Here is a 1,080,881-nt window from a genome sequence, read left to right as displayed (position 1 = left end):
TTTTAAGAAGTTCCAATCATGATTTAATTTAAGTTTATTAGACATGTTCTCTACACATTTGCCTTTGCGATCACATAAATTCTGAGATTATGTGGCCGTGATAATAGCCTATCATTATGATTATTAGAAAATGAGAGCAAATAAATCCCTGTATTGCCAAAGTGACTTAAGCTATTCTGATGACCACAACAGTGTGATTTCTTCAACAGAGAAGGTTGTTTTTAAAAATAAATAGTACCACTTTTCTAAGACTGTACATTTACGAAATACGAGCTTTTTTCTTTGTTGTTTTCCTTTTATACTTTAATGGAAAAGCAAATCACAGAAAATTCAGTTCAGATAGTAATGAAGACGCTAGTCTAAGTTTAAAAGAACACGTGACTAAAAACTCACAAAGTGCTTGCTTTCTTCCTATTTCAGAAGCAGGTTTTAGACAGATTGTCGGGGGTAATTTGTTGCCCTTTTGGCCTTTTTTCTTCCTTTTTGGTATAAACTTCCCAGGACTTAGATAAGCCACAAATGCAGATCCCAGGGGAAGTGTTGTGATGATAGACTAAAAGGTGGGAATGTGCTGCTGTTGGGAGCGAGCCATGTTCCATTGTTGAAAATTCAATGCCTCAGTGTTTGTTCAGTACCACCTCACGGAGCTTCGGTGTAAATGGATTATGTGTATAATTGGTTATTTATATAGTTTTGTAGCTCTATAGATAAAATGCCCTCGTTCATTTTCACATGTAATTGTGCTCGGAATATTTGTTCTATCCTTTTACTTCAACAGGCTCTTGTACGTTACATCTCTGGTGATTTGAAATATCAGGAAAGACAATTTTTTCAGGAATGAGAATAATATAGTTGAAATCAGCTCAGCTGAAATACTTTACAGCAAGACAATTTCTTTTGGGTGAACTGATTCCATAATTTAGTTACTCTTGATGTAAGGATTAAGTTTATTGTGGAGCTGCTTTCCAGACTGTCACTTTATAGTTTTTCTACATAAAGATTATATAGTTGCAAAGGTTGTGGGATTTCCCTTTTGTTGTTGTTTTTTGACTTTTAATTACTTTAATAAAAATACGTTGTTTTCATAGCAAACTTTAGCCTGTTCATGTAATTTTCTCCATGTAGTTTTTCTAATGCAAGCCCAGTAAACCGTGTCTGGTTTTCAGCAGCTTTCTCTCAAGTGAAATAAGTGATGTGTCACATTTATCAGTTGTAGTTAAAATGTTACATTTTCTATGTTTAAACTCTAATAAAATATTTTCATGATAGATGATTCTCTTGATTAGGAAATTTTATTATTGGTTTCCCCTTTTTTAAAGGGTAATTTTGTTCCATCTTATTTCATTGGGGAAGATTTAAACACAAAAAAAGTAGAATGAACATCCCAAATGACTATCACCTTGCACATATGTCTCCAAATGTTTCATTTTTTAAACCTAACATAACCACAATATCATTATTACATTAAAAATAATCCATTGGTTTCTTTTAAAATTTAAAAATTTTTAATTGTGGTAAAATACTCATAACAAAATTGACCGTCTTAGCCATTTTTAGGTGTATAATCCAGTAGGGTTAAGTGTGTTCACATTGTGCAACCAGTCTCCAGAACTTTTCATTTTACAAAATTGAAACTGTAACAATTAAGCAACTCCTCATCTCCCCACCCCGCAACTATTTTACTTTTTATTTCTGGGAGTTTGACTACTCCAGATAAGGAAGTGGACTCATACAGTGTTGGTCTTTTTGTGCCTGGCATAATTCACTTAGCATAATGTCCTCCACGTTCATCCATGTGGTAGCATGTGCACTGGTTCTTTTTTAAAACCTACTTTTTCTTTAAAGTTTCTCTATTTCCTTTCAGAATTTGAAAAGGATTTTCCCCAAATGGCACATTAGCATTTTCTATTTTGAGTAAAAACTTCAAAAGAAAACAATGTAATACCAAGTACATATGCCAACTACTCCACACCACTTTTTTTTACCATTTTTACCACTTTCTATGCTGTGTCCTCTTTTAATGGTTATGTGTAATTTCACATCAACATTTCATAGCACGGGGTACAAAGTATACTTTCAAAGCAAGCTATGTGATTTTGAAATTGTAATGTATTAATATGTGACCATACTCATGCCTTTTTTTTTTTTTTTAAAGATTTTATTTATTTGACAGAGAGAGACACAGTGAGAGAGGGAACACAAGCAGGGGGAGTGGGAGAGGGAGAAGCAGGCTTCCCGCAGAGCAGGGAGCCCAATGCGGGGCTCGATCCCAGGACCCTGGGATCATGACCTAAGCCGAAGGCAGATGCTTAACGACTGAGCCACCCAGGCGCCCCAATGCCTTTTTTTTTTTTTTAAGTTATTGCCTGATGAAAAGGAAAATAAAGCTTTGGCATTTAGTAAATGTAGTATTTGGATTAGATACTCATTTGCCACAAAGAAGAAAAGCCCCATTCTCATTTCTTTTGTTTTACCCTAAGAAGACACAGAGCTTCAAACTGTTTAGCGTAAGAAACTTGTTTTTTTTTTTTTTTTTTTTAATGTTCAATGATTCATTAGTTGCCTATATGCTTTTTGATTTTTAAATGAGATGTGCATGGCCAAGTGTGGAGGGAGAGGAAGAGCCTGGGCTGTGGAGTCCTGTTTGGACTGGAATACCAGCTCTTCTCTGCTACTAGCTGTGTCATGTTTTGGAATCTAATTTTCCCACTTATGAAATGGGTAATAACCTTGGGTGTTTATTTTAAGAGTGAAATCACATGTAAATCACTGACACATATTGTCACACAGTGGTATTTAAAATTAGTAACAGTATTCCTGAAAGCTAATGATGGGAACATCTTTTAACTAAAGTAAAATGCTATCAATTCCATAGCATTGTAACAGAATTTATAAACTCACATTGGGGATATGTTGGTGTATTGCACACTGAGTATCAGTAGATAATCTGTCCCAGTCATACGTATGATATTTGTTAATCTCCTTTAAGAAAAACTTTTATTAACTAGGTTTTTAAAAATACTTATTAGTTGTTATTTGTTATTGTAGAACTCCATGATCAAGGTTTCTGAAAGGAAGCCTGTAAAGGAAAAAGTGTGAACAACTTAAATAGGGCATATGGGGAAGGAGCCTGAAGAATGGTATGAAATATGATGAAGCACTGGATTTTTTGCCCAAGTTCAAAGTAAAACATATAAAAATAACAAATCACAAATTATCAGAACTGAGCAGTCATGTGGGAATTCTCACAAAATGAGTGGGCAGAGAACAGAGAAGAAGAGGATTAGCGATGTGAGTGGACTTGGACTCGTATTTGGTGTATATTTGCGGGTTACAGTTGGTATTTTCAGATTATGCAGAAATAAGTAATGTACCCTAAACAAGACTGGAGAGCTGAAACCATAGAATTTGAGAAGGAAATTACACTTTAAATTCTGCTCAAAAATAATGGCTTTGAAGTAATGTCCTCAGGACATTTGTAAAACTCTTTGGAGTTCTTGCAACTGCACAAACGTGAATCTGGAAAAGCAAAACTTTGATTCAAAGCACTATTTGGTCCTCCATAAAGCTGAAACATTGAAATTGAAAAAGATAAGCACCTCACTGTACATTGGCTACCTTAGCAGCTAAATAGCCCTATTACATGACGTGCTATTAGATGATTTTTCTTGTTTCAGCATATTTTGTTTTACTGCATTGCAATAGCTATTAGGTGTGAGCAGTTTATTAAGAGCACTTAGGAAAATGCCTTTCGGATGGTTTTTGGCCATGCTAACGTTTTATTAAAGGATCTGTCAACTGTTCACTTACTTCTGGAAAAGTAAACTGTAAGTCTAATATAGGCCTCCCTCACAGGGTATAGTGAGGTATCAAAACTCAAGAGATGTTCTAAGTGAATTTTTTAATCTTTATATTCTCTAATCATAACATTCGGCTAATGTGAATTTCAACTCTCAAGACCACATATTATGTCTGCCCTCTGGTGCTGTTTCACAGGGTGCTTATCCACAACTTCTGATATATCCCATCTTATTTTAAGAATATGTCCTCCCCAGAAAAATGTGCAGCGTGTCCAACTCTGTGCTAAATACTGTGTATGTGTAAGTGCCACCAAGCAGAAATATCATTCATCAAGTAGGCATCAACCTCTAAAAATACTGGTTTAATTCTGAATTGATTGCCCTAAAAGCATGATTTACTTTACTTAAATAGCAGGTGTAAAGTCTTTAAGCAGGGAATGATCTGTTTACCTGTTTGTTCTCCTGACATGGAAATTGTCAAAACCTCTCAGAATATTCTTTATTTGCATGTATTTTGTAATGAAACCTAGTGTATTCTTTACTTTGCCTATTATGTAATAAAACCATGACTAACAATGTATGAAGAATGAGAGGTTTGGTGCTGAGAAAGAATCTCTCCCTACTGTATTTCAGAGCTTATAATACTATTTGCGGTAAGGTGCAGAATTCCACTATCTAGATCTGTTTAGTATTTCTAGAATGGCTCATCTTATAATATTCTTCATGATTAATCATGGTACATACCCTGATAATTGTCCTACCCAGTGAAGAGTTTAAATGATTCTCTTCAAGTGCTGTAGCCTATCACAGTGAATTCTTAGCTCCACAGATCACCACCTCTTCATAGCTTTCTTTGTACCTCATCTGTCCTTCTATAACGGGTCATAGGGAAAAAATCCTTCCATTTATTTTTAGTGCCTGAGTACACCTAATGCCTACACCTCTTTATCCTTGACTTTGGCCTTTTGTCAGTTTATCTTGATGTGTCCTTACATGCACCCATCGGGGGTCAAAAGGCCCTTGTGGACCTTGCAAAGCTTCCTGTGTCTGTGTGGAAGACGGTTTACCTCCATTGAAACAGACCCTTTTGATGAAAATGGAGGAGGCTCTAATGTGCTTTCGGCAAAAATAGAGGACTTGTCCTGTCCTCCTTACCTCCTCTGGTTGACTTGTACTTTTTGTTTCCTCCCCACTTTCTCTCAAGCTTTTAGTTCTTTCCTTGCAGAATGTGTTGTAGACAAAGTATGATAAAATATCTGATTTTGGCTAAAGTGATACTTGTCGCTGATTAATTTGTACAGATTTACCTTTGACCAAAACACTGCCCGATGCAAGAAGAAAGACCAGGGCAAGGGCATGAAATATTAGATGTAGTCACTGCCATAATCTCCTGTATGAATGAGTCCAGTGTCAAACTCCAAGACCAGAGAGCTCTTTGGATATTTTGGGTGGCACATGATTTCTAAAGGTGAATTTCTGACCTTGATCCTCTTTAATAAATCTAGATTAGTTCCTACAGGGCTTGACAGGCAGAAAGTTTATAGAAGCTGAGGGCTTCCTGGAAAATCTAGCTCTTTGTATTCTGTGACCCAGCAGGACTAGGCCAACCATGCAACATAATAACTGGACTCCAAAAACCCAAAGACTCCCTTCAGCCTTCCACCATCACAAAGCGTGGGTTCTGATCACTTTCCAGCTGTGTGGCCTTGGTCAAGATGCTTACCCAAGGCATTTGGGGCCCATTTCCTCATCTGCAGCATGAGTGTCCCGGCCACTTGTTACAGAGGTCATCAACAAGTTGAGCATTTACTGTGCACCAGGCACTGTTCTAGGCACCAATGATATGGTGATGAATAGGACAGACAAGGTCTTTTGGAATTTACATACTAGTGGGAGGCATCAGATAAAAAAAAAAAAAAAATCGAGATAATTTCAGATGGTAAAATGTCCTGAAAAACAACCCCGTGGTGAGACAGAAAGTGGGTGAGAGGTACTGTTATAGATAGGGTAGTCAAAGAGGGCCTCCCAGTGGTGCTGACGTTTGAGCTGAGGCCTGAGTGGTAAGGTGGAGCTAGCTATGGGAAGACAGGGCACTGAGTGCTCCGCGCCAAGGGAGCTGCAAGTATGGAACTTTGACGGGGGGGGGGGGGGGGGGGGGGGGAGGGGGGAGAACGATGTTGGAAAGGAAACAGCCGTTGAGGAAAGCAATCAGGATGGCTCGAGGGCAGTGGGAAAAGGAAGGTGTGGCTTGAAATGAGGTTCGGGAGAACTTGACGGAATGGGAGAGGAGCAAGGGGAGAAGCAGGGAAACCAGTTAGGAGGTTCTCGGCTGTGAAGATTAAATGGTCTCATCAGTAATAAGTATCCAGCATTGCCCCCAGCAAACAGCAGCTCCCTGATAAATAATTCAGCCTCTCCTCTCACCATTTTCTTGGATCTTGTGAGTTCTTTTCCCCCAGGAGAGGCTAAGGATTCACCCTGAGATTAACCTCGCTTGGCCTCCCTTAACCCGACCCAAAGAGATCAGGACAAAGCGCCCCTGTCGCTCTGGAGCTGTGAGTTGCGAGGGCTGCAGAGGCACTCTCTCACACATTCTGTGCTACCACCCACTGTCGCACTCGCTGCAGCGTGTTGCTACGTGTTCCTTAGAAAAAAGAGTTGTGCGGTCAAGGCAGTTGGGAAGCCCTGGGCTAGTAGGCTTTTTCAGCAGTACTTCTCAGAAAGTACTGAGACTATGTACTCGGTACCCCTCCCAGGCAGGAGACATTATGTCATATTGTCCCAACTGTTCTGATCTCGGAAGGCTAAAGCTCCGCTCAACAGACTCTGGAAAACACTTTCAAGCTGTGATTGGGCAACTATGTTTCAGAGTCTGATGATCTGATTAATGGGTTAGTTAGATGTGTCAGTGTCCTTTGGCGCAAACAACAGAGAACATCTCTAGCTAAGTTAAGCAAAAAGGAATTCAGTGGAAGCCTATGGAATCTCAGAGAATTGACAGTGTAGCTGGCAAGCCAGATGTGGGAATCAGCAGGACAGGAGAAAGCAGTAGGCTGAAGAAGCCAGAATCCCGCGGAGCGGAGGGGGTGGTAATCTGGCCAGGCTCCCCACCCAGAAGACCACAGCCCCAGCCTTCTGCAACCACTTGGTCCTTCTTTTTTTTTTCTTAAAGATTTTATTTATTTATTTGAGACAGAGAATGAGATAGAGCATGAGAGGGTCAGAGGGAGAAGCAGACTCCCTGCCGAGCAGGGAGCCCGATGTGGGACTCGATCCCGGGACTCCAGGATCATGACCTGAGCCGAAGGCAGTCGCTTAACCAACTGAGCCACCCAGGCGCCCCACTTGGTCCTTCTGCTGGAGCTTCGGATTCCTGGAAGGCAGCAACAGATGGACCTAGCTTCCCAAGTTATCACCTTTTAGAAAATAAAACTCTAATGGCTACAAACAATCATTGACTGTAGTTTGCCAAGACCCTGTTGTTAGAAACTTGGGTTGTTTCTTTTTCTGTTCTCCAATAATGCTGTGATGAATATCACAAAATGCATGATATTTTTGTTTTCATTCTTTTAAACCAGTTTTGGATTATTCTCAGATATGGAATTATTGGGTCAAAGAACATAAACATTTTAAAGCTCATGTGTTCTGTATTGCCAACTTTCCAAAAATGTACCATTTTAGACTTTCTGTGATGTTGGGGGATGGGTATTTCTCCACACCTTTGCCAACATTGGGAGTTTGTGACACACTAATTTAAAAGAAATTCAAAATTGGATGAAATTACTTGCTCCCAGCTGGGGAGATTTCTGGAATCTATAAAACAGAGGGTAATTTTGGCAGGCTATATGGACGAGTGAGGTAACTAGTCTAGTCATCTGAAAAAATGTGTGGGTCTAAAGCAACCCCACTTGCATCAGCCACACCGAGTGATAGCCGTGTCCTTAGATCCACACTAATGTCCTCCGACAGCTGAGGCAAAAGGTCAAAGACTCCCAATATGAATCTATTATAACTCAGTTTTTAAAAAATCACATTTCATACTATTTTTGGATGAGGGATCATGTAATAAATGTAAGTTTTTGGGTGACCTTAGCTGTTTTTGAGTTTTTATGTGTGATTTTTTTTCAGGTTGGTTTTTCATGTGTAGAAGTGTAGGAGTGTGGTTGTGTGTTGCAGGATGAGGATCGGGGGTGATAGGAATATATTTCTGGTACATTAAAAAAAATAAAAAATCAAGCCAAGCAATGCTGTGTCCTTATTATTTCTTTTTTTATTTTTACTTTTTAGAGAGAGAGAGAGGGTGTGAGCGGGTGTGTGTGGGGGGGGGGCAGAGGGAGAGAGAGAGAATACTAAGCAGGCTCCATGCCCAGCGTGGAGCCTGATGCGGGGCTTGAACTCACAACCCTGAGATCATGACCTGAGCCGAAATCAATAGTCAGATGCTTAACCAACTGAGCCACCCTGGCACCCCTGTGTCCTTTTTTCCTAGACAAGTGTCTAGACAGGTGTCTATTTTTCTACCATATCCTGGTATATAGTTAGGGGCCATCTTCTTCTCCCAAATGACTCTTGAGATAGGATGCTGTCATGTCTTCCTGCACTAAGAGTTAAAAAATTGGACCTGAAGCCTCTTATCCTCCAAATCTTATCTTGTGTTTGATTAAAACAGTAGCAACATTGAACATGAGATGTGGTAGCAAGGTAGGAGAGTGGGGCATATCTCCCCTAACCTTCCTACCACCCATCATTATGGGCAATGAGACACCCCCAGCTTCTGGGCCAGGAAGGACCAGCACTTGTGGCGTGGGTTTGCCCCTTTAACAACAGAGGTCAGATTAGGAATGGACTTCCCTTAATTCTCCATCCCCATGCTCAGAGGTCAAGAAGTCCTCATATTAAACAGTGATCAGGAGAAAACCACAGACACCTCTCCTTTCCCTCCTCACAACTTCTCACAACCACTCCTACCATTGTTTTTCTTTAATGCACCAAGACTGAATTTATCTCATTCTTTATCCCAGGTGCTGTCAGCCCTCACAAGAAGCCCCAGACTCTCTCACTGCCTCTAACGCTGAATACATGTCAGGCTGAATATCCCCCTTTCTGTCCAGGATTCACAGTCCAAAAGGAGCAGAATTCCCTATGTCCACAACCTCCTTTCTGAATGTTCCTATTGCCTTCTGGTTTCCATTTAGAAAAGAGGTTGAAGCTCTAGGGGACTTTGCCACTATTGAACTGTGAATCCTGGAGGACAACTGGGGAAATTCGTTATCTCCATGTATGATCTCATTTGGAAATAACATCAGAGATCTTAAGTTTGTGTTCCTATGTGCAGGTGCAGCTCAAAAGTCCCCCTTCTTTTTTGTAATAGACAGTGAGATCTCATGGGTAGCCCCATGGGACTATGATTTTGAAGAGATAAAAGATCCTAGACAGCTCCCAGGGTGCCTTCTGGACACAGGGCATTCAAACTGGGCCAGAGCATCATGTTGCCTAAGAGGGGAGCACATTCTGGATCTACGGTATTTGTAATCAAGAGGCTGCCTATTATCTTGAAAAGGACCATGGGCTACGGTTCTTGCATGAACTGGCTGTGTGAACTTGGGCAAGAAATGTACTGTCTTTGGGCCTCAGTTTCCTTGTGGGTCAAATCACTGTTTCCTGGACACTAGTCCACAGACCAGCTACCTCAGAATCTCATGGGGGCTCTCAGAACTCAGAGTCTTGGTTCCCATATCTGAGAGCCTGGTTCAGCAGGTCTGGGGGTAGAGCCTCCTGCCTAAAATATATGTATTTACTTTTAATTATAGAAAATTCAAAAATAGAGAAAGTAGTATAATGAACCCTCTTGAATATATCACCCAGCTTCAATAGTTATCCTTTAATTACGTGTATGTATTTTAGTGTGCTTCTCTCCGAGATACAGACTTCAAAATATTCACAATACCATTGTATACCAGAAAAAAATTAACAGTAATCCCTTAATATCATAAAAACTCCTGATGACATTCACAAATCCACTATTGTCTGACAAAAAGTGGTTTTTTTTTTTCAGTTTGTTTGAATTGAAATCCAAATAAGGATCATGCATTATGATTGGTCAATATATCTCTTAAGTAAATTTTATTTTATTATTTATTTTTTTAAGATTATTTATTTATTTATTTATTTAACAGAGAGAGACACAGCAGAGAGGGAACACAAGCAGGCGGAGTGGGAGGGGGAGAAGCTGGCTTCCCGCGGAGCAGGGAGCCCGATGCGGGGCTTGATCCCAGGACCCTGGGATCGACCTGAGCCGAACGCAGACGCTTAACGACTGAGCCACCCAGGCGCCTCTCTTAAGTAAATTTTAATCCATTGGCGTGCCTTAATTTCATTTTTTCCCCTTTAAATCTTGTGTTGAAGAAACCGGGTTGTTTGTCCTGAGGACTTTCCCATAGTCTGAATTTTGCTGATTGCACCCCCTCATGTTTATTTTCTATAAAGCAGTAATTTGACCTAGAGGTTTGATCTGACTTAGGTTCAAAAATTTTGGTGAGAATAGTTCATAAGAGGTGGTGTGCACAAAAATAGACTCAACATGGATGAAAGACCTAAATGTGAGACAGGAGTCCATCAAAATCCTAGAGGAGAACACAGGCAGCAACCTCTTCGACCTCAGCCACAGCAACTTCTTCCTAGAAATATTGCCAAAGGCAAGTGAAGCCAGGGCAAAAATGAACTATTGGGACTTCATCAAGATAAAAAACTTTTGCACAGCAAAGGAAACAGTCAACAAAACCAAAAGACAACCAACAGAATGGGAGAAGATATTTGCAAATGACATATCAGATAAAGGGATAGTATCCAAAACCTATAAAGAACTTATCAAACTCAACACCCAAAGAACAGATAATCCAATCAAGAAATGGGCGGAAGACATGAACAGACATTTTTCCAAAGAAGACATCCAAATGGCCAACAGACACATGATAAAGTGCTCAACATTGCTCGGCATCAGGGAAATCCAAATCAAAACCTCAATGAGATACCACCTCACACCAGTCACAATGGCTAAAATTAACAAGTCAGGAAAAGACAGATGTTGGCGGGGATGCGGAGAAAGGGGAACCCTCCTACACTGTTGGTGGGGAATGCAAGCTGGTGCAGCCACTCTGGAGGTTCCTCAAAAAGTTGAAAATAGAGCTACAGTATGACCCAGCAGTTACACTACTGGGTATTTACCCCAAAGATACAAATGTAGTGATCCGAAGGGGTACATGCACCCCAATGTTTATAGCAGCAATGTCCACAATAGCCAAACTATGGAAAGAGCCAAGATGTCCATCAACAGATGAATGGATAAAGAAGATATGGTATCTATATCTATATATACACAATGGAGTATTATGCAGCCATAAAAAATGAAATCTTGCCATTTGCAATGACGTGCATGGAACTAGAGGGTATTATGCTAAGCGAAATAAGTCAATCAGAGAAAGACATGTATCATATGATCTCACTGATATGAGGAATTCTTAATCTCAGGAAACAAACTGAGGGTTGCTGGAGTGGTGGGGGGTGGGAGGGATGGGGTGGCAGGGTGATAGACATTGGGGAGGGTATGTGCTATGGTGAGCACTGTGAATTGTGTAAGACTGATGAATCACAGACCTGTACCTCTGAAACAAATAATACATTATATGTTTAAAAAAAAAAAGAAGAGGAAGATAGTAGGAAGGGAAAAATGAAGGGGGGGAATCGGAGGGGGAGACGAAACATGAGTGACTATGGACTCTGAAAAAAAAAAAAAAGGTGGTGTACACTTTCATTAGGGTCACATAATGTCTGGTTGTGTCTCTTTTTGTAACATCAGCAGCCACTGATGGTCATTGCCTGTGTCCATTAATTCATTATGGTTGCAAATGATGATCTACTAAATTTATCATTCCTTTTTCACTTATTAGCTGGAATAATACAGAGAAACTTCCCCTCATCTACTATTTACTTATTTCACAATACAGTTCAATAGGAAATACAGCCTAAATTCTTTCCCTCTACTTCTAATTTTCAAAGTCATTCTGATGCTGAGATATCACTATCCTCCAAAAGGAGCATTGAAGTTTAATTATTTTTAGTATCATTCTAACCTCATGGATTTTAACGTATTTGATATGCTTTGGTCCATTGCAATTCTTATTCTTAGAATTCCTGTCTTTGGCCAGTGGGAGCTTCTTCAAGTTGCCTCTTGAATTCTTTTGACACATGACAAAGGTCTTTTAGAGCTTCCTTGTTTTCGGAAATGACAAGTTCTCCAGGCTCATCTTGTCCATGATTTACTCCAGACTTAAAACATTTCTCAAGCTTTAGCAGAACACATATTGTTAAAAGACTCCTCAGTTAATTCTGACATGCAGCCGGGTTTGGGAGCCACTGGGTTAAATCTGAAGCTCCTTCCAATTGCAAAATTCCATTTTGTTTTCCTTTTACCAATTAAAGTAGCAGAAATATATTTGAAATGATTTTTAAATGTTTACATGAAATAAAAATACATTTCAGTAACCGATACTCTTTTCCTTTACTCTCTGCACTTTAAGTTGGTACAACTTTTAAAAATGCAGTTGATCAAATCTATCACTCCCTAAATATTTTCATACACTTTGACCCAGAAATCCTACTTTTAGAAATCTGGTCTAAGGAAATAATTTTAAAAATGGAAAAATGCATGCATCAAAGTTTTATTTGCAAACTGTAAAAAGTTAGACATGGCTCAAGCATCCAAAAATAGGACAGTAGTTAGGTAGATTGCAGAGAATTTACTGGAAGGGATATCATGAGGCCATTAAATGATGCCTGGGAGGACCATGCAGCCAGATGCAAAATTGTATTTATGGCATTATGTTAAAATATGCACATGAAAATGTTTAAAATGGAATATACCAAACTGATAGCAGTTGGTTAGTAGCCTAATGGTTGATTTCTCTCTACCCGCCCCCTCTTCCTTTTTTTTTTTGCCCCCAAATGAGTTAAACATGTATTTGAAAATTCTACAAGTCTGTGATGTTACATTGATTAACTGACTTGCAGTCCCTTGTCATTTAGAAACAACAGGGCTTAGGGAGGAGGGGCAACAGAGCATAAGGCAGAGCCCAGAGTTTGGGGTGTTATCTGGGGAGCAACAGAGGAGGTATGAGCAGCAGGCTGAGAAGGGCCGGGGTGGAGGGGGTGGTGACAGTGGACGTCACCATGCCTCTCCTTCAGTTTTACCTGAGCTTTGTCTTCGTGAGGCTCACAAACGGTTCACCCATAAGCATGAGTGGTCTTTAAAAGCTTTTCAGTCTCCTTGTTGGACATCTCTGGCGTTTGCTCATTGGGAGTATGTGGAGAGTTTCCACACCAAGGATTTGAAAAAATGTGGCTCGATGGCAAGGCCAATTGTCCAGCCTGGCATGCTGAGGAATTTGGCTTCAATATATTCAAGGAACCAAAGGCATGTCAGTGAAAATTTGTTTGGGCCTTGCCCTTTTCGTTATTTGACCTTAGAACAAGCTCTTTTGGGTTGTATTTATTGGCATGTGAGGCATATTTTCTCAAGCCCCATGGCCCCCAACATCTGGAAGGCCTTGCCCTGGCTTTCTCTCTCGACAGGAGGTGGTGCCTGAGGGGAAGCTGAGGCTGAGGAAGCAGATAAGCCCCACCTACCCAGGCCTCTTTCACCCACTTCTCTTGACAGCTCCTCACGCGCACTTGTCAGTATTTCTCCCTCCTGGGAGAGAGGACCTTGTGAGGGGTAAGATGGAAAGGCAGGTGGGAGCCGCATTACAGAGGACGTGGAATGCTGGGCTGAGACATTTGGATTTTCTCATATAGGAACTGCTGGGGTTTGGAGCAAGGGAGTGATACAATCTGACCTATAATTTAGGAGAGCCACTCTGGCAGCTGTGTAGGAAAGAGGTTGGCATGAGGTGAAGTCAGTGGGAGGGCAGCCAAAACCACAGGTCAGGTGAAGAAAGGCCACAGGAGCTTGAAGAGAGGTGGTGGCAGCAGGAAGGGCAGGATGGATTTGCCCACCGATGAAAGGGCAGCTATTATTCACCAGAGTCTGTCACCTTTTCCTCCTTAGCACACAGCCTGACCACTTGTGTTGGTCCCGTTGCTGCTGTAAGGAATTGCCACAAACTTAGCAGCTTAGAACAATACAAACTTGTTCTCTTATAATTCAGGGAGGTCAGAAGTCTAAAATCAAGGTGTTGGCAGGGCTTTGTTCCGTCCGGGGCTTCCGGGGAGAATGCATTTCCTTGCCATTTCTGGTGTCTAGAGGCCGCCTGTGTTCCTTGGCTTGGGCTCCTCCTTCCATCTTCGAGGACATCACCCCAGGCACCACTCACATCCTCACATCTCCTTTTTCTGACTTTGACCCTCTGCCTCTCTCTTATTAGGACACTGTGATTACATTGGTCCCACCCATGTAAGCCCAGGCACTCTCCTCATGTCAAGAGTCTTAATCACATCTGCTAAGTCCTCTTTGTCAGGGAACGGACAACACAGGTTCTAGGGACATTTTGGGGGGCCATTCTTCTGTCCGCCACACCACTCATCCTTGTCTCCTATAGAGTTCCAGGCCTTTGAAGCCAAATTCTGGCCAGTAGAATGTGACCAGAAGAATATGATTTTTATTCTTCCCTTCTAGGCCTGGCCCATAAGATCTCCCTTGTGGTCCTCATGCTCCCGGCACCAGTGATACAAAGGAGGGCAGGGCCAGAAGGTGGAGGTGCCTGGGAGCGTGGATGACCAAGCAGAACACTGTCTGCTGCTGGAACATTCCACATTGAACCCCCAACTGAGTGAAAAGGAAACCTCTGTGTTCAGCCCCCAAACTTGGGAGTTTGTTGTTAGCTAAAGTTATTCATCCTAGTATCTCAACTAACTGATTTTTTTTTTTTAAGATTTTATTTATTTATTTGACAGAGAGAGACACAACGAGAGAGGGAACACAAGCAGGGGGAGTGGGAGAGGGAGAAGCAGGCTTCCCGCGGAGCAGGGAGCCCGATCTGGGGCTCAATCCCAGGACCCTGGGATCATGACCTGAGCCGAAGGCAGATGCTTAACGACTGAACCACCCAGGCGCCCCTCAACTAACTGATTATTGTTCAGGATGGAGAGTGAGGAAGAGGATGGTTTGGATTCTCAGGAAGTGGGGAGGCTGGAGGCTGTTAGTCAAGATACAAATTCAACTTGGGGTATACCTTGAGACAGCTTTGATGGAGGTTTTGGGTGGGTGGCGTTCTGCTCCATTTCCAAACACAAATATAAGAATAAATAAGAATCCACTACCTCAGAGTGAAACTAAGTAAGGCAATAGTCTAAAAGATGTTTCATAAATGCTCTCCTTTCCATAGTTTTATTCAGTTTTCACAGGAGCCTATTTCTGGGGAGAATTGAATATATTTAGATGAGCAGATCCAGCTGTGGTCTCACTCTGATCAGGTGCCTGAGAGGCTTCCTGGCAATAGGTGTGGAGAGTGACAGGGATGGGACATGTCACAGTGCAGGAGGGACGGAGCTGGAAGGACAAGGGGCCTGGGTCAAGGAGCAGTCTTGCCTGGTAGTCAAGGTTTCTGGCTGAAAACAGTTTTGGTGGAAGTCTTATGCACTTTTTAGTTCCATATATACTTAGAAATAATAAAAAAAATAATAAAACATTTGAAAATTTAAAGTGTATGTGCTATAAAGTGAAAATTCCCGTTGGTAATGGCTAAGAAGTTGTTGTTTAGATTACCTGAATATTTTCCTATTCATGTGCTAACACACACATACACACACACTTTCAAATTGCTTTTTGTACTTGCTCCATCTTTTTTTTTTTAAGATTTTATTTTTATTTATTTGACAGAGAGACACAGCGAGAGAGGGAACACAAGCAGGGGGAGTGGGAGAGGGAGAAGCAGGCTCCCCGCTGAGCAGAGAGCCCGATGTGGGGTTTGATCCCAGGACCCTGGGATCATGACCTGAGCCGAAGGCAGACGCTTAACGACTGAGCCACCCAGGTGCCCCTGTACTTGCTCCATCTTGAATATACTTCCTTTTCATTGCCTGTAAATATCCTTTATTCATTAACTATTATCGATAGACATTTAAGTTGTTTCCATTTTTTTCTTATTACAAACACGACATCAGTGAACGTCCTTTGAGCACTGTAAGAGCACTTCAGAGCATCTATCCACTGGAGGACAAATAAATTCCTTTGAGTGGTCTTGCTGTATTACAGAGTAGGAGTATTTAATAATTTTGATAGATATTTAGGTTTCCCTCCAAATATATACCAATACACTCTTTTTGAGAGACAGAAGCTGTGCAGTCCAGGAGATGGGTCATACATAGTTCTTGTATGAAGACATGAGGGGAACAGGAGGACAGACTGAGAAAGAGTCATAATTCTCTGGTCCGAATTGTGGGGGCCCAGAGACTAAGCCCTGGGGAAAAAGACACATGCTGAATTTAGTGGTCTCTTGTCAGTGTATTGAACTTCTTTTTTTAAAAAAATATTTTATTTATAAAAAAATATTTTATTTATTTATTGTTTATTTATTTATTCATAGAGCATATGAGTGGGGGGAGAAAGAGAGAGAATCCTGAGCAGACTCCGCCCTCAGTGCAGAGCCCCATGCGGGGCTTGATCTTGCAACCCTGAGATTGTGACGTGAGCTGGAATCAAGAGTCGGACGCTTAACCAACTGAGCCATCCAGGCGCCCCAGTGTATTGAAATTCTTAGTAATTTTTCAACAAAGGGCCCCAAATTTTCATTTTCCATTTGGCCACACAAATTATGTAGCTGGTTCCTGCAGGGGGAGGAAAATGGGCAGAGCCAGCAGCCTTGTGGTGAGGGAGTTGCTGTGTGGGTAGCACTTGGCGCTGAGATCAAAGGGAACAGACCAGGGGCCGGTCCAGGGAAGTCTGGACTTCTGAGGAGAGGTGTCACAGTGAGAACCAGGGGCCCGAAGAGCAGATGGATTGGGACATCCCCGAGAACCTGTGTTCCCTGGCTCCCTTAGAGTGTCCTGAACCAGGGATCCATCTTGGAACTCCAGTGATCCTAGAGTGTGGTCCCCAGGCCTGCACCAGCGGCAGCCCTGGGAATTGGTTAGAAATGCAGGTTCTTGGGCCCCACTGCACATCAGTAGAGCCTGAAATTCTGGCGGGGCCCACCAATCTGGGTTTTAACCACCCTCCAGGGGATTCTGATAGGTGCTCAAGTCTGAGAACTGCGGTCGAAACCAACTCTGAATCCACAGAGGACTTCTCAGAGTTGGTTTCCAGAAAAGTGTATACCTCTGGCCTCTCAAGGGCAGGAGTGAGCCCTACGAGAGGAGACCCAGGAGCCTGACATTTTCCTTGTCCAGGCTGGGGTTTCTCCCTGCTTTTTCAGCCTGAAGGAAAAGTTTGGGACCGTTACAAATCTCTTGGGGGAATTAACTTGCGATTTCTCCCTCTCCATCGTGAACATAATCTATTGGGCCAATAAAATGCCATGCAGGCCTCGTTTCTGTGGTCCCCTGGTGGGGCCAACATATAGTCTATAATAAGTCCTCCCCACGCTGGAGGATAAAGGAGAGCTTGGCAAAGATAAGTATCCTAAAAGACATTAATGATGTGAGTTCTGCTTTGAAGAAGCTAAAAGGCACCGGGTTAGCAAATGGTTTATGCTCATATTTTAGACTCCTGGAAGTTACACGTATCTAAGGTAAATATCTTTGTCAGGAAAGGGGCCTCTTGGGATGCACAGAATATGAGAATATTAGAATTGGAAAGGGCAGCTAGAGATGGTAATAAAGTTGTGTCTCATCTAGGAATAATATTGAAAAATGCTAACACAAATTGTTTAAACCCCCTGAAGAGTGGGTTCTCTCCGCTGGGGCTGGAAGAACGGGCTGTGGGTACACTGCGTGGGATGGATATCACAGGGACACGTTGGGCACTGTGGTTGAGGCCAGGTCTGCACCACCGTCCTCCACTTCCCTGCGGGCTAGGGCTACAAAGGGCCGAAGCCACTCGAACTTGCAGTGGCCGAAGCTCAGGGGGCTGCAGACACTTTGGAACCGTGCGAAGGAAATGCCCATCTCTGATTGAGTGGAGTCCTTTCGTGGCGCCCTGAGTGAGGGGCATGGCAGGCTGAGGGCGACCCTGGGGTGCCCCATGTCCCCTCCCCTGGGAGCCGCACAGGCCTGAATGGAATCTTCGGGAGCCACATCTGACGGGTGCCTTCTGTGCTGCAGGGAGGGCTCCGCGCTGGTGCTTTGTGAGCTCCTCTGGGTGTTGGGCATGCCTTCCAGGAGTGTGAAAGGAGGAACCGACTCAGCCTCTGCGGCTGGACAACAGTCATCCTCTCCCTGCCCTCCGGGCCGTGTAAGGGGCATCTGGTTCCACGAAGACAGCGGAAGGCCGGCAGGTCTCCCTTCTGCGCGCCCAGACTTTGACATTCTCTCGGTAGCACCTTCCCCTGAAAGGAGTGTCTGTGTTTGCCTTAGGCCAGCTGGCTGCAGCCGCCTCCGCACCTGTTGGAGGCATGCCCAGGGCGGGCTGGTGACACACTGACTCGCAGAATTTTCTCTGAGCAGCAGGTGTGAAAAGAAGATGGGTTCAGGGTATCATCACTGATGAAAAGGCTCAGCGGAACAGAATTGACTTTCCAAGTCATTGACCGGCGGGAAAATGTTAACTCGTGGGGCGCCTGGGTGGCTCAGTCCATTAAGCATCTGCTTTTGGCTCAGGTCATGATCCCAGGGTCCTGGGATCGAGTCCCACATCCGGCTCCCTGCTCAGTGGGAAGCTTGCTTCTCCCTCTCCCACTCCCCCTGCTTGTGTTCCCTCTCTTACTTTCTCTCTCTCTGTCAAACAAATAAGTAAAATCTTAAAAAAAAAAAAAATGTTAACTCGTCCCAGGCGCTTGCTATGGTCTGATGGCCCGGAGTCCCCGGGGGGCTCCACACTTGCCCGCGGTGGCAGCCCAGGGGCTGACTCTTGCTCGGCTTCTCCAGCATGTTCGCACCGAGAGGCGACATGATGCTGTTGGGTGGACTGGCGAACAAGGGGGTGATATTCTCTAAAGGTTGTGGGTACCCCGACCATCCAGGATTAAAAACAAAGTCTTAATGATGGAATATTCTCCAGATGCTCTGCATTCAATATTCTTTTTTTCTTTTCTTTCTTTCTTTTTTTAAAAATTTTATTTATTTATTTGACAGAGAGAGACACAGCGAGAGAGGGAACACAAGCAGGGGGAGCGGGAGAGGGAGAAGCAGGCTTCCCGCCAAGCAGGGAGCCCGATGCGGGGCTCGATCCCAGGACCCTGGGATCATGACCTGAGCCGAAGGCAGCCGCTTAACCGACTGAGCCACCCAGGCGCCCCTCAATATTCTTTTTTTCTTTGTCCCTGGAAGCGATTTTTTCTTTTAGGAACGGGCCTCGGACGTGCAGGGTTTCCCCGTGTTTGCTGCGGTTTGTCCTTCTGGCCTCGTTCTTCGTGACATGATGACCATGACGACCATGTCCCTAGCCTCTGCCTTGGACGTCTACAATTGGAGCTGACAGCTGGTGAGAAGAAAAAGGCTCAAACAGATGAATTCTTAGGAGACCAACATCGTGTATTTATCTCCACTGCTTGAAAAAGATAGAGGGCGAGGAAGTACACAGAAGCTGTGACACACAGGTGGAATTATGGCTACGTAGAATGCTTTGCAAAGCGTTAGATGGTATTGTTGGGTCCGTGAAGAAGCTCTTCTCCCGGGTGGCTCCATAAATTCTGCAATCCAGTCCGGCTGCCGTGCAGGCTGGATTTCCACTCCCTGCTTGAAGGAACTGGAATTCGGATACACAATGGCATTTCTGCACGGAGTCTTTTTTTTCTCTTCTGGCTTTGAAATTTGCATTCCTTTTATTACAACACGCCGGTTCAAAAACATGTACCACACTGGTTTTGTCCATCTCACTTAAGAATCCCTAAGAAATTCGGGGCACCTGGGTGGCTCAGTTGTTAAGCGGCTGCCTTCGGCTCAGGTCATGATCCCGGGGTCCTGGGATCAAGCCCCACATCGGGCTCCCTGCTCAGCGGGGAGCCTGCTTCTCCCTCTCCCTCTGCCGCTCCCCCTGCTTGTGCTCTCTCTGTGTCTGTCTGTCTCTCTCTGTCAAATAAATAAATAAAAATCTTAAAAAAAAAAATCCCAAAGAAATTCTGCATTCTTGCAAGCTTTTCTTTTCAAGAATTCAGTGAAATAGAAGCTGGTGTTAGCAGTTTCATATTTTCGGTGGGAAACTGGGGCACACTTGATGAGGTCTGGCACCTTGTCCGACCAAGCACCATGTCCCCACATTCCTGATTTGATACTGAAAAATATCATGGTTCTTAGCTGCACGAGGTCACAGGCCTGGGTGCTCCATGTGGAGTCTGGGAATGCGTGTGTCATCCCTTTTGGCTTCTCTATGGGGTTGGACTCACCCTGGGGAAGTTTCCAAAGAGGGGAAAGGGATTTGATTGCTGGCGAAGTGTCTGTTCATATCTTTTGCTTATTTCTTTATCAAGTTGATAACTCATTAAAAAATTCCTTTTGAAGAGCCCTTCTTTAGCATCTGTATTTGGGAAATTTCTGGGAAACAGTAAAAACTTAAGAAACTGAGAGCCAGCTTATCTCCAGACTATAAATTTAAAACCAAATATATTTATTTCTCAGACCAATGTATTTATTGGCAGCAGTGTATTACATAAGGCTATTTGGGAATGTTTGGTGCGCAGAATTAATAAGGAGCCCTGGGATGCTTTGATTTCTCATTTTTCTAGCTGTCAGTCATAATCCCAGAGGTGAATGGACAATAATTAAACAATTAAGGAAAACAAATCTTATTTATTATGTTTTTGATTATCACAAAAGGTAATGTTCTAAAGCCAGAACCTCAGAGAACCTAGGAACAGTTTATTTTGAGCCCATTATTTGAATATCTTAGTTTTTCTGTAATTGTAATAAAACATTTAACCCAGAGTGCATCGATCTGCTAGAATTTCATACCTCTTGCTTTAAATTGCACGATCCATTCTTCCTACCACATCTATTAACATGTATTGAACATTCAGTACAACCTGTCATTAAGGAGATGTAGAAAAACCTAATCTTGAAGTGTTTACTAATTAGGTGAAGTGGGCCCGTTCCCTGTGAGAACATTTAGTTACTACATTTCATGAAGGAGCAGAGCTGTTTAACCTCCCAGCCTTTGGAGCAGTGAGGCAAGGATGCCTTACCACCTGATCTCTGGCTTGATGATCTGGTCAAGATATTTCACAGGCTTTGCTAAGATTTACATCTTGGGTTTTCCCTGTTGCCTGCGCCCACACCTTTCTGGGGCTCCATTTTCTCCTTCACCCATTCCCTCTCCAGAGGGATACGTACTTGACACATACCTGTGACACACACCTGCCCGCCACAGGGCAGTGACCTCTGTCAGTAGATTTTATGAGAAAGGGGAAGGAGCTCTCCAGATCTTACCTCCAAAGACCAAATGCAAAACAAGGGAGATCTTGGAGAGCTCCCAGATTAAGAAAACAAAATCCAAAGGCCCCTAGGGAGAGCTTAGGCATCAGGGTAGAGTGGTGTTCTGCTAGATTTAGAACAATTCTATGGTCCGAGCAAGTAAGAACTTTCATTGACTTCCGGTGACAGGGTTTCTCGTGGAAATCATGTGGACTGGCACACAGGGATCCTGGGACTAACGTTGTTTAAAGAATTGATCCCTAGGATCTCAACTCTGAGTGTTAAGACTGAGTTTGTGGAACTGATGTGCTGGAAGACTGGGAGCCTTGAGGACTCACAAGAAACGCTTACTCTCCCCTCTTGCCCTTGGTCCCCTATAAGCTCTCTCTCCCTCCACTTCTCCCCCTAGAACGGGGGAGAGGAAAATGTTCTGATTCTGTTCATGGCTTTCTCCATCACCTCATCTCAATCCTTGAATATTCTCAAGATGGTATCGGGCCAAGGACTGCAAGTTTGGAGACCCTCCTTTGCAAGTCTTACGTGCATGATTCAGTGCTAATGCGTGAAATGTGGGAGTCCTTGACACTTGTTGATTTGCTCTTGACTATATGGAGCTTTGACCAGAACAGAGACTGAAGGAGGCCCATCCTAGCATCTTGTTGTGTGCGGGTGTGTATGCGAATCTTCCTCATCATCATCTACATCTCCCAACATGTCATGTATCAAATTTAAAGTATTTTCCAAGGATACAAAAAACAAACAATACCCATGAAAGAAAGTAAGTGGAGCTGAGAAGGAGTGATGGATCTATAAACATGGAGTGTGGCTAAAAACCACACAGTTACTATCAGTGCGCCAACATTTGGCTCAGAGCTTTCTAGTCAACCTAGGAGGAACCCAGGTGGTCTTAGATCATGAGTCAGAAGGAATTTTGTTTGGGCCAAGGTAATCAGTAGATTACAATGATAAAAGTAATTTTAATCTGTTTAAATCAGGTTTACTTTTTTTTTTAAAAAGATTTTATTTATTTGAGAATGAGAGAGAGAGCGAATGAGAGAGAGAGAGCATGAGTGGGAGGAAGGTCAGAAGCAGAATCCCTGATGAGCAGGGAGCCCAACATGGGCCTCGATCCCTGGACCCTTAGATCATGACCTGAGCCTAAGGCAGACGCTCAACTGACTGAGCCACCCAGGCATCCCAAATCAAATTTACTTTTAAAAACTAGAAAATTTTAGTGCTATTAATATTCTCTGTTGTCCTTCCTCCTAAAAAGCTCCAACATCAAACAAGTTAACATGATGACAATCCCCAAAAGGAACCAAATCTGCTTAAAAGATACATTACTTCCACCTTCAGTGAGAAGTTGGTGGAATACCGTCACATGAATATTGGTGCAGTGTCAGTTTTCAGTTACGAAGGAAACAGAGCAGACAGTGGTTTTGGATGGTGCAGTAGCCATTGTAGAGCTGCTCCTGAGCCAATAGCTCCGAGGTGAGCAAGGGCCCCAAACAGGCCCGTGGGAACTCCCTTCCTGGAAGTTGAATCACAGTGTGACTTAGAGACAGAAAATGCTTGGCTGTCCTTCACTCCAATGTCGGTGCCTGGATGGGGCTTGAGCCCAGTTTCCTGGGCACGCTACCCCCTGACCAGACGTTGTTTAAAGAATTGATCCCTATGATCTCAACTCTGAGTGTTAAGACTGAGTTTGTGGAACTGATGTGCTGGAAGACTAGGAGCCTTGAGGACTCACAAGAAACACTTACTCTCCCCTCTTGCCCTTGGTCCCCTATAAGCTCTCTCTCCCTTCACTGTGGAAGGTGGGGGGCTGAACCACTTCTGAGACCACCAGGTGATCCTTTATCTCCCCCCTTCCCCGCAGGTGTAGAGAGGTCAGCTGAGAAAGGGTACTTCCGGGGGCCGCTCCATGGGCTTCTTCTATTTCTCTCCTGTCCCCCCTCTTTTTCCCCTCTTTTCCTCCTCTTATCATTTCAGTGTGCCCTGACTCCTCCCCCTACCCCCACCTCAGGCCTGTCTGGCTTCCAAGGCCCCTTGCCTCCAACAAAGGGATGAATGTGGATTGTAACTCCGATTCTGCACCTCAGCTGAGGCTCAGGTCACCAGGAGGGCCCCTAGATGCTTTCTGCTGTTTATCCCATTTGCCAACCTCTAAACTCAGGCTCCGCGTTTAAGGCAGGGAACCCACCAGCATCCAGAGGCAGGCCCCTTTCCCTACCACCCCTCACCACCCACCCCACACACGAATGCTGAAGTTTCCTGGTACTTTGCAGAGAAGGAGAGGGTCTGACCGCTGCAGCCTGACACTGGAACTTTCCTCCACCTGTGGCTCTGCCCCCCTGGCTGGTTGCTCACCCTTCCAGGGCATGGTGGGTGCAAACCCCACAATACCCAGTGGCTGCCTCAACACAGACATTATTCTGTCTACAGCAAGACCCTGGGTCAGCTGGGAAGTCACAGGGGCTCTATCTAATTCCACCGTTAAGGACCTGGTAAATTGCTTTATCTCTAGTTCCTTAGCTGTAAAATTGGTGGGCTGTGCTATCTGATCTCTATATCAGTTTTTTATGGCTGCTAACAAACCATCTCACACCTTAATGGCCTACAACAGCAATTTTGCAGAATCTGTTAATTGGGTTTTTGTGTGCTGGTCTCCCTATGTGCACTCAGGATCAGCCCTCAGCAGGGGCATTGGCCGGGGACTGGGATCAGCTGGGACATCTGGGACACTCTTTCCATGTGAGGTCTTTCATCCTGGGATGCTTCTTTTTTTTTTTATTAAGATTTTATTTATTTATTTGAGAGAGAGAGAATGAGAGACAGAGAGCATGAGAAGGAGGAAGGTCAGAGGGAGAAGCAGACTCCCTGCTGAGCAGGATGCGGGACTCGATCCCGGGACTCCAGGATCATGACCTGAGCTGAAGGCAGTCGCTTAACCAACTGAGCCACCCAGGCACCCATCCTGGGATGCTTCTTGCCATGTTGGTCACAGGGTCTCTGGTGAGGATGAGGCTGGAAGCTGCAATCAAAAGGTTTACTTCCACTGCATTCTCTTGGTCAAAGCAACAGATAAGGTCAGCCCAGATACAACGAGTAGGGAGATGTATTCCTTCTCTAGAAGGGAGCATCCAACAGACATTGCAAAGGGGTGCAGACCCAGCAGGTGTGAATCATGGAGAGACAGCTGGACATCATTGTAACAACCTGCCTAATCTCTAAAATCCCTTCTGGCACAAACTATGATTCTTAAAAAATCAATTGCTCTTAAAAATGTGGATATGAGAGCATTGCTTTTGGAGGAGAAGCTTAAGGGAGAAGGCAATTGCCTTGTTCAGATCTCAACTCCATTTCTTTCTAGCTGTGTAACCTCAAGTAAGCTACTCTACTTCTCTACTTCTCAGTTATCTCATCTAAAAGATGGGGGCACGAATAATAACACCTACTTCACAGGGTCATGTGGCTGTTGAGTGACCCATATTAATTGAGAACATTTAGAACAGTTGCAAAGTAAGTGTGCTATAAATGTTAGATATTCCCATGAAGATTTCTAGAGTCCATTTAGACAGTGGTACCTGGACTCGAACCACCATTGGAAACACACTTTGTCTTGTAATAACTACAGAGGATGGATGTTTCCCCTTACTCCCAACTAATGCACAAAACCGTATTTTTCTAATGGCAATTCAACATTGACTTTGTTCTCTTACCACATGTATACATAACCATCAAGGTAGTTACTGAGATTTAAAAAAAATTCTCAGGTAGATGATCTGAGCCACCTGACTTTCTCCCCTGCCCCGAGTCACAGCTGCTTTCTGGTGCCATACGTCTGGGGTGGGGAGCAACAGGTATGCCTTCTGCTTTGGGGCCAGGACTTACATTCCAGAGCCGAGATTTTTAAGGCCTTGAAACCGTCTGACACCAGAGAGGAAAAGAGCCTTGCTCTTTTATAATATAATATAGCGAGACAATACATTTTTATTGCTGTTCTACAACCATGCCAGGGTTTTGATGGAGCTATGAAGAGAGAAACAGTTTCTAATGATTTCATCAGAGGAATTATGGAGAGGGGACCTCTGATACTGTTTGCAAAGATCCTAGAGGTCACAGGGGTTTGGGATTTCCTTAGGGCTTTTCCTTAGTCTCTGGCTGTCTCATCCAAGTCTCCGGCTGTCTCATCCATTTAGGAGATATATACACGTCCTCACATCATCATCACCATCATCAGGCTTCCGAAGAGCTTACCGTTCAGAATGAGAGAAAGAGGATAAAACATTGCACATGTTTTCCCTTAATATTGGCATGAAATATTTGGGGGCAACAGTAATAGTTTTGGAGACTTAGGCTTATAATTGAGTCTAAAAGCTTGTATTCGTTGTGTGCGCGTGTGTGTTTGGAGTTCTCATACAGACAGTTACTCATTTTTTTTCTTCTCTTAAGAGGAAAAAAGAAACATTTCTAAGACTTTGTTTTGACCTTTAACATCCCGCTAAATAAAATTCTCTAAAGATAAGTGGATTTTGAAATCTGGGGAAAGCCATGAAGCTATTCAATTCAGTATGTTCCTATTAACCTCATGAAGAGCAAAAAAACAAACAAACAAATCCTTCTGGCACTTACCATCCTCACTGTATGTACTACGCTTGTACCTCTATTTCTTGATTTATCATCTTTAAATGGAATCTTTTAACTTCCTGCCATCTAGAAAGAAGACTAGCTCACTCATGCTTCTGTCCACGTCCCACTCCCCACACTGGCTACCTGCTGCCTGTGATTTTACCTAATCCTTGCAGTGGTTGCTTACCTCGGCCGAGAGAATCCCTACAGATGACCCACTTACTCTTCCTTCCATCTTTTCCTCTATCTCTCTGACCTCTTTCTCTACCTCCCAGTATACCCTTGTTCTAGTTACAATGTCACCGTCTGACACATTGCATTTTCTTCACGTCAGTCCAGATCTTCCTCCACTTGAGATGGGTTTACATCCTGATAAAACCACGGCAAGTTGAAAATGTCATTAAGTAGAACATGCATCTAATACTCCTAATCTACCAAACATCATAGCTTAGCCTAGCTGACCTTAAAACGTGCTCAGAACACTTGTATTTGCCTACCATTGGGCAAAATCGTCTAACACGAAGCAGGTTTTAGAATCAAGTGTTGAACGTCTCATTAATTTGTTGGATACTGTAGTGAAAGTGAGAAACAGAATGGTTGTAAGAGAACACAACGGTTGTTAGCGTAGTGGTTGCTCATCCTTGCGGTGGTGTGCCTGTCTGGGAGCTGCGACTGCTGCTTGGCATCACCAGGGAGGACCACACGGCACGTCACTAAGCACCGGAGAAGATCCAGATTCAAAACTGGAAGTATGGTTTCTACGGAAAAGTGTATCATTTTCGCAACATCATAAAGTCAAAAAATACTGAGTCGCACCATTGGGAGTTGGGCCCATCTGTATAACGAAGGCTCCCATCCTGTCTTTAGGCTAATTCTAAAAACTGAAAACCTATTGATGGCATTTACAATAAAGTTATTAGGTAGGTGTTGGTCGTTGTAGGGCCAACTATAATTTGAGCCATATAGTTGGAACGCGTAAACTTTAAAAAAAAAAAACTTTGCTCGGGGCGCCTGGGTGGCTCAGTCGTTAAGCATCTGCCTTCGGCTCAGGTCATGGTCCCAGGGTCCTGGGATCGAGCCCCGCATCGGGCTCCCTGCTCCGCAGGGGGCCTGCTTCTCCCTCTCCCACTCCCCCTGCTTGTGTTCCCTCTCTTGCTGTGTCTCTCTCTGTCAAATAAATAAATAAATAAAATCTTAAAAAAAAACAAAAAAACTTTGCTCATTGAAGAATTTTCCAAGCATCTCATCCCAGTGGATTTTCCCTTAAATTTTCCTAGGTCCCTAGCTCCCCATCATATTCTGTGGCCACTCTTCTATAGCCTAATATAGATTTATTTTGTTTCATCTAATCTTGCTTATTTAGTTCTTTCATATAGCGTATGCATGTGATAAATATTTTGGTATTTGTTTGGTATTTATTTGACTGGAAATATTTTTATTTTACTCTAGTATTTGACTCAATTTGCCAGGGCATAAAATTCTCGGTAGAAAGTCATTTTTCATTAGATTATTAAATACATTGTTAGATTGCCTTCCAGAATCCAGTGTTGTTTAAGAAAAGCCCAATTGTTGTTCTTTTTTGGTAATCTCTTTTTTTTTTTCCTGGAAGCTTTTAGAATTTTTCTCTTTATCTTTGGAGTCAGGAAATGTTAGCAGAATGTGTCTTGATGAGGATCTCTTTCTTTAATCTTGTTTGGAACTTGTTGAACTCTCTCAGTCTGAAAAGTCACATCTTTCTTCAGTTCAGGGGCACTTTCTTTTATTATAATTTTGATTATTTCTTCTCTTCAGGTGTGACCATACACTCCTCCTGGAATTACTGTTAGATCTAAGTCAAACTGCCTGAATATATTCTCCTTCTCTAGTTTCTATTTCTTTGTCTTTTTACTCTATATATTCTGGGGGGGATTTTGACTCTGTCTTTCAAATCAATAACTCATTCTTCAATCTTTTTTTTTTAAGATTTTATTTTATTTTTGACAGAGAGAGAGAGTGTACAAGCAGGGGAAGCAGCAGGCAGAGGGAGAGGAAGAAGCAGGCTTCCCGCGGAGCAGGGAGCCTGATTTGGGGCTCGATCCCAGGACCCTGGGATCATGACCTGAGCTGAAGGCAGACGCTTAACCATCTGAGCCACCCAGGCGCCCTTCATTCTTCAATCTTGTCCACTATTCCTTCTATTTTTTATATCGACGATCGTATTTTTTATATAATCAAAATCTTTTTTTTTTTTTTTCCCGGGTTGACCATTTTCCATAGCACCCAGTAGCTGACATGAACTTCTTTTGGAGATGGGTGGGCTCTGAGTTTTCCCGAAGCAGGGGCCTGGTGCTTTCACATACGTGGGTGGGACATGTTGAAAGGCCGACCAGATAGGAATGTTGATGGGTCAAGTTGGCAAGTACCCGCACTTGCCCGCATTAGGAGGTTTCAGTCTTAGGGGGAGTGTTTCGGAGTAGCCAGCTCACCGCGGCTCTGTTTGAGCAGGCACTGCCCAGAGCCCTGCCTGTCCTCCATGCCTTCCTTCTCGGCAATGCCACGATTTGCTCCAGCCCTCTCAGGCTGGCACAACTTGCCCCTTCTCCAGAGCTCCCTTAGGCAGACCTGCACCCTCCACTTGCACGGCTACTCCCTCTGGCACTGCCTTTTCCTCTCTTTCTCCCTCAGTCTGGCCATTTGTCAGGGACCCATCAAGACTTCTGTCTGCTGATGCTACCTTTCCTGGTGGCTCGGGAAAGAGAGATGAGGTAGCCCTGGGTCCTCAGCCCAATGTCAGGAGCCAGAAGCTGCAAAGTTTTTTTTTTTAATCTTGAGTTGTTAAAAATCCTACTCTGAAATCCTCCCACAGGAAGAGCTTCCCCACAAAGAATCTATCAGGTTTATCTGTATGCTAAATTTCTGAGGTGGCTAATATGCCTTGCATCTCTATGCCCAATTAGCAGGAAGAAGATGCAGTCCTGTACATTCTTTGGTTAATTAGATCTGCTATGAAATCATTCATCTGATGACCCCCCTAATGAAGCTAATAAAAGCCTCTTCTGAAGCAGTCTATTCTTCGTACCTTAAGTACTGTACCTAGCTCGGCGACACTGGGAGCAGGGCTAACAGACTCATTAGCTTCCAAATTCTGATGTCTGTTTTCACGCTCCGTTGATTTCATTAGATACAAAATGAAATCACTACCTATTAAAATTGCATTAAAGCACTAACTTAAATTGACAAAGGCTCAGAAACCTAGAGCCTGAGCTGATGTTCGGCCTCTGTCTCTGGGAAATTCCTGCGTTTTGCAGACAGTGGATTGGACCTGGCCCCATGCTTTAGAGACTAACCAGCCTGCATTTCCCCAGACTGGGTGGGGAGCCAGCCGCGCAAGCTGCCAGTGAAATTACTCGGTTTCTCATCACTCAGTGATTTAGCAGTATTTTAATGGTTCAGCCGTTATTTTCTGATTTCCAGAGTTCAAAGGAGGCAAATGTGAGGATGGGAAGAGAGATAATTTTTCCATGGCCACTGCAGTGCCTTCAGAAAGGACCACCCCTGGAGTCATTTTCACTGTTGATGGTTCGCGGCTGCTAACCCAGAGGCCAAGGCCAGGAGGATGGTTGGGTACTTCCAGCATCACATGTAATCAGTTTTACTGTCCTCAGAGATTTAAACAACAAAAATGAACAGAAAACCAACCTCGGTTCTTATAAAAACGGCAACGGAAGGTTAGGTGCCCGTGGCTTTCCAAAACCAATATGAAACCCGACTGGATCCAGGGCAGAGAGGCGGAGTGGGCATCTGGGGGCCGGGTTTGGAAGAAGCCAGCTGGCAGGAGCACAGATAGAAAGGCAGTGGCTGAGAAAAGAACTCTGGTCCCGGCCCGGGTCCGGGGCAATTGTGACCTTCAGCCAGCCACTGCACGGACCTCAGCTTCCTCATCTAGCAAATGCGGCTGTCATGCCGCATATGCTAGGGCTCTCACCAGCCAGCTCAGCATGTGCGTGTGCGTGCGTGCGTGTCTGTGCTAGTCTGTGTGTTGTCACTTTTAGAGCTGCCCCCCGGAAAACTGCCCCTCCCCAAACTGAGCACCACGGTTCTGAGCCCAGCTTCCTGCTGCTGCCAGGTAATGTTCCCTTGGGACCCCACGGTAAGAATTGTGTTGTGATCATCTTGAAGACTCTTTGCAGTTCTGACAGCCTCTGAATCTGTGCCCAGGAGGATCGGATGGTCAGTGCTCATAGGCTTCAGAGGAGGGGAAACTCTGCCTTTTCTTTCCTTCCTTCTTCCCATGCTTCATCATCCCTGTCTCTCATTTGGACTCTACCAGCTCACCCCAGAGGTTGCGTCCTCAAGGCAGGAATCCAGAGGTGACAGGACACCATCTCTGATGCACATACTAAGATCATAGCAGGTGCACAGCAGTGTTCTGGGTGCCATGGCATTCTAAACAAAGTGCCCTGCAGTTGAAGAACATGGCACCAAGATGTAAAGGAAAACTGACAACAAAATCACTGTTGATTGACTACTCGTGATGTACAAGGCATTGTGTGCTAAATCCCTCTATCATGGTCTTGAATCCAGTAAACATGATTATCCCATATTACAGATGAGAACACTGAGACCCAAAGTGATTAAGTAATTTGCTCAAGGCCCCAGAGCTCCTTCAGTGGCTGATCCAGGATTGGAGGTAAGCAGAGCTCCTCGCCACCTGGCCAGACAAGGAGGAATCACGGAGCAGATTGCTTTTCAAACTGTGGATTGTAAACCATTAATGGGTTATGAACGTCACCGTGAAACCGGGGTTTAAGGACAACATTGAGAAAATAGATGGGATGCCTGGGTGGCTCAGTCGTTAAGCGTCTGCCTTTGGCTCAGGTCATGATCCCAGGGTCCTGGGATGGAGCCCTGCATTGGGCTTCCTGCTTGGCAGAGTCTGTTTCTCCCTCTCCCTCTGCCTGCCGTTCCCCCTGCTTGTGCGCGCTCTCTCTCTTTCAAACAAATAAAAATAAAAATCTTAAGAAAAAAGAAAGAAAATGGAATAGACGAGAGAATATCAGAGTACATCTCATGTTTTGTGAATTGTGTATGTGTCTGTTGTAAGGTAAATTTGGTTATAAGGTAAAATTGGTTTCCTACTGGGTGTTGTGATAAAAAAAATACTTATAAAACTCTGGCTTGGAAGAGTTAATGAATGAGCGGGGGTGAAAAGGGCAAGGCGTTGGGGAGTTGAGGTTTTTCCCTCCAGAAACCAACAATTACCTGTTTTTGTCATTTCAAACACTTTCTTTACAACCCTATCTCCTTTCTCATGGTTCACTTACAGCTCTGAAATTCTGTGATTGTTCGAGAAGCACAATTTGTGTCCTAGGAGTTTAGAGAATGACAAGGTTGCTGGGCACTGAGGAGCTTTACAGGGGTGCTGTGGCCTGAGCCGAGAGAGGAGGGGAACCAGCACGAGCAAAGACATGGAAGTGGACCCCAGGGTCCGGAGCGGAGGGCTACCGCACAGGTGGGCCGGGGAATGCAGCACTTCCCACACTGGGCCTAGGAGGCTGGGCAAGATCTATCGGCAGTGCGGAATGAATGAAATCTTTGGATCAGGAGAATGGATTGATACAAGTGCATTTAATTCCGGAGTTGCAAATTCCTCAGAAACCAGTCAGGTACCACGAGAGAATGACGTGGACCAACCAGACTCTGGTGAGATATCCATCTCCTGGCCCCTCTGAGGTGGCAGCTACCACTGAGCTCTGGAAGATCATCTTACAAGAATCCAGGTCCAGTGTTGCTAAGATTCACATTTCCATCAGAAATCTGCATTTTTAGGTGAAATCTCCTGAATTACAATGTAGACAACTCAAAGGGAAGACTGCTGGAACAAATACACTTCAAAATACAGTGCCTTGAAGAAGATGGAAGGCGGGAAGGTGGGGGACCAGCTGTGCTTCATCTGGTCATTCAGGGACCCGCGCTCCCTCCATCTTGCTCTGCCACCCCTTAGGGTATTGTCCTCAGCTGCATGACCAACGCTGTGTCACGGGCCTGTCTCTGATCCAGAGGCTGCCTGCAGCTGAGGACAGCCCCGAAGTACCTGACAGTTGGGGGAAGTCGGCCAACCACATGCCCTGCAGCCCGGCGGCAAGTCCTTCCACAAAGGGGTATTTGGGCAGTGCAGCTCTGTGTATCACATGACACGACTCACCATGTCAACAAGTGTATTTCTTTTTTTTGTTTTTTTAAAGATTTTATTTATTTATTTGAGACAGAGAGAATGAGAGAGACAGAGCACATGAGAGGGGGGGAGGGTCAGAGGGAGAAGCAGGCTCCCCGCCGAGCAGGGAGCCCGATGCGGGACTCCATCCTAGGACTCCAGGATCATGACCTGAGCCAAAGGCAGTCGCTTAACCAACTGAGCCAGCCAGGCGCCCAACAAGTGTATTTCTGTAACACTGTTAGTTAATAGTTACCTCGGCTTTGATAATACAGATAGACCACAACATATGAGCATACACATCTGCTTCCCTATTGTTGGACTTTTAGATTGTTTCCCATATTTGCTGTTCCAAACGGTGTCATAATGAACATTTTTAACTAAAACTTTAACTAAAACACATCCTTACTATTTTTGTTGCACACATTTCTCAAGTAAGATGTTAGTCAGAGATGTTGGTCTTTCTGCGTCTGATCTCTCTTGTTTTCTTCCTCCCTCGCTCTTTCTATCTTTTCTTCCTCCTTTTGTTCTTTCCTGGCTTTGTCTTCCTTCATTCTCCTTTTATTTCATTTTATCTTATAAAATATCCTTTTATCTTATAAAATACACCACACATAAGAAAAGTACATAAAATGTACATTATAATTAATATTAATAAGGTGAGCAATGTACCATCAACTAAGTAAAAAAAAAATGTAATGTCGTGAGTCTCCCTTGAGCCTTCTCCTCCACAGAGGTGACCCCATCTGACTTTTGTGGAAAGCATTTCCTTGATTTTTTTTTTTTTAAGATTTTATTTATTTATTTGAGAGAGAGAATGAGATAGAGAGAGAGCATGAGAGGGGGGAGGGTCAGAAGGAGAAGCAGACTCCCTGCTGAGCAGGGAGCCTGATGCGGGACTCGATCCCAGGACTCCAGGATCATGACCTGAGCCGAAGGCAGTCGCTTAACCAACTGAGCCACCCAGGTGCCCTTTAATTTTTTTTTTTTAAAGATTTTATTTATTTATTCATTAGAGACAGAGAGAGAGAGAGGCAGAGGGAGAAGCAGGCTCCCAAGGAGCAGGGAGCCCGATGCGGGACTCGATCCCAGGACCCTGAGGTCGTGACCTGAGCTGAAGGCAGACGCTTATCCATCTGAGCCACCCAGGTGCCCAGTTCTTTGATTTTTAAAAAATATAATTTTAATATAATTTTGTCACCTATGTATATATATCCCCAAAGAATATTGTGTAATTTTACCTGTTCTTGGAATTCATATAAATAATACTCTGTGTCTCTCTCCTTTTACTCAGCAGTGTACGTAAGATTCATCATGTTTTGTTTGTACTCTGGTTCACCTTTTTTCATTTCATATTCCATTGTTTGACCATACAATTTATTTATCTCTTTTGATGTTTTGGATTTTATATACAGTGTCGTTTTGAAGATTCTGGTCTCTTTCCTGGTGCACATGTCCCCAGATTCTTTAGCAAATATGCTCTATGAGTAGAATTGCTGGGTCATAGAGTATGAGCATTTTCAAGTTTACTAGATAATGCCAAAATCTTTTCCCTATAATGTGCATAATTGATGATGTTCATCAGCAGTGAATGAGAATTCCCATCCTTACCAACATTTGACATTGCCAGATTTTTTGACATCTTCAGCAATTTGGTAGTGTGTGGTAATATTTCATTGCAGTTTTTAATTGCATCTCCCTGATTGCTAATGAGCACCTTTTCATGTATATTGGCAGTTTCAATTTATTCCTTTGTGAAGAGCCTATTCAGATCTGCAGTTTTTCTATTAGGTTACCTACCTTTTTCCTACTGATCTGTGGGAAGTCTTTGTCATGTGGCTAGAAATCTTTTGCCATTTATATGTGTTGTGATATCTTCTTCCATTCCATTTATTTTCTACTTTCTTTATGTTCTTTTTTTTTTAAAAGATTTTATTTATTTATTTGAGACAGACAGAATGAGAGACAGAGAGCATGAGAGGAAGGAGGGTCAGAGGGAGAAGCAGACTCCCTGCTGAGCAGGGAGCCCGATGCGGGACTCGATCCTGGGACTCCAGGATCATGACCTGAGCCGAAGGCAGTTGCTTAACCAACTGAGCCACCCAGGCGCCCTCTTTATGTTCTTTTTTGATGAACGGAAGCCCTTACTTATTTATTTATATGTGTGCGAGCGGGGGGAGGGGCGTGCGAGAGGGACAGAGAAAATCCCAAGCAGGCTCCATGCTCAGCGTGGAGCCCGGATTGGGGCTCGATCCCACGACTCTGAGATAGATCATGACCTGAACCGAAATCAAGAGTCAGATGCTTAACAGACTGAGCCACTCAGGTGCCCCAGCCCATAATTCTAATGTAGTTAAATACATATATTTCTTTCTTTCATGGTTAGGGCTTTTGTGTTACATTTTCTCCCCTATTGAGATCATTAAGTTGTTCTTCAACATTATCTTCTAAAAGCATTTTTGTGTTTACCTTTAGTATTCAGATTTGTAATTTAGCTGGAATTGAGTTTTGTGTATAACATGAGGTAGGTGTCCATTGTCATTTTGCTGTATGAACATCCAGTTGTCCAAGCATCATCTATTGAAAGACTGTCTCTGTCCTCTTCTTTTGCAGTGACACCTTGTCACAACTCAGGGTCCATATATGCACGAGTCTGTGATGGAGTCCGTGATGGTCTATTCTGGTCCATGGTCTATTTTTCTGCCCCTGTACCAATATCATACTGTCTTAATAATGAGAGTTTTTTATCAAGATCTTCTATCTGCAAAAGCAAGTCTTCCTACTTGTTCTCCTTGGAGCTTTTGTTGGCTTTTTCTTGGCCCTTTACGTTATATATCCACCAGCTTTTGTAGTTTGTGGGGATGCTGATCTGAATAACCACAATTGTTATTAGTGAAAGCAGTACTTTCTGGGTAGAACATTTTAAATTTGGATTTAGATGTATCACAGCAAATGGCACTCTGCAAAATGTGAGCTACCAAGGTACACTCCCACAAGTGGGTCATAACGAGATTTGGAATGGAAAAATGTTCTATGTATGTTTTGTGATTTAATTTGGGTAGGGATATAATGTTGACCTCATGCCTCTTGTAGCTGCTCATAAAGTATGTGCTGAATATATGAATCTTTTGGATGATAAAAATACCAAGGGTAATGACAAGCGGAATCTATTTTCCCTTATCATTGTAGCTGCGTGTGCGATACCCACGCGGATCTGATATTTGAAAATAGTTGATTATATACTATTCTGAAAAGAAGGCCCAGACACACTTAAAGGCAAAGTGAGTGTTTTAAGCAACTCTTTGTTAACTCTAAACCTCAACAGCAAGAGCAAACTGTATGTATGTATATAGTTTGCAGAAGCATTCAAAGGATTTATCGGATTTTGGGTGCATGGAGTTTGCAAGCACCTTTGCAATGCTCATGAGCCAGAAATGAAAATATTTACAGTTAAGTTAATAAGAAAATAGCACGAAGAATTTGCTCAGTGAGCTGGAGCCAGAGCTGCAGGCTGAGTGAAACCATTTTAGGTGCACAGGCATAAACACAAACCCTTAGCGGCAGGGAAGCTGGCGACTAAAGGATTAATATTAGACACACAATCCTGAACCCAAATCCAAACATAAAAACCAACCAGTGGCTCCAATAAACTGTGTGGTTCATGACCTACCATATAAATGAAAGGGGTGATTTGGCACACAAGATGGAAAGTGTAATAAACAAACAAACAGACAAACAAAAAAGCCTCCGTTAATGAGCATTCTGACCGCAATCAAATCACATGCAAATCGGTGCTGTCTACTTGAATTGTGTAATTGGAACTCATCACACGGGGCGGGAGGGGGGGCGGTGTAGAAATTCGTAGGGTTGATTTTGGAGTGTACTAGGGAGACACTGAACTGAACCACTAAAGGTTAATGGAGCAGTTCAGCTGAGGAAAGTTGCAAAATCAATATTACAGCCAGGATGTTTGTACATTCCTTCATTCATTCATTCAACAAATATTTGCTCAGTGTACTCCATATGCAAAGTACTCATGCTAAGTCCTAAAGCAGTTCTAGAGATGCTCGTGGGCAGTACTATAAATGTCCACATGGATTCCTTAAGTGGCAACACATCTACTTTTCATTTGTTACATTTCTCACAAAATATGGTCTTTGTCTTAAGAAACTTCATTTCTGGGACAGTGTTTTCCGAAAGACTAGAACCCTACTACTCATGGCATATCAGAGAGTTTTTTGAAGAATGGGGGGTGATTTTTAATTTTAGTCTGGGATTGGTCTGTCTTTAACATTTTTTAATACTTGCTAATCTTCCCCTCCTTTAAAAAAAATCCCAGAGATCATGTCTAAACCTTTTATAGGCAGTAATCTAACTAGGATTTAATAACTTTCTTTTGTTTCTTGGTTACCCTTCATTTCTGGAATATAATGGTTTTCCGTATGATATACAGTCTTTATTTAAACATAGGTTAGGTCTTGAACAAGGAGTCAGATGAAAGAAAATAGTAAATACATCATAAAATAAGTAGTGTGTGCACCTGGCAAGAAAGAGGGGGAGAGTCAGTGGAATGAACAAAGTTTGAGAAACCGCGAAGGAGAAATAAGGCATGCACACACTCTTTGCTCAGCTCAGTGGTTCAAGCATGAACCACGGCAAGCGCTGGGCACTGGCCACCTCTCCTTCCCGTGGAAACTGTGGAAGCTCCCTGGCAGAGCCTTTTCAGCCTTTCTGTGGACAGAGACTGGCATTGGAGTAAGGGGTCTTCCAAATTGCGGAAATGATTGGAGAAGCCTGAGGGTCGAGATGTGGACTGCAGGTGCTGGTGGTGCCCCACGATAAGTGTACATCAGAATCAGCAGGAGGACTTTTCCAGGAATCACCCTTGGAAGTAATGTTCAGTGAGTGGGAGGAAGGGAGTGTTTAAACCTCATCTTCAGAAAGTCATTGGACAGCAATTTGAGAAGGCCTGTGAATCTAGAGAATGCCTACCGAGCTGGAGGTCAGGAGCCCCTGAGCTTGGAGTGTGCATCCTCTTGTGGTCATGGACTTGCAGTTCAACTAGGTGCTTCCACTTTCTCAGCTCCTCACTGCCATCAATGAGTAAGCTCGGTTTCAGCATATTTATGTATCTTTCCCATTGCCCGTGAGGCTTCCATGCATATTAGTGACCAGTTGGGTGGCATTTTTGTGGGAGAGATTAGGAGGAGAATGCTTGGATGTGAGAGAATGGGGAGAGATCTTATCTGAATTCTCTGGTCGTGCTTTCCATCTAAACTGAGTGCAGGGTTCGGCTCTCAGTGGTCCTTGGGAAACACCATGAAGTCAGGATGCTAAAATTCTACTGGACCTAGTTATTCATGGGCAAAATTAGTGCCTCATCTCCAGTCTTCTTGAAATAGCTATCCTTCTCTGGTGAGCGATTATAAGGATGAGTATCTGTAAATTGCTTTGAAAGTGAACCATGATTGTGAAGATGACATTATCTACCCTTTCCTGACAGCAAGAATCAGCAATGTGGGGAGTCTTGTAGGTACATAAAGGCTTTGTGAATCGGAAGGAATCATGGGATTAAACTAAATGTGAGCCCCGAATGCACACAGTGCCTATTCAGCACTTTGCGTTGAACGACCAGATGGATAATAATCTGTTAGGGGATATTCTGTGTGGGTTATTTAAAAGGATAGAAAATATTGCTGACCCAGGCTGGGACTGGATGCAAGCTGTGGGCACATCTGCAGCTATTGAGCACATATTTTTAAGGGTTTCCAGCAAAACATAAGTAAACAGTTGCCTGCCTGAGTGATATGGGAGTTTCCTAAGGGCCATAAACACCCAAGCTGATGGCCAAAATGGTTGGACAAATCCAGCTGTTTACAGAAACGAAGCCATTCAGCCAACACATACCAAATGGCGTCATCTTTCTTGGGTTCGTTTCCAATATGGCGTGTCAAGCAGGGGGGTAAAATTTGAGAGAGGGACACCCAGGGGTCCTGGCCTGGTGACACAACAAAAGTGCTCTAAATATGTGAAGGTGTTGTGGTCTCCACATCATTATGGACAGAATTAAACAAGCCGGGGATCCAAAAGCTTCCGGAGCCGTGCCATGCATATTAATTGAGAACAATTAATTTTCACCAGAGGGAGAGGGCTTCTTTCTGTCATCAGTGACTGTTATTCCCATTTTGTTGGCACTGCTTTTGTGTCAATATGATGTATTATGAAGCTGCACATCAAATCTTCATTCTCTAGGCACAGAGTCCAGTACATGGCATCGGTGGAACACTGGTTTTCCAGGATGAGCATAAAGGGATGAACTGAACCAGTAGGTCTAAAGCCCCCCTGTTTCTTATGTTCTGTGCAGAGGCGATTGGGAGGGGGGGAGGGGGAAAGGAAACGACATATTCATCCTTAAAAGAACAGTGGAAAAATCAGTCTGAATGAACCCAGGTGTTTGTCATAAAAATCAAAACAGATATCTGAGTGCAATAAATAAATCCCTAATTTCTTACGTCGTGCTGAAATTTCATCAGTTCGATTAGATCCCAAAATAAATGACAAATGGGGCATTGACTGGAGATGACGATAGCAATATATTTTCATAGGAAGGCTAGGAGTTTAGATATTTATTGGATTGAAATTTGACCTGTGGCATTAAAATGCAGATTGTCTCCCAAAAACAGTAAGTGGGACACAGACCTGCAGAAGAGACTTTTCTGCATAATAAGTTGTGCCCTAACAATGAAATCGTGCATAAAAACAGACAGCTAACAAGGCAAAGGAAAAGAAACAGTTCAACAAATAAACAAAACATTTTGTGTTCTAGAAATAAATGTGACAGAAACTGCACTTGAGCCGAAAGGTTGCTCCTTTGAAGTGAGTAAAACCACATGTTGTGTCGTGACTGAGAAAAGAGGAATCCGTAGAAGGACAAGGATACATCATCTGAAAACTAATGAGATGTTACACTTTGAGCCAAAGTCGCATCCAACTTTTTAGCATGTAACTAGGCAAGAGTGGAGCCAGATGATAAAGAGTTGACATAAAACTTCGGGAATTCAGGGGCGCCTGGGTGGCTCAATCGTTAAGCGTCTGCCTTCGGCTCGGGTCATGATCCCAGGGTCCTGGGATCGAGCCCCGCATCGGGCTCCCTGCTCCGCGGGAAGCCTGCTTCTCCCTCTCCCATTTCCCCTGCGTGTGTTCCCTCTCTCACTGTGTCTCTCTCTGTCCTATAAATAAATAAATAAAATCTTTAAAAAAAACAAAACAAAACTTCGGGAATTCAGAACTCGGACAGAAAATGAACGGGGTGAGGGGGGCACCTGGATAGCTCAGTCGTTAAGCGTCTGCCTTCAGCTCAGGTCATGATCCCGGGGTCCTGGGATTGAGCCCCGCGTCCGGCTCCCTGCTCTGCGGCAAACCTGCTTCTCCCTCTCCCACTTCCCCTGCTTGTGTTCCCTCTCTCGCTGTGTCTCTCTGTCAAATAAATAAATAAAATCTTCAACAACAACAAAAAAGAAAATGAACGGGGGCGAAGGATGAACTATAGAGCTGAGAAGATGCAGAATGAAACTATCCAGGCTAAGGGTCTTTCTTTCTTTCTTTCTTTCTTTCTTTCTTTCTTTCTTTCTTTCTTAGTTTCTTTCTTTCTTTCTTTCTTTCTTTCTTTCTTTCTTTCTTTCTTTCTTTCTTTCTTTCTTCTTTCTTTCTTCTTTCTTTCTTTCTTTCTTTCCTTCTTTCTTTCCTTCTTTCTTTCCTTCTTTCAATTTTATTTACTCATCTGACAGAGAGAGAGCCCGAGGAGGGGGAGCGGCTGGCAGAGGGAGAGGGAGGAGTAGACTCTCCGCTGAGCAGCAAGCCCGATTCGGGACTCGATCTCAGGACCCTGGGACCATGACCTGAGCCGAAGGCAGATGCTTAACTGACTGAGCCACCCAGGCATCCCTGAAGGCTACTTTCTATATCCAATTTCTTCCCCTGTGCCTGCCCATACAATGCACGTATGAAATCGTACATTTCACTTCGTTCACCAGTACATCTTAGAAATCACACGCATAAGCACCAAGGTCACCTAAGGAAAAGTGTGATGTTTCTGCATACTAGTTTGTCTGTAAGTTACAGGAACAGAGGTAACATTGCCTAGAGTGGAATTTGCTTTTGTGTGTGGCAATGTGTACCGTGAGACTCATAACATGCCCCCAAACACTCATTTTTCTGCTGGAAGAACCCATGTCACAATATGTTGTTCTTGTAATTAAATGCTGCCATAATTTCTTTTCCTTTCTGTTTAATGCAAGCAAAGCAGCAATTTCTATTGCTTTCGGTAAATACAGAAGTGACAGACTAATTCTGGGAATTTGTACGCATTATTTTACTTATTTTGGTGCTGAGTGCAGGCTCCCATATGATTTTCAGCGTCTGCTCATTAGCTGTGTACCCTGATGTGGGGCTGTACCTGGGGCAAAGAAGGGGGTTAGGGAGGCATCTCTTTTCAATATGCACTGCTCCAGAAGAATCTTCCGCTAGCCATCTGATAATCTTATGTAGCCCAGAGGCGGGAATGTGGGGGAAACCAGTCCACCCACCCGCATGACCCTGAGTAATTTATTGTAGGTGTTTACCCACTATTAAACATGAAAGTGGCTGCTACCTTGCTTCCTAAACTCCAATGTGCGGGTCAGTCACTCAGGAATCTTGCTAAAATGCAGATACTGGTGCAAGACGTCTGGGGCCAGAGATTTTGCATTCTAACAAGCTCTCAGGTGACCTCGGTTCAGCTGATCCACTGACCACACTTTGGGTAGCAAGGCTCAGTGGACATCAAGGGCAATGAAACAAAGGTCAACTCCAGCTGTGATGGGCTCCATCCTCTCTGCCAACCACTTGAACACTTCTCCCATCCTTCTGACCCTACAAACCTCAACCGGAACCCTCCCCATCCTGAAAAAAAGCCCTCACCAAACCAAATCCCCAAATACCCCTAACAAAAAGGGGGAAAGAAAGTGGTAGGACATCCTTCTTTCCTGTAGATCCTAAGTTCTTTCAACTTGCTTCATTCTTCCCCAGAGGGAAAAGGCCCTTCCCCTGGGGTGAGGGCAGGAGTTACTATTTACTAACCACTCCAAGCCATGCTGTGTGCTTGACCTCTGCACCCTCCCTGGCTTCTTCTGTCTATTCCATGAGTCAGATATTATTATCCATATATTACTTTCCTATATTGCAGATGAGAAACTGAGGCCCAAAGAGAATGCATATCTTGTCCAAGAACATAGGACTTATAAGTAAACTTGTGGGGAATTAAATCCAGGGCTGGTTCCAAATTCTGTACACGAGCCACTCTGTTTTTAAATCTCAAAGAACTTAATTCTTTCTGTTAATAAAGAGAGGGGTTTCCAGTTGACAGCCTTTTATCAGATACTGTGGCACCTGAGGTAGAAGTCACATTGAAGGCATGAGGGTGTTACGGTAGACATCACTTTATTTGCTTTAAACAGAATTCTATTAGTGCAGAGCCACGTGGATGTCCCATGGAGTTTCCGCTAATGCGATGTTATCTCTGTGTCCTCCTGACTTTTGATTTCGGTAACTGGTTGATGATTTTTAAAGCATTTCTGATCATGGACTAAAACTTCAGGGTCAAAGCTTCTCTTCTTTTCAAACGTTGTATTTCAAAATACTCTGCGAGTCATCCTTGCTGACTGATAAGGATGGGCGGCGGGGTGGAGTTGGGTCCAGACGGTCCACAGGGAGGCGGAGGCCACCTCTCAGCAGATACCGGAGGCCAGGCCTCTGAGCACCTGGCTGTCAGGGGACAGACCCTCTGTGGAGAGAACAGGCTTGCTCCAAGGAGGAATTCCTGTGAACTGGAGCTCCACACTGGGGATGAGGGCCCGTAGTCAGAGCAAAGCACTCTTCCACACTGTTAAAGCACATTCCCAGTTTCAACCCTATTTAGTGTGTTCATAACTCACGAGTCTTGACACACTGAGGGGGAAAGTCAGGGAAACGAAATGATTTTCAAATGCTTCAAGATCACTTTCTAGCTGAGGATAGTACAAGACACAGCTTTGGGGCGCCTGGGTGGCTCAGTGGGTTGGGCATCTGCCTTCGGCTCAGGTCATGATCCCAGAGTCCCAGGATCGAGTCCCACGTCAGGCTCGCTGCTCGGCGGGGAGTCTGCTTCTCCCTCTGACCCGCCCCCATCTCATGCTCTCTCTCTCAAATAAATAAATAAAATCTAAAAAAAAAAAAAAAAAGACACAGATTTAACGACTACTGGGCAATGTTTGGCGTGGATGTGTGGAAAGAGATGACAGAAGCTGGGTCTCTTGTTTACAGGTAATAGTTTCTCCAAGAAGCCTTGTCCTAGAAGTTATTCATCCTTATATGCTTCAGCGTGATAAACAGCTTCATTCAGCGTGCTGAGATGAGCAGTAGGCGAGACCATCAGAGGGGTGGATGTAGCCCACCCTAAATTGCCTTTGGTGAACTGAGCATTGACATTATGACATTGGATTGCATTGATTGATCTTATAAGAACCAGCACTTTCTGCCCCAACTCTATAGTTGTTGTTGTTTTTTTTTTCCATTGTAGATTATTGAGACAAATTTAAGGACTTAGTCCACTTTTTATACTGCATAATTCTTTTTTAAGGACCCACAGTAAGTCAGCCAATAAATACTTATTGAGCACTTACATGCCAGATACTATGCTAGTATGGGGAAAAGAGTAGTGAACAAAGAAAACACATGAATGAAGCTTACAAGAGAAGGCAGATAAAATTTTTTCTTAGTTTTCTGTGTCAGGTAAAGCTGTCGAGCTCCTGAGCAACTTTCCTTCTTTACTCTGGCTACTAGGAAGCTCAGAGCCAATTTTATTTTTTGGCTCACCTCTAGCAATTGAATAGGACCTCATGGAATGAATTGCTATATAGAACCACACCCTTGGCTTCATGTTATTTTCCCTTTGATCAATTTTCTTGTATTTATCTTTGTGGGCCATCTCATATCCCTACTATCTCTTTCTTTCATCCTTTTTTTTCTTTCTTTCAATAGGGGGCAATAATGAAATAATAATAAAAGAGCCCAGCAGATCCTTAGGATCAAAGTTCAGGAAATACTGATGATTAGATGTGGTTTCTGAGAGTAAATCTGACTGAAAATTTATACTAATTAGTGTGAGAGCAGTCCTAGCTGTGTGGCCGAGGGGTGCAGAGGTTACACGTGAGCAGCCCAGCCAGTGTCGGTGATAAATAAGGTCAGGGAAAGGTGTGAGGGGTGAGGTCACTGATGCCAATGTGGGGGCTGGGCTGGAGCTCCTTATGATCACTGCTTGGCTAGATCCTAGAATTTAAAGGTGCAAACTCAAAAGCGAAAGCACTGCTTTAAGAGCAGGTGGAGAATAAGGCACAAAGACAAAGCATGAATGAAACCAAATCTGTAATTAGGCAGTAAGCCACCACGTCAATTAGGAATTTTTGGTTGTAAGTAACAAAACGGACTCTGACAGACTTCATGGGGAGCAGGGAGAATTTGTGGATGCATTTGGAGTAACTCACAGGATCTAAAAAAACCCCTCCCAGTTCATAGGCTTAAAGAAAGGGCCCCCTGAAAGCATAATGGAGCATCTCTCTAGGCTTTACTGTTGGGATGAGGGGGCTGCAACTGTTTTCTATTTTTCAGTCTCTCTGATGAAGACTCGGATTGTCTGGCACATAGTAGGAATTCAATACATAAAGAATGAATGAATGGGGGTGCCTGGGTGGCTCAGTCGGTTAAGCGTCTGCCTTCGGCTCAGGACAGAGTCCTGGGGTCCTGGGATCAAGCCCCACGGTCGGCTTTCTGCTCGGTGGGGAGTCTGTTTCTCCCTCTGCCCCTCCCCCCTGCTCATGCTCTCTCTCTCTCTCATAAATAAATAAAATCTTTAAAAAGAAAAGAATGAATGAATGAGTGAAACTTTCATGGACAGAACATTTAACTTGCTGAGTTTGGGTAGGAGGGGGTGAAGAGGAGTACTTTGGCCGAAGTTCCCATCAAAGCCACACTCAGTGGGGTGGGGTGGCTCAGACACTGTTCCCAAAGGAAGGGAGATTGGATGGGAGTCAGGCAGAACCCAGGAGGATGCCCCATACAGGTAGCAGAGAAATGGCTTGTGGACTGGAGGAGGTGGTGTCACTTGCTGTGGCAGGAAAACATCTCCTTGTCCAGTTAGCTTGTCCCTAAGGTCGGGAAGGAAAAACTGCAGGAAGAAACTCCAAGGCTTTGTTTGCCAATCTTGTCTTTATTCCCACACTCACTTAGATTTGCTCTGCTAGTATTTTATTTAGGAGTTTGATGTGTATACTAATCAATGAAAAGGACCTATTGCCTCCTCTGAAAACCCCTTCTAGTTATTTTCCCCTTAGAATGAGTTGGAGGAAATTATTCACTCTTTTTCTGTTCTCTGGAAGAGTTTGAGTAGGATAGAAATTATTTAGCTCTTGAAAGTCTGGTAGAAAATCTGATAAAGCCCTCTGGGCCTGTTGTTTTTCTTATGGAAAGATTTAAATGACTGCTTCATTTCCTTAATAATCATAAGACTATTCAGGCTATTTCTTTTTTTGACAATTAAGGCAAGGTTTTGTTTTTTTTTTTTTGAACTTAAACATTTCATTAAAATTTTTAAACTAAATTAAGTAGAGTGGTTATCTCTGGAGGTTTTGGGCTCTGTAAAGGGCTCATGAGTATTCATTATGTTAAAGTCATATAAAATAGAAAAGGGCCACCCTTGGGCTAATGACAGTATGTTTTCAATCAAGGATTATGATTAATCCAATTCTGTGTGCTTAAGTTCCATTGAAAATGCATATTTGTTGAAAATCTGAGTGAGTCAATCTATCTTGCCAGGGATAGATACTTCCCAAAGATGAATCTTGTAGGCCCCAGTGACACTGACAGGCTTGGCTGGAAACTGACCAGATAGCCCTGCCTTACATTTTTTCCCAATCCTGATTATGGAGGAAGGTCTTGGAAGATTTCTCTGCCCTATTCCACAGGCCGGGTACTGGGCCCACAGCACCCCTGGATGTTAGGCCCCTATTTGTCCAGGATTAGGCAAAGGTCACGGCAAGTTTCCAATGGCAGTTCCTTTCCACACCACAGGCACTGAAGAAGAGACTGAAGGAGCATTCCTGGAAAAGACTCTGAATTGCAACGAACTAAACTACCAGCTGAATTAAGGACAGCCCAGTGGCATGACTGGCTCCCCCCACCAATGAAATTATTATGTGACTTATTTTATGTCTGGGTCATTACTATGCAAAAAGGATAAATGGATTAAAATGAAAAGAATTTCTGCTTAATCGCAGGAAACAAACTGAGTGTTGTTGGAGTGGGGGGTGGGGTGGGAGGGATGGGGTGACTGGGTGATAGACACTGGGGAGGGTATGTGCTCTGGTAAGCGCTGTGAATTGTGCAAGACTGTTGAATCTCAGATCTGTACCTCTGAAACAAATAATGCAATATATGTTAAGAAAAAAAAAAGAAGAAGAAGGTAGCGGGAGGGGAAGAATGAAGTGGGGGAAATCGGAGGGGTAGACAAACCATGAGAGATGATGGACTCTGAAAAACAAACAGGGTTCTAGAGGGGAGGGGGGTGGGAGGATGGGTTAGCCTGGTGGTGGGTATTGAGGAGGGCACATTCTGCATGGAGCACTGGGTGTTATGCACAAACAATTAATCATGGAACACTTCATCTAAAACTAATGATGTAATGTATGGGGATTAACATAAGAATAAAGAAAAAAAATAGAATCTTAAAAAAAAAATGAAAAGAATTTCTGAACAAATGTGGGAAGGAAGACATTATCAAGTCTTTGGATGTCATTAGTTGTAACAAAGTTGGGAATTAATCATGACACCATGCAAAATGGTAAAATATTTGCAAGCAAGGAGAGGGTGGAGAGGCCGGAAGCTGTAAATTTATGCCAGCTGAGCACTCACAGCTGAGCACTCACTGTGGGGGCGTATGGCAAGTGGATTTACTATTTTGCCAACTCTAGTAAAGTGTTAGGAAATTGCAACAAAATTGTTTCTATGCAAACAATTGTTTAAGAAAGGGTCTTACATCAAGTAACTGCAATTCATGGTGCTTTCTGAGTAACCACAAAGCCAGAGACTAAATTAAAAGTATTAGAAATGATTTTCCTTGGAATCATGCTGAATATTAAGATTGAGATTTTCTCTCTTCCACAACTCCTCCTCTTCCATCACTCTCTTAATGAGCCAGTATCACTTATTTTTTGTTTGGGGCGGGGGAAGGGAAGAGGGAAGAAGGGACAGGGACTTTTGAGACAGCAGGGGAAGGGAGGTGGGTGGGTCCAGAAATGGAGAGATGGGAGTCACTCAATTAAATTCTACCACCTTCCTGTGTAAACAGGGATTGAAGACGTCTGTCCTGACCTGCTTGGAGAGGTGATGCGCTTGCTACTTGAGAAAGCCCCACCTAAACTCTACTCTGCCTCCTCCCATTTGCATAAAACCTGTCCTAGATATACCTCATCCTTACACTTTATCAGAACCACAGGGGGAATAATTATCTGAACTGACTCCGGGCGTTATGGAATTTTTTTCTTTAAAACGGGCTTAAGTCAAGTTCTTTGAATATTTTTCTATCCTGAAAACCCGCGAGTTAAGTCACTTTCTAAAAGCCCTTGCATTCATAAAATTCTGTAAAACTCAGTGAGGAGTAATAGCTCAAACAGCAACATTTTAAATTTAGGATCCTCTGGCTAAGAGAATGTACCCAAAATAATACAAATATACTTTTGTAGTAACTTTGTCAAACTTCCAAAAACTTCATGGAGTAGGAGGCAACAGATACGCCTCCAGGAGATCAGCGCTCTGTTATCCTCAGTCAGTGAGCTTCAGGACCCCTAGTGATTCGCCGCAACTTAGGTAAGGCCTCCAGGGGCTTAAATCATCTGGGCATCTAACACCCAATCACCGCTGAATTACTGAATGCTATTAGAAGTGTCTCCATTTTACGGATGCAATTGAGGGTATTAGTCGCCTTTGGTTCTCTTGAGAGCGAGAGAGGAAGCGCGAGGGAGCGAGTTTTCATCTTTTTAAAAAGAACTTTAACTTAAACCAACTCAAAATGAGTTCTTTTTACTTCCAACGACCGTGTTTCCTTTAGCCAAATGATTTAAACTCATTTGTAAAAGCAAGAAGCAAGACAAGTATTTTATTGTATAGCAGAACAACACACCCACAACAACCACCCCAGTTCCCGAGCACTCGCTCACAGCGGACGCGTCACTACGAGCGGGGACCGAGGGCATCTGAGGGGGGCGTAGTGAAACCCAAGCTGCCCCATCCGTAGGTGGAGTAAACGGGGGGGGGGGGGGGGGGGGGGAGGGCCGAGGCGCCCCGCCTGCACACTCCTCCCTAGAACTGATGCGTCTTCTTTGACCCCGAGGTCAGAAAGATTTATTACTTCCTCGGTGAGGGAGAAACCCCAGACCAGCTGGAACGCGTGAGCCGGGAGTAGAAAGCCTGCAAGCGGCGCTCGGCGTCCTCCGAGCGCACCCGCATCCGGGTGCGTCCTCGGTTCCTGGAGGGGCGGGCGGTGCCGACGCCGAAGGGAAGAGCGGAGTGGGCGGCCGCTGGGGGATTTCTGCCCAAACTTTATCACCAACTCTTTCCGAGAGCAAAAACGTGCGGCTGAGCCCGGCAGCCGCAAGGAGACTCCCAAGTTTCTCAGAGCCCCGGGCGCCCGATCTCTCCGAACCCCCGTGCGCGTCCAGGCGCTTTGCGCACGTATTGCTACGGCCTCGGTCGTGTGGGTGGCAGCCCGAGCGGCGTCGCGGTGACTCGAGCCCCGCATCTCCAGTCCCCGAGGCGGCGGCGGCTGGAGCCCGACTCTGCGAGGGGGCGGGCACGGGACGGGCGGAGGAGGAGGGCAGCGCGGCGAAGGGGAGGAGCCGCAGCGACAGACGGCGGCGCGCACCAACCCGGCGCAGGCTGGCAGGAGCCGCGCAGAGGCTGGCCCGAGCGCGTTGCAGCCGCTCCGCGTAGGGGGAGTCGGGTAGCAGCATCCTCCCGGGCGCCGCTTTCGCGCGGCGGCGGCAGCGGCGGGGGCTTCCTCTGCCCCGGTACCTCGTTGGCCAGAAGCGGCTGGTGCCGGCGGGGGCGGGGGGGGGGGGCGGTGGCAAGGGAGCGCTGCCGACTGGGGCTCCTTGGCCGATTGTTGTGTGTGTAGGGTTCCTCCCGGGCCAGTCGGAGGCTGCGGAGCGGCGGGCGCTGCCGGCTATGCCGGCCCGGGCATCCTCCGAGTGATGGAAGAAGCAGCTGCTGTCGCTGCAGGGTCGCGCTGCGCCCGATCCACCGCCGCCAGAGAGATGGGAAGATTCCGGGCGCGGAGGCCGACAGCGAGAAAGGCGGAGCCGCTTTGCCGGGAGCTGGGTCCTGTATAAGCCCCCTCCCCCAGCCGGCTTCGCCCCCCCGGAGCGAGGAAAGAAGCTGCGGTCTCGAGAGGTCGGCGGAGACGCCGCTGGAGCTGGGCACGCTGGGCTCAGCGGAGCGCGGAGCAGGGTTCCAGGCCGGGTGAAAGTTTCCCTTCCCGAGCCGCAGGGCGCCCACTGCCCGGAAATTGCCCAGGGCTTGGGCTGCCGAGTCCCACGGCCCCCTCTTAGGCGCGGGGACTCCCAGGAAGGACTGTGAGCGAGAAATCGAGGAACGAGTGACAGCAGGACAGACCACCCGGCCGTGATCCCGGGCGGCTCCGGGGTGCGCCCGCGGCTCCAGGTGAGCGGGGGAGCCCGGCTGACCCGAGGGTGGGCGTTACTTAGGTGGAAGAGGCGGGTGGGGAGGAGGATTGGGGCGCATCGGCTTACTCCGCTTCCCCTCGCAGGTCTTTCTCGGAGCCGCTGCCATGGGAGAGCCAGCCTTGGGCGTCGGGGACCAGCCGCCGCTGCTGCCGCGCCCGCCTCGGAGCCGCGGCCCCAGTCCCCGCGCCCGAAGTCGGCCCGCTGCGTCCCCCTCCTGGGCTGCAGGGCCGCCTCCGCCGCGCCGCCGGCCCCGGCTGTGCCTGTGATGAGCCGCAGCCCGCCGCGAGCCCTGCCGCCGGGCGCGCCCCCCCGGTTGCTCCCGGCCGCGCCTGCCGCCGCGCCGCGCGCCCTGCTCCCGCCGTGGCCCCGGCGCCCGGGCCGTCGCTGGCCCGCGTCCCCGCTCGGAATGAAGGTGTTCCGCAGGAAGGCGCTGGTGCTGTGCGCGGGCTATGCGCTGCTGCTGGTGCTCACCATGCTCAACCTCCTGGACTACAAGTGGCACAAGGAGCCGCTGCAGCAGTGCAGCCCCGACGGGCCGCTGGGTGCCGCGGCGGGGGCGGCTGGGGGCGGCTGGGGGCGCCCGGGGCCTCCTCCGGCAGTGCCGCCCCGCGCACACACCCGCTTGGACCCCCGTACTCCGTACCGCCCTCCTGCCGCCGCCGCCGCCGCCGTCGGGGCGGCCCCCGCCGCAGCAGCAGGCGCAGCAGGGGCGGTGGCCCCTCCCCGCAATGGCACTCGGGGCACCGGGGGTGGCGGAGAGAAGAGGCAGTTGGTGTATGTGTTCACCACGTGGCGCTCGGGCTCCTCTTTCTTTGGTGAGCTCTTCAACCAGAACCCCGAGGTGTTCTTTCTCTACGAGCCAGTGTGGCACGTGTGGCAAAAACTGTACCCAGGGGACGCTGTTTCCCTGCAAGGGGCTGCGCGGGACATGCTGAGCGCTCTCTATCGCTGCGACCTCTCGGTCTTCCAGCTGTACAGCCCCGCGGGCAGCGGGGGGCGCAACCTCACCACGCTGGGCATTTTCGGTGCAGCCACCAACAAGGTGGTGTGCTCCTCGCCACTCTGCCCCGCCTACCGCAAGGAGGTCGTGGGGCTGGTGGACGATCGCGTGTGCAAGAAGTGCCCGCCGCAGCGCCTGGCGCGCTTTGAGGAGGAGTGCCGCAAGTACCGCACGCTGGTCATCAAGGGCGTGCGTGTCTTCGACGTGGCCGTGTTGGCGCCGCTGCTGCGCGACCCTGCCCTGGACCTCAAGGTCATCCACCTGGTGCGCGATCCGCGTGCCGTGGCCAGCTCACGCATCCGCTCGCGCCACGGTCTCATCCGTGAGAGCCTTCAGGTGGTGCGCAGCCGGGACCCGCGCGCCCACCGCATGCCCTTCCTGGAGGCCGCTGGCCACAAGCTGGGCGTCAAGAAGGAGGGTGTGGGCGGCCCGGCGGACTACCACGCTCTTGGCGCTATGGAGGTCATCTGCAACAGCATGGCCAAGACACTGCAGACAGCCCTGCAGCCCCCTGACTGGCTGCAAGGCCACTACCTGGTAGTGCGGTACGAGGACCTAGTGGGAGACCCCGTCAAGACCCTACGGAGGGTGTACGACTTTGTGGGGCTGCTGGTGAGCCCCGAAATGGAACAGTTTGCCCTCAACATGACCAGTGGCTCAGGCTCCTCCTCTAAGCCCTTTGTGGTGTCTGCGCGCAACGCCACGCAGGCCGCCAACGCCTGGCGGACGGCCCTCACCTTCCAGCAGATCAAACAGGTGGAGGAGTTTTGCTACCAGCCCATGGCGGTGCTGGGCTATGAGCGGGTCAATAGTCCCGAGGAGGTCAAAGACCTCAGTAAGACCCTGCTCCGGAAGCCCCGGCTCTGAGAGGGTTTCCTGGGAGACCCGACTCCCTGTGGAGACACCCACAGGAGGATTGTGGTGTATTGCAACAAAAACAGCCCAGACCCAAACTGAGGAAGCCCACATATTCTATTATAGATATATAGTATAAATAACCACACAGGCACTTGCTGTCAATGTTTTGAGTCATTGAATTTCAAGGAACAGCCACGATACGCACACATCTCAGCAAAGGCAAGACTTGAAAGTTCTGACCAGCTCCCCTCCTCTCCTCTTCCCTGCCTTTTCTCCCTTCCTTTTTCTCACCTTTCCTACCCTCTCTCCTACCTACCTTCCGTTTTGAAGTGGGATGTTGATTAAATCAAGATCCAGTAACCTAAATCTTGTTTACAAAATTTTCGTGGTATCTGTGAACATGTACAACAGTAATTTGGTCGTGAGGGGTGGGGTAGAGAAAGGGGAAGTTGGAAGTTGGCCCGAGCACAGAGCTCCATTGGGCACGATAGCCGAGGAGGCATTCTTCTAAAAGTAGACTTGTGTAAAAAGCAAAGGTTCTCCGTGAGTATTAATAAAAAAAGATAATAAATAATATTCTTTTTAATATTTGCCTCCATTACTTTGGATTTACCTATGCTACTTGTCCTGGGTAGCTTCAGACAGAATTTGCTTCCCCTCCCCCCACCCCCCTTTCCCAGTCTGTTTCCTAGAAAACCGCTAAGGTGGGTGGGAGCAGTTTCTGACTCCTTGATAAGGACCTTGGAGTTGTTTTCTCACATATAAATCACAGCCTGTCAGGTGCGCAGGAATGGGGACAGACCTTCGAATTCTAAAGGCAAACACCAAGCAAGGCAGTGGAGGGAAAAGCTCGCACTCCTTTCCTGTTCCACTTTGAGCACAGAAATGAAGAAGCAGCTCCCTTGGGGGTTTGAAGCATTGGATTTTGATTACTGTTCAGTTAAGACTGGGGAACCTTGAAGCGGAGACATGTTTTGGTTCTGAGGTTAGTTCAGAAAAAGGGTTTTTTGGAAGAAAGGTATATAAGTAAAAAAAAAATTTCTGATGATTAAAACAGACCTCAAAAATCAGCGTGAAGGTATTGTTGACGATGGTAGCAACTTCTTTGGTTAGAAAAATGACAAGTCTATATGTCTGGAGTGTTTTCCTGCCTGTGACCCAGTACATGGAGGCGTTTGAAAAGGGAAGTTTCACCTGTGAGCTATAAGGGCACTCGCAGGCTTCTCCTTTTCTTTCTTGCTTCCCATTCAAATCAGTGCAAAACAAGAATATGAATTTATCATGGCTTACGTGGGATGCCCATGAGGGTGCATTACTTTTCCTTACTGTGTTTCCTAAAAGTGAAATTGCAAAGAAGCTATAACATGTTGCAGACAGTAGAAGGCTTCAGCCAAGAGCTTCTTTTAGATATGAAAATGAATTCTGGGAAAGAGGAAATGAAAATGAATTATGAGTAAATGTGTTGGATTTTGAGATTTGGTATTTTCCAGGGAGAAAACCATGCCAGTTTTCTGGCAATGGTAATGTTGTGCTGTCGTCCCGAGCCCATTTCTACTGAAGCATTCTGTAGAATGTCATATTACAGTACGAAGTTTTAAAGCCCAAATAGGTACAAGAGACAGTGTAGTTATATATTTCATTATAGACGGTACAAGTTCGAGATCATCATGACTTTATTTTACTATAATTTATTGTGAAATCTCTGCAGGTCAACCCGTGTTGGTTAAATGCGGGGGATTTGAAGGAAAATATGATGAAAAATAATATGTACATGGGAAAGATTTTAACCCAAGGTGATCCTTAAGTATAAGAATGTAAGACTCTTAAGCATAATTTTCATTACAATGTGAAATCTAACTACACTGTTAAGAATTCAAGATAAAGAAGCACAGAAGTTAAAAAAAAGAGTTGTATTTAGCAGTGGATTTTATAACATACTCTAGAATGGCTAGTTCTTAATTTCCTAAAATAGTTTAGAGTATTGTGTTTATTAAACCAGATGACAGCTATAACACATTGATCATGTTTTCTATGATATTTTCATGGTAGCACCTCTGCGGAATTATCATCGGCAGCCGTAGAATATTGCCAATAGCTTTAATTTAAGAATACTTTAAAATTAAATGAAAAAAATAAATATTAATGTTGGATGACTATCGATGAAATAGGTTTAACAGGAAATCAAGACAGCGTCATTAAAAGGCAACCATTCTGAATAAAATAACCATTTAAAAACAAATTTCATGTGGCGTTAGAATCAGCTCTTCTCACTTAATCACAGTAAAATTCATGCTTCGTTTTTGAGTGAAGGGTTTTTTAAACAGTGGAATTCATTCTTCTCTCAGTATATCTAAGGACTTTGTGTTAAAGTAGAATTGCGATGTGTTTGGATCTTTCGCTTTTAAAAAAATCCCGGGTGCTGCGTGGAGCCTCTGCAGCAGGCAGAGCATTCGTGGCCTCTGCTCAGAGGAAATTTGAAGCATAAACGCCAACATTTGTCCCCTTGCGGTGTTGGAACGGGGTTTCTGCCCGATACCCTTGTTTGTGGCAGATGCTTTCTCTCCACTCTGCCACTCTGTAATTGGAAAAGGCGAACTGTGACTCTTGGAGCTTTGTACGTAGCTGCCTTCTAGGAAGGCAAGACAGGTGTAGCCCCCGCTAACGGCCGAGATAGTCGTATCAGTGACATTCAGCTTCCACAGGTTTGAGAAGGAGCGAAGCATTTTTTGGCGTTAATAAGCTTCTGTCAGCCCCTGGTGCAAGCAGACCTGGGCCACAGCAAACTGCAGCCGCGCCGTGACCATTTCTACGGCAGCAGATGTGAAGGCGATCCCTTCACGTTTCCCAACTTGGCAATATGTCCATCAGCCAGGAGGAAATATTCTTCAGAGTGGCTTATCAGAGTGATTTTTATTTTCAAATTCTGCTCAGCTGATAGCATGCCTGACTGACCCCTTTGACTTTGGAATTCCTTTGTTAATTAGAAAGCTCTATTTATAAAACGAAGTCTACCCGGTGCATTTAGTCAACAAATATGAGTTTGGAACAAGGCAGTGGCACGGCTGGGGGCTTGAATTTCAGGGAGCTCAGAGGCGCTCAAAGGCCTCATTCAGGCTGACTCGTGGGCACCTTGCAGGCAGGGACTGGGGCAAATCCTGGACCCTTCATTGTCCACCGCATAGTGAGTACTTGATAAACACTTGGTAAGTAAGTGAATGAAGTATCGAACTATCAAAAGTGCAAAGCGCTCAGAAGGGAGAAAGAGTGGAAGAATGTGTTCCCTGTTTAGAAAAATTGCCAGGCTATTCACCAAAGTTTGCTGGAGGAAGGGGGCCTTGGGCTCTATTTGGATGTGGGAGTGGGCAACAGGAACATCTGCAAGATTTCCAGGGGGACGGGGTAGAGGCTCATATTTCCCACGGAGGAATTAGGAACGAAAATTCAGAATTTCTGAAGGTGGAGAAGTTAAAATTTCCAAATGAAGGATTTGACGTTTATTATTTGTTTTCTCAATTGCATTAACAAGATAAAGGCAGGGACCAAAACACCCCTGAAGAACAAATGCTGCCTTGGTACCTAAGGGAGGGCTCTGAGGTTATAATATTTGTTTATTATTTTGAGGGCTTTGAATGTGCAGTTTAACCAGGCAGAGGAATAGTTACTTTCAGGAAGTTTGGCCTCTTGTGGATGCTGAATGAGACAATGCTTGCCTGTTTCCATGCATCCCTGCCTCGCTGTGGCCAGTCCTGTCCAGGATTTCTTGTTGCAGACGGTGTAGTTGTGGCTGGATTATGCTGTCGGTTTGAAATTAATGTGAATCTGAGTAAGGCTGTTAATTAATATTCCCTGGGTCTCAGCAATGAAATAAAGATCATGTTTGAAACCCCGTCTCTAGAGATGACTTCAGAAAGACCAAGAGGGAAATAAAAAGCATGTCTTATCTGTAGTTGTGAATAAGGCCGAGGTGTCACTTTACCACCCTCCCCCAACCGTCTTCCTTCCCTCCACACGACACTCCCACGCACCCACACATGCAGTTGAGTTCCTGCATCGTCTTCAGGTCCGGGCAGGGGCGGGGGGAGGGGAAGAGGATGTTTTAATGCCTGTAAAGAGGTATGTGGGGAGTGATGCTTTTGATTTCAGGCCTCGGGAGAGTGAGTGGTGGATGATTCTATCACAACCTATGACAGTTCTGTGTCAGGATCCAGTGTGGACAGGTAGTAAATGACAATCGCAATGTGAGGGATGGCCTGAGCTGCGTGAGGGGATGGCTTGAGGTAAATGCACAATTTACAGACCCCATTGTCACTCACCTTGAGGGGGCCCTCTCAAATCTGTCACAGGAAGAACATAATTTGCTCATATCCTTTCCCACTTTTCTGGGCACCCGAGCTGACACTTTTGCGGTTCAAGTTCACAGCTGCTTGGTACAGGCTCTTGTACAAGTGTTTAATAACTGAAATTACAGGACTTGACTTTTATTACAGCTGATGCAATTCTGCACACCCTTAATCGAATTATGCTAAGGAAACTGTTAAATCCTGAATAACACATTAAGTTTATAGAACGGGAAACTTTATGAACCAGTGTTTGGAGGTGGTATTGTTTGTAAACTTGGAGGAGCCTTGAAGGAGTAGGAGCCTATCCGCAGACTTGGCAGGATGATATAGAATGATCAAGTATGGCCAAGGCCAAAGCTTAACTTTTGGTGGAACTGGTTATTTGTGATCAGACGTCAAAAGGTGTTTTGGGGCTGCCTGAGCTTGCAGGTTTGTGATAGTCACCCTGCCATGAGAATGAGGGTGAAAATGATCGCTATGATCAAAATGGCTCCCATCTTGGGTGTCTAGGCAAGGGCTTGACAGAAACTCACCTTCAAGCAGTTAGTCCCCTAGATAGGACCAGCTACATAATTTGTGGAGCTCAGTGCAAAATGAAAGTGTGGAACCCCTTGTTAAAAAGCTTTTAAGCATTTCAGTTCAGCAATAGCATAAGAATTAAGCCAAGCACGGGGTCCTTCTGTGCGTGGGGCTGGCTAACTGCGCAGGTTGTATGCCCTGGAGGCACTTCTGGGTCCGGGTGCAGGGACTGAAACGCCCAGCTAGACGAGAGAGCAAATAATGGTGGCCCTCAAGTTCCTGGGAAATCGGTGCAAAGGTAGGAGTTATTGTGTGTAACTATAATTAAAGCAAAGACCTCCTAGCGAGACAAATGCACTTTGCATGATGGAATTCTAAGGAGGTGCATGCACACATGACAAATGATCCTTAGTAATTGCAGCAAGTGATTGAAAAGCCCCTGTGAGTCATCAGCTGGGCTTGAGAACACTTGAGACTGAGTGTTCTCGGGATTGGTCAGGTGCAAGACAGCTTGTGTTGTTGTGGGAATCGCCATAAGAACAAGTTAGACGTCTTCCATGAGGATGGCGAGCATGCCCTCTTTGTCCTTAGCATGTTAGGATACTGGTGAGTTCCGCTAATGACAATGTTCCCTTCCTTCTGGAACTACCGTGGGACTCTGATTTTGCTTTGTGTATAATAGAGAGAGAAAGCTTATGTATGGAAGAGAAGAAGGTCAAGTCACAATAAACTCAAAGAGTAAAGGTGCAAGATGTATTAAGCCACCTGGTGTGCCTCCTCATTGTGCTTAGTTGGCTAAGTTTGTTTTTATTATAGGTGTGATATGTCCCATTTTCCTCTGGGTAGCAGGTTCTCCACCTTCTCCACCTCCTGCCTCCCATTTCTTCTTTTTGCTTTGTGAATTCCTACTCATAATTGAAGATCCTGGATCTTTCCGAAGGTTTTATTTATTGGGCCAGCTCTAAGATGCACAAGTGTCTTTCTGTGTCCCCCCTTCCCCTTACTGCCTTGTGCACAGATCTATCGGTGGGAGTCACTGCAGATCGAGACTCTTGGTTCATAGCCTACTTCCTCTCCTAGTCTAGGTTCTTCAGGAGGGAAGGGACCGGATCCTATTTGTGTGTGTGTTTATCTCCCCAGCACCGAAGCAGTGTCTTGCTCACAGGTCTTTAGTGGGTGCGAAATAAAAGACGTAGCTCAAGAAGACAGAGCAAAAGGGATTGAGGGGCAGACACTGTCCAAGAAGCTTTAGAGTAGTATGCTACATTCCATGATGTCTTGAACTTCATATGTGTGGCACACAAAAGCTGAAAAGGAAGGCAAATTAATATGGACAAAAGGAATATACCAAATCATGCTCGTGGAAGGCCTCGAATGTGATCCTTCCATGTTAGTGTTTGAAACAGAGAAACAATAATGGAGTCCCCCCCACCAAGAAAAGTAACAACTGAACTACAGTCCAACAGAAATGATGCAATTTTTAAAGAGCCCAGTAGGAAAATGTATTACTGTGAAGGAGGCTGAGGCTGTGTATCTGTTTTTGATGTGTGGTGCTTACCTCCACTGTGATTCTCTTTTAACCTTTCCAGGGACTGGAAATTTTCAAGAAACAACATGGAGGTCTAAATATTCCATTTCCATTTTCAGATGTCCCAGTTACTCTGGCAAACTCTTATTCTCTCTAGGGCTGAACGAGCTCCTGGGAGGAATTAAGATATTTGATGTTCTCATCTTGGTGCTCAATATCTTTAGATGAAGGAGGGTATTATGTGATTCCTTTTTCAAAGAAAAATATAAATGAAACACATTTTCTTTCTGAAATAACGGTATTCACATTTATAGTTTTTAGCCCCGTTATTTAACCAGCCCTACTTGCTAGTGAGACCGGTATCCTTCCCAGGACGTGAGTTCCAAGTGCCCTTTATTTAGGTTAAGTCTTTGTTGCACATAGTTTTTCATTTATATTTCCGCACTTCCCAAGTGACTTCTTTTTTTTTTTTTTTAAAGATTTTATTTATTTATTTGAGAGAGAGAGAATGAGAGACAGCATCACAGGGAGGAGGGTCAGAGGGAGAAGCAGACTCCCCACCGAGCAGGGAGCCCGATGCGGGACTTGATCCCGGGACTCCAGGATCACGACCCGAGCCGAAGGCAGTCGCCCAACCAACTGAGCCACCCAGGTGCCCCCCAAGTGACTTCTTGATGTGCTGTGCTCTTTACAACTTGCTATCACCATTTTGATTTCACTTTTAAGTGCCGTAAGTAGCGGTGATGATAGTAATAATCATAATACCATCATTTACCCTTTGTAGATCATTTGTTATGGGCCAGTCACTGTGCACAGCACTTTTTATGTATGATTCTATTTTATCCTCACCACAATCGTATGGAATAAGTATTATTATTGTCTTTATTTTACAGAAGAAAAATGTAGGTTTAGATGGGTCCTTTTCCTAAGATCACATAGCTAGTAAGTGACAAAGCCTCTTTCTTTTTGCTTGGTAGATCAGAGATCACACTCTTTCCATTAAGGGATACCAACAAAATGCAAGTCTTTTTGTCCCAGCCAAATGCTTTCTGAGAAATACCTCCTGAATGCTTGAGGCATTATGCCTTCAGCCAAAGAACAGGTGTTATCTGTATCTTTAGAGATGCATTTTTATGCAGCAGAAAGAGAAAGGTTAACTGTTGGTTTAAGTGCTGTTGGACAAAATTCCTTTCAGAATGGCCTTTGTTGGCCAAACAAGTAACAGGCCCTTTAGGTGGTGGGAAGAAAACACCTGGACAGGACATTTTGGGGTTGGGAGAAAAAGAGTGAATGGAGAGGGGAGAGGTAAAGGGAGGAATGACAGGGGATAAGCAACTTGACAGGGGGCTCAGGATGCTGGCGCCCAAGGAAGGGACGCTGCCGCGATGCTCCCAAGAAGAGAATGGCCAAGGGCAGGAAGATTGATGTTCAGCTTGGCATCGTTTGCCCCACTGTAGCTGCCTTTGTCGCCCAAACCTCCAGTAAAGGCTGCTACATGCTTCACCTTGGGTGGTTGGGGCTTTGCAGGTAGAAGGGATCAGAGTAGTGCCAGCCAGGATGGCATGGGTCAAGAAACCACAACCGGTGAAATGCAGAGAAGAATTCGCAAATTCTGTAGTCCACCCTGGAAGGGTTGACTTACCCCAGGAGACCCCGGGGCGGGGGCAGGGGGAGTTTGGAAGGGAGGGGAATTTCTCTCCAAGTGTGAGATGGGGCTTCTAGGCAATCTTATGTAAATTATAAAGGACAAGGTAGGCGGAGGAGCAGGGCTCAAGGAGGGAGGATGTCAGGAGGCTGATATATATGGTTTGTTAACTGTTTGAGGGTAGGAACTCAGTGGGCATGTGCAGACCTAGCAAAGTTAAGAATTGTTGGTATCTTATAAAAACAGATGTGATAGAGTCAGGTCAGTCATTTACAAGTGTGGAAACTGAGGTGCAGAAAGGCCGTGAGATGTGCTCCGTGTCCCCAGTTGGAGGAAGAGCACAAACTAGAAATCACAGCTCCTGATTCCCAATGGGGGGCTCTTTGACATTCTCATCCTAGGACTTTTTATTTTCTTGGTTCTCACTAGTCTTTTGACCACTCCAGTATTTCTCAATGTCTCTATAGAATGTCTGGGGATCAGAGAAGGAGTGCCGTTTGGGATTCTGGTCAAGCTTTAGTAGGAGATGAGGTTGAAACCAAAGCCAACAGCTGAGTTTCTGGGTGGTCTGAAAATGTCATTCTGTTAGGCATCGGTCAAGGTTCTTTGGTTGCAAAACTGACTCATTTACATTGAGAAAAATAACAAATTAACTGGAAAAGATGTGGGGAACCCACAGAATTGAAGAACAGCTAAGGAGCAAGGCTGGACAATTTGGAGTCCTCTCCTCTCCCCTCCCATGCCCTTCCCACCTCTCTCCTCTCTTCTTTTCTCTCCCCCTTTCTTTCCCTCCCTCCCTCCCTCCCCCCTTCCTTCCTTCCTTCCTTCCTTCTTTTCTTCCATCCTTCCTTCCCTTCTTCAATCCTTTCTTTTTTCTTTCCTTTTCCCCTGTCTCCCTCCTCCCTCCGTTTCTCTCTCCCTCTCCCTTTCCCTTTGTCCCTTCCACCCTCTCTCCCTTCTTTGTCTTGCTTCACACATTCAATATTCAAAGTGCTGGATGAGAGAGTTGCATTGGCTGAGGTTAGGTCAGGTGTCTGTTCCTTGGCACCTGAGCAGGGCACCTTGACTGACAGTCCAACCAATGAGCACACAATGTGGGGAAGTATTTTCCCACAAGAAAATCAGAATGCAATTATTAAAAGTAGGGAGGTGGATGTCAGGTAGCCTTAAACCAATAAATGTCTTTTTATATTCATTTACACATGTATTATTCTCCTGTTATCTTGAATAATTGGGGGCTATTTTCTTTAGAGTCCACTACACACAAGGTGGTTCATTCTATTGTTAAGTTAAAATGAGGCAGAGATGTGCCTCATTAGCTAATTGGGCCACCATGCCTGTTGGACATATATAAGGACATTCACTTATTTAGTCTTAAGTAATGTGGATAAATGAGACTCCAGATGGAATTTATGTAGTGAAATTCATGTAGATACTGTATTTTGGTATGTGCTTTCCTACAGGTTCTAATCATAATGCCACCCTATACTTCCATAATACTTTGTAACTTGCCCAGGATGGCAGATATTGCTGGTTTCCCACCCACTATCCATTCTCCCCTTCTTTCTCACTCACAGAAACTTCATTTTGTTCAAGGAAGCAATGTACTCAGCTGAAAATATTTCCAGTCTCCTTTGTAGGTGGGAAGGATCATGTGACGGTCAGTGAGGTGTAAATGGAAGTCTGCTGGGGATTTTGGAGCAAGTGTTGTGTTTCTGATACAGACAAAGCTTTTTCTTGCCTGTTTTGTCTTCTTCCTTCCTTCCTTCTTCCCTTTCTTTCTATCTTTCTTGCAGATTGAGTCTGGAAGTGGGGACTCTATTTCATGACTGAGAGGCAGCCATGAAGGTAAAGGCAACTTGCAGAAAGACAGAAGCTGGGGGCACTGATGGTACAGGGGATGGTTCCGCACCGGCCTTGGACGACCAGCCTTCAGAATACCTGTGATGTGGGAAAAATCAACATCTAATTGTTTATGCTGTTGCTGCCACTTTTTTGTCACAGCCAAACATAATCTTAATGAATACACTAAATATTCTCACTAGTATTTTATGAGATCACTTGAAACTTGCCACCTCTAGGCAGAAGTAAGATTATGATCCACCTTTTACAGGAGAATAACCTGGTAGTCAGAGAGGCTAGGTTGTTTGCTCAAGGTCTCAAAGTATAGACAATGTCAGTTCTGATGCTCAAGTTAGTACTCTTTTCACTCAGCCAGTGGTTCTCAACTGGGTGTGGGACTGTTCCTACAATCTGGTTGGGAGGGTGGATTGGGGGCCATGTGCGTGTGTATGTGTGTGTGTGTGTTGCCAGAACTGGGGAGTAATGCTGAATGTTCTGCCATGCACAGGACAGTCCCATGTATGAAGAATTGTCCCACTAAAAATGCCAATAGTGGTTCCATTGAGAAACACTGCGCTAAATTAATCCAAAGAGAATTATGTACTTACTGACTCAAAATCGAGAATCAGGCTGGCTCATAAATGATACTCAACACATGTGAAATGATAATGATATCACCATCGTCATTAGCATAATTATCACTGCTATTTTTTGGCATTTGTGGTGATGATGAATTTACAAGTTGCACATTTCTCTAGCTACATCCTGCTGTTTTAGGTTAAGTGTAAAGAAGACGGCTTACTGGATGATGTGTAATGGATTGGGGGGAAAATAGGAGGGATGCTGGATTGAGACTCAGTGAGATCCAAGATTTGAGATTTTATATAAATAAAAATAAAATAAAAAAATACAAGTAATTCGGGCAGGATAAAATGTAAAACGTTGGTCAGGAATTCCTGAAACCTACATTTCTATAGTTGTTACTGGTCAAGGGCTAAGGCAGTTGGTAGTTGTGTTGGATTGAAGGTGGAGATGTTAAGAAGCTGAAGGGCTAAGATGTCAGATGTCAACATGAATACCAAAGTCACGGATAATGGTGGCAGAGGCCATGGTGGAGAGGAGGTCACTGACCTGGGTGCTCACATCTTGCAGGTGTCCCTGGTTTCTGAAGATGACACTGTCCTTGCCCACTACTTGTTTGGTCTTATCACATCCCAATGCACAAACCAGCATCTGTGTGTTCATGCCTTGTGGAAGCTTCTATTCCAGTTCACACCAATGCCTTTTTCCTGTGAGCACCAGTTAGCACTCAGCTGTATAGTACTTACACTGGCTTTTAAGTCTTTGATGTGTGTCAAGCTAGTCTACATTCCAATTTACTTCTAATCTCGGGAGCAATTTAACCACACTTTTCATTTCTCATCTGCATAGGAAGTAGTATAATGAAATATTTCTGGAGTGACTGAATTACACCACGGTTGAGGGGGAGGTGGGGCAGTGTTGAGTTGAAGGCCCCCAACGAACCAGCCAGGGCCTGGTCCTTTCCAGATTCTGCATGCTTTGCCCTGCAGCTGGTCCTTCCCCCCCCCCCATCGTTGTTGATAGTATTTATCGAGTATCAGTGCTTTTCTCCATGCTCTCATTGTCCCCTGCACAGGCTTGTATCACACCTTTGCAGTGGTGACTGTGGGCTTTGGCTGCTCAGCATCCAACCCTTGATTTTCTTTTGGGAATCCATGCCTTCTGCTCTCTAGGTACAGGTGGTTTTGCAGGAGCTAACTCCATCCTAAACTCTAGGGTTTGCCAGGCTGAACGGACACAGTGATTGGTTAAGGGCTGAGCACATGACCCAATTAGATCCAATGAGATAGATACCTTGAGTTTTTTCTGAGACATCTGAATTGACAGGCACTCTCATTAAGAGAGGGCCTATGGGTGGCTCAGTCTTTAAGCGTCTGCCTTCAGCTCAGGTCATGATCCCAGGGTCCTGGGATCAAGCCCCGCATCGGCCTCCCTGCTCAGCGGGAAGCCTGCTTCTCCCTCTCCCACTCCCCCTACTTATGTTCCCTCTCTTGCTGTGTCTCTCTCTGTCAAATAAATAAAATCTTAAAAAAAAAAAAAAGAAGAAAGGAGTCAAACCACAGGAAGAAGAGCAAAACGATGGAGAGAGACCAACTAGGTCTTGGTGACATTTTAGCTCTGCTTCCAACTGGACCTGAAGTCGGCCTTACTTGGGCTTTGCAAATACAAGGAGCCAGGGACATTCCCTTTTTTCACTTGAGCCATTTTGGATGAGCTTTTTCTTCCTTGTAATGCAAAGAATCTCAATGAATACTGCGTTATAAGCTCCCTCTCCTCTTACATGGCAGGCTCCTCTAAGCAGGGCCCTTGTCTTATTGTCTTTGTGTTTTCAGTGGAGGGCACACTGCCTGGCACCTGGGATGTGTCCAAACCATGTTTATTTAATTGTGAACCGAATGGTCTTGTGCTCACTTTACTTTTTTTTTTTTTTTTTTTAGATTTTATTTATTTGACAGAGCACAAGCAGAGGGAGAGAGAGGGAGAAGCAGGCTCCTTGCTGAGCAAGGAGCCCGATGCGGGGCTCGATCCCAGGACCCTGGCATCATGACCTGGGCCGAAGGCAGCCGCTTAACCGACTGAGCCACCCAGGCATCCCAACTCTTGTGCTCACTTTACAACATCGCTACTCAAAGTGGGGTCCTCAGACCAGCAGCATCAGTGCACCATTATCCTGCCCAATGGGAATCTGCATTTTAATAGGATCCCTGGGTGATGTGTATGCACATTAACGTTTGGGAAGGACGGCTCCGCAGACCTAGAGACAACTTCCTTTTGCCAACACCCAGCCTGGAGTGCTCATGCGCTTGAAGCAATGCCTCGTTCAGCAATTCTGGCTGCATGTCAGGCCTCTTCTGTGGACATCTTGCCCACAGGGTTCCATAAATGTAGACATAAAGATGCTCAGAAAGCCAGGAGTGGCATCCGTCGCTGGTCCAGTCCCATAGAGGGAGGGAAGTGAAAGACCCCCATGGCTACACCATAGATGCCTGAATCCCTCCCTGGCACCATGTCCTGGCACCCTGCCAAGAGACCGAGCATTTGTTTATTTATGAGTATGTTACCAACCCGCTAGATTCTTTTTGGTCTGGGGAGCCTGGAGAAGGTTAATTGAAACCTGAATCCTGTCACAGTCTAGGGAATACTACACATTAAAATGAATTCCGGGCTTCCATCCTGCGGTGTTTTAGCCATGTGGTTGACTCAAGAATTTGGTTTTTAGGTGTCTTTTTGAGCATGTATTTTTAGGAGAGGCAAAGGCAAACAAGCATTGTGTAAATAGAAAAGACAAGGAACGCTCTGATTTCTTAGCTTATTTTCAGGTGATGAGAAAGTTTGGCTTCCAAGACCCCCTAAAAATTGCATGTTAGCTATTAAAGAACAATGTAGATTTCCTGGGGTCCCCCCCATTTCTGCTCACTCCATTTAGTGTGAATATATTTTACCATTAGTTTTACTAATGGTAGTACACGAAGTCTGAATGAGTTCAGAAAGACAGAGTCTCATGTAAGGATCATATTTGCATGTTTTTTACATGTGTACACGTGACATAAATGATCTGCACAACGTTTGAATAACACAGGGCAGAAGGAATGAGTCATTTCTTTTCTGCAAATTAAGAATTTGTTTAAAACTGGCTGTTAGGAGACTTTAAGCTGGGGGAAGAAGACACTCATATCCCTCTAGCTGCGGTTTGCTCTCCTGGAAGTGGGAGCAATGTATGACTCAGCATCGTCCATATGGGGACCTGGTTCTGGCATTGCCACGGGCAGTTGCTCTTCTAGGCTTTTCGAAACCCCTGAAATAATTCAGAACTTTGGCCACCATTTCTTCCAGCTTCCAGTCCACAGTTGTGGGTGGGTTGTGCATCGGTTCTCTGGGTTGCAGTAATGTTCTGTTGATACTATTGGAGGACTTCCATGAGCTCTTAATTGTTTATAGATTGTGACCTTCCCACTCTGATAAAAATATCCCAGCGTGATAACTTGCATGTTAATATCTAACATGCTACTCATCCTTTGTTTTTTGTGGGATCCTTTGTTTCTAAGTGCCTTCGTTTACACAATTTTTGACAACCAGTGTGGTTTACAACTCAATAAATGGGAGAGAGCAAAGTCACCACTGACTAAACAAGATCCATAGCGCAACCCACTCAACCAGGGGCAGCCCGGAGAACACTCCTCGGGCAAGAGTTCGGTGCAGTTGGCTACGCTGGCTCTCACCAGTGAAGGCTGAGGACAGCCCCAGGTGTGGGGAAAAATCAAGAGCATGGCACTGGACGGTTATTTACACACTATATCTGTCTATATAGATACACATATGGATTTTTAAGGAAACTATCTCATGGACAAATAGCATTTTAATATATCAGAGCTGAACAAGGTGGGGCTAAACACCCCCCTTTGGGCTTAAGCACACCTCACAGGTGGTATCTCATCTAACAGGCACCTAACCTAACAGCCAGCTGGGGCAGATAATGCCCTCTTCCTCCAGGAGAGATACCAGCCCTTTGAGATTTGCCAAGTTGGTGGTTGGTTCACTTTTCAAAAGCAACTTTATATTTGCAAAGAATGGGTACAAAAGAGTCTTCCTTTGACTTCCAGAGGATGGGAACAGTTTGCCTACCTTGACCGAATGTACGGTTGTATCCCCTCTGCGGTGCACATATTTAATCCTCACAGTTGGCCTCTGAGGCAGCACTACTCACATCGATTTGCAGGTGGAGTAACCCGCCCAGCTTCACGCACTAGTGATCATAGAGCCAGCCGTCTCAGCCCGGAGCCCAGGCTCTCACCATTCAACTTTCTTTTCCCAGTGAAAGATCATTCTCACCTCAGACGGACATGGCTACCTTCTGTCAAGTTAAAAACCTAGACGAAGCCTGATTGTTTGCTGAGAAGAGGAAAACATCACTTCACTCCTTCCTCACCACTGGATACTGACTGAGGAATCTTTTGTTTCTCACTTTTTCAGTTTTTTTTTTTTTTTAAAGAAAAGTTCAGGGGGCACCTGGGTGGTGCTGTTGGTTTGGGCTCAGGTCCTGATCTCAGGGTCGTGGGATAGAGCCTGGCATTGGGCTCCATGCTCAGCAGGGAGTCTGCTTGAGTTTCTCTCTCCTACTGCCCCTCCCTCTTGTGCTCTTTTTCTCTCTGTAAAATAAATAAATAAATCTTTAAAAGAAAACTTCAAGTTATCTAATCCAGAGTCACCATTAGGATCTAATTTCTGATTTTTTTTTTTTTTTAGATTTTATTTATTTTTGAAAGAAAGAGTATGCATAAGTGGTGTTGCGGTGGGGAGGAGAGCGGCTGAGGGAGAGGGAGAAGGAGAATCTCAAGCAGACCTGGTGCGGATCGTGGAGCCCAACTCGGGGCTCGATCTCATGATCCCAACATCATGACCTGAGCTAAAATCAAGAGTTAGATGCTCAACCGACTGAGGCACTCAGGCACCCCTCTAATTTCTGATTTGAATCATCATCATGTATCATCCATGTTTTGAATCAAATGAATGGTTTTAATGTGAATGTCCAATCTGGGTACATGAGGAAAGCAATTATTTCTGTTTTGGTGCCATATAGAATCAGCCAACACGGAGTGATTTAGGGGGACTTATTTACATGTTTTCTTTCTTTTTTTTTATAAAGATTTTATTTATTTATTTGACAGAGACACAGCGAGAGAGGGAACACAAGCAGGGGGAGTGGGAGAGGGAGAAGCAGGCTTCCCACTGAGCAGGGAGCCTGATGCGGGGCTCGATCCCAGGACCCTGGGATCATGACCTGAGCCGAAGGCAGACGCTTAACCGACTGAGCCACCCAGGCGCCCCTATTTACATGTTTTCTTAATCAGAAGTATAAGCAGGGGACCTTAGTGACCCCACTGTTAATAAAGATCCACATTGAAAACATAGTTGCACATGGATATTGTTTTTCAGAGATTGGATCCTCAAGGCATCATGAAGATATCGTATGATGTTTAGAGTAGGTTGAAGACAAAATCCACAATATTATGTACTTAACAATAAGGATGCAGACACTGTGTGTGTGTGACAAACTACTACTGTTTCATGTCATAGCTCTGTGCTCACTGACAAAGGAGGGGGCCGCAGAGCACAGACCCAAATCACTCTGGCCCATAGAGCAGCCAGTGAGAGGCAAGAAGTCAGGGAGCTGTTGATGAAAAGTGATGTTATCAAATGATAACATCATAGACTACTTTGGGCAAAGGACCTAGAATGGTCTATGGCTTATTTACTTCCTCATGAAAGAGTTCTTGGCTTCCCCTTAACTTTCCCTGAATATCCAGAGAAAACATTGTGTCTTTAGTTTCTTTTTCCAGGTGGTGGTTTCTGAGGAGAAGACACTGTCTTTTAAACATCTGGGGACCATTCTGAACCCTGTTTTGTTACTGACTTTATAGAGTTGGCAAGAAAATTAGACGAGATGAAACTCCCAGGAGAGCCAATACTTAGAGTGCTTGATGGCCTAATATTGAAGGAACTCTTCCTTAAACAAACAAAAGCATGTCCTCAATCCTGGAACTTATTAAATATATGTTTGATCTGGAAGTGTTAAACGAGGAAAGAAAGGTGAGGCAGGAATTCTAAGCTCAGTAATAGCGAGTTAGGATTAGGTTTAAAATTAGGTTTCCTTGCTAGGACGTCTTTAGCAAATGGTTACTTCTCTTTGTTCTTCCATTGGAGCTTGATATTTTTCCCTCTTCCCCTTTGTTGAAAACTTGGGCAACAAAACAGCCTAAACCCATTCCTTCACTCCCCTTTCTCAAACAAACAAAACTAACCTGGAATCCACAAACATGTATTTAAGACTCTGACTTGGAACTCATGGAAATGGTATTAAGCAAGGAAATTTAGTGTTTTGGTTGAAATACCCTTTCTCCTTGGCTCATATAATTTTGCCTACAGCTTGCAGGGCTCTGAAGGAATTCATCTGGGGGAAAAAAAATCAAAGGCTTTTAACATTAAACAGCCTTTTCATGTTCATAAGCCATCTGTGCTGTGACTTCAACCAGCAGAGTCCTGATGTTGCCACACTAGGTCTCCTTGCCCAGGAAGTGAGCATGTGATGTCTTGAGTCCAAAGACAGCCCCCAGCCCAGCTGATTTCACATAGGGAGGTGTTGGCAACGGGTCTCTTTTGTCCTCTAGCTCATTTGGACATAAACATAAGTGAGGAGTAAGACAAGCATTCTCAGGGTCCTGTGGAACCCACAGCATCTGGATGCCTTTCTCTCTTAAGCAGTGGGTCTCATTTTACTGGTACCTTCTCTACAACCTGCCTGGGTCTGGGGTGGTGTGGTCATATTTATGCCAAGAATAGTTTTCCATTGGGGAAAGCAACAGTGGCTTGGAAATTGAAATACAGATTCTCAGAAGTATATACTTAATAACTCAGACCCAGAGAATCATATCCTCGGTCCTCTTGGAGTCTACGCAGGAGTAGGAGAGACAGACTAATAAACAGTTCAGATACAGTGTGACAAGTGCCACCGTGGGACAAGTTCTTGGAAGAAGGAAAACTTACATGGAAGGCGGAAGAGCTAATTCTTACTGGGTGGTGGTGGTGGTGGTGGTGGTGGTTGGGGGTGGTTCAGAAAGGCTTCAAAGAGGAGGTGATGCCTCTCCAGGGGTCTGAAAGCTGAAAAAGGAATTCTTGAGAGGGGCGGAGTTGGGATCAGGTTAGGGTGTCCGGCCGAGGGAGCAGGGTGTGCAAACGCCTGGGAGGAGAGCAGTAGGGTTGGCGTGGTGGGGGGTGTGTGACGAAGCTGGAGAGACTGGCAGGACTGCTGGGGACTTTCCAACAGCATTACCTTCTTCATCGACCGTCACAGAACCACCACACTTCACTGAGGCACGTGGCTACCCAGTATAGAGACTACATTTCCCTGCCTCCCTCGCATCGGGGTGTGGTCCCTGTCTACGTTCGGGCCTTGCAAAGGAAATGGAGTGATGTGTATATCCTCTTGGCTGTGCCCTTAAAGAGTGTGTCCTTCCTCCTTGCCTTTCCTGCTTCCTGCGGGCTGGAATGTGGATGAGGTCACCCAAGAAAGGATCTGGGAAACTGGAGACACCTTCCCGTCACCGACTGCTCATGCTCAGATGGTTATGTGAAAGAAAAATAAACTCCTGTCTTATTGAAGTTACTGGTAATTGGGGTTTCTGTTATTGCAGGTATATTTATGTCCACAGTCATTCAAGGGGTAAGCTGGGGCCAGATGTTTCTTTCCTCCATCTGAATAGCATGCTTACTGGGAGCCTGCTCTGTGGAGGGGCTATATGATGTGCTGCGATTGCAGTGGTGACCAGGCTGGGCAGAGCGCCCACTCCCGTGGAACTCGAGTCTCGTGTGGCGATGTGTAGGGGGCTTTGTAAGCCAAAGCCTGATGATGATGATGATGATGATGATGATGATGATGATGATGAAGATGATTAGAGCAGCCAACATTGATCAAGAGCTTTCTGTCTGCTGGACACCGTGCTGAGTACTTGTCACCTTACCTCAGGTAGTCCTCACCATAGCCCGATGGCTTAACTGTGTTTGTGTCCCCATTTTACAGATGAGGAATGAAGACATTAAGTAACTCGTCTCAAGCCCCATTGAGAAGTTTGTTCTCCATTTTGAGAGCAGTTGGAAGCGGGGTGGGGTCTGAAACACCTGTGGGTATAAATAGGTAAGTGTGGCCGAAGGAATGGGATTAGGTTTCTCTAGGGTTTAGTTAAACTTTTGCACTTTCAGGTCACTGCTGCCTCCTGTTGACGGCTGACTTCTTTAGCTCTCTGGCAGACCACACGGGCTGGTCTCTACAAAGCTAGTTCTTTTTTTTTTTTTTTTTAATATTTTATTTACTTGTCAGAGAGAGAGAGAGAGCGCACAAGCAGGGGGAGCGGCACGCAGAGGGAGAAGCAGGCTCCCCGCTGAGCAGGGAGCCCGATTCGGGGCTCGATCCCAGGACCCTGGGATCATGACCTGAGCCGAAGGCAGACCTTCACCGACTGAGCCACCCAAGCGCCCCTACAAAGCTGGTTCTAATAGTATCCTGCCCCCTGCTTGCCACCTCCAGCCAAACCCCAACCAGAACCATTATAAACATTTTATTTTTTAATACTTGATTTTGAAATAATTTCAGACTGACAAAATGTCACAGGAATAGTTCAAAGAGTGTTCGGAACCCCTTCGCCCAGATCCCCCAAATGTTAACCCATCTCACATAGCCGCAGTAAAATTATGAAGATCAGAAATGTAACACTGATGCAATACTATTGTATAACCTAGAGACCTTATTCACATTTCTTCAGTTGTCCATCTAATGTCCCTATTCTGGTCCAGGATCCAACTGAGGTTAATATGTTACATTTAGTTGTTATACTAAATGTGTATAGTTTCCTTTAATTTGTGACAGCTTGCTCCTCTGTCTTTGTCATTCATGACCTTGACATTTTTGAAGAGTACTGGCCAGTTACTTTGTGGAATGTCCCTTAATTAGCGTTTGTCCAGTTTTCCATGATGATTAAATTCACATTATGCTTTTTTGACAAGAACACCACGAAGTGATATCGTATCCTTCTTGTGCAACATATCAGAAGGCATGAGATTGACCTGTTCCATAAATGGTGATATGAACTTTGATAACTTGGTTAAGATTTTTCCAGTGGCAAGTTACTATTTTCCCCTTTGCAATTAGTAAGTACTTTATGGGGACATACTCTGAGACCTATGTAAATATATTGTTTTTTACAGTATTTGTCACATAGTAATTCTCTATTACCACCATTTGTTCTACATTAATTTTTGCAATAGCAAAAAAGAGCTTTCCTTTCTCTCTCATCTATTTGTCTATTCAGTTATGTATGTTGGTATGGATTAACAAATTTTACTTTATTGTATGGACAATTATTTATTACTATTACTATTAACCTTGTTGTCATAATTGTCACACATTTGGTCAGTTGGTTTCTGTGTTGTTTTGACATATCCATCATTTTCTGAGCATGTCTTGATTTTGTTTTTCTTTTCTAAGTAATCTTTACACCCAATGTGGGGCTTGAACTCATAACCCCAAGGTCAAGAGTCATCTATTCTACTGACTGAGCCAGCCAGGCCCTTCTGAGCGTGTCTTACTTTTTGGCATAAGATGCTCTAGGCTCTTCTTTTGCTTTTCCTCCCCTGTCCTGGAATCGGCCATTTCCCCAAGATTCCTTTTATTGAAGAATGGTATTTAGAAATTAAGATCTGGGTGCTAGATCTGGTCATAAACCAGAATAACTGAAACCTCAATACGTGGGGTTGGTTGTGTGTTACCATTTTTCATTCTTTCCTGCTCAGTCACTTCTTTATCATCCACTTATTTTTGACCCGTGAGGTGTCAGAATATAAGCTATTGTTCTAACAGTTACAGAGATACCAGTGTATATATTTATTTTTATTTACTATGTTTCAACAAATATTTATGGGACACTTACTATTCTAACAATTCATCTTTTTTACCTGTGAGCACCAAAATTTATTGCTACTATAGCCAAAAAGAGATGAGCTTATGGGTGATCTAAGTCTGATTATATACTTATGTTTTGTTGTGAATAGACGGTATCTACTTACTTCCTTATCAGCTGGTTAACTCAAACCATTTGCTCAAGCTACTGTTCAATTTAGTGGAGCAAAAATCAGTTTGGCTAGATGTTTGGCATTGTTAGATTCCAATTAACTAGCTGCATTTTTCATTTTTTAAACAGTTGTGCTCTTGTGTAGATCCGACTTTAGTTAGAAATTCAATTTCCCAGTTTGTAATGCATTTGTCAAGATGGTTGAATCGTATCAAATTTCAGCATAGCTGATACACTGGAGCACCTATTTCCCTGAAGGATATCGTAGAGTTATATGCATAGTCAACAGGTAATTTATGAACTCCAAGGCCAAATGTCCCCGTGCAAAAGCTCATCCATTCTGTTTTGGCGAAGGCTGTCTCTATTTCATTTGCTATGGATTCCTCATCAAATTCACTCTATAGCTCAAACAAGAGTGCAGTGAGGAAACCCTTGGAACATGATTTAATCATGTTGATTTAGCCAACAATTTCCCACATGGGTAATGCAGTTAGAGCAATCATATAAATCAAAACACCTAATTCTTCTTGAGAAAGTCAAAGACTTGTCTACATTGTATTTGATGTATCTGGCGCCAAGCGAGAGATTAAGAAGGAAAATGCAAGATTTCAAGAGAGAAGGTAGGAGGAATATTCTATATATTCTTTTTTAAAAAATACATTTTTGTTGTTACTGTTGCCTGAGCCAGGTCCGCCGAAAGATGAGCAGCTCCTGATATGATCAAACCTGGGTTGTCATTATAAAAGTAGTCGCCGTTCAAGAGCTACATCTGAATAGGATGTTTACCAGACTTGACAATGGCATTGCCGTTCCAAAGAGAAGAACATCCCCAACAGGCTTGGAAAGGCCATCCAGATATCTCTACTACTCCCTCTGTGCCTCAAGGGACTATTTCAACAGAAGGGTGCTTCATATGGGTAGTTCTTCCCCTAAAATTGTATTCTGAAAAACAAAGGTCCATTCGGCTTTCATCCTATCCTCTCAAGACACAATATAATACCATTTTGAAGACACTTGGGAGCATCATTTCTTCATCCAGGGCTCCTGATGTAGAGACAGTCAACTTCTCCCTCTTCAGTGAACAGAGACTCCTCTTCCTGGTGGCCCCTGCTGCTCCAGCTGATAATCCTCAATTTCAACTCCCCTTCACACGATGACCCCCAACAGGAGGTATTGTTGCCATCATGAAAACTGTGGGACAGAGGAAAATGCATGACTGACCCAGATCAGCCACCTTGGCAACATCCCTCGGTATTTGTTAAAAACTTAACAAACAGCCTGGTGTTTGTCAAATGCCCTTTCAGGATCCCCTTCCTCCCTCCTTCCCACCCCCACCCCCCCCAACTCAGGCCTTTTGATTCCAGGTGTTGTTGCTGTTGGTAATTGCCCTAGAGGGTTCAGAGGGAGTTCTGTAGACTAGTTCTTGCACCCAGACAACAGCAATTATATTTTCCTACTCTCTTGGGATTCTGTGCCCTCTCTTGGGATTCTGTGCCCTACATTCACTTCTTCAATAAGGTGGTCATGTTCTGTATGTTCTACCCTGTTCAACAAATGTTGCAATGAGAAGATCTGACATAACATGACCTGCTTGAATGGAGAAAGGAAGAGAACATAGCACAGACTCACCCCAGGGCCTTTGCACTCGCAGTACCATCTGCGTGGAACGTTTATTTCCTGAGATCTTTTCATGGCTGTTCCTCTATTGCCGTTCAGGTCTCAGCTTAAATACGCTTTTCTCAAAGAAGCTTCCCTGACTTCGCAGGTGCTCTCTTTCTCGTCTTCCAGTTTTATTTTCTTCCTAGCACTTACTATCTGATGTTATTCCATTGGTTGAGTTGTCTATTGGACACCTTGGGCCTAGCATGGGAACTCTGTGAAAGCCGTGACCTTGTCTGTTTTGGTCGTGAGTGTATACCCAAGGTTTAGAACAGGAATGGTGAGATCTGTCTTAGAACAGGTCTGTGATGTCTGTGTCAGTTCGTATGTAGAACCATCAACTTTACCCAGGAGAAACAAGTCCACGTGCCTCCTTCATTGCTATGCTGTGGTCTCAGGTACATCACCAGATTATGAATCCACACGCTCCCGTGGCTGTCTGTCTCTTGGAATTTCATTATTATGATCGCCCTCTTTGTAGCGATTAGAAAAGATGAATTCTGGTGGCAAGTGAGGAGTCATTTGCCTCTTACTTACTTTCAAGCCTTCTTCCCTGGCTGAACGTTACATCAATTAAGCGGTTGCAGCATCCAAGCCAGCAAGCGGTCAGCCGAGTGTGGAGGGCACTTCACACTGTAAGTCATTTCCCAAGGAGGGGTGGTAGCCGCTACTGCGGGTCCGAGGGGAGCCTGTGTGGCCGGCCACCTGACCGTGCGGGGACCGCGGCCTGCCGTCTGACGCCTCTCCCCTCGCTCGTCTCTCCCCATCCCAATTACTCTCACGAAAGGGCAATGTTTATGCAAAACCGCATGCCGAGAGGCCTTTTGCTCCTAATTTAAACTATTAAAATGCCGTTAAGAATCGCACAGCACATTTCAGCACTGTTTTCCTTCATTATTTCTTGTTGAAGAACAGCCATGTGGAAAGGAATGCATTTTGTTTCTGTGCAAAGTGGAGCTCATTTTTTCAGGACGGTTTATGGTGCCCACTGGTGGAATTTATATCCCCACATCCCAACCCCTCTACCCAGACATGGAGTTGGCAGATACGGTTTCTGTCAGCGAAAATAAGTACAAGCAGTTACAAACATACCATGGCATATATTTTAAACATTTGGCCAAATAAATCACTGTGGCCACTGCACTGGAAACAACCTTCACTTCAACCATGGAATGTGTTGGAGGCCATGATGTTTCTATTCTGTTTGCATGTTCCTTTTCAATAAAGCATCAGCATTTCCTGTACCATGGCTAATACCTCATCAGAGGTTACATCTTCTGCTCAGACGCAAATCTGGTTATCCAAAGACCAGTTCCTATGTCACGGAAATTTTTTCGTGAATATATAGTCTACCCGCAGGGCTTGTTATTTTTGAAATTTTTGCCCAATTTACATTTTTTTGGAGATTAAAACACACGCAGTTTGATCCCAGCTTTGACCTTTTAAATTGCTACAAGTTAATCTTGGGCTAAAAGCATGGCGAGGGGGAATAATTATATTTTGTGAAAGAAGCAGGTTATGTGCACAGAGGGTGACCACAGTTATGGTAATGTGTCTCTTAGACAACGTTTCGTTGCTAGAAATGGTATAAACAAAGAAAAACAGTATTTTCAGGCATTTTTATCGAAAAAGTGTACTTAGCGTCTGGATGGTTGCTTTGCAAACAAGCTGCTCCTGGGTATTTTCCTTCGCCTCACTTTTCTCCCTGAGTGATGGTGTTCCTCGGCAAACATTGCCCATGGACTGTGGTGGCAGGATGTGGGCTGCTTCCCGGCTCACCCACACTGAGTGATTCCTTCGGGGAGCCTGAAGTCAGAGGGCCCTGAGGCAATGTCTTGCTGACCTTTGAAGGAAGAGCAGGTTCTACCTCCTCTGCCCTGTTAACTCCCCACAGCTGGGCAGAAGTGGCTTCTGTGGGACCTTCGACTTCCAGCTAGAAGGGACAGAAATAAAAAATAGCGGAGCTTGTTCAGTGCCAACACTGTGCTCAGGGCTTGGTGTCCATGAACTTGTCCAGCCCTCATGCCCACCCCGAAGAATGTGCCAGCTAACCCCATTTTATTGGCGGGAGAAACTGAAGTTATTCACCGGGTCGGTGGCAGAGATGGGACCTGGCCCCGGAAGTCAGACTCCAGAGCCCATGGAAGGTTGCAAGCCATCATGACATGTGGCCTGTCATCTAAAGGCCCTAGATGTCCTTCAATCCTACCACTTGCTTGACTGAGGACATGAACAGGAATCTTAGAAATCTCTAAACCCTGATATCTAGGGGGATACATTTTACAGAGAGAGCCTGATGAGGTTTCTCTGTGGGGACAAGAACCATCAACGCTTCACATAACAAACCTCATGAGTTGGGACTATGAAGCAAAACCATGGCTTTTTAACACACGTAGATACAGCATCCTCCAAAGTCAAAATCCGAGCCAGATCAGCTAATTCCAATGATGCTGCCAATGCCCACAACATGTTCTCTCTTCCTCCTTCTCCTTGGCCTCTACATCCTATGCTGGACAATGAAGCTCCTCTTAGAAATGGGGGGAAAGCACAGGATTTAGTGTCATCCAGTGGAGGCTCAAGCCTGGGCTGCACTGACCACAAAATAAATGACCTCAGGCAATTTACTCAAACTTTTGAGTCTTCCTCCTTTGTAAAAGGGAGGTAATTACAAGCTCATCATCATCTCCAGCGATGGGCCGGTCTTTATCTTTTGAGGATGGGTTTGGTCTTTGGAATAAAGCTAAAAAACCTTGGCAGAAAGGAGCTGTGAATAAGGTGGGCTGTCTCTCTGGGAGAAGCTGGGCAGAGATGTGAGGGCCCAGTCACGATGCTCCTTTCCCCATGCGATTTATCAACTGGCTCAGTGATAATTTCAGAAACAGTACAATTGTTGGAAGAAATGTAGCACCTTCTCTCATTGGGATGGAAAAGTTCAGGTTGTTAAACTCTCTTATGGATCGCGTGATGCCTTATGGATCTTTATTTCCTTTGAGACCATGGTTGAATGTTTACTGCTTCATAAATTTTCTTTGTGAGGACCTCAGGCCTGGGTAGGTGCTTACTTCTTTCACAAAATGGTGAAACCTGGTGAATGGGAATACCAGTCCTCCACTTATTCCTTATGACACGAACTTAGACAATTAATTGAAACTCGTGAGCCTTCTGTTCCCCAAATCAAAAACAGGATGATGTTGCCTTCATTACGGGATTGTTGAAAGGATTTGAAAAGCATTAGCATTGCTCCTGTGGGCATGCAGTAGGTACTCAATAAATTCTATGTGCCGTCACTGAAACTCCTTGAGCAGAAAAGGATAACCGTTTTCACAGTTGGCTTTAAAATATATATTATTTCCAACAAACCTAGGACTCTCCCGAGCATTTAAGGACCTTAAGACTGTTTTAAATACATTTATCAGTGTCTATTTTTGTGCCCAATTAGTGAAATACTAATGGAGATCTAGGGTCACTTCAAGCTGTGGGGAAGTGGCGTCTGAGAAGGGAGAAAAAGATAACTGCAGAGCTGAATGAGGTTCCCATGCTAACGGATAGGCCCTGATGCAGCCCAGCCCACTGTGTTATGGGAACTACGATGTGGGGGCAGAACAGGGAAGTGGTCAACATCATGGCTCTGCAGCTGCCGTCTAGCTTTGCGTCTCAGCTCCACCACTTACGGTTCAACCTTAACCTCTCCAAGCTTTACTTTTCTCATCTGGAAAAGGGGATGACAGCACTTACCTCAGACTTTGCTATGAAGTGTAAATGAATTAATATATGTAAAGCATTTAAAATCATGACTAAGCATACTCAATGAATGTTTACTTCCAGATGATTGGGCTGACATTTACTGAGCACGTCCTCTCTGCTGGGCACTGCTCTAGGCACAGGGGACGAAACCAGCAGAATGCTTGCCCTCGCGGAGCTCTTACACATGTAAGGAACGTAGTATACTAGAAGCACTACGAAGGAAAAATAAAGGAGAGCCAGGAAACACCTCATGTGTTAGGGAGGGTGGCCAGGGAAAATGACATTTGATATGACAGATGATGGATGCCTGGTGAGTTTAGAGCCAATAGCAAGAGTTGGAGGTAGAGAAAGACTAACTTCTTTCTTTCTTTCTTTCTTTCTTTCTTTCTTTCTTTCTTTCTTTCTTTCTTTCTTTCTTTCTTTCTTTCTTTCTTCTTTCTTTCTTTTCTTTCTTTCTTTCTTTTTTATAAAGACTTTATTTATTTATTTGACAGAGAGAGACGGAACACAAGCAGGGGGAGTGGGAGAGGGAGAAGCAGGTTCCCCACTGAGCAGGGAGCCCAATGCAGGGCTCGATCCCAGGACCCGGGGATCATGAACTGAGCCGAAGGCAGACGCTTAACAGCTGAGCCACCCAGGCGCCCCTTGAAAGACTAACTTTCAAGAGGATTCCAGACCTGTGACATGGTCCTGTGGTCAGGACCTCCCTGAGATATTATGTTGTTCCACAACCCCATGAGCACTGGCAGTGGCCTGTCAGCAGGTTATCCACACAGAGTGGAATACATTCGAAAAGGAATTCTCTGGAAGAAATGACAGTGCAAAGTGGCAGCCCATGCCCTTCTTGTCAGGTGGCTCATTGTTTTCTGGAGGTGTGGACCGAGGAGGTGATGCCCAGGAGGGACCACGGCCGAGAGACTTGATTCTCCTGGACACTCCGTAGCTGCTACCAGTGCCAGCCTGAGCAGCCGACCAGCCCAGCGTCGCCCCGAGGGACCGAGAGCCTCTCTGGAGAGCCCTGGCCGTGGGAGCTGGGTCTAGGAACTGCTTGGGCAGTCAGACCTGGTGCCAGAGCAGCTTCTGTCTCAAGTCCCCTCCCACTCACCCTCTTCGCTCTCTTTCCTCTCTTTCCTCCGCCTCCACCTGGAAGCGCCCAGGGGCCGGCAGCAGGAGCAGGTGGGGATGCAGGAGTTCTGACGATATGACTCGAAGGTCCATGTGATCTGTGCCCCCTCACTTAACAGCAACAATCGCAAAGGCAGCTTTTCATGAAAAACTTAGGGGCTTTTCATGGAATTGGAAACTGGGTAATTATGAAAACGGAAGATTCTGTGCAGCTGAGGAGAAAACTAAATGAAATGTATGTTTCACACCAGATAATTCCAGCTCTGCTTAGACCCACTTTAGAGGTGTGGAAAACTGAGCTATTAAGACGAATCCATAGGCAACCTTATCAGCATTATGCATTTGTACATTACTATAAAATGCCAGTGTTCTTCACACAACCATCGGAACTCAGCAGATGACAACACTTGCACTAAATGACAGATACACAGCCCAACCATTCTGGTGGCTCTGCTGCTGGTCTGCCCAACATGTATTTGCACTTTTAACAGAATGGTAAGTTTGTTAGGGGTTGGCAATATGTCCAGCTAAAAATGCACACCTCTCAGACTCCCTTGCAGGTAAGAGTGGCTATATGACACCATTCTGGTCACTAAGTTGTAAGGAAAATGCTGCTAAACGATTTGGGGGAAAGTATTGGCTTTCTCAATACAAATTCTTCCCCTTTCTGTTTCTTTCTCTTCTTCCTGCCTGAACATAGATGGGATAACTGAGGTGCTGCAGCTATTTTGGAACCATGAGGCAACAAGAATGAGGACAGAGGCCTAAAATAGAAGGCTTGTGGGGCAGCAGTAGAGTGGAGCCTGGGATCCTGATGCCAATGTTAAGCTTCTGAGCTCTTGCTTGACTGCTGACCCCCGGACTGCTTTTTGCAGAAGACCAATAAATCCTCATCTATTTAAGCCTTTGGTACTCAGGTTTTCTGTTATTTGCAGCTGCACACATTTGTAATTGATAAAAATAACTTCCGTAACAATGAGCTAGCTGACATAAATACATTTCCTCTTTTTAAAATAGGCACTAGATTTTATGTGAAAACAGAGGGCAATATGAGTGCGTAATGGAAACAATAGATAGTCTTGTTCTCTGCAGGAGAATTGGCCTTTCTAGCCCTTGCTTTGTCTTAGATTATGGCCTGAGTCTTCCTGTGTCTTTTGTTCCTTAAAAAAAAATGTAAATGGAAACAATCCTTTGTGAAGACACTGACTGACAAGCCACTGGGTTTCCAGATCTGGCGAGGCTTCATTCTGTTCCTATTTAGCCTGATTTCTTGTACTGTCTCTTCTTCTTGGTCACATGCCCCAACTTCTTGGCTGTGTTTACCACACAAATACTGCTCTCCCTGAGTTATGATTTCAGAGGCGGCTCTTGCCCTTTCATTTTGACCAGGAGCGACTTGACCGAAAGCCAAGAGAATGGCCAGAGAGAGACGGGCCATAGTCCTATTTGCTTTTCTTGGCCCACTAGAAAAAAGTTCAACAACATTCGTAGTTAATGGTATCTTCTCGCCCCTTTATTTTGGCCTCTGGTCTACTGGCTAAGAAAGGGAAATGTGGTTTTAGGCAAGGGGCTTCTGGTGTGTGGTTACAGTTTGGAGGCTGGTATTCCCCTGCTCACTCCTCCGTGTGGCCTGGTAAAAGCAAGAGAGTGCTGGAAACAGCATGTGCGTGCTCCTTCAGCCATCGGCACACAGGGACTCAGATGCGTGCCGACAGGTGGCCAAACCTCCCGACCCCTCTTTGTTTGGGGCCACCATCTGCCAGGGACTTCCCTGAGAGAAAAAAATTCACAGAGTTCCTTTCTCAGTGCGCTGAGGGTCATGCGGAGAGCCTGGGGTGACAAGCTGAAGCCAGGATGGCATTTATGAACTGTTCTTACATGTGGGAAATAATCACCCTCCGAGTCCTTCCTTTTCCAATAAACATGTAATTACGCCCTAAATCAAGAAGTGCCAATACCACACACTTGCAAATGCCAAAAGTGGTAAAAAAAAAATTAAAAAGAAACGGGCCTCTCCACAGACACGCTGTATCCTGTGAGCTCTGGCCACTATTGCTCTCTGCAAGAGTGCTCCTCCTCAGCTAAACTCCTTGTTGCGCAAAAGATTTTTTTCCTGGTCTCCAATTTCATTTCCCTTACCCCTTTGTCCTTGTGTTATTTATGGGACAAGGCTGAGGAGTGAGTTGCTGAGGCGCTTTTCAGCATATGCTTCATAAGTTTTATGAACCTCAATTGAATTTGCTTTTTTGTCTCCCTGTCTAGGCTGAATAGCTTCTTTCTGGAATATAACCTGTCAGTCCGCTGAAGGCAACGAATACGAATCCCCCCTTCCCGCCCTTGCCCCAGCCTTCCCAGCCAGCCAGCCTAGACTCTTTCCAATCATCTGCTTCATTTCCTAATACGATGGAGCACTTGAAATGGGGCACATAGCTTCAGCTGAGGCCTGTGGGACAGGGCATCAGTCACCTCCTCTGTTCCGAAGCTCAATAAATACGTGTCTCGTGGATGTCGCTACTGATGCCCTCTTCAGAAGCGGGGCTCCCTTTTCTCTGTGGAGCCTTCTTCCTTCATGCAGTTTGCAAAGTGCTCAGCTAACTTGAAGTGTTCAGAAATCAGAAGCAAATGAATTTGCTATGACTAAATGAACAGGCAGGCGGGTATCAGATTCATAATCAGGCAAAATTTTCAGCCAACCCAAGTGTGGTTGACGTTCGCCACTGTTGGCCTTCTCGGCATCAGAGCATCCTTCTTGTTGGAGACACATCTCTCCTCGAGGGGTCTTGGGGAGGGGCGGGACCCAGATGCTCACCATAAAACCAAGGAGGGTGACAAATACTCTTCATTCCTTACTCCTTGTTTGCTTGGCAAATAAGACACTTCCACCCAAACTTGGAATTTGCAGGGAGTGACACAGGATGCACAGTCCATTGGAGATGCTCTGTGGCAGGCGGAGCTGGGCGGCATTGGCCCTGGTGGGGATGGTGTGATAACACTGCCTGGATCGGGGCTTGCCGGTGGTCCTGGGATGCCCGGCTTCCTGTTTTCTGTCCATTTTCCATGCCTAGATCCTCAGTCTTCCCTTATCCTTTCAATACGTCCCTTTTGGTACAACCTAACTGACACACAAAGGAAACATGAGCTCTCCCACCCCTCTGTCCACCGTGCAAGCCACTAGAGAAAAATCAGAAGACCCTGGCTTGGCGCTCCATTTCGGTTCATCACTTTTACCTGAGATGGACAATGGTTCATTTTTTATCCAAGAGGAATGTCACTGCTCACCCACCCCTATCGTGATCTGAATCAAGGCCAAGCTTGTTTACTTTATTGCATTTTAGGGAGAAGTTCAGAGGAGGTGACCGGTGACTGATATTTTTAGCACACAGGTCACGCATGGATGCGTGCTCCCCATAAAAGTTCAAACAATGCAGGAAAGCTCAGAGGAACACACTGAAGGCTTCTAGGCTGGTGGCCCCATCACCTTGTCTCCTGCCCCATGTGGCAGGAACGATAAACGCTGCTTTGCATTTGTTCAGTCCATATACTTTAAAACACATAATTGGGACATACTATGACTTTTGTTTTGTGATTTGCTTTTTTCAAGTAACAATGTATCTGGGATTTCTTTCCATAAAGGCTCCATATATTCTCCTAACAAGCACATAATATTCTGTATCATACTTTAACCTTTCTCATTTAGGAGTTTCTCATTTTTCACTAGTAGAAAAAAAAATGCTCCTATGAACAAATAGCCTTGTGTATTTATCTTTGTGTTCATAGGTACATATCTTTTCTGGGATAGATGTTTCTGGAATTGTTTGTTCTCGCATGGAATTCCTGGGTCAAACATTATGTACATTTAGTTTTGGTAGGTGCCATCCTGCAGCTTTCCAAAAAGGCTTCACCAATTGGCAGTGTCTCTAATAGAACAGCCCAGAGCTCAATCCTCTAGGTCTTTCAGTGGTTTTCTAGGCACTGAATTCTCTTTCCACTTAGCATTGCCACAGTGGTTGTGATTTCCTGCAACAGAACCCTGCCTGAGACACCATGCTAGGATCACACGTCTCCTCTGCTTAAAACACTTCTAGCAAATCCAGTTCAAACCTCAGCATTATATGCTTCCGTGAGCCCCACTTTTACTCACCGACCCGTCACAGCCTCTCCTGCCTCTGGTATCAAGAATGACTCAGCCTGCCTTTCAGCCTCCCCAGGATCTGGCTCCATTCCCTTGTTAGTCTGGTTTTGGTGTTTTCCTAAATTCATCCTGTGCTCTAAATGAGTGTATCTCCCCCTGGTCTGCTCCAATCTGCGGGGTGAGAATACCTGGTGCCCACCCAGAGGTCCTTCTGTCTTCAGGCTTTTGCTTTTCCCCCTCTGGGCTCAATTGTCCCTCCCAGTCCCATCCTTCCTTTATCTGTGCACACCACCCAGGACAGTCCCATCCTCTTGGAGACTGCCAGGGGGACGCTAGCTCCCGTGGCTCCCAACTCTGATTTTGTGTGGGTTGTGCTCTGGAACGTACCAACCCCTCCCCTCCCACTACCCCCCCCCCCCCCCAGGTGAACTCAGCATTTGATTTATCAGAGTGTAAAGCTGTTTTTTGGAAATTGTTTCACACATGTGTGTATTTTGTCTCAATCTAGATTATAAGGGCTGGATGTAAAAGCTACCCCATGTTGTTTTCCTTTTGTATTCCAAAACATTTAAAGCAAGAGAAAAGAAAAGGAAGGATTTTTATTGAACACCAATTATGGATAAAGTGCTTTCTTAGCATGACCTCATTTAATTTCCACAGTTACCCTGGAAAGATATTTTTACTTTTTGGAGATATGAAACAACTTTCCCCTGTCAAATTCCCCCAACTCAAATTTAAATCTGCCTCACCACATGCCACAGTGATTCCTAAATACATCACCCGACCAACGAATTGCCCCTTAGATTCTATACTCCTGGGCGGGAGGGGTGGTGAACTCCTCCTATGAGTAACTAATTCATGAAAAATGAAGATGTGCCTTCTTTGTCTAGAAGGATGGTGTTTCAGGACTCTCAAAGTATTTACTCTGTGTGCTTTGATTTTCTTTCAGGTATTTAAAAAAAACTTCTATTTTTTAAAAAACTTCTCATTTTGAGATAATTTTAAACTTATAGGGAAGTTGCCAAAACAGTACAGGGAGTTACCTAGTATACCCTTTACCAAGTTCTCCCTGACCTTAAAATCTTATGTAAATACAGTATAATAAAGAAAACAAAGACATTAACACTGGCACAATGCTAGTAACTAAACTACGGATGATGGTAGGATTTTCCCAGTTTTCCAACTGTTGTCTTCTGTTCCAGAATCCAATCTGGGACACTATGTTGCACTTAAGCATCGTGTCTCCTTGGCCTCCCCCCATCCCGATCTAGGACAGTTCCTCAGTCTTTTTTGCTTTTCATGACTTTGATAGTTTTGAAGAATCCTGATCATGTATTTTGTAGAATGTCCTTCAATTTGGGTTTGTCTGACATTTTCTCAGGATCATATGAGTTATGGATTTGGGGGAAGAATACCACAGAGGTGATGTGCCTGCCCTTCTGAGTGGATCCTATCAGGTGGTACATGCCATCATAATGACATCACTAGCAATGTTAGCCTTGATCAGTTGGCTAAGGTGGTTTCTCTGCTGTAAAATAACTGTGTTTTACCTTTGAAATTAATAAATATTTATTTCAGGGGGAAATCATTTGAGACTATGGAAATAACTTGTTTCTTCTTAAATTTTCACTCACTAATTTCAGTGTCCCTTAGTGTCTCTCAGTACTTCAGTACGTACTACTGTGATGTTCTAATAGCGATTTTCTATTTTTCTCATTCTGTTTACATTTATTAATTGGAATTCTTCTGTAAGGAAGTGTTGTACTTTCTCTCCTATGTATGTATGTATGTATGTATGTATGTATGTATGTATTCATTCATTCATTCACTCAATCATTTACTTACCCACTATGGACTCAGGGGTATTTATTTTATTTTTTGGGGTTATAATCCAATAGTACTGTTATTTATTTTATTGCCCAGATTACTCCAGCTTCAGTCATTGGAAGCTGTTTGAGGTTGAATCCTGTGCCTTTTAACATGCCTTCTCTTCTTCTTTTTTATAATCACCTTTTTACATTTTACCACCATGAGATGCTCCCAGTTCATCTTGGATTTTTCCTGCTCCAGCCCTGGAATCAACCATTTCTCCAAGGAGCACTGGTTTCTTTCACTGGGCTGTTCCTACTTCTAGGCTCTGTCAGGAGACAGACTGAGTTAGAACACACATGTGTGTATCCTAACCTATGCAAACATGAATATCATCTATCTGTCTATCTATCTATCTATCTATCTATCTATCTATCTATCTATCTATCTATCTATCTATCATCTATCTATCTACCTGTCATTTATCAACTATCATCATCTTCTTAATGGCTAAAATAAGTATGAGACTTGATACCAAAGCCAAAGACACCATAAGAGCGGAGCAGTGGGACAGTGAAGAGTTATTGTTTAATGGGTACAGAGTTTCAGTTTGGGACAATGGCCAAGCTGAGGAGGTGGGTTGTGGTGATGGTTGCACCCCAGTGTGAATGTAATTAATGGCACTGACTCATACACCTAAAAAGAGTTTAAAAAGTAAAAATTTCTGTTATGTATATTTGACTATAACAAAAAACATAGCCATAAGTTCACCCTGCTCCCTCCCACTCCCATCAAGCACCACTACGTTTACTCCAGCTTCCCCCTTGCCTTACTTGTAACTTCTTTCGTGGTTCTCATTATCTGCAACATATTTTCTTCTATGTTCCACACGGGTATACAGAGAAAGTAAGTCCAGAATTGTTAACCCAATACCCCTGTGAGAAACAAATGTACCAACTAGAGTTCGGTGTTTTTGTACTTTCTTTTTGTCTTTAGCCTCAGAGTACAGAGTCAAGATACTGTTTTCCAAAGTTACTTAGCTCAGTTCCTTCCTCCATTACCCTCTTCACTGTGGTTATGTCATTTATTTGTAATACACTTGGATTCATTTGTCACAGTGCCTGCCTGACGGCCAATGAGATAATGCATGTGAGGTGCCTAATGCACTACCTGGTATGAAACAGGGTCTTAAGGAATGTGAGCTGAGCCTGAGTTTGTGGCAGTGAGTAGTGTTGTCCATCAGCTTCATTACCCCAGCCCTATAAAGTGTCAAAAGAGCTTTGATCAGGTTTCGAGGACCATTCTTATCTGTGACTCAGAACTAGGGGAACCAGCCCACAGAAATCCAGTCAGAAGAGCTGCCCTCATTAACATCACACTTTAGACAGCTGAGATACTTCTCCCAGGACAATAAATCTGTAGGTTTAAATGATGAGTAACAGTGAAAGGTGTGAATCATACCAGGGATAGAGAAGATTTCAGGAGTGTAAAACTCTACAGAAACCCAACAAAATGTCTCAAAACAGCCCTCATTTCTCCTCTCCTTCACTTTTCCATATCAGCCACTCACCTCTTGATCTCTACAGTGGATTCTGATGCTGAGATTCCAGTGTCGAGATGCCTCACCATGGTCAACTAGAGATCCAGGTGAGATTTTACGGTTGCAGGCAACAGAAACCCACCCTACCTAACTTGAGCAGAACAGGAATGTGTGGGAGGATATGTGGTGGATGACAGAATTGAAGAGAAAGCTGCTGGACCCTGTTTCTGAACCACAGGGACTTAGAAGCTCTGGGAAGTTTGGTAGCAGGAACCAATTGCCACTGTGTCCAGGACATGGCTGCCAGAATGAATTGCTTACAGAAACCTCTCTGCATCTTTCCACTCAAGACTCAATTTCTGGGACGGTTCCATTGGTCTAGCCTGGGTCACATGCTCACTCCTGGGTTGAGGGAAGGCAGAGAACCTTGAATGAATGAATGAACCCAGCAATGGGGAGAGGGTGGTAGATGGCAAGCAGCAGATGTCCACTACTTCCTGTGATGTATGCATCTTCCATCCATCTGCTGTGAGCTCTAAGTTAATTGGTCAATTAAAAAACCCCAAAGCAATAGACAACCTTTCCCCACATTCCCTACATGTATTCACTTTAAATCCTAAATAGTTATATCCTCACTGCCAGGGCAGGTGTGAATGGACTGTGGTATGTGGTTGGCTCTGCTGTTGTCCAAGAGGTGCTGTAGGCCATCTTCCAGGACAGTGTGAAGTACATGGGCAGGGCAGGTCCCCCTTGGACATCTATCCAGCTTGTTTTGAGACAGCCCTTTACTGTGGAGTTTGGATATTGGGTTGAAGCCCTTGGAATTTCCCTGATTTCACATTTTATGCAATCCTCAAATAATATCCAAGTAGAAGTTAGGCTGGGTGTGGAAGTCAATTTAATACAACACCAAGTTTAAAAGCATGGAAGTTTGGAATTAGAAAGACTGGAATTCAAATTCTGATGTGGCCACTCACTCTCTCTATGTTCTTTGGTGTTATTTAGCTTCCTTAGGGCTCAGTTTCCACATCCGTAAACTATAGAAAAGGTCTAGTCGGTAAAGGCACAAGCAATAGGATGAGACACTTGAACTAATTTCCCGGCCCACACTCAATAGCCATATGACCATGGGAATGTTCTTTAGTGTCTTTCAAATCTTTCCTTATCTGTTAAATGGAATAATGGCAGGGCTTCCTTCTAAGGCTTCATCTGAGAACTAAGTGAGGTAATTTATATAGGTCACCAATGTTATTATTAGCCCAGAATTTTCTTTGAGGATTAAATTCCTGCATGTGAGGTGCATGGCATAGGGCTTTCCCTCCTATGGCCAACCTTTCTTAAGGGTGACCATTGATACCACGTGGCTTAATGGCTGTTTGTGAATTATGTGCGCTTCCTTTTATTTGTGTGGGTAATTGAGTTTCTGTGTACATACATATATTTTCAGCAAATTGCCTTGTATCTGGTGAGAGACTTGCTGTTGCTTTTTTTTTTTTTATCTTCAGAGAATTCTAAAAGATGGCAAAGACCTGAGGAGACTTTTGGAAAACTGTTTAATAAACGGATTTGACTCAACAATCTAACTTCCTCTTGAGTTACTGAAGTGGCAAGACTCACTTTTAACTGCAAGGTTCTATTTGGAGAGCTCTAAAGGTAGAGCTGAAAATATATTCTAAATGTAGTCTAATTTAGATGAAGAAAACAACAGGCAGTCTTTTTTTTTTTAAAGCCTGAATTCTTTGTCCCCAGTTTCCCAGAGATTTGCTGAATTCTCCACTTAACTTTGCGGAAACCGAAATGTTCAACTGTGTCCCGGGATTAGGGGTGGCCCACAGATCCCATGAAAGTGACTTTAGAGCTAGATTCCTTCCTGGCTTCGTCATCAGGAGTGTTTTCCTTTCTATGACCTAGATTTCATATCTTTGTCACGAGTTCTACCATTCTGCTTTCTCATTCCTTTTGAATTCTTGGACACTGCCCTCCTGTTCTCCTGATTTATCACCTCCTGCTTCTCTAGAGGCTGCCTGATCTTTTCCCTGGTGACCTCAGTGTCTGTCCCCGCCGGCCCGTGATTTCATGCTGACAGTGTTCTTGGGATGGAAACCACTCCATCTACTCCTCTAAGGGATAGGCTGTTTTGAAAAATTAATTTAACTTCTCACTAACCACATCACCCCTGGGTGGGCCCTGGGCGCATGGCTTCTCTGCCCCCAGACCCCCTTGCCCTAGGAAGGTGCTGATTTTTAGTTGTATTCCTTGGTGCCCTTTGAGTTTCCAGTTTGGGCTTCTGGGGCCTGCAGCTCAGCTCAAGAACCTGAGTTCTTGGTGAGATGGGCCTTTTTAGTTCTTCAAAACGACTTCCTCGGGGTGGTTCAGAAGCCTCCCTGTCCAACAGTTCCTGTGATTCAGTCTTCAATCCCTTTTGAGATTCCTTTGTGTATAGTAGCATATACATGCTTCACATTTATGACAAAGCTATGGTTTTCTGGGCATTTAACTGTTTTTGAAAGTGTCACTCTATTACTTTCAAACTCTCCTTTTATTTAATGGCTAATTGCCCACTTCCTTAATTTCCAAGTTTTACTTAGGTGAATTCTCCGACTAAAAGGGCAAATTTTGAAAAAAAAAAAAAAAAAAGCTCAGCGTTACTCTTCTATCCTGAATCTCTCCAAGTTGTAAACTGTGGGTGGGCTTTAGGAAGGACATGTGTTGTGGGGAAAAGTCATTGTGTTCATAAAAATGTTCATAACTTTAGTTTTGCTTATGAATTGTTTGGGGCATTTAGAAAACTTCTTGAAAGTAATTCCTTTTAGTTCCAAAGCCCACCATTCTTTTGCTAATCTGTAGCATCATCACCTGCTTGCCCAAACAACTGGAGGCATTCATCAATGGAGAGACTTGGGGGTCAGGCCAATGAGGAGTCTGCCCTGCTGTCTCTTCTGACCCTCTGCATGTGAGGGCAATGACACTATTCATGTCTGGGTGAACTGAGGCAGGATCTGGTGACATCATATGGAAGTTGACGTGCCTTAAACAAGGTAGGATGGACACAGGACTCCACTGTTCAAATGCATGCATTTTTCCACTCTGGGAAAGTATTTGTTGAGCACTCACTATCCCCCCAACATTGTGCTTGGTGATACAGAAAGCATAACTAAATTTAAGACCTGGCTTCTGCTAACTTCAAAACAATCTTGTTGGAAAGAGAACAGGTTTTGGGAATTGACGTAGGTATCAATTAGAAAATGGTGCACATCAGTATAACAGCCACGTGACTAGAACTAAGTTCAAGTGCTAAGTGCAATTGGAGTTTAGAAAAGTGAGAGAGAAGAAGATTAAAATTGTTGGGAGGTCTTCCCGGGGGAAGTGGCTTTGAGGGGGTCTTTGAAGGAAGGAGGCTGCATCGTTGGTATCTAAATGTGTTGCCTTCATAGACAGGCAGACCTGGGTGTGAATCACATGCCTCATTTCAGAGGTCATGTGACTTTGGGTAAGTGAGCTCATCTTTCTGAGCTTCAGTTTCCTCATCTGTAAAATACAGAAAACATATTACAGGGTTATGAAGATTATATATGATGACATGGTGAAGGACCAAGGTGCCAAGTTGTTTCAATGGGAGAAAAGAAAGACTTTTCCACAAATGCTGCTAGAAAAACTGGATATCCATATGGGGAGATATGTGTCAGTCATTTGTCTGGATATCCATATGGGGAGATCAAGCTAGTGGCTTGATCTCCTGCCCAATAAGCTAGTGGCTTGGTCAGTTATTGTCTTTGCCAGTAGGGTCCTGTGGGACTCATGTAAGACTCTTGACAGGTGCTAGGACGTTCTTATTGTTACCCACAATGATGCACCTGAATTCTTCGTGCGCACATACGCTCTTGCTCTTCCCTCATCGCTCTTTCTCACTCTCTACCTCTCGCACACACAATCATGGGCCTCTCTCCCTCCCTTCCTTCTTTCCTTCCTTCCTTCCTACCATTTATCATCTTTATCCCACCTCATTCCAAAGCTTCTGCTCTTACATCACTCCACACACAAAAGTTCATTTGAGATGGTTTATAAATGTAACATATAAAAGCAGAACCATCAATCTAGGAAAGAATAGGAGAATATCTTAGCTAGGCAAAGACTTCTATGTTAGGATGTGGAGAGCACTAACCATAAAAGATAAAATTGATAAGTTAGGCTATGTCAAAATTAAGAATTTCTGCTCACTGAAAGATACTGTTAAGAAAATAAAAAGGCAAGACACAGACTGGGAGAAAATATTCGTAATACATATAATCTAACAAAAGACTTATATCCAGAAAATACCAAGAACTCTTACAACTCAACAATAAGAAGACAACCCAATAAAAACATGGGCAGAAGATTTGAACAGAAAGCTCAAAAAAAAAAAAAAAGATATATAGATGGACAATAAATACATGAAAAGATAATCAATACATTTATTCATCTGGAAAAAGCAATTTAAAACCAGAATAAGATACTGCTAGATATCCATTAAAATGACTAAAATTAAAACCACTGATAATACCAAGTTGTGGAAGAATTGGAACTTGCACACTCTGCTGGGAGGAATTTAAGTGGCACACCACCATGGAGGACTGTTTGCCAATTTCTTACAAAGTTAAACATACATCTATGTTATGACTCAGCACTTAAATTTCTAGATATTTATTCAAGAGATGTGGAAACTTATGTCCACAAAAAGACTTACTCAAGAATGTTCAGAGCAGTCTCATTCATAATAGCCAGAAACCAGAAACCTTTATGTTCATCAACATGAAAAGATAAGCAGATTATGGGATATCCATTATAATTAAATACTACTTAGCAATAAGAAGGACAAATGACTGACACATAACAACATGGGGGAACCTCATTATGCTGAGTGAAAGAAATCAGACACAAAAGAGAATCTACAGCATGAGTCCTTTTATGTTAAATTCTAGGATGGACAAGAGGAATCCATAGTGATAGAGATCAAACAATTGTCTTTGTGGAAGGGAACTGAGTGGAAAGTGGGACAAAGGAACTTTGTAGGATGACGAACATGGTCTCTGTCTCCACTAGACTGAGAGTTATGTAAGTGTGCATAACTGTCAAAACTCTAATGTATGGAATTGTTGAATCACTGTATTGTACACCTGAAACTAATACAACACTGCATGTTAATTATACTTCAGAAAGAAAATAAACATAAAAACACCCTCATTGAGCTGAATATTTAAGATCTGTGCATTTTACTGTATGTAAATTACTCCTAAATACAAAAGGACATCATGGTAAAGTACACAGTGCGTGGTTCTCAGGAATGATGGCCATGGGTATTACAGGCATGGACAATGATATCAGCTGTTTTAGTTTTGATCTCCTGCCCAATAAGCTAGTGGCTTGGTCAGTTATTGTCTTTGCCAGTAGGGTCCTGTGGGACTCATGTAAGATTCTTGACAGGTGCTAGGACGTTCTTATTGTTACCCACAATGATGCACCTGAATTCTTCATGAGCACATATGCTCTTGCTCTTCCCTCATCGCTCTTTCTCACTCTCTACCTCTCGCACACACAATCATGGGCCTCTCTCCCTCCCTCCTTCCCTCCTTCCCTCCCTCCCTCCCTCCCTTCCTTCCTTCCTTCCTTCCTTCCTTTCCTTCCTTCTTCCTTCCTTCCTTCCTTCCTTCCTTCCTTCCTTCCTTCCTTCCTTCCTTCCTTCCTTCCTTCCTTCCTTCCTTCCTTCCTACCATTTATCATCTTTATCCCACCTCATTCCAAAGCCAACTGAATGTCAGCCCCTGGATAAAATGGTGTAGGAAGTAAATGTAAAAACAAAGCCACAAAGAAATAAACACCATTTGGTCCTGAATCCTTGCTAGAGGCAGGCTACACATTTGGCTCTGAGCTTCCTGGTCACAGCAACAAAAAGAGAAGCGTTATTGGTTACTAAACAGAGCACAGAGCAGATTAATTTTATCACAAAGCAGTGTCTTGGGCTGATATCTGTTGTTCAGAGCCCCAGGTTTCCAATTTGTTTCCCTGAGTGGTGGATTACTGGTGAGGAGAGAAGGAACCAGAGAGTTTTTCGCTCTTGGCTGGTTTTCCTGGCAGGTTGATGCTGAGAGTTTCCTTTTGGAAGTGAGAGGCGCTGGGGCACTCCCTGCCGTGCAGACAGCATTATTTGTATGCCGAGTCTCTGTGGTCATCCTCTGTGTGCTCAGCCTGTCCCCACTACATGGTTTATCTTCACGTTGTTTTTCTGGGATTTCAGTTTTGATGCTGACACCTTTTCTCGAATTAAATTCTGGCCAGACAAGCTTGTTGCTGAAAGGCCCATCCCAGCGGAGGTCCCTTTCATTCATCTTGGCTGTTTCTCTTTGATTATGGTAGACTTACATTTTTCCTTCCCCTTCTCAGAGTCTTTTTAGACTTTAAAACCTCTTAAGAGTTTCAGCTGGAGCTATCAAGTACTTGGATGTAGGCATTTTTTTTTGATGGAGAACCCTCTCCCACTGACTTTTTTAAGAATGAGCTCCCCAAGTGCAAGCAGTCACTGGTCTTGCAATATACTACAGATCCATCTTCCTCTTAAAGAGTTACTTCCTCTCTGAATCTGCCATTTGGTAGCTGGAAATGAGATTTTCGGACTGGTTCCTGGGATGAAATCTTGACTTCCAAGAATGGGGAACTTGTTGTAGGTGTCAAGCACACCAGACTGGGTGTTGGGGATATAGATTCCAGGTTAACTGCTGGGGCTGATATTGGGCAAGTGACATAAGCTTCCTGGACCTGCTTTCCTCAGAGCGCAGCGGAGGGAATAGTCTCAGAGAGTGTTGTAAAGGTCAAATAAGATATAACACTTGAAAGTGCTTTGAAAATCTGAGTGCTTTAAAGTTTTAGTCTGTAAGGGAGAGGAAAAGAAGGACAGATATTTTCACCAGGATTGAATTTGCAGGTTGTACTCTGCCTTGGCAGGGGGCAAAAGAATTAGGAAACGTATTTCCTGTCCTCAAGAGTTTTAGATGGAGTTTGAAGGATGTATGTAAAATGCAAAACATTTTCTCCCTCTCTTCTTTAAATTTCTTATTTATTTGTCAGAGAGAGAGCACACAGGCAGGGGAAGGGGCAGAGGGAGAAGCAGGCTCCCCGCTGAGCAAAGAGCCCGATGCAGGACTCGATCCCAGGACCCTGGGATCATGACCTGAGTCGAAGGCAGACACTTAACTGACTGAGCCACCCAGGCGTCCCACAAAACATTTACTCTTGAAACCCCATCTGAAGTCTTTTGTTTTGTCTGAAGATTTGGGGCCAGACTTGTTTCTTTAATCTTTCTTTCTCTAAATAACTTAACTTCTTCCTCCTGACATTGATATTGAGGTATCTCTTACCTGCCTTGAGTGGTATGTTTCAGATAACCAGAATTTCATAACTCATCATGTTTCTTTTATTGCTTTGGCTACCAGGAACCTCAAAGCTACAACTATTGCTTAGTCTAAATAACTGTGATATCCGACGTGCTTTCCTTTTGCTTCTTCTTTTCCTTACCTGATGTCTGACTTTTCTTTTGCATTTGAATAGTCTTATTGAATATATCTCTGTTGATTCAAGTTGTTGCAAATCTTTTTGGAATTATAAATAATTTGTACAAATTAATTTGGAAGTATAAATAATGCCAACACGTAACAACACATAACAAACATTGTTCTATGAGAAAAATGTATTGAGTTCTAATTCTGCATCTTTCCTCCTGTCTTAGTGGTTGAAGTGCGGGCTGTCTTGAATTCTAAAGCAGCTGTGGCAGCCAATGGCCACCACTGAGGCAAATAGGTGCCCGGCGGGGAGGCATTGGCCACTTGAGAATTCTCTAGATTGGGAGAGGAGCAGAACAAGCTTCGGGCCAGTTCTTCCTCAGCAGCTCAGAAGGGTCTGCTCAGGCAGATCTCCCGGTTTCCATTTGTATGTGTACATATAGTCAGTGCTTGGCACTCAGGTCAGTATTTCTCACACTTTAACATGCTTGTGAATCCCTTGGATATCTTGTTAAAAATGCAGATTCTGAGTCAGTATTTGTTGGACGGGGCACGAGAATCTGTATTTTTAATGCGTTCTCAGGTGATACTGATGTCGTTAGTCTCTGGAACATGGTTTGAGTGGTGAGGACTTAGAAGTCATTTAAACCTCATCTGTTGAAAGGACAAATCTGACTTGCTTATGAATCATACTTCCGAACGTCAGAGTTGACTATATTGCTAGACCTGCCTTCTTTTAAGAAGCCTCAATCTTCATAGTTCCTAGTTTCTAGCTATTAGTTGAGCATCTTCTGTTAGAAATTCTTTCTCTCTTCCACCTCTTTCTGAGTTTCTCCTTTCTTCCCTCACTGGGCTGGGTTAAGATGCCACTTTCTACCTAAAGTCCTCCTCTTACCTCCTAATTGATTTCTCTCCCCTTAGTGATCCTTAATGCAGAAACCAGCCCCTGCTTTGATAAGAGGACATTACACATCAGGAGTTAGAGAAAGAGAGGTACGGTCTCAGTGAAATGACAACGCGTGGTAGTTTTATTGGGCAAACACTGGGACTTCCTTCAAGCATATGTCATCAATACCCCTTCTCCCTTTTAGATTTATTTTTTAATTTTTTACAGCTCTAAGGTTTATCCTTCCCTCTTATATTGAATCTAAGGAGCTCTCCTCTCCCTTAAGAGGCATCCAGGTTTCCTTCCGCTGCTGACCCAAGGTAATTCTCAGATGAGTTCTCTTGTAAATTTTATATGTTAAGGAAATGGCCGATGAACGCTCCCCTCCTATCGACCCTGCAGCTCTTGGTGGAGGACAAGTCTTTTAAAAAATTTCTGTATCTGGAGATTTAATGTTTATATATCCTATAGCATTGTCTGTACACAATTCTAGCACACTGTACTGCCTATCAGCCTTAGAATTTTCTGTCTGCTCCCTTGTTAGATTGTAGACTTCTAGGCAGTCCCTTCATTGGGTGCACACATTCTACCTTAAATGTTTGGTGAATGCTAACCTATGAGATCTAAATCTACAGGGGAAAAACTCCAGAGAGAAGCTAAACGAAAGTAAAAGGAAGGGGTGAGGAACGAGAGGCTCTTGGGACCCACTTCCATCATGCTGCCATTTGGCCTGAGATTGGCATGTAATCACTCTGTGATAGCACTGTTCACATAAGGCTGTAGATGTGCAGCCTGGAGGGAACTTCACCCCCATCTCCTTGCTGTACTTCCTCATGCACGCTCAAGTGTGCGTGTAAGATAGGGGCAGGCAGCTCAAACGTGGGCTTGGGAGTGAGGGAAGTTGTGGCTTTGACCACTTACTCTAGTATGGGCAGAAAAGGGTTTGAATTTTCAGTAGATTCAGCTGGATCTAAATACCAGGTCCATGATAACTACAATCTTCCTTGGCTGCTTGGCAAATTAAACACAGATGGGGGGGCGCCTGGGTGGCTCAACTGGTTAAGCATCTGACTCTTGATTTCGGCTCAGGTTATGATCTCAGGGTCATGAGATGAGCCCTGTGTTGGGCTTGGGGCTGAGCTCGGAGTCTGCTGGTCCCTCTCCCTTCCCCGTCTTGCGTGTGTGAGCGCGCTCTCTCTCTCTCTCTCAAAGAATCAAATAAAATCTTAAAAAAAAAAATAAACACAGATGGTACACCCAGACCAAAGAGAGTGCAAGAGACATACTAGTGTTTCCAGGGTTAAATTCTCCTTCCTTCATGGGATCTTCCAGGTTGTATAGTCCACACACATTACTCCTTTACAAAATATCCTACAGTGTTTATTACTTGGTGCTGCTCAAGTCCTTGACTATAATGTCTTGCTATTTTTAGTTAGTTTCTTTAATAACTTCTATCTTTATTTGCTTCAGAGCTCATCTCTCCCATTGCTTCCCTGCTCCTTGTCACATGAAGCCGTCGAACACGTAGGAGGAAGTCAGCGATTATTCATTGTTTTGCTCTCTAATTAGACCCACTGTGGAGTAGCTATTGCAGGACATTAGTTTTTAGGGGTATAGGAAAGTAATTTGGGGCAGTCATCTCCAAAGACCAAATGTGTAAATATTAACTGAGGTCGCCTCTCTCTCTAGTCCTCAGGGGATTTGAAACAGATCAACAGACTTTTCAAGAAATAAACCACAGTAGCTGAAAAACACCAAAGTTCAAACCGTATCCGGTGTAAGCCTGTGAGAGAATTTTTGCAGCAGAAGGAAGTTTGCTGTTTTTGACCTGAACTTTAGTGTTCTGTGATAATTTGGGGGCTGCAAAAATACGTTTAATCTCACTGACAAAGTTACATTCTTATCCGTACATCTTATCTGGAATTAGAGAAACTGATAGCAGAGAAAAATTTCCCTAGTGACAGTAGACAATGTGTGTGTGTGTGTGTATTCAAATCAAAGTAATTGGTTAATATTATGGAAACGTTATTTCAGTTTTTTTTTAATTTTTTTTATTCTTGTGTTAATCCCCATACATTACATCATTAGTTTTAGATGTAGTGTTCCATGATTCATTGTTTGTGCATAACACCCAGTGTTCCATGCAGAACGTGCCCTCTTTAATACCCACCACCAGGCTAACCCATCCTCCCACCCCCCTCCCCTCTAGAACCCTGTTTGTTTTTCAGAGTCCATCGTCTCTCATGGTTCGTCTACCCCTCCGATTTCCCCCGCTTCATTCTTCCCCTCCCGCTACCTTCTTCTTCTTCTTTTTTTTTTTTTTCTTAACATATATTGCATTATTTGTTTCAGAGGTACAGATCTGAGATTCAACAGTCTTGCACAATTCACAGCGCTTACCAGAGCACATACCCTCCCCAGTGTCTATCACCCAGTCACCCCATCCCTCCCACCCCGCCCCCCACTCCAGCAACCCTCAGTTTGTTTCCTGCAATTAAGAATTCCTCATATCAGTGAGATCATATGATACATGTCTTTCTCTGTTTGACTTATTTCGCTCAACATAATACTGTGAAGATGTCAATGCTACCTAGAGCAATCTACACATTCAATGCAATCCCCATCAAAATACCATCCACTTTTTTCAAAGAAATGGAACAAATAATCCTAAAATTTGTATGGAACCAGAAAAGATCCTGCATAGCCAGAGGAATGTTGAAAAAGAAAAGCAAAGCCGGCGGCATCACAATTCCGGACTTCCAGCTCTACTACAAAGCTGTCATCATCAAGACAGTATGGTACTGGCACAAACACAGACACGTTATTTCAGTTTTAAGTGGTGTTTTTCCTCAATGTGATGTGTAGTATTTTATTTATTTATTTTATTATGTTATGTTAATCCCCATACATTACATCATTAGTTTTTGATGTAGTGTTCCATGATTTATTGTTGGCGTATAACACCCGGTGCTCCATGCAGAACGTGCCCTCTTTAATACCCATCACCAGGCTAACCCATCCTCCCACCCCCTCCCCTCTAGAACCCTCAGTTTGTTTCTCAGAGTCCCTAGTCTCTCATGGTTCATCTCCCCCTCCTATGTGTAGTATTTAAAAATATGATACAGACATAGTCTTTAGACCACCCCTTGCCCCTTGCCTCTGACATTATTTATACTGAAGCTTGTAACCAGCCAACTTGGAAAGCACTTTTAACTACAGCTCTCATCATTAGTGTTTCTCCTGTCTAAGCAGAAAAAATTGGGATGCAACTTAGCAAAGGCCAAGGAAAACTTAAAATATGAAGGATAATAGATCTGTTTCTCAAATAGTTTTCCTGTGTAATGAACATCCTAATGATTTTTTCAATTAATATATTTTCATTTATCTCAGGATAAGAAACCCAAGAATATTTTGTTAGAATAATCTCTATTTACCAAGATGTGTACACTTTGGAGTCACTGGTCTCTTCTTGGCTCTTGCTCGGCCGGGCTTTCCCTTCTGGGTCCATACAGTTTGGTGTCAGCTCCTGATCTTGCTTCTGGGCTCCAGACTGAACTTTTTAGCTCCCTGATAAACATTTCAAAAAAGTCTGATTGATATTTCTAACTCAACAAGCTAAAAGTGACCTCATGATAGATCCCCTGGCAATATTTGCACGAATACCATTGACATCTCTCTGCATACCTGAATCAACCTTGACTTATTTTTTTGTTTCCTACAGTCAATGGTGGCCAAGTCCTGTTGATTCAGACTTTGAAATGTTTAGAGAATACTCTCTCAGGTTCCCATTTCTATTTCTGCTGTCCTAGCTCAGGTCACACGCTCTTGCGCCTGCCTGGGTCATGGCAACTAATGATTGTCTAATTGGTCTCATGAGCTACCACGATTCTCTCTCAAAAAATGCTCTTCATGTAACCCACCCTGGTGCTCTTCCTAGAGAATGACTTAGATGATGCCTTTCTTCTGCTTAATGACTCATGCTCAAGCACTGCCTAGTGAATCTGCTTCAAATCTAACTTTCCACCTCATTTTCTACAATTCCCTCCCATCTCCCCACACTGAACCCCAAGAGAACAGCTCACTACTGTTCAGTGAGATACTCACTTAGACCCCCTGTCCTTGCTTGGGTTGTTTTCACCCCTAGAGCCTCCAGCAAGACAACATACACTGTCCTGCAACTTCCCCTAGTTCCTCACCCCCGCCTGCCCCAGGCACCATTTTTAATTTCAGGTTTAAAAAAACAATCTCTCTTGGCAGGTTTTATGGAGACCTTGTTTACATTTCTGTCTCTCCTGCACATCAACTTGAGCTCCTAGAAAGCAGGGTGTATGTCATTCTTATTTTTATTTTTTTAAGATTCAACTCAGTGATAGATATGTATTAATTCTTCTAGTGGAGTGCATGAATAAAGGAATTGTTGCCTTTTTTAAAAAAAAGATTTCATTTTTACGTAATCTCTACACCTAATGTGCGGTGTAGATTCACAACCCTGAGATCAAGAGTCACATGCTCCACCAACTGAGCCAGCCAAGTGCCACCTGAATTGTTGCCTTCTTTCTGAATCTTTCTCTGATCCTGGAAGCAAAATTATTCTCTCCTTTATGTAACTATACCAATTTGTATTTATCTCCGAGGTTTTTCTCTTTGCATTTGGTTTTCAATGGTGGGGGTTGGTATGTTTTTCTTTGTATTTATCCTGCTTGGGGCTTGAAGGACTTCTTGAATCTGTGGCTTGATGTATTCTGTCGGCTTTGGTAAATGCTTGGTTGTTATTTCCTCAAATATTGTTCTGCCTTCCTTTTTTTCCCCTGCTCCTCCTCGGGACTCTAATTCTATATAATTCTACAGGGTCCCCTGTGTCTTTCTCTGTAGTTTACCTCCTCCTTCTCTGTGAGTCACTCTGGTTAATTCCCACTAATCTATCTTCCAGATTACTAGTCCCTTTTCCAGCTGTGTCTAATCTTCTATCAAATCTATTTATTGAGTTCTCAATTTCTGATACGAGTTTTAGAACTTAGGTTTGATTCTTTTTTATAGATTACAATTATCTTACCATTTATTTTCATTAATCTATAAATCATTGGGGTTTTAAGTATTTAAATAACTCCTTGAATCTCTTGAGGGTCTGTTTCTATTGTCTTTTTTTCCCCCTCTTGGTCATCTCTTTTGGATATCTGGTAACATTTTATTAAATCCTAGCCATGTATGTAAAAACCTGCAGAGGTTACATATGGAAATTTCTTCCTCCAGAGGGAATATTAAAAATCTCCCAGCACCAGGACACTGCTGGCAGTTCTGCTCAGCTTTTCATAGACTTAGAGGCCACTGGCTGTTTCTTCATGGCTGCTCCTCATGAGGCCGCAAATGCCACAGGGGGAAATGCTGCTCTGATTGCTTGGGTTCCCCACTCTCAGCTCTCCTCCTTTCCGGGATCTTGGCTCTTTAAGTCCTGGTTGTCTTACTGGCCTTGAACTCCAAGTTTTGTCTCCATGTCTCTGTGAGATGATAAAAGCTCTGCTTAGCTTTTTTGCCTCTTAGGAGTTGCTTTCTGCTCGGCTTCTCAGCCTTTCCAGTCATGCCACGTATGGGTCAGCAAATGCCCTGAAGAGATATGAGGTACAGAATGCTGGGCTCACCTCTGTGACTCTCCTTTCTCTGGGCTCCTGGCCATGCAAATTCTGGCTTCCCTGAGAGTTCCCAAAATCTTTAAAGGGAGACTTTTTCATTTTATCACACTTTTTAAATTTGTTCAGTGGGATGATTGCTTTCTATACAATAATCTGCTATAGCTGAAAGTGGGGTTCTCCTCTATCACAGCACTTTCTTCTATTATAAATTTCTAGGTGTGTTTCTTTCTCTCATTTATAAGTTACTTGAGAGCAGGAGTAGCATTTTAACCCATTTATCTCTCGTAAAATGCCAGGTCATTCATTAACTCGTAGTATTTTTTGAGCACCCACTATGGGCTAAGTGCCAAAAGATGTATCGGTGAATAAGACAGACAAGGTCTTAGCTGCAGTGGAGCTTATATTCTAATGGAGGAGAAGGTGCACAAGGAAATAGCAGCAAAAATACCAAATAGTAAAAGTTGTTATGAATAGTATTGAAATTAGGATGCTGGGATGGAAGACTGGTGCCTACTTAAGCCCTCTCTAAGTGGGTCATCATTAAGTTGAGGTCTAAACGACAAAAAAAGAGTCAGGCATGAAGAGATCTGGAGTAGATCTAGGGAGTGGGAGGACAGGGGCAAGGGACCCAGGGTGTGTGCTCAAATGGATTAACTTTGTGAGACTCTAAATTAAAAATGTCTACATAAACTTCTTTTTTTTTTTTAAAGAGAATATTACTTTATACGTTTTGAAATGGCTTCTAATTATAAGTGGTAAGTGCGTACCATGTTTGAAGTACTTCAGTCATTTAGGAATCATGAATATTACTTACAGCTCCCGAAAGAACTAAGACATCTGTGGTAGGCATAACTTGCTGCAGGAGGGTCCCTCACCCACCAGGGTGGCAGAGCTGAGTGGAAGCAAGAACTGATTGTTCCTTGTCTTTGAGGTTATCTGAATTTGCAAATATGCTACTTTTTGTTTAACAATCACATTGATCATTATTTACGTAAAATTATTATATTTTTACTAGGGCTCTGTGTCAGTCAGGAGCTTAGCAAAGAACAAAATCCAATTCACATGGTTCAAGGGATGGCAAATAAGAGGCTGCTTACAGGGGTATGGAGAGGGCAAAGGGAACAATGAGGGGTGGTGAGGTACCCAGGGATTAGCAGCGGTGGGAGCCATTACCGTCCCAGGCCTGAAGGGACAAGGGGTATTACAAAGTCCATTCCTTCAGTCCAGCGCAAGCGGAAGTCAGAGAAGCCTGCAGCCACTGGCAGATCAAATGGCCCAGAGCAGGAAGGGAGCAGGAAAGAAATGTCCTGTCTTCTCTTTCCTCTTGCCTCATCTTGAGGTGCCTCCCTTGGCCAAACCCAGCCAAGAGCTAACTGGGAGTGGTGATGCAGGCCACAGAGTTGGTCTGCATGGCTCAGAGCTGCACGGACAAAGGCCAAGGATAGACCCAGCGGGAGGAAGTGAACGAGCCACAATGCACACATGCTCACTTTTGAAATAACAAGGATACTAGGTCTAAAGTGAGTTCATAGGCTTGCTTTGGAGCTCCAGCCTCACTAGGACCTGTGTGATATAAAGTGCCTTTCCCCAACCAAGGATAGAGAACCTGAAAGATTTTCAGTCATGTCTTTAAGGGTAGAAACTTATTTTAAGGAAAGTTGAAATCAGCTTGGGAGACTCTGAGGGGGGAGTTCTCAGTGGAGTTTTGAAGGCTTGTTTTAAGGTAGATTCTTGTGTTTGTGCTGGTGGGAGGACGGGATAGACCAGGAGAGGGTGGGAATGAAGGTGCAGGTCAGGGTTGGGGGACTGGGAAGAAGGGCCCTGTGGGGGGACATGGATCGCTCAATGTATAACCACTGATGCCCCTCAAAAGCTTCTTTAAATCTAGTCATATGCTGAAAATCTGTTTGCTAATGAAAGGTTCATGACAGGGATATGAGTGTGGTTTTAAGACACTCAAATAGCTATCTTTTTAATTCAGCAATTAAAAATAGCAAAATCTTCGGGGCACCTGGGTGGCTCAGTCGTTAAGAGTCTGCCTTCGGCTCAGGTCATGATCTCAGGACCCTGGGATCGAGCCCAGCATCGGGCTCTCTGCTCAGCGGGGAGCCTGCTTCTCCCTCTCCCACTCCGCCTGCTTGTGTTCCCTCTCTCACTGTGTCTCTCTCTGTCAAATAAATAAATAAAATCTTTAAAAAAAATAAAAATAAAAATAGCAAAATCTTCAAATGTCATTGCTCAGAATATACAAAGACACCCATACATACTTGTCTGTTTACCCTCCTCCATAGAATGTCAACGTTCCCAGGCCCAGAGACTTGGTGGATTTGGGCTAAGCTGTATTTAGTCCATGTCTGATATTTTGTCTAAAATTTCCCAAACCGAATAACCTCTCATTCTACACCTGAATATCGTCTAATTTTTCAGTCAACACATTTTTGTTAATGTCGAACTTAATCTCCTTTGTTTCTCTGTTTCTCTCACAATGAAAACAGGAAAGTTCTCAGATGGGGAAGGGCATGGGATGCATCTTATTGGATCAAAGGGTATGCGTACCATTTTGTTCTTGAGAGGTTGAAATGATTTATATCACATATTCCTTCTCAAAAGCTCAGTATTTCCCATTCTATTTTATCAATTGTTAACTCATTAAATTTCAAGCAATTCTGCGAAGTAGGTACTGTTATTACTATCATCCTCATTATACATATGGGGAAGCATAACTGTGGTTAAGTATCTAACACAAGGCTGCACAGGTAACAAATGGGATTAAAACTGAGATTCAAACTCAGGAAGTCTGGCTCCAGAGTCTGTGGCCTGCATCACTATGCCAGGCTGTCTGCATTCAACGAAGGCTTGAGTTCACGATAATTCCACTATTGTGAGGTTGAGATTTCCATATTATGAACTGACGTGTGTACCAAACATTAAACCAACATTTTAAAAAATGCCCAGTACATAGGTCCTGACCTTAAAAATACTGCTGATTAGAATATCACCTTTGCAGAATCCATTAATGTTTCTTTGGGCCAATAAAAGAAAAAGATTTAATCAGCATTTCTTTTTTTTTTTTTTTTTAAAGATTTTATTTATTTGATAGAGAGAGACACAGTGAGAGAAGGAACACAAGCAGGGGGAGTGAGAGAGAGAGAAGCAGGCTTCCCGCCGAGCAGGGAGCCCGATGCGGGGCTCGATCCCAGGACTCCGGGATCATGACCTGAGCTGAAGGCAGACACTTAACAACTGAGCCACCCAGGCGCCCCTTAATCAGCATTTCTTAAAATGAGCTCTCTGCCGGAATGCCCCTATAGGATGCTCCCTGTAAAAAGTTTCTATTATCAAGTAAGTTTGGAGAACATCACGTGCTATGTCCATGTATTTGAGATCCACAACTCATGTATTAAAGGTACTAAAAAGTCCTCAGAAAAGACACCTGGTTAACTTTTTTTCAACCTAGAATTTACCAAGTTAAATTGACCAAAAAATTATTTTTTCACAAACCACTTATTAACATCCTATAGAACCAGTGTTGTACAATTTTGAGCTGGTTCCTTAAAACGAAAGCATTGGCGCTGAGATTTCTAGAAGGCAAGCGAAAAGTGGAGAGGGGCTGAAGAAAATGACCAGCAAGTAAAAGGAGGATATAGGCTGTCATCTGTTTGCCTACACCATCCAAATGCACTTTAAAGGTCTACAAAAATCTGTTAAACAGGCATTTCCCATCACTGAATACTGTCGCCTGCTGGGTTTCTTTCTGATCTGAGGCAGCTCTTGATGCAAATCTGGGAAGAGGGGCGGTGAATCTCACTTGCCTTCCCTGTGTGTGCTGTAGAGATCTCCTCAAATAGCCTTGCTTTGTGTGACATTTTAGAGTGATTTCTGAATGTTCAAAAAGGGCAGATTCTAAATCCAGATCTGGTGAGAAACGCTGTTACTTATCTGAGAAGAACAGCCATGGAGTGCATACACAGATGTGAAAAGGAGATCTTTTTAAAACAGAAATGAGAGGAGAGAGAGAGAGAGAGAAAACTTGACGTGAGAATTTGTTATTGTTGATGGCTCTGCAGGCCTGGTAATCACTCCAGGCTATAATTTATCTACGTCTGGGCTGGGATTCCCAACCACCTTCTAAGAATGTGGGGAAGAACATTGTATTCTCTCTACCATAACTCTCTCTCTCTCAACACCGGTCAGGTTTGGGTTGATTGCATATTTGCACAGCTGGGTCTGACCGCGGCTGTCTGAGGCTGGCTCTGTCCTCTTCTCCTCCCATGCCTTCCCCACGGTAGTAACTGCCCCCCTCCATCTGTGGGTCCCTCCGGACAACAAGTTACCAGTCCCAAGAGCAAGACGGAGAACAACTTGGCTTTCTCACAGTCATCACTGCTCCTCCTGTTTCTCTCCCTTGCCTGGCTCCCGAGCCACTGTTGCGTGGACCCTCCACTCTGCGCTTCAATTTTCCATCAGACTTGGGCCTGCTCTGGCAGGGAGGAAACTGCTCTCTGGAAATAAACTTGTGACCTGTGCCAAATGAATTCACTTTTCAACGGCACCAGAGGACCATTTAGTAAATTACTTTCGTTGCACAGAATACCACCCTGGTGTCCTGGAAGATGGAATTGGTGTCACATGGGTGAGCTATTTTCTCCCTGAGACAAAGAAGTACTTCTACAAAGGGCTCTGGCAGGTACGTGAGCCTGAGTCTGGTGGGGGGATGCCGGGAGGGGGGATCTGCCAGGACAGGGCAAGCACGGGGATCGTGGTTGGTCCCTAAAGCTTCTAGAAGTGGGTCTGGAGGGTGTTCTGGGGACACTGAAACTAAATTCTTGGCCACAGTTTGCTACGGTAGCATTAACTAATGATATAACCACAACAATGGCAACAAGTGTTTATTTAGCTCCTCTAGAATTCTGGCACAGTGGAAGAGACTTCACACATATTATGTCACCTAATTTAGCAAAAACAGTATGAGATAGGTGTTTTGATATCACCATTTTATGGAAATGAGACTTTAGAGAATTTAAGTCTCATACTTAAGGTCAAGCACAGAGAATGTGTTGAAATGAGAGTACAAATTCATTCATTTGTTCAACAAATATTTTTGTTACAGAAACAGTTGTAGGTGCCCGTGATAAGGCAGGGAACAAAACCCCAAAAGATGAATAGAGTACATTAGATAATGAAAAGTGTAATGGAGAAAAATAAAGCAGGATAAAGAGATGGAAAGCCTTTGTGTGGACGGCAGTTCTATTTTATGTGGGGAGGGGTCAGGGAAGTCATCTCTAACCAGGGGGTAAGTACAGTTGAAGGAATGCAGAAACGAACCATGTGCATACTTCAGAGACAAGGAAACAGTAGGAGCAAGGGCCCTGTGGTGGGAGTGTGCTTGGTGCGGGCGAGGACCGGAGACCAATGTGACTGGAGCAGGAAGGGTGAGGGAAGGGGTAAGAAATGAGGATAAATGCCCTTATCAATGAGACCTCCAAGAGCTTCCTCGCCTCTTTCGCCACATGAAGATGCAGTAAGGATGGCGGCTATCTACAAACCGGGAATGATCCTTCAGTAGACATTGAATCTGTTGCTGCCCACATCTGAGATTCCTGGAACGGTGAGAAATAAAAGTTTGTAAGCCACCCAGTCTATGGTATTTTTGTTAGAGAAGCTCAAATGGGCTAAGACATACTATAAACGCTAGTAAGGGTCCTTCCTTTTGCCACGCATGATGTCAAGCCCCTGGTACCCTTTAATCACCCAGAGGCGGCTGGCCCAGCCTCTCTGCCCTGGAAAGAGAAATAATTACCCCTTAGGTTTCCATGAATGGATCACAGATGGGACGCTCTAATTCTTCACTCTTCCAGCTAGGGTTAGAAGGGAACAATACCCCCTTCACCATACCCTGTACATTTAAAAACTTGCATAGGGAAGTGAGTTGTCCAGCAGAACAGCTCTGAGGAAGCCCCTGCCACCCCCTAGACCCACATACCCACATACCACCTCGAGCCAGGATGGACAACCGGCTCTGGGTCTTCCCACATTCCTTCCTGAGAGACTTCCTGGACCAGCCTCGTGTGGGTCATGAATATTTTTTGCCTTAATTTTTAATCCCCATCAGATGAGCCCTCAACCACATTCCCTTCTTCCTGCACTACTCTGTACATCCTGAAACCCGACCCTTCTTCCATTTCTCTTCATCTGTGCCAGCCCTTCTCCTATGCCCTTTGGAGTCCCGAGGCTGGCATTCTGTCATCGGCACACACACATTCTCTTCCCCTGGCCTGGATGTTGCCTTTACCTTCTCACTCTGGCCAGAAGCTGGCTCTCCCTGAGGACCCTGCTTCCTCAGCAGTCCTCTCAAGGAGAGACTTTTGATTTCATACGCCATGGACCTTAAAGCCCGGAAAAAGGGCAAATCTCTTCCTTACTTGCCTTTGCTACTTCTAATTAATCGTTGCTCTTGCTTCCAACTTCAAAGCCCTCGGCCCCTTTAAAGCACATCATCAGATGTTACCACCTGCTGCCCCACCTTGTTGTCAATCACTGACCTCAGTCCCGGGGGCCTCCTGCACCTGCTTTGCTGTCGTCTCTCCTGCCAGTGATAAGACAATGACAACACTCGAGTGTCTCTCTTCGCCTGGAACTCTTCTACACCCTCTGAAAGCTTTATTTTATTTAATTTCTATAATGCTCTGAGACAGGTATGATTCCCACCCTCATTTTACAGATGAGTAAACTGAGAGGCACAGAGTAATATACTTTGCCTAGCATCATGCACAGTTAGTGATGGAGTCAGGGCTGGAAATGCAGTCTGGCTCCAGAGCGTGTGCACTTAAACATTATATTGAGCTGTTTCCTTGTCGATGTTCTTGGCAACCTTTACATCTATGCAGATGACCGTTTGACACCCTGGCCTCTCTGTTCCTTGATCCTCCTGGCTCCTCAGCTTGACCACAACTGCCTGCCCCTATGGTCACACCCATGGCCTTGTCATCAGTTATAACAGCAGTATCTGATAGATTTCGAGTTTTCCACTCTTTGGCATCACCTCCTGTCTTTCTAACTAACCCTCCACAGTAGTACTCCCACTTCAGAAATTCCTCATCCTCAGGAAAGCTTCAGCTCCAACAAACACTATTGGCTCTGTGGTATTTCACTAGTATTAACAACACCCCCCCCCAAAAAAAATCTTCATTTCCTTTCAGTAGATGATGGCAACAAGCTGAGGGAGCGCTTCCTGATTCACCGAATGCTGTATAACAAATCACCACAGAGCTCAGTGGTTCAAAACAGCAAATATTTTACTTGCTCACAATTCTGTAGGCCAGAAGTTTGAGCAAGGCTTGGCTGGATGGGTTTTCTGCTCCACGTGGCATCAGCCGGCATCCCTCCTGAGGTTGTTGTAGTCAGATGGTGGCTGGGATTGGAGTGTCCAAGACGGCTTCATCACAGATCTGGAACCTTGGTGGTGACGGCTGGGATCTCTCTCTTGCTCTGTCTCACTTGCTCTCCGTTCATGCAGTGTTGCCTCCACGGTCTATCTTGGGCTTCTTTACATGGCAGTGGATGTCAAGAGTGAGTATTGTACTTGGCAAAGCTAGAAGCTGCAGATGGTACACAGCACCGCTTCTGCTGCATTCTGTTAGTCCAAGCAAAATATATGGTGAGCCCAGATCCGCAGGGAGGGTAAATAGACTCCACCCCTTGGCGGGGGAGTGGCAAGATCACACCGCAAAAGAGCATGTGCATGGGGAGGGGGTGTCGTTGCAACCATCTTCCGAAACACCATTGAATCGTGACATAGCACTACAATTTCTCCTTTGCAAGGCCTTGTACCTCCCTTACCCCCTCCCCCTTCCTCTTTGCTGACAGTAATCTGGACCTGGTCAAATCCAATCATCAATCCACTCCATGTCGGCATTTGAATAGCTGAATGTTTCTGGAGAAAAATCGTGCAACTTTCTGACTTTCTAACGGGAACTTTCCAACTTTAGTTCCAACCAGCTGGCCTTCTTTCAAGTCTGCATGCTACACTCCTTCCAGTCTCAGGCCTTTGAATGTGACACTCCCCCACACATTTGCGCGGCTGCTCACATCTCAGTTCAAATCATTCTTCCCAGAGGCCTTCTCCGAATACCCTAGTTAAGGAGATTTCACCTGCCCCCTTGTAGACACCCTGTATCATATTACTCCATTTTCTTCATTGCAATCACCCTCTAAATTTTGCTTATTCATCAAATTGCTTCTGTATTTACTGTTAATTTCCTCACTAGAATGTTAGCTTGTTGAGGGAAAGACTTTATCTTGTGATTCCCAGAGTCTAAAAACAAGGCCTGGCACAGAGTATGTATTCTGTAGCTATTTATGGACTCGTGGAATCAGTGTTTTTTGATTTACTGAATAATGTAAGTAATTCAAACATACAAGAAAGTTTTCAAATAACATCAAGGCATTAAAAAAAAAAAAAAAAAGTAAAGTTATCCTCCTGCCTTCCCCGGGGCCTACTCCCAAGAACTAAGTTGGTTTGGGAAGTCGTAGAATTTAGCACATGAACATCGTTCCTCTCCTCTTCTATCATTAAAAGTTATATTATTGTCTAGAATGTCTTCTTTTGGTTACCTTTATAATTGTTTCTTGAGTCCCCTTTACCTAAGAAGAGAAAATGCACCACAGACACTTCCTTCCCCTATTCTCTGGCCCCTCCCCCCTCAACTTGGGTCATTACTTTTCCTTGATCAAGGTTTATTACATTTGTATTCTGATCTGTAACTATAATTAAGTTTTCTATGCTTTGACGATAGATTAGTTTCTTAAAATCGAAAACCATTAAATGGCAATTGGAAATTATAATTATGTAAATATTATTCAGTGGAGAACCAAGTAGTTTGATTAGACTTGTAGAGAAAGAAAAATAATCCTAAATTACCAAACTCATGGACTCACAGGAGAAAAGATCCAATCTTCAAGGTCAAATGAGTTCTCTGTTTTCCGCTTCATAGTACTTTACTTGCTAAAATCACGCTGTGGTTTAATTTGCTTTGATTTGACATTTGACATTTCTTGACAGCTTTCTTGATCTTTTCCAAAATCTCTAATGGCCTCTCTTTTTTCTTGTTGATATGAATATTATAACAATAAAATAAATCTTTTTGTAGAAGTTACTGAGGGCCAAGCACTAAATATTTTGTATGCATTATTTCATTCAACACCCGTAATGACCCTATGAAGTAGAAATTATGTGTATACCCATTTTTAAACAAGGAAATTGAGCCAAAGAGCAGGTATGGAACTGTTCAAGGTCACGTACTACGTTTGTAATTTTTGTAACTTGAACAAAAGCAGTCTGATTTGGGAGATGGAGATTTTAATCATGTGAAGTATTTATCCAATTAGTAAGTATATCAAGCTTCTTAATTACACTGCTGTTGAAATAAATCTTGTTTTTTAGGTTGATGGCCTTAAAGGGGAGGGAAGGTGGGTTGAGGGGATTCCCGACTTCCTGTTTCAATGTGAATTTTAGGTTTAGTGCTGCTGTATAGCTGTCATCTTGACATTTTATTTTATTGGACTTCTGGTTTGGTCCACATGTCTTCTGTTTCTTTTGTTTCATTTAAGTTTTTGCTGGCATACAACGGCAGGTAAGTTTTTCAGAAAGGACATGGTACTTTATTCTGGTTTCAGTTGCATAAAAATACCCAAGGTTATATATGGGGAGCAAGCAGTGTGAACTTCCCCCAGAGTATGAATAGCTCAGAAACATCTTTACTGGACAGTAAAATTTCTGAATCCTGGCATGTTTAAAAATCCTTGCATTATATTACCCTCACACCTGGTTAGTGGTTTGCTTAGCTATAGAATTTAGGTTGAAAATAATCTATCAGAACTTTGCCGGGATTGCTCCACTATCTTCCAGTATCCAGAATAGTTGATGAGAGGTCGGATGCCAGTTCCTCTGCAGATATTTCAAACTGCCCCTTGCCCCCCCTCCCCCAGAAGATTTATGTTCTTCTCCTTATCTTTGATGTTTCAAAATTTCATAAGATTATGTTTAGGTGTGGGCCTTTTTGTTTGGTAATGGGTGGATCCAAGACTTGGGTTTGCTTCTGCTCTAGGAAGCTTTCTTCTACAATTTATTTAATTTTCTTCCTTCCAGTTCTTATTTTTTTCTCTCCTTCTGGAACTCCTGTGGGATTGGTGTTAGAATTCCTAGATGGAAGTTAGACATACCATTCTGCTTAAGTTTTTCTCCTCCTTTCCTTTAAAAAAAAATTCTCATTTCCTTTCCTTTTTGTTCCTTCTTTTAAATCTCAGCCTTTCTGTGACTTTGTCTTCTGGCCCTCCGTTTGATTTTTCTTTTGACAATTATGTATTTAATTTCCAAAGTATTGCAGTTGTTCTCTGCACCATGTTCAAGTATCCTGTTCAATTTTGATGGATACCGTCTCTTTTCTTTTTTTTTTTTTTTAAGATTTTATTTATTTATTTGAGAGAGAGAGTGAGAGAGAGAGAGAGAGCACAAGAGGGGGGAGCGGGAGAGGGAGAAGCAGACTCCCTGCCGAGCAGGGAGCCCGATGCGGGACTCCATCCTGGGACTCCAGGATCATGACCTGAGCCGAAGGCAGTCGCTTAACCAACTGAGCCACCCAGGCGCCCTACCGTCTCTTTTCAAACCTGTGCGTGCACTTTAGTAATCAGTTGCTCTATTTACCTTAGAGATCCTTTCATGCCATTGGTTTCCTTAAATGTTTGCTGAGACTTAGTGGCTTCTTTTATTTGTAATAAAAAGATAAGTTGTTTTTTTTTTTTTTCATATGGGCCACTAAGGTAAATTTCTTTTGCGGCTGAGTAGATCTGTTTCTATAGCAGATCTCACCATCTTTCCCTTCCAAAAAGATGTCTCTGAGCTATTCATACTCTGGGGGAAGTTCACACTGCTTGCTCCCCATATATAACCTTGGGTATTTTTATGCAACTGAAACCAGAATAAAGTATCATGGAAAGGCTTTAGGGAAAAAGGCATTATGAAAAGTCCAAGTGTGGCTTGAAGGATAGTGGTGAGGAAGGGGAGTCTGTCTTATAGGTGTCGGTTCTGCCATGGGTTCATATTTAAAGCTGCTGATTGTGTACATTGGAGCCCTAGAGGGTTTTTGTTTTTGTTTTAAGTGAAGTCTTTATTTTTTTTTAGAGCAGTTTAAGGTTCACAGTGAAACTGAGGGGAAGGTACAGAGATTTCCCATATAACCCTTTCTTCCACACATGCATAGCCTCCCCCACTATCAATATTCCCCACCAGACTGGTACATTTGTTACAACTGCTGAGTCTACACTGACACATCATAATTACCCAAAGTCTATAGTCTACATTAAGTCTTGGCATACAAAGGTATGATGACATGGAGCCATTACTATAGTATACAGAGTATTTTCACTGCTCAAAAAGTCCTCTCTGCTCCTCTTGTTGATCCTTCCCTCCCCCCGTCAACCCCTGGCAACTGCTGATCTTTTTACCAGAATGTCTTATTGGAATCATACAGTATATAGCTTTTCAGATTTGCTTCTTTCACTTAGTAATATGCATTTAAGATTTCTCCAAGTCACTTGGATAGTTCACTTCTTTTTATTGCTGAATACTATTACATTGTCTGGATGTACCACAGTTTGTTTATTCATTCATCTACTGAGGGACATTTCGGTTGCTTCCAGTCTAGAGTGTTTATAATGGTGGTGAATTTTTTTCTCCTTCTCTTAAAACCCTTTGTCAGAACTAACTCCTCAAGCCTCTGGTTATCTTACAAAGTCATGGCCCGCCATAACCATTAGCAGCACGGCAGACCCCAGGACTCAGAATATGGAGCAACTGTTTAAATTTCGATCGTCTAGAGAAGGAGCTGGGCACGCTACCGTGGGACCCGCTCTGGCCTCTTCCTAACTTCTCATTTTGTGCCTATTTTACTAATAACGTATTTTTTTTCTCTTGGGAGTAAAAGATCATTGTGAAAATTTGAAAAATTCAGAAGATCTAGAATATTAAATATCACGCAATATTCTACCACTCAGAAAATAGGTTAAAAGTTAGGTAGCATACAGGGGCACCTGGGTGGCTCAGTCGTTAAGTGTCTGCCTTTGGCTCAGGTCATAATCCCAGGGTCCTGGGATCGAGCCCCACATTGGGCTCCCTGCTCAGTGGGAAACCTGCTTCTCCCTCTCCCACTCCCCCTGCTTGTGTTCCCTCTCTCGCTGTGTTTCTCTCTTTCAAATAAATAAATAAAATCTTAAAAAAAAAGTTAGGTAGCATACAATGTATATAGTTGTTATTTGACTTAAAAAATTTTTTTAGCTTGTGTTTTTAAATATTCTTCAAAACATGATCCTTGTGGATAGCCACATGCAGAAGAATGAAACTGGACCATTTCCTTACACCACACACAAAACTAGACTCCAAATGGTTGAAAGACCTCAATGTGAGACAGGAGTCCATCAAAATCCTAAAGGAGAACACAGGCAGCAACCTCTTTGACCTCAGCCGAAGCAACTTCTTCCTAGAAACATCGCCAAAGGCAAGGGAAGCAAGGGCAAAAATGAACTATTGGGACTTCATCAAGATAAAAAGCTTTTGCAAAGCAAAGGAAACAGTCAACAAAACCAAAAGACAACGGACAGAATGGGAGAAGATATTTGCAAATGACATATCAGATAAAGGGATAGTATCCAAAATCTATAAAGAACTCATCAAACTCAACACCCAAAGAACAAAGAATCCAATCAAGAAATGGGCAGAAGACATGAACAGACATTTTCCCAAAGAAGACATCCAAATGGCCAACAGACACATGAAAAAGTGCTCAATATCGCTCAGCATCAGGGAAATCCAAATCAAAACCTCAATGAGCTACCACCTCACACCAGTCAGAATGGCTAAAATTAACAAGTCAGGAAACGACAGATATTGGTGGGGATGCGGAGAAGGGGGAACTCTCCTACACTGTTGGTGGGAATGCAAGCTGGTGCAGCCACTCTGGAAAACTGTATGGAGGTTCCTCAAAAAGTTGAAAATAGAGCTACCATATGATCCAGCAATTGCACTACTGGGTATTTACCCCAAAGATACAAAAGTAGGGATCTGAAGGGGTATGTGCACCCCGATGTTTATAGCAGCAATGTCCACAATAGCCAAACTGTGGAAAGAGCCAAGATGTCCATCGACAGATGAATGGATAAAGAAGATGTGGTATACACACACACACACACACACAGAGAATGGAATATTAGGCAGCCATCAAAAGGAATGAGATCTTGCCATTTGCAATGACGTGGATGGAACTGGAGGGTATTATGTTGAGTGAAATAAGTCAAACAGAGAAAGACATGTATCATATGATCTCACTGATATGAGGAATTCTTTTTTTTTTTTTTGATATGAGGAATTCTTAATTGCAGAAAACAAACTGAGGGTTGCTGGAGTGGGGAGTGGGGTGGGAGGGATGGGGTGACTGGGTGATAGACACTGGGGAGGGTATGTGCTCTGGTAAGCACTGTGAATTGTGCAAGACTGTTGAATCTCAGATCTGTACCTCTGAAACAAATAATGCAATATATGTTAAGAAAAAAAAAAAAGAAGAAGAAGAAGGTAGCGGGAGGGGAAGAATGAAGCGGGGGAAATCGGAGGGGTAGACGAACCATGAGAGACGATGGACTCTGAAAAACAAACAGGGTTCTAGAGGGGAGGGGGGTGGGAGGATGGGTTAGCCTGGTGGTGGGTATTGAGGAGGGCACATTCTGCATGGAGCACTGGGTGTTATGCACAAACAATGAATCATGGAACACTTCATCTAAAACTAATGATGTAATGTATGGGGAATAACATAAGAATAAAAAATAAATAAATAAAGTGCAAAAAAAAAAAACCATGATCCTTGATGATTGTATGATATTTATCACATGGGTACACTACAGTTCAATTTTTCTCTACTTTTGATGTTTGGGATATTTTTAAAGTTTTTCTATTTTGAATAGTACTATGTTTGTTTTTGCGCATCTCTTAATTCCTTGGATTAATTCTTAGAATGGCAGATAATAGGCCTAAGTGTTTCAACACATGCTAGAGCTTTGGATGCATGCTGCCCCATTGTCCCTCTGTTGATGCTGTCTCAGTGGATTTACTTTTTATTAGTGTGTAAAAAGTCCCTTTGACGGAACTAGCATATCATCTTAAAAGAGAGAGAGAGAGAGAGATTGGGAAGAAAAGATTGTCTAACAGCATGATAGGAGAAAATATTTTTCAGTGTTTTTTTTCTCTTGCATTTTTTAAAAATTCTTAACAACCTTACATATCTGTCTATCGATCCCATTTGCATTTCTTCTTTTGTCATTTTCCCTTTCAGATCTTTTGCCTATTATCCTGTCAGTGTGCCTCTTTTATGAATGTATCTGTGAGACTTTTACAGATTAAGATTTTTTTCTCTTCCTTACAAGTATATGATCTATCTCTCTATGTACTCAAACAATTTATTTCAATATTTTTTTTACTGAAATCTTGCCATTGCTGCATTTCCAAAGCAGGGCTGAGATGTGAGCCCCCCAGTGGGAAGAGGGGGCCTCCTGTTGGAGGCAGGGAGCCTTGAACACTGTCACCATTTTGCAAAGCTCCAGGGAAGCGAAACAAAGGAAACAGCGCAGATTTGAAGGCATCTGCCAAACTCTGAAGAGCAACAGGATTAGGAAGAAAATGAGGTTTCTAAGAGCATGGCCAAACACTCAATACCCCCTCGCAACCCACAAAAAACCCCCACAATCATCTTCATCTCATGATTAAAAAGAAAACAGAAGGACAGTGGCTTTGCTGGTCTCCTTCATTAGATTATCAACCACAGATGTAAATTTTTTTTTTTTAATTTTATTCTTATGTTAATCCCCATACATTACATCATTAGTTTTAGATGAAGTGTTCCATGATTCATTGTTTGTGCACAACACCCAGTGCTCCATGCAGAATGTGCCCTCCTCAATACCCACCACCAGGCTAACCCATCCTCCCACCCCCCTCCCCTCTAGAACCCTCAGTTTGTTTTTCAGAGTCTATCGTCTCTCATGGTTTGTCTACCCCTCCGACTTCCCCCGCTTCATTCTTCCCCTCCCGCTACCTTCTTCTTCTTCTTCTTTTTTTTTTTTTTTCTTAACATATATTGCATTATTTGTTTCAGAGGTACAGATCTGAGATTCAACAGTCTTGCACAATTCACAGTGCTTACCAGAGCACATACCCTCCCCAGTGTCTATCACCCAGTCACCCCATCCCTCCCACCCCCCACCACTCCAGCAACCCTCAGTTTGTTTCCTGAGATTAAGAATTCCTCATATCAGTGAGGTCATATGATACATGTCTTTCTCTGATTGACTTATTTCGCTCAGCATAATACCCTCCAGTTCCATCCACGTCGTTGCAAATGGCAAGATCTCATTCCTTTTGATGGCTGCATAATATTCCATTGTATATATATACCACATCTTCTTTATCCATTCATCTGTCGATGGACATCTTGGCTCTTTCCACAGTTTGGCTATTGTGGACATTGCTGCTATAAACATCGGGGTGCACGTAGCCCTTCGGATCCCTACTTTTGTCACAGATGTAAATTTTTTTGAGACCAAGTGGCCAAAGCTTTATGGTCAGGACAGAATAACTCAGAGTAGAGCTTCAGGTACCCAAGACCTTTCATCTCTAGACAAATGGGGCTTAATTTCTACACCATAAATGGTTTTAACCAGCACAACTTTCCTACTGCTTTCAAAACAATGCAATTTCAAGAACAATGGAAGCTAGAACCCTCTTTGGTGGTGGTCATTAATAGCTCTCATTTGGACAAATATTTTTGAAAGTTCTTTTTTCTTTCATTTCACAAAAAATGAACTGGTGATGCATAAGCAAGCACTAAAAAAGAGCTTAATATATTGGCAGATAAAAACACAGCACACACTGAAGGAATGTATTATGGACATAAGCCATAAAAATGTTTTCAATTTCTTTTGGTGTTAAGATACAGCATAAGAAACTAGTCAATTTCTGGAGAGTCACTTGAGGCAATTTGCATATAGAATGTTTATTGCAGGATGGCAGATGTGACTCTGAATGAATGGAGCCAGTTCCTGTGGATGTTGCGTCCCATCTCTGTCCGGGCTACCGGCATCTGGAAATTGTGAACAGGCTGCATTAAGAAAAATGATTCCAGAGATTGAGAGACAGTATTAGGTTTTCCCCACAAAGTTTCTATGATTTTAGCTTAATGCGCTAATTGATAGAGTGCTATTAGAGGTTTCTGTGAGGTGAGCAACTTAAGTAACTCTTTCAACATCAAGAGAAATCAGTGGTTTTCTCCCAGTATCCGAAACCGTTCTTTTCTTTTTTAAGGATGGTATAACATAAACTCTCCTTGTTTGTACGCATTGACATCCTCTTGCATTTCACTGTGGAAGACTGCTTACTGCAAAGCCTCCTTTGTAGCCAGATTCTGGGAAGCATTTAATTACACACCAAGGGAGGGGCACTTCATGTGGATAAAAAAATGATGGAAATGCTATGAAAAAGTGACACCACTGAAAGAGAGGATCATCCACCAAATTATAAAACCCAACAGACAATTTTCTTTGACTTCATTCCAGATGTAAGAAGGAGGTCTTGTAAACCAATCATCCTGCCAACAGAACCACTGTTCCCTCATGGGCCCTGGCGAAGGGAAGGAGGGGCAGAGCAAGCGCCACGGGTTACAGCTCGTCACGGATTTCTCAGTCCAGATGCAATGGTGAAAGTGGACAGCTCCACTTTATTTTCTGGTCACTGTCAGGGGTCAGGTCCCAGTGCACGCCATGAGCTCTGCTGGCCCGGCTCTTTCTCGTCCACCCACCACTGGCTCTCACATTTCCTCAAGAGCAAATGTCATCAACTCAGGTCTTGGAAGGCCTGCCCAGCTAAGCTATATCTCACAGTTCCATACGCTCATAGCATCTTGCCAGTTTCCTTCACGGCTCCCACTGCCATCTCGAAATGTGCATTTATTCGTGTGCTTACGAGTTTCCCCTGCCAGGCTGTGGTCAGGGCTCTGGGCTGCTCCCTAGCACCTGTAACAGGCACCCCAGTAAGCCTTGGTGACAATTGAGGGAACTTTGTGGTTTTCCCAGGGCAACTGATGTCCATTCTCCTGCCTTGTTCAGGCAAAATTCTCCCACAGCTTGATTTCCATCTGTCTTCTTTTTACTTTCTCTTTCCCTTTCTCTGTCCTTCCTCCTTTCCTCCTGTTCGTTTGTAACAACTTTATTGGTTTCCTTGTTTTTTTCTCCCATGTTTCTCTAGAAGGAAACAGATGGGTAGAGGACTTCAGCTGAATACTGAATATCACATCCCCATTGATGAGATCATTTCAGAATTTTCTAAAATTATTCTTCACGGTTACATGGCCAGGGAGAAAATATCCCTGGGTTTTTGAGAGTCGGGACGCTGCTGTTGCCGGGTTTAAATCATTATTAAAGAGACAAAGGCTCACCAGGATAGAGCTGCTGGGAAGTTTTCTTTAGCAGTAGAGTATATTCAATAAATAGTACTTACCTGGAGGTACGTTGGGCGAGAGCTCCTTCTTTTGTGTGTGTGTGTAATTACTTATCACCGTATCTAAATGTCGTATCTGGGGGAGCTTATCTTCCTTTAGACATTTACAATAGCATCCACCTTGGGACTGCCAATAGGAGATTACTCAGCCCCGGAAAGAATATTTTTAATGGTACAATATTAATGATATGAAATTTCCTACTCCCGCCCCCCTTAAAAAAATTGTGGACAAATGTGTCAGAAGGGCGACGTCATGCCTTGAGAATATGACAGGTGTTCCAGATAGTATTGCCTGCTTGTTACATTTGATTATCTCACTCCTCACTCCCTGGAAGATAAAGCAGGTCTGGACTTCACCACTTTAGAGAAGCAATCTGATAAGGATTAAGCCCATCAGTTGGGTATTGAGCCATCTCTAGCATTCATACTCCAAGGTGAGTTGTTGGATTCAAAGAGCAAGGAAATCCAGCCATGGTACCTGAAAGCTAAGGACCCTCCCTTCGCAGTGGCGACCACAGCGATTTGACTCCGGGTCAGCCATCTCTGTCTCCCACCTTCATCTCAGCCCAAGGAAGGCCACCCTGGTGCAAAGCTGCAGCAAGCCTCAACATCTCACACAGGCAGGGAGGTCTGTCAGTAACCTAGCAACATGGCAACAAAAGCATCCTCATGCTGTTTAGCTTTTCCGATAATGAAATGATAGTCACAACATTTTGCATTTAAACAGCACAGTCTCCAAGGACCTGCAAGTCTGTTGTGAAAAGAGAAAAGGAGTCACAAGCCTTGCTCCTCCCGGGATGGCTAGCTCCATTTTACAGATGGCTAAGCCAGAGCAAACAGAGCACAGGGGTCCATTTCACACGAGTGGCAGAACTAGCTGGGCATCATGCAGAAAGAAGGACCAACCAATAGCAAAAACTAAAGAAAAGGAACTGTAAACCAGCCCATTTTTCTCATTAAACTTTATAACTCCTAGGGAGCAGAGAATGTGTTGGTCATATGTTTTGGAAAGTACCAGGCTTACTGATTGCTAAATTATAGATGAAATCAATGGGTAGGTGGTCTATCGTACAGCCACACTGCTGAATGGAGAATCGACCAGAGGAAAAGTTTGCAAGACATTGATAGTTTTCTAAAAGTGTGATTCTTCTGTGGGGCGCCTGGGTGGCTCAGTTGGTTAAGCGACTGCCTTCGGCTCAGGTCATGATCCTGGAGTCCCGGGATCGAGTCCCGCATCGGGCTCCCTGCTCGGCAGGGAGTCTGCTTCTCCCTCTGACCCTCCTCCCTCTCATGCTCTCTCTCATTCTCTCTCTCGCAAATTAAAAAAAAAAAAAAAAAAATCTTAAAAAAAAAAAGTGTGATTCTTCTGTGATTGTTTTCTGAAAATGTAGTTCATTTCTGATTTGAAATGAATTCTGATCTGTTGTCTCTGCCTTCCTTTGTTAACAATGGTGGTTTGAAAAAATTACTACAAATTTTTCGATATTCCTTCCATTGAGAGATAGGGTCTTTGTAATCTCCCCTGAATCTGGGTGGGTTGATGACTGATTCAACCAAAAGAGTAGTGTAGAAGTTACATTATATGACTTCCTAGGCTGAGTCATATAAGGTCATACAATTTCTTCCTTGTTCACTGACACTGGGAGCCCAGGGAAGCCGTGTAAGGAGTCTGACTACTGTGAGGCTGCCATGCTGTGTGGGAACCCAAGCCACACTGTAAGGCTGTGTGTAGGAACTCCGGTTAACCACCCCAGCTGAGCTCAGCCTTTGAGTCATTCCCACCCAGGCACCAGACATGCGAGTGAAGGAGCCTCTGGATAATTATTCCAGCCCCGGAGCCATTCTAATTGTCCCATCTGAAGCCTCTGACATCGTGAAACAGATACAAACTATCCCTACTGTAATTCCCAATTATCTGTAAGAATAATTAAATCATTGTTGCTTTATGCCACTAAGTTTTATAACCAAACCCAAGTTTGTATGCCCAAAGTGCAGCAAAGCCAAATCACTGAGACACTGAGTATGCAGCAAGGAAAGGGTTAATTTGAGCCAGCCAAATGACTTGGAGAGGGGAAGGCAGGCCTCAAGACCACCTCCCCAAGTGTTGGGGTTGCATCTATTTAAGGGCAACGGGTCAGGATGTCATGGGGGATGTAGGCTGAATGCAACATGCTGATTGGATATAGGGACAAAGGTGGGGGGGGGTCCTCCTTTCTGAGCTTGCAGTCCCGAATCTTATCTCTTCGTGGAACACCTGCTCACTAAATGGCAACATAAGCATGACGGATCTGGACGGGACGGGACGGGACAGGACGGGGCGGGGTGGGTGGGGGGCATCCCAGGGTGCGTCGTCACAGAGGTTACTTTCTTTTCTTTTTTTTTTTAAGATTTTATTTATTTGGCAGAGACACAGCGAGAGAGAGAACACAAGCAGGGGGAGTGGGAGAGGGAGAAGCAGGCTTCCCGCTGAGCAGGGAGCCCGATGCGGGGCTCGATCCCAGGACCCTGGGATCATGACCTGAGCCGAAGGCAGACGCTTAACGACTGAGCTACCCAGGCGCCCCCAGAGGTTACCTTCGTTCACTCTTTGTCCCTTCTGTGCAATTGCAAGAATTCTTCCCCGTTTGACCCAGTCTTAACTAGTCTTATTGGTGGTCGGTCAACTTCTGCAAAAGAAGCTCATAAATCAGTCAGGTTAGCCAGAGTTTCCTCAGGGTGGAATGGTAAAACATTTGTTAACGTGTTGGTTTCAGTCTAAGGACATTTCCTAACTAGCAATAATAACTAGAACACTAACGAAACCTCAATTGTTCACCCTTCTCTGCATATTTATGTCCTGGAGGAGAGGCTGTGGCCCTTTCTCAACCCCTGGGGATGAATATCGATTTGCCGAAGATAATTATGGTCATCTCATCTCTCTTACTCCATGTTTAGATTAGGTATGGCCCAGAGATTCAATCCTGGCCAGTGAGAGGAGTGGAGAAGTTTGCTGGGGCTGTTTTTGGGATCTTTCCCCTTATCCTCAGTAGGCTTTGCAGGGCAGGGTTCTCTGTGCTGCTTTTGGATGCTGTTGTCTGCAAGTGATGCCAGCACCGGTGGTACCCATCCTAGGACTATGAGGAGAGCCAAGAGCCCAAGAGGACAAGCCACGCACTGAAGGTGCCAGGTCAAAGAGAGAAGGATGGAGAAGCTGTGTCCTTGGTGATGCACGACTCTGGTGATGCTCCATCCCGGAGCTCCCACCACCTTTGCACTTCCCGTTATGTCATGGGATTTCCTCGTTGTTTAAGCCTGTTTGCGTTGGGCCTTCTGAGAACTTCAGTCAAAGCTTCCTGGGTGCCTGGGTGGCTCAGTTGGTTAAGCGACTGCCTTCAGCTCAGGTCGTGATCCTGGAGTTCCGGGATCGAGTCCCGCATCGGGCTCCCTGCTCGGCGGGGAGTCTGCTTCTCCCTCTGACCCTCCTCCCTCTCGTGTGCTCTCTGTCTCTCTCATTCTCTCTCTCAAATAAATAAATAAAAATCTTAAAAAAAAAAAAAAAAGCTTCCTAACTGCTCTTTGATATTTCAGAGCACAGGTTTTGGTCCTCAAGATCTAGGTTCCAATCTTGGCTCTGTCACTAATTCGCTGTGAAGCTTTCAGTTGTTCTGACTCTGTTTCTTCAACTGTAAAACTAGGATAAAGAGGTTTTCATCACCAACTTGTGAAAATAAAATGATTCGCTCAGTAAGTACTTACTGAGTGCCTGACTCCCAGCTCAAAGTGGCCGAGAAATGCTTTTAGCAGATGGCCTGCGTCTCATCCCCATCATTGATAGAGCCCCGTCTACTTTTTTTGCACTGTCTTATTTCTCCACGAACACGTCCAGCTGCTCTTTTCTTATTTCCTTCCTCCCTAACAGTCACGGCTTGTCAATGAGCCCAGTGCTCAAGAGCGGTCTTGATTCCCAGCCACACCTCTAGCCGAGAGACTTAGTTGAGGGCTTCGTTCCTGTGTGTTTGGAAGCCTCACTTACGCTGGTTATCCTGAAGAATCCCTCCTTCTTACGTTTCAGCAGTCTGAGCCTGGTCGGAATTCTGGCTGGCTGGCTTGCTGGGCAGCTCTGCGACCTGAGTGGGGTCTTGTGGCTGCCTCTGTCAAGCCCACGGAGAAGAAAAGCAAGTCATGTCCACCCAGCCGGGCTCTGCTGGGCTGCCGGGCTCCTGAGAACAGCAGCTGTGTTGCCATTATGTCATGAGTGATGGGCCATGACCACTCAGCTGTGCAGGGCCTCACCTCCAAAAATGCACATGAAGCCCTTTCTTTTTCTGTGCACTTGTATCTGTTCACTGAGGCGTTTCCCTGGAGCTCAGGATGCTGTATGTTTTTAGGGGTTTGTCGGTTCCAAGGGCTCCTTGCGGTCTTGCAAAGAAAACCTGCTGAATCACAACGGGTGGCCAAATACCGTGGCCAGAGCTGACCTTTGATAGTGTTTCTGAAGAGGAGGCCACTGGCAGTTCTATCCTTAGGGATTTGTGAAGGTGGGGGTGGCCTCATTAGGAAGGGGTAGGTAAGTAGTTGTCTTCTGGGGCCCTACCTGTCATCCTGCCTGTTCCACCTCCTTCTTTTGGTTATAGAGAAAACACCTGGCCTCTTAAGTCAGACAGATCTAGATTTGAAAGCTGAACTTGCTGTTCAGACACTGACCTTGGGCAAGTTACTTAGCCTCTCTGAGTCTGCCTTTTTTTTTTTTTGAAATGAAGAGAATGCTTAACTCATAGGGTTGTTGGATTAGATGAGCTCACAGCCTAGCATAGTGCTCAATAAATGTCTCATTTTAGAAGCCCTCTTTGAAAATACAAGTGCATATCAAGGATTCCTATAATACAATAAGTGCTTATCAATGAGGACTCCTTCATCACTTAATGATAATTAAAGCAAGGATTGACAGGAATTAAGTAAAGAGGGTCAAAAGAAAGAGACAGAATCTTGTAGGAAATGGGTGATAGCACCAAAGACATTGATTTTTCTCACCTTGCAGATTTCCCTGGAGTTGGGCCTTTTAGGGTAAATGACTTATATGTATATATAGATTTTTAAAAAATCATTTCTAAGGTATACACTTTTTTCACAGTTAAACATTTCTGAATTTTGAATTCGTCTGACAATTTATGGCATTTATAATGACAACTTTTTAAATGATGTATGAAATAATGTATCTCATAATTGATGGCATCTGAGTTTTGATGAATTTGGTAATATTTCTTTTTTTTTTAAAGATTTTATTTATTTATTTGACAGAGAGAGAGAGAGAGAGCACAAGCAGGGGGAACGGCAGGCAGAGGGAGAGGGAGAAGCAGGCTCCCCGCCAAGTGGGGAGCCCGATGCGGGGCTTGATCCCAGGACCCTGGGATCATGACCTGAGCCAAAGGCAGATACTTAACGACTGAGGCACCCAGGTGCCCCGAGTTTGGTGATACTTTTTATAAACAACAATAGTGTTGGGAATCTAGAGCTTTCATTGGGATCTCTTAGAACCACACCTTCCAACATAGTAGCCACTAGCCCCATAGGGGTTTTGAGAACTTGAAACGTGGCAAGTCCCCTCTGTGATGTGTCATGGTGCAAAATACTCACCAGATTCTGAAGACTTCGTATGGAAAAAAATAATTGTAAAAGATCTCCTTAACATTTTTTTTACTGATTACATGTTGAAATGATCATATTTTGGATATATTGGGTTAAATAAACTACATTATTAAAATTGATTTCAGGGGTGCCTGGGTGGCTCAGATGGTTAAGCATCTGCCTTCGGCTCAGTTCATGATCTCGGGGTCCTGGGATCGAGCCCCACGTTGGGCTTCTGGCTCAGCAGGGAGCCTGCTTCTCCCTCTCCCTCTGCCTCTCCCCCTGCTCATGCTTTCTCTCTCTCTGTATCTCTGTGTCTCAAATGAATAAATAAAATCTTAAAAAAAAAATCGATTTCATCTTTTTACTTTTTTAAAGTGGCTACTAGAAACTCTACATTCCCATGTGCAGCTCCCATGGCATTTTTCCCGGACAGAGCCGCTTTGGAAGAAGCTCTCAGAGATTGTCTGCTGTGACCACCTTATAGAAACTGGATGGCCTTCAGCCCTAAATTTGCCTCAGATGTCAAGACTGACTATTGTCGCATGTCAAGAGGGTATGAAATGTTTATTATCATGGAATGAGTCTTTCTGGGGAGGGTGGAGTAGATCCCGGGCAGATAAAAAAATGGCTTAAGAAAGGAGGGAAAGGAGACTATCTTGGGGTTTTTCGTGTGGTTAGGGTATGGGACTGTGGTGAGGGTTCCTGCTGGCAGAGGCTTGTGTGACCTAAAACTGCCCTGAGGGAACAGCTGGGCTTTTTTTTTTTTTTTCCAGCTTTCCCAGATGTGGGCCAGAAGGGGAAGGTGGAAGGGGAGGTGAAAAGTGTCAGTTACGAGTGCTGATAATAAATGAGTCAGACTTCTTATTACATATCCAATTCTGCACCCTTATTTTACCAAGGAGGACCCAAACATAGAAAAGGGAGGTGACTTGCCCAAGGTCACACAGCCAGCTAGTGGCAGTGCGGGCCCTGGTGAGATCAGAGATGTTTTTCCTTCTCTTTCAAAGCACCTCATGGAAAGTGACCCTGGAGGACAAGAACATCCTTTGTCCAGGGGATGGTCTCCATGTTTTGTGGCTCTGTAGGAAGGAGGACATGCTGAAGGATGGTGGTCAGGTGTGGTAACGGCCACCAGCCTCTCTCTCGCCAGGGCGGCCCTAGGCCAATTTGGCTGATGTGGGCTGACAAGCTGGCTCAGGAAAGTGATTTGAAAAGTAAATACTAACTCAACATAAAATGAAAAGGAAATCAAGAATCTGAAAAAACAAACAAAAAACCCCAAACACAAACAAACCCATGAGAACAGAGTGGACATTGTGCGTGCACTTCTTTTCAACATTAAAGTGGCTTTGAATCAGACCAGGAAACCGTCACATCTAGATTTTATTTGAGGCTTAAAAACTTCCAAGAGAGGTTGTTAGTCCAAGGACAGAGGTCTCCCATTGCAGGTGCAGAGCTTAAATGCTTTACAAAGAAAAGGAAATAAACTCATTGGAGTTTGTTTTACTACTTCCAGGAGAGTTGTTTTGAATGTACAGCATGAATTTTGGAAGTCCGGGTACTTAAAAACACACTTGGGAAGGGATTGATTTTAAAAATCTGAATCTTTGCCTTGTTCTTGGCTTCTCTGAAGTGTAAATCTTGTAGCGTTTTCTGTTTATTGCATCATGTACAAGTAAATCTGAATTTGTTTGGATTTTTCTGGTTTCCTTCCACCCTGGAAGTCGAACAGCCTTTTCTGTGCAAAGGACTTCGGATAAAGTCTCAAATAATTACCAAGTCTAGTTGACACTTGCTGGGACCCTGGAACATGCTCTATCTGCTGTCTTCCTGGAAGAACGTAGGCTGGAAGGAGTTGATTGAGAACCAGATCAGGAGCGCCTCCTAGATCGTGGCTAATCAAGAGTTTTTCATAAATGTTTGCATGTAGAGTCGGCCCACAATTGCCTGGTGAACGGGACATGGTGGGTCTAAACAGGTAGAAGCTGTGGTCAATACCCAAGTACTGATATTTGGCTTTGAAATGTCTCTTGTTTGGTACTGTCTTTTGAATATGGGGGATTTTATGGTTAAAACAATATTCAGCTATACCAAGTATGTATTCTGTGCCAAGCCTGGGGTAAGGCAATTTCATACTGGGGATGGTCTTTCTACTGATTCTATGATTGATCGTCTGGAGGCCTTTTTTGCTTGGAGAGGAACCCTCGCGACTATCTTTTTACTGATGCTCAATTTCTTAACTTTTTGGACTTTCTGAACAATAGACATTTCTTTAATCATTCAATAATTAATACTCCTCAAATATTTTCATGCTACTTAACATGACTAAGCAGTCAAAATTTAGGAGTTTGACACCATATTTTCCCTCCCAAATTTAGACACGTATTTGATGAAACTATTTTAAGCAGTTAATTTTCATGAACCCAATGTATCAGTCTCTTGAATGTTCTAAACACCCTGAGAAGGAGATAAAACATGTGGACTGTTGCAAAGATTGCAGGCCTGGGGCGCCTGGGTGGCTCAGATGGTTAAGTGTCTGCCTTCGGCTCAGGTTATGATCACAGGGTCCTGGGATCGAGCCCCGCATCGGGATCCTGGCTCGGCGAGGAACCTGCTTCTCCCTCTCTCTCTGCCTCTCTCCCTGTTCATGCTTTCTCTCTCTCTCTCTCTCTCTGTATCTCTGTGTGTCTCAAATGAATAAATAAAATCTTTAAAAAAAAAATAAAAAAAGATTGCGGGCCTTATTCTTGCAATTACACTACTGATGTCAGCGTTTTATTGTCTCTATCCATATCCGTATCCTCATTCTCATTCTTATTACTTATACCTTCCCAGGGTAGCAGTAATTTTACCAGAGCAACTTAGATGGCAGGATAAACCAACAGAGTTTGGGTCCGGGCATGGGACCTGTTTTTCAAGTTCAAGATGATTTAAACCAGAGCCTGGTCAGTGGCCCTGGGCTGGGTCCACTTTTTAATTTGTTTCTCTCACTCATCATAGTTTGTAGGATTTTGAGGCTTTCAGGCTTTTGATGTCTGTTCTTTTTCACTGTTCTGCCATCATTTTATATTGGGCAGGGTCTTTAAGTGATACTGAAAACATGTTATAATTTCCTAATATCTCATTATGATTACTAAGTGCATGGTCTATAGGGTGGATGCCTTCTAGCTCCCACCCAGAGGACTCAGGCACTCATTCCCCCAGAGGGCAAGCATGTTGCCTGCTTGGCGGCTCATAATAAGGTCCTCCCTCGGAAGCCGTCCTTGGACAAGGGAGGCTGCCTTGCTCCACGGACAGGTTGATGTGGTGCCCGATCACTTTGCCTCAATCCGGGATGTCTCTGAAGAGCCATTCCAGTTTTAGAGCTCCCCATGGGATCGGCTTAGACTTCAGTTGCCGCTGCATCATAGTTCGACACTCTCCTCTGCCCCATCCCACTTCCCTCACTTGCTTTCAGCAGTTGTGCCCAACAGGACACCCTGATAAACTTCGATCTCAGAGTCTGCTTCCACGGAGCTCACCTATGAAGGTTGGTGCCAGGTGTAGTCCTAGAAAATAGGATCTGGGAGATGATGCCACCAATCAAGTGGCATCCTGGTATGTAGTATGGTGCAATTGCTAAAATGTGGTGAACTGAGATGGGGTATTGGCAGAAGGAAATTCACCAGCAGATGCAATATTTCAGTACTTGAGAGGTCAGGGAGAGTAAACATTTTTAGGATGATGAAATTGAACGGTGTTTGGTAGGAACATCAAGGTATTGAGAAAATGAAAGGCTGAGGGTGATTAATCACCAATTTAAGGTGAAGTGTAAAAAGCAGAGGGCCTCCTTGGCAACATATAAAGAGACTCTCATTTCCCACAGCCAAAGGGCAGAAAACGCTCAACGTTAGGTCTAGGACTTAATTATAGGGGTGATGGTGCGCCAGAAGAGGTTGAATTCTCAAACCCGGCAAGTCCTCTAGCCCAAGGTCAGGGTCCCGATGAGAAAGGTGTGGGACTCTGAGACTTGACATGGCGTCACCTGGGTTAATGTAAATAGAAATTTTAATTCCTAAAATCCCCTGAACTCTCTAGGCCTGTAGAAATGGTCTTAGTCCTCACTCTTAAAGGCTAGGTCACTCGTTTCTCGACACAAGGCAGAGGTACTCATCCTGGCTGCCTCCAGGATCTATCTCTATCTCCTCTCGAGACCAACAACTGGAGTTGAGTCACAGTTGAGCCCGGCCAGAGAAGTGCTGGGCCTGCTACAGGAGGAAAGGGATCAGCAAAGCCTTGCCGATCTGTGATATCCCGAGCTGGAAGAGCTGAGTGCTCTGCTGGGTTGAGGGGGGGTCAGGGGGAAGGGCAAATACAAAGTTGGCCATAGGAGAGTTCATTGATTTGGAAACACTCTCACAGGACCCATGACTTGACACCTTGGAAAGACCCTTGGGAACTGATGCTAATATGCTGTTGGCACATTTTCTTAGAAGCTTGAGGAAAGTGATGGTCTACGCTAAGTGAAGGAGAAATGCCACAAGTGTGTAGCAGACACTAGAAGGGATCAAAGGGCCAGACAAGTGAGTGTGCTAGAGAGAATATGCTAAGAATAAAACAAAACAAAACGAAACAGAACAGAAATCCCCAACAATGAACTATGTTCCACGGGAAAGCTAGAAGCATTATCCATTTCACAAAAGAAAGGAATGAGCTGGTAAGAAGGGCATCAGCGTCATTGAGAAGGTTGCTGGTGGCGGTGTTCTGAAGGCCGAGGCTGGCAGCAGGTGCTGTTAGCACTGATTTTGGTGATAGCAATGGAGCTGATAGGATCCAGGCGCTGGTACTTAGCTGTCAGAAGCAAAGGGGACACAATCATCATAACTAACGGCGAGGTCAATGTGGCAGCCAGAAGCCTCAACCCACAGAGAGCTAGGGAGATGGTTAATAAAATGCAGTGTCCCTACAGGTGTGATAGAGGGGCAGCCAAAAAGGATTGCTCCGTCCATGCAATCAAAAGATATTGAAGAGTTTGAGGGAACTACTCCTATAAAAATTCATGGTGTCTCCTGTCCAGTTTCCAGACCTGAGCCAATTTTGGACTTGAGACCTGTTTACTGAAGGAGAGGCAGAGTCATCAGGAGGAAGAACTCTGCAACACCATGGCAAGTGAATATGATGATAATTCCTCCCAGTAATAATCCCCCAAGGGGCTTCCAGAGGTTTACTCAGTCAGCTGTACGCTGGATAAGGGGGGATACCCAAACATTTCAAAGACTGTTGGCAAGAGAGTCTGACTTGACATTAATACCTGGGGCCCCTCCATCTTAGACGTCTAGGTCCAACTTACAATGTACACTGAGTCCATGGGCTCATCCAGGGGTCATTTTCCTAGAACAGACATCCTTGGTAGTTTGCAGAAATGCCGTATTTGTTCCTTGGTCTCTAAGCCAAGGGATACTGCAGTGGAAAAAGCCAAGTGGAAGCCTTTGGAGCTGCTCTCCTCCTAATGACCAAGTAGGCAGTTACTTTGGTGACCCTCAATGTACTATGCCTCCCAACATTTACACCTTTGTGTAGTCCCTTCCAACATTGACTCTGAACTTGGGAAAATGGATATGAATAGGCATAGGACAAGCAAAAGCTTGATAAGAGTTTGCACAAGTGGATGACGGCAGTCGGGGAAATGGGTGAGTCTTGCAGCCTTACCTTGTTTGGCTTGCCAATAAAAAGTGGTTCTCCTCAGTTCCTGTTAGGGGACTCTGCTTTCCCATTCCTTGCTGTTTTGTCCCTCACTGGTTCCTTGCAGGATCTACTCCTTTTTATTTTTATTTTTTATTTTATTTTATTTATTTATTTTTTTAAAAAAGATTTTATTTATTTATTTGACAGAGAGAGACACAGTGAGAAAGGGAACATAAGCAGGGGGAGTGGGAGAGGGAGAAGCAGGCTTCCCGCTGAGCAGGGAGCCCGATGTGGGGCTCGATCCCAGGACCCTGGGATCATGACCTGAGCCGAAGGCAGACGCTTAACGACTGAGCCACCCAGGCGCCCCTATTTTTATTTTTTAAAAAAGATTTTACTGACTTATTTATTTATTTAGAGTGGGAGCTGGGGGAGGGGCAGAGGGAAAGGGAGAGAGAGAATCTCAAGCAGACTCTGTACTGGGCATGGAACCTGAATTAGCCTTGAGATCATGGCCTGAGCTGAAATCAAGAGTTGGACATTTAACCAACTGAGTCTCCCAGGCACCCCAGGATCTACGCTTTTGTAAATGACCTTGAATCTAGATTTGCCTTGGAGACCAAAAAAAAAAAAAAAAAAAAGTTTGCACAAAGGGGCTTGTCTTGCAATGCTTGCTCTTGGGATCCACCTGCCATATGGAGAAGCTCTAGGTAGCTACATGATGAGACTATGTGGAAAGAGAGGCTTCAGCCTGCCCGCCATCTCTGCCAAGGTGCCAGCCATGTGAGTGTAGCTATCTTAGACATTCTAGTCCCAGTTGTCATCGGACCGCATCTGCATGAGAGACTCCAAGCAAGACCAACAGAAGAACAATCCAGTTAAGCCCCTGTTAACCCACAGGACCATGCTAAATAATTAAAATAGTTGCTGCTTCACAGATAAACAACTGTGAATAAAGAAAGAATATGGCATCCTGGGTGGGGGGAATGACAGAGATTAGTATAACTGATAAAGACCTAAACGCTCTCAAAGGGCAGAATTTTGAGTGGTGCGTATGGTTGTATACTTTTATGGGAGAAGTGGTTCAAGGTAAGAATATGAATGGACTCTAGGCAGTGGTGAATGGCTTGACTGGTTGGTCAGGGGCCTGGCAGGAGAAAGATCAGAATACTGGGGACAGGAAGGGCTGGGAAAGAGGCATGTGGATGGATCTATGGGAGTGGCCACAAAGTGTATCCTGTGAATACTGGAGAACATTTCTTTTTTTAAATTAATTAATTTATTTAAAAATTTTTTTATTGTTATGTTAATCCCCATACATTACATCATTAGTTTTAGATGTAGTGTTCCATGATTCATTGTTTGTGCATAACACCCAGTGCTCCATGCAGAACGTGCCCTCCTCAATACCCATCACCAGGCTAACCCATCCTCCCACCCCCCTCCCCTCTAGAACCCTCAGTTTGTTCTTCAGAGTCCATCGTCTCTCATGGTTCGTCTACCCCCTGGAGAACATTTTATTTCTCTGTTCCAACCAGTTCACCTCCATGCTGTATGTGGGGAGTACCATTCTTAAATTTAACTTCTCTCTCATTTCTGGAGCTTTTTTTTTTGGTCCTGGCTTATACCTTCTTAGGAGCAGGTAGGCCATTTATGTCTAAGATTGAAATGACTTTCTTGATAGTGGGTGGGTCTGAGTGTGGCGTGAAAACCCCAGACCTCCCTCCCTGCGGGCTAGGGTCGTGTTCAGATGATTGCACAATAACTAATGATCCCTTTCTGATTTATTGGCTTGAATGCTAAGACTTGCACATATTGTCGAGGAGAACTGCTGCATCCATTATAATTAAAAGCCTTAACTGTGTAATCCGAATCTTTAATCCAGGAAACATTTATCCAGAGATGGCCATCGCAGCTTATTTTATTTGAGGTAGAATATCTTATCCTTTCTTTTTTAAGAGACTCGAGTAGGTACTTGGTTTTTTCTTTAACTCGATTAGGTACTTGGCTGTCTTCCCAGTTCCCAATCACGAGCTTTCTGGGAGAACTACACCTTTCCTCCCAGGGATGCGGGTTGACAGCCAGGTTTGCGCTACATGACTCTGCCTCTCTGGACACAGTTGATTGGACCAAGCGTGGTCACCTGACCCAAGCTGAACCATCTAGATGTTTTCTCCTGGTGACTTGGAATTGAGACTATGACCCAGTCAGTTTGGGCTGGTCTTTTGCTGGGAGAGGACCGGATCTTGGGAGCTGGGACCTGCTCACCTTCTGCTCACACATGCGCAGAGAAGCATCAAAGGCAGGTGTTCAGATGGAAAAGAGGAACAGATATCCAGAGAGCTTTCTTCTTTTGGGCTTCCCCCCTTTCCTGCCGCCGCCTCCCTTTTGCCTTCTGAGATACTCCTAGATCTTTAGAAAGCCTTCCTCCTCCCCTTAGGCTAACTTGACGTATTTTCTGTTCTTACAACCGAAGAGACTTAACTGACAGAGGCCCTTCGGCCCAAACACTCTTCCGGTGCCTGCACCATGCGGCACAGTTCTCCTCGTTCCCTTCCTCCCCTCCCTCTCCATCCCTCCTTCTCTCTCTTTTTCTTTTCCTTTTTAATTTTTTCCCCCAACACTGCATTATGATTGTGAATCAGGTTACAGAGAATCCCTCTTCTAACCCAAAGTCATTTTCTTGCCAAGAATCCCATAGCGACCAACCTTCAGCTCTGAAGGGTAAATTAAGCTGAGGGGTATACCTCTCAGAATATAGCTCACCATCTCTTCTTATCTGAAGAAAATAAGCAAGGTCATTGTCTTCCCTAAAGGCAGCCTCCTTCTGGTTAAGTACATATGTCTGGTTCTGTTTGCATGATTGCCAACAGCTCCTTTCGATGAGAAGGATTAATGAGCACCCAGCAGACAAGGGAAGGCAGGAGGGTGTTGTGGCCTTTTACATGAGTTTTTTTCATCTTTCTTCACAGTTATTTAATATAAAAGAAGAGAGACTTGACAGTCCCTCCACCTGTCAGTCAAGGAGAATCCAAATGTGATTGATTTCTTTAAATAAATTTGGTAAATCTCCTCTCAAATTCCAGTACTCTTGCTTGTGTGGCAAAGGAAAACAAAAAAAACCTAGAAATAACACAAATTTTCAGAAATAGGAGAGCAGTTGGATAAACTATGATACACCCATGCTTTAGAAAATTGAGTAGTTATTTTTAAAAAATGATTCAGAGCAGCATGTGTTACACTAAGAGCTCTATCTGGGGCAAAGGCTGCTAGCTACTACCTCCATCCTCCAAATAAGTCTACCCCTTTCCATGATTTTTAGCTGGGCACCTAGTCGCCAGGGGAAAGACTACATTTCCCAGCTTCCCTTGCAACAAGTTGTAGCCATATGACCAGGTCCTGGTTAATGAGAAGTGAGGGGATGTGAGATGGCCAACTTTTGTGTTGTGTTCTGAAAAGGAGGAAGGGGGTGGGGAATGTCCTTTCCCCCCCTCTTTCCTCCACCCTATTCCCTGGAATGTGGCTATTTCCTGGAATGTGGCTATTTCCTGGAATGTGGCAAACTTACTGGCCATGTGGATGAAGGGTACTGCTTGGGGAGGATGGGCAACTCTGTGTGCAGCAGAGTTCCAGAAGGTCCCTGGACCATCTCCCTAGGGACTCTGAGGTCAGAAAGAAACTTCTGTCTTCTTAATTTGGAGCTCTGTTATCTGCAGCCAGATTTATCATACAATTAATACCTATCTAAGTGGGAAAAGAAATTCACTTGTAATGTGCACAGCATGATGTCATTTAAAAATATCTGTGAAAGAAAGAATCTACCTTGTACAGATGCTTATGTGCTTGTAAATGTTTAAATGATTATGAAAAAGGTGGGAGGGAAAGTAAATGGCCACACTTCTGACTTTGATTTCCTAAGAGTTGGGGTAGGGAGAAAGTGTTCAACTTTTCTTTAACTTTTTCTTTCTTTCTCTTTCTTTCTTTCTTTCTTTCTTTCTTTCTTTCTTTCTTTCTCTTTCTTTCTTTCTTTCTTCTTTCTTTTTCTTTCTTTCATACTAAAACAAAAAAAAAATTTTTTTTTAATCTACAGAAAAAACTATTTCAAGTCTTCCTGAAATTGATGTAGCTAATGTGAAAGTGCTTATTTAAACCACATAGTTGAAGGCTTTGCGGGTCAAAGTTCAGGGTCAGAAACCCATGTGGTTCTGCCATAGGGTACTATATCTGGCTTGAGAGATTTATATTTGTGGGTCATTCTCACAAAGTTATTTCTAGGTAGAGGTGCTGCTGGCTCTTTCTATGTACTTGGGTAAGTGCAATTGGGGAAGACTGATTATTTTGTATTTAAAAAAGAGGAACTATTCTGTTTTGTACAAAATTGTCTCTCTCTCTCTTTTTTTAAAGATTTTATTTATTTGAGAGAGAGAAAATGAGAGAGAGAGACCATGAGAAGGGGGAGGGTCAGAGGGAGAAGCAGACTCCCTGTTGAGCAGGGAGCCCAATGCAGAACTTGATCTTGGGACTCCAGGATCATGACCTGAGCCGAAGGTAGTTGCTTAACCAACTGAGCCACCTAGGCTCCCCAAAACTGTCTCCTGATTTGTTTCCACTGTGGAGCAGTTATGGGAAGAGATGGACAGAATGAGTGAGGGAAATAATTAAGCTGTGGGAAGACAGGTCCCTAGTGACTTCTAACCAGCTGACCACATGGCCAAATCTCAGGGTGAGAGAGAGTCAGGTAGCCCTGTATTTACTGCCCACAATGCACCCACAGCATGCAGAGAGGTTTGCACACTTGTTGATATTGGCTCAGTTGGAAATGAAAATTTGGAAATCACAGGCTTCAGAGTCAGTAACCTGGAGCAAAAGCTTTCAAACACCTTTTCCAAGCATTTGTTCAGGACAAAAAGTATATTTTTGTACTCCACCAAACCTCTCCATTTCTCTAAGAGTGAATGCCACAAGACTACTGTTTGACAGAGGTTAAAACTGCACTATTTATTGAGCATAGGAGCTAATTAAATTTTTCCACTTGACCAAGAAAAGGGAAACCAAGAGGTTCCTTTGGTTTTTTATCTCTTGGTAAAGTAAAAAGTAAAAAAAAAAAAAAAAATCAATGAGAACAGCAGGGTGTGGGGCACACACACATTTGGAAAGACATCTTTTTCTAGGACCAAAACAAAGACTATCAAAAAAGTACTAAATAAATTATAAATGGCATAAACTTAAATGACATTAAATCCTTAATTTGACATAGGTAAAAGTTGCTGGCATAGTAGAAAGAACATGGATTTTGGAATCAGGTAGGTGTGGGTTCAAATCCTTGATTTTCCACTTATATCAGTGAAATAGGATGTTAAGATAACATGTTTATGGTATCACTTTTGGCGAGGGTTTCAAGACCATCATATTAACTTATATTACAAAGTGAGGTATGACATCATCATGAGGACTTTCAAGAAGTGTTCAAAGCCAGTTTTGGGTCTCTTATCCCCTCAGTTATCAAGGATTTAAAAGGGTTAAATAGAGATTTAAAAAAGATTTTTGCTTGGAAAGGTGGAGCATTTTTCTTTTACCTCAAGCCTAAGGAGAAGTTCTTCAATGGAAGCACCAGTGAATCTGATGTGTGTCCCAATAGACTGATGTCTGAGTTGTACCCGAGAAAGCAGAAAGGCGGACTACTGTTGCTTTGCTTCGCTGAGAGAGGAGTGAAAAGATGTTGCTACAAAGAAGGGGACTTTCACTCCCAAGTTGACTGGGGTAAAGAATGTATGTTTCCTTTTGACCAGATGTTGCTCATAACACCCAGATTTTTGCTATTAGAAGACTGGGGAGGATTGTCTGAGATACCTATCAAGAAGACTGCCTAGAGGGCAAGGTGAACCCAACAGAGTGCTGTTGGGAACTGTTGGATCCAGTTTGATGGGAGAAACCAGGGTTGGGGGGGTTCTGAAGAACCCACAAATTGCTCCTCCGAACAAAGAGTTGGTCGTCTACAGCTGCCAGTCCTAGGAAGCACTGGTGTCAACCGCATTGATGGTGGCAGGTGGGGTACAATTGCTAAAGAGACTCCAAGTCACCAAATGTCAGTGCTGACAAATACAGAGTTTGTTACAGGAAAAGGATAAAATATAGCACTGGCATTAAAGCGAAGACATACATCTTAGCCACAGGCTGTGTCACAGCAAGGGGCCAGGAGAGACCCGGAGCAAGCTCTAATTGTCTTCCTCTACAAGGGCCGTTGTAGGAACCACTGCTGTGCACCCAGAATGTGTAGGAACCAGGGAGCCCAAAGTAGTCTTGACCAGGGTTTCTTATACTCCCCTGGTAATGGAGGCCTGTTTTTGCTATGCAACCAGCTCCAATGGCTGAGACTTTTGGGGGTTTCATTAAGACTAGGTACAAATCATCAACTTCCCTGTTATCATGAAACAATGCTGACAAGCTAGTACACACCAGCCCAATACTTGGACAAATGGTTACAAAGTGACTATTAACAGTGCCTTGAGCAGGATTCAGTGCCATGGTGATGATTATTTCTTATCTGAGGAAGACAGCTCAGGTGTATTCCAGGCTCACTGGAATTAACCTTCATAGTGTACCAACTCGTGAGAGTACCTGTCTAGTAAGAATGTTTCCACCCGTCACCCCTCCCTGCTCTCTAAGCCTAGAGAGGTGGAAGCAGCCTAGAATAGAGGAGGAGAATAGAAGCCCAGGATGAAGAAATAGAGAGGGTTCACCACACCTATTTCCTTCTCAAAGCATGTCTGTCTGGGGGGACAGGTAAAAGATTTAATTCTGAAGGGAGCTGAATCTTGTAACTGTTACATAGGACTAGATATTTTAATTATTGAACCAAGGCCATTTTCACAACTACAAGTAGCTAACAGACTTTTTTTTTTTTTTTTTTTTAATTGGTGATGATTGACCATAAACCCATGAGACTTGCCTTACATTTCATCTAGCGGGCAGGGGAAAAATTAGCCCCCCAGAATGGGTTTGAATAGGTAGGTAGGAGGAAAAAACGATCAAGCCATTTGTTATTATATCACATGAGTCTGATTCTTTTAACATATTGGTCATATGGGAATATCAAAGGTAAAATTGGAGAAGTGTCAAGGAATGTCAAAGAAAAATTAGAGAGGTTAAATAAATAATCAAATAGATAAGTAGAAGTCTCCTTTCCCACCCCAAACCCAACTAGAGACAAACACTGGAATTTCTTGCTTTCCTTATGAAGCAAAATGTTTATATACATCATTTGGTTTTATGATGAAGACAAAGGGGTGAAGATACCAGCTTTGAGTTTAAGAGCTGGTTTGCAGGATTAAGAGATATCTGGAATAGCTGGAAAGATTGTGGGGTTGATGTGTGAAACTGCTTTTCTAGGCCACTAAGACATGTGACCAGAAGCAAAATGACAGCCCCTTTTCCCCGGCCTCCCTTGTGGTTAGTTTGACTGGGTTCTATGACTGGGTTCTGGCCATCTGGTGAAGGCGGCTCTTAAAAACCAGGAGAACACTCCAGATGTCTCTTTTTCTGCTACTGTGCTGTTTAAAGGTCGTACTTTCTAGATGGAGACAAGATGGAGGAAGTTCTCCTGACCTCTGTAGGGCTTTGTGGGAGTAAGTTCAGCCATAGAAATGTTGGGTTAAACCATAGGTTAAATTATCTTGACTAATATATGGGAAAAGAACTATGAAGAAAGAAGGAGCAGGAACATGAAGCAGTTTTCACAGACAAAAGTCTAAAGGTGGAATCAATATTTCTTTTAGATCAATATTTGTTGAAGAGAACGGAGACTAGGGAAAGAAGAAATGACATGAAATAACTCTATCTCGTGGTTGCATTAAAAAAACTTGAAAGGGGCGCCTGGGTGGCTCAGTTGGTTAAGCGACTGCCTTCGGCTCAGGTCGTGATCCTGGAGTCCCGGGATCGAGTCCCACATCGGGCTCCCTGCTCGGCAGGGAGTCTGCTTCTCCCTCTGACCCTCTCATGCTCTATCTCATTCTCTCTCTCAAATAAATAAATAAAATCTTAAAAAAAAAAAAACTTGAAAAAAATATATAGACAGAAGTGCGTGGAAAACCATAAAGTTTTCACAAATGGAACATGCCCGGCATGTGAATACAAAAGCCCCAACACCCAGAGCGTTACCAGGATCCCAGAAGCTCTCCTCGTGGACCTTTTCAGTTACAAGCGCATGGGAGGACCTGCCTGCCTGACTTCTAATCCTGTGGCTGCACCTTGACCTCCACTTGACCATGTGGTTCAAAAAGAATCTCCTTCCCCTGGCCCACTTAAGTTTCCATATTACCCAGAAACTCTAGGCTTCTTGAAATTTCTTAATTTCCTAGTTTTCATAAGTAGTAGAAAAAAAAATAAGACAATGAGGAATTGAATGGAAAAATTATCAAACTGATTTTAATTCTTAGTGGCTTTTATTTTAATTAAATTAAATTAAATTTTCTTTGAAAAAATATGCATTCTTGTATGTTCATAAAAACAAAATTAGTTATATATGTTACAAAAAAGACATTACATTTTAAAAGAGATTTTACAAGGCCAGTTGTATGGTCATGATCCAGTACAATTAAAAACAAATACTGGAGAAAACAAAACAAAAGAAAAAAAAAACAAATACTGGAGAGTAACCAAAATATGGCTACATGGAGAATAAGAATAAACAGAAAACCCTTGGTGCAATCAAAAGTAAAAACTATGAATTACAATCTATGTAAAAGTAATAAAAATAAAGCTCTGTACTTAAACCTCATCTCAAAAGCTGTTCTCACAGAAAAATTCACAGCCTCAAATATCTTCATTAATACAGAAGGACTAGAAATAAACAAGTTACCTATCTTAAAAAGAAGGAAAAAAACCCAATAAACAAAAATAAACCAGGAAGTGAGGAGTACCATATTTCATTGATTCTCAGACCCATTTTATTTTTTATTTTGACATCTCTGAGATCAGGGTGTGTCCTTGATTTGTCTTGACCACGTAGCAGTGTGGTCTTGTTATTTCCTGTGCACGTAAGAACTTGGCTATTCTTCCTGGTAGCACTACTGAAATCCCTAGGCATGTCAGTCAAAAACCCATGTAAGCACTATTTGAGGAAGGGATGTGAATACTGTTTGATGTCTGAAATATTTTGAATGACACTTCCAGTAAGAGAGAACTAGCAGCAAAACTTGCGGAACGAGGATTAGCAATTTGGGAGATCACCCTTTTAAACAATGCTGAGTCGTCAGCACAGAGGACAGTATTATATGGAAAAATGGTAACACTAATGAGTGAATGGACAGTGATTTAAAAGAACTGGGTTCTCAGTGAGAAGACAACTTAGAAATCTCTTAAGCAATTTTGTATTTTCCTTTTAGAGATACACAAGAGAAATATGATTAAAATTTATGCCTCGGGAATTAAAAAAAAAAAAAAGTCTCCCAATAAGTACAAAATAACATTCTAAGTGATAAGAGGGCCTTATGTCCTAAATTATGTGAAAGTGTTTTATTTTTCTTAGTGGTATCCAAAATAATGATGAAAACGCGGTAACACAGCCAAAAGTTAAATGTTAATGAAATAGAAAACCAAAAGAGTAGAATGTATAAATAGATATAAAAACTAGATTTTTTGAAAAGATTAATAATGTTTACATAAACTCTTCATGAGCCTGATTAAGAAAAAAAAATGTGAGGGGCGCCTGGGTGGCTCAGTTGGTTAAGCGACTGCCTTCGGCTCAGGTCATGATCCTGGAGTCCCTGGATCGAGTCCCGCATCGGGCTCCCTGCTCGGCGGGGAGTCTGCTTCTCCCTCTGACCCTCCTCCCTCTCATGCTCTCTGTCTCTCATTCTCTCTCTCTCAAATAAATAAATAAAATCTTAAAAAAAAAAAGTGAGAGCAAAAAGATAGAAGATTAGGAGTAAGAAAAGAGAGCTACAGAGAAGGCAGATTAAAACAATAAGAGAATGTTACATGCAAATCATCAGCAAACTACTTGAAAATCAAGAACGGGGTTGGTGAACTTTCTCTGTAGAAGGCTATGTAGTATTTTAGGCTTTTCCACTCAAGAGGTAAATTGAAGATATTATGTAGGTATTTAAATAACCGTTTAAAAATGTATAAAGCATTCTTAGCTCAACCTGTAGAAAAATAGAGGGTGAAACAGACTTGGCTCATGAGCATTGTTTGCTGACCTGATCTAGAAGAAAATGATGATTTCCCAGACAAATACCACGAAGAGGTAGGTAATTTGAGCAGAATAATTACTGTGGAAGAAATTGGAACAACACTTAAAGGACTACTAATATAAAAGACACCAGGGTCAGATGATTTCAACAGATGAATAATATTTAATCTTTAAAGAACAAATAATGCCAAGGTTATTTCTGACCATTGAAAACTCTTACAGACCATAGAAAAGAGATGGAAATCTCCCAGATTCATTTAGCAAAGCCAGCCTAATGTTAATATCAAACTCAGCTGTTACACAATTATTATGCAAAACATATAGACCATGTACTTATGGATATAGCTGCAAAAATCAAAAATGAAATATTAGTAAAAGAATACAGCAAAGTATCAACTGAATGGTATATTTTAACCAAGTAGGAAAGGCAAGGGTAGTTGGGTATCAGGATATCCGTCAATATAATTTATCAAATCAACAAATTAAGAGAAAAACTGTATGATCAGAGCAATAAATGCTAAAAAGGCATTTGGTCAAACAGCAGCAACAACACCACCAGAAAAACCCAAACAAACAGCCCAGCAGTTATTCCTACAAAAAACAAACAAACAAACAAAAAATCCACACACCTCTAAATAAATGGCAATAAAAGGGGGCTATTTAGATATGATTAAGACTTTATTTATTTATTTATTTATTTATTTATTATTATTTATTTAATTTATTCACTTGACAGAGAGATAGAGAGGGAACACAAGCAGGGGGAGTGGGAGAGGGAGAAGCAGGCTTCCTGAGGAGCAGGGAGCCCGACGCGGGGCTTTATCCCAGGACCCTGGGATTATGACCCGAGCTGAAGGCAGATTCTTAACCGACTGAGCCACCCAGGCTCCCCTAACACTATTTTTTTAAAACAAAACAGGAAACATCACTCTAAGTCCTGAAATGATAAAGGCAAGTCAGTGAAATGCAGAAACAAGATGCCAACTATTCTTTTATTATTCAGTATTACTTTGTAAATTCTATTGAATGTACTAAGACAAAATAATAAAGTAATATGTATAAGTATTGGAGAAAAAAAGAGCTAAACCAATCATACGATTCTAAACCTGGAAAAACCAAGAAATTCTAGTTTTAAAAATTTCTAGAACAAATAAGAGCATTTGGTAATGCTGGACACAAGATTTTTATAGTCCAGAAATAAGAATCTAGAAATGGAAATGGGAAAACATTCCATTTATAACACTAACAAAAATTTTGAAATATGAATAAGAAAAGTATAGAACCTACAGACTTGGAATAACTAATAATGTGAGGTGGAAGGATATAAATTAACTGAATCAATGGAAAAATGTATCATGTTCTTGGGTGGAAGAGTTAGTATCATATAAAATCAATTATGTCACTATTAATATATCAGTGCAATTCCAGTTAGGATTCCAATGAAGGCTTTTGGGGGGATAATTGATTATGATGATCTTAAATTTCAGATGGAGGAAAAAATGCCTATGAATAGCCAATAAAAGTATAAAAAGAAGCATAGCAAGAAGATGTCTACTTTACTAGGTATTAAAACACTAAAAAGCCACCATAATAAATCAATATGATACAGGGACAGGGATAGCTATATAGATCAGAGCACAGATGGACAATTCAGAAATAGATCCCATTTTTTTTAAAGATTTATTTATTTATTTGACAGAAAGAGACAACGAGAGAGGGAACACAAGCAGGGGGAGTGGGAGAGGGAGAAGCAGGCTTCCTGCTGAGCAGGGAGCCCTATGTGGGGCTCGATCCCAGGACGCTGGGATCATGACCTGAGCTGAAGGCAGACACTTAACTGACTGAGCCACTCTGGCGCCCCTAGATCCCATGCTATATGAGAATTTTGTATATGAAAATGTGGTATTTCGACCCAGTGGAAGAAGAGTGATTTATTTAATAAATAATGTGAGCACAACAGGCTATATGTTTGGGAGAAAATGAAAGAGGACACTCATTTGGTATCATTTATAAAAATAAATTCTGAATAGATTAAAAGAATGAAGTTTGTAGGGTCTCTTTAAACGATGGATCTCATTGTCTGAACTTGTGCTTTGGCTACCACATCTCTGCCACCCCATCCAAAATCCCCACAGGCCAAAGGGAAGCTGGCAGGACAGAGACAGGGGCCTCCTGCCTGATCAGCCTCGCTGCAAGGGAGCCTGGAAGTGAGGCTTTAAACACGATGCGGAGAGGCTAGGAGAAGGGACATTGAGCCTGCGAGATAGTGTGTCTGCTTAAGAAAGCCAGCTGGAGCCGGGGTGGTGGGGGGGTGAGGAAAGAGGGAGGGAATGAGAGAGAGACAGGGAACAAGAGAGAATTAGTTTATGTTGGTGTGTGTAACCCCCAAACTTTCTAGAATAGCTCTCTCACAGGAAGGAAAAGAAATGTAATTATTGCTGCCTCTTTCCTCATACTTAAGTACTTCGGAAAAAATAGGGGACGGAAGCCAGAAAGGGAAGCAGAAGGCTGAGTGCTTCTCGCACTCACAGCCAGGCACAGGAGTCCCTTAGAAAAGAGTGGGCTTGGGGAGGAGAGAGGACCGGAGGCTCGCTGAGCAGCACTACCGGGAAGAGGCCAGGCTCAGCGCCCACGGCCCAGAGGGAGGGAAGCAGTTCTCCGCGCTGGTCAGGGACGCAAGGACGGCTGAGCTTGGAGCATTGTCGCAGCCACAGATAGCCAGCTGAAGGACTGGAGGGGCTGGGGAGGGCAGGGGTGGGAGGGCTCCCCAGATGCCCGAGGACCCTGCCCTCGGCCAGAGAGGCGTTTGTTTAGGCGCTGGTAATGAACAAAGCACAGGGAGCGCTGTGGGGGCTCTCTGACAGCCCGCACCTGGGTGGCCCCGCGTCCCCGGCCGGTGACAGAGGCACAGCCACACGTCTCCTGCTCTCACCCACCATGCCGGCTTGGAGAACGTCCCGCATGTGAAGCGGTCAGGGCTAGCCGCCCCTCAGGAGTGGTGTCCTGGGGCAGGAGTATGGTTTTGCGGGCAGACATACCTGGGCTTGAATCCCAAGTGACCTGCTCACCAACCAGCTATCTGGTCACGGCAGGTGGCCAGGCCCGCTGAGCCTCCGGTTCCTTGCTGGTAATGTGAGAACTAAGAAACCCCAGGATGCCGTCAGGGGGTTCAACGGAAAGGAATCAGCCCTTTGCGTAGCCTGCGCAAAGTCGGCGCTTAATGCAGATTTTCTTCCTTCTCGCTGAGGGGGCAGGGGTGGCCTCCCCTCGCATCCTAGAAGCGTCTGCTCCGTGCGTCAGCTCACGGGGGCCTGCCTCAGCCGGGCGGGCTGAGTGTGGCTTGGGGAGCTCTGTCTCAAGGCCCATAGTCATCTGCTGCTTTACCGACCTTCCTTGCTGTCGCATCCCTTTGTCCAGAATCGTGCCTGGCACATAGTAGATGCTCAGTACAAGTGTTCAAGGAGTGAATTAACTTGTCAATTTATCTTGAGGCTACTTTGAGTGAAACCCTAGAAATTCCATAGTTTTCACCTGGACAGTTGTTGTCACCTGGAGATCTAACTTCCTTTTTCAGTTTATGGTTTTTCACAAAGAGCTGACACTTCCTTTGGTCAGTACCACGTCTCAGACCTCATATAACACATTACATGTATTCGAATACACCCAAACCAAAGCCTGCATTAAAAAAATACATACTTTGCTGTAAATTGATAAAAAGATTTCTGCATGATGCTTTAGAAATTACTGGCTACTGGAAACTTACTTAATTGACAATTTACAAGGATTTCTTGGCAATCATTATGCCTACTCAGGAGTTTTTGCAAGGTGAGCAAAACTTACAAGTGGTTTTTAGATGTAATGAAATTTTTATGAATACTAAATTCAACAATTAATGAGGTTAAAATAATATTATATTTTGGCAAACATTTATTAATTTATATTGTTTGGTTTCTTTTCACATTTCGGAGCCGATGATTTTATATTCTGGCCTCCAACATTTTTGTAGGTCTCTGAAGAACTTCTGTGACATGAGCACTGGGCCTAGAGTGTCTGATGGAGAAAAGAGTCTCATAGGATTGTGGACTCAGCACATTTGTAACTTAGCAGGAGTGGGTCTGGCTGCTGTCTGGGAAAGGGAAAGGGCATCTTAGGAGACTGTCTTCTAGCTCTGGCCTCCTCTCCATTCAGCCCTGATTCTCATTTTAGTGTCCTGTCCCCCCACCTACCCCATCCTCTTTTGGTTTTCACCCTCTGCATTGAAACCTGTTATATCAACCTGCACTCAAGGCCACAAGTCCTGGCTAATCAGACACACTGATCTGCGTTTTTAAAAAAGATTTATGTACTTATTATGAGGGGGGAAAGGGCAGAGGGAGAGGGAGAGTCTTAAGCAGGCTCCACACCCAGCTCGGAGCCCAACGCGGGGCTCCATCTCACGACCCTGAGATCATGACCTGAGTTGAAACCAAGAGTCAGATGCTTAACTGACTGAGCCACCCAGGGGCCTCTGATCTGCATTATTAAATACTTGTAGTGCTAGGATGAATCATTTGTTTTTGTCTCAAAAAGGAGGGTTAGCAAATGTGAGTTGAAGTTAAGAAATGGTGGATGAATTCTTTGCACTGACTAAAAGGCATCTTCCCTTCCTGGGTGATGTGGCTAGCTACAATGGCCTTCTGGTGAAGGTGCTCCTATCTGGAAATCCCCTCAGTGTCTCGCCTCCAGACTTGTTCCTATTCAGAGAGTAGATGATGGAATGAGGGGGAAAAGGATGAAGATCCAATGTTGTTTATTTTTACTGCATTCTCCCTGTTAGATTATAAGCTTCTTGAAGACAGGTATTAAGTCCACTCATTTTCTATCAGCGGCAGCTTTCGATGAGCCTGAAGCAAGTGCTGACTTCTCTAAACCTGTTTCTGCATCTGTAAAGTGCAGGGGTTTCATCTCAGAGAGTCCTCCCAACCTTAACATTCTGTGATTCCAAATGTGTCTGAAGGAATCAGAAGTGCAAGGTGGAAGCATCTTGGAAGTCACCTAACTCAACAAATTCCTCCCCCTCCTTCCTGCCCCAGGATGCTCTTGCTGAAGGCAAGCCCCTTAGTCACATCCACCTCAAATGACTGTCCAACTTAAGCACAGCCATCTCCAGTGACAGAGAATTTAGGACCTCTGCAGTCGGTATATTCTATTTTCAGAAGGCTTTGCATTTTTAGAAACTTATTGTTCTATTTTTGAAGCTTCATAGTTAAACTAAGAGAGAATGGATACTGGAATAAGATAGAACTGGTCTCCGGAACCATGAGAGCCACTAACTGTGTGAATTGGAGACACTCTAAGATGACCTTGTGACCCCTGCCTTCTGGTGTTCATGCCCCTGTGTAATTTCCTTCCCTTGATGTAGGTGAGTCCTGTGACTCACTTCTAACCGACAGAATATGCTAAAGTTAATGGGTTGTCACGCCTTTGATTACATTACACTATGTGGCAAAGGTGATGTCATTCCCACAATTAAATTATATAAGACTTCATGTCCCTAGCAGACTGTCTTGCTATCTCCAATGCTGGCTTTGAAGAATCAAGCTGTCATCAATTTTACAGCCACAAGGAAATAAATTCTGCCATCAACCTGAGGGAACTTGGAAGGGGAACCTTCTCCAGTTGAGCCTCCAGATGAGAACCCATTGATTTCAGCTTTGCAGAGGACCCAGATAAACCATTCTTGGCCTCCCGACTCTCAGAAGCTGTGCAATAGTAAATGCGTGTTGCTGTAAGCTGCTCTTTGTGTTTCCAGAAGTATAGAAGGGAAGGTGGTATCATGGCAGTAGTGGGGAGGTAAAGGTGGATCACTTACATGACTTTAGGTTCAAGTCATAGAAAATCCAACTACTGACAGTGATTGAATGATAAATATATGCAATATCTCACATAACCAGTGAAACTAGACAGAAACCAGTCTTTAGGCTTGCTTAAGAAAGTGGTTCGGTGATGTCATCAAGGATTTAGGTCCTCTCCATCTTCTGTCTCTGCCGTCTTCAGTGTGTGTCTTTGTCTTTCAGTTCCCTCCTCATGGTTGCAAGATGGCTGCAGTAGCTCCAGGCATCCCCAAGCCCAGAGGTGGAAAAGACACCTTTTTTTTTCTTCTCATGCATATTTGTTTGTAAGATCCCACCCTCCCTCTTCCCCTCCTTCATATCTCACTGGTCAAAACTGGGTTACCTGTTACCCCTAAAATAACCAATGGGAAAGAGATCAGCATGTTGGGATTGATTAACGAAGATTCCCTGGGGTGGAGAAGAACCAAGGCTCCTCTGAAGTACAGGGCCCTCTAAGGCTGGAATCAACTCAGAGTTCTGTCAGCTGGGAAAAGAGGGGACAAGATGTCAAACAATGACATCTGCTACCGGGTGGGTGATGCCTTTGGGGACTCAGACCCGGTTCTTTTCCAAGTTGAAGTCTGCAAGTGGCTACCATCTCATGAAATGTGGACTTGCTTTTGGCAAATTCTCAAGCACTTTAAACGGTAGCTGTGGGTTTTCTTGAGTGAAAGTTATCCTGGACATACTAGATTTCATCAAACCTAAGAAACCATAGAGTATAAGATTCACCATTATTTTATGAACCTCTAAAGATAAAAAAAGTTACTTTAAACTCTGACATAATGTCCTAACCGTGGTTGTATGTGGCTCTTGAGTCTGTAATACTAGTCCCTTATTGCTTTGAAATTTCTTTCATCTCTTCCGAGGGATTCTGCAATTACTCCTGCTTTCAGTTGCATTGCTTAGTGTGGGGCAAATAGAACTGCTTCGTTTCTGGTGGATTTCTTCTTTTTTTAGGTCTTGAAAGCAGTTGCTTGTTGCTTTGTGAGAAAGTATGGAATTGCAGTTGTTCCTATAACAACAAATATTTGCTTCACAAATGTCAATTTACACCCCACTCCTCTGCTTCTTTATGCATACACAATAGCTCATTATTTGAACGCCAAAATGCAGGCTAATCTTTCGAGAGCCTTTTAAATGGCATGGAACCTCAATGCCTGTCGTTGCAACCACATATTGAACTCAGCTGAAATTCAGATGACAATATAAACAGCTGTGACAAAGTTTGCCATGCAGAGGCAATGACAACTATACCGTGATTGCCTTGATTCCAAGGCACATTTTGATTTTAAAGATGTTAAAATGTGGGAGGAAAAAGGCAAGTCTTAGAATGGATGAAATAGGGTACATCTAAATAGCGCAATAGTCTTTGGCTTAATCAAAACTATTGATGGCTTCATGCTCCTCCTTAACGCCCAGGAGAGCACAGACTCTGCAGTATACCAGCAATGCAGGGAAAAGCCGGTCAGTCGTGGCTTGAATGGTCCTAATTAGATCAGAGAGATGTGGAGCCAGGCTCTTTGCTGAGCTGGCTGTTCAACATGGGTTGTTACCACCGGTGCTTGTGATTTTCTCATTGCTAATTGGACAAATGCTTGTGTCGTCTGTCACTTCCTGAATTTGTTTTCTGCTTCACTGCACTCTTCACCAGGGCAATAAGATACTGCTGGAGATGAAGAGGTGTGTGTGTGTGCGTGCACACACACATGCACACACATGCAAGAGAGACAGAGGGGGGAGAGAGAGAGAGAGAGAGGCTTGCCAGTCTTAAGGTTAGTGAAGAAAATCACTCACCTTAAAAGAGTTGGTTTCCGAAATGCCGCGATCTAGTTAGGTGTGTGAAATCAGAGAGGCAACACCGCCCTTGGTGGGATTCTGCGGAAGGGGCTCACAGGGACATTCTCCCTCAAGGACCCCATCTCTGAGATGAGGTCAGGCTCCTGCTGAGCCTGTGTTTGAACGCGGCAAATCCTGGAAAACAAAACCAGGCCCCAAGCCAGGCTGCCCTGTGCAGATACAGATTTCCAGAGGGGAAAAAAAGAAAAGAAAAGAAAAGAAAAGAAAAGAAAAGAAAAGAAAAGGAAAGAAAAAGAAAGAAAGAAAGAAAGAAAGAAAGAAAGAAAGAAAGAAAGAAAGAAAGAAAGAAAGAAAAATGTGAGAACCATCTCATCTGATGTCAAACAAGTGAACGACACTTTCTTTTTTTTGATGTTTGCTGAAGAAAATAACACTTTGTTGGCAAAGTTCCACTCTGCCTTGAAAGTCTGTTCTTCAGCATCTTGGTGCCTGGTCCACCCACCCTGCAGAAAGCATGTGCCCGTTGGAGGCAGGAAGGGAGCAATGTACTAACACATCTCTCTGCCCCCAGGATCCCTTTTTGCCCCCAGCACAGCCACGTTGAAGCTGAGATGGCATGTGACATGATTTTAGTAAACCCCGTCTTTCTTCAGGCTTCTCCCAGCCCTGGAATCATTGTTTCTTCTTCTAATATGTGTGTTTTTCAGTTTCATCTCTCACCTTGGTAAAGAGTGAGGGGAAAGAAAAGTTTCTTCCTTCCTTCCTTCCTTTTCTTTCTTTCTTTCTTTCTTTCTTTCTTTCTTTCTTTCTTTCTTTCTTTCTTTCTTTCTTTCTTTCTTTCTTTCTTTCTTTCTTTCTTTCTTGCAAATAGTGTATGGTATTAGATCGGCGCACATTAGTTAAAGGTTCATGTTCTGTAATCTGATAAGACTACGTTTCAAACCTGGCTCCTTCACTTACTAATGTATTACCCTGGGCAGATTTCTTACCCTCTATTAATCTAGGTTTGCTTATCTGAAAAATGAGGGTAATAATGGGAAACCCCTCCCTGATGGTTGGAGGATGAAATGACATCACTCATGCACCCTCATGCACTGCTTGGCACCTGCTAAGTGTTCAGTAAATGGTAGCCCACACTGCTACATTCTATTTATGCATCTGAGGGGTTTTAAGTTCCTTATTAGTCTTTACCGATTTCATCACTGTCAACCCATATGTTCTTGAAGGGAGGATCCGGCCTTGACCCTGTTCTTGTTTTACAAACAGGCTTTCTGAGGGTGATTGCATCTTCCTCCATCCTGTGTCTCTACTGCTGGTGAGATCTCTCTTCCCAGCCCCAGATTTACCCAGTCATCTGCTGACGGGACCCAGCTTGCAAGTAATACTGAAACTGAACTCACTGTCCTCTCCCCAAATGCGCTTTTCCTCCGTGGTTTCTCTTTCACACAGCCCCCAGTCACCCCACTCAGAACCGGGGCACGTCCCAGCCCTGCTTGCTCTCTGACTCTTCACCCCCAGGGATTCACCGACACTCCTGTTCCTCTGCCCCCTCCTCCCGACCCCTCACTCCTGTCCCAGGGCGCCTGGATTTCTGCAGTTTTATTGTAACCAGCATTCCTAACTGGCCTCATTTCCATTTTCTCCACTACCAATCCATCCTTCCCTCTGTTGTTCTTATCTATTTACAACCCTCTTTAAAAACCTTCTGTGGCTCCACATTATCTTCAGTGTAAAATCCAAACTCCTTACCAGGCGGTGCAAAACCCTTCCTGATCTGGTCTACCCCTCTTGCTCCTACAAAGGGACTTTTCCTTTATTCTTCAAATTCCTCACACTCCCATATGGCTGGATGCTCGGAATACTTCCTGATCAATGGGCATCTCCTGAACTTTGCATAACTTCTTCCCTCTCTCTGGGATGCAATCTCCCTAATTTTTTCCTTGGGTCATTAATTTCATTGGGTAGTTCATTTCAGCTTAGTTGACTCTCCCATAAAGTCCTTGCTGACTGTACCCTCCAATCTGGGTTAAGTTCCCTCCCATTGCACATTGTTCCCTATGCGTTCTTTCAGCATAACTCTTACACACTCCTTCAATGAAGGGAATTTATTTTTAAGCTCTGCATCCACCATACCTAGCATTAAGTCGAGCACACAACGGAAAGAGTGAACAGAAGAAGGAAGGAAGGAATGGATTATTTGGATGGGAATAAATCTAGGAGGTAGACAGTCCTCGGAGACTCCATGTCAACATCTCAGTACTTGCCCCAGCGGACTTTACATCGGGAGATACATCGCCTGTGTTCCCTCTCAGTTGTCTGCCCGTGGACAGAACCCCACTGTGCCCTCCAGAATCAAACACCATTGCCCTCAAGGGCCAGGTCCCAGGCCTGGGAGGAATGAATCAGCCTGCTTCCCAAGTTCTGTCCTTCTGACTATGGAGGTCATGTACAAAGTCTAAGTCCACCTTCTCAGCCACTTGACCTCGAGGTACTGAAGATGTTGAGAGAATGAATGCCCAGATGTGTTGGTCGATCAGCCCTGATTCCAGCCTTTCTCACTAGATGTTGTTCAGATCTTATGTATCAATTTTTATTTTCAAGTGGCCTTATAATGGTTAATAACATCTCTTCCACCTTCCTTTCTCTCATTATTTCCTGTTTCTCTGTAACAAAAGAGAAGTTTTGACGACACATGAATATATCTATAGATCTGGGGTGCTCTTTTAAAGCTTGTGGGTTTTTAGGCTTTTCATCAGATGGCTGAGACTTCTGCACTCTAATTTACCCTGAATGTATTTCAGTTCTGAGTAGCTCTGATCAACTTAATTTTCAACGCATTTATCTTCAGCATACTGAGGGAGTTTGAACAGGTCCTTTGCCTGGTTTGGCATTTTTAGTACTTTTGTCCCTTATTTCTGTGAATAGTGAATTAAAGCAACGGGGAGAGGGTAACGTTAGAATTTATTAGGAGGACTTGCCCCTCTCTCGACCGTTAACAACTTCTATGAAAAAAGAAGTCATTAGATGAAAAACTTCCTGTTTTTTTTTTCCATTCAGCTATTATAGGTCAAAAGCTACTCTTAGACGAGGGCTAATGCCTTTTATTTCTATAGAGAGGATCTCTTTAGTGCCAAGAAGGCCATGCCCATTCCTCAAGTGGGTAAACTTGACAAGAGAGGTTAATAGATTGATCCAAGGTCACATAGCAAGCTAAGTGTCAGAGTCTGAGAAGAATAAACACCCAGGCCCTGACATGCTGTCACTGCAAAATTTTGCCAACTGTATCCTAATGATCTGATATTTTATAGCTTAGGTGACACACTTCCTTTATCAGTCACTGTCTTCCTTTGTGACTAGATGGAGTTTTTTTTTCTCATAAGCACAGGAGATTTGGCCTCCTTTAAAGCTGACCTCAGGATCCTTTAATTCATAAGCTTGTCATCCTCAGGTACTCAAGACACAATGAATGGGACACACAGTTCCTAGGATGCTTGCAGATGTCTCTTCCCAGGTGACACCAGCCTGCAGACAAACCAGAAATGATGTCCTGGACTGATGCCCTGAGAATCCTGGCATCTTCCATGCTGGAGTTCTTGGCTGCACGTTTAAAAGAAAATTCCAGAACTTAGGCCTTGACCTCAGAGATTTGTATTCAGTTGCTTTGAGATGAGGCTCAGGCATGGCTATTTTAAAAAACCTCTTTGAATGATTTTAATGTATGACCAGGGTTAAGGACCAATATTCGTGGCTCTCCTGTCGATCTGGTGCAGAACCTCTTCATCCTTAAAAGCAGGCTTTGTAAAGCGGTGGCCAAACAGGTCAGAACTTTGCTCTATTTTTAATGTAAGCCACATTTATTGTACTCTGCAGATGCTGAAGAATGCTGGCTTATCCTCGGGAGTCACAGACTAATGATATAACTTCTCTGTAAGGAGGCCCAGACAAATGAAGCAAACTGAATCTCTCATCTTCAAAAGCAGCTGGATAGGTAGAGCTTGAATGGAACAGGCTGGCATGCCTTTGGAGTGAGTAAAATTCTGTCTCTTGAACCTGTCAGAAGTTCTTGAAATAAAGCAGTGGATAAAAGGGCCCAGTGGCTATAATTTATTTAGTTTTTTTCAGAAGCCTTTGAGAAGTTCTTCATCAGAAGGGAATTTGGAACTGGGGAGGGAACTGAAAAAAATGAATCATAGCCATTCTAGAGACTGTTTTGAAAGGCTGATGGGATGTGGTGATCACTTGGTGAGAAGCACATAGGGCTAGAACTCTGAAAGAATGAGCTGCTTAGACATTACACACTTTTCCATCCAGTTTTTAGGGTCGGCTCCATTGCCCTGGAGACCTCCTCATTGCCCACGTAACCCAGGCCCCCCTCTCTTGGATCCCCTGGAGGATTTTGCTTCTCCACCATCCACTCCTGCTTCTTTTAATCTTAGCACTGTGTTTTTTCTTTGACAAACTACTCATCATGCATTCAATCCATGGAATTCCAGTGGGAGCTGTTACTGACCTGCTCCCTCAACATTTATATATTTTAGCTCCAAGGCAGACATGTCCCCTGGGCCTGGTCAATTCACATATTCCATCTCTTTGTCCTCAGTGACTTGTATGGGGTTGGTCACCTTGCTCAAGTTGATCTTATGAATTATGGCCCAGGGATTTTGTGGGAACTATTGACAAAGAAGTTCCTTCTGTCTGTTGCTTTGCCAAGCTGGTGACCAGGGGTTTCTTGAGAAATGGAAACAAAAGAGAAGGAAGTAATATCAAGAGATGAAGCATGACATACTTTCTGACAATGTCTTTTGAGTATCTGGATCCAGTCATATTTACCAGATATGCCCACTGGATTTTTCTATTAGTCAACAGATACCCCTCCCATGTGTCTTTCCTCCAGCTGGCTAAAGCTGTGTCTCTGTCACTCATAGGATCCTTTCATAAGAGGTTCCTAGTGAATACTTTCCGATACACACTAGTGTACAATCCAATTAAAACTGGTCTATCCTGTCTCCCTGGAGACAGGCTCTTAGGACAGTGGTGCATGGTGATGTTGCCCAAGAAATGAGTCTGTGTTCATGAGCCATTGGGAGAGGGATGTTGGGGGGGGGGGGTGGTTCTCAGGAAAAGGGTTTACATTCTGATAGCAGTTTTTTGGAGCCGACACTTCTTCTTCTCCTTCTCCCTCCCCCTCTTCTCTCTCCTCCTCTTCCTCCTCCTCTTCTTCTTCTTCTTTTTAAAGATTTTATTTATTTATTTGACCGAGAGAGAGAGAGAGAGAGAGAGAGAGAGCATGTACAAGCAGGGGGGAGGGACAGAAGGAGAGAGAGAAGCAGACTCCCTGCTGAGCGGGGAGCCCGATGCGGGACTCGATCCCAGGACCCTGAGATCATGACCTGAGTCGAAGGCAGATGCTTAAGCAGATGAGCCACCCAGGCACCCCCAGCACTTCTTTTTTGGTTAACCCAACATAATGATTGTGAGGAATGCAGAGAAGGAGGGATTGGGAATGAATCATTACTAACTTCTTTGTGCTAGGTACTGGGTCAGATGCTTCACACGTTACCTCAATCCTTACACAGATCTTACGTATATTAGCATCGCTGTTTTACAGATCAGAAAATACTATCAACAGTAATAATAGCTACTATTCATTGAGTGGTAGGTTCTAATGTTGACTCTAATTCTACTTTATCCATTATAATCATAATAACCTGCAAGGTAGAGATTACAATCTTTATTTTATGGATGATGACACCAAGTTTCAGAAAGGTTAAGTTCACCATCACACAGCTAAAAAAGAGGAGAACTCTGCATTCAGACAGACCCAATTTGAAAGTAGCTTGAGGGGTGTCTGGGTGGCTCAGTCAGTTAAGCGTCTGCCTGTGGCTCAGGTCATGATCCCAGAGTCCTGGGATCGAGCCCCACGTCAGGTTCTCTGCTCAGTGGGGAGCCTGTTTCTCTCTCTCCTTCTGCCTGCTGCTCCCCCTGCTTGTGCCTGCTTGTGCACTCCCTATCAAATAAATAAATAAAATCATTAAAAAAAATGAAAGCATTTTGATATGAAACAGATCCACATTAATAGGCTTGGTGATGGGTCTGGTCAGGTAGATATTTTGGGCTAAGGAGGGCCTTTCAGTATGCCTGATATTGAAAGGGGAGGAAGAGCTCAATGGAGTAAATCATGTATGGTGTTGCCCACCTCAGGCCGTGGCCCAGTGACCGTCAGCTTTTTTTGGGACATCTGGTCAGGTTACTTGCTTAACAAGATCTAAAGGAGTTCTCTACCCAGAACTTTAGAAAGACAAGAAGGAATAATTAAGGACACAATGTAGAACACAGCTTTCATCCAGCCTATATATTATAAAATAAACCCACACATATCATAAACATACTGGATGCTCCTTATATTTGAGCATCTGGTGTGAATTACCAGTTGGTAAAATGTAGAGCTGGCTGGGATTAAGGGTGCTTGCCAGGGCCTATTAGTATTCTCTCCTTATGTTGTGTGAGTCCTGGGATTGTGAGTCCTCTGCTGATCTGTGCTAATGTCCTGTGGTGATTTGTGTCGATCCATGCCAGCCCACTTGAGACGTGTACTCTTCTTTCTGAATCAGAGTCGGTATCCAAGTTACAAAGTGTTCTCTGAGAATGCAACCACTTGGAGCTCAGTCTTAAAGGTTTATCAATTGCATTTCAGTCATGCCATGTAGTCCTGTCCCAAGTGTTAAATTAATTAAACAAAGAGGCCATTAGACTGAGGTGGCCCAAATGCCACAGCTGCTTATGCAGCAAACCAAAATCTCAGCCTGTAAAACGCCTCAAGCTTATACAATTGAAATTCTAAAGACAACCAATCACAGCCAAGTTGACTTTCAGCTGCAGCCAATCAAATACTTTCTTGCTTTCATACCTTCTCACGATGAGTCTTCCCCTTAGCAGCGGTCAGCAGAGCGCTCTGAACCACTTCTGGGTTGGTGGTGCCCCATTACAATCAATTTTTGCTCAAATAAAATGAAAGTTTTTAACATGTCTCAATTTATCTTTTCGCAGCACCCATGGCTATATGCTTGTGGTAGGCTGGAAATGACTCCCACAGATGTCCGTGTCCTAGTCCCTGAAGCCTGGGAATCTGTTACCCCGCATTGTGCAAGGTACTTTGCAGATGTGATTAAGTTCAGGATTTTGAAATGCGGAGATTATCCGGATTATCCAGGTGGACCCAATGTAATTACAAGGTCCTCATAAGAGGGAGGATCAGGAGGCGCAGGAGGCTCAGCGTCAGTAGAGGGAAACACGATAGCGGAAGCAAGAGGTGGGAGCGAAGCAAGGAAGGCGGTGATGAGCCCGGATGAGCCGCCGTGGGCGGCGCACAGCCTCACCTCCAGAGGCGGAAGAAGGCAAACAGCCTCTCTCCCTGAGCCTCCAGGAGGAACCTCTTCTACTGACACCTTGACCTCGAGCCCATGGGCCTGATTTGAATTTCTGACCTCCAGCACAGTAAGATAATAAATGTTCGTTGTTTTAAGCAACTAAATTTGTGGTAATTTGTTACAGCAGCGCACGCTCCAGACCAAAGCTTAGAGGTCGGAGGGATTTTTTTCCTCCAGCAGATGCCTTCTGCAAATGCCTGCCACACAGTATTTTAGTGACGTGCTTGTGAAGGTGTACCCGTGACTTCCCCTGCTCTGTCTAGGTGGGTTTCACGGGTTCCTCTGGCTTTAAGAGGGAAAAGAGTACGTTCTGATTTGTGTGCATCCTCAAAAACGTTCCCCCCCCTCTGGGAAGGCCTTTATTCTCCACTCACTTCCTGTGTCTCACTAGCAAATTGGTCCCCCTGTCACAGGAACTGCCAGTAAAAACTGTCCACTTGCTCTGTCACTGGGTTTTACTGTATAGAAGAGTTCTGGTTAGTTGACTAATACAGAGTTAACAACTTAATTCACATTTAAAGGTTGCACTTTGGAGACTGCTGTGGAAGGCCAGCTTGCGCGGGGTCACTGAGGGCCTTGAGGACCGTGACTTCATCACCGTCCTTGGCCTCAGCTGGACAGGAGAATGACTCGACTTGGGACAGGACTTGGGTGTTACTGGAGCCGATGAAACTCGGACGAAACTGGTGATTAAGCTCGCTTTTGTCCATCCATTCCGGGCATATTCAGTGCTGGCGGCTGGTATTTATACCTGCCATTTGGGGGCCATTTAAAGGGAACTATTAGCAGAACCTTGCTTAGCAACTATGAAGTCAGCACAAAGGGAAGTGTTAATATATAAAGGCTTAGGGGATATTTGATTCAGGACAGCTGTTTTCAAAAGAAGACGTTAAAAGAGTGCTTGGCGACGTCTAATACGTGAGATACCAAGGGAGAGCTGTTCTGGGTGCGCTGGGGTGGGGTTCCTCCTCTCTACCTCCGCGGCCCCTGAAGGTCCCGGGAGCCGCTGTGGCTCCGGCAGCGACGGGCCTCGCTCAGCCCCGTGTCGTGGCAGAATACACCCTGTAGATGCCAGCCTTGCTGCCGCTCCCATTCAGACTGACCGCGCTGGACACACGCTCTGTGGTGGGTCTCTGGGCTTCCGCTCCGGGCGCTCCAGGCCGGCCGGACCCCGTTGGGGTCCAGAGTCTGTCCTTCAACTGGGTACGGTACAATTGCTCAGGATTTAGTTTTCTAAATTACAGTTACGTTCCAGTTTTGTTTCTTTGAGAGAACACCCTGGTTCCCTTGATTGGCGTTTTGAATGTTCCCCGTCCCTTCAGTCACACATTTACAGTCCTTCGGCTTATTTCTACAGATGGCTACATTCGTGCATCATGTATGGGTTTTACGCGTGGTGCCTCAGAGGGCAGATTTGTTCCTGAGTATTTGCTGAGTGCTGTGGCCACTCCCATGACTTATCCACATGTGTGGTGATGGTCCTGCTATGAGTGGAGCTGCCTACTCTCCTCCTGGGAAGCCCACCCAGTAGCTTGGCAAGGGTGCCTGTGAGGGGGGCAGACAGCATGTTTTCTTCTTTCCCCCTGAAATTTCTGGACGGGGAGGGGATTGTAAGTGTTGGCACTGGATTAGAACGGTCAAAAGTGTGTGAACTCAGCTTTAAAACTTGGGAACCTCAAGTCATGGTTCTCTTCGTTCTACCACAAGGCAAAACCCCCATGTTTTTCACCAATCTAGGACAGAAAAACAACTTGAACACTCAGGTACAACTCACCTGATAATGACACTTCAGTCCCCGCGTCTCTGTCTTCGGTGAGACTGTGCTCACTCAGCTTGGCTTGGTTCAGGACCCATATTTTTTATTCTCTTCCAATCAACTGCTATTTCGGTTGTGGTTGGTTGTGACTTCTCTCTTGTAATTGCGTTTAATTAACATCGACGTAAAAACAGTAGTTTGCTTCCCCCCTGGCATCCTACAGGGGCTGTGCAGATATTGTAGCTTCCGGTCTCCCTCTCTGCTCCTGCTGCTCTCTCCTCACCACCAGCTCTGCCCTCACCTGGCTCAGAATTTCTATGAAAGTTTGAAGAGGAAGCACGACAACACCAGTGCATCCCAATCGCATGCTCCCTGCCCCCTACACCCCGATACTTCCGTCACGAGCAGCCATGCGGTTCAAACACTTGTCCTGTCTCCCGGGGGCATCGATATTTCGAAATCTGTTCAGAGACCCTCAGGACCCACCCTGTCTCCACAGAGGGCTTTCTCATGTGACACAGCTGAGCTGTGTGTCTTCATCACTTGAACTTGACCCACTACTGATGCTCTCCAGGGGATCCACACAGCATGGGAGATGCATCACTGGGCTAATTATACACAGTGGAGAAAAGTTTACTTCTCAGAGCAGGAACCCTTTGGAGGTTAAAGCCACCATACGTGCTTGTGAAATGTTGATGCCTAGAGAGAAAGAGCTCAAAAGCCCTCCGGTGGTTCCAGGCCACTCGAGAAAGGCAAGTCTAGTGGGTGTTGGAGGGAGGAGCTGTCACTGTAACACGTGTGATGGCTGGAGGTCGGCTTAACTGAGCTGCTAAGTGGAGTTGTGTGTGTTTTTTCCTTGTTACTGTGGGGGGGGGGGGTCACAGTTTTTATGGTTGTACTCCTTTCATCTTTCTTATAGCCGGCTTGGCTTACTGGCACAGCTGGGTGTCGTGGACTGAAAATGATTAGAAGTAATTTTTTTTTTTTTTTTTTCCCCTTCAAATGGCAAGCCTCCTCTAACTCTTCCTAGGTTATCTGTCAAAAGTACTTAGTATAAGCTGACTTGTGGTAGGCGAGTGACTGAAGTGGATTTGCTTGCAGCTTCTTGGCATGTGTTTCTCAAAACGTTAGCAGATAAGGATACTAGCAGGCACTTGATACACCCACGGACCACCACTGTCATAGAAAAAAGATGCGAGACAAATTTTAAAAAAGTAAAATGAAAGCTGTGTTCAGAATAAAAAACAACAGTTTTCTCCCAGTGAGAGACATGATAGAGTTTGCCATCCTTCACTGATGAATCCATGTTTGTATAAAGACCCTATAATATATCTGTCCAGTGGTGGAGCGTCTGAGCCACCGATGAATTTCTCTATCTAGTCTATTGCTTTTTAGTTTGTATTTCTCCTAAATTTGGAAATCTGAATTCAGAATATGTCTTCGGTAATGGAGGGACATGTGGGGTGTCTCTATCAGACAGTTCTGGGTATCTGACTGGAACATAAACCCCAAATTGCACAGAGCTTTCTCATTATTGGCTTGGTGCTCATCAGCCCCTCTTTCAATGAGCATGTCCTGCTGTGGAAATAGGAATGTTTTAGCAAGGAAGACGATAGTGAGTGGAGACCTTATTTATTTTTTGGTGGTATTTTTGTAAGTCTTCTTCATATTCTTTTGTAGCATTTAGATATGGCTTTTTAAATGTGGCCATGAATAAACCATGTATTTCTCTCTCTCAGGAGAGAAGAAAATCATTTTTGGAAAGAGCCACTACCAGGGATGGAGCTGTTTGCCTCACCGGTTGTTTCTCAAAAATTTAGATGTCTGATTTCCAAGATTAAAAGTCTGGTATTTCAGCTCTGAAGTGATGGGTTCTGGCTGTTGAAGACACTGAATAAAGGACCGTGATATGTATGTAACTGGAGCAAGAGTTAAATGATCAATTATAGAAATGCTCTCTACTGGCTTCCAGAGTCAAGAAGTAAAAAATATTCACCACTTAAAAAAAAACCAAAAACAAAACCCCAAGCCCCGCTCCCCTTGACAGAGTATTTGGGTAAGTGAAAGCACCAGGAATTCACTGTCCATTCTTTACAAGGCGCACTGAAAAACTCAATAATTTGTGGCAACAATTTGATTTGATATGCATTTTTAAAGTGTTGAATCAAGACCGTGGCTTAAAATGCCATCTATATGCCGGTGGTTCTCACAAAAAAGAAAATTGTGGGTCTAGCCTGCTGGTCTCAGAGGAGCATGGGAGGTGCAGAGGGCTGGTCCCTCAGTGGGACTGAAACTGCCCTTGTGGTACCCCGCCTGGATTAGTAGACCCCAAAAGCCTCACAGACACGTCAGCTGAATACATGCTTACTGCTTGTGGTGTTGAGATTCTGTAGTTGTTCATTATGCCGCAATAGCTGCCCAAAATACCTCCTTTCTAGCATTACCCTCATAGAATCTATTTTCAACACAGAAGGTGGAATGATCCTTTTAGAAGCCTGATTTTGTCAGTTCTTTTCCAGATAAGACTAGAACTTTTTTTCCACAGATATCGCTATGGTTTGCTCCTTCACCTTTGTCAAGTCCTTGCTCGAATGCCACCTTCTCACAGAGGCCTACTGATCATCCTATTTGAAGTTCCAACCTCCCACACTACTCCTCACCATATAGTCCCAACCTCCCTTACCCAGCTCGCTTTTCCTCTCCTATAGCGTTATCACTTCATAATATATATACATTCATTGTTAAAGTCTGTCTTTCTCTGCTAGAATATAAGCTTTATGAGGGTAGGAAATATTTGTTGTTATTGTTCACTCATGTATACTAAGTACCTGGAACAGTGCCTGATATATTGTAGGTACTCATTAAATATTTGTTGAATAAAAGTCAAGATGTACATTTGTGACCACTGAAGTTCTCTCCAAATAATGCAGTGTGTGGATGGACATTTTAATTTGCCGAGCAAAGGGTTGGCTCCCTAACAGTATTTTGTCAGTATGATCCTAACACAACCTTTCTAATCTACCTGATGAGGCATAAAACAGTCATTGTCAAAATGGAAAGTCTTTTCTATAGAAAGTTGTTTCGGTAACAAAGAAAATGAAAAATTATAGGGCATTTTTTTTTTGTCACTTATTTATCTAACATAAACCAAGAGCTGATTTATACTCTATTCATTGTTGGTATTATCCAGCTGAAAAGTGAAAATACAACTAGCAAACTTACATGATCACAAAGACTTTTCACCTCGAAAATTGTGTGCTGAAGTTTACTCTTGTTTTCCCTGTAAGCATATTTATAACGAAACTGGTTTAACAAACCTTTTGACAAAAGTATGGCCTGACGCATTTGGCTGTTAGGCACACAACTTTGACTGATGTGTCTGTGGCTTATGACTCTTCTTCAACTTTGGGCCAAATCTGTCCATTTTGTACTGGAACGTATTATTTTGTACTTGTTCTAGACAAATTCAAGGGTTTCACTAGAGGAAAGAAGAGCTCTTTGAGCTCTGAAAATGAAAGTAAGGCTTTATACCCACCTCGGACAAGTTTTGTACCAGATGATGTCCTGCGAGAGGGGGTGAGGTGATCGTTGCTGAGTTTCAGATCCTCTTGCTCTGTGTCATCCTCGTGGACTCACCCACCAGACCAGCCATTAGAGCCACAGTCCATGTTCTCACTTGAGTCTTGTTTGCTACCTATGTGTATGTATACCATTTTGAATCATAGTATTTACATTACTATGTCTGTCTCCACTTTAACGCTAGAGTGAACTACTTTTGAATCACTGATCCATTTTTACGAATTTTTACGAATTGTGATGACAGGCTGCTAACAACCAAAAATGCATATTTGACTAATGTAAAGATTGATGCCCAAAGAAAGAGAAGATATGTTAATCAAGATGAGCTGCATCCTGTTAACTGAAGAGTAGCTAACTGAAGGGTTGCTGGAGCAAACTATCCTTATAAGTCATGGACAAATTCTAAAGTAGAAGGATTTCTGTGAAAATCACAGTTCAAATTACATTTAAAATGAATGGCCTGGCTGTGAACCAAATGGTTCTGTCATGTTATTTCTAAAACCACCAACCTGCCTGCAGACCCCTTGACAGATAGTTAAAGACCACCTGTTAACCAAATCCCAAGCCTGAGAAACACTGCTCTGACCTCAGAGTGGTCCAGGGACCAGCAGGTCAGCCTCATCTCACAGCTGTCTGGAAACACAGAACCTCGGGTCCTACCCCAGACCTTCGGAATCAGAATCTGTGTTTTAATAAGGTCCTCGCGGCATTCCAATGCACATTAAAGTCTGAGAAGCTATTCTAGACCTCTTTTTCTAAGATGGGTACCAGGAGGATGTACTTAACTCTCTTAATAAAGAAGAGCAGCATCACAGGCTTTCAGGATGTCAATCCACACCAACTGAATTGGCAATCGAAGAGGAGTAGAATACGCCACCCCTGAATGTGCCACTTTGGCCATGGGGATCAAGTTGAGCTGAAGACCCTGGGCTCAGCAGACTCAGGAAGAGCTTTTTACCTCCTCCTTCACTGCCTTAAAGAATTTACATAGACCCCCTCCCCCAGAGCTATCACCAGAGATAACTTTTTACATAACAATGACTTATCTGTATAACAGAAAAGTTTACCAACATTTGCTCTTCCCATCTTTCTGTGAATCCTCTTCCTCCCCTTTGAAGCCCCAGATCGCTACCCCTTCTCCTGAGCTCTATCAGCCTCAATTACCTGACTGCCCAGGAGTCTCATATTTTTATGGGGCTCTTGTATGTACAGAATTTGTTTTCCTCTTGTTAATCCATTTCATGTCAATTTAATAATTAGATCAGCCACATGAACCTAGAAGGGAAAAATGGAAAAGTTTGTCGCCCCTAGGCAACCCCTGACGACTGACCCCCAAATCATCTCTTCATTTCTGGCGGGCACAGCCTGCGGGGTGAGGGTGGTGGGCAGGGGTGGCTCTTGGTCAAGGTTTCACCAGGAAAAGGATGCACTGGGAGACCCATAGCCAAGGCTGACTGAGCCAAGGTTGGGCCACATTCTGATGCAGTTCTCATCTTTGGATCCAGTGTTATGAAAAGGAGCAATTTGAAGTGATTTGGCAGATGATGTTGCGTGGTCACGGGGGCTCGAAGGGAGCAGTTATTTTTTCCTCTTTTGTTCAAGCAGCAGCTGTGGCTCCCTATAAATGATATCCCAAATGTGTTGTATGCCAGGGATTTAGAACTTGATGATTCACAGGTTTTTTGAGTTGGTGGTGCTTGTCTAGCTGGACAGTGGTCTCAACCATGCGTGTAGTTACGGCCGGAGGGTTGAGAATTTGCGTCCTCAGCAACTCTTGGTTAGTTTTAGCCAACGTGTTCCTTATTGTTCCAGCAAATGTGATACCACTGGACAGGCCCTAAGCTTCCACCTGTCATGGCTTGCTCCTGTTCATTCTTCTTTTTCCTTAGATGATTGTCCTCCCCACATTTCCGGCTTTTGCAGCCCATCCTGACCACCACTTCCTCTAGGAAGACTTCGATGACTTTCTGCACCTGGATCATGTCTCTCCTTCCTAGGAAGTCTTTGTAATCTAGTGGTTCCCAGCCTTGGCTGCACATTAGAATCATCTGGGAAGTTTTAAGAGATCTCACTGTTCAGGCCAGAGCCTGAACCAAGGAAGTCAGAATCAAGGGGGTTGCGACCCAGGCATCAGTAAACTGTAAACTCTCCAGGTGAGTCCAGTGCTAAGCCAGGTGGAGAAGCAGTCCCATAACCCTTTTCCCTTCAAGGTTCCTCTTATACCTAACTCTGCTATAGACCACACGAGAGACCACTGTTTTCACTTTATCCCTGTGCCCAGATTGTAAGCTCCCAGAAATCAGGGGCAGAGTTTGCTTACCTCTGTATCCCTCGATAGTATCTAGCATGCAGCTCAGGGAACTTTCACGTTGTTTCCCCTACCAGTCACTCCCCCACCCCGCACCCCTGGTGGGGCCCTTGGGTGGCTGCCGACTCTGATCAGAGGGGGTGGGATAACTGTAGCTCTTGTTGCTGCCATCACTTCCATTTCTGGATTCAGCGATTAGAGGTAGGGGAAGGCAGATATATATGTGCTGAGATATGCCCAAAGCTCTGATATTCCAGGACTTTTATCCATCAAGCAAAGAATTATATTCTGCTAGAAAAAAGTGTGCTTAAATGTGTAGACGACTATAGATTTCTTTTTGTCTGTTTAGGAACTGTTCGTTTAAATTATCTTTGCTGCCTGACAAATTACTGCAAAATCCAGTGGCTTAAAACCACAGTAAGCATTTACTCACTCCCATAGGAATCTGAGAGTGGTTTCACTGGGTGGTTCTGGCTTAGGCTTTCTCACGAAGTTGCAGCTGTGGTCATAGGAAGGCCAGAGGGAGGTGAAGGATTCACACCCAAGGTGGTTCATTCACGTGACTGACGTGACTTCACATGACTGACAAGTTGGTGCTGATTTTTGGTAAGAAGCCTCAGGTCTTTGCCACGGGACTGCTTGAGTGTCTCTACAACATGGCAACTTATTTCTCTTCAGAGTGATCCAAGATAGCAAGGCACAAGGGGAAACGTCTTTTATAATTATGTACTCTTATGTCTACCATATCATATTGACTACACAGGTCAACATGGGAGGGGACAACAAAAAGGACTTGGCTTTTCTTTACTGGAGGAACTGTCATTGAAATGATTCTGCTTGGTCCTTTATAGAATGGGCACGTGATGTAAGCTGGCCAACTCGATAACTGTGTCCCTTGGGTGAGTATTATTGGTGTAAAGGTGGGCATGTGATGGACACAAACTAGGCCAACCACTGTCATTCCTAGGATTTTGCTAGAGCAATCAAGAAAAAATGTCTTCTTGGTTTGGGGATTATTGGCTGTAGGAGTAATGGACGTCCAGGGCTGAGGGAGAGAGAGAGAGAGGGAGAAAGGGAGAGAGGAAGTATTGATGCAGGAGAGCAAGGTTCTTTCTTGTCTCACGGAGTTGAATGAATGTCTCAATCTCAAGGACAAAGGAGAGTGAGTAAAGTGATAGAAGTTTATTAAGCCAGGATACAGAAAAGGCTCTCAGGAGTGAGAGGGGTCCCGACAGGGTTGCCACTGAGGGCTTTTAGGGATGGTCTTTTATAGAAAGCTAACCAGAGAACTTAAATCTTTTTAACATCTCTGTGGATAGCACCACTGAGTAAGGACTAGTGATAACAGCTTCAATGGCTTACTTCCTTTTTAGGGTCCGGTAATTCTTGGTTGGTCACAAGTAGCCGTTATAACAAGACCCTACCTCTGACACCTAGGACAGGATGGTCTGGTTTGTTCCCTATCTCTGGTTTCCTTTCATTTTGAATTTTGAATTTTGTGAGCCTGATCCCATGGCCCCCTACCTATCTCTCCCTGCCTACCCCCACCTGTCCCTAACTCAGTATCTCAATGGCCTGGTTTGTGCCCTTATAATCAGCTGTATCAATGCTAACTTCGACTTCTGGAGTTCTAAATTATGCAAGTGAAGACTTCTGTCTTCAGCTACATTGATCTAGATTTTTGCCTCTTGGTACCAAATCAGTCCTGACTAATCCAGGGCCTGGAAGCCCAGGGCCTCCCAGCTCGCTTTGGTTCACATTGCTTTATGCGTGGCCGTTCTCCAGTCTCTGGTCTCTCCATTGTAAACCCCTAGGAAGCTGAGTGTATCTGTGTAGTTTCCTGTCCCCCGTGCTGCGGCATCAGGGGTTCTTAGTGCATACTGACAGACTTGGGCTAATTCTGCCTGCAGTCTGGTATAGGGGAAATAATCATGATCTTTGAAGCTATACAGCTCTGGGTTCAAAACTCCCCTCTGCCGTTTATCAACTGTGTGATCTTAGGCCAAGGGCTTAACATCTTTGTCTCCCAGCTATATGCACATAAAGTAGGGCTTGAAATGTGATGTTCCTGAGGCTGTCCTGAGGATGAAATGAGATATCACAGACGGAAAAGCGAGGTGCATATCAAAGGGTCATTTTTTCCTTTTTCTTTCTAGACATAGTGCCAGGTACATTAGAGTTCTACCTGGCCAGGATTTAATTCAGTTCAGTTCTGTTAAATTAGCATATCCTGAATGCTTGCATCTGTTGAGGAGTGGACAATGGGGTTTCAGGGAGGTAATTTTGCTTAACTGAGGGCTGGTGAGTTTCACGGTAGGGCTGCATTGCCTTAGGGCACATTCTGAAGTAGAGGGTATTTGAAGCTGATCTCTGCTGAGGCACTCCCCCTCCCACTGACCAGTTGTAGGGGTGGGGGGCCTTGGGGAAGCTGCTGTCCTGCAGGGAAGTTGACCCCTGTCCTGTGGTTCAGATGGTCCATTCCCCTCCTTTCCCTACTGGCTGGCTATCGGAGCTCCCCTCCTCCCCACTCCTGGCTAAAACGAATCAATCTGTGTGATGAGGTGAGCCAAGATGTCTCTGAATTGATGTGCTTTCTGGACTCATTGCTCATCTGTTCCATCTTTATTTATCCCATTAATGATGCTGACATTGGCAATTCCTAACCTTGATTATCGGCAGTACATTGTAAGGGTTTAATAAATGTTTGTCAAACTGAATGAATGACAGGCTGATGGACAATATTTGGGAGATATGTGGAACCTTCCATAGATAGGTAAGCGTCTCACTCCTTGCAACCTCCCCTCCACCTAGCCGAACAGCCGCCCCGCTCTGAATAACAAACACCTGAAAAGCTTCTTTGCCAATCTCACAAGTACGTCAAGGTTTTACTTCAGGGCCATCCTATGAACAGTAGTTATCCTTGAACTGTACTACAGATGGAGAAGGGTAGGAGTAAATCAGAATATAGCAGGCAGTGTGTGTTTTAGAAACAAATCCCTGACGTGCTCCTTTCAAAAACATTTGAATTCAGCAGATAACCTACCTGTTTCCTTAATTTTGTGTGCGCATTCCTCTTACAACCTTTGTCCTGTTCCAGTCTAGGGGGAGATGGGGAGGAGGTAGAGGCGAGAGATCAGATGAGGGGAGAAAAATCTCAGCCCAGGGCAGGCCTTCAGAATGGGCAGTCTGGAACTCTCTGGTATGAGCTGAAACTACAATTCAAAGGCAGAATTTCTCCTTCTTCCCAGAAGCCTCAGTTCTGCTCTTAAGGCCTTTCAACTGATTCAGTCAGGCGTGCCCAGATTATGTAGCATAATCTCCTTTACTTAAAGTCAACCAATTATGGATGTTAATTACACCTACAAAATATACATTCATAGCAACACCTAGATTAGTGCTTGATTGAATAATTGGGGATTATATCCTAGCCTCGTTGACAAGTGAACTTAGCCATCACAGCTGAGGAAAGGTAGGGCAGTTGTTTAAGTCCACAAATGCAGTAACAGCAGAAATCAGTATTTTTCTGTAGCTAACCCTTGTCCCACGGGAATGCCAGATCTCCATGTAAGGGATTCTCCAAGGGTTGTTTCCCAGGTGCATACTCTGTCCATCCACTGGATTTAGCACTCCCCAGTTCTCTGTCCTGTTCCCTCTTTCTTTTTGTCAGTGGTTCTCCCCAGGGTTTGAATGAAAATCATCTATGGTGCCTTTGAAGATAACTATGCATATCCTTGCAGAGATTCTGGCATGGTCCTTTTGTGGGGAGGGCATACCAGAATTTCTTAGTTAGAGAAAGGTGAGGAAGTTCATGTGGTATTTGAAAAGCTCTGGTGAAGCTGTGTTGTACATCTCATCCCTCCAAATATATATCTCCAGGCTAGACCTTATCCTTAAACTTCAGATCCATGTAAATAACATCTGGACATATCCATGCAGCTCTCCATAAGAACCCCAGGCTCAACATGTCCAGAGCTGAATTTGTTGGCTTTTCCCCAAATCTGTTCCTCTTCCCAATGCCCCTGATGAATGGAACCATCAATCTGCTATCATTTAAGCATTAAGGTTGGGGTCATCCTGGGCTCCTCCAGCTTCCTCACATTCCATAGCCCATCAGTTGTTAACTTTGTAGATTCTAGCTCTGAAACTTATCTAGAACCTGGCCTCCAGCCCATCCTCCCTGATTTTGTCTTCCTTAAGTTTCTCCTTATCTCTCTCCTGGGCTATTGAAATAGCATCCCAACAGGGCTATTATACCTCCTCTAGGCTTACTTGTACTCCATCTCCCCACAATCCATGTAATTATCTTTCTTGTTTAAAATATTTCAATAGCTCCCCATTCTCACAAGATCATGGCTCAGACTCCTTAGTTTGATCTACACCTCCAGAATTATTTTTTTTAATTTTATTTTATTACGTTATATTAATCACCATACATTACATCATTAGTTTTTGATGTCGTGTTCCATGATTCATTGTTTGCGTATACCACCCAGTGCTCCATTCAATACATGCCCTCTTTAATACCCATCACCAGGCTAACCCATCCCCCCCATGAGAATTATCTCTTATTCTTCCATTTTCCTACCCTCAAAGACAAACAACCTATAAGGGAGCCATGTGGGATAACTTTCAGTTCCTCTAATGTGCCAGGTTGCTTCACACCCCTTTGTCTATGCCCATGCTGTTCCCTTCAACTGGAATGCTCTTTCCGTATTCTAGTGATCAGTCTCACCTCCTGCCCCACAGACCAGCACCAATCATATCTGCTTGGTCAAACCTTCTCATCTTTCAAGATCTCATGTGTAACTCTTTCCTTAAAGCCTTTCTTGACCAGGCCTTCCTTCCCCTCCCCCATCTTGGAGCCAGGACCACTCTCAGAACTGACCATACATGAATAGGGTATCATTATAAAAATTAAAAATAATGTGGATAAACCAAAGGCTCTCTTGATTCAGCCCTTGTAATCTCACTCCCCTCTTGGTTATCAGTGTGTTGTAGATCATTCCAGACTGTTTTTTCACTAACAATTTATCTTGGAAATATTTCCATGTGAGTGGGGTCAGATGGACCCATTCCACACAGAATGTAGTTGCTGCAGAGAATTCCCTCGTGTGAAAGTATTGTGGTTAACTCTTCTGCTATCGATGGATATTTTCCTCCCCGATATTTACAGTAACAGTGCCACAATGAATATCATTTTGTATGCTTCCTTATGCATAGATGCCAAGTACTTCTTTCTACAGAGATGCCTAAGAGAAGTCTGGATAGAAGGTATACAGGTTAGATTCTACATATTCTTTTCATATTTTTATATTTGAAAGTATATTTTTCATTTCTCATGCATTGATAAGAGTTCTTTGTATATTTTGAAGCATAATCCTTAGTCTGATATACGCATGCACACACACAAAAGTATGCATGTATGTGTGTGTGTGTATGTCTCCAAGTTTGTCTTAAAATTTTGTTTATTTGTCATAAGAAATTTCAATTGGTCCACACTACTTAGTGAATGATAGCCCATTTATTCTCAGCCCAAATTACAATGTCATTTTTTTATGAACTAAATTTCTAACTATATTCATGAGTCTGCTTCTATAGTTTGTAGTAGATTTTCTTGATCTTTTTTCTTATTTCTGGGTGAATACCACACAGTTTTGGTTACTATAGCTTTGCTGTATGTTTTGGTACCTTATAAGGAGTCTACTGTTTTTTAGCAGTCTGTCTTCTTCTGCTAGTTATTTGACAGATGGGACGGAGTCATATTTGTCTTTGAATTTTAAAAACCTTGTACATGGTTTGCATCCATGTGTGTTGGGTGATGCAGATGAGTAAACCCAGAAGGTATTGGCACTATTGATGCTACACTTTATATTCTCAAGGTCTCAAAGATCATGGTGAAAATAACACATTTTCTAGTTTTTATTCCACTTCCTCTTGTAGTTCAGTACTTCAGTGAGTTATTTCATAGGACTCTTATTATTATTTAGTTTGTTTTTGAATAAATAATTCATCTATAGCATACAAAATCCCAAAGGTAGAGAAGTGATAAATGAAGTCTTCCCTCAGTTCTTAAGAGGCAATTATACTACCAATTTCTTCTTTAATCTTCCAGAATGGCAGCATACCATGCACTCTGTTCTGCACCTTGCTATTTTTATTTAGCTGCAAACCCTGGAGATCATTCTACATCAGTACACGTGATGCTGTGTCATGAGATGGCTGTGCTGTGTTTTATTTAACCGGGAAGGCAATTAAAGTGGTTTCAGTAAATATTCTTTATATGTATAACATTCTCAAATATCTAGAATAAAAGTCCTGCACATGAAATTGGTGGGTCAAAGGGTATTTGAATTTTCAGCTTTGATTTATATCATTAAATTGCTTTCCAAGAAGTTTCTAGAGACTTCATGAATGAAGACCTTAATGGCGCTTGCCACCAGGCTTTCAACTTGCTCAGACATGTACTGAGTACCAGGGGGACACTACAGAGGGTCTAGCTGGGCGCCTGACAGTGAGTGGAATTCTGTGTGTGTGTGTGTGTGTGTGTGTGAGATGTAAACATGGTAAGAAGCTCAAGGAAAAACCATCAGTCAATTAATTAATTAGGGTCCTCTTTAAAGCTCTAGTAATGAGTGCAAGCATTAGTGGCTTGAATAAAGCTTTGCCTTTATTATTCATTAGAAACTGGCAGTAAATAATAGGTTTGAATTTCACAGTCCTCATGCTGCTAATCAAAGCACAAGATCTTAAGATCATAAATTATTATCCCTCACAACAGGAGCATAAAGGGAATTTGGTTTTATGAATTGCTAACTGGGACACTTGCTAGCCTCTCTCTGGGTCTTGGGCTGATTCAGAGGGAAGGAGGCTGGTAATGGCACCTTGAAACTGGAACATGGTCTTACAGATTGGACAGGGCACAGTTTCCTCAGACTCACAATATTTTACCTACCTGGAGTCAGGGGGATAAGTGGCCCGACGCAGAATGAACAGCTCCTCATTCCCCTTGTTGGTAATGGTTCATGATGTCCTATGGCCCAGGCTCTTCCTGGGCCATAGGACCCTTGCAGCTCCCTTATGTTATCTTCCACTGCCCACTTCATCTGGCATTTCAAGTAGAAAGGCTTCAAACTGCCAATCGGCATGGGCAGAGAAAATGTCTTTAAGTAAAGCATTGGCCAACACAATCATACTTTATAACAAAAGTTTATTAGGATTAAGTCACATTAGAAAACTTCATGCTTTGCCACTTGCCATATTTACCCGGAATGACCAGATTATACTTGGCTGAGTATAAAACAATTCGTGCCCTGTACTGTTTAGAAAGTAAGAAAACTGATGCACGTAGCAGTGTGCCGGAGACCACCATGGTTAATAGCCTAACAGCTGGTCAGCAAAGTGCGTGTTGCTTCTGAGCTTTGGGCCTGAGGAAGACATCATTTCCTTCCTCCTCCAGAAGCAGACCCATCGGAGCCTGGGCGTTGAAGACTGGAGCCTGCTTTTTTTGGACTTTAATGTTAACATCTGTATTTCAAGAAAAGCTAGGCTTGAGGTATCTTTATAGCTTCAAACGCACAGGTCGTGCAGCTGAATTAAAAGCTATTGTGTTGGTCTGTCTGTCACGGGCCACGAGCCACCTCTCACAAGGGGAGTCCTGATGCTGTGTCCTTGCCTCCTCAGTGTGGTCTACGCATCATCAGCTCTGCTCCTCCAGCTTCTGCTTTTGCTCATCAGCTGTGAGAGCTGGAATCGGAGGGCAGGCTGGGACTCCGGCACTGCCATGTAGAGACCAACCTGTGCCGTGAGTCTCATCACCCAGCATACAGAGGGGACCTGCCAAAGGGCCAAGAAGTGACTCAAGTGCAAGCAGGGGCAGGAAGCCTCATTCTTTAGATAAAATATAGTATGGGGAGAAGAAAACAGCTTTCTCTGGGAGGGGTCCTACCAAGTTGCAGAGCAGAACTGCATTGAGTGCAGTGTATGCCCGGCTATAACCAACCAACCCCTTCCTTCAGTAGGAGAAGTGGCTGGAAAAGAACGCCAAGGGGAACAGTGGGTCACCACCCAGCATGGGTTCTGTGAGGCCATCGACAGTGGTATCGATCCCTTGTGTGGGCTTTGCAAATAGCTCTGAAGTCATTAAGAGCAAGTGAGAGTCTAGGTTTTTATAATATACAAATTTCACTTACTAAACAACTGGGCATTCCCTTCAGTTAGGAGCCCACATGTTTATGTTCAGAAACTTTTTTTCCCTGATTTTTAAACTCTCCCTAATGAAGGGAATAAAATCCGAAATCGAAATGAAGGGCCTGGAGAGCTATCTACCAAAAAGAAACACCTGCAGACCCAGCACCTCTGTTCCATCCATGCAGCAGCTAGATTCCTAACTCCCTCCCGTCTCAACCCTCCCCACCCTACCCCCCCAATTCACTAATAAAAATGGCTGCTGTCAGAAACTTAGATTCAGTTGCATAATATAGAAGGATGATAATAAATTCTCACTTCTTCAGGCACCAGAGAATACTTGTGACAAGGTTTTGATTCTCTCCAATGTAGGCTCTTACTGCATCGTCCAGCCCCTCCTCAGCACTGCCTCCCCAGCTTGGCTCGTCTTCCTCCAGGAGCCCCACATGACTTGGGATCACATCTGCACCGTTCACCATTAGTTCAGCTGGGACTGCCCTGGCGTCTGCTCAAGCTTGAGTTCGTAGCCTCCTAGGCCGAGGTCCCCCTCGTAAATGTTGTCCTTGCTTGGAGTCTGCGGGGAAGCTTTCTGGTCCAGGCTTGCAGGAGGGCTGCAGGGCGAAGTGGCTTGCTCCTGGTAACTCATGGCCAGTTCGTCCTGATTCACAATGCATTCCACATCTTCCTCTTTGAGCTGTTCCTGCAATTTGGGAGGAGAGAAAAGTGACTTCGTGAAGAAGAACACAAGAGCTGTCCAACAGTGTAAGAATGGAGGGTGCTTGTTTTCCTTTCTTAATGGCCCTGTCTTGCTCTGGCTGAGGTTCCTCGGCCCCCGGCACTGATGGAGCATTTCCCGTGGAAGACCTGGCCCCGGGACACAGTCACTTGAGGCCTCCAGGCCTGGCATGAGAGCTGGTAGAGAGCACGTGCTCACTGAGTGCCTGGGTTAAGGGAGTCAAAATAAAATTCAGTGGATTTCTTGAACTGGTACCCAACCAGGTTGAGAGGAGTTAGGAGTTAGAGGAGGCACGTCAGTGTACGGAATGATTCTCAACGTTGGTTTTGTAACACTTGTGCCCATCACTAAATTCTCAAAACACAGTTTCTGTTGTATTTTATTTGAAAAGTGTGTCCTCACAGCATGTTTCTTGCGATGAGTGTCACAAAGCTAAACATGGTTGCGGGGTGCCTGGGTGGCTCAGTTGGTTAAGCGTCTGCCTTCAGCTCAGGTCATGATCTCAGGGTTCTGGGATGGAGACCCGCATCGGGCTCCCTGCTCAGTGGGGAGTCTGCTTCTTCCTCTCCCCCTGCTTCTGCTCTCTCTCTGTATCTCTGTCAAATAAATAAATAAATTCTTAAAAAAAACCCAAAACACAAAGCTAAACATCGTTGGAAGTCACGATAGTAGATAATGGCAGAAACTAACTAGATCTAGCCAACATAGGTTTCCTCAGATGGAGTTTTCCTTGAAGGAAAGAATTAAGATCTCCACTCTTTCATTGGCTTTGGGAAGGCCATACGAAATTACTCACAGAAGGAGCCCTGGTTAGGTGACCGAGGTTAGTGGTTTCCAACATTCAGATGTACTAGAATCACTTGGAAGTTTCACTGAAGCAGATGCTGGGCCCCAAGCTCAGAGTTCTGAGGTGAGGCTGGGGATGGGGGGCTGAAAATTTGCATTTCTAGCAAGTTCCCAAGTGATGCTGAGGCTGCTAGTCCAGGGACACACTTTTGAGAACTGCTGCCTCAGGCTATCGTGCCCAGAGCACATCTGAGATGTCTTTTTCTCTCTTTATGCAAGGGGGTGGCCAGCTGGACAACCTCCAAGGGTGCCACAAACTCCAAGACTTTGCTCCTCTCCAATTCCTGACTGGTTTGTTGGTAATGATTCTAATTGCTTCTCAGCATTTTTTATTCCACTCCCTTGAGCTATAAAGCACAGGCCTCATATTTATTTTTTATTTTTTTTAATTTTTAATTTTTTTTTAAAGATTTTATTTATTTATTTGACAGAGAGAGAGAGAGAGAGAGAAACAGCACGAGAGGGAACACAAGCAGGGGGAGTAGGAGAGGGAGAAGCAGGCTCCCCAAGGAGCAGAGAGCCCGATGCAGGGCTTGATCCCAGGACCCTGGGATCATGACCCGGGCCAAAGGCAGATGCTTAACGACTGAGCCACCCAGGTGCCCCAGGCCTCATATTTAAAACCTCAAAACACAGCAGTTTGTGAGGACATATTACTTCTTTTACATTTTCTAAATTCATTTTATGGTTAAAAATATTGGTCACAATAAAAAAAATTGCATTAAAAAAAAAAAAAAAGACTGAGCCCACATCAGCAATATCTGAAAAGAAAAGAGATATGCCTCTTGGTGCAGTGAATTTTAAAATGCTTCCTCCTCAAGCTGGGAAGTAATAGTCCTGAGGTTCTTGGGCTCATCAGTATCCACCAAGCCTGTCCCACATCAGGGTAGTTACTCACCCCGTAGGCCTGAGGACTGGTGAGCAGCCTGGAAATTGGACCGCACCATTCAGGTAATGTTGTGGTCAGTGGAGGACCAGCGTGTGTTAAAATTGGTTTCAGATATCTGTAAAGCCTGTTAAGGAATACTTGTCAAGAAGAAGTTAGAATTTAGTTTCCCACCCAGCACAAACCTTTGCATGTGGCGAAAGAGACAGTTATGTTCACCTTTAAATCCCCGACTCCCTCATTTAGGAGGCAATTTGGCTTGCAAAAAATTGCTGTTTATAATCTTTGCTCCACACACTTTTCCAGCCCTCCTGGTAGCCTTTAATCAGAAAGAAATGGGAGTTGGGCCAGCCAACATCAGAGAGAGGGGGTAAATGTTCCTCTTCTCCTCCCCTCCCCCGCTCCATGTCTCATCCATTTGAGACTGCATTTCGTAAGAATTATCTTAAACACCACAGAAAGGATTGTGTTCTCTTAAAACTGCACACATAGCTTAAGCCACCAGTAATTTTCACAAAGAAGCAAGAGGTATTTCATAAACGCTCAGTCATTTTAGAACTGGGTAGTGAACATAGATTGTTTTCCGAAATACTTTATTTTCACTATTCAATACAGTCGCTTTATACTTCATACGTCAATGCGTCTCCATACAAAATTATGTAAATAAACTGGTGCCAGGTTCATTCTATTCTCTAGCACCTGTCTTTCTTATCTCTTCATCCCAAAGTGCTCTAACAAGTTAAAAGAAAACCGTGTTCCTCTAAAGCCATTATGTTTCCCTCCAATCTAGCAATAGTGAAACCCCTAGAGGCTGCCTCAGGTTGCCTTATTATTTCTTTTTTTTTGCTCAAAGGAAAGTAGTGGACTTATTTCACCATTCCATCAGACACAACTTTTAAGCTTGATATTATTTCCTCTGCTGGAGAATATTTCACCTCATCAGCTTTCTGAAAAGCTATAATAAATAGGGAAAGGGAAAAAATGGAAAACAGTTAACATTGGTTGGCTTGCGAAGATCCGAAGTCACCCCCAGGCACTGAGGACACGAGGAGATCTTGGAGATGGCTCAACTAGAACCCATCTAGAGCTGGACACCGCTCCGTCATTGCTGTGCTGCCCTGAGCGTGTGGACAGAGAGAAGGTGCAGCCTCCAGGGGCCAGGCATCTCGTTGTCTCTGGCCTCAAATCCTTCACCACTATCCTAGTTAAGATGCAAGGAGAGAGACTGAAAAGATGCTTAAGAGAGTCCATAATTCCAGCTGCAAATGGAAAACTTGACACTTCCTTTCAGATGGGTGACTCTTGTGCCCAGCAAAGGACCAGGGAAGATAATGAAGTTCAGAGCCTGGCATGCCCTGTAACATCTTTTGAGTATATCTACGACTCTGGAAATCCTGTGACAGTCCTTCCATTAATTTTCATTACATATTGTTATTTCCTTCATTTTATGGATGGAGGAATTGGGGCCTAGAGTTAGAATGATTTTAAATAAGCCAAAGGCTCCTGTTGCTATTTGAATCCACCACCAACATTGCTAGTGAAAGAGAAATCATCAGGGCAGAATCACGCATTCGACCAGCTGGTTCTTTAGAGAGAAATGCTTGCAGACCTCATCCCTGCTGGTGAGCTGCAGACCCTCTCACACAGGGGCACGTGAGGACACGTGGTCTTATTAGTGTTTATGGTGTGTGTAAGTCAGCGAAAAAATACTCTTTTGGGGAGGTGAGGTGGGTATAACATATGTGTACAACTGGAGTGTAAATCAAGAAAAATCCAGCCAATTTTATTTCAAGATGGAGAAGTGGCGGTAGGTAAGCTATGTTTCTAGAGACATCATATAAAAAAAATGAAGAGGATCGTCAAGGTTCTAATTGTTTCAGGGGCAACTTCCACTATTTGAGGTTCTCGGAATATTGAAAAATTAAAATGAAAAAATGCCACAATAATGTTACAAAGTAAAGCTCAAATTTAAACATTTAACATTTAAATGAACATTTTTTTCTTTTAATCTTGATGAAGTATCTCTTTAACTCTATGTGTAATGTTATTGGAGCTAATACTTAATGACAAAATTTGTAGCTTTTTGTGAATCTGGGGCCTGGACCAAATGGGGTACCATTTGGCCTCTTCTGGACAGGTTCTGGGATTTTTGACTCAGAACGCCTCGGCCTAACTACCAACTCTGCCACTTTACTGACCGTCTGACCTATGGTCGAGTTATTTACCCCTGTGAGCCTCAAATGTTGTTGTGAATATTGATGGGAAATAACATTATGTAAAAATGGTTTTAAACTCTATGTGCTATCCAAATGCTGTTTATTTTATTTTAAAGATTTATTCTCTAAAGAATACTTCTGAGAAATTGGTGTCTCAATCGTTGTTCAGATAATAATGGGGAAATGAGACTGAGGGTAGAGATGAGAAAATGGCCCTCTGGGCATTTGGTGTGGCCTTGGGACGCTCAGGCTAGGTTGTAGGTAGGAAATTTAAGGCGCTCCTACCCCAAAAGTAGCTATTTGGGTTAAAATTCGTTGTGCAGGCAGCTGGTATGAGGTAGTAGGTGAGAGGTGGGCAGAATCTGTTGATGTAAGACTCTTCTAGGAAACTCACAATGACATTATGACTGCACTGCTGTCTCAGTAGCTGTGAGTCAAAGGAGTGAGGCATACTCGGTGTGGCAGCGAGTGGGATTTGCCAAGTGCCACGAAAAGCCACGGCAGATGTGGCACAGAATCGATGCTGAATTTCCTGGTTTGCCCAGTGCTTGCCGTATATCATGTGCTCAGTGGGTGTTTGTTGAATTTCTGATACAGAAAATATGAGTGAGGGAAGTAGATTCTGAGTAACTTGACAAGAGAAGACAAAAGGGGGCAGATTACACTGTTGGTGGGAATGCAAGCTGGCGTAACCACTCTGGAGAACAGTACGGAGGTTCCTCAAAATTTGAAAATAGAGCTACCATATGGCCCAGCAATCGCACTCCTGGGTATTTACCCCAAAGATACAAGTGTAGTGATCCGAAGGGGTATGTGCACCCTGATGTTTATAGCAGCAATGTCCACAATAGCCAAACTGTGGAAAGAGTCAAGATGTCCATCGACAGATGAATGGATAAAGAAGATGTGGTGTATATATATACAATGGAATATCATGCAGCCATCAAAAGGAATGAAATCTTGCCATTTGTAACGATGTGGATAGAACTAGAGGGTATTATGCTGAGTGAAATAAGTCAATCAGAGAAAGACATGTGTCATATGATCTCACTGATATGAGGAATTCTTAATCTCAGGAAACAAACTGAGGGTTGCTGGAGTGGTGGGGCGTGGGAGGGATGGGGTGACTGGGTGATAGACACTGGGGAGGGTATGTGCTCTGGTAAGGGCTGTGAATTGTGTAAGATTGTTGAATCACAGATCTGTACCTCTGAAACAAATAATATATTATATGTTAAAAAAAAAAGAAGATAGTAGGAAGGGAAAAATGAAGGGGGGCGGATATCGGAGGGGAGACGAACCATGAGAGACTATGGACTCTGAGAAACAGACTGAGGGTTCTAGAGGGGAGGGGGGTGGGGGGATGGGTTAGTCTGGTGATGGGTATTAAAGAGGGCACGTTCTGCATGGAGCACTGGGTGTTATGCACAAACAATGAATCATGGAACACGACATCAAAAACTAATGATGTAATGTATGGTGATTAACATAACATAATAAAATAAAGTTAAAAAAAGGGGGGCAGATTATAGCCAACTAATGAGGTTTTTCTGAGGATAAAAGGCTAAGAAAGTTTAAAGTTGAAGATGGACCTCTTGGGTCTGAGTTATTAGGCTGAAGGGACCATGAAAAGAGTGGGAATGGCATGAAATAAAGTGGTTAAAAAATAAACTTATGTTTTACTCATTCATTTGTTCCTTCATACGCTCACATGTTTTTGTTTTTGTTTTATGTGCCAAACTAGTGAGGCATCTGCACAAGGAAATGGACACTTGCATTTAGAATGGAAAGCTTCCTTGTCTCCAGACTGTGGTCTCCTTGAGGGCAGGGCTGTCCCATTCATTTGGATACAGTGCTTGGCACATTTTAGGTGTGCAAGAAATAATTGCTGAATTAATGAAGACAACAGGCTCAGAGAGAGGAAAAGAATTGCTCAGTGGAACCCAGCCAGAGAGTTAAGGGCAGAGCTGGGCCCGGGATCAAGGACGTTTCCATCACACAAAGCATCTTTCTTCTGTTACAGAGACACTGAGTAACAGATCTTGTCTGATTGGACAACTGATTTGGAATTGAGGAATCAGTGATTTTCAGAGTTCTTTATTGCTGAGCAATGTCTGGAAAGTGGCTGGGTCTCCAGGGTTACCTAAATTATTAAAGAGTAAGAAAACTCTTTTGATCTACAAAAAAACCCCGACTGCTGATTTTGCAAAATGTGTTATTTTTTCCATCAGGTTCTAGTATATGTGCGGGGAGGGAGATTCCCCATTGGGTATTTTTAGTGCAGTTAGTTTTGCTTCTCTAATAAGCTAGAAATGTATCAAGATGAAATGTGAAGCTCTGGGGGAGGGGGGGAACAATGACTTTTCCCATCCAAACGGCATAGGTTTGGGAATAGCAGTTTGGTTCAGGAGATGTAAGTAAAAGCTAGAATCTACCCAGAGTTTAACATGCATGCAATAAGGAAGACAATTAACAGATGCCATTTTTTCCTTTGGCCTGAGTTATCAGAAGGTCCAGAGCTAAATTTAAAAATACTTAACTGAACGAACATCCAAAATTCCTGGTAATGTTGATTTCTTCCTCTCTTTTGTTTGTTAGTTTTTGTTTTAATTATTTTAAATCCTCATGTTTTACCCATTGTAATTTGCCAAAACTAATGAGTACACAGCTTGCTCACCCCTATGCTTCCTATGACACAGTCCTACATAGACTGGAGAGATGCAAAAACCTTAACCAAAGAGCCAGCTCCACAAATGAATGTCTGCCCCTTTGAGGGGACTAAGCCCCATTGCCCCCTACCATAGGCTGAATGTTTGCATTCTTCCCCAATTCATATGTTGAAGCCTTAACTTCCAGTGTGATTGTATTTGGAGAGGGGGCCTTCCCTTTGGGAAGTAATTAGGGTTAGATGAGGTCATGAGGAGGGTCCCCATGATGGGATTACTTGCCCTTATAAGAAGAGATACCAGAGTCTGTTTGTTCTCTCTCCACGTGTCTACAAAGAAGAGGTCAAGTGAGCATACAGTGAGATGGTGACCATCTTCAAGCCCAGAAGAGAGTTCTCACCAGAACCCAGTCATACTGGCACCCTGATCTCAGACTTTACCCAAATAGTAAGACCTCTAGAACTGTGAGGAAATCAACATCTGTTGTGTAAGCCACCCAGTCTATGGTATGTTGTTACGGCACCCTGGGCAGACTAACACACTCCCTCTCTCTGGCCCTCTTTAAAAATCTCTGAGAGCCCTGAAGAGCTATATTCTATCTCGGCTTTCTCTAAACTCGCCTCATCATGAAGATTATCTTGAACATTTGTTAAGAATTCAGATGTCCAAGTCCTCCAGGGAGATTCTGATTTGGCAGGTCTAGGAAGTGGCCTGGAACTATGTATTTTACAGAGAGTCTGTATTTTTTTTTTTAAGATTTTATTTATTTATTTATTTGAGACAGAGAGAATGAGAGAGAGAGAGCACATGAGAGGGGGTAGGGTCAGAGGGAGAAGCAGGCTCCCTGCCGAGCAGGGAGCCCGATGCGGGACTCGATCCAGGGACTCCAGGATCATGACCTGAGCCGAAGGCAGTTGCTTAACCAACTGAGCCACCCAGGCGCCCGAGAGTCTGTATTTTAAGTGCCCCAGGTGACTGGTGATTAGGCAAGGATGGAACACAACACTCTCTCTCTGGAGTGTTGCCCTCCATAGGAGATTCAAATTTTAAATAGGAAGAAAAAGAACATGGTCTTTTAAATTTACAAAGCTGTCATTTTTAGGGTGAGGGTAGGTATAAGGTAAGCCCATTTGGCCCAGAAATCCAAGTCTAGCTAATATAATGGCCTCTGCCAAACGTTCCATCTTGTCTGTGGGATGGGTCAGTGTCTGGGCTTGTGCAGGAAGACTGTGCCTATTGGGAGGGTTTGCATGTGTTTGTATGTATAAGCTTGATACATGGTCTTATTATTTGGGATAAAGTACTCATCCCTGGATAGCTGTGTAAAGAACAAAAGTATATTTATCTCTGTGTAGGCTTTTCAAGAACAGACCCTGAACTCTTTCATTTATAAAGCATTTCTATATGCCTTATTTTTCTCCTTACAGTTGTAGGTGAGAATTATAGTCCCATTTTACGGATTAAGAAATATGTAAACAGATGGTTTTTCAATTCTTATCTATTCTTTTTTTTTTAAAGATTTATTTATTTATTTGAGAGAGAAAGCATGTCCGGGGGCGGAGAGAAGGGGGAGAGGGAGAAAAAGAGAGAGAGAATCTTAAGCAGACTCCCTGCTGAGCGTGGAGCCTGATGCAAGACTCGATCTCACGACCCTGAGATCCTGAGCTGAGCCAAAACTAAGAGTTTGATGCTTAACCGACTGAGCCACATAGGTGCCCCTCTTCTAATCTACTATTACTCCCTTTTCCAAGATGCATTTAGCTTCCAGTGCTGGCTTGCCACCAGATGGTCAGGGATCAATGACAGGTGGGTGGGGAAGGATAAGTACATCCTGTAGTGGAAGTCAACCTTGCCCTTCAAGCCCATACATTCCTGCAGAAAACCAGGTCCCCCTTTCTATTGACTTGCTGAGTCCCCACACTGTTGTTTACACAGTATCTATGAACGAAACCTAGCAGAGGACACCCCACATTTCGCAAACCCTATCACTCTTTGATTCCAATACACAAATCACATCCCTTCTCCTTTGTTTCTCAGGACATGTGGCCTAGCAGATTGGATGTGTTTTCCCTCTCTCCTTTGCATAGATCAGATTTCATAATTGAACACTCACTCTCTTGCCATTTTGGGCAAGTCTGTGAAGAGCCATTCTGTGGAGCTGGGTGCTTAGGACTCAGGTGGGAGGAAGGCTATAAGAGTCCAAACAAGAAGCCTTCTTCTTCGAGCTGTTTTCTCCCTCTGTTCTCTCTACCTCGAGGGTGGACTTCCAATTTTGCACTAGGCACTTGCAGAGAACATAGCAGTAGGATCCTATCTTTGCAGCAGCCACTCTATTTCAAGAACAAGCTATCAAGATGGCACCTCCTCCTGGACTATCCATGAAGTTATGGTTTAAAAACAAGGGAAAGGAGGAAACCCTCTATCCACATACACAGATGAATATGTGCTTCTTTGTTTGACAATCCTAACCTTTACCATCTTAAAGGAAATTGCTCTCAACCACCGCTGGGCAGAAAGAGAGCAGCAAATGCCAGAATTAACACCTGACAGGTAAGCAGAACTACCTGGAGGAAGCTTGCATGGAGTGACCACAACCCCCTTCAGCCTGGTCTCTGAGCTCTGCTACTCTTCTATTTGGTGAAGGGCCCTCCTTTCAAGACCAAGCTGGTGTGTCCCTTCCCCCTAGTAGCCTTCTCAGACCTGCCATGCTGAACTGCTTCAGCTCCCTGGCTGTTCTGTAGCAACGTGTATATATCTGTCTGGTAGCCTTTGTCCCATCATCCGGAACCTAATTGTTTACATCTCCATCTTCCTCTAAGCAACTTGAGGGCAAGAACTTTATTTAACAAAATATTCATACCGTAGGATGAAAAAGGGATACAGCAAACCTCACCAATCCACTGTACAGTCTAATGGATCATTATAAAGCAAGGAAATCACCCAGACCAGGCAACAGAACTTGGTTTCCCAGCTCCAAAGCCCCTTCTTGGTGTCTCATCCTAATGCAGACTCCACTCTTTCCCTACAAGAAACTACTATCCTGATTTGTATACTAATCACTTCCTTGAGTTTGTATTATAGTTTTATCACTCAAGAGTGCATTCTTACACTGAACTACGGTTCAGTCTTGCCTATTTTTAAAAAATATGTTATGCCTTTTAATCTGTGGATTCCTCCTCCGGCCTTTTAATTTCTTTACAGTTTACCTGCCGAAGAACCTGGGCCATTTAACCTGTGGCGTTTCCCAAGGTCTGAATTTTGCTGATCACAAACTCATATGCAGCCCAGCATGGTCCCTGCCCTTGGTATTTCCTGTAAATTGCCAGCTGGCTCCAGAGATTAGATCAGATTCAGATTCTCTTCCGTCCCCTTGGCAAAGACTAAGGAAGGTACATCATCTCTGGTTGTGTCTCTTTGTGTGATCTGAGCAGCCACTAGTGGGTCCTACCTATAACTATTTGCTTACTGGGGATTGCCAATAGTGAAATTCTAATTATATGTATACACACACACACACACACATATATAATTTTATTAGGTAGAATATTTTTATAAAGAGACATTTTTCATTTATTCTATTGGGATATTCAGTGGAATAGTCAATATAGGAAAGACAAGATAAATGCTTGATTTATTCCATCTATTTACCAGTTTTCCAGATGATTCGTTATCATCCTCTGAAAATGATTGATTCTTTGTTTAAATATCATTAAAGAGTAGCGAATTTAAATGAATTGGATTGCAATTGTTATCATTGTTGAAGCTCCAACTGACCCATCTTCGGTCAGTGGGAATCTTTTCAAATTGGCTCTTGAGTCCTATTGACATGATGTCAGTATTTTTGATAACTTCTTTGTCATCTGTATGACAACTTGGTCTAGGTTCATCTTGAACATTGCCCGTTTCAGACCTCAAACCAACCATTTCTCCAAAATTCTCTTATTTCTTTTCGTGAGAAATGGTGTTTTAACAGCAAACTCTGGGTGCAAAGGGTTACGATACACAGTGAGGTACTGGTAAATGTTCAAATGGACTTTTTTTTTTTTTTTAAAGCTGGATTTGTAGCATTTCCCAGTTTCCTTGGTATAAACACTCCCATTATGGCTGATTTCGATATATCAACATGAAGTCACTGAACGTGGAGTTGGGACAAGATGTGTACAATCTGTTCTTACCAGCTAGTGCAGACCAGCTTCATCATGACACTAGTTATATATGTCGTGAGTTACTATGGATACTTCCGATTCAAGTTCAAGAATTTCTGATTCTCAAGGACATAAGGAATGATAGAATTGGAATAGTCCATAATTACTCATTTGTTTTATCCTTTGTGAAATATATAGTTGTCTCAGAATAATAATACCGATAGTACCGCCATAAAAAATTACATAATGCATTAAAACACTTTTGCATATCTTCTCTATATTCTAACTTCCCATTAAAAAAAACCCTATTGTGCAACTATACCTAGTTATACTGTATCTACATTGTCAGATCATATAGCCATTACATTCTGTACTCTCTCTCTTAGCTCTTATTTAGTCCTAGCTCCCTGAGTAATTATATACTTAATACTAACCTTCCGGCCTTATGTCAATGCTTTTCTAGTCATTTTGATTGTCTGAAGCTTGTTCTTTAGTAGATTGCTCAGGAAGGACTCATGGAAAAATTCTTGAGTTCTTGCAGATTGATAACAATCTGTGCCCTTTATATTTTGAAAGTCTGTTTTTCTGGAAATAAAATTATTGGCTTCTAACTTTCTTTATTTGATTATCTTACATCCATTTCTAGTTTATTTTGACCTAAGTAGTTGCTCTTGAAAAGTATAATGAAAAGATAGCTTCCTTTCTTTTATAAATCACATGGGCTTTTTTCCTAAATGCCAAAAGGACTTTTTCTTTAAAGTTCTTTAATTTCACTAAAGTTTTTCTGATGTTGGTTGTTCTAGGTTGATAGCCTCTGGTACATGGTGTTCTCTTTCAATATATAGTTGTAAATGTGCTAAATGTGTTGTATTTCAGCAATGTTCTCTTGCATCAGTACTTGTGCTGTTTCTTTGCTTTGCTTTTTTGATTCAGGGACTCCTATTTTCTGGATGTTCAGTCTTTGCCTGTCTTCAGTATTTGTCACTTTCCCTTGAATCCTTTTTATCTTTTTCTTCATTTCTTTCTGATTTAAAATTTTTTTTTCTTTCCTTTTACCTGCTGTTTCTTTTAAGGTATTATCCATTGTGTTTATTTGCTTTTTTATTTATTCTAATTTACTATTCATTTCTGATATGAGTCTTTTTCTTCATTTCAAATTATTTTCAGAGTTTTTTTTCTACTTCTGATTTTTGTTGTTCTTTCACATCATCATTTTTGTAATTTTTTAACTTGTTTTATTATAGTATATTATACTTTTGACCTACTTCTGGTATGCTTTCGCTGTCTGTAGGGATGTAATTCTGTTTTTTATCCTCTTTTTTTCTTTCAATAACTATGAGATTTGACTTCTGTCTTTTTCTTTTTCTTTTTCTTTTTTTTTAATGTAAAATTAGCTTTCCTAAACTCACTGAAGGAGGCAGTGTTCAGGAATGCTTTTTCAACTTCATAGGGTTTCCTCTTCCATTGTTTTTGTGAGCATTGTGAGTGGTGAGCATGGTGGCTTGCATACTTGCCTTTTCTGACCTTTTTTCCTCCTCAGCTGATCTGGACCTTGTCTTTCCTTCATCACTATCGTCTTTGTCCAGCTACCACTCCAGGTAGCTCCTCCTGAGTACAGGACCCTGACCTGAAAGGGAGCCCTGGTGGATCCATTTTGAGAGCTCTTGACGGCTCCAGCCCTTAAGTCCTTTTTACTGGGACCTTTCATTTACTCCTAGTAGAGAGGGCAATACCTCCCACCCCTGCCCCAACTTGAGTTTCAGAGGTGTTTATCAAATTAGCCCACCTATCCTTTTCAGGAAATACTATTGGCTATTTAGGAGTTCTCCTATTTTCAGGTCCATCAGATACTACCCTATTGCTTCCTTTCCCCCCTTCATGGACACTTGTGTTAATGGTGGTTTGTCTCCACTAACTTGTAATTTGGAGTTTGTGAGAAAACTTGCCCCTACTTTTGTTTTAAATGTGTCCATGGATTTTGGTTTTATTATTATCTAATTATTGTGCCTATTTTTATGTAGGGATTTGGAGAGATTGAAAGACTGCTGTTCATGCCACTGTCATCTTCCCAGAATGGAGAAGTGGTTCTTCACCTTCCCTAGCCTTGGACTGAGCGCTCTGAAAAATTGCCCATATGCTCATCGTTTGCATACAATTTCACATGACATTTCAAAGAGTTCCTAGATGACTTGAAGTACATCCATGCTCCCCTAGAGGTCCCAAGCTAGGAAACTCTGGTCAGGAGCGATTAAGTATTAAGAATGAGGGAAGACTAGAGGCCGATAAAGTGGTGTACTTGTTACCCTATTTGTACTGGGAGTTGGTTTTATCAGTAATATCTCTAAGATCTACCTATCAAATGTTAGGTTCCAGACAGATAATCCAGAGACAGAAAAGGGACAGTGGAGTTTGTTGGAAAGGTTAAAGGAAAGATGACAGTGACAGGATACCAAAGCAACCAAATGTAAGTAGGACAAGTGGACATCAGATAAACAAGGGGGAATGTTGGAATCATGAGGCTGGAGGAAACCTGAGAGTTGATGAACTCAGATGTGATCCACAGCCTCAGATCTTAATAGAGAAGAAAGCCTAGACTTAGGGTTTCTCCGAGTGTGGTCATCTGAGCATCTGCACCAGAATTTCCTGGTTTGCTTATTAAAATGCAGATTCCCAGACCCTTGAACCTGACCCTCTTGGGTGGGAGTTCTAGTAATCTGCATTTTACCAGTCCCCTGAAAACCACTGGGCTAAATGATGCAGGGAGGAATGGTACTGGTCTCTTGAAGGACTCTGGATGTGGAGGTGCCACATCTATGAGCTGCACAAAACAATAATAATAACAATGATAATGATAATCACTTTTGCTCTTACTACTACTGCTTCTCCTCCTACTATTGTGTCCTCAAGACTTCTCCCTTTGGACACAGGAGATCAACAGATTTCCAGGAACTTTTGCTGCCTATCACATGGAGTTGAAATCCATTTGTGCCATATGGAATGCTACATTTGCAAAGCTCAAGTTGTTTTGAGCGAAAACAGTTCTGGAGAAAAATGCTGCTGCTATTCACGTGGCGTGAGTCTTGGCTTTTGGTGGCCTCTGATTAACGGAACTGCCGGACCCCCTCTGACAGCTCACAGTGATTTGACAACAGACTTTATGAGTCACCTCCCTGGCGGTGTGTCCGAGAACTGGACTTTGAGAAGTAACTCTGCTTCAGCAATCCAACTCTCCATTCTGCTTTGGAGGGAAATTTCTATTTGATTTCTTCCTCCAACACTGATTGGATGGGATCTTATGAATGCTGGAGCCTCAGCTGACTACCCCAGAGTTCACATTTAACACACAGGTGGCCAGCCCTGCCCAAGCCCTCTCTGGCTCATTCAGTACCCTGTGGGGCCAGGCCCTTTCCTCAACTCCCAGAAGAGTGCGTGCCTGAGGGGGACTGATCTCCATGTGCACATAGGCAGAGATTCCATGGGGAATGCATAATTGTACTCATCTTCTACCTCTGGGGAAAAAGAAACAGTCCCCTCTGTATTGGTAACTACAGTGTGGAGCCTATGGGTCAGGACTCTCAGAGCATGAGCTTAAAGTGGAAACTACCTTCAATACTCCCATGGGGTGGGATATAGCAGACACCAAACACAGATGGCTGAGGTTCTGGCTGCCGTGACTGCTTCCCAGTCTGAGCAAAAATCTCCAACTCTTTATGCCCTTAGTTTTCTCTTTCCTAAGGAGGCGCATGGTGCTATGTTGGATCTGGTTAGGTAACTACTTGGATATAGCAACTACTTTGTGTATTTGTTTCCCAGGACTGCCATAACAAAGTACCATGAACTGGGTGGCTTAAAACAACAGAAATTTTTTGTTTCACAGTTCTGGAGGCTAGAAGCCTGAGATCAAGATATTGGCAGGGTTGGTTTCTTCTGAGGGCTCATCCCATCCCTCTCTCCTAGCTTCTGGTTACAGTCAGCAATTCTTGGTGTTCCTTGGCTTGTAGAGACATTACTCCAACCTCTCCCTTCATCTTCCCATACTATTTTCCCTGTGTCTTCACACAACCGAAGCTTTCTTATAGGCAAACCTCTGATACTGGATTAGGGAGCCACCCCATTCCAGTATGACTTCACCTTAATTAATTGCATCTACAATGAACCTATTTCCAAATTAGGTTACATTTTGAGGTCCCGGGGGTTGGGACTTCAATAAAGCTTTTTTGGGAGGTAAATAATTCAGCCTATAACTTCCTCTTCTTCTGAAAAATCCCAAGTCTTCTATTTATTAAAAATTTTTTTTTTGTAACAGTTAAAAAGACAGGCTGGGTGTGAATCATAGCTTTGCTACTTATTTTCTAGGGGTGGGCAAATTTCCTAAGCTCTTTGAGCCTCATTTTCGTCATCCCTACAATGGAAATAGTTTATAATATGACCTCATCGGGAAGAGGATTAAGTGAGATGAAAATAGATACAATTTTTAGCACAGTTTCGGGCACATAACAAGCACTCAATAAATATTCGTTAATGTTATTATTATTTTTTCACTGTGTCCCCTAAGGAGTTTTGTAAGTATTAGAAATATATTTCAAACGTCCCCAAATCAATCTACTCGCGAAACACCTACCGCATACCCTGCAGAGTTCATAATATTTCTTCTGCCGGTTGCTGGAGTCCTGAGACCGATATTGCAAAGTTTCTCTCAGAAGATTCCCTTCTATTCTTGGAGGCTTGCCCCACACAGGGTGTCTAGGGAGGCACTGCTTATTGTTCCCTGACAGCAAGATTTCAATGGAGCCTTTACATTGTGAGGGTCCTAACGCGGGAATGACCCATCTCCATAGGAATGAGGCGCTTGCTCAGAAAGTGGGTGCTTCCATAGTGGGCATTCTTTTTAAGATCACCCGCGAGCAGACCTTGCTCATCATCACACTTGATTCTCTGGGCCTTCGTTGTCCTTGAGGCCAGTCTACTTTCCTGTACTCTCAGGACACCGTCTCTGACTGTTCAGCAAACTCAGGAGAATGCATGCCCTGTGGCTCTTTAGGAAGACAAAACTTTCTCTCACCCTCCCTCTAACCCCCCCACCCTACCCCCCAGAAATGCTGACTGCTGTAACCCACTGAGTTTGTTATGGCTATGGGAATCAGGGTATGTGACATTAGGTTATTTTTGAGCTATGAAATGAAGCCCCTTCAGGAGACATTAGAAGCTCTATTTCCTTTGACTGTCAAGACACAAGAGGAGAGCTCTTTGTTGTTACAGGGTCACATGTCATAAATAATCTTGTTCTCCTCTCCAGGCACATATTTCTCTCAGATGCAGTCACTTCCAATTTTTTTTTTTTTTTTTACCTCCAACCCCTGCCTGGAAATACATTTTACAATTACTCTTCAGTACATGCCCTAACATCTGCTCAGTCATATACATGTATAACACTAAAAATACTTCAGTGATGCACTTGGGTCTGTTCCTATTCCTATTCCCTATCCTATCGTATCCCCGATCCTATCCTATCTTACCCCATTCCATTCCATCTGTCTTCTGTTATGCTTGTACTAGGTATCGCTAGTGTGCACTAATATCCAAGCCGCCTCCCTCTTCGGGTACGTGAAGTAGGTGCATCAGCTTTTTTGGAGGGGGAGGTAGTTAGATGACTAATTTTGGCCAAAGTGTATGGTTATAAGTGACTGGTGTCATTTCTATACTGAAACACAGACTAAAAACCTCTATTTTGATTAAGCCATGATTATTTAGGGCTGGCATGCAACCTTGCAGCTGACTTCTTCCTTGCTACAGTGACCAAAGGAGGCCTCGGGTTGAGATAGTAGGGTCACAGACCAAAACGGCTGGGTCACGGAACTGCCACATCCTTTGCAGCCTCTAAGTGAGAGAGAAGTAAGCTGCGTGATGGCCACTGAGATTTGGGAAATGTCTGTTACCGTGGTATAGTCTATCCTATTCTGACTAATACAGTATTCTCTTCTGTTTCATTTGTTGTTTGGAAATACTGGCCATGGGCGCCTGGGTGGCTCAGTCGGTTAAGCGACTGCCTTCGGCTCAGGTCATGGTCCCAGAGTCCTGGGATCGAGTCCCACATCGGGGTCCCGGCTCAGCGGGGAGCCTGCTTCTCCCTCAGACCCTCTCCCCTCTCATGCTGTTTCTCTCTCTCTCTTTCTCTTAAATAAATAAATAAATAAAATCTTAAAAAAAAAAAAATACTGGCCATGATCCATTATGGATAGCTTCCTACAGTTTGCAAATCATTTTCTCAGAGCATCTGCCACACTGATAGGCCCAAAGTAGAGACAGAGAGAGGACTCTCCACAGTGGAGGGAGGACATACACCAGCACTGTCTCTCCTCAGGGTCCTAACTTCCTGGACTTGGTTGACATCAGGAATAAGGACTGAGTCATTGTGTGACTAGGGTCCTAGAGAGTTAGGCTGCAATTGCTTTGGTGGGTTAGGTGCCAGGGACTAGTTCCAAAGATGGCTGGGTAGCGAACTTACCCTTGCTGTGGGATTTTTGCCTTTTGGATATATGTGGCTCCAGATTCAGGCCTCATATATTCTCGACCCTTGAACTTCATTGCCCTCTGTTGATCCCATCCCACTTACCTTTCCAACCTTATTCCCCACACTCACGAACCTTAGTTCCTGATAAAATTAAGCGCTGATTCCCATTTATGTAATCACTGTGTTTCTGGGCCTTTGCATATGCTATTCCCTCCATTTGAACAACTTTTCTTTTCAGCTGGCACTTGGAAATCTTAAATACAGGCAGACATAGCTCAGCTGTCACTGCCTCTGAAATCCCATTGATCTTTTACTTACTACCCCCTTAGGATTTACCAATGTCTACCCTACAGTTCTTAAAGTATATTCTCCTCCTCCAATCTCACCTTGAGCCAGAGCTGCTTCTCTCTTAGTTTTTTTCATAAAATTCTATCCAGATAAAAGGGTTCCTATGAACAATAACCACAACACATACCCCGAAGTTAGAAAACCTACTAATTAAAAAAAAACAAGGTTGACTTACTAAGGGTGACGTGGAAGGCCTTTCCTGACAACTCACAGTTCCCATATCCACCAAATACTTTATGGACTTTTATCTTTGTATGCTCTGTTTCCATTTCCATGTCTTTTTTCACTTTGTCTTTCAGGGAGATCTGTTTATTCTTTAAAGCCTGTGGACTAGATTGCTCGTATTTCCCTACCCAATCTCCAGTCTCTTACAACAGAAGGAGATTCTATTTCCTCAGCAGATTGAATGGCCAAGAAATGGAAAAAGTTTGTTGGGTAGAATTTCTAGAGAAGTTCCTTAAAGACGGCATCAGTTTTGCTCTTTCTCCCTTCTTCCCTGGAACTTAAACGAGCTGTCTGGAGCTCCAGCAGCCATACTGGGGCCATAAAGTACACTTGAGGATAGAAGCTGTATACTAAGGATTATAAAGGAGAAAGATAGAAGGACCAGAGAAATATTGATGACATCATGGAACTCTACTACCAGCTGTTGATTGTCTAATCCTGGACTTCTTTTACATGAGATGAAAACTCTATTTTGATTAAGCTATGGTTATTTCGATTTTTCTGTTATATGCAGCCAAACACAGTCTTAATGGACACGACACATAGCTCAATGCAAATAGTACCTCTCTGTGTCTATCCCTGTATTCTAACTAGAGAATTTTTTCACCGGGGCTCCCACAGGCCTTCATTCAGACCTCTCTGATTACATTTATCATAATTTATCAGAATTATTTGCCTATAGATCTCCTTTTCTGTTAGACTGTGAGCTCCTTGAGGGAGAAACCTTTTCTTATTCCTTCTTGTGTCTGCAGTGATTAATGCCCAGGAACCAGAAATGAGTGTTCTCAACTGATGTTTGTTGAATTTAATTGAGACTTGAAAAGCATTTACGGTTTTCTGTTAACATGCAAATTATTTTGGGAAAGGTATTATCTGAAACCTGAACCTTATTTGGGATTTAGTTGGCAAGAAATAAAGTCATGGGAAATGGCACTGGGTGGGGAGTCTTAGGGACCAGTGAGAGAGATGAGTAAGGCCGGACTGGCCCCTGGAAGGCAAGGTGGGAAAACTGTAGCCATGGAGTTTGGTCTGTCTGGATCTCCCAAGGGTGCCTCTCCTTTGCTGTTACGTTTTCCCGTATAGAAAACCTCACTCTCCTGGAAAGCCCTGACAGGAGACTGCCTGCATGACGAATGCTTTACATTGCCCCTCCTGCCTCTCTGAAAGGCAAAGCTTCTCTCCTGAGACTGGGTATCACAGATAACTGGCTCCTTGGGCATACCTGCAAGTCCCTCCTATGTGCCCCAACCCTGGCCCTTTGGTCCTCCTGAACCACTTTGGAAGGGTCCGTCACTCTTCAGTTGCAAGATTAAATGAATGCATGTTTGGATAAGATGCTTTTGGGCCCTACATCAAAGTCTTCACTGCTCGGGGTCTAGACCCCTTTCAGAGCAAGTACAAAACCTGCCTTCCCCTTCTAGTGAATTATGGGTGCAAAAGGAGAGAAGTACTGCCCCTATCCACCGTATCAATACATCTTCTCAAGAGGAGAGCTCAGATGGCGTACTCAGAAACCAATGTGCTGAGAAAATGGAAAGATGTACTTTCTATTAAAACCACTCGAAAACTTCATTGGCATGGACAAATACGATCTTTTGGCTAAAAAAAAACCCCACTGGAAGAGCAAATTAAACCATGCCTCATAATATGATTATTCTCTCCTTGTAAAAATAATAAGAAATGTTTTGGTAGGTTTGCTCCATGTGTTTGCGTGCCTGCTTTAATCAACAGTTCCAGGGCCTTTTTCTGGAAGTCACAGATCTGGATCTATGCCAAACCAGTGGCAGGAGCTGTCCCTCTTGCCACAGGAAAGGAAGAGAAAGCACTGAGCTGTTATACAACTTCACTCTCCCAAATCAAACCTTCCATTTGCCATGATTATTTACCATTGCTTTGTAATTGTGAGTAGACAGCTGAGTGGAGCTGGAAGTCTATTCATTCTTTAAAGTGACATAAAGTGGCACTTGGAGTCCCAAAGGATAATTGTTCTTTTCTCCTTGTTAATATCTAACCGCTGCTAGGAGTTCTGTGAAAGATTCATTTAATGCCAGCTCCAGAAATTTCTGTGGGATTTGGCTCTTGGCCTCTTTTTTGAAACCCAATTTGAAATCACCCTGAGGACCTGGGGAGGCTGAATAGATTTGACCTTCAGTCAGAATTCTTCTCTAAATATTTTAGCAGTGTGGAGAACTTTCCTTCCCTTACATCCCTCTGCTACTCAGTAGTGGTCATGGCTGGGAAGTACTGGCATTTTCTCAGAAATATGATTACTTTGAGGACATTTCCAGCTCAGCCTGAATCTTAGGAATTCGAGTCTGACAAGGAAACTAGGTCTTAGGAGATTCCCACCTTGGTGTCTAGACAAACACTTGAAGCCTATGGGCACTACTCTGTAGTGGTGGGAGGGTCCTTGCTTTTCAGCCATGCTCTCAGGGGTCTCCCCCACCCCATACCGAAGTGATCATTTATGGGTAAGCTGTCAAACCTAGTAAAACTTTCTGCTGACAACATGAGTGATACAGCCGCATCCCTTTGGTTGTACATGAGGTTTCAAATATCCTTGCTATCCCTGCTGATCAACTTAAAGTAGGGATAAGAAAGGTAAATATATGCTGATATCAGTGGGCCTTTCTATAGCAGAGATGAGTTTCTGCTATTCTTGCCTCTCCGATTTCAAATTCTATGCAAAACTGTTGAGTTTCTGACCTGGGTTAAAATAAAAAGCAGTAAGTTCATGCCTCTCTGACCCTCCGGCTCAGAATTGCAATGTTAATGATGTCCAGCATTTATTAAAGACTGAGAATGTTGGAATTTCTGTGTTAAGCACTTTATTTTTTTATTTTATTTTTTTTAAAGATTTTATTTATTTATTTGACAGAGAGAGACACAGTGAGAGAGGGCACACAAGCAGGGGGAGTGGGAGAGGGAGAAGCAGGCTTCCCGCGGAGCAGGGAGCCCGATGCGGGGCTCGATCCCAGGACCCTGGGATCATGACCTGAGCCGAAGGCAGACGCTTAACGACTGAGCCACCCAGGCACCCCTGTTAAGCACTTTATATGAATAACTTCCTTTAATTCTGGGAGGTAGCTTTATCATCATCCCCATTTTATGGGTGAGGAAACTGAGGCACAGGGAGGCAAAGGAGCCAGCCCATGCCATACAGCTAGGAAGTGGTGAAGCCAGGATGTGAACTCAGCGTGCTGTACTATCAGCCTGACTACTCCATCTCTTTGACTCTGGAGCTCAGTGCAGCAGGATCACATCGATGGCCTTGAAAAGAGTCATCAGAAGTGACTCTTAGGAGGTCTTAGAAAAGACCTTCACTTTTCTGAATTCTCTGAGGCTCCTTCAGCACCATTCATACCTGAGGCCATCAACCCAACAGGTGACTGCAGCCCAGGCACTTTGTGGCATGATTCATAGGCTTGGGTTGGGAGAATTACCCACAATTTGGTATTTGCCATGGGAGAATTTACTGGAGACTTCCACTGGCAATGGTTGGAGTTTTAACATTTTTGACTCATGTATCACTGGTTGTTTGAGGAAAAAGAAGAGAAGGAAAGAAAAATAGGGATGCCATGGAAGAAGAACAGAGGTCTCTCAACATCCCCACTTTCTATGATAGTTTTGAGGTTCTATTCATGAGCAGTAGTGTTTCAAGCATTTTAGGAATTGTATACACAGTTGAGACAGTATGAGATGTGGCTTATATCCCAGAACCCAGGAGAGGTTGGAATATAGAGGTTAGCAATGCACGCAGAACTGAAAGATTCTTCTCTCTTTTATCCACCAAAAGAGAGGTCAAGGGCTTTCAAAAATCGGTGACTTTGGAAGTTGGAGAATTTTCATATTACGCATGCCATCTGCTGACTGAATGATAGTTGTAATTTTCTCCTCATTGGGCTTTTTTGTTGTTATTGTTGCTGGTTTTAGGAGTGTTCGCAAAGAAAGGTGTGTGTGTGTGTGCTCTGGATTTGGTAGTGGTAGAGAAGGAGTGAGGGTCTGAGGAAACCTTCCTAGGACCTGCCTGAGAGCTAAGACAAGGCCCTGGGCCTGTGCGCACAGTGCCGCTGGACATAGAGGCTCTGTGACCTTCTTGAGGATTTGGAGGCGGCCAAGCCCAGCATCCCAGGGCTCTTTCTATTGGCCTCTGTGGAGTCACAGGACTCCTGACACCATTCAGAGTACGTGGAGTAAATCTGAAATTTTGAAAGGAGACTAAGGCATTATCAGCACAGGCAGTGCCCGGGGCCCCCACCAGTCACTGAGGTCTACCTCCTGGTGACGTCCCCTCCAGCTCCCAAACTTCCTTTCCGCTGGGGACTCACAGAGTGTTCTTGCTAAGCTAAGGCTGCATTGTTTTGCACTGTAGAGTGATATTCTTTTTCTCCCGTTGACACTGCCCAGCTTACGAATGCAGTTCTAGATCTAAGTGGAGCTGGAGAGCAACCACACCAGATTTCAATGACTGCAGATAACTATCAGGATGGTATCTTCTGGTGTTCCCCAGGAAGCAAAGAACTCAGATGAGCTCCAAACTCTTTAGAAAACTGGTGCCAATGCCGGTCACCTCTGAGTCATTATAGCCCCTGTCATTAGAAGTCTTAAAGCAAATTGTGGCTCCCCTATTTCTGGACCTCACAAGGTGTGCATCCACATCTCCATCTCTCGGGTCTTTCTCCGTCCTGGTAACTGGGTTGGCGTGAAATGGGGGATGATTGCTGGGAAGCAGGGAAAGCCCCAGAATGCCCAGCAAGGTAGCTCTAGATGGAGAGCTGGTGTCGACCTGGAAGAGGTGGCAAAACTGACAGCATGTCTTATTCTGTGCTTGACCTTTGCCTTGGCCAGCTCACACTTTGACCTTTGCCTTGGCCAGCTCACTTTTTGGGCAAAAGAGTTTTCTTTGCCAATTTAGAAGATTGCTAATAAAGCAAACTAATTTATTTGATGACTCAAAAAATAGCCCCTTCAGGGGCAGACACCAAAGGGTGCTATAGATTAAGAGCAAAAGTTCTTTTACCCCTTCTTTACACTCTGGGAATTTCTTTTCCTGTGCTCACCATTGCCAGCTTCTCTTGTGATTTGGTGTTTCGTTTCTATGATTCACAGGTTCCTGAAGTTGAAAGAAGAGCCTGGAGCAGACTGCCCACCGTTTTGTTATCCTTGCAAATTCTCTCTCTCTTTGCCTACACAATGAAGGAGCTGACTGTATAGCTATTCCCTCCGGGTTTGGAATAATTCCCTTTGCTGCTATTCATGCAGGTCAGTACAATCATTGCCTCATTTTCTGCTCAGCACCTTGTCCTCAGTGGTAATGGAATAAGAGTGAGTTAGTTTATAGAATTGTCGCATCCATGGACCTTTGCATTTTAATTAGAAATGGCCTAGGTTAAGAGAATTGCGTAACGTGGACCCCAAAGGGGATTTTAGACATTAAAATGTTTCCCAGAGATAACTATTTGGGTTTTCCAGGAGGGCTCAAAATTATACCAAGTGCTTACTTTTAAGTATAACCTAGGGTGGTGTTCTCCGGTAGATTTTTGGCCTGTACCAAAAAAATGTCTTCCTGGAAGAAAAACAAATTTAGGCTTTTGACCAGTTTGTTTTTATTCAGAAAAGCTGAAATGGAATTAATTTTATATGTGCAGAACTGGTCATTGCTTCTACTGTGGACAGTATTACAATAGGGAAAAAAGGAACATTTCCTTCTGAACAGAATTATAGTGAATCGAGAACTAAAGAGCTTATGGAAAATAGCTTTCAAATGATTATTTTTGTTGCTTAAATGCTTGATTATGATGATTGTAATTCCAGCTATACACAAAGAGAGCATGGAATAAAAAGCTAAGCCTAGACTCCCATTATAACAAAACCCAAAGAACACATCACACTTTATAAAATCCAAAAGCCCATAGGTTTATTGGGACTGGCTGAGTAAAATATAAATATACAGTTCAGGCTCTACTTATTTGCATTTTCAGGGCCAAGAATTCCATCTAGGCTTCCTTTAAAAGGTGTACCTTGGCCCTGGGTCACTGTAACAACTTATGAAATGAAACTTGAATTTGGAATTTTCTTGCTTTGCATGCAAAGGTTGGCCCTCTGGATTACAACAGGAAGCCTTTGGGGGTGAATAATACATCCGCAGATGGCTCAAGGTTCCAGACAATAGGCTCATTCCAGTCCCTGAACCAGACAGTTTTAAGTGAGATGATTTCATCCCTGCTATACAGGGGATGCTTCCTGCTACCGCGTCACTGCTGAGCAGAGCCCCATTGACCGTGATGTTCCATGAAGCAATTTTTCTTGTTCTTTGTGTGGAAAGAGTAGAATCATCACACACATGCAGTCACTTTAACTTCTCAGACCGTAACCCATATGAATAATATTAATAAACTGTGAACCAAGAGCCTAAAGCCAAAATGGTCAGACAGTCAAGTAAAGAACTTCAGATGACCTTGGACGATCCAAGGGCTGCCGTGGCAGTTAAAAGCTCCGTTCCTTCCTGGACAAGAGCAAGCCAAATACCCTTGCTTCTGCCCTCATCCAACTTGCATGCCAGCCCCAGGGGTGACGAGGGAGTAGCCACAAGAGAACTGACATGACTGGTGGGTGGCTCAGGGCTTTGAGGGCGTTGCGCTGTCAGAATGTAAACCTGCCTCAGCCTGAAGAGGGACTGGGGCCCCTTGATAGCTGCTGGTCTGCTCAACCGGGCTGTCCGGGCAGCACAGGCTGGAGGCAGAGGCTTCTGTGCTCAGGGTGGGTGGGAGGCTTGCTTACAGGGCCCTTGTCTACACCTGCTCTGTTGTAGGGCCCAACAGAGGAGCTTGGTGCTGGAGGCTCAGTTTACTGCCTCCCAAACAACAGCGGCCAGTGACACGTCGTGCCAGTAACAAGGCTGCTCTGGTACACTTTGACTTGGCTTTTTGTTTCATTCAGTTTCAAGAATGTTTCTGAATAGTTTTAAAAAACATTCCTTTGTCTTTACCCTATTCAGCCCCGAAGTTCTGGAAAAGGCCGAGACACAGCAAGGACACCTCACATTTGTCCTGACCAAAATTGACTTCCTTGTCTCCCTCTCCCCAGGACCTGCTCCTCCCCCCGCTGTTTCATTAAAGGCTCATCATACACTGTCATGCTCAGGCATGGGCCTGACCTTTAACTCTCTTTCCTCACTTCCCCGTCACAGTCAATCCATCAGTCAATTACCAAGTTCTGTTGATTCCACCTGCTAAAGACTTCCCTACCCATCCATACATCCATCCGCCCACTTCTCTCTACCCCACAGGTGCTGCTGTCACTCAGGCTGCCATCACTGTCCTCTCAGTGGCCACAACTGTCTCCACACTGGTCTAGGGGTTCTGCTGAGCAGCCCCAGCTGGCTGCCCCACGCTCGTTCCCGTTCACAGCCAGAGTGGTTCTTCGGCAGTGTTGACTAGATTATGGTAAGTCCCTGCCTACAACCCTTTCGAATGCTTCCCATGGCCCTGAGGAGTCTAAACTGGATTCTTGGAGACCTGTCTCCTTCAATGTGACTGCATGCGTTAAGTCCTGTCTTCTCTCATCTTTCGTACTTGCTGTTTCCTCCACCTGAGCTCTGACTCCTCCACCGACCCTGGCTACCTCTTCCTCCTCCGTTATGTAGGACTCAGCTCAGGGGTCAGGTCCTCGGAGAAGCTCTCCGTGACTTGGCTCTCCCTCTTCTGGATCTCCACAGCCTGAATCCATTATAACTGGGGGGACCATGTCATGTATTGTCAAAACTAGGGCCCCCATGGGAGCAACTGTACGTATTATGCAAGGACAACAGGTGTAAATTGGGACTGACCCAGGCAAACCAGGATGTATAGTCACCCTAATCATGGCATTTATCATACCTTCAAATTGCTTGTCAACTGGTCAGTTCTCCCCACACCCTACAAGGCAGTCTGCAAGTTCTCTGACGACAGAGAATAACCAGTTTCAATGTAGTTGCTTCCATAATAGGTGCTCAATACCCATTTTTTTGTTAAATAGATGAGTGAAGGGATGAATGTAGCTGAAACAAATAGGGGTATGGTCATGCGGTCGAAGACTTCAGAGTGTGATGGGAAGCCATTTGTCCCCAAACCTGCTTGCAGGCTTGGATGTCTAATGGAGCTAGATGTTCTCTGTTTCCTCTCTGAAGAAGCCCTCAGCCATCACAAATAGCACAGAGAACGGGTGTACTGGATTACCTTGCTAACACCCCTCAAATTCTGAATTCCAAGGCACATCTGGCTGCAATGAAGCGGATGGGTTGGGTCCCAAAGTGTGTTTCATGGCAGATTAAGCACCTTATGATGTTAAGACACATCACATGATAAATGGGTTCTGGGCCCAAATAAGTCATGAAATTAAGCATATCTCTTTATTGCTAAGCCCCTTCTATGCACTCTGAAATAAGCAGTGTTTCTCAAATTTAGATAAGGCCTATCCCTCTTACAACTCCCAGCTCCCAGACCTCATGTTCTATGGAACTTTGAGAATTAATAAAATCACATTGGCCAGACATCTCTCGGTAGGTGAAAGCTTGAGTCCCTCAAGGGCGGGCTGTACTTTATTTATGTCTTTCCCTTGCCTACACTGGTCACCGCTCAAAAAATGTTGCATGTGGACTAGGATGTCATGCATTCAACTGAGGACAGAAGAGCTTGGGGTTGGAGAAAGCTGGGTAACTCCGCCCTGTAGCATCGCAGGGGCCTTAGCAACAGGGAGGAGGCTGACTTGCCTAAGAAAGACATGGGAAGCAGTGAGGCTGGTGAAGCTTCTCTTTCATGGCCCATCGCCCTCCCTGTGAACCGTGCCCTCCTTGGCCTCCCACCCTGACTCCATCCCACCTTCCCAGCGTGCACGCCCACAGGATTTGACTGTCAGTGTCTGTTTACCAAAATGCTAAGCTGATGAGGCTTAGTCTTACTCGGTGATGTTTGCTTAGATGGTTCCCACTGACTAACGCTCTCCTGGCCTCAAAGGAATGCAGCTTGAGTGGCAGAAGGCCAGGTGGCAGGGCTTATGTCAAGCAGGATCTTGCCCCCTCTACTACACATTCTATTTCTCACCCAACTCAGTTGTGAGGCTGGCCCTGATGGTGTATCAAAGCCAAATGTTCTCTCCAGCACTTAAAGGAAGTCTTATGGGTCAGCATTCAGAGAGGAAAAGGATGAGGATCTTGGCTTTGAGGTATCAGGAAAGAAAAGCAAAAACTCAAAACTACCTAGTAATGGAAGGAAAAAAGATAGCAATCACAAGTTCATTCCAGCTCTCACGGAGCAGGTTTAAAAAGTCTCTCTTCAAGAGGTTTTTTGCAGTGTAACTTTGATTTTTTTTCTTCTGAGATACCATTCCTTCTTTCAAATTTATTATTTATTATAAAATGAAAAAATTCCACAAAGCCACATGCCTCTTTTTCCCACTGGCCCTTTTCCCACCTAAAAGGGGGGAAAAAGTCAAGAAATGCCACGGTGAAATTTTGCATTTGAGCCCGTCTGAGCTGCAGGTGAGTCCGGCGGAGGAGATGGTCCCCTGGAGAGCTGCTCTAATCCAGTGAAGGTGGTATCAGGAGGGGACTCTCACATACATTCCTACAAAGGAGAGTGACCCTCTTGGCTCCTTCCTGGCCTAACCTGCCCCTCCTACTGGGAAAGCAGGCATCAGCTGGGGGGTGAGAAGCAGCAGAGGTCTCTCCATTGAGCACATGGGAAGAGGACACAGAGCCAGAGGCCTTCTGTTTGGCTATGATCCCCTGCACTAGACCCTGCCATGGTGCTTGGCTGCTATGGGATAAGTAATGATGACATGAGGCCTCATCACTTCAGGTCAGATTTTACCTATAAGTAAGTTCAGTCTGGGCTGACTTTGCGACCACATGAGTTAGGAAACACTTGGGTTTTCAGGGCAGTTTGGATTTCTGAACTACTGATGACAACTTGTAGACTTATACTCTTATTTCCATGTATAAGTGAGTAAACCAGATCAGAAAGGTTAGGGAATTTGGTTCAATTCACGCATCTGTGACTGGAACCCAATTTGGCCTAGTTCCAGAGCCCATGTGCTTTCTACTATATCCTGCATCCTCCTGGCGACATGGAGATCCTCTGTGCTTTCCTGTGTTTGGGGAGCAGCCCTTGTGGCTGGAGGACATCCTAGAGCTGTCAAATGAGGCATGTGGATTAGATGATCTTGAAGGTTCTTCCTGACCTTGCATTCCATGATTAAGCAAAAGTATGATCCACTGTCTGAAATGGGGTTCACACCTAAGTGGACACCTAGGAAGAGAAATCTGTCCCCTGTAGGATCTCTTTTCCAAAATGCAAGCCCCTGGCACCTTTTGGATCAAGTGGCATCTGTGAGTCCCCCAATCCCTCTGTGCTTGAGGGCACTGCCCTGGCTACAGCAAACGTGGTCTTAACTGAGACAGGAGACTGGGGCTGGTTAATGCTGCACCTGCTGGGGGTATAAAATAGGAGGCACTAACTACACTAAGACTCCAGAGCTGTAATTAGAGCTCTGATCTCTTCCTTTCTTTTCTGCCTTTCTTTCTTTCTTTTTTTTTTGAAGGGTTAGGAGTGGGGGGAAAGACCCATTAAATTGGAGAATGTGTGGGTGTAAATTTCTCTTCCCAACTATCTTTATTTTGGAGTGTGTTTAAGGATACATATTATATGCATTCCTCTCCCCATGTATCTCTATGCTTATATCAATTCATAAATAAAATATATAGCTGCTTGGCTAAAATGTATCACTTGTCTGCAAGATTGCTCCTGCAGGTTAATGTCTCCTGCCAGGGGAGCTGCCCCGGTTTGCATTGACTTTCAATGACCTACTTGTATGCACTGGTTCAGGCAGGGTTTAACAAGTGGCCCCGCAGATCTGTGCATCTGCATGTATTCCTCATTTTTAGACTTTTTAAGCAGTATTTGACTTCATTCTGCTAAAAATCAATAGCATGTGCATAAAGTTAACTTTGCCATCACACCTTTAGATAGAGAAACTGTCACGAACAGATGCTTTTGGAGATACCTGGGAAGGAGAGGCTAATTCATGCTGTTTATCATTCTATGGCTCTCCTGTTACTGGCATAATTGGCATTTGCCCGATAATTGCCTTCGGTATCCTCAGTGCTTATGGGAGAGAGGACCTTCAAGATGGAATCCACCTGAGGACTGGGCATTGTGCAAGTTCATTTTCTGTTGTTGCATGTGATCTGAGACTGGCTGGCGGTTGTGAAATTTAGTAGGTTAGTGTCAATCATGGGAGCTTATCTGAGTTTTATTTGGCCTGGAATTGGAAATTCCTGAATAATGTCACTCTCGAGCATTGGGTAGTCTCAGAATTGGAAGTTGGCTTAATCTCCATAATCAGATTTTAAAATATGATTCCTACAGTATTTACTAATACTGAAAAATTGCATCTTTTAGCAAAAGTCAATGTTTTGAATTCCTCTGTAACCCTTGCAGGAGGTATTGTTAAAATCATTCAATTGGGACCAGAGAGTTAAAAAAAAAAAAGAAAAATGTTATAAACTTCTTTTCTTACACACATCTGTAAAAACAAATAGAACAAATAAGATGGGACGATAAAACATAAATTTGTATAAAATGTTGTAGAATATACTCAACCAAGTCAAGTACTTGGTGCATTGAGAATAATTCTGTTTCTTGTAAACTAAATTACAAAGTTAGATAAAAAAAATCAATGAACTATTATTTATATTTCATTTAATCTAGGTGCTTTAATAATGTCTATTTGGCCAAATACAGTATTGATTTTTCATTGCTGTGGGATTCACTTAACCTCAGGTAAAACTAAAGAAAACTAAACCCAAATCGCCCACCCTCTCTTGTAATTGTTGGTGTTTACAGTGGGAAAGAACATGCTGAATTTAGGCAACTGAGGGAGGAAGGGGGAGAGATGTAGGCTTTGGTTTTCTGCCTGCTTTCAACTGACAAACACCTAGAGGAGGTGTGAGATAACAAAATATATATATATATATTGGTCTCTGTCTCCTCTCCTCCCCCTACTGGGTTCCCGACACAGGGCTCCTGACACCCTTGTAACTTCTTAAGTGATAAGAACTCTAGGAACATCGCTTGTTCTAATGGGGCAACTCTGGGTGGGCCCCTGGATGGGGGTCGGTCACCAGGAAGACCAAGGCCTGATTAGAAGCTTGGAATTTTCAGCTCCGCCACATCCTCTGGAGAGGGGAGATGGGCTCAAAATGGAGTTAATAGTTGGTCATGCCTATGTGAGGACGCCTCCATAAAATCCTGATAGCAGGGGTTTGGAGAGCTTGCAGGTGGGTGAACGCATCCATATCAAGAGGATGATGCACTCCAACTCCACGGAGCAGAAGCTTCTGTGCCCGGGACCCTCCCAGAACTCCTCCTATGTACCTTTCATCTGGCTGTTCGTCTGTATCCTGTAACAAACTGGTCAACATATGTGTTTTCCTGAGCTCTGTTAGCCATTCTAGCAAATACATCGAACCTGAGGAAGGGTCACTGGAACCTCCGACCTATAGCCGGTTGGTCAGAAGCACAGGTGACAGCCTAGACTTGTGACTGGCATAGAAGGTGGGGGAGGGGCAGTCTTGTGGGACTGAGCCCATCCCTATGGGATCTGATGCTATCTCCGGGTACACAGTGTCAGAACTGGGTTTAGTTGTTGGGTGTCCAGCCATCTGAGACTTGCTTGTTGTTGGGGGGAGAGCCCCCACACATTTGGTGACCAGAAGTGTCAGAAGTGAGATATGCTGTGTAAGTAGCAAACGGGGCTCACAAGAATGAAATATGGGAGGGAAGAACTGGGTTTTCCCACCCAGGAAAGAAAAAAAAATTCTGGGTTTTTCCTTTACAGTAAGGTAGGACTCAAATCCTTTCTGTGCATTTTCAAATCTTGACAAGGCAAGACTATTGCCAAACAAGGTACTCAGTAAGTGCATGGCAAGGAAGCAGGGAAATCTAGTGGAGGAGCCTGCATCAGATAAAATTAGAAATTCCAGTTTCTATTTTACATTAACTTTTTAAGGAAATTGGCTGGACTCTAAATGGGCTGGCCAAATCCTCATAGAAAAGGAATTCACAGACAAGGCCAGGTGGAGGGGAGGAGGGTGGGCAGTAGCAACCTCTAAGGTTCTTGCCCACGCTTCTCTGACAGGCCTTGTATCCCATAGCTTCTAATAATTCCCTTATTGAATTCTTATCTCGGCTTTGTAATTTATATGTCAGTGTTCCCATTTTGCACACGAAGAAACTGAGTGCTCAGAGAGGTTAAGTTACTTGCTTAAGGTCACACAGTTCCTACTTAGCAGGATTGGAATTCCAGCCTTTGTGGGACAACAAGTTCTTTCTACACATGGCCCGTGTAGGAAACAGAATGATGTCTAAATAACATTATCATGAGTATTAATATTTACAATTTCAATTTGTGCTTATGACTTGTAAAATTTTCATCTGCAAGATAAAGATGCTGATCAGAAGATCATCAAGGTCCTATGTATGATAAAATTTAACGATCTGAGATTATTGGCTTCGAAAAAGCTGAGGTTACCTCTGGCAGTTCATGGGCTGAATTTGGTTTGCAGATAGGTTTTGTTTTGCCTGTCGATGGAACACGCAAACATCTGATGTTTAAGATTTTTTTGAGCTAACATTAAAACAAGTAGAAAGGTTTATGTAAAAATCTGACTTCCGTTTTTTCTTGAACAACCATCAGATCTGGCAATCGAGTCTGCACTCCTGAAAGGTAACAATCAGTTGCTTCTGAGTACCAGCTGTTCACTTTAGATGTTGTCCAGAATTCTCCACTTTGCCACAGTCCCCAACAATCCCTAATGTTCACTGACTGAATCCGTATGTCGATTGCTTTTACTTCTTTTTTTCCCCCCTCAAATCTGGTAGCTCCCCTTATTTGCACTGCCTACCTTGTCCCTGTAGGCACCTTTAGGTGGGTTTCATGATACAGAGAACAGTAGCAGCTAGAAGAACAGAGACTTGCATTCAAGAAACTACCATGTCACTTATCAGTTTTGTGATCTCGGGCTAGCCCATTAACCATTCTGAATCTCAGATTCCTCTTCTGTTACATGGGCATGATGAATGGTTTGGGAAAGATTAAATAAAATAGTCCATGATATTATGCTCAGTATATGTTAACTGACCCTAAGGCATTCTTGCAAACGTTCTTTAAAGAAATTTTGCCCCCACCACCAATCCACAGAGGATGCTGTAACTGACAGTGTACCCACAACCTCTCATAACCATCTTTGCAGCCAACCTTTCTAACCACTCATACCCTTTTCTAGACCATTTTCCTTTCCCTGTTCATGCCTTCTTTAGCCAAGTGATTTGTGATAGTGCTTCAGACCATTTTGAACACCATCATAATTACCTAGCAGCATCTTTTCATAACAGGAAGTAGAACAATTGAACAAAATGTGCCAAGGCTCCTGTCCTCCACCCCAGTACTCCTTCACACAGCTGCCCTTGGCACCCTTCTTTGCCTGCTGAGAAGTGAGGCCCCTGCACTTTGTGGCATGTAGCTACTATTGCGGATCTTTCGATGGTCACTCCTATTTCAAGGGCCTGCGATCATTAATAATATGGCATTGCCCATCGTGTCTGAATGACTTTTCTCCCGATTTTAATCTAAGTGTCAGCTATGGTGGTGGTAGGCGCACTTGGCACGGGGCAATGAGGAGCGGAACTTGGAGTCCTGATAGTGGCAAGGAAATGGTAACCCTTGGGCTGGACGCAGGTTTTCAGAGTCTCGGGCCTGACTTGCCTCAGACAGGAGGGAAAATGGCCCCTGGAGTCCCGGAGAGAAGTAAGTGACCTGCATTTTGGCAAAAGCATAAAATTCAAACGAAATTACTCCAAGTGGAGAATGGCTTTCTCCTTGCATGAATGAGAAAGGTGAGACAAGACTTTTGTTTTGCCTGCTGAGTTCTCCGCAGGGTCTCTCTGTTTGTACCAAGTGTTGGAAGATCTTCCCTCAGAGCAGGGTTCAGACTAACCATTGTGTGTCCACATTGTGGAAGAACACGAGGACTAGGAAGTAGGTGTTCAGAGCTTGTGCCAGGCAGACGCTGGGGCAACAGTCGGGGAAGGAAGTCTGTATGGGTTCACAGCCCCTCCCTGGCCCTTAACCAGCTGTGTGTTTCATCCCGTGGTTGAGTTAGCCAGCGTCCTTTTTGTTCTGCTTGTTGGATCATAGCTCAGAGCCTTGTCACGTTTCACGGCATGAACATGAGCTCTTACTGGGGAGGTGGAGAGGATGTGGCTCCCCAGCGCTACCTCCGTGTGTTTCCTTCTCTTGGGAGCTCATTTCCCAAGCTCGAGATGTGGCGAAGAGGTTCCCTGGTCTTCTGAAGAGCGAAGCTCAAGGCAGCACGCAGGGCATTGGCAACAAAGGACCTGCTGTGTTGAAACAGAAGCTGCCCGTTAGGGCTAAATGTCTAAGTGTTTCGGGGTGCTCAAGCACAGCTGAACTATTTCTTGGCTGGTTTATTCTTACGTTTTGAGAGCGGCTTCCACAGTGCAGTGAAAACACAGAATACAGGGAAGGGTTGCTGAAGTAAGCATCCTGGGGGCTTTGAGGAGGTGGATCCGTTTTGGGAGCTTGCTCTGAGAAATGTGGAAACCAGTCATTGCAGATACTGGGTGTCCTAAGCTCTTTACCTTTCCTACTGGAGAGCAAGGAACATAGGAGCATAGGCTGTGGGGTGGACCCTGGGGCTGCCATTGCCACTTGATGATCTTTGTGATCTCTCTGAGACTCAGTTTCCCTACTTCTCAGCCAGGGATCCCTGTATTCGATGAGATGATGGGTCAGCAAAGCATGTGTGCTTGTATCCCTGTATGCCTGATGCCTAGCATGCAGTCCGTGTTCCAGCAATGTCAGTCCTCTTTTCCCTTTCTGATGCCCACATATTTGCTGTCCTAGCAGAAAGTGGGTTGAAGGCATGGAAAGAGTGTTTAATATTTTATCATTATCCATCATTTACTTTCTCTTTTCTAAAGCATTACAGCGCTTTTCTGAGAGGTAAAGGAGGCCCTAAGAAGATGAAATCAGCATGTACATTTCAGCTTAGTTCAAAGCTAAGCCCCTTAAGAAACCTTTATTTTGCAGAGAAGCTGTAGCCTGTCGCAGGGGCTCAAGCTCAGGCTCTGTAAGCAAGCGCACTGGCAGGCCATCTGGGCTGTTTGCCTTAGCTCACTGGTTCTCAAACGAGACCATGGCAGAATCACCTGGAGGGCTTCTTAAGACAACTTGTTAGGTGGGACCTGAACACTGGCATTTCTTACAATTCCCAGATGATGGTGATGCTCCTGGTCTGGGGACCACGCTTGAAGAAACACTACTTCGTGGGAGAAGGCATGCAGGCAGCTGAGACTCCTGGGCTCTGGGCCCATTTGTGTCTTTAAGTAGCTGCCTGACTTCAGGCAAGTGACTTCAGTCCTAGGAGACACAGCTTCTTTGTCCAACAACAGGTGAAACGTATGATTTGGAAAGTGTAATTTAGAGCAGAGTTTCCTAATCTTTTTTTCTATAGTGGGTGGCCACCTCAGGCCCTGCCAGATTGATGTGGGGGCTGAGGGGATCAATATCTTGGCATATCTGTAACCCATCCAGAGTGTTTGGCATACAGGCTGGGAAAATCTGACCAAGTGGTTAAAAGCATGTGCTTTTACGTCCTGAAAATCTTAGGGTAAGCCCTCCTTCTGCCTAGTGTGGCCTTGCAGCTGTTCACTTAGGAGTCTGCCTCAGTTTGGTCAGCTGTGAAATGGGCACAGTGCTTGTACCTATATCACGGGTTTGTGGTGGATATCAAATGATGTAATGCATGTACAATGCTTGGCTTGCTAAGTAACTTGCACCTGGTTAATGCTAATGTAGACCAGATATTATTATTAGCTGTTATTATTTCCATTTCTACAATTCTGCGGTTCACTCCCTGTGCCTATCCTGTACCTCACTGGAGGAAGGGGATACACCTCACTGTTTAGGAATGTAAAAAGTTAAAAAAATTTGTTTGAAGCGGGGAGTGCTCTAAAAGAGTGCTTCTCAATCTTTAATATGCATCCAAATCATCTGAGGAACTTGTTAAAATGCAGGTTCTATTTCCTTTGGTCTGGGGTGGGGCCTGAGAGTCTGCATTCGTAAGCAGCTCTCAGGTGATTCCTGGTCCTCAGAGATACGCTTTGAGTAGCAAGACTCTTCAGCAGCCCCTCATGAACCCTGCTGCCTATTGGAATCATTTGGGGGTCTTTCCACAACCCCAGCCATACTCCAAACCAATTAAATCACAATGTCTGGGGGTAGGTTACCATGGTTGAAGCTCCCCAGGTGATCTCAATGTGCACAGTTTGGACAGTGCTGGTTCTTAAAGTTGGCTGCATATTGGAGAATTTTTAAAAAATGCTGTTTGGGTCCCACTTCCAGAGATTCTGACTTGGTCTGGCTGAGGCCTGAGCATTACAGTTTTTTAAAGTTCTCAGATGATTCTCTAAGCAGCAAAGTTTGAGAACCTCTCTCTGAAGTTCAAAGCACTCTTTAGTAAGGCACAGGGAGAAATTGGGTTGATTCATATTCCAGAAGCTTGAAATAATTAATTTCCCTTCAGATGGACCCCTTTCCCCTAGGAGATTTGCACTGAAATATGGCTAAAATAAGAACATTTCTTATCCTTATTTTAAAGGCAAAAACCTGTTTAACATCTGCATGCAAGAAGCTCTGTTGTCTAGTAGCTCAGAAATAGGCCCGAGAGAGCATTCAGCTCCTAATCCCCTTCACCACTGTCTTCAATGTGACCTTGGGAAATCGTTTCATGTTCACTTTCCATATTCCCTCATTTGCAAAACCTAGCTAATCCTACAAAATGACCACAGGATTGGTGTATGGTCAGATGTGACTTCAAAAACAGTCCTGCTGCACATCTCCTAAATTGCTCTGATCTGCTGACTAACTTTGGACATTTATGCAAATGCATACTTTGTGAGTCTTGAGAAAATCTGTCACATTCAAACTATAGTCTTCTATCTCTTTCCCTCTTTTAATGGTACCAATCGTTTTCTGTTCTATTCACACAAGGTTTAGGCTTAATGCACCCTAGAAATTCACAGAAATCAGCACAAAAGCAGAAATGGGTTTTTAAAAGCTGCGTGGAGATTGGCCATGCAGCGTTAGTCTTCTTCTTGAACCCCCAGTGGAAATGTCCCTCACTTGTCCACTCGGTCCCCTTGGTGCCCCAGCCCACATTTCTTCTGGACGATTGCCAAGACTTCAGCCTTCTGACATGGGCTCATACAGCTTTGTGTCCCTAGCACTTAGCACACTGCCCAGGAGGGGCTGAAGAGATGCCTGGGGGACGAGTGAATAAAGTGGCAGAAAGAAGTAAAATAAGACGGCACAGAGGAGCCAAAGGCTTCCAGAAAGCAGGAAGGAAACACTATTCAAGCCCAAAAGGAGAAAATAAGGTATTGATACTAAAAACAGTAAAGGGAATGAAGTAGAGGGCCAAAAAAGCCTAATGAAGGAGATGCAGGAAAGGCCAGGAGGTTTGAGTGAGGTTTGTGTGGAGGCGGAGAGTGAGAAGGCCCCTGGAACAGCCAGAGAGAATGTGAAAAATGACAGGGAGGAAGCATCCAGGGTAGTGAGTGAGGGGAGTGGAAGGGAGAGGGAGAGCAGAAGAAACTGGGGAGAAGGGGGCCGGGAGCGAGGGAGAGCTATCTCAGGGGACAGAACCTCCGGGGACCAGGAGAGTTGGTCTTTCTCCCTACTGAGGACAGCCCACTGTGGCTCTGGCCCAAGATGGACAGAGCCGGAGGGAAAAGCCAAACTGGTACAAGTGAAGTGGGTCACTGTCAGGGATTATCACGTTTTCTGGAATTGGTTGTTTTCAAATTGCATAATCCTCCTTGTTCTCGGTTTTCCTCCACAAGAGAGCAGAGTCCCTCCCGTGGTACAAATCCACCTCAGCTGAGCCCCAGACATCCACTACTCACAACCCAGACAACTCCTTGGCAGCTTCTCCACCCTCCCTTTCCACCACATCCTGCCCTTCCCCCACAGGCCACAACTACATCTCCAGGCATTTCCCTTCCTGACTTCCACGCACTACCATCTAGGCTGCCTTCCTGTTCCTCTAGGGCCGCTGCCGGCCCATCCACAGCCTTTGCGCAGATTAGAAAAAGGGGCCCATGAGGGTCTTGGGCAGATGAATTAGAGAAAGGTACAGGCAAGATAAAACAAGACGAGTGTCACAGATTCAGAGACTCTAAGAAGCAGCTCTCTGTGTGTGACAGATTAGGGGTATGGGTAGAGCAGTGTTTGGGGAAAGTTTCTCATAGAAAGTGATATTTGAACTGACTTTTCAAAGATGAGCAAGTATTTTCCCTATTCTGGGTAGTTTTTTTTTGGGGGGGGGGAAGTGGAGTGAGGGTAGAGGCCTTTTGCAGGGTAGAAACAGCAGGTGCAAAGGAGCAGAGGTGGGAAAAGTTAAGATACTCAGTATTGCTGGAGTGTTCATGTAAAAGGCAGTTAAGGGGGGACCAAGTGATGGTATAAAGTTAGAACAGGTAGGAAGGGCCTGTCATGAAGGAACTTGAATGCCAGGCTCAGAACCAGATGTCACCTTATAGGAAATAGGGAGTGTCTGGTTTTAAGCAGGGATAAGACATGAGCTTTGCATTTGAGAATGATTGCTTTAGAAAGGTATTATTCACTGCAAACTCATCCTTAAAGAGGTATTTATAAATGACCTGTTCTGTGTCCCACAGTTAATGGCAGAATGAGAATTTGACTCCATTTTGTTGTGCTAAACCTGAGTCTCTTCTCCCACACCTCAGGTCTGAGTGATCTCTGTGAGATCTCTCCTGCAGAACTTGCTAGGCCCATCTCACCTCACTCAAGAACCAAAAAGGCCAGCACAGATATTGTTCTTTGGGCCTCCAAAAAAGTGATTTAAAAAGCCCCCTAGTTCCTTCATTTCTTAACAGAAGACTTTATTCATACCAGGTTAGTCTTTAGAAAGCCAAGCCAAAAGTCTCCATTGGGCACTTATTGGCTCTGAGTTCCAGAAAACATGTCTATTGTCAGCTGAAAGAGGGAAAGTGGGAACTGGAAGAAGAGGACTCAACCATCTCTGAGATCCCCACGGGAAGACTGTAACCACAGTCCATTCTTAGTGACCCACTGCAATGGTGGATTTGGAAGCCAAGTTGTATGCACTTGTTTTGGTCTGTTCCTTCAACGTAACCTCATACCAGTTCTGTTTATAACAAAATGGAATTTCTTCTGTGTTTTTCTCTGTTTCCTGTCTCCTATACACAGGTGAGATTTCTACTAAACAGAGAGATGGCCTCAGGGAGAAGAGGGATGAGGAAGAGCCTTGAAAATCCAATTGATGGGTTTGATCTTGTGAATCTCTGGTTGTTGGAGCCATTCAAGGCCCCCCTGCCCACCGGTCTTAATGGCCATACCTGAGAAGTGCCTTTGTTTTCACTCCAGCAGGGAGAAACTCTTGAGTTAACCGGGGATGCACCACGTGTCTAAGCCACCAAACAGAGAGGAACCCAAAGTCTCTTAATTCCCTGGAGTTTTATAAGAGAGGCACTTTGGGATAAGGGGATGTTTATGTTTTGTTTACACTTGGCTTCAACTTGGTGACATTCAGGCCCCGTTCAAGAACTTGGTTTCAAGTTGACAGACTTGATGAAAGTCCAGCCAAGGCTGTCTCATAGATGAGACACCCAAGGTCTATCTTCAGAGAAGCCAATAAAGTACTATTATCACTGCTGATAAAGCTGAGACTTTTTGAGGTTTCTCTCAATGAAGAAAATGTGAATCATGACTCTTCCCAGAATGTTCCCTTAGACATTCAAAATCCATTGCCTATTAGTTATTAAAAAAAAAAAGGTTGGTTTAATATCCTCCCCTTCTTTCTAGAGTATTCCTATTACAAATTAAGTCTGGTGGCATTAAACATCTTAGTTTTAACACACAGATCTTTCCAAAGGTTGACTGTGTATCTGCAAGCCAAGGTGAAAAACATCCCCACCCTTAGGCCACAATTCCAGACACACTCCCCCTTACACACACACACACACACACACACACACACACACTTTGGCCTTCTAGCTCCTCCTGCTGGTGACTGCTCAGTTCTGCTTTTAACTTTATAACTCCAGGTCAACCAACAGATTTAGGTCTATGAATAATAACTTTAGAGAATATTTTATATTTTGATACCTGATCCTGGACCAGATGTCAAAAGGAGAAATAATTTGGGGATTAGGAAAAAGATTCCCCTTTCCTTTGCTCAGGCAGTGACCAGGCAAAGTCACAGCTTTTGTATGAAGGTCTGTGTGTTCACGATTCCTAACGGCAACTGATGTGTGCCCTCTGGGTAGACTGGGGAAGGGAGAACTGAGGGCAGTGGTTTGAGAAGCTCCATTAGGCATTTCTCCTGTTGCTTCTCACCATGTTCTAGCAGGTGCCCTCTCTTCCCTCTTCTAAACCTCTTATTGAATCACAATTACTTCGTTGGGCTGTAGCAGCGACTGATAGTGATGTGACAGCCGTAGACGTACTGAGTGCTAAGCACTTTGTATTCTTTATCTCCTTTCTTCTTGACAATCAGGTAAGATAGGCAATGCCATTTTACAGCTGAGAAACCGAGGTTCAGAGAAGTTAAGTCTATTTCCCAGAGTCACACATCTCGTAAGTGATGGAAACCATGACTTGAACCGGTTCTATCTGATCTTAAAGGTGCTGAAGGCGATTTTGTTGCTTTGATAGAAGTTCACACCCACTTGGGTTGCACTCTCTTTAGGACAGTGATGCTGGGGGAGAGCGAACTGATAGGAAGAGAAAGTCTAGGGAAGAGGCTGCCGATGAAAATATAACTACTATAGTGTGGAGTGCTCTCAAGGAAATGTTTTGGCAAATCTGACACAACTGGTTAATGAAGGTCAATTTTATTGAAAAGCCCCTGATCAAAACTAGCTGCCCATTACCTCATAAAAAAATAAATAACTGAAGATAAAATGTATGTCTTTACCCAGAAGTGGGCTGGCAGGAAACAGTTCAAGCCAAACAACGGTCTCCTCAGCTTCTTTCCTGGCCTGTCTCAATTTCTCAGCTGTCAAGCGGTGGAGAAGAATGTTTGCTATTTGTCAGGTTCATATTTATCTGAGAATGGACCAAAAAGTCTCAGAAAACGTCCTTTTGTGGTGTATTCTAATCAGCAATTTAATTAGATTATGAACATTTGTTTTTTTTCTCTTTGTATGATCTAAAAAATCATAAAAATGGAATTCCTTAAAATAACATTCTAAAATGTGACAGTGACAAATATGGATATTGTTTTCCTTACTGTCTCACTCTAGCCTTACTTTCTTCCTGAAGGATCCAAGTGCACCTCAGAAGCACCATCGGGGTCTGTGCTTCTGAGGAGGGGTAGTAGGGGCACTGAACAGGAAGGCAGTGGCTGAGGGCTCCCCAGAGGACCTGGCCACCTTCTGCCATTACTTTAGCATCCACATGCTTCCAGGTAAGACCCCAGGACACCAGCATCTTCTGCCTGGGGTACTGCCATGGCCTGACCCCCCTGCTTGCCCTCTGTCCCCCCACACATTCCCTACACTTGAGCCGGAGTGATGATTCTAAAATGTAAGTATTATGCCTGAGGCTTCCTTAGCATAAGACTCAGCTCTGGAACCTGGTGAACCCGGCTCCCTCACTGTCTGGTCTCTGTTCCTCCTCACCTTGTCTTTCCCTGTTCCAGGCCCTTCTCAAATATGCTTTCCTCTTTCTTCCTCCCTCTCTTTTCTCCCAGCCTGCAAACACGCTGATTCCTTCCCCTGATTTTATCTCTGCTTCCTTCAGATCTCAGAGCAATCTCACCTCCTCAAGGGGGTCCTCCCTGCTCTCTATCCAAAGTTATGTTGACCTGTTTTCCCCTTTCCTCTTCTAGAATACTTATAGGTATATAGTTTGTTCTTCCTAATAGCAAGTAACTCAGGGTCTAGGCTGAGAATGGCTGGCATAGATTCCAGAGAGCAGATTAAGCACAACTTTTCCCAACTCTGTATTCAGTGACCTCACATTAGTAGACTCCCATGGTGGGAGGATTTATACCATAGAAATTAGCATATGCTACAAAGCAATTTTTAACTTTTCCCCCAGATAGCTGGTTGTTAAACATTTATGAGCACACCACTGGTTATTCCCACAAGAACTGAAGGTATCCCAGTTCCTCCCACAGAGCCTGGCTCATAATAGGATTCTATAAATATTTATGGAATTAAATAAACATAAATTGAGACTTTCAGTGTGGCCATACCAAACTCTGCACTATATATATAATCTCTCATCCTGACAGCGATCTCATGAAGCTAGTATTGCATCGCTTATTTTTTGAATGAGGACATTTAGACTCAGCAAAGTAAGGGATTTGCCCAATGTCATGGAGGGAGTAAGCTGAAGATCCCTTGAGCCTGTACCCTGGGGCACTGCTCCAGCCTTTTGCCTTCTGCTCTTGGCTGTCTGCACCCACGCTGTCTTTAGCCTGGCTTGGGTCTCTAAATACAGACTGCAGCCTGTCTTTTCCCAAGCAGATTTGTCTTTCTGCATTCATTTGCCTGGTCCCCAGTTTCACAATCATAGCCAGTTAGCTGCCCACCCTCTGCCTGGATCAAGTGTCTAGCCTGCCCTCTGGATGGGCCCTGCCTTTGGGGATTGGCATTTGACCCAGCAGCTAGAGGACAGGGCACAACAGATGAAGGCTGGGAAGCTTCTGGAGCCCCATGCCTAGGACTCAGCAGTAGGGTAACCAACTCATCCTGGTTTACTTGAAACCAGGTAAACCAGGCATAAATTATAAATTATTAAGAATTTCAAGATGGTGTCCACGGAATGCGGCACCCTTCTGAATGGGAGTCTCCCTGTGACTCCAATGCTCTCAAGCCCATGAAACTGGCCCTGGAGATAAATGCTATCACCGATCATTCAAAGTTGTGAGGATTCAGTGGTCCAAAGCATCAACAGCATTGAGCACGATGCCTGGCCCAGGGATGATGTTCAGAAGATGGTGGTGATTGTTTCTGAGGTCTGATCCTGTTTCCTCCCGGCTTGCTCAGCCTCTCCCAGAACAGACACCTGAATTCTTACCTTGACAGTAATGTGAATTCAGTAATCTTTTGTAAGTCACTTCAGCTTCTCTAGGCTCAGATTTTTCCCTCTCTAAAACATGGGGATTGCGGGAAATCTCTAAAGAGCTTACCAGCTCTAAATCTGTTTCGGCCAACTCCGTGACATTTATACATATGAGCAAGGTCTTACTGTTCTTTTGAAAGTAGTTTCTCCCTCCCTGTGTTCGCTAAGATTCTATTTGGCCTTCAAGTTCCAGTCATATCGAAGAGTTTCTCCCTCCAAACCTGACTAAATCAAGCGTTCTTAAATTATTTCTAAAGTTCTTCTAATTCAGAAGTCAACCCATCTTACACCTGAGCAGTCTAAGGCTTGGGGCAACACCTTGCCTGGAGCCATGTAATGAGATGGAGAAGTGTAGCAATCAAACCCAAGTCCTCCACAGTATTATGTTTCTCTCCTGCCCAAGAAAACACCAGAGGGTACTTTTATAATTGTACTTTGCAATTATTCTTTCCTAAAAATTTTCTTATGAAAATAAAGAGGAAGTAGAAAAGAAAAATAAAAGTAACTTTCCATTTGGGCTCACTGGGTGGTTTTTTTTTCAAGTATGTCCCCATTTTCCTCAAACCGTGGACATCTGACCTAGGCTCAGGTTCATGATTTCTCCAGCAGTTTCTATTTAGTGAGGACAAAGGTTTCCTCTCTTCCCATTTGAGTGTAGGATTCTCAGACCCTCGCACCATGTTCCTGTGCTCTAGAAAGAATAAGCAGATGTTCCTTTAATGGCACATCTTCTTAACCTTTTGTTACCTCCTATCACAACTGGTCCTTAGGGGATATGTAATCATTCCCTTAAAAGAAAAGGTTGGAAGGAGGGAAGGAATGTTCTCAGCCATTTCTTGGGTCTGGTCCATGTGAACTCCCACTAGACCTCTCCATGGGCATCTGATCATGTGCCTGGTGGTTGGAAATTTTTGAGCTTTTCCCAAGGATGAGAGTTAAAGAAAAAAAAAGTTTCTGTCTCTGGAAATCCTGTTGCTTCCTAAAATCATGCCCACCCTCCTCTTTGCTGGTCCCTTCACCAAGGGATCCCTGGCTGGACGATGGATCCAGCTTACTTTTTGAGTGATTTATTTTTTAATTTGAGCTTGTACTTTTCACATGACCTGGCTCAGGGCCAGACAAAACATGTATTGTTTTAGTGGGAGTGAAGATTGTAATTTTATGCTCTTCTCTTAGTTTAATTCAACCTTCTTCTGCTGCAATGTTAGTGAACTGACAGATGCTTTCAGAGTCAACCGGAAAGAGTTTTTTGGTGTCACCCTCAGCATTCACTGAGATTTAGGGCAATATGCCATTTTCTCCATTTCAAACAGGGCTTAGAAAGGAAGTCCAAAGGCTCAAATTCTAAGGAACTATGATTTGCCAACCAGTTTGAGTCTGCCTGTGAATGAGGTTTGTAAACTAAGGACAATTTCCAGTGGGCACTTTCTTCCTTTTCTGTTGGGTTGTGTAATAATCTCTTTTCTAGAAGAAATTCACATAAATCTGGGGCTGCTATGAATTTTCAACTGGTATCAGGTCACATGAGAGCTTGGAGAAGCTTGGAGTGAAATGTGGGGGTGGAGAGGCCTTTACAAAACAAAACCGGAAAGCCTTACTTACACTTTAAAAAAAAAATCTTAATTTAGAATCTAGGTTTGCACCTACTTCAGAATTGGATACTTTCTGTTTCCTGCCCACTGTCCTGACACAGGGATGCTTCCTAGAGATTGCAGAGATTGGAGAGTTGCAGAGATCTAGTTGTAGTTGTGTAGGTGGATGGAGCATTCCCTAGAGGGACAAGAAAGCTAGTGGGCAAAATCCTGTGTGTGCAGAGAGGGCAGTGATGAGAAATGCTGTATCCAGAAGAATTTGTGCCATGGGGCCCCTCATATGCTCATGAGATCGTATAAACACTAATAACATGCACGGGTGGTCATAATTTTCGTGAACAGAAAATCAGAACGAAAATTGAAGTTCTAGAAAATTATTCTGGCCCTAAAATCCTTCAGGGCTAAGAACATCCTTAAGTCAAACTGGATTGTTTATTTGGGAGGATGTCGGATGTCCTTAGGCCTCTTATTTTAGAGATCAGGAAATGGGTGCCCAGAAAGGTTAAGTGAGTTGCTGAGGTTGTAAAAGGGAAGACTCTCTGTATAAACAACTTGTTTTCCAGAGAACCTTTCCCATCCAGTTCAGCCAGGACGAAAAGGGGCCTCTTACCTGCCCCACGCAGTCAGTGGGAGCTAGTTCTTTTCTGTAAAAGCAAGTCTACTAATCCTTGTCTTGTCCATTGCGGACATCTTGCTCTTATGTAGGAGCATCTTGTTTTTGTGTGGGAGGCTTTATACTTTCTCAGGAAAGGGACCCACGTCTCAGTGAGCAGAAAAGACAGTGAAATACCCAGATAGCCAGAAACCAAAATGAATATGCCTTGATGGTCCAGATTTTGATAATTTGAGTGACCCAGCATATGATCCTGGTATGGGAACATAAATATTCTGCATTAATAAACTGATTTGCCTGCCTTCCCTAGTGGTTATGACCCTCTCTTTTGATTAGTTGGGAAATTTGATGGAATAAAACCATGTAAATATCATGCTTTATCATACCTTTGTCTAGCACTCAATGAGAACACAGCATCTCATGTATTCCAAATGTCTGCTGTGTAAGGTATGTGTTTCCATTTTGACAGATAAAGAAGTTAAAAGCACAGGACAGAATGACTTGCTCAAGGGCAGATCAGGAAGTGGCAGATGGGGGGCTTGACCCTGGGACTTCTCATTCCAATTCAAAATTCTGTCGCCTCCATATCATAATTCATTTTTTTCAGGTTGTGAGAAATTCTTCTCACAGGTGAGAAGCCAACTTTACTCCTGGGCAGGTTAAGTGCTTCTACTATCAGTAACAACACATTTTGCCTTGCAGAACTAAACAACAGTAATGAGGAGAATTAGGCCTAAATCAAGTTGCATTAGAAGCAGGTGATATGTCAAATCTTATTACATAAAATAAAGATATTGGGAAAAATGTCTTTTCTGATTGTGTCAACAATGGTGGGGAGAGGACCTATGTTCTGAATGTTCTTCTGTCTCTACCTATTGCTCTGGCTGACTTTGCTCCCCTGTGTACTGAACACCAACCCTAAACATTATGAGACTGAAGCAGGAGGATTGCCATTCCATATTTTCGTTTCTTTGAGATCCTTCTAAGTTCAGCTTTTGAAAATAATTTGGAAATGTATCACACTTCCCTACTCAATGGGGAAACATGAAATGAGCTAGTCATTTTGAAAAATGAGACATACTCTTCTATTTGTCTATCAGAAGGTAAAACAAAGCAGTAAGCCCCAATCTTCAGGGAGGAACAGAGTCTGAATGCTGGCAATTTGGTCTGTTAAATCTTTTTTAAGTTACAGATAATCAAAACACCCCAGGAAAATACTCAGTTGCCCTCTCACAATGTCAGAGGATATGGTGTAACCTACTTCTGTCATTTGCTGAATGAGAACTGATGTGTGGGTTCGTGGGTAGGGGGATGGTGGGTGGTTGAAAATGCATTGCAGCAAGGTTCCATCCAGTATCAAGTCAAAGGAGCAGGAATACACTTTGGAGGAAAAACAGAAATGGTTGCCAAAAAGTTGACCCTCAATTGTAACGTCACAAAAGCACTTCTACAAAAGGTCTGGCCTTAATGTTTTCAGAAGCATGAGCATTTGTCTGGAAAGAGGCTGTTCTTAAATCTTTGCTCCAGCCTCCATCGGACCATCTCTGAATCTGTCCCAAAGGCAAGAAGTAGGTAAGTTGCTTGGTAAGTAGGTAAGCTGCTTGGTAAGCATGGTCTTTCCAAATGGGACACCAGGCCAGAGGGTGAGATAAGACCCAGGGAAGTCATCTGTTCCCTCATCCTGCTTTTCTGTTTGGTAGGTGAAAACCTATCCTGCCTTACACAGCTGACAGAGAAGTAATATTCTACACCTTCCTTCAGGCTACTCATTCCTTGGAATAGCAACGCCAGGTTCCTAGCAGGTCTTCTCACTCTTGAAACTGAGTCCCTCACATTACATCTTCCTTCGGTGTAGCTGCTTGCTATTTCCTAATAATATGAGGCATTTGGAGACTGACATCATCCCCCTCACACCTCTGACCATTGCTCAGACCAAGATGGCAGCTCGTGCTCTGGGATAACCCCTGCTTTATCTTGCTGACTCAAAGACTTCCCCAATCTTCCATCCTAGAGAACATGCTCCTTTCAAATACCCTCCTTCAGTTCATTCTCTGGGCAAGAGAGCTAACTAATTCATCTTATTCTTTGATGATGAAGCTAGTAATATTACATAAGAAACAGAACAAAGGTTGAGGAGGTTAAAAAATAAAAACCTAAAAAACTAGAATTAATCTTCTACTGTGGACCCAGCACCATACCAAGGTCTTCCACATGGACCCTCACAGTTAAACCTCAGGATGGCCCTTCAAGGTAGGTTTGGCTGTTGCTGTTTTTGCAGGTGGGGAAATGGAGCCTCGGGTCCATTGTGAATGGAAGAACTGCAGTTCAGTGTCTTGCTGATTCTAAGGCCACACAGCTACTTATGGAGGGCAGGGGGTGCGCAGTGATGGGGAAGAGTTCCATCCCAAAGGTTAAATCCTATCCCTGACTCTTTTTTTGGTGGTTGTTGCTCTCCCTGTAACCATAGGAATGTAGCTCCACATGTAATTCACAGAACACACCCGGGGAGCAGCTGGTTTGAGATTGAAAGGATAATCTAAGCTACAGCCCTGCTCAATCCTGGCAGCCACAGTGGCCAGAAACACTGCTACTTGTCATAAGATTTCTTCAGGCTCTCTCACCAGAATGTCAACAGTCCTATTTTCTCCCCGGATTCTCCCAAAATGTTCCAGGTGTTATTCCCATTCTACAGATAGAGAAACCCATGTCCTGAGAGCAATGAAGTAGTGAAAGTTCACCATTTTTTGACTGCTTGGCTTATAGGAAACACGTCGGTCTTCCTTCTTGTTGCGTTCTGGCATATCTCTTCTTCTAGACTGTCCTACAGGAAGGCCCTGGCTGGAATGCTGGCCTCCAAAGTGGGAAGCGCTGTAGCAGAGAACAGGAAGGCAGAGAAGGGCACATTCCCCCTTGATTCCAATGGGAGGAACTCATCCCCAGGGAGTGAGCATGCCGGGCCCAGGTGTGGAGCTGACCAGGCTACCAACACCTGCCTCTTTGTGGGACCAAGAATGTGGGTGTGCATGGGTGGGGTGGAGAGGGAATTCAGTGACCTTGTCCTTGTGCCCACCTCCATCATAGCACTTAACTGCCTCAGTTATGACCTTTAAAACCTCTGTTTCCCCACTGGACCATGAGCTTCTTGAGAGCAGGGTCTGCTTCTTCTCATGTCCATCCGTCAGAGGCAGCATAGTTTGTTAGCATGTAGTAATTTTTCAGTAAGTATATATTGGATAAACGGAGGGAGAAACATGGCTACCTCATGTGGATAACACTTCTTGCTCTTACTGCTGAGATCGTGAACTGCTCTATTCCATTAGATGTCAGGATCCCACGCTCCCGCTGCTCACTAGCCTCTCCTCACATTGTGCTGGACCTCTCCCTCCGACCTGTCCCCACATCGGGGCTGACCGCAGCGAACAGAAATAAGGAACCTGGCAGAGAGAACCATATGAATGAGTATTATGAGTAGGGTTGGGGGTGGGGAGAGACTGGTTTGAATTATAGTTTTCCGGGGTTTGAAGGGGGGACTGTGTGAGTGACACACAGCAGCTGTTTCCACTTAAAATTGATTAGCAAGTATCACTACAAATGAACTCAGAATTTAAAACAAAACTCCATGGAAACGAATCATTCTAAATCATTCTAAACTGGTCGAAGGAAACGATTTCTCCAGCTGAAGACCAAAAAGCTCTCCTTTAGTCCTGCTCTTCCCCCCTGGCCAGCCCTCCTGGAAGCTACAGTCTCCCACATCACAGAGATTAAATGCATCCCTATTCTGTCCTGCTGGCTGCTCGTCACTAATTTTAACTGGCCCCAAGCAAATGCCCCAGCACTGTCTACAAGGCTGGAAGTAAAATGTCGCCTGAGACAGAGGCAGCCAGGCTAGTTTTCCTCTGCTTTGGGGCAAGAGCCGCATTCTTGGAGATTAACCTCCGAGCAGCCCTTGGGACTCTCAGAATTGGTCTACCATGGCACTCAAAAGTGAGTAGCTGATAAGCTGGTGGGCAGTACTATTTCCATTAGGGTTTTAGCACCCAAAAAGTTAAATATAAAATACTGTTTGGTTTTCCGAAATGTTCTCATTAGAGAATTAAGAGTTTAATTCGCAGAAACAAATAACCCCAAGGTGTGATACTCAAGGAAATTTCAGAGTCCTGTGGTTATTAATGACGATACAATGAGCAGTCTTAGTAGAAAGCCTGATAGAGGAGGCAAATCAAATAAAGAAAATCAATTTTTGAGAATAAATTAAATTAAAAATGTGTCAGCTATACGCCTCAGCAAAGACAAGTTATAGTACATCTTCTGGTCATCTAACTAATGGAACTCACATTTTCTTCCCATTATACTGGGCACATATTACCAAGCTCTGATCTCTCTAAAATTAGACCTTTGCAAAGATATAGTTGGCTCATCCTGACAGGGCTGATGGGTGGTGAGAGCCTCCAGCAGCAACATACTCCATCTGGGAAGATTCTGTTCTGTTCAGCTCTATAAAGCATCTTTGTGTTTCAAGAGTTGATGGATTGCTGCATGGCACAAAACAAAGCTTAGTGGCCCATTCTCTTTCCACTGCTGCTTAGCACACAGAGTAAGTACACGGCTGGCCCTAGCCAAACATCCATGTCATCCCTGACAAGAACTGAAAGATGCTGCTTAGTCACTTTCCTACCTAGTTTTGTTTAAAGCCATGTGTAAGAATCACGGTGTGAGAACCATAAGAGAAAAAAGACCAAGGGGGTTGTCTGCCCTTTGGTCAAGGAGACTTGATGACACCTGCTTATTGTCTATACCAATTTTAGGTTTTTACATTATCTTCTTTAATTGGAAGAAGTCCCACTTGGGCAGAGTTAAAATAAACTGAGTGTTTAATGCTTTCCTGGGGGAATGCTAACGTGTGCATTAATTGTGTACTGGTAGAGTGAACATGATCCCTTGGCCCTGTGCTGTGGAAGGTACTGGAGAAGACAGAGTCTTGGATCTAAATAGAGAGAAAGACCTCCAAATGGCAGCCAGGAAGGGTCTTTGGCTGGTGAAAAGAAATCAGGAGGCAGAGAGGGAGGATGACACCGAAATGTCCCCTTGCCCAAAGCTATATCGAGAGGGTTCTAGGATAGGTCTCTGAGTTTCTGAGTAGGTGAGGTTGGATTATTTTTGGCTGAGGATCAAGTCAAAATTGAGAGATGTTGGGTTTGGGCAGTTGGAGGGTTTGAAGCTAAGCTATGAGGAGGAAATGAAGCATTGCTGAAATTACACAAGTGAAAACAGCCCCCCGCACCCCATCTTTAGACATTGAGAACCACTTGCCACTCACAAGACCACAGATTTGACCCATGGGCACAGGGGGTGACCAGCTTTATTTTATTTTATTGATTACTCCACCCAACTTTTATGATGTGCAATTACTACATGTCAAGGAGCTTATTAGCCAACAGGGATAGAAACTTAATTATGACATAGTGTCTGCCCTCAAAGTTGCTCCTATTCTAGTGTGGGAGACAGAAAGTAAACAGGCAGCTTTTGTTTCTTGTGTTCAGTGCTCTGAGAGGAGCTAGATAGGAATCTCTGGCAGTAAATGGGAAAGCAGTTATTACCAAATAGGAGAGGCAAAAGGACCTCTCCTACACTGCAGAGCTTCTCATAAGAGTTGGTCTGCAGCAAAGTGCCAAGCAGACAATGTTGCATGCAGTGACTGCCTTGGAGATGTGCCTTTAAGACTCCAGGGGCATTGCTACTGCATGCTATTAAGAAAATACTTGGTTTTACCCCTCTGCCTTGGGTCTGCAATCTCTGCCGCGTAACCCTGTCTTCACTCTGCCTCCGCCTTACATCTAGGCAGAAGGTCTGGGTTCTTTCCCTCCATAGGTCGCTGAGAGAAGTGCCTTGCTTCAGAAAACCTATGGGATTTGGACTTCCCCGGGAAGACAGAGGCATGAACACCCACTCTTGGGTCTAATCTTTCCCCTTGGCCCAAAACATCCCACAAAAATGTCTCAAAAAAACCTTCCTGAGACTTAAGCCTTCTGCCCCACCCACTAACTGCCAGTTCTCAAAGACTGAAATAGGGTGACTAACCCGGCATATTTGAGGGGGCCTTTTTGTGTCAGAGATATATGGAGTCAGGAGATAGCCACCTTCATATACTGCTCTGTGTAACGAGGAGTAAAAGAGATTTCTTCTTCTTCTTCTTCAAAAATAAATAAATAAATAAATAAATAAATAAATAAATAAATAAATAAATAAATAAAATTAAAGAGAAAGAAAGAAAGAAGGAAAAAAAGGAAGAAAATACCTGGTTGACCTATATCAGGCTTATAAATAGGAAGTAAAGCATTCTGGACATTTGATAAAACCCCAACTATCTGACAAGGACCAAAAATAGAACAGTGGGGAAAATCAGCTCTGCTGGAATCAGCAGGATAGAATGGATACCAGGGAAGGAGTTGAGAAGGACAATATATACAATATTAAGAGAAAATTCATGTTGAGTACTGAAGACTGTTTACAAGTGTTACATCACGTAATTCTCCCAACAACCCTCCCAGAAAGGAATTATTTTTATTTCCATTTTAAAGATGAGCAAGCTGAGGCTCTGAGAGTTCAAGTAGCTTGCATGGGTACAGTATCACATAAATACTAAGTGATGGGCGCAGGATTCAATCTTAGTTCTGACCCTAGGGTTGTTGTGAGGATGAAATACATTAATACTTGCAAAGTGCTCAGAACAGGGCCCGAGACAGAGCCAACACTCAATAAATGTTAACCATTATTACTAACACAGATAAATCTCGCCTGTAGATCCTTCCAAGAGAAAAACAAATGATCTCCCCTCAAATAACCAACTGAATGCAGACCCCTCGGTGATTAAAGTCACTAATTATCTGCTTCTAAAGGAGAAAAGAAATGAGGCAGGAACTTGCCTGCTCTCTCTGTTCAGCCAGGCATCAGGCTCGCAGGGAAATGAGAACATGGTGTGCCTTGCTAGGCAGCCCTTCTCAGAGCCAGGCTCCTGTCTGAGGAGCTTGCTGCTCATGGAGAACTCAGTGAGGCTCTTCCTGAGTCCATGGCTGGGAGAACTCCTACCCCATTTGCCTTTTGCTTTTCTCTTGGATTGGATATCTCAGTGTTACCCAGATTAAAAGACTTTCCTTAGTCAGAATCCTCCTGATTGCTACACAAGCAGGAGGGTGTAAGGTCTTTTGGGGGGTGGGAGTTGATAGATGAGATTCAGTGAACCACACTTCCCACCAGTTTTTTTCCAAGATATAACACTCTGGGCACTGGAGAAAATAGACATCTATTTTCTTTCTCTTAAAACAGTGTGTACAAAATTTTATTATTTATTTCTAGAGATTTAAAATGTCCTGTTCCATTTTCTTCCTTTTCTCTCCATCCCAATCTCTTTGTAGGCCTTTGCCACCCAAAGGGATTTGCAGCAATGGGGCTGGATGTTGATATATAGTCGCTGTGGTTTTTTTTTGTTGTTGTTGTTGTTTGTTTTTTACTTTTTCTTAATCTACTTTCAAAAACTACACCTAAGGTGGTTGTACCATTGACTAATAAATGCTCCTAAATTGTTTTCACCCTTCTTTCAACAAATCAAGACTGGATTTTTTCAAAGGGAAGATGAGAAATAAATTAAAACTGTATTAGGAAGAAGCTGTCATTACTGCAATTTTTAGAATAAGATAAGCAAGCAATTTTGTGTTATTTCTTTGAGGAACTCAAAGTAACATTCAATTAACCTTGTGAAGTAAATATGAGAGAAATGTTATTAGGTGCATTTTTCTTATGAGAAAACAACATGGAGAGGAAAAGTGGTTTGCTTGTTCAGAATACACAATGCAGTCAAGCAGGACTTATCACTACACACAAACCTTACAATTAGCCAGTAAATGTAATCATCAACAGTCTAGAAGCATGCATGGGATCAAATCAAACAAAACGACCGTCAGTCACAAGTGGGGTACGTACGAACTCTGGACTTGCCAGAGTCCCCACCAGTTCTCGTTGACATGGGGTGGCATCTCAGTTGTCATTCCTGTCTTTACTCAGCCTGCAATACCCAGTTGTGTTGCTTGCCTGAGGATAAGGTATAAGACACCCCATCTACCCAAGCGTAGTTGTTGCCAGGATTCTTGGGACTAGCTGCATGGGACAGAGGCCGGACAAAGGGAGTTAGAGACAACGGGAGATGCTAACATGAATTGAAGCCTTCTTGGGAGAGAGACACTTGAGCTTGGCCTTGCTAGAGAGAGACCGACGAGGTGGAGAGGGAAGTGGGAAGGTGGCAGAGAAGGCAACAGATTGTGACGCCACTAAATAAAGGGAGTTTGCCGAGTAAGGCTGGTTTTCCGTTGTCTTCTGGTTTCACATGTCACTTGCTCTGGGCTCTGGCAAGCTCTCTTATCTTTATTTTTTATTTTTTATTTTAAAGATTTTATTTATTTATTTGAGAGAGAGAATGAGATAGAGAGCATGAGAGGGGGGAGGGTCAGAGAGAGAAGCAGACTCCCTGCTGAGCAGGGAGCCTGACGTGGGACTCGATCCAGGGACTCCAGGATCATGACCTGAGCCGAAGGCAGTCGCTTAACCAACTGAGCCACCCAGGCGCCCTCTCTTATCTTGACCTCAATTTCTCACAATAAATAACTTTGATTTCTTATAATAACTGTCAAACTAAAATAAAATACCCACTATGTAAAGATAATGGAAATTGCCATAAATTGGAGCTCTTGAAATGGCACATAATAAAATGGGAGCTCACTCATTGCAGACCTGGTCAGTGGCTAGGCATGCTGGAACCCACGTCCCTAGTATGTGATTTGCTGGAGAAGATGAGATGCAGTTTTTTTTTTTTTTTTTTTTTAAGATTTTATTTATTTATTTGACACAGAGAGAGATAGCGAGAGCAGGAACACAAGCAGGGGGAGTGGGAGAGGGAGAAGGAGGCTTCCCTGCCGAGCAGGGAGCCCGATGTGGGACTCGATCCCAGGACCCTGGGATCACGACCTGAGCCGAAGGCAGACGCTTAACGACTGAGCCACCCAGGCGCCCCGATGAGATGCAGTTTTAAAAGCAGTTTGAGAATGAATGGTAAGAGGCTATGGTCCCCGAGGCAGGCCCTGGGCAGCAGAGGGCAGGGGCTTCCTTGGATCTCTCTTTGGGTGTCTTGCGAGTTCCCTTTTTGACCTTGTCAAAACCACTTTGGCCGTTGCCTCATGTTTCCCATCTGCAAACAGTAGCTAATGAATGATACCTACCCACAGGTTGTGGGTAGATTAATTAGTTCATGTTTGCCAAGTGCTTTGAAGATCAGAGCTCTACCTACTATAAAAGCTTTGTATTGCTGTTCCTGAGAAGTCAATTCCCTTAGAAAGAGAGGCCATCTTGCAGGGCAGTGGCTGCTCTCCATCTGATGGGATAAGATCTTCCCCCATGTTTTTATCTGTCAGAAGAAAGGGGTTTGTTTAATTAGCAGGCAATGTTTTTCTGGAAACAACTTCTGTGAATTAGCAAAGAGGCTACAACTCCCAGCGTATTATTGTCATTTGTCTTTCCCCCCAGCTGACATTTGCAATCTGTTGCAAGTCGCAAATTCCTAAAGGATAGAGGTACTGGGGAGAAAGCTAAGTGGCAACAGTGACAAGCCACTCAGGATTTCTGCTGAAATTGAAATTTAAACCTTGCAAGAAACATCTGCAAGATTATCAGGGCAAAATGGTAGCAGGCAGAGTGCAGGCCTACAGGGACTATGGGTAAATGCCTTTCCCTTTTGTGTTTCTATTTTCCTGACTCTGAAGTGGGTTGATAGTCCTCAGCTATCCCTTTGCTTTCCTGGCATATTGTATGGGCTGGTGCTGTCGCCTGTGTCCACTGCTTCAAGATCTTTGCCGCAGCATGTCCTCCACACATGAGCTGTTTTCCCACTGGAGGTCCACTTAGTTCGCTGCCACCTGGATGGCCACACTGGAGCAGCATGGGGGGATAGTTTTTACTACTCCGAAGTTATTTTCTTTGTTTACTTGTTCATACTCTGTTTCTCTTCACTCCACTGGGAGCTCCACGAGGCCTGCATCTTGTCCGCCTTATTCACTATGGTATTCTCAGTATCCTCAGGATGGTATCCTGAGACTGGCCTGGTGCCTAGTAGTTGCTCAGTTAATATTGCTTGAATGAATTACTGCCCGTTTTCTCTACATTATGACTCCAATGACAACAAACACCCGTTTAGAAGAAAAGGAAATTCTGTACCTGAATTGTTGAATCGTGTTCCTCAAAAAGATACATTCAAGTTCTAACCCCTGGTACTTGTGAATGTGACCTTATCTGGAAATAGGTTCTTTGCAGGTGTAATCAAGTTAAGACGAGGTCATACTGGATTAGAGTGGGCCCTAATTCCAATGACTGATGTGTATATAAGAAGAGGGAAATTTGTACACAGAGACACAGACAAACGGGAGAAAGATGATGTGAAGGCAAAGGCAGAGGTTGGAATGAAGCATCTACAAGCCAAGGAATGCCGAAAATTACCTGATAGCAACCACTAGAAGCTAGAAGAGGCAAGGAAGGATTCTTCCCTGGAGCCTCTCGAGGAAGCATGACCCTGCTGATGCCTTGATTTCAAACATCTGGCCTTCAGAACTGTGAAAGAATAAAGCTCTGTTGTTTTAAGCCACCCAGTTTGTGGTACTTTGTTACATCAACCCTAGGAAACCAGCATGTGAATGTTATTACAGATCAACCAGAGACCCTTTGGGAAATGAGACGAGAAGTCTCCTCACCTTTGCTTCAAAGTTTAGTTTACTTATGGCTTCCACTGAAGACTAAAGCAGTATGTTTTTAATCAGATCAGATTTGTCAGAGGGGTAACAGATAAAGATAGGAAGAGAGAGGAGTGTGTGCCTTCTACGGAGGCCCTCCCTTTGTGCCAAGGAGCCCTCTGATCTTTGCCAGCCTGTCTGGTACTCGAATATGGCCTCCCTAAGTCCTTCACATCCAGAAGGTGTGTCTCCCACAGTTAGCTTCACTTGGCATGTCCAGCTATTTATTTTTTGGCTGCCCTTCATCCTGGAGCTTCAAGTTCTTACTTTGTGTGCTCTGTGTTTTCTCTTTCCAGAGGGACAAAGGGGTCCACCATAGGCATTGGGGTCTGTGCATCAGGTATGTTTTAGGACATTTCCCTTCACCTTAATTTTAATCACTAAGGCCCAAGGAGTGAGCTGAAATAGTACATACATTGTTCTGAAGTATATTCTTTCTTGTAACTAAGGAGTATTTATAAATTCAATTCAAATATTTTTGGAATGTCGATGGTTCTTGAATTTGAATTTTAGCCCCTTGATTCTGAATTTTAGCTCCTTAAGAAGACTCTACTCACTCTGGAGCAGTGATTTGTTTAGGTGACAGATCCTTTGAGAGTCTGATGATGTTATGGAGTCTCTCCCCGTATAGGTGAACATCCATACAACACCTTGATGATGCCTTTCAGCCCTGAATTCCACATCCAGAAGGTGGTTATGGAGGCTGAGAAGTCTCTGCCCCATGTGGATCATCTTCTCCCTCATTTCAGCTTGTTAAAAGGGGAAGCCACTTGATCCTTCCACTGACTTCTCAGAAGAGGGGTGCAATGGAGTCCTGGCCTCCAGGTTTTGGGAAGACAGTAGACCTGACCTTTTGGTTGATCTCATCCACCTCTTTTTCCCTAATTTACATAGGTTACCAGTGTGATGGTTAATTTTATGTGTCAACTTGACTGGGCTATAAGGTGCTCAGGTATCTGATCAAACATTATTTTGGGTATGTCTGTGAGAGTATTTCTGGATGACATTAACATTTGAATATGCAAAATGAGTAAAGCAGAATGCCTTAACCAATGTGGATGGGGTCCACCCAATCAGCTGAAAGCCTGAATAGGACAAAAAAGCTGAACCTCCCAGAAATAAGAGGGAATTCTTCCTGCCTGACTGCCTTGGAGCTAATCTTTTTGTGACTTTGGACTTGAACTGAAACATTGGTTCTTGCTGCATCTTTTTTTTTTTTTTTTTAAGATTTTATTTATTTATTTGATAGAGAGAGAGAGAGAGAGCACAAGTAGGTAGAGTGGCAGGCAGAGCCAGAGGGACCAGCGGACTCTGATGTGGGGCTCAATCCCAGGACTCTGGGATCATGACCTGAGCTGAAGGCAGACACGTAACTGATTGAGCCACCCAGGCACCCTCTTCCTGGGTCTTGATCCTACTGGCCTTCAGACTAGAATTTATACCATCAGCTCTCCTGGGTCTCCAGCTTGCTGACTACAGATTTTGAGACTTCTCAGCCTCCATAACCATGTGAGTCAATTCCTTAAAATAAATCTTTTTATATATAGCTCCTATTTATTCTGTTTCTCTGAAGATCCCTGACTAATAAAACCAGGTAAAGAGGAGGCAGGACCTGTACCTCTTTTTGCCTGTGAACTCATTCTTCCTCAGTGGATCTAGGCCTTTCTTTTTTTGTGTCCTGAAGCCAGACATTCCAAGCGCTACTTTTAAGGTATTTATTAGGACAAAATAGGATACCTACAGATTAAAAGAAAAAAAGAAGTCTACCAGACCAGAGTGTCTGGCATGTTCTTCACATAATTGTAATCATAAAAGATGGTTATATTCACGTTGTCTCCAGCATATGGCTCCATTTGTAATACACATGCACCTTGAGGATACTGACATTTTAAAAATGGATTCTTGAAGTTGGCTATGTCAGTCTTCAGTTGGTCAGCCTAAGAAAATGGTTACCTAATTTTCTAATTATTTAATTGGTCCTATATACTTGGTCCCAATGTATCCATTTTTCTTTGCATTATATTTATCAGTCTGCTCTTGCTGGTGGAGGTGACAATCCAGGTGGAAGTTACTTCCCTTTGCTGCTCTTTGCTGCTATCCCCACCTCTTTCCTTTGCTCAACTTAAAATTCCTGCTCTCCTGGGAGGGGGGCAGGGATGTGGGCAGGAAAACAGCATCAACCTTCCCTGAACAAGACCTAGTGAACAAGTGTGGGAGCACCACAGAGTCACTTCAATCCTCCCTAGGCAACATGTGAGCCTCGTCTAAATCTTCCTCTCCATCCTCACAGCCTCCTTGGGCTTGAAACTCCAACACAGCCCAGCGGGAAGGCACTGTGCAGGCAGACCGACCTGGGCTTTAACTGTATTCAGGGACCTTCCTCTTCTAGTGCCTGGCTCTCATTGTCAGATTCCTCCACCTCTGGAAGGTGCAGGAGGAATACCTGCATACTAGCATTGAGTGAGGACAGCATCAATGCAAAGGACCAGGGCTGTCCTGATAGAGTGCAGGTGCTTAGTAAATGGAGCTGCATCTCCATTGGTCTGCACAGAGACTCTCACGGCAGCCTCCGAAAGGCTGCTTTTCCCACCTTGTACATGACTGTCAACTTAAAATAATGTCACTTCCTTCATCAGAAGCCTTCCTTGGAAAATAAGCAACAATTCCCCAGATCTTTTACTCGGGTCAGTCAGATTATAGGCAACTTGCTATTTTCTGTTTTTGTGTATTTCTTTTCTTTTTTTTTTTTTAAGATTTTATTTTATTTATTTGAGAGAGATAGGATGAGAGACAGAGAGCATGAAAGGGAGGAGGGTCAGAGGGAGAAGCAGACTCCCTGCCGAGCAGGGAGCCCGATGCGGGACTCGATCCTGGGACTCCAGGATCATGACCTGAGCCGAAGGCAGTCACTTAACCAACTGAGCCACCCAGGCACCCTTTTTTTGTGTATTTCCATCTCTTCTCACTGACCGGTAAAAAAAATAAAAAACAAGCCTCCAAGACTCCTTTTTCCACAACGGTGAGAACAGTTCTGAACCCACTCTCCATTGGCTCTGGTTGAATTTGTCCTCATTGGCTGTATCACCATGTTAATTAACCTGCCTCAACCCCAGATTCTTCTCACCTATAAGATACAGTTTGAACAAGGATTAAATGGGAAAATACATGTAAAATACCCAGCATGGTGCTTAGGTAATGAGAGCTTTGAGCCCCAGGAAGTGCCTGAAAGCCTGGCTTTGGTAGGTATTTGTTAATAGATCTGTGGAACATAGTCAGCCATGTCTCTCATTTCCTCACCCTCCGTAACCCAAAACCTTGTCTTTGGCCTCAGTTCAGATAGAGCTTATTGTCAGGTTGGGTTTTCCTCTGGCAGAGTCAGCCAGGCTGTCCTTTTGGTCTTCTGTCTGGGACTGGAGGCTCCCAAGGCTGGCACCTGCCTTACATGTCACACATGCAAATCAGCATAAATGTCTTCCTTACCTTTGTTAAGGGGGAAGATGTTATGGGCAGGAGCAACTGAGCAGCACAGACACTCCTGGAAGCTCTTGGCCAGTTCCAGAAGACACAACATGCCTGGGCTCTGTGGGGTTTTCAAATCTTTGGAAGCCCAGGGCCTAATGCCAGTTAGTACTTTCAGCACCAAAAGGGGCGGTTATGGAAGATCTATCGGTGCCTTGCCAGTAACTGTTTAAAGTGAATCCTGTAGACCTGGTCTCTGCCTATAGGATCAGCTCGGGGCAAACAAACACAGAGGGACATATCAGCCATCAATCGTTCATGTTCTGGAATGTACAGACATGCCCTCAATCAGTCCTTAGGCATCATAATGCATTCTGGTTTAATGCATTGCTTGAAGAAGGACGAATCTGTTTTCTTATGTTTGAAGCCCTGATATTGGTTTTCCTATTCGTGCATGCAACTGCTCTGTGAGCTCTTTATATATATGTGGTTTGTATGTGAATGTTCACACAAAATTCAGTAAGAAGTTGTTAATAATAATGGAAAGAAAAAATATATAAATCTTGGATGTGCAGTGAAAGATTTTGACTATCTTTGGATCCAATTATTGGAGAAATGAATACTTTGAAGGCAATGGGGAAAAAAAGAAGAAATTCCTCCCTACATTCATTTCATCTGTCAGCCCTTGCTGGCTCTCCCTTATTCCCAGGTGCCTGTGTAGTGTTTGGGCTTCATTTCATGGAGAGCTTCTAGTCCTAGTAGGCATTTCTGAAGCTACCTAATGTTAGCACCTGAACGGGAGCACATTTTCTGGCAAGTAAAAGGACATTCTTCTGGAAGAAGCAAGAATGATCTTCTTTCTGGACACCATTGGAGAAAATTGTTCAACTGAATCGTGGTAACAAACCTCAACTGGGTCCTCAACCTTGTCAGATACCCTACTGTGGTTTTTTTTTTTAGAAGACTTGTTTTTCCCCCTGAAATGACTTGCTTTTCTCTCCTCTAGTCCTGCTCTACCCTTGTAGTCAGCCGATGACCTCGCTGCATACTCTGTTGCAAATAAAGGGGAGCCTTCAGATATAACAGATGGGAACCACATCATCTTCCCACCATCACGCTCCTTCCTGTCTGGGCTGCACGACCTACTCCTCTTTCTTTCATGGGTCTGACACCTCCCCGCCACCGCCCCCCCCAAGCCAGTACCTCCTCATGGGATCTGGATTTCATCCTCTGACACATTAGGGAATTCCTTTTTTATTAACTCGTTGTCACTGCTGTCTCCCTTCCTACTGAATCATTTCCATCAGCTGCATACAAACATGATCTAGTGCCTCCCATATTTAACTTCCCTCCACATTTTGCCCCATCTCTTTCCTTCTTTTGAGGGCTCGCTTAATTTATGTTTATAGTCTCTACTTTTTATTAGTCTCTGTTTTTATTCACTTCTCAATCTACCCTCACCACCTTTTGCTCCTGTCACTCCACTGATTTTGTCAAGGTTAACCAATGCCTTCTGTGTTGCCAACCCCAAAGAACTCCTCTCTGTGTCCCTCAGCCCCACTGGCACACTGACCACTCTTCTCCACATATTCTCCTACCTGACTTCTCAAGACCCTGCTTCCCCCACCCTGCTCATGGGTCTCTCCTTTGCAATCTTATTTGCAGAATCCCATCTCTCTCTCTAGGTCTAAGTCTTGCTGTTCCTGGAGGGTCTGTCCTGAGACCTTCTCTCTTTCCCCAAACACCATCCCCCTAGCTGATCTCATTCATGGCTTTCAATATTATCTAGAGGTTAACAAATCATATGTATGTATGTGTATATATATATATATACACATATCCATATATCTTCACATATATTCTGAGCTCTAGACTTATATATTCCACTGGCTAACCTGCCACCTCCATTGGCTAATCTCAAACTTAACATGTTTAAAACTGAATTCTTGAGTCCTTCCTGCCCCCATCCAGTCCTTCCTATCTCTGTAATTGGGACCACCATCCATATGGTTGCTCATGTCAGAAACCTGGGAGTCAGTCTGGATTTTTCCTTTCCCCTCACCCTACTCCCCACACCAAATGCATGCAAGTCCTGTGATGCTACTTCCAGACTACATCTCAAAGCATCGTAATTCCTTGCATCTAGGCCACCCTTGTCTGTTACCTGCACTAAAGTAACAGCCTTTTAACTGACCTTTTTCCTATAATTCTCCATAGCACAACAGGAGTGATCTGTACAAAAGTAAATTAGATCACATTATTCCCCTGCTTTAAAACCCTTTGATGGACGCCTACTTCACTTAGAATAAAATATACACTCCTTAGCCTGGCCTACAGGCCCCACACGATCTGTCCTTCCCATGGGCTTTCCCTTGGACCTTCCTCCTCAGTCATTCTCTCCTTCACCACACTTGTGACACACGGGCTGCCTTTCTTTTTCGTAAATACACGAAGCACTTCCCCTGCCTTCACACAGCTGTTCTTTCCGCCTAGCACCCTCTCCTCTCTGCTCTTCATTTTTCAGTTTCAGAAAACCTTTCCCTGACTACCTTCTCTAATGTAGCATCTTCCCTCTATGGTTACTTTCCATCACAGCAAACAATGACCAATTGTGTAATTATTCCACTTGTTTAATTTGATTTTTTTTTTTTTTTTTATCCCTCTAGATTGTAGGCTGTAAACTGTGTAACAATAGGGGTGTTGTATTATCCTCAGCACCTAGTACAGTGCCTGGCACTTGGTAGGTACTAAATAAATATTGTAAAGTCAACGTGGTGTGATATCTTTGTGCACTTAAAATCAATGGTCATATGTCTCTCCTTCAGGGGCTCGTTTTCTCTTGCTTTGTGCTCATAGTTCTAAAAATGGTGATAGAGGCACTCATCTATCTTGTGGTAAAATAATTTTTTTTCTTCAGCAGTAATGATCTTCTTGAATCGGTCAGCAGACACACATTCCGAAATAAGTCTTAGGATAATTCCAGTTGAAAAACCTCAGAAATGATCCTTGCAAGTATTCTGAGAGTACAGTGGGGAACTGGAAACAGATTCCTCTAGAATTTCAACTAGAACTCACTTATAGAGTCTCTTTCAGACAAAACAGAAAAAAGAAGGAAGTATTCTCCAAAAATGGCAGATGATAAATCCAAATGAGTGCTAAACTTCTTCTCTTAGAAAATCACCACCTCCCACAATTAAAGAAAAAAAAAATCCATAAAAGTAGACTTGGGGGATGGTAGCAAAATGGGGTGAACAAATGGTAAAGGAACTTGTCTCTTAAAATGTGTGTGTGGGGGTGGGCGCCTGGGTGGCTCAGTCGTTAAGCGTCTGCCTTCGGCTCAGGTCATGATCCCAGGGTCCTGGGATCGAGTCCCACATCAGGCTCACTGCTTGGCGGGAAGCCTGCTTCTCCCTCTCCCACTCCCCGTGCTTGTGTTCCTGCTCTTGCTATCTCTCTCTCTGTCAAATAAATAAATAAAATCTTAAAAAAAAAAAAATGTGTGTGTGTGGGAAGCCAACATAGACACTAGATCAGACAGCATAAAAAGAAGTCCCTTTGTATGGTGCCATGTGGAACAAACATGAATTTTAATTCAAGAGGAAAAGAAAACATAGCTTTTGTCTGTTTTATTTTTTCCATCTCCTCTTATTACTGCTCTTAGATTGATTCTGGTTTTTTTTTTTGTTGTTGTTTCCTATCATTTGAACTTAGAAGTATTTTCCTCTGGGCCCCTCCTTTGCCCCCTCTCCCCTTCACTATTCTTAGTTCTTCCACAAACATCTTCCATCTATGGCCAGCTAGTTGAGATACAGAAATATCTAACATCTTTCCTGTTCAATGTACTTGGGGATAATACTCTGGTTGTAACATAGGATGAACAGGACATTCTAACCCCCAAACTTTGGTGTTCCCACACTGTTCTGCAATGTGGTAATAACCAGAGTTTCTAGGTTATTGAGGGAAAATCAAGTACATGAAGTAAATTTTGTGGGAAGCAGTGCTAATTTTTCCAAATTTGTTCTAAACTCTTTGAGCACTAACTTGTCCAATCCCCAACTTTCATGTTCCACTAAAAGTTGCAAACCTGGATAAGCTATTCTTACTAAGAAAGGTTCTGAAAGGCTCCTCTCTTCCTGCCGGAATGCATGTCAACAGGGTGAGTTTTTCTGTTTGAATATTTCTGCTGCAGGTACAAGCACTGTTTTCCCTGCCTACGTGGATTTTAATCAAGAATAGATATCAAGAAATCAGAATTAGAGCTTTTGCTAAAAAACACAAAACTATTACATGTGGTACTGTCATGGTGGATACATGTCATTATATATTTTTCTAACCCTATAGAATGTACAATGCATACTGATGTTGACTATGGACTTCAGTGAACCTTATGTATACTATGGACTTCAGTTAATAATCATGTACCAATACTGGCTCATCAATCATAACAAATGTACTACACTAATGCAAAATGTTAGTAACGGGAAAGTTTGTGCAGAGAGAGATGGAGTATATGGGAACTCTGCACTTTTGCTCAAAATTCTGTAAAACTAAAACTTCTCTAAAAAGTAAAGTCTAGGAATTAAAAACATACAAAGTACTTTATAATCCCTTCAGTCTTAAGATCTTTGATGATAATGAAGATTGTTCTGCTGAACTATTTTGAACAGCCTGAAAACACTGCAACAGTGAACCATAAAGAAACAGGAGGAATTCTCCTGCCATCTTAATGGGATGCTGATGTAACACTGGAGTCTAGATGCCCCTGATTATGCTTGACACACTCCCCTTTCTCCATCTCCTTGATTCAAAATCCTACACAGTATTCAAAACCCAGTTCCCTGGGATGCCTGGGTGGCTCAGATGGTGAAGCATCTGCCTTTGGCTCAGGTCATGATCCCAGGGTCCTGGGATGGAGCCCTACATCCGGCTCCCAGCTCAGCGGGGAGCCTGCTTCTCCCTCTCCCACTCCCCCTGCTTGTGTTCCCTCTGTTTCTGCCTCTCTCTCAAATGAATAAAAAAATCTTAAAAAAAACCCCCCAGTTCCCTGTGATCTCCTTGTCAGAGCTTCCAACTCTCCACCTGGAAGTAATTTTATCATTCTTGAACCTGGAGGTAATTTGCTTCCGCGTGTTATGCATAGGGCTTATCCTGTTCTTTCCTTTTTCTTTTCTTTCTTTCTCTCCTTCCTTCCTTCCTTTCTTTTCTTTCTTTCTTTCTTTCTTTCTTTCTTTCTTTCTTTCTTTCTTTCTTTCTTTCTTTCTTTCTTTCTTTCTTTCTTTCTTTCTTTCTTTCTTTCTTTTTCTTTTCTTTCTTTTCTTTCTTTCTTTCTTCACAAGTTAGTTTTAGCTACTGGAGGATATTTGGGTTGTTCTACCTGATTAGCTTGATCTATTCTCCCGACACCTTTTTTGTTATGAGCCCCAAGGACTGCTACAACAGTACATGGGGTTTTCCCTCGCTGGTAAGCCTGCTCTTGCTTGCCTGCAAGTACGCATGTAACATGCTGTTTCATATTCTGCATCAAATTTGACCCTTTAAAGGACCACATTTGACCCTTTAAGGATCTTGTTAAAGAACCTTGAAAATATAACCTTATTGCCTGATGTAGGCTCTGAACTTTCCACTGAAGTTGACCTTCACATGTGGCATTTATTCTTAAAGGGTCAGGAAGACAAACAGCTGACTTTCAAGAATCCAACCACTTAAGGACAGGGAGCGGTTTCTGAGGCCTCAGTGCAGCCATAACCTAAACAACACATTGCTCCGTAATACCCCCAGAAATTCTGTGGTGTAATGAATGTTTCCTATTTATTTATTTATTTATTTATTTATTTATTTATTTATTTATTTATTTATTTATATTTGTGAGAGAGAGAATGAGAGACAGAGAGCATGAAAGGGAGGAGGGTCAGAGGGAGAAGCAGACTCCCTGCTGAGCAAGGAGCCCGATATGGGACTCGATCCAGGGACTCCAGGATCATGACCTGAGCCGAGGGCAGTCGCTTAACCAACTGAGCCACCCAGGCGCCCCATGAATGTTTCCTATTTAGAGCAACCTTATAGATCTGGTAATTTATTGTCCCTTGAAGGTGTGGGGTGTGTGTGTTTGTGTGTGTGTGTTTGGGGCGAGAAGTGGCAGTAGGGGAGTTGATGAGTGAATAAAAAAAAGGTGAGAACCTGATTCCAGGGGCAGAACAGGGAACTCAGTAGAGCCTTGAGGAACAAAATAGCCAAGAGGAAAAATAAATAACTTGTAGAACCTGTAAAGGAAACTCCCCTCTGTGTTAGTGGCAGCCGATCTCTATTGACAGGAAATTTGAAATCATTAACAAAAACAATTTTGATTTCCCATCAGGTTCTCGGGGGCGTGTGTTTGGAACGTACAGGTGCAGCTGGGCTCACCCTGTCCCGCCAGGCTCACACGGCAGGCATGCTGACACCGTGCCTCCAGCTCGCTCCGCTCTCTCAGTGGCCTCTCTGACCCGGCAGGCAGCTGCTCTCACCTCCTAGTTCTTGGGACGGACCAATCCCCCCTTGCCTGCCCCTCCGGAGGAGCTCCATTCCCCTTCCATTCATCTCCCTGGGGAAGTGCCCTTCCCTCCTCCTCAGGGACAGTGGGGTCCTCACTGGCAGGGCCTCGGAGTCCGGGTCCAGGTTCCTGCGCGTGGCACCTGCCCGGCCTCAGGCGCTCACTTTTCCTCCAGCTTTCCTTCTGCACCTGCACTCCCTGCAGGCCCAGCTCTGTGTTTTTTTTGTTTTTGTTTTTTTTCCTCCAGCGTACAGGAGGGAGAGTAATTAAGAGGAAATCCTGAGAAAGAGCCTTCAAAATACTGGTAAAACACTGTAGGCGCAACTCGTGGGAAGCAGAATGTGGCCAGGCTTTGACTCCAGGGTGGAGGAGATGGATAGTGAAGTGAGAAACGGTGTGTGCCATCTGATGGACTGACCAGAATCATCCACAAGAGCACTGATGAGTGGAGGACCACCCAACTGCATTTTAAAGCAACATGGACTTTTGGGACAGAGAATAAAAAGATAAAGCTTTACAAATGGGAAGTCAACCCGTTTGTAAATGGAATAAGCTCAGTCGTTTTATTTTAAATTCAGTGTCAAGTGGCAGGAAGGGGACTCCCTTAGCTTCAAATCTCACATGCAACATGGGGACAGCTTGCTCATCAGAAGCTGAAAGGGACAGTCTTCAGGCAGCCTTTGGCCATTTCTGAGGAATGTGCCCAACAGTCAACTCATCAGATCCAACATGTGGAATAAATGGCACCTGGAAATATCTCTTTCTCATTAATCTCCGTTTACAGGTAGACAGCTAAGTGGTTTGGATATTGTTTTGAGAATGTCTCTTTAAGCAAAAATTTATTATTAATGGTAAATATTTTAGGGCATGGTTAACTGCATTTTCTTGGGTGTCAAGCACAAGCTTTTTCCTGAAAATCATAAGATATCATCCTTCTGTTCCTAGCAGGAGTGACACGTCCCATTGTCTTGTTTCCACAATGCTCAAGTGTGTTACAGCAAATGTCAATAGTGACTTAACCATCCCTTTGAATGTTTCAGATGTGACTTTTAATTAAGCGTATTAACCTGATGTATCATCATTTGAGCTGCAAGTAAAATAAGATTATAGGCATTTTCAACTTTTGGATGCCTGCAGAACATGAAAAGCATTTTATGAGGCTTGCATTAATGCATATTTCATTATAATGTAATTCTATATTAGATATTCCACTTATGCATAGAGCTAAAATAGTTTCTGCTCTGTAGCGATGCCGATTTAAATGAGTAAACCACACGGAATTGAGAAAGCTTAACTCTTTGTGCATCTCAGCATTACGCTTAGAGAAGAAATCTTTGAGGGCAGAATTTCACCTTTAGTAGAGAGAGTACAACACTTATGCTTCAGGTGGGAGAGGGTGAGAAAGAAGGGATGTCACGTTTCTTTTGCACAACATTACCTGATTGGGGATAATTCTGAGCATACCCTGAGCATTTTCCCTTTATTCCACATATAGCGAGCTGATCAGTTTTGCTGCACTGAGCAGTCAGCAAGACTGAGTTGTGAGGGGCTGGTGTGCGGCTTGACCACCTGGAAAAGAGGAGCATGTGCAACATGAAAGCATAAAGCAACCCCGGGAACTAGATGCATGGCGCTCTGCAGGGCTGCCATAAAGCATCCTGCACAAGATTACTAATAGACCTTTTACAATTTTTATAGCTTCCCGAGTTATTTTTGAGTCAGTGCTAGCATTCAATTATTTCCTGTTGAATAAGGAACAAAACAGGCCTGAAGACTGAAAGGAAAAGCTGCTGTGGGGAGCGATCTCCCCAGATGGAAGTTTTCTGGCGGATTGTGATTTGTGACTCAGAATGAGCCCAGATCACTGTGCCATATGGGTGGTAGCAGAGCCTGTAGACACTGACTCAGTCACTCAGCTGACTCCTGAATTCCTACTATGCGTTAGTTACTAGCAGGGCATCGGGAAACAAAGATGAGTAAGCAATAGTATCTGCAGCCAAGGAGTCCATTCATTCAGTCATTAACATTTACTGAGCATTAATGATGTGCCTCATATATCTGGGGACTTGAATATGTAAACATAGAGTAAATTACCATAAGGTATTATGACAATGTCAGTTATAAAGATGGGCGAAAACTCCTTCATAAGCATAGAGATGGAGAGAGAGGCTAATTATATCTGGCATATTCACAGGAATTCTCCCAGAAAATGTGACATTCAGCCTGAGTCCTGAAGAAGGATTAGGGGATTCAATAAGGAGGGAAGAAGGACAAGGCCATTCCTAGCAAAGGAATAGTGTGAACGAAGTCGTGGAGTTGAGGATTCATGCTTGGGAGGAAAAATCAGAAATTGATTGTGACTATAGCTTGTGGCTTCACAGGCAGGAAATGCAGCTAGAGGAATAACCCGTGCAAGATTTTCTATGCCATGTTAGAGTTGTAGCTGTATTCCTATCTTGGGAATGGCAAATTCCAGAGTTCTGCACTTTCTATACTCATGCAGATGTCCTCAATCTGCCATGAATGGCATTCTTTCCCGCTGAGTCCGGGCCAACCCATGGAATCCTTCTCTACACAAGGCTTTTTGGAAGCCACCCCCAACCTACTGGAATTGGTACATAAAAGAAGAAGTATATTCATCATCTTTGCTACAGCCAAAGGAAGCTAACTAAGGTTTCTAAATATAGGAATGACAAGGTCAGATTTGATTGTTGGGGTGACTATTTTAGTACACTAGAGAATGGATTGGAGTGGGGGGAATCTTGAATCAGGAAAACTAATAGGAAGCTGTTTAATAGCTTAAGCCATTGGTTCTCAACCCAGACGCATATTGAAATACTCATATACTTGTTAAAAATATCTTATACTTAGGTGCCACCCCAAACCAATGAACCCAAGTGATTCATGTGTACTCAAGGGTTGAGATCCCTTGTCTGGGTATTAGTTAGTGAGAACATTTATTAAACAAAAGAGGTTTTATTCTCCTAAAGTATGAGCTTGGGCAGGAGAGAGGATAATTTGGGGAAGATGGGAAAGGATTTGCCACTGTTCGGTCTTTACTCAAATAATATTACTAATAACGACTATGCTTTCTTGGTGTCTTCTATCTGCCAGCTGACTCATATATGGATATACCATTTCATTTAATCCCCACATTAATCCTCTCAATAGGTGTTTATTATCTTCAAATTACAGCTGAGGTAACCAAGTCTCAGAGACCTTAAGTAACTTGCTTAAGATCGTAAGGCAATCTGATGCCAAAAGTTATATTCTTTTCACTCCTCTATGTTACTTTCAGGACTTTTATTTAAATCACATATAAAACACAGGAAGTATGTTAGAAGAAATAACAGCAGTTGGGGAGTGTGTTGTTACTTTTGGGTATGATCAAATTCACTTTCAGAAACAAAAACCTGAGTACCTTTGCTGTGAAGTAGGCTGGGCTGGCCCTTTGGCCCAGGAAATGGGTGATTTTATACCTACTGTCGTCTTTTTGGGGAAGTCTGATGGGAACATGAGCATTTCTCTCTGGGTCAGGATATGGTCAGTCCCGCCCATCAGGAACTGTGCTTTCACTTTGTGTCCTGTTTGGTTCAAACTCTCCTTGTACACACATCGTCATTGCCCTGATTAGGTACATTTTGTTTGGTTGTGATTCCTGTGAACAAACAGTACAAAGAAACCTCTAAAATGAAGAGACACATCCACTCATTCACACATTCCATGTCCTTTTGCAAATATCTATAGAATTTGGATTTGTTTCACCAGTTGTTAGTTGGCAACCAAATAATGCTCTATGGCTGGCTCATTATCTGGATCATTTCGGAACTAGTAAGCAGGGAACCAGTGGTAGCAGCAGTATTCACGGTGAACACTAAGTTCTTACTTGGTCTGAAACTTCAATTCTAGAATCTCTACAAAATGAAGGCAGCTATGAGAGCTGGCACCCATGATGTGTGTTTAATGAAACACCCCATATCTCCTCTATAGGCCAGCAGGCTGCTTCCTGGCTTGGGGGATAAGCTATGAAGGTTGGGCTTAAAGAGGGGCAGGTTCTGAAGCCAGGTGAGCCCCGTGGCTTGTCCTAATAATAAAGATGCCAGCAGTGGAATGCAGAGGGCAGAATTCCTAATTCCAAGTCCAATGCCTTCAAATTATCTGCTCATATTAATTCCTAGCAATGGAGCCAAGTAAGGGGTGTTTTATTTATTTGTTATGAGTTACTCTATTGGCAAAATCTTATACATTTTAATGAAAAAAGCATTTGCTTTTTTATTACTGGAAGGAGACCCTAGGACCTTAACTTTCCAGCTGTGTTTGTGGATCAGCAAGATTCCTTGGTGGGTGAGAGGGACCTCAGTGGATGTCATGGGGAGGAGAAGATGGAAGAGACAGCTGGCCTTTAGGCTTTAGAATATTCATCCCATCTTCAGCTAGAGAAGTTTTGCTTTTATTAATTTGATCTGAAGAATAAAGGCTATAATTGGTGTGAAGAGCACTAGACATAAGGAATCTCTGGGTAAAACATTTGCATATGTCAATCAATTGGACTTCTTTCAGTTTTAATCATCTGGAAATCCAATTTTGATCCTGTACATGTCTGGAAAAAGTGGCCTGAACATAGCAGAAAAGAGTTGTCACAAAGCCCGTGAACTTGCCTCTCAGGAGAGGTCTGGATCTACCTGCAGGTCCCTACACTATGGCCAATGAACTTCAAATGGGTTTAAAGAGAAACTTTATGATTTCACAATCCTGGTTACTAGATTTCAACAGCATATACCAACAAAGAGCTGTTGGAAGTTGACATGCTGAAAAGTAATAGATGCCACAGCCAAGGAACTGTAAGATTTAGTCACCTACTGCACTGGAGGGATTATCGCATAGTGAGGTGAAATATGGACTCTGGATGCTAACAGATTTGGGTTCATGACCTAATTTGGCCCCTTACTTGTTTTGTGACTTTGAGCCTCAGTGTTATCTTCTGTAAAATGGGCACAGTAGTCAAGTCCTACTTGAATCTGACAGGGCAGCTTTTTCACAGAACTTCTGGACTTTCCCAGAGCTTTCCTGTCATCCCACTATAGTAAAATCCCCTGGGATACTGGTGAAACATATAGATCTCTTACTCCCAGGCTGTCTGAATCAGAATCCTCAGGGGAGAGGCCAGTGATCTGAACATATAACCAAAATGCCCCAGTGGATTCTGAGCTGCCTCCACTTTAGAGCGAGCTTGACAAACCCTGATAAATGTTCTTGGGGAACTAAAGAATGGGAAAGAGAATTCCCAGTCTGTGGTGACCCTGGCCCCATGTCCCTTTCTTCCTAAACCTGTGTCCTCTCTGTTGGCAGAGGAGGATCTTCCTTGGTACTTTGAAAGTTAGAACTCATTACTGCTTCATGTCAGGGCTAGAGTAGAACCGGTCAAGTCCCCATGAAGTTGCGTCACATGCTTTTTGCTTTTCTATCCTTAAGGAAATGGGTAAAAGAAGTGAGGAAGGATCCTAGAATGCCAATTAAGTGACTTTTGTATATAAGAAATGGATATGGATGTCCCTTTAAATAAACAGTCCTATTAAAATGTATACTCATGTATATTTGAAGAGGTATGAATGTATCCTTCTTGTACCAGGCTGAAAACTGGCTACGTTATCTTAGTGGTCTTGGAGAGCTTCAAGAAAGAAAAGAGCTCTCATTTTGATTGCAATGTCAAAGTGTTGTGGCTGTCAATGCAGTCGTGCCTAAATACATTTTAAGAGGTTTCATTATAAATAAAACTGAATCCTGTTTTCTGTAATATTTCAGTTTGCACAAGGAGTGTGGCAAAGAGAAGGCTATTGTAAACATTTTTGGCCCCAATTTGGTCTTTGTGTTTTTCTGTGTCAGACTGAAAATCCTGACAGGCAGACAGGGCAGTGTTATATTTAACAAACACTTTTGTGAAACCCACAGAGAGAGGGAAAAAGGAAGCAAGCAGGAGCCAGTCAACTCTGTTTAATCATTTCTTTTGGGTTTAACTCATTCCCAGCCCAAATTGTGTGTATAAATCTTGGGACATGCATACATATATTTTTAAATAGGTCTTTAAAAATAATGACACACTTGGGGTGCCTCGGTGGCTCAGTCGTTAAGCGTCTGCCTTTGGCTCAGGTCATGATCCCGGGGTCCTGGGATCGAGCCCCGCTTCGGGCTCTCTGCTCAGGTGGAAAGCCTGCTTCTTCCTCTCCCACTCCCCCTGCTTGTGTTCCCTGTCTCACTGTGTCTCTCTCTGTCAAATAAATACATAAAATTGTAAAAAAAAAAAAAAAAAAAAAGGAAAAAAAGACACACCAGACTATACCCCAAACCAGACGAATGCCTTATAGGAGCTTGCTTCCACTCACAGAAACCACTGGGCAGAAGACAAGAATTAGAATGGCCCAGGGCAAAGCAATCACTTTTATGTTAAACAAACAAACAAACTTGAAACAGTCTGGGGATTATATGTTTAAGCTTTCAAGTTATTAAAATTATCATGAATGTGGGTACGGTGCTTGGCACTTTACCATTATAACAACAGCTTTTTCCGATTTTGAATATTAGGAAACAGATTTGAAAAAGTTAAGTGACTTGCCCAATCACTCAGTTATTAAGTGAAAGAGACAGGGGTCTGAACCCATTGTTCTGAATCCAAAGACTTTTTAAGTTCCACGGTGTTATACCACTTTTAACTTACAACATAACATAATGCTATGGGATCTGAAAATTTTCTCACTTCTCCTCTCAATTTTTGGCTGGAATTATAGCCAAGGAGTGGTTGAGAATGCTGGAAACCTTCAGACTCCATAATTTAAATCTTATTGTTTCCTCCTACACAAGACTCTGTGTTATCCGACAGCCCGAGGGATAGAATTTTGGCTTCCCCATGCAACTATCTGCCACCAATGGTTTCACTCTTAATCAGCATGAATAATTATTTGTAAATCCCTTGGAAGTCCACCTTGCTCTATCTCGCAGTCTTCTCATTAGTGTCCCTCCTGGTGTGGAGGTTCATCATGTAGCTCCTTGGACAGGTGCCCTCAGCCTCCTTCACTGTTAGTATGTATTGGCTGCCATCTCTTTCTTCTGTAATTAATTAATTACAATTTGTGCAGCTGCATATGAGCAGGGTGGTTGGAGGGAAGAAACGCAGTTTCCAGCTCTCTTGCTTACCTATTTGGCTCAAGCCCTGCATAAGGATCTTCGGTTTGAGTCCCTGGTGGCAATTCTTGCTCAAAGCACAGCATTCTTCTTTCCCCCTGCCTCTCTTTATGTCCACTCCCTCCTACACTGACATACTACTCTGTTTCTAACATGGGTAAATTACTCTTCAGATCCTTTTTACTGGTGCTCTTAAGGCTTTTCCATCACATGATATTGCCACATTGTTGAAAACCGTTGTTGTGCCTGGTGAACAATAGTTATTACTAAAAGTGCAGATTGTTGAGGTGTACTCTGGAGTTCTCAACAATCACATCTACTCTGATGATTTCCTTTCCTGTTCCAAAGCTGATCTTGGCTGTATTCATTAGGTTCACATTAACAACTGTTGCTCAATTCATTGTTTTCTTACAATTATTAATATGACTCTGCGAGTGGCAACTGCTTCTGGAAAAGGATGATGCTGCCTGAATTAGAGGCTGTGCCACATACAATTACAGCTCCTAAAAAGGTGTTAACTGACATGGAAAAGAAAGCAACCGTGTCAAAGACTAATGCACAGGAGAAATCTCAAAAGCATTAAGAACCCAACATGAAAACTTTTGCATCATGACATTGTAAACAAAATAATAAGTCACCTGGAATCATGGTTGATTAAATTCATGTTAGAAGCCCTCAGTACTATTATATCATGCTTAGTCTCCTGGGCACCCTTGTGCATTGTCAGACAACAAACTATAATTTCATGCTTGACTGGCCTAATACAGTCTTAGGTTCCAGATTCTGTGCACAACCATGCCAAGCCACAAAAATTAAGTGAAAAGCAAATAAATAAATAGAAGAGTGGGCAGAGGTCAAAAGACAATGCCCAACACCAGCCTGAAACAGAGCAAGCCTCTGAGTGGAATACATCAGTGTTTTTACTATCATTTAACTGAAGGACTTTCCCTATTACCTGATGAGTCAACATTTACTAGACATATACTAGAAGACCTGCTATGTGCCAGGCACAGTGGTAAGCCTTGAGGCTATCATGGTCAGGAAACAGATACTGATGAGTGGCAGGAATTTTTCAATGGAAAACCAGATGAGTCCCCATCTCAACCACTATAGCTGGTGGAGTCTTTACAGAGACGCTCTCAAAAGGGTTTTGGTTCATGTCTTTGGCAGCTTTCCCAGTGCTCTTTATTTGCACCTTCTTCAAGATTTCTGCTGGAAAGGGGGCATCAATCCTCTCTCAGATGCAATTTATAATAATTATTTGCCCTTACTCTATTCATCAGTCTATATTTCAGAATATTCTCAGAAAAGGTCTTCTGCTTAGACCTTCACTCACTAAAGATTCTCATAATGTCCAAAAACCTGTTAGCAGGCACCCTTTCATTTGTTCTTTCTAAGATGACAGTATGAATGGGTCAGTATGAGGAATGTAATAAAGGGTGGGAAATGTATTGTAATTTGTCAATCATCAGCACAGAAGTTTTTATTAATTTCTATGTGTTTTGTACAGTTAAGTTCATCTGAACTTTATCATTCTTGCTAGTAGCAGAATCATAATTAAAGCTGAAAAGGGTACTTAATTCTAGGAAAATTCTTTAAGAAAGCTTTTACAAAATTCCTAAGACTAACCCTCCTACCATCCTCCTTTAGGCTGAAAAGTCTGTCCAAATGGCTTTTGGTACTTACACTGAATATAATCAGTTCTTTTCTCAGAGTTTCTTTCAGGGTAGCATTAATTTGGTATGATTGGGAGGTGATTTTCTTTAATTAGGATTTTTTTTCACTGTTCTTTTGTGCTTCTGTTGTGCAGGCCTTTTGGAGCAGAGGGCTCACAGGTGGCTAGTTCCCATGAACTTTTGGTTATGTGAGAACATATACCCGAGGTGGAACCAGGTAGGGAGCTCCAATGCTTAACATTAAAGACTTTAAAGAGTGGACTGGTGGATCCAGAATAGGATTTGAACGCAATCATCAATTCATAACTGGACTGAGTTGCAAAGGAGGGCAAGAGAGTCATTCGAGGTCGGTCACAGCTGTACAATACCAAGTTAGAGTGTGATATATGATCCTGTAATAACCATTATTGGGTATCTGTGAATTAATGGTATGATGAGCAGAAGAAATGGTGCAAAATGATTGGGAAGAGATGTGGAGAGGAATAACATCTTCAGACACCAAATTGAAAATTAAACTTCCTGAGGAATTTTGGAACACTAGTCAAATAAATGGAAAATATATTTTTTACTAAAACTAAGAGCAAATGCAGAAAAGTGGGCTATATGGAGGCTAGAGACTAAAATCTTTCACAATGATATAATATATCATAATACTTCATATTACATAAGACCATAAATTCATCATGTTTTCTTTATCGTGCTTACTCACATAGACAGGAGTGGATCCAGATTTTGTAGAACCTGAAGGATACCCAATTTGGGGGACCCTTCTTCATATAAAGAATATAAGCTTTTGAATATAAAATAAGGACAGGTCTCTTACAAAGGGGTTCCTTCAAGTGGAGGGCCCTGAGAGTTGAGTGATATTGATTCTTAGTGAATCTACTCTGGATGTTTAGAGCTGTGTTTTGGGAACCGGTTTCATGGGCGGGGCCCAGCTCTCCTGTCATCTCAGAAGGGGGAGGGCAAAGGTAAATGTGGAAACTATATTTCTAAGGTCCACACTTAGCACATTTGAGTGCTATGCTAACCATCTTTTTTTTTTTTTTAGATTTTTAAAATTTATTTATTTGAGAGAGAGAATGAGAGAGAGAGCACATGAGAGGGGGGAGGGTCAGAGGGAGAAGCAGACTCCCTGCCAAGCAGGGAGCCCCATGCGGGACTCGAGCCAGGGACTCGAGCCAGGGACTCCAGGATCATGACCTGAGCCGAAGGCAGTTGCTTAACCAACTGAGCCACTCAGGCGCCCCTATGCTGACCATCTTAAAAGCTGCTGTTGAGTCCTTTGGAAGGGACCTCTCAATGAAACAAACACCAGGATTTCTGCCTCCTTATGACCAGCAGGCTCTGATCCAGTACTTACTGGATTTTTTCCCCCTGAGGTCATTTACGAAGCTTATTGCTGATGTATTCCTGTTTATCCATTGAGCTATCTTAGGTTTAAAATACCCCCACCCAATGCCACCATCTATGTAGCAACCAGAACAGTATCTACGAATAAAATAACTTTCAAGGCCAAATAAATGCTAGGACCTAGATTTGTCAAGATTAACTTGAACAAGTTGTTAAAATCCAGCAATGCGGGTAGACACCATAACATATGATCGTATTTCAAAAGATGAAGCGAACTGAAAATTAGCTTCATTTTCTCTCTACTGGGTGATCTACTGAATCACTCAGGTTATGGTGTATCTAGCGCATGTTCAAGTACATCTGCATTCACTTGTCTGCACGCGCGCGGGCGTGCGCACACACACACACACACACGTGTGTTTCTTCTTGAAAAGATTATTCCTTCTTTCTATTTTCTCTCTCTTTGGACAAACTGTCAAAACAATCCTCACATGCTAGATAATATAATCCTCAAATGCTAGGAATATAAAAATGACTGTAATAATACAAGTCATACTATTGCCATCCATGGCACTGGACCTTCTACTAGTTCTCAAATCTGCAACTATCCTTTTTTCTAGTCTTCATTCCTTTATTCACTGAAATGACTGCTATGCGCAGTTTAGATACCCAGAAGAGGAGATTATGGATTTGACCTTAATAGATGGTTCAACTGTGCAGAGTATCCTATAGACTTACTACCAAAAGAGGTTATGGATTTTGTTTCCCCTTGGTTCTTTTCCTCTTTATTATGAAGGAGACTAATTGTGTGATCCTGTGCACATGAGCACATGTGTGACAGGAAATATTAAATTCTCTTTGATTTTTCCTTTTGTGGTGATAGGAACAGCAGGGTATTCTTTTAAAATTCCCCTTTTTTTTTCTAGGCAAAGTGTGGGAATAGAGGGCAAGAGTGAGTCAATTCTCAGAATGAGACGTTCTACCCAGATGCAAAGAGGAAAAAGTAATTTTCAAAAGCTAGGAGAGAACTGCCAGAAGTGGTAGTTGATCAAATCAATGACATGGCTTTATAATGTGGTCTCAGATTCAGCAAGACAATGCAGGAGACCCTACTGTGTCCCCCAGAACTTAAAGGGTCTGCTGGAACTTGGAGGACTGTGAAGGTGGCATGTCTACCACTGAATCATCAGAGGGTGTCAAAGATGGTTCATGGTTATATAGAAAAGGGAGCCCTTTTGTCTGTATCACCTAGGCTATTTGCCCAACACTGCTGCCTTGGAAGCATGGTTCTGTGTCCCATGAGTTCCCATTTACGGAGTTGATCTGTAATCTGAGCTCTGAACAGGGTCCTGAGCCAAATAGCTGAGCAATATTATATCTAAACTATCAGCCAGGTGTAGTGATCAATGATCTGAACAGCTTGCAAGTTATGGCTAAAAGAATGGCTTACCCACCAAACCCACATAACTACCAGAATAATTAGGATTCTAGCTTTTGGGCTGAAAATTATTTAAATGAAAGACTATTTACAAAGGGAACAGCAGGGAGAAGAATCATGTAAATTAGATTCATTAAATGGACAGATTCACTCACAGTTCATTTTGGGATAATTTATGCCAGTTTTCTCTGATGTCATCTGTTGTTCAGGTTAATAATTAGTCATACTCATTATTAACTGATGGAGGTTGCTTTGTATTTTGGCAGAAGGAGGCATATTATCTGGGAAAGCTCCTGTGAATACTGAGCTTTTAGTATAGGTACAGGGTTTATTTGCAAAAATGTAACTCTTATTTCCCCCAATAATTCAATATCCTGATGCATTCTGTATCCTTAGGAGGCTTTGCAGAAGAATCTCTCTCTTTACTGTATATAATCTAGAATAGGATAGTAGTGCTTTCTGCTTAGAATAATTTAAAAATATATTAAGAGACATCTCTTTTACAGGCCAAGTTACAGATCTCTTGAGAAATCCAATATGATGATGATGTCCATTTATAAGATTTTATGATAGCAAATTAACTTTAAAACTGTTTTATAGCTCTACCAAATGTAAGAAATACATGTATCTAAGAAGGTAAGTTACTAATCCATTTAGACCTTTTGAAACTCTTGGTGAAGCTTGCAGTCCTTTATGTGCCTCAGTTCTTTGAATTTAGTGACTCTGACCTTGAGAAAGTAACAAGAATGATGCCCGCTGTTAATATTCCTCTTTTAAAAAATAAAAATATTTCCTGACATGTAATTGTTTTTTTCAAAAAATACTTGACTCTGTGCAGTATTTTACACTTAGATCATTTCCCATTTATAATTCTTTCTTGTTTCAGTATGTTGGAGGAAAAAAAGGTGTTATATAGTCTTTAAAAAAAAAAAATTCAACCAAACAATAACAATCAGAACATTCTAAAGGATTTATCTTGAATGTAAATCCTTAAGGTAGTAAAACTAGTGAAGGATGATTTACATAACAGCGGGATGAAAGAGAGTTTTCAGGAAAACACTTGATTTTTTATTTGCATAACAGAATAGGGGGGACACTTGGACAGGGATTAGGTTTGGAGGGGGATTCTGGAGTTTGGTTTTGGATACATTGACAGTGATGACTCTTTAAGGCATACAAATGGAGATATCAAGCAAGTTGCATCTATGCGTCTGGAGTTTGGCAGTTATAAATCTGGGACTCATCTCTGTTTCCATGTTATTTTAATTTAAGAGTATAGATTGCATCACTTAGGGATAGAGAAGAGAAGATGACCTTGGATAGAATCTTGATTAACTCCAGTGTTTAATGGACAAAGGAAGATGAGTCTAAAAATGATTGGCCAGAGAAGTAGGGAAAACTCAAAGAGAGTGTTGAGTCAGGGAAGACGAGGCAAAGAAAGACTATTACATCAAGAAGGGAGCAATCAACAATATCACATGCTGCTAAAAAGACATGTCAAAAGAAAACTAAAAAAGATCCATCAAATTTAGGAATATGGTGGTCGTGGTTGACCTAACAAGCAGCTTTAGTAAAGTGGTTGAGGTAGAAGCCAGATCTAAGTGGTCTGAGGCATGAGTAGAAGGAAAGAAATGTAGACAGTGAGTATAGTCAACCTTTCTGAGAAGTTTGACTGTGAAAGGGAAAGTGATGGAAGATAATTGTTAAGACTTAAGCATGCTTAACGTCCACAATAGCCAAACTGTGGAAAGAGCCAAGATGTCCATCAACAGATAAATGAATAAAGAAGATGTGATATATATATATATATATATATATATATATATACAATGTAATATTATGCAGCCATCAAAAAGAATGAAATCTTGTCATTTGCAATGACGTGGATGGAACTGGAGGGTATTATGCTGAGCGAAATAAGTCAATCAGAGAAAGACATGTATCATATGACCTCACTGATATGAGGAATTCTTTTTTTTTTTTTTTAAAGATTTTATTTATTTATTTGACAGAGAGAGACACAGCGAGAGAGGGAACACAAGCAGGGGGAGTGGGAAAGGAAGAAGCAGGCTCCCTGCAGAGCAGGGAGCCCGATGCGGGACTTGATCCCAGGACCCTGGGATCATGACCTGAGCTGAAGGCAGTCGCTTAACCAACTGAGCCACCCAGGCGCCCTGATATGAGGAATTCTTAATCTCAGGAAACAAACTGAGGGTTCCTGGAGTGGTGGGGGGTGGGAGGGATGGGGTGGCTGGGTGATGGACACTAGGGAGGGTGTGTGCTATGGTGAGCACTGTGAAGTGTGCAAGACTGTTGAATCTCAGATCTGTACCTCTGAAACAAATAGTACATTGTATGTTAAAAAAAAAAAAAGAAGAAGAAGATAGCAGGAGGGGAAGAATGAGGGGGGGCGGAAATCGGAGGGGGAGACGAACCATGAAAGACTATGGACTCTGAGAAACAAACTGAGGGTTCTAGAGGGGTGGTGGTGGGAGGATGGGTTAGCCTGGTGATGGGTATTAAAGAGGGCACGTTCTGCATGGAGCACTGGGTGTTATATGCAAACAATGAATCATGGAACACTACATCAAAAACTAATGATGTAATGTATGATGATTAACATAACATAATTAAAAAAATAACTGAATAAGCAAGTAAATAAAGAAAAAAAAAGAAAAAAAGACTTAAGCATGCTTAAAGCCATTTCAAAGGATTTAGTTGAGAAGGAATTGGTTGATGTTATAAGAAAAGAGAAAAGTATAGAAGTAGGTTAGTTTTAATGTTTGATAGATTGATGAGAAGAGTTCCCACCAAATGGCTTCTACATTCCCTGTGAAGTAGGAGGTGAGCTCATTTATTGAGTGAGTTGGGCAGTTGGAGAGTTGAAGTTTGAGGAGAACAGATTAGTTCTGAAGAGTAATCAAAGATAAAAATTATGATAGATGTGAGGTAAAATAGTTGGGCAGTATGGGTCCATTTGAGGTGGGTGATCAAATTTATAAGGGAAACAGTCTTTCCAGGTATGTAACTGTAACAGGGTTCAGCTACTCAGATGTGATCTCCCCAAAAGCAGAGAGTTGGGTTCATCACTGCTTGGGGTTTTGCCAGATGGGTGTACCAAAGAGAATGGGCAAAGAAATCTAGAGTGCTTGCAAGGGTGTTATTGAAGTGATGGAGCATGGATTTCAATGTAGGAAATGCGGAGAAAAGATAGGCCTTAGTGAACTGGAGTCCCTATCATGTCAAAGAAGGAGATCATCTATTCATACACCTGCCCCCTTAGTACAGCTTGTCTATAGAAGAAAAAAAAAATGTCTTATTTAAAGTTATAAATTGGGGCGCCTGGGTGGTTCAGTCGGTTAGGCATCTGCCTTCGGCTCAGGTCATGATCCCAGGGTCCTGGGATCAAGTTCCACATATGGATCCTTGCTCAGTGGGGAGTCTGTGTCTCCCTCTCTCTCTCCCCCTACCCCCTGCTCATGCTTTCTCTCAAATAAATAAATAAAATCTATAAAAAAATAAAGTTATAAGTCTTTAAAGTCACTGATTATAAAGAATTTCTTTTTGATTATCCTAAAGGGCAAAAGAAAACTAGATCTAATTTTAACTATTCCCTCTCTCCTCAAATTTGTAGGAGGGCCCAAGCACAGACAAAACAAATTTCAAAGACAAGCTCAGGCTTGTATATATTCTTATCTGAATACAGATTTCTCCCTATATGCCAGCTGAAATTCTTTTAGTATAATAAATTTGTGGGAAAAATGCTCTCTTCTTCTCATTTGCTAAGGGTAAAGGAACATCATTGTGTACAAAAAACTGTAGTCCAGATGAGGAAAAAAATGGAGAGAAGATAAAAAACCATAACTTGACTAGAAGGGGAACTTCATTTAATTTTCTCATTATTCTCAGTAAAATGAGTGCTGAGCTAATTGCTGGAGAAAACTGATACTTGGTGTAAAAAATATACTTAAAAATAATCATCCAAAGTCTTCATTTCTTTTTCTGCACTATGTGACTTTAAACTATATTATTTTTATTAAAACCTTTGGATAAAAATGAAAGGGAAAGAAATAGAACACTCACTATTAGAACACAAGAGAAAAAGAGTGAGAAAGAACTTTACATTCAAACTCCACAAAAATGTTCAGATGACTGTTGTCAATTTCCTTCACTACATAATAGGTGATTTCACAGCCAAGGGCAAGTCTAGCTTTTCTTTTTTTCCAGAGAGGAAAATGACTAGTTATTCCGGAAAAGCAAATGAAGGGAAATGGAATTTTTTCCTCACCAAGGAAACCTCAAATAAACATAAAGCATCTAACAATTCAAGGACCTGAACTTGCATCTGGTAGAAGACGTACACTACAGCAATTGCTAGAACTCCAGAATGTCACAATCTGTGAGCCTATGAGATGAGAGAGAAGATTTTTCTCAGCAAGGAACACCCAAGTTATACTCTGTCATTGACTTTGGCCATGTACTAGCTTAGGAACTTTCACAAGCATGACAACCAATGATTTAGGGTTTTAATGGAAGAGGGGCTTTTAGTATGGTTTAATCAGATGGTAGTGTGTGAAAGGAACAGGAATTGTTTTGTTTGTCTGTGTTAACAAATGGAGTGGTGCGAAATAGAAAAGGGGAAATCAAGGAGATTGCTCAGATAAGTGAAGGACTAAAAATGAAATTCCTCCAAAGAGAATTTCTTATAAGAAATTGTACGCTTTTTTTTTTTTTTTTTTTAGCTAAACCGAAATCAAATGGAAACTCCCTCCCAGTTGTGGTCCAGAGTTATAAAGCACAAGATAGGGAAAGGGCCCCTGGATGGGGACATCTCATGCCCTCGGCTTTGCTGAACCTCGGTTCCCCCACCTGAAAAGAGAGAAAAATGCCTCCTGGTCTGTGCTAAAGCAAAAAGGCTACCAGAGTTGTCACCTGCCCACCCTTATCCACAGCCACCCTATTGAACTTAGGAGAGCTATCTTTTCAACACTTCTTCTAAACACTCGAGATGTATTTTATAGATAACCTGTGAGTGAGCAGCTATTTCTACTCTGTCTTGAAAGAATTATTCCAAAACCAAGATGATGAGGATCCAATTAGAAAAAATATTTGTAAGGTGACAATTTAAGGAACCTCCTAAAAAAGATGTGTTCATGGCTGGTCAGGAGCAATGCAAGATTGCTTTCTTTGTTTCTATCAGAAATGAGGTAAAAATCAGGCCATTCTGGAAGCTAGATGAAAGGGTAAACAGCTATTGGTGGTGGCATATTGGGTTTTATTCCATTTATTTCTTTCATTTTCATGTATGCTTCCTGTGATTGAATCATAGGAAGTTAAAAGGTCAATTATTTACTTCCTGGGAGTCTAGGAATGTACCTTTATTAACTATATGCCATCAGAATGGGCTATTACATTCTGTTAAGTTTGTAAGAATAAAAACATGACAAATGTGCCCTATTTCTGGAAAATAGATTCCAAGTGTGCAACAGAGAGCCAGGCACCTCTTTCCTTTCTTCACACAAAACCACAAAAGAATATATACTCCTTTTCATAAAAGTGCCTTTTGTTTGGTCAAATTCTCAATGAAGGATTTGTTTTAAGCTCTTCCGTTGTGCAATATGGCTTTGGTTGAAAGCATAAATAGACATAAAAGACTGAAAAGGGAGCTCTAATTTCCAAAGCCTATTAAAAAAGATGGAGGATACTGTGTGGGAATCACGAGTTGTCAAGGCCTCAGGGGTTCCTGAACTTGTGTGTGGACTGCTGTGTGTTAGGGGAGTTTCTCTTATTGTTAAAGTATAGGAAGTACATTCCATGTACTGTACAGACGGGAAACTGAGTTTGGAGTGGTTCGCTCAAAAACACCAGCAAAGCCAGGGTCCAAAACCACGACTTCCGGTTCGTAATCTAGCTGTTTTGTGACCCCCTGGGGCCTGACTGCATGCTCATTGAATATGATTTCTGGGTTATCTGGAGAATACCTGACTTTTCTCACAAGGAACCCTCTATTCACTGAAAGTAATGCTTGAGTATAATGCTTGCACTCATATTTTATGATAGAAAACAGGCACTTTCATGGCCAGATAGGATCTCCAACAAGTCTCTTGATCATGGGGCAGGAGGAAGCCAGCTGCTCCAGGTCTCAGCTTACTGCAGCCCGGGGAATCAGTCTTCCCCCACTCCAAATACATTGCTCCTGGCTACTGGGAGACTGGAATGGTACACATGGAGTAGTCCTACCTCTGTGTGTTTACTCCCAGTGAGGGATACATGGCATTTTCAAGACCACTGTTGAGCTGGAACAAAGTTATTTTGTCTAAAAAGACTGTAGGTGGGCTGAAACGTGTTATACTTGAGAGGAGAGGAGCAGTGATAGCCTTTTTGCTCTTGCAGAGGTAGGCGAGTCAAGTTCAGCCCCGGAAGCTCCTCTCCTTGGGCAGAACCTGGTTAAGCCTCATCCCATAGAACAAGGGAAAAGCCATAGTGTGTGCTAGGAAGGAAGGGGGAACACAGCAATTCATACCCTTAAATAATAATAATAACAGCAGCCCTTTATTGAGGGCCTATTTTTTTTCCCTAAGCTCTATGTTAGATATAATTACTAAGTTTAATATAAGGACTCTTACAACAATCCTGAAATATAGGTATTATCACAATCATCATCCCCATTTCAAAGATTAGGAAATCAAGGTTCAGAGAGTTCAAGTAACTTCCTCAGCATCACATAGCTAGTAACTGGCAAAGATTTAAACCTAGTTATTTGACTCCATGCAGCCCCAGACCAATGAGTTTGAACTTGACTTAGTGGGATATAGTATCAGTGATGTATTCATAGCATAAGTTAACTGGAGGGTTCATTTAAGCGAAGTCTATAAACAAGACAGTTTGATGTGACTGAATTTTTAATTCTAAAATACTAAAGTAAGTGTCTGCCTCCTTTTGAGTAGGATATTAATTGCAAAGCACCTCCCTATGAGAGCTCAGAAGAAAAAAGAAGTTCACTCAGAGGTCTAGAGAACTCCATTTATGAGGCAAGAATGGGTGAGTGGCTTGTTTATCCCAAAGAACAGGCTCAGCAAGAAGACAGAGCAGGTTCATATAAACAAGTTTCCACCTGGGGTGAACAACCACTTGTCTTCTCCCCAAAAGCAGTCTTCCTGCCTCCACTGTTTCTGTGACTGACAGAAACAGATGCACAGTCAGGAGGGCTGGAACCACCCAGCCACCCAGAGCCCCCCACTTCCTTGTAACTGCACCTCCCTGGCCCTTCGTCTCGGCAGCCCTGATACCCCTAGTAACACAGCATTGGATTCTGTGAATTTGGGGCCAGAGTTTTCTAGCATCAACCCCTTTCCTTCCTATTCCTATTGCAAGAATCATCATTTAGGCCCTTGTGACTTCTCCCTAATCAATGCTGTTAGATCAATCTTTCTAAAACAAGACTCTGAGTCACTCCCATGTCTACAAATCATCAGATTCCCCATTACCTACAGAATCAAATCCAGACACCTTCACCTGATACTCAAAATCTTTACCGAGTTCCATAAACACAACTCTTTAGTCCTTCTCTAATACCCAACCCTAAATGTGCCAAGTTACCATCCTCATTTTATCCCAAGCATACATAATACTTCCCCACATTCTTACCTTTGCTTTGCCTAAAAAGCATAATAAGCATTATTCAGTACTTCATAGTTTTCAAAGTGGTTTCACTTAACCTTTTTCCATTTAAAAATTATGGTCATGGAGTGGGACAAATACAATTTTACTTATTTCACAGATTAGAAAATATTGGCTCTGAGCAGGTCTAGAACCTGAGGTTCCATAGCTGAGGGGCTTAGGTGGGCCTAGAAGCCAGATCTTCAAACTTGTTCCATTCTATAGCTCTGTGTTGCATTTCTCTCTCCTGCATCTGGCCTTTCCTCTGCCTCCCTCTAACTGCTACTTGTCAAATTCTACCTTTTCCTCAAAGTCCAGCTCAGATCTCCTAACTCCAAGAACTCTTCTGAAATAACACATGAGAGTTGACGGCTCACTCTCCTCTGAGCTCTTCACAGCTCCTTCCATCTTGCCTGGCACTTAAAGCAATTAAGGGAAAAGGCCTGGAAGTTCCTGGATAAGAGTTCAAGGCCAGCACAGATCAAGTATTTGATCTTTTTGATCACGGCGCCAGTTAAGAAACACGTTGTCTAGCACAAACTAGTGCGCATGCGCACGCCCACTGCCTTCCCCGAACAAGTTTCGTGAAATAGTATTTACTTCTGATTTTGAAATGCAAGATCATATTTTCTCCAGTCTACTTTTATTTATTAAGAAGTGCTGGTTAGGCCCACTAGATTGATTTTGAGAACCATTAGTGAGTTCTGATCAGCAGTTTGGAAAACTCTGGTTTAAATCTAATCTGTTTCTTCTAAATGGCCTAGACAACATTTTCAAAGATTTGCAAAAGACTGAGAGAGCTATGTTCAGGGATTTACTCTGTAATCCTAACAGGAACACAAACAGCTCTCACAATGGCTAGGGCAGGAAGGACGGGCCTCAGCTGAAGAGCACCAGCTTCTACTTGCTGGAAGGTCAAGAATAGGGATTATTACTTTTTTTCCAGCTTTACTGAGGTATAATTGACAAATAAAAATTGTATAAATTTAAGGTGTACAATGTGATGTTTTGATGTACAAATACATTGTGAAATGAGTACCACAATCAAGCTAATTAATAAACCCATCACCTCACCGTTACCATTTGTGTGTGTGTGTATGTGTGTGTGTGTGTGTGTGGTGAGAATACATAAGTTCTAGTGTCTTAGCACATTTTAAGTATATAATGCAGTATTGTTAACTGCAGTCACCATGCTGTACATTAGATCTCCAGAACTTACTCATCCTGCGTAACTGAAACTTTATACCCTTTGACCAACATCTTCTCATTTTCCCCAAACCCCAGCCCCTGGTAACCTACCATACTTCCTACTTTCATGAGCTTGAATTTTTTAGATTCCACATATAAGGGAGGTTATGCAAGATTAGGGACTATTTTTTTAAATTCAAGTATAGTCAACATACAATTTTATATAAATTTCAGGTATATGGTGTAGTAATTCAACACTTCTATATATTACTCAATGCTCATCACAATAAATGTAGTCACCATACAATATTATTACCATATTATTGACAATATTCCCTGTGTGGTACTTTTCATCTCTGTGACTTACTTCTTTTATAACTAGAAGTTTGTACCTCTTAATACCCTTTACCTATTTTATTCATCTCATCACCCACCTCCCCTCTGACAACCACCAGTTTGTTCTCTGTATTTAAGAGTCTGGGTTTTTTTGTTTGTTCATTTGCTTTGTTTTTTAGATTCCACACGTAAGTGAAATCATGCAGTATTTGTCTTTCTCTGTCTGACTTATTTCACTTAGCATAATACCCTCTAGGTTCATCTATGTTGTCACAAATGGCAAAAATCTCATTCTTTTTTATGGCCGAGTAACATTTCATTGTGTATATATACCACATCTTCTTTATCCATTCATCTATGGATGGACACTTGGGTTGCTTCCATATCTTGGCTATTGTAAATGATGCTGCAATAAACATAGGGATGCATGTATCCTTTCGAATTAGTGTTTTTGTTCTCTTTGGGTAAATAGCCAGTAGTGGAATTACTGGGTCATATGGTATTTCTATTTTTAATTATTTGAGGAACCTCTGTATTGTTTCCCACTGTGGTTGCACTAATATATATTTCCACCAACAGTGCACGAGGACCCCTTTCCTTCACGTCCTGGCCAATACTTGTTATTTCTCATCTTTTTGATTCTAGATATTCTCACAGGTATGAGGTGATATCTCACTGTAGTTTTGATTTGCATTTCCCTAATGATTAGTGATGTTGAGCATTTTTTCATGTGTCTGTTGGCCATCTGTATGTCTTCTTTGGAAAAATGTCTATTCGGGTCCTCTGCTTATTTTTTAATTAGATTTTTTTTGGTGGTGAGTTGTGTAAACTCTTTATATATTTTGAGTATTAACCCCTTATTGGATACGTCATTTGCAAATATTTTCTTCCATTCAGTAGGTTGCCTTTTTGTTTTGTTGATTGTTTCCTTTGCTGTGCAAAAGCTTTTCATTTTGAGGTAGTCCCAATAGTTTATTTTTACTTTTGTTTCCTTTGCCTGAGGAGACATACCCATAAATATGTTGCTAAGGCAAATATCCAAGAGATTCCTGCCTATGTTTTCTTTTGGGAGTTTTATGGTTTCAGGTTTCACATTTAGGGCTTTCATTCATTTTGAGTTTATTTTATTTATGATGTAAAAATGTGGTCTAGTTTCATTGTTTTGCATGTAGCTGTCCTGTTTTCCCAACACCATTTATTGAAGAAATGGTCTTTTTCCCATTGTATATTCTTACATCCTTTGTTATAGATTCATTGACCATATGAGCATGGGTTTATTTCTGGGATCTCTATCCTGTTCCATTGACCTGTGTGTCTATTTTTGTGCCAGTACCATGCTATTTTGAATATTATAGCTTTGTAGAATATCTTCAAGTCTTGGATTATGATACCTCTGGCTTTGTTCATCTTTCTCAAGATTGTTTTGGCTATAAGGTCTTTTGTGGTTCCATACATATTTTAGGATTATTTGTTCTAGTTCTGTGAAAAATGTTATTGGTATTTTGATAGGGATTGCATTGACTCTGTAGATTGCTTTGGGTAATATGGACATTTTAACAATATTAATTCCTCTGATCCATGAGCATGGTGTACCTTTTCATTTGTGTCATCTTCAATTTCTATCATCATTGTCTTAAAGTTTTCAGAGTATAGGTATTTCACCTCCTTGATTAAATTTATTTCTAGATATTTTATTCTTTTTGGTGCAGTTGTAAATGAAACTGTTTTCTTAATTTCTCTTTCTGTTACTTCATTATTAGTGTGTACAAACACAACAGATTTCCTATATTAATTTTGTATCCTACAACTTTACTGAATTCTTCATTAGTTCTAATAGTTTTTCAGTGCAGTCCTTAGAGTTTTCTATATACAGTATCATGTCATCTGCAAATAGTGACAGTTTTACTTCTTCTGACCAATTTGGATGTCTTTTATTTCTGTTCTTGTCTGGTTGCTGCAGCTAGGACTTCCAGTACTATGTTGAATAAAGGTGGTAAGAGTGGACATCCTTGCTTTGTTCCTGATGTTAGAGGAAATGCCTTCAGTTTTTCACCATTGAGTATGATGTTAGCTGTGGGGTTTTCATACATGGCATTTATTATTTGAGGTATGTTTCTTCTAAACCCACTTTCTTGAGAGTTTTTACTGTGAATAGGTAGATGCTGTATATTGTCAAATGCTTTTTCTGCATCTATTGAGAAGATCATATGGTTTTTATCCTTCCTCTTGTTAATGTGATGGTATCACATTGATTGATTTGCAAATATTGAATCACCCTTACATCCCTACAATAAATCCCACTTAATTGTGGCAAATAATTCTTTTAATGTATTGTTGGATTTGATTTGCTAATATTTGGTGAGGATTTTTGCATCTATGTTCATCAGGGATATTGGCCTGTAGTTCTTTTTTTTTTTTTTTGTGGTGACTTTATCTGGTTTTGGTATCAGGGTAATGCTAGTCCCATAGAATGAACTTGGAAGCTTTCCTTTCTCTTCTATTTTTTGGAATAGTTTGAGAAAAATGGGTATCGATTCTTCTTTAAATGTTTAGTAGAATTCACCCATGAAGCCATTGGTTCTGGACTTTTGTTTGTTGGGAGTTTTTTGATTGCTGATTCACTTTTGTTACTAGTAATCATTCTGTTGGAAGTTTTTTCTATTTCTTCCTGATTGAGTTTGGAAGATTTTATGTTTCTAGGAATTTAAGGGATAGGGATTCTTCATGGGCTAATTGCTGGAGGCGTGGGGTATATCCATTTCACAATGGGTCATCTTCAAAGGAATGGGATTTGTAGGTGCCAGATATCTAAGGAGGAAGATTTCTCAATAAGGCATATCTGTAGACTGAGAGGAGACTTATATGCTCATCATAATCTTGAATATCGCAGGAAATCAGCTAGAATTTTAAAATAATAAAAATGTAATAAAATTCTTTGTTTATATCTGCAGAGTGAGTCTGAGGGCCTTCAGGCTTATAAACCTGTCACTGAATTTAGTATCATTTCAACTTTATGAAGCACTTGATGTTTGCAAAGTGCTTGTACAATTACCAATTATCATAATGTTCATCTTCTGAACATTTTAGTTCAGAGAAGGCCTGAGGACTTCAAACTAAGAATTAAAAACAAAAAACAAAAAACAAAAAACCCCCAAACAGAAAAAAAAATGGTCAAGTTAAAGTCCAGGCTTCTGAGCTTGTGCTGCTGGAGCTGTTCAGCTGTGGGGTACCTGCTTTCTGAGTGTGGTCCTCTCTTCCTTCAGCACCCCGAGTCTTCACTGCATGTAGCCAGCCCAGGTCAGTCACTTCTGACTGATGCTGGCACACTGCTTTCGGGAGCTCCAAGTATGAGCTGTATCTACATGAAGCAGGGGACAGAAAGGCAAAGGTTTTGGCACCTGCAATCCAAGCACTAGGCACTAGTGCAGGATGTGGGAAGAGGTGTTTTCCGTTGCTGGGAAGGAGTAGTGAGGAAAGGGAGAAGCAGTTACGGTCTTTCCTGTTCCAACCATTAACCACGTAATAAAAGATTAGAGTTAGAGTTACTTAGCCTGTATATACAAGCTGGAAATCAGCTGTGGCCATGTTTATAGGGAACAGGTCAGTGAAATCCAACACTGGTGGATTTCAAGAAGTTCCACGGAAATGGTTTCAAGGGATGTGAAAAGCAATAGTTTGAGGATGTGTCTGTTTCCTTCGGAAAAAGGTTAGCTTTCCTATGCTTCTTCCCCTACATTTAAAAGCCCATAGCATCAGCAACCACTGGCAAGTGGCTATCCCAAAAAGCTGAGTGTGGGCTGAGGGCTGGTGGCATTCTAGTACATTAGTTTAGGAATAAAAAGCAGACTTTTCTTTGAAGGTGCACTTGAATTCAACATTTCTGTTAGATTAGTTAAAACCTCTGTCAGAAATTCTCCCCATTTCTGACCATGGATTGGTAACTGAAATATGAGGAGCTGAACTGAAAGAGTAAGTTGGTTTTTTAAACTAGGAAACATTTAGAGGCAAACAAAAAAACAGACTCTTAAATACAGAGAACAAACTGGTGTGTTGCCAAAGGGGAGGTGGGTGAGGGGATGGGTGACATAGATAAAGGGGATCAAGAGTACATGTGTGATGAGCACTGAGTAGTGTATAGAATGTTGATTCATTATATTATACACTTGAAACTAATTTAACATGGTATGTTAATTATACTTCAATAAAAAATTTAGAAATAATAAATAATAAAAAATAAAAAAATATTTATTTAATTATAAATAAATAAAAAATGGTTAATGGTACATTCTGTGTATTGTATATTTTACCACAATAAAAAGAAATTACTGAGGGGCACCTGGATGGCTCAGTAGGTTAAGCGCCTACCTTTGGCTCAGGTCATGATCTCAAGTTCCTTGGATTGAGCCGCGCATCAGGCTCCCTGCTCAGTGGGCAGTCTGCTTGTCCCTCTGCCTCTCCCACCCCGCTTGTGCTCTCTCTCATTCACTCTCTCTCTCTCTCAAATAAATAAATAAATAAATAAAATCTTTTTAAAAAATTACTGCAAGAATTTGATAGAAAATGCAAAATGCTTCCAGCAACCTCTTCAAGGGGCAGCATTCCTGGATCTTATTACCATTGCAGTGTGGAGTTAATTCTTGCAATCCAGGGGCGAAGTACTGGGGTGATCAACTGTCCCACTGTGCCTGGGACTGAGGGGTTTCTCAGGGGCTTCCCAGGAGGCAGGACTTTCAGTGCCAAAACGGGAAAACAGGAAAAAGCTGGTCACCTTAACAGTACCCAGCACAGGCACATCTTGAAGAAAGACAAGGTGGCCCAATTGCTAACCGTGGAGAAAAGGCGGTCTTCATGTGGGAAAGCAAGCCCGATCATAACTTCCTGTGCCTACTGCAGGGGAGGTGTATTTTTTTTTTTCTTGCAATTTCATTTAAAATCCGGATTGCTTTGGCTTCTTTAATTTACCTTTTTGATGACCAGTGAACAATTTGAATAAGGAAATTGTGCAGACCCGGCCTAAACTGGGCTGGAAGTGCTGACAAAGGATACACTGAGGGACATAATGCAGAACGCAGAGACCGCCTGTTTCGTAAGTGTCCAAGTTAAACCCCTTGGGTCTTCTGGAGAATAAACAAACACCTGAAATGGTTCTTTTGATGAGCCACTGGCTGCTCAAGGGCAGAATCCCCTGACCAGGTTTTTTGCTGGCTGCCAGCTACTCAGCATTGTACCCCAAATATGAGAATCAAAGTTTGTGTTCCAAAAGGACTTTTTTTTTTTTTTTTTTTTGCCTACCCTACTTCTCTTTCTCATATTTAAGTCTTGTTTGATTGTTTGTTTTTTGTCTTTGTTAGAGGAAATCAGTTTATTATTTCCCCTTAAGTACAAATAAGTAGCATGTTAGTAGTTAAAAAAAAATAAACTAGAAAACATTTTGGTAGACCTTAACGATTACACTACTGGATCATTTTCGTTAGTGAAATTTAAGAACCAATCTGGTACTGAAACGATACATTCATATTTTACTGCATTTATATTTTGAAACACGTAATGAGTGTTGCAAAGTATCTTTCAGAGAAGAATGAAAACACTGCTGTCCTCATTTTTATCGACATGGGAAACTGGTGGGTGTCTTTGGAAGCAACTATCCAGAATCATTTTAAGGTTTTCGCTCTCCCCATCACACCACTTTCCACGAGGCCACGAGCTCTCTTCATTGTAGCAGATTGGACTGTGGGACTCCGGGCTTAAGGTGTGCATTGCTTTCTTGCAGTCAGTAAGATACAATCCATTTTCTTGACTGTGACCCATGTGGTTCTGCCCAATCTCTCCACACGATAACGCTCCTGTTTCACTTCCCACTGATCCAGTCACACCGACACTCTCACCATTTTCCTAACACCTCACGCCCTGTGTGTGCCTTTGCCTGAGCTGTTTCCATTGCCGGGAAGTGCCTCACATCCTCAGCCCTGCTCCTTATAGAGACTTACTTTTTTCCCACCCAGTTCCAAAGTTACTTCTGTGTGGCTTCCCTGATTCTCCACAGCTGGTTAGTTGGCTACATCAGCCTCTGGCTTCTATAACACCTTGCTCAAGACGTGCATATAGTTCTTACTGCATTGCTAGCCGCCATCTCCACCTCACTAGGATGCTGGCATCTTGAGGACAACCAGCATTTCTTAGTTATCTTACCGTCTCTTATTTTGTGACTTCAAAAGAAGCTTGAAGACATAGTTATATTTTTTTCTTAGGGAAGAAGGATTAAAACTAAATTTGGTTAAAACAAGTGAAGAGTATTTATACAAAATATTTATTTTTTCCCCCAGGGGAATAAATATTAAAACTAAATCCAATTCTGGAAGCATTAAACGTGCAGGTACTTCATAAATGACGGTCACACAGATGAATCAGATTGGTGACAGAAAGGAAACTTTAGAGGCCCTTCAGCCTATGATACATTGCTCTACCTTTAGCTACCTGAGTTACCGAACAAAAATATGAAATTCATACCAGTAAGAGAGAATTTTGATAATACTAGGGGTGGGGAATAAGAGTGTCATCCTTGGCTTCAAAGGCTGACTGCACTGTTCTCTGGAGACCACCTCCTTTCTCGTCTTTCTTCCAACTCTGTGTCTTGTAGGCAGACTCCTTCAGGCTTCTTTCAGCTATTCATGCCACACTTGTCATGGGATCTCCATGGTATTCCCTCTGCTCAGAATGCTCTCCTCCCTTCCCGTTGTTTACTTTCATGTTAGGAACTCCCAATTCCTCCACGGACTCTTTGCCACATGATAAAAGAACAGTACTTATTTCACCAACAATCTCTTCCTCCATGAACCACCAGCATACTCCTCTGTTTGCCCACTTTTACTTATGAGTTGGTTTGACAGACATTGAGAATCTGTCATCACCATCCACCTGGTGAAGTGAACTTTTAATTAGGCAGGGCCATGTCTGCCCACACGCTTTGTGTTGTGTCAACCACAGCTTCTCATGCAGACAAGGGCTGAATGGTGTGGTCCCGGGATAGACCAGTCTCCGTCTCCTTGTCAGGTGATAATATGTGGGGCCGGTAGAAATGGCTCATGCTAATAATATGTCTCTGGTAGCTCATGAATTTGTTGGCAGCCTGTAAACACCTTGGTTCCTACAGTTGAGGAGTGACCAAGTAACTGTGGAAGAAAATTTAAGCAAAATACTCTTTTTCTCATAGGGAAGAAATATTAAAGCTAAATTCAAAACTGGCAATGTTAAGGTAATGCATATATTTTTGTCAGTCTTCACATTTTTTCCTTCTTCATTTTTTTCAAATAAAATGATTCAATGCTGACCTAGAAATCTTCAAATATAACATCTTACTGCTAATGACAAAACACCACAGCTTCACCTGAAAGGTGCAATTGAAGGATTTCCTTTATCACGAGAAGGTACAAGAGGAATAATTATCATCACAGGCTTGTATTGCTTTCATTGTGGAACAGAAAAATTGCCTGCACTTCTCTATCAAGTCAAAATTGTTATCTGTGGTGTAATTTCCAGAAAAATAACTATGGGATGATGGACTGACTATAACTTAGAAAAATCATAAATGAAACAATCACATGTGCAGAACGGAGGACACAAAGAAACTGCCTAGCATCCAGCTATATCCATTGACTCAAGATCAAATGAGAATTATGTATGATTTATAGCCTACGTGGAAACTTTCGTTTATGTGGAGACTGAAGATATTCTTATTGTATTAAAATATGGCTGTTGCAACTACGAATTATTTTAAGCATACAAAATAATAGAGATTTTGGTCACTCAGAGATAATAAATGACAATGAATACTAAATAGATTACATGATGTCTCCATTTAAGAGATGTAGACATCAAGGGGTAGTAATGATAACATAATGAAGCTAACATTTTTGAGCTCTTTTCTAAATGCTTTGTGTTAGCTCATTTAATTCCCAAAACAGACCCATGAGGTGGGGACTTCTGTTATTCCCATTTTGCAGTTTAGAGACTGAGGCACAGAGACGGTGAATAACTTTCCCCAAATTACACAGCTAGTAAGTGGCAAATCAGTACATTCTGACTTGTGAGCCAGACTTTCCTCAATTTGATAAAAACTAGTAGTGGAATGTCTAAGTGTATCTTTCTTTATATCACAGTCATGTTCCTGAAAAGACATCTGTAAATGAAAAATTTAAAAATGGACCCAGAGTAGAATAAGTTTTGTGAGAATTTGTCAACGGCTGTATCCTTCATGCCAGAACACTACCTGGCTCATGGTAGGCTCTTGATAAACATGTGATGACCATGGGAGGAGAATCTAATATCATACTTTGCAGTGAGAAAGTGCTCAATAGATTTTTTTTAAAAAATTGGATTTAAAGGAATGTATTTTATGAATCCATTCTAGAAGAGGAGTCACCTTCTGATTTCTTGTTTGAATAAATCCAGATTTTCATATCATTTGCTTAAAATAAAGATGAAAAAACATTCTCACTTAATAGGAATATTATTAAAACTTTTACAGAAGAAAAGGCAAAACAAATTAGGGATGTCACAACTCTTGTAGAATCCTAAGATTATTGTAAGAAAACCCAGTTATCATCTCAGGATCCACAACTTTACATATTCACAGTGGGGGATCCAATATTTTTGGGCAACAATTCACCAAGTCATACTTGTAGTCACTTCTCAGGCCTCCAAAAGAGTTTTAGTCCAGTTATGGAATACTGCAGTGTATTTAGGTTATAGAGTCTTGAGAAAACTGTACTATTTAACTGTCTTAATTGTGTTTTGGCTCTGAGAGGTAAATGAAAAAGTTACCATTAGTAAAAAACTGTTTTAATAACTCACCAACTTTTCTCATAGATTTAGCCAAAAGACAAGATAGTTTTTATTATTCCCATTACATGGAAAAAGAAATCATGGAAGACCCAAGTTATGACCTGAACAAAAGACAGCCCATGTTTTCAGGTACCCTTAACATTCCCCTACATTGGTTTCATCAACAAGTTGTGGAGAACACAAGGATCCAGGAAGCTAGTGTTTTCTTTTAGTGATTTTTAATTTCTTTTCACTTAGGTGCTATGTCAGGGGCTATCTACGAGATCTTTCTACACCAGCACCTATGAAGACAAGGATGACCAAAAGCCAAGCTGAATGCCCAATGGATGATCTACCTGGATGGGAGTGTTAGCTGCATTGCTGCCCCGTGTGAGCTTAGCTCCTCCCCCCAGCCAGCTTCTCAGGGGGAAGTAGTTATCATGCAAAGAGAGTCTTCAGAAAGCTGATTGCTTATATTTCCAATATTTTGAAATCGGCTTTCTGAAACCACTTGGGGAGTCACCTGGTTACATTTTGCAAAGTGAGGGTTATAAATGATTTTAATTTATGGTTTCCCTAGAGAGTCTCTCCCCCTACCCTCCCCACTCCTGTCCCTCCCCCCAACCAGTTAAACTCTGGTGATGCCAGTGTCTCTCCTTCCTACACTAAGGACCACCTGCCCTTTGAAGGGGTTTGGGGGTCATGGCTCATTTTAATGAGGCAAATAAGCAAGACTTCATGAGCGTCAACGATACCTACCCTATTTGCGGCTGGGCCCTCAGAACCTAGCACATAGGCACCTGGGCACTGGCACATAGTAGGCACTCAATAAAACTGACTGAAGGATATCTTACTTACACCCTCTGCTAGCCCTCCTTCTTGCTCCTGAAAGTGAAACACACCCTGCCTCCAAACTAGTGAAGCTTTTGATGAGCCACCAAAGAAGCTCTCATATAAAACTATCTATTGTAGGCCAGGCACACACTTACAACAACATCGCACATATAGTGATGCTACCAAAAGTCAGCAGATGAACCACCAGAACCAGGATCCTTGGGTTCTTTAGGTGGACAAGGTCTGCTCTTTTTGATTAGGAATGCTGGCTCCAAGTCCATCAGCAACCTTGGATGTGCCTTTTCCCTCCTTTGGGCTCTGTTGCCTCATTTATAAAATGAGGATCATAGAGCTAATGGTCTGTTTTCCTCTGAGAGTTATTTTGTGAAGTAAACTCAAGTCATTCACAAGGCCACAGTCCTACCCCAATAAATAATTCATGGGTGCTTCTGCTAGTCAGAATAAGTAAAACTGCAATGCAGTGATTATCATTTAAAATGGAAATTGCTTCTCACAATATTCGTACCTATGATTTAAAATAAGTTTGACTGTGTGGGATATAATGAATTCTGTCAAGTTTTAGGAGGCGAAGGTTTTTTCTCTTCCTTTTTGTTTTTTTTAAGGACTATGATGCCATTCCATTTAAATCCATTAAATACTTGGTTCCAAGTGTCATTCTGAATGGTCCCCATGTTCGTGTTTACTTTCCTGGAATGCAGCCCCAGCCTGTCACACTTCAGCAGAGAAGGGGGTCTGGTATCTGCCACTTTCCTTGCCAGACTCTTTAATGGAAGACTCCAGAGCTGCAGCATCCACACATCTGTCATGGGCCTTTCATTTTGCTGGTAATACCTCAGTGCACTCTTCATTCCAAACCAGTGATGGGAAGGAAGTCTCCATCCGCGTGGCTTTATGTAATGTGACTGTGTCAACCTGCCAATCCATTGTTATCTTTGCGCCTTCTTACACTTATGTAAAATGTTGGCAGCCACATAATAGCTTCTTATTTTCAGTTGATGTCGGTATACAGGAAGTGCTAAAAATGATTTTGGCTGCCCTTTTTATTTTGGAAAAGGTCATTCTTACCCCGTGTCATTCACATTTGTAAGACTAATATATACACATGCTTAAGGAATAATATATACACATCTCTTAAGGAGAAAGATGATAAGTGATAGAGGCAGACAGCTGAGCAGGATCATTCGTCACCTATGAATTAGGCCACCTAAGATGTCCATGCTGTAACACTGTGGACCTAAGCAAACCATTTTATCTGATGTTTTAAAAATATGAATAAGGGGCTATCAATCTCTGCTTCTAACCTTCTCATTATAAGAGGTTGTTAGTGAGGATGATAGGGGGCTCTAAAAATTTGAGCCCTGTATACTAATAAAATCAAGACACAATTGGGGAGATAAGATGTATTCAAAGTCACCCAGACAGAGAATGGTTTCTAAGCCTGATCCAGGCTTGCCTAGAGCAGATCAGGTGTACTGATTAAACCTAAGGAAGGATGAACCAACCATAGGAAGGAGGTCAGTGGAGAGACAGAGATGCAAGTGTGCTGGGGTGGCCGTCCCTGCCTAGAGAGAGGGATAGAGCCTTGGGGGTGTGGATGTTCTTTGGGTGCCAAATGGCAGTCTGGGTGAAAACAGTAAAATTATCCACTCTGTCCTGCTTTGCTTTCAAACTCACCTAGCCACCCTTCAAACAATCATTTGAATTTTCCTGTTACATCAATGTCTAGAATGAAGGTGCCCTGAATAGAAAATATTGCTTGCTGGCTTGCTTCATTTATTCATCTATCCATTCATTCGTTCAAAAAATATTTACAGAGCGTCCACTATGTGCCAGGCACTGTTCTGTGCTCTGAGGACACACCAGTGAATGAGAACAGATCCACATCCCCATGTTCTAAGAAAGCACATATCCTGGTTGGAGGAGACTATTAAAACCAATAAATAAACTACATACTGTGTCAGATGGTGATAGGCATTAAGGTGAAAAATGAAGCAAATGAGGGCTGAAGGAGCACTCTTGTTGTGACTGCTAATTTACATATGGAGCCAGGAAGGCCTCATTGGTAATTTGAGTGAAAGAGGTGAAAGAGGGAGGCAAGCGAATGTCTGAGGGAACAGCATCCCCAGCAGAAGGAAGAGTCAGTGCAAAGGCCTGGAAGTAGGGATGGGCTTGATGTACCTCAGGAAGGCCAGGGTGGCTGGAGCAGATGAGCCAGGGAGTGAGAGTAGAAGATGTATACAGAGGGCCATGAGAGGCCAGATTGTGACTTGGACCTTCTCATGGTGGGGAAAGGATATTCCATGATTTAGGAATTTGGTGTCTGGTTGATACTTGTATCTCCTTTGAGCTTGGCTGAGGTGCATCCATCTCTATGAACCTAAACCATTCTGGAGTCTTTGGCATATTTGAAAATCTGGGGACCTGACTCAGAAACCTGGGGACTCCTTTATGGCTGTATTCTTAGGGTGACCAAACAGGACTCCTGATTTTATCATCCCATGTATCTTCAACAGGTGTCTGAGATGTGAGCTCTGTACTACATAATGTAAGCAGTCATAATAGTCATTGCTTTAGTAGTGACTTTATGAACATATTGAGATGGGGTTTTACATGTAAAGTGAGGGATATAATGGATATAGAGTTCATTTAAGTATATTTATGGACTTTACATTGAGAGATCTGGGCTTGAATCATGGAACTGACACTACCTATGGAACCTTAAGAAAGTTCTTTAAGTTCTCTGAGACTTTGTTTCTTCCACCTCAAAGTGGGTGGTTGTAAAATGAAATAGAACAAAAAGGGTGGTTAGGAAGACTAAGTGAAATGATGTACTTGCTGGCAAACCATCGGTGGTCCGTAACACAGTTTCCCTGCTCCTCTCCCCTTCCCAATTGCTCCTTGGCACTGCACGACTCAGAATTGCTGCCCATGTTGAATCACAATGAAATCTTAATTAACCCTCAGTTTTGGCACCATAGGCTTCCAACAAGGCTCTTGAACAACGGAGCTCCGGTTGTTTCAGCAAAGGCCAACACAATCAGCAATGCACCTGGGTTGCATCATACACACTCATTAGCCCCTCCCAACGTCCCACAGAGCTGTGGAGGTAGAATGAAATTATAAAGGTAAACCACTCAACACAGTACTTGGGCTATTACTCATTGAATGTTATTTTTTATTATTTTTATTCCCCTGTGGTTTCGGGGAAAAAGTTATGGAAATGTGTATGTGTCTTAATTATGCGATGAAAAAGTAAAAAAGAGAACAAAACTATCCAAGCAACAGTGGCTTGTTTTATTGATACCAATGGTGAATTGAGAGGGTCTTTCTAGGGTCTCAATTTTGGGCATACACTGAGTACCGTGATGCTTGGTTTTATGTGTTTACCTAATTGTTGGCTAGTCTACCCAATTATTCAGTAGGTGTGCACCATCTTAGTCACCAATCAGTTGACTTTAAGGAGATAACCCTAGTAATGTGGGTGGGCCTCATCCAGTCAGTTGGGTGACCTTAGGAGCAAAACCTCAGTTTTGAGGCAGAAAGAATTCTGCCTCAAGACTGCAGCATCAGCTCCTGCCTGAGAGTTTCCAGACTGAGAGCCTGCCCTACAGATTCTGCACTTGCATCGCCCACAAAGCCAATTCCTTGGAATAAATCGATGCATATGTATGTGTATGCATATCTATCCGTGCGCGTGAGTGTGCACCCGTGTGTACTCCTATTGGTTCTCTTTCCATTTCCCTGGAGAATCCTAACTGATACAGGTGCACATGAAGGCTTATTTATTCTTCTTTTCCTTTTGTCAGTAATTCTTTATGATGCCTCTTTTGCATGATGCAATTTTACTGAAATGAAACTTGAGCAGCTCCAAACTGCATAGTTAGTTTCTTTCAGCTTTGCAACAATTTCTTTTTGGCCTAGGCCAGGAAACCTGACCCTGGGGTGGGGATCATCCCTATGGTGTGGGAAACAAAGGCAGAAGAAAAATAATTAAATTTCCTTACTACCTACAGCCCATTGCCAAGTCCTTGAAACAGGCAGAGAGACATTCCTCTAGGAACTCAGCTGCATCCATGTTAATACTTTGCTAAGGGCAAAAGGCAATCCTAGCCTGAGGCCCCCCCCCCTTAACAGGATCCTGTAAGTCTACTTTAACTTACAAAAATTCCTTCAGAAACTTCCTTTATCTCTAAACCCCCCAAGCATATGGCCCACCGGTATATATCTGAACGGTCTCATGACTCAGGTTTTATTAGACAGTAATAAATGACCTTTTCCCAACAATGGCTAGCCCCCTCAAGATCCTGGAAACCTTGATACCAAAATTCCTTAGAGACTTACGCTATCCCTAACCCCCTCCCAACTTGAAAGTATATAATGGGCCACTTCTCCTGACCCCATTGCAGCTCTTTCTGCCTATGGGTCCTGTCCCCATGCTTTAATAAAATCACCTTTCTGCGGGTGCCTGGGTGGCTCAGTTGGTTAAGCATCTGCCTTCAGCTCAGGTCGTGATCCCAGGGTCCCGGAATCAAGTCCCGCATCAGGCTCCCTGCTCAGCGGGGAGTCTGCTTCTCCCTCTGCCTCTGCCCCTCTCCCTGCTCATGCACTCGCTCTCTCTCTCTCTGTCAAATAAATAAATAAATAAAATCTTAAAAAAAAAATCACCTTTTTGCACCAAAGACTCAAGAATTTTTTCTTGGCTCTCGGCTTCAAACCCTAACATGGTCTTTCCTACATCACCTACACTGAGGGTGGCTGGCACAGCCTACCTATGAGGTTTGAAAGGCACATCACCGGGGCTCTAGGTGAACAGCAGGAAGAACACAAATGCCAAGTGGGTAATTTGTCTCTGGAAATACAGATATATCAAGAAGTCACAGAGTAGAAACGGTTGGTTTGCTACTCTCTGGGTATGAATTCAGAGCGTAACTAGGATATAAAAACTTTGTTGTCTAAGTGAAAAGATATTTGTGCAGTGATGGTAGCACTGCAATTTCTAGAATGAATGCACAGGAGGACAAATTACCATGAGAAGAGATACTACTGACTGGGTAAATCTGCTTTCATGTTTTTGCAAGTCTGTCCATAATCGTATGGAAATAAACCCCTGGTGAAAAGTGAGACAAAAACTATGACATCATTTGAATTTAGTGTCACTGCTCTAAGCTAAAAATTTGGGTGAGTTTCCATTTTCCTTTTTGGCCTCCAAGTTATTTTTTCCACTTTTACTCTCTTTCTTCCTTGTAAAGCATTCCTCACAGCATTGTCAGAGTTTGAGCAAAAACATTTTTCATCTCATTTCTTTTTTTTTTTTTTTAAAGATTTTATTTATTTGAGAGCGAGAATGAGAGACAGCATGAGAGGGAGGAGGGTCAGAGGGAGAAGCAGACTCCCTGCCGAGCAGGGAGCCCGATGCGGGACTCGATCCCTGGACTCCAGGATCATGACCCGAGCCGAAGGCAGTCGCTTAACCAACTGAGCCACCCAGGCGCCCTTCATCTCATTTCTGATTTACTATTTTATGTTATTATGATTTATAATAAGACATATAGATTTGGTCTTTCACAGAGCTCTTAAAAACCTCAGAATTTCGGAAGTGACGAGAGCAACAGAGGTATCCTTTGCTATGTTAATGAAGTGGCCTTTAGACCCTACCTAAGGATAAGGGCTGCTTGCCAGGAGGACCAACCTGTGATTTGAGGGCTGGAAATTTCATTTCACCCCTCCTGTCCTCCTCTGGGAAGGGAGAGGGGCTAGAGATGGAGTTCAATCACCACTGGTCAATTACTTAATCAATCATGCCTATATAATGAAGCCTCCATAACAACCCAAAAGGACAAGGTTCAGAGAACTTTCCGGTTCGTGAACATATGGAATTTGGGGAGAGTGGTGCACTTTGAGAGGGCATGAAAGCTAGGTGACTTTTCCCACATACCTTATCCTGTGCATCTCTTACCCTTTTATAATAAACCATTGATCTAGTAAGTAAAACTGAGTTCTGTGAGCTGCTCTAGTAGATGAATTGAACCCAAAGAGGAAGTCATGAGAACCTCCAGTCTGTAGCCAGTGGGTCAGACACACAAGTAACAATCTTGGGAGCTTGAAAATTGGGTTCAGGAACCCAAAAAGACAGTTTCTTACTGTATATCTTTCATAATCAAGCAGCCTTTTGTGTACTCTTCAGTCAGTTTTTTCTAACTTCCTAACATTTGGTTATTAGATACTTTAAGCAATGGCAGCGGAAAACTGTGTTTCCAGATGAGAAATCAACCTGGAACATAAACCAGCATAACCTGCTAAGAACCAGCTTCCCTTAGAGAGACCAGGAAGGCTATGGGTAGTTAATGTGACACCAGAACCTCCAAGAGGTAGTTAATGGCCAAGAGGGAGTGCTTTTAAGGTGGTGGAAACCTACACTGTCCGTAAAGGCTCAAGACTGAGCAAGGCAAGGTCTCTGAGAGTGGAGCTGTGGAAAAACAAAGCTGTAGCCTCAAAAACCCTCTACCTTCCACATGTCCATTTTGTAATTCTTGGAATGCTGTACTTCTGCAGAATTGCTCTTTAAATTCTCACCTGTTTTACTTTGGCTTATCTCTGCAGTCTTCAACTGGCTTCTCTTCATTCTTACTTAATTTTTTTTCTTACATAGCCCTTCCTCCAATTTGCCTTCCTTTCCTTCCTACTGTGAATTTCCTGTATTTCTCTTGTCTCCTCTCCCCTTTCCATTTTATCTCTTCTTCACCTTATTCATTGAATTTCTTTTCGCTGTTCTTAATTCTTCTTCCTCTCCCACTGATCTGTTGTGGTTTTAATCATTGCTTAGGCACTTTAAAATCACCCAGTGACTGACATTTTCTCCCTGAAAGGAAGAGGATTTGTGAGTGTGGAAAACCAACTACAAAGACCCAACACATTCAATTTTCAGCGCAGTTCTTTCCTTTCTTCCATGGCGCTTTTGCTTGGGATTAGAGATGGACCGTTTACTGCCCCTCACAATGGCAGAGGCCTTCAGGCCTGACTTCTCAGCCCTGTCAGTCACATGGCAAGGTATATCTGAGCCACTGTGTTTACCCTGATTGGTAGAATTTTAAAATTGGCCTTCAGTAGGAAGAGCTTACTCAAATCTGCCTGGAAAACAAGGTAATGTTATTTTGTAATGCGGTGATCAGACTCATTCTTCTTTTCAGAACATTCATTCCCTTTGCCCTCAGCCCCACTCCATTTTTTTTTTACAGCATGAAACAAGAGCACACACATGGGTTTCTGGGAGAAGGGTGAAGGATTTTTGTCCAGTTACCTTGGCCAACTTGACCAGAAGTAAAATCTTTGCAAAGGGAAGAATAGTAAAATTAGTAAAATAGATCAGTCCTCAGGACTGTAAGATTTTATCATCTGGCATTTAGGAAATGTTAGATTGCCGTGAATACACCCAGTTCATTTGACCCTGAGAGATTTCACTTTAGCTCTTTGTAACACTTAAGTATGGACTGTACAGCTTTTTAATTTTTTTTTTTTTGATAAATTTGGTCATGAATTCACTTTACCTTTCTGTGTTTCTTGAAGAGCAGGAGCATGCACCTCAATGACTAAGTGCTTGAAGTTAATCTCTGCCAGGCAGCAGGATCTGGAAGATCATCATTATCAAAGGATACTTGTGGTCAAAGCTGTACCACATTCTGAAGAGCCAAGCACTCTCTGTTTTGGTTGTGTTTTTATCCAAGTTATTTGCTTCCTGGAGAAAGACAATAAGAAAAGGTACCAGGTAAATAATCAATACAAAATATTGATATATGCTATCAACATTAATATAGAATATATTCACATATTTTCACTATAAAAATACATGTCAAACCAAATTAAATTTAACCACATTAAAAAAAACTTTCTAGGTTGTAGGCATTTTTATTTAAATGGCGAAGCAGCTGCCAAGCAAATTAGCTCATAGATCTTGCCATGTGGATGAAACTCTTGTGGCATAATTCAACATTTACTTTTCTTCATAATCCCTATTTTATTAAACAGCTATGAAATGCCACTTTTTGACATCAATAAAAGTGATATTTCTGTCATATCGCTGTTGCATGATTTTTGCTGTTTACTTCTGTCAAATTTGGATGGTATTTATTTACGACTTACCAAAAGGTCAAGTCTAAAGGGATGATAATAGTCTAATAATTGTTAAGCTAGTTTTCATTCATTTTCTTTTTGATCACTACTGAAGGCTATGGTTAATTTTTGATATCTTTCTCCTTTTAAGAGTTTTGAAATAGATATTCCTTATAGAAAGCCTATAATAACTGAATGTGTTTTTCTATTTTTTTTTTCCCCAAAAGGGCCAAAATGGGAGGAAGATAAGGACTTAAGAAGAGAAAGCATTCGGCTTTGCTGACACCACCGCCCCCGAGCCTCCTGCGTTGACAACCATGGCCAACCCCACTGTGTTCTTTGACACCATTACGGACAGCAAGCCTTTGAGCCCTGTCTCCTTCGAGCTGTTTGCAGACAAAGTGTCAAAGACAGAGGAGAACTTGCGTGCTCTGAGCACTGCGGAGGAAGGATTTGGTTATAAAGGTTCCTGCTTCCACAGGATTATTCTAGGATTTCTGTGCCAGGGTGGTGACTTCCCACACCATAATGGCACTGGGGGCAAGTCCATCTACGGGGACAAAGTTGATGATGAGGATTTCATCCTGAAGCACACGGGTCCTGGCATCTTGTCCGTGACAAATGCTGGACCCAACACAAACAGTTCCCAATTTCTCATCTGCACGGCCAAGACGGAGTGGTTGGCTGGTTGGCATGTGGTCTTTGGCAAGGTGAAAGAGGGCATGAATATTGTGGAAGTGTGGATGGGTTTGGGTCCTGGAACGGCACGACCAGCAAGAAGATCACCATTGCTGACTGTGGACAAATCTAATACATTTGACTTGTTTTTTATCTTAACTACCAGACCATTCCTTCTAGCTCAGGAGAGCACCCCTTCACCCCCATCTGCTCAAAATAGCCTATAATCGTTGTGCCCTCACTGCAGGTCTATGGTTCCATCTAGATGAGAGGAATCTTGGCTGCTGAAGGGTCACAAACATGCTTGGAAGCCTCTCTGTGCCTCAGTTTCCCCATCTGTCAAATAGGAATAATAATAGAACATACTTCATCAAATTGTTATAATTATTAGAAAAGTTAATACATGAAAAGCACTTAGAATAGTATTTGGCACATGGTGAGTGTTCAAGAAGTGTCAGCTGTTATTGTTGTCATTGTCATTAATAAAAAATACAATGTTTTCCATAAGATTAGGACCTTGGAATCCAGCCAGTCCCAATTTCCTCAATTCATTTTGCAGGCAAGCTAACTGCAGCCCAGTAACTTATCTATCATACATGTCTGTGCTTTCCAGAGTTTAAAGACTAAGTGAGATAACTTACAGAAAAAAACATCATCTTTGGAGTCCTGAAATTAACATTGCTACTCTAGCATTCTTTTGATTATGGGTAGCATGGCATGTTTTTCTCCGTCCCTTAACTTCTTTTTTTTTTTTTTTTAAGATTTTATTTATTTATTTGACAGAGAGAGAGACACAGTGAGAGAGGGAACACAAGCAGGGGGAGTGGGAGAGGGAGAAGCAGGCTTCCCGCTGAGCAGGGAGCCTGATGCGGGGCTCAATTCCAGGACCTTGGGATCATGACCTGAGCCGAAGGCAGACGCTTAACTAACTGAGCCACCCAGGCGCCCCCATGGACATTAAGTTTTAAAAATCTGTTTTCTGATAGACCTGAGTGCCATGCCTTGTTATCTCGAGTTAGAAATTATTCATCATATTCGTCCAAAAAGGAAACCTGAGTGTCAGTTCAATTTCTGTCCTTCCCTGAACCGACTCCTGCCATTTCTACCCCAACAAAGGTGTCAGGTTTGCAAGATCACTGCTACACACAGGGTTTTCTTATTATTTTATAACATCTGCAAGTTGTTTCTGAGTCACCATCTCTCTAACAGGCACAGCTGGTTAGGGTTCGGCTGGTAGAATAAAACTGCTCACCCCAAACCAAGCAAGTTAGAAAAACCTTGGGCCAACTGTGGGGAGTTGCTTCTCTCTCCCTTTTTCCTTTTCTTTTTCGAAGAACAACAAAGGGCTTACAAAGTCTTATCCATCAGCAGGCACAGGTAATTTTTGATAGCCGATAACATCTACCGATGACAAGATAGTTATTGAAGAAAAAGGAGAGAAAGTAGTGTAAGCAAATTCATGTGTTTGGTTTGGTTGTTTGTTTTTAAGTAACTGTGGGCTGTGTGGTGGTAAGCTTGGCTGGCAGTCAGGGGCCTGGGGGTCCAGCACCCTCTCTGCCCCGCTGAATGACGCTGAGAACAACAGTCCCCAGCTACTGAATGCTCGTTGATTCCTTGGCAGCACGCTAGTCACCGTCGTCAACTTTTTCAGTCATTACTTTTCAGTTTTCGAAACACTCTAGCAAGGTGGTCATGTTATACCTAGTTTACAGATGAGGACCTAGAGAGGCCCAGAGAAGGGAAGAGAGTTAGCCCAAAGTCTCAGGCTAGCAAGCGACAGCGCTGGAATTTGAAAGTTAAGACTGCAGGACTCCAAAGATGATGTTTTTTTCTGTGAGTTATCTCACTTAGTCTTTAAACTCTGGAAAGCACAGACATTGTATGATAGATAAGTTACTGGGCTGCAGTTAGCTTGCCTGCAAAATGAATTGAGGAAATTGGGACTGGCTGGACTCCAAGGTCCTAATCTTATGGAAAACATTGTATTTTTTATTAATGACAACGACAACAATAACAGCTGACACTTCTTGAACACTCACCATGTGCCAAATACTATTCTAAGTGCTTTTCATGTATTAACTTTTCTAATAATTATAACAATTTGATGAAGTATGTTCTATTATTATTCCTATTTGACAGATGGGGAAACTGAGGCACAGAGAGGCTTCCAAGCATGTTTGTGACCCCTCAGCAGCCAAGATTCCTCTCATCTAGATGGGGCCCCCAGGTGTAAGTGGGGAGCAAACTAAGGAAAAGAAATATCTGAACAGGGAGATAAGGTCAGGATTCTGGGGTGATCCTGTAGGTTGAGACAGAGCAGTTACCCACACCCCAAAACATAATGGAAAGCATGGCTCCCACCAGCTGAGTAAAGTGCTGAGGGCTGTGAAAAATGTCCCTATAGAAACTTAACGTCTGTATTAGGAATTTCTCCAGACTCCTAGATATGGGTTTCAAGGATTTTCCAAGGTCTTAGAAACATTCTCTGCCCTTCTTTCCCCTTTCCCGATCTTTTTTATTTCCTGGGGGGAATATACCAGAACTCACAAGCACTCGTGAAAGATCTTATACTCTTATTTCTGGCAAAATTTTCAGAGGTATTTTTTTGACAGCTGATAAGAACAACACATATTAGGTAGTACTTTGGGAAAATGTTAACAAATGTAACCATTTTTTCAAACTTTATTTTACTTGGGAGACTGGAGATATTATTCATTTTACTAGTTTGTAAAGAAACAGACCGGGTTTTAATTAGAATAAAACATAGACCATGTTTTGTGAGGGAAATGCCACTGGTGACCCGGCATTGACTTTTCTGCTGATCCTAGATAAAATTTTCAGTGGGTATCTTACTTAATATCTGTTGGCCCAGTTCTGGATCCGTTCATTTATTTCTCTGAAGTTATTGATGACTTAATAACTCGGTTATGAAAGGCCATCAATAAATGAGTAGCAATAAATGAGTTAGTCTACTGTGTGCTCTGCTTGTTCACTGGGGGTTGAAGATAAATGTGCCAAGGGAAGGCCAGCCTTTGCATTCACCCTGGAACAGGGAAGGTATCTGATGAGGCAGCTCAGAGGGCAAGCCTCTGGGAGGGTCCAGATGGGCAGAGGACAGCAGGGAGCATTAATTTACCTAGATTATTCTGAAGCAGAGATCAACTCACACCCAAGGACAATGGCTGTGAGCAATCATTAGAAGCAGAATCTGGAACTTGATGGTATTTTCTTTGTCACTAGCAGTATTTCTTTTCTTTTGGGTTCTTTATCCCAGAGGGGAAGTGGTGTGCATGTTGGAACACACAGAGGATTCAGAAACTGAAAACCAAGATTTGAGTTCTGACTCTCTACCGGTTACCATTTAATAACAATACACTTATCAACTCTGAGCCTCATGTTTCACACTGTAAATGGGAACTGGAGATTCAAGAGCATTGAATCTTAACTTCTATTTGCCCTTGATACTTCTAAGAAACAGAGCGTTTGATATATGTGCAATTTCTGGTTCCTTTATTAGCTTCTATTTCTGGGAAAAGGTAAAAGTGACTGGGACATTTGATATCTTTCTTTTTCCTCCTTAAACAAAGGAATAGACCGGGGGTTGGGAAGTGACTGAGCACAGCAGGGAGTGAGTCCTTATATTTTAAGTGACCCCCTCACCCTTAGCACAACCCCAGAGAGGAAGCAATAGGAAAATTAGGAAGGTACTCTTAGTTTTATGCTTATTTGGACCCCTGAGAGAAAACAAAAGCCTCAGGCCAGAAATCTGTGCAAACCAGACACTGAAGCAAGAAGGGACTGTTTGTTGTATTAACCTTAATGAAAAAGAACGAAGCAAATGCAAATACACTCCTCTATCAATATTCAAATGTGGGGCCTCTGTTAAGTGAACTGGATGAACTCTGCTCTGGGATAATCATGTGGGATTTCTCCTCATTTCAGGGGGATTCAATGGATTAAGAGAGAGAGATTTTCCTTTCTATTTCTTGAGATTTCATATTCAATATTAATGTCAGGAGAAGTTGCACAGAATGAGAATAAAGACAAATAATTATCATAACAAACCTGTAGAGCTCCTTACGGGTTCCAGAGCATTTTTTCAAGTGGGACATGTGAATAGAATTTGATAACAGTACTTTTGCCCTACCCTTTCCCCACAGTTTGAAATTTATTTATGTAATAACTTCAAGTTTATTGCTTTGATTTTCTCATTTCCAAGGAGAGGACCAGATTCTGTGCCCCTGAAGGGAAAAATTTCTGGATTTTGAAGAAAGGGCATAATATAATTGAAGGTCAATAAGAAATTTTTTCAGATTTACATTTTAAAAGGTAAACATTAATTCTTAGCTTCCACATAGAAACTACTTTATACAAATATGCTCACCTTCCCTGTGCCATGATAACTTCATAAATGTTCTCAAGAAGGTATAGTTAGAAAATACATGCTTAGGGAGAAGAAAATGAAGGAAAGAACTAGTCAAGGATGGATAAAACTGTTAAGATGACATGTAGACATAGACAAACTACCAGATGGGCTAAACTCATGGTTTAGCTACAAAGAAAAGGCCTGCTCAAATAACGTATCTGTATAGGAGATTCAAGTTAATCCAGGGGAAAAGAAATTATTTGGTTCAGGTAAATATAATATGATATTTCAGTGGTTTAAAAATGTGTATCTATAAATTTTTTGGCACTTTTTATTTTAAAAATGGAGCCTAATTTTCCTTCCTTTTGAGGGTGGATTGTACTTAGTGACTTATTTTTAATTCACAGAACGGGGCAGAAGTGATGTGTCATATCCAAGACAAGGGCATAAGGAGGCATGTGGCTTCCTCCTTGCTGTCTGTCTTGGACCAATTGAGGGAAGTCAGTGGCCATATTGTGAGGACACTCAAGCAGCTGTATGAAGAGATGCATGTGGTGAGGACCTGAGTCTTCCTGCCAAATAGTCAGCGGTGCACTGGTGGCATTTTGCCAATATGGAAGTGGATCCCCCAGCCCTAGTCAAGCCTTCAGACGGCTTGACTGATATTCTGATTGCAACTTCATGAGAGACCTTGAGTCAGAAACAGTCAGCTAAGTTGCTTTCAAATTCCTGACCCATAGGAACTGTGGGATAATAAATGTTGTTTTAAGCCACTAATTTTTGGGATAATTGGTTATGAATAGAAAGCTAATACATAGTGTAGAAGATATATTCCCCCCTTAAAAGTATATCAAAACTTATCCTAGGTCCGGTATACCATGTTATGGATTTCAGATTGATTGCAAGACATAAGATGATGGACCAATTTACAGGCAGAAGAAAGTTCACATCATCTCACTATACTTAATTCACAGTATCCTTAATTAATGCCTTATTTATATCACAGTTTAGTTAGTATGCTAACTCCTTTATATACATGTAGACACACATGCACACACTTACACCCACATACACACATCCTAATGGAAAATGCACCTTGGAATAAAAAGATCCTAACTCATGACGTTCCCTAGTGACAGTGCCCAACCACAAACATCACAGCAAAGATAAGAGTCTCACATTGAGACCTGTGATTCCAATATATAGTATTATGCATTTGTCTGAAAACAAAACAAAACAATGATTGCCCCTACAAAACTACTTCCAAAGTATGTAATTCAGGTATTAGGTAACTGGCAGCAAAGGGCTGTGATTCACAAGAGAAGGAAAATGAATGACATGAGCCTCTATTCTCCTTGACTTTCTGCCTGGAGGCCCTATTCCAATTGCAGTGCAAGAAGGTAGAGTCCAAGCAGAGAACAGTCCAAGCAGAGAGCAGTTGCCTCACTGAGTTGAGGAACTAGAGATTGGAGTTTGGGTGTTGCTCAAGTGTCTGGAATTTGTTGTTTTTGTCTTGGGAAAGTTCCTTTAATTCTTTGAATTTCAATTTCATAATTTTTAAAATGGGGGTTATAAGAGATGTCTTGACTGATCAAGGTAAAGAAACGTGGTTATACACATGCCACCTACTATATAAAAAGTGCTCACTAAATTGTGGCTGCCATCTTCTTCCACTTCCTCTTTCTCATGATCATTCCTGCTTTCTAGAGCATGCAATGATAGAATGTATAGGTAAGATAAATATATGGGATTTAGTCCTAAGCAGTAAAGAATTAGTGCAAGGAAATATACTTTTGCATATATAAAACATAAACAATTATAACCAAAATAAAGTTAATATTACCAAGGGAAAACCCAAGATATTTGCTCTGAAAATTGCCTTTTCTTTTTCTCAAAATACTACTAGTTATAATGCAACATAAAAACCCCTCATCTGGGTCAGGTCAATTTTATAGAGCTTAGTATTCTATTTCTGAAATATTTGTGGAGGTGTAGTATGGAATTTATATTCTATGAGATCAACTCCAACAGCAAGGGCCAGTTTGGAAAAATGTTGATAATTGTTAAATCTCAGTATATATATATATTAATATCTTATTTTCTATAAGTTTATTAGGATATTTAAAAATACTCACAGGGAAAAATTATTTTTTATTTAATGATGAGAGGACCCCACCATCTGCTAATTAATCTCTTTTCCTCCTGAATCTCCTTATATTTCCAGCCCTTGCAACTCTAGATGACCATGAGTAATAAGTATCAATTGTGCAGAAGAACAAATCCTTTTATTCTTCCGCAAACAAGCTCTTTCAGGCTTCAGGGGTATTCCAGGTTATGGCTTTCTGGGAATTGGCCAACAAGTCTTTGTTCACCTTATTCACACTCTTCATATTTTTATAGACACATCATTGTATTCCTTCTTAGTGCTAATCTTTCTGCAGGAGAAATAGTAATCCTTTTAATCTCCCCCTGCTAAGTTATTGAAGTTGCCCTTCTCTGGACCTTTCTCAGCTTTGCTCTGACTTTCTTGAGCTGCAGTGACCAGAACTGATCCACACAGCTTACACACAAGCAACAACCAAAGACAGAATTTCAATGAAGAAACTATGGGAAGCAAAAAAAAAAAAAGGAAGTTAGCATTCAGAGAGCACACAGAGAAGCACGCACAGTGTTAAAAAATAAAAATGTTAGAAAAGATGAAAGTTAACCTCATTGTAACAGTGGGCAGAGTAGAGATGAGAGAAAGATGGGTTCTTAAAAAGGGTTAATTCCATTACTTCCAAGCTCCAAACCTGGAAGAGTTTTTATACCTCCACTGCCTGCAGAATCAAATCAAACTCATCACCATGGCCAATGATCTGGCCCCTCTCTGTCTCTGCCAGTTCATGTCCATCTGCTCCCACCTTGCTCACCAAGCCACGGCCGCACTGGCCTTCCTGCTCCTCACGGAGTGCACCATAACCCACTGCGACTCCATGGCCTTCATCCTTGCAGTGGCCTCTTTCTGGACTGTTTCTTTCTCCAGATCTCACATGGCTCACTTCTGCACATCCCATTCAGACCTCTAATCTCAAATGCCACTTTCTCAGAGAGGCCAGCCCTGATGAGGCACTAGCCTCTTCTCCGTTGTCCCCCACCCTCCTACCGGCTTTACTCCTATCATTACCTAAACTCATGTAGTTGTTTACCTTTTTCCTTATCGGTGTCCCCCATCAGAGTATAAGCTCTGTGAGGGTGAAAACGTGGAACTGCTAATGGCTGCATCTTCTTCCCACCTAGACTCGTGTCTGACATGGTGGGTCGTATGGATGAATGAATGCACGCATGAATCACACCATCTAAGAGTGGAAGTTCTGGAACCAGATTGTCTGGGTTAACACTCCACCTCTTCCCACTATGTATCCTTGGGCAAGCTATTTAACTCATTTGTGTACAGTTTTCTTATATGTAATATGGGGATAATATTAGAACTGACTCCCAGGGTTATCTTGGAAATTGAGTTACTATAGGTAAGGTGCTTAGAAGTGTTAACAATAGTCTGTACTCAACAAATATTAGGATGATCATGCGAAAAATGGCAGAAAAGGGAAAAAGAGAAGCAATAGTGGCAGCCCTTCGTGGGCAGCAGGAATTTCTATGAAAAGATTAAGGCGAGTGTGGGGCTCCAGCGATTCTTAACTTCTCTGCATTGCTGTGCTCGCAAGGACACAGAATCAATTACAAGGAAAACTTCCTATGGTTGGGGTTGGGCGGAATCTCAGAGGTTTTTTGCTTTGTTTGTTTTTGTTTTAAATTTAAGAGACATAAAATCCACCGCTGTACTATTTCTCGAAGAAGCCCATTTGCAGAGAGAGTATATTTAGACTTTAATAACTGCATGTGGAACCTACTTCCTGGAGCTTCTGGGTCTGGTACAAGCAAGAGCGTAATATCACTCACACTCTAAAGTTGTTACAAGGCGAGAAGGAAGATTGTGGCATTGCTAGTCGGTCACAGCGAGACATTCATATTTCCCAAAGGTTGTTTTACTCTGCACGAACAAAGAGGAGGTTCCTTAAAAAATATAATAACCCATTTATTATTGATTTTGAGAGTGTATGATCAGTAATTGCCATAACTGTAAAATTTTTAGCTTCTGGTAAAAATAGTCTTCTTCTTCTTTTTTTAGAAGTTGACCAGTGTGAAAATCATTGTATTTGGTAATGTGAACCCGACTTAATAAATGCAAACCGAGTGGAAACATGCAATCCTCCTAAGAATTAGAGTTTATGCGCTTCAGTCCAACAGAGCAACAGATGCTGATAATAAGTGAAGAGCTGTCAGGCAAAACGAGGGCAACAAGGTTCTTGACACTGGTTTGGAAAGTACCAAAAATACTGTCCAGGACAGGTGGCAGCTGCAGGGACAATGGTGGTTTCTTTTATTTCTAGCTCCATCCCACTGTTTCCTAGACTTGACACTGAAGATAAGAATTATTGCAAGGTTTGGAGAAAATCCCTTTCTGAGATGTTACCTACCTCAGTAGTCAAAAGTTACTGTGAATAAGAACCCTGCCAGGACACCTCTTAAAGACAAAATTATTTTTAAGCAGCAAGAGTTCAGTAGGAACAGTGTAATTTATAATAAGGTTAGTTAGCTAACATTTGGATAAGCTCTTTATGTGTCCTGTACAGGGAGCCCCAAGTGAGAAATTTCTTTTAAAACAGCGGGCTGTGAAGTTTTGTCCCGCTTGAGGAGAGAGTATCATTTTTCCCTCTAATGATAATATTTTAGTATATGGTTGATTATTTTTTCTTCCTTTCCCTGTTGGCTACCAAACCTTACTTGTGGTTTGACTAAGCAGGTATATAGGACCTTATGGTCTGTCTGCTCATTCATGAATCTTTTTACTCCTCTGGTTTTGACTTTTTGCTCTGATTAATATTATTTATTGAATTTTAAAATCCAATGCTGGACAAGCATGGAACATTCCGTGGAACAGAACATCTTGTATCTCTATACTCTATGAATTGGCCTCATAAAATATTTTACTATTATTTTATTACACGTATAAACTGCCACAAGTCCTTCATAAGATGAGATGGGTTTAACTAAAATGATTAAGTTACCTAGTTTTCATAAATATAATTTCACTTGATTGTCATACCAACCTGGAGAAGTAGACATTATTATCATCCACATTTTACAGATAGGAAAACTGAGACTCAAAGACATAAAAAAATCTGTCCAAGATCCAAATACAACGTAGTTTTCACTGTACCTAGTTGCACCATCTCATTTCTCTAACAGAGAAATACTTTCTACCGGTTTAAGTATCTTCAGGTAGGAGTTATTACTGAATTAACAATGGCGTGAATGAGCTGAAATGAAATGTTTAAATTGTAAAAGGAAAGATGTAGGCTAGTAGGTGATCTTCCCAATAATTCTATGTGATTTCAAAATATTAGGCAGCTAGAGAAAGATGAAGAATTTTCTTTGATGAATTTTCTTATTCTATCTCCTTTCTTTTAAAGAAAAAGATAGAAGAGAAAGATAGAATTTAGATAAAAGTTTTGCTTGAAGGTAGGAGAATGGATTAGTTGACCTATATGAGATGAAAATGCTTTTCAAAAATCAGCCACCAGCAGACCTTACTAACTACTCATTACAGCCCACTAGGATAAGGAGATGGGCTTCGATCGCCTTCCTAAGGTCACGGAGCTGGCCCCAGTCCCGAGGGCTGGCACCCTGCTGTGCTCACTCCTGCGGGTAGGTGTGTTTCCCAGGCTATGAGTCTGTGAAAACAGCGCCAGCCTTGAAACACATGTTACCAAAAAAAAAAAAAAAAAAAAAAAAATGACCATACAACAAGCCAGGATCATCACCAACTTAATTTTCCAGCCCTTTCTATAGAGCACAGGATCCTTCTTTCTGTCTGTGTAAACCGAGAAAGTCGCCACATTTTGCCCAGCAGCACTAACCAGCTGCGCCTCACTGATGGCATTATAGGAAAAAAATCGCAGAATAAAAGAGAGATGGATCCTCTTCAGATCCAGGTCTGATCATAACACGAGTCATGAAGCAACATCACTTATTTGTGATATTTTTCTATCGTGTCTATCCACTTACCATTTCAGCAAAAGGGGCAACATTTCCACACAATTGTTTGTTTTAAGTACTGAGTTAAAAACGGCTGATGCAAAATTGCCAATGGCAGATTCTACTGGGACGTCAGGTTCGAGTTCAGAGTTTGGAGAATACACTTGCCGTACTCAAGCGAACAGCACATTGTTCTGAACAAATTTCCCCGAGGATTTTCAGGTCTCTGCAGATAACCGTTCCACAGCTCAGTTAGGAATGGATCACCTAGACAGTTTTGCTGTGCTTTTGCAAAGTTTCAATATTTCAATATTTCTATACACCTAGACCTGCTTAATGAGAAGCCATGTGGGAGAAACAGGTCCATTTGTTGTGTGCCCAACATGCACTGGACATGCATTGAATACATTTCACTGAGGGTATCTAAACTAGCAAGTCCTGGGGCAGGGATTTGAACTCCAGGCTACCTCATTCCAAGAGCCATGCTCTTGCTTTCACGCTGGAGAGTTCCCAGCTTCCTGCTGCCACAGAGAGGGTGCAAGGGCGTGCTAGTTCTTAGCATTCTAAAGGTGATGCAAAGGTTACTGATACCCTGAGTTCCCAGGTATTTTTAGTCATCGGATGTGTTTTTATCAGTGGAGGCAGCCCCCTTCAAGTTGAGCCCCTTGGCCACGTGCCGGACAAGCATGGAACATTCCGTGGAACAGAACATCTTGTATCTCTATACTCTATGAATTGGCCTCTTTGACTTGCCTGGTGTGAGGTGGGCTCCTCCTTCAGATCTTCATCCGGGTCCACACCAACTCTGTTAAGGAAATCAGAAAACTGGTTAAGGGCCTTGCTGCAGATGAGGTGAGACAGTTTTGTGTGACCGAACGCCTGAAGCAAATATGATACACATCAGAGGAAAGGTTTGGCAGAAAACCACCCTACCTCTCCCTGAATCAAAAGAACCTCAAATGGATTTATGTCAGAATAAGAATCTGTGCAGCTGGGCCTCAGCACAGCTAGTGAGACTGAGCACCAACAGCTGTTCCTCACTGCTGTTTCCTGATAAGAGTAGGAGCCTGAGAACCCGGGATAGGAGCCCTCAAAGAGAAGACCCCACAGTCCTGAAAATAGAGATCCTGGAGGAACGGCCACCTGCTACCCTTGCAGGACTCACTGACCAAACTGCCCTGGGAATGTGGGGGCCTGGGCTGGAGCAGTCTCCTGGAGACAGAAAAAACAATCCTTTGTGCAGATGCTCACCAAGGCGGCCAGTAAAGACGACCCAGGTTTGTGGGCCTAAGGCTTAAACAATTTGGGGGGCTCTCTTTAAGAAAATTAATACAAAAGTACAATTACAAAATTAGGTTTGGAAGAGACTCTTGAGAAAGAAACAATAAATTACAAAACATTTCATAATTTAAAAATCTGGCAAATGCAACAGACATCTCAAAAGCCACAAAATAAATAATATTCAAATTAATTAACTGCCTGCCACACTTCTAAAATAACTTTCTCCTCTGTAAGTTTTGCCTGCATACTTCAATACTTGCTCTACATAGGCAATGATTTTGTACAAGAGAGAATAGGAAGATGAGGTAAGCTTTTCTCCAGCAAGATTGATCAAAGTTATCGATAACTGGGAAGCACGAAAGCGCGCCTCCCTCTAAGACGTGCTTGCTGGGTGTACAACTGCTCAGACACCATGCCCTGCAGACACAAGGTTTCTGATCACCTTCATGTCACACAGTTGCCATAAACAAAGCACGGTGTGCTTATCCGTGTATACAGGGCATCACTGAATATATTCCTGATTTCTGTTTTGGGGGAGCACCCACGAGAATAGAATCCTCCACCTGGAATTTTACACCTCTCATGACTGGAAGAATTTTCCACAGACTAGCTTTAGGCTCGGTACATTTCAAGCCTTTTCTACCACTGCCCACAGACTTCTGAAGCCTAGTGCTGCAGGTCATATTCGTCTTTGATTCAGCCTTGCGGCACTATTCTTGTACACCATTCCTGCCCTGGGACGGCGAACCGGGACCTGCCCACGCCCAGAAGTGACTGGGGACCACACACATGTATAAACTAGATCTACTACTGAATATAAACTGAATGCATTCCCACTTCAGCTTCCCCTTGTCAGATCCCCCAAATGCCCACTCTAGGGCCAACTGACCAGAGGAGAGGTACGACTGAGGGGAAACCGTAGTGGAAAGAAACAGTCATCAAACCCAACTGTGGTTAAAATATATTCCTCTTGCAAATCTTGCAAAAACACAGGACCATGGGATCACAATGCTGGGTCTCTTCCCACGGCCTCAAAAGGGCCAGAGCGATTGAGGGGCTTGGAGCTTGAATTTCCTCTGCTCCAGAGTGGGCCTCTCTGCCTGTTGTGGGGGCAGGCTGGGAGGACTGGCGCGGAGCAGCTCAAGGCCGCCCACACCTGGCTCAAGCTCCCCCAGAGCCTTTCCTGTGAACGCTACAATTCCTAGAGCTTTCGGGTCTTCCCTTCAACTCCCCTGGTAAACGCATCTTTAGTCCGCTTGCTTGCTCGCAGTTCTGTTCTCCAGGTGGAGGAGGGGAAGGCAGGGTCAGAAGCCACCAGTGGGCAGATGCGTTAGCATGTGAAAGGAAAGCAGTGCAGAGACAGCTTGTTTAAAATACCTCTGATACTTCAAAAATCGGTGTCTTTGGGCATGAATAGCCTCTTCTTTCTAACCCAGGGGGTGAAATGGGTAGCTATTTATTGTGTGTGGAACTGAGAAGAGCCTCTGGTGGGAACCAACCTTTGATTTTCTTAGAGTAGAAAAAGCTATTTGATCTATTTGAAGTCAGAGGGAGAGAAGGAAGGGGAAAGGAAGGAGGGAGGGAGAGGGGTTAGAGAGGAGAGAGAAGGAAGGTGAGGAAAGAGACAAAGAGAGAAGGGAGAGTCACCCTGTGGCCTAATGGATAAGGCATTGGTCTCCCAAAGCCAGAAGGGAGGAAGGAGGCAGTGCAGGGGGAGGGAGGAGAGGAGAGGAGAGAGAGAAGTCCAGGAGGAGGGGAGCAAGTGAAGGGTCACTGAGGGTGGAGGGCTAGAGGAGGAGAGAGAGAGAGAGAGGGAGGAGGTGAGGAAGGGGTAGGGAAGAAAGAGTGGAGGGGAGTTAAGGCCCAGCCTCCTGAGGGTGGTCCAGGCAGTGACACTGCGGTGCAGATGGCCTGAGTCCGACCTCTGTGAACAGTGAGGCATGAGCGTGGAGACACCCTGGCCCCCTCTCTCCTGAGGCTGGGCCACGTTCAAGGCTCTGCTCAGTCTGAGCTCTGTGGCTGATGCTGGGAGCCTAGGACCCCTTATTTCTGGGTAAGCCCAGATCCCCCTTCTCCCTGCCTCCCACTTCCCACTCCCCAGAGGACTCCCTGGCACCTGTGTAGGCTGTGAGGGTCCTGAAGTTCCCGCTGCTGCATCTGTTTAGAGCTTTTTTCAGGTTCCCTGTCTAGAAAACTGGAGATAACAGAAATCGAATTTCCCAAGAAACCCAACGTTTAAGGTTTGAGGCAGTACTGAGGTTTTCACGAAAATTTAAGCTTTCTTTTCAGCAGCCATCAAAGCAGACATTTCTAGTTTCAATTACTCCAGCAGCCAGATGGAGCTGAGGAATCATGGCAGCGGATTAAGTTCTTCAGTTTTATGTGGGACTCAGTGAAGAGCATCTCAGAGGCCTAAGAAATGCTGTTCTACTGGGAGCAAGAACGCCTCCTCCCTCCTCCCATTTCATGGAAGGTCAGGGTCTGCTCCTGGGACCAGGCCTGGAGCCCTTCCTGGCCTTGAGCAGACGAAGTGTCTCAAGTGGCTCGAGGAAAGAGAAAGTCCATATAAGTTATTTCCGTCCTGGGGCAGCTGGGTGAGCAAAACAGACGTGGCTCCCGCCCTCACACAGCATGCATTTTGGCAGGTCGAATTAGAAAAATCTAAAAAATTTACTATCATTTACGTGCTATGAAGGAAAGGCATATAAGAACAATGCCTTCTTTCTCTTGTGATTTTAGCTCCTTTTGATAAAAATCTTGCTAAATTATATTCCCTGGCTTATTCCTTAAACAGAGAGTGGTGGGGATACTCGGATCTTGACTGGAAGTCTCAGCATCGCCACTGGCCCAATAAAGTCTAACACTTGTGGTGTTATAATGATTTCCAAGTGCTATATGAACCTCTTTATACTCACATTAAATAACCCCTGGCTACTATTCTTTCTCTTTTAAAAATTCTTATATCTGCCAGTTAAATTGCCTTGATTTCTTGCCGGCAACAATAAGTTAGCAGATTGTCTCTGTGCTCCCTCCCACTTTTTCATTTAGTACGGGACTGATTACCTGATAGTCAACTTTAATACGTCTTTTTAAGTTTCTAATACACAGACATACACACATACACAACAAAACACTAAACTAGAAACGTTATAGAAGGGCTTACAAGTAAACCACTGTTATTCTCTGCCCACCTCTCCACCCCACTTCCCCACACCAGCTCCCCGTGGCCTCTGGGGGCCATTTGCTACCTTTTCCCGATTGTGATATATGAACTGATATCCGCACGCACGCACATTCACACAGCATCCCCAGGGTCAGGCGAACATGCCAGGGGCATCTATATCTCTTACTCTCCTGCTCAAGAAAGCAAGTCAGAATGTGAAAGTGACATTCTGTTAGGGTTAACCTTGAATCCACTCACTCTTAGGTCTAAAAGATTGTTCCCACACTAGGGGTTTTGAGAGATTAACAGAAAGAAGACATGATGTCACATAGCTTGTGGTGCCGTGCGTGTTTACAACAACTTTCCAGGTGAGAGAGAGCACAGGTGTGTATGGGACGAAGTCCAACCTCCTTAGGTGATACCCAAGGCTCTTTAGCACCCTTCCCATGGTGTTAAGCTACCCTTTCTGTTCATCTCACCTGGACACAATGGCCCACGGTTGCTGACTGGACCTGTCCTTGTTGCTGAGCCCTATTACCCGATACAATCCCAGAGCTGTGGCCTTGCCCAGATCTGCCGATGCCTCTCCCATCGACCGAATCCCCTCCCTCCAGACTCCGACATGGTCACCACTGGGCATCTCTGAGTCACCACCTCCTTTCCTGAACTTTCTGCCACTGTCCCTCCCCTTCCGATCACCACCATGGACCATCCATCTTATTGCCCCACCTTGGTTCAAATCCCCCATCACTTAATGCTTTCACTGACTTGGACTGCGCGTGGCTGTATACCGCCAACTCTGTTCTCTGCTCCCAGACCCGACCCTTTCTGTGGCACCTGCAATCACCGTGCTCTGGCTATGGCCACTCTGGCCCACCCTGTGTTCACCTGTCTGGTTATGTGCAGGTGCACAGGCCAAGCTGGTGCTCTTCATGATGTACCAGCACTAGCTGGAATCCCAGGACTCACAACTGCCCTGTGGTTGTTGAAGCATCAGTGAAACCCAGCTCTTAAGAGCCTCTCACTGCTGTGTGAGCTGCGTCACTCACTGAGCTCCGTTCTCCTCATTGGCACAATGGTGATAATAACAGAACATGTTCTCCAGGGTTCGGGTGAAGATTCTATGAAAAAATACTTATAAAAGTGGTTAGCTTAGGACCTGATACCTAGTAAGCTCTCAACAAATGTTAGCAGCTATTGTCCATGTTATTATTTTTATTATTATCACTACTTAAAAAATCACTGGGGCCAGTGTTCTCTGCCATACTCACTGCTCACTAGTTTCAAGATCAGCCCTCCTAACCCCCAGTTCTACAAGGGACAACCTTTGAATGTATAGGAATACCTACAGCTAAGCATCGTGAGTAGTCAGGGCACATCAGGGATTTCATAGTAAAACATCATTTCTATTTAAAGAGGGCCAAACTTCCCAGATTGGAATTTATTTCAAATTTCCTGGTAGACTGGTGGAGTAAGAGGGCAATGAAGAAGGAAAGGAAGGTGTCTGAAGAGTGAGGGGAAGAGAGAGTATGGGTAGAGCTGAGCAGAAGGAGAGCAGAGAGAAGGAAGGTGGAAAGGAAGCACTACGTGATTATAAAGACTAAGTGCAGGTGGTGGATAAATAACTGGAAAGGTGTGTGCAACTTTAGGAAAGGGAAGCCACGGGTGGATGGATGAACAACCACACAGCCCCCAAAACATTTATAAAAATATAGAGAAATAAAGAACCAGTATGAGATTAAAAGGCAATTAAAAAGATGGTTAACATGAGAGACGATGGACTCTGAAAAACAAACTGAGAGTTCTGGAGGGGAGGGGGGTGGGAGGATGGGTAAGCCTGGTGGTGGGTATTGAGGAGGGCACGTTCTGCATGGAGCACTGGGTGTTATGCACAAACAATGAATCATGGAACACTTCATCTAAAACTAATGATGTAATGTATGGGGATTAACATAACAATAAAAAAATTAAAAAAAAAGACTGGTTAAAATTTTATACAATGCTTTGCATTCCTGATGTACCTTTTAATTTTAAGCAAGTCGGATGCTGCCTCTACGGTATTCAAATGAAAATGAAAGTGAGCTTCGAACATATTCCCAGCTGTGCTCTCACACATCTCACTCCGGGCTCCTCATTTACAATGAGCATCCAGCTCCATTCTCAGAGCAAAACTCATCTCCGTGCTACCCTAATGCACCTCCCCTCCTATCGCTCCTCCGTTCTTTGGTGAGTTTTATTAGACATATTGAAATCTCAGGATGCCTCCACATCCAATCATGGCCGAAAAGAATGCTCCAAAGGCGGGTTTTTCTTCGAGGGGAAGCAAGGTGAGTAACTAACAAAAGGCTCACTTTTCCCATTAAAGTCAACAAAATCCATTCTGATCTGTATCACTTAGCACCTCCAGAAAGGCAGTGAAATATTATTAGGGCTTAGTCTTACTGTGTGAATCCCAACAGTCCTAGGTGCAATTTTGGTTCTTTTGAGCCCCCTGCTGACAGGGGCTGGGTGGTGGGGGAGGAGAAACCATTTCCTCTAAGAATTGTGTTTGACGGCTGAGTGTAAAAAATGACATTTTCAGGAAGGGATGAGTGACTGGATATTGAGCACATACATACAGCAGGACAGTGGAGGAGTATGCAAGACACCCCCAGAGGTTTGGGGACTATCGTGTAGCTATGAGAACATCACACAGGGGCCCAAACCTGGTACTTCACCACCGCCATCCCATATCACTTGAGTAAATATTAGTGGAGATTGTGCATGACCAAAATTAATCCAATCAATCATTCAAACATTTTAAATCTGTTTTGGGGGAAATAAGAAAATGAACTAAAGTAAATGAAACAACTCTCTTCAGGTTATTTCGCTATTTCAACGTGGCACAGTAGTTAAGAGTTGGGACCATGGAGCCAGGCTGCGTGTGTTCAAATCTCATTTCTATCATTTACTGGATATGTAACTTTGGGACAAATTCCTTAACCTCTCTAAACCTCAGTTTTCTCGGTAATGAATGGGGATAAGTATATATCTACATTATGGGCTAATATAAGAATAAAATACGTTTATACGTATAAAGTATGTAAAAGACTGGCTGCCACCTACAAAGCTCTCCCGAAACATTCGCTGATGTTCTTATTGTTATTGTTGTTATTATTATTAGGAAAAAATTGGGGCGCCTGGGTGGCTCAGTCGGTTAAGTGTCTGCCTTTGGCTCAGGTCATGATCCCAGGGTCCTGGGATCGAGCCCCGTATCGGGCTCCCTGCTCATCAGGGAGTCTGCTCCTCCCTCTCCCTCTACCCCTTCCCCTGCTTGTGCTTTCTCTCTCAAATAAATAAATAAGATTTTTAACAAGAGGGAAAAAAAGGAAAAAAATTGATGTACCCTGCATGGAATGGTAAACACAATATAGGTTAAAGCCAAGAGTAGATTTTTCTATAAATTACATATGCTAGGATATAAAGGTCAATGCCAGGATTCCTGTCCTCAATGGCCCAAGATCTAATAGGGAGACAGACCTTGGAAACAAAGAGCTATGGTATGGTGAGATTAGCATTGTACACAGTTATTTGAACACACCAACAGATAGCCCAACCAAGATGGGCTGTAGAGAGGTCGGGTACATTTCACAGAGGAGTAGGGTATTGAAAAGTGACTGTTGTGGAATGCCTGACCTTAAGCTTTTTGACTCCAGTGAAAGTGCCTGACATTAAGCTTTTGTTTGCTGAGGCATCCATTTCAAAATACATCCATCTGGAATAAACATACTGCCAGCTGTGATTCAGCTACTAGCTAAATAACCAGACAAGGAATTAAGCTATCCCATTCATAAGTTTCCACTTTCAGAAAGCCCTGGGTAACCTAGAGGACTGACCACTTGGTGATCCCACTTCTGACTGCCTATGCCCTAATTCCTGCCCTTATGCTTTACATTAGCCACTCAAGAGTGAACAAGTGAAAACCTAGGCACTCCACCTTGGACTCTGATAAAGGCAGAACCCTAGGTCCATGCTCTTTCTCTCTTTCTATGTACATCCTAGCTGCATGGCCTCAAGCATGCCAGGACGTGTGAGTAATAAATCTTATTCCTTCAAAGTTCCCTGATGGTTTTTGCTGAAGTGTGGGCATCTTGCAATCATGATGAAGACCACAAGACCACACATTTGGCCCTGCTGGGGAAAATGTCTGTGGGATCTCTCTATGAGTAATACAACCAGGTGTGTGTCTCAGGCATTCCTAGCCCACAGCACCACTATCAATAGGCTTGGACCAACACAACAGAGAGGGTAAGTTTAATGGTAAGTGAAAGCGAATTTGGGAGAGGGCACTCCAGGCTGAGGGCACAGCACAGGCAAAGGCATAGAAGTTTAAAAGTACGAAGGAGGTTTAAGACATGGTAAATAGCATTATGTGGCTACACTGTGAAGGTTATGCACGATGAGGTGGGTAGAGTTAGTTTGGGTGAGATCAGAAAGTAATTTGAGGATAAATTATAAAGGGCCTTGAATGCTATGCTTAGGAAAAGTGTTTTGTTTTTTTGTTTTGTTTTATTTTGTTTTGCTTTTGTTTTTGTTTCCTGTAGGCAATAGGGGTTGAAATAATTAGATTTATGTTCTAGAAAAATCACTGGTGGCAAAATTGTGATATTAAGAAACTGGAAACACGAAGGTCATTTAGTAGTAGACTACTGCGATACTCTATCCAAGAGCCCACTAGAGTCTAAAGGAAGATAGAGGCGGTAGAGAAGAGATGGATCTGACAGATGTATACTTAGAGGGGTGGTGGGACATGACAGACTGACTGTAAAGTGAAGGAGAGGAAAGTTCTGAAATGTTTCTGAATTTCCATTCAGGACCAGAACCATTCACCCCTGCCATTAACCATGTTACTGGAGAAGTATGAGTGGGAATATTCCCTGAGGTATACATCCTGTTAGAAAGATGAAACAAGCTCAGGGTTAGTAGGGTCTGAGCATATCTATTGTGAGTGAAGCAAGGTTAGCTCTATACATTCTTATCAGCTCAAGAAAAATAGCCTCTCCTCCTCTGGAGTTTTCGCTTTTTGCTGTCTGAAGTGGAGGCTGAGACCAAACAGTAAAGCCCAAGGAATAAGGGAGGTATAATTGATGTTTCAAGGTCAAGGTCAGTGTACTGGGAATGTTAATGGAAGCTAGAGAAGGGTGTGTCATATTGGGTATTTGAAGACAGTTTGGGAATCTTATTTACAGAAAGGTTGGTAGGAAAGAGGCTCAGGAGAGTAATTTATCATAACCTTGGAAAGAGGTGAACATTTTCTGAAAGAAGGTTGTGGCAATAGATGTAGAAAATTTCAGTTTGGATTAATATGCACTCTGTGGGACAGAATCACATGGGAGATAGCCAGATGTCGTCCGTGTGGGCTCAGTATCAGGAAAAATAACAGCCCCTCCTTTCTTGCTTGCTTTCAGGCAAAGGATGAGGGATTATATCAGAAGTGTGACAGTGAGTCTCTTGGTCAGCAACTGGGTAGATGATTTTACACTTCTCTCGGAAGACTGGCTTTAGAGCATAAAGGTTAATGGGTGCTGAGAGGCAACTCTGATTTTAAATTTAGGAAGTGATAAGATGACATATGTGCCAGTGAAGGAAGAACAGGTAGTTCTACAATTTGAGGACATGAAGCATGTGATATGACTGCGAACCCCATAGAAGAGTAAGATACAAGTCTGGGGATGCTGCTGAGAGCAGGGCTGCCACTCTGGGTTTCCACAGGTGCATGGACACATTGTTATCTGCTGGTTTCCTGAATGCTCTCCTAGGTTATACTTTCCCACACCTGGGATATGTCTGATTACCAAACTGAAACTGGCTGGATCAAGGGTGCATGTGACATTCCTGTCCTCATCCAGAGGCTGCCCACATGACTTTAAAAAATTTTTTTTTCTCCCAGAGATTATGGGTGGGACACTATCAGGCTGACCAGAGTAAAGAAGGGTCTCGTCTCTAACTTTTTGCTGACACAGTTTACTGAAAATACCAGCTAACAGCTAGTAAGAGGCATATAGCATAATCATCAGGAGTTAGACACCCTAACCAGCTAGTCCCATCATTTACTTGTGCGACTGCAGGCAAGAAGCTGTGCCTCAGTTTCCTTTTCCATAAAATGGAATATGAATAGTAACTATTCCAGGGGTGACTGTGAGGTAATGCCCTCAGAAGGCTCAGCAGAGGACTTTACCTAGAAAGTGCTTAGAGGTGGTAGCTGCTATTCTTGCTGAGGTGGTTGTGGATGTTGTTGTCTTTGCTACGTAGGCCTTCTGAATGAAGATTTAGCTGTGACTATCTCTAGCATAAGAGTAATGTTTTAGGGGCACCTGGATGGCTTAGTCGGTTAAGTGTCTGACTCTTGGTTTCAGCCCAGGTCATGATCTCAGGGTCGTGGGATTGAGCTGAGCATCGGGCTCTACGCTCAGCGTGGAGTCTGCTTGAGATTCTCTCCCTCTCCCTTTGCCTCTTCCTGCCGCTTGCATGTGTGCTCTCTCCCTCAAATAGATAAATAAACAAACAAATAAATAAAATCTTGAAAAAAGAAAGAGTTATGTTTTACCCTTCCTCACCTGATCTTAAAATAGGCTTTCCTTGGGGCGCCTGGGTGGCTCAGTCGTTGAGCGTCTGCCTTCGGCTCAGGTCATGATCCCGGGGTCCTGGGATGGAGCCCCGCATCGGGCTCCCTGCTCAACAGGGAAGCCTGCTTCTCCCTCTCCCACTCCCCCTGCTTGTGTTCCCTCTGTCTCTCTCTGTCAAATAAATAAATAAAATCTTTAAAGAAAAAAAATAGGCTTTCCTTGTGATTCTGGTTGTGATTCTGGCTCCATTGAAGGCTTATTTACAGTGTAAAGACTGATTAGAGTAGGTGTGCTCTGGATGTGTAGATGAGCCGTGGGGCCAGTGTTTATAATGTCTGACAATTTAGAAATACATTTGGGAACATATAAGTAGGCTGAAAACATTATGTTCTTTGAAAAATAAACACCAATAAACAAGTACATGTCACAGACACAAATACAGATGTACATCCTGTTCTTTAAGTTTGGCAAGACTTCTTCTGAATTTGGAGTGCTTAGTTCTGCCAAGATGTAAGCTAATTTCAGGCTGCAGATAACAGTCAATCAGAAACTGGATTGAGACTGAATACTTAGGCTAATTTTTTTTGACCTAAGCCACAAGAAGCACACTAACATCCTTTGGTGGGAAGATAGATGCAATAGCTTATCAAGTTATCTGGACTTTCTTCCCTAAGGCTGCACTCGGGGTGCCCTGCTTGGGCAATTAGGGATTTATCAGAGCCAAGCACATTCCCCAGAAAAGCTATCCTTTCAAGTGGATGAGCTTGTTTAAATTCTAGTGTGTTTCCATGTGGGGCATCTTCTCCATGTCAAAGTGAAGATGTTGTATGAGAAAGAAAAGAGATATTTTATTATTGAATATAAGGTTGTTGTAGGAGTCTGCTTTCTACGTTGGTGGGAAACTAAAAGCGGTTGAAAATAAATCCCAAACTGTCAGACGTCTGAATGAGAAGTGGAAAACTTAAAACCTAGAAACTACTGTGGTAGTCAAACAGGCTCATATGACAGTACCAGAAGTGCATCTCCTTCTCTCACTCCAAACCATCCCAAGCTATTAAGAACTCCAGGTGTAACTGTGGCCCTACTCCCAGCTCTCCATTAAAGACCATGCTTGGTGTACAATGTGGATCTGAAGTACCATCTCAGGACAAGTCTTTACATTGCTATTCTTTGAGGTGCTTGGGCTTCAGAGGGAATGTATTCTTGGGATACGAGGAACATATTCTCTTCATGAGAAATCATCTACAGAAATCAAGAATGAACTCTGACAATGAAGGGACACATACATCTGACAATGGAACATACAGTTAGGGAAGCATAAAATTCTCTAAGCAATCATGCAGGAGAAAAGGTGACTCAGCCAAAGTAAATGATGACCAGGAGACATTTATGTGGGATGATGTCCTGGAAGTAATCCTAAGAGAAGAACAACAAAAGTTTGCAAAACTGAAGGATGTTTACCTACAGCACAAGTGATGAGAAAGGTACAGTTCCAATGGTTGGTTCTGAACTCTTCATCCCAAAATGACTTTACTTGTTAGCAGGGCAGGTGATCTACAAGAAGTTTTGAGAAGGCTACCTCCCCAAATCATGACCTTCTATAATTTCGAGTGCCTAAATTTCCTTAGCGTGAGTTAAAGCTCTTCATTCCTCATTGAAGCCTAGACCTAAAGGCAAAAACTTGGGAGAGGTAATATTCAGTCTTGTATTCACACAAGGTAGAAGTGAGTGGATCACATTTATTCCTGAGAATGGAAAGAACTGAGAACAAAATCCCAAGGACAAAAAGACACCAAGGTTTTAAGAGAGGGCACTGAAGTAAGGCAGGCAGAGGGTAAAAAGCCAGTTGGAGGTGTAAAATTATAATAGCAGCAGCTAACATATATTGAGTGCTTATAGAGTGCTAGAGCATGCACTAGGTAATATTCATGTATTACCTAAAGCATATGGAGTTTGGGAAAGATCTGAAGTTATCATTGTAACACTATACATTTTAGTAATCAAAAACAAAAAAAGAGATTTATAATCCATTTCTGTAAGTTAGCCATTAAAAAGCACTTGCAACTGGGTTCTGCAATAATTTTTCACCTGTAAATCTTTTGCTTCTGGCCATCTATCACCAACATCCTATAGATGGTAGACAATTATTAACCATGTATACTTAAAACATGAAAAAATAGCCAAAGAAGATGGTTTCACCAACACTAATAAATCACTAAAATAGAAATTAAAATAGCTTTCGGATAAATAATGATTGCCCAAACCATTATTTTAGCTCACATTTGGAAGTAGACTGTTGTCTCTAACCTCTACAAACCACTGAAATCTTATTCTCCTTTGGGGTGCTTACCACTTTAGAAGGCCATGTGATGCTATTAATAATTAGTATCCAACTTTGTGATATACACCTATTAACTTTTCAATAAAAACACTTGCCTATTCCCAGAAAAGTTGAGTCAGAAATACTAGTCTTAATATTGCATTATCTTGCTTTTTGCTAAAAATGAATAAATATCTTAATTTTAAAAGGGAAATTGACAGGTAGAGATAATGGGTAAGCTAGGAAGCTGCTATTGCATGACTCATCAAAGGAGAAGAAAATAATTTTAGTTTCTTGCCGAGAGGGATTAAAGTAAATCACTAGAAAAATCATGCTTCTCTCTGACCAAACCAGCTGCTATTAGGATAAGGCTGAGGCACAGGCTTGCATTTAGGACTGTGTTAAAATGAAATTAAACGTTTAAGCTTTAAAATGTAAAAGAATTCATGGTCACTGCTAGAATTATATTGAAAAACTGCACTTTGATTTCACAGTTAAAGGGTTAAAATCAGGGACATGATGCAAGAATTAATGAAAATGCCACTGGGAAGAGGTTGTCTGAGAGCAGATGAAAAAGAGGAAGACGAAAGGCCTGGGTAAAAATCTGCTATAAAACAGGTTTTCAAATTACCACGAAGATTGCAGAAAGTGCACAGCATGGGAACAGAATTAGCATCAATTTGGCAGAAAATGAAATAATGAGAGTTAAGTGAATGCTCATGGCAAATGCAACATTCAGGCTTTTTTAGTCTATCATTCCAGAAGATCATGATGACAGCTTAAACAACTATTGAGATGAACTGATATTTTTCCTGACACCACTCTAAGCCCTAAAAGTATGTATCAGCTGGGATAGGTGGACTCTTTCATTAATTCCCTGCTTTACTGACTTCTTTCATTCATTCATGAAATCCTGGTTGGAGATATACCATGACCATTATTACATGCTAGACATTTTGATGGACATAAAAATGTGTTAAACCAGATACATCCTCAAGGTACTTACACCGAATTCCATCGAATCAAAGGTGCCATCGATGATAAAGCACACTATTACTTTATGTAGTTCTAAGAGGAAACATGTTGCTAATTGTATTTCTGACACCATTCGGTATAAGACACAGCCTGACTTTAGAAATGTTAAGATGTGAAAAAAGGTGCAGGTGTAATCAATGACACATCTACACAAAATAATCAAAATCCAGTGCTCAATAACAATGCCAGACCATTAAGCACACCAGCCTCTGGACATATGAGTAGTATATTATCTGCCTCTTGGGGGAAAAGCCCAAAGAGATATTTTTAAATCTTTTAACAAAATGTTCTTTTACTGCTTACAGATTAGAAAATAATACATTCCTGTTCTTAATTCTATGGTAAACAACTCCAAGTCTCTAGGTGAAATCAGAGCTGGGACTAGGGGAGGTAAGCGAGGCACAGTCTCCCCATGGGCTGTGCAAGTGCTGAGCATTTGCCTGATCCTGAGACTGTAGATTTTGCATCTTAGGTACTACATTTGCCTCACCCTAATCCTGACCTTGGGTGAAATAACCTCACAATTGTTCTTGTTGCCTCACCCTGGGATCTTTGGGAATTGTATGACTTTTTCCACTTGCCACTCTAGATCCACTTTTCTGCCTCCTTCCCCTCACTGTTCTGGGCTCCAGGATGCTCACCAACGGGATAGCACTGATTGCATTCTCTTACCCTCTAACTCTGGATTGGTTTTGGCTGAAGAGAAGTGATGGCAGGATATTGGAAGGAGAGGAGAGTGAAGACAGGATATTTATTCCTCAGGCTCCCTCCCTGCCAGGTCACCACGGTTGTCTATGTCCCTCTCACAAAGCCTCAGCTTGGAATTGGCAGCCTTTTTTATACAGCTTCTCTCTCTGGGTTCCGGTCAATACTCTCTCTGCCCTTTTTGAGTACAGAGCAGTAACTACTCTCCACGGATCCTGGCCCTGGGGTACTGCACTATCCCTCACTGGTTTTCTAAAACCAGCCTGTATCTTTGTAAATATTCCCTTTATTAGTTTCCTTTAAATGACTCCGTTTGGATGTGCTGCTTTTTGCCTTCCTGGATATAGAGAGTTTCACATCCGTAAGCATACAGCTATAGAAAGGTCTCACTTGAACTGGGAACTTTAAGTTCATAGGCATTTGAAATTTCTTAAGGAACTCCTGAATATAATAATCTTAAACAGAGCTTTGTTTCCAGCCTTAAAGTTACAATGGTGGTTTTTTGTTTTTTTTTTCCTTACTGTTTTCTTTTGGGTGCCTGAATATTCATGCCCATTTGACATACATTGCTCCAAACCCTAGGCAGGATCAGATTTCCACAGGGAATTTATATATAAGTTGTGGCATCTGCCAGTTGCAGATGTAAGGAGTGCAAATCATATCATAAGATATAGTAGGACCTAAACAGGAGGAATGAAAGTGTTCCAGAACAGAATCCACTTATTATACCCAACGGCAACTGTGCTTTCTTAAATGTTCCAACCTAAACTACTGAATTCTGTAGAAATGTTAAGCATTCTCAGAAGTTTTTCTAGAAACTGAAATTGCACCCTAGTAAAGTAGTAAGTTGGAGCTCACCAGCTCAGACTGAGCAATCTGGATCCTGCTGATCTTCCTAATGGTGAGCTTGGTGAAAACAGTTCACATCAGGCTCAGAACTACAAGGGTAAGGGACCTCAGATCATGTCATCCTACCACATCATTTTAAAAATGAAAATGCTAAGATCCATAAAGATCACTTGGTAGGGATTACTTGGCAGAAGTTATTAGGTAGTAAGTAATAGAAGCAAGACTAACCAGTTTTTAAATTGAGATTATTTCCTTTCAACTTTGTATGTTGCCTACCTGAAATAAACAAGTGAATAAGCATGAGGTAGATTATGAAACCTTTTTTAATCACTTCAGTGAGAATGAACTTTTAGGAAAAGGAAAGATTAAAATGTGGAAAGTAGTAGAAGATACTTATTCCCCAAATGTCGGCATATAACAATACAGAGTGAATTTGAAATTTGAAAGCAATATGGCTGTAGCGTGGTGTGATGTGTTATTTCTCAAATTCTGATAATTCACGTAGCATCTTTGTGATTTTTTTACATAACTGAAAGCCATTTGTACCATTATTTCTTCAATATTTCCCTTTAACTTTTCTTTCTTCCATTTTGTCAGTTTTGCTTCATGTATTCTGGGGTTTTCTTATTATGAACATATGTCTACAACTGTTATTTCTGATGCATTGGCCTTATTTATCATTATAAAAGGATCTTTTGTAACGTGTGTGTGTCACAGTCCATTTTGTCTGCTCTTAGTATGCTATTCCAGTTCTCTTATAGTTACTGTTTTCATGGTATATCTTTTTCCATCTTTTGCCTTTAGCTTATTTGTATCTTTGAATCTAGTGGGATCTTATTTTTGTTTTTTAAATCTAGTCTGATAATCTCTACCCTTTGATTACATGGTTTAGTTCATTCACATGTAACGTTTTATTAATATAGTTAGATTTACTTAAGTCGTTTTACTATTTGTTTTCTATATGTCTCATGTATTTTGTATTCTTCTGTTCTTCCCTTACTGCTTTCTTTTGTAGTAAATGGATAATTCCAATGTTCTTTTTTAATTCCTTGAATGGCTTTTCAAATATATTTTTGGAGTTATTTTCTTAGTGGTTGCTCTAGGGAATATAGTATACATCTTATCACACTCTATTTCAGAATTATACTACTTTAATTCCAGTGAGATATAGAATATTTGCACCATTCTATTCTCTTCCCCTTCCTTTATACTATTAATGTAATATATATCACATCTATATATGTTACAAACACAATAAATATAGTGTTATAATTGTTGATTTACATAATCATATCTTTTTAAGAAACTAAGAAGAAACCAGAAAAATATATTTATAAAGTTTTTGTATTAATCTTTTTTTTAAAAAAATATTTAATTTATTTATTTAAGAGAAAGTAAAGAGAGAGAGAGACCAAGGGGGTGGGGAGAGTCAGAGGGAGAAGCAGACTCCCCACTAAGCAAGGATCCTGATGTGGGACTTGATTCCAGGACCCTGGGATCATGATCTGAGCCACCCAGGAGCTCCTATATTAATCTTCTTATTTACCATTTTTGGTACTTTACATTTCATCCTGTGGACTCAAGTTACCATTTCATGTCACTCCCTTGCTTGCCATATGTAGCTTCCTTTCCTCTTTTCCTCTTTGTGTTGTTATTGTCAAATATATATCTCTATATGCTATAGGCCTCACAACTGAATTTTATAAATATTGCTTTATCCTGTTTTGTTTTGTTTTGTTTTGTTTTTAAGATTTTATTTCTTTATTTGCCAGAGAGAGAGAGAGAGAACAAAAGCAGGAGGAGTGGTAGGTAGAGGGAGAAGCAGGCTCCCCGCGGAGCAAGGAGCCTGATATGGGACTCGATCCCAGGACCCTGGGATCATGACCTGAGCCGAAGGCAGATGCTTAACGACTGAGCCACCCAGGCGCCCCTGTTGGTTGTTTTTCTGTACAAGGGTCACACTATCCTGTTTCTTTCTGTGTTTCATATTTTGTCAAAACTGGACATTATAGATATATATTGTAACAATTCTGGATTCTAATTAGCCTCCTCTCCTACTCCCAGGGCAAACTGATGTTACCATTTTCTGATTAGTTTATTTGTTTAGTGGCTTGCCTGGACAAATTATGTGAAGCCTATTTCCGTTTTGGAAGTTCTGGTCAACTGATATTTTATAAGTTTAGCTTATCTTAAAGAATATTTATGAAACCATGGTTTGCTATGCTAGTTATATATTGTTATAAATTTAATGTCCCTTAACCCTCAGTGTACCATCAGGATTCATTGGACCTAATTTTATTTTATTTTATTTTATTTTATTTTATTTTATTTTATTTTATTTTTTTAAGCTTTTATTTATTTATTTGACAGAGACACAGAGAGAGACAAGCAGAGGGAGTGGTGGAGGGAGAAGCAGGCTTCCCGCTGAGCAAGGAGCCTGATGTGGGGCTCGAACCCAGGACCCTGGGATCATGACTTGAGCCAAAGGCAGATGCTTAATGGCTGAGCCACCCAGGTGCCCCTCATTGGACCTAATTTTAGTTTTTGAGTTTATTTTTTGAGTAGTTCTATTCACAAGTACTGATATTTCATGTCTCTTAAAAATTATTTCTTATAAGCCTTCTAAAATACAAAGAGAGGTCCTACTTATTTAAGCAAATAAAATACTGTTTTTTCTTTATAATTGCTACATGAGTCCATTGGATCCTTTTAAAAATCTAAGATATATTACAAACTGATGATGATATTTTTTCCATCTCTTGAAAAATTTTGCTATTTTATCATCTAAAAATTATGTCATTACTCATCATTCTCAGCAATGCTAGAAAATACTAAATTAATAAAAAGACAAGAAGACTAATGGGATACCTAGACACGATAGTGAAATGAGTCACCATTATTTTATATCCTTCAGTTATCTTATGTTACTTCTGTCAAAAGGGTGTAAAAGAAGACAGGAGACAACTTCTGGGGAAGATGGTGGAGTAGGAAGATCCTAAGCTCACCTCATTCTATGGATACAACTAGATAACACCCACATTAGTGTAAGTAACCCAGAAAATGACCTGAAGACTGGCCGAACAATATCCAGAGCTAGATGTAGAGAAAAGACTATAGGTAAGAGAATAGGAAGTGTGGAGATGTGGGCAGGAGCTAAATGGACTTGTGGAACTGTCTGCTGGAGGGAGGATGTCAACATTTCTGAGAAAGGAGAGAAACAGACTCTCACACCAGGCACCCCAGGCACGGGAAACTGACATGAGAAAGAGGAATCCTCATAACATTTGGCTTTGAAAACCAGAGGGGTCAAATCTCACAAGTTTTTACAATCGGTGGGACTTCATACTTGGAATTTTATTTTAAAAATCAATCAGCAGGTTCAGCTTTGGGAGAGCCAGGAGGGTAAGAAGAAATGGAGTCTTCACCCTTAAGGAGACAACACAACAAACAGCCCTGTAGAGATGAAGCATAGAAGCAGCAGTTTGATAAATGCTTGGGGTATATGGGAAGGAGATTTGTTTACTAATCTCAGAGCATATGCTGGAGGAGTAGTGATTGTTGGGAGACTTCTCCAGGAAACAAAGGAGCTAGTGGGAGCCATTTCCTTCCTCCAGCCCCAACCTAGACACACTTATACCTGTGGGAACCAGCAAGATGCTGACACTTGCTACCTAAGTTGCTAACAGTGTGCCCCACCCCCACATTCTCTGCGGACACACCCGCTCCTGCTTGGCCTCTGCTCCAGTTCCCACCGACAGCAGACTTGTGCAAATCTTGCTAATACCACTTCCCTGCCCCCATGTTCTCCTGCTGACCAGCCCCCTCTAAAATGCTCTTGCTTGGAGCCCATGCAATGCAGTGCCACAAGCCTATCAGTGTGCAAGCAGCTCTGAGAGGGCCAGCGTGCGTCCAAAGTAACCCCTGCCTTGGGAAGAGGGGAAGATAACCACACAGTCTGACTGCAGCCCCAGCAGGTAGGGGGCAGACATCTGGTCTGGCTATAGGCCACACTCACCAATGAAAGCTTTCCGGGGGACAAAACAGAAAAAGTACCCTGTAGTTCATAGCTACTACATCTCTGGCAAATGTCTGCTCTGATCCAACTCAAGCTCAAGGTGGCACCAAACTGGCTCATTAACAACACAGGGACCAAACCCTGCCTGCAACAGGTGAAGAGCCATTGCAGAGGCTGGACTGAAGGCAAAAGTGGTTCAGCCACAACATCAGGGTACATCCAACAGACACAGGAGACACCCTTGAAGCACCAGGTTCTGGTGGACAGGAGACTAGTGCCCCCTGCAGGGCACTATGGGACCTCTTCTTCATAAGGCCACTACTTTCAAGAGCAGGAAATACAGATGAATTTCCTAACACATAGAAATAAACACAGAGAGTTAGATAAAATGATATAGAGGAATATGTCCCAAATGAAAGAACAGGACAAAATCACAGCAAGAGACCTAAACAAAATGGAGATATGCTTGAGAGAGAATTTAAAGTAATGGCCATAAAGATACTCACTGGACTTGAGAAAAGAGTGGAGGACCTCAGTGCGACCCTTAACAAAGAGACAGAAAACAAAAGGAACAAATCAGAGAGGAACTAAATAATTGAAATTAAAAATACACTAGAGGGAATAAATAGTAGACTAGATGAAGCAGAAGAATGGATCAGTGACCTGGAGGACAGAGTAACGGAAAGCAATCAAGCTGAACAGGAGAGAGAAAAATAATAATAATAATAATAAAATGAAAAATGAAAACAGACTTTGAGAACTCAGCAACACCATCTAGCAGAATAACATTCACATTATACGGATCCAAGAAGGAGAAGAGAGAGAAAAGGGGGCAGAATATTTATTCAAAGAAATAATAGCTTAAAACTTCCTGAATCTAGGGAAGGAAACAGAAACCCAGATTCAGGAGGAATAGAGTCCCCAACAAAATCAATCCAAGGAGGTTCACACAGAGACACATAGTAATTAAAATGGCAAAAGGAGTCATCAAGAGAGAATTTTAAAAGCAGCAAGAGAAAAGAAAACAGCTACATACAAGAGAAACCCCATAAAGCTATCAGCTGGTTTTTCAGCAGAAAGTATGCAGGCCAGAAGGGAGTGACATGATATATTCTGAAAGGAAAGGAACCTGCAACCTGATAAAGTTTTCCCAGATGACCAAAAGTTAAAGGAATTCATTACCTTACAAGAAATGTTAAAGAGGACTCTGTGAGTGGAAAGGAAAGACCAGAGGCAGGAATAAGAAAACTAGGAAGAACAAAAGCAGAAAAATTAAGTATATCTGCAAATATCTGCAAATGCAAGTGAAAAGAAACCCAGCGTAGCAATACTTATATCAGAAAAAATAAACTTTAAAACAAAGACTGAATCAAAAGACAAAGAAGGACACTAAATAATTATAAACGGAACAACCCAACAAGAAGATATAACAATTGTAAATATTTATGCGTCCAACATGGGAGAACCCAGATACATAAAGCAACTAATAAAAAATATAAAGGAAGTAATTGATAGTAATACAATAATAGTAGGGGGAACTTTCACACCACAATCACATCAGTGATCATCCAAACAGAAAATCAACAAGGAAATAGTGGCTTTGAATGACACACTGGGCCAGATGGATCTAACAGATATATTCAGAACACTGCATCATAAAACAGCAGAATCCACATTCTTTTCAAGTGCACATGGAACATTCTTCAGAATAGATCACAATAGGCCACAAAACAAGTTTCAACAAATTCAAAAAGATTGAAGTCATACCATTCTTCTTTTCCAACATTATGAGAGTAAAAATCAACCACAATAAAAGTCTGGAAAGAACACAAATACTTGGAGGTTAAATAATACGCTACTAAACAATAAATGGGCCAAAGAGGAAATTAAAAAAACACATGGAAACAAATGAAAATGAAAATGCAATGGTCCAAATCTTTAAGATGCAGCAAAAGCTGTTCTAAGAGGGAATTTTATAGCAATATAGGCCTAACTCAAGAAGCAAGAAAAAGGACAAATAAATAACCTAAACTTACACCTAAAGGACCTAGGAAAAGAAGAACAAACAAAACCCAAAACCAGTAGAAGGAAGAGAATAATAAAGATTAGAGTAGAAATAAACAAAATAGAAACTAAAAAATAGAACAGATCAATGAAACCAGGAGCTAGTTCTTAGAAAAAATCAACAAAATTGATAAACTTTTAGTCAGACTCATAAAAGAGAGAGAGAGAGGACTCAAATAAACAAAATCAGAAATGAAAGAGGAGAAATCAACTAACACCACAGAAATACAAAGGATTATAAGAGAATATTATGAAAAATTATATGCGAACAAATTGGATAACCTAGAAGAAATGGATAAATACCTAGAAACATATAATGTCCCTAAACCAAGTCAGGAAGAAACAGAAACTTTGAATAGACTGATTGTCAGCAATGAAATTGAATCAGTAATCAAAGAACTCCCAACAAACAAAAGTCCAAGACCAGATGATTTCACAGGTGAATTCCACAAACATTTAAATAATTAATACCTATTCTTCTCAAAATATTCCAAAATATAGTAGAGGAAGGAAAGCTTCCAGATTCATTCTGTGAGGACAGCATTACCCTGATACCAAAACCTGATAAAGTAGTTCAAAAAAAGGAAACCATAGGGCAATATCTCTTATGAACATAGATGCAAAAATCCTCACCAAACATTAGCAAATCCAATCCAATAATACATTAGAAAAATCATTCACCATGATCAAGTGGGATTGATTCCTGGGATGCAAGGGTGGTTTGGTATTTGCAAATCAATCAACGTGATACATCACATCAACAAGAGGAAAGACAAAAATCATATGAACATCTTGATAGATGCAGAAAAAGTATTTGACAAAGTACCACATCCATTCATGATAAAACTGTCAATAAAGTAGGTTTAGAGGGAACATAGCTCAACATAATAAAGCCATATACAAAAAGCCCACAGCTAATAGCATACTCAATGGTGAAAAACAGAGCTTTTCCTTTAAGATCAGGAACAAGATAATGATGTTCACTCTCACCAGTTTTATTCAGTGGTGAGTACCGGAAGTCTTAGCCATAGCAATCAGACAAGAAAAAGAAATAAAAGACATCAAAATTGGTAAGGAAGAAGTAAAACTGTCACTATTTGCAGATGACATGACATGATAGATGACATGATATTATATATAAGGCTCCACCAAAAAACTACTAGAACTGTTAAGTGAATTCAGTAAAGTCACAGGATCAAAACCAATATATAGAAATCCATTGTATTTTGTACATTAATACTGAGGCAGCAGAAAGAGAAATTAATAAAACAATACCAGTTACAGTTGCACCAAAAATAACAAAATACCTAGGAATAAACTTAACCAAGGAGGTGAAAGAGTTATAATCTAAAAACTGTAAAACACTGTTGAAAGAAATTTAAGATGACACAAAGAAATGGAAAGATTCCATGCTCATGGATTGGTAGAACAAATATTGTTAAAATAACCATACTACTAAAAGCAATCTACAGATTGCAATCCTTATCAAAATGCCACAGCATTTTTCACAGAACTGGAACAAATAGCACTAAAATTTGTATGGAATCACAAAAGACCCTGAATAGTCAAAGCAATCTTGTAAAAGATGAACAAAACTGGAGGAGGCACCATAATCCTAGATTTCAATGGTACTAGCACAAAAATAGACACATAGATCAATGGAATAGAATAGAAATCCAGAAATAAATGCATGCCTATATGGCCAATTAATCTTCAACAAAGCAGGAAAATGTGCAATGGGGAAAAGACAGTCTTCAAAAAATGGTGTTGGAAAACTGGACAGCTACATGTAAAAGAATGAAACTGGGCCACTTTCTGACACCATATACATAAATAAACTCGAAATGGATTAAGGACCTAAATATGAGACCTGAAACCATAAAAATCCTACAAGAGAGCACAGGCAATAAGTTCTCTGACATTGGATGTAGCAACATTTTTCTAGATATGTCCCCCAATGCAAGAGAAATGAAAGTAAAAATAAACTAGTGGAACTATAGCAAAATAAAAAGCTTCTGTACAGTAAAGGAAATGATCAACAAAACTAAAGTACAACCTATTGAATGGGAGAAGTTATTTGCAAATGATATATCTGATGAAAGGATAGTACCCAAAATATATAAAGAACATATACAACTCAATACCAAACAAATAATCCAATTAAAAAATGAGCAGAAGGCATGAACAGACATTTCTCCAAAAGAGACATACAGATAACCCACAGACATATAAAAATTTTTCAACATCACTAATCATCAGGGAAAGTCATATCAGATAAACCACAATGAGTTATCACCTTATACCTGTCAGAATGGCTAAGATCAAAAACATATGAAATAACAAGTATTGGTGAGGATGTGGAGAAAAAGGAACCCCAGTGTCCTGCTGGTGGGAATGCAAACTGGGTGCAGCCACTGTGGAAAACAGTATGGAGATTCCTCAAAAAATTAAAAATAGAATTACCATATGATCCAGTAATTCCACGACTGGGTATTTACCCAACGAATACAAAACTGCTAATTCAAAGATATATACACCACTATGTTTGTTGCAATATTATTTATAATAGCCAAATTATGGAAGCAGGCCAGGTGTTTATTACCATCCTGAATGGATGAAGATGTGGTATATATACACAATGGAATATTACTCGGCCATAGAAAAGAATGAAATCTTGCCATTTGCAACAACATGGATGGATCTAGAGAGTATAATGGTAAGTGAAATAAGTCAGTCAGAGAAAGACAAATGCCAGATGATTTCACTCATATGTGGAATTTAAGAAACAAAACAAATGAACAAAGAAAAAAAAGAGACAAACCAAGAAACAGACTCTTAATATAGAGAACAAACTGATGTTTACCAGAGGGGAGGCGGGTGATGAGATCAGTGAAATAGGTGATGGGGATTAAGAGTACACTTATCTTGAAGAGCCCTGAGTAATGTAGAGAATTGCTGAATCACTATATCGTACACCTGAAAATAATATAACATTGTATGTTAACTATATTGGAATTAGAATTTAAAAAAATTAAAAAAATTTTAAAAACAGACAAAAATTTTAAAAAAAGAAGACCAGAGACATTCTCTTTGTTGTCTTCTTTTAACTTTCATTGGACGCAATTGAGAATGAAGATTTTTTTCATTTTTTCACCCATAATAACAAAAAGAAAAAAAATTTACAATGAAAGGTATTTCACAATTAGACAAATGAGAAGCCAAATGCAAAGAGACACCAAAACTCTATACTCTAAGGATGATGGTCAAATTGTATTAGCAAAATCTTACACCATAACTCTTCAGATAACAATATCCTAAATGAGGGCGCCTGGGTGGCTCAGTTGGTTAAGCGACTGCCTTCGGCTCAGGTCATGATCCTGGAGTCCAGGGATCAAGTCCCACATTGGGCTCCCTGCTCGGTGGGGAGTCTGCTTCTCCCTCTGACCCTCCCCCCTCTCATGTGCTCTCTCGCTCTCTCTCATTCTCTCTCTCAAATAAATAAATAAAATCTTTAAAAAAACCAAAAACAACAACAACAACAAAAACCAATATCCTAAATGAATTGTTTTAAACTCAAGAATGCATAAGGATGAATATAATCCTAAGAGCACAAAGGAAATATGGCATTCCCATTTATTTAGTCATTGAACAGAAAGAACTTTATCACGTAATATTTTGCAACAAGAACTTAGATTATCCCATGTTTCAAAAGGACATACCCATTATTCTTTCATCTTTTATGAGGTTTTTGTGACAAAATTACTCAACATGATTTGTAAGTGGACAAATGCTGAATCAGGCATGTATACAAAGATGAGTGGAAGGAAATTAATATAATTCAATAGACTCATTATTCTAATTGCTGTTTGTAAATCTAAAATGGAAATGTCTTGTAGTTTGGAATTAAAAATATGGCCTTCTTCTCTTCAACAAAATTATGATTAATCAAAAGTTCCCCCCAAATCTTTAAGTTTTTCATTTTGATAACGCAAGTACAAGAAAAAGATCCATAAGTAATGATAAGGGAGAAGCTCTTAGTTATGTGTTTGAAATCTGGAATAAGTATTTACAAATTAAATATTTTCCAGGTGCATGTAAGACAGTTGATGAGCAATTAGTTGAACTCAGAGGATATTGTTCATTTCAGATTTTTCACTTTCTTTCACAAAATACTGGGTTTGATGTTTGTATCTTTATCAAAATTTTGAATAAAGTTGCTTCTCATTATCCTTTTATTCTTCTGAAAATTTTTGTAAAATGTCTTAAAATATAAAAAATAAAGGTACATTGAATCTAGATGGCAAATAATGGTGAATATTTCTCCTATGATACTAGTTGTTAAACATAAATGTGTGATTAAAAAAAATTAAAGTTCATCACTGTACCACTTAAAATACTCCTGCATTCATGTAAATGACACTTTAGGCACAGGGATGTATAGAATGCCTGATGGTTTTGGAACCAAAATGACTCAGTTTTAATTTTGGCCCCCCTCCTTTTAGCTGTGTGACCATGGACAAGAATCCTCCCCTCTATGAATCCTCATTTATTCATTTATAAAAAGAGGGTAATAGAGCATGCTCTGCAGGGTTAGCATCATATTCAGTGCTGAAGACAAGGCATCCAGCAAATTTACTAGGAAACAGGTACTCAATAAATGCTTGCTTCCTCCTTTTTTTCTCTTTAGTATTGATAATCTTCGTTGAAGAGGATGCCCGACTATATTATAACTAATAGAAAAATAGGTCTGACTCAAAATAAACATTACAAATGGAGGAATAGCACTGTGTGTATGTGAGTGTGCACATGCGTGCACATGCACATGTGTTTAAAGGCATAAAATTAAGTGGAAATAAATCTTAGTGGAAAAGTGAGATGAAGAATGTTTATGTGTGAATGAAAGAGAAGTGGAAGGATGATATTATGGAGTATTATACAAATTTCTAGGCCTGATAAAGACCTTGATGTGCTGCTCTCTTAATACTGTGTACAGACCAATAGAGAGAAAACAAGAGCTCCTAGTCTTCGTTCCTCAGTGCCTCCAGATAGCTGTTGAAATTTAAGTCTCTCTCTCTCTTTTTTAACATAGGGCATCTGATTATTTCTTGTTTTTTCCTATTGACAATTTCATTACTATTACTCAAAGAAAATGGAAACAACAAAAGGGATTGCTATTTTGCTTTCACTACTGACCAAGAAAGCAGAACAGTGATGACATAGAAGGAATAGGGAGGTTGTCATGTCCATCTTGGGATTTATTAATTTGAGAAACAGAAATGGTAGACTTAATTAGGTACATTCTCTGGCTTTAGGAAGGCATACTTCATAATATTTAGGAAAAATTTGGTAAAACTGTCAGTGGTATTAGGAATCACTATAACTCTTTGGAGAACAATTAGGCAGTATGTAAAAGTCATATACTATTTGGCACCAAAAGTCTTTCTGGGAATTGTTTCCGAAATTAAATCATCCAACTGGCATTTAAAGTAAAACCCCAAATAAAAGCATCTTCATTTTCACCAGAAGTCCAAAAACCCAGCTAGAAACAATATAGAGTGTTTTGTCTCCTCACTTCCATTCCAATTACCCTAGGACAGCAATCAGCAAATGTTGTATGTAAATGGCCAGTAGTAACTATCTGGGGCCATACTCTGTTGCAACTACTCAGCTCTGTGTTGTAGCATGATACCATCCATAGACAATATGTAAACAAACGAGGATGGTTATGTTCCAATAATACTTTGTTGTGAACTTTGAAATTTTAATTTCCTACAATTTTCACATGTCAAGAAATATTATGCTCTAAAAAATTCTCTGAAAAATGTTGCTTCAACCATTTAAAATTTAAAAATCATTATTAGCTCATGTACCATACAGAAACAGGTGGCAAGCTTGACCTAGAACATTCCCACTAAATGTGGTAGAGACTTGGAGAGGGTGGAGCCTTCCTTCCCTCCCACTCCACAACTGGGTCTGGATTTTTCTGGTATCAGCCCATAGCAAACATGTATTTCTTGTCTCTTTGTTACTTTAGATGCCAATTCCTATTTCAATGTTCTTTTTGAGAAAGACACACTTGTCCGTTAATTGTGTTCTGGTTATGCATCCTATTTCACCAAATATTATTGATACCAAGGAGAAAGGAAGGAAGAAACAAGTATTTATTGATCACCTTCTATAGTGAAAAAATATACAGGTTTTCTGAAAGTGAGTAATGTGGTTCTAAACAACAGAGTCTTATAAACTTGAGGGACACCCCCCCCTCCCAGATAGATTGAAGAGCAGGCCAATGCCACAGAGAAAAATAAATGTGTTTGTAGGGTAGGAAGCCTCTGGTATAATCTAAAGAATTGTGCATTTGGCTCAGTTTTGAACCATAAAATCCCTAGTGACTTTCTCATAGACTCCTCCTGCAAAAGGAGTGTAACTTTCTAGGATTACAGATGCATAGGGCTTTTCAAGGAGCACCTCTTCCCTCTTAACCACAACCTATAGGTTCTCTCCTTTTCAGAGATTGGTTGGCAAATTGAAGCTGACCAGCATCTTTAGAATGAGAATCAGGGCCTAACCAAGGCTAAGGCTCATTTAAAAGTTCATCTAAATCCATGGCTCAAGTTCTTTCTATAGAAAAATGACAACAGGGAATGAATTTAAATAATGTCACGATCAAGGTTAACTAAAGCAGTGTGTTTTTCATTATATGCATATTTATCACCCAAGAATCTTATTAGAATGAAGAATCTGATTCAGCAGATGTCTTAGTCAGCTTGGGTTGCCATGACAAAATACCATAGACTGGGTGGCTCAAACAACAGACATTTATTGCTTCCAGTATTAGAGGCTGGGAAGTCCAAGATCAAAGTGTTGGCTAATTTGGATACTAGCAAGAGCTCTCTTCCTAGATTGCAGATGGCTGCCTTCTTACTGTGTGCTCACATAATCTCTTCTTTGTGTGTGTTTGTTGAAACAAAGAGCATTAGCTCTCTGGTGATTTTTTTTTTTTTTTTTTTTTTTTAAGTAGGCTCTATGTCAGGTGTGGAGCCCAACATGGGGCTTGAACTCACAACCCTGAGATCAAGACCTGAGCTGAGATCAAGAGTTGGATGCTTAACCAATTAAGCCACCCAGGCACCCCTCTGGTGCATCTTCTTATAAGGACACTGATCCTACTGGATCCCACCCTTGTGACCTCATTTAACCTTAATTACCTCCTAAGAGGCCCTATCTCCAAATACAGTCACATTGGGGGTTAGAACCTCAACATATGAATTTGAGGGGGAAGACAAAAAAAGCAGTCCTTAGGAATAAGTCTGTGGGGCCTGAGATTCTGCATTTTTAAAAAGCTTTCAGGTGATATGGATGCTGCTGGTCTTTGGACCACATTTTGGGTATTAGGGAACTAAAGTCTAAGGTCCCAGGCCCTGCTCTAGGAAAGAGTGAGGGTGATCAATGATGAACGGGATGACAGACAGCTAATCAGGTTAATAAGGCTTGTTCAGGAATGATGCTGATAATAATAACAGCACTGCATCCTATTTATATGTAAGATGTCATCAAAGAAAGCACAAAGACATGAAGAGAATACCCCAATGGCAGCCAATTCTTCAACAAATGACCCCAAATGAAACTGCCTTGAACAGTATCCTTCAGATTTCTGGACCTCTTCTAAGACATGTGAAATTCTCAAGGTCAAATGCTTCATGCCTCCAAATCTGAAAGTTTTTTACCATAGACTGCTTCTCTGGAACATTATTAAAAGTTCACTTTCAGCTAATGGAAAGAGATAAGAACATCAGTATCATATGAGAAAAATAATCTTAGCATATAGAGAAGAAAGAAATCCCATCTGAGTTTCCAAACTCATACTTCTATTCACTCTATAGAGATAGGTACACCTTAAAAAAAGATGAAAAATGAGGCCGTTTTGCCATCATTTTATTTGGAGTGCTAATTTGTACATCGCTAGCCAGTAGGAATGAGGACTGACTTCACAAAAGCTCTGCATAAAAAGAAAAAGAAAAGAAAAAGATAAAAGAAGGCATTCCCAGATGTATTTTGACAATTTCCTACAAAAGAGGCTACTTAATCCTGGGTTCAGGAATACCAGTTTTCTCTAGTGATATGTCAGTGGCTCCCAGAACTATTTTGGATATTCATGTCTTTGTTTTCCTTGAGGATGAACTGGGCTCATCTGGTTGTGAGGTCAGGCTACTGTACCCATATTCAGTTACTGGTATTAACTCAAAGTAAAACTTTGGAAGCTTCATTTGTAAATAATCTGATGCCCTTCTATTTCTTTTCACTGAAAAGTGGCAGGCATAAAAATAATGAACTGACTTTCCATGGCTTGAATTTGGGAGAACGGTTTTTGGGACACTGCACAGACATTTTCAGATACTGGGTCATGGTAGGAGGACCAACTGAAAGTCTCCACATTGCAAGCATCTCTGGAAGCCTAGAATAGTGACTTAGCCTCCCAGTCCTTTTTTTGCACAGCCTTGAACAGAGCAATAGGAAGGTTTGATTAAATCAGCTGCCAGTATTCAAAGTTCCCATTTCATTCACAGTTTAAACCTTCTCACCAAGGACTAAGTTAACATGGCACAAATCAGTGGCAAAGGATTAAGCAAATACACTTTGCCTGAAGCTATCCTTCTGCATCAAAGAAAAAAATCAAGCTGGCCTAAGTAGAGGTGCAGGATAGAAGATTAGAGTTTTTTTTAGGATGCTCTCTGCTTGGTTCTTTTTTTTCCAAGTGAATATCATCATTGACCTGTTGCTTTTCCTAGAATCTATGCAGGAAGACTGATTTGGATGGAATCCAGAATATTAACAGATTGTTTGAAAGAGTTATTTGAATATTAAGCAATATTTACCAGCAATTCTTTTATTTGATTCCCAAGATCTAAAATTTTCAGTGATGTGTTGCTGGGGTTCTGAGCTTCAAGAGGGGGGGAAGAAGGACAAAAAGACATAAACTGGGCTAAAGTGCTAAAGTCATATTTAATAGTCATTGAGCTATATGTGTGAGATTATGTTTAATTACTTTAGGGACAAGTCTTTTGAGAAGCTTACTTGTTTCCTTACTAAGGTGTTTAAGTTGAATAATGGAGTCCAACTGAGGAAATACTGACCTTGCTTGTTTCTCTCTGTCCCCACCTTCCATTTCTAATCTCCAAAGCAGTCCCTCTGAACTGCAGCAGAAGAGAGTGTTGGATAAGTTGGAGCCTTCTTTTCCTTCACTCCAGAGCTTGAGCTGGACATTTCTAAGATCACCCTTTATTAAACATATACTTTTTGGCTTATTTGTCACCTTGCATCTGTCAACTGCAGCCCTGGATTGGTAACAAAGCAATTTGGGGTGAGCAGGAGATATATATTCAGATTTATGAGTATGGTGCCTCATACAGTGCCTTGCCCATTTCAGACACCTCAAACTCCATATATTTGAAACTGAAGTTTGTCTTTCATTTCAAACTTATTCTTCCTTCCCCATTTTCTGTCTTAGAGTAGTGTTACCTTTAGCTAGTTACCCAATCTCAAACTCTTACTCATCTTTAACTCCTTTCACTTCCTATTCTCCACTTCCAGATGCCAGGATCTTTCCACTTCCAGAACAGCTCAATCTAGCTCTTCTTTTTGATCCTGCTGCTTCTGTATTTTAGGCTTTCTTCATTTTGCGGCAGAATTATTTTCATCCTTTATCCCAGGGCATTGCTGCCAAAATTGTCTTCTTTTGCATTTTGCTATTGTTTTTCTAATTTTTTTTAAGTTGAATAGGCACATTTTATTTTTCATTATTTTTGTTTTAACTTTTCTAATATACTAAAAGCATTTAAAGCTATACATTTTCCTTTGAACACAGCTTTAGCTGTGTCCTATCCTCTTTGGTATGAAATATTTTCTTTTTTATTAGTCCCTTGACAATGATAAATTTTAGCTAGAACTTGCCTATTATACAAAAGATAATTTAAAAGAATGTTTCTTAATTTGCAAATAATTAAAGATTTTTGGTAATCAATTATTGTTGATTTATAATGTCAGTGTATTATAGTTAGAGTATATTACTCTTTCTTTTCTCTTGTTGGATGAATATACTTTGGCTGGATAGGATTTTAGGATCATAATCTGTTTCTATTAATAATCTTTCTTTCTTTGTATAGGTGTTATTTCAGTATTCTTTTCTTTTTTTTTAAGATTTTATTTATTTATTTGACACACAGAGAGAGATAGTGAGAGAGAGAGAAAGCACAAGCAGGGGGAGTGGCAGGCAGGCAGAGGGAGAGGGAGAAGAAGGCTCCCTGCCGAGCAGGGAGCCCAATGCAGGGCTCAATCCCAGGACCCTGGGATCATGACCTGAGCCGAAGGCAGCTGCTTAATCGATTGAGCCACCCAGGCACCCCTATTTCAGTATTCTTTAGATGTTAGTACTCCAGACGATGTATAACCTGTTTTTTTCTGTCAGAAGGTCTTTAAGATTTGGTCCTTACCTTTGAAATGTAGGAATTTCACCAGAGTATGTCTCAGGTTTTTGTTGTTGCTTTCCCCTCTAATTCATCCTTTCTAGGACTCAGCGAGCTTTGTAATCTGAAGAACCAAGTATTTCTTCAGTTTAGGGAATATTTTCTTCTATTATTTGCTTCGTACTTTCCATGCAGTTGTTACTTCATATCTTCTGGCATTCCCATTGTTAACATGGTAAATCCTCTGGATTTGTCTTCTGAGTCCCTTTTCTTGTTCCACATGATTTCTACATTGGGGGCTGGTTCTCTGTGTCTTGAGATGTTTTTTTAACTTGATCTTCCAGAACATGAATTCTATTCTCAGCAGTGAGCATTCATTTTTTCAATTTGTCTACTGAACTTTTAAAATTCAGAAATATCATTCTTAGTTCCAGAAAGGCTTTTCTGTGCTCTAATTTTATCTTTGTTCTAATTACTTTTATTAATGTTCTCTCTCTCTCTTCTATTAGTTCTACTATAAATGAAGCTGCCAGCTCTACTTGCTCAGCCTAGTCTTTTTCCTTCTAGTTAGAGTCCTCTTAAGTGGGTTGTAATTTTTCATTACCTACTTATTTTGTGTGTTCTCTCAATATCTGTACTGGTCAGGCTGTCAGAGTGTTCTATCAGTGATGGCAGAGCAGGGGACAGTAGGCATGCTGGTGTCCGTTCTTGTGAGCTGGTGGCCAGCAAGCAGGCAAACTAGTAACTGACATGCTGATTGAATCCTTTCTCAACATAATAGACTGAGATCAGTCTGGCTCATCAGAGAAACCCCATGGAGGTCCAAGAGTGTGAACTCCATACCAGTAGTCAGGAGAGACATAGCCCTGTTCTAAGAGAAAGACAGACATCTGCCAGATGGGCTTCTTCTGGGAGCCACAAAATCCAAGGCCTTTGCTCTCAGGCTCCTTCTGTGCTGTTGCTCATCAGGTCTTGCTGGACAACATGGAACCAAAACTCCCCAACATGCTCTCCCCTTGATGTGTTCCCTGGACTCTTGCCTCTAATCTCACTTTTGACTCCAGAGAAGGGATTGAAAAGGGCAGGGGCAATGACTATGCTTTTTCTCTGGCAGCCACCTTCTCAGATTCCAAGTTGTTTTCCTAAAGTGCAGGCATGATAATCCTAATACGTTGGCTAATAATACAGTGGCTCCCCATTTCCTAGAGCACAATGTCCAGACCCTAAGTCCTTCGAGCTGAGCCCTCCTCAAGCTGGATACATTGAACCAGGCCACATATCCTATGCTCTATGTTTTCTGTCATACTAGACTCTTCACTTTCTCTAAACCCATGCCATGTATTTCCCTTCTGTGTTGATGTACATGTTCCCTTCAGCTGGTAGTGCCACCACTTTCCCTGTCTTTGACTTTTGGCATCCTTTTCATTCTCTAATTCAGATACTACCTTTTACAGGAAGCCTCAGTTGGAATTTATTCCTCTCTCCTCAGTGCCCCTGTTGCTCCTATTTGTTCCTCAGTGGCAGCACTTAAGACAACCTGCCTTTTCTTAGATTATCTGTGCACTTTTCTCCCTCTCCCACTCCAAACCTTAAATAACGTGAAGCAGGTTCCAGGTCTGTTCCATTTTATTTTTTCCTGCAGTGTCTTACATGAGTTGGGTACCTGATCTTTGTAGTGTTGAACTGACAGTGGAAAGCAATTAAACTGGAAATTGGTGGACCAATCCTGAGCTTTTCTTACTACAGGAAGGAGATAAAGCCATGAAGATCTGCTGAAGTTTAACAGATGCTTAAGCAACAGTTTACAGACTTCCAACTTCAGAAAAGTCCTCTGAATCCCACAGAAAGAACTTCCAATTATTTTCTTCCACCCCATAGAGGTGTTATTTTACAAAGAGTGATGGGATGTGGAGTGACAGGGACCGTGGTCAGTCATAGCCATTGAATTTCATGTGGAGCCTTCTCCTCAGTTGCCTGGGAGCATGAAGGTTAACAAAGTAAAAAGATAGCTGGCTAAAGCAACACATCCCAGAAGTTTATGATTTTCAGAAAACCTGTTGTACATGAATCATTAAAAAGATAAACTTTGGAGGGGAAATGCCTCTGATACTTCAGGAGGTTGAAAACATGCATTGTGTTAAGAAGTAGAAAGATGAGACAAACAAGTAAGGGGTAGTCCTATGAAGTGCACAAGAAAAGACTCTTCTTTTCAAAGGTGACTCACCATAATGAAGCAAGACTCACCCTACTCATCCCCGATTACAAACTCCCACCTCACAGACAGAAGCTGGACACAGGGCAGGGAAGTGAGAGCTACTGTGCAGAGTCATTGGGAGGGAAAGAGGAACAGGAACTTACTAAAGAACCCTTTACCTGTCACCAGACCTCTGTGTGACTTGAGAGTGAGCATAGTAAGGGCTGTTGGGTGAGCAGCAGTCTAATCTTGACCTAGTCTAACCATTTCTCTGCTTGGGGGCCCCTTGAAGTAGCTGGTCTCTGGTGCCATTTTCTTACTGTTGCTCTGGAAGCCACGTTGAAGGCATTAAAATACAAAGACCAGTATTATTAACTCTCATGTGTGTGTGTGTGTGTGTGTGTTTATTGTAAAGGTGCGTTAACATGCTCTAAGCACTTTCCCTGGGTGAGAATATACTGCAGCTCTTCCTGGAGAGGAGCCTATTGCCCCCTTTAAGAATACCATTAAAGCATGCTTTTGCTTTAAATGGACCATTTAAAGGCAAGGGCCAGTGCCTCACCCAGGGCCAGACACATAGCAGGCTCTTGAAAAATTGCTGAAATGGAATAGTCAGTATTCAGTGAAAAGGCAGAGATTCAGTCTGATCTTTTCTTCCCTTTCAGCCTTCATACAATTTGTTTTTACAATTGCATCCCAGCTTCTTTTTACAACCCCCTCAAAACTATATGTGTATTTTTGCACGTGTTCTTACGTGTATGTGTGTTTGTTTGTGTATGTATATATGTGCTTTTGGGGGTAAAGGTGTGTATGTCTTTATATTTGTGTGTATGTGTGTATATCTGTATACCTATCTGCATTTGTGAGTATATTTGTGTGTATATCTGTCAATCTATGTGTTTGTATCTCTTAATTTGTGTGCATATGTGTGGCTAGGTCTGTGTATGTGTATATACCTATTATGTATATGTATGTGTGTATATTTGTATATATGTGTATAACACTACATATATGAATTATGTATGTAGGTATGTGTGTATGTTTATGCATGCATACATTTTATATGTAAGCATTAGATACCCAATATCGCCTAGTGATCAAGCCATTTCTTCATAGAAACTAGTTGAAAAAAGTCTAAATGCCATCTTGCTTGGGTTCATTCCCTGAGTCTTGTAGCATTACTGGAGGAGGATGGAGGAGGGTAAAGAAGAAATAGGTACTTTGGTGGACTTTGGGATGCTGACATTAGCCTTCCAGTCTAAAGAGAGAAATTGATGGTGCAGGAGAGGAGGAGGAGAGAGCTGAAGGAGGGGAGACCTAAGAAATGACAGAGGATAGAATCCAGAGCTCGGGGGAGGGTTATCATAGAAAGAAGGGGCAAGTCTTTTACTGGGTTAGGAGGCTCTTCCCAAGTGGAGTGACCTTGTTTCACTGCTCTCAGGGCAGAAGCATTGGCTGCAGCAGACTTGAAATACTCCTTGCTATGGACTGGATTGTGCCCCCCTCAAACTCATATGTTGAAGCCCTAGCCACCAATATGATTGTATTTGGAGATAAGGCTTTTAGGAGGTAATTAAGACTAAACAGGACAAAAGGGTGAGGTCTTCATCCCATAGCATTGGTGGCCTTACAAAAAGAAGAAGATTGATCTTTCTCCGCCTGCATACACTGAGGAAAAGCCCTGTGAGGATATAGTCAGAAGAAGGTCATCTGCAAGGCAAGAAAAGGGTTCTCGCTAGGAACTGAATCTGCTGGGACTTCCCAGCCTCCAGAACTACATTTCTGGTGTTTAAGCCACCCAGTCTGCGGTGTTTTGTTATAGAAGCCCAGGCAGACTAAGACACCCCTCAAGAACTCGGCCTGTGGAAAAGTGGCCTCCAAGGCCCAGAGAGACTCTAACTTTGGGAAAAGCACATCCTTGCTTTATGTGATAGTCACAGAGGCTGGGACAATGGGAGACCTTCAGAAGAAGGGGTGCTGGGATTCTGCAGTCTTGCTCTCAGTGCAAGGAGCTCTATTACATGCATTTCTTGTGCTCTTCTACCATGGCATTCGATTTGGCTAATTCTTACTCAATCCCCCAAGAAGAAAGTAGACCCAGCAGGAGGTTCTGTTCTGAGCACCAAAAGGTTGTCATAAAAAATCATAATTTATAATCTCTTCTTCCCACATCGGCTACCCAGTCTTTGTGGTGAGCATGTACTTGGTTAAGAATTCAGTCTCTGGAGTCAGATGCCTCAGTTCATCACTTACTGGTATTGTGACCTAAGGCAGGTTGCCTAATCTCTCTGTGCCTTTGTTTTCTTATCCATCTACTTTGTAGGTTCCCTGTAGAGAATCAAGAAAGTTAATATATACATAAAAATATCTTAGCATGTGGTGAACACTCAGTGTTGGCTGTTATTATCTTTTGCTGACGCCCTTCCTCAAGTTTACCAGCAGGTGACCTGTGGCAGTTCCTGGACAGAAGCACGAACAGCTCAGGCCTAGGCACATGCTTCTAAAGGAAAGTGCTATTGATTGTATCAGGAGAAGAAGATGGGATGGCAGGTTTGGTGGTTGAAGGTGAAGGGGTTCATGCCTGTTGACTTCTGTTTTCTCAATGAACTGTGAAACAAGGTCATCAGTTGATGAGAGCAAGAGGGAGGGGCCATGTTGGGTTTGTGAGGGATGGAGAGGGAATGAATTAAATGTCTAAGAGAGGGGGAACATGAAGCTTCTAAAGAAACCTAGTAAGCTTGCTAAGCAATATTGAGTGCCAATTTGAGTCTTGAGATCATGAATTTAAAGTGAAAACAGAGGCTTGATTGTGCGAATTTCTTCCAACATCCAGCAGCCCTGTTGTTGGCAGGGAGAAAGCATGAAGTTGCTTTCGGATCGATTGTCCTCATTTGTGGTGGGGGTGGGGGGTATCCATTGTGCACTAGAGTCTGCTTTTATAGACAACAATTGTGCCAGTTTTTTTCATAACACATTATGCTAATGATGAAGGGCAATATATTAGAGTATTCTCACCTTGTTGCAACTTTGTTTTTATTTCCTTGTCCCTTTCTCCTGAGACTCCATGTGTAAATTACCAGTTTATGGTAATTTAATTTGTGGAATGCTTTGGACAAAGAACCCATTTTCTTAGTTTATGTGGCTTTGGGTACTATATTTTCTTTTCATTACCCTTTCGGTGTCTTAATCTCTGCCAGAACAACAAAGGCACAGGACAATAACAGAGGCTCATATTCTAAAGCACTTATTATGCACCAGGAACTGTTCTAAACACTCTGCATATATGAACTCATTCATTTCTCACAACAGTTCCATTTTACAGATCAGGCATTGGGAGTTTATATAACCTGCATGAGGTCACAGAGCAAGTAAGTATCAGAGCTAAGGTTCAGTCCAGGCAGCCTTGCTCTAGAGTCCATGCTCTGTACTTCCATGCTTCTCTAATGCACCCTTGAAAATAAGTTAATAAGTTAAACATTTGTATCTCTCTAAAATATTGACTTCCTGAGAAAATTTATAGTAGATCTATCTACCTCTAATTGTGCTATTTCCTTACCTTCCTATCACGTTGTATTTATCTCCCCACTCCCCACATCACTAAGGATAAAGTTTATGGAGTATCATCTATCCAGCTGGCCAATATATATTTATGAAGGGACCTACGCTATTTTAGCACAAATGAGATAAAGATAACCAAAACACTCTTCTTGCATTTCCAGAGCTCAGTCTAGCTGGGGATAAGACAAGTGAACAGGGCAAGTACAGCAAAAGATACAGGTAAACTCCCAAAGACACAAGATCCTATGAAAAACAAGCTACGTAAAGAAAAAGAACAGGTCAACGATGTTGAATTTATTTCAGCCGCAGTGGGAGCCTTTTTAGCTCCTGCGCAGATGCCAACTGGTCCAGTTGTGTTGGAGAATTACTCTGACAACAAGATGCCAAGGACTCCAGTCGTTGAGCTCTTGAATTTCCTGAACATGTGGAGTACGGAATGCTGGGAACTGGAGGTGATGTTCTGAACTCAGTTTTAGCAATTGTAATGTGTCTCTCTGACCAAATGGGACATGGTTGGAGTTCTACACATCAACTAGACAAGGTCATGTCCTGGGAGTGTTTCTCGGGATGGGTAATGTGACAGTGGGCTGAACAGAGACAAGTCTAGAGACTCTCACCCACAGGATCCAGTCTGGACCCAGTTGTTTACTGGCTGCGTGGCCTTGGGGAAGACATTTAAGCTTTCCAAATTGCAGTTTTCTAATTTACAAAAGAAGAAAGTAATACCTTCCTTGCAGGGATGTTGTGGGGATTAGCAATGAGTTTATGAAGTTCCTAGTATAATAGACATTCAATTAACTAAAGCCATCATTATTTATTTATTACAGAATTAAACATGACAATTTTGCTATGGCAAAATTTTCTTAAATGTATCCTTTATTGCTGGAGCAATCTCCTATTCCTCCTGGTTCTATCTAACCTTGGGAATATTCAGAGAGGGTGAAAAGGCCATAATGCAACTTATTATACTTAGTTGTTATTTAGAAGGCTATCACTAGATGGCACTTAAGAAATTACACAATCATTTTAACTTGTGTTGGACTTTTTATTACTATGTGCATCTATATAATTATGCTTTTACTATTATTACTATTATTATTATTATTATTATTATTATTATTATTATTATTGCTTAACATTGTGGTGAGGAGAAAGGTGAAGGGAAGAATTCTTTATTGATTGTATCCATCAGGCACTGTGCCAAGGGGTTTTGCATACATTTAAATATCACAACAACTTGGGAGCTTGATGATAGCATTGACATTTTAAAGATAAACAAAAAGCTCAGATAAGTTGAATCACTGTTTTCAAGGTCACACAGCCAGTGAGTGTCAGAGCCAGTTTGGCCCAGGCTCTTGCTCTGACCTCTATCCTGTGTGGCTTCCTGACACGGATATTGATGGTCAGAGCTGTTTTACAGATGAAGGATGGCAAACCAGGGCAGCTAAGTGATTGTTCAAGGTCATACAGTTATTGAAGAGGAGACCCAAGACTGAGTCCCAGTTTTTCTGATGTTTAGTCCAGTTTTCCTTTTTTCTTGAGCCCCTGGAGGTAGACAATATAGTGGAATGGTTGAGAACATAGGCTCTTAGGTTTCTTACTGTCAGAAATATGGGAAGAGAAGATCTAGAATGGTGTTGGACTAGAACTGAAGGTATTGGTGTGAACTCTGTATATAGAAAAGAACATATATATTCGGGGCGCCTGGGTGGCTCAGTCGTTAAGCGTCTGCCTTCGGCTCAGGTCATGATCCCAGGGTCCTGGGATCGAGCCCCGCATCGGGCTCCCTGCTCGCCGGGAAGCCTGCTTCTCCCTCTCCCACTCCCCCTGCTTGTGTTCCCTCTCTCGCTGTCTCTCTGTGTCAAATAAATAAATAAAATCTTTTTTAAAAAAGCAAATAGGGCGCCTGGGTGGCTCAGTCGTTAAGCGTCTGCCTTTGGCTCAGGTCATGATCCCAGGGTCCTGGGATCGAGCCCCGCATCGGGCTCCCCACTCTGCGGGAAGCCTGCTTCTCCCTCCCCCACTCCCCCTGCTTGTGTTCCTGCTCTATCTCTCTCTCTGTCAAATAAATAAATAAAATCTTTAAAAAAAAAAAGAAAAGAACATATGTAGAAATGAACATATATGTACATCTCTTTTTTCACACACACGTAAGTTCCTAATTCCTTCTACCTATAGGGCCAGCCTTGAAGTGGCAATGAGCATACCTACTGTAAGATCTTGGTTTCTAAATACCATTCTTCCCTAAAAGGAACCAGGGATCCTTGAAGAAATGGAGATTGGAACAGGGAGGGTACAAGATAAACCTGAGATATCTTGTCCCAATTAGCAAGGAAGTGTTCTAAAAATGATGGGAAAACATCAAAAAGACAGAGCAGACAGGTTGAAGGCGCTCCCAGTAGGTAAACTGAAATAAGTAATAGTGACACATTATAATCCACTGAATAAAATAGAAAAGCATGAGTCCACACTGATATCAATAATGACTTCAAAGTCAATAATGACTGGAATATTTACATAGCTTCAAAGAACCTCCCCACAAAATACTTATTAATTATGGAGGGTAAAAAGAGTAACTTCACAGTGGAGAAACCTGGTTGACAACATCTTAATTAAATGATCAAAGTGAAGATCACCAACAATGTGACAAGTCTAAATCATGTAGCTCTCGACAGCATGCAATGAGAACTCAGAATCCCTTCTGTGATATTCATGCTAAACATGCAAAACTTGAATCCAATCATGAGGGAATATTAGATACGATCTCTATAAAATATTTCGTCTGTAATCTTCAAACATATCAAGGTCATTAAAGTTAAAAGATTGAGGAACCGTTCCCAATTAAAAGGGACCAATGGGATGTGACAAGTGAATACAACACATGATTTTGAACTGCATCCTTTTGCTTTAAAGAGCATTACTGGGAGAATTGGTAGAACTTGAAGGGGGTGTAAGACTTAGATGGAAGAAGTGTTTTGAATGTTAAATTCTTAATCTTGATGTTTGTATGGCAGTTATTAGGAGAAGATTTGGTTTGTTGGAATTATATGCTAATATATTTCAAGGTGATGATGTATCATGTGAACAACTGACTCTCAAACAGTTCAGAAAAAAGGCATTTGTATTGTACTTGCAACTATTTTTTAAAAAGATTTATTTTTTATTTGAGAGAGAGTGAGCCCATGAGAGCGGGGTGGGGGGGAGGGTTGCAGGCTGAAGGAGAGGGAGAGAGAGTCTTTTTTTTTATTCTTATGTTAATCCCCATACATTACATCATTAGTTTTAGATGAAGTGTTCCATGATTCATTGTTTGTGCGGGGGAGAGAGAGTCTTAAGCCGACTCTGCACTGAGTGCAGGCCTAACGCAGGGCGCGATCCCACGACCCTGAGATCAGGACCTGAGCGGAAACCAGGAGTCGGATACTTAACCAACTGGGCCACCCAGGGACCCCTGTATTTGTACCTATTTTTAAGTTTGATATTTTTCAAAATAAACTTGTCTCCTCCAACAATAAAAACCTCAAAACAAAAGCAACAATAAAAAGGAACGCAGGTGCTGCATGCAGGGGTTATAGTAAAGTGGTTAAAAACAGTCTCCATGTTTGAATTCCAGCTTTGCCACTTACTAGCTACGTGAACTTAGGCCTAAGTTATTTGTGACTTACTTTCTTTGTCTGTAAAATGGGGATAATAAAAGCACCAACACTGGATCCTTGTGGATTTAAATGCATTAGGAACCATAAAGTACTTAATATCAGTGTTTAACTACTGTTTGTTGTTCTTACTACATGCTGGCAACATGATTCTCTGTGATCCATTTTCCCCTCAGACCACAGGGAGAAAGATCTGGTGTATCCCTTCTGACTTGTTCAGCTACAAATACAGTTCAGCTAGGAAACATTTGCTATATGGTCAGTTGTATTATTCAGGCAGATGGTTAGAGATTTTATAGACTGAGAAAGTTTAAAATAACTTTATATGTTATATGTAAAACAAACAAACCAATATGTTTATAATCTTTGGATATACACTTAGTTTTGATGTGGGGCCCAATGAGGATTAGATTTTTTTTTTTTTTGACTATACATGATCATTGTATCAGGCCAAAATATTGTGTTAGGAATAATCTAGGTATTAGTATGAAGAAAAGTGATTATCACACTGACAAGATGTCTCTTAAGCAATTTAAACATACACATGCATGGCTATTACAAAGGATTGAAGTAAATCCACTACTAAAAATGGCTAATTCAATTAAAAATGCAAATTTAAAAATTGAAATAAAAACAATGCTCTGGTTGGAAAAGAAATACAGATAGCACTTCGATGTCGATTCTTTGAATTTATCTCTTTTCTGCCTTTGGATATTTAATACTAAGCTGCAATAATGCAATATTAGGAGGTGAATTTGGGAAAGGGGAGTAAGGCTGGTATTTTGCAAGTTATCTTTCAATGTATACTTTTTGGTTCCTCTCTACTAATGAAATACAGTTTTAAGAACCCTGAGTTCTTTTCCAGTTAGCTTAGGTTGACATGAGAGCAGATGGCCTCTGACAAAGCCTCTTTGTTCTCTCATTTAGCAGTCTTTCAAAATGTTACTTTAAAATACTTTAGAGGTTCACAATGACCATTGCTAACCTGACAAAATGGGCTCTACCCCACCCCACAGAAAAGAGTGAAAAACTCCAGTGGGGCTGAACTCTAACGTTGACCCTGGGATGCCCACTTGAATATGCCCCTGTTCCTAACTAAAGAGCCACACTGGCTTTTTTTTCTTTTTCTCAAAAGGCAGAGAATTTTTGATGCACCTTCAAGATTCCATTTATATCAGTGACATAATGGTGTCAGCTCTTTGAAGGAAGAAAGAAGAACAGGCAGCAACTGGTATTATATCGTTAAGTGCCCAAGAATCAATTACATCCTTGCTGAGACAAGAGGCAATTTTCCCATTTAAACTTCACAGATGTATGGACTGGCAAATTATTGTGGGGTTGTTGCTTCTTTTATTATAATTAACAATTAAAAAACACACGTTATAATGTAATTAGCTGTTTACTGACTATTACTGGCTCAGGTTGTAGCAGAGACTTTACTTTCAGGGATATGAACGACTAAAAAAGTATTTTAATCAACTCTTTTATATTCAGTCACTAGTGAGGAAACATTTTGGCCCCTAACAATTAAGCCACTGGAAATTTCCAAGCTGATCTGGGTTTATAAGAAGCATCTTGTGGAAGTCTATCAGTTTCTTTTCTTAAAATACCCCTCTCAGAGTTCATTGATTCTCCATTTCCGGGAAATGTGGCAACACTTTTCTTGCATAACCCCCAAACCCAACCACATTTTTTGCTTTTGTTCATCCCTAAATAAATTATTTTACCTCAACGTAGGCCCATATTCTTTTTTTTTTTAAAGATTTATTTATTTATTTGAGAGAGAGAGAGAGAGAGGGAGAAGGGGGAGGGGCAGAGGGAGAGAATCCCAAGCCAACTCCCTGCTGAATGCAGAGCCCAACACGGGGCTTGATCTCATGACCCCGAGATCATGACCTGAGTCAAAACCAAGAGTCGGGCACTCAACTGACTGAGCCACCCAGCCACCCCGATGTAGGTTCGTATTCTTAAAAATTTTCAAACACACACATGCAGTATGCATGAGAAACTATTTTTATTCAAGGTCAGCTAGACTTTCTATGATCACCCTTATGTGGACAACCTATTTGAAGGAAGGTAATAATTTAGATAATGAGCAATGCCATGCTGGAAAAAGGCATGAGAAATAGAAATGATTAAGTGTAAAAGTAGATGACTATTCGTGATTATAAGAGCTAACACTTATAAGGTACACTTATTATGTGCTAGGCACTGTTTTAAGTACTGTATATGCTGTCCACATATTAACTCATTTAACTCAGCCAAGAGACTGAGTAATTAGACCACGGCTACAGAACTTGCAAGTAGTGGTGCTGGAGTTCAAATCCAGGCAGCTGGCCCCAGAACCCACGCTTCCAGCCACTACAGTCTACTAGTATCTATAAAACATGACTATTCAAGCAATGTCAAACCAATTTTTTCATATCCTGATTGACAGTCCATGCTGATGGGATTCCCAGGGCATGTTCCATTTGCTTACTCTGTGCCACGTGAAAGTGTGAAGAGGGTTAAATGTCCAGAAAATATCCATGGAAAATAATGGCAAAACTTATGCTTGTGTAACACACTCATGAACATAAGAGATTATTGAAATTGCCTCTACCTCCTTATGTGGTCTTAGACTCTAAATCTAAGAAAAGGAACTGCCATATTTTGCCACATAATTAAAACTATTGTTAATATTCAGATATTTAAGCTACTTTTTAGGTATTCAAACCTACTCTTGGGTCTTCTTCCTCTTGCCTCAGAGCATCTTGTGTGGAGGAGTAAATAGTGGTTAATAATTATTAAGTAGGCTATTTCTTACGTGTACCTATCCTTTTACAGGATAGAGGTAAAGGCAACTTAAGGTCAGGTAGTTGAGCAAGGACAAGTGTTATGTGATGAAAAGGGAATGCGGGGGCGGGGGCGGGGTGAGGGGTGAGTAGAAAATGCTGGTTTCAGAAAACTTAGGGCTAGACACAGTTACTACAACTGAGCCCAGCACAAGGCAACAGTGCAACAGTGAAATGTGTCTTGGCTTCTGAGATTTCATCTTTCATCCTTGTTCCTGGCCCGGCTGCTGGCACTTAATGCTGATATTTCTCTCAGGCATGTCTCCTGCGGCTCCTTCCCCCCAGGGTCTCTTAGCTGGCTGTCAGCTCATCTCTTAGAAGCCACAGCTTGATACCGGCTTGAGAAACTACCTCTCCCAGGAGAGCTGGGGTAGAATAAATGAGAGCACTTGGAAAACTTGAAAAGGTGTTACAAGTATTTATTGTTATTATTAATGGGACATTTAAAGCAGTAATAACTTTAAGCTAGGAAATTGAAGCAGGCAGTTATGTAGGCTGTGAAGATGCTCGAGGTGAGGGTCCCAACTTGGGACTCATAATATGACTGTGTGTACAGCAGGCTTTGCCTTGTATTAGGGAGAGAGGAGGGAAGAATGCAGGTGAAGGTAGAAGGCAAAGCCCCACTGAGTCTATTAGCAAGGAGAGGAGTGGAGAGGGAGTCTCTCCACACAGTTAGAGCACCTCACCTTTCCAAACACTGATTGGCTGCCTGCTGTGTGGCAGCAGTGTGCTGGATGCCAGAAGTTCCGTGGTGATCCAGACATATCCTTGCCCTCAGTGAGCTCATGGCCTAGTGAGTGACACCAGTGATCTCCATGGCTGTGCAAACCCAGATACCCACTTTTAGAGAGAGTCAGGCAGAGGTCTGGAAGGAAGGATGTGACCCCTGGATGGAGATCGTCTCCGCAGAGAGGCAGAGTGTGTGGAGTCCTGGTCCTCAGAGAGTATGTGGGACAAAGCCTCTGTTCTCAACTGCACCCATGATGGTAGCTAAGCCCCAGCCAAGGCCAGACTCATGGAGTGTCCTGTGTTCATACTGGGCTCTCTAGACCTTAGACGTCACCTCTTCCAAATCTGTTATTTTACAGATGAGGAAATTAAAGCCCAAAGATGTACTGATTCATGAGGCAGTGAGTGGCAGAGCTAGACATAGAAACCAGATGCTCTGATGCCCTATCCATGCCATGCTTAGGCCTGATCCACAGGGGCTTGACAGCTATTAAAAGGAGGACACACCTAGGGGATGGGGCGTTTTCAGTCTTATGAGTCATTTACACTTTAAGGGTTAATGACTTCATGGGAGCCTTTTAGAGAACAGATTTGGAAAGAGGGTAGAGAGATGGGAGTAGGCACCTAGGGTGAGGGAGAGCAGGTGGAGGCCACTGAAATCAAGCTTTGCTAACTCACAATGTGACTCCATCATGCATAGCCATGGGTCTCCCCACACACGTGCCTTCATGCCTTATCCCTTAGGCCAACAGGGTAGAAACCTCTTCTGGCAAAACAGAAGTAAGCCCTGCAGTCTCAGGGAAATTCGGAGTGTTTTGTCCACTTATACATCCCTCTTCTCCACAGAGGCAGATTCCAATGGCGGCACAGGGGCCGACCCCACTACTGGATCAGTGATGCTCATGCAGAAAGGCAGGACACGGAAGCCCCAGCTGGCCCACCCGGGGCCCCTGTGGAGGGAACAGGGCAACCACAGTCAAGGTGGAACCTGGGGCAGCATCCTCTCCACTTGCAGCAGCTGCATTAAGAACCTGGGGCAGCACTTAGTCACTGACGCACCCGGTCCCCCAGCCCTTCTGTCCAGCCACCTTTCAGGTAGGGGTGATCATGTGACCCCATGTGGCCAAAGATGCATAAGTAGAAGTCTGTTGGGTAGGGCTTTTAGGAGATTTGCTTTCTTGGTTTTAAAAAAAAAGGTGACAGATTTGTGCGTTACACATGCTCTCTTCCGTCTTCTTCCTGAAACTGGTCTGTGGCACACTTACGAGCATGACAAACAATAAGGATGACGGAAAGAACCTGTTACCACTGTCATCACTGATTTTCGGTACTCATTCTGGGCTGCTTCCTCCACATATCTTAATATGTGAGACAAATAAAGCCCTGTTTAAGCTGTAGGGCTAGGTATTTTCCTGGTTCCATGACAAGCAACAGTCCCAAGATGAGATTCAAGGCCTTTCCCAATCGGATGCCACAAAACCTCTCCCATCTCCCCTCCTGCCACCTTCCATCCTTCTCCAAACCACTTTTCTCCAATTCGAAAGGCATAGCCCTGAGAAGTCTCCCCTGGGAGAACTGCTTGCACACTCTGCCCTCTGCTCTTGCCTTGTTCATACCACTGATGACAGCACGTGAAACCATGTATTATTTGTTGATGTGCTCAGATTGTTTCAATTGTCTCCTAACTCGATTCCCAGCCTCCACATTGTCTCCTACAGTGTATTCTCAAACAGCAGATGGAGCAGCTCCTTTAAAACACCGGTCAGGCCACATCCCTCCTCTTTGCAAACCCCCCCACTGCCTCCTCATTTTTTTTTCAAAGCAAAAGGCAAAATCCTTACAATGGCCTCTAAGACTCTGCATCATCCTTCTGCACCCATTACTTCTCCAACCTCAGCTCCTGCTAGTCTCCTACTCTCTAGCCCTTCAGCCACACTGGCCCACTTACTTGCCTTCAATGTGCCAGGCACACTCTCACCTTCTGGTTTTTGTATAAGCTGTTCCCTCTGCTAAGATGTTTTCCCCCCTTCCCCTCCTTCAAGTCTTTGCTTAAAAGACCCCTTCTTGGGGCACCTGCACCCTAATGTTCATAGCAGCAATGTTCACGATAGCCAAACTGTGGAAGGAGCCGAGATGCCCTCCAGCAGATGAATGGATAAAGAAGATGTGGTCCATATATACAATGGAATACTACTCAGCCATCAGAAGGGATGAATACCCACCATTTGCACTGACATGGGTGGAACTGGAGGGGATTATGCTAAGTGAAATAAGTTAAGCAGAGAAAGACAATTATCATATGGTTTCACTCATAAGTGGGACATAAGGAATAGTGTGGAGGACCACAGGGGAAGGGAGGGAAAACTGAATGGGAAGAAATCAGAGAGGGAGATGAGCCATGAGAGACTATTGACTCTGGGAAACAAACTGAGGGTTTTAGAGGGGAGGGGGTGGGGGGATGGGGTAATAAGGTGATGGGTATTAAGGTGAGCACATGTGGTGATGAGCACTGGGTGTTATATGCGACTAATGAATCATTGAACACTACATCAAAAACTAATGATGTACTATATACTGGCTAATTGAACATAAAAAAAAAAAAAGACCCCTTCTTATTAGGCCTATCTGGACAACCCCAATTCAAACCGCAACCTAACCCCATTCCCTATACCCAGCCCTCTGCTCCCCCCTTATTCTGCTCTATTGTTTTTCTATAGCACCTATCATCTTCTAATATACTATGTGATTTACCTATTTATTATGTGAATTGCTTATGATTTATTTCCTCTTGCCAGAATTCAAGCTCCCTGAGGGCAGGAATTTTTGTCTTTTTTTTGTTGTTGTTATCTAATTTATTTTAAGTGTCCAGAATAGTGCTTGGCAAATAAATATTTGTTGAGTGTATTAAAAAAACTGATTCATATAAAATTACCATGGCACTGAGGACGTACTATGCACCAAACCGTCTCAGCTCTTGGGGCTGTAGTGGGAATGAGATGCTATCGTGGCCCCTGAGAATCTGCAGTTACCCCACTAGACTAATCTCAGTAATAGGCAGAGGGTGTTTATCATATAGAGGAAAAATAAGAATTTAAACATTGATTTCCAGAAGGCTACTTGATTACAACCACATCTATAATTCATACAGAAAAAGGAAACAGATGGTTCCAGGTTTTGGAGAACTTTACAAAGAAAGATGTTGTTATAATGAGCTGGCTGCCCAGGAGTCCGTATTTACAGGGTTCTCTTCCCTGAGAATGGAGGCCAGCAGGCTGCTCTTGCCCACATTTGATCCCAACTGAAGTCACTTCTCACTTTTTTGACTATGATTGAGGAATCAGAATCCAAGACATGATCTGAATGGGCCAACAACATCAACCAACTCCTTTGGATATGAAGTTACAGCTCTAGTAATTTTCTTTGAATTTAACAATGAAAGGAAGAATTTAAATACAGCCCCTGGGCCAGCATTCCTTTTCATGCAAATCGCACTAGATTTGATCATAAGATTTAAACTTGACAAGTTTGCTCTTGATTTTATGTAAAAAACGGACAGTTCATGTAATGGTTGCAGAGATTTCTTTCTTTTACTCAAACATGTCAGGACAGTCAGAGCTCCTCTTGATCTTAACTTTTTGGCTTTGTGTTGAAAGAGATGGTCACTTGGTTCTTTTGAGAAATCCTCCACAAACAGCATGGAGATTTATCTACTTTTATTCGAAAATATTGTGGTGAGTAATTTTTATTGTGTGTTTCGACTCTGCTTATCCCTTTGACGGAAAAGTACTTTATAACCAATGGGCATTTTAGCAGATCAAGGAGATTCATTACCCTGGCGGTTTTTCATTTTCAGAGAGAAATGAGTAGAAATTATCCAATTTCTCTCTTTATAATAACATCCAATACATTTAGTGTCCAATTTCACACTGTCCCTTGATTTATAGCATTTGCCAGATTAATCGAGATCTGCTGAGATTATAAAAGGTTGGGTGTCTCTTAACCCTATAAACCTCAGGAGGCAGGCGTAAAGAACAACACAAGAATAAACCTGTTTGACTCTCAAACACACTCTAGAAAGCAAAAGAATTTATATTCTATTTACTCATGTGTTTCTATCTTGTCCGACCCTGCCCCAAATCTTGAGGAAATGTACAGATTCTTGGCAGCAGAAGGATTCTCTTAGAAACCTTTGTTAAAGTCAACTGGAAAGTAAAGTAAGTGGGAGGTACATATCAAACCTTTAGAGTTTCAATAGTCTACATCTTCCATATTTTTGTATATCAAGTTTTCATCTAAGATGCCTTCCTACCTGCTATCTCACTAGAGAGTGATGCGCTGCAAATGGTCTTTGAGTCAGGCTCTCCTGGTTCTACCACTAACTGGCTGTGTGACTTTGAACAAATCAACCTCTCTTGGCTTCATTTTCTTATTGTTAAAGTGGGCACAAAAACAAGATAAGAAGTCAAGTATATGGCACATAGTAGCATGATACTATGATGCCCACCTTCCTCCCCGCCCCCCCCCACATCATTTCCCCTACTTTGAGCAATGTTTCAAGCTCACTTCAAGTCCCAGCACCTTTTTCAAGGTGGTCTTCATCATGAACTATGGCATATGATGCTCTATTCACATGTGGATGCAGTTCTATCTCTGCAAATACATTGAGAGTCATTTGAGGACTAGGTATTGAACTGTGTTTCTTTAGTTTTCTACACAGTGTAACTGCTTCATAGATATGAGTGACTTGATGACTTTAAAAAAGAAAGAAAGAAAGAAGAAAGAAAGAAAGAAAGAAAGAAAGAAAGAAAGAAAGAAGAAAGAAAGAAAGAAAGAAAGAAAGAAAGGAAAGAAAGAAAGAAAGAAAGAGAAAGAAAGAAAGAAAGGCAAAAAGGAAAAAGAGAAGCCTCATGGGTTATCTTTTCTGCTTATTTGGAGATCTCATGTTTAGTTGTCCTTACGCTGACATCTCCTGCAGCTCCTCTGAGCTGAAGAAGTCTTCTTGAAAGAAAATCCTGTGATTTTCCTTTCCAGCCTCTGTATTGTGCTGTAGTTTTCCTTTCCAGTGTTCTACTGCAACTACTAACCACTTTAGCCTCTTCTTGCTGGCCCCATCCAGTCTGAGGGCATAGGTCAAAAGAAAAATCCTCTGTAGTCCTTATTTCTCCAGAATCTGCTGACTCTCCCTCTGAAATGCTTTCTGTGCCTGCCCTGTCTCCCCTTCCCCAGGGCCTTTCCCCTAGGTCAGGTGCTCCTCTTATCTCACCTGGATTCAGTCCCATCAATTTCCATCTCTCCCTACCTGGATCTATAACCTTTGCTGTGGGGCCGATGTGACTCAGGTAGAATTCCTGTCACCTCAGTGGCCCTGCCTATAGAATCAAATCCCTCAGCCGTGTCCCCATTACACTCCATGACCTCTCTACACTCAGCTCTCCCATTTCTTCATGCCCCCTGGGTTTCATCCTAACCCAGTTCATGTGGTCCATCCCATGAGCCCCTTCTGACTTCTCTTCTACCACTTGTTATTTCTTCCCTGACCACCCAACGCTCCCCTTGTCTGTAGCTCTGGATGCTGTTTTCTTTTAGAAGGCTCCTGTGCCTCTCTGTCATCAAGCTTTCCCATCATTAAACTGGAGTAAACACCTTCTACCGGCATACCTTAGACCTTATGAAGACCCCTTTAAAACATTTATTCCTCTCAATCTTGTCTTATATTTAATAAATATTTTGTATTATAAAAAATTCTATTTTTGGATGTTTTTACTCTCCTATTTGATTTTCTTATAAACGTTTTGAGGAGAGAATGCATGACTGATGTCTTTGTTTTTTAAAGAAGTTTTTTGTTTTCCCATTACAAATGCAAAGCACCTTATTTCTCTGAGTTGGAGGAAAGGCAATTGTAAATAGATAGTGACAGAGCCTGAGTCCAATAGTCCTGTGTATTCTTGGTGAAGAAGATATCAAAGTCAAGGTTTTTTTTTTTTTTTTTTTAAGATTTTATTTATTTATTTGAGAGAGAGAGAATGAGAGACAGAGAGCATGAGAGGGAGGAGGGTCAGAGGGAGAAGCAGACTCTCTGCCGAGCAGAGAGCCCGATGCGGGACTCGATCCCGGGACTCCAGGATCATGACCTGAACCGAAGGCAGTCGCTTAACCAACTGAGCCACCCAGGCGCCCCAAAGTCAAGGGTTTTTTTTTTTTTTTTAAGATTTTATTTATTTATTCATGAGAGATAGAGAGAGAGAGGCAGAGGCAGAGGGAGAAGCAGGCTCCCCGCGGAGCAGGGAGCCCAATGCAGGACTCGATCCCAGGACCCTGGGATCATGACCTGAGCTGAAGGCAGACGCTTAACCGACTGAGCCACTCAGGCGTCCCCAAAGTCAAGGTTTTAAAGTGATTTTCAAGTAACCTTTTTTAAAAAGTCATAATAATTTGTTTTTCTAATACTATTAAAATGCTGAGCTTATATATTTCCACTTCCAAATATAATTTTATAGAAAACTCTACTGTCCAAAAACATTTGCAGACTCATTGCAGAATACTTGGGAAATTCAGAAGTTGGAGCAAGGGAGGATGTCTTCACCTTCAGTCTAACACACTGCCTGGTACATTAGACTTTCACTAAATTATCCTGAAGGAATGAATCAATGAAATCAAGTTTTTCAGAAGATATAGGGCTTTGAAATAAGAAGACCAGGGGCATGTAGGTCTGGGGCAGGTATCCAGAGCAGCCTGTGGAGTGGCAGGATTTGACGGGTGACAGGAAGCCCCATTTAGGTCTTTCCTGAAGGTTCCCTGCTTGAATGCCACTCAGTTCAAAATGGCACATGAGATTACTTCTCTCTACTCTTCTCAAACCACTAATACACCTGGAGGCGAACACAATTATACATAAAATAGGATTGCTTGGCACTTTTTACACTCTTTCTTCTTTGGAGGGACATACTGGGGCTGGAGGTAGGGCCAAGAGAAATTGTAATAGAAAGGGAAGTCACAGACATTGACAACAATCCTTTAAGATGATTGCACCACTTGTATCTCTCTAACTAACCAGTCCCCAAGGCCCAATCCATGTGTCACTTAACCCTCCCTCTTCCTCAGGACATGACTTTCCTGTTTACTTCCAGTCTCTCTCTGCCCTTCTCTTGTTCTAAATTCCTGTCAATCAGCCTTCACAGGACCTCCCAAATACCAGGGCTGTGGGGGTTCCCCCTCACATGGGGAGAAGTGGGTTCCAGTCTGCCTGAGGCTTCCACTCTGTGTCTGGGGTGAGAGAACTGGGTGGCAGGCAAAGGGTCTCATCCTACTGCTGGTGAGCTCAGCGTCTGGCCGCCTTCCTGGACATGCCCCTCCCTCACTGCCTCTGGCTAATGAGCCAGATCCTGGCCTGTGAAAATTTATTATGAGAGCACTTAGTATTAGCATGAGGCCCTGTTCCCCGTCACTGCTCACAAAACATTTCGAGGCCTTCAGGTGGAAAGTGCTCTAAATGCAAAACAGCCTCAGCTAGGTTTTGTTCAGTCCATCAGCAAATGATGGGTGAGTTACTGTCCTGATCCAATGAGTCCCTTCCACTTGGGTCAGATGATTTGTGAAAAAATCACAGCAGAACCAAGGTCCTCTCCCTTGCTTTCTTCATGGTGCAGATGGAAGAGGAAACAGTAAAAGTACAGCTGCCCTGGTTCTTGGTCTAATACAGCAAAATAAAATGTTTCCTCTTCATGGACTGTAATTTGTGGCTAATTAGGTATAAATGCATTCTGGCTGACCAACTCTAATCCAGGGGTCAGCTGGTGTGTTTCCTAATGGACCAACAAGAGAGAAGGCAAATGCTCATCACGGGGGGAATGAGCATCCTCAGCTGAGATGTGCTGACCATATCCGTGTGAGCACTGCTCCTCTGTCTGGAGGTGGTCTGCCTGGGGCCATCTTCCTCCTAGTTAACACATCTTTAATGAGAACACTCAAAAATCACTCCCTTCTAAAGGCTTTCCTCCACTCCCTGGATTATATATGGCCAGAGCTAGATCTTTGTGTTATGTCTCATGGTACTATGTGCTATTCATGTATAGCTCTTATCAGATTATCATCATCGCACAATAGACTCAACCCGTTCTGCCCACTAGACTCTGAACTCCATGATGGCAGGACTGGGTCTACCTTGGTTCCCCACTATTGCTCCAGCCACAGTGGCTTCCGCTTAGCAGCTGCTCAATACATTTTGAATGAAAGAATCAGACCGTTAGCACCAGAAGGGACACTGAAGCCCCCAGACAGGACATAATTTGCCCAAAGACACACTGCTCCTTGTGACAAATCGTATTTTCCTGATTCCTACGCCCACATTCCTTTCTACAGTCACTTGTGAGCCCCCTCCCCTCAGAATTAAACAGCTGCTCCCAGAACCATGCTGGTCCACGGCCTCAGCTCAGATTCCAGAATGGTACTCGGTGGACACAGGGTGGCTAGAGGAAAGGGACATCCAGTGAAAGCCATGTCATATCCAGCTCCCTCAGACCATTAATGCATCCCGCTTCCTTTGAGGTACTGGGACACTGTATTGAGTTCAAGATCTAAGACTTTAACCCAGAAAACAGCTGATCTCTACTAGAAGAACATTTGGGGCCTGAGGCAGCTCGACAGGCAGGAAAGTAGGTCAAGTTAAATTCTATAAGCAGGGGAAATCCCTGGTTAAATGATGGGAGACATGTTATGATCCCACTGACAGGGTCTTGGGGAAAGAAAGATTCCCCACCCCGACTCTCCCAACTGGAGGGGGAAACGATGAAAGGACTTTACTTACCAGAAACATCTATTCTGCTCAGGGAAGAAAAACAGCTTTTAAGAGTATTCATGAAATAATTGCAATCAAGAGCAAGACTATAAACAACAGCATGAATGGTACAGAAAGATACAAAGAGCCAGGTGCACCAGAAAACACACTGTCTTTAAGTTCAATGGTTGGGTTCTCTCTTACGGTCACTAGAAAATTATAGAGGGGAATTGTTAGCTTGGCATTTCCCTTTTCAATAGTAAATCAATGGATCCTTCATTTTCACTAAATTGTTTTCCTGCCCTCCAGGGAAAATATGACACAAGCATAATGCAGATGCGGAAAGGAAAGGCCAGGCTGGGACAAAACATTTAATTAAATCCCCTTTTATAAAGCAACCTTCCTTCAGCTTGACAAATGGATAAAGCAAAAAGTGCTTATACAGGCAAAACAATTAACCGGGTCCATAACAGTTTATAACTAGCATGGATCAATCGCAGGTGGTAATTCATTCTATTGCTTGTCGTGTGTGTGCTGGGGAAGGGGGTGGCTGGAGAGGCCCGGTCTCCTCAGAGTGGTGGCTTCTGAACAACAACTCTTCGCTCCCTCATAGAGCAGAGGTTTGTGAGGGACTTGGCAGTGCCCAAGGTTCTGTGTTGAAGGAACAGGGTAGAAACGGGTTCTACTGAGTAACCCCTGGTGCGTGTGCGTGTGCATGTGTGTGTGCGTGCTAAGGGCTGGGAGATGAATGCAAGGAGTTCTCAAAGGCAGTACAGTCCAGTGGCCCAAGCTATGGAACTCAGGCCTCTTGGTCTGCCCAGGGCTATTGCTACCATAAGATGCTGCTTCCTGTGTCCTTACTAAAGTGCATTCATTTGTTGATTAAGTCATTTATGCAACTGTTCAATTTTTATAGCATTAAACCTGTGTGATTGCCCACTCTGTGCTACCCACCGCTGCAAGTGATGGGGATATAAAGATAAATGAGCAGTGTCTGTACCTTGGAGAATCACATAGCCCAACAGCAGTAATAACACACAATCATTATGGGAACTGATCACATGCACCATTCTGAGCCTTTTCTATTAACTTAATCTCCCACGATAACCCCATGTGGTATGTGCTATTGTCCCCATTTTGCAGATGCCGAGACAGAGGTGCAGAAAGGTGAAATAACTTGCCTCAGGTCACCCGGCTAAGGGAGACCCAGATTAGTACCCCAGTAGGTGGGCCTCTGAACCCATCTCCCTAGCCCCAACTCCCACTGCTTCTTGCGAAGCTCGCTATACCTTCAGTCGGGGGAGGCGGGCACAGGGAGCCGGGGGTTAGTTGTCTGTGGGATCAGGAAAGGTTCACGGAGAAGTAGCCACAACCCAGCACCAGGTGGAAGATGGGGTAGGAAGGAGAACTGGACAAGAAAGGCAGCCTGAGCCATGGCGGTTTCAGAGGCAAAGGCTGTAGGGACCTCCTAGTGGGTTACCGGTCACACCCTGGCTTGGTGGAGTCATGTAGCTTTCACACACGTGTAATCTGTCCCCCAGTCAAGGGCCAAATTTTGGGATCATGTCATTCATTTCTGTGTCCCCCATGCCCTCATCCCCCAGAGCAGCCAATATATACAAAGTGAATGAAAAGAAAGGGTAAGGCAGAGAACACAGAGACTTGGGCACCGGGAGGAGGCTGGGTGGGCTGTTCCGGCCCAGGGACAGTGGGAGCGGTGCAGGGCGATGAGCGAGCGGCAATGAGTGCATCACAAAGCAGAAGCTGGTCATGCCAGAGGCAGAGGTGACTCTTCGAAAGCTCTGGCACAGAAGTCTGGGCTTTTAAAGTTAAGTCCACAATGGCTCTCTGGGTTCAGGAGTTCAGAGGCTGCCCTGGGGCCCAATCCAGTCTGCCCCCGTCATTGTGGGCTTTCCAGGGCATCGGAATTAGCCAATGCAAGCTGCATTGTCTTCATGCTCACTTAAGCCACATTCTTACTGTGTTTACAGCAGGAAAGGTACAGTTAAGATGGAATGAATAGTGCAGGAAACAAGGGGAACACATGCCGATGATAGCCGAGAATGTTAGTTGACTTTTGTTTGCCACTTTCCTCTGCAGGGGAGACCCACCTCAGGATTTTATAAGCTCTGAAAACACAGAATTCCATAATGTTTCCTGTAAGAAATCAAAAGGTCTTTAAGGCATTCTAACGATTTCTTTAATTGCTGCTCTGCTAATGCGGCTCGAATTCTGGGAGGTTTCCCCATTGTTTATTGTGGGCAGAGTGGGAACACACCCCATTGGGTACAGGAAGACATTTATGAAATGAGCCATAGGAACCTGGAGGAGTTCTCCAAGCCTTTGCTTCCCAAGGCAGGGTCTTTACGGAACATCGTGATTCTGTCTCTTTGATGTGAAATTCTAGAACGATCACAGAGGGCTTTGTGGTAGAAAACCACTTCAACAGTGCATCCCCCAAAAGACTTTTGCTGGCAAAATTGAAGCTGTTTAAATATGTTCATATAGAAGAGGCTTTAAAACAAGCCTGGCATAACTTTTATGAGTTGCTGTTCTACGGATCGTGGTCTAGAACTATAGATTTAAGGGTGCTGTTCTTGGGAATTCTACTTACTGAATCGTGGTCACCTCCATTCTGTGCTGTCAGAAGTCTGTGCATTCTTGTGCTGCACCCTTTCAGACAGGCTCACCCTTCTCCATGATCTTCCTGTGCTGATATAGATATTCTTGTTTGTACAGTTTTTTCTCTTTATCTTATCTTTCTATTCCCTCCCTTCCATCAAAACTCACATATGCTAAGTCTCATTTTCTCAGGGCTTTACTTTCTGTTTGCCCAAGTGGTAAACAGTAACTGATAATCTCATGTGTACTCCTGAGTAAATGTGATGAACTAGAATCCCTCTCAATACCTCTCCCAATCCCTTTCTCCAGTTTGTGGTAGAATACATGTTTAATAGGTGCTCTTTGTTAGCTTTAAAGGGTATTTCAGTCCACATGAAAGAGAGTGTGGAGCCATGCTAGGGGAATTGAAAGATGTATTTGTAAATCAGGTGGGACCCTCACAAGAAAACCTTGGATGAAAAGTTTTAGCATCAAACTATGTGTCATTCCTACTGTGTCAGATATCTTAGCTATACTCACAGCCACTTTCTTGTAGCCATCAGTGTCTCTAATTTTCCTAAAGAATCCACAAGTTAGCCAAATGCATCCTGGCAGGTAAACAGGTATATCTCTAAAGCATTTAGGACCACCCAAGATTGTAATTGCTAATTTCATGTGAACCAATATCTGTACTTTTTTATTAAAAAAAACACAAACTTTGTCATCTTTCAATGCACGGAGTTATATTGAAGTGGGTTTTGTGTGTTTAAGATGGCCTGTGCAGAAAGAGTCTTTTCTGTGCCAGCATCTTTGTGAGTCTTTTCCCAGAATTCCTTACCTTGTACACTAAGTTTATCTATATGTAAAGTGTTCTTTAAAATATCCTCTAGGCAGCAGGTCATATACGTATCCATCCTTCTATCCCGCCATCCTTCCTTCCACCATCCATCCATCCATCCATCCATCCATCCATCCATCATTTTATTGAATCAGGTCACTTGTCATTCCCTTGCCCCAAATTTTCTAATAGTTTGCCATCACCCTCATGATAAATCTGATTCCTTCCCATGGCTAACAAGCTCCAACCCCTGCCTATCTCTCCTGTACCTGCACATTTCCCCCTCCACAAGAAACATGGGCTTTCTCATGTTCCTTGAAGGCCTTTTTGCTCACTATTCCTCCTGCTCAGAACTTCCTTCACTGAGACTCTTACCAACATTCAGGTCCCTGATCCAAAGTCACTTTCTCGAAAGGTTTTCGTTTCTAAAATAGAGACTCCTGACCCCATAGTGTCCACTTACCCCACTTACCTTTTTATCCCAACACTTACTTAGGATCATCACCATATAAGATCACAGATACTTATTTGTTTTCTACCTCTCACTCTTCCTACAATATAAGCTTCAGGAAAGTAGGATCTTAGTCTTTTCTCCTCTTTGCTCTATCCCCAGAGACTAGAGAAACACCTAACAATAGTAAGCAGTCAGTAAGTATTCATTGAATAAATGAATGATTGTCTGAGGTACGTAATGAACAACAAATCTTTGGCAGTTTCCTAGGCTCTGGAGCTTGAAGTACTGGGTACAAACCCAAGCTGCCCTGCTCCTTGAATGTGCAGTCCTGGCCGAGTCCCTGTTGTTTGTGTCCCTCAGCTTTTGTCCTACAAAAGGGGAACTATGTTATCCCCCTTTTACAGATGAAGGTAATTAAAACTTACCTTTTACAGATGAAGGTAATTGAGACACAGGAGGTGGTGGATCTAGGATCCAAATCTAATTTTAAATCCAGGTCCAGTTCTCTTTAACCCCTAAACTCAACTATATGCTACTGCCAGACTCTTTGTTGGGTCCATAGAGACAAATGGGACACAATTAATTATTGCCCTCTGCAAGTTCACAGAGCAGTAGAGGGGGCCAGACAGAAATAGACTACATTAAGGAAGAGTGAATACCTGGACAAGGTAAGACAAGGAAATGTTTGACTCCCTATGAAACTAGTTGGGATGGAAAATATTTGCTAGACAAAAGGGAGAGGTCTCCCTCTCCCTCTGCAGCTACCCCTGCTCCTTCTCTCTCTCTCGCTCACTCTCTCTCTCTCAGATAAATAAATAAAATCTAAAAAAAAAAAAAAAAAAAAGGGAGAGGTCATTTTAGGTAGGAAAAAAGAGGATGTTGCAAAAGCACTGGGACATGAAGTGTTTGGGGGTTGAGCACCCTGAGTGGTCTGGCCGTGCTGGAGTGGGAGAGGGTGGGAAGGTGGAGAGGGAATGAGGGCTGCAGATGCAGTAACCGGCTCGATAGAGTTCTACCCTGTAACTATGATGGCGACACATACATGTAGATGCACATATTGACCAAAATGAACATACAGTGACAACTTTATACCAACAACAAGATGGACTTCTCACACTTTCTGAAAGGACTCAATATATTGCTACAGAGCAGCTTCTCAGTAAAGATATGCCCCCATTTTAATAAAATAGAGAGTACATTTTCAGCTCCCCAGTTCAGAAGGCTCAGCAAGCTCTCTATGCTTAAAAACCAGACACAGTGCTATCAGCTTTTGTAAATTGCTTGCTACCCATATAAATCCTAACTTTTAAAACCCACATGTTTCAAGTCATTTTTATTAGTATGGTAAAATGAAACAGGACTGGTGAGGCCAGTTAGTAGAGACTAACAGAAGCTTGTTTAGGTGTGTTACAGGACGGGCGAGTACACAGTGCAGTATAAGGAAACTGTGTGGGTCTGTGGGGCCCGATCTGGTAGGAGCTGGGGATGAAGGACAAGGATTTTCCTTCTTCAGTTGGAAAAATGTTCTCCGGGGTTATGATCCTTTGGCTGTTTCCAGTACGTGAGCAGGATCGACTGCCATTTAAGCCATGTAAAGTATGACTAAGGACTCCAGTTACAGCCTCTGAGAAAGAAAGAGGTTTTTGAATCCCCTGTAACCCTTTCTGGCTGAACAGACACAGGGAAGCATGGTATACAACGAGCCATCCCTAGAGGTGAACAGAGTAGGGCAGAAGTGGGGAAGGTTGGAAAATTATATTTTGAGGCATGGTTTAGAATCATTTGTGTCACATCATGCTTTCCATTTAGGATTTCTCAAAGCAACCACCAAGTCTCCTGCGCTCCTTATACAGGCACCTGTTATACTGATGAAGTGAACATTATTTTAAGGTTTTAAGCATAATAGTATTTTAAAATGTAACCTCATTTGCTGGTCTTTTAATTGCTGCTTTGTAATATTTTATCTATTTTAATTACTGTTTTAATGTACTGCTTGTACCCTGAGGTGCTTTGGTGAATAGTACCATTTTAAGAAATGAAGAATTAAATAAACAAATAACTTCACAGGTGAGGAATCACATTAGTCAAACCTGTGTCTAAATGAGCATTTGTTATTTGCCCAGTGTTGAGTGCTAACAAGCAGTAGTCTCTCTTTCAAGCATAAGGACCGAGCAGTGACATCCAAGGTTAGACACGGAGCATGGGTAAAACTGGGAATGGAAGGCAATATTCCCAAGGGTTGTCTCAGTTTCCAATAACTAGAATTCATGCTATTATGTTTAAGTTTGATCTCATGTCCTCAACAAGTCTTCAAAAGTAACAATAGCTCTAATGAAGGCAAAAGTATATATTTTCCACTTAACTCTAATAGCAACTGAATTCTAGTTCTCTTGGCCCGGAAACAAATTCCATAGACCCAGTTCTTAACCTGAGTCATGTTACCCTTAGTCACACACTTGATAGCTTTCCTTGGCTTAATAAAGTAGGAAATGGACTGTTGGCTTGGAGTTTCCTGACTTGAAGTAGGTGCTGTAATGACATAACTCTCCTCCATACCCCCACAGCAACACTGAGCTTTTTATTTCCGTATTTAAGCACAGGCAAGGTCAAAACAATAGACGAAATTTCATAAAACAGTAGTAGTTACGCCTAGATGTTTTTACTGACTTCCTAAAAACATTTTGGAATCAGCTCCAACTGTGTTTATAAATGAAAAAGGAAATGAAACTCAATACCCGAGGCACAAAATTCTTTGGTCCTGAATTGGCCAGATGCCTAGATTTCCCTTATGTAAAAGGGTCAAATGTGAGGCCAACCAACTGTAAACTAAAGATTCTGGCCTCCCAGACCGTCAGGGTCAAAGATGCCAATGAAGTTGTCCAGTTTCCCCCAAACTGTGATGCAACTTCTTAGTACGGAGAAACCAGGCAGATGGATGCAATCAGCCCAGGGACTAGCACAGAGGCCTAGAGACCTTGGAGCAAATGTGGCTCACTGAGTGCAAAAGAAAACAACTTAATAACACCTCCCCTCCACCCCAACTCGTGGGCGTGCACACCCCCCGCCCCCCCCACCTGCTTCTACAGTCCCCTGTGACTTTTTATTAATCTCAGATAGCTTAAAAAAGAGTCCTCTGGTCACGTGTAATCACAGAAATAGTCTCAGTTCAGTAATAACTATGTTCAATTACATGTAATAATACCAGAATGTGATATCAGTCATAGTGAGTCCCCAGTTTGGGCCTGCTGCAAGTGTCAAGTCCTTCTTTCTATCCTCCTCTTCTTTCCCACCCTACTCCTACTTCAAGCTGGGCCTCTCCAAGGTCAGGAAACAGGAGGAGGAGGAGTGATAAATGTGGAGGAAAGATGATGTCTGCCTGGCATGACTATGGCCTTGTTTCCCTTTGGCTAGGGCAGATATTGGAAGCTGACTGGTGCAGGCATTTATCAGGGCTCTTCAGAGGCCCATCCACTGCTGGGCTCTCTAATCTGTGGATTCCTGACATGTGTTCCAACCATTCCTCCCTTGGCCCTGAATATCTGACCGTGTAGACCTGGCTTTCTTCTGCTGTGATCTCTTCACCTCTCCAGTTGAGATTCTAGGGCAGGGTCTAAGACAACTCCATACAGGCTTTCGTTATTACATCACACAACCAGTCGATAAAAAACATACCACTTAGAAATGTTCTTGATGGGAATGTATCAGCTTTCCAAACCGTGGATCTCACTCTGTTCCAGACTGCTTCAGTCAGCTTCGAGCCCTTTAGATTTCTCAGATGAATCAAGCAGCAGGTCTGCCACTGGGTCTCTCAGTCTTCTGGGGACATGTATCAGGCTTGCCAATGGTCTCACCGAATCCCATCTCATGGGGATTAAGATGAGGGGCAAACCTTCTCTGTGTTGTTCCTTTCTCATGGGAGATGGGACTCATAGATCTACCTTGGCCAGTGGCATGTGAGTAGATGTGATACACATCATGAGCAAGTAGAAGCTTTTAAAAACTTTGAGAGTTTCAGTTCCTTGCTCTTTCCTTTGCCACGAGAGAATAGCATGTTCCAGGTAGGGCTGCTTCTTTAGTCTGGGTCTTAGAATGAGAAAACAGATGGCAGAGCTCCCACCAACCTGCAGCCACGTAGAGTCAAGCCAAGCTGAGCCACAGAGGAGAACCCAGAAGAGTCAAGCAGCCCTGGAGCTGACCCCTAGCCTTTATTTAATTTGAAAAAGAAACATATCTTTGTGATTGCAAATCATTTAGATATTTGGGCTATTATTTCTGCAGCAAAAACTGATATATGCACTAGCCAAGTAGTGGCCAGGAAGGCATTAGGAAAATTAGTGGGAGTGTGTCCTATAGCCTAAGTGAAGACCAAGGTTTCAAGTAAGAAGGAGGATCAACTGAATTAAAGGTTGTTGAAAGTCCAATAAAAATGAAAAGTGAGGCTTGACCATTGGATTTAGCAACATGGAGGGGGGCATCAAGACTAATAAGGCCAGTTTTGGTGGAATGATGGGGGCCACAGTGTGTTCAGAGTAGGTTCAAGAGAGATTGAGAGGACATCATTTGTAGACACTGTGAGTTGAAACTCTTGAAAGATAAAGGCAGCAAAGAATGAAGCTGTGGCTGGAGGGGGATATATGAGCAAGAAAGGTTTTTTATTTTTACTTTTTTTTTAATTTTTAAGATTTTATTTATTTATTTGATAGAGAGGGAGAGAAAACAAGAGAGGGAACACAAGCAGGGGGAGTGGGAGAGGGAGAAGCAGGCTTTCCATTGAGCAGGGAGCTCAATGAGCAGGGACCCTGGGATCATGACCTGAGCTGAAGGCAGACGCTTAACGACTGAGACACCCAGGTGCGCCTTATTTTTACTTTTTAAAGATGAAAGTAATTAAACTAGGTTTTTAAATTATTCAGTGAAGAGGACAAAATGACGATTTGAGAGAGAAGAGAGACAGTATTGGAGTGATGTCTTCCAATAAGTGAGGGAAGATGTGACTAACACACGAATAGAAGGATGGGCCTTAATCAGAGCAAGGTCTGTTTGTTCCTCATGAAATAATGGAAGGTGGAACTTAAGGACACTGATCCAGGGGCATAGGTAGATATAGGGAGAACTTGTGGATGTTATCTTTTGCTTCTATTCTCTTAGCGAATGGGGGAGATCATCATCTGATAGAGAAAGCGGGTCACCAAGTGACTCCGAGAGATACACGTGTTGAATGCCATGATCAACAGCATTCTGCCTTCCTATTTCCATATGATGTGTGTCACATACTTGAAACTGCCTCCGTAGCTCCCCCCAAGCCCCACCTATTATTGCAAATACACTTGGAAGAAGCCAAAGTTATAATGTTATTTATTTTTGTAGCATGTATTATAAGTTATAGGAGACACTGAACAACCTAGTGAGAAGTTATTGTAAGATATAAATACAGGCCAGATTTCCACATCACCTTGGTGTCCTATTGAGTTACACAACTAGGGATTTGGCTCAGTGATTGAAAAAAAAAAAATCCTAGCCAAATGTTTATGTTGAGGACTGGAGGCAGAAATATTAAGTAGAACAAAAAAATCAAAACTATACTATCAACATATATCAAGAGCTTTACACAATACATTTACTCCTACAGCTTTGTGCTTCTTTTGTTGCCAACAAAAAAATTCTCCAAAAACGATCACCTCAAAGTTTACCTTGAAAAAGGAAACAGTGAAAGTCATAGTTTACAAATGCCCTGTGTGACTTCTGTTTAAAATGGTTTTCAGTTAGTAGTCCCTAATGGTACCCCTGCTAAATTCCTACTCAAACACTTTTGAACACCCAGAAAAGGCAAGCAATTCCAATAACATTGAAAACCCCAAATAATGGCAAGTGAGTGTTAGAATCTCCTAAGAGTTTTCAATAATCATAAGGCTTATAGAGCTATTTTGAGAAAAGCAACCAGGGGCCTATCCCTACCTCATGTTATATCACATCCTGGCCTGTCTGCAAGACTGCAGAAACACACTCTGTTCTTAGCCCCACTATCTGCCCCAATTTAGGGAATTTGTACCAACCAAAAAAACCTATGGCAAAGAGTCATAGGGCAGTGGTGGAAGGTGGGATTTGGGGGTGTTGTGTCAGCTACACAAAGAGACTTTTGTCTCTTCTATGCTTTACTGGTTTCCGGCGCAGAGTAGGAGCTCAATAAACATTTGTTGAATGAACGTGAATGAATGAAGGAAAAGATGGGGGACTGAAGTTGGCATTTGCATTCTGTGGAGTATATGTCCCATACGTAGAATTGCAGCCAAGGATGAAGGTGAGGAGATGCCAGGAGTACAGTATGCTACATTGGCTCAAAGGGCCTGAAAACTAATAGGGAGGACAACGGAAAATTCTACATACACACGGCATAGCTTCAAAGATGAGTATTTGCTTGATCCTAGGGCCCGGGTTATAAATGTTGCAAATTGACTTGCTAGCTATGGCTTTAAGAAAAGAATGTGATGAACAACCAGATGGACGCTGAGGGGAGCCAAGGGCAATCCACACACCTGTCTATTGGCAAATACCGAGTCTAGAGAAATTTCTCCATATTAAAATACTAACAAAGGCAAGAAAAGTAGCATAGAGATTATTAAGATATTCTATAGAGTAAAGAAAAAGAAACATCTTCCTGAAGACCTAGAAGAAATGAGCTTCTGGAATTATGGCAAAGTTTTAGAAAACCATTCAGCATCCTCAAAAACATGCAATAACTCTAGACTATAAGAAACAGGTTGGAAAGTCACCAAGAAAAGAATAAATTCCATTGCTAGTGTTTAATTTAACCTTACTAGAAAGTAATTTGGCAAAATGCATTTTGAACTTTAAAAAATACTCTACCCCTTGACTCCTTAATCTGATGTTTAAGGATCCACTCTAAGAAAATAATCAGAAATACAAAAATTTTTATACAGGTATGTATGCATGTAAAAATCATAGTATCATTTATGATAGTTTAAGATAATTCTAGTTTAATATATTCTAATACCAATTTAAGTAAATAATCTTGATATATTCAGATGATTTTGTTATTCAGTCCTTAAAAATAAAATTAGAAAGTTATCATCCTGTGTTTTTTTTTTTAAGATTTATTTATTCATTTTAAAGAGAGAGTGTGAGTGGGGGGAAGGTCTGAGGGAGAGGGAGAATCTCAAGCAGACTCCCCGCTGAGCACGGAGCCCAATGCAGGACTTGATCCCATGACCCTGAGATCATGACCTGAGCTGAAATCAAGAGTTGGATGCTTGACTGACTGGGCCACCCAGGCGTCCCTATCATGCTGTATTTTTAAGTAAAAAAAATAACAGATCAGAATTTTGTAAAAAAGATTGTTTGCCAAAGAAAGTTTATAGAAAAATGTAGTAAAATGTTAACAGTAATTATCTCTGTGTAAAAAGACCTCAGGTGAATTTATCTTTTTAAATAATTTTTTAGTTTTCTAATCTTATATAATAAGCACATACTAGTTTATACTCATAAAAATTAAACACCTGCTTAAATGCCTGGTACTGGCTAATGAAACAGTAACAGATTACTGTTTCAAACACATACATTTTCTCCCCTTTCTTTGAGAATCCCACTGAAATGACAAAAGAGTGCTATACAAACATGAATAGATCCATGATGACAGTATATTGCAGAAAGAAGAGGGTGGGATTATTTTGATGACTAGACCAGAATAAACTACAACCTACCTGGACAAAGGCTGAGGGCAGCACTACTCTGTGACAGAACCTGGGGGTGGGGGGCGTGGGGGCACACCAGAGGGGCAGGGAAGAAACCCAGGTGGTGGTGGCCCCAGAATGGGCTGAACAAATCCATTCCCAGCATCTCAGCTTGAGTTTTTGGAAGGCAGTAGTTTGCTTGGTGGGGGGGAACTCATGTGTGGGTGCTGTGCCTGAGGAGAGAGTCACAAAGGCTCAAGGGGACATCAGGTGACCCATAATGACCAAATTGAAGCTTGCAAAAAGTAAGAAAAAAGCAGCCTGTGCCGCTGAGAAGCCAACTATTGAGATGCTTTTGTACCATCATTTCCAAATATGGGAGCTACCTCAGTACAGACCAATTATATCCTACTTTACAAATCTAGCACCAGGATGGGTGGAACACTCTTCCCATTAAAAAAAAAAAAAAAGCTAATGTTCTTCCAAACATTCCTTGTACTGAGTACAACAAAACCTGCATTCAAGCATATTTTGCCTCTAATGGGCAATTCCCTGTCTTCAGCAGTTTCTTCAAAGTGACTCTGTATGATAGAATCCAGCACTTATTTTTAAAAACTCCACTTAAAATCCCATATTTTGGCTATGCAATTGATCTTTAGGGTGGATGCAAAATTGGAGTTTTATTGCAACTCTTTGGATTTTACACAGTAATTTTTCTTAAACCATTTCATTAAGGTTTAAAATGCATACTAGCAGGTAAAAGATTATAATAGATTAAAAAATAAGACTTTATTTTCTGAAGAGAAGTTAAGGACCCTCGGGAATTGAATGATGTTGATCAAAACACTGAAATCTATTTCAAGCAACACTAGCTCACTGCTCACTTATAACCAAAATAAGATGGGGGGGAAGGAGAGGAAGTCCCACTGTTTAGTGCTTATAAAAATGACTTTTCTAGATTGCTTTCACTCTTTATTTTAGGATTTCACATTACCAGGACTAGAGGATAGAAAAGAAGCATGAACATGTAAGAGGGATATGATGAGCATTTTAAGTTTTATTTCTGGGATGAGAAAGAGAAAGCAGACAATTTGAAGATTTTTTAACTATCATAAAATGATATATCACACACGACACATTGGATATATATAAAAGGCTGCATAAAATCAGAATGCAAGACCTTGATTACAAAAAAAATTACAGTGGGAAATTTAATGTACCTTATTTGGAATCTGCCATCTAGTAAAAATATAGACAAGGATATAGAGAATTTGAGTAACATAATCAAGAAACTCAACTTAATGTATCCATACAGAACTTTCTTCCTCAAAAGTAGTAAATATACATTTTTTTTTTCGTCCATGGAACATACACCTAAATTAGTCATGTACTTGATCACAAAGAAAATCTTATATTTTAAAAGAAGAAGTATAGGTTACATCCTCATAATTTGATAAATTAGAAATAAATAACAGGTTATCAAAAATTGTAATATTTGGTAAACTAAGAAACTCTCAAAAAATTATCTCTCAAAGAGAAACAAAAAGTGAATAATCTCAAATGTACTCATGGAATCAGGCAAGGATCATCAATGGATGCTAAAAACAGTAGGTAAAAGATTGTTGGAAACAGGATTTCACACAGTAATCAAGTATTGCCCCATAGGTTAAAAGTTAATTGCAAAGGAAAAACAGTACCTTTACAATGGAGGTTACCACTATAACCATATGAACAAACTTAGTGTCATCAATAGACCTTAAATGCCTGCTGACATGAAATATACACTATTGAGCATACAACATCATCCATAAATATTCTTGCCAAAAATGTTCAACTTGAATTTCAGGCCTAGACCTAATTTCCAGTTTATAGGAAATGTAGCAGAGAGAAAAATACATTAATTGATGCTATGAGGAAACAAGTCCCGAATGTGGAATAGTGTGCAAAACAAGTGACCTGGTTTCTTCTAAAAATCAATGTCATAAAAAAAGAAGAAACTGATTTCTTCTTTTCAGAAGACTGAAAAAAAAAATTACCAAATGCAGTGTATAACTTTGATTGAATACTGAATTTTAAAAAACATCTAGGAGTGCCTGGGTGGCTCAGTCGTTAAGCGTCTGCCTTCGGCTCAGGTCATGATCCCAGGGTCGTGGGATCGAGCCCCGCATCGGGGTCCCTGCTTGGTGGGAAGCCTGCTTCTCCCTCTCCCACTCCGCCTGCTTGTGTTCCCTCTCTCGCTGTGTCTCCCTCTGTCAAATAAATAAATAAAATCTTTAAAAATAACTAAATAACTAAATAAAAAACATCTGTATGGGGCTCCTGAGTGGCTCAGTGGGTTGAGTGTCTGACTCTTGATTTCAACTTAGGTCATGATCTCAGGGTCCTGAGATTGAGCCCTACCCCTCATTGCATCAGGCTCCATGCTCAGCGGGGAGTCTGCTTCTCTTTCTCCTCCTCTCCCTTTGCCCCTCTCCCCACCCGTGCATGCACTCTCTCTAAAATAAATAAACAAACCTTAAAAAAATCTATACAAGATATATATTTTTTTCAATAACTGGGGAAATCTGAATATGTACTGATATGATAAAAACAATTCAGGTTTTTTTAAAGTATTTTTAAGCATAATAATGGTATTTTGGTTATGTAAGAGAATGTCCTTATTTTTCAAAGATGTATGCTTCAGCATTTAGATAAGAAGTGTATGATGTCTGTCCTTACATTCAAATGATTCACTGAAAAATAAAAGAATAAATAAAGTGACGCCTGGGTGACTCAGTCAGTTGAGCGTCTGCCTTTGGCTCAGGTCATGATCCTGGGGTCCTGGGATCGAGTCCCATATCAGGCTCCTTGCTCAGCGGGGAGACTGCTTCTCCCTCTGCCCCTCTCCCTGCTCATGCTCTCTCTCTCTCTCACTCTGTCTCAAATAAATAAAATCTAAAAAAAAAAGAAAAAATAAAAAGCACTTATATATTTAACATCTGTGATATATATGTATTGCAGAGAAGGGTAAAAAAGCAAAATGGAAAAATTATTAACAATGGATAAAACGAGGTGAAGGGTATATGGATATTTATTTCACTAATTGGTTGAACCATATGAAATTGCCATTACTTGACCATTTTTGAGGTACAAAATGACAATTTTACATTAGAATACACCAATTACCATAGGAGACCCTGGAAAGGTGGTTGAAGACCTACCATTAAAATGACTCCAGGAACCAGATGGTTTTTCCAGCTGACTTCTAACTAGCCTTTAAAGACTTGATCATTTCTGTGCTATTTCAGACCACAAAAAAGTAGAAACGTCTTTAGTTCATGTTATAAATATAGCACAGCCTTAATAATATCTAAACCCAATAAAGACAGCTTCTGCTCCCCAAAAGAGAAAAAGAAAACTATAGACTAATTTCAGTAATTATAGATACAAAACTGTACAAAAAATACTATTCTGAGACTATAAGATAATTCATTATCAGAACATCCATCAATGTTTCATCACATCAATAATGTAGAAGAAAAAACTATGTGATTATCCCAACATATGCTAAAAATGCTATTAAAATTCATCTGACATTTTTGTTTGTTTGTTTGTTTTTATTTTTTTATTCTTATGTTAATCCCCATACATTACATCATTAGTTTTAGATGTAGTGTTCCATGATTCATTGTTTGTGCATAACACCCAGTGCTCCATGCAGAATGTGCCCTCCTCAATACCCATTACCAGGCTAACCCATCCTCCCACCCCCCTCCCCTCTAGAACCCTCAGTTTGTTTTTCAGAGTCCATCGTCTCTCATGGTTCGTCTACCCCTCCGATTTCCCCCGCTTCATTTTTCCCCTCCCACTACCTTCTTCTTCTTCTTCTTCTTTTTTTTTTTCTTAACATATATTGCATTATTTGTTTCAGAGGTACAGATCTGAGATTCAACAGTCTTGCACAATTCACAGCGCTTACCAGAGCACATACCTCCCCAGTGTCTATCACCCAGTCACCCCATCCCTCCCACCCCACCCTCATCTGACATTTTTAATAAAAGCTGTGGGTAAAGCAGGGTTATTTAATGAGTGCTAGGTACTGCTCAAAGGACTTTAACATGTATTTTGTCATTTAAACTTCACATATTTAATCTTTGGAGATACATGCTGTTATCCCTATTTTATTGTCTAGGGCAAATGTCTAGGAGGGGGGATCCTGAGTCATACAGTAATTGTATATTTAACTTTATAAGAATCTGCTAAAATGATTTGCAGAGTAGCCATACCATTTTGCATTCCCACCAGCAATGTTCCAAGTAATGTTCCAGCAATGTCCCACTAGCAACTCTTTTCAAGTCTGTTAACTTATGTTTTCTTTCTCTTAACAGTGTCTTTTGCAAAGCAAAATATACTTCATTTCAATGAAGTCTAATTTATCTTTTTTTTCTTTTAGGGATGGTGCTAGTATTATATCTAAGAATCCTTTGCCTAAATCAAGGTCATGAAGATTTTCTATTATACTTTCTTCTAGACATTTTATATTTTACATTTAGATCTGTGGTCCATTTTGAATTAATTTTTGTAGAAAGTCTGAGGTTTAAGTCAAGATTCTTTTTTTTGGTCTTTGGATATTATATTAAGTTTGTATTGCTGTGTAACAAATTGCCACAACCTTAGAGGCTTAAAATAACACCTACATATTAATTCACAGTTTTGTAGATCAGATGTCTGGCACAGTGTGACTGGATCTTTTGCTTAGGGTATCGTAAGGCTAAAGTCAAGGTATGAGCTGGTCTGAATTCTTGTCTGGAGGCTGTAGGGGAAAATCTGCTTCCAAGTTCATTCTTGCTGTTGGTGGAATTCAGGTTCCTTGTAGTTGTATGCCTAAGACCCCCTTTTTTATGTCGGGGATGCTCTTAGGAACTAGAGTTTGTCCACATTCCTTGCATTCCTTTCTTCCATCTTCAAGCAGCAATAGTGTATCAAATCCTTCTTGTGTTCTGAATCTCTGAATTCCTCTTCTATGACCAGCCAGAGAAAACTCTCTACTTATAGAAAGGCTCATGTAAACACCCCCCAGATAATATCCCTATTTTAAAGTCAACTGTGCCATATAATGTAACCTAAGCCTGGGAGTAAAATACATCATATTTGCAGTTCCAAGAATTATGCAAGGCATGCACAACAGATTGAGCAGGGACAGGAAATGTTGGGAGGCATTTTAGAATTCTACCTACCACAAATACCCAATTATTCCAATGCCATGTGTGGAAAATACTATCCCTATTTCTTTGAATTGCCTTTGTACCTTTGTTAAATCAATGAGCCATATTTGTGTGGGTCTATTTTTGGACTCTTTTCTGTTCAGTTCACTTGCTTGTCCCTTTCATCAATACCACATTTCTTGGTTACAGCAGCTTTATGGTAAGTTTTAAAATCAAGCAATGGAAGTTTACATCTTAATTTTTCTTCTTCAAATTTGGTTAGTTAATTCCAGTATCTTTGCCTTTCTTTCTAAACTCAAAAATTAATTTATCTGCATCTACAAAATATTCAGCTGGAATTTTGATTAGATTTGCATTAAATTTATGGACCAATTTATGGAGAACTGATAACTATGTTGAGTCTTTAATCCGTGAACATAGTATGACCCTCCATTTATTTAGGTCTTTCTTGATTTCTTTCACTGGCATTTTGTAGTTTTTAGTATACAGATCTTGCATGTGGCTTATTAAGTTATTTTCCTAATTTTAAATACTTAAAATTTTTAGAGCTATTGTTAGTATTTAAAAAAATTAATTTCTGTTTCCAATTGCACATTTCTAAGATACATATGTATATGCATACATATATAGATATAGGATTTTTGAATATTGACCTTATATCCTAGAACCTAGTTACACTGAGTTATTATTTCTAGAGGTTTTTTCTTTTTTCCAAATTCTTTGTTTCTATATAGACAAATATTGTCTGCAAACTAGACAGTTATATTTCTTCCTTTCCAATCTTTATGAATCTTACTGATTTTTCTTGCCTTATGGCACTGACTAGGATTACCAGTACAATGTTTGAATAGAAGTGATGAGTTGGATATTCTTGACTCATTCCTCCTATCAGGAAGAAAGTATTCAGTCTTTCACTATTAAATATATTGTTAGCTATGGGTTTTTGTACGTGATATCAGTTTAAGGATGTTTCCTTCTATTCCTAGCTTGCTAGGAGTTTTCTTTTTTAACATGAATGAAAATTGTTTTTTGCTAAATGCTTTGCTTGCATCAATTGATATGATCTTTTAACTATCAATATGATAGGTTTCATTGAATTTGCAACGATGTGGATGGAACTGGAGGGTATTATGTTGAGTGAAATAAGTCAAACAGAGAAAGACATGTATCATATGATCTCACTGATATGAGGAATTCTTAATTGCAGGAAACAAACTGAGGGTTGCTGGAGTGGGGGGTGGGGTGGGAGGGATGGGGTGACTGGGTGATAGACACTGGGGAGGGTATGTGCTCTGGTAAGCGCTGTGAATTGTGCAAGACTGTTGAATCTCAGATCTGTACCTCTGAAACAAATAATGCAATATATGTTAAGAAAAAAAAAAAAGAAGAAGAAGAAGGTAGCGGGAGGGGAAAAATGAAGCGGGGGAAATCGGAGGGGTAGACAAACCATGAGAGACGATGGACTCTGAAAAACAAACTGAGGGTTCTAGAGGGGAGGGGGGTGGGAGGATGGGTTAGCCTGGTGGTGGGTATTGAAGAGGGCACATTCTGCACGGAGCACTGGGTGTTATGCACAAACAATGAATCATGGAACACTTCATCTAAAACTAATGATGTAATGTATGGGGATTAACATAAGAATAAAAAAAATATGATAGGTTTCATTGATTGATATTTGAGTATTGGACCAGTCATGCATTCCTAGGATCAATCTCATATAGTTGTGTTTAGTCTTTTTATGTATTGCTGGATTTGATTTGCTAATATTTTATTTTGCATCTATGGTCATGAAAGATTTTGTCTATAATTTTATTTCTTATGATGTTATTGTCTGGCTTTGATATTTGAGTAATCCTGGCCTCTTAAAATAAATTGGAAAAAATTTCTTCCTCTTCTATCTTGGAAGAGATTATTTAGAATTGGTGTTATATCCTCTTCCAAAGAAGATTTTGCCAGTGAAACCATCTGGGCCTTGAGTTTTCTTTTTGGAAGGTTTTAAACTATAATTCTATTTCTTTAATGAATATAGGATAGTTCAGTTTATTTCTTCCTGAATGGTTTTTGGCAGGTTGTCAAGGATTGTACATTTCATCATTTTGTTGAATTTATGTCCATAGAGTTGTTCACAGTATTCTCTAATTATCCTTTTCATGTCTTTAAGGTCTGTCATGATAGTCCCCTTTCATTTTTGATATTAGTGATTTACATCTTTTTTTTCTTTTTGTTAGTCTGGCTAGAAATTTATCAATGTTATTTATCTTTTCAAAGAACCAGATTTTGGTTATTGATTTTTCTCTATTGTTCTTCTATTATCAATTTCATTGGTTTCTGCACAAATCTTTTAGTATCCTTCCTTTTGCTTGCTTTGGGTTTAGTTTGTTCTCTTCATCTTCCAATTCTGAATGATTAGATTTCTGATTTGAGAATTTCCTTGTCTTCTAATATAAGCATTTAGAAGAGCTACAAATTTATTTTTGAACAGCGCTTTAGCTGCATCCCACATGTTTTGATATGCTGTATTTTCATTTTCCTTTACTTCAATATATTTTCAAATTTCTAATAGATATCGTTTATTTTGCTGTGTCTGTGTGTGCTTGAAAAGAATATGTATTGTGCTGCTCTTGGGTGGAGTGTTCTATAAATGTCAATTAAATCTATTGGTTAATGGTATTGTTCAGTTCTTCTCTTCTCTTGCTGATACTCTGTCTACTTGTTATAACAATTACTTAGGGAGGAGTACTGCAGTTTCCAACCAAGTCGGAATTTGTCTATTTTTCCTTTCAGATGTACCTGTGTTACGTATTTACATGTGTGCTTCATGTATTTTAAGGTTATGTTATTAAGTGCATACACATTTTTATAGTCATCTCTTTCTTGTTGACCCTTTTACCATCATTATGTAATGTCCTCTTTGTCCTTCAGAAATTTTCTTGTTCTAAAGACAACTTTGTTTTCTATTAATACGACCACTCCAGCTTTATTTTGGTGTTTGCATGGTACATATATTTTACATCTTTTCCATTTTTTCGTATTTAACCTACTTATATTTTTATACTTAAAGTGTATTTCTTATAGACAGCATGTCAGCATATAGTTGAGTCTTATTTTTATCCACTTTGATGCTCTCTTTTTTAAAAATTTATATCTTTATACAACTTAAATTGAATATAATTATTGATGTGTTAAGATTTAGAATTACTATCTTATTACTTGTTTTCTGTTTGTTGCTTTTTTTTTTCTTCCTCTTCTCCTGCCCTCTTTGGCGTTACCTGAATTTGTTGCGTACTCCATATCAGCCATTGGATTTTTTACTATATCTTTTTGTTTAGACATTTTTAGTGGTTGCTCTAGAAATTATAATATAAATACTTAACTTTCACAGTCTCCTTTGAACTAATATTTTATTACTTGAGGTGGAATGTAGAAAACTTACCACCTTACAGGTCCCTTTAACCACTCCCCTTTTGAAAATGCCATAAGACAATGTTAAAATTTTTCTTACAACAATCATATATATTTGAAAGATATTAAGAAGAAAAATATAGCCTATTCTATTAAACAGATATTTACCATTTTTGTTGCTCTTCCTTCATTTCTGTTGTTCAAAGTTGCCCTCTAATATCATTTCCCTTCCACCCGAAGAAATTTCTTTGGCTTTTTTTTTTTTTTAAACTGTTTTCTTACTTTTGTACAAGTTGGATAATTTCTAATAATCTGTCTTTAAGTTCACTGACTCATCTGTCATCCTTTATTTTGCTGTTAATCCAATCCAGTGAACGTTTCATTTTGTTATTTCATTTTCAGTTCTAAAATTTCCATTTCTTTCTTTCTGGTAGCTTCTATTTCTCAGCTGACTTTTTCCCATTTTTCCATTTGTTTCCATTGTGTTTGCTCTTCCTGGAGCATGGTTATAATAGCTGCTTTAAAGTCTTGATCTGCTCATTCCAAAATCTGTGTCATCTTGGGGTTAGTATCTGTTGATTGTCTTTTCCCTTGTGAGATATTAAGATTTATCTGTTTTTCAAATGATGACTAATTTTGGATTTATCCTGGAAATTTTAAATATTATGTTAAGTGACGCTGGATCTAGATATGTTAAGTGACATAGGATTATCCTACGGTGAATGTTGATACTGTCTTTTACCAGGCAATCAATCACATTAGGTCTAAGACACAAGTCTTACTAATCTTCTGTTGCCTGTGGTTTCAATGTCAGGTGTTTCAAAGTCTTTGCAGTGTGTTCAGATCTGTCCTGAATGTGTGCCATCCAGTGTCCTGTCTGGAATTTGAGTGAGTCTCTCCCTTGTTGCTCATTTCTCAAAGCCTTTGGTGTGCTGTTTAGGGTCAGATACATGCATACACAACTTGGAGGTGAGCTCCAAAATTTATACACAACTTTATGGCATCACTTTCTTGTTCTCTCTCCACTCTATAATCTCCTCCACAGGGCTTTCATTTCCCTACACTGTTACATGTTTCCCATAATTTTTCCATAATATTACGCCTGCATCAGAGCTCAAGCAGTGGGAGGATTAAGAGAGAGAGAGAAAAAATTCAATGGGAATTCTTCCCAAGGTCTTAGGACCTGCGTTCCCCTGGTTGGATTTTAGGGGTCTGCCCAACTGTTGCTGCCATCACCACTGCTGCCGCATCAGGATTGCCTGGCACTGGGATGAGACAGAATGAAATAAACAACAAAAACGTACCCAAGGGATTTCCCCCATTCTTCTGACCCACAGGGGCCTCCTTTCCTGTTCCTTGTGCCCCAAACAGAGAATTTCTCTTGCAGTGCTGTCTTCCTTGTTGCATAATTCTGGTCTTTGAACTCCTTCTAAGTCAGAGTCAAGAGATTCCAGAGAGGAAAAAAATAGGAAATTCACTGCTGGTTTGATAGTACATACTCTGAATTTTGGTTTCCTTCCCCAATCTGTCTGCTACTATTTACTTTTAAGAGCCCTTAGATAGCTGCTACATGTATTCTGTTCAGGGCTTCTAGTTACATTTAGTGAAAGAGACCTGGGGGAGTAGATACTATTACTCAGTCTTGACCAGAACTGGAACCCCCTCCACACACTTTTGAATAATAAGTTTTATCTATTGAATTTAAAATCACTTTTTTTTCAGACTTCATTTATTATCTAAAGATACACCTATTACTTCAAGTAAGGCACCTATATTGGATAATACTTTATGATAACAGGCTAATAAATTCTCTTCAATAGAGCAGAATGTTCATTGTTTGGTAAACTTAATAAATGTGTGAAGCTTATTGATATCGATGTTCTCAAGAGCGTGTTGGGGAAGATAAATAAGGACGTGCCTACTGGAGGGTAGCTGGCAGTGTGAAGATAAAGGCTGTAAGAAGATTCTGTACACAGAAAGAAAGCATATTAAAGAAGCCAGATGGCATTGGAAGCAAATTTAGGAGATTCTAGCTCATATACTTGGTATAAACCTAGGCTATTTTTAGATCAACAATAAGTTATGACTATTATCCAATGTCTTTAATAGACTATGTCAAACTAGATTGATTTGAGCAATAAATATCTGGAGTTGTGAAACATTTTTTAGAAGAACCTATAGAAATTAGAACATAGTTTTACATGGGGGTTGAGGGTAAGGAATATAAAGGAATATGAAGTCTACATTCAGATGAGTAAATTGGTTTTCTGTGTTTCATGACAGGAGGTATTTCTGAGGTCTGTGTATTGATACAAATTAATACAAAATATTCAAATTGGTACAAAATCAATGTAAAATAATAAAATTTATACAAATTGATGAAACAGTACAAATTAAGTATCAGATAAGATTCTAAGCAAAGCTTATGTAAAGAAGAAAATAGAAGCATGCTCTAGAATCTTCCTGAGCTGTTAGATAATGGTAATGCTTTTTGTGAGTGTTTTTCTTTAACAGGTTTATCATTTTGAATGCAGAAATAGGAGCTGTCTGTAAAATTGATGAATCTAGGTACTAGTTAAAATGAACTAAGGTCTCCAGGGACTATTTTTTTCCTGCTTCCCATGTAAACCATGCTTTCATAAATACAATTAATAATATTTATATGTATGTATGTGTGTGTATACATATGCCACAAGCAGTAAAAAAAGTGTTTGGATAAGAAAAGGCTCATAGTCGGTCATTTGGGTATTGTTACAGAAACATTTGTTGAGCACAGCAGTAGGTGTGCCCTAAATTCTTCATACATGCAACATTCAATCCTTATAACAATCCAAAGAGGTAGGTATTATTATTCCACTTTTATAGATAAGAAAATTGAGGGATAGAGAGGCTGAATTTATTGCTCAAGATCCCACAGCTCATAAGGGAATGAGGCAAGGTTGGTACCCACACCGTCCAGCTCCAGATTATATGTGCTGATTTACTATATTAATATACCAATGAAGCAAATTATGAAGCATGCATGAGACTTTGGTTACTAGAAAAGAAACCCAATGGAACACAACTAGATATTGAGGGAACTTAATTATCTGAATTCCTCCATTATATTAAATTGACATTTCCTCACCTCAGTAATAATGTCTGTAAGCAGGTGTATTTAACTCTGCTATTGTTTAAAATTAAAAAATACTACAAAGGACAGTTCTCCCATTACATCTATGTGTATTCCTATGATGGCTGTTATTAAAAACTTTGTAGTCAGTACGTATAAATGATAAAGAAAGCATTCTTGCATGGCATAAAATTTTTAACTAAAATAATGATAGTGGTGGAGACATTGTGCTATCTAGGTCATTCACTCTGCAAAGGACACAGGCCAGTGTATTAATTTTTTGTGTGATATGTGGAAGAGGCTGACAAAAGGCTGACGTGGGATCCTGAATGGGATTGGGAGATAGATGTGTAGGTGACAAATTCCTACAACTCCAAATTCCTGTAACTGAGGAAGACAAGCTTCCTCACTTGGCTACTTTGGACCAGGGTTAGCCTCGTTTACCTTTAACTGTTCTAGGTCAAAGAGAAAATCTGCACCAAAACATTTCTGCGCTGTATAAGCAAGTCAACCCAATCACTCATGATGGATGAAGATTTCCTGTGTTTGTTTTTAACAGGCCTGTCTTGGTTATAAAAGCACATCTCTTTTTCCCTAGAGGATTTGTTAATCGAAGTAGATTGCAGGCATCAGGAATAAGCTCATTTATTTAGGGCCACAGAAGAATAAACTAGTTAGGCATACAGGTCATGGGCTCAGGCTGCCTGGGCTGGGGTCTGGCTCTGCAGCTCAACAGCCCAACCCTGGGCTAGTTTGCCAGGCCTTGCCCACCCTAGAAGGTAGTTATTATTATCCCATTTTATAGATTAGATGCTGAGTCACAGGGAAGTTGTGTGCCTTGTACTTTGTTATCTAGTATCTGGCACAGATTAAGTACTTCATAATGACCATTACTGTTTGAGATGTTAGAAGCCAAAATCTGGAAGCTATAGAAATCTTGCTGAGGGCACTTTCTTTTTTTTTAAAGATTTTATTTATTTATTTGACAGAGAGAGACACAGCGAGATAGGGAACACAAGCAGGGGGAGTGGGAGAGGGAGAAGCGAGCTTCCCGCGGAGCAGGGAGCCCGATGTGGGGCTCGATCCCAGGACCCTGGGATCATGACCCGAGCCGAAGGCAGATACTTAATGACTGAGCCACCCAGGCATCCCAAAGAGCATTTTATTTTATTTTTTAAAAGATTATATTTATTTATTTGACAGAGAGAGACACAGCTAGAGAGGGAACACAAGCAGGGGGAGTGGGAGAGGGAGGAGCAGGCTTCCGGTGGAGCAGGGAGCCTGACGCAAGACTCTGGGATCATGACCTGAGCCGAAGGGAGATGCCTAATGACTGAGCCACCCAACGACTGAGCCACCCAGGCGCCCCAAGCACTTTGATTCTGAGCCCACCTTGACTCCATAATCACATTCAACACATTCTAAGCCATTCTTTTTTTAATTTTTTTTTAAAGATTTAATTTATTTGACAGAAAGAGAGAGAGCATAAGCAGGGGGAGTGGCAGGCAGAGGGAGAGGGAGAAGCAGACCCCGCCGAGCAGGGAACCCGATGTGGAGCTCGATCCCAGAACCCTGGGATCATGACCCGAGCCGAAGGCAGACGCTTAATGACTGAGCCACCCAGGCATCCCAAAGAGCATTTTATTTTATTTTTAAAAAGATTTTATTTATTTATTTGACAGAGAGAGACACAGCGAGAGAGAGAGCACAAGCAGGGGGAGTAGGAGAGGGAGAAGCAAGCTTCCCGCTGAGCAGGGAGCCCAACGCTGGGCTCGATTCCAGGACTCTGGGATCATGACCCGAGCCGAAGGCTGACGCTTAACGACTGAGCCACCCAGGTGCCCCCTGAGGGCACTTTCTAATGCTGTCTGGAATATAAGTTCTGTATTGCTCTGGTATGTAAGGCTTTCTGTACGGTGATTGAGATATTTTGAAGAGATAGGTCCAGCATTCCTATGTGGGAGAGCCCAGGAAAGGTTTGCACTATGCTATAGGCTCCATTCTCATGTGCTTGCGTAGCTCCATGTGGTGCCCTATCCTAAACCAAGGATGGGGCTACCAACCCAAATCAGTTGCCACAGCCAGAGAGTTCTGCCCTGTTGGTCTTTGAGGTTTATTTGTAAGCATGTGTGATCATTTGGTGGATAATCCTGTTTATTGGCTTCTGTAGGGAAAAGACTGACACCCTTGACCTCTCGTTTCCTGACTAACAGCAAAGCTAATCCTTGGAGACCGAGGGTTGGGTTTTCCTCACCACCAGTATTAATGTATTCCACAGAAGGGAGGAGATCCAGATTCTAATCAAGAAACCATTCTTTCTTTTACATGAAAACCTCCCAAATAATACTGCAGGGGTCTTTTCTTTTTCTCTAGAATTTTGAGAAACAAAGTTCTGTGATTTATTTGAAATGCTGCATTAAGAATATTTTATTATTTTTTAAAACAAAATAGCTTTAGGACAAGAAATCTGAATGTGCTTAAGACAAGACTTAATGGAGAATTTGTTTTATTTATTTATTTGTTTATTTATTTATTTTTGTTTCAGTATGTATGTATGCATGTATGTATGTATTTATATAGAGAGCGGGGGGGGGGGCGGGCAGAGGGAGAGGGAGAGAAAGAATCCTAAGCTGGCTCCACACCCAGCATGGAGCCTGATGCAGGGCTCAATCCCCTGACCCTGAGATCATGGCCTGAGCCAAAATCAAGAGTCAGATGCTTAACTGACTAAGCCATGGAGGCGCCCTCAAGTTTTTATTTAAATTCTAATTAGTTAACATATAGTGTAATATTGGTTTCAGGAGTAGAATTTAGTGTTTCATCACTTATATAGAATACCCAGTGCTCATCACAAGTGCCCTCCTTAATACCTATCACCCATTTAGCCCTTTCCCTGCCTACCTCCCCTCCAACAACACTCATTTGTTCTCTATAGTTAAGAGTCTCTTATGGTTTGCCTCCCTCTCTTTTTTTCCCCCTTCCCCTATGTTCATCTGTTGTGTTTCTTAAATTTCACATATAAGTGAAATCATCTGGTATTTGTCTTTCTCTGACTCATTTGTTTTGCTTAGCATAATGCACTTGAGCTCATCCATGTCATTGCAAATGGGAAGATTTCATTCTTTTTGATGGCTGGGTAATATGCCATTACAGATATATGATATATATATCAGTAGATGGGCATCTGGGCTCTTTCCATAATTTGGCTATATAGTGCTGCTATAAACACTGGGATGCATCTGTCTTTATTTTCTTTTTTAAGATTTTATTTATTTGAGAGAGAGAGTGAAAGAGAGAGAGAGCACAAGAGGGGGGAGCGGGAGAGGGAGAAGCAGACTCCCCGCTGAGCAGGGAGCCCGATGTGGGACTCGATCCCGGGAATCCAGGATCATGACCTGAGCTGAAGGCAGTTGTTTAACCAACTGAGCCACCCAGGCGCCCGGGATGCATCTGTCTTTGAATCAGTATTTTTGTATCCTTCGGGTAAATACCTAGTAGTGTAATTGCTAGGGCATAGAGTAGTTCTATTTTTAACTTTTTGAGGAACTTCCGTCCGTTTTCCAGAGCGGCTTCACCAGTTTGCATTCCCACCAACAGTGATAAGAGGGTTCCCCTTTCTCTGCATCCTTGCCAACATCTGTTGTTTCCTATGTTCTTAATTTTAGCTATTCTGACTGATGTGAGGTGATATCTCAGCATAGTTTTGATTTACGTTTCCCTGATGATGAATCATATTGAGCATTTTTTCACATGTCTGTTAGCCATTTGCATGTCTTCTTTGGAGAAATGTCTGTTTATTGTCTTCTGCCCATTTCTTAACTGGATTATTTGTTTTTTGGGGGTTGAGTTTGATAAGTTCTTTATAGATTTTGGATACTGGCTCTTTATCTGATATGTCATTTGTGAATATCTTCTCCCATTCTGTAGGTTGCCTTTTAGTTTTGTTGACTGTTTCCTTTGCTGTGCAGAAGCTTTTTATCTTGATAAAGTCCCAATAGTTCATTTTTGCTTTTGTTTCCCTTGCCTCTGGACACATGTCTAGTAAGAAGTTGCTGCGGCTGATGTCAAAGAGGTTGGTGCCTGTGTTCTCCTCTAGATTTTGATGGTGTCCTCTCTTCAATTTAGGTCTTTCATCAATTTTGAGTTTATTTTTGTCAGAAAGTGGTCCAGTTTCATTCCTTTGCATGTTGCTGTCCAGTTTTCCCAAAACCATTTATTGAACAGACTTTTTTCCATTAGATATTCTTTCCTGCTTTGTCAAAGATTAGTTGACCATATAGGTGTGCATCCATTTCTGGGGTTTTTATTCTGTTCCATTGATCTATGTGTCTGTTTTTGTGCCAGTACCATGCTGTCTTAATGACTACAGCTTTATAATATAGCTTGCAGTGCAGAATTGTGATGCCTCCAGCTTTGCTTTTCTTTTTCATGATTAATTTGGCTACTTGGGGTCTTTTCTGGTTCCACACAAATTTTAGAATTGTTTGTTTCGGCTCTGTGAAAAATGCTGGTGGTATTTTGATAAGGATTGCATTGAATGTTTAGATTGCTTTGGATTATGTAAAGATCATTCTGAATTTCCCTAAGCACAGGATCATTGCTGTTTTAAAGTCATTTCCATCAAAGTGCAATTCATAGTAATACTATCAATTGTTACCTCATCTAAAACATTTTATCTGCATCCTACTATGGTAGTTTGAGGCTAAATGGCACATTTTATTGGGGTAAAAACTAACTCAAGTACATACTAATAATTTAAAACAAAAGATGTAAAATTAAAAGAAATCAAGAAAGGAAGGCAATGTAAAGTGTATAAATAAATTATATACCAAGTGAGGATGTTTGTGTTTATTCATTATCACATTTTCATTCCTGCTTCTTGGGCTCCTCCATTCATGTCATTTTATTAAAGCTCCAATTAACTTATATTCTGGTATTTTATAGAAAGAGTCTGACATGAAAGTTGGTTAATGAGGCATTGCTCTGTAAACAAGCAAAGCCTTGATAAATACAGTCTAAATAAAGGACAACTATCATTTAAAAGCTATGATGGAACTGAAGATTTCTTTGACAACACTATAAACCATGATAGGGAAGTAGAGCATATGATGATGATATCATTAATACATGGTTGAACTAAATTTATGTCATGTTTGTGTGTACATTTGTACACACATTAACTTATGTTCCTATTCTTTTTTTAAAATTTCTTTTTCTTGGGGTCCCTGGGTGGCTCAGTTGTTAAGCATCTGCCTTCAACTCAGGTCGTGATCCCAGCGTCCTGGGACCGAGCCCCGCATCGGGCTCCCTACTCCACGGGAAGCCTGCTTCTCCCTCTCACTCCCCCTGCTTGTGTTCCCTCTCTCGTTGTCTCTCCCTCTCTATCAGATAAATAAATAAAATCTTAAAAAAAATAAAAATAAAAAATAAAATTTTTTCCTTTTTTGTTGTGGGGGAGGGGCAGAGGGAGAGGGAGAGAGAGAATCCCAAGCAGGCTCCACGCCCAAAGTGGAGACTAATGAGGGGCTCGATCTCACAACCCTGAGATAATGACCTGAGCCAAAATCAAGAGCTGGACACCTAACCAACTGAGCCACCCAGGGGCCCCTGTTCCTATTCTTTTATGTTTATTCTATTATGTTCTATTTCCCTCCCATTAATCAATGCATTGTGACTCTTCCGTCTCAAGTTAGCCCCTGCCTCCTTCCAGTATAGGTGTAAAGAGTTTAAATTGAGGGCTTTCCCTAAATATATCACAGCCCTGCTTTTAATGCTCTCCCCTCCTGGCTGGCCACGAAGTCTGGCCTTGAATCAGTCGGGCCATTTGGAGCTAATTTTCATTGGGGCATCTCCATGACCTGATAACCCCCAGTAGGCCATAATAATGCTGGCCTAAACTGACCTCCAGACCTGTTACCTGTGGATGCTATAGTTGACATCACTATCCTTCCTTATTGGGCCCTGTTGTATAACCTAGATAATCATTCTAACCTGCCTAAAGCCCCATTATTATACTCCCTGGATTACTATACGGTTCTGGGTATCAAGAGACTGCATAAGCTATGACATCTATTTGAAATCAATGGATACCTTTGGAAAACACTATAGGAGAATTAGGTAAACACTTTAGGGTAAAACACATTATTGATTTGGGGGGCGACCTCTTCAGGGTAAGAAAGACAACAGTAGAAAATAAGTGACATTTTAATTACTCTAGGAAAATGTTGATATCAGTACTTCATGTTCTGAATATTCTAATTTACCTGATGGAGTAGTTAATACTTTTATCTTGTACGGATTAGTATCCTCTAATTTTTGTTTTCTAAGCCCTAATATTTCCATGCATGGATCCACCTACTGAAATTTATTTTCCAGAAACCTGACACCACTATCTTGCTAACAGTTCACAGGGGACCCAGTGCTGTAGAGTTTAATGCAGTATGTATGCTCATCCACAGGAACCTACAGGAAGCTACTACTGCGAAGGAAATTGCAGGTCACATTTATAAGCCTAGAAAATAATTCAACAAGCATTTCAAAACACTCTCCATTCACCTTTGGTCAAAGCCCTTTAATGTGTTTATCAATAGTCACAGTACTTCAAGAAGTTCTTTATTTCCTTGAATTTGGTTTAATGTATGGTTACTTGGCCCAGTTTAAGCATAAGCTCTCTGCATCTCTTTTGAGTCCTGTTTCTATTTCCTCTTTGTCAAATAGAAAATTATCAGTAAGTGCTTAACAAAAAGCAATTTACATTGTGGTTATATTCATTTAATGTTTCATATAGCAATTATTTATTTAATCCTACTGTGTCCTAGGCACTGTGTTGGTACTGGCATAAGAATCCTTGTCTGAATCTTCTTGGAAGTCATTTTCCAGTCAGATGGATCTTTTCTTGTTAGATGTGATGGGTATGGAATTGCCTTACAGAGACTGAGTGGAGACCAAGGAGGGATTGCAAGATCATTAAGATGTATGGCACTGAGAAATAAAATGTGATTTACCTAAAGTACTGTTACATTCGGGGATCTGAAAATGAGAACCCAGGTCAAAGATATACTTAAATAAAGACAACAACATTTAAAAATAAATTTGCCTTTAATGCTCTTCCCTCCTGGCTGGTCGCCAAGTCTGGCCTTGAATCAATTGGGCCACTTGGAGCTAATTCCTGCTGGGGCATCTCCATGACCTGACAAGGCCATAATAATGTTGGACCTCCAGACCCTTCACCTGTGGATGCTATGGTTGACATCACTATCCTTCCTTATTGGGCCCTGCTGTATAACCTAGATAATCATTCTAACCTGCCTAAAGCCCCATTATTATACTGCGCTCTCCCTGCTATTCTGGATATCAAGAGACTGCATAAGCTATGACATCTATTTAAAATCAATGGATGCCACTATCCACTATCTATATACTTTAGGTTTATAGCGATCCTCTTCCAGGTACTTCTTGGAGGTTCCCCTGACTGAAGCTTCATTGCCTTTTCCTTTGAGAAATTGTCTAAACTGTGTCTATAGGAGTCCTCTGGCTAAACATATGGTTCACTAATCAAATACATTTAAGTACTTTCTGTGTCCCTAATTATATCCTAAGTGCTATAAGGAATTAAAAACAAAACAAATTTACTTTCTCCTTGGTATTACAGATTTTTTGTATAAATCCTGTTGAATTGTGAATATCTTGAGGACAAGACTTACATGTTTCTCATTTTTGTATACTCCAGAACATATTACATTGTATTCAATAAATACTGTTGAATGGAAGAATTCATAGATAAATAAATTCATTTCTAGAGACAGACTATAAACAGACATCAGCCTGAGATTTCTAGGACTCTTGGAAAAGTCAGTTCAGTTGGTGATAGGTCTAGCAGATGACAGAAGGTTTTACCTTGTGAATGAAGGTCAACTTCAGCCCAGGGCAAGTTAATGTTATAGACCTGCCATTGTACTCTGGACCAAATCAGCAACACCAGAAATGAAATAGTGCAGCCATGCCTTTTAATCATATCCTTTGTTAAACATGCCACTCACCTGATCTGAAGCCAAGTCAGCATGGGAGTTGTTCCTCCTCCAAACACCCAGACTGTGAAGAACACAAGGAGCAGTGTGGTGGTAAACATCATTTGTTTGGGCTGAGATTCTGTGTCCCGAATAGCCAGGGCAAATGCTATTGCTCCTCGTAAACCTTACAGGAAAAACCAAGAGAGAATAAGAGAAAATGAACATCTGCATGAATCTCATTCTCATTTTCCTGTCTGTATTCATCTTTACAATTTACTAAAAAACACAATTACTTTTTAAAATTAAACTTTTTGAGATAACTGTAGATTCATATGCTGTTGTGAGAAATAACATACTTCTTGTTTGCCCTTCCCCACTTTCCCCCCAGTGATAACATCTTGCAAAACCAGTATAATATCACAGCCAGGATTTTGATATTGATGCAGTCAAGATAGAGTAGATTCCCATCACCACCAACGTCCCTCATGTTGCCCTTTTATGACCACATATACTTCCTTCCCACACACTCCCTCCTTAATTTCTGGCAACCAGTAATCAATTCACCATTTCTATAACTGCCAGTTCAAGAATCAAATGGAATCATGCAGTATGTAGTTTTTTGGAATTGGCCTTTTTCACTCAGAATAATTTCCTGGATATTCATGCAGGTTGCTGAATGTATCAATAGTTTATCCCTTTTTATTGCTGAGTAGTAATCCACTATATGTTCCACAGTTTGTTTAACCATCTATCTGTTGAAGGGACATCTGGATTTCCAGTTTTATGGCTATTACAAAAAAGGCTGCTGTGTATGTATGTAAACATAAGTTTTCATTTCTCTATGGTAAATGCCCAGGAGTGTAATCACTGATTGCATATTTTTTTTAAGATTTTATTTATTTATTTGTGAGAGAGAGAATGAGAGAGAGCACATGAGAGGGGGGAGGGTCAGAGGGAGAAGCAGACTCCCTGCCGAGCAGGGAGCCCGATGCGGGACTCGATCCAGGGACTCCGGGATCATGACCTGAGCTGAAGGCAGTCGCTTAACCAACTGAGCCACCCAGGCGCTCACTGATTGCATATTTTTAAGAGAAATTACCAAATTGTTTGCCAGAGTGGCTAGACACCATTTATATTCCCACCAGAAATATAGAAGTCATTCATTTTCTCTGCATCCTCACCAGCATTTAATGTCACTATTTTTATTTTCACCATTCTGATAGGTGTGTGGTAATAGCTTATTGCGGTTTTAATTTGCATGTTTCTTTCTTTTCTTTTATTTACTTATTTTTCAAGTAGGCTCCACGACCAGTGTGGAGCCCTTAATTTGCATTTTTCTAATAACTAATGATGTTGAACATTTTTTAATGGGCTTATTTGTTATCTTTTTAAAATTTTGTTACAGTTTTTATTATTTAAAAAATTTTTTTTATTAATATATAATGTATTTGTTTCAGGGGTACAGGTCTGTGATTCATCAGTCTTACACAATTCACAGCACTCGCCATAGTACATACCCTCCCCAGTGTCCATCACTCAACCACCGCATCACTCCCACACCCCTCCACTCCAGCAAACCTGTTTGTTTCCTGAGATTAAGAGTCTCTTATGGTTTGTCTCCCTCTCTGGTTTCATCTTGTTTCATTTTCCCCTCCCTTCCCCTATGATCCTCTGTCTTGTTTCTCAAATTCCTCATATCAGTGAGATCATATGATACTTGTCTTTCTCTGATTGACTTATTTTGCTTAGCAATATCTTCTAGTTCCATCCATGTCATTGCAGATGGCAAGATTTCATTTTTTGATGGCTGCATAATATCCAAAATGAGTTTGGAAGTTTTCCTTCCATTTCTCTCTCTCTCTCTCTCTCTCTCTCTATATATATATATATATACCACATCTTCTTTATCCATTCATCTGTTGATGGACATCTAAGCTCTTTCCATAATTTGGTTATTGTGGACATTACTGCTATAAACATTGGGGTGCATGTGCCCCTTCGGATCACTACATTTGTATCTTTGGGGTAAATACCCAGTAGTGCAATTGCTGGGTCATAGGGTAGCTCTATTTTCAACTTTTTGAGGAACCTCCATACTGTTTTCCAGAGTGGCTGCACCAGCTTGCATTCCCACCAACAGTGTAGGAGGGTTCCCCTTTCTCCACATCCTCGCCAACATCTGTTGTTTCCTGAGTTGTTAATTTTAGCCATTCTGACTGGTGTAAAGTGGTATCTCATTGGGGTTTTGATTTGTATTTCCCTGATGCCAAGTGATATTGAGCACTTTTTCATGTGTCTGTTGGCTGTTTGGATATCTTCTTTGGAAAAATGTCTGTTCATGTCTTTTGCCCATTTCTTGATTGGATTCTTTGTTCTTTGGGTGTTGAGTTTGGTAAATTCTTTATAGATTTTGGATACTAGCCCTTTATCTGATATGTCATTTGCAAATATCTTCTCCCATTCTGTTGGTTGTCTTTTGGTTTTGTTGACTGTTTCCTTTGCTGTGCAAAAGCTTTTTATCTTGATGAAGTCCTAAGAGTTCATTTTTGCCCTTGCTTCCCTTGCCTTGGGCAATGTTTCTAGGAAGAAGTTGCTGCGGCTGAGGTCAAAGAGGTTGCTGCCTGTGTTCTCCTCAAGGATTTTGATGGACTCCTGTCTCACATTTAGGTGTTTCAACCATTTGGAGTCTATTTTTGTGTGTGGTGTAAGGAAATGGTCCAGTTTCATTCTTCTGCATGTGGCTGTCCAATTTTCCCAACACCATTTGTTGAAGAGACTGTCTTTTTTCCATTGGACATTCTTTCCTGCTTTGTCAAAGATAAGTTGACCATAGAGTTGACGGTCCATTTCTAGGCTCTCTATTCTGTTCCATTGATCTATGTTTCTGTTTTTGTGCCAGTACCATACTGTCTTGATGATTATAGCTTTGTAATAGAGCTTGAAGTCTGGGATTGTGATGCCACCAGCTTTGCTTTTTTTTTTTTTTCCAACATTCCTCTGGCTATTCGGGGTCTTTTCTGGTTCCATACAAATTTTAGGATTATTTGTTCCATTTTTTTGAAAAAAGTGGATGGTATTTTGATAGGGATTGCATTGAATGTGTAGACTGCTCTAGGTAGCATAGACATTTTCACAATATTTGTTCTTCCAATCCATGAGCATGGAACGTTTTTCCATTTCTTTGTGTCTTCCTCAATTTCTTTCATGAGTATTCTATAGTTTTCTGAGTACAGATCCTTTGCCTCTTTGGTTGGATTTATTCCTAGGTATCTTATGGTTTTGGGTGCAATTATAAATGGGATTGACTCCTTAATTTCTCTTTCTTGTCTTGTTGTTGGTGTATAGGAATGCCACTGATTTCTGTGCATTGATTTTATATCCTGCCACTTTACTGAATTCCTGTATGAGTTCTAGCAGTTCTGGGATTGAATCTTCTGGGTTTTCCACATAATGTATCATATCATCTGCAAAAAGTGAGAGTTTCACTTCTTTGCCGATTTGGATGCCTTTTATTTCTTTTTGTTGTCTGATTGCTGAGGCTAGGACTTCTAATACTATGTTGAATAGTAGTGGTGATAGTGGACATCCCTGCCGTGTTCCTGACCTTAGGGGGAAAGCTCTCAGTTTTTCCCCATTGAGTATGATATTCATTGTGGATTTTTCATTGATGGCTTTTATGATATTGAGCTATGTACCCTCTATACCTACACTGTGAAGAGTTTTGATCAAGAAAGGATGCTGTACTTTGTCAAATGCATTTTCTGCATCTACTGAGAGGATCATATGGTTCTTGTTCTTTCTTTTATTAATGTATTGTATCACATTGATTGATTTGCAGATGTTGAACCAATCTTGCAGCCCAGGAATAAATCCCACTTGGTCGTGGTGAATAATCCTTTTAATGTACTGTTGGATTCCATTGGCTAGTATTTTGGTGAGAATTTTTGCATCCACATTCATCAGGGATATTGGTCTGTAATTCTTTTTGATGGGGTCTTTGTCTGGTTTTGGGATCAAGGTAATGGTGGCCTCATAAAATGAGTTTGGAAGTTTTCCTTCCATTTCTATTTTTTGGAACAGTTTCAGAAGAATAGGTATTAATTCTTTTTGAAATGTTTGGTAGAATTCCCCTGGGAAGCCATATGGCCCTGGGCTCATTTGTTGGGAGATTTTTGATGTCTGCTTCAATTTCCTTAGTGGTTATGGGTCTGGTCAAGTTTTCTATTTCTTCCTGGTTCAGTTTTGGTAGTTGATACATCTCTAGGAATGCATCCATTTCTTCCAGATTATCTAATTTGCTGGCATAGAGTTGCTCATAATATGTTCTTATAATTGTTTGTATTTCTTTGATGATGGTTGTGATCTCTCCTTTTTCATTCATGATTTTGTTGATTTGGGTCCTTTCTCTTTTCTTTTTGATAAGTCTGGCCAGGGGTTTATCAATCTTGTTAATTCTTTCAAAGAACCAGCTCCTAGTTTTGTTGATCTGTTCTACTGATCTTTTGGTTTCTATTTCATTGATTTCTGCTCTGATCTTTATTATTTCTCTTCTCCTGCTGGGTTTAGGCTTTATTTGCTGTTTTCTCTCCAGCTCCTTTAGGTGTAGGGTTAGGTTGTGTATTTGAAACCTTTCTTGTTTCTAGAGAAAGTCTTGTATTGCTATATACTTTCCTCTTAGGACTCCCTTTGCTGCATCCCAAAGATTTTGAATAGTTGTGTTTTCATTTTCATTTGTTTCCATGAATTTTTAAAATTATTCTTTAATTTCCTGGTTGATCCATTCATTCTTTAGTAGGATGCTCTTTAGTCTCCATGTATTTGAGTTCTTTCCAACTTTCCTCTTGTGGTTGAATTCTAGTTTCAAAGCATTGTGGTTCAAAAATATGCAGGGAATGATTCCAATCTTTATTGGTTGAAACCTGATTTGTGACCCAGGTTGTGATCTATTCTGGAGAATGTTCCATGTGCACTAGAGAAGAACGTGTATTCTGTTGCTTTGGGATGGAATGTTCTGAATATATCTATGAAGTCCATCTGGTCCAGTGTGTCATTTAAAGCCTTTATTTCCTTGCTGATGTTTTGCTTGGATGATCTGTCCATTTTAGTGAGGGGGGTGTTAAAGTCCCCTACTATTATTGTATTATTTTTGATGTGTTTCTTTGATTTTGTTATTAATTGGCTTATATAATTGGCTGCTCCCATGTTAGGGGCATAGATATTTACAATTGTTAGATCTTCTTGTTGGATAGACCCTTTAAGTATGATGTAGTGTCCTTTCTCATCTCTTATTATAGTCTTTGGTTTAAAATCTAATTAGTCTGATATAAGGATTGCCACCCCAGCTTTCTTTTGATGTCCATTAGCATGGTAAATGGAATGGTTTTCCACCCCTTCACTTTCTTCTTTTTTTTTTTTTAAGATTTTATTTATTTATTTGACAGAGAGAGACACAGCGAGAGAGGGAACACAAGCAGGGGGAGTGGGAGAGGGAGAAGCAGGCGTCCTGCCGAGCAGGGAGCCTGATGCGGGGCTCGATCCCAGGACCCTAGGATCATGACCTGAGCCAAAGGCAGACGCTTAATGACTGAGCCACCCAGGCGCCCCTCCACCCCTTCACTTTCAATCTGGAGGTGCCTTTAAGTCTAAAATGCGTCTCTTGCAGACAGCATATCGATGGGTCTTAGTTTTTTTATCCAATCTGATACCCTGTGTCTTTTGATTGGAGCATTTAGCCCATTTACATTCAGAGTAACTATTGAAAGATATGAATTTAGTGCCATTGTATTGCCTGTAAGGTGACTGTTACTGTATATTGTCTGTGTTCCTTTCTGGTCTATGTTACTTTTAGGCTCTCTCTTTGCTTAGAGGACCCCTTTCAAGATTTCTTGTAGGGCTGGTTTCGTGTTTGCAAATTCCTTTAGTTTTTGTTTGTCCTGGAAGCTTTTTATCTCTCCTTCTATTTTCAATGACAGCTTAGCTGGATATAGTATTCTTGGCTGCATATTTTTCTCATTTAGTGCTCTGAATATATCATGCCAGTCCTTTCTGGCCTGCCAGGTCTCTGTGGATAGGTCTGTTGCCAATCTAATGTTCTACCATTGTAGGTTACCAACCTCTTGTCCTGTGCTGCTTTCAGGATTTTCTCTTTGTCTCTGAGACTTGTAAGTTTTACTATTAGATGTCGGGGTGTTGACCTATTTTTATTGGTTTTGAGGGGGGTTCTCTGTGCGTCCTGGATTTTGATGCCTGTTTCCTTCCCCAAATTAGGGAAGTTCTCTGCTATAATTTGCTCCACTATACCTTCTGCCCCTCTCTCTCTTTCTTCTTCTTCTGGGATCCCAATTGTTCTAATATTGTTTCATCTTATGGTGTCACTTATCTCTTGAATTCTCCCCTCATGATCCAGTAGTTGTTTATCTTTCTTTTTCTCAGCTTCTTTATTCTCCATCATTTGGTCTTCTATATCATTAATTCTCTCTTCTGACTAATTTATCCTAGCAGTTAGAGCCTTCATTTTTGATTGCACCTCATTAATAGCCTTTTTGATTTCAACTTGGTTAGATTTTATTTCTCCAGAAAGGGATTCTCTAGTCTCGTCTATGCTCTTTTCGAGCCCAGCTAGTATCTTTATAATCGTCATTCTGAACTCTAGTTCCCACATCTTACTAATGTCTGTATTGATTAGGTCCCTGGTGGTCGTTACTGCCTCTTGTTCTTTTTTTTTGAGGTGATTTTTTCCATCTTGCCATTTTGTCCAGAGGAGAATAGATGAATGAGAGAACAAAATGCTAAAAGGGTAACAACAACCCCAGAAAAATATACACTAAACAAATCAGAAGAGACCCCAAATTGGGGGGAAAAGAAAGAGAAAAAAAAACAAAGAATATGATCAGGCTGGTGAATATAACAGAGCCACACACTAGATTTTGGGTGTATTTTGGTCTGTTAGAAGAAATTGCCTCCTAAAATTTTAAAGAAAGAAAAACTTGTATCTATCTGTCTATCTATCTATCTATATCTATCTATCTATCTATCATCTATCATCTATCTATCTATTATACATATACACACACAAATTTAGGTCTCCTACTCCTGCGCCATCTTGCTCCTCTTATTTGTCCTCCTATTTGTTATCTTTATACCTTCTTGGGTGAAATGGCTCTTCATATCTTTATCTCATTTTCTTTTTTTTTTTAATCTTTTTTAAAAATCTTTTTTTTTTTTTTTTAAAGATTTTATTTACTTATTTGACAGAGAGAGATACAGTGAGAGAGGGAACACAAGCAGGGGGAGTGGGAGAGGGAGAAGCAGGCTTTCCACTGAGCAGAGAGCCTGATGCGGGGCTTTATCCCAGGACCCTGGGATCATGACCTGAGCTGAAGGCAGATACTTAATGACTGAGCCACCTAGGTGCCCCTAAATCTCATTTTCTAAATGAGTTATTGGATTTTTGGATGTTGAGTTTTGAGAGTTCTTTATACATTCTAGGTAATATCCTTTGTTGGATATATGGTTTGCAAATATGTCCTCCCATTTCATAGCTTTTTGTTGATGAAGTCTAATCTGTTGATTTTTCCTTTTATGAATCATGTTTGTAGTCAAGTCTAAGAATTCTTCACTTAGCTCTAGTTCCCAAAGATTTTCCCCTATCTTTTTAAAATTTGTTTCTAAAAGTTGTATAACTTTACATTTTACATTTAAGTCCCTGATTATTTGAATTAATTTTTGTATAAGGTGTGAAGTTTAGGTGGAGATTCCTTTTTTTTTTGCCTATGGATATCTAATGTTTTCATTGAATTGCCTTTGCAACTTTGTCAAAAATCAGTTGGGCATATGTGTGTGGATCTATTCCTGGGTTCTCTATTCTATTCCATTTATCTCTGTCTGTCCCTCATCTAATGGCACTGTGTCTTGATTACTGTAGATATATAGTAGGCTTTAATATTGGATAGAATGATTCTTATAGTTTGTTTTCAGAATCATTTTTACTATTCTAGGTCTTTTGCCTTCCATAAAATTTTAGAATGATAGTGTGTATATCTACAAAATTTTTTTTCTGGGCACAATTACTTTTAAAAAATCAAATGTGTCAGACAATAAGGAAAACCAAGCTTATGGACTATTGAAATTAATAAATAATTAACTAACATTTAAGAATTACTCTAGCCTGAGTACATACTATAATAAATTCTATAATCTAAGCTACCTATTAAACCTGTTTTTCTTGTTTTTTCTTCTTTAATAACAATATGCTAAGTGAATTTTTATGAATCTACATTAAATGTATTTGCAAGAAAAGTTATGTTAAAATTTCAAATCAAAGTGTGATGACACAAATAGAAACAGAGATGAAGACTTTAATGAAGAATAAATAAAAGCACAAATAGTAAAGTAATAAAGTTAAAATGGAAGATCTCTCTTGGGTAACACAAGACTTACAAGACCCTTATGGGCCCTGTTATATCAGATAACAGGGCAAATAAACATTTATAATGACAGCAAGAATAAGTCAATGAGGTAGGGATTTGGTTGTTTTTATAAGATGGTTTGAACCACGTACATTTCAATTGTCCACTTTTTATAATATTTACTGTATCTAAACTTCCAAATTTTTATTCATACATTAAAAGAATCTTAGAAATTGGACACAGGGTAGGATGAAGAAAACTATAGCCTGGCTTTTATCCCTGGGTTCCCAACTTAGATATAATGTTCCTTTCTTATCTCCATGCCACCAATATACAAGAAACAAGTGGCATAACACAAGATCCAGAGGATTAGGCTAGAGAGACTTAATATATTCTGCCTGAAACAAGGAAACCTCACTAAGAGAGAGGAACATGCACTCTGATTATAAAATACCTTGAAGGAACAAAATGTAATGGGGGAAGGAAATTATTCTAAATTTCCATGTAGACAAGGAAATGGCCTGAAGATAAGGTAGATATTAATATAAAAAATTCTTATACATCAGAAATTCTGAACACTTGAGATGACCGTACTCAAGAAGTAAAGTTCTCCATCATAGGTGTTCGTGAATTCAGGCCCAGCTGGGAACAAAAGAGTGGGGATATTAATAACCCTTAATACTGGGGAATATTTTAATAATGTTCTCTTCTGGAAATACAAATCATGTCATTAGGGAACAGAAACTAAAAGAAACAGTCTTGCAACAGACTTCTGTATCAGAGGAGAGAATTTATAGGTCAAGGTAAAGCTCCTAGCAGTGTTTAATCACAGTACAGGATTGGAGATAGAAGGTGATCTTTTCATTTTCTCTTTTTCTCAAGCTCACATTGTTAGAAATGTTCATAAAGCAGCATTACTCCAAATTAGGTGGTGAGTATTAGAAGTATTAAGTGATGAGACTTTAAGTATTTCATATTTTATTGAATATGTGTGTGTGTTTTTACTTTGAGTTTTTGTGAGAAAGAAGAGAGTAGAGATTAGAATAAACGAAAAAGTTATTATATCATGCTTATTGTAAACTCTTTCATGTTAGATATCAAGGACAAGAAAGTATACAATCATTTATTTTCCTAAATATGTTTAATAATGTATTGTTATTATATTAAACTAGCATAACTATGCTTTTAAATCTCAATTATCTATACATGAGCAGTTCTTGGTTTAAAACTATACTCAGGGGCGCCTGGGTGGCTCATTCGTTAAGCGTCTGCCTTCGGCTCAGGTCATGATCCCAGGGTCCTAGGATCGAGTCCCGCATCAGGCTCCCTGATCAGCAGGAAGTCTGCTTCTCCCTCTCCCACTCCCCCTGCTTGTGTTCCCTCTCTTGCTGTGTCTCTCTCTGTCAAATAAAATCTTTAAAAAAAAAACAACAAAAAACTATACTCAAAAGATAGCTGTTATTCTGACTTTCATGAAATACATATCCCATATATAAAACTTTATATTTATAGGAAATTAAATGTAAAAATCTTTGAAAAAAAAAAAAAAAAGGAAAAGTTCAGCCACTGCCTTTTAGTTGTGGCAGGTTGAGAAATATGCTAAAAGGGCCAAACGCCAAAATGTTGGACAAGAGGATGCTTTTGTAATGATGATCATCTGAAAAACCACAGATATAGGATGCTTTTAGAGAAGGGATTGTTTGTAGCTCTGGTCACATGTGGCACATATGGCATATGCCACTTGTGTGATAGCCTGGCACCATGGGAAGCATGGAACTGAGACAGTTGAGGTTGCTAAGTGGACAAAGTGAAGCTATTTTAGAGCTCCAGATAAGAACTCATCCTTTATGATTTCAAAGTTATTTATCACACATTTGGACCCTAGATAATTGTCAATCAATGGTCATTCATTGTTTCATTCAATATCTAAATATGTGTCTTAGTCTACCATAACAAAATACCATATGGGCTGCCATATTGAAATACCATAGGCTGGGTAGCTGCAACAACAGAAATTTATTTCTCACAGTTCTGGAGGCTGTCATGCCCAAGAGCAGAATGCCAGCATGGTTGGGTTCTGATGAGAGCTCTTCTCCTGACTTTCAGAAGGCTACTTTCTTGTGCAAAAGCAAGCTCCATATGGTGTCTCCTCTTATAAGGGCAGTAATGCCATCGTAGGGGACCCACCCTCATAATGATGTGGGAAAAAAGGCAAAAGAAAAACTAAATTTCCTTACTACTTATAGCCCACCGACAAGTCCTTGAAATTGGAAGGGTGACATTCCTCTAGGAACTCAGCTGCCTCTATGTTAACACTTTGCTGAGGGCAAAAGGCAATCTTAGTCTGACCCCCCAGGATCCTATAAGTCTACTTTAACATATAAAAATTCCTTTGGAAACTTCCTTTATCTCTACCCCCCAAGATATATGTTGGTAATCATCCCCTAAGAATATGACCCACGGGTATATATCTGAAGGGTCTCATGACTCAGGCTTTATTAGACAGTAATAAATGACTTTTTCCTAACAATAGCTAGCCCCCTCAAGGTCCTGGAAACCTTGCTTCCAAAATTCCTTAGAGACTTACGCTATCCCTAGTACCCTCCCAATTTGAAAGTATATAATGGGCCACTCCTCATGACCTCAGTGCAGCACTTTCTGCCCATTGGTCCCGTCCCTGTGCTTTAATAAAACCAACTTTTTGCACCAAAGACGTCTCAAGAATTCTTTCTTGGCCATCGGCCCTGAATGCCAACATCTTTCCTATATCAATAACATCATCAAAAACTAATTATCTCCCCCAAAACCCCATCTCCAAATACCATTATGTTGGGGTTAGGACTTCAACAAATGAATTTGAAGGGACACAATTCAGTCCATCTGCTTTGTGGAGATTCTATGCTCACCTATCCTATCTATTTAACATGGATGTGGGAAACAGTTGGCTTTAGGATTGAAGTAAATTACTTCAGCTACTAGCAAAATACTAGAAATGAAAAATTAATATGGACATAGGAGTTTCTTTTAGCAAAACACTATTTCCAAAGAATATCCATTTTGCTTGGAAACTCAGAAAGTCTAGAACTCATTGTCAAAGCTTGTGTTTTGTTTTGTCTTATGGGTACGTTGACCCTTTGGATTTACCTTTCTTTTTTCTCTTTATTTTAGCCAACTAATGGAAATGATTCTATGCTTTTGGGGGTTGATAGACTATACCATTTCATTTTAGATGGGTTTACTTTGCAGAGATATGATATATTTCACATACTCAGTTAGAAAGTTAGCATCATCTTGGGGAATAAAAGAATTACCTGCAATTAAGTGTGGTTTCTTTTAAAATTGGCCTCTAAGGGTATGTTAATTATGTTTATGTTCTATTCATAACAATAGAAGACTATTGAACCAAGGAAAGCTTTCTAGCAAGGACCCCCTGCTGCAGAAACCGTGCAGCTTCCTGTTTACCTTTAAAGAGCAAAAGTGAAACTTAATCTGCTATAAATTTGCAAATGTGCTCTGAATGGTTGAAGGTTAGATACAGCTACATTTAAATCACAGGAATATAAGTACTCCCTAGGGCATCTTGACTGAAGTTGCAAAGCAACAGTCAAAAGCTAAACATTTATTGAGCACTCACTGTGTACTACACATTACCCAAGACACAGTGGGTAAATGCAATAATGAGGAAGGTTGGGCTTCCCTATTCCAGGGCTCATGGTCCTGCAAAAGTGAATCTTTTAACAGGTAAATGGGAATAAGGTGTATTAGATGTGAAGTGTACACTTTGCGTGTATAGTCTGATAAAAAAGATAAGATTGTTAAGTTTCATGAGGTTCCAAATCATGACTATTGTCAACAGATAAGCAATGTTTAAGGAGCTGAAATCAATGGTGGGGTCAAAGAAGTCTGCATACATGGTTTTCTATGCCTGAGTCATTTTCTCCCATCCTAACTCTCTCCAATTCTTTCTTTTTATAACTCTCACCCAAACTTCACCTAATTCCAACTGATCCTCAGAGCTCACCTGAGCCACCGATTTCTCTATGAAGGCTCCTCTGAGGTCTGGGCCTGGGTTGGGCTAATTTATATGCCTAGTACAACCTGTGCTTGCCTTATCAGGGGATTTATGACATTACATTCATTACATTGCAATTGGCTAGTTGCTGCTTATCCACAACACCTACAGCAATGCCAACCACATAATAGGTGCTCAATAAATATTTGTTGATCAATGAATGCATGAATGTTCTGATTCTTCCGTTCCTGATTACATATAGCAAAATGATTGATACCTTCTAGTTCAATGAAATGGTTCAGTAATTGTTTCTACCAGTCCGGCTTCTGCCCTTTTATTATTTACTGAGAGTCTTAAAACCTTATATAGAGAGTCAAGGGACCAGGGCTCTGTTCTCAGACCTGCTCCTAGTAGGTTGCATGATCATAAGCAGGTTGCCTCATCTGGATCTGTATTGTCTCATATCTAGACGGAGGTTTTAGGATTAGACTTTTGGTCTTTAACTAGAAGTACACATCAGAATCAGTTTGGAACTTAAAAATATTTGTAGCTATTGATGCTAGTGTCCTGACTCTACAGAGATTTGGATTCAGCAGAGAATGGGTTACATGATGGCTCAGGCTTCTCTCATTTCCAACTGTACCACCTTGCTTCAAGGCCCATTACCTTACACCCTGACTAAGCTGCTGGCCAACACTCTGGTATTTTGGCCTCACAGCCTTCATCCTCTCTTCTTTTCAGACTATCCATGTTCCTCTGAACAGTTTCCTTAAAACATAGCTTTTATCTGACTCAGCAGCTGTAAATGGCTTCCCATAGCCCATAGAAACCTTTCAACAGAACCTTACCCCACTTTCCCCATTTACCTCCTCTTCTCCTCTAAGGACTTTTCATACCAATGAGATGGGGGTTTTCCCTCTTCCATAAACAGTTGCTGTTCTTACGTCTGTGCCATGACCCCACTGTTAGCCCCTTTCACTTATTTCTGCCTATATTCCACCCCCATGAAGTTTTTCCAGAATACTCCAGTCCACATTGTTCTCTCTTTCTTAGAAATACAGAAAACATATTGTCATGCCACTTGCATCAGTAAATGATATTCTGAAATGAATCAGTAGTTTAATTTAATCTGTTATTTACCCTCAATTCTTAATCTTTTAAAGTTTGGAATTACATCTTCCTTACACTTGTAGTACCTGAAGCATGAAACTCAGTAAATGTTTTTTAAATTGAACAACTGCAGAGGTTTCTGACCCTCTAGATATGAGGTAGTGTTACTCATGTACTCATTCATTCATCCTTTCATTCATTCAGGCTCCAGGGGATAGTAGTAAATAAGAGATAGTCTCTGTCTTAAAAGAACTTCCAGATTAGTTGGAAATATATATATGTAGTGGGGGTGTTTAGGGTGGTTAGAAAAACCACTCTGGCTAGGTGGCATTTGAGCAGAGACTCTAATAGAAGAAAGACCATGTGGGTATCTGGAAGAAAAGCATTCCAGGCTTCTGGAACAGTAGGTGCAAAGTTCCTGAGGTAAGGATATGTCTGATACGTTCAAGTAGCAGCAAAGGGACTGACATGGCTGGAATGTAATGAATGTGGCAGGGGGCAAGGAGTGGAAAAAGATATTGCCAAAGAGGTAACAGAGCCAGATCATGTTGGGCTATTGAATAGCAAGGCTTTTACATTTTATTTTGAGATGGAAAACTTTAGGAAGGTTTTTGGCAGGGTAGTGATATGATCTACTCTATGCTTAAGAGCATCACTCTGGCTCTGGTATAAAAAACTGATTTCCAGGCTTGAGGTAGAAGGTCAGTGAAGGAGGCTGCTGCATTAATGTGGGTAAGACGTTAAAGAGATCAGACTAGAGTGGTAGCATTATAGATGTGGGAATAATGTCAAAGGTTGGCAGTATTTGCTGATGAGTTGGATGAAGGGTATGAGAAGAAGAGAGAACTCCAAGAGCTTAAGGCCTAAGCCACTGGAAGAACTGGGGAAAACTGTGGGGAGAGCATGTCTGGTATATGGGGGGATGTCAAAGATCATGATCTGGCCATGTGAAATCCAAGATGCCTATTGGTCATCCAAATGAAGAGATTGAGTGGGTAGTTAGATCTAAGTCTGGAGTTCAGTGGAGAGGTTAGAGTCTTTTTACTGGAGAGAGTGGGAAGATGGGAGGGAAGTTTGGAGTTTGAGAGTGTAGGAAGATAAAGTTTATTTTATTTATTTTTTAAAAAAATTTTATTTATTTATTTGACAGAGAGAGAGACACACAGCGAGAGAGGGAACACAAGCAGGGGGAATGGGAGAGGAAGAAGCAGGCTTCCTGCGGAGCAGGGAGCCCAATGCGGGGCTCGACCCCAGGACCCTGGGATCATGACCTGAGCCGAAGACAGACGCTTAACAACTGAGCCACCCAGGCGCCCCGATAAAGTTTATTTTAAACAAAGTCTGTTCTTGCCTCAAGGCCTTTGTATTTGCTGCTTCTCCCACCTCCACTCTCTTCCCAGACTGCCCCTTGGCTGTTCCTCCTCATCTCAGTCCTCAGAAAGACTGTTCTGACCATGCCACCTAAGTGCCCTCCACTTTCAGCCAGGTCTTCTTTGTGTGTCTTTTACTGCACTTACCAACATCTGGAATTATCATGTTTATTTATTTATTTATTTTTAAAGATTTTATTTATTTATTTTGACAGAGAGAGACACAGCGAGAGAGGGAACACAAGCAGGCGGAGTGGGAGAGGGAGAAGCAGGCTTCCCGCGGAGCAGGGAGCCCGATGCGGGGCTTGATCCCAGGACCCTGGGATCATGACCTGAGCCGAAGGCAGACGCTTAACGACTGAGCCACCCAGGCGCCCCTATCATGTTTATTTTTTAATCTTTAAGATCTGTATCCCTTCACAAGAAAGCAAGATTGGTGAGAGCATATCCAGTGCTACTCCTGGAAAGTAGGCACTCCAGTATTGGACGAATATATGAATGAACTGATGAGGGAAAGGTCATATTTTGCATTTGAAACACAACTGGAACCCAAAAGAAAATGAGCAGTAGATGGACAGGGATGCAGAAATGTCCCTGAGAAACTGACCTATCCCTTAAAAGAAATGCCTCTTAAGTGAGTTATTTTGCTGACTTCCTTTCCATTTGGGGTATAATCAATTGCAATCCTTTCTTTCCTTTCATTTCAAGTACTATGAGGGAGTTGATTTCAAAGATTTAATACATTCTCATCATCAATCTGATAAATCAAGCCCTAGTTTGGATCTACAATTGAATTATATATTGCTTTTACCCTTGCTGAAGTCCCATGACCTTGCAAAGAGTAACTACTTTCAGCAAAAATGTCAGTCTGGTTTCAAAATACATTTTCCAGGATAGTACAACCTTGCTACATGGTTCCATTTTCAGTTCAACATTATTTTATCACATGGAATAGATGCCAACAGATTGTTTCAGTGGAAAAGTCTTCTGCATTCAAAAATAAATTGAGTTTTTTTGGAAACTAAGTCTGTATTAGACAAGCAGAACTTTCTTTCCTTCATCTCTCTTCCTGAACTTGAATCATTTAAACGTAAGGCCACTGAGAAGGAATGCAACATGACTTTGGTATATTTTTGCATAAAATGAAGTTTGCTTTTGGATGCCTTGGGCAGCCAGGAAGGGTACTGTAAATAGGATTAGCTCTCTCACAGCTTTGAGTTAAGATGCATAGATGCCTCTGGCTTTGGAAATTTATTTTTATGTAGGTAAGGTGCATGTGGTAGTAAACTGTGGAATAATCCTTGCCACTAGCTGAAATCTTCAACAGAGAATTTCAAAAAAAAGGTTAACAGAGATCAGAAGAAAGTCAATATTCAACGAGTAGTACCCAACTTACGGCCAGGTTGCATTCTGGAAGTCAACTTATGAGTTTTCTGTTTAAACCAGTGGTTTTCAAGTTGGGTGATTTTGTCCCCCCTGGGAATATTTGGCAATGTCTGGAGACATTTGTGTTTGTCTACAGCTAGGGGGCAGGGGACACTACACTTAATCTTGTGGGTAGAGACTGGGGTACTGCTAAACATCCTACAATGTACAAGACAGCGCCCCCCCGGCCAAAAGAATTACGTGGCCCCAAATGTCAATAGTTGCTGGGGTTGAGAAACCCTAGTGTGACACTGGATTGCTTTTTCCGATAGGAGCAATGTTATAAATGGTGATAATGTTCCTATTGTGGAGGGCTATTTTGACAAAAATGGCTATCTGTCTACCATAACCTATTCTTATCCATGCTATGTTGCCGTAACTGCATAAACTACATTTCTTAGCATCTCTTGCAGCTAGGTATAGCCAGATGGCTACTTCTTACTAGGGAAATGAAAGCAGAAGTGATAGATGTCATTCCTGGGCCAAGGCTTTTAAGAAACAGCTGTTCTTACCCCAGTCTCTCTTTCCCCTTCCACTGGCTGGGTATAAATCTCAATGAGTCCCTGTAGCAGGGTTTCCCACACTTTAGCTACATCAGAACCAGCTGGAGGACTTGTTCAACCTCAGATTGCTGAGCTTCACCCCCAGAGTGTCTAATTGAGTGGGTCTGTGGTGGGGCGCAAGAATTTGCTTTTTACATAAGTTCCCAGATGGAGGTGATACCGCTGGTCCAGGGACCACATTTTTAGAACCCTTGGCTTGGGGACATGATGCCACAATATGGAAAGAGCCTGGTGATATCCGAATCACCCATCTAGAGGAGGAGCATCTTTTCCCCTGCTTCCATGTTAATATGAGCCAGAGAGGATTTTACCGTTGTTGTTCAACCACTGAATTTTGGGAGTTTCTGTGCTTATCCTAAAGCTCTCTACGTCCTAAAGCTCTTTACCTCCACCTCCCCCACCCCTCTCTCCCCTACATGTCCCTGTAGAATCACAAAATACTTTTTTAACAGGAGAGCAAATAGGGACTGGGAGGGATGGAGTGGCCAAGGTTACATAGTAAATGCTATGGCTGGTTATTCAATCTGTTTCATTCCCCCTATTGAATATTTAACTCATAACGAATATTTTAAAAAATCATGGTTATCTTAAGTTTGAGTTTTAAGGAAAAATGCAAAGAAGAAAATTTTCTTCCCTTCTCCTGGGCAGAAGAACAATTAGAGGCAACATTTTGAAATACATATTTTGCCTTTTGCTTCTCCTCCCCTACTCATTCTGCACCATCTCTAGCTCTCTCTCCTTTCTTCCTTCTCTCTTTCTCCCTTTCTCAGGATCAGTCTATCCTAATCTAAAATGACCTGTTTTAGACTCTCCAGTCAAAACTCCCATTTCCTTGGGCAGCCAAGATTAGCTTCTTGCCAGGAAAAAAACAACTGAAGACAATCAGAAGGAAGAAATCTGTTGAGAAAGGATAGCACACAATCCTCCTAAACAGCATACATTTAAAAATACTTGTTAACATGCATGCTCTCATGTTTACTTGTGGAATTTAAAAAACAACTCCAGGGAAGTCCGGTGACACTCCTCAGGCACTAAGGGAAGTGGGTGATGAGTGGGATGGAGGATCCTGTAAAGGGAGGGCAAGGTTGTCATTCATAGGCAGGGCACCTGTCTTTGTGTCTACTTCTTTCCTCATGTGGAACCAGATCTCTAAAATAGTTCCTGGTGCTTTTGGAAGAAAGAGCCTTCCAGGCAAAATCAGGGGGAGGCTGGGCAGTGGGGCTGAGACCCAGCCCTATTCATAGAGGTTTGGTCTGCCCGTGAAGGACCTGGTTGCCTGAACAGCATTTGCACCTCCCCAGTATATCAGAACTACTGCTGAAAATTCCTAAATTACTTAATTGCAGTATGGAAATTTAGCACAGGCATTTTTAAAAATAACTGCTTCTTGCTCATTTGCACATATAACTTACTTGAGTCAATCCTATTGACTTCTTTTAAACTCTATCCACAGCACCTGAGGGCAGAATTAGAGGGATTGGTGCCTGGCATAGACATGAACTCTGTTCATGTGTGTTGATAGTTTTCTAAGGTTATGTCTACATAATGCCAAAACAAGCAAGTAGTTAGTAAGCAAATTCAGGCAGAAAATAGGGAAAAATAATGTAGTCTATTTGTTTGCCTCAATGGACAGTTTAATTTGGTTAAAATTATCAATCAGATATTTGTGATATCTCTGACATTCTGGACATCCTGAAAAACTGAAATGTACACAGGAAGTTCCTGAATTAAATGATAAAATTATTTCTGTTCCTGGATCCTAGGACCTTATCCTTGAAACAGGGAGAGGCGGGGCGCCTGGGTGGCTCAGTCAGCGAAGCGTCTGCCTTCGGCTCAGGTCATGATTTCAGGGTCCTGGGATAGAGTCCTGCATGGGGCTCCCTGCTCAGTGGTGAGCCTGCTTCACCCTCTCTCTCTGCCTGCTGCTCCCCCTGCTTGTGCTCTCTCTCTCTTTCTCTGTCAAATAAGTAAATAAAATCTTAAAAAAATAAAAAAAGAAAGAACGAAACAGGGAGAGGTGACAAGCATTCTGGATTGTTTCCTTTCATTACTCAGTGTCTTTGAGAAGCCGGTTTGCTGTTGTTGGCTCCACTGTCTCACTAGATAGGATGACTGGGTTATCTACAAGATCTTGCCACTTTCTCACACTCAATAAATGTCTAAGTTGATTGTGACATTTTGCATGGGTCAATTTGTCCCAGAGGGGGGTCCAGTATATTTTGCTCACAAAAACTGGTACTTTGAGTTATAACATTTTGATTTATGTATTTAGTGCAATACTGTTAGAATGAAGAGGAGAATGTCAATGATTGTCCTTAAATGAAGGAAAAGAGGGGCATCGGGTCTTGTTTTCCATGGGCATGTCACTAACGCTTCTGCACTGGCCTCAGAGAGTGTCCCTGGCAGTGATTTGATAGTCAAACCTTTTTTGGAATGAAAACCCCCGTCTCTGATAGGAGGTTTTCCGGACAGCAGTTGTGAGTTGTGAGCAGTTGTGAGTTGTGAGTTTATATCATGTCTCTGTGAAGCCCTAATGGCTGTCTCATCTGTGGTGGTTAAAGAAAGTGATAGAAATTCCCATCTGTTGAGTGTTTCTTAGGCGGCAGTCCAGTGCCAGGCACTTTATATATATTTTCTAGTGGTTTTCAACACTGACCATCTAAGGTAAGTATGATTATCCCCATTTTACAGTCAAGGGAGCTGAGATTTGGGGAGGGTTAATCACATAGCTCCATGTGGCTGAGCCAGCGTGAAAGCCTGAGCTCATTGCACTGCACCAAAACAGTTTATATTTAGAAAATATTGTGGTGTGCCAAATAGCAGAATCTAATTTGTTGCTTAAAAATGCAAGAGCTAGGGGTGCCTGAGTGGCTCAGTTGTTAAGCGTCTGCCTTTGGCTCAGGTCATGATCCCAGCGTCCTGGGATGGAGCCCCGCATCGGGCTCCCCGCTCAGCGGGGACCCTGCTTCTCCCTCTCCCACTCCCCCTGTTTGTGCTCCTGCTCTCTCTGTGTCTCTGTCAAATAAATAAAATCTTTAAAAAAATTATAATAATAATAAAAATGCAAGAGCTAATAATTTTTATTGTAAATTTATTTTGGAGCAAAGTGCAGAATGATAATGTTTTGACCTAATAATAGGAGAAAACAACTCTATGGGACTGACCACAGGTCTAAGCTAGTTCTCAAATGTTCTGAATTTATCATAACCACATGCACTTTTCTCAGCATTTGACACTGTGGGGACTTAATGGGATCTGCCATTCATATGGACCTACTATGCCTGTCTACTTTTGTCACAGAAATGGTGCTCATGGTTCTTCATTATTTAAGGTGACTTTTTCTGTGACTACTTGATACATTTCCTGCATAAGCTGGTTAACTCTGTCCCATTTGAAGACCTCAGAAGATCTACTCCAGTTGTCCACTTTGCTCATTAATGCCTATGCCAGGCCACAGTGAGAGATGAGGGTTCAGTAGAAATTCATCTCCTCTAATGAAGAAAACGTTCTGAGCCTGTGCTGCATTAACTAGTTAGTGGCCTTGTAGTGGTAAGGAAGGGATAGTGGCCTAATTAATTGCACAAGATGTGCCCAGGGCAGGAAGACTATACATTATGGGTGGGTGAGGGAACACTGGACTCTGGGTGAGGGGCCTGCAAAGGGGTTAGGCCTGGCAAGGAATGCTTGAAGACATGATGGCATCATCCAGGCTGTCTCTCTCTGGAATTATGAACAAGGGAAGAGGAGAGGTAAGAAAGAACTTGTTGCCTAGAGGGCTCAGACTCTCAAATAACCCTTGTATGCACATTTAATAATTTTTTTTAAGATCTTTTATTTATTTATTTGAGAGAGAGAATGAGAGAGAGAGAGAGAGCACATGAGAGGGGGGAGGGTCAGAGGGAGAAGCAGACTCCCTGCTGAACAGGGGGCCCGATATGGGACTTGATCCCGGGACTCCAGGATCATGACCTGAGCCGAAGGCAGTCGCTTAACCAACTGAGCCACCCAGGCGCCCTCCTTGTATGTACATTTAAAGAAATCTTTTTCCAAGCTGAAGTTAGAGGTAGCCTGATCTTGATTCAATTCATCTGACTGATATAAACGTCCCAGGGTTTTTAATGAGATCTTAGGTTTTTGATTAAAAAACAAACACATCCCTCCAACACAAATTAAACAGAGATTTGAAAAATATTCTTAGATCCAAATGGTACTTTCAGGAAGTATTAACAATGTTTATTGTTATCAACACTCAGAGAAGGGTTTTTTAGCCAGAAGTGAGTAGGTTAAATATATTTTCTTTCATTTAAAACATGAAAGGTTTTATTTGTTGATCTCTTTCCTTAGAGTTATCGTTGCTTAGCTCCCGTCTGTGGAACCAGGAAAGTTTGGTCTGAGAGGTGCTTATGGGACCAATTCCGGGATTAGAATTTCCCAGGGCTCACAGAACAGGAATGGATAGCCCTTAAGTGGTCATTTTAGTGAAATGTGCAATTCTAGTTGGGAAGAAAATGTTGTAGGTTGTTCATTCATTTGCTTACTCATCCACCAATTACTTGTGGAAGGATACTCAGTTTCACCGAATGTGCTGAGTGCTGAGGTACAGAGTAAACCAAACAGATCTGTGTATGGGCTTACAAAGCACCAGTCTAGAAGGGAATGAGGCAGGCAAGCCAAAATTCATAGTGTAATGTGATGGGTATTAGGAGAGGAGAAGTATTGGGTGCTATGGAAACAGATGAGGGGGACCAACCTAGACCTGAGTTACCAAGGCTTCCTACAGGATGTGATGTCTAAGCTGAGATATAAAAAGGAATTAGTTGAATAAAAGAATTGAAGATAGGGGGGTGTGGCCAGAGTTTTGAGCAGAGGGAGAGTCTGAGTGAATAGGGGGAAAGACCTCAGCAAGCTTAAGGAACTGGAAGGAATTCAATAACTGGGTAAACATTGTTATGCTGATCAGATGGCAGATGCAAGAACAAGAAGCAAGACTGGCATCTAGGAGGGTCTAAGGCAAAACAGACGAGGTAGGAGGAATAGATTGAAGAAAGAGATTCAGAACAGAAAACTGTTAATTGTGATGATGTTCTGGGACATGCTTCTCGAACCTTCATGTGCACATGAATTACCCGGATATCTTATTAAAAGACAGGTTTGGGTTCAAGATCAAGAAAGCATGGACGTGTCCCTTTATGTGATGACTGGTAATTGTGGGGCAGTCCTGGTAGCTTAACTGGAGTTCCATTAGCTTGGGCAGTAATAAACACAGATTCCTAAGCATTGCTGACACAATGACTTTCCCTCTTCACTTTCATGAATTCCTCCAGTTGTCTTCCTGGCTGCAGTTGATAAGGCCACTTTTGAGTCAGTCTCAAATTGGCTCTGACCATGGCATGACTGGTGGCTCACCAAAAAGACACAGAGAAAGGTGGTCTCCTACAACTCGACAGTGGTTCTTAAGTTGTCCTTCCGAGGAATACTGCTGTTCTGTGAGCTGCAGAACACGGTGTTCCCCAACACTTAAATAAGAGTGGCAGTCTTTTCACCACCCAGGGGGAAAAAAATGAATGCTAATGGAAAATTTTTCTTAATTTAAGTTTTTCTTCCATGACTTTCTCTTAATCCTTCGACGCTGGCCGCTATTTGAAGGCTAAGAATGAGTGCCGCTGGACAACCAAATGAGCAACAACAACATTACCAGCAAAGCCTAGAGACACTGGTGCTGTTGTCTTCATGGCAACATGAGCTCATGGGTGAAGTTTTATATTATATCTGTACGCTGTGGCCACATTTGCCTGGTTAAAACTCTTTCGAGTTTACGCAACAGTACACATCAGGGTTTTCGCGTCTCTTCCAAACACAGCAGAAATGGACAAATTGGAGAAGCATGTTCTCTGACATATTGTCAGCCTCCTTCAACTTGCCCAAGCACTTCCAGGCCTCCCTCCTGTTCAGATCAGCACAGCAGCACTGCACAGAGGCTCTGTAGCCCAGCAGGACACGGTCTCCGAGTCACAGCGGTCTCAGGAAGGCTGCCAGGGCTCAGCTGGGCTTGGCATTTCCCCTCCTTCTAGCAACTCCCGGCTCTTCTTCAGTTTTAAATTAAATAAAAATTGCAGCACATGGATTTGAATTAAAACAAGAGGCCTGATCTTTGTAATATGCACCACAACAATAGGAAAGCTAATTTGTGCGAAGCACATCTCCTCCTTTAATTTAAACCACAGAACTCTGCCTCTTTGGTTTCAAGGGAACTGAGAGCTGGGCCGGGGCAGCTCACTCCTGGCATTAACTAGGGCTGTGCTCAAGGGCAACAGGAACAGTTTCAGGGGAGCTCAGCGTTCCTCTTAAGCCCTTTGTGCTGGGTGTCACACGATACACCAAGGCAGTTCCGAACTCCTGGCCTTGAATTTAAAGAAGGCCTTAAAAATGTCTCAGGGTAAACTTCCCCTAATTGACTCTAAACAGCAACCTAGCTACCAAAAAGAGAATTTGCATTACTGAAAGCTTTGCAAGGCAGAGAGACAACCACGGACCTTGAGACAATTCCTCATTTTCAGATTCCAAGGCTTTGTGCGTGTAGATGACTAGTCTATACAAAATAAATCAGGTAAGGTCTGTGCTAGGTGAGAAACACGATCTGGGTTCTGACAGTTGCTTCACTCCGTTTAATTGGCTCTAGTGGCAAAAGGTGGAGGCCGGGGAAGCGGGTGGCAGCAGGGGTGGTGGGGCCATCCCTGAACAATGTGGGCTTTCCTCAACAACATTATCTACTCAGCTCAAAGCCCCTATTTCAAGGCTCGCTGCAGGTCCCACTCACTAGCGGGTGATGAGTGATAAACAGCTGGATCGCTTTGTAGACTTTCACCTTGAGGTGAAATTTATATATCTTGGGCACCCTCTTTAGGAAAAATAATACAAAGAATATCTTTTACCGACTTTACACGCCATCAGAACACACTTGTAGGGCCCCTCTAGGGATCTTGGAAGGGGCCCGTGTGAATGAGGAAGACTGAGGCTTAAGCCTTGTTAGCTTTACAAGTGAATCCACTTCTGTTTGGCAGGCATTGCTAACTGTTCTGCCCAGTGCCAAAAGGGTATGCATAAGGTGAGGGTAAAGATGTTGGAAAAGGATTTATTAAATGGTAGATGTATTGACTAAGACAGAAAGTTCTAGTTCTTATTTGACTGGACTTTGAACCACCTGAGGTACACTGTCTTAGTGAACCAAGTTTAGGCCACACAAAGCCAAGCTCTCTATAGGCTGCAAACCTCTTAAGGGCAAGGTCAGTATCTTTGTCTTTGTTTACCTAAATACCTACCCAAAGAGTGTGTCAATGAATGTCCACTGAAAGAAGAGCTGGAGGACTGTGAATGACTAAATGTGTACATAAGTTCATATTCCTGTTTTATTTTAAAATGTTTAATTTAAATTCAATTTAGTTAACATATAGTGTATTATTAGTTTTAGGGGTAGAATTTAGTGATTCATCAATTGCATATAACACCCAGTGCTCATTACATCAAGTGCCCTCCTTAATGGCCATCACCCAATTACTCCCCCTACCCACAACCCTCAGTTTATTATAGTTAAGAGTTCTTATGGTTTGCCTCACTCTTTTTATCTTATTTTATTTTTCCTTCACTCCCCTTATGTTCATCTACTTTGTTTCTTAAATTCCACATATGAGTGAAATCGTATGTCATGTGTCTTTCTCTGACTGACTTATTTCCCTTAGCATAATACCCTCTAGCTTCATCCACATAGTTACAAATGATAAGATTTCATTCTTTTCGATGGCTGAGTAATATTCCATTGTGTGTGTGTGTATCTATATATCTATATCTATATATATCTATATCAAATCTTCTTTATCCATTCATCTGTCAATGGACATCTGGGCTCTTTTCATAGTTTGGCAATTGTGGTCATTGCTGCTATAAACATTGGGATTGCAGTTGCCCCATTGAATCACTATTTTTGTATCCTTTGGATAAATACCTAGTAGTGTAATTGCTGGGTCATAGGGTAGTTCTATTTTTAACTTTTTGAGGAAACTCCATACTGTTTTTCAGAGTGGCTTCACCAGTTTGCATTCCCACCAGCAGTGTAAGAGGGTTCCCCTCTCTTTGCATCCTCGCCAACATCTGTTATTTCCTGAGTTGTTAATTTTAGCCATTCTGACTGATGTGAGGTGGTATCTTATTGTGGTTTTCATTTGTATTTCCCTGATGCTAAGTGATGTTGAGCATTTTTTCCATGTGTCTGTTAGCCATTTGCATGTCTTCTTTGGAGAAATCTTCTGCCCATTTCTTAACTGGATTTTTTTTTTGGGGGTGTGGACTTTGATAAGCTCTTTATAGATTTTGGATACTAGCCCTTTATCTGATATTTCATTTGTGAATATCTTCTCCCATTCTGTAGGATGCCTTTTAGTTTTGTTGACTGTTTCCTTTGCTGTGCAGAAGCTTTTTATCTTGATAAAGTCCCAATAGTTCATTTTTGCTTTCGTTTCCCTTGCCTCTGGAGACGTGTCTAGCAAGAAGTTGCCGTGGCCAAGGTCAAAAAGGTTGCTCCCTGTGTTCTCCTCTAGGATTTTGATGCTGTCCTGTCTTACATTTAGGTCTTTCATCCATTTTGGGTTTATCTTTGTGTATGGTGTAAGAGAATGGTCAGTTTCATTCTTCTGCATGTGGCTGTCCAATTTTCCCAAAACCATTTGTTGAGGAGACTGTCTTTTTTCCATTGGATATCCTTTCCTGCTTTGTCAAAGATTAGTTGACCATAGAGTTGTGGGTCCATTTCTGGGGTTTTTATTCTGTTCCACTGATCTATGTGTCTGTTTTTGTGCCAGTACCATACTATCTTGATGTAATTTAGCTTGAAGTCTGGAACTGTGATGCCGCCAGCTTTAGTTTTCTTTTTCAACATTGCTTTGGCTATTTGGGGTCTTTTCTGGTTCCATACAAATTTTGGAATTGTTTGTTCCAGCTCTGTGAAAAATGCTGGTGGTGTTTTGATAGGGATTGCATTGAGTGTGTAGATTGCTTTGGGTAGCATAGACATTTTAACAATATTTGTTCTTCCAATCTGTGAGCATGTAATGTTTTTCCATTTCTTTGTGTCTTCCTCAATTTTTTTCATAAGTGTTCTATAGTTTTCAGAGTACAGATCTTTTGTCTCTTTGGTTAGGTTTATTCCTAGGTATCTTATGGTTTTTGGTGCAATTGTAAATAGGACTGATTTCCTTGATTTCTCTTTCTGCTGCTTCATTGTTGGTGTATATAAATGCAACAGACTCCTGTGCATTGATTTTATATCTTGTGACTTTGCTGAATTCCTGTATCAGTTCTAGCAATTGTTTGGTGGAGTCTTTTGGGTTTTCTACATAGGGTATCACGTCATTTGCGAAGAGTGAAAGTTTGATTTGTTCTTTTCTGATTTGGATGCCTTTTAATTCTTTTTGTTGTTTGATTGCCGAGGCTAGGACTTCTAGTACTATGTTGAACAACAGTGGTGGGAATGGACATTCCTGTTGTGTTCCTGACCTTAGGGGGAAAATCTCAGTTTTTCTCCATTGAGGATAATATTCGCTGTGGGTCTTTCATAGATGGCTTTTATGATGTTGAGGTATGTTTCCTCTGTCCCTACATTGTGGATGGTTTTTATCAAGAAAAGATACTGTATTTTGTCAAATACCTTTTCTGCATTTATGGAGAGGATCATATGGTTCTTATCCTTTTTTTAATTAATGTGGTGTATCATGTTCATTCATTTGTGGATGTTGAACCACCCCTGCAGCCCAGGAATAAATCCCACTTGGTTATAGTGAATAATCCTTTTAATGTACTGTTGGATCCTATTAGCTACATACTCCCATTTTAGATAAAGAGTCATTGTTCACCATCTCCAAAGGACTCTGAAAAATGTTTTGAGCTATGTAAAGAAAGGCTCCATATAAATGTATTGTTGAAGCATGGACAACTAGAGTCTTCCAGAGGGCTACTAAAAGTCATAATTCTAGGCATAGTTAAAAACACTAGGCTATATTCTAAAGCAAATATTAAAAAAAAAATTTTAAATGGGCTCCACACCCAGCTTAAACTGTGGGGCTTGAACTCACAACCCTGAGATCAAGACCTGAGCTAAAATCAAAAGTCAGATGCTTAACTTACTGAGCCACCCAGGATCCCCAAAGGCAAATATTCTTTAAAGGGACTGTCTTTCTCTTCTGGTTTCCACAGAAAATGCTAGACAATATGTTATGTGATCTGCTTCTTTACCTTCTCTCTGGCTTATGTTACCCTAAGTTGACCTTTTAAATTCTTTATTTCCTGGCAAATACATTTAAAACTTTAGATCCTGAGTAAATAGAATATGAGAATTCATGCAGAAAATCAAAGCTGAGTCTAGAGCATTCTTTTTTGAAGAAAAATACTGCACTGCACATGGTGAACTCACCTGATGCTTCCTATACTCTGATGGGGGTCAGTAGGTGCAGTGTAGAACTTGAACTGATGTGGGAGGGGTGTCACCCACATGTTTGATTTATTGTGAAATGGACAAGGATCAGGTTTGTGTGAGAGACATGTTATACATGTTGGGGTTGGCCTGTGTTAGGAAGGGCATAATTTTGATTTAACTTTTATTCTCATGACCTTAGGGTAAATCTGAAGTAGTGTGATGCAGTTTAGAAGGCTCTAAATTCAAAGTCAAGAGGCTAGGGTTCAAGTCTCATTTTCTCTTTAACTGGTTGTAAGATGGTGAGCAAGATACCCAATCTCTCCATGTCTCCCTCATTCTGGCTCTCTCTCTTTTCAATCTGTAGAAAGAGACTAATAATGCCTATTCTACCTTGCTCTGGATCTGAGTCTCAAAACATTGTTCATAAAAGGTCTTGGAAAGGTTAGAGTGACTTTTGAATTGAGCATCTATGATTCCATTATATAACCACATAACATTGCAATTTCCTCATTTTAAAGCTAAGAAGATAGCTTTTTAGTGGAAAATCCAATGTTTTTTCCACCATGCCAGGGAATATCATCAATATTATTAATTTGTAATTAAGATGGCATTAAAAATAGAAGTAACCCAATCTCTTTTTTGTTCAGATTCACTTCAATGTGAAAAGCATACAAAACAAAAATCTAGGCAAATCTATAGAAAGAAGCTTACTTTGACCCAAGATGACTGCAACCCTTGAGGTCAAGCTGGTGAACTGCTAACAATGAGTGACTGATATCTAGCAGATGACATGGATGCTCAGTGTGGAAGACAATGGGTGTCATTCTCTGGATTATAATCATATATAGTAGTAGATGCCCTGAAAATTTGACATGATGGTCTTTTTGATGATGGGTACTAACTGATTGACATTCTCCTGAATTAAACTAAAGATATCAACTCCCTTAATGTGATGAGGTTTTAGAACAAGGCCAGATAGTAAATATTTTAGGTTTTGTGGGCCATGTGATTTCTGTAGAAACAACTCAACTCTGCCTTTGTAATGCAACAACAGACAAGACAATATGTAAACAAAGGGGTATAGCTGTGTTTCAACTTTATTTACAAATAAAGTTGGGCTAGATTTGGTTCAAAGGCCATAGTTTGCTGACTCTCTGCTTTAGAAATATCCCCTAGATATTTCTAGAAATAGAAATAGATAAAATATCATCAAATTCTGGGCATCCTCACATCCCTTGGCCATACATACTGTATTGCTGGCCTCAGTTTTTAGCATAGTTCTAATTCCTACAGCTAAGCAAACATAGGAGGTGCCAGACCCTGGAGAAACCATCAAGTCAGGTGGTCATTTGGGCAGACACTTCATATCCCTACATGGCTATTCAAAACCTCACACCTTTCTCAAAGTGATCTTTGTAAAATAAAGCATTGTTTAAAATATAATACTTAAGTTTTAAAAATAAGCCAGAGTATTTATTCTCCAGAGTAAAACTACTGATGTTTTGATGGGAAGGAAGGAAAAGTGCTTTCCAGCTCCTAGAAATGACTTGCTAAAGGGCAACCCAGTGGGGACTTCCTATTTATAAGTGATCAAACTTGCTTTTTGTTTTCCCATAATAGAAGTCAACTTATTTCCAAAGTTCATTGCTGTTCTAAGTCAAAGATCACCTACCAGTTCAACTTATCCTCTTTATGACTCTTTCTCTCATTCCAGCGTATCTGGAAATGGAGGGAAGCACTGTCAGAAGCCTACAGAAGGGCAATTTTAAGCTCTGGATCTCCATTTTTTCATACTTGGTTAAATAGCTCATTCTCAACCTGGAAACTACTAATACTTTACTGTGCAAAACAGGCTAGAATGCAACAGAAAGTGAAACAAGTCTTTTACTCCTAGTACTACCTCTGAAAATATGGATTTTGAGACACTTGGGTGGGTTCAAAGTGGAATCTCCTCTCACCTTCGGGAATTCCTGAACCACTTCAGGGCTCAGGAATGCTTTTGTCCTTGGCCAAGTTAGATAACCTCTTTGAGGTCCTGAGCCTCAGTTTCTCCATCTAAAATATGGTTTAATATCTGCTTCATAGAATTGATCTATAGTGAGTGGCAAATAGTAGATATTTAATAAGTGATAGTTTCCTCAGTTTTTCCATATCCCCCTGCATGCCCCAAATTGTATTTGCTTGCTCTATTCTGAGTCTGTTTGTTTGTTTATTGTAATTTCACGTATATTCCCATGAACTGCCCTGAGTGTAAGTAAGTGTATTCATACATAGAAGGCATGTAAGGAAAAAGGTCCCTGAATAAGGCAAGACTGATGGTAGGAAAATGATTGGACAGAAAGAAATCACAATTTCCAGAGTAGTTCAGGGTCAGAAAATTCATTTGGTTTATTTTCTTTTGGACAAAGGAGCTTTCAGGTATGGTTTAAACAAGTAGAACATAAGCTTCTTGAGAGCAGAGAACTTGTCAGTTACATCCACTAGTGTTTAGAACTGCTCTTGGCACTAGGTGAGTATGCAATTAATACCCGTTTTCTCAACTAATAACTGAGCATACTTAGATATGATTCACTTTTGTGTTAACTACAGGAAGTTCCTGGAGTTTTGCATAGGAAAGGAAAGGGATTCTAGGGAGAAGTCCTAACATTGGACAAAGATGGCACCACTTATACACTATTTATCTTCAAGTACACAATATATGAAATGACTATGCAAATTCCCTGATATGAAAATTGATCTGGAATAGGTCAGGGGAAAGTCGAATACCTATTCTATGCCAGTTTCTGGCAGATACTGTATTTTCCAACAAAATTCCCTTTAGTTTCATTTTCTTCTTAGAAAGAAATCCCACTGTTGCTCAGGACTTAGAGTATCAGCATGGTACTAGGTACGATGGGGTAGAGTAGTAGATGCAATGTGTTAAGAGGACCAGGAGATCTCTACATTTCCTGAGGCTGCTTTCCACGTGCTGTAAGAGTGTGAGACAACAGGAGTACTAGCATATAACATAGTTCACATACCTGAAAACATCATCATGTGCTGAAAATTCCAGGGGATCTTCTGTTTCCGGCCCAGATTCAGGAGGAAGGAGAGGGGATATATGTTGCAGGCTCTGGCAACAAAAATTGCAAGCTACAGATAAGCACAGGGAAACATTGAGGAAAACATTGCTGCAATGAGGCTGCGAATCCTTGAACTTTAACTATTACGTTCTTTTTTTTTTTTTTTAATTTATTTATTTGAGACAGAGAGAGAGCACAAGCAGGGGAAGGGGCAGAGGGAGAAGCAGGCTCCCCGCTGAGCAGGGAGCCCGATGTGGGACTCGATCCCAGGACCCTGGGATCATGACCTGAGCCAAAGGCAGCCGCTTAACCGACTGAGCCACCCAGGTGCCCCTAACTATTACGTTCTTAAGCTTCTCTATTTTATGGCCCAGAAAACAGGGATAAATATGTCAATACCTGTATGTCCAACTTGCTTCCAAAATTCATCTTTAAATGTCAATTCTTTTCCAGAAATAGCAGAGAACTCTGCTTTTCTTTGAATATCTACCTGGTTTAGAATTGTTAACCCTGTACCATTTCAATCACTGTAAATTTTCTCATCACATTTATGTTGCTGATGACTGATTCTTTGCTCAACTCTGCTGCAAAATGTGAGGCAGAGACGGTTCAGAGGCTGGGGCATTATCTTCTCAAGCAGCACTTTAGAAAGGATAAATGTACTTCTGCTCATGATTGCCATCTTACCTTCCATCAGTTTATACTCCCTGTATCTGGCAAGCTTCACTTACTTTTTTTCTCTTAGTGGATTTAATTTTGACAGGAATTGCCTGTCTAAATGTATAATACAACTCCTTTAGGAAGCATTTTGTTAAAGTTCAGGCTTTACAGGTTAAAATCTACAAAAATACTGGTGGTAGTCATCTCTTCCCTTTCATCACCCAGGACTCCTTCCCTGAGAGTCTGTAGATTCTAGTTTGTCCTCAAATGGGATGGAGTTATGTGGGAAGAGGGAGCTTCCATCTAAGAGGTAGGTTTTGGATGAGATTGGAGTGTTCAGTTGAATGTTTAGTGAAAAGAGGACAGAAGGCAAATGCAGATGCTTATTGGAACAGGACTTACAGAAGAGGGGTCAACTCTCCTTGCTGTCAGGATCACATGCCTGTGATCTGATGGGGCATCTGCCCATTTTCCAGAGGACAACAGTTGCTGACTGTACTTGGGGACATCCATAGCAGCTCAGTATCCTATCAAAGAGACATCCATTCCTACTGGGGAATGCTTACACCCCAGGTCTAGAGCTACAAAAGTCCTCTGCATTAAAAGGGAGGTCTAGGGGCGCCTGGGTGGCTCAGTTGGTTAAGCGTCTGCCTTCGGCCCAGGTCATGATTCCAGGGTCCTGGGATCGAGTCCTGCATCAGGCTCCCTGTTGAGCGGGAAGCCTGCTTCTCCCTCTCCCTCTACCTGCTGCTCCCCCTGCTTGTACTCTCTCTCTCTAATAAAAAATAAAAAATCTTAAAAAAAAATAAATAAAAGGGAGGTTTATATTTTATCTGTTATTTTACTTATAGGAAAGGGTAATCTTATTAAAATAAACTCACATGTACACTTATATAAGACATTGGAATCACATCTATAATGCTAATTTCATCTGATCTTTACTCTGTGTATCCTATTTTCAAAGTCCTCACTGGAAAAGAGATTTTACCATCTTGTGACGAAAATATTTCTAAAGCTTAATAATCCTGACTATATTCAGATACACTCTAATGCAGATTAAGTATATTTCTCTGTAAAGAATGGATTGATATATTTTTATGTAAATGATTCATAATTTAAGAACATACTTTGACTATTCAGGAAATAAATATATTTTGAATATTCATTTTTTTGAGTATTCTATTCTCCTTCAGTTTTCCCCCTTTATTTCTCTCAGTATTTTCCAAATTTCTTATCTTGGAAACAGAAGCATTTAATAAAGATCCCAATTTCTTAGGATCTTTTCCCTCGTACTAGAAATTACATATCTGCCATGAATTTGAGCCTTGCAATAAACTTGAGGAAATTACTTTAACAATTTAACAGAATAATCAGTAAAAGTAAGTAGTTTGCTCTTTTCCCTCATCACTCCATGTTCTGTATTTCAAAGGATACAAAGGCTCCGAGTATAAAAAGAGCATTGAAGATATGATTCTGGAACGTGAATAGCGCCAGGCCCATGTAACAGAAGATGACATTCTCGGCCAAGAAGTTCATAAATTCAAACAACTGAAAACAAAACAGAAACCAAAAACCATTAATTATGACTCAGGTTTGAATCCACTTAATATCTTGTAACTGTTTTGGTAAGTGGATGGTCCTCTTGTATCTGGGAAGGCCACCCATTGGCCTTGTGTTCCACTTCTGGAGGGTTACAGGGCCCCTGACTACCCTGTCGGGCCCTCTGACTCTACCCTGGCTCTCCACCCAGTGACAGATGTGGCAGCCATGTCAACATCCTATCTTCCTTTCCAACTGCAAGGCTGCTAGAGATACACCTGGGTCTATCAGCCAGCATGATCCTCCATGGAACAATTCCTACAAGGATGGTAGAATATTCCTTGTTATAGAAATTTACGTGATTGCTTAAGGTATACCATAGGAAAGCATGCAAAGACTGTTTAGCTTCTTCTGACATTACTCAGTAGCTGCCCTTGAGTTCCTAGGCCCTGAAAACTTTTCAAAAAAAGTTTTAGCTAAATTACCTTCCTCAGGCAGGAAGGGGGGACAAACTTGGAAAGCTTGGAAGCTTGTAGTAAGAATGAATGTCAATTATATTTCAACATTAGAATGATCAGTATATTTCAAACCCCAGACAATGAGACTCATTAAATTGACTGATGTAGGTATATCCATTAAATGTCTATAATTTCTAGCTGGTAAAAAGAAAATGATTAATCCCAGGGATCAGTTTATGCAATGAGAACACAATAGATACATCAAATTCAGTCAGAGGAATGGAGTAATAACATGCTATGCAGAGGGATGCTCCCAAGAGTTATTCTTAGGTCATTAACTAAACAATTTAAGTTGAGCATGAAAAACGTTCTCTAACTTCCAGATCAGAAGTAAAAGGGAAATGTGTCCAGGGGCTACAACAAACACACATTTGGAAGAGACTTTAGTTTAGGTTCCAGAATTTTCATTTGGAAGTTTCTGAAACTTCATTCTCAGCCCTACATAAATCACCATGTTAGGTAAACGTCTCTGGAGGCATTTCTCTTGACTTTTTAAGGACTCATTATTTTTTCATGTAATGTATTTACAGCTCCACAAATAATGCCCAATGCCTGCTTACCGACAGTTGACAGAAAGAAAAGCAAAGTCTTGTCAGAAACATTATTTAAAGCCAGTAATAGAAATAAAGGATTAAAAAAGACATAGCTCCTGTGGTCTTTCTGCAGTGGCAGTGATCATTAATTATCCTGAGGACTTGTTTCACATTCCAGACCAGCTCATCTTAACAAACACTGTCACCCAAATAACCACAAAAACTTGAAAACATGCGAGAAAATAGAGGGGATGGGGAACATTTTGCTCCCTCCTCATATCTTTACTTTTTCAAAAAGTGAGATTTGGCTACTGTCTTAATTTGCTCAGCCTACCATAACAAAATACTATAGACTGGCTGGTTAAAACAACAGATTTATTTCTCATAGTTCTGGAAGCGGAGAAGTCCAAGATCAAAGGGTCATGTCAATCAGTTAGGTTCTGGTGAGAATCCTCTTCCTGATTTGCAAACAGCAGTCTGCTTGCTGTATCCTCACATGGCAGAGATCTCTCTCTCATGTCTCTTCTAAAAGGGCACTAATCCCATCATGAAGCCTCCACCTTCATTACCTAATCAGCTCCCCAAAGCCCCACCTCTATATACCACCACATTGGAGGTTAGGACTTCAACCATAGGAATTTGGTCGGGGGAGGGACACAAACATTCAGCTATGGCACAGCTATCCAGTTTTTAACATTAACAAATGCATGCAAGATTAAATTCATAGAGTCTCTTCTCCTGTCCCCCATCCCAAGTACTGTAGAAGGGACATTTTGCCATCTAAGATCCACCTCTTCTTGGTGGTCATACTCCAATTTCCTTCTGGGGTCCACTTTCTTCCCCACTCTCAGCTCACATGTTGAAGCCTCCATTAGCTCAGATCTGGAATATATGATTTAGGACTAAACCACTCAAATCAATGCATTTCTCTAGCCAGAATGTTTGGTTCAGAAATGGGTGTGGTGCATTCAGAGCCAAAGAAATACAATGAGACCTGGCAAGAAATGCCGGGACAAAGACCCCCATCTTTTCACAGTGTGAGAAAGTAGGATGCACGCTAGGGAGCTGCTGCTAGCCATCTTGTGATCACAGGGGAAACAGTGGTCTGAATGAGAAGCCATGTCCTGACAACGCTGCTCAACCTGTATTCAGCCTCTCCCAAAGCAAAATCTACCCTTGGACTATTGAATTAAAAAGACCAAGAAATCACTTTTTTTGTTGGAGGTGAGGTTTCTATCACTTAGAATGATATATATTCCTTCACAGTCCTGTACCAGTTTAACAAAACAAAACAAAACAAAACACCTGACTCAATATGGGTTATAAAAAAAAGGGTGGGTGATCAACTTTTGACTTTGTTCAGATAGCAGCAAAGTCAGTGACCCCTGCCCAACACCACCCCTACTTCCACCTCCCAATTTCAACCTATTCCTCACATTAAAGGGAAAAAAAAGATTTTTCTTCTTCTATTGGTTGTTGTGATGTGATGGGAATTCTCCCCCCCTTTTTTTAATTATGTTATGTTAATCACCATACATTACATCATTAGTTTTTGATGTAGTGTTCCATGATTCATTGTTTGCATATCACACCCAGTGCTCCATTCAATACGTGCCCTCTTTAATACCCATCACCAGGATAACCCATCCTCCCACCTGCCTCCCCTCTACAACCCTCAGTTTGTTTTTCAGAGTCCATAGTCTCTCATGGTTTGTCTCCCCCTCCGATTTCCCCCCCTTCATTCTTCTCCTCCTGCTATCTTCTTCTTCTTCTTCTTTTTTTTTTTTTTTAACATATAATGTATTATTTGCTTCAGAGGTACAGATCTGTGTGATTCAACAGTCTTGTACAATTCACAGCACTCACCATAGCACATACCCTCCCCAATGTCTATCACCCAGCCAACCCATCCCTCCCACCCCCCACCACTCCAGCAACCCTCAGTTTGTTTCCTGAGATTAAGAATTCCTCATATCAGTGAGGTCATATGATACATGTCTTTCTCTGACTGACTTATTTCATTCAGCATAATACCCTCCAGTTCCATCCATGTTGTTGCAAATGGCAAGATTTCATTCTTTTTGATTGCTGCATAAGATTCCATCATATATATATACCACTTCTTTATCCATTCATCTATCAATGGACATCTTGGCTCTTTCCACAGTTTGGCTATTGTGGACATTGCTGCTATAAACATCGGGGTGCACGTACCCCTTTGGGTCCCTACATTTGTATCTTTGGGGTAAATATCCAGTAGTGCAATTGCTGGATCATATGGTAGCTCTATTTTCAACTTTTTGAGGAACCTCAAAAGAGTGGCTACACCAGCTTGCATTCACACCAACAGTGTAGGAGGATTCCCGTTTCTCCGCATCCCCGCCAACATCTGTCATTTCCTGATTTGTTAATTTTAGCCATTCTGACTGGTGTGAGGTGGCATCTCATTGAGGTTTTGATTTGGATTTCCCTGATGCCGAGCGATATTGAGCACTTTTTCATGTGTCTGTTGGCCATTTGGATATTTTCTTTGGAAAAATGTCTGTTCATGTCTTCTGCCCATTTCTTGATTGGATCATTTGCTCTTTGGGTGTTGAGTTTGATAAGTTCTTTATAGATTTTGGATACTAGCCCTTTATCTGATATGTCATTTGCAAATATCTTCTCCCATTCTGTTGGTTGTCTTTTGGTTTTGTTGACTGTTTCTTTTGCTGTGCAAAAGCTTTTTATCTTGATGAAGTCCCAAGAGTTCATTTTTGCCCTTGATTCCCTTGCCTTTGGCGATGTTTCTAGGAAGAAGTTGCTGCGGCTGGGGTTGAAGAGGTTGCTACCTGTGTTCTTCTTTAGGATTTTGATGGACTCCTGTCTCACATTTAGGTGTTTCAACCATTTGGAGTCTATTTTTGTGTGTGGTGTAAGGAAATGGTCCAGTTTCATTCTTCTGCATGTGGCTATCCAATTTTCCCAACACCATTTGTTGAAGAGACTGTCTTTTTTCCATTGGACATTCTTTCCTGCTTTGTCAAAGATAAGTTGACCATAGAGTTGAGGGTCCATTTCTGGGCTCTCTATGTGTCTGTTTTTGTGCCAGTACCATACGGTCTTGATGATGACAGCTTTGTAATAGAGCTTGAAGTCCGGAATTGTGATGCCGCCAGCTTTGCTTTTTTTTTTCAACATTCCTCTGGCTATTCAAGGTCTTTTCTGGTTCCATACAAATTTTAGGATTATTTGTTCCATTTCTTTGAAAAAAGTGGACAGTATTTTCTTGGGGATTGCACTGAATGTGTAGATTGCTCTAGGTAGCATTGACATCTTCACAATATTTGTTCTTCCAATCCATGAGCATGGAACGTTTTTCCATTTCTTTGTGTCTTCCTCAATTCCTTTCATGAGTAAATTTTATAGTTTTCTGAGTACAGATTCTTTGCCTCTTTGGTTAGATTTATTCCTGGGTATCTTATCTGGTTTTGGGTGCAATTGTAAATGGGATTGACTCCTTAATTTCTCTTTCTTCTGTCTTGTTGTTGGTGTATAGGAATGCCACCGATTTCTGTGTATTGATTTTATATCCTGCCACTTTACTGAATTCCTGTATGAGTTCTGGCAGTTTTGGGGTGGAGTCTTTTGGGTTTTCCACATAAAGTATCATGTCATCTGCAGACAGTGAGAGTTTCACTTCTTTGCTGATTTGGATGCCTTTTATTTCTTTTTGTTGTCTGATTGCTGTGGCTAGGACTTCTAATACTATGTTGAATAGCAGGGTGATAGTGGACGTCCCTGCCGTGTTCCTGACCTTAGGGGGAAAGCTCTCAGTTTTTCCCAATTGAGAATGATATTCGCTGTGGGTTTTTCATAGATGGCTTTTATGATATTGAGCTATGTACCCTCTATCCCTACACTGTGAAGAGTTTTGATCAAGAAAGGATGCTGTACTTTGTCAAATGCTTTTTCTGCATCTATTGAGAGGATCATATGGTTCTTGTTCTTTCTTTTATTAATGTATTGTATCACATTGATTGATTTGCAGATGTTGAACCAACCTTGCAGCCCAGGGATAAATCCCACTTGGTCGTGGTGAATAATCCTTTTAATGTACTGTTGGATCCTACTGGCTAGTATTTTGGTGAGAATTTTTGCCTCCGTGTTCATCAAGGATATTGGTCTGTAATTCTCCTTTTTGATGGGGTCTTTGGTTTTGGGATCAAGGTAATGGTGGCCTCATAAAACGAGTTTGGAAATTTTCCTTCCATTTCTATTCTTTGGAACAGTTTCAGAAGAATAGGTATTAATTCTTTTTGAAATGTTTGGTAGAATTCCCCTGGGAAGCCATATGGCCCTGGGCTTTTGTTTGTTGGGAGATTTTTGATGACTGCTTCAATTTCCTTCGTGGTTATAGGTCTGTTCAGGTTTTCTATTTCTTCCTTGTTCAGTTTTGGTAGTTGATACATCTCTAGGAATGCATCCATTTCTTCCAGATTATCTAATTTGCTGGCATAGAGTTGCTCATAATATTCTTATAATTGTTTGTATTTCTTTGGTGTTGGTTGTGATCTCTCTTCTTTCATTCATGATTTTGTTGATTTGGGTCATTTCTCTTTTCTTTTTGATAAATCTGGCCAGGGGTTTATCAATCTTGTTAATTCTTTCAAAGAACCAGCTCCTTGTTTTGTTGATCTGTTCTACTGTTCTTTTGGTTTCTATTTCATTGATTTCTGCTCTGACCTTTATTATTTCTCTTCTCTTGCTGGGTTTAGGCTTTACTTGCTGTTTTCTCTCCAGCTCCTTTAGGTGTAGGGTTAGGTTGTGTATTTGAAACCTTTCTTGTTTCTTGAGAAAGGCTTGTATTGCTATATACTTTCCTCTTAGGACTGCCTTTGCTGCATCCCAAAGATTTTGAACAGTTGTGTTTTCATTTTCATTGGTTTCCATGAATTTTTTTAATTCTTCTTTAATTTCCTGGTTGACCTATTCATTCTTTTGTAGGATGCTCTTTAGCCTCCATGTATTTGAGTTCTTTCCAACTTTCCTCTTGTGATTGAGTTCTAGTTTCAAAGCATTGTGGTCTGAAAATAGGCAGGGAATGATCCCAATCTTTTGGTACCAGTTGAGACCTGATTTGTGACCTAGGATGCGATCTATTCTGGAGAATGTTCCATGTGCACTAGAGAAGAACGTGTATTCTGTTGCTTTGGGATGGAATGTTCTGAATAGATCTGTGAAGTCCATTTGGTCCAGTGTGTCATTTAAAGTCTTTATTTCCTTGTTGATCTTTTGCTTAGATGATCTGTCCATTTCAGTGAGGGGGGTGTTAGAGTCCCCCACTATTATTGTATTGTTGTCGATGTGTTTCTTTGCTTTTGTTATTAATTGGCTTATATAATTGGCTGCTCCCATGTTAGGGGCATAGATATTTACAATTGTTAGATCTTCTTGTTGGATAGACCCTTTAAGTAGGATATAGTGTCTTTCCTCATCTCTTATTACAGTCTTTAGTTTAAAATCTAATTAGTCTGATATAAGGATTGCCACCCCAGCTATCTTTTGGTGTCCATTAGCATGGTAAATGGTTTTCCACCCCTTCACTTTCAATCTGGGGGTGTCTTTGGGTCTAAAATGAGTCTCTTGCAGACAGCATATTGATGGGTCTTATTTTTTTATCCAGTCTGATAGCCTGTGTCTTTTGATTGGGGCATTTCGCCCATTTACATTCAGGGTAACTATTGAAAGATATGAATTTAGTGCCATTGTATTGCCTGTAAGGTGACTGTTACTGTATATTGTCTGTGTTCCTTTCTGGTCTATGTTGCTTTTAGGCTCTCTCTTTGCTTAGAGGACCCCTTTCAAGATTTCTTGTAGGGCTGGTTTCGTGTTTGCAAATTCCTTTAGTTTTTGTTTGTCCTGGAAGCTTTTTATCTCTCCTTCTATTTTCAGTGACAGCTTAGCTGGATATAGTATTCTTGGCTGCATATTTTTCTTAGAATAATTTTTTTTTTAAAGATTTTTTTTTAATTTATTCGTTTGAGACACAGAGATACAGAGAGAGAGAGAGAGAGAGAGCATGAGCAGGGAGAGAGGGAGAGGGAGAGGGAGAAGCTGGCTCCCCGCTGAGCAGGAAGCCCGATGCGGGGCTTGATCCCAGGACGCTGGGATCATGACCCGAGCCGAAGGCAGACGTTTAACCATCTGAGCCACCCAGGCGCCCCTTGGCTGCATATTTTTCTCATTTAGTGCTCTGCATATATCATGCCAGTCCTTTCTGGCCTGCCAGGTCTCTGTGGATAGGTCTGCTGCCAATCTAATGTTTCTACCATTGTAGGTTACCAACCTCTTGTCCTGAGCTGCTTTCAGGATTTTCTCTTTGTCTCTGAGACTTGTAAGTTTTACTATTAGATGTCGGGGTGTTGACCTATTTTTATTGATTTTGAGGGGGGTTCTCTGTGCGTCCTGGATTTTGATGCCTGTTTCCTTCCCCAAATTAGGGAAGTTCTCTGCTATAATTTGCTCCACTATACCTTCTGCCCCTCTCTCTCTTTCTTCTTCTTCTGGGATCCCAATTATTCTAATATTGTTTCATCTTATGGTGTCACTTATCTCTTGAATTCTCCCCTCGTGATCCAGTAGTTGTTTATCTTTCTTTTTCTCAGCTTCTTTATTCTCCATCATTTGGTCTTCTATATCATTAATTCTCTCTTCTGACTAATTTATCCTAGCAGTTAGAGCCTTCATTTTTGATTGCACCTCATTAATAGCCTTTTTGATTTCAACTTGGTTAGATTTTAGTTCTTTTATTTCTCCAGAAAGGGTTTCTCTAATAACTTCCATGCTTTTTTCAAGCCCAGCTAGTATCTAATGTCCGTATTGAGTAGGTCCGTGGCAGTCAGTACTGCCTCTTGTTCTTTTTGTTGAGGTGATTTTTTCTGTGTTGTCATTTTGTCCAGAGGAGAATAGATGAATGAGAGAACAAAATGCTAACAGGGTATAAACGTCCCCAGAAAATATACTCTAAACAAATCAGAAAAGACTTGAAACCAGGGGAAAAGAAAGGGAAAAAAAGAAAAAAGAAAAAGATAAAAACAAACAAAAACAGAACAAAACAAAACAAAAAAGAGTATGATCAAATATGATCAGGCTGGTGCATAGATCAGTGCCACACACTAGATTTTGGGTGTATTTTGTCTGTTAGAGGAAAGTGCCTCCCAAAATTTTAAAGAAAGGAACACTTATATATGTACAAAAAAAAGGGTTAATATGATGAAGGGATGGAATATGACTGTAAAGATGAAAATTATAAAAGACTTTATAAAAGGAATTGATAAGATATATTGGTTGAAAAAAGAAAGAAGAGAAATTAAAAAAGAGAGAGAGAAGGTGATCAGGCAGGAGACTAGAACAAAGCCATACACTAGAGATTTAGGGTATATTTTGATCTGTTAGAAAAAACTGTATCTCAAAATTTTAAAGAGAGAGCAACTTATATATATATGCCAAAATTTAGGGTAACTACTATGAAGGGATAGAATATGACTCTAAAAATGAAAAATAAAAATGTTTTTTAAAAAAGGGATTGATAAGATGTTGGTTGAAAAAGGGGAAAAGAAAAATTAAAAAAAAAAGTTAAAAAAATTAACTTTGAAAGACTAAAGAATCATGGTAAAAAAGCCATGAATTCTATGTGCAGTATTCCCCTAGTGCTGGAGTTCTGCCGTTCTCATTGACCGGTTAACTTGGTCTTGGCTGGCTGTTCTTGCTGATCTTCTGGGGGAGGGGCCTGTTGCCATGGTTCCCAAATGTCTTTGCCGGAGGCGGAATTGCCCTGCCCTTGCCGGTCCGGGCTAAGTAATCTGCTCGGGTTTGCTCTCTGGAGCTTTTGTTCCCTGCGAGCTTTCCGTACAGCTTTGGAGGCTGAGAGTGAAAATGGCGGCCTCCCAATCTCCGCCCCGGAGGAGCCGAGAACTCGGGGCCCGCTCCTCAATGAGCCCCCAGAGAAAAGCCGTCAGTCACTCCCGTCTCCCCGGTCTCCGGCCGCACTCTGTGCTCACCCGACCTGTGACCGCGTGTTTCTATCTCTGGTACCCAACCCCGGGTGGAGTCTCCAAACCCAGCAGATCCCTGCGGTGCACTCCCATGCCGCTCCTCCCGGGGAGGAAGGGGAGTCTCCCTGGATCTGCCACTTGTTGGGTCCCTGCTGGAGGAGCAGTGGCCCGACTGTGCCGCAGATCACAGTTTATGGCAACCCCGAGCTGGGAGCCTGCGCCTCGGCTCTGTCTCTGCAGCTGGCTTCCCTGCTCCAATACCTGGGAGCTCTGCCGCACTCAGGCACCCCCGGTCTTTCTGTGACCCTGAGGGTCCTGAGACCACACTGTCCCACGAGGGTTCCAGCCCCCGCTTATCCACTGGAGCGACGTCCCTCAGTGGAGCAGACTTCTAAAAGTTCCGATTTTGTGCTCTGTGGCTCTATCACTTGCCAGAAGTGGACTACGGAGTCTCCCTCCCCCGCCATCTATCCTCCCGAATATCACCTCAGATTCACTTCTCCGCACGTCCTACCTTCCAGAAAGTGGTTGCTTTTCTGTTCAGAGAGTTGTTGCTATTTTTTTCTTCCATCTCCTGTTGAGTTCGTAGGTGTTCAGAGTGGTTTGATCCCTATCTAGCTGAATTCCTGGAACCAGGCAAAATCCAGGTCTCCTACTCCTCTGCCATCTTGCTCTGCCCCCTGGGAATTCTCCCATTTTTACATGGAGACCCATGGTATTAAATATTTGTTTAGAGATTTTCTTCCTTTCGAAAACTCGGGATTTTAACGTGTAGTCACTCAGTTTATCAAAATCTAACACTGGTCAAAATTATAAGTAACTGTTTATATACACATTGAACAGAAGTTCCATTTTCCATTTAGGGCCCTTTCTGGACCTGTTCTTTGTTTCTATTGTTACCTATTCCTCTATCAATACCATGTCTTTGTAAATAATGTAGCTCCATAATACATTGTAATATTCCATGGATTTAGATTGTTTCCATACTCTACCTTCTTCTGAGTTTTCCTAATCATTTTTGCATGCTAAAAGAATGGTTTTTTATGCTTAGTCACTTAGAAAAATGTATAAATCGTATGTTTACAATTTCAGATTAAACAAGAGGATATTACCAGCACCCCAGAATTACTCTCATTCCCCTTCCCACTTATACTTCCACACTCCAACTCACTGCTATTAGCACTTCCGTCATCACAAATTACCTTTCCTTCAGTTAAGTAAGAATGTAATCAGACAATATATACTCCTTTGTATTTGTCATCTTTTACTCAAAGATGTTTGTGAGATTCTTCATGTTGTTGTGTATAGAAGTAGTTCATTTTTTTTAATTATATGAATATATCACTATTTATTAATTTTACTACTGATAGACATGTGGGTTGTTTCCAGTTTGGGGCTATGATGAATTTTGCTGCTATATATACATGTTTGCATTTCTGTGGAATTGTCAGGACATAGTGCCAAGCAGTTTTCCAACTTGCACTCCCATCAGCAGTCCTTGTTGGGCTCTCATTCTTGTCAACACCTGGTTTTGTTGCTTTTTTTTTTAAATTAACACATTGCCATTTGAACTTATTAGGGATCAACTTGTCCTTTTCCTCAAAAATAACCCACTGGCATTTTAGTTGGAACTGCATTAAATTTATAGAGAAATCTGGATAGAATGCACATTTTTACACTATTGAACTTCGAATCTATGAACATCACGTATTCTTTTTTTTTATTATGTTATGTTAATCACCATACATTACATCATTAGTTTTTTTTTTTTTTTTAAGATTTTATTTATTTGAGAGAGAGAATGAGAGACAGCACAAGAGGGAAGAGGGTCAGAGGGAGAAGCAGACCCCCCGCTGAGCAGGGAGCTCGATGCGGGACTCGATCCCGGGACTCCAGGATCATGACCTGAGCCGAAGGCAGTTGCTTAACCAACTGAGCCACCCAGGTGCCCTACATCATTAGTTTTTGATGTAGTGTTCCATGATTCATTGTTTGCATATCACACCCAGTGCTCCATTCAATATGTGCCCTCTTTAATACCCATCACCAGGATAACCCATCCCCCCACCTGCCTCCCCTCTAGAACCCTCAGTTTGTTTCTCAGAGTCCATAGTCTCTCATGGTTTGTCTCTCCCTCCAATTTCCCCCCCCTTCATTTTTCCCTGCCTATTATCTTCTTTTTTTTAACATATAATGTATTATTTGTTTCAGAGGTACAGGTCTGTGATTCAACAGTCTTACACAATTCACAGCGCTCACCATAGCACATACCCTCCCCAATGTCACATATATATTTTTTTAAAGATTTTATTTATTTATTTGACAGAGAGAGACACAGTGAGACAGGGAACACAAGCAGGGGGAGTGGGAGAGGGAGAAGCAGGCTTCCCACAGAGCAGGGAGCCGGATGTGGGGCTCCATCCCAGGACCCTGGGATCATGACCTGAGCTGAAGGCAGATGCTTAACGACTGAGCCACCCAGGCACTCCCAATGTCACATATTCTTATAAGGATTTTGGTTTTCTTTAATTTCTCTCAGTATTTTCTGTATAAAGATTTTGCATATTTTTGGTTAGATTTATTCCTAGATATTTGCTGGGGTTTTTTTTTTGTTACTATTGTAAATAGTACCCTTTTCAAAGTTCATTTTCTAATTGTTGCTAGATACACCTACTCTACAATTAATTTTTTATTGATCTTATACTCGGGGTCTTACTAAATTTATTCAATAATTCTCATAGCTTATTGGTAGATTCTCTTGGATTTTCACAATCACGTTGTTTTCAAATATTTTGTGTTTTCCTTTCCATTCATTATACATTTTGCATCTTTTTTTCTTGCCTGATTACACTTGTTAGGTAACACACGTCCAGTGCACTGTGGAATAAAAGTGGTGATGGGGCATTTTGGTCTTACTTCCAGTCTTAAAGGAAAAATTTTCAATATTTCTCTACTAAATTCATAGAAACTCCTTAAACAGATTAAATAAATTCCTTCTATTCCTAATCTACTAGGAATAGATATTTTAGGAAAATAAGCATGTGTTTATTTTTATCAAATGCTTTTTCTTTACCTATTAAGATGATCATATGGTATTTTTTTCTTTCATTGTTTTAAGGTAGTTAATTACATTAATTGATTTCTAAATGCTGAAACAACCTTGCATTCCTGCAATAAACCTTACCTGGTCATTTTTTATACATCACTAGAATTAATTTGCTAATATTAAGATTTTTGTGTCTATATCACAAAAGACTATCTTATAATGTTCCTTTCGTGCATAGTCTTTACCAGTTTGTATGATTAAAAGTTACTGAAGTTTGTCTTTGCAGATGATATGATACTTTATGTGGCAAACCCAAAAGACTCCACCCCAAAACTGCTAGAACTCATACAGGAATTCAGTAAAGTGGCAGGATATAAAATCAATGCACAGAAGTCAGTGGCATTCCTATATACCAACAATAAGACAGAAGAAAGAGAAATTAAGGAGTCGATCCCATTTACAATTGCACCCAAAACCATAAGATACCTGGGAATAAATCTAACCAAAGAGACAAAGGATCTGTACTCAGAAAACTATAAAATACTCATGAAAGAAATTGAGGAAGACACAAAGAAATGGAAAAACGTTCCATGCTCATGGATTGGAAGAACAAATATTGTGAAGATGTCAATGCTACCTAGAGCAATCTACACATTCAATGCAATTCCCATCATAATACCATCCACTTTTTCCAAAGAAATGGAACAAATAATCCTAAAATTTGTATGGAACCAGAAAAGACCCCGCATAGCCAGAGGAATGTTGAAAAAGAAAAGCAAAGCCGGCGGCATCACAATTCCGGACTTCCAGCTCTATTACAAAGCTGTCATCATCAAGACAGCATGGTACTGGCACAAAAACAGACACATAGATCAATGGAACAGAAGAGAGAGCCCAGAAATGGACCCTCAACTCTATGGTCAACTAATCTTCGACAAAGCAGGAAAGAATGTCCAATGGAACAAAGACAGTCTCTTCAACAAATGGTGTTGGGAAAATTGGATAGCCACATGCAGAAGAATGAAACTGGACCCTTTCCTTACACCACACACAAAAATAGACTCCAAATGGTTGAAACACCTCAATGTGAGACAGGAGTCCATCAAAATCCTAAAGGAGAACACAGGCAGCAACCTCTTTGACCTCAGCCGAAGCAACTTCTTCCTAGAAACATCGCCAAAGGCAAGGGAAGCAAGGGCAAAAATGAACTCTTGGGACTTCATCAAGATAAAAAGCTTTTGCAAAGCAAAGGAAACAGTCAACAAAACCAAAAGACAACCAACAGAATGGGAGAAGATATTTGCAAATGACATATCAGATAAAGGGCTAGTATCCAAAATCTATAAAGAACTCATCAAACTCAACACCCAAAGAACAAAGAATCCAATCAAGAAATGGGCAGAAGACATGAACAGACATTTTTCCAAAGAAGACATCCAAATGGCCAACAGACACATGAAAAAGTGCTCAATATCGCTCGGCATCAGGGAAATCCAAATCAAAACCTCAATGAGATACCACCTCACACCAGTCAGAATGGCTAAAATTAACAAATCAGGAAATGACAGATGTTGGCGGGGATGCGGAGAAAGGGGAACCCTCCTACACTGTTGGTGGGAATGCAAGCTGGTGCAGCCACTCTGGAGAACTGTATGGAGGTTCCTCAAAAAGTTGAAAATAGAGCTACCATATGATCCAGCAATTGCACTACTGGGTATTTACCCCAAAGATACAAAAGTAGGGATCCGAAGGGGTACGTGCACCCCGATGTTTATAGCAGCAATGTCCACAATAGCCAAACTGTGGAAAGAGCCAAGATGTCCATTGACAGATGAATGGATAAAGAAGATGTGGTATATATACACAATGGAATATTATGCAGCCATCAAAAGGAATGAGATCTTGCCATTTGCAACAACGTGGATGGAACTGGAGGGTATTATGTTGAGTGAAATAAGTCAAACAGAGAAAGACATGTATCATATGATCTCACTGATATGAGGAATTCTTAATCACAGGAAACAAACTGAGTGTTGTTGGAGTGTGGGGTGGGGTGGGAGGGATGGGGTGACTGGGTGATAGACACTGGGGAGGGTATGTGTTCTGGTAAGCGCTGTGAATTGTGCAAGACTGTTGAATCTCAGATCTGTACCTCTGAAACAAATAATGCAATATATGTTAAAAAAAAAGAAGAAGAAGAAGGTAGCAGGAGGGGAAGAATGAAGCGGGGGAAATCGGAGGGGTAGTCGAACAATGAGAGACGATGGACTCTGAAAAACAAACAGGGTTCTAGAGGGGAGGGCGGTGGGAGGATGGGTTAGTCTGGTGGTGGGTATTGAGGAGGGCACATTCTGCATGGAGCACTGGGTGTTATGCACAAACAATGAATCATGGAACACTACATCTAAAACTAATGATGTAATGTATGGGGATTAACATCAAAATAACAAAAAAAAAGGAGTAAAAGTTACTGAAGTTTGATAAAACAGGTTCCTATTCTTTTCCTTTAAACACTTAGAAGAATTCTGGGCTTGGAGTTTTCTTTGTTGGAAGGTGTTTAACTACAGACACAATTATTCTAATAGTTACAGGATTATTCAGATTTTCTATTTATTTCTCTATTAGTTTCAGTAAGTTGTGTTTGCTGTTACAACTAAATTTTCACATTTACTGGCTTACAGTTGTTCATGATATATTCAATGTCTTAGTCTGTAGTTATGTCTTTCCCCCCAATACTGATAACTTGTGTCTTTTCTTCCTGATAAATCTTGTTAGAACGTTATCAATTTTATGAGTGCTTCCAAGAAGCAAATTTGGATTTGTTGATTTTTCTGTATTCTGATTTCCCTTCCCCATTTCATTAATTTCTCTATTATTTTTATTTCTTGTTTCAACATACTTTAATTTGTTTTTATTTGATATCTTGGCCCTTCAAGACCTAGATGATGTGGTTACTTGTCAATTCTTTTGAACACCTGCTTTTCTGCTTTCTTTATCCAACTTTGCTGTTTGCTTTCTAAAGTAGAGCTGTTCTGACATCAGCGATCCCTCATAGCAAACTCTTCTTGCATGTTTATTTTTTTTAGGTGAAAAATATCATTTTTGTCAATTTCCTACCCAGAGTTTTATGGTATTTTATTTTGTAACACACAGAATATATGTATATCAATTTAGAGAGAATGACAATTTTATAATATCATTGGGGGGAAATATAGATTGTTGAGAAAGATTGCAGAAAATTGCTGATTTGGAAAAAAAACCCCTAAAGATGGATTCCTAACTCACTCCTTATAGCCAAATAAATTCCAGAAGAATTGACAATTTGAATACAAAAACAAAACCTACTTATGAATGTATTCAAGAAACTACCAGTAATTTCAAATATGATTTTTTAATCAAGAAATTTTATAACGTATTTATATTAGCAAAAGCTGGGAAACAAATATCCATAATATAAGAAATGGTTGAATAAATTATGTACATTCATATAATAGAATAAATTTTATGATATTCTATATATGCTGATATAGAAAGATAGCCAAGATCCATCGTTAAATCATAAAAAGTGAGTTAAAGAAATAAAGGATATGTTGTGTGAATAAATCCATTTACACATAACTTTTACTTCACTTTATGGATATTGACATCGTGTTATTATTTACCATGAACTTGAATTACTTTCATAGTTTATAAAACTAGATTAAGTTAGAACAAGAATTTTAAAGTAGAATAAAACGTTTTCTAAATATTTTCTTCTTTGAGCCTTTCTCAAACTTTCACCTTTTTATTTTGGGGAGGTTATTGAGCATTCTTACCCATTTCTAATATTTTCCTTATTTCGTTCAAAATTATTTTTGAGTGAGGAAAAATACAAACAACAATGACAAAAACACTTATTTTTGGGGGGAACATCTTTTTCAGTAATTTCTTTTTCATAGATTTGTAGATGTATATACAACAGGCATAATGTTACATAAATCTGACCATATTTTTTATGTAACTTAATTAACTTAATAATATTTTATAAGTCTCTTTGCATGGCAATAAACTTGGATCTACTAAACGATTTTTAATGGCAGCAAAATATCCCTTTGTATTTTCCTACTATATTTTATTTCACGTACCCTTAATTGGACATTTGGTTGTTTCTAGATTGTTCCCTTTTAAACAACATTGCATTAAGCACCTTTATGCAAACACCTCTCCCCAGTTGAGTGACTACTCCTTAGGTAATTCCTAGACATGAGCTACTTCTGTCAAAGGGTATACATTAATTTTTCTTTTTCAACATACTACCAGCCTGCCCTTCAGAAAGAATATGCCAATTTGCACCTCTAATAATGGTGCAGAGGGTGCCCTTTCCCCACATGCTTGCCAAAAGTAGTTTTTATCAATTTTTAAAAAACTTTGACTATCTGATAGAATTACTTATTCAAAATTGTAGATGGTTATTAGCATTTTAAAAAAGGTTCCCTTCATAGCAAGGCAGCAGCACTGATTAGCTCTCCTTTGTTTATTTATATCATGTGACAAAATTCCTCTGAATGAACAGGCTTCATAATAATTTCCTTCTTGGGGCACTTAATGAAAATGTGTGGGTGAATTCAATTTTGTTTCATGCGCAAAAACCTCCTGAAGACATGTTTCAAAAGGAGAATCTACATTAAGCCCGCATTGACAGAAGCAACCAATTTGACCCCCAGGAGGGCATTGCCTGAGTCTGGCCTGGAGTAGTTAATTACTGAGGGAATAGATTTATTGGTCAATTTTAGAAAAAAAACCAAACAAACCCTCAAAACTCCACTTCCAAACCAATAATAATAATAATAATAACGACAACAACAAATGTCAAACTAGTGGATTCAGGATCAGTATTCACTATAAATAACCTCATATCTACTTCATCCTCACTCAGGGTCAAGGAAAAAAAAAAACTTGACTCAACATTTTATTTATCCAGTACAGTAATCAACATTTGTTTTATTTCCATTAATTCTCAGTTTGTGAGCCTTTGGAGAGAACCCAACTTAAGTAATCTTTGCTTAGCAAAGCTTTTCTTCAGGAAAATAAAAAGCAAGTTCATAGTGCAAAGAAGACTAGAGAAATATTTAAACTACTTAAGAGGACAATCAGTGTTTAAAAACTCTGACAGTTCATGGTAACCATTCATGTTAATTAAACAACATAAATAAAGTTTAAACAACTTAACTCAGCAAACCATGTTCTCTGAAGACTTACTAGATATTATATTTTTTTTAGTATGAGTCATTTACTGTACTTACTAGAAAGTAAAAAAAAAAGTCATATTTATTTTATAAAATCACATCACTAATGCTGATTGGCTTCTTTCTCCTATTAGTAAAAGAATGAAACTTTACCATATTACTATGGTTTGTACAGAGAAATATTACAGCAGTTCATTATCCTGTACCCTTCTTAACTAATACTAATTAAATTCACATGGATTCCTCAACATAGCTTTTATTTGGCATAGTACAGTTTGACACAACCTACTGACTTTCATCTACTCATCCAAGTAATACACTGAAGTCTGTTTTAATTGGGAGGTGAAAACCTACAAAACTGTAATAAAAATGAAAGGAAAGGAAGAACTAAAAATGTCCTTTTATTTTCTCCATAATTTTGTCCCGGGATTAATTTTTTTGTTTTAAAATTTGTTTTTCTTCCTGACTGGAAGCTTTCTATAGAGAATATCTCAGATTTCATTTTTTATATACTATTGAGTATATCTATATTTTGAACAAGCTGGGGTGTAAATGAATAATTTTTATTCCTGTATTGGGGGATTTGGAAACAAACATAACAATATATTTTACTGGAATTATAACTTTTGCTTCTGCAATTCTAATATTTGCTCAGTCCCAGTCCTGAGGAAATTTGTTCATGGTAAATCCAGTAATTCCTCTGGGCTTTAAAGGTAGCATAAGAGTGAATTGTACTGAAGAGCTGTGACTTTACAACGAGGATGTAAATGATCTAAAGACTTTCTTGCCAGTCATGGTCATGGTTCCTAGAGTGCAGCCTCTCTTATGAAGCTGAAGATTTATAATTACATATGAGGACAACTGTAATCCTTTGAGATCCTTCTAAATTTAGGACATTGTAATAATAGCAGTATTACTACTTCTAAAATAGTAATAATACTAATGGAACTAATTTTTTTTAGGATTTAAATTATGCTAAGGAATGTGTTAAAGGCTTTTACTTTAAATTTTTTTAACAATTTATGTTATAATGACAACAAAACTCATAAATTGATAATTTTATTTCCATTTTACAGTTGGGGAAGCTGCACTCAATGGTATTAATGCACTTGCCCACATAAAATACAATAAAGGGAAGAACTGAGCTTTCTTGAGGTTTGTTTAAGGCCCAAATCATTTTTGCCAGACTAGGCTGTCTCTCCATTATAAGAGATTCGGGTTTGGGGGCAGCAAGATGTTTGTGAACAATAGAATTGGTGAGTATTTATAAGGCTTTAGAGTTTACAAAGGATATTTTTAATACATACATTTTGTTTGATCATCAGAGCAACTCCGGGGTTGGCAGGGAAGGTATCTGTGACTCTGACCACATTTTTTTTCAAGTAAAGAAACCTGAAAGGTAAATTCCTTTGTATCCAACTAGTGGAAGCAACAGGTGGTGCTTGAGGCGGTGGATACTTATCTTCTCCCAATGTCTACTACCACCCAGTCACCCAGAACAATCCCCTCAAAAAAGCAAAAAGTGAAAAAAGTGAAAACAAAATTTCTGCCTTGCATTTATAATGTTAAGACAAAACTTTCTAATCCTAGAGAAATGTTTTGCACTATGCTCTGTAGAACCATCATAATGATTATATACAGTTTTATGTGTATTATTATGCATATAGACTTTATATATGGAACTTGGCACAGTGTGGGTATTCTTTCTCTGCCTCACCTGCAGGAGGGAGGCTACACATCCTAATTTAGGACTTTACAGTTTAGGATTATACAGTGTCTGAAGTAGAGGAGGTACACCACTTAGATGTTTGAGAGCTTCTACTTTGTCCTATATTTCTTTGAGAATTCTTGGCCTCCCTATGCATCCCTGGCTGCTATCCAACCCTCTCCCATCCCCTGCATTTCATTGTCTTCTTTTAAACTTAATTTGACTTTTTAAAAACATGAGAATTTCAGATGCACAGCCTATAAAAACACAACAAAACACATTTTAGGAAGATGAATAGGTATCATTAAGTAAGTAAAGTTAATATAGGAAATAAATGTAGTTACAGCTATAAGGAATTCAGCTTCATTAAACTGAATAAATACTGTAGCCAGATATTCTTGAAATCCTTGAGCTTATAACTTAAGGGGAAGGTTATTTTCTATGAATTTGCTAAATTACTTTAGCCAGTAAAAACTGATAATAGTGTTCTTATTTCTGGAGGTTTTCCATTTTTGATTCTTTTTCTTTCTTTTTTGGGGGGATATTAAAGTAAAAGTACAGAGTTTTGTAAGGTTTCATTTAAGTTAATATACTATTGAGTTAAGAATAGCTTCTCAAGTCTGCAACTTCACAGAGTGATTATCATGATATTGATCAGAAATATTGGCCCCTAAATAAAATTGGACTTAGATCTATTTTGATGAAATACACACACGCACACACACACACACACAGTATAGGATTACAAGATTTCAAGGATAGAGTCACCTTGTAATGTATGTCCAGACATCTGGCCAATGCTTGATTATTCCAACACTCTTGTGAAGGGCTGCTCAGCATGGAACTGAACACAACCAAAAGCAGAAACCCCACTACTTTCCCAGGAAGCAAATGGCATTTTTAGACATTTGTAACTGTTAGGAAATCCTTCCTTATGTTGAGCTGAAATGTAGTTCTCTATCACTTTCAACTACTTCTTTGCTTCACAGAAAGAAGTCAAATACAGTATCATTTATTGCATACCGCTTTGCTCTAACAGCGGAAGAGGAATTTCTATCAGAATCCTTGCAGTAGTCGGCAGTTCTACAGTGTAGGCAGCAACTGCTAGTTTTCATTCCATAGTCTTGTTAGTCTTGAAAGTAAACATTTTGCTGGGGTTTGTGGTTGGCATATAGAACCTTGAGTCTAGAATAACTTCAAAGGCTGGGGGCGCTATAGAACCAGAATTATGTTCAAAGATGTGTTCTCTAGAAGGCTCATCTCAGGAGATCTAATAGTATTGGCCCTTAGGAAAAAAAAAAAAAAGAGTCATGGCATAATGTAATTAGTTTCCCTGTGGTTTTGCCAATAAATGCTAGCTAAAGAAAACTAGTTGAAACAGCATATTTTCTGTGCAGGAATGAAAACCATGCTGAAAAAAATTTCTCTTAATGAATAAACCAAGAGAAACATTGTTATTAATATTAGGCACTGGCATGAAATATTCACATGTTATCAAAAAATTTTAACGGTTAGTATTCTATTTCTTTAATCTTTTTCATTTAGCTATGATGAATTTCCTTTCTTATTCATCGTGTGTGTCTTTTTATCATTGTAATTAGCCAATGCTAAATTCTTTCTTGAGTGAAAGTATGAAGAATATACACAAAAAAGGAAGATTTCTAATGATGTCATTTTTTTTTAGGTCTCTGAGTTGCATACAAATATCCCAGCTCTTGCAAGTGATCTGAGTAACAGCCACCCACGACATGGCTGTGGATACACCTCTCCATTCATTATGAGAACAACGTGCTGTTACTACAGGAAGATTTACCATTGCAACAGACAGAAAGGATATTGAGTCCCAAACACCATGAGCTGTGTCTGACCTCTCCATGGCATCCCATTTTCTTGATGAAAGCGTTACAAACTAAAATACTTAGGATTGAGGACATTATCCAGTGTTGTTTTATATCAGCTATTTCAGAATGAAATGCATAGAACATCAGGACAAATGCAGAATGCTAGAATTGAACAAGTGTTCACTGAAAAAGGCTTTTCCTTCACTATTTTAGAGGGGGTTGAAGCGTTTGTTTGGAATAACATTTAGTTGTATCACTAGCTTGAAAATTTCAAGAACTTCTTTCCTTCATGTTATGTTATTCCTAATAAACACTGTCATTTATGCTAGTGCATTTACCACATTCAAATTCCCTTGACAGACTTTCTAAATTAGCTGCTTTTGAATATGCTACTGTATATAATGGTACAGCAGTAATCAGAAATGTTCAGAAAAATTTCTTTTACCATCCTCCCCAGTTTCATATTTTTGAGGGAAAATAATTTGCAGACTAATTAAACTGATTTGCTATTTAAGCTGACCAAATTTTCTGCTCAACTTTTTCTTTTGCTTTGGGTCATTTTTTTTTTTTTTGTACAATGCATGGGGGTAGATACTTTACAATTTAGAAGGTAAAAAGGTACAGATCTTTTTCTTGTGCATTTCAGTATGATTTTAAGTCTAATGCATGTACATAGCACTCAACTTTTTACTATATAAACAGTGATATTCAAACTCTTAATTTTTTCTTCTCCATTTGGCTTTAGGTTTAATTGATTTGAGTGGTAAAGGAAAGAAAAAGCCACACCTAAGGGTTAAAAATAATTTTCATTATGCAGAAGATTTTGAATTCAACTTTTGAGCTATGGTGGAGTGGAATATGGAAAGGCATTCAATAGAAGGCTTTCACTGAATGAGAGACATTCAATGAAGTTTAGAGTAGAACATTGATTCTGCTGAACATGATGAGAAATTGGAGAGTGTGAAAGGGTCTTTATAAATCAGAGAAATCAATGAAAATGAAAGATAAAAAGTATATGACATTTGAATAATGCCATTCAATTGGAGAACAGCTATCAAAGATTTTTATGAAGGTGCGAATATCAATAAATCAATAGTTGATGAAAATTAAGTTTACTTGACTTGTTTCTTTGTAATAGACAGTTAAAATGTAGTGGATGTAGATTGTCAGTACTTGCATTGAACTCTAGAAAACTCTATTGTACACTGATTAACTTCGTTGAGCTTTCTTTTTCAGTAAGATTTATAAAGCCCCCCTCAAAGCCTCTTTGTATTGTAGCTACGGCACATCCTTGACAATATAGGTAACATGTCAAAAATTATGAATTATTACAGAACAAGAATGTATTTCTTTTTGCTTCAGGGAAGGCAGTTATATTTTCATATAAAAGCCATGCATGCATATATCAATGTGAATGAGAGCTTTAGCTTTGACTTTATTTTGGTGGCTTGGAGCTAAGTTTAGTCTTGTTCCAAACTGTTTAGGTACGTCAAAATAATCCACAAAGATCCCTCAGAAAGTTCTCGCTATATGTATATTTTAACATAATATATAAAACATTTGGTGATATGCAAAACATAATATACATATATCGAGGTTAAGACTCTACTACAGATGCGCACGAAAAGCTCTTCATCAGTTGCCACTCTCTAGCTCTCCATTCCTTCTGTACAGCACAATGACCTTGGCTTTCTGCACACTGAATGCTGAATTACTCTCCAGGGTGCCCAGGTCCCTTCTGCTCCCACCATATGAAATTTAGGATTAACAAGGGTCAGTCCCACTTGTTCCAAGATCAGTTTATATCTGCTTTAAATTGGTATTAGTAATTGCATAATTTAATTATATAGATTAATGAAGTATGAATATGAAAGAAATAGCTGAAGTTTTTCAAAAAAGCTAAGTTCAATGGGTAGAAAAGACTTGGTAAAATTTAGTTCCTTAGAAAATGCTACTAAATTAGTAGTGAGCAGGACCACTGTAAAATGTTGCAAAAATATATATCTAAATATAGAAGGGTTCTTAGCTTATATTGCTTTGCCAGTGTTTTTAAATTCTTGCTCTGAACTAAAAACACAGAAACTGGAAGTTCTGGTAGATATATTTTGGGTGTGTGTTGTACAAAAAAGACAACCTAGAACTCTAACATTCAAAGAAAAAACGTTGACTCTTTATCAAAAGATTGGTAAATATGCATTTATATACGTGATAAATGTTGGAGCTATTCGTGTTATTTTTTTTTAATGATTCCTTGCTTTAACTGATTTTCCGTTAATTGACTGATTCTGATTTTGTGTTGGATAAAAGTAGTGTTTGTTCCTTCTCTATTTCAACATTTTTTTTTTGTATTTGATATTTCCTTTTGGTTCTTCCTACAACCTCTTGTACTTGCTTCATGTTACTAATATTCTCCTTCATCTCTTTAAGGATACTAATTATGACTATTTAAAATTCTTGGTCTATCTCAATAATTTTGCTTGATGTGGCCTATGTCCAGATTTTGGTCTCTGTTTTATAGTAGTTGTACTCATGGCGTATATTGTTATTTTGGCCTGTGAGCTCATATTTTCCCGGGATCAATCTTGTTTGCCAATATTATAAGGAAAAACCCATACACACACTGGGGTGTCCCTTTAGTGATTTTTAGGATAGGAGGGGATAAATGCCAGGGTCGAGAAAGCTGTCAGCATCATCAAATTTTTGATCACCCCAAAAAATTGATTTGGGTTCACTCTTCTGGCAATTTCTTTGTCAGAGATTTACCCTTAAATATTTAGAACTGGGAAGAGGTAATCTCTCAGGTATCTTTCATCAGCCTGGGGATGTGGAGGCACAGGAGGTGGAGAAGAGGATGCCCAAGGGCAGGGCAACTGGTCATCCTGCAACTTCATCAGTTTCTTTACTGCCCAGATGCTAACCCTGATTCCACAGTGGATGCCCTAGACTGTTGAAATGAGGGGGGTGAAGACCACCCCAAAAATTAGGAAAAGAGGTTAACTTAGAAGTTAAAATCTCTAAAAGAATCTTTCTTCCCATTCCTGCTTCTTGCTGCTGTCCATCCTCCATACCACTTTAAGACCACCTCTGGTCTCTCCAGGTGTTCCTATAGTTTTTATAACTTTTTCAGGTCTATGTTTCCTCTCAATTATGTAGTTTCTCTAGGTTTGATTTGGGAAGAAAGAGCCAGTGGCTGAAGTTAGTTTGCTATCTTATTAGCACTGATTTTTGTATTATTATTATTATTTTAAGATTTTATTATTTTTATTTTAGAGAGAAAAAGAGAGAGAAAGAGAGCACACAAATGGGGGTGGAGCAGAGGGGGAGGGAGTAGAAGGGGGAAAGAATCTCAAGCAGACTCTTCACTGAGCATGGAGCCTGACATGGGGCTTGAGCTCACCACCCTGAGATCAGGACCTGAGCTGAAACCAAGAGTCAGACACTTAACTGACTGAGCCACACTCATGCCCCTGATTTTTGTATTATTATTTAAGTTAAAGGTTGCTGATTGAGAATGATAAATGGTATTGAGGGTTCTCCTCTATAGAGGTTTCTGAGTTTAATTTGAGTTTAATTACAGCCCAGATCAGGAGTACTGTAGGGCCTGCTCAAGACAAAACTAGGGAAATGATGTAGTCTGTGGTCTATGCCCTCAGCCTCTCTGTGTATGGCACTTCCTCCCCTTTCCATGGGTGAAAAAGTTGTACATTTCAGATTTGGGGGGACTAACCTATTTTCAGATACTTTGTTCTTTTGTCCCATCTAAGTACAATTGTTCTTTTCCACCATTTGTTCTATTTCTGATTTGGAAAACAAAGTTACTCTATGAACAAGATCTTATTCCTTGAACCCCTTATCTTTCAGATTCTGAATATCCTAGAATCTTGTCCTCTGGTGAGTCAAACTGATTACTCAGAAAAGTGAGAAAAGTCATGAACAGGCAATTTCTTTCTTTTTTTTTTTTTTAAGATTTTATTTATTTATTTGACAGAGAGAGAGACGGCTAGTGAGGGAACATAAGCAGGGAAAGTGGGAGAGGGAGAAGCAGGCTTCCTACCAAGCAGGGAGCCCGATGCGGGGCTTGATCCCAGGACTCTGGGATCATGACCTGAGCTGAAGGCAGACACCTAACGACTGAGCCACCCAGGAGCTCAAACAGGCAATTTCTTAAGGAAGATATACAGATGACCTCAAAACTAATCTGTATGCTCCAGAAGGGCACTGACCACATTTGTGGTATTTGCCAGTGAACACCAACTCCCAGCAGAGACCTTAGCATATCGTAATGTGTTGAATGAGTAAAATGCATAAAAGGGGAACTCCTGGTGCTTTGTGTCACTGTAAGTTTGTACAACTTTTGTACATGGAAATTTAGGAAAATATAATAAAATTTATAGTACATAAAACTTTGATCTGAGCAACTCCACCTCTTGGAATTTATCCTAAAGAAATAACATGACAAGTATACATAGATTTATATAGGGATGTTCACTGCTTAAAAAAAAATATGGAAAACAATCAAAACATATCAAAAGGAGAATCTTAAATGATTTAAAAGGAATTATACTTCTAAAGGTTCACCACCATGTATGATGTTGTCTATGGGTTTTAATAGTTTCTATCAGATAAAGGAAGTCCTTCCCTTCTATACTTTGCCAAGAATTTTTATAACCTATGTGTTGAATCTTTCATAGTCAATGCTTTTTCTATATCTACTGAGATATATTTTCATTTGTTAATGTGGTAAATTATACTTACAATATTCAATTATTAGAGTATGCTTGCATCCCTAGGATAAACCCAGTTCAGTCATAATGTACTTTTTTTTTACACTGATGAATTTGGCTTGATAATTTGTTCATAATCTTTGTATCTATGTTCATAAGTGAAACTGGCAGATACATTTCATTTTTATTACTGCCACTGACAAGTTCTGATTTCAGGAATATTAGACGAGCTTCATGAAATAATTTGGGGGAGCATTCTTCTATCTTTTTTCTTGAAAGGTTTGTATAAAATCAGGTGATCTATTCCTTGAAAATTAGATAGAACTCACCTATAAAACAATCTGGGCCTTGTGTTCTTTGATGAATGGATTTTTAGCTACTAATTAAATTTCTTTAATGATTATAGGTCTATTCAATTTTTTTTTCAGATAGTTTTGATAAGTTATTTGTTCCTAGGAAATTGTCCATTTTATCTAAGATTTATTTGCATCAATTGTGCATGACATTGTTCTTAACTTTTTATCCTTCACAGCACCTGTGGTTATGTCCTATTTTTCTCTTCTAACCTTATTTATATTTGCTCTCTTTTTGTCTTATCAAAATTGTCTATTTTATTCCTCTTTTCAAAGAAACAACTTTTGGCTTTGTTGATTCCCCTCTATTGTAGTATTTTTCTGCTTTTACCTTTATTTTTTTTTACTTAATTTTATTCTTTGGGTTTATTCTGCTTGCTCCTTTCATAACCTCCTAACGGCACCATAACATTAAATTTAAGTCCTTTTTAATTTTTAATATAAACATTAAAGAACATAAATGCTTTAATTTCATTTAAATACTACATTTAATTAGCATACCAAAACCTTTTTAAAATTAATTATGATTCTTTGGGTTTATTCTGCTTGCTCTTTTCATAACCTCCTAACTTAGTACCATAACATTAAATTTAAGTCCTTTTTAATTTTTAATATAAACATTAAAGGACATAAATGCTAATTTCATTTAAATACTACATTTAATTAGCATACCAAAAAATTTTTAAAATTAATTATGATTAAACAAGCAATACAGGTGCCTGGGTGGCTCAGTTGGTTGAGTGTCTGCCTTTGGCTCAGGTCATGATCCCAGGGTCCTGGGATCAAGCCTTGATTCAGGCTCTCTGCTCAGTGGGGAGTCTGCTTCTCCCTCTGCTCCTCTCCCCCACCCACAACTCATGTGCACACTCTCAAGATAAATAAATAAAATCTTTAAAAAAATAAACAAGCAATACATAAATATACTTAAAAAAATTAAAACATTACAGATGGTAAAGACCACTCCTCTTGGCCCCTCTCTCTCCCATCCCATGTAGTATATTTTTATCTATAAAGATATACTCACAAAAATATTATTTTTGTATATGTTTTTCAAAAATGGTATTATTTTAAAAATATATTGAAGAAGAAAAAGGCATTTTTTGAAAATTTATTGGTGGTAGGTTTAAACATTAATTTAACAGATATTATAAGATTGTCCTCTGAATGAGTATATCATTTTACCTTTTCATGAGCAGTTTATTGGAATATCTGTTTCTCTAATATCTCCTGAACACCTAATCTGATCAACTTTTAAAATTTTTGTCAATCTCATATTATCTTATTATTATTTTAATTTGTAGCCCTTGATTAATAATCAGTTTGAGCAATTTCTCATGTTTATTGACCACTGGAATTGCTGTTCAATGAATAGGCTATCCATTTCTTTAAATATTTTCCTTGGATTTTTGCTTAACATTATTTTTGTTATATATTGAGTAAGACATTATGGAATACTTGTAACTATGAAATATAAAAATAAATAACATATCTACACACTTCCCATATAGATGAAGAGAAAGATAAAAACCTTTACATTTCAAAGTTGCTCTGTGCTCCTTTGTGATCCAGTCCCTTCCTTTCTGCTTCTGTGGTAATCACTATCCTAAAATTTGTATCCTTTATCGCCTTGATTTACTTTATACTTTCGTTGCATATCTTGGTATCTCTGAACATATATTATTTGGTTGTTATGTTTTTAAAATTTATATAAATAAAATCATGTTGCAAATATTGCTCAATATTTTGTTCTTGAGATTCATTTATTTTGTTTTCCCATAGTTCTGATTCATTCATTTTCCATGCTATATGAGGGAAAAAAATGGAAATGCTATTCTACTGTTGATGACATTTTCAATTCTTTGTTATTACAAATAGTGGAGTTTTGACTATTCTCTCTAGCATTTAGCTAGAGAGTATCTACCAGAAGTGGAACTGCTGGATTGGAAGGCACATTCATCTTTAGCTTTACTGGACACCGTCGAGTTATTTCTCACTGTTGCTCAAATTGACACTCCCACCAGCACTATGTAAACGTTCCAGTTGCTCCACACTTTTGCCAAACTTGACATTCATTTATTTATTTAGTCATTCAAAAAAAGCTAGTGAGGACCTGTTATGTGCCAGCCACTGTTCTAGGTACTAGAGATGCAATAATGAACAAAGCTGACAAAAATCCTTGCCTTTTGGAACATAAATTCTGTAGAGGAGACAGTAAACAAGATAAATAATTAAAATGTACAGTGTATTGGTGATAAGAGCAAAGGTTAAAAAAAACAAAGCAGAAAGGGAGATAAAAAATAACAAGGGATGTTGAAATTTTGGGTAGTGTCCAATGAAGCTATCACTGAGAAAAGGTTTTTAAGTAAAAACATTAGACAAAAAGTGAAGAAGCAACCCAGGTAGACATCTGGAAGAGGAGAATTCCAATTACAGCAAGCAGCAACACAAAGGCTCTGAACCCAGTGTGGCTGGAGCAGAAAAGCAGAGTGGAAGAAGATATCAGAGTGAAAACTAGGAGCTAGGCAATCTAGGAACTTGCAGGACTCAGAGGATTCTGGCTTTTACTGGGAAAGATGGGAAGGCATTCGAGCGGTTTAAGGAATAGAGTGACATGGTCTGATTATGGTTTAACATCATGATTATGGCTGCTGTGTTGCAAATAGCCTACAGAGGCCAGTGCTGAAGTAGAAAGGCTAATTAGAAGGTTATTGTAATAGTCCAGGTGGGAGATGATGGTGAACCTGGACTAAAGTGGTTGCAGTGGGGCTGGTGAGAAGAAATAAAATTCTGTATATATTTTGAGAGTAGAAGTCAGAGGATTTGCTGAAGGATCAAAGATAGAGTCAAAGGTGATGTAAGATTTTGGCCGGAACAAATGGAAGAATTAGATTGCTCCTAATAAGGTTAATGCCTCCAAGGGGTAGAAAGAACTGTTAGCCTCATTTTATAAATGAGGAAACCAAAGCCCAAAGAAATGTTGTAATTTGCCTAAGAGCATACAACAGGTATGTGGGTCTGGGATTTGAACCCAGCTAGTATGACTCCAGAGTCTGTGCTCTTAACTACTATACCCATATTTCATTTTTTCCCTTATCTGCTAATTGTGGTTTTAATTTGAATTCCCTATGTGAATATAGGGAATGTTGAACATTTTGTGATATATTGATGGCTATTAAGATTTCCTCTTGTATTAAATATCTGGTAATGTCTTTGTCTGTTTTTCAAGTTAATGAATAGCTTATCTTTTTCTTTTGGGTTTGTAGGAATTCTTTATATATTCTGGATGCCAATCCTTTGGCAGTTATATGACAAATTGCAAATATTTTCTCTTGTTTGTGACTGGACTTTTTATTGTTTTTATGATGTCTTTTGATGAACAAAGTTCTTCAGTGTAGTCAAATTGATTAATCTTTTCCTTTATATATTTTTTGTGCTTTAGAAGTCTTTCCAAACTCTGAGATCATAAAGACTGTCTTCTGAAAACTGTGAGTTTTGTCTTTCATATTTACATCTTTAATCTAATCTGGCCTAAAAAAAATAATCTATGCCAGTTAGAGTCAAGATAGTGGTTATTCTACTGGGGAGAGCAGGGGTGGCTGAAAGGGGCATGAAAGAAGCTTCTAAGGTGCTGGTAATGTTTCTCGACCTGCGTACTGTTTACACAGTTTTCAGTTCATGAAAATTCAGCAAGCTGTGCACTTATATGCATTTTCCTTTGTGTATATTATACTTCAATACATTAAAAAATTTAAATCTGACAGTCTCTCCTTTTTAACTCATGAGCTTAGCCCATTTATAGTTTTGTTTACTATTAATGTAACTGAATTAATTTTTCTATTACAGTTTTGTTTACTATTAATGTAACTGAATTATTTTTTTTTATCTACTTTCAAATTACCCGGCCTTTTCTATGCTTTGGGCTTTTGTTGTTGTTGTTGTTCTCATTTCCTGTTTCCTTTTTTATTGGTTGACTTTTTTTTGTTGTTGTTTATTTCTCCACTGGGTTGGAAGTTATGCATTCTATTACAACACACATATTTTGTATAAAGTGAATTACTGTAAATACTTCCTTACGAGAATGTAAAATCCTTTGGTCTGTTTGCCCCTTCCTTATTTTAATAATTTATATTCCCATCTTCTATTTTTACTTACGTTTTTCTTTTCTTTAATTATTTTAAATATATATTTTATAAACTTTAATTAGTCATTATATGAAAATCTTGGGTTCTAATTCTGTTGTTTGTTATCTCTCTTGTCTTTTATGGTGGTTTGCTTCCTTGTGTATTTTTAATTTTGAACTGTGAACTAATGTTGGTGGAGCTTTAGCAGAGATGACACTTTTGTGGCCTTGGCCTGGAGGGTAGCCTCCCAAAGATGCTTTATCTTTGTTTTTGCCAGTTGTTCCAAAGATATTTCCAATTTAAGACTGGGTTTTAAGTTTACTTTTAAGATTGGGTCTTTTGGGTATCCCAGGCAATATAAATGTAAACCACAAACTCTCATGAGGTTAAGCCCGATTGTTAAATTTCTCTGGTAATACATCTTTCCCCACCTAAAACCTATCTGTTTTCTGAGATACTGTAGATATAGTGACTCTCATTTAGGAGCTATTTACTAGCCAAATCTAGTCCATAAATCAGACTTGAAAGCAGTTTAAAATCATTATTTGTATTCTTTAGTTCAATTCCCATTTATTTCCAAATGTTGGTTGACTGTTTACCTTGTGTTAAGATTATCTTATCCACTTGGGGATACAATAAGAAGTAAAACACAATTCTTATCTTCAAAGAATTAATAGTCAAATAGAAGGATTTATAGTTTTGTTATACAGAAATGGCCAAAACCTAATGTGGGCATCACAACTTCTTCCTTCTATAGCCATGGCAGGCATTTAATTGACCCCAGCTTTCTTTTCCATTGATTTTGGAAACAGCCACAAACTTCACCTCCATGTTGTGTTGTCAGTTCATTTGAGTCATCACATATCATCTCTTCTTGTCTTCTCTGACCTAGGAGAAAGACCTGAACCATCTAGTAGTCCTACCAAATATGACCAGCTTCCAAGATCAGGAGAGATTGGGCAACTTTGGGATGGCATAGAAACAACCAGATCTACCAAGGATTTCCTCATGGTACTTTAACACTGCCCCATGTATCTACCTACACTATGATACAACCTTGCCACTTCATGCCATTATATTCACTGTATTAGAAGTCTATAAAGATATAAGAAAGTGTAAGTGGAAATATGCTTAAAATGTTTGTAAAACACCCTAAAACATTGCCCTGAAAAATACAGAAAGGGTAATAGAAAGCAGAGACAGAGTCTGTTTAGTCCCTCATTAGGACTACTGTCTGACCCTCATTAACACACACACCTTCTGATTCTCATTAGGCTTGCTCAGATTCCTTTCTTTCTTTTTCTTTCTTTCCTTCTTTCCTTCTTTCCTTCTTTCCTTCTTTCCTTCTTTCTTTCTTTCTTTCTTTCTTTCTTTCTTTCTTTCTTTCTTTCTTTCCTTTCTTTCTTTCTTTCTTTCTTTCTTTCCTTTTTTTCTTTTCTTTCTTTCTTTCTTTCTTTCTTTCTTTCTTTCTTTCTTCTTTCTTTCTTTCTTCTTTCTTTCAACATCTTCTTTCATGAAGATAGAAGTGTTTTCTCTTTTTATTTAAATTCAATTAGCCAACATAATAATACATCATTAGTGTCAGATGTAGAGTTCAATAATTGATCAGTTGCATATAACACCCAATGTTCACATCACGAGCTCTTCTCAATGTCCATCATCCAATTATCCCATCCTCCCACTCACCTCACCTCCAGCAAACCTGTTTGTTTCCTATAGTTAAGAGTCTCTCATGGTTTATTTCCCTCTCTGATTTCTTTCCATTCCATTTTCCGTCCCTTCCCCTATGATCCTCTGTGCTGTTTCTTATATTCCACATATGAATAAGATCACATGATAGTTGTCTTTCTCTGATTGACTTATTTCGCTCAGCATAATACCCTCCAGTTCCATCCCCATCAATGTAAATTGTAAGTATTCATCTTTTCTGATGGCTGAGTAATATTCCATTGTACATATATACCACATCTTTTTTATCCATTCATCTGTCGATGGACATCTGGGCTCTTTCCATAGTTTGGTTATTGTGGTCATTGGTGCTATAAACATTGGGGTGCATGTGCCTCTTCAGATTATTACATTTGTATCTTTGGGATAAATACCTGGTGTAGCAATTGCTGAGTCATAGGGTAGCTCTATTTTCAACTTTTTGAGGAACCTCCATACTGTTTTCCAGAGTGACTGTACCAGTTTGCATTCCCACCAACAGTATAAGAGGATTCCCCTTTCTCCTCATCCTCATTAACATTTGTTGTTTCCTGAGTTGTTAATTTTAGCCATTCTGATTGGTGTGAGGTGGTATCTCATTATGGTTTTGATTTGTATTTCGCTGATGCCGAGTGATGTTGAGCATTTTTTCAGGTGTCCGTTAGGCCTGCTCAGATTTCATGTGTTTTCAGATCATTGCTTATTTTCATATGGGGGCTATGTAACGGGGTTTTGCCCAGTCCCAGAATTCCATGGAGAATAAAAGAGAAAATGTCAATAACTAACAAGCTGTCAGGGAGACACAGCTCAGCACCTCCTGAACTATGGAGAAATCCCTAGTCCACAGGTCTTAGGAATGACTAGCAAAAGGCCAATATTTTACTTTTCTGAATATATTTTCATATTTTTCACAAAATAATGCTTGTCTTTGCTTTTAAGTTACATGATTTTGTAAGGTAAGAAAAAATGATTTGTAAACTGAAATGAAAAATATAGATAAGAGTGTCTTGTTTTTACCTTTTACAAAACTCTAAAACTTTGCAGAACTTCATATTTTTCTTAGTTTTTAGAAAAATAAATGAACAGATTTTAAAAACTATATAATTCATTTTATCAAAACTCAAAGCTAACCCCAGTAATTACCACTCTCTTACGCTGTTAGCATATACTTAGTGCTGAGTGATGAAAAGCAAGTGTTGAGTTAGAAAGACACTGCTTAAATCCCAGCTCTTTGGTTGCAAGATGTGTGCACTTGAGAGCTAGAAGCCTCAATATCATTCCATGTAAAACTGGGGAATTTAATACCCACTGTGCAAGGTTGTCATTATGTAACCTTCCGGCAAACATGCTGGGCTCAATGAAGGGTAATTGTTATCATTTCATTTTTCTGTAATCCCTTCGATGTCTAGCATATTTGTATATAATAATATGCTATATGACAACATTGTGTATACCTAAGGTAAGAAGGCAATGAGACAGGAACGAAATATTCATGGCAGACATATTTTTAGTTCTGCCACATAAGCTATATACAAAGAAGAAAGAGTTGAATACAGATGTCTCTTTTACCCAAGTCAAGTGATGAATTCTAGTGGTAATGTTAGATTTCCTGGGTAGGCTGAAAAGACATGATTTTGGTGTCCTTTCTGAAGTAGACTTCGAGGCTAAAGCAGAGCAAATGGAAGACTGAGAAGGGAAGACCAGAAAGTAGGAGAAGGATCAGGAAAGGACTGACTGTGTCAGAGAAATTAAGTGAAGAGGAGGTTTGAGGAATGTATCCATTGCCTACAGTGAACAATTGTGTGAGGAGAAACAGTTAGAAGGGATTGAGAGGTTGAGGACACAAAGGGGTGGGAGGATGACCCGAGTCTCTGCTGACACAGGAGAGGAAAAGGGTAGAGGCTGAAATGAGATGGGAGATCAAGGTTAACAGAGTCCCCATCCAACTGATGGCCTCACTTGTCTCGATCAAGGGAGGGTGAGACTGCAGAATGCACAGAAGAGGACAAAGGGGGTCAGCTTGATAAAACAGGGACAAATGTGTGGTGACCATGTTGCTTCTTTACATCTACATAGTCGTTTTGAAAAAGCCTAACAGAACTAAATTCAGTTTGTGCACTTATATTTTGAAATGAGCCCCCAGAATTTAGTGTTATCTACACTAAATGTATGGTCTTTCCAGAGTGCTCATCATTATGAACAATTCATGGAATTAGATCTCTTAAAAATCTACCTCCATACTTGACGAAGACGAACAAGTACCCTGCACGCCAAACAGATGTCAACAGAAATTGTCAGCCGAGGCAAAATATGGGCTATCTGCTTTACAAAATGCTGGCCAAAAGAAGAGGCAGTTAATTTAGAAACTGGCTCTCACATTTTTAAGGTTTTTGGAAATGTCATTTTAAAAATTTTTATAAACCATCACTTAAATTCACACAGATTCCCTGTGAAAAGACCTCTTCTTGAATCCTAAGGACAGAGATCCAGCAAGCATCAATTATATGCCAAACAGTATCCCTGTGTAAGATAAGTATTATTTCTCCCATTTTGCAGATGAGGCCTCCGTGGCTCAGGGGGTTAATGTATTCAAGATCTCACAGCCAATAAGTGACAAGCAAGGACTTGGCTCTGGCAGCTTATTGATAGATGCTTTCTGTAGAATGCTGAAGTAGTACATAAATTTTATCTTCTAAATCTTCCCACAATCTTCTCTTTGCTCTGTGAGTCTCCTGGGGAATCATTTCTTCGTTTATGCTAGGAATTAGCATTCAAATATCAACACAACCTTAGAGCATCTTTCTGTGCCTCTGAGTACCAAGGAATAGTTTGCCCCTTTAAAACATACCCTCTCATTTGGATAGTACAGATGAGTTGCTGTGGAGTCTGATTTAAATTGACGCATAAATAAGAAAGAATGAAATGATAAAAGTCCACAGGTTGTAAGAGAAGAAAAGTTGATGGTCTCTAGATATATCTGTTTGGCCAGTCATGACCAAATAAATAAATAAATAAATAACTGATGGGAAATGCTGAGGTTATAACTGTCAAGTAGGCAGTGCAGGATACAAAATTGTATACACAGTTTTCTTCTTGACTAAATTTAAATAGCTAAGAGAGATGGAAGGAAAAAAAAATGCCAAAATATTAGTAATTATGGTGGTTGCTTTTAGGCAGCAGGATTTTCTTTTAGTCTCATGATTCTGTTTTATATTCATTAATTTACTACAAGAATGATGTTGTTTTTATAAATAGAAAAAAAAATAACGAAGTCATGGCCATCACCGAAACCTTTTGGCAGGTAGTTTGATGGGTGTTTTAAATCCATGGGGGTGGAGGGGTGGGGGAACCTGGGTGGCTCAGTCAGTTAAGTGTCTGCCTTGGGCTCAGGTCATGATCCCAGGGTCCTGGGACTGAGCCCCGCTGCATAAGGCTCCCTGCTCGGCGGGAAGCCTGCTTCTCCCTCTCCCACTTCCGCCGCTTGTGTTCCTGCTCTCGCTGTGTCTCTCTGTCAAATAAATAAATAAAATCTTAAAAAAAAAATAAATCCACAGGGGGAACCTATACCAAACCCTCAAACCACAGATCCCTGCTTGTTTATGGCAGGGAGTGGGCAAAGCAAATGCCAGAAGCACCACAAGGCAAAGTCTCTTGGGTTTGTGGTCTTGTTTCAAGGGAAAAAGCCACATGCAGCTCTGCACACGACTACTTCAATTCACTTGTGTCATAGCAGGGAGGACAAGTGGCCGCCCAAGAAGGCTCAGGAGCAGGCTGCTCCGTGGGCATGCAGGAATAAAAGAAAAGAGGCAGTAATTGCCCAGCAATTCCAGTTGTCTTTAACGTAACTCCAAGCTAATATACTTACTTCCTGTATTTTAGCATCCACACCGGGTTTAAAGAAACAGAGCTGCCAATAATTTTTAGAGAACAAAGGCCCCCTCCGCCCGCAGGGCCCCCTCCCTAGCCTTGCGCCCTGCTTTCTCACAGCAGCACTCACCTCCAGCAATCAATTCCATTTCTAAGGAGACAGAGAACAATTTATTCAGCTTCAATTTGCTGAGAGGAAAACCTCCTATTCTCTAATATTAATTCTTGAAGCAGATTCAAAAACAATTTTTCTTCCTTGCCAGGGTTTGGGGCTTTGAAAGATAATGAATGTAGACAGTCTTTGAAATATTAGGAGCTGGCAGCCATTGTAAGGATCTTGAACTTGCAAGGCATAAAAGGAAGTCTCAGGGCAAAGTATATGTTATTTTATGTGTTGAAATATATATCAAGCTTCTGGCTGGGGCGGGAGCTTGGGCACCCCTGGGGAACTATGGACATGTGCATAGATAACTGTTGTATTCATTTAAAAGCAGACTCTCCCGGTAATAAGGATCAGGATTATTTGAAGAGATATTTTCTTATTTTAAAGTAGGTTTTTCTATCTCTAGTTCTGAAACTACCTCCATGTGATTTTATACAAATCCATAAGCATATAGAGAACAGTGATAAGATAGTTTGATAACAAATTTCAGTACCTGTAATTGTTTCTTGGATTTAATATCACCCCTTTTTTTTTTTTCTTTTACCATTTTTCACAGATAGTGTGAAATGTGTCCCAGCTGCTTCTTGCTAGGCTTTACCATAAGATTAATAAATGTTGTTGTTCTATCTGAATGCATTGGTATATTGGAGCATGGTAGGTTCCAACACATGGCTAAAACATTTAATTGACAGGTGACAAAGCTTGACAATGTGTGTTTTTGTTTCTTTATGGTTAGAATTTTCTACTGGTTCAGGAGAATAAAAGTCAGAAAACATTCTCAGAAAGCTGAAGTAACTAAATTAGGCTGATTTGTTTTTCATTTAATTGACTAGTTGCCTTGGTGCCCCACAGTACGTGTTTAGCAATACTGCCTCAGAATTATGTCAGCTCTCGTATAATGAAGACACTCCTCTAGACTCCTTGCTGTAGTCCATCTTCCATCTTATCTTTCGAAAACATAGGTGTAGTCATGTCATTGCCTATGGACTTTAGCTGGCTTCTTACTGTCTACCAAATAAAAGTCAAACTGCTTCAGATGACATTCAAGACTCAAGACCCTCCAAGATCTAACTACAGGTCAACCTCCCAATGCTTAGCCCCGTGACCCTCTGGACCTCAGCAGTGGGAGCAGGGTAGTCGGAGCCATAGATGAAACTCTTTTGTGGGGAGTGGTGGTCCAGGCAGAGCTTAGGGACAGGCTTAGCAGGAAAGATAGTGGCACCTCTTGTCAAGAGCTTGGCAGTGTGTACCTGGGACAAGGTGAGAGGAATGTCACCAGGCTGGGGCTAGGCTGTGGATGGCCAAGGCTAACTGACTATAACAAAAGTAGATACTCAGGATATGGGAGCAGGAGGAGAAGGAGGAAGACTAAAGCTAGAGAGAAATAGAGAAAAACATTTCTATTTCTATCCCTCCGGGAACCACTTCCATGGGCAGGTGTTGCAGAAACTATGGGCACTCAGGGAAGGGAGGAGTTGGTATTCCTTTTCCGAGCACTAACTTTGGACCCGGATTCCTTACGTTCATCTTCCTGCTCCACTGCTGTTGGCTCCGTGACCTTGGTCAATTTACTTTGCTCTTCTGTGCTCCCTTTAATCTCCACTGGTAAGATGGAGACAGGCTAGAACCTACCTCATAGAATTATTGGAAGGATTAAACTAACTGGCGTGTCTGCACATGGTGAGCCTTCTATAAATCTTACTAATTATTATATTATTATCATATTTTAGATACTTTCTTTAAATACATTTAAGAAACAATAAAGCATAGAGAGTAGAATTTTAGTACCATGTGATGAGGAGTATGACCAACCAGTAGCACTTTTCTAGGCTCTTTTTCTCTTTTAGCACTGGAAGTCCCATATCCCAGGGCCCCCACATTGCTAGGCAAACTGTTGGTTGGTCATCCTACTAATGAGAGTGAGAACTTTTTATAAACAGCACATGCAGCTGCTTAGCAGCATGATATTGATTGACTTATATAAAATTGCCATTTTTGTAAGTCCAAACCATCAAATGATAGCAATTTCGTATGATCGAATTTTGTAGAAAATCCTAACCTGGCGAGGAGGGGGCTAAGGAAAAGAAGGGGCCTTCTATACTTTAACTTACCTCTAGGTTTTTTTTTTTTTTGTCTCTCTAGATCAAAAGAAAGAAAAGCCAATGAATATTTCTTAAGCACAGACTGTGTACTAGGCATTGGACTATTTCATGAATAAGGAGTTTATTAACTTTGGTTGATCTTTATGACTTATAAGTCAGGAGAATCAACAACATGAAAAGATAGAAATATGAAGCCAGCAAGAGCATTAACTCTAAAGAAAAAGAAAAAGAAAAAAGCCTGCATCTTAAAGATGAAGAAGAGAGAGCCAAGGTCATGGAGGGAAGAGACAGAGCTTGCACATGAGGTGCACTGACTCCTGGATAATCTAACTTATCGAGGTTCAGAGACCCAGCCAAGCCTCTTGAGCAGGAACCACAGCATCTCATTTCAGGGTGGCAAATGCCTTCCTGGAAGGAAGTCAGCATCACAACACTGAGGTAGTTAACACACACACACACACACACACAGACACACCACTTTTTTATTTTATAAAAACACAGGATGGAGAAGCAGTCCAAATTCATCTTGGCTTATGGAAAAGACATAGAGAATTTCTTAATTCATCTGAAACATTTTGACCCCATTTCTACTAAAGAAGTTTTAATTGTTTTTGACATACATTCCTCTTTAGGGCTTTAGATAATACAAGGGAATTATGACATTTTGTTTAGGGGGTGTCATCCTATGACAGACTCTGTGAATGAATTTTGGAAGGATCCAATACTGTTTTGTTGGATAGTTTTATATTTGGGTGAGCCGAGCACATTAGAGCAAGGATTTTTAACTCTTAAGAAAACTCAAAGTAAACTTTAACAAAGAGAAGAAGATAGATGCCATAGCTTTCAATTCCAAGGACTCTAAGACCTATGAATAGTTACAGGTTTCTAGGGAGAGATTGAAAAGCCACAGTATTTTATAAAGGGTTTTATATTTATATAAATTTGTATAGTATATATAAAGTATTATATAAAGTTGCTGATATGAATATTAAAAAGTGAAGAATTCACAGAGGACTAGAAAGATTGTAAACTATATCTGATGCTGTGTTTCTAGTAAATTTGGCAAAAGTGTGTCAAAGATTTGTCTGTCATAACGAGGTCTGTCAAAGACTTTGATTTGAATTGTCAGTAAGAGGAAATGATGACACCCCCCACCCCCGGACCCCCGTCCAACTCCAGGATGGAGGAGCAAAAATGAGGAACTTGGAGTTGTGCTTGTCTGGAGTCTGATCTGAGCATCCCCTGTTTGTAGAACTCAGGAAGGCAGCTGCACTTCAGATTTATGGTTTATTGCAGCCTGCATTTATTGAGTTGGTAACATGCACTGCATGAGGGGAAGGGAATGAATACCTGCCTTCGAGGAATTGTGAAACCTGAGGCTAATAAACAAGAAGTGGCGAATCAGCTAGTGAATTATCATGAATAGTAAAATATTCAAGTTATATTATCTAGTCAAGGTGTCTCCTTAATGACCAAATGGAAGAGTGCTCATGCATATTCTCAAGTTCATCAGAAATCTCAGAAACACTATCTAAATAGTTGTTGCAACACATAAAAAGGGGAGACAAGAATCAGATCAGACAGCAGTCTAAAAGGCAGATCTGGCCTCTCATTGCTCTGTTAAGACAAGTATTATTCACTGCATGTTTTCCGATCTAACCAGATTCAGATTAGTAGCTCCTCTCTAAATTCATTGAAAAACTGCCATAACATGATTCAGGTGTTGCCTATGTCAACCTGCCTTCTTTTAGCATTTTAAGTTTGATTTCATAGAATAAGAGAGTCCCAATATAGATCAGAAGTTTGAACTACAAGATATAATTATAAGTCCTAAATCTAGCACCCCAAACCAAACCAAAACAACAAGATAACTCAAACAAAACCTGACATGCATATAGTGCCACAAACAGTCTGAAAAACAAATGGGTACAAATTCATTTGATCCTCACAACAGTCCTATTCATTCATCAACAGCTCTTTGGGGAGTACTCTTATGGGATGAGTACTATTATTCTGATGCTGTGAAGTGGAAGCTGAGACTATCCGTGTTCATGAATGAACTTGATTCACCCCCTCACACCTCTCTCTTGGACATCCTGGTCTCACTCAGCTCTTGAGATTCTGAATGCTCTCTTGACAAGAAAGCAAACCACAACCCCCAAACTTCCTCTTTCCTGGTCTCTGCTCAGAACTCTCTAAAGCCTACAGTGAATTCAGCTGAGTTTTACTTATTTGAGTTCTCTCAAATGAGTATTGAGGGCGCTTTCTCATGTCTTTGGGGACGGGGATTCCGATGAGGAAATGAAGGAGCTAAACCATGGGCAGTCACAGTCCATCCCTCCTGCTGGAAGTGGCACTAAACCAGGGAAGACATAATATGTGGGAAGATTGTCTTAAAAATCTTTAGAAAGAAGCAGTCTACACAAACCTTTCTTTACCGAATTCCTTCTTATCTTCTCTTTATAGCTTAACTCTATAAAATACAGTATGTGGGTGTAAATGACGAGAAACAGTAGGAAAAACAAGACCAAATGATGTAGGTAGTTGTTAGCCTACATCCCAGAGTTTCATTTTAATGAAGTATATCTATATCATGGCCCAGGAAATCACCTATGACATGAGTAAGTTTTTTTAAAAAAACCTTAAAAAATAGTTAAGAGAAGAATCTTTTGTATAGGGAGATACCAGAAGTGCACGAGCAGACCCAGACTGAGAGCCCATGTTTGGTTCTCACCCCCCTCCCTGCCTCACTTCCCAGATGCCAAGGTTGTGTATAGACTGACCTTGAGACACACAGGATAATTCATTGCTTTTATTCTTTCACTTCTGGGAGGCATTGTGCCAGGTGTTAATAATTCAAAAAGTCAGGGATCCAACCCAGCAGAAGATGCTTTCAAAAGGACAAACACACTGAAATCTGGAAAAAGGCCGTGAGTGAGGCTAATCAGATAGAAGTAGTCAGATATATGAGCATATTATATGCAGAACATAGCAAAGCTGACCTTTGTTGTGTTACTGATGCATAACCGAGAAGAAAAAACCTCGCATCTTTAAATATCATATATCTTTGAATCAATTTGAGGTAGAGGTAGAGGTAGAGGTATTTTAAAAATGTATCCGAGAGAGAGAAAAAGAATTCAAACAGACCATTTGTAGTGAATGTGCCTCTGTCAGGGAAAGGTCTTTGTAGCTAAAGTGAAATGGCATTTCTTTGTTAATGAGGTGAACATTTATGAAGAGATATTATGCATATTTTTCAAAAAATAATAATGTCGATCTCTCCTGTAATGCAATAAATGTCTGGGTTTAGTCCACCTAACCTATTGTCTAAAATATAATGCAATTTCTAACACAGGCATCTGTGAATAAAGTGAGTCATATATTGCAAGTTGGAACAATTCACAAGGCTATAGCAAAGGCTTTTCTTATTAAAGATTTCATATGGTAAAAAGTGAATGTAAGAATTACCTCGCCCAGATTTCACCTAAAAAAAATCAGTTCTGTTTATGGGAAGAAAGCCCATTTTTACACATTGAAAATTAATTCAGTTATCACATAATACTTTGAAGTTCAACCGCTCAAAGCAATTAAAAGATGGTAATGTTCCAAGAATCAGGTAAATCTGGAAGTCAAAGGAACACAAAATTGCTTATTTGTGCTTTTAAAAATTTGAAAATTCTAAAACGATTTTTAAATGGTGTGTAACTTTAGTCCAGCCACAAATCAAATCATCTCTATGTTCATCAAGGTCAAAATCTGAAAGGTGAAGTCTGATTTTATGAACTCTGACTGTAAAATGTGAAATTTTTTTTATTGTTTTTCTCAGCATGACCACCATGAAGTCTCATACTCCTGTGGCAATGGCTCGTTCCTAGAGGCCACTGCATTAGGCGCCTCTTGCAGGGCCCTGGGGCTGCTCCTCCCCAGGGTCAGGCAATGATGCTTTTTGGATACAAGTGGTGGGCAAGTTTTAGTAGGCAGACGATTGGCTCATGTTACACTTCAGAGTATTCAGAGGCCCCAGACTCTTTTGAAGCACAGAGCTTGGGTTTATTCTCACAAAGTGGTGGCAGTGCAGAGCTGGGGGGGCCTGGCGTCCTCCTAAGTCCTGTGTGCTGACCAACAGAGTACATATAAGTGTTTCTTTATCGACCCTAGAAGCTGCTTGGCTTGACATATGGAAACTAGTGGAAGGGCTAGAATGCTGGACAGGGGATCAGAAAAACATATTTGGGGTAAATATGTTCAGTTTGACTTACGGTTCTCTTTGAAGTGCAACCCATAAGTCATTGAGAAACTAACAGTACACCTAACATCTTACTTAGAAAAAAAAAAAGAAGAAGCTTCAAAATCTTAGTCACTCTTTGTATTCTGTGGCATAAGCTGAAGCTTCTGATGATTAAAAATGATGCATTTTCTTTTAAAATAGAAATCCTAGTTTGACACCTTGTTCTTCTTCTTTTCCTTTTTTTTTTTTTTTTTTTTTTTGGAGAAAGAGCATGCATTATGCTCAGGGCGGGGAGGGGCAAAGGGAGAGGGAAAGAGAATCTTGAGCAGGCTCCACGCCCAGTGTGAAGCCCTATGTGGGGCTTGAGCTCATGACCTGAGCCAAAATCAAGGGTTGGTCGCTTAACCGACTGGGCCATTGAGGCATCCATGGTTGAGGCCTTTTTAAAAAGTGATAAAAAATTTAACTTTGATCGCATAAATCATTAGAATATTTGGGTGAACAATAGAAGTGAAAACATCTCTCTTATAAAAGCAGATCTGAAGCGTAACTCCTATAGGTTGCCACTTATATTGTAATGATAAATCATACCCAAGGAAAACATTTAGAAAAGAATTACTTAAAAGCACTTGTAGTGCTTAGAAGGCATATATGTATTTTCAAGCCAAGGTAAAATTAAGCTATTGATGAACATACAGACTGGAGCAATTCATAAAGACAGTTTAAAACACTTTAGCGTTCTGTCATGGAAATACTTTCTATATTACAAAATCCGTGAGTACATATTGTTTCTGAACAAAAAGATTCATGTTAAAAGCAGAAACTTGGAGTCAGGTTCAATTTTATCACTTTCTGCCAATGATATTTAGGTGGTATATTTGCATGTCCAGTTGAACACTGTCAATGAATTTACATCCATTTTTTTGCTTAACTCTGAAAAACATTGCATTTCTTGCTTAAAATTAACATATGCTTTTGGATACAGGGTTTTCTGTATTTCTAAGTAGTTGAATATGTTCTTTGTGGTGATATGAGCTTTTGAAATACTTATGATTTTTGATACGAATGTGTTCTTTGGGAAGGGATTCAAAGAGTAGAATAAGGTGTTCTAAGTTGAAAGCTCTTGAGAATATTAAAGAATCTAAAATTTCTAACACAAATTAATATTTGCACATAGATTATAACTTTAAACACACATTTGATTCTTCTTTACACATTTATTATGCAGAAAACATTTCCCTTTTCTTTTGCACAGGTCTGAAAATTTATCAAAGTGTACCTTAGCCATAGCTTCTGAGAAACAGACATGGCAAGTTTTCTTCCAATTTATACTCGACAGAGTAAACTAATGAGAGTCACTGACATATAAGAAACACCACCTCCTCAGCTGATGAAGTTAGAGATTTGACTGTAGTCTCTTAAGCTTGACTCTAAGAAGGTATTATTTATTGGGGCTCCAAATAGTTTTAGGTGGAGAAGAAGTGGGAAAAATTTCTCTTTCCTAGAATTACCTATAGTAGAGGATAAGTGTATGTAAGTCTAGATTCATCTAGATCCCATATTTAGCAACTTTCCAAATGAAATTTGTCATATAAAAATTGTCACGTGAGTCTAAACTGGCAAATGAGAGTTCAGTTGTGGGACACTTTAAAGTCACTAACTAGAGATAGAAGAAAGACAGTTTGGAGAGGTGGGAAAAGACCTGGGTTTGAAATTTGTTCCAATCCCGTTTCCCCCTCTATACCTATTTGCTGTGTGAGCCCAGGTAAATTACTTACCCCCTCTGTGTCCTAGTTTCCTCCTCAGTAAAATAGCTGCTAATGAGACCTAACTCACCAGTTGTTGTTGTGAAGATTAAATATACTAATTTTCACCAAACTGCTTTAGACTGGCAGCTACTTGATATCCAATAAATATTAATCAAATCTGCTTTCTACTAAATTAAAGATTAAAGAAGTGAAAGTTGATACCCCTAACTCATTCCAGTTGAAGTCCCATTTTTTATGTAGTATAACAGTTTTACCTGCTGTGATTACTGTAATGAATCTGAATTTTAAAGTGAAACCTCCATTTGTTTGCTTCAGATAGGTGAGCAAGTCACCCTATAAGAGAGGGTCTGTCAATTGGTCTTTTTGATTTGGGCAGTGTGACTGCCTACCCAGATCTATGAACTGTGGAAATACTTATTTGGGTAATGTCTCCAAATCATTCTGCCTGCAAATATAAAGTTATTTATACAAACATCCAAATTTTCATGTCTCTAAGCCTCCACCTACTCATCCTTCCAGAGTTTCCTTTTCTCTTAAATATTTATGAGAATTCCAAAGGGGAGCCTTATGAGTGACTTTAATGTCCCCTACCTAGGTCACTGGTTCTCGAGTGTGGCTGCACATTAGAACCAGCCAAGGAGCTTTGAACATTTCTTTTTTTTTTTTTTTTTTAATTTTATTTATTTATTTGAGACAGAATGAGAGAGAGAGAGAGAGAGCTCATGAGAGGGGGGAGGGTCAGAGGGAGAAGCAGGCTCCCCGCCAAGCAGGGAGCCCGATGCGGGACTCGATCCAGGGACTCCAGGATCATGACCTGAGTCGAAGGCAGTCGCTTAACCAACTGAGCCACCCAGGCGCCCGAGCTTTGAACATTTCTGCTGCCCAGGCCGCACTCCATGCAGGTTAAATTATACTCCCTGGGGGAGGCACCAGGCATCATGATTTTGACAACTTCCTGGGTGATTTTAGTGTGCAGCCTGGTTGGAGAATCAGTTCCTGAAGCCCACCACTGTGTGGTTCCCACATGAAGTCACTTGGACAGTGTGTCTCCAATCTGCTGGACAAAAGTCCCCACCTGTCAAATGACAGGTCTTCAGTCCTACTATGTCCAGTGTCTTTCCAGGCTCTCAAGTTTGGCCATTCACTAGAATCACTTAGGTAAAATTTTTAAAATACTCTAGTCCAGGCCCCAACACAGAGTAAGTAAGTCAGAACTCCTGGGCATGGGGCCCAGGCACCTGGGATTTTTGAAATCTCTTCAGTGATTCTGACAGGCACCCATTGAGAATGACTGGTCTGGGAGCTTCCACCAGGAGGGAGTAGGAGTGATACACATGATTCAGAGTCTAGAGCTTACCATGTCTCAGTTCTGGCTGCCCATATGGTTGCTCTGCTGAGGCACAGTGACCTGCCTTATACCAGTCTATTCTTGCTTTATTCCAAGCTGCTGACCATGTTCTCCAGTGCTGCCCACACTGCAGCCACCTGCCATCTGCAATTTACTCCTTGGGGCAACTGTCACTGGCAACTTAAGTTCTATTCCTGCCTGACTCCTGGTTTCTGCCACGTATCTCTCTCTCCAATCGGTAGGGGAGGACTTCATTTTTTTGTGCCTAGTTCTTTTTTTTTTTAAAGATTTTATTTATTTGACAGAGAGAGATAGCGAGAGCAGGAACACAAGCAGGGGGAGTGGGAGAGGGAGAAGCGGGGCTCGATCCTGGGACCCTGGGATCATGACCTGAGCCGAAGGCAAGCGCTTAATGACTGAGCCAACCAGGTGCCCTCATGCCTAGTTCTTTTAGAGATGGTCTAGTAGAGTTACTTAGATACCAGCTTAAATTATTTCAAGTTTACCACTCAACATTCTGGATAAAAAGGAGGGTCCCATTAGTGAAACAGTGTTGCTAAACAATTAGTGCACAATGTTTTACCATTAGTGCTCTGCCCTTAAGAGTGCAGGCATGCCAGCAGGTGGGTGGGACCAGAGGGCCATGTTTATTCTCACAGAGTTCCACAAGAGAATGCTGATCCTCAGGATGTACCAGATGCCTTCCCATTTATAGGAATTTCTCTCTCAAGTGTTTAATTATTCTTCTCTATGTCTAACTTCTTTCATTAACCCTTTCCTCACACATATATCACCATGTGCCTAAATGCCAATTACAGATAAAATTCAAGCTCCTTCCCTTGGGTTGCCTGGACCTTGGGCAAATCAGAAACTACGGCTAGACACCTGTGTTAGTGCCTAAAACATTCTGGAGACTTTAATAAAGTGTTTTCTGCCTAGAACATAGGGAACAACCTCAAAGAACGTTGTCGCCTTATTGCACAGGCCCATATATCTGAGTCCTGGCAATAGTCCATCCATTACATGAAACATGCAGTAGGGCCAAATGAGGAAGAAAAGTTCCCTTAAAAATCAGACTATTTTTCCCTAGAAGTTTAGATGGTCTCAAAATCTTTTAGTCTCTAACATACTTGGATGAAGCAAAAGACTCCTGTAGACCACCTATCCCAACTTGGTATATAAGAGCAAACCCCAAACCAAACAATAAATCAGCACAAAGGGAAGAATGGTGGTGTTTTCCCTGAGAGGGCAGTGTAAATTATTAATTTATGCCAGAAAGGAGTACAGGCAGTGTCATAAAACTGAATCATTACAACACCAGCCTGCAGACCACCGTTTGAGAACACCTGCATAAGGACATAAAAAGTTAAGCTGTAAGTTTGCTTTGTGGCCCTAGGGAAGACCCCGGGGGCTGCTCACAGAACTGTACATTCACTGTCCAGAAACCTGCTTGTCAGAACTCAGAATTCTGAAACTCGCTGGTTCTCATCCCATGTGCTAGCTGCAACCCTCTCTCTGTCTCTTTGTTTCTAGTTGGCCAAGAGATCTCCTACCTTGGCCCTATATTGTGGACCCCTATGATACCATCAGAAGAGCACATTTAGAAAGGAAAACCAAGATGGATGATGACAAGTCCTAAGGCACTAAGTCATAGTCCTAGAAACCAAAAATAACCCTTTCTCCAGATCTGGGTCCCAATGACCACATTTTCACAGATGTCTGGGGAAAAGAAGAGTTGTGCAAATCCAGTTACCTACAGTGACTGAGAAGAGATTAGACATTCTTTCCCAACAGAATAATTATTTTTGATCAGATATCTTTGCCCCTCTAAATTGTCCTTGAAACTTTAATTTGAATGGAGCAAGGCACAGAAAAAAAGGGGAAACTAAATAAGTCTTCAAGCATAATTTTTTAACAGCTTGGAACCAATGGAAAAGTATATCAGAAATAACTTGTTACCTGGATGTTCACTGCTAAAACAGGTCCATTATAAAGGACATTCTCTTCTCCCTTAAGAACAGATGAGTCACTGCTGATACCAATCAAGTTCTTTCTCAATGTAACCCAGAACAATTGTGTTAAGTGACTTTCCTAAAACCAAATTCTCATTCTCATTTATTAAATTTCCCCTTCAAGTACTTTAATCAGGGTTCTCTATCATATCTCCACTGATGGGATTCTTTGGATTTTTGAGCTGTTGTCTCCAGAAGCAATTCAATTTCTCTTCTGAAGGAATTGCACAAAGACTTAACATTTTATTAAATCCATTTGCTGCATTTTTTAAGACCATCAAGGAAATGGCATCCTTAAATTTGGCAACATTCTTTAACAAACACACACCCCAGCACACGTATTCAGCCTTGATGTTTTCTATGCTGCATCAATAAAATTTAATTAAAATGAGTAGAAAAATTACAGTAATTTCCACTTATCATCCCAAAATGCCATTATGAGACTGAAGCCCTTCATACCTGCACCCATCAAGCAGGGTAATAAAACTATAATGGGCTATTCAAGGGGGTTATGCCATTGCCATCCTTAGAAATTTTAAGGTAATAATGAGCAACCATCTGTCTTGAACGTCATTAAAGTAAGGACCAAGCCAGCCAATCTTTTAAACCCTATTCAGATAAATTTTTCCATTACGCATTGAATCAGACTCATACATAGAAGGACATGGATGATATATACTTATATGTTGATATTCAAGTATTAATGATGGTATTTTGTTTTGTTTTGTTTTCTAAAGGTGAAAGGAGAGAAAAAAGAGTGAGACAAAGAGCAAGAATGAGAGCAAGAGGGAGACAGAGGCTCATCTCTCTTAGGGGCTGAGGCTCTACATAGTGAAAAAGAATACAAAGCCATTATTTTGGTGAAAATGTAATAAAGAAAATTAAATGTTAGGAAAAGCTTAATGAAATGAGTATACTTTCTTGGTGTTTTGGAAGATAAGAAGGACAAAAAGTAAGAGAAGGCTTTGAAATCTTGTTGGCAAGAAATTTAAATGTGAATTAATATGGGCCATAAAGATATTGCCTATTGGGTAAGAGATAAAGATAGTCCTGGTAGGTGACTCTTAATACAGAGCCTTTTATGATGGTGATGAAGAAGCAGAAGAAAACAACTAATAATACTCAATTACTCTTTTTTTTTTAAAGATTTTATTTATTTATTTATTTGACAGAGAGAGACACAGCGAGAGAGGGAACACAAGCAAGGAGGGTAGGAGAGGGAGAAGCAGGCTTCCCCCCGAGCAGGGAGCCCGATGTGGTGCTCTATCCCAGGACCCTGGGATCATGACCTGAGTGGAAGGCAAACGCTTAATGACTGAGTCACCCAGGCGCCCCAATACTCAATTACTCTTAGCTGCATGGAATAATGATGAATCTTGAAAAAACAGAGAACCAACAGTAGCAAAATGGAATAAAATATCTGTCACAAGATAAAGAGGTGAACAGAACAGAAGTGACAGCACCAATACTTGGGTGGAAAATGAAAAGACTTTCTTGGTTCCACCTATTAAGGCCCTTTGGGGCCAGTGTTAAAGCTGAGAAAGAAGAGGAAGGACAATAATAGTGATAAGGTAGAGGGGAATGAATTATAGGAAACAGTAGTGGAATGGATAAGTAAATCCAAGAGCTGTTTCTTAAAATGATTGGTATAATGTGCAGTTTCATAAGTTAAAAAAAGGGGGGAATACATACACATCATTTTCTATAGGAAAGGTATATAATCAAATGTATTAAAACAATACTGAAAAATAATAATGGGTTATGATGCACAACTCTATCCTTTGCAAAATGTGACTAATAGTGGTATTTACCTTATGGATCTTTCAGTGAATATTAATTGGGATAATTTAATGAGACACATATTTATATTGCCATGCACAATATGGAGTTCAACAATTGTTATTAACATTTTTGAAAATCAGGAGAAAATAGATAGTTTACTAGGAAAGTAAAGTTGACTGAAGAAGTAGAAAACCTGAACATTCAACCATATAAGAAATTGAAACCAATTGCTTCCAAAAATATCATCAGGTACCATGGTAGTTTTAAAATATGTCCACAATTCTTCAATATACCTCCCTTCAAGAGGTGGAGCTTAACTCCCCTCTCATTGAGTGTGGACTGGTCTTAGTGACTTGTTTCTAACAAACAGATTATGGTAGAAGTGATAGTGTGGGACTTCAGAAGATAGTTAATAAAAGTCATTTCTTCTCTCTTGCTCTCTCGCTCCCTCTCCTCTCTCTGGTTTCAGTTGCTCTGAGGGAAAGTAAGCTTTCATATCATGGAGGACACTCAAGTAGCTAGCTCTATGGATGACACATGGTGAAGAATTGAGACCTTCTACCAACAGCCATGTGAGTAAGCCATCTTGTAGTGGATCCTCCAGGCCCACTCAAGTCTTCATATGCTTCAGCCTTGGCCAAGAGCTTGTCTACAACATCATGAGAGATGCGAGCTAAACTGATGCTCCTGGACTCAGAGCCCTCAAAAACTATGAAATAATAAAAATTTGTTGTTTTAAGCTTCTAAGTTTTGGGGTAATTTGTTACACAGCAACAGATAACTAATACACCAAAGGTTGCTTTTAGAGGTAGGTACTAGGTATTTTTAGCTTACAGTGCATATCCATTGAACACTGATTTATGTCTAGTTCGGCCCCTGGGTTGGAGAACTGACTCTACCCCGCCAAGTCATTGAACTTCCTTGGGATTCAGTTTCCTCCAATACAGTTTTGGGTTTAAAAGCTTATCTTTATAGCCCCACCTCACTCCGAACTTCTTGGATTCTTTTTTTTTTTTTTTTTTAGAGAGCACGCATGCACAGGGGTGAGGGTTGGAGAGCGCAGAGAGAGAATCTTACACAGGCCCCACGCCCAGCCTGGAGCCCAACTTGGGGCTTGATCTCATGATCTTGAGACCATGACCTGAGCCAAACTCAAGAGTTGAATGCTTAACCACCTGAGCCACCCATGCGCCCCTGAACTTCTTGGATTTTATGACTTAAAAAATTCAACTGCAATTATATACTATGATAAACAAACACAGATGTGTTGTTAAAAGAGTAGCTACGATTTAATTGAGAAGTTACAGTACAATTAGAGTTTTATCAAAGAAAAAAATTTACATGAAAGATTTTCCAGGGAAAGCACAGTTAATGTCTTACTTAGTTTTATTTCTCCCTGGGCCTCAGTACCCGGCATATAGCAGGTACCCACGACTGAGGGCACCAAATGGTCATTTGTGACCCCTACTGTAATGTACACCGCTTGTGGAGTAAGGCTTCTGAACTAAGGGTTCAGACAATAATTCTTTCTGGGCACTGAAAGTACAGTGTGCTCTTGCCATGATGTGGGAGCTCCACTCTCATTAGCATTTAAAAAAGAACACTTACTAGCCGAACTACTAAATGTCCTTTATACAATATAATGAGTTTCATTGAAAAGAATCACCAGCTTAGCTAAGGAGAAATTTAAACACTTTGCCATCATTTATAAATTCAACCCTTCTAGGATGGCATTTTTAAAGGTACTTTGAATGAAGGGAAGAAGAAAAGTGGTAGAAATCTTGACAAAAGAAATGTAATTAGAGTAAAAAAATAAAAAAGGAAATTCTATGCTTTATGAAGATATCTTTGATCTTACTTCTCAGAAACCAGGGAAGCAGGGGCATTGTTGCCCATGACATTCTCTCTCTCTTTCTCTCCACTGTGCCTTGGAACAGGTAACTGGGATGGAACGTGCCTGCTTTTGTTAAAAGTGACGGAGAAAAATTGCACAAAACCATAATCAAAAACCACTGTAATGCAAATCAATAAGGTGAAGGCACACTGCAGGAAACTCACACAAGTAATGGAATTGTACTTGATCTTTCTTTCAATATCTCATGATTACCCTAGACATTCGCTTTATGCATCCCACTCATTACATTTAAATTAATGCATCATATCAGAATTAAATAAAACCATTAATCAGCATATATTGCCTCCCCTCTATTTTTTGTCTGGGAATGTTAATGGTCATCATTCATTCATTCATTCATTCATTCATTCCGCAAGTATTTAATGAACTCCTAAGTTTAAGGCAAAAATCAAATGGTAAATTTCCATAACTTTTCATATAGACCACAACATCTGAAGAGGTTAGACAGGACAAAAATAGGTCTAGAGGTACAGAAGGTTAAGATAAATTTAGATGTTATATATATATAGTTTATCAAAAGGAAGTGTGGTGAGCAGTGAGATGGATGTCATAGATTGATGTCATTTCCTCCATGATGCTATCTTCATTATCTTTGTAAGGCACAAATCCGATAATTATCATCATCTCTATGCCTAAAAGCCTTAAGCAGTTATTAGCCTTATAGGATACGGGCTAAATGTAGCACAGTGAGACACTAAAAGGTCTACCTGAAATCATCTCTCCATTTTAATTCTCAGCTCTCTCCCACACCCTTCCCTTTCTGCTCCCCGGGCTACACTAGCGGCCTCAACACACTCCCACCTACTGCCCCAAGGCTACCGCAGTCACAATGCACTACCTCTGTTTCTGGGACTTGTTGAGCTCTTCCTTAGTTTTATGCTTTTGCCTACTCTCTTCTCTTTGCTTTCATCCCTCATGAAATCTGCATGATAATCTAATTATCCAAACATCCAACTCACAGTCAGCATCCCATGAGCACGTTGCCTCCAGGAAGCAATTCAGTCCTCTGGTTCCCATGACATGTTGCACATCCCTCTGTATTAACACTTGTCACATGGGGTTGTTGTCTGTGCATGTGTGTGCTAGCATATGTATACACGTGTGTGCACATGTGTGCATGTGCAAGTGTGTGTCTCCTGCTATATCAGAAACACCTAAGGATGAGAATCGGGTCTTATTTGTCTCGGTCTCTCTGGCTTCTAGCATGATTTCTGCCACACAGTCATGTGGTGCTTAGCCTACCATCAGTCCATGCTTGAATTGAAAAGCTGGAAAGCCCTTCCATCTGACTCAAAAAGTCAGATTTTGAGACTCAGTGGGAACAATATAAGCTCTGTAACTCTCCACCTCAGGGATATAGACAGTCTTAGAAAAAGCCATTACTACCACTCAGGAACAGGGAGATTTCCAAAAGAAATACCCAGCCCTCAGTGAGACTTTCCGCCCCAGGATAAACCAGGGGCTTTGGTTTTTGATCACTTCATCCTCAGATTTGATTTGACAATTTATTACACATGGTCTACCCAGTGATTTGTTCTCAAGATCAATGGCAAACTCTGATCCCTCCTCTCATCTTCATGCATTGCAGTCTGTAAGCAAGTGATCTCTGCCCAATTCTAGTCTGCGCGAAGGAACCAGATGCATATCTTATGCTCCATGTCAAGTCACAGGATGTTAGGTTTAGAGCATGATCCTTAAAACCCAGTCATATAGTTCAATCATTCATTTTACAAATGAGAAAACAGAAGCTCACAGGTGTTAAATTAATTAACCAAGGCCTCCACCACTAGTCATAGAGATGAGGGGCAAACTCCAGCATTCTGGACTCCCCCTTTTCTTTCCACCGTATCATCTGACCTCTCCCACATTCCAGACCTTTTTTCTTGAGTTTCTTACAAAGTCATGCACGGCACATCCAATTTGGCACCATTTTTTTTATTGGAAATATAAATTTGGATTTGCATTGCTGCCTTTCCATTCAATGGTGATAAACACTCAAAATATCATCTGGGGGGAATGAAAATAAAATAAGCATCTGGAAAGAATGTGCTATAGTGAAGATGCTATTGTTTTTTCATAAATGCTAGACAAAGAATCTAGCTTTCAAAAATAAATGCATGAAAATATCTATGTCAACCCCAACCTATACTTTAGTAAAAAATTAAAATGCACTAAAATTGCTATTTTCAAAAATTATAGAAATATAAGATAAATGACTCATTACCTTAATTAGCTGAAAGTATAATGATCACCAAACCATTCATTCATTCATTCATTCATTCATTCATTCATTCATTCATCCATCCATTCAAGGTTTACTGAAATAAATGATGCTAAGCCCCACAATTGCTGCTATTGCATCTATTAATCAAAGAGTATTTACTGGGGCACCTGGGTGGCTCAGTCAGCTAAGCATCTGCCTTTGGTTCAGGTCACGAACCCCAGGGTCCTGGGATCATGAACCCCAAGGTCCTAGGATCGAGCCCCACATCAGGCTCCCTGCTCAGTGGGGAGCCTGCTTCTTCCTCTCCCTTTCCCCCTGCTCATGAGCTCTCTCCCTCTCTCTCTCTCAAATAAATAAATAAAATCTTTAAAAAAGAAAAAAATATTTACTAACAGACAAAATAGTTTGAACTACAAAGTCAAAAGATCTAAGTACAAAATTTGCCTCTGCCACTTACAAGTTTTGGCAAACCCTCTAACACAGTCTTCTCTTTTCTGGGTTATTCCTATCAGCATACAAAAGTACTGCTATTTTTCCACCTTAAAAATAAAAAGATTTTTCTTTTGGTCTCACTTCTCCCTCCAGCTAGCATCTCATTTCCCTGCTCCCAGCAAAACTCCTTTGAAAAACATGTCCATAAATGCAGTTTCCAATTTCTTTCCTTCCATCCTCTCTTGAACCTATTATAATTAGGCATTTACCCTGATACTTCACCACTATGGTTCTTACCAATGTCATCAATGATGTTCATGCTCTTCATCTTACTTGACCATTCAGCAAAATTTGGCACAATTCATCATGCTCCTTCTTGAGACACTCTCTTCATTTGAGTTCCAGGACACCATATTTTCTTTATTTTCCTTCTCCCTACGCTACTATCTCTCAAACTCCTTTGCTGGTTCCCAACGTCTTACCATTGGAATGCCTCAGGGCTTGGTTTCTGGCTCTCTCCCCATTACTCTCTTAGACATCTCACCTGGTTTCATGTTTTCAATATTATCTCTACGCTGATGACATCCAAAATTATACTTCTCACCTCGACCTCTCTCCTGAACCCAGGAATTCTTTGTCCAACAAGCTACTCAACAGCTCCATTTTTTTTGACTAATACACATCTCAAATGTAACAAGTCAATACTCTGCTTGAATTGTCCCTCAAACCTGCCGTCTTGCAGTGCTCCTTGGCTAATAAATAATGCCTCCATTCTTTAAAATTTAAATCATATTATGCCCTGCCTTTACTTAAAAGCCTCCAATGTTTCCTCACCTCGTTTAGGCTCTCCATGACCTGTTTCTGTCACTGCCTTGATACTGTCTGTCATATTCTCCCCCGGTCCACTTTACCTCAGCCACATTGGTCATTTTGCCTCAGGTGGCCTCTGTATCTGTCCTTCCCAATTTCTGGACAGCTCTGCTCCAAATGTCCACATAACTCTCTCTTTTACTTCTTTCAGTTATCACTTTCTTATTGAGACCTTCCCTGACCATCCAAAATTGCAACCCTGCCTCCCCATACCTACACTCCTAATTCCCTTCTCTGCTTTATCATTGGCCTTATGACTTACCATAAACACACTATCTATTTAGCCCATTTGTTCTGATTACAAAAAAACATCCTCTACCAGAAGAAATTCTCTTTTGTTCACTCTTGTACCCCAGCACCTTGAACAGTGACTGGAACAAAAAAGGCTCTCAAAAAATATTAGTTAAATGAATGAAGGTAAGCAGTGATAATAAGGAGAGCTACTTCTTATGTAGAAAAGTAAGTAGAAAGTAAATGAAATAAGTACTTCATTCATGTTAATGTATAATACATGTTAATTATTTAAATTAATATTATATTAATGTGTATATGTTGAAAATAATTTTTAGGTGGGAACTGCAGGAAGGGAAGGAGAAATTCTAGTTAAAAGGGCTGGTATAGAAGTGCGTGGTTTTGCAAGTTAGCCTCAGGCAAGGTAAAGATAGCTATGGAAACACCCTGGAATTTGGCCTAGATTACCAGCTCCTGGGCCTGCTTAGCAAGTGAGGGCATGAAGGAGGAAAGCGTTGGGAGGCAGGCTGGGATCTGTGTGAGTAGTATCATGGTCTGTATGCAGTCTTCTGGACAGTTCAGGTGAAACCTCTAGGCTCACAGACTACTATGTGCTGATGTCCATCTTGAGTACCTCTAGCAGTGTTCAGTTTCTCGGGCAGGAGTCAGGGCTTACAGTATTTGTCTATTCCTAGGGCTAGGTGTGAATACCCTAAAGGAAGCAGATCACTGCAAGTCCAGGGAAAGGGATTGCTGCACATGTTCGTATACTCTTTAATAGAATGATTTGCTATCAAAATATAAATCCTTGTGGTGAGTAACAGCACCTGAGTGTCTCTGTTATGCTGCTCTGTGCCTAACACATAGTGATGTTAGTTACATGTTTTTTCATAGGTTGGAGTGAAAATCAATTCACAAAACATATTTTAAAGTGAAAATGCAATTTTAAAAAGGCACTCTAATTCTTGAAGCTATAAAGGATATATAATTCTCAAAAGTCTCTGTATCCAGATGTAGCTATTTGATTAGCTGATACAGGCACAGTCCATGAATAAAATTTTCTTCTAAACCATATCGCCTTTGCATTTTACGATACAAAGTGGATTTTCATAGATAGTCCCTAGACTTCACTAACTGACTTCCTTTGTTCCCATTACACAGTTCTGGGGATGGAGGCACAGAGCCTGGGTAACTTCTACGTTTCTCACTGACAGTAAACGCAGTGTGGGGAGGTACAAAGGAAGATACTGTTCTCTATAACCATGTATTATCATATAATACTTTCCAAATCTTTCCCAATTTCAGAGAGGACATAGTGGTAACCTCTATAATACCTGCCTCAGCCTTTCTTTACAATTTGTAATTGGTTTCCCACATGGAGCTTGAACTTTGCTTGCTACATGGTACAGATAGGGCCACAAACCTCTTATCTGTGAAGTTAAAGGGCTGGATATCGTTTCTTTCAAAGGGTGACCTCAGACTCTGTACACTAGGGTGGAAAATATGGGCGTGGAGGTATGTATGTGTATCTAAATATGTACATATGCAAGATATACATGTACTTTGAGAGAAAGAGAAATAGAAGATGATAAATCCTGAGAGAAAAGAAATGAAGAAAGGTATGAGAAGGGAAGGCTGTGGGACACTGATTTTGGCTTTGTCTCCCCTAGGTGCTAGGTTGCTGTCTTGCCATGAGATGAGTTATCTTTGAAGTTCTGCTGAGCAGTCTAGATAGCGTGACTTAAAAGTGCGAGTCCCTAACCAGAGTTCAGTTCCCCAGAATACAAATGCTCAGAGAACCAGACAAGGTCAGAAAAAGCCAGCCCACGACATTTCCCTTTAAACCCTAGAGAATGCTGTAGTCTCCATAATTAAAACTACATTGGAGTTTCTAGGTATTGGTATCATTTTTTTTTTCATTTTTAAAAACTATGGGTCCTTAAAATACCTATAATTGCATCTTTATAATTCCTCTGATGGTCAGAGGGGGAAGGGTGACCTGAGAGTCCCTGGGTAGGTTGGAGGTAGGGTGAGGGCCCACTGAGCTTGGGACATGACAAAGAGAAAGAGGAAGCTAATAACCATTTTAGAGAGCTTTTAAGGTAAATCTTCAAAAACTACTTAGGAACTCCTGGCCAATTACAGGTTTTGCTCAGATGTAACTTTGGCTTTCTCTACCCCCACTGTCCCAATATTATATTAAATACCCGGCATTGTTGGGCTTATTATAGAAGATTCTCTGCCTCCATTTGCATTTTGGGGTAGATTGCAATCATTTGGTCCAATTCTTCATTACTCTCTATATCCATACTCCTTACCACATAACCCTGCAGTGCTCTCCCACTGTGGGCTGGTGACCTGCTCAGTCTCTTGACCATTGGCTCAGGCGTATGCTTTTCTTTGGCCAATAGGATGTGAAAACGTGATGCAAGCAGAGGCTTTAAGTAGACTTGCACCTTAAGACTTGCTCTTCTGCTAGGAGAAGAGTGACAGACAGATGACACCAGCCCATGCCCCAGCCAAGCCCACTCTAGACTTAAATCCTGCAGATGTGTGACAAATAAACATTATTTTCAGATGCTACTGAGGTTAGGCTGTATGGTTATTTGTTACACGGTACAAGGTAACTGATCCAGACGTCATTTGATCCAGGCTCCTCTTGTCTACCAGAGTCATATTTCTAAAATGGAACTCCAATTATCCTAAAATTACTTTGTTTCAGACCCTTCAGTGGCTTCCCATTATGGGCTGAATGGGGCCTCCCCCCAAATTTCTATCTTGAAGTCCTAACCCTTAGTACCTCAGAAAGTGGACTTATTTGGAAATAGGGTCATGTAAAATATAATTAGTTGAGTTAAAATGAGGTTATAGTAGAGTAGAGTGGGCCTCTAATCTAATATGACTGATGTCCTTATAAAAAAGGGACATTTGGAGACAAACACATTCATAGAGAGAATGCCACGTGAACATGAAGGGTTGAAATTAAGATGACGTGTCTGCAAGTTAAAGAACACCGAAGATTGCTCAAAACCCACCAGAAGCTAAGAGAGAGGAATAGAATAGATTCTCCCTCACAGCCCTTCAGAAGGAACTAATCCTGCTGACATCTTGATCTTAGACTTCTACATTTCTCATACGATACATTTCTGTTGGTTAAGACACTCCCCATTACCTTTAGGACAAAGTCTAAACACTCCTTCGCAAGGTATGGAAGTCCTCTCATAAGCTGGTCTCTGGCTCTATCTGTGGTTTCATCCCTCACTGTTGCCTTATCCCATTCACTAGCCACACGGAACTGGTTACAGTGCTTTGATCAATTGCTTCAGAGATTTTTGTCCATCCTCAACTTTGGCTTCAAATGCTCTTCATGCTACCTTCCCACCCACTAGATCCCACATGATTACCTAATTGACTTCTGTTTGTACTTCAAGCTTCAGATCAGACATTGTCTCTGGAAACTTTCTCTTCACCTTCCCAATCCTAACTAAAGAGGATGCCCTAATGAATGCTCCCCAAACATCCTATACAGATATTCCTATCACAGTCTGTATCACACTATGGATAATTAATTGTTCATTCCACATCCTTATCCTCATCAACAGACTTGATAATGAACCTCTTAAAGACAAGGTCATAGCCTATGTCCTTTTATCCCTAGTATCTAGCATAGTGCTTGGCACAGAGGGGCTGTGCAGCACGTTTGTGTAAGCAATCTATGAGGGTTCATGTCCAAATATCCAAACACATGCGTTTTTGGCATATGGGAGATACATTCCGTTAGTGTGACCACTGGCAGCTGAGTTTACTTAGAAGTGAAAGCACCCAATTAAAGACCAAACATTGCTTCCTTATTCTTCTTCATTTCCTTCTCTCTATATAACTACCCAATCTCACATGCTTTATAACGCTTTTAGATGTAAGTGACTGTGAATTATTACCGACTGTGGGCCTTTCATCTTCAAAACTGACAGTCTATGTTCCACATTTCTCAGGAGGGAGAGACTATTATAACCATATTTTTGCTTACCAAGAGAATTTTAATGGTTATCCTGGAGGAAAAAAAAAAATCTGTAAATATCCAACCTATAATGAAGCCTTAAGCTTACTTTCTTCCTTCACTAATGAAATTCTTTCCGAGTGCATTGGCAGAATTACAACATAACCATTACACCGTGAAGAGAGACAAAGGCTGTAGTGAATTTTTTTCTTTTACCTGTTTAGTCCTCATTTTGGAATCCAACGACAGATTGCTGTAGGTATAATGTGCCTGCGTGACTCCACAGAAGAGAACAGCAACTATTCCTGAAATTCAAAACGCATACCAGTCAAAACCAATTTCCTTTCCCATCTAAGCCAAAGGGTAGGGCCACAACAGCTAGAAGAAGAGGGACTTGGTGTCAGTGAATCAAAACTGCTAATAATTACCATAATTATCAGCCTCCATAATTAAGAGGATCCTGTATTGGGGTATACCTTGCTACTTGTTTTAAACACGGGTCCTACAGGATTAACCCCAAGAAAAGTATTAAGAAGTACATTCTTTCTGAGGATAAATGATTCTTTGGTCACGAGTTAAGAAAGTTATACTTGGGGAAACATGAACAAAAGACTACGTGGTCAACTCCGGGCTTCTCATAGCCAGTGCCAACTGCTTTTTTTTTTTTTTTTTTGCATTTTATCCTAAATGCTGGCATATTCGCTCAAACATTTGCTTTTTACTGGGTTCCCTGAGGAACCTGAAGAGGTTCCTGTCATACATAATTTAGTATTGAAAACCATGAGTCACAAACTTAAGAAATCTATAAGGGTTTTGTTGCCCCTGCCAATGCCTCTCCTTGCCAAGCATGAGAGAAAGGTCCTTGTTGGCCCCATGCCTCCCTGACAAAGCTGGGTGTTCTATTTTCTGCTGCTGAAGAATCTAGTGAGTACATCCAAGGCACACGCTCCTTGCAGGTAAGCTGGTCTGTTCTTGTGTGCTTCCTACCCACAGTGGGCCCTCAGCTGCTTCTAGGCTGGCTGCAGGATTGATTTCTTTTTTTTTTTTTTAAGATTTTATTTATTTATTTATTTATTTATTTATTTATTTATTTATTTATTTATTTATTTATTTGACACAGAGAGAGAGAGAGAGAGAGCACAAGTAGGCAGAGCTGCTGGCAGAGGGAGAGGGAGAAGCAGGTTCCCTGCAGAACAGGGAGCCTGATGTGGGACTCCATCCCAGGACCCTGGGATCATGACCTGAGCCGAAGGCAGACACTTAACGACTGAGCCACCCAGGCACCCCTGCAGGATTGATTTCTTAAGCCATCAGTATACCCAGCTTTAAATGCGACATGAAGCCATACATACACTAGGTGTTCCCGGGGGGTAGAAGAGTAGCAACCATGAGACAAATGTTGTTATTTGTCTCTGGGCGTTATTCTCTGTTATCACCCCTGAGCTGGGGTAGGGAAGTGGTGAGCATGGCATTTTACTTTGGATTAAAGATTCTATTAATTATGGGAAATTGAGCATAGAGGAGGGCTTTGGGAAAAACACAAGATGTAAGTATTCCTCAAGTCAGACCAAGGGAATCAAATTGAATTTTAAGCAGCAGAATCTTTCCAACTAAAAACACTCATAAATTAAATGCTGATGATTCTTAAGAGTATAGAGATATGTGAACTGAATACTGACATCGCAAATGAATCCACAGTCAAGAATTTTAAGAACCAAGCATTTTTTTTTTTGTATTTAGACTGTATGCTTCTATTTATATGTTGGTTATTACTTGGATTGGCTTTGGATAAAGTATTGCTAAGACATATTTACCTAATACAAGTGCATAGACATTTACATTACTTATTTCCTTTTAATATGCTTCAAAGTTTTAGGCAAAAGAATAAAAATGACTAGGAAATTTTACCAAGAAATATATATGCAGTAAGCAGTCTATAGATTTTTGGGTAACTTCTCCGTTTCTTAGCCTCTCTTCAGAAATTCTAAGAAAAGGATGCTTATAAAATATTATATATTACTCTTCACAAAAATTCTATTAAAAAACCACCAATACCAGGGAAACTTTTAGGGTACTGAAGCACTTTAAGTACTCTGAGGCACTAGGAAGATTGCCATGCATGTTGTTTTGTTATCAAATATTTTTCTTTCCTTATTTAAAAATGTAATTTACCTATCTCTGCTGATTCTATCGTCTGTTGGAGATTTTTCTGGGTGAGGTTTAGCTGACCCTCCCACTGATGTGGAAACATTTTGATTGTATATTGATTTGCAGAGAAGTGATGAATAAAAAGGGTGGGAGAGTGTGTGGGTAGTGCATAAATGTATTCTGAGAACAAGAAGTGGTAACAAAGAAGTGTTATAAAGGATAGGGAGGAGATTTAAGACTGGCTGAACACCTATGGTGGGCCAAGAATGCACCGTTGTGGTTTTTTTTTTTAATGTCATCTTATTTATTGCATTGATTTATTATTTCACAATAGGCTTAGCACTATTAACCAGCTCTTCCTACTGTCTTCCCCTTCTCAGTAACAGCATTTCCATTCTTCTTGCTGCTCAGGCTAAAATTCTGGATCACCATTTACTTTTCCTCTCTCTGTAGATCAGTGATTTTGTTGGCTTGACCTTTGAAACTTACCTGAACCCAGCCACTTCTCAACACTGCTTCCCCTAACACATTTTCCAAGCCACCATCATTGTTTTTTGCCTAGATTACAGATTCCTGATTGGTCCCCTTGTCTCCCCTGTTAGGCTCCTGCAGTCTAGCTTCCATCCAGCCATAGTGATTCTTTTAAGACAATTGAGATCATGTGAGATCATGTCAGTTCTCTTCCCTAAACTTTGTAATAGATCCCCATGAATAAAAGGCCCTGTAGGATCTAGTCCAGCCCCCTTCTTCCCTTCCCACAGTTCTCTAAGCTCATCTCCTACTATACTCATCCCTTGCTGTACACTATATCCTTGCTAAGCACATTCCACTGCAGGGCCCTTGAGTTCCTGGTTCCTACTGTTTGGAAAGCTCTTCAGATATCCACATGGCTCCCTCCTTCCCTTAAGATATTACACTATCAGATAGGTCTTCTGTATGCATTCTGTAAAAATGATCCCTCCCATCATTCTCTCCTTGCCTATCTTGCTTTGTTCCTTTTAATATTATTTACTGCCACCTAACATTTTATAAATTCCTGCGTTTATTTTCTGCCTTCTAGAATGGCAAAGGAAAGCTCATTGAATGCAGGGGGATTCACTGGTCTCTAACCTTTTGAGCAATGCCAGGCACATGGTAGGCATTCAGTGAGTATTTGTTGAATAAATTAATGCATATTCCTATTCCTATGTAACATGTAAGAAACAAAAGTAATTTACTTAAGGTCACCTTGAAAGGGGCAAAGCTGAGATTCAAAATTTCACAAACTTCCTGTGCTTTACTGCCTGTATCAGACCATCTGTGAATGTTTTAAAGTAATCTTAAACCATCTAAAAAATATCATTTCTGATGTCCCAGGCAAATCGAGATAAGATGATGAAGATTACATATCCGGAGGGGCTGGTATCTTGTTTGAGGATATATTCCCTAGTAGTTTCATTGGTTTTCGTTTCCTTGCCTTCATTAGAACACTAACAGGCAATGTTTCTGCTAATACTTTTTTTTTTTTTTTTAGTTCTGTGTACAGATACGTCCCACAAACAAACAATGAAAAGTGTGCCTATATGACCAGAAGCTTGGTGCTGTAATTAAAAGAAAACAACTGAGTTGATCTAACCTTGAGTATTAGCCTACAAAATCATAATTCTATACCTTAGTAATTAATTAACTCACACAAATTACTGTAGTTAGTATGACTTTTACAAGCCAAAACATATTTTGAAAATGTTTCATCTAAATACACCTATAAATTCTCTGCCATCTAAGTGGATTCAGAGTTGAGAGTTTTCTCTCTTACAAGAGTGGATTTTAGCTGTCACTGTATTTTTGCATCCCTATGCCGGCCAGCACTAGCTGTACTACTGTTATGTAGGGCCCTAGACAACTCTCTCACATGCTCTGTATCTCAGATTCTCAGGTGTACAAGGGGGTACCATTTGGTGCAAGTGAGCAAACTAGCGTCTTGGCTCCTAACCCACCTTCTTGTGCTCTCCCTGTGATCCTGGAGCTGGGGCTCTGCAGACCACATCTTCCTTCCCCAGATCCTGGAGCACTCTGCGGATATGGGCCCCAGAGGAGGCTAGGAGGGGAGAAGAGGCCTTGCTGTCCTCTTGCTTGCCTGCGGCTCCTGTCAGCGGCATCTCACAGTGGTTTTTCACCATAGCTTTCATGTTGCTTCCAGCCCCATGGGCCCCCTCAGAGAAAGCAACAATAGCCAGCCAATGACCTCACAGGTCTGGGTCCCAGCTCAGCAGTTCCCTCTTAGGAACTTCTAGATTCTCTTCCATTTGCTCCTCCTGTCCCAAGTTGCTTCCTGCAATTACTACCTGGATAGCCTCAGTGCCCGCTTTGTCCTTTTTCAGCTCTCTACCACCTATATACCCAATCTCCTGCATTAAACTCTGGGCTTAGCCAGCCGGTTCCTCTTTTTCTGACTGAATCCTGACCAGTACTCTCTTGTGGGTCCCTTCTCATCCTAAACGTTGATTGTTCTCAGAAACCATTGAAGGTTTGTCATCTGGTAATAAAATCCATTTGCTCTGCACCCTCCTGTTATAACTGGACAATGGAGGATGCCAATGGCAGCTGAGATGCTGTGCCAAGCCCCCAAAGACTGGACTCAGTCTCCTTTCAATCCTACTTATGGTTAGAATTGGCATTTTAAAAAAGTGTGAATTTGAGCCACTAGATTGGAACAAAAGACTTGGGGGAAGGAGGTAAGTTAGGCTGAGAACTATTAAAGAGGCATGGGTTGCACCTGGACATGTGTCTTCTGATTCCCAATCACATGATCTTTCCAAAATACGAGCACTGTCCTACAATGGAGTGGCTGCCTTGAAGTGTGAGAAGTTCCCTATCATTTGAAATGCTTGGGTTGAATGATTGTCTACCAGAGCTGCTGTGGGAAAAAAAATTTTCATAAAGGAAGGGTTTGAATATCCTCCAGTTCCCTGGGTCTGTCATTTTCCTATATACTATTTTGTTAGTTTACTAGGATTAACACCTCAATTTAGCCTTTTTTTTTTTTTTTAAGGACGAGGAACTAACGCTGGTTCCAAATGAAACCTTTAGACATTTTCAGTAGAGGCAGCCCAACTTTCTCAAAAGGTAAAGACTAGATAAACTTTCAAACTTTCAAATATCCTGTTAGACAGACAACTCTTCTAAAATAAAATTTTAAAATACAACATTACCATACCCTCTAATCATAAAAACTTAATTTTTTCAAGTGACCTATGAGGTTTAAAGATAAACTCAGGAAGTCTCCTCTGTGTAGAAAGAAGATGTTTCTAAATCTTTAGACCACAAACCTTCAGGTCAAACGACACTGAATACAGTGAATTCTGATGTCACTGTCCAAGTGACAGATGCAGCTCACCTCAGAGGAACCCACTTCCTTTCTTCTCTCTTGCTGTTTCTCACCTCTCTGTTTGGCTTGTCCTTGTCACTTCCAGGCTGTGCTTAACTTACAGTATCCTACTGTCCTTCCCCTACATCAGAAGCTTCTTGACCCCACCTGAAAGTTCAGCTATGGCCCAAGAATCTGGATTAAGCAAGAGAGATTTCGAAACTCTACCTAATGCCTCTGGAATGTCAATGTACATTGGAATCACCTGGGAATCTTGTTAAGATGCAGATTCTGCTTCAGTAGGTTTGGAGTGGAGCCCATGATTCTGCATTTTATACTACCAGGGATGTCCGTGCACTGGTCCTAGCATCACACTTTGAGAAGCAAATCTCCGACCAACACTTTGGTATTAAGTATCAATTCACCTTTGCTATGGCTTGGCTTTGACCTTGCATGGTCCAAAATGTCTTTTGCTAACTATAAAAAAATTTTTTTAAATTTTATTTCTTTGTTTTAGTCTCTATTTTTTCTTTCTGTAACTTTCCAGAATTGACATGATTCCATGAAGTAATTTCAGTTTCATGGGACAATTATCTATCAAGGACATTTGAAGAGTTTAAATTTTTTTCTTTATATTAGAATTATTTATTTTTAATCCCAGCACTACTAGAATGTGAAAGAAATTATTTGCAAGGAATAAAATTGATAATATATTTTGCTATCAAACAGTTTAATAATTTTCCCCCTCAAAAAAAAAAGCAATAGGGCGCCTGGGTGGCTCAGTTGGTTAAGCGACTGCCTTCGGCTCAGGTCATGATCCTGGAGTCCCAGGATCGAGTCCCGCATCGGGCTCCCTGCTCGGCAGGGAGTCTGCTTCTCCCTCTGACCCTCCTCCCTCTCATGCTCTCTGTATCTCATTCTCTCTGTCTCAAATAAATAAATAAAATCTTTAAAAAAAAAAGCAATAAATCACATTCTTCAATCACAATGCTATAAAATTGGAAATTAACAAAAAAAGCATATCAACAAAAATGTAACCATTAGGGGTTTTTAACTGTATTCTTGTAGATGAAATTGGAGTTGAAGATGAAATCAAATTTGAAATTTTAGCTTATGTAGAAATAAATAACAGTAAGTATAGAGTACATTTCTTATCAAAGCCAATGAGATTAAACCAGATTATTCAGAGGGAAGTTTATAGTCTTGCATGCATTCCATTAGGAAAAAAAATAAAAGAATTGGACTATTTTACCTCAAGAAGCTAGACAAGAGACATAACAATGGACCCAAAGAAAGTAGAATTAAAAACCTAATAAAAGAAAAATGAAAACAAAATAGTCAAAGAGAAAATATAAAAACTAGACTGGGTCAGTAAATTTAAGAATTGTAAAGTAACAGTGTAGTTTATGCCTCTCAGGGCCTGGGGTCTGTCAGGTCTCCACCCTTCCCAGGCTGCCGTTCTCTGGTCATGGCTTCAGGCAGAAAAGTGGTGACGTTGGTCAATGGCTTCACCCATTTAAGAGTCAATTTTCTCATTTGGATAGCACCCGATCTGTCTTACAGGTCTGTTCTGAGCAATGTCATGGATATTAACATGCTTCATAAACTAAACATAAGTACATCCTAGATTTTACTATAATTACTAGAAGTAGATGAAGGGAAGAAGACATGAAAAGAAGAAGTAACTTAGAGAAGCTCATTCTATGGGTAGACACAACAATACTTCCTGTTTAATACATTGCTGGGGGAAGAAGTACAAAGAATCTAGTACATGTCTTGCATATTCTATACCCTTAATCATTATTTTTTGCCATATCTTCCACAGTAACTCCTGTGTCAAGGAAAAACAAATGAAAATGTGCTCCTTAGTCCTAGTAATCCAAACTTAGACAATTCTCAGTAATACTACAGTTAAGGTACTAGTTTTTTGCAAGTTACCTTGGGTATCTGCTATCATCTACTCAAATTCTATTTATCTATGGAGGTCATTCAGTGAGCAAAGCAAAGCACAGTTTATGGCTATGGGGGACACAAGGATGAATAAACTTGGTCTTAGACCTCAGGCAGCTTTATATCTCCTCACAGAGACAACATGTACACAAAGACATCTAATAGCAGGTATAATGTAGTAGGTGACAAGAAAACAGAAATTCTGAGAGAGTGTGATTTCTTTTGGGCTGGGGAAGGTGTAAGAGAAATGGGGAAATTTTTTCTAAAAGATGCAGAGGCATTTGGGCCTTGAAAGATGAGAAGAGTTGGAGGATGCAAGGTCAGGAGCAAGGAAGTGTGAGTGAAGGGAGAGAGGCAGGAGACTGTGGGGCATGTGTGAGAAACATGCAGTTTATCTGCACACTTTGGGTTTTAATCAAGTATAGGTTAGGACATAAATACAAATAGAATTAATTGATTAATTACATTTTTCTGAATAAAAAACTTAATAAAAGAAACAATTATCACAGTGTATTAATTGTCAAACTACTGTAAGCACAAAAGCATTTATCTTACATGTTTTATTAGTCCTTTTATAAAAATTAGAAATATGAAACATCCAGTATGTATGTCCTATGCAGGCAAACATTGTTACATTTTCCTTCCCAACAAAAGTAAAAACTGATCATTCTCTTTCCATCTCTGCTGCAACAACAAGCAATCACTAAATCCAACTGCTACAGTTGCATGTCTAAGATCTTGGATTCAAGTTCTATTTATGGGGTCCTGTGGCAATGATGGATGGAATCAAGTACATACATCTGAGTCCACAGAGAGTGGAACATGCTCACAAATATCTGAGATCTGAAATAACAAGGAGCTCTGAAAGAAATCAAGAAGTGGCCTAGAAAAAATAATAATACTTTCTGACTCGTGTGTATTGCCTTTTGCTGTTTGCACAGTGAGACTTCAGTGGTGTACAAGATCCCGAAAGGGCTGGCGGCAGGGACTCATTTATGAAATTTTAAACAAGAACTAGAACCAATATTTTATGACACTAGCTAAAAGAGCTGTTTGAGAAACCACAAAAAAGTACACAGTTAAATTCAAATTAATTGGCAAGCAAAGAAATTTAGGAAACAGCATGAGGAGGTCCATAATTCGTTGGGAAAAATAATGATTCTGCTGGCAAGTTCATTCTTTCCACAGACATCAATTTTCATAGGACAATTAACACCTTATGGTTAACAGAGTGCCATGTACACTGTTCTCCTTGATTCCCATTTCTGGACCCTTTCAGAGAGCATTAGTACTAATAATACTGTATATGTATATATATATATATATATGCATACATATAAACATAAGCTTACATGATCAAGGTTCAGTGTGTGGTTGTAAATTATATAAGGAAAAATGTATTACATTGGACATCAAGAGGCCTGGGATCTATCTGGTCACAGTTCATCCACTTGGTTGACTTGTGCAATTTAAATTCGTTGCCTGGTCCCTTGTTTTCTTCTTAATGAATTAAAGAAGATGGTCTGCATTAGTATTCATCAAGTTGGAATATACAAGAAAACCCACTGAAAGATGGAAGAAAATAGAAAAACATCGGTTTTTAATTAGAATTTTTGTGTGTTTTCAAGTATGTAAGTACTTTTGTGGGCAAAAATTACACTTGTGTGCAGATAGGTGTATGATAAGGCTATTTTATTTTATTTATTTTTTTGCCAATAAGGGTCAAGAAACCCTGGCAAACACTGCTCTAGATGATCTCTAAGCACTTTTCAATCTTAAATGTCTGTGATCTGAGTGGCTCAGTTTTTACATTTGCTTCAAGGTCTGCATATATGGAATTGAAGAATTACATGGGGTCCCTCAGCTTCACGTTGACCTCCTGCCAGCTAGATTACCAGGAGTCTCCCTCTTGACCTAGATCTCCTCAAGCACTGGGTCTACGCCCTGCCTCTTTGTATTGCCCGCAACTCCCATAACAGTGCCGACAGATATCAGGCGCTTGGAAATGCAGGTTGGTCAAAAGAATGAATCTCTATTTCAAAAAATATTCATCTGCTGTGAAAAGAGAATGCAAGAGAAATTAGTTTTTGATCCTCACATACAAATAGATGTTTATCTGGATTTATTAGTGGCAGGGTCCATTTTCTTCTAATATTTAAATTTTCTTATTCAAGAGTATTGTCACCTACAGTCTCTGTTACTGATAACATTATTCAGTAGTTGTTTTTTCATTAAAAGTTGATGAAGCCTTCAGATACAGAAGCTGAAAAATAAACGTCTGTCATAAGGAGCATGATTTTCTTTGACATTAAGTGCAGACTTGAGGGGTTTCTAAGACTGAAGAATATTGCATTTTTGGACAGGATATATTGATTATATTATCAGAACACAGAAAGAGAGTGAGAGAGAGAAAAAAATGTGTTTTGCTCTCACATGGTACTCTGTGGGGTTTTTAAGTTGATGGGTTATTTTTCCATGCCATGCTTTTATTTATTTTTGATCTAGTAAAAAGAGACATTTCTGACAGGTTTCCTACCACCACCGCTGAACGTGAACCTGGAACTGAGAAGTCCAAGATTTAAAGAAATGGAAAACTCCTTCAGGGAATATGAAAGATTCCAAGTTTCCAAAGAGTACAATTACTGTCTGGTTCACCATATTTGGCAATGCCACAGTTGGCAGATTAATCATGAGTCTGTGGAATATAAGAACATCAATATAGAAAACAGCACGAATCTATGTTCTTATTTCTTGTTTCTCCAGTGCAGTGTGGGCATGCATTTAAGAGTTACTTCCTGTCTATGTTGCAAGGTTTATAAATTTCCATTTAAAACAAAAAGCTCGTTCAAAATACAGCAGTGGGTATTTATGCAAATTAAATTGGGGTCTGGAGAAGAAGAAAAAACACTTTTTCATTTATATCCCTGCTATTCCATCTCAAGCCTTGGTGTTCACCAAGCTTACCAACTTCTTTCAGTTTTCATTTCCTTGGAGTCAGCTAACACATTTACATCCATCACCTAAATGTCTAACGAACAACCTCACCCAAGGTGTCCATGTCCAATTGCCCATCATACCCTTCCATGTAGTTTCCACATTTGCATAGAATCTAGAAGACTTTTGAGTGAAATAATTTTTGTGTCTTCCTTTCTATTGCATGTATTCACTCATGTATACCCCCCATTTTGGTGGAATGAACCATTGATCAAGCTGATACAGGGACCTGGGAATTATACTTGACTGTACTTTCTCCTTCACCTATGTGTTATATATTTGTGCCATCTACCTTCTGAGAATCTTCTACATGCCTATGAAGAAAACGGGTTTTTGAGAAAGAAAGAACTTTCTTTTCTTCCTCCTATGCCTCTTGACACCATGAGGAGACATTAAACAATGACTGAAAACATTTACAGTGAAAAAAGCAGGGGTAAATTTGTCCACTACTCAAGTTACATGTGCAAGGTTGTTTGAATATTGAAATGATGAGCTATTCAGTTCAAGAAAGTGCAGGTGTGAGTTAATGAGTTATTATGTGAGGAGATGTACTTTACACCTGTGTTTATTGAGATGGCAACGTTGCATGTTTGCCCTTGGTTCAGTGTGTTGGTTAACTAATCCCCTTGAGAATTTTGGATGCCTATTACTACAGTTTGAATGCCCAATATTCTGAGCCTCCAGGTTTTATTTTTGGCTTGGAAAATACTCAGTGCACCTCATTTGTTGGAGAATTGTTGGCTAATTAAGTTGGATTCACAAGGTTCTGACAATATGAAAGCATGAGCAGTTTTAAGCGAAGAGCTGTCACCTAATGTCATGCCCTTAGAAGATGAAACTGGCCAGTTTCATTTTAAGAAGCAATTCAAACCAAGTCCCCTCCTAGTGATTTGTTTTGTTTACTGAGATCTAGAAACATATCTTCCATCGAGTCATGCGATGCATCACTGGCAAGCCAAATGGAACACATTCACCTCTAAGCTAAAGCCTTCTTAAGAGCTTCAGACAATTTTTTTTTCCAAGCTAAGAGATGCTGGAGATAAAAAGTAATGAGCCAACTTACTCAGATCGAGCAAAGTCTCAACATGTCCAGGAATAGTCATTTCATTTGGAGATCTTACTTCTTTGTCTATTGTAAATAAGAAGGACTTTCTCAAGTTCTCCTTTTCCTGACTACTTACTCTACAGAAGCCTTTCAAGAATTGACCTGATAGATAAGCAGAACCTGAGCTTCCAAGTGTCAACTTTTGCTTATCACGACAATGTAATTAGGCCCTTTTCATTTGAGAACAACAGGAGAACATGCCTTGAGTGATGGGATCGAGATGAATTAATGGTTTATGTTGTGTCTGATGTCTGTGTGTGCTGAGTGCCTCTTTTAGACATCTTTGTCAATTCCCTTAGGAAATGGGCCAGAGCATCACAGGCTTCCATCCATTTAATAAAATTTTCAGAGTTTCTTACTGTCTAGAATTGGCACAGAAAACCCAATTACTTAGTAATCAGGACTTTTTTTTCTTTCAGATTTTTATATGTTTATTTTCTTAGGTGGAGCTCATTTGAAGGTGAGTAAATAGTGAGCTATACTATTTAACTTCTTGTATGAGAAAATGAGGTATGCCAGTGGCCTCTCTCTCCCTCCTTTGCCTTCAGTGGACATAAAATATGCCCCAGGAATCTAAAAATGGAAGCTGTCTTTATTACAGCAGTGCCTGGAAGCAGAGAAATCATTAGACACGGTGTCAATGTTGCCATTAGAAATCTTACTCTTCGTGTTTAATGACAGTCTCTGAAAGTTTGCTTCTGGCAAAAACCTGACCTCCAAAGTCTCAGCTGGGAAACAGATTATAAAAATGAATTTTCAAACAACCTGTCCAGCTGTGCTTTTTGGTTATCTTTATAAACTGAAAAGTAGCTTCTATGACAGGATTCAATTCCATTAGAGATTATGCTATAAATAATACTGCTGAATTATTTTCAATATTCAATTTAAAATTATGGCTCAGTAACCCAGTGACTTTTAGAAAATAGAACTCTGCACAAGAAAAATTCTCCCTGATCAGAAATTAGGTACGCATGTGTAGCAGGTACCTCAGAGAGAGAATACCTTGGGGTCATATAGTTACTCAAAAGCCACATTTTGAACATATACAATGTCCTTCCATTACAAAATAATAAAATCCTTTTACCTTAGCAGTAAAGAAAATTGAGATACCAATTGCTAGGATGACTTATGCCAATCCCTCAGCCAGTGAGCCAAAGAGCCAGAAACTAGAGACATATCCCTAAAGTGGCTGATTTTTTAAGTAGGGCAGACACATCCATATACATTCTCTTTCTATGCTCTCCTGGCTTGTAAGAACTTCCTAAAGTCCATTTCTATCTATACACTCTCATCCTCTAGAAAGACTTCTCACTTGCATTTGACATTCTGCCCAGTCTTCCCAAATAAAAGTTTTCTCAAACTGCACTTGTATATTTCCAACAGCAGAGAATCAAACTTCTGGGTAATAGAAATGCCAACCTTCATTTGCATGTCTAAAAGCCACTTGTTTCCATAAAACTAAGTTCTTCTATGTGACCATTGAACATTTGCAGGTGCAACTTCCAAGTGACTGAGATGAGGCGGCTGCAAATGTGGCCCTTGAAGTGAAAGATAATCAAAATAAATCAAATGATCATCATCAAATTAGTAAAACTGAGAGTGAAAGCAGAAGATGCGGTAATGAGCAAGCCCCCCCCCCGAAGTGTTCATAATGAATCTTATAAGAAGCTGAATTGAAAATGATAATGAACACTGTGCAAACTGTCTTTAAAAGCTTGAGCCTTTTGTTTGCCTATCACTGTGCATCTGGCATAAGAGGTGTCCTAGTCTAGAGGCTGCACTGTCTTTGAGCCTCTTTCCCTTCTGATCTGTCACCAAGTTATGCAGTTTCTTTTGTGGAAATCCATCATGGATTATTCCTTCCCTTGTACCATTTAGGCTTCTTTGTTCGCAAGCAATAAACACTGATTCTGGCTACTGTAATCAGAAAAGAATTTACTGGAGGGAAGAGTGATAGCTCTCAGAAAACATGCACAAAGGCAGCCCCAGGAATCTGTGTCAGGAATAAATAGGGGGTTTCAACAGGGCTTTGCTGTTGGAAAGAACAGGTGCCAAAACAGTCATACATCCTTCTATCTCCCTCCTAAATGATCACATCCTAAGGGAAGACTGTCTGATTGACCTCACTTTTGATGTCCCTATTCTCTTTGGCAGGGGAGGATGAGACACCTTGATCAACAAGATGGTATCTGATGGAGGAGGAATAGTTCCCTAAGCAACATCAGGATGCTATTACCAGTGAAAAAGAGAATGGGTGCTGGGTAGCCCAAATCAACATATGTCTACTATATTCCTCTCAGCTAGGCTCTTGTTTCCTCAGGTCTACATGTCTCTATTTTCTTTTTTTTAAGATTTTATTTATTTATTTGACAGAGAGAGACACAGCGAGAGAGGGAACACAAGCAGGGGGAGTGGGAGAGGGAGAAGCAGGCTCCCCATAGAGCAGGGAGCCCGATGCGGGACTCAATCCCAGGACCCTGGGATCATGACCTGAGCCGAAGGCAGTCGCTTAACCGACTGAGCCACCCAGGTGCCCCTACATGTCTCTATTTTAACCTAATAATTAGGGAAATGAAATTGCAGATTGATGTAATTTATAGTATATTCTTTCGTTGATGTATGAATCTGCCCTGGAATATCCTGACCAATGGACAAATGCAATCTTTCAGTATATTCTCAGGCATAAGGCACTCATTATCTTATAAAGCAGTCTGTTAATCAGATTTTGGAAATTTTTCCTCTTGTTGAGCTAAAATCATTCATTCCATTGCTCAAAAGACAGTGAGTGCCCAGAATGCTTCAGCCATACTTCTGGTGCTGACATAGCTTTGGCAGACCTGATAGTCTGATGCAACTTCAGCCGATCAATCCTAATTCTACACATCAGTTCTAGCTCAAGGTTTCAAAACTACAGAGAGTAAATCCAATAGCCTAGTGAAGTCTAGGTGCATGTAAACAAACAGAAGCCAGGTGGAAACTATAATGGAAGAAGTTTTGATTCATCATAATACCCTCAAATATAAAATAGTTTAAGAAGTACTTAACATGAAATTTGTAGATTGAATGTGAAGACAACTATAAAAATTTACTAAGGGCCATAAAAGATGACTTGAATAAATGGAGAGACATAACATATTTCTGGGTGGGAAGACTCAACATTGTAAAAACACCACTTCTCAAATTAGTCTAAATATTTAATGCAACTGCAATCATAATCTCAGTTATTTTCTGCTTAAAACCTAACAAAGTTATTTTCAAGTCCATCTGGAACAATAAATATGTGAGTATAGCAAAGAAGTTCTTGAAAATGGGGAAGGGAGGGTGAGGGATTGATCTACTAGATTTTAAAATGAACAATAAAGCTGAAATCAGATTAAAACAGTGAAGACCAAAATTTCAGTGGTACAATAGAAAACCCAGAACATACATACACATATATGTATCTACAGACATGGGCATTATATTATAAATACATAGGTTATGGCTGAAGGGTGTTAGGACAAGGAAGATAAATCCTTGCTATATCCTGTACTACATATCAAAACAAATTCCAGTTGGATTCCAATGCAAAAACAAAACTACTAAAAGAAAGTATGCATTATCATTGATAAACACTTAGGTTTCCTATGAAAAAATTAATAAAATCTTGGGCTTTCTAAGCTGGAGATAAAATTAACCGCATGAAGTTGAAAATGTCCATACTATCCCTTTCCCTTACTAAACCAACAAAATATAACATATTTAAGAGATAAAATCACAAATTGGAGAATATTTATAGCTTACATGACAGTCAAAGGGTTAATTTTTTTAAATAAATAAAAAGCTCCTAAAATTCAAAGTGACAAATGTAAGCATCTCAGTAGGAAAAAGGACTAAGGGCAGAGACAGGTAGTTCACCAAAGGAGAAATATAAATTGCCAATGACATGTGACTAAAATGCTTTCCTCAGTACAAATATAAAAAATATAAATCACAATGAAATGGAAATTGATTATCATATTAGCAGGGATGAGTAAGATTTAGGGTGGTAAAGATGTGAGTAAATGAGCTCTCTTTCATTGTTTGTGGAAGTATAAACGGTTACAAATTTTCTGGAGGATAATTTGGGTGAATTTTCCAAGACATTAAAATGTTAGCCTTCTTATTAACCCAGCAATAGAAATTCAAACATCAGTCTATAAGGATTACCATTGTAATCATATTAATAATATTGAGAACTATAAACAATCAGAGGGAGGGTGGAATAAATTATGGCAAGTTGATATGATATCATATTAGGCACCCATTAAATAATACAGAATAATAATGTCATGAAAAACAGTCACTATAAATTCTTGAGTGAAAAAAGCAAGTTACTTAAAATTTTAAAAGTATAATTACATTCATATATGCATGTATATATTTAATTAAGTGTATGTATATGCATATCATCAGATGTACTCAGACAAATATTAACAATAGTTATTAATAGGTAGTAAGAAAACAGGTAATTCTAATTTTATTTCTTTCTGTGAACTTACACTTCCTAAATTTTCTGTAATGTTTATGCATTACTTTGGTAGTAAGAAAAAATAAAAAAAATATGTTTCTAAAAACAGATGTACTTTGTTTAAAGCAACAGAAATCCCTTTTTCAAATGAAATCTTATGTGAAAACCCAATTCATGGAACCAATCAAAGGGATAGTGTAGGGGTGGGAAGCCTAGAGCCCTGCTCACTTGGTGGGCATCCTTGAGCACCACTTTGAAATGTCAGGGCTAGGGGAATTCTGCTGAGAAAAGAATGCATGCACACACCATCCTTAGGACCTACATGATGCGTTGTTCATGAAACCCAGACAGGCTCCATGATTGCTGGTTACCTCCATAGTTACTCATAAACTGTTTAATAGCTTATTCCACTTAGTTCTTTATATTCATTGCCATTTGTTAAGCACTTTTTAAGAAGTTTTCTAGATTTTAGCTTTGCAATATCTAGTTTAGTTGTGGATTAGAACGAAAATGATTTTATAATTACCAGAAATACCTGTAAGTAATTATCATTTGGTGCCACTCCCTCAGATTTCATTGAAGGTTGATATGGGAGATGACTTCATGAAGAGCGTATCTCCATCTTCCCTAAGACTATTATTAAATATATTGCCCACTACAGTGTCCAAAGGTCCCTTATACAAGGATACGTGTGATAAATTCCCCTAAAATTTTAGTACCAGAAAAGAAGTTTGCCCATTTTTATAAATAAGTATGATTTCCTTCTATAGTGCTATATTATTCCTATATAACTCATCATGTTTCCCTTTTGGCTTTGGCTGCCAGAAAGCTCAGAGCTATATTTATTGCCAAACCACAGCAACGAACAGCTGTCTAATTTTGCAGAAAAACTCTATCCCAAAGCACTTGAGTATTTACTCTCAACTAAATGGTCCCATGATACGCATGGCTCATGTTATGAGTTGTCTCAAATCCAATTTGGAAATAGGCAAAGATTAAATAATAAACAAACAAACAAATAAACACATAAGTAATTTGAACTAAGCAGGCTTGGTATTGGCAGTAGAAAATGCTTACACCTAGAGTTTGGTTTGTATCAAATGCCTAATGGGCACATTGCTTAATCTGAAGTACTGCTCTGGAGTGAGCGTGCCCCTGGGTGCAGCCATGGACTTTTGGGTGTTTCTGCTATTGAGGTCCACATCTACATTCACCTATCCCATGATGCTTGCTCCCTAGAGGGGGTCTGCGTGACATCCAATAAGGATATCAGGTTGTAAAGGGTGGCAAAAGAGCAAGGTACAGATAAACTAGCAATTTATACATGGACTGTAACCTTTAACTATTTAATAAAACAAGATCTTGCTGAAATGGACCAGGAAATAGAAAGACAATTTTCACACATAAAAATAAACAATTTTTAGGTATTGGGGTATGTTTATGTGTGTGTGTGTGTGCGTGTGTGTGTGTGTTTATTACAATGTTCAAAGGTAGACTAAAATATATCAGGTGAATTGAGATACTTCTTTACCTTTCTACAAGGTCAAATATGTATTCTTATTGTTAACATTACTTACATTATTTTACAAATGTTGAGTGCTGAAAAGGGCATAGAATCTGGAGGAAAGGAAGCCAGAATTATTTTGAATGGCTGATATCATTTTTTTACCTTCATTATTTCGTGTAAGGGACACTATTGTTCTTTTTCTCTGGAATGAATAAGCTCTTCAGCAACCTCCCTAATAACAAGAGAAGGGACTAACATAACAGACATTGTGTTGCAATGATTTAGATACAAGGGCCCCTAAGCGTGGACTCCGGTAATGTAGCCTTGATATAGTATGGCTTTCTGCATCAGCAACAGATGCCTTCAAAGCCTTTGGGAATAGCTTGACCCCTGTGACTCATCAGTAGGACAGGTTATCATTACAAGAAAGACGTGCCATGCTTTTCACAGGAGAGCCCAAACCAGTCTATGAGCAAGTGGGCCAGGCAGGCTCATGAGACCCCAAATATCTTCCTCCTCATGAGGGCTTGTCTGATAGTCCACAGACAGTTTCATTCAAGGCAGCAATGCTTGGTCCTCAAGAGCCCAGCTCTGGAATCAGATCTCCCACTCTTAAATCCCAGCTCCACCACTTACTGTTGGCTGAGTAACCTGGGTGTAGGCCCTAACTTTGAGTCTTTCTGTGAATTAATAAGAACGTCCATGAAAGGCGTTTAGCCAGCACTTGGCTCATGGTACACCTTCAATATATGTCAGCTTCTATTATTATTATTCAGATTTAAAGTACCACCTAACAACATGCAAATACCCAGAGAGGCATACCTTGTTACCAGCTAATACTTGGGGGGCAGGAGAGGCGAGTCTCACCACCTGAATGTCAATTAAGATGACAGTAGCCAACAGCAAGGGATCCAGGATTGAAACCTGGGAGAAGCGGGGAACTAGGCCAAAGGAGAGAAACGACGTTGACACTTTGCTCAGAGCCACAGTGATTCTTCTACACGGAAAAGCACCCAATGGGTGCAGCTATCCAAGCGCAAATCCTTGCTGTTGCAGAAAGGCAATCTAATCGCTGAATCCAGATCACAGAATCCGTGGCCCTCGGGACATTAGGGACAGCCCCTTTCTCTATTAACTGCTCCACCACAGAGGTTTTATATATAGACTTTCTATGGTAAGAGATATTAGACTGTAGCGCCGCCACATTAGCTCTTTGTTTTCTGTATGCAAGCGTTCTCAACACTGATGTGTGTGGAAATGTGCACACCCCAGAGAGGCTTCCAACGGGCTTGCCATCAGCGGCCAACGGAAAACCACCACCCTTTTCTGCAAAGCAGCTGCGCGTCCCTTCGCACTCGGAGTAGACTTCCATTCGTAAAGTCATCCGTCACCTCTATAAATCAGCCATTTGTTGATTTTAACATCCCCTCCTGACCAACAAGGAGAGAAGAGGAAATGCCATTTTGGAGACTTTCCGTTAAGCGGTTGCGTACAAAACGGATGAGGGATTTTTTTTTTTTCCCCCTCTCTTCTCCTCGGGGTACCCAGGAAAGGCTGATTCAGAAAGACCCGCGGGGTCCGGGAGGGGTCCTTCCGGGAGCGCCCACGCGGCCCGCACCCCCGCGTGCGCCCAGCAAACGCAGCACTGACCTGTCAGGCCGGCAGCCTCCGCAGACAGGAAGGCGCTCCAAGACAGGAGGAAAAACAGGCCGGTTTCCAGCAGAGGGAACTCACAGAGTTTGGTAAATTTGGTCAAGTGACAAAGACATGTTAAGGGAAACAGCAAAGGCCGGTACAGCTACATCTCCTCCTTGGCTGAGGAAAACGAAATCTGGTTGAGATCGTTTCGGAGTAAGAGAACTCATCTGCAGCGCTGAGTGGGAGGCCTTGCTTCTCACTGGGCCGGCTTGGAAGGCCAGCGTGCGTTCCACGCTTCGTGGGGAGCTGAACGCTCCAGTAAGAAGGCAAACCTGTGTTCGCATTTCTAAAAAGGTGTCTTACTGAGGAAGAAGATAAAATCAGCTACCTGTGGGTCCAAAAGCTCTTGAATTTGGCCTTGGCCCTTGGGGCGTGCCCCTCAGGGGAGGGCAGCAGATCAGGGAAAACAAAGCCCTGGATAAGGAAGCAAGTGCGTCAGCACCCAAGGAGGCCACTGCTCCCTGGGGAGCGGTAGTCTGTGGACAGATCACCTTAAAGACTCCTCTCTCGGGGATGGGAGTTGGATCAGGAGGAACATTCATGTTCAGTGGTAGGGAAGTTACCCATGCCATCTTAGTAGAAGTAGGATAGAGGAAAAGGTGTATTATTTCTAGGTCAGGCAAGCAGCCCTTTGGCAGGCAATGGTTCATTTTGGCTGGGATGACACTTGGTCAGTAGCCTATAAATTGCACATAGAGCAAGGGCAGAGTGATCCAAATCATGCAGAGCATGGGTTATGGGAAGATGATTAGGAATTTGTGATGGATGGAAAAGGGTTACATTGCAACTGTGCCCACACTCAGGCAAAAAAATGCCCTGACAAGTAAGGAGATGTTATGTTGCATTTTTATGCTTCAGGACAAAATCTAAAGAGATTCTACTTAATGTGGATGTTTAGCAGTAGGGCAGGGAAGCAAAAAGCATGACCCCTGGAGTGGAAGATCAAGGTCTGAGTCTTGGCTCTGCTAGTCACTGGCTGTGTGATTTCTGAGCAATATATCAACCTCTCTGAGCCTCATTTCTATCCTATGTGAATTGTCAATGAGAATAATACCTACTCTCTCAAGTGTGGAGAGTAAAATGAGATGGAGTATGTTTTAAATGTTTTGCAAAATTATAGAAAGCACAAAATGCCAAGAAGAGGCAGAATGATATCATAGTTGGGAATATAGCCCCTGGAAGCCAACTCTACTTCAATGTATCAGCTTCAACGTGTCCCCTGACCACTTTGTGCCTTGGCTTCCCTGTCTGAAAGTGAAGAAAATCATGTAACCTACCTCCTAGGTATATAAACCAGTTATTATGCGTTAAGCACTCAAAAGAGTGCCAGATATGCAACAAGGAATATATATGTTTTTCTATCAGTGTGACTTAAATTAATTTGTTTTGTGATACATCTTTCCCAGATGTAGATTCAGTAAGCGTCTGGAAACAATTCTTTATCTGGAAGAAAACACAGGATGCCCTTTGACCCTTTCAGCATTCCCTCTTATTACTTGGAGGGCAGGCTTTTTGTTTTTAGTGGGGTCTGTTCCTCTGAATCCCCTCTTCTACTTTGTTGTGGAGAAGGCTTAGACCACTTTGAGTAACAGGATATCAAGTGGACATAGGACATTTGTCTCTTTCAACCTTCGCCAGAAAGCAGTTTAGTTCTGGGTCAAGACCCAAGCTTGCCTAGAGCCCAGGGGCCTATACCCTGAGGAGCATCACCTCATTATGGACAAGGTATCAAGGCTCATCATGGTGGAGGGAATGACTGTGCACCTGTCTCATTGCAGCCTGAGTTTGGGAGAGGCAAGGCCATCAGGTGCTGTATGACAGATCCTCCCCCTGAGACTGAGCCGCTGTCTCTTCTCTCTCTCTCCACCATTTTTTTCCAGATCTGATCCAATCCCATGGCAGACTTCTAATCTCCAGGAATTTTTTCCCTTTCCTTGCCAACTTGTTTACTTATGTGTCCATACCTTCCCTTCATGTGAAGCGGAAAAGAGTTCCAATTTCAGTTTTTTCACCTAGTGCAGGCTCTGGAGCCAGAAAGTGTGGATTTAAATCCCAGCCCTGAAATGTCTCAGCTCTATGGCTTTAGACAAGTTGTTTAACCTTTATGTGTCAGTTTCTTTAGCTGTAAAATTGAGATAATAACAGTATCTTCCTCCCAGTGTTTTTATAAAAGCTATATGAGAAAACCCATTAGCAAAATGCTAATGACAATGGCTGACAATGCTAATGACAATGGCTGGTAAAGTTCTCAACGAATGTTACAGTAATAATAATTGTGTTGGCTATTACTAATATGTGACCCAGAGTAGCTATTTAACCTCCTTGAGCCTCAGTTTCCTCGTGTGTAGAGTGAGGATAATAATAGCTTATCTTACAGGGTTGATTCAAATGAGGAGATACATACAAAGGCCGTGGCACATGCGAAATGTTTCTATCATCATTACCATTACTTATGCAAAACAACGTGTGGCTTCCATCATAATTCCACTTAATAATCAAGAGGCAATAGGGATCAGTGATCAAAAGTATGGTCTGTCTCTTGGTTTCAATCTCTGGGTTTGAATTTTGGCTTTAATACTTACAAGCTATATGATGCTGGGTAATACCCTACCCTTTCTAAGCTTCAGTATCCAACAAAAATAATATCTTTGTGATATGGTCATTGTGAGGGTGAATGAAGTATAGCGTGTAAAACAAATAGAGGCCTGTGTATTGTAAGTACTGATATTAATCATTAGATTATTAATCGTTATTTTTATTAGAGATCAGCCCTACCTTTTCTGAATTACTTTATTTCTTTGTCAAAGGAGTTGACATTCTCTAGGGTTTCCAGGACAAAATTCTGGAGTGGTCTTTGAGTCTCTCCTCTTCTAATCCTATTCTAGTCCTAGAGATTCTTCTAAACATTAGACTCCTTCTTGATATTTCTTTCACAGTTCATCATCACAGTTTCTCTTGATTCTAATCCTTTTCTGACTCATCCTATGAACCAGTTCTTCATTTATTGTTTAAAAACAGGACTTTCAGTATGTCACTCTCCTGAGCAGAAACCTTTGGTAGCTAATTGCAGACTACAGACAGAAGCTCAGATTCCTTTGAATTACACTCCAAGATATTCCACAGGGTGAGTCCAACCCACCTGTGTCTCCTCATCTTCCACTGCTCACCAAACCGAGACTTCTGGTCCTCTCAGTCCCATCCTTACACTTCAATGAATGCTGGTTTTCTCCTGAATCACTAATCATATAGCCTTTGTCTATATCCTACCTATATTTCAGGCCAAGCCTACATTCCTCTCTGCATGTAAATACTACTTTTCAAATTATTTTTCAGAATTATAGTCTGGTCAAGAGTCTATCAGACTATTTCAGAAACAATGGACTCATCCACATTTGAATTTTTAGAGTCCTAATAAGTTGGCTGTGGTTTTGGCACCCACCTTCTATACAACTCTTATTGTAGAGCTTGTCTTTCCAAGTTTGTTACTAATTGAAGGCAGAGTCCATATTTTATTCATCTTCCGACTCATGTTAGAAACCCTTAGTAGAACCTAGTGTTTTAGCAGCCGCTCAGTGAATAGAGATTCACTGGGTCAGTCCCCATGAAAAAGTCCCCAACGTTTTGCTTTCTTTGCTAGATCCCTGACACATCTTGCACCCTTCTTCTTTCTCTTTTCCCCAAGGTCTTTGGTCCTTGATCCTTTGTTCTGACTCTTTTTATGGCCTCTATTGAGCCCTCACACTTAACATTGGTTTTCTGGCTTTCTTCCTCAACTCTGACTGACTTTTGCCCCATCCAACTGCTCTGACTGAACAGCTCACTAGACCAGCTTCATTCCCTGGCCCAAATTCTCTAGGAACTCTGCCCATTCTCCCACTGCACTACTGCAAAAGAGGGAATGAGATGACACAACTGTCCAGATATGGCAAACATGTCATTTCTACCCTGCTTGCCCATCCCCTCCTGTAAAATCGCTAAAGATGTTTGTTTAAACCCACAGTGATTTTTTGGCTTGGCCAGTCCTGTGAGCTAGTGATTGCAAGAAGTTTGAAAAGGAAGAAGAGAATACCCAGCTAATCACTCCCAGTCAATCCTGTCTTGTCCTTGACCTTGGATCTTCAGTTCTTCCTCTTGACCCGAATACAGCCAATCCTGATGTCCCATGCCCCCCTATTTTCCTACATGGCAGTTTTTTAAGACTGTTGCAATCTTGGCATCAGACAGTATCGATAGTGCTAGAACAGGCCTTGGACAAGAAAAGATCCTCGTCCCCTCTGCCACTGGTACCAATCTATGCCTCATAGATTGGGAACAAAGATGGCTCCAGGGGCATTGTATCATATTTGAACTAGACTGTCTAGCTGTTTCTTGCTCGGCCTGGAGGTTGTCCATCCTCAGAAACAGTCCAGGCCTAGCGCTCAGTAGTCCCCAGCTTTCCACACACACGTTCAAAGGATATCAGCGCGGTGACAACAGCGTACGCAGACCCCATTGCAAACGAGCCAGCGAAGATGCCCAGGAAATTCCCCACGGACTGGAAGAATGCTGCAGCATCAAATGTATTTGGATTCTCCTTGGGGCTGTACATGGATATCGAACTGGAAAGAAAAGAGGGTGAAGGTTGGTCAGTGACTTCTTATAGCCCAAATACCAGGAGTCGGAAGTTAGCAGCCACTTCTGGGGAGGGTACCTTGTCCTGTGAGGTTAGGCGCTGGTTGGAAGAGGTCAGGAGAAACAGATGAGGACAGGGAGAGGCAGAGAAAGTAGAGAGCTTTCCCTTTCCTTACAGCCCAATCCCATGGTATCCATATATTGCTGCCAGTCAGTAAACATTTTTATATTGGAAGGGTCATAAAGAATATTGTTTCTGAGCAAACTAGGCATTAAAACATGGTAGGTGTATAAGGAATCTGCTGAGGAGAGAGATAACTGTGAATTATTAAGTGGCCATATGTCTTCAGTGCTGTTATATATTCACAAATGCTCCTGATAAAAAGTGCACTTTTATGGCCTGTGCACAAATGGGCAATACAAATCACAGCATGCACAAAATATTCTGCTGTGATCTTGTCATAAACCACAAAGCATTCCACCTCTCCAGTGTAACCCTTCAGAAACAGAGCCCAGAGGATGCTTAGAGCATCACAGTATTAACCCCTGGGGAGAGACAAAAACCCTCATTTTCCCACCAAAACAAATGGCAGCAGCTGCTCGAGGTCATGTTTTATACCCCAATTCTGGTGGTTGCCAACAGATTTATTTCCATAGAGAAAAATCAATCCACCAATAGGCAGCCTGTTCACTTAAATATTTTTGAGGACACCACATTTGTTATTTTTTTTTTAACCAGGGCCTCAAGTCCCAGAAGGACAAGGTGTGTCCTATTTTAAGAAATATGAACTCCATATTGTAGCATTAAAATGAACAGATGTGCTAGAACCAGTAGCTTTGGGGAGATAAATGAAGTAACATTTCATTTTTTTAAATAGTTTTTCTTTTAATTATGAGGCCTTTAAAACTAATCAGGAAAATCAAGAGTTTTGTAATAGGTTCTGGAAGGGACTTTGTAGCAGTATAGAGAGCAAAAAGTACACTAGACACACTGACTTGAGATTAGATTGGATTTTACAGAGATCTAACTGAATCTTTTATGGTTTGGATGATTAGAGCATGTTAACTCTGATTTGACTTTCTGTATCTAGAGACTAGTTAAGGGGGTTGGGAAGGGGGATTCCAGTTTTTCTACAGGAAGATGTGTGCTTAAAAAAGTAGTTTTAAATGTTCTTAGTTTTTCCCTGGATGTCTTTAAACCCCTAAAGTAGGCCAAACACTTCTACTTTGATCATGTAATTGGATAAGGAAGATGAATGTGGATCTCAAATGGAGCCCTTGAAATGTATGCGAGAAAAGGATTGCCTTTGAAGTGTTTTCTCTTTGTAAAGTGTTGTGTCTTGCAGAAAAAAAAATTGAAAAGCAAACCCATATTTAGGTCCTTTGTATCTGACAGTCCTGAGAATGGGTGTATAACCCCACGGCCATTAGGAAACTTGATGGCCAACACTGAAAAGCTTGATGTGTAAGTTAACATTCACCAGCACATTTCTTCATTCCAGTGAAGGAACATAGTGATGAGAAAACATTCTATTTGCATTCTGCTTTTCCAAACAAAGAGTTTTGCATAGTAACACAGCTCTGTGAATAATTCTGTTAATTCCTGAGGCTACCAATAGATCTGATCCATAGAACAGGTACCTCTTCATCCCCATCTCCACCTCCACACTCCAGAAATTATTTTCTCTGTCCTTATACTTCTTGACCTTGGAGTACCATCATCACATCATTTGGCCATAGCAACATGTAATGTTACTTCCATTATTAATGTAATGTTTTTCTTTAAATCAACTCATTTTTATTCAAATGCAAGAGCTTTTATTAAAGAATATTTATGAAGTCATGGGTTTGATGTGCTAATTTTCTTTCTTCTTAATACCCATGAGACTATGTAACTATTACATTTGATGAAAAGTTCATCTGTGTGTCACCTACAATCATCTGGGTAACCGCCCTGATTCTCAGCCTGCATTCTGGGAGTCATTCTCTTCCTGGGCTCTGATCCCCACCCAGTAGGGTACAGGCAAACTTCATATACTTCTTCCCTGTGATGCTGGATTTAACTTAAGGGGAAAGCTTAACTTCCCTTGACTTATGAAGACTTGTCTCTTGAATGTGCTGCCCCTAAAGCTTCCTAGGATGTATGCACTGGATGCCCACTAAGGGTCTGGTGGTACATTAAGTGTAGGGTGTTGGGGGGCAGGCAGGAAAGGACATAGAGAAGAGAAGCAGAATTTGAGTAAATAAACATTTTACTGAACATATACAAGGCGTATCTAGGCACAGGGGCCTGAGATGTAGATGACGACTAGCTCCAGTCATGGAGTTAAGTGTGATTTTTTGAGAGATATGTAACATTTAGTGGTACAAATGAGCAAGAGTCACTACTTTAGATGAAAGGAGATGGCATTTGAGCAAGGAAGCAAGTCAACAGACAGTGATGGGAAGAGGGTACTTCAGGCAGTAGAAAGAGTGTGAGCAAAGGGAAGAAGGCAGATGAGTTGAGGACACTTCAAAGCAGAGCTATATAGTTATGGCTGGAACACAGGGACCATGTATGTGGGTACCTATGGAGGTAGAGATAGGTAGATGGCGTCACTCAGCTTTAAATTCCATGTGAAACATATATAAAAGTCCTCACATTTACATATCATTTTGTCCCCTTTAGGCCTGCATTATAACTTCATTTGATCCTATAACATTTCTGCCAGGTAAACAGGGCAGGTATTTTTATCCCTCCTTTTCTTTCTTCTTTTTTTTTTTTTTAAATAAAACAAAGAAACTAAGGGTCAGAGAAATTAAGATCATAGAGCTATGGAGTTCAAAATGCAGATTTTTCGCTTCTTCCTTCAAAAATTGATCTTGTTGGGAGGAAAACAGGAAAAACAGGAACCCAAATCAGGATAGCTGAGTGCTGCACCGATTGTAAATGAACCTTTAATTTCATCCCTGGATAGACCATGGGCAACACCTTCCTGTGTGCAAGGATAGAGCAGATTGCACTGTATGGGACACAGCACCCTCTTCCCCACCTCACTAGACTGCGAGACTCGGGGCTTCTCATGGGAATCAGCTTTCAGGCCTGGCTCCTGGGCCTGAGCTTTGCTGGGCCTGGCCTGGGTCTTGTTCTTCTTCATATGACCAGGACACAGACTGGTGCCTGGCACGTGGCAGGCCAAATAAAGATGAATGAAATAAAGGCAGGATGACTGGAAAGTAGAAAGGAAAGAAAGAAGAAATACCGGAAAGAAGGAGGTCTGCAAAAGCTAGGCTTGAAATGAATCATCATCTCTAAGATTTCCTTTATTAAGCAATGACTTTATATATTTACATTGTGGGTACTTTTAAGTTCATCAACCCAAACTGAAGGTGACACTTGAGACAACTTGAGCTTCAGAGATCTGACCCTTATTGGCTCTATGGCCTTGGGCAAGTTATTTCATCATGCTCAGACTCAGTCTCAAAGTCTGTAAAATAGAAATATTAATAGTACTTATCTCCCAGAAATGCATGAGGATATGAGGTACATTTAAAACCTGTATATTTATCTTGTAGACTTTAGGGCCACCCATTGAGTACTGATTATGTGCATGAAAAATAAACACTCACTGAATGCTGACAATCATCACCACCATCATCATCATTCTGCTAAGAACTTCCATAAGCCCCACAATGACAGAGAACAGAGTGCTGTGGCTGAGCCAGGCCCCAGCTCCAACTACACGGAGATGGGGTGTGGCTCTCCTCCTGGCATACCAGGCTTCCAGGTTGCGGCAAGGAACTAGTCACTTTTGCATGGGAACAGAAGGATCTCCTGGGAGGACATGGTCATTGAAGTGAGGCTAAAATCTGTTCTGTTTATTGCAGAGCTCTTCACTCCATGGATCCACAAAGAAAGGAGCATCCTTGGCAGTCTGGGTAGGAATCTGTCTCAGGACAAGAACAGGCAAGGAGACTGAGCTTGTGTTGCTTCACCCCTAGTTAAGCGGCTCACCCCTCCTGGATGTTCTGTAGGCAAAGCCCTCTGGCTTCAGGTGAGGAGTGAGGTAAAGAGAGCAGGTAAAGAAAAGTCAGGCAGGTTGCAGCTCTCCTGACTGCCAGGATTTTAGGAAGCTGTTCTTCTGGGCTCTAAATCCTGGTGAAGGAGGTACCTCTTTGGGCTCTGGTTTTCAGCTACAACACTAAGCCTATGGATTGTAGGGCAACAGCTGCAGAGGGTGCTTTCTGGAAACAAACAAGGGTTTGGGTAGCATATGTAGAGCTTTCCAACTTCACCCCAAGAGAGGAAGAAATAGCTGTTCCAGCAGTTGCAGCCCTTTGGACTTAAAAAGAAAATATTTCCTCCCCTGCACTGAGGGACATGCTTGGACCATTCGTGTATGCAAACATTGGAAGGGAGAGAGGAGAAGAAGAAGAATTAAACTTTCTGCTAACCTGTCTGGTGCTTGTTCTCTGGGGCACTACTCTGAAGAGGCATTGTTTATAACACAAGCTGGTGAAGATAGATCTACAATCCCCATATTTCTGGAAAGAATATTTGGGTTAGATGAAACCAATATCCTTGAAAGTGCTATGAGCAGAAATACATAGTGGTGTTTAAATATTCATCTCATAAATTGGAAATAAGTCCAGGTTATTGATTCATTCTATTCAGGAAAAGATTACTCAGCAAAAACGAGTTTGATGATAGTATATTGTATCTGTTCTCAGAAATAAATGTGTGCAGCATCTTTTATTCAAAAATTTTGAAATGGATGAAATATCCCAATTCCTTTGATGAAAGCAACATGAATAAGGATCATGTTGCTCACTGTACCATTTAAGATTCACAGACAGGATCGCAACTCTGGTGTTTCTCAACATCCCATTATTTAATCTTTACGATGTTCCTTCAGGGAAGTCACTTGGCAGCTTAGGTAGTATTGAGAGCATAGAGTCTGAGTCTGGGATCTGGGTTCAAATCTCAGTTCTGCCACTTACTGCCTGTGTGACCTTGAGCAAGTTACTTAATTTATATGCACGTTAGGTTCCTATAAAATGAGGATGATAACAATAGTAACCATCACATAAGTTGCTACAAGAATTCAATGAATTAATGTTTATAAAGCACTTGAAATGGCACCTGTAACATAGTAAGAATTAGACGAGCATTTAAGTAAATCATCCTTCTTCAAATAACCCATTCTTCCCACTGCTCCTCCTCCTTCCTTTCTCTCTCTTTTGAACAAACAGTTTGGTTTACTTCTAAAACAAGTATCTCAAACTAGATGTCCAATCAGCACCTCAACTGAAACAGAACTGAGATGTCATCACCAATCTCTCTTACACCTGACTGGACTGGTCCCTGGTCTAGGGTCATGGAGTGTCAGGGACCATTTGATCTTACAAATTGTTTTTTGTGGAATGGTGTATGACACCTATGCTCAATAAATACTAGTGATGAAGAAGAAGAAGGAGAGAGCAAGAAGAAGAAAAGGAGGAAGAGAAGAAGGTATTGCAATTATGCTGGAAGTGAAAATGATATAATGCAGGGAAAGTGTTCTCTAAATGGTACCACCATTACTGCCACCAATGCCATCCCCTCCATGACTCATGACTCTGACCTTCTTCCCATTTTGGATCCTACCCAGTCTTCTCTCTCCTGGTTCTTACAGTCCTTCTCAAGATCACCTGGTTTCTAACACCATCCACTTTGTTATTTTTCACTGCTACTGCTAAAATATTTTGCCTCACACTTACTCACTTAAACTACTCAACAACATCCTGCTCCTGGGCAGCTCTTCTTTCATTGGCCCTCCCAGCTCCCACAGTCTACTCTCTGTCCTGGGTGCCTGACTGGGACAACCTGCTTCTCCAATGCCCCAGTATAGTCTCAATTCTTTTGTTAACAAGAAATCATTGTCACTCAAAAACTTTCAAAAGGAAAATATTAAGCAAACATATCATTTCCCTTTCAGAATATTTGTTAATGTAATCATTAAAGAAAAAAATGATAAAATGACTACTACAGCCAAAGATCTACAAAAGGACCTACCATTTTCTCTACCAAATCTTTAATCCCTAGCAAAAAATTTCTAACTGCTGACACCAGTTTATTATAGAATTCCTGATTAGTTGGGATATATATATGAAGTAGTTTATTTTTTTTCCCAATTACTGCTTCCAGCTGTACTACATCAAATCCTTCTTTGTGTGGGTAGGTAGTTCCATTAATGATGTCTTAGCCAAATTCCATTATTAAGACTTGGTACAGTCTAGCTTAAAACCTAAATCTTCAAAGCGGGATTCTTCTTCGCCCTGCAGAATATTCTAGAGCAGCAGGCAGGATGACTTGGAAGGGAGGAGAGGCAGAAGAGGTGTTCCTCTAACACACTTCTGGGTACCAGTGTCCCCTGGTGTTGGAGGCACAGAGGAGGGATGCGGGACCAAGCTTGTTCCTGCTCAATCCCTCTCTTAGAGACCTCTGCTGACATGGTAGCACCTGTATTTTGCTGAGAATCCCCTCACAGGGACCACTCAATCTTCTATCTGCCCTGCCAGCTATGTACATTTCCAGCCCTTTGCTATGGCTTGGATCTGGGGCCATTTGGGCAGTGTCGTGGCTCTCATCCTTCTTTTGACCTCCAATCCCCTTTATTGGGCCATGGACCACTGTGCCAGGTGGGTTCACCTTGGCCACTTCCTAAACACACCAAACCAGGGAGTTATCAGGTCCTGCTGACACAGACCATTCCAGCTGATTCCTTTTAGAGATCTCTAGGCCAGTCCCCATGTTCTTGTGTACTCCCACTCCAAGAAACCACATCCAAGAACTTCCTTCCTTTACTCTGTTTTGAGAGGGCCTTAGCCCCTCCATAGTTTTCTCCACTGGGGAATGAGCTGGCAAGGCCTCTTCTTGCAGGTAGCCTTAGCCTATTGGGTGATTCCTTCCAGTGGAGTCCCTTCCTCTTGACTTAGGATAGAGGAAGCACCCCGATGGACAGAGGGAACAGCTTCACACCTCAAACACTGTAGTCTCTCCAAGGATGACCCCATCCTTCCCCACCCCTTTTATATACCAATTTGAGGCAAAAAAGATGGTGGGGAGGTTGAAGGAAATGAGGCTAATTCTGTTGCCAATTAAGCTAGTTGGGAGGTGTGGCCTTAACTGCTGGGGAAAGCTGCTGCTCTTTTTAGCGTGGAGCCATTTATCAGCCTTTGTTTGCAGCTTTGCTCCTTAAACCCAAGTTGGCAAACAGGAAAAGGCCCAAAGGATGACACAGCTTGTGACCTTTACATCAGGGTGCTTCTAGCTTTTTCTTCCTATCTAGAATTTCTTTGTCTTTCTGCTCTTAAAGATACATTTTTAAGGAGAAACACAACACAGAGGGGCAATGAAAATTTGTAAAAGCTCCTCTGTTTAGTTGGCCCTGAGTGTCACAGGTAAGAAACAAAGTAGAAGAAAACTAATTACAGTACTATTTTGTGTTTAAAATTTTTTGGTCCTTAAAAAAAAAATAAGTAAATAAATAAAAAATAAAACAAGTGGATCCTTATCTATTATTTATCTTTTAATAACTGTACCAACCTGCCCTTTCTCAAGAAGTTGCTTAATTATGAATAAGGAATTGATTTTTATGGGGCCAAGAATTGTGTGTACACATTGGAATTCATTCTGGCATCTGCCTGCCCATTATTCTGGCTTATGTTCTGCCAAAGGCCAATGAAGCTCTGTCAAGAGGACCCGCTGTAAAACATAATGACTTCAGGAATTGGGGGCATTCCAGGCACCGTGGGAGGTTAGAAGAGCTGCCTCTTAATAATAAGAGGTTCTGGCCAGAGGTTTGCTGAGCTTGAGTTCTAACCGCCAGGTTTCACCTTCCCAAGGGCCAACCACCCTGCAGGGTGGAGAGTCATGTTTGCAGAGGGCACATTAATAACTCTTTCAGCTTCTGGAAGACCACTTAGTTAATGACTTTGCTCCCTGAGAATCCAAATTCATACCAAGGTGTGACTTTCCAAATCCTTGACAAATATTTTGCCATTTTGATATCTGGCACAAAAGAAAAAGACAAGGGGAATTCTGTGGGAAGTATGAGTTAGTCTGTCATAGCTGCCCCCAGAATAATACAGTCTCATGCTAAACTTACTGATCCACTCCATCAACAAATACTTATTAATCACCTACTATGTGCAGATATTGTTCTAGGCACTAAAGATCTAGCAGGGAACACAACAGAGCTTCTAACCTCATGTTTCTTATATTCCAGTGGAGAAAACAACATAAAAAATAGCTAAGCAGATAAATATATGATTTAATGACAGAGGTTGAAAAGAACCATAAGGCAGCATGAGGGGATGGGATAGAGAGTGATAGGGAAACTGCTTTAGTTAGGGTGGTCAGAAAAGGCTTTTCTGAGAAAGATTATTATCTGCATGAGACCTGACAAACCACAGCAGACCACAGGAGAAGGAGTTGGGTGGTTGAAGAGGAAGATGGAAGGAAGGAGGAGAGTTTAAAAGATAGATGGATTTAGTAGAAATAGCTTCAGTGAGCATTTGGAATGTAGTCATGCAGAGGAAGGACTGGCCTCGTTTTTGGGGTTTCCAGAGGCAAGATAAAGCCCAAAAGTAACAACATCATAGGGAGAAAGATTTTAGTTTTATATTTGAATACAAAATTTCCTAATTTTTAGATCTGACACAAAAGGAAATGGGTTCTAGGAAAGGGTAGTGAGTTCTCTGTCATTGGAGATACTTAAGCATAGAATGAAAGAGTTACTTTCCAGGGTGCTATGGAGAAAATCCATGCACTGCATATTGGATAATGTGGCCTCTAGGGGCCTCTCACCCCAAGAGTTATTGATTCGCTACCTATTATTTTCCAACTTCCTCCAAGAATACCAGGAGAGAGATGTAGGGTGCTTGGCTTTCTGTGCTAATCCAAATCCTGCCACTAGAAATGGCAAAGCACTTAGTGAGTAAGAAAGCAGTACTGTCCTGCAATGGGGACACAATGAAGGCACCGATGATTTAGGTTGGAACTGGGTTCATAATGACATCAAGAACAGTTACAAATTTCAGCACGGAATAAAGCCTTTGACAGATTCCTAAGTGGCTCTGCTCCATTAAGTTCCAACTTTAAGGTGACAAAGAGAGCCCTGAGTTTAAAATTGGTTAAAAGGGAAGAAGAGTTAAAGGAGGTTTGTTATGAATTATGTGTGCATTTTCTTTGAAAGGAGATCTTAAATTACTTTGCAATTTAGTCTGAAAAGTCTTGTCAGAATTGAATTACTCTGTGGGCTTTGAGAAATATTCTCTTATACCCAATATTGAGAGGGAAGTGAATTTGAGATAGTCTTAAAGATAAAAGTAACTTGCAAATACTCTTCTTTTATTTTGTTTTCTCTCTTTCTTTTCTGAGGCAGAAGCAGGAATTTGAATCCCACTACTGTGAGCCTATTTAAAAGAGAGAGAGACTAATTCTTACGATCTAATGGGAATTTCAACCCGTTCTCCTACTTTTCAATTCTTTTAATCCTCACTAATGAAATCTTAGTTCCAAAGAGTACTGTGATATGTGAAACTTTTAGTCATAATAGATATAAAAAGATATAGAAAAGTAGGCTAATAGCCACTAAAGATGGAAATCTAGTTAAAATTAAAATATAATCATTAACAGGTGGAGGCAGGACCAAATATTAATCCCCAAGGTTGAAATGGAGAAGGGGGTCAGGGACTCCAACATTTATTCAGCACTCCAAATACTTACTATTTCCTGTATTCTTACTATGCAGCATTCACTATGTGTCAGGCACTGTGGTAAGCATTTTTATAAGCATTATCTCATTCAACCATCACAGGATCCCCTAAAGTAAGTGCTATTGTGATTTCCATTTTATAGATGAGGGAATTATGGCTTAGATTGAATAACTTCATATATTTCACCTCATTCAATCCTTCCAACAATCTAATGAAGAAAGCATTTGCATTTTGGAGATACACCGACTCAGGGAAATCATTTGCCCAAGGTAACTCACTAGTAAATGGAGCAGCAGATATTCAACTCAGATCTCATCAGTTGCAAGTCTGCGTACAATGCAGGCAAGAAAGTGGGAACATCGAGATCTATCACCTGAGTGTGTCCACAGATAAATAACTCACAAATGTTTTTGCCTTCAGAGGAATGAAGAAAAGGCCACTCTCAGGAGTTTAGGATTTTAGGACTTCTAGTTGTAATTTGTAAGAAAAAAAATTGCATTAGGTAGTGTATTCATTTCAATATGAGGAGCTTTGCTGACAACCTGGTGCTGCTTCCAAGACAGGATTTTTTCATGGAGACCCCTCTTCCATATTAAATGGCTTTAATATCTTGGCATTCACACCAACACCAGCTCAGGTCCATCATCCCATGCGGTTGTTCACCCTGTGTTCCCACATGGTGACTTCTGTCTCTTTATAGTAATTACTTATCCATGTTTCAGGGTCTTCACCTGAAGAATGGTGATGATAACAATTACACCTCCTTTACAGAGTGGGATTAACTGTGTCAATATGTGCACAGTGTTTCTACCTGGAATATAGAAAGCACCCCATAACTGCTAGCTGCTATTATTGTTGTTACTGTTATTTGTATTAGTATTATTGTTGGAATGATTGCTATATCGTTCACCATTTGCTCAAAAGAAATTGATAAAAGCTGAGCTCTATTTCTAGGAAGATGGAGGCATTTAGGAATTCCAGTTAATGTGTCAGAACATTTTAAGAATCTTTTGGAGGTAAAATGAGCAATACGTTTAGAGTTAGATCAAATACTGAATTCATCTTTTTCTTAATGAGGCCTGTAGAGCCGAAGGCTACTGGGATAGTATCAAACAAGGAGATGCATGTAAATCGTTAACAATAGCTAAGCACAAAAGATCCATGGTTGTCTTGCAAATCCAATGGAGCTGAACTTCTAGCAGCCTTGCCAGAGAAGGGGACACAAAGGTAGACATACCACAGAAGTCCTGTTGTTATACCTAAGGCAAAAGAAGTTCACGAACAGAGGGTGTCTAATGAGGTTGTGTGGGATTGCTGATTAGCAACAATCAAGGAAAAATCATGAAACCAGCGGAGTTTGCTTTTATGGCGACCACCAATTCACAGCTCACTGCATGCTACATAGAGATAAAAAAGAATCTGAAAACGGGCACTTGCTTGCCTTGGGGCCTGCAGTGTTTCAGACATGCTGTGTGCCGAGGACAGAGAGCGGCTGAATGAAATGCTAGTTTCCTCTGGCTGGGTCAAAGGACTTTTCATAGACAATGGGCTGCCTTCCTAATCTGAGTGCCTTTCATTCCCACATTAGACAAATCCCACTCCCGTTATAAACGGTTTCCTGAGACAGCCTGACAGAGTTTTACCTGACAACAAGGCCACTCCTGGAAAATATTGGCAGAGATCAGCTCATTCTCCCAGACCCTTTCCCTGCTCTTCCATTTATCAACATTTAAGTGAGTTTCTGGCCCCCAAATCACAAATTAATTTAATTAAGAATCTGCACCTATCTTTTTGGAGTTAAAGATAATTTTGCTTGAGTTCAAGGGTATCTTAGGGGGCAAAGCACATAACTAGTTATCTTCTTAAACTAATGTATTTTACCAAGATAGTTGCCTCACTGCCACAGATTTCAATTTTGTGTTTGAAGCATGGGACCTACAGACCAACAAATTCCACCAAAGTTTTGCTTCTACATAATGTTTCCATATTACACTATATGTGTCTAGTAGTTGTTATCAAGTAAATATTGCAGAATCCTTAAGTTTCACAGAAGAGTCATTTTTGATAGTAGATCTTTAGGACACAACTTTATCTGGGATAAGAATATGGACTCTGAGGTATATTTGAATCTCAAACTGATACAACCTGTAAGAATTAAGAGATTCCTAACTCAAGCAATTAATAGGCCTTTCTTACCCCATGCAGTAAAGATAGTTACTAAGAGTGGAGTCAGAAGCCAAGCATAGGATAAACACTTCATTTACCAAGGCCATTGCTGAACTATGGAGCATTATAAGCTACTGCTTATACCTACTGTCTTCTCTAGATTAAGTATATTCATTAGATTTTTATTCAAATGTATTACCACCTTCTTGGTAAATTCCAGTTTTTAAAAAATGCCTTAGGGCCATTGTTAGAAAGCATCCAAATGGAAACAGAGGTGAGCTGGTGATAGGAGAGGAGAATGCCATTTAGATGAAAATAATAAAGGACTGTGGCTGCATTCAGATTCATTAACGGTGTGTGTGTGTGTGTGTGTGTGTGAGAAAGAGAGACAGAAACTCCAAAAAATCTTATGCTGAGAAATAGCGAAATAGTCTGAAGTAGTCTTGAAGAATCAGGAGAATGATTTTTGCACATCTAGGCAGACAACAGCTCAGAGGCTTGGGGAACATGCAAGCTGGATGATTTGGTCAGGGACTGGGGTGAAGGGAGGTCAGGGGAAGGCTTCACATTAGAACCAGTTTAAGCAAGCCACAGTGAGTACATAAACAACCAGCAAGGGGGCTGGGAAATCAATGATTCAAGGAGTCCAGGGATGTGAATCCAACATAAATCCACACGTGCACTTTTCTGGAAAGGGATTCCTTAACTTTCATCACGTTCTCCATTTAGTTCATGACCTCAAGAAGGTTAAAAACCACTGACGCATGGGTACATATATACTGATGGAGGAACTGGGTGGGGGGGCTGGTTAAAAGCTGAGTCAAACAGTGAATCTGCAGAAGGGAAGATAAGATGGAGAATCAGATAACCATTGCAAAGCACAGGAAACAGGAGCACCTTGGTAATGGAGGAAAACTTATACCTAAGTCACGGCCCTTTTGTACACATATCCTGATGGGATAGGGACTATATACGGCTGCTCTGGGCTAGCAGGCAATGTACGAAAGAACATAAGGGAATAATGACAGGTCAGAAAGAGTGGCAAGTCCTGACATCTAAGTATATCTGGATATAAAGTTGAGGTTTTGAGAGTTGTATTTGCACAGTCGTAAATGACAGACTTAGGAACTATAACAGCTCACACCATGAAGCATAAGTTAACATGTGGCCTGGATCAATCCTACTCCCTTTTCATGGTTTAGCTTATGTCAATGTTATTGATTCAACACATCCAAAGTCACATGTCAAGACTCACTGTCACCACCACTACCAAGGCTTGGCTTTCTGTAGGTCAACCAGAACATGTGAGACACAGCGGGCTTGGTTCAGTGTGCCCATGGGAAGATCTTCGAAAGATCTTGTCTTTGTTTATAGGTTACGAGAACAAATGGGACAAAGGGGCTGAAGCTCCCCCAGAAATTTAGGGGAGGAATGTCCCTTGAGGGCTAAATTATGAAATAAGTAACACAATGGCAATAGAAAGCATGAGGGATGCAGGTATCCATTTCCAAAATGGGTTAAAACAAGTGAATTTTTCCTGTGTTTGTAAAGGAAGAAGCACATAGCCAGGGTGGGTCAGGAGGAGAAGAATAGAATTACTCTTCTACCCATTTAATGGGTGTGCTATTGGCTGGTGCTGAACTGTACTTCTTGGGACTGAGGTTACACTGAAATTGCAAAGTCTTTGAGAAAAAGGGCAGAATTCAATAATTATACCTACTGTCTTCTCTAGATTAAGTATATTCATTAGATTTTTATTCAAATGTATTACCACCTTCTTGGTAAATTCCAGTTTTTAAAAAATGCCTTAGGGCCATTGTTAGAAAGCATCCAAATGGAAACAGAGGTGAGCTGGTGATAGGAGAGGAGAATGCCATTTAGATGAAAATAATAAAGGACTGTGGCTGCATTCAGATTCATTAACGGTGTGTGTGTGTGTGTGTGTGTGTGTGAGAAAGAGAGACAGAAACTCCAAAAAATCTTATGCTGAGAAACAGCGAAATCCCTGTTTTTGTGTGTGAAAAGCCTGCTTTAGCACTTAATGCTAATGAAACTTCATCAGGAGGAGGTCAGTGCATAATTAGAGATTATAGCACCATAAATGCTTATGGAATGTAATGGTAAAGGCCTAGGTAACATCATCACAGGAACGTATGATAATCCCTGCAGACCCGATGCCAGAACTCTGGGACTATAATGAAATGGAAGGTCTAGGAAGACCGGACGAGGGCCTCTGCCGTCTATTGCCTGGGAATTTCCTGACAGCCTTGGCTCTGAGACCAAGCAGTCTGTGTAGGTGGTAGTGAGAGGAAGGAGGGCACTGGTTCTGTTATGTTGTTTACACTGAAAATGCTTAGCCTTTAAAATTCTGGATTTTAAAAAAAGAACTTAAGCAGTAAGTTACCAAAATGATGAGAAAGAAAAAAAGAATTTCTGGCTTTCAAACCATAATGGAATAAACTAATAAGATATAAAAAGATAGTTTGTTGGTAAAATTGAGGGACCAGTCTGTGCAATGCCAGCTTAATTTTAGAGTCTTAAATACTGAATTTGGAAAGCCTGTGTGGTCTGTTTCTGCAATATGTTCAGTGCTAAAATTCTCTTGGACTTTGTGCTTTCTACATTGCAATGTTAATAGCTGCTGTTTATTGAGGGTCTCTTGCAAGCCAGAACTGTGATATGCATTTTGTATACATTATTTGTAATCCTCACAATAATCCCAAAGGAGAGATAATATTCGCTATGTATTACAAGGAGAAATTGAGGCAGGTTAAGCTACATGGCCAAAGTCATGTGGTGAGTAAGTGGTAGGACGGGCATTACAATCTGGCTCCAAACCTCCTATGTTGCCCTCTCCCTTGCTGCTACCCAGTAGACTGTATGTTGGCGAGTTCGTACATCAACAAAAGGTTAGTTATATGTGGTGGCCCCAATGGGCAAGTGCTTTCCTTAGGTAGTCTCTACTGGTGAGGTCTTTAAACTGTCTAGTTTAACTTGTATCTACGTATTTCTTTAGTTCCTTCTTTGTGTATTTATTTAATAGTAAACCAGCAAAAATAAATAAATAAATAACAATATAAAGTGGCCCCAGGAGCTACTGAAACTGAATTGGAGCAGGGTTGCTTTCCTCCAGACTTTCCCCCAGGCTTAACAAAATGTTTCTATTTGAAAGGTAGAATGTTTTGCTTATTATCTGGCAAGAAGTTGAATATCTGTCCTTGGCTGCTACTAAATTTTACGAATAATTAAAACATTATTTTTCTATCAAAATGGAATGTATTACCAAAAGGAGACTCCTCTGGGGGCAAAATGATGGAAACCTATACCACCAAAGTGAACCTGGGGACATCTAGACTGACTGTCATCAAGAAATGGGAGCCTTGGGGCACCTGGGTGGCTCAGTTGGTTAAGCGACTGCCTTCGGCTCAGGTCATGATCCTGGCGTCCCGGGATCGAGTCCTGCATCGGGCTCCCTGCTCGGCAGGGAGTCTGCTTCTCCCTCTGGCCCTAACCCCTCTCGTGTGCTCTCTCTCATTCTCTCTCTCTCAAATAAATAAATAAATAAAATCTTAAAAAAAAAAAAAAAACAACTAAAAGAAATGGGAGCCTTGATAAGTTCTCTTTGAGCTGACTTGTGCTTCGAAATACACAAGGGTTCGGGGCACTGGTTCCTTGTGAACCTAGGCACACCAACAAAGGCTTTAAGTAGAGCTGGTGGACCTGATGCTTCTTGCAAATCCAAGATTCCCCCAACAGAACTATATTCCCTCGGCTTCAGGGGTGGTTCAGCATTGGAAACATTTATTAAATGAGAAATTAATTATACTAAGATGCATCTTATGCCAGATGGTGAGCTCTTCTCTACCAACAACTCTTATCAAACATCTGCCTAAGGCTACCATATCCAGGCAGATGTACTGACTTCTTTATGAAGAGACTGATTATCTCCCTTCTTCATTGCTGCATTCCTTTCAACGTTTCCCTTCCTGCACCAGAATTTAAATCAGCACATCCTTCACTCTTGCCTAGTTTAGGGAAAATAAAGTTTTTAGAATTACATTCCTCTTGAGTCTCTCAACTAAGATGTGATGCAATATCAAGAATAAATTGATTAGGGCAGTGTGGATAAAGTGTAGAAATGAGAGAGAGACAGAGAGAGAGAGAAGGAGAGGTCTTATGAACATTGAACTGAAATTCATATTGACTGAAAAACTAACCCTGATTGCCAGGGCAAGTGCAATGTGGGATAAATGTGGGTAATCAAAGAGCAATGAAGACTTCTCTGGAAAGAGTCCATCAAGTGGTATTCTAATCCCAAATTCTGGCTTATTTGTGTGGAACAGTTTCTTGGTTGGCTGAAATGGGAAACAAACTTGGCAGCAGAAAGGAGAGAGACGGGATATACTGCTTACTGCACGATAGATTCTAACATGTTATCTTGTCCTTTAGGAAAAATAAAATGATCCCTTGTGGCTGAACTTAAAGGGGGAAGGTTTTTTTGTTTTCTCAGTCATTTTCTGGAATAGGATGAGATGGAGCCTTTTGCAATATGTTTACTATAGCCCAGGGCAAACACTTTCTCCATGGGTTTCTCTTCTTCTTCTGAGTGATGGGAGGAAAACAATCCACGGCACGACATAGTTCAGCACAGTTTGGATGAAATATCATCTTGGTGGTAAAATGTACACTCTAAAGTTTTAGGGCCCACAACTGAAAACATATGGAATAACTTTTATTTAAGGGATTTGAACCTTGTGAGAGAGAATTACCCTATATTGACATCACTTTTTTTTTCTTCATAGTTAGACACTTCCTGTTGAATTCTCTGGCTGCTTCCATCAAGGACACGGTCTATGAGATCATTAAAATGATGTGATATCATTCTTAGGGAATATGAAAAACTCATTCAACACTCAATGTACAGACATTCCCCCAAAAATGTGTAAGTCTTGAACACATGTCATGGCAAAAATCTTTCTTCGCTAGCGATCCTCTTCACTCCCTTTCTTAAAGCTCAGCAAAAAGAAAGTGCCAGAACCTTTATTTAGCATGAGCCCGTGAAAGACGTTACTTATCTCAGAACTGAGTTAAAAGTAAACGGAAGCTTACTCTTAAAGTATTTCACACTTACTGAGATGGAAACAAATTGGTTTCTATAGTCTCAGATTTAGAGGTTCCTCAAAGCTCAAAGAAAGGTGTGGTGATGAAAGAAGCAGAAAAACCGGCTTCGATTAATTCTAATCAAAGCTGTTAACTGCTATGAAGCGATTTCGGAGTGGCATTTTAGGGGGCTTGAAAACAATGAGCACGGCCCTCCCAGGTTCCTAGTATTGAGAGCTAGTAACGAACAGTTGGATTTTAACTCAGGGGCCACAGATCAAAGGCTCCACTTCTGCCCACCAATTCTCTGAGCTCTCCGGTTCCCTAGTAAATTTCTTTTGACCACATTCTGATACCTTTTTATTTTTTAAAAATGGAAATGTTAGTGGGAAAAATCTACTTCATTGTAAGGGACGCATTATTCTGAGAGCATAGCTTTCCTCACAAATATCAGCGTCACTTTGACTGCTCTGTAATAAGTGGCTGCAGCTGTTGCCATGGTGATTTTCATTTTTACAAAACTGTATCCACACAAAGACAGGCAACGCAGCTGTTTCCATGAGGCATCATAAAACAAGCCCAGATGTAGTGATGCTCCTGCCTTTTGCCAGAATGAAGGAGACATGCCTGTAAACCCACACAGAACCAAAGATGGGGCTGTGGCTATGCTCTGATAGGTCTTCTCTGAAGGTCACTTAGAGTTGATGAGAGTTCAACTTCTATCCATTTTTCTCAGGCAGATACTTAGCTCCAGGTCATTACTGGTTAGGCTGTTTACATAACTTACTCTGATAGCTGCCTTTGAAAAAGACACCCTCATCCCCTAAATCTCCACATGCTACCCCCAAGACATTCCAGAAGCAAGCTCTATGGACAGTACTAGCCCAGTACTTGTTTATCTGAAGTTCTGTGCCCTCCTACCTACACGTTACTAAAAGGCTGCCAGAAAGTCAACCTGGCATTTTAAAAATCATTCTCCACTTTCCAGTTAGGAAGAGCACGCTCCCTGCTGTTGTCCTTGTCCTTCAATAGGGAAGGAGTTTGGTTTTCTCTGTGTGGGGTCCAGTAGGCACCAATGGTACAAAGACAGAAAGATACCTGTGGAGCTGCCAGTTCTTGAACAATGGCATTCTCTTAGGGGGGCAGGAAGCTTTTGTTTGCTGTTTTGTTCTTTTGTTTTCAGGGTCTTGATTTGCTTGGCAAACCTGATGCTGAAAATTATGTGAGGAGAACTCATAGCTTCAAAATGGCGATGGCCTCAATCCTTCATTCTGAACAAGGTTCAAACTAGCTGTCCCCTCATTGACCTGGAGTTCTTGCGGTCACACAGGTGCAGCGAGAAAGCCCAGCATGTGCCTCGTGGGGAAACGGTTTGAAAAGAAATTATTTTCCCTTTCACTTCTCCACCCCCAGCTCATATTACTATTTAATTCTTAAAAAAACATAATTATGTTTCTGGATTTCTCTGTAGTTTATCAAACAGTCAGTTACAGCTATTTTGTTGTTATTAAGAGCATTGAAGTATGACCAGTATAAATCGCCAAATGCCCAAGAATCTAATAATAAAAGGACTTTACTTGGAAGGCATAAGTGGTTCTTTTATTCTGGGAGGAGGGCCTTTGTTTGCAAAGAAATACGGCTATTCTTAACATCCGAGTAATCAGCCATCTTTGTGGTGGTTGTTGTTATTAAACGTAAGGCTGAGATGCGACCTACAAATAATCCTCAGGAAGCTGTGGGGCTGTATGAGCTGAATGACTGCCTGAGTCTGATCCTGACTTGCCACTGACACTCTCTGTGACCCAGCAAAATACCACATCTCCCCTTTTTGCTATGGCAAAGCAAATGGCACTCCAGGAGGAACAAAGAATCCAAATTCCTTCACAGCGCCTTCAGTGTTAAAATGTCATACAGAATAAAACATATAATCAAATGGAAATAAGTAAAAGAAACAAACACCTTATGGATCCCTTGAGACCCGTAAGAAATCAAAGTGTACCAAAATATTTCATCTGTCTTCTCATCATCTCTCAAAGTAAGAAATCAATCCACGGCTCTTCCATTTTTTTTAAACTCAGAAACCAAAGGAAATATGGAGAATGAAGTCACTTGTCTGAGGTCACGCAGTTAATCCATAACTGTTCCAACTATTGTTTTCTGGTTTCTTACCTAGCAGCCCGATGCTGCTTCCCGTTATTCCGTTGCCCTGAAAGGCAGCAAAAACTGAGAGAAGTTCCCTCTGGATGGACTATAAGCATGTGAAAAGTAAACAATAGAACTCATTAATTTATCAGATTTAAATATTAACATTGCTAGGTCAATCCTTAAAGCTAATAATTCTACTATTTTTAAGTATTAATGATGTACAGAGATTGGTAACATTCTTGTTCCTCCAGCGGGTTTGAGATCACTCTCCTAAAACTCAATGCACAGGAAATCAGAAAAACTGATCAGTATGAAAACACCCATGTTGGTCAGCAACCACGGCTAAGGCACGAGTTGGGAAATTGCTTCACGGTCATAGAGAGGAGCTAAGATAATGAAATATAGGAGATACAGACTGTTAAATAGACCATAAGGCTGAAATATTTTCTCCACAAATGCTTTCCACTATTTTAAATCCTCTTTTTCATTGTGCCTGAGGCTGAGAGAAGAGACCCACTGGGCTGCCTCCCTCCTTCTTGGCAGGGCTTGCTAAAGATCAGAAAACAATGTGGGGAGGAAGCTCTGTGTAATTTATTTTAACTGATCATAAGAAAGAGGTGAATGGGAATGTAAGCGGAAATGCTGCAAGTGTGTTTAAGCACATATTTCATTTCCCTTAGACACAGGAAGCTGAGGGGGAAACAGTCTCAGTAATGACAGGAGGGGAGCTCTTTTTCAAAAATATCTTCTCTTTGATGAAATTACAATATGATTATTTCTATTGGGATTCATGTTTATTCATTCAATGAATATTTACTGGGTACCTACTAAGTACCTGGCACTGCTGTGGATCCTGGGGATATACAGGTGAATCGGGGAGGTGCGGAAGCAAAGAGACAGACAAGAAATATGTGTAAAAAAAAAGGATCAGTCCTTTGAGATGGGGAATGAACTGTGATCTTCCCCACACAAAGATTCAAAATAATTTAGGTTTAAAAATTATAAAGTAACTTCATAGACAATATCTGAGTTTTATCACATTCCAATGAAATACATTTTGTGGCGAGCTCTATTTTGTAGATTTGGGGATTGAAATGCAGCAAAGTTGAGTGATTTGGCCAAATCCATTTCAACAGTAAATGGGGGAGCCAGGATTTAAATTCAGGACACCGTTCTGCAAAATCCCTACTCTTCACTGTATCATACCACCTTCATAGATTGTTTTTAAAATGTGTGTATCTATGTAGAGTTTCCAAATCCAGAATCAAACAGTTCTCCAAATTCGTGCATTTATTTAACCCTCTCGCCCCTACTGCTACTTTAGGTACCTCAGAGGTCAGATTTAACCACCACGTTTGAATTTCACCGCGGAGAGAGAGGAGGGTTGGTGGTAGACCCTCTGGGTTTGAGAGTGAGTTCTGCCACCCTTGGAGGCAGCAGTTTATTGGGAAAATCCCTTGACCCCCTCAGTGTGGTAACTTCCAAGGCTGCTGTAAGGATTCGGTGGGACAATCGGCAATGCACAGCGTCCACGGCAGGACGGCTGCGTACGCGACCCCGAGGAGTTACTACCCTGCTTCTGTTGCCTCATCTGTAAAGAAGGAACAAAAATGCTGTTAGCTTACTCTTTTTCTCTCTTACAGTTGTCATAAGGACAGATGTAGGAAGACATTGTGAATGGTGAAGTATAATGATCACTAAAGGAGTCCTTTAAAACAGATGCTTGATGGAAGATACATAGCTAGACTCAGCTTCTCGTTATTTCATTCACGAAGAGAACCCAAGTGGTCTGCTGAAATTTTGGATGAAGGCCATGGTGTCAGCAGACCTCTAGCTAACAGATCAGGTGGTCTAATTCCTAGGTTCTCATGACCAGAGGCCTATGAACCATACCATTAGGGGACTATTTATTGAGCCCATTATCTAGCTCTTACGTAGAACCACCCAGAAGGAAGGCCCAGTTTTACATATTTTGATAAATGCCTATATCAGATGGAATGTGTCCATGTGTTTGCACAAGAATACTGCTCCCCCCTTTCAGACTCTCCCGGAGGAAACACCTTTGCTGGGCCCAAGACCCTCTCACTATTCCCTTCCCTGTTTCCATGTTTTCCGCCCTCCCTGTGTCAGCTCCCCCTCACTACCCCAAGCCCCATCCGTCCTCCAGTGCCCTGTGCCTGGGGAAGCCTCACCATCCCTCCCTGCCCTCACTCCACCCTGACTAAGACTGGAGTCCTTGCTGTTTTGTATTTTCAGTCTGTGTGCTACATACAGTCTTCCTTGTCCTCTTCCCTACTTGTTTTAAATTCTTAGGCAAAGCCTTTCTTCAATTTTTAAAAACTTATTGCTCCTACAGGTTTTATTTGTCATTAACACGATCATATAAAAAATTAACTTTGTTGTTGTACTACTTAATGTTTCAAAGCAGCCAAGAGTCAGGGGCGAGCTGGACCATTTTCCTTTTACAAATCTCTGGCTCGCTCACTATGGGACCAGCAGCACGTAGCCAGCCCCTCAGCCACCGGCCTCCTTCCTGTGCATGCTCTTGACCCGTGCTGGATGCTCTGGCTCAGATCCAAGGACTCTAGGTCAACACGTCTCACAACCTCAACAGTGAGATCTTAGCTAAGGTCCACTCTCTCAGAAGTTCTGCCCAAATGAGGAAAGGCAGCTGTATTGGGTCAGTTGCTCCAAACACTGGAGCTGCCTATAAAGGGACTTAGTTAAATTTCAGCAATTCTTTTACCCTCTAGAAATTCTTAATACTTACATATATTACCTTAACAGCAGTTTTTTTTTTTTTGCTTCTTTTAATTAATATTTCATTCATTTTTAGTGTTTTAATATTTCCTTTTAAAAAGCTACAGGAAATACAGGCACAAGTGCGGTAATTCTGCACGTAGTCTAAAATGAGAGAGCCTGGTTGACTATGATATCTGATGCTTAGCTCTGTAATACTGGGTCAATTACTTAATCCAACTGTACAATACAGATGATAATAGTACCTGACTTTATCCAAAGGAGCCCCTCTAACAATATAAGACTATTTCTTTCTTTCAGTTCCAGCTTCATCCCTGAGGACCCTTTAAGATGCAGTCCTACCCAAAGCCAGGCATCTGAAATGGCCTTTCCCAGACTTGTGCCTGAGAAGGCCTATGACCACACGTGAGCTTAAAGGATTTAAAGGCAGGAGTTTCTCTTCCATATTCTATGTGCAGAAATCTATGTGCGGTTCTTTTAAGCCCTTGAGCATATTCAGATTTCTTTTGAGGAAACTGTTGACTTTATCACTGCACAGATGGGAAAGAAATACAACACACATTAGGCCTGCACATTTTCACACTGTACCAAATACATTTGTCTTCTGGGATTGGAAATATATACGCATCTCTCATTAATCAACAACATAAATATTGACTTCCAGCCATAGACATCAACCATGAATGGTCTTCACACAATACTTAAAAGTGCTCATGTCCGAGATTTAAGAAAGACCATCTAAGGTATATGAGTACCAAACATTTACTGTGGTAACCATCCTTTGAGATGGCCCCCAGTGATCCTCATTTCCTCATCTGCACCTGTTTATAGTCCCTCTCACACTGTACCAGGGTTGGTCTATGTGATCAACAGAATATAGCCAAAGTGATAGTATGTCACTTCAGGAGTAGATTTAAAAAGTCACCATGGCTTCCATTTTGGTTGCTCTCTCATTCTCTCACATGTGCTATATCACGATTTTTCTCTTGGATTGCTCTCTCTGGGGTATGCCAAGTTATGCCCAACCCTACAGAGCAGTCTGTGTGGCTGGGAAGTAAAGCATTCTGCCAATGGCCATGTGAGTAAGCTTGGAGGTGTAACTTTCATTCCCAGTTGAGTTTTCAGAGACTGCAGTGATGGCCAATAGATTGACTACAACCTCATGAGAGACCCTGCGAGACAACCCAGCCTAAACAGTCCCTCAGAAACTGTGAGATAAATGTTTGCCATATGAAGCAGCAAAGTTTTGAGGTAATTTGTTACACAGCAATATATAACTAATAGTTACTTAGGCTCCAATTTTGTTTTGCATCGTTATCATCAGTTCTTTAAAGAACTGTTATAGAACTATTATAGTAGTGGTTTTATTCATTTAGGGATTGTTGCTTTACTTTTAGCTTTTATTGAGAGTGGATTTTAGAAGGTCAATTTGAAAAACACTTCTGTGTCTTTCATAAGACTAATCAAGGCCATTGCCCACTATGCCACTCTATGCCCTATTTTTCATAGAGTTTAATAACAGAACAACACTGGCAAATGATCTGTGTGCTTTATTTAACTGACTTAGAGAACTATGCAAAACTTATGTACTTCCGTTTTCACTTTGTTGGCAGGAGGCTCTGAACAAAATTTAGTGCTAATTAAGAACCCAATTTGTGCCAGATACCCATGTTCTTGTTTCTTTTAAGAGATGTCTTATCATTTTTTACATTTACTTATGCTTTTTGAAAATAAATATTCCTCAGTCCTATAAACCAACTCAAGTCCTTTGTTGAAGTAATTACGCTGAATTCAAAATATGAGGTTGCTGAGTGTGTGTTAGGTGCTGAGCAGAGTGCTAGGCTCTAGAAATGCAAAGATGAATAAGACAAGAAGTGGGGCTTCCTCTTAAGGAGGTCAAAACCAAAAACATAAAAACGTTAAAACTTAGTGATGAACAGCTATGTGGAGAACCAACCATAAAACGAGGTGACAGCCATCATGCTCTTCACGGAGTCAATAAAGTAGGTTGAGAGTGTCAATGAGAGAAAATGACTTCTGACGTGAGACAGCAACCAGAACTGGTCTTGATGAAGAAGAAAGAGGCTGGCATTAGGTCTCAGGGACAATAAGAGTTGTCTAGGACATGGTGAGAAGTTTAGTGTGGCTAAAGCAAGGGGTGGAATGGAGGTAGCAGTGCGTGGAGTACAAATCAAAAACAATTAACGTGCTTCTGAGTATCTGGGAACACAATTTACATGGAAGAGATTGCGAGACAATAAAGGCTATTTTTTCCCCATTAGTACTGACCAAATTAATAAATTACTACCCTACCAAGGAATAATAAAGCTATTTAATAAGTTTACAGCACTCCCACTCAGCTGTGATACTGCTGAATTCTTGCAAAACTAGAAAGAAGAAATAAATTAGAATTGGAAGCATGTCCAATTCTTATTAATTACCCACAGATTCTGTCAAGTTTCCAACAAGAGGCCCACTGGTTGAAACAAGAATTAGAGGGAGTTCTGGAGCCTCTGCTTCCAAAGGAACCACCAAACCTCACAAAGATACAAATGCACCAATACAAAGCAAAAATCAAAGCCTCTTTTCTGCCTGCCTAAACCATGATGTTCATATTACTACAATTAATGTATATATTTTCTTTACAGGACCTTGGATTACTCCCCCAAATAAATACACTTCCACTGGAGCATATCAAAAGAGCAGGATCAGCGTTCCGACCTTAATGAGTTAAAGAAGTGTCTATATGTGGGGCGCCTGGGTGGCTCGGTCGTTAAGCATCTGCCTTCGGCTCAGGTCATGATCCCAGGGTCCTGGGATCGAGCCCCACATCGGGCTCCCTGCTCCGCAGGAAGCCTGCTTCTCTCTCTCCCGCTCCCCCTGCTTGTGTTCCCTCTCTCGCTGTGTCTCTGTCAAATAAATAAATAAAATCTTAAAAAAAAAAAAAAAAGAAATGTCTATATGCTACAGCATTCAACAGCTAACCAGCTTAATTAACTCTTACACATTATTAGGATCTGAATGGTGGTTTATCTGATGGCAATCCACAAACTTTTTTTACTTCTTTAGACCAGAAATTGCAAACTCAGGTGCTTGCCAGGCCATGCCTACAATGTCAAGGAACAAGCTCTCTGTGGAAACACAGGAAAGTAGTGAGAACTCTAACACCGGAACCAGCGGCTTTTAGTACTAGCACAGGGATGCAGGAGGAACTGTGTTTTCCTGGTTCTTTCTGTCTGCTTGTGTGTTTTTAAAAGACACTAAGCATCTGAACTATTATGTGAAATCAGCCAATTTTTAAATGTTGGAAACTAACATAAAATATTTAAACAATGCGTGGACAAAACAAAATATGTCTATAGATGGAATCTGGCTGATGGACTACATGTTTATAACTGCAGCTTTAGACAATCATATTAGCAGATATTATCTTTGGCACATATTAAAGGAGTTTTACAGAAACCACTTTTAAGACCTCTATTTGTTTTCAATGACCTCATGACATCATTAAAGGCTGACAGGAGCACAGAGCAGTGTTAAGCAAGTTCAGTGTCTTCAGAGAGTCATTAATAGGTTGTTCCAGCAACCAGTAGAACTAAACGAATGCAGAATTCCCTCCTGTATTAGTGTGTATAAATTTATATTTAAGTTATAACAACTTTTAAACACACAACTGAACTCAAAATAAAGGAACGGGAATACCCAGGAGTAAGAAACAAAGTGAAAACTCAAGCTCCATTTGATGTTATTAAAAAAAAAAGCTTCACAAAAGATGAGCTTGTATGTTTTCTTTAACTGAACTGAAGAACAATATAAACCAACATCCCTCTCTTTTCTTTATAACCTTGTTTCACAAAAAATTATATATATATACATAATATAAAATAATAACCACAATGAAGGGAAGACAGAAAGTTAAAAAAAATTTTAAAAGGAAGAACTAGTACCTTAAGAAATAAAAACAACTGCACAATCTAAAAGACACCAAAAAACAGCTACATTTAAAATGATTAGTAATACCTTAAAAATAAATATAAAACATAATGAAGTAATATAGCCAATGTGAAAAAGAAACAGACCAAAATTTAGAGAGTAAACTATAGGCAAGAAAACTAAAAACTCAATCGGCACAGCTCAAAAGAGAATCAGAGACCTGAGGAAATCATCCAGAACACAGGCAGATAAAGAGAGAAAAAAATATAAAAGCATGCTAAGAGTCACGCATAATAAATTGAAAAGATGCAACATAGTAATTTACTACTAAATTACTACTACTGAGATAATTTACTAATCATATATCTTTAATAAAAGAATCACTAAAGGAATAGCTTCAGAGAGAAGAAAACTGGACGCAGAGGGAAGAATAGGTACATGCAATGTTAAGCAAAGAAAGTATTAAACATATAAACCAAATCAAGCACTGATTGTAAACATAATCAATTATTGAATGGTTAAAAATGAGGTGGAACTAAAATACTAGATGATTAATGACACGAATGATGGAAGGAGTGAAAAGAATTAAAGCACTCTAATTTCTCAGAATTAGCCAGGATGATACCAGAGACATTTATTTATTTTAGACTTTGTTGATTATGTATGTTATGTGAATTATGCATTTAAATTTAAGGGTATTGACTAAAATAATAAAAGGGACTAAAATGAATCACTTCATACTGGCAGAACAACAACATCAACCAAGGGGTATCAAGAACTCAATAGTCTAAATGAAAGCAGAAAAGGCAAAAACAAAAAGCATTTATACCGAAAGCACAAAATAAGGTATATGTGTGTGATCAGAGATGAAAATGGGTTATCTATCATCCTGTTCTACTGTGTGTGTATATATATATGTACATATGTATATATTTAAAGATTTACTTACTTATTTGAGACAGAGAGAGAGAGGGAGAGAGAACGAGCAGGGGGAAGGGCAGAGGGAGAGGGAGAATCTCAAGCAGACTCTCCACTGAGCAAGAAGCCAGATGCAGGGCTTGATCTCACAACCCTGAGATCCAGACCTGAGCTAAAACCAAGGATCAGACGCTCAACCAACTGAGCCACCCAGGCACCCCTTTATAGATATATATTTATATATAATATACAATACACTATATATAATATATTGTGTAATACATGTATTGTGTATTAAACTATTATGTAATATATATTATACGTATAAAAGCACAAAGAGATATATACAGGGATATTCACATGGCATTTTTGTAACAGTGAAAATATGGCAACAATTTAAAGGTCCATCAACAGGAAAATGCACAAATAAACAAATATAAATATATTCATATATAATATATAAATAGAATATTACACAGCAATTAACATGAATGGATTATATCTAGAATTACCAATATGGCTAAGTTGCTAAACACATAATGGCAAATGAAAAAAGGAAGTTGTAAAAGAATAAGATAGAAGACATCATGAATGATAACATCATGATTTTCTCTACTAAGGAAGCAGAAAAGCTAAAATATTCAATATCTTGTCCTCTCTTGCAGCAAATGGTACATCATTTCCAGCAAATGAGATGTACTAAAATCTTTGGGTATCTTTCCCTTCCCAAATAAAAAGGCAAAACAAGGAAAAGTTTTTTGGCCATTGACTTCCCTCTTTTTCCTTCCTGGAATGTGAACTCCTGAGGTTTGGTAGCCAACTTGTAGCCAGTAGGTAGAAAGCCACACACCAGCATAGTGCAACAGGATGATAGATAATGTCACTATCATCTCTGATGACATGACTAAGCCACGCGATCACCACTGAACCGCCTTTCCCTAGATTTCTTGTTATGTGAGACAAATAACATTCAATTATTTAATACTTGGTAGAGGATTTTTTGGTTACTTATAGATGAATGCAATCTAATTAAAACAAGAAGGTACAATATAATACCATTTATGTAAATCGTTTAAAACACAGATACGTGTTATGTATTGTTTATAGGTACACACAGCCATAGGGCATATAAAAAATCATCAGGAAGAACACACACTGACTTTAGGGTAGTGGTTACCCTCAGAGAGAAAGGAGTTAGGCAAAGGAAGTGAATAGGGAGAGGACTACAACAGTAACTGTATTTTTATTCCTGTAAAAATAGTTCTGGAATAATATCAATCTTTTAAAAAGATCTGGGCAATGGGTACATTTTATTTGCCATCTACTTGTATATAGTTGAATCATTTAAAAATTTTCTCTAGAAGAAAAGAAATGTGAAATTATGTAAATTCTCTAGTTATCTAAATAGATCATGGTTGTTGTGTTCTTTGTGGGTAGTTTGATCTATTTCCCCACTCCAGTGAGTTAAAGCAGGGGTGAAGATCAGTCTATTCTTGGTCAGACTGTTCTACATACAGATCTATTGCAACTGTAGCAAATGATCTAGGAGAACAGATATCCGGGAAAGTCTTATGTTGCAACAAGGTAAGTAAATAAAAATTCTGGAGAGCATGATCTAAGAACTTTAGACATCTGGCTCTAAAGAAAGCAAGCAAGAAAACATGATGATTGGCAGTTGGAGTTGTCAAGGGCAAAGATATGGTATGATGACAAGCCTGAAGAAATAAATCCCAGCTCACGGGCCAATTTGCTATAGGGTAGGCCAGCCGAGGATCAATATTTTTTCAATTACATTTAAAAACTATTTCACAATCTAGTATTTGGATGGGAAGCTAGCAATGTTGTAGTTGTTAATTTTTAACAAAAGTTTAGCTATACAAGATATGTATTCTCATGGGGGAAAAATGAAAAAAAAAAAATCGAAGAGCACAGAGGTTATAAAGTAAAAAGTGAAAGACCTTTTCCCTCTGTTCCCAGTCCCCAACCCCCTGTCCCAGGGGTACTATTAATATTTCTTATGTTTCTAGACCTTTTATGCATAGATTAGCAAATAGATATGTTCTCTTTTTCAGAACAAATATGACATAATACCATACATATTATTCAGCAAATTGTTTCTTAAGTCATGCGTTGAGTGTCTCCCAAATCAGCTCACACAGAATTATATCGTTCTTTTGAACAGTTGCAAATGTTGTATGAAGTTATGTGTATTAAACAAGTTTCATCTTGATGAACATTTATGTTGTTTTTAATTTTTTGCTTTCATAAACAAGGATGCAATGAATATCCTGTTATAATTCATCTTTTTCCTACAAGATACGAAAATCCACTTTTATCATACTCAAAATACCCACATGTGTTTGGGTTTTCTTTGACTCAATCTCCCATGAAGCTCCCAGGCTTTTCCTTCACAAGCACCAAACTTTGATGGCTAGAGCTTCAAAGTACATTTTAGTATCTGGTAGAGGTCGTTCCTCAGCATTAATGAGGACTTTCACAATTTTACCTGTTACTCTTGAATGTTTATGCTTCTAGGTAAACTTTAACATTGTTTTGTTAAATTTAGAATATCCAATCTCTGGGCAGCCTGCCATTATCACATACCCCACCTCATGAGGATTTTCTTTCTTCAGAGACTGAACGAGGAATGGTTCTGGACCGGGGACAACAGGCACAGAGGATGAAGAGTGACATGCAGAACTGAACAGAGGTGGGTTAAGCAAAAGTCCATGTAATGAACTGTGAGAACCCCAGACCCTTTTCCATACAGGTCTCCCAAAATGTTGGTAATTGGCTTATGCCTCCTATTTGGAAAAACTGGTTCATAGATACTTAAATTTGGAGGTGCCACCAAATAAACAGCAGTTTCCCCAATTACCCTTCAATGAGGTTCACCAGTTGACAAGCTCAGAACTTGTCCCTAACCCATTTCCAGTGCCTTCTTAGGCCTCCCCACTTCCCTTTCTCTTAAATATGGATATTCAGATAAGCCTCTCTGAAGTGGTGAGGAAAAACAGGGAACAGAATGAAAAGACAGAAAAAAAAAGAATTTGCAGAAAACAGACACAATTTAATGCACTAAAAAAAAAAATATCCTGAAATCTATTATCAATATTCTGAGGCAAGAGAAGATATTGTATTCATGGAATAAGAATAGAAGTCGAGAAAAAGAAACAACCTAAAAATAAGAAAGGGCTTTTAGAAATAAAAAATAACAAGAGTTGAAATGAAAATTTCAAAATTAGAACATAAAGTTGAGTAAATTTCCCAGAAAATGCTTACATTAATAGACAGATACATAGATATTTAGATCAGTATAGGTGAAGAATTGAAAGATGAGAAAATGAGATGATCAGACAAATTATCAGACAAATGGCATGAAAAAATTTCCCAGGATATCAATTTATAAATTGTGGGGCTCACCAAATATGAAGCGCAGTGAATGGGAAAGAACATTACCAAGCACATTATTGTGGCATTTCGAAACAAAAGGAATAAAGAGGAAAATTTAAATAATTCCTTGAGATATAGAAAATAAATCACAAACAAAGGTACGAAAATCATACAGCACTGGATTTTTGAAAGCAGCACTGAAAGCTGGAAGACAAGGGACCATGTCTTAAAATCTTTGAAGTAACCCAGTTTCTAACCTAAAATTCTATAGCCAGCCAAAGTATCATTCCAAGCATGAAAGGAGAATGAAGCTGTGTTCATCATGCAGTATCTCAAAATAATTGATCTTTATGTTCCCTTTGCAGAAACCTGTATTCATGAAACCTATATTCAGGCAGAAACCTGTATTCATGAAATAGGGACTGGATGTGAAACTATGAAAACAGACAAGTTGCTGAAGGGCATACTATCCAAGAGAGAAACAAAGGTGAAGATAGATTCTTAAGGCTCATTATTGTGATCAGGAGTAAGAGAGGTAGTAAGACAACATAGCAGGCGGTCTAGGGAAAGACAGAAAGCTAGGTTAGTGAAGGGTAGGGAATGGATGGAAATGTGGAGAGTCCTCAAAGGTAGGCTGTTGAACAGGTTTTTTTTTTTTTTTAAGATTTTATTTATTTATTTGGCAGAGAGAGAGTGAACACAAGCAGGGGGAGTGGCAGGCAGAGGATGAAGCAGACTCCCCACTGAGCATGGAGCCCAATGTGGGGCTCGATCCCAAGATCCTGGGATAATGACCCGAGCCGAAGGCAGTTGCCCAACCAACTGAGCCACCCAGGTGCCCCGTTGAACAGTTTTTGATGTTTCAGAGAAGAAAGGCTGAGTTCCTGGAAAGGGCAGTTTGAACAGAATAAAAGAAACGGCAAAAAAAAAAAAAAAAGAAATGGAGAAGCAGGTTTGATTGAGTCCATAGGAAGAAAGCCAGTTTATAGGGGTTAAGGAGGGATATAAGAAAGCAGAGTAATACAACTCATTTGCTAGTTTTGGTGATGGGAGAAAAATTTATTAAAAGTAAAAGTAAATAGTAGAGGCAAGCCAAAGTACTGCTTAAGAAGGGGGAAATAGGAGACATCTGAAAAGAAAGGAGATGTTACAAAAGAAAAGATACAACATAATAGAGGAAGAGATGAATTCAGAAATAAAATCTTAAAATGGGCACAAAGGGATGAGGATCTAAGTGAAGGGACTCACTCTGACAAGAAAGAAGTATAATTTATCTGAAATTAGTGAAAAGACTAAGAAGATAAAGGTAGGAACAATTATATGATATGTTAAGGTCTGATTGATTGTGTAAAAGTTAATTTATAAGCAATGATTTGGGTATTCCTATAAATTGATGTTTGTAGGAGAAACTTAGAAGGTTGGTAGAAGAACAGCAGGTTGAAGGAGCAAGAAATAGATCTGAAATATGTTAAATGGGTGGAACACCCGGGGCTCAGGAAGTGGTCCTTTCTCAGAAGAGCCACACACTTGCAGCAGAATCTTTAATGGGACCCAATAAGGGAACTTGGTGGTAGAAAACAATTAGTTTACAAGAAATTTATTGAATAGGATTATTTAGTCAGAAGAATAAATTGCTGAAAATAATTATCAACAACACATTTTTTTTTCATCAATAGGTAACTTGGGTGTTGAGTCTGATTTATAATGTTTACCTTTTAGATATTTTTGTCAATTTCCAGAATAATTTTCTGTCCTTTCCTTTCTCTTAAGTTTTTAATTTCTATTTTTACTAATTATTATTGTACCTCTTTGCAATAGTGAAAATTTGCCAACACACAGTAAAATAAAACTAATATCCAACAATAGACGAGTGGTTAAATATTCTCAAACACTTTGTATGGTATGATACAATTTCTAAATAAGGTATAGGCATAGTTGTTTTATTGTGTTTCACTTTATCATACTTTGTAGATATTGTATTTTTTTACAATAAAGTGAAGGTTTGTGGCCACCCTATGTCCAACAAGTCTATTGGCACCATTTTTCCAACAGTATTTGTTTACTCTGTGTCTCCATGTCACATTTTGGTAATTCTTCCAATATTTCCAACTTTTTCATTAATATTATATTTGTTATGGTGATCTATGATCAGTGATCTATTGTAACTGTTTGGGGGCATCACTAACTGTGCCCATGTAAGATGGTGGACTTAATCCATAAATGTTGTGTGTGTTCTGACTGCTCCACCAACTGGCCTTCCCCCTGCCTCTCACCCTATCCTTGGGCCTCCCTATTCCCTGAGACACAACAATATTAGAATTAGGGCAATTAATAATCCTACAATGGCCTCTAACTGTTCATGTGAAGGGAAGAGTTGCACGTCTCTCACGTGTCAATGCTAGAAATGACTAATCTTAGTGAGGAAGGCATGTTGAAAGCTGAGATACTCTGAAAGCTAGGCCTCTTGTACCAAACAGCTGAGCTGTGAATGTGAAGGGAAAATTCTTGAAGGAAATTAAAAATGCTACTCCTGTGAACCCATGAAGGATAAGAAAACAAAACAGCCTTATTGCTGAAATGGAGAAAGTTTTAGTGGTCTGGATAGAAGATCAAACCAGTCACAACATTCTCAGATGCCAAAGCCTACTCCAGAGCAAGGCCCTAACTCTCTTCAATTCTATGATGCTGAGAGAGGTGAGGAAGCTATTTTCAAAAGAAAAGTTTGAAGCCAGCAGAGGCTGGTTTATGAGGTTTGAGGAGAGAAGCTGTCTCCATCACATAAAAGTAAAAAGTGAAACCACAAGTGCTGATGTAGAAACTTCAGCAAACTATGCAGAGGATCTAACAAAGATAATTAATGCTGCAAGGTAGACAAAGCAGCCTTAAAGATGCCATCTAAAACTTTCATAGCTAGAGAGGGGAAGTCAATGCCTGGTCTCAAAGCTTCAAAAGAGAGGCTGACCTTCTTGTCAGGGGGTAATGCAGCTGGTGACTTTAAGTTGAGCCTAATGCTCACTTACCATTCAAAAAGTCCTAGGGCTCTTAAGAATTATGCTAAATCTACTCTGCCTGTGCTCTATAAATGGAACAACAAAGCCTAGATGACAACACATCTGTTTACAACATGGTTTACTGAATATTTTAAGCCCACTGTTGAGACCTATTGCTCAGAAAAGATTCCTTTCCAAATATTACTGCTCACTGATAATGTACCTGATCACCCAAGAGTTCTAATGGAGAAATGAAACAAGATTAATATTGTTTTCATGTTTGCCAACACAACATCCATTTTGCAGCCCATGGATCAAGAGTAATTTAAACTTTCAAGTCTTACTATTAAGGAACATTTCATAAGGCTATAGTTGCCGCAGATAGTGCGATTCCTCTGATGGATCTGGGAAAAGTAAGTTGAACACTTTCTGGAAAGGATTCATCATCCTAGATTCCATTAAGAATATTCATGATTCATGGGAAGAAGTCAAAATAGAACATTAACAGAAGTTTGGAAGAAGTTGATTACAACCCTCACTGATAACTTTGAGGGGTTTCAAGACTTCTTCGGTGGAGGAGATAAAGACAGATGTGGTGGAAATAGCAAGAGAACTAGAATTAGAAGTGGAGCCTGATGATGGGACTGAATTGCTGCAATGCCATGATAAAACTAACAGATGAGGAGTTGCTTCTTATGGATGAGCAAAGAAAGCAGCTTCTTGAGATGGAATCTACTCCTGAGGAAGATGCTGTGAAGATTACTGAAATGACAACAAAGGATGTGAAATATTACATAAACTTGCTTGATAAAGTAACAGCAGGGTTTGAGAGGATTGACTCCAATTTTGAAAGAAGTTCTACAGTGGGTAAGATGCTATCAAGCAGCATCACATGCTACAGAGAAATCATTCATGAAAGGAAGAGTCAACTGATGCAGCAAATTTCTTTGTCATCTTAAGAAATTGCCACAGCCACCCAAACATCAAATAACATGGTCAGCAGCCGTCAACATCGAGACATGACCCCCCCCATTATGACTTGTTGAAAACTCGGATGATGGTTAGCATTTTTAATAATAAAGTATTTTTTAAATTAAGGTATGTACATTTTTTAGACATAATGCTATTGTACACTTAACAGGCTACCATATAGTATAAACATAACTCTTACATGCACTGGGAAACCAAAAACTTCATTTGACTTACTTTATTGTGATATTCGCTCTATTGCAATATTTGCTTTATTGCAGCGGTCTGGAGCCAAACACACAGTATCTCTGAGGTATGCCTGTTTATATGTTTGTATTATGCATATGTATGAGCAAAGAAATGGTATATATATATATATATATATATATATAATGGTGGCTGTCTTTAAGTAGGTTGGATCATGGCCAGGGGTTCTAATGTACTTATTTTTGCTTGTCTATAATTTGTTATTTTTTTCTAAAGTGCATAAATTACTTTCATTTAAAGGTGGGACAGCAATAAAAACACAAAAAGGGACAAATAAATACTAAAATTTTTCAGACTTGGGTCTTTAGATATTTTTTCTTTAATTTATAAAATTTAAGTTAATCCTTAGTTAACTTCAGCTAACTAGTCTTTTGGGTTATTAGGTTTGTTCTGCATTCTCCTCTTATACTACCTCATATCCTTTATATAAAAAGTTATCATATAATGACATAGTAAAGGAAAACATTCAATCTGAACCAATTTTTACCCTCGATCCATTAAAAACCTTTCCAAACAATTATATCAGACCCAACACTAAATGTTGATTGTTTAGATTTTTTCAAATGAATGCACTTTTTGAACATTTAGTTTCCCTTATATTCTGGGAATGGAGACGTAAGTGGGTGGAGGAAACAGCAAAAAGCCAAAAAGATACTCAAAGAAGAAAACAAAGCTGTATAAGTCTGATCTGTGGCACTTCAAAAATCAAACTGATACATGAAAGAAAACCCAGAATGGAATACTCATTTATGGAAAAAAATTTTTGTGGATCACTTTGCAGCCAATTAGTCTCCAAAGTTGTTTTAAATTAGATTGTTTTCTTCAAGGTTACTAAGAAGTGTTCTGGGGCCCGGGAGCATGAGTGAAAAAATACACAGCAGGTTAACTTAGAATGGATCTTTGATGGAAAGTTAAGAGGTCAAGGACAACAATATAGAGGTCAATGTGAAGCTATTAGAGATTAAAGCATGGGGTACTTTTGAGTTGAAAGTTTGGGTTAATCATCAATGTTAGAAGCATCTAAAAGACAGTGAGTGCTGGCCTTTAATCCAAGACAGCATCTCAGCCTGCCCCACATGGGTTGGGTCACTTCAGGGTGGCACTGGCCTTGTCTCCACATAGACAGTGATTGCCATCGGCAGCATCAAGCTTGAAGAGCAGTAGATATCACTTTGTAAGACAGAACAATAGCTAAACTTTGCATTGAGCCTGTTTCAAACTCTGAACTCATGTGAATTTGCATGAATGCAGCCCATTTAAGTGGAATATTGCCTTCAAAGTAGGACCAAACTGTGTGCAATCCTATTGCCTTCAGACAATCTCTCTTACTCATGGGATAATCTTTCATGACTAAGCAAGGAGCTGGCATGGCTGAAAGCCAAGCCCTTCAGTCACACTGACCTTCAGAGTGGTATCCTCGTGCTCTGACAGGTTTTCAAAAGGAACCTGGCAGTTAGGATGCCAGACCACCAATATGGATGCCCAATTGAGAACAGAGGTAGGGATGCCTGGGTGGCTCAGTCGGTTACACGTCCGACTCGGTTTCAGCTCCAGTGATGATCTCAGGGTCCTGGGACATGGTGCTCAAGGCGGAGTCTGCTTGGGATTCTCTCTGCCCCTCCCCTCACTTGTGTTCTCTCTCTTTCTCCCTCTCTAAATAAATAAATAAAATATTTTTTTAAAAAAGAAAACAGAGGTAAATAATTGCTTCTTTAAGGTGATTTCAAGGTTCCCCCACAGAACTGCTTGTTTATCTAACCTCAATTTCATAGTATCCTTTTGTTTATAGCAAAACAGACCAAAATACCTGCAACTAGTCTGAGTTGATTTGAAATGACACACACGGGAATTCCCAGCTGATTTGCACCAAGTTACATTTTCATACTTTCCTGAGGGCAAACTCTACGACACCTGTCTTTGAAATGTTCTAGCCTGCCACATAGAGGGGAGTACTGTTATTTCAATTTGCATATTACACATTAACAAAAGGAAGTACCTCAATAGCAGCTTACTTAAAGAACTGCCTTAGAAACCTGAAGCACTTTAAGAAAGCTAAATCAGAGCAATATGGATTTTTTCCCTAATGTAGAAAAAAAGAAAACAGCGGGGGCTGAAATATGTGACAAACAATTTGGAAACAGCTGTGCTGATTGCTAGTCTCCCAATAATATACTGCTTGTATTCTCTTCTCAGTTTGATTCCTTGACTCCAGGAACTACTGAAAAGATACAAAACAGTTTCTTATGGCAAGCTGCTTTTACTGTGATCAATTACCTTCCTCCTGTATGCTGTGCTGTGCTTAGAATCACATGATTAATGTCTAACTCAGGGGGGTGTGAGTATGCTTTTCTCTTTGTTTTCTTTCTTTTCAAAAACCATCTTAGAATCGAAATCTGTAGAAAAGGAATTCCAAATATCAATAGCAAATGATTAATTTTCTGGCAGCTAGAGACAATACTGAAAAGAAAATTAACTGTAGAATCCTGCAGAATTTGTGAAATATTCTGTAATTTCAATATGTTCGAAACCCTGGCAACCAGTCTTCAGAATATAAATCCAAACTTCTCAGTGTTTTTTGTAATCACATTGTATGACCACTAAACCTTTCACAAATATTTATTAAGTGCTACTAAGTAGTATTAAGTAGTAATCCTAGTATTTTTGGTGATTTTATGTATTTTTTACATTTAAAAAATATCATCTGGAATTTGTTTTCATGTAAGTTATGATGGTAGAGTTATACTTTCTCTTTTGTCTTTTTATAATTAGCCAGCTACATGGCCCAACTTCATCTCATTTCCCATTTTTCACTGAATTGTAATGCTGCTTTAAGTATATAATACATGTGCATGCATGTCCACAGACACATTTGTTTATTTCTGGGTGTTCTATTTTGTTCATTTGACCTGTCCTTTCCTGTACCACTACCACATTGCAATAATTATAGTAATTGTATCATTCTATTAATCTTTTTTTTTCAGGACTGCTTTAGACATTACTGTAACTCATTTCTTCTTCATGTGAAATGTTAATAATTTTATCCAATTTTAGAAAAGAGTGGTCATATTGTTTGGGGGAATTACATTACATTTTAAAATTAATTTGTGGAGAAGTAGCATTTTTAATATTGAGCTTTCCTAAGCAAGAATACAGTATATCTCTCCTCTATTAAAATTTTATAATTCCTTTCCTGTAGGTTCTGAACATTACCTGCGTGTTTTCAATTGCCCACCTGCTCCAAAGCAGCAGTCAGTTGCTTGACTGAGTCTGGGTTCTTCCTTTGTTTCCTATGGGAGTCTTCAACAAGCCAGATGATGAGTACACCGTCTCTGAGGGTTCAGATGAGTATTTCCTGGGCTCAATTTCATGGTTCTGCTTCTGGTTAGCTCTCTAAACAAGTTCCTTTTCTCCTTTGTGGTATGCCTGTATCAATTTCTAATCCCATTTCCCCCCCTCACCCTTGCTACGCATCATTTGGTAAGCTGTATATTTAGGTCTTTGATCAGTCTTTCTGGCTCTCAATCATTTCTGCCTCTCTTTTCTAATGAGCCACAAAGTGTATTCAGAGATACTTCCAGCTTGGGAGAAAATACTGTGCAGAGCTCTCTTCCGATTCCAGGCACTTTAATTCATAGTCCTCCAACAGACAATAGAGTACATCTTACTGATTGCCTAATAAAATGAGGAGAAATTGCTCTCTGAATGTGCTATAATTGGATCATGTCTTTGCTCACATGGCATTCAATAGGGATCCAGGGCGATTTAAGGTTTTTCTTTTTTTTTTTTGTCTCTTTATTAGAATGAAAAAGATATAAACCATAGTTAGGACATTGGAAAGTTTCCACTCCTGTGATGAGTGGTAGAACTATCAATTCAGATTCCACATTTGTGGTATGCTTTTACGTGTGAGTTGGGGTACTTGGTGTTCTCACAGATACTATCTGACTATGTATCAGTCTGCGCTTTTTAAAGAACAGCTATGGACCCACACATTTGAAATTTTTAAAAAAGGCTATGAAAGTTTAAATCCATGTATTAAAATGACCACAGGAAATAACTCAGAACCAATAAAAATAGTAAAAGTAGCAGGCATCATTTGCTGAGTTTTTACTATGTATTAGGTGCTGTAAACAATTTATGGTTGTTGACCTTTACAACAACTGTGTGAGGTATGTATAATTATCCCCATTTTATAGATAAGGAAAACCTGTTTGGGAAGGTACCTTTCCCAAGGCTGCATATTGTAAATGACAGAAGTAGAAATTGAATCTTTATTGACCAAAGTTTGTTTTCTTTTCAGTACAGTATTCTGCTTCCATTCACCTTCACCCTTTACAGAATTGTAAGATGTTTAGAGAAATTGATTACCTCGTTTTATAATGTAAAACATACTAGAAATGGCAAAATTGAGAGCTTAGAAACTTCTAGAAGTGCAAAAACTTAGAATTGAAAATTTAGGAGAATAGAAAACTAAAAAAAAAAAACACACACAAAACCCCCCCCCCCCGCCCACACCAAATGAATAATCTGGAGACATTAAATGAAGAGAAAAATAGTTCTTTATGTCCCCCAGTAATTTCTGAAGTTATTACTGGATTATGGCATCAAATAGAGTTAAATTATATTCATTCTATTCTGGTTTAAAATGTTGAGAAAGTTTCCCAGAGAATTTTAGAGATAGAAAGGATACTTATGGATCAACATGTTGAGCTGACTTTACAGATATACATAATTGAGGTCCAGAAGGTTTCAGAGTTGACCCAAACAAGTGCTGGTAACTGGCAGAGCTAAGCACAGACCCTTGTTTTCCCAACTCCTGGCACAGGAGGTTGACAGTTCCTCCTGGCTTCTGCTCCTAACAACACTAAATAACACCTCCCATGAAGCCTCCCCTAAATATGGATAAAGAAAAGAAATCTCATTGTTTTTTTATTAAGATTTTATTTATTTATTCGACAGAGGGAGACAGTGAGAGAAGGAACACAAGCAGGGGGAGTGGGAGAGGGAGAAGCGGGCTTCCCACTGAGCAGGGAGCCCTATGCGGGGCTCGATCCCAGGACCCTGGGATTATGACCTGAGCCGAAGGCAGACGCTTAAACGACTGAGCCACCCTCATTGTTGAATTAAATATCTAACTTTTACTTATCTATTATATCAATTACTTCTTTTTGTTCAATAAATTAGGTATTAGATAAATGCTTGCCTGATCATGGTCTAGTTAGAGAGACAAAGAAATAAGACAACACAGAAAGTTCAGTGTGGTAAAAAGAGTGCTCAAGGAAAAATGGGAGCCCAGAGGACCTCTAATGCAGCTGGGATTTAGAAAGAATTAGCATAGTTTCCAAGACAGGTGTTCTTAAGTTCAGTCTTGATGGATGCCTAGAAGCCAACCAGGCAGATGAAGGAAGAAATGGCATTTTAGGCAAAGAAATGAAATTTATCATCACATGGAGTCTATAGAGAAATATCAGATACCTTAGTTTAATTAGGCAGTAGGCAGGAAACTACAGCCAGCCATGGACCTAATCCAGCCTATTACCTATTTTTAAAAATAAAGTTTTATTGGAACATAGCCATGTTCATTTGTTTACATGGAGTGTTTGGCTGCTTTAATACTATAGCGGCAGAGTTAAATAGTTGCCACAGAGACTATATGGGCTTGTAAAACCTAAAATATTTATCATCTGATGATTTATAGGGAAAAAAATTGCAGAACTTTGGATTAGAGTAGATAGAGGCAGAGAGGCAGATTATATACTGATGAGCCACGGGCTTCATCTGAATGCCATGTTTTATTTGGCCTGTACATTGTCCTTTTGTTTATTCAAAAGAAATATGAAATACTGTCAACATTTAAAAATTAAGAAATTTCACATAAAGATCCAGATTCCTAGCTTCCCTAGAAAAATCAGAAATTTTATCACTTCTGGACCTCGTTTTCTGCATGGCAAGAATTAGAGCTGAGTAGGAGCAGCCTCTTTCAGATGACATGAGTTCTCCATTTTCCATTGTCCTTCCACTCCTAGCCTACCTCACTCATCTGTCTACTTCAGCCCTTAGGAATCTATGTTGACAAATTCCAGAAGAAGCTGGAGATAAAGGTAGGGGGTAGGGGTGATTTAATGAATATCTAGGAATGCCTTATTTTGGAGTTTGGACTTGATCCTGAGGTGCCAGGAACCACCAAAAGGTTTGGAACAGCCCAGTGACCTCACAAGATTGGTCTTTTAAAGAACAAGACTCTGGTAGCAGCAAGAAAAATAGACTAATGGAGAGAGAGATCTGAAGCAGTGAGGCCAGTTTGGAGGCTGCTGAAGAAGTCCAGGAGAAGATTGAGGAAGGACTTAACTTCGTGTCAGAGGGAAGGTAAAGAAGAAATGAATATTAGGAATATTTGCATGGCAGCCAAGAGCATAGCTGGGACTGAGATACAATAGGAGATATTAGATTGAAAAAAGCTAGCTACTGCTGTTCTTGCTGGAGTGGTGTGGGGAAGAGCATTAACACCTACCATTTCCTGAACCCACTTGGATATTTTCAACAGAGTCCTAAAGTCGAGAAGGTATAGGCTCTACTTTGTGAGGCCTACTCATCAACCTGTATCAAGACAGCTTATGCATCAGGAACTTTAGGAATGATAAATGTTGAAGTGGGGCAGAGAAACTCTGGAAGAGACTATAAAAAGCATGGGGTCAGTGGCCATGGCCTTGCATAAGAGATAGAGGCAGAACATCAGGGTTGTTGAAGGCAGAAATAGCTTTGTCAAGAGCCTTGGGGTCCAATGTGCATCCTAGATTTGGAAAGTTAGTAGATAGATGTGGAGATCCCAGAGGGGCTCAAAGACAATACTGAATCCATGTGCTTCTTCCCACTCTTTCATAATTCTGTCTCCAAAACCAGTGGTGTTTCTGATGGTGGGAGAGAGGTCAGGACCAACCCGGCACTGTAACAGGAGGCATACCAATCTTCTCAGCCTCCCTGATTCATTTCTTGCCTGCTGGAAAGCCCTTTAGGAGCCTTCCAATAAGGATCTATTCCCATCTAATAGTAAGGAGTATCACCATGAAGAATTGAAATGCTACTTTCACTTATAAATGGTGAGATTCTCTCAAAACAATTATTTGACAGGAAAAAAAACCCAAGTAAATAGAATTTCCTGTAGATTTTTGCCTAGTGTTCTCTAAATGGAGAATGAAAGACACAGAAGTTTTAGGCCATTTCTCTGAGGAGAAACGGCAGTTTCCATGGAACATGATATCAAAGGGACTCATACCATGCCACCCTGCATTTTGAAAATTGTGATGTCTTCCCCAATCAAGTCCATCATAACAGTGAAAGAATCTTTAGAGGAGAGAAATGATTTTTCCTCAACAACCCACAAACCTCTAATTCATTCATCAGAGTTGCTGAGGCAATTTTCTAAGCCCTATATTTTATTAATGTTACAGAGAGATGTTGAAGAATGTCCACAAGGAGTAACTGGAAGACAAGAGAAAAAGCAAGGAGGTTAAAAAGGAAGCCTAGAAAATGTTGTCACTGTAAAGATTACAGTTCTGAAGCAAAGTCCTAGACAATACTCAGTATTTGAGAGAACTTGTGATAAATGCTCTAAGCAAGATTTTGTTTGTGTATGAAGAAAAAAAGAAAGGAAGAAAACACATTTCCAAACAGGAACTAATATTTAGAAAGGAAACTTACTCAAAGCAAACCAGAACCATTATGCTTGTCTGATGAAAACAGGATTTTCAAATTAGCAAAAATTTGCATTTTATATATAATGCACACACATTTTCTATGCACAGCATTTAAATATTAAAATCTTTACAGAACCTTTTATTTAGTGTAATGCATGTGTACGATATTTTGCATTGTCCCCGATAAAAATTCATCTTGTGGTGTCATGCTGTGTCAATCCTGAGGAAAGGCATACCAATCCTTATTTTACCAGAACAGTATCTTTGGATAAGAGGATAAACTAGTCCTCTTTAATCTCTACTAACCTCCAACTGATTCCAGAGGGCTACTCACATGGCCAGAGGTTTGGGGAAGAACTGAGGTGAAGCACTTCTAAGAATGATCCTTTTCTTTCCCAGTATCTCAGCAACCTCTGGTCCCATTAACAGAAGAAGCCAAATAATAGCATATTCATGGCATTTTACTGTTAACAAGGAGCCCATCTTATTAAGTTTTCATAAAAGTTGCACCTATATTTTGTTGATGACAGCAATGCAGGCCAAATAAGTCAAGTAACTGTCCAGGATCATTAGGAAGTAGCAGTGGTGGGGCTTCAACCCAAGCAGTCTTTGGGTCACCTCATGCCCTTCCCACTGAACCTTTTGTCACAGCTGTGCTTTGGCCATGGAACAGCAACAAGGTTGAGGAAACCCTTCTTCTCAGTGGCTCCTGTGTCTGGAAGTCATGACATTATCCCTTGGTTCATTTGCACCAAGATCCTTCTCTTGTAGGACCTCTTTCTTTAGACATTTATTCTAATGATCTCACTTCAGATTTAACAAACATCTGCACAGTGGCTCTTTCTAAGTTCTGCCAATTTCTTGCTGAGGAGTTTTGGGCAAATTTCTTAACCTTCCTGAGCCTTAGTTTTCTCATCTTATCCCCAAATGGGGATAAGAAGTGTCTGTTACATAGTGTTGTTGGGAGGACTGAATGTGATGATGTATGTAAATCACTTAGTCCATAACATAGTAAATACTTAATAGATATTCAAATTCAAAAAGAAATTAGTAGAAAGTGGTAATGTACAAGCTCAGGTGAAGAATACTTCTGCAATTAAAACTGTGAACTGCCAGGAGAACAGGCCATTGTTTAACGTATCTGTATTTAATAATTTGATAAATTATTTGATGTAGTCTGTATTCTACCCTGGGGCTCCCCCTTAATATGTGTTAATCACTACTACACACTACTTTCTTAGGAAATTACTATTTTCTGTTTGTAATCTCTTAGAAATACCATGCTCTTGTTTAGAATGTGAGAAACTAGGGAGCAGAAGATATTTCACTAAACAGATGCATGAGGATGGAAGGTTGGAAGGATAAAAGGATAGGGAGAATACCATAATAATTTGCTCTTTAATACTCATTGTTAGTGAGATGGAATATAGTGGAATATGGAGAGCTATTTGAGTCACTTAAATTGATTATTTCTGTTAGGCCAATCATTTTCTGAACTGTGAAATTATTTTCTGAACCATAACTTGGTGGTATCAGTTACATTACATAAAATAGGAAGCATTTAGTCAACACTCATTTTACCGATGGCATTAATCAGGCCCAAAGAGTATGTTCAAATATGTCTTTGCAATGTCATAGTCAAAATATTTTATTTTCTCCAAAATTATTATATTCAAAATTTCTTCTTGTACAATCAGTCCATCAATAAATCAAGCTCCGTTTTTTTTTTTTCTTTTTGCCAAAAAGGTTTAAACAGACACAAATAGCAGCAGCAGGGGAGATTCACTATAAATGTTTTACTAACTAAATCTCTTTTGAGTAAATTCATGACAATTTTTGCTTTCCTCTGGGTCATCTGCATGTAAAGAGGTCACCTTTCTGGTGATAACATCAAAGGAAAAATGTAATAGTCTTCACATGTAACTGACGGCAATCAGTTACTACAATGGGGAAAACACTGAGAAATAAATGGTCTGTCCACTCAACTCATCAGTTAATGGAAAATCATTAATCAAGCTTGGTAGCTAATTTGATCTCTATAAACTATTCATTCAATAAATACATATTGAGCATCTACGAGTGCAAGGAACTGTGCTGAGTGGTGACAATGTGTTGATGAGGAAAACAGACATGGTCACTGTCCCTGTGGAGTTTACAAAATAGTAGAAGATAATAAACAATGAATGAGTAAACAATTGAATATATAATTGCAAATCATGATAACTGCTAATGATCAGGGTACAGTATTTCGAATTGCCAGTATTAAACATAAATATTCTTTAAAAAAGTATTCCTTGTTGAGCTAAAGCTCATACTCCAGTGAACTGTCGTTTTGCTCTGAACATCCATTTATTTGGGGGAAAAGTAGTGATTCTTATGGATAAGAGCACAGAGCTATTCCTCTTACCACAGAAGTTAAGATAAATTCTATCTTGACAATTACCGTGAAATTTTTCAGATAATATCCATTGTATTAATTATAATGCAGCTCATGGGGGAAAAGGATCTGAGATTATCTTTCAGGTCATGAGTTGATTTCATTATATGAAACTCTTAGAGGAAACAATGAAATTCTGATTTACAGCTCAATATTTAATTTGCTCTGAATAAATTTAAAAAATAAATTCATATTCCAATGTATTTTTTGAATACAGACTTTGCTTTAAGTATATTTCTTTGGAAATGCTCTTACCTAGGATTATTTATCAGTTAATAGCCTAAAACAAAATCTGATAGGATGATTATGATATGATAATTAGTAATTCAGAGACTAGTGATGTCAAACTAACCTTAACTACATATGGTAGTTTATTTCTCTACCCTGTTGCTGTCTCTTGGAATCTGAGTATTTTATCCAGTATATTTGCTGTACCTCTCTGATTCATATCAATTGCAAATTTGACAAGCCTGTGATCTGTCCCTAGATCTCAGTCATTGATAAAAATATTAAATAGAATAAGCCTGTAAATAGACCTCTCTGCCAAGCTACTAGAAATATTGATTTTTACTGCTATTTTAATCAATACCCAATTATTTAATTTTGCTTACATCTAAGTTCTCCATATTAGTCCCAAGTTTCTGATGAGAGGCCAATTGTCTTGCATAAATCCTAAGAAAATTTAGTAGGGATTAAAAATAATCCCTGCATTTGGGTCAAAAATTCTAATTCACTTTTGAAAACATAGAAGCAAATTCATTCACAGGGGAGAAACTAGGATGATGAATGGAATTGAAACTATGTCTTATATAGAACAGAAGTAGGGATTTGCAGAGGAGAAAACTAATTCCTTCTGATAGTTTTATTTTTCTAATATATAAATGGCTTTATTTATTTTAAAAGATTTTATGTATTTATTTGACAGAGAGAGACACAGCGAGAGAGGGAACACAAGCAGGGGGAATGGGAGAGGGAGAAGCAGGCCTCCCGTGGAACAGGGAGCCTGATGCAGGCTCGATCCCAGAACCCTGGGATCATGACCTGAGCAGAAGGCAGACGCCTAACGACTGAGCCACCCAGGCGCCCCTGGCTTTATTTTTTCTAATACATAAATGAAGGGCACTCTTCTTCAACACAATATTAGTAGATCTTACAGCTTTTTCAAAAGAAACCAGCTCTGGGTTTTTATGTTAATTCTCTTGATTTTTAAATCTGGGCAATAAATTCAGATGTTTCTAAAAAAACAAAAACAACAACAACAACAAAAAAAACACTTTGCTAGCCAACACTGGGGAGACCCAACAAAACCAGGCTGCTAGTTACTGTATGATTCCCAAAGGAATAGACCAGGACCATTGGCTTGAAGATATAGGGGATCAGTTGAGAGATTAGTAGAAGGAAGAACTCACTGCTCCTCAGTTGTTCTGCCTTCCCAACAGATTGCGAGATCTGGGTGGACTGACCTCCTGCTGGTCATATTGGAAGACAGTTCTATCTGTGACTGGATTGATTGATCTTTAATGCCTTGACTCACTCTGAGAGTCTATGGTTCCAAATAAAGCTTTCCCTGGGGTTCAGAGAAGGGGATCGATGGTTGGGATATTCTTGAGACTGTTTATTGGAGAGGGAGGATGTGATCTTCATTTTGCAAAATAATTACCATTTGGAGATAGAAGGCTTGGGAAAGAATTCCTGATAAAACAATAAGCACAAAAGAGTAAAGGCAGAAATGAGGGTAGCCTCAGATGACAATGACAATGAGAAGATTCTGATGGAATAGTTGGTTTATGGCAATTAAACTTGGGGTCTCAAGTTTACCGATCAATGAGAACGGCAGAACTCCAGCGCTAGGGGAATACTGCACATAGAATTCATGGCTTTTTTACCATGATTCTTTAGTCTTTCAAAGTTATTTTTTTTTAACTGTCTTTTTTTCTTTTTTTGAATTTTTCTTTTTCCCTTTTTCAACCAACATCTTATCAATCCCTTTTTTAAAAAAACATTTTTATTTTTCATTTTTAGAGTCATATTCTATCCATTCATAGTAGTTACCCATATTTTTGGCATATATATATATATATAAGTTGTTCTCACTTTAAAATTTTGAGATAGTTTCTTCTAACAGATTAAAATATACCCTAAATCTCTAGTATATAGTTTTTTCTACTCCCCTGCCTGATCACATTCTTTCCCTTTTTTTTTTATTTTTTTAAATCCTTTCTTTTTCCAAACAACTTCTTATCAATTCCTTTTATAAAATTTTTTATAATTTCCATCTTTACAGTCATATTCCATCCCTTCATCATATCAACCCTTATTTTTGTACATATATAAGTTTTTCTTTCTTTAAAATTTTGGGAGGCACTTTCTTCTAAAAGACCAAAATACACCCCAAATCTAGTGTGTGGCACTGATCTATATACCAGCCTGATCATATTTGATCACATTCTGTTTTTTTTTTGTTGTTGTTGTTTTGTTTTGTTTGTTTTTGTTTGTTTTTATCTTTACCGTTTTCTTTTCCTTTTTTTTCTTTTTCTTTTTTCTCTCTTTCCATTTCTTTTTCCACTGCTTCAGGTCTTTTCTGATTTGTTTAGAGTATATTTTCTGGGGATGTTGTTACTCTGCTAGCATTTTGTTCTCTCATTAATCTATTCTCCTCTGCACAAAATGACAAGACGGAAAAAATCACCTCAACAAAAAGAACAAGAGGTAGTACCGACTGCCAGGGACCTACTCAATACGGACATTAGTACGATGTCAGATCTAGAGTTCAGAATCATCACTTTAAAGATACTAGCTGGGCTTGAAAAAAATATGAAAGTTATTAGAGAAACCCTTTCTGGAGAAGTAAAAGAACTAAAATCTAACCAAGTAGAAATCAAAAAGGCTATTAATCAGGTGCAATCAAAAATGGGGGAGCTAACTGCTAGGATAAATGAGGCAGAAGAGAGAATCAGTAATATAGAAGATGAAATGATGGAAAATAAAGAAGCTGAGAAAAAGAGAGATAAACAACTACTGGATCACGAGGGCAGAATTTGAGAGATAAGCGATACCATAAGACGAAACATTAGAATAATTGGGATCCCGGGAGAAGAAGAAAGAGAGAGAGGGCCAGAAGGTATAATGCAGCAAATTATAGCAGAGAACTTCCCTAATTTGGGGAAGGGAACAGGCATGAAAATCCAGGAAGCACAGAGAACCCCTCTCAAAATCAATAAAAATAGGTCAACACCCCAACATCTAATAGTAAAACTTACGAGTCTCATAGACAAAGAGAAAATCCTGAAAGCAGCTCCGGAGAAGAGATATGTAACCTACAATGGTAGAAACATTAGATTGGCAACAGACCTATCCACAGAGACCTGGCAGGCCAGAAAGGACTGGCAGGATATATTCAGAGCACTAAATGAGAAAAATATGCAGCCAAGAATACTCTATCCAGCTAGGCTGTCATTGAAAATTTAAGGAGAGATAAAAAGCTTCCAGGAAAAACAAAAACTAAAGGAATTTGCAAACACAAAACCAGCCCTACAAGAAATCTTGAAAGGGGTCCTCTAAGCAAAGAGAGACCCTAAAAGCAACATAGACCAGAATGGAACACAGACAATATACGGTAACAGTCACCTTAAAGGCAATACAATGGCACTAAATTCCTATCTTTCAATAGTTACCCTGAATGTAAATGGGCTAAATGCCCCAATCAAAAGACACAGGCTATCAGACTGGATTAAAAAACAAGACCCACGGGCGCCCGGGTGGCTCAGTTGGTTGAGCAACTGCCTTCAGCTCAGGTCATGATCCCAGGGTTCTGGGATTGAGTCCCACATCGGGCTCCCAGCTCAGTGGGGAGCCTGCTTCTCCCTCTGACCCTCTCCTCTCTCATGCTGTTTCTCTCTCGCTTGCTCTCTAATAAATAAATAAATAAAATCTTGGGGCGCCTGGGTGGCTCAGTCGTTAAGCGTCTGCCTTCGGCTCAGGTCACGATCCCAGGGTCCTGGGATCGAGCCCCGCATCGGGCTCCCTGCTCGGCTGGGAGTCTGCTTCTCCCTCTCCCCCTCCCCCTGCTTGTGTTCCCTCTCTCACTGTCTCTCTCTCTCTGTTGAAAAATAAATAAAATCTTTAAAAATAAATAAATAAATAAATAAATAAAATCTTAAAAAAAAAAAAAAAACCAAGACCCATCGATATGCTGTCTGCAAGAGACTCATTTTAGAACCAAAGACACCCCCAGATTGAAAGTGAGGGGGTGGAAAACCATTTACCATGCTAATGGACACCAAAAGAAAGCTGGGGTGGCAATCCTTATATCAGACAAATTAGATTTTAAACCAAAGACTGTAATAAGAGATGAGGAAGGACATTATATCCTACTTAAAGGGTCTCCAACAAGAAGACCTAACAATTGTAAATATCTATGCCCCTACCATGGGAGCAGCCAATTATATAAGGCAATTAATAACAAAAGCAAAGAAACACATTGACAACAATACAATAATAGTGGGGGACTTTAACACCCCCCCTCACTGAAATGGACAGATCATCTAAGCAAAAGATCAACAAGGAAATAAAGACTTTAAATGACACACTGGACCAAATGGACTTCACAGACATATTCAGAACATTCCACCCCAAAGCAACGGAATACACATTCTTCTCTAGTCCCCATAGAACATTCTCCAGAATAGATCACATCCTAGGTCATAAATCAGGTCTAAACCGGTACCAAAAGATTGGGATCATTCCCTGCCTATTTTCAGACCACAATGCTTTGAAACTAGAACTCAATCACAAGAGGAAAGTTGGAAAGAACTCAAATACATGGAGGCTAAAGAGCATCCTAATGAAGAATGAATGGGTCAACCAGGAAATTAAAGAAGAATTAAAAAAATTCATGGAAACCAATGGAAATGAAAACACAACTATTCAAAATCTTTGGGATACAGCAAAGGCAGTCCTAAGAGGAAAGTATATAGCAATACAAGCCTTTCTCAAGAAGCAAGAAAGGTCTCAAGTACACAACCTAACCCTACACCTAAAGGAGCTGGAGAAAGAACAGCAAAGAAAGCCTAAACCCAGCAGGAGAAGAGAAATAATAAAGATCAGAGAAGAAATCAATGAAATAGAAACCAAAAGAACAGTAGAACAGATCAACGAAACTAGGAGCTGGTTCTTTGAAAGAATTAACAAGATTGATAAACCCCTGGCCAGACTTATCAAAAAGAAAAGAGAAATGACCCAAATCAACAAAATCATGAATGAAAGAGGAGAGATCACAACCAACACCAAAGAAATACAATTATAAGAACATATTATGAGCAACTATATGCCAGCAAATTCGATAACCTGGAAGAAATGGATGCATTCCTAGAGATGTATCAACTACCAAAACTGAACCAGGAAGAAATAGAAAACCTGAACAGACCTATAACCACTAAGGAAATTGAAGCAGTCATCAAAAATCTCCCAAAAAACAAAAGCCCAGGGCCAGATGGCTTCCCAGGGGAATTCTACCAAATATCAGAGAAGAATTAATACCTATTCTTCTGAAACTGTTCCAAAAAATAGAAATGGAAGGAAAACTTCCAAACTCATTTTATGAGGCCAGCATTACCTTGATCCCAAAACCAGACAAAGACCCCATCAAAAAGGAGAATTACAGACCAATATCCCTGATGAACATGGATGCAAAAATTCTCACCAAAATACTAGCCAGTAGGATCCAGCAGTACATTAAAAGGATTATTCACCACGACCAAGTGGGATTTATCCCCGGGCTGCAAGGTTGGTTCAACATCTGCAAATCAATCAATGTGATACAATACATTAATAAAAGAAAGAACAAGAATCATATGATCCTCTCAATAGATGCAGAAAAAGCTTTTGACAAAGCACAGCATCCTTTCTTGATCAAAACTCTTCAGAGTATAGGCACAGAGGGTACATACCTCAATATCATAAAAGCCATCTATGAAAAACCTACAGCAAATATCATTCTCAATGGGGAAAAACTGAGAGCTTTCCCCCTAAGGTCAGGAACACGGCAGGGATGTCCACTATCACCACTGCTATTCAACATAGTATTGGAAGTCCTAGCCACAGCAATCAGACAACAAAAAGAAATAAAAGGCCTCCGAATTGGCAAAGAAGAAGTCAAACTCTCACTCTTTGCAGATGATATGATACTTTATGTGGAAAACCCCAAAGACTCCACCCCAAAACTGCTAGAACTCATACAGGAATTCAGTCCAGTGGCAGGATATAAAATCAATGCACAGAAATCAGTGGCATTCCTATATACCAACAAGACAGAAGAAAGAGAAATTAAGGAGTCAATCCCATTTACAATTGCACCCAAAACCATAAGATACCTAGGAATAAATCTAACCAAAGAGGCAAAGGATCTGTACTCAGAAAACTATAGAATACTCATGAAAGAAATTGAGGAAGACACAAAGAAATGGAAAAACGTTCCATGCTCATGGATTGGAAGAACAAATATTGTGAAGATGTCAATGCTACCTAGAGCAATCTACACATTCAATGCAATCCCCATCAAAATACCATCCACTTTTTCCAAAGAAATGGAACAAATAATCCTAAAATTTGTATGGAACCAGAAAAGACCCCGCATAGCCAGAGGAATGTTGAAAAAGAAAAGCAAAGCTGGAGGCATCACAATTCCGGACTTCCAGCTCTATTACAAAGCTGTCATCATCAAGACAGCATGGTACTGGCACAAAAACAGATACATAGATCAAAGGAACAGAATAGAGAGCCCAGAAATGGACCCTCAACTCTATGGTCAACTCATCTTTGACAAAGCAGGAAAGAATGTCCAATGGAACAAAGACAGTCACTTCAACAAATGGTGTTGGGAAAATTGGATAGCCACATGCAGAAGAATGAAACTGGACCATTTCCTTACACCACATACAAAAATAGACTCCAAATGGTTGAAAGACCTCAATGTGAGACAGGAGTCCATCAAAATCCTAAAGGATTTTGCCTAAAGAGGCAGCAACCTCTTTGACCTCAGCCGAAGCAACTTCTTCCTAGAAACATTGCCAAAGGCAAGGGAAGCAAGGGCAAAAATGAACTATTGGGACTTTATCAAGATAAAAAGCTTTTGCAAAGCAAAGGAAACAGTCAACAAAACCAAAAGACAACTGACAGAATGGGAGAAGATATTTGCAAATGACATATCAGATAAAGGGCTAGTATCCAAAATCTATAAAGAACTCATCAAACTCAACATACAAAGAACAAATGATCCAATCAAGAAATGGGCAGAAGACATGAACAGACATTTTTCCAAAGAAGACATCCAAATGGCCAACAGACACATGAAAAAGTGCTCAATATTGCTTGGCATCAGGGAAATCCAAATCAAAACCTCAATGAGATACCACCTCACACCAGTCAGAATGGCTAAAATTAACAAATCAGGAAACGACAGATGTTGGCGGGGATGCGGAGAAAGGGGAACCCTCCTACACTATTGGTGGGAATGCAAGCTGGTGCAGCCACTCTGGAAAACAGTATGGAGGTTCCTCAAAAAGTTGAAAATAGAGCTACCATATGATCCAGCAATTGCACTACTGGGTATTTACCCCAAAGATACAAAAGTAGGGATCCGAAAGGGTACGTGCACCCCGATGTTTATAGCAGCAATGTCCACAATAGCCAAACTGTGGAAAGAGCCAAGATGTCCATTGACAGATGAATGGATAAAGAAGATGTGGTATATATACACAATGGAATATTATGCAGCCATCAAAAGGAATAAGATCTTGCCATTTGCAACGACATGGATGGAACTGGAGGGTATTATGTTGAGCGAAATAAGTCAAACAGAGAAAGACATGTATCATATGATCTCACTGATATGAGGAATTCTTAATTGCAGGAAACAAACTGAGGGTTGCTGGAGTGGGGGTGGGGTGGGAGGGATGGGGTGACTGGGTGATAAGACACTGGGGAGGGTATGTGCTCTGGTAAGCGCTGTGAATTGTGCAAGACTGTTGAATCTCAGATCTGTACCTCTGAAACAAATAATGCAATATATGTTAAGAAAAAAAAAAAAGAAGAAGAAGGTAGCAGGAGGGGAAGAATGAAGCAGGGGAAATCGGAGGGGTATACGAAGCACGAGAGACGATGGACTCTGAAAAACAAACTGAGGGTTCTAGAGGGGAGGGGGGTGGGAGGATGGGTTGGCCTGGTGATGGGTATTGAGGAGGGCACATTCTGCATGGAGCACTGGGTGTTATGCACAATGAATCATGGAACACTACATCTAAAACTAATGATGTAATATATGGGGATTAACATAAGAATAAAAAAAACCCACTAAATACAATAATAATGGTAAAAAAAAAAAAACAAAAAAAACTTGGGGTCTCAAACCAGCTGCCTTCAGTTATATTTGGCCATCACACTGTTTAAAATTAAAATTGAACCTAAAGTACTTTTGGAGGGCATGCACCCTCCACTTAGCCACTGGTCCCACCATTTCTTATTGTCTTGTGTCCTGGTCTATCACAAATTTATATTACCTGCCTAGCTCCCAAAGTAGTTAGAACTCCCCTGTTCCCTCCCCACCAATAGCAATAACTTGTAACTTTTGTAAATGTATTTTCCTGAGTCAAGTACATGGTACATACATTTAATACCTCTTAAAAAATATTATATGATTAGGAATTTGGAACTTCAAATAAAAAATAATCTAAATGGCAAATTGGGGCTTTTGTTTGAAGGTAGAAGAAAATTTCATTTGTATTTTTGGAAGTCCACATATTGGGTAATATATATCTTATATTTAGCTGGTTTGATAAGTTGTCCCCATGGTTTGGGAGCCTGGTGCAACTCTTCCACAAATCTGGACACAACTCTGAGCAGGGGTATTAGGGCTTTATCAGGTCTGGTTGGGTCTATTCTGTTCTGAAACAGTGAATCAAGTCTCTAAATTATCAGTCAAGCAGCTGGTTGGTTGGACAAAGATTTCAATTTTCAATCAATTACTAGCATCAGAGACACACACATTCCTAAGATCTACTCTCATAATTTAAAATCAGGTTTTGCGACTTGGATGGAACTAGAGGGTATTATGCTAAGCGAAATAAGTCAATCAGAGAACGACAAGTATCATATGATCTCACTGATACGAGGAATTCTTTTTTTAAAAGTTTTTTTATTGTTATGTTAATCACCATACATTACATCATTAGTTTTAGATGTAGTGTTCCATGATTCATTGTTTGTGCATAACACCCAGTGCTCCATGCAGAATGTGTCCTTTTTAATACCCATCACCAGGCTAACCCATCCTCCCACCCCCCTCCCCTCTAGAACCCTCAGTTTGTTTTTCAGAGTCCATCATCTCTCATGGTTCGTCTCCCCCTCTGATTTCCCCTGCTTCATTCTTCCCCTCCTGCTATCTTCTTCTTCTTTTTTTTTTCTTAACATATATTGCATTATTTGTTTCAGAGGTACAGATCTGAGATTCAACAGTCTTGCACAATTCACAGCGCTTACCAGAGCACATACCCTCCCCAGTGTCTATCACCTAGCCACCCCATCCCTCCCACCCCACCCCCACTCCAGCAACCCTCAGTTTGTTTCCTGCGATTAAGAATTCCTCATATCAGTGAGGTCATATGATACATATCTTTCTCTTTTTGACTTATTTCGCTCAGCATAATACCCTCCAGTTCCATCCACGTTGTTGCAAATGGCAAGATCTTATTCCTTTTGATGGCTGCATAATATTCCATTGTATATATATACCACTTCTTCTTTATCCATTCATCTGTCAATGGACATCTTGGCTCTTTCCACAGTTTGGCTATTGTGGACATTGCTGCTATAAACATCGGGGTGCACGTACCCTTTCGGATCCCTACTTTTGTATCTTTGGGGTAAATACCCAGTAGTGCAATTGCTGGATCATATGGTAGCTCTATTTTCAACTTTTTGAGGAACCTCCATACTGTTTTCCAGAGTGGCTGCACCAGCTTGCATTCCCACCAACAGTGTAGGAGGGTTCCCCTTTCTGATATGAGGAATTCTTAATCTCAGGAAACAAACTGAGGGTTGCTGGAGTGGAGGGGGGTGGGAGGGATGGGGTGGCTAGGTGATAGACACTGGGGAGGGTATGTGCTATGGTGAGCACTAATGAAGGGGGGGAATCGGAGGGGGAGATGAATCATGAGAGACTATGGACTCTGAGAAACAAACTGAGGGTTTTAGAGGGGGGTGGGGGGATGGGCTAGCCTGGTGATGGGTATTAAGAAGGGCATGTATCGCATGGAGCACTGGGTATTATATGCAAATGATGAATCATGGAACACTACATAAAAAATCAATTTATTAATAAATTAAAAAAAATAAAATCAGGTTTTGCTGTGACATAAATACTTGTGCTTATATATGCCTTTTACAAGCATCCTCCCTTGGGATCCTCACTGCATATCTATTCATTCGTTCATTAGATGGAGACCTACTAACAATAGAAGGCCAGAACATAACAGTAAACGCAACTTAAAACCTCTCTCAGGTAAGCAGAGGAGATACTTTTATTTCTATTAAGAAGGCATTTAGTACTTAAATCATTTTTATTACAGAAGTAAAACAAAAATACACTATCTGCATTAAAGATTAAGGCAATGGAAAAGTATATAGAGCAAAATGCAAAAGACATTCCCTTACATTTATATGCATTTATATACAAATGTTATTTTTTGCGTAAATGCTAGTATACAATATGTATTTTTCAGAAACATTATTTTGTAACTTAAAATGTCTTAGAGATTTTTCTATGTCATCTACTTTTTAAAGGCTCCAAAGTTTCCCCTAGTTTATATCGAGTACAATATATTTAATCTCTTCCCTCTCAGTAGACATTCTGGCTATTCACATTTTTGTTGTCATTCCACTGATACACTGTATAGGTATCTTCATCTACATAACACGAGAAGTAGTTTTACTGGGTACATTTAAAGTTTTGGGTGATAGTGACAAAAAGTGTGTAAGAATGCTTGATTTTCTTCATTCTTGCCAACATTGATCTAAATATGAATAAAATTTAAATCTTGCTAATTGGATGGATGAAAAATGTCTCATTTTAATTTGCATTTTCCTGTTTGTAAGTAAACATCATTTTACTTGACTGTATGTATTTTGTATATGTATACTTAAATACACACGCATACAGAGAGATCTATAAATTATTTATTCATATTTTTTTAAAGATTTTATTTATTTATTTGATAGAGAGAGACAGATAGTGACAGAGATAGCAAGAGAGAGCACAGGAGCAGGGGCAGAGGCAGGGGGAGAGGGAGAGGGAGAAGCAGGCTCCCTGTGGAACAGGGAACCCGACGTGGGACTCGATTCCAGGACCCTGAGATCATGACCTGAGCCAAAGGCAGACGCTTAATGACTGAGTCACCCAGGCGTCCCTATTTATTCATATTTTTATCCAATTTTCTATTGTATTTTCTTTTTCACATTGATTTGTAGTTATTTGTGTATTTAAAATGGTAATTGTAAAAAATGTTGTAATTATTTTTTCTAGTTTATCATTTGTTTTCTATTTCTGCTGTTACTTACCTTTTAAAATTCTGTGTAGTTAAGTTGGTTAATTTTTTACTTTATTGTTTTTAAATTTTGAATTTTATTTAGGAAGACCATTAACATTCCAAAATTATAGAAATGGCTCCTAATATCTTCATAGTTTTTTCTTTACATTCAGCTCTGAAACCAATGTAGAGTTTCTTTCTAGGAATGATGTGAATTAGACATTTAACTTTTTCTCCCAAAAGAATAGCTCATTGCCCCACACTATTTATTAAAACATCCAATCTGTTGCCTTTATATGGGAAGGACAATTTGGCTTGGGTTTCACATTCTTTCCCTCATAAGTGAAAATGTGCTGCTTTTCCATCTTCTGAAATTGTATGTCATCGTGGTCAAGTCCAAGGCCAACCTGACTATTTCTGCTCTTGTAAGTGACTTGGATTTTCTGCCTAGATGTCCCCATAATTCTTTCTTTAAACTTGAAAATCATTAAGTCTGCCAGATAATCTCATGGTGTTGATGATTCCAAATAAAAATTTTCTGGCATCCAGTGAGTTCTTTACATCTTTCAATCCACATATTATATCATTTCAGGGGAATACTGTTTTATGTTTTAAAATATTTTCCATGTGTTTTCTTCAAAAACACCCAGATGTCTGCCATCCTTTTCTATAATATTCTTTATAGTCATTATTACATCTTTGTTCTATTTTACTTTGTTTTGTTTTATTTCAAGTCTGTTTTTTAAGTCTCTGACAGTGTTTTCAGAGTTCATTCTATTTTTATTGCTTGTAAAGTGTCTTTTATATCTTTAGTGGTTTTATTTATCTCTCCAGCTTTTCTCCTGAGCTCTTGCCAGCACACTTTTAATCTCCCTTCATTATTTTATCTCTTTTTTGAAATCCTGAATTATAGATACATAGATATAGATATAGATATATAGATGATATAGATAGAATCTATATTGGCCTTCATGATAATGGAGAATTCTTTTGTCTAAACTTTTCTGTAATTCTTTGATAAATTTATTTGGGGATTATGGGCTCTTCTTTGGCTTAAATCTAAAAAAAATATTTTGCAGTTTTGATGAACGTGTTCCCTGCCCTCCTTTTTGATTATTACTCATCTTTAAAAGAGACTGGCTATTTATCAAAGAATAGTACAGGGATACAAGATAAGGGATGAAATAAAGTTGAATAAGCTGAGGCTGACTGAAGTTTTAATTTGGATTTTGTTCTGTTTATCTATTGTTGCATAACATCACCCCAAAACTTAGTGGTTTAAACCAATAATCAGTTATTTTGTTTGCAAATGTGCAAATTGGTCAGAGCTCCGTAGGTTCAGCTCATTTCTGTGGCACCTGGTATCAGCTGGGGCAGCTGGAATGGGATTGGAGGGTCAGCTTCAAGGATGGATCACCCATGTGTCTGGGAAGTCTTGCTGGCTATCATTCCCTCCCCAGGTAGTATTCTCCACAGACCAGCTTAACCATCTCACAAGAGGGAGTGTCCCAAGGGACAGGAAGTGGAAGCTGCTGGTTTCTTAAGGCCTAGGCTTAGAAACTGGCACAGCATCTCTTCCTCTGCCTTCTGTAGATCTAAGGGGGAGGGAACAAAGACTTCATTCTCTCTATGAGAGGAATGTCAAAGAATTTGAGGGCCATGTTTTAAAACTGCCACAAGTTATTTGTCTTAAGCATCTGTCACCAAATCTATTTCCTTTCTGCTGGGAATACATCTTTTTGCAGTCCATAGCATTCAAATTGAGGTGGCATAGAGAAAAGACCCATAAGTTGCAAATGAATTATGTTTTGATTTGGAAATTGCTGCCCCCCCCCACCACCCACCCCCAGTGCAGATAGCCTCTGCAGTGTCCTAGCTAGAAAACTAGAATGTGAGTCAGCATGATTTCTACTCATCTTTCATTTTGAAAGGTCAGACTATTTCCCCCATTTCACCCTTGGCCCACTTACCTGATCTTATCTGTTCTCTAAACAACGGAATATTGGTTGGTCCTTTCAGTAAGTGATCTGCTGTCAGGTCTGAGAGAAACCAACTTGGCTGGGCATATTTCCATTTCTTGTTCAAGATTTCACATTATTGACAGCAATACTTCATACTTAAATCTTTCAGAGTTTATGGTTTGGAACTGTGGCTATTTCCGTTTCATGGGCTATAAAAAGTTTCTATTTTTCAATGTTTTTCATAATTTTAATTTGTTTTGAGGGAGGCTAGTAAAATCTTAAGCAGAAGCTCCATGTGAACTTTAGAAACAATCTAAAAATATCTGTTGGGATTTTAGGAGGGAGATTATACTGAAGCTATAGATTACTTGGGGGGAGAGTTGACGACTTAATAATATTGAATCTTCCCATCCTATTTCATAGCAGGTCCCCTCATTTATTGAGGTGGTCTTTTTTGTCCTTCACTAAAGTTATGACTAGTCTTCTCAAATATCTCACAGGTTTATTATTTAGGGCTATTCTAATGACTTAAGATTTTAAAATGCTATTGTGAACAAAATAATTTTCCCATTACATTTTATCATCAGTTGTTGCTGGAGTCCAGAAAGCTATTGATTTTTGTGTGTTCATCTTCTGTCTAGCCAAATTTCTGAGCTCTCTAATATTTTGCCACTTGAGTCTCTTTTATTTTTTTTTAAAGATTTATTTGTTCATCTGAGAGAGAGAGAAAGAGAGAGAGGGAGGGAAGGGGCAGAGGGAGAGAATATCCAAGCAGACTCCTACTGAGCATGGAGCCTGCAGTGCGGGGCTCAGTCCCATGAGTCATGAGATCAGGACTTGAGCTGACACCAAGAGTCAGATGCTTAATGCACTGAGCAACCCAGGTGCCCCAAGTCTCTTATATTTTTAAGTAAACAATCATATCAGCTCATCATATCCTATCATTTCTCCTATTGAAAATTTTGTTTTGATTTTCTTATTTTCAATTTCTACTTTTTAAGTTTCAACTCATCCCTGTTTTATGGATATAAATAGTCTTTTGTATCCATCTTAGTAAATAATTAACATGTTTTAGGCTTTGGTTTTCTACAGTTTTGTTTCCTCACAACATTGGTCTTATCCACTTTCATAATTTATGTTTTCAGTGCAATCTCACTTCTAAAATCCCAACATATATATATATATATATATAAATCACCATACATTACATCATTAGTTTTTGATGTAGTGTTCCATGATTCATTGTTTGTGTATAACATCCAGTGCTCCATGCTGTACATGCCCTCTTTAATACCCATCACTAGGCTAACCCATCCCCCCACCCCCTCCCCTCTAGAACCCTCAGTCTGTTTCTCAGAGTCTGTAGTCTCTCATGGTTTGTCCCCCCCTCTGATTTCCGCCCCCTTCATTTTTCCCTTCCTGCTATCTTCTTCTTCTTCTTTTTTTTTTTAACATATAATGTATTATTTGTTTCAGAGGTACAGGTCTGTGATTCAACAGTCTTACACAATTCACAGCGCTCACCATAGCACATACCCTCCCCAATGTCTATCACCCAGCCACCCCATCCCTCCCACCCCCCACCACTCCAGCAACCCTCAGTTTGTTTCCTGAGATTAAGAATTTTTTTTTAATTTAAAAAAATTTAAAAGATCTTATTTATTTATTTGAGAGAGAGAGAGAGTGTGTGCACGCGCGGGAGAGAGCACAAGCAGTGGAGAGGAAGAAGCAGGCTCCCTACTGAGCAGGGAGCCTGATATGGAGCTTGATCCCAGGACACTGAGATCATGGCCTGAGCCAAAGGCAGCTGCTTAACTGACTAAGCCACCCAGGTGCTCCAACAGATTTATATTTTTTATGATTAGGACAGATATGTATACTAAAACTGCTATCTTGATGAAATCAGAAAGCAGACTTGAAGAGGGTGACTGACTTGCTCAATGGTTTAAAGTTAGTAAATGAAAGAGTCATCATCTAGACTCCCAGACCAGCCTTCACTTCTCCATGGAAAAGTAAAACACACTATCCACACATGAGGTATGTTCTAGATTAAAATTTTTTCCAACAAAACCTTTACCAGAATTACTAATAAAAAGAAAATTGAATGCATACATGTATATATTTTTCTACTTTTCATAACTTTTTCTTATAAACATGCTAATGAAAAGGCTAAAAGTAGACTGCTATAAGAACAATAGATAATGCCTAAAAATCTAAATGGTCAACAGTCACATAATTAAGAACTCACCCACTTAGAAGATATTCTAATGTCTGTAAAGACAAAGCAGGCAGGTGAAGATAGGGATGGGGTTAAAGATAAAAAAAGATAAATTTCCCAACATATTAGGGTTGAACTTTAAATCGAATTTGACCATTTAACTGCCATTCTGGTAGTAATCCATTTGGCACAGGCTTCAGAATTTGACTTCCATATGTCCAATTTGAATTAATAAGCATCTTTAGAAAAATCAGATTTAACTATATTATGATTCTGACACTACAGAATGATGCCAGAAAGTATGTAGTTTGGCTTTTATGTGTGTAATTTCACTGGCACTCATTGCACTATCTTTTGAAATGAGAAACTCTTGCTGTTAACCCATGAAGAACAAACTAAATGGTGAAAAAATTTCTTCCTTTTCCCTTCAGCACTGCCTGTCATTCTGGCAATGAAAAAAAAAATGATGTATTTGAGGACCTCTGGGTCAGGAAAATTGATAAGAGCTCCCAACTTCTTTCTCATAAACAACCGATATTTTAAAGCTATTAACACAGGAGCTGGGCATTCAAAGACAGTTCATATATCACCCAATAGCTGGTGAGTGTGTCAGGCCTTGCAGTCAGGCTCTGAAAAATGGGCCCTGAGTTCACCGTCTATAGCTGAACAGCTGCTGCTTCCCAAAGTTTTAATCAGATTCCCTAAGCATTACATGCTCCAGTAAGGCAGAGCCCACATAAAACTTGCAATAAGCCTGCCATGTAAATTCATTATGGTGCCAAGTAATATAAACAGATTATATTCTTCAGGCCAAGAGAATACATTTAATTTAGACCAAAATTATGATTGCATATTGATTTGGTCCCTTGTTCCCTGGAAAAATTTTTTTAGGAAAAAATTCAGAGTTGATCACCTGAAATAAAAGGTATTGTCTCAGTTGTTCATAATGAAGTCAGGCTTAAACACGTTAGAGAGAAAATATGCCTTAGGACAAAAAAAATATTAACCCAGAGCTCCTGAAACTATAGTTTTATCTTTTTGTTTAGACGCACTTCCCTGTAGCCCCTTAGGTGCAAGCCATAGGTTTCTTCAGTCACTAAAGGAAGTTTATGACTCCCTCTCCAAAAGTTTAATGTGTAGTGTTTTAGATCATGTTATTAATAGAAGCCAGTTTAACAGCCTTGAAATCTACCCTCTCATGAGGCTAAAGTCCTAATTGGTTCTTCTCATAGCTGGCTTCTCACAGATGGGCCTGATATCTAGTTATGAACTATTCCCTGTCGCTAGGCCACTGTCCTGGGAATGTATGCCACTGATCACAACATAGAGAAGAAGAGGCAATCACTATCAATCCCCCCACCAGATATTAAAGGACATTAGGATAGAGATGAATGGTATTCATATACGGTGACAAAAATACAATGTATCAATCAGTAGAAGGATTGATTAGTCACGGGAGAATTTAGAAGAATCACACAATCAAACACTGCAAGTGACCATTCCAGCTTTATGTAAAGGGGAGAGAGAAATTTTTAGTTATCCTAACAAACTATGAGTAGTTTTAAGTTATCCTAAATGTTGGTATGGATTTGGGGGTAGTTGCCAAGCATTTCAAAATTTAAAGGTCCATCAGAAAAAAAATACCTTTTGTGTGAAGGATGCAGATAAACAGTTGTCATCAATCTATCAGTCACCTGTCCCCATGCTCACCATACAACCCGCTGGATATTATTTGCCTTTATATGCAGGTTTGCCTATAGGAAAGACTGCTTTTACCATATGATCTTTGGGGTACTTGAGATTCCAGTGAGAGTATTTTCCCATGGTGAATTGCTAAAGTAGATGCTGATCATGATTCTGTTTCCTAAGTAGCTTGACCATGGAAACAAAATGAGCTGATCATGCCAGATCTATATTCTGGTCATTGGGTCAGTCATTTCTTGGTGTTTATTATGTCAGCATCCTGGTGTCCACTTCTGCCTCAGATGTAATTTGCTTAGTACAAGTCACTTTCTTACTACATGGCTGGTCATCCTGGGCTCAGACTAGAGAACATCACCAAACCTTTCAATGTGGAAAGCTAAAATTTCAAACAGAGGCTAAAATGATTAAGGAGCTTCTTATGACTTAGTGACAGAATATAGCAGAAGACAGAGATAACTTTTCAACTTTTTCTCAAAACTGGTTAGTTGCCTAGAATATCAGTTCAAAGTTACTTGTGTACATAAAGGACAATTTTTAAGACATCTACATCTTACAGCATATCAACAACTGGTATGGCAGAAAATGTCCCCTGCTGTCCACCCATGGAGGTAACTGCTTCCAAGGAATTGGAGAGAACTGAACAGATGACATCCTAGTGTAGATCATAAATCTGACAATAAGAGAACAGGAGCTAAGCAGAATAGAGAGTAAGAGAAACTAGGAAGACAACGGGAAAGATGAAAGACAGCCTCTAGAGAGAATATGATGAGTTCCACAACTGGAAACACTACAGCTACTAAGGCGAGAGCCTAAAATCTCGAAAAATAGAGGGACTCCGGGGCAGATACTTCACCAGCCTCCTAAAATATAGGAATTCTCTGCAGAGTTTGAAATTATTGAAGACTATCCAGAATTTCATACTACCTATGAATTGATTTCAACATTTCTAATCCAAATTGAAATCTGTTGTCAGACTCTTTTACACCATTTTGAGAACATTCTGAAGAACTTGGCTACTTGAGTGCAAACTGGATTATGTTAATAAACATGTTTTTTGCCATCTCCACTTTCTCTACATAACATCATCTCTCCTCCATCATTTAGTGTCCACTGTCTTTGAATATTGTAGAGGATAATAGAGTGCTTGGGTCACCTTATTTTACCCTTCTCCACTAATAATCATTATTTTTATTGTCACAGTCATTCCTTATTAAATTTATGATTGTTTCAATTTTTTTGCTCACTACTCCTTGTGTCCTTCTTTCTGAGTTCAGTTTCCTGTTTCTATCACTGATTATCCATAAGTGGTAAATTCTGTCTACCTGAACATATCTTATTTCATTCTTACCCTTGAATGATATCTCAGTTGATTTTTGAATTTAGGTTTTTGGTTATTTGCCCTTTATAATTTGTACTTACTATTCCACTGTCCTCTGGTAGCTCTTATCATTAGTGAGAAAACTGATGCCATCTAAGTGGTTTTCCGCTGTAAGTAATCCATCTTTCCTCTCTGTTTGCTTTTAAAATTTCCATTTTGTCTTTGATGATCTCATGTTTCATTGCAACATATTTGTGTGTGAATGAGTTTTAATTTATCCAACTCTGGATATAATGCAATGTTTTAATTTCTTCAATTCTGAAAAATTATCATCCGTTATCTCATTAAATATTGTCACAAATTGATTCTCTTTAGTGTCTCCTTTTGAAATTCTTATTGCTATATTCTGAAATGTTTCATGCTATATCCTCCATGTCTCTTAGACAACTTTTTATATTTTTTTAATCTGTACTGAATTCTGGGTCATTGGCTAACTTTATCTTTTGGGTCACCAGCTGGATCTAATATGACATTTTTGTCATTCAGTTTTTAAAGCCAATATCCACATTTTTCTTTCTGAGAAGTTTTTTGTTTCTTATTTTACTATCCTTTCATATTTTCCTTACTTCTCCATTTACCTCTTCAGTCATTTTTAATATGCCCATTTTATAATTGTTCTCAGATTTTTGTAATTTTTGTTTAGTTCTTTAGGGTCCTTGTTCTTCTGATTTACTTTTCTGTTTATCGCCTGGCTTTTCTTCATGGTGGATTTTTTTCCCTTTGTGGCCTGTAAACTTTTACTGTGAACTCATTTTCAGGAAAAATTATGGGTTTTTTTTCTGTGGGATTTCCATGTGCCTGGGTTAAGAAAGTCTCAGTTCAAAGCAGTTTAGCACATTTGTAAATAAGGAAAGAGAAATGAGGCTGGGGCAGGTATTTCAATAGTACTGAAAACTTTTATATTAATTTATTGGCTTCTATTTCCTCTGTCACAACTGCAAGATCAGGGATTTTGATTCAAATTCCATATAGATGGCAAGCTTCCTCACGATTCCTTAAGGCTGTTGAACAGAGTTTATGTGACTGAGGGAGCACCTTGGACTCCAGGCTATATTCAAAAAGGTTTGACTTCCATGATTTCCACATGGAAATAAGACTCCAACTCCAAAACCTCTGGGTCTATATCCTACACAAAATCCTATGGCCACTGACAATGGCAGCTTCTCACAGTAAGTGATTTCTCTCTTGTTTCCCACACCTGGGAATTTCCTTTTCTTTCTTCAAAATCAACTCTACACTTAGAAAGGAATTTTTTGCCTTTTTAAACAAAGCATTTCTTTCAGTTTATAATGGCATATGGCCTATCTGCTTCATTTTAATCCACCATGTTCTGAATATTTTATTTTCATGAAATACCATAGTTACTATTCTGGGATGCCCATATACTTGCCCTCCAGTCACTTTCTTCTAATTATAGATTCCATGCCACTGGCCACAGAGATGGGGAAATGATTCAGATCTGGCCAATCATCATGTTTAATTCCCTTGAAATACAATGTGATTGGCCTAGGGGCGATCTTCTGATATAAGCAGAGCCAATCCGAATCCTTCTCTGTGTCTGACATGCAAATATTGGGAGTGTGAAGTGTTACTTTGAGATAGAACAATATAAGCCTGGAGATGCCATAGCCACCCTCTTCTGCTTGTTAGAATAAGTCATGTATTTATACTAGGAAAGAGTGAGGCTGGCACTAAGAGGAAATCAGAACCAAGAAAGAAAAAGGAAAGAATAGACAATAGAAAAGAAAAATAGACATGTTTGAATCCCTGAATCCTGGCTTGCCCAGAGTTGCCCCTGCTAAAGAGGCCAATGAATTCTTTTTGCCTAAGCTAATTTGAATTGGGGTTCTGTCACTTACATCTGACTAATACACCAATGAATTAAAGTACAATGGAATTAAGACAGCATCAATATGGGTTTCACTTATTTGTTTATTTTTGGTAGATCAATTTGTCATGCATGGCTTGACATGGAGCAGAGGAATTCTAAGTCATGAGGCTGATTTCTGGAGAAGCAGTGAGTGATCACCCTATCTAATCCAAGAGACAAGGAACAGAGTCACAGGATAAGCCAAGGTCACTTCCCAGCAATCTGAACAGGGACATTGAGAGCTAGGGTAGGGAGATGCCAGAGTCATAGCCAGGAGACAGGAACCAGGCATCAGGAATAAGAAAAAACAAACAGCACAGGAGCAGGCAGGGGTGTGGGCCTACCCATTCCTGCTAGGTGATGCCACCTGGTGTCCAAAAAATGAAGTCGGCATGGAATTGACTGCCAGGAGAAGTTCTTAAGCAAAAAGGCCTTAACTTTTTTTTTTTTTTAATTATATATCACAGCAGTATCTAGACAGGCATCAAAATAAATGGTTTCATGCTGATGATCAGTTTCCAAGGCAAATAAAGTGAATTACCTTCAGAAAGATGTGTCAAGATATAAGAAACTTGTTTTTAAGTTAAGCAGATTCATAAGAAATATACTTTATGGCTGTGATAACAGTTTTGGTTTATTCTCATCAAAAGGAGACACCTTATCACCTCTGTGTTTACAACTATGGGTCAAATGGGAGAGGAAGTTGACCTAATGAAGATAATGAACAAGCTTTTCAAATATTCAGAAGAAGCAGTATAAAGAATATTAAGTATCCATCCTCTGGAACAGATTTTAATGAGAGGATTAGTAAAATGTCTCTACCTTCATCTGAAAAGGTATACTAACTTGTGCCTTCAGTAATTATTTAAGAACCTTCCAAATAATTAGCTGTGTGTTGTGGGGGATGGAGAAAGGTGGAACTTGCCTTCAAGGAGCTTGCAATTTATTTAGAGATGATGGTACCAAGAGAAATAATGAATTTCTTTAGTGATATATATTTATAACCAGCCCTACACAACTGCTTTCTGGGATGATTTTTAGAGAAAGGTTTGTGCACATATTAAATTAAATAGCTACAAGCTATTGTTTGCCTATTTTAGTGAGGAGCTGTTGAAGGCAGGGAGGGGTGACTGTACCTATCCATTTATATCATCAATGCTCAGCGTAATGTCTGGTAGATATAGATCCTCAGTATATTTTTGTTGAATGAATGGATGATAGATGTCTCGAGTTTCCTTAGTCACATGGTTCTTTGAGTCTCACAGCCATCCCATTAACTTCCATGTTAAATTTTGCTTAAGATGCATGAAATATAAAAAGTGTGGTCTTTCAAAATGTCATTCACTCTAAGTGCCAAGCGTTTACCAGCATCACACTTTAAATGACATTTTCTAGTAAGAACCTCTAAGCAGCATAACACTCTTATTTAAAAAAAGAATATTAGCGCTCTATTTCTCCCTCCTTTTTAATGATCTACATTGAATTTCCTTAGAAGCATTTGCTTATGAGGTAACAAAGGCACCTAGTGTGTATTTATTGTCATCCAAGAGCCAGCTGTTTAATGGGGTTCTTATTTTATCTTTAAGAAAATCTGGAGGCATTTGTACATTGTGGAATTATTTCACAAGTAGGTCTCTCAGTACAATATTGGCAATATTTCTGTTTTGCAGATAAATGGCCGAGAACACTCAACATACTCTTTCTGCTCTTTCATGGGTAGAGAAAATTCTGGACTTAAACCTTTATAGAATCTGTATTTGTTTTATTTCTTTTAAAGATTTACTTATTTAAATAGTAAAGGTGGGGGGAGAAAGGGTGACAGAGAGAGAATCTTCAAGCAGACTCCCCATTGAGTGCAGAGCCTGATGCAGGGCTCGATCTCACAACCCTGAGATCACAGCCTGAGCTGAAATCAAGAGTTGGATGCTTAACTGACTGAGTGACCCAGGTGCCCCTAGAATCTGTATTTAAGTGAAAATTTCCTATTATTAAGTATGTTTATGGGGGATTCTTTGGACCAGAGTGGATCAGAAGTAGCTTAATCTATTTCCAATAAATATATATATAAGCCAAAAGAGGAAAATGAAAATCACCTATGATCCCACCTAACACTTTGATTTTATATATAAATTATATTTATAATATGTTATAATTATATGTATATACTCACAGACACACAAATTTGGCTGTGATTTTTTAACTAAAATAGGTCTTACTGTATATATCATTTTAAAATTTCTTACTTTCTTTAAAACTGTATTGTGAATATCTTTTCACATCAATATATTTTTCTCCCTATGTCGTTTTTCAAATGACTGCATAAGGATTACATGATATTAATATGTTATAATTTACTCAACCAACTAGTAACTTATGTACAATTTCTTGCTCAAATCAATGCACTCATCTCCATGGAGAAATTGTTACATAGGCCCTTAGTTACTTCTTAGAATAAATTTCTAGAAATGAGGGGTGCCTGGGTGGCTCAGCCGTTAAGCGTCTGCCTTCGGCTCAGGTCATGATCTCCAGGTCCTGGGATCGAGCCCCACATAGGGATCCCTGCTCAGCGGGGAGTCTGCTTCTCCCTCTCCCTCTGCCTCTCCCCACTGCTCCTACTCTCTCTCTCTCTCTCTCTGTCTCAAATAAATAAATTAAAAAAAAATCTAAAAAAAAAATTTCTAGAAATGAAATAGGTAGATCAGAGGATTAACATATTCTAATAATTCTTAACAAATAATGCCAATTGCATTTGTAAAAGTTCTATTGTTGTTCTCTTTCACCAATAATGTAGAAGGGTTCCCACTTCCTCAAACTCCAATTTACCTGAAGGATGCTTGTTCTTTCATGAGTTCTGGAGATTTGAAGATTTGCTTATCAAAAAATAATACTTTGTTAGTGGTTTAATTTGTTTTATTTCATTACTAGTGAAGCTGATCTTATTTAGCAGTATTATTGGCCATTTATGTTTCTTCTGTTCATTATCTACTTATATCCTCAGCCCATTTTTCTATTATGTTTACTTTTTCCTTATTGGTCTTTGAATACAGCAGTAATATCAGCAGCTAATATCTAACTTCTATTGAGTGTTATGAGCCAGGCCCTGTTCTAGGTGTTTTATGTTTAATCTTGTCTAATGAGGTGAGGGCTTTTACCAGCCCTGCTTTATAAACAAGGCATCTAGGCACAGAGAGGTTAAGTAATTTACCTAAAGTAACATAACTAGTACATTTGGTATATTAAGGAGACTAACAATTCATCATGTACATTATAAAGACCATCAACCTATCAACATGTGTGTTGAAACTGCTTTCATTGATTTATCCTTCATCACTTATTTGTGTTGACTCTTGCTTGGTAGGATTGCTGGACTCTATTGCCATCAAATAAATTGGCTTTTCTTTTCTAATTTCTGCTTTTGATACCTTGATCACCTAAAGAATACTTTAAACAGATTTAATTCAAACAAATTCAAACATTCAAACAGTATAAAAAGATATAAAATAAAGAGTTAAATTACATTTCCCTCCTTTGTATAAATCAGAGTTCTACAAAGCAAAAGTATCTCCTTTAACCATTTATGTTTTTCGTTCTTCTGATGATTGTCCTATGACTCTAAATAATATGGATATACCTCCATTTCTTGATTTATCAACTCCACATAGTATATATTGATTTATTATTATGAGAGATGTGACATTTTAGTTAACTTATCCCTTCCTTTCCCTCTCCCCTCTTCCAACTAACTCCCATGAGTAATATCAATTTTGGTTGTGAGTGCCTTTATAACTTTCAGTAATATGCTTCAAACTCTATTTCTTGATTTATCAACTTTAGAAAGTATGCCTTAACTAAGCGCTTCATTCTTAGTGGGGGAAATCACATGTGAAAATGGTTATTCTCTATATTCCTTGGATCATAAAATGCCGTATCTATGAAAGAATGCTTCACTAGAAGCATGTCTACCCTTAGTCATTTTAATGAAAGCAAAGAGATATGTGTAAGTAGAATGAAAGATATTGATATAAATGGTTATATAAATTATAAGTATATATATCTTTATATAGCATAGATTACATAGATTATAGAGATTATAGAGTCTTTCCAACTATAATGCTTTATTTATTGCTCAAAATAATTTTGTAATGTATACAGAACAACTGTTCTTACATTTCATAGGTAAGGAAACAAGCACAGAAAGTTTATAGTCACATACAGTCACTGTTGTGGTCTTCTAGGTTTGGTTGTGTTTTGTTTCTGTCCGGCACCCACTTCTTTTTTGTGGCAATATCACTCTGAGCAATAATCCCACCTTTCCCCAGGCTTAGTTCATATGCTTTCAAGTGAAAATGAGTACAGTTTTAAACTCATGAAGCATGTGACTTAGAGCTGAGCCAATAAATGCAGGACATTTCTCTGGCCACAGTGGGTCTGAAATGGCATTATAATCTATAAAGTGTACTAAGATTTGGACTGGGAATAATGGGACAAAGATGCTTGCTCCATTCTCCTGAAGGAAGGCACAGCCCTCAGAGATACTGGCAGCCATGATCCATGAGATCATTTGACCTGAGCCAAAACCAAGAGTCGAATGCTTAACCAACTGAGCCACCCTGGCACCCCTCATTTGTACTTTTAATATGCATTTCAAGCACATAGACTCTGTGTTCAAAAAATTACTATCTGGGGCGCTCAGTCATTAAGCATCTGCCTTTGGCTCAGGTCGTGGTCCCAGGGTCCTGGGATCAAGCCCCGCGTCGGGCTCCCTGCTCGGCGGGAAGCCTGTTTCTCCCTCTGCCACTCTCCCTGCTTGTGTTCCCTCTCTCGCTGTCTCTCTCTCTCTCTGTCAAATAAATAAATAAAATCTTTAAAAAAAAAAAAAGTTACTATCTAAAAAACGCCAAATATAAGTGCAAACCCAAGATTGCCCTGCTATGCTGGAAGGGAATTGAAGGAGGTTCATGCAGGGCTAGATTAGGGGCTCAGCTTGTGGGCTAGTGGTTCCTGAAGGAGACTGAGGTAAGTGGTGAAAGACCTGATTAGGCAGAAACAAGCTGGGGAGGAGCGAACTCTGTGCGTGTAAGAAAAGGCATGAGTTACCAGGCAGAGAGTTGTGTCAGGGGAAACAGTTTCATGTGAAGGAAGAGGAAAGTGAAGAGACAAATGTTTGAACTTCTGGTCTGAAAGTCATGTAAAACTTTTAAAAAGCACATAAGCAAGTGAGCAAAGGGTACACCATTGTGGAAAATTGCTCAGGGTGGAGGACGTGGCCAGCCACAGACGGCACTGGTGGACAGAGAGTCCAGACCCAGGATGGTGCAGGTACACACTACTCTCAGTAGAGCTAAGGAAGGCGCCAGTGGGATCCAGGTGCACCAGCTAGAAGAAAGAGCCTGCAGTTTGAAAGTGTGGAAGTTTCCATGTCAAGTATTTCTACTTTAGTTTTCCTTTTACTTTAAAGGTGGAACTTTTGGGGGTCACTCTGTGTAACACCTCAACCGCCAAATTTGGGAAACGTAAGATTTTGCTAGAATGGCAAGTGTCTTGTGCCTAGTAAGGAAGAGATCTTGCCACAGTGTGAAACACTTCTTAAGACATGCAATGCATGGGTAGATGAGAGAAAAGGCACTGCCATAATAACCATGTACTGACCTGAAGAGATAATAAATAGACTGTTTCAAATGCCCCTGGGGCTTGCACAGAACAGCATCAACATTGATCCTTGGAGTCTGCATTTTTAGTGGGAAACTAGTGAATGATGGTGCTGAAAGTGGAAAGGCCAAACTCTCCCTTGGTTGTAGCTGAGTGACTCTTTCCCAAGCTCATCTGTGCTTTAGTGGTTTCGTTTTGCTTGGCTTTTTACAACTTGGCAGCCCAAGAAGCAAAAATGAGGGACTCAGCGGATTTGAAAAAAATGTTTACTCCAAATGTCCCTTTAGTACTTGTATTTCTTGGACAGAGATTCCTGATGTTCTAATTAATTGTTCTTGGTGTTTTCTTTAAAAGCATCCATTAGCATTTGTGAATCTGCCATGGCTTTTGCTCTTAGTTTCCATTCACCTGATATTTTCCTTTAATGCAGGAAACACACCTTTCTGGCCAGGTGAAATATAAGTTTATTTGAAGACCTTGCCTAAAAGTTGCAGAATTCACTGGCAACTTTGGGTGGTGGCCTTAAGAAATGTCAGCTAGTAGAAGAGTAGTGCTATTCTATGGTTTCCTACTCTCTGTGAGATCTGGCTTTTAAACATCTTTTGTTACTTCACAGTACATTTTCAAATGCATTTGAAGTGATTAACACCCTGAATTGAGTCCTGTTGTCATATTTAATTGTCAGCTAGCTATTTTCCTTTGGGGTATTTCACAGTTGCCCAAAATGTTGGTCTTAATCTAAAACCAAGAAGAGACCTCTGACATAGTGAAAGCCACCAAAGTGGCATTTATTAAATATAAAAGAGCACCAGTTCTCATCTTGAAAAGAAAATTCTTCCAGGATCAAGGGAAAATTACGTTAGCACTTAGTTGAAGCTCTATTAGTTTCACATGTCACATGAGGATTTAAAGATGTGTGTGTTCCTATAATACATAACATTTGCATTGAGAAATAAAGAGTAGTCTGACTCTCAGGTTCTATCTCCAATATGTCAAACTTACTATAAATACAATGGTTAGCATTAGTCCATTATCTGGAAAATGGTTTGTATAAAGGAAAAAATTAAATGATATTGATTTGAAATGAGGGAAGCTCATATGTGCATTTTAGGAACTCTAAGTGAATCAGCTAAATATATGCACCTGAGGAAAAAAAGTTACCCTCTGGGTAGTATCTTGTAATAGGTTGGAAACATGAAACTTGTTAATAGTGTTAAAAATTAAGGTACCTAATGAATTATACCCATGATTAGAGATTTTCTATGGTAGTAATTGTTTAAAAAAAAGAAATTGCCACATCTCTATGACATAAGAGAAAAGATACTCTAAAGCCACTGGGAATTATCACCAACTGGAAGCATATTTCACATGGTCAAAAAAACAGAGGTCAAGTTCTGGTACTTACTAGGTGAGGACAATGGCCACTGCATCATTCAACACGCTCTCCCCAAACAGGAGTGTGTACAGGTCGGGGTCGACGTGCAGTTCATGGAAAATGGCCAGCACCGTCACTAGGAGGAAACACACACAAATATGCAGAGTTTGCTAAAACACAGCCAGGGATTTTTCCTTGGGTGTGGTCACCTCTAAAAAGGATTCATTAAATGCTCATCTTCTCAAATCTATCCTCGGTTCCCATATTGGACCTTCATTTAAAAAAAAAATCTGATGAGTCACTCCCTTGCTTAGAGATTTTTCTGGGCTTCCCACTGCTTTCAGAGAAAGTTTGAGCTCCTTGGTCCAAGTCTTCTATAATCTGCACCCTGCTTATCTTTCAGCATCTCCCCCTGTATCCCCTGCTCACCCGTTGCTGCCTGCCTCAAGTCACACTGAACTTGCCATAATTTCCCCAAATCACCCAAATCACGTAGTTTTTATTTTTTTTTAAGATTTTATTTATTTGACAGAGAGAGACACAGTGAGAGAGGGAACACAAGCAAAGGGAGGGGGAGAGGGAGAAGCAGGCCTCCTGTCGAGCAGGGAGCCCGATGCAGGGCTCGATCCCAGGACCCTGGGATCATGACCTGAGCTGAAGGCAGATGCTTAACAACTGAGCCACCCAGGCGCCCCCAAATCATGTAGTTTTTAAATTAACTTTGCATTTTGGTTCACTTTACCAGAGCAGCAATTTCTTTCCCATCCATGAGCTACCATTCCCCCCATTCCTTAAATGTACACACACATACCCACACATACAACTTCTTGTTTCCCCCAAGCCCCATTCTTCAATCTTTAAAAACCTCTCAAGTGTCCCCCAGGACCCCAATTCCTCAGCAGAAACCTGGCTCACTCCTTTTTGATCCCCGTATTTGAATGAAATCACAAAACTTATCACAGAAGACACTGGGAGCTCCCTGGAGACAGGGCACATCTTTGCAACACGGGGTACTTGGCAAATGCTCAGTAAGTGTTTGATGCACGAATGACTGAGTGAATGAATGCATTAATGAATGAATGTTGTTACATGGCCTACTCCTGTGAAGGGAGAGGTGGTTGGCACCTGGCTCTCCTTCTCTCTTGAGATTATACTCATCTATAAAGATGAACCCTATGTTCCTAAAAGCAGGACTGAAGGACTTGTTTCTGGCAGCCTGCTGCTTGGCTACTGTATGCACACATATTATATGGAGCCTCTGAGCATACATCAGGACAGTAAATAATCACACACTGATTATCTGTGTTCATCAAAACCATTCAGTGTCTTGATACTTGAAACAGTTATGCAAAGTGTGAAAAGCAATCATTAGGAAAATGATCCACTGAGTTGATTGCCAAAGGGGTAAAGAGGATGACTGGGAATGATACTGATGGTAAATTTTTTTTTTAAAATATTTTATTTATTTATTTGAGAGAGAATGAGAGACAGAGAGCATGAGAAGGAGGAAGGTCAGAGGGAGAAGCAGACTCCCTGCTGAGCAGGGAGCCCGATGCGGAACTCGATCCCAGGACTCCAGGATCATGACCTGAGCCGAAGGCAGTCACTTAACCAACTGAGCCACCCAGGCGCCCTTGATGGTAAATTTTTTAAGGCAGAGTGGGCATTTTCATTTCTGTCCTTTCCTATTTCATGGACTGTGAGGTTAGTAACTATGTTGTATAAAAGAATAGTGCTATGGGGAACAAAAGCTGAGTTTGAAGGTTTTGTAAATAGAAACAAGAAGTTTGGTACTTGTTCTGCTGCAGTGGGGAGCCAGGAAAGGATTTTTATCAGAAGACTGACAACCTGATTTTAGCTTTGGAAATAAAGCACAGGCAGTAGGGCAGAGGACCGAATGGACATGTGGCTAGAGCCTTTCCCAAATGTTCTACCAATAAATTAGCTGTACTGAAATACAAAGAATCCTAGATTCAGGCTCACAAATTCCTGTATATCCTGCTTCACCCAGCACATCCACCTTCCTGGGTTCTGATAGGTCAATGGCCATGGTGCTTTGTACTTCACTTATTCATTGATTTTTATCTTCCTTGTGTGTCACTAGCCCTTAGGACACTGTTACAATATAGCAAGGCTTTAATGAGTGAATATATAAAAGGTAATGTCAGAGAGGACACAGCAAAAGAGACTGTATGTCCAAGATATTTGGGATGGAGAATTGATGAGACTTGGTGTTTGAAAGGCAGCAAGGGGTGACTCTAGGTTTCAATCTTAGACAATTAGTGGATGGGGCTGCATAAGAGAAATTAGTTTGTGGACAGGGGAATACAGTAAGTTTGGTTTTGGACATGCTGACTTAAATAGGTGGAATTTCAAATGGAAATTTCAGTAAGAAAGCTGGAAATAAAAGGCTGGAACTATACAGAGTTAAGACAGAAGAAAGAATTTGGGGGTTATAAGCATACAGATGAAACATAAAGCCACAAGAATGGCCGAGCACTTGGGCAAGGTATATAGACAAGGAAGAGAGTTCATAAGAGATTCTTAGGGACATTTACAGTTAAGGGGTGAGTGGAGAAAAAGAAGCATGAAAAACACAAGTGGTATATTTGCCAAACCTGACCCTAAGCATGAACAAGTCAGCTGGAAACTATATCCATCATGAATTTCTGTAGATAGATTTTTTATTTACCGAAAATTATCCTAGAGGAAGGAATATTGAACTCAACAACCAGCTTTGGGATAGAAGGGACAACAGAAATAAAATGTTATGCATTGGCATGACAATTAGCCAGATCCCATTTTGCCAGCCATAGAATCAATTTCATTATTCTAGCTGAATAGATCCTTAATGATGATAGGCAAAATGGCAGAGATGTATTCTCTAGTAGTGGGTAGGTGTTCACATTTGCTACAACCCTTTCTCTTTGCAGGAAGTGGTAGGAGGGGAAGGTAGCAATTATCTCTGCTAAGTAATCTCTTTCTCCTTCTTAGATAGAGTCAAGACCTTGTATCTCATCAAAACAAAGAGGCTTCAGTTGGGGGGTTTTAATTAACAGCATTTTCCTTTCCCTAGGATCTTGTGGAATAAAAGTAAAGTTATTCTTAAACTACAAAATTCTAACATAGCAGCTTTATTGTTGACTTTCGTCTCTGTAGTTATTTGTATTCCTAAGCTCTGAAGATGACTTGCAGCTCATCTGCACTCCCAGAGAGGTTTCCTGGGCTCACAAATAAGGATGAAGAACCTGTGTTTCTTCCCCCTGCCTCCCAGTTATGGGGTATCCTCTGTGCTGAGAGGTACTCTTCATCTTTCCAGTGAGAACTTTAGGCTTTCGGAGGGAAAGGTTTTTAATTGAATATCTAGTTTTGTTCAAAATTGTTCTGGCATTCCCACAATTCCTTTTGCACAAAGAACTGAACTCTAATTCATAAGCGATATCCCACACAAAAGAGAAAAGCTATTATTTTGCACATTCCTATCTACCCTGTGAAGATATGGAACAACTTCGAAATAAAGCCAGGCAGTGTAACCTACAAGATGGAATATTTGCTGGGACCACAAATGAATTGAATAGGTGAGTCAGGAAATTCGCAACCCACTCGTACTGCTAAGCTTGGAGCTCTTAAAGAAACTCATTTTATTTATTTATTTATTTATTTATTTATTTATTTATTTATTTATTTATTTTTTAAAGATTTTATTTATTTATTTGAGAGACTGAGAATGAGAGCGAGAGAGAGCATATGAGAGGGAGGAGGGTCAGAGGGAGAAGCAGGCTCCCTGCCGAGCAGGAAGCCCGATGCGGGACTCGATCCAGGGACTCCAGGATCATGACCTGAGCCGAAGGCAGTCGCCCAACCAACTGAGCCACCCAGGCGCCCCAAGAAACTCATTTAATTAGCTCACTGGCAGGGCTCGATCTTACACAGAATGTCCAAGACTCTGTGGCACCTTCCCAGGAGACAATCTCTTGGAACTGTGGTGGACATGCTCACACCAGCTCTGCACACACCTGGTTGGGTTTGTAAGGACAACCTGGGCCCAAGGCTGGCCAAAAAGCAGTGAGACTTCTTGTGAGAGTATGAGGAGAACACACTGGACACCATGTAGATAGGAAGGGATGGAGACACAATCCAATTTCTTAAACCTCTGATTTTAGCAGGGATTTGGTCTTATTTGCCTTTGTCACACTTTAGTTCCACTTATCTCTTTGTGGCAAGTTTTAACACTCCATTTGGGGCTTGGGGTTCCTGTTCTTCCATACACCCTCTCCCTACCTGACTTTTTAGCTAGAGAAAAACCCATTTGGTCTCTCAAATTGGTAGTAAGGGATACAAGCACATATAACCTTATGCTTAAATAGATGACACACACAAACACACACACAGCTACTCCAGGTGAGAGTAGTGGATGATTGAGAAATGTCATTGAATCACTGGAGATTTCTGAGAAAATAAATAATTTCAGCAAACAGCAAGAGGTAGTGGGGGGCATGAATGATGAGGCAGTGGTGTGGATTGCACTTCTAAGAAGCTGGTGATGAGGGATGGAGAGAAAAAAAGTAGTCTATGGGGTATAAAGCCAGGTGAGACTTTTTCTTAGATTTCTAATTTATAGGTTGAACAGAATAAGCCAGAGGAAAGAGAGGTTGAAGACAGGGGAAAAAGAAAGGGAACTGCTGGAACAAGGTCGAGAGAAGGCAGAGACCAACTGAAGGGTTGAAATAAAGTTGTCTTCTCAGTAAAGCAAGATCATTTGCTGAGAGCAAGGGGACCAACACATGAATTAGAGGCTAAAGGAGGGTTGAAAATGGCCAGAATATCTGGTGGGGGGGCATGATTCAAGTTTTATGAAAAATTATTAAGGTTATATATAGGGTAATTCTCATTCTTCAAGAGAAAAGCCCCAACAGTAAAGTAATATGATATTTTGATTAATTTCTTCATCATACCAAGAGTCTTGTCCCCTACTACAATTTATTATAGCATCAAAACTAATATTTTCTTTTTTTTAAAGATTTATTTTTTATTTATTTATTTGAGAGAGAGAGAATGAGAGACAGAGAGCACGAGAGGGAAGAGGGTCAGAGAGAGAAGCAGACTCCCCGCTGAGCAGGGAGCCCGATGTGGGACTCGATCCCGGGACTCCAGGATCATGACCTGAGCCTAAGGCAGTTGCTTAACCAACTGAGCCACCCAGGCGCCCCAAAACTAGTATTTTCTCATCTCAAATATAATAAGCATAACGGGAGATAATAATACAGATAATGACTGCTGGACCCCATCAATACATCCATATGCTGATTCTTAAAAGATATTTTCCTTTTTCTTTTTCTTTTAATGCTAGTACTTTAACTGGCCACTTTTCCAATGCTCTTTCTCTTTCAGTCACTTCTAAGCCTTTGGGGTAATTTAGTGGCAGTTTCTTCCCTAGGATCTCCATTAGTAGCTTTCTGACCCATATATTTTTGGTGTTTTACAAAGAATCTAAATTTCAAATGATATTTTAATGCAGCAGCTCTCGGTAACCTGGCACAAGATCTGCCTGAGTCCATGGACAACTCCACACAATAGTTCTTACCCCTGTTGTTCTAAGTTATCACTCAGTCTTGTCAAAATGCTGGCCTTCCCTGGAGAGTGCTTTCTGTGGTTTTCTGTGCAAATCAGTATGTATGACATTTGTCCCTGACACATGGAGAATCAAATATCTCAGGCTTGCGCAGCAGAATTGTGTCAGGCCTGACAGGTGGAAAACCCTGGGATTCTCATAAGCAAGGTAGCATTTTCCTAATTCTAAAAGTGAGTATTGTGAAAATGAGTTTTCTTTTTCTCAGAGGGTTGATGGAGGAGGAAATTCTCCTGTAACTTTCCCCACTTTTCTGAAATACTGTACATAGTGAGATTTCAAGAGGAAGCTTCCAAAAAAATTGAAGTATCCTGAATACAGGCTGAAATACTGGAATTTTTTTTGAGCCTAAACCTTCTCAGTGGAGACTCGGCAGCAAAATAAGTACACAAATTGGTTTTGCCAGTCAAGCTCTGCTAATCATATCTCAGAAATACAACTAGAAAACCTCAACCTTCTAAAATAGATCAGAGAAACAATACTAGATCTAGAAAGCTAATCACTAGAAGTTTACTTCATTGAGGTAATTCTAAATGAGAAGTTACACAAAACATCATGAATGATTTAGCCTTAAAATATTGTAATTTTATTTTGGCCATCAATATATCATTTTGGTACAGAGTTAGTAGTGGAGAAAATACTATATGCAATAACACGATTACAGCCTTCTTCACCAAGGATCCTTGGGAGAAAGAAGCTCTCATGCCCCAAGGCAATGTTTTCAAAGTATCATCTAGGGACCTCTGGGGGTTTCTGAGACCTATCCAGGTAGATCCCCAAGGTCAAATCCATTTTCAGAGTAATATGAAAATGCTATTTGTATTTTTCATTCTTAATCTTTCATTTGTGTACAGTGGAATTTTCCAGGGGCTATATGAAGCAGGACAGTACAACTGAATGCAGAAGCAGATGTGAGAATCCAGCTGTCTTCTCTTACAACACACATTAAAAAAACATAAAGCAATGTAACTTTTCTTAGTAAATATTTTTTGCTTTGGAAATTAATTTATTTTTCATAAAAATATGTTATTTAAGATGTAAATGGTTTATGGTTGTTATTTTCTTTATTTTTTATTTTTAGAGAGAGAGCAAGGTGCTCAGAGGGAGAGAGAGAGAATCTTAAGCAGGCCCCACGCGCAGCATGGAGTCCAACATGGGGCTCGATCTCACGACCCTGAGATCATGACCTGAGCCAAGATCAAGAGTTGGATACTTAACCGACTGAGCCACCCAGGTGCCCCTATGATTGTATTTTCAATTAACAAAATATGTTTTAAAAATTTTTAAGTTCTAATATGGTAAATATTGATAGATATAACACACATAAAGAAAAACTCCTTGGGGTCTTTCCCTAATTTTGAAGAGTTGTAAAGGGCTTGTGACAACAAAAAGCTTGAGAAGCATTGTCCTAAGGCATTTGTTGTATGTAATGAATTAACTTATACTCTATGCATTAAGTTAAGCATCATCTTGTAAAGAAATGAAAAGGGAAAAAATAGTCCCTCAAATAATTTTCTGTAGAGCTTAATTCTCATGTTGGATTCCTGTTGAGTAAGGCTCTAGATCTTACTATCTCTTGTCACACGGTAACAAGCTGATTCTTTTGGCATGCACGTAGAGGATTTCTATGAACTCTTAAATGAGGAACATTATTCTTTTCACATTAACTCCACTAGTACACTTCTGGAATCACATTTCTGTCATTAGTATTTGTACTTGTTTAAGTCTTTTTTGGGAATGTAAGTGCTTTGTGGACAGAGATTGTTTCTTCAATATGTAGATACATAATCAAAACATTGACAATCACACATTTTTTCCTTGACTTCAAACATGGCTGAATGGTGTTCCAGAATAATTTACTTTCTCTTGTGCTTAAAACCCAAAAGTAAGGTCCTTAGAAGTCACTAAGAATATAAAAAGGTCATCTGAAGATCATGACGTTTGGCATGAGAAGAGAAAAATAAATAATTTATATGAAGATTGAAAAGAGAGAAACCTGAGAATAAATCTGGTGTTGGGGGATGTTTTTCAGATTTTGTGTTTGGGAATTTATAGACTGAAATCTGCTGGAACTTTATCTAGTACTTTAAAATTTTTCCCAAAGTTACCTACAACAGGAATATTCTAAATTTAACATTAGCACAAAACATAAACATTTAATGAAGACCCAATTTTCTCACCAATGGTGTTTAATGAACCATGGTGCAGTTTAATGGGGGAATCTTTGCAGTATGCCCAGTATCTGAGTGAGGATGACTCACCCTGTTATACAAGGATTCTCCAATCAGGATTATGACCTAAGCATTTTGCCATTTTAAAAATGAATATGGTAGACAAAGGTTTGCCTACAAATCATGAAATAAATTCAGGGAAAAGATCAGTGGAGTCATAAAGCAGCCAAAATTTGGGTGAGTCCCAAGAAATCAACACTTGGGGGTAAAGATATCACTGTGACCCATTAAATGTAACAATTGTAAGGAAAGAGATAATTGTGTTAGTCATGACCACAGTGCACATCAAATAAGTGGGCCTCACAAACAAATTTTTCTCTTGCTACAAAAATATATGAAGCAAATAGTGTCATATACTATAATTTCTCAACTTGTGGATCAAAACCCTGAGGGACAATAAGGAAGGTTTCAAAGTAAAGGGTGAATAGTCCTGTTTTCTAAGCAGATTAGCAAAACTGCTAAGAGTGAACAAAAGTAATATTGAGAAGAGTCGACACTGAGCATGTGAGAGAGAAAGGGGAAAAAAAAGACATGAGGAGAGAAATCATATCATGAATCCATTCATTCCTGTCATCACTCTGTGTGGTAGGCTGAATAATGTCCCCCAAAGATGTCTATACACTAATGGAAGCTGTGCATATATTAGCTTATATGGCAAAAGAGACTGTGCAGATGTAACTAAGTTTACCTTAAAACAGGTAGATTATGTTGGATTATATGGGTGGATCCAACGAAGTTACATGAGACCTTAAATGCAGAGAAACTTCTTTGCCTGGGGTCAGAGAGATGCAACTGAAGAGAAGGAAGAAAAGAGACTCAAAAAAAAGGAATGCCAGGAAGATTTCATGTGTGAGAAAGATACCATATGCTTGCTGACTCTGAGATGCAGGAGATCACCTGCAAGGGCCGAAGAGAGACCTCTAGGAGGCAAGGGTGTCCACAGCTTTCTGTCAGCAAGGCAACAGGGACCCCCATCCCACAAGTGCAAGGAACAGATTCTGCTAGTCACCTGAATGAGCCTGGAAGTGGATTCTTCCTACAGCTTTCCCTTAAGAGCCCAGCCAATCAACACTTTTGATTTTGGCCTTGTGAGATCCAGAGTAGAGAACCCAGTTGAATCAACCTGGACTACTGACCTATAGAAGTATAAGATAATAAATCTGCATTATCTTAAGCTGTTTGTGGTCATTTGTTATAGCATCCTTAGCAAACCAGTACACTCTGCTCCCCTCTCACAGAAGGAACTACAAAATGATGGGCAGGTTAAGCCCCCAGGCATTTGACTTTTTAATACATTAGTTACCGAGTAAGGATGTGGCTAGAACAACCTTTCATAAGCCACAGTCCTTCCTGCCCCTACCCAACCACTGGTAGAAGAGAAGTCACTTAGGAATGTTTGGGTGGCTCAGTGGGTTAAGTGTCTGCTTTCAGCTCAGGTCATGATCCCAGGGTCCTAGGATGGAGTTCCCCCGGCTCTTTGCTCAGCGGGGAGCCTGTTTCTCCCTCTGCCTACCGCTCTCCCTGCTTGTGCTCTCTCTCTCTGACAAATAATAAATTTTTAAAAAATCACTCATTTACCCAGAATGTATTCTTTTATCGCTCATCAAATCACTTTATTTGCCAGTGTTTATCCTATCTGGGGTACACTGCTGAGCATGGTCAGCATTAAGAATTGGTGCTGAGGTAGGAATAACAAAGTCTAAACCAGGATGGAGGGTCAGCACAACTGGGCAAACTAAGTCTGAGGAGAGCAAGCCAAAAGTAATAAAGCAGCTTTTAAGCAAGCAATGGCCATTTTTATTTTTCTTCTTTAAACCTTTTCTTTGGTATTTTATAAATTTACTATAATAAGCATGGATTCCTTGTAGAATCAGAAAGTAAAAAAGCCATTTTAAAAATTGGCAAAACTTAATGAGGAGATAAAGCATGGAACTCGGAGTCTTTTCCCACAGCTCAGGAGGCAATACATGAGGACCCCTCCCCTCCTCACTCCTTCTCAGGACTTCCTCCCTGGGCTTCCAGACTGCCAAGCCCTCTAGTATAGGGCACTGTAGACCTTTGCAAGGTCTCCCAAGTGCTCTCTTTTTTTACACTGGAGAGCCTAGCCTCTCTTTGCTTCCCTTCAGCCCCTCCAGCCTCTCTTTCTCACTCTCTCTTTTGTGAACCCATCACTTTAATACAAATGCTGCCCAGGAATACCTCATCAGTTTCCTTCTCATTCTACCAACGTGTCCTGGGCAATCTCATCCACACCCAGCCTTCTTAATTTCCAGCCCATTCCTTTCTCTCTGTCAACTACAGACTCCCATATCCAGCCATTGCCAAGACAACTCCACCTGGAGTTATTTCACTGGGACAAATACTTATTAAGCACCACTCTGTGCCTGATGCTGAGTGTGGGTGTTCCCCACCCCCTAGCCAGCCCCAGTCAATCTGCTGCTCTTACTCTTGAATTACTGAGAAATGGCATTATCACCAATGAAGAAGCTCTTCGTTTGTGTTAAAAAATGTTGTGATTTATCTTCTTTGCAGTGGGAAGATCTCTAGACTTTAGAGGATATAATATCAAGAGGCAGGCCACACTTTGCAGTTCAGTAGTTTACAAGGTCAGTCAAGGAAAGAAAAAGAAAACAGTTCCAGAGGTGCTATATTACATCAGATACTGCAGCATGAACTATCTTTGTCATATCTGAAATTTTAGCCCTCTATGGTAATCCTTTCTGGACTGGAAAATAATATAAGAATGCAGAAGTTTGGCTGTAGATAAATGCATTTTCTTATGTGAAAGCAGCATTGAAAAAACAAAACAAAACAACCCCCCTGAAAAATAGTTTGCAAGCATTTTAACTTTTTTGTGAATTGGTTCTCTTGATACAAAGTTGGTCATCACTGGTTATCAGTTGTTCATCTATATATTCCCCAATGCCTTTTATAGTTTCTGGCAAGCAGTAGACAATTGATTCTGTTGATCAAATGAGTGAATGAATGAATGACTCCTGAAGGTCATGTACCATGTAACTAACCCCTTGAGGGGCAGACCATCTCCTGCCTCTCTTGTATTCTCCCACTGTGATCAGTCACTTCTTTGCCCACTCACTCACTGACCTGGCAGCACTTGTTTTAAAAAGCTGTCTCCATTTCAGTTCAAAATAATAAAGTGAACAACACAATGCTTTTTATCTGTAGTACCCAGGTAAAAGGTCAGTCTCTGTCCTTTCTTGGCTATGTTCTAGGAAGGAAGCCACTTTGCAAGGAATTCTAAAGCAAGGGGCCACTGAGAGGCTGTGTAGGGCAAGAGGACCTAATCCCAATCAGCTACTAGTGGGTGCTCTCCTGGCTCCTCTAGGCATCTCATTCTTAAGGAGGCACTCACTTTCAGGGTTGTGCAGGCGCTAACTCGGCACTTACACAACCGTAAGAATAAGTGCCATCTTCAACCTCACTCTCTAGTTGCCTTACTCCTCCACGGTTTTGACCCCAGTCAGCCAAGCTGAGCCCTAGAGGGAGCCAGACAGCTTCTTGTCCAAGGAAATACTAAGAAATTTCCAAATCCGATTTGCCACAATGTGCAACATCTTCGTTAGCACATAAATGGAACGTGTGGGCTGGATGCTGACTTTCAAAACTTCTGCCCTGCAGGTCTGTCTTTGAGTATTGCTGAGAATGAACTGCTTTCATTTAAACAGAGCCATTCTGTTCCCCAAAACAGCGAGCCAGAGAGGTCTGTCAGCCACAGCTGTTTCCCAGCTGTCCACAGAGCCATTGAATTGCTCCAAACGGTTTTTCAGTGTGTTCTTGAAATTTCATCCTCAGAACACCTGGAGTCTTGCTTTATCCACTTTCAATACCCTGAAGCATTTATATAGTAGGTTGTCATCTATTATCTTCTCCAATTCTGTTCTGTGGAGCTGATTTTCCATACCTGAGCTTCTGATATATGAAGAAAGACCTTTGTGCCAAGACCACGCTATTTACAACTTTGTCCCAATATAGAGATATTGGTTGGAACTTGACTCTGATGTAAAACCAACCTGTATTCAGATCCTAGCTGTGATGCAAATAAACTTGGTGATCTTGAGCCAGTTACTTAACTTCACTAAGCTTTCAGTAGCCTTCGTCAGTACAGTGGAGATAAAAACAAAAACAAAAACAAAAAACCCCAAAAAACCCTTCCTCATAGGTTTTTGGATAACAATGAAGTGGGATAATTCATGTAAAGGGTCTGGTAAATTATAGCTCAATTAATGGTGGGTATGATTACTGTTATTCATGTCATCAAAACCATCAGAGGGTTTGTCACTGTAAGATGGAATGATATCTTCTACCTGTGTGTGTCTTCTTTTACCCTCAAAAATTACTTCAAGAGAGAAAAATGGCTATTATCAAGCAGAGAAACCACGGAAACTCTTCTCTAACTCCCTCTCTCAGAAATTACCTCTTGGGGGCATCTGGGTGGCTCAGTCGTTAAGCGTCTGCCTTCGGCTCAGGTCATGGTCCCAGGATCCTGGGATCGAGCCCCGCATCGGGCTCCCTGCTCTGCGGGAAGCCTGCTTCTCCCTCTCCCACTCCCCCTGCTTACGTTCCTGCTCTCGCTGTGTCTGTCTCTGTCAAATAAATAAATAAAATCTTAAAAAAAAAAAAAAAAGAAATTACCTCTTGAATTTCTGCACTTGGAAAGAATACCTAATTCTTGTTCACTGGGCATTTACTTTCTCTTTCAGAGACTCAGGGTTCCCATCTAAAAGTGAGGTTGAGTGAGTTTGTCTTTTAGGTCCTTCCAAAGCTAAAATTCTATGGCTCTCAGACTCAAACTCCAAACTAAAGATTCCAGATGTGAAGTGTATATGTTTTCCTAATTTTGCTGATGGAGCCTGGATGCAACACTGAAATCCGAGGTTACACAACAGCAAGTACAGACTAGTGTTATGGACAAATGATTGTAAGTTTGATTCTTATCTGCATGAGTGAGGAGAGAGTTCTTATAATAGCAAGTGCATGTGCCCTCCTTGCCTTAACCCGGAGCCCCAGGATTATCAAGTCAGGACACCCCCAGTGGTGTCTGAGTCCAGGGAGATCTTGCTAAGTTTGAGCAAGTCATACTGTCTGTGGTCCTATATGGGAATGGAAAACCACTGCTTGTAGGGCCGTCTCTTACTGGAGAGAAACATGGTTCATAGTTCCTCCAAATGACAGGTTATCTCCTTCAATCAGGCAAAATGTTGGCTTACGGTGAGGAAAGCTCTAAGCCCTCCCAGGCCCCTCCCACCAGAGTGGTACCGGGGTCCGTGGGGCCCTTTCTCTGTGCTTACAAAGCTGCCGGGACTATCACTCTCTTATCTTTTAAACTTGTATTTACAGCCCTCTTTAAAGATTTTTTTTTAAAGATTTATTTATTTATTTGGGGGGAGGGGACAAAGGACAGAGGGAGAAGGAGAAAGAATTTCAAGCAGACTCACACTGAGCGTGGAGCCTGAAGCTGGGGTCAATATCACAGACCCTGAGATCATGACCTGAGCCAAAACCAAGAGTCAGATGCTTAACAGACTGCACCATCCAGATGCCCCTAAGCCCCCTTTAGACTGGAACTTCTTGAGGGCCGGATCTGTGTCTGGTTTATTGCCCTTTCCCTCAGCCAGTCCTACAGTGCTTACTACATAGCAGGTGCTGAATAAATGTTTGCTAAGTGAAGTTAATCATAAAAAGGAGAACTTGACTACTGAGTTTCATTTTGTGTTGAGCCTAATTGGCACATCACTGTTCTATTTTGAGAAGTAGCAGTGGTCTAGAAAAAAGAATATTGGACATGCTTTGTCTCCCATTTCTGGCACTTGTAAGCCTTGTACATTTAAATAAACCACTTATGCATTTAGAACCTCAGTTTATTAGAATGGAGATAATTGACTGTGGTGATGATCAAATTAGATGATATATGTGTACACACTTAGTTAATGGTTGTTATCACTAGATGACATACTCCGAAGCAGGAAAATTCAGAGGGAGCTTTTCATTTGCTGCCAATTGGTGGCTTTGGGTTGCTTCTAAATATTGACTCAAGTGCACCATTGCTTTGATGGGTAATTCGAATAAAGATGTTACTGATTTTAGAACTAGCTGCAAATTAGCTAAAGTCAATAATATATTTTGATCATATGGCTGTTAGTATCTTGCAAAACCACAGTCTAGAAATCTAAGGAAAAAGAGGCTCTGGCTTTCTTTAACTTACTATGAAATCTTGAGAAAATTTAAAAAATTCTCTGCACCCAATTATTTCACTTAAATGCATCCTCTCTACCCAAGAAAACTATGTGAAAATAACTGACGTGCTGTGTGTGGAAGCTGTCTTGAGTTCTTTGAAAGAGATACACAATATAAATCTAAGCTGTTATTTTTTTTCTGAGTAAATTTGTTCAAGAATAGAATCTGGGTTTATGATGGTGTTTTATGGACCTAGGTTTATGTAGAGGCTTTTAAACTGATACTATCCCTGTGCACCTAATATGGAATTGGATAGACACAGAAAATGCAGTTGAGTTCTGTTAAATGACACCGTATGCAGGCTTGAAACAGACTGCATAGTGAAAATGGCCGGTCGCTCTGCAGTCTCCAGAAGCCTGTTGCCTTCCATGGGAAGTACACTGTCTAATATCCTCTGACTTCCTCAGAGGTGTAATTTTTTCCTCTGGGAATTCAATGAAAGCATGAGAAAAGACCCTGAATATTCTCTCACTATTTCCCTTCTCCCACAGCAACACTAATACAATACTTCCCTACCAAGTATGATACTAAATGTAGAGTCACCTAAGTTTGTCCACAAATAACTGCACAGATGGTTCAAGGACATGAACCTTAAACTATGTGTAAGCATTTTTTTTTCCCTTCAGAATGTGGGCATACAACCATCTCAGTCTCCTCCTATGCTGCTTAGCAGATATTAAATGAATGTTGTCTCTGTTCTCTAAGCCAGACTGGTACTGAAGGAACTACTTTGTACATTACATCGTATTTTTGACTGCAAAGAGAAAGTTATTCAGTTTTCTCTTGAATTCCTGTGTAGAATGTTGATAATACCAGTGATGAGAAACCACAAACTTACTGTAGTCTAAAACTCTGAAATGCATAGGCAGAGGGGGCCAGAGGTGAAAAAAATACAATATATATAACTTTAAAAAGAAGACATGACCCAAACAAAAGAAATAGATGAAGACCACAATGAAATATTGAAAAACGACAGTGAGAGTGTGATCAAAGGGACTGAAGGAAAACTAAGCTGAAAAATAAAAACTCTTCTGATTATGACAATGTTGGTAATCATTTCTCCTATGTTAAAAAAACCAAAATTCTAACCAGAGATTTCAAGGACAAATGAAAAAATATGAGACAGCCCTATTAAGTCACCCTTACTGGAGAGGCATTCCTCCAAAAATAACAGTTCTACTTTTAATTATAGGTTCTTGGGTCTGTTAATCAGCCATCTTCCTCAAGGCTAAGCTTGGTGCAAATAACAGACAAAGATTCAGCAAAATGCCCTGTTTAATTAAAAAGAATTTAATTAAAATATTTTTATACACATGACCAATCACCATTATTTATGCAGATGTTCCTTCATGGTTCTTTGGAAAGGCTTTTTTCCTCTTTCCTTTTTTTTTAATATGCTGTTCTTCTGCAAGAACTGATGTGAAATGAGAAGCACTATGACTGGTGGTTAATACCTATTTTTATCAAAACAGCAGTGCAGCTCACACATCACCCATGCAGCCGTAACCATAGTAACCCCAAATAGAAAGGGTCTTCAGATTATCAACATGATCAAAGGTAAGATAGTTTGTGTGCCTCTGGAATAGTTACACCGCAGAAAACTTTAAAGGATAAAGGTGGCTTTCCCCCCTACAACTTAAATGTTGAATGAAAATAGTGACTTGCAAGTACAGTGTATAAAAACGTCTCTCATTTTGGAAGACTCTTATTTCCTCAAAGTGTTAACAGAAAAGATGAAAACTCAATGCTACACATTTGTCCAGTGCTTCTATCTGATTATGCCAAGGAGACAATGATAATCATTTTGCCAAGTTGGAGAATTTGTTACAGGGAAAACCCCACCCTTGGTTGGCCTGCAGGATGAGGAGCCATAATTTGTGTCCATGTGTTTGGAGGATGGCTATGGTCAGCGGTCACTGTAGACACACATTATGTGGGATAAGCTATATATGGTGATTCAGGGTCTGGACTGGCAGTCCAATTACGAATAAAAGGAGCTTTTCATTAGAGAAACAGTGGAACTGATTTTAAAAAGCAGTGAAGTACCAACCCAAACACAGACCTGAATTTGGCTTTATAATTTGTGGTTGGGGTAGAGTGGAGTGGGGAGGGATGGGTGAGCAGGGAATAAAGCCTAGAACACCCATGCTCAATTATTCTATCAGAGAAACTATGATTTATATAATTCAAATAGATTATACAAGCCTTTATACAACATTTTGTAATGCCTCAGGTGACTACAAAGAGCAGCATCTGGAAGCACAGGGAAACTACTTGGAATTTTAAATATCTAAATGTATAGAAGATATTACAAAAAGTAGGGAATCCACATGATAAATATAATTCAATTATGTTTTTCTTTTAAATCTCTTTATATTGGAGGTTGACTATGAAAGTGGGTAAACAAGTAATGAAATATGAGAAAACAGTTATTTCATCATGGCTACTTAAGAAAACAATGCATATCTGGCAATTTTACATTCAATTGTAAACAAATAAGAATGCTATGATAGTGTTATCTAAAAAGCCAATAAAGTGACTTAGAAGAACTCATTGTTAGTAAAAATTTATTTAATAAGTTAGCAATTTACAAAAAAATTTCTACACAGCATTTCATTTGATCTTACAGCAATTCTGTGAAGAAATTGGAGGTATTTTCTATTTTGTTTTGTTTTTACAGTGTCTATTTTAAGGACATGGGAAGTGAGGTTCAGAGAAGTTAAAGCACTAAAACGTACTGCTCCATTCACCCATGACACTAATCTTGCTTTAATGAGCAGACACTTTTAATATCCAGGATAATTCGGCCACTAGAAGACGCTATCTTGACTTCATTTTTAGCTAACCCTCCTACTCCATCACATGCCTATTTTGTTTTTAGGGGCAGTTCTTCTTGGGATTAAAAGTTTATTATCCATCCTAACTGTGATCATTTTATGCCGATAACTTCCTAGGAGCTCTCTTAGATTTTTAACCCACAAAATTAGGAGCTGGTGACATATTCTCCAGTGTCCTAACTCACACTTCCTCTCAGGACCAATTTGCCCCCAAATTAGAGTGACACCTATTTGTGATTTTACGTAGCATATACTGGAAACACTGGGTAATGGAGAATGCCAGGAGACAGGTGGACTCGTGGCATCTCAGAAGGGCGGTCTGTACTCCAAGAGGTGGAAGTCTCAGAAATCAGTACTGAGCCGGCTTCACTCCATAATTCACTAGTTTACTCTGAAATGCAAATATTCCACCCATCAATTCTTATATCCATCAGGTCTCTGGACTAGCATCATCAGCATCAACTGGACACTTAGAATTGCAGTTTTGGACCCCATCCCAGACCTACTGAATCAGAGTATCTGGAGATAGAGCCCAGGAATCTGCATATTAACAAACTCCCCAAGTGAGTTTTAAGTACGCTCAAGTTGGAGAACCACTAAGTAGAGCAGGAATTACCTCAGCAATTATCTAATTCCTCTAGAATATATGAGGAAACTAAACCTAGAAAGGTAATGTAGACACCTGATTTGCCCTGTGAGTTAGTAGCAGGAACTGAACTAGACCTCAGATCTCCCACCTCCCAGTAATAAAAATAGCATGGTGCCATGACACTTGTCAAGTAGAGGCTGGTTGGGCTCAACATTAGCAAAGCAGAAACTTTGACTTTGTATCTATATTCCTCTTGGCTTCTAATTTCAATAAATGAATTATCATCCATGCATTTAATTTAGGCTCCAGACAGGATAATGCCAGAGTGAATTTTCTAAATTCAATTAACAAGAGCCAGTAGTCTCCTTATGAAAGCCAACATCCAGTGCTCAGGGCTTCATCAAACACTTGGGATTCTTAGCACACTTTAGCTGCCAGAGCAAGTCAAGATGTGTGACTTACATGTAATACACAAAGTCACTGAATTTTTTTTTTTTTTTTTACTTCATGGCATGTGCAATAATATATTGAGTTGGATGACTTTCCTTTAAGATCTTATCACATTTCAGTGATTTACTAACGATATAAAAATGATTGGTTAATTTTCTCATTTCTGTGAAATTTTGAAGAGTTCTTTTTTACATACATAGATGTGCTTCCATATAAATGCATAAATGTGATCACATTGTACATATTGTTTATTTCCTTGCTTTGTTTTAATTACCTTTTTTCTTTTCCTTTTTAACATGACTCCCTTTTCCACAATTCTTCATTTCCTAAACTCATACCTTCCCTCCTCCTAATAACCCAATTTATAATCTAGTATATGTCCCACCAAAATCTCTTTATATTAAAATTTTCTTTGTAATAAGCATACACACACATTTGTAACAGACGTTAAATCAGAAGTTTAAGGAACAAAGAAAAAAAATTACATGTTCAACAATAAGATGCACAATTTTAAAATATTTATCCAAAAATAAGTTACATGACTCCCTTAAACCTCTCACCTACATTAAGAATGAGAAAGTGTCTCTCTCTAGACTCTAGCCTAGAGGTTTTTGTGAAGGGAGTTGTTTTGCTACTTGTGAATCTCACGCCTATGGAGAGGGACTTTGGCTAGGCCATCAGACAGCTTACAATGTGACTAGAGTTTGGGGACACAGTGAAATACTCTGACTCTCACCTGAGAAACCTAATGGGCTATGGCTGTCCAGTTGCTCTGATGGTAGCTAATTATCTATCAAATAAAAAATTCCCTCACCTCATCTCTGCATCTACCTTTGTAGGTGTCAGAAACTGCATCCAGCAAGGGGTAGATGAGAAGCATGAGAAAGAATAAAGAACCCAACCACATCTCTTGTCCCAAAGGTAGGCAGCCTGCCTTCAACAGGCTAGGGGAGGTAGGGTAGAGTCTTAAATTAAATTGAAAACTTCCAGTATTATATGGGATTAGAAATGTTCACTGCTGAATTGAAACTCCAATTGCAACTTAAAGACCAAAGATTTTTATCCAGCAGATGAAAAAAAAATGTAACCTCACCGAATACTTTAAAAGGAGCATGGGAGAGAATGGAACAGAGAAGCCCAGAAATAAACCCACGATTATATGATCAATTAATCTATGACAAAGGAGGCAAGAATATGCAATGGGGAAAAGACAGTCTCTTCAACAAATGGTGCTGGAAAAACTGGACAGCTACATGCAAAAGAAGGAAATGGGATAACCTTATTAAACATACACAAAAATAAACTCTAAATGGATTAAGGACCTAAATGTCAGACCAGAAACCATAAAACTCCTAGAGGAAAACAGAGGCAGTAATTTCTCTGACATCATTCATAGAAACATTTTTTTAGAAATGTCTCCTCTGGCAAAGTAAACAAAAGCAAATGGGACTACCTCAAAATAAAAAGCTTCTGCACAGCAAAGGAAACAATCAATAAAATAAAAAGACAATCTGCCGAATGGGAGAAGATACTTGCAAATGACATATCTAATAAGGGGTTGGCATCCCAAATATATAAAGAACTTATACAACTCAACACCAAAAAACCTACAAATAATCCAATTAAAAATGGGCAGAAGAAAGAACAGACATTTCCCCAAAGAAGACAAACAGATGACCAATAAACACATGAAAAAATGTTCAACATCACTCATCATCAGGGAATTGCAAATCAAAACCACAATGAGATATCATCTCCCACCTGTCAGGATGGTTAGAATCAAAAACATAAGAAACAACAAGTGTTGGCAACGATGTGGAGAAAAAGGAACCCTTGTGCACTATTGGTGGGAATGCAAACTGGTGCAACCACTGTGGAAAACAGTATGGAGTCAAAAAATTAAAAATAGAATTACCACATCATCCAGTAATTCCACTACTGGCTATTTACCCAAAGAAGACAAAAACACCAATTCGAAGATATATACACCCCTATGTTTGTTGCAGAATTATTTACAATAGCCAAATTATGGAAACAACCCAAATATCCCTTGATAGATGAATGGATGAAGAACCCAAGTGTCCATCAATAGATGATGTAATGGGTAAATATACAGTGGAATATTACTCAGCCATAAAAAAGAATGAGCTCTTGCTAGCTGCAACAACATGGATCTAGAGGGTATAATGCTAAGTGAAATAAGTAGGTCAAAGACTAATACCATATGATTTCACTCATATATGCAATTTAAGAAACCAAAGAAATAAACAAAGAAAAAAGAGACAAAGCAAAAAACAGATTCTTAACTAAAGAGAACAAACTGATGATTACCAGAGGGGAGGTGGGTCGGGGGATGGGTGAAATAGGTGAAGGGGATTAAGCATACACTTACTGTGATGAGCACTGAGTAATGTACAGAATTGTTGAATCACTATATTGTACATCTGACACTAATACAACACTGTATGTTAATTATACTGGAATTAAAATTTTAATTTTTTAAAAAAATTTTTAAATAAAAAATAAAGGAGAAGTGGGAGGAAAAAAAAAAGCAATTTCTATGGTTATACCCCGTGAGTTCTGCTTTATATACACACATACATATTTGTCTATATATTAAAAATTGGAATCATAGTTTATATATACTTTTCTACATCTTGCTTTACAAAGTCAACAATGCCTCCTGGGTATCTCTCAAGTCAGCTGGAAGAGCACTAATTTATCCTCTTTAATGGCTACATGATATTTTACCGATGTCCTACAACCTTTCCAACAATTCCCTTATTGATAGGATTCACTTTGCTCCTTTTTGTTTTTGTTTTTTTTCTCCACTTAAAAAACATGTTGCAATAGACAGCCTTGTCCCTACATTATTAAGAATCCAATATTTTTACTTGTGTGGGACAGGATCCAGGAGTCAGAACACTGGGTCAGAAGGAACTATGTATTTTAAATTCTAATAGCTGTTGCCACACTGCTTTCCAAAAGTATGTTAATGATTTAAATTTTCACTAGAAATGTGTAACAGTCTACTTTTCCCTGCCTCCCTGCCATCAATGACTGTTATTTGGCATTACAGTTGTTGCCAAACTGCTAGGTATAAAATGACATGCTGTTACTTTATTTTAGATTTCTATGACTTCTGGTGAGTTTGAACAACTTTGCATATTTGTACCCCAAGTGGACTTGTTCTTCTATGAATTGCCTCTTCATAATCTTTGTCCATTTTTCTGTTATTTATTGCCAGATTGACATTTTAAAGTGTTCTTTCTATATTAGAAATAATAATACTTGGGGGTGCCTGGGTGGTTCAGTCGGTTAAGTGGCAGGTCCTTAATTTTGGCTCAGGTCATGATCTCAAGGTCCTGGGATGGAGCCCCACATCCAGTTCTGTGCTCTGTGGGGAGTCAGCTTGAGGATTCTCTCTCTCCCTCTCCCTCTGCATCCCCCTGCTTGTTCTCTCTCTCTCAAATAAATAAATAAATCTTAAAAAAAAAGAAATAGTAATACTTGGTCCTCTATATTTAAATGCTTTTACTCCAATGTGTTGTCTGCTTATTGATTTTCTTAATGGTTATCCTTTATTATTTAAATATATTTTTTATATACTCAAGTATGTCTATTCTTTATTTATCAATTCTGGGTTTCAGTTCTATGTTTATTGCAGCACAATTTACAATAGCCAAGATAAGGAAGAAACCCAAGTGTCCATTAATAATGAATGGATAAAAAAGATGTGAGATACACACACACACACACACACACAATGGGATATTACTCAGCCATAAAAAAGAATGAGGTCTTGCCATTTGCAACAACATAAGTGGACCTAGAGGTATTATGATAACTGAAGTAAGTCACACAGAGAAACACAAATAGCATATGATTTCACTTATATGTGGAATCTGAAAAACAAGACAAATGAACAAAGAATCAAAAAAAGCAGAAACAGACTCACAAATGCAGAGAAAAAACTGGTGGCTGCCCAAGGGGAGATAGTGAAGGGATAGGCAAAATGGGTGAAGGAAAGAGAGAGGTACAGGCTTCCATGTGGAATGTAAGTCATGGGGATGAAAGGTACACCATAGGGAATATAGTCAATGGCATTGTAATAGTATTGAATGGTGACAGATGGTATCTACACTTATGGTGAGCATAGCATAACGTATAGAATTTTTGAATCACTATGCTGTATATCTGAAACTAATGTAACATTGTGTGTCAACTATACTTTAATAAAAAGAAAATCAGAGAAATTTGAATGTGGATAGGTACTAGATGATACCAATGGATTATGGAAAATTTATAGGTTTGATAATGGCTTTATGGTTACATAAGAACAATGCCCATAATTATAGAGATGTATAACAAAATACATGTGCATAAAATGACAATGTCTGAGATTTGCTTTCACATATTACTATCTACCACCTCTGAAAACAAATATAAAGTATATTTGTGTTTTATAAAAGCAAAATTACCATATTGCATATATTATACTCCCAACTCTAACCAAGCAAGTCACAAATGAATTTAGTTGGTCAAGGGAGCATTTTATTAACCAAGAATATAGATTCATGGAAATCCATTACTGCTACCAGGAAAACAGGCAAAACTGTGCATGTCTCACTTGCTGAGTATAAAATAGCAGCCTCATCTTAGTGTAGGATAAAAATAACAATATATTAATAATAATAATAAAATTATCTCATGTAATCCTTATAAAGAATCTTTAAAAAGTCCTACTATGCTCATTTTATAGATGGAGAAACTGAGGCTCAAGTAGGTCAGACAGAATGTAGATTTAAACACAGGCCTATCCCACTCCATAGTCAGTGTTCTTAATACTCAATGACTGTTCTATTTATTCAGTAAATATATACTATGCCCTGTGTAAAAATTGACAGGATTTTTATATTTTGAGATCTGTAGATGCTTTCTTAGATCTAAACATTAAATGTTACTTGATGTTGATGATGCTAAAGATAAAGGAATGTGGGGTGCCTGCCTGGCTCAGTCAGGAGAGTGTGCAACTCTTGATCTCCGGGTTGTAAGTTTGAGCCCCATGTTGAGTGTAGAGATTACTTAAAACAAATTCTAAAAAAAAAAAAAAAAGAAATGGATCCTATTAAGTACTATATATATTTTGACTTATTTAATTGGAGAATTGAATAATAATGTACATTAACTTAATGAGAAGAATTATTAACTGTACTTTCCCAATTGGCCACACAGGTAGTTTCTATTTACTTCTTTGAGGCAAATATTTATTTCTGTTATTGAGTCTACCCAATTTAGGGCCATTAAATGTGTCATCATATTTTGAAATAGGGGTAACATAATATAAATGTCAAGTTTCTTGGATTTCTGACAAGCTCTATAAAACAAAACAGTAATGGGCATTAAAAAAACAACTCAGATTGTCAGACTTTAGGAACCTATGATTTATGTTTCAACTAAGGAAAAAAACACAGTTGAGACACTTGGACAGGAACTTATTTAATCTGTTTCTCTCAAGTCAGAGGTTGCAGTATGTATAGTTTTGAATGGCACATACATGATTTTTAAATCATACAGAGCATTAATCTTGTTTCTCTTTACTTTATTTCTGAAGCATGGGTGAAGCTAGTTTATGGGTTATTATGTGTTGGAGCAGAAAAATAGGACTGGAAAAAGAGACATTAGAAAGAAAACTTCAGACATACTAGTTCAAAATCATAGAAATAAAGTGCCTATATTTCACCAAAATGCCATAATCTGTGCAGTGCATTGTATTTGTGCTTAATTTTTCTACTTGACTTAAAATTGTTGTGGTATTTTTATTAAGGATCATATTTTTGTATGTAATCTTAAAAAACTGAGCTCATTGCAATAGAAACAAGAATGTTGGTGGCCAGGGGCTGGGAGCTGGGGGGGATGGGTAGATGTTGGTCAAAAAGTATCAATTTCCAATTATAAGATTAATAAGTTTTAGAAAGATATAGCATGTTAATATGTTAACCAAACTATAATATATACTTGAAAGTTTTTAAAAGAGCAGATCATGAATGTTGCCACCACACACACACACACACACACACAGGTAATTATGTGAGGGGATGTTAACTAACTTTATTGTGGTGATCATTTTGCAATATATATGGGTATCAAATCATCACATTGTACACCTTAAATGTACATATTTATATGTCAATAATAACAAAGGTGGAAAAAAAGGATATTTTTTGACTAACAACCGTTCCATATCTATATTGCTCTATAGTAGTTCTGTCTGACAAAAATATAATGTAAACCACATATATAATTTTAAATTTTCTAGTAACCACATTAAAAAAGTAAAAATAAATGGGTAAAATTAATTTTAATAGTATATTTTCTTTAACTCAATATTAAATGAATCTCATAATTTCAAAATGTAATCAATGTAAAAATTATCAATGAGATATTAAACTTTTCTTCATATTAAGTCTTTGAATCTAGGGTGTATTTTATACTTATAGCCTTTCAACTTGGACTAGCCGCTTTCCAAGTAGCCATATGTGGCTTGTAGCCATCATATTGGACAGAAGAATTTTTTAGTAAGCCTTACCTAAAACAGGACAACCTGAATTAATTTTCTTGGAAAAAATAGGACAAGTCTATGAAGTAAGAATTATTTTCTAGTTTTAAATACTGGGCTAATACTTCTGGAGTTCAAAATAGCACAGCTGTATTTGAGTCTCAATGCAGCTGCATCATATAAAATGAAGACATTTTAATCCAAATAGGGAACAGAGAAATTGATGAAGTAAGAAAATGCACAGCCCAAATGTGCTTGAATGAGTGGCTTCCTGCAGACCTTGAAAGAAATCTCAGCCCTGTAAATACCAGGATGAGTTTCTGGCATCTTCTGAGTGATTAATAATGTGTTGAATTTTTCCTTTTCCTAAAGGTAGCTCCTATTTTTAACATCTTCCAACAACAACAACCCCCCCCAAAAAACAACAACAACAACAACAACAAAAACCCCACACTATTATAACTGCTTCTGCAAGTCTACAATCTATGGCTTGGTGCTCTGGAAATTTTTAAGCCACTGAACAACTGGTAAACAGGGAGAAAGAAATATTGGCTGTGTGGCCAGACAAGAAGAAAGACACATATTTTTTGTTTTAGTTGAATATATCCTTTTTGGAGGACAGAAACCAGTATTGCCACTCAGTTGGAAGTTCAGCCATGTGCTGCGAGTTCCACCCTCGTCTTGAGTCACTGTCCCTCCTGGGGTCATGAGACTCCTTATCTCTGAGAGTGATCTGAAATACTCAAATGCTTCACATTCTCTTTGAGAAGAGACTCCTTTTCAAGCTCTACATTTTGCTCTAGCAGTTTCTTCTACAAATGTATTAATTCATTAATTTAGTAAGTATTTATTAAAAACCTATTGTTCTAGATACTAAAAATATAAGAGTGGAAAATGGGGGGAAAACAGAAAAAAAAATGCTCCTTCCTCACAGGGGACAAAAAAATAAGGAAATAAATAGTAGGTCAATAGTGACTAGTGCTGTACAAGAATATAAGGCAAGGAAGGGGGATGGGAAGCATCATGATTTGTCTATGAGTGTGCAGCAGAGGAGATGGGGTATAATTTTTGATAGGATGGTTAGGAAAGGCCTCATCAAGGCGACATTTGGGCAAAGACCTGAAGAAAGCAAGGAGGGAGAAACAACAAATGTAAATGTGCTGAGACAGCAACGATATTGATGTGCTGAGGAACAGCGCATGGGTACACTGGGACTCCAAAGTGTCTTTATACACCTTAATGACCTCTCTCTTTATCTTACCCACTCTCTATATAAAGGGACATTTTAGACTTATTAATGAAAATCACTATCTTGGATAGTCAAATTTACCAAACTGAGACCTAAATCAATGATGAAAGAGACAGGAAGATAGTATGAGGTTAGAGGGTTCCCTTATGGGCTTTGGCCATTTGTAAATTGAAGGATATTAACTAAAGCATCATTTCCAGTTGTTGCCATATTGTTTATTTTTTCTCTCCTCTCCCCCACCCTCCTACTTTCCCTTATCTAAACACACTGGAAGAGATGAGCTGGCTCATTGATCAAGCCCTCTAAGTGCTTCTCTCCTCTCCTAACTCTGCCATTTACCATACATGATCTCTTTGGGGGCTCTGCCTTTAATCATCCACTTTCTGTTAAGTGCTGCTGATGGCCTTTACACCATCAGCAGGATCTCTGTCAGTGAGGAAAAGAGGAAATTAAATCAATCAAATAATAGTCAAATCATCCTAACTGGAGGTAAACTGAAAATTGGCCAAGGAGAGTCAGAAACATGCAGGAAGAATTAGATTTAAGTTTAAATATGTGTCTATAAAAGAAAAATATGAATAGTTAATAACACTTGGCTAAGATTTAGCTAAGGCTAAAGGGGAAAGAATTAATTTAAAGAAGGCCAAGAAAAGTCAGACCTGGAGAGCATAGGTTCTCTTTCATAAATTAGTGAGTCACAATAATTTAGGCAATAAATGAATAATTGTGGGGTAAGAGTAACTAGGTGTTTTAAGGTTGCTGAAGATCTTAAATTGCACCAATTTAGCAGAGTAGGTTCAGGGTGTTTTAATATAACAATTAGCTAGTAAAGGAAGAAAGCTTAAGTATTCCTGTTCATGTGTGGGTCTCTACTATGTAAGATCTTCTCTAACATTTGCTGAACCAGGGTTGGAACCCAAGAATGCCTGGGGTGTGTGGGGGGGCTTTGGGTTGATTTTTAACTTTTTTTTAAAACAAAATCTTGTTTTAAAATGAAAACCAATCTTACAGAAATAAGAAACAGGGGATGTTAAAGCTGGAAAGGGCTCTAGTCGAAACTTTTCATTTTACAGATGAAAAGTCAGTTCTTCATCTGTAAAATGAAGGGGTTGGGAGAAATGAGATCAAATATCTTCCACTTCCAAGAACTCATAAAATCTAGAAAGGCTAAATGGTACCCAAAGTTGCACAGCTGGTGCCAGACTTGGAAGTAGATTTGGTTCCTAGGATTCTCTTTATGGCTGTGAGTCAATTTTAAAAAGTTTAGTCAACCCAATTGTTTGACACAATGCAGATGAATATCCATCTTACCAAGTTGGATTTATTTTTCTATTTCAATCACTTTTCCTGTGTCATGTAAACATAACCTCATAGATATCACCAGCCACAGAAGGAGCAAAGCTTTAACATGATACAACTGTGCTTGGAGCTGGCTGATTAACTCAATAGAATGCAACAAACTTGGCCTTTGGCATTGGGACCAGGAAACAATGGATGCAATGCTTTTCAACAAGCAGATTTGTGCAATTGTGACACGAAATGGGACCTGACCATTAAAAGCAAAATGTCCATATATGGACAGAAAAGAACAACCTTAAGTAACTTGAAATCACTGATGGGTTGAACATAGTTCATCTTGAGTTCATGCTTCCCATCACTACCAAGGAACTTCTACATTTCCCTGGGGCTATGAGAGTGTAGCATGAGATCTTCCAGCAATGACCTGGTGACTGGGTCATCTCTAACCCTGAAGATAGAGTAGTTTGTCCCTCTACACTATTCTGAGGCTCTGATCCTCTAGTCTATACCACAAATTCCTAATCTGAGACCTACTTTTATTTCATCTTCTTCCAGGAAATGAGTCAACATCATACATTAAAACATTTTTTCCTCCCCCATACCATAAACAAAATAAAACGTAAAAAACTTGGAAAAATATTTGTAACTTATATTGCAGACAAAAGGTTAATATCTCTAATACATTAAGGGCTTCTAAAGCTTGCAAAATAAAAATTAATAACCCTACTCGAGCAAAGCCATCTTATAAAGGGTTCATTTTCAGGAAAAAATGCATATGTCCCTTAAACATATGAAAGATTTAGCCTTACTCACAATAAGAGAAGTACTAAGTCAAACCAGAGGGAGACACAAATCCTCACCTACTATATAAGTAAAAATCCAAAACTGTGATAGAATTCTGCATTGGCAAAGCTGTGAAGAATAGGTACTGTCATATGTTGCTGGTGTGAAGGCAAAATGGCACAAACTTTATGGAGAAGAATTTGGCATCTAGGAAAATTACACCTAGGAAAAATCCATTTACCTTTTAACTTGTTTCTATAAATCTGGACCAAAGAAACATTGGCAAAATGTGGAAAGGTATTTATTTTAGTGTTATTAGTTACAACACCCATTCATAATTGCAAAGGATAAGAAAAAAACTAAATGTCTATCAACAGACAGCTGGTTGAATAAACCATGGAGTACTCCGCAGTTATAAAAAAGAATGAGAGAGATCTTTACATATAGCTATGGAGTACTCTCTAAAATACTGTTAAAGAAGAGTAAGGTGAAGAACCATGTGTATAATAACATATAGTAGAGTATGTGTATGTTTGTGTATTTACTTAGATTAAAAATAGAAGGGCAAATGAAAGACCAACCAAAATGGTTGGAACGTTAAGGTAGAGGGGACAGGAATAGAAGCCAGATGTCTCTTGTTTTGGTTCTATGGTTTTCACTTTGGAATTCTATAGCTCTTTAATTTTAACACAAAGTCAAAAACAAAATGAAACAAATGAACATTATTGTATATTCACAAGATAAAATCCATAGAGGAATGATTTCAAGAGCTCTTAAAACAGTAATTTTTAACTATTCATCCCTAGTCAGATATATCCAAAGGTTAAAAAGAACCACAATGAAATCTTAAGCAGTTTTCAATAATCATATTTTTAAATAATAATGTGCATATTATAATTTTGAAAATGTTTATTGTAAGGAAATAAGAAATTATATATGTAATAGGAAGAAGAAAAGTAGATAGAAGAAAAAATAAAAATTTAAGGCAGTTAAGTAAAATTTCTGTAATCCTAAATTTGAACTGAAAATACTAACATAAATTTATGATATTATTTCTCCTTCAAAACAAATAAAAATATCTAGAAACAATGACCAATCCAATAGCAATGAAAACCCCTAGTGCCCAAATTTTGGTCTCTAAATAAATTTCCCTCTTATAAATGGCTGGTTCCAAGTCAGGGTATAGGAAACACACAAAATAAGGTTGGAACATCTAGTCCTACCCAAAGACAAGAAACCTATGAAAGACCACTGGGGTCATGACAAAAGAATATAGGAGAAACTTGAAGGAGCTCTCAGTTGTCAAGTTGGAGTATTCTGAACATTAAAAAGAATAACGACAGCAGTAGACTGAAACATATCAACCATTTAAAATCCATGTATTGAAATAATACTTTAAAAAAGAAAAATCTCCTTGATCATATGTGGAGGATGCTAAGGAAACAACTCATTATTTTGAAAATTAGTAAATAAAGGGAAAGACTCAATCATTTATCCTGCTTTTTTGTTCAAATGATATCATGGGGTACTTAAGTAGTTGATCTGGAAAGCTACTTATTTATAGGAGAGTACCAGCTAATAAATACAAAAGGTAGGATAGAATTAGCATACCACTAGCTTGTAACCCCCTAATTAACACTGGACTAACTAAGCAGCAACCATCAATACATACTAAAATCATTAGCTAAAATGGGGAATTCTAAAAGGTAATGCTTCCCAAACGTTGATGTGCGTATGAATAAATTTAGGATATTGTTAAATTCTAGAATCCAATTCGGTAGATCTGGGGTTGAGCCTGAGATTCTGCATTTACAACAGACAAACACATGGTGCCAATACCACTGGTCAGAGGGCTATTCTAAGAAAGACAAAACAGCCCCTGACGTTTGGGGGCTGACCTAGTATTATCATCTGAGCCTTGGTGTTCTCCTGCTGCACACAGACAATTTCACAGAACAACATCCGACAAGGTCACTCTATGACCATGATGGATCAAGACAAATACAGGGGTGTCAGAGTGGCTCAGTCAGTTAAGTGTCTAGCTCTTGATTTTGGGTCAGGTCATGATCTCAGGGTTGTGGGATTGAGCCGCGAGTCGGGCTCACATGCTGGGTGTGGAGTCTGCTTAAGATTCTCTCTCTCTCTCTCTCCTTTTACCCCTCTCCCCTGAGTGCTCTCTTTTTCTCTCAAATAAATAAATAAATCTTTAAAAAAGACAAAAATAAGACTACTGCATAATCATGTCTTAACAGAAATAATGAACACTGTCTAAACTACAAAATTAACTAAACATCCCTCTATCCTGGCTATTGTAAGAGGCCACTACTTCTTTACCAATTTTAACTTTAGGTTCAATCCAGTCTTCCCTCATTCTACATGAGACTTACTAAAATGTGCAATTACTGCTGTTTCCTGACAGCCTCTTATCCAGAGCAAAGCTCCAATTCCTTAAACCCTCCCTAAAATCACCAAACATAAGCCCAAGCCTGTAATGAATCCTTTCTAACCCTTCTGAAAGCTTCCATGTTTCTTCTGGTGTGCATTTTCCCTCATTACAACACATAATAAACACATCTTGTTGGGCGCCTGGGTGGCTCAGTTGGTTAAGCGACTGCCTTCGGCTCAGGTCATGATCCTGGAGTCCCTGGATCGAGTCCCGCATCGGGCTCCCTGCTCGGCAGGGAGTCTGCTTCTCCCTCTGACCCTCCCCCCTCTCATGTGCTCTCTCTCATTCTCTCTCTCTCAAATAAATAAATAAAATCTTTAAAAAAAAAACAAAAAAACACATCTTGTTTAGCTACAGGTGTGTTCTGGTGGTTTTTGTTGGAGAAACTGTACAATAGTGTGATGAGTCAGGTTGACAGCTGAGTCACTAATCACTATGTGATGTTTTGCTATAGAAACCTATAAAGTAATCTTGCCCAAAAAGATGAACATAAATCTCATTAAACCTCTAGATTTAACCATCAGTTTTACAAGAAATATGTGGTATAAGGGAACATTTTAAGGAGCCATATTCAGTTCAACCACAAGACAAAGTGCCTATTTTTCCCCCAAACAAATAACTGACAAAAATAGAAGATGGAGGGGGAACATATAAATTAAAAGAGACTCACTAGTCATATTAATCAATTGTAATGTGCAGCCCTATTTGGCCCTAACCATTACACAAACTAATAATGATAATGATAAAAAGACATTTGAGGATATTTGAACAGAGACTAGCTCTTTGATAATATTAAAGAATAATTATAAATATTTTTAGGTTTCATAATAGCAATGCTCATTTTTCAAAGTATTTACAAATAAAATGATATAATGTCTGAGATTTACTCTAACATAATCCAGTCATGATAAAAGGGAGTATAGGGGGGTATAGACAAAAACATTGGCCGTATTGGTAATTGCTGAAGGGTATATGACAATTCTTTTTATTATTCTCCCTACCCTTAATGTGTTTGAAAAGCTCCATAGTAAATAATTTTTTTTTTAAGATTTAATTTATTTACTTGAGAGAGAGGGAGAGCGAGAGAGAGCACGAGCAGGGGCGAGGGGTAGAGGGAGAGAGAGAGAAGCAGACTTCCTGCTGAGCAGGGAGCCCAATGCAGGACTCAAACCCAGGATGCTGGGATCATAATCTGAGCCAAGGGCAGACACTTAACCAGCTGAGCCACTCAACGTGCCCATAAATAATCTTTTTGAAAATATTTTTTACCCTTTAATTCAGTAGATCATTTTTGAAAGAAGACAAGTTGGATAAAAAAAATAAGGTCTATAGCTCAAAATGTCTATACATTCTAGAGAAATAAGCTGTAATGAATTTTAAATTCTGAAATTCCCACTACTGAAATTGTTTTCAGATGCATTTTTTTGAAAGCTATTAGGATATTCAACTATTTCTTTTCTTTCTTTCTTTAATCACTAATACATGTATCAACTGCAAGTAAAGAGGAATAAGGAATTATTATAATGTAGACTCAGGTGATGGTCTTTAGAGAAACATTTAATTTAAATTTTTGATTCTTAAAAAGAAAAAAAAAACAACATACTATTTGAGCAATTACCTGGATCTGTAGCTGACATCAGTGAACCAAAAAACAAACAGTCAGTGAAATGGAAGTCTCCATTTTTCAACTGGCCAGCATATACCATAGCTTTCACAAAGCCATACATAATTAACCTGTTGAAGAGAAAAATAAGATCTTCAAATTCAAGTTGAATCCTGTGCAAACCCATGCTATCATAGCTAACATTCTAATGTGCTTCCTGAATATGCATTATGCACAAATTACCACCACTCTGCCAATTCATGGCCATGCTAGCTCTCAATACATTGTCTAAATCTCTCGACTATGAAAGACACTTTAACCAAATATCCCAATTCATTTACCTGGAAAAAGGTAACAATATTTTATAGCATATTTCAATGAAAATAAATACATCTCAAGGACATAAAAAATAATCTGTCAAATATGTCATAGTAAATTATGCCCACAAATACAGCAGCTGGGTTAACATCTGTAAATGGATTGCTTTTCAGTTTTCATTGTTTTGTGTGGTAGGGATGTCTGAAAAGTGTTCAAATTTCAAGTCTGTCACTGCAATGAGAAGGATTTTGGTCACACACAGCACACGCAGTCAACCAGTTACTTTACAATAGAGGAGTCTCTACTACTGCTAATGTCAAGACTTCCACACTGGGTACAGAATCACTGTTAGGTAAGAGCTCCTGTAACTTCAGTATGGTGTTGAAAATGAATCCTGAAAGGTTGACATTTTGATCTTCCAAGGATAGCTATTCTTTTCATGAGATTATAAAAGGTTTGTTTATAAGCTTACCAAACTCACACCATGGAACACAGCTTGTCTGTCCTGGTCATCATTTGCCACCCTATAGCTTTTAAATTGTATTTATTTATTTAACTGACTGATTTTTGCCAAAATCCTAGTAGAGGAAATACAGAGATTGGTGAACTGGACCATAGTAAAATCACTATAAGTGACTCTAAGAGTCTTTAGAAATTGTAGATCCTCAGGTCAATAGATGGATGTTTAAATATTCACATGCTTTGAAAGTTAATTTCTTGAAAAATGTTCTAAGGTTGTGATCATGATTAAAAAGGCTAGAAAACAGATATTAGAAATTATACCGTCAATGAAAATGCAGATATTTCAGATTCTGTTAAAAAAAAATTTCTCCATGAGAAAATATTTTGGACACATCTGCAGTTAAATCTAGGTTCTACCACTCACCAGCTATATGGTTTTAGGACGTTACTAAAACTTTCTGAGCCTCAGTATCCTTATTAATGAAATAGTGATAACAATAATAGTTAGTCCATAGAATTGTTTTAAGGATTACCTGAGACAATGTACATTTGGTTTCTGGCACACAGTACATTCTCAATGAGGTTATTATTACTGCTAATAATATTTATCAAAATAGGTAATATTTACTTACTATTCATATTTCTTCACATGCTCTAACTCATTTAATCCACACATTAATCCTATAAGGAAACTACTATTTGCATTTTACAGATGAGAAAACTGAACACAGTGTCATCAGGTAACTTGCTTAAGATGACACAGCTTTTAAGTTGCAAAATCCAGATTTGAACTGTGGAGAATTGGCTCCTGAGCCTGGGCTTTTAACCACTACATAATAGTGCCTAGATGAATAGTTCTATATTTTACATTATATATTATCCCATATAATATATTCACAGCTCTCCTATTAGGTGGTGGTTCTAGGTTGTACAAAGGTGCAACAATGGGGTATCCCTAAGAACTTGGAAATAATACTACCCTCTGAGTTATAATTATTAAGACATAATGGGTTTGAGCAGAGAGGGCCAACATCACTGTGAAGAATGTGGACTATAGTGGGGAGGTCGAATCTTAACTAGGCTGAAGGTATTAACATATCTGAGAAAGGGTATGTCATGGCACACAGCATGGTTGTTGGGAAAAGGCAAATCCAAGAGGCCTCAATCATGGCAGCTTACTCACACTCATGCTCGGAAGGGAATTCTGCCAGTTACCAGGTCATTCAGCCTCTTGACAGGTATACGGTAGCTTCATCCAGTTTATTTGTTCATTCAATAGACATTTATTATTTAACCCCTACTGTGTGTCAAGTTCTGTGCTAGGTGCTTAAGATACTGATGAGTGAACAAAACAAAGATCCCTGCCCTTATGAAGTACACATTTTACCTGATAGACAGCAATAAAAATTATCATAAATTTGAATTATGACTGTTAATTATATCATTCTCTGAATTAGAATTTGCAAGTGGGATCAACACTGGGATAGTCTGGACAGTTACAACATTCACAAGAATGCTTTTCAATAGTCATCCCTTCAGCCTCTTTGGGTATTAACCCAACTTCACCACAGTCCTTTCTCATTTGAGCTACAATTCAAATATTGAGCATCAACCAGCACTGGAATCAATATAAACTTTAGGACCTGTGACAATATTTCTGAATTTTATACCCATTAGTTAGTTTTACAGGCTGGGAATCTAGCATTAGAATTAAAATGACTTTTCCCATATTGCACAGAAGCCATTAGATTGGGTAAAATAAAAAATATATACATATATACTACCCAGGCTTGGGAATATTATATAGAAACTAGAAGTCTCATACACTATTGATGGAAATTAAAGTCTTAATTAAAGTGTCAATTTTTTAAATATTCTATAGCTTATTAAATGGTTGCCTACAAATTTACGCCAAAAATTAAATATGTACCAAAAGGTGTATATTCAAGTTATATCAGATTTCTGTTGTTTTTAAGAGTGAAAAATTCAAAGAAATCTAAATATCCAGTGAATAAATTATAAAACACATATATATGGGCTAATATGCAATGAATAATATTATATACAAGACTTTATATTAGACACAGAAAAGTAAATTGATAAAGCAAATTATAAAGTGGTAATAATTTCTAATTTTATAAAAATTTAACATACTTAGGCATACATATAAACAGGAAAAGATAAGAAATATATAGTCTAGAATGTTAATGGTGGTTAAATAATGGAATTAAATGGTGACTACTTTTCTTTTTGCATTTCTGCATTCTTCCAGTTCTTTTAAAAAATAGTAATAATAAAAAACAAATAACAACATACATTAGCAAGTGCTATTATGTAACACAATAGATATTTATTATGTCACTTAATCTTCAAAATTCTGAGTTAGGTGCTATAATTATTCCTTTTTACAAATGAGAAAATTAGGACTCAGCAACATTAAATAACTTGACTAAGTCACAGAAGTTAGCTCCTTAACCACCAACTCTGTAAAGCTTTTGAGTTGCTTTGAAATCAGCATAAACACACATATATGATATACACACGCACACACCTACACACACGATTTGTTTATTTATTTCAAATCAACTAGTGGACATGAAATAACTATAATTCTAATAGCTTACTTGAGATAATACCAAAAAAGGAGAAAAAAGAAGTCCAGTTCAGTTCAAGCTTAATACTAATAACAATGGTTATCATCACTGATAATTATAATGATCCAATAATTAGTGTTAACATACCATGTGCCATACCCCTTCTTTATAAATGGTAGCTATTTTAATTGTTGTTACATTATTAATAACAACTAGTTATAACTATATTAATTGGGAAGCTAAAAAAACGAAACCATTAGCAACCACCATATTCTCACAGAGTGGTACATTCTATCAGCACTTCACAGAAAGTATTTCTGTGATGGCTCAGGAAACGGGGGAGATGTGGTTGGATGGGGACAGGGAATCTGGTGAAGTCCAATACATGCAATGCTGTGAAGATGATGGACCTGAATAAGATGTCCTCCAGGGGTCAGTCTGTGGTTAGTGACAGCCTGGGTTACAGGGATGGGCAGAAGCAGAACTGCCTCATAAAAACCAGAACTGTTGATAACATTGATTTTGACAAATATCTACTTAGTGCTATTCTTTGGAAAGCAAAGTGCTTGAGCTATGGAGGATACAAAAGTAGAAACCCATAACCTGCTCTCAAAGAGCAGAGTATTACAGGATGGCAGTCATGTCACTGATGCTAAAAGAAAGCATTGGGTAAAAGAGAATTTGGGGAAATGCCCAACACGATACTCTACACACTCACTTTATTAAGTGTTTATGACATGTGAACTGATTTTAAATTTCATGAGCTTATTTTACACTATTAAATCTCCACACCTAAAGACTTATTGTGAAAAAAGTTCCATATAGTTAATAGTCTCCTGTGGTGTGCCTCCCTCTCTTTTTTTTTCTTCCTTCCTCTATGTTCATCTGTTTTGTTTCTTAAATTCCACATATGAGTGAAATCAAATGGTATTTGTCTTCCTCTGACTGACTTATTTCACTTAGCATAATACGCTCTAGCTTCATCCACATCATTGCAAATGGCAAGATATCATTCTTTTTAATGGCTGAGTAATATTCCTGTGTGTGTGTGTGCGTGTGTGTGTGTGCGCCACCTCTTCTTTATCCATTCATCAGTCAATGGACATTTGGGCTCTTTTGTAATTTGGCTATTGTTGATAATGTTGCTATAAACGTCGGGGGGCATGTGTCCCTTTGAATCATTATTTTTGTATCCTTTGGGTAAATACCTAGTAGTGTAATTGCTAGGTCATAGGGTAGTTCTATTTTTAACTTTTTGAGGAGCCTCCATACTGTTTTCCAGAGTGGTTTCACCAGTTTGCATTCCCACCAACAGTGTTAAGAGGGTTCCCCCTTCTCTGCATCCTTGCCAACATCTGTTGTTTCCCCTATTGTTAATTTTAGCCATTCTGACTTGTGTGAGGTGATAGCTCATCATAGTTTTGATTTATATTTCCCTGATGATGAGTGATGTTGAGCATCTTTTCATGTGTCTGTTAGTCATCTGGATGTCTTCTTTGGAAAAAGCTCTACTCATGTCTTCTGCCCACTTCTTAACTGGATTATTTGTTTTTTGGGTGTTGAGTTTGATAAGTTCTTTATAGATTTTTGGATACTAACCCTTTATCAGATATGCCACTTGCAAATATCTTCTCCCATTCCGTAGGTTGCCTTTTAGTTTTGTTGATTGTTTCTTTCATAGACAGCAGAAGCTTTTCATCTTGATGAAGTCTCAATAGTTCATTTTTGCTTTTTGTTTCCCCTTTCCCCCAGAGACAAGTCTAGTAAGGAATTACTACAGCTGATGTCAAAGAGGTTGCTGCTTGTGTTGTCCTCAAGGATTTTGATGATTTCCAATCTCACATTTAGGTTTTTCATCCATTTTAAATTTCTTTTGTGTATGATGTAAGAAAGTGGTCCAGTTTCATTCTTTTGCATGTTGCTGTCCAGTTTTCCCAACACCATTTTTTGAAGAGACTGTCTTTTTTTCCATTGGGTATTACTTTCTGCTTTGTGAAAGATAAGTTGACCATATAGTTGAGGGTTGCTGGAGGGGAGGTGGGCAAGGATGGGCTAAATGGGTGATGGGTATTAAGGAGGGAACTTGTGATGAGCACTGAGTATTATATGTAAGTGATGAATCACTAAATTCGACTCCCAAAACCTATGTTACACTATATGTTAACTAATAGAATTTAAATAAAAATGGAACAAAGAAAAAAGAAGATATAGAGAGGCAAACCTAGAAGCCAACTCTCAACTATAGAGAACAAACTGATGGTTAGCCGAGGAGAGGAGGGTGGGGTCATTCATGGGTTAAATAGGTGATGGGTATGAAAGAGGGTACCTGTGATAAGCATAGAATGTTGTATTACAGTGCTGAATCATCATATTGTACACCTGAAACTATTATTACACTGTATGTTAACTAACTAGAATTTCAAAAAACACAAAAAGGAAAAAAAAAGTTTCAGAAGGCTCAATTGCTTGGATGGTTTTTAAGTATGCCATCTTAATCTCTATCAGTATTTTAAAGAAAGAATATATCTTCTTTTTAAAAAAATAGTCTTGATCAAGCAATGAATAGATTTACTAGAAAGGCAGTTTTTTTGAATTGCTAGGGATAAGTCAGGGGAGTTGTCAGTTTGGAGATACAGTTGTGTGGACCAGTCTCTTTAACTGTTGGAAGAGCCACATCCCTGCCTGTGAAATCATGTGAAACAGGCCACTGTGTGAAGCTCACTCTGCAGTGGAAAAATCTAGAACCAACAAGCTCTGAAAGCAATATGAAGGTTATAATCTACATCTAGATTTCTGATTTCTATACCCAAACATTTTCCTTTAGATAAATATTTTTCCCTATTTATTTGTTCACATTTTATGGATAGTTTATATCTCACATTTTCTTTTCTTTTCTTTTTTTTTTTTTTCTGGAGCATGCATTCAAGAGCAATATCCCACTGGAAAATTCATAAATTCTTTTTTTTAATTTTGAGCTTTATTGAAATATAGTTGACATATAACAGTGTACAAGTTTAAGGTGTACAATGTCATGATTTAATACATGTATATATTGCAAAATTATTACCAAAAAAAGTTCGATAACATATTTATCATCTCACAGTTGTATTTTTCTGTGTGGTGAGAACTTTTAAGATCTACTCTCTCAGCAACTTTCAAATATTCAGTACATTATTATCAACTATAGTCATCATGCTATGCATTACATCCCTAGAACTTACTCATCTTATAACTGGAAGTTTGTACCTTTTGATCATCTTCATTCACATCTCCCATCTCCCTCCCTGCCCCTGGCAACACCATCATAGATGTTTCTATGAAAGAATTAATAATTTCTTAATGCTGGGCTGGATGGGGTTGGTAAGGCCTTCTAGCCAAATTCATTTATTCATTCACTCATGCATTCATTAATTTGCTCACTGACTCATTTATAAAACAAAAAATTACCAAAAGATATAATTCTTCCTCTGAGGGAGCTTATATTTTATTGGGGGAACCAGACATTTAATAGCTAATTTATAATTTATTATTTTATTACTATTGTGTCTAAGTCCAATGGAGAGAAATATAGACTGCACATGTGCACACTTCTCCAGTTGGAGAATATTAAAGGGCGGCTTTATTTTATGGAAAAGATCACAAGTTCAACTTTAGAAATGTTGAGATTGAGCAGCCAGTGAGACCGGTATACAGATTTGGATCTCAATGAGGGATTGGCTAAGGACACGGATTTGAGAGCAGACACTGCATGGTGTATGTTATTGCAGCCTTGGGTATGCATGAAAGTCTGAAGAGAACATAAAGTGGAAGAAGGCCCATGATGGAGACCTGGATCCAGCATTTGAAGATGAGGTAAAGATGGTGAAGCAGTGGAGGATACCAAGGATCAGTCAGAGACGTGAGTGGAAATCTAGTAGAATGTCATAGGAGTCAAGAGAAGCAAGTGTTTCAAGAAGAAGGGCACTGATAAATAGGGTTGAATGTTGCCAACAGGGCCATTTTACTTATTGCCATTAGGAGTGTGGGAGGAGAGAGGAGGTTGTGATGCAATACACTATTCTTTAGCCACGGCTGGGGTCTAAGGCTCTGGGACTGTGGGTCCCTTGGAACAAAATTAAGTGAGTACATTTCCCAAATACTCCACTGCCCATCTGCCTGCTAACTTGCCACCTTACTGGGCCTTCCCTGGAGGCCTCACTCACCTGTGCACTTTTGTGACAATTCCTGCTTCTGTAGCAACTTATGCAACTGCCTGCAGAGATACAATCCCCCTTTATGTAGAGAACTTCAATGTTCCTGGAGAAAATGTGATATAAATCCCAAGCATGAATATGGAATGGGTATAAATTGCAATGCTGACATGCACTAAGAAGTAGAGATCTACTAAAAGATGAACTAAACACAGGTAAGAACTTAACCAGGCATCCTCATTGTGTGTCTATTCATAACCACTACCTGGGAGCGTGCTGGCTCATTCAAGTGTGAAAGGGGATCACTTCTGAGAAGACTGAAAGGAACAATGATGGAAGTGCAGAACTTAGCCACACTCACTCAATGATAGCCTGCACCAACATCCTAGGATGTGTGGCCTCTAAAATTCTCTGAGTAACTTGAGTTCCTCACTTCTCTCCTACTCCCTCACCTCTACTCTATTCTCTACTTCTCTGCCTTCTCCTTTCAGAAAACCATGCTTAGTGCTCGCTGGATATAATCACTGCTCTCTTGCCTCCATCCCTCTATCAACTTGTATCCCCATTGTTCATCCTCTGATGTGGTTTACAAAGCTCTCTCCTTTATTTCATCGAGGTCTTAAATTCCAGCCATATATTCTTTGTTTGCCCATATTACCCAACTAATTTGAAGACAGTATATCTGGGCTGTTCTGTCTTTTGTCCTCTCTGCTCCCATCTCCATTCTATGCACACTTTAGCCAGGTTTGCTAGATCCTAAGAGTTACAAAGATGAATCAGATGTGGCTTCTGTCCTCTAGGAGCTCACAGCTTAGGAGAAAGGATAAGTCATGTGTATAAATGACTGTGCTACTGTTTGAAAAACTATAGTTTCATTAAAAAAGCTAAAAGCAAAGTGATATGGGTTTCAAAGGAGGAAGGAAGAACATGGTCTGGCGGAAGAAGGTATTAGAGATTAATCTTTCTTGAAAGGCAGAAGGGGTCAGACCTGAGTTGTGGTAGGAGGAGGAACAGGGGTAGTCACCACAAGAAAAGGTAACATGGGTCAACAAAACAAGTGGGTGGTAATACATCAGACATAGACAGTGAAAACTGGGTAACTCAATGTGATGAATTTTTCCACTAGTATTATTAGATAGTCTAGTTCAATGGTTCTCAAATTTTGCTGCTTATTAGAATCACACAGGGAGGTTTGAAAATCATGATGCCCAGGCTACATCCCAGACCAAGTATATCAGAGTCTCTATAGATGGAACCCATGCATCAGTATTTTTAAAAGTTCTTCCACTGTTCTGGTATGTAGCCAGAATCTAGAACAAGTGTTCTAAATCACATCTTGTCCCTAATGTCCAGACCAATCACCTGGGGACCAGCAGATCTGGAGTAAGGCCTGAGATTCTGCATTTTTAATGAGCTCCCAGGTGGTGCCATTGCTGCTGGTCCCAGTCCACACTTTGAGTAGGAGACTCTAAATGAGGTCCCCATCAACTAAGTAAAATGGCTCAGCCATTGGTGCGCATCCTGGTTCTGATGGTAAACTCCTTAATATGGCAGCACTTTGAATTCATAAATGGAGCTTTCTGAGATGCAGTTAGGTTACAGGTCCACATATAGAAAGCACCTAATACCTATTGCTTAGTGACCTGGGTTCCCTGCTATTTATGGATGAAAGATGAAGACTAATGGATAGCATGTGAGGATTCAAGGTGCTATTACTTCTCGGCTCCAATTTGGAACTCCTTATAGAAGAAAATGAAAATGGGGTGGGGGCCAGGGAGTGAAACAATGTCTTATCCACTACAATATAAAATTTAACAGACCTTTATTATGCCTGTGATCTGCAGCTCCACAGAGACTTTTTTCCTAGGTACAGAGACCACCCCCCTTTCCCTGCCAGAGGGAAAGAGCTGGATGATTGTTTTGGTCTCATCTGAGGCTGGTAACTGCAAAGTCCTTCTTACCAAGATTTCAAAAGTGGTGAGAGAATCCTCAAGCTTTTCTTTTTAAATATTTTTAAAAATCTTAGCAGAAACTGCAAGTTTGTTACAAGCCGTTGAGTGCTGCTTAAATAAAACAACAGGTTTCTTTGCTTTGGGATGAACTATAACAACAAAGAAGTTTTGATGGCAGTACCAATGTGTATATGTATATGTGTGTGTGTACATATATATACACATACATACATATAACTTTTTTTAATAACAAGAAGCTTGTACAAAATATCTCAAAGTATGAAATTCATCTATGCTAAAGCAGCAAGAATGGTGCTTGCTGCCCTTTACATGGGGGCCCTTGGCCACTACTTTTCACTTTAAAGACACATGTATGACTGTTACCTCATTTGCTTTCACTCTTCCTGGAAGGTGGTTAAAATCAAGGTCCATTATTCTTTCACAAATGAAGAACTACCGCAAGATGCTTTGAGGCCTACCTAACACCTTATAGCCTTTATTCTGCCTTTTTTCCTCAAGTGTGAAACTGAAACACTGGTTGGAATAAGTTGTTTAGATCAGGGGAAAAAAATTTAAAAGATATTTAACCCATACCTATTTAAAAAGATAGAAACCATGACCCATCTAGGTTAATGACTTGGTCAAAATTATACTGAGCCTGGCTGGTAGCAAGCCAGGACTGGAATGCCAGTTTTCTCCTAAAGAGATCTGGCAGAATTGGCAGTTTTCTCAGATTCTCTGCTCCCTGGAATTTTAGCAAAGGGAATAAAACCTGTGACTTGAATATAACTTGATAATTCATTCCCAGAAAATTCCCCATCTTTTTTCATATTCCCTAAATTTGTTTATATTCTTCAGTTCTACCATTTGCAATCCTAAAGCCAACTGCTTGTTGAAATAAAATGTAAATAACAAGAAAATGCAACTCTCCGGATTTTCCCTAATCACATCAATTTTTCAGCAAGTAGGGAGCTCATAAATAATGTAGATGTTTAAAACATATATCACTCAAATTAAGACATTATACTATCTACTGTTTGATTGATGGTCTTAAGATATATTATCATTATTGGTGACAAGATAGAATGAACAACTTATCTCATGAGTGATGAAAATCAAATACTAATTCTTTGGCCCAATTCTTCTTTTTCAACCATGTCAATGTATTTTCAAAAACTTTTTGATCTAGAATGGATAGTTTCAAATGCTTAGGATGCATGTAATACAAATTATTACTTGAAATTCCTTTGTAGTTGTAAAGTGAACTTCTTTTGTAACATTTCAAATCACTTTTCAGAGCAGATAGACTGTTCTTATGGACTTCTCTTCTAATAATGAGTTTACCCACTAGTCATATATAGAAGAAATCAACAAAATGCTTTAGAGAACAACAAGAAAATAATAAAATATTTACTACCATGAAGTAGTTATTCCTTTATAGATCCTGAGCTTTGAAATCACTACTCCTACAACACCACCCCAGCAACACAAACATCTACTAAAGAAGGTTATTTCGTTTCTTAAATATTATTACTCCTAAGTGTCCCTGACATATTAACTGAACAGACTCTAGGGCTAGATGTACATGGAGCCAGCCTTACCAATCTATGGAAACATTTCTGACAATCACCCACTCATCTGGTCTACAACACCAGACAATTAATATAACTTATTCTTTACCTATGCCCTTACTTTCTATCTACTAACTCCCATGCTCTTGACATATGGACTGGGGTTTTATACTACTGGGCATTGAACTGAAATGTGGACAGTTCTTCATGTCCCCATGTGATTTGAGTTGAATGGACTTTGAATTTAGCTGTAAGACAGAAACTGGTGGAGTGAACCATCAGTAGATGAGGGCCAGGTGAATTGGCCAATAGTTAATAATTTCATTCCTTAACAACTCTTCCTCTGGAGAACGAAGCACATGCTATTATCAAGTGCAGTTTTATCTTTAAGGACACAACACAGAAGGAATAAGTGCCTTCTTTTAAAAAGGAGGTTCAGAGGAAGAAGAAGGAATCAAAGTTGTTTAGTCAGCCACATAATATATTTTTAATTGAGTGCCTACTATATGCCCAGCTCCTGGTAGAGTTCTGGGCATGAATTGGGGAAAAAAAAGGTAACAGGTAGTCTGCTTAGATATGTAGAGAAAAAACAGACAGTTAAAATCTAGCATGGCAAGTGCCTCTGCCAATTTCTAGCTCTTTGACCACAGGCAAGTTACCTATCTCATCACTTCCTCAGTTTCCTTGCCCATAAAGTGAGTATAATAATAGTCATCCTTTTGTGTTATTACCAGAGGATCACTGTTGAATGACCCAAGCAATTCCTTAGTTCTTCCAGCTATCACTTTTGTTGGGAAACACAAAAGGCCATTTAGCATTAACATCTCTGTCAGAGAACCAGTGAATTGAGAAAGGCTCAGATTCAGAGCTTTCAAGAGAAGCCTTTAATAAGTTATTTTCAATGTAGAAACATGTGTTCATCTAATTTCACTATAGAAAGTTGATGTGACATCATTAGAAAGATTCTTCATACTTGATCTAGTGTGGTTGGCATGGCACACATCAAAGAGTCCACCTTTGTGGCAACTATAGTTAATGATACTGTATAGCATATTTGAAAGTTGCTAAGAGAGTAGATCTGGATCAATGGAAGTATAAACTTTTTGAAAGATTTATTTATTTGTTTATTTGAGAGAGAAAGAGAGTCAGAGAGAGTAGGTGTGTGCATGAGTGGGAGGAGGGACAGAGGGAGAGGGAAAGAAAAAATCCTTGAGCAGACACTCCACTGAGCACAGAGCCCATAGATCCCATGATCCTGAGATCATAAACTGAGCCGAAATCCACAGTCTAAGAGTCAGACACCCAACTGACTGAGCCACCCAACTGCCCCCAATGGAAGTATATTTGTGCAGACCTTGAGACATACTAATTCCACTATATTCAACATTGGACTGATCTCAGCTAAAATAGTTTCTTATTCAAAACAACCATTTGGAAAATGCCTCCTTTGGAAAATGAAACAAAGGGATTAGAAACATGTTAGATGGGCAAGAGGTGTAGAGCTGGGTTTGGTATCTGACAGAAAGCCAACAAGCAATATGACACCCAGAGTTTAGAACTGGAAAATAGTCATAAGGAAGAGAGAAAGAGGATTTAATGTGTGTTTCTCCAGAAAGTCAGGGGGGGAAAGGGGATGGTGGACATTACAAAGAGTCAGATCAGCCTATTGAAAAACTGTCCAAAAAATGAGTTGGAAATGCACTATTGGAGGTTGTTCATTTCTTTCCCTGGAGGAATTTAAGCATCCCCTTAAGTGTTCTATAAAAAGGATGCTGGTTTATTCTATTAAAAAGATACAGGTACACTGAGAGAGTGAATTGGGGAGAATGAAGCTAAATGATTTTAAGGTGATTTCAAACTCTAAAACTTTATGATGTTATAAAAATCTGAAGGAAAAAAATAAAAGCAAATACCAAGAGAGAAGATGAGAAACTTTGTAATTGACAATATTTTCTAGAATTTAATCAGTTATCAAAGTAAAAATAAAGACAAGTTTGACAGGGCCTAAAATCTGACACCAGGAACTGACTGTATTAACCAGCACTCCTTTCCTAACTTGATAGTAGATTTTTCACAAATGCTTGGTTTGGGATTAGAGTGAGAACAGATGAAGTTATCCCTGTGTCAAATACCTTAACCTTCTCAGAAGATAGGAGGAGGCATTCACAAAACTCATTTAACTCCTCAAGAGTGGAGAAAAACTCATTTTGCCTTCCCAGATAACACTAAACATGATGTCTAGCAGCTTCTCTACCATATCTAATACTATTATTCCTATTCTTCTAGGAGACCCATAGGCACCTCAAACGCACTAATTCTGAGCCTGAATATAGGATCTTATCCAGAACCCAGATGTTACTCCAGTGTATCTTCTCTTAGCTAAGGCACCAACTCCCACCCAGAAAACTCTAAGTCATTTTGGACACATCTCTACTCGGATGTGCTCCTTTCCATATGCAAACCATCAATAAACTGCCATTTTACCTCTTGAATTGGTTTCAAATACATCCACTATCTGGTCCAGGCTAACACTACATCTCCCCTGAATATTTCTATGTCTGCTGAAATGGTGTCCCTGTATCTCCTCACTTCCTGCCAATGTGTAGCCAGAATCATTTAAAATGGTTAAATGCCAAAATATTTGTGGGTGGTTATTCTTTTCCAGATCCATTCTGCATCCTTTTCACCCTGCTCTGTGTCCCATGAGCCTGACTTGTATGGGCTCCTTTGATGGGCTCCCTTATTCTCTGGCTTTTGGCTAGATTTGACCAATGCAGGTGAAAGAATACTGGCAGGAGATCAGCATGGGTGATAAGAGTAAGTTTGGGGTATTTATTTTTTATTATTTCAGTTCCTTCCCTTTAGGGCCTATATGGGCTCTCATTGTCCTTTAGTCAAAGGTCACAGCTCCATTCAGTTGCTCCTGTCCACACAGATCTCTTTTCAGGTTCTACTACCACTTCATCCCTTTCTCATTCAGATAACCATGCCCTACTATTACTAACCTTGGGAAAATGGACTACCCCTTATGGTTTTTCTTTTCCTTGCCCACATCTTTTAAATAGTCCTCAAACATCACTCATTCAAGGAAACTATACTGGACCCTCCTGCAAAAGTCAGATCTGCTAATAGAAGCTTTTATAATGGTTATATTTACTCATCATCATAGAATTAATTAATTAACTGTGTAATTGTTTAATGTCTGTCTCTCCTGCTTGGATGAGGGCAGGGTCCATTTCAGTCTTAGCTTATCCTAAAATCTCTAGAGCACTTACACTAGGTGCTCAGTAGCTATTTATCAAATAAAAGGGATGGTGAGAGTGGAGATGAGAAGAGTTAGGAAGACCAGGGCAGGAATGAGAGAGCCCTGGTCACAGTGACCAGAATCATCACAAACCAAGGACCCTCACACTGCAACTTGGCCTTGCAGTATGGGAGCATAGACTGGTCCTGTCACTGTCATAGAAAAGCTGAGGAAGGCATGACATCAAAAAATTGTTTGACAGGATGTATCTTATAAGGATATTATTTGTCAAAGAGGGTATCTTAAATTAAAAGCACTTTCAAAATGTGAGAGGTTTATATCCAAAAGAGTAAGTCATTTTCTTTCTTACTATACAGTAAGTCACCACAGTTCATAGCAACTTGGCTGGATTTCACATTAGTGTTACCTTGAGCTATTTTCAGAGGAATGGTATTTTTTCTTCAAGACGCAATTGTCAATATTTTTTAGAAAAGACACATACTTGGGATGCCTGGGTGGCTCAGTCAGTTAAGCATCCGACTCTTGATTTTGGCTCAGGTCATGATCTTAGGGTTGTGAGATTGAGCCCCACATTGGGCTCCACACTGGGCATGGAGCCTACCTAAGATTCTCTCTCTCCTTCCTCCTCTGCCCCTCCCCCTCTAAAAAAAGACACATACTTAATTTCTTATTAAGTATTATCTGTTAATTATCTGTTCACATCAAAGAGGAGATTAAAATGTCTTATCCCAGACTCCTGACAAGTAGAGAAGAGTGGCCACCATTGGCTTGGGAGCATGTGCAAGAATCAGGCACGTCTCTCCTATTATGAAGTTGTAAGAATCAAGAGGAGGAAGACTACTCAGAAAAAGCATCCTAAGGGAGTACAAGGTCAAAGTTTGGAAATCAGTTCATAATGGGGTTGCCAGTTCAAATGGTAATGGGCAAGGCTGAGGCAAAACAAAACAAAACGATCAAACGAACAAAAAAATAAGCAAGACGATGGTCAAGGGGGAGATGGTGAGTAAGGGAATGTGTAGCAGGCAGAAGAAAAGAAAGGAGAGTTAATTCTAGAGTGAAAATCTAGGAAATTCCTAAAGCCCTTTCTGTGGTTCTTTTGCTGTTGGCTTCAATGTCTGAGAGGTCTATGTTGGGCAACAGCAATGTGTTCATCGACCAAAACTGATAAAACCAAGAATGTGCAAAGAGGAACAAGCAAGAGTAGAGGGAGAGAAGACTGCAAATGAATCGCAGCCTTCAGCTGCTTTATAACCTGCAGCTCCTAGAGATAAAGCCTCCTTTGGTGCCTCCCAGGGTAGGCATACCATGGTGAAGTGCCCCTCCAGAGCATCAGGGATGTCCTTACACTAAACAAGACCTTATACTGACATTAGTGCTTCTCCATTCTGATGTGCAGATCAATCACTGAGGGGGAATCAGTAGGTCTGGGGTGGGGCCTATATTCTGAATTCTAATACATCCTCAGGTGATATGGATACTGCTGGTCAATGACCACACTTTAAGTAGCAAGGTCCTAAACTACATACATGGTAGTCATTTTCCAATGAATGGCACTATCTGAGCATGGTTCTCTTTTTTATTCCTCACCTACCACAGAGGTTGTAATCTGCTGCTGAGAGGCAATTGAGTGCTTTTAAAATTGTTAGGATAGCTGGCTAACAGTAAAAGATTACACGTAAGAATTCAGACTGTGAGCTTCTCTTGTAAAATAAGATCTAGCAATGTTAGACCATTGTTCCCTCATAGAAACGATCCATTGGAGCTGAGTGGTGGCTGCCTGTTTCGGATGAGGTGTGCACTTTCTATCTTGCCACAGTCTAAACTAGTCTTACCTCTAGGTGGCTTCAATCTTTGCCACTCCCTGCATTATCCCTCTTTGCATTTGTGTTTGTGGATTCTGATATTCTAGTTTGAACCAAGATGCACTGCATTTATTAGAAGAGCATTTTGCTTCCAATAAAGTCTTTTCAGTTATCAACACAGCGTTTGAAGAGCTATGTCACTGGCATTGTGGATGGAAACAGTCCACAAAGAACACATTTCCTGTTGCAAGTTGGCCTTACATATTTGTGGATAAGGAAAGAAAAAAAATGAACAGTTGAATATACAATGGCGGGGCTGGTAGGTCTATACTTCACAGTGTGGACACAACATTCTCAAGTGGTAAGGATTATGCAGCTAATCATGTTCACTGATGGCTAAAGGATCCAGATAGTGATGGAAATTTCAAACCATAGAAATTGAAGATCAAATAGGTTATGGTGTGTTAAACAGGAGAGAAAAAAAATGACTGAAGCTAAGAGAAAAAGAAAAGACAGTACAATCCACCTAAGCCATTTCTTAGGAATTGGAAAGTTTACAAGCCCCTGACTTGGAAACATTAAGAACAAAAAACAAACATTCAGAGAAAACAACATAAAGCTGAAATAACTCCTTTTTCTTCATGCAATCTTTGGATGTGCAAGCTCACCTACTGGTTTGATTTGCACTGTTTACTTACATTTTTTTACTCTTACATATTTCTCTCCCCCACGCATAAGATTTCGAGAAGGAACTCAGGAGAAAATGTTTCCCTTACATAATTTTTTTCATATTTTTGTTGAAACAGTATCCAGAACACCAACAAAGTCCTCGCAGAGTGAACACTTTGCCCCTGCTTCGGAACCAAGGTTTGAATGAAAAGTGCAGGCAGCAATGTGCCAGCACAAGTCATGTCGCTGCTCTACCAGCACCTCTTACCTGGACCTGAATCCCTTATGGACTGAAATGCCCCGATCCTATCACCTTCCCTGCCCATTTCCACATACCACCTGGACAGGCAGGTTCTGCTGTTGCTCCTAATCCCTTCATAGCACCCTCCACGTACAGGCCCAGGTCTGCAGCAACTTACCTGGATCAGCCTACCCAAATGGTACCTCATGGATGGGAAATCTCCTTTTCCTCAGTCCTTTTATCAAAAATTATTAATTATGAATTCCATTCCTTTAGGACTCTGCTTTCTGAGTTTCCAAGTGACAACTGAATATAGAGCAAAAAGCATTTACAGTCAGAAATTCTGGGTTCAACTGCAAGCACTGCTATTTAGTAGCTGTTTAATAGGACAACTGACCCTCTCAGAATGTCAGTCTCCTTCTCTGTTAATGAGGGTAACAGTACTGACCTGGAGGGCTGTTAGGCTAACACACAGTAGGTAGCTCAAAAATGGCTGTTGAATTTTAATCAGATTTTTAAAACTCATACTAAAATTCATGGACATTAATTTCTTAATTTGTCCTTTCAGTTCACATTTGCTTCTTTATAGAACACAACTCACAATTCCTGAGAGGCTCTAACTGCGGGAATTTATATTCCATGGCAGATAAAGAGCTCAGACTTTCCTCATGCAGACAGGGGACTTACTATTTTCTATTCTACAAGATCTTTGGGGCAAGACTTGTAGCTCCCTCAAGGCCCCTCCCTTTCCAAGGGGAGACATCTGGGCTGCAGCAGCCCATGGGCACAAAATTCACAGGCATGATGCTTAGTGATAAAGTAAATTGTAAATCGAAACCATTTTCACTTGGGAAAAATGTCTCCTTTTCTTGTGTCTTTAATAAAAATACAGATGAAGCCATTCAATCACAACATATTCTTTAGCTTTCAAGTAAGCCCTTTTAGGAAAAGGAATTAGTTTTAAAAAAATACAGCTTTTGATCTTCAGCTTTTAATTACCTTGGCTTCAATTATCTAGTCGCTTTTTTGAGTATTTCTTTGTTTTTTTCAAACAGGGAGATGGTAAGAGTCTTTTTTTTTTTATGACAACACTATTTTTTATTTTATTTTTTTTTAAATTTTTTTATGTTATGTTAATCACCGTACATTACATCATTGGTTTTTTTTAAGTTTTTTTATTATATTATGTTAATCACCATACACTACATCATTAGTTTTTGATGTAGTGTTCCATGATTCATTGTTTGCGTATAACACCCAGTGCTCCATGCAGTATGTGCCCACTTTAATACCCATCACCAGGCTAACCCATTCCCCCACACCCTCCCCTCTAGAACCCTCAGTTTGTTTCTCAGAGTCCATAGTCTCTCATGGTTTGTCTCCCCCTCCGATTTCCCCTCCTTCATTTTTCCCCTCCTGCTATCTTCTGCTTTGCTTTTTTTTTTTTTTTTTTTAACATATAATGTATTATTTGTTTCAGAAGTACAGGTCTGTGATTCAACAGTCTTACACAATTCACAGCGCTCACCATAGCACATACACTCCCCAATGTCTATCACCCAGCCAACCCATCCCTCCCACCCCCCACCACTCCAGCAACCCTCAGTTTGTTTCCTGAGATTAAGAATTCCTCATATCAGTGAGGTCATATGATACATGTCTTTCTCTGACTGACTTATTTTGCTCAGCATAATACCCTCCAGTTCCATCCATGGCATTGAAAATGGCAAGATTTCATTCCTTTTGATGGCTGCATAACATTCCATTGTATATATACACCACTTCTTCTTTATCCATTCATCTGTCGATGGACATCTTGGCTCTTTCCATAGTTTGGCTATTGTGGACATTGCTGCTATTAACATCGGGGAGCACATACCCCTGTGGATCCCTACCTTTGTATCTTTGGGGTAAATATCCAGTAGAGCAATTGTTGTGTCATATGGTAGCTCTATTTTCAACTTTTTGAGGAATCTCCATACTGTTTTCCAGAGTGGCTGCACCAGCTTGCATTCCCACCAACAGCGTAGCAGAGTTCCCCTTTCTCCATATCCTCACCAACATCTGTCGTTTCCTGACATGTTAATTATAGCCATTCTGACTGGTGTGAGGTGGTATCTAACTGAGGTTTTGATTTGGATTTCCCTGATGCCTAGCGATGTTGAGCACTTTTTCATGTGTCTGTTGGCCATTTGGATGTCTTCTTTGGAAAAATGTCTGTTCATGTCTTCTGCCCATTTCTTGATTGGATCATTTGTTCTTTGGGTGTTGAGTTTAAGAAGTTCTTTATAGATTTTGGATACTAGCCCTTTATCTGATACATCATTTGCAAATATCTTCTCCCATTCTGTCGGTTGTCTTTTGGTTTTGTTGACTGTTTCTTTTGCTGTGCGAAAGCTTCTTATCTTGATGAAGTCCCAATAGTTCATTTTTGCCCTTGCTTCCCTTGCCTTTGGCAAGTTTCTAGGAAGAAGTTGCTGCGGCTGAGGTCGAAGAGGTTGCTGCCTGTTCTCCTCAAGGATTTTGATGGACTCCTGTCTCACATTGAGGTCTTTCATCCATTTGGAGTCTATTTTTGTGTGTGGTGTAAGGAAATGGTCCAGTTTCATTCTTCTGCATGTGACTGTCCAATTTTCCCAACACCATTTGTTGAAGAGACTCTCTTTTTTCCATGGGACATTCTTTCCTGCTTTGTCAAAGATGAGTTGACTATAGAGTTGAGGGTCCATTTCTGGGCTCTCTATTCTGTTCCATTGATCTATGTGTCTGTTTTTGTGCCAGTACCATACTGTCTTGATGATGATAGCTTTGTAATAGAGCTTGAAGTCCGGAATTGGGATGCCGCCAGCTTTGCTTTTCTTTTTCAACATTCCTCTGGCTATTCGGGGTCTTTTCTGGTTCCATACAAATTTTAGGATTATTTGCTCCATTTCTTTGAGAAAATTTGATGGTATTTTGATGGAGATTACATTGAATGTGTAGATTGCTCTAGGTAGCATTGACATCTTCACAATATTTGTTCTTCCAATCCATGAGCATGGAATGTTTTTCCATTTCTTTGTGTCTTCCTCAATTTCTTTCATGAGTATTTTCTAGTTTTCTGAGTACAGATTCTTTGCCTCTTTGGTTAGATTTATTCCTGGGTATCTTATCTGGTTTTGGGTGCAATTGTAAATGGGATCGACTCCTTAATTTCTCTTTCTTCTGTCTTGTTGTTGGTGTATAGGAATGCCACTGATTTCTGTGTATTGATTTTATATCCTACCACTTGACTGAATTCCTGTATGAGTTCTAGCAGTTTTGGGTGGAGTCTTTTGGGTTTTCCACCTAAAGTATCATATCATCTGCAAAGAGTGAGAGATTGACTTCTTCTTTGCCAATTTGGATGCCTTTTATTTCTTTTTGTTGTCTGATTGGTGTGGCTAGGACTTCTAATACTATGTTGAATAGCAGTGGTGATAGTGGACATCCCTGCCTTGTTCCTGACCTTAGGGGGAAAGCTCCCAGTTTTTCCCCATTGACAATGATATTAGCTGTGGGTTTTTCATAGATGGCTTTTATGATATTGAGGTGTGTACCCTCTATCCCTATACTCTGAACAATTTTGATCAAGAAAGGATGCTGTACTTTGTCAAATGCTTTTTCTGCATCTATTGAGGAGGATCATATGGTTCTTGTTCTTTCTTTTATTAATGTATTGTATCACATTGATTGATTTGCAGATGTTGAACCAAACTTGCAGCCCAGGGATAAATCCCACTTGGTTGTGGTGAATAATCCTTTTAATGTACTGCTGGATCCTATTGGCTAGTATTTTGGTGAGAATTTTTGCATCTGTGTTCATCAAGGATATCGGTCTGTAATTCTCCTTTTTGATGGGCTTTGTCTGGTTTTGGGATCAAGGTAATGGTGGCCTCATAAAACGAGTTTGGAAGTTTTCCTTCCATTTCTATTTTTTGGAACAGTTTCAGAAGAATAGATATTAATTCTTCTTTGATATTTGGTAGAATTCCCCTGGGAAGCCATCTGGCCCTGGGTTTTTGTTTTTTGGGAGATTTTTGATGACTGCTTCAATTTCCTTAGTGGTTATAGGTCTGTTCAGGTTTTCTATTTCATCCTGGTTCAGTTTTCGTAGTTGATACATCTCTAGGAATGCATCCATTTCTTCCAGATTATCTAATTTGCTGGCATATAATTGCTCATAATATGTTCTTATAATTGTTTGTATTTCTTTGGTGTTGGTTGTGATCTCTCCTCTTTCATTCATGATTTTGTTGATTTGGGTCATTTCTCTTTTCTTTTTGTTAAGACTTGCCAGGGGTTTATCAAGCTTGCTAATTCTTTCAAAGAACCAGCTCCTAGTTTTGTTGATCTGTTCTACTGTTCTTTTGGTTTCTATTTCATTGATTTCTGCTCTGATCTTTATTATTTCTCTTCTCCTGCTGGGTTTAGGCTTTCTTTGCTGTTCTTTCTCCAGCTCCTTTAGGTGTAGGGTTAGGTTGTGTATTTGAGACCTTTCTTGTTTCTTGAGAAAGGCTTGTATTGCTATATGCTTTCCTCTTAGGACTGCCTTTGCTGCACCCCAAAGATTTTGAACAGTTGTGTTTTCATTTTCATTTGTTTCCATGAATTTTTTTAATTCTTCTTTAATTTCCTGGTTGACCCATTCATTCTTCAGTAGGATGCTCTTTAGCCTCCATGTATTCGAGTTCTTTCCAACTTTCCTCTTGTTATTGAGTTCTAGTTTCAAAGCACTGTGGTTTGAAAATATGCAGGGAATGATCCCAATCTTTTGGTACTGGTTGATACCTGATTTGTGACCTAGGATGCGATCTATTCTGGAGAATGTTCCATGGGCACTAGAGAAGGATGTGTATTCTGTTGCTTTGGGATGGAATGTTCTGAATATATCTGTGAAGTCCATTTGGTCCATTGTGTCATTTAAAGCCTTTATTTCCTTGTTGATCTTTTGCTTAGATGATCTGTCCATTCAGTGAGGGGGGTGTTAAAGTCCCCCACTATTATTGTATTGTTGTCAATGTGTTTCTTTGCTTTTGTTATTAATTGGCTTATATAATTGGCTGCTCCCAGGTTAGGGGCATAGATATTTACAATTGTTAGATCTTCTTGTTGGATAGACCCTTTAAGTAGGATATAGTGTCCTTCCTCATCTCTTATTATAATCTTTGGTTTGAGTACATGCCCAATAATTATTCAATTAAATAACTAATCTCTACTTTTTCTCTCATAATTGGCTGTAATTCCCAACCCTAATAGCTGGCAGCATTTTTCAAAAAGCTTCCAAATGAATGTTCTAAATTAAGCCCAACTGATATTTGTAAAGGTTTGTAAACACACACACAGACACACACACACACACGCATGCACACACACACATAAATATGCCACATTTGGGTTCTTTACTGGAATTTTGAGGCAAATATTCCAAGAGTTCTATCCATATAGCTATACGCATGACAAATCATTTGAAAAAAACAAGATAGTTTTCTACCTAGGCCCAGAGTTTTTCTTTACTGTTCTTTTCCTGGAAATCAAAGTCAGGACTCGCTGTGAGGCTGGAGGCCATCTAAGGAGGACACATTTGGACCTCACTTGCTGAGGAAAGAACAAATGAGCAAGTGCAGAGTTCTATTTTTTTTTATTCAACCCAGATGAAAAGAGATATCAGGAAAGCAGGCTTTCCTGCCAGTAAAAGCCTCTTCAAAATGCCTCCTAGGCCTACAGGTGTCCTGACACACCCTTTATAACTGCAAAGAGCCGGCATTCCTTTCCACTTCCACCTTCTGTGGCTTCCAACAGTCACTCAGCTTCATGCTACTTTCTACCCTCCATCCACCTGTCCCTCAGGAACATATGTAGCCTTCAAGAGAAAAATAGGCAAAGTGATGAAAAGTACCTTCTTAGATTCTTATGTTCAAATCTCTTTTCTAGGTCCAGTTCAGAAAGGCAAAAGAATGGGTAAATGAAAATTTTGGCTGTCTAGGTACAGGAAAGGCCAATTTAATATTTTGAAGCTATAACCCATGTATAGTTCATTCTTCAGTATTTTCCTTAAGCCTTATCTTAGTTAAAAGAACAAAGTCCAGGTGATCAGATACAATTTTCGTACCCTAAAAAAGTTCCCAACAATACCTTTTAAGTGCCCCCCTTTTAAAATGCCTGGGTGGTTCAGTTGGTTAAGTGTCTGCCTTCAGCTCAGGTCATGATCCCAGGGTCCAGGGATCGAGTAGCACATCGGGCTTTCTGCTCAGTGGGGAGTATGCTTCTCTCTCTGCCTCCCCGCAACCCCTGCTTATGTTCTTTCTCTTTCTCTCTCTCTTATTCTTTCTCTCAGATAAATACATGAAATCTTAAAATGAAATAAATAAAATGCCCCCTTATATCTCCTACCTACTGGAATCACATACGACATCCTCAGAGCATGTGGGAGAGAGTTTGATGAAAAGACCAAGTCAGAAACCTGTCCTGTGGGCAGACAGAAGGAGGAGAAATGCTGGGGACTTCCATTTCTTAGTCCTTTTTGTGGGATGGTATAAAGAAGTTTCTACTCTAAACCTGGAGATGCCTTGAAGGTTCAGGGAGGGAACCTCTGGAAAAGAGGTAATTAATAAAAGGAGAGTGGAGGCAAAGAGCTATAGGTATGCCACAACAATCCATCCCCCCAGAGAAGGGAACTATTACATGGACTGGGGAGGTGGGTAACTTCTCCATAAGAATATCCCCCTAACTTCCTTCCAGAATTTAAATAAAAACTTGAGGGATGTCTGAGTGGCTCAGTTGATTTCAGCTCAAGCCATGATCTCAGGGTCGTGAGATCAAGCCCCCGTCCGGGTTCCATGCTGAGTGGAGATTCTCTTTCTCCCTCTGCCCCTCCTCCACCAAAAAACAATAAAACTAAGAATAAAATAAAAATGAGTTTCTGTATAATCCTTATCCCATATCATCAGTTCTAGCTAGTGTTAATGCTGCCTATTCTTTCTGTACAACTTTCAAATTATAATTTTTTCCCTTCAGTCTTCTGATTATAGTTTGATGATTACTTTCCACCTCAGTCCTCTCTAAGTCACCCCAACAGGCTGATTGAGCTCTGGTACCCCGACAGATAAACAAACCCAACAACATATAAATCTGCTCTGAGTTTCAGCATCTGCCTTCTTTAGGTGATAAAATGTCTTCCTGGGTCTGTGATTGATGGAATGAAGAATGTTTTTAGAAATCAACAGACCAATAAGCAGGAAAAAACAAAACCAAACTGTGTTCCTGAAAATCAAGGTCAGGACAAATATTTGACCAACCCCTACACATGTAGAGTTAGATGCTAAACTCCAAAACCAGGTGTTCTGGGTAGAGGGTACCCAAATCTGCCATTGCCTCAAGTTCAAGTCCATTAGGAGGCCAGGATGGTGATGGATGGGACCTCTACATCTGGTATACACGTGTCTGGGGATTTGAAATGATTTTCCTATCTTTCATGTTAATCCAAAGGATGAAACATTTTCTAGTGAGGACGCTAGGCTAACAGGTTGGTTGCACTATGGAAATGCATATTTCAATGACATTTTCAGCACTGTCAGAGTGTTGACTCTTCTGAATCTACACATAGGAAACATGTTTCCTGATAAGGTGGCATTTCTTAACTACTCACCTTTTATAACATAAAGAATTTGAAGAAGAGTGGTCAGTAGATTAGTTATCCAGAGAAGCCAAGCTGTCAAATACCTCACCGCTCCAATTACCAGTCCAAGTGTGTACCTGTTCTAGGGCCATCTGTATCACCTAGGAGTGTGTTAAAAATGTAGAATTTCAGGCCCCACCTCAGATTCCCTGACTCAGAATCTGAATTTTAACAAGATTCCCAAGGGAATAGAGTTTTAGAAGTTAACTTTAAGAAGCACTGCCTATTGAATAAAAATAAAGGACCCCGATTGTCAGAGATGCCAGAACAATGTTTAGATATTTGCCCCTTTATTCATTTGACTTCTGGAAATGGAATTTTTGCCATTGCTGGAATTGAAGCCCATTGTGGAGATCTCTTTTTCCATGTCTTCACTCCCTATCTCATTCCTTACCTGGGTGACTTGTAACTTTCTGGAAATTTAACTTTGTAGAAAGCCACCTTTGGGTGAAGAAGACTGGCCAACAGGGGAGATGAGGGACAGTACAGGACAGTCTCTTATAGCTAATTCCTGGCTAGAAAATAGCAATTAACATATTTTTCAAAACTGAACCAAAAAATAGCGTTTTCAAATTATGTAAATAGACTAAAATAAAATTCCATGATTGCTTCTGATGAGAAGAGCCTAATATACAAAGCATTTAAAAAATTAACTTTTATGAAAATGTATTTGGTGACTGAAGTCAGACATTTTACCTACCACAGAGTAATTAAAGAGTACCACACCAATGGAATTCCCAGGGACTAGAGCATTAACTCCTCACAAGTAAAACATAGAGGTACAATGGACAAAAGACCTTTAGAGATCAGATGGTTCAAGTTCCTTGTGTTATATGTGGGGAAACCAAGACAGTTAGAAATAGATCATACAAAAAAGAGCCCAGGCCTTGCATTGCTGAATCAAGGTCTCCTCCTACCCCAGGGAGATGGTGCCTGAATTCCCATATTTGACCTTCATACTTTAGCGTATCACTATTTTGCTATTAGATTTCTTCAGTGTTCATTTTTTCCCCCTCTCCTACTATTGTACAAAGGCTTTGAAGGCAGGAGATGTGATTTGTCTTTTATTCTGCTTAGTGACTGGATAAAGTTAGGAACACACAATCAGTGATTGCCTATGGTGGGTATGAGGGTGACAGACTGCACAGGGGCACCAAGGAAACTTTGGGGATGATGGAAATGCTTTCTGCTTCAATTGAGATTGTGTTTAAATGGTGCGTATTTTTGTTAAAACTCACCTAACTGTACACTTAAAATGGGTTCCTTTTATTCTATGAGAATTACACTTTGATAAAATTCATTTTAACAGGTAAATAATTATCACACATATTGTGAATTTTTTGTCTTCTAACACATCATTAGATTTATGCTTGCCCCTGAATATTCTGCATATAGTCTGTGACACATCTCTTCAGTGGATAATATTTGCCCATGAATAAGCTATGAAATAAATATGTTCAGATAAGAGGCATGGAGAGGTGCATGTACATTTTGTGCCCAGAGTTTTAAAAATTATTGACCCAGTTAATTAAATAATGTCTTCATAGACTGGAAAAAAAAAATCCATCTCCTTTCTCAAATGCCTGAGGGAAATACTCTGGGAGGATATGGTTGATTGGAAATATAGTAATGAGGATCGTAGTTATCTTTCTTTAATTCTCAAGGAATCCATCATTGCAAAAGCACACAGCATAAAGTTTAAAGGACTCATCCCAATGCCTCTAAGATTGGATTTACTGCTTCGGTGGGATTTCTTAATAATCACTTGAGGATTGAGATGAATCATAAAAGATTCTGAACATAAGAGATCCCCACTCCCACAAAAAATCATGAGTAATTGGAAAAAAACAAAATGAATAGTAAGAAAAGAAGCTGCCTTCCTAATTATAGGGTAAACAAATGATACAAGCCTAGAGTTTTAACATAACAAAGGAGAAACAAACTTTAATTAACACTGTTTAGTACATAGCAGATATTCAATAAATATTTGTTGACTGATAAGTAGAAATAAAAAGAAGTTTATGAGTACTTTGAGAAAAGGATACAACTGTCTAAAATCTTTTTTTTTTTTAAAGATTTTATTTATTTATTTGATAGAGAAAGACACAGCGAGAGAGGGGACACAAGCAGGGGGAGTGGGAGAGGGAGAAGCAGACTCCCTGCCGAGCAGGGAGCCCGATGCGGGACTCGATCCAGGGACTCCAGGATCATGACCTGAGCCGAAGGCAGTCGCTTAACCAACTGAGCCACCCAGGCACCCCAACTGTCTAAAATCTTATCATTATTTCTAACCAAGGTAGCTCAAGTATAAGATTACATTTCCAAACATAAACAGTGAACAATAAAGAAAATCTACATTATTAAATACTTTCTCTAAAAATGCTAGTTGGGTCATCAGTGGAACCATTGTTATCTTTTAAAAACCAACTCAAATGATCTGATGTGTGGTGCCATTTAAGTTACAAACATTTGAATTATAAACATTTAGAATTAAAATATACCCCTATCTACATGGCATTAGTCTATGAGGACCAAAAATTTCCTGGCCACTCTTTAGGCCCGACACTTATTTCTCTCAGTGTTATTAGATTACTCTTCAGTGAATTATATTCTATTTACTACCAAGGGAAAAGGCTTCTGCCTCTATTCTGCCAGAAGTGTATGGCTAGCAGGGTTCAACTTTGACAACAAAGTGCATCTTGGCTTCAAATTTGTATAATAAAGAAGAAAAGACAGCTGCGTAAATAAAACAGCTGAGTCCTTTCCCTTCATAGATGAAGAAAATGCTTTTGACAATGATCCTCTTGGGCTATTACTTTTACTTGCCACGATGAAAGCTATTACTATTGGATTAGTTGTCAACAGATTCAATCATTTAGCTAACATTAATTTATGTGACAAATACTTGTTGATGCCTATTTTGTGCGAGGCACCATCCAGAGTAGTCACTATGTCCCCATGCTCGCTAAATCAAAGTTATCACCATGTTTCCCTCCATTTGCTGCACAGATTTTATTTCTTCTCTATGTTCTTCTACACCTTATACTCCCTTAAAGTTGTTTTTGGGCCTCCGGTTGTCAGTAAGTGGAGCTATTATTAAACAATTCACAAAAGACAACCACATTTCTACGGACTATGGCTATTCTGGGCTAGGCAGTCAGGGTAGAATGTGAACAAAACAACACGGTGCTGCCCTCTTGGGAATTGAAAGATCAACAGAAGAGACAGACATTTAATGATCAAACACATGGTGACTGCTCACGGTAAGGATGCTAAGAAAATGACAATATCAATGACAGAAAACAAACTGGAGGGGGGTGGAGGGAAAAGAAGGAAGAATCAAGTAAAACATCATCTAAGCTGAAATCTGCAGAATAGGAACGAGAAAGTCATATGAAGATCTAGAAGAGGATCATTGCAAGCAGGGAGAGAAGCATGGACAAAGACCTCAAGGCAAGAAGTATAGTATCTTCTGGTTTCCAGAAAGAAGTAGAACAAAGTGGATGAAGGGGAGAGGGGGTGAGGCAAGCTTGGAAAGGAAGGTACAGCCATACCAAATATTTGGATTTTATCTGAAATGTAAGAGAAGCCACAGGAGGATTTCAAGTAGGGGTGGGGAGTTACATGGCCTGAGTTAATTTTTTTTTTTAATTTTCTGAGTTATATTTTTAGAAGACTTTTGTGGCTGCCAGGTAGAAGTTTAGAGGTCCCAAAGGAGGCTCTTACTTGTATCCAGGTGGAGAAATAATTTGGGCTTGGGAAGTGGCAGTGAGGATAGGGAGGGGAGCAGATTAGAGTTATATTTAGAAGGGAAAAATAGCCTCACTGAAATAACTTCTGATTCATTGAATAAGGGGTTGGGGGATGGAAAAATCAAGGGTGACTCTCAAGGTCTAGCTTTAACAACTATTGGTTCTGATAACTAATATGGTGGAGATATTTTGAAGGGAGCTGGTAACAGTGAAATGGTTGAAATGCCTCTTGGTAAGTTAGGATTGACAGTGTCTGATAATCCCCTTATAATATCAGGGTCATCTATAATCTCATCCCTGCTTACATATTTAGGCTCATTTTCTTCCCCTCTTGCCTCATGATACATGCTGTACCAACACCTAATTCCTTCTACCACCAGGCAGTTCCCTACTTCCAGACTCCTGCACATGCTATTCCGTCTGCCTAGAATGCCCTCCCTTTGTTACCTGGCCAACTCCCTCTTGTTTTTAAAATTTAGGTTATGTATCATCTCCCTAAGGAAGCCTTCCTTGACCCGCAGCCTAAAATAAGTTCCACTCCACTGAGCTTCCAAACTTACAAATTGCTGTGTTGGCCTTGGAATCCAATAGACCTGGGTTTGAATTAAAACTCTGATATTTTGGCTGTGAGGTCTTGGAAAAGTTACCTGACCTCTCTATTCCTCAGTTCCTTATTTGTAAAATGAGCAGAATAGTATCACACAGGATGTTGCAAGGAATACGTGATATAACCTAGATAGAGTACTGGCACAAGGTCAGGGCTCTACAAATGTTAGCTCTCGTTACTCCTATCCATGTATCTATCTCCTCCACTGGTCTAGGCCTCCTTGAGAGCAGGGACTGGGTCTTGTGTTTTTATCTGTGAATCCAAACAGTTCTGGGCATATGGGAGATATTCAACACATACATAATAAATGAAATCCAGATTCCTCAGGATGACATATAATATTTTTATTGATCCGTAAACCCTCTCCCATCCTGGCACCTCAGACTCTACTCCATCCACTCCTCTGTGCCAATGCCTTCAACTCACCTCCTTGTGACTTCTTGTCCCCTAGAAGATTTTCACCTTGGATGCCCTCTTGTTCTGGTGTTCTCTGTTTTTTTGGTTCTTCTATCTGAAAGGTCTTCCCCAGCCTGAAAACGCCTACCATTGTTTATCATTCAGAATCAAGAGAAATAATAATCTACTCTCTGTATCTGGCCAATCTCCCCCCACTATATCCATCAAAGATTTCACCTGCATACTTACTTTTATTATAATGTTTGTATGATACCTATTTTATGATAGGTACTTATTATGTGTATATTTTCTCTTTTATCCTCTTGACTCCTCAGGTATGGAGGAGGTATATCTGGTATTTATCTCTGTATCTCATTCTTCAAATTGTATCACATATATCAGGTAGTTTGTTACATAAATGTTTGTGGAACTGAAGTGCACATGTCAAAGCCAAGTGGGGTAGAAAGAAGTACTTATATGATTCTGGCAATCAGAACCAGAAAGGGGGTCATGAAGACTTCAGGGAGCATGCTCACTTCTTGGACCCCCTTTGAAAGGGAAGTATTTTGGAGACTTTGGCGTGACTGTATAACTCAAGAGCAAGGATTTGTCTTCTAACCCAACTCCCCTCCTTCTTCAAACCTACCTTCTCCCTCTTGCAGTATCTAAATAAACTGACCTTTTTTCTGTTACTGTTCACCATTCTTTGGCCTTCTCTTATGATGCAGACATTTCCATATAGCCTGCCTTTCTTCAAGGATTTACCTTCAGGGATGAAACAATTGGAATTTCTTTACTGCTTCTCTTCCTACTCCCCAGAACATACTTTCCGCTGGGCAAGTTCTCTGTATGTCCTTCTTTTCATCTGACCTGAAGATAAGAACTCATCACTCTCTACTCTTTTTTTTAAATTTTATTTATTTATTTGAGAGAGAGAAAATGAGAGAGAGACAGAGAGCATGAGAGGGGGAGGGTCAGAAGGAGAAGCAGTCTCGCCGCTGAGCAGGGATCACGATGCAGGACTCGATCCCGGGACTCCAGGATCATGACCTGAGCCAAAGGCAAGTGAGCCACCCAGGAACCCATCACTCTCTACTCTTGACTACCAAGACATTTTGTTCATTCCTATGTTCCTATTATATCATATTATCATCTGTTAACAGGGTTGTGAGCACTTCAAGAGCAGGGGCTGTTTCCAGTTCATCCTCATATCTTTAATGTTCATCTAAATACCTGGAATATTATAAGCACATAATAAATGATAGATAGATAGATAGATAGATAGATAGATAGATAGATAGATAGATAGATGGATGAATGGATAGAGTGGAAGATAAGGCCTTATAGACTAAGCCACCTACGTACCTTCCCCATGTCTATGAAGCTTTCTGAAGTCAGCATGACTTAAAAAAAATCTAACCAGTTAAGATGCTATAGGCTACAAGTGACAAAAAAAATCCTTAACTCATATTGGTAATTTTTCATCTCTGCCATTTTCACCTGATCAACATAGACTGGTTCCTTTGTGGTCATAAAATAGCTGCAACCCTCGCCAGAAATGCACCTGTCCCCCTCTAATATCAAGCATACTTACTGTTAAGATGATGTGGGGTACAATGCCCCACATAAACATGAGACTCTTAAGATGTGACAAAGTCATCCTTGCTATATTTCTGACCCAGGTTATATCTTTGGTGTCCAAGTTATAGTACCCCCTCCATATCCACTACCATTTTCTGAGCATTTCCCACTATGTCTTTTGCCCAGATCATCCTTGAACCAAATCATTCCTTTCTAAGTGGTAATATATCCCCATGATCTGTTTGTTTCTATCACTCTCCAACTGTCAAAGGATGTGAGACATCACTTGAAATTGTGCTCCAGTGGCTCCTTTAAGCACTTCTTTTGCCTGCCATCTGTTCAGCTACAGCAATATGTCCAGGAATTGCTTTGATGTCTTTGTCTGGTTTGCTCTCCGTGCATGACCTGCCCAACAGAGTTTATTTACATGGCTTCTGTTCCTGAGGATTGGATCTGCTCCAAGAACCCTATGTTGGTTAGTGACTAGGAGCTGTCACTTGATGTTTACTGGAGCATGTGTCATTGATTCAGAAGATGAACTTGATGACAACAGAAGGCTCAGATCTCACACCTCAAAAGATAAGCACACTGTGCCATGAATTTAAAATATTTCACTTTGTCTAAAACTTGGTGGTAGTTTATGCCTCTGTCAAATATCTACAGTCCCTTAATTTAGCCTGCTAAGTTCTATTTTATATTTCCATCTGTAAACATCTTAGTTTGTGTTCAATCTGTGATCTGGTCATGGACAAAGTATGGAGTCTATGACGAAAAGTGGGGCAACTCTTTATCGTTCTCTCCCCATGTGGCAGAGATACCTCAAGCAACATTAATAACCCTTTTCTTATAAATGAAAGTGTGTGTTTATAGTGCTAACCTCAAAGAAAGAGCTTTATACAATATAACCTTTAGCTGCATGTGTGAATGTCTCAGAGAGACCTATGGGAATTGTGAATGAGGATTTGAGGGCAGCCTCTGACCACTTTGACTTTAACTTCTCATTAACGAAGCCATCACTTAAATGTTTAATGTCCAATTTTACAATAGACAAATCCACGCTTCAGTAGAGTCCATCTAAATACTTCATTAACCTCTTCCCCAGTGATACTTTCTGGGAATCCAAGGCACCACTGAGCTATCTTCTCTAAAGGAGTTTTTCTTACTTACAGAAAATAACAGTGACCAATTTATGAACTCCAGAGAAAGGAAATTTGGATCAGAGAAACAAAAAGTGGTAAAATATAACATGATTATCACCATAACAAGTTTAGCCAGAACACATTGCTGTCTCAGACTGAATATGCTGAGCAAAAACTAACACTTGGAATCATGAAACCATTTATATATGTAATTTATGGAAAAAGGAAATAAATACATAAAAACCTCAGATAGAATTATGTCTTATTTTTATTTTTTCTTTACATACTTTTAAAATTTTAAACATTTTCCAAGAAACATGTGGACTTTAATATTAGAAATAAAACTATCAGTTACAAAAGGAAGAAGAATTCAATGTAAGTAACCAAACTGTGAGCCTCAGAGAAACGAAACATCAATAAGAGAAGATCCTATCCAAGCACTTCCCACTCTGCACACTAATGTAAGCACTTCTGTGGCAGAATATAGCAGGAATTTTTGGTTGCTCACCCTAGGCCCTTTCCTTCCCTTCTTCCTTACTAGCAGAACCCTGAGTTTGTTCAAGTAGCCTCCCTCAGTGCACTCTGGCTGAGGGAGGCCCCATGCCCAGCTCCAGGAGTGAAGCATGACAATTTAAGCCAATGAAACATCAGAAGAAATATGCGAGGGGATGGGTAAGTATTGTGTAAAATATTTCTTAGCTCTTAAAAGGAGACTCCAGATAATCTCCTTTCAGCTTCTGGATGTCTGTGTGTGAGAAATAGCTGCCCAGAAATGTGTAGTTATTGTCCAACCATGAGGAGGGGAGTTAACTTGATGGGAAGAGACTAGAGATGGCAAAGCAAAAAGATGAGAGGAAACTGGCCTGGATTTAAGTTGCTCAGTTAACCAACTGTGAGACCTCCAGATGTCTGGTTATTTGAGATAGTAAATCCCCTTATTGTTCAAGGCATTTTGAGTTGTTCTTGTTCATTTGTTTTTTACTTGCAGCATTATGCCTTGGTGTACATACTTAGCATATGGTATAATCGATGATGACTGATTTATTTGTTTGTTTCCCACCTTCCATGAGTCCTTCCCTCATCCCGCTCTACATCATGAACTTCTTAAGAGCACAAAACATGTGTTACTTATTTATGTTTGTATAGTTAATCCAGAGGTGTGAAAATGTAGATACTCAATGGACTTATACTGAACAAAATTTAGTCAGCCATAAAAAAGAGTGAAGTTCTGACACGTGTTACATACAACAAAGATGAAACTTGAAAACATTATGTTAAGCAAAATAAGCCAGACACCAAAGAGACTTTAAAGAATAAACCAACACAGAACTATGATAAACGCATGCCTATATCTACCTAACTCAGAAATAAAATGTTATCAAGCCAGTCGAAGACCCCTCTTCAATCACATCTCTAATCTCTTTATTTCACCAGGTAGAAGAGTTCTCCAACCCCTTTTTGTAATAATGTTTTAGAAATATAAATACTAGGAAATTATTCTACATTTGCTCATTAATTCATATATGCTTTCATTAAACTACTGCAGCAAGAGTTTAGTGTGTGCAAGCATCATGAGAACACCTTACCTAACCTCTACTCCTCATTCTATATTGTAGGCTCCAACTTTCCTACCTTGTATTCAGTTAAATAGCAAACAGCTGATTAGCATCTTTATGATAATAACACTTCATATTGCTCAGCAACACTAATAAATTATTCTTCTCCTTCTCATCTCTAATATCATGTACTTCAATCTCTCTAATCTTCCATCCAAGGCTCATTCTTCAGCCTTCTAAATAATCTTGTGGTTCTCTCTTTTCAAATATTCTCATGTCCTCTTATGCATATTTGCTACTACACTAATGAATAAAGTATCTATGATTCCTAGGTAATAATATCAGCACTTAGCACTTATTAAGGACTTATGATGTCCGGTTACTTTACATGTAGGTACTATCTCTAATCCACCCTGTTGCAGAGGCATATGGATAAGTAAACTTTGTTATGGAAAGATCAGTAATGTGTTCAAAGTCACAGAGGTGACAGAGTTGGGAGGTGAACTAAGGTCAAATAATATGGCCATGCACTTTCCTGTACTCTCATTCTCTAGATGGCTAAAGAAAGTTCCAGGTGACGTATCTTGTAGCTAAGTCATAATAAAGATATTCAGATTGTGAATTGTGTTGTTACCTCGACTTTGGTCAATGTACACCATTTAATCTGGTTACAGCCCAATCAGATCCATTTAATAAATGACAATAGTTAGCATACTCAGAATCAAACATTTGGTCTGGGTAGAAGGAAGACTCTATTCACTAGGATACAGAATGCAAAATCTCTGTTCATACATGTGAAAGCCACACTCCTTGTTCTGTTGGTAAAATAAAAATGAAAGTAAACTCTCATATTTCTCCCCATTCCTTAAATAGAAAGCAATCAATGGAATGGCTTTTGAGAACCAACTACCTAAGTGAAAATCTTAATAATGATTAAAGCTTCTTCAATAACATTAAGCAGAAAAATAGACAATAGACCCCTAAAGTCCTCAAATAAAGGACTCCTGCCTTTCAGGAAACTCTAGGAATTACTCAAGTAATATTTTGTTCAACCCTGGAATCCTTGATTTAAAAAGATATGCTATTTGTAAAATTAGATTTGCATTAATGCTCCAGTGAGTCTGGGAAAGGAAAGTTGGAGATTAAGACTTTTCTTATTGTCTGTCCAACAAAGCTCAGGGCAAGGGGTGTTACGAAACAATGCTCAGCAAAGTGCCTGGCTACATGAGCTAGGAACTGCTGACTGAAAGAAAGAAGCAATGAATCTAAGGAAAGCTAAAGGGAAAGAAGGATTCTGTACATTCAAACTATAAGCCTCCTTTTGGTCAGATTTCATGGTCACCACATAAATTTTTTTTTAATTCAAATTTCATTTTTTATTTTTTTAAATTTTATTTTATTTAAATTCAATTAATTAACATACAGTGTATTATTAGTTTCAGAGGTAGAGTTCAGTGATTCATCAGTTGCATATAACACCCAGTGCTTATTACATCCCCTGCCCTCCTTAATGCCCATCACCCAGTTACCCCATACCCCCACCACCCCTCCAGCAACCCTCAGTTTGCTTCCTATAGGTAAGAATCTCTTATGGTTTGTCTCCCTATCTGATTTCATCTTATTTTATTTTTCCCTCCCTTCACCTATAATCCTCTGTTACCACGTAAGTTTTTGAATAACTAATTTGATTCCTCAGGTATAATGATTCAAGGAAAGAATAAACTGAGTGGATGCCTCGCAGATAGTGCCAACAATATATTGTTAGCGTATAAGATTATGGGTTGTAGAGTAAGAGAGACATGAGTTCAAATCTCTGCTTTCTCATTTGCTACTTATGTGATATTGAGCAAGTTACTTAGCCTCCCCAAGCTTTAGTTTCTTCAATAATGATTTTAATGTGCCACTTTCAGATTCTCCTTTCAACTTACCTGTTTTTTAACTATGTGTTGTCATTTCTTTTTTTGAAAATCATAACCATAAAACCTCAAACATTTGTGGGTTATGCAAACAACTTCCCTTCTTATATTTTTAATAGGCAGTGATCTTCCAAGAATGCATACATCTATGCATGTTGTGTTCCTTTCCCGGAACCTTCCATTTGGCTTGTTGAGTTCCTAACAATTCTTTAAAACCTATGTGTCTCCATCCCTGAGAATTTTGCCCCATCCCAACCCTACACCTTGTCCTGATGCCAAATTTAGTTTCTTCCTGTCCCACATTCTTCCTTGTATCTGTGTTATAAAGTTCATCATCATATATGTATTACAATAATTCCTATATTATATCTGTTTGTGTGTTGTTTCTTTTCTAGCCTGAGAGTTCCCTATAGGCAAAAACCATGTTCTCTTTGCCATTACACACTAGCATCATGCCAAGTGTTCATTTGTTCATTAAATAGACATGTTTATTTAGCATATACTACACACCAGGCAGAATTCTCAGCATTTGGATTCCCAGGTAAACAAAACAAAATCCTGCCCTGTTAGAACATATATTCTAGTGAAAGCATATGCTCAATAAATGTTGAACAGACACAGAGCTCACCCCAAACAGGGGGCTCTGTGGAAGTAACTACTTACTACCTCTTTCAATTTTTACCTAAATTTCTGGGGTATTTTTAAGCCCAATAGGGAGAAGCTTGAAGACTGTGATGTATTTTTTCTATTTGCTCTTAGTTATCATGATATTCAAAATAAATAACTATGGTAGGTGACATCTGTAAAAGACAAACACACAATTCTGTGCTCCTGAACACTAAGGAGAGAGTAGTTAATTGGCTCACTAATCATTTCTTGAGCAAAGGGCTAACACAATAATGGGCCAGTAATGAAAAAACTCTTCCGAGCCAGGCTGATGGCAATCACATCTGGTTTGTAAAGTATTAATCAGCTCTGAGTCAGTGGGTAGGGAACATTAAGAATGCGGTTACTTCCTAAATAAATTATTTTCCACTTACTCTGACAATCATAATTGGTGCATTTGAAAGACTTATTTTAATTTAATACTACACTAAGTGGAGCAAAGCTCAGATATTGAGTCATTCTACTAATATTCTTTGATTAAAATACCAAGTTACAATATTTTATATTATTAAAGATTTATGATAATAATAACTCAATAGATTTCATGCCACATTAAAAATGTCAAGGCAGTATGTTGCTTTTTAACATTTGTTCTGGAAGGATCACGCTTTCTAGGTCTTTTACATCATTTCATCATGAAAACATTATAGGCCCCAATATTTTAATTAGTCCTTTAACTGGAATTGTCTCCTTGCATTCACTGAAAAATTAGTTCTTTTCATTTTCTTCTTACTCATAATGTTCCAGGTTCATTTAATGTTCTTCCTGTTAGTCATTTGCCTTTTCCAATTTTTACCAAGATGTTCTCATAAAATTGGAAGCATTTTTATTTTTGGAAGACAGCAGGTAGAATAATTAAGTTTGAATCACAGAAGTAAGGCTTGAATCAGAATTCACTCAATATCTAAAATAAGAACCCTACTAAAAAGTTTTTTTTTTAAACTCCCATGGAATGGCAAAGCTAGCGAGGACTGTGCTGATGATACATATCAATCTCGAGTTTCAAACATGTGCAGAATGAAGGCCTATGTACTTGGCTTGTGTAGAAAACATATTTTGCTATGAGTTAATATTATAATTTCTTCTAATATGTTGTCTTATGCTAATGTTTTATAAGCACTTAGAGGACACATGATTTCCTGGCATTATGTCGGTATTTACTTAATTTTCTTCTAAGTGTATAATAAACATTTTACTATAGAAAATTTGAAAGTGTGGGGAAAATGCACAGCAAGACAGACTGCCCATGGTCTCCTTCACCTATTAGGACCTTATCATCAACATTCTCATCATCACAGCAGTAGCAGCAGCATAAAAAATGCTTACAGTAACTAAATACTTAAAACGTGTCCACATGCTCTGTGAACACTTTACATGGATTTCTTATTTAATCCTCACAAAAACCCTATGAAATAGTATGCTGGATTTTTAAAACTATTTTTAAAGGATTAGCTTTCCCATTCTTTTTTGTGCTTTTCCCTTTGTCACAGTGGTTGAAAGACCAAGAGCTACATGCCCTAGACTCCATTAGGTTCTGCATGCAACTTACATTTTGCCAGCTGGTAAAATGCTCTAGCATTAGATTTGGGAGACAAGAAGAAACCAGAATCCATTCTTCTTCCCCCTGCAGTAGCAGATATGTAGACTTTAGCAGGAATTAGTCTTTTCAATGATCTCTGAATCCTCTTCCAGCAACACACCATCAGGCTTAGACATAACTGAGGTAACAGCAAGGTTTTCTATAGTCCCTCACCATTGGATGGGCTCTGTAATTCCCTCACTCTCTGGAATACAGCTGCAAAATCTAATGGCCACCCTCCTGATTTTCCTCTCTGGCCCTTCCAGCAGTTTTGGAAGCTCCCAAATATTATTACATCCTTTCTTTGAAATACCTAGAGTGGATCTGTTTTCCCATCTGAACCATTAGTGTTAAGCTAAAAAATAATACAACTCCTAGGATATTTTACACCACCAACAACCAATTTTCCAATTCTCCAGACACCAACTAGGTGTCCAATTTAAGTCAATTCTGATATTATGCACCCGAAGTTAACATCAGATCTCGTAAAGTAAAGGGTTCAGTCCCACAAGACTGCTCCAATTCAGATTGCAATTGCAAGTCCTGGGGCCCCTGTAGTTCTGACCAACCAGCTATAAATTGGGAGATCCCAAAACCCCCTCTTAGTTCAATAATTTGCTAGAATGGCATACAGAACACAGGAAAACTCTTTACTTACTATTACCAATTTATTATAAAAGATACAACTTGAGAACAGCCAAATGGAAGAGGTGTATAGATCAAAGTATGGGGCCAAGAGGGAGGCACAGAGTTTCCAAGTCCTCTCCAGGCACATTATCCTCTCAGTACCTTGATGTGTTCACCAACCTGAAAGCTCTTTAAACCCCATCATTTAGGGTTTTTTATGGAAGCTCTATTACATAGGCATGATTGATTAAATCATTGGCCATTGGTGACTAAACTTAATCTCTAGCCCCTCTCTCCTTCCTGGAAGTTGAGGAGTGGGGCTGAAGGTTCCAAACCTCTAATCATGTCTTGGGCTTTCTGATGACCAGCCTCCATCCTAAAGCTGTCTAGAGGCCCAAAAGAGTCACCTCATAAGAATAAACTCAGCTGTATGATTGAAAGGATCTTGTTATGACTAATGAAAGACACTCCTATCACTCCAAAAAGTCCATTGGTTTTAGAAGCTCTGTGTCAGGAACTCAGGAAAAAGGCAAATATATATTTCCCATTGTACCACAACGGACATTTCACAGTGGAGAACAAAAAGAAATTAATAAATTCATTCAAGGTCACATGGTAGAAAGTAGTAGGGCTTAGGTTTATGCCCATTGGGTCTGTATTCAGAGGCAGCACTTTTAACCCTTATGACAAATTTGATATCACTTTGGCATGTTTTATGCTAGTGTAATTTTTATGCATTTAACCCATTTGTGACCCATGCCATTTATAAAATGTCTCAATTTGCAATTCTTTACATGATGTCAAGATTTTCTTTGTCATTTACACATTTGACTTGTAAGAACTACAGAACATTCCTTTTTACTTAACATAATATATTTAAATAGTCCCTTAATTGGACACTGGGAAGTATTACAATTTTTACTCTTAAATAGTGCCAAAATGATCATCTCTGTTCCCAAATTTTGCCTACACCTCACATTGTACCATAAAGAGATTTTTAAAACTGGGGTTACTGAATCTTAGGCTATGAATTTCTTTAAGATTTTTATACTTATATTTTAAGATACTCTTAAATGAGCAAATGAAAAATGAAACAAGTTTGAGGTATGTTTTCAAATGAAACAAAGTAAAAAATAATTGAAAAAAATTTCCTTCCTGCCCCAACTACTTACTCCTATCAACTACCATCTCCAAAACTAACAAAAAATCCCTGATTTTAAAAACCAGATTTGGTCAAAACCAAATATTTCTTATTTCATATTTATTAAAAATCTGAGGCTCTTTGCCATGAAAGGGAAAGAATTACAACAAAGATGATGATGTTGATAATTGTCACTTTTAACAGGTTGATATTTCCTTATTAATCTTACTTGGTCTTATGATCAATAACCACAATAAAATTAAGGAAACTCCAGGGTTCGAGTTTGATTTTACTTAGATAACTAAAGTTTCATTTGAGGATTTTACCTTCAAGCAATGGTATTTTCTATAATAACATACCCAGGGTTAATCTGCCTTTTTGCTTTCCTTAAGCCATTGCCTGAACAACTAGACCAATGGTTTTCACAGTATGGTCCCTCTCTAGTCCCAAACTTCAGTATCTCCTAGGAATTTCTTAGAAGTGCAAATTCTTGGGCCCCACCTAGACCTACTGAATTAGAAATTCTGGAGATAGGGCCCAGCAATCTCTGTTTTAATAAATCCTCCCAAGATATTTTTTGTCTTTGTTTTTTTAATAATCTTTAGCCTCATTCATGTCAAGGTATCTTGGTCCTATCATGTGTCATCTGAGATGCTATTTCTCTCAGTGGGGTTTCTATTTGGCGAATTAGAGTATTGGTGTTGGCATCAGGACTGTCTTATTTAGGATTCTGACAAAGTCCATCTTCTTCCACGTGGAGATCCTGGAGTTCCCTAGGTTATGCCATTTAAAGGAGCTGCCAACTCAGTGAGTAGCTGGCAAAATTTACGGAATGACTGCTACCTCAGATAGTATAAAATTATATGAGACTAGATCAGAAAGAACAGCATTGTTACTTTAGACAAAAAAGAGATAATGTATATCAGATGATTATTATCTGTATACATGATTACTGTTTTGAACTATCAAGAATGACATAGGGTTGGGATCTGAAGCTGAAATAGGATTCTCAATTGATGATGCATTAAAAGTTGATAGGGGTATGATGTACCATGATGGGTCTTGTGCATAGATTAATTTAATTTTTCCCAAACTTCAGCCATTCCCCTGTCATTATCAATTTTTATTAATATGACTCAGTTTTAAAATTAAATATATTTACTTCCATCCTAATCAATAATAGTTATACAATTACAGTTTTTTTGGAAGCTAGTTACATACTTTTTTCTACTACAAATTAAGATAAGTGCATATCCATTAAAATAAAGAAATCTATTTAAAAACCACCTTGCTTACCATTAACATGTTTGGTAAGCACTAGATTAATTTATTTATTAAAATATCACATCTCCTCATTAGGAATACCAGAAAAAAATGAAGACTGTGACAAGAGAATCTAGCTATATTACAAATGTATAAAACAACCTCACTGGGTGCCTGGGTGGCTCAGTCGGTTAAGCAACTGCCTTCGGCTCAGGTCATGATCCTGGAGTCCCGGGATCGAGTTACGCATGGGCTCCCTGCTCAGCGGAGAGTCTGCTTCTCCCTCTGACCCTCCTCCCTCTCGTGCTCTCTGTCTCTCATTCTCTCTCTCACAAATAAATAAATAAAATCTTTAAAAAAAAACAAAAAAAACAAAACAACCTCACTAAAGGGAGTATGGGAAAAGATGTGAAATAAAACTAAAGGCAAAAGAACTGCACATAAATGCTGTACTCTAGTTGATAAGATTGTTTTCCACAGGGATATGGGTTAAAAATTCTGATACTGCTATACATGTATACCAGAATTAAATAATTAGGTAAATGGTTTTTTCCTATTGGAGACAAAATTTATAGATCAGAAGGGGAGGAGGCTAGCATGATCCATGTGGTAATGGATTAGAGTTGGATACATTATTGGTAAGAACTCATGTCTAAGTTAATATAGTTACAGATGGTTACATACAGAGATACTTATAGATATATGTATATACACAGCAAACATGCATATATTTCTTGCTCCGTCAGCTGAGAGTGCCTAAAAGAAATGACACCAGGGCGCCTGGGTGGCTCAGTTGGTTGGGTGACTGCCTTCAGCTCAGGTCATGATCCTGGAGTCCCGGGATCGAGTCCCGCATCGGGCTCCCTGCTCAGCGGGGAGTCTGCTTCTCCCTCTCCCACTCCCCCCTCTCGTGCTCACTCTCTCTCTCTCTCAAATAAATAAATAAAATCTTAAAAAAAAAAAAAAAAGAAATGACACCAGTAGCAATGAGTACACCTAGCACTCAGATCTTGGTTTCTAATAATCTAATCATTCTCCAATAAAAGGAACCAGTACACTCCTTGGAGAAATGGCTAATTCTAGCACTGATCAGGAAATATACAACATGAGTTTGGAGCATCTTATAGTGGCAGAAAATAAGGAAGTGATCCACCTCCCTAAAAACCCCCAATTGATGGGAATATGTCAATAAGGCACAGGAGCCAATTGAAAGAGTTCCCAATGGCCAAAGCCAATGGTCGAATTATTTCAATAATTTGAGCAACAAAATAAATAAAGTAGTATTGGATTATAAACCAAAGTATAAAGTAAATATCTATGAGTTCATACTAAAGTAAATAAATAATTGAATAAATTAATAAATGGGGAGAAGAGACAAATCTCTCCATGTAGATGAATTTCAAAAAAAATTATAGATATACTCTACTGAAGGGAACATAACTCTCTGTCCCTTAAGTGTGGGCTGCACACAGTGACTTCCTTCCAAAGAGCATAGTATGGAAGAGGGATGGGGACTTCATAGTGCAGAAACCTGAAAAATAAACACTAACTCAGCCAGGTGGTCAAACTCAACATCAACAGTGATAAATCATGTTGATAGTTTGTATCCTTGATACCATGTGATGAAAATGGCACTTTACCTCTGCTATTTATTTTCCTCAAACCCATAATTCCAGTCTTAATCATGAGAAAAATATCAGACAAATTCCAGTAGAGGGATATTCTATAATATATCTGACCAGTACTCAAAATTGTCTGTCATCAAAAACGAGGAAAGTCTGAGAAACTGTCACAATGAAGAGTTGCCTAAGGAGACATGGTAACTAAATGCAATGTGATACTCTGGATGGGATCCTGAAACAGAAAAAGGACACTAGGTAAAAACTAAGGAAATCTAAAAAAAAGTATGAACTTCAGTTAATAATAATATATCAATATTGGCTTATTAGTTGCAACAAATGTACCAAACTAATATAAGGTGTTAATTATAAGAGTAACTGCATGTGTGGGTGTGGGAAGAGATGCAATAGGAACTCTGTACTATTTGCTCATTTTTTCTGTAAATCTATAACTGCTCTAAAATCTAGCTTATTATTTTTTAAAAATTAAAATAAATATGTCACAACTCTCCAAGAGAACCTGCTGCTTGTTTCCAGGAGGTTCTCTTTGGCTCATTCTAATACACTGCTGTGTAGGGTTGTGCCAATTAATGCCAGTTTAGTAGGAGCTAAAACCCAGCCCCCACTCTGCTTATACAGCCTACGGTTCAGGTAATAGGCTGCACCACTGCAGAGAGGGGCATCTTTGCATAATTTGCATAAAGGTACTGGTATGTGCTTGTTGGTGTGTGTTAATTTCCCATGGCATTCCGAATTATCTCAACAATGACAGTATGAGTGTGAAGAGAAGACTATTTTTTTCTGCTGCACAATTCTTTTTTTTTTTTTTTTTTTTTAATTTATTTATTTGACAGAGACAGAGAGAGCAGGAACACAAGCAGGGGGAGTGGGAGAGGGAGAAGCAGGCTTCCCGCTGAGCCGGGAGCCCGATGTGGGACTCGATCCCAGGACCCTGGGATCATGACCTGAGCCGAAGGCAGTCGCTTAACCAACTGAGCCACCCAGGCGCCCTCTGCTGCACAATTCTTTAGGTATAAATGCAAGTGAGAAATTCAGCTCAAATATCTTCTGACACTTTTAAGCCCCTAAAGGCAGAAGTTTGGATCAGATGACCATCCAGGTTTTATTATTCTGTGGATGTAGGTAGTGAGTAGCTAATATGATTAATAGTAATAATAGTAGCTAACATCAACTGAATACTTAATCATGTCCCAGGCACCAGCAAATATAGAATTCAAAGTAATTTTTGGAAAGTCCAGAATCTTTAATACCCCCAGGTTAATGCCAGTTCTTTACAGCATAACAGTGTCCCAGTTGTGCCTTTCATTTCCGTGTCCTCAAACATTTACTGATGCCCTTGTCCTCTTTCGGAATATTGGCAAAAGGGGCTTCACATCCATCAAAGACATCCCTCCTGACACCTCTTGATTGGAGAGACCAACTCTCTCTACCACGCCCATAATGTGGCCCCCTCATCACAGGACTCCAGGCTGTGTTAATTGGATATGATAGTTACCTGCATAGTCTTTTCCCTACACAGGTGTCCCTAACTAAGACTCCTTCAGAGCTGAGCCACAGTAATAGATAACTTGGCCCCCTCTTCTCCAGGGGGCATCTCCACTCACCAGTCTTCCCAGGCCCTGCATGTGTTCCTCTCACCATTAAAGGAACTTCCTGATTCTTTTTTTCTCCTGTCTTATTTAGATAATAATTAGAATTCACCATTTTATGCTCTAATGGTTTTAACAGGCTTTAAAAATCTCTCCTGGTCTGTAGCTTTTTTAGTCAAAATGATTAAGTGAAAAACAGCTTTAAATGTTTCCTGAATTAGGCAAATGAATAATGATTATGCCTGATTAAGTGGAGAATCAGAGGAAAGGGGTGTGAGCCAGGGATAGCTTTTTATACCAGGTATTTACCATGCCAACATCCAAAGGAAGTTTTTAATGAGAAAGGAATTAGATGATACTTATCTAAAGTGAGCCCACTAAAAGGGAACTACCATACATATGGTGGATACCCAGAACACAGAGTTAAATATTCATTTTTAAATCAGTCCAAGTCTAATGGCCAATTAAGGCCCATTTGTTCAACTTCACCATCCTCTTTTGCTGTTTACTGCTTCAACTTTGAATGCCAGAAGCTTTTTAAAGAGAGCCTGACCTTTACACAAAGGAGCTTTTTCAGTTTAACCTCTAATGTAATAGGACTGGCAAACAAAATATACTAGTTTGATGCTCAGGCAATAACTCAAAGGGGAAAGACATGAGGCTTCCAGACAAAACACAGCACAGAGACTGATAAATGAAAAATACTGAGCAGTGAGCATTTTTAAGCAACCAAGATATGTTTTTATAATAAGCTTCTATCGCTTCTCAGCCTTTTGGCTAAGATCAAGTGTATAATAAGCTTCTCTGGTTACAAACCACTTACAAATATTTTTATTGTTGAAGTATAGGAGAAAGACTCCAGAGAAAGAAAGAAGACAGATTTTCAAATAACTAATTCAAATTATCACAATTTTATCTCCTGAATTGTTCTCATTTTAAAGTGATACTGTATTTTTTAAGTTCATTTTTACTGCTGTATCATAATTCTAGCTCAATGACTAGCCTAGGAGTCTGGAAAAAACACTAGAATCATCCTTCATGAAAACTATAGCTGTCTACTTTGGCCTTTATGGGATTGACTCTTAAGCCTGTTTAAGAGGGGTAATAACATCACCAATTCCTAGAACACTAGGGCTACTGTATATATTTCTGGAAATTCTTTTCATCAGGGCCCTGATTTGGGGCAGTATAGATTTTGAACTTTCATATCAATGCCAGGTGCCAAAATGTGTATCTATTGTGTGATAAGCAATGGAGATAAAATGTTGTAGAAAATTAACAAGGTTCCTGCCTCAAGGAAATTGTATTTCAATTGAAAAGGAAGAAAATAAATAAACACAGGGATCACTTTGGAAATTGATAGTTGCTATGAAAAAAAAATATTAGATCAGTAGTCAAATGAGTTCCTCAAAAAGGGGGAGACCTGAGCAGAGACTGAATAAAAAGAAGGAGCTAAGGTAGAACAAGGGAAAAGGCAAGAGCAAAGGCCTTAGGCAGGAATGAGCTCAGAGATTCCAGGAAGAGGAAGAAGGCCAGTGTGTCTGGGTAAAGCAACAATCAAAAGGTGAGCAGGGATAATTCATGTCACCTAGTAGGCCATGGCAAGTAGATGGAATCTTGTTCTCAATATGGTAGGAAACAATTAAAGGATTTTAGGCAGAGACGACATGGATTTCCTATATGGAGAATGGATTTGGGGGAATGAGAATGGTAACTGGGGAGAAATTTGGAGGCTATTATAGTGGGCTCAGGGAAGAGATGATGGTAGCCCAAACGTAGAGTGGGGTGGGGGAGGTGTTGGGGTAGAGAGGGAAGTGGTCCATTCATTTAAATATTTACTGAGTGCCCCTTGAGTGTCAGATACTTTCCTAGGTTCTCTTTTTTTCTCCTTTTAAATCTTTATCCCCGGCACTTCAATCACACCCCTCTCACAAAACTAACACATTGTATTTTTATTTTCTTAATTGTTTATTTTTGTGACTCTCTCACATAATAAATTATGAGCTCCTGGAGGCCATGTATGGGATACAACTTATCTTTCTATTTCCAAAGCCTAGTGCCTGGCATCTAGCGGTCTCTCAATAAATGTTTTTGAGTTTAATTGAAATGTTGAATTGAATTCAAGACTCCTATCTCAAATTCTCAGGAAAAAAGCTTGTCATCAGGCCCTGCCTATTTGTGTACACTCACCTTTTTTAAAGTGCTCAAATAATTCCTTTCCAACATCATGTGGTTTGCCACCTGCCCATCCCCAAAATAGCACCAATTATATAAACAAAATTAGAAAACAGTTGGCTAGAAATCCTTGCTTTCTCAGTCATCTGCTCTCAGTTTTACTCCCTCACCATAGAAAAAGATGACCAAATAGAAAATTTCTGTCCTCACTGGATGTCTTTACATCCAAGATGAAAATATTTCTCTCTCCATAGTAAACCATGTGACAAGTCTAATTGCTTTTTCTTTCAAAAGTAATATTTTTTTAAAACACTTTTTGGCCAAATATTATAACTTGAATCATCAGATAATGACAATACTGTAGTAGGCTGAACAATGGGCCCACAAAATATTAAGTCCTAATCCCTAGAACCTGTAAATGTTGCCTTATATTAAAACCGGGACTTTGCAGGTGTGATTAAATTAAAAATCTTGAGGTGGAAAATTTATCCTGGATTATTCAAATGGGCCATAAATGCAATTACATATAACCCTATAACACAGAGGAAGAGAGAGATTTGAACACACAGAGAGAAGGAGACACGAAGGTGGAGCACAGGGAGATTTGAAGATTCCGGCCTTGAAGATTGAAATGATGTAGCCACAAGCTGCAAAAGTGCTGGCAGCATCAGAAGCTGGCAGAAGCAAAGAACCAATTCTCCCCTGAGGCTGTGGGGGGAAAGTAGCCCTGCGGAACCCTGATTTTGGCCCAGTGATACTGATTTCGGATTTTGGCCTTGAGAACTGTGAGAGAATACATTTCTGTTGCTTTATGCTTCCAGAGTTGTGATCATTTTTACAACAGTCATAGGAAACTAATATAGCAATGCTATGCTTTGATGATTTTTTTTTTTTTTTTTTTTTTTTTTAAGAATTCTCCTTAGGGATTTGATCTGTTTTCTGTCTTCTGTAGCTTCCCAGTTCACATCTCAACTTACTGGAAAGGCCGCATTGCTCTAAGACTTGTTGAAATGACCACCTATCTAAGGTCCTATGCTTTAGAGACCCAACTATTGACCTTGCCCAGAGGTGCCCTCCCCACAGGGCAGAGAGTGTGTGGAGCCAAGAAGATGCGGCCACCCTATAAACCTACAACCCTCCTATCCAGGCCTGGCATGAAATCTGCCACTATTGGTGGCATCTTCTTTAAGTTCATGGAACATCAGCTGCCTCTTACCTGCCCCACTGCAGTAACTTCAGAGTCTCTACTCTTGCCTACCCCCACACCCAGTGCACTTCCCACCCAGCAGCTAAAGTAATCTTTTTAACAAGACAATCAGATCTGTCACCGACAAAGACCAAACTTGAGTCAGGCTTCTGCCCTTTTCCAACTAGGTCTGTCCTTAGGTATTGTCCTTGAGAGCAGGAATCCTGCTAAAGAATCTCCAACCTCAGTATCTAATCACCTTGACCTGCCTTCAGCAAGAAATCTGTTGAGTTAGTTTAGCCAGAATCCCCCCTCATCCCTGATGTCTCCTCTAGTAATTTTCCATCCACTGACCTCACCTTGCTCCTTGGCTATAAACGCCTCCTCTTTGTATTTGGAATTGAGTCCAGTTCTATACTGAGGTCTCTTTACACCTACTGCGACAGTTCCTGATTCAAATTGGTTTTAACCACTTTAACTACTATGCAGCTCTGGTTTTTCTTTGACATCATTTCTCTGCAGAAAACTATCCAAGTACTTCCCATCACACTTAGAAGAAGAGCCAAACTCCACTATAGCCCACAGTCTGAGTCTGGCTCCTCTCTCACTTCCTTTCCTTTCTGCTTCTTCCTTGCTTACCTTTCTCTAGACCTACCTTCTTCCTTCTGTTTCTTGATGACACAATGTTCATTTCCATTGGGGGATCCTTTGTATCTAGCTGGAATATTCTACCTTTATATCTCTTCAGGACTGGATACCTTCTTCCAAACCTCTCAGCTCAACTATCACTTCCTGATGTCCCACTCCCTGGCTCACTCCATCACATCACTTCCTACTGGAAACATTGTGGTTAATTGTTCGCTTACTTATAGACTGTCTCTTTCTCCTAGTAGAGGGGAAGCCCCTAGTGGGCAGGGATTTGCTGGCTGGTTCCCTGCTGTATTCTCAGTGCCTAGCATAGTGCTTGCTCTGTAACTGCCTCCTGAATGAATACCTGTCATAGGTTGCTCTGAAAGTTAAATGAGTTGGTCACCCACCTCACATAAGGCCCTTAATAAATGCTGGTCCTCCTTTACCCCCACCCTCTGATAGGATGTGTGAGTCATGACCTTCTGGCATCACTACCTCTTGCTTTAGAAACGTTCATGCTTTATTGATACTGCAGCACTTTTTTTCCCACTCATAAGAAGCAGGGGTCACGTCTTATCAATCATTTCAGGACCCCTTTCCTGCAAGTGAGAAGTACATCCAATAAGCCCATGAATATGTATGTTCAATACATGCATTTAACGCATATAAAATCTAACAAGAGCTTTCTTCCTGATTGTATTTTATTCATTCAAATATAGCCATGTAAGAGGTACAAGGTCACATATGTCTATATGGTTTTAAAAATGTCCGTTTATTTACTTGCTTGTTTCTACCACTATCCTCTTTCCCAAACACACACACATGCACACATACATACATACACTTTCTTCACAAAAAAGATTTCAGACTTACAGGGAAAATGTAAAACATGAAAGACTTCTTTAAATGATATAAAATAGTTGAAGTGTAAGAAGATATAAAAATAAGGATGGTATGGGCGCCTGGGTGGCTCAGACGGTTAAGCGTCTGCCTTCGGCTCAGGTCATGATCCCAGGGTCCTGGGATCGAGCCCTGCATCGGGCTCCCTGCTCAGCAGGGAATCTGCTTCTCCCTCTCCCTCTGCCACTCCCCCTGCTGTGCTCTCTCTCTCAATCTCTCAAATAAATAAATAAAATCTTTAAAAAAATAAGGATGGTACTAACTGAAGACAGGAATAAAGCTAAAATTGCAGACCAAGAAACTTCGAACATAATAAAGATGGGCATAATAGCATTATGTAAGTATATGAGAAATAAAAGTGTTTTTTTAACAGAAAATAGTTAAATATGGCATATCTATTTTCTAACTGAACTTTATTTTTTAAGTTTTGATTTTGTAGACTTACGTTCACTTTATAAAAACAAATATAGACTACTAAAGAAATTTTAAAGCACTCCGTTATTCTAAATATTGTAAACATATAGTTTTATTTATTTGCTTATTATTTTAAATTAATATTCATAAGTGCTGCACATACCTGTTTGCCTTATTTGGGGGTGATGGGGTTCAGGGCAGGCTGCCCCAGAATGAGGATTTGGCATGTGGATTCTTTTAAGCTAAAGACAAACAAGGTCCAAGAGACTTGAGAAGAGCTTTTTACCCCTCCCTTAATTACCTAAAATAATTTAGATGGGGGGGGGGGTGCAGAAATGAAGCTATCACCAGAAATAACTTTTTACATCAGAAGGACTTATCTGTATAGCATAGAAAAAATTTACCAAACATTTGAACTTTCCATCTTCCTGTGAATGGTCTTCCTCCCCTTTGAAGCCCCAGACCACTACTCCCTTTTCAGCTCAGAAGGGCATAGAAACCTCAATTGCCTGACTGTCAGGGAGCCGCATGTCTTTGGGGTTTCTGTATGTATGAAATTAAATTTGTTTTTATCATTCTGTTAATCTGTCTTATGTCAATACAATAATTAAAATAGCCAAATAACCTAGAAAGGAAGAAGGGAAAGGTCTGTCCCCTACAGGGGCATTTGCCACTCTTGTGACATTAAAAACTGATAGCTATGGTGTCATTCTTTAGCATAGACAATCAAGATGTTTTCTTCCTCCGTTCTTTGTTTCCTTCGTTTTTGAAAAACTTATCTATGGCTAAAGTTAAGAAGAAAGTTAGCTGTAAAATCATATTTCAGAAACACGACAGTAATTTGAAAGAGTCACAACGCACAACAAAATGCTATAGCATCAAAGAGCTAGGCTAAGAATTTCATGTCTGGAGAGTTAGCTGAAATGCCTTCTGTCCCACTCAGGAAAACATCCCCAGATGCCAAAGATTAAGCATGCTACTTTATGAAACCAATGTTGAATGCTCTCTACTTCATTCAAAAGTAAAAAGCAAATCATTCATAAAGTTTAACACTTTAACGGTAGCCTAATATTTGTGTCACATCTTAAAAGTAGAGTTGAAGGAAATGGCTAGTATCTTTTGACCTTTAGTTAATTTCTAGGCCTAAGTGGCTCAATAGTTGATTTGCTTCTTATTGTCATTCTCAGATAGCCAAAATTGCCCTTGAACATCTTTTAATTGGTCCATGAGGTACAACTATATTGGTTTCAAGAGCATATTCCTGTACAATAATTCTTGAGTACACCATTAAAGTTTGAGAACCATTGGGCAGACTAAAATAAAGAACATCTATATGCAGATGTTTAGGCATCTAAATTACTCTGCCTTTCAGATGTGATTAAACCCTAGCAGTGAGTAGGGGGAAAAATCTAAATTATGCAGGCTCCCCTACAGGTGCTACTCTATTTTGTTGTAATACTAAGCCTCCATGATCTTAATATTTGTTAGTAGATTTATCATTGTAAGGATCAAAAATCCTTGCAGAGAGCGAGAACAAGAGACTCTCATATCTCTTCCTTGGTTAAATGCATCATACTGTATTGTCTTATTATGGCAGGTAAAAATGACCCTAAATTCAAAGAGAATTAATGCATCAAAGGGGTGTTACTTATAATCCTATCTTCAGTTATAATAATTTATCTTGAAATTTGTTCTAACTTTTTTTTAAAGATTTTATTTATTTATTTGAGAGAGAAAGAGAGTGCTTGTGTGTGCACTTGCATGCACAAGCTGAGAGAAGGGGCACAGGGAGAGGGAGAAGCAGATTCCCTGCTGAGCAGGGAGCCCAACATGGGGCTCAATCCCAGGACCCTGGGATCATGACCCGAGCTGAAGGCAGATGCTTAACCGACTGAGCCACCCACATCCAGGTGCCCTTATTCTAACTTTCAATGGAGTCTTTATGAGCTTTAATAAATTACAACGTGTTTGAATTTTTACTGACATTTTCTATTCTCACAAACTTCACGTTTCTTCAAAGAACTCCAACCTTCATGGCATTATATTTTTTGTAATATCTGTAATCAAGGCCTTCACCCAGGTCCTAAGCAAAGCTAACAAATAATTATCGTTCACAATAGAGCTAAAAACAGAAGTCTAATTAATTAAGAAACTAATTGAACTTCCCTATTACTGAAACATTAGTTCCTGCTCTGACATAAACATTAATCAAAGTCATTGAATAATTCAGCGTTTCACTTCCCTCACCTGTGTAGACGAATCTACCCACTGTCCTATGAGGGTAATGTAGAAGAAATGTTTTATGAGGCTATTTGATAATATCTTTGTTAAATACCAGTAACTGATACCCATTCTATGGTAAAATGAGAAGAAGGAAGGTACAGGAGAAAAGTGAAATGCAATTAAATATATATATTATATATAGTCCCTATATATTATAAAGAATGTATAAACATTAAATATATAAATATATTATATATAAATCTAAATATTTGTTTCTTCTTTGAAAGGATAATCCATGGAGAAAAGAACATTTTGAGGGAACAGTTTAAAGTATTTCACAAAAACTTCTGCATTTCATTTTATTTATTTATTTTTTTAAAAGATTTTATTCATTTATTTGACAGAGAGAGACACAGCGAGAGAGGGAACACAAGCAGGGAGAGTGGAAGGGGGAGAAGCAGGCTTCCCGCTGAGCAGGGAGCCCGACGCGGGTCTCGATCCCAGGACCCTGGGATCATGACCTGAGCCGAAGGCAGACACTTAATGACTGAGCCACCCAGGCGCCCCAAAACTTCTGCATTTTAATGAAGTGGGCCATTTAGGTTGCAACTGTACAGGGACAGTGGATTTCCTTTAATTATGTGATTAGATAAATATTTATATATTTTTTTCTCTGTTGAAATCCAGGCTTCCTGTTGAGTCTAAATGCTGGCTCTCTTCTCTCCAGCTGGCAGAACCAGGCCTGCTGGAGAGGATTCACATCAGATGTTGCCTCAGTGAGATATGAAGACATCATTAATGGGCAGTTCTGTTTTGAAGCCATGCTAACTGGGACCCCAGTTTGGCATTGCAGGGTGAGGCAAAATTGCTGTTCTTACCACCACTCTATCAGGTTCCTGTTGTGTGGAAAGGAGAATGCACACTCTTGGAGGGCATCCTCCTCTCTAAGCATCTATCACCTTAAATTCATAGTAGGATGTTCCCAGGAGGGCTCCATAATGGTCTAACGTGGAGACCATGGTAGATGATATAATGCACCACCTTAGTCTCCCTTCAGGAGTGCAAAACTTATTCCTCTGATGCTGCAAAGACAACCCTCAGCTATCAGCCCCCTATAGGGATTGCCTTGGTTGAACAGACTCACCTTGTCCAAGGGCATACTTCGTTTCAGGGGCAGCCTGCATCCAATGATATAAAAAGTATAAAGGCCTGGCCTCCTTGTGTCAGTATAGGACAACTCCAAAGAGCCATCCTGGCTCCAGGGTCTCCCATCCCCCTGTGGTTGGCTGGGCCTTTGTTGGGACTGCACTGTAGCTCTACTTCTTCCTCTGCCCCATCCTACCTCCTTCCATAGGCCTGCATCACAAGAGCACTTCCTAATCTCTGCACATTAACCTCTTCTTCAGCATCAGCTTCCTAGGGAACTGACCCATGACAGAGATGGCAGGAAGTTCCACTCCAAAAGAAGTAAGTAGTATAATACTGATCAAGAGCAGAGTAACAAGGTGGGCATAGCATCAAGAGGCAAATGCTAAAAGGAAGTGAAAGAAAGTACTTGGAGGTACAGGGGGAGAATAGGCTGCCCTGAATACTAAAATGAAGTAGGCAATGTTTCCCTTCTCCTCAGACCATGTTTAGTCAAGTAGCGTCTGGACCAGAGCCTGGGGCATCCTCAGTGAGCCTGACTGTTGAAAAATCTATTCTCTCCAACATGGCTTGCTATTGAGAGGAAAGGAAAACTGGGTTTGGGAGGAGGGGACTGTTCCTCCATCCATAGTCTTTTTAATCACCTCCCAGACACTCATCAAACTCTTCAGTGACAGCTTCAGAGTTACTTCAAAGAAGGCTTACTTCAAAGTGATGTTCAGAGATTTTAAAATAAACTCCAGAGTTGTCAGAAATCTCCTCAGCGGCAGCAGCAGAGTGGACACCACTCCTTCCCTTATTGTGGAAGGGAAAAGGCATTCCAGGGATCTAATTCATTAGCATAGAGAATAACAGCCCATCCTTAGCACTATTCATATGGAAACAAACTATTCACAGAGTTCTAGTAGAATCTGGCCACCATCCTGTCCATTTTGAATTCTTTTTATCACTTTCACCACAGAAGGTAGTGAGTCTCCAGATGAGAACATGTATTTTAGAAATCACTGCCCGATGAAGGTGACACATGATTTAATACAGGAGATCCTCACTGGGCTTTACTGACCAATATGCAAGGAAAAACCCATCACAGCTGACAGTGTAGACCTGCCCATCTAGGGGGAGTGGTGGGTAGGTGTTATAAGAAAGGCAGAAGGTAGAGGCAAAAGTGTAGTAGCAACTTTAAAGCATAAGTGTAGACCTAATACTTGGTGATGTCTTTGTCCCCAGAAGCCATTTCAGGCCTGGCTGTCTGCACACAGCCTCAGCTCATAAGAAGGCACCAGGAGAGCTGTGTGAAAAGGTTCCTTTTCTTTTTTAAAAAGTTATCTGCTAGATGCTCTGAAAAGAGCTTTTTGTATTGAGCTTAAGGCAGCTCAGTTTAACTAGCAGTAGGCAGAGCATTGTTAAAACGGATAAAAATGGGAGATAAGCTTTGCTCCCACAATCTGCTTCCAAAGGATACAGAAAAAAAAAAAAAAGTGGCTCCTTGGAGGCACATTGTTGCTGCACTTCTTGGGCTCAGAGGCTTTCTTCTGGAATTAATATTTACCTCCAATTACAGTTTCCTGGGGTAAAGAGTCCCCACCAATGATTCTGTTCTAAAAAGCTTTGATTTATTGAAGGGGTAGGCAAATCCACTCACTTAGGTACCCCCTCACAGAAAGCATCCAATGAAAAGATTAAAATCAGAGCAGGAGGAATGTTTTATTTACATTTCTTTGAAGTTCAGACCTTTGTGCCTTCTCTTACCCCACTCCCCTTAACAGAATGACTCTTAAGAAGTTTTCTTTGCTTTTAAAAAGCTCACATCTTCCTCTAGGCTGTAGCTTTGCCTTGTCTTTTGCCACATTTGGAAAGCTTTTCTGCTTCCTTGTAATTAGGACCGGGCCTATGTGAAAAAAAGTATAGATGTATCACTTTGCTCATTCCAACCGCCTGCAAGTTGGGGAGCCGCAGACGAGCTGGATTTTGCAGAGACAACCCTGTCTCCCGTTGATTGCAGCCACACAGAGTTCCAGCCCCTTCTTCAGATGGGTGAGAGAACCAGGTGGCATCTTTCCTCCAAGAGAAGAAAAGAAAGGAAGCCAACAAAGGCTGTCCCCCTGGGCCTGTTGCAGCAGCAGACTTTTGTTTTTTCCTAGTATCCTTCAGGACCCTCGCTGGTTATCACAGAATGAGTTTCAGAATGGGGACTATCCACGGCAACCTCAGAGGGTTTTAAGGGGATGGATGCTATCCTCTGCCACTGCAGTCCCTGGAGCTTTGTGAGACCCTGATGGCCCCACACTGTAGACAGATGTGGCTGGGTGCAGAGGGGACTTCATCCTCGAAGGCCTTCAGCTCAGTTATCCCCAGTCTTGCTGGGGTCCCTTGTAGGCCAACATTGCCCAGAGGGTAGGTAATAATAACAGATCTAAGAAAAGGTCTTGAAACGAATTTCCTAGTTCCTTATGTGGAAAGAGGAAGGCAAAAGGGATACGGAGGAATAAAACTTTTTAATAAATAGAAAAAACGTGAAGTTAATAAAGTAAATGACTTTCCAGAGATTGCCTGCTGACAGGGACAGAGCTACACATGTGCTGAATCTTCCCCTATAATTGGGCATGTCTAGTTGTCTCTGGATTTCTCTTCCTCCTAGAAGCCAAGATGGGCTTGAAGTCCAATCATCCTCCACAGTTTGGGACAGACCTTTCAGAGATTATGTCGGAGAGTCTCTAAACAAAAATATGGAAAAGGGACAAGCAGCTGGCGGAATTAATCACCTGAATTCACAACAGTGGAACAGTGAGATGGAGGAATAGAAAAAACAAAACACATAACCACTGAGATGACAAAATAGGGGAAAGTGTTCTTGTAGCCTCTCTCTCTGTAAGAGTTAGTTCCAAAATGGTAACCCAGGGTCAGGTTATGATGCTCTGGGACTTTTTCCTGTTCTTATCCCTCTGAACAGGAGTGAGCAGTCTTTGGCCAGGAAGCTCCTGCCAGTGAATATTTTCTATTCTTCTTTTGTCAGGGTCTTCCTTTTCAAGCTCCCAACAAGATCATTTTGCCAAGGGAGTGTTTTCTTGTGTGTGAAGGGCTTCAGGGATTGTTTGTTCTGAAAAGCATCTGCAGACAATAATTGGGAAATGTGTTAAACCTGCCATCAATTTGCTTTATTGACATGGAAGCCTCAGTGGGTCCCTGAGCAGAATAGATTTTTTTCCCCATGAGAGCTAGTGACTGAAAAGGCTGAGACGCCAAAAAGGCCAAGTCAGAAAGAGGCAGACACCAGGAGAGGAAAGTGACAGGGGGAAAATAGAGGGGTAGAAGCTGAGCCAGAAGTCCTGAGACAAAGCCTGTGATGAAAAAACATCTCTTCTTGAGATGTTCAAAGGGAAAGCTGGTTATCACAGAAGTTCCTCCAAAAAAGGAATTTTCAGGGATTAGGACAACAAGGCTGGGTGTTGAGGAGAGATGAGGAAGTATGTGTATTAAAAGTACCGTACCTGGGTGGCATAGTTTCTGTCTGTCAAGTTGTTTAGTTTTAATAAACACTCTTTCCCCTCCCATTACAACATCGCATTTCATTCTGCCATGGAGAAACCCAAAGTTGCTCAACTTGGTTCATGGTACTTGGACAAATGGTAATTATTGGCCTGTAATTCCCTTGAGGGAAGCTGATGTTTCAATAAATTTTAAGAGCTAGGCTTGGGGCACCTGGGTGGCTCAGTCGTTAAGCATCTGCCTTCGGTTCAGGTCATGGTCCCAGGGTCCTGGGATCGAGCCCCGCATCGGGCTCCCTCCTCGGCAGGAAGCCTGCTTCTCCCTCTCCCACTCTCCCTGCTTGTGCTCCCTTTCTCTCTGTGTCTCTCTCTGTTAAATAAATAAAATCTTTAAAAAAAAAAAAAGAGCTAGGCTTAAGTGGTTTACAGCACCATCAAACCTTGGTATGGACATATAATCTCATAACCATAACTTGCCAGTAAATAGGTAGGTTTGCACAGTGGGTGATATTAGGAGACTTCAGACCTTGTCAGAGAGCACATGGGGCTGGTATGCTCTCCCCAGCTCCCCCCAAACCACTTCAGAATGGAACTGAAGACGCTTCCCCTCTCAGTAGCTTGTCAAGGCTCACTGCCTTAGTTTCTCCAAGGTGAACACATTTGGATACACACTGGTATACACATCCTTAAGACAGTGATCTTCCAAAATAGTGACCTCCAAAATGACGACAGGTGTGTTTTCAAGTATTTGTCATGTTCACAGGCATCTCAGAACAAGGAGGAGTTTTCCATATTACATCCAAGGGCACAGGGAAAGAAGGAGTGCCTAAATCAGTATGTAACTTTGGTCATGGTAATTTAATATTAAAATGCATAAATTCTGTTTTGAAAACATGTTAGAGCAATAAGGCTCAGACAGTAAAAAAAAAACTATTTATTGTGAGGCTCCTATGTGGCCATATAGAAATGTCCTGTTAAACAGTCAGGTGGAAGATAAATATGGCAGGATCGCTGAAAAACACTAAAATATCATGATTCTTTGTCTAATTTATTTGTAATATATACCCCTCTGACTTCCAAAGAAAGTTTGAAGTCACTTAGAATAAACTTTCACAATATATATTATGTCAAATATATCATATTACATATATATGGCTATATATATATATGCATCTTTGTGTGTATGTAATTTTTAAAATGTATCAGGGGAAGAGTGCAAGAGAATGATGCTGGATATCAAGAATTAAGTTAAAGTTGCTTGGTTCTAAATTTCTCTTTGAGGTTCCTAGAAGAAGAAAAGAAATGAGAAGAGAAGGAAAGAAAAAAAGAAAAGAAAAGATGATGGACACCATTTAACTCTTGGGGAAATTGAGGTTCTGGTAAGAAACTTGCTCAGTGGCATGTCTTAGGTAATGCAGTGGAGGCTCCAGGGACCAAGTATCTGGAACATCATGGCAGATAAATCACCATTTCTTACCAATCAGGTCTTCTTCCTCCTCTCTGCACCCACACAAAGTCAAACAAATCACTTTTCATCCATCACACTGTCTCATAAAGAGAAAATATCTAGAGCCCTTTCTGTGCCTGTGGTCACAAAGCAAGAAGGCCACAATCCCATAATTAGACCTCAGGATTCAGGAAAGAAAAGCTATTTTCCAAGAACATTGGCAGTACCCAGGCCTTATAAAGCCTTGGAATAAACCAGTTAAAGCCATTGACTCACCAGGCACCATACCATGAAAAGGGAGTTACCTATTACCGTCTCCACACCATATCAAACTCTAGTACCATATTTTACTGTGCTTTCTTAATAATATCTATGCCCCAAACTGCCTGACAAACTTTAACACAAATATCTATTTGCCTTATAATCTTTGCCCTATGAATATTAAACACCCAAAGATTTTCAAAGGAATTATTTTCAAAAGTATTTATTGAACCTCCACACCTTTGCACTTCAGAAACCAAGGAACTCAAGAGAGTGTTGATTGTTGGGTGGATAACCCATTTTGTAGCAATAAATACAGATAGGATGAAAATACTAGTAAGAATTGTCACATTATAAGAATTTATGCATTGAGATATTTTCAGACTTCAATATTAGCTCAAAAAATCTGTCTCATTGTATACTTCCCTTAATTGGGCAGTAAGTATTATATAATCCATTTTTTGGTTTATCTAAGGAAGCACAGAGTTAAATAGAATGTCTGACTGGATAACAAATTAATACTGGTAGTTCTACTCCTTTTAATTGATATCTTAAATGGTTCTGTTTGTATTTTTAATTGCCCTGTTACTATAAGCTGCCTCAAAGCCTTTTTCAAAAGCTGCAAATCATGTATAAATAAATATAAGAAAATAAAAATGCTTTCCACAGAGGCTGAGGTAAATTGTAGGATGAACCAATAGATCCATATCAGGGTACAAGAGAAGTAAGAGAATAAATGCTCTTACTTGTGATATCCCAGGAACTTTTCCTTGGAAACAATGTCAAACATGGTCTACAGGGCCAAACAGTTTCCAAATGCCAGAGGACAAAAAACCAAGTCAATAACAAGATTCAATATTTGCTTTTCTTTTCAATAATATAGATTTGTAGCACCTAAATAAAAATCAATGGACAGATTCAAATGCTTTCAAGTTCCAAGTAGGTAGTATAAATGAACAAAGTGGTGAAAAACCACAGGGGGTGGGCTTTATGGGTAAATGGAGAATATACCTCCCCACCATTCAAGTTTAAATTTTTATAAAACATGCTTCAAGGAAAACAAAACACATCTGTTGACCATAGTTGTTGGCTCAATGGCCATTTTGTGACCCCCCAATCTAAATAATCGATATATTTCACTCCACTTAAGTATCTCAACAACAGAACCACTGGCACTTGGAATGGAACAATTTTTCACTGAGCAGAACTTTGCTGTGCATTTTAAGTCAATGAACATCTGAATCTCCCAGGAACCAAAAGCTATAACACCATTCAGACAACTAAAAGTGTTCCTCCCAACCCTACAAATTTCAAACATGTGTCTCCTGTCCCCCGAGGTGAGAACCATGGTGTCTAGTTTTGTAGCTAACCTATTCTATCTCTTGACATTTTCATATCTCACCTTGTATTTTTCCTTCTTCACAATAAAGGTGTAACATGATTTTCGGGATTGAAGATGGACAGTATAATAGCAAACCCTTTCCTCTGTCTTACATCGAATTAGAAAGGGTACGATGAAGGGGTTGGCAGGAAATATGAAGATAATGAGATGAGGAGGAGGAAATGATCAAAGGACGAGTCAGTGCAGTCACTAGGCAAAGGAAACAGCAGGGAAAGTATGTGGGAGTAGAGGCTGGACTAGTGATTTTATTATTGCTACCACTACACAGTTTTTCAAAGCTGCTCTCTTTCATCCTCTTCCATCATCTTGGAACTTTCCCAGAATGTCCAATTTGAGAAACTTTGCATTTGTATCTTTGGCCCCTAAATAAAAGTAGAATCCTGTCTAATTACTACCATTTATAACATCCAGTTCTACATAATGAGGCCATTGCCAACTCATGGTCTACAGCCACACTAACCGAAGTTTGCTGTTATGGATATAATTAGCTTTCTTAAATGGAAAACTCATGTAGAACAGATGTATTCTCAAGTCATTGTTCAGTCAACCTAGTTAATATAACTATTGAGATATAGTGTTGCATTCAAAAGTAGAAATTACTTTTGGATGATTGCATATTATAATATCCTTTGTAAATCTGGCATCAATTTTCAAAGTAGGGCTCTTTTGTTTCCTTTGAGTGCAGAATGTTGTAACCTGTGGGGACTTAATAGCTGCAGGGACTCCCCCTGATAGACTAATGACCCTCACATCTTTTAAGAAAGTAAGAAGGTCTCAGGGATATGCAGACTTGAAGATGTTTGGAATAAAATTGTTAATAGAGAAGAGAAAATGAACCAAGGTAGAAGTAGGTGTCAGACAATTTCAATAGTTCAAAATAGAGGAGAGTCAGAGAAAGGTAAAGCACAGTATAAAGCCCAGGGCAAGGAAAGTTCAGGATGTATAAATGACACTAAGCTAGCTGATTCTAGCAGAAACCAGCAGACCCAGGCAGGGGAGGGGGCAGACAGAAGGGCCAAGGGCAGGCGGAGGATGAAGGGGCCATCTAAGACAGCATAAAACCGAGCTCTTAAATGAAATGTCTGTTTATTGACAAGGAAAGGAAGGTTATAAAATAAAAGGTTACAAACAAGTTTCTACAACCTCAGAAACTGATTCAAAATAACCCTGGACATTTTTTAAGCATCTGCACATTTTAATAATTACAAGAGTATCAACAACTAATATTCATTAGTTATGTTGTAGGCAATGTGCTACCAACTTTACATGGATTAGCTCTTTTCAGCTCCACACTATGGGTATCCTCAATTTAACTGAAGAAACTAGTGTGGAGAGGGTTAAACAACTTGCCCAACTTAGTCACGTGGGTGCGAAGGTTTCAAATCCCTGCTCTTAACCATTAGGTGACACTGCCTCCTTTCATGTTTGACTCTGTTATTCCCTGAATGACAGACCCCTTGAGAACTATGGTTACATCCCTATAGTGGGCCCTAGAAACCCTGTAAGAACTAGCCCTTCTCCAGGGCAGAATTGTTCAAATCAAGGTGGGCATTGGACCCAAGTTAGTCTATTCAGATTTTACCCACCCCCCCTTAAATAATTTGAGTTTGGAAGAGAAATAGCCAGTCAATTTGGATTGGTCTTATTTGCTGAGAACTATCAATGTAGGGGCTACAGCATGTCTGCCTTTTTCCGTCCAGCTCCACTGAAAGGCAGAAGGAGAGGAAAGTGGAAGAACACAGAAAAGAGGTAGAAAATGAGTACTTCCTAAGGCCTTAGTGGTTGTCCAGCTCCTTCCTGGGGCCAACTCCTTTCCTGACCTCAGATTCAATGAGATGCCCTCTGTTCTCATAATAAATACCCTTTTCCTGCTTAAGTTGTCCTGAGTTGATTTCTGTCTTTTAAACCAAAGAGTTACAACTAAAGCGACATAGATCTGTGGTTTCTATTTCCTCTTATGTATTTTACTGTCTAGCATTTCTCCCTTTCATCAATAGTGTATTCTCTCAGAGAAAGGTCCTTTCCTAAATCTCACTGAGATTTAGTCTTAGAAACATAATAATATAGCAACCAGCAGACCTCCATCTCCTACTGGAAAGACCGGGAACAAAATAACCCAATCAAACCCAGTGCAATTTGGATCTCCCTGCCCAGATGTCCCCCATTTTATTGTAACATTCACAGAATATGCCTACAAAGCAACTGGGCAAATGGATATACCCAGAGCCATATTTTCATATGCCTTTCTTTGAAATTCCCCAAGTAGCCCTCTTTAGACATCATCTTCTGATGAGTTTGTAAATACAGAGGGGACAGTACACATTTGCATTATGGAAATGGTTTAAAAAATAATCATAAACTACCACCACCATCTTATCTATTGTCATCAATGCCTTTTTTATTTGTAAAGTGGATTTTAATGATATTTTGGTATTTTGGTATTTTAATTTTAATGAGCTATTTTGATGGTCTACCAATTTCATTAAAATGGAATTCTATTGCAATCCTTAATAAATAATTAAAATAGTCCCTAGTGGAAGCGCAACTGCTATATTCCCAAATAAAAATTTGCAGTGAGTTGTTTTATTAGTGTGATGATCCTCAAAGCAACTTTCCCACATGAACTATGTTTTTATGAGGGAAATGGAGACAAGGATAATACCTGTGATTATTTTCTCAAGTTGACCTGAGCCTATCTGAGCAATGAATATGCCTGTGGATGAACACAGATAGAATAAGAAGATTGTCTTCTCCATCCTCCTCATTTTACAGATAAGGATGCTAAGGTCTAAAGAGCAGGGTCATACAATTTAGTAGCCAGGTTAGCACTAGATCCTGAGTCTGCTGATACTCCTGATTTAAAGCTCTTCACATTTCACCTCTTTGGGAAGACTTTATGGATGACTTTTATGAGTTTCATAACCTTCAGAACTGAATAACTCAGATCAATTCAGGTGAGAAACAGCCATCAGAATACTTGGGTACTGGAGGAGGGGTTCTGGTCCAGGCTTTGCCATTTATAGAGTTGTACTTTGAGGTTCTATTCATAAAAAAGAGGAACTATTGGTTCCAAGGACTTCTTGACATCCTGGAGAGTCCTTAGATGCCTCTAGAAAACCTGGCTAGCCTCCACTGGGACTCTTGGTAACAGCTTCTACTGGCTTTCCTAAAGAGTGGGCAGAACTAGAAATTTATATGCTCTTCTTGTGAGCCAAGGGAGTTCCCTCCTCTCTTCCTTCAGAACCCAGATAAGGTACATGGGATACAACCAACTCATAGTGATATTCAGTTATCTGTGTTAGTCACTAAAGGAAGAGCCAGGTAGTTCGCAAGCCTTGGAAATTTATATCCTTCAATTTTTTTTTTCATCTTGACTTTATCTTACTAGACTTTGAACAACAAAATTTTGAGTTCAAAGAATCCAGTTGTCTGATTTGAGGTAAATGTCTTTATAAACAGATCAGTTCAAATAATTGATGTGTGATTTGGTCACTGTGGTTCTAAAGAAATGTACAAACCCCTGCATGTCTCTTTTATAATAAAACACCATCATAGATTTTACACACCTGGTTTCTGGTATCAATTCAGCCTTCTATGATAGGTGTTACAAAAAACCTTTGAAGTGCTTGTTTGTACATGCCAGATTTTCTTTAATATGCCAACTGATAAATAATTCCACTCTGCAGTATTTCAAAGAAAAAAAATGCCAAAAAAAGAAAAAAATGCCCTGAAAAATGAAGTAAAAAGCAAAATAAAATGTTTTTCACATTTCTTTTTTTTTTTTAATAAAGCATATGAATATGGCTCAGGATCTCCACCTAGTGGAATCTTGCAGGTGGTAACTTGTAAAACCTCAAACACAAGAAACTTGGGGATGGAACCATTAATTCAGATGAGTGATTTTTTTTTTTTCTACACAAAATGTATTTACTGAGAGTCTGATATAATAAGTCAATGTTGCTTCTTTTTAACTGAGAGGATTCACATTTCCTAGGTTATTATTACGAGACATTTCTTTACTAAGATCTCGGATTCTTGAAAGCTATTTTTTGTCATATTGTAGGCAGGATACCTGGGTTCTTCCTCCTTTCCTTTGCCAAGTCCATATCAAAGGATTTCTCTGCTTTTAAAAAATTCCACTTTGACTGGGTAAGGAAAGTAACTGTTGCTCAGGAAAAGCGACTTTTTTCTCCTAGTTATTGTCATCAAAAGTTTGATGGAGAAAGTTGCTGATAGTATCTAACAAGTGACATAAGTGCTTTCAGGTAGGTTAAAAAGACATAATAAATCATGGGGCTTCCATCTACTTCTAGGGTGAATACAGACTGTTTCTGTGCAGCCAACTGGAGAAATTTCAATGACAGCATGTCATTTTCCAGACAGACCACTTCTAGCTCTTTTTCCCCTTGAAAGGTAAAACGTATGCAAGTCATACTTCCACAAGTAGTGCTAACTGCCGCCCTCAGAGTAATTTCTGGAAAACCTTTAGGTATATAGCTACCACCTCGTGTGACCAGTCCAGAGATATAGAAAAGCTAAGAATTTCCTTGCTGAATCTTCCATCTTCTTTTCATTATGTTGGTATTTTGTTTCAGGCACCTGAGTCTATCACCAATGATCCCTGAGAGATCGTTGAACCAAGAGAAATCCCTGTTTTCTAACTCCTCTGGTTCAGACTCTATTAGCCTGTCATCACACTATCCATATACTTTCTAGAAAGATGAGGAGCATTTGGGATTCAACCATCTAGTTATAGTTATACTGCTCAATAGACTAGCTGTTTATTCATGACTAGCATATCATATTTGGTAAATAAACACTTATTAAATTGAATTAAATAACATTTAGTTTACATGATAATTGTTCTTTACTACAAAAATAAAGGTTTGTACTAAAGACCGCTATCTATAAAAGGTATAAATCTGTGATCACTGCTATAAATATGTGCTTCATAGTCACCCTGGGCTCTATCTAGCCAAATTCAGTATTACTTTCATGTTAGATTTGAGTTTTTATTTTGGATTGATGATGGGATAATTGCACTAATGGCTACACTTCTTCATCCTTCCATCCCTTTGCTGTCCCTTTGCAGTACCCTCTCACTCTGCCTGTGGCTTGTTGGCCAATAGGTTATTAGCAGACTTGGGTCAAACAGAGGCCCGACAAGGCACTTGCACATTTCTGCTTCCTCTCGCACACTTCTGCCATCACCATGAAAACATGTCCAGGTAAGCCTGCTAGAAGATGAGAAGCAGGTGTCCCAATTACTTTTGTCACCTCAGCCAAGTATCAGACATGTGAGTAAGACCAATTGGCACAAGAAGAACCAGCCAGCAAAGCAAAGCCTAAATTGTGTACCTACAGACTCTTGAGCTATTAATACCTTTTTTTAAAAAAAAGATTTTATTGGGGTTCCTGGGTGGCTCAGTCGTTAAGCGTCTGCCTTCGGCTCAGGTCATGATCCCAGGGTCCTGGGATCGAGCCCCGCATCGGGCTCCCTGCTCAGCGGGAAGCCTGCTTCTCCCTCTCCCACTCGCCCTGCTTGCGTTCCCTCTCTCGCTGTGTCTCTCTGTCAAATAAATAAATAAATCTTTTAAAAAAAAAAAGATTTTATTTATTTATTTATTTATTTGAGAGAGAGAGAGAGAGATCATGAGCAGGGGCGAGGGGTAGAGGGAGAAGCAGATTCCCCGCTGAGCAGGGAGCCCGATGTGGGACTCAATCCCAGGACCCTGGGATCATGACCTGAGCTGAAGGCAGACACTTAACTGACTGAACCACCTAGGCACCCTTGAGCTATTAATCCCTTAAGCCAGTGAGTTTTGTGGTGGTTTGTTATATATGCAGCATTACTGAGGAAATAGATAACCGATAAAGGACACACACTCAGTTTTGAAATAGCTTAGAGGTTAACCAAAGGAAGTTCTTATTGGAAAATAACAATCTGTGAGCAAAAAAGAACTATTGTTTGGGATATTAAAAGATGAGAGCCAGAGGGGACAAAGGTATGAAGTTCCTCATGGGGAGTATAAGTTGACATTTTAAGAAAGTTGAAAAGGATATATTAGAGAACCAGGTCAGAATCAATATAACTATACTTAGCTAAAATGTATGGAAGAAAGGGATTCTGATAGAGGAGGGTGACTACCACCCAAGATTTGCCCCCATCACAGATTTAAAAATAATGAGTTTCTTTTAAAACTTGCAAATTGATCATTTCTACAGCTAGGTCTTGGGGTTTTTTAGCTGTAAATGGAGGGGTATACTAGAAGAGTTCCAAAGCTCCTTCCACATGTCCCATAATTCTATTATTTTAGCATACCAATTTATTGTTTTGTGAAACAATCCTTAAAAGGCATTGTAGTCATCCCACAATTGCTATATGCAATCAGATAGCAGTATTGATAGCATTAAGACCACTATGATCTGGGTGTGCTGAGCTGAAGAATCCCTCATGAGAATTATGCTAATAACATGGTTAGGGAGTTTAGGACACATGTCTCATTTAGGAGGCAAGCCCCTTGATTAGATCTCTAGATATTTCTGCAGGGGACAGAGTGAAAGGACCGAGGTTTGACTAGAATAACATGGCAAGCTTCATGACCATGTATCTTCAGACAGGACTGGGTAACAAGAACTTTGAATATGAAGATGATCTCTCACCTACATGCAATTTCTCCTACTGAATAAAATTTACTCCTTCCCCATCATATACACATATGAAATGGCACTGCCCTTAAGGTGATTTTGATACCGAAATAAAAAGTATGTGTATGTGTATGTATATGTGTGGGTATGTGTATAAAGTGGAAAAATAAATTAATTTTAAGGGCTGCATTAACTATCGTGTTTTGGGAGAAGAAGGATATTTCATTGGCAAATGTCTCATTAATCTCAACTAGAAAGCTCTCTGTGGCCAGGGACCCATCTCATTTTTATATACCTGTATCATCCAAGCCCATTGGAATGAACACTTATACCCTCAACAAATATGTTCTATTGCTTCTCCTCTATCGTTGTAAAGAACTTTTAGTGCAGCCTTGCTTTCATAGAACTGAAAAGGTTTAGAATTTCTTCAAAAGTTAGTATGAATCTTCCTCCATTCTTTATAGCATGATTTTTAAAAAATTCAATGAAGGTTTAGAGGTAACAACCTATTTCCTTAATGAAATGACCATTTAGATAGATGTCTAGTTTCCCAATTATCTTTATTATTTCATGTGTTTCTGTGACACCTCTCCATCTTATAACGTAGAGATTATTAGGTATTAAAGGGGAAACCTAATGATTTAGAATTAACTATACAGACAGTAATTATATATTTCCAGTCTTTCACTCCCTCAGAAATTTTTTAATGATCAAAGTATATTCTCTTGAAAAGAGCTGGTATGAATTCTATTGTTTGCTCTATTTGTTGCAAAGTTTGTACCAGGCAATTAAAGATAAATCAATAACAGCTACAGACATATGCTCCATAACCAGCCCATTTATCCCACCAACTGGACTTTTCCATCTTCATTTCTATTCCCCTCCTATTCTTCATACTACCTCCTCTTCATACAACTTTCATACAACAACATAGATTTATCAGATTAAAGGAGAAAATAAGTGTAAAATACTTAGCAATTGACATGTAGTGTATAGTAAATATTGTTACTACTAGCAATTAAAGATGAAACAAAGAGTTGCCAAAGTAAATGAAAGCAAAATTGTGTTTTATAAGCTTAAAAGCACAGGAGTGGTATCTTGAACTCTTACAGCCTGAACTTGCTTTGTACTCTGCACAGCATCATGCTTTTCCTATACTCAGAGACCCAAACATCTCTTTATTCCCCTCCATGGATTTATACAATCCTTACCCATGTTAACATTACTGAAAACAAACCCATGTTGAACTCAGTTGCTGATACCAGCCCAGTCTATTTAATGTTTTATTCTTCAGTCCCTAAGGTATTCTTCTGAAACAAAGGCAAAACCAAGAGAAAACATTAGAAAATGTGAGAACTGTTTCTTTTCCACACTATACAACAAATGATCTCTTTTGTTATTTTCCAAGAGTAGCCTTGTGGCCCCCAAGTCTCCAGGAAGCTATGCTAACTTGTAATTCCATGTTAGCTAATGAATAAAAAGTATATACAAGCATATAAAAACATAAAAATTATAGCAGCAAGTTAGGCCAATAGTGATGTGAGGGGGTAGTACTCCAGGAAAAGGTCAATAAAGCACAGCAATCTGTGTTAAATAAATAAGAGCATATGCTCTGGCTGAAATTCAAAACCTCCCCCCACACCATATGACATAGAGATGGATGGCGTTTACATGCAGAATATACTCGTTTGAGTGCAGAGATAAGATATGCCAAGAGGTGTGTGGAATTCCTAGGGAGCTAGCTGCAACTGTGGTCCCTTTTTCTCTGATTCAAGGGAAGGTGTATCTGAATGCAAGTAAGTACGAGTGGTTGTGGTAGCATGGAATTCATTTTAACTAGATAAAGAATATAAATTGTTATCTCTCATTGATACTTTATCATTCATAATAAATTACTTGCAACACGTCATATGTCTTTAAGAGGAGGATTCAACCTCATAGATATATGATTTCTTCAAAGTTATTCTATAAATTTAATGTTATCCCAGTAAAATTATCTAGTTCTAGATGATTTTGATATGAGATTAAACAAGTGATTCATAAATTAATATTGAAAATAAACAAGCCAGAGTAGTCAGAAAAATTCTGGGAAAAAAAAGAAGAGACACTAGGCCTATCATATATTAAAACCTATTCTATAGCCATAACAATTAAGACAGTTAGGTATTGGTGCTTAAAAAAAGAAAGACAATCAATAAAATATATGTTCAGGAATAGACCCAAATACATTTGTGAGTATGGTATATAACAAAAATCATATCTCAAATAGATGGGGAATAGCCCCACTGTTCAACAAATGTTATAGGAATAAATGGATGGCTATCTTATGTGTGAGGTTGGAAGGAAGGTGGGTAAAGTTAGAGTCTTACATCACAACTTTTTGTACCAGAAATTGGAGTTAGATCAAATAATTAATCCTAACACAAACAGACATGAAAGCACTTAAAGGAAACAAGGAAAAAAGTTCTAATAAAATTTAGACTGGAAAATACCTTTGTAAGAATGTGACCTAAACCCTACAAAATATAGTATTGGTACCTAACATCAATTTTATAAAAAAGGATTTTCCTGGGGGAAGAAAGCCTTCATCATAAACAAATGACAAACTGGGAAAAAATATTTGCAACTCACATCACAATGGACTAATCTCATTGAAGTGTAAAGAATTCTACAACTCAGTAAGAAAAAGACAAAATGAAATAGATAAAAGATAGAAGATATGAAGGTCATTCACCTAAAGAAAATATAAACAGCTCTTACACAAATTTAAAGATGCTCAGCCTTACAATAAGAGAAATGGAAATGAAAACTACAAGCTATTATTTTGCACCTATCAAAACAACAAAAGATCAGATCAACAGGTTTGTAGAAGGAAAACTGCCTCCCTTATAATGCTCTACTTGGATCCCTGATTGCAAGTACACATTATATTATATATTTGTGCTATGACAAAATAGCACAGCCTGGGGGCTTAAACAACAGATATTTATTTCTCAGAGTTCTGGAGGCTGGAAAGTCTAAGATCAAGGTGCCAGCAGATTCGGTTCCTGGTTGCGAGCCTGCTTCCTGGCTTGTGGATAGTTGCTTTCTCCCTGTGTCCTCACAAAGTAGAAAGAGAGCTCTCATCTTTTTTCCTCTTCTTATAAAGACACTAATCCCATCATAGAGACCTCACCTTCATGACCTCATCTAAATTTAATTATTTCCCAAAGGTCCCATCTCCAAATGCCATCATATCAGGGGTTAGGGCTTCAAAATTATTAACTGGGGGGTGGGATACAAACATTCAGTCCATAACAATACAACAATGCAAAGAAGCAAGGGACTCTCCTAACAGGTCTGAATTGTAGAGGCTGATAAGAGCAACTATAGGGAAGAGGGAAAGAAGTGTTCTCTAGATAGAACCAATATTCACGGAATGCCAACCATGTGAAGATGGCGATCTTTGTGATATTTATTTTGGTTTTGTGACATTTTGAGTAGGATTCTTATTCAATTGCATGTAGTGCATGGTGTGTACAAAAGAAGGGCAGTGATGGAGAGACTAGATTGAGTGAAGCTTATCTTTCCAGATTAGTAATATCCATATAAGTCATACAAACATACACAGAGACAGACACCCTGAACTTGCAGAGAATAGATGCTGTGGGGGGAAGGCTGAGATCTCAAGTTCAAGGATAGCTAAAGATATTGAATCAGAAGTTTTTTTTTTTTTACATTGAACTGCCCCATTTAAGCCTAACTTGTAATTGAAACTCCAAGAAACTCTTTAATTATAGTCAGGAATTTTATTGGCATTGGGGTGGATGCAGTTAATAAGACATTATTATTTCCTTTCTACTCCTGTTGCCATTCCTTGTCATATTTTTTGCTGTGAAAGAAATGACTCAGGGGGCGCCTGGGTGGCTCAGTCGTTAAGCGTCTGCCTTCGGTTCGGGTCATGATCCCAGGGTCCTGGGATGGAGCCCTGCATCGGGCTCCCTGCTCGGCGGGAAGCCTGCTTCTCCCTCTCCACTCCCCCTGCTTGTGTTCCCTCTCTCACTGTCTCTCTCTGTCAAATAAATAAATAAAATCTTTGAAAAAAAAAAAGAAATGACTCAGTCTTTTTTCTCCTCTTGCATCACTTGAAGGCAGCCTGTGAAGGACTTCACTTCCTCTTTTCACTTACCAGGGGACGGAGAAGTGACTACATCCCATTCCTGAATTGATAGAGAGGAAGAAGCAGCTTCCCTTCTGGACTACCTTCCAGGCTGGGCAGCAGAAATGGAAGAAGAAAAGCTCAAGGATGGCCAGATGGTCTGCTGAGCCCCAGCTGGGCCTCAGGCCTAGGCAGATGGGGCCAAGGCAGCCTCAGAGGACTCTGGGAGTGTGTGTGTGTGTGTGTGTGCGCGTGCGTGCGCGCGCGCACACGCACTTGCACACATTGAGCGGTGGGGGGCAGCATAATGTTTCCCATGGGCCCCAGAATGGCACACACGTGATTTACACTGCTGGCAGCCCTGGTGAGATTTTGCTGCCAGGACAAGGAAGGGTATAAGGAGTGAAGCATGTGGACCAAGGCCTGAAGTCCAGACTACGGTGTCTCTGTGGATGTCAGCACACCCAGATAAAATCCAGGAGGCCCCTGCCCCTGATACACTGTGTTCCAAAGTCTTCTAGTATTGGACACAATCCCAGGGAGACAAATTTAGTTTTCAGCCACCCAGAATACCAGAGCCTCAAAACAGAAAATAATTTTAGTTATAGAAAAAAAGTAAAGAAAATTTTATTTCTGGCACACTAAAGCTCGTGGATTAAAAAACAGTCAGTACAATTCAGTACAGATATTGGAGAAGAAAGATTCTAGTTAAAAGGGCCTCAAATTCCAGGTTAAGTCATGTGTGGTTTATTCGGTAAGCTCAGAGGCTCTCTGGTTCTTTCTGAGCATTTTCTCTGCCTAGTTGTTATCTGAAGTGAAAAGCAGGCCCTGCAAGGAACTGTAGCACTTTAAACCCCACTAATTAAAGACTTCAAAATGCTTTTTCACCTCAAAATAAGAGTAGTGACCACTATTGTGAAGTTCTAATCAGCAAGCTGATTGGTTGTTCCAAAGGCCAGTTTATGAAAAACTGCCAGATCACCAAGTTGTGATTGGAAACATTAGTGGCATCACTGTGGCCTCCAAGAGGTTTACTAACTTTGTTTTTGATATAATTTATATATTTATATAATTGAATTTTTAATAATGTATTTGACAACTGACAAAACCCTGAAACATTAACTGTTGGTTCTGGTGCGTCAGTGAGCTGCACCATGTGCCACTGATTCCCACCCTGTCCCTAGCATGGTGATTACCACCTAGCTGGTGTTTTACATGCTTGGTGAGCAAATTAGTTCATTAGTTAATGAGTAACTATCAGAGCCCAAAAGTTTTCCGAATGCAAATGCAATAAAAGACTCAGGTTTGTTTAAAATCACATAAGGGATACATAAGGGGTAATCCTTCCAAATAAGGCAAAAAGACATATAAGGCAAAAATTTTGTTTTGTTGGTCTCAATAAATAATAAATCAACTCGTAAATTTCTACATTTGCTACTATGTAACATCCATATAGCTTAACAGTTGGAGTTTTTTAAGATTTTATTTATTTATCTGAGAGAGAGAGAGAGTGTGCGTGCGTGTGCTCAAGCAGGGGGGAGGGTCAGAGGGAGAGGGAGAGCATCTCAAGCAGACTCCATGCTGAGCATGGAGCCTGACGTGGGGCTCGATCTCACAACCCTGAGGTCATGACCTGAGTTGAAACCAAGAGTCATATACTTAACCGACTGAGTCACCCAGGCACCCCTAAGAGTTGGATTTTAAACTCAGTGAGATATAATAACCAACTGTGGCCTAGTTATTAGCTTTTCTGGGAAAAGCATGCTGTTGGGGGGCCTTTGCTGGTACCAACGATGTCTTTTATTTCTTAAGTTGAACTAAAGGTTTATAGGTGTTTGGTTTTTTATTGTGTTTTCATAACTTCAGGTAGGCACAGAGTATTGGTTAGGAGCACAGATTGAAGCCAGATGGCTTGGGTTCAAACCTCAGGTCTTTATACTTACTGGGAATGTGACATCTGCCATGGTACTTATTCCCTTTGGTCTGCAATCTCCTTATCGGCAAGTTGAGGGCAACAACACTACCTGCTTCATGGGGTATGTGTGAGGACTGAGTATGTTAAGATATATGACATGCTTGGAACAAAATACATAAAAGATAGCCTATAAGTGTTAGCTATTATATTATTATGTGAATCATGTATCATATTATAAGAAGAAAAAAAGACAATTTAAAAAAACCAAAAGTTGAACTACATATTTTTGCAACATTTTCTAATTTTAAAAATTCTACCCACATTTGCCCATTCTGAGCCTTTCAGATTGATCTAGTACATGTAGACAAGTCCACCCCAAGGCTGAATGAAAATGCTCCAGTGTGTTCCCACTCCCTTCTTGGACCCATTCAGCCTCCTCTCACTCGCCTTCTTGGTTCATTTTCTCCTCAGCCTTCCTGGCTTCACAAACCCCATTGCAGTACTTCGCCATGGCCCTTTATCCTTACCTGGCCTAGAATAGGTGGCCTGGAGTTAAATTTCTCAGTCCCACTACTAACTTATGTGAAGGACCCTAGGTCTCAGGCCTCTGGTCTCATTAGCCTGAGAGCAGCACCTCCTGGGACCCACCCCTACCAGTCTTGACCCTCAGAGGCCCCTGCCTGAAGGGAGACAGGAAGCAAATAACATATAAAGCCTGTATATGCAAGTATGAATAGACTGGAGATGAAATTTTAGCCCTGGGAAGACCTGAAGGTAACAGGGAAATGAATAGGAAAAGCACTGGACTAAATTCAGAGTTAATGAGGTCAAGTGAAATGATGCTTATACAGTGTCTAGCACTTAAGAGGTATTCAATAATTAATACTTTCCCTGGGACACAGGAGAACTGAATAATAAATAGTTCACTTCGTTCAAACCTGACTAAATCATTTATCACCTCCAGATAAAATTGGGAGGTTACGTTAGTTGATAACCTAAAGCAACTCTGCCTCAAAAAGTCATCATGTATTTTCCCTCAGGCTAAAGTTTGATTATACATAAAAGTCCAGGAATAAGAAGTAACAAAGCCTTGTTGAGTCGGTTCAAAATTGGTAAAATTGTGATTTACAAATTTTCCCACCAGAGGGCACAATATAAAAGCCAATGGATGCTGAGTTAACAGCTGGTGCAGCATTTTAGTGTGTATAATTATTTCATTCTGTTGATTTTGGAATAGAGTTTCAGCTTCTTAGGTGGTGAGAGTTGACCCCTCCTGTTTAACATCCATTTTAATATAATCCATAATCCATTCTTCACATGTTTAGGGTTTGCCTGAGTCTGAAATCTGCAAATAATTTTACCGAAATGGCTATTCACATACGCTTATTGAAACAGACCTTTTTTAAACTTCCAACTTTTCTTTCCAATAGGCAAGAGATCGTAACTTTGAAATGATATTGAAATGTAAACTTACAATAACATACGGTGGTGCTTTTAAATACCGCTAAAATCTGACTTCAACTTTGCATGGGTGTTAATGCTTAAAAAGCAAGGTGTAGCTTTACCAATTTGTTTTGTGCTCTAAATCTAGTTTATATGCAAATCCTTGGGACATTGAAGAAATGTGCACGTCCTTACATGCTCTAAAGAAAATCTATCACCTTCAAAATTTTAATGTATGTTCTTTAAATCTAAAACACCACATTTTAAAACTAATTCACTATTCCTTTCCGCTTTCTCAAAATGTGTGTTTATTTAAAACAGTGGCAGTTTGAAATGATTTTAATATATATAATAGCAAACTATATATTATTCTTATCCTTTGAAGGAAATAGGTACGAAGATCATTATTAAACGTCCTTTCAATCTTTGTGCCAGGAATTTTCCTTGTCTCTATTTATACCCAATTTTGTTAGGGGCATTTCTCCGTAGTATGAGATGTTTTTCATTGTGATTTAATGGACTTACACAGTGCAGTTGTAGACTAGTTAGAAATCATGAAATCTGAGCAGCAAGGCAGGTGATGAAAATAAACTCTAAAGTATTATAAAGTCAACTCTTGTATTCTAAGGAATATAATTTGTTATATTTTCTCCCCTCCCCCTTTTTAAAAGGAGAGAATAGGCAATATGTCATTTAAAATATATATAATATTTACATATTATTTATTTATAATATAAAAGCTATTTCCCATAGCCATAACTTCTATAGACTCATAGATTTTTTATATACTATGTAAACAGAGCAAAAAAGACTAAAATTAAAATTAATAAAACAAAAATCTCATAAATATTATTAGATGTTAAAATAAAAAAATCTGAGAGAATCTATAAAGTAGAGGGTGTTTTTCTAAATCAGCATTCTTTGCAATCATAAGTAATCGTCAAAAGCAATATTTTATTTCCCTTTCAACATGAATGAATTTCACACCATGGTAGGAATGCTTCAACTGAGGAATATCTATTTCTACATATGTTTGTTATTTTAGAAAGATTGCAAGCTTTAAACACCTCCCATCATAAGAATTTTGTGAACTCAGTTAAGGAGCATTAAAATCTGCCCTTGATATAAAAATTATCTTTTGGGGAAGCAACTTACAACATTCAGGAACTAAATATTTACTTGGTGAAAGATAAATTAATTTAGTTCTTTGGAGGTACAAAAGATATCACTAAAGGGCATTTTTGTCCCCTCTTCCCGGCTTCATTCTCCCCCCTCCACCCACCCCAGACATACCAAGCTGGTATTGGTGTACCCATCACAGAGGTCATGCCTGAAGTTCAGTTCTACTGGGCCCTTCCTGGAAAACAGCTATTTTCATCGAAAACTGGACAACCAGAATTACTTGAAGCTCAGCTACGTCAAACAAACTTACTCAATATGGAACACTTAAGGCAGGAAGGAATGTAGTTAACTCAGATTCCAAGTATCCAACTGAATAAACCGCTTCCCTCTTCTTCCTGACTCCAATAAAAGAAAATCTGAAGCAAAGTTACTTGAGTGCGAATCATTTTTTTAATCAGGAATATCCTTCTAGAAAAAAAAAATGCCATCTCTTAAAAATGTTTGAGTAATTTTCTGATGAACTTTAATGAAATTAAGATTTGTTCTGAGAAATTAGTTATCTACCTGGTGAACTTCAACCAAACTATTTTTTAAACCATAACCTGAAAATGATTTTCTAGCCATTTTCTTTTTCTGTATGAAATGCCCCTATCATGAAGAAAGCTTTGAATTGACTTCCCTTAGCACTGCTTCTCAAACTCTCAGTGGTGAAGGAGCAATAATTAACTAGTTAATTAGTATTGCTATTATTCAAAACTATTGCCACTGATACTTTTGTAAAATACAATAAAAAAGAAATGCTGGATAAGTGGTATTTTTACATTATATAAAATACAAGCCCAGATATTCATTATTAAATTAAGTAGATATAAAATGATTCTTTTAAATCACTGAGAACATTCCTAAATGCGTATTCTCAGTTTTTGTACTTCTTCCACCCACTCTGGTAGCGCCTAGCTCACAGATCAGCTCAGGTTGGCAGACAGCACTTCCAACAGCATATGTGAATGCCCTTTCCTCTTAACAGCCAAGTTGTAAAAAACTTGATGTGTTCTGCTAACTACATTGTCCAAAGAGTACTAATAATATTCAAAATATGCTTCAAAGTATCTAAATAGCTATGAACAACTCAAGGTTTAAGTAAAGTCCCTTTCATCTTGTGAAACTTTATTATTATTATTTTTAAAGATTTTATTTATTTGACAGAGAGAGATAGTGAGAGCAGGAACACAAGGAGGGGGAGTGGGAGAGGGAGAAGCAGGCTCCCCACTGAGCAGGGAGCCTGACGTGGGGCTCGATCCCAGGACCCTGGGATCATGACCTGAGCTGAAGGCAGGCGCTTAACGACTGAGCCACCCAGGTGCCCCATCTTGTGAAACTTTAAAACAAAAATCTCATAACTATTACTAAATGCTGAAATTCTTCAATATGGGAGAAATGGAATAAGTGAAGGCTTTTGGAACTATGTATCAATGCCTAAGTATGTCCCTTGTAAACTTATCCATTTGGGAGGCAGGGAGGAAGAGGAAAAGGAGGGTTGGAAATCTGTATCAGAAAGTTTCTTTAAAAATAGCTCTATTTTCCTAATCGGATATATGGAAAATTAGTTAAATTTAGTAGGAAAAAGAGAAAAATCTTTGGGGAGACTTCTGTACTTTTTTTTTTTCCAACAGGAAAACCAATTTCCTTACAAAAAGTTTTTCATTAGAAATAGCAAGCTAAACTGCACATCAGTTGAAGTAATGGATCAGTTGAGTCTAAGAAAAGATTAGAGACACAACTCCCAAAAAGTATAATTTGGGCTGCAATTGAATGAGTTAATGCTGGTTGACTTGCAAGCTCTGTGTATATAACTTCCTCTAGAGATTACCTAAATACAGTTTTCCAAACTTCTGTGAACATAGCACTATTACCAGCATGGGACTCTCACAGTGACATGAAGTTATACTTCCAGTGTCCTAAACAATTTCACTGAATTTATATTCATTTCTAGATCTGGCTCAGGGAGATTTTTGGGGAAATCTCATATCCCAGCTGACTTAATGTGCAACTGAAAAAAATAGATATAAAAAACACTTCATTAAAAATGGGAACTGATGCATATATGTGTGCATGCATAGGTATGTTTATGGATATATATATATATATATATATAATGTATATGCAATATACTGTTATTATTGACCTCATCTATCCTAAGTCTCAAACTTGTTGTATTGAGTGGTTAACAGGAGAGTGGGTTTCAAGGATGAAGTAGGTCATTAACACATTATGAAAAGCATTTGCAGAGATCTAAGAATTAGAAAAAAATAGATACCATGCCCAGTTTTGACAAATACTAATGAACAGTACTGGAGAAAGTAATTTAACTTCTCTAACACTCAGTTTTCTTATCCATAAAGTAGGATAATTTCTGTCCTTACCTATATTGTATGCTTGTGAAATGCAAATGAAAACACTATGGGAAGAGAAGAAAAACTATGACAATAGTACATTTTGCCTATATTTCTAACATTAGAGTATCCTTCCTATATAAACAGGCCATTTTGAAATTCTTTCCTAAAGCATATGACATCCACAAAAACCACTCCCCAAATGAGTCTCCATTTACTTTCCACTCGTAGAGGATAATGTTTACCTTTCCCTACATTCTTAATTTCTCTCTGCTGGGATAAGGTTGTAATTGCATTTAGCTCTATGAAGCACAGTGGGTAACTTATCAAATAATCAGGTTATTGACTATTGTAGAGGCCCTTAAATTTGAAACCTAGAATACCTTTTTTTTTTTTGCTGCAAATTAAAAGCAACACCCTGACAATCATGTCAGCAACTTATCTACATATGTTAGAAGCCATAATTATCATAGCAATGGAGAAAATGATCTTCAGAAATGTGATTATTGAATCAGTCAATTACTTTGACAATACATTGATAATACATTATGATCACTTCATGAAATCTCTTATCCAGTCATGACTTTGTCAATAGGGTAGTTTGGAGACTTAAAGAGGAGAGGCAAGACCCTCAAGCGGGCTAATATTCATTCTATAAAATAGAAGAATTAAAGTTTGAGTTGGGCAATTAAGAAACCTTTGGTCTCACAGTACCTATTCTAAGGGATTGAGAAGGAAATCACTGTATAGGAAAGGTTAACCAGAGGAAAAGTTTCCCACTAGCCATAAGAGTCCAGCTTCAGTGCTATTCTTCAGACCCCTAATACAGTGATAGAGATGAAGTGTAGTAGGACCATTACCACACTGGTCAACCCAGGTACTACCACTAAAACAGGCCAGGTGCACTTTGGAAGTTCATGAGGCTATAAGAGTTAGAGTCCTAGGTTTAATGAAGAACTAAAAATCTCCAGTTTTCATATAGTTTTGGACTACTGGGGACATGGGAAATATCTGACATATTCTATTTGCTATCAAAGAAAGAGGTTGTATTAAAGATTTATAATGTGGTCATTCATTTTTAATTAACAGACTTTATTTATTTTTTTATTTTTGAGTAGGTTCAGATTCACATAAAGATTGAGTGGAAAGTACTCAAAATCTCAAAATATGTACCCATATAATCCCTCACTCCCACCCTCAGTATCTCCTATTATAAGCTAATATTGATACATCATTATTAATTAAAGTCCATAGTTTACATTAGGATTCACTCTTTATCTTAGCTTTTACTATAAGTTAACAAAATATTCAGTAGGAGTCTATGCTATAATAAGAATATTTATGAAATTTTTTTGCTAAACTTCAGCATTCTAAAGAAAAATTAAAAACTGTTTTAATAAAGAAAGTGGGGAAATTTTTATTATGGATATAAAGATATATTCTTATGAGAAAAAAAATTTTTTTTAAAGATTTTATTTATTTGAGAGAGAGAATGAGAGACAGAGAGCATGAGAGGGAGGAGGGTCAGAGGGAGAAGCAGACTCCCTGCCGAGCAGGGAGCCCGATGTGGGACTCGATCCCAGGACTCCAGGATCATGACCTGAGCCGAAGGCAGTCACTTAACCAACTGAGCCACCCAGGTGCCCATGATGAGAAAAAATTTTAATGGGAAATTGGGCTAATGAATGAGCCTAATGCAATATAAAGCACAGGGTGGTGCCTGGCACAAAATAAAAACTCAATAAATGCAAGCAATTGTCATCACTATAGTCAATACTTCTCATCGTTGTAGAACTTAATTTAACGAGGGGGACCAAGCGATATACAGTATCCTTGAGAAGCTGAGGAAAAGATTGTGTAATCTACTTTACAAAGTACTGGAACAGAGGTTCCAAAAAAAAAAAAAGCCAGTCAAAATCAGGTCAAATTCATATAGATGTTAAAATCACACTCACATATTGGTGGAAGAAAATGCAACAACAGGAAAGAGTCAAGAAATCAAATGAAAATAAAGATTGTAGGGACCTATGATCCAGTAGCAATGACTTTCAAAATTACACGTGCTCACTGAAGCTAAAACAATGATGTCATCATTCATATTCATGATTCTGTTGATAATGTAGCTTGCCAATTGGAAACCTTTATAGCTACCTCTCATGCAGTGGAATTTAGTAAGTAAGGGTGAAATAGAGCAATAAAGCATCTCAGAACTATAGTTAAGATTGACTTCTATTACTTTTATTGGGGCCATTTCATTTTAATGACATAAGAATATAATTGCTAAATCAGGTTGAGCACCTCCCACACTGGTAGTGCTAAAACCCTTAGACCAGAACATTGGGCATTTCTCACTGTGATGGTTCTGTGTGCCTAACAGTATTCAACCAATTATCTTCTACATAATACACTATACAATATTTGACCCAGACATGTACACTGACACAGATTGCCATTTAAATCTTGTGGCTATAAATTTTAAAATTAATCGATTTGGCTTAGTTTCAAAGATGCCTGAATAATATGGATTAAATATAAGTTAAAATTATCTTGATTCTTATAAGTCTGTCCTTACTAAATCCTAAGTAAGGTATTAAATCTTTCTACCAGTTTGGGAGTACAACATAGCAAATTCCCCTAGGGCTTTTGGTAATATGCAGATTGGGATTCAGGAAGTCTGGGTTGAGACCTAAGACTGTATTTCTAATAAGCTCCAGGTGCTGCTGATGCTCCTCTAGGTCGAAGGATGCATTTTAAGTTGCAGAGTTGAGTGTAGCATACAAGCTCTGGAGTCAGTCACACCTTGGAAGTTACTTAGGCAATCTGAGTTTCAGACTTCTTACTTAAAAAAAGGGAACAATAGAAGTATCTATTTCTACTCTTTGTTGTGAAGATTAAATGAGATGATAAACGCAGAATGGTAAGTTCAAAGCCAGGAACATAGAAAATGGACCAAAAAAGCTAGCTCTTGTTGTAACTTGTTATTTCCACTACCTCTTTGTCAGTGAAAGGATATGCATTTCTCAAATCTTTTCATTAATTCACTTATTCACTTGGCAATACATTAACTCTTACTGACTCTTACTAAAAGTGAGGACATAACTAAGAGGTTAAGTCTACTAGGGAACATAAAACAAGGATGGAAGGGAATAGCACATGAGGTCCAAACTGTACTAGATTTGAAAGTCAAATGCAGAGTGAGCTTATGGTTAAAGCCAAAAAATTGATAGTCACTCATAATGGTCTTTATTTCTCTAAATCTGTTCAATAGCCATGACCTGTCAGTTCCATCTCCAAATCTTCTCTCAGATCCAACCAAGGAGTCTCTGGGTTTAAACTAACATCACCTCCTAACTCCTCTCTCGCATACTACCTCGACCTCTTCTCATCCATTTTTATATTCTAGTTAGAGTGACCTTTTAAAAATACATCTCCCCCATTTAGCACCCTGCAGCCTACAGAATCATGTCCAAACTCCTGAATAAGGTTTCAGGTTCATTGGCTAACTTCCCCCTCCACGACACCTTTATCTCCTACTCTTTCTTGTCCATGGTCTGGCCTCTCTGGACAAAAGGCAGAACTGAAGTTCCATCTTGCTATTAGCCTCCCACATGCTATCCTCTCTGCCTGAAATGGCTTCTCCCAGATTTTTGCCTGGCTACCTCCTTGATATAAATGTAAGATCTCAGGTTACCAGTCATTTCCCCAGAAGCCTCTTCTGGCCCACTGAGTGTGCTCCCACGGCCCCTTCCACCCACCTCGTCATAGCTCTTACCACACCAGACCTTTCCCTCAAGTAGATCCTCCAAGTCTATGATCTCTTTGCACCATTCACTTCTTGCTAACACTCAGGGCAGTTGTGCTTTTGCCCGCCTCATAGACTACAAGCTCCAGGCTACCTGGAGCTGGGCCATTTTCTTACTCATCAAGACTGCTCAATTGCAACACTCAGAAAATAAAATGTTGAAAATGAAACTATTTATAACATAATACAATATTCTTAGGACTAAAGGGAATAAAAGTTGTGCAAGACTCTTAGAGTTAAAATTTTCAATCTTTATTGAATGACTTAAAGAAAACAAAAAAGGGAGATATCAGATTTTAAGAACAAAAAAACAGTATCATATATATGTCAATTCTCCCTAAACTCATCTATGGATTTGATGCAATTCTAATCAAAATACCAACACAGTGAGTCAAAAAATTAGATGAGGTTTTACAATAAAAGAAAAAGATCCAAATAGTTATGATACTTATGAAGAATAATACAGGGAAGTAAGATTTATCCTATTAGATATCAAGAGTTAATTACTAAAAGGCAGTAATAATTAAAATAGTGTGGTATTGTCACCAGGGTAGAGAAACTGATCATGAAGAAGTCTCACAACAGTAAGCATTAGTGAGGATGTGGTGCAATGGAAATGCTTACACATGCTGGTGGGGACACCACTTTTGGAAAACAATTCGGTATTGCAAATTCCACTCCAAGTTCATTACTTAAAGGATCTTCTACATGGGCCCCAAGGGTCTTGTACAAGAATATTCAAAATGGAAGCAACTCTGTCCATAGGAGAATAGGTATAGTGTGGAATAGTCATATATTTGTATATTATCAATAAAAGTGAATGAACTACAGCTGAAAACCATAACATGGATGGATTTTAGAAAAACTGTGAGTGGAAAAAAAGCAAATGGCTTGACAATGAAGAGTATGATAATATTTTTATAAAGCTCAAAAGAACATGGAAAAACTATAAATAAAATTCAGGATAAGATTTACCCCTAGGGATGGGAGAGAATGGAGAATAGGAAAGAACATACAGGTAAGTTTGAGTGTTTGGATAACATAGTTTATAGTTCAGTGAAGAATTCATGGGCTTCCGTATTTAAGAAATTCTTCAAGACCCTGGAAGGGTGCAATAAAATCCATGCGACATAGTTCCCTAACTTTATTTCTTCTTAAAGTATTCAAGAAAAGTGAATAAGTTGCCAAGATCAAGCTTTTGCCATCTCTTAAGCTACCCCCTTTTCCAAAGCACCACCACCCGCCAAATGAATGGGGATGTGAACCAGGCTTGACATGACAGCCCCTTACAATGGAAGTGTAGCTATGGAAGAAACCCCCTCAGTGGAGATGCTGTTACATTTATAGCTAAAATGGCCACATTTCCACCTCCACATTCTCTTCATCACTGGTGGTAAAAAGAGCCAACTGAAGTTCTCAAATTAAATAAAACTTCTCCATAATTGCCTGCTCTAGCTGAGCAAGGGCCAATTTTCCATGAATGTCCTTTAGTAGCATAAAATATTAGTGAGCCATGCTCTCTAACTTATCTCCTTTGAGCTTTATATATATCTTTCCATAAAAATTTTATATCCAAACACAGAGCATTATAAGATACTTCTTAGTAGGTCACTTAAATCATCAGGCTAGGAATCCATTGTTACTGCTTTCGGAATATCAGGAAGCCTAACAGAAGAGGCCAGTGAGTTAGGCCCTCTATGGTTGACTTGATTTTCCATCATGTTTTCCTTTTATAATCATAGGTTTATTCCAGGTTGTGAATCCCATTTGCTACTCCAAGCTCTTACCTTGAAATCTCTGAAGATATTTTATAATTCCTTCCTGTGGTAGATTATTTGCAAATATGACCACAATAATTCTTCCCATCCCTGTATGCATACACCTTTGTAATGTGATTTCATCATACCTCCCCATCAAGAGCTGAAGCCTATTTCCCCATGCCTTGAATCTTGGCTGCTCTTGTGATAATCCTACCAATACAACATGGTGAAAGTGATATTATGTGACTTCTGGGACTAGGCTTTAAGAAGTCTTTCATTTCTGTTCCTATCATCTTAGATTGCTGTCCCAAGACCACCATGGGAAAAAGCCAGGGCTAGCCTACTGGGAGATGAGAGGCTTCCATGGAACAGAGCTGAGTCCCCAGACCAACTAGCCAAGAGTCAGAATCAGCCACCAGACATTTGAGTGAGCCTATCTTAGACCACCTGATCCCAGTCAAGCCCCAGATGACTGTGGTCACATAAGTGACCCCAGATGAGAACCACAGAACTCCCAGCTGAGTTGAACCTAAACTATTGAGCCACAAAATTATGAATAAAATGGTTGTTGTCTTAAGCCAGTAAGTTTTGGGAGTGGTTTGTTACAAAGCAATAGATAACTGAAACCCTTCCCTTGTTTTTTTAATCTTTTATCCCAATGGGGTGTGGTGGTGGTGGTGGTGGGGTGCATGTGTGTGTATAAAGGCTTAGCCACATTTACTATAGCTCTTCCATCAGATTTTGGACACGTTGAGAAAACTGCTGATTCTGTGCTTGAGGATACTGAAGAATGAAGGTAAACTGGATAATTCCAAGACTTGAATATTTCATTTAAAAGGAATCCCATAGCTAGAATCTTTTAGTATAGATTGTTTAATAATGAGACTTCTCAGGTAAATTCTTTTCTCAGAAAGAGTATGTTTCAATTACTCTTATACATTTTTTTTCTTTCATTAGCAGACATTTCTTTTTTCACCTTAACAGTCTAACATATTTTTTTCCTTCTACATGACATTCAACATTTCTTAATTTGGAGTTAGGTTTTATTTGCTTTCCTTTTTGATTCTTTCAGAACTTATTTTTCTCTGTCCTGTTCTGTCATTCTCATCCCTGACATCTTCTAAGGGTGTGATAGTAGAACTATACATTAGATTGGAGACTAATGCAAAGATCCATATGGCTCTGACAACTCCTTTACCTCCAAGCTACCTCTCTGATGTTCTCCACAGTCCCCTCCATTCTACCTTTTGTTTCTTTTCATTAAAAACTTCACTCTCCTCTCTGCTGCCAGAAATACAGTCCATGCATGCTGTGATATGGAGATAAGAAACCACACTGCTAAGCAGCTTGGGCTATACTTGACAGATTAGAGATTATTTTTTCTTATTTGGCTGTGTCAGGGCAGCAGTGTATTTATTTTTCTCTTTGACACTAGTGACAGCTATTACTGTGCCAGCTCCGAATCCAGAGAATAAATGAATGCACAGAGGAGGCATGGGGCCTTCCAGTCTGACTCAACACAGCCTCCCCAAACTCTGTTTTGCAGTCTACTAAAAATGGAGTCTCAGAGAGCAGCAGCCTAGGCACTGTCTCATGGGATGATGAGAAAAACATGGTTGGGAGGGAGGGGGAGGGAGAAAAGAAAAGGAAGAAAGAAGGTGGAGATAAATGAGAGAAGAGAAGAAAAATATAGGGCTTTGTGGTTGCTAAGAATTAACCAGGGGGATACTGGCAAATACACTCTTGGCGCCTTTGCCTCCCTGCTACTGCCTGCCAAACTGACTTGTTCTTATTAAAACACACAAAGAGAAACAATAAAAGAATCAGTGTTTCCCAGAAATGGAAGGAAGCAGTATTATCAAGCAGAGTTTTGCAAATCTATTAAAAAACTCCTTCTATTTGTTTTTTCTTTTATTTTCTTTTTAACATAATTGATACATGCAAGAGAATATATACAAAATATATGCAAGTTATATAAAACACCTGAAAACACACTGCAATCCATGAGCCACAATATTACCAATAGCTTCTTTCCTCTATGTGTTTCTTTCCATTCCATTCTTTTCCCTCTCCCCCAGAAATTACCACTTCTCTGAATTTTTGTTTTGAATTCCGTCCTTATTACACAGATGCATATATGCCTTCTTACCTACATGTATGCATGCTTAATACTGTTTAATCTTCATCATCTATGGACATTATAAAAATGTTGTCATACTGCATGTAGTCTTATGGGACTTGATTTATTGATCTTACATTAAGTTTCTGAGATTCATCCACACTATCAAAAGCAACTTTATTTCATTGTTTTTTACTGCTGGGTAATATCATGTTATACAGATTTATGTGCCCATTCTCCTTTTAGTGAAATATGAGTTATTTCCAAGTTTTTGCTATTGTGAACAATGCTTCTACAAATATTTTTATATGTCTCCTAGTGCACATGTGCAAGTGGGCTCCTAAGGAAAATACTAAGAAAGAGTATTAGAGTTATATGCATGCCAACATGAACAAAGTATAAAGAATATATTTATAAACTTAAAAATTATACACTCCTAGATATGTACATTAGAGTAACTTTATAAAAGTTAAAAAGTAATAACAGGTAATCCTGAAGAAGAGCATCCTTTTTGCCTTATCCTATAAGATACAAAGACTTATAATGAAGCTATAGCAATTAAGACAGTGAGATATTAGTGCAGAGATGGATTATAGACCAAACAAAGAGAATTAAGGGTCTAGAAACAGAAACCACAACACATAGTACAAGAGGCATAGTAGATCCTGGGGAATGGCAGGACTAGACAATAAGTGATGTTAGAATAATTAGTTATCTATCTGAAGAAAAATTGATTGTCTATTTTGTATCATGTACAAAAAAATCAGTTCCAGAAAGTGAAACTACTGTAAAAGGCAAAACTCTGAAACACTTCAGAAGAAAATATATTTCTGACTCTGGGGTAAGAAAGCCTTTGTTAAGCAAAACACAAAAATGCTAACCATAAAAGAAAAAATTTATATATTTGACTACATTAAATTTCAGAATTTCTGTTCAATAAAAGACATCATGAGCAAACTAAAAGCATAAGACACAAACTAGGAGAAAATATTTGCAACATACATAGGAATATGGATTAACATATAAAGAAATATGGCAACTCAATGAAATATGAAACATATAAAGAAATGTGGCAAATTAATGAAAATATGACAAAACAATTTAGCAGGAAAATGGAGAAAAAGTTTGAGTACGTATCATATGAAAATACAATCAACTTCATTAAGAATCAGGGAAATACAAATAAAGACCACAATATAATAATTTCATTTCACATCTATTAGATTGCCAAAAAAATTAAGAGGAAAAATTGGTACAATTGCTTTGGAAAATGATCTGGGATTATTCTGTAAAAACGAAAGTTCACTTATAGACCCTACCACCTGGCATTTCTTTGTTTTTTCTTTTTCTTTTTTTTAAAGATTTTATTTATTTATTTGACAGAGAACGAGAAAGAGAACACAAGCAGGGGGAGTGGGAGAGGGAGAAGCAGGCTTCCCGCCGAGCAGGGAGCCCGATGTGGGGCTCGATCCCAGGACCCTGGGTCATGACCTGAGCCGAAGGCAGACGCTTAATGACTGAGCCACCCAGGCGCCCCTCACCTGGCATTTCCACTCTTAGGTATACATATGGGATGGCCACCAAGTCTGGGAACACAGATAAATACATAATAACTGGTTTATTGTTATTATATTATAGCACATGATAAAATAATGGCATGCATATTTCCAGACTTTATAATCACCCTGAATGCAGCCTAGAGACTTCTTCAGTTCTAATTAAATATGATGATATGTAAAATCCTTCCCATCCCAACTATCTCTGCTCAGGCTCTTGAAAACATACTAGTTCTTTGTGTTTGTGGATTGCAATTCTCTAGAAAAATCTGACTAAACAGTGAAATCTATGCAGACTCTTTCCAGTGAAAATTCATGGAGAATCTAAGGAGATTCACTGCCTCCCCAAAGTCTTTCTATACCATTTCAGGATCCGTGTTTTCTGGGTTAAGAATTCTCTTCTGAGCCATTCTCTTTCCAGGGCTAAAATTTAAGGAACTGAGGTATGGCTTGGCCTCCATCTAGGAACTATACCTGTTCAGGTTTTGATTCCAGACTAGCAAATGTGTTCCTTCTTCCAGGTTTAGGAGTCAGCATTTTGAGAATACTGACACTCACCATACCTTATCCTAGTTAAGGACAGAGCAGCAGCAATTCCAGAACCAGAGCCAAGGGTACTTAGGCCTAAAGGTCCCCAGGTCAGCAGGCATTATACCAGAAGGCAGGGCAAGAGCTTCCATGAGGCCCCTTCACTCATATGCCTGATGGACAGATGGGCAGAGTGTCAGGCTCAGCTTCTATGGTGTGCATATAAGGAGCCCAATGGGAAAATCAATACTCCTGAGGAATGTTGATATGAATAATATAAACAACCTCACATTCATGAATCCAGGTTATTCAGAGCAGGTTACCCAGAGTCCAGCAATTCTAACCAAGTAAAATGAATTCCTATCATACCTCTAACTGCCTCCATTAGGAAAAGACAGGTACCATTTCTACTTTGCAATTATATTTACAGCTCATTCTTAAATATTCAGATTTTTTATAATTGTCAGCCATCATGATAAATGTAAGAATGTGAAATTATTGAGGATATGATTTGTCTGACATATATAATTACTAATTGCAAAACACTATAGAAATGTAAAGTATCATATTAGGAAAAGGAGCAGGATAAGGAGATTCTAAGATTGTGTGTTTTGAAGTAAGACTGGGTTTGCCATTTACTACCATTCACTTATTGTGCAATCTTGGGCAAATCTCAACCACAGCATCTTTCCATGTAAAGTAAGGATAATAATAATAATACCTATCCCACAGGGACACTGTGAGAATAAAATGAGACAATGTAAGAAGCATAGATCAGTGTCTGGCACATGGGATGAGATTTAAAAAGTAAGTTATTCTTAAAATTAACACCCCATTCTTCATTATTTAGATCCATGTCCCTTTCTCCAAGTATTTTTGAAATTATAGAATTTGTTTTAATTCTTCACTTACAGAAAAACTAAAAAGAATATAATTTTCATTACTCTTAAAGAAGTATCTCATGGGAACTAATGAGTTCTAAGGACAAAATGTATATGCTGATAGTAAGCATTAGATAAGTTGCCCTTTTGATGATACATACATCTGTGTCATACACAAGGGTAGAGACATAGGGCCAAAGATAAAGGCACAGCTTCCAAAGATGGAGGAGATGAATAAAGAAATACTTCAAATATATGGGTTTTATTTAAAAACAGAGATGTAGGGGCGCCTGGGTGGCTCAGTCGTTAAGCGTCTGCCTTCAGCTCAGGTCATGATCCCAGGGTCCTGGGATCGAGCCCCGCATCGGGGTCCCTGCTTGGTGGGAAGCCTGCTTCTCCCTCTCCCACTCCCCCTGCTTGTGTTCCCTCTCTCACTGTGTCTCTCTTTGTCAAATAAATAAATAAAATCTTTAAAAAACAAAAAAACAGAGATGTAGTTAATATTTTTCTTAAATGGTAAGATGGGGAGAGGACTATAAAAGATGGTTGAATTCTTTAAGAACACTAAAAAAAACTAAAATTAAAATTTTTCTAAAGTTCTCTGATTTTATTGTCAGAAGTGATATTGTTAAACTTTGTCATGAAATATAAAAGATGGTTTGCATCTGATTTCTGAAATGACATGAAGTTAATAAAACTTAATGCAGAATTATTTTCATTCAAATGGACCCAATGATCTGAATTCCTATAAAGCATCTGAGTCCAGATCTAAAGCCAACCTGTAGTTTGATTCGATCCAGTCCTCACCTATAAGAGACCACAGCCCACTAGCTCAGTTTTCATTCATGTCCCATAATCACTCTTCATAGCCTTCACATTCTCATAAATTCCTGATGCCAGGCTTCATTGCTGTCTGTCAGGGGATTCTCCAGCATTTCAGTTTCCACATTCTCTTACACAGCTCTAAGAAACCTGCTCTCCTGCTTTGAATCTGATGTAATGTTCCCCACACCCACCAGGACTAACGCACTTGATGGCATGGAAAATCCAACTACCTCATCCCCTTCAGCTAAATGACTACTCAGAATCTACCTCCTCTATGAAATTATTCTCAGTCCAATCTAGGACTGTCCTGAATCTCTCCTTCTGCTCATTTCATGCAAGTATGAATATATCTGCATAAACCCAGGCATTCCTTTTTCCTCTCAAAAATGTGAATTCCTTTTGAATGGGATTCCCAAATAAAAATCTTTCATATCTGTGAGAACTCCTATGGGGCTAATGAAGAAACATGTGGTATGCTAGTGAATATTGACTGATTTATTCAATTTTATTTTTTAGTTTAATGTTTTACATTCTATTTTTTAGTAATGATAATAAATAGAAGTAAAGCACATTTTTGGCATTGAGAATTTGACTCTGGAGCCAAACTATTCAGTTACTAATGCCAGCTCTATTACTTACACTGTGTTCTCTCTAAACTTCAGCTGTCTCAGCTGTTAAATGAGGGTAATAATAGTATCTACTTAATAGGATTATCTTGAGGATTGAATTAGATAATCTATGTACTTTTAAAAAGGGTATACTTCATATAAAGCACTCAATGAATGTTTGTTGTGTTGTTTTTATTACTATTAATTTATCAGGAAAGCATAACCACTCATTTTCTAGGGTTTGAGTGTATGTTTGAATGACTCATACAATCAGAGTCACTAACTTGCGTAAGTGTCAGTTTGGCTTGAATTCAAGTTTGTGCCTTTCCTTCAGAAGTTCTGAAATTGTATCTGGAGATCAACAGCATAAAAATAAATTCTTGTTTCTCATCCCACAGGACCCAAAACAATTGGACTTGCCAATACTCTATTTCTGCCCATAGGACGAGTATGAAGTCACCCATCACTTCCAAGGGGTTAAATCCAAAGGATACTCCAATTCCTGTCCCATTTGACCTCCTTGTGTTAGACACCGTCTACCCTCCCTTTCCCTCTTCCTTTGACTTCCAGACACATGTCCTGCTTATTTTCTTCCTGTATCTTGCGCCTAATACTTCTTAGTCCTTTGTGGTTATCTCTTCCCTTTCTTCAGATAGTGCTGTTGCCCAGGTAAATTCCTTCTCACTCCATACACTTACCTTTGATTACTCCATTATCTCTCAGGATTTCAACATGTTGATGACTCCATATCCATCTTTACTGCCACTTTCTGAGGCCAGGTCCTTATTATTCCAACCTAGCTTATGGAAATTGCCTCTTAAATTGTCCCCTGACTGCCATCTTTTCCCCACTTTAAAATTTCTCCTTCACACAACAACCAGAATGACCTTCCCAAAGTATAAATCTGACCTTGTCACCATCAAGCGAAAGCTCTTTAATGGTTTCCTTTACTTTACTGGAAAAGACCTTAAAATCTTTAAACTACCTATCCCTTCTATACTTTAATGACCCACATTACGAAGGCACCCTACAAGTTTCTGTTTTTCAGATAATGCCAGTTCAAACAAAGCACATGGTTCTAAAAGTTTTCCCAGGGCTATACTTTTTATTCAAATCACTTTCCATCAAAAATTATTGATTGCAGCCTTAGAATCAGAAGAGGTTATCAACTCCAGTAAATGAAATTTACCAAATCTCCCGAACTGAATTTTTTTAGAAAAGTCAATTATACACACACACACACACACACAACATTGTTGCTCTTTTTCAAAAATAGATTATAGAATTCTCATGATGGTGAAAGCATATTGTATAAATACATACACTTAAGTATACTTAAAATCAGTTAGACAAAGGAAACAGGGTAATAATGAAAACTGACTATTACATAATTTAACAGCATTGTCCATAAGTTTAGAATTTAGATCCATTATACATTTCAGATCCTCATATTATAGAACTGCTAACCATCAATATTTGCTAGAAACTGATGAACATTGTTGAGAGTCCACACATCTCAGAGCCATCTGTCAATGTGTATGAACGGTGTAGAGGAATGTACAAAAAATTGCTAAAGAAAGAGGGGATGATGGTAAGACCTGCTAAGTCAGGAGTCAAAAAGTCTGAATTTTGTCCTGACCATGGCTCTACTTTATATATATTTCTTAAGACAACTGATTAGAGTTTCAAGATGTTACTTTCTTCATCTTCAGAATAAGGTGCTTTAATTACACAAATCTCGAAGGCCTTTGCCAGCTTTGAAATTTGAATATTTAGTTATGGCATACCAACAGAATAGAACAACTCTCCTCTAAACATGCTTTGAGAAGGACAAAATCCATGTTTGCCTCTTAGTCACAGTTTAAACACCTCTTAGGTTCCAGACTTAATGAGACTCCTCAATCTATATCCCTGGCAAGCCTCCACCTTCAAGTGCTAAAATCTTTAGCTTCCTCACTACCCTAACTATGCTGGACATTTTCATAATGTAGTCTGACTCATTCTAGGCTTGAAGCAATAAAAATTTAACAGAGAATTCAACATAACCCACCCCCCTGCTTTCAGGTCCAAGTAATGATACCTCCTTAGTCTTCCAGTGACACACACTAAATACTTCGTAAGGGAAGAGCTGGATAAGTGACTAGCATGTGTTTTTAGCTTCAGTTTCTTACATTAGGGTTATAATAGCTGTATGCAGTAAAATTCAAGGGTACAGTTGGCTGTATCAGACAATTTAAGACATCCACACCATCATAGTCATAGCAGCGGAACATGTTTTCCGCAGTGGAGATTTAATGTATTGGATAGGATTATAAGTGAATTGGATTGGCTTCACCATTTTATATCATATTTTGCTTTGTGATGAGCTGCAAGCCAGAGTCTATAGAGTTAGACTTGGGGGCTTAGCAACATAACCAATAAAATATAGTGAGAAAAAAGCAAGGCTGCATTCTATAGCATATCAACTGAAAAGCCATCCCAGCATTAAACAGCTCTGCTGATATTTGGAGATGTCTGTCTCAGACTGTCCTCTTACAAACCTTCCCTAGAGAGCAAACCCTTGACATGTAGCTACTATTGTACTCCTGTCTAATACAGGTAGGGTCCTGCAAAAAAGATGAAAAAAGAATGTAGTGTGTTTACCTGCATTATTCAAGCAAAAAAAAAGGGGGGGGGGGCGAATGCAATGTGATTCACATAACTCAAGCCAAGTTATCCACATTCCCTAAGTCAGAGGTCCAAAACTCACAGAGAAAATCCAGCAACCTAATTTCAGTTTGCTTTGATTTGAAGGCTTATGTTTGTCAGAATACATATAAACCTTGGAATTGAGTCAGAAGAAATGTGTAAAGATGTAATATACAGAAAAAGGTAGACAAATCACCCAGTCAGTGTGAGTCCAGGAAAAGTGAGATTCCTCCCACAGATCACTGGCCCCACAGCCACCGGGAACTTGAGCTCTGAATGTCACTTACCCTATGACGATACAGGAGATGGCAGTTCCCAAGAAGGCATATGTTAAAATAGATCCTAAGTTTTGAAAAAAGTGTCTCTGGGGAGAAAAGAATATTTCATATAGTACATCCATATATTTTGTTACTGTAACAGGAAATAAAAATAAATGTATGCACTTTACAGCCCCTCTCTTCCCTCACTGTGTAGGCAAATTTTATTTTTGAGCCTTAGTTCCTGGCCTTATTGTACAGATAAGGCTGAACCTATTTATACTGCAAAGGACAGAGGTTTCTCAGAGAAATGGGGGAACAAATACATCAGAAAATGACAGGGTAGAGAGGAGAGAATGACTGCCAGAACCGGCTGGACCCGAGAGAGAAAGTAAAGAACTGGGGCAATGTCCATGCAGGACTCTGGAATGATTAACAGAAGACAAAGCTTTTAAGAAATTTAGTTGTCAATGGAACCCATTTAGCATTTTAAAAATACTATTCTAAAAGATTTTAGTTGCCTTTTGACTCATTGGCTCTCTGACTTATATTTCTTCTGAGTGTAATGAAACAAAACTTTATCACCTACAACAATTTATTTTAGTGAATCACACAAAACGATGCCTAGTATTAGGGCTAGGGATAAGGAAGGATGACCTGAGGAAATCCAGCCTTCTAAGACTTCTCAAATGCTGGCTTGGGAAAACTCTCTTCCAGTTCTCTAAGTGGGAGCTGAGTAGTTAGAACTGACAGCAAGAGGGAGCCTGGAGTACACAAGAAAATCAGGTCTGTTCTGAACAAGCCGCCTTGACTGTTCAGCTCTCATCAAAGGGATGAGAGCCTCAGGAGTCTCTGGGGTGGGGTATGGGCAGCAGAAAAGCAGCTATACTACCTCTGCATCTCAAAATTCAAACACACCCGAGCCTCAATCTGAGGCACAGGAAATGCTAGCACTTAAACTATTAAGGGAATTACTAATCTATGAAAAGTGCACATTCAGGCGGTACCCAAATAACGTCAGGCAAGAGCACAAAAGCTACAAGACTGGACTTCCTTTCTATGAACATCAACAGCTGAGTATTAGCAAGTAGCTTGAGTTTTCACCCTGACTGATAAACCCAGTGTCTATCCCAATTAACAGCTAACTCTTTGGTTACAGTTATCTAGAATAATATTATCCAATAGAAATATAATGTTAGCCACATATGGCATTTAAGATTTTTCTAGTATCCAATTAAAGTAAGTTTAAAAAAAAGCAAAATGAATTTTGGTAATATATGTCTTATTTAACCCAATATATCCAAAATATTATCATTTCTACATGAAATCAATATCAAACATAATGGAGATATTTTACATTCTTTTCAAATACTAAGTCTGTGAGATCCAATGCATATTTTACACTTAAAGCACGTTTTCATTCAAACTAGCCACATTTCAAGGGTTTAATGGCTGCATGTGGCTAATGGCCAATGCAGAGCAGAGCAGATTTAGAAGAATTCTAAGTGTGTCAGATTGGAATCTGTATCATTTAATCTAAGATAATGATATCCTTATGAATTAAATAAGCTCATAATTGTTTCTTCATTAGTGCTGGTACAATTTTCTGCTTAATGGTAAAGGAAGAAAATAATCACTGTGTTATTTACCTTCTTTAGGCTGTATCCTGCGTGAAATATAATTGGTGGCAGTAAAACATTGAAGAAGATTTCTGGATCAAATGTCATCTGCCAGAAAAGATAAAAGTGCAGTTAGGAAGATGCTCCTTTGGGTCACTAAAAAAATGTGCTTTAACAATACAGTTATAGTCACCTCGGCTAAGTTTGTATGAGGTATATTAACATGCTATTAAATTAGCACAGATGAAAATAAGAAAAATGCAAACTTAGAAATTCATAAATGCAATGTAACCATGAAGTAATATTTTCAATGTAAAACCTATACCCGATTTTATAGCTAATAACAACAACAATTCAATAAAACCTCTCTGGGCAAAGAAAACTCTTTGCATTTATTTTGGTTAGTTGTCCACTTTTCACATTTTAAATGTTTTCATTCTATTTTATTTTTTTCCGGTCCAAGAAATTTTCTGGCAGTGCTCAAACATTTTAGCTTCTGACAAGAGTTTATTTAAACTTTTACCAAATAAAACATCTTTAAAAATTTGGTCTTAGTTTTCCCTACTTTATCCCATTCCAGAGTTTAAAATGTTTTCCAGACTCTGCGGAAAAATATATTGGAAAGCGCAAATGGATTTTTCTAGTATTTGTTTATTGGCTTTTACTTAAATGTTAAAGTTGGCCAAAAAAAATTACTTGATGTGAAATACAATGAAATGAAATATGTAATCAAATATCCACTATTTGCTGGGAAGTCTGAAAATGAAACTCTTTTAATCTTTAAAATCTCACTTAGACTCACCGTCTTCTTTCTCTACCCCCCTCCCCAAACACACACAAAGTCATTCATTATTCACCACTAGGGCTTTTTAACCATTGCAGTACTCATCAAAATCTTTCAGATACATGGTTTCACAGCTATAATATTTAATTTTCCCTCCCTTTTTTGCCTTAATTCTAACTCATCTCTGATGTTGGATCTCAGAAGCTGCTCTTCTCTGAAATCCACTTTGATTTCCCCAGTTACTTCTGTGCTCTTTTAGCACTTTGGAGCCTCCTTCTCCCCTTCTGTAACAGTCCCTCAACATTACGCATGTAATGTTTGGGAAGGAGTGGGTGCGGGAAGTAGGGGTCACTTAACTCAGCCAGGGCCCCATAAACTTAGTCATCCATTGATGCTACAACTGCTTGTATCAATGAGCATTCAGGTAGATCAACTACGGCCCATCCATAGCTCTCTGTGCCTGAGTTTCTTCATCTTTAGAATGAATATAATAATGTGATACCTAATTTTAAGGTGGTTGTAAAAATTAAATCACTTAATATTCGTAAAGCCCTTGTAGCACTGCCTAACATCTAGCAAGAATTTTAAGTATTTATTACTAAAGAAAATAAAATATTTTTCAAGCTGTTAGGAACTCTTGAAGGTTATGGCTGTGTAAAATTTGGGCAAAGATACTATGTTTCCTTCTAAGTTTGTTCTTTCTTCTAAGATTATCTGTATACCATTACTGATCTATTTTTATGAGGTCCCTTTGAAAGTGTATCAATTGCATATTTGAAAGTTTTTAGCAAAGAGATATATTTCTGAGTGTTGCAGGAATGAAGCAATGCAGCTGTGATCATCTGGAAGAAAAAAGTACCCTGGCACAAACATTTTGGACAGAAAATCCCTTGCCTCAGCAGTTTTTCTGCAAAAATCAGGTTAATCACTCAACCAGAACATTTCAATAATCAGAATGCCCCATTCCCTGCATGCAGGTTAACTAATGTGCTATTGAATTATATTTTCTGGAGCACCCAGATGAAACTGGCAGGCTGAGAATGGCATGCAGCATACGAGGATTTATTTGTATATACAAAACAGATTTGTGTTCCTTTCAGACTTGCTATAAGCTTAGGAACTGCTAAATCAGAGTTCTGGGAGTAACTCCAAACCCAGACAATTTCTCAGAAATGGCAGGATCTGCTGCTGTACCAATCTCCAGATGGCGATTCCACATGTCATTTTCCTCAAATTTTGTGTTCAAATCATGGCCTTGGAGGTGAGACTGTTTTTAAGGCCCAAACAATTAAAATTTTTCAATATAATTTGAGGGGGAAAATCTAAGACAAGTGAAAACAGAAAGCTAGAAATATTTCAGCTAAAGACCTTAGTCCTCTAAGATAGAGAACTTAAAGACCAGCCCTGTCCAATAGAACTTCCTGCAATGATGGAAATACACTATAATTGTACTATCCAATATGGTAGCCACTAGCCACATAAGCTAGTAAGCAACTGAATTGCAGGCTAGTACAACTGAGGGGCTGAATTTTTTATTTTCACATCTCCTGAGTGGTAGCTGGCAAATGCAATTATCCCCATTTTTCAGGGACAGGAGAAGAAATGAATGGCATGCTCAGTGTTAATTAGTGTGACAGGCATATCACTGAGAATTGAGTGTATATTCATAGGCAGACTAAATGTGTAGTTTCTGAGGAAACAGCTGGCTAACATAACTACTTAGAACAAGATGTAGGAGTGTTTAAGAGGAGTTGGGACTCAGAAGTAGATTTTATTATTTTGGTAATTCCTGATTCCTTTGGAAAAGCAGAAGTGGTTAACACAATAATGTGTTTAATCATTTTCAATGCTTTTTTCATTAAAAATTTAATAAGTTTCTTCTTTGCTACAAAGTACTTAAAGATATATGATAGATACAGTGAATTCATGAAGGCTATAGCTAAGAAAGGAAAGATAATGTGCAAGCACAGTAAAAGGCATGGGGCTAGGCTGTAATTCAGAGTTCTGTAGGACAGAAACACCATTCTGGGCTTGCTAACCCTGCAGGGAGGGTTGATGTTCAGGCAGCATATGAACTGGGTTTTGAAGGATGGATAGGAGCTTATCCATGGGGCACCACCATACAGAACATGATCCTTAGTCTGCCCTGGGGGCAGTGGGCCAATTCACCAAGCCACAGAGGAAACTGGTAGCTTCCTGGAGTTTCAGTTATACTCAACAGCAGATGATTTGAAACATTTTAAATATTAAAATAAATGCAGACATAGTCAAAAAATCTCAAAAAGCCTGTATGTGCTCTTACTATAAATAGGAGACTTCAAAGAAAACTTGGCTGGCTCAGGGTAGGCAGCTTTGAGACATACCTAGAGACAGCTCAAGAGTGTGCATTTGTTTTCCTTTGCCCTAAGTTATGCTTTTGATAGGAGGTACCAGACACACTTGGGAAATAGAAATAGACAATGCAAAGCTCCTGAGGGATAGAGGAGGAATTTAATGCAGATGGATATTACCTAGACTATGAGATCTCTCTGATCCTGTGGAGATGGATTTAAGCTACACTCATTCAAAATTGGAGAAAGTAGAAATGTTTTATACAAGTAGGATTAAACAATAAAGTGGCCAGTGGGAATATAAATTTGTATAACCTCTTAATAGGGTAATTTGGCAATAGGTATCCAAATGTTAAATGTCCTTACCATTTGATTCAGCAATATCTCATCTGAGAATTTATCCTACAGATATGCTTGTACATGTATGGAATGACATAAGGATAAGAGCATTCACTAGAGATGAAAGAATGAAAAAAAATGTTGGGGATAATTAAATCATGAATTGGTTAAATAAATTATGGTGTAATTCATACAACTGAATACTATATAACTTTTAGAAAGGCCAGGGAAACTGTCTATGCATTGAAATGGTTGCTCTCTATAATTTGTTGTCAAGTCAAAAGAGCAAGGTATAAGATCAGCATGTCCGGTGCATATAACAAAGATTGCTATGGGCTCACCATACCCCATTTCATTTTTGTCCTTGTCAGACACCTAGACTTCATTTCCTTGTAGTCATATGACAGAGATCTAGCCAATTAAATATGGACAAAAGGAATATAAATTATTTTCAAGCCTGGTCCCTGAAAACCCCCTAAATCTTTCATGCTCTATTCCTTTCTTTGTTGCTCATATAGAGCATCTGGCAGAGGGCTCATATCCCGAGGGACTGACAGCCAGTAGGTTAAAGGAAGTTGGGATGATTAATGGCTACTGGAGAAGACTATAGTTCTCTCGTCACTGGCCCAAAGGCCCTACTGCATTGGGACATGAGCAAGAAATAAACCATTATCATGTTAAATCATTGAGATTTGGGGATAGTTTGTTAAGGCATTTTGCCTATTCCAAGATTTGTGTAAAAAAAGGGGATGCAGAATATTTACATATATATGTAAATATATACATATTTATATGTACACACACACACATACACACGCACGCACGCGTGCACACACACACATACACACAAACTAATGGTTGCCTCCAGTGAGGCTAGGAAAGAGAAACTGGTAGCAGAAAAGAAAGGTAGAAGTTGGAAGAAGGATTTTCTGTATATTTAGTGAGCAGGTGATTATCTTTGTCCTGGCTTCATATCTATAAATACAGACATGATCGCTTCTCGGCCTTTTGGCTAAGATCAAGTATAAATACAGAGATGACCGCTGCTTAGAGCAGTACATCCCAGCATTTTCCCCATCATGACACAGAAAATGATTATATTGGGTCAATAGGGGTAAACTGTGGAAAAATTAAGGTCCTGGTAAGACTACGCAGGACTGAAAGGATTAGACTTGGGCCTCTGACTATCCTTAGCCCAAGCATGAGGGGATTGAAATGTCGTGGCCCACCTGTAACCCATCAGCCCACCAGCTGAGGAGCGCTGTGCAGGATTTAACACTCTTGGCCCTGGTCCCACCTTCCACTCACTCATCCCCAGGAAACAGAGAGTGACTACTCTGATTACTGAGTTGGAAAAAAAGGAATTGAGTGTATGCAGCTCAGTGCTGTCCTCTCTCCATGTTGGAATCAGCCTGCTTGCTGAGAGTAGATGTCCCTGGCTCCACCCAGACCTAAGCTTTATAAGAGCAAAGCCCAGCAGGAAGGCCCATACACTCCAGCTGAGTCTGTAGGTAGGTATGTAAGTCTTTCTAGTGCTAGAGAAAGATGAGCAAGCCAGCTCAAAAACCAATCCTCACTATTTCAACTAGTTTTTGATCTCCATCTTTCTCACTTTTGTACTTATGTCTCAATTAGTTATAAAAGAAATGTAATTAATAGAGAAAAGAGATGATATTGAATCACCTCTTCAAGATTCTAACTTACTATTTTGTATCTTTTGAACACTGAGCTATGTGAATGTATTACCTACTCAAAAAATAAAGTCTTTTTTTTTTTTTTTAAGAAGATGTCTTGGGCAGATTAATTTGGAGGGGCCTCAAGATTGGCCTGAATGAAGTGAAACCACTGTGAAGCTGCAATTACCAAAATGAGTCAAGGCAATGACCATGTGAATTCAGGTGGCCATGACAGAATGGAAAGAAAGAAACAAACCCAAGAGACATTCATTCATTCAACAAGTATTTACTTAGAATAAGCCAGGCATGTGGCAAAGAGGATTAGCAGGGTTTGCAGGTAAAATAGAGCAGCAAAAATGAAAAACTCCAAAGAAATCTATGTTTTTTGCTGCCTGGATGAATTACTGAGAGAACGTGGTTGGGAGGAGCTGATGTGGCAGAGATTAAGACAGGTCAGAAAAGCCGAGGGCTAATTGACACCTTTGCTCATTGAGTCCAAGGTGTCTGGGAGACACTTGAAAGTCTGTGCTTGGAGGAAGGTCAAGGCCAAGAAGAAATGATCCAGAATCATCAGCATAGAGGAAATGATTTGACAAGTTTAGTTGAGATCTCTGAAAGAGTGAGCACCATAGAGAAGAGAAGAGGACCAAGGAAAGAATCCTGGAATTGGGAAGAAGGGCACTACCAGGGAGGGAGACAATGAAGAAATAATCAGAGAAGGGGAGAGAATGGAGCTCAGGGCCACAGAAAGTGAGGAAGAAGTGTAGTGTAAGAAGGAGGTGCTACTCTCTAACTCAGGGATGCCAGATTTAGCCAATAAAAATACAGGATGACCAGTTAAATTGGAACTTCAGATAATTCTTTTTCAGAATAATTCCTTAGTACTACATCTGGGACATACATTTCTCAATTATTAATTATTTATCTGAAACTCAATAAGTAGAGAGAGAGACAAGAATGAAAAACCCCAGAATGAACCTGTGTTTAGCACCTGGCTGACTGAGGGAACAGCAGCAGAGCAGCTGACTCTACCTATCCAACTCTGATGTCCATGGCTGCAAAAAGGGGTTTGAGAGCTGAGAAGAAATCCTTCGGGTTTCATAATTAGGAAGTCGTTGCTGATCCTTTTCAATTGATTTTCAACCAGAAGTGGGTACAGAGAGTTAAAGGAAAAGTGAGTGATGAAAAAGTGAAGCAGTGGGTTCTTGGCCTCTTGTTTGGGAGGTTTGGTGGGGTCCTTCGGGAACCCGATAAATGGCTGGTAGATGAGATGGAGAAATAGAGAGGAAACAAAGAGGCAAAGACCACAAGAAAAGGAGGCAGGAGAGGAGATCAAAACATAGAATGGTAAGGGCATAAGTTTAGGGAGGTAAGGAAGTGACATGAGCAGCAGAAAGATAATTCATGTTTTCTTAAAAATGGGGAAAAATCCTACCCTTGACATTCAAATCTGTGGGACAGCCACATTACAAAATGGTTATTCACAGTAAAAAGCATTCTTCCATTCTTCCAGATGTTTCTTTCAGAGCCCTTGTATGTGGCAAGCATACAAGCTTTAACCTCATGTAACTGATGTTTAAGAAGTGCTTAATACCACAGACACACAGGCTGTCAGAGGGAGAAGCTGCCTTGGAGGTCAGCTGATCTTGGGGTCTGCAAACTGATCTCTGCCAATGCCTGGGCTGCGTGAAGGGAGCAGGTTGACAGGAAGTGAGAACAACTGCTCTGGGGCCTGCCCTGCATCTGCCCTCCCGTTTCTGCCTGAGCAGTTTTGATTTTACACATTGTGAAGAAGTGTCAGATTTTCTTTAAATGAAGGGTTCCTCTACTAAAAAATGTTTTAAGCCCTGACCTAATATTGTCCCCCTGACCTAATATTGTCCCCCAGTTGGGGGGAGGGGAGGTTAGTGGGCCACTCAGAGGCAGCACTGAGCTTAAAAATCCAAGGTCAGTGGGCCACTCAGAGGCAGCACTGAGCTTAAAAATCCTAAACCACAGCTGTTTCTCTTTTACGACGTTTATGTTCTTAATTTTGCTTCAAATATCTTAAATGATGTCTCAGAGTTAAAGTCCTTCCCTCCACCTCTCCCTCAAAGTGAGCAATACCCTGAAGTTAGAAAGTGTTTTTTCTTTCCATGACTATGTTCTGATACTTCACATATATGTGTCCATAAGCAATAATTGATATTATTTTTAGTATAGAATATTATAATCAGTATTTTTTAAAAATTTTACAGAAACTTAATATACATATAAATATTATATTGCATTTGTATTTTAAAAGTTTACAGAAATTTAACCATAAACATCCTTTTGCATCCGTTTCTTACATTCAATATTATTTTTAAAGGCTTATCTATACTAATACATGTGGATTTTGTCCGTTCACTTAGACTGCTGTATAGTGTTCTATTGGATAAATGTATCATCGTTTTTTCCCTCCTTTCTTATTTTTTGCTATTACTAAAAAAATTCTATGGATATTCTTGTACTTAAGTGCATACATGTGAAAGATTCTCTACAAGAGGAAAATACCTAGAAGTGGGCTGGATGATAAGGTGTATGAATCTTCAACTTTAATACATATTGGCAAATACTTTATTTTTTATTTTTTATTTTTTTTAAGATTTTATTTATTTATTTGACAGAGAGAGACACAGCGAGAGAGGGAACACAAGCAGTGGGAGTGGGAGAGGGAGAAGCAGGCTTCCCGCCGGGCAGGGAGCCTGATGCGGGGCTCGATCCCAGGACCCTGGGATCATGACCTGAGCCGAAGGCAGACGCTTAACGACTGAGCCACCCAGGCGCCCTGGCAAATACTTTAAAGTGGTTACACCAATTTTGAATCCTACATGAGTGTATAAAAGTATTTCCCCACATCTTCCTCCACATGCTAGTTGGGTAAGTATGAGCTGTTATCACATTATTGTTTACTTTGCATTTCCCTTTATGAAATGAGCATATCCCTAATGAAATGAGCATATTTTCCTTGTTTATTGATCTTTTGTGATATCTCTTTAGTGAATTTTTGGATCATATCTTTTACCCACTATGACTTTTTCTTGCTAATTAGTTTGTCATAAAATCGTGTTACTATTATGTTTTGGTTATTTATATTTCAAATATATTCTTCTAGTCTGTCATCTCCTTAAACTTTTCACTCTTGTCTTTTAATGCTGTTATTGGTCTTTTTCATGCAGAAATTTATTTTATTTAATTAATTAATTTATTTTTTAAAAGATTTTTATTTATTTAACAGAGAGAGCACAAGCAAAGGGAGAGAGAGGGAGAAGCAGGCTCCCTGCTGAGCAAGGAGCCCGATGTGGGACTCAATCCCAAGACTCTGGGATCATGACCTGGGCCGAAGGCAGCCGCTTAACTGACTGAGCCACCCAGGCGTCCCGAAATTTTTTTTATTTTAATGTAGTAAAACTTATTACATTTTTACCTGTGATTTCCACTTTTAGTAACTTCTTTAAGAAAAAATCTGTCCCTGTCCTAATGTCATAAATATATTTTCTCCTAAAGTTTAATAATTGGTTGTTTATAATTGAGTCTTTAATCCATCTCAAGTTTACTCATTATATGATGTGAAATAGTAGTCAAATTCTTTTTTTTCCAAATAGCCAATTTTCCCAGAAATATGTATAGGTATTTGGTAGTTCATCCTTTCCCACTGATTTCAGTTGGCTCTTCTCTCCAGTGCTTTTTCAAAGATCCATAAGACATTCATTCTAATAAATATTTGATATCTATTACTCAATAGCCTATTTAATAATTCAAATATAAGAACAGCTTTATACACACAGGTATTCACTGAAGCATTATTTACACTAGCGAAAATTTAGAAACAACTCAAAACTCAAGCACATTTATATCCATTAACCTGAATTTTTAAAAGCCTGAGGAAATGGTAAGTTTATGATAATAAATAAAGCAAGTTACAAAGTTTTAGAGACCATATGATTGAAGCCACACAGAAAAAAATATATGTAAAAAGACTAGATAGAAATTGATTTAATTTATAGTGGTTGCATAATGTTGTAGGACTATTTGGATTCTTCCTTAAAGGAAAAAAAAAAAAAAACACCTTTCCAGTCCTTCCCAAATGAACACCTTGTAAAGTTATCATTTAGAATTATGAAAATTTGAAATAGAATGGAACCTTTATAAGGATTAAGGGATAATAAAAGGTGATAAATAATATGTGAGGGAAAATTAAGAATTGAGGACCCAGATTTGTTATGATTTTTCAGTAGGATAAAATATCTAAAAGGCCTGACACAGAATCAGGCAAGTGAGCAATAAGTGCTCCTTAAATAGTTAACCCATGTCATGTCCAATCTATTGAGTTATTTTCATTCTTTTCCAATATTACTGGAAAGCTGAGAATACTTCCCCCCCAATTAGAATACCTAGTATTATGAATGCTAATGGTTAAAAATTGTGGACCACTGAAATATAAGCATTTTTGCACTGCAGTTCATAGAAGCAGAACTAAATTACAGAGAAATGGCAAAAGGAGAACTTTTAATAGGAGAGAAAATTTTAATAATCATAAGTTATCACTGAGAAATTATGAGAATATTATACTACAAAATTATGTTCACTTTTGAAGTAAGTAGAATTCTGGAAGTTAGAAATACACTTTGAACATCATACATGCAAAAGTGACAGATATAAACACTGGCATTTCATTGGAGGTAGGTAGTGTTTACAACTCCAGGCAAAATTAGGTGGAGAATTGAGAACAAAGCATTTTTAAAATTAAATATTTAACTTGGCAGTAGGGAGTTTTGAAAAGAACATTGAACTCTGAGTCAGAAGACCTAGTCTTAAAACCAGTTCTGTCACAGATCAATCTTGATCAAGTCACATAAGCTTTCAGAACCTGTTTCCTACTCTGAAGCATGGGGTAATATCTGTTCACCTCATGGAATAACGGTGAGATTGAAATGAACAGTGCAGGGGCACCTGGGTGGCTCAGTTGGTTAAGTGACCAACTCTGGTTTCAGCTCAGGTCATGATCTTGGGGTCATGGGATTGAGCCCTGTGTAGGGCTCTGCACTTAGTAGGGAGTGTGCTTGAGATTCTGTCTCTCCCTCTCCCTCTGCGCTCCCCCCTTTTGTGCACACACTCCTCTCAAATAAAATAATTAAAAAAAAGAAATGGACAGTGCAATAAGAAAAGCCTTTGTATATAATAAACTACCTTGGAAGAGGGAATGCACAGTCATTATAATTTAGGGAGGGCCGAAGTTCAGAGTCTGTCTTCCTCACTTATAGACTCGTACAGTTACCACTTGTTAATTAATCATAATGATAGTTAATAATAAAAATAACAACTGACGTTTCCATAAAGTTGTTGCAGTTTGAAAAGGTGCTTTCATATACAGTCTCTTAGGTTTCTTCACAACAACTCTCTGAAGTATTCTGAACACCCATTTTTACAGAGGTGAAACCAAGATTCAGAGAGTTAAGTGACTTACCCAAAGTCACATACCTTGTAAGTAGCAAGACTTAAGACTCAAACCCTGCGTTACCACTGCTTTATTGGTAATAATGCTAACAAAGCTAATAGGTAATATACTTTGAACACTTACTATGAGCAGGCACTACTCTTTTGTTTTTTAATTGAAGTATAGTTGATAAACAATGTGACATTCAGGTATACAACAAAGTGATTGGACAACTATACATTATGCTATGCTCACCACAAGTGTAGCTACCTTCTGTCACCATACACCGTGACTACAGTTTCATTGAATATATTTCCTATGCTGTACCTTTCATCCCCATGACTTATTCATTCTATAACTGGAAACCTGTACCTCCCACTCCCTTTCACCCATTTTGTCCATCATCCTACCTACCTCCCCTCTGGCAACCATCAGTTTGTTCACTGTATTTATGGATCTTTTCTATTTGTTTGTTTGATCATTTGCTTTGTTTTTTAGATTCCACATAAAAGTGGGATGTAGTATTTATCTCTTTCTGTCTGACTTATTTCACTTAGCATAATACCCTCTAGGTCCATTCATGTTGTCATGAATGGCAAGATCTCACTCTTTTTAATGGCTGAGTAATATTCTATTCTCTCTCTATAGATACCACATCTTCTTCAATCATTCTTCTATCAATGAACACTTAGGTTGCTTCCATATCTTGGTTATTATAAAAATGCTGCAGTGAATACAGGGATGCACATATCTTTTTGAGTTAGTGTTTTTGTTTTCTTTGGGTTAAATACCCGGTAATGGAATTAATGGATTATATGGTATTTCTGTTTTTAATTTTTTGAGGAACCTTCACACTATTTTCCACAGTGGTTGCACCAATTTACATTCCCACCAACAATGCATGAGGGTTCCTTTTTCTCCGCATCCTTGCAAATACTTGCTATTTCTTGTCTTTTTCATTCTAGCAGTTCTGGCAAGTATAAAGTGATAGCTTCTGGTGGTTTTGATTTGCATTGCCCTGATGATTAGTGATGTTGAGCATCTTTTCATGTGTCTTGTTGGCCTTTTGTATGTTTTCTTTGGAAAAATGTCTATTAGTTCCGCTGCCCATTTGTTAATGGGATTATTTGAGGTTTTTTTGGTGTTGAGTTGTATAAGTTCTTTATATATTTTGGATATGAACCACTTATTAGATACATCATTTGCAAATATCTTCTTCAATTCAGTAGGTTGTTTTTTCATTTTGTTGATGGTTTCCTTCGATGTGCAAAAGCTTTTTATTTTGGTGTAGGTCCCAATAGTTGATCTTTGCTTTTGTATCCCTTGCATGAAGAGACATATCTAGAAAAATATTGCTAAGGCCAATATCAAAGAGATTACTGCCTAAATTTTCTTCCAGTTTTATGGTTTCAGGTCTCACACTTAGGTCTTTAATCCATTTTGAATTTATTTTATATATAGTGTAAGAAAGTGGTCTAGTTTCTTTCTTTTGCAGGTAGCTGGCCAGTTTTCCCAGCACCATTTATTGAAGAGATTGTCTTCCTCATTGCATATTTTTGCCTACTTTGTCATGGATTAATTGATCATTTAAATGCAGATTTTTTTAAAAGATTTTATTTATTTATTTGAGAGAGAGAGAATGAGAGAGAGCACATGAGAGAGGGGAGGGTCAGAGGGAGAAGCAGACTCCCTGCCGAGCAGGGAGCCCGATGCGGGACTCGATCCCGGGACTCCAGGATCATGACCTGAGCCGAAGGCAGCCGCCTAACCAACTGAGCCACCCAGGCGCCCTAAATGCAGATTTATTTGTGGACTTCAATTGATCTATGTGTCTATTTTTGTGCCAGTACTGCAGTGTTTCCATTGTTATAATCTTGTAGTATATCTTGATATCTGGAATTGTAATACCTCCAGCTTAGTTCTTCTCAAGATTGCTTTGACTATTCAGGATCTTTTGTGGTTCTATAGAGATTTTAGAATTATGTGTTCTCATCCTGTGAAAATGCTGTTGGCATTTTGATAGGAATTGCATTGAATCTGTACATTGCTTTGGATACTATGGGCATTGTAACAGTATTAATTCAGCCAACCCATGAGCATAGTATATCTTTCCATTTGTTTGCATCATTTTCAATTTCTTTCATCGGTGTTTTATAGTTGTTTTTTTTTTTAAAGATTTTATTTATTTGACAGAGAGAGACACAGCAAGAGAGGGAATACAAGCAGGGGGAGTGGGAGAGGGAGAAGCAGGCTTCCCGTTGAGCAAAGAGCCTGATGTGGGGCTCGATCCCAGGACCCTGGGATCATGACCTGAGCCGAAGGCAGACACTTAATGACTGAGCCACCCAGGCGCCCCATGTTTTATAGTTTTCAGAGTACAGGTCTTTCACCTCCTTGGTTAAGTTTATTCCTAGGTAATTTATTCTTTTTGGTGCAATTGTAAATGGGATTTTTTTCTTAATTTCTCTTTCTGCTACCTCATTTTTAGTTACATTTCATTTAGAAATGTAAGCTGTTAGACTTTCATTTTCCCACTTGATGAGGGAAAGTTATGTTAATTTTAATTGGATTGCTGTATTTCATTACTTTGTTAATTCCACCCTTTATATTTCTTTTCTGATAGATTTTATCACAAATCAGCTTCAAAATAGACTTTATAATGGAGCTTCTTCTATAGTTTGCCAAAATGTAATATTATAAGCTTGAAGGATCTGTTGAAGTTCTTGAATAAAAAAAAAAAAAAGGAAAAAAGAATTGTGTTATGTTTGATTGCATTACACAACCCAATAAAGTAGATATTCTCCAAAAGATAAAAAAATGTAACAGATTTCTGTATATTAATTTTGTATCCTGCAACTTTACTGAATTCATTTATTAGTTCTAATAGTTTTCTGGTGGAGTCTTTAGGGTTTTCTATGTAGAGTATCAGGTCATCTGCAAATAGTGACAATTTTACTTCTTCCTTACCTATTTGGATGCCTTTTATTATTTTTTTTTCTTGTCTGATTGTTGGGGCTAGGACTTCCTGTACTCTGTTGAATGTAAGTGACAAGAGTAGACATCTTTGTCTTTTTCCTGATCTTAGAGGAAAAGCTCCCCTTTTTCATCATTAAGTATGATGTTAGGTGTGGCTCTGTCATATATGTCCTGTATTATGTTGAAGTATGTTCCCCCAATCCCATTTTGTTGAGTTTTTAATCATGAATTGATGCTGTACTTTGTCAAATGCTTTTTCTGCATCTATTGAAATGATCATATGATCTTTATCCTTCATTTTGTTAATGTGGTGTACCACATTGAGTGATTTGCAAATATTAAACAATGTGCATCTCTAGAATAAATCCCACTTGATCATGGTGAATAATCCTTCTAATATATTGTTGAATGCTGTTTGCTAATATTCTGTTGAGGATTTTGCATCTATGTTCATTAGGGATATTGGCCTATAGTTGTTTCTCTGTTTTGTTTTGTTTTGTAGTATCTTTAACCAGGCACTATTCTAAGTGCTTTACATGTACTTTCTCATTTGCAACTCACAATGACCCTACAGAGTAGTTAGGATTATCCCATAAATAGGGAAATGAATGAATGAATGAATGAACGAATAAATAAATAAATAAATAAATAGGGAAATTGAAGCATAGTGGCGTTAATTATCTCACCCCAAATCACACACTGGTAAGTGGCATCTGAACCAAATAATATGGCTCCAGGAACTACCCTCTTAACTACAATATTCCATCTGCCATTCTCCTGGGTTCAGGTTACTTACTCCACTGCTGGATATGTCCTCATTAGCTGCAAATACATAAAGCCTACCTAGGTTTTCCAGATTGTTGCCATGGCACCTAGTCATCGATGGTCAGAGAGTCTCCTATGTTTCTGCATAAGATTCTTAACACATAAAGTTACCTCTATTAGTTTTGTGACTCTTTACTAAGGTAGCCATTCATCCTGGTTTCACCAGAACAGTTCCAGGTAATGCCTGTTGTCCTCGCTTAATTATTCATCGTGCCCTGCTCCCCTTCACTCTCAAGGGTTTCAGTTTGAAAGACAAATTATATGGTTTCCTACTCCTGATCCTAGATGTCCAGATTCCTGGCCTTTTAACAAACTACACATAACTTGGATTGGCTGCTTGTGGGCCTGCTCTTCATTGTGTTGGTTGCTTATTTCCCTCACTACCTGTGGCACTAACATGACAGTGAAACTCCATTCTAAAACTGACTTGATATCAGCAGGGGAAGGGAAAATAACAAGTGGGTGTGAGAAGGGCCTGGTATCCCATTTCAAGTATTCATTCCTCAATACCCAGGTAAGAATTGCAAAAGAAAAAACATCCAACGCAATTGAAAATTTATGCATCAAGATTGATCCCTCCCTCTGGAATTGATCCTAGTCTTGGCCAATCTTTATTTATAAGCTAAAGAAACTGTGCCTTTTAATCCTCAAAATATACAGGAGCATTGCAGTCCCACAGAGTTTTCCTTTTTGCCTTATAATTTTTCTCCGTTTGCATAATCTTTATAGGCCTGAGCTCTGAAGTGTGTGAGCAGCTTCCCCATCACAAGACTTCAACCAGGGAGCAACTGACCTGGGGAAGCTGGACAGGGAAGTGCTGAATCAGCAAAGACCACATTCATAGTGGATATGCTTGAGAAGGTATGGGGGCGGGGAGGTGCTGAAATCAGCAGAAAGTAGATGCCAAACAGCTTGATTTAGAATTAAAATGATGTGTTTTCAAATGGTGCATTCACCTTAAAAATGGTGCATTAAAAAACAACACTAAACTTCCTCCATCATGCCCACCTCAAACTACATCCCAGAGAGGAAATCCATGCCCATCAAGGGCAGATGTTTAGGAACCAGAGTAATATCGCATGCCTAAAACTAAACATAACTTTTTCTCATTTATTTTGAAAAGCAACCCTCTAAAGTGGGTATCACTAATCCCTGTTTTATAGATTTTATAGATAAACAAAAATATGAGAAGTTAACTTGTCCAACGTCTCAATGCTAGAAGTGGCAGAGATAGGATTCAGCCTGTTTAGATGCAAAACCAAAATGGACTGAATACTTGTGTCTCCTCAAAATTCATATGTTAAGGGGCACCTGGGTGGTTCAGTTGTTAAGCATCTGCCTTTGGCTCAGGTCATGATCCCAGGGTCCTGGGATGGAGCTCCACATCGGGCTCCCTACTCAGCACCTTTCCCACTCCCACTGCTTGTGCTCCTGCTCTAGCTATCTCTCTGTCAAATAAATAAATAAAATCTTTAAAAAAAATTTGTATGTTGAAATTCAACCCCCAAGGTGTTGGTATTAGGAGGTGGAACCTTCAAGAGGTGATTAGGTCAAGAAGGTAGAACCCTTGTGAATGGGATTAATGCCCTTACAAAAGAGATACGAGAGAGTTCTCTGTTTCTACCATGTAAGGACACAGTGGGAAAACAGCCATCTATGACCCAAGAAGCTTGCCCTCACTAGACACAGAATCTGCTGGTGGCTTAATCTTAGACTTTCCAACCTTTAGAACTGTGAGAAGTCATGTTTGTTGTTTAAATCAACCAGGCTATGGCATTTTTGCCCAAACAGACTAAGACAAAAATCTTATGCACTTCCTTATCTCACCTTGAAGGCAATTAGAGTTTAAGCTGACAATATAAAGCTTGAATAGTAGAATTTTAAGAGAGTCATCTTGTGGGAAAGGACTTTTTAGTGAGGTGAAAAATTAGGTATTTGGATATTTCCAATTCTCCTAAAAATGGAGTTATATAGCAATATATTCAGTGGTGTGCTGGTAAACCATCTCTATGGAGGAAAAAAAAAAAAGCCCACAAGCCTCGATTTGACAATTTCTGTGGTGTAAATAAATACTCCTACCATGGTCCACTTCAACCTACTGTTCTAACAACTCGCTTACAAAATATCTGAATAGTTAATAAATAATAAGCTCTCAAAGGCTAGGACAAGCCTACTCTAGTACTCCACTATGTCATTTTACTCTGACTATATGTTAACTCATTATTTGGGTACTGTTCTTTTTTTTTTTTTATTAAAGATTTTATTTATTTAATTGATAGAGACACAGCGAGAGAGGAAACAAAAGCAGGGGGAGTGGGAGAGGGAGAAGCAGGCTTCCCGCCGAGCAGGGAGCCCGATGCGGGGCTCGATCCCAAGACCCTGGGATCATGACCTGAGCCGAAGGCAGACGCTTAACAACTGAGCCACCCAGGTGCTCCTTGGGTACTGTTCTTGAGCACAAAATCTATATAAGGTTCCCAGCCTATGGGAAGTATAGAAGACCAGAATATGCAACCCCCTTCCTGCAATTAAAAAAAAAAATTTAAAATTTAAAAAAAACACACTTTTTTTGGCTTAAGAATTATTTTAAGCTGATTATTTTGAGAAACAGGACCTGCTCTGAAGACAGACTAGAAGATATCCTTTTGTAAGGAAAATTTACGTTAAGGAAATCTCCATTTATAAGGCTGTCTCAGTACCAAGAAGAAAAGTATGACCCTAATTCATAAAAAACTTATCAACGGGGAAGGCATAGACTTAAATCTGCATAACAACCTTACTCTAGTTTACAGTAATTTTCCTGATCACATTCCTAAAACTTGCCTTCCCCACATCCTTCTTTGTTTTAGCTGAAAATGGTATTTAAGCCTGAATTCTAATCCATCTTTTGACTAAGGTCCCTGACGTCAAGAACCTAGACATACAGAAAAAAAATTTTTTTCCTCCCCTACTAGTGTCAGTGTGTTGGCTACTGGGAGTTTCCTTCAGTGAAGGTCTTGTTGTTCTTGTTACTAGGAGTATCAACCCCTTCAGGGATTATCAACACGGCAAAAAGCCACCTCACCCAAGGTCAGCCCTTTTTCAGAGTAGCCCACATCCAAAGACAGAATGATTTGGTATTTTAGAGGCCAGGCCATCTCAGAGCAACTAGGTATAAGGCTGAAGAGCCATTCTAACTCCAGAGCTTCCCAAGGAGTTAGCCAAAATTGTTGGGTTTGCATCACAGCTTAACTTCTCCCTTGGCCCACTCAGCCTTCTTTCCTCTTTCATTCATAAGGTGTTGAACTCAGGGACACTTAAGCATCCCACTCACTAAACTCCACCTCAGAGTCTACTTCTTTGGGAACCCAATATGCAATAGTCATAAATAAAGGTGAAGAGCATCTAAACTTGCAGGACATTTTTGCTCCACACACCCAAACCTGAGGCAGAACTCTGTAAATCAGTGTCCAGTTAGTTTTAAATCAGAAATGGATCTGAAAGGAGAAGCTGGGAGACCCTAATTCAACATAGGCTTAAATAGCAACAGGAGACAAGTCATTTAAATAAACAGCTTCCCCACCCTTCTTGATGGTTTCCACTCCTCCTTTGCTGATGGATGTGGATCCTAGCTTCAGACTGTATAAGCTACTAATGCGTACCTTCTTACTGACCTTAGGGGAAAAGCAGGAAATACAGTGGGATGGAACCTTATATAACTACTCACTAGAGGCCAGCAATGATAAGTGTGCACTCTTGCCACAGTTTAATGTTTTAAAAGGAACAAAGCAAAGGGAGAAAGAATTGAAAGATCCATTTTATCTACTCGGACTAAAAGTCTGATGGGAAATCTCTCATTCTCCCTCCCTCCTATTTGTTTTTCCTGTGCCCAGCCTCCTTTTCTCTCTCTCCCTCCATCCCAATTTGATTATTTGGAGATGAGACTTGTAGCAATTCAACCGTCTGAGTAGCAAACAACCAACCACAGAGTCCTGGCTCTTCAACTCTGAGAGGAAATCTGTGATAGATACTTGGGTGTAAAATGGCCAGCAAGTAAGACAGTGCAGGGTAGCAGTGAGAAGTAGCAACAGACAAGAGGAGAATGATACTTCATTATAACAACCATTCACTTACCAGCATCTACAAAGCATCTACCATGTGCCAGGCATCCTGCCTTGAGCTGGAAATACAATATAACCATAGACAGACTTGTCCCTGCCCTCCTGGAGTTTATAGTCTAGTGAGGAGATAGACATCAATGCAAACATTACAGATATAAATACTAACTTATAACTCAGTTAAGATACTAGTGAGAGAACAATAGGTGGAACTATGAAACAAAATAACTGGATACTGGTGTATAGCAGCATGGAATCACTTGGGGTGAGGACTAGTGTTTCCATAAAGCTAATCAACCCTTAAGAACATCCTTAATCTCAGGCCAAGAGCTCACATATATACTGGCACTGCTGAGACTTAGAATACGGTATTTAAGATTTCAGAAAACAGCAGAATTTTTAAAGAAAGATGTCTAAAACAGTTAAAATAAAAATAAAAATTTAATAAAATATGACCTGCTCTATTGGTCTCTAAGTTGAGGTGTGCATATGCTAGGGAATGAACAAGATGATCCACCTGGGTGTGCAAAGAACTTTTAATATTTCATTTTTATCTCACCTTTTTAAAATTCTAATTTGCTTTATAATGTGCATAATATATTGGTATAGTAGTAACGTTCACAATATATTTGTACTTGCATTTCATTTATAAGTAAATAGACATATATTAGTTACATACACTCAAGAGTGTTTTACTGACGGGGTATATAATCAAAAGTTTGGAAATCAGTGTTTTAAAGTACTTAGCAGTTTGCTGGAACATAATAATAATAATAAATATTTACCAAGAACTTACTATATGCCTGGCATATTAGCCTTTATATGAAATTTCATTTAGCCCTCATAATAATCTTTTTTTAAAGATTTTATTTATTTACTTGAGAGAGAGAGAGAGAAACAGAGAGAGAGCAAGAGGGGTGGGGGAGAGGCAGAGGGAGAGGAGAAGCAGTCTACCCGCTGAGCAGGGCGCCCCACACAGGACTCGATCCCAGGACCTGAGATCATGACCTGAGCTGAACGCAGATGCTTAATCAACTGAGCCACCCAGGCGCCCCCATAATAACCTTTTGATGTTGGTACAAGTACTTCCTCACTTGTTAAAACTAAGGCACTGAAGGTTAGTTCACATGCTGAAGATCACCCAGCAGATTAAAGGTAGACATGGGGTTTGAACCCAGGTATTCTGATCTTGTGCTGCCTTAAATATGCCTGACTGCCACCACGTATGTGTTCAAAAGAATAATATTTTGGGGTTTTGGGGGAAGGTTACTTAGGAGTATTATTTTGGGGATAACACATAATAAATCATGGCTTATTAATAAGTACAGAAAACAGTATCAAATAATAAGGTATGAGTCTTACTTTTTAAAGATCAGCCTCTCATGGAACATACTTCATCATGATCTTGAACTGAGTAGGGTAGGGAAGTGGAGAGAGCAGCTTCAAAGACCCCAGATACCCACTATCCCCAAAACAGCTGTGAAAACCTGTCCTTTGATACCTAAGTGGGTGGCAACTACTCTGCATCACAAAGCACTCGTCTGTGGTATGTTCTGCAATGCTGGCTCCCATAGTTCCTAAGAGATGTGTCTGTGCTGCCACTGTCAGTCGCTTCTGGGACTAGGCAAGTGGATGGTCAGATGGATGAAACCCTGGGTTTCTATACATGACCAAGGCTGCAAAGGCCCAACAACCACCATCATGTTCTTGATGACCTAACATGGTCTAAGACCAGGCAATAGTCAGAAGGCAGGGGTGACTGGGATATGCGTGGGAATCCCAGTTGTTTCTGCCCATTGTGGTCTGAGATATTTTCTAGGGCTTGAAGCCAGAAATATGAGAAGCTATTCCCTTCTAGCCACTCCCCTCTTACCAAATTTTGTCATGTTAGAAAGAGGACTAACCCCAGTATTAAACATACTCAGACTCTGGTTCCATCACAGACCTGTACCTCTGAAACAAATAACGTATTATATGTTTAAAAAAAAAGAAGAAGAAGAAGAAGAAGATAGCAGGAAGGGGAAAATGAAGGGGGGGAAATCGGAGGGGGGGACGAACCGTGAGAGACTATGGACTCTGAGAAACAAACTGAGGGTTCTAGAGGGGAGGGGGATAGGGGGATGGGTTAGCCTGGTGATGGGTATTAAAGAGGGCACGTACTGCATGGAGCACTGGGTATTATACGCAAACAGTGAATCATGGAACACTACATCTAAAACTAATGATGTAATGTATGGTGATTAATATAACATAATAAAATAAAATTAAAAAAATACTCAGACACTTTCACATGACTCCTTTCTTTTCCCAACCAAGAGTGAGTGTGAGACTTTGTGCTCGAATCACATGGCACTCCAAGAGCCCTTTGTCACCAACAGCCTTTACATTATTTTGAGTAGCTAGGGTTTTTGTTAAGGGATAAAATTGGACAGCTAGTTGGAACACAATCCCTGCCCTCAAATAAATGTTCCAGTGGTTAGTTTCCTTAGAACTTAAGTCCTGAGTGATGATTTGCAAAAAAGAAAAAAGTTCTCTATCTAAAGAGCAGAAGAGTTTCTGAGTGCCGTGTCCATTAGCCCTGTATCCAAAAGTTAAGCTACATTCTAGGTGGCAAGGGCTTAACCCAAACTCTCCCAAATGTTTATCTGGAATATATTTGGAAAGGGAATGCTGTCTACGGTAATTCTTTTTTTGTTTGTTTGTTTTAGACTGAACCTTTTATTTGCTAAATTGAGACTGTTCTGCAACTAAGCAATTTTCTACTGCCTAAGACTGTTCAGAAATATCATAGAGCCTGTTAGAGTTTTCATTCACTGGTAAGGGGAAAAACTAACCCCAGTGAGTATCTTTTAAAAAGACATTAGGAGACAAATACAAAGTTGCTTTTGGATTACATCCCATGATTTACATTCCATGATTATATTTCATTGTACAGTATAAGGAAAATGTTGCTCTTCAGTAAATATGGACTTTCTTGCATCACTGATTCTTAATTCCATATTGATATTTGCATGTATCACTTTTCTGCCTTTTATTTATTTATTTTTTAAATTTTATGTACCAGGCTAACCCATCCCCCCCAAAAAACCCTCAGTTTGTTTCTCAGAGTCCATAGTCTCTCATGATTCGTTTCCCCCTCCGGTTTCTCCATAGTTTGGCTATTGTGGACGTTACTGCTATAAACATTGGGGTGCACGTACCCCCTTCGGATCCCTACATTTGTCTATCTCTACCCTAGAGTCTAAGCTGCATGAGAACAAGGACTTTGTTTTGTTCGCTACTGTCCTTGCAGCACCTAAAACAAGTGCATGGCATATGATGAATGTCCCATAAATAAATATTTGTTGAATGACTAAATGAATGAAGAAAATAAATTCAATGACTAAATTACAACCAAATGGAACTAATCATCAGGGAAATGTAAATCAAAGCTACTTCCCCCCTGTTAGAATGACTATTATCAAAAAAACAAGATGTAAGTGTTGGCGAGGATGTGAAGAAAAAGGAATCCTCATGCACCGTTGGTGGGAATGCAAACTGGTACAGCCACTGTGGACAACAGTATGGAGGTTCCTCAAAAAACCAGAATTACCATATGATCCAATAATCCCACTTCTAGGTATATATTCAAGGAATTGAAATTAACATATCCACCAGATATTTGCCCTTTCAAGTTCATTACAGCATTCTTTACAATATTATTATTTACAGTTATTTACATTATTTACAGTAGCCAAGATATGAAAACTAAGTGTCCATCAATGAATGCATGGATAAAGAAATGTGGTGCACACACACACACACACACAGACATTATTCAGTCATAAAAAAGAAGGAAATCCTGCCATTTGTGACAACATGGATTGACCTTGAGGACACTATGCTAAGTGAAATAAGATAAAAAAGACAAATACTGTAAGGTTTTACTTATGCCAAATCTAAAAAAAATGAACTCGGAAACAGAGAACAGACTGGTGGTTGCCAGAGGTGAGAGGTGAAGGGTGGGGGAAATGGGTGAACGCGGCCACAAGATACACGCTGGCAGTTATAAGATAAATAAGTCCTGGGGATGGAAGGTAGGGATGGTGACAAGAGTTAATAATATCGTATTGTACATGTGAAAGTTGCTAAAAGTAGATCTGAAAGTTTTTATCGCAAGAAAAATATATAACTATGTGAGATAATGGATGGTAACTAAACTTATTGTGGTAATCATTTCCCAATACATACATATATCAAATCATTATGCTGTATACCCTAAACTAATACAATCGTACATGTTGATTATACCTCAATAAAACTAGAAAAAATAAAAATTAAATAAATAAAAATACTTTCACAGGGGAAAAAAAGAGGCAAAAACAACCCAAATGGAATACTTAAGAGTCTTGAGACATTTTTGAAATTATTTCTCAGGCCAACTTTTTGAAAAGAAAATTGGATAAGGGTGGAAAAAAAACACCTAAGATGAAAAAAAAAATGATAAGTTTCTTTAGCAACAATAGTAAGGTGTAGGATGAAAGTAGCTAAATCTATTCAAACAGCTTATCCCATTCACTGCCAAGTTTGAGATCCCCCAGGTCCATGTTGTATGATCCAAGATTTGTCACAATAGAGAAACATAGGTCATGAAACCCTGTTCTCTATAGAATGGAGGAATAATTGATAATATTCTACAAATGTTTCTCCAAACCCCAAGTGCTGATCTATTGTGATGGTTGCTTCTCCCAGTGTGCTGAGAACAATTTTGGAGGAGGTTTCTTTCCTGTCTTTTCTTACTCTTCTCAAAAGTGTCCTAGCATTAACTGGACATATTTATCTCATGATCCGGTGACTCTGGTCAAGCTGTTCCTGTTACCAGAAGAGCTTTGCCCTCTGGCCTCTGAAACCAGAATAATCAAGCAAAGGGAAAGACTGGAAATAACAAAAATAGTTCACAAGTAAATATATAAGAATTAAGACTCTGAACCACAAAAAGTCTAAATTACCATAGAAAAATTTGGACAGTGAGAATAAATTAAGACACTGAGGTTTTAATGCTGCAAATATAAGATTATTTATAAAAGTCACATGATTAGCTGTTGCTATAAAGACTTCCCTAAATTATCTCTAAAATATAAAGTATTACCAACACAACTGATAATAGCCTCAATATGACCTATTTGCTGCCTAGCAATTCTCTTTATTGAAACAACAGACAGAACTGATTACTCAGCAGGGTAACTTACTCCAAAATAACTTCCCTGACCAAATGATAGTGTCACTTGTCACACAGGAAGTGAAGACTTGGCAAAATTTTCACTGGGTAGTTTCCTTTGATTTTTCACATTACAGTCAACTGATTTATGAATGATAGGAAGTATAAATTTAAATGTGCTGACAACTCTTTGGAAGTGGACTAGATCTGTAAGACTTTTCCAGCCAAATGGCTGCTGACTCCTCCAACTCAATATTATAAAAACATAATGTGTTAAATCAATAATAAACTAGTGATGAGAATAAATTGATTTATTCATTTATCAATTTTAAACTAATTATGATTTTTCCCTAACCAGCTCCTTCCCCTAACTTCTAACTTCCCCATTTTTGCCCTACCACCTCTATGAACCCACATGGCCTGGTAGCAGAGTAAGCCATTATCCCTTCTCATGCCCCCCAGGCCCAAATTCTACAGCATCTTCCTTCCTTACTTCTCTTCCATGTGCCCCTTGGTTACCATCCAAGCTTAGGCCTCATTTGTCTGCTTGCTTTCACTCTCTACCCTCTACACAAAAGGCAAACTATCCCTTTGCCTTTGTCAACACTGGCAAATAGAGTGTGCATTCAAGGCCTTCTGTAATCAAGCCTTGCCCTTATTTCTAGCCCTATATTTCATTGGTCTTCCATACTTCAAGAAATTGGAATTGTTTTCCTTTCTTGGAATATTCTCTACCCCTTTTATCCACTTCCATATCACGTTTTTGCCTTTGCTTGTAAAGACTCTCCCACCTCTACACATTATGTCATTACTACCAGAGTCATTCAACTATCTTTCTTTGAAATCTTTCCTATCACCCTAATAAAAAATAATATTGTCCTTCCTGAGTGCCTGTGGTACTTGGCTCCCTCCCTTAGTACTAGCTTTGTGGTGTATTTACTCATTTATTTATTTGTTGTGTTTTCCCCTGATCCATTATTAAACTCCTTGAGACAATTACTTTAGAACTGAAACTGACGGGACTCACTCACTTCATTTGTGTTCAAAGAATGAATGAATGAGTGACAGAGAAAGTTCTTATATCACCTGCTCTTCAAAAGCAAGTTTTAAACTTCCCACTGATACGAAATTCAGAAATTCTTAGTAGATATTTTGGTGTTCCTAGATATTACATAACAAATTAATGTGAAGCCATTATGTAACAGAATACAGGCCCCACTCAGCTAAAACGAGTTAAACATATCTTGGGTCCGCAGAACAACTGATGGTGTTGGAAACATTAACTAGATAAATACAAAGCAATATAATCTAGTTTTATTTTCCCAGAAGGTTGTTTTGAGATCATCAGTTGCTCATAATGTATAGGAAAGTATTATTTTCATAAATCTTTAGGTGAAAATATTTTGTTTCTTTTCTACACTTCTATATGTATTGAGCATGACTGAAACAAGCTTGGCATGTGATATGTCATGCATGTGATATATCACATATATCTATGTGATATAATTTAGAACTGAATTATATACAGGTACATATTATATATTGATCTTTTCTCCCCAACAAATGTTAAATGAATGAAAAAACCCCACATTTCCTTAATCCCTGGCATTTGTGAAGCCTTTAAACATTATCTTGTAGCAGCAATGATAGCACTTGTGTTAAAGGTGGTGCGGTGGTGATGGGACCAGTGGTGGTAGAAGTGGCAGTGGTAATAATAGCAGAGACAGGAACAGCAGTGCGATGTAAAGGATCTCATGGGAGCCAGACTCATGAGATACGGCAGCTCATCTAAATATTAAAAAAACCCTACAAAACCGCTCTAATCTCTCCACTTACAAATAAAAAAGTTGGTGGGCGCCTGGGTGGCTCAGTTGGTTAAGCGACTGCCTTTGGCTCAGGTCATGATCCCGGAGTCCCAGGACTGAGTTCCGCATCGGGCTCCCTGCTCGGCAGGGAGTCTGCTTCTCCCTCTGACCCTCCTCCCTCTCATGCTCTCTGTCTCTCATTTTCTCTCTCTCAAATAAATAAATAAAATCTTTAAAAAAAAAAAAGATTGGTATGACTTGGGGCACCTGGGTGGCTCAGTTGGTTAAGCGACTGCCTTCGGCTCAGGTCATGATCCTGGAGTCCCAGGATCGAGTGCCACATCCGGCTCCCTGCTCAGCAGGGAGTCTGCTTCTCCCTCTGACCCTCCCCCATCTCATGCTCTCTCTCTCTCTCTCAAATAAATAAATAAAATCTTTAAAAAAAAAAAAAACAAATAAGAAAGTTGGGAGTTTTTTCCCCATTTCACCGTGTTACCTCCTTATAAGCCATCCAATGAATGAACCCTTTTTTGGAATCCCTTTGCATCTGACCTAGACTGGTTGAATAATTGATTGATATGAATAGTTGAGTGCACTGGAGAATTCCTAGTAAGAAAGAAAGACTATGGGGTTTTTGTTATTTTCGCAGACTAGGTACCCCACCCCCAAACGACATATAAGAAACAAATGTGCATTACACTATACTCTGGCCATTTATAACAAGATCCTTTCCACTTAAAGTCATCTAATATGGTTAAGTGTACCAGTGGATGCCTCTTTCTCCACCAGCAATGAGGGAAGGATTTACTCTGGATACTGAGTTGTCTATTGCCAACCTTGGAAGCCTGGAGAGGCAAATGCTAAGTATGACAAATGAGTCACATGATTTAGACATTAATCTAGAAAATACTTGAGCCATTCAAGGTCAATTAAACTTTTTATGTATAGAATTCATAATCTACCAAATGAAAAAACCAAGAAGCCCCCAGCAACTTGGACATTTTCTCTAACTCTTGCCTTCGTTTTTCAAAAGCAAACACTGGAGTTTGGCTGCTGGTAAAGGAATCAAGATGTCAATAACATAGTAACAAAATTTCTGATCAGTTACTGGCAATCCTGCTAGAAAAAAAATTGCTATAGTAACAGAGATAATTATCAGCATCTTTGGGGGTCAACCTGTTTGGTGAAATAGTGTTTAGAAATGCAGATGAAAATAGGTAAGAGAGTGAGGAGGTAAATAAATACCTTTTTTAAAATAAATAATTTATGTCCAGGTGCTAACCAGAGGTAAAACTGAAAAGTATGTTTTAATTAAAATCCTATGCTACCAACAAAGTCATTTAAAAATTACTTATTTCAAGATAGATAATTTTCTATTATCCATGTGAACAGAAAGAATCATGTGGAAGAAATCATCCAAAACAGCAGAAGATCTAGAAGTTGCTCCTATTTATTTCAGAAATACATTATTTAATTTGCTTTTTGCATGTTTCAATTCACTTTTCTAAGTCTGACTTAGGATAATATTATAATTAGTTTGACTTTCCTGAGCCCTCATCAAGTTCTAGGAGGAAGTTAATCTAGAAATGTGCTAGTGGACGATAATGTGAAAAAAAAGTGATTAAAAATTATCTATCTTGAATGAGGAAAAATGATAGACCAAGTATCTCCCCTCCTATCCCAAAACTCTCAAAATGGAAACAAATGTCTATATTTTAACAGAAAACTAAATCTGTACGAGTGAAAGTGCTAAAACAAACTTCACTAATATCAAGGAAGCTCTCAGGTCTGACTCAAAATGTTATGGAATGAGTCACTGGTTCTTAGCATGTACTTGTATTGTTAAACACAAATTCACTTATTTCTTCTTCCAAGGGCTGATCCAGAATGCATAACACACTACAAGGTGTAATCTTGCGGCACCTGGGTGGCCCAGTCAGTTAAGTGCTGGACTCTTGGTTTTGGCTCAAGTCCTGATCTCAGAGTGGTGGGATCCAGCTCCCCCATCCCTTCACCCAGCAGGCTTGTGCTCAGCATGGAGTCTGCTTAAGACTCTCTCTCCCTCAGGATGCCTGGGTGGCTCAGTCAGTTAGGCATCTGCTTTCAGTTCAGGCCATGAACCCAGAGTCCTGGGATTGAGTCCCGCATCGGGATCCTTGCTCAGCGGGGAGTCTGCTTCTCCCTCTGCCTGCTCCTCCCATTTGGGCTCTCTCTCTCTCTTTCTGTCTCTCTGAAAAATAAATAAAAATCTTAAAAAAAAAAAAGACTCTCTCTCACTCTCCCTTTGCCCTGCCCCCTTCTCTCTCTCTAAAATAAATAAATCTAAAAAAAAAAAGAGGTAATCTTATCTATTTTCTGACCCAGAGTCCTGAGAGCAGAAGGAAACTTCCTTCCAATAACCGAAACAGTTCACAAATTTGCAAAAATAAAACCATTTTTAAAAGATGGGTCATTGGGACGCCTGGGTGGCTCAGATGGTTAAGCGTCTATCTTCGGCTCAGGTCATGATCTCCAGGTCCTGGGATCGAGTCCCATGTAGGGCTCTCAGCTCAGCAGGGGGTCTGCTTCTCCCTCTCCCTCTGGCTCTCCCCCTGCTTGTGCTCTCTCTCTCAAATGAATAAATAAAATCTTTAAAAAAATAAAATAAAAGATGGGTCACTTCACAATTTTTCTTTTTCCTACCCAAGATTTCCAAACTAAACTGGTGGAGTGAAGATCTCTTGAGATTGACTGTGTGTTAGTATATTTATAAACAGCCAAGTGGTCAGTGTTTTGTGTTGGCAGCCAAAAGCCAGTCATCCTAAATCAAGGTTTACAGGTGCAAATTTTTTCACTCCCCTGTATATTCCTTTTGACTTAAGGGAGATTTGATCTGAGTAGCCAGCTGGCAATATATACACAATGACACTTAGAACACATGTGTAAACTTGAAACAAGTAGGGACACTTGTATGGCTCAGTTGGTTTAAGCATCTGACTCTTTTTTTTTTTTTTTAGATTTTATTTATTTATTTGACAGAGAGATAGACAGAAGAGCACAAGCAGAGGGAGTGGCAGAGGGAGAGGGAGAAGCAGGCTCTGCAATGAGCAGGGAACCCGATGTGGTACTCGATCCCAGGACCCTGAGATCATGACCTGAGCCGAAGGCAGACACTTAACCATCTGAGCCACCCAGGCGCCCCAAGCATCTGACTCTTGATTTCGGCTCAGGTCATAATCTCAGGATCCTGAGATTGAGCCCCAAATCAGGCTCCATCCTGGGCACAGAGTCTGCGTAAGATTCTCTCTCCCTCTCTCCTTCTCCCTCTGCTCTCCCTCCTTCACTCTCTCTTTCTCTCTCTCTCTTAAAAAACAAACAAACTTGAAACAAGTATCATGAAAGGCAGAGTCAGAAGAATTACTATCTTTTTATTGAATGTATCTGTCATTTGCAAAACAATTACATTAAGTATACCCCCTTAGTCAACTAAATTGTTCCAATAGTGTGGTGTTTAAAAAGGACACATACATGTGTGTTAATATATTGCATATGAGGGCTCAATTATTTAAACAAAAATATATGATCAGATGGAATCCTTACCTTTTCAAGTATTGCATTGCCTTGGTGAGGATTGATGTTATGCTGGCTTATTTCTCTCTTGTATTTATATTCATAAACTTGGTCAGTGATATTAATCAGCAGAGTTGATGGACTGAAGGCCAGTTTTCCACAATCATACACAGTTCCACTTTCAATATCTGTTGGTGCTGTAGCATACCGTAAGATTAATCCCATTATGAGGCCTAGAATAAAGAATAAACAATTGCATTGGAGGAACTGAATCTAAAATGTTCACTACTGGATGCTTTTAAACATATGATTTTGAACTTACAGAAGTGGCAGGAGAAAAGGTTATATCATTACCTGGCTTAGAAAATTGTTCACTCTTCTATAGATACCAATTCAATAGATTGTATTAAGATATTTGTGGTGTGGACACTATTGCTTGAATATCCAGCATATATTCCCCTGTTTTTCCTTCCTAATGGAGCCACAAATTTTGGAGAGAAAAGCTACCCACTTCTTTTTTTTTTTTTTAACAGTTTTTTTATTTTGTTATGTTAATCACCATACATCATTAGTTTTTGATGTAGTGTTCCACTTCTATAAAACCAAACGCTTCAAGAAAACCTTTGCTCTTTAACAGATACTGAGTAATCTTATCAGTCAGTGGATTAAATTTCCCAAAAAGTTTTTGGTCCACAAGTCAGCACATATTTAAAAGAGTACCATCAAACTAAAAGGAGGCACTTATAGTCCATGGTTGGGAGAGAGATGTTCTTTCTTTTCTCCTTTGGGACGTGAAAAGGCAATTTGTTTCCCCATTTTTTTGCTGGCAGATATTTTGCGACCTTGAGGGGACCCAGTCCAAGGGCATGGTCAATATACTGAGAATCTTAGGACCAAGATACAGACAGAACCTAGGTCCTGATGACATCACCAAACCATTGGATCACCCTATTCAGAAGATACCCTACTTCTAGACTTCTCGTTATGTGATACAATACATTCTTTAATTTTTCAAACAACTTTGAATCAAGTTTCTGTTTACCTGCAGCAAATGCTTTCTAAAGATACAACATTCCTTTCAGTGAAGAGTTAAACCCAAGTAACAATCCTTGACTTTTAAGTTTACATACTTACATGTTACAATGCTTATGGTAATCTGGACTGTAAACTCTCCTAGTATTATGGATTTATTAATAAATAGCAAAGAAACTTTAGAGGCCTGATGTATGTGTTTTAAGATAAATCCACAATCCACTATTTAAAACATCAAATGTTGGAAGGTTTTACCACTCTTGTGAATCTAGTCACCTAATAGCCTTTCATTTACTTAATAATTTGTTGGGTGCCTATTTTGTACAAGACATTTTTAGACTTAAAAATGCAACCCCAGTCCTATAGGAGCTCAAGTTTGTAAAACACAAACCCTTAAGCAAACAATTATAATACAATGTGACATGTGCTATGACAGCTGGTAAGCCCTCTGTTATATGAGTATAGAGAGAAAACACTCCAAAGCCCTTTGAATGATGCAAAGCTTTAGAGGAATCTTAAAAGGTCATATAAGATTTGTCCAGATAAGCTGAATCAGGGAATAAGTTGGGATCCAGGTTGCACATGTGGGTGGCAGTACATAACAGCAGAGACAGCTAAAAGATCCCCAGGATTTATGTTCACCAGTGTGTAGCACAGTTGTCAGGAAAGTGGATGCTCAGTCAGAGATGGTTTCCTGACTCGTGTCTGGTTAAGTTCTCCCCAATGGAATATAAGCAAAAGTGATATGTGCCACTTCTGGAACACAGCTTTGAATAAGTAGGTGAGTTTTCCCCTTCTCCTTCCCCATCTATCAGATAGATGGGGAGGAAACAAAGGCCCTATAAGTAAACAGAGTCACTAGACTGAAGGAGCCTTGGTCCCTGAGATACCAGGTGGGGGGGAAGCCTCTGCCAACCAGGAATACCTACATTGGACTATTATGTGAGTGAAAAGTTAACTTCTGTTGTGTTGTCACTGAAATTGTAGTGTTAATGTGTTAACCATCACCAGGATAACCTACTGGAGATTATGTATAAATACAGAAGGACTTAAGAAACCTGGTGGATTTAGAGAGTCAGTAGTGGTGTGAGAAGAGAATAAATGGGGGAGAGAAAAATGATAGAGAGAAAAAGAGAGGGGTTGAGAACTCTAGACTACAGGCCAGAGGCAGAGACCAAGTCATAAGGTAAGTTCCTTGGTCATGCTAAAAAGTTTTTATTTTTAACTCAGTGGTAATGTAGAACTATTAAAATATTTCAGGTAGGAGAGTAAAACAATAAAATGTTTATGTAAGTGCTATCACTTTGGCAATAATGTAGAGACCTAAAGAGAATGATGGGTGAGAATAAAAACAGATTTTCTTTCAAGAATATTTTTACCTCATTCCAGTTTCAGTATTTGGCCCACTCCTCCATCATAGTGAGAAATACTGTATCCTAACCTTTGTTAGCAAGAGAAAATAAGTGATGGATACATAACCACCATGAGCGCTTGATCCACCATAGAACAGTGGGCAGACTTTCATGTGCCATATCAAACGATTACAGTAAAACTAGTCAGGAAAGAGAAGGGAAAGCACGTTATCTACACTGCAAGTAGTTTAGGGTGCCTGTGAAGAACATCACTTTGCCAAGACTCTTTGTCTAAGAAGGATTCATTTTCTAAGTTATTTGGCAAGTACCATAAGTGATTCTATGACCTGTGTTTTCTATTCAAGTGGGATATAAATAAAGGAAGTCCAAGACACTATCTGCGTGGGGCCTGAATAGAGAGAACCTATATTAATACTGTTCAAAATTCTCAGAAGGTGAGCCGCTTATTTTTGCAATATGCTTTCAGCGCAACAGCAAGTAAGTATGAAGTGTCCACTGTTTTTTCCCAAGCAGGGAACTCAATTATTTGTCATAATGAGCACCTTAATCCTGGGCCCCTGTGGTTAAAATCATATAAGGCCTCAAAACCTAAATGGCCCTGCCTGGACCTTTGTATCAGCTCTGGTGCCAGCTTTCAGCAAGAGGTGCGCTGGAGTAAATGGAGTAAGCTGCGTGCCACCAGTGCGGACCAGATGTAATGGTCATGACAAGGCATCTCCCAGACGGATCTCCCTCTGTGAGGACTGCAGCTGATCGATGGTCTCAGCTACTGTGCCCCAGAGTCCATGACCATATTCACTGAGGCCAGCTGATGACTGAGTTCAGTAGGCGTACTGGGGCAGGGAGGTGGGGCTGCTCTGAAGGGTCACCATGGCTTAAGGATGTCCTTTCAGCCTTGCTAAACCTTTCTTAGAATTGTGCCATAACCTAAACCTTTTCCTACTCAGCCTTCCCCTCACTCCTCCCTCCACAGGAGCTACAGCTGCACCAAGGTCTGACAGCTGTCCCAGCATCCAACCTCTCTCTCCCCATTTTCCCTCAAAAAAGTTTCCCCAAGAAATCTTTCACACGACTAATCTCTTCCCAGTGTCCGCTTCCCAGAGGACCCAAATTAACACACTTGACAAAAGGCTCTAGTCCTGCTTCTCCTCACCCCAAGTCTCGAGAGGAAGCAACATCTTGACACAACGTGAAGGCCAGTGGGGAAACAGCAACTGCACAGTGCACTCAGTTGACAAACACATATGCCCATTTGAGTGCCCTCACTGCAGGAGCAGTGGCTGGAAAGATCCTTAATGTCTGAGGCCAGACACCCACCCACAGAATCTGACAATGCTTCTGACAGCCAAATGTCCACTCGGCACTTTAGCCATATGTTGAAACGAATATGGAGTGTTGAATTAATGCCACTCCAGCACAATGTTGTTTGAAAGCAGGGACAGATAAAGAAGGATTGCTAGTAGGGAAAAAAAAATGCTATTGGAAAGGGTTGTTTGTACACCCCCAAAAAGGTGTAGGATAAAGAAAGCACCAACCACCTGTGCACAGAAGGAAAGAAGAGACTGGCTGCCACAGTTTATGGACACAAACCACCATTCTCATTGTTAAGCCACAAGCCCTGGCCTTACTTTCAAAGGAGAAAAAGAGGCAGCTTGTCCAGGCAAAGCAATACCATGCAAAGGCCTTGTTCTAGATTATATTCTCACAAGCTGACACTTCCCTGAGCTCTGCCCCCTATCCACCTGGTGGCATCACCTTCTCCAAGCAAAAACTCTAGTCCAGATGCATCCCTGCCCCTACGTGTCTGGGCATTTGGGCAACTAGGAGGGCAGTAGTATAGACATGCTGTTTAGTGAACCTTGACCTCTCCCCAACAGCATACAAGCCCCAGGATAGAGCTTGGACAATATACTTCATTCCTAAACCACTCATAGTCCTACAAATTCCATTTCAAGTTCCACCTGTGGGGGGGCCCATGCTCTGATGCAGCCTGTGCTCAATGAATTCCTTCATCTTTGAGTTCTAACAGCACTCACAGTTTAAACCACACCCTTTATGGCCCAATTTTATAAAGGCTTACATTGTTCAACATTGCTTTGCAGACCTTGGCTTTGTCTCCCTCATTAGACAATGAAACTGTTTAGGACAGAGACTCTGTGCTATTCTTCATCTCTTTTTTCCTTCAGAAAAGCTACACTTTAGGCAGAATTGTAACCCAATTTTGTCTAAGTCCACAAACTCCCTTGGAATCAAGAAGAAAAGATCCTCCAACTTCATGTAGTTGGTCAGTGACCAACATTTTAAAATGTCACATGTAAGGAACATCATACCGAATGCTGTGATGTTCCTGTTCTTGCAGAGCTTGCAATATAACACCCATAGCAGATGCCTGACGGGCAACTGACACGATCATGTTTGTAGGAGAAGAAAGGAGGGAAGAAGGAAGGAAGAAAAAGCCTCATGGGCACTCAAAATGAGAAACATTTAGAAATATGAGCCTTGTCTTTCTGGACTGGCTTTCACTTCATTCTTCCCATTGAAAATATAAAAAAACTCCCCTCCCTCCCTCATTCTGCTTTCATGTCACAGACACACAAGGCATTGCTCTAAGACTTGGGAGAATTATAAAAATGAATAAAATATGGCCTTAACCCTAAAAGATTAAAATATTTTAATCCTAACAGGCCTTTTCCTCTTGCCCAATCTGTGATACTGATTTCCAGTAAGAATAAGGTACGAGTATTTCCTGTCTCTTCTATTAAGCCTGCGTTTTATAACCAATTCCCCTGCATCTTATTGACAGTCATTTTACATGATGCTGAAGCATTTTCCTAAAGGGACTTTTCTTAGAGGAATATGGATGGGGATTTACTTTTATATATGATGATTATATTTATATATAATGAAACAGATCACAGAACGGCTTTGAAAACACAAAGTGTCAAAATCCCTCTGGCTATGTTTAGACCTAGGCTGTGTTCATACACTTACACACACTGCCACACTACATGGCACACCCCAGCAGGCTCCCTTTAGATTCTTTTTCTGTAGAAACGGTACTCCCCTGGAGTCATACAATGCAACAAGACCATCTAGACACATGTATCTAATCAGACTAGTCCATGGGTATATACTTAAATGCTACATGATACTGAAGAGAATTTAGAAGTCTAAAGCAAACATATGTAGTTAATATGTGAAGACTGAAGAAGAAATGAATAATCTAGATAAATGAAGCATTGCCCCTTACTAAAACAAGAAGATAAATCCTTAAACTATATATTATATATCAACTTGATTAGTGTATCAGACACCGTTGATTGCCAACCTAGCATCCCTCCCCACCCCCTCACTTTTTCCCAACAAAGCCCTGATTTGTTCAGCTATCCACCCCAGCTCACACAGCTATGTACTGAGGGTAAGCTGACTTCTCCCTCAGCTCCAAGGGTGTTCCCATTTCCCTTGCTGGTAATTGGTACTAGAATGGCATGTGACTCTATTCCGGTCGATACAAACTGAAGGGAAGCTGGTTAGGGAGCTTCTTAGAAAAGCTTTGATATCCTAAGACAGAGAGAGAGGAGCAATAAGCTCTCTTCTTCCTCAGGATATTATTAGGCCTGGTTAGGATGCCGAGAAATTCCATACACACCTTAGTCTTCACCTGATGTTAAAGTCAGCATTGGGAATAGCAGAGCAAAGAAAAGGAAAGGACCTGGGTCCGTGATGACAATAATGGGCTGCTGAATCAACCAGCCCTGAAGACTCTTCTTCTCTGGAGTTCTATTTATGGGAGATAATAAATGTCTTTATTGCTTAAGTCTGGTTCAGTCAAGGTTTCTGTTATTAGCAACTGAATGCATCCTAAAAGATATAAACTATTTTTTTAAACAAGTAAATGTATAAAGTCCTAAGGAACCCTAAAGGAAAGACCAACTAAAACTCCACCCCCCCAGTGTTAGGGAAGGCCTCACACAGGAGGTTCTTAAGGATGTGTAGGAATTCTCTAGGTAGAGTAGAGGGCAAGGACTTTCTAGAAAGAAGTATTCAGAAATCAATGAGCATGGTGCTAATCAGGCACATCAAGCAGTTTAGGACGGCAGACTAGGGCAGCTGAGATCAAAGGCCCCAGCACAGCTGAAAAACAGAAAGGGTGTTCAAGAGGGAGAGATAGTTGGCAAGAAGGTCTTGAGAAAGAACGGTGGGAACTTCTTGTTGGGAGAAAGACTTGCTGTGTTTTTCAGCTAAGGAAACAGCACTGGGAGACAATTATCTGAAGGGAGAAATGAGAATTAAGATATGGAGAGGACATGGAAAGGAAGTTAACATTATAATTTGTCTATATTTACATGAGAAAGAATCTAGCAAAGGAATCTGAGTACAGGAATTTTAAGATGACAGTAATAAAATTAAGCCAAGGAAGAGCATCGTTTACCATCATTAGGACTTTTTACAAAGTGGGAGACTCTTTAAAGCAGAGAATCTAAGACAGTATTTCAGTCACCCAGATTCAAAAAATACAAACTGGGGATTCAAAAATGTGGAAATAAAGAAGGAAAGGGTGTGACAAATATTTTAAGGAAGCCAATAGGGGGACAACAATGAACGGTCTGCAAATTAGTATTCACAAATATTGGACTTTAAGTGTTATCTCCACAATTGTTCCCTTTTTACTTGATAGTTATCTGCCTCCCCCATCATATCAAAATCTTTATCAGAACAATAATTTAGAGAGATGATATGGGTGTGAATTTCAAATGCTAAATGCATTTCCTAACGTTTTCCTGTTAGCACTTTAGTTTTACCCTGAGATTAATCACAGACACAACCGAAAGTAAAAATATACAATGTTCTCTGATTATTTAAGGATTTCATTCCTTCTCTGCCCTCCCACCAATCTTCTAAATTCAAAGGATGAAAGGAAAGTGTGGGTGTTGCTAAAAAGGACACAGTTTATTGCTTTGTGCTGGCTCATTATCAACTTGCTTTGGTGTAGAAAAAAATCCTATAAGGGTTTCAGAATAGGCCTGGGGCACCTGCCAGTAAGAGTATCCCATGATGTCCCAAGGTGGAAAGGGGCCCATGAACCTGTCCCACCTTAGGATGCCTCATTCAAAGTTCTATGTTCTCACAGGTTAGAGTTATGTGGGAAATGACAGAAAGACCCCAATCATCAGGTCTTCTATCATGGTAGGGTGTCCAATGTTTTTCTCCATCCTTGATGTATACTAAACAACACACATAGGCACACACACACACACACAACACACACACAAACACACACAGACATACACACAGCACACATTTCACAGCACTCAGCACACATTTCACAGCACTCTGGGGTTCCTAACATAGGATTATAGATAACTTTTCTCTAGAAACTATCTCAGCCACCAGCTTATATGTAGCTAACACCCTTCCTTGCAATCATCTCAGGAAGTTTACAGAAGAAATATATAGAGATATCTAACTAGCCACATACTGACCGAAACAAAATGATTTATTTTATAATGTTTACACAAAACAATCAATTTTTTTCCTCAAACCAGAGGGGGAAATATTACAAAGTAATATAAATAGTAAAAGAGCAGAGGGGGGTAGGGAACTCTCTAGTAAGTAGAGATTTTCTCCCAACCCCCCTTTCATCTCAGGAAGGTAATGGAGAAAGAGAAGATAGAAGAAAGTAAAGGAGACAAAACTAGGAACTGCCACGTTCAACTTTATTTTCCTAGTGAATTATTTCTCAAACTCTAGTGCATTAGAAATCTCTGGAAGGTTTGTTAAACACAGATTGCTGCACTCTGCCCCAAGTTTCCTACTCAGTAGGCCTGGGTTAAGGCCCACATACTTGCATTTCTAAAAAGTTCTCAGGTGATGCTGATGCCATGAGAAGCACTGTCCTATAAGACAACAAGTAGTTCCTACCAGTACAAGTGCCATCGCAGTCACAGAACTCTGTCAGAGTCCACGCCACCAGACTCATGCACACAGGTTTCAAACAGCATGGAGAGCCCAGAGGCATAATTAAAGATTCTACCTTCAGTCCCTTCCAAAATTTCAACTCAATTAAACTAACACCTGATGAAAGCCTATTTTGCATGATTCACAAGAATAAGGCATTTACAGTAACTTCCCCACCCATTCTGACAGCCACATACATTCAAAACCAGAGTGACCGTGGACTTGCAACACTGTTTTCCACTGTTTTCCCTGATGCTGGGGCAGGTGTTTCCAGGGCAGCCTCATCCCTCTCTCTGGGACATTTTAACCCAGCTTCTTGGCATGGACGTACTTTCACAATATTGCTCCCACTGTATTTCCCACGCTGGCTTTTTGCTATGATAGGATAATATTTCTGAGGCCTTAAGATAAAAGAAAAACTTTACTACTTGCCTCCTTTCCCCACCCCTGACTACACATCAGCAGCAGACTTTGGTGAGAGGACAAAATTTGAGAGCCTGAGTTTTCAAAATTTTCTTCTTGCCAATTATTCTGTGAAGCCTTGGCCAAAGTTGCAAATTTTCTGAGCTTCTTTGTCCTTATATGCGAACTGAAGATCATTGTATTTTGCATGGATGTGGTAAGGATTAGCAATAATATTTATAGTTAGATATCTCAGTCTCTATCTTTCTTCTGTAAACTTCCTAAGATACTATCACTGGGCACAGAGTAGACATTTATTAAATAATAGCAACTCTCCTATGGCTAGGTGTGTGAAAGGACATGGGTTTTATGGTCCCGGGCTTGAAGCTCAGCCCTGTTACCAGCAAGTCATTTCATGTCTCTGAGGGTTGGTTTCCTCTTTTGTAACATGAAAATGATACCTCCTCCCCAACATATACATGCACACACAAATACACCCAGGTTTGTGATACCCAGTGGTCACATGGAGCCAGACCTACCAAGGTTTGACTCCCAGCTGTGGCATTTTGTAGATCTGTGACCTTAAGGAGGTTACTTGATTTTTGGTGCCTCAGTTTCCCCATCTAAAAAAGGTTGTTGTGAGGATTAAATGAGTGAACATACGTAAAGCCCTTTTGACAAAATAGTTCACATTGTAAACACTACTTGTGTTAGCTATTTTTACTATTATATTTTAACGTAATAGATGTTTCACAAATTTAATTCTTTATATCACCAGTTTCCTAACCATGTAATTTTAATCCAATTTAGACTATATATAATGTCTCCATAAACAGTTTGAATCACAGATTCATTTTCTTGATGTGTACACTTCTTAGTTAGCCTTTAATACCCTGAGAGAGGATCTTCTGAGGCACCACAGTAGTTTGCACTCAGGGCTTCCTCTGAGGCTCCTTAGAGATTCAGAAACACAACAGAATGTATAGGAGGTTATTTTCTGAAAATCAACTTTCAAAAACCTACAGAGAGCAATATGTCTTGAATTTTTTTACTTTTTCAACATTTATTTGGCTAACACTTTACAGCACAGAAAACCTTGCCCTGATCTCTGAGGCTCCTTAAAATCAACCCTTTTACACTAAAGGGAGAGCAAGTTCAGTTCACTGGGCTCTTAACCCCAATTACCTTTTCTGCAGATCCCTTCAAATTAAACCAGAAGCACTCTGATTTTCACATGAATGCATCCATAAACCCCTGCATCCTCAAACTGCCCTCTCTGTTCTGATGGTATAACTCGCTCTCCTTACCTTTCTGACAGGAATTCAATAAGACTTACCGAGTACTCACTACAAAATCAGAGCAGAACTGGAAGCACTAAGAGTGGTGAAATAACACTAACTAAAATCCTGTCTGGGAGGGTTCTGGAAAGAAAGTTACTGGTTTGGGTTGTAGTGGCTGAGAGATGCCTGATGGCTGAAGTTAGTCTTGGCCTAAATTTTGAAAGACTTTTGCAGCTAGAAGGGTGCTTTTCATTTCTTCATCATTTTACCGATGAGACAAGTAAATGAGTGAGATTAAGTCACTTGCCCAAAGTAACGCATCTAGTTAACAGAAAGTCATCAAGATTAAAAACCCAAATCCCCAAAAGAGCATCCAATGCTTTCTCTGTAAAGCACACCACGTTTGAGTAAGTACAAAGCCTCAGAAGGGCCTTCCAGTCAGAGGGAGGAGCACAAAGTGGTAATAAACATCTTTTCTAGGCCTGGCAGCCAAGAAGGCAGTGCGGGACTGGAGCAGAGCAACATGGATCAGGAGGGTGGAGCCACACCTCGTTCAGCAGCACAATTTTATCCTGAGGAACCTCCAAGCAGTGCTAGGATGAAATTAATGTCCTATGATTTTTCAAGAGAGAGCTTTTAAAACCTTAGTGATTCATCATGTATCAATGTTACCTATAAATTTCAAAAAACATGCTACTGAGTGAATTATTTGATCCTATTATCTTGCTAAGTGTGCTGTTAGAGAATCAGACATAGTTTACAGAGTTTAATATGACATAATTTAATGAATTCAAAATCTGAACTTTGTGGTTTGGAATTTTCCTCTGTCCACTAAATAGTGAACGAATTTCCACATGAGTTCAGATAGTATCCCTTAGATTGTAAGGCCATAAAATCAAAGATAGAATTCTAAGAGGTTTAAATTGTTCTGTCTGTAAGCTTGGATCCCAACCCCTCAAACTTATAGCATTATGAATGCCCTCTAAGGTGTGAGAGCCCCCAGTGATGTGTAATGAAATTCTTAATGCTACTGAGGAACAAGGAGCAATTTTTCTTTTATGAACAATGAACATGGGATACAGGGCCCTAAGTGAGCAGCACTAAGTGCACCACCTGCTGTCAATCAATATTTTGACCATTAATGTCATTTAAGCTATTAGTCCAATTTAAATGAATATCATCATTGCTTAGCTATTAAACCAGTTATAGATTCCAATCCTTGAATTTTGAAATGATGAGAGCCATAGAATGTCATGAGACAATTATCCATTACTGTTTCTCCTGAAGTGAAAATACTGTTATAATGATGTCACTGATTTTCAAAAGCATCTTAGGACCCTTCATGTCAAAAAAAGAAGACATTTTTCAATAATAGATTATTTGTAATTGGAGTATCAGACTTATCTCCAATGAACAGAGAATCAAACCAAACACTACACATAATTTTTCTTCGCCTGTACAACCCTTCATATGACATCTTAAAGTTAACAACTTGGAAATTGTTTCTAACAATAACTGTAAGAGAGCAGTTAAATGTTCTGTTTGATAACTATTCCCCTCACTTTTCTTTAACTGCTCATTTCCTAAGCCCCTGCTCCTTAGAATTTTTAAGTTGGATTCCTGATATACTGATAAAATGCATTAACATCTATTGTGTCTTCTAAAGGAAATTAGATACATTTCAGCATAATACCAGCAGAAAGGCAGGATGTCTTAGTAGAGATGGAGGTTGAATTCCAACTCAGCAGCTGATTACATGACCTTCACCTCAAAAAGTTTTCCTTTCCTTGCCTGTGAGATTAAGATGTTGGAATTATCATCTCTAAGACTCCTTCCCAATTCATGAATTTCAAATTCATTTTTAAGCACTGGGCACTTCATTCACTTGGCATTTCCTTTCCTCTTCTCATTTAAACGTATTTATTAGCATGTCCAGTCTTGTTCCTCTGTTGTAGTCTCAGACTATTTTATCACTGACAGAAAGTCCCTAATAAACATTTCAGATATAACATTTAGATCATCCCTGAAGAAGAAATATGATATGTCATTAATGCCACCCATATGGACTATTTTCAGAGACTATTGGTAAGAGCTCTTGTATGATAAACAGGAACCAACCTTATTAGACATGTGTATAGATGTATAAAAGCACATGGACCTTGGAATGGCTGTTCAATTTTGGGGAAGTTACTTCACTGTTCTGAGATTTAGTTTCTTACTCTGTAAAACGAGGGAGCTGGAGAAGATAACCTCTTAAGATCCCCTTAAATTTCAACAATTATAATTCTATACCAACAAAAAAATTAAACAACACTAAAAATATTTTCATTGATTTATATAGTTTAAGATAACTCAAGGATACTCAGAATTCTAGTAAAGGAATAGTTATGCATTTATATGCACATTTTCATCATTTTTTTGAAGTTTTATTTATTTATTTTAGAGAGAGAGAGCACAAGTGGGGGGAGAGGCAAAGGGAGAGGGATAGAGAGAGAAGCAGACTCCACGCTCAGTGTGGAGCCCAACACAGGGCGATCTCATGATCCTGAGATCATGACCTGAGCTGAAATCAAGGGTCAGCCGCTTAACAAACTCAACCACCCAAACGCCCCCGTTTTCATAATTTTTATAATCATTTTACTTTGCATTGTTTCAGAATTTGCTTTCAATAACTTACAAATAAAACGTTCGTGAAAGAACAGAAATCAGACAACTTAATCCCACTCTTATAAACCATAAACCTTAAGAATAGCAATTTAAAGAAATGCTATCTGAACTATTGTACAATACACTAATATTTTAGGACTTCAACCGCAACTTAAAAGTATTTCATGAAGTTTTGAGAATTAAAGGTAATCTGGAATTTTTTTCAGGTTCAAAAATAAAAGTTGCATTTATGTACTGTGAGTACAAAGTATGGTTGAATTTTAATAAATCGCCAAAATTTAATCAAAAGTTTTACAAAACAGTATCTCCATGATAGATAAACCGAAATTGGCAAAATGAGTCATAGTTTAATCAAACTCAGTGCTGTGAAGAAATCTTTTCTTATTAGAAGAAGGTTTATAATTTTAAAATCTGTATTGTTTTGCAAAACCATATATAGCCCTTTAATTTAATCCAAGAATTACATTGTTTCTGGCTTCTCAGATTACATCCCATATCCTCATTGATTATTTATTAGCCAAGTCGAGAGAAAGAAAGATCGTGGTTCAATGTTGATGGAGAAGGGCAAATGATTGCTGCCCAGGGCTTTACATCTGACAGAATCACTTCCTTTCTCTTTGACTTTCTCTTCAACATGATGTTTTCCCCTCAAAAGAGAGTTTTGTGCTTTAAGACCCTCAATACAAAGGAATTTAACTCTGTGCTCTGAAGGGATCAGCACATGAGTCTCCTGAAAAAATACACTGCTTAGCCCAAAACTTTTAGTTCCTAGTTTAAGTATCTCAAAGTGGAATTCAGTTAAGGCATAGAATTTCTCATGGTCTCAAATCATGACTGTACATTGTTATCATCAGGACATCACATAGTTAGCATATAAAATGTTCATTGATCCTGTTCCCTGAACCTCAGGGATATAAATGGCTTCAAGACTTCCAAAATGAAAAAAAAAAGACTTCCAAACGAGGGAAACAAAATATAAAAAAAGTACATTTCTTTGCAATAAATTATAGCAATGCCCCACCTGTTTTCACTGTATTCAAAATTCCTGTCCATTACCAGGATGAGATCAGAACAGTAATGTGAAAGTGAATAAGTTTTAAGACTACTAGTGTCTTGCATTTTACTTTCAAAGATGAGAGTACAATATGGATAATCTGTCACATTTTATCAACTTCCTGAAAGGCATGGCATGGTAAATTGCACAGAAAGAATAATATTTGGGGAGTTTAAAATGTTAAATGCTTTCCCACATCTTGCCTCCTCTCCCCCCAAAAATGGTACATACCAAATAACATTAAAATGACAAGAATTATAAATTAGGAAGTCTGAAATCAACCTAAGACATGAAAAGTATTGCATAAAGAAACTCTCTTATAAGAAAATAAAATATTGCCTATATAATTAAAATGGATTTGGATACAATTATTCCAATAGGAGGGGTGGGGTATGTTTCTGAACATTTCCTTCTTGAAACTAGTTGACAAAAGAGGATTTACTCCATACTCCATTTAAATGATGTTATTTCTAGAACTTTATAATGCTTATCAGTTCCTCCTATGGAAGATGGGCTGCTCTTTGTGACTGTGGAGCCATGACTTCCCAATATCTATCATTACAAAAACAGTTTGCTCGGTTTGACTCCCCACATGACAATGGACCCGCATCTGTCAACAGAATCACATTATGGATGCCATGTGAGAACATGACTGTAACATTTACTCTTGTGACAGGGCAAATTTCGGCAGCTCATCTGAAAAGAGATGAGCATTCATTATGCTGCGGCACCTTTCATCAAGCTAATGACATTTCAATCAGCACATTTTCTCCAGTTTCAATACTTTGCCATCTGAGCACAAGTCTCTAATTACGCCCAAGCAACAAGTTTCACATCAATCCTACAATTTCTGCACTCACCATACACCATCGCTCCTCCGGTTTCATGCAAGAAGCGAAATCGATGATTTTTAAATAACCAGATTGTCAAAATGGTAAGGATGAGCAAAAAATTAAAGACAAGCAGCTCCACCGCTCCCTGATGTTGAAACTGATACTCATCCTTCTCTGACATAAACCTTTGCTGTCTCTCCATTCTCCGGTCTTCTTGGGATTCCTTAGATAAAAACCTGGATAAGAGCTATTTTATCAGGATTTGCCTAAGACAGTCTGGCTGCCTGAAAATTTCAGAATAAACACTGCCACTTAAGTTGCTACTTCATGAGCGTTCTGCCTTGGCTTAGTATTCAGATGGCTTCTAGTTACAACTTCCTGTTTCTCTCTTAAAGCAGCCCTGTCTCTTTTCAAACTCCAGAGTGTAGTTTCATCATGGACTCTTACTATCTTTAAACGATTCATTCCACGAAATTATCTTTCATGTTGGACAGACCTACAAGCAATCATTCTGAGATCTTGAATCATGATTCTTATTGTCTCAAATAAGCTCCTGAAGCTGCATAAATGGTAAATTGTAGATTAAGAATAAAACAGATCACCTTTCATCAGTAACATTTTCTAAGGTCAAAAAGCTGATTCCCGAATCATAACCTCACTCACATGCCAGATTTCTCCTCTACAACCAAAGTCTACCAATGTAATAGGGAAAGATTGATAACCTCTGATTTGACCTAAAATGATTTCACAGGAATTTTCTTTTAAGTTGAGAAGCAAGAAAGAATTTAATATATGATTCTCTCTCTCTCTCTCTCTCTCTCTCTCTCTCGCTCTTTCTCTGGCTTTATATAACTGGTGCAGCGTTTAAACTCTGAATCAGTTGTTTCCCTTTTAACAAGAATAAATGAAAGCAAAAGACAAAAAGAAAATCTGTTCCCATTTCTACAGCTGTGCTGTTTGGATATGTTGAGTCAAAAAAGACACTGAACACATACCTCTGAAGGAAGAAACTATACGGCCATCCCCAGTAATACCACATACATGGATTTCTCTTTATAGGGTTTCTGGCCCAGACATTCAGGATGCACAGAAATCTGCCACATATCACAAACCTCTGTCCTGTGGCAAAACAATGTGCTTAGGTCACTGAGGAAGAGTCTGCCATCAGCTACGAAGGCTCCAGAAATCACAAGGCCCAGACCATAACAGTGATGATTCTTCAGATCACCTTCCATTTGGCAGGCTAGTTCTGTTTGAATTTATATTTTTATGCTGTTTGAAAACATTCAAGACAATACTACTGCCAGGGGCTCTGCTGCTTTTTTAGCAACTGCTATGATTTGTTTGCCTTATTGGTTCTACAGTGCAATTAGATACATTCAAGGGTTAAGTGAGTTTTTTCTTCATTTCATGGTTATCATTGAAACTCAGAGGAGTATAAATCACTTAGTATCCCCATACGTGACAGAACTGGTATTTAATTTATACAGTGTAAATGATTCCTTGAGTAGGAGGAGTCCAAATATATCCTCCAAAGTTCTTGTCACCAAAAGCTAAAGGTCAAACATGTAATATATTGGGAACTAACTAGCTCCTCAGTAACAGTTTCACCCACAGGAAAGTCTATCAACCACTTACTATAAAACTGCTGTTTCAGCTTCTTTGCCTTCTGCAACTTTTGAAGCTGATTTCCTCTCTGTGTTTAATTCAGCAGGGGGGTATTTATGTGGGCTGCAGATGTTCTTTTAACACACTACCCTTTTTGGCAGGCATATCTGGGATGACTAATATCCAAACTGCTTTGAAATCTGTCAGGTAATGCTTACAAGAATTTCATGAAGCTTTGTTAGCAGGTTCTACCTTTATAATTTTGCAACTCCACAGGTTTAGTCTTGAGTTGCTAGATTTACAAGATAACCCAAATTCAAAGCCTGACAATTCCATATCATTTTTTTCTGTTTTGATAATCATTTAATTACTTTGGTTTCCTTTTAATAATGGTGATTATTCCATCTGGGTAGAATAAACTTTCTTTGGTTGTCTTATTATGACATCCAATTGCACTCTCTTCCCCAGTAAAACAATTCAATGAGAGGATTAAAGGTCCTTGGAATATTTTGATTGGCTAATACATTGTTTTTAAAAGTCCTAAATTGGATGTCAACATATTCAAATAAGTATATTTCACATTAAAAATTATACACATGGCTTCTCTAGAAAAAAACTGGTAGGATCTGGTACCCTTTGGGCTCTCCTTCCCATGTAGCCACAATCTGTTAGTGCCTGTTTGCCACAAGTCCCATTCATCCCATTTCACTCATTCATGTTTCCTACATAGCCCCTGCAGTGATTTGAATATGTGGCCCCTGGTCTACTCTAGGATTGGAATACATTACTGTTCCATTGTCCAATCCTGATGCTGCTTATCATAATGATGGAAAGCTGAGAGGAAAAGGGGACTCAGAAAACTTCTCCAATTCTTTAAATCGGAGAAGTACTTCAATTTTTCCTATTTTGTGTTTTTTTTCTCAGAATATCATTTTATTTTCTGCTGCACCAATAAAAGTTTAAAAAAATGAAATAGGAACACATATTAATGTGGCATCTACTATGGACCAGGAAATATTCTAGGAAATTTAATTTAGTATAATTTAATATTCATAAAAACCCTTCTACAACTGAGAAATTCAAGGCTCAGATAGAGTTGGTAACATATCCAAGGTTGCACAACTAGCAGAAGAAGCTAAATTTATGTCTGGGGTTGAATGGCCTTAAGGTGGCATCTCAGCCAGGGTGATTAACTCATGTTGGCTTGTCAGGGACTTTCCTGGTTTTAGCAATGAAAGTCCTGTATCCCAAGAAACTCCTTACTCACAGGCAAACCAGTCATCCTAACAATCAGGGTCCCAAATGTGAAAATCCCGTGCTGTCAATAATAACTGTTCTTTCTGACATTCCTGAGGGATAATTCACACAAACAAGAGTATCAATTTAAAATTAAGACACTGTCTTGTTAGCTGGTGACAATAACCTTTAGGGCCAGGTTCTCTGATGAAGTTGGAATGGAACCCAAAACTTAGGCATAAGGCCCAAAGAAACATTCTTAATTGTTCCTTAATCCCAATCTTAATACCTGCTGGCCAGTGAGTCAAAAGTTCTTGCTGCAAGATGCAACATGCTGGTAAGAGGAAGTAAAGAGAAAAACAAGATTGCCCAGCCCATTGCAGTGAGTATGCCCTGCCTTAGCTTGCCCATCCAGCACTATGGAAGGAAAGACTTGAAGAGAAGACCCTCCCAGTCCAGGTAACCCTGTATAGCATAGTCATCCCACCCACTAGTCAGTGTGACCAGTTAGAACCCATAGACTGCATTTCAGAATCTAAGCAATCATTTGAGAGTTCCTTATTGTTAGAAACACTGGAGACTGTGGGCTCAGAGGATCAAGAAGGATCAAGGTTGAGGAGAGATGCTGAGTTCCTCTTTCTTGCTTACTGGAGTCCCACCCTGCCAAGTTCTCTCTCAACCTTTGGGCTTAATAGGAAATACTTAAGTCAACCCATTGCCTCATTCACTTGGCCTCTCTCCCAATATTAATCCCTCTCTGAGACCAGTGAGATGGGGTTTGTATATTTTGCCCCCAAAACTTCTGAAATGGGCCAGGGCAGAACTATAATTAAGTTTACTTAAAGGCCATACAATATCACAAACCAAAAATTCACCCCCTATTCTATTCTCAAACTCATCATAAATCCATCTGTTAAAATAATTAAATAAGGAGACTATTAGGCCAGGGTAGCTCTAATGCATTGGTAGGCTATGCAGGCAAACCAAATCTAAGCCAGAGTCAATGCACTAAATCCAAGAAAGTAAAACTTAAGAACAATCAATTAAAAACAGCCACCGAGACTTTCCCAAATAAGGCAGTCACTTAAGTTATAGTCAATCAAACAATTTCCTGGGTTCACTTCCACATCTTCTTTATAAAAACTTCTTAGTTCCTACTGGTAGAGTACTCCTACTAAGCACTTTCAGTTTAGTGCTGCCTCAAAGAAACTTTTGAAAATTTTAATGTGCCTCAGCTTATCTTTTAACACATCTAAGCTTCTCCTACCCCCACAAAAGTCACATTAGCACAAAAAAATGCCCCTAATTTGAACAATATTTACCTTTCCCATTACTAGATTCCATAGAGAAATGGGAGTTCAAAAATTACACAGGTAAGTTAAATTCCATAAAAAACACTTAGACGATATTAACTCCTCTAAAAATGCACTATCCAATACCTGGTTTTTCTTTTTCCACCTCTGCAGAGTTCTGGGTCTCTGGAATGCAGGGCCATAAACCAAGGACATAACCCTTAAGTCCATGTTCTTTCCACTGCTCTTCATTATGGTGGGAAGTGAAATTCATTGCAAACCAGTGAAATGAGAGAATTTGTATAATTTTATTTAAACAACTCATGTACAGAAACATGTGTGGGATGAATGAGGATCTCTTCCTTCTTCTGCCCTATAGGGTGTGTTCCTTCAGTGCTCTGAAGTGGTAAAACTGGGATACAGACCTCACTGTTTTCCCAGGTGAGCACTTATTTCTGGACTGTTGATCCTTGATGCCCAGGAGTACATAAGAAGGTCCCCCAACCAGGGATAAGCAGAGAGAAGGGGAATCTCCTTCCACTTGCATTGTTTGCCATTTACTGGCCTTGCCCCTGCAAATACATACCAGATTCCACTTTTTATTTAGGCATTTATTCACTGAAGAGTCCCAAAGCTGTACAGAGTGGGAGGAAAGCAAATCTGGCATTGTGTCTGTAATCTAGCTGTGTCACCCCTGGGCCATCAAAGTGCAATGGCTTCATAGCTAAAGCCTCAGGAGTAAGGACGGTCCCAGATGGATAGCCCTCGATGCCTAATTCAGTCTCTTCTTTCCCTTTTGTCCCCAGCTTTCTCTTGGCAGCACATCACCCCTTTTTATTTATAGAGAACACCTCTTCAAGAAATAATAAATGTTACATGTCAATTATATCTTAATTTTAAAAGGCTTAAAAAAAAGAAATAACTTGGTCCATTGGTCCCCTCTTCTGTCTTACACATATTGGAAGAGTCAGGCATGAGAAACTCATTGGCTTTTTCACTCATTGACTTTTGATTTTGTTCAATCTCTGTCAACTTTTCACAAGGTAAGGTAAAGCGCAAGCTGGCCACAATGGCTTCTTCCAACCTAGGAAGGAAGCTTCAGAGATAAAGGGAAGTACCGGCTCTGGAGCCAAGGATGGGGAGCACAAAATGGAAAACTGCCACTCTAAGTTGCAGCTTATTTTAATGAAAATCTCCTGCAATCAAAGACCTGAGAAAATGTATTTCTTTGATTTCCTATTAAGTGTTCACAAGACAAATTAACATTCTTCTTAGGATGTCATTTCTATTCTATGTCTTAAAAACTAATAATTCTGACCCCATCAGCTAAAATACACTTTGTCTTATCACTTCCTCTCAAGTTATAAAATTTTTGTATGAACTAACAAAGAAAGGCACCAGGCCCTTTACCTCCCCTAATTTCTACACTTTTTTTTTTTTCCTGGAGAGAGAAAGGGACATAGAGAGAAAGCAGAGTTCTCAACAAGGTGAAGTTGAATAATCTTGAAAATATTTTTCTGAAATGAAGTATGTAAATGGCAAGCAGATTTTGACAGAAATGCCTCTAGTGTCTCTTAAATCTATTCAAAATCCAGCCTTTGAGGCAGGCTTTGTTGGATGATGTCTCAATGTGGGTTTCCTCAAAAGCAGAGCCTGAGACAAGGACTCAGGTGCAGATGGTTTATTTGGATGATCCCAGGAATCACAAGTGAGGAAGTTTGCATAGAGGCTAGGAAATACCATTATTCAGAAATAAAATTTTAAGCCTCATTGTAGTCTAACCCGTTCCTCATTTCATCCATATCTTTACAGGGTCTGTATACTTTGAAAATTTAATAACTTAATTTATAGTTATGCTGAAAACATTCCTTAAGCAGCACCTAAGATTAATTTTATTTATGCTTAAGGAAACTTAATTACATAATAAATCCCATGACAAACAACATGGGTCTCTTAGATAAGAAAGGAAATCATGCCCCACGGTCAGCAGAGTTAAAGTCCCATATCACCTGTGGAGAGGAAATTCAATTTGTTTTGAAATGTTATTTTTTGATGGTTATGTCATATCTAAGTTTTAAAGTAAAAGTTTAAAGCTACCCTGGGACTCTTTGAAGACTATGTAACTTGGTGTATGCACATACAAACATACATTACACACAACCCCAAGGTCTAGCTCCAAATAAAGTTTAAACAACAATAGGTGGTTACATATTCATTTTAATCCAGCCTCAAAGGTTTTAAGGGATGTCATAGGACAATGTGATTTTAGTTCTGAAAAAATGTCCTGCGTTACTGTGGAAAAAAACCAATAAATTCACAAAGCAAGAGAGAGTTTTTCGAAGGCATTTTTGTTCTTGTTGTTATTACATTAGGTATTAGATCCAAGAATGTTTCTTGCCCCTTATACTATGTGAGGACACAGCTAGAATATAACTGTCTATGAACCAGGAAGTAGATTCTCACAAGACACCAAATCTCTAGCACCTTTATTTTGGGCTCCACAGCCTCCAGAACTGTGAGAAATAAATGTTGTATAAGTCACTCAGATTATGGTATTTTTGTTATAACAGCCCAGACAGACTAAGACACTAGGTGAGGGAAAGAATTGTTGCTCTAACTATTATTAGGACCTACAAATCTCAATTAAAGCTGTAACAGAGAACATTGTATTATAGCAGCTATCAGAAAGGCTCTTCCAAGTTCTCAGATTCCTTAACAAAATTCCTGAAAAAAGAGACAATTATGAATATTTATTCACTCTTAATATTCCCTCTACAAAATAGTTTTCTCCAGCATATTTGGATTCCACAGTTGAAGGAATATAAACAATATACAGTTTATAAATGTTAAATGAAGAATCTTTTTTAAAACAAAAATGTGTTCCTAACTCTACTTTGAACATTGCCTGTTAATGCACTATAATCTTGAGAAATGTTAAATTTAGAAAAAGCAGAATCAATTGGTTGTCAGTAATTTAAGGTTGAAACAGTGTTGAATTCCACCAAAACTTACTCTTATAGATTTATATCCATGTGAAAAACGGAATTTGTCTATTAGGATTCAGCAGCTTAATCTCAGTTCCTCCCTTCCATCATCTTAACAAAAGAAGAATACACAAAAAACAAATAGCTGAGCAAGAATATAGTCACACCCATAGCATAAAGCTTTTGGTGAACTATGTTTGAGAATCTGGCTTAGACCAGAGGCCTCCCATCTCACCCAAAATCTATAAAGAAAGTGAGGAGAGCACATTCAGAGACACAGATCCTGAGGTAAGACCTGATCTGCAGGGCAGACACCACATCCATGCACTTAGTTGTTTTAAGAAGAGAGATCTCCTACAAAGACACAGCAGGAAAAAGAAGAAAAGAATGTTAGGGCTCTACCTACCCCTCAAGTTTCAGGTCTCACTTGGACTTCAATGATCAAAGAAAAAGAGAAAAGATTCAACCTTCTCTGCTCCTCAGCCCGGGAAACTCACTCCAGTAAAGTATGACTCAACTGATATAATAGCAGGATCACCCACTGAACACTCCTGTTCCCAGGGATCAAGAGAGAGACAGAAGCTCCCTCATGGCGCTTCCAAAAGGTCAGATATATAGGTAGAAATTTCCTCCTGCAGAGACCACTGTGAAAATGTAAGGATAGTAGCAAGAGGATTCCCCATTAACTCTCCTGAGATATTTGTTCTTTAAACCTGTTGAACTTAACTTCCAAGACTATTAGGCTGTCTCCAGAGAGGAAACCAGCACTGTGTCTAAGCAGTCCTGCTCCTGTGTTGAAGGAGGCTTCTTTTAAATCCTCCTGGGACCAGTGCGTTGAATGGTCTAACTGTTGCCCCCAAAACCTGTGAGAAGGGATAAGAACTTATAAATTTGCCTTAACTCCACTTCACACCAAAGGATGAAAAGTCATTTATGAAAAGCCATAAAACAACGAGCATCCCAAATTTGAATATTAATTCTTTGATTATTAAGTTGTAAGAGTAAGCACTAAGGTTCTCAATCAAATTCCCCTTCCCCTTGTAAGCTAACTTCATTTTTTCTACTTTCTGATTTTAGTGGATTGGTCTCATTCTGACAGGGCCAGATTTCCCCTGCAGCTGTGGTATTTTAGGCCATCTTTGAGGCACTGAGATGACTATAGCTTCTTCAGCAACTACAAAGTTGAATTAATCCAGGCACAAATTCATTTTGGTGTGCCAAAGACCAGGATGCCTGAGAATCACAGCACCAGACTTACTCTAGTAAGTTAAGAAAATACAAGCAAGCAATTCCTGTGCCAGTAGAGCATCATCCCAATCAAAATGATCTGTCCCCATTTTTGTAAATAGTACAATGCAGGTCTATATTTTTGTTATCACCCACAGAACATTGCTGAGAGTTTTATCATTGGGACAGGCAGGCATGTGAAGTTACAGGTAAAATATTTTTTTTTAAAGATTTTATTTATTTATTTGAGAGAGAGAGAATGAGAGAGAACACATGAGAGAGGGGAGGGTCAGAGGGAGAAGCAGGCTCCTCGCTGAGCAGGGAGCCTGATGCGGGACTCGACCCCAGGACTCCAGGATCATGACCTGAACCGAAGGCAGTCGCTTAACCAACTGAGCCACCCAGGCACCCCCAGGTAAAATATTTTGATGTCAGGCTGACCAACACAGACATCAATCTGGGCATGTGGTCCAAAGGTCATTACCAGTGAATTTAAACCCGCAAGGGAGAAATTGCCATCATTGTCACACTGTGTTTCCTAAACCAATGGGGAAATTCACTTGGATATACTGTCTCACCATAGAGAGTAATATTTAAAATACTATCTTCTTTTAAAACTATGAAATGTGCAGTGAGGACACCTCTAGTCCAGTCCTCCAATTTTACCCAAAGCTTTATTTGTCCCCCATGTATGTTGAAAACCTCTTAATTATTTATTAATGAAATAATAAACATCTGGATCTTTAACATATGCCACCATAAAATCATGTGAGGGAATGGTTAAAACAAGAATGGCAACAATTTTATGGTTTGTTGGGACTGCATAGTGGGAATATTGTATTATTCTCTCCACTTTTGTGTGAGATGAAAATTTCCACAATAAAATTTTTTTCAAATGAATTTTTTATTTCTGATTGCTGCATCATGCTTTTTTTAAATGTGCTTTTCCCTGAAACCTTGCCTTTCCTTGGCTTTTGGACTTTCCAATCCTTGAGTACATTTTTCCCACATAATCAGTGGTAGAACTATTCTTCCTTAAGAACATCTTTTCTTACAGCAGTTTGATAATCCCCTAATGTTCCATTCTCTTCTGTTCTTCCATGAATCCTACAAGATCAGCAGAGCTTTGCATTTTTTTCCTCCTGGGTAGCACTGGTAGCTGGATTAGAGTTCTTGACCTCTTCTTCCTTTAAGACAAGACAATTATTCTAGGGTCCCCCATATGAAATCAATGAGTTCTGGATCAATGAAATGTGTTCACTGTTCAAACATATCCAGTCACCTTCTTCATTCGAAGTTGGAAAATTCTACCAATAAGTTACCTTCCATCAGCCTAGCAGCCAACCCTGGCCTGAAAATTATCTCTTTTAAACTACTGGGTTCCTTTTATGGTGCCTTATCTTCCCTAAACCCTTGTTCAGAGTCCTAACCCTATGAATTGCCTGGACATCTTCCCCCAAACCATAGCCATAGGAGGTTTCCCAACTAAAATGATTGTGTCACCTTCAAACTTATCAAACAATGTTTAATGTATTCTCTGCTAATCTTCCAGTCCTTTTATCATATGTTGTCCAATTTTTTCTGAAAGTACCAGTGCAGCATTTCCACAAAATTTATATATATATGCACATATATAATATGAAGGAGTTATTATTAATATTTTTAAAGATAATTTGGGGAGTAGTTTTAGGTTTACAAGAAAATTAAGAGGAAGATACAGAGATTTCCCTCATACCCCTTGCCTACACATATGCATAGTCTCCTCATGAGCATCACTCATGAGAATGGTACACTTTTTACCAAGAATGAACCTACTTTGACACATCATAATCGCCCAAAGTCCACAAGCTTCACTTGTGGTGGTGTATATTCTATGGGTTTGGAAAAATGTATGACATATACCCATTATTATAATATCACATAGAATATTTTCACTGCCCTAAAAAACCTCTGTGTCTGCAAATTCATCTTCTCACTCCCTCCACCCAACCCTGGCAACAACTAATCTTTATATCTTCATAGTTTCGCTTTTTCCAGATTGTCATATAGTTAGAATCATACAGTATGTAGCCTTTTCATATTATTTTCTTTCACTTAGTAACATGTATTTAATGTTTTCCATGTCTTTTCATTGTTTGATAGCTCATTTATTTTTAGTACTGAATAATATTTCATCGTCTGGATGTACCACAGTTTATTTGTCCATTCACTTACTGAAGAACATCATAGTTTCTTCCAAATTTAGGCAATTATGAATAAAGCTTCTATAAGCATCCATGCACAGGTTTTTGTGTGGACATAGTTTTCAACTCCAATTCCTGGATCATATGAAAAGAGTAGTTTTAATTTTGTAAAACATTGTCAACCTGTCTTCCAAAGTAGCCATACCATTTTGCATTTCCATCAGCAATGAATGAGAATTCCTGTTGCTCTACATCCTTACCAGCATTTGATGTTGTCAGTGTTCCAGATTTTGGCCATTCTACTAGATGTATAGTGGTATCTCATTGTTGTTTTAATTTGTATTTCCCTGATGACATATGATGTTAGCATCTTTCCATATGCTTATTTCCCATTGGTATCTCTTCTTTGATGTGGTGTCTGTTCAAATCTTGCGCTCATTTTTTTTTTCAGTTGGGTTGTTCATTTTTTTATTGTTGAATTTAAGACTTCTTTGTATATTTTAGATAACAGTTCTTTATCATATGTGTCTTTTGCAAATATTTTCTCCCAGTCTGCGGCTTGTCTTCTTATTATTTTGACATTGTCTTTCACAGGGCAGATTTTAATTTTAAGGGAACTGAGATTATCATTTATTTCTTTCATGGATTGTGCCTTAGTGTTGTATCTAAAAAAGCATCAATATACCCAAGGACTCCAGGTCTTCTATGTTATCTTCTATGAGTTTAATATTTTTGTGTCTTACACTTAGGTCTCTGATTCATTTTGGATTAATTTTTGTTAATGGTGGAAGATCTGTGCCTAAATTCTTTTTTTCTTTTTTTTTTCCTTTTTGCATATAGATGTCCATTTTTTCCAGCACCATTTTTGAAGAGACTATCTTTGCTCCATTGTATTGCTTTTGCTCCTTTGTCAAAGATCAATTGATTATACTTATGGGGATTTATTTCTGGGCTCTCTGTTCTATACCATTGATTTATTTTTCTATTTTTTCACCAATACCGCTCTGTCTTAATACAGTAGCTTTATAATAAGCCTTAAAGTTGGGTAGTGTCAGTCCTCCAAATTTGTTCTTCTCTTTCAACATAGTATTGGTTATTCTGAATCTTTCCCTCTCCTTATAAATTTTAGAATTAGTTTGTCGGTATCCATAATATAATTTACTGGGATTTTGACTGGGATTATATTCAATCTATAGACCAAGTTGGAAAGAACTGAAATATTGACAATATTGAGTATTCTTACCCATGAACATGGAATATCTCTTCATTTATTTAGTTCTTTGATTTTATTCATCAGATTTCTGATAGGTTTTCTCATATAGAACTTATACATATTTTGTTAGATTTATACCTGAGTATTTCATTTCTTTAGATATTAATGTGAGTGATATTGTGCTTTTTATTTCAAATTCCATTTGTCCTTTGTATATAAAAAAGCAATAGACTTTTATATATTTATATTATATCCTACTACCTTGCTATAATCATTTATTAGGTCCAAGAGTTGTTATTAATACTTTTAGATGTGAAATAATATTGTGGTTACATTTTATTTTTTAAATCTTTATTTCTTTAAGGTAATACAGATGAATTCACATGATGTATGAAACTAACTTTAAAATAATCCAGCAGGTGCTAGGATTCAGGGGAGGATTGGAGAGGTACAAATAAAACAAGAATGGCCATATGATGATAATGTTGGAGCTGACAGATGAGCACATGAAGGTTCATCATATTATTCTCTCTTGTGTATGTTAGAAAATTTCTATGATAAAAATTTTTAAATAATAATAAGAAGAAGAAGTGAAAAAGGAAAGGGAAGGGAAGAGTTTCTATTCATTCATTCATTCATTCGTTTATTTATTTGAGAGAAATAGTGCATGAGCAGGGGGAGGGGCAGAGAGAGAGGCAGAGAATCTCAAGCAGGGTCCTTGCTGAGAACAGATCCTGATGCAGGGCTTAATCCTGACACGCTGGGATCATGACCCTGAGATCATGACCTGAGCCAAAACCAAGAGTCAGATGTTTAACCAACCGAGCCACCAGGTACCCCAAGAGTTTCTCTTAACAGTGTTCTCTATGTGAGCTCTCATTGAGTTAATCCAGTTAAGCGATCTCCATCTTACTTATTTTACATGTTCTCTTGAGCTCCCCAAAGTCCTTGATTGAGTAACAACTAAAATATTTCCCTTTCTCCTAGTCCCATTTTTTATAGAGAATTAAATCTTACTTCACCTCTGGCTCAATATATATACCTTCATTTTGCTTTCACTTTTCCTCATTGATGCTCTGATTGCAAGATCAAACTTTTTTCCAAAGAGTTTTCTTTCCTTGACATGTCACTAAGAAAACAAAACTACTAATGAAAGCGTTCTAGGTGAAAATCTCAAAATTGTTCCTCCTTAGGCTTTGGTTCATAATAAGGCTGGTTTTGTTTTGCCCTCTACTTCCACTTAAAAATGTGACATAGTCACTATAGGAGAAGGTCGATATTCCTCTTTCTCTATTCCACTACCCTTATGTGGTTAAAACCATAGTTAGAGTTTCTGAAATCCCCACCCATGAGCAGAATTCCAGACATTCCCAGTTCAGAGCCAATTTAGAGGTAGCGATGGGGTGTTTCCAGACCCTCTGCAGTAGCCTCATGAGCCCCAGAAATTATTTGGCTCGATGTAGTTTAAAACAAAGTAAAGAAGTCAGAATTTGGAGCAATTGATCTAGAGCTGCTACCGAGGCCTGATCCTGAAAAACTAGAGGACAGAATGAACACAGTAGTACCCGGTGCCCCATAAGAAACTTAATTTGCAGACCTGGCTGATAAGCACTATATGGAGAAAAAAGATGCCATGAAAGCAATAATCATGCTTTCCACAAATGTCTAAAATGGCCTCAATTAGGGGGAGGGGCAGACACCTGGGTGGCTCAGTCAGTAAAGCATCTGACTCTTGATTTCAGCTCAGGTAATGATTTCATGGCTTGTGAGATTGAGCCCCCTGTCAGGCTCTGTGCTCAGTGGGGAGACTGCTTGAGATTCTCTCCCTCTCCCTTTGCCTGCTTGCTCCCACCCTCTCTCTCTCAAATAAATGGATAAAAGGACCTCAAATAGTGAATACCACCTGTTGTGAGGTGGAGCTCTCTAACTGGAACTCTGCTTCTGAGCATCCTTGTGTCTAATGTACCAGCTGTGGATATGTTATAAGCCATTATGAGCTGCCCCAGCCTAAGCTAGCCACCAAGTCCTACACTAAGATTCTCAGTCTCCCTAGGTTTCCTTATATTGCCCAAGTGCCCATCTTATGTATATACTTGTTTCCCAGCCCATATTTTAGAGGTATTTTGGGTCTAAAACTTTCTCCTCCTCTCCTTCAGGGTGCTGACTGATGAAGTAAATACTTAAAAAAACATATAACCAACTGTAATAATGGCTTAGCAGTGCTTCTGCTAAAGCATATTGGAGAATGCAGCTTAGATCTGAAATTTTCTTAGATCTAGAATCTGCACATTCACAATGGGGCTGTGTCCAGGCTGCAGATAAGACTGTGTGTCCACTGAACCAGCCAGCTGCAAAGACAAGCCTACACTGGGCACTTTTTCCAGTCGGGAGTGCTGCCTATGGAAGGATGCTACCCAGAAGGGCTTACTGCATTGCCACAGAAGTGGAGGTGGGCTCATTTGCACCTGAGAGCTCAGGGGGTAAGAGAAAGAAAGAAAAGTGGTCTCCTCCTCTCTTAAGAGTATAGTCCTTCAGCGTCCAATATGGCTTAATAGGTATCATGCTCTGTCCGAAGAGGGTAGAGGGAGGGGCACAAGTTTCCTGGCCAGGACAATTCCAAAAGGACAGAAGTGTTGGTGAATGTGTCCTTCCCTCTGGGCCAAGATGGAATCCTGTGAAGAAGAGAAATTTTCCTCCACAACTTTTAAGTTTGAGGTTTTAAAATTGAAGAAACTGCACTGGGAAGGCTAGACCTTCAAATGAGTCATCTAATCAGAGAAAGTGACAAATTCAAAAGCTTTCCCTACAGAACATCACAAAACTCTTTCATTTTACTATTCATATGACAATATAATTGATAATTTTGTATAGTAGTGCTTCTGACAAAGTTTTCTAAACTTTAAAAATTCCAACCTTGAAATACAATCTTGTATTTCAATATCTCTACAGTAATAGTAATTTCACATAATAGGAACACTATTATTTGTCAAATACTGTGATTCTCAAAGCAAGGTCTGGACCAGCAGCATTAGCATCAGCTGGAAACTTGTTAGAAATGAAGATTCTTCCACCCCAGACCACTGCATATGAAACTCTGGTGGGGTGAGACCCAGAAATCTGTGTTTAACAAGTCCTCCAGATGATTCTGATGCTCATTAAAGTTTGAGAACTACTGATCCAAGAGATGCCTTGGATAGATGGATGTATTGATACAACAATAAATGCCTCATGTCAAAAAGTGAAAGGATCTAATACACAAATGAAAAAGTGCTAAAGTCTGATTTAAAAATACATGGCAGGGCACCTGGGTGGCTCAGTTGGTTAAGCAACTGCCTTCGGCTCAGGTCGTGATCCTGGAGTCTCGGGATCGAGTCCCGCATCGGGCTCCCTGCTCGGCGAGGAGCCTGCTTCTCCCTCTGACCCTCCCCACTCTCATGTACTCTCTCTCATTCTCGCTCTCTCAAATGAATAAATAAATCCTTAGGAAAAAAAAATACATGGCAAACAATGAATCATGGAACACTGCATCAAAAACTAATGATGTAAATGTATGGTGATTAACATAACAAAATAAAATAAAATAAAATAAAATACATAGTGAAATAACAGGTAAATAATATCACACATGCAAAACCTTGAGGTGCTACTAATTAACCCATTCATGGATAAATTGGATGCCAATGTGTTGTTCTTTAAGAAACAGTTGCATGTAGCCAGTGCCTTAATTTTTTCTTTCTCTTTTTTTAAGCCTACAAAAAGACAATAAACATCCTGCTCATTCTCCCAGGCATTGCATCACTTCCATCCCCAAGGGTTCAGCTTCAGCTTCTGTCTGCAGTGTCTCAAAGGACTGGCCTCCTCCCTTCCTCCTCCTTTATTTATCTGATTCCCCCCTCCCCGTCATACACTCTGCCTCATGGAAAGGTATATTGCTGTTTTGAAATAATATTCGACGTGGTTCTGTCCACATTGCCACTAAGAGCGTTGACACAATAAACATAAAGATGATTATTATCCAGATATCTGAGATAACAAATTGGGTTTTCTTATCCTCTATCCTTTCTTTTCTCCTATCTCCCTAACTCCTCTACCCTGAGGAAGCTCCTCCAGATACAACGTACCCTTCCTCCTTTTATGCATTGGGTTGTAGCTCAACCCTCCTGTCTCAGCTGTCTAGTAGACATCTTGGTGATTCCATGCTTGTCCCATCCTCAGGTTTTCTTTTCTTTCTTCCCCATATGTTATCTCATTTTCTACCTTTGTTTGCTTTCTCTTTTCTTTCTCTTTAATTTTCCTTCATTCTTTCTGTATTCCTCATTAGATTCTGTCTTTCCCCTGTCTTCTCTCTCTCACCCTTCTTTCATCTTACTTCCCCTTTCAGCCCAAATTAGTCAGGAGAGGCTGAGCCAGCTGGGAAGCAGACAGGAAACAGGCAAGGTACTTTTGGGACGCTGAGAACACTTGGTGCCCTGAGGGTGAAGGGTCAAATCCTGTGCTAGGTGTTCCCGGCCATAACAATATCTTAAGCCGGAATTGGCCTGATGGTTATGTCTATGCACATTTTTTCCCTGAAGGTCACCCCATTTAATTATTCTAGTTTCAGGCACTTGCTTTCCCTGGCCTCAGTTTCCTATCCCTCCCCCAATTCCAACTTCACTACACCTTGGGAATATCTGTTATATAAAATTGGCAAGATTATAACTTTACACGCTTATTCTTTTTTTTTTTTTAAATTTGAGAGAGAGAGAGCAATCACAAGCAGGGGGAGTGGCAGAGGGAGAGGGAGAAGCAGGCTCCCCGCTGAGCAGGGACCCCCCCCCCCCGCCCCCCAGTGTGGGGCTTGATCCCGGGATCCTGAGATCATGGCCTGAGCTGAAGACAGACGCTTAACTGACTGAGCCACCCAGGTGCCCTTGACCCCTATTCTTATTAGTATAAAACTATTGCAGAAGGGGTGGTTAACAAACAAAATGTACATATGCAACAGCCTTAAATCACCAGGTAACAAAGATTTAAACATCTCACAGAATTCTCATTCTCCCAAGGTGTGTACTATTCCTAAAAATTCCTAAGTATCAGCAAGAAATCCAGAGGGCATGTTGTAATTCTACTATTCTAGCTTTCTGGAAAGCACATTTCTGGGCAGCCTTCTTATTGTGACAAGTAATAATTCCTCAATAATTTTTTATAATTTTATTCCATTACCAGTGGATTTCTATTCAGGAACATGTCTGTTTCTTGCTGAACACCTCCCTCTTCATTCTTCAGATTCAACCATGCCCCCATGCCTCCAGTAACTATTATTGCCCTTGAAGATGGCAGAACTGGACCAATATGTGCTCTTTGCCACCTCTCAACAATCTGCTCCTTAGCATTTTACAAAGTGTATTTGACAGAGGTCCTGCAAGAGGCTTGTTAACAAGTCAAGAGAACAGATCTAAATAATATTAATTTAAACTCCCAAAGTGAGGAGATGCAGCAGTGCTGTCCTGGAAATCAATTCTACCCTCACTACCACTCCACCCAGGCTAGAAGTTCAGACAACTTTTATAGTATTTGTCTTATGAGCCCATTTCATATTTTTGCCCATTGCATTATGGTTTTTACAGATAATAATAATAGCTAACATTACTATTACCATACCAATTCATAAAATCAGCTCATTCTCCCAATGAAGTAGGTACTATCATTGTGCTCATTTACTTTAAGAGGAAATTAAGTGCAGAGGAAAGGCACTTGTCCAAAGTCCTACAGCTAGAAAGTAGTAGAACAGGGACAGGAAATCCCTTTATTATCCATCTCTGGATTTGAAAATAATGATAGTGAAAATATAGATTTAATTTAAGAACTTTTTGTATTTCTGTTGGAGCTCTTTCTTCTTTTTCCCCTCTTTGATCTCTTATCACACAAATCTTACTAAGTCAGAATTTTGATAAAAGGCCATGAAACACATAAACTTAATCTCAAAAATAACACCACTAATTAGAAGTGAAATTTCTCTTTCATCAGAAAGAAATATGATTAAAGTTGCCAGAACACTTTCTTGGGTTGAAGGTGGAAGAAGATTCTGACTACCACACTTCTGAAGGAACTTTTGATCACTATTCTTTGTTTCCATTTTTAAGGGTGAGCATGAACTCATTTCCTGCTTAGAAATCTGGCTTTATTTTGCCCCCCCCCTTTTTTTTCCCCAATATGTAGTAATCAAAAGAACCATTTTAGTGCTTATAACAATGCACATCAAGAAAATAATAAAGTAATTTGACCTAATTTATTTTATGTCAGGATTGGATAAGGCTCTTGGTGTGTGTCTTAGTCAATTTGGGCAGCTATAACAAATTACCACAGATTGGGTGGCCTATAAACAACAGAAATTTATTTCTCATAGTTTGAGGCTAGGAAGCCGAAAATCAAGGTGCCAGCAGATTTGATGTCCCATGAGAATCCACTTCCTGTTTCACAGACAGCTTCTAGCTATGTCCTCACCTGGTAGAAGAGGCAAGGAAGCTCTCTGGGATCTCTTTTGTAAGGACACTAGTCCTGTTAGGTTGAGCACTGATGACTTAATCACCCCCCAAAGGTCCCACCTTCTAATACCATCAGATTGAGGATTAGGTTTCAACATATGAATTTTCAGGGGGTGGTTCTGGGTGGGGGGAGACACAAAACTATTATGCAGTCTACAGTAGTATACAAGTAGACTTAAGTTCATTACTGGTAAAAGGTATTCTTTCCTTGCCCTCTTCTAATGTATATAAAGTCATTTTATTCTCAAATATAAGAAGTCTCATAAGTTAGCTGGACTTTATTTTGAGTATACATATAAGATGTAACTTTAAATGCTTAGGGCTTCCATGGGCTGTGTCACACCTTGCATATCAAACTTACATGAGAAAGCCAATTACACATTGGACTGTTAGATTCTTTGATTTTTAATTCTGAGTCTGCCACAGGCATATGTCCCTGAGAAAGTCTTTGAAAAACCTTGTTTTCACTTCTTTCCTTGTAAAATGAGATTTTATAACCTGCTAGGGAAATTCTGAGGCTTAAATATCAAATGATGCCAAAGCACTTTGAAAGTACTAAATGGGGTTATTAATAATTTAAGAGAGAAGCAAGCCTTCATCTGAGTTGTTGAAAGGAATATGTGGCATATTTATTTCAATCATTTATCATTTCACTGAAACTTCCTCTACCTTGAGCTACTCAGAAAACATCTGATTCTTTTAAAAATAAGACTTTAAAACTGGTTCTCTTTTTATAGTTTTTCAAAGTACTTTCACACCAGTTATCTTATCGGATCCTCAAAAAAAACCCAGGAGGTATAAATAACATATTATGTAGGAATGAGGCTGCAAGAAATAGAATACCCTAAAAACACTAATTTAAACAAATAGGGGTTTATTATCCTCACTTAAGGAGAAGCCCAGGGTTAAGAAGTTTAGGGCAGATAAAGAGGCCCAATGGTGTCATCAAAGATTTAGACTTTTGTCTTTTCCCTCTGCTATCTTTGGTGAGTTGGCCTGTCACATCATGTTCACAAAATGGCTGCTATGGCACCAGATAACATATTTATTTTCAAGGTAGAAGGAAACCACACTAGCCTTTGTTAGTGTTCCTTTATAAGGAAAACAAAAGCTTTTTAGAAGCTACACCAGGCAGAGTTCTCTAAAACTAGATCATATGACTCTTGCTAGGGCAAGAAAAGGGAAGGCAGAGAGTATATGGCTTTTTAGGCTCTGTAGAGAAAGGCAAAAAGAATAAGGGGACTGAGAACAACTTTGAGAACCCAGTGCTAGTGTTGATGAAGAATGAGAAGCATTAAAAAGTCATTTTTTCAAGATGGCATAGCAAAGAAGAATAAAACAGATCTGAATCTTTCTGCTTAAGTGGAAACATCTAACAATAACTTGTAAAGTCAACTGAAAATTTTTAAGGGGTGATCATGCCAAAGCCTACTCCAGATACTCTTTTTTTTTTTTTTTAAGATTTTATTTATTTATTTGAGAGAGAGAATGAGAGACAGCACAAGAGGGAAGAGGGTCAGAGGGAGAAGCAGACCCCCCACTGAGCAGGGAGCCCGATGCGGGACTTGATCCCAGGACTCCAGGATCATGACCTGAGCCGAAGGCAGTCGCTTAACCAACTGAGCCATCCAGGCGCCCCAGATACTCTTACTATATGACTCCACGGACCTTCATAATGGTGCTACAGCAGAAGAATGACTTTCCCCCCGTGCACATGATGAACTTGTTAGTTTTTGAGGAATCATTTTTTTATCAGAAGTCCAACACTCAGTCTGCCTTCCTTTTCTCGTTCTCCATTATAAAGGGAAGCTCAGCAAGGTCATACTGAATAAGTTGAAAAAAATAAGAGGACAGCAGCAGGGAAGACAGCTTCTGTGGCTTCCTGTCTGAATCAGGCATAGTTTGTCTGTAAGAAAAAGAGCTTAAAAATATACAATGCAGGAAACTGGGTGCTTATGTAGGTGTTGGAGAGACTAGAGGAGTAAGATACAGAAACGACTCCCAGCCAACATCATACAACATGCTTGCCAAGAGAACTGCTACCTCTGACATATTCAGAGACATGGGACTTCAGAAGATGACTTTCGGGTTGGGTCACCTCAAAACTCACTGCCAATTCTGTGATCCAGGGACCAGGAAGCTGCAGCCACTTCCCTTCCCATCACAGCTGCCTTTCAACACACACTGATCTAGTGATCAGACACTGGACTTCTGCTCCAGAAAAACCCAAAGTCTTCACAACCATGTTTGCCAGTAGAAAGATCCAAAGCAACAGGAAGATGGCACTCATCTCACATTCACCTTAAGGACTCTGTGTAAGTGCATTCGATTGAGGAGTCTTATTTGCATCCAAAACACCAGCTCTGTGGAAGTTTAGGAAAGGTAGGATTTAGTATGTCAGCCTCTGCAGTGACTCTAGGCGCACATGGAGGAGGCTGGAACTGATGCTGAGTGCTACCAAATCCATAACATTGCTGCCCCTTTCAAATATAGATGGAAGACAGGGACCAACAGGTTAGCAATAGAAAGGGTTTCCCATTCGTGTCTATGTTTTGGCCAGGACTTGCTCATGCTGTATGAACTTAATTTGGCCATAAGTTCCAGTGACAAAGGTTTATTTTAGCATAAATTCCACAGTCTGTCAAATCCACTGTCTGGTACAGAAAAGCAACAGTCATTATTTACTGAGGACTTCTTTTGTGCCAGGCACTATGCATAATTTATTAAAACTCAAAAGAACTCTGTATGGCAGGAAATGCTATTAGAGCCAATGTTCAGATGATGAAACTGAGGCACAGAGAGAGAACTTCCTGGATGGTGTAGAGATGCCAGTGCTGGAGCCACAGTTAGCAGCGCAGTCTGACTCCAGAATTCAGGTTCCTAACAACTATAACGTAGTGAGGCTCCATAAAATTAGTTTAAGTATAAAGCCACACTGGCGGAATTTGCCCTTCACAATCTCCCTTTCGATTTAGCATTAGGATACTGCTAGCTCCCTAATCAATCAATCTTGATGACTTTTATAGGAATAATCCAAGATGGTATGGTTATACGAAGTCCTGTTCAGCTAATCCTATTTGACACTGATATCTATCATAAAATTAGATCTGTATTTTTCTTGGAGTCTTTCTGAGATATAAACTCACACTCAAAGAAATTTATCATTTTCCTGAGTTTTCCCAAAGTCAAAAGTGAGAACTACTTATTTTACAATTTTCTCTTCTCAGAAAAAGGCCTTAATTCTCCAGAGGAGCCCTGAGGGGCCGAATATTATAGGGCCCTTCCCTTAGGCACATTTGATTAATCTAAGTTTTTTCACAGGCTAGGAAACCTGTAACTAAGAAAAGAGCCTGAGTTCTTCTCAGGGCGCCAAGCTATGAACTGAGAATTGGGAAAGCATACCATGTAAATGAAGCCACATAACCTGCAAAAATGATACCCTGGAAAAGAGAAGCAGCAATGACCAATAGATAGGGAGAAAACTAATACAGAGAGAGAGAATTGTGGAAGTGACCAATCTGATTCTAGCTGTGCTTGACATCCAGCTGTATCCCTGCCTTTATTTCGTGAAAGTACCCCAGAGGTCTTCTAAAAAACTTCAAACAATTTCCTCTGTTTTATTCATTCATTGCTGTATAACAACAAACCATCCCAAAACTGAGTGGCCTGCAACAATGTGTCATTTACTTTGCTTATAAATCTGCACTTGGGGCAGAGCTGGGAGGGGGCAGTTTGCCTCTGCTCCAGTCACCACCATCTAGGATGGCTTGAAGCCTGAAGACTACAGGAGTCCGGAGGCTGGCTCACTCATTCCCAAGCCTGGAGGTTGATGCTGGCTGTCAGCGGGGACCTCATTTGGATCTGGGGTGGGAACACCTTCAGAAAACCCTTCAGTCAATGAGGCTACTTGACTTCCTTACAACAAGGTAGCTGGATTGCAAGGGCAAGCATCGCTGGAGAGGAAGAGAGTTGGGGCAGCTATATCAGCTTTTATGACTTAACCATGAAATTCAAATAGTTACCTCCACATGGTCACAGGCCCACTCAGATTTATGTGGACTGTCAGCATCATATTGTAAGAAGAGCTTGCGGCCTGTAATGTATTGATGTAGATATCTTTGGAAAATATGATCTGCCACATCCTCTGTAAAGTGATATAGTGTTATTGTGATGCTACAGATATAGATACATTTATATATTTATAATATAACACAGACATAAATGTTTGGTCTTTGTCCCTGGTTCCTGGCACACAGCTCCTAAGATCCTTGGAATCTCTAGAATAACAATGTCTCTTATATTCTAATGAGACAACTTGCTGGCTGGGGACCCCTAGATAGCTTCAGGATGGGAGCTGTTTGCTAGAAAATCCATGGCATGATTAGAGGGTTGGAACTTTCAGCCCCACCGCCTGATCTACCAGAGAGAAGAGCCAGTGATTAAGTTAATCACAAAGGCCGATGATTTAATCAATAGTGCTTACATAGTGGAACTCCCATTCTAACCCCCCAACGATGGGGTTTCAACAGCCTCCAGGTTGAGGAACACATTGAAGTGCAGAGAGGGTGGCAGGCCCAGAGAAGACATGAAAACTCTACACACTCTCCCTCCCCATAACTTGACCTATGCATCTCCTCCATTTGGTGGTTCCTGAGTTGCAACTTTTATAATAAACCGGTAATTGTAAGTAAAGTGTTTTCCTGAGTTCTGTGAGCTGTTCTAGTAAATTAGCAAATGTGAGGAGAGAGTCATGGGAACCCTCAATTTTTAGCCAGTTGGTCAGAAGTATGGTAGCGTGGGAGTTGCAAATGGTATCTGAAATGGGGGTAGTCTTGTGGAAATAAGCCCCTAGTCTGTGGGGTCTGTACTAACTTTGGGTAGTGTCAGAATTGAATTGAACTGTAGAATACCCAGTTGATGGCTGGAGAGTTGGAGAATTTTTGGTACTGGGAAAATACCACACATTTGGTATCAGAAGTGTTGTGAGTAAAAACAGCTCATGGTTACTTAAAAATAAAAGTGTTTCTACTTACAAACAAAAGTGTGTTTAAGTTTTAAATAGATTATTTATTTGTAGGACACACAAAAAATAACTTGTGCGTGTATGCATATAGATAGAAATATAGTGAAAAATGTCACTCCCTTCCTACCCCCCAGCCCTCCAGTTCCCCTCTGTAGGGGCAAGACATATTATCAGCTTCCTGTAAGTCTTTCAAGAGTTATTTTTTGCTGCTATAAGAAAATGTGATACATATACATAGACCTCTCCAACTATTCTATGCAAATGGTAGCCTCCTTTCAGTACTTTATTCTTTACACTTATATTTAGAGATTATTATTGTACCTATATATATTTTCTCAGTGTTCTTAAGGGTACTTAGTATGCCAATATAAAGATGTACTATAATTTATGTAACCAGTAACCTATTAATAAACATTTAAGATTGTTTCCAATAAAGCTATTACAAACAACTCTGCAATAAATAATCTTTTGTATCTCTCGCTTTGCAGGTATTTGAGTATATTTACAGGATAAATTTACTGGAAGTGGAACTTACAGGTTAACACTTATAAGCACTGGCAGTTTTGTTAGTTTTTGCCAAATCCCAGCACCAACTCTGAGTACCTGTTTCCAACATGTTCCCTAACACAGAATACTATCAGAATATCTGATCTTTGTCAATCTACTGGGTGAAAAATAGCATATCTGAGTAATATGTGTTTCTCTCATTATGAATGGTGCTGAGAATTGGTGTATGTGTGACTTAAGAGATATTTATATTTGCTTTTCTTTGAACTGTCTACTCCTATCCTTTGCCCTCAAGGACTATTTTAACAAGCAAAAACTTCATCACCACCACCACCACCACCACCACTGTTAGCTTGCTTCTTTGCAATGAACCAGCTCTGATCCACTGGCAGATATCCGCAACCTGCCCTAAATGCCTTTGCCAATGCAGAAGTCTAAAGCAGGGTCAGAAATAGGCCCCAAGATGGGCAGGATCTTAAAATGATGTACATCAGAGAAGAAATATCTTTTAAAGAGGGGTTTTCTTTTCTTAACTTCATGATTCACATATTAAAATATCCCTCAGCAAACCAATGATAAGAGGGGAATTTTCTTTATTTTCAGTAACTTAAGGAATCAAGTACATGACAATATTCAAAGGAGGAAGAAGAGAGAAGACCATTGAAGACTAACTTAGGTGAACTTCCAATTTCTAGAATTTTGTGCCTAGGACAGACAAGATTTCGTGAAGGATTGTTCCTCCCCTTAGTTGAGCCTTTTATTTTTCTATTTTTTTAAGATTATTTATATATTCATTCGAGAGAGGGAATGAGAGAGAGATAGAGAGCGGGGGTAGAAGCAGAGGGAGAGGTACAAACAGACCCCATGTTAAGCACAGAGCCCAATGAGGGACTGAATCTCAGGACCCTGAGATCATGACCTGAGAGGAAACTAAGAGTCAGATGCTTAACCAGTTGAGCCACCCAGGCATCCCTAACCTTTTAAAACGAGAAGGAAATGAATTTCACAGGGATATGGGCTGTCTGTTGACTCAATTTTTTTTTTTTAAAGATTTTATTTATTTATTTGACAGAGAGAGAGACAGCGAGAGAGGGAACACAAGCAGGGGGAGTGGGAGAGGGAGAAGCAGGCCTCCCGCTGAGCGGGAAGCCCGATGCGGGGCTCGATCCCAGGACCCTGGGATCATGACCTGAGCCGAAGGCAGACGCTTAACGACTGAGCCACCCAGGCACCCCTCTGTTGACTCAATTTTAAGGCAAGATTGTTTTGATTAAAATTATTATGGTAGGGGCACCTGGGTGGCTCAATTGGTTTAGCACCTGACTGTTGGTTTCAGTTTCGGTCATGATCTCAGGGTTGTGGGATTGAGCCCCACGTGGGGCTGCAAGCTCAGCTCAGAGTCTGCTTGAGATTCTCTCATCCCTTCTCCCTCTCTCCCTCCCCCTGCTTGATCTCTCTCTAAAATTATTTAATTAATTAAATAAATCTTAAAAAATTATTATGGTAACAATACCTGAGTGAAAAGTGATTCTTCTGTTTATTTTTCTTCTATTATAAGCACATTCTGTGGGTTTTGTTTGCTTCTTTGTTCCCTTTTATTCACCTTATTATATTTCCAAACTGGAAAAAATGTATTTAATTATAGAATAGGATTCTATGGGCTACTTATCATCAGCTGTAAGTCTAACTGAGGATGAGGATCATGTTCAGCTGCAGTTTGGGGGTGCTTTGTGGCAGTGAACACAGGAGGAGAAGGGAACGGTGACTGTCTACCAAAACTGAAGGGCTAAAAGGCAGTTTCTACCAGGCTATGATGCAACTACTCTGGACATGACCAACTTTGGATTTTCTATGATTCTGAGGTTAGTAGGACAGAATGGAAGTAGACATCATGGCAAATACAAAACAGAAGAAAGAGCACTTTCCCATTACCTCAAGCCTTTCCAAGAGACCTTATAAGTAACCCAAATGACAAATTGGACTTCCTCCTTCCTTGCTCTGCCATACTCTGGGGGAGTCTTACAAGGCAGTAAACCCCAAACTGGTAGTCTACATTCATTGTGTCTTATAATCTTGCCACTCCAATTGCTCTAGGTGGTAGGAGGTGTGATCCAAACATACTGTATAGATCTTAATCTCGAAGTAGAAATAGCAGCCTTGAGCTTTAGAAGGAGAATAGAGTTATAATGTGAGTCTGAATGCTTTGATATAAAAAGGGAATGTTGATTATTCCCCCTGCATGAGGAAAACATAACCTAGAATCTATATGTGTAGACAAAGTGAAAGATATCAACTAAGAGTTGTTATCATTAGCCTTGTGATTCCTATAGATAAATTAAACTGCAAGTAATTTTCTCTGCAGGTAACACAACATTCCCTTTGTGCAATAACATTCATAATAGAAAGAAGAGGGTATTTTGGACAAAATGCTAATGCTCTCACAGGCTCTCTATAGGCTTCCTCTCTGAGTCCTTTCTCCCACTCTTACTTGTCACACACAACCTAATTATAGCTAAGATGTCAGTTTTGATGTTTAAGGTTTTACTTTCACCATTGTGAAGTTTAAGTAAGGGTCCTTTGAAGTCCAAGAGCTTTCCCAGTGTCGACGTGAATGACTGAACTTAGATACTAACAGCTCCTGAGTGTATTGGCAGGAGGAAAGCAGAACAGCTGACTAAGACATGATGGTGGGGATGGCCAAGCTAGCATGGATCTGTTAGGGTTAATGAGGATAAGGAGAAGGGTAATTTTGTCAAATACCACCCAGTGTCTTTTCTGTACAATGCAGGTGTTTTTCCCCCCTCTTCAGCAATTCACTGTAAAGACCAATAGAGAAAAGCAACAAACCGAAATAATATCTGAAGTTAAGAAAACTTGTTTGAACTTTTTTCCTAGTGAGTCTTTTTTTCTCCTAATAACCTAACTTTTCAATGGTTTTCTCAAATATCCCATAGCTGAATTTTCACACATTAAGATCTAAAGTTTGAAGATCAGAAAAGGAGGAGAAAGGACAAAGCTCAGAAGGAAAAAGCTCATACAGAGGCTAGAGGAACAGAATTGGTGAGAAAACAAGTCTCCTGGAAGGCTGCAAGAGAGCAGGCTCTGGAAAACTGAAGTCAAGGGGACAAATTATCTTTTCTCTGTGAGGACTCTGGGAAAACTGCCAGCCTGTCATTCCTGCCTCCAATCCAGCCTGGGCAAGGTAATGCAGCCAATGGTTGGAGAATTAAGGTACAGGCATCTAGAACTTCATAGAGCCTGACCACTCCACTAGCCTGTGGAAAAGTAGCCAAGTGTTCTGGAAGCTTGAAGAAGGGATCCTAAGGAGACCTGGGGTCAACTGAGTAGGCTGCAATGTGAGGAGCTGACAATGAGGGGCAGCGGCAAGGTTCATGAACATTCTAACTTTGACTTTATAGTCTCTGGGCAAGGCACTTAGTCTCTATGAGCCTCAGTTTCCTTATCTGTATCTATGTCACAGTGCTGGTATGAGAATTACACAAGCTAGTACACCTCAAGTTCTTAGAACAATGCCCTTTCACATGGTATGTGCTCAATAAAAGCTAGTTGTTATAAACATCAGCTGCAAACACTGCCCCTAACCCTAGGTGAGACCAGCTTCCCTCCCTTCACAGAGCAGGACCCCAGTCACTAAGAGGCAAAGACATTGTGGCAGATATGGCAAATGGCCAGATAAAGTGAGATCCTGTAACTAGGGCTGACAAGGATGAAATGAAACATTTCTAGAGATAACTCATGAAACATGCCCCCAGATTTACATAAACCAGATAAGGAAAGGATGGAATAACACAGAATAATTATCCAAAATATACTATTTTCAATTGGGTGAGATGGAGACAATTCACCCAACAAATCAAATATTTTCTACCATCAAGAGGCTTGCAAGAAGGTAGAGTAATATGGGACCAGATATAAAAAATAAAGGAAGTTCCTTTTTATGCACAGTTGACCATAGAAGTACATTAAATCCTGTCATATCATTCTCTGGCCTTGTTTTTTAAGGAAATGAATTTAATTTTATGCACCTTTGATTCATGTTCATCAATCTACTGCCCTACACCTGTCTATGGAAGTGTTAAGGACCACAAGCATTCAGTGATCAGTAGTTTCTCTGGCAATCGCAATAATTTTTAAAATTAATTTTTATATATTTTCCTGATTCTACACATAAGAAAATTTGAAATTTAAAAAGTATAAAGAAGAGGGCGCCTGGGTGGCTCAGTCGTTAAGCGTCTGCCTTCGGCTCAGGTCATGATCCCAGGGTCCTGGGATCAAGTCCCATATCGGGCTCCCTGCTCCGCAGGAGGCCTGCTTCTCCCTCTCCTACTCCCCCTGCTTGTGTTCTTGCTCTCACTATGTCTCTCTCTGTCAAATAAATAAATAAAATCTTAAAAAATATATATATATAAAGAAGAAAATTTATCCCACCAACCAAAATTAACTATAGTTAACATTGTAATGATTTCCTTCAATCTTTCATTTATGCATAATTTTTAAAAATTACAATCATATGATATCTAAAATTTTGCATTTTTAAAATGAGCATTATAGCATGTAAATTTTCTTAAGAATTACCTAGAAGTAAAAATTTATTTGGAATCCATTTTAATATCTATATAATATTCCATGTGAGTAAATAAAAATGGGTTAAACTTTTCCCATATTGTTGGACATTTAGGTTGTTCCCAATTTTTCATTATGATTAATAATGCTATAATGAACTCCTTTTACCTAAATCAATTGAGAGGTCGTATTCTGGATTTCTGAAGTTGAAACTACTAAATCTTAAAGTGATATGAGCTTCATATATTTGACATTCTTATTTCCAAATTAGTTCCCAAAAATGTTTCTAAATTTATATTTCTTTAAGCAATACATGAGAGTGCCCTTATCAACTAGTCAGTGATGAATCCTTTCTTTAAATAAACTCCTTATGTTACTGGTGTTTTCTTCCAATCATCCATCCATTAAATTATACATTCAACAAAAATTTAGTGAATGCCTGCCCTGTGCTAAGCACAGTTGTAAGTGCTGAGTGATAGTCATAAACAAAGTCCCTCCTCTCACAGAGGGGTAGGTTGTAAATAAGGTCAGAAATGTAGCCAGCACCTGATGGCCTGACCCTTCTGTCCCACACTATGTAAGGACTTTGAATTTCATTTTATATGTAATGGAAAGCCATAAAGAAAGTTCAGACAGAGCAATGACATGATCTTGTTTACATGTTTAAAGGATCATTCTGACTATTGGTGATGAAAAGAACATAAGGAGGTAAGGGAGACATCCACTATCCTAAATTCCTATGCTTCTAGGCCAAGAAATTGGTCAAGAGAGGCTAGGACAGGAGAGGTGGGGTACAAGTGGTGATATGTGGACTCTAGATTATTATTTGTAAACTTCTAAAAATATAATTATGTTTATCAGCCTCTTGTTATTTTATTGGAAATATATTGCTGGTTGTCATTTAACTTTTAAATTTGTATATGATTTTTGACATATAATTTTTGATTTAACATTTCTATGTATCAAATCAGCTATTTTCATTCTCTCTTGCCCTAATATTTTCTTTTTTGTGGTTAATGGGTTTATGAAACATGATATTAAAACTCTTAATTTTTTCTGTTATATTTTTGTCTAAGGTCTAAAGAGGTTGTGACAAAAACAAATGGGTGGCAAGTGCTCCCACATTCCCAAGTGCCTCAGCAGCACTAGCAAAAGAGCGACAAACACCAGAGTGGGGCCCTTAGCCAACCCATAGAAAAAGGTCTAAAATAACTGACAATGAAAAAGCCAAGGGAGGGGGCTTTTTAGAGAGAGTAGTAGGTCCCACACCTACCCTGAGGGGACAAATTGGGACCTCTTCCTCTTCATCTGAAGCCCAGTTGGGGACTTCTAGGGAGCCATCCTGGGAGCATGGTATGTGGTTCCCTGGCATTTGGGGACTCGGAGGACTAGAATGGCTCAAGCCACTTGCCAGTAGTCTCTGGTGACAGATTAACCAAAGTGACCCATGGCAGCAAAGGCTGCATTTGGGGAATAATAGTGGGGCAAAAGTGCTTATTTCTCAGGGGGCAGATTTGGACAGGCATGGCGGTGCAGGGGTGTTATTTAATTGGAACCTTCTACAGTGACCAACCCTCCTGATTTGTCCAGGACTATCCCAACTTTAGTGCTGAAAGTCTCATATCCTGGGAAACCCCTCAGTCCCAGGTAAACCAGGGTGGTTGGTCACCTTACATCTTAACCAGGAAGTCACAAGAAAAGGGAGAAAGAGGCTAATGTGGGAGGTAAAAAATTAGCCCATAAGAAGCTCTGCAGTGGAAGGGGCCCAACAGGGGACTCTTAGAGTAGCATCCAGAAAACCCTTGTACGACAAAGAGTCAGTTTTAAAAATGTGTGACAGCGAGGGGGAGCAGGCTCAGAGTTCCTGTCAGATGCCTGTCAGAAATTTCTGCTCCTCATCACTCCTACTTTTATGACTGAATGTGACTTGAGAGACTTATTATCTAAAAATGGTTGGGTAAATGATGGGACAGTACCCAGGTACATGGGACTGCCCAGGACAGTACCCAGGTACATGGGGAAAAAGTCCTGACATGGCAGGTTCACAAGGATGGCCGTGAGAAAGTATGAAACTGACTGATGGTGCCTCCCCTCTTTAAATGTCAGTCACAGTGTAATGCAGGGAGATGAGGTCTCATTGGATTCTTACCCAGAAGCCAGTTATCTGAGAGTGCATTTGTCAAGTTCTATCTCTTTTTCTCTAGGTGTATGTGTTAAACTCTGTTCAGGGCTATCTTTGATTCTTTGTTGATTCTTAAAAAATACGGTGTTTCCATAATTTCATATTATGAAATATAATTTCTGTATTTCAGTTACTAAAGTTTTATAATGTGTAGTCACATGTTCACTCTTCAAGATACCCTGCAGAAAAACTCACAAATTCTCAATATTCACACATTAGGATTTTAATTGAGATTATATTAAAGTACATTAATCTGGGAAGCTTCGACATTTTAAAAAGTGCAGTCTTTCCACACCATTTGGGTTTGAATGATGGCTTTGCCACTTGTAAGCTCTGTGACCACGGACAAGTTAATAACCTCTTAAAGCTCAGTTTCCTCATTTATAAAATGAGGCTAATAATCATACTTACTTCAGATAGTTGTAAGTGAAGTTTAAAATGAGTTAACAAATGAAAAACTCTTAGAAAAGTGTCTAACATGGAGCACATGCTATGTGTTGACTATTACATTATTATTATTATTATCCAGAGCCATGGTATGTATGGTTGCTTTATACAGGGTCAACTTAGCTAAGCTGGACCTATACTTCTCACACTTTCCTCCCCTACATGGTTCTGGTGAGGGTTGGCCACAGAAGGAATATAGACAAGATTTGAAGGGAAGAAATGAAGCACCAGCTGGGCCTACAGCTCTTCCAGTTACTGCCACACTTGCTCCTTCAGCTCTCTGAATCTGGGTCAAGTTCATGTGCCAGGCTCACCATGGGAAAGGGTGCCAGCTTGTCCTGCAAGTCACCTGCATCATTGAGGTTGGAGGTGATGAGCGGAAAACACAACTTCCAGTCTTTCCCTGCTCTTCCCCCCACTTAAGATCATCTTTCTTTACCATTTGCCAACTCTGTGGGCACAAGGCCAGTGCCAGATGCAAAAACAACTGCCTTACATTGATTTCTCAACTGGTTCCCATAGTGGTAAGGTCTAACTCTTTAATAAATCCCTTACCCTCAGGCGCCTGGGTGGCTCAGTCGGTTAAGCGACTGCCTTTGGCTCAGGTCATGATCCTGGAGTCCCGGGATCGAGTCCCCGGATCGAGTCCCGCATCGGGCTCCCTGCTCAGTGGGGAGTCTGCTTCTCCCTCTGACCCTCCTCCCTCTCGTGGTCTCTGTCTCTCATTCTCTCTCACAAATAAATAAATAAAATCTTAAAAAAAAAAAATCCCTTACTCTCCATCACTCATAATGGGTTTGCTTCACTGATAGAACCCTGACTAAAACAATGTCTCTCCACTTACTCAGTTTTTTCTTTGCACCTGTCAGTAAAATGTTATAGTTTTCATCATGTATGTTTTGTACATTTCTTAATAGGCTTAATTCTTTTTCTTTTTTGAAAGATTTTATATATTTATTTGACAGGGAGAGACACAGCAAGAGAGGGAACACAAGCAGGGGGAGTGGGAGAGGGAGAAGCAGGCTTCCCGCGGAGTAGGAAGCCCGATGTAGGGATGTGGGGCTGGATCCCAGGACCCTGGGATCATGACCTGAGCTGAAGGCAGACACTTAACGACTGAGCCACCCAGGCGCCCTTCATAGGTTTAATTCTTAGCTGTTTTATGTCTTTTGTTGACACGGGGGATGGGATACTGTGTTTTCCTTACCATGTCTTCTAATAGGTAAACTTAGAGAAATTACTGATTTTTGTATATTTTATACTGTATCTGGGCACTGTAGCAAACTCCTTTATCAGTTCTAGAAGTTTTTTTTCAGGTACCCTTTATACCATTTAGGAAAGGAGAAATTATTGGAAGCACAATATTGTACCCCTTTCCTCTTCTTAAGCATGTCTCAGCCTTTCCTTTTTTGTTCTCCTCCCATTCTTTCTTCCCTTCGCCCTGGCACGAGGCCATTCTCCCTCCTTGGTTCTTCAGCAAAAATTTCAAGCTTTTTTCAGCTGTTCTTTGGAAAAATGATGTTTGTGAAACTCTTCCATGATATTCCACTGCTAAGAAATAAAAAGAAAGCAACTACCCTCCAGACTCCCAATTTCTCCCAATCTTACCCCAGCCCTTGGGATGGGTTATCCAGTTCATTCCACATAATAAAGCTTTTAGTGTTTCTTTTCAACCAGTGGTAATCAGATCAAATTGCAGACTTGAAATGTAAATGACCCAGAATCTGAATGAACTCACCACTGGTGAAATATCAGCCCCTTAGAAAATTGGGTCTGCCTCACTCTGAAAATCCAGTACTGAGCCAAAAAAAGCCAAGAAGCCTGAAAAGGGGGACAAAGATTAAATAAGCAAATCATAAACACTTAAGAAAAAGAACAATTTTCCTCAGTCCATGAGCCTATTAAATATTCAGTTCTTTATGACCAGAACATAACATGATTGCTTACATAAAAAGGACTATTCTTCACCCACAGCTCTTCTTAGCTGAATCACTGGTATATAATACCCAACACAAATCATACTTTAAAATGTTGTAAGTTTAAAAAAAAAAAAGAATAAATGCTTTTGCTGAATGAAAATAGTGTGCTTCCTCTAAAATAGATGGAAGCAAAAAACTTTCTGTTCACTGGGACCATGAGCCAAATCATGCCAACGACCTCTTATTTTATGGGCTGCCGGCTAAGTAATCTTTTTTTTTTTTATATTTTTAAATTTTTGAAAAAACATCAAATGAATATATTTTGTGATATATGAAAATTCCATGAAGTTCAAATTTCAATGTTGCTAAAAGATAAACAGGCATATTAATTTTTTTTTAATTTATTTGAGCAAAAATCTATTGTAATTGGGCATTACCAAATCAGAAATTATTAGCAGAGCTCCACTGACAAGGAGCTTGGGGAGAGACTTTTATAGAGAAAAGGGGGCAGTGGCTCAGCGGGTGGCTCAGTGGGTTAAGCATCTCTTAAAGCCTAGTTGGCTATTTGTGATTGGTTATCCTGAAGTTTCAATATCATAAATTTGAATCATTTATAGGCTTAGATTTTAGTTTACTTACGTAGGCCACCATGGCAATAGAACTAACTCAACCTAATGGCCTCCTTGTTTATTTATAAATAAATAAACTTTTATTGAAACACAGACATGCTCATTTGTTTACACATTGTCTATAGCTAGTTTCACATTACAACCTGAGTAGAGTTGTTGCAAAAGAATATGACCTAAAATGCTTACTATCCATTCCTTTGTAGAAACAGTTTGCTGACCCTAGGTAAGCCCATTTGAAAACCTTGGCACTATTAATATTTTGGACGACTCCCTATCCACCCTTAACAAAAGTATCTCCAGATTGAGAACCAGGGCTGCAGATGATGAAAACAGCACCTTTGTAATCTTCATAAGGCTCTAAGGGCAAGCCAGGTTACTAAAAGGTAAGAAAGGGTAAGGGAAAGGAAAGAAAAAGGAAAATATCGCAAATATCATTTGTAATATAAAGAGTCCCCAAGCAAAAACTGTATGATAGTACCAAAAATTACAACTCACATGGATCCTAAGTATGTAGGGACCATACGTTTACTTTGGGTTCTCAAGACATCAGCCTTCCTCTTAGCAGCATAATATAATGTAGAACCTCCTACTTGCAAAGACTCCTTACACGTTAATTTTCTGATAAATTCTCCATTGTATGCTGAGGATGTTATACATTTATTTTGCTACAGGCCATGGACCTTATTTCTTTAGTTTCCAGAAAGTTCTATGATGAAAGAGAATTTCCTTAGTTCCCAGAAGATTCACTCTGGGGAGAGTCTTTCCCCTCACAATTCTTTTTGGTTTAATCTTGTTGAACCTTTTCTGACCTCAGCCTCCTTGACTTTACTCTTGTTGTGACCCCAAAGAGCAGCTTCCCACCTATCTCTAGAAGTCCCAGCTTGAGTTTAGCCTGGGATTCAGCATGTGTGACATTTCCAGAAACTGTTCAGTGGGCTCAGTAGAAGCTGGTTTTCCCAGACTAAGAACCCCCTAAGGGAAAATTCATCCTGAGAGAAATAGGTGTCAGCCACAGGGAACTTAGCTCAGAAACACGCGAAGGGAGAGAAGGCTGTAAACATAGTGAATTGTCTGCCATGTACATTTGTCTCTGGGTCTAGTCCCTACTATCCTGGGACTCACGCCCCAAAGATAAACCTGGGATAACTATCGCACTAAAACACTATAAAACATCAAGCATTTGTCTACCTACATAATAAATCTTGACACCCCAAAAGTGTTAAACTTTCTATTTAAATATTCAAAAAGCTAAAAACATAACTCTCTTATAAATGTAGTGAGCATATATCAAATATTTATTTAATTCAGTAATGAAGGAACTAACAGGATGAAAGTCTGGTTCAAAAAAGAATTTAAGAAACTAATATAGTACATCTTCATTATTCACAGATTTCGTATTTGTTAACTTGCCTCCCCACTAAAGTTTAATTGTAACCCCAAAATCAATACTTGCGGCACTTTTGTGGTTATTTATGTAGCTTTCATGGACATGCAGAAGTGTGGTGCAAAGAAGCAAAAAATTTGAGTTTCCCAACACCTAAGTTCCCAGCTGCCATCAAAGAGGAAGACACTGTGTCTTCTTGCTTCAGCTCTCATACTGTAAATGAGTGTCCTTTTTGAGGTCTACTTATTGCCACATTTAAAAAATTTTTATTTTTACTTTTGGTGATTATACTGTTCAAAATGACTCCCACACATAGTGTTGGGATGCCATCTATTGTTTTTAAGCTCAAGAAAGCTGTTATATGCCTTACAGAGAAAATACGTGTATTAGATAAGCTTCCTTCAAACATGAGTTATATATAGTGATGTTGGCCGTGAGTTCAGTGTTAATGAATCAACAATATATAGTAAGTAAGGTGTCTTTAAAGAGAAACCCACACAAATCAGGGTTATGTGTTGACTAATTGATGAAAATGTGATGAGAGGCTTGAAAGAATCTAACCGTGTATTTCCTCAATAAAAGTTTTGTACTAGACAGAAATCTTTGGCAGCTCCAACTTTACAGAGTAGAGACCTAATGGTTCATTATTCACTAATTTGGTGTTCACAGTAACTTCATAGAACGTAACTGCCACAAATACTGAGCATCAAGTATATGTAGATTCAGAGAAAAAAAGAATGCTGGAATAAAATTGCAAAGCTAGATTTAAAAAAACTGGCCAATGACTATAATTAGTAGTACAATAAAACTTTTGTTCTGGACAGAAATCATTGGCAGCTCATCAATCTTCTAGAAGTTAACATCCAACTTCACATAGTGGAGACATAATCAACAATAAATAGAAAGTCAAACTTGCAGTCCCCTAGAACATCAGATTTGGTAGACAATGCTCTAGGATAGGTTTCTTGACCTCGGTACTACTGACACTTTCGGCTGGACACCTTAGATAACCGTTGTTGGAGGTTGTCCTGTGGGTTGCATGATGTTCTGCAGCATCCCTGCCTCTACTCACTGAACGTCAGTACCACCTCTCCTCCCAATCATAACAATTAAAACTGTTTCCAGATATTAGCAAATGACCCCTGGGAGACAAAATTACCCCTGGTTAAGAACCACTAGTTAGTATGATTTTAAAAGAGCATACTATCCTCTTTTTCCTTTTTTCCAAGTTTTGGATGTTTTTTTCTCTCCTCCCTCCCTCCCTCCTTCCCTTCCTTCCTTCCTTCTTTACTTCCTTTTAAAGTTAACATATAGTGTAATATTGGTTTTGGGAGTAGAATTTAGTGATTCATCACTTACATACAACACCCAGTGCTCATCACAAGTGCCCTCCTTAACACCCATCCCCCATTTAGCCCACCCTCACATCCCCTCCAGCAACCCTCTTAACTCTAGTTAAGAGCCTCTTATGGTTTGCCTCCCTTTTTTTCTTGCCTTCCTCTCTTTTTTTTCCCTTTCCCTATATTCATCTGTTTTGTTTCTTAAATTCTACATATGAGCAAAATCGTATGGTATTTGTCTTTCTCTGACTTACTTCACTTAGCATAATACTCTCTAGCTCCACATGTCATTGCAAATGGCAAGATTTCATTCTTTTTGATGGCTGAGTATGGGTGTTTTTTTCTTAATACACTCATAAAAAGGGGAAGAAAGATGTCTTTTGCCCTCTGCAACACACATGTAAACATGTATCATAATTTGGAGTCAATATATATTTGATTTTTCACTTGCTTATGTAGTATCGTGGACACAGAAAATATTCAATAAACATTTCCAGTAGGAAGTCATAAAGCTCGAGGGCTCCAGGAGAGCCCAGGGTGAGGCATTGGGACTGGGGATGGAGAGCACAGGTGCCTGAGGAGACATAGTCCTACTAAAGGTGAATTATTGCTGCCCATAGGAAATATCTGCCTGCCATCTCCCAGAAGGACTGGAGGGCTACACTTTAGTTTTATTTTTTTAAAAAATTTTTTTATTTATTCATTTGAGAGAGAGAGACAGAGACAGAGAGAGCACAAGCAGGGGGAATGGCAGAGGGAGAAGCAGACTCCCCGCTGAGCTGGCAGCCCCACGCGGGGTTCGATGCGGGGCTCGATCACAGGACCCTGGGATCATGACCTGAGCCGAAGGCAGATGCTTAACCATCTGAGCCACCCAGGTGCACTGAGGGCTACACTTTATAAGGGATGAGGCCCTGAATGATCAGGAAGAGATGTTGACTTGGAACTGTAGATAAAAGCCGCTAAGGCCTGGGGAATTAAGAGATACTGACACCAGCTAGTGAAACTGTCCCAAGGATGGCTCCATAAGGGTAGTCTGGCCTCTAAGGGATCAGAAAGTGTACAATTCCTGGTTCTTTCACTGATTAGCTAAACTTTTCAGAGCTTCAATTTCTCCATTCATAAAATGGATATCATAGTAGTACTGCTACAAACTGAACTGTATCCTCCAAAATTCATATGTTGATGTCCTAATGCCCCATGTGATGTTATTTGGAGATGAGGCCTTTAGGAGATAGGTTTAGATGAGGTCATAAGGGTGTTGGGATTAGTGCCCTTGTAAGAAGAGACACCAGAGAACTTGCTTTCATTCCATCCTAAAGAGCTCACTCTCTCTCTCCATCCAGACACACCAAGGAAAGGTCATGTGAGGACACAGTGAGAAAGTAGTAATATAATACCCAAGGAGAGAGCTCTCATCAGATACCAACCCTTATGACACTCTGACCTTGGACTTCCACCCTCCAGAATTGTGAGAAATAAGTTTTTGTTGTTTAAGCCACCCAATAGATGGTATTTTCTTACGGCAGCCTGAACTAAAACAAGTACTGACCTCATAGCATTATTGGAGGAATTAAATGAGAAATACATGTGCATTTCCTAGCACAATTGTCTAAGAATTCCTTATATCTTAACCAAATGACACATATAAGAACTCCCTACATTTTAACCGAAAAAGAATCCCAAACCACAGTGGACAGAGGCTGACTGTTCAGCTGATTTATAAGTGCCCTCTGTACACTATATTTCTTTCTTATTGCTAAAAGTTTTGGATCCTGTGATGCTTTTAGTGCAGAAGCTGCTACTTTTACTAATTTATTTTGAAATTAGAGCTGTGAAATAGTACCAATACTCAGTGTGCAGTTTTATTATTTTTATAGTTACCAAAAATGTATCGGGTCTAATATATAAGTAGATAAAGAATAATTCAGTATTGCCTTTTGGAAGGAGTGCTGCATGTTATATTCCATTTATGCCACATCCAGTAGGACCATATAGTATGTGACCTGAGAGTTCATGTAGGTACAGAAAGTGAGGAGTTGTGGCTTCTACACAAATAATGTAAAGTTTAGCCTCAGACTAAACTTGGCAAGTTCTATGTCAAATAGTTGTGTGGTCTGTACACAACAAAATATGCATTAATGAGTGATTCATTATGAACACCTTTTATATATAACACCTTATATATAAAAGCATATATATTATGCTTTTATAATAGGGACATTTCCATTTTCTTTCACAGTGGTTTGTCTCACTGTCAATACCTATTGAGTATTTAAACTGTATTTACATCACTCTCTCTTTCCATTGTCAACTCCTTTAAATATAGTGACCCCCCCCCCTTCCATGCTTCTGTGAAATGGTCAGAAAATAATTCAGAAACCAGGCATTATTTTTGGCTATGCTTAGAACTTCAGTCTCAGTCTATGTCTCAATCTGTCAGACCTGTTGGGAAATTGAACTTTGGGATTATTACGCCTCCTCATGAGAGTTATGGGAAGGTCCAGGGGACCTTACACAGAAGAAAACATTTAGAAGGGTGGGAAGCAGCCAGGAGTTCAGTCCTTCTTTATTATGTGAGTTAGCAAAACACACATGTTCCCTTGAGGCCAGGGGCACTGCTCCTTTTTGCGCTAAGATGGTAGACTCTGATGGTAGCCGTTACCTGGCATCTGACATCTCCCTAGGACACCTAGAAAGCCTCAGGTCCCTGGAACCTTTGACCCCTTCTCAGCCTAAGGAAATTGTTTTCCTTTCTTATGCTGCTTCTGAAGTACTCTTGGAATACTCTTCTCTCCATCCTACCTCTCTTACAGGGGTTCTCTAAGTGCGATCCTGAGAGCAATAGCATCAGCAGCACCAAGGGATCTTGCTAGAAATGCAGATTATCAGGCCTTCCCCAGACCTACTGAACTGGAATCTCTGAGGTAGGGGTCCAGCAGGAAGTATTTTAACAAACCCTCCATGTGACTCTGATGCGAGGCTAATTTTGAGAAAGACTGACCTAATACAATCCATTCAATTAACTCATTTTTGAAAGCAAGAGCATCAGGTAACTTCTGTTTCCAGGTTTCAGTATAGCTCACCCATCATAACTCAATGCAGGGGAAGGAAAAGGCCTGGCTATATAATGAGAAAATAAACACTAAATATAAAACATAAGCATCTCACACAGCAAAGGATCTAAACAGACATTTCTCCAAAGAAGACATACAGATAACCAACAAGTATAAGAAAAGATGTTCACCATCACTTATCATCAGGGAAAGGAAATCAAAACCACAATGATATATCACCTCACATCTGTTAGACTGGCTATAATAAAAAAGACAAGAAATAACAAGTGTTGTAAGGATGTAGAGAAAGGGAACTCTTCTGCACTGTTGGTGGGAATGTAAATTGGTAGAGGCACTACAAAAAATAGTCTGAAGTTCCTCAAAAAATTAAAAATAGAACTACCAGCAATTCTGCTTTTGGGTACTTATCCAAAAACAAAACAAAACAAAACAAAACAAAAACACCAATTCAAGAGATATATGTACCCCTGTGTTCATTCCAACATTATTTACAATAGCCAAGATATGGAAACAACCTATGGGTGAATGGATAAAGAAAATAACACACACACACACACACACACACACAAAGGGAATATTATTCTGCCATAAAAAAAGAAAGAAATCTTGCCATTTGTGGCAAGATGGGTGAACCTAGAGGGCATTATGCAAAGTGAAATAAGTCAGACAGAAAAAGACAAATACTGTATGATTTCACTTATATGTGAAATCTAAAAAATAAAACAAATGAACAAACAAAAAAATAGAGACAGACTCATAGATGTAGAAAACTATTGGTTACCAGAGTCGGGAGGAGTTGGGGACAGGCAAAATAGGTAAAAGGGATTAAGAGGTACAAATTTCCAGTTAGAAAATAAATGTCGTGGGGATGTAATGTACAGCATAGGGAATATAGTCAATAATACTGTAGTAACTTTATGACAGGTGGTAACCAGACTTATTGTGGGGGTCATTTCATATTATCGAACATATTGAATCACTACGATGTATACCTGAAAATCACAGGATATTGTATGTCAATTATACTTCAATAAAAATATAGAAAAAAAAGTGAGGCTTCAGAATGGCTTTAAAGTGGTGATTTAAAAAAGGCAGTGACTTACACTGTTCAAAAGACAAGGTGCGAAGCATGAAGAGTCTTAGGTGTCCTGAGGCTGTGACAGAACAATTTCCATCTTCCCTTTCTATGTGCAAGTGTAGCTGGACCTGTGCATGTGGACACTTAGCTAGGGATTACCATGTTCTAGTCCCCTTTGTAGGTGTGGCCAATGGAGTATGAACAGAAGTGTGCGTGTCACTCCAGACCTGGGCTTTAAAAAAAATGTACATGCAGCTTCCTTCCTACTTTTCCTTTGTGTGAAATGGAACAAGGAAGTGCTTGTGACTCACCCTTGGCCCTTCAAATAACGGTGCTGACCTACACCAGAAGCAAGAGAGAAGGAAGCTGGGTCCCTGAATGGTCATGTGGTACAGAGAGCAGCTAATTATCCTGGACCATGAGAGGAATCATATTCCTTAGTCCACTGGTTTGTTGGGTTCTTTGTTACAGCAACTGAGATTTTCATGTTACTAATATAAAAACCAAGGGCCCATGTAAAAGATTAAGGCAACGCTTACAATTCATTAAAGTCCAAATAGCGCCAAAGTCCCTACAGAGCCTGGCACACAGCAGGTGCTTCATAAATAGTTATTAAATGAATGAATGCAGCACCATTAGGAGCAATTGGGACAAGAGATTCCCAATTGTCTCATAAAATAATCTGGCTGAAGATGAATCTAAGTGGTGTGTTGCAATCTAAATGAGAAAAGTTAACAGCACATAAATAGCAACAATGGGTTAAAATCAAATAGGAATCTTTGCGTGTACAATGTAGAAATGATGGCTAATTATACAGCAGTCATTTAAATGATCTGCAGATAGTAATCACAGTCAATGTCATTTTCCAAAACAAAAGATCTATACATGCACAGACATATCCAGACAGGTAAATTCTTTTAGCAAGTTTGATGAGACATCAAGATTGCTATGCTGTATATGGTCCATAAGAAAATGAAAATCCATTGCTACGATAGTGGGAGTGAATACAAAGTAGCTTTTTACTTACTCTGAAAAAGTAAGTAAAGGCAGTTTGGGGTAGCATATGTCATATGACGCCAATGCCATTTATTAAACATTTCTAAGGGCCTACTGTGTAAGAAGTATTGTATTAAACACAGTGACGAATTCAAAGATAACAAAAACAGTAATAAAGATATTGAAGGGAGAGAGCATTACATAAAGTAGAGGTTTAAATTTCTAAGAAATGGCAATTAAAGTATGCCTAAGCAGCTTTAGCTATCTTGAAACTTTCTGTAATGTCACTGGTGCCTATGACAAAAGTTGTTCTGGAGTTGAAATAAAATAACAAACATAACACACGTGGTATATTCAATGACCCCCACAAATGCTAGTTCCTTTCTTCATACCCTGTAATATAGTGTCTTAAATATTTGAAAAATTTTCAAAATGTTTCATGGTAGTTTGTTCTAAAGCCATAAAAGTTCTATTTGCCTATCCCAAGCCCCCACATGCATGTATATGCTCATAACACACCCTTCATCCAGAGCAAGTAAAGAGTATTACATTTTAAACCAAAGGATAATTGGTTATGATGGAGATCAGGGGTTTCAGATGCAAGCAAGAAAATTCCACTCTATTTATGCTGAAAGCTGGCTTGTTAGAAAGAAATCCAGTAGCTTACAGAATCCACAGAAAGCTCAAAAATGACTGCCCATTTCCATTTTTCACTAGCCATGGGGACCGTTGTTATGTCACTGTTGGAAGTACCAGATACTTCCTCCAGGGTTGTGAATAATAAACTTCTCTATCTGAATTTCTCTTGTGGTCTGTTGTTAAACTGCAGATCACCATCTGGCACCCTATGCTCCACTTGAAAAAATGTTAATTTAACAAAATCACGAGTATATTAGATGCATTTCCTGGCAGAGGTAAGTAAGGGGTACTAAAGAATGGGCACTTTCTTCTAATTTTTATAAAGGTGCCATAAGAGCTTGCAGCAGCTCTATCCAGGCCATTTTGTTCTGAACCCAGAGCTTCTCTGGGCACATTGTGAGGTACCGCCACTGCTCTAACTAAGCTGCTTTGTCCTGAGTGGACACCACCATTCACTACCATTGAATCACCAAAGCTCAATTAAATCCAGACTAGAGTATTTAATACAACTGGAGGCTGGGAGCTTATGGAGGAAATTAAAATAGAAACAAGGAAAAGTAAGACTCTATCAATGTTCTTACCTTACCTTGGGCCTGTCTGCTACCAAACTATCTCTTTAGACCTCAGATAGATTCCATGTTTTAGGGCCAGCCTACTACCCAGACCTATAAGCGCCTTTGACCATGTCACAAAGGTGGAGATCTATTATTTCCTTACTCCAACCTATTTCCAGCCTGTTGTCCATTGAACGCCATGATAATCTCTGTAAAAAAAACAAAAAACAGAAAACAAAAAACAAAACACCACTCTCAGCAAAACGAAGACAATCTACTGCATATACTAATGTGGCTCAGTTCAGCTTCTCTGTGTCCTGACTTGGACATACTGGAATTGAATTTGTCTTTACCTTTGCATAACAAAAGGCCCATTAATAGATTTTCTTAAAATAAATTTCATCTGCCCCTTAGCTAAAATAACAAATTATCTACATTTCCTGCAATCACTCCTTCAGAATCACTAAGGTTCAGCCTTGAAGCATCTTACTACACATTTAACAAATATTTAAGGAGCTCTTTTTAGGAGCCAGACCCTGGGCTAAGCACTAAGAATATCAATTAGGTGTGGTTCACTCTTATATTCCAGCTTAGAGAAATTGGCAGGTAAATAAATACATTTGAGAAATAGGTAAAGGAGTGACCATAAAAGAATGTACAGGTTCAAACAGTAGTATGAAAGAGGAAATGGCTCTTTTCAATTGAAGTGGGAGGGGAAGGATTACAAAAGCTTCAAAAAGGAGATCCTCACAAGCTGTTGGCATGGTAAATAAGAGAAGAAAAGGATGTTCCTATTAGAATAGCTTATGCAAACATGTTTTCAGAAAACCCCAAGCAGCTGAGAATGTCAGAGTTTAGGGATGTGAGGAAATGTCTACCAAGAGATGGAACTAAAAATCCAAAAACATTCTAGATAATGGAGGGCCCTTTATGTTGTACCAAGAAATTCTGACCACAAAAACACTGAAGACTGAGATAGGTTTTCTCTCTTTTTTTTAAAATGAAGTATAATTGACATATAATATCCTATTAGTTTCAAGTGTACATTATTGTAATTCAATATTTTTATACATTATGAATGTTCTAGTATAAGAGAGCTATTATTTTAGTCCTGCCATGTGGAGAATTGATTAGCTGGAGACACTAATTCTTAGATTGTCATGGTGGTCCAGGTGAAAGATCATGATGACCTCCACTAGGAACCCCAGAGCATTCCAGAGAAGCTGAAATGAATGGATACAGAACATGTTGGGAATAGGAGTTCAGTAGAACTTGGTAACTTTTTTTTTTAATTTAATTTTATTATGTTAATCACCATACACTACATCATTAGTTTTTGATGTAGTGTTCCATGATTCATTGTGTATAACACCCAGTGCTCCATTCAATACATGCCCTCTTTAATACCCATCACCAGGCTAACCCATCCCCTCACCCCTCTCCCCTCTAGAACCCTCAGTTTGTTTCTCAGAGTCCATAGTCTCTCATGGTTCGTCTCCCACTCCGATTTCCCCCCCTTCATTTTCCCCTTCTTACTATCTTCTTTTCTTTTCTTTTTTTTTAACATATAATGTATTATTTGTTTCAGAGGTACAGGTCTGTGATTCATCAGTCTTACACAGTTCACAGCGCTCACCATAGCACATACTCTCCTCAGTGTCTATCACCCAGCCACCCCAACCCTCCCACCCCCCACCAAGAACTTGGTAACTTTTTGAGAGTTGTCCATGTAAAGGCAAGAGATGAGTGTGCTGGTATCCTGCATTTTGGGGTGAGGGAAGAGCCATTTTGCAGTATTTTGCTGAGGCAGAAAACACAGAAAGAGTATAAGTATGGGGTTTAAGGGGAAGGGAACTTTAAATAAAATTAAAGCGGAGCAGGTTCTAAAATTATCATCATTCCCACATTTTGTGCGCCTGAATCCCTCTGGGTATGCCCCATTCTCTGCCTAAGAAACTCTTGATAAAACCTTCCCAACTCTATGGGAGTTGGGGCAGGGAATTGCTCTAGCCTTCACCTTCCTACTTCAAGCTGAGGAACATCCTCGTGCATTTATCATGTCAAGTCTGGATTCTCTTGGTTTCCCATCTCAGCTGGTACTCCTCATCAGGGGACTGACTGGAAATTCAGTCTTCATGATTTGCAATTACAGACTCCAGATATAACACCAGCAGAACCCCAATAAAGAGCAAGTACATAGTACCTAACTTGGAATAAATTAAATTAGTTGGTAAAGTATAAGTGATATGCATCCATCCGACTATGAAACTATGGTTTATGCTTTAGAATCAACTGCCACCTCCACAGATAGTACATCTTAAAACTAGGTCATAGTGCGAAAGAGAACTTGAGGAGTGGCCATGCACACCATAGAGTATAGGACTCCAGGAGCACCCTTGGTATATGGAGAGATCAGCTTAGCAGGGAGCAAAGAAATAGGGATCTCAAGGCCCTATTTTTTCCCAAGCTTGGAGATCAAAAGAAAATCAAAGAGGTAAATATCAAGGAAAACCCCAAAATGTCCCTTACTGTAGAAATGTTTCTGTGGTAGAGGTTCTATTTCTTAGAATAAAATGCATTCAGAAGTATTATCTTAAAGCCAGTAAAGTCATAACTATTTGTTTTTCTCTATAGTTTCTGTGGGTTAGTTTAGACATTCTCTTAAAAAAAAAAAAAAGAAAGAAAGAAAGAAATTGTTCCAGCAGGGGTCTCTCTTTGCACATGGTACAAAAATTCTTAGCCTTGCAATGGAATATTTTTGTTTTGTTTATCTATCTTACAATGTAAATGGATGTGGTTGCAAAATATGTCAAAGCTCTTTTCTTACACTATCAGAAAACCATGGAAAAGATATAATGCTTCATATCATGATTTTGATGATGATTAAAGTGGTGTGTTCATTACAAGATAATGCAGCAAGCAACACATTTATAATTTTTAGGCACTTTTTTGTTTATATATTATACTTCAAAAAAAGTTTACTTTTTGAAAGGTATAATCCCTAAATTGACTTCTGTTTGCATGTTTCCTCACTTTTTTGTTTCATGTTTCAAGTAACTAGAACATTCAGAATTGGCCATTTTATTTACATATTTTATTGAAATTTAGACATATTTTATAAATAATGATGCTTTTTGTGTGTTTTGGCAGAAAAATAGGAAAAAATTAAAACATAGCTGTACTATTGAAAAGAAAAAAGAACCTTAAGAGTGAGGATTATCCAGTACAAAGCTTTCCATGGCTTGAAAACTATGAACTTGGAGAAAGAGGCATCATTGTTTTTGGTATCCAAGTTTTTGGGATGGATCCAAAGATCAGATGGATATTTGTCCTGTGATGTATGTTGGGGCTAGGTCTGTACTTCTGGTGGGAGCAGGTCAGCAGGAGACTCTGGCCACTGAAAATTTGGGCCATCTTAAAGAGGTTTGTTCATCCCTACTGTCAACCAGTTGACTTACCCTGAGCAGAAGAGAAATGGCCACAAACAAGCCCTTGCCAAGTTAGCAAATGATACCTAAAACATAGTGCTTGAGAGAAATGCTTGCCATTAAAATTTAAAAAAAAAAATAGAAAAAATTAAATCCTATTAAAATCCTTGGGACCAAATTTCTGCAAAGCACCCAGATTGCTGGTTTTATTTCTGTGGTTTAATCTCAAGCTTTGTTAATTTTCTTTTGTTTTATTTCTTTTGACTGCAACTATCACTTCTTTCCCTGCCTGTTTCCATTCCCTCTTCAATCTCTAATTTTCAAAATCATTTCTTAATTCTAAAAAAAGTATCAACATTTTAGTGCCACCTTTTAATAAAGTATACATTTCCCTTCACAAAAATTAATATTGGGCCATAAAAACTTTGATCTGTCTGACCACTAATAAAACAGAAAATATTAAGTGAAAATGTTTTATTCTAAATGACATGCCACTTACTTTTTAATAGTATTAGAGTAATTACCTTAATTCTCTTGCAAAAAAATCCATTAAGATCCTTTAATGAAGGAAATATATATTTGTAATGGGCCAAATGGCATCATGCCCTTGTCTAAAGCAATCATACTGTCCAATAAAGGAAGATCCACATTTAAATGTGGTACCTCTGAACACGAAATATTATAAGAATTCCTAGTCAACAGTATGCCATGCCAAGAGTACTCCACAGATTGGTTTGCCCTTTCCTACTATCTTGTGGCCTCATTCTAAATATTTCTTTAATATTAACAATAGCATACTGGATTGTTCCAACAACATAGACCTTAACATCCTATGTTTATTTTATTTATCTCTGAGCTATTCAAATCAATAAATATTATAAATCCTTCTCATTGGAAATGTTTTGTCACTATTTTATGTTTACATGTTTCTCCCTGCCTTCCTCTTTCCTATGCAAGCCACGTCTCTGCCCTCTGTTTTGCTCATTGTTTCCTTTCTCTCTTTTTTTGTTCAGCTTCTGTACAATCATTTCTCTTTGCTCTGGCCTTTGCTCTAGCTTCATGTTCATTTCAGCCTCCACCTTTTTTCCCTCACAAACCTCTTTGATTCCAGTTGACAGTTTAAGATTTTTTCTTTTACTTTCCAGAGGCTCCCGTTGCCATAGTGACACATGACGATGATAAAGACCAGGACTGCTTCCACTGGCACTCGAGTTGCTATAACAATGCCAGTTAGCTGAGAATTCTGTGGAAACTTGTGAGAAGGATGCTAGTTCACACCTTTCTGTGGGACAGCCTGCCAGAAAATGTTTCTTAGTTAATAGTTGTTTGTACAGTAAATCTTCAGCCCATAAATTTAAGAGCAGCCCATACTTTGATAACTAAAAAACTGAAACAATATTTACCTCTTTGTACCCTGAAAAATTCTCCCTTCCCTGCCTGTTTGCCCTCCTTTCCTACTCTATTTTTTATATTAAAAACATACCTGATGTAGACTTAATTGTGTCTCTCTAAAATTCATATATTGAACTCTAACCCTCAGTGTGACTGTATTTGGAGACAGGGCTTTTGAGAGGTAACTAAGTTTAAATGAGGTTATAAGTGTGGGACCCAAATCTGATAGGATTGGTAGTCCTGGGGGGGAAAAAGGGAGAGAGATAGAGATCCTTCTCTCTTTCAGTCATATGAGACCACAGCAAGAAGACAGCCATCTACAATCCAGGAAGAGAGCCCTCACCAGGAACTGAATCTGTCTGCACCTTGATCTTGGACTTCCCAGGCTCCAGAATTGTGGTAAAATAAATTTATATGCTTTAAGTCACCCAGTCTATGGTAATTGTTATGGAAGCTTGAGCTAATACAATACCTTAATATTAACATTTCTAGATCTTGTTAAGTGCTTTCAATTTTCAAAATTCAATTTCTGGAAATGTATCCAAATAAGGGAATTATAGAATATTGCAATGTTCATTGTCAATATTTCATCATTGAATGCTAGAAGAAAGAGAAAAAGATGACATTTATTGATATTTTTGTAATCCTTTTTGTTGTTATAGCTTTCTTATTCTTAATATAAAAGAAATGTGTAATTGTCTTCATCTTTATAAATACTATAACTCATCAAAAGCTGGGCAAAACTTTTATTTTGTTGCAGTTGTGTCATCTCCCTAGGACGTGAATCTTGGCAGTTTGCAACCATTTCTACTGGTCATGTTTGTGCCAACTCACATGGAGGAAGGGAGCAGCTATAGCATCAAATCTCGCTCAGGACTGATACCTGAAGACCTAAAACTGCTTTTAAAAAACAAAGTCTATTAAAAAAAAAAATACCTGGGGGCGCCTGGGTGGCTCAGTTGTTGAGCGTCTGCCTTCGGCTCAGGTGTTAATCAAGATAACATTAATTTGGGGCACCTGGGTGGCTCAGTTGGTTAAGTGTCTGCCTTCGGCTCAGGTCATGATCCCAGGGTCCTGGGATCAAGCCCTACATTGGGCCCCATGCTCAGCAGGGATCCTGCTTCTCCCTCTGCCTACTTCTCTCTCTGCCTGTTTCTCCCTCTGATTGCCGCCCCCTCTGCTTGTGCATGTGCATGTTCTCTCGCTCTTTGTCAAATAAATAAAATCTTTAAAAAAAGATAGCATTAATTTATTTGAGTAGATGTAAGACACCATCATGTTGAAAAAAGAAGTGTCAATACGTTATATTATCACTGCATAATTTTACAGAAAATTTTGAAGTGTAAATACTCTAAAATAGTTTAAGAACTCCTAGGGAATTTTAAGGAAAATGAAAGTGATGCTTGTGGAATGATCATGGAAAGTAGTTTCTAGCTAAACAATCTCCAATTATGATGGATCAATTTATGATTTTTCAACTTTACAATGGTGTAAAAGCGGTAGGCATTCAGCAGAAACTGTGCTTCCAATTTTGAGTTTTGATCTTTTTCTGGGCTAGCGATATGCAGTACCATACTATTGGTGATGCTGGGTAGCAGCAGCAACCCCCACCTCCCGTTGGCCACGTAATCACAAAGGTAAACAAGCAATACACTTACAACCATTCTCTACCTACGCAACTATTCTGTTTTCACTTTCAGTACAATATTCAACAAATTACATGAGAAAGTCAACACTTTATTATAAAATTGGCTTTGTGATGATTTTGCCCAACTGTAGGTTAATGTAAGTGTTCTAAGCACATTTAAGGTAGTTTACACTAAACTATAGTGTTTGGTAGGTGAGGTGTACTAAATGCATTTTTTACTTAAAATATTTTCAACTTTTGGTTTTATTGGGACACAACTCTATAGCCCCATAAGTTGAAGAAGAGCTGTATAATTGTTCTAATTGTGCTATAAACATAGCTGATTTTGCTTATTATGGTAGAACAGGATCTTCGGTGCTATTATCAGTAATAATAATAACAATAACTTCCTATTATGCGCCAGACACTATTCTAAGTGATTCACATCTATTATCTCTACTTCTCACTACAAACTTGAAAGAGAAACTAATACATGGGGGGAAAGATTCTGGGAAGTAAGGTCACATTTCCAATATTTCCATTAAGGCTCAAGAATTTAAACTAACACCACAGCACAAAACATAATCAGTCCAAGGAGCATACCAGGAACCCTAAGGGTGGCTCTAACATTCAGTTGCATAAATTCTGGAATCACAACAACTGAATCAAATTAGTTGGATAATTGCTACAAATGCATATTAACTTCAATGTGGCTTGGTTTATTTCTTTTTTTTTTTTTTAATGTTCAGTTAGCCAACATATAGTACATCATTAGTTTTTGATGTAGGGTTCAATGATTCATTAGTTGCATATAACAGTGCTCATCACACTCTCATTCTGGTCTCTCAGAGACCAGAATCTCTCATGGTTTGTCTCCCTCTCTGATTTCTTCCCATTCAGTTTTCTCTCCTTTCCTCTGTGGTCCTCCACACTATTCCTTATGTTCTACATATGAGTGAAACCATATGATAATTGTCTTTCTCTGCTTGACTTATTTCGCTTAGCCTAATCCCCTCCAGTTCCATCCATGTCAATGCAAATGGTAGGTATTCATTCTTTCTGATGGCTGAGTAATATTCCATTGTATATATGAACCATTTCTTTATCCATTCATCTGTTGAAGGACATCTTGTCTCCTTCCACAGTTTGGCTATTGTGGACATTGCTGCTAAGAACATTGGGGTGCAGGTGCCCCTTCTTTTCACTACATCTGTATCTTTGGGATAAATACCTAGTAGTGCAATTGCTGGGTCATAGGGTAGCTCTATTTTTAACATTTTGAGGAACCTCCATATGTTTTCCAGAGTGGCTATACCAGCTTGCATTCCCACCAACAGTGTAAGAGAGTTCCCCTTTCTCCACATCCTCACCAACACTTGTTTCCTATCTTGTTAATTTTTGCCATTCTAACTGGTATAAGATGATATCTCACTGTGGTTTTGGTTTGTAGTTCCCTGATGCCGAGTGATATGGAGCATTTTTTCACGTGTCTGTTGGCTATTTGTATGTCTTCTTTGGGGAAGTGTCTGTTCATGTCTTCTGACCATTTATTGACTGGATTATTTGTTTTTTGGGTATTGAGTTTGATAAGTTCTTTACAGATCTTGGATACAAGCCCTTTATCTGAAATGTCATTTGCAAATATCTTCTCCCATTCCAAGGGTTGCCTCTTAGGTTTGTTGACTGTTTCCTTTGTTGTGCAGAAGCTTTTTATCTTGATGAAATCCCAATAGCTCATTTTTGCTTTTGTTTCCCTTGCCTTTAGCAACATGTCTTGAAAAAAGTTGCTGTGGCTGATGTCGAAGAGGTTACTGCCTATGTTCTCCTCTAGGATTTTGATGGATTCCTGTCTCACATTGAGATCTTTTATCTATTTTGAGTTTATCTTTGTGTATGGTGTCAGAGAATGGTCTAGTTTCATTCTGCTGCATATGGCTGTCCAATTTTCCCAGCACCATTTATTGAAGAGACTGTCTTTTTTCCATTGGATGTTCTTTCCTGCTTTATCAAAAATTAGTTGGCCATAGAGTTGAGGGTCCACTTCTGGTTATCTATTCTGTTCCATTGATCTATGTGTCTGTTTTTATGCCAATACCATGCTATCCTGATGATCACAGCTTTGTAATATAGCTTGAAGTCAGGCATTGTGATGCCCCCAGCTTTGGTTTTCTTCTTCAACATTACCCTGGTGATTCGGGGTCTATTCTGGTTCCATACAAATTTTAGGATTGTTTGTTCCAACTCTGTGAAAAATGTCAATGGTACTTAATGGGTATTGCATTGAAAGTGTAGATTGCTCTGGGCAGCATAGACATTTTAACAATGTTTATTCTTCTAATCCATGAGTATGGAATGTTTTTCCATCTCTTTGTGTCTTCCTCCATTTCTTTGATAAGTGTTCTGTAGTTTCTAGAGTACAGATCCTTTACCTCTTTGGTTAGGTTTATTCCTAGGTATCTTACGGTTTTTGGTGTTACTGTAAATGGAATCAATTTCTTAATTTCTCTTTCTTCAGTTACATTGTTATTGTATAGAAATGCAACTGATTTCTGTGCATTGATTTTGTATCCTACCATGTTGCTGAATTGCTATATGAGTTCTTCTAACTTGGGGGTGGAGTCTTTTGGGTTTTCCACAGAAAGTGTCATGTCATCTGCAAAAAGAGAGAGTTTGACTTCTCCCAAGACTGAAACAGGAAGAAATAGACAATCTGAATAGACCAATAACCCGCAAGGAAATTGAAGCAGTAATCAAAAACCTCCCAAAAACCAAAAGTCCAGGGCCAGATGGCTTCCCAAAGGGAATTCTACCAAACATTTAAAGAAGAAATAATACCTATTCTATTGAAGCTGTTTCAAAAAATAGAAATGGAAGGAAAACTTCCAAACTCGTTCTATGAGGTCAGCATTACCTTGATCCCAAAACCAGACAAAGACCCCATCAAAAGGGAGAATTACAGACCAATATCCCTGATGAACGTGGATGCCAAAATACTCAACAAGATCCTAACCAATAGAATCCAACAGTACATTAAAAGGATTATTCACCACAACCAGGTGGGATTTATTCTCGGGATACTAGGGTGGTTCAACAGTTGGAAATCAATCAATGTGATAGAGCACATTAATAAAAGAAAAGACAGGAACCATACAATCCTCTCATTTTTTTTTTTAAAGATTTTATTTATTTATTTGACAGAGAGAGACACAGCGAGAGAGGGAACACAAGCAGGGGGAGTGGGAGAGGGAGAAGCAGGCTTCCCGCTGAGCAGAGAGCCCGATGCGGGGCTCGATCCCAGGACCCTGGGACCATGACCTGAGCCGAAGGCAGACGCTTAACGACTGAGCCACCCAGGCGCCCCCAATCCTCTCATTTGATGCAGAAAAAGTATTTGACAAAATACAGCATTTTTTCCTGATTAAAACTCTGCGAAGTATAGGGATAGAGGGAACATACCTCAATATCATAAAAGCCATCTATGAAAAGCCCACAGTGAATATCATTCTCAATGGGGAAAAACTGAGATCTTTCCCCTTAAGGTCAGGAACACAACAGGGTTGCCCACTCTCACCACTATTGTTCAACATAGTACTAGAAGTCCTAGCCTCAGCAATCAGACAACAAAAAGAAATAAAAGGCATTCAAATTGGCAAAGGAGTAGCTTGTTTTATTTCTTAAACCATCTGGACATTAACAATGAACCAGGTAGATTGGAGCTTGAAAAACACAAATGAGATTTATAAAAACTTGAGCAGTAGCAGAACGTGTTTAATTATTTAAGAGAACTTTAAACTTGGAAATGTAGAAACTTTGATTTCCAAATTGCTCCATCTTTGAGTGACTGAGTTGTGCGCTCTCTCTCTCTCTCTCTTTCTCTATCTCTCTCTGTGTAGAGAAAAAGTAAACATGTGAGCCAGAATGGGAGTGGACTGACTCAAGAGGAATCAAGTCTGTTGCTGTATTTTTTTTTTAAAGATTTTATTTATTTATTTATTAGAGAGCAAGTGAGAGAGAAACAGCATGAGAGAGGAGAGGGTCAGAGGGAGAAGCAGGCTCCCCACTGAGCTGGGAGCCCGATGTGGGACTCGATCCCAGGACCCTGGGATCATGACCTGAGCCGAAGGCAGTCGCTTAACCAACTGAGCCACCCAGGCGCCCTGTTGCTGTATTTTGTAAATTCACGGGTCACCTTATAAGTAATAGATTAGAAATTATTGTAATATATAACCATAACCAACTTTAGCACATTGACATACTACCAACTGACATACAATATAAATAAATTGCCCTTCTGAGTGTTGTAATTTTGCACACACTTTGGCCCCTGGAAACCCCAAAGTATGAATGATTCCATCTAATATCTAGACTTTGCAGACCAAACCTTTCTTGTTTCTTAAGGGGAAAAATCCCATCAATAACATGTTCTTTAAAGAACTGTCTTATCTTTGAAAATGTTCATATTATACTGAGCTGCTCAACAGAAATATGAGGATTTTCTTATTTCTAAGAGATGTTCCCACTGAAAGAAGAAGAGACACTGGAATTATAGGGATAGCATGGAGGAGGACCAGACAAACCTAGTGGGCAAATGAGGCAAAAGCTTGTGGACTTCTGGACTGTTTAATATCTGATCTCTCTAGAGTCCCTTGGTTATCAACTCTTTTCATGTCCTAACCCCAAAGAATGGGGTATTATTTAATAGGTTTTTAAAAAATATTTTATTGTTATGTTTTTTTTGTTTTGTTTTTTTTTTCCTTTTTAAAACTTGCTCTCTAATTTTATTATTTTTTGTTATTCTTATGTTAATCCCCATACATTACATCATTAGTTTTAGATGAAGTGTTCCATGATTCATTGTTTGGGCATAACACCCAGTGCTCCATGCAGAATGTGCCCTCCTCAATACCCACCACCAGGCCAACCCATCCTCCCACCCCCCTCCCCTCCAGAACCCTCAGTTTGTTTTTCAGAGTCCGTCGTCTCTCATGAATCGTCTCCCCCTCCGATTCCCCCCCTTCATTCTTCCCCTCCTGCTATCTTCTTCTTTTTTTTTTCTTAACATATATTGCATTATTTGTTTCAGAGGTACAGATCTGTGATTCAACAGTCTTGCACAATTCACAGCGCTCATCATAGCACAAAAACCTCCCCAGTGTGTATCACCCAGCTACCCCATCCCATCCACCCCACCCCCCACTCCAGCAACCCTCAGTTTGTTTCCTGAGATTAAGAATTCCTCGTATCAGTGAGTAAGTCTTGTGTCATCCAGAGCACCTCCCTCAGGTTTAGAGATGTTTAGAATACGTCTATTTGTAATGAGAAGTAAGAGTCTTCCTTGATTGATCCCTAGAAATTAGCAAATTGGTAAGTGATGTGGATATAAGTACAGTAAGAAAAGAATTAAGAGTTTTGCCTTTTTATCCCAGCCTTCTCACTCCCTGAGTAGCTTTTGGCCCATCAGTTATTATTTCTGGGCCTCAATTTCTTCTAAAAATTTAGAGGTGTTATGGTATCTCCATAATTAATATTATGGCTAATAAACTGAGGAATAACCTATATGCATTTCAGCTACTCAGAGAGGAATGATCTACAGTTGTTCCCTGAGGACAATGATGCCATAACACACTCAAGGGAGGAAAGGCACAGGACTAGATGAAATAGGCCTCTGGTGCTTTAGGCTAAGATCTTGCATATTAACAAATTTATACCCCCTTGTTACAAAAAGTATTTGAGGTAACCTACAAAGATGTATAACAAGCAGAAGAAAATAAATTGATAAGGTAATTGGAGTAAAAGGAAAACAAGTTTAGTCTAACATAAGCACGTCAAATATAAACAGGTAGAAAATTTGGTTTTGACTATTCTGATAGGTGAATTAAAGAGAAAAATATGATCAGTTATAAAATTCACTGTCTCTTAAGTCCTATGCTGGTGGTGGTTGGAATTTGGGGTGGGAATGGGGTGATCTGCTCAGAATAGTTGTTCCTAGAACTGAAGTAAGTGAGATGTTTTTCATGGTTTCTTATAAAGGAGGGATATGTGATGTACTATAGTGGTTTTCAGCTGGGATATGCAACAAAAGGGGACCTTTGTTAATATATACAATTATATGTTAACATATAGAATCGTAATCCCAGGCCCCAGTCTCAGGTTTATGATTGAGTAGCTTTGCATCTGTGCATTTGACAAGAGCTTCAGGTGCTTTTGATATAGACAGGTCTACACACAGGCTTTAAAGGTCCACCCAATAAGGATAATGTTGAGTTTCTTTAAAAAAAATTTTTATTTATTTGAGAGAGAGAGAGGGAGAAGCAGGCTTCCACCAAGCAGGGAGCCCAATGCGGGGTTCGATCCCAGGACCCTGGGATCATGACCTGAGCCAAAGGCAGACGTTTAACCGACTGAGCCACCCAGGTGCTCCTAATGTTGAGTTTCAAGTGCTGTTTTTCTCAACTCACTCTTCAAGAGAGGCAGTGGCAAAATGACAAAGCACAATTAAATAAAAGCAATTTTATGAGGACCAAAGAATATAGTCTGGGTACACAGCTCTCCAAGGTTCATGTTTGATCCAGTGTTAAAATTTAAAACATCAAGAGGAATTCAAAAATAGGTAACTCCCTATTGTGAATTTCCCTTTAGAGTGAATGGAAGCAGGTCCCAAACAGCCCCACTGTTTGTTAGATAGACAGGCATGCAGAGGGAGTCCAGAAGCATGTGCAAAATTGTCTCTTCCTTTGATTAAATTTGATTATTCCAATCCCTATGTAGTTCACAGAGAGACTGAGATTCAGGATTGGCTTCTTGGCTTTTATTTGTTTATAGTTCCTTAGAAACTTGAAGCTTAATTTTTAAACTATGAAGGTATCCCCAAGTGGAGATTCCTCTGAGGTTAGAATTTGGAGGATGGCCAGGAAACTCCTCCCCTTTCAATCTTCTCTTTCCATGTCCTCCCCTCCCTTCTACTTTTCCCCCTTGGTCATTTTAGATCTTAGTTTGCCTCACCCTCTTTTTTTTTAAACAACTTTATTGAGATATATTTGCAGATCAGAAAGTTCAAAGCACATACTTCTATAGTTTTTAGTATATTCACAGACTAGTACAACCATCATCACAATCAACTTTAAGACTCCAAAGAAAAACCCTTACTCCTCAGCTGTCACTCACTATCTGTGGCCCTTCCTCCCACTTCCTGGCTACCATTAATTTATTTTCTTGTCTCTGTAGATTTGCCTATTTTGGACACTGTAGTTAAATGGAATCATATAATTTGACCCATTGATTGTTAAAGAGAATGTTTAATTCTCATGTTTTTATTAATTGTCCAGTTTTTCTCTTGTAGTTTCATGTTATTGTGGTCAGAGAAGATACTTGGTATGATTTCAATTTTTTTGAATTTTCTAAGACGTGTGGTCTAATATATGGCTATCCTAGAAAATTTTCCATGTACACTTGAGAAGAATTCATATTCTGCTATTTTTAGATAGAATGTTCTATATGTCTGTTAGGTCCATTTGGTCCATAATTTGTTCAAATCTGCCGTTTCTTTGTTGCTTCTCTGTCTCAATGGTCTATCCGTTGTTGAGAGTGGGGTTTAAAGTCCTCAAATACTATTATATTATTGTTTGTTTCTCCTTTCTGATAGTTTTTGCTTCATATATTTAGGTGCTCAGATGTTGGGCACATATATATTTACAATTGTTATGTCCTGCTGATGGACTGACCACTTTATTATCATGTAATGACCTTGTCTCCACCACTTTTAGTTTAAAATCTATTTTATCTGACATAAGTATAACTACCCCTGCCTCTCTCTCTCTCTCTCTCTTTTTGGCTACAACTTGCTTGAAACTACTTTTTCCATTCCTTCACTCTGAGTTTGTGTCTGTCTTTAAGGCTAAAGTGAAGCAACACCCAGGGTCCTGAGGGAAAGAACAAGGTGCAGTGACAGCTGGCACCACTGCAAAGTCTGCATATACCAGCCTTCCCTCCAACTGAAGATGACACCAACCATCTCACCTGCAGGACACTTGTTTCCTTCCAAAGAGAAAAAGACAGAAGAGAAAAGACCATCATTCTCTCTCACACCTTTTTGGAGAAAGAATGGAAGCCACTGTAGCTGCAGAGGGGCCACAGGCCAGCATCCTGGTGACAAGATGTTACATGCTCCCACTATGACAAGATGATACAGGCTCCCACCTCTGTGGTCTTCTGCCTGAAAGCCCAGAACCTCGCCTTACATCAGACAAACCCTGAATGAGGCTCACTGAGAAACTGTCAGCCCAGAGTAGGCTCAGAAGAACTGCTGCATATGAAGTGAGGCCTGGCTGGGCCAACCTTGAGAAGGATGCCTAGGGGACAGAGCCTGTGTCAGTCAATGAACCAATGCTCCATCTATGGTTTGGACAAAAGTACTGTGGAAACCTGAGAGGCTGGCATCAGGGGAGACTGAGCAAGGGGGACAGGAACCCTCTGAACCATCTCTGCAACTTCTCTGTAAACCTAAAATCACTTCGAAGTAAAAAGTTTATTAAAAAAATAATAATGAAAATAAAGTGAATCTCTTATAAGCAGTATTTCATTGGGTCTTGTTTTTTATCCATTCACACATTCTGTATCTTTTGATTAGAGAATTTAATCCATTTACATTTCAGGTAATTATTATTATTATTTTTTAAAGTAGACTCCACACACAACATGGAGCTCAACACAGGGCTTGAACTCACAGCCCTGAGATCAAGACCTGAGCTGAGATCAAGAGTCAGACACTTAACTCACTGAGCCACCCAAGTGCCCCTATAGTAATTATTGATAGGTAAAGACTTACTATTGCCATCTTGTTAATTGTTTTCTGGTTGTTTTGTACATCCATTGTTCCATGTTTCTTATCCTGCTGTCTTTATTATGTTTTGATGTCTTTTGGTATTAGTATGCTTTGATTTCTTTATCCTTTTTTTTTTTTTTGTATAATTTTTACAGGTTATTCCCTTGTGGTGACCATGAGGCTTACATAAATATCTTAAAGTTATAATTCCCTAGTTTATTCTGACAACTTAACTTCAGAATTCCTAAATTTTACACTTCTACTTCTCCACCCCCCCTCATATTTTAGGCTATTGCTGTTGCAATTTGCATATTTTATAATGTATAACTAATAACAGATTATTGTAGTTATGGTCATTTTTTAATATTCATTTTCTTAACTTTAAACCATAGTGGTAAGTAAGTTATACACCACAATTACAAATTACACAATCTAATTTTGATTTTATATACTGTAACCAGTGAGTTTTACACTAACTTTTTATGTTTTTATGATGTTTTATTTCCATTCAAAGAACTCCCTTTAGCATTTCTTGTATGGCAGGTCTAGTGGTAAAGAACTCCCTCAGCCTTTGGGAAAGTCTTTATCCTTCCTTCATTTCTGTAGAATAGCTTCACAGGGTATAGTATTCTTGGTTGATAGGTTTTTTCTTTTAAAATTTTGAATATATCAACCCATTCTCTCCTGGCCTGACATATTTCAGTTGAGAAATCCACCAATAGTTTTATGGGAGTTCCCTTGTATATACTTCTCTTTTCTCTTGCTCCTTTCAAAATTCTTTTTCTTGTCTTTGACTTTTGACAATTTAATTATATTTTGTCCTAGTGTAGCCTATTTGGGTTCAATCTATTTGGGATCCTTTGGACCTCATGGATTTGCATGTCCATTTCTCTCCCCAGCTTTGAAAATTTGTCAGTCATTAATACTTTAAGAATATTTTCTGTCTCTTTCTCTTCTTCTGGAATTCCTATTATGCAAATATTGTTCCTTTTCATTGTGTCTTATAAGTCTCATAGACTCTTCATTCTTTTACATTCTCTTTTCTCCTTTTTGCTTCTCTGATTTCATAATTTCTAATGTCCAATCCTCCAGGTTGCTAATTTTTTTGCATGGTTGAGTCTGCTTTTGAAACTATTGAATTCTTCAGTTTAGGTATTACTTTTTTCTATTGAAGTCTCTCAGATTGATTTCATCCATACATAGTATATAATCAAATGTGACAAAAATCTTTGGTAACTTGCCAGGCAATGTGATTCACAGGACATGTGTCTTTAGGTAATTCTCCCCTCAATGATCAGGAGAGTATCCTATTTCATATAGTTGTTGCTGCATTGTCTATCCTCAAATTATCTGAAAGCTTTTGATCAGTTACAACTTTTCTGAAAACCGCTTCTGCAATGGGTTACTGACAGATGTTACCCAGACACACAAACATCACAGACTTGGGTACCTGCTCAGCCATCTTCGTGCACCAGTATTATATTTTTAAACTCTAGATTTCCTTTCCTTTCCTTTTTTCCCCTTTTCTTTTCTTTCCCTTTCTCTCTTTTTCTATCTCTTCCTTCCTTCCTTCCTTCTTTCCATCCTTCCTTCTTTCTTTCCTCCCTCCCTCCTTCCTTTCCTCCCTCCCTTCCTTCCTTCCTTCAATGGTTACTATTGCTTAGTCAAACTTTTCATTTTTTTCATGCATTGTTTTCCTGATTTTGTTTAGTTTTCTGTGTGTTCTTATATTTCACTAAACTTCTTAAGAGGATAATTCCAAATTCTTTGTCTGACAGTCTGTAGATCATCATTTCTTCAAGATCATCTATTAGAGCTTTATTAGTTTCCTTCGATGATGTCATATTTACCTGTGTTTTGTGATCCTTGATTCCTTATGTTTGTGTCTGTGCATTTGAGTAATCAGATTCCTCTTCCAGACTTTACAGGTTTGCTTTGGCAGAGATAGATCTTCAACAGTCAGATTCAAATAGTCAACAGTTTAAGTTTCTGGGCATGTCTGCTGATAATGTCTTGGGCAGGTGGGAACTGCTATTATGATTTGTCTTGGAGAGAGGCAATTTCCAAGTTCCGAGGCCAGGGATGGGGTGGGGGTGTGCCACTGGTTAAGAATAGTTGGATAGGACAGCTGGTTTGTTTCACTACCCAAGTGAGACTGTAGGATAGGCTCCCGGGTTGCCTGGATTCTCTGGTCAGGCTTACTAGATGGTCAGGACTGGGTACTATATTCATTAATTGACGGGGCTATGAATTATCTTTTCTGCCCTGGCTGGTCAGCAGGATGGGATCTAGGGCCTGTATAGCTCATTGTTTGGGGACCTGATTCAGGCAAAAGTGTGCACTAAATTCACTTGTCAGGTGAGGCCACAAGTTCTTCTCTGCAGAGAGGGAAAGGCACAGATGGCTGGCTCTCTGTTCAAGTGTCACTGTAAGCTGGGCTGTTGGATGGACTATGTAGCTTCCCATGTGCTCTGGTTAGGCAGGCCAGAGGTTATATTCAGTGATAAGTGGGGCTACAATTTAGTTTCCCTATCTGGGCATAGTGGGAAAAGCAGCTGTAAAACTGATGAAGTTCTTTGTTGTCTTAACTCAAGCCAACCTGTGCCCCAAATTCCCTGGCTGAAAAGGGCCACTGGTTTTGCTCTGCAAACTATTGGTTCAGCCTACCTGTGTCTTAGCTTAAGCACTACTGGGCCACACAGCTTCCAAGCATTCTTGCCAGCCCTTCTGGTCAGATGGGACAGGGAGTCACAGCAGGTGGGCTATGTCCTTGCTCCCTTGTCTGGCCAGGAAAGGGAGGGGTCACTCCAGGCAACTCTTGATTTCCCAAACAGACTGTCCAGTTGGGAGGGACCGGGACTGCCCTTGGCTTTGGCTATGGGTTACTCCTCCTGCCTATGTGTAGCACAGAAACCCTCCATGCCTGGTACTGGCTTTTCTCTGGAGGTGATCAGCTCTATCTACCCACGTCTCAGCTTGAGCATCGCTGTGCTACACAGCTTTTAGGTGTTCCTCTGATGAGATGTAGCCAGGAGACACTCTCTCTACAGTGGGCAGGGCTGTGATTCAGCTCCTTGCCTGGGCATAGGCAAACCAGGCTCTAAGGCTAGCAATAGTCCTCATTTGAAAATCCAAATCAAGCAGATCTGCACCCAGCTGAGTTCCCTAGTCAAAGTGCACCACCAATGTGGTTCTTCAGATGAGCAAAACCACTGGTTGGGATTGTTACTTGAAGATTGCAGGTATAAAGTCAGTCTATCAAGATCCATTTGCTGGTTGTTATAAGATCCCCCCTGCTTCTCCATCACAGTCAGATTCCCAGTGGTCAAGCCCCAGGTTCCCCTGCAATCCCCATCGAGTGAGATCAGAGTTCAGGCTCCCACAAAGCAACCTCAATTGTTGGGGGGTGAAATGGTTGTCTCCCCCGAGTTCTCTTTTCTCACTGGAGGACCTGGTGGCTTGGGGAAGACCTCTCCATGTGGTGCTACACTGGCTTGGGGGAGGTGCAATGAGATCAATATGTAGCCACTTCTCCTACCATTCTAATGCAGTCTGTCTTATTTCTGTGGTGCAGTGGGTTGCTTCAGACGCACCCTCATGTTCTAGGATTATCTCAGTGATGTTCTTATCTTGAATAGTTGCTAGTTGTCCTTCTTGTGATGGGGAGCAAAAGTCAGGAATGATCTATGTCACCATCTTGTGACATGACTCCCCTTCAGAAGTCTTAATTTTAATGAAGTCCAGCTTATCGGTTGACTCTTTCATGAATAGTACTTTTGGTGTTGTATCTAAAAGTGGTCACCACAACCAAGGTACCTAGATTTTCTCTTATTATTTCCTATGAGTTTTATAGCCTTTTGTTTTATATTTGGATCTCTGATCCATTTTGAATTAACTTTTGTGAGGAATGGTCTGTGTCAGATTTGTATTTTTGCAGGTGGTGTCCATTTTTTCCAGCAGCATTTGTTCAAGAGACTATCTTTGCTCCATTTTATTCTTTGCTCCTTTGTTAAAGATAAGTTAACTATATTAAAGGGGTCTATTTCTGGACTCTCTATTCTCTTCTATTGATCTACTTTTCTATGCTTTCATCAGTAACCACATTTTCTTGAATACTGTAGCTTTCTAGTAAGTTTGGTAGTATAGTTCTCTGAAATTTTCTGTCCCTCACTATTCTGTTGACCATTCTGGATCTTTTGCCTCTCCATGTAAACTTTAGAATCAATTTGTTGATATCCACAAAATAAGTTGCTGAGATTTTGTTTGGGATTGCATTGATTCTCTATAGATCAAGTGGGAAGAACTAATATCTTGACAATATTGAGCCTTCCTATCTGTGAATATGGAATATGTGTCCATTTATTTATTTACTTACTTAATATCTTTCATCAGATTAGTTTTCTTCACATAGGTCCTGTCCATATTTTCTTAGGTTTATACCTATGTATTTAAATTTGGGGGGTGTTAATGTAAATGGTAATGTGTTTTTAATTTCAAATTCATTTAATGCTGGTATATAAGAAATTGATTGACTTTTATATATTAACTTTGTATTCTACAATCTTGCTATATCGCTTATTAATTCTAGGAGATTTTTGTTCTTTTGAATTTTCTATATAGATGATCATATCCTCTGCAAACAAAAAGTGTTATTTTTTCTTTCCTAATCTATATATCTTTTATTTCCTTTTCTTGTCTTATTGCATTAGCAAATACTTCAAGTATGATATCAAAAAGGAGTGGTGAGAAGGGATATCCTCTCCTTGTTACTGATCTTACCAGGAAAGCTTTGAGGTTTATTTTTTAATTTTTATTTATTTATTTTTTTAAAGATTTTATTTATTTATTTGAGACAGAGAGAATGAGAGAGACAGAGAGCACATGAGAGGGGGGAGGGTCAGAGGGAGAAGCAGGCTCCCTGCCGAGCAGGGAGCCCGATGCGGGACTCGATCCCGGGACTCCAGGATCATGACCTGAGCCGAAGGCAGTCGCCCAACCAACTGAGCCACCCAGGCACCCAGTTTTGTTTTGTTTTTAAGATTTTATTTATTTATTTGACAGAGAGAGACACAGCGAGAGAGAGAACACAAGCAGGGGGAGTGGGAGAGGGAGAAGCAGGCTTCCTGCTGAGCAGGGAGCCCAATGCGGTGCTTGATCCCAGGACCCTGGGATCATGACCTCAGTCGAAGGCAGATGCTTAATGACTGAGCCACCCAGGCACCCCAAGCTTTGAGTTTTTAACCATTAAGTATGATGTTAGCTGCAGGTATTTAGTAGATATTTTTGCTTAAGTTGAGGAAGTTCCCTTCTATTCCTCATATGTTGAGTTTTTATCATGAATTGGCAATGCATTTTGTTAAATGCATTTTCTGCATTTATTGTTATGATCATGTGATTCTTTTTCAGCTTGCTGACATGATAGATTACATTATTCTATTTTCAAATGTTGAAACAGCTTTGCATACCTGAGATAAATCCTACTTGGTCATGGTATATAATTCTTTTTATACATTGTTGGATTTCTTTTATTCATATTTTGTTGAGGATTTTTTTTCATCTAAGTTCATAGGAGATATTGGTCTGTAGTTTTATTTTCTTGTAATATCTTTGTCTGGTTTTGGAAGTAGGATAATGGTAGACTCACAGATTAAGTTAAGAAATAATCCCTCTGCTTCTGGAAGACATTGTAGAGAATTGGTATAATTTTTTTGTTTAATTTTTGGTAGAATTCACCAGTAAATCCATCTGAGCCTGGTACTGTTTCTGAAGGTTATTAATTATTGGTCAATTTATTTAAAAGATATAGGACTATTCAGATTGTCGATTTAATCTTATGTGAGTTTTGGCAGATTGTGTTGTTCAAAGAATTGGTCCACTTCACCTAGGTTATCAAATTTGTGGGTCTAGAGTTTTTCATGATATTCATTTATTATCCTTTTAATATCCTTGGGATCTGTGGTCATGTCCCCTCCTTAATTTTTGATTTTAGTAATTTGTGTCCTCTCTCTTTTCTTAGTGTAGCTAAAGGTTTATCGATTTTTTTTTTTTTAAAGATTTTGTTTATTTATTTGACAGAGAGAGACACAGTGAGAGAGAGAACACAAGCAGGGGGAGTGGGAGAGGGAGAAACAGGCTTCCCGTGGAGCAGGGAGCCCGATGTGGGGCTCGATCCCAGGACCCTGGGGCCATGACCTGAGCCGAAGGCAGATGCTTAACAACTGAGCCACCCAGGCGCCACCCAAAAAGGTTTATCGATTTTATTGATCTTTTCAAAGAACCACCTTTTGATTTTGTTGGTTTTCTCTATTGATTTTCTGTTTTCAATTTCATTGATTTCTGCTCTAATTTTTATTTCTTTTCTTCTGCTTACTTTGGCTATAATTTAATCCTCTTTTTCTACTTTCCTAAACTGGAAGCTTTATTTTACATTCTTCTTCTTTGCTAACATAGAAGTCAATGCTATAAATTTCCCTCTAATCACTGCTTTTGCTGTATCTCACAAATTTATGTAAGTTGTGTTTTCATTTTCATTTAATTCAACATATTTCTTAATTTCTCGAGATTTCTTCTTTGGCCGATATGTTATTTAAAAGTGGTTTATTTAGGGCGCCTGGGTGGCTCAGTTGGTTGGGCGACTGCCTTCGGCTCAGGTCATGATCCTGGAGTCCCTGGATCGAGTCCCGCATCGGGCTCCCTGCTCGGCAGGGAGTCTGCTTCTCCTTCTGACCCTCCCCCCTCTCATGTGCTCTCTCTCTCAAATAAATAAATAAAATCTTAAAAAAAAAAATAAAAGTGGTTTATTTAATCTCTAAGTGTTTGGGGAATTTTATGATTATCTTTCTGTTATTGAGTCTTATTCTATTTAATTTGTGGTCTAAAGAAGCTTAGACTAAGTATAATTTCCATTCTTTTTAATTTGTTAAGTGTGTTTCAAGGCCCAGAATGCAGTTTATCTTAGTGAATGTTCTTGAGAATAATGTGTAATCTGTTGTTGTTAGATAGAGTAGCCTATCGATGTCAACCATATTTAATGATTAATGCTGCTGTTGAGTTCAACAATGTCCTTGCTGATTTTCTGCCACTTGGATCTGTACATTTCTGATAGAGAAGTGTTAAAGTCTTTGGATTCTTTTATTTCTCCTTGCAGTTTTATTAGTTTTTGCCTCATGTATTTTGATATGCTGTCATTAGGTGCATAAACAAAATAATTATTATGTCTTCTTGGAGTATTAAACCCTTTATCTTTATGTAATGCCCCTCTTTATCCCTGATAACATTCCTTACTCTTTAGTGTGCTCAGTCTGAAATTAATATAACAACTCTCACTTTTTAAAATTAGTATTGTATATCTTATACATCAATGTATATTGATTAGTATGATTTATCTTTTCACCCCTTTACTTTTGATCTATATGTATCTTCATATTTAAAGTGGGTTTCTTCTAGAAAACAAGGTTGGGTCTTGATTTTTTATCTCCCCTAACAATCTCTCTTTTTTTGTATATATAGACTATAAATTATTAAAATGATTCTTGATATAGTTTGATTAATATCTACAATATTACTTAGTGTTTTTGATTCACTGCCCTTGTTCTTTGTTCCTGTTCTTGTGGGTTTTTAAATTTTTTTATTATTTATTTATTTAAATTCAATTAGCCAACTATAGTACATCATTAGTTTCAGATGTAGGGTTCAGAAATTCATCAGTTGCATGTAACACACAGTGCTCATCACATCATGTGACTTTCTTAATGCCCATCACCCAGTTACCCCATCCCCCACCCACCTCCACTCCAGCGCCCTCAGTTTTTTTCCTATAGTTAAGAGTCTCTCATGGTTTTTCTCCCTCTCTGATTTCTTCCCATTCAGTTTTCCTTCCCTTCCTCTAAGTTCCTCTATACTATTTCTTAAATTCCACATATGAGTGAAACCATATAACTGTCTTTCTCTGATTGACTTATTTTGCTCAGCATAATACCCTCCAGTTCCATCCATGTTGATGTAAATGGTAGGATTTCATTCTTTTTTGATGGCTGAGTAATAGTTCATTGTATGTGTGTGTGTGTGTGTGTGTGTATTACATCTTCTTTATCCATTCATCTGTTGATGGACATCTGGGTTCTTTCCATAGTTTGGCTATTGTGGACATTGCTGCTATAAACATTGGGGTGCTGGTGCCCCTTTGGATCACTACATTTGTATCTTTGGGGTAATTACTTAGTAGTGCAATTGCTGGGCCATAGGGTAGCTCTATTTTTACCTATTTTTGTTTCTTGTTATTTTTCTGCCTTTTGTGGTTTTTATTAAGGATTTTTAAAAAAGATTTTATTTATTTATTTGAGAAAGAGAGAATGAGTGGTGGGGAGGGGCAGAGGGAGAGAGAGAGAGAGAGAAGCTGACTCCCTGCTGAGCAGGAAGCCCAATGTGGGGCTCAATCCCAGGACCTGGAGATCATGACCTGAGCCGAAGGCAGACGCTTAACAATTGAGCCACTCTAGCACCCTTTAATTAAGGATTTTATATGATTCCTTTCTCAGCATATTAGCTGTAATTTTTTTTTTAATTTTTTTAATGGTTACCCTACAATGTATATTTACAACTAATCCAATCCACTTTCAAATAAAACTATAGTACTTCATAAGTAGTGCAAGATCTTATAATAAAATATTCCTAATTCCTCCTTTTCATTTATACATAAGCATTCCTAATTGAATATATTGTTGCTATTATTACTTTGAACAAACTGTTAGATTGATTCATAATAAGAAAAACAATTTTATTTTAATTCACCAATTTATTCTCCAATGTTCTTCCTTTCTTTATGTAGCTCCAAGTTTCTGTCTTATATCATTTTCCTTCTCTCTATAGAGCTCCTTTTAATATTTCATGCAAGGCTGGTCTACTGACAACAAATTCCCTCAACTTTTGTTTGTCTGAGAAAGTATTTATTCTCTTTCATTTTTGAAAGATAATTTTGCAAGGTACCAGATTCTAGGTTGTTGGTGGTTTTTGTTTGTTTTTTTGTTGTCTCAAGACTTAAAATATTCCATTTCATTCTCTTCTTGTTTGCATGCTTTCTGAGGATAAGTTGGATGTAATTCTTTTTTTTTTTTTTTAAGATTTTACTTATTTATTTTACAAAGAGAGCACAAGAAGGGAAAAATACGGAGAAAGAAGGAGAAGCAGGCTCCCAGCTGAGCAAGGAGCCTGATGTGGAACTTGATCCCAGGACCCTGGGATCATGACCTGAGCCAAAAGCAGGTCCTTAACCAACTGAGCCACCCAGGTGCCCAAGTTGGATGAAATTCTTATTTTTGCTTTTATATTAGGTAAGGTATGTTTTTCCTCTAGTTTCTTTCAGGATTTTTTCTTATTCTTTAACTTTCTGAAGTTTGAATAGGATATGTACAAGTGTAAGTTTTTTTGGACATCTACCCTCCTTAGTGTTCTCTGAGCTTCATGAATCTGCAGTTTGATGTCTGACATAATTTGGGGGGAAATTCTCAGTCATTATTGCTTTAAATATATCTTCTGTTCCAATCTTTCTATTCTTTCTGGTATTACCATTAAGCATATGTTACACTTTTTGTAGTTGTGCCATAGTTCTTGAATATTCTGTTCTGGCTTTTCTTTCCAGTCCTTTTTTCTTTTTGTTTTGGAAACTTCTATTGGTATATCCTCAAACTCAGAAATTATTTCCTCAGCCATGTCAAGACTAATAATAAGCCCATCAAAGGCAGTCTTCATTTCTGTTGTAGTGCTTCTTATCTCTAGCATTTTTTTATTCTGAGAATTTCCATCTGTCTACATTATCAATCTGTTCTTACATGTTATCTACTTTTCCATCAAAATCCTTAGCATATTAATCATAGCTTTAAAAAAATTTCCTGATCTGACAATTCCAACATTTCTGCCATAACTAACACTGGTTCTGATGCTTGTTCAGTCTCTTAAAAAAAAATTTTTTTTTTTTTTTTTTGCCTTTCAGCATGCCTTATAATTTTGAAAGGTTGGTATGGTGCATTGGGTAAAAGAAACTGTGATAAATAGACCTTTAGTAATAGAGCAGTAAGGTGTGTGAGGGTATGAAACATTCTACAGTGTAATAATTAGGTTTCAGTCTTTTGATAAGCCTGTGACTGGACTGTGAACTTCACCAGTGCTTCTCAGTTAGTCTCCCCTACCATAGGTGGGATAGGATAGCAGAGGGGGCAAGAATTGGGTATTTTCCTTCTGTGACATGGAAGGCTAAAGCATCCCCCACATGGAAGATCAGAGTCAGCTAGATTTGGTTATTTCCCTTTCCCCAAGTAGATTAGGCTCTGACAAAATCCCAGCAGGTTAGGCTCTTGTAAAATACTTCCTTCTGAGGGCAGGTTTTGCTAATAAGAACAGAATGACCTGGTGTATTTGAAAATGTTCCTTTTCATCTACTTCTACTGGAAGCATGAGGGGATTTGTCTCTGATATTCACTATGAGGATCTGGTAGAGGCTCCTGGAGGTAAATCTTAAAATATTGTGGGGGCTTCCCTATTACTGAGTCTTTAGCATTCATCAATTACAGTTTTAATTTTTCTACTCTGGCACTAGTGCTCATAGTTTTCTAATCCAGTAAATTATGATTTTTTTTTTTTGTATCCATCTGATTGTCTCTGTGATGCTTAATTTTATGTCAACTTGTCTGGCCATGGGGTGCCTGGATTAAATATCATTTATCGGAGTGTCTCTGAGAATGATTCTGGAAGAGATTAACATTTGAATCAGTGGAATCTTTAAAGTATTTTGATCTAGTGTGAATGAACATCATCCAATCAAAGGCCTGAAGAGAACAAAAGACAGAGGAAGGAGCAATTTGCTCTTTTTTTTTTTTTTTGTCTCATTGTTTCAGCTGGGACATCTTATCTCATCTTCTGCCCTCAGATTAAGATTTGCACCATTGGGTCCCTTGCTTCTTAGGCCTTCAGATTCAGACTGATTTATATTGCCAGCTTTCTTAGGTCTCCAGCTTGCAGACAGCAGATTATGGGACTATGCATCCTCCATAATCCTGTTAGTCAATTCCTCATTTTATACATATATATGTTTTATATATACACAGTCTCCTATTGATTTTGTTTCTCTGGAGAACCCTAATGCAGGAATTGGTACCAAGAAATGGGAATGCTGCTGTTGCAACTACCCAAGGATGTGGAGGCACCTTGGAACTGGGTAATGGGTAGAAGCTGAAAGAGTTTTGAGGTACATGCTAGTTAAAGGCTACATTGCCATGAATGGACTATTAAAGATGATTTGGTGAGAGCTCAGAAAGAAAAAAATAGAGCTGTAAAGAAAGCTTTAGTCTTCTTAGAAAATACTGAAGGAATCCTGAGCAAAATGTTGGTAGAAACATGAACAGTACAGGCCATTCTGATATGATCTCAGATGGAAATGAGAAACATGGTATTAGAAACTGGAGAAAAGGTAGTCCTTGTTATAACATGGCAAAAAAAAAATAATAAATTGGCTGATTTGTATTTGTGTTCTAGTGTTTTATAGAAAGTAGAACTTGTGAGCAATGAAACTAGATATTTGGCTGAGGAGACATCTAAGCAAAGTGTTGAAGGAGTGGCCTGGATCCTCCTGACTTTTTATAGTAAAATGTGACAGGAGAGGAATTTTTGGAAATGGAATTTTAAGCAAAAGGAACCAAAACTTAAAGATTTGAAAAATTCTCACCCTATCCTTATTGCACAAAAAAAATGAGAAAGCATGTTCAGAAGAGAACACTAAGGATACAGCCAAGAGATCATTTGATGAAAAGATTAATGTGGATATAAACCATGGACATAAATAGCCATCTCAACAAAAGCCAGGTGCTATTCTTCAAGACAAGGGAAGAATGACATCCCCTCCCCACAAGGTGCTTTAACGATCATTGGAGCTGCCATTTCTACCATGTCCCAGACTGAAAGGGCCTGGGGAACAGAATAGTTTCAAAGAGTGAAGCTGCCTCTCCGGTGCCTTAGTGGTGGGGCCCCAGCAAAAAGCTGCAGCAAGGGCAGTGTTACCACAGAGAGCAAGACATGGATTGTACCCCCACTGAGTCTTGAGGGTGCTATTGTTACCCTAGTGAGTCCAGAGGGCAGAACTTTGAGCCAAATAGGATTATTCTCAAGCCTCAAGGCTTAATATTATTTGCCCTGCTAAGTTTTGGACTTACTTGAAACCCATAAGCCCTTTCTTCTTTCCTAGTTTTCCCTTTGGAATGGAAATGTCTATTCCATGCCTGCCCCACCATTGTATTTTGGAAGCATATAACCTTCTTAGCAGGAGAGGAATTTGCCTCCAGATAAATCTTGAGCCTCACCCATATCTAATTTAGATGATATTTAGATGAGACTTTAGATTTGATTTTAGAGTTGATGCTGGAATAAATTCAGACTTTGGGGATTGTTGGGATAGAATGAATGTATTTTACATGCAAGAAGGACATGAATTTTGGGAGACCAGGGTTGGAAAGTTATAGACCAAATATTTGTGTCCCTTCAAAATTCATATGTTGAAATCCTAGCCTCCAATGTGATGGTATTTGGACCTGGAGCTTTGGGGATGTGCTTAGGTCATAAGGATGGAGCCCTCATGAATGGGACTATTGTCTTTATAAAAGACTCTCTTGCCCTTCCTCCCTATGTATGGACACAACAAGAAGACAGCTGTCTATAAACCAGATAGTGGGCTCTCACCAGACACCAAATTTGCTGCTGCCATGATCTTGGTCTTCCCATCCTCCAGAATTGTGAGAAATACATGTTTGTTGTTTAAGCTACCAAGTTTATGGTATTTTTGTTAGAGTAGCTCAAAATAACTATGATTGATTTGTAGGACACTGAATTACCCTGTAACCTCACTACTCTGGTGCATCTAAGAAGAAATGTGGATTTTCCTGTTTGTTCAGCTTTTTGTTATTAGGACAGATTGGTGACTTCTAGGCTCCTTACATGCTGGTCTGGATACTAGAAGTCCCTGCTGAAATTATTTTTCAGAAACATTTTTCATAAGAGCTGAGAAGCAAGATTCAAAGTTATATTACCAGGCTAGTAGCAGACTACTAGAATACTAAATATTTGTTCAACATGCATTTATTTAGTCCCCACTAAGTTGTGTATTGAGGGCTCTGCAACGGTACTACTTACAGGGCATATATAAGAGAAGTCAGTTATAATTACCAACCTCAAGGAGTTGGGGGGAGGCAAGATAGAAAGAAACATGTAATCACATTTTTAAAAAAGAAAAAGTTATCCAAATCCTGATCTGAGAAAGAACATATTTTGAGTGATGTAATTTATGATGTCATTTTGGGATAAAGTATTACTCCTGATTAATTTTTAAACAATTTCCCTACAAATTTTAATAGATAAAAATTTGCTCTGGGGAATCAAGTGACCAGTCAGTCACCCTGATGACTGTCAATCAAGAATCTGGTGATTTTTAACCATTCTTTTTTTGTTTTGTTTTTTTGTTTTTTTTTGTATCTGATTCACAATAGTTATCTAATCATTCTTCAAACTCTAAAATTTCTTACCAAGAAAAAAATCTTTAAATAGGTCAATATACTCTCTTATAGGTCTTTTCCTTGCAACAGAGTTCTAATAAACCTTTGACACATGCTCATAAATAAATTTCCTGAAAGCCTTATTTAACATTGCAATAGAAAATTACTCAGAGTTGTAACAGAAATTATCACAAGGATGTAGGGAACACTTGAATTTTGGATGTATAAGTGGGTGGGGTGGAGGAGGAAGGCATTCATTCAGAAGTGACATCTAAGTTGAATACTATGAATGAGTAGAACAAAGGGCAGTGGGGAGATGGAAGCAGCCTGAGAGAGTAGCAAAGAAAAGGACCTAGAAGAGGAAACGTATTACCTGTGTAGCACGTGGCTGCCCTGCCCATGTCCATTGGACCTAACAATATCCTTGTTCTACAGTGCACTTTCACCTGCCTGTATCTGCATCTCCATCTGAGTTATCCCCCAGGAGGCAGAAGGGCATTCTTCCTTCTTCTAGGAAATGCTGGTAAAAAACCTGGGAGGAATGACATCCCCAAGAGTTGTCCTCAACCAATGACAGAGTGGTGCAATTGATATGTAAATTCCCCTAGTCATTCTCCCCTCACATGGAATAATTCTAAGTGTGTTTCACAATGTTTCCCAGAACTTCCCCCTGGGATTTGGCTCCAGTCCCCACTGTGGGCACTCACTTCCTTTTCCTGTGTCACTGCCCCACTCCCCACCAGTATTTTCTATGCTTCCCAAATAAACTGCTTTGCACACCAGTTCTTGTCATAGGGTCTGTTTTGGGGAATTCAAACTGAGCAGCCTGTTTGTGGTAATTGCAAGCAGCTAAGCAACAGAGTTAACCTGTGATAAGCAAAAAGGTAAAAGCAAGGTTGGGCCAGAGTATGTAGGGCCCTAATTTGCCATATTTAGCACACAGAAATACAGGATGCCCAGTTAAACTTTAATTTCAGATAAACAACAAATAACTGATTAAAATAAGTATGAATGGCACACAGTTATACTAAAAAATTTCGTTTATCTAAATTATACTTACTGGGTATCCTGTATTTTATCTGGCATTGCTATGAGATCTAACAATGATTTGGAGCTTTATCAGTAGGACACTTTGGTTCCAGTGTGGAGCGTGGATTTGAAAAAGGCTGGGGCGACCAGTGAGAAGACATAGCCACTGCCCAGAGATGAGGCCTGGGCCTGGGGCTGTCAGGGAGATGGGAGAAGTAGATGGAAGGCATAAGGGCAGACTAGCTGCCAGGGCAAAAGAACTATCTTATTAAATAGAATGGGAAAAACCTACCAAAAATGAGTGCAAGATGTCCTGAAAATGTCCCCCAGAATGTTTAGAAAAAGACAAACTAGCAATGCAGGGCCTCCCTTCCTTACATCCTTGATGTACTCACGCCCATGGAGTAGAACACCCTTCCTTAGGCCCAAACACCTTGCACCCTGAATCAGGCTGCAGGAGAGGCTTTGGGCCTGAGCACTCCTCCTGAATTGCTCTGCTGACCTGAATTAGAGTGGGCTCAGTTCAGTGCTGTTGCCAGATGAGCCCTTGACCAAAGCCTCTGGAAATTACCAGCTGTGCGTGGCAAGGGGCACTAACAAAAAGCAAATTCTCTTTAGCTCACTTTCTCTTTGTTGTTGTTGTTGTTCCCTGAGATGGACTTTCCCCTATTCGATAACCCCAGCCATGATGCACACATTCCTCAGAATGATGTCACAGAAAATCCATTCTCAACATGGTGAGGAATAGGAAGCACATTTGGAATCACACAATGTTCTGCATGTGAAGAGCTCTTCAGTTTCATTTCAACTTTCATGAAGGAAATTCTATTCCTGTGGGAATCCACTTCAAAAACAATATATTGAAAAAGAAAGAAGAAAAATGAACTCCATTATACCAATGGTACATTCTCTCTTCTGTTTTGCTCTGTTTCTTAAATTTGTAAAATACACACCCAAGATTATTAGAGAACATAATTTGAATTGCTTCACGCCAAAGTGTTAAAAGATTAAAAAAAAAAAAAAACTGCAGCAAAATGAAAACAGGCTTTCCTTCATTTTCTAACAGCTGAATTTGATTGCAACTTTCATTTCTGAAATTGTGTAGGGCTATTTCCTCAAACTAAATTACAAATACTCCTATCAGACACTAAAAAGACATATGCGTAAGTAGTTGCCTAGAAGTCATGTGTTTTCTACCACACTCACATATACACACAGATACTGGAGTATGAGTGATTTGTGTAAGCCAAGCTATTGATTACACATTCATCCACCCCACAGTAGTCATTAGGATGGACCCTAATATAATTGGCGTTCTTATAAGAGAGAGACATTAGGGATGTGCATCCACAGTGGAAAGACCATGTGAGGACACAGTGAGAAGGCAATCATCTACAAGCCAAGGAGAGAGGCCTCAGGAGAAACCATCTCTGCCAACTCCTCAATCTTGGACTTCTAGCCTCCAGAATTGCAAGAAAATTAATTTCTGTTGTTTAAGCCACCCAATTTGTGTTACCTTATTATGATAGTCCTAGCAAACTAATTATAGTAACCAACCCAGAATTTTCATCTGGTCTCCAACTATCCTGAAATCATCATTTTTCATCAGAAAATCAAGTCTGGTAGGAAATGGGGTTAAGTGAGAATTAATTTTACTTAATATTCCATATGCTAAGGCAAACTAGGATTTAGCTCAGGCTGACCAAGTTATCCAATACTGCCCAATGTGGGGGTCATGGTGGTGATGTAGTGATGCTGGGAGTTCTAGGGAGGAAGGGAATAGCAGCAGAAGGTTCTAGGCAGTAACAACTCAAACCCAGAAGAGCTGACAATAGCATTGTTTTTTTAGGTAATCAGTTTCTTGAATCAGACCCCAGGCCATGACCAGAGTCTCAGATGCAGGATCCAGTCCCCCTCATGTAACCAAGCACAGGGAATTAGAAAAAGTGTAGTGAGGGGCCCCAAGGTACTCCCTCTCCCACCAATTTCCCATATATTGCCCTGGAGCCTTGATGACTAAGAGATTAGGCCCCTCTTCTGGTACAGCACAGATCTGTTGGAGTACGGCAGAGCAGAGCAGAAATTGGGCCCATGCGTGGTGACCCACACAAGCTTTCCAGAATGTTGAAGGGACCAGTTCTCCTCCCCACAATGAATTTTTCCTTCTCAGAATTTGTAGTGCCTCCCAGAGGAAAAAAAAAAGGGAACATAATTATCTATGGAATCCAGTTTGTTAGATGCCACTTTAAATGAATAGGGGCCAGCTTCAGATAAAAACAACTCTCTCTCCTTCTCTTTGGTTTCCTAGGGCAGAGTCTGTGATTTTTGTCTACTCACTCTTCCTCACCCTCCCACCACTATCACAGGTGAGGGTTCTCAGCCTGCATCCTCTGGCTTTGATGGATGTCCAGTTCAGCTCATAAATCCCTCTCTTATAATTTCCATTTTTTCTATCAAACTTTCAAAGAAAACATTCTCATAGTCTTCACAATTTGATATTTGTGATATGCAAGCTGCCCAAAACCCTGGGCTTGCACCAAGAGCCCTTTCTACCCAGGCTTAAAGGTTATACAAGGCTATATAGTTCCCTAGAGAACTGGAGTGCTGAACAGAAAACTGACATAGAAACAGAACTGACTTTCACTAGTCCCTTAATGCAGGGACTTACCAGCATGGATGACCTGAGCTTTTAATACACAGAGCCCCGAGGCTTGCTAAATATTGAACCTAAAACTACATCCCACTCTACCTCCCACTGTCCCCCCACTGGCAAGATGAAATCTCCTAATGCCCCTCTTTGGTCCTGCTATGGTCAGAGTCAACCAGAATAGAACTCTGCAGATCTATCAGTAATGGCCTCATTGTCTCAGCAGAGTGGGTGTGGGTGACACTTGCCTTGGTTAATAAAATCACTGGGGATCCTCTGATTGCCAGAAGAGTCCAATCCTGGAGTGGGGGACTCTCTGGAAATGACTCCAAAGTACTGAGATATTGAAACTAATTTCTCAAAGCTTCTGGTGGGTCTGAGATGGACAGTGAATAGTGTAATATCCATGACCTTGATGTAATAGTTATTATGGAATTATATTATAAATGTAGACCATTTTTATTAATGGTACACTTTTTTTTTAAAGATTTTATTTATTTATTCATGAGAGACAGAGACAGAGAGAGAGAGAGAGAAGCAGAGGGAGAAGCAGGCTCCCAAGGAGCAGGGAGCCCGATGCGGGACTCGATCCCAGGACCCTGGGATCATGACCTGAGCCGAAGGCAGATGCTTAACCGTCTGAGCCACCCAGGAGCCCAATGGTACACTTTTATTAATGTACTTCCCTCCCCCCATAATACATTCCTTAGGGGTAGGGTCTCCAGGTGGGTAGCTGCATTGGTCCATTGGTCATCTTCTAAGTATGGATGTTTTCTCTTTCCCAGGAAACTCCCTGGGTTGTCTTCGTGGATCTAACAGTATTGTTGGAATCAAGTAGGATCCAGATTCTCCAGCCCCAGAGTCTCAACCTTCAAGTGTGGGGAGAACAGAGCAATGCCATCCAACCATAGAAGCCTGGGTTCTGCTCTCTGCAGAGAGGTGCTCCTTTCTATGGTTGTTTCATCTAGGACTATTGCACTTTACACTCTTGCTATTATTAGACATATGCAAATTAGGATGACCTAATATGTAAATGCTGGGAAGTTTAGGTAGCCCTCAGCAACAGCAGACAGCCTTTGTGGGTTGATATTGATAAATTTCTGTGGCTAGAACTGGTACCCACAGTTACAATTCATAGAATCATATATTCTATATACTCAATATTATTTTACTAAACTACTTCTCTATATTTCAGTTGCCTGTGGTCTCTGTCCCCTGCTAAGATGTTCTACAGAATAAGGAAATCCATGAATATTAGAGTTATAATAAACAGATGTCATCTGAGCTAAAGTCCCACCTGATGAGGAAAACTCTACCGCCATGTGGCAACCATCGCTTCAATACTTACAGTGTTGGGAAGTTCACTGCTTAATGGAAAACCTATTCCATTTTTACATAGGCTATAAACAAAGATGTTTGTTTCTTTTCTTTTCTCTTTCTTTTTCTTTCTTTTTTCTTTCTTTTCCTTTTTCTTTCTTTCTTTTCTTTCTCCTTTCCTTTCCTTCCTCATTCATTCATTCATTTATTCAAACTGAGCTAAATTCTGTCTTATAACATCCAGGCTCTCCTCTTAGCTCCATCATCCTAGATAGAATCCATTAAGTGAGTCTGCTGGTGAGCCCTTGCCCAAAGCCAGTGGTTCTCAAAGTGGGCCTCTCACTGAACTCACCCCACTCCTGCCCCCAACCCCAGCAAAGCTGTCCCACTTCCACCTGCTCTTCACATTGGGATACTGTGTGAGATTTCATTTTCAGAATGGGCTCTTGTGTTCCACCCAAATGGTCCAGTCCTCTGCCTAATCCCATAAAGCACACAGAGAGAGCATCCATCCTCATGTAGTCTGTGAACACATACAATGGGTACTTGCTCTCCAGGAAAGCCTCACATGGCAGGCTTAACCTGGTCCATTCCCATGAAGTAATTTACATAAGTGAAAGCAAGGGGAAAAGAACAAAAGCATAATATTCTTTATAGCTTGCTCTTTGTCCTTAATTTTACATGCTTGTGAACCTTATAAATCTGTCAGAGAGTAAAGGGAATAAAGGAAGCTGACCTCTTGTCACACCAAACAAGAACAGGAAAGTTGTAGATGATGTCTTCACTGTTAATTATCCATTTGGGGTATAAAGAAGAGAAATATCTCAAGGGGGAGGAAGAGTAACTAGGTTGTGCCACTAATCTTGGATTTGGGTCTCTCCCAAGATATGTTTTTGTTCAGATTTTTGAAATAATTGAAGAAGCAAAGACTCATCTATCAGGGATGAAAAACTAGTGCAGGTAACATCTGACAATTATTACTTCACCCTTTCTTGAGCAGACAATGAAGCAACTTTATTAAAAAACTTGACTAATGTCTATCTCTTAGCATTCTGAAACTTTTATTCACTGGTGTATAAAAGAGTTTATTAATTTATTTGAGGCCTAGCAGAGAGAAGGGAGTCTTCCCTACCTTGAGCCAAATACCCCTAAAATATTCTGGAAGAAAGATGTGAAGGAGGCAGAGATGAGGAAGAAGGAGACAGGGAAGAACATGGGTGGGGGAAGAGAAAGGAAGGGAAAATTTCTTTGGTTCTGATGGATTAATCTGCTTCTATTGCCTATTAGGGGATGCTCTGTTTGACTTCAGCTCTGTCTAGATAATGAGCAGATAACAGCATATCTACCCCTTGTATAGGATCTCATGATGACTGCTATGGCCTGGGGCTTCATTATCCTTGGCATGGGTCTCTCTAGGCCTGTAGCCTTCCACTATATGATTCCTGAAAAGGACCTTGTGAAAAGGTGAACCAGGACCTGATCCCCAGGTACCTCAGCTAGCCTCCAAAGGTGGATCCCACTTCTTTCTTTTGAACCTTAACAGAACTCCCAATTTCTCTGGCTCCTCCTAGTATTATAAGAACTACACTTATCAAGCTGACCCTCCTGGGTTTCTCCGGCATAGTAAAAATAGATATGGCTTCCCTGTGCCCAGGTTCAGACTTGTTGATGTGACTGTCAGTCCTTCCTGGGTCAAGGTTTCAAGATATACAGGTATTATCAACTGAATATTCGTGTCTCTACAAAATTCATATGTTGAAGCCCAATTCCCTAATGTAACTGTATTTGGGGATAGGGCCTTAATAGAAATAATTAAGGTTAAATGAGGTCATTAGGGTAGGGCCCTAATCCAATAGGATTGGTGTCCTTGTAAGAAAGACATCAGAGCTTTCACTCTGTCCCTTGTGAAGGCACAGTAAAAAGATGGCTGTCTATAAGCCAGGGAGAAAGCCATTACTAGAAACCAAACCTTACCAGACACTAATGTTGGGACTTTCCAGCTTCCAGAAATGTGAGAAAATAATTTTCTGTTGTTTAAGCCATGTAGTTTGTTGTATTTTGTTACAGCAGCCTGAGCAGACTAAGACAAAAGAATAAAACACATGCCTTTCTCAGTTTTCCAAGGAAAACATAAAAATAACACTGGTTTCCATGTGTATATTAGACAATCTACAAAGGCTGTCACATCCATTATTTAGAAAGTTTCTAACTGCAGACCTAAGTGGTACATCACAATACTCATTTTACAAAAGGGGAAATGGGACAGAAGAAGGAAGGTGATTTGTGCAGTGTCACATCGGGGGAAGGGGGTCAAAATCAAAACTTGAACCCAGGCCACTGTTCTCTGCACAACACTAAGTTGCTCTCATAACAATCAATTTTCACACCATGATGTCATCTGCAAATCTGATAAGAAGGTTGCAATGTCTTTACACAAACATCAATAAAAGTGTTTAAGGGGAGTTGTTACTCATACTTTCTAACCTGAAGATGACAGATGGGTTTCATCTTGTAAGCCAATTGATTTCTTGGCAGTGGCTGCCAATCCTGTGTATTGACAAGGATTGTGAGGTCATGTTAGGAAAGAAAACCTAGATTAACTAGCAATGTTGGTCACAGGCACAGAAAGTGGAGTGTGCAGCATGTGAATTTGGGATTACAGATGCTACTCCAACCCCTAGGACAAAATGGAGTCCTCATGGATGAACAAAAAAGCTTTTCAGTGTAAAGAACAAAAATATTATAAACAAGGTTGACCAAGGATAATTTTTTTTCTTAGAATTATTCTTTTTAGTTGCTTCTCCCTGGTTGCTTCTCTCTGAGTTCTCATTCTTCTCTGTCAGTATAGAAAGTTGGGGGTCTCAGAACTAAATTCTAAAAGAAATTCCTTACATGAAACTTTATATAGAAGATAATGAGTGTCTAAGAGACAAGTTCTTCCAGATTTTACAGTAAATGCAGAAGCAGATTTCATGAAGGACTGAGAAGGAGGAAAAAAATGGTTCTCAAGAACATTCCTAGCAACTGTTTCATGGTTGGTAGAACAACTGGATATATAATCAGGGAGTAAACAACTTTGATTATAGTGGATTATACCAAGAGACATAATAATACAGCTGTAATTATATATCAGCAGTTGTGCCTCAAATTCTTCTTTTAGAAAATAGCTACTACAAGTTTTACAGAAATAGATTCAAGATAACAAGAAACATAAGGATCACAATAAAAGCCCTTTGAGACTAAAAAGTGGCATCTTGCCCCTCCCCACTCCTCCAATCTTAAACATGCTCAAAAATAAATCCTTACTGTATAGGACAGTAAAGTGCAAAGCATTTCCAGCTTTTAACTTGATTTTTTTTCCCTTAATTATTTAGTCCTGCATAAGCTAGATGCACGCTTTCAAAACAGATACATGCTCAAAATTATTTAAGAAGTAAAATGCCTCAAATAAGACTAAATTAGTAATGCTTAATAACAGAAGCAACTTCATCTAACTGCTTTTCTTACCAAAGCTTATAAAATGCTACTTTCATTTACCAAAATTGATAAAAGCTCTTTTTATTGTTATGGAAACTAGACATATATAAAGAAGATCAATTTAGAAAAAAAATTAGAATATGTTTGAATTCCATCTTGTTGATTTTTAAGAATAAGTTATGATTCTTGAAGCTAATGCTTTTACCATTAATTTTGAAAAGTAGCATTCCTAAATGTTCTATCTGAGCCTTCTTCCACTTGGGTTCTATGAGCTAGACGTTCTCTACTCCTAATATTTATGTTCCTGAGAAAAATTCTGATAACATAAATAACAAAGTTGAACTTTGGATATGACCCTTTGTAAAATAAAAGTAAATTGTAAAATTGGTACACAGAAAAATTGAGAATGTGTGCAGCACTAGCAAAAGCACTTAAATTTCATGTAAAAACTAAGTGAGGAAAATCTAAACCCACTTAGTGACAGGTTTGATTTCAATAAAAATGTGATGCTCTTATTTCATAAAGTACTTATTTTCAAATTAATAATCAACTATTCAAATATTCTTTCTTTGAAAATAGGTCTCAAATGAGATAAGAGAAAATTAACTTGAGTTCTAAAAATACACAAAGGTCTTGAACATAATACATTTTCTTAAAGTCAGAATTAGACACTTAAAATACTCCATTGTATTTGTATCAGAAGTAGTTGACTTTTTGATACAAGTTATTGGACAGAAAGTAATAACTTTATTAAATGCTTTAGAACTCCCAACTCACACATGCTTCTGTCCCACTTGTCACTGGTGCCCCCTTCCTGTGGGGTCTGGGAGAGACTGACCTGACTCCTGCTTGGTGAAAGCTCTGATCTTTCCTCAAATTTTCCACAAGTACAAGGTGAGAAAACAGGGAATATTCTATATTCTTAAGGTCATTTTGGCCTCCAGGCTCCTTGTGCCCCAGTTCCACTGTTAACTCAGATGCAAGACATCCCCCTTCTTGAGTTCCACAAAAATATTCTCACAAAGCATGTGAAGGTATATAGATTTCTGAAGATTTGGGGGGTGATGGAGACTTGGGAGGGGTTTATATTGCAGTACACAGGTAATATTAGATGAACATATTCATCTCTATTCTTTTCCTGTGGTTCAGTCTCTCCATCACTAGGAATGTGCACTGGTCCATCTTCACATACTTTTGGGTAATTATAGCCTCCCTCCCTTCTTGCTCCCTACTCTCAGGGGCAAACAAACTCCTCTCTTCGTCTAGTCACAAATTCTCCAAGAAGATGCTCATCAAGATACCATCTGTGCCTGAATGTAAGAGATCCAAGAAAATGCATTTTCTAGAAGAGAAGATGCCCTTTAAAAAGTTTCTGACCAACTTAAATATGATTGTAAATGATTGATATAGGAGATACAGTCAAATGTCTTCTTACAGTATTGAGTTTATCAACTGAACCACACAATCGTACTTAAAAACATACATTATATAGGATTTTTTATATTGCTTTTTATAATACAAGGGTTTTATCCTCATTCTCACAGTTCATGAAAATTCTTCACACTTGACATGGATGTCTTTGCCATCAACAGAGCCATTGTTAAGTCATTTAACACAGTTCTTCAAAACACATCATTTATTTCTAACTAGTTGGAAGTACAGCATGTTTAATCCTGCCAGACTGCTTATACTGAATTTTATCCCAAGTCATAAGAATGAACATGTTATTTATGTTCTCCATAATGTAAACCATTTAATTTATTGCTTTTTAAATTGACCTTTAAGCCTTATTTACAATGACATTCAACACTTACAATTCAGAGGTCACTCTGGGAAATAATGATTATAGCTGGGTTAAATTTCTTTGCCTCCTTTTTTTTTTTTAATAACCAAGTCTCTCAGGTGACCTTTATCAACAACTGAAATTAACACTGATTGAAGCTGCTTCAGACAGATCTTCCCCAAATAGTTCTTTGTTGTCCAACATGAAACTATTGAAAGAATGATATACAATATGAGACTTGAATTTAAGGTTGCTATCTTTTATGAAGGGATAAATGATTTTGAGGGGAAAAACCTCAAACTCTCACCTTAAAATCTAACATATAGGCAATTGTCCCTTAAGTTCCTCCTTGGAAAGGATTGTGGGGCCAGTTGTTAAAATTTTCCTTATTATACATATACTAATTATATCATTTAATCTTTGTAACAGTACAAATATTAGTCCTATGTTACATATGAAGAAACTGAAGTTCAAAGAAATGTAATGATTTGCCTAGTATAAGTTCACTTGACATTGGGTGAAGATTAGCCAAGTGGTTTTCCTTAGAATAAAATAAAAACAAAATATAGTAACCTTTCAAAGCTGCTAAGAGAGTAAATCTTAAATGTTATCACCACAAAAAAGAAACTAATTATGTGATGTGATGGCAGTGTTAGCTAATGCTCTGGGGTGATCATTTTTCAATATATAAGTGTATAAAATCAAAACATGCTGTACACCTTAATTTACACAATGTTGTATGTCAATTACATCTCAATAAAGCTGGGGGAGAAAATATGAATAATGACCTCACAGTATTTTGTAATAATAGAAAAACAAAAGACCACCAAAATAATAACTAAAAAAATAATAATGCAATAACCTCAATAATGGCTTGAGATTAAGAGGAATGTCTAGGAATTGGCTTTGTAATATAAAAAATAAATATAATTCTTTATGTATTCTTTCATTGCCCAACATTTTCAAATTTGCCCTTGGAATTCTTTTTAAAGCCCTTCCTGTTTTACCTGTGATAGGGTCATTTGTTACCAAACTCAAAGGTTTAAATAATTATTTGTCTTGCTTTAATTTTCACATTTTAAAGAATTTGTGCCTATGCTAAGGTAAGAAATCACCCATTTAATACTTGCTTATTTTTAAAACAAAAATGTTACATCATTTCAAACTGTCTTTCCAAGGAAGTTTTTGTTCTCACTGCTATACTTAGGTAATGGATTTTTTTCTCTGGAATCTTAAGGGGGCTGTTCAGTAGAAGGAGAGCACTCAGAGACAAGATGGTTCTCAGGGGAGAACAGGCCTGATGTTAGGTGGGACTCTGAAAGAGGTAGGGTCCACCCAGACTGAGGACTGTGAAATATAGGGTGTGTGCGTGCAAGAAAGAAGACCGCCTGCAAAGAAAAGGGGGTAGGGAGAGAAACTGATTTTTTTTATTTTTTTTTTAATTTTTTATTGTTATGTTAATCACCATACATTACATCATTAGTTTTAGATGTAGTGTTCCATGATTCATTGTTTGTGCATAACACCCAGTGCTCCATACAGAACGTGCCCTCTTTAATACCCATCACCAGGCTAACCCATCCTTCCATCCCCCTCCCCTCTAGAACCCTCAGTTTGTTTTTCAGAGTCCATCGTCTCCCATGGTTCGTCTCCCCCTCCGATTTCCCCCCCTTCATTCTTCCCCTCCCACTATCTTCTTTTTTTTTTTCCTTAACATATATTGCATTATTTGTTTCAGAGGTACAGATCTGAGATTCAACAGTCTTGCACAATTCACAGCGCTTACCAGAGCACATACCCTCCCCAGTGTCTATCACCCAGTCACCCCATCCCTCCCACCCCAACCCCCACTCCAGCAACCCTCAGTTTGTTTCCTGAGATTAAGAATTCCTCATATCAGTGAGGTCATATGATACATGTCTTTCTCTGATTGACTTATTTCGCTCAGCATAACACCCTCCAGTTCCATCCACATCGTTGCAAATGGCAAGATCTCATTCCTTTTGATGGCTGCATAATATTCCATTGTATATATATACCACTTCTTCTTTATCCATTCATCTGTCGATGGACATCTTGGCTCTTTCCATAGTTTGGCTATTGTGGACATTGCTGCTGTAAACATCGGGGTGCATGTACCCCTTCGGATCCCTACATTTGTATCTTTGGGGTAAATACCCCGTAGTGCAATTGCTGGATCGTATGGTAGCTCTATTTTCAACTTTTTGAGGAACCTCCATACTGTTTTCCAGAGTGGCTGCACCAGCTTGCATTCCCACCAACAGTGTAGGAGGGTTCCCCTTTCTCCGCATCCCCGCCAACATCTGTCGTTTCCTGATTTGTTAATTTTAGCCATTCTGACTGGTGTGAGGTGGTATCTCATTGAGGTTTTGATTTGGATTTCCCTGATGCCGAAAGATGTTGAGCACTTTTTCATGTGTCTGTTGGCCATTTGGATGTCTTCTTTGGAAAAATGTCTGTTCATGTCTTCTGCCCATTTCTTGATTGGATTCTTTGTTCTTTGGGTGTTGAGTTTGATAAGTTCTTCATAGATTTTGGATACTAGCCCTTTATCTGATATGTCATTTGCAAATATCTTCTCCCATTCTGTCAGTTGTCTTCTGGTTTTGTGGACTGTTTCTTTTGCTGTGCAAAAGCTTTTTATCTTGAAGTCCCAATAGTTCACTTTTGTCCTTGCTTCCCTTGCCTTTGGCAATGTTTCTAGGAAGAAGTTGCTGCGGCTGAGGTAGAAGAGGTTGCTGCCTGTGTTCTCCTTCAGGATTTTGATGGATTCCTGTCTCACATTTAGGTCTTTCAACCACTTTGAGTCTATTTTTGTGTGTGGTGTAAGGAAATGGTCCAGTTTCATTCTTCTGCATGTGGCTGTCCAATTTTCCCAACACCATTTGTTGAAGAGACTCTCTTTTTTCCATGGGACATTCTTTCCTGCTTTGTCAAAGATGAGTTGACTATAGAGTTGAGGGTCCATTTCTGGGCTCTCTATTCTGTTCCATTGATCTATGTGTCTGTTTTTGTGCCAGTACCATACTGTCTTGATGATGACAGCTTTGTAATAGAGCTGGAAATCTGGAATTGTGATGCTGCCAGCTTTTCTTTTCTTTTTCAACATTCCTCTGGCTATTCGGGGTCTTTTCTGGTTCCATACAAATTTTAGGATTATTTGTTCCATTTCTTTGAAAAAAAGTGGATGGTATTTTGATGGGGATTGCACTGAATGTGTAGATTGCTCTAGGTAGCATTGACATCTTCACAATATTTGTTCTTCCAATCCATGAGCATGGAACGTTTTTCCATTTCTTTGTGTCTTCCTCAATTTCTTTCATGAGTATTTTCTAGTTTTCTGAGTACAGATCCTTTGCCTCTTTGGTTAGATTTATTCCTAGGTATCTTACGGTTTTGGGTGCAACTGTAAATGGGATCAACTCCTTAACTTCTCTTTCTTCTGTCTTGTTGTTAGTGTATAGGAATGCCACTGATTTCTGTGCATTGATTTTATATCCTGCCACTTGACTGAATTCCTGTATGAGTTCTAGCAGTTTTGGGGTGGAGTCTTTTGGGTTTTCCACATAAAGTATCCTATCGTCTGCAAAGAGTGAGAGTTTGCTTCTTTGCCGATTTGGATGCCTTTTATTTCTTTTTGTTGTCTGATTGGTGTGGCTAGGACTTCTAATACTATGTTGAATAGCAGTGGTGATAGTGGACATCCCTGCTGTGTTCCTGACCTTAGGGGGAAAGCTCTCAGTTTTTCCCCATTGACAATGATATTCGCTGTGGGTTTTTCATAGATGGCTTTTATGATATTGAGCTATGTACCCTCTATCCCTACACTGTGAAGAGTTTTGATCAAGAAAGGATGCTGTACTTTGTCAAATGCTATTTCTGCATCTATTGAGAAGATCATAGGATTCTTGTTCTTTCTTTTATTAATGTATTGTATCACAGTGATTGATTTGCGGATGTTGAACCAACCTTGCAGCCCGGGGATAAATCCCACTTTGTCGTGGTGAATAATCCTTTTAATGTACTGTTGGATCCTACTGGCTAGTATTTTGGTGAGAATTTTTGCATCTGTGTTCATCAAGGATATTGGTCTATAATTCTCCTTTTTGATGGGGTCTTTGTCTGGTTTGGGATCAAGGTAATGGTGGCCTCATAAAACAAATTTGGAAGTTTTCTTTCCATTTCTATTTTTTGGAACCGTTTCAGAAGAATAGGTATTAATTCTTCTTGAAATGTTTGGTAGAATTCCCCTGGGAACCCATCTGGTCCTGGGCTTTTGATTTTTGGGAGATTTTTGATGACTGCTTCAATTTCCTTCATGGTTATAGGTCTGTTCAGGTTTTCTATTTCTTCCTGGTTCGGTTTTCGTAGTTGATACATCTCTAGGAATGCATCCATTTCTTCCAGGTTATCGAATTTGCTGGCATAGAGTTGCTCATAATATGTTCTTATAATTGTTTGTATTTCTTTGGTGTTGGTTGTGATCTCTCCTCTTTCATTCATGATTTTGCTGATTTGGGTCATTTCTCTTTTCTTTTTGATAAGTCTGGCCAGGGGTTTATCAATCTTGTTAGTTCTTTCAAAGAACCAGCTCCTAGTTTCATTGATCTGTTCTACTGTTCTTTTAGTTTCTATGAGAAACTGATTTTTAAAGAGCTGCTCCAAGGGTGAAAACATTGAGAAGGAGAGCTAATAGATTTGGGGGGAGCTTTGCTATAAAATGCACAATGTGAAATGACTGTGTCACCCCTTTAAAAAAAATAACAAAGTCCAAGTTTCCTTGTTCTTTCATGTAGACATGAAAGTATTTTGTGCTTTGTGTAGAAATCCCTTTTGGGGTAAGCAAGAAAGTGCAAAGAAGAGGTAGCCAAACTAAGTTCTTTAAGCAGAAGCTGGGTGGAGCTCATTGGTCTGCCAAATCCTGGCTTCAGGTCAACCTTTTAACATTTCAAAATGCCAAATACTTTGCTTTGTCCTCATTCAGGAATGATAAGACCTGAGCAATTTTCATGGTTCCTAAAATGAATCCAAACTGAAGGAAGACACCCATTCATGCATAACAAAAACTCTGTCTCCTAGAGGGGAGTGTCTGCATCTTCAGCATGATCACCTTCTCAGCTTGAACCCCAAACATCATCAGAAACCACTTAATTAGTCACTTTAATAAACCACTATCACAGGAATCAAAAGGGACCCAAATTCACATAATCAGTATATTTTTCTTCTTGTAGGTAAGTGTAGCTGAGCAAGCAAATCAGGAGAAGGCCTCTTGTTCATAAGGCCCCTTGGTGGGATGAAATCAGATCAAGCTGAAACACTATTTTGAAACTCAGAATGGGGAAGGTCTTATTAAAAAAAAAAAAAAAACAACCCAAACACCCTTGAAAGTCCACTGGCAACACCCCCTCATCTATAACTACACTGGAACTCCTCTAAAGACAAATAACTCTGAAGTCTAGCAGCTAGGTAAACTGTGCTCCTTGACTGAGTAGCTCCCACCTTATTAGCAACAGTCTTTCTTTGGATATAATGATTTATTCAGTCTGGGGACAGCTAAGACTGTCTTTCCAGTGACTCTGCATACCTATGCAATTATCCTCTCTGCTTTGACCTTCAAGTTTAACTGTCAATAAGCAATCTTATTTCATTTCTAACACCTTGCTGAGGCCCACACCACAGGTTCCTCAGAAAATACTATCATTTTCTCCAAAATAACAGGCTTATAATTTCTGTATAAGAAGCCATGCTGTCACTCATTCCTTTTTAAAAAGAACTGTTCTCTAAATTTCTATTTCTCCTTTTCACTTAATTTTTCACTTAATTATTAAAGAAACTTAAAGGTATAAAGTCTTATAAATTCACTTAATTTTTATAGAAACTTAAAGATATAAAGTCTTATAAAAATTTTAATGACATTAAAATTAATAAATTAAATTAATGACATTGGCTTTGTTCTTAAAGGTTTAGGCTTGAACATTAGTAGAAAATATGTCTTTGTAAGTATCCTTGTCAATACCTCATTTTGCTCCTTTTCAACATTTTTAGATTCAATAGTAAGTTCTTACATAATTGTCTCTTCATTGTAAGACCAAATGCAATTCTAGCATATTAATTACTTATGTGGTTTACTTATTTGTTTTTATTTTTTTGTTCTGCAGTAAAGCTAAACAACAACAACAATAACGGGGCAATGCATTTCAGAGGGCTCTGTGTGTCCTGGGATAATCGAGTATCACAGCAATCACTAGAAGTCTAAGTGTCCTGAAAAAAAAACAGGTCTAGAAAACGTTTACTTGACCTATTTATATACTTGGCCTATTTCCATGGCATTCAATGCATGGAGCCCTTCCCTACCCATTCTGATTATTCATTCACAAATATTTACTAAGCATCTCTACTTTGTATCAAGGACTGTATTAGGTACGAGCCATACAACAGACATCTATGAGTTTTATATCTAGAGTCAGTGTCTACAAACTCTTCAAATTGAGCAATGCTATTAGAAAAAAAAGAAAATATACCCATTAAATATATTTATTTATAAATTACATACATGTGTTCCTGTACTGATATCTTATATATTATGGAAATTCATAAAAACAGCCATTTTAAATAAATAAGATTCCAAAAGTTAACAAGAAATATGTGTTCTAATATTTCCTTGCCACGTTCCTCTTGATCGATTTGCACAGCAACTAAGGTGTGTACACGCCTCACTTTGAAGACCACCGAACCTGTTGTCCAATGTTTAATGCTTCTGTCTTTGATATTTAAACAGTGAACTTATAAAGTGCAAGTGTATTCATTGAACTATTTTACAAATGAATATACCTCTTTCAAAAGGTAATGTGAATTTAAGAGTTACATATCAGGGGCACCTGGGTAGCTCAGTTGGTAAGTGTCTGCCTTCGGCTCAGGTCATCATCCCAGGACCTGGGATCAAGCCCCGCATCGGGTTCCCTGCTCAGCGAGGAAGCCTGTTCTCCCTCTCCCACTCGCCCTGCTTGTGTTCCCTCTCTTGCTGTGTCTCTCTCTGTCAAATAAATAAATAAAAATCTTAAAAAAAAAAAAAAGAGTTACATGTCAATGTAGGAAAACAATTTAAGAAGATATATATTTTTCTTCAAACTTATGCAATTTCCCAGACACCAAATTATGTTATGATTTTAGATTGGTAACTTAAGTAATACATATCATGAAATAAATATCTCAGCTTGGAATTCTGACAGAGAATATATTTTATTTTATAGTACTATTTCTTTACTTTTGTACTAATCAATATGAATTAAATTTAATGGCATACTAATAAAATATACAGGATAGTCATTATATAGTGTCTATTATGTAGTTGATAAAATATTGACTGATTAATAGCTATGATTCTTTACTGAATTTCTCTTTAACAAATAATGCAGGTATTGTTATAATTCATCTTATTGTTATACTAATAATTCTTTAAAAAATCTTTTTGTAAGATGAATGAAAAAGGCAACAGCTATAGATAGACCTAGTTGCTAAGGATGTGTTGGGTAAAGTGAAATATCTTGTCATTTTTAAGATAGTAAAATCTTAAAATTTAAAAACATATACATATTTTTAAATAAATGAATTTGTGTGTTTTTGTATCTACAAACCATAGGGTTTGAAAAGAGAAAGAAGTAATGCTACAATGGGAATTCCCTTCATAGGAGAACAAATCTTTGAGATTAAGGATAAAAATAAAATATTGGTGGTAAAAAGGGAGAAAACAGCTTCTTGGGAAACCTCAGTAATGATTCCCAAAGCTTTTAAAAGCATCATTTTAGATCTAATGTGGAATCAGAATATTTTAAATGGAAAAAAAAATTACTTCAAGTGAAAATTATCAGCTGGACTATTATAAGAAGGTTATGGCTACATTTGAGCTCTCTTGATCTCAAGGAAACTTACATACATATAATTAAGGGAAAAAAGCTTACTGGTAAAGGTTATGTATTACATGATTCCAACTATGTGACATTCTGGAAAAGGCAAGACAGTAAAAAGATCAGTGGTTGCCAAGGGTAGGATGATTTTTAGGGCAGTGAAACTATTCTGTATGATACTATAATGTTGGATATATGTCATTATACATTTGTCAAAAACCATAGAATGTACAACACCAAGAGTGAATCCTAATATAAACTGGATTTGAGGTAATTACGATGTGTCAATGCAAGTTCATCAATTATAACAAATGTACCACTCTGATGGGAGATGTTGATAATGAAGGAGGCTACACATGTGTGGGAGCAATGGAGTATATGAGAACTCTCTATACTTTCCTCTCAATTTTGCTACGAATCTAATACTGCTTAAAAAAATTAAGTCTATAAAAAAGATCTATAAACTCTGGTATGTTACTATTTTTAATAGGAAGCAAATTTTTTCTCAAATAAAAGTATAATTTCCTTAGGTTTTAACTAAAACATTCCATTATTAAATTTTACAGTGAAATTACATGACTAAAGTGAACTATTTACACATAGATGGCCCAATGAGTATATTAAATATTGACCAAATTTTGGTTGATTGAAGTACTTTTCTATAAATGCCATTGACTATTTCTGTACTCTCATTTAAACAAGTAAAAGTAATGATTAATTGGAAAACAGTTTTCGTTTTGTATGTGCTCAGAAAGACAATGACTCAACATATCCAATAAAAGGCCAGTTAGAGACTGTACTTCGAAATAAAGCAGGAGACTGAATGAAAAACAACTAATAGACCAGGTTAGAGAGATCTGTGAGACAATGAGTCAAGGAAAAATTATTAAACATCCCCAAGAACCTTCTAATGGCTTAAATCTGCCCTACTAATAATGTTGGAAGAAACAGTTCCTTAGAATTGCAATTTTTATCCTTAAGGCAAGACCTAGGAGAAAAAATGCTTCATTTTTTTTGTGTTTCTATAGTACCTACCTCATTAAATATAAATGCTAACATGAATGTCTCCTCTTATGTCTCAGAACTTCTGATGTTATAAGGAACAGAAAAAAACTTAAACTTGTGTGACAGATTCTTAGCTGTCTCCTAAATCTATTTTCCCCTTCTTACTTAGTAATCAAGTTTTAGATAGGCATTAGCTAGAGACTACATTTCCCAGTCTGCTTTGTAGTTTGGTATGGCTAGGTAATGAAACAGGCCAATGATAATGTGGATAGAAGTAATCTTTGCCATTTCTAGCCTTTGGCCTTAAAACATCGGGGATATATTACCCAATCTCTCTTTCTGCTTTTCCTATAGGATGGGTTATAGACATGGCAGTGACCCAGTTTCAACCATCCCCAAAAGGAGGTCATCCTAGTGATAGCAGGATCTCTCAGTTTCTGGAAGACCTCATTTAACAGCACCTCTTTACCCTTAGATAATGAAGTCAAACTATTACACAAGAAATAAACTAACATCTTATTTTAACAACTAATTTTTGGTTTTGTTTCTTTGTTACAACAGCTTAATATTTACTATAAAGCAAAACCAGTTTAAAAACAAAAGAGATTTATGGACTAATATAACTGGGAAGTCTAGGGCATCAGTGGGCTTTGGGATTGGTTTGATTAAAGACTCATTCCTTTCCAGGTCTCTGTCTTCTATGTATTAGCCTCATACTGAGCCAGCTGAGGCTGGCTTTCTTATGGTGGTGCAACCATTAACCAATTACTGAGATCAGAATATGAAAATAAGGTGTCTACCTTAGACCTGAGCTTCCTGCCCTACCCTAGAGCCAGAGCTATATGAAGTAGTTGTGGCTACCAAAATGAAAGTTCAGGAAGATTTCTAAGAAAAGACAAACAGATGCTGGGGAGATAGCCACACCACAATATTCACTACATTTTTTGTAGTGGGATTTTTTTTTTTTTTTTTGGAAGAAGAATGTTCCCAGATCTACCCCTTCTCCCTGACCTCAGCTCCTCTGAGAATCTCTGCCTTATAGATTATGATCTTATTTATTGTTTCCCCAGGACTTTGGATATGTGTCAGGCACATAATAGAAGCCAAAAAAGATTTGCTTAATTGAATTCATTTAAATTAAGTTTAAAAAGAATAATTAAGAGGGAAAAAAATCATTATCTAGGCAAAATTCCAGGTGTACATTTTTTAACTTGAATTTCAAGTTTGAGATATTGAGGGAACTAGATTGAATCAAATATCTTTGGAAAAAAACCCAGGAACTTTTAGAGGGAATGATATTAAAACAAAATTAAATGGAAGATACAGAAATTATTATCCTTTCTTTCATAATGCTTTTGTTACACTCCACCAGGGGAATCGAGGGATAAGGTGGGGGTGGGATGTTGACCACTAATAGCAGTCGCCGGTATAGAATATTGGATGAAGAGATTAAAGTTACAGAGGGTCTAGTCAATCTCTAGCCTGAACCCCCATTGATAATTATAGACAGAATTGTGGTGTTCAGAGTTGGGCAACAGGCCAGAAAAGCAACACCCAAAGAATGCTGTCTTGAGGAGCTTATTTCATTCACATTCTGTCCCTTCTCAAAAACAACTTGGGAAGAAGGAAAACTCTAGACCATACAAAATATAATTATTATCATTCCAGCCTCTGAAGTCCATCTTGTCTGTGCAGACACATTGTGGAAAATCATGCCCTTTAGGTTTTTCCCAGAAACCATCTGTTCAGGGCATACAAAGTTCCACTTGAGCAAGAGTATTTGGCTTTGTGGCTACATCTCTGTGGCCCACCGTCAAAGGAAAGATCTCTTATTTTTGTTTTTACTAGGCTGATGTAACCATAGGGTAAAAGTTGTGGAGAACCAGATTCCAATCCTAGACTGACATTAAACATACCAGTTAGGAGAGAAAGCCTAATAAAGCAAACAGTGGTGAAGGATGAAAGACATGTAAAATCTACAGATATTAGATTATAAAATTCTTGACAAAAGTATGTATGTCTAGGGGCGCCTGGGTGGCTGTCATTGAGCGTCTGCCTTCGGCTCAGGTCGTGATCCCAAGGTCCTGGGATGGAGCCCCGCATCTGACTCCCTGCTCGGCAGGAAGCCTGCTTCTCCCTCTCCCACTCCTCCTGCTTGTATTCCCTCTCTCACTGTGTCTCTCTCTGTCAAATAAATAAATAAAATCTTAAAAAAAAAGTATATATGTCTATTCTGTACTCCTGGTCCTCTAACAATGGACTCAAAGAACACAAAACTGTCTTCATACAGAAACAGTCATGAGTTTAACTGAATATAGGCAAAGAGTAAATAAAATCAGTAGCTACTGACAACTCCTAAAGTCTTGGCAGATATTTTAAAAATCACTTTGATAAAGAATTCCTAGGTGCCTGAAAGTACAAGCTAATCATTATTGTTATTAAATATATAACCACTGATCTGTTTTATATTCATTTGTCCCGAACTAGTACCCAAACAGTAATTTTTCCTTTTTATGTATTTGGTAACAACAACAAAAAATACATTGTTAAAAATATGTATTTTATAGGCAAAATTAATCTATGGTGATAGAAATCAAAATAATGCCATGGGAAGGATGGGTATTAACAAAGGAGTAGAAGAGAACTTTCTGGCAAGGTGGAAATGTCTACGTCTTGATCTGGTGATGGTTATAGAGGTTTTATATGTATGTAAAAATTTATTAAGCTTTACTTTTAACATTTGTATATTTTACTATATACAAAATATATCTTAATTTAAAATATTTTTAAAATATGCATTTTTCTTAGGTGAAATTCTAGAATTAGATGCCTTTGGCTTCAAGGAATTATTTCATTTGTAACATGAGCATAAATACTAAATGTGCAGGCAGTATTTTCTTCATGTGTGGTCATAAACTTGTACTGAAATTCTAATCACACTCCATATAATAAATTAGTTCATGAGGTTGGATAATATCCCTGGAAATTAATGGCCTTTCAAGATAATTTTTTTTTTAATGGGGAATAATGAAATACTGCAACTCCAGCTAATTTTGCTGCAGTTTTGCGGCAGTGTAAGTATGTCTTTGTCTGTAGTCCAACCACCACAAAATCCTATATCCCTGAGATTATCATTTGTGGCTATGATTATGTCACTGGTTTTAACATAACTCTTTCACCATATTTAAAATTTGAGAATAAATATAAAATTAGAAGGAAAAAATAATATATGGTATAGTCAAATTTCTGAACATAAAATTCAGTGTTAGGATCAACTCAAAATATTTTCTTGTATTTTTCATTCCTTTCAGACACTCCCACACCCACCCTATCTTTGCCCACTGCTCAAAACACAAAGCCTATTTAGGACATTAATGTCTCCACATGCAATTATTTATTGAGAGCTTACAAGTTCCTAGGCACTGGGGCATTAAAGGAAAAGAGCACTAGCCCTTTCCCCAGAGAATTTGCAATCCAAATGGGGAGACAGAACAACTCATTTGGAAATTATTATTTTAAAATGTTAAAATTATTTTATTATTAAATAGCAATTTAATGAAGAATAAAATATATATAGTGGTATGCTGGAAAATATTTAACAACTGGCTCTCTGGGACAAAAAAAAGCACTTTGATTTATAGTTTCTGCCAGTTTCTGTGGTGTAAATACTCTCACCATTAGCTAATATCTAGGTACCAATGTGAAATTAATCAGCTTGCAAAATTCCTCAAATTTTGACAATCTGCTTTGATGAGTTGGTACATGCCAGTTCCAGCATACCACTGCCAAAGTATCTAGTGAGACTGTAAACTATTTCTGTAGGAGCCTCAAACTATGTAGAATTGTCATAGGAATTCACTTTGTTAAGCATCTACTTAAAATCAAATACTGTTAGATATTAGGAACAAAGATGATTAATTGTAGTTTCCACCCTTAAGGATTTTCTGATCCAGTGGGTGTGGGATTAGATAAGTAAATCATGGACTATAAACACAATCATTAAATGTTATAACAAGGGAAATGTAAAGGAGGGGACAAGTAACTGGATCCATGGGCCAAAAATGCTTCCAAGAAGAGGTGATACTGAATGTTGAACACTGGTAGGAAGTACTTATTCTCAAGCACTATTGGTGACGACTTCAGCAGGCCTATTACCTGGAGGCCGGTAAAAGCTGTGTTTACCAGACATTTAGGGAAATGTCTTCTTTAATTTTTTCTTTCTAAATCTTTTCAAAGACAAGAATTTTAAGTAAAAAATATTCAAATCAACTGATGCCAAAAATAATTGGATGGAATAGTGGCAATTTTCCTAGTGATTAAAACCAGATTTTTTTTTTTTTTAAGATTTATTTATTTGAGAGAGAGAGCATGAGCTTGCACGTGCACACGTGGGTCAAGGGGTAGAGGGAGAGAATCTTCAGGCTGACTCCCCACTGAGTGCAGAGCTCGGGGTGGGGGGCTCAATCTCAGGACCCAGGAGGTCATGACCTGAGCCAAAACCAAGAGTCAGTTGCTTAACCAATTGAGCCACCCAGGTGCCCCCAAGCCAGATATTTTAACACCATTAACCAGCATTTCCCAAAGTAAGTTCTATGAAGTGTTACTAAATCACATTCAAAATAAGATTTCATAGTTAAGTAGGCTTGGGAAATATTTTGTGAAGAAACTTAAAGAGGTTAGTTACTACAATACTTCTCAGAGCCTTCAATCTGCTCCTGTGCATTGCCATCCTTTAAGAGCAGGCTATAGATAATATGTCCACACTCCTTTACAGAAACTCATAAGATTAATGTTCTGAGAAGTGCACTTCGGGAAATATAAAAGTACAAATTGTTCATCAACAGACTTTTAAAGTGATTTTTTTTTCAACAGCAGATTCTTAGCAGAAACATACTTAGTCAAACCAAGAACATCTCTAATTATCAAGATTACATAAAAAAAAAATTACCACTTCAGTTCTATTTCATCATCTCTCAATTACATCATGGATACCAAAGCACCTGACAATTTAGACTAATTTAAAAATAATATACAGAATATCAGTTAAGGTGGTATCAAAGATGAATAAACATTACACCACTTGTTTTAAAAGGCCTAATTGGCATTTGGTGAGGTGATACAAAAACACCTGTGTCCCCAAATCTTGGTTTGTTCCTAGTATCAAGTTTGACTTTATGGATAATGAATTTTCTCTAAGATAGGAGTTGCCAGAAAGACTCTTGCCCCATGTTCCACAGGGTAGCTTTCAGTACCATCTTCATAAATTCCTTATTTACTTTTTAAGACATTTCTTGAAATCCTCTAATAAAGAGAAGTCCCTCCCTGAGGGTTAGTTAACAGTCAGCAGATTTATCAGGTGTTTTCTAAGTGAGAATTAACAGGAAGCTTACCCTGAGAGAATAGAGAAGCAATACACTTTTTAGTTTGGAGGAGAGGGGAAAGATTTGTGCAGTGTGGATTTCCCTTAGGACACAACAGTCCAGGTTTGGAAGGCAGTTAAGTAACTATGCCTGGGTGAATCACTCCAAAGTTGTAAGAATTTCTGTTTAGCTTTTCATGTCTGGCTCGTGTCACCCAAAAGTCCAAGGGTTATGCAGTCTGTTAAAGTCAGCTTCTGGGGGACAAAGGAGGTCAGAGAAGGGGAGTAAGGAGATGGGGGCAAATGAAGTATAATCATTACATCTTCAAGGCCAACTGGATAGTGATAGATTCCACTATTTTGAAATTTTCTTCTCCCTAACTTATATGTTCACTTATTATCCAAAATAGAATATATCTGGTATCTTTAGTGTGGTTAGACCCAGGCCAACCAAACACAGCCCACTGCTGCTTGCTTTTGTAAATAAAATTTTACTGAAATTCAACCATGCCTATCAATTCTACAAAGGCAGAATTGAGCAGTTTCAAGAGTGATCATGTGACTTACAAAGCCTAAAATATTTACTATCTAGTTTTTTGATAGAAAATTTTACCAATCCCCAGTTTAAATAGTCCTTCTTTTTCTTCCCATTCTAATTTTCTAAAATATTTTCAAAGGGACTTAAAATTTATACTTTCAGAATTGGATTTTCCCTATGAAAAGATTCAGGTTATTTTACACTAAAAAGCAAATTATAGCTAAGTCAGTGTAATAGCTAGGCTAGCACATGCAGTTGAAAAGTGGGAAAATAAAATGGTTGTTTTGAAAATATCCTTTTTTAAGATCACAAACATCTGGATATTTCCCAAGACATCTGGAACACTAACTGATTGACTTATTTATATTTAGCCAGGTGCATTTTGTAAACACCTGAGGTAAAAAATAAACATTAAAAGTAAAAATAATAATTTCATGTAACATCTTTGTTCAAAATACTAAATATCAGCTTTCTTACTCATTTAAAAGGCACCAAAAAGTACAACTAAGTCTATAATTTTATCATTTTGGAGAGTTTAAAGAATATGATATTGGTTTCTTTATTTTAATTTGGTTATGTAATCTCTATATTCTCATTGTCTGAGTGATAAAACATCATTATGATGTTTTTTTAAAAGGCCTCAAAATTTAGAGTAAACAATCTATTTTTCAGTTATTATATCGTAGAGTATCAGCAAAGTGGTAGGAAGAATGTCCCGTCTCTGAGCAAGTGAACTGAAATAAAATATGTTTCTTGGTCTCTCACCGTCAGCTGTTTTAATGTCAGAATTACCTTTGGTTAGAGCCAAAGAGATTGTCAAGAAAGGAGGTGGGTCTTTGGAGACAGACTAGGGTTTGACTGCTGGCCCAATTACCTTCTAGCCTATTTTGGCCCAAGTTTCTACTCAATAAAATGAGGATGATATTTTTATCGGAGAATAATAATAATAAAATAATGGCTCCATTTATTCACTTGCTTACTGTGTACCAGCCACTAAGCTTAGTGTATTATACATACCTTACCTCATTTAATCCTCACAAAAGCCCTAAAGGTAGTTACTGTTATTATCTCTAATTCAGAAATGAGTTCATTAAAGTATTAACTTCCAGTTTACAAATTCTACCCTTAGAAGAGCAGCTACCAACCATCTGGTGCCTACTGTATGCTGAGGTCTTGGCATATATTTTCTCAGTTAGTCCACAGTGCCAACAGGTAGCTGTTATTATTATCTCAAGTTTTCAAATGAGGAAATTAAGGTTTGGAGAGGTTAGTTTTGCCAAAGTTACACGGCTATTAAGAGTCAGAGCTGGGGGGGCACCTGGGTGGCTCAGTCGGTTAAGCATCCGCCTTCGGCTCAGGTCATGATCCTAGGGTCCTGGGATCCAGCCCCGCATTGGGCTCCCTGCTCGGTGGGACGCCTGCTTCTCCCTCCCCCACTCCCCCTGCTTGTGTTCCCTCTCTCGCTGTGTCTCTCTCTGTCAAATAAAGAAATAAAATCTTTAAAAAAAAAAAAAAGAGAGCTGGGTTCAGAACATAAGAAGAAAAAACCCCAGGGTCCATGCCTTTAACTTTAACTATACTGCCTCAGCAAGGAACAGCTATTATTATTATTATTATTATTATTATTATTATTATTATTATTACCACCATAGGTATCCTGTTTTTAAAAAAAACATAAAATCAATACACTAAAAATATATACATATGCATATGTTTGAAACTTGACAAACATTGTTAGGGAATCATATAGTTCCATGTATAATATCTTGAATTGAGAGCATTCATCTTTGTACTGAATTGCAAGGTAAATATGAGGACTACTAAAAGTCAAAATAGAGCTAAGCACTCCCACCTGGATCTACTTCCACAGGACAGTCTTCCTAAAAACACAATTTGAAATTTTGTATTTCAAAGTTATGTAATACCTACATCAGATATCTTAAATAGTGTGTGTTGCTGAAAATGTACAAATCCTGCAATTATGTCATCTCAAGCTCTGAGAAAGGTACAATAATATTTATGAAAGAGCATGGTGCCAGATTCACTCCATATCAGAAAAATCAATTTGAGTTCTAATGTTCTTGTAGCCTCACTGCAGATTGTCAGCTAGAGCAATATGCAGAAAATATATAGCTTGCTTGACTTTACCCTTGTCGAAATAGTCTCAGAATTATGGGATAGATGAATTAAAATTTCTATCTGAATAGACTTTCTCCTTTTCTGATTTTCTGTTTTTTTTTGTTTGTTTGTTTGTTTGTTTTTTTATCCATTATTAGATTTAGGGATGGTTGCTAAAATGTCTACAAAGAAATGGCATGTAACCCGGAAAATTGCTGCAACAGTTTGGTTTTTGTTACAACATTTGGGCGAGTTTTGAAGAGGAGGTACTCAAACAATCAAAGACACTGTGCAAATAAAATCAAATGTTTTTTGACCATCTAACTCTTAGCAAGCCACTTCCTGCAAATTCTTCAGGAAGCATAGAATCTAGCCCATACTGTGCTTTCTCCAAACGGAGAAAGAAAATGTTAGAAATGTGAATAGCTTTTCCTGTTTTATCTTTTCATCATTCCATTCTTTCTGCACTCATAATGAACCATAATTGATACTTTTTTGGGTCACCCACCCATTAGAGAGTTTCTGAACACATGAGTATGCTACCTATTGGTGGAAAGGTGTTTATCCACCATTTGCAAAAGATGGGAACTTTTATGGATCTTTTAAGAAAAAGGTAGTGTCTTTGAGACTTCTGCTTGTATGACCAATTATTCAATTGATTTGTTTCAATCATTTTATTTTTCCTCACTAAAGTTAAGTTTTATTCACTAACACCATTTAATCTTAGTTTTAGCTGGTCAGTATAATGAGCAGAATATAGCTAAGGAGAAATACAGGTCTATAGCCTGAGGGACTCCTATCTTTCTCATACTTCATAAGGGTATGAAGAGAATTCAAAATACAGAACCTGATGAAGTCTCTGATTCAGAGGTTATGCTGAGAGTATACTTCACAGGTCTTAAAAACACTTTGAATTTTCTTTTTTTACTCTAGAGTATAAGATTCGATAGTTCAAAAACAAATACTGAAGAATTTAAATTCTAAGTTCATTTGGAAAATCTATGATGTGCAAGAACTCACCTCATTTTTATGATTGCTCTATTAATAGCTTAAAAAGGCAAAATTAAATTCATTCCTAAGGATAATAGACTTTATGGTAGCTTTGTACAGCTGAAGAAAGAAGACTAAATTACTACTTCAATAGTGAATGATTTTAAATATTTTAACAACATGCTGAATATTACAAGAGAACCTTAACTGTTTCTTCATTAGTAGGTAGGGTTGCTACATAAAATACAGGATGCCCACTTAAATTTCAATTTCAGTCAAATAATGAACATATTTTTAGTATATATATGCTCCCTGAAATATCTGGAACATACATTACTTTAAAAAAAAAAAAAAAAGATCCTTCTTTATCTAAATTTCAAGTTTAACTAGGGATCCTATATTTTTATTTGCTAAATCCACCAACCCTACCCACCAAGCCCTCCGAATGGTTTTCAAGGGGTGTTCAGTTCAACTGGCTATCAACACCCTTTACACTTACCCATTCATTCATTAACTCACTCATTAATTAATTCAATAGGTATTAGAATACGTCCTATACTGTTGTTGGCATCAGGAATAGTTTTGCAAAACCCCTTGTCTCCTGGATCAGTGGTTTTCAATCTTGGATGTCCATTATAATTAGAAGGAGAGATTTTTTTTAAATGTTAATAGAGTCCTAAATACAACCCTCAAAGATTCTGAATTACCTGTTCTGGGATCTGGACTGATTATCAGACTACAACTTCCCCAGGTGATTCTAATGTATGACCAAGGTTGAGAACCACTGCCGTGGATGAAGACAGACTATGTATTTTTAGTTCTTATTTTTGCAATGCCTACATCTGCCACCAGGCGTACCTATTAAGGGTTGAGTCACTCAGCAGATCAACTCTTCAGGGAAGCAAACTGCAATTTTAACTAAGATTTTTCCAAAGCAATGTAACTCCTTATTAAGCTAGCATTATACATTTTTAAATTAAACTATTTTCCCTCAATTTTAGAACTATGAATATTTAAATAAATGCATTCATCCATTCATTCAAAAATACTTATTTCTGTCTAAGCACTGGGCACTGCACCAGGCACTGGGGATGGAGCCATGAAAAAGACAAACCTCCTATTCATGCAGGAAGGACACTTAGTGTGAAAACAAAAAATAAACACTGACTATGAAGAAAATGAATCAAGGAGTCAAAAGCAATTAAGTAGTAGGGAGGGTGCATTTTAGATGGAGCAACCAGGAAAAGTTTCTCAGGGAACCTGAATGATGTGAAGGACTGAATCATGCAAATATCTCCAGTGAAAGGTAAAAGAAATACTAGGTGGGAAAGCCTTGAGGTCTGAACAAGCTTGGTGTGTTTGTAAGAAGAGCTGGAAAGATAGTGTGGCTACAGCTGTGGTAAGGAGAGAGTGGTACAAGATAAGGCCAGATAAGGCTATGTAGGTCCTTAAACCAAGATAAGGACATTGGGCCATATTCTGGGCTGTGGAGTAACAGACATGGTTTAATTTACCTTGTAAAAATATCACCCTGGCTTCCATGTGGAGACTGGGTGGTAGGGTAATGGTCTCATAAAAGCAGGCAGACTACTGCAGTAGTTAGGGTGAGAAATGATGGCAACTTGGACTAGGGCAGTATCAGTAGAGTTTTCAAGAAGTGATGGGGATATAATTTGAAAGTAAATCCAACAGTTGCAGATAGGTTGGATATAGGATGTGAAGGAAAGAGGAAATAAGAATGTCTTGGATTTTAGCTTCTACGAAGACAGGGATAAAGGGCTGACACAAGAGTTCTGGTAGGACCAGGTTAAGTTTGAAGTGCCTAGTGGTCATCCCAGTAGATAGGGTCATTATGGCAGATATGTATATCTGGAGCTCAGAGAAGCAGTCAGGGCTGCAGATATACATTTAGATAATCATCTCTACATAAAGGTATACTTTTTTTCTCTCTTAAGTTAACACACTGGACTCATTTTAAACAAAGTGGTCAGTCATTTCCTTTCTAAGTAGATTACTTCCTTTGGGAGTTATACCTATGACCTAAACACTGGCACCTGATGACTTGCAATCCTTTACTACAGAAAACAAATATAAAAAGAAATATTGCCCCTACAACTTGTTAAATGTCCTTGGGATAAATACATGAAGTAATTGTGAAAATTATTTTGGATGACACATGAAGTCTTCTTAGACTATAACTAAAAAAACTTCATAATTAAGAAATAATAATTTTCAGCTGTAACTGCTTTTTTTTCTTAAAATTGTTTTATCAGATACTTTAATATTCAAACAATCCACAAGTATTTTTTAGAAGCATATATATGATGAAAAGGAGCACCTGGGTGGCTCCATTGGTTAAGGCTCCAACTCTTGGTTGTGGCTCAAATCATGATCTCAGGGTCGTGAGATTGAGCCCCACCTTGGGCTCTGTGCTCAGTGCAAGTCTGCTTGAGATTCTTTCCCCCTCCTTCCCCCCCACCCCTCCTCTCCCCCCTCCCCCCTCCCCCGCTCACACATTCTCACTCTCAAATAAATAAATAAATAAAATATTTAAGAAAAACAGAAGTAAATGATGAATGAAAATTAGATTTTAAACTATTGTGTTTTTTAGAATGAGATTCATACAAGTAGCATTAGTTTTAAAAGGTTAAAAGAATTTTAATACATTAAATAATCTTTATTACAATATTTGATAGAGTATTCCATTTGTAAAGTTTTTCCAAAGCTGAGTTGTAGTAGGAAAAAAAAAAGGATTTTGAGCTTTATATTTGCGACTAAACTAGTTACATGCCAAAACACAAATTGTTTAACTGCTTTGAACCTTAGTTTTCTTATTTAAAAAGGCAATAATGTACTTCAAAGGTCTTTTGTCTAAACAACATAATATATGTAAAAATATTTCAAAAGTGATAAAATTACACACAAAAGAGAGGTAAATAAACCATAGCATAGCGTCCACATACTTTTCTATTGGTAAATATATATCCTGTACTCAAGAACTCAAAGTGAATGACAATGATGCTAACATCACTATGATAAGCTAGTGAAAAGGTATAGCAAACTCAAGAATATAAAGTCAAATATCTTGACTCTTTTTTTTGACTTGTTTCGCTGGTGGTATTAGTTTACTTTTTTCTTGAGCTGTTAAGGTGATTGGGTTTATCTTTTTTCCTCTCTGATAGGGATAAATGAGGTATTTGAGATGGTAAGATTAAGGAGTAACCTCTGACAAATGGATAAAAAAGAAACTATAAAGAATTCGGATAAGACACAAATAAGCAGCAACTTAATTCTCCTATAAAATTTACAGTGTAAGCAATATATAATTATGTATTTATTTTAGTAATTATTTACTGCTGAGAGTTTTTTTTTTAAGAGAGTTAATTTTCACTAATCAGCAAAATACTATTATTGGTCAGCCTTTGGAATATGGAAAACAGTTGTATCAAACAGTAACAGGATTCATTCCCATTTCTATCCCTTGATTCCTGGACCTGTGAATCCTGGCTAAGGGAAAATCATCATATACATAATACTAATTTAGACATAAATAGCCTCCTAGAGGATATGGGAGTGGCATCACTCACTATTATTCCTGGTATCCACCAGCAAATTTTTTGCTTCCTGTACCCACAACCTTACACTCTACTGGTCCAGAGGTCTGAGTTTCAAAAGGAGGCTTCCAGCAGGAGACATAGGGAGAATACCACATGAAGATAGAGGACTAGAGTAATGCATCTACAAGCCAAAGAATGACAAAAATTTTTGGCAAACTACCAAAAGCTAGAATGATGTGATGGGGAGGATTCCCCTATAGGCTTCAATGGGAGCATAACCCTGCAGACACCTGATTTTAGACTTCTAGCCTCCAGAACTGTGAGACAATAGATTTTGTTGTTGTTTATAAGCCACCTAGTTTATGATACTTTATTATGGTAGTTTTAGAAAAGTAATACAACCACTATTTAATAAATCCTCTTCATTTAACAAGGCCCAACGCTTGTTTAGGAATTTACTATTTCCTAGGAACTATTAGGTAACAGGCTATGTCTCCTGTTTTTCAGAAGCAGTTAAGGAGAAACAAGAAGGAAAATTGAATCAGGTAGTATAATCTTTAAGTGAAAAAAATGTTTATGCTCTTTAAATAAAGCACCTTTTATTTTCTCACTTTAAGAGAACAATAGGGTGATTCTATATATGGAATAACATCGGCAAATAGACTTGAAGAACATGAGCCAATTTTATAAGTGTAACAGAGGATGATTTAACATTCAATGATATACTTTTAAACTTTACCTTAGCCAAGGGTCTAAAAGACAAAGGAGGCCATTATATTGTCCAAACTCCTAAAGCAATATTTGATTTGGACCAAGGAAGTACAGACACTCCAGACAGATGGGATAGGGGAAGCAGGGGAAATTTTAAAGAATCTCATAAGGAAACTTTTAAAGGAGTATAACATCCATCATTTTGTCAACAGTGATTGGTTAAGGCTGAGATTTTAGAGTTCAATAGGACTTTGAAATCTAAAATGTGGTACTATTTTACTGCTCAAATACATTTTAATACATTGATATAATTCAACACACACTTTATCACTAGTTACAACCACCAGATCATCTGCAAAAAAATCTATAAATGTCATAGCCAGAAATTCTTTACATCTTAAAGAGAAAAAAAAATGAGAAAATTCCTCTTTGTATGAAAGAAAATCGTAGGATTGCATATGGGTTAAAGAAGAGATTTGAAAGTGGTTCCAGAAGATAGTAACAAGATATATTTAGCAATAAAAGTGGTAACTAAGAGTTGGCAACTAGTTTATAGTTAAAAGATCAGCTACCAGAAGAACCTCAAATCATAACCCTATGTCAAGAGTTAGTATACAATATAGAAAAAGAAATTATCCAGACAAAGGGATATGACAGGAAAGAGATCATTCTCATCAAATGGTTGGACTGACCTGAAAATATTAATAGTGGTACAAGACTTTGATGATTCATAACCTCTACATGGTGGAAAGTAGGTGAATGAAAATGGTTTTTAATTTTCACTACTCTCAGCAATATTTCAACATTACCTTTCCCCTGAAGCTTAAGGATACATGATAGTTGGGATTTAAGTAGATAGAGGCCCCAGAATGAGGAAATCACCCCTGAAGATGTCACCTTCTGGTGTGGAGGGCCATACTCTCTAGAGGAGTAAGTATAATCTATCAACCATATATTGATATTTAGAAAAGAGCAAATTAGTTCAAGTTATGTTCTATGGCCCCCTCAGAATTTTATGTTGGGTCTTTTGCTTATTGTTAACCAAGAGAAAAGTGAGAAGACTGCATGAAACATTTTATTGTCAGGCCTGCAAGTGGGTGTATCCTGTCCAACACATTACTTTAGCCAGAATCCAGTCAACAGGCCATATCCATATTGCAGTTTGGGCTGGGAAAGGTAGTGGCCCCATGTGGAAGAGGAAATGGGTTTGATAAGCATCTAACAATTAGTGTGAAAAAAATTGATACATATTAATATGCACACTAACTTGAAAAGATATCTGTAGCCCCATATTCATAGCATTATTGACAACAGCCAAGAAATGGAAACAAACCTAAGTATCCACTGATGGATGAATGGATAAAGATGTGGGATATATATATATATATATACGTATATATATATATACATATATATATACATATATATATATACCCACATATATATGCGTGTGTATATATATACACATACATATGTGTATATAAATAAAATTAACTTCTTTATAAATACATATACAGTGGAATATTATTCATAAAAATGAGGAAATGCTGTCATTTGCAACAACATGAATGGAACTTAAAGGCATTATGCTAAGGGAAATAAGTCAGACAGAGAAAGACAAATTCAATATTATCTCACTTATATACGGAATCCAGGAAAAAAAAAAAAAAGAATAACATCAAACTCATAGAAAGAGATCATAATTGTGGTTACCAGAGGCAGGGGTGGTGGGAGGGGGAATTGGAAGAGGGTGGACAGAAGGTACAAACTTCCAGTTATCTTATGTTTATCTTATATCTTATATTTAACATATAAAGTAATAATACAGATACAATATACAGCATAATGACTACACTGCCGTATGGTATGTAGGAAAGTTGTTAAGAGAGTAGAACCTAAGAGTTTTCATCACAAGGAAACATTGTTTTTTTTTCTTTTCCTTTTTATTGTATCTATATGAGATGGTGGATGTTAACTAAACCTATTGTGGAATCATTTTACAACATATGTAAATCAAACTATCATGCTGTACACCTTAAGCTTATACAGTGAGGTATGCCAATTCTTTCTCAATAAAACTGGGGAAAAACATGCAAAAATATCCTCTATTTTTATTTTGTGGGCACTTGCAGTTATGTCTATACCAACTACTAATTTTCAACCTTTCTGGATCAGATTGGATCTCTTTAATCTATAGCCTATATGTGGGTTTTGCTTTGTGATTCAATCTAAGAGTTTTCTCTTTTATAGTAAGTTTATTCCATATAAATTTATTCATCTGAGAGATATGTTCGGACTTAGTTCTGTCAAATTATTTTATGGATTTTTTTGTTTTGTTTTAAGTAGGTTCCATGCCCAGTGTGGAGCCCAATGCAGAGCTTGAACTCACAACCCTGAGATCAAGACCTGAGCTGAGATCAAGAGTTGGGACACCTAACCGACTGAGCCAACCAGACGCCACTTCTTCTTTCACTTTTTAAATGTTTGCTACAGGTTTTTGTTTTTTCTTTGGTTTAGTTTTAAGCTTGTTTATTTTCTTTATAATAATTTCAGTGGTTTCCTTTTTTCTCCCCCAGTGGTTTCCTTTTTAAAAGCAATATAATTTGTCATTTAAAAATATGATTTTTATAGGTTTGAAATGTCTGTTAGCCTAAACCTGTGTAATAATTTGGTTTTGTATTAAATTCTTAGGATGTTCTTTCTTTTTCTGAGGAAAATGTAAATAATGTTTCATAGTCTTCCAGCACTTATTGTTACTGGGATGAATGTCTATATAATTTTCTCTTCATTTTTGGAATAAGGTAAATTTTTAGGTTATTTCTTGACATTGACTTATTTGTGTAAATGTTTTCTAAGATGTTGTAAAACTGCTAAATAGTTTTCTAAAGTGTGCAATTTTTTAAAAAGATTTTATTTATTTATTTATTTGACAGAGAGAGACATAGCGAGAGAGGGAACACAAGCAGAGGGAATGGGAGAGGGAGAAGCAGGCTTCCCTGTTGAGCAGGGAGCCTGATGCGGGGCTCGATCCCAGGACCCTGGGATCATGACCTGAGCCAAAGGTAGACGCTTAATGACTGAGCCACCCAGGTGCCCCTAAAGTGTACAATTTTTCAATACCACCAGCAATGTTTGAGTTTCTGTTGTTTCACATCCTTGCCAATACCTGGTATTTCTAGTTCTTTTCATCTTGGCTGGATTAAATGGTATATAGTCATTTGGTCATTTGAGTTTCAGTTTGCATTTTTCTGATGATTACTGATAATGAATTTTTTTCAGCATTTATTTACCAGTTATATATTATTTATACAAAAATAATTATATAAAATATAATTATAAATATATATTACATATATTATGTATATAATTATACACAAATATAATTTGATATATATATACATACATATATATATATGTATATATATAACATTTTCTCCCAATCTATGGCTTGCCTTTTCATTTTCTTAATGGGATGTTTTAAAAAGCAGAAGTTATCCTGAGAAAAGAACAAAGTAGGAGGCATCATACTTCCTGATTTCAAGCTATATTATAAAGTTATAGTAATCAAAATTCTATGATACTGGCATTAAAACAGACACACTGACCAATGGAACAGAATCAAGAAATCTAGAAATAAACCCATGTGTATACAGTCAACAAATATTTGACCACAGAGCCAGGAATATGCAATGGAGAAAAGACCGTCTATTCAATAAATGGTGCTGGAAAAATTGGATATTCCCATGTAAAAAAATTAAACTAAACCCTTATCTTACACCTCTCACAAAATGAAGTCAAAATGGGTTAAAGACTTGAAGATTGGAAACCATATATTCCTAGAAGAGCACACAGGAAAAAACCTCCTTGAGTGGTCTTGGCAATGATTTTTTGGATATGACACATAAAGCATAAGCAACAAAGTACAAAATAAATAAGCAGGTCTACATCACACTAAAAAGCTCTGCACAGAAAACAAAAACAAAGGAACAAAAAAAATTTTGATCAAAGTGAAAAGACAGCCTACAAAATGGGAAAAAATATTTGCAAACTATATATCTGACAAGGGGCTAATATCCAAAATATATAAAGAATTCATACAACTCAATAGCAAAAACCTCCAAATAATCCAATTAAAAATGTGACAAAGAAAATATATGAATGGCCAACAGGTACATGAAAACGTGCTCAACATCACTAAAGGGAAATACAAATCAAAACCACAGTATCACCTCAAAGCATAATCAAAAACATAGAGATAACAAATGCTCATAAGGATGTGGAAAAAAGGGAACATGTGCACTGTTGGTGGGAATGTAAATTGGTACAGCCGCTATGGAAAACAGTAAGAAGTTTCCTCCAAAACTTAAAATTAGAACTACCATATACTCCAGCAATTCCACATCTGGGAATATATTTGATGGAAATGGAAACACTGACAAAAAGATCTGGACCCCTATGTTCATGGTAGCATTATTTATTATAGCTAAGACACAGAAACAACCATTCATGGATGAATGGATAAAGATGTTTATAAAAGAACACACACACATATATATACACACACATACATAATACAAACATACATACACATTCAGTGGAATATTCAGCCATAAAAAAGAACAAAATCCTGCCATTTGGGAAACAGTGATGGACCTTGAGGACATTATACGAAGTGAGTATAAGTGAAATAAGTTAAACAAAAAGGACAAATACCATATGATCTCACTTATATGTGGAATCTAAAGAAACAAAAAACAAACAAAAAACCCCCCTCCAAACTCATAAAAAAAGAGATCAGATTTGTGGTTACCAGAGACAGTAGGTCGGGGAGGGTGGGATTGGATGAAGGTGGTCAAAGGTACAAACTTTCAGTTATAAGATATATAGTACTATGGATGTAATGTACATGATGACTATAGTTAACATTGCTATATGGTATGTATGAAAGTTGTTAAGAGAATAAATCCTAAGAGTTCTCATCACAAGGAAAAAAACATTTTCTTTTTCTTTTTTTTTTTTTTTTGTATCTATATGATATGATGGAAGTGAACTAAACTTATTGTGGTAATCTTTTCACAAATATGTAAGTTGAATTATGCTATACACCTTATATTTATACAGTGTTATATATCAATTACATCTCAATAAAACTAGAAAAAATAAAATAAAAATACTGTTGGAAAACCTAAAATAATAACATTTCTTAAGACCACTCTGAAAGGAACTGAGACTGCAACTGTGTCAAAACAAAACATACTATATACGGGTTTACACCTAGGAAATGGATAATAAAACAATCCTGAGTGAAAAGCACAGAAGAAAAGAAGAAAGGCAGTTATCACTATGGGATCTTTCAGCAACTCTACAGTATCAAGCAAAGAAAAACAATTCAGTAAGGATAAGTTGGATGAGCACTGTAAACCAATAGCTGATAATTGAGAAGAAACTGGAAAGGAGAAAAGGAGTAGGAAAGTCAAAATCAAACAATAAATGATGTTTACAAAAGAATAATAGATTTTAAATTAGTCCTAAGGCATATAGCTACTTTCACATTCTACCTTGGGATGAAGTGTGGCCTTACCTTGCCAAATAGATTTTTTAAGTTCAAAGAGATTTCTTGGCACTGAGCATTACTTCTGGATGTCAACAGTCAGGATGATCTCCTCATAGATGCCTGAAATTTACATATTCAAACAATTACATCTCAGATCCCACATGCCCACGCTCTCAATAACCTTTTGACCAGCTCCCCAGTCACTTTAATTCCTTATTTTATTAAATAATATATTAAAATTTACAAAAGACATTTAAAAAATTAAAGAGTTTTTAACTGTGATAAGTTTAGTATTTTTTGCTTTTATGATGGGAGTTTTGATGTTTTATCTCAAAAATCTTTGTCCACCCCAGTTCTATAATGATTTTCTCCTTGGTTTTCTTTTAGAAGTTTCATAATGTTTTAGTTTTTATGCTCCGATCTCTGATCCATTTCAAGTTAAATATCTGTATTTTTTGAAAATTAAATCAATTTTGCATATCTGGGGTAACTACTACTTGGTAATGATACATTATTTTTATGTATTACTAGATTAGATTTATAATATTTTGATAAGAATTTTTTTTTTTAAGATTTTATTTCTTTATTTGACAGAGAGAGACACAGCGAGAGAGGGAACACAAGCAGGGGGAGTGGGAGAAGGAGAAGCAGGCTTCCCGCCGAGCAGGGATCCCGATGCGGGGCTCAATCCCAGGACCCTGGGATCATGACCTGAGCCGAAGGCAGTCATTTAACCAACTGAGCCACCCAGGTGCCCCTTGATAAGAATTTTTGCATCTACCTTCATAAGGGATATTGGTCTGTAATTTTATTTCCTTGTAATGTCTCTGTCTGGTTTTAGGGTATTAGGAGAATGTTGATCTCCTAAAATGAGTTGGAAGTATTCCATTCCCACTATTTTCTCAAATCTACATAAGACTAGTGTCACTTTTCTTTCAATATTTTCTTAAATTTACCAGTCCTATCATGTAGGACTGATATTTTTGTTTTTGTTTTGGAGGTGGGGAGTTTTTAAAAAATAAATTTCATGTTTAATGGAAGTTTTTCACATATATTTTTTTCTGTGCCAATTTTGTTAATTTGATCTTTCAGATTTTCAATGATATCAAGTTTAAGTAGTCAATTTTTTTCAGAAAATAGGTCATTATTCTTTTAATGTATATAAGCTCCATAGAGTTTTATCCTTTTTCATTCCTATCTTTGACATTTTTTATTCTTCCTTTTTTCTGATCAGTCTAGCAAGTTTATCAATGTTATTGATCTTTTCAAAGAACTAGCTCTTTGTTCAATTGATTTTTTTCTATTTTTTATTTTAATTCATAATTCTATTTTGTTTCATTCCTTCTACTTATATTGGGTTTCATTTTTTTTCTTTCAGCTCTTTAAAATAGAAGCTTAGATCATTGATTTTTAAATTTTTTTTTAAGTATTAGCACTTAAAGCTATAAACTCCCTTCTAAGAATCACTTTAGCTGCACTCTACAAGTTTTGATGTGTATTCTCATTATAATTCAAAAATAATTTCATTTCATTTCAGTTCAGTTCAACATATTTTCTAAATTAACATGTTATTTATTCATTGAATCATGGGTTATTTAAAACCGGGTAGTTTAATTCTCAAGTGTTTAGGTATTTATTTACAGATAAATTTTGTTATTATTTTTAAATATCATTTCATTGTAGTCAGGGAATAATGCTATATGATACTGAGTATTTTACATTTATTGGAATTTTTTTGTGGCTCAATATATAATCAATCTTGATGAATATTTCCTATGCACTCAAAAGGAACATGTATTTTTTGTTGGATGTAGTTTTCTATATTTCAATTAGGTTAAGCAGGATGATATTGTTGTTCGTATCTTCTATAAACAGTGATTTGCTGTCAACTTCTTTTATCAGTTACTGAACAGTGTTGAAAGCTTGAACCATAATTATAGATTGATGTAATCTTCCTTTCAGTTCTCTTAGTTTTGGTTTCATGCATTTTGAAACCCAGTTGTTAGGTGAATACACATTCAGGACTTTTATGCCCTTTTGATGAGTTGATCCTTTAATTATTATGAGATGACATTCTTTACTTTCTTTCTTTCAGTCCTTTGAAGATGTTTTTCCATTGCCCTCCAGCTTATATTGTTTCTAATGAAAAGTCAATGTTAATTCTTATTTTATTAATTGCACTACAGGTAAAATGCTTTTTTTGTTTTTGACTCACTTAATTTTTTTCTTTGTCATTAATTTTCAATAATTTAAGTCTGTTGGTATGATTTTCTTGGTGTTTACTCTGCTAGGGACTCACTGGACTTCAAGCTGTCATGCATATATAACTTTCTTCAAATTTGAAAAATATTTGACTGTCATTTCATTAAAAAATTTTCTGCGCCTTCCCCCAACATCATCTATACTTAGTTTAGATTACTTGATATTGTCGCACAGTCACAAGAATCAATGTGTTCATTTACTTTCAGCCCTTTTGCTCTTTGTCCTTTAGTTTGAACAGTTTGTGGTTGTTTGCTATATCTTCAGTTCATTTACCTTTTATTTTAGTGTACAGTTAGCTATTAAGCTCATTTATTATTTTTGGTTTTTGTTTTTATTTGGATACATTTTTTAGATCTAAATGTTTCATTTTAGTTTTTTCATATCTTCCATTCCTCTCATTTTCATGTTTTCCTCTAAATCTTTCAAAATATTTATAATTACTATTTTAAAGAATGTGTCTGCTAATCTCATCATCTATTATATTTATGGGTTTATTTATATTAATTAATTGCACTTCAATTAGTCACTTTTCCCTGCATGTGTAGTAATTTTGGATCCAACACTGAATATGATTTTTACGTTGCTGACTCTGGATTTTTAATCTTTCTTTAAAGAATGCTGAGTTTCCCCATGGCATGGTTATTTCATCTATGCAAGTTTTTTAAAAAAGCTTTGTTCATGTGATGATAGAATTCTTAATATGGTCATATTCTAGCCCTGTTACTAAGTAAGACCACTTGGGGATCTCTACTGAATGCCTTGATTACTCAACAATGTTCTCCATTCTGGCTGCTCTAAACTCAAATATTTCCCAAGACTGTTCATGCTCTCCCTTCCTGCTTTCCAGTCTGTAAACTGCCTCCATTTAGAGAAGTAGAATGATTGAATAACTCATTTCATTTGTTTCCCTTCTCTTTAAGATCACCTTCTTGTACTGTTTTCCAAAGTCTGAAAACAGTTCTTTCCTACATTTTGTCCAATTTTTTTAGTTGTTTATGGTGGGAACACTAGTGTAATACTTACTACTTTTTTTTTTGTCTTTTTATTATGAAATTATAGAAAAACACACAAAAGAAAATGTGGCTTAGTGAATTACTATAAAGTTAAATACCTGCTATGTTCTCAATGTTTGTGTTCCCCTCCTCTAAAATTCATATGTTGAAATCCTAACCCCCAAAGGTGATGGTATCCATAGGTGGGACTCTGGATTAGTGCTCTTATAAGAGGTTCCAGAGAGCTCCCTGGCCCCTTCTGCTTACTGATGATACAAGAAGTCTGTGACTGGGAGGAAGGCCCTCATACCGGCATGCCAGTTACGATCTTAGACTTCCAGGCTCCAGAACTGTGAAAAATAAATTTATGTTGTTTATAAGCTACCCAGTGTGTAGTATTTTGTTATAGCTGCCTGAATGGTCTAAGATAATACCCTTATAACCACCACCCTGGCCAAGAAAGAGAAATTGGTTAACCATCCTAGAAGCCTCTCTGTGTGCCCTTTCCCACTGACAGCCCCCTCCCACCCATATCCACTATCCCAACTTGTATGATACTCATTTCCTTGTTGTTGTTATGGACATCCCTAGACACTATAGTTTAGTTTTACCCATTTTTAACTTGAATTGTATTTTAATTCTCCTTTTATGTACAGGTGTTCCTGCCATCCCTTCCTTTACTATTTATCTGTTGAAGAAGTGAGATGTTTGTCCTGTCTGGTTTCTAATAATCTGGATTTTTCTGATTACATACTCATGGTATAATTCAAAATGTTCTATTTTTTTTCTATTTCCTACAAACTGTCTTCAGGATCTAAAAGCTTGACAAAACTTTATTTTTTATCCCTTTGGTAAGACTATAATCTCTCATCTGAAGGCATAGGTAATTTGTTTTCACTCAGTTTTGATGTTAGCAGCCATTTGTGCTCAATGTCTAAATTAATTAATTCATTGGTTATTTATAAAATAGTGATATCCTAATGTTTTTATTTATTAGCTGTAAAAAGTTAATAAGACAATCCCTCATTTACTACTTATCAAGTGGTATGGTTCATTTAGGAAAGGTGAAATGAATGCTTGCTTCTTTTATTTATGTTTTAAGATAATTTGTGACTGTATTAGTTTTCTTTGCTTTAACAACCACAAACTTGGTGCCTGAAAACAACATCTATTTATTCTCTTAATAGTTCCAAAGGCCATAAGTCTGAAATGAGTCTTTTGGGGCTAAAATCAAGGTTTCAGCAGGGCCACACTCACTCCAAAGGCTTTAGTGGAGAATCTCTTTCTTTTCCAGAGATTAAAGCTGTATTTCTTGCATTCCTTTACTCATGGCCCTACCTCAGTCTTCTTCCTCTGGACTGTTTCCACCACATGGTCTTCTCTGTCAGTAGTCAAATCTCTCTCTGCCTCCCTTATAATGATACTTGTCATTATATTTAAGAGTCCCCTGGACAGTTGAGGACCTCCCCATCTCAAGATCTTTAACTTAATCACATCTGCAAAGACCCTTTTTCCACATATAGTAAAAATGGTAAGAACTGAATATCTTTAGAGACCTGTCACAGTGACCAATGAAGTCTTTAAAAAATACTGTTTAATGTTATTATGAAATCGCAAAATTAAACATATTAGTTTCATCCCATTGTGATTTTTATACATCTATTGCCAATGAGGGCCTCAATTTGACTTCTGAATCCTTCTGACATGACCCTTGTAATCTTTGTTTCTCTGACATGCAGTATTTTAAGATGTTCTAATACATTTCCTGCTATAAACCTGGGATCAGTAATTTCTTGAAGCAGCCATGGTTTCCTTTAAAAAAAAAATGTTATGTCCAAACAATAATCTGGAAACTAAAGCCACTATTTGCTACTGGTTGGTAATTTTTTTTTTCTAGGATTTTACAAATTCAGAACTACAGGGTTTTTGTATAACCTTTTTAATTTTACATCTGTACTTTGTTCCTTCCACACTGAGAATCCTGGTTCTCGAGGCCACACAGAATAATAGATTTAGAATATATCATAATTACTCATTTGCTTTATCCCATTTATGCCTTGTCACATTTAAGTATTTTAAATGTGTTACTCTATTTTGGCATAGAGCATTTATTTTTTTTTTTTAAGATTTTATTTATTTGAGAGAGAGAGTGAGAGAGAGAAAGAGCACAAGAGGGGGGAGCGGGAGAGGGAGAAGCAGACTCCCTGCCGAGCAGGTAGCCCGATGCGGGACTCGATCCCGGGACTCCAGGATCATGACCTGAGCCGAAGGCAGTCGCTTAACCAACTGAGCTACCCAGGCGCCCATAGAGCATTTATATTAAAAAAAAAAAAATCTCATGGTAATATCATTTTGATGCCCTTACTGAATATGTGCTCTTTCCCCTAGATTCCCAAAGGAATTTTTTTTTCTGTTTAAGTCCATTTTATTAGAAAAAGTCTTGGTCTTGGTTGTTCTGGGTTGATATTATCAGGTAACAGTGTGCTCTTTTAACGCATATTTTATAGTAATACTTTCAGCAAGTTTTTAATATTTGTTCTATTACCTAGATTTCCCTTTTTTTATGAACTACCATTTCCATATGTCAAATCTTTCTATATCTTCAGTATTTGTCATTTTCTCTCAAATCCCTTTTATCTCTTCATTTTGTTGTTTTTAAGTCTCTTCCTTTAAATATGCTAACCCTCTTCCAGTTTTAGCTACTGTTCTCAAAATGAATTGCCATGATTTCCAGTGAATACTTTATAGTTTACATGGGGCTCTTCTGTCCTCAGGTCCATCAAATACCCCATTACTTCTCCCTGCTTTTCCCTACATAGACACCCAGAAGATACAGGTCTCATGTATACTGATGGCTTCTCTCCACCTGCTTGTATTTTGAAGCTTGTGAGGATACACTGTTATCTTATTTGTTCGTAAATATTGTTTGTTGCTGGCTTTATAATATGATGTTATAATTGTAATGTCTATTTTTATGTGGGAATTCAAAAAATTTCAAATCTATGGTATCATCTCCATGACCATCTTCTCAAAATCTGAGCTATTTAAATGAGATAATTTAATATAAAAAATTAGATACTAAAGAACCAAAAGGCATGACAAGAACCCTTGAATATCACAGAGCTAGAAACTGCAGGAAGCAATGACAATATCTAGAGCTGAGATGCCAAAGAAGGGTGTACCAAGCAGTACACCTGGTTGATGCTGGCATTTCTGAGTTCAGATGAGTGGACTCCTGGGATTGGGGTCCAACCCTAAGAGAAGCTGGTAGACCATTAATGTTGGTTTACCTGAAGTAGTACAATAACATGGTGTTCAGAAAACCACAAACTAGTCAACTGCTGCTACTATAAGGAAATGTCACTGCAGAGTAAAGCTTTTTTAGAGTGATGCTAATAGGAACAAGATACAAATGGTAAGAAAAAGAACAGTTTCTTTCATCTTCTATCTTGTGATAACCCTTTATTGCCCCCTATTGATAGAGCTCAACAGGGAGCAAACTGACAAATCAGAAATGCAATTTTCAGAGTTCTAATTCTAGCATTACAAAGCAAAATATAGAACAGTAAATTTGAAGCTGAGCAATAATACCTTAAAAACTGGCTTATAACTGTTATATGCTCTTTGTAAACTGTGCCTTTTGTCATTGCATAGTCTTTATCTTATTTAGAACTTTTAATCTTAATTCATTTTATCTGATATTGTTGTCTTTCCTCCATTTTTTGTATGCAATTACTTATCTCTTACACCATTTTTAAATTTTCACCATTTCTTCACTACTTTGTTTAAACTTTTTCTTAAGGAGTATATTTATAGGTTTTGTTATTTTCAACCCAATCCGAGAAGCTGTTTTATACATTGGGGAAATTAATCATTCATGTTTTATTCCTTTCACCCTACTTGGTTCGCATTTTTAAAAATATTTCCTTATTTTAAGTATTTCCCTTATTTAGTTTTCCTGTTTGATCATTACTATTACTTATCTTTTCCTCTTTTTAATTATGAAATTCTATTGCACTTTTTCATGCAACTGGTGATTATATTTTCATACAAAGTGAAATCCATATGGGAAAGTAAGGGTTACATGCAAATAAGATACCAACTATTTCTGTTTGCTGGGTACTCTGTTCCTTCTCTGGATGAGCCCTTTAGGACACTTTTACTTCTCCTCTCCCCACCCACAAACTCCTAGAATTTGTTGATGTATTTTAATTGCCTTTAGAGTCTATTATCAGGATTCCTATGCAGTATGCCACTTTTGTTTCAAGAAGCACCAGTTAGTATTTATATTACAAATACTCAGTCACTCTGCATCTGTTTAGATATCTCCTTAGGTAACAGATGTGTCAGAGCTCATCATTCTTTCATTTACTCTATCTTCCCATGTCTTGAGGTTTTTTTTTTTTTTTTTTGCTGTTTGATTACAGACCTTTCCTGTACTATTTCCTCAGTAAACTTTCTAACTTCTAATATTGTTAAGTTAAGAGTTGGCTCCTGTCTGATTCTTTTTCTTTCATAATTATTCTTCCTCCATTAGTGAATTTTACTTTTTTTTCTTTATCCTCTGGACTCAGAAATTAAACCAGATTATTTCTAACATGTCCATAATAAGACAGTATTAAATCAGTATGTGGAAAAAGCTGAAATCTCAACAAAATGATAGGTCCTTGAGATATTAATAATAGTTTCCATGACATCTTTTCATTGTATGATACTGGCATCTCTTTCAGGTAACTGCTGATTTGTGACTGCTGGTATTTCCTTTCTCATTAATGGTCACTGAGGTCCTGTCTTCCTTGTTGACTATAATGTAAATCTTGGAATTGGAATGTGATTGCACTATTGTGTAGAAGCAAACCATGATAATTTTAATGTATTAAGAAATCGGGTATGATTGCTCTGCAATAACTGATGGGAACTCCGCTCCTTTTCTGCCATGTCATTCTTAGTAAAGAACAAAGTTTTTATTTTAGTTTTGAGCCTATGGCCTTATTTTCCACAACAGTGTTTCTCTTCATCAATCCTGCCTGAGCTCTTTTATTCTGTAGACAAATATCTTTCTCCAATTCAAGACATTTTTTTTCTACAAAATATTTAATTATTGATGTTATCCCATCTTTATTCCTTTTGGAACTTCTGTGTTCACTATTGAGTCTTCTGTATGTCCTTCAGTTCTCTGATCTTTTCTTTTATACTTTCCATCTGTTCCAGTTTTTGTTCTGTGCTTTCAGATAGTCCTCCACTTGATTTTGATACTGCTGATGTATGATTCATGTGTTGTTTTTAAGTATGAAAATTATGATTCAAATCTTTAGGTTGGGATAGCGTCAGACAGAGATACTAGTTAATGCACTCCTAAATTTCCAGGCTAAAACCTCTGGTCTGAAATAAGCATGTAAAATCAGAGAAAAATAAATTGTTGTGTTAATTTGCTAGAGCTGCCATAACAAAATACCACAAACTGGTGGCTTAAACAGCAGAAATTTATTTTCTTAAAGTTCTGGAGGCTGAAAGTCTAAGATTAATGTGCCAGCAGTGTTGATTTCCTCTTGAGGCCTTTTCCTTGGCTTGTAGATGGCTGCACATTTGCTCTCTCTTCACACGGTCGTTTCTCCGTGTGTACACACCTCTGGTGTCTGCTTATACATCCAAATTTCCTCTTTTTATGAGGACACCATTCAGACTGGATTAGGATCCACCCTAATGGTCTCATTTTAGCTTAATCATGTCTCTACAGAACTTATCTCCAAATAGGGTTACATTCTGAAGTGCTAGGGGTAAGGATTTCAACATATGAATGGGGGTGGGGAGAGTCACAATTCAGACCATAACAACTGTCATTGTAAAAAGAAATATCTGTTGAGAGTTTTTTATTTCCCATCAACTAATTCTTATACCAACTAGGTGTCTAACAATTCAATTCAGTTCAATTCTGGCAGCAACTCTTAAGAGTTAGCATGAGGCTCCTCAAGTTTCAGAGCTTAGTCCCTCAAGACTGTGCCCACTTCAGAAGCTAGGGAAATAAAGTGCGAAGGGTACCTACATTTCTGCTCAGCACACTAAGTTATTCATGAATTCCTCTGCCTCTCTAGGTTTAGTAACTCAACTAGAACAACTCACAGAACTCAGGAAAGCATTTTACTCGTGATTACTGGTTTAATATAAAGGCATAATTCAGGAACAATCAAATGGAAGAGATGCATAGGGCAAGATATAGGGGTGGCTTATGGTGTGTAGCTTCCACCCCTCCCCGAGTGCACTATCCACCCAGCACCTTAAATGAGTTCAATTGGTAACGCCGAACCTCATCATTTAGGGTTTTTTATGGAGTTATTATTACACAGACATGGCTGATTAAATTATCCCTTCATTGGTGATTAATGCCATCTCCAGTCCCTCTCCCCTTTCTGGAATTTAGGCGTGAGACTGAAAGTTCCCAGCTTTTAATCATGGTTTGGTCTTTCCGGTAACCAGCCCCCATCTTGAAGCTACTAGAGGCCTGCCTTATCACTAAGGGAACTCCAAACGTCTTAGGAGCTTTGTGTCAGGAACCAGGGACAATGATAAAATATTTTATCATACCATATTTGTGCAAAAAGGTGGCACACTGCTTTTGAAACCTTGATGAGTACAGACCATAAAAAAGCATTTAGAAGTTATGTCTGCCTCTAAGAACTTAATTACCTTTGTCTCTTTAAGAATTGTCCATAAGGCAAATGCAAATCACGTATCTACTTATTCCTGGAAAAACTTCAGATATTTTGAATGTAAGTACCTTAGACAGAGAAGCTAAGCATTTTTTTTTTTTGTAAATTGAAATGTATCTAGGTATCAGGTTTCTGCACTTTTTTGCTTCCTTGAAAAAGTATCTTTTTCTCTTTGGATTTGCATTGCCATGTATATTATTGTTGTCTTTTTTCCTTGAACAATTGTTGTTGGAACTTTTCTTGTGCACCATCCCGTCACTATATGCCTTTTGTATTGCTTAAGAATAACAAACTGATTCCTAATTTTGAATTTTGTATTTTATATAAGCGCAATAATACAGAATGCACTACCTTGTCTGGTTTTTCTTCAATGTTTTGTGAAATTCATCCATATTGTTTTGCATAGTTGTAGATTCTTAATTCTCATTGCTGTATCATATTCCACCATGTGAATATACCACAATTTATCTATTCTTTGTTAATGAACATTTGAGTATTCTTCAGTTTTTTGCTATTAGAGTGTTGCAATGAATATTCTAGTATATGTCTGTTGGTGAATAAATGCATGAGTTTTCCCTTGGGTATACATTTAGAAATAAAACTGCTAGGTCATAGGGTATGCATATGTTCACCTTTAGTAGATACTGCCAAACAGTTTTCCAAAGTACCAACTGACATTCCCACCAGCATTGTATAAGAGGTATGATTGCTCCACATTTTTGCTAAGTCTAGTATTGTCTATCTTTTTCATTTTATTCATTTTGGCTAGGTACATAGTGGTGTCATATTATGACTTTAATTTGTTAGGCTGGTAACTAATAAAGGTGAGGTTTATCTTTTTTAAAGTGGTTTCTTAAGTCTTTTGCTTGTCCCCCTACCCCCCACTATCACTGGGTTTATTTCTTATTGATTTCTACAAGTTCTTTACAAAATCTAGATACGTCTTTGTCAAATATATGTATTGGAGATACTTTCTCCTACTCCGAGTTAATCATTCTCTGAATGAATAAAAGTTCTTAATATAGACCGATTTATCATTTTATCTTTATGTCTAGAGTTTTTGGTATTTCCTGTTTACGAACTCTTTACCTATTTGTAGCAAAAGATTAATCTTGTCCAAAGAAAGATATCGCCCTTATCCCTGGCTCCTGGGAGGTAACCCGTAAGCCCCTGGAATGTCTTGCCTCAAAAATGTCTTTGTTCACCTGGGGCCTTAAACCATGCTAAATAGGCTATACTAACAATAGGATCTATGGTGGCCCATGTGGTATCACATTGACTTTTGGAAGAGCTTGGAGACCAAGATTAGCATTGTGGGACAAGAGCCATGACTATGTGACTGAACCCCAATAAAAACCCTGGATACCAAGGCTTGGTTGAGCTTCCCTGGTTGACAACACTCTGGATACATTGCCACACATCACTGTTGGGAGAAACAAGCATTGTTCACATAATGCCACTGGGAGAGAACAACTGGAAGCTCTCTGTGCCTGGTCTCTCCTGCACCGTGCCCTTGCACAGTTTCCTGTTGCTGATTTTAATCTGTATTCTTTCACTATAGTAAACTGTAACCATGAGTATACCAGCTTTGCTGAGTTCCGTTTTTCTAGTCAATTATTGAACCTTGGGGTGGTCTTAGGGATTTCCTGAATCACAGCCTATCAAAGATCATGCAGATGTTCACCTGTTACCTTTGAAAACTTTAGTATTTTATCATTTACATTCAGTTTTTAATTCCTTTAGAACTGATTTTGGTATTTGGCATGTGAAAACACAGGTCAAGATTGTCCTATATCAGCTGACCACCTGTCCTATATCAGCTGACCACCTGTGCATGTGTTTTTATTGTTTGTATTTACTCAGTCCTCCAGCTTTTTCTTCACCAAGAATAACTTGGTTATTCCTGGCTCTTTGTATCTGCATGAGTTTTCAGCTTGTCAATTTAATTTAAAAAACTGTTGGAATTTTGACAGGGGTGAATTATAAATTAACATCTTTACATCTGACATCTTTACAATATTAAATCTACTAGCCCTTGAACATGATATATCACTATCTCCATTTATTTAGATCTTTTTTGTCTCTCAATAATGATTTGTAATTTTCAGTATAGAGTTGTTGTCCATCTTATTTTCTTTAGATTTTTCCTAAAACTTATTTTTTAAATGGTATGTAAAAAAATCCAAAGAATCTACAAACTATCAAAATTAATAAGAAATGTAGCATTGTTGCCAATATAAAGACAATAAACAAAAATACTTTATGTCTATATACAAGCAACAAATTTAAAAAAGACAGGCTAATCTTTTATTAGAAAAATATTTCTCTTCAAATATGGCTTTTAAAAAGATCTGTGGAATTTGAAAGTAATTCTTTTATTTTTATTTTTTTTTATTTTTAAAAGATTTTATTTATTTATTTGAGAGAGAATGAGAGAGAGCACATGAGAGGGGGGAGGGTCAGAGGGAGAAGCAGATTCCCTGCCGAGCAGGGAGCCCGATGCGGGACTCGATCCAGGGACTCCAGGATCATGACCTGAGCCGAAGGCAGTTGCTTAACCAACTGAGCCACCCAGGCGCCCTGAAAGTAATTCTTAAAATAAAATTTTTAAAATATTTTCCCTGAAATTTCCTTCACAGTTATTTCCAGTTTTAAGAGAAAAACAATGTAAGAAGTGTAAGTCACTGGTAGTCATTTTGGTAGAAACATATATTCCAAAAAGTGAATAAATAGGCATGTTATAATTTACTGATTTTTATAGGAAAGTTTTTACTATTTACTATTGGTCATCTCTTTGGTATTTGAGACTTTAACACTGAACTTTCTTTTCTTTCTTTCCTGATATTGGAGATTACATAACTGTTTTTTTCAATTGTCTTTCATCACATACAGTTCAAAATTAAGTACGTGTGTCTTAAAAACTTGGGAATTAAAACCTAATAAAAAAATAAAACCCACCCTTATATAGAGTTTAAAGCCTGTTTTTAAACAAGTTCTAGAACTTCAATTACTATATTTACTCCTGAGTCTGCAAACTCATAACTGCAATTCGATGCTATTTTACCTTAGAATGATATAACATCTATAAAAATACAAATTATTATGAAATTGCCATTTAATCTACTAAGTTGCTATTTTCAATTTGTCAACAAGTTCTAATAATGGTCTTGTTATCTTTAGATTAGCTCAGCACACAATATTTTTTATTTATCTATAAATATTCAAGTTCTACTTTCTAAGTATCAGGCAAATCTTCAAGGAAACTTATAATAAAGACATGTATTAGTTCTGTGATTTCAATTCTTAATTCCTGGCTTCTTAAAAAAAAATAACTAAAGCTTTACTATTTCCTCAGAGGGGAAAAAAAAAGGAAAAGGCCCATATAGCAGTCTACTTTCTACAGTGGTAGATGGTAGCACAAGGATAGAAAGTAGTACATGGTCTGTCAAAGTGACAGACCAGTGAATCAGTAATATTTCGAAGATGGTAAATCTATTGTGAACTTATAGTTCAATGGACCACACTGGATGACAGGACAACTCTACAATTAGTTCCTATGATAGTGCGATTTATAATAAATATATATTTTGTCTTCATCCATGGTTCTTGGCGCACAGGTCCCCAAAACCTTGGAATTTCTGAGCATAAGAACAATGAAAGCATCTTTTGTTATAATATTTCATCTTTTGTCCTCAGTTCCTGAAAGCACTTCAAAGCCATAAAGGTAAAATGACTCTTGCTATTCATAACAAGCCTCTTTCTACCACAACTGGGTTTATGTTAATGGATGACTTTTGAAAAGCACGGAAGGATGGAGGCTGGTTGCCAAGGGAACCAACCAGGAATAGAGGGTTGGAACTTTTAGTCCCATCCCTTGATGAAAAGAGAGAAGAGGGAAGGGAGAGGGGAGAGGGGCTGGAGGCTGAATCAGTCACCAAGGGCCAGTGATTGAATCAATCATACCTATGTAATAAAGCTTCTATAAAACCCCAAAAAGATGTTCAGAGAAATTCCAGGTTGGTGAACACATGGTCAAGGGAGAGTAGCACACTTGGGGAGGGCATGGAAGCTCTAGCCCTTTTCCCATATTTTGCCCAATGCATCTCTTCCATCTGACTGTTCCTGAATTATATCTTTTTATAATAAATCAGTAATCTAGTGAATAAAATGTTTCTGAGTTCTGTGAGCCATTCTAACAAATTAATCAAACCTGAAAAGAGAGTATGTAAAAGAAGCAGAGATGATAACCTGGCATCTGGTTCAGATGCTACTGGCATCTGAAGTGGGAACAGAGACAGTCTTGTAGGACTGAACCCTTAACCTGTAACCCAAAGAGGGGGTCATGGGAACTTCTGATTTATAGCTGGTCATTCAGAAGTACAGGTAACCACTTGTAAAATAGAGGGCAGTCTTCGGGGACTAAGCTCTTAACCTGTGGAATCTGATTCTATCTCCAGGTAGATAATGTCAGAACTGAGTTAAATTTTGTCGGATACCCAGCTGGTGTTGGGAGAATTGCATGTTGATGTGGGGAACCACCCTTCCACCCATACATACACACACACATATCCTACATGTTAGAACTGATGGCCAGAATCTTTACTTTCCCAAAATGGGAATTCTTAATTATTTACCCACAGGGTTTATAAGCCCTTTTGTAAGGAAAAAAACAAACAAAAAAACCCCATCTGAACCATATAATTTTCAACACTAAATACATATTATGTTTGATACCCAAGTACAAAACATATGTGGCCTTCTTCAGCTGTGGCTCATCTTTACAAATGGCAGAGCCATAAGGCTGAAGACTATGGCCGTTTACATGTGGTTTCCATAAAGGGATCTTGGTAAAGATACCTTACTTAGAAGTCCGAGCTTTAGCTACTCAAGAGGATACTTTTGCTCTGTAAAGGGCAGCTGAGGTTCTCCAAGCTTTCTGGCATGCTTGCTTAGCCAGAGCAGTGGGCTGCAGCTGTCATCATCCACCAGAGGTGGCAGGAACATCATCTGCACAAGCCATTAGATTCGGAGAGGCAAGAGGCATAGGATGCAAGGCTTAAGAAGAAAACAGGCTGTCAAAGGAGAAAGAAGCAAAATTATCATAGTGCACACAACTTCCTCTCCTGAGAGCTATCAATGCAAATATAATGCTGGTAACTACAGGAATTTCTAACTTGTTTATGCTCCTTCAATATTTGCTTATACTTCAACATTTATCACAGACATGTAATAGAGCTGTTATGTATGTATCTGTCTCATCCACTGGACTCTTGAGAACCCTCAGAATCTTGAACTTGGGTAAAACTGAGTAAGGGGCACTTTCAGTATGTTTGTCAACCCATAAAATAGGTAATAATAATGTTAATTTACACAGGTCACACATTTTGGGTTGACTTTTCAAAAGATCTTAACAACTGGGTACGAAAGTAACCTGTCGTTGAAATGGTGTTAATTTTTCTATTTTTGCATGTATTATTTTCTTTGCTGAAACAAACGAAAAAAACCCGTAAGTATTAAAAATTTACAAGACAAAAACGTGCCTCTGGGTCAGCCTAGCTGATAACACAGCATGTTAATTTGAATATAAATCATGAATTATAGGTTGCCGTTGCATTTGAGCTAAGTTGCATTGTTCTGCACAAGTCAGAAAACTATATAATTCCGTTATCACAACAAAATCATAATTTGGGTGTTTATGAGTTTTATACATCCAATGAAGCCAAATGTTTGCTATTGAACCTGTCCTAAAAAATATCTGTGTAGAGTTATTGATTTAAAATACAATAAAATGTGTTTAAAATAAATAAAAATAAAACACTGAACAGCTTTCAAATACAAAAGCTGTCCTCAAGGTAATCTAGTATACACAAATCAGATTATTAACATTAATAAAGAGTTACAATTAACATTGTCAAGTGTTTGCATTTTAGGCAATGGAGTTAGAAACAAAGGAAAAGACTCCATCATTTTGTGGGATGTCTTAATTGGACTGAGAGTAATATATAAGATTATTTATATTTTGATGGATAACTATGGGTTTCAGTAACTACCTTAAACTTAGAAACACAAACATGGCACTAAAGAAAATGGACAAGGGGAAGTGTATTTCTAGCTGCCTCATTCTTTTCTTCTCAGTAACCCCATCTCAGCAAAGAGTGAATCTTCTAGTAGTTTAGGATAAAAACCACACAGTGATAGCTGATGCTTCTCCTTCTCTCACATCCAAACCTTGAATAAATTATGTTAAGTCTGTCTTCAGAATATATCCAGAGTGTTCCCACCAGCTTCCTCGCTATCAACCATTATTTCTAGCTTGGATTATTACAATATTTAGTCGTCAGTTGTTCCTTCAACTGTTTATTCATCCACCCATCCAATAACTACTAATAAACAACCACTTAAATCAAATAATGTTTGAGGTACTTCAGTACACAGAGAATTGCCCTTTTGGCCTTTACAAAGGAAATAAACACCTCTTATCTACCCTGAATCTCACTATGGTGCATTGTTCCAGGACATAACTGCCCAGGGCACCTAAAAGTCAATATTGAGAAAATTAATAACTAGGTAAGGTATCATTTTCAAAGTTGGGATCCTAATGCTTTAATTCTAAATCAAACTAAACTGAAGAACCTAATTGATATGTCATTGAGAATACTCTGAGAGGCCACCGGCATTATGATATGCCATGATTTTTGGCATATAACTGAACAGGAATGAAAGGAATTGAACAACACTGCTATATTAACATTCTTTTTATTCCTCTCAACTCAAAAGAACAAGATGTTTTGGCCTTTATATCTCTGAAAATGAAAAGAAAAAGAACTGATGTTGAGCTCTGTCAGATGCTAGCAATAAATAATATTTATCCATGAAAACTTAAGCTAAATGATAAAAAGCCCAATCTCACCAAGAAATACATTTCAATAAAGTATTACTTTTCATAATTATTCAAAATTATAATATTTATAGGTTGACCAACTGTATACTAATAATAGTTGTAATGATTAAAAAAAAAAAAAACTTACCTGGATTGACTTAACATTTAGAACATTATGACCACAAGATATGCAGTCAATACTAATACACACATACCTTTTTTTTCTGCAGCAAAGAATGATAACCTTTTTTTCCTGCAGCAAAGAATGATAAGAAGACTTTTATGCCTAAAACCATACTACGTAAGAGTAGAATCTGTAGGTCTGGGTTTCTCAGTAGCATACCACTATTGACATTTTGGGCTGATTAATTTTTGTTGTTGAGGGTTCCTTGTGCAATGTAGGATGTTCTGCAATATCCCTGGCCTTCTCCCACTAGAAACCCAGTAGCCCCTACTCCTAGCTAGGGCACCAAAAATGTGTCCAGATATGGTCAAATGTCCCCCAAGAGGGAGGCAATAGTCCCTGAAAACCACTACTTTAAAGGATAGAACAGCAATACAATGTAATACTTAGACATTCAAAGTGTTAGTTCACTTTTGAAAAATAGATGATGGATATCAAAATACTATATTTAATTCCGTGGTACAGAATTAAAAGAGTGTTATTGTAAAATAACATTTTATGATGCACTGGAAATTACATTATTTGCCATTATTTAAACTTATGGGGAAGAGCTTTGGATTTGAGTTTGTAATCCATTAGCCAAAAGCATCCTGTAATTTATAGGACAGGTGGGTAATGTACTTTAACATTCACTTTACTCATCTTTCTCCAAACCCTAATATATAGTACTTAGAACACGGTTTCTCTTAAAGCTGTAAGCCTTTTTAAAAATATATTTAAATATGTATTAAATTCTTGAACACTATCTTTCTTGATAAAAGCCTGGAAAACGTAACTGAAAGTATCAGGGCTCTTAAACAAATGCAAAATATTTAGGGACAAAGTAAATATTTTTCAAAATTCAACTTGTATAGACTAGTAACCTTTTCTACATCCTTTCTTCAGATGATGCCTTAGAAATCCAAGGATTTGGAGACAGAATCATTTTAGAACTCCAAAGATCTTTTCCATTCATCGAAGCAATACCTCTTAAATCCTGTTACTAGTCACCTAAATAGTCTCTAACTATGCTCCAATTCTCTCAGCTTCATCAGTTTACCGTCAAGAATGCTAATGGAATCATTCATTCTAGCTATAAATATAAAAATGTATGTAGTGCTGTTATTGTTTTAAAGCATTTCCACATAAATTATCTAGTATTAATCAAACACATCTAGAGGACAGATAAGAAGATATTAGGGATAGGCAATTTGCAGTTTAGTAATGACTTGCCGAGTTTTCAATTCAGCAGTAGCAGCAGCAGCAGAGTTGACATCTCCAGACTAATCACACCAAACGCTTTTCTTAGAAAATCCTCATTTGATACTTTGCTCATAACTTCACATTGTATGGAGTTTTGGGATGCCTGAAGGCAAATTAAATAAAATTACTGCAAAGATGGCAGAAAGTCCTTAGCAGCAGCCAAATTTCTTAATCACTTTATATGACTCTGAAGACTAAATCTTCCAATTTGTATTCAGTGTATCACTTAAAAATCACCTCTATGTTGAATATACTTACTAATTGTCGAAAGTTTTTTTTAAAGTTTGAATTCTTATATCAGGAAGGACAAAATATTAACAGTACTTCTCAAGAGGATGGCTGTGCTTTTTACAATCAAGTAACTGTTGAGAACAATATAGAGAATTAATGTCTCTCATTAAGCCCCTGTAGAGTTGATCTATTCATGCCAGTTACTAGTGTCTTCTAAAAATCATTGTTCAATCCCTAAAGTTAACTCAGGACTCTGATTTTTAATACCGTATCAGGAACCACCTTCTTCTCAGAACAAGTAGTCCTCATTTTAACTATTCGAGCGCTAAGACTAAAAAGGGTTGTATGTTCTCAGCTACTGCTAGAGTCCGGGTCACCTAAAACTTATACCAAAACAAGGCGCTATCGTTCAGCATTTCCGTGTTATTTTTGCAGTCGTGGCGTGAATCTGAGCCAACGTGCCTATGTGGAGCGCCAGACAGCCCCGGGTCCCCATGGCTACCGCCACAGCAACGCCTCGTAGCCCGCGGGGCAGGCCCCAGTTCCGGGGCCGCCGCGAGGCGGAGTCGGGGGTGGGTGGGCCTGGAAACCCCATCCCGCTCCTCACGGACCGCGCCGGCAAATTCACTTCTCCGAGCAGAAGCAAACGGCTTCAGGGCCGCGCTGTGAAAACAGGCGGGGAGCAAGGCAAACCCGCCACTTGCTCATCCCCGCTTCTTCGCAGCGGCTAGGACAGAACTCCCAGCTACACCAGGCCGCGTCGGTTCTCTCATGACACTTTCCTTTTAACTTCGTTTTTTCCGTACCCGCTCAGGAAATTTAAGATGCCTCCACAGATAATAACAGACGCCAAAGACGCGGTCCCCAGCCCGTCCGCCAACAACTCACGCCTTTCCCACGTTTTCACCGCAGGCCCGCCCCTGGCCTAGAGGCGCGCGGGCGCCGGGAGACGCGAACTCCCGCCAGGCGTGCCCCGCCTCGCCCCGCCCCCAGGCGCGCGCCCCACCCGGGTGAGGAGCGAGGAGAGCGTTGCCCCGCCCCCCTCCTACCCGGGCGAGAGCAGTCCGGGATGGAGTGGCAATTCCGCAATTCATTTATTTTTTCCCCCCTTACGGGACCGTTTCCATGATAGCAAAAGAGAGGCCCCAGTAAAACTCAACAATCATAAAAGATTAATTGTTAACCAAAAGTCATTTCACTACAAGACCTCGCCAGCTTATGCCTCCCCCAAGAGCTGGAGCTCCGCCCTCGCGGAGCCGGCCCCGAGAGCCACCCCCGCGGGCTCGCGCTTACGCTTTCCGGGCGGCGCGCGACGCGCTCGCTCCGCCCCGCGAGCCCCGCCCCCTGGCCCCCTCTCCCCCCTCTCTGGAGAGCCAGCGTGTACGAATCGGGGCGTGAGGCGTCAGGGACGCGCGGGCACCTCATCCTTCCCACCTTCCTACACTGTTGCTACTTTTCGGTGTGAGACATTCCAGCTTCTCTTCCCCTTCCGTGAGTCCCTCTTTCTCTCTCTCCAGAGACCCCGCTCGCCCCACAGGCGGCCGCCGCAGCTCTCGCGCCGCCAGCGAGCAGTACGCGTGCGCGCGCGGCCGCGCGGCCGTCGGATCCCCGCGCTTCCCCCCCTCCCCCGCCCCTCCCGCTCCTCTATAACTTGGTTGGCGTGCAGGAGGCGCCGCCGGAGTCGGAGGGCGGGGAGCTCGGAGGAGGGAGCTCGAGAGTTGTGGAGACTAGTGACTGGGAGAAGTCGCAGCCTGCTTTGGTCGGCTCCTTCCCGCTCCCCGTCTTTCTCTCTTACACACCTACTCCGCCTCCCGCCCCAGCCCGCGACCTCGCTCCTTCTCTCGCCCGGGGGCCCCTGCCGGTCGCTCTCCGGGTTTCGGCGCGGCGGGGGCGCCCACGGGGTGCCCTCGCCCTCCGGGTGCGTGTGGACGGGAGGCGGGCGGGATGTGGCGCCTGGTGCCCCCGAAGCTGGGCCGCCTGTCCCGCTCGCTGAAGCTGGCGGCGCTGGGCAGCCTGTTGGTGCTGATGGTGCTGCACTCGCCGTCGCTGCTCGCCTCCTGGCAGCGCAACGAGCTGGCCGACCGGCGCTTCCTGCAGCTCAATAAGTGCCCGGCGTGCTTCGGCACGAGCTGGTGCCGCCGCTTCCTCAACGGACAGGTGGTGTTCGAGGCGTGGGGCCGCTTGCGCCTGCTGGACTTCCTCAACGTGAAGAACGTCTACTTCGCGCAGTACGGCGAGCCCCGCGAGGGCGGCCGCCGCCGAGTGGTGCTCAAGCGCCTCGGCTCGCAGCGCGAGCTGGCGCAGCTCGACCAGAGCATCTGCAAACGGGCCACCGGCCGACCTCGCTGCGACCTGCTCCAGGCCATGCCCCGCACCGAGTTCGCGCGCCTTAACGGCGACGTGCGGCTGCTCACGCCCGAGGCGGTGGAGGGCTGGTCGGACCTGGTGCACTGCCCCTCGCAGCGCCTGCTCGATCGCCTGGTGCGCCGCTATGCCGAGACCAAGGACTCGGGCAGCTTCCTGCTGCGCAACCTCAAGGACTCGGAGCGCATGCAACTGCTGCTGACCCTGGCCTTCAACCCCGAGCCGCTGGTGCTACAGGTAGGCGCGGAGCCCGGGAGGGGGGCGTCCTGCCGGGAAGGGCCGCGCGAGGTAACCGGAGTCGGAGAAGTGGCTCCGCCGGCGCTCGTTGCCCCGTTTGGACCCGGCCCAGCTGGGCCAGCCTGCGGGCGTGGGAAGGGGGCGGCACTGGGGGACCCTTGGGCGCTGTGTCGGATTGTGGAGGGCGACCCGGCTGGTGGAGAGTCTGTTCTTGGCACCTAGATACGGGCGCATCTCGGATTTGACTGCGGATCCTTTAACACCAGAGGGAGCGCGTCTTGTACGTTTCCAAAATGTCTCTCCAGTGAGTTTCCTTGGGCTCTTTTCCCTGCCTTTCTGCTTTTATCCACCGGGGTTTGCACTTCGACAGCGCGGTCTGTTCACGAGCCCTTGGACCTTTCTTAGTTCTTAAGTGTTTCTGTACCGCGTTTGCTGTCCCCTTTGGTGCTCTTCGTGCCTGGCCTAACTTCGGCCCCAAAGTCTTTGTTTTATTCTTGAGCTCACTTACCTGGCGGATCATTGGGGCAGCTAATTTGGGGACAAGCTGGGGAATTGAGACTGTGGTCAGGTTAATCCATTGAGCCGTGCTTTGAGTAGGATTAGGAAGAGGAAAAAGTAAGGAAGGCATCGTTGGACTTGGGGCTGGGAGGATTTGAGGCCAACACGGACATTTTCATCCTGATTCTGTGACCTGCTGTATTCATCTAGTAATCTGGCTGCAGGAAGATGAAATATTAGGCCAGGGTGAGAAAAAGGGGAAGGAGATTCTTATCTCTCTCGTCTAGTTGATTTATTGGCTCTCTCGTGACTTTATTTTGAAAACAAACACACCTTTTAGGGGAGTAGGTTGGCATCTTTTTAGTGGTGACCGCAAAAAAAGAAAACCCAAAAAACTGTTGACCTTTGGAGTAGTTACTGAGTTTCTGCACATTCCCACCCGACTTTAGCGTGGTGTCCTGGGGTAGTGGTTACAACTGTGCGCTTGTGACCCTTCCTGTAATTGCAGGAAAGTTACCTTGCTCCTTTGCCATACCAGTTTTGCTGTTTATCAAATACGGGGGCGGGGGGGGGGGGATGACTTAAAATTAATAACTAACTTTGGTATACTTCATGCTCTTTCTGTGCTGCTGAGAATGTTACTAGTGGGGGGGGGGTGGTTGTACTGGATTCTTGGTGGGTTTTTTTTTTTAATCTGAAGTGCATGAATAGGAATGTACGGTATTCATTTACATTGCTTTCTTTTCTCAAGTTCTCCGCTGCCCAACTTAGCTGCCCAATTTAGCTAAGAGCAACCAGCTTCCTTTGATTAATTCAGCCAGATAATTTTAACACGAAATAAATACTTGGCCTCAAAACTTTAGTGTGGGTCTTAGTAAATTTTAAGCTGTCACAGGATGTATCTAACGGGTTACATTTAAAGTACAGATTGTGTATTAAACACTGCTCTCTTTAACAGTGAATGGTGTATAAAATTGGTTAAACTTCTCTCTCAGAAATTATTTTATTAAGTAGTTTCAGTAAAGCTAGTCAGCCTCTAAAGCTTAAGTCCGTATTTGTGATATACATTTGACTTGAAACTTTTTTTTCCATTTAAACTATCTTTTATCTTTGAGAAATAAATGTTTATATTAGGAAGGTTGGTCCCTGTAGAAAGCTTTAGCAGTGTATTTGCAGATAATCTGTCAAATTCTCTGGGACCCAAAAATTTAGTAAGGAGCTATCTGAGTAGTAGTACACATTTTCTGTGCTTGTAATAGTGGGTGCCTATTGAAAGGTTTTTATCAGGTAATTCTGAGTATTGGTATATTAGAAACAACAACTAGGACTAATATTTTAAGAAGATTATATATCCAGTTCTTTATAAAGATATCTTGGCATTTGATTTGCACTAAGGAAAATCTGTTTTATTTGGGAAGCTTTTATATTAAATTTTTGAAGTTTGAAGTTGTCTTGACATTTTCAATTTACTTTCTAGTTGAGATAGGCACATGTGCTTGTACCTTCTTTTCTGATTAACTCTTCCCTCAGACTTTCTGTTTTCATCTTTAGTGATAAACAACTTTTTAAAAAAAAATCAGTTATATTCTTGTAATTTAAACTTAGTGACACCATTGTTCTGAGTGGGTGATAGATGGGTTATAGGATAAGAGTTTGTTTTTAGTATGTGAGGAAATAGATGTTAACATGGTTAATTTTGGCTTTTGTATATTGCATTTGATATTTAGGCAGCTAGTAAGTGCTGTGTGAAATATAAATTCGGGGTCTTTAATACCAGTCAGTCATATTCGTATGTTTAATTTTTTACCTGATGAACAAGCAAGTTGAATAAGATTTATTTTTAAATAAATTTTCACAGAGCTGCTACTTTCTTTATAAAACCACTTCATCTGTGGGAAAAATTAGTTAAGTATGAACAATGCAATTGAGGTTTGATGGTGGAGTAAAACCACTAAAGTGAAAGGAATCTTAAAATTCTGTGATCAGGTACAAAGATTGTTACTAAGTCAAATCATATTGTTTGTTATTTCTGCTAACTAGACAAATGAGTACAAGTTTAGTATTTATGTGGGTTTCTGTAAAACTAATAGCCCAAATGGTAGTATGCGGTATTAATGATAGAAAACCTCACTCAAATTTGGGTATTTTTGCATTTTGGTTCATGTACCTTAAAAAATATTTTTAAAGATCCAAGCATGTATTTTACAGCTTAAAGAGGAACTCAACATTTTTTTTTTTTTTTCCAGGAGAGGGAGCTACTTCTTGAATTTTTGGACAGTTGGTGACAAATTAGATTTTTCTTATATTGTCCAAAAATTACCTTGGGGGGGTGGAAAAAGTCTTTTGAACTGACTTCATCAAACTATTCTTAACAAAAGTTCCAGTGTGGTAAACATGCTTCCAAAATAAATATTTAAAAATCTCCTTTGATAGGTACTAAAGAAAGAACTGAAAATGTATATAAATTTTGCCCATTAAACTTGCATCTTCTGATTTTAAGAAACAATAACAAATTAAATTTTCTATTATGCCTTGAAAGAAGACATGGAAGGTACTAAGTGTCTGTGTCTACCTTATCTATCTATGTAAGGCTATATAGATTTGTAATTTGTAGACTTAGCCATTATGAAATGGTATGAAAGTACAACTCTCTTCCCATCGTTGAATAGTTTTACTAGCTTACAGCAGCTTATCTAGTTCAAAGGAAAGTTGTTTGGCTGTAGAATTATCTTCTAAAAATTATAAACATCAAGAAACAAGATAATGCTAGAACCTTTATCTTCTACACTCATACTGTTTTTCTTCACAGTTTTACTTCACCAAGAAGTATGTTTTAATTATAAGTATGCCATAATCCTATGAAGAAAACTGAAGAGAGGAACTTTGTTGATTTTTTATTGTGTAATAGTATTCTTGGAATATTGGAAAATCAAGGTGAAGTGTTTTGACAAGATATCAAGGTTATTGGTAAATTTTCTACCAATATTTATAGTTACCTCTTCTTGAATTTATAGAAGTTGTGACTGTTTTAGAGAAAAGTACTGTCTGGATTTCCTGAAGCCCAATCCATCTCTGACTTGATGACCTAGAGATAATGATGATGGTCTTATTTATAGAAACAGAGAAAGCTCTTGTTTGTTTAAGATGGAGAAATTGGGAATTTGTCTGACTACATTTGTAGAACTTTGTCTTAAATTCTCTGAATCACAATTTTAATAGGAGTTCCTTAATTTTTTGCAGTACTTAACTGTCATTTATGCTATAGATTTTTAGCTTTTATTTCAATTTTTGTAAATGACATAGTACATGCAAAATGCATTATATAGTGCCAAATCCCTATTAAGCACTCAGTAAGTGTTAGAAGTTAAATAAGGTAAAAGTAACTTTAACTATCTACTGGTTAATCAGCTGTTTTGAAGCTTGTTTGGAATATGGATCACCTTAAAATAGTTACGATTCAGACTGTGAGCCATACCTTTAGTTGCATTGATGTAGTCCATCCCTATATCACATGATGAATTTTTACAGAAAATGTTGAGTGAATGTTGTTTTGTCCTTAAAGATACTTCCTAAAGGAGAAGATATCTTTAAGGTGCACGGCCCAAGATACGGTTTTTGAAGTAAACAAAAGATTGTGGCCATTTAGCTGTCTTACTTTGGACAAGTTAACAAACTTTTTTATGGGACTTATCTATAAAATGAGACTATTGGATTGGGTCCTTTCCTTTTTAACCCCAATATCCTTTGAGTCTCAAATCCTTGATTTGAGAAATTATTTTTTTCTACTTCTGAGTTTGACTTTAGCTGGTGGGTTTAAACTTCTAAAAGGGGCTTGGGGGTTTTGGTGCTTGGTCCCTGCTAGAAGGTATGGGAAGGAGGCCAGGATAGATAACCCATTTTCAAGCTTGTCTTCCTCCCAAATTTTTACACACACTAAATCAGATTAAAACAAAACGAAAAAAACAAGAGATTGCCTTTAAAGGAAAGAAATATGGAGCTCAGTGTGGCCAAGTATCTTGTGGGGCAATAGCATTTTGAAAGAATGTTCCAGACTTTGTCTCAGGAGTTTCTTTGCAAGCAACAGCTTAGGGAGCCACCTACTTCTCTCCCACTGGATGCTACTGTGATAACTGCATTCCCAGATTTTCAGAGATGGTTCTGAGTAGGTAGTTCTAAGTAAAGCACTTTTTATCTAATTCATAACCTTAAATCTAGAGGTTTTGGTGTTTTTCTTTTTCTTTTTTTTTAAATCAGAGGTTTTATCGACACTTAAATGTGCTTCATGAAAAAAAAAAACACAAATAATTCTGTGTACCTCACTCACAGCCAGAGACTTTTATTTTGGAAAGATTATAGAAACAGGCAATCATCCTTAGGATAGCACCACTTCCAGATCAGTGGAGCAAAATAATTTTGCCCCACTGGCCTGTTTTCTGGATTTATTCATGTCTTCTCACCATTATTAATTCTGAGGTCCCTTCTGTACTTTGTCTAATCTACAAACTATTTTCCTTTGTATTTCCACCACATAGATCAGTACATATTCCTCACATGTTGGTAGGGAATAGAAGGCTTACTTTTTGGGGATTTGCTTTCTAGACATGGGTAGTTGGTTTCTCAGGATCATCAGACTGGTTTTTATTTTCTGTTTTTCTGGTGTATGGTTTCTGGCCTACTTCCTGTATTTCAGTCATTGCTGTTAACCTCACAGAATAGCTGACATTTTTTTCTGTCTTCACTTTTCATTCATTATGCATATATTGAACTAATATGACCTTAGAATACAGGCCCTGCATTTTCCCTACACGTACAATGAACTTTAGTAAATAATTTTAAATTACTAGTGTAAGATGTGGATAGTTATTCATCCTGGTCATAGACCCTGAAAGGTTTTAAATTATGTAATCAAACCTTTAATCCAATTTGTATGTCTTTATTAAAATAGATTCTTGATAGGAAGTTATCTGAAATACCTGGAAGCTGTTTGAACTTGTAGCCCTGGATTTAGAATCAGAAGAATTGGACTTTATTTGTTCATTTGGTAAATAGTCTGTTATAAGGCAATTGGATTCAAAGGATCTGTCTAGGCAGCAAGTAGTGTACTGGGCAGGAGGTAGGTATATAAATGAATAATTACAATCAATATAGCATAATAAGCTCTCTAAAAAAAAAAGGTACCTGCACTATGTCAAATGACTCATTTAGGGAAAGACATGAGTGTATCTTTATAGGTGTGGATACCAGGGAAGATTTTATAGGCGAATTGAGTTCTGAAGGATAAATAGGATTTTGCCCATGGATGGGGCCTGGGGGGACAGGCAGAGTGGTGGGGGCGGTATTGAGATAGCATTCTATGCTAACTCAAAGTTGTTGAATGGTCACTTAATGTTTTAGAGCCTTAGTTTCTTAATAGGAATTATAATAGTTACCTATAACAAGATTGTTTTAAAGAATAAAGGAGATAGGGTTATTCGGATAATATACACAAAATGTCTTTAATTGTAGTTTTTTTTTTTTTTTTACAATATGTTAGTACTTTGCAAATCAACTTATTTCATTTTTAGATAGTTGTAGTTGAAGAGTTCTTTAGTACATTATGTTGACATCTATCTTAGAAATATATACATTTTACTCTTCCTATGACAGACCTTCAAATGTTAACTTATTTACATATATACACACCATAAATACCTATGTAGTTGCTGCTGCAGGCAGTAGGTTTTTTGAATAGTAATTAAAAGGAAGGTTAGGGATTTGTCCCATATGAAGTACTTTGTAGAAAGAATATTGTAGGAAATAGAGTTTAGATAAAGATTCAGTAATACAAAGCAAATAATTCAATATTTCTCTAAGTTATTATAGTTCAGTAATTCTAATTAGTACAGTAACAAGTGATAATTTAAAAAAAGGGTTAGGTCTGGTCTAATTTCTTAGACTGAGACACAATCTTAAAAGGTCATCTGAGGTAGGTATGAAGCTTCAGGGTCGTCTTCGTATTTTGCCTTTCTAGTGCACATTTGGAGTTTTAACTGAAGTGAAAAGATCTGGCAAGAATTGTGTGGCATTGTTCAGTAGTTCCAGGAACTGATCTATATACTCTTAGGATACAGTGAAGATGGCAAGCCAGGACACAGTTTGTGCAGCCTTTGTGTTCTGGGACACTAGGTGTCGGCGGCAAACAAAAAACAAGATAATTTCAGACTTTACATACTATAAAAATAACAAAGCAGACTCCTGTGATGGACTGGGGATGGGCTACTCTTAATTGGATGGTTAGGAAGAGTCGCATTTTAGCTGAGGTGTAAATGATGAAAGATATGGCCAATGGTGCAAAGATCTGAGGGCAGAGTGTTTTTGGACAAGAGATTTGGCAAATCCAGAGGAGTCGGGAGCATGGGAGTAGGGAAGCCTGATAGAATATAAGATCATACAGGTGGACAAGGATCATATCCTATACAGCTTTGTAACCATGCTTAATGAGTTTCAGATTTTTTTTTTTTTTTTTTCAGGACAGTGTCAAACAGTAGAAGTGTTTTTAGTAGGGCTTGATTTGGGAGAATGGACTTTAAGGAGTAAAAGAGAAATCTGAAAAGCTTTTGCACAAGATTGTGGGAGAGAATGGTAGTTTGGATTAAGATGGTTGTGATAAAGGTTATAAAAAGCGGACAGAGCCAATATATTTTGGAAAAATAGTTGACAGGACTTGCTGATGGGCAAAGGTATGATGGAAAGGGAAAAATAAAGAATATCTCCTGAGGTTTTGATCTGAGCAACTACTAAATAATTCCTTATTATGATGTGGAAGCCAGAAAAGGAATGGCTTTGGGGTAGGGGAACCAAGAGTTTTGTTTTGTCTGTAGTGAATTTAAGGCAACAAAAGGAATACAAATCTAAAACCAGGCATCAGGTTTAACAAAGAGAGATACTGTGCTACTTAGAGGATAGTTTGGTCTTTTTCGGAAGGGTGATGTTAATTCAGTTTATGTTTTAAAGGAACCAGGGGAGTAAGTTAGTACTTACTATTCTACTTGTCAGACTTTAAAGAAATTAAGTCTTGAGTAAAGAAAGCAAGGTAGCATTCTTGGGTTATTGGGTCCAAAGAAGCTTTTATATCCTTTTTCTTTCTTTGAAATTTTGTCTTACTGGAAGCAAATGTTTGAGGATGGTGTTTGTAGATATGTATTTCAAATGTGGATCACACTTGGCTGATGTGACTGTAGGTAAGAAAGCATCAGTTGAGACAAGTAAATTTATGCATATTTAAAACTTGTAGCCAGGTGATTTTTTTGGGGGGGGGGTCATTTCTTAAACTATTATAAAAGATTATTAATTTCTATTAAACTTATGTAGATTTTTTATTGATGCATTTTGACATTAGTTTCCAATTTTAGAAACAGCTATTGGACATGATATTCAGTGAAATATCATAACCTTGCTATTTTCAAGGCATTGCTTAATAGTGTTGGAATTCTAGGTGGGTGGAAAATGGCATTCAGAAAATCATTTAATGAACTAAATGGAACATATCCTGTAACTTGGAAATCTTGAGATTATTAAGATTCTACAATATTTACAATGGATTTTGGCCACTATTTAGCAATATAAATTAAGAAGCTAAAGTCTTAAGAGAAATTTTAGCAAAAATTAGGTAACCATTAAATCATCCCAGTAATTTTACTATATTCCCCCTCCAGACAGTTCACAAAACTGTGAACACATTAGTCTGTCACCAGTACAGTTGACTAATCTCTGTGAACAGCTGTTATAACATGCGTTACTACAATAGGATTTTGTTCATATTTGGGCTTTTAAAAATAATTTGAAACTTAAATTGAACTTTTAAGCATTTTCTGTTCTTTTGATAACATTAACTTTTGATAAGTATTCTCAAGTTTAAATTAGTGTGTGCTCAGAAATGCCAGTTCTGTAGAAAACCTATAACCAGATTTTAGATTGTATGTTTTGATTATTAATAGGTTTTTTTTTTTAAGTCAGCTTTTTATTTAGGAATTTCCTTCTTTAAAAAATAAGTGTTGTAATACATCTTTTTAGGTGAGCTACAAAGTTATGTTCCTTTTAATGGAATGTTGTGAAGTAGTAAATGACTATAAAATATTTTATTTCTTGTATTAAAGGAAGTATGATCTTTTTTTTTTAAGATTTATTTATTTTAAAGAGAGAGAAAGAGCACGTGAGAGGGCAGGAGTGAGCATGGGGTGGGAAGGGAGAGGGGGAGAGAGAGTCCTAAGCAGACTCTGAGCTGAGCGGGAAGCCTAACATGGGGCTCGGGCTCGATCTTAAAACCCTAAGATCACAACCTGAGCCAAAAGCAAGAATTGGACACTTAATCCACTGTGCCACCCAGGCGTCCCAGTCTTTTAAATTTAGTATACAAACCCTATTTTTGGTGATGTAAGGAGGAAAAAAAAAAGAATAGGTCACAAGTTCTAGAGTTGACCTTACTTTAATCTGTCAGTTTTATTTGTACATTGTATGTCTTTTTAAAATGACATATTGTGACATAATAGAATAAAATGACCTTGTTAATCTGGTAGGTCAGTGGTTATTGATCAAAGGGTATTATGATATTGTAAAAGCTTTTGTTGTTTTTTTTCTTTAAAGAATAACATATATCACAGGATATTTGTTAATTCCAGTATGTACAATGTTTCTGGATGTTAAGGCTTTTTTTTTTTTTTTTGGTTGTTTTGTTTTTTTTTCAAAGCATGTAGACCATGTTGAGTTTGTGTTTTATTCTGTAAGTCCAAGCATGATCTGGTCCCTACCTCCCTTTACAGACTCTATTACCTCAAGCCATTTCCTCCTCATTCATTTTTGTGAAGCTACTTTGGCCTTTTCTTTAATACTGAGAAGACTGTTTCTAACTCTACTATGGCCTGGAACATTTTTACTGCCCCCTCCCCAGTCTGTCTAATATTACACTCATCTTTTTGATCTCAGCCTAAATCGCACTTCCTTAGAGAGGCTGCCATTTACCACACAATCTCTCTTTCTCAGCATACTCTACTTCATAATTTGTAACAAATTATGTAATTTATAATTTATGTCTATTTAATAATCATTCTCCCAACTCAGGTTAAAAAAACTTCCTGAGAATAGGGACTGTTTTATTTACAACTGTTTACTTAGCATTTCAGGATGGTGTTAGGCTAGATCTAGAATTTTTAATACAAAATTTGTATTCTCTTCATTCCACAGTGACTCTCTCACTCTCTAACTCCAGCTGCTTACAGTAGTCAGTGAAATGTGGGTTAACCTACAGTTTCTTATCTGCAATTCCAAATTTAAAAACCTGTAGAAAATAGGGTTTGTCAAATTAAAAAAAAATATGAAAACACAAGATTTATGTGCTTTATTCCACTTAGGATGTATAAGCTTACATTATTTTCACAGCATACTATGTCCCAGATTCTCCGTAATATGAGATTGCAATATATGCAAAACTTGGAAGCTTCTGAAACAGGAAGATATTGGATTGAGGGGTTTTACTAGCCAGACTTTACCTCTTTATCTGTGTGACTTTAGGCAGATCACTTAAACTGAGCTAGTTAGATTGCACTAGATTTACAACTCATGTACTTCCAACTCTAGAATTCTTAGATTTCACATCCCTGTTATAAATCACATAAACTATCATGTTGGTTGGTTTTGATCAGTAAATAGGCGATAGATTACTTCAGCACTTAGGATTTTGTGGTGCTTAACTATTATAAATGAAAAGCAAATTACAATGCTGAGTTTATGTGTATACATGTTATCAAGTTTTAATTTTTTTTTGTATTAGTGCTTGTGGATGCCCTGTACATTTTTCATAACATTAAGCCTTCCCAAGGTTTGGTTGCTAATTCATATATTCCACTGTAAATTAGAAACTACTAGAGGAAGTGATGATGCTTTTCTAATTTGGTGGTTCTTGACTATATTTGGAAGATGTTCATTATTTGTAGATGACTTTCAGTAAGTGATACGAAAATAAGCATAACTTGATGAATATCTGGACTTCTTATTTAGTGGATTTAAATAGGAAGTAAAAAATGTTTTGGTAAGCAATTGTTTATAAAGTAGTATAAATCTGCAAAGTACATTTCATACTCTTTCCTTTGGTTCTTGGATTGTCTTGATGAATATATATGGTGGTACAAATATTATTCCAGTTTCACAGAGAAAAAGACTAAAGCTCTTAGAAGTTTTCGCTTTGCCATAGTCACAGCTCATGAGATGCAGAGTGATTTGAAGTCCATTATTTATTTGTTTATTGTCTTTTAAATATACAAATTTTATAAAATGTTACATACCATAAAAAATATATCTAAATTTTCTAATCTTTAATATCGAGTGTATACATTTTATGTCACCTTCATCTCATTTTCTCTTAAAATGGAAGATGACCTTAGTGATTTTGTTTACTTATTTCTGAAACTTTGACTTTAAGGTACTGTCAATGCCTGTAATATTATTATTAGTATTATTTGAGTTTTATGGTATCCAAGAGGTAGCTTGCAGTTTTCTGTTACCAAAAAAAAGAGAAAGAGATAAAGAGACATAGTGATTTATTTTAGGTTTCATATTCAAAATACTTTTTATTTTGTAAATTAACTGAAGGCATTTAATATTTTTTAAAATCTTTTTTTTTTTTTTTTTTTTAAGATTTTATTTATTTGACAGAGAGAGACACAGCGAGAGAGGGAACACAAGCAGGGGGAGTGGGAAAGGGAGAAGCAGGCTCCCCGCAGAGCAGGGAGCCCGATGCGGGACTCAATCCCAGGACTCTGGGATCATGACCTGAGCCGAAGGCAGTCGCTTAACCAACTGAGCCACCCAGGCGCCCCAATATTTTTAAAAATCTTATCAGTTAACCCTGACTTAAATTTCCACTTTTAATTTTTACATTGGTAGGAATAGTCATAGAAGTTTTCTTTGGGTGCTCACCAATTTAATTTTTTTTTTAAAAAAATACAGTAATTGAAAGGAAATACATACTTTTATAACTGTTTTGTACCTTTGTACAATTTTAAACTAATAATTTAGTTTTAAAATTTGACTGGTTATACTTCGATGTATATTCAACCTGATGTAAAGCCCTTAACAAATAACAAATGGAGTGCCTCTGGTCAAGTTAGAATTTAAACCATTCCACGTTTAAAGACTCCATCCTGGGCGCCTGGGTGGCTCAGTTGGTTGACCAACTGCCTTCGGCTCAGGTCATGATCCTGGAGTCCCTGGATCGAGTCCCAAATCCGGCTCCCTGCTCGGCAGGGAGTCTACTTCTCCCTCTGACCCTCCCCCCTCTCATGTGCTCTCTCTCATTCTCTCTCTCTCAAATAAATAAAATCTTTAAAAAAAATAAAATAAAATAAAGACTCCATCCTTCAAATGAAAAGTATTTGTACATATTTTTTCAATTGTAAATAACTCATTAAAATATACACATTTTATGTCCAGTTACTTTAAACTATGTGCCTGTTGTTCTAGGCAATTTGAAAATCTGATCTTAAGATTTGTTTTAAAATAGGGGCGCCTGGGTAGCTCAGTCGGTTAAGCGGCTGCCTTCGGCTCAGGTCATGATCCCAGGGTCCTGGGATCGAGCCCCACATCGGGCTCCCTGCTCGGCAGGAAGCCTGCTTCTCCCTCTCCCACTCCCCCTGCTTGTGTTCCCTCTCTCGCTGTGTCTCTCTCTGTCAAATAAATAAATAAAATCTTTAAAAAAAAAAAAAAGATTTGTCTTAAAATAGAAACTGTGAATCTCAGCAATAAACTTCTTATCCTAGCTACTGTAGGGTTTTTTGTTTTTGTTTTTGTTTTTTTGTTTTTTGTTTGTTTGTTTGTTTTTGCCCTCTTGGAGTTTGGTAATCAGAAAGTAAGAGTTGTGTTTCTCATTGCTTGATATATTTAGCAAATCCACGCTGTAACATCTTAAAATTTTGTCTTTCAAACTCTGCTTGACCATGATAATTTGGTTCTAAGCCAGAATTGTTTTAAATAAAAATTATGTTTTGGCTTCCTTTGGGCATTTTCTTTGTGCTATAGTGTGTTCAATAGAATTGTTTTCTCATTAATGAAATCTATTTTGATTATACTATGAAAAATTCCTGTCATCTGAGCTAGTGGTGTGGATTCATTTATTAAAGTTCTTCCAAAAGATTAGGTAGCAAGCTATATGAAAGAATTGTAGTGCTCTTCTTAAAATGAGGCATAACAGGATTTCAGTTAACATTGTCAGAAATCACTGTATGAATATAAAATTGCTCAGTGTGACATTTGTTCATATATTTTATCCTCTTCTATGAGGGACTTGGGTAATGAAGGGTATATTTGACTGTCATTTGCCAGTTGGAAAGGCTCCAAAAAACAAGGAGGCATTTGTACATGTGCAGATGTTGGCAGGGTTCCCTTTTCTCCTGTTGTCAAAGACCGGTTTATTTTCACAAAGATATATTTGTATCTGTCCTACAGTATAACATGTGAATAATATACCAATAATGTATGGAGGAATTTTTTGTTTTACTTTTTGTGGGACAAAACTATATAATCTCATATATTACCAATTTTTAATGCTTTTCCTTTTTTTCATTTAATGTCATAGACTTTATACATGAATACTTCTGGGAAACAGTTAAATCTTTTGTAATTATTTGTGTAAATTTTGAAGGTTAGGTATTTTAAAATTGGGAGAAAAAGTTGAAAATAAGATGGTTAGCAAACATTTTTTTGCAGTTCACATTGGACATGAGCAGTCTCACTTTTCCCAGTACCCAAAAGAAATAAAAAATTCTCAGGTATAAGATGAAAAATGTGCTTCCGTCCTCCTTCTTGCTAAAGAATCAGATGTTGCCTTTGAATTAAAATTGAATCAATTCATTTACTATATTTAAAGATTCATACTATTATATCTAAATTTTTAATTTACATAATTAGTGTTTTATCACAAAACTGTAGATATTAAAATTTAAAAGAAAGTTACACGTAAAAAGAAACAATTACAGTTTCTGTGCATTAATAGTTATAGTTGAAAGGAAGCACAAATGAAAATAGGTGATTATGGATCAAGTTTAGTTCTAAGAACATTTTGTTTTAAAGTTGATAAACATATTAATATTAAGGATATTACTGATTTTTTTCAATTTTATGGAAGTTCAGGGTAAACTTAATATTACTTATTTTCATAAGCAGTCCAAGAAAAAGAGCCTCATCTCTAGCTCTTTAAATGTGTGTAGATTGGGGTGCCTGGGTGGCTCAGTGGGTTAGGCATTTGCCTTTGGCGCAGGTCATGATCCCAGGGTTCTGGGATCAAGCCCTGCATTGGGCTCTCCACTCAGTGGCAAGTCTGCTTTTCCCTCTCCCTCTGTGATCTCTCTTTGGCCCTCTCTCAAATAAAATCTTTAAAAAAATGTATGTAGATTGTTCAATTTTAGCAATAGAAGTAATCTGTATTTATATTCTGCAGTGTTTTGCTCTGTTTCCCCTACAGTGTTTATGTGAATATCATTTTATAATTTCCCCCCCATTTTAAGGAAAAGTGCTAGGCTTCCTCTATACTTCCTCTAGTCATGTTATCTTCCAAGAAGTTGTTTAAAACATTACTTCCCATCCTTTTGCACCACAATGCTCATTTTCGCACTGGAAAGTATCTTAGATAAAGCCTGACATTTAAGTTTAAAGTGACTTGTTTATCAACGCAAAAGACTTTTATTTTAGGATGTTAATTTTCCCAGTGGTTATAAAATCCATTAGGAAACCTTGCTAAGATTAGGAGAATAAATAATTTTAAGGTTGAGCTAAAGGTGAACAGAAATACAGTGGCAGTAGAAAGGAAACAAGACTGACTTGGGACCAGAGGTACTTGGAGTGCAGGTTGCATCAATAGGATATCAGATTGCTCTTTACTAACCTTTGGGTGTAGGTTAAGAAACACTTCTATAAATCCCTCTCTAAATTGTACCCCCACCTGCTTGTGGACTAGGTAGCGTCTCTATTAAATGCTCTCTTAGGACCCACACCACTTCCTAGTAACTAACATTTATACACAAAATTATTTGCTTAGTATCTGTCTCCTCTTCTAAAATTTTTATTTTAGAGACTGTTTAGTTCACTCTTAATTGCCAGCAAGTACAGTGCATGGTGCCTGGTAAATACTTGCTGGCTAATAGGCCTGCAGTGCTGTTCATTCAAAAGAAAAGATGGTTGACTGTACTTATACCAAGTCAAAAAGATACAGGAAAATGTAAATACTTCCAGATTTGGTAATAAGGAAGGTGCCTTATGTTTGTTGATCAGTTTGGTTCTGAAATTTATGAGCAAGACTTACTCTGTTTTAGCTTTATAATGTAAAGTTACATATTTAAATTTTTTTTCAGGTCCATAGTAATGGTATGAATTAGGAAAGAAATCACATTTATCTCTCTCCAACTCCTGAATATAACAAGAAATCCAAGTAATGCATGCCTAGTAATAATCTCTGCTGAGAGGATCTGCGGGTAGACCTAGAATATTTTAATCAGAATCTCTTATGATATTAAGATAATTCTTTTGTAGAGTTTTCCGTCTGATGAAGGTTGGCCATTTGCAAAATATCTTGGAGCTTGTGGAAGAATGGTGGCTGTAAGTTATGTTGGAGAAGAACTGTGGAGTTACTTTAATGCACCATGGGAGAAACGAGTTGACCTCGCTTGGCAATTAATGGAAATAGCAGAGCAGCTTACAAACAATGACTTTGAATTTGCACTCTACCTCCTGGACGTCAGTTTTGACAATTTTGCAGTTGGTCCTAGAGATGGGAAGGTAATCATTGTGGATGCTGAAAATGTTTTGGTTGCTGACAAAAGGTTAATTAGACAAAGTAAGTATATAACTTACATTTGCTTCTTAGACACATTTTTTTAATGTCAAAGTTTGCATTTATATGAAACAAACCTTTAATTTCCTTCTTAGATGGAAGCCTTGCCTCTTTGTTTTATTTGACCAGTATCAGTAAACGCAAGCCAGTTTATTATACTTGTACTCTTAATCACAGTTCTCCATATTTAGTAAAATATCCTTTGGATTCAAATGGACACAGATATACTGTGTGTGTGGTGTGTGTGTGTGTGTGTACACATGTCTTTTTCTTACAGTCTGCTACATTCTGTGGTTTAGGAATGTAATGTAGAATTAAGTTTTTATGTAGTTACAGCCTATCGGAGAAGCTGTTCTGCTCTCATGGAGGTCTTATTTTTCTGTGGGATCACTTATAGTGATGTTCTGTGTTCCGTTGTTCTTTGGGGTCCCTATGGTGATTTTCATTTTCTTTTAACCATTTAGATCATTTCTAGCCCTGCAGATCCCTAACTTTGATTTGACATTATTACATTTTATCCAAAATTTTGCTCTCCATTTATTTGTGTTCAAAACACTGTCTGAAGTGTTTTGAAAATTAAATGCCACAGGAATTTTAAAATGTCAGGGACAAAGCCTGTAACTCTATAACTAATCTACTTAATAAAAGAAACTGAGAAGTGGTTGTTCTATGGTGACGGTCTCATATTTTTAATCCCCTCTTCTCCTGTCATATGAAGATCTTTTGATGAACTCAGACCAAAAATGTGTGGCACCTGAGGAATGCAGTGAAAGTAACAGTAATTTATTAGGTTGACACTTAGGTTTTTGCATGATCTTATCTGATCCTTGATTTTTCCCAGTACTTGTTCTGATTCCATACTCACCAAACTACTTTTTTATTTCTTGACTTGCCACGTAGATCCTCCCACAGGGAATAGACACCCTGCTCGAGTGCACTCCACTTACTTCTTCCTACGTTTGTGAATGTTGCAGCAGCTTACACCATCCTTTTCTTTTTTAAAGTGTACAGTTCAGTGGTTTTTAGTATACTCACAAAGTTGTGCAACTTGCCTAAACTTTTAAAATTTCTTGTAATTTTTTTATGCAGACATTCTTGGAATTCATGTCACAGTTTTATACCAACTAATTCCTAACCTTGGATGAATAACCACCACACAAGTATATTCATACAGTGAGCATTGCCCCAGTGATACTTTAGCTGTGACCAGTTCTTTTCAAATGTCCCATGGTAGGGTTGTTTAAATATCTACTTTGCAAAACACCATATTTATTTATTCACACTCTTTTCTGAACTCTTCCTAGTAAATGATCTTTATTTTCTCCTTCACAGGGAAACTGAGGTTTTGCTGTGGCAACTCCCTTAGTGTCCTTCCCTTTATTATCTAAATTAGTAAAAACAATACACATTCATCTTTCTATTTCAGACAGAGTAGATCCTTCTCTGAGAACTTGTTGCATTAGTTATCTTCAACTTACCCACTCCCTCCTTAGAATCCAGTTTCTCTTCCCTCCCCATAAACAAGCATGTCTAAGACTTTTTCTGCTTTCCCATGCTTTTCAGCTGTTGTTAGAAGTATTGCTTACTCTGCTTTTTTCTACTCCCTCAGCCTCCATTCATTCCTCCACCCATTAGAACCTGACTGAGATTTCTGCATTACCATTAGCAACCACCTAATTGCAAAATTTATGAAGTGACTGATCAGTAACAACTTCCTGAAATTCTTCCATCCTTTGGTTTCCTCTATTCACGTAGTTTCTTTCTTAAAACATAAATTTGATCTTATCACTTCCTTGCTTAAAGTTTTTAATGAGTTCCCATTGTTCTTTAAGTAAAATTCAAACTCCTGTTTACATAATATCAATACCACAAAAACAAGCAATCTTATTAAAAATGAGCAGAGAACCTGAAGAAACATTTATCCAAAGAAGACATACAGATGGCCAACAGGCACATGAAAAGATGTTCAACATCACTAATCATCAGGGAAATGCAGATCAAAACCAGAGGTAATACTTCACACTAGTCAGAATGGCTAGTATCAAAAAGACAAGTAACAAGTGTTGCCAAGGATGTGGAGAAAAGGGTACCATCATGCACTGTTGGTGGGAATGTGAATTGGTGCAGCCACTGTGGAAAATAGTATGGAGGTTGCTCAAAAAATTAAAACTACCATATGATCTAGTAATTCCACTATTGGGTATAAAAACAAAACCATTAATTTGAAAAGATATATGCACCCCTATGTTTGCTGTAGCATTATTTACAATAGCCAAGATATGGAGGCAACACAAAGTGAATGGATAAAAGAGGAAGTGGTGTGTATATGTACGTGTATATATTTAATATACATATACACAATGGAAGTTTAGCCATAAAAAAGGATGAGATCTTGCCATTTGCAACAACATGGATGGACCTAGAAGGCATTATGCTAAATAAACAACATGGATGGACCTAGAAGGCATTATGCTAGAGTTACAGGCTTTGTCCCTGACATTTTAAAATTCCTAAATGAAAAAGTCAGGAAGAAAAAGACAAATACCATGATTTCACTTATGTGGAATATAAAAAAAAACAAAGGAAGAAGCAAACAAAAGCTAGACTCTAAAATACAGAGAACAAATTGATGGGTTGCCAGAGGGGAGATGGGCAAAATAGATAAAGGGGATTAAGAGATTTAAATTTACAGTTATTAAATAATTTGGAAAGATGAAAAGTATAGCATGGGGAGTATAGTCAATAATGTAATAATGTATGGTGACAGTTGGTGACCACATATCATGGTGAGCATTGAATAATGTATAGAATTGTCAAATCAATATGTTGTGTATCTGAAACTATCATAGTGTATGTTAATTCTACTTCAATTTAAAAAAAAGCTTTGGTGAACCAATTTTTTAAAATTTTGTAACATATTTTTTTGTTTGTTTGTTTTAAGATTTTATTTATTTATTTGACAGAGAGAGACACAGCGAGAGAGGGAACACAAGCAGGGGGAGTGGGAGAGGGAGAAAAGCAGGCTTCCCGTTGAGCAGGGAGCCCAATGCAGGGCTCGATCCCAGGACCCTGGGATCATGACCTGAGCCGAAGGCAGACGTTTAACAACTGAGCCACCCAGGCGCCCCAGTTTTTGTAACATATTTGAATGTGAATGTTTCAAGCAAAAGTAGACTGAGTAATGTTCTCTGTGTACAAAAGAAACATTAAAGAGAAAGAAAGGGAAAAAACCTTAATCAGGGCCCAGTCTGCTTCAATTTTAATATCCCTCTGTCTACTACCCTTGATGCTTCAACTACAGTGGCCTTTTGTTTCTTGAATGAACCTTTTTGCTTCTGGGCTTGTCCATATGCTTTTTCTTCTGCCTAAAATGCCTCATCTGTCTTCCATACACAGCTAGCTACTTGTCCTTTGAACGTTAGCTTAAATGTTATACTTGACCACTATATCTAATGCTAGGGAAGGTTGTTTCTTTCATAAACCTTTCTACTGTTAAAAATGTTTGTTTCCTTTGTAGCATTTTCCACTATTTATGATAATGTTTATTTATTTAATGTCTATTTCGCGTACTTGATAGTAAGCCAGTGAGGGCAGGAACCATCTATTACTTATTTTGTTTACCAGTATATACCCTTGCCTGTCCTAGAGTAGGCATTCAAATAATTATTTGCTGAATGAATGAGCTTTTTTAACTAACCACTCCTGCCAACCCCTTAAGTTCCAAGGTTCCATCCTGTCTTTGTTTCTTGCCTTTGCTTTCAACATGCTTTCCAATATAATTCAGCTCTTCTCTTGGTTCCATCAAGCACTTGTATATTGATGTGTTCTAAATATGTGTACCGTACCTCTGACGTCAAAGTCCTAAGTTTCAAGTGTGTTTCTAGTTGCATGTGATATGCCCACCTGAATATCTTGTAGTTACTTTATATTTACTCTATATTTATGTATGAAATGTTAACAGTATTATGTAAATAATATCTACCTTGTCATCCAATTAGAACCTTAAACTTTACTCAAAACTAAACTCCTATGTTTCTACATTTTGGCTTTTTTTTCTGGACCATTAGTTACTGTCGTCATCTCAGTCCCTCCAGTCTTCAGTCCCGTTATCTTTCTATAAAACAAGTCATGTTTATGACCACACAAGGTTCAACCTACTTCTCTAGTGTCATTTGTACCTTCTCCCCAGGTAGCTGTCTCACACTTTAGCCTCCATGAACTTACTGGCTCCTGAATCAGCTGGAACAAGCCCTTGAGTCCATGCCTTTGCACATACTTATACTGGGCCTAGCGTACTGTTTTCCCACATTTCTTTTCACTTCACACTTGCTTATTACTTAAGACCTAAATCAGAAATTGTATGCAGCTTTCTACAGCCCCAGGAAGAAGTACTGCTTCCTCTGTACTCTTGTAGCATTGAGTCTTCTGTATGGCACTTTCTCTGTATGTTGGAAAGTTTCAATCTAGACTGAACCCTTGAGTAGTTAGAGACCTTGTCTGATCTCTCGGCCTGGCATTGGTGAACTCCCACTTTATATATAAATTAATAAATTTCAATGTTTAAAATTATAATACAGTTTTAGGAACCAGTACTACTGTGTTAATTAGCAAATTGTTATATTTTGGGAAGGAATGAGAACTCTTTTAAAATGTATTTTTCTCTTTCTGCTTTCCCCCTTTTTACAGATAAACCTGAAAATTGGGATGTATGGTATGAAAGCAAATTTGATGACTGTGATAAGGAGGCTTGCTTATCATTTTCAAAAGAAATTCTTTGTGCTCGTGCGACTGTGGACCACAATTACTATGCTGTTTGTCAGAACCTCTTATCCAGACATGCCACCTGGCGTGGCACTTCTGGAGGACTTCTTCATGACCCACCAAGTGAAATTGCCAAAGACGGCCGACTAGAGGCCTTGCTGGATGAGTGTGCCAACCCAAAGAAGCGCTATGGCAGATTCCAGGCTGCAAAAGAACTGCGTGAATACCTAGCACAATTAAGTAACAATGTGAGGTAGTCTATGGTGAATTTTTCTTTTCTCCATTTAAATAGCACTGGCTAAAACTAAACCACCAAAAACTATGTGGAAAAATGAAATTTGGAAGTAATACATTCAGAAGATAACTTGCACTGATAAATCTATGTTAACATCAAAATAAGACATTACTTCAAAAATCTTGTGATGCTTCTGCAAATAAGTTTGTTCTTACACTTTGGAGACTTGAGCTATCATCATTGACTGCTTTGCTCCCCCGAATGCCTGAGTGAATTAATGAATATTGTGAAGCTATTGGAAATGAGTCTGATAGTTACATTGGCTTGTGTATCAAAGGGTACTTGGTATTTGACTTAGTTTCCATTACTATCATGATTTTGTGAATCTCTTGCATTTACTTTGAATGTCAAGTTAGATTGGCCTGTTTTATAGGCCATTTTTTCCTTCTGATGTATAGGTGTTTTTTTCCACTCATTTTTATGTTTTTTTTTTAATTAAATTTTACACATTCAGGTTATTCTAGGTGTTTATTTAAATTTGGACTAGTTTTTGTTCAATGCTATGCGGTACACATTTATTGTTAGGGCAAGGTTCCCAGGTTTACTGTATTTTCAGAGAGCTGAATATTTTATCATGTAAATACTTTTCTCCCCACTTTCTGTGGTTTCACCATTGCATGAAATCATTCAAAGTTATTTAACAGTTACATCCCTCTATGCCTATAATTATAACTGTACACTAAACACAAAATTTGGCATATGTTGCAGAATGTCATCTTGTCCTTTTAAAGGCTTTAAGAAGAGTATACAAGGATTCTACACCTTTATGTTAATGTTGATTGAGAAAAAAAAAAACAACACAGTATTTTTTAAATGCTAACTAGTCCAAGATAGTAATGCATATGCCAAAGAAATGTTAGATCTAGTGTCATGGTTAGATTTTAAAATTGGTCACCTACGTATTCTTATTACCACACTTCCGGTACTCTAACTCTGTCATTATTACGTTCAGATCTTCCTGGTTATTTTATATTGCAAAGGTAAGCTGCTTCCAGGCATATGTGACTTAAAGATATCCTACCTTATATTCTTTGGTAGTTTTGGAGAAATTACCATGGTATAGTCATCATTTGAGTTTAATTGGGTCTCATAACTTTTTATTTATTGATGGACTAGTAATTTTTATTGAAAGCAGAGTTTAGCCAGTCTGCCCAACTTGGTCTTCATTACCCCATTGTCAAGCATCAAAACATCAAATTTAAGTATGTGGATAAAAATTAACAAATGTGTGAAATTTGTGGGCTATTTTTAAAAGTTACAATATATAAATTGACTATTGCTAACATAGGTGATAACTTCTTTTTTTTAATTACCGCTTTAGCATACGGCAAAGTTTGGTGTAGTGCGCAGTATTTAGTTCTAGACTGACCTTATTCTAAATCAGAAAGTGATTAAAATATGCACAACCAAAGCCAGGTTTTTCTTTTCTTTTTCTTTCATTCAGCAACTATTTATTGAGCATCAACTCTGTGCCAGGCACATTACTAGCTGCTATACACTGTATAAACGTGACATATGGTTAAGTAACTTTACAATGATTATCAAATACTTTAATGTAGGTATTAAGTTGAGATAGCATTGAGTTAGGATGGTACATTCATGTTATTTTACTGTTGTGATAGAAATTCTACTTGTACCATCTATAACTGGGTTGCTACAAAAAAGCATGATGAAATCAATAATGTTAACCCCAGTATAAAAACTGGGAGGAGAATGGTAAGGTCTCTCCATTATAAAATAGATTGCATTATGTTAGTTTTTATACATCCATGTATTACAGATATCAACTAGCCCTCAAAGAAACATTTAAGTGCTAGAAATTTTATTAAGCTGACTTTTTACAACTTCAGAAAACTTTTGAGGGTAGTAGGTAAAATTATTTGTCAAACATTCACCACTTAGAACTTCAAATTAAATACACATTTTCAAAACAGCCTTTTATATTTGATAAGTGTTCATTACAAACTTTAGAATGCCAGTCACAGAGGGTTGTCTTTATGTGGCTTAGCAAACATCTATCTTACTTTGGAAAAGTGATTGTTATTGCAGACCAGGAAGTGAGAAAACACTGCCAGCAGTGATTGCTACTGGAGGTAGTTGTTACAACTACCATTTCCCCCGTGAGATTATGTGGAATTTCTTTTATCTTTGGAAAAAGTTGAGAAGATAGTAAAAGAATTAGGAATTTTAAATTACAGGGAAAAATATGTATGTGAAAAGCAATAAATATTTTGTTCACTTTGCTATCAAGATATTCACTATCAGATATTTATTATACAGCAGCAATTTATATTTTTAATCATTGCCCATTAATAGACACAGTAAAATATTTTTGAATCAGACATTTGGGGTTTGTATGTGCATTAAAATTGTCTTTTGTACTGTAAGTTACTGTTTAATTTGAATATTTTATCAGAACTGTCTCCCTGTGCCTTTATAATATAAAGTTGTTTCTACAACTTTTAATGATCTTAATAAAGAATACTTTAAGAATCACACTTTTCAGACTGTCTCTTAACTTCAAATATCTAAAATTTTTTGAATGGAAAGTGAGGTTGTGTAGATAAGTTATTTTTTTTTCCTCTGGCATGTATTTTGATACCATTTTCAGAAACTATCTGGTTGGTTGTGTGCTAGATTTAAAGTTTGTGTGTTTTCTTTTGTTTTTTTGGGGGGGTTTTTTTTTTGGTAGGAAAGTTTTTTCTATAGTAGATAACTTGTACTGCTGATATGGGAGTTTTAAAAAAATTACGGAATTTTTCAAATGTATACAAGAGCATAGTATGATGAACAATAGTTAACTATGGTTATACTAACTTCAGAACTTAGCAACATGTGGCCTTATTTCATTTATGTCCCAATCTACTTGACCCCAGGTTATTTTGAGCAAATCTGAGAGATGTTATTTGATTCAGAGATACATATTTCTCTTCCAACAAAATCACAGTACCATTTCACATCTAAAAATTAACAGTAATACCTCAGTATCACCAAAGCAGGAAAGCTTTCAAATACCATTGTCTTTTCTCAAAAGCTCAATATCCAGCTGCAGGGGTTCTAAACTGCTGGCTATATACATGGAGTTAATTTGATGATCAATAAGGATAATAACTAACATGGACCAAAACATTGTAAATATGTAAATTATGCATTCAAAATGTTAATAGCAAACAGACAAACCGATTAGTCACCTTTGGAAGGATATTAGGGAATTACTCTGGAAACTGGTAACTTGGAGACAAAGAAGCATTCATCCTGCCTTTTTACCCCAGGGTAATCAAATAATTGCGTGGAAAAATTTATAAAATACGTAGAATTATTCCAGTTAATAAATGCAGAAGGAGTGTTAGAATATCACCTTTTCATAAATCCTAATGAAATGAGAGCTAGGCAGTGGTCATCAATCGCTACTGAAGCCATTAATTAAAAAGCTGATGAGGAACTTTGTATGGATAGATCAAGATGATGAGACTTGAACTCATTGGTCAATGTGCCTTATACTATGACTTGAAGAAAAGTATCCAGCACCACAAAAAAAGAAAAAAATTTTGATCAAGCCCCTAGATCTATTAATGGGAAATACATGACACAAGGAAACGTGTGGGCATGCAGTCAACAAAATCAGGAACATGGGCAATTCTACAGGATAAATGACTTATTTTAACAAATTGCGAAGAAAAGAAGGGGGACCTTTCACATTAAAAGAATCTTAACACAAAGAGTAAATGCAAATGTCACCTTTGTATCCTGATTTGAACAAACCAATTTTAAAACTGGAAACAGATTTGAACAACTAAATAAGGGTAACCTCGGGTTACCCTTGGGTAACCTCATTCACTAATTTTGCACTTGCTTTAATATGTGGAAAAACCATAAGAGTACTTAATTCTATACTGGGTATAGTTCATTCTATACAAATTTAGCCTCATGTCTAAATTTTCAGTAAGAATATTTTAGTTCTTTTTCTTTTGAAAAGTTATTTGCCCTCTGTCACAAAAAATAGGTAGTGGCCGACCTGGGCCTCAACAGTGGTTTTCTGATTGACTTTAACATTCTTTTTACTATACCATGTTGCAACTCTTGAGAACCAGAAGCATATAGTTGAAGGAAAGAATATATAACTGTAAAAAACATTCATATAAATTTTCTCAATTGTTATAAATTAGAGGACGGGAAGATTTAAGAGGTAGAGAAAACCTGAGTGAGATACAGACAAGGTAAAAAAGGAGAGGAAGTTAGGGTTAAGAGAGACCTGAGGAAAAAGGGGTTTGAAAACGAGAAAGAAAATCTCATAAAAGGGTAAGAAGATCTTTTTCCCTTTGACCTTAACGCTTTATTTAGGCTTCTCTTAGATCTGTATAGAGTTAGATTACTATTCCCATCATGAGTTTACTAATATCTTGTTTCTAGGGGTCTACCAGTCTTTTAAGTTTTGTTTACTTTCACCTTTTTTTTATCCCACAGATATTGTTGAAACTGTAAGCCATGTCCTATATCCTAAGTTCTAAGAATATGGACTCGTAAGAAAGTCCGCCTTGTAAAGTGACATTAAAAACTAAGCTCAACGGTTAGTCAGGCATGGTGTTTTGTTAATTTTAGCTTTCCTTTTCTATGTACATCTCACATGGTTAGGTAATTAAATCGTCTCTTGTATAGGCTATTTAGCTGAAGACAGGACTAACGAAAGCAACGGCCTTTCAGTATTTCATTTTAATTCTGAAACAGTCAATGGCCCTCCAGTGTCATTAAGTGGTCTCCCTAATTTCTTTTCTTTTTGTATTTAAAGACATTGTTATTGATTTTAGTTTCCTGTACTATTTCTTTATCCACTTCTTTAGCTACCTAAATTATTTCATTATACTTGCGTTATCCTAAGGACTTTTATGGAGGTTATCTTTCCATTTTTTGAATAATCAGTAATATTTGGTTGGTGGGGCGGGAGTGGTGAGGAAAACACACCCAGCCCAAATTATATATTTTCTGAGATTTGCTTTAAAAGGTGTGTTTTTAGCTGCCATCAGCAACTCTAAAAATCAACCTTTTAGAGTTTATTTTAAATCAATGCCTGTATTTTTTTTTTTTTTAAAGATTTTATTTATTTGACAGAGAGAGACACAGCAAGAGAGGGAACACAAGCAGGGGGCATGGGAGAGGGAGAAGCAAGCTTCCCGCAGAGCAGGGAGCCCGATGCGGGGCTCGATCCCAGGACCCTGGAATCACAACCTGAGCCAAAGGCAGACGCTTAACAGCTGAGCCACCCAGGTGCCCCAATGCCTGTATTTTTATAGTAATACCATGGGTTGAGTTTCTTTGATTTTATCACTATTACTGGGACACTAATATATATATATATAATTTTTTGTGGTCCTTTTATGTAATGATATTCAGACAATTTATTTTCAAATGTTTGGGAAAGGATAACGTAAGAATTGGATTATAAGCAGATTTTGGTCTTAATGGAACTAGTTAATGAGAATTGGTGCACTCTTAGATGAGATGAAGTTTTGAAGATCTATTACTCTTCTTAAAGGCACTTGCAGGGCACCTGGGTGACTCAGATGGTTGAGTGGCCAACTCTTGATTTCAGCTCAGGTTATGATCTCAGGGTCCTGGGATCCAGCCCCACATTGGGGTTTATGCTCAGCTGGAGTCTGCTTGTCCCTCTCCCTCCCCCTCTGCCCCTCCCCCCTCTCTCTCAAATAAGTAAAATCTTAAAAAAGTCACTCGTGGGGCACCTGGGTGGCTTAGTTGGTTAAGTGTCTGACTCTTGATTTCAGCTCAGGTCATGATCTCAGGATCATGAGATCAAGCCTCGTGACAGGCTCCATGCTGCACGTGGAGCCTGCTTGATCCTCTCTCTCTCTCTCTCTCTCTCTCTCTCTCTCCCCCTCTCCCTCAGGGCTGGGTGGTTCAGTCAGTTCCGTCAGCTGGGATTCTGCTTCTCCCTCTGACCACCCCCCCACCCTACCCCTGCTCATGCTCTCTCTCTCTCAAAAAAAAAAGTCACTTGATGTTGTTAAAGCCATAAATAGGAATCTCTAACACTCAAAAACACTCATCTCCCATGGAAAAATAATGTTTCTCTTAAGTCATTTGAGAAAAGGCAATTAAAAAGTGAGGAAAGATAGACATCTTTAAACCATCAAAAATGTATACTTAGATGTTTCTGAGAGGGAAAGTCTGAATCTCTTTTACCAGTAACCAGTTTTTACCTTAGACAAATTATTTAACATCTATGAGATAGTGTTCACATTAAAGAAACTCATAATTTCTTCTTTGACTCTATTACAAGTTTACTGGACAAATAGGGTTATGTATAGGAAAATACTTTATAGCTGCAAAGTACTGTGCAAGTGTATTGTGATAAACACTGATGGTTTGCCCAGAGAGAGAAGGAACTTCGTTCAAGAATTAAGTAATTGGCTTCTTGCTGTCAGTGCATGACCACCATGACTTTTACCTCCTTATAACTAGGATTAAACAGTTTTAGCAGGAGGAGAGGCTGCAGATATTTTTGGAAAACTTTTTGTGTTTAGGTGAAATTGCCAAAGATGTGATTCAGCATGATAACTGTAAGGGGTTCCAGTTTCTTGTGCTTCATAGGATAATAATTTATAATCAGCAGGCAAAAAATTCACAAACTTTTGGGGAGGGGGACTGTTAGTTCTCATTCTTGAAGCTTAATTTTGTCACCTGCTTTGAAATATCAAAAGTAAGGAAAAATGTCAGTTACCGTGATACTTTAGGTATGGCTACTTGTTTTCAGCTCATGGTTTTCGTTTAAATTTTTCTTTAGTTTATCTGATCAAAATTAAATGGAGCCAGTTTCTATAACTTAAGTGTTACCAAGAAATCTCAAAAAAGGAAACACAGTAGGGAGAGACATGGCAAAATATGCAAGCTTACTAATAATAATAAACCACTTCATCTCAACCCTCCTCATTGGAAGTTGACAGTCCCAGTAAAAATGATAGCGTCAGATAAGGTTTTCCTCTTGGCTTGGCAGAACATGAGTCTTAGGCAAGGATTTAGTGGAGAGACGGGATGCTGGGTGGCAAAGAGAAATTCCTGGAGAGATCCATTTTCTTTGCCCCCTCGCCTTTTGTGACATCTATAATTAAACAAACCATCCAAAAGGAGTACATGATTATATGCACATTAAAATCAGCCCCCTTCCCCTACCCCAAGCCCTTCTTTCCCTCAAATACGTAACTGCTGTTAATGCAGTTTGTGTTGGATTGCATTTAGGTAAGCACACATACAGATTATTTATATAATAGAGATCATGCTTACTATAAAATAGGGAGTATGTGAGTCTTCAGCTGTTTTTGTTTTTGTTTTGTTTTTCATGATTGGCCTCACCGCCTATCAGTCAAATGAATCTATTTCATTCTTATAAATTGAGATGGCAAAGATTTTCTTTAAAGATCAGATAATAAATATTTCAGATTTAGCAGGCTATGTAGTCTTGGTTGCAATTAGTAAATTCTGCCATTGTATAGCACAAAAGCAGCCATAGACAACACATAAATTCATAAGCATGGTTGTGTTTCAATAAAGCTCTATTTGCAAAAACAGGCCAAGTTTGGCCCATGGGTTGCAGTTGGCCAAACTGTTCTGAATTATGACATAGTATTTCTGCATTAAAATTGTCATACTTTGTTTTAACTATTTCTCTAGTTAATTATGTCCAGTGGTTCACTATTAAACACTACTGTAATGAATATCCTATACAAATAATCCTGTACATGTATGAGTACTTCTGTAGGAAGTGAAATTGACAGGTCAAAGATGTGTATATTTAAATGTAAATATAGCTTCTAAATTCTCCAAAGGCCTTTACCAGCAAATACTCCCCAAAATTACATGAAAATGGACTTCTTAACACCTGCCAACACTATTATTTTTTTTTTTTAATTTTTACCAATAATGGGCGCTTGGGTGGCTCAGTTGGGTAAGTGACTGCCTTCAGCTCAGATCATGATCCCGGGGTCCTGGGATCGAGTTCTGAGTAGGGCACCTCTTGCTCAGTGGGGAGTCTGCTTCTCCCTCTCCCACTCCCCTGGCTTGTGTTCCCTCTCTCGCTGTCTCTCTCTCTCTGTCAAATAAATAAAAATCTTTAAAAAAATAAAAATAATGAAAATAAAATTTTTACCAATATTATGTGCAAAAATATTATTTCCTGTTTTTATTTACAATTGCTTAATAATTCGCTGGTAAGGCTTGAGAGAACTAATAACACCCCTTTACCTTCCTGCCTGACTTAGAATAAATTAAAGGACAGATGCAGGAATCAAAACAGAGGATATCACCTATGCTGTTGATAAAGCTGTTGGACAGCTTGGCCTGTATCTGTGATAACAATAGTTTTCCGAATACTACATCCTAAAACTAATCTTCCCCACTTTTATCACAGGTAATGTTGGAAAATAACAGACCTGCCATTAGCAGTCTCTCCTTGGAAAACATACATGAAGAAACAGAATTTGTGATTCATAAGGCAATCATATCCCAAAAGGAAAGAGAGAAAGTGGCTGAACTGCACACGACCAGTTCCCTTTCCCAAACTTCCCAGTTAGATGGGTCACTGGGGAAGGGAGGAAGACAGATCAGGAGTGCCACTCTTAGGTGGTCCTTCCACCAAGAAACGTGAGTAGGAAAGTCAGTGTCTTCCCCCAACACTCCAGCTCCAGTCTGACTGAGGCTGACCATCTCTCCAATAAATGAGATGGTCCTTCAGTTTTTTGTAAACTGCTTATTCTTATCCCCTACCCATTTTTTTAAAAGATTTTATTTATTTATTTGACGGAGAGAGAATGAGAGAGAGCACATGAGAGGGGGGAGGGTCAGAGGGAGAAGCAGTCTCCTTGCTGAGCAGGGAGCCCGATGCGGGACTCGATCCCAGGACTCCAGGATCATGACCTGAGCGAAGGCAGTCGCTTAACCAACTGAGCCACCCAGGCGCCCTATCCCCTACCCATTTTTAAAAGCTGATTTGTTCACATTTTTCTACAGCTTTCTAGGAGTGCTTCCCTCTTATTAAAGATATTAGTCTTTGGTTATTTCCTGAAATTCCTGTATTTATTAAAATCTAAGATGCCATTGCTTATAAGATACCATTATTTTATTATTCCTATTATTATATTATTCCTAAGGGGAGGGAGGTTAAAAAAAAAAACAGTGTTAAGTAATTTAGAATTTATATTAATTGAAATAGCTTGCTTAGACTTTTTTTGGTATGCATACTAAAAGGGAAAATAGAAGCAAAATAGACTGGCTAAGGTATTCACAAAACATTTTCTATTCAGAGTTCACCCACTCTCTTAAGTCAGTTTTTCTGTTCAGAGCCCTTGCTGTTCATGGTTTTCCACACTGTATATCATCCTCTGCGCCATCAAATACGTTGGTGCAGCCATGTTCCTCAAAGCCATATTTCTTCATTACTGTCTTTAGAATTTTTTTTCAAGCCATACCATCAATTCTGTAAGTTTCAATGCTGGCACTTTCTTGAGCTTATCAGTAGATGTAATAAGGTTTCAGATAAAAACAAGACAGAACAAAAAAACACGACTCATATTTTCCTCCTGAAATGGTTCTTGAATAGGGTGTTGAGAGAAGTGTTAAGGGGTTGCACCTTTCAATAATAATGTAAATGACAACCAATTTGGAACATGTGCAGGCAATGGCTCTACTTCACAACTACTGCCTGGCAGGCAGCAAATGTAAGACACCACTCGTTGTACAACAATGTTGATTGGCGGTACGTTAAAATTCGAAGAAATGTTTGTTATAATTGGTGATTTAGAGTGCTTTTTTCCTGTTGTTTTTCTTCCTTTTCATGTTTTGTGGTAAAATACATACAACAAAATTTGTCATTTCACTTTTTTTTTTTAGGATTGTATTTTTTATTTGAGAGAAAGCAAGGGAGCAAGCACTGCCAGGGTGGAGGAGGGGCAGAGGAAGTAGGAGTAGACTCCTGCTGAGCAGGAAGCCAGATGCTGGGCTGCATCCCAGGAACCCCTCCACCCCCACCCCAATCATGACCTGAGCTGATGCTTTACCCAGCCTCCCTCATTTCACTATTTTTAAGTGTACAATTCAGTGGTATTAATTACATTCATAGTGTTGTGCAAATATCACCACCATCATTTCCAAAATGTTTCATTACCCCAAGCAAAACTGTACCCATTTCCTCTTTTCCCAGGCCCTGGTATTTTCTTTTCTTTTTTTTTTTTTTTGGCCCTGGTATTTTCTAATCTCTAAAAAGCATCTTTGAATTTCTCATTTGATTCTAATTTCTTCTTGTGATGCATGCTTAAGTACAGATTTTTCAGTTTTGATTGTGAGAAAATGATTTGTTCACCCTTAACTGAATTTATAAAACTAAATTCTAAATTTTAAGTATGCTGTTACCATCTCTAACATCTAGAGGAATCTTGGCAATCATGGGGAAAAATGTTAAGTTCTCTAGATCTTTAGCAATACTTCTGTTATTCTGACATGCTGTCCAGGATGTCAAAAACATATCTAGGCTATTTGGTCCTTAAAGAAACATTTATTTATGTCATAACTTTGCATGAAGAAACCTTTTAAGAAAACAGTTCAATAGTTTGGATCCCACTTGAAATTCCCAGCAATTCTTTCTCCATAAGAGTTTTTACTAAACTAGCATTCAACTTTTTTAACAAGAAACATTTACTTACTGCTTTTTTTTTTGTGCATTCTATAGGGATGAAAAGAGTGATTTTTTTTTTTAACCATGAATTCAAGCCATGAGTTTTTTATTTATCCTTCATGTATGGTTTTAATAAAAAATTCTAAATCTGTATATTGACAACTGTAAAAAGTACTGTTCATATTTGTTTTGTTTTTCCCTTTTAAGATATTCTTAAGTCACATGTCAGGAAATGACCCATCAGATGAGATTAGCTTTTGAGTTTACATGCCACCTCAGGTTATATTTAGTGCTATTGGCAAAAAATTTTATGGGTCTGCAAATCTTTCAACTTTGTTCAAGTTTTTGGCAAGATATTTCAGTGTGTGTGATATGTTTCCTTTTGGCAAGTTTCTGACAACTTGATGCTTTAAAAAATATATGTCTGGGGCGCCTGGGTGGCTCAGTTGGTTAAGCGACTGCCTTCGGCTCAGGTCATGATCCTGGAGTCCCAGGATCGAGTCCCGCATCGGGCTCCCTGCTCGGCAGGGAGTCTGCTTCTCCCTCTGACCCTCCCCCCCTCATGCTCTCTCTATTTCATTCTCTCTCTCAAATAAATAAATAAAATCTTTAAAAAAAAAAATATATATATATATGTCTGTGATGTGATCTTCAATACTTGCCTTACACCATTTTATTTTTTGACACTAAAAAGTTAGTTTGTAACAGGCCTTGAGCCGAACAAAATATACGCTCATACGTGTTGCCACACTTTGAGAGGTTGTCCTTTCTTTGGAGGGCATTTCTATTTGTGGATGAATGTACCCAGAGTTACATAAATGAGATACTAGATAAAGAAGAAGAGTTGTGGCCACAGGAACTTATCCTTCATCTATTCATCTCCTGTCTCCAACAAGACCAAGAAGAAATTCTCTAACAGTTTTTAAACTGTTTCCAAATAAGAGACTATTGAAAAATCATTCTTAAAGGAGGGAAAAGCCAAATCTGGTAAAGTAAGACACATTCATTAATATTTTTCTATTTTCATCTGAAGTCTTTAGGAAAGCAACTTCATTTTTACCACTTTAAAGAGAGTTAAAATTATATCACTTTGGACTATCTTATCACAGTTAATCATTCATCCATTAGTTTACTCTAAGTTAAAAGTTTGGGGAAATTCTGCATTTCCCCCTTATTCCTCTGAGCAGCTGCCTTGTAAATAAATGGGCATGCCTGGTCAGTAGAGGGGTTGGCTGAAGGAAAGAGAGGGTTTAGGACATTTCTTTGATCTCTACTCAGAAACAAAAAATTCCAGTTGTGTGCTTTACTCAGCAAGATGCAAGGAGGTGGTCCTTGACAAGTCTCCAATGTGATTTCCATATGGACTCTAAGGTCTTAAAACAATTCTTTCTAATCTTCTGTCTTATAATGTTTCAGATTTAAATTCCATCTGCACTCACCTTTTAGCTCCTCTGCTGCCACTCTAGAGCTGAGTCACCATGAATAATCTCTCTTCGTCTTTGAGGCTGGGTCAAGCCTAGAGAATAACATGGGAAAATGCCTCATCCTTACAGTTGAATTTGCTCTATGGGTTTCAGAATAGATGTTCTTTGCTGAGAGTTACTACAATGTCTACCTAAATGTCTTCATCTTAGACAATCGTGCGACAAGATCAGGATGGCTGCAACCTCAAGGCAAAGGCTGTGTTTACTTCTGTTAAACATGATTTGCCAGAGAAGATTTAAATGCTGCTGTTTTGCTATGATAAAACTAGTGGTGCCTATGGATAGATTTAAAGATATACATTCTCAGAATACATTTAAGCATTTTAAGGATATTTTATCCCATTCTTTAAAAAGGTCCAGTTTGTTAAATAATTCAGAGTATTAAATTTTAAGATCGAGGGAATTCACTAAGTTTTAAAGAAAGGAGATATGATTTAGATGCCAGGATACTCATGATTGAGGCATCTCTTTACCACTAGTGGGCTGAATAATCATGGGAAAATCACTTTGTTTATTTGGTTTTCAACTTTCTCTTCTTAAAAGGAAATAGGATGAAATAATTCCTAAGGACATTTTCAGCTGCAGCTTCCTGTAGTTTCAAGTTGATATAAATTTATTGTGGTCTTTAGAATACACTTAAACACAATCTTTTAAGAAGTCTCAAAAATTGATGTTCTAACACAATAACTATGTTCTAAAATAATAAATACTATGCCATTGGATAAGTCATAATGAACAAGTTACTGAAAAGTTGTTAAATATTATTCTTTTAATAAATATCTAAACCTTTAAGGAACTGGAAATCTGTCATCATGATGGGAGGTGACCATTTATAACTATAGTGTGAAGCAAGATGACTTGATTAAAAGCTTACTGGAGGATTAGATATGTTCTGGAAGCTGTGGTGGGTCATAGCACACTTTGTGTGAGAAACATGCTGATGCAGACAGTAATACCAAGGGATAAAGTTCTTCTTAGACCCATTTTTCCATACTTTTCTGCAAGGGATTTTAGTACCTAAATGAAACATATTTGCTTTCATACACATTTGTGTATGTGTGTGGTGTTGAGGGGAGTTGATGGAGATGAATGTGGAGGATGACCATGCTTTTAGGTAAGTGCTATTCTCTAGAATTTGGTAAATCCTTTTTATTTATAGGAACTATTTTTAAAGCATTATAAAATTGTGTTTCCTTTGCACATTATTCTGTCTCTAAGTAGTTATGCATTCTATTAGATCCTAAACACACTAAGATTCTCATCAAATTTCTCTCAAATATTTGTAAAATAAAATTATTCTCACATTTGAAACAGAACATGAATGTTTTCCTGTGGAAAAGATTCACTGAATATGACTATGCCCCTTCCTTGGTTTATTTTTCTCCATGGCACTTTTTATCCTCTATGTACTATGTATTTTAGTTGTTCATTTTTTTATTGCCACTTGCAAAATGGCTGCCAGGAACTCAGCTCAGTGTGTCAGGGGGGCATTTTTGAAAGAGAATAAGGTAAATGACTAATGAGCTGGTCTAATATTTTGAAAATTGGCAATCCCATTATATATATATATATATATAATTATTACTAGATATATATATATATATTACTAGATTATCCTATTACACACCCATTGTGAACTTCAAACACCAAAATATGAATATATCACATCTTTACTGTCTTTCTTTATACACTTGAAATTGGAGTTTCCATGAGATATCACTTGTTTAAATGAGATTTATTTTTTGAATTAAGAATATGATATTGGCATAATTAAGTCAAATGTAGATGGATTGCTGAAATCATCTTAGAAATGGTAAGAAATGGTTAGAAAAGGATCATTCATTCATATTAAGATGGAAACTGACTTAAAAGTCTGAATCTTTTCAACAATTGTTTGTTTTCAATAACTTTTTCTTCTATTGAAATTGTTCCTTATAAGCAGGAATGATAATGGCTACCATAAAAAGAGAATTTGTGTCCTCAGGAGACCTTGTCCTTACCAGGAACAGATTCTAACTTATTTCTTTGTGAAATCGTTTCTAGTGCCTCTTTTCCTGCAAAGTTTTAGCATCAACTCCTGATTTTGCTTTCATATGTATTTGTACATGAGATCAAAAATGATACAGTCTATAATACCTACCAAAAACACTGAACTAAAATAACAAGTGGGAAGGAAAATGTGACATTTCTTTTACACTTTATTACTGATCAAAGAATAGAGTATGGGTATTTTGCTCCAATAGAACTCAGAAACTTTCAATGATATGAAGGCAATATTATAGGAAGGCTTGTTAAAATATTTATAGGGGGAAAATAAGATTCTACTAATCAAGGTGAACATTAAGAAAAACATGCAAACATGACAGGACCAGGAAAATGAACACATTATATTATTATCAAAGGGCACAGCCATCAGATGAAAAATATGTTATAAATAGCAGCTGGGCAATTTGAAGGCTAGATACTTTCAGTATTATATTTGGAAAAGAGCACAAACCACCAGCCTTTAAAAAATAGCAGACTGTCTAGTGAAACTTCTCTACCATCAGGAAGAAAGTACATGGGAAAGCTGACCAAATGTGGTCACTCATCATTATATTAAATCACTGAGGGGGCGCCTGGGTGGCTCAGTCGGTTAAGCAGCTGCCTTCGGCTCAGGTCATGATCCCAGAGTCCTGGGATCAAGCCCCACGTTGGGCTCCCTGCTCAGTGGAGAGCCTGCTTCTCCCTCTCCCTCTGCCTGCCTCTCTGCCTACTTGTGCTCTCTCTCTCTGTCAAATAAATAAAATCTTAAAAAAAAAAAAATCATTGAGTACATAGCTCAGAACAGACATTAAAGAGAAATACATGGTAGAGGGAGAAGTGGAGAGAGTGCTATGGTTAATATTCTTTGATTTTAAGTAACAGAGAGTAACTCAAGCTAGCATATGTGAAATATATATTATATTATATATTATATTAATATATATAAGTGTCGCATACTCCAACTACATGAATGTGGCCAGGCTTTAGGAAGGGAGTGAATCCAGGGACTGGAAAACATCAGTTTCTCCCCATTTCTTCTCTCTACTTCTTTCTGTAAGTGTGCTTTGAGCACAGGTCTAACTCCTGGCTGGGAAGACACACAAAGATCATTTCTACATAGACTTGAAAGATAAAGTTAATGTGGTGGACGGAGTGTTGGTTGTTAGCAGAAGGTTGGACCTGGGATGTGACTCTTCTGATAGAAATGGGAATCCTTAGGGCTTTCACTCAACATGGGAGGAGTTTGGGGGTAGAACAGGTGTGTCATAGTAGCGCAGGGCAGAAAGTCAGTGTTCATAAGACCTAATGTCCAGGAGATAAAGGCTCCAGAAAAGGACTAGCAGCTTTGCTCAGGTCTTATAAGGCCTTACGTTGCCCTTCCTACCATTTTAATTGGGAGAATGCTTTTATCTGGGATCCTTGTGTGGCTTGCATTCCATCTTAGTCCAAATGTCACCACCCAGAGAGGTCTACCCTAACCACTCTATTTAAAGAAACCTCCACACCACATTCAAAGTACTCTTACAATTACCTTGTTTTATCTCCTTTAAGAGCTTATTTTTATGAGATTATCTTATTTCTATACTAATCTATTGTCTGTTCTCACCTTCTGCTTTTTGTGACATCATAGGCCTTTTCTGACTTGTTCTCCTTTGTGTCTCTATCATCTAGCACAATGCCAAGCACATAACAGGTGCACAATAAACATCTGTTGGATAAATGACTGGGAACATAGATTGCTACTATAGAATTGGAGCTAAGAACAGTATGTGGCACTAGGTGCTAGGAGATTATATAGTACTTTGATGTTCCGTAGCAGAAGGAAGGTCTTTTTAGTCCTATCAGAGGCAGGATCTGCCTTCCCATGTTATTGGGGGCCTTACAGTACTTATTATACCTATGCTTCAGGGTGAGGTTGGAAAATCAAGACTTACCAGCTGGCTTGAGATCCAACCTTAGTACGAGACAGGGGATTATGTGTTCAAAGTGTAAAGTGGTCTGGGGCACATCGGATGCCTCTACGCTCTGTGAGGAAGTGTTCAGCCATCACTTACAGGTTATTGTTTCATGGCTATTGCCAATCACCCCGATTCAACTGAAGACAAATAGAATTTTTGAGAAAGGAAGAAGTGACTATAGCTATTTACCAAACTGGGTTTCTAATAGAGATTTTTTATTTTTTGGTTAATGAAGCAAGAATTTATTTTAAATCATCACTATGCATTTGGAAGACTTGAATTCGATTTTATGAAAAGGTAGGATATCTGCAGTTAAGCCTGAATATTAGTGTTAGGACCTCATGGTTTTCTCATAAAGTTTATCAAGGTCTTTGGTTCTTTATAGGAATCAAACAAGGTGATATAAGTATATGGTTTTCTTTCTTTTCTCTTCCTTTTTGGCTGTCTTTCTGAGGAAAGAATTTCATGAGGATATAAGACATACGTCCACTTAAACAGGATGAGTTTCTCTGAAAAAGAAGTTGGGGTAATGTTTGGAAGAAGGCAAAGAAGCTGATCAGTCACAAGCATTAACTTTTTCACTAGAACTTCAACTCGAATGGCATATTTTGATAACACTGCATTAAAAATGTGGCCTTTATTATACCCTGAAAATCATTTTTTTTTTCTGCAATGGTCATTTCTTTTTTTTTTTAATACTTTATTTATTTATTTATTTATTTATTTATTTATTTATTTATTTATTTATTTATTTTAGAGAGGGAGAGAGCATGCAAGCAGGGGAGGAGCAGAGGAGAAGGGAGAGGGAGGGAGAAAGAATCTCAAACAGACTCTGCACAGAGCATGGAGCTGGACAAGGGGCTCAATCTTAGGATCCTGAGATCATGACCTGAGCAGAAACCAAGAATTAAACACTTAACTGACTGAGCTACCCAGGCACCCCAGCCATAGTCACATCCTTAATTGTTTTGCTCTAAGAACAAATTTGCTTTTGAACAGCCTGGAAACATTGCACTCTAAATGGCGAGTTTCAGCAATCTCAGACCCAAACAAATGAGTCTACCTTTAGTAACTTGTGGTTTTCACCACAGTTTCTTCTCCCTGTATTATGAGTCTACTATTTATACTCTATTCTGGGGGAAATTAAAATTAAATAATGTAATTAAGAGTTGCTTATTCTATTATCATAGAATCCAAGCCAGCATGGGGATGGGGCCTTGCTTTTTTCTGTGGTGTTTGGCCAGAGTATTTGGTATTGTCTAAGTGTCTACCTTGTTCCTTTCCTGGGCCTTTGGGTAGAGAGAGCAGGCTTTTTATTGTCTGCATCCATTGGCATTTCTGGATCACTTGCTTCTTCAGCTCCAAGTCTGGGCTATATGAGGCAAAAAGAAAATCCACAGAACCCACCACTTTGTCATTCCTCCGGTTCCAAGTTCACCAGCCAGTCTGCCTTTTTCTCTCATCCCTCAGAGTCTTCTTATGTTTGTTTTGTATACAATGTTCAGAGTCTTTAGTTGTACTTCAAGGGAGAAATAGCGAAAAGTACATTAGCTCTATTTTCTTAGTAGCAAAAGTCTGGACAACTGATAGTTGACCGATTGCAAAGGTGATCCCGTGGAGAAAGAAGAGTCTTTTCAACAAATGTTACTGGAACAGTTAGAAATCACATGCAAAAAAAACGGACTTGATTCATAACCATGCAATATAATAAAATTAACTTGAAATGGAGTTTTAAGTGTAAACCTTAAAACTATAAAACTTCTAGAGGAATGCTTAGGAAAAAATCTTTGTGGTTTTAGGTTAAGGAAAGAGCTCATAGATACAATAGTCTCCCCTTATCTGTGGTTTTGTTTCCGAGGTTTCAGTTACTTACTGTCAACCATGGTCCAGAAGCAGATGTTCCTCCTTCTGATACATCATCAGAAGGTCAGTAGTAGCCTAACCCTAGGTCACAATACGTACATCATTCACCTCACTTTATCTCATCACTCCGGCATTTTATCATCTCACATCATAATGAGAAGAAGGGCAAATACAGCACAATAAGTTATTTTGAGAGAGAGACTGCATTCACATAACTTTTGTTACAGTATATTGTTATAATTGTTCTTCTTTATTATTGTTGTTGTTAATCTATTACTGTGCCTAATTTAAATATTAAACTTTATCATAAGTTTATACGCATAGGAAAAAACATGGTATAGATAGGGTTTGACACTATCCCGGTTTCAGGGATCCACTGGGGGTCTTGGCACGTATCCACCGCAGATAAGGGAAGACTACTGTACATCCCCAAAAGTGCAATCCATAAAAGAGCAGACTGATAAATTGCACTTCACCGAACGCAAACCTTTTTACTCTTCAGAAGTCACTGTCAAGAAAGTGAGAAGATGAGCCATAGGCTTGGGGAAAATATTTGCACAGCACACATCTGATAAAGGACTTACATCCAGAATATATAAATGTTCTCAATACTTCCTAAGAAAACAAGCAACTCAATTTAAAAATGGGCAAAGGAGTTGAAAATACAATTCACCAAGTAATAAAATCTAACCACACTGGGTCCTCATCCCTACATGGCAACGACTGTCTGGAACTGAATAGCAGTTCCCACCTTAGATTAGGCATGAATTTTCCAGTTTTCTTCAGTCCCTACTTGGTCCCTTCCTGGTCCTTGCAGGAATGTGAATTACCTGACTGCTCTCTGTTCCAAGTCCAAAAGGAGAAATAAAGCTATTTCCATTTGCCAGGCTACTTCTGTCATTGTCAAGCTTATGTTTCACATTCTTTAGAGCAGAGTCAGTTCTCTCCCCCATAATTCTTGCCGACTTCCCCAGACTCAACTTTCACACTGGATCCCTCTTGGTTGCCTTGCGTAGCTACACAGTCTCTACAGTGACGTTGAAATTATTGGTTGTAAGGGCTTGATTAAATACTTCTTTTCCTATAAACCATTTTTATCTCTATCTCTAACAGTTATAATAAGAAGAATGATCTAAAATAACATGACCTCTACATATAAAAATTTGTATTAAACATAACTCATCAGTTCAAATGGATTTGAAATCCTAAAATTGTACTGAAAATGGAATTTATCCTATGTGTCCTTGTTTTAACATGATTGTCTTGGCCCCTATTGGGCATTAAGCCCTCAGTGGAATTTATGATATGGAATTAATTATTTTGCTCTCTGCAGACATCACACCCTTCACCTGCCGCCTAAGAGCACAGGATCTAAGGCCTCTGAAGGTAAGGTTCTTGTGTTTGTTTATACAGCCTTCTTCTCTTACTTTATATGTTTACTCTAAAATATGCACCAACAATGGATGGTATATGAATACATAATTCCTGGAAAATAATTCCTCTTTGTCATTTCCATTTGGCATTGAGACTTTCATTTCTATCAATTGAAAAACAGTGAAAATTAATCTAAAGTAATCTGATATTCTTCAAACTGAATTTTTATAATATCAGGATATGTAAGCTCTCTCATAAATTATTAACTGCTAATCTGTATTTCTATAACATTTTCATTATATTTAGAGAATTCTTTACATCCCTGGGAAACTCCGCTTCAAGGACAAGCCTGCAGTATATCTTCTAAAGGATTTGTTGGGGCTGGAAGTGACTGAAAATTGTTGAAAACTTATGTCTACATAAAAGCCTGCACATGGATGTTTATAGCAACTTTATCCATATTTGCCAAAACTTGGAATTGACCAGGATGTCTTTCAGTAGGTGAATGGATAAATAGACTGTGATACATCCAAGCAATGGAATATTATTTAGTTCTAAAAAGAAATGAGCTATCAAGCAATGAAAAGACACTGAGGAAACTAAAAAGCATATTGCTAAGTGAAAGAAGACAATCTGAAGAGGCTACATACTATATGATTCCAGCAATCTGACATTCTGGAAAAGGCAAAACTATGGAGACAGTAAAACCATCAGTGGTTGCCAGAAGTAGGGCGGCAGCAGGCAGAGCACAGAGGATTTTTAGGGCAGTGAAGCTATTCTGTATGATACTACAATACTGGGTACTTGTATTACCCATGGGTCTAAACTCATAGAGTGTACAACACCAAGAGTGAATCGATTGCAACAATTATACCACTCTGGTTGGGGGAACTGATGGTTGGGGAGGCTATGCATGTGGGGTGCAAAGGATATATGGGAACTCTGTACTTTTTGTTCAGCTTTTGCTCAGTTTTGCTCTGAATCTAAAATTGCCCTAAAAATAAAGTCAATTAATTTAAAAGGAATGTTGGGGGGCCTTTGGAACTGAGAAGCCATTTGACACATTGGAAATAACATGGCCCTTGAATCAGAAAAGCATTATTTGAATCTTTACCGATCATTTTCCCGATAACTTTGTGAGATTTAACTTCTCTGTGCCTCGGTTTTCTCAGGAGTAAGTTAAATGAATAATATTTATGTTGCAGGATTGATATGAGGAGTAACTGAGGTACCTTCCTACTGGGGCCAAGGGATTTGTCCTTTGTCCCTGTTGCAAAATGAGGCATGCACGTTAGGGGTATGCTCCCAGAGCCTGGAGGCCCTTGGAAGGCAATAGATGAAACTACACCCTTTTCAGAGGTAGTATATAGGAGACAGAGGAAAGAGTAAATACAACTAGTCTCAAGGATATTGTGTCTTAAAATTTTACCTTTTACTCTAGCAGTGATAATGTGAGATCTCCTTAGATAAACTGGTGCTATTTTTAAAATACCACACATACCGCCATCCCTGAAAAAGAATTTGAAATGATACTCAGAAAATTTTTTATTTCTTGATAAGTTTTCCCTCCAAATATCATTTGAATAATATTTCCAAAAATAGAAGAAAGAAAAATACATACATGAAAGAATTACTTGGAAGAAGTAGCCCCACTATATTGGATCCTAATCACTAATCTTACTGAGAAATTAAACTTGCAATTAGACATATAAATGGAGAGCAGTGACAGGCAAAGTATCTTGAGAAATATGAAAAGAGAAAAATTAAGGCAGTTGGAAGGAACGGATAACCAGAAGAACTGTCAAGTGGCTTCTTTTCCATTTTCTCCTTTACCCCACACCAAAAGTCCCTTAATGGCCGGTGGCAGACCAACAAGCTCTGCCACAGCATCCATTTCTTCCTTTTTCTCTTCTAACAGTTCCCCTCATTTTTGTTGTTATTATATCCCTTTTGCCATTTCCAACCCATGGGCTTCGGGTAAAAAGTCCTTTTTCCCAGTTCGAGAGATTAGTGTCATTAAGATACTCCCCCTCCTTTGCCAGTGGTCGCTTCAGAAACGGGCATGTAAGGTGACAGTTTGTGCCAGGGAGGTGTGAGGAATATTTTGCTGAGGGTTTCGAGGAAAGACATTTCCTTGCTCTTAAAAAAGAGCCAGTCTCTCGTTCTCTGGTCATCCTGGAGATGCAGATAAAACACTCAGAACTGCCACAGCTCTTTTTCTGTTGTGCAGGAGCTAATCTGAGGATGAAATTAATTTCATCCAGTGGAGGACTCGGGTGGGGGGAATTATGGAGAAAAAGGACTGGAGCTATTGGCTTGTTTCAAAAATACTATGCCTTCCCTGGAATTCTAGGGATGTGAGACAATACATACCTTTATCTGAACTAGCTTAAATTAGTTTTTTATTTGCAGCTGAAAGCATTCTAGCCAATATCAGCCAACTAATGTACTATTAAAAATGGTTATTTCTGAGAGTTGGTTTTTATTAACACGTGCACGAAAAAGTTAACAAAGATCTGGTAAGACCTTTAGATCATGGCACAGGATAAAGAAAATCAGTAATTTGATACCATGGGGAAGAATACCAAAAAGGCAGTCGACTTGCCTGTCTGCAGCTACTGCCACTCATTTTTTGAATGAATGATTAAGCTGTTACCTTAATGTCTTTTCAATTCACTTTTTTTTTGACAGTTTTGTAAATTGTTATGTGATCTCATACTTATCTGGGTTAGAGACTTAGCAGAAACACCATGAATAACTATGTAAGAGAGTTGGAATAAACTCAATGGGACTTCATCATATTGTGGATAATGGGAGCTGAGTAATATTGACAGTTATAACAAAGATGATGGCAGGGAATTTTTTATAAGTGGGTTTAATGCAACATTGAATCTAAATGCAATAACATTTTAAGACTAGGTTTGATAACAGGTATTTTTAAAAGGTTGGAATGTGTTATCAAACTGTGGAGATTGACTCACACTGATACTTTCCATGATATGAAAACAGTCTGCCTTGATTTTTCAACATACAAGTAATTTCCAACATAGAAAAGGACAACACACACTCGCTAGATATCCTGAATTGACTCTCAGGTACTTTGAATTTTACTTGTCAACCTTCTTAACGAGAATGGGATTAGACTGTCATTGATGTAGAATATACATAATAGGTCATTCATGATGAAAGTAAATGTGTATTTGTTGAATGAATGAATGAATGTAAGTTATTTTCACTTTCGTTTCAATGACCACTTAAGCTATTGGCCTACATAAGGAATTCTATACCGTTAAGATGCTGGATTCTATAAGCTACTCATGAAACTCTTCATCTTACTTTATTGTCAGATTTCACTGTACACATTGGGTCCAGGTTCATCTTTCCAGATGCTTACAGAGTATTTTCACATGCATGTTCCACTATCAGCTCAAACTCAGATATTCCAAATCAAGCCTCCCTCTCATCTGGAATTTTCCCCATCATCTACTCTCTTTTCATTTGGGGCATACCTTTCTCCTGGTTGCTAAGGGATGGAGCATTCACTTTCTTCCTCTCCATTATCCCTCTTATTTAATTAGCCATGGAGTCCTGTTTACTCTTCTTTACAGTATCTCTTGCTTCTTAGTACCATGGAGACAAAACCTCAACTGACTCATTGTTATGTCACTCTTTTCCCAGATTTTATTTACTCCCAGTTCAAACCACACCACACACTTTTGCCAGATTTATCTGTCTAAAACATTGCTTTCATGTAGCTTTCTTTGGCTTGAGAACTCACAGTAACTGTATATTGCTTGACGTTTCAAATCCAATTGAACGTGACTGTCATTCCAGGTCTTTTGCCATTGGTCTAATATTACTTATAAAAATTGTTTTTTAGATCTCCTCAGACTATACTCTCTGTTATAGATTGGTTTCTGGCTGTCCTAAGCACATTTCCCAATGCCACGCCTTTGCTTAAATTGTCTCTGCCAGAGATGCCCATTTTCAAATCCTTCTCCAACTCAATCCCTTTCCTTGTTTTCTTACCTTCACCCTGATTCTCAATCCAAGTATCCATGCCATGCTTTCCTCCAGGTTCAGCTAAGTCCTATCTCTGTTTGTATTTTTCACTATCTTACTTCACAGTTCTTTCTTTCTTTCTTTTTTTTTTTTAAAGATTTTATTTATTTATTTGACAGAGAGAGACACAGCGAGAGAGGGAACACAAGCAGGGGGAGTGGGAGAGGGAGAAGCAGGCTTCCCGCGGAGCAGGGAGCCAATGTGGGGCTTGATCCCAGGACCCTGGGATCATGACCTGAGCCGAAGGCAGACGCTTAACCGACTGGGCCACCCAGGCGCCCCACAGTTATTTCTTTCTAAAGAAGAATTTCCCCAGGGTAAATTGCTTTCAGTTGTGGAAAGTTAAGCAACTGGATGTCAGTATTATGCAACTTTGAAGGGAATGAATGACCTTTTGGTCACATCTAAGTGAGGAGCACTGAGATCATGATCCTAGTCATAATGTAGCCTGGCGGTTATTTGCTAACTGTGGTCTTCCTTGTCATGGCTTCCCCAGTAGGAATTTCACTAATGGAAAATGATAATTAAATGTTGACTTAAATAATTCTTTCTTTTTTTCCCCTAATGGTATTTTCTTGTTTCTTTTTTTAGTTTTTATTTTAATCACCCAGTGGTCATCACAGCAAGTGCACTCCTTAATCCCCATCACCTATTTCACTAATCCCCCACCCCCAACCCCTCTGGGAACCATCAGTCTGTTCTCTATAGTTAACAATCTGTTTCTTGATTTGCCTCTCTCTCTCTTTTCATTTGTTTGTTTCTTAAATTCCACATATGAATGAAATCATATGGTATTTGTCTTTCTCTCACTGACTTATTTCACTGACTATTATACTCTCTAGCTCCATCCATGTTGCAAATGGTGAGGTTTCATTCTTCTTTATGACTGCATATATATATATATATATGCAGTGGAATACACACTGTGTACACACACCACATCTTTATCCATTCATCTATCAATGGACACTTAGATTGCTTCAATAATTTGGCTATTGTAAATCATGCTGCTATAAACATAGGGGTGCATGTATCCCTTTGAATTAGTACTTTTGTAATCTTGAGTAAACACCCAGTAGGGTGATTATGAGATTGTAGGGTAGTTCTGTTTTTAACTTTTTGAGTACATCGATACTGTTTTCCACAGTGGCTACATCAGTTTGCATTCCAACCAACAGTGCAAGAGGGTTCCTTTTTCTCCACATCCTCGCCAACACCTGTTGGTTCTTGTGTTATTGATTTTAGCTATTCTGACAGGTATGAGATGATATCTCACTGTAGTTTTGATTTGCATTTCCCTGATAAGTGATGTTGAGCATCATTTCATGTGTCTGTTGGCCATCTGTATGTCTTCTTTGGAGAAATGTCTGTTCATGTCTTCTGCCCAATTTTATTTGGATTATTTGTTTTGGGGTGTTGGGTTTTATAAGTTCTTTATATATTCTGGACACTAAACTTTTATTGGATATGTCATTTGCAAATATTTCCCCCCATTCCATAAGCTGCCTTTTTAGTTTTGTTCATTGTTTCCTTCTCTGTGCAGAAGCTTTTTATTTTGATGTAGTCCCAATAGTTTATTTTTGCTTTTGTTTCCCTTGCCTCAGGGGACCTGTCTAGAAAAAAATTGCTACAGCCTATGTCAGAAATTACTGCCTATGCTCTTTTCTAGGATTTTTATGGTTTTACATCTCACATTTAGGTCTTTAATCCATTTTGAGTTTATTTGTGTGTGTGTTGTAAGGAAGTGGTTCAGTTTCATTCTTCTGCATATTGCTGTCTAATTTTCCCAACACCATTTGTTGAAGAGACTTTTTTCACATTGGATATTCTTTCCTGCTTTGTCAAAGATTAATTGACCATAAGGTTGTGGGTTTCTGGGTTTTCTATTCTGTTCCATTGATCCATGTGTCTATATTTATGCCAGTGCAATACTGTTTTGATTACTACAGCTTTGTAATATACGTTAAAGTCCAGAACGGTGATGCCTCCAGTTTTGCTTTTCTTTTTCAAGATTGCTTTGGCTATTCAGGGTCTTTGGTGGTTCCATACAAATTTTAGGATTCTTTGTTCTAATTCTGTGAAAAATGCTGTTGGTATTTTGATAGGGATTGCATTAAATGTGTAGATTGCTTTGGGTAATATGGGTATTTTAATAATATTTGTTCTTCCAATCCATGAGCATGGAATGTCTTGCCATTTCTTTGTGTCATCTTCAATTTCTTTTTTAAAAATTTTTTATTGTTATGTTGATCACCATACATTACATCATTATTTTTTGATGTAGTGTTCCATGATTCATTGTTTGTGCATAACACTCAGTGCTCCATGCAGAACATGCCCTCTTTAATACCTATCACCAGGCTAATCCATCCTCCCATCCCTCTCCCCTCTAGAACCCTCAGTTTGTTTTTCAGAGTTCATAGTCTCTCATGGTTCGTCTCCCCCTCCGATTTCCCGCCTTCATTCTTCCCCTCCTGCTATCTTCTTTTTTTTTCTCTTAAGATATATTGCAATATTTGTTTCAGAGGTATAGATCTATGATTCAACAGTCTTGCACAATTCACAGCACTCACCATAGCACATACCCTCCCCAATGTCTATCACCCAGTCACCCCATCCCTCCCACCCCACCCCCCACTCCAGCAACCCTCAGTTTGTTTCCTGAGATTAAGAATTCCTCATATCAGTGAGGTCATATGATACATATCTTTCTCTGATTGACTTCGCTCAGCATAACACCCTCCAGTTCCATCCACGTCGTTGCAAATGGCAAGATCTCATTCCTTTTGATGGCTGCATAATATTCCATTGTGTGTGTGTGTGTGTGTGTGTGTGTATATATATATATCACCTCTTCTTTATCCACTCATCTGTTGATGGACATCTTGGCTCTTTCCACAGTTTGGCTATTGTGGACATTGCTGCTATTAACATTGGGGTGCCCCTTCGGATTCCTACATTTATATCTTTAGGGTAAATACCCCATAGTGCAATTGCTAGATCGTATGGTAGCTCTATTTTCAACTTTTTGAGGAACCTCCATACTGTTTTCCAGAGTGGTTGCACCAGCTTGCATTCCCACCAACAGGTAGGAGGGTTCCCCTTTCTCCACATCCCCGCCAACATCTGCCGTTTCCTGACTTGTTAATTTTAGCCATTCTGACTGGTGTGAGGTGGTATCTCATTGAGGTTTTGATTTGGATTTCCCTGATGCCAAGAGATGTTGAGCACTTTTTCATGTGTCTGTTGGCCATTTGGATGTCTTCTTTGGAAAAATGTCTGTTCATGTCTTCTGCCCATTTCTTGATTGGATTCTTTGTTCTTTGGGTGTTGAGTTTGATGAGTTCTTTATAGATTTTGGATACTAGCCCTTTATCTGATATGTCATTTGCAAATATCTTCTCCCATTCTGTTGATTGTCTTTTGGTTTTGTTGACTGTTTCTTTTGCTGTGCAAAAGTTTTTGTCTTGATGAAGTCCCAATAGTTCATTTTTGCCCTTGCTTCCCTTGCCTTTGGCAATGTTTCTAGGAAGAAGTTGCTGCGGCTGAGGTCGAAGAGGTTACTGCCTGTGTTCTCCTTTAGGATGTTGATGGACTCCTGTCTCACATTTAGGTCTTTCAACCATTTTGAGTCTATTTTTGTGTGTGGTGTAAGGAAATGGTCCAGTTTCATTCTTCTGCATGTGGCTGTCCAATTTTCCCAACACCATTTGTTGAAGAGAGTGCCTTTTTTCATTGGACATTCTTTCCTGCTTTGTCAAAGATGAATTGACCATAGAGTTGAGGGTCCATTTCTGGGCTCTCTATTCTGTTCCATTGATCTATGTGTCTGTTTTTGTGCCAGTACCATATGGTCTTGATGATGATAGCTTTGTAATAGAGCTGGAAGTCCGGAATTGTGATGCCACCAGCTTTGCTTCTCTTTTTCAACATTCTTCTGACTATTCGGGGTCTCTTCTGGTTCCATACAAATTTTAGGATTATTTGTTCCATTTCTTTGAAAAAAGTGGATGGTATTTTGATGGGGATTGCATTGAATGTGTAGATTGCTCTAGGTAGCATTGACATCTTCACAATATTCGTTCTTCCAATCCATGAGCATGGAACGTTTTTCCATTTCTTTGTGTCTTCCTCAATTTCTTCATTGAGTATTTTCTAGTTTTCTGAGTACAGATTCTTTGCCTCTTTGGTTAGATTTATTCCTCAGTATCTTATGGTTTTGGGTGCAATTGTAAATGATATCAACTCCTTAATTTCTCTTTCTTCTGTCTTGTTGTTGGTGTATAGGAATGCCACTGATTTCTGTGCATTGATTTTATATCCTGCCACTTTACTGAATTGCTGTATGAGTTCTAGCAGTTTTGGGGTGGAGTCTTTTGGGTTTTCTACATAAAGTATCATATCATCTGCAAAGAGTGAGAGTTTGACTTCTTTGCCGATTTGGATGCCTTTTACTTCTTTTTGTTGTCTGATTGCTGTGGCCAGGACTTCTAATACTATGTTGAATAGCAGTGGTGATAGTGGACATCCCTGCCTTGTTCCTGACCTTAGGGGGAAAGCTCTCAGTTTTTTCCCATTGACAATGATATTCGCTGTGGGTTTTTCATAGATGGCTTTTATGATATTGAGCTATGTACCCTCTATCCCTATAGTCTGAAGAGTTTTGATCAAGAAAGGATGCTGTACTTTGTCAAATGCTTTTTCTGCATCTATTGAGAGGATCATAGGATTCTTGTTCTTTCTTTTGTGAATGTATTGTATCACAGTGATTGATTTGCGGATGTTGAACCAACCTTGCAGCCCAGGGATAAATCCCACTTGGTTGTGGTGAATAATCCTTTTAAAGTACTGCTGGATCCTATTGGCTAGTATTTTGGTGAGAATTTTTGCATCCACGTTCATCAAGGATATTGGTCTGTAGTTTTCCTTTTTGATGGGGTCTTTGTCTGGTTTGGGGATCAAGGTAATGGTGGCCTCATAAAATGATTTTGGAAATTTTCCTTCCATTTCTATTTTTTGGAACAGTTTCAGAAGAATAGGAATTAATTCTTCTTGAAATGTTTGGTAGAATTCCCCTGGGAAGCCATCTGGCCCTGGGCTCTTATTTGTTGGGAGATTTTTGATGACTGCTTCAATTTCCTTAGTGGTTATAGGTCTGTTCAGGTTTTCTATTTCTTCCTGGTTCAGTTTTCATAGTTGATACATCTCTAGGAATGCATCCATTTCTTCCAGGTTATCGAATTTGCTGGCATAGAGTTGCTCATAATATGTTCTTATAATTGTTTGTATTTCTTTGGTGTTGGTTGTGATCTCTCCTCTTTCATTCATGATTTTGTTGATTTGGGTCATTTCTCTTTTCTTTTTGATAAGTCTGGCCAGGGGTTTATCAATCTTGTTAATTCTTTCAAAGAACTAGCTCCTAGTTTTGTTGATATGTTCTACTGTTCTTTTGGTTTCTATTTCATTGATTTCTGCTCTGATCTTTATTATTTCTCTTCTCCTGCTGGGTTTAGGCTTTATTTGTTGTTTTTTCTCTAGCTCCTTTAGGTGTAGGGTTAGGTTGTGTATTTGAGACCTTTCTTGTTTCTTGAGAAAGGCTTGTATTGCTATATACTTTCCTCTTAGGACTGCCTTTGCTGCATCCCAAAGATTTTGAACAGTTGTGTTTTCATTTTCATTGGTTTCCATGAATTTTTTTAATTCTTCTTTAATTTCCTGTTTGACCCATTCATTCTTTAGTAGGATGCTCTTTAGCCTCCATGTATTTGAGTTCTTTCTGACTTTCCTCTTGTGACTGAGTTCTAGTTTCAAAGCATTGTGGTCTGAAAATATGCAGGGAATGATCCCAATCTTTTGGTACCAGTTGAGACCTGATTTGTCACCTAGGATGCGATCTATTCTGGAGAATGTTCCATGGGCACTAGAGAAGGATGTGTATTCTGTTGCTTTGGGATGGAATGTTCTGAATATGTCTGTGAAGTCCATTTGGTCCAGTGTGTCATTTAAGGTCTTTATTTCCTTGTTGATCTTTTGCTTAGATGATCTGTCCATTTCAGTGAGGGGGGTGTTAAAGTCCCCCACTATTATTGTATTGTTGTCAATGTGTTTCTTTGCTTTTGTTATTAATTGGCTTATATAATTGGCAGCTCCCATGTTAGGGGCATAGATATTTACAATTGTTTGATCTTGTTGGATAGATCCTTTAAGTATGATATAGTGTCCTTCCTCATGTCTTATTACAGTCTTTGGTTTAAAATCTAATTTGTCTGATATAAGGATTGCCACCCCAGCTTTCTTTTGGTGTCCATTGGCATGGTAAATGGTTTTCCACCCCCTCACTTTCAATCTGGGGGCGTCTTTGGTTCTAAAATGAGTCTCTTGCAGACAGCATATCAATGGGTTTTGTTTTTTAATCCAATCTGATAGGCTGTGTCTTTTGATTGGGGCATTTAGCCCATTTACATTCAGGGTAACTATTGAAAGATAAAATTTAGTGCCATTGTATTGCCTGTAAGGTGACTGTTACTGTATATTGTCTGTGTTCCTTTCTGGTCTATGTTACTTTTAGGCTCTCTCTTTGCTTAGAGGACCCCTTTCAATATTTCTTGTAGGGCTGGTTTCGTGTTTGCAAATTCCTTTAGTTTTTGTTTGTCCTGGAAGCTTTTTATCTCTCCTTCTATTTTCAATGACAGCCTAGCTGGATATAGTATTCTTGGCTGCATATTTTTCTCGTTTAGTGCTCTGAGTATATCATGCCAGTCCTTTCTGGCCTGCCAGGTCTCTGTGGATAGGTCTGTTGCCAATCTAATGTTTCTGCCATTGTAGGTTACAGATCTCTTCTCCCGAGCTGCTTTCAGGATTTTCTCTTTGTCTCTGAGACTCGTAAGTTTTACTATTAGATGTCGGGGTGTTGACCTATTTTTATTGATTTTGAGAGGGGTTCTCCATGTGCCCCTCTCTCTCTTTCTTCTTCTTCTGGGATCCCGACTATTCTAATGTTGTTTTGTCTTATGGTATCGCTTATCTCTCGAATTCTGCCCTCATGATCCAGTAGTTGTTTATCTTTCTTCTCAGCTTCTTTATTTTCCATCATTTGGTCTTCTATATCACTGATTCTCTCTTCTGCCTCATTTATCCTAGCAGTTAGTGCCCCCATTTTTTATGCACCTCATTAATAGCCTTTTTGATTTCAACTTGGTTAGATTTTAGTTCTTTTATTTCTCCAGAAAGGGGTTCTCTAATAACTTCCATGCTTTTTTCAAGCCCAGCTAGTATCTTTAAAGTGATGGTTCTGAACTCTAGATCCGACATCATACTAATATCTGTATTGAGTAGGTCCCTGGCAGTTGGTACTATCTCTTGTTCTTTTTGTTGAGGTGATTTTTTCCATCTTGTCATTTTGTCCAGAGGAGAATAGATGAATGAGAGAACAATATGCTAACGGGGTAACAACGTCCCTAGAAAATATACTCTAAACAAATCAGAGAAGACCTGAAGCCAGGGGAAAAGAAAGGGAAAGAAAGAAAAAAGAAAAAGAAAAAAAGAAAAAGATAAAAGCAAACAAAAACAGAGCAAAACAAAAAAACACAGAATATGATCAAATATGATCAGGCTGGTGCATAGATCAGTGCCACACACTAGATTTTGGGTGTATTTTGGTCTGTTAGAAGAAAGTGCCTCCCAAAATTTTAAAGAAAGAAAAACTTATATATGTACAAAAATAAGGGTTGATGATATGATGAAGGGATGGAATATGACTGTAAAGATGAAAATTATAAAAATTTTTTTTTAAAGGAATTGATAAGAAGTTGTTTGAAAAAAGAAAGAAGAGGATTTAAAAAAAAAAAGAAAAAAATAGGGAGAGAATGTGATCAGGCAAGAGACTAGAACAAAGCCATACACTAGAGATTTAGGGTATATTTCGATCTCTTAGAAGAAACTGTATCTCAAAATTTGAAAGAGAGAACAACTTATATATATATATATGCCAAAAATAAGGGTAACTACTATGAAGGGATAGAATATTACTCTAAAAATGGAAAATAAAATTTTTTTTTAAAAAGGGATTGATAAGATGTTGGTTGAAAAAGGGAAAAAGAAAAAGTTAAAAAAAAAAAAAAGACAGTTACAAAAAATAACTTTGAAAGACTAAAGAATCATGGTAAAAAAGCCAAGAATTCTATGGACTATAATTCTATAGTCCCCTAGCTCTGGAGTTCTGCCATTCTCATTGATTAAACTTGGTCTTGGCTGGCTGTTCTTGCTGATCTTATGGAGGAGAGGCCTGTTGCCGTGGTTCCCAAATGTCTTTGCCAGAGGCGGAATTGCCCTGCCCTTGCCCGGTCTGGGCTAAGTAATCTGCTCGGGTTTGCTCTTGGGAGCTTTTGTTCCCTGCAAGCTTTCCATACAGCCTTGGAGGACGAGAGTGAAAGTGGAGGCCTCCCAATCTCCCCCCCAGAGGAACCGAGAACTCGGGGCCCCACTCCTCAGTGAGGCCCCAGAGAAAAGCCGCCAGTCACTCCCGTCTCCCAGGTCTCCGGCCGCACTCCGTGCTCACCCGGCCTGTGACCGAGTGTTTCTATCTCTGACCCCCGACCCCGTGTGGAGTCTCTAAACCCAGCAGATCCCTGTGGTGCACTCCCGCGCCACTCCTCCCAGGGGAGGAAGGGGAGTCTCCCCGGATCTGCCACTTGTTGGGACCCTGCTGGAGGAGCAGTGGCCCGACTGTGCTGGGGATCACGGTTTATGGCAACCTCGAGCTGAGAGCCCGCACCTCGGTTCTGTCTCTGCAGCCGGCTTCCCTGTTCCGATACCTGGGAGCTCTGCCACACTCAGGCACCCCCGGTTTTCCTGTGACCCCGAGGGTCCTGAGACCACACTGTCCCACGAGGGTTCCACCCCCTGCTTAGCCACCGGAGTGACGTCCCTCAGCAGAGCCGACTTCTAAAAGTTCCGATTTTGTGCTCTGCGGCTCTATCACTTGCCAGAAGCTGCTGACGGAGGCCCCTCCCCTGCCGTCTATCCTCCTGAATATCGCCTCGGATTCACTTCTCCGCACGTCCTACCTTCCAGAAAGTGGTCGCTTTTCTGTTCAGAGAGTTGTTGCTATTCTTTTCTTCGATCTCCTGTTGAGTTCATAGGTGTTCAGAATGGTTTGATCCCTATCCAGCTGAATTCCTGAGACCAGACACAATCCAAGTCTCCTACTCCTCTGCCATCTTGCTCTGCCCCCTCTTCAATTTCTTTCATCAATGTTTTATAGTTTTCAAAGTACAGGTCTTTCACCTCTTTGGTTAGGTTTATTCCTAGGTATCTCATTATTTTTGGTACAATTGTATATGGGATTGTTTTCTTAATTTCTCTTTCTGCCACTTCATCATTGGTGTATAGAAATGCAAGTTTGCAGCCTGTGACTTTACTGAGTTTTTTTTATAATTTCTAGCAGTTTTTTGGTGGAATCTTCTGGGTTTTCTTTATCTAGTATATCATGTCGTCTGCAAAGAGCAATAGTTTCTCTTCTTCCTTACCAATCCAGATGCTTTTCATTTCTTTTTGCTGTCTGATTGCTATGGCTAGGAAAAAAATTCTTTCTTATGCTTAAGTGCACTGTAGTTGTAAAATCTACCGTGTGGTTAGAGAATCTTTTAAAACAATTTAAAATATTTAGAAAAATACTGTAATATCTGGGTTCTATTGCAATATATGAAAAAGGCAGAATAAAAACTTGTATGTAATAATGTCTTGAGTATATCGAAATATATCTACTCTTTAAAAAAGACCAAAATGGGCACCTGGGTGGCTCAGTCGGTTAAGTGACTGCCTTCGGCTCAGGTCATGATCCTGGAGTCCCAGGATCGAGTCCCACATCGGGCTCCCTGCTCAGCGGGGAGTCTGCTTCTCCCTCTGACCCTCCTCCCTCTCGTGCTCTCTGTCTCTCATTCTCTCTCTCGCAAATAAATAAATAAAATCTTAAAAAATAAAAATAAAAAAATAAAAAAGACTAAAATATTAAAATTAACAGGTCATTTTGGGATGATGGTATTGAATGACTTGCTATCTTTTAAAATATATATTTTTTAATTTGTATTTTAGAGGAGTGGAATAAGATATGCTCTTATGTGTTCTGTGTAAGTTACCAAATTAAGGCCTAGAAAGCTGCTGCTTTTTTGAAAAGCATTAAAGAATATGAATAAAATAGAAACCAAAAAATTATTTATTAGAACTTAAGGGACAGGAAGATAGTTAAATACAATATAGAAACTATCTTGTTTTGAATATCTAAAGTTCAGAAAGGATGTAACAGATGCAACTTAAAAAATAACTTTGTTTTATTTATTTATATTTATTATTACAATTGTAAAACATACCCAAAAGTATAGATAATACTATATGTATTTTATATACACATATATTATATATATAATAAACACCCATATACCTACTACTTGGATTTTTAAATTGATAGAACTTTTGCCATATTTTCTTCATTTTTTTTCTAAAGTCTTTTAAAGTAAAATATAGACATCATGACATTTTATTCCTAAATACTTCGGAGGGGATTTTTTAGAAAATGTTGGAAGTTTCCCACATACTTACAATTCTATTATTGCAACTAAAATATAATAATTATTACCTTACCCTACCTAGTACTGAGCCCATATTCAAATATCCTGTCCTATTCCCAACATGTCTTTTATAGCCAGTTGTTGAAACCAGGATCCTAACACCTAGTGCATTTTTTTGTGATGTCTCTTGCCTGTTTTTATCTACAACACCCACTTTTTCCTCACTCCCTCCCTTACTTCCTTCCCTCTCCATGATATTAACTTGATGATGAGACTGGGCCACTTGTCTTGTAGAACAACCTGCTTTTTAAATTTTTTAATTGATTCCTGGTAGTACTGCTTTAGCTCCTTCTTCCAGCTCCTGTTTTTCTATAAACCAGAAGTTCGATCTTTAGGAGCGATTAGATTCAGGTTGAACATCTGGGGCACAAATATTTTATGAATGAAGCCACCTAACTCCTAACACATCCCATTAGGAAGTGCACGATGCGTGGTTGCCCCTCCATCATCATGCCAAGACTGATCCCTGAGCCAAAGAGGCCCCAGCCAGATTCCTCCCCACAAAGCCATATTTCTCCCATCCGACCTATAGTCTCTGCAGTGAGGCTTCCGCACCACCGTGTAGCTGAATTTTTAGATGGGCCACCTTTAAAAAAAATAGAGTCCTCTATATAAGTTCATATTTAAACACACTTAATTTTAGAAATCCCTTGGAGTGTGTGAAAAATGTCTTTGACTTTGAAATACGGCCCCCCAAAATCAGTGTCTTAGAATGAGCAATAGAAACTTGGTGTTAGACCAGATGACTTAACAGATTAATTTTTCTTCAAGTATAAGTTCAGTCCTTTAAAACTTTCCCGTGTGTGGTGCTAAATGAAAATATCGATATGTTTCATTCATGTTGCAGAATTGCTGGCTTTTGCTGTCTATATGTCCAGGGGCCTTCACACTCCCTCTCTTCTGGGGCTCTCAGGACACAGAACACAAGTGTGCTTTTGTGTGCTTTCCTGTGCCTCTCGAAGCTCGCCTTCTGCCTGTCAAAACTGACCGTTCCCTCTCTGCCAGCCTCTTTCATGGTTGCTGGGTTTTTGCCAGTTCCTGAACCTGGCAATAGAACTTATGCTGCAACAATTTATGTTGCTACATTTCCCACTCACTTTAAATTCTGGGCAAAAATGTAGCTCTTTGTTTCTTTGGGAGAGTACTTAAAGATTCCTTTTGAACTTGAACTCGGTACATGTACTCTGTGAAAGGTGCTAACATTTATGCAATTTAAATAAAGATTAAAATGAATGCCTGTAACCATAATCAACTGTGTGGATTTGCTGTGGTTGCCCTTAGGCATAATTTTCTTAATTAATGGACTAGACTTGTTGATATTTTAGCAGCATTTCAGAATGGCATCTAGAATGTGGCCACTGACTTGCTCTTGAATTTTATACTGTTTTTAGTGGCATTATCCTTGTAAGGTACATGCTTAAAATGAGTGAAGGAGTCGATTGATCACTTAACTTAGTGTTTAACTTAGCAGATTTCAATCTCAGGGTGCTTTGTCCTTAAGTTATTTTTGCATTTGCAAAAATATGCTCTTTTAAATATGGATTGTTGAACACAGTGTAAAAGTTAGAAATCCTAGAAAGGTAGACAAAGAAGAAGTAGGTAGAAATAGAAACATTTATTTTTCACAGTTATGAGTAATCTGCTTTCCTTTTTAGAAATGCCTTAGACTGGGAAGGATTATATAGTGTACGTTCTCCAAACTGTTATGTAAAATTTTATTTCTCCATGAGCTCTTAAGCTAGAAACCAAAACAATGTTTTGGGGGGCCTAAGTGCATTGCTTGATCTTGCAGAGCCTATTTCATGGTCTGCTAGATCCTAATGGAGATGGTTGGTAATGAGATAATATGTATTTATGTAGCAAATAAATTTACAGCAGAGTGCAAAAAGCATGTAAGCAAGCAGTACCAGCTTTAAAAAACTTATAGTGAAACTATATGAATGTCTCTAGTTTCTCCAGGAAAATACTTTACTCACACATATACTACAGATACCTCATGCACGTGCCCATAAACATATATACTTCCCTTTTACTCAAAGACACATGTGTATCATGAGGTATCCTTGTGTGTGATTCTTACTATCTCATCTAAGCTTTAGGATTCTTACTATCCTAAGAACTATGCATCAGCTTGCTGCTTTCCTTGATAGCAAATGTTGAATGTATTTGCTTAAAGCAACTTCTGTGCACCAGTTAAGTGATTTCTATATTTCACTATCTAAGAACAGTAAAAGAAATTTCTATAGTGTCTTTTGCTGACCTTGATAGCTAATGTGTTAATAACATTTCAGGCTGACGATTTGAAGCCGACTTTTTGCCCAAAGCTCTGTAGTAAATTATTGCTGCATTGCAGATTACAATTTAATTCCTTAAAAAAAATGCCAGGATCCTGAGATCCTTGTTTGGGCTGCAGAATCAAAAACAACACTCAGCCTGTGACATCTTGGAAAAATCATCCTTGTAGATGGAACTTAATGGATGCATAAGAACGCTTTATGCCAAAAAACATATAGTGTGATACCTCGATTAGTGAAAACTCTGGGAACTAGTCTCCTTTATAATGAAACTGGCAGTATTAAAACTGTGGGAAGTGAAGCTTTGTATGGGGTAAGGCTTGACAAATGGTACTAGATGGCTCCCAATTGTTCCATCTAAATACAGGCAGATGGGGCTACAATGAGCAAAACTGTGAGGCTTTCAAAATATGTTTCACCTCCATTTTGCTTTACCCCCTTAAACCAGTGCCTTCTTGTTCTCTTTACTCTCAGCTTTGCCCAAAGAGGAAGCTTTAGTGACTCTCACTTCTCCCAGCTTGCCTAGATGACTAAGTACTTTTTGATGAGCATGTTGCAAAATGGCCATCTCTGTCCTGAGTTTGGCCAACCTGTTTTGTTTGCCCTCTCAGTGTTTTGTTTTGTTGCGTTTTATGAGTTAGTTACCAATGTTTGAAGATACAAATGTTTTAAGTAAAAATAGGGATCAGCATCTCTCTTGAACCAGCTGGTAACCGTCCAGACTTTCCCTTGGCCACCCTCAGTTGAAGCTGGGTGACATCTGTCCACTGTTGACAGGGCGAGTCCTCTGCAGTTAGGTCTCCCCTCCCCCCTCCTCAGCCGCTTCATCTGCTGGCCCTTGTGGGCATTTGTTTGGACTCTTGTATTTAGTGACAGTTTTATCCTAAATAACACTTACGGTTGATGAACTTAAGTTTTTACCTATCCCTTCAAATTGTGAAGGGAAAGATTTGGTTTCCTCTTAAAAGACTAACAGACCTTGGGAAGCAAGTATGTAAGAGACTCAAGTCATGAGGTGTGTTGGTTATGCAAGCGAAGTTGAGTTACTCCTATTGGGTACTTTGGTTTTTCCCAAGACTACCCCTTCCAGTCTCTTCCCCTCCTTCCACTCCCCTGGCTCTCCAGTGACAGATAGAGATGTGGCTGCATGTAGATGAAATTGTGCCCTTTGTCGCTGTGACCTCCTGAAACCTATGCTGCCTTGCCCTTCAGCAGGTCACCTGGGGCCGCTTTGCTCATCAACCTTTCCCACACCTCCCACCTGTCTTGACAGTGGGGCTGTTACTGGGTTTATTTCCTAAAATCTGTTAGCATGATTTCTCCTCATTTACCTCTATACTAAATCTAGGAGTCCTATTTCATGTTTTCCAGCAGATGTGATGCTATTTTCTTTAGTATGCTGTCATATTTGTATATTATATGTCATATTTTTACCCTCCCACATGAAGTTCTGAAGTGAACATCTCGATCTTTTGTATTTTTTTTCTGTCTTGCTTGTGAAATATCTGATGAATAAGTGTGTCACTGGAACACATTCTCTTCATTAATAGAGGTATTTTGTTAATGTCCCACTGGAAATAAGCTTGTAAGAACGCTCATATTTTCAACAGGTTTTATTTGCTGCATTTCTCCTGGTGCATTCCTTCAGAATAAGGCAAGAACATGCATTTTTATGCCTGACATTTGGATTTTATTTTAATACTGCCCATTGTTTTAACACACAGTTGCATACACTGCCGTCTAAGGCTGCTTTGCAAAACTGCTTGTTTTAGAAACCCGTTGAACATAAAGTTCTCACTTTGGGCTTTTCTGTTCTGCCCCAAATTGCATCTGCTCAATGAACATAGACCCACCTGAGTCGTTCCTTCATCAGCTCTATTCAAGAAGGGATCATGTACAGTGCTTTCTATCCTATTCACCTGGGATATGTGGTGGTGGGATTTTCCTAATTTAATATTTGTCAGGGGCACTGGTAGTATTAAAAGTATATCCTTAGAAGGAGAGTATTTCTTTCACATATGAGCTTAGATACAAAGGCTTAGTTATCGAAGCATGTCAGAATATGGCATGTTCAGAGTCAAGCTAGGTCTTCTGTGCCCAGTGACTATATAGAGACCCCAGTGGAGTTGAAGGAATGTGAACTGGGAGGTCAGGGAAAAGCATGTCTAAGACACCAGGAGAAAGACATGTGATGGGGAGGAGAGGTAAAGCATGAGCTTTAAGCAAAACCCCAAGAAGTTTGAGGGATAGTCCTTTAATTAGCCCACTTTCCCCTCCCATTTTACCTATTTCCTAACTATGTAGACGTTCCCAAGAATGAGCCTGTTAGTGGAAAACTAAGTTGATCCAGCCAAGGCATTGGGTCCAATTGTTTTGCGGGGTCCGCTTGAGTAAAATTTTCAATGGTGTTGATTATGGTCAGTAACTAGACAATTACATTTAGAGACCATTATGACACCAGTAAAACTGCATTTGAGTAAAATTTAATTTTTAGTTGCATTTTTTAAAAACTGCATCAAGGTCTCAATATGGCCTCTGAGGCTGCCTGTGATTGACTCTAATTCATCTCTTCAGGCTTATCTTTCATGACTCTTGAATGCTATGTGCCACTGGACTGCTGCTTCTTGTCCTTTCCCTTGATCAGAGAGTATGAAATAACAGAAAATATATATTTGTCACTGCCACTGGTTCCTAGAACAGAGCTCCTAAACCCTTGGTAAGTGATAAGAGCACTAGGAGCATCTTTTGTTCTAATATTTGATCTTTGGCCCTTGTTCCTGACACAGGGCTCCTAAATCCCTTGGAATTTCCTGGGCGATAGGAGAGTCTTTTGTTCTAATAAGGTAACCTTTGGTGAGCTGAACAGGGGCTGGTCACCAGAAAGACCAAGCTATGATTAAGAAGCTTGAAACTTTCAACACAGTGACCCCCTGCCCCCCATCCTCTGGAAAGGGGAGAGGAGCTAGAGATTGAGTTAATGATCGTGCCTACATAATGAAACCTTCATCAAAATCTCAATAATACTGGTTTGAAGAGGTTTTGGATCTACATGCCAGGAGGGTGGCACATCCCACATCCACAGGGACAGAAACTCCTGTCCTTGGGACCCTTCCAGACCTCATTCTATATGTCTTTTCATCTGACTGTTCGTGCATACCCTCCATGGTATCCTTTATAATAAACCAGCAAGTGTGTTTTCCTGAGTTCTGTGAGCCATTCTAATAGAGTGTTGAGCCCAAGGAGGGGGTCGTGGGAACCCCACATAATAGACAATGGGTCAGAAGTATAGTCGACAATCTGGGACTTGAGAATGGTGTCTGAAATGGAGGCAGTCTTGTGGGACTGAGCATTTAACTTAGGGAGTGTGATGCTAGCTCCAAATAGTGTCAGAATTGAATTGAATTATAGAGCATCCACTTGGTGTAGAGAATTCCTTGATGTGTGGAAAACACACACATCTGGTATCAGAAGTATTAAATGTACGAGTAAAGGAAAACACGGAAGTGCTTTTCCTAGACAATGAGAGAAATGTCCTCCTAGGTATTTCTGCTTATTATATGCCATGCACATTTGAAGACCCAGCTCAAATGTCACTAACTCCATGAAGATTCCAAAAGCATCTCACCAGAAGTAATCTGTCCCTCCTTTATTTTCCCCACTATATTTGCCTTATATTTATAGTTGCTTGTGTTTCTGTCTTAATTCCCACAAATGTAGTGTGTGTGTGTGTGTGTGTGTGTGTATTTCCACTGGGAGTCTCATTGTTGGGAATGTCTACATATTTAAGAAGTAGGTAAAGATCAAGGTCAAGGTGCTGGTAGATTCAGTGTCTGGTGAGGACCTGCTTCCTTATAATAGACAGTCATTTTCTCACTGTGTCCTCACATGGCTGAAAAAGCAGGGGAGTTCTTTGGGGTCTCTTGTATAAGGACGCTAATCCCATTCGTGAGGGCTCCACCCTCATGACCTAGTCACCTTCCAAAGGCCTTACCTCCAAACACCAACACATTGGGGATTAGGTTTCAACATATGAATTTTGGTGGGGACGGGGGGGAAGGATACATTAAGTCTAAAGCACGTAACATTGATGTATAGTCACTATTAATCTTTTGGTATTTTTTTTCTTTCTTTTTTTTTTTTTTTAAAGATTTTATTTATTTATTTGAGAGAGGGAGACACAGCGAGAGAGGGAACACAAGCAGGGGGAGTGGGAGAGGGAGAAGCAGGCTCCCCGCTGAGCAGGGAGCCCGATGCGGGGCTTGATCCCAGGACCCTGGGATCATGACCCGAGCCGAAGGCAGACGCTTAACGACTGAGTCACCCAGGCGCCCCTTGGTATTTTATTTCTAATCATATTTTTACATACACACACATAAACACATATTTGGAGGGAGACAAAATTCTCTCACTTATGTTATATAATATCAAGGCTCAAAAAAGAGCAGATGCTAAGCATTGTTACTGATTTTTTTAAGTTTTTATGGTGAGAAATTTTAAAATATACACAAAAGTGGTTATAATATAGTGTAAATCTCCATCCCCAGCCTTAATAATTATCTGATGACCCATCTTGTTTCATCTATTTCCTTACCCACTTCCCCCCTCCTGTATTATTTTGAAACAAATCCCAGATACTAGTATGTGTTTCTAAAAGATAAGGATTCTTTTTTCAAAAAGCACAACTACAAAGCATTATCACAAATAAATATAACTAACAATATTCTTCTTCACCATCAAAATCTAGTTGGTGTTCAAATTTCCAAGTGTCTTATAAATGTCATAGCTTTTCTGTATTTATTTGCAGTTTTACTTGAATATATTTAAATAATTTAAATCAGGCCCACACGTGATAAATATGATTTTAAGCCTCTCAATCTGTGGGTTTCATACCCTTTCTTTCTTTTTTTTTCCTTGTGATTTATTTGTTGAAGCAACCACATCATCTATCCTGTACTTTCCTACAGCAAGTTCTTTGTTAATTTTGATTCAAATAAAACCTTGGAGCTTACAGTTCCCCCTGGTCTAACATGAGAGGCAAAGGAATTAGAATTTATAGGCAGATATAATTAGCAAGCCATGCACAGTGTCTGAAGGATAGCTTTTGTGTACTGAAGTTTCATTGGCATTAAAATCAGGCCCATATGATCGTGAAATTTCAAACTCAAAAGCATGAGCTTTTTCAGAAATTAATTTCTAAGGAGGGTCTATTCCTTGAACAGCATTACATATACTACTGTAGCAAATCTAGAGGTGCTTGCTAAGAAAGTCCAATGCCATGGGTTTAAAGCCAATAATAAGTATAGTTTATTGTCTTTTTTTGTGTGTGGTAACATTGTATTAAGACAAAACAAAGCAATATAAAAGCAAAAAAACATCAAAAAGAAAATAAGTAAGTTACTATTTGAAAAGCATAATTGTTGGGATGCCTGGGTGGCTCAGTCAGTTATGGGTCCGACTCCTAGTTTCCGCTCCCCTTGTGATCTCCGGTCATGAGATGGAACCACACATCAGGCTGTGTGCTGAGCTGAGTGGAGCCTGCTTAGGATTCTCTCTCCCTCTGCCCCTCCTCCCCTGCTCACGTGCCTGCACTCTCTCTCTCAAAAAAAAAATAAATAAATAATAAATAAATAAATTTAAGAAAAGAAATTAAAAAAAAAGAAAAGTATAATTGTCCTGAAATTCTCAAAAGTGCTGCACATTGTATTCTTGGTCTTTTGTTTGTTTGTTTTCAAGAAACAAGGACATGCTCATGCTGACTCAGGTGATAGGTGTTTGTTGTCAGGATGCATGGAAAAGTGTGGAAGACCGGGAACCTGTATGGTCAGGAATCACTGGGCACTGTAGTCATTCTGCAGCTGGCCGGCAGCATGCCTGGAGGCCCAGTGGAAGCTCTAGAAGCTATTCTTCTCCTCAAAGCCAGCAACCTTACTCTGGAGGGGCTCTGTATGACCATGAGCCACAGAGCACCATCTCTGCTTTGATTGCTCTTGCCTCTGTTAGTTGATTCTCTCCACTCTCCTCTCAGAGGCATGGTGTTTGATGCCCCTTCCACCTCCTGGTAACTTCTACAGATAGATATATACCTTCTTCTTCCTGCGTTCATTCTGGGTGTCTCAACCTCTGATTCTGCTAGCCCCTCCTGTTTCTCTGTGCTTTGCACTCAAACACTCCTTTCAGATACTCTGATTCAGTTACTCCTCCTTGTCCTTTTCCTGCAGAGCATGAGTTCCAGATGTTTTCAGTTTTTACTTTCTGGTTACATTTATATCTTTGTATATTCCCTAGCTTAGCTAGTCGTATCAATGATACAAACCGTGAATCTGTGAGTCATCCTTTCTCCCATCTCAACTAACCAAATGGTCACCAGCTACCACTGATTCTACATCATGAAGTGTTCCCAGATCATCATCTTGACCTCCTTGGCTATTCCCTTATTATCTTCCATTAGGATTATTACAGCACTCTAGTGGGTCTTCCCATCTCTAATTTTTTCCTTTACTCTAACCTCCGCATTATCACCAGAGTGATCTATAAAAACTACAATTTTTTAAAAGCGTTATTTGACTTGCTTTTAAACTTAAAACAATCTATTTGTCTATGGCATCAAATATAAACTCCTTAAAATGCCCTACAAGATTCTTCACCAGTCATCCCCATACTCCTCTCCAGCCTCATTTCCCACCAGCCTCCTCCCATGGGCGCTGTTCTCCAGCAGCTAAGAATTATCATCAGTCCCACAAACAAATTGTTGCCTATTATTCGTCTGTGCCCTTTCTTGTGCTGTTCCTCCTCCTTGAAATATCGACACCTTCTGCCTCCCTCCTGCACCTATTAAAATTCTACTGCCCTTCAAGGCAAAACTAAAGGTCATTTCATCAGTGATTCCCTAGGATGATGGAGCTATTCACCTGCAGTGTTCCCACAATATTTTATATGCTGGTGACAGAACACGAATCACAACATCCTGTGGTTATTTACTCCTACGACTGTTTCTACCACTGCCCTGTGGGGCCTCTTTTAGGACATGTCCCATGATTTATCCCGCTGTCCCCTGATGAGTGCAGGACCTGACACATAGTAGGCATTGACCAGCGTGAGTGGTTATTGTATAATAATAACTGTGATGTTATTCTTCTTGCTCTAGTGTTTATAGGTCTTTGTTTCTGTTAAGGGTACAAGATTGTTGAAGCCTCACTTCTGAAACATTACCTTTTGCTGAAATTATGCACAGAATGGAGTGGCTGCCAGTGACAACTCTAGCTGAAGAGGAAATCCATTGTTCCTAAACTTCACTAAATACCTTACCAACAGCTATCACTAGAACTTCTGCTTGGGAAGAAAGATCTCTTTCTGTTTTTTTATGAGTAAAACGTTATCTTTCTGGTTAGAAAGAAAACAAAAAAGACCAGAGGAATTTTATGTTATTGTCTGAAAGCATCATTCTGCTTTCTGTCCATTTCTTTTCCTCCCGTGTAGAATAGATAAAAGAGAGGCCCTGGGGGTCCTGACTCTGTGGGAAATGATTCAGCAGCAGATCTTGAATGAAGAAAATCACAAAACTTATTCTTTGACCTGAAATCCTCATGTCTTTCAATTACAAAATCTTTCAAAGATTCCATTGCTAAGTCATTCTGAAGTCTAACTCCAGAAACTTCCCTCACTACTCCTTCCGCCATGTGCTGCCCAAGTGATTGTCTAATTAGTATTACCCTGATGCCAGGAGAGGGGAAGTTGATTTTAAAAACTGATGTTTTAAAAAAGGTTTAATTTTTTTAAAAAAATAGGCCTTTTATTTTTTTCATGAAAAATTACCATTTGGGGTCTGCAAATAGCTGACTTTATCCCTCCTGTGATTTTGTTTGTATAACTGCTGAAAACTCAAAAGCAAAAAACAACCAAAAACTAGAGCATGATTAACTTTTTTTGTTAGAGGCAACTTCCTGTGGTAGTTAAGGAGTTACAGTATTAGGTTTATATTTTAATTCTGTGACTCATCTGCCTGTGTGACCTTGGGCAAGTTATATGACCTCTCTGTGCCTAAGTCTCCTCATCTGTAAAATAGAAATTGTAAGGATATCTACTTTTGGGGGCTGTGGATTAAATGACTGGTTATTTACAAATTACTGAGAATGCTGTCTAGAATATAGCAAGGGCTGTGTGAATGTTTGTAAACTATATAAATATTCCCATAGGTGTTAATAGTATATGTTAATGTTTTCTGCTATGTGTGCTTTGGCAGAAAAGAAAGGTTGAGAGCTGTAGCCTTATTTATTTGTTTTTAACTTTTTGAAGGACTGTCCCATGTCTTTCCTTGTTTGATCTTCATCACAATACTCTGAGAAACAGGAATGATAGATAAAGGTACTAAATACCTGCCCAAGTTGATACAGGAAGAAAGGTGGACCTGGGATCTCTTGGCTTTCCAGAGGCATATACATTTTTAAAAAATTGGACTACATGGTTAGAAATCAACATATGTTCAGTTTAAAAATATTTTATTGATATAATGGCAAATTTTAGCCTGTTTATTTTTTAAATGCTTATAGAGGTAGTTGAAAAATCATTTTGTCCATTATGGTACAAAATAAGTCTGAATTCTGATTATTGATTTATTTTGATATGGACAGTAAGAATATTAATATTTAATATAGTAAAATAGCCTTGTGCTATGACCAGAGCTGTTCAGCAATTGTTAGGTCTTTCAATAAATATTAGGAACTTCTGGGGATTCAAGATCTTGTAGACCATGTCTGTCTCCCACCACCATGTACCAGGGGTATATTCGAATGAAGGGAAGTCTTAGGAAAATTCTACCAAGCAAACCATTACTTATTAGCAAAGAGGTACCATATAAACTATTCTTGAAACTTAAACACCCTATCCCCTGTCATCAGACAATTGATCAATGAGATACTATGCCCAGGCTCTGCCACGGATATGGGAAAAGATTATAGACTCAGGCTTTTGAAGATTAATCTTTTGTTATCTGTATGAGATTTGCATGCAGGAGGAAACAAGGGAGCATCTATCTGTCAGAAATCAGACACCTCAATTCTTTGGACACTAAAAGTGACTCAAGTGTATATTTCGAAAATGGGACTATTAACAGTAAATTAGATCAAATTTGAATTTAGAAAATTAAAATATGCATTTGAAAAGTGGGAGATGGTAAATAAAGTAAATACAGATTAGAGAAAAATTCAGATACGCATTGAAAAGAATGGGAATCACAGTATTATTTTGGAAGAACAAAAAACAGTATGATGTTGAAGGGCCCATGGAAATATGTAAACATAAAGGATTTTTTAAAGCAAATTGAAATTTTAAATTTTAGAACATTTAATAAACATTTCTGTTGATTATGTAGGGACTGATTTTATCATCATATTCTCTCCTTTTTGGATATAAAAGCCCACACATTTATACCTATATATGTTTTAGTCTTAATTCTGTCCTTCCAAGCACTATCACTGTTCACTGTAAGAAACACTCAAGGAAGGTGAGCATGGTAAGAAGTGGGTTAGAAGGTAGGCAGCAGCAAACTACAACTAGAAAGGAGGTAAAGACAGAATGACTCCTCTAGCCACTATCAGAGAATGGTTTTTCGAATTTACAACACAGTTCTGAGGTTATTTGTCCTGTGTCTCCATGCACTTATTCCAGGCTGCCTTGTTGCAGTGTTACGGAAGCTGAAAAGTCCCACAATCTGCCATCGGCAAGCTGGAGACCCAGGAAAGCCAGTGGTGTGGTCTGAATCCGGAGGCCTGAAACCAGAAAGACCAGTGGTGTAGGTTCCAGTCTGAAGGCGTGAGAACTGGAGTGCCGATAGTCTAAGTCCAAGTATGAGGGCAGGGGAAGACTGGTTTCAGCTCAAGCAGTCCAGCAAAGAGAGAGAATTCTCCCTTCCTCTACCTTTCTGTTCTATTCAGGTCTTCAACCAATTGGATGATGCCCGCCCATATTGAGGAGGGCCATTGCTTTACTCTCTCTCACAAATACCCTCACACACACATCCGGAAATAATGTTTAACCAGATATCTAGGTACTCTGTGGCTCAGTCAAGTTGACACATAAAACTAACTGTCACAAGTATATGTGTGGAACATCAACCATATGTCTTTTCAGGGATATACTGAGCCCCATTTATGACTGTTATTTCAATTATTCTTATAACTTCAAGAGAGTGGTGATCCAATAGGCCACTCCTCTGAATTCCAGTTATTCCATATTGCCTAATTCTTCTGCTTAACCATAGAATTCTTCAGTTCCCACCCAAGTCATCTTCTCACTCTGGTATCCTGGGAAATACAGTCTTGGGATTTGATGGAATCTTACATCCCTTTATATTCTTCAAATCATACAATTCTCTTTTTTAAGATTTTATTTATTTGTTGTTGTTGTTTTTCTTCTCTCTCAGATTATTTTTTGTCAGCCTTTTCCATGTATTATTATGGATTTATGGCTTTTCAGATTTAAAGTATGACAGTCAACTTGAGCCAGTTTTCTCCTTTTGATGCTCACCTTATCATAACTTTAGCCAATGGGACCCCTATTTTGATTGGCTCTTGTGTAATTTTGACATGACCCCATAAACTTTGAAAGCTGTCTTATTCATTGGCCAGTAGAGTGATCTTCACTTGCATTGTACCTTCCTTCCCAAGACATGGCATCAGCCATTTCTCTAAGAAGTCTAGAGAAAATAGTATTGGAAGCCACAGAACCTGGTTCTAGGTTTTAGAAGTGACATTTTAGAAGTGACAAAGCAGAACTAGAAAAGAAAGTTTTGGGGAGGTTTCATTTTGTATTGTTTTTTAAATTTTATAAAAACATGAGATAACTTTGCCTCATGGGCATATTTCCCACGGGAAATTTCCAATCCCATTCTATCAGTAGGGTGTTCCTAACTTTTTCTTGATTTTAAAATATTACCTCCTTTCTTTTATACTATACAGTATATAGTATACTTTTAATGTGTATCTTACAGAATTCTAGATTCCTAACCCAATCAACATAATTAGTTATTTACTAACAGGATCATTGTTCCAACATAAAAATACAACATTAATACAAACAATAAAATGACTAGAATAAAGTCTAAACATTTCTATGTATTTCCTTTTAATTTTAAACTTCATTTACTCTAAGGATTTGCAGCAAATTGCTTTTTCCTAGAAATAATATAGTCTTTGTGTGGCTATATAATTACTAAGTGATTGATAGTTTGGTTCATTTGTTCCCATCAGCTTTCATTTTGAGGGCTTTGGCATATTATCAGCTGATAATCCAAATTCCTAAAACAGTGGAAGCTTTTAGCTGTTAGTTTTTTCTTGGTGGCTATTGTCAACTGGGAGAGAGGAGTCTGCTTTATTTGAGATAAAATAAAATGCAAATAGCTCAATCTTTGAAATTTTGTACATCATCTATAACATCATCATCCCTAATAAAAAACATATAATTAAACTATATATATAAATATTACTGAATTTCTAGAATATCAGAGTCTATATATATTATATATTTTGTTATATATATTTTAAACTCTGCTAAATCATCTCCTGATCTGTCAAGTTTTTAAATTTATTTTGCTTCTTTTTCTGAGCTACACATTCATTTTTATTTTATAATCTATAGCATCCCCTTAAAAGCCCAACATCTCATTACTTACATTGTTATACCAAGTTTAAAGTATATGAAACCAAATCTCCCAATTAGGATCATATTAACCTAGTGCCATCAAAGTCTTTATTTTTATTTTTTTTAAGATTTTATTTTTTTATTTGAGAGAGAGAGTGCGCACGCGAGTGAGGGGGTGGGTATCCAATCAGACTCCCTGCTGAGCTTAGAGCCAGCCTGGGAGCACTATCCCGCCACCTAAGATCACTACCTGAGCCAAAACGAAGAGCTGGAAGCTCAACCCTCAACTGACTGAGCCACCCAGGCGCCTCAACCATCAGTCTTTAATTTTGCTTCAGGACTATCAAGGCAATAACTCCTATGTCACAACTCTTGGTGACTATCAAAGAACAAAATATGGATATATATATATGCTTCTATATATGGGTCACGATAGGTCAAAATAATGGGTTAAAAACACTTCATATATATTATTGGTGTCCTTAGTTTAATAACAGGTCTAATAGGCACAGCTATTTTTCAGAAGCCTTTAGATAAATACAAATAGATATTCTTTTAGGATTTATGAATTCAGATTTCTAAAATCCAACTAACAATATTAGAAAAATATCAAGAGTATATCAAAATAAAAATACAATCGATTTAAAAAATAACTGGAAAATGTGGAAGATTTTATACTTAAGAAATTCAAGTGGAAACTTTCTATGGATTCATACAATTTTCAGATCATCTGGGTCCCGTTAGAATGCTATTTGTAAAGAACGTGCAGGTTTACAACTACAACACATTTCAGTTACAATTCATTTCAAATGAAAGAAACACCATGCTTTACATAAAATGTTAGCTCTTTAGTTATAGGGCAGAAATTCAAATTCTTAAATGGAAACAAATATGCCATGCCCAAGATTTCCAATTTCATATCTTACAGTAATTGCACCTGTAACTATAGAGTACAATGTAAAATTGTATTTCTTAAAACTTATGTAAACCAAAATAATTTCATTTTTATTATACAATATTTTCTAAAATTAGAATTTTAGATTTAAAATGTCAAAATATAATACTTAAATAGTTAACAATATAATTCTCATGCAAATATAAAGTGAGTCAAAGATATGTTTAACTCACTAAAGAGGGAACCAGCAGGATGGCAAAGTTGGATCAGAGGAGGATTCAAAAAAGAATGCTGAAATAAGAGTATTAAATAGGTGCCAAATGGGACAATAAAGCTTTAATCTTTTGGGGTTGTATTTTCTACAGGGTAGAAATTATTTACATCTCTGCCAGATCAAAATCATTTGCAACTTATCAATTTGCTACAAGTTAATACGTAACTTCGAGGAGTCTGAACTTTAATCAGTGGTAAACAGTAAGTCAAACAAAAGTATAATCCCCTAGGCAGCTGACTTGTTAGCCAATGTTCCAGTATGACAATGAAAGGACACAGCCTTTTGCCTTATTTTCATATATTGGATAAGTTTTTTCCTGACAGGGGTGTTTAAAAGAGCAGCAGCAACAACAGCAACAACAAAAACACCCTCAAACTTGCAATGAATGTTTGAGAAATCAAAGTGAGATAAAATATGAATATTTTATTAAAGAAGAGGGAGCTAATTAGGTCACCCCCTTCTCCAGTTTTCTAGAGCTGAAGTCTTTGCTGTTTGCAGATTGTAAACTGACATCTTTTCTCCCTTCCTCCCTCTCTTTTTATTTACTTTCAGAGGCTAGCCTCAGGCACCAGCCTATTATCAATTACTGGTTTGTTGCTGGTCTTTACCAGACCAAAGATAACTTTTTCTCTCTGAGCTTAAGATAATTTTTTTTTTTTTTTTAATTTTCATGCACTCACTTTATGTTGCATCCTGTCTTTCTGATTAAAATATCAGCTGTTCGGGCACCTGGCTGACTTAGTCGGTTAAGCATCTGCCTTCAGCTCAGGTCATAATCCGGGGATCCTGGGATCGCCCCACCCTGCTGAGCAGGGAGCCCGCTTCTCCCTCTCCCTCTGCCTGCCGCTCCCCCTGCTTGTGCTCACTCTCTCTGTTAAATGAATAAATACAATCTTAAAAAAAATCAACTGTTATATATAATCAAAATATTCTAATGTAAATTCAACACATTTTATACTTTTTAACCATATACATTTAAAAATAAAATTTCGTATAGTAAATGTATTTGAGCACTCCTTCTCAAAAAGGCAGTTCTTAGGATTCTTAAAAAAAATTCTTAACGTCATTTGTAATTCAATAAATTTATATTTGTAACTATCCAAGCAGGTTTTTATTTATTATTTATTTATTTATTTTTAGGAACAACACATTCTTGTATCTATAAAGGAGAGATGACATTACAACCTAAAGCAAAGTTGTTCACAATTAAACCTGTTTGGATATTAACATCTACTCACTGCTTCCTGCTAGACTAATAATTTTTTTATTTCACAGTCCTTTGTAATTCAGGCTTACTTGAGGAGAATGGTTATTTTTTTTTTTTTAAAGATTTTATTTATTTATTCATGACAGACAGAGAGAGAGAGAGAGAGAGAGAGAGAGAGGCAGAGGGAGAAGCAGGCTCCCCGCAGAGCAGGGAGCCCAATGCGGGGCTCGATCCCAGGACCCTGGGATCATGACCTGAGCCGAAGGCAGACGCTTAACCATCTGAGCCACCCAGGCGCCCTGAGAATGGTTATTTTGATCTACTTCTTATTATTTAAAAGTTAAGGAATGGACAGCAAAGGAATTAGTTTCTGAAAAACAGACTTTTCCTGGGGATCAGTCTCTGTTCCATTTACTATGAAGCAGAGTGGTCACCACGGGCCATTATTTCTAAGGTGTGACCTCCTCAGGGCTTAGGAACTTCAATAATAACGTTTTGAATATTTAATCTTATGTTGAAGTAAGTGTATAGAAACTTTTCTGGCATCTCTGAAGAAGGAAATCTGAAGCGGGTAGGGGCTCACTGCATGGGTGGTTCATTAAATCTAGGAACAAAGTAGAAAGGTTATTGAGATTATTGGATACTCTTTCCTCAATACTAGGTGTTTCACAGTTTAGTGTTCCCTAACATAGTCTGGTCGGGGCACCTGGACCTGTACCCCTTTAAGGAATGGAAAATGGGACTTTTGCTCCTGGGGTCTTTAAAAGGTACTTTTACAAGGCTTGTCCCCAACTTCTCTCTCTGTCTCTGTCTCTCTGTGTCTCTGTCTCTCTGCATTTTCTCTCTCTCTACTCAGTAGCTTTTCCAGACTCTCCTGGGCATCTGAAGAGTCAACTAAAATTTGGGTTTCTTTTGTATACTTCTTCTTCCCATAGATACCAGACTTTATCTGGCCAGGATAAAATTTTTCTATTAGAAAAAAAAATTCTATTTTCTCTGAAGTGATTCATGTCATGATGGTCCTAGAAGTCATCAAGGGAATACTTTGGGTCACCTCTGGTACACCAAATTATGCAGAAACGAGTCCATTTGGTTAAAAATAACTGAGCAAGGGTGGGGCTTCACTTTTCTGACTGTTGGACAGACGACACCCATAAAAAGTGGATCTTGTTGGGGGGATTGCGTGGCTCAGTCGGCTAAGCGTCTGACTCTTGATTTCGGCTCAGGTCATGATCTCAGGGTCATGAGATCGAGCCCCTCGTTCTCTCTCTCTCAAATAAATAAAATGTTTTTAAAAAGTGGGTCTTGTCTACACATGAAAATAGGCTACCTAGAAAAAAAAAGATTTATGAAATCTTTACAGAAAATATGTTAAGTGGTGGGAAGGGATAACAGAGGATAGACTGAACAAGCAAACACAGAAGACGGGCTCAGTATGATTCCTGCTTGAAATGATGAAAGCCTTTTGAAGTGAAAACTGCTCAAGGTAGGGTTTTGGAATTAGTATTTTTTTCATGAGATTTTCCCTGTAGCCAATCTTTTCTTTGTCAGGATCTGTTCTGCCAGGTCAGGCCAAGACTACACCAATGTGTGGTGTGGAAAGACCAAGAATGGTATTTGACACTTCAGAGGATAAAATGATGGACCAGTCATTTTGACCAGAATCCATGGATTATCATACAATTGTTTTCAACACAGCACTTTAAAAGCAATTAAAGTATTCCTTTTGCAAATTTAGGAGATCCAGTAAAAAAGGTCAAATACACATTTGAAAAAGAGAGTTAGACAAGCATTTTAAAAAGAAGGAGCATCACAGTAAACAAACATTCGAAAGAAAAGGGATTCAAATGTTGCTTCAGAAGAACAGAGGAGAGTGTGACCTTGGAAGGGTCATGTTACCTAATATAATCGAGGCAGTCAACATTTTAAGGATATTTTTATTATTGGAGTTTCTAACTTTTAGAATACAGGACATAATAGAGTTCTGGGGTTAGGAAAGCTCTTTCGTTCACCTCACTTACCGGCAGTGAGACCTTCAGCAAGTTATAGAACCTCTCTGTGCCTCTGTTTCTTTTTTTGTGATATCTTAAAGGGTTTAGAGAGACTGAATGAGTTTCTAGATATATGAGGCTTAGGCCAGCCAGTGCCGGACACACAGTAGGTGGTTGACAAATGTTAGCTTTTATTATTTTAAAGATTTACTCTGACACGGACACAAATGACAATCCTCCAGTCTAGTGGACCAACCAGGGGTCTGGTGCAGTCAGGCCACGAGGTCATCTGGGAGGTGGGGTGGACTCAGAACCCAAGGGAGCAATAGGCTTAGAGTGTTGGGCTTCCTGGCTCTTTATACCTACTTCATTCAAAGGTGGTACAATCTGTATGATCAGGTAAAATACCATTGAACATCTTTTATTTCACCCATGAAAATTATTTTCTAGACATACTGAATCTTAATTAACAGATATTCTGATACAGATTTTTGACAATGACATTTGAAGTGGACTCCTCTGTCATGTAGATTTCTGAATGGGGGTCTTCCAACCACTAACAAGCCAATATAGATTAAAATTAAGCTACACATATATCATACTGTTTATGCTTAAAATAAATTAACACACAGATAATTTGACTTCTCAGTAAGTATGGAGTGAAGTTTAAGACACAAATCAACTCAGACCTCTTACTTTTTTTTTTTAAAGATTTTATTTATTTATTTGACAGAGAGAGAGCACAAGCAGGGGGAGAGGGAGAGGGAGAAGCAGGCTCCCCACTGAGCAGGGAGCCCAAAGTGGGGCTCAATCCCAGGACCCTGGGATCATGACCTGAGCCGAAGGCAGACGCTTAATGGACTGAGCCACCCAGGGACCCCTGACCTCTTATTTTTGATTCCTCTGTCACATTAGACTGTACTGGAATGTTTATAAAGCAAAACCTGCATTTAATATTTTCATCATTTTTCACCTTACCAATAAAGCTGCATTGATTTAACTTAGGTATCAGGGTGATATTAAAAAAGTAAAATATTATTACAGAAGATAGTTTATGTGATTGGAAATCAACCATGTGAGCCTTATGAAGACTTCTAAATCTCATCATATCAAAGTAACAAGTTTTCATATTTGTGTGGAAAAGTCTCTCAAATGGAATGATTAAGTCAAAGTTAAAAAAATTGTGGTATGACACATATAGAAGTATTCTTTTTCTGAGAAAAGAGACTTTGAGACTTGAGAAGGCAGCTTTGAAAATACAGAAGCATAAATTCACAGAATGTGCCTCCCTTGCTTAAAATATACTTTATGGAGATGAAACATAAATGAAAAATCTTAAAGAAATTTAAGTGAAAAAATAATGATGCAAAAATTGAGATTCTTAAATTTAAAAAAATTAATAAACTCTTAAACTTTAAGACGGTTTTAAATTTTTAAAATTTTTTTTATTTATTTAAGTAATCTCTATACCCTATGTGGGACTCAAACTCACAACCCCCAGATCAATAGTTGCATGCCCCACCGACTGAGCTAGCCAGGTGCCCCAAAACAGTTTTAGGTTTATGGAAAAAATGTGAAGATAGTACAGAGAGTTCCAATATACCCCACACCTAATTTCCCTATTATTAATATCTTACCTAGTATGGTACATTTGTTATGATTAATGAACCAATTTTGGTACATTAATTAAAGCCCATACTTTATTCAGATTTCTTTAGTTTTTGCCTAATGTCCTTTTGTCTGTTCCAGGAGACTACATTACATTTAGCCATCATGTCTCCTTTAGACTCCTCTTGGATGTGACAGTTTCTCAGACTTTTACTGTTTTTGATGACCATGAGAGTTTTGAGTAGTATAATTCAGGTATTTTGTAGAACATCCCTCAGTTCGGGTTAGTCTGAAATTTTTCTCATGATTAGACCGGGGCTATGGGTTTTGCGGAGGAAGACCACAGAGATAAATTGCCATTTCATCACATCATGACAAGGGTACATACCACCAACATGAGTTATCACTATTGATACTGACCTTGATCACCTGGCTGAGGTTGTGTTTGTCAAGGTTCTCCACTGCAAAGTTATCTTCCCCCCACCCTTTCCATATTGTATTTTTTGCAAGGAAGTTATTAAGCACAACCTACCTTTAAGGAATGGGGAGAGAATCTTAAACTTTTAAAACTATAAACTTTTAAACTAAAAGTAATGCAGAAAACTGACAAAATGTACACCCAGAAAGAAATGCCTATATGCACCATTTAGGAGCTTACTTTTTTCACCCGTGAATATATCGTGAACATATTTTCATGCCAATAAATGTTTCTAAAACATGATGGCAACAGCTGCCGTTATTCCATGGTGCTAATATGCCATCATCCATTCAGCTGTCCACTGTTGGCTGTGTAAATAAACTCTCAGAACAGTAAAGCCCAAGGACATGGGTGTGCAGAGAAACTTGGGAGAAGGCTGTCTGTTGTCATTAATTTTTTGAGTCTTCATAGTGCTATGATGCAGAGAAGGTCACCTATTTCCTAATTCTATACTCTTAATGGGGAAAAAAATATAAGACCATAAGGTAAGATTTAGAATGTATTTAACACATTTCAAGATGTTTCATAGATGCAGAGAAGATATAGGCTAATCTCCAATATTGTCAGGAAAATTATGTGAAACTTCAAAATAGGTAAAGGAGATTATTGGGTGTTTCTTCCGCGCAGTGCTGGGCTTCTACTGACTGAGCCATTTACAACTCTGGAGGACAGAGTTTAACTTGCAGATTTTTGTCAGGTAGATACACAAATAATTTCTGCCCAGTGGAAGAGATAACCTCTGTTGTTGGTCATTAACCAGTTTTAATTCTAACCCAGTAATCTTATCCTTTAACATTTTCTTGTTAAATTGCCTACATACAGCTTTTCAAATGCTCTTTGGATGAGTTTTGGCATCTTAACTGTCTTTCTCATTAAATAATGAGTTAAATAAAATCTTTTAACATGTGTTCATTCTATATTTGCTTGAGAGCCATGATTTGCCTTTTTGAGATTATATTTTAACAATACTATATAATGAAAGTTGTTTATGCTTACATTTCAGCACTACTTTAAGATCCTGAAATGTGTCATGATTATAATGTTTTGGCAGAATCTTAATTGCTTTTCATGCAATTGTCTATATAATCCAGTAGCATAATATTATGGGATGTATTCTTGCTTAATGGACATTTATTAATTGAAAAACTGTTAACCTGATTCTATGCTTAATCAGACTTTTTTATTCCCTACCTATTTGTGAAAATGTGAGTTTAGTATAATTAGAAAATGCAGTTGGAATAAATTTCGAGTGCTAAAATTATTAGGCAAATCTCGACAACATCGTTGGATCTGATTTTTTACTAGGGGTTGGCTTTACTCAGGAGTTAGCAAACTATGGTCTATGTGTCAAATCTGGCCTATCACTTATTTAGTTAATAAACTATTATTGACTCACAGCCACATTCATTCTTCTATATATTTTGTGTGGCTGCTTTTGCGTGGCAACTGCAGAGGTGAGTAGTTGCAACAGAGACTATGTGGCCTGTGAAGTCTAAAATATTTACTATCTGGCTTCTAACAGAAAAAGTTTGCCTATCCTTGGTTTTACCTATTCTAGGGTATGGCTTTCCATATACTTGGGTTCTTCTACTCTACTAACACAGAGGACGTTGAACAGCAAAATACCGTGTAACGGCAATAGGTATTTTTCTGTTTTGCAATGGAAATGCTTTAAAAAACCTAATCCACCTCTAATATTTTCTGACCAACATACATATTTATTATATTTATTAAATAAATATACTTTGAACTTCTCATTCATGAGCTAGTCTTATGTAATCAAGCTTTCTAAAATATTTGCATTATACTGTTGACAATTGGTTCTGAGTCATAAAATATTTTACTAGTTCAGTCTGGCAAATAATTGCTTGCCTTAGGCATATAATAGTCTTTGCTGAGTGAGGAGTAAAGAATATTTCTGTCATTTTACCCTAGGCCTACTTCCTGATGAAGTGATATAAAATAATAGTTTTGGTGATATGTGTAAAGCTGCATTTTGATAAGTGTGTCTCCAAACAGAAGAGACCAGATTTCATGTTCCTTCAAGAATTGAGGAGAAATACATTTTCATACACGGCATATAGGACATCTTTTATTCCATGAATTGGTGATTTTCAGAAAGGAAAACTTTAGGCATTCTATAATTAAGAGAAGGCGATTTCTGAAAATGCCATGTCTTTGAAATCCAGATAATACTGATGGTAACTTGATTAATTTCCAAACTCACTAAGCCAACTTCTGTCTACAATTCTTTCTTCCAATTTTTTTTTTTTTTTTTTTTTAATTTATAAGTGGATCTGTTGGCGCTTGTCCTTTAATCTATTGAAATGTTCCCATTCTCAGTTCTGGGCTATGTGCCTTTTCAACAGATGCTCACAGGGGGTTTCCTGGGGGGCCAAAGGGTTGAGTGGTGTTTATAGATAAAGTAAACAAGAAGATAACAGGGAAAGGGCCTTGCTATACTTATCTTTCTGTCTGACCGGAACCCTGAACATGGTAGACACCTAACATGCATTTATTAAGGATGACATAGGGCACCTGCAAGCACCTCATGCTTGTTAGAGGCAGCTCCTGACTCTGGGATTATGTTTCCCGGCTGCTAGGCAGTCCCCACAGCTGCAGGCTTCCAGGGCTCTCCACCACAGAGCCTTCTCCATCCTCCAAGGTCACTGAGGAATCCATCACAATGGATTTCTAACTTGAGTTAGCTTCACTGTCTCTTTTTTTCATACCTACAGAGGCTGCTGGTAGGAAGCTAAGAGGTCATCCCAGGATACTAGCTCTAAATCTGTGATTTAGAGAGTTAGTTGGATTTATATAACTTCCCAGCACATGCTTGCTGTGTGTGCTCCATACTAATGATTTCTTGCTTAGTCCTTCCAAGCCAGAGCCTTGAAGTTAGCTGGGAGTTTTCTTGATAATTCAGTCACGTAGGTGACTGGGATTTTGTGAGACTGAGCATGCCAACTTTTAAGGCCGGTCAGCTTCAGACAAACTCAGAGGTACAGGAGGATCCTCACTTTGCTCTCCCTTGCCCACTGTATGCCATTTTAGACTGACATTTTTAGTCTCGACTTTTCTGTGCTCAAGGAGAAGGAATTGGGGAGTTCCAAAATTGGAAAATGTAGGAAACATTTCATTGCCTTTAGGAGTTCAGGAGAGGAGGCTCAGTCTGTGCCTGTCAATGCTCTGTTGACCACGGCATGTGGCTGAGTTCATCCTGGCCATGCTGTAAAAGCAGATCCTATTTTTGTTTGTCTCACTGGGAAAGTGAGGCAATGCTTTTCTAAGTAATTGTTGAAAAAAATCATTAGGATAATTAAGATAATCTTTGTTTAAAGAAGCAAATATAGGAGCTTAATCAGAATCATGCTAATGGATTTAGGAAGAAACCTGAGACAAATATCCTACTTTCTCTGATTCCCATTCTGGTAATCCTCTTATTTTTCATTGCCTGGTGATACAGTTCATTTATTGTTGACTTGATGTGTCCTTTGTTTCTATCGATGGTTAACCTATGAAAGAGGACACTTTCATTCAGTTCATGGAGAACCCAACCTTCAACTCTGCTTCAGAACATTTCTCAGGAACAAATATATCCAAAATTGGGGTTTTTTTCTGTATTGGTACAGGAACAGTTAATCATGCAGTCTCTAAAATTTTTCAATTTTAAAATCTCTTCTCATTCATGGACATGTCTGTTTATGGAGGTTAAAATAATGACCATAAAGGAATTTTTTTTAAGATTCTATTTATTTATTTGACAGAGAGAGAGATAGCGAGAGCAGGAACACAAGCAGGGGGAGTGGGAGAGGGAGAAGCAGGCTTCCTGCCGAGCAGGGACCCAATGTGGGACTCCATCCCGGGACCCTGGGATCATGACCTGAGCCAAAGGCAGACGCTTAACGACTGAGCCACCCAGGCACCCGACCATAAAGGAATTTTAATGTTATGCTGTAAATGATACTTGAACTTGACAATAATAAAACCTAAGTTACACAAGAAGCAAAAATGGAATGACAGGTAATTTTCTAAAGTCAATGATATAGACCAGCCCTAAATTGAAGGTTACTCAGATAAGGGGAACTTGGCAGGCTTGCAGACACCATGTTTGAGTTTTGTTCCTGTCAGAGAACTCTCTGAGAGGTGCCAGGTTTAATGGAATTTAGATAAAGACATTCTCATTTCAGCCAAAAGTTGAACGTTCTTCTGTGTCTGATTTATCCCTGTAATACTGCCAAGTCTGATAGGATTTCAGAAGCTCTTCAACCTTTCTAACAGTCTCAGTTCCTGAGTAAGCTGTCACAGCATCTCAACCTGGGGGTTAGGAGAAAATAAGGAGAATCATAGTTGCTCCAGGCAGGTGAACTTGAGAGGTGCCAAATAATGGAAATTTCCAGTGTGATGCAAGAGCAAAAGTGAATCAGCTGACATAGGTGAATTTAGGTAGCTTCAGTGAGTTGCTCTTTAAGGAGTCCAGAAAAAGCACCTATCCTAGCTGTAGAATCTTTCTCTCACTGCCTCCGGATCAATTAGAGATTTGTAAAATAAAGCGTATGTCAAAAAACAGCTATTAATATTTCATGTGAGTCAGTTGACTAGCTTTCTCTTGAAATGTTGCAGCCTACTAAGGGGAGGCCCCTACCGGACCCATGCAGGAGATGGATAAAGAGTAATAAGGGACTGAAGTGGGGCAGTTCATGGCAGGAAGCTTGGGTAGGTTACTGAAGTGTGGGGTGGGTGCTTTGGAGAAAAGAAAAATGGAAAAGGCATCAGGGGAAGAGTTCAAAGCACCCTCTTTAGACTCTTGGTACTCAGAGTGTGGTGTGTGTTGATCAGCAATAACGGAAGCACTTGGGTGCATGTGAGAAATCCAAGACCCGGATCAGCTGAGTCAGAATGGGCATTTACCCAGATCTCCAAGTAAGTCAGATGTACATGAAAGTTTAAGAAGCACTGGTCTTGCATGCTTCTTTTGTCAAGGGTCTTTTCAAGCAAAATGGGCTTCTGTGTTCTCCTGAGGTCACTGATAGGCTTTTAGGGCGCCCTCTCAAGCACATGGATTCACTGGCCAAATAAAGAATTGGATTCACTCTTCAGCAATGTCATTTCTCTTAGCAGCTATTTTAGCAGAGAGAAAAGAAATTAAAACTGGTCTATTGCTGTGGATGAAGGTGTCTTTGAACTGCCAGAAAGAAGAGTCAGTACCTGTTAGGGACCAAATCATGTCCTAAGAGAGAGTTAAATAATGGTTATGAAGAGGTAGGAATTTGCAAAACTAGAAAATTTAGAGGTGAAATATGACAGAGCTCAAGTCTGTATCATCATAAAACCTTAGGAAGATTATTGACTATATTGGACTGTTTTAATAGTTTTTAGGTTTTACAGGAGATTGGGAAAATTTTGTGTCAGGAATGACTTCTAAAATGTGAAGGAAAAGCTAGCTTTTAAAAGACCACTTTCAATACCAAGACACAACCTCAGAGTCAGCTTAGGAGTATTATGAAAAGCATACTTTGTAAACAGGTTTTTCATGGCAGATTCTGATGGGAGAAGTGAGACCATTCTTGACAAGCCTGGCAGCAGAGCCAGAGAAGAAGCTAGAGCAGATGTTTAGTGGGGAGGAGCTGGAGAGGGAAGAGCTACCAGTAAGCAGTAGGGAAATGCCACCATCAAACTGATTCATGTCAGAGTTTATGGAGCTAGTGTTTTCTATCAGGGACCTTGCGAGGTATGTTAGTGATAATTACGTAACCTTTTCCTGCCCTCCAGTTGTTCAAGTGAAGACAATTAACCACAGTACAAGCCAGCTTGTGGTAAGTGCCATAATGAAGGAACATGAGAATTTTGTGCTTTATCAGAAGAAACAAAAGAGTAAAAACAGAAGAGAAATAATTGAAGTGAGGGTTAGGGGAGTTGGCCTCATGGTACTTGGGATATGTAATTTAGACTTATCTCAGTATTTGGCCCTTTTTTGAGCCCTACAAGAACTTTCTAGTTCTATAAACAAATTGGCTTCTTGCAAAAAAGACCAGTTGCTGTCCTATTAAAATTCCTCTTTTGCTTTGATTCCTTGTGTCCTGGTTGCCAAGACTTGGTGATGGTTTAATAAGATGATTCTTAAATGTTTGACTGCTTTGCATAATGTTTAATTTTAACATGATCTATGAAAATAAAAATGAGTAACTCTCCCCCTATACTGTACTTAGTTGATTAATTGATTTGGGGCTTACTACTCTAAGTTGCCAATAGAAATAGTTGTTTGAGAGCAGAGCTGGCCTCTGGAAACTTTTAGAAGTCAATGAAGATTTTATAGCCTCCTCCCTATTACTTGGAACTTATGCAGAGCCTCTAGATCCTCAAAACCTCCTAAGCTCTGGTACCCCATTTTCCTGAAAAAAATCCCTAACCCTTGCTTCATGTACATCTAGATTTTCTTATGCCACAATCCGCTGCAGCTTTCTTAACCAGGTTCTTTTCCTCATCTCCAACATCAAAGCCTAGCTGTTCTGTGTTTCATTTCTGTTAGTTTCAGATTAATATTTTTTTATTTTACAAGCTAAGATGGTACGATAACTACTATTATTGATGTTTTTCCTTTCAGATAGCATAATTACATTTAACTATCATTTATATCTTTTTAAAAAAAGATTTTATTTATTTATGTGAGACAGAGAAGGCGGGGAGAGAGAGAGAGAACACGAGCAGGGGGGAGGGGTAGAGAAAGAGGGAGAAGCAGACTCCCCATTCAGCAGGGAGCCCGATGTGGGGCTCGATCCCAGGCCCTTGAGATGATAACCTGACAGACACTTACCCGACTAAGCCACCCAGGAGCCCCTCATTTATATCTTTTATATCATTTGTAGTCTGAAGGAGGAAGTACAATAGGAATTTCAGGCATAGTTTGAGAAAAACTTTCAGCAAGTTACTTCATGTATGGATTTTTATACCAGAAGAAGCAAAATGGTGGCTGGACATGGGCCACAAACATTTTTTGTTTGTTTGGTTTAACCTTCAGAGTTTGGGAGTTTTTAGTAATCATTAGTAGCTAATATATATAAATTTGAATTCCTAGCTTTTCCTGGTGAATCCAAAGTTTGGTTTCAGCTGGTCCATGTTCCCTCCTGGCAAAAGTTGGCTAATGCTGAGAGGTAGCTGCCTCTTTTGAGTGGGTCCTGTCTTCTTACTGAGGAGTGCAGTTCTACTTTTCTCATATTCTTGACCTTCTTGACCCTGACTGGCATTTGCATTTGGAAATCCTGGTGTAGTTGGTCTGTGTATGCACCTGTTCTTAGATTTAGGGAACAAATAAAAGTAACTACTAAATTAAATATTCTGCTTTGATATCAAACTAAAGTTTTAGATATCGATCAGCTCTTAAATAATCAGAAAAAATTCTTTTAGATTTAATAAGTTGGCTAAATCTTTTAAGATCACAGGTAAGTTCTTGTATTACTATGGTCAAAATTAACCATTACTTAGAAAATAAGCAATTCTGTCCATTCAAAGGATTATCATACTTTGCAGATATATTTTAGTGACCTATTGGAAACTGAACCCGTAGTAACAAAAAGGAAAAGGAGATGCTGAGTAAATTATCTTAACAAAGCTTCTACTGACACTCCACTTAGATGAAAACTTTGGAAAATCTAAAAGTTGGAAGTCTGTCAAAATGAAAGGTGGATATTTAATTTCTCTTAAGAATTGAGGCAGAAAGTAAATATAACTAAAAAATGATAGACTTTTAATAAGAAAGGCGATAAGATTACCAAGCAAGATATTCTAACGCATTACAAACTTAGTTGTGCTAATTTATGATTCCCATTAAAAAAGTGATTTTCCTTATTAGCCTTTACGATTGAAGTTATTACAAAACAGATGAACTTATAACTGAAAAATTTTTTTAAGTTCTTTGCTTCAATGCAGAATTTTTTTGGAAGCAAGTAAAACAGATAATAAAGGATAACCTTAGTCTAAGGTAGATTGAAGTAGAACCAAGGGATTTCTAGCTTAGTAAGTAGTGCTGGAGAACTTTTGAGGGCATATGACTGCATGGAAGAGAAAAGTACATATGAAGGTACTAAGAAAGTATGGTGTTTGTAAATCCTTCTTAATCTCAGAAACAAAATATTGAATTTTCTTATCTCAAATCTGTCTTTGTATACTGGCAGTAACTTTTGCCACCAGGTTGTCAATGTTTCTTCGATCCAGGAATGAAGAGGCAGGCATCTATCTTTGACAGGTGTGTGTGTGTGTGTGTGTGTGTGTATGTGTTATGGGGGTGGTGCAACGAAAATTTTTGTCTATTTTCTATAAATGTTTTACTATACAGTTTTTTTTTTTTTTTGCAGTTAGGTATTTTTTTTTTATTTTTTTGGTAGAATGTTCAATGATTCATTAGTTGCATATAACACTCAGTGCTCATTACATCACGTGCCCTCCTTAATGCCCATCACGCAGTTACCCCATCCCCCCACCCACCTCCCTTTCTGCAACCCTCAAAACTATATGAGATTCTTGACTCCAGGTATTGTCTTTTAATACAAACTTCCAATTCTGATTTTGAAAGCATGTTAACATTGTGGAAAACTGATTTTTTTTTTGAAAAGCAGAGTGACTTGCTTCAGGCCCGAAACTCAATGACCCATTCAAAACGTACTCTATTGCTTTTTATTTTTTTTAGCTAGAAGGTATTATTTAAATGTCTAAGCCTCCTCCCCAAAGTGTCATTTTGATAGGCAATGGATTTGAACATTGAGTTTTGAAGCCAGGAGCCTAGATCAATTATTGTCCTTTTCTTTCTGCGGTTGTTTACTAGTTTAATTTATACCACATTAGAAAGAGAGATATAGAAATTTAACTCTTGGTAGGGAGTTTCTGGTTTTTCAACCAGTTAGTCGTTTCAGTAGCTAAATTAGCTAAAGAAATAGAAATGCAGGTGTCCTGACTTGAGACGTGAGGCTTGCTCATTCACTCCATGTCTCTGCAACTCCTCCCAAGGCATTCACAGACGGGCAAGGGGCTGGCCTTCCTGAGCTTAGGGTTTGGTACTTGTAAGAAACCTAAAAGATCATTTCTTTTCTAGTGTTAAAAGGAGAGATGGCAGGCCCCAAAATAGAGTCACTTGTGCTAAACCCTATGTCAATAAACCAAGACTTAATACCTAATCTAATTGCAGTTTCAAACCCCAAGGAATATAACCTTAAATAAGTCAACATGGAATTACCTGGTCAGTACTAGTAGGATAATCTATTCCGTAGACCCCTTCCATTCCCTTAGAAACAATTGGTCTGAAACAATTGGTTCTTTGCCAATAATTTCCTTTTTCTACACCCTTTCCACCTTTAAAAAACTTTCCTTTTCCACAGCTTGGTAGAGTTCCTTTATATTGCTAGATAGGATATTGCCTGATTCATGAATTGTTGAATAAAATCAATTTGATCTCTAAATTTACTCAATTGAATTTTTGTTATTTAACATTAGAATTTCTCCTTGACTGTCCCTTGGGTCATTCATTCTCTCCCATCTCTTTCCTATAACATAAGTTTATTTGATGTGTTAAAATTAAATACAAAATGGAGACCAGACTTGAGAATTCCCTCAAGCAGACAAAACCATTTAAGCCACATAAGCAAAATTAACAAGCTTATTTCATGAAATTAAGATAAACTTAACTTGTAAATGCCATTGACAATCATAAAAGGAACTTAAGTCATCTTTCTAAAAATAGTATGAGATGATCACATTTAACCAATCCTCTGCCTTCTAAGAACTCCAGTTGTAATAACCGATCATTGTAAAGGGCTAATAGCTTCTTCATTTTCACTGTATAAGGCATCCTGTAACTTCATGTCTTTGAGTGTCATATCAGTCTTTGAATTTGAAAACTCGCAGCTCAGGAACTATTCTTATATGTGCAATAAACTCTTACTAAATACTATTTATTGACTTGGTGGCTTTAATTTTGCTATTTCTGGATTTTTTACACATGTGAAAAAATTCTGGACCCGTATTTTTCACATTTGTTATAAAAAACCTGTTTGGATTGCTCAGACACATCATTTGAAACTTATGTATGAATTGTGAAAATTGGCTTTAATGTCACTAAAAACTCTAAGGAACTCAGAGGAACATGGGCAGCATCTTATTAAAATATGTATATAACTTCTAGTTTCTTCTCTATTAAAGAAACACATAGTCACAGTAGAAATATTGAGAAAAATTAAAAAAACATAGGAAAATAGAAATCATCCATAACTTTACACAGAGATGAATCTGATATATTTTCTTCAAATATATACATATATTCTTAAAGTATATATTAAGATTTTTATTTATTTATTTTACAGAGAGAGAGAGAGCATAAGCAGGGAGAGTGACAGGCAGAGGAGAGGGAGAAGCAGGGTCCCTTCTGAGCAGGAAGCCCAGTTTCGGGCTCGATCACAGGATCTTGGTATCATGACCTGAGGCAAAGGCAGACACTTAACCAACTGAGCCACCCAGGTGCCCCTCCTTCAAATATATTTTATGTGTTATTCTACTTTTGCATTTTTACAAAATTTGAAATCATGCTATGTATTTTTGTATTCTGATTTTTAAAAATTAACATTTTATCATGAAAATTTCCCATATACTTTCACATTCTTCAAAAACATTTTGAATAGTTAAATAGTATTCTATTTATAGAAGAAGCGTAATTTAATTAAGTACTTATTTTCACTCATTTACATCATTTCCAATAGTTTCCTATTATAAATGATTCTGTGACATCTTTTTACTTACTGCTTTCTGTGCTCCTTTAATTATTTCCTTTGAATAAATTCCTAGAAGTAGAGTAATTGAAACTGTTTCACTAAAACACCAATGACCTCCAGGTTGCAAAATCCCAAGGACACTTTTATTCTTGTATTTTTCTGACTTCTCAGAAGTGTTGCACCCACAATATCTTTTTTTCCTCCATAATTCAGCAATTTCACCAGCAACATCCTTTTCTCCCTCTATTTTTTTTTTTTTCTTTCTTAGCCTAATATCTACTCCCTTGGCTTTAAATATAAGCTGTATGTTGACAATTCACTAATTTCTATTTCCATACAGGTCTTTTTCCTGACCTGTTTTTTTTTCACATCTTCACTTTCAATGTCTCACAGGCATGGTGCACCTAACATCTTCAGACCCGATCTCTTCCTCCCTTTCCCAGCCTGTTCCATCTCTGAGGTTTGCCCCCTGCCTACCCAGGAGACTCGTTGGTCACTTGCTCATGCTAGAGACTTGTTCTTGACAGCAAATACCTCACATCAAGATCTACGAATTCTATATCCAAAATAGACCTGAAGCCCATTTCCTTCTTTCAGTCTCATCTCTTACCAGTGATACATTACTACAGCTATTTGTCAAACAATTGAATGCTTATTTCCCCCACCAGATTGTGAGCTTTTTGATGGGATATTGCATGACTTGTTGTCTCCCAGTCTGTAGCAGAGTATCTGACCTGTATTAGCACTCAGCAAATATATCTTAAACAAGTGAGATAATTTATATGGCCAAATGACCTTTTGCAGACGCTGTAACAACTTAAATTCCCATCAGCCATTTATGGTTGTGCTGGGCTTCCTGAAACCTTTACCAAGTTGAGAGGGGAAAAATGATTATGCTTTATTTTAATTTACCATTTTCATTATGGTGAAAATGAACATTTTAGAGATGTATTTTATTGACTATATTCTTTTGTGAACTGTTATCAAATGTTTGATTGTAATGTCTACTTTATATTAATTGATTTTGAGTTATTTGTGTGTTAAGAATACTGATTCTAGGGTGCCTGGGTGGCTCAGTCATTAAGCATCTGCCTTTGGCTCAAGTCATGGTGCCAGGGTCCTGGGATCCAGCCCCTCATCAGGCTCCCTGCTCGGCGGGAGGCCTGATTCTCCCTCTACCACTCCCCCTGCTTGTGTTCCTTCTCTTGCTGTGTCTCTCTCTGTCAAATAAATAAATAGAATCTTAAAAAAAAAAAAAAACTTAAAAAAAAAAGAATACTGATCCTAAAAAAAAAAACTGAATGCTAATCCTTTGTTAATATGTTATAGGTATTTACTCTCAGTTTGTCATCTGTCTTTTAATTGTTGATTTGATTTTGTTGTTTTGATATACATAGAGTTTTAATTTCATTAAATTCTATCAATGATTTCTTTTATGATTTTTACTTTTGCTTTTGTGCTCAGAAAGTTTTCATTTTCATATAAGAGATTAGTCATCTATTTTTTTCTGGTTGGTTTAAATGGAAAAAATTCATTCTTTTTGTCATGTAGATTTTGTTTTGGTGAATGATATGAAGTAGAGTTCTAATTTTATTATTTTTCTCATGTATATATATAAGAAGAAAGAAATATTTTATCTACTGAAATATTAAATACTAAGAATTTTTTCTTTAATGAGTTAAAGAATATCTTTAATTTGCTCTAAAGTATTACTCTTTCTTTTATCACCCAGTGTTTATAGCTGACTTTGATTGATTAGGGGTGGTGTGTGGGGGGTGGGGAGAAAGAGAGAGAGCATTCTAATTCTTTCTGTCCTAAGTCCCTTACCATCTATTTGACATTGCTAATGGAGTGTGGATTCACATTGCCACCTTTCCTATTTGCTGTATATTAATAATTTACTGTAGCTGGAAATAATAATCATCTTTATTTTGAGTAATGATTCATGATGTTCAAAGCACTTTTATGCCATTTTCTTATTAAAATCTCGAATAATTCCTTGAAGTTGGTAGGTATTATTAAACCCATTTTGTAGATGAAGAGATAAGAAAGCTCAGTTTGTTTGCTTTAATTAGCACAACTAGTAGAGGGTGTGTCTGACATTAGAATTTGACTTTCTTTAATTCTTAGTCCAGTATTATATTACTTGTGAATGATTAAGGTAGAACCTTATAATAATGACCTGCTTTATTTTTGCTGTTGCTTTTGCTATGTATTGTGAAATGAGATTGCTTACATTTAAAGTCCTGTTGGTTTTGTGTAATTGAAACATTTACTTTTTAAAAATGATGTTAATTTGAGAGTGAGAATGATAGTTAAATTTGTAACAATGTGAAAAATATTACTCTGGTTCCTCCAGAATAGACTCAATATTTTTCTTTTCTTTTTTTTTAAGATTTTATTTATTTATTTGAGAGAGAGAGAGAGAGTGAGAAACAGCATGAGAGGGGAGAGGGTCAGAGAGAAAAGCAGGCTCCCCGCTGAGCCGGGCGCCTGATGTGGGACTCGATCCCAGGACTCTGGGATCATGACCTGAGCCAAAGGCAGTCGCCCAACCAACTGAGCCACCCAGGTACCCTAGACTCAATATTTTTCAAATGTATTTCCCTCCTTGGCACAATCACAAAGTCAAATGGCTCTCACATTCACCAAGAGCTACTTGGACCCCCTGATCTTGGCTCAAAGTCTAGCAAGTGGTTAAAGTTGGAGATTTTGGCCCAGAGATCTGTACTTCAAACAGAATATAGTCTTTTACACAATTAAATTAGTCTTCTCAAAGAGAGGAAAATGATTTCATATTTCTAATAAGGCTATTATTTCTCACACTTTAACGGCTTTTTTGCTCCAAAGTTATTGAACGATAACCTTCATTTTTCTGTAGCTAGTGGATCTTTTAAACTGGAGTTCCATTTGAATGGTTGTTCAGGGTGTTGGCAAGAGTTATAAAGCATTTATATTTTATTCTTGACTGGATTCTGGTTGAGAAATCGAATGGCACAAATGTTGAAAGACTAGCTTGCTGTGGACATAATGAAGCAAGCAAAATGAAATCTCCCAAGGATAAAAGTGTAATGTCCTTTACTTTTTATCTTTTAGGTGCAGGCTTGTGCCACATCTTACTTTCTTGCTGTGGGCAAAAAAGGAGCCAGGGTGAAGGGACGAATTCTTATGAAAAAGATCAAAAAAAAAAAAAAAGTGGGGGTGTGGTAGAAAGGGAACTGAAATACACCTGGTGTGCAGATATCACTGCCTCTAAACTTTCTCTTTTGAATTGAATTGAAGTATTCAATGGAATTGAGTTGAATTTAAATATCCCTTCAGCATTAATGAGCATTGGGAGTGTATTTATTCTTGTGTTTAAAAGGGTGGTGTCTTGTAGTTCATAGCACAATTGGTAGGGGTGAGTTATCAAACCTGGTTTTAATAACAAGACTTATGAAAACATTCACATAGAACTGCAGAGGGATGATTCAGATAATCTAGGAGATTCAACACTATATATGGATCTTTCTAGATTTTTAAAAAATTATAGCAATTCTTATTTTTATTTTCATTCCCATGGCAACACACTAAAAGAATCTAGCCAAGGTCTCTGAAACTAGAAAATAATCTTTTCTTATGTGCCTCCAAGAGTTTAGTTCTTTCTCTAGGTAACTTCAAAAAGTAGATATCTTGCTCATTACCAAAATGTTTATTGCATAAATTTTGGATGATTTAGAAAAAGATAATGAAGAGAGTAAACATAGAAAATAACTCAAAATTCTACCACTCAGAAATCGACATTCTTCTTTGTTGTTTTTATTTTCTTTTGGTCTTCTCTCTGTACAAAAATGCATTTAAAATATTCAGGGCAACTTTAAAGCTTTAACTTTGTTATCTTTCTCTTAGTATTGTACAGTGTTTTTTTTTATATAATAACAAATATTCCTCTACAATATAAAAAGTGTACTGAACCAAGGCCAAGTCATTAATACATAATACAAAACCACAGAACCTTGGAAAACAACTGTAACCAAGAAATTCTTTGTAGTATTCTTTCAGTTATTCTATGGATCTTTGTATGTATAGGTGCTCAAAACATACATTGTTGAATAAATGTTGAATTTCAATGAAAATAAGCTAAAGGAATAAAGAGCATTATTTTTACCTCTTCCTACCATTTATAAATAAATTCTACCATTTATTATTTTGCCTTCTCAGAGAAGCAGATACCAAGATGAGAGCTTAGACTGCAAGAAATTAATTGGAGAAACACCTGTGTTTTAGTCCATTTGGGGTGCTATGACAGAGTACCATAGACGAGGTGGCTTATAAATAACAGAAATGTAATTCTGAAAGTTCTGGGGCTGGCAAGTCTTAGATCAAGGTACCACAGATTCCATGTCTGGTGAGAACCTGCTTTTTGGTTTGTAGTTTTTCTTGCTGTGTCCTCACAGGGCTGAGGGGCAAGGGAGACCTCTGGGGCCTCTCTTTTAAGAGCACTAATCCCATTTATGAAGCTTCCATCCTCATGACCCAATCACCTTCCAAAGAATCTACCTCCTAATATATCATACTGGGGGGTAAGATTTCAACATATAATTGTTGAGGGGCTACAAACATTAAATCGATAGTGTCCCACCACTGCCCTCCCTCCAGTTCATTTCCATCTTGTATGCAAAATACATTCATTCCATCTCAACAGCCCCAGAAGTCTTAACAAAGTGCAGCATCAACTCAAGAGTATAAAGTTCGAAGTCTCATCTAAATACCATCTGAATCAGATATGGGTGAGATTCAAAGTACAACTCATTCTGAGGCAAACTCTTCTCCAGCTGTGAACCTGTGAAACCAAACAAATGATGTGCTTCCAAGATATAATGGTGGAGTAGGCACAGATTAGACATTTCCATTCCAAAAGGGAAAAATAGGAAAGAAGAAAGGAGTTAACAGATCCCAAGTAAGTCCAAATTACATGCAAACCCTGTGAAATCTGAAGGCTTGTAAATAATCCTCTTTGACTGAAGGATTGCTCTACCCTTCAGGCCCATTGAGAAGGCGATGTCACTTCCATGGCTCAGTGGGATGGCCCTGCAGCAGCTCTCTGCCTGGGCCTCAGGGCCCTCCTGGGTTGGGGTCCTGAGCCAGAGGCTCTTCTGGAAAGCCTTGTCCCTTGAGATCCAGGTGGAGTCAGCCCTGCACCCCAAGCTCACGTGGAGGCTGCCAAAGTGTGCTGCCTGCCTCTCTAGGGGCAGCCAATGTAGCCTGTGATGCATCAGGGCCTCCAGAGCTGTGCCTGGGGTGGCTAAGGAGGGCCATGGGACTGCAGGGAATGGAAGCTGTGATGTAAGGCAGCATTGGGCAGCTCATGTGCATTGAGGTCCCATAAGCACTGGTCTTTTGACTTTGAAATTACTTAGCGCCCCTGACCTCCCCCCCGCCCCCGCATCCCTCCACCTTTCACCCCTACCCTTGCCTCTGGGCTTGTGGCTGTGGCAACTCTGATGCTCTTTGAATTGCCTTTGGGATCATTCTTCTATTTGGAGAATAGCACTTGGCTTCTGTTGAGATAGCTGACTAGGTCCACGGTTCACACTTAGACTAATCTCTTTATTAAGTGGTCACTTGGCCATACCCTTAGTGTTCTCTTTCTGTCAAGCTATCTCTTTTTTTTTTTTTTTGCAATAGCCATAGGCTCAGAATTTTCCAAATCTTTAAGTTTTAGTTCCTTTTTTGCTTATCAATTCCATTTTTAAGTCATTTCTCCTTTCTCACATTTTACTATAAGCAGTCAGGGGGAGCCAAGCTGCACCTTCAACACTTTGCTTAGAAATTGCTTCAGCTAAATATCCAATTTCATTGCTCACAAATTCTACCTTCTCCAAAACACTAGAACATGAACACAATTCAGCCAAGGTCTTTACCACTTTATTGCAAGGATTACCTTTTATCCATTGTTCAATAACATGTTCCTCATTTCCGTCTGAGACCTCATAAAATGGCCTTTACTGTCCACATTTCTGCCAACCTTCTGCGCATGATTAGTTAGATACTACCTCAGAAGACTTTCCGTACAGCTCTTCTCTTCTCTTTGGAAGCTGTCACTACGGTCACCCTTAACAGGCTATTCATGGCAATGGAGGCTTTTTCAATTATGCACCTCAAAGGTCTTCCAGACTCTACCCGTTACCCAGTTCCAAAGCCACTTCCACATTTTTGGGTATTTGTTATAGCAGCACCCCCACTTCTCAGTACTGATTTCTTTCTTAGTGTGGGTTGCCATAACAGAATACCATAGATGGGGTGATTTATGAACAACAGAGATTTATTACTTACAGTTCTGGAGGCTGGAAGTCCAACATCAGGGTACAGCAGGTTAGATTCTGGTAAGAGGCCTCTTCTGGATTGCAGATGGCCATTTTTTCATTGTATTGTCACACAGAAGAAGGAGTGAGGGAGGTCTCTGGGGGGTTTTCATACATGAGGGCTCCACCTTCTGATCTAATGACCCTCTAAAGGCCCTACCTCCTAACACCATCACACTGGGGGTTCAGATTTCAGCATGTGAATTGGGGGGGGGGGGACACATTCAGTCATTAGGAACCTGTAAGGGGAAACTTGGAAGGAGCTGGAAGAGGCTGAAAGACCTGTCAGACCAATGCAGGTCTGGCCTCTGTGAAGGAAAGACGGAAGGAAAAAGGATTGCACTGGCTGAACCTCAAATCACCACATAGTTCTAAGAAAGTTGCTGCAAGATATTCTTGAGTCCATTTTACCTATCAGGGGAGTCTCACATTTTGCAGGAAGGGACCTGCCTTAGTATTCTTACCACATCAGTAATTGACTGAGCCTGAATAAAGATGGCTTTGGTGCTAACACAGTGGGGGATTCAGAGCCTCTGGAGTCCTCAGTGACTACTCTCCCTGCAGGGGGATATCTCACTGCTGCATTTTCATGGACACTACACCCCAAATTTGGTCTTTACTGGTTTTTACTATAAGGGTTCAAACTAATATCAGCATCAGTCTAGTCTTTCAACCTAGAAATATTAGCATCATAAGTGACTTTTCAAGTCTATTAGACTTTTTCATAACTAACTTCCACATACTTTTCTCCTTGTTCATCTCAACTACTACCACAGTGTGGCAGGTCGTTGACAGTTGTCATGTAGGTTATTATAGCTACCCTCCACTGGTCTCTCTGCCTCCAGTCACTGCCTCAACAATTCACTTCATGTGCCAGAAAAATTATTCCTAAAACAGGACTCACTCTCTTGCTTACAAACATTTCATTTCAGTTACCTTCAAGACAAATTTGGAATTCATTTATCAAATATACAAAGCCCTTCCCAGTCTCAGCTCTTATCACTCCACACTCTGCATGATCATCTAGAACCATACTGGATTTCTCATGAATCCCTCAGTACAATATGCTCTTTAATGCCTCCATGCCTTGGACAATGCTCTTCTCTATCCTCGAATTTCCCTCCTAGGTTTTCCTCTTAAGAACTTATACTAATACCCTGCTCTCCCTTGTACCCAGCCCCCATCCCAAGGATTAAGAAACATTGCCTTTGTCTTATTTTCTTCAGAAATTTTTGTAGCTTTATTGAGATATAATTCACAAAACACAAAATCCACCCATTAAGCTAATTCAGTTCAATGTTTTTTAAATTTATATTCTTAATCAATTTTAGAATATTTTTATCACTACAAAAGAAACGTCCATTAGAAGTTCTCCATTCCTCCCTTCCTCTAGCTCCTGGCTTCTTTCATTTTGCATAATGTTTTTAAGGTTCATCCATATTCTATCAATACTTCATTTTATTGCCAAATAATATTCCACTGCATGGACATATCATATTTTATTTATGCATTCATCAGTCGATGGACATTTGGGTGGCTTTCATTTTTTGGCTTTTATTAACATTTGTGTACAAGTTTTTGTGTGGGCAAATATTTTCATTTCTCTTTGGTATATACCTATAAGTGGAATTGCTGGGTCTTATGGTAACTCCATGTTTAATTTTTTGAAGAACTGCCAAACTGTTTCAAAAGCATTTACAATTTTAAATTCCCACCAGCAGCATATGAGGGTTTCAATTTCTCCACATCCTCATCAACACTTGTAATTATCTGTCCTTTTTATTCTAGCCATCCTAGTGGGTGTGAAGTGGTATCTCGTGGCTCTCAGTTACATTTCCTTGATGGCTTAACATGATTGTTAAAAATAAAAGGCTTAATGGGTGCCTGGGTGGCTCAGTCGGTTAAGCGATTGCCTTTGGTTCAGGTCATGATCCTGGAGTTCCGGGATCGAGTCCCGCATCGGGCTCCCTGCTCGGCAGGGAGTCTGCTTCTCCCTCTCCCATTCCCCCCTCTTGTGCTCTCTCTCTCTCTCACTCTCTCTCTCAAATAAAAAAAAAATCTTTAAAAAAAATAAAAGGCTTAATAATACTGTTTTGCATATTTGAAAGTTAATGAGAGTAAATTTTAAAAGTTATTATCAGACACAAGATAAACAAAACAAACAAAAAAACAAAAAAACACAAAAACCCAGTTATCTCTTAGGTCTTCTTTGATTGTCTGGATCATCCCCCTTTCTTGTATTCTCATGGTTCTCCATACATGTCACTATTACCCCAAGTATTATATTGGACAGTCACCATTTATTCATGTGTAATTCCTTCCTAAACTTTGAGCTTGAAAGACAGAGATTGGTTTCTTATTCATTCTTCATTTCTACCTAGCTCTCATTTCTCCATTGTGATTACAAATAGACTGATATCAAACCATTAGAGTACATCCCTTATATTACCCATTATCCCTATGGCATAGGCCTGCCCTTTTCAATTCTGTCAGGATGCTTCCTGGTCATGGTGTGTGATGGGATATGTTACAAAAGCATTCTCATGAAATTAAGATTTTCTATGTGTTTCTGTCTGAGCCTTCTCAGAACTAATCCCCTCATATGACCCCATTTGCTTTGGGGAAATTGAGGCAGTTTACCAGAACTACTTCTTTATTCTTTTACCACAATAGAATAATATTCTATTATTCCTCTGACAAAATTATTATCTTAGTCTATTTATGTTATTTAGTACTTCTAGAAAACAAAAGTGTTCCCTTTTGTTCATATATTGATGAGATGATTTGTTGGCCATTCTACTACTGCCTTTCAAGATCCTATATCCTTTTTAACTTTTGAAGGTCAAAATTTATTACCTTTGGTCCCTGATATAGGCTCTTTAATGAGTATATAACAAAATTATATGCACAAACATACATATTTACGGTAAAGATGCAAATGTGTGTGTGTGTATGTGTGTGTGTAAGGGTGGAAACATTATTTTAACAGTTGCGTAAGTGTTCTTGTTTGGAGGGGAAATTTGTTTAGAGGGGAAAAAAATCCTCTATAAGCTTATTGAAGGTAGAAACTAAGGTTATGAGGGCAAAAGTTGGAAGACCTCCTTTCCTTCTCTTCCTTCCTTCCTTTCCTCCTTTTTGTCTTCCTCTCTCCTCTCTCCCTTCTTTCCTCCCTCACTTTCTCAAAAATATTTCTTGACCTTTTGCTCTATGTTAGGCACTGTTCAAGGTAATGGGGCTAATAATTAAATCTTAAATAGGTAAAGAGTTCAACATAAGGAACAAATAGGAACTGGAGGAAGTAGGGAGGAAGAAAAGAATGCAAGAGGAAGAGAAGGCAGAGAGAGGAAGAGCGGGGACATGACAGTCAGCTGGAACCAGCTGAGCTGGGTGACCAGTGAAAAATCCTGGTGTAATGCCAGGAGGCTGTTTATATTATTTGAACACCGACTGTATTTTAGTCCTGGTGATAAGCATTGGGGACATAAATCCTATTGCCCCTACCATGTTTGAAGAGGTTTTTTTTTTTAGTCAAAATTTCGGGTATAATCTATATAAGATAAAATTCACTCATTTTAGTGCACAGTTATAAGAATTCTGTAAATGCAAGAGTCATGTAATCAATTCTATCACCCCACCCCAACCTTTCCTAGTATCCCCCTGTAGTCTACTTCTCCTCCATCCCCAGTCTCTGAAAACCATCGATCTGTCCCTAGAGTGTGCCTTTTTCAAAATATCATGTAAACGGAATTAGAACATGTAGAGTTTTCAGCGTGGCCTCTTTTGCCTAGCATAATGCATTTGAGATTTATCCATGTTATTGTATGTATCAACAGTTTGCTCCTTTTAATTGCTGAGTAGTGTTCCACACTATGGATCTACTATAGTTTGTTTATCCATTTATTAGTGAAGGATACTTGAGTTTTGGGCAATTATAAATAGTTGTGAATAGGTTTTTACTTGAAGATAAGCTTTCATTTCTCTTGGATAAATATGTAAGAGTGGGTTTTGGGATTTCATTGTAAACATTTGTTTAACTTTATAAGAAGCTACCAAATGGTTTTCTAAAGTAGCTGTATTATTTTGCATTCCTACTAGAGTTCTAATTGCTCCACATCATTGAAGGCTTTTTGAGACTAGGAATGTCTACCATCCTCTTTCTGGTTGTTTTGAGTGCTGCAACGTTACTTCATTTAGCTCCCCAGATTCTCAGTAATTTATGATATGCCTGTTCAACCCTACATGGTGTGTGTGGGGGAGTGATGAGGGACATGAAAATATTGGGGAACATGGCTTGGACCTGGTTCAGCTCACCATGGTTGCCTGCAGAGAGACTGTGCATGCCTTTGAGGGGGATTGGTAGACAAGCACTCTAGAGGTCACCAGCAAAGTGATAAACTATGGATCAGATTGGAGAGTGATAGGGGTAAGATCTTGATGAGGAAAAACAAGGGCCAAGTGGATGGCTCAGGAGTAGAAATGATATCAACCCCTCTTTTCCCAGAGTCTAATATATTTAGGCAGTTCTGTTGGATCAAGTTTGGACAAACCTCATGGGAGGCAGAAGCCAGTTCAGAACTGGGAACAGAATGTGAGGAAGGAGTGAGAGGGTGACATTAATTACATATAATATAAAAGGTGGTGTGACAGGACCAATTTATGTAAGGCTTTATTCCTAAAATTATACCCAACCCTAGTTGCTGCAGAATGAATAAATGAATGCGTATGCTTTAGTTTTCAGCAGCATCTGAATATAGCTTCAATCAAATGATTACATTAGTAACTTGAAAAGATCTTTAAGAATGTAAATATGATTTTGTAATTACAGTGATCCTCTCCACTCTCTCCATATTTTAACTGATGATAGTTCCAGAATTATAATGTAGTGATTCTCAACATTTTACGTAGTACAATGTCTTCAAGATTCACCCATGTCATATAATGTATCAAAATTTACTTCCTTTTTAAGGCTGAATAATATTCCATTGCATGAATATACCACAACCATTCATCTGTTATTGGACATTTGGATTGTTTCCACCTTTTGGCTATTATGAATATGCTGCTGTGAACATGGGTATACAAAATTCATTTGCGTCCCTGCTTTCAATTCTTTTTTTTTTTTTTAAGATTTTATTTATTTATTTGACAGAGAAAGAGAGAGCACAAGCAGGGGGAGTGGCAGGCAGAGGGAGAAGCAGACTCCCCACTGAGCCAGGAGCCCGATGTGGGGCTCAATCCCAGGACCTGGGATCATGACTTGAGTCAAAGGCAGATGCTTAACCAACTGAGCCACCCAGGAACCCCTGCTTTCAATTCTTTTGGTTGTATACCTAGGAGTGAAATTGCTGGATCATATGGTAATCCTTTAATTTTTTGATGAACCACCATACTGATTTCCACAGTGACTATATCATTTTGCACTCCCACCAGCAGTGCACAAGTGTTCCAATTTTTTCACATCCTTGTAAACATGTTATTTTCTGTTTTTTGGATAATAACCATAATAATGGGTGAAAACCATACTAATGTTATTTCCTCATGGTTTTGATTTGCATTTCCCTAATAAGCATCTTTTCTTGTGCTTGTTGGACATTAGTATATCTTCTTTGGAGAAATGTCTATTCAAGTCCATTGTCCTTTTTTTTTTTTTTTTTTTGGTAAGTGTAGTTACCATCTGTTCACCAAAATGTTATTTACAATATTATTGATTATATTCCCTATGCTGTACTTTTCATCTCCATGCTTTATTTTAAAACTGGAAGTTTGTACCTCTTAATCCCGTTTATCTATTTCACCTATCCCCCTACACACCTCTCCTCTAGCAACCACCGGTTTATTTTCTGTATTTAAGAATCTGTTTATTGTGTGTGTTTTTGTTTGTTTGTTTGGTTTGCTTTTTGGATTCTACATGTAGGTGAAATCATATGTTAATTGCCTTTTTCTCTCTGACATATTTCATTTAACATAACACCCAGTAGGTCCATCTGTATTGTTGTAAACAGCAAGATCTCATTCATCTTCTTTATCCATTCCTCTATTGATGAACACTTGGGTTGCTTCCATATCTTGGCTATTGTAAATAATGCTGCAATAAAATACAGGTGTGCATATACCTTTTCAAATTAGTGTTTTTGTTTTCTTTGGGTCAATACCCAGTAGTGGAATTACTGGATCATATGGTAGTTCTATTTTTAATTTTCTGAGGAATGCCATACTGTTTTCCAGCTTGCATTCCCACCAACAGTGCACAAGAGTTCTTTTTTCTACATGTCCTCACCAATACTTATTATTTTAGAAATCAGATTGTTTGCTTTTTTGTTGCTGAATGAGAATCACTTTTAATGATCTTTTAAAACAGACATTCTTAATTTTTATTTTGACAATCGGGGTGAGGTGCACTTCTGATAAAGTATAAAATTCTTATGTTCCTAAATTACGGCACTTACCACAAGGTGGTTTGTACTATGACTACTGGAGGACAAGAAATGTCATGTTATTGATTCTTACATGATAAGTCTTAAGTTCTTAGGAAGGTAGGTAGTGAATCAAGTCCAAGAGAAGGAGTTAGGGATGTATGGGTATTTCAGAAAAATTCTCAAGTTTCTCAGGGTTCTATTTCTGTATAACAAACTGCTCCCACAACTGAGTAGTTTTTTTTTTTTTTTTTAAGATTTTATTTATTTATTTTACAGAGAGAGAATGTAGGGGGGGAGGGGCAGAAAGACAAGAGAATCTCAGGCAGACTCCACACTGAGTGCAGAGCCCCACGACCTGAGCCAAAATCAAGTTGGATGTTTAACTGACTGTGCCACCCAGGCACCCCACAACTGAGTAGTTTAAAAAAACAAAAACCAAAAACAATGATTTGATTTCTTATGATTGTGTGGGTTGACATAGTGGTTCTACTAGTCTTCCCTGGGCCTGCTCAGGTCATTGCACTCAACTGGCATTGGAGGTGGGTGGGAAGGTCCAAGATGGCCTCACCCACACTGATATGTCTGGGGCCTTGGAGAGGATGTCTAGAAGGCTGAGAAAATTCTCATGGCCATTCGTCAGTCAGTCATCTAGCCCCTGTTCCTTTACACGGTGCACCACTTCCAAGAAGGTCAAAGCAGAAGTTGTAAGTTCTGTGAAGACTTACGTCCAAAACTCAAAAAAGCACAGAAAGTGCTTAAAGTAAGTCACAGGCCAGCCCGGGAGGAAGGGAAAGAGACACCACCTTTCGATGAGAGGAATATACAGTCACATTTGTGAAAGGTCTGGGGGGATGTGAGGGGATCACAGCCATCTTTTTGGGGCATAATCTAGTATACCAGGTGATTCTGGGGGCTCCCTAGGAACACGAATCTTCTAGTTTGAGAATCACCAGTGTGTAAACTCAACTATTCCCATGACTATTCCATTGTATTTTTTTCTTTCATCCATTTGGCAAATGCTCTGTTTCTGCATTTATTCCTTACAATCAGGAGGAATAAGACTCAGAAAAGTAGGTATCTGTTGGGGGAATGCATGAAATTATAGCAACAGATTTGTAAACTCTATATCGAGACTGTGGGAACAGAAGTAGTCCTGAAGAATGCCAGCTTTTGAGCTGGCTGTTTAAAATATAATTATATTTTTCATGTAAGAAAATACATAGATAGCTTCTGACCCCAAATTGGAAGAGCACTAACTTTGAGCTGGTTTTTTTACTCACCCACAAAGCCTATTACTGATAGGCCTGTGGCTCACAAAACACATTTGTGAGACAGCTGCCTGGGTCAGGTATAGATGAGCTGAAAAACTGTACAAAACAAACTTACGTAAGGTTTGCATCCTCTACCTTCACTTAATGAGAAGCAGATCAGTGTGGAGAAGCAGAAGAACTCAAGATTTAGACTTGTCTTTACTGCCAAGTTTTGGTATAACCTTGGCCAGGTCAACTAAGGGATCCTGTATTTCAGTGTCCTCATTTGTAAATTTTCAACACATCTCTCAGTGTTGGGAAACCAACTGAAATGACCTATGTAACAGGTGGCAATCGCATCCTCTGCTAGCACAAAGTATAGCAGCTAGCGTCCAGAGCGAGTAAACCAGATGTGAAGGTTCTGCTGCTGTATTATGGTACACTGAGCTCTGATACTGGCCTACTACAACTACAGGCAATTTCCAGGTGCTTTTTCTATTTGTATTTGGCTTCAACTCACTCTGATTAAGTCATGGCTGCAGCTGCTGCTGTGGTTGCTCAAACAAGTCACATTTGGTTGGGCTGGCAAATGCATAATTAAAATCAAAAGGAGATAGGAGCCCTGAGGTGTCCCAGCTCCCTGCTCAGCGGGGAGTCTGCTTCTCCCTCGGCTGCCCCTCCCCCCTCCCCCATTAAGCTCTCTCTCAAATAAATAAATAAATAAAATCTTTTTAAAAAATCAAAAGGAAATAGAAAAATGTCATTTGTTTATAAAATTTCATTTTATTATTCATCACAAGCCCATGGTATTATTATCTTCTGTGTATATCCAATTTCTAAATTAGATCGGTTAGTTTTTGAGGGCAGACTTTTGGCCCTTAACGCTATTTGAATCTCCTGTATCCACACCAGCCTCTTCTTCAAATTTGGTGATAATCAAGATCAATAACTTACTGCATAAAATGTGTACACATAAACTGTACACAATATTTAAGTAGTAGTGTCTTCTTATGGGTGGAATTACGTCTACTCGAAATTCTTATGTTGAAAGTCCTAACTCCAGTATCTCAGAATGAGACCTTATTTGAAGATAGAATCTTGGGGGCTCCTGGGTGGCTCAGACAGTTAAGCGTCTGCTTTTGGCTCAGGTCATGATCTCAGGGTCCTGGGATCGAGCCCCGGCATCGGGCTCCCTGCTCAGTGGGGAGTCTGCTTGTCCCTCTCCCTCTCCCTCTGCCTCTCCCCCAGCTTGTGCTCTCTCTCAAATAAATAAAATCTTAAAAAAAAAATAAGATAGAATCTTTACAGAAGTGATCAAGTTAAAATGAGGTCATTTTAATATAATTCAATGTGACTGGTTTCCCAATAAAAGGGAAAATTTGGACACAGAGATGCACATAGAGGTAAGACAATGTGAAGAGACGCAGGGTGAATACAGCCATCTATAAACCAAGGAGAGAGGGCTGGAACAGACCCTTCCCTCACAGCCGTCAGATGGAACCAAGCCTGTTGCCACCTTGAGTTTTGGATTTCCAGGTTCCATAAGTGTGACACAATCTAATTTATAGTACTTTGTTATGTAGCCCTAGCAAACTAACACATGTCTTGGAAAATGCGCATGGCTCTGCCCAGTGTCATTTGTAGCATGTAGAGAGGAGTTGTGTATCGCCAAGGAACTCATTGGTAGTAATCACAATGACAAATATGAATTAGTGATGTTCTGTAGCCCTCTTATGAGGCCTGTATGCCCCCTTCTTCGTGATATCCTATTTGATAGGTATCTGGAAGAGAGGTAATAAAGATACTTCTAAACTCATATCTTTCTCATCTAAAAGAAAAGCTGGAGACCAAGCTACAGTTCTTATTTCCAGTTCGGATTGCATTCCTTTCAGGAAGAAACTTTTTCAAGCACAGGGACAGCTTTTTAGCAAATGGATGAAATATATGTTTCTTAGTAAGAGCAAACATTACTTGGTGAGTTGGTCTCAGTGTGGGTAATTTGCCGCAGTGTTATTCTGTATGATAATAAGAAAATGGGTAGTGAAAACCCATCACTAACTCTCATGGTAACCTGAAACCAGCTTTGGGAGAGCAATGAGGCCTCTTATTCCAGGTAACTCTGAGCCATAACAGTGGGGCCACAGTGTGCATTTAGAGTAGATCTAGTTTTATTTAAAGACATGGATATCGCCCCCCCCCCTTTTTCTGTATAATGGTGTTGCTTTACTCACTAGTTTTTAAGGAAAGAAAATTGCGAGAAATTCAAACCTTATGGAATCCCAGAGAAAATGATAAATTCTTCTTGCCTGGGCTTATGTAATCACCAGGCTTTAGTAAGGAAAGGCATATTATTGTAGCTTTTCTAATACATAAATAAGTAAATAAAATAAATGAACATGTGTGTGTGTGTGGACATGCGAGTATGTGTTGTGTGCCGGGAGAATGATGGAGAAACTCACTTGATCATGAATCTAGATTCTGTCCTAATTTTCTTTGAGGAAAGGGATGAGGAAGCAGCAGAATCCAAATGGAACGAAGCACTAGGTTGAAGGTATGGCTTAGAATTATATTCAATTAGAACATATACACTCCATCCTTCAGTTCTGTTTGTATTTAGGAAAGCCTTTGCAAAGGCTAAGACAATGAAATAAATCTTTCTATTCTCCCACATCTTTGAATGAGCTAGCTTAGGTAAAGCAGTCTTCGGAAACTATGACTAATCAGGAGATGTGGTAATTAGATTTTGTAGAGAGATGTTGTAAGGAGTGGGATGATAGAAATGGATACACTGTAAGTTCTTCAGGAGAAATTATTACTATAGTAAGAAGTGTTACTGTATTACAATAGTCTTCTTTATACATCTGGGTAACACACTTTTTCTGGTTTAAACTTTATGTAGGCACATGATTAATTAAGGACTTGTGGCTTTGTTAGATTTGGTTTTAGAAGAAAAAAGTCGTGCTCAATTTGAAATATTAAAAAAATACCCACAACATAAAGTCAAATCGAGAGTAAGGATTAATCTTGTATGAGATAACAGGAATGCTTGGAAGAATTTCTATTTTATTCCACCACTGCTGAGGCGAAAACAAAACTGGAACACCCAGAATATCAGCAGGTTGTCCACAAACTCGCAGGAGATAGTGAGCTTTGGGATAAGTAGACCTTGGCCATTTGCCAGCTGTTTGGATTTGGTCTAGTTATTCAACTTTCCTGAACCTCCACTTACTCAGCTGTAAACAGGGGCTAATACTGGCTTATCCACGCTTAAGGGACATACTGAAAGCTGTTGGCTGTTAGTAGGCACCCAAATGTTAGCTTTGGGCACTCTTTGTTCTGGGTCTCACATCCTTGGTGGGAAGCAATTAGTAGAATAGAAAAAAGCAATAGAACCCTTCCTGCAAAGAATGCAACATTTAAACAAAGAAAACAATTTTCCCAATCTCCTTTATTTTCTGAGAGATTGTCCAATGAGCAGCCTTTCTCACAGAGAACATTTGATTGTGGCGTTCCTTAAGTAAACCGTTACATGGAGGAGAACTGAAGGATTCAGTTCAGAACTGAAGGATTTTACCTCTATTGATTTTATCTCTTTGATTTTACCTCTATTCTGTATGTGACTTTACTTTCTGTCCAAGTAGTAAGTACTGGGATGTCAGAGGTCTGCTTTGTGAAACCTAGAGTATTTAAACTTTCTCTTTTGTATGGTGATTGCTTCAGTCTCTGATAAGAATGCTTATTTCCAGAAAGGCAAAGTAGATCTAATTCAAGAGATAAAGGGCAGATCTCTGACAGAAAATTGCCATTTGATGGCAGAATTTTCCATTTATACAGTAAAACTTATTTCAATCTTTCATATTAGTGTGGTTTTTGAAACATCAAAGTCTGATAAAACTCCAAGAGGCAATTTTTAGATACAATGTATGTCTAGCAGAATGATTTATATATGATATATTTAATTATATAAATAAATGTTATTTCTTCTGAAATGGAAATTTTCAGCCATTCTAAGAAAGAGCATCTCCTTCCCTGACTCCCACTCTCTTTTATCTTTTCCTATAATAGCATTTCTGTAATATAATCAAGTTGCATTCATTCCTTGAACAGAAAGAAACAGACCAGCACAAATAAATTTATGACTTGGTTCTTATTGCATCACTCATTAGTTTTAATTTGATTGTGTTTATCTCTCCTTAGAGTCCACCAAAAGGGTAGGCTTCATAGGGGAACAGAGTATGGAATTTATAGACACTGGCTTTATGTGGGAGTCTCTGAAGGATGATATTTCTTACAACATTTAGTATGTTTAGATCTAGCAGAACATCAAACCAAGTCACATCCTTACTCACCTCTAGGCATCATTTACTTATTTACTAAGGATTATGAAGAAGGAAGAACAACTTTTGGATTTTTCTTCTCATATTAGTCTGGTTCAAGTAACTATTTTTCCAAGGTGTTTATATAAATATTTAAGTATATTCAATATAACTTTTGTTTTAGACAAAAATCACAAGGATTCTCCTATTTAGATTGGTACAGCTGCAGGATTACTCATAGTTATTTATTTCAAGCTTCTCTAATACATGATAAGAAAGGGGCTCAGAGGGTTGGAGTGACCTGTACAAAGGCATGAAGTTAGCCGGTGACAGAGCTGAAACTCAAATCTGGAAGTTTCACTTCAGTTCTCTTTCCTATGAACCATTCCATCTTAGAGTGGGGATTTGAGTGTTGTGGTGGCAAGGCAGAATCATTTCATGGGAAAAATTCATATTATTTGGGGAAAGAATGTAAGGTCTGATGTGTCCTTGATTTTGGAGTTAGAGAAGTACAACAAAGGCTTGGATCTGATCTGATGTTTAAAAGTCAGCTCTGTCGTTCACTGTCTATCTTAAAAGCCTCAATTTCATGCCTACCATGGTCTGGGTCCTGAAGAGTCAAATGAAGGCAAATAAGACATTGTTGAGGATCTTGAGGAGCTTGTAATTCAACACTGGTCTCTATCCTTCTTCCCACAATGAGGTGGAAGAAGGGATATTAAAAACTTCCTAAAAACAGGGAAAACATTAACCTTATGAAAAATATAGCATACAGATCAGAGTAGCCCATACAAATGATTTATACATCAATATGCTTACATTGGAGATGGATATGCAAAATATTTTACTAAGAGGGTTGTGTGACCAAAAATGTTTGCAGATACCATATAGTGAGAGCAATAGGTAAGCCTAGTGAATTTGCAGATGGTGTGGGGGATATATGTTTTATAGCTATTTTTTTTTCAAGATTTATTTATTTACTTGAGAGAGAAAGAGAAAGCAGGGGAGGGACAGAGGGAGAGAGAGTCCCTTAAGCAAACTCCCTCGCTGAGCACAGATCCTGGCATGGGGCTCCATCTCACATCCCTGAGAGGCCCTGAGATCTCGACCTGAGGCAAGACCTGAGGTGGAACCAAGAGTCTGATACCCAACCAACTACACCACCTAGGCGCCCCTATAACTGGTTTTAATGTTATAAAGGATTGATTCTTAAATTGAAAGGGGGGAAACTCCCATAGTAATGCATATCGTAATTTTTTAAGGGAAGAGTAGATTTTGAAAAAGGTGATGTTTTGTCCTATTGCTTCAATTTATTTTTGAAATGAAATAATTTTCAATATAGCTTGGGATGGTGAGAATTTGTGTTGATCACTAAGAGTCATAGAACAAGAAAGAATGAAAAAGAACTATTAAGTGAGGTTTAGAAGAGAAAAGCTGGATTTGAGAATCAATCATTAGGACATTCACATCTTTGCTGGTAGCCCTGGTCAAATCCTTTAAACTGAGATTAACTTAGCTCTTCATCTGTAAAATAGATATAAAAATAACAATTTGGTAAGGTTGTGGTGATAATTAAATCAAAATAAATTATCTGACCATGCCCATACATTACCTGATAGATCCTAGAAGAAGCAATAAATATTAATGTTCTTCCTTTGAAATAAGAGATCTTAAGGGTTAAATACACATTCATGTTAGACATTGGCTTCTAAAGTTTAAAATTCCATATGAACCCTTCCATTCTTTAGAAGTGATTTTCACATTGCCTCAAGTTATTAACTGTGACTGTTGACATCTTGATAAGATCTTCATATTTGTTCCATAAAGAAGTACACAAAGAAACTGGCAGCGTTGTGGGGAGACTTAAAATTCAATTATGGATTTAAAAATGAGAGATTAGTAAAACAAGGAAGAGAAAAAGGCAAGTCACAGCATGAAAAGAAATTAATTGTACAACATCTTTGCCTTCTACACTGGGATTTGAAGTGTTCATATTTTCAAAGACCTCTCTGACAAGTAGGGCTGAATGGTTAAGACAGTTAACAGATGATAAATTATTTAGTCAGGGAAAAGATGAGAAAAGAGCTTTAAAGACTTCTAGAACATACTAAATAGATTAGATAATTGTGGAACAAACATAGTTAATTGAGCAAAATAAGAGCAGGTGAAATTCCACAAAAGCAAATGTGAAGTAGGGCACACTGAAGAGTAGGATGCAAATTACCTCCACACATTGTACATTCCTAATTGATTGTAAAACATCTCAGGGAAATGAACTAACAGGGATTGTGGGTTAAAGAAGCAACCTGCCTGGCACCTGAAGCCTTCCATTGGGTGAAAGAGAATTTTCTTATTAAAATAGCTTTATCTTAATTCTTAAAAATATTATACAGTTGACCCTTGAACACCATGGGTTTGAACTGTGTGGGTCCCCTTACATGCAGATTTTTTTTGCAATAAATACAGTACAGTGCTATAAATGTGTTTTCTCTTCGTTTTGATTTTCTTAATAACATTGTCTTTTCTGTAGTTTACTGTAAGAATACAGTATATAATATAAACACATAAAATATGTTTCTTTTTAAGATTTATTTATTTGAGAGAGAGGGTGTGTGAGTGTGTGCACGCAAGTGGTGGGAGGGGCAGAGGGGGAGAATCTTTAAGCAGACTCCCACTGAGTGCAAGCCCAATCCAGGGCTAGAACTCACCATCCATGAGATCATGAACTGAGCCGAAACCAAGAGTTGGACGCTTAACCCACTGAGCCACCCAAGGCACCACTCACACAAAATATGTTAATCAACTGTTTATGTTAGGGTTCTAGTAACCAGTAGGTTATTAGTAGTTAAGTTTTGGGGGAGTCAAAACTATATGTAGATCTTTGACTATGTGGAGGTGGGAGTGGTCAGCATCCCCAATCCCTGGATTGTTCAAGGTCAATGGTATTTGTACTCAATGTAGAACATTGCAAAAAGGAATGGGAAAATTTTGGGAAAACAACAAGTAGAACTGGAGTGGAGGGATAGGAAAGGCACACGCATAAAATATGTTGAATACGGTGCCTGGGTGGCTCAGTCGGTTAAGCGACTGCCTTCAGCTCAGGTCATGATCCCGGAGTCCTGGGATTGAGTCCCGCATCGGGCTCCCAGCTCAGCGGGGAGCCTGCTTCTCCCTCTGACCCTATCCCCTCTCATGCTGTTTCTCTCTCTCTCTCTCTCTCTCTCAAATAAATAAATAAAAATAAAATCTTTAAAAAAAATATGTTGAATATTTAATACGTGCCATAAACTGGGTTACCTTAGTAAATTTTCCTCAGTTTTTGCCCTTTGCTCTATGGCTTTGCAGTTTTCTCCTACCATTGGTGGATATATTTCCATGCTCCGTTAATGTGAGGCTTTCCATGAGGCTTGCTTTAGCTTATCAAGTGTTAGCAGACATGATGGGAACAGATGCTTAAATGTGTTTGTGCATGCAATGGACATTCTCCTGTGTTTCTGCCATCACTGTGGGATGATGCCTGGGGTAGCCACTGGTCTAAGGAGGATGAATGCTCCTTGTAAATCACTAAGATTATGTAGTGACGGTTAACTTTATGTGTCGACCTGACAGGGCCACAAGGTGCCCTTTACTCTGGTCTGTCTGTGAGGGTGTTTTAGGATGAGACAAACATTTGAATCTGAGTGAAGGAGATTGCCCTCTCTAAAGTGGGTGGGCTTCATTCAATCTGTTGAAGGCCTGAATCAAACACAAAGACTAGCCCTCCTGTGAGTAAGAGGAACCTCTTCCTGCCTGACTACTTGAGGGGGAACATCGGTCTCTTCCTGCCTGTCACTTAATCAAACATCAGCTCTTCTAGGGGCTGGAGTCTGCCAGTTTTTGGACTGGGACTTACACTATCAGCTCTCCTGGGTCTCCAGCTTGCTCACTTCCGATCCCGGGACTTCTCAGCTTCCATTATCATAAACCAATTCCTTATAATAAGCCTCTCTCTCCAAGAGGAATAGTGGCTTTGTTAGATTTGTATTTAAAAGAAAAAGTTGCATTCAATTTGAAATATTAAAAAAATACCCATAACATATTCTGGGTGTGTATATATGTATATATGTGTGTCTGTATATTCTGCCTCTCTGGAGAAGACTAATACAATAGTTCTTTGCTGCATGGCAGTTTGCTTCATTAGCCTTGAGTTGATACATTTACAACATTTGTATGTTGTTATCTCACTTAAATCTCATGATTATCCCCTGTGGTAGAATTCCCTCTTAACTCTTTTACAGATGCAAAAACTCAGGTTCCAATTGATTAAATGACTATTATAGGATCATATGGTAAGGTGATAACACATGGTGGCACTGGGATTTAAATCCATGTCTCTTGAGTTCCAAAACCTGTGTTCCTTCCAATGTGCTATGGTTGTTTTGCAAAACTCAACAGAGATCACAAGCAGAGGATATTAGAAAGTCAATTATGGTGCAGTGGTTGTTTTGAGGAATTGTTATAGGCTAGGTTCAGTATCAAGCTGGACATCACTCTGGTGCTTCTGATGTAGGACCAGCAGTCGAGGCTGACCCATTGTGCCAAGAAATTCTAGATGAGCACCTAGCGCCTGAGCTACCTCTCACCTGAATATTATACAAAGAATGACTATTGGTTCTGTCACTATTCTCTTTATTCATGATATCACATGGGCCACTTACGTTTTTAACCTATATCCAAGTGGCCATGGGAGAGCTCTCATTAGGAGAAATTAATGTCTCAGACCACTTGGTGTAACCCAAATGGCTCCCTTTCAAGTAGCTGGGAAGGGAAAATACAAACCACTTTCTGAGAAATCCTGGAACTTTGTAACTTATGGACTACTGTATTCTACTCTAGCCTAATTATAGTTAGTGTCAACATAAATGTGAGCCTGAATAGACAAAACCAGTTTATTTATTTTGTTTTTTTATACTTTGGTTGCGTTTGACCTAACAAATTAGGTTGTTTAATTCTAGATTTAATAAAAGTCTCTTTGGGGTGTCTCAGTCGGTTAAGCATCTGCCTTCAGCTCAGGTCATGATCTTAGGGTCCTGGGATCGAGCCCCCAGTCCAGCTCCCTGCTCAGAGGGGAGTCTGCTTCTCCCTCTCCCTCTGCCCCTCCCCCCTCCCCCACTTGTGCTCTCTTTCTCAAATAAATAAAATCTTTTATTTTATTTTAAAGATTTTATTTATTTATTTGACAGAGAGAGAGCTAGCGAGAGCAGGAACACAATCAGGGGGAATGGGAGAGGGAGAAGCAGGCCTCCCGCGGAGCAGGAAGCCCGATGCAGGGCTTGATCCCAGGACCCAGAGATCACAACCTGAGCCAAAGGCAGACGCTCAATGACTGAGCCACCCAGGTGCCCCTCAAATAAATAAAATCTTTTAAAAATAAAATATAAGAGTCTCTTTTATAGCTTAAGACTCTGCCTTATACTTGATATAGCTTTTTGTCAGGGGGTAAGGAACAAAATGCTTCCAACATGTATTAAACCATAAAATGAAAATTGAAGTTTCAGTTTTAATGCTTGGTGATAGAGTTAATTTAATGGGGCAGTATTGTTGAAACTCATGTTTTCTACCTTGACACTTAGTGTTATCTTTTCTCCCTCCCTTCTCCTCAGAGGTCTTCTCTGTGTCCAGATATATTTCTCTATCTCCTTTAAGTATACAGAAACCTGTTATGGAAGAAGACAGAATGTGCTTGATTCTACCAGGAATGTGAGAGTAAACAGCTCATTCTTTGTAACTGGAACTATATAGACTTGGGATAATTGATTCTTGCATTATGCCCCATTGGACTTTGGTTAAGTGTGATTTTTAGTCAGTATGAGCACTTATGCAACAGACCTGTTTGTCAGAGAAATTTATGTTTAAAATGTCTTTTCAAGACTTAATATCAACTTTTTGATCATCACTTTATTTTTGCATTTTCTTTTTAACTGTTTCTCTTTTCTGTTTATAAGAATAATATATGTATATCATGGAAAGCTGGAAGAATACCAAAAAAAAAGTGTAAGAATAAAAACTGCTCATATATTCAAAATATGGACTGAATAACTGATATTTTGGTTATTTACTTTCTACTTTTTTCTATGAACCTATATTAGCATTCATTGACACTATATTTTTTTCTAAGAGGAAAACATTTTCTGAGCATTTTCCTATGTCTTTATAAACTCTTTGAAACATTTATTTATTATATTTTGATTTTCAGTTTTCCTTCTTAGGGATGACTCTCACATTGATCATTTTAATTTCAAGTTACCAACTCCTCACTGGAGTTCTATATAATATATAACAATCTTCTACCCACTTAAACTTAATAAGCCCCAAATTGTCCTCACCTCCTCCTTCTAGAATATATATTTTTTAATGTCCCAATCTCTCTGGAATGGTGCTAAAATTCTGTTGGCAATGTAGGCTAACAATTTTTTAATACTCTTGCATTTTTCTCTCCTCCATCGTCCTGTTTCCAGTCACTCGGTATGACCCAGTGGCATGATCTTGGCAATGTCATTCACATTCTTTCTTCTTTCCCAATTCTATTTGAACAATTCTGTAAGTAAAGCCTGTAGCACAGTAGTGTTCCCTTACTATAGACCCCACTGCCCCACTCCTCCCTAGTGTAGGCCACCGTAACCTTTCTCTGGATTGTTATGATATGCTTTTTTTTTTTTTTTAAGATTTTATTTATTTATTTGACAGAGAGAGACACAGCGAGAGAGGGAACACAAACAGGGGGAGTGGGAGAGGGAGAAGCAGGCCTCCCGCCGAGCGGGGAGCCTGATGCGGGGCTCGATCCCAGGACCCCGGGACCATGACCCAAGCCGAAGGCCACCCAGGTGCCCCGTTATGATATGCTTTTAACCAGAGTCCAGCTTAAGCCAAGGCAGGCTTAAAAGTCCTTGAGGAAGAATAGAGTATCAGTGATGGAAAGGAAATGAGGTTTAGAGAAATTGAGAAATGTTTTTGATGTCAAATAAATATAAGTGGCACTAGAACCAGATGTCCTAATTCTTACTCTAGAATTCTTTCAATTCCTTCACATCTTCTCTAGGACTTTCTTAGTGTGTGTGTCACATAAACACCAAAAGGCCTTAGCCAATAATTCGAGGTCCTCTACAACCTGACTCCCAGTTCACACTTCCAGCTTACCTCTCCTTGTCCTTTGGAGACCTCTCATCATTCTACCATATTGCTCCTGCCATTCTCCCCCCGTGGAATGACAGCTCTGCCTACGTCCTTCTTTATCAGTTGAAAAGCTTCTCATGATGCAAAGCAAAGATGTAACCTAGCCTCTTTAGTCAAGTCTTTCTTGCAGAATCCTAGTGAAATGATCTTTTGTCTGCTTTCTAAACTTTAAGGCATTTGAGTGTACTGTTGTTATCACTTCATAATAATATAGATTTTACATTAAAGTGTAGATTTCAACATCCCTACTAAATTCTATGCTTGTTAAGGGCAAGGAAAAGGAATTCTTAATCTTTATTTTATTCAAAGCATGTAGAATGCAGCTTTCCGTGCAGTTCAGGATCATGAAATTTTTTTGGATAAATAAGTCACCATATCTGTTTAGATACAGATATGAATTTTACTCACAAAGAAGAATGTCTAATAGCATGACAATTTTGACAAAATAATATCCTATGTTAGAGTGTTCATACCAAAAGGAGTGCATGATGTTGGAGTGTGAGAAGAAAAGATTAGAACTTTTATATATGTTTTTCTCTTGATCTTTTAAAAATTGCTATTTCTTGTGCAAGCTTTATAACGTGTATAATTTATCACTAAGGAAGTACATGTAGATAATACGCAAGTGAATTCATTTGTAAATAGGAGGATTTGAAGGATATGAAGTAAATTTTCAGGGCTGGCATGCAACAGGGATTGTATGAATGGGAGTTCCATTTCTGCCGTGGCTGACTAGACCGTTCTGGACAACGTTCCCACTGTTTTAGAATTTCCTCAAATATCTTGTATAATGAAAATCAGGGGGGTTTCTTGTTGCCTAGTACTAGAAATAAATGTTATGTGTACTCACTTAAACTGTAGTGTTGATTCCCATCTTTAAGAAAAATCCAGTGTCCTTAATGACACAAGTGAAGCTCAGGGTTGATCTTTATTAAGGGTCAAGTCATGTTTTGCTGGCTTGGGGCAGATGAACCAAGAAACAGGGAAAGGGACTAGCATCTTTCCTGACCTCAAGCTTCTCCTGAGAGTGGACCACGTGTCTGCCACACCAGCTGATTGCAGGATACTGAAGTTTGGATTTCTATACATAATCGATTTCCAAAACAATTCCAAATTGTTTTGTTGTTGTTGTTTTGTTTTAAAATATTTTATTTATTTATTTGACAGACAGAGAGAGGGAGAACAAGCAGGGGGAGCAGGAGGGGGAGAGGGAAAAACAGGCTCTCTGCTGTGCAGGGAGCCCGATGCGGAGCTTGACCCCAGAACCCTAGAATCATGACCTGAGCCGAAGGCAGATGCCTAACTGACTGAACCACCGAGGCGCCCCCCTAGATGCACAGTTTTAGGAGCCAACATCAGCTACCCCATATGTGTTGTTCCTAGGAACAGTCAATAATTCGTGAGCAAAAGACTGTTTTTAAGTCAGAAGGCCTATTTATACATTCTTTTAAATTAAAAAAAAAATGTACCTTTCCTGGATAGAAATGTATATTGTTGGGTTTTTTTCCACTTGTGATGAATACTATGACATTTGGTGAGATAGGTATGAAGCAAACTTTTAAATTTAGAAAGTACCTATCATAACATTTTACAAGTGTTTTATTTACCTTTGACTATAGTTTACCTTTAACTATAGATATAGTTAAATACTCAAAAAATGGAAAATAATTTACGGTAAAAAATATCTTTCTCCCAACTCTGTCCTCCAGTTGTCAAGATCCCTTCCACACTCCTAATCAATGTACTTTGTTTCTAAGCTATTTCTCCTTTTCTGGAGCTAATGGAATACTACATGCATTCTTTTACTCTGCTTCTTTGAGATATTTTCACATTAGTATATATATCATCACCTCAGTCATTCTTTTTTTCTTTGTTTTTTATCAGGTTTATACCATTTCTCTGTATGTATGTAGTATAGTTTATTTTCCTTTTGACACTGTATAGTATTTTTTTTTAACCAATCCTTTATTGATGGACACAGATTTTTCAGTATTTTTTTAAAAAATAAATTTGCCATGAATTATCTTGCTATCAAAAGTACATATGCAGGATAGTTTCCCGAAATTGGCTTTTCTGGGACAGGGCACGTTCATTTGTGATTTGGAAAGCTATAGGCAATTTATCCTCCGTAGGAGTCTCCACAGTGTCCAGTCCTGCAAGCAACACATGTGGTTCCTGCTGTTTTTGAAGTTTTGCCCATAGAAGGCATTACCAAACTCTTGGACCGTTGCCAATCCAACAGGTGAAAAAGGTCTGACAGTGTAGCTTTCATGATGAATGCTCTCATTACGGATGCGGTTGTGTCATTTTTATGTGCTTAAGAGTCATTTGTATTCCTTCTTTCAGGATCTGTCTCTTCATAAACTTTGCCCATTTTTTAATTGGATTTCTTTTCTTTCCAATTTGAGGGAGTTCTCTTTCTTTCTGTCTTTTGTACATATATGTGAAATCAGCCCCTTTTCTGTGTATGAAGGGCAAATGCTTTATTTTACCAGTTTGTTTTCTGCTCATCGTAATTTTATAATTTTATCTGAAATCCTTTGCAACATTAACTCACCAATTTACCGAATTTCAGTCAAAATAAAAACAACCTACAACTAAAGGGAAGAGTTTTGACGAGAAAGATAACTTTTCATGTGGGATAATTAACAGTAAATTTTAAAGTAACATGTGGCTTATTTCACTTAGCAGAACAAACAAAAAGCAGAAACAGACCCATAAAACACAGAGAACAAACGTAGTTGCCAGAGAGGAGATGGGGAATGGGCAAAATGGGTGAAGGGGAGTGGGAGATACAGGCTTCCAGTTATGGAATGAAGAAGTCACAGGGATGAAAGGTACAGCACAGGGATTATAATAGCATTGTATGGTGAGAGACGGGAGCTACACTTGAGCACAGCATAATGTATAGACGTATCAAATCACTATGTTGGGGGCGCCTGGGTGGCTGAGTCGTTGAGCTTCTGCCTCCGGTTCAGGTCATGATCCCGCGGTCCTGGGATCGAGCCCTGCATCGGGCTCCCTGCTCCGCAGGGGGCCTGCTTCTCCCTCTCCCACTCCCCCTGCTTGTGTTCCCTCTCTTGCTGTGTCTCTCTCTGTCAAATAAATAAATAAATAAAATCTTTAAAAAAATCACTATGTTGTACACCTGAAACTAATGTAACATTGTTTCAACGATACTTGAGTAAAAAAAAAAAACAACTGGAAAGGAAAATAAATAACATGTGGAAGTTATGAAATTCCTTCTTTTACAAATGAAGATATTGTGGCTCAGAGATGTTGAATGTCATACACAGTCACACAGCAACATGGTGATAGTCGATGCAGCAGGCGCTGTGGGTTGTCAACCCAAGGCCTTTCACTCTTGGTGGCTGATTCTGATTTTTCAGGTGTCCACCCCTGTATTACTGACCCAGAGCTAATCCTAATGGGCCTCAGCCTTAGAAGGGGCTTGTCAACTCATACTGGCGAGGGGCCAATGAAATGGGAAGGAAAGTCTATTGATGAGGAACTTCTTGTATAGGTTCTCTGACTCATGAAAGACACATACCCTCCTTCCTTCCGCTGCACATTGCTGACTGAGGTTTAGTGCCTAGAACTGAGGCAGCCATTTCATCACCATAATGGGCATTAGCCTAAAGGGAGCTGCATGCTGAGGGTAGCAAAGGAAATCGGGGGGTGGGGGGAGAGGTTCTGGATGATGTTGTTGAGTTGCTGAATTAACCAGTTTCAGAAACTTTCTGTCCTGGATTCCTAGTTATATGAAGCAGTTTAATTCTTTATTGTTTAAGCTAATTGTGTTGGCCGGCCTTCCTTCTTTCCTTCCTTCCCTTCCCTTCCCTTCCCTTCTCTTCCCTTTCCTTTTTTTTTTTTTTTTTATCACTAGGAGCTTAAAGCTTTCTAACTGATACAATCCAGAACCTAAATCTGCTACTCAAAGCTAAGTGAAGTTTCGAATATGTTGTGTCCTCTGCACACAGACATCAGATATGAAAATCTTATCATTTTTATGGAGAAGGATATTGAAAAACTTTTTTTTTCCAGGACATAAGCCAGGTATAGAAATACATATTTATAAAGTTAACTAAATGAAATGCATAGTTCTTTACCATTATTTCTCTTCAGGCAGGCTAAGTCATTTGTTCTTTATTGCAATTATTTCTCCAAGTGGGTGGCAAAGTTTTGCCTCTTTGTGACACTGAAGTCCAAGACAATTCTGATATTTTAATTTGGTGCTCCCCTACTGTAAAAGATCACACTTGAGGGGCGCCTGGGTGGCTCAGTTGGTTAAACACCTGACTTGATTTCGGCTCGGGTCATGATCTCAGGGTTGTGAGATTGAGCCCCACATCGGGCCCCATGCTCAGCAGGGAGTCTGCTTGAGATTCTCTCTCTCCCTCTCCCTCTGCCCCGCCCCCCCGCTCTTTCTAAAATTAAAAAAATAAATAAATCTTCAAAAAAAATCACACCTGTGCATTTGTTTCAGCATTCTCCTGTTCCCGGCAGTGGGATGTATGATATAAAATAAGAGCCTTCCATGTACCACTCAAGGCCCTCCAATTCCAGCCTCAGTTTACCTCTCCAACCCAACTTCTCACTTTATGTCTTGATTTATCCTTTGTGCCAGAAACCCTGAATTAATGTCCTCCCCACCCCACCTGCCATAACCTCCTCATGTCCTTGCTGCTGTGTTTGCCTCATATTGTTACTTCCCTCTGTGCAGGCATGGCTTTTTGTCTGTGCTTGATGTCCAAATCCGGTCCCTCCCATCTTTAATTCCATCTTCCCTGTGAAATTTTCTGTAATATTCCCTTTCTCTGCTCTCAACCCGGCTGGAAGTATTGCCTCTTATTCTAAATTCCCAAAGCATTTTATCTTTGCCTTTTAAATAAATTAATGCTTTGTATTTAACTTTATTTTTTTGATGTATTTTTCTTCTGGCACTTTTCCTTGCTTTTCAAATATTTCCAAATTTTTGCAAGTATGACTTTCAAAAAGAAATATCCAAAAAAAAGGAAATACCCAAATAATTTTGAATTCTCCAACTGGACTCTAAGCTCCTTGAGGAAATGCATATCTGCTTCATTTTTATAACTCTCCAATAGCATAGCACTAACATTGAGCCTTGCCCATGAGGTGTAGCAAATATTTGTAGAATAAATATGTTGGATATCTTGCCATATTTTTCTCAAACGCCACTTTTATACCTTGCTTGTATATACTTGTATCAATTCAGCTAGCCATCAATAAATCTGAAGAATGGTCTCTTGGCATTGAAAAGTAAGAGTCAATTACACCCTATAATTCTTCAAAAACGAAACGATTTCAATAGTGTCAGGTAGCATTGGTCAGAGTAACTACAGCTACTATTCTTGCTAGCAATAGTAGGATCCAATAATCAAAAGTTTTTTTTTTTTTCTGAATTAATGCCCCACCTTGTCCCATTGCTCTCAGGATATCATAGAAAGACAGAAAGACTGAGAAATATATTCATTAAATCATTGAATTTTATTAGCTTTTTTGGGGAGGGGATAAGCTATAATTGTTTTTCAGTGGACTGATCATAATGCGCTTTTAAATTTTACATGTTTCCATAGTAATATAATTTATATTATGGATTATATATGTATATATATATATATTATAGATTTATATTCTAGATTAAAATTCTTTTGAAGCAACAATATTTATTTCTCTTTATGTCTGTTCAGGTCCTCCAAGAGGCAGGAGCTAAAACAGTAAGAAGTACAGGAGATTTACTGGAGTGAAAGATAAAGGTGAGAAAGAGCAGAGGTAGGCAGGCAAGCCTTCGAACTGGGGTGTACAGCAAGTATACTGTGACTTGAGAGTAGGAAGGAGGGAGGATTGGGTAGGAAGAGCCTTGCACTGTGATGCAGCCCCAAGAAATTCTTAGCCAGACCAACAGAAAGCTCTGGTGCAATGATGGACCACAGAGAAGGCCCATGTTGGGCAGAAATAGTTGGGCCCTCACATCCCCCGTGCTCAATCATAGGCTGGAATTGAATGCTCTGGTCAGTGAACGAGGTGGTGCACCTGGGTGCTGTCAGCCACCTGTACTTTTTGTTGCAAATTCTCTCTTGAAGGAAAAGCTCAGTGACTCCCTCCATCTTTAGTGCCACACTGAACATGATAGAACACATAGATTTGTAGAGAGTAGAACTTTAAGAAAGTGAGTATATTTGTAGATGAGCAAATCTTTCTGTGAAAGGTATTGATTGCTCAAATTTGGAGAATTAGCATAATCTATGACTGCATTTTTCCCAATATTTGCAAGTACTTTTAAGCATTGCTTATAAATCATTGACTCCGAATGACTGAACAATGTTTTTCACTTGGACAGTGCTTATTTTGCCTTGGATTAAAGCTATTGCCAAATTTAAATACGGGTGGAAATACACACAGCTGCATGTGAAAGCTGGTGAAAATCACTTCAACTTGCTGTCATATATGGTTTGACTGCTGTTTACACTTTACACATGAGCATACACATTGATCCTGCACCCTGTAAGAAAGGTATTATTATTTAAATTTGATAGACAAGGGAGCTGAAGCTCAATATGGGGAAATCTCCCAAGTGAGGTCACACATTTAGAAAGTGACAGGGCTTGGAATGGAACCCAAGCACCTCACTTCTCAGCCTGTAGTTTTTCTACTGGCTAGGATGCCTCACTTGATGGTTTTCACACAAACACACACACATGTTAAATCTTAAGGTCCATGCAAGAGATGAAGAGAGGAGGAAGCTAAGTTTTACTGAGACTTCTTTGACTATATCACTATATTAACGCAAGTATTTTAAAGTTGAAAGTGGCAATCTCTTTAATTCATAGCACATAGAGTTTAACTGGAGAATGTTAGCAAGGTTTTGTCACATATCATGCCAGTTAGAGCAGTTAGTGTACGCATAGATAAAATGAATACATATTACAAATTTTTGTTAAAAGAACTATATTTTTTTCCAGTTTGCTAACCACTATGGGTATTTATCTCTTCCTTTAGCAATTTACTGTATTTCTGCTTATTGGCAGGTCTCTAAATTCATATCAACAAAAGCATTCCTTAAGAATCCACCAGTGAGGGGCGCCTGGGTGGCTCAGTCGTTAAGCGTCTGCCTTCGGCTCAGGTCATGATCCCAGGGTCCTGGGATCGAGCCCCACATCAGGCTCCCTGCTCGGCGGGAAGCCTGCTTCTCCCTCTCCCACTCCCCCTGCTTATGTTCCCTCTCTCGCTGTGTCTCTCTCTGTCAAATAAATAAACAAAATCTTAAAAAAAAAAAAAGAATCCACCAGTGAGGGGCTCCTGGGTGGCTCAGTCATTAAGCGTCTGCCTTCAGCTCAGGTCATGATCTTAGGGTCCTGGGATCGAGCCCCGAGTTGGGCTCCCTGCTCGGCGGGAAGCCTGCTTCTCCCTCTCCCACTCCCCCTGCTTGTGTTCCCTCTCTCACTGTGTCTCTCTGTCAAAGAAATAAATAAAATCTTTAAAAAAAAGAATTTAAAAAATAAAAAAAAAGAATCCACAAGTGTGTGGTGTTAAACAGAATATGTACTTGGTGGAAATTAAGGATGTTCAGAGTGAGCTAAATGGAAGTCATTTCACCAAGTCAGGAAACCACTTTACATTTATAATACTCTGTCCAAAATATTATGTTTTCGGAACAGATATTGGCCTTTTTGTGACAGAGGCAGTTTAAAAATTATAGATTCCTAATAAATTCTTATTTTTTTATTTTGAAAATTTAAAGTATAACAAGTACAGTGACTAGCATAAAGAACTCCTGTGTCCCCATCACACTGCTCTATCAAATTACATTATGCCCTTCTTGCTTCATATTGTTTCTTAAACAAAATATCACAAAACAGGTGAAGCATTTCTTGTCACACTCCCAGATCCCATTCCTTTCCCTCATGCTTTAAGGGTGACCTCTGTCATGAAATTGGTGTTTATCATTCTCATTCACATTTTGATACTTTGCTCCATTTATGTATATATATACGCCCACATAACTCATAAATAGTATAGAACACTCTTGCATGTTTTCAAAATTTTTATAAATAGTGTCAGACTATACATTGTGTTTCTTAGATTTATCTATTTGATACTTGTTATGTAATACATGATCTAGAGGTCATTCATTGTAGCTGTTATGTAATATACTATTGAATGAAGATTGAATATATCACGTGTTAAGAATCCTTTCCCCTTGATATGTAAGAGGTTGCTTCTGATTTTCACAAATTAGTACTTTTGTTGTGTTTAATAAACTCTTTTCTACCCTGGGGCAGCAAAAATGTTTTGTATTTTTTCTCAATGTTTGAAAGATCTATTGCTTTACATTTAAGTCTTTAATTCATCTAGAATTAATTTTTGGAGTGAAGGGAGTGGCGATCTATTTTTTTTTTTCCATATGGATAATTATTTGTCCAGGCATCATATTTAGAACAGCTCTCTCTTACTCCACTATGATGGTTAGTTTTATATGTCAACTTGGCTAGGCTGCAGGACCCAGAAATTTGGCCAAACAGTATTCTAGATGTTTCTCTGTGAAGGTACTTTTTAATCTGAGATTAGTATTTAAATGAGTAGAATTTGAGTAAAGCATATTACCTTCCGTAATGTAGGTGGGCAGGCTTCATCTAACCCGGTCAAGGCCTTAACAAAGAAAGACTGAATTCCGCAGAAGAGGAGGGAATTCTGTCAGCAGACTGCCCTTCTGACTCAAACAGCAGCATCAACTCTTCCATGGGCCTCCCGCCCACTGGCCTACCTGTTTACTAAGATTTGGACCTGCCTGCCTCCAGAACCATGTGAGCTAATTCCTTAAAGTCAATCTATTTCAATAGAAATATAGATATAGACATATAGATGTATGGATGTACAGATGTGCATGCACACATGGATCCTACTGCTTCTGTTTCTCAGGAGAAACCTAACACACTCACTGATTTGTGTGCTCTGTTATCCCCCCTTGGCCAGATATTAAGTTTCTGCATATGCTCAGTTCCTTTTCTGCCTCTGTATTTGGTTTCATTTGTCTATTTTTCTACCCCTTTTCAACTTAATTATTATCTAATATCTGGTAGGATAATTCTTGCTGTTTAATTTCTCTTCAAAATTGATTCTTGACCTCTTATTCTCCCACATGAATTTTACAACTTGTTGACAATTTCATTAAAAATCCAGCTCAAACTTTTTTGAAATTGCTTTGAATTTATTGATTAATATGGTGAGAATAAACTGTGCTACTGAGTCATTTTATCCATGGCTATGGTCTATCTCTCTACTTATTCAAATTTTCTATTTCATTCTCTAATAATCTTTAATAATTTTCTCTATTTGCCTACATATTTTTTGTTGTTGATTTTTAGATTTATTCTTATGTACCATATCATTGTCATTATCAGTTGAAACATGTTTTTAATTACATTTTTTAAGATTTTACTTATTTTAGAGAGCAAGCACGTGTGAGTGGGGGGAGGGACAGAGGGGGAGGAAGAGGGACAAGCAGACTCCATGATGAGCATGAAGCCTGGCGTGGGGCTCAATCTCTGGACCCTGAGATCATGACCTGAGCTGAAATCAAGAGTCTGCTGCTCAACTGATTGAGCCACTCAGGGGCCCCTTATCACATTTTTACTATTGTGTTTCTACCCATTTTCTGCCTATCTATATTTCTCTTTCTCTCTCTATTTATTTATCTACCTATTTTAGTAGGGGATCTACTGACTTAACTGGGAATAGGGTTGCCTGGAACAAAGACAACATTTCCCAGCTGCATTTGAAGTTGGGGGTGGACATTTCACTAAGTTCCAGCCAATGATATGTAAATGAATATGTTCTGTGAGGCTTGGAGGAAATGCACTTAAAGGAGGGGTCATGCCCTTCTTGCCCTTCCTATTGCCTGAACACGGTGACTGAAGCATCAGGCAAGTGGTTTTAAGGTCCTGTTTAGGTGCACTTTATGCGTTCCCTCAATCTTTGTACTATGGAATGAAGTATCTGGTCAGGTGGGCAAAAACTGGAAGTTTCTGATTTTCAAAAATCTAGAGTTGTTTCCTTTTGACAAAAACCTGAAACTTTAAGACAGAAGTAACGCTTCTCATTTTTTTTAAACGTGCTGGAAAAAAAATGTAAATTTAATGTGCTATTATTTACTTAGTATTTTTGAATCTATGTTTATAAGTGAGACAATTTTTTTATTGTATTGTCACTATCCACTTGTGGTATCCAGGTTATATTGGCATTCTGAAATAAGTTAAGCAACTTTCCTACTTTTTGTGATCGCTGAAACAATTCTTGTAAGATTGCAATCAGTTACTTGAAGTTTTGGCAAAACTACCCACATAATTTTCTTAGCCTGATTTCTTCTGGTCAAGCAAATTTTGGCTCACTATTGTTTCTGTAATAGCTATTGTTTCATTTCAGTTTTCCTCATTTTTTAATATCTACCTTCCCCCACCCCTCACCGCGAGTGTTTCTCTGACCCATCGAGTCTTCCTGCCTTTCCTGAGTTTATTGACTTCATTAACCTATACCGTTGATCACCTAGAATTTCAAGATGCATTTCACCTGATAGTTGGCCGCTCCCCTCTGCTGTGCTTGGAGAGTGATAGGACCAAGCAGGCCCCCTTCCTTTGTCTTTCCACCCGGTATCTTTGGTCTCCCCACAATTGGCATTCCACACTCTGCAGATATAAGTAGTTCTCTTTATTGGAAGACTAGTGCGGTTATTTTGGATTTTCTACTGGTTCTCATGGGGTAAGCCTGATGAAGTCTGAGGTACCGTATAAAATATGTTGGGGGATGTCTCTGGTGACACTTCCTTTTTCTTCTGACCAGACTCTCCTGTGCTCAGATTCTACACTCCCATGCCCCAGACACCCCTGTCCTTTTCTCATTATCTAAAAATACCCATCCTCAAAGCAAAACATCTGGCCCCTTGGATCATTTCTCGCTTCTCTTATTTGTGAAACTTGCTGTTTTGAGTATGGGAGAGGAAGAGTTTCAGTTCCATGGGTGGGGGTTGTAGCTTCTCCAATTTAAGTTTTCCTCTGGACAGTCCTTCGCTATGTGCTGTGAATCATGGACTTTTACACTGTATGCCTAAGAAAGGAAGCTTGTCCTCCAAAAGTAAATTTTAGTGTTGGTGAAAGGCTCATTTGTTTTTCATTTTTGTTTTTCCTGAGAATTTAATCTATAGGAAGGCCTTAGCTCTGCACCAGGAGGCATGAGGAACACTTGTTTTCTTTCCTGATCATCTCAGGAGCCGACTGTCTTACAAAAGAGCTTCACTAACGTTTGGTGACTGTTCTCTCCAACCCTGGAAAGTGTGGCCTTTATTAAATTATTTGGAATCAGCAGTTCACTTATGATGGGGAGAAAGAAGTAGGAGAGGGAGATGGAAGAATTAGCAATTCCTTTCATCCCGCATCTTTTTGAGTGAGAATATTGCCTCTGTTCTCCAAATTTCCAGAAAGCATAAGGAGTAATAAGAATGATAATAGTAATGATGATAAATATACATTCAGTTCCTCTAGGCCTCGTGCCAAGAACTTTACATGCATTACTTTAATTCTTACAACAACCTTGTAAGTTACAATAACGATCTCCATTTTATAGATGACAAAACTGGTTTAGATGATTAAGAAGCTTATCCAAGACCACGGAGCTGTAAGTGATGGGACCAAACTGAGTAACAGGTCTTATTCCAGACACTACATTTGGGCCACCAAAAGACCTTCTTCCCTATACAACAAACAACATGTCATCGCTTGTGAAAGGGAAATCCTTCCCTTAACAGGAAAACTTAACCAGCCTTGCCCTGTGGAGTCCACCTGAACAGGGCAGCTCCAACCCCGGCGCCTCCGATGGACTCTCATGCCGTGACCACTGCCACTCCGTGCAGCTCCTGGTTGAGGGGGAGTCCTGTTTTTCTCTGGAAGATTTCACCATTGAGATAAGCTGGCATGAAAAGACACAATTACTTGAGTCAATCCTGAGGGAGAACATGAGAAAAGGAAACCAAGAAAACACCCAGAGCACAGACATCATCCAGCTGGCAGTCTTAAGATCCTCGTCTTGCTTGTTTTCTCGCTGGGCTAGGGGCCTGTCCCCGTCCACATCCTGCACGGTGGTCCTAAAGGACCGGGACATACTTTTTTTTTTTTTTTTAATTTTATTTATTTATTTGAGAGAGAGAGAATGAGAGAGAGAGAGAGCACGAGAGGGGAGAGGGCAGAGGGAGAAGCAGACCCCCTGCCGAGCAGGGAGCCCGATGTGGGACTCGATCCCGGGACTCCAGGATCATGACCTGAGCTGAAGGCAGTCGCTTAACCAACTGAGCCACCCAGGCGCCCCCGGGACATACTTTTGCTCACCTTATCAGGGAACTAGTTTCCAGCTTCAGGGCAGTGATATGAGAGCTGGCACATGAGGCCACTCCTTCCCTGCTCCGTTTGCCCCCATACCAGAGAACTGTGTCTGCTGTCCACCAGATGCCTCCTACCAAGGTGACTGTCTGGGCCCAAGAGCCTCCTCTCCCTCCAGCAGTTGATAAGACTCAGGTGATTCACATAAGAATGTGCTGTTCCTGCAGGTTGAGGTATTTGTCCTGAGCCTGGAGGCCAATGGCAGTAACACCTCCAAAACTGAACGGTACAAGCAGAGGTGGCAAGGACAAGGTGGCTTCACCACCACGCTCTGCATTACCTGAGGTAAGTGGTTGTAGGAAGACACTCACAGCAGCTTGTTTGTTTGACAGGTGAACTTGTTCTGTAGAGGGCTAAATGTAGCACCCGGCCACTTGCACGACCCAAGTAGACCAGTGCACCCAGCACCCCTGAATGGGCTCTGCTGGCTCACTCTCTCTGATCCCCGTCTTCACTCATTTGCATGGATCCTAAACCCATGGAGTGTGGGGAAGAGACAGAGCTCGATGGGGATGGGGATAGAGTTCTAGCAGCACCTGTGATTATTCCAAGAAAAAAACTGCATCCTATAAATCATTCTTGGCCTTCCTCATTTCTGTTCCTGATATCTCTCCCTACCCAGACACCCACCCTCAGAGAACATAAATTCAGCTGCAAAGTGAAATCTCTTTCTCAGGGCACTTGTCCCAATAAGTATCTCTCTCTCTCTCTCTCTTTTTCTCCGCCTCCCCCCCCCCCATAAGTATCTCTTAATGTATCTATTTTGGGTTCAGACTAGGCCTTTAGAAACTCTCTTAGTTGTGATTTTTATTTATGGAAAAGATGTTGCTAAATCTGTGTAATTCTAGCATTTCTCTCAGCAAGGCACTCAAGACTTTGGAATTCTATTCCCTTCTGAGTTGCTTTTCTGCTTTTAGGCTGCCAATATTGTCAACATTAAAAAAATCACATTTTGTAGAGACTGAAGCTCACAGAAAATTGAGTAACTTACAAACAGTAGTCTGCTATTTATTATCAAAGTGTGTCCTTTCTCTTTCTTTGTTTCTTTTCTTTAATATTGACATTTTTGGAGTTATGAAATTAGCCATGTATCAGTAGATTTTAAGGAGTAGAGAAAATTGAGAAGCCCATCATAAAAGTAGACATGGAAGGTGGGAGCAAGTGTGTGAGGTCAGGAACCCTGTTTGGAGAGAACCATGCTTCCCAAGTCATGAATGGTATGTTTTTTCCTCTTCTTATGTCTCAGGAGATACTTAAGAAGTACCAGCTTTTTCTCACATCTGGTTCTTGTTTTTATGTAATTAATTGCTGAGTATCAGAAAGAACTTGCTTTAGGTAGTCACTTTTCCAAGGAAGATGAAAGACATCTGGGGTAGATCTGGTCCCAATGTGCATTCTGAAGCCAGCTACACAGCCTGGAGCTGTTACGCTTGCCAAGCTAAGTACCTGTGTATAAGAAAAAATGATGCTTATGTTGCAGTCCCCTGAACTTTGGAATATTTTGTTATGCTGCATTATTGTAGCAGGAACTGACTGATACATCATCCTTCTTTCTCCATTCTACTTTCTCTTGTGAAACAACACAATTCCTGCACCTCTGGCCGTGCCTCCATTTCTCTGGATCACTGGGACACAAAAAAGAGTCTAACATCTCTGTTCTTCCTTAGGATCTCTGTCTTGAAGCTGGGAAACAACACAATCTTTTTTAGGATATAAAATATTGTGAGCCTGAGGTTATAGGAAACTGAATGTTGTCTGTGTGTAATCTCAGATGTCAAGCTACAAAGCTAAAAAGTTTGCCCTGTGCTCTGAGAAGAATTTAATCATTCCTTCCAGTATTGTTTCATGTTCTTTAGAAAATCAGAAATAATCACTGGTTATTTCTCAGGACAGTTGTACAATGAATAGGCGGGTTACTTAGTGGTAAAAAGGAGTGCTGCCTTTGTAGCCTTCCAGAGGGCTAAATATTCCAGACATGGCAGGATCCATTTAACTAGATCTTGCTAAAAAGGATCTTAGTTATATACATAATTTTGTCTTTGAGTAGTTACTGAAATCAGTGTGCATTTTACCGTTTTCACTTTAGAATTTCCCAACTAGTAAGAATATAAACAATGTGCTAAAGATGATCTGGCCTGGTCCATACATTTCAACTGTGAATTACCTAAGTGGCCTAGAAACATTGTGATGGGAAAAACAGCAACAAGAATAACTTCCATGGTTATTTGTCCAAGAAATCATGAGGGACAATTTCATTCCATGTAGGTACTTGCATGACTGTATTAGATTATGACCAGAGAAATCCATGAAAAAAGCAGAGGTCAAAAATAGCATTACTCCATATAAAATGCCCAAATTCAAAATTCATGCCTGCATCTGAGCCTTAGCTTCATCTTCCCTCTGCTTTGAATGATTTCAGCCTTATGTTTCAGTCCACATTTTACTAGTTCTTCTTTGTATAGCCTAAATCCCAAAGTCTCCTATCTTTTCTGACTCATTTTGCTTTCTTTAATTTAAAGCATGCAGGTCCTACATTCAGGGAGAGCTGCATTCTTATTCCAAGGTGTTTTTTTTTTTAAAGATTTTATTTATTTATTTGAGAGAGAGAATGAGAGACAGAGAGCATGAGAGGGAGGAGGGTCAGAGGGAGAAGCAGACTCCCCGCCGAGCAGGGAGCCCGATGTGGGACTCGATCCCGGGACTCCAGGATCATGACCTGAGCCGAAGGCAGTCGCTTAACCAACTGAGCCACCCAGGTGCCCCTCCAAGGTGTTCTTAAATTCATCTACACTTACATGTATTTGCTCAATCAGTAGAGATTGAAAGTATAATCACAGTCCTACCATTGTGGACCTTCCGCTGCCTTACACGCACACGCGTACACGTGCACACGCACGTGCGCACCCCCCCCCCCAAAAGGATCCTTACAGGACTGCCGCATACAACTGTATAGCTTCTACACAATAAACTGCACGTGGCCCTAGATCCTCATGCCCAGGATGAGATTTACTTGTCTACACCACACAGTTTAGCACTCGTGTTAGTGGTGTTCTCTAGTTATTTTACATTTGCAAGGTTTGTCTCCCTGACAGTGCAAAGTTCTTAAGGGACAGTTCTCAAAGAGAACATTTCTATAGTTGTCCGGGTGCTACACATTATAATAGAAGCAAAATAGGCGCATCTTGTTGCACGTATTTTTCCAGCCATCCCACCCTTTAACTGTCCACCTACACAGCCACTGTGCTCAGCCTCCATCTCCTTCCTCTTCTTCAGGAGGGCAGTTGGGAGGACACATAATACCCTTTTCTCCAAAGACTAATGAGTATGCCTCTTATTTTAGTTACCAAAGTCAGAAGAAAACTCTCTCGTGCATTCATACAGGTACAACGTGTATTTTTAAGATATGTAAGTCCAGAAAGACAAGATTATAAATCATCCACCTTTATTAAAACTCAAATCAAATACTCCCACCACTTCAGCGCTATCACTTCCCACAGTCATGACCTGGACGAACGGATGGCAGAAAAGTTCTGGAGTGGACAGAATGGTTTTCTAACTTGGGCTTCTGCCACACACAGCTGGAGGGGCGTAAGGGCAGAGGCCACGGCCAGGTGCTCAGAGCCAGCTGCTTGGGAGATCCTGACTAAACTCTGAGTGTCCTCTGCCTCACTGGGTAATAACTCCCTTCCTGCCCAGGTTGTTGTGGACATTAAATGGGTTCACACGTCTAAACACCACCAGCAAGCAGTGCCTGTACAGACACTCAATTCAGTCTGCAATATGTTTGTATTCTCTCCCTTCTCAGAGCTTCAGATTCCAGATGCTAATACCCGTAGGATTCAAAGAGATCAGATGGGGTGAATATGTGAAAGTGCTTTGTTATGTGTAAAGGACTATGCAAATAGAAGGCATTATTTCTTTCAAAGTGCCTCTTTTGAGCATAGTACTGATTTCTTTGCTGCTTCTTAGAAATTTCTCCCCACTGGCTGAGTTCTTTGCTTGTGTGATTGGAAAGCAGAATCGTGTTGGATATTACTTCAGACCCTGCTGTGACACTGTTGTTAAGTTAAAAATGTCAGACCGTACCTCTGAAAGTTAGTTCAAGGGACAAGGGGGAGTGGGAGGGAAGGAAAGGAAGGGAGACTCGGAGGTGAGCTGAGGTGAGGGTGAAATCGCTGAAGGAGCAGATGGAGATGTGGTCAGCTGCTTGGCTTACAGGAATGCCCCTGTCATGGCAATGCTGTGAAGCTCATGAGTTTCTTGAAGATGAGGGACACAAGTTATAGGCACCACCCAGTGGCAGACAAAATCCCAGGCTGCTTTTGGTGGCACCTGCCATGCTTGACCTCACTGCTCGCTGCTGCATAAGCTGTCAGGGGCCACCAAGAGACGTGTACCGGACCCTGTCATCTCATTGCACACAGCAGCTTGCACTGGTTCTCTGCCACCTGACCTCTCATTCAATGTGCTGATCCATGTCAATGTGTAGGTGGCCTTGCCACATTGATGTCATTCGAAATTGTTTAAATCAGGGCAGGGGGATTGCCTTGTGGGGAATTACTTAAACCTTAGCTCACTGCTTGTCTTTCAAATTGAGGTTAGGCTTAGACAAACACTGGCACCTGCATGAAGGAGGTGAAATTTAGGATGAAGGTCCCAAAATGCCTGACACTTAGCCTCTGTAGCCCCTGGAGTACGTTCTATAGCTTTGTGTTCTTAATCCCCACCTGTAAGCTTAGCCCTAGACCCCTGCATGTTAGTCTGTCCTTCCTTCCTTCCTTCCTTCCTTCCCAAATATTTCTGAGTGCCAGCTCTATGTCAGATAGCCAGGATTCACCAGTAACTAAATCTTCATCCTCATGAAGCTTACATTCCAATCTTTAAGATAAAAGATAAGAAGTAGAGATTTCATTATTTTTATTTAAAAAATTTTAAGCAGGGGTGCCTGGGTGGCTCAGTTGGTTGAACGTTTGACTCTTGGTTTTGGCTTAGGTCAAGATCTCAGGGTCGTGAGATCGAGCCCTGTCTTGGGCTCCCTGCTCAGCGTGGAGTCTGCTTCTCTCCCTCTCCCTCTGCTCCTCCCCCCACTCACACACACTCTCTTTCTCTCTCTCTCTCTCTTTAAAATAAATAAATAAATCTTATAGTTTTAAAATTACAGCATAATTCATGCTTGTTATGGACTGAATGTTTGTGTCCTACCAAAATTGAAGCGCTAACTGCTGATGAGATAGTATTTGGAGATGGGGCTTTTGGCAGGTAATCAGGGTTAGGTGAGTTCAGGAGGGTGGGACCCCCAAGATGGGATTAGTGATCTTGTAAGAAGAGACACCAGACAGGTTGTTCACTCCCTCTCCTCCCACGTGCACAAAGAGGTCACATGAACACACAGAGAATGGTGGCTGCCTACAAGCCGAAAGAAGAAGCTTCACAATGAAACCTGGCCAGCACCTTAACCTGAACTTCTCAGCCACCGGAATGATAAGAAATCAATTTCTGTTCTTTAAGCCACCAACTCTGTGGTTTTTGTTATGGCAGCAAGAGCTTACGAATACAATACTCATTATAACACATTCAATAAATGAGAAAGTAGAGAGTGAAGATCCCAAACTTAAGGATCTGCAGGTGACATTAGACCTGAAGACACGTTTTGTTTGGCTCACTTGGTATTTTTTAAAGAGTTTTATTGAGAGATGATTCACCTACCATACAATTCACCCATTTATAATGAACAATTCAGTGACTTTTAGTATATTCAGAAAGTTGTGCATCCATCACCACAATCAGTTTTACAACATTTTAATTATTGGGGTGCCTGGGTGGCTCAGTCAGTTAAGCATCTGACATTGGCTCAAGTCATGATCTCAGGGTCCTGGGTTGAGTCCCATATGGGGCTCTGCACTCAGCAGGGAGTCTATTTGTCCCTCTGCCCCTCCCCCCGCTTGTGTGCTCATGTGCTCACGTGCTCTCTCAAATAAATAAATAAAATCTTAAAAAAAAAAAGAACATTTTAATTATTTCAGGAAGAAACTGTGTAACCATGAGCAGTTACCTCCCACTTTTCCCCATTCTTCCCCGAACTCTGGCAACCACGAATCTGCTTTCTGTCTCTATAGGTCTATTCTGGGGATTTAATTAAAGTAGAATCATACAATATGTGGTCTTTTGAGGAGGACTTCTTTCACTTAGTATAATGTTTCCAAGGTTTATCCACGTTGTAGCATGTATCAGTACTGCACTCTGTTTTATTGCCAAATAATATTCCATGGTATAGATAGACCCCATTTTGTTTTTTCATTCATCAGTTGGTGGACATTTGGGAGGTTTCTACTTTTGGCTATTGTGAATATATTTGTACAAGTTTTTGTGTGGATGTTGGTTTTCTTTTTTCTTGGATATGTAGCTAGGAGTAGAATTGCCGGATCATGTGGTAAAACTCTGCGTTTAACCATTTTAGGAACTGCCAGACTCTTTGCCAAAGAAGCTGCACTATTTTACATTCCCACCAGCAGTATATGAGGGTCCTAACATCTCCATATCCTCCCCAACATTTATTATTTGACTTTCTGATTTTAGTTATTCTAGTGAATGTGAAGAGGTATCTTATTTCAATTTGTAGTTTCAATGTATTTTGCCCTGATGGTTAATGGTATCTCTTCATGTTGTTCATGGCCATCTGTATTTCTTCTTTGGAGAAATGTTTGTCTAGACTATTTGGCCATTTTTTAAATTGGGTGATTTGTCATTTTATTCTTTTTTTAAATGAGCTATTACTTAAAGGTCAGAAGAGTTTACATATATATCTGAATCTCAGATGTCTGTGATAAATATCACCAGCTCTGGTTCTTCTGGGCTCTAATTAAGGATTTGGGTAGACTATTCTTTAATTATGAAAATTTGAAGCAAGTATCTATACATTAATTTTAGGGAAACCTACCTGTATTTAGGTAACCTGAATACATTATATAAATATTCATAACTTGTTAAAGTAAATTAGGCACACGTCTGGCAAAGCAATGCTCCTGTGAACTTTGTTGCTTCTCTTGTAGAAATTTCTTACGTCAGCCTGATTCACTTGGTTTTGTTGCTTGCCTTGTCCTGTGGGTATTCATGATTTCAACCCCTGATGCTGCATCTGCCTGACTATAGATTCTTTCTGATTATATCTATGCACACCGAGGCGAGGACATTTACTATTTCCAAAATAGCCTTTGCTTTGAGTCGATTGATCTAGGAGGGCAGAAAAACTGTTTTAGGGAGATTCCTGCATATTGGTGGGAGAAAATAGTGGTGGGTTGGTTTAGTGGCTGTGAAAAGTAAAGATTCAAGGATTAGCTGAATGAAAGCACTTAAGACCCAGAAGAAACCAAGACTGCTGTGTGTTATAAAGTAGGTGCTGTTTTCACTGTTAGAGCTATATGAGCATGAGCTTGGGGGTATATATGATGAAGAGAGCCCAGGCTATGGGAAAATAGGATATGGGAGTGTGGGCTCCACAGTAAAGAGCCGATGAGGGGGTTTTATGGGGATGCTGGGAATTGGTAAGTCCGCAAGTACCAAAAAGCCTGCCCTGTGCTTTTTTTTTTTTTTTTTAAAGATTTTATTTATTTGACAGAGAGAGACAGAGCGAGAGAGGGAACACAAGCAGGGGGAGTGGGAGAGGGAGAAGCAGGCTTCCCGCCGAGCAGGGAGCCTGATGCGGGGCTCGATCCCAGGGCCCTGGGATCATGACCTGAGCCGAAGGCAGACGCTTAACGACTGAGCCACCCAGGCGCCCCAAGCCTGCCCTGTGCTTTTAGGAATCGTGAGTGATGCCTCATTTTCGTTTTCAAATTGTTCTTTGTACTAAGTTGTGATGACCATTCCTTGTTCACAGATCTTCAATGAAAATACACTGTATAAAACAGACTTTTCTTCATGGCTACAGAGGGAATGGAGAAAGAGACAGTCCATGCTTGTGCCATGCAGTGGGGGACAGGACAGAGACATGCTGGAGGGAGGGCTGGCAAGAGGCTGAGCAGGGAATTGGACTGAGAGGTGACAGGCAGCTTTTTAGAGAGAGTAAGCCCCCCTCCCCTAGAAATAGGCCCCCACCAAAACAACAACAAAAAAGTTAAAAGTGATTAGGGTTAGAGTGGTTAGATTTCAATACTTAAAGGAAAAGGATAAAAACTGGAGAACTTGGGACATCCACATAAAACTTAGATGAGAGTGGACTATTTTGTAAACTTTTTAAAAAAATTAATATTTACTCCTTTATATATTCCCACAGTTTTTTGCTAATAAAAAGAATCCTGCAATGAATAGAGGGGAAGAGCTGAAGGAATGCTCTGAGACTCAGCCTCTCACCATTGCCGTTCCTCTTCTGAACATGACTCTTGCGTGCTGTTCCTTACCTTGTTGGCTAGCTGGGCTTCTGTGCCTGACATTTCCTTAAACTCCACGGAGTCTTCGCTGAACTCCACACAGGACTAGCGTTCTGATTCCTGCCTGACTTGTCCTGGGACTGGCCACTCGCCCTCCAGGCACTTTGCCTCCTTTAATGACTCAGGTTAGCTTCCTGGTGCTCTGTTCTACCCCCGCTGCTGGAACTTCTTTCCCTGCTTATTAGCATAACCAGAAGTCTGGGACAGTCTGGGATAGGCATTGGCTCTGTAATCTCACATTGGATTTCAAGCACCGGCAATGAGTGCAGTCCTTTCCAAAGCCAAAACTTTCTGTTTTATTTTTTATTAGTGGTTTTTTATTTTGAAACGTTCTCAAACATTTCAAAATGGTGCAAGTACAGTAAAAGAACTTTGTTTTTACAGAACCACCTTAGGGTAAATTGCTACCATGACGCTTTGTCACCTCTGCATATTTGTTCACGTAATTCTTACAGGCAAGAACATTCTCACAGAGAGTCATAATACAACCATCAAAATCGAGAAGTTAGCATCAACATATGGTGAACACTTAATTCTGAGATCCCATTCAAGTTTCTTTAGTTTTTTTCAGTAATGGATCTATAGCAAAAGTATCCTGTCCAGAATCACATGTTGCATTTAATTGTTGTGTGTCTTTCTGTCTGGGACAGTTTCTCAGTCTTTCCTTGAGTTGTAGGCCAGTTATTCTGTAAAATGCCCCTCATGTGGGCATTTTTTTTTTTTCTGATTAGATGCAGGCATCCTTGTCGGGCCGATCTCAGAAGTGATACTGTGCTCTTCTCATCACATCCCTTCAGGTGGTACATGATTTCGATATTTTCTATGTCCGATGATTTTCATTTTGATCACTTGATCAAGGTCATGCCTGACAGGCTTCTCCACCATAAAACTATTCTTTTCCTCATGCAATTAATAAGTAATTTTTGCAAAGGCAGTTTGAGGTAACTCTTTCTTATCAAAGTTTTCATTCTTTTTAAAAAAACTTCTTAAATATTTTATTCATTTATTTGAAAGAGAGACAGCGTGCGAGCAGGGGTGGCTGGCAGAGGGAGAGGGAGAAGCAGACTCTCCGTTGAGCAGGGAGCCCGACACAGGGTTCAATCCCAGGACCCAGGGATCATGACCTGAAGGATCATGAGCTGAAGGTAGATGCTTAACAGACTGAGCCACCCAGATGCCCCTCATTCATTCTTTTATGCATTTATTCACTCATTCATTCATTTATTACAGTTTTAGGCTCATGGGTTCCTATTTTATTTAATGGATTATTATCCATTGCTTTTATTATTTTAGAGACTCATATATTCCCAGGGGAGATCATTGGGAACCCCTTCAAGCCAAAACTCCTACCCCCTACTTCCTAGTGCCCTCTTCTTTCCAGGTGTAACAAATTCTCTACACAGGTGATATAGTCTTCTACTACCAACTTGTTAGCTAAGGGAGATTTCTCACCACTGAGAACTTTTATTGATTTCCGTCCCAAAAAACCTGGGTAGATTACTACACTTAGGCACTGAATATCACAGTTTCAATTCTTTAGGCTCATGTCAACGTTTATTCCTGCATGTTCCTTATAGTATATACATTAAATTATTTTAAAATAACTAAAAGTTATTAATCTCTGAATACTAATATCCCTTCATTATGATGCAGTCTGCTATGAAATAATCAGCTTTGCATTTTGTTTCCCAGACCTGGAAATATTTATAATGTTTATGTACATCTTTAATTTCTAGCTACCTCAGAAAGTAATTAGAATGTCCCTATAAAAATCACATATTTATGAAATAAGAGAATTAAAAGAATGCAGGAATAGAAACCATTACAAGCGGAGAATAAAGTGTCATTCTCCCCTTCCCCTCCCCTGCCCTGAGCCTCTGGCCACTGCAATCTATTCTTTGCTTCTATGTTTCAGTTTTTTTTAGATTCCACATATATGTGAGATTGTGCAGTATTTGTCTTTCTCTGTCTCATTTATTCTACTTAGCATAATGCCTTCACGGTCCATCCGTGTTGTCACAAATGGCAGGATTCCCTTGCCTTTTATTTCATTATATATATATTTAATTTGATATATATATATGTATATCTATCTATCACATTTTAATCTATTCATTTATTAATGGACACAGGTTGTTTCCATATCTTGCCTCTCATAAATAATGCTGCAACGAATACGGAGTTGCGGATATGTCTTTGAGATAATGTTTTTGTTTTCTTTGCATAAATACTGAGAAGTGGAATTGCTGGATCGGATGGTAGTCTTATTTACAATTTTTTGAGGAACCTCCATACTATTTTCCATCATGGCTGTACCAATTTACAAGTCCACGGTGTACATGGTTTTCCTTCTCTCTACGTCCTTGCCAACATTTGTTATCTCTTGTCTTTCTTGATGATTGCCAGTCTAACGGGTGTGAAATGATATCTCATTGTGGCTTTGCTTTGTATTTCCCTGATGATTAATGATGTTGAGCTCCTTTTCATGTATGTACCTTTCATGTATGAAGATATTCATATGAATATCTTCTTTGGAGGAATTTACATTTCTAACAAGTTTCCATATGATGCTGGTACTGCTGGTCCAGGAACCATACTTTGATAACCACTGCTCTAAACAAATTGCCAATTCTGTGTACCAATAATAATAATTATAATTATATTATTATAATATGTAATATATAAATACTGTAATGTATAATAATATATTATTATAGCTTATATATAATTATATAACATATATTATTAATGATATATTTAGATATAACATATTTTTAATTATACATTATATAATATTAATATACTCTATTATATTATTATTAATTTTTAGCCATTGCCTCTTTTCCTAGACACTATTTCTCCTGACTCCACCTATCAAGACTCAATGTTCCTTTCTTTTGTTGCTTACTTCAAATATGCTTCATCCATAAAGATCCTACTCTTACTTCTAAACATATGGGTTCTCTCCTTCCCTGGGCCTCTATTACTGCTCTGATTGTAGAATATGCTTTTTTTTACCACCCTGCCAGACAACACACTCCTTGATGAAAAATGACAGAATCTTAATCTTTTAAAAAATCCTTTTAAATTGTTTTTCTAATTTAGCAGATCTCTTAAGTGGGACTCAAATAGCATACAATTATATCTATGGTACATTTTGTCTCTTTCTTCCACCCTTTTTTGTACAAAATCTAATATGAACTATGGTAAGACCCCATATGTACACTTCCCAAGTTTTTCTGTACTGGGAAGCAGGCTTTAATTTGACCTATTATATTAAGAGTTTGTTTAGTGGTTTGTGAACCCCCAAACTCTTTTTTAGCATTGTGTTTAATCCTTTCTAAAACAGTTTGTGACAGGAAAGGGAATGACTCTCAAATAATCCAAATTTAATTAGGAACACTGGGTGCTTGTGTGTGTGTATGTGTGTGTGAGAGAGAGAGAGAGAGAGAGAGAGAGAGAGAGAGAGAGAAGCTCTGAGCTCTGTCCCATTCCTTCTGCAACTACTTCCAACCTTGCGTCAACCCCATCTCTCTTTTTGGCCATTTCTCTCTGTCAGCCATTAGATGCAGGGCCAAATTCTCAGAGCTTTCATTTTTTGTGTTAGCATGTGGCTTTGGGCTGTTACACAGACATTTAATTACCAAAGAAGTCTAATAAGCTAACAGCTGCCTGAGGTGTTTGCTGGGAAGGGGCTTTGTTGACCCCTTCTCTGAAAGCTCTTTCTGCCAGTCACCTGCCTAGACACGGAGCATCCTGCACTCATACAACTTCCCCAAAGAAGGGTAAACAGGGGGTTACCTTGGAGATGGCTTTTCCCAGAGTATGAATACTTGCTTTTCCCACCCTTGTCCAGAGAGGCAAATTGCCAGAGTATTATGCAGAGTTGGCTTCTTGGTTATCTCATAAGAGCAAATATTCCCCGGACTGTTATTGTGGGAAAACATGAGAAATAATGTTTTTCAAACTCTGGTTATAAAACTTTGTCACCTCTACTGTTGCTGATTTCTGTAAGGTGGACAGAATATACATTTTATTTGGAAGTTAGCCACACATTTTTTTAAGAAAGGAAAAGGAATTGTTTAAAATTGTTTCATAATTTATTTGCAGAAAGATTAGTAATTTTTTAAAATTTTTTTTAAAGATTTTATTTATTTATTTGACAGAGAGAGAGACACAGTGAGAGAGGGAACCCAAGCAGGGGGAGTGGGAGAGAGAGAAGCAGGCTTCCCGCCGAGCAGGGAGCCCGATGTGGGGCTCGATCCCAGGACCCTGGGATCATGACCTGAGCCAAAGGCAGACGCTTAACGACTGAGCCACCCAGGCTCCCGAAAGATTAGTAATTTTTATTAATTGATGCCCTCACCCACCCCCAAGAAATTAGCCCAAATGGCAGGGCTTTTTCTTTGACATGGAAACTCAAATTGGTTTACTGTACGTCAAGCCTTTTAAACATGAGCTGTGGACTCATAAAAGTTTCCCAGAGTCTGTGAGCCCAATTTGGAAGGCCTCAGATGCCTTCTCAGATGCCTTCTCAATAAGGCCTGATATTTTTCAACCAACTACTCTATTCTTCAATGATTAGAGTTTCCATATGCAAAAAAAATAGGGAAATAACATGGTCCGACTCTAAGATGATTTAAAAAGTTGTTTCATATACTATATAGTGCTTGTTAATAAAGACATAATGAAAATGATCTACATATAAAACTGACTAAATAATAATAAAGAGCACAATTTGGAAGGACAAAAAGGGTGTCTGAGAGAATGTACTCCCCAAGTGAGAAAAATATATTATGGGATGTTTCATAGACCTCACCATTCTCTAGGACTTAAACTTTCCAGGCTACACAATTCCCAAGACAGTGTTTAGGTTAGAACTTGAAAATGTGGTTAGAACGGACCACTAGGTATAGAGGTCAAAGGAAGAAAGCACTTAAACTCCTATAGTCCAAAAACAACCAATGTGAGTTACTTATCTACAAAGAAGAAATAGCTTCAACGAAAGCAATGTGGAAGAATATTGATTAAACACAAAACTGACAAGTCACTGGGTCAGCATCTGGATACTGAGACCTTCCTTTGGGTGACAAGGTAAGCCAGAAACACATGATGTGGCTGGTGGGGACAGGCAGGAAAGATGGGAGTGGAGATGTGCGGTACGTAATGTAATCCCAACTTGGGCAGGGTATATACTGTGCTAGGTGGTGGTGTTTTTTTGTTTTGTTTTTTCACTGTGCATCATCACAACCGTCCCTGGTGATGCTCTATTTAACTAGGTCCCTCTTGGCCTTTCTAGAGTGACAGCTTGATGGGAACCGCCTTTCAAGGTATGTTGGGTTCTTCTTCTGAGGAGGTCATGCCAAGGTTCTATTAGCTGTTTACTCATGAATTTGGAGTACAAACTGATTCTCCTGGAGGCTACGTAAACGGAAATGAAGCAGAAACATTCTGCTTTTTAAGGGGCAGACTATTAGATGTCACTGCTGGGATGCAAATTACAGTTCCAAGAACAGTTGACCTGTGGGTCCCTTGATTGGGGTGGAGAGCTTTATCATTTCTTCTGCTTTGCAGCTTGTTTGTGATTTGTCCATCATGATCACTAATAGAATAATAATAATAATAATAATAATAATAATAATAATAATAATAAATTCTAAAATAAGGTTCCCCTCCCCATCCATTTTCTAAGGCTCTTTAATGGGTTATTTAGCAGAAAACTTTAGGTGATTTAAGACAAAATTTCATGACCAAAGAAGATTGAATTTGAATTAGAGGCAGCACTGGATAGTGAAAAAAGTATAGATGTAGGAGCTAAGCAATCCTATAATTTAAAACCAGGTTTCATCCTTGAGACATGTGTGACCTTGGGCAAGTTAACTAAACTTGTTGACCTTCAGCTTCCTCATTTGTAAAGTTGAGGTAATCACATCTACCTCACAGCGTTGTCCTCAGATTAAATGTAGCATGAATGCTCAGCATTATCGCAGTGCCTGGTTGACAAACAGCCTGCAATCAATATTCATTTCTTTCCTCCTTGTAACAGTGGTAAAAGCTAAATGATTAATTTTTACAACTTTGTATGTTAGGAGTGCTATTAGTTGGTTCTTGTGGGTCTGTGTGTCTATGTCTGTGTGTGATCACTTTCTTACTTTCTCATGTTACAAGGTGCTCCAGGCTTTATTTCTTGCTCTAGTCCAAGAATCAGCTATTTCTCCAAGGAAACTTTAGTACTAGAAACCAAGATCCAGGAGCTCATGTGCTCACGTGTATTACTATCATTTTAAAGACATTTTATTTTCTACATGAGTTTTAGATTTCCAGATAAAATTAGAAAGGTAGTTCAGGGAGTACCCATATATTCCAGTTTCTCCTATTATTAATGTATTGTATTACTATGGTACATTTACATTAATATGGTACAACCAATATTGATACATTGTTAACCGAAGTCCAAACTTTCTTCCGATATTCTTAGTTTTTACATAATGTCCTCTTTATGTTAGAGAATTACATCCAGGATGCTATATTATATTTAGTTGTCATGTGTCCTTGGAGTCCTCTTGACTGTGACAGTTTCTCAGACTGTCATTGTTTTGGATGACCTTAAATGTTTTGAGGATTACTGGTCAGGTATTTTGTAGGATGTCCTTCTACTGGAATTTGTCTGGTGTTTTTCTCATGATTAGACTGGGGTTATGGGTTTTGGAGAGTAATATCCAGAGGCGAACGGCCATTCTCATCATATCATATTGGGGGTACATACTGTCATCATGAGTCATCACTGTTGGTACTGACCTTGATCACCCGGCTGATCTCCGCTGCAAAGGTACTCTTTCGTTTGACCTTTCCATGCTGGGTTCTTTGGAAGAAAGTCCCCAGGCACTGCCCATACGTAAGCAGGGAGGCATTATGCTCTCCCTCCTGGAAGGGAGGGGTTCTACATGAATCCTTTGAAATTTTTTTGCATGGGATCTTTAATCATTTTCTTCTTTTGCTTTCTGGTGTCTGTTTCTCACCACTAGAAGCGAAATGCCTGTTTCTACTGGGCAAATTTTAATTAAGCAATTGTAGACTCCTGGACTTGTTAAATATTCAGAACAATTGATAATAGAGCGGCATACTTTTAGTCCTACATTACTCATTTCTCAGTTATTGAATCTGTGATAATACAGTAAGCCTGGTTCTGTTTTTCCTATTTGAACACCCGATTCTTAAATAACACCATTTTGGCTTAAAGATATTGAAATATCACTACTAATTAAAAGTCACTTTTTATTTTTAATACATCTCCTAATTTCTGCATGGTGAAACATTGCTGAGTTTTCTGATGGTCAACCAGGGAAAATTAGGCTCTGATCTTATTTTGAAGAATAATTGACCACTAAAAACATGAGGCAAACGAGACATACTGTGAAGTGCACATTTCCCACAATAATTACTAGGTTGTTTTCTAATACATGGCAGAGCTGTACAGCATCACATTTAGTATGAGAATACATAGGAGCCTAGAGGAGTTTAAGGTTAAAAGGAAAACAAAATACTCCCTGGGGTTTGGATCACTAATTACAGGTCTATAAATAACCATTTCTTGGATTCAGCAGGCATTTGGTCTCCTGGATATGATTTAGTTTGGCATATGGGCTTGCCGGGTTTTTTTCCTTCTTCCTTTTGTGAACTGCTTGAAATGACTGGAGAGGTCAGACATGAAGACAGGTGGTGAAAATGTTCAGGGGAAAAAATACAGAAAGTAATTGTCTGGATTTGCCAGCAGTTCTGTTTAGTGACCTAAAGGAGTTGACCCAGCACTATATTTAGATTTTGCAAGATGGTATACCGAACACACTGTTTATAGACCTTCATTTTTCTGAGTAACTATTGTGTTTTCATTGAAAAGATTTATACTGGTTTGGTGTAGCATCTGGTCCATGCAATGTATCAGGATGAGAAATATTCACGGGGGGAAAAAAAATTCAAACCACAGAGACGTATAGTTATTTTCTCTCCTTTTGAACAAAGATTTCTATGCATTGCAAAGTCAGCCCCAAACTTTAATATACCTATGATAATAAGCATGGTTTCTTTTGAGAAAAGTAATATTTTAAAATTGAACTTTGCTTAACCTGAGTAAAGCCTTATATGGTTACCTGCCAATATGTGTACTCCTTGTTTTATATATCATTATTCTGTGTAATTTAGGATTCTGTCTATTTTTAAGGCCCTGCTGGCTCTGGGATTATCATCTATTTCCTACGACTTGAAGGAAAATTAACACCCAGATGCTAGTTCTGTCACCTATTTTGACAGAATCTAAATTCATGTAAAACATGATTAGGTTGGTTTCCAGGCACTTCCCGAGGAATCAGAAAATCTCATCTTGTATTTCAAGAGATAGATGGTTGAATGTGAGTTAAAAGTTCCACTCCAATCAGAAAATAACACAGTTTCTTGATTTCATAAAGTTCAATTTTCCCCTCAAGCTACTCCATGTTTTACATAACATTATTTCACCTTTTTTGAAGGTGGACTGGGGTTTAACTTTATATGTGTACCTTATTGAGAAGAATAGGAGCTTGGGGCATTGAGACATTTAGTCAATGGGTTTGCTGTAGACCAAGTATTTTGAATGTTAACGGGGGACTCACTCTACCAGGATCCATACTAAGACTTTGAAACTACAGTAATAGCGGTAGGATAATCATCTTCTGGAAGACTCTCTTTGCTTCTTTCTCCTTCTCTGCCAACACCTTCTGGACCTTCAGGGAGGATATTTATAGCGTTTTAGGGCCTGGGCTGGGTGATTTGTAAGGTGGGTTTTATGAAACAAGAAACTGGTTGAGATTAGATGGAGTTTATGACCTAATAGCTTTGGATAAGTAGGAACATCGAGGCAGTAGTTGATGCTGTTAATGTCCTTGGGTAAATGATTTCATTGGTTCCACGATCTTGTGTTTAAGGAGCAAGTGTTTTCTCAAGCAATTAGCTGGGTTATTTTATCCTTGTTCTCATTAGTGTTTAACATAGGGAAAAAAAATATGCCTGGTCCCAGGATTGTTTGACCCAGGAACAGAGATCATGTTGGTTTCAGTCCCCAACACACACTCACCCAAACTCTCAGCTACTCTTGTTGGCTTCATTTCCTCTGACCCCCCTGCTCCTACTGCAGTTTAATCACCATCGTTTCTCACCTGGAGTGCTGTAATAAATTCCAAATTCTTTCTGCTTTTCTTTTTACTTTTCTAAAACCCATTCTCTACACAGTTGCTTACTGAACACTTTTGTCTCCTACTTAAAATCTTCCAAAAGTTTCATATTGGACTTGATGAGCAAGTGGCATCTTACCCATCACTAGAGGTAGAAGTCTGAACACTTCTGTCCCGTGCATCTTGGTATCGGGGTTGCCAAGGAAACCAAAATGCAGACAAGCCCTGGATGGAGCAACGCTTTACTCACATAGGGAAGAAACAGCAAGATCAGCTTCAATAGTGGGCATCAGATGGCCAATGGGCCCTCCATCACAGCCGATGCTGTGCAGTTGGCCTGTGTGCCCTTCTTGTACTTCCTGTCCCCTCACTGCATGGCACAGAGTAGTGGGGTTGATGAGGCTGCCATAGGGCCCCCACACATAAACAGACCAAGAGAGTACACACATGAGTCTGAAACAGGGAAAGATAAATGCACACAAGGTGATAAGCTCAGCACAGACTGTGAGGCTATGAGTACTCTTCAGTTTTTGGTAAGGAAGGCCCAAGACCCATTCTTTTTATTTATTTATTTATTTATTTATTTATTTATTTATTTATTTATTTATTTATTTATTTATTTATTATTTGACAGAGAGAGGCACAGCGAGAGAGGGAACACAAGCAGGGGGAGTGGGAGAGGGACAAGCAGGCTTCCCGCTGAGCAGGGAGCCTGATGTGGGGCTTGATCCCAGGAGCCTGGGATCATGACCTGAGCCGAAGGCAGACGCTTAATGACTGAGCCACCCAGGCGCCCCAAGACCCATTCTTATGTAGCCAAAAGGGGATCAAAAGACTGCATGCATGAAGTTACTTTTCCCAGCAGCATTCAGAATGAAGCCCAAAATTCTTACATTGACAGAAAGCCCCTACTGTTCTCTCTGACTTTAACTTGAACTATTCTTCCCTTTGTTCCAGCACTATGTTGTGGTCATAGAGACCTTCCTTCCTTCCGTTCCTGCCTGGTGGCCTATCTACTATTCCCTCAGGCTCCTCTGGTAGGCCTCTGCCTGCAGTCTTGGGATCCCTTTTTTTATAATTGAAATCTTATCTCAAAGATCATTTTATCAGAGAGAACTTCCTTGACTACTGAATCCAAAGTAGTTCCTTTTGCCCTCATATATATGATCTAATTCTCCTTTTTTTCATATGATTTACTGTGATTTGAAATTACTCTGTTCACTTACTCTTTTACTTGTTTATTTCTGCCTTTTGTCAAATGGAATGTAAGCCAGAACCTCTGCCTTCTTTAGTGCTCTATTCCCAGTACCTAGAATGTTGCTTTGTACATAGTAAATATTTTTAAATATTTGTTTCACTGTGTTTGTGGCAATTAGGAGAATACTCTGATACATTGCAAGTACAAGTATAAATTGGTACAATTCAGCAATATCTATTAATAGTAGAAATGTTCATTCTTTTTGATGTGGCATTTCTGTGTCCAGGTATTTGTCCTACAGATATACTTGCACCTGTGAAAAATCAGGCATGTGCAAAGATGTTCATTATGCACACACATAGCAAGTCTGCAGCTGCTACCTTAGAAGGGCTTGCTGACAAGGTTGGCTCTTGCTTGGCTTCTGGTAACTTGGCTGGTAAACAGTTCCCTGAACTGATACGAAATGTTGCCAAAGTGCTAAGGCTGTTTTACCCACTTGGGGCACCGAATACCTGCTTTTTTAATGGAAATTTGGAGCTTCGGTAGTTGCTAAGCAGGGGTTATCTATGTGACTAGTCCCCAGGGAAAACCGTAACAGTGAGTATCCAGTGGGTTTCCCTGGGTGGAAACATTGCACGCATGTTACCGCACGTTTTGGGGCTGAAGGAAGGAGCACAGTCTGTGTCCTCTCACTGGAGGAAAAGATAGTAGGAAGCCTATGCTTGGATTTCTTCAGGCTCTGCTTGTGTCTTTTCCACTTGCTTGTCCTGTTATGTATCCTCTTGCCGTAATAAACCTTAGCTGGGAGCACAACTATATTCTGAGATCTGAAAGTTCTTCTAATGAATCATGAAATATATGGATGGTCTTGGGGATCTGTGAAACATTAATGATAAATTGTCTTTGCAGAAAAATATTAAAGCAAACAAAATGTCCATGAATAGAGGACTAATTATGACACACACAAAAAGAATACTCTGCAGTTCTTCTGTATGATGCAATCCTATATTCTGATATGGAAATATTGACAAAATATCTTAAGGGAAAACCCAGAATTCAGAGTGGTTTGTGGAACTTGTATGCTGCTATTTGTGCACATACATATTTTGTAAATATACAGAGTATTACGGGAAATATGTTTAAGAAGCTGATAATAGGGGCGCCTGGGTGGCTCAGTCGGTTAAGCGTCTGCCTTCGGCTCAGGTCATGATCTTAGGGTCCTGGGATTGAGCCCTGCATCGGGCTCTCTGCTCCGCAGGAAGCCTGCTTCTCCCTCTCCCACTCCCCCTGCTTGTGTTCCCCCTCTCTCTGTGTCTCTCTCTGTCAAATAAATAAATCTTAAAAAAAAAAAAAGCTGATAATAATGGTACCTCTGAGGAGAAGGACTTGATGATTGAGGGGAGACAAAGGGTAAGAAAGGTTTTATTATCCACCTTGCACTAATCTATTGGCCACTAGTCTCATGTGTTTATTGAACTAAAATAAAATAAAATTCAGTTTCTCAGTTGTACTAGCCACGTTTCTTAATAGCCACATACAGATAGTGACTCCCATACTGGAAGACACAGATACAGAATATTTTCATTATTGAAGAATGATGTTTTAGATAGCACTGATTTATATCCTTTTCTTACTATTTACTGTTTACATTTATTTTTCAAAAAATGAATTAAAACAAAATATTAGTTGACTGAATAAATGATGAATGCTGACTAAACACTTTTTTTTTTTTAAGATTTTTTTAATTTATTTTTTGACAGAGAGAGACACAGCGAGAGAGGGAACACAAACTGGCGGAGTGGGAGAGGGAGAAGCAGGCTCCCCGCCGAGCAGGGAGCCCGATGCGGGGCTCCATCCCAGGACCCCGGGATCATGACCTGAGCCGAAGGCAGATGCCCAACGACTGAGCCACCCAGGCGCCTCGACTAACACTTTTCTAACAACCTATTCTGGGTATCTCAACAGATAACAATCAAGTCACCTGTTTTTGCGGAATTAAGTTTACATCCAGTTAAAGTAGTAAGCTGAAGAACAGCTTAAATTCTCGGTACTTATCTATAAAAGCAAATCTTCAGCCTAGGGGCTGGAGCCAATTCCAGATCTTGGAGACCCTAGCCAATTCACCAGAGAGTGCCAAGGAGCACAGAGTGGGATTATTGGCCTCCCCGCTTCACCAGCTCCAGCAACTTAGCCCATAGGCATTTGGCTGGTTCCAGCATACTCGTATGCAGAGTGAAACAGACCTCCTTGCTGTTCACTCCCTCACTCCCTCAGGAAATAGTTCTTGTAACTGTCCAAAAACAAATTATAATCAATTTTATAAGCTTGAATTGAGAGATGTCAGTAATGGTACTATTAGTATTTTTACAGTTCAGCTCATTATTTATTAAGTGCCTACTGAATAATAAGTGACCTTTATCTTTGCGGTCCCTATGGTCTAATATGGGAGATGGAAAAAGGGAACAGATTGTGTTGATACAATAGCATGAATGGTGCCAATGTAAAAGTTTGCTCAAGATGCAATGAGACATGGAGGAAACCTGCCTGGTCCAGTCAGGGAGGTTGTGTAAGACATTGTAGGCATGGAGAGTGGGAAGAGTGCTCTAAGCAGAGGAATATCACCTTGGCAGAGACAAGAAGGTGTGAAAGAGTGTCAGGTGTCCCACAGTCATTGAATACTAGAGTGCAAACTATAGGTATAGGAGGGCGCCTGGGTGGCTCAGTTGGTTAAGTGTCTGCCTTCGGCTCAGGTCATGATCCTGGGGTCCTGCGATCGAGCCCCGCGTTGTGCTCCTTGCTCAGTGGGGGAGCCAGCTTCTCCCTCTCCCCTGCTTGTGTTCTCCCTCTCTCTCGCAAGCTCTCTCTCTCAAATAAATAAGTAAAATCTTAAAACAAAACAAAACAAAACACAAAACTATAGGTGAGACCATGGCAAGAAATGACAAGAAAGGCAAATAAGGGTTAAGTTGTGGGAGGCCTTGTACCGAATGCCAACTGGTGGGGCCTGGAAAGAGGAAAAGACTTGGAGTGGGGAGCGGGGTGTCAGATGTGTTTCCCGGACTGCATTTTGAGGGATGGATTCAGGCAGGCAACACCCAGGCAAGGTGACCCAGTAGGAAATTGTTGTCACAGTCCAGATGAAAAACTGAGGAAGGCCTTTTTTATTAACGCCTTTTTATTGGCATTTTTCTCTTCTGTGTCTCACTTTTTTCTACTTCCTCACTGATGCTCCTTGAGATCATCTTTCAGATAAACTCTTTGAACCCAAGTCCCATCTCAGGGTCTGCTAGTGGGAGAATACAAAGTAAGCAAATAAGCAAGTGGTCAGTACAGTCAGATGCTGCACAGAGGGACCAGTAAGATAAGAACTGAACTTTTTTGCAGCTTTCTCAATTGGGATGTCATTGGTCACTTTTGTAAGAGCAGTTTCCAAGCTGTGGCAGCAGAATCCAGATTGCAGAGAACTGAGGAGCGGTTTTGAGATGGGGAAGAAGGAAAATGAATGCAGATGAAGCTTCCAAAAAATGTGTCAAGGGATAAGGTGATAGCTATAAGGAGACACAGGTTCAAGGGGGGATTTTTCCAGAATAAGAGAGGTTTTTACAATGGACATGTCAGACAGTCCTACAATCCTACCCCTCATACAGTTGCTTCTCAAATAACCTTGCCGTGTCTGAAAAGACACCAACATTGTAGAAGGAGGACAGGGATGGAAAAAGGTAGATATTTGACAACGTAATTTGAGCTCCTGGATCCAGCTGTGCCTGAAGCTTCCAGATTCACCACCCATTGCAGCTGGACTTGTGAGTTAAGTGAATTCTCCATGTTGCCTGTGTCAGAATGAGTTAGGTTTCTGTAGCTTGAAAATTGTGAGTAGTACATAAGCCTTTCTTCTATAAGACTAATTGGAATACATTTCTATTTTAACCACACACACACACAATTAAAAGTGATGAAAGGTAGAAAGAACAAGTAGAAAATGAGAACGTGGTGTAAGACAGACCAAATTTATGAAACGAGGCCCTTGAGAGGATGGTAGCTGATAAAACCAAGAACTTGAATGAAATAATTGCTCACAAGTAGTTGTTACAGCATTTTGGAATGATGATTTTAAAATACGCAGAAAAATTAAACAATTGTGAATTTAGCAATCCTATGTCTATCACCTAGATTCTACCATTAACATTTTGCATTTCCTATTTTTGCTTTATTACATATCTCATTTATCCATCCTTCTATCTGTTCATCAAGGCATCTCATTTTTTGATGCATTTCAAAAGAAGTTACAGGTATTAGGACACTTCACTCCTTAAATATTTCCACAGCATATCATTAACTGGATTTCTAAATTTGTTTATAGTAAAGTACCTAACGTTTTGAAAAAAATTACCCTTTGATCTTTCACAATTCAAGCACTGTTATTATTTTTGTGCTGTTATAATTTTAAAGGATATTTTCATGTTCCCATGATATTTCACAGCATGATCCATTAGACACATTTCTGAAAAATATAAACCAAGTTCATTCAAGTAGGTTTCTAATATGTTGCCTTATGAAGGAACCTGAAATAATCAGGAATAAGGGTATGAGGTTTGACGTACGTCTACCGTGGTCTAGAAAATCAATTGCATACCAGTGGCACTTGGCTTGCTACATTGCTAACAGCCTTGCAAATGACCATGTGAACCTAAGTTTCAATTACTATCTTCCCTGATAGAATGTTGACCCTGGAAGGCATTGTGAGCCAAGGCCTATGAAGAGCTTTGGCTTTGTAACAGACCCTCATAGACTATTTTCTGAGAAAATATAGAAGTATAAATATTCTACACAGATAAATATTTTGTATAAAATTCCACCTTGGTTCTTGTCCTAGCCTTTACCTGTATCTAAATACTGTGTTCTCTTTATATTGTAAATCCTTGCTCTCTGAGTTTAATTTCTGGATATCTGCATATTTCTTGGCCTGGTATAATTTACTATATTGCTGCTGAATCCTTATTGCTAATCCATCATTGCCCCTTCTTCCTGACCTCACGAGGACTCTTCAAATGGTGGCTTCACGTGGTTCTATCACTGACATCCAGAGGACTAGGGTGTGAGCTGCAAAGAGCCTACGATCCAGGTTCATTCACTTTGTTTACATTTATATGATTTTTTAGTTAAGTCCTACGTGTCCTATGTCTTCATGTCCTCTTTTCTATGACACAATTGAACAAAAATATTCTGTTGACTGGACAAACACAAACAATTTGTCTGAAAAAGGGTATAGGAAAGACTCTTTTGGAATCTGAAAGAGCTGCTCTTCTCTTTCCCCTGTGGCTGACTCCCCTAGCTGTGCTCTGGATCCCCATTTCTCTCTCCTTTTTGTGGAATTTATGCCATCACATATGCCCTTTGTCTCTGGAAGCTTCTATGTTACCTTTTCTATGGTCTATTTTGTATCAGCACTAATCCTTTCACATATCACCTTTAAACATTTTTTTAAAGTCCCTCTTTGGCCTCATCTTTCCTTTTTATTTTGCCTCTTCTTCTTTCTTCTGGGACTTATCCACATTTGCCCATCTCTCCTTTATCTCTTTTACTCCTCAGATCTCTGCAATGTGACTTCAGTTCTCTCCCTCCAATGTTAGAGTTACTTTCCCAAAAGTCACTAAATTAATGGACATTTTCAGTCTTAATCCTATTTCATTTCCTTTGCAACCTAATAGCTAATATTTATCGAGGGCTTATTATGTGTTAGGCCTTAATGGAACTGCTAACCTCAAAATAATCTCTAAGGTAAGTACTATTTTTACTCCTATTTGTTACGTGAGGAAACTATTGCAAAAGAGGTTGAGAAAGGTCCTTGAGGTCACCTAACAAATAGTAAGCGCTGCATCTAGAATCCCACACCAGGCAAGGGAGCCCAGAGCCCCGAGGGGATGTCCTTGACCATTCTTCCTACCCTCTGACCTCTGGACGTTCTCTTGACTCTTTTTTCCCTCAAACTGTACACTTTTCTCTACCTTACCACCACCATCCTAGTTTGGAAGCCACTGGCTCACCAGGATTATTTAAAATGCTTCCCAATCAGCCACCCTGCTGCCAGGCTTGCCCTGTGCAATCCATTTTCGAGACCACAGATAGAGTGATCTTGCTGAAGCCCAAGTACAATCACAGCAGGCTCTCTGCTTAAAATCCTTCAAGGGCTTCCTGGGTTTTAATCAAAAGTACAGTTCCTTTAATGTAGTCTAAACGGAGCTTCAAGATCTGACTCCCGTCAAATTTACCTCTTTGGTTGCGTCTCTGGGCTGTCCCCATTGGCCTATGACGGCTCCAAGCTATTGGCCAACGGCCCACACTCTCTCTTACTCCAGGTCCTTTTTTTGAGGCTCTCTTTTTAGCTCCTCCTGGAAAGTGCTTGCTCTCAGCTCCCGTCATTTGGTGTCATTTTAGATATCGCCACCGGGAAGCCTTCCCTTGGTCCCTCCTCCTGGGTTACGTGGCTCTCCGTGCGCTCCCACAGTTTCCACCCTGTATTTGAAGGCTCAGGATTACCACTGTGTCTTTTTATTTTATTTATTTTATTTTTTATTTTTTTAAAAGATTTTATTTATTTATTTGAGAGAGAGAGAATGAGAGAGAGCACATGAGAGGGGGGAGGGTCAGAGGGAGAAGCAGACTCCCTGCTGAGCAAGGAGCTGGATGTGGGACTTGATCCCAGGACTCCAGGATCATGACCTGAGCCGAAGGCAGTCGCTCAACCAACTGAGCCACCCAGGCGCCCTTTTTTAAAGATTTTATTTATTTTTATTTGAGAGAGAGAGAATGAGAGAGAGGGAGTACATGAGAGGGGGGAGGGTCAGAGGGAGAAGCAGACTCCCCGCCGAGCAGGGAGCCCGATGCGGGACTCGATCCAGGGACTCCAGGATCATGACCTGAGCCGAAGGCAGTCGCTTAACCAACTGAGCCACCCAGGCGCCCTAAATGTACCTCTTTTAATTTTTTTTGGACATCTATTTTGATTATCAGAAATAGAAAATTATATTTCTTCTCCTGTAGTTATACCTGCTCTTAATTTTACTCCTTCCCAGAAGATGCAAAGAAAAAGCAGAAAAATTTCACATTCATCAGTTAAAAAGAATTATTCTTTTTAAATAAAAAAAGGATTTTATTTATTTATTTGACGGAGAGAGAATGAGAGAGAGCACATGAGAGGGGGTAGGGTCAGAGGGAGAAGCAGACCCCCTGCCAAGCAGGGAGCCCGATGCGGGACTCGATCCCGGGACTCCAGGATCATGACCTGAGCCGAAGGCAGTCGCTTAACCGACTGAGCCACCCAGGCGCCCCCACTGTGTCTTTTTAATCACTCACTGATGCTTGTCTTACCCACTCGAGCATGCCTTGCTCACCTAGCCCAATGTCTGATAGATGGTAGGTACTCATTAAATATTTATTGAATGACCAGTGAACGTCAAGCATTTCAAAAGTTCTGAATAGTACTCGAAAGTGGATCCGTAAATGAATTTTCGCTGCTTTCATGATACTTCTGGGCATCTCTTTCTCCACTTATGAAATGGGGCTATCATAGGTATCATCATTCTGATATATTTTTATGCTGAAACCGCAAGATTTAAGTGGCACAAGTTCGATCTCTCAAGATTCATAGAGAATTTTTTGCTATTAACAAGGAAAAGCAGAATTAAATGTTTTATGGAAATCTATCTCCTCCATATTTTTATTTTTTAATCTTACGTTTTTTTGAGAAACGAGTTAGTTTAGGATGAAAGATTAACTAGTTAGCAGTGTGTTTATTTTGTTTGTATAATAAAACCATGATCCTATAATTTTTCAATTGGTAGTTCACAGAAAAAAGTGACAGTAGTAGATGATGAAATGGTCCATTTACGTACAGGGCAGTGGACCGGAAGTAAGGAGATTATTTCTAAACACTTATAAAAATGCATTATTCTATGAGCTCTTTTTTACTTTGCTTGAAAAACTATAGGGAACATAAGGGAATTGCTATTTATTGGATTTGTGCTTGTAGCTCTCGGTTCACTCCTTTCCTTTCCTGACAGATTCCCGCCTCCCCCCGCCAATCTATCAGTTCAAGGCTGCTTTGCTGTCCTTTTTACATTCTTCACATCTAACTCTTCTTGGATTTTTATGACCTTTGGACCTTTTTATGACTTTTATAATCTATATCTGGTTTTTTTGAGTGGCCAGTAAAAGCTTTATCTAGGCCATATCCATTTGAAGGTCGCTGTATATACCAGTTAGGATATTGGGTTATGCTGAGGTAACAAACAACTCCAAATATCTGTGGTTGCAAGTAACCAAGTTTTATTCCTCATCCAATCATGTGTTTATGGATCTGCAAGAGGTTAGATTCATCATAACTGCTTTGGAACTCAGGTTGAGAGAGTAACTGCCCACCTTGAATGTGGCCAGCTACCATGCCAGAAGGACTCAAAAAGAAGAAGAAGAAGAAGAAGAAAAGGTTGAGCATCTCCCACTAGCCATTTGATGCTCCAGCCTGGAAATGACACATTTCATTTAAGCTTATGACATTTAACACAAATAGTCACATGGCTCTACACATAGGGATGCCCGGAAGCTCCTGGAAGTCAGAGAACTGGACATACGTGGCAGACTATGCCTGGCTACCTGAGTAGATCCCTGATACCTTCATTCCCACTAGAACCCTTCTTCCAACAGTTCTTTTTTAACAGCCTTCCCAGCATTTTCTAGAGTGATCCTAATTAATACCACGCCAGATTCCAAGACAACCTGTTTATCTTATGCTCACTGTCTTTGTCCAAAGCTCAACGCAAAGGCACAGAGTCATTGTGCTGTCCCTTAGCACGTTTCTCCCTTTGTCTGGCTTCTGTAGTCACTGCTGTCCTGCCCTGTCACTCTGACCTGGGACTTGTTCTTCTGTTTCTGAGCATCAAGCCACCACTTCTGCATCACACATACTTCCTGCTCTCCCTCAAGAGCATCAGCATCTGAAGGAAATGGGTAATGGTCATTTCTGGGTTCTATGAGTTTGGGCTCTTCTTTGGTTTCATTTGTTTGTTTGTTTGTTTTTAAAGATTTTATTTATTGAATTTTGAGTAAACTCTACACCAACGTGGGGCTTGAACTCACAACCCTGAGATCAAGAGTTGCATGCTCTACCCGCTGAACCAGCCAGGTGCCTCTGAATTTAGACCCTGTAAAGGAAATTTTGGATCATAGAATCCTAAATTACTTACCCTACTTTAAAAAAAAATGCCTCTTACGCCTGGCTCCCCATATCCTAAGATTCCACTTTGAAGGCAGCAAATGTCAGTGGAGCACAAAAGGTACGGCATTGTAGTTAGAATGCGACTCTGAAGGTTCGCCACAGATTAAGGACCACCCATGTCATAGGGTGCACTGTATTTGTCTGTTTCTTTGTTTGTTTGCGGCTATATGGCTGTATCAGCTGTGACCACCCTTTCGTGGACAGGGATTTTAAGATTTTTTTTGTTGTTGTGTTTATCTTAGTTTTTTTGTTTGTTTTTTCGTTTATGTTTTTCAGCACCCAACACTGAGAATGGGAAAATGGACTTATAGTTGGTAGTTTGGTTACCTGCACTCCAAATGTGATGGCAATTGACTTACTGCAGGTGTATTTATTTATTTGTTTATCTATTTATTTAGTTATTCTTGAAGTACAGTTGACATACAATTTTATATTAGTTTTAGGTATGCAACACAGTGATTTGACAATTCTATACATTCCTCAATGTTCACCATGATAAGTGTGTCACCATCTGTCACCATACAAAGGTATTACAATATTATTGACCATATTTCCTATGGTGTACTTTCCATCTCTGTGAGTTATTTATTTATAACTGAAAATTTGTACCTCTTAATCCCCTTCACCTATTCTGCTACCCACCCTCCTCCTTCCCCTCTGGCTACCACCAGTCTGTTCCCTGTATTTATGAGTCTGTTTCTGTTGGTTGGTTTGTTTGTTTTGTTTTGTTTTTTAGATTTCACATATAAATGAAATCATATGGTATTTGTCTTTCTCTGCCTGACTTATCTCATTTAGCATAATACCCTCTAGATCCATCATCCATGTTACCATGAATAGCAAGATTTTCTTCTTCTTTTTTAATGGCTGAGTAACATCCCACTGTGCGTGTGTGTGTGTATGTATGTGTGAATCACATCTTCTTTATTCATTCGTTTATTGATATATACTTAGGTTGCTTCCATATCTTGGCTATTGTAAATACTACTGCAATGAATGTAAGGGTGCATGTATCTTTTCAAATTAGTGGGTTTTTTTCTTTGAGTAAATACCCTGTAGTGGAATTACTGAATTGTGTGTTGTTTCTATTTTTAATTGTTTGAGGAACCTCTGTACTGTTTTTAATAGTGGCTGCACCAATTTACATTCCCAAACAGTGTGTTAAGTGTCCCTTTTCTTCACATCCTCACCAACACTGATTATTTCTTGTCTTTTTGATACTAGCCATTCATTACAGGTGTTTCCCCAAAAGGTTCCTTAATTAAGAGGCCTTAGATGTACACGTGTTTGATTGTAGGCACAACATTCAAAATTAAAAATGGGAAAGCCAGATTTTCTAATTTTTCCATAGTACTTTAGGAATCTTATAATACGGTAGTCTTTTCATCCCCTCCCCTTTTTTTTTGTTTTAATAATCATGATATGAGTTTCAAAGATGTTTAATGTCTCCCTGAGTTACATACTAGTATTCTAGAATTTCTTTGCTTTTAGCAAGTAATCAATTATATCACCTGTATAATATAGGGATCCAATAGAAAGAAAAAAAATGACTCCAGTAAGAGGCTGCTTTGGGATTCTTTCTTTTTTTCCAAACAGAACCTTAAAATAAATTTGGAGTGTGGAGCAGAGTATAATGGTGACAGCAGTGTGCCTGCTGCCTACCAAAAGTTGACTTCTGTGTCAGGAATGATAATTACTGGCTCTGAAGCAGAAAAACTATCTACTCTGTCCTGATTACTAATTAATCAGGTGCTAAAGGCATTTAAACCAGTGACCTTATTTCAGTGATGGAAGTTACAAAGTGATGCTTAAGATTTAAAGGGACACTGGGTCCTTCTCCTCACCCCCCACACTGCCAAAAGGTTAAATGCAGTTATGAAAATAATTCTGGGTGTGTGCGTGTGTGTGCGTGTGTGCGTTCGTGCATGCGAGATCATTTGTCTTATTCTTATTGAAGAAGTATCAACAGAGTGTGGTTTTCTGAAGGCTCAGATTTCAACTATAGAATGATATCCTTGGAAGGGTCCCTGGAGATTATAATATTCTACTTCCACATTGATAAATAAGTCAGATTTCTCTTAATAGATGCTTTGTTGGCATTTAAATTGTTTGGATTCTGTCTTTATGTAATGCATGCTAATTGGTAAAATTTTGAAAAATTATGGAAAACAAAGAAATATTTACAGTGCTACTGCTGTACATTTTGTTATCTATTTTCCATATATTTTATATTTTCTTATTGATAGGACAATGTATTAAATCACACTGTACCTTTCTTCTATAATCTGATATTTTTATAAACTTTTTTGTGGCATGAAATTTACTTTGTCCTATGACATGATTCCTGGGTTGTACTCAATTGAAAGAATGTAAAAAATATATTTACACAATCTCTATTATTGGACGTTTCGATGATTTCAACTCTTCACTCCTTTAACACCACATTTTACATAATTATTAGTGTACATCTCTATTATTCCTTAGGATAAATGGTTAGAAATTGAATTAGTAGGTCAAGGGACATAAATATTTTTAAGGCTTTTGATATATTACTAAATTGCTGTTCAGAAAGTTTGTACCAAATTTCATCAGTACCAGCAGCATATTAAAAAACCCCTCTCTGTAACCCTCAGCAATACTGAATATTAACCTACTTAAAAATCTTTTATTAATGGATAAGTGAACATGAACTTTTCTTCTTTACTTTCTATTAACATTGAATATTTATCAAGAATTCCTATGGATGCTTTTCTCAGTTATCTATGAATGTGCTTTCTCTATTTTCCCTTTGGGGTGTTAAACATTTTATTGATTAGTAGAGAGTTCTTTATATATTAAGGTTATTTGCTGCTTTATCTTATATAATGCAAACTTTTGTTCTAGATTGTTGTTTACACTAGAATTTCTTTTGTCCTTTTCTGTGCTAAAATGAGTATATTGGTTTTGAGTTATAATATTTAAATATGTAACCTAGAGAAAGGAATTTTTTCCCCTGGGACTCAGTTGCTTTGTCTGTAAAATGTGTGTGTGGGAAGGGAGGGATGGGGGTGAGGGTTGGGAGGAACAAACTAAAGAGATTGGATGAAATGATCTGTTATAACTCTTTCAGACCTAAAAATTCTATGATTCCATTACTTCCCAATTCTACCCTAATTGCTGCATATAATCAAGCCATATGGTATTTTTTTGATCTTGTAAATTTGGGGCAAACATTACCATTGCTTATTAAATCTTGGTGCTACAAATTCAGGGTTAATTTTCTTTTAATGAAGAAACTTCTGCATGACCCCAGGGCTTTTTTCTTCTGTTAAACTGTTGTGAACCATTTCCATTTTAAAAACACCAATAGCTTTAATGAGTTAGGCCTGCCACTTTCTTTTTTTTTTTTTAAAGATTTTATTTATTTATTTGAGACAGAGAGAATGAGAGAGAGAGCACATGAGGGGGGAGGGTCAGAGGGAGAAGCAGGCTCCCCGCCGAGCAGGGAGCCCGATGCGGGACTCGATCCAGGGACTCCAGGATCATGACCTGAGCCGAAGGCAGTCGCTTAACCAACTGAGCCACCCAGGCGCCCTAGGCCTGCCACTTTCATAAAATTGCTGCTAATGAATGACCTTGCAGACAGAAATGGGCAACACAATTAGAGTTACAAAAGTTTTCTTTCTGACTTTGTGCCTGTTTAACTTTTCATCCTGTGCGTGGACACACACATAGAGCTTCCGAAAATTAAATGTACAACACACTTGTGGCTGCAGTGTTAATAGAAGAGACAGAGTAGTTTATACCTGAAACCATCAGCAGTGACATCTGCTTAGAAGGAGACACTGCAGCTTTTGACAGGTGGTTCTCATGGTGATTTACAGCTATGAAGCTTAGAGATGTCTGTATTTCTAGATTTATATATTCTATGGAATATTCTCTATTTTTATATTTTAGTTGGAGTGGCTTAAAGAAGTCCCAAAATACTTTTTTTTTTTTTTTTTTTTTGGTATCAGAACAGCATCGTTCTTCATGGTATTACAGAGTGTTGAACAGGAAGGTCTTAAACCTGTACGTGTGGTCTACCTTATTAGATCACAGGAGGACACTACCAGGAACTAAGTGATTCTCCTTTTTCAGCTCATTTTTTTGGTATCATTTAAAAAAATACGTCTTGGGGGCACCTGGGTGGCTCAGTCGGTTAAGCGGCTGCCTTCGGCTCAGGTCATGATCCTGGGGTCCTGGGATCGAGCCCCACATCCGGCTCCCTGCTCAGCGGGGAGCCTGCTTCTCCCTCCCCCTCTGCCTGCCGCTCTGCCTACTTGTGCTCTCTCTCTATCTCTCTGTCAAATAAATAAATAAAAATCTTTAAAAAAAATATGTCTTGATCATAAACTCTAGAAATTGGCATTTCCTGCAGAAAATGTCTGTAAAGAATCCTGACTCCAGGTTTTTTCTCATTAAGGTGCTGTGTTTCCTGTTTTGTTCGTGATAGTTTTGAAAGATGCATCTTACAGCCAATTTTCCCAGAAAACCTTAATTTATCATTATCTAGAATCAGCACTTTATTTCTAGTTAAAATGTTTCCTTTTCCCCCAAAATCATTGGAAGTAGGCCTGGAGAGATCTCTTCAGGAAATCTCTTCCATGGGCTGAAATATCCTGGATTCCTGCTACTTCTCTGAATTCCAGACCTCAGGCCAATATAGTTGTTGTTACTTTTTTTCCTTTTATCACTGACTATTTGAATTTGGTTCTGGCTATATTTTAATTTATAAACTAGTGCAGTTTGTATGATAGAGCACTTCTTAATTTAGAGCACTTCTTAATTTAGGTCTCATTGTTAGTAAGTTCTCCTTCACTCTTTCACCAACGTGCCATAGCCAACAAACCTGGAATCTGGAAGAGAAAGATACATTGCAAGGGAAGGAAGGGAGGAGGGAAAAGTGAGGGGCAAGTGTCTGATAGCATTTTGAGGATTGCTGGGAGAGGAAGAGAATGGGAGGCAAGAGAGATGAGGTGATACTGAGCTCTAGCTCCTTCCTCTGGCGTTGGCCTGGGCATGGTGATCAGGCAAGCCAAAGCTAATGATGTGGGCAGAGTTTTCCTTGATTCATTCTGGGATTCCAGGAGAAGACTGCCTCACAGCTTGCCCTGCTACAAACCTGGAGCTGGTCACAACTGAGAAAGCTCCATGGCCTAGCATAGCAAAGATCTGGGTTTTCCTTTGGCTGGTGCGTGATCTAAATAGAATCTAGAGGTTGTCTCATGCTCACATGGCAGATGTAGAAGTAAGCTGACTCTCTGGCTGGATACCTTCCTAGCACAACAATGATAGCACTTGTAATAAATACTTATATAACACTCATACATGCCAGATACTGGCCAAAATATTTTATCTTCATTAATTCATCCTCATAGCAACTCTGAGAGGTAGATGCTGTTATTATTAGCCCTTCCCCATTTTATAGATGTGGAAACTGGACACAGGGATATTAAATAGCTTACCCAAGGTCTCAGATAGGAAGCAGTGATCTAGAAACAGACAATGTGGTGTCTGAGTCTGGAGGATGATCCTTGTTCAGAGTGAAGTGGTCCTCTAACCAAGGCCTATAGTGCAAACTCCCTGGGCCAGACCTCAGGATGCCCAGACGATCACCAAGAGTCAACTAAAGAAGTTTATGGAACCCTAGTTGGATGAAGAGGTAGATCAGTAATGGACTAATCTCTACTATTCAATAAGAGTAGTTAGAAGGCTCAGCGATGAGGAGAATTACACAAGAAGCACAAATACATGTATGCCACCCCCTTCACCTGCTGCTCTAATAGCTTATCGGTCATTGTCACATACCCACTGCCAACTTGAGGAGGGAAGGAATAAGGATAAAGAATGGCCTTTATCAGAACAAGACTGTGTGGCCTCAGTTGATGTCTCAATGATGGGTTTGGCCTGGGATTACTCTATTGGACTAATTATTGGACTGGCTATTTTCTCTGCCACTTGGTGGGTGGGACTCAGGAGGGTGGCTAAATCTTTATGGAGAAGTTAAGGGAGCAACATTTTTCCTGCGCATGTGTACAATGTAAGTACCCAAACGACTGGAAGTAATTTTCTTTTTCTGTGCATTTAAGGTACTGGAGCATAGTTTTGTTACCATCCATAGAAGGAAACATATTCTAGGGATCATTTTCCACTAACCAGAGTGGAAAGTGGAAATATGACTCAACCAAAATTATCTAAGTGGTTTCTGTTTTGTTTTCTATGTAAAAATTACTATAATTACATGACTCCTGAATTATTTAAGATGACTATACTGCATTTTTCTTTTAAAGTGACCATTCGAACACAAGTCCCTTCAGCCACACAATTTATCCTGATGACCAATGTAGAAGCTAATTACTTTTCTATTTCTGGAAAGATAAGGGATAGTAAGATCATATAGGGCAATTGCTTAATTTAGGAAATAGAGATAGAGATAGAGATAGATATATATGACATATTGACTTATCTATATATATATCTATGACTCTCCTAACTATTATAGAGACAGTTGAGGGAGTGGGTGGACAGTGCAGTTCCGATGTGCCAGAGCCTGATTCAGCAGGATGGTATGAATGCCCAGGGTGCTTTCCAGGTGAACAGAGGCCTTCAGCTATACTTTGGGATTCTCGGGCAGAATCTACTGAAATTACCTGAGAGCAGTTTGGGACTAGACAGGCCTGTGGTTAAGGTTTTGTTGTGAGTTGGTACATGGTCTGGGAAACTTTGGGTCTTTCATGGACTTCACAGAAGTTCCTATCTTTTTAGGGTGGTGTGCCCAAACTTGAAGCCTTGGAGGACTATCTTTACTGTGACTACCCGCAGTGTCACTTGTTTAATACGTTTGTTTAAATTGATTCACTATGTTTACTTAAGTACATTTGTTTAAAAGTGAAAATTTGTATGATTATCAAAAACAGTTAAAAAAGAAACCTTGTAATAACTAGGAGGTCATAACCAATATAAATGCTATTAGATTTTCTCCATATGTAAATAGGATTGAAAGAGAATTGAAATGATGCTGTTTAACTCTGTGTCCATGTACCACTAAAAACCATCTGCTGTATTTCTTAAAATAATTTCAGTGAATTTTGTCGATGACCATAGAAATATGAATTTAGGAGAAAATATACGTTCTTCTGCCCAGAATAAGCTGGTCCTGCCACAGCCAGCCAGATGCTTTGGAGAACTGCTGGGACTACCCTCATGATGGAGGGCTTAGGAGCAAACTAATGGTGGGTTTTCAGCTGGAATTAGGTTGTGTAGGCTGCAAAAATGCCTCCTAACTTGGGTTGACGAGTGGTGGTGTAGTGTATCACAAACCACCCAGGATTCCCTCTTTATCTTGTGGTGAAAACTATGCAACTAGAGAGAAAACAAACACTTTTTATTTGGGTGGTCCAACCAAAGTGCACTACATTTCACAACATAGACAAGACGGCTGTTTCTGTGGACAGCAAAGGGCTTTGAAACGAGGGTGGCCAATGTCTGCTACCACAGAGTGTGACACTGATGAAGCTAGGGAAGTAATTAGTTTCCTGTAGCTTCTATAACAAATCACCACAAATTTCACTGTTTACAACAACAGAAGTTTATTCTCTCGCAGTTCTGGAGGCCAAAATCTGAAATCGGTTTTCCAGCCCCAAGTCCAGGTGTCCACAGAAACGTGGTCCCTCCGGAGGCTCTAGGGAAGACTCACTTGTTGCCTCTTCCTGCCGCTGGGGGCCGCCGGCTCTCCTTGGCTTATGGCCACATCACTCCCATCTTCCATGACAATAGCCTGTGTGGCTATTGTCATCTCCTCTTCCGCGTGTGTATTCTCCTGCCTCTCTCTTATATGGAGGGTTGGGATTGGATTTAAGACCCACACAGATCATCTAGGAAAATCGCCTCCTCTCGAAACCCTTAACATTTTCAAAGATTCTTTTTGGCAAATAATTTACATTGATAGGTTCCAGGCGTTAGGATACGGATACCGTTTGGAGGGATCCTTTTTTAGCCTCCCACAGGGAGGGAGGGTTATCTGATTTGAACGGGAAGGTAAGCTTTAGTAAAGCATCCTCCCAGCCAGACACTGTGCTGAGCACTTTGTGTCTTTTTTACTCCTGATAATAATCTCAGAAGTTATTGTCCACGTTTCACAGATGAGGACACTGTAAAACAGAGCTCTATGTGTCCAAGATCGTAAAACTAGCAAACGGCGGATGCTTCAACAATCCTAGTATTTAGCAGCCACATCACATTGTATTTACAATCTCACTGATCTTATGTTATCAGGGGAAGGTGATCTGCTCTCCTGGAAGCATGGGACGCATCTGGTGCGTGCTCAAGCTCCTTGTTTTCTGCTGAAAGCACCTTTATTATAAGCCAGAGGGAAGACATGATTCCAGACACTGTCCTATATTCCTGACTGTACTGAATTCATGGGTGGATGTAGACTTCCTTAAATAAAGAGTGGGTGGAACCCACCCTGGACGCTACAACCCATCAAGTATCTTCTTATTTAATATCCAAGTTGCTTTCAGAGTTAGTCAAGTCCTCAGTAGTTTTGTTGACTTCATCAACCACAATGATACGCTGTTTATCTTGCTTACAGGAGGGCAGAAATATTCCAAATGCTCACCTTCACACTCCGGCTTTGCATGTCTCTGTAAATTATTTTTAGTAGGTGCTGTAATTGCGGCTAAGCGTGGAGTTTACCAAAGCTCCCAGACATGAACCTGTTGAACAGCTTTACTTGGACAGAAGTTTCTCAAGGGCTATGAAACAAATATTCAGGCAGGAAGAAACTTGCCTGGGATGCTTCATTCAAGGTCTAGGCTTGGGGAAAATTTTAACAATGACTTCCATGTCTCCTTCTTCAATTCAACTGCAATTAGAAAGCAAATTACGATGAAAATATTTTTCACAATCTGGTTCAGTGGGGTTTTCTAATTGTTTGTGTCAGGGGCTAAGTTTAAAGAGGAAGGGGGCGAGCAACGAATTCCTTGTAGAACAGGAGACATGTTGATGCTGTTTAAAACTCCTGTCGGGGTCTGGTTTCTGAATCCCCAAAATAATGCTGCTTTACATGGGGAGTGGAAAAGAAGTGACCTCAGGCATCGACTGGGGGCTCTCTGTTGATATAAGATGGAGAAACAGACCTCGGGTGGATTCATCTAAGAGAGCATTCAGCATTTTGCTCTAAATATAAAACTGTAACAGTTATATGTTTGTTTTTGCAGAGGTGAGCCTAAGACCTACAAATAAACCGCTTTTGGTCATCGTGCACATAGGAAAACCAGACTCCACACTTAGGATTCAGAGCTGTTTGCTTTGGAATGCTACATTTTCCCTTTGCAAGTTGGGTGAAGTGAAGTTGTTGCCTTTCTAGGTCCCCTTCTTCCTACGTCCCAAACTTCAACCCCAGGCAGTTTCCCGTGATATTGAACAGCTGCTCCTTTCCAATTGCTAAAGGTTTATGCCATGGCTCTGAATTTATCTTGGACACTCCACTGGGTTGAGCTTATTATCTTATTGCATTGCCACTGCAGAACTGATTGAATAAAAGGGGGCTGCTGCTGGCTGTGAGCTGAGTGGGAAGTCCAGAGTTTCAGAGTCCTCGTGAATTAGGGAACCAGATGCATAAGTAAGATAAATCTGTTACCCCTCTAGCCCTTGGGATGAGATTTCTCTCTTCTGAATGCACCTTCTGCAGAGTTAACAATTTAGATTAAATTAGTTCAGGACACAAGAAGGCAATTTTCATTTGTGGAGGGATTAGTTTTTTTTCTTTTTTCTTTTCCTAGGCTGGAACAACAATCTAAACACAAAGATAAATTGAAATGGGATTTCCTTTTTAAATGGCTTTCACTAATACAAATAATAATATGAAAGGAAAGCTGTTTGGGGGATGCTGAACAGCCTCTGACCATGGCATTTTAATAACTGTAGGTAATAAATTTAAGGTTTTAATTTGTGATGCTGGTATTTTTAATGGCTTTACAGAAATATATCCATGTGGACTGATGAGGCCTATTAGGACCCTTCCTCCCGGAAGACTCACGGTGGGTGGTGTTGATCCCTGAGGTGCTAGGGTGACATCCTAGGGCTGCAGAGAAGTGAACCAGGAAGGAAATAGTCTTTGGCTTAGAATAATTTACATTCCTAACGCACCTTAATCTGTAAAACATTTGGCTGAGTGCTTTATACTGGGGAAACTCCTATTCATGCTATAAAATATAATCAAATGCATTTCATGGTAATGAACTACTCAGGTTTAGTGAATTTTTCTTTAAATGTGGAGTTAATGTTCTATTTTAGAATTACTTTTGTCCAGTGAGTATTTAAGTGAGTGATTACTCACTTAAATATTCCATGAGTCTTTCATAGGCACCGGGAAAACGGAGATAAAATGTCAGGTCCTCATTTCCATTTGCTTAAAAAGTACAATTATTAAAAATAAGCACGATGGATTGTTGAGACAATTCATCCTTCTTCGTAGGTCAGGTGACTTCTGAAGGAAAAAGCGTGGCCTCGAGTTACCACCTGCTCCTCCGCTCACAGATTAATAACATCTGACCAAGCGTGAAGGCACGCTGAGGCCATCTGCCGTTACACATAGCAGGATGGGTCTCAGCTTCCTCCAGTGGAGCTCTGACTAAGGACATCGCTCCACGCTCAGTCAGCGGTCATCCTAGTGAGCTGCGTGACCCAGTTCTTTTGATAACAGGAATTCAGTCCTCATCTGGGTCAAACCAGGGCTACTGAAACTGCTTGGGAGTGGCTGAGGTATTAGGCCGCCTATATACTTTCTGTGATAATTATGAGCTCTCTTCTCTGTTGATGTAGTAAAAGGATGTCACATGAGACCTTTGCATTTGTCCCTGTGCTTTGACGTGGGGCACAAAGCTGAGGAAAATAGATACCGAGAACATCCACGTTTTAAAATAAATTGGATTTGGGCGCCTGGGTGGCTCAGTCGTTAAGGTCTGCCTTCGGCTCAGGTCATGGTCCCAGGGTCCTGGGATCGAGCCCCACGTCGGGCTCCCTGCTCGGCGGGAAGCCTGCTTCTCCCTCTCCCACTCCCCCTGCTTGTGTTCCCTCTCTCGCTGTCTCTCTCTCTGTCAAATAAATAAATAAAACCTTTAAAAAAATAAAAATAAAAAAATAAAAAATAAATTGGATTCTCTTTCCTCCACATGCCCTACCACCTTCACCATCGCTGTCATCATAACTGTGACCAGTGTTCTCTTCACCAAGGTTTCCTTATGCTCTGGCCTTTTGGTTCCAAGGAGCTGAGAACTGACTCTAGACAACAGAAACACACAGGATTATAGAGAAGGATGAGAGAGAAGAATGCCCTGCTCACCTGGCATCCATGCTGCGAAGGTTCTTACGCATCAGTGACCCAATCCTTTCCTAACCTGTCCCCTTCAGGATAAGGAGAGGTCCCCTGCGCCATCATCACTAGCATTCCAAAGGAAGCCCACGTAAGAGCCAGAGAGTGGTGGGTGCAGGACAGATGGCATCAGCCAAAGGACTAAAAGGACTTATTCTTGTTCTGAATATAACAGCTGGGCCACCTAGGGCAAGCCCTTTGATCTCACAGTGTTTTAGTTGTTTTTTTTTTTTCACTGAAAAATGAGGGGACTGGAACGAAGCTGCTACTTTCTGATCATGAGGATGAAGGCCTGGACATTAAGATTTGGGGACCTGAACCCTTGAGGAGATCACTCAGGGGCCATCTTGCCTGTTCTCAACTTCTTGTTGTGTAAAACAGTGTACTTTTTTTCTTCTTTCTAGCACACCCCCCACATCCTTAAACAATGCACTCTTACATAGTGAAGCGACTCAGTTTTCTCTTGCAAAGAGCTGAAGGCATTTCTAAGGCATGCAGCATTAAACTTAGTGCTGCTCATCAGGAGTACTGAGATCAATAACCATAGTTAGCATTCATCTAGTATTTTGTAACCATCTTCAGTATAAACCTTGTTTTCATCAGATACTTGAGGTTAAAAAATTTCTTTTAATGGCGTTTTTAGCACCCTTGCAGATGATATTGCTTTAATGTTCTTTTATAAATGTCTTGTTTTTAGATGACAAATCTCAACACAATATTTATAATCCACCCTTCCTTCTATACCAATAGCACAGAGAAAATGATTCCATGAATCAAAATGTGAAATATTAAATCAGAGAAACTACTCCATCACTGACAACTAGTATAGCTAAATGCAACGATTTTTTAGACTAGAAGAGGGGATTGTTCTCTTATGTCCTAAATTAACTAACCTCTTGCCACGGTTTAAATAAACAGACATTTACTTCTTTTTGCTTTTAATAAAGCAAATACAATTATTTCTTGCATAACTGAATGGCAATTTTAACTTTGAAATAAAATTTAGATCTGAATTGCAGTTCAACAGTGCAATTGAGTTAAGTAAATACGTGTCTTTAAAGAATTAGATTGAAATATTCTAGTCTTCTATATACTCACATCTTGATGAATATTAGCAGATTGCGAAAATAATTTGAAATGCAGCTCTGGTCCTCAACCACACAAAAAATCCTTTGGAGAAAGATGCTGGCTTGAAATTTGAAAATGTTGAAGACATATTTGGTTGAAAGATGTAGTGGAAACATGTTACCTAGGTTACATGAATTTATGATAAAAAATAAAAAATGGATCTTTGAAAAACGTGTAATCCATCCTCCTCCAATTTAAATATATCTGAAGTCTATTGCCAATTTGATGACTCTTGCTTTATAACATCACTTATATTTTTGATATCACAGGGAAAACAAATTTCAAGAGAGTTATATCTTCTTCCATAAAGGTACAATGGTTTATTTATAACATGTCATTTTTATCATAGGTCACTAGAGAGATAAATCAAGCTTTATTTAAAAGAGTTCAGAATGGAAAAACAAAAAACCTTCGTGTGGAGTTTTTATATTTAATATATTAAATTTCTATAAAATAATTTACATTTATATAACGAAAGATATAGTATAGAGTAGTGAAAGGGATGCAACCTTTGAAGTCAAACAGTCTTGTACTGGAATCCTGGTTCTCCCAGTCTCCCTGTGGTGGACTCTGGTTCAGCCCGTCCAAACCCATTCCCAGACTCCTTCACTTTCCCTGATGTTCCACAGAGAGGCTGAGAAAGTAAGATTCTAGCTTCCCCAGCCTCCCTTCCAACTAGGCTGCGTGACCCACTTATGTCCATTCAGCTATAAGGGAAAGGTCCTAGGGCATTTCTAGAAAATATTTTCCTAAAATGAGAGAGAACAACATGAGGACAAAGTTATTTTCTGTTTGCCACCACCCCTACTTCTTCCTGAACTGGATCTGTAAATGGATAAAATAGTCGTAGCTATCTTCTGACTAAGAAGGGGGAACAAGAAGATGCCTATAACCCTGACCTGGTGCCCCTACCTGGTTGAATTCATTGATCCAACCCTGGGGTCATTAGCTTCTAATTCCTTGCAAGATGATTTAAAAAAAAAATACTTTCATTGCTTATAGCATTCCTTACTGACATACAAGATTTATTTTGTTGGGCAAATATTTTAACTTCTCTGAGCTTCAATTCCCTTTATGTAAAATGGGAATAATAGTACCAGCTCACAGTTGTGGTTGTTGCTTTGGAAGAATTCATTGAAATATGTATTTGAACAGAGCAATGCATTGTAGATGCTCTTTAGCTATATTATTGGAGCTGCATAGCCTTAAGCAACTTGAAGAAGATAGAATTAAATAAGGCTCCACTAGTTTGCAAACTACACAACATATTTTAACTTATAATTTCTCACTTAATTCTTCCAACAAATCCACAAGGAGGATATGATTTTTCACTCGCAAACAAGGAAACTGAAGCTTAGCAATAGAGAGTTCCAAGGGCACACGATTTGAATGTGTCAGAGCTGGTATGTGTGCCCTAAAGTTCACCCCACATGCATCAGGGGATAAGAGAACCCTGAGCTGGGACCCCAGGAAGGCACCAACCTAGAGAAACAGCAGGTCTCAAACTCAGACAGGCTCGCTGTGAGTGCCAAAGAGAGATGCTGAGAGTTCTGGAACGTGTACTTGCATATGTAAGAATGCCAGTTGGTGGCAGAAGGGAGGACCTGGGCAGCAGCTGGGTTGGAGCACAAGAGCTATGGCCCAGAAACAGGAGCAAAGGATCAAAGGTCCAGAAAAGCACGTAAGGCTGGTGGCTGACTCACAAGCCTTCATGAGCCAAGATGGTAACATGAATGTGTGGGTCTGGTAGAAGCAAGACAAAAATGGATGGAGGGGACTAGATGCTGGAAAGAGGGTGCATGCCCCATCTAAAAGCATTTGAAAAAATGTAAACACTGTACTGATGAAATAAGACATGTCCTGGGAGAGTATATGATTGGTGGCCACTGGTTTGCAACCTGGGAAGTAATGTAGCCGGAAATAGAAGTCCAGGTTGTAAATGACTTCAAACCCCAAGATATTTCCTCTCCTCTCCTTAATTGCTATTCATTTACTCCTTCATTCATTCATTGGTTTTACCAGTTAACAACATCATTTGCTTTCTTTGGTCCATGTGTAGTATGCTAGGTTCTGGGGTTATTGAGACTCTAGAATGGAACAAAACACAGTCCCTGTCCTCAACAGAAGGAACATCATATTTATAAATTACAAAAAGTCCACAAGAGGCCTCAGAAGAGATCTTTTGGAGTGTCTTAGAGCCCAAAGGACAGAGCAGCTGAATCTGCCAGGAGTGATCATGGGAGGCTGCCCAGAGGAAGTGAGACTTGACTGACTTATACAAATAAATAGGAATTTGTTTTTGCTACAGGGTGTGCATGAGATGACAGTAGTGGTTGGAGTGGGGAAGAAACTCTGCTTTAGTGAATATACTCGAAAAACTTTCTATATCAAAGTTTCTGGCTTAACTATTTCACTCCAGGCAGAGGGAACAGCATATGCAAAGGCAAGAGACATTAGAATGGGTGAAGGGGTGTTGCTTATCAAGGCATAAAGCCTTGAAGGAGGGCCAGATAATAAAGGGCTTTTTTTTTTTTTTCTTTTTTCTTTCTACAAGTTCGGACATTTGGATTTCATCCTGCAGGCATTTGAAGGATTTTAGTTAGGAAAATTCTTGGGCAAATTAGCATTTAGAAAGATGACTCTGGAGTCTCTGTGGAGGGTGGATACAGAAGGAGCAAGATTAAAGAGAGGGAGACCAGATAGAGGCTTCTTCCATAGCATGGATGACATATGGTAAGGGATTGGACTGGGATAAGGAAAAGGGAGACTGATAGCAGAAATAGTAAGGGACATACAGTGATGGGCTGCACTTACTGTTCAGAAAATGCAGGAGAGAGAAGTGTAGCATGTGGTTCTCAAACTCCAGTAAGCAACAGAATTACCTAAAAGCCCTCTCCCAACCCTTGCCCCCCACCCCCTCCTGTAGTTCTGGGCTGGGGCTTAACTGCATTTCTAATAAATTCCCAGGTGATGCTGGAGCAGCTACTGCTGGGCTGGGTTCCACACTTGAAGGACCTCTGGTCTAGGTGACATGCACCACTCTGCCTTGGATAGGCAATGGTTTAAATCTACTCCTCCTTAAATTTTAGAAGTTGCGGCAAGTACGGAATTGGGCTGCCTATCTTATTTTTTTTTTAAAGATTTTATTTATTTATTTGAGAGAGAGAGAATGAGAGACAGAGAGCATGAGAGGGAGGAGGGTCAGAGGGAGAAGCAGACTCCCTGCCGAGCAGGGAGCCCGATGTGGGACTCGATCCTGGGACTCCAGGATCATGACCTGAGCCGAAGGCAGTTGCTTAACCAACTGAGCCACCCAGGTGCCCCGGGCCGCCTATCTTATTAACAAGTTATATGCAACTCATATCAAAATAGGTGATCAGGTAGGAAATTCATGATTTGTCAAGTCTCTGATTCTAATATGGACTAAGATCGAAAGGTTTTTAGCACCAAGTAGTTTTATTTTTTTGAATGATACAGAAATTGAGGCAGGAAGAGATGGAGGGAACTTCATTGATTTAGGCTTCCATAATTAGGAATAATTTGGAGAGATGATGCAATGAAATTTCTTTGTAGTATTTGTCATAAGAAGAACTTGTAAATAAGCAAATAATAGATCGAAATAATAATTCATACCCTGTAGAAAATATTTTTTATGAGGAAATACAGGAAATGCTATTTTCTCAGAAGAGCATCCTACAAGTAAAGTTGGCTGGAAGGTAATAAATGAGTCTATTATTTCCTGAGGCTTTTTATAGATTTTTACTGTCCTCAAGATCTCTTCAGTTCTTTGATTCCACTTTGCTGTGGGTTTTTCTAGGCATTGCAAACATATTTGTGTGTTTGATGGCTCAGCTGTGGCTGCCAAGAGCAGAGTTTTAAAAATGTGGTCCTAGGACCTCTAGCAAAGATTGACTGAAATCAGAATCTCAGGGGCTAGAGCTCTGAATCTATATAACAAATTCCCCAGGTGATTCACACACTGAAGTCTGAGAACCAATAGCATACATATTTGATTTCCAGGGAAAGTTTTTCTTCTCTCAATAATGACTCCACTGTTTGTCTCTTTCTGCCCCTCATTTTATTGATATATAATTGACATATTGGATAAGTTTAGGGTGTACAGTGTGATGATTTGATACACCTATGTATTTTGAAATGATTACCACAATAAGGTTAGTTAATAGCTTCATCATGTCACGTATTTACTTGTGTGTGCACGCATGTGTGCGCGTGTGTGTATGTATGTGGTGAGAATATTTAAGATCTATTCTCTTAGCAGCTTTCAAATATAATACAGTATTGTTAACATCGCCTCTTTACAAGAAATTGTGGTAGATATTCTTCTCAGTCCACAAACTCTGGTGCTTAAGAAAGCAACTCTCTTTCCTTCCTCCCTTCCTCTATCTCTCTCTCCTTCCCTCCTTCCCTCCTTCCCTTCCTTCTTTCTTCCCTTTCTTCCTTTCATCTTTCCTTTCCCCCCTCCTTCCTCCCATCCCTCTTTCCCATCCCTTTGCTTCATTTTCCCTTGGGTGTTGTCCCCTTCTGCGTGACTGAAACTTGGTTACTCTCAGTGGGAAGGGCTGGGGGGCAGTATAGATTTCAGTATTATATATATGATTTTCACTCATGTCCTCTGGGTGAGAACTCAGCCACATAGTGACTTCTGGGTGCAGGGGACCCTGGGCAAAGTCGTCTTGGCTGGGCAAACTCATGCCCAGCTAAGCTTTCATAACTTGGAAAAAGGGAAGAAATCATTTTGGAGGAATAACTAGCAAGCTGCCACACTTCCTTTGCATTTTCCTTTCCTCCTAATTTTGGCCAGCTACCTCTCTAGAAGTTTACCTGAAGATTTGGTTTATAGTAAGTGGTTTTTTTTCCCCTTCAAAGCTTGAGCAGTATTATTTGAAGCCTATTTTCTTGAGAATTGAGGAGATGCCTGGGAAAGGACTTGACCCGTGTTCACTGCCAAGTTTACGAAACCTCCAGGCATGTGGGAGAACTGGTGAATGTCCTGACAGGAGTCTGTGCAGAGGGAAGGATCTCCCCGGGGAGACCTCATCCGAAAGCAAGAAGCCTGCCAAAGCCAGCAGGGCCTGAAAAAGAGGTCTTTTGCCTTGGAAGGTAGCATCCCAGCTGATGCAGGGTGGTGATTATCGCCTAGCCACTGACAGCACATTGGGGTCACTGGGACAAATAGCATTGTGTAACACCCAGAAGAACTGTTTACTAAACCTATAACATTTTTGGACCTGAGATACACTGTTCTGGGGGACCAGGGCAGTAGTTTTTAACATGAATGGGAGAACCAGTTTCCTCCTGTTGTGCGGTAATGACCGCGCAGCTGGGCACCTCGCAGACCCAGCAGTGCATCTGTGCGGGACTGTGCAGTCTGAGGGAGCTCCAGGGAGGAGGACCCTCCATGTGGAAGTGACACAAGGCAGCTTGGGTGTTTGGTGGAACTGTCACTGGCATCAGAGAGAGCACCAGTCCCAGCTAAGGGAGAGACTGCCGTAGCCAGAGAAAGCGCTCAGAGAAAGTTCTAAGGAGACACGCTCAGCAGATTAACAGCAGTGCCCCAGGAAAGCAGCTTGGACAGTGGTGCGTCGGCTGGTGGGTGAGCACGTGTGAGACCCCTCATGGGGACCCCTCAGACGGGGAGTTTCCGGTGCACCAGAGCTCTTGCTTAAGCTGATGGAGCCAGAGACAGGGCAACTTAGATTCCTTCAGACAGAGACCTGTATGACTCAGGCCAGGGGCAAAACCTTCCCCTAGACTGCTAAGAAGCCACTTCCACCTGATGAACGCCACATTTTTAAAGCTCAGTCGTCACAATTTGAAAATACCTCATAATTTAAATTGTACTGGTTTATCCTAAAGAATACTCTCCGTGACCCTCATCTGCATGCCTCCAATGATTTGGATTAGTAGAGAAGGGACCACAGCTCAAGGTGAGACAGCGTGCATAGTAGTACAACTAAACCGAGAGAAATACTAGCAGCTAATCCTCCCTCCCTTGGGCCCACCCGGCACTGTTGCATTTCTCCTTTCGTTCGTTCTTCGCTGTCAGCCTTTTATTTTAAATTATTGGATTCTGAGAAGCTGGAAGATACCTCGGAGATTAGTTATAATCCAGGACGTGTGCAGCCCAGCTCAGAGAGGAAGGTGAAGTGACTTGCCTAAGATGACACAGTTTCTCGTTCCCTCTATTAGATTAGGGCACCCCTGCGGACCAGCTCTGGTGGCGCTGGCAGTGCTGTGCTCCGCAAGGCCCGGGCCCTGTCGCTGGTGGCGCTGCACGGAGCAGCGCAAACGAGCTGAACCGAATCCTCCTCCCGCACGACGGCTTTTCATTTTGGAGAACGGCAGCAAGACCAAGATCTCGCGAGAAGCCGTACTTGAATTTCAAGGCCTCGTTCTGGCGTGAGAAAGTAGGACTTGGATGCATCCTCTAGTGGGTGAAACTTAAACAAGAAAATGTATTTAACTGACACTTACGTAATTCTTACCATGTGCCAGGCGGTGTTCCAAGTGTTTTCCGAATTTTAATTCCTTTGGCCTTCATAAGAGGCCTGAGAGCTGGGTAGATCCTATTATCCTCAATTTACAGATAAGGTGGGCGAGGCATGGAGGGGCAGGCAAGTCACTCATGATGGATCAGACAGGGAATCATGACAGACCTGAGATTCAGACCCAGTCAGCCTGGCTCCACGCTGTGCCTCCAAGGGTGTGGACCACGTTCGGCGTTCTGGGCGATTTTCCCTCTCTTTTTAAAATTATTACTGAAGCGCAAGGCTTCCTTTGGCAGTTTCTGCAGCCTGGTCACAAGCACCGCGTGAGGCTCCAAGAAGCTGCTGTTGGCACAGCGGACACATTTTCAAGTCTGTGTCAGCACAGGACCCACTGCGGCCAAACATGACACAACGACCGAGGCTCGGGGACAGGAGCCCTGACAGCCCTCGGGCAGAGTCGGCGCACGGGCGCGCTGTGGCTTTGCTGACACAGCGGGTCAGCCTCCAGAGGCTTCCGTGGTGGCCGGGGTGGCATGGAAGGAAGTTAAAGCATCAGGGGTTATAACTTTCTTTCTGCATCTTGCAGAGGTTGTAATTCATTCTGGCGAAAGCCATGGCACTTCAAGCGTTAGGACTGTGTCCTTGGATAACTTTTCTTATCCAAGATTTGAACAAAGTACAAAAGTGGTTAGGTTGTCGTTTAGACTTGCCAGAGAACGGAGGAGTGACTGGAACAACTTGCCATAAAAGGAAAAGTACTCATTTCCAAAGCCTTTGAGGGAAATGATTGCTTTACTCAAATTTCAGATTTTCCCTCTAAGATACAAAACTAGCCAGAGACTCTTGGTTCGAACTGAGCTCGTTTCATCTTAATGATATATGGGACTTACTAGTAGAAAACTGGGGAGATTTTATACCTCACATGTAACCTAGAACTGGTATTTAGTGGGATAGTGGGAAATAGATCGAAAAGAAGTTATGGGTGAATACCAAAACTTTAAAAAAAAACAAAACTTTGAAATGTTCTTGGCTGTGATTGTCATAAAATATCAACTTTCAGTATCCTTATTTTAGCTCTTTGAGTTCCTAGGCTGCTGTGATTTGACCAGTGTAGAGAAAGGGGTCCTTCACTAATGTATGGTAATTTCCCAGCCGAAGCCCTATCTCAGGACAGACGGCTTGTCATCTGCTTAGTTGTTTCACAGAGATTCAATAAAGGGAGCGTCTTTTCCATTATAAAAAAGCAATTCCATTTTAAAAAGCTGGATAATTGTATACAGTTTAAATCAACCCTGAAATAATATTGGAACCAGATCAGATTCTGAGGTTAAAATAGATATCTTGGGACATATTCAACAGTTTGATGACAAAAGCCCACCTCCTGGGATTTATAGCTTGAGAGGCTTTCCCTGAATTTAGAAACAAATTAAATGGAAAGTCTTGAGCTGAAACGTGCAGCTCCCAACAATGTGTGGGGCTTAGACATTTACCGTATATTTTTCAAGATCAAAATACGTATCGAATCTCAACTAGATGCCAGGTACAATGTTGCACAGTATGAATAAGAGTTCTGACCTCAAGAGGTTTACAGATTAGATGATTTAAGGAGCTGTTCTGTAGTTTTTAACATTTTGGGGTCATGGACCTTGGGTTGGTTAGGATTAGATTTAGCTGCAAGTGAGAGAAGATCCCAAATAACTATGGTTTAAACAAAGTGGTAGTTTATTTCTACTTCCTGCAAACCTGGGCAATCTGTAACTAGAATGTCACCCTCATGATTGCCAAGGCTGGAGATTTCTAATATATTTTCTTGTCATCTTCAACATTTGACTTCCACCTCACATTCTCAGATGTCTGGTGAAGCTTCAGCCATCATGTTGGTGGAAGGAGGATGAAGACACTCTCTTCTTATTTAGTGACAAGACCACCTATTTATGCCTTGCTGTGAGGGAAGTTGAATAATAGAGTCTTTATTTTGACATTTCTTTTCTCAGCTAGAAATGAAGGGAAGAATGGATATTGGGAAGGTTGACAATCATCATTCTATGTGACAGATGCCTTTAAGAATCTTTTTAAAAACTAAGACCCCTTTAGAAAAATTCATATATGCACACACACATTTCAGTATGATTTTAGAGTTTTTGCAGACTTTCTCTCCCCTTGAGTCCAACCAAGCTCTCTAGGAATATGAAAATGCATCAATGATAATTTTCAGCAGACCACCACTGTCACAGGTAGGATTCTCCAGGAAGCAGAGCTGAGATGAAGTTAGACGTTTTAAACGATTTGGGGTGGGGAGGGAATAACACTTGTAGAAATAATAGGGGAGGAAATATTGGGTTGGGCAGGTGGGAGCCATCAGATAACTAGGTAGGGCTGAGAAAACTCTGCTAATGCAATGGGGGTGGGTACTTTCCAGCTCAGGTTGTCTGTTGGAGAAGTCTCACACTGGGCAGGAATGGCTTGGCCCTTATACCACCGCCTTGCTCTATTGCCCATTGAAGCTTTCTGGGCTAGAGTGAGATCTTGGGGCTAATTCTTAGAGGGGATCCTAAAAGGAGATATAAGCTGGAGGCTATCTACTAATCATAGTCTTTGCAGATGAGCGTCGAGTCCTTTCTTGAAGGAACCTGAATGGTGCATCTTGATGTCTTCCACAACCAGCTACCATTCAGAGGTTTAAATTGACATAGATCCATAAAAGCCAGCTGTGGGTGTTTATGTCACTCTTGTAAAATTGTACCTCTAGGTTAGCACTGACATTCTTGGAAATCTTCCTCATTTGCTTATCTTGCATATTGAGTTTATGATAAAGCCATTGAACAATGCCTCCTGACTCAATCACTTTGGCCATTTGTAATGAATAGCTCAAGAAAGGGTCAGGACAGCATCACTCTAGGAGAGGGAAATGGAAGAGAAACTTCATCACCTGCGCCATCCGTGGCTGAAACATCATCTCTATGACCACCTACTGACCTTAGAGGGGCTAATCTGGTCAACAGTTTGAGCCATAGACACCTCCATTATTTGAGAACAAGTTTCGTGGTAACAATTACTCATTAGGGCAAAGAGTGACATGCCACAGCTCTGTGTCCAGTTCAGGCAGGAAGAACACAGACCCTAAAGAACACTGACAAAATGGCTTAATTATTAAAATGATCAAAATGGAGCTCAGTTAATATTGTAGAAGTTTAGTTCACATTGTCATGAGTCTTGATTATTCACATAACTGAAAGCCTAGGAGCTGTATCATAATTAGGGAGGTATCAGCATGATGCTGCATAACTTATCTACAAACGATGAGCTTGCTTGGTGCCAGGAGGGCCTTTGCCATGACAACGTGTCAACCGTCTAGTGAAAATGTGAATTTAAGTTGTACAGTGTCATTTCTTTCTTATTGGACAACAACCGCCGAAGGTTAATTTGATTATACTCTTTGGTTCATGGCATACTAACTCATTGTACTATACAAGGCTTCATCCTTAATTTAATTTTATTTTCTATTATTCTCAATCCCAGTCTACCTACGTAGACATTCCTTCTAATATGGTTGATACCTGTACTTCAGTGGTCTGTATTCTTGTAAAATCTGTAGGGTTATGATGTGGGTGTCTGTATTTTAAATTTCTTTAAACTTTATCGATCCCCCTTAATTTTGAAAAAACTTATCATCATGTTTTAAAGTTATACTCACGTTGCTATACATCCACCTAGTTCCTTGCTTCTAACAGTTGCCTAGAATTCGAGAGCATGCCTCCACACCACTTTTAGACCCCTTCCCTAGTGACACATCTCTTAGGTCACTTCCAACTCCCTGATGCCACAGTCAGTGCTTTTGAGAGTCACATCTCCTGAGATAAGATACACGAAATATAAGCAGTAACTTGATGCCTTTAAGGCATTTTCAGAGTTGGAACTACAAAACCTGCTGAAACAGGAAGCAAAGCTTCCAGCACAATGGTACTCCACAGGGTGCTGTGGTTCTCCTCAGGTCGGAAGACATTAGGCAATATCTGGAAACGTTTTTGATCATCATGACTGGCATCTAATGTCGCTGCAATGCAAGACAGCTCCCGACAATGAAGAATTATTTGGTCTGAAATGTCAATAACACTGAGATTGAGAAACCTTATTATAGCAGAATTATTTTTAGTGCTGCAAATGTATTTCTTTTATGCATTCTTTGAGTTTTGGTCTGGATTGCTTTTCTTGTTTCTGCTTCCTTACTATTCTGTTACACTGACATTCCTTTCCTCAAATTTCCTTTTTTATTTATTGGCTCTGACTTCTGTTCTCTCTTGTTCTTTTGTGGCCACCTGTTTTGATTGGGATCAGTTCTTGGCAACTTCGTTCCACATACCTGCAGCCAGGTCCTATTGAATGGCTTGATCTGACTTTCCAACCCAATTCTGCCTACTCTTTAATATAATGCAGTAATATTTCTTGATATAAATCAATAACTTAATATTCTGATTCATACATCTGTGGAAGAGATGTTAGTTACCAAATTATCTCCATTCTCCACTTCTACCCTTCTAATAGGACACCAATTTTATTCCAGGTGGAATTAATAAAATATTAAATATCCAGGCTGCCTTTTCAATTATTTGGGACATGTAAGTAATGATTGTTGGGTAGATCTTCCAAAATGTTCCTTAAAGAGCAGACTAATATCTACCATGCCTTTTTTCCCTCTCTCTCTACCTCTTCCTTGTTTCTTTCTGTAATATAGACATAATTATTGGAACTCCAGCAGCCATCTTGCATAATGAGGCAACCTTGATGGTAGAAGTCAATTGTAAAAATAGTGGAGTAGAGATAGAGTTTGGGTCTATGATGATAGTGCAACCACTACAACAGCCCTAGTTCTTACCTCTGGAATTATTATATGTAAGAAAGAAACAATACTCAATCTTATTTAATGATAGCATGTGCTTAGCTCATGTGGATGCCCGCCAACCCTGCCCCAGAGAGAAGGATGCTTTCAGTGTGCTGGCAAAATGAAGTTTGAACCTAGCAAGCTAAAGATACGAATCCAAGACCGTGATGGACTCATGAAAGTAAATTCTCCTCTGTAAAGCCTCCCACCTCTCTGCCACTTTTCCCTGGTGATAGATTTTGATCTCACCTGCCCTCATGCTTCAAGATTCATGCCATCATAAGCATTCAATGTTTACTATCCACCCATGAAACCATCTTTTCTATTTTCAGCAAAATATTGTTTTAGAAGATGTTAACCATACATATATAGTACTTTCAGATATTGTTTACTTGGAAACATTAGCAAGAAGAAATGCCTCATGATCTGGAAAGGATACTGACCTTCAAACCTGGAGAAAGCACCAAATTTCCAAGGTGACCAAGAAAATAGTCAAGAATCATTACTGATTTTAAAAACCATTTCAGGGGAAAAACTTCTTTTTTTCTTAGATTCCATCCTAAAATGGTTTGCATTTTTGTGGAGGTTAAGGAGGTTGTGCCCTTATAGTTTAGGTCATGGAGGGCCAATATGAAGGTGGCAATGAGCTCTTCCTTAATTTTGATGTTATTTTTATGAGGCTGGAGGAACAATCGCATTAGCAGCATCCTTCTCATCCAGAGATATCAAGGGTTAGTATTTTGACTGGATGACTAACCTAAGGATGTTTCAGACACTACAAGATGAAGGTGACAATAATCCTTCTTAGGAGACTATAAGTGCTAAAGTGGAAGCAACCTCATGGATTTGGAAACACCAATGCAACCATCTCAGAATAGGATATCCCCTTATCGTATAAAGATCATGCTAGATCAAGTTTTATAGATGATCCAGTAGCAGGTGAGGCTGGGATTCACTGTTTCTAGTCTGGGGTATTTCTAGGCTACAGTCTTGGGGTACACTCTGAAGAGATTGCTATCTGAATGAATTAGTGCTGAGTCATGTGCATTTACCCAGTACCCAGAGGAGCTTTATGAAAGGCTTACCAGTGTCTTTTTTGTGTGTAACATAATCTGACAGAAGGCATGAGAGATGTTAGAGCTAACTCCTGGGGCAAAGCTTGAAGATGGAAACCATCAGGACATAACCAATAGTATAGTATTAGGGAATATAGGTGTATATAGCTATTTTTTGGATGGATAACCAACTTTCAGTCTCTTTGTACAACTTTACACCTCAAGATTTAATCAGATTTCCTTGAACCCCAAGCCTGTGGTCCTTCCCAATATCTCCAGTGATCTCAGAAGCTTAGTTTTCCTGACTCACTTTAGTTTTGAGTTCTAACTTCTCAGTTATACCTTCTCTGTCGTGAATTTTATGTACAACTTCTTTACACTCACTAAGCTGAACAATTATTTACATTTTTCAAAGTGCAAGAAAATATGGCATAAATATTCACCTTCTTGCAGGGAAACTGAGATAAAAGGGGTTAAGTAGCTTGCCCATAGTCACCCAACTAGTAAGTTAGAAAGAAGACTACAGCATGCGTCATGTTGTCAGGGACCTTACAGTCTTGTGACGAGGGAGATGATGACCATACAAAGAGATAATGTAATGGATGCAGGAAGGGGGCTGTGGAGTTGCTTTGCCTGGTAGAGCAAGAATATCCTCAGACAGGGAAGACTGCATTACACTGGAGTCAAGACCTGAAAGATAAACAAGCACTCAGAAGTTGAGAGGAGGGCGGGAGGGAGGAAATATGAGAACAAAAACCCAGAGGCAGGACAATATGGTGGAGAGTATGGTGGCATCCTCCATCACTGGGTTTAGGAAGAAGCAGAGGCAGATAAAAGGCTACTTAGGTAGAAATATGCTATGTTGAGGAGTTTAGGTTTTATTCCATGGGCATCAGGAGGCCATGGAAGGAGTTTAAACAGGAGAGGGGCATGATTGGATGTGTAGGTTAAGCTATTTTACTGAGTTCTCTGCCCACTGACAGCATCCTTATTCCCTACTGAAGCCTATCGACCAATGTGCTATTTAAACATGGGTCTTTGTACCCAAGAACTGTCCAGCATAAGGTGACTCACTGTAAGAGTAAGCACTGTTGGGGCGCCTCGGTGGCTCAGTCGGTTAAGCGTCTTCCTTTGGCTCAGGTCATGATCCCAGGGTCCTGGGATCGAGCCCCGCATCGGGCTCCCTGCTCAGGGGGGAGCCTGCTTCTCCCTCTCTCTCTGCTGCTCCCCCTGCTTGTGCTCTATCCCTCTATCTCTCTCAAATAAATAATAAAATCTTAAAAAAAAAAAAGAGTAATCACTGTTTCTGGCATGACATCATTGCCACTCCAAGAACAGGGAAGCCACAGAATTTTTCTCCATCAAATCTCTGGGTGTTCTGCTATCACAAGTCAGAAAAAGATAGCTTCACATTCTTTTCAACTTCATCTCCAGCCTTCCAATGAAAACCGAATTATGGCCCATGGAAGAAAAGGATCACCCTGACCAATCCATAGACCCTTTATTACAAGTGATGCTGGCCTCAGCCAAGCCTCCATGACCTACCCAATCAAATTTTCTATTTCTTTTCCTTAAAGATCCTGGGGATCTAAACCAGCAACCACATCCCTCCATTGCACGGGTCTTGGAAATGAGGTTACTCGCTCACGCCATAGCAGTTAAAGGCGTAACATGCTCTTGAGAGAGACTCTCTCTGGTTCTGAAAAATAATGCTCTTTTCAGTATGGTGAAAGTGCTCTCTTATAATTTATTTAAGATGTCATAAAGTTTCTGCCAACCCTGCCCTTTCAAACTCCAATCTCAAATTCTAAACTGGAGCACTGAGCAGCAATTTTCTTAAAATTCTCCTAATCATTCTGCCATAAGTAACCTTTCCCAAAACAATCTAGTAGCATGAGTGTTTTCCTTCAAAGCAAATGTTCCAAACTTCATTTTTAATATTTTTTCCCAAGGCAGTCAAAACTATCTGAAATGTACACAAGACTTATAAAATGGCAATACAGTTACCTTAGTAAGACTTTAAACTCATATCGAGTTTCTGAAGTCACAGTTCTTCTTCAGGACAGGCCTGAGGCGAAATGATACCGGAGGAAATAGTTGTACATATTCCGTTGCCAAACTTTCTCTCAAGAATGTCTGCTTTTGGATTTTATACCTCGGTGTGCCTGTATAGTCATGTACTACCTCTCCCAGAGTAATTTTTGTTTTGAGAGTAATTGCTACCTCACAGTGTCCAGATTTACCCTACCTGAGATTTGGATGAATCCGAGGGGCAGGGTTGGGTGGATCCTGTCCCTATTTAATGAAACCATTATGTGTCTATTAATTAACCTAGGGAATAAGAAGTCTCTAGGAAAAATAACTCCTGAATTTACAAATTGCCTTTAGACTCGTATAGATACGCCTGATGGACTTGGGGGCCAGGGAGCCCAATATTAGTAATCATATGATTATATATGTACATGATGATTTGATTCCTGTTTACTTCTTCTACTAGACTGTGGGCACCATGATGGTGGAGGCCATGACTGTTTTTTCTCATCATTGTATTTTCCACACACAGCACAGGGCACACAAGGGTAAATGAAAGTATGGAGGGGGAGAATAGAATGGTCTGAAAGCCACTTGAGAGACACATACAGGCACACATGATACAACATAGACATAGAGGTAAGAGAAGGGGAGTGTCTTCATCATCTCAGGCTGCTCTGACAAAATGTCACAGACCCGTGACTTAATAACAGACATTTATTTTTCACATTTCTGAAAGTTGAAAAGTCGAAGATCAAGGTCTGGGTTGGTTGGTTTCTGGTGAGACCTTTCTTCTGGGCTTGCAGATTGTCTCCTTACCTTGCTGTGTCCTCACATGATGGAGGGAGAAGAGGAGAAGGAGGCGGGGGAGAGACAGAGAGAGAGAAAAGAGAAGAGAGAGAAACCTCTTCCTCGCCTCATAAGGCCAATAGTCCTGTTGGATTAGGGTCCCACCCGTATGACCTCGTTTAACCTTAATTAACTCCTAAAGACTCTATCTCCAGATTCAGTAACATTGGAGATTAAGGCTTCAACATAAGAATTTTGGGAGACACAAACCCATAGAGTAAGTTTCAGAGACAGAAGGGCTTGAGGTAAAATAATAGTGATTTACTCATGATCTGTACAGTCTCAGGGAGTTTAAAGTTTCTGAGTCTCAGTTTCCTTACAAAAAATTGAAGATAAATAATACTTACCTGGAAGTTTATCAAAAGAATAACTAACATAAATACAAACTTGACCCAGGGCTTACTCAAGGCAGGCACCCAATAAATAGTGTCTTTCTTTATTATCCTCGTGAGGCTCTCTTGGGGCTGGCCTCAGCTGGGACTGAGACATTCCTGGGAAACACTGGTGGGGTGAGATGTCCAGAAGCCTGTTTACATGGGGATCCTTGATAAAAGAAGAATCTGGGTTCAAGAAGCCTGACTATTAAATATCACCTGCTCATCATATAGGTGAGAATATAGGCGAAATGAGTTTGAATGACAACTAGTCCCTTAGATCTGTCTGAGCCCTCATTTGACTTGTGCCCAAGTCCTATGGTGACTGGAGGCAGGGACAAAGATCCCAGTAAAAATGATTAGCAATTTCACTATAAGGCCTATGTAGAGAATACTAATAGTCTTATTTGGGTATTTCTGTCAAAGAATGAAAAGAGAGAGAGAGAGATTGAAAAGAAAGAGAGAGGGACAGAGAAATTCTTTGTTATAACACAATAGAGCAAAGTGCAAGCCTGGAATCTTGAGTTCTCTGTTGTCTCAGCTGTGGCCAGATATGAAACTGTCCTGTGAATATCTGATGAGAAAAGTGGTGCCTGTCTGACCAGAAGAAATACTTCAGAATTTGTGTCCAGATAGGAGCAGATATGTTCCAGAGCATGTCTTCTAGCTTCTTTTTAGGTAGATTGAGTCAAACGGAGCAGAAAAGGGCAAAAGATGAAGTGATCTGGATGATTACTGTTAATTTGACTACTTTGGGTTGATAACTGCCTGGTATTTTTATTGATTATTTAGTGAAGTACACAGGAAAGAGAGCTTGACCTGCAACCAGAAATCCCCCCTCAAGCAAACCCAATTATGTTACTTAGCATCCTTTTTTTAAAATGCAAGCTTTATCTTCCTTATATGTAACATGATGATTGCCACATTACCCTACAGGACGATTTTATAGGGTGAGTGAGATAAAGTATGAAGTACTTGGCACCTAGTAGGCAAGTGAGCACACTTAGTGAATTGAGTTGCCTGGGCAGCCAGACTCAGAATTTTGTCAGCTCTGCCATCAACTAGCTTGTCCACTTTAGCATGTGTTTAATTATTGTTGACTTACTGGATTTTGCCTTCATACAATGTCAATCTTAACAATTTCTCTGATCCATTTCTACTTTGCCTAGGCATCAAATGTTCTATTTTTTAAAATTTGCTTTGTAATTCATTGGTAATAGGCACTGGTTGTGTGATTGCAACCTCATTGCTGAGGCAGCATTTTGAGTGAACTCCCATATAGTCCCAGGAAGGAGTCCTTTTGGACTTTATGATGCATCAAAACAGTGAGACTGTTTCTGAAGTGATATTTTCCATAAGAACTCTGGCTCCATCTTTTCCGAAGCAAGCTGGGGACATTGGTTAATCCATTTAAACTCTTTTTAGCCAAATTCCTAATTTATAAAAGGGAAGGTATTGAGATGGAGAAGATGAGTTTAAAACAAAATGTAGTGATTCAGTGCTAAGGGAAATCGGTCCTGAAGAGAATTTGGTTGGTCTACCCTGAATTAGATCCTTCAACTACAGCAAATGTTAAGCTTGTAGTAGAGTAAGTGAGGAGAAATGAATTGGCACCTTGCATTATTTTTCTATCTTGTATGTTCCCTCTAAAGAAACAAGAGGACTTAAGTTGGGATTCTTCCCAAGGTCTGAGCTTTCCTTGTCTCCAAAGGAGAAGTAACAGACTTTCATGAAAGACAGTTTCAGGCACATCAGAGTTGACCCAAAGAGCAAGAGATAACTCTGGTGGTACTTTGTATTCTCAGTGGGGAATTGCTCTACCCAAGAGTTTGATGCCTCAAACACTGAGAAGGAAAACAGAAGGGTTGCAGGTGATCCAATGAAGGAAGACACAGCACCCTGGAAGTGGCAGGACCTTGTTGTGAATGTCTGCCTGTGGGTATGAGGGATGGCCACTCGGCTCAGTAAATTCTTCCCTGGTGATGCTTAGTGCTGAGGGTGGTGGAGCCACAGACCTTGGAAAGGGTTTTGTAAGACTTGTCGGAGAGCATCCTCACCATCGACATGGTAGACTAAGTAGATGCTTCATTCTTATCTTTGCAGGGTTAAGTTCTAATATAATGGATGTGAGGGTGACGAAACCATAAAAATTTATGATATTGAACATTGTGCTGATGTTGGTCAACAGTTGCAGGATTTTATACATGTTACTAATCCATTTCATTCTTGGATGAAAAATTACTCCTTCAGTAAGTCATTTACATGCCTAAATGGGAACCACTCATGAAACATTTATTGTTTTGTAGATGGGAAAGTTTTCTTAAAGACATAAAACAAGCAAAATGTCAAATCAGCATATTAAAAATTTAGGAACAGCCTAAATATCCATTAGCAGAGAATGGATAAATTGTAAAGTTTTTTTTTTTAAAGATTTTATTTATTTATTTGAGAGAGAGAGAATGAGAGAGAGCAAGCACATGAGAGGGGGGAGGGTCAGAGGGAGAAGCAGACTCCCTGCCGAGCAGGGAGCCCGATGCGGGACTCGATCCAGGGACTCCAGGATCATGACCTGAGCCGAAGGCAGTCGCTTAACCAACTGAGCCACCCAGGCGCCCAAATTGTAAAGTTTTAATAGAATAGAATTGAATGTTAGTATTTCTCAAACTTCAGAGTTCATCTAAGCCATACAGAGATCCTGTTAAAATATAGATTCTGATTCTGTAGATCTGGGGTGGATCCTAAGATTCTGAATTTCTAACAGACTCCCAGGTGACACAGTGCTGCTGATCCACAGACCCTACCTGGAGTAGGTAGTTTCTACCAAGAGATAAAGTGAACCAGAGCCACACCTGCCAAGATAAATAAATCTCAAAAGTATAACTTTGAGGCAAAAAAATACATTGTAGAAGGATATGTAGGCTAAGATACAATTTACATAAAATATAAATAGTGCAAATATATTTTTATTGATGTGTGATGCATGTGTAGTGAAAGAGTAAAAATAAGCACAGTAATGATAAACATTCAATTCATAATAGTGGCTATCTGGGGGAATGGACAGGAAAGATGTGGAAATTATAGGAGGCTTTGATATGATCTACAGTATCTGTTTCTTAAGCTTGCTGGTGGGTACAAAGGTGTTTGTAACACTATTTTCTGTATTTTTGTATATCAACGTTAGGATTAAGGGCATGTGTATATATGGACGCATGCGAACATGTGTTACTTCAGCGGTCTAACAAAGATTTTGTATTAAAATTTGAGCCTTTTTCCTTGTGATCTTTTTCCTTATGATCTCTTCAACTAAAGATACAGTTGAAGAATCATCACAACTGAGTTTGTTCCTTGGAGAAATGGAAGGTGGGTAAAGAACAATCAATCAACAGTGCTATATTTGGAAAAGGAAAACAAAATTTATTTAAGAAAAAAATATATTTTCTTAAGTATCTTTAGCAGAGGTGTCTATTTTTTCCATGATAGGTAATTCTACGCATACTTCATTGTTAACATTTAAAATTTTCCAAAAAATAGATGTTGTCATTCTGGTAAAAGATGAGCTTATATAAAAGGTGTTATTTAAAAACAGCTGATGTTTTATCACTAGCCACATGTAACATTGATGTACTTACAAAGAAACATTTCTGTTTAGTTACTGTATCTTTGGTTAAATTAGTTTTAATTTTTTTCTAAAAGAAATTAAGAAAGGACCAGGGATTTCAGTGAGTAAAAATAAGTATAACAACTATTAAAAATGATTAGACCTACAAGAGGTAAAAATGAGCAAAAGATACAAATAGAATTCTCATAAAAGAAGAAATATAATTAATATATAAATACCTAGAATTATGTTCAGTTTTGCTGGGTTTGAAAAAACTGCATAATAAAACAACTATGAATGATGTTTTTTGCCCTTCTAATTATCAAAAAGTTTTTATTATTTTTTTAAAAACTGCAATATTTAATTCTGCTGATGTGGTAATGCAAGCACTTTTTTTTTATTTGTAGTAGAGTAAATTATAACAATTTGGGACACTATTTGGCAATATATGCCAATAATTAAAAAAAAATGTTCACATTACCTACTGAAGAGTCTCTTTTAAGAATTTTATCTGAAATTCAAGAGAACATGTATAACTCTTTTCATCACAATTTTATATATAGCAATGAAAATTTTTGAAATAACCTATGTTGGTTTGGATTCTACAGGACAAGGTTGTGAAGATGAGACTATACATGTAAGAAATTTACTGGAGGAAACTCCTGTGAAAGATAAAGAAAGGGATACGGGAGGTAGAAGAGCCCTCAGACTGAGATAGAGTTCTGATACCTGTGAAGGGAAAGGACTGGATAGGATGAGCCTCAGACTGGAGTGTAGTTCTTAGAAAATCCTGGCTATAAAGATGGGGGTCCTTGGAGAAAGACTGTAGAATTCCTGCTTTGAGTAGGAATATCCTGGCTCTCGTGTCCACTCTATGCTCTGTCACTGGCTGAGAACAGCTCTGGAGAACCCTGGCCTTGGTGTGAACATCATGGCAAAGCCAAAGGAACAGTAAGTAGCTGGGGCTGTCAGTTAATTATACTAACTGCTGCAGTTCCTCTTGGAGATCTGAGCGGTACACATCCATGACAGCATAGGGCCACTATGTCTAGAAGATAAAGTTTTAAGGTAAGCCACGCATTAGTCAGGGTAGGCTTGATGATGTAACAAACAACCACCAGCATGATATAATACAATAAAGTTCTAATTCTTGCTCATGTCACAGTCCCATCAGGTATTGGGTAAATGGCCTTTTGTGTAGTGATTCAACAATGCAGATTCTTTTCATCTTCTATGATTCCTGAGTCTTCAACTTGGTCTTTGTATTCAGCTGAGGGAATAAGGAAGAGAGATAGATAGGAGATAGATATATAGACATAGATATATCAACCTTGGAAAACAACCTAAATCTATGAAGAGAAATAATTCAAGAAAGAAATTTTCTAGAATATTAGCATAATTGTCTTAGGATGTGCCATTGTGGAAGTTTTCTTTCTCTTTTTCTAATTTATATTTATGATTGCTTTTAAAGAAGAAAAACTTGATTTTTTTTAATGGCAAGAAAAACTAAATCATTTTAAATGTTTATTATTTTTCCAATTATTTTTCTCTACATTCCTACAAATTGTCATATTATATTTATATAAACAGAATCTATAATGAAAGATGTGAAAGAATTAACTCCAGGCTGCTAATAGTAATTACCTAAAGATTGGGCTGGGAATGAGAAAGGGTGACCTGAGTAAAAAGAAACAAAAATATTCTAGCAAAAGGAATAATTTATAAAAGGAATATACCCTGCAGACATTTAGCACAGAATTTTAGTGTAAATTAGAGTTTAAATTTTAGGACATAACATTGTTTTGTTTTTGAAAAACATATTTTATGTCATTTAAAAATTAAATTACTGATGTTTGCATATTTAACTCTTAACAATTGAAGGAACTTCCATGTTGTTATCATGAGGTAATTTTGTTTTGATCCTCTGGAACATCTGTATTCTGCCCCTCTCCTCCACCTCTGGCCTGCCTCTGCTCTCAATAAAGCAGCTGCCATTGCCCCCTAGTAAGGCTCTGGCTTCTTCCAATGCCAGGTTCTCTCCCAGGAGGTTAGTGCTATTTACCTAGGATTTAATTAACTAGGATTCATACCACATATGTAGTGAAACCAGTAATTTAAAACAAAGCAAAACAACACACACGCAACCTTCAAAAACACAGGGGTTGACACATTTTACAGTAAATTTCTCTCCAAAATATCCTGATATGAAGTAAACAAATGGTCAGTTTAGCTTCCTTTTCAAAACCAATCGGCCATTTCCCAAAATAAATTAATCAGACTCTAGGGATCTCCATTCTATGGTGATATTTACTTCTCTTCATTGGCTTCGATCTTGGAGTCCAGATGGGACTAAAACCAGCTAAACTTTCTTTTTGATTGGTTTGGGGTTGCTGTAGCGCTGGGGGCAATCTCTGGTGAATTTGGTTGATATGATTTTGGCCCCTCAAATGAAGAGGCTCACTTATCCTCAACCCTGAGTCTCTAATAAATCTACTTATTTCCCATATACAAATATTAGTAGCAAGTTGGCATAGACTTTTAACCATTGCTATTTATTTGATGAAACCTCACCATAATCATCATTATCTGAGCCAATTTTGTACTGATTGCTAGAGTGGATGCTGATAGGGAATAACGGAAATAAATTATAAGTGGTCCATTTGCTTAAAATAGCCATATGTAGTGCACTTGTTTCATAACATGCTAGTCTGACTTCATTTGTGTTGAAAAGGAATATTCTAGATTCCTTCAGAAGCCATAGAAATACCATAGCTAACAGTTGTTCTCTGGAATGAACCTTAATATTATCATGCAACTCAGACTAGTCACACTTTGCTGGCAGTTCTTCGGTTTTGGGGCCCAGATTATGATGAACAGTCTCATCAGGTGATTTTATGTGTGAACTTAATGTGTCTGTGAGAACTGGCATGTCTATGATTTGTGAACTTTGGATTTGGCTATGCACTACAACTTGGTTGATTAATACCCGCAGTTCCAAACATGGGTGTTAGATGAGCTATTGCTGATGACTTTGAATATGTCTTTTTTTTTTGCAATCTTTTACTTTCAGTTGCCATTTATTTTATTCTCCACTGCCCAATTTAGAGACCCAGATATCTGACCCACAGGGATGATGATGTAGAAATACTCTGCTCTTTTTATCCTTGGATTGCAGGTAAACTGTTATCTAAGCCAACACTGGGAAAATATAGTCTTTCAGATTCATTCAACACTTGGCTTAGATTTTTATCAACATGTTTACAGGATTGTTACCCCAGTGTAATTAATAATATGCTCTCATCTCCATGTTATTTTCTTTGATCTGTTGCTGACTCTTAGCATTTCTTTTTTTCTGTAGTATGCTGAAGCAGCGTAGGCAAGTAATACCAGGCAGGGGTACAGGTAAGTATAACCAAAAGAGAGATTCTGATTTGGTCTTCCACCAAGTAAGTAACTACTTCATACTTGAATTGTTTTTTAATGTAGCAATTCTTTAAATTGTTTCCATATTTAGTTTCAATATTAAGTCCTGCCTTGCAGTAATACTTTTTATTTCAATGGAGTTTATCCTCCCTATTTATCCACATGTTGGAATGATTACGGAGCTGAGCACTGGATCTCCCCACCATTAGTGGGGAAAGTGCAGCATTAACTAGCTGTCTCCCTCTTCACGAGTCTGAGTCCAGTTGGAAGGAAGGAAGACCAATGTGGCATTTCCATGCTATACTACTTTTGGGGAGAACCAGGTGCACAAAGATCTATTGTGATTCGAGGATGGTTGCTCCCACAGAGCATAGCTCTCCCATGCCCATCTTCTTCATTCTGGAGTTTACTCACCAGTCCCCTGTGAGAATAATTGTAGAGGTCTGATAAAATTAATATGCCGAATGCTGGTAAACTCTTTGAAGATGAGAAGTACTTTACAAGTGCTAATTATAATTTGTTTAAATATTTTAACTTTTTTATTATGTGAAATGTTATCTATGGAGTATTTGTTGACAAGTTAAATGTGCTGAAATATCTTTGCTTTGAGGCAAGACAAATAAAGTGGTTTAAGCCAAAATATTGATTCCAAAATTTTTCTTTTTTGACTGTTGGCTGAAAACCAAACTAAGTCCAGCCAAACCAAAATAAATCAAGCCAAACCATCCACTCAATAATGTCCTATCAGTAGTCAACATATCTTATTATTTCACCATATAATGAGGTAATTTTATGTGCTTAATATTATGGGTTCAGAAGTTTCAGAAACTGCATACAAATTCAAACTTTGCCAATTACTAGCTGTGAAATATCGGGCAGTCATTTAACCTCTTGAGATGCCAGTTTTTTCATCTGTAAAATGGGATGTTGGGAAGACTAAGTTCTATAGTGGGTTTGTAAAATAGTGGCCATTCAAAATAAGTGCTTGGTGAGTCTGTTTGGGCTGTGATAAGAAAAATGCCATAGACTGGGTGGCTTAAAGAACATACAATTATTTCTCATGTTTCTGGAGGCTAGGAAGTCCAAGGTCAAGGTGCCGGAAAATTTGGTGTTTGGTAAGAGCCTGTTTTCTGGTTCATAGTTGGCCATATTCTTGATGTGTCCTTACATGGCAGAAGTGGCAAAGGAGTTCTCTGGTGTCTCTTTCATGAGGACACAAATCCCATTAATGAAAACTCCACCATCATGACCTAATCACCTCTCAAAGGCTCTACCTCCGAACACCATCACATTGGGGGTTAGGATTTCAACATGTAGATCTGGAGGACGGGAGACACAGACATTCAGTCCATAATAATGCTCAAGGAATACTAGGACCCAGGATTTGCAAAACACTGATGTTCAGCCAGTGTTTCAGTATCTTATTTTTCCAAACCCATGAACTATGGCCAGCATCTGGACTGATTGGTGATGTCTGAATCTAATTAACTGGTGTCCTTGGTGTACTAGTGCTTGAACTACCACATAGGTAGTAGTATGTTGTTGTTAGACTATTTCAAAGCTAGAAGGGGGGGAAAAAGCCTTTGTAGTCTTTAACTCCCAACACTTCAAATTCTACTCCTCTCACCCTTTTACCATATTTCCCAATAAAAACAAAGTAATGAAACAAAAAAAAAAAATCCAGTGCAAACAACAGAATGCTCCTTTTGGAGACAATTTTATCGATGTGTTGTCTAAAGAAAAATGTAAAATGTAAACAATAGCAAAAGAAGTCCACTGTTGGTTTCAGAAAATCTTCCCTAAGCTATTAAACTTTTAGTTACTTTATGTTTGGGTACCAGCTGAGTGCTTCCCGTTGTTATGTTATCTTTTGGATCTTCTGTTATCTGGAGCAAAGTCTCTCTCTCTCTCTCTCTCCCTCTCCCTCCTTCCCTCTTCCCCATCCCTACCCCTTCAGTCTGTAGAGAAGGTGACATAGCCTTTGTTGAGCCACTGACTTGCTATGTGACTCTGGCCTCCTCATAACTTCTGTGGTCCTCAGTTTACTCTCTTGGTAGCATGATACATGTAAGTGATAGCTATTGGGTTTTAATAATGATGTTATTTTAGCCAAATATATAAGAATTCCTAATCCTAGACTAGAATTTAACCTTGCCCAAGAGAGGTCTGGTCTTTGCCCTTGACTAGAGGTTATCTTTAGGTCCTTGGAATGTCCTGTCTAATAAGAGTGTCTTTGGGGCGCCTGGGTGGCTCAGTTGGTTAAAGTGACTGCCTTTGGCTCAGGTCATGATCCTGGAGTCCCTGGATCGAGTCCCGCATCGGGCTCCCTGCTCGGCAGGGTGTCTGCTTCTCCCTCTGACCCTCCCGACCCTCCCCCCTCTCATGTGCTCTCTCTCAGTCTCTCTCTCTCAAATAAATAAATAAAAATCTTAAAAAAAAAAAAGAGTGTCTTTGTTTACCTGGGGGTTTTGAGCCATGTCAGAAAGTCTAAAATGTGATTTATGGTAGTGACTGGGTCACACAGTATTAGCTTGCTCCATAAAGAGACTGGAGACTAATGTCAGCTATGTGGCAGTTGATGGAGCCCCAGTAAAGACACCAGAGCTTAGGTAAGCTTTACTGGTTGACAAAGCTCTATGCATACTGTCATATATCATTGCCAGGAGGAGTTAAAACTAGCCATGACTCCACAGGGAGAGGACAACTAGAAGTTCAATGTGTGTAACCTCCTGGATTCTGCTTTCTGCGTCTCTTCCCCTGGCTGATTTTAATTTGCATTCTTTATCTTATAATAAACTGTAACTGTGAATATGATAGCTTTCAATAAGTTCTGTGGGTCCTTCTAGTAAGTTATTGAAGCTCAAGGTTATCTGGAGGACCTCTGAACTTTGAATTAGTGTCAGCAGTGAGGGTAGCCTTGTGGACTGCGCTCCTAACTTCATACTACCATATAGAGCTTTGTTGAAGGTTGACTTAGATTATATATGTTAAAGCACTGAGAACAGTGCCTGGTACAGAGTAAACCCAAATAAAGCAGCTATTGTAATTATTATTTTCTATCTTCTGAAGTAATACCATACTGCGAATGTAGGACCTGAGAAGTTAGTCCGGGTTGTCAAATGTAGTAAATAAAAATACAGAATATACTTCTACTATTTTTTTTTTTTTTATTGATGCACCTCAGTGGCTCAGTAGGTTGAGCGCCTGACTCTTGATTTCAGCTCAAGTCGGGATCGCAGGGTTGTTAGATTGAGCCCCACGTCAGGCTCAGCCCGCAGCATGGAGTTTGCTTAAGTCTCTCTCTCTCTGTCTGTGCCCCTCCCTGCCACGTTGTCTCTCTGTCTCAAATAAATAAATCTTAAAAAAAATTTTTTTTTGTTAATCTGAAATTCAAATTTAACTGGGCTTCTTATATTTTATCTGGCAACCCAAGACATAGCCCAACAGGTTTATTTTCTAGATAAAGAAGCTATGTTCACAGAGGTTAAACATGCCAGTATCCATAGTTAGAATGTAGTTTTTCTGGGATGAGGATGCAGATCTTTTGATTCCTAGGTACTTAGGAAAAAAGCCTAAAATAAAAAAAACCCTAAAACCCTAAAAGATGAGATCCACTCCTACCTTCACCACACGACTGACTCCAGGCAATTTTACCTCTGTGAGCCTCAGTAATAACAACACCTAATAGGGCTATTGTGTGCATGAAAGTGAAACAATGTTGGTAAAGTGTCCAGGTAGAAGAGAAATCCCTTGAAAAGAAGACTAACAAGGGAATGTAAAAGCTAGTGACGTGTAAGGAGGGGTTCTTAAGTCTGCACACCTATAGCCACTTAATAGGGGAATCCTAAGCGGTCTCCTGGGTTCTATCTAGAGAGTAAACACTTGACAGAGAAATTTAAATCTTATATGTTAGAATAAGCCATTTGAAATCTATTCTGAGTATAACTCTAGTCAATTCCTTGATACTATAAATATTTTCCATGTCTGTTTGAGGGAAGTTGGTATTTTCTGGGTACATAGCACATGCACTTAGAATTTTCCTGATGCTGTTCCTTTATGCTTGTTTAGTTCTTTACAATTTATAAAGCATTAATACTTCCATCTTCACAATAACTGGAAGGGTAGACCGAGCAAATAGTAGAATCTCCATTTTACAAATAAGTAAGCTGGGGCTCAAAGAATTTTGGGCATGTCCAGGTTCACTGGCTCATATACTTAGGAGAAGTATGAGATCTTCCCACACCTGGTCCAGGGATTTCTTCACTAGTCAGAAGTTCATGATTCTAGTTGTACAGAGCAGGATTATAAATGAATTAGAGAACCATTTCCTTCTGTATTAGTCTGCTCTTATAACCACAACAAAATATCATACAAGAGGTGGCTTAGATTACAGATATGTACTTTCTTAAAATTCTGGAGCCTGGAAGTACATGATAAAGGTGCCAGTAGGATTGGTGTCTGGTGAGGGACCTCTTCCTGGCTTGCTGTGTCTTCATATAGCCTCTTCTCTGTCCACTCACAGAGGAAAAGAGAGAGAAAGATATCTCTGGTGTCTCTCCTTTTTTTTTTTTTTTAAGATTTTATTTATTTATTTGACAGAGAGAGACACAGCGAGAGAGGGAACACAAGTGGGTGGGAGAGGGAGAAGCAGGCTTCCCGCTGAGCAGGGAGCCCGATGCGGGGCTCGATCCCAGGACCCTGGGACCATGACCTGTGCTGAAGGCAGACGCTTAACGACTGAGCCACCCAGGCGCCCCAGTGTCTCTCCTTCTTAAAAGGACATCAGTCCTGTAAGATTGGGGCTCTATTCTTATGACCAAATTTAACTTTAATTACCCCCTTAAAGGCCCTATCTCCAAATACAATCACATTGGAACTCAGGGCTTCAAAATGTGAATGGGGGAGGAGGTGCAATTCAGTCCATTACACCTTTTTATCCTGAGCTCACTGTTAATGCCAAGTGATGTAATGGGGAAGAGTGAGATATTTACATGAGACTGATGAGATCCACTCCTACCTTCACCACATGACTCCAGGCAATTTTACCTCTGTGAGCCTCAGTAATAACAACACCTAATAGGGCTATTATGTGCATGAAAGTGAAACAATGTTGGTAAAGTGTCCAACTGTATAAATTCGTAAATTGTTCAAAAGTTAATTCCCTATCCCTTTTTTTCTTTCTTTTTTCCTTCCCTCCTTCCTTCCCTTTTTTTAGCATATTAACTTTTATTTTTTATTTATTTTTTATTATTATGTTATGTTAATCACCATACATTACATCATTAGTTTTTGATGTGGTGTTTCATGATTCATTGTTTGCGTATAACACCCAGTGCTCCATGCAGAACGTGCCCTCTATAATACCCATCACCAGGCTAACCCATCACCCCACCCCCCATCCCTATCCCTTTTAATGTTACTAATAAGGAAAAAATGAAATATTGGTTCACTTGTCTTGATCAATATATTTGATTTTGGGGAGGAGAATTATGAGGTTCAATCAAGTTTTTAAATAATGCTTTTTTTCTGCATTGTTTTCACAGGTTCCTCATTTTCAAATGGCATTTGCTTTTAAACCATATTTTTATGGTTTAAACATTCATGTTTTACTCGAAGGATCTCTGTAAAAGTCTTGTCTATGGGTGGTCTGAAACTGAGTGTTTTAGATGAAACTATTTATTTTGCAGATAATTCAGTACCAATCTTGTTTTGAGTTTCCTGCCCTGGATAGTATTACATTTTACAAACATATGAGTGAAACATGCTGATGTAAAAAACAAAGACGCATTCATTCAGAACAAACACAACCTTCCCAAATCATGAGGATCAACTACAGACTTGTCTATACAATTCGTCTGACTAATGTCTATAGCACACTTGGCTACAGAAATTGTTTGAATCAACATAGAAATACACGATGCTTATTTTACAGGGTGCCACAATTTAGTTTTTGTGTTGGGAAAGAATTGCAGCACGATTTTGACCACATTGAAAGCAAAGCCAGTTGATTTGGAGAGTTTTCAACTTGATTTTGGACATTAAAAACTTTGAAGTATAAGAAAGGGTGGGTTCATCCCTTCAATTTTTCATGATTTTATTACCATCCCTTGCTGTACCTCCTTGGAATATTCAAAAGGAGAAGTCTAGCTTCTAGCTGCTCCTTTTGCTTAGAACATTGGCTGTAGATTGAAACCACCTGAAGTTTTTAATATCCTGATGCCAAAGTCACTTAATCCAATTAAATCAGAACTTTTGGGGTGGGCATAGGTATCCGTGAGTATTGTTTAGAGTTCTCCAGGTATGTCCAATCAAGATTCAACCATCATCTTAGAAGAAAAAAAGACAAATCCTTTTGACTAACAAAGTAGTTTTCAACCAGCTGAACATTATGTCACATGGGGGAATAAAGAGAGACTGTCAATACCTGGAGGTCCACAATAAGGTGCTCTCATTTCATTTGTTTGAGATTTTTTTCTGTTAGACAATACCTTCTCTGTATTAATATCTGGAGCTAAACCCAAAGCTGTGTGAGCTATGAGAGCAAAAGCAGTAAGCTCCATTTCTCACCTCTGCAGATCTCTGGATGGTGCTTAGGTACCCAATTCTTAGGTTCTCTTATCTTTTATTGAATGCTTTTACCTTCCACTTCCATACAAATATTCACATGTAAGACAAAGGAAAAGGTAAATATGTACTTCCCAAAAGATGAATTGCACATATAAGAGGAACAAAAATACTTTTAAGCCAAAAATGTTTTAAAACATACACACGCACGCACACAAAATCAACAACAGTTAAATTACCTTTGAGCATTTACATTACCAGGAACTATGCTAAATATTTCTTGTTCTTTTTTTTTTAAAGATTATTTATTTATTTGAGAGGGAGAGAAAGTAGAGAGAGAGCACGTGAGTGGAGGTGAAGGAGGCAGAGGGAGAAGGAGAAGCAGGCTCCTCAGTGGGCAGGGAGCCCGATGCGGGGCTGGATCCCAGGACCCCAGGATCATGACCTGAGCCAAAGGCAGATGCTTAACTGACTGAGCCAACCAGGCACCCCATATTTCTTGTACATTTTCTTATTTGAGAATCTAAGAATCCTGTGAGGTAAAGACTACCATTAACCTCATCCTTTCCATGTGAAAACTGAAGGTTTATTTCCAAGGTCACATGCCTATTAAGTGGCAGAGTGTCAGGTCTGAAATTTACCCGACTTGTAAGCTAACATGTTAGCCTCTCATTTTCATAGATGCTGGCAAAGACACGAGACTCCTGGGTTAAAGACAAAGGACTGAGCAGGGAGCATGGGTTTCATGTTCCTGTTGGTTACCCTTGCTCCTCAAATCCATGGGATGTAATGTGGACACAGTCCCAGGTGGTTTTAATGGGTTGCATGCAAACTTGTCCAACATTTGCCCTGGATGGAGACATTATCTTTACAGTAGTGGACAGCAAAGAAATATGCTCTCTGCTCAGAGACACGTAGACTATTTCTGTTTTCCAAGGTGGTTCACTATACAAAAAGCTTTGAACAATATTCCCAAATACAGGCTGTCAGTGCCTTGGATGGAGAGATGTGCAGAAATGTGAGAGACCCATGGAGAATTGTCTTCCAACGGGGAGTCCTATTTTGAGTCCAGTCTGACTTTCGTCTGTACTTTTAACTACTTTTCTTTCATTAACTGGAGTAAGTAATCAGAAGAGAAGAGACAGAAAGATAAAGTTCAAAGGAGTAGAGCAGGAAACTGTGGAGTAAGTGTTGAAGTTGAGAGAGGAAATAACTAGTTCCATTTTTCATGTAAAATTTACTGACTTAGGGATATGAATCACCTTTACCAGGAGCTGTTCTCCATTCTGTTTCTCGTTACCTTGATTTTCTGGGGATAATTGAGATTCTTTACTCACTCCTCTACTGCTGGCACCTGGAGAAGTCAAAGAAAAAGGTCTAGAGATTGCTAGAACATCATGCCAGGAGATGAGGTCTTAGCGCTTACTCTAGGATAGAGGGGCTTTCTTCACAGCATCAACATTGTAAATAAGACATTATTATTAATACACTATTGAACTATAACCAGATTGTGGGATTCATAATTGTAATGTTTCTGTGTGAAATGTCATTTTAGGCAACCAACCTTGGGACAAACTTTTGGAATGTAATTCACTGTAAATGGAGAGTATTTCCTTAGTATTACTTGTTGTGCAAATATTTCTTTTAAAAAGATAAATTTTGAAACCCAATTTTCAATTGTTTCTTGAATGACTAAGGTGCCATATATCCTCTAATAACTATTTTGTGGAAAAATTCAGCAAGGCACTAAGAGAAAGTATCTTAAATGCAACAAGGCTGCATGCATTCTTGTATCAACTGGATAAATTACCCAGATATATTATATATTTTAAGAGAGGGATAATAGAATATAAACTGAAATGGTGCATACATAAACATGACATGAATTATATTATTTTATGATATAAAGTATCTGTTCCTCAATTTATAGATGAATGCAGAGGTTCAGTGAGTGCTTTGCTGGCTTCCTATCCTTATGAGAACAGCCAATAATCATCTTAATATCTCCTGAAATGATCTACAAGTAATTCAAATTGATGACAACTTGAGGAGTGCCAAATGACTTGGCAGGAAGACAGAGACTTCTTTGAACATGACCATTTGTGCTGACCTGCTCTGTAACCTGTTATAATTGTGATTTGACTGATGCAGCATAACATTAAGCATCTAGTACAAAATTGGGAAGCAGCTCTCTCTCCAAGCCATAAACATGGGAAAAATAAGACTCTGAACTGTACATGTTGAAAGGGATTCATTTTCTTCTAGCTATTCGCTAGTTTAACATGACAACCATTGAGTCTGGGTCAACTTGCCTATGTAAATGAGCCGGACAAGCCCAGGGGAATCTATGGTGCTTTGCCATCCAGAGGTAGTAAACTGGTCAGTAGAGGACAGATCGCTGAAAGCAGAGATACCTTTTCTGCAGTGTAATTTCTGTAGTAATGGCTTGGAGAATCTATTCCTGCATTTTATTTATTTATTTATTTATTTATTTATTTATTTATTTATTTATTTATTTATTATTTATTTATTAGAGAGTGAGCGGGAGAAAAACAGCATGAGAGGGGAGAGGGTCAGAGCGAGAAGCAGGCTCCCCGCCGAGCCGGGAGCCCGATGTGGGACTCGATCCCAGGACCCTGGGATCATGACCCAAGCCGAAGGCAGTTGCCCAACCAACTGAGCCACCCAGGCGCCCTATTCCTGCATTCTAAATATCACTTTTGTTTTTAGGATCATTGATCCCAACTCTTTCCATTCCTAGCTTTTATTGAAGATGAAAAGATAATCCATTTATTGACTTGAAATTATCCCTATGATATTATTGGCCATTAGGTTACTTCCCTAAATAAACCAATTTAATTTTTGTCAAGGAATAAATTGACATGGTTATGGGTGTCAGAGATAGCATGGTATCTCTTCTATCCTGTCTCTTACTTGTGACAATGGTGAAATTTTGTGACCTTTCCATTTCAATGTCTCTCAGATCAAACTCTTCCATTTGTTACAATCTTCTTGTCATTGACTGCCACATACTGAATTTTTTGTTCAGGAAAAAAATGTTTTATTTCTATAAAAGATAATGTCAATGTTAGGGATAAGTTTTGAATAGAAGCTAATTCTTAAAACCTACTTACTAATGTCAATTAATTATTAAATAAATATTAAGAGTACATTAACTATGAACCAAGTGGAAGCCTATATGCTGCAGATAAAAAGATGAATTATACATAGTCTCTACAATTAAAGAGTTTACAGCCCTGCCTGTCTCGAAAGAAGCATCAGTTCTTTTTGCTAAATAAATCACTTGATCCTTTAAATTTTTTTTCAACTTTATTTATTGGTACAGATATTCGAATGCAAGTTTGCCAAAAGGCACATGTAGCAGACACATCTGTACTGCCCAGATCCCCATTATCTGAGTTAGCAGGCCTCAGCTCCAAGCCCTGTCCTGGAATTGCCCTCAGCTGCCTTGCTCAAGAATGTATCCCCTCCCTAGGGTATCTGGCATCCATTGACTGGACAATGCTCATGAATAAAAGCCCAGTTCTCTCCTCCTAATTCAGGGCAACTCTGCAGGGCCATCCCAGCTTTCAGAGCTTCCTTTGGGTTTTAGTTTGATCATGCTACACTAGAGTCCAGCAATTGTCAAGATTAATCATGTATACAGAGCTTCCAGTGATCATTTTAGTGCAGTCTTTTTTAATGTGAAGAGATAGCCACTTAACTTTCAAGGAAACCTCTGTAACAGACAAAGAAAGTAGAGTAGGGGGAGGGGAAAGGAAAGAAAAGAAGGGAAGGATAAAATCAGAAGAAGCAAGGTAACAGAGGCTGACAAACACATGTACACATGCATGAGCACACCACACACACACACACACACACACATACTTCTATGGCCTGAATATTTGTGTTCCTCCCAAACTCATATATTGAAACCTAATCTCCAATGGGATGGTATTTGGAGGTGGGATTTTTGGAGGCAATTAGGTCGTGAGGGTGGATCCCTCATGAATGGGATTAGTGCCCTTACAAAAGAGACCTCAGAAAGCTCTTCCATTATGTGAGGATCTGGTGAGAAGATACCCATCTACGAACCAGGAAGTGGGTTCTCACCAGACAGTGAGTGGATCTTCTGGCACCTTTATCTCAGGCTTCTCAATCTCTAGAACTATGAGAAATAAATTTCTGCTGTTTATAAGCCACCCAGTCTTTGGCATTCTTTTATAGCAGCCTGAAACAGACTCTCTTCTCTCTCTCTCTCTCTCACACACACACATGCACGCACACACACACCCCTACCTTAATTAAAACCCTGGTAGAGTTTGTACAGATGAAATAAGAACAAGGGACCATAAAATAAAGAGCAGTCAGATAATTAAAAAAAGAGGTCTTAGAAATTAAAAAAAATGGTAACATAAATTAAAAGCCAAACAGAAGGGTTGGGAGATAAATTTTAAAATATCTTCCAAGAAGTACAATGAAAATAATAGAGACAAGTTAAAAATGATAAATTAAGGAAGTCTGACATTCTACTAATTCCAGAAGGAGAGAGCAAAGAAAGGGGATGGGTAGAAATGATCAAAATATACACATCTTCTCCAGAGTCTCCAGTCTGAAAAACCCACTAAGTTTTCAGCAAGAAATCTCAAGTGCCTAACAAAATCTATCATCTGAATAGTTCAAATGTCAAGTCCAAACTGAAGAATCTTTAAAGCTCAAAGTTTCTAAAAAGAAAAAAAAAGTCACATGTAAATGAATTAGAAATCATAATGACATTAAGTAACACTGGAATCTAGAACAAGAACTAACAAATTACGGCCTGTTTTTGTAAATAAAGTTTTATTAGAGCACTGTCATGCCCATTTGTTTACAAATCTTCTGTGGCTACTTTTGAGCTAACACAGCAGAGATGAATAGTTGCAATAAATATCACACAGAATGCAAAGGTTAAAAATTTAATATCTAGTTCTTTATAGAAGAAAATTTGCCAACACCTGGAAACCTAGAAGACAACTGAGTAATATTTTCAAAATTATGAGAAAATATGATTTATAACTGATAATGCAACCCAGCCACACTAAAAATCAATCATGGATGTAGAATAATGGTGTTTGTCAGACATGTAAAATCTTGACTATGTTACCTCCCAAACACCCTTTCTCGGAATGCTACTAAAAATGATAAAGGGGATTTGCAAGGAAATTGATTAAAGGAAATTTTAGGATAAAATCTGTAGATCAAATAAGGAAATTTGAAATAGATTGATAAAAGATTTAGTAGGGATATTCCAATGAATAGATAATGTTGTTAGAACATTGAGTAAATGTATTTAGAGGAAGTTGGAGCAATTGGGATAAATTGTAGTTATACATACATTTTAAAGCAAATACAAAATATATGGCAAGTATATCTGCAGGGAAGCAAAGTTTGTACAAGAATGGGATTTGGTCTCTTCGACTAATCACCAAAAAGCAACCAATTCAGCCAAATTTATTTGTGAAACAAGGAAATAAAGGCTTCTCTTAAAAGTCAAAAAAAAAAAAAAAAGAAAGAAAATGGAATAATACCATACTTAGCAGGTTAACTGTAAATAATATTTACCTGGTCATAATAATGTAAACATTGAATACTAATTTAACCCAAAAAGGTGATACAACCATAATTGGAGGATGAAGATGAGGGAACAGTGTTTGAGTGTGTGTGTGTGTGTGTGTGTGTGTACTCATGTATGAAGAATGGCACATAAGACAGCTAATCTTTCTCTTCCGTGTAAGGATTAATTAATAGCATTATAATCATGTTATTTTGAAACATAGATGTAAAAACACTTAAAAAAAGCTAAAAGTAATGAAAGTGGTTACTTCTGAGTGGAAATCAATTGTTGGTGAGGAGACTCAGGAGTGGGGAGAGATGAGACAGACAGCAGTTTTATCATTTTGTCTAGTATATTTGTTTTTTATTTTTATTTCATTCTTTTTAATTTTAAAGATTTATCTATTTATTAGAGGGGGAGGGGCAGAAAGAGAGGGAGAGAGAATCTCAAGCAGATTGCTCATCTCAAGCAGACTGCCCGCTGAACACAGAGCCTGACGTGGGGCTCCATCTCACAACCCTGAGATCATGACCTGAGCTAAAACCAAAAGTCAGAGGCTTAACAAACTGAGCCACCCAGGCACCTCTGTTCTTTGTTTTTTAAACTGAAAACCTCAATTACTTTGATAGGAATAAAAGTTAAATCTTAGTAATAAAAAGAGAGAGAGAGATCTGGTCTATTTAATAATTTGAACCTATTTGAAATTCTTCAATTATCAGCTTTCATGTACAAAATCAGATGTTCATGGATGCTGAAATTTTTTCAGGGTGAGATGTCACCATTTTGTAGATAAAAATTTTCCTCATTTTGATTGCATGTAGCTATTTCAGAATGAAGAAACAAATCTGAATCATTGAGAATTTGAAAATGGTTCACCTTCCTCGAAATAGGTCACATATTCAAGGGGCAAGTGGTGAAAATGTATTCTTTTCTAGCAGTACCAGCAATCTATAATAAAGACAGTCATTGAAAGGATTTTTAGAATGTAAAACTAACTTTAAGGCTGATGGCTTAATGCCGGAAGAAATTAATAATCTATAATTTTAAGAGATGAAGATAAATATAAAAATGATAGATAAAAAAATCTGCTCATTAGATTGAAAGATTAACCTGACCTACAATTTGGATATTTCAACTTCCATTCCTAAACAACAACTGAATGCCCAGTAGCATTAATAACTGCTGTATCTTTTATGCACACTTAATAATACACTTCCACTGGTGATCATGATTTATAATGCAATGCATATTTTATAGAGGTTCAATCACATACTTTCCTAAAGAAATTTTTGTCTCAAGTGCTATTGGAACTAGAATCCAAAAGTTCACTAACGTTCTCACTAAAATTCATGGAAACCTGGTAGTGCTCTTAGAGCAATTAGAAATATAATTCATTTTGATGTCAAAAAAATAAAATTTATGCATAAATTTCCAGAAATATAAGAAATTATAAGAACTAGGTAACTTCCAATATCCCCAACTATCCGACTATCTCCAAGTTTTGGAGAAAGCAAATAAAATGATAAAGAATAAAATATTATACATAGGCAACATAATGGACAAGGATAGTTAAGAATCAGTATCATACTGTAGAAAAGGCTGTTATTTTGGAATATGGTTGTCAGGATTCCTTAGATTTTAGAGTTCCATTCTCCTGATTGTTGTTTTTTAAGGTTATTTTTGTAAGGTAGATGTGGTCGAACTGCCAATTACTACACTGAGGATTATTCATAAACTACAGGAAGTGTTTGGGTCAAATGCAGACTCTTTATTCTTGGTTTGGGCTTCTCCATCTGGTTCCCACGTACTCTTCTTACCATGACAAACTGGAAAAGACAGGAAGTTGTAAAGCTACTCTCACATCATTCTTGCTTTTTTGGTTTTAAAATTTATTCAAAATGGTTCAAGTGGAAATAGTTTCTCAAGATTTCTGGGATGATGTTAGAAAGGAATCTGGATAATGAAAAGAAAAAAGCTCAGCAAATGCCAGGCACAACCCCTCCAATCCTGTGGCTGCCTGACAATCCTCTTCTCCAAGAAATAACCAGCCTAATATTGTATATTTGTTCTATATGCAGCTAGTGTTACAGTGTTTCACTTTGCCTGGAAGGAATTATGGCATGAAGTGGAGATTTATAAAAATTAATGGGCGGGGCGCCTGGGTTGCTCAGTCGTTAAGCGTCTGCCTTCGGCTCAGGTCATGATCCCAGGGTCCTGGGATCGAGCCCCGCATCGGGCTCCCTGCTCCGCGGGAAGCCTGCTTCTCCCTCTCCCACTCCCCCTGCTTGTGTTCCCTCTCTCGCTGTGTCTCTCTCTGTCAAATAAATAAATAAAGTCTTAAAAAAATAGTAAAAAAAAAATTAATGGGTAATAGCTAATGGATTGGCCACATGTTTGGAAAATTGGAAAGAGTATAATTGGAGAAGGAGTGACAAGAAGTTCTGGAAAAAAAATTTAGATGAATCTCTCAGACTAAGTCCCCAAATGCTCATCTAAGTCTCCATTATAAAGGAAGTTCATAAAAATCAGGTGGATAGGATGTCCACTCTGATTTTCAGTCAGCCATTTAACCACTGCCATTCTAATGTTTGTTCCATGAGCTTATAAAGAAAGTAGCCATATTGGCAGGATAGACTCCATGCTTAAGCTCAAGAGCATATACTTCTCACCAAGGCTGATGTGGTGATTACAACTACTGGGAGTCCAGTTTGCAAGAAAACAGCTACTAACCTGGGGCCTTAATATAATTTTGTACCTCTGTGACCATGGTAGCAGATTAATGTTGCTTGGAACTGCTTGCAGTTTATACTCACTGGGATAGATGTCTGTTCTGAATTTGCATTTGTTTACTCTTCACATCATGACTCTGCATATTGATGAAATTCCTAATACCCTGTAATGATGTCCCTTATTTCATTAATTTTAACCAAGGAATTTGGTTTAAACTAAAGAAGTAAAGCAAAGGCTCATGTCCATAGAATTAAATGGAGTCATAAAATAGTTTAATAAACTATTAAATGTTCAGTTATGATTCCATTTGGCACATATTATAAAATGGGTGATTCCCTAATGTCAGAAAATATGGATTTAGTAATCAAGAAAAATAAGTGGAGGGGGCTGATGTTTACTTTATGACACTTTGACTCTTGCCATTCAGGTTTTAGTTTTGTTTCCATTTGAGGGATGTTTCCACCAGGGAACATAGCAATGTGTTCATTGCACTGGGACTACCATGTAGTAATTTTGCCTTTGTCATGAAACTGGGAAAATTGTAAAAACAAAATTATGGCATTAATAGGGTTATTGGCCCTCCTTATCTAGGGGAACTAGGGTTTCTGCAATATGGTGGGGACAGGAAGATTGATGGTAGGAACCAGAGACTATTTGGGGTATCAACTTGTTTTGGTATGGCTAGAAGAAACAGTTAATGTAAGACTATTACATTCCTATATATACAGTACTGTCAAGCACGGAGATCTCTCAGAATGGAAGTTTGGATTACATTATAAAGCAAATAACTTCTACCACCTGGGATACTGGCTAAAGGCCATGAGAACCTGTAGAAGAAAGAAATAAGAAACAGCTTCATGACCAGTAGCAGATATTACGGAATTAACCATTACCATTATTTTCTTCCTTAAGTGTTATGCACACATCTTTGTATTTTAAATCAAAATCTCTTCTTTTTCTTTCGTTTACTATTTTATAAAAGACGTTATGATGGTGATTAAATTTTCCATTTAGTTTCTAGGCTATAGAGTATTGAGATGGGATCATGAAGGTACTAGAAGAGGAAAAGGACAATGACAGAAACTGTGGACTTGGATCTGGATGAACTTTGATTGTGTCTTTGGGGGAATAGATGAATTTTGTCATACAGGAATATTGTTGGCAGTGTATATGTGACTGTTTAGACATACAGATATTGTGTAGTCAAAGATGTGGGCTGTAGCAGAATTTTTTTCATTGTTAATACAGCATAATTTTTTTTTTAAACCAGGCTCCTATTCACTTACAAATAAATACTTCTTTCTACTAACTATCATCTTGTGGGTCTGTTTTAATGTTCATATCCTCCCTTAGCCAAGGGACAGCACATGACCCAAGAGAAGTGACTTGGATGCCCTCTTCAATCTTGATCAATAAGGTTGTGTTTGGAAATAGATTTCATCATGGTGGTGGTTTTGTATTGGCTTAATTGTCCATGTTATAGTAGCCTGGTTTGTTTCCTACACAATTCCTGCACTAGGCTGCCTAACTTCAAACTGTGTTGCAAGACTTCTTCTTTTTTCTTTCCTTTCCTTTCCTTTTCTTTTTTTTTTTGTTTCAGGAGTAGAATTTCGTGATTCATCACTACATACAACACCCAGTGCTCATTATAGCAAATGCCCTCCTTAATGCCCATTCCCCATTTATCCCATCCCCCCACCTCCCCTCCAGGCACCCTCAGTTTGTTTCAGTGTCTCTTATGGTTTACCTCCCTCTCAATTCTCATCTTATTTTATTTTTCCTTCCCTTCCCCCATGATCCTCTGTTTTGTTTCTTAAATTCCACATATGAGTGAAATCATATGGTATTTGTCTTTCTCTGACTAACTTATTTCACTCAGCATAATACCCTCTAGTTCCATCCATGTCACTGCAGATGGCAAGATTTCATCCTTTGTGATGGCTGAGTAATATCTATATCTTTCTATATCTATCTATCTCTATCTCTATCTCTATCTCTATCTATATCTATATCTATCTATATACTACAACTTCTTTATCCATTCATCCGTTGATGGACACTTGGGCTCTTTCCATAGTTTGGCTGTTATTGATCATACTGCTATAAACATCAGGGTGCATGTACCCCTTCGAATCCATATTTTTGTATCCTTTGAGTAAATACAATTGCTGGATCGTAGGGTAGTCCTATTTTTAACTTTTTGAGGAAACTTCATAATGCTTTCCAGAGTGGCTACACCACCAGTTGGCATTCATTGCATTCCCACCAACAGTGCATGAGGATTCCCCTTTCTCCACATCTTCCCCAACATCTGTTGTTTCCTGTGCTGTTAATTTTAGCCATTCTAACAGGTGTGAGGCGATATCTCATTGTGGTTTTGATTTGTATTTCCCTGATGCCAAGTGATGTTGAGCATCTTTTCATGTGTCTGTTAGCCATCTGGATTTCTTCTTTAGAAAAATGTCTATTCATGTTTTCTGCCCACTTCTTACCTGGATTATTTGTTTTTTTTGGGGGGGGGTTGGTAAGTTCTTTATAGATTTTAGATACTAGCCCTTTATCTGATAAGACATTTGAAAATATTTTCTCCCATTCCATAGGTTGCCTTTTAGTTTTGTTGATTGTTTACTTTGCTGTGCAGAAGCTTTTTATCTTGAGGGAGTCCCAGTAGTTCATTTTTACTTTTGTTTCTCTTGCTTCTGGCGACCTGTCTAGTAAGAAGTTGTTACAGTCAAGGTGGAAGAGGTTACTGCCTGTGTTCACCTCTAGGATTTTGATGGATTCCTATCTCACATTTAGGTCTTTCATCCATTTTGAATCTATTTTTGTGTATGGTGTAAGAAAGTGGTCCAGTTTCATTCTTCTGCATGTGGCCATCCAATTTTCCCAGCACCATTTCTTGAAGAGACTGTCTTTTTTCCTTTCAATATTGTTTCCTGCTTTGTCCAATATTAGTTGACCATATAGTTGTGGTTCCATTTCTGGGTTCTCTATTCTGTTCCATTGATCTGTGTGTCTGTTTTTGTGCCAGTACCATCCTGTCTTGATGATTACAGCTTTGTAAAACAGCTTGAAGTCCAGAATTATGATGCCTCCCACTTTTCTTTTTCAACATTACTTCTGTTTATTTGGGATCTTTTCTGGTTCCATACAAATTTTAGAATTGTTTGTTCTAGTTCTGTGAAAAATGCTTGTGTTATTTTGATCAGGATTGCATTAAACTTGTAGATTGCTTTGGGTAGTATAGACATTTTAGCAATATTTGTTCTTCCAATCCATGAGCATGGAATGTTTTTCCATTTCTTTGTGTTGCGAGATTTTAATAACCTTCCAATAACTTCTCTTTTGCTTAGATTAGCCAGAGTATCTTATGTTATAGTCTGTGTGAAAATCAAAAGGGCAGGTATAATAAAAGCACCCTGAAAATATATGCAATATCATACAAAGGCATTAATATTATAATGGTTATTATGACCATGATTGTTGTCATTATTTAGATCCAGTCATATGGATTCATGAAATTTTCTCTTTGAATCATTAAAAAAAATTGCAGGTGACAAATGATGCTATAAGTCACTGAGTATAGCAGTCTAAACACATCCTTTATTATGGGGAAGTTTAAAAAATACAGCAACAGAAAAACTCTATTGTATCATGGTTTCTATCTATATGAATGAATATTGAATATTAATAAATGCATTTTATAACTTTTTTCTTTTAAATAATGCATTTTTAAATTGTCTTTGCTTATTGATGCCAGAGTAAAAAATGATAAATGTGATGGTATGATAGAAATATCAGTGAACATGGAATCACAAAACCTGGAATCAAAATTCAGCTTCACATCTGTGTGAGCCCTCTCAGTCACAATATTCTTCATTTTTATAATGGGAATAATAATCCCTATTCTCAGAGTTGCTATGATCATTAAGTGAGACATTTTAAAGGAAAATATTTACAAAACATAAAACAGCATAAGTAATTATCATAAATAATTAATAGACTTTTTAGTATATCTCAGCTTGTTCTTCAGAAAACCAACCAAAGTAAGACAACATCCATTCTTTCATCCAAAAAATACTTACTGTTATTACTATGTGTCTGGCAGTATTCTCACTACTAAAGGTAATGCAGCAAGCAAAACAGGCAGGGTTTCTGCTCTCATGAAGCTTATGCTAATGGCCCAGAGAGATAGAAACCAAGCAAGATGCAAACAAATGGGGAAAAGGATTATTTCAGATTTTTTTTTCTTGTTGGTAATACAGTAAAACAAAGTGACATGAAATAGGGTATTGGGATATTTAGTTCAGGTTACATCTCCAAGAGATGATTGTCAGAATTGTTTGGAGCCAATAGTAGAAGTCAAGAATTGTCTATGGAAAGACTAAAGTACTTTGTTATGTCAGGGAAGAACATGATGTTTGAAGGAGTGATTTAGGCTCAGATATAAATTTGGGAATTTTCAGCATCTGCAAGTTGTCTAAAGCCATTGGAAAGCATGAACCACATTACAAAAATTAGAAATGATTCCAGGTGTGAGCCTTGGGGAACTCATGTATTTAAAGACTGGGTAGAGGAGAAGAAATTGCAGAAGAGTGTAAGAGTGAATGGCCAGGGGTGCCTGGGTGGTTCAGATGATTAAGTGCCTGCCTTCTGCTCAGATCATGATCCCAGGGTCCTGGGATCAAGCCCCACATCGGGCTCCCTGCTCCACGGGAGGCCTGCTTCTCCTTCTCCCACTCCCCCTGCTTGTGTTCCTGCTCTTGTTATCTCTCTCTCTGTCAAATAAATAAATAAAACCTTAAAAAAAAAAAAAAGTGAGTGGCCAGAGAGGTAAGGGCGAAAACCCAAAGAGTATGAAGTCATGGGGCAAGAGAAGAGAGTGTTTCTAGAAGGAATAAGTGATCAGCTGTGTAAAATACTTTCAAGGGTTTGAGTACTACAAGGAAAGAAATGTAATCATTGGACTTGGCAATATGGAGGATATTGGTGAGCCCAAAAGCAATTATTGGAGTGTTAGCTGTCTGAGGAATGCATGGGAATTGATTAAAATTGGATTACTAGTGTCACCTGAGAGCTCAGTTTTTCAAGGTGGCTAACAGATGGAGGCTGGGTCAAGTCCGACTGAAAAATAATTGAGACATGAGAAAGTAGGGAACATGAATGGAAGGTAGTGCTGATGAAAATTGGAGGGACATTGAGAAAGCATCATTCATGTTTACATGCAGGAGGAGAAGTAACTCTTGGGAGATAATAGGGGAAAATTAAGTTACTGCTATGTGCCAGGTATTTCCAGATGTTGCATTTAATTCTTATAATCCTATGAGATATGCTGGAATGTGTCTAATTACTTGATGTAAAAAAATGAAAGCAACACATTGCACAAAATCTAAAAGACCATCCCAGTTCATAATACTGTACAAAAATGTATGTCCCTCACTCTTGTATTTGAGAAAAGAGGGGAAAAAATCACAAGTGTGTGAAAAGATTTAACAGATTCCAACAAGCAGATCAATCACTTGCATCAGTGAGAGTGTCTTTCCTTGGAAGAAAGATACTGCAAAAAAAAAACCTTTAAAATTTCATTGTTGAATTGTGGTTAAGGGCACAGGTTTTTGTCAAGAGTTCTGGCTCTGTTGTTTCATATGCAGAGAACTTTGCTCTGTTAACTTTGAGATTCCTTCCATTAAAGCGGCGGGATAACTTCCTTGCTTCTTGACTCTAAGTTTAAGCATGTGATGTGAAGAATTGATGATGTGTCCGTTCCCAGAATAGGCCTTAAGAGACATTGCATGTTTTTGCTTGTCCCCTTGCATTTTTACCATTACCATGAAATGACCATGTGTGGGATGGCTCATAGGTCCCAGCAAGAGGAGGAGAGACACATGGAGCAGAATAGAACCACCCTAGGTAATTTCACCCTGATCAGCCAACCTATATATCCAAGTCCCAGACCCTTGAGTGAGCCCAGCCAAGTCCAGCCTGCATCTCTGTGATGTTACTACAGCTTTATAAACCCCAGCTTTTTTTTGTCTATTAAATATGAATAATCTAAAAGTATCATGTACGCAAATTTATATGAAACATAGCATTTAATGAAACTATTTTTACTATTATTATTTAATAAAAATAATACTCTCAATGATATTGAGAAAAAAATTGGTTGCTTTGGAGATGGCAAATACAATAGCAAATAAAATAGTGCAATAAAAGTAGTGAGTAAACGTTTGGATACTGAAGAGAAACTTAATTTAATTTTGTGTTAGGGTTAAATGAAAGCTTAAAAACTTAATCAGAGAAAAAGCCGTTATGAAGAAAAGAGTATAATAAGAGAAAACACAAAAACCTATAAAGACAGATCCAGTAGATCCAAAATGTATACAACAGGAATTCCAAATGTCAAGAACTAAGGCAAAATAGAAAAACATAATCAACCACATATTAAATTAGTTGACCTCAAATGTAGACTCTCACATCTTCACAATTATAGGACTTATTAAATAGCAGATACTTTTGACATTTTTATTATTGAAAATTGCAAACCTGTACAAAAGTAGACAGAATAGGTTATTGAATTCCCATCCACCCATCACCCAGCTACAATTATTAACCCTTGGCTAATCACGTTTCAATACACCCAAGGCAATTTCATCCTCCCAATTTATTTGGAAGCAAACTCAAGCACCATATCATTTCCTCTATAAATATTTCAGTTTTATTTCTAAAACAAAAGCTTTTTAAAAGTATAACCATTATCATTCTTAAAATTTAATTTTTATTAGCTCTTTAATATCATTAAATATTAAATCTATTGTTTGAATTTGTATTAGTCTCAATATTATAAAATATTTTTTGCCACTTACTTGAATCAAGCTCCAAAGGAGGTCCTCACAGAGGAATTGCTTAATATGTGTCTTAAGTGTCTTTTTTATAGGTTCCCTGTCTATCTCTTTCTTTGTTTTTATGATTATTTGTTCAAGAAGCAAAGTTTTTTTTTTTTTATCCTGCAGTTTTCTAGTCTGAATTTTACAAATTACTTCCCTGGTGTGTTCAATAAAAAAGACCTTCTAACCTCTGAGTTTCCTAAAAGTTAATACATGGATCTAGAGGTTTGGGCAGGAAAAAAAAGTTGAACTCTTTTCTTTTTTCTTTTCTTTTCTTTTTTTTTTTCGTTTCCTTCCTTTCCTTTTCTTTTTTTTTCTTTTCTTTTCCTTTTCCTTCTTTTATTTTTTTCTTTTTCTTTTTTTTTCCTTTCTTTTTGCAAGGCCACTTCATGAATAACATTGTGTTTCTATCAGGAAGCATATGGTGTCTGGGTTTTTATCTTTTTGTGATATTCCAAGCATTGATCAGTGCCTAGATCCATTATGATTTGAAAAATAGTGATACTACAATTCTATCATTTATTCCTTAGTTACTAACTAGAATAGTTCTCTAAAAAAATCTCCCTCATTACTATCTGGTTACCCAGAGACAAAGTTGTAAAGGAAAGACAGAATAGACGTATGATTCTTTCCCTTTTTTAAAATTATGAGTAACATCCTATAAACTTAATTTTTATATCATAGACACTTTAAGCATTTATGATGAGTTTTGAACTACTTTATTATCTTATTAATCCTGAAAATTTCCATCTTTGACCTCTATGAGTCTCTTTAGGTTGACTTCTGAGTCTTTTGATGTGACCGTAGTCACATCAGAGTTTCCTTGCTATCTGGTATGACACAGTATGGTGGTAAATCTTGTAAAATTTTTGCTGCAGCCCTGAAATCAGCCATTTCTCCAAGGAGCACTGATTCCTTTTAGTAGGAAATAGTGTGTGGTTACCATAATCTAGGTGCAAAGGGCATTTGTTATAAATGGATTGGTCATTCTCTCTTGGCCTTTTTGGTATTGAGAGTTAGGGAATGCTTTTTTCAAAGGAAAACTCATCACAAATTTACATTGGTATTTTTTTTTTAAAGGATTTTATTTATGTATTTGACAGAGAGAAACACAGGAGAGAGGGAACACAAGCAGAGGGAGTGGGAGAGGGAGAAGCAGGCTCCCCACTGAGCAGGGAGCCCGATGCGGGGCTCGATCCCAGGACCCTGGGATCATGACCTGAGCCAAGGCAGGCGCTTAACGACTGAGCCACTCAGGTGCCCCTGCATTGGTATTTTTAATTGCAATTCAAAATTATAAGGGATTTTACTTACCCATTTCAGTATTACATTTGTACCTCCTTTTTCGCATGCTGAGAATCCTGCTTTTCAGTAATACGGAAGAATTATAGAATAAGAATATCACATTCATATTTTTTTGTCCCAAAATACACCCACAGCAGATTCAGCTGAACAATGCCAACATTTCATGTCCAATATGATTACTAAAAATGTGTTTTTAATTTCTTTTACTTCCTGAGATATATCCTATTGGAGATATACAAATTATTATTCTTTTAAGTCCCTTGGAACAACCTCTGGGCCATCAACTAAATGCACATTGTTTATCCCCCAAATTCTATTTTCCTTTGTTAAGAATTGCTTTAAAAATAGTTTTACTGGGGGGCGCCTGGGTGGCTCAGTCGTTAAGCTTCTGCCTTTGGCTCAGGTCATAATCCCAGGGTCCTGGGATCGAGCCCCGCATCGGGCTCCCTGCTCTGCGGGAAGCCTGCTTCTCTCTCTCTCCCACTCCCCCTGCTTGTGTTCCCCCTCTCGCTGTGTCTCTCTCTGTCAAATAAATAAATAAAATCTTTAAAAAAAAAAAAAAGTTTTACTGGGCGCCTGGGTGGCTCAGATGGTGAAGTGTCTGCCTTTGGCTCAGGTCATGATCCCAGGGTCCTGGGATCAAGTCCCACATCCGGCTCCCTGCTCAGCGGGGAGCCTGCTTCTCCCTCTGCCTCTCTCTCTCTGTCTCTTATGAATAAATAAAAAATAAAAAATAAATAAATAAATAAATAGTTTTATTTATAATTATGTAAAATCTAAAAAACAAGATATATCCAAGGAAATGTAAACTCTTTATATTCTTTCTCTCCTTTTAAAGGAAACCATTGCTTTTATTTTATAGTTTTCATATTGTTTACTTTTTAAGATAAGAGGATATATAATAATGGTCATATCCTTCCTTTTGACCTGAATGATAGCATTCTGTATGCAATTTTCTCCACCTTTCTTTTTTGTTCTTTTTAAAACTATATTCCTTGGAGGTCTCTCTATATTAGCATCTAGAGATACTCCTTACTCCATTTTAGAGTTGCATACCACTCTTTGTGGATATACCCATACTTTCTTCAATTAGTTCTGTTGAAGGACATTTAGGTTTTTATAAGGTAATAATCTCATGATGAATAGCTTTTTATAAATGACTTCATAGTTTTGCCAGGGTATCTTTGGGAAAATTCTTAGAAGTAGAATTGCTGGTCAGAAGGTAATATATAAATAATTTCACTAGATATTAACAAATTATCTGCCAGAGAAGTTATGTATTATTATTCAAAAGAGAAAAATATGAGAGACTGTTTCCCTATAGCCTCGTTGAGAGAGAATGTTGTCAAACTTTCAGATTTTAATAGCAGACAAAATTAACAAAAATGACACACCGTAAATAAATCTTGGTAAAAACTGAATTTCCAGAACACAAAGAAAACCTCCACACATTTTTTGCAGGTGGTGAAATTCCCTCCCAGCTTTTTAAAACTAAACCAGGTTACCTAACAAAGAGTTAAGACACACACACACACACACACACACAAACACACATGCTGTGCCATTAAATTCCCCATAACATTAAATGAAGGAAACACTCGCATAGTTTCTTCAGTTTTAAGGGGATAACTGTCACCAAAGTATTCTATGACCTATTAATTTATATTCTTACATGAAGGCTTGATAAAGGAATTTTAGACAGACAGTAATTTAGAAAGTAGACAACCCAAATAGCCTTCCTGGAAAAATAATGACCAAAAAACATTCTCTAGCTACTTAATAAATGAAACCAAATAAATATATAAGTTATACAGAAAATTTGAGTTTCAAAAAAATGTTACCATAGTTATGAAATAATGTGTGAAGATATTATTTTATCAAGAAAAGATACAGTAAGAAAAAATAAAATAATTTGGATATAAAATTTCCAGATTATTTTAATGAAAACCATGACTATAGAATGAAAGAAGTAAATGTAGGCTAAATTTTTTATCCTGCTGATGGGAGGTTTCTTTTCTTTGATTGTAATAGAGAAATAATAGCTCAATTTCTGAAAATTAATTTAACTTAAGGGTAAAATTTAAACTACTTGACAAAAAATGTTAAGAAAACTTGAGTAGTATAGAGATATTATAAAAGAAAAATAAAAGAAGAAAATGAAAGAAAACATAAATACCAAAAAAAAAATAAAACCAAAGTCAGGACTTTATGAAATTTATTCTTAATATACTTGAGACAGAAATTGTTTACAAAGGAAAATAAAAAATTAAAAAGTACACATAAATAATAGTGAATATTTATTATATTTTCTGATTATCTAGCATTTTTGAAAGCCTTCCTATGTATGCAGAATTTCTTACTTATGTGTTCTTCATCCTCAAAGTAGAAAACAGAAAAATCATTTTGTCAACCTCTCTTGCACTTTAGGCACAAGGGTGTGATGTAGGTAAATCTGATTGAACTCGTTGGTGCCAGACTGTGGTTTAGACGTGAGCAACATAAGGAAAGGAGGCTCCTTGAAGAATCTATTTTGCTAGCCACACTAGTAAGTTCACTACTTAAAACATTTGGTTCTTAGGGATGAATTGCCTCTAGGACTGAATTCCTGGCCGGGAAGTGTGTTTAGTATCAGATGCAAATAAAGTCTCATCACTGGCAGTCATATAAATTTGAGTATCAAGTGCTCAGTGTTGGTGGCAATTGATTATTCCCTCCTTGGGCCAGTTTTGTGATATGGTTGTGGGCATAATTTCTGGAATCTTAAACTTCAGCCTGTTCCTCCATCCCTCTCGAAAATTTGTCTGCTGTCCAAATCTTGATAATAAACTTATTTTCTGCTTAAACTATCAGAATTAACTTCTTTTGCTTGCAACCCATAACCCTGACTTATATAGATTATGACTCCAGAAGTCATATTAGAAAACAGAACCTCAGCAAATAGGTATCTGGAATTGGTTATCTTGTCTGAATTGGGCCCAAAGCTCTGAAATCCAGCCAATATGAAAGGCTCTTGGCAAGCAGCATGAAACAGGCTTCTAATTTTCATCCGTGGGCACCTGCAATGAAATAGTCAGAGAAGGCGAGGTTTTTTTTTTTTTTTTTTTTAGATTTTATTTATTTATTTGACAGAGGAAGACACAGCAAGAGAGGGAACACAAGCAGGGGGAGTGGGGGAGGGAGAAGCAGGCTTCCGTGGAGCAGGGAGCTTAGAAGGCGAGTTTTGAGGGAACCAGAGCCACAGCCAGAGAATCATATACAGGAACATAAAGAATTCAAGGAATATAGAGTGAGTGTTTGATTCTAATGGCATTTGACAACCTAAAAAGAATTACAAACTCAAAATCCAAAATCCACTGTTCAATAGAGATAAAGAAAGCCATAGAATTTCTCTGCTAAAAAATATTTTATTAATTGTGTCACGGAACTGAAATACCTAAAGCCAAATTCAAATTTTGATCCTGCACTTGCTGCTATTTTGCAGCTAAATTCACAGCCATGTCAGGTCTCTTGTGTGAAAGTTAGGGCTTTGGGAAGGAATCTAAAGATTTAGAGAAATAAGAATTTGAAATGGATTGCTCACATACAATACATTCATTTGTTCCCCTGCATTTCCCAAGAGGCCTTTGGAAAGGACTCTTCAAAAATGCATTGGTGGAAAAGGAGAAATTAAGAAAACAATCCCATTTAAAACTGTACTAAAAATAATAAAACATCTAGGAATAAACTTAACCAAGGAGATGTAAGACCTGTGCTCTGAAAACTATTAAACATTGATGAAAGAAATTGAAGATGACACAAACAAGTGGAAAGAGTTCATGCTCATGGATTGGAAGAAAATGTTGTTAAAATGTCCCTAGACCCAAAACAATCTACAGATTTAATGCAATCCCTATCAAAATATCAATAGCACTTTTCACAGAAATAGAACAAATAATCCTAAAATTTGTGTAGAACCACAAAAAACCTCAAGTAGCCAAAGCGATCTTGAAAAAGAACAAAGCTGAAGGTATCCCAATCCCAGATTTCAACATATACTACAAAGCTGTGGTAATCAAAACAGTATGGTACTGGCACAAAAACAGACACATAGATCAAGGGAACAGAATAAAGAAGCCAGAAATAAACCCGTGATTTTATGGTCATTTAATCTTCAACAAAAGAGGCAAGAAGATGCAATGCGAAAAAGACCGTCTCTTCAACAAATAGTGTTGGAAGAAAAAAACAAATAGTGTTGGGAAAACTGGACAGCTATGTGCAAAAGAATGGAATGAAATTGGACCACTTTCTTACACCCTACACAAAAATAAACTCAAAATGGGTTAAGGACCTAAATATGAGACCTGAAATCATAAAAATCCTAGGAGAGAACACAGGCAGTAATTTCTTTGACATTGGCCATAGCAACATTTTTCTAGATGTGTCTCCTGAGGCAAGGGAAACAAAAGCAAAAATAAACTATTGGGACTACATCAAAATAAAAAGCTTCTAAACATCAAAGGAAATAATCAACAAAACTAAAAGCAACCTACTGAATGGGAGAAGATATTTGCAAATGACATATCTGATTAGGCATTAATATCCAAAATATATAAAGAACTTATATGACTCAACACCAAAAAAAAAAAAAAATCCAATTTAAAATGGGCAGAAGACATGAATAGTCCTTTCTCCAAAGGAGACATCCAGATTGCCAACAGATACATGAAGAGATGCTCAACATCACTCATCATCAGGGAAATGCAAATCAAAACACAATGAGATATTATCTCACACCTGTCAGAATGGCTAAAATCAGAAACACAAGAAACAACAAGTACTGGAAAGGATATTGAGAAAAAGAACCTTCATGCACCATTGGGGAATGCATACTGATGCAGCCATTCTGGAAAACAGAATGGAGGTTCTTCAAAAATTAAAAATAGAACTACCCTGTGATCCAGTAATCATACTACTGGGTATTTACCCAAAGACTATAAAAACACAAATTGGACAAGATATATGCACTCTATTTTTATTGCAGCTTTATTTACAATAGTCAAGTTATGGAAGCAGCCCAAGTGTCCATCAATAGATGAATGGATAAAGAAGAGGTGATATATATATATATATATATATATATATATATATATATATATATATATATATATATGGAATGGAATATTATACATAAAAAAGAATGAAGTCTTTCCATTTGTGACAACATGAATGGATCTAGAAATAAATGCTAAGCAAAATAAGTCAGTGATAGAAAGACAAATACCATATGATTTCACTCATATGTGGAATTTAAGAAACAAAACAAAGGAAAAAAAAAAAAGAAACAAACCAAAACCAGATTCTTAACTATAGTGAACAAACTGATGGTAGGTGAGAAGATCAGTGAAATAGGTGAAGGGGATTAAGATTACACTTATCCTGATGAGCACTGAGTAACATATAGGATTGTTGAATCACTGTATTGTGTACCTGAAACTAATATCATACTGTCTGTTAACTATCCTAGAATTTAAAAAAAAATGCATTAGTGAGACCTGTCCTGTCATTTTTGATAAGTGTTCTGGAAACTGTTTTCTGTTGACTTGGGATGCTAGTAGGAGACACAGCTATTGAAATGGAATGCTTCATTTCAAATGCAAAGATGGGGTCCTGGAGTGGTAGATCCCTCCTAGCATCCCTTAAATGTCAGAGGCACAGACATGGCTACTTTAACTGATAAAAGGATAGATGTTGTCATCAAAAGCTTTAATTCACAGTGAAATATGGTGGTGGGTAATTGGTTATTGATCCCTGGGCCTGAAAAAAAATGAGAAGTTTACCAGTATCCTAACAGTTCCCCCCCAAAACAAATGCTCATTATGAATGATGAAAGGAACATAAATAGCAGGGTGGAATTCTGAATTATTGTAGTATATTCTAGAGAAATTGCTAATTTATGGTAGGTATAAAAATACACTGCTAGATAATGAAGTTTTTGAGCCCCTATTCTTGGACAGATTTTCTGCAAAAGTACCATAAACTTTGAGTAATACTTCGGATAAAAACATCTAGCATTATGACACACAGTCAGATTTGATAATTCCTTTTCTTAGCACTGTTTTCTAATCACTTGTATTGTTATGTTTAATTTTATGTCCTATTCATGAATATGCATATGATTTGGCTTCTTATGTCAATCCCTACTTAAATTTGATTCCTTTAATTTCAGGGTTGTGATAATTTGGAAATGGAATAAAATGAAAGTTACCATTAGTACATCCTAATCATTATTTTAAAAATACAAATATAAAGAACATTGGACATATAATAAAATATTCATGCTTCCTGGAAGATTAAATAGAGGTTAATTTTTCACTAATTATTCCAGAATTTTTAAAAATTAAATATTACATATAAATCTAATTCCCTTACATTATTTTTTCAGCCAGTTTCTACTCTTGAAACAACTCTAATATGAAATTTTGGGGTAGTATTTCTTATAGGTATGTATCTATATGCAATATACTACTGTTGTGTGTACTGGAAAATGGACATGTACTTTTATTTTTTTACGATTATTTATTTGAGAGTGAGAGAGAGCGGGGGAGAGGCAGAGGGAAAGGAAGAGAGAGAACCTCAAGCAGACTCCATGCTGAGCACAGAGCCTGACTCGGGGCGGGGTGATCCCACCACCCTGAGATCATGACCTGAGCTGAAACCAGAGTCAGAGGCTTAACCGACTGAGCCACCCAGGCACTCCCAATAGTTACTTTTAAAAGTGTAAGTTATTTTTGACTGAATGCCCGATACTGTGTAAATTAAATTATAGAGATTCAGAGCATATTATATTCCTCCATCAGGATTTATTCCTTCCTTCACAAGTCTGAAAGAGTGGGGCTGAGCACATGAATTCAATCAGAAGCTAAGTTGATTCAAAATTGGGTTGCAATTTTCGTGGAGCTCAGTCTACCTCTCATTCATTTCTGCTCTAGGTCACATCCCTCTAGAGCATTCAACTAGGAGCCTATTCTATGTCCTGAGGCTCCTCTCCCTGGAAGTTTTTGATCCTTAGCTCTTGCCTCCTTGGCACCATGGGTTCCCAGACAATTCTGCTCTGCTTTTCTGAGCTCTGTCTTTGGCAGACCTTCAGTGTCCTCCCTTGTTTAGCTTCATAATTTGGCAAATGTCTAGAGGAGAAAACCATCAAGTCTCCAAATTTATCTCTCCATCTTTTTAGACCACTAAAATCTCTGGTTTTTCTACTCCTGGAAGGATTTTTCTGCATGGGCAAATCTGAATTCGCTTTTCATCTGGTTTCCCCAAATCAGCAAGTAAGCCAGAGAAAAAGCTGCTGCAAAAAGTCATCTCATTTTTCCATGGTTCTACCATCTCCAAAATCCAGACCCTCTTGGGGGTCTTGGGGAAAATCCAAGATACCCTCTTGGATATCACTGATCTGCAGTCCTCCAATACTATCTCCAAACATATTATTGTTGTTATTATCCAGCTTTTCCTATTATTCTTGTAAAAAATATTGGTCTGCCACAAATGACTCCAGCTTACCTAGAAACTGAGTTATTGTTCTATTACATAAAATTCTATGGGATCAAATCTTGTTTGTCATGTCTCCTGATTCTTGCTTGGATACACTTTTTTCCATGTCTTATGTTAACTTTGGTTGCAAACTGAGTTTTAGCAAGGTTGGCTTTTCCACTAGTTTTGTGTGGCTTGAGTTGTGAGTGGGTCCCTCCACAGGAATTTGATAATTTTCCCTGTATACTCTAAAGCCACCAATTCATGGAGTGGCCAGCCATTCAAGAATTATGACTTTTTGAGGGGTCTCAAGCAGAGTGGTTCCAATGCCACTGTTTTTCAGTCCCTACCTGAACATAAAAACTCAAGTCTCTGGATTAATAGTACTGATGCTGTCTCTTTGAGTATATCCAATATTATTTCACACACACACACACACACACACACACACACCCCATTCATTTTTAGAACTCTCTTGAGTTTTAGCACCTGAGATTCCACCCTTCTGTTTTATCAAGTTATTCTATGTATTAAGAAATGAACTTGTTATATTTCATCCAGCTTTTCCAAATGTTTATATTAGAAGCTTTTTTTTTTTATGTAATAGTCTACCAACTTGATTTTTCTACTGATTATAAAACAAGGATTGGGAAGGACAATTTGCTTTTTTTTTTTTTTTAAGATTTTATTTATTTATTTGAGACAGAGAGAATGAGAGAGACAGAGAGCACACGAGAGGGGGGAGGGTCAGAGGGAGAAGCAGGCTCCCTGCCGAGCAGGGAGCCCGATGCGGGACTCGATCCCGGGACTCCAGGATCATGACCTGAGCCAAAGGCAGTCGCCCAACCAACTGAGCCACCCAGGTGCCCTAGGACAATTTGCTTTAAAAATGTCTTTATAATTTGGTGAACAAACCATTTTTTGGCACTTGAAAATAAGTACATTTGTTGTACTAATTTTTATTCTTATTCACTGAAACAAATTGTTAGGAACATTTTTGGTCTGGTTGAGTTACTGCACATACTTGAAAGAAAAAACAAAGATAAAAGAAGCAAAGCAAGGCAAAACAAATATTTCACAATTCAGATTTATCATCTGCCAAAATTGGTGAAGATACACGAAAGTTATATTTTTACTAAGAAAATAATTTTAAAATAATTTAAACTTCAACACTGGGCAATATTAAAACTTATCCAGGGTTAAAGTTTTTCTGATGCTTCCTTCCACCAGCAATGAACAACACGGGAAAGGTTCTTTGCAATCATGGCATTTGAGTATAGGATCTAATTCTGTGGAGCTATGTATCTTTTGTCCTTTACCAAATGTAGAGCCAAGACTTTTTTTTATGGGATGAACTACTAAGTAACACTGGAAGGAAAAGAGATGATTAGGACAGGAATAAGGCTTTTTGATTACAACAGGCATTTTGAAACCTTTATTGTTACAGGATTTTAAGCCATGTCTAACAGACTATTCTGAAATTGATGTGCAAATTTCACACGGCTTGATGAAATTTTCCCTAAATGGGCTTTTCCCTAACAGAATAGAAGTCATTTTGTGACCCAGTAGCTACCATCATTAGTGGAGACAGTGGAGACTCCTGAGTTTTTAATGCATTCTGGGAAACCGCCACAACTTGGCACGGTCTCTCTGTGGTTGCTTTATAGTGCAGAGGCTCACTCTGTGTAGCAAAAATAAAACCAAATTCATTTGGGCACAGTCTTTTTGTTGCTTTATTTAATTTTCACTTTGGCATATGGCCCTTAAAGCTTTAATAGGGCAGATGTGGCTTTGGAAGAGTTTACTAATCCAACTTGGTTAATGACTTTCATGGTAGAAGCCAGCTAGCTCAGCAGTTTTCTCTCAGTCCATATTTAGTTCCTCTTCTCATTGATTTTTCCTATGGTGGAACACCTCTCCATGGGGCCACCGATTATCAGTATATGTTTTCCTGAATTTTGAAGTAACTGCCCTCAGGTTTTTGGAATGCAAAGGCACGGGCGGAATAAATGCTACTAACACTGAGCAATTGATTCCTGCGGGGGAGAAGCAAGTTGCCACTCCTTTCATGGTCCTCAGCATGATGGCTCCAGATTGCTCTGTGGGATAGAGACTTAATTAAACAGGGTTAGCATTTGGGAAAATCCTACATGAATTAGAATATTTGATGATCATTGGCATTCCTGATGTCAGTGCAGGGCTGTGGAACCAGGCAGTCTGTCCTTCGTGTCCTGAGGAACTCAAGAGTGTTCTAGATTTCGGAGTCCATTCTCTGACAGTAAGGTATATTAATGCCTGCCTCACAGAATTTTGTGAGGATTCAGTGGCAGGAAGTGGTGTTTCCTAAACTTATAATTCACATACCAATAGGAGCAATTTGTAATGTTATATCTGGGTTCTATTTGTATTATTATTTACTTAACATGTTTTAACAATCAACTACAGCCCACTTTTTTAAAAAATTATTGCTCCTTTGGCCCCATCCCAAGCAATAGTTGCAAAAATTTGATGCGCAGGTTATATATATATATATATATATACATATATTTTAAAGATTTTATTTATTTATTTATTTGACAGAGAGAGAGAAACAGCATGAGAGGGGATAGGGTCAGAGGGAGAAGCAGGCTCCCCGCTGAGCCAGGAGCCCAATGTGGGACTCGATCCCAGGACTCCGGGATCATGACCTGAGCCGAAGGCAGTCGCTTAACCAACTGAGCCACCCAGGCACCCTATATTTTTTATTATACATCGAAATAAAAGTAAAACCATCTCTTGCATATTTTGGAAAACCGTGATAATGTGCGCACATAATAATATGATAGCTTTAATCGTACTGGTTGTATCTCCCATAGACAGCAAGTTATGTGACAACAGGGGCTTTTATTCAATTTATTTATTCTGATGTCTTTGATACCTAGCATGATAGCTGGCATACAGGAAGACCTCAAATTGTCTGAAAATTATTTTGGGGTTTCTTGTTTACTTGGAGGAGGAGTCAGATACAGGGAACAGACTATCCCTTCTCTCCATGAACACCTGTGCTCAAGCTCAGCATCCCACAGGACAGGGGCTTCCTCCCTCTGGCAGGAGGGCTGTGCTTAAACCTAACTTCCCATGAGCTCCAAGAGCTGCAGAAACTTTCCAGTGTTACTGCAGAAAGCTCTAAAACTTAATCTAATGTGCCTGCCTCCCCAGTATTCTGATTACCACCTTACCCTCACTTTTGCTTTCTCTCTTTTCTCCCATACCCCTACGCTCTCTCTTTTCTTTCAAACACACACGCACACACACACTGACGTTTGTTTTCATGTTTGCCTTATAAGAAGGGAAATCAGCCCGTTGGCAGGGGTCCTTCAGGTGTGTCCAGGCACACCCTGGTGTGTCCAGGCACATATGTCTGCTGAAGGATGAAAGGGTGGGGCCTCTGCCTTGCAGGCTTGGCTTGTACATGTCCCCAGTGAGGCCCTTTCTTTAGTCTGTACTATAGGAACTTGTGGAAATCCTCCCAAGCTCTCTTTCATGACAGTTGGCAATCAAAAAATGCACACACTCTGCATAACCAAAGGATGACAGCATATATATGTAACCTTGTATTCAGTGAAACCAAAGTCTCTGAAATCAGAACATATCCCTACACGGTACCCAATTCCTGGCACAGAGTAGCCGCATAGTAAATATTTGTTGGTCTCATGATGAATGGGTAAATGAATACTTGCAGCCAGTGAAAGAATAAATAGCTGAAAAAACTTTCTGCAAGTTGTTTTTTCAGGATTAAGAGAGTGAAATGCACAAATCTCAGAAGAGTAGTAAACTAGAACTTAAGTTAGCTGGCACATTTAGGAGATGACTTATTCTAGATAACCAAATTTTCTGAATAAGTGAAACTTATTCCTCAAAGCATATATTTGCGTTTTTGAATAAGCTCTCTTTAAAAAGGTGGCCTGGGAGGGGCGCCTGGGTGGCTCGGTCTGTTAAGCGTCTACCTTCGGCTCAGGTCATGATCCCAAGGTCCTGGGATCGAGCCCTGCATCGGGCTCCTTGCTCTGCGGGGAGCTGCTTCTCCCTCTCTTCCTCGCTTGTACTCTCTCACTGTCTCTCCTCTCTCTCTCTCAAATAAATAAAATCTTAAAAAAAAAAAAGGTGGCCTGGAGCACCTGTGTGGCTCAGTCCGTTGAGTGACTGACTCTTAATTTGGGCTTAAATAATGACCTCAGGGTCCTGAGATCGAGCCCAGCGCGGCTGGCTCCACACTCAGTGGGGAGTCTGCTTCTGTTCCTCCCCCGCTCTCTCTTTCTTTCTCTCTCAAATAAATAAATAAATCTTAAAAAAATAAGGTCTATGAAAAATAAATAAAAATTAAAATGTGGCTTACTTCTCTGCCTTATTAAATTGAATATATTGTGTATAATTTAACATTCCTCTTAATACTTATTAGTAAAGGGGCACCTAGGTGGCTCAGTCAGTTAAGCTTCTGCCTTCGGCTCAAGTCATGATCCCAGGTCCTGGAATCAAGTCCCACATCAGGTTCCCTACTCAACAGGGAGTCTGCTTCTCTCTCTCTCTCTCTCTCCCTCTACCCTTCCACCTCTGCTCATTCTCTCTCTCTCAAATAAACAAATAAAATCTTTTTTTAAAAATAAAGTTTTTAAAAAATACTTATTAGTAAAAACTGTATTTTAGAAGTAATTAGAATTAGACATAGAACTAGACATTTCAGGAGTCTTCTTTTGTGTAATTTTTGCTTGGTTGAAAAATAACGTATAACCAAAGGATACTGATACAAAGTATGTTCCTTAGTAGGAGTCTATTCTTTATCCCAACAGTATTTATTTTACATGGATATTTTTCACAGAAAGGAATTGGGAAAGTATACACTATATGTAGTTAATCACATATTTGTTCTAGTATTTGTGTATTAGCTTGAATTCTTGACTCCCGCTCAGTTTTTATCTGCAGAACAAGTAAAACCAGATTTTTTCTTATTAGAAATTCTTTTTTAAATTTTTTTTAAAGATTTTTAAAATTTATTTGACAGAGAGAGACAACACAAGCAGGGGGAGTGGAAGAGGGAGAAGCAGGCTTCCCACGGAGCTAGGAGCCAGGAGCCCGATGCAGGGCTCGATCCCAGGACCCTGGGATCATGACCTGAGCCGAAGGCAGACGCTTAACAACTGAGTCACCCAGGCACCCCTCTTATTAGAAATTCTTTTGGGGGCTTTGTAGACAATACATTCAGTTAGGGATGTGTACGAGGAGATTCATTGGAGTAGACTTTTATAGTTAATGTTTATTGATCACATACTACTGCCAGTCACTTTCTAAACATTAAATCTTTGCATTGCAATTATATGACTAAAGTGGCATTATCACCATTTTATAAGATGAAAACTGATGTACAGTGTGGTTTAGTAACTCTCCTAAAGATTTCACTGCTAAAAAAGTTGTCTGTTGATCTTTCTTGGTGACCCCCTTTTCTCCACACTACACATGGATATTCCTTCAATTCCCT

General features: G+C 39.6%; 3 protein-coding genes and 1 pseudogene across 7 annotated transcripts; 3 read left to right on the top strand and 1 right to left on the bottom strand.

The window, feature by feature from the left end:
- The first annotated feature begins 48,766 nt into the window (after positions 1 to 48,766).
- Positions 48,767 to 54,670, top strand: CHST2 (carbohydrate sulfotransferase 2). The gene is made up of 2 exons (XM_045903630.3): positions 48,767 to 48,906; positions 49,013 to 54,670. The coding sequence occupies exon 2, from the start codon at positions 49,195 to 49,197 to the stop codon at positions 50,794 to 50,796; it is 1,602 nt and encodes a 533-aa protein (XP_045759586.1). The 5' UTR covers positions 48,767 to 48,906; positions 49,013 to 49,194; the 3' UTR covers positions 50,797 to 54,670.
- Positions 54,671 to 168,398: 113,728 nt separating this feature from the next.
- SLC9A9 (solute carrier family 9 member A9) lies at positions 168,399 to 728,013 on the bottom strand. Its single transcript, XM_064586786.1, has 16 exons — positions 727,339 to 728,013; positions 712,743 to 712,945; positions 683,707 to 683,784; positions 682,088 to 682,164; positions 589,909 to 590,024; positions 557,994 to 558,099; positions 485,565 to 485,703; positions 481,058 to 481,163; positions 462,085 to 462,173; positions 403,012 to 403,125; positions 400,876 to 400,987; positions 370,536 to 370,689; positions 285,706 to 285,761; positions 273,381 to 273,456; positions 171,873 to 171,978; positions 168,399 to 170,092 (listed from the first exon to the last, which is right to left on the bottom strand). The coding sequence occupies exons 1-16, from the start codon at positions 727,511 to 727,513 to the stop codon at positions 169,871 to 169,873; spliced, it is 1,929 nt and encodes a 642-aa protein (XP_064442856.1). The 5' UTR covers positions 727,514 to 728,013; the 3' UTR covers positions 168,399 to 169,870.
- LOC123863751 (peptidyl-prolyl cis-trans isomerase A-like) lies at positions 274,152 to 274,764 on the top strand (annotated as a pseudogene).
- A 128,830-nt stretch (positions 728,014 to 856,843) lies between the features above and the next one.
- DIPK2A (divergent protein kinase domain 2A) lies at positions 856,844 to 901,098 on the top strand. 5 transcript variants are annotated; one of them, XR_010410233.1, is made up of 7 exons: positions 856,844 to 857,849; positions 872,901 to 873,204; positions 877,888 to 878,215; positions 886,674 to 886,906; positions 890,349 to 891,530; positions 897,596 to 897,648; positions 897,943 to 901,098. XR_010410233.1 is itself a non-coding variant. In XM_064586779.1 (4 exons), exons 1-4 carry the CDS (start codon positions 857,193 to 857,195, stop codon positions 886,675 to 886,677), a joined length of 1,293 nt encoding a protein of 430 aa, XP_064442849.1. In that variant the 5' UTR covers positions 856,844 to 857,192; the 3' UTR covers positions 886,678 to 886,913. The 5 variants fall into 5 exon arrangements, 3 of the variants coding, with proteins under 3 accessions (XP_064442849.1, XP_045759575.1, XP_064442853.1); XR_010410232.1 differs by lacking the exon at positions 890,349 to 891,530 and having other exon boundaries at positions 897,943 to 899,042; XM_064586779.1 differs by lacking the exons at positions 890,349 to 891,530; positions 897,596 to 897,648; positions 897,943 to 901,098 and having other exon boundaries at positions 886,674 to 886,913.
- Positions 901,099 to 1,080,881: the final 179,783 nt, after the last annotated feature.

Source organism: Mirounga angustirostris, unplaced genomic scaffold (genome assembly GCF_029215605.1).
Source record: "Mirounga angustirostris isolate CCGP_5_RB_7025 unplaced genomic scaffold, mMirAng1.0.hap1 SCAF_1, whole genome shotgun sequence".
NCBI classification, from domain to species: domain Eukaryota; kingdom Metazoa; phylum Chordata; class Mammalia; order Carnivora; family Phocidae; genus Mirounga; species Mirounga angustirostris.
This window is presented reverse-complemented; position numbering and strand designations above follow the sequence as displayed.

Coding starts and splice junctions, on each gene's coding strand:
- SLC9A9 (XM_064586786.1), bottom strand. CDS start 727,513: ATGGAGAGACAGCAAAGGTTTATGTCAGAGAAGGATGAGTATCAGTTT. Junction 590,025..682,087: donor ATCTCCTGTATCGTCATAGG/GTAAGTGACATT, acceptor TCTCTTCAACAG/GTTAATTATGTATGGCTTTG. Junction 370,690..400,875: donor GCACATGATGATGTTTTCAG/GTATGTGAACTA, acceptor TTTTCCTGTAAG/GTTTACGAGGAGCAATAGCA.
- CHST2 (XM_045903630.3), top strand. CDS start 49,195: ATGAGCCGCAGCCCGCCGCGAGCCCTGCCGCCGGGCGCGCCCCCCCGG.
- DIPK2A (XM_064586779.1), top strand. CDS start 857,193: ATGTGGCGCCTGGTGCCCCCGAAGCTGGGCCGCCTGTCCCGCTCGCTG. Junction 857,850..872,900: donor CCGAGCCGCTGGTGCTACAG/GTAGGCGCGGAG, acceptor ATTCTTTTGTAG/AGTTTTCCGTCTGATGAAGG. Junction 873,205..877,887: donor CAAAAGGTTAATTAGACAAA/GTAAGTATATAA, acceptor CCCTTTTTACAG/ATAAACCTGAAAATTGGGAT.